At 38.6% G+C, this 1,086,949-nt stretch overlaps 4 protein-coding genes across 5 annotated transcripts; 3 read left to right on the top strand and 1 right to left on the bottom strand.

Annotated features, from left to right (window-relative positions):
• Positions 1-11,300: 11,300 nt before the first annotated feature.
• LOC308616461 (tyrosine-protein kinase RYK-like) lies at positions 11,301-13,110 on the top strand. Its single transcript, XM_081232694.1, is given in 4 exon segments — positions 11,301-11,624; positions 11,626-11,865; positions 11,869-12,825; positions 12,827-13,110. Coding segments are annotated over 4 exon segments (1,599 nt in total). The 5' UTR covers positions 11,301-11,345; the 3' UTR covers positions 12,950-13,110.
• Positions 13,111-24,578: 11,468 nt separating this feature from the next.
• DEPDC1B (DEP domain containing 1B) lies at positions 24,579-138,026 on the top strand. 2 transcript variants are annotated; one of them, XM_081233386.1, is made up of 11 exons: positions 24,579-24,679; positions 34,542-34,807; positions 70,928-71,063; positions 74,754-74,881; positions 76,454-76,584; positions 87,456-87,503; positions 91,579-91,719; positions 118,475-118,641; positions 121,329-121,505; positions 132,171-132,356; positions 137,043-138,026. In XM_081233386.1, the coding sequence occupies exons 1-11, from the start codon at positions 24,632-24,634 to the stop codon at positions 137,202-137,204; spliced, it is 1,590 nt and encodes a 529-aa protein (XP_081089512.1). In that variant the 5' UTR covers positions 24,579-24,631; the 3' UTR covers positions 137,205-138,026. The 2 variants fall into 2 exon arrangements, with proteins under 2 accessions (XP_081089512.1, XP_081089513.1); XM_081233387.1 differs by lacking the exons at positions 132,171-132,356; positions 137,043-138,026 and adding an exon at positions 125,565-125,922.
• LOC308616584 (ferritin heavy chain-like) lies at positions 94,056-94,722 on the bottom strand. Its single transcript, XM_081232899.1, has one exon. The coding sequence runs from the start codon at positions 94,705-94,707 to the stop codon at positions 94,156-94,158; it is 552 nt and encodes a 183-aa protein (XP_081089025.1). The 5' UTR covers positions 94,708-94,722; the 3' UTR covers positions 94,056-94,155.
• Positions 138,027-197,764: 59,738 nt separating the features above from the next.
• LOC308616895 (3',5'-cyclic-AMP phosphodiesterase 4D-like) lies at positions 197,765-1,059,372 on the top strand. Its single transcript, XM_081233392.1, has 4 exons — positions 197,765-197,844; positions 569,228-569,362; positions 746,447-746,676; positions 1,058,921-1,059,372. Exons 2-4 carry the CDS (start codon positions 569,321-569,323, stop codon positions 1,058,922-1,058,924), a joined length of 276 nt encoding a protein of 91 aa, XP_081089518.1. The 5' UTR covers positions 197,765-197,844; positions 569,228-569,320; the 3' UTR covers positions 1,058,925-1,059,372.
• The last annotated feature ends 27,577 nt before the right edge of the window (positions 1,059,373-1,086,949 follow it).

Here is a 1,086,949-nt window from a genome sequence, read left to right as displayed (position 1 = left end):
GAGTGCTGCAAACTACAGAGCCCACGCACTCTGGACCCCGCACACCACAACTAGAGAGAAGGCCGCGTGCCACAACAAAGAGCCCGTGCCACAGTGAAAGATCCCGTGCCACAATGAAAGATCCCGTGTGCCTCAGGGAAGACCCTGTGTGCCATGACTAAGACCTGATGCAGCCAAAAAAATAAAAGAAAAATAAATACATTAAAAAAAGAAAAGATGATGAAGAATCTTGGAATAAAGATTAGCCAGGTGACAAAGTGCTCTGAATAGGGAGGGGTATATGGCCAAGAAGACAACAGATGACAGTAATGAGAAAAGCAAAGTGATAAAAACCTCAAAATCTGGGATGTGCAGGACTTAGGTTCTTTTTTAAAATAAACTTCACAATAGTTTTAGATTTACAGAAAAATTACAGAGTTAGTACAGAGAATCCCATAAATGCTTACCCAGTTTTCCCTATTATTAACATCCTACAGGGACTTCCCTGGCGGTCCAGTGGTTAAGACTTCGCCTTCCAATGCAGGGGGTGCGGGTTTGATCCCTGGTCAGGGAGCTAAGATCCCACATACCTCGTGGCCAAAAAACCAAAACATAAAATGAAGCAATATTGTAACAAATTCAGTAAAGACTTTAAAAATGGTCCACACCAAAAAAAAAAATCTTATATAAGTATGGTACATTTGTTACAATTAATGAGCCAATACTGATACATTACTATTAACTAAAGTCCATACTTTATTTAGACAGATTTCTTTAGTTTTTAACCTAATGCTCTTTTCTATTCCAGGATCCCATCCAAGATACCACTGCATTCAGTTGTCATGTTTCCTTAGGCTCCTCTTAGCTGTCATAGTTTCTCAGGCTTTCCTTGTTTTTGATGACATTGACAGTTCTGAGGAGTACTGGTCAGGTATTTTGTAGAATGTGCCTCTTTTGGAATTCGTCTAATGTTTTTCTCATGATTACATGTGTTGTTAGGTTTTAGGAGGAAGACAATAGAGGTAAAGTATCATTCTTATATCATATCAAGGGTACATACTATCACCATGACTTTTCACTGTTGATGTTAACCCTGATCACCTGGTTGAGGTAATGTTACTCTTTTTTCCTCCTTTTATACTTTATTCTTTGGAAGGGAGTGACTATGTACAATCATACTTAAGGATACCCCCTTGAGGGCAAAGTATCTGCATAAATTATTTGGAATTCTTCTGCTTGAGTCAGTTACCTATTCTGTCCCACTTATTCATTCTCTCATTTATTTACAGTAGTATGGACTCGTGAATATCTACTTTATACTCTTGGTTATAATTCTAATACTACCTCATTTATTTTGTTGCTCAAATTCTTCCAGCTTTCACCACTGGGAGCTCTTCCAGGTGGCTTCTGTATCACATTGACATATCTCTACTTCCTTACTTTCTGGCACTACAAGATGCTCCAGACTTATCTTGCATATTTCCTGCCCCAGTCCTGGAATCAGCCAGTTCTCCAAGGGGCCCTGGTTCCTTTGGCTGGAGAATGGTATTAGAAACCAAGAGCTGGCACCAGGTGTGCTCACTGCTACTGGGATGTCATTGCTTCTAGACCCTATCAGCTGACAGAGCAAGGAAGTATATGTGTGTATACTAACCAGTGCATATGCATATATCTATAAATGTTTCTATATGTAACCATCTGTATCTATTTTAAGATAAGCATAAGTTCATATTAATATCTTCAATTCTAATCCATTACTAAATGGATCACTCTAGCCTTTGCTCCTTGCTTATCTGTAACTGCTTCTGAGAAACCTTGCCCCAACATCTGCCATGTGTTTACTTAATAGTTCAATTCTGGTATACATGGATAGTGGTTTCAGAACTGTTAACCCATACCCCACTTGATCAACTAAAGTTCCTTTTGCCTTTCATTTACAGACTCCACTCATTTCCACAGTTACTTACGTCAGCACCTTCCCCCCTCATCCTCTTCAATGAGGTTGTTTCATATATTTGTAATAGATTATTTTGTCACATTCTACCTTCTATCCTGGGAACCTCTCACCTTCTAAACAATTAAAAAAAATTTTTTGCCGCCTTTGAGGTTGACTCTTTGTGCTTTAAAGCTCTTTGAGTTTTGATAAATATGTGGTGCCATATATCCACCATCACAGTATCACACAGGATAGCTTCACTGTCCTAAAAAATCCTCTTTGTTTCACCGGTTCAACCCTTCCCCACCCTGAACCCCTGACATCCACTAATCTATTTACCACCTCTATAGTTTTGCCTTTTCCATAATGTCATATGAATGGAATCATGCAGTATGTAGCCTTTTTGGATTAGATAGCTTCACTTAGAAATATTCATTTAAGATACCTCCATGTCTTTGTGTAGTTTGATAGCTCATTCCTTTCTGTTGCTCAGTAATAATCCATTGGCCAGATGTACCACAGTTCTTTATGCATTCACCTATTGAAGGACATCTTGGTTGCTTCCAGCACGGGAGGATTATGAGTAAAGCTGCTATAAACATTCACATACGGTTTTTTGTGAGGACATAGGCTTTCAAATCGAATGGATAAATGCCTAGGAGCACAATTGTATGGTAAGACCATGTGTAGCTTTGTCAAAAAACTTCCAAAATGTCTTCCAAAGTGGCTGGTACCATTTTACATTCCCACCAGCAATGAATGAGAGTTCCTGTTGCTCCACATTCTCATCGGAATTTGATATTTTCAGATTTTTGGATTTTAGACATTCTAGTAGGTATATAGTGTTATCTCTGTATTGTTTTAGTTTGCACTTTCCTCATGACAAATGATATTTAGTATAATCAAGTTCTTTCTATTCCTCACATGGGATGCTTTTTATTTTCTGATCTTTGCAAATTCCACACATTAGCCAGCCTTTGTTCAAGTGCTTTCTCCTCCGTGATGTCTTTACAAACCTTATGAGCCCTTAACATCACCTTCCTTTTTTGACTTTCTATTGCACTATAGCGGAGTTACATCATACTCATATCGAACTTGCTCAAATTCAGTTACAGATCCACAATCTTTGCCAGTGATTATGAAACCCAAAGTTTTAAGTTTGCAACACATGTATTTGGTGGCCAAACCTGACTGGGCAAGGAGAGACCATCTTTTTATTCATCCACACAGAGTGAATATTCACATATTTTACTGCTGAAATATGGTTGTGTTTGATTATGTGGTGCTGCCCAAAGCTCTACTGTGATGTTAAATAATATACTGTACATGTACCACATATTCTTCTCAAAAACATCCTAGGTTACATTTAGTAATCCTCAAGGGAGTAATGGTATTTTAATTTTCTAGGAACGGGGAGGAAATGGATCTGAAGAGGCTGAGAGATACCTTTGGCTTCTGAGAGCAGAGGGGACCTTCACCTTCCTTTGATAGTATTTCTGGGGAGAAATGGCTGCAGGGGGCATCTGGTCAGACAGGTCCAGAAAGAGCCTAGTAAAGATTTCTGGACCTTGAGGCTGTAGAAAGGGGATGTTGAATCCATGGGGAGAGGGAGGGAAGGTCAGTGGGCATCGCGAGGGCCATGTCTAAGGTCAGATGACAAAAGTCATGCTCCCTCACCCCACCTTCCCATACCTTCAGAAAACTGTGGAAAGAACTGAGGGTAAATTTTTATCTGTTAAATAGGATCAAGCAAATAAGGATAAAAGTCAGGGTTAGAAATTAAGTTGGACTTATAAAAAACAGAAGCAGTTCTATTTCTTGGAGTCATGAGTTTTAGGGCTAAGAATCATACCTGACATATAGAGGTAAAATTACGTCTAGTCCTCACAGAGAGGTTGATCCACGTCATTGGAATAAACTGCTCAGGGTCTCACATCTTGGATGTCTTTGAATCAGCCTTCCAACCTGACTACTGACTCACAGATCAATGCAGTATCTGATTTTCATTAGTAGATAGCCCTGTGGTGTCATGTGAACTGATTGCTTACATTATGGTACTTTTCCATGTATTTTCCTCACCTGTGTACTGTGTAACTCTCCAGCTTTCTTCTTTGTACCATTTTGCAAAGTGAATCAAGATAAATGCTTTCTGCAATTGCCCTACATTGTAAGAGTAATCACAGTTGCCAAGAGAGAAGCTTTAAGACTGCAATTTTTAACAATATAAATCAATTTCATACCTACAGGCAAAGTAGCCTAGTATGGCAATTCCTCATTTAAAGTACATTTTGTTTGCCATTATTTCTTTCACTAGAGAGCACTTTTGCATAAAAGCGCAATATATTTTGTCCTAGTTGAATCAGAGTTACTTCAAAGGAGTAGTATCTAATTTTGTGTCCCTGGCTATAGGAGGGAAGGGAGCACCTGTTGCTGCTGGCTGGTGGTGATGGTGGTGATGGTGATGGTGCTGGTGGTGTGATGTGTGATTTTTTTTCATATCTAGTGGCCTCCTTCAGCACTTCAATGACTGTTCCAATTTCTTTCTTCTGGACTACTGTTGACTACTATGGACTAATTATGCAGATTCTTCTTGGTCTTTCCTCCTAGGGTCAAACACATGAATCCCCAAACTGAATATCACAATTACTTTTAGAATATCTTATCTGTGATTCACAATCACATTGTCATTTTTGTACAGGAGTCTTTCTTGTCATTTCTTCATGGGCTCTAACACTTAAGAAATGTGTGAGACCTGTACTACAATGAGTTTATCTTTGCCTAATTCATTGTTTTATGTGTGCATATTTTTCTTTTCTTTTTTCCAGCTTCACTGAGGTATTATTGACAAATAGGAATTGTATATATTTAAGGTATCCAACTTGATGTTTTAAATACATTGTGAAATGATCACCACAATCAATCTAATTAACAAATTCATCACTTCACATAGTTACCATTTCCCTCCTTCCTTCTTTCCTTTCTTCTTCTTCTTCTTCTTTTTTTTTTTTTTTTTTTTTTTGCGGTACACGGGCCTCTCACTGTTGTGACCTCTCCCGTTGCGGAGCACAGGCTCCGGACGCGCAGGCTCAGCGGCCATGGCTCACGGGCCCAGTCGCTCCGTGGCATGTGGGATCTTCCCGGACCGGGGCGCAGGCAGACTCGCCACCAGGGAAGCCCCTTTCCTTTCTTCTTGCTTTTCTTGTGGTAAGAGCACTTAAGATCTACTCTTTTAGCAAATATCAAGTATATAATACAGTATTGTTAACTACAGTTACCACACAGTACATTAGAGATTCAGAACTTATTCATCTTGCATAACTGAAACTTTGTGCCTTTTGACCAATATCTCCCCATTTTCCCCTCCCACCCAGCCCCAGGCAACCACCATTCTGCTCTCTGCTTCCATGAGTTTGACTACTTTAGATACCTCATATCGGCGAATCATGCAGTATTTGTCTTTCTGAGCCTGGCTTATTTCACTTAGTGTAATGTCTTCCAGGCTCATTCACGTTGTCACTAATTTTTTCAAACGTGTCCTTGTAGGGGATATGTTTTTATGGCTGTACATAACCAGCTGGCAAACATATGTATGACACAATTTTTAATAATCGAAGATAATCTGGGATAATATGGATAAAGACATGGACTATATTGATAAATAACTTTTTACTCTGATCCATGAGGTAAGAAAATGGGGCAGAGTATTACCATGGCTTATAAATAGCCAGATGGTGGGATTCTTCAGTACTGTAAGAGCTACATTTCAAATCTTTACCCCTAATTATTTGGTAATTGACTAACATATTGATCCTTCAGTTTCTCCTTTCCTTGTTTTACAAATGGAAAAGGTTGTTAGAATAAGGCAGAAATGTGTGGTTTATGGGTTTAGAGGCAGTGGAGGAAAGACGGGCCAGTGCATCTGTCTAATTAGGGAAGTCTTCAAGAAGAGCACCAAGACAAGCCTGTAATGATTTGGTTGTTAAGACATCACAGTTTTTACTTTTTTACAGCGTTTACAGTGTGAAACTTTCAATGCTTAGTTGATTGTACCTTGCATGTACTGTGGAAAGTAAACACGTTTATTCTGGTTTAAGTACAGAATTGGGAAGGAGAAACGACTTCATTATTTTCATTGTTTTGTTTTTTCCTTCTAATTCTTCTTTTCAAATATATTATTTTTCCAAGTCTAATTTAAAAGATAGTATAAGCTAAAAGTAGAAAATGTGGAAAATACAAAAAGTACAATTGGAAAATGAAAAATCTACTTATATCCCCTCCACCCAAAGAAGTCCACTGTTAACGTTTTGTTATAAATGTCAGGTAACTATCGACAAATAATGCTACTTAACAAAACAACCTCAAAATCTCAGTGGTTTACAACAACAAATATTTATTTTTCCACTCATGGGTCTGTGGGTTGGTTGGGTTGATTTTGCCTGAACTCAGGTTTGGCTCTAAGCAACAGGTCTGGGGTAAGTCCATGTCATGTGAGTTATTTTGGGCCCCAGCTTAAGAAAAAGAACTACAATTTTCCAGTGAAGTGGTATGAAGTGGGTATAAGCTGCCCTGGGAAAGAGTGGGTGGGGCTATAGATGAAACAGCATTGGCCATAAGTTGCTAATTATTGAAATTGTGGGTTTGCTATACTATTCTCTCCACTCATTCATATGTTTAAAATTTTACATAATAAAGAGTTAAATTTGTATCCAAATACTGCTTTTACTATTAGAAAATTCTTTTGATAACAATCCCTTAATATTTGTATATATATTATTATTATTATTTTATTTGTTAGCAAATACTGTGGATTCAGTGTCTAACCTGTGATTGTGTAATGGTCATGAGCTCGTCTTAAGATCCTTCCAAAGGTCCATCAATTTTTATTGAAGCTCCTGACTTGTTATCTTTGTTTGATTCACTGTGTGTTCAGTAATAGATGCAGACAAAACTGGAAACTGTTTTAATAATGGGTATACCAGGATCACCACTGCCACTGCCCGCCTGCCCCCCCCGCCCCCGCCCTAGCCAGAAATAATCACATCCAAAGTAATTCTACAGTTTGTTTGTTCTTAGACCATCTGTCATCCTATGTATTTACCCAGGGTTTATCAGCACTATAACCAGCCATTCCATTCTTCTGTTAAACCCCAAGAGGACTCCAAGGGACTGAGCAGAAAGGCTCTCTACCTCGACCCCAGCCAGCTCTGTCCACCACTGCATTTAAGAAAGTAAGTCCTCAATGAGGGGCTAGCTCATCATAGTCTAGTCTAGACTGAGGTCTAGGAAGCTCACAGCCCCTAGGACAAAATCTTTTTCCCACATGGGGAAAGAGGATGACAAGACATCCTCTTTGTCATCAAACATTATTGCAAAATCCCTACAGACATAGGGAGGGAATTTCCACTGATGGGAGACTCAGCCATAAGATCAAGAGTGATCTATCTCCACAGCCCTACCAGGATTTTCACCCATAAGAATAATCTATCTGTGGAATGAGGACAGCATTCCTAGAAAGCGACTGCTGGCTGAATAGTCCAAGTTCTTTGATTTTTAAGTACCTGTAACACCACTAATTCTTCTACTAGACACAGGTGAATTAATAGTCTTAACCAGTAGTTGAAATTTCTTTCTTTGTAGTGCTAGTAATTTAACTATTTGGTTTGGTTATCTACTGTTGCACAACAAATGATCCCAAAGACATTGAAAGATAAACTACCACAGGTTCTGTGGATCAGGAATTTAGACAGGACATAGCATATATTGCTCATCATCTCTCTTCCATGACTGAGGCCTTTTGTTCTGAAGATTCAAAAGGCTGGGAATGCCTTGAAAGGCTGAGGGCTGAAATCATCTGGAGGCTTCTTTACTCACATGTGAGGCACCTGGGCTGAGATGACTCCAAGGCTGGGCTCAGCTGGGCTATCAACCCGTGCCAACACTTGGCCTCTCCCAAGCTTGGCTTTTCACAGCATGGCGGCTGGGTTTGTAGAGTGAGGACCCAGTAAAGAAACTTCTGTAGAGTGAATGGTCCAAGAAAACTGGGGGGAATCTGCATAGCCTTTCAGGACCCAACTCCAGAAATCCCATGGCATCATTTCTGTCATACTCTATTAGCTGAAACAGTCATAAGCCCACTGGATTCATTCCGGAGACAGAGCGGCCGCCTCTTGACAGGAGGTGTTTCCAAGCATTTTGGGGCCTGTTTTAAAACCACTACATAACTTCAGATTCCAGTGGGAGCTGCTGCGCCTTCAGAGTTCCCCAGGTGAGCTACTTTGCTATCGGCATAATAACTGAATGAGTGCAGGGTAAACTATTGTCTGGCCTTGCAGTCTGGACAAAGTACTTTAATATTCTTGCTTTTCCAAAATTCTTTCCCAGCATTCTTATCTCTAAAACAAAATGTGTAGTTTGACCACCTCATTTGTGTTTTTAGAGCTTTTTTAACGGCTCGATTCTCTTCTGTATTTTCTGTGGAGCATTCCAAATATATCATTTGTTTTGGTGTTAGGGAAGGAAATGTTTCCTTTGGTTGTCTAGCCTCCGTTTTTTTGTATCCAGTGGATAAACCGGTTGGGGTTATAGTCGGTGCAGGGCAGAGCAGAGCAGAGAGTTTTTGACACCCCTCCAGCTGTAGTAGCTGCAGGAGGCCCCTTCAACGGTGTCCTCACCAGGTGGAAGTAGCCAGTGAACTAGGCAGGCTCCTACCCTTGTCTCCCCAGTACCAGATACCAACCGTTTTACATAATATTGGCTACTTCTGTTTCGTCCCTGGCAACCTTCCCATGCCTGTCCTTTGCTCACTCTTCTATTAATTAATCTCTTTGCATTTCTTTAAACAAAGGCTCTTTTTATGTTTACATAGCAAACTTATGCTTTCTCGTTTTAAAATGGAACATTTAAAAACAGTTTTGTTTTTACTTTTTTCTTTCATTTATATTTTTCTGTATCTCTAATTTCCACAATAAACATGTATACTTTAAAAATAAACACACACTCAGTAGGATGGCCAGTATGTAAAAAAAAAACCCAAACAGGAACCAATAAAGATCGGTAAATTGGAGAAATTGAAATGCTTTTGCAGTTTCAACGGACAGAAGTTTGGTATAATAGTTCCTCAAAAAATTAAAAATAGAATTACCATGTAATCCAGCAATTCCACCTTTGGGTATATATACAAAAGAACTGAAAGCAGGGACTCAAAGAGGTATTTGTACACCCATGTTCATAGCATTCTTTACATTAGCCAAAAGGTGGGAGCCACTCAAGTGTCCATCGATGGATAAATGGGTACAGAGTTTCAGTTTCACAAGGTGAAAATAGCTCTGGAGATTGGTTCCACAACAACGTGAATGTACTTAACACTACTTGAACTGTACACTTGAAAATGGTTAAGATGGTAACTTTTATGTTACTCCTTTCTCTTTGCATTTACTATGTCAATCAGATTTGGTGTCAGTTCTGCTAGCATTGTAAAAGGAGTTGGAAAACTTAAAAAAAAATTTTTTTTAGAGCACTCCCACATGCCTCACAGATTGTATGTGGCTTTAAGGAATCATTCAGATTATTCTCTGGACTCCCTTCCTCGCAGCTATCACTGCTAAAATTTTCCACCTCTCCAGGGCTGAGACAGACCAGGTTTTCAGTGGTGCCACATCTTAGGAGAGCAAAAGGGCAGATCCTTCGGAGTAAGGGAAGGGTGAAGGTCAGCCCTGTGCTCAGACTCTTCCCTCCCTTAACCTCTCACCTATCCCTTCCTCCTCTCTGCAAAAGATCCAAGCAAAATTCCAGCTCTTATCCATCTCTTTCTCTTCCTCCAGAGACCTCCACCCTGCCTTTGAAGGCTTTTGGAGCATGTTTGTTTATTGGCTTTGTGTACCTATGTGTTCCTAAACTCTCACCATTATCAACTCCAATCTCACTTCTGTGCCCTCAGGGTCCTATGGAGTGAGCATCTGCCCAGCCTGCCAGCTACCCCATAGTCCCTTACCCTAGCTTATGACAATAAAGACCTCAGCATTTTTTTTTTGTTTCTCAGATATTCCAATTTCCTCTCTTTACCTCAGAACCTGCTAGACTCACTACTCCCATACCCTCTGCCACCAGCACTACTACCCCCAACACACACACACACACACACACACATGCCTTTTTCCCTTGAATTGAGTAACTCCTATCCACTTTTCAGATCCTAGATCTCAGTTCCTATTTATTTATTTATTTATCGGCCATGCCACGCAGCATGCAGGATCTTAGTTCCCCGACCAGGGATCGAACCTGGGTCCTCTGCAGTGGAAGTGCAGAGTCTTAACCACTGGAGCACCAGGGAAGTCCCTCTAAGTTCCTATTTTAAAGGAACCCTTCCCAACCCAGAATATGCTAGACTCCTTGATGTATGCCTAGAACTCAGTGTGCCTATTTTTAGAGACTTACAGTGTTTGTAGTTAAATATTTATATGATCATTTGATTCATATTTGCCTTCTCCACTAGACTGTAAGCACAGGAAGGCCATGACTGTGTGTGTCTTGCTTCAAATTTTATCCCGGGTGCTTAGCACAGTGTAAGCATTCAAAAAATATTTGTTGAATCAATATAGAACTGTAAAGATAAGTTGTGAGCCTATTCTATATTACACTGGGTCAGGTATTGAAGGGTAAAGGGTTTAATACATAACACCTTATTTTTCACCTGCCCGAGTTTGGAACAAACTTGGAGATAGATGTAGGAGTCAGACAGATAAAGATAAAACAAAACAAAACTTTGTATCAAAGAGAAATGGCATAATAAATAGCATTTCCAGTTAAAAGGAATGGGAACTTCTTGGAGAAATGGCTGCTTCCAGGTCTGGAGAAGGAAATATATTATATGAGCTTAAAATATCTTGTAGCAGAAATAAAGACCCTATTTAAAAACTAATGGGGATATATGGAAACAACACAAGAGGTGGTTTCAAAAAGACAAGTGACAGAAATGGATCATAATTTGATAAATAAACAAGGAATCCCTGAGTCCATAATCATACTCAAAATGTGAGGGGAAGGGAGGAAAGCTATTTTTTATGAAAGAACTCCAGTTTAAAATGTAGAAGGAGGCCCGCCTCCCGCAGCGGAAGATGCGGCCGAGGAGGAGGCGGCGGCGGCGCGCTCCCGCGGTCCGAAGCGGCGGCAGGCTGCCACGGGCCGGCTGCGCGATGAGCTGGGCTGCCGCCCCCGGCTCGGGGCTCGGGGCAGGGCGGGGGGTGGGCGGCGGCGGGCGGCCCACGCTTCTCCTCGGCGGCGGCGGCGGTGGCCATGAGCAGGACTGGGCGGCCGGGGCCGCCTCCCGTGGACCCGCGGCCTGAGGGCCCCGCCGCCGCCGCCGGCGCTGCCTCCCGCGTTCGCGGGGCCCAGCGTGAGCCTCTACCTGAGCGAGGACGAGGTGCGCCGGCTCATGGGTCTTGTTGCAGAACTTTATTATGTGAGAAATGATCTTATGAGTCACCACGCCCTATCCTTTAACCTGTTAGTACCCAGCGAGAGAAATTTCCTGCACTTCACTTGGCATGCAAAGTCCAAGGTTGACTATAAGCTGGGATTCCAAGTAGACAATTTCGTGGCTATGGACATGCCCCAGGTCGACATTTCTGCTCAGGGGGAAGTTCCACACACTTTATCAGTGCTTCGGGTCGAGCTTTCCTGTACTGGCAAAGTAGATTCTGAGGTTATGATTACTAATGCAGCTCAATTTGACAGTAAATTCTTCAAAAAACTTTACAGTCTTAAATTTTAAACGAAGGAAAATGTGCTACAAAAAACTTGAAGAAGTAAAAACGTCAGCCTTGGACAAAAACACTAGCAGAACTATTTATGATCCTGTACATGCAGCTCCAACCACTTCTACGCGTGTGTTTTATATCAGCGTAGGGGTTTGCTGTGCAGTAATATTTCTTGTAGCAATAATATTAGCTGTTTAGCACCTTCATAGTATGAAAAGGATTGAACTGGATGACAGCCTCAGTGCCAGCAGTAGTTCCCAAGGGCTGTCTCAGCCATCTAACCAGACGACTCAGTATCTGAGAGCCGACACACCCAACAATGCAACTCCTATCACCAGCTCCTCGGGTTATCCCACCTTGCGGATAGAGAAGAATGACCTGAGAAGTGTCACTCTTTTGGAGGCCAAAGCTAAGGTGAAGGATATCGCAATATCCAGGGAGAGGATAACTCTAAAAGATGTACTCCAAGAAGGTACTTTTGGGCGTGTTTTCCATGGGATTTTAGGAGATGAAAAAGATCCAAATAAGGAAAAACAAGCATTTGTAAAAACAGTTGAAGATCAAGCTTCTGAAATTCAGGTGACAATGATGCTCACTGAAAGTTGTAAGCTACGAGGTCTTCATCACAGAAATCTTCTTCCTATTACCCATGTCTGTATAGAAGGAGAAAAGCCCGTGGTGATATTGCCTTACATGAACTGGGGGAATCTTAAATTGTTTTTACGGCAGTGCAAATTAGTAGAGGCCAATAATCCACAGGCAATTTCTCAACAAGACCTGGTCCACATGGCTATTCAGATGGCCTGTGGAATGAGCTATCTGGCCAGAAGGGAAGTCATCCACAAAGACCTGGCTGCTAGGAATTGTGTCATTGATGACACACTTCAAGTTAAGATCACAGACAGTGCCCTCTCCAGAGACTTGTTCCCTATGGACTATCATTGTCTGGGGGACAACGAAAACAGGCCAGTTCGGTGGATGGCTCTTGAAAGTCTGGTTAATAATGAGTTCTCCAGTGCTAGTGATGTGTGGGCCTTTGGAGTGATGCTGTGGGAGCTCATGACCCTGGGCCAAACGCCCTACGTGGACATCGACCCGTTTGAGGTGGCCGCGTACCTGAAAGATGGTTACCGAATAGCCCAGCCGATCAACTGTTCCTGATGAACTATTTGCTATGATGGCTTGTGGCTGGGGCTTAGATCCGGAGGAGAGGCCCAAGTTCCAGCAGCTGGTCCAGTGTCTCACAGAGTTCCATGCAGCCCTGGGGGCCTACGTCTGACTCCTCGCATAGTCCCCCAGCGTCAGGAGGAAGGAGCCTGCCAGGGCTCACTTGCAGCCAGTCACGCATGCCGCATACGCCACGCAGCACCACGGAAGCACATTTGTCTTCCAGAACACCGTGCTTTAGGAATGCTTTAGAATCAGAACTATCTAAGGCAGACTTAATGATGTCAAATATTTTCTAGATATCACTTTCGTTAGGTTGAACTGAAAATGTTTTTGTAACTTTTTTGGCCAAAAATTTTTTTAAACATAGTTAACTTTGGACTAGAGGTACATTCTTACAAAATAAATAAACAGTTTTTTAAAAAAATGTAGAAGGAATGATAGAATTAGAAAATCACTATTTGCAAACACCACTATTGCAAATCACTATTTGCAATCAGTAATAACTGATTATGCATGGATGCTAAAACCATGGGTATAAGTTTGTTGGGGAACAGGATATTCGTATAGGCTCACAGTATCACCCAACAGGTTACTTACTAAGTATAAAGGGAAAAGATACCTTTAAAATGAAGAGATCTGGTGGGCACCACGTTAACCAAAGTGATTAAATCCAGCATTGGAGATACTGGAACAAACTGACATTGTGTTCTTACTGATGTGATGCAATTGGAAGCATACGACATCACAAACCTGGTACTCGTGCTAAATATTTAACATGAATTAATCATAAGGAAGCATCATTATGGTGTATTTTATGACACAGATATTCTGACCTTTTCAAACTTGTCAGTGTCTTCTGAAAAGGAGGGAGATTATTCTATAGATTATGGATAGTAAAGAGACAAGACCATTAAATGCAGTGTATGGCCTTTAAAACAGGTATAAAGGAACTTTTGAGGTAAACGAGGGTAAAATAAATATGGAATGTATAATAGATAATAATGTATCAATGTTACACTTCCTGAGGGTAAAAATTGTATCATGATTAAGTAGAAAAATCCCTTTGTTCTTAAGAGATACCTACTCAACTACATAGGTTCAGCCAAAAAAGAAAAAAGGAAAAAAGAAAAGAGAGAGAAAGATGACAAATGGAACACAGTGTTAACAACTGATGAATGTACTGAATGTATGTGGCGAGTATATATGCTTTGAATTTTTCCAAATAAAAGTTGGAGAGGTAAGGTTTTAGGAATAGATGGCTTTAAGTCTGATGACTAAGTGGACTTCCTTATATCTGAACTAGCTAGATCTACCTTGTCATAGTCAGTCACTCCTGGACAGCCACAGTCTTCTCCCACCTCCTGTTCCCTCTGCCCCTTGCCGTACAATTTATGGCTCAGAGTAGCAGAACAGAATCCGTAAACTTTAAAGGCAGGCAGATCCCACAGAAAATCCAGTAGAGCCTGAGCCATGCTTGCCCAGTTTCACCTCCTAAACTCACTGTTCAGAGAGGTTACCAGGCCAGAAATATTCCTGTAGGGCAGGGGTTCTCGAGGTACATTGTACATCAGAATTGGGGATGCTACATCCAGGCCATACCTCAGTATAATTAAATCACAATCCGTGGAGGTGGAACCCGGGCAGCAGGTGTTTTCGAAGCTCCCCAAGTGATTCCAGTGTGCACGCAAGTTTGAGAGCCATAGCTCTCAAGAAGTTTCTCCTTGGAGAAATACGATTAAGTAAGGAATAAGTCTTCACTCTCAATATCAGTCAGGGAAGGCCCCCAGGTTGTGATAGGATGCAAGCTCAGAAGGAAAAAAAGCTCCTAGGGGCTTTAGAAAATAAAGATAGAAAACCCTTCCCCACAGCCATCCAGCTCCTACCCAGCCATAGTTTCTGTCCTTGCCACAGTGTTGCAAAACCTTCTTCTTAGTTCTAGCAGCTGTTTTGTAGACCTCAAAGGATTTTCTACACAGGCTATCATGCTGTCTGCAAATAACGACGGTTTTACTTATTCTTTCCTATTTGGATGCTTTTTCTTTCTTTTTCTTGCCTCATTGTACTAGCTAGCCAGTACAGTGTTGAATAGAAATGATGAGAGCAGATATCCTTGTCTCGTTGCTGATCTTAGGGAGAAAGTATTCAGTCTTTCATCAGATACGACGTTACCTGAGGATTTTCATAGATTCTTTTTTTTTTTTAAATTAATTAGTTAATATTTTTGGCTGCGTTGGGTCTTTGTTGCTGTGCATGGGCTTTCTCTAGTTGCGGTGAGCAGGGGCTACTCTTCGTTGCGGTGCGTGGGCTTCTCATTGCAGTGGCTTCTCTTGTTGCAGAGCATGGGTCCTAGGTGCGTGGGCTTCAGTAGTTGTGGCATGTGGGCTCAGTAGTTGTGGCTCGTGGGCTCTAGAGTGCAGGCTCAGTAGTTGTGGCACACAGGCTTAGTTGCTCCACGGCATGTGGGATCTTCCCAGACCAGGGCTCGAACCCGTGTCCCCTGCATTGGCAGGCGGATTCTTAACCACTGCGTCACCAAGGAAGCCCCTCTCTTTTATTTTAAATGAAAAGGGAAAACCCACAAAAATCCACAAATGGTATATCAAGCTTGAAACCGAATGCTGTGTTTTGTCCACTAAATCAAATCCTTTTGTCACCTCCCCCCTCCACTTTTTATAGTTGGCTTTTGGGTTACAACGTAGAGTGACTAAATTCCTGGTAATTTGTGAGTTGGCTCTTGTTCCCTCTTTAATCTGGCGTAAACTCTTTCTTGTTTCTTTTTTTCTTACATAGTAGAAGATCCATACCGTTATCTTTAGGCAGGTAGAGACTGGAGGTCTGCTCAGGTCCTGGTCATGTTTTGTTTCTTGATTGGGGTGCTGGTTACAAGGATGTGTTCAGTTAGTGAAAATTTCTCAAACCCTATACAGATAATGAGTGCTTTTCTCCATATGTTATAACCCAATAAAAAGTTGAAAGAAAGAAAAGAAAAAGATCTGTGTCAGGAATAAACAAAGAAAAATATAAAGTAATCATCAGTAAGGACAAAATGCTTAAAATAACTTTGTTTTTTATATCCAAGCCAGTTTCAATTACTTGCCTCTGAAAGAAAATAAGAGTGGCAGTGTCGTAGGCGAACACAATAACCACTGTTGCCTTTGTTAGCCCTTCAAGATAGCCCAACACAGAACAGACACCCTGCCCCAGCTCACAGACCTTCCTTGTTCCCCAACTGCTTTTACCTCACAATCTCATTTTCATCCTGCTCTGGCTCGGTGCTGCCACCCACTGTCCCACTTCTGACTCTCTGGGCTCTTGTGTTTGTTTGTGGTCCATGGGCCTTGGCTCCCAGGGTCCTCTGCTGCTGCTGCCAGGAGTAGGAGATTCCCTGTTAAGTATCTTACCTCTGCCCTGGGCACCTTACTACTTATAAGCATCTGGCTGTGAGACCGGGCAGCAGTGTCTTCTAAAAGTTCTGCACATTCTTCTCCTCCTCCACTTTTTTTTTTTTTGTAAATTAAATTCTTTGGGGGCTATCCTAAGTATATTTGCTATTTCAGGGACCATTTGTGATGAATCTTTTAAAAGTGCAGATAATTTTATCCTACCTTTAGATTTTTCTTAAAACTGAGCTTAGGGGCTATGAGTCAGACAGCTGATGTACTGATACTAGACTAGAGTATATCATTTAACTATTGGTTCGCTACCCGAAAGTTCAATAACATGTAATGATTTGTAATTCTGCTGAGGTGAAAACTTGAATCTTGAGCCTTTGACAGTGAAATAGAGGAGAAAGTCTTTGATGAATGCCCAGAGTTGAAGCCTCTAGGGAGGGAACCAAGAGAGTGGGGTAATCCCCTAACTGAGCTATCCCTGGCCCAGGACAGGCTGAGGAATCACAGAAGATGAAGTGCCCGGAGCGGGCAGACAAGCCTAGACTCAGAGGTGAAACAGCCGTTTTTTTTTTGTTTGTTTGTTTGTTTAAGAGCTAGAACAAACAGTTAATTCTCGCTACTATCTTATTCTATTTAACTTTACACACATTTCTTTGTATGGAAACAAGAACTACACATCTAAGAAATATTCTAAACCCTGCAACAAAGTGGATATTGTGAAAGTCTATCAAAAAGATAACATTAATTTTAAGGTGACTTTAAAGATGTTTGGTGACAACAGGAGGATAGTTCAAAAATAATTTGTTGTACAACAAATGGCTGCTCTGTTAAAATGTTTGGTCTTTATGAAGATAAATGAGACATATAATTTTTTAGACTGTCATGGGGCAAGGCAAATTTAAATTTATCTTATAAGAACCAACAGAAGTTTTCTATTGAAGCAGCAGGTTTGAGAGCCAGAGAAACTTGTCAGTCAGGGTAGTGAGCTAAAGGGCTGAAATGGGACCGTGAAGGCCTCTGTTCTTCTCTCTCTATTCTTCCTTCCTCAAAGTCCTCATTTATCTGTAGGTCTTCATCTTCCCCAACGCTACCCTGCCCTCTTCATCTAATATTATCAACCATGGGTCACCTCTATTTGGATGTTTCACTGTCGGTCAAAGGCTGCATATCCAAATTCCAACTTCTTTTGGCTTTTAGCATTTATGAGGAATAAGTCCATTGACTTGGGTAATTATGAAATACAACTATAGCATAATATTGTCCCCATAAGGTACATAAACACAAACAGTAGAGAATATCAAAGTCACATTGGACATGAGATCCTAGGGGTTGGCTAGGCTCATGTACAAGCTGGATGACATTCTCTTGCATACCAGCCTCCAAGGTGGGAGTTTAAAAGTTTTGCCTCATCAAAATTAGAAATATGTACATGGGTCTTTGGAGTTGATGGTAAGGAGTCAAAACCATAAATCACCCGTGGAATCTGGGTACCTAGGATTTTAAACAAGCCACCTTGGTGATTCTTGTCTCTAGGATCTTCCTGCTCGAATCCTATGTTCCTTGGCCAGACAAATGTTTGTTTAAAAAATATTTTTTTTCTATCATATCACTTTCTTAGATGAAGAGAATTATACTTAGCCATAGCAACACAGAGGCATGGCTATGATATGCCAGAAACTGAACTTGTGTACAAATATGAGAAACCATTCAGTTAGGTCCTTGCTAAAGATTTTCTTATGCTAACTTCAAACTAAAATGGTGTGATTGTGAGGTGGCAGGAAGCCTGTGTGTGTGTGTGTGTGCATGTGTGTGTTTGCATGTGCACGATTATAACACAAGGCATGGGGTATGGATTGTATTGGGTTGGCCAAAAAGTTCGTTCAGGTTTTCTGTACCATCTTATGGAAAAAACCCGAACAAACTTTTTGGCCAGCCCAATATCTTCCCAGACTCAAAAGGGAGAAACAAGAATGGATAATCCTGGGCTTCCCTGGTGGTGCAGTTGTTGAGAGTCTGCCTGCCGATGCAGGGGACACGGGTTCGTGCCCCGGTCCAGGAAGATCCCACATGCCACGGAGCAGCTAGGCCCGTGAGCCATGGCCGCTGAGCCTGTGCATCTGGAGCCTGTGCTCCACAACAGGAGAGGCCAAAAAGTGAGAGGCCCACAAAAAAAAAAAAAAAAAGAATGGATAATCCTTTAACAATAAGACCTACCAGAATAGTAGGTTCAGCAGCAAATTGTATAGGTTAAATTGAAAATATAAAAGTTAGCTATTATATCGTAGAGTACATACCTACGTAAGTACATATAAGAAATACACATAGATAAAATGAATTGAATCGATCTTTAGGAGATGAATAACTTTTTTTTTTTTTTTGGTTGATCTGGGTCTTAGTTGCGGCAAGTGGGCTCCTTAGTTGTAGCACGAGGGCTCCCCAGTTGTGACATGTGAACTCTTAGTTGAAGCATGCATGTGGGAGCTAGTTCCTGGACCAGGGATTGAACCCGGACCCCCTGCAGTGGGAGCATGGAGTCTTATCCACTGCACCACCACGGAAGTCCTTAGATAACTTTTTGAAGCTTAGTTTCACTTGCTCATTCATTTATTCATTCAACAAATATTTGTGGAATGTCACTATGTGCCAAGCACTGTATCAACCAAATTTATTTATTTTTCCTGCAAGTGTATTGCAACAGTATCCCTAACTGGTTTTCCTGCTTCCACTCCATACCTACACCCATTCCAGTCCATTATCCACACAATGGCAAGAGTGCTGCTTAAAAAACCCTATTTAAGATCTTGACACACTCAAAACTTTTTAATACATTTGCAACAAATTCAGAGTAAAATCCAAATCCTGTGGCTCATAATGTGGCCTCAGAAGCCCCTTTCCACTCTGTATTCAGCCCCATCTCTTCCTCTCTCCCTTTCATGCACCCCATTCCAGTAACACTGGCCCCCTTCCCGTATTCCCTGGACGTGGCAAATAAGTGTCCACCTCAGGCTTTCACATGGGCTGTTGCTCCACTGGCTTGGAAGGTCCTCCCTTAGACAGCTACCCCTCTATTCCACTCAGATTGTCTACCCAATGTCACTTCATCAGAGAGAACTTTCCTGACCACCTGAGCCAAAATAGCATCCACTCCCTCCACCCTCCTTTCTTTCTTCTACTTTTCTTCCCAGCACCCAATTACCACCTGATATATTATATATATTTTTATGTATTATAGTTAGCTTGTCATCCCTTTCCCCACTAGGATGTCAGCTTCTGGAAATGAGAACTTTGTTTTATTTACTTCAGTATTTCAGTGATTGGAACAGTGCCTGGCACATAGTCGGTACTCATACATACTTGTTGAATAAATTAATGAATGAATATAAATCCTCTATTTCTTTGGGACATTTACTTTTTAAATACTGAAATAAAAATATTATTCAACAGTTTCAATGAAATAGTATGGTTTTATGTTTTCCATGTATTTTTATCATTTCTTCTTCACCCATACCCCAAAGAATATGATGTCCCTATTAGTGAATAGGTTAATACAACTTCTGGGGGAACATTTCCTAATAGAACAGTGACAGTACAGACCAATAGCCATGGAAATCAAGTCACAGATACTACAACTTTTAAGAACCTTGGCAAATAGACAGTCTTGATGGCTTAAATGCCAACAAACACAACTGAATGTAGTTGTAGTACAATCTGAAAGCCTCAAGTTGAATGTAGGAACTGAGTGACTTGGGTTTCAGCAGAGGAGTTCTTTCAAAATGACCCATCCAACTGGCTGGGAGACCTTTCAGGCAGCAGCAGAACTGCATGTAGCAGTCAGGAATCCCCTGGGGAGTGAGGGCACCACTCCCAACTGTTCCCTACTGGGCGTGATTGAGAAACACAGCTTCCAACCCCACAATATACTTGAGGCCTATGTTGCTTTCTTGCACCATAGCTTGGAATTTCCTAATATCAGTGACAAGTCAGGTGGTGATGGTGAAACTGCCCATTCTCAATGTGCTAATACTCACTTTATAAAGATGTTCTAGGGAGGGAGACGCAAGAGGGAAGGGATATGGGAACAGATGTATATGTATAACTGTTTCACTTTGTTATAAAGCAGAAACTAATACACCATTGTGAAGCAATTATACTCCAATAAAGTTGTAAAAAAAGAAAAAAGATGTTCTGAGGCTGAGGAAAAGCTTCTACAGGATCTTGATGGCCTTACACTTATATATGCCAAGAAGAGTATGAACAGCAATTTATTAAAATTTCTTCCACTGTGAATGTGGAAATAATTTTTTTTTTTTTTTTTTTTTTTTTTTGCGGTACACGGGCCTTTCACTGTTGTGGCCTCTCCCGTTGTGGAGCATAGGCTCCGGACGTGCAGGCTCAGCGGCCATGACTCACGGGCCCAGCCACTCCGCGGCATGTGGGATCTTCCCGGACCGGGGCACGACCCCGTGTCCCCTGCATCAGCAGGCGGACTCTCAACCACTGTGCCACCAGGGAAGCCCTATAAATAAATTTTAATTATTTAATTGAGACATAACTGAGAGTTCAACTTTCTTGGGGGGTAGTAATCTGAGTAAATACGTATTTCATATGCAATCAATCCCAATGAATACAAATATAGTAACAAGCCAAACTATAATCAGTGGGTTGAAGAGAACTCAAGCGTTTTGTGAAACTCAAGTTTTTTACTCAGGTTTTTATGAAACTCATTCCTAGGAATGATCATTTGGATAAACTTATGAAAGGTTTCTATCCTTCTCCCCCACTCCTGAAATGTGTCTTTGCATAAATATAAATGTGAAATTCTACTTTACATTTGCAAATTATCCTTTTTGATTTGTGAAGGCATTAGTAAAAATCAACCAACCAAGCAATCAAACCAAAGCAAACTAAACCCCACAGGCTTTGGCAGCAGAAGGTATAGGTTCAGTTCCAAGTTCTGTCAATTACTGGCTGTGGGACACTAAACCTCTCTAGTTAAGCAAGTCACTTAGTCTCTGAAGTTTAGCTTCCTCAACAGTAGGATGGGATTACCCATATTTGCATATCCATATGGTTCTGAGGATCAAATGAGATAATGTGACAAAGCTTTGCAAGCAGCTTTACAACTGTAAGGACTGTAATTTATTTCTTAGAAGCAGTGGGTAACTCTTTCCAAAAAGGAACTGAGTCAACTTACGATGTATTTATATAATACCATAGAATACATAGAAAATAAATGTAGAAAAATGAACTAATGCACAATTATATTCTTTATAGTTAATCTATCAAACAAAAAAATAAACTAGCATTTTTTTGTGCTTATTCAACTGGGGTGCCTATGGATTTGGAAGGAAGATTGTGGTATGCTCAGGCATGGAAAGCCAGAGGATAAACTGTAGCATCTCCCTCCTGCTTCAATTTTACTTGAGTAAGTTAAAACATTTTTACATTAAAACAAAGTTATATATTAATTTTTTTTATTGAGTGTTTACTATGTATCAGATACTGTTTTTGGAACTGGGGTACAGTGGGAAACAAGAGGTCCTTGATCTCATGGAGTTTATAGTCTAGACAGAGCAACTGTTCACAACTGGATCAGGGCCAATAATCTTTATTCTGCTGACATGAAATTCACAGGTAACCAACCTACACATAATTAAAATTAACATTTTTTATATAATGGTGAAATAAAAAGGAAGTAATTCATAATAAAGCAATATTCATTTCAAAATTTAAATAAATACCTAAGCATGATTATATCAGAAAGATATAATGAGATAGGCAAGTACTTGCATCTACTTACAAAAATTAATTTGTGAGACTTCCCTGGTGGCACAGTGGTTAAGAATCTGCCTGCCAATGCAGGGGACATGGGTTCGAGCCCTGGTCCAGGAAGATCCCACATGGCACGGAGCAACTAAGCCTGTGCGCCACAACTACTGAGCCTGTGCTCTAGAGCCTGCGTGCCGCAACTACTGACGCCTGCGCACCTAAAGCCCGCACGCCTAGAGCCCGTGCTCCGCAACAAAAACCACCGCAATGAGAAGCCCGTGCAATGCAACGAAGAGTAGCCCCTGCTCGCTACAACTAGAGAAAGCCTGCGTGCAGCAACGAAGCCCCAACACAGCCAAAAATAAATAAATAAATAAATTTAAAAATTAATTTGGATTAAAGAGAAGTAAAGATAAAGTCAACTGAATATTCTTGTCATTCTTCCTTTATATTTGACATTTTGAAATAAGGACTAAATAAGTATACAGCACCTTTATGCATAATTCCCATGAATTCAAGAGTTGCAGATACAGAATGTCACAGATACATGTCTCAAATACCATTAGCTGCGTTGCCATTACTGATGCTCTTGTGACATGGCGAGCAACTTTTGGTACAATCCCAAATGGGACAGGGTATGATATTCTTGGAAACTTCAGTGTGTACTCTAGCCGGCCAAAACTACTTTTTATTTTACATGTAAAACAGAGTTAGGTTCTAGGCTCAGATAATAACAAACAGGTTATTCACTTACCTGAATGTCCAGTGGACAATAAAAAGGCATGTAGAACATGGGCCAATTGTAGGTTGTGTGGCCTGACTTAAGCAGCAGAAGACATCTAGCTCCCCTGGCCCCTGCCCACAAAATACCAGTACTGGCCTTCCTACCTTTTAGAAGATCAGAAAACAACCTCAATGTCCAAATGCCCCAAATGCTCCCAGAAGCTGGAACCCCTTCATTTGACAACCATCATCGTAGAAGTAGAAGAGGAGAAAACAAGTAATTCTAGTTACAGGTAAGTGCTCAGAAGGAAATAAAACAGTGCAAGAGTAGGGTGGGCGTGTCAGGCTTTTCTATACAGGAAGGTCAAGGAATGCTTTTCTAAGGTTGGCAGCATTATGAGCTGAGACCTGAATGGTGAGATGGAGACGGCCTTGCAAAGAGCTGAGGAAAGAACATTCCCAGCAGGGGAACCAAGCAGACTGTGAGGTTTGAATGGAAAGAGGACCACTGTGGCTGAAACAGTTCAGAAAGGTAGAAAGCACTGGCATTTTAGGGCTTAGAGAAGGTGAGAAATTTCCCAGTTGATTTATGTGATGCTGAAAGACTGGTAGATGATCAGCTGTCTAATTTAAACTACATTTACAGAGACTGTCTTTGTGGCCTCTGATATGTAGATCATTGGGAGATATGCCTTTCCAGGAAAAGGAACTATCTTGTCTTTGGCTCATGACCAACTCTTGGGAAAATGCTCAGGAAGCAGGGCATGATGTCTTGTATCAGATCACAGTTCCAGCACTGGGGTAGGTGCTGACAATTCCCAGATGGACAAGGCTCTGAAATTTCTCCTTCTGTCTCTGTGCCCCATCGGTGTCCCTTGCCAAGGACAAGCAATATTTCTTCCATGGAGTTTAGAGGTCCAAAAAACAAAAAAGTTCTGATAAGGATTGGAAGTAAAAAAATATCTTTATTGCTTTTTTCTGATTACAAAAGTAATACATATGTATCATCTCAGGAATTTTGGGGGCTTTCTAAAATGCAGCTAAATACATATCTAAAGCAGCAAATGCAGGAAGAGTATTAACAAAGGGTGGGAATCTGACCCTTTCCTTATCTCTTACTTATGATATCTCATCCTGAATGGTTGCTGAGGTGATGAGATTTGAACTTTGAACTTGTAGGCATAGAGTGGTGACCTCATTTATCCCTTTGAACAATTGCAAATCAGACCATCAATTTCTAGGGGGAAAATTCTGAGCAGCAAAATGAACTCAGAGCCCTTTGGCACAGGACTGAAAATTTCAGTCAGATCCAAAAAACAAAGAACTCAAATTCCAGGGAAAGACTACTCTACCAAAAGAACAACACAGGAAGCTGAATGGGGCTCTTTTCCAGCTCTTTATTGTTCTTACACGCTGTCGACACTCCCTGTGGCCAAGGGCTCTTATCTAGTTTTTACACGTCCCTCCACTTGAAGAGGCTGTCCCCTCGCTTCCTTTCACTACCCACTTCTCCCAATCTTCGCCGCACCACCAGGTTCACGGTGCACTTGGAAGGGCGGACAGGGATTTTCCTCTCCAGTCCAACCGGCTTTCGGTCACTGAATTACACACGTTCATCGACCCTTCTGCGGAGACTGCCTGCGTGTGCGCGGGGTGGGCAAGGGTGGGCCGCGGACTCCAGCCAGGGCGGTTGTGAACCTACTGCCGCTCCGCAGCAGGAGGTCTCGGAGGAGACGCCCACCGCCCCCTCCGTGGGGCCGCAGCGGCCCCGCCCCGCAGTTCCCGTCACGTGCCGCCGCACCGCCCAATCAGCGCCTGCAGTGCGTGGGCTCGAGATTCAAACTGCGGCGCCTAGGACTCTCCGGAATCTGCGTTTGTGTGGCCGCGGCCGCCGCTGCGTGCGGGCCATGGAGCACCGCATCGTGGGGCCCGGTCCATACCGGGCCACCAGGCTGGTGAGTGTGCATGCCGGGATCTGGGCGAAGCGAGGCCCCGGCCTGAGTGCCGACTGCGTACTCGTCAGTCCTAGCTTCTCCAGGGCAGGCCGGGCCCGGGTCTGGAGGCGGGACGTGTTTCGGGTCGGGCGGCGGTATTCTGGACGACGCTCAAAGAAAAGCTAACGGGGCCTGGGGCCCAGCCCGTCCAGGGTGGGCGCAGCTTCGATCCCGAGACGTTGGCTGGGTTCTCGCCAATCAACGGCGCCTCCCTGTTTAAAGCGCCCGGAAGACCAGGGTGACACCCCTCTCCCCTCTCCTGTCGTCCGGAATCCAACGCCCCAGTCCGTAACTTTAGGGCCACCCGCCGCCTGGAGCGTGTCTCCGTCCCGAGTGTCACTTGTGGTGACACTTGAGGTTCTTTCTAACGGTGCCCAGAACAGAGGTGGATCGCCCTGGCCACATTTCCGGCTCCTGACGTTTCTTTTTCTGTGAGCACCGACCTAAATGAGGAGGGTGGGCCCGGACTTATGGTTTGAAAGAGCCTTTGCAGACCTTGGTCCAGGATGCTGACTGTTTTCCTGGGAGAAGAGCTTTGGTAATCAGAGTTCTGAGGCGTACTTGATTTCTTTGTGACCTGGAGCAAGTGATTTTAGCGATTTCATAATGGAGTAAGTGGCGATAATTTGGTAATGTCTAGAGTAAGTTTTAGACAACTTTCTATGAAAGCTTAAAGGTGATTTGGGAGGAAAGGACTGCTCTCCTTGGTCTGTCAACACTTCTGGCCACAGCTAACTTAGGAATTAGGCTCATTGTTCTATGCACCCTAAGGGATATCCAGGAAAAGATGAGAACAGGATGGAAGGAGTTATTGTACTCATCTTTGCAAACAATGCACTACAGATACCCATAATGATTCATTCATTGAAAAAAAATTCAACACATATAAATTTAGGTTTTCCTTTGGACCTGCCTCTAAGAGGTATGGACGGTGGTAGCAGGGAGCAAATAGGATTTTAAAAAACCTCTTTTCATATCTGCTTCCACTTCACAGTTGCCTCTACCACTTGAAACCATCTGGGGTCAAGGCTATTGGTAGGTCCATCTTTTTTTTTTTTTTAACATCTTTATTGGAGTATAATTGCTTTACAATGGTGTATTGGTAGGTCCATCTTTAAGGATGAGATACAGGTTGTGCTTTATCAGGGGCTTTCAAAAACTTTACTATTCTTTGTGGAGGGAAAATAACACTCCCCTACTGCCAATTTATTCACAGCACTAATGCAGGGGAAATAGAGAGAGACTCTGGATATTGGGGTAACCAGTTCTCATTCTTCCAGCTTTAGACTAAAAAAATAAATTACATGATAATTGGAACTGTTTTTTAAATCTCATTCACAAAATTGTGTGAGTTACCACTTTTTATAGATGCAGAGTGCCTATGTGAAAGGCATTCTTGATTCTGAGTCACATTAAAATATTATCAAAGGAATTTGCAAAGAAAAGTACCCTGTTCTTCAGAAGTCTTCAGTCCCCAAGAAGTGATATTCAAGTCAGATTTAGCTAAGACTGATCAAGTTAAGTAGGAAATTAAATGTGAATAATTAATGAAAATACCTAAATATCACCACAATTTCCTAGGTAGTCAATTCAGTTCTCAACTTTATTCTATTTGAGAATCTTGATCGTAAACTAAGATTTTTGAAAACACAGAAAACAATAGCCTTTTTTTTTTTTTTTTTTCGGTACGTGGGCCTCTCACTATTGTGGCCTCTCCTGTTGCGGAGCACAGGCTCCGGACGCGCAGGCTCAGCGGCCATGGCTCACGGGCCCAGCCGCTCTGCGGTATGTGGGATCTTCCCGGACCGGGGCATGAACCTGTGTCCCCTGCATCGACAGGCGGACTCTCAACCACCGCGCCACGAGGGAAGCCCCCATTTTTTTTTTTTTCTTAAGTGAATATTACTGATTTATCAGTGATCTCTGTAGTCATTACAGGTACTTTCCCCTCATTGTAAAATCTCTGTCCCTGGACATAATTCAGTTGTGCTTTACAGCTTTCATCAGTTAAATCATAAACCTGGTGCTTAGTCCTCTCTTTACTTACCTGCCCCAGCTCACCTTTCCTCCCTGGCTCCCAGCTTAGCATTTCCATCTTCTCCCAACATCATCCTCAACATAATCTTCAGGAAAAGCTTGGGAAAAACCTATTGGTACACAAAGAGCAGGTGTTTACTTCCTCCTTTCATGGCTCACTATACTTTCTCAAACCATGTACAGCTCCATTTTCTAAGACACCGAAGTCTTATCTGAAAATAGCTTTTTATGGACTAGGTAAATTTCTATGCCCAAAATAAAATGACAGACTCTGTAAGTCAATTCATGGTGAATATGGAAGCTAATTAGCAACTTATTCATCTTCACTGAAATAGCTTTCACTTTAACCCACATATTAAATAGTTCATTAGTTAAAAAGAAATAATGAGAGGGCTTCCCTGGTGGCACAGTGGTTAAGAATCCACCTGCCAAGGCAGGGGACACAGGTTCAAGCCCTGGTCCGGGAAGGTCCCACATGCCACAGAGCAACTAAGCCTGTGTGCCACAACTACTGAGCCTGCGCTCTAGAGCCCGCGAGCCACAACTACTGAGCCCACATGCCACAACTACTGAAGCCTGCGCGCCTAGAGCTCGTGCTCTGCAACAAGAGAAACCACGACAATGAGAAGCCCTCACACCACAACGAAGAGTAGCCCCCGCTCACTGCAACTAGAGAAAGCCCGTGTGCAGCAATGAAGACCCAACACAGCCAAAAATAAATAAATTAATTAATTAAAAAAAAAAGAATGAGAAAGAAAACTGCTTTTTCTGAAAACTGCTTAAATCTACTGATCCTTTCTTTGAACTTAATTCTGAGTTGTCTATATCTTCTGATGCAACTAGTAAACTTTAAAAGACCTACAGCCATCGTTGAATCTGAGTTTGAATGGACTCTAAAGATTATCTAGTCCAATTCCCTCATTTTATTGAGGCGTAAAGGGGTGAACTGACTTGATCAAGTTCACATTGCCAGTATGTGGCAAGTACACCTAGATCTAGCGTTTGCCTCTGAAGTCCCTGGCCAGGTGCTATATCATAATATTTTTGATATTAAGAAGTAAAGAAATGGAATAAATATTCAAGAGAAAAGAATAGGAAGCACATTTCAACACTCAGTATTTGTCACGTTGTTAAGCAAAAACAGTTGTATGATATTTTTAAATATAAATTTATTTTTATTTATTTTTATCTTTGGCTGTGTTGGGTCTTTGTTGCTGCGTGCCGGCTTTCTCTAGTTGCGGCGAGCGGGGGCTCCTCTTCCTTGTGGTGCCTGGACTTCTCATTCTCTTGTTGCAGAGCACCAGCTCTAGGCGCGCGGGCATCAGTAGTTGTGGCACGTGGGCTCAGCAGTTGTGGCTTGTGGGCTTTAGAGCGCGGGCTCAGTAGTTGTGGAGCACAGGCTTAGTTGCTCCGCGGCATGTGGGATCTTCCTGGACCAGGGCTCGAACCCATGTCCCCTGCATTGGCAGGTGGATTCTTAACCACTGAGCCACCAGGGAAGCCCCAGTTGTATGATTCTTTATGCCTTAAACTAGCGGTTTGAAATAAACAAAAAATGTTTTTTTAATCACAAAACAAATCTGTTTTGTCCCCTTTGCTATAAAGATTCTCTCGTAATACGTCATTGAAACAATCACATTCTCAAGCTCTATCTAGTTCTTTGTTGACATAGGATATTTTCTTTCTAAATGTTACTGAGGATAGTGAGTTATTTTAAAGATAACTTTTTCTTTCTTGGCAGAGTAGCCAAATAACCACTGAATTATTTTTGGAAATAAGTGGGAGCAGAGATCATGGTCCTTGCTAGGTTTTGAAAATCTAAAGTGTCTCATGGATTGAGTAAATATCCTAATGTTAAATGCTATTAAAAATCAAAATAAATAAATTCAAAATTCTTTTTATAAGCTTTTCTAAAAAAGAGATATGAGGCTTTGATAAGGATGTCTTCTTAGAAATTTTCTAGTGTAAAATGAAAACTAGCTATCACCAGAAGAGCTAAAAAACCAATCAGAATCCTAATAGATTTTTTTCCCCCCTGTGTGGGGATGCATTGAGTAGAAAGCTCATACAGAAGATTAAAAGTGGAGGAATTAAAAGGTTTAAAAAAAGATGACTATAGGTGACTTTGACCTACCAGAAATTTAAATTTAGTATTAATAGACTGTAATCACACCAGTGTAGTATTGTTCAGGAATAGACAAATAGCTCAGTGGGATTAAAAAAAAAAGAGTTCAGAAACAGAATCAAGGACTTCCCTGGTGGTGCAGTGGTTAAGAATTTGCCTGCCAGTGCAGGCGAGCCCGGGTTCGAGCCCTGGTCCAGGAAGATACCACGTGCCGCGGAGCAACTAAGCCTGTGCACCACAACTACTGAGCCTGCGCTCTAGAGCTCATGAGCCACAGCTACTGAGCCCGCGTGCCACAACTACTGAAGCCCGTGCACCTAGAGCCTGTGCTCCGCAACAAGAGAAGCCACCGCAATGAGAAGCCCATGCACTGCAACAAAGAGTAGCCCCCACTCGCCACAACTAGAGAAAGCCCGTGTGCAACAACGAAGACCCAATGCAGCCAAAATAAATAAATAAATAAAAATTAATTAAAAAAAACAAAATAAAAAGTTAAAAAGTAAAAAAAAATAATAAAGTAAAACATTAACAGTTTCAAAGTTCGTTCCTAGCTGGCTATTAAAAAAAAAAAAGAAACAGAATCAAGAAAGGTAGTATGTAAGGTAGCTTACTATTTCAGTTTAGTGAGAGAAGGGTAGCATAATTGACTACCATTTGGGAGAAAATAGAGTTGGAGATCTCCTCCCCACAGCATAAAAAATTTCAGTTGAAGATTCAAATATTAAAATCCCTGTAAAATATTAAAAGAAAAATTTGATAAATATTTTTAATATCTCAGGATAGGAAAACTTTCCTAATTGAGGGAGTAAACCCTGAAGCTATAAAGATAAGAAGATATATTTGTTTTCTTAAAATAATATAATCATCAGTAAAACTTTTATATAGCTAGAGACCAAATAAACAAATTGATAAGTCAGGGGAAAACATTTCTAATATATTTGAAAAAGGATTAATATTCCTATTTATGTTAATTCAATACATATTTATTAAATACATGTACTGTATGTCAGGCAATGTCCTCAGTTGTGGGGATACTGAACTGAGCAAAATAGAGTAACTTTCCTGACTTCTATGCACTTAGATTCAAATTCTAGATTTAAACAGTTCTTAAAATTAAGTAAAAGAGAAAGACAACCCAGAAGAAAAATGGCAAGTCTCAAATGAAGAAATAAAAATGACTGACGATAAAGGCAGGAAAATACAAACAAAATATAAAGATACCATTTCTTGTGTATAGATTGGCAGACAAAAGAATGATAATATCTAGAAATGGCCAGAGGTAAGGCAGCAGGCTCATACAGCATTGCTGGGAGTGTGAATTGCTACAACTGGTTTAAATAAGCTGATACCCTTTAGAAATCGGTTCTATCAAAAATAAATAAATAAAAGGATTGATACGTTAGGTTATGTAAACAAGGATATACTTGTGAAACAACAAACTGGAAACAGCTGCATGCCCATTAGTTGGAAAATGGTTGAATAAATTATGGAACTCATTCATTCATAAAATGGGCTATATCTATAGGTACTGACACAAAGATATCCTGGTATGTTTAATGCAAAGGCAAGTTGTAGGATAATATGTACAATATGGATGATCTCATTTCTTCAAAAAGGAAGCAAACAGCGACAGTGATAATAAACAATACATACATACAAAGGGAAGGATTCTATATATGTGTGTGTATGATTAATAGATATGTGGGATTGGAGAGAGACAGGGCAGACTCTTTTGTATATATTTCTGCATTTAATTTGTTACAGTGTGCATTATTCTGTAATTAAAGTGGCAGTAGAGGAACTGCTAACCAGCTTGAGTCAAATAACAGGTATATTTACTTATATTTTGAAATATTGGGTCCCAGAGAGCTGTATCTTCATTCTTTTATTAAGTAATGCATCAAGTACTATGCATTAAGTTTATCAATCAACCTAAAATAAATAAAACTCTTTTTTATTAAATCTTTCCTCCCCATCTCCCAACATATATTAATCAGGACTGAAATGCAAGCTTGGTGTCAGCAGAGAACTGAAAAAAAGACCCAAACAACCAACGTTTAAAAATATGTGGAAATTGTTTAAAGCTATGTTGAAGTTTGTAGGTTCTTGTTATAATGAAATGACCACTCGAGAAGGAGAGCATAGAGCAGGTTTCCAGATCCTATTATGAGACTAAATACCTGAGTGACATGTGCCAACTTGCCTGTCCTCTTTGGATCTTGATTTTGCCCCAAAGTTTCCTTCTAGCTCCAGAATAGATTGAACCTGTCATTTGTTTTAAGAGATTATCCTGGGAATTTTATATATTCTCCTTACGCTTGAGGAATGCCTTATCTTTTACAGAGGGCTTTTGTAAGCATGATCTCACGAGAGACGTCACAGTAACCTGGTCAGGGAGGTGGGCAGAGAGTGAACTTAAATCAACGTTCATGGGCTCTTCCTGGGCTCTCTTTCTGCTGTTCATTATTTCATTCTAGCCAGTTTGCCCTGCTTCTCCTCTGTTTACATTCAAGTCCCTCTTTCATCCACTCACTTCGTTTCTTCTTCGGCTACCCTCCTTAATCTCTTCCACATTCAGTTTACCAGCACAATCAGCTAGTTCATATTTATCAACTTTCAGGTTGGTAATTTAAAATTGTGGATTGCTCTCAAGGAGGATTTTAATATATGAGTGTGTGTGTGTGTGTGTGTGTGTGTATGTGTGTTTTGTTTTTAGCCCTTTATTCTGCATAACATGTACAGAAAAGCACAGAAATTATAGGCGTACAACTCAGTGCATTTTTACAATGTGAGCGCCCCATTTAGCCAATGCCCAGGTCAAGAAATATGACATTACCAGCAGCCCAGATGTCCCTCTGCCCCTCCCAGTCTCCACCTCCATACAAATTAACCACTATTTTGATTCCTAATACCATGGATTAGCTTTTGTCTGCTTTTAAACTCTATGTAAGTACAATCATATAGTACTTTTCCTATCTGGCCTTCTTATATCAATTATATTTTATCTATGTTATTCATCTATGTTATTGCATGTAGCAATAGTTCATTCTCATTGCTGTGCAGCATTCCATTGCATGAATCAATTTGCTTATCTGTTCTTATGTTGGTGGATATTTGGGTTGTTTTTGTCTATTAAGATAGTGCTATTATGAACAGGGTGGCTTTTGTTGAACATATTTCTGTGACATATATACTTAAGAATGGAATTGCTGGGTTATACAGTGTGCATATAATTTCCAGTTGTTCCACGTTCCCTTGGTAACACTTAGTATTGCCTGTCTTTTTCATTTTAGCCATTCTGTAGGCATGTAGTGGTATTGCATTATAGATTTCTTTTACATTTCACTGCTAATTAATGAGATTGAATATCTGCATATGTTATGGTAAATTTGGAGGTTCTTTTATGTGAAGTGCCTGTTTAAGTGTTTTTCCATTTTTCTATGGAATGTCTGTCCTTTCTTGATTTGAATTTTTTGTTTTGTTTTAGAAATTCTGGGGCTTCCCTGGTGGCGCAGTGGTTGAGAGTCCGCCTGCCGATGCAGGGGACACGGGTTTGTGCCCCAGTCCGGGAAGATCCCACATGCCGCAGAGCGGCTGCACCCGTGAGCCATGGCCACTGAGCCTGCGCTCCGCAACGGGGGAGGCCACAACAGTGAGAGGCCCGCGTACCGCAAAAAAAAAAAAAAAAGGAAATTCTGGTTATAGGTTATCTTACTCTACAGCTTGTATTGTTTTTGTGTGTGGTTTTAAGAAAGTTAAAAAAAAAGTTTAAATCTGGTCCAACTTAATTTGGAGCATGGCTTATAGTAGTGTCAAATGAAGTACAAAGATTGATATGCATAGGACAAAAAGATGTTTGAGTTTGGCCAGGAGAAAGACATGACTGGGAGTCAAAGTAGAATTAAGTTGCATGAAGTTAGGGGGTAGTTAAAAAAAAAATAAGGAAAGTGAAAGGCCAGTTAGGCGTTTGCTTGTTGAGTACCAAATGTGTGTTTGTTGTGCCTGGTGCTGCACATCCAGGGTGCCTGCTTGCACAGACCCTACCTGGGCCCTTGAAGCACCTGGTGTTGTATACTCAGGAATGATTACTGTGGCTGAGAAAGTTAGCCATCAAAGGGAGAAGAGAAATGGGACAACAGGTGCAGAGGTGATTGGGCAGTAGAGCATATGAAGAGAAACCTGGAAGAAGAGGCCTGGTTGGAAGAGAAGACAAGGAACCAGTGTTGGGCAAAATAAAAAGAATATGCTGAGGTCAGAACTATCACTGAAAGAAAAAGGTGAAACCAGAAGAGCTGATTTCAGTAGGAAGGTAGGTGAAAAATAAGGTTCTGAGTCTGTAAAGTGATAGACTTGAAAGAGGAGCATGAGAAGGGAGAGAATGGTTATGAGAGTAAGACTGAGTTTTCGGGACTTTTAGGAGGAATGGTGGGAAGACGAGGGTCCTAAGAAAATGTTGGAGTAATTATGCAGGAAGAACACCATATGTGAACATTTCATTTAATTTAGGGATGGCTGATGATGGCTTGGATGTCTAGATTTTTAAAAAAATTAATTAATTTACTTATTTTTGGCTGTGTTGGGTCTTCGTTGCTGTGCGCGGGCTTTCTCTGGTTGCGGCGAGCGGGGGCTACTCTTCCGTTGTGGTGCGCAGGCTTCTCATTGTGGTGGTTTCTCTTGTTGTGGAGCACGGGCTCTAGGCATGCGGGCTTCAGTAGTTGCAGCATGCGGGCTCAGTAGTTGTGGCTCATGGGCTCTAGAGCTCAGGCTCAGGAGTTGTGGCACACGGGCTTAGTTGCTCTGAGGCATGTGGGATCTTCCCGGACCAGGTAGATTTTTTTAAAATAGGAAAATATAATGCAGAATTTTTAAACATGCTTTGACACCAGGCACTGTATTTTATGCATCTCCCTTTTCCTCTCCCCATACAGTGCCTTTCGTGTAACAAACAGTAAATACTTGCTGAATGAGGTAAACTTGTATTAAACACAGGGCTCTAAGAAGTGAATTATGAATATTGAGCTCAGTTTTACGATTATTTTTGTTCATATGTTTCTCATTAATGTAAAAATCCGTTAAGTTCACATCATTGGACAACTTGATGGCAACATCTCCAGTAAATATTTATTGCATGAATAAATGCATTTGTAAAAGTTACTTTCTCTTTAGCGTGTAAAGGTTGTAAATAAAAAAAATTTCAAGGCTCCGTCTGTTATTAAGGCAGTCTTTTACTTATTTATTTTTATTAAAAAATTTATTTATTTTTGGCGGTGTTGGGTCTTCATTGCTGCACATGGGCTTTCTCTAGTTGCGGCGAGAGGGGGCTACTCTTCGTTGCGATGCGCGGGCTTCTCGTTGCGGAGCATGGGCTCTAGGCACGCAGGCTTCAGTAGTTGTGGCTTGTGGGCTCTAGAGCGCAGGCTCAGTAGTTGTGGTGCATGGGCTTAGTTGCTCCACAGCATGTGGGATCTTCGCCGACCAGAGCTCGAACTTGTGTCCCCTGCATTGGCAGGCAGATTCTTAACCATTGCTCTACCAGGAAGTCCCCTTAAGGCAGTCTTTTAAATGGAAAAACTGCATTCATTGTCTTAAATATTTGGGATGTAATAACCTTGTAAAAAACTCAATCGATCACTAAATGCCTTCCTCTCTTTTTGCCCCTAGTGGAATGAAACAGTCGAGCTTTTTCGCACCAAGATGCCGTTACGGAAACATCGCTGTCGTTTCAAAAGTTATGAACATTGCTTCACAGCGGCCGAAGCTGTGGATTGGCTACACGAGCTGTTGAGGCGCAGCCAAAACTTTGGCCCCGAAGTGACCCGCAAACAGACGGTCCAGCTGCTAAAAAAATTCCTGAAGAATCACGTTATTGAAGACATCAAGGGAAAATGGGGCCAGGAAGACTTTGAAGACAACCGTCACTTGTACAGGTAATGGCAACAAGTCAGCCCCGAAGGGGAGGAGTTTGGGGAGGACCAGTGGATCTGGTCAGTCTATTGAAACTTCCTCATGTGAAAGAACTTACTTGTCCGTGGGTGTGATGCTTCTACTTGTGATTTGTTGGGTGGAGAACTGAATCTGCTGCTACCGTAGAATTGATTGCAGTTTTTCTTGGTGCTCTTTTCTTCATAGAGCACCCCTTAAGTAGTCTTTGGTTGCAGTGGCTTTTCAGTAAGGAAGACTTTTTGTGCCTTTTGCACACTGGGAGGATGGCTATAGTAGCTTAGTACCTCTCCTGGGGAACCTGAAAGGGTGAAACAGTAGTTCTGGCTTGCACCTTTCTGAGCAGTGTGAAGGTGTGTGTTCAGGGGGTTAGTGGCAGAGGCGTCTGATCTTTAAGTGGAGCTCAGGTCTATCTATAATGAAGAGTTGTACTAGAATTCCCCGATGTCTCAGATTAACCCTGCGGTGCATGTCTGCTTTTCCCTAAACATTTTTGCTCATGTTTTAGTGCTGTTTTATGACTGCTCACTTACTACCCAATAATCTGAGGGCAAGGATGTCTCTCTGCTGACACTTCTGTCCTCACTGCATGCTAACCTGTTTCACTGCTGGAGGTGGAGGAGACTTGCCTAGGATTCTGGGAGTGGGAGAGTACTAAAGAGGAATGAAGTCACAGGAGTCCAGAAAAGAGGAATTGCTGAGCTATCTACAGAGAGGGCTACCAAAGTGCTAAGAACCTGAGAGGTATTAAATGAAGAAACGAAGATGATGGGCCCTTAATACTTGCTGCCTTTTACTCCAACAGAAGAATAAGGAATTCTCTTATAGCACATTCAGTGAGGCATTTTGGGGCCACTGGGACACCTGGGTTTGAGCAGAGAAAACGTGACTGTTTCCTGTCTGAGTCATTTCTTTGGTTCCTTTGGGGACTAGCAGCTGAGAAAGGCTGCAGAGCAAGGTGAGGGTGGTCACCAGCACCAAGGCTACGGCCAGACAACTTTGTATGTTTAGGATCTAACTTTGTCAGGGAATTTCATCAGCAATCTCCCTCTTCTAGATGTCAAGATTGTCAGCTGGGCAATTAATTGTCTCTCCATTTGGCAGTTATTTCGGGCTTGCTGATCCAACTTTTAATTGAATCTTGGGTGATTTTAGCCCGTTCTGATACCATAGTGCTTGTTAGTATCAGGCAGTGGAAACTCTATCCTTGGTTCCACATGCCATACTTCATTGGGGATTCTTTTGTTTTTTTAATTGCCTATTTTTAAAATTGAAGTGTAAGTTGATTTACAATATTATATTAGTTTCAGATGTACAGCATCTTACTAAGTTCTTACTTAGAACTTTCTTAGACCTTAGTTCTAAGGTCTAAGAAAGGAACTGATACCAACAACACCTGTGATGTGCCAGACTCCTTGCACAGTCGTCATGGAACTCAGCACCTGTAGATGTTGCTGGTATTATCTTGATCTTAAAGATTAGGAAATTAATGAGGCCAAAGTTACTGACTTGTCCAAAGTCACTCAGGTAGTAGTAAGAGTCAGGATTTAAACTGAGGTCTCTATCTCTGAAGCCTGTGTTCTTGTGGCGTGTCAAACTGCCTCCATTGCCACGGCATGAGGTTGACTAGCTTATTAAATAAACTGATGACCAAATGAGTAAACAGAATCATAAACAAGAAATATTTAGTGTAGTCAACACACGTTCATATATTCACAGAGTTCCAGTAATGTATTAAGTACTATGTAATACATATTAAATGATCAGCTGTCTTCTCAAATAAAGGAGGTAAGGTAAACATAATCAGCTTAAACACTTACATAAATATAGCAGGGGATAGGTGGTTTCCTGGGTCTGTGAATTACAGAAGGGCATAGTTAGAGAAAGCAACATGAAATATAAAGACTTAGAGTATTTTTTAAAGACAGAAATTACACACACACACACACACACATACACACACACCACAGGAGAATTTTATAACAGAAATGATGAGTGAAGCTTTTATTTTGGAATGTGTCAAATCTTATTTTTAGTTCAAAAACATGTCATATTTGCTGTGTGACTGCATTTACATTTGTTAACTATGATTTTATTTTTCAAGAATCCAAGAGTTAAGTATAGAAAGTAGGGGGAAATAGTGAATTTTTGTGTGTAAGGAAAGGAAAGTAAGATCCTAATATTTGAATGTCCCTAACAGAGGAGATTTTGCACAGGAGGACCCAGAGCTATTTACTGAACCACTCTTTGCTGTCAGTAACATGGGGGACTAGAAAGAGAGCTGGACTGGCTGCCGGTGGAGACAATTTTAGATTTCACTAAAGGGTCCTCGTAGTCGAGCCATATGCTGTCATCTGTGTCTAACAAAGCTTCGTGGCCCCAGACTTTGGATGAAGAGAACCAGTGATACTACCTTGTATTTTTATAAGAAATTTCAGTTTATGAAGCAATTCTTTATGATCTCATTTGATCTTCGTGACAACCCCGTATGGTAGACAGGGTGGATAGTTCATCCTCAGAGAACTAGACAGTTGTCTCTTTGAAACCTCTAAGCAAAACAGTAAATTCCATGGTGATTATTGAATCGGCCCATTTATGTATGGGAACAGATAGTTACATAGGATTATTTAAACCTAACGAAGTGGATTATATAGAATATAATTATATAGAAATAGAAGTGTGTATTATGATCATTGCTTGTTTTGAACTATTAAATGAGGAAAGTGTTTGGCCTATTTTAGATCTTTAGCAGGATGGGTCCTTGGTCTGGAGCCTCCACCGGGCCCTTGCCCTGTTCTTACTACTGATGCCAGCTCTGGTATGCAGTTGTAACCAAGGTGTTCATGGCTTACAGATAGAAATTCACTGGCTCGGGTGTAGTGCTTGTGATCTAATGTGCAGGGAACCATTTTCTTTTTATTTTCCTACTTCTTCCTGTTCCTTTTTTTCTTTCCTTCTCTATTTCTTTCTCTGTTTATACCACTTTATGTGTATGACTGGCATGTTCCCACTTCTTTCCCCTTTTCTTTTTCTTCTACTTCATTTCTCTCTCCTTTTCTTTCTGTCTTTTCCCTCATATTTGCTTTTTTTTCTGGCTTATTTCCAAAAATGTTTAATTTGAACCTAAAATTTGTTATGTAGATTTTGTCAGCTTTCTTGAATGTGACTTACCCTGTTCTTTATTTAAAAAGCAGGAGTCATGCTACCCAGTTTTAAGACTTACTCTATAAAATCACAGTAATGAAGACTGGTGTTGGTGAAGGGCTGCATGGACGCTTGGGTCAGTGGAACAGAACAGAGTCCAGAAACACACACAAACATGGCCAGTTGATTTTTGACAAAGATGTAAAGGTAACTTAAAGGAAAAAGATTAGTCGTTTCGGCAAATGATGTTGGAACAATTGGAAGGCAGCTATGCTTACCACTATACCACCAACGCTCACAATGTCGGGACAGTTGGACATCTATTCATCTACATGCAAAAAAATGAACCTCCAAACTAAACCTAATTTTTTTAATACAGAAATTCATTCATAGAATTCAATGTAAAACTAAAAAAATTTTAGAAAAACAGGAGAAAATCTTTATGCCCTGGGGTTAGGCAAGGAGATTTTAGACATGACACCAAAAGCATGATTTATAAAAGAGAAAACATGATAAAATGGGCTTCATCAAAATTAAAAACTTTTGCTGCGTGAAAGGCACTGTTAAGAGTATGAGAGGACAAGTGAATGTTGGGGAGAAAATATTTGTAAATCGCATATATGACAGTGAACTGGTATCAAGGATATATAAAGAATTCACAAAACTCAACTGTAAGAAAACAAACAACTCAACAAATAATAGATTTGAAAAGACATTTCATCAAATATATAAAGACGCTTCATCAGAAATATACAGACAGCAAATAAGCACTTGAAAAGATGTTTAACATCATTAGCACTAGGGAAATGCAAATTAAAACCATGGTGAGATACCACTACATATCTAGTAGAATGGCTAAAATAAGAATACTAATAACGCCAAAATCAAGAGAGGATGCAGAGCAATTGGAAATCTCCCCCATTGATGGTGGGAAGCCTAGACTGGTAGTCACTTTGGAAAACAGTTTGGCAGTCTTTTTTAAAGTTAAACACGTACTTATATATGACTTTGTATTCCTGCTCCTGGGCATTTACCCTGGAGAAATGAAAACTTATGTTCACGCAAAAACTTGTATGTGAATATATATATTTTTAACATCTTTATTGGAGTATAATTGCTTTACAATGGTGTGTTAGTTTCTGCTTTATAACAAAGTGAATCAGTTACACGTATACATATGTTCCCATATCTCTTCCCTCTTGCGTCTCCCTCCCTCCCACCCTCCCTATCCCTCCTCTCTAGGTGGTCACAAAGCACCAAGCTGATCTGCCTGTGCTATGCGGCTGCTTCCCACTAGCTATCGATTTTACATTTGGTAGTGTATATATGTCAATGCTACCGTCTCACTTCGTCCCAGCTTACCCTTCCGTACCTGAATATTTATAGCAGCTCTGTTAATTCAAATGTTCCTATGGGTGAATGGATAAACACTGAACATCTATATGGAACGCTTCTGTGTGTATCCAGTGCAGTGGGAGGTGTGACTAAGAGCAGGAGGGAGGTTTTTTGTGAATAATTGAATTGTTCTGTTTGCTGACTGTGATGGTGGTTTTACAAAGTGTATATGTGTGTTAAAATTGATAGAGCAGTACACACACACACACACACACACACACACACACAAGAAAAGAATACATTTTACTATATGCTAATAACATTTTTTTAATGCTGGAGATTTGAAAAGTCTCTATTTTTACCTCTAGTGAAAGAAATCCAAATTTACATTGATTGAGGTATATGGCCCTTTAGTCATTTTCTGTAGCTGTGGGAAAAAGTCTTTATTATTACCCTATAGGTCTTTTGAAGGGGCCAATAGGAATTTCTTCAAGTTAATGGACTATTGGCTCCCTCTAGTGGACACCTTTTATTTTTATAGTAAAGCTTAAAATTATGATTGTGAGTTTTGTTTTTCTTTTGTTTTTATTCATTTCCTCAAGTCCTGAGTTTTTATCCTGTGATAGTTGGATAAATTTTGTACATTTCCTATGCATCAGTTTTTTTCATCTATAAAATCACAGGGCTGACTTGTAGCTCTCATTTCCTTCAAATAATGATCAACACTATTTCACTGAGCAAACTGTGAAAGGGGCTTTGGAGAGATTAGGAGGGGTGGGTTGGAATATTTTAAAAATTAAAAAAAAAATGACAGGGCTGCACTATATCTTTAAGGTGTTTTTCCATTCTAAACTTTTATGGTTCCAAATATTGAGTTACTTATCATAGGTGTTTTCCAAGTCTTAGGCGATGTAGAAGATACGAAAGAAATGTAACATTCTTTTCCTCCCTAATTTTGCAATCTCTTTTGAGAGAGAGTATGCATATATAAAAAAGATATGTAGCAGAACCAAGGCAGTATTGAATTTATTAACCAAAATGAACCTGTAACAAAAGCTTAGAGGTACTACACTGGCAGTCCTTGGGTTGACACAGCTGTTTTGTTTAACTGGCATTATGTTTTTAATCATTGAAATTTTTTTCCCATTTTTGTTTTTCAGTTTTGTGTATTTTGTGAAGGTAATACATTCATGTGTTTCAAAATTTACAAAGTACAAAAGAGTATATACATAAAAATTTCCCTTCTACCTTGCTCCCCCAGGTGGGGTTCAGGCCTTGAACTTGCATTGAAGCTTTCTTATTTTTATTATTTATTCTCAGGTTGTGTTGTTTTTTTTTTATACCTTAAATGCTACTTTGTCCTGGATGAGAAGAAGCTAAATAACTTTCAAATGCACAATAGAAATAGAGTGGGGGGTAGAGGGGGAAGAGCAGGATAGAAAATAGTTTATTCTTACTTTTTCCCATGTAAAGGCTCAAGCAAAAAAATATAGAAAAGTCACAATGTTAACAGTAGTTATTTCTGGATAGAGGGCTTAAAGACAGCATAAATTATTTTCTCTCTTCTTAATTTTACACATTGAATACATATTGCTTTTATTTTCAATTTTTAAAATCATTCCAGTAAAAGAGTAATCGATAAATTGTATTGTTTGGAAGTTTACAATAATAAGATGACTTCTTTTAGGCACCTCTGCTCTATACCAGTACCCCACTTGCTTCTGGATTCTGTGGACTAAGAATGCTGCCTGCCATTATCAGTAAACAAAGGATGTTGCAGCCATCGAGCGATCAGCCACTGCAGCCACCTTGTTGAGCCCTGAGGGGACTCAGGATGGGAGAGCACAGGATACTGGCCCCAGATAGCTAAGGTGCATGTCAAAGGGATGATTTCAGTGAGCCCAGACTCTTGCATCTTCCCATACATAGAAAAACGCCAAGTTAATTAACTTGAGATATATGGTTTTCTTTAATTAATCTTTTGATGTTCCCACTATCTGGACTTTGTTACAAAACTCCTATATATCTTGGCTCTCCCCTTCCCTCTTCAGAGCAGTTTCTCAGAGCTATCTGAGAGGCTGCCTTCGAGGCTTGAAGTCCTGAGAAAGTTCGCCAAATAATACATGATTCTGAAGTTGTAGGTCGTCCATTTTTTTCAGTCGACAGTAGTAAAAATTCATCCGGAAGAGAGAAGGCAGAAAAGTAGCCCCCAAAATCTTGGGCAACAAGACCTTTTGCTTTATCAGAAACTAAAATGCCATAGGGCTAAACAGTGTGATAATAGACCTGGAATAAATAAACCTGGAACTGACTAGAGTAGAGAAAAAACAAACTCTCCACCCAGTTCCCTTCCCCACAGGCACGTAATGTTATTAGCTTGTAACACAGTGTCTTAAAAAATTGTGAACCTGCAAGTCTTTAATTGGAGCAAATTCCCCCCAGTTGCCGCCCTTCCCACCACTTCACTACATCATACCAGACTGTAGCATGGTAATGTTGTCTGTGTCGGTCAGTGCAGGAATTGTGTTTGTGACCCAGTCGGTGTGGACTGGAGTTCTGTGAGATCTCCTGGAGGAGGGAGGTGGAGGACGTCCATCTGGGTCCTGAGAATGGGATAGGGTCTGGATGATCAGATGGGATGGGAAGGGGGAGCACATTTCAGGTGACAGGACCACGGCTCTCAGTCAGATATACCTAAGCCGGCTTCACTGGGAGAAGAGGGAGGAAACTAGCCTCGCTGGAGAAGAAGTTTTAGGTCAGGAAGTCATAGGGCTAAATTTGGTGGTGTTTCTTAAATACCTGGCTATGGAGTTGACATTTATGTAAAAGGAAAAGGCAGCCAAGGTCCGTGTTTTGAGTAGGAATGACGTCTGTGTTCTAGAATGGAGTTAATTGGACTTCCCTGGTGGTCCAGTGGTTAAGACTGTGCTTCCACTGCGTGGGGGCATGGGTTCGATCTCTGGTCAGGGAACCAAGATCCCACATGCCGTGCCGTGTGGCCAGAAAAAAGGGAATAGAATAGAGTTAATTGAACAGTAGTAATAGAATAGATTTTTAAGGCAGTGAAACTGGTGAGGTTTTTAAGGTAAATGGCGGGGGTGATGTTGCCTGGATGAGAATGCCAGCCATGGGGCTGAAAAAGAAGGAAGGGCCCACATTTTATAGTCAAATTCCAGGCTAGACCCTAACTGCTCCATAGACCTTCTGGTTTGCCTGAAGTCTGACATTATTTATTTATTTATTTTTGATTATTATATTTTTTTGCGGTACGCGGGCCTCTCACTGTTGTGGCCTCTCCCGTTGCAGAGCACAGGCTCCGGATGCGCAGACTCAGCGGCCATGGCTCATGGGCCCAGCCGCTCCACGGCATGTGGTATCTTCCCGGACCGGGGCACGAACCCATGTCCCCTGCATCAGCAGGTGGACTCTCAACTACTGCGCCACCAGGGAAGCCCAAGTCTGACATTTTTTTTTTTTTTTTTTTTTTGCGTTATGCGGGCCTCTCACTGTTGTGGCCTCTCCCCTTGCGGAGCGCAGGCTCCAGACGCACAGGCTCAGCGGCCATGGCTCACGGGCCTAGCCGCTCCGCGGCATGTGGGATCCTCCCGGACCGGGGCACGAACCCGTGTCCCCTGCATCTGCAGGCGGACTCTCAACCACTGCGCCACCAGGGAAGCCCCGTGTTTTAAATGTATTATTCATTAGTCTGAAATTGCTATTTTCATTTAGAATCTTTGTTGATGTTTGGCATTTTCTTTTATTGAGGCCTGGAATGTAACTCAAGTCTTTTCAAGGCAACTGTCAATCCATAATACCTTGTAGTTCTTCTGGCACATCTACAGTGTTTAGTGGGCGTTGAAATCTTCGGAATGGCTTTGTTCCTATTTAATGTCTCAAGGAGTTTGGAGCCTCCGGAGCTGGAGCTGGGTGAGTGTCTCAGAGTCTCGGTCCCCATACCTCCCACAAGGCTCAAGAATGAATGTCCACGTCTCACAGTGTCATAGCTGTGGGATAATGATGGAGAAATATATAGTAGAGGGGACTTCCCTGGTGGCGTGGTGGTTAAGAATCCTTCTGCCAATGCAGGGTACACGGGTTTGTTCTCTGGTCCGGGAAGATCCCACATGCCGCGGAGCAACTAAGCCCGTGCACCACAACTACTGAGCCCACGTGCTGCAGCTACTGAAGCCTGTGTGCTCTAGGGCCCATGTGCTGTAACTACTGAGCCCACATGCTGCAACTACTGAAGCCCGCATGCCTAGAGCCCGTGCTCCGCAACAAGAGAAGCCACCGTAATGAGAAGCCCGTGCACCGCAATGAAGAGCAGCCCCCGCTCACCACAACTAGAGAAAGGTCATGCACAGCAATGAAGACCCAACGCAGCCAAAAAAAAAAAGAAAAAAAGAAAAATATACAGTAGATGTTTGGCTATTTTTTGCTGCCACGACTTCTAGACTCCTCTTCTAGTTTGTGGGATCCCTTGTTTGTGTGAGCCTTGGTGGGAAGGAGGGCCCCGCCCCCAGTGGAAGCCTAGGCAGGTGAGACGCTCTCTCCCTGCCCTTGAGCAGTTACGGTGCAGGCACATGTCCTACACTTGGCTGTTGGTATGTTACTACCTAGGACTTTGGACAGCTTAGAGTTTGTTGCGATAGCAGTGGTGGCCTGCAGGAGCAAGGACAAGCAACCCTGGTGCCAGCAGTGGCTTTCATACTAGCCTGTCTCTTGTGGTTCCTGCTGTGTGTGCTGTGGGGCTTCCTTTTGTCTCAGCTTTTTTTTTAACTTTCTGATCCTGGTTTTCCAGCTCTCCTATTGATTTTGTGACCTACTAGGATATCTTCAAACTCCTTTCTGGTTAAATTAGCCAGAATTGGTTTCTGCAACCGAGAACTCAGACTGATATAACAAGCAATGCCTATAGAGGTAGTAAAACTGGGGCAGCTCTTTGGGCCTAGGAAATAGTGCCACAATTTCTGTGTGTATTGGGACCGCCTGAGAGCTAAGCACCAGATCAGATTGGCCTGTAGCAATCAGAGAAAAGGAGATGGAGCTCAGGATCCCTGAGGCACAGGAATGGAGTCTACTACGAATAATGGCTACACATGGCGGGGGTGGGGGGGGCTGAAAGTTCTGTACTGGGCTGTTTAGTCTAACTGATTCTCACGGAGGTTGCAGATGGTAACTGCTGTCTTTGGATGTAAAAGATGCCAGTATGGTGCATTAAATAGAAGGTTGAAGTAGATTGCCCTCACTCACAAAAGGCAACTCCTGGTAACTGATAAACTTTTGTTTTGTAACATCCTTTCTTAGGCTTTTTGGTGATTAACTTGTGAAAATTTCAAACTTGTGATTTATCTGTCTTGGTCTTCCATTTGTGGTCATAGTTACACGTTCCCTATCAGGTTACTTTATCCTTCCCTTTATATTTGTTTGTTTTATCCACTTGGTCTTCACCAACTTGCTCTTGAAATTCTTTTTTTCTTTAATCCTTACCCAGCTTTCTTTCCTATGAATTTATGATACCTGGTTATTATCATTAATAGAGAATGATGCATCATTAGTAGGGAATGGGGCAATGGAATTCAGAAAAATCAAAGGAGCTTGGCTTACTGAATGCTCCAATTTCAGATGGAGACAAAGCTCTTTAGGCCAGAGAAGGTAGATTGAACAGGGGTAGTTCTCAAATACTGTTGACCTTGAAACAAAATATAGTTGACCCTTGAAAAATGCAGGGGTTAGGAGCGCCGACCCCCTGCACAGTCAAAAATCCGAGTATAACTTTTTTCTTTTGCTCTCCGTATCTCCACATTTGCAGATTCAAGCAACTGCAGATTGTGTTGTGCTGCGCTTTGTATTTTTTTTTTTTAGTGTGTGTTTTTTTTTTGGGCGGTACGTGGGCCTCTCACTGTTGTGGCCTCTCCCGTTGTGGAGCACAGGCTCCGGACATGCAGGCTCAGCAGCCATGGCTCATGGGCCTAGCCGCTCCGCAGCATGTGGAACCTTCCTGGACCGGGGCTCGAACCCTTGCCCCCTGCATCGGCAGGCGGACTCTCAACCACTGCGCCACCAGGGAAGCCCTTTAGTGTGTATTTTATTTTATTTTTTTGAAGTTTTGAATTTTATTTATTTTTTTATACAGCAGGTTCTTATTAGTTAGCCATTTAATACATATTAGTGTATACATGTCAATCTCAATCTTCCAATTCATCACTACCCCCCCACTTTCCCCCCTTGGTGTTCATACGTTTGTTCTCTACATCTGTGTCTCAATTTCTGCCCTGCAAACCGGTTCACCTGTACGATTTTTCTAGGTTCCACATATATGCATTAATATACGATATTTGTTTTTCTCTTTCTGACTTAGTTCACTCTGTATGACAGTTTCTAGATTCATCCATGTCTCTACAAATGACCCAGTTTCGTTCCTTTTTATGGCTGAGTAATATTCCATTGTATATATGTACCACATCTTCTTTATCCATTCGTCTGTCGATGGGCATTTAGGTTGCTTCCAGGACCTGGCTATTGTAAATAAGGCTTCAATGAACATTGGGGTGCATGTGTCTTTTTTTTTTTAAGCATGGTCTGGATCCCTGCTCTGCTTTCTCTCTCCTGGAAACAGCCATTTTTCTTTTTTTAAAATTAATTAATTAATTAATTATTTTATTTTTGGCTGTGTTGGGTCTTTGTTTCTGTGCGTGGGCTTTCTCTAGTTGCAGCGAGCGGGGGCCACTCTTCATCGCGATGCGTGGACTGCATGTGTCTTTTTGAATTATGGTTTTCTCTGGGTATATGCCCAGTAGTGGGATTGCTGGGTCATACGGTAATTCTATTTTTAGTTTTTAAAGGAGCCTCCATACTGTTCTCCATAGTGACTGTATCACTTTACATTCCCACCAACAGAGCAAGAGTGTTCCCTTTTCTCCAGCATTTGTTGTTTGTAGATTTTCTGATGATGCCCATTCTAACTGGTGTGAGGTGATACCTCATTGTAGTTTTGATTTGCATTTCTCTAATAATTAGTGATGTTGAGCAGCTTTTCATGTGCTTCTTGGCCATCTATATGTCTTATTTGGAGAAATCTCTATTTAGGTCTTCTGCCCATTTTTGGTTTGGGTTGTTTGTTTTTTTAATATCGAGCTTCATGTGCTGTTTGTATATTTTGGAGATTAATCCTGTGTCCATTGATTTGTTTGCAAATATTTTCTCCCATTCTGAGGTTTGTCTTTTTGTCGTTTGTAGTTTCCTTTGCTTTGCAAAAGCTTTTAAGTTTCATTAGATCCCATTTGTTTATTTTTGTTTTTATTTCCATTTCTCTAGGAGGTGGGTCAAAAAAGATCTTGCTGTGATTTATGTCAAAGAGTGTTCTTCCTATGTTTTCCTCTAAGAGTTTTATAGTGTCTGGTCTTACATTTAGGTCTCTAATCCATTTTGAGTTTATTTTTGTGTATGGTGTTATGGAGTGTTCTAATTTCATTCTTTTACATGTAGCTGTCCAGTTTTCCCAGCACCACTTATTGAAGAGGCTGTCTTTTCTCCATTGTATATCCTTGCCTCCTTTGTCATAGATTTGTTGACCATAGGTGCGTGGGTTTATCTCTGGGCTTTCTATCCTGTTCCATTGATCTATATTTCTGTTTTTGTTCCAGTACCATATTGTCTTGATTACTGTAGCTTTGTATTATAGTTTGAAGTCAGGGAGTCTGATTCCTCCAGCTCTGTTTTTTTCCCTCAAGACAGCTTTGGCTATCTGGGGCCTTTTGTGTCTCCATACAAATTTTAAGATATTTTTGCTCTAGTTCTGTAAAAAATGCCATTGGTAATTTGATAGGGATTGCATTGAATCTGTAGATTGCTTTGGGTAGTATACTAATTTTCACAATATTGATTGTTCCAATCCAAGAACATGGTATATCTCTCCATCTGTTTGTATCATCTTTAATTTCTTTCATCAGTGTCTTAGAGTTTTCTGCATACAGGTCTTTTGTCTCCCTAGGTAGGTTTATTCCTAGGTATTTTATTCTATTTGTTGCAGTGGTAAATGGGAGTGTTTCCTTAATTTCTCTTTCATATTTTTCATCATTAGTGTATAGGAATGCAAGAGATTGCTCTGCATTAAATTTGTATCCTGCAACTTTACCAAATTCATTGATTAGCTCTAGTAGTTTTCTGGTGGCATATTTAGGATTCTCTATGTATAGTATCATGTCATCTGCAAACAGTGACAGTTTTACTTCTTCTTTTCCAAGTGGATTCTCAGCCACTGCGCCACCAGGGAAGCCCTCCAGCTTTCTTTTGATTTCCATTTGCATAGAATATCTTTTTCCATCCCCTCACTTTCAGTCTGTATGTGTCCCTAGGTCTGAAGTGGGTCTTTTGTAGACAGCATATAGATGGGTCTTGTTTTTGTATACATTCAGTGAGCCTGTCTTTTGGTTGCAGCATTTAATCCATTCATGGTTAAGGTAATTATCAATATGTATGTTCCTATTACCTGTTTCTTATTTGTTATGGGTTTGTTTTCGTAGGCCCTTTGCTTCTCTTGTGTTTCCCACTTAGAGAAATGCCTTTGCATTTGTTGTAGAGCTGGTTCGGTGGTGCTGAATTCTCTTAGCTTTTGCTTGTCTGTAAAGCTTTTGATTTCTTCATCGAATCTGAATGAGATACTTGCAGGGTAGAGTAATCTTGGTTGTAAGTTCTTCCCTTTCATCACTTTAAGGATATCATGCCACTCCCTTCTGACTTGTAGAGTTTCTGCTGAGAAATCAGCTGTTAACTTTATGAGAGTTCGCTTGTATGTTATTTGTCATTTTTCCCTTGCTGCTTTCAGTAGTTTTTCTTTGTCTTTAGTTTTTGCCAATTTGATTACTATGTGTCTCGGCGTGTTTCTCCTTGGGTTTATCCTGTATGGGACTTTCTGCGCTTCCTGGACTTGGGTGGCTATTTCCTTTCCCATGTTAGTGAAGTTTTCGACTATAATGTCTTTAAATATTTTCTCGGGTTCTTTCTGTCTCTCTTTTCCTTCTGGGACCCCTATAATGCGAATGTTGTTGCGTTTAATGTTGTCCCAGAGGTCTCTTAGGCTGTCTTCATTTCTTTTCATTCTTTTTTCTTTATTCTGTTCTGTGGCAGTGAATTCCACTGTTCTTTCTTCCAGGTCACTTATCCTTTCTTCTGCCTCAGTTATTCTGCTGTTGATTCCTTCTAGTGTATTTTTCATTTCAGTTATTGTATTGTTCATCTCTGTTTCTTCTTTAATTCTTCTAGGTCTTTTTTAAACATTTCTTGCATCTTCTCGATCTTTGCCTGCATTCTTTTTCTGAGGTCCTGGATCATCTTCACTATCATTATTCTGAATTCTTTTTCTGGAAGGTTGCCTATCTTGCCCATCTCCACTTCATTTAGTTGTTTTTCTGGGGTTTTATCTTGTTCCTTCATCTGGTACATAGTCCTCTGGCTTTTCATCTTGTCTGTCTTTCTGTGAATGTGATTTTTGTTCCACAGGCTGCAGGACTTTAGTTCTTCTTGCTTCTGCTGTCTGTCTTCTGGTGGATGAGGCTATCTAAGAGGCTTGTGCAAGTTTCCTGATGGGAGGGACTGGTGGTGGGTAGAGCTGGCTGTTGTTCCAGTGGGGAGAGTTCAGTAAAACTGTAACCTGCTTGTCTGCTTATGGGTGGGGCTGTTTTCCCTCCCTGTTGGTTGTTTGGCCTGAGGTGACCCAACATGATCCTACCTGGGCTCTTTGGTGGGGCTAATGGCGGACTCTGGGAGGGCTCATGCCAAGGAGTACTTCCCAGAACTTCTGCTGCCAGTGTCCTTTGTCCTTGTCCTTACGGTGAGACACAACCACCCCCCACCTCTGCAGGAGACCCTCCCAACACTAGCAGGTAGGTCTGGTTCAGTCTTCTATGGGGTCACTGCTCCTTCCCCTGGGTCCCAGTGCACACACTGCTTTGTGTGTGTGCCCTCCAAAAGTGGAGTCTCTGTTTCCTCCAGTCCTGTCGAAGTTCTGCAATGAAATCCCGCTAGCCTTCAAAGTCTGATTCTCTAGGAATTCCTCCTCCCGTTGCCAGACCCCCAGGTTGGGAAGCCTGACGTGGGGCTCAGAACCTTCACTCCAGTGGGTGGACTTCTGTGGTATAAGTGTTCTTCAGTTTGTGGGTCACCCACCCAGCAGTTATGGGATTTGATTTTATTGTGATTGTGCCCCTCATCCTGTCTCATTGTGGCTTCTCTTTTTTCTTTGGACGTGGGGTATCTTTTTTGGTGAGTTCCAGTGTCTTCCTGTCGATGATTGTTCAGCAGTTAGTTGTGATTCAGATGCTCTCACATGAGGGAGTCCTAGTATAACTTTTGATTCCCCCCCAGATTTAAATACTAAGAGCCTACTGTTGACTGGAAGCCTTACCAATAATAATTAACTGTCAGTTAACACATACTTTGTATGTTATATGTATCATATAATGTATTCTTACAATGAAATAAGTTAGAGAAAAGGGTAAGAAAATCATAAGGAAGAGAAAATACATTTATAGTACTGTACTATATTTGTTATATTCATTCATTCTTTTTTTTTTTTTAAGATTCCACATGCAAGTGAAAATAAACAGTATTTGTCTTTCTCTGTCTGACTTATTTTGCTAAGCATAATACCCTTCAGGTCCATCTATGCTGTTGCAGATGGCAAAATTTCATTTTATGGCTGGATAATATTCCATTGTATATATCTACTACATCTTATTTATCCACTCATCTGTTGATGGACACTTAGGTTGCTTCCATATCTTGGCTGTTGTAAATAATGCTGCTATGAACATTGTGGTGCATGTAATCTTGAATTGGTGTTTTCATTTTCTTTAGAGATATACCCAGGAGTGTAATTGCTGGGTCATATGGTCATTCTATTTTTAGATTTTTGAGGAAACTCCATACTGTTTTCCATAGTGGCTACACCAATTTACCTTCCCACTAACAGTGTACTAGGGTTCCCTTTTCTCCACATCCTCACTAACACTTATATTTGTTGCCTTTTTGACAATAGCCATTTTGACAGGTTTGAAATGGTATCTCATTGTTTTTTTAAAAAATTTATTTATTTTAATTAATTTTTTTTGGCTGCATTGGGTCTTCGTTGCTGTGTGCGGGCTTCTCATTGCAGTGGCCTCTTTTGTTGCAGTGCGGGCTTCTCATTGCAGTGGCTTCTCGTTGCAGAGCATGGTCTCTAGGTGCACAGGCTTCAGTAGTTGTGGTGTGCAGGCTCAGTAGTTGTGGCTCTCGGGCTTAGTTGCTCCACGGCATGTGGAATCTTCCCAGACCAGGGTTTGAACCCATGTCCCCTGCATTGGCAGGTGGATTCTTAACCACTGTGCCACCAGGCAAGTCCTTCTCATTGTGGTTTGGATTTGCATTTCCCTGATGATTAGCGATGTTGAACATCTTTTTATGTGCTGATTGGCCATAAAACTCCTAGAAGAAAACATAGACAGTACACTCTGACATAAGTCTTAGCAGTATTTTTTTTGCATTTGTCTTCTCAGGCAAGGGAAAGAAAATAAAAAATAAACAAATGGGACCTAATTAAACTTAAGAGCTTTTGCCCATCACAGGAAACCACTGACAAAATGAAGACATCCTACTGAATGGGAGAAAATATTTGGAAAGCATATGTATGATAAAGGGTTAATACCCAAAATATATAAACATCTCATACAACTCAATATCAAAAAAACAAACAACCTGATTAAAAAATGGGCAGAAGACCTCAATAGCCATTTTTCCAAAAAAGACATACAGATAGACAGTATTTATTGATATTGTAAGTTTACATCATCTGTTTACAAGATGAATTGTCTGTCAGTATGTAACATCAATATTGTCTTATATGGTACAAAACACTGTAGATGTTATATGTATCACTAACACTAGACGTCACAAATGAAAAGATAATGTGATAACTCTTAAACTCTCCCTTCAAGTGTTGCATAAATTTAGGATTTAAAAGAATATTTTAAAAAGATAATGTGAAAAAGAAATTCATATTTATTTACAGGTATAACGATCCATGCATTGATAACAAAGAAGCAACAATATGATTGCTCCATAGTAGACTACCCTATACACTAGTGAATGAATTCTTACAAAATTTTTATGGCATACAGTATTACAGTCATATAGTACTGTTACATGTAAGGAAAAAAAAGCCGCTTACCTGTGATGATAGGCTGATATATGGTTTCTCCAAATACAAGAGAGAGAGGCATACGTTATGGTAATATAATTCTTTGAAAGCAAAGTTATGAAATAGTAAAAAAAAGTAACACAGTAGTAGTTTTATATTAAATATCACTCATCTTATGCCTATGTAAAAATAGGCTATTCACTTGGAGTCTTGCACAGGATGTTCTATACAATGAATACTTAGATGATGATGATGTTGATGACACAAAAATGTCTCATACTGTTCCTGCTGTACAGTTATGAGATTTTCACATGAAGACACACACATATACAACAGATAAGCTTATTGACTGGATGATGATTATTTACTGTTCGTTAGGTATAAGTGGATCATCATAAAGGCTTCATCATTGTATTCACAATGAGTAGGCTGAGGGGGAGGAGGGAGAGGAAGGGTTGGTCTTCCTGTCTCAGGGGTGACAAGAAGTGGAAGAGGAGCAGGAGGTGGAAGGGGAGGGAGGAGAGGCAGGCACACTTGGTGAACATTACAGAATACTTCATAATTTCTGACTCTTTTGCTTTTTCATTTGTCTAAAAATGTTTCTGTAATATATGGTACCAATCCTTCTTCTACCATTTGCTTTAGTTTCAGTGCCTGTATCATAGAAGAGTCCATGCCGTAAAAGAAGTCCAAGGCAGTCTTGAATCATTGGAATCCTCTGCCAGATTGTCTAATGTCAATTTGTTTTCTGACTCTGCTTCTTCTGTATCTTCTTCCTCATTGTATGGCACTGGTTAGGAAGCACCCATCTCCATCAAGTTGTCTTCTGTTATTTCTTCTGGTGTGGTGTCTATTAGCTTTTGAATTTCTCCTAGATCCATGTCTTGGACCCTTCAACCTCCACCTTTTTTGTCATATCCACAATATCTTTCATGATTTCCTCGATTGGCTCTTTAGTAATTCCTATGAAGTCATGTAAAACATCTGGACATATTTGTCTCTGGCAGGAATTTATTGTTTCAGTCTTGACAGCTTTCACAGCTTTTTCTGAAACAACGATGGCATATTCAATGGTGTAATCCTTCCAGACTTTCATGACGTTCCCTCAATTAGGGTTCTCTTGCATAATGTGACAGTCCTTTCCATAAGGTACTGTGTGTAATTAGCATTAAAGGTCCTTATGATCTCCTGATGTAGAGACTGAATTAGAGACATTGTGTTTGGGGGCAAGTAGACCACTTTGACGCTTTCAGTGTTGAACTCATGGGGTTCTGGGTGGCCAGGGGCATTGTCCAATATCAAAAGAACTTTAAAAGGCAGTCCCTTACTGGCAAGATATTTTCAGGGACAAAGCATCGATGGAACTGGTCCAGAAAAGGGGTTCTCGTCCAGACCTTCTTCTTGTACAACCAGAAGACTGGCAGCTGGTGTTTAGCTTTCCCTTCGAGGCTCATGGGTTAGCAGCTTTTTATAGATAAGGGCAGTCCTGATGGTAAACCCGACTGCGTTTCCACACAACAATAGAGTTAGCCTGTCCCTTCCTGCCTTAAATCCTGGTGCTCACTTTTCTTCCTTACTAATAAATGTTCTTTGTGGCATTTTGCCTCCAGAATAGGGTACTTTCGTCTGTGTTAAAAACCTGTTAAGGCAGATATCTGAGTTTCTCCTCATTGATTTTCTTAATGGTGTCAGGGAATTCATGTGCTGCATCTTGGTCAGCAGAAGCTGCTTGTCCTGTTATCTTGACATTTTTTAAGCCAAACCTTTTTCTGAAATTACTAAACCATCCCTTGCTGGTATTAAATTCTCCAGTTTTAGATCCTTCACCTTCCTTTTGCTTTAAGTTTTCATATAATGATTTTGCTTTTCCTTGAATCATATTAAGAGTCTATATGCCTTTCTTATAGCAATCCTGTACCTACCTAAAAACTGCATTTTCAGTGTGAGATAAAAAGGTATTTCTCAAAAAGTGCAAGGGTTTTGCACCTGCTGGATTATTAGTGGCAGCAACAGCTTCACAAATTTTTCTTTCTTTCTTTTCTTTTCTTTTTTTTTTTACAATGTTCCTTACACTGAATTCATTTGTCTTGAACTGGTGGACAACCACAGCTTCCGACCTCGATCTATGGAACATATCAAGGAATTCGACTTTTTCTTGTCATGTCATGACTTTTCTCTGCTTCTTGGGAGCACCTCCAGCATCACTAGTGGCACTTTGTCTGGGTCCCATGGTGTTATGCAAGGTTTACGGCCCTAAACATGATGAAAAATACATGAGAACAGTGAGAGATCACTTTTTACTTCAAAACGCAATTTACTGGAGATATGAACTGCTCCCGTGGAGATGATTAGCGTCACAGGGCATTTTAAGCAGGTATTGGCAACACTTGAGCTCACTGTAATGGCAACAGGAAGTGGCTACTAAATTACTACAGTAGTACATTGTGTACACAGTTAATTCTATGCAGTTTTAATACTGCATTTTTATGTTTGTTTACCTTTTTCTCAGCTGCAACTGGTGCCATGTACAGTCTGTAAGAGTTTGTGTGTAAGTTTTGACCAATTTTAACTTTTTATAATAGATTTGTATATATTTTATGGTAGTAAATGATAAAATAGACTAGTCTCTACATATAGTTTATGCATTCAGGACATACCTAACTTTTTCTTAATTTTTTTTGATAGTTCTAGGCTACATCGTTTGTCTGCTAGTTTTTTTTCAAATTGTTGCAAATCTCCAAAAAAATTTCCACTGTGTTTATTGAAAAAAATCCGTGTGTAAGTGGACCCACGCAGTTCAAACCCATGTTATTCAAGGGTCAACTATGATATAGATCCAGTGGGCATCAATCAATTCTTCTCAGTTAATCCTAAAACTGTAACTTTTTGAGAAGAGTGGGAACTTGCCTTGAGTTGCAGTTTATAAGACTAGACTTATAAAAGTCATTGAAAGATGCTGATACATAGCATGCACTTACATTGTTTGAATTGATTTGAAGTCATCACACAGAAAGGAGTACAAATTAATAGAAGATTGTTAGTTCAGGTCCTCTGAGAAGAGAAGGAGATGCCAGGAAGGGACTAGATGTGCAGGCATTATAATGCCAGGGTTGGTGAGGGGGGTGGTGCACCTGGAAAGGATAAAGGGAAGGCAAGAGGAGTTGAGGTGAGCCTTCAGACTGTGAGGCAGATCTGACTTCTGTGGAAAGCAGAGAAGGAAAGAGGAATTGGAAAGGAAGCGCCTAAGCCCACAGGGTGCAATTCTGAGAGGGTCTCGGCCGGGCCGATATGATGGGGAGGCCTTGGGCAAAGGTTGCCAGCTGGAGGAGTCCTGTGTCTTCTGGTGGGATTGGCCTGGCTCCATACCCCCACTGTGCTCACTGATGTGCTGGAAGCATCCTGGGGGAAGTGTGAAATGTGCAGCAGCTAGAGGCTGGAGGCTGTCCTGGAGGCTGCTGCTCTTGAAGGGAGATATGAGCCATGCACTTCCATGGCTGGCACTGTCCATTTCTGGTGCTGCACAGATCTGCTTCTTCACATGTGTTTATAGGCCTTTCTTCCTGGGGCAAAATCTAGGAGATAGAAATTTCTAGGAAGAATACGTTCTCTGTTGCTATAGCTGATCTCATGGATGCAACTGATGCTGATTCTTTCCCTTCTCCACTCTCCATTGTAGATTCTCCCACCCTCAGCTGTCACGTTGGCAGACTTTGGGTGTATTACTTAGAAGTGTGACCCAGAAGTTCATTCTGAGAATCTGGACCCTTGATAACCGTGCACTTCTCAGGTGTGATGTTTGTGCACATGCCCATTCACGGTACAGTGGGGCAAGGGAGTACAAGAGGTGTGCGGGTATTCATTCCTTCCTGCCCCCGGGGGCCGAGAGCAGCCCTGCCTCGTCCTGCTGGTCAGGATCAGTTACCCCTGCTCTGACAGGGGTTCCTATTCTTGCCTGTTGCTCCCTGCTATGACTCCTGGCAAGAGTACTTACTTCTCTTTGGGGGACAGAACTTCTAACTGCAGAGCCCAGGGTTGTACGGGTGGGAAGCACAAAGTCCCCCAGTGGGTCACTGGGGGGGGTGGTAAGAAGGGCTACTCCTACTTCCACCCCTTGGTCCCAGGATGTGTATTCATGTGTATATTGGACCCAGCACTGTATAAAGCCCTCTGACTTAATTCATACACTATTCCATTGTCCTGTATGTCCACCTTGTCTCCAGTACCGTCTCAATTACAGTAGGTTTATAATAAATCTTGAATTCAGATAATGACCCCTAACTTCTTTTTTTTTTTTCCAAAATTGTTTTGGCTATTCTAGTTATTTTGCCTTTTCATATAAATTTTAGAATCAACTTGGTTATTTCTCTAAAAATTTCTTTTGAGATTTGGAATGAAATTGTGTGGAATCCATAGATCAGCTCAGGGAGATTTGATAACAAAATTGAGCCTTCCAAATCATCATGGTGTATCTCTCAGTTAATTTAGGTTTTAAATCTCTCAGCAGTGTTTGTAGCTTTAAGTATAAAGATTCTGCACAAGTTTCGGAGATTTAGATCTAAGCAGTTCATGTTTTTGGTGCTATTGTAAATGGTGGTAGTTTTCCCTATAGATCTTGTGCATTTCTTTTATTTTTTTGTCATAGGTATTTAATATATTTTATTTTGTTGTAAATGGAATTTATTTTCTAAATAGTTATTGCTGATCTAAAGTAGGAATGTCTTTCAGATCAGATCATATCTCTCCCCTTCTTGAAAATACTCATTTGATTCTTTACTCATAGAGGAATCTTTATTCATACAGAATACAGAGTGATTCTGAGCTTGTAGTTCAAAGAGTTCCTTAGTTTATCAAGTAACTTTTTCCAGCTTCATCTATCACTGTCCTTCCCTCAAATACTTTTAGTTCCTGATACACTTTTAAGCAGTATCACGAGATGTAATCATTGGCAGGTTTTCAGCACTTAAGTGATACAGTACTATATACCACTATTGGGCTCGAAAAATATGTTGAATGGGTTTACAGAGCATATTGAAACCCAGAAAAATACTATAAATTTGCCTAACCCATAGGTTTCTGGGAAACAGTGGTCTCAGAGAGATTAGCTCCTATAATAATCACTACTGGATTGCTTTTTTTAATACAAAGGCTTTAGGCTACTAAGGCAAAGAGGCAGGGTGGTAAAAGCTGTAGATGCTGCAAATTTCTATAGATGCTGAAGGAAAAATTTTAGCATATATTGTGAAAAGGACTTTAAGTCATTCTGTCCTCTGTCATTTATGAGTGAAATTTATTAAGATTTATAAACTTTGTTTTCCTTGGGGTTTAGATGCCCTAGAATATTTTTATTGATTGATCAGGTAATGAATTCTGGTTTGTTTCAAGTACATTCATCAAAGGATAGTAGCTTTGGTATGGATTATTATTATTATTTAAAAAAAATTTTTTTTTTTGCCGTACGCAGGCCTCTCACTGTTGTGGCCTCTCCCGTTGCGGAGCACAGGCTCCGGACACGCAGGCTCAGTGGCCATGGCTCACGGGCCCAGCCGCTCCGCGGCATGCGGGATCTTCCTGGACCGGGGCACGAACCCGTGTCCCCTGTATCGGCAGGTGGACTCTCAACCACTGTGCCACCAGGGAAGCCCTGGATTATTTTTTAATTGTTTTTTTCCAACCAGTATTTGGAAACAGACGTGGCAGTAGGAGACCTGGGTTGTTTTGTTGAATGATTAGCTGTGGCCAATTCCTTTTCTGGCCTCAGATTTTTCAGTGTGCAAATATGGAGTTTGTGCTAGATCATTCTAAGGGGACTTTATAATTTTGGAATCCATGATCATGTTGGGATTAAATTTATAGTTGGTGTTTATTTATTTATTTTTTGGCCATGCCTTGCAGCCTGCAGGATCCCAGCTCCCCAATTAGGGGAGCGAACCCGGGCCCTTGGCAACGAAAGCAAGGAGTCCCAACCACTGGACCGCCGGGGAATTCCCTATAGTTTTTAAAGACAAATGTTGCCCACTAGCGAGAGCTCTGCTCTATTTGAATGTCCTCAATCTTGAGAAATACATTTTTCATGCAAGAGTGTATAAACTATATTTGAACAATTTATATAGGAATAATAAAGCAAACACTTAACTACCCACAGTTTATTTCTTCTCTAGAGAGGTCATCAATGTCCTGACCTCATTTGTTAATGTGTTAATCATTTCCTTGCTTTTCTTTATTGTTTTAACACTCAGATTTGTATCCTTAAACAGTATACTATTTTTGTTTGAAACATTTTTCTTTGTTTTGAACTTTATATTAAAGATATCAAAGAGTGTATGTTCTCTGACTTATTCTTTTGTTGCTCATGATTTTTGAGATTTCATCCATGTTGGTGTGTTTAATTATAGTTGTGGAATTTCCTCAGCTATATTATGTTCTATTATATTGATATAATCTCTGTAATCTGTCTCTTCTCCTGTCAGTAGAGATTTGGGTTGCTTTGAGTTTTTTGCTATTATAAACAATGCCACCATCCACATTTATGAACATTGTATCCTTTGCACATGTGTGTTTCTTTAGGTTACCCAGAGTTACCGAGGAATGGAATTAGTATACAGGATATGGGTATGTTCATACGTGCATGTTCAACTTTACTAGGTCATGCCAGCTGTTTTCCGTAGTGAATATGCAAATTTTTATTTCAGTAGTAGAAAATATTTGATATTGACTGACTCTACCTTTTGCCGATCTGTGAAATGATCTTTTATTGTGATGTTATTTTGAATTTCCTTGATTGCTAATGAGATTAAGTATCTTTTTTTTAAATTGAAGTATAGTTGATTTACAATATTGTGTTAGTATCAGGTGTACAACAAAATGACTTGGTTTCATATATTCTTTATTTTTTGATTCTTTTCCATTATTTCAAGATATTGAATGTAGTTCCCTGTCCTATACAGTAAATCCCTGTTGTTTATTTTGTACATGGTCGTGTGTATCTGTTAATCCCACACTCCTAATTTATCCTCCCCCACCCCGAGATTAAGTATCTTTTTATATGTTTATTCATCATTCCTGATTCCACACCTGGAAATGCCTGCTTCATGTCTTTGTCTTCTCTATAGGATTTTTATTTCTTATAAATCCTTAGCAGTTTAAAAAAATATTCTGGATATTAATCCTTTGTCAATTATATAGATTACAAAATCTCACTTTTTTTTCACCTTATGGTGTCTTGATGAACAGAAAAGTTTTTAATTGTGATGTAAGTGAATGTATCAGGCATTTTTTTTATACCGTGTGGTTTTTATGTCTTGCTTAAAAAAATTCCTTTATTGTCCAAGGTCAGAGAGATATTTTCTTATATTGTGCCCTGAGTTTTATGGTTTTTCCCATGATTCTTATTCATAGTGTGATTTTGGGATTGTTCCGGTTTTCTACTGCTGAAAAACAATTTACCCCAAACTTCAGTGGCTGAAAGCAACCATTTTATTTATCTCATGGTTTTTGTGTCAAGAATTTAGAAAAAGCTCAGCTGGCAGTTTGCCCCTTACCCACAAGGCATTAGTTGGGCTAGAAAATTTGCTTCCAAGATGGCTTCTTTCTCTGCTCACAATAGTGGTGTCTTTGTGCTTCCTGGCTCCTTTCTCTTTCTACATGAGCTTTTATTCTCTAGGGCATCTCCCATGGCTTGTGCTTCTTGCAGCATGATGGGCTTAGAGTAGTTGCTATTCTTATGGGGTTGTTGGCTTCTAAGAGGTATGTTCCAAGAATGAACATCCCAAGAGCAAGTATTTACAATAGGCAAGAAGAGGAAACTGCCAGGCAGCTAAGATCTATGCCTGAGTTGGCAAAGTGTCGCTTCTGCTTATTCTATTTATTCAGAAGAATCACAGAGCTCACTCATGTTCAAAGGAGTAGAGAAATAATCTCCTCCCGTTGATGGGGAGTGTTAAAGTCACATTGTGGAAGAGGCATAAAGAATGGGAGATATTGTCATGGCCATCCTTGAAAAATACAATCTGACCACAATAACGTTCGTTTGCAAACTATATTCACCCCCTTCCTCAAGACTCTCAAAATTCATCCTGTTATGGCATCACATACAGGAATCAGTAGCCCATACATTGCACTTCTAAAATTCAGTTGAGGGACTTCCCTGGTGGTGCAGTGGTTAAGAATCCTCCTGCCAATGCAGGGGACACGGGTTCGAACCCTGGTCCAGGAAGATCCCACATGCCGTGGAGCAACTAAGCCCGTGCACCACAACTACTGAGCCTGCGCTGTAGAGCCCGCGAGCCACAGCTACTGAGCCCACACCCCACAACTACTGAAGCCCACACACCTAGAGCCTGTGCTCCGCAACAAAGAGAAGCCACTACGATGAGAAGCCTGCGCACTGCAACGAAGAGCAGCCCCCAGTTGTTGCAGCTAGAGAAAGCCCGCACACAACAATGAAGACCCACCACAGCCAAAAATGAATAAATAAATTTAATAAATTAGGAGGAAGCCATTTGATGCCTAAAAAAAAAAAAAAGTGCAGTTGAACATACATCTGCCATTCCTTGATTAGGTCACAGTTCTGCTTCCTGGGAGTGATTCTATGTGGTTCCTGCCTACACCCTTGTACTCTTAGCTCTAATTTCTGAGTCATTCTGGCCCATGACTGCAGTGGAAAGCTTTCTCAGATGCTTCCTGCTTATAGAAGCTTGAGATTCTTGACTGTTCTTTTAATTTTGAATTGTTTCTTTTTTAGTCCAACTGGCTGGTGATTCTGTTAGTACTATTATCTTTAAAATGCTGTGGCTTTTCTCTGAATTTCATTGTGCTTTAATCCATTAGACAAAAGTCACACTCATAAATCTCTTTGAGATAGACTCTCCCCTGCCTTGGGCTGTTATAAGTCTGCTGTGGTACGACACTCTTAAGATTCTTAAAGTACTGCTTTATAAGGTGCTACCTTAAATCTTCCTGAAGTTATAGCAAAAGTTGTATAGCCACACACTTGTGACTACTCTGAGATAGTAGTTTACTAGAAACATCTTGAATCTGATATTTGTTGTAAGACCATTTTTACTTTGAGAACCTTTTGCTGGGAGAGATGAAGGATGAGAAATAGCTTTGTTTTCGAATCATTTAAGTCACGACTCCTTTTTATTGCCTCTAAATTCTGCTTAAAAACTGAGAAGTTCCTTCTTCAGTTTCTCTCTCTCTGTCTATATCCTGTTATCAAGGCTAAAAGAAACAAGTCGGCACTTTGAACATTCATCCTGGAAAACTCCTAAGATCCACCTTTTGTATTTTCCTTGTTACCGAAGGTGCCAGTTTTAACTGAACTTTAGGCCACTGTGTAACATGGGTCTTTCTCCGTCTTCCAATAACAGCTTCCTCGCTGTTCTTCCAGCCTCCACTAACAAGTCTCTCTGAGCTCCTTCAGACCTCCACTCACTGCCTGGCCCTGATGCCACACACTTCTGTTCTGGTTATCTATTGTTGTGTAACAAAGCTATGCCCAAACCTAGTGGCTTAAAACAATCATTGTAATTTTTACGTAATTTTGTGGGTTGGGAATTTGGAAGGACTTAGCTGAACATCAGCTGAGGCTGCTGAGGCTGAGGAATCCACCTCCATGATAACTTCTTCATCCACAAGTCTGGAACTTTGGTGCTCCTTGACCTCAATTTCTTTCCACACAGGGTCTCATCTTCTAGGGCCTCTTCCTGTTGCTTAGGCATCTCACAGCATGCTGGGCTCAGGGTAGTCGCACTTCTTACATGATGACTGGTTTCCAAGAGGGAGCTTTGCAAGAATGAATGATACAAGAGCAAGAGTTCCAAGAGGCAGGAAGAAAGTTTCAGGCTAGTTAAAGGCTAGTGCCCAGAACTGCCACACTGTCACTTCTGCCATCTTCTGTTTATCAAGTCAGTTAGAGAGGGCTCACCCTGACTCAGATACACTCTACCTCTTGTTGGGGTAGTGGCAAGATCACATTACAGAAGCACGTGTAGGTGGGAGGTAATGTTGCAAAACATCTTTGGAAGTGCAGTCTGCCACAGGGATGCAATATCACTGTTCCCAAATGGATAACCAATTGGATCAGAATTCTTTATTGAACAGTCTGTACTTTTTCATCTGTAATGTCTGTTCTGTCATAAATCAGGTTTCTAAACGTGTGTATTTGTTTTAGATTGCCTGTTTTTACTCATGGTTTACAACTGGGGGCCATTCTGCAGGGGACAATATTTGGAGACATTTTTGGTTTTCACGCTTGGGAGAACATGCTGCCAGCATCTAGTGGATCTGCACAATGTGCAGAACTGCCTCCCACGACAAAGAATTATACAACCCAAATGTCAATAATTCTGAGTTGAGGGCTTCCCTGGTGGCGCAGTGGTTGAGAATCTGCCTGCCAATGCAGGGGACACGGGTTCGAGCCCTGGTCTGGGAGGATCCCACATGCTGCGGAGCAGCTAGGCCCGTGAGCCACAACTACTGAGCCTGCGCGCCTGGATCCTGTGCTCCACAACAAGAGAGGCTGCGATAGTGAGAGGCCCGCGCACCGCGATGAAGAGTGGCCCCACTTGTTGCAACTAGAGAAAGCCCTTGCACAGAAACGAAGACCCAACACGCCAAAAATAAATAAATAAAAATAAATAAAGGAATTCCCTTAAAAAAAAAAGAAAAAAAAATTCTGAGTTGAGAAATCATGGTCCATGCCACCAGTATCCTCCTACCATATTATCTTAGTTAGCTTAATAGCTGGTACAGTAAGTCACCTCACTTTGCTTTTCTTCTTTAAGAATGTATTGATTATATTTGGTCCCTTGCATTTCCGTATAAATTTTAGAATCAGTTTATCATGTGTCATGGAAAACTTTATATTTTGATTGGAATTTCGTTGTAACTATATATCTTCATGATGAAAATTGACATTTTATGATATTGAATCTTCTTATTCACTAACATGATATCTCTATCAATTTAGTTCTTTGATGCCTTTTAATAAAACTTTATAATTTTCTTATTAAAGGACTTGCAAATCTTTTGTGCAAGATTTGCTCTCTTGGCCAGGTAGCTGCTGGGCTTTTAATGAGTTGTGTTCCTCTTTTGGGCCTTAATTCCCCTAAGTGAAAAATGTGACATTTGGAATAGAGATGACATGATTAAAATGTTAGAAATTGAAAACTGTCAATGCACAAAATACAGGTGGTCCTCTAGAGGGAGCTCTTTTGCATTTCATCTCAGGTCAGGTTGCCAGTTGGCTGTGAAGATACCGCATCAGTACTGACAGCTGCAGATGTTATAGCACAGACCTCATCTTATCAGGGCAGAGGAAGAAAGTGACTCCCTAGTATCTCATCAATCACAGTTCTCCACATAAGAAATTCTGCTTTGGTCTTTGGAAGATATTACTTGTTTCTGGGTATGGGAATACAAGAAACGTATTTTGAACCTAGGAGGAAATTTATGGATCATCCAATTTAATCCCTTCATTTAACAAGTAAAAAAGCTATGATTTAGAGACGCTTTCACTTTCCAAAGGACAAACAGTTTGTGAGAGAGCCAAGGCTGGAACTCAGGTCCATACTTTTCACACTATAGTTGAAGGAATGGGGAAAAGAAGTAAGCATTGGGTATTAGTGATGGGGTGGGGGTAGGGATTATGTTTAATTTTTAGAGGATTGAGAGGTGGGTGGTCTGTGAATTCCTGAAATTATATGCAATATTGTATATGTGAATGTGAGAGTGTATGCATGCATGCGAGTGAGTGTGTATGTGTGTGCATACACATGCTATACTTTGGCTGGAAATAGGACTTTTGCTGTGATTGTTGGCTTCTAAGAAATAGGATTGGACTTTGGTAAGCCAGCCTTGATTTACAAAGTAGAATAACTTTCACTGACTTTAGAGATGCATTTAATTTATAGTTTGGAATCATTTGGAAATACCTGCGTTGGTAACTTGAGTACCAGAAATTTAAGCTGTCTTTCAGTTTATTTATCCTTAAGTTGATTTAATGATTTCAAGACCTCTTTTTTTCCTTACTGACTCAAAACTGACTTTTCAAGTAAAGTGCAGTTATTGGATGTTCTTTTCAGAGAAGATGAAGCTGAACTTCTCTCTGTTAGTCATCCTTTTTGAAGTCTATTGTGACTGTTTTTGAAATGTTTCTCCATAGTTCTCTTATTATTTATGATTCTTCTGATTCACCTCAATACAAACTTTCCTTGTAAAGAGTGGACATTTTAAAATTCTTTATTTCTGTAGTTGCCTTATGAATAAGATCTTTATAGTTTATTTGGATTTTTTTTTGTGGATATCATGGACAAGATTTTAAGCCTTTATTTCAGCTTAAATAAATAAAAAATGAAGATAAAAGTCATTACCTACTAACGACTTTTTAATTTATTTTATTTTATTTTTGGCTGTGTTGGGTCTTAGTTGCAGCACTCAGGATCTTTGTTGTGGCATGTAGGATCTTTCATTGTGGTGCGTAGGCTCTCAGTTGTGGTGTGCGGGCATCTCTCTAGTTGTGGTGTGTGGGGTCAGTAGTTGCAGTGCACGAGCTCTTTAGTTGTGGTGTGAGGGTTCTGTAGTTGCAGCATGCAGGCTCGCTAGTTGTGGCTTGTGTGCCTCAGTAGTTGTGGTGTGTGGGCTTAGTTGCCCCGCAGCATGTGGGATCTTAGTTCCCTGACAAGGGATCGAACTTGCATCCCCTGCATTGGAAGGCAGATTCTTAACCACTGGACCACCAGGGAAGTCCCTATGTCAACTTTAAGAACTAGAGTTCTTGCATTGCTTTTTCAGTGCAATGCAATATATCCTTCTCTAGCAAGCTAACAGAAAAAGATGCTCTGAGAAAAATATGTATTTAATTGCCTCTATTGTTCTTTAGACTTCTATGTATTCATCCAAGGAATGATGATGTTGATTCCCAGGGGGAATAAAAACAGAAAGGAGTATAAAAGGGCAGAATAAGGATATTGGGAAGCTTTATATCTCCTCCAAGATGGATTTTTAGACTGAAGCTTCAGTCTCATTGTGAGGTGTTGGATATTCAAGGAAAGGAGGATTAATCTTTATTAGAAATAGTTATGAAAATGAATTTTAGGCCAAATGATTTTTGTGCTAATGTTAGTTTCCTCAACAAGTATTACTGAAGATTTATCTGTCAGTAATTTCCATTTGCATACTTACCACCTAAAAATTTCAGCAGGAGTTATGAGGCAGTAAGGGTTTTGAGCTGGGTGAAAGAAATGGCTTACCCTAGCATCCCATTAAGAGCATGTTTAATCATGAAAATCAAGTGACAGACCAAGGTTTATTTATTTATTTATTTAAAAATGCATCACATGTTTGATTCCTGTTTTTCTTCATAAATGTTATTTAATAGGCATAATGAATGGATGTTTTTATTTAATTTTTTAAAAATTTTTTTACTTCTTTAACATCTTTATTGGAGTATAATTGCTTTAAAATGGTGTGTTAGTTTCTGCTGTACAACAACGTGAATCAGCTATACATATACATATATCCCCATATGTCCTCCCTCTTTCATCTCCCTCCCACCTTCCCTATCTCACCTCTCTAGGTGGACACACAGCACTGAGCTGATCTCCCTGTGCTATGTGGCTGCTTCCCACTAGCTAGCTATTTAACATTTGGTAGTGTATATATACCATGTCACTCACTTCGTCCCAGTTTACCCTTCCCCCCACTGTGTCCTCAAGTCCATTCTCTACATCTGTGTCTTTATTCCTGTCCTGCCCTTAGGTTCTTCAGAACCCTTTTTTTTTAGATTCCATATATATGTGTTAGCATATGGTACTTGTTTTTCTCGTTCTGACTTACTTCACTCTGCATGACAGTCTCTAGGTCTATCCACCTCACTACAAATAACTCAATTTCATTTCTTTTTATGGCTGAGTAACATTCCATTGTATATATGTGCCACATCTTCTTTATACATTCATCTGTTGATGGACACTTAGGTTGCTTCCATGTCATGGCTATTGTAAATAGAGCTGCAGTGAACATTGTGGTACACGACTCTTTTTGAATTATGGTTTTCTCTGGGTATATGCCCATTAGTGGGATTGCTGGGTTGTATGATAGTTCTATTTTTAGTTTTTTGAGAAACCTCCATACTGTTCTCCATAGTGGCTGCATCAATTTACACTCCCACCAACAGTGCAAGAGGGTTCCCCTTTCTCCACACCCTCTCCAACATTTATTGTTTGTAGATTTTTTTCATGATGGCCATTTTGACTGGTGTGAGGTGATACCTCATTGTAGTTTTGATTTTCATTTCTCTAGTGATTAGTGATGTTGAGCATCCTTTCATGTGTTTGTTGGTAATCTGTATATCTTCTTTGGAGAAATCTCTATTTAGGTCTTCTGACCATTTTTGTATTGGGTTGTTTGTTTTTTTGATATTGAGCTGCAGGAGCTGCTTGTATATTTTGGAGATTAATCCTTTGTCAGTTGGTTCATTTGCAAATATTTTCTCCCATTCTGAAGGTTGTCTTTTGGTCTTGTTTATGATTTCCTTTGCTGTGCAAAAGTTTTGAAGTTTCATTAGGTCCCATTTGTTTATTTTTGTTTTTATTTCCATTTTTCTAGAAGGTGGGTCAAAAAGGATCTTGCTGTGATTTATGTCATAGAGTGTTCTGCCTATGTTTTCCTCTAAGAGTTTGATAGTGTCTGGCCTTACATTTAGGTCTTTAATCCATCTTGAGTTTATTTTTGTGGTGTTAGGGGGTGTTCTACTTTCATTCTTTAGCATGTCCCTCTCCAGTTTTCCCAGCACCACTTATAGAAGAGGCTGTCTTCTCCATTGTATACTCTTGCATTCTTTATCAAAGATAAGGTGACCATATGTGTGTGGGTTTATCTCTGGGCTTTCTATCCTGTTCCATTAATCTATATTTCTGTTTTTCTGCCAATACCATACTGTCTTGATTACTGTAGCTTTGTAGTATAGCCTGAAGTCCGGGAGCCTAATTCCTCCAGCTCCGTTTTTCTTTCTCAAGATTGCTTTGGCTCTTCAGGGTCTTTAGTGTTAACATACAAACTGTGAAATTTTTTGTTCTAGTTCTGTGAAAAATGCCATTGATAATTTGATAGCGATTGCATTGAATCTGTAGATTGCTTTGGAGATAGTTTAGTCATTTTCACAATGTTGATTCTTCCAATCCAAGAACATGGTACATCTTTCCATCTCTTTGTATCATCTTTAATTTGTTTCATCCGTGTCTTATAGTTTTCTGCAGACAGATCTTTTGTCTCCTTAGGTAGGTTTATTCCTAGGTATTTTGTTCTTTTTGTTTCAATGGTAAATGGGAGTGTTTCCTAAATTTCTCTTTCAAAAATTTTATCACTAGTGTATAGGAATGCAAGAGATTTCGATGCATTAATTTTGTATCTTGCTACCCTACCAAATTCATTGATTAGCTCTAGTAGTTTTCTGGTAGCATCTTTAGGATTCTCTATGTATAATATCATGTCATCTGCAAAGAGTGATAGTTTTAATTCTTCTTTTCTGATTTGGATTCCTTTTATTTCTTTTTCTTCTCTGATTGCTGTGGCTAAAACTTCCAAAACTATGTTGAATAAGAGTGGTGAGAGTGGGCAACCTTGTCTTGTTCCTGATCTTAGTGGAAATTGTTTCAGTTTTTCACCATTGAGAACGATATTGGCTGTGGGTTTCTCATATATGGCCTTTATTGTATTGAAGTAACTTCCCTCTATGCCTACTTTCTGGAGGGTTTTTATCATAACTGGGTGTTGGCTTTGTTGAAAGCTTTTTCTGCATCTATTGAGATGATCATATGTTTTTTCTCCTTCAGTTTGTTAGTATGGTTTATCACATTGATTGATTTGCGTATATTAAGAATGCTTGCATTCCTGGGATAAACCCACTTGATCATGGTGTATGATCCTTTTAATGTGCTGTTTGATTCTGTTTGCTAGTAGTTTCTTGAGGATTTTTGCATCTATGTTCATCAGTGATATTGGCCTGTAGTTTTCTTTTTTTGTGACATCTTTGCCTGGTTCTGGTATCAGGGTGATGGTGGCCTTGCAGAATCAGTTTGGGAGTGTTCCTCCCTCTACCATATTTAGGAAGACTTTGAGAAGGATAGGTGTTAGCTCTTCTCTAAATGTTTGATATTATTCTCCAGTGAAGCCATCTGGTCCTGGACTTTAGTTTGTTGCAAGATTTTAAATCAGAGTTTCAATTTTAGTGGTTGTGATTGGTCTGTATATATTTTATATTTCTTCCTGGTTCAGTCTCAGAAGGTTGTGTGTTTCTAAGAATCTGTCCATCTCTTCCAGGTTGTGCATTTTATTGGCATATAGTAATTTATTGGCTTGTAATAATCTCTCATGGTCCTTTGTATTTCTGCAGTGTCAGTTGTTACTTCTCCTTTTTTATTTATAATTCTATTGATTTGAGTCTTCTCCCTTTTTTCTTGATGAATGTGGCTAATGGTTTATCAATTTTTTTTATGTGCTCAAAGAACCAGCTTTTAGTTTTATTTATCTTTGCTATTGTTTCCTTCATTTCTTTTTCATTTGTTTCTGATCTGATCTTTATGCTTTCTTTCCTTCTGCTAACTTTGGGGTTTTTTGTTCTTCTTTCTCTAATTGCTTTAGGTGTAAGTTTAGGTTGTTTATTTGAGACGTTTCTTGTTTCTTGAGGTAAGAGTGTATTGCTATCAACTTCCCTCTTAGAACTGCTTTTGCTGCATCCCATAAGTTTTGGGTCATCGTGTTTTTATTGTCATTTGTTTCTAGGTATTTTTTGATTTCCTCTTTGATTTCTTCAGTGATCTCTTGATTATTAAGTAGTGTATTGTTTAGCCTCCATGTGTTTGCAATTTTTACAGAATTTTTCCTGTAATTGATATCTACTCTTATAGCGTTGTGGTCAGAAAAGATACTTGATATGATTTCAATTTTCCTGAATTTACCAAGTCTTGATTTGTGGCCCAAGGTATGATCTATCCTGGAGAATGTTCCATGAACACTTGAGAAGAAAGTGTAATCTGCTGTTTTTGGATGGAATGTCCTATAAATATCGGTTAAATCCATCTGTTTAATGTATCATTTAAAGCTTGTGTTTCCTTATTTATTTTCATTTTGGATGATCTGTCCATTGGTGAAAGTAGGGTGTTAAAGTCCCCTCTTCCTATTTTGTTATTGTCGATTTCCCCTTTTATGGCTGTTAGCATTTGCCTTATGTATTGACATGCTCCTATGTTGGGTGCATAAATATTTACAATTGTTATATCTTTTTTGTTGTATTGATCCCTTGATCGTTATGTAATGTCCTTCTTTGTCTCTTGTACTAGTCTTTATTTTAAAGTCTGTTTTGTCTGATATGAGAATTGCTACCCAGCTTTCTTTTGATTTACATTTGCGTGGAATATCTTTCCATCCCCTCACTTTCAGTCTGTATGTGTCCCTAGGTCTGAAGTGGGTCTCTTGTAGACAACATATTTACAGGTCTTGTTTTTGTATGTATTCAGGCAGTCTGTGTCTTTTGGTTGGAGCATTTCATCCATTTACAATTAAGGTAATTATCAATATGTATGTTCCTATCACCATTTTCTTAATTGTTTTGGGTTTGTTATTGTAGGTCTTTTCCTTCTCTTGTGTTTCCTGCCTAGAGAAGTTCCTTTGGCATTTGTTGGAAAGCTGGTTTGGTGTTGCTGAATTCTCTTAGCTTCTGATTGTTTGTAAAGGTTTTAATTTCTCCATGGAATCTGAATGAGATCCTTGCTGAGTAGAGTAATCTTAATTGTAGGTTTTTCCCCTTCATCACTTTAATTATGTCCTGCTACTCCCTTATGTCTTGCAGAGTTTCTGCTGAAAGATCAGCTGTTAGCCTTATGGGGATTCCCTTGTATGTTATTTGTTGCTTTTCCCTTGACGCTTTTAATATTTTTTTTGTATTTAATTTTTGATAGCTTGATTAATATGTGTCTTGGCTTGTTTCTCCTTCGATTTATCCTGTATGGGACTGTCTATGCTTCCTGGACTTGATTGACTATTTCCTTTCCTATGTTAAGGAAGTTTTCAATTTTAATCTCTTCAAATATTTTCTCAGTCACTTTTTTTTCCTCTTCTTCTGGAACCCCTAAAATTCGAATGTTTGTGTGTTTAATATTGTCCCAGAGGTCTCTGAGATTGTCCTGAATTCTTTTCATTCTTTTTTCTTTATTCTGCTCTGTGGTAATTATTTCCACTATTTTATCTTCCAGGACACTTATCCGTTCTTCTGCCACAGTTATTCTGCTATTGATTCTTTCTAGAGAATTTTTAATTTCATTTATTGTATTGTTCATCATTGTTTGTTTGCTCTTTAGTTCTTATAGGTCCTTGTTAAATGTTTCTTGTATTTTCTCCATTCTATTTCCAAGATTTTGGATCATCTTTACTATCATTACTCTGAATTCTTTTTCAGGTAGACTGCCTATTTCCTCTTCATTTGTTTTGTCTGGTGGGTTTTTACCTTGCTCCTTAATCTGGAGCATCTGTGTATTTCTCTGTCTTCTTATTTTGCTTAACTTACTGTGTTTGGGGTCTCCTTTTTGCAGGTTGCAGGTTTATATTTCCCGTTGTTTTTGGTGTCTGTCGCCAGTGGCTAAGGTTGGTTCAGTGGGTTGTGTAGGTTTCCTGGTGGAGGGGACTGGTGCCTGTGTTCTGGTGGATGAGGCTGGATCTTGTCTTTCTTGTGGGTAGGACCACGTCCAGTGGTGTGTTTTGGGGTGTCTGTGAATTTATTATGATTTTAGGCAGCCTCTCTGCTAATGGGTGGGGTTGTGTACTTGTCCTGCTAGTTGTTTGGAATAGGGTGTCCAGCACTATAGCTTGCTGGTCGTTGAGTGGAGCTGGGTCTTAGAGTTGTGATGGAGATCTCTTGGAGAGCTTTCACTGTTTGATACTACGTGGGGCTGGGGGGTCTCTGGTGGACCAATGTCCTGAGCTCGGTTCTCCCACCTCAGAGGCTCAGGCCTGACACCCGGCCAGAGCACCAAGACCCTGTCAGCCACACGGCTCCAGGAGTCATCGTCATGACAGCCCTTCACTCCCCTACAGCAGACTCAGCAGCCATACAGACAGTGTGCTTCAAATTGCCAATCTGGCAGACTGCCTGCAGGATCATTCCTCCTCCTCATCGTCCGCCTTGTGGGGAGCTGGCGCAGCCACCCTGGCCAAGAAGACGAGGAAAAGGTGTGAGGTCTGCATGCCCTGCAAGAGGCTCATCAGCTGTGGCCGACTGAATGCTTTAAGAAAATCATACATTGTTGGGTACTATTAGCCGTGTGTAATGATTTAAGTATGAATTCATTAACTGAAGTTTGGAATTATATAAACTCTCAAGGATAAAAGAAGTGGGGACTATTGTTAAAATATCTGTGTTTCCCACTGACTGCAATAATATTTTCTTCTTGGTTTTTAGATTTCCTCCTTCCTCACCCCTGAGACCATATCCAAAGAGGCCCCCATATCAAAAGGATGTTATTAAATTTCCAGAATGGAATGATCCCCTACCAGGCACTTCACAAGAGAATATCCCAGTGAGGCCAGTTGTGATGGTAAGTGCCATTATAGAAGCTGGAGGACTAGCAGAGGGAAAGATAAGAAATAGTCTGTGAACCATCAGGCTTAGTCCAGTTTTTCTGTCGGTCCCTTGGAAACAATGGTCTGAAAGCACTTTAAAACAATATCATCCGTTAATAGCTGAGAGACTAGTAACACAGGAGGATTGGCTTTTGCATTTTTTCACTCTTGCCTGTTGACACTGTGACTGAATATATGGTAGCTGTTTTCATATGTTTAGACTGAGCAGTTTTCTCTTAAAACTCCCTTATAATTTCCTTTTCCTTTCTATTCTATAATTTTCCTCTTCTCTCTCTTTCTCTTCTCTTCCTGAACTTTGTTATAATTATTACCAGTTGAAAGTGTGAAGTTTGGGACATGGAAGATTGTGGAGTGTGTCCTGACACAATATGAACAAAGGTAGGTTCTGCTACTTTTGGGAAACCTAAGCACATTGTAGAATAAACTACCTTTTTTGGGGTGTACTTTTTCCTTGAAATATCCTCAGTAGAAAACTATTAAGATTGCCATAATGCTAAAAAATAAAATGCAGTCAAAAATTTTATATGGCAGTTTTTAAGAATCGTACTAACACCAATGTTTTAAGTTAATCTAGTCCTACAGGATTGGATGTCCAGTTCATACGTTTGCAAAGATATGTTGTAAACATTTTTAGGCAATGTGATTGAAAGAAAAAAAATTTTTTAACAGAGGTTATATTGTATCTCCGTTTGGAGAGAATAATCAAGCAGCTTAGGCTTTATAAAAAATAATTCAAGAAAAAGAGTGGCACCAGTGACAGAAATGGGGACTCCATATGAACTTGCAGATTTGTCAGGGACAGTGATGAATGTAGTTTTAAATATGTTTGATGAGAAAGGTGGGTTGTATTAAATGGAAGTATCTAAGAGGCAGACGGAGATAAAAACTCTAGAACTTAGACGAGAGGTCGTATTTGAAAGTCATTAACATTCATTCAACAAAGATTTGTTGATTGTCTACTGTGTGCCATGCATCCTGCCAGGTTCTACAGATGCAGTTGTATGTAATACGGTTTTTCCTCCAAAAGGGCTCATAGTCTAGTCAAGTATTCAATACGATGATAGATTATTAGAAAACAAAGTGGAACTACTCTGAAAGAGTGAGCACAAGGGGTATTTGAGGACTGAGTGAGCACAAAGGGTATTTGAGGACTATTTAATTCATTACTACTGAGGAGAACTTAATTAAGGTCTAGCTGATAGTTCCTGTACTTAAGCAAGTTAAAATGTCAGCTCCATGAAATCAGGTTCATTTTTTTTAACACTTGTGTTTAAACACCTAATATGACCCCATCAGTAGAGTGGTTATTCAACAGACGTTTTTTCATTATAATGTCATCCAGTATTGTTTATACAAAAGAGGTAAAATCCCATATTAAACTAATGTGTATTTATGTCATCGATATAATAAGTTCCCTTTTTTGTTCTTTTTGGTTCTGTGAACCTTTAGGAAGACCAGCTGGTCATTAGCACACTTTCGTGCACCAATGAAGAGGACAGTGTCGTCTCTCTTCTCTCTTCTGTTTTCAGTTTCTAATTTTTCATCAGCCCTGAAGTGGTGGTATACCAGTGTCTCAGATCCATCAAACATTTCCCCCACAGCTTGTCATGTCGCTGGTCGTCTGTATGTATATTTCTGATAATGTTGCTCTTGCCTTTTCTTGTACTTCCCCCTAAATCAAGTGGTGGAGGTTTGAGCGCCTCACTTGCTACAGTTCCTCTAAAGCTTGGGCTGTCCGGAGGAAGAGGACTGTCCAGAGGAAGAATGGCAGAGCAGGATCTGTTTCCCCAGTTGGGCTTTATGCAGGTTTTAGGTTGATGAAGTTAGTAGTCAATAGAGAACCAGTCCATCTTTCTTAAAGGACCTGAGCTCGTATTCATTTCTTCTATCTTACTTGCCCTCTTTGTATCTCTGCCTCCACTTTGCTTGTTCGTTTTTGTTTTTGTTCTGTCCTATCCTCTCTCTTGCCTAGCCATTTTATAAAATAAAATGAAGTGAGGCAAATAAAACGATTTGTTGTGTTTGCTGAGGGGCAGTGTAATGTGGAGAGTAGTACAAGTGTGAGCTCCGGAGACAGACTGCTGGATTTGAATCTTGGCTCCTTCATTTACTAGCTGTGTGATCTTGTTTCTCTGTTTTATTCACTGTGTCTGTGTCTCAGTTTTCTTTTTGGTGAAAGTGGAATGAAAACACCCCGCTGGGGTAAGGTCATTATGAGAATCAAGTGACTTCCTATCTATAAAGTGTTTAGAAGGTGCCTGACACACAGGTTTTCAGAACTGTTAACTGCTATTGCTGTTATTAACAGAATTGTTCATAGGTAGAGACAAAAGAAACAAAATTACTCATAATATCATCCAGAGAGAATTAATATTAACATTTTTGTTGTGTTTTATTTTTTCCACGCATGTTTTTAACAACAAAATGAGATCGTGCTGTGCTGTTTTGGTAGCCTATATTCTTCACTTAGAACAGTGTATTGTGTCCATTTTTTCATGTTATTCAACATCATTTTTAATATCTGCATCATGTCTATAAAGGATTATGGTTTATTTATCCAGTTCTTTACTGTTAGATATGTACCATGTTTTCAGCTTTTTCAGTATGTGTGTAAACAATGCAATGAACAGTACCTTTACAGATAAATAGTTGAGTATATCTTTAAGGTAACTTTTAGAAGTGGATTTGCTAGGCAAATGCAACAACTGATATTCCTGCCTTTAAAAGAGAACACCTAATCTGGATACTTAAAAAAAAAAAAAAGTCACAAATCCATGTGACCTTCAAGTTTCTTTTGTAGTTCAGTAATTCTCCAAAAACGAAACCAAAAACCACATCAAAAAAACAACTTTCCAGTTCATTTTTTCCAATTAATAAGATTTTTCTATAATGACACTTATGCAAAAAACTATTATAAAAATCCTTTGTAGGTGATTTCTTATATGTTTTGCCTTTAAAAGTTCATAGTTCCTCTCTGTGATTACCAAAAGGAAATTTTAAGATTTTTGTGTAGTAGCCTAAATGTGAGAAGGGAGGTGCTAAGAATGTTGAAGCGCTAAAACTGTGTGACTTTGAGCAAATTACTTAACTTCTCTGGGCTTTAGTTTTTCTTCCTGGCCATCTGCAGCTGTCCTTGTGGAGCTCTTTTTTTTCCTGCCTTCTTCAGATGCCTAAGATCTGGGGCCTGCTATCTAACATTGTACTTATTTGATCTTTCCTTATAAAAAACAGAGAATTCTTCAAAGTAATAGACTTTAATGTTATTTTAAACAATCACTTAATTTGGACAGTGTGTGAATTTGGATAGATATTCCTCGATATTAATTAGTTTGAATTAATGAAATTTTATTTTACTGCTACTACACTGATTAGTTGGAACTCCCACAGGGAAAAATAGCTAATGTCATGCTTATTGCCATAGCTCTTTTGCAATTCTTGAATATTCATTTATGATATGACCTGATATTTGAGTCATACTTTATTACTCTGCAGTCCATGCAAAGAAAGTTAATGTTTCAAATTATTATTTTAAAACAAGTTAAAAATAACCAAATCAAAGAAATTTCTCATAAAATCATACCTCTGTCTATTGAAATACTTAATCTCTCTCTTTCTGTCTTACTCTCCTCCCTCACCCCAATTAGAATTCTGAGATGTGGTACAAGCGTCACAGCATTGCTATTGGAGAGGTGCCGGCTTGCCGTCTTGTCCACCGCAGACAGCTGACAGAGGCCAATGTAGAAGAGATATGGAAGACTATGACATTATCATAGTATGTGCATTTGGTATTAATGAGAACTTTAAGTATTTTTCTCTTTTTTTTTCTGTTTTGCTTCTCTACTACTCTCTGCATATTTAATTTTCTGAAACTGTGTATAAAACTCTCAAATTTGATTGCATTATTTGCAGCTATGCTGCTTAGCAAACATAATTTAACTGAATTCTAGGAATTTTCTGTTGTCATTTATATACTAGTTAAGAATAGAACTTTAAAAGTTCTTTTTTTTTTTCTTTTTTTTTTGCCACTGGTACAAAATTACCTAATGTTTAATTATTTTTATTTTTGTTTTTTTAAATTTAACTATAGTTGATTTACAAATTGTGTTAGTTTCAGGTGTACAGCTTCAGATTCTTTTCCATTATAGGTTATTACAAGATATTGAATGTAGTTCCATGTGCTATACAGTAAATCCTTGATGTTTAATCTATTTTATATATAGTGGTGTGTATCTGTTAATCCCATACTCCTAATTTATCCCTACCCCTCCCCTTTAACCTTTGGTAGCCATAAATTTGTTTCTATGTCTGTGACTCTATTTCTGTTCTGTAAATAAGTTGATTTGTATTGTTTTTTAGATTCCACATATAAGTGATATCATATAATATTTGTCTTTTTCTGTCTCGCTCACTTCACTTAGTATGATAATCTGTAGGTCCATCCATGTTGCTGCAGATGGCAATATTTCATTCTTTCTTATGGCTGAGTAATTTCCATTGTGTATATGTACCATATCTTTATCCATTCATCTGTCAATGGACACTTAGGTTGCTTGCGTGTCTGGGCTATTGTAAATAGTGCTGCAGTGAACCTTGGGATGCATATATCTTTTTGAATTAGAGTTTTCATCTTTTCCGGATATATGCCCAGGAGTAGGATTGCTGGATCATATGGTAGCTCTTATTTTAGTTTTTTAAGGAACTTCCAGACTGTTTTCCATAGTGGCTGCACCAATTTATATTCCCACTAACAGTGTAGGAGGGTTCCCTTTTCTCCACACCCTCTCCAGCATTTATTATTTGCAGACTTTTTGATGGTAACCATTCTGACCAGTGTGAGGTGGTAACTCATAGTTTTGATTTGTATTTCTCTAATAATTAGTGATGTAAAAGTCTTTAAACTTTCTAGTTACACTGAAATCTTAAGCTTAATGAAACATGTAATGGAAAATTTGGTCTCCTAGATATTTGATGTACAGTAGGTAATTAAAGTTAACAAGGTCATAGAAAGTTTTTTTTTTAAATTCTTATAAAGATGTACTCACAGCAGTTTCTCATCATTGGATAAGCTAGTTTTTGTTATTATAATATTTTACTTAAAAAGTCATTTTCTTGACATTCAGTGTATTGTGTTTTTAAATTAGTGTAGTACTATGTTAATAACAAAATGATCTCTTTTAAGTTTGTTTTATATATGCAATGTCTAGCCTTTTTGCCCCACAAAGATTGGGTGAAATGTACGAAAACAGCACATTCTAAAGACTGATCTTTTACAGTGCCAGTTCTTGGGCAGATAATGATTTTTTTAAAGTAACTAATTAATTTAATCATTATTTATCTTTTTTAGTTTACAGAAAATCCTTGGCCTGGATTCCTTAGAAGAAGTTTTAGACGTTAATCTTGTCAACTCCAAGTTCATCATCCATAATGTATATAGTGTGAGCAAGCAGGGAGTTGTTATCCTTGATGACAAGTCAAGTAAGTGCATAAAAGCCATTTTGTTCCCGGTTGACCTAGTACATTGGCTGTACAGGTCCATCAGCTTCTATTTGACCCTTCCCTAAACCTTACATATGTTTACCCCCTCATTACATATAGCCTTAGCTCACTTCCAGAGACCTTTAAACTCATTGTTTGGAGTCAGGAAATGTCATAGAAAGATGAATACCCAGGAGTGAAAGCCTCAGCAAGATCCATCCAGATGCTAGTTAAGTGTTAGCCACACAGGGCATTAAGTGGTTCTTTATCATCCCCAGAAAATACCTGAGAAGTGAGTAAGTTTAATGCCTAACAGAAAGCTTGAGTCAGTTTTTACGTGGGTCCCGGGGTCTGACTGATTTTTTTAGAGCTCTCACTGACCTTTTCATTATGTTGTCTCTGTGTCAGATTTTCTGGGATAGTCTTGGTTTATGTCATTTTTTTTTCCTTTTTAATAAAGGTAGCTTTCCAGATGTTGAAGGTACTTTAATTTTTTTTTTTTTTTTTTTTTTTAAGTTTATTTATTTATTTTTTTAATTAGTTTCTGCTTTATAACAAAGTGAATCAATCAGTCATACATATACATCTGTTCCCACATCCCTTCCCTCATGCATCTCCCTCCCTCCCACCCTCCCCATCCCACCCCTCCAGGCGGTCACAAAGCACCGAGCTGATCTCCCTGTGCTCTGCGGCTGCTTCCCACTATCTATCTACCTTACGTTTGGTAGTGTATACACGTCCATGCCTCTCTTTCGCCTTGTCACAGCCCACCCTTCCCCCTCCCCATATCCTCAAGTCCATTCTCAAGTAGGTCTGCGTCTTCATTCCCGTTTTGCCCCTAGGTTCTTCATGACATTTTTTTTTTAAATTCCGTATATATGTGTTAGCATACGGTATTTGTCTTTCTCTTTCTGACTAACTTCACTCTGTATGACAGACTCTAGGTCTATCCACCTCATTACAAATAGCTCAGTTTCGTTTCTTTTTATGGCTGAGTAATATTCCATTGTATATATGTGCCACATCTTCTTTATCCATTCATCCGATGATGGACACTTAGGTTGTTTCCAGCTCCGGGCTATTGTGAATAGAGCTGCAATGAACATTTTGGTACATGTCTCTTTTTGAATTATGGTTTTCTCAGGGTATATGCCCAGTAGTGGGATTGCTGGGTCATATGGTAGTTCTATTTGTAGTTTTTTAAGGAACCTCCATACCGTTCTCCATAGTGGCTGTACCAATTCACATTCCCACCAGCAGTGCAAGAGTGTTCCCTTTTCTCCACACCCTCTCCAGCATTTATTGTTTCTAGATTTCTTTTTTTTTTTTTTAATTAGTTTCTGCTTTATAACAAAGTGAATCAGTCATACATATACATCTGTTCCCACATCCCTTCCCTCATGCATCTCCCTCCCTCCCACCCTCCCCATCCCACCCCTCCAGGCGGTCACAAAGCACCGAGCTGATCTCCCTGTGCTCTGCGGCTGCTTCCCACTATCTATCTACCTTACGTTTGGTAGTGTATATATGTCCATGCCTCTCTTTCGCTTTGTCACAGCTTACCCTTCCCCCTCCCCATATCCTCAAGTCCATTCTCAAGTAGGTCTGTGTCTTTATTCTCGTTTTGCCCCTAGGTTCTTCATGACATTTTTTTTTAAATTCCGTATATATGTGTTAGCATACGGTATTTGTCTTTCTCTTTCTGACTAACTTCACTCTGTATGACAGACTCTAGGTCTATCCACCTCATTACAAATAGCTCAGTTTCGTTTCTTTTTATGGCTGAGTAATATTCCATTGTATATATGTGCCACATCTTCTTTATCCATTCATCCGATGATGGACACTTAGGTTGTTTCCAGCTCCGGGCTATTGTGAATAGAGCTGCAATGAACATTTTGGTACATGTCTCTTTTTGAATTATGGTTTTCTCAGGGTATATGCCCAGTAGTGGGATTGCTGGGTCATATGGTAGTTCTATTTGTAGTTTTTTAAGGAACCTCCATACCGTTCTCCATAGTGGCTGTACCAATTCACATTCCCACCAGCAGTGCAAGAGTGTTCCCTTTTCTCCACACCCTCTCCAGCATTTATTGTTTCTAGATTCCTTGATGATGGCCATTCTGACTGGTGTGAGATGATATCTCATTGTAGTTTTGATTTGCATTTCTCTAATGATTAATGATGTTGAGCATTCTTTCATGTGTTTGTTGGCAGTCTGTATATCTTCTTTGGAGAAATGCCTATTTAAGTCTTCTGCCCATTTTTGGATTGGGTTGTCTGTTTTTTTGCTATTGAGCTGCATGAGCTGTTTATAAATTTTGGAGATTAATCCTTTGTCAGTTGCTTCATTTGCAAATATTTTCTCCCATTCTGAGGGTTGTCTTTTGGTCTTCTTTATGGTTTCCTTTGCTGTGCAAAAGCTTTGAAGTTTCATTAGGTCCCATTTGTTTATCTTTGTTTTTATTTCCATTTCTCTAGGAGGTGGGTCCAAAAGGATCTTGCTGTGATTTATGTCATAGAGTGTTCTACCTATGTTTTCCTCTAAGAGTTTGATAGTTTCTGGCCTTACATTTAAGTCTTTAATCCATTTTGAGCTTATTTTTGTGTATGGTGCTAGGGAATGATCTAATCTCAAACTTTTACATGTCCCTGTCCAGTTTTCCCAGCACCACTTATTGAAGAGGCTGTCCTTTCTCCACTGTACATTCCTGCCTCCTTTATCAAAGATAAGTTGGCCATATGTGCGTGGGTTTATCTCTGGGCTTTCTATCCTGATCCACTGATCTATCTTTCTGTTTTTATGCCAGTACCAGACTGTCTTAATTACTGTAGCTTTGTAGTATAGTCTGAAGTCAGGGAGCCTGATTCCTCCAGCTCCGTTTTTCGTTCTCAAGATTGCTTTAGCTATTCGGGGCCTTTTGTTTTTCCAAACAAATTTTGAAATTTTTTGTTCTAGTTCTGTGAAAAATGCCATTGGTAGTTTGATAGGGATTGCATTGAATCTGTAGATTGCTTTCGGTAGTAGAGTCATTTTCACAATATTGATTCTTCCAATCCAGGAGCATGGTATATCTCTCCATCTATTTGTATCATCTTTAATTTCTTTCATCAGTGTCTTATAGTTTTCTGCATACAGGTCTTTTGTCTCCTTAGGTAGGTTTATTCCTAGATATTTTATTCTTTTTGTTGCGATGGTAAATGGGAGTGTTTTCTTGATTTCATTTTCAGATTTTTCATCATTAGTGTATAGGAATGCCAGAGATTTCTGTACATTAATTTTATATCCTGCTACTTTACCAAATTCATTGATTAGCTCTAGTAGTTTTTCGGTAGCATCTTTAGGATTCTCTATGTATAGTATCATGTCATCTGCAAACAGTGACAGCTTTACTTCTTCTTTTCCAATTTGGATTCCTTTTATTTCCTTTTCTTCTCTGATTGCTGTGGCTAAAACTTCCAAAACTATGTTGAATAAGAGTGGTGAGAGTGGGCAGCCTTGTCTTGTTCCTGATCTTAGTGGAAATGGTTTCAGTTTTTCACCATTGAGGACAATGTTGGCTGTGGGTTTGTCATATATGGCCTTTATTATGTTGAGGAAAGATCCCTCTATACCTACTTTCTGCAGGGTTTTTATCATAAATGGGTGTTGAATTTTGTCGAAAGCTTTCTCTGCATCTATTGAGATGATCATATGGTTTTTCTCCTTCAACTTGTTAATATGGTGTATTACATTGATTGATTTGCGTATATTGAAGAATCCTTGCATTCCTGGGATAAACCCCACTTGATCATGGTGTATGATCCTTTTAATGTGCTGTTGGATTCTGTTTGCTAGTATTTTGTTGAGGATTTTTGCATCTATGTTCATCAGTGATATTGGCCTGTAGTTTTCTTTCTTTGTGACATCCTTGCCTGGTTTTGGTATCAAGGTGATGTCGGCCTCGTAGAATGAGTTTGGGAGTGTTCCTCCCTCTGCTATATTTTGGAAGAGTTTGAGAAGGATAGGTGTTAGCTCTTCTCTAAATGTTTGATAGAATTCACCTGTGAAGCCATCTGGTCCTGGGCTTTTGTTTGATGGCAGATTTTTAATCACAGTTTCAATTTCAGTGCTTGTGATTGGTCTATTCATATTTTCTATTTCTTCCTGAGTCAGTCTTGGCAGGTTGTGCATTTCTAAGAATGTGTCCATTTCTTCCAGGTTGTCCATTTTATTGGAATAGAGTTGCTTATAGTAATCTCTCATAATCTTTTGTATTTCTGCAGTGTCAGTTGTTACTTCTCCTTTTTCATTTCTAATTCTATTGATTTGAGTCTTCTCCCTTTTTTTCTTGATGAGTCTGGCTAATGGTTTGTCAATTTTGTTTATCTTCTCAAAGAACCAGCTTTTAGTTTGGTTGATCTTTGCTATCGTTTCCTTCATTTCTTTTTCATTTATTTCTGATCTGATCTTTATGATTTCTTTCCTTCTGCTAGCTTTGGGGTATTTTTGTTCTTCTTTCTCTAATTGCTTTAGGTGCAGGGTCAGGTTGTTTACTCGAAATGCTTCCTGTTTCTTAAGGTGGGATTGTATTGCTATAAACTTCCCCCTTAGAACTGCTTTTGCTGCGTCCCATAGGTTTTGGGTCGTCGTGTCTCCATTGTCATTTGTTTCTAGGTATTTTTTAATTTCCTCTTTGATTTCTTCAGTGATCACTTCGTTATTGAGTAGTGTATTGTTTAGCCTCCATGTGTTTGTATTTTTTACACATCTTTTCCTGTAATTGATGTCTAGTCTCATAGCATTGTGGTCGGAGAAGATACTTGATACAATTTCAATTTTCTTAAAATTACCGAGGCTTGATTTGTGACCCAAGATATGATCTATCCTGGAGAATGTTCCATGAGCACTTGAGAAAAATGTGTATTCTGTTGTTTTTGGATGGAATGTCCTATAAATATCAACTAAGTCCATCTCGTTTAATGTATCATTTAAAGCTTGTGTTTCCTTATTTATTTTCATTTTGGATGATCTGTCCATTGGTGAAAGTGGGGTGTTAAAGTCCCCTACTATGAGTGTGTTACTGTCGATTTCCCCTTTTATGGCTGTTAGTATTTGCCTTATGTATTGAGGTGCTCCTATGTTGGGTGCATAAATATTTACAATTGTTATATCTTCTTCTTGGATCGATCCCTTTATCGTTATGTAGTGTCCTTCCTTGTCTCTTCTAATAGTCTTTATTTTAAAGTCTATTTTGTCTGATATAAGAATTGCTACTCCAGCTTTCTTTTGATTTCCATTTGCATGGAATATCTTTTTCCATCCCTTTACTTTCAATCTGTATGTGTCTCTAGGTCTGAAGTGGGTCTCTTGTAGACAGCATATATATGGGTCTTGTTTTTGTATCCATTCAGCCACTCTGTGTCTTTTGGTGGGAGCATTTAGTCCATTTACATTTAAGGTAATTATTGATATGTATGTTCCTATTCCCATTTCCTTAATTGCTTTGGGTTCGTTATTGTAGGTATATTCCTTCTGTTGTGTTTCTTGCCTAGAGAAGTTCCTTTAGCATTTGTTGTAAAGCTGGTTTGGTGGTGCTGAACTCTCTCAGCTTTTGCTTGTCTGTAAAGGTTTTAATTTCTCCATCAAATCTGAATGAGATCCTTGCTGGGTAGAGTAATCTAGGTTGCAGGTTTCTCTCCTTCATCACTTTAATTATGTCCTGCCACTCCCTTCTGGCTTGTAGGGTTTCTGCTGAGAGATCAGCTGTTAACCTTATGGGGATTCCCTTGTGTGTTATTTGTTGTTTTTGCCTTGCTGCTTTTAATATGATTTCTTTGTGTTTAATTTTTGACAGTTTGATTAATATGTGTCTTGGTGTATTTCTCCTTGGATTTATTCTGTATGGGACTCTCTGTGCCTCCTGGACTTGATTAACTATTTCCTTTCCCAAATTAGGGAAGTTTTCAACTATAATCTCTTCAAATATTTTCTCAGTCCCTTTCTTTTTCTCTTCTTCTTCTGGAACCCCTATAATTCGAATGTTGGTGCGTTTAATGTTGTCCCAGAGATCTCTGAGACTCTCCTCTGTTCTTTTCATTCTTTTTTCTTTATTTTGCTCTGCATCAGTTATTTCCACTATTTTATCTTCCACCTCACTTATCCGTTCTTCTGCCTCAGTTATTCTGCTATTGATCCCATCTAGAGTATTTTTCATTTCATTTATTGTGTTTTTAATCGATGCTTGATTCATCTTTAGTTCTTCTAGGTCCTTGTTAACTGTTTCTTGCATGTTGTCTATTCTATTTCCAAGATTATGGATCATGGAAATAGAATCTTGGATCAGCTTTACTATCATTATTCTGAATTCTTTTTCAGGTAGACTGCCTATTACCTCTTCATTTGTTAGGTCTGGTAGGTGTTTATCTTGCTCCTTCACCTGCTGTGTGTTTTTCTGCCTTCTCATTTTGCTTATGTTACTGTGTTTGGGGTCTCCTTTTTGCCGGCTGCAGATTCGTAGTTCCCGTTGTTTTTGGTGTCTGACCCCAGTGGCTAAGGTTGTTTCAGTAGGTTGTGTAGGCTTCCTGGTGGGGGGGACTAATTCCTGTGCTCTGGTGGTTGAGGCTCGATCTTGTCTTTCTGGTGGACAGGTCCACGTCTGGTGGTGTGTTTTGGGGTGCCTATGGCCTTATTATGTTTTTAGGTAGCCTCTCTGCTAATGGGTGGGGTTGTGTTCCTGCCTTGCTAGTTGCTTGGCATAGGGTGACCTGCACTGTAGCTTGCTGGTCGTTGACTGAAGCTGGGTGCTGGTGTTGGGATGGAGATCTCTGGGAGATTTTTGCTGCTTGATATTATGTGGAGCTGGGAGGTCTGTTGTGGACCCGTGTCCTGAAGTTGGCTCTCCCACTTCAGAGGCACAGCACTGGCTCCTGGCTGCAGCACCAAGAGCCTTTCATCCACCCGGCTCAGAGTAACAGGGAGAAAAAGTAGAAAGAAAGAATTAGTAGAAGAAAGAAAGAGAGAGGGAAAGAAAGGAAGAAGGGAAGAAAGGAAGGAAGAAAGGAAGGAAGAAAGAAAGGAGGGAGGGAGGGAGGGAGGAAGGATGGAAAGAAAGAAGGAAAGAAAGGAGGGAGGGAGGGAGAAAGGAAAGGAAGAAAGACAGGAGGGAGGGAGGAAGGAAAGAAAAAGAAAGTGGAAAGAAGAAGGGTGGGAGGGAGGAAAGAAAAAGAAAGAAGGAAAGGAGGAGCGGAGGGAGGGAGGGAGGAAGGGAGAGTAGGAAAAAAAGAAAGAGCAGGTAAAGTAAAATAGAATAAAGTATGAAATATAGTAGCGTTATTAAAATTAGAAAGTAATTATTGAAAAAAAAAAAAAAAACGGACCGATAGAACCCTGAGACATATGGTGGAAGCAAAGCTATACAGAGAGAATCTTACACAGAAGATTACACATACACATTCACAAAAAGAGAGCAGGGGGAAAAATCAAAAATCTTGCTCTCCAAGTCCACCTCCTCAATTTGGGATAATTCGTTGTAAAAAGAGGAAAAGGGCGAGAAGTCTGAAATCTTGCTCTCTAAGTCCACCTCCTTAATTTGGAATAATTCGTTGTAAAAAGAGGAAAAGGGGGGAAAGTCTTAAATCTTGTCCTCAAAGTCCACTTCCTCAATTTGGGATGATTCGCTGTCCATTCATGCACTCCACAGACGCAGGGCACATCAAATGGACCGTGGAGCTTTAATCCGCTGCCTCCGAGGCTGCACAGAGAGATTTCCCTGCCTCTGCTCTCACAGCTCCCGGGTCTCAGCCTTGGACCTGGCCCCGCCTCTGCGCGTAGGTCGCCGGAGGGCGTCCGTTCTTCGCTCAGACAGGACGGGTTTAAAGGAGCCGCTGATTCGGGGGCTCTGGCTCACTCAGGCAGAGGGGAGGGAGGGGCGCGCAGTGTGGGGCGGGCCTGCGGCGGCAGAGGCCGGCGTGACGTTGCAGCAGCCCGTGGCGCTCCGTGCGCTTTCCCGGGAAAGCCGTCCCCGGGTCTCGGGGACCCCAGCAGTGGCGGGGTGCACAGGCCCCCCGGAAGGCGGGGCGGACAGTGACCCGCGCTCGCACACAGGCCCCGCGGCGGCGGCGGCGGCGGCGGCGGCGGCGGGCCGCGGCGGGCGGGCGGCGGCGGCGGCGGCGGCCCACGCCCGTCTCCGAGGTCCGTGCCTTACCCGCGGCTCGTGCCTGTCACCGGCGCTTCCCCAAGCAGCCCTCTTAATGCCCTCTCCTCGCGCACCAGGAAACAAAAGGGAAAAAAGTCTCTTGCCTCTTCAGCAGCTCCAGACCCTTTCCCCGGACTCCCTCCGGGCTAGCCGTGGTGCACTAACCCCTTCAGGCTCTCTTCCTGCCGCCAGCCCCAGTCCTCTCCCTGCGCTCCGACTGAAAGCCGATACCCGAGCCTCAGCTCCCAGCCCCGCCCGCCACGGCGGCCGAGCAGACAAGCCTCTCGGGCTGGTGTGTGCCTGAGGGCACCGGTCCTCTGTGCCAGAATCTCTCCGCTTTGCCCTCCGCACCCCTGTTGCTGTGCTCTCCTCCGCTACTCCGAAGCTTTCCCCCTCCGCCACCTGCAGTCTCCGCCCGCGAAGGGGCTTGTAGTGTGTAGAAACCTTCCCCCCTTCACGGCTCCCTCCCACTGGTGCAGGTCCCGTCCCTATCCTATTGTCTCTGTTTATTCTTTTTTTCTTTTGCCCTACCCAGGTATGTGGGGAGCTTCTTGCCTTTTGGGGGGTCTGAGGTCTTCTGTCAGCGTTCAGTAGGTGTTCTGTAGGAGTTGTTCCACGTGTAGATGAATTTCTGATGTATCTGTGGGGAGGAAGGTGATCTCCGCGTCTTACTCTTCCGCCATCTTCCTCCGGGGTCCTGAAGCATGCCCTTGCCTCCTATCACACTGGAATCCCATCAAGCCTTCAGGCTTCCTACCAGCTTACAGGATGGAATCTGCTGGCGTCTCCCCGCTTTTCCCCTCCATTAATGGCAGGGTCCCAATGTGTACTTGCGACCCATGCTTTTCTCAAACCAGTGCTTCTCCCGTTTAGCGCGCGCCAACCCCCCTCGCGGGCTCCTTGCAAAAGCTAATTTTTTACTTTTTCCTCCAAGCCAGTTTACAAATTGGGAAAAAAGACATTTAGCAGCCGCCTATCCTGGTTTTTGATTAGGAAAAATAAGGTCCTGGTAACTGTAGTGAGCCAGAATCCCCAAACTGATTAAAAAATTTTCTTCCCCTGGATAAGGGATAGAACAGAATTGGATGGACTCTTCTTTTACTTCACACAGTTGATCCTAGGAATTAGCTGGAGCTAGAATGACGTTTGGATGTGGGAAGATGGTATAGTACTTTTGGGCTTTTGTAAGTTATTATTAGATGTAGGGCTGGAGGCTCCTGGGCAGCAAACAAACCTGGCCTAGAAGGAGCCTGAGCAGTGAGAGAGGAAGAGGTTTTTCTAGGCCATGTTTCCTGACATGAGCAGAATGTGTCTTTGAAACATGAAACACTTCCCCTTTAAAGCCCCTCTATCAGGAATGAAGAACATTAGGAAACAGAAATAAACAGATTTGTGACTTCATGAGTTGTCAGGTTAATATCAACATATAAAATTAAATTACATAGAATGAGGGGGTTATTGTTGCCTTTGAAGTACATCTAAAATCCTTCCACATTCTCTGAGTACAGCAAACATGAATACTTTCAGCTACCAGTTGGATGATCAGTTGTCTTTTTTTTTAAAATTTATTTAACTAATTAATTTTTTATCTTTGGCTGTGTTGGGTCTTCGTTGCTGCGCACCGGCTTTCTCTAGTTGCGGTGAGCAAGGGCTACTCTTCGTTGCAGTGTGCAGGCTTCTCATCGCGGTGGCTTCTCTTGTTGCAGAGCATGGGCTCTAGGTGCGCAGGCTTCAGTAGTTGTGGCACGTGGACTCAGTAGTTGTGGCTCGCAGGCTCAGTAGTTGTGACGCATGGGCTTAGTTGCTCTGCGGCATGTGGGATCTTCCCGGACCAGGGGTCGAACCTGTGTCCCCTGCATTGGCAGGTGGATTCTTAACCACTGCACCACCAGGGAAGCCCCGATCAGTTGTCTTTTATTTTATTAAGTACATTCTTCAGAAAGAAGAGAGCACTTTACAAGCCTCAGGTTCATTAGCTCTAATACAAGTCAACCAACCAGTGTCTTTGCAGTTTCACAGATAGTGGAGAAGGTGAGAAGTGGAAGCATGAGTGCTGGCCCCGCTCATCAGATGTCTGTGGCAGGGCCAGGGGAAGAGACCCTGTACCAAATGGCTCAGCTGGGTTTTTTTGTAGCAATGCTAGTGATTATTATTTTAAGGCTGTCCTAATACTAATAACCTATATTGATATGTCAGTGGAACTTTCTTGCCTTAAGACATTTTGAAAATTGAAACATGTAAAATGATACTTATATCGGACATCGGACATACAGAATTTAACTTTTTTTTTTAAGGTATCTGGTGAAATGGTTTCATAAATGCATTTGATGACTCATACTTTTGCTTTTTATGTTTTTTTCTTCTCTTTCTAAAATTCTTAGGATAATTGATTTGTTTGTTAGTGTGTTCTTTGGAACAGACTATCAGATTTCTTCTTTTCCCTAAAACTTATACAAGTGCATCTTGTCTTTAGAGAAATTTATAGTTACGGTTTATATAATCACGTGCTGTAACATCACTGCTAAGGAAAAATTGTCTTTTAAATGTTCTGATACATAAGCAGGTGATTTGTGATTAGCAGGTATGTTTCATATTACTTGGGCAAGTATCATTCTTATGATACCAAGTGTGTATATAATCCCTTCAATTATATATAATTGAATAAAACATCTTTTTATTTTCCTTTTTCTGCAGAAGAACTTCCTCACTGGGTACTGTCAGCTATGAAGTGTTTGGCAAATTGTAAGTACTAAGTACCTGCCATTTTTATGAAATTAACAGAAATTAGTGCCCTAAATTAGAAATTTTTTTTGCTCAATGCCCTGAACATTGATTTGAGACCTTTGAGACTGGCAGTTAATTGTTTGGGGATTACTGTGCTTTTAATGATAAATTTGTGACTTAGTGAAAGGGCTGAGTTACAGAGCATTTTTAAAGGGGTTTTGTGCTTCCATTTTCTTGTGGATATAATCACACTACAGATAAGGTCCATACTGCTTCTTCTGAATGCTTCATCACAGGAAAGAATAATTAGTAATATTGAATGCAATATTTTAATAGATAAATGCCTGTTAACAGTTTATAGGTTTTTATTCCTAAAACCTAAATTTTTATTCCTAAGTATGCCTTATATTTACCTCATCAGTTTACTCAGCAGATCCTGTTTCCCATTGGCTTTTTATAGGGCATTGGTTTAAGTTGGAGAGAAATGTTTTAGAAAACTAATCTAATTGGTATGCAACATGGTTTGGAAGGAGAAGAACATGCATGCAGAAAACAGAAAAGGCCATTTCAGCAATTTGGCTGTAAAATGAGGGGTCTGGACCAGGGCGGCCCCTCTGAAGTTTTTCATAGGCATATGAAATCTCCTTCACTGGATATCATAGGCACTGTGAAGAAATGAGTTATTATGGTATCTCATTAACACTACTGTTTTTCTGGGATTTTCAGAAGGCTTAACCCAAAGAAGGGATTCTAATGGTTAATGGCTTAACCCAAACAAGTGATTTTAATGAGAAGAATTCTAGTTATTTTAGCTGACTGATAATGGTGATATTTGGTCTATAGGGTCTTTTGAGCCTCAAAGATCACCTCAGAGAGGTGGTTTCTTTCTTCCCTTTTGGGTAAGACTAGCATGTACAGAGATACGTGTATAAATTCTTGAATTAGTAGGCTCTGAATTATTAATTTCACTGAAGTTAGTTTTGTTTGATTATAGAATGAAACTAAAATAACTGTTCAGCTCACTGTGGGTGATCTCAGTGGTAATATGTAGAAAATGATTATATACAATCATCCTAAATATAAATAGCAATGTTAGTTTGTGAGAAGCCCAAAGTTCTCTGTGTTTAACTATTAAGATTTTCATAGGTTTTTGGTTCATGTTTTGGAACCCCTCTGAGATGTAGAGTCCTTTGGTTTTTAGTTTGGGGGAGGGCTTTTTATTCTTTCTCAGTCATTTGTAGTAAATTAATCTAAATTATATCTTTGGCTGGAATGACAAAATAGAAGGTATAAATGGGTTAAATGACCCATTTATGAAATTTTGGAAAACCAAGGATTTTGGAAGTTGATCAACTGGGAATGAACAGAGGAAGCCAGTATAACAAGTCTAGGCTATAATACATTGTAAAGTGTATTTTAAGGTGTGGTTATGATGTTGAATTCTCAATGGCGATCAAAATGTAATGAAGAGTATAATTTTCCCTCAAGCAAGATTTATACATAATGCCACAAAACTTCTGCAGAAAGGTTAGAATAACTGGAATTATCAATGGAGAGGAAAGATGTGAGGATCGACTTAGTAATGTTCACCACATTAATGCTATGTTAGGTGGAAATTCTTGGGAACAGGGACACCTCTCACACTTATCAAGTGCAATGCTTTACAGATGGTTGACACATCCATTAACGTGCTTGTTTACATGTCAAAGAAAAAACGGTGGCCAAAGGGCGAGGTCAGCCTTTTGAATAGTTGTATAAAATTATTAATTTTTCCAAATTCACATTGGCCTCCCCAAATTTACTTTGAGTTTTATCAAAGTCATGGTCTGTACTTATCCTTCTTATTCTTAATGAGTCTAGGTTCCCATTATAGTCCTCTAATAGGGAACAGAAAGGATAGGCTGATTATATGAGATTTTGAAGGCCCTGTGCCTCTTTTTCTGTAGTTTTACTGCTCATCTCTTCCCTTTGGGCCCATCTGCATTTATTGCAGACCATTGGCCTGGGTGCTTTCGTTGTTGGCCAGCCTCATGGTGGGCCACAGAATGAGGGACTGATGCTAAATAAATACAAAACCAGGTTAACTGTTTTTCTTCCTTGTGCACATAGATTGCAAGAATCCAATAAAAAGTGGATGTAAACAGTTGTTTTCAAAGTCTTTCAGGAATAACATTTATAAAAACTAGATTAAAAAAATATTCTGAAATTCAACATGATAGAGAAACAAAAGGTCTTAGAACTATGGCCTCCTCTCATAGGGCTTGCCATGCACTGGCATTTTTAGGGAGACCTTTTTTTGGCTTGTTTTTGCATATTTTTATCAAGAATGATGAAGTGTTCACAAAGGGGTACAACTGCTTAGAATGAACTGCATATTATCCTGGGAGGGAGTAATTCAAGGCAATGTGTATTGCTTGCTGAGACATATCCCACTATTTCAACTGACTAAGCTTGGGGTATTATAGAGGAGGAAGCAAGTAAAAATGGCTATGTTTGCTGCTAGGTTAATGAGGTACGACACATATAGATATTTAATAATTTTCATTATTTTAGTCAATTTTAGAACATTAAAAGGTAAGAGAATTTTAAAGGAGACCAACAAAAAGCTGTTTCCACAATGTCCCAATGGCCTTGAAATGTGAAGGCCCACAATACTTAACTGTTCTTTTTTGTTTGATACTTTCTCTTTAGTTACAGTGATTCTGTAGGAAGAATTTCCTATCAATTTTTACTGGCTTCTCCGGCTGTCCTGAGAGTAGAGATCTGTTCCGGTACAGTTGTTAGTCTTGTGTTCTGCTGGCCGAGAACTGGCCAATCCATTTGCGTCCCTTTCTTCCACACTGTGATGGAAATAGACAAGGCTGGCCAAGCAGCTCCTCGTGGACCACTTACCATTTCCCTCAGGCATGGGCAGATCCAGTTCTTCTCTCCACTTGGCGATGTAAATCTTGCCATCTGTGTGTGGATTGTTGGGGGCGTTTGCTGCCAGCTCTGTAGAGAGCTAAGAGTTTCTTGTTCCTCTTTGGTCCCTGATACAAGGGGATCTCTGCCTCACTTGTCCCAGGCTTCTTGGTTCCTAGGTTGTTCCAGGTTTCTTAGAGTTACTTTGCAATATGACTGCTTGATAAACTATCTTTTTTATTTTTAAACTTGTTTTTAGCAGAAACATCTGTTTGTTTCTGCTTTGGTGTTATTTTCTATTATAATTTTGTTTAATAAAAATTCATTCAATGCCACTGATCACTCAAAAGCATTGTTGGGTAAATAAAACCTAGACTCTTAGATCAAAGAATTCAACAGGAATTTAGAGGTCATTTTATCCAGTCTCCCATAGTCTTTGTTTGAGCAGCTTTAAAATTTTTATTTTAAAGTTTTTATAAACTATCTTTTGCTGGTTGGTGATCAAATGGAGAGTTTTGTAATCAGAATGAATTTAAGACACAATGTAAAATCTCCTTTTCAGAATATCTTTAGGAAAAAGAGTATATATTCTTATTAGTCTAAAATAGTTTAGAGGCAGAAATTATTTCACTCAACTCTTGATTCTTGAATTTTATAATATAGCAATGATGAAATAATGAAAAGCTTTAAAAATTGCTTTATAGCTTACCTATTACATATATGAGGTAATTACTGTGTTGGTTAACTGTGTCAAGACTAGGAAAATATCTGGACTTCCCTGGCGGTCCAGTGGTTAGGACTGCGCACTTCCACTGCAGGGAGCGTGGGTTCCATCCCTGGTTGAGGAACTAAGTTCCCATATTCTGTGTGGCGAAAAAAGACTAGGAGAAATATTGACTATTTCAAAGAGAATTATCACTGTTTGCATTTAATAAAAAATGCCTTTCAGAAGGTCATAAAAGAGTCGGTTTCTTTGAAAATGGAAGTAAGCCAGTGATTTTCCTCATTGTTTTATAATAGATTTCAATTTAGACATAAAGTATATTTATATAAGCAAAATGTATAGTATCAGTTTTCTCCTTGGAAACTTTTCTGATCTTATCTGTACACACCACACCTATGCACAGAGACTAATACTTAGAGATGATTGCCCCATTAACGTTTCTTTCTTTCTCTTTCCCTTTTTTAACAGGGCCTAATTGTTCGGATTTGAAGCAGCCTATGTATTTAGGATTTGAAAAAGATGTCTTTAAAACTATAGCTGATTACTATGGTCACTTGAAAGAGCCTTTGCTTACGTTTCACCTTTTTGATGCCTTTGTCAGTGTATTAGGTAAGTTGGAATATAATGAGCGTATATCTTCACTACTGATATGGAATCATTTCATTTTTCACTATCTTGAGACTTCCATTAGCCCAACTTCCATAGCTTTTTTGAAATAAAAACAGATGGGATGCTTGCCTAGTTGGAGTCCTGCTCTATAAAGGAGGAAAAGAAAATAGTTAAGCTCTGTTATGAAACCTAAACAAGGACCAATAGTTTTTATTTCTTAGGGAGGAATAATATGTTCTATGTCATTTCTGTACAAAAAAGTATGACTTTATTGGTAAAGAATGTAAATTTGACATTTACTCTTCATGAGTAAATCTACTACTCTGGATATGACTTCATGAATAGTCAAGTGTGAGAGAGATATTTTCATATAGAAATCTTATTTCTTTTTATAGAAGGAACAGGTTTTTGTAGGACTATTTGTTATCTGTGACATGTAAAATATAGTAACTACTGTTCTCTAAAACTTGTTGCTACTTCTCACATAGATTTATATTTCAGAATTTACACTGTCAAAGAAACATGGTAAAAAGGAAAAAGAAATCAATATTATTGGTATAGGTTTCTCTGATATTGTTCCTTTCTTCTTGGAAATCAGATTTTTCTGTTGACGTTGTGATTGTTCAATAAGTATTATTTTTTTCTTGTCCAAAAGTTTGCTTTAGTGACCAAATCACTGTGTGGGTATCATACTCTGTTATGTAAATTTGTAGGAATTAGCATCCTCTTGGTTTCAAGTGTTGTGGGCTTAGCAGTCTTTGCCTTCCCATTCCTCCTTCCCCGTCTCTTCCCTTTCTACTTTGGATTTCTACACCTCTCTTATTTTCTTGTCGGAAAGTAGGGATGCAGCCATAGTATCCTAACAAAATAACGTTATCAGCAATATGTGAATAATGTACCTGATCTCTTAACACAATACGTCAATTTTAAGATTTCATAGGGTTTCTCATAATAAGAAGCAAAATGGAACAATTATAAATCATGTACATAAGAGTGAGTTTGTTCTCAGAGAGACCAATATTGAGAACAGATGAAGGGATTAGACCTAGTACTGTGCTTTGAGACCACTGGGTCTTCTTGGTATTTTGTTTTCCACCAAGGAGAGTTGGGGGCTTATGTCCTTGTGAATATCATGCCTAATGATGACTACTTGCTGTTATTTAAGATGCATAAAGACTAATTGAGCAGATTCTCATTATAGCCATTTAATGCCATTATGCGACTGGTAAAAGACAAATTCTAAAGACACGATTAAAAGCCACTTCTTAGATTTTCTTCTCATTTTCCATTTTCGTAATGTTTTATGGTAGAATTTAGAAACAAAAGTACTTGGAACTTAAAAAAAACGAATTCCAATTTTTAAAAAATTTTAATTTTTTATTGGAGTATAGTTGATTAACAATGTTCTGTTAGTTTCAGGTGAACAGCAAAGTGATTCAGTTATACATGTATCTATTCTTTTTCCCATTTAGGTTATTACAGAGTACTGAGCAGAGTTCCCTGTGCTGTACAGTAGATCCTTGTTGGTTATCTATTTTAAATATAGCAGTGTGTACATGTCAATCCCAAACTCCCTATCTATCCCTCCCTCCCAACCTTCCCCTCTGGTAACCATAAGTTCATTCTCTAAGTCTGTGAGTCTGTTTCTGTTTTGTAATAAGTTTATTTGTATCATTTTTTTTAGATTCCACATATAAGTGATATCATATGTTATTTGTCTTTCTCTGTCTGACTTCACTTAGTATGATAATCTCCAGGTCCATCCATGTTGCTGCAAATGACATTATTTCATTTATTTTGATGGCTGAGTAATATTCTTTTGTACATATGTACCACTTCTTTATCCATTCATCTGTTGGTGGACATTTAGGTTGCTTCCATGTCTTGGCTATTGTAAACAGTGCTGCAGTGAACATTGGGGTGCATGTATCCTTTTGATCCATGTTTTGTTCTGGATATATGCCCAGGAGTGGAACTGTTGAATCGTGAGGTAGGTCTATTTTTACTTTCTTAAGGAACCTCCATACTGCTTCTCCACAGTGGCTGTATCAATTTACATTCCCACCAACAGTGTAGGAGGGTTCCCTTTTCTCCACACCCTCTCCAGATTTTTTGATGATGGCCATTCTGACTGGTGTGAGGTTATATCTCATTGTAGTTTTGATTTGCATTTCTCTAATAATTAGTGATGTTGATTATCTGTTCGTATGCCTCTTGGCCACCTGTACCTTCTTTGGAGAAATGTCTATTTAGGTCTTCTGCCCATTTTTTTGGGGGGGGTACCAAATTACTTTATTTGAAGGAATGGTACTAAGGAAAGGACTTGTAGATATTTTGGTACAACTTACAGAAAAGGTAAAGGTAACCCAAACATGCATGCACTGTCTTGGTGACCAGGGAAGTCACCCCTGTGGCTATGGGAAGCCAGCCTAAGGCTTAGCTCTCATTATCACTATTTCCCAGGGTGTGCTTGTCAAAGAGATACTGTGCCATGCCAGATTCGGGGGCCCCCATTGTGCGCAAGTTGGTTACGTGGTCACCCAATTCTTTAATGGATTTCACCTGCTCAATCAGATAATGAGTCTCAAAGAAGTCACACAAATGGGGGTCATTTTTCTCAGTGGCCAGTTTGTGCAGTTCCAGTAGTGACTGATTCACACTTTTTTCCAAGTGTAGCGCACATTCCATTGCATTCAGCCCATTCTCCCTGTCATCACGGTCTGATTTCTTGATATCCTGAAGGAAGATTCGGCCACCCCGTTGGTTCTGCAGCTTCATCAGTTTCTCAGCATGTTCCCTCTCCTCACAAGATTGGTGAAGAAAGTATTTGGCAAAGTTCTTCAAAGCCACATCATCGTGGTCAAAATAGTATGACATGGACAGGTAGACGTAGGAGGCATAGAGCTCCAGGTTGATCTGGCAGTTGATGGCGGCCTCTGAGTCCTGGTGGTAGTTCTGGCGCACCTGTGAGGGGGACACGGTCGTCATGGCAGGTGGCTGAGGTGAAACCGTGGCGGTGGCTGTGTGGCACTGTAATGGCGGTGGGGACCTTGGGGTGGTCGGAGGGCGATGTGAGGTGGTGGCAAGGGCTGGCTCTGAGTGGCCAGCCAGAGCGGGGGACGAGCGCCGGGTTCTGTCCAAGCACTGTTGAAGCAAGAAACTGTGGCAACTCTCCGCGAGGACTGTGTCTTCTGCCCATTTTTTGATTATGTGTGTTGTTTTTTTTTATATTGAGCCACATGAGCTGTTTGTAAATTTTGGAGATTAATTGCTTGTTGGTTGTATCATTTGCAAATATTTTCTCTCATTCTGTGGGTTGTCTTTTCATCCTGTTTATGGTTTCCTTTGCTGTGCAAAAGCTTTTAAGTTTAATAGGTCCCATTTGTTTTTGTTTTTATTTCCATTACTCTAGGAGATGGATCAAAAAAGATCTTTCTGTGATTTATGTCAAAGAGTGTTCTGCTTATGTTTTCCTCTAAGAGTTTAATAGTATCTGGCCTTACATTTAGGTCTTTAATTCATTTTAAGTTTATTTTTGTGTTTGGTGTTAAAGAATGTTCTAATTTCATTTTTTTACATGTAGCTGTCCAGTTTTCCCAGTACCATTTATTGAAGAGACTGTCTTTTCTCCAGTGTAGAGTCTTACCTCCTTTGTTATAGATTAATTAACCATAGGTACGTGGGTTTATTTCTTGGCTTTCTATCCTGTTTCATTGATCTATATTTCTGTTTTTCTGCCAATACCATACTGTCTTGGTTACTGTAGCTTTGTAGTATAGTTTGAAGTCCAGGAGCCTGATTCCTCCAGCTCCATTTTCCATTCTCAAGATTGCTTTGGCTATTGGGGGTCTTTTGTGTTTCCATACAAATTGTGAAAGATTTTGTTCTAGTTCTGTGAAAAATGCCACTTGTAATTAGATAGGGATTGCACTGAATCTGTAGATTACCTTGGGTAGTATAGTCATTTTGGCAATATTGGTTCTTCCAATCCAGGAACATGGTATATCTTTCCATCTGTTTGTGTCATATTCGATTTCTTTCATCAGTGTCTTACAGTTTCCAGAGTACAGGTCTTTTGTCTCCTTAGGTAGGTTTATTCCTAGGTATCTTAATCTTTTTGATGCGATGGTAAATGGGATTGTTTCTTTAATTTCTCTTTCTGATCATTCGTAGTTAGTGTATAAAAATGCAGCAGATTTCTGTGTATTAATTTTGTATCCTGTAACTTTACCAGATTCATTGATGAGCTCTAGTAGTTTTCTGGTGGCACCTTTAGGATTTTCTATATACAGTATTATGTCATCTGCAAACAGTGACAGTTTTACTTCTTCTTTTCTAATTTAGATTCCTTTTATTTCTTTTTCTTCTCTGATTGCTTTTACTAGGACTTCCAAAACTATGTTGAATAAAAGTGGCAAGAGTGGACATCCTTGTCTTGTACATGATCTTAGAGGAAGTGCTTTCAGCTTTTCACTGTTGAGTATGATATTAGCTGTAAGTTTGTCATATATGGCCTTTATTATGTTGAGGTATGTTCCCTCTATGCCCACTTTCGGGAGAGTTTTTTTTTTTTTATCATAAATGGGCGTTGAATTTTGTTAAAATCTTCTTTTGCATCTATTGAGATGGTCATATGGTTTTTATTCTTCAATTTGTTGAGGTGGTGTATAACACTGATTCATTTGCGGATATTGAAAAATCTTTACATCCCTGGGATAAATCCGACTTGATCATAGTGTATGATCATTGTAATGCAGTGTTGGATTTGGTTTGCTAGTATTTTGCTGAGGATTTTTGCATCTATGTTCATCAATGATATTGGCCTATGATTTTCTTTTTGTGTGTTATCTTTGTCTGGTTTTGGTATCAGGGTGAGGGTGGCCTCATAGAATGATTTTGGGGGTGTTCCTTCCTCAGCAATGTTTTGGAATAGTTCGGAAGGGAGGTGTTAACTCTTCTCTAAATGTTCGATGGAATTTGCCTGTGAAGCCAACTGGTCCTGGACTTTTGTTTGTTGGGAGTTTTTTTTTTTTTTAACATCTTTATTGGAGTATAATTGCTTTGCAATGGTTTGTTAGTTTCTGCTGTATAACAAAGTGAATCAGCTATACATATACATACATCCCCATATCTCCTCCCTCTTGCATCTCCCTCCCACCCTCCCTATCCCACCCTTCTAGGTGGACACAAAGCACCAAGCTGACCTCTCTGTGCTATGTGGCTGCTTCCCACTAGCTATCTGTTTTACATTTGGTAGTGTATATTATGTCCAAGCCACTCTGTCTCTTTGTCCCAGCTTCCCCTTCCCCTTCCCCGTGTCCTCAAGTCCATTCTCTATGTCTGCGTCTTTATTCCTGTCCTGCTGTTGAGTATTTTTTTTTATCACAGTTTCGGTTTCAGTATTTGTGATAGGTCTGTTCATATTTTCTGTTTCTTCCTGGCTCACTCTTGGGATATTGTACCTTTCTAAGAATTTGTCCATTTCTTCTTGGTTGTCCTTTTTATTGGCATATAGTTGCTTGTAGTAGTCTCTTATGATCCTTTGTATTTCTGTGGTGTCCATTGTAACTTCTCCTTTTTCATTTCTAATTTTATTGATTTGAGTCCTCTCCCTCTTTTTCTTAATCTGTCTGGCTAAAGGTTTGTTAATTTTGTTTATCTTTACAAAGAACCAGCTTTTAGTTTCATTGATCTTTTCTATTTTTTTATTTGTATTTCATTTATTTCAGCTCTGATCTTTATGATTTCTTTCTTCTACTAACTGTGGGTTTTGTTTGTTCTTTCTCTAGTTGCTTTAGGTGCAAGTTTAAGTTGTTTATTTGTGATTTTTCTTGTTTCCTGATGTAAGATTGTATTGCTATGAACTGCCCCCTTAGAACTGCTTTTGCTGCATCCCATAGGTTTTGGATTTTCGTGTTTTCATTTTTATATGTCTCTAGGTATTTTTTGATTTCTCCTTTTGATTTCTTCAGTGATGCATTGGTTGTTTAGTAGCATATTGTTTAGCCTCCATGTGTTTGTGTTTTTCACTGTTTTTTTTTTGTGTGTGTGGTTGATTTCTAATCTCGTAGTGTTGTGGTTGGAAAAGTTGCTTGATATGATTTCAGTTTTCTTAAATTTACTGAGGCTTGCTTTGTGGCCCAGCATGTGATCAGTCCTGGAGAATGTTTCATGTGCACTTGAGAAGAATGTGTATTCTGCTTTTGGATGTAATGCTTTATAAATATCAATTAAGTTCATCTGGTCTAATGTGTCACTTAAGGCCTGTGTTTCCTTATTGGTTTTCTATCTGGATGATCTGATAGAAATGGATGGACCATCTGGATGGTCCATTGATGAAAGTTTGGTGTTAAAGTGCCCCACTATTATTGTGTTACTGTTGATTTCTCCTTTTATGGCTGTTAGTATTTGCCTTATATATTGAGGTGCTCCTATGTTGCGTGCATATATATTTACAGTTGTTATACCTTCTTCTTGGATTGATTCCTTGATCATTATGTAGTGTCCTTTGTCTGTTATAACAGTCTGATATGAGTGTTGCTACTCCAGCTTTCTTTTGATTTCCATTTGCATGGAATACCTTTTTCCATCCCCTCACTTTCAGTCTGTATGTTTCTAGATCTGAAGTGGTTCTCCTGTAGACATGATATGTATGGGTCTTGTTTTTATATCCATTCAGCCAGTCTGTGTCTTTTGGTTTGAGCATTTAATCCATTTACATTTAAGATAATTATTGATATGCATGTTCTTACTGCCATTTCGTTAATTGTTTTGGATTTGTTTTTGTAGGTGTTTTTTCTTCCCTTCCTCTTTTATTCTCTTGTGATTTGATAATTAACTTTAGTGTTGTGTTTGGATTCCTTTTTCTTTCTCATGTGTATCTATTGTAGATTTTTGGTTTGTCGTTACCATGAGGTTTTGATATAGCAGTCTATATATAAACAAGATTGTTTTAAGTTGCTGGTCTTTTAATTTCAAGTGCATTTCCAATATCCTGCATTTGTATTCTCTTCTTCTTGCAGTTGTTGGTTTTGATATCATATTTGTGTGCAGATGATTTCCAACCTTTACTGTATGTTTGCCTTTACCAGTGAGCTTTTCCGTTTGTTATTTTCTTGTTTCTAGTTGTGGCCTTTCCTTTTCCACTTAGAGAAGTTCCTTTAGCATTTGTTGCAAAGCTGGTCTGGTGGTGCTGAATTCTCTTAGCTTTTGCTTGTCTGTAAAGCTTTTGATTTCTCTGTGGAATCTGAATGAGAGCCTTTCTGGGTAGAGTCAGTTGGAAGCTCAGTGGAAGCTGACTGAAGAAATTCTCATTTGAGCACTGGCTTCTAGGAAATCAAATGGAAGGTGTTTAAAAATGTATGAGTTCCAATTTGCATCAGTTACATTTGTGATGTCACTGGTCTGTTCTACCCCCAATTGTTCATTTTGATCTCATCTAGGAATTAAAGCTGGTTGTTTCCAAATTGATGTTAGAGTCAGCCATCAGCTAAAATATTTTCAGTAGAGGCTTTGAGGTGGAAAAGGATGGATAGAATGGAGAATTTATTATTCTTAGGTGTCAGCAATAATAGACTAATGTGTATAGATGGTGACATATATTAACCTTCCCTGATCAGTCCTTCTCAAGTGAATATATTTCAGACATGCTGCATTGAAAACCATAGTATTTAGAACTTTACATAGTGAAAGAAGAAAGTCTTCTAGGTTATGGAGGACCATAATTTGTTTATACGAATAACATAGATTATCTAATATAGCAATCCTGTTAGAATCTATGGGAAAGCGTATCATATCTAGGTCTGTGCAAACTAGATACATAGGTTGAATCCCAGGAGGAATTAGTCATTCCTGAAACCTTTTGACTTACTTTGATTGGAATAGGATCCCCTTAGATAAAATGCTTTAAAGTAGGTAATCAGTCTACTTTGTCGTAGAAGCTAATTTTGCAGCAATTTCAATGGAAATGGTTTTTAGTTTAGTTAATGAATTTCTTTTGAGGGTTATTCCTTTGCTTCTTGCATGAAATAATTCTGGCTTTATGCCATAACTGTGACCCTGAGAACAGTCATTGATAGGTGAAACAGGATATCGAAGTGTTCTTAAAGAAAAAAATGAAAAAAAGAGACATTTTTGGAGATTTAAGGCTTACCCTTTACTTATACTATACTTCATCTCAGCAGTCTGACCTAACAACATAACTGTGACTAGTAATAAATCTTCATTTCCAAAATGGCAGTTCCTTATATTAAGATCAGAGTTCGGCTGACTCTTGAATAGGGTGAGTGAGATAGTATAGCAGCCTTTACACACACTTCACATGCACCCTAGAATCCACTGAGCTGTGTAGCTTGCAATAAGTTAGCATACTGAGGAAAAGAGAAGGCAGAAAGGAAACACAAAGGGGCATGGAAGCAGGGAAGAGTGTTTTGGAAAATTGGCTGGCTTGTGTGTTATATGATGTTAATATCTGAGATCCTAGACTGGTGATCTATGGGCCAAATCTGGCTCATGAATACATCTGGTTTAAGTTGTGTGTTTTAAAAAGAAAGTTTAATTAATTGCAAAACTTTAAGAAATAGGAAATTCACATAAGAGTTTATATTTTTGGTTTCTGCTCCTATAGGCAGGTGAGTTTGTGGCTCCTGGTTTATGTGCTAATAGGCTGGAAGGCTGACACAGTAGGTCTTTGCTGTTTGCTTTCTCCTAGATGTAAAGTTTAGAAAATGCCATTGAAATTCACTAGGCTGGTTATACATTGGATCATGTAACTCAAAGGCTAAGATCTCCTCCTGTGTTTTTTAACCTAGAAATATCCATAAGGTTAGGTTTTCCATTCTTTGGTTCTTTTGTATAGTGATTTCTAGGAGATCCTCTGGAGCTGTGTGCTATCTTGCTTTGTAACCTCTTTGCCCTCATGTGCTTCAGGTTATCTCAGGGTCCTTATCCCATGGTAATCCTTAGGGGAAAACAATTCCTTTTTTCAGAGAGTGCCTACTTGGTGCACTTGACCAGACAGAGAGCTCTTGCCCATGTTAGTCTGAAGTTCTTGCTGGTGGTGCTCTCTGCTCTCAGGGCCCAGGGCTTATGGCCCAAGCTTTTGAAATTGCAGATGGGCCAGGGTAAAGATACTGAATCACCTCCAAATGTAATGGCTACCGTTATGTCAAGATTATTGGAATAAAGTGAGTGAGGTAGTTCTTAAAGATGGAAATGTAGGCAAATGCCTAGGTATTCACTGGCTGTAACTAAACACATAAATTATTTATAAGTAGACTAGTAATCACTAGGATAATTGACAAAACTTGGGAAAAAAATTAAGACCTCTCTCATACTATTCAGCAGGATTAATTCCAGCCATATTAGAGAATTAAATAAAAAAAAAACAAATCTAAAGTAGTTGATACTTATCTGATGTTGGGGTGGGTGAAGGACTTTCTAATCATAAAAGCAAAAGTACTCATAAAAATGCTATAGCGGGCTTCCATGATGGCGCAGTGGTTGAGAGTCCGCCCGCCGATGCAGGGGACACAGGTTCGTGCCCTGGTCCGGGAAGATCCCACATGCCGCGGAGCGGCTGGGCCCATGAGCCATGGCTGCTGAGCCTGTGCGTCGGAGCCTGTGCTCCGCAACGGGAGAGGCCACAACAGTGAGAGACCCACGTACCGCAAAAAAAAAAAAAAAAAAAAAAATGCTATAGCAGTTTGAGACTCTTCATGTAGGAAAGGGCATCACTTGTGTGTGCGTGAATCTGTATCTACCTTTAAGCAACTCACAAAGTCAACTTGTGCTTTTCCTGAAAAGCCTCCAGAGAAGTAGTCCCACTTACTGTGTCTCTCTGTAGGCAGGGAGTTCTTGCTAATTGATGTGTAGTTTGAATTCTTTCAGCTTAGTATAAACCGTTTCCTTTTTATACCTCTTCTCAGTGAAAATGAAACTGTGGCATATTATTTTATTCCTTTGGTTGTTTGAAAACTACAGTGAACACTTCTCAAGTCTCTTATCCTCTGGCTGAACAGACATAGTCCGTTGACTTTCTGGGAACATCAAGCCTTCTCAAAAGTCTTCAAATTTCACTTCTGTTTTGAAGCTCCCATAAGGAGCAGCTTATTGTTAACATTGTATATGTTAATGGAATGATCAGGTCTACCTTGCAAAAATGAAAATTTGTGTTTCCAGTGATTTGAAAATAGAAATCTAATGTCACCTTTGGAGAACGGGAAGGAGGGCGCCAAAAGTAGGTGTCACATAAAGCACTGAAGAATTCTGAACTTGTCACATGATCATTATGGCCAAAGTGTCACCTAACTTCTAAAACACAGAACATTACAAATTCCCATTGATTTTGATTTTATTACTTTCATAAGGAACAGTTGGGTTTCTTTGAGATTTAATTATTTATTCACTTATCTTTCCTTAAGTCAGATAAATAATGAAATCTTTCCCTGATTGAAAAAAGTCTCACGGATGAATTGCTTAGTAATTTCGTGGATAGTTTATTATCTTTTCATTATTATGTTCTTTTTTCACCAGTGGAAACATCACCAAGCTCAGGTAACTTGGTGGTTTGTTGACCTAGTTGTACCCATTCTGATAAATCACTCTGCCTTTCTGGGCCTGTTTTCGCATTGACAAATGGCAGTAATGCCTGTCATACTCATAGATATGAAAACATGAAACTTAAAGTGATGGGTAACACTTACTTCCTACTAAGTATCTATTTTGTTTTGTTTCATTTTGAAAAATACAAAAAATTGGAACAATGTGTAAGTTGAGCTAGGATGATCATATGTTGCTACCTAGCCATTTCTTCTCAAAAGATAGGAAGATTTTTTTTATGTAAAACTATTTGTGATAGATCTTTACAATCTATAATTAGGGTAAGCACTATTATATCATTCTGAAATGCAAGAAACAGTTACTTCTGAGGATACAGAAGGCCCTTGTCATTTTCTTAAGAGAAGGAGGATTCAGTATTTTTGTGATGGTGTTGAGGTTGTAGAAATGGTGAAAGATGAAAAATTTACTCTTTTAGCTTTTGTTTAGCAAAATGAAATAATCCAAAGAATAAAAGTTAAAACACTGAAACTCTTTTGTTATAAAATAAGGATAGAATTCTAATGTCCTTCAGAAGTTCTTAAAACAGAACCTTAAAACCAAGAAGCTCTTTAAAATCAGTGAGGAATCTGTAAGTACTTGTTGAACATGTCTTGAGTTCAACTGTAGACTGTCATGGATATTTGAAAGCTAAATTCTCTTGCAGTCATTTTTTTTTTTTTTTTTTTTACTGAATCCTGTAGTGTGCTTTTGTTAGTAAGCTTTTAATGAAGGGGAAAAAAAAGATTAGGTAATGGTTAGCAATGAGGAAGAGTTAGGAAATAGAAACAGAGAGCTCAAATTAAACTGTTTTTTGATAATTTAAGTATTCTACATGTAATTTAACTGAGGAAAGCAATATATAGCACTCCAAGATTCAAAGGCAGAAAGAACTAAGAACGAGTCCTGCTCTGACATTTGAACAGATTGAAAAATAACAACATCCTTGGGACAGGATGCCAAGAAGGACTTAAGTATTACAGATATATCAAATCTTCTCTTTGATCACATCATACCACTTCATGGATCACCCATATGCTGAGGATTTTCAATTCTTATCTTCATCTCAGATCTATCTCCTAAACTCAAGACTAGAATATCTGTTTGACTTCTGCCTGTGTATTCCTGGATGTTTGTTATACAAGAGCCTTGGTTCAAACTTAGTAGTCCCTAAGCCATTGTTTCAGAAACTACATGTTGGATGTGAATTCTATGTAGTAGAACAGCATTAAAAAAACAAACAAACCCATAGAATAGTGTACAAAATATCAGAGGGCATTGTATATAATGAGTAGGTATTTTTATAAACTTTTTTGTTTTAAATGCCTATGTATTTGTATATATATTATTGTGATATAAAATATATTTCTTAATTTTAGTTGTAAAAAATTTTTGAAAAATAAGAGTGTTCTAGGGCTTCCCTGGTGGCGCAGTGGTTGAGAGTCTGCCTGCCGATGCAGGGGACACGGGTTCGTGCCCCGGTCCGGGGAGATCCCACGTGCCGCGGGGCGGCTAGGCCCGTGAGCCATGGCCGCTGAGCCTGCGCGTCCGGAGCCTGTGCTCCGCAACTGGAGAGGCCGCAACAGTGAGAGGCCCGCGTACTGCAAAAAAAAAACCCCCCAAAAAACAACTTTTACCTGTGGTTCATATTCTATAGAGTTATATTCAGTTTTTCATCTCTAATTGTTGTGGAATTAACATTTTGAAGTGATTAGAGAGTTTCTTCAGGGATAAACTACATTCTATTTTTACTTTGTGGGAGGGAAACTGGCAGTAGTTTTCATTTTGAAACCTGGCTTTCATTTTGAATTCTCAAGAAAATGGTTTTGTGTGCCCTTGTTGGTGTAGAGGAGCTAGTTTCAAATTTGAGAAATTCTCTGTTCTTTTTACTCTCTAATCCTTGCCTCAAGTTGAAGAACGCAGAATGACATTTTATTTGAATATCTGCTTATTGAATATTTGTGCATACTCTTTGAACCAACATTTCTACTTCTATGAATTTATCCGTAGGAAGTAATTGGCCTCTTGGTAATTCAGCATGGTATTTAGGGTGTGCATGGCCTAGACTGTGTGGACTCAAATCCCCTTCTACCACTGACCAGCTATGTGATTTGGGCAAATAATATAATCTCTTTAAGCCTCACTTTTCTTTATCTATAAATGGAAACTATAATAGTATGTATCTCATAGGGATTGTTGTAAAGATTCAATGAGATACTGTTAGTGTTTAGAACACTATTAGATACATAATGAAATGCTTAATAAATGTTACCTATTTTCATCATTATAAATTAGGTTTATCATTATAAATATTAGCTGCTATCCTTAGTTTTAATTTTTAAAAAGGAAAAGTAGCTCCAAAACCACTATCAAACTTTTAAAATTCTTTTCTGCTGTAGTGGAAGATCTTCTATTCAAGTTCTAAAATATTTTTTGAAATTCACGTGCTTTTACAAGTAATAGAACAATTTGCTACTGTCAAGATTAATAGCATGCAGATCTCTACTTTCTTCAAACATAGCTTGTATTTTACTTTTAATCTGTTTTTCTGGTTTTATTTGGTATGTACAATGATGTGATAAACTGGAGCACAGCTAAGTATCCTTATGACCCAATTTCCCCTGCTGTCTGTAGCATCTGTGTTCCTCATACCAAGGGAGTTATAGGGTTGTGACTTTTTACATTACTGCCTCTTTAAACATTCAAAAATATTAAAAAGGAATAATTTATATTCACCTGCCAATTTTCTAAACTTTCTACCAATTAATATTTTTGTGATTTCAAATTGTAGCCTTGGTGTGGTTGAAAAATCCTATTAGTTTATGTCTGTTTTATACCCTAGGTTCAATCTCTTTTAAAATAAATACGTATTTACTTAATAGCCACTAGAGCTTTTTTTGGATTCCTGGAGATTTTGCCAAAAGATTACTTAAGACATAATACAAGGATGATAGGTGGCTGATGGATGAACTTTTTAAATATAATCCAAGATTAAAATGGTTTTTATCTAGGACACATAGTATCCAAGAAAAGTTTGCCTATGAGTGTGTTAATATGTATATAGAGTATGGTAGTATGGTATTAAGTAGAGAGTATAATCTTTTAATTGATAATTAATAATTGCTGACCATTCACTTTTTAAAATTTAATTAATTAATTAATTTATTTATTATTTATTTTTTTGGCTGTCTTGGGTATTTGTTGCTGCGCAAGGGCTTTCTCTACTTGTGGCGAGCGTTGAGGTACGCAGGCTTCTCATTGCGGTGGCTTCTCCTTGCGGAGCTTGGGCTCTAGGTGTGTGGGCTTCAATAGTTGTGGTTCATGGGCTTAGTAGTTGTGGCGCATGGGCTTAGTGGCCTATGGGCTTAGTTGCTCCACGGCATCTAGGGTCTTCCCGGACCAGGGATCAAACCCATGTCCCCTGCATTGGCAGGTGGATTCTTAACCACTGCGCCACCAGGGAAGCCCCTGACTGTTCACTTTTAATACCAAATTAAAACCAAGTAGGATTTATTGAGAGGAGGTTCCTAATTATGTGTTGTTAATTATGTATGTAAGGATTTCATAGGTTTGAATCTCAGCTAAGGGAAAACTCCCAAAGTCTTAACTACTTTGGGCTTTGGTTTCCTTGTATATAAAATGGGGCAGTGTTTCCTACTTCATAGAATAGTCCAAATGATTAAATGTGAACAGATAAAATTGCTTAATATATAGTAACTTGGGCCTAGAAGGCATTCAGTAATGTTGTTCAGATTTCCAAAATGGGGGAGCAGGATTTTCAAAATCTCATTTGATTCATAAGCAAACAAAATGGTGGTATGAATGATCTCCCTGTCTTTTCAGTCACTCAAGACATTAATTTAGCACCTATAGTGTTCTAGGCACCAGAGCAGAAAATAAAAATTGTATACTTGCCAGAATCAAGGGTTGAAGTGTATAAAATATTCCTGTATTAATTATGTATTTAATTTTAATAAACATACAGGTATTCTCTTGTACATTGTGAATAAAAAGTATTGTTCCAAATTTTGGACTCACTTTAATATATAGTATTATTTTTATAACCTTCACAATACCCTGTGAGATTGGTGCTAGTATTATTTCCATTTCCAGATGAGGAAAATCTCAGTAGACCTGAAAAGAAGTTGAGTAGTTTTTCCAAAGTCATTTGGTTCTATACCATCTTACCATGCTCCTAGTATTTCTGCTTTCCTAATGCTGAGTATATGAATGACATGCCCCTTTTTTTTCTTTTTTTTTTTTCTGTACGTGGGCCTCTCACTGTTGTGGCCTCTCCCGTTGCGGAGCACAGGCTCCAGACGCACAGGCCCAGCGGCCATGGCTCACGGGCCCAGCCGCTCCGCGGCATGCGGGATCCTCCCGGACCAGGGCACGAACCCGTGTCCCCTGCATCAGCAGGCGGACTCTCAACCACTGCGCCACCAGGGAAGCCCAACATGCCCCTTTTTTAAAAATAATTTCTCTTTGATAACTTTGGAGAAATTTTACAAATTCGAGGTATTATAGGAAATTATTTATATAAGAGTTTCTATTATTATTATTATTATTATTTTTTTTTTTTTGCGGTACCCGGGCCTCTCACTGTTGTGGCCTCTCCCATTACGGAGCACAGGCTCTGGACGCGCAGGCTCAGCGGCCATGGCTCACAGGCCCAGCCGCTCCGCGGCATGCGAGATCTTCCCGGACCAGGGCACGAACCCGTGTCCTCTGTATCGGCAGGTGGACTCTCAACCACTGCGCCACCAGGGAAGCCCAGGAGTTTCTATGATTTTTAAATCTCATTTCTACAAACATAGCAAACAGAGCCGATATCATTATGGAATGAGAATGAAGAATAGTTTTTTCTTGTCAGTAGCAATATAACATAGGGGTTAAGAATGCACACTCTGCAACTGCTTCAAACTCCAGCTTCTATGGTTACAAGCTGTGTGATTTGGCCTTAATCCAATATGACTGGTGTCCTAATAAGAAGAGGAGATTAATCTTGGACACAGACCGAGGGATGACCATGTGAGGTCAGAGCAAGCAGGCAGCCATGTGTAAGCCATAGAGAGAGGCCTCAGGAGAAATCAACCCTGCTGACACCTTGATCTCAGACTTCTAGCCTCCAAAACTGTGAGAGAAAAAATTTTTGTTGTTTAAGCCACCCAGTGTGTGATATTTTGTTATGGAAGCACCAGCAAACTAAAATAAGGCTATTATATAGAGAAAAAGCTCCACAACTCTGCATGGGGATCCCCTTGAATCTGTTGCTGAATATACTCTAAGCTGTACATCTCTAGGGTGATACTACTCAAAGCTGGGCAAATCATAACCACAATGAGATACCACTTAACACCCACTAGGATGACTATATAAAAAAGATGTTTAACAAGTATTAGTGAGAATGTGGAGAAATTGGAACCCTCATACATTACTGGTGGCAATGTAAAATGGCATGGCCATTTTTGTAAGACAGTTATGCAGTTCCTTAAAAAGTTAATCATAGAGTTACCATGCGATTCATCAGTTTCACCCTTAGGCATATACCCAAGTCAATTGAAAGTATGTGTCACCACAACTTGTACATGAATGTTCATAGCAGCATTACTCAGAATATTCAAAAAGTCCATCAAATGATGAATGAAAAAAATGCAGTATATTTATACAATGGCATGTTATTCAGCAATCAAAAGGAAAGTACTTTTAACATGCTACAACATGGATGAATCTTGAAAACATTATTTTAAATGAAAGAAGCCAGGTACAAAAGATCACATATTTTATGATTCCATTTATATGAAATGTTCAGAACAGGCAGATCTACAGAGACAGAGATTAGTGGTTTCCAGGGACTTGAGGGGAGGAGAAAATGGGGAGTGACTGCTAATAGGTATGGATATTTCTTTTTGGAGTGACAAAAACATTCTGGAATTAGATAGTGGTGATAGGCATAACTTAGTGAATATACCAAAACCCACTGAATTGTATACTTGTAAAAAAAAATTATCTCATAAAAAACGAACAAAGAGAAAAGAACCAAGTTGGACTTCAGGAGTTAAAAAGATTGTGGGTAGAGGGAATGAAACTGAGCACAGCCCCCGAGACATATAGCGTAATATTAGGCAGTCTAATATGCACGTATTTGGAATCCCTGGAGGGGGTCCTTTAAAATGGCTCATGTATCCTTTCGCCACATCCCCAGCGTCCTTGAAGCACTTTCTTTACTTTTGCCACTAGAGGCTCATCTTTTACTTTCTGTCACCACCCTGGAATCAGCCATTTCTTTAAGGATTCTTGGTTCCTTTTCGTAGAGAACAGTATTTAGAAGACGAGATCTAGTGCTCGATGTGCTCATTGTTATAGGTGGTATTGTTCATAGAAAGAAAACAACGTTTTCAAATAGCACTTTAAGGAGTAACCCTGCAATTTAATTTCCAAATTTTCACCAAAAGTACTGTTTGGAAGGAGGGTGGTTTTTAAATTGGCAGAATGGAGAGTAATAAAACAGACATCATGTGCCCACCACCCTGATCCAACACATACATTTCGCCATGTTGCAAAAATATCCATGTGTTTCTCTGTATCTAGAAGCAGAATTGCTAAGTTGTTTGGTATTCAGATCTCTACTGGTTCTAGCAAATTGCTTTCCAGAGTCATTCTAGCAATTTATACACCATTTAGTGATATATTCCTATTTGCCTGTTTCCTTACCAATATTTGGTTTCATCAGGCTTTTTAATTTTTCTGATCTGATGGGTATGAAAATGAATCTTATTGATGTTTATTGGTCATGTGGGTTTCTTCTTGGGTAAAATACTTTTTCTATCCTTTACCCATTTTTTTTGTTTTTGTTTTTCTTTTTTGTCTTTATAAAAATACATTCTGGATACTAATCCTTAAGTCTGGCAAATATCATTTCATAGTCTGTGGCTTGTCTTTTGACTGTAATCACAAGGTAAAAAACTTCTGTGCTTTACTTTGGTCAAATTACTTTGTGTGTCTCAAGAAATCTTTTTGTATCTTTAAATCACAAAGAGATTCTGTACTAAGATTTTTGAGTTTGACTTTTGTCATGCTTAGGTTTCTTAAATCATTTTCTTAAATTGTTTATTTTTTTTTATTTTTTAAATTTTCTTTATTTTTTTTGGCTGTGTCGGGTCTTCATTGTGGTGCGCGGGCTTCATGGGCTTCTCTCTAGTTGCGGCACGAGGGCTCCAGGGCATGTGGGCTCTGTAGTTTGTGGCACGCAGGCTCTCTAGTTGAGGCACGTGAGCTCAGTAGTTGTGGCGTGCAGGCTTAGTTGCCCCACAGCATGTGGGATCTTAGTTCCCTGACCAGGGATAGAACCCGTGACCCCTGCATTGGAAGGCAGATTCTTTACCACTGGACTACCTGGGGAGTCTCCTTAAATCATTTATTTTTAAATTAACATTATTGAGGTATAATTAACAAAATTAAAATGCACCCATTCTAAGTACAGTTTTGGTCAATTTATACTAGTGTAATTACCATTGCAATTAAAATATAGGCCACTTCCATTCCCCTTAAAGGTTCCCTTGTGCTTTTAGTCCTCACCCCAACACTGGCACCAGACAACCAGGAATAGAAGCTTTTTATCCATATAGATTAGGTTTTCTTTTTAAGAGTTTCATACGAGTGGAATACATACAGTGTGTACTTCTTATCTGGCTTCTTTTGCTCTGTAATGTTTTTGAGATTTTTGTTCATGCTGTCGCATGTACCAGTAGTTTGTTACATTTTATTGCTGAGTATTCTGTTATATGGATATGCCACAATTTATTTATCCATTCATCTGTTGGGATGCAAAGCTTTTTCGTCTTGAGCTATTATGAATACACCTGTTTTGAATATTCGTGTACAAGACTTTGTGTGAATATGTCTTTCTTCTTTTCAGTAAGTATCTAGAAATGGAATTGCTGGATCATGTGGTAAATGTATGTGAACTTTTATATGAAAGTGACCATCTATTTTCCAAAATAATTATATTTTTACATTCCCATCAGTGATGCATGAGAATTCCAGTAGCTTTTCCTTCTTGTCAACACGTCACATTGTTAGTCTTCTAAATTTTAGTCAGTCTAGTGGGTGCATAGTGGTATATATTTTTGGTTTTAATTTGCATTTTTCTCATGACTACTAACATTGGGCATCTATTTATTTGCTCAGTGGCTATTCATATATCTTCTTTTGTAAAGTGTCTATTGAAATCTTAATTTCTGTCATTTTTTTAATTGGTTTGTTTGTTCTCTTATTACTGAGTTATTGGTATGTTCAAAAACAGAAATAGACTCACAGATATGAAAAACAAACTTATGGTTTCCAAAGGGAATGGGGGGGGAGATAAATTAGGAGTTTGGGATTAACATATACACACTACTATATATAAAATAGATAAGCAACAAAAACCTTCTGTATAGCACAGGGAACTATATTCAATATCTTATAATAACCTATAATGGAAAAGAATCTGAAAAAGAATTATATATATATATGATCTGAAAAAGAATTATATATATATATGCACATATAAATAAATCTATATGATATAGTAAATATATATTTAACTGAACCACTTTGCTGTACACCTGAAAGTAACATAACATTGTAAATTAATTCTTCAATAAAAATGGTTATTAAAAAAATAGTTATTGGTATGTTCTGCATGTAAATCCTTTGTTAGATATATTTATTGCAAATATTTTCTCCTGGAGTGTGGTTCTTTTCCCCCCTTTTCTTAACAATGTCTTTCGAAAAGCAGAAGTTTTCAGTTTTGAAGTCTATTTTATCATTTTCTTTTATGGTTCATGCTTTTTGTATCTCAAGAAAATTTTGCCTACCTTTAAATATTGTACTATTTCATTTATAATGTTACTACCTTACAACAACATTCTTTCATTTTTTCCCGCTGCCCTTTGTGCTATTGTTATCATACATTTTAGTGCTACATATATTTTTAATAATGTGTTATAACCCTACTATATATTGTTGTTATTTTTTCTTTAAACAGATGATTTTCTTTCTTTCTTTTGTTTCTGTTTGCTTTCTTTTTTAATATTTTTTCTTCCAGTTTTATTGAGATATTATTGACATACAACACCTTATAAGTTTAACATAAACAGCATAATGATTTGACTTGCATACATCCTGAAATGATTACCAGAATAAGTTTAGTGAACATCCATCATGTCATTATAGATGCAGAATTAAAGAAATAGAAAAGAATGGTTTTTTTTCGTTGTGATGAGAACTCTTAGGATATACTCTGTTAACAATTTTCATATATAACATACAGCAGTGTTGATTATATTTATTTTGTTGTACATCACATTCCTAGTACTTATTTACCTTATAGCTGGATGTTTGTACCTTTGATTGCCTTCATCCAATCCCCCCAACCCTGCCTCTGGCAACCAGAAATCTGGTCTCTTTTTCTATGAGTTTGTCTACTTGTTTGTTTTCGATGTATTGACCTGCAACACAACGTTAATTCTTGTTATACAACATAGTGATTTGATATTTCTGTACATTTTAAACTGATCATCAAGATGAGTCTTTTTACAGTATGTCACCATACAAGATATTACATAGTTATTGACTATATTCCCCTAATGTACTAAATGTATATATATATATATGTAATTTCATACCTGTGATGCATTTATTTTGCAACTGGAAGTTTGTACCTCTTAGTCTTCCTCACTTTTTCTTTCCTCTCCCCACACATCTCCCGTCTGGCAACCACCTGTTCGTTCTACGTATCTATAGCTCTGTTTTTGTTTTGTTTGTTCATTTCTTTGGTTTTTTAGATTGCACATGTAAGTGAAATCATACAGTATTTGTCTTTCTTTGACTTATTTTACTTAGCATAATACCCTCTAGGTCCATCCATGTTGTTGCAGTGGCAAGATTTCATTCTTTTTAATGGCTGAGTAATATTCCATTGTGTGTGTGTGATATATACATACATACATACACACACACACACACACAAACACACACACCTTCTTTATCCATTCATCTATTGGTGGTCACTTTGGTTGATTCCATATCTTGGCTATTGTAAATAATGCTGGAATGAAATAGGGGTGCATGTACCTTTTATAATTACTGTTTTTGTTTTCTTCAGATATATACCCAAGAGTGGAATTGCTAGATCATATGGTAGTTATATTTTTTAATTTTTGAAGAATCTCTATAATGTTTTCCATAATGGCTGCACCAACTTGCATTCCCATTAACAGTGCACAAGAGTTCCCTTTTCTCCACATCTTTACCAACCCTTACTTGTTGTCTTTTTGATAACAGCCATTCTGACAGGTCTGAGGTGGTATCTCACTGTGGTTTTGATTTGCATTTCCCTGATGATGAGTGATGTTGAACATCTTTCCATGTTCCTGTAGGCCATTTGAATGTTTTCTTTGGAAAAATGTCTGTTCAGATCCTATGTCCCCTTTTTAATCAGGTTGTTTGGTTTTCTGATGTTGAATTGTATGAGTTCTGTTTTTTTTGGGGGGTATTAACCCCTTATTGGATACATTGTTTGTAAATATCTTTTCCCATTCAGTAATTGGCCTTTTCCTTTTGTTCATAGTTTCCTTCACCATGCAAAAAGCTTTTTAGTTTGATGTTGTCCCATTTGTTTATTTTTGCTTTTGTTTTTTTGGATACATATCTAAAAAATATTATAAGACCAGTGTGAAAGAGCACGCTGCCTGTTTTCTTCTAGAAGTTTTACGTTTTCAGGTCTTACATTTAAGTCTTTAATCCATTTTGAATTTATTTTTGTGCATGGTGTGAGAGAGTACTCCAGTTTGATTCTTTTGCATGTAGTTTTCCAGTTTTCCCAGCACCAATTATTGAAGTGGCTGTCTTATCCTTATTGTATATTCTTGCCTCCTTTATTGGAGATTAATTGCTCATATTAGTGTGGTTCACTTCTGGGCTGTCTATTCTGTTCCATTGATCTGTGTGTCTGTTTTTGTACCAGTACCATACTGTTTTGATGACTGAAGCTTTGTAGTATAGTTTTAAATCAGGGAGTATGCTACCTTCAGCATTGTTTTTCCTTCTCAAGATTGTTTTGGCTATTCAGGGTCTTTTGTGTTTCCATAAAAATTATTTAGAATTATTTATTCTTGTTCTGTAGAAAATGCCAGTGGTGTTTTGCTAGGGATTACTTTGAATTTGTAGATTGCCTTGGGTAGTATGGCCATTTTAACAATGAGCATGAATGCATGAGCACTGCACATCTGTCCAGTTGTTTTTGTCATCTTTGAATTCTTTCATTAATGTCTCATTGTTTTCAGAGTACAAGTTTTTTATCTCCTTCATTAGATTTATTCCTAGGTATTTCGTTCTTTCTGATGCAATTGTAAATGGGATTTTCTTAATTTCTTTTTCTGATAGTTCATTATTAGTGTATAGTAATGCAACAGATTTTTGTATATTGATTTGGTATCCTGCAACTTTACTGAATTTGTTTATTAGTTCTAACAGTTTCCTGGTCCTGGACTTTTGTTTGTTTGGGGTTTTTTGATTACTGATTCAATTTCATTATTGGTAATTGGTCTGTTCAAGTTTTCTGTTTCTTTCAGATTTAGTCTTGGGAGACTGTACATTTCTAGGAAGTTATCCATTTCTTTTAGGTTGTCCAATTTTTTGGCATATAATTTTTGTTTGTGGTAATCTCTTATGATCCTTATATTTCTGTGGTATCTGTTTAACTTCTCTTTCATTTCTGATTTTATTGATTTGGGCCCTCTCTCTTTTTTCTTGATGAATTTAACGATTTATCAATTTTATTTATCTTTTCAAAGAACCAGCCTTTAGTGTAATTGGTGGTTTTTATTTTTCAGTTTGTTTTTTGTTTTTAGTCCTTTTTTCATTTGTTTCTTCTCTGATATTTATTTCTTTCCTTCTACTAACTTTGGGTTTTGTTTGTTCTTCTTTTTCTAGTTCCTTTAGGTGTAAGTTTAGGTTGTTTGAGATTTTCTTGTTTCCTGAAGTAAGCTTGTGTCACTTCCCTCTCAGAACTGCTTTTGCTTCATCCCATCAATTTTGGATCATTGTATTTCCACTCTCATTTGCCTCCAGGTATTTTTTGATTTCTCCCTCTTTTTGTTTTGTGTATCCTTTGACTACTTATTGTGGATATAGGTGAATTTTACTACTTTTGCCTTTTAAACTTCCTATTAGCTTTATAACTGGTTGATACACTACCTTTACTGTATGTTTGCCTTTACCAGTGAGATTTTTCCTTTCATAATTTTTACATTTCTAGTTGTGGCCTTTTCTTTTTTGCTTTGAGAAGTCCCTTAACATTTTTTGTAAGGCCAGTTTGGTGGTGCTGAAGTCTTTCTAGCTTTTGCTTATCTGTAAAACTCTTTATCTCTCCTTCAACTCTGAATGATAACCTTGTTGGGTAGAGTATTCTTGATTGTAAGTATTTTTCCTTTCATCTCTTTGGGTATATTGTTCCACTCCCTTCCGGCCCACAAAGTTTCTGCTGAAAAATCAGCTTGTGGTTTTATGGGACTTCCCTTGTACCTAACTGGTTGATTTTCTCTTGCTGCTTTTAGGATTCTCTCTTTACATTTAATTTTTGCCATTTTAATTATCATGTGTCTTGTTGTGGACTTTTTGGGGCTAATCTTGTTTGGGACTCTCTCTACTTCCTGGGCCTGGATGTCTTTTTCCTTTGCCAGGTTAGGGATATTTTCTTCAAATATGTGATTCAAAGCTGTGATTTCTTCAAATAAGTTCTCTTCCCCCTTCTCTCTCTGTTCTCCTTCTGGGACCCCTATAATTCAAATGTTAGTATACTTAATGCTGTTCCAGAGGTCTCTTAAACTATCCTCATTTTAAAAAGTTATTTTTCTGTTTTTTTTTTTTGTTCAGCTGGGTGAATTTCCACTACTCTGTCTTCCAGATTGCTGATTTGTTCCTCTGGGTCTACTATATCTAGTCTACTATTGATTCCTTCTAGTGTATTTCAATTATTGTATTCTTCCCCTTTGTTTGGTTCTTCATATTTTCTAACTCTTTGTTGAAATTCTCACTGTGTTCGTCCATTCCTCTCCTGAGTTCAGTGAGTATCTTTATTGTCATTACCCAGAACTCTTTATTGGGTAGATTGCTTATCTCCACTTTAAGTTTTTTCCCTGAGGTTTTGTATTGTTTCTTCTTTTGGAATATATTGCTTCTTATCCTCATTTTGTGTAATTCTCTGTTTTTTATGTCTATGTATTTAGTAGGTTGGTTACATTTCCTGATCTTGGAGAAGTAGCTTTATATAGGAGATGTATTGTGGGACCCAGCGGCACATCACCCCCTTCTGGTCACCAGAGCTATATGCCCTGCGGGTGCTCCCTATGTAGGCTGTGTTTGCCCTTTTGTTGTGGTGAGGCCACCCACTGTGGGTGCACTGGGAAGTGGGGCTGCTCCCCTTCACCCCCAGCCCAATTGACTGCAAGGCTCTGAGTTGTGTGGTGGATGTGGGCTTGCTGGAGGGCGGGGTAGGCTTCACACATGGCTGGCTCTGTGATCTGGTGGTCCATGGCTGCTGTGGACCCACTGGTGGGTGGGGCAGGCCCCCTGGCACTAATAGATTAGAGGGAGGATTCCAAAATGGTGCTTGCCAGCACTGGTTCATCATGGTAGAATGAGCTCCCCAAAATGGCTGCTGCCAGTGTCTCCACCCCCAGGAAGAATCCCAGTCTCCTCCTCCCTCTCTGGGAGACTCTCCAAGATGAGCAAGTCAGTTTGACCCAGCCTCCTTTCAAACTACTGCTTCTGTGCTGGAACTCAGAGTATATGAGATTTTGCACATGCCCTTTAAGAGTGGAGTCTCTGTTTCCTCCAGCCCTCCAGCCCTCCTGAATGTAAGCCCCACTTGGTTTCAAAGTCAAATGCCCTGGGTGCTTGTCCTTCTGGTGCAGGAACCCCAAGCTGGGGAGCCCCATGTAGGATCTGACCCCTCACTTTCTGGGGTGGAGCTCTGCAGTTGTGATATTCCTACCATTTGTGGGTTGCCCACTCATTTATGTGGGTCCTTTAATATTGAATCTCTGCTCCTCCTACCTGTTTCATTGTGACTCTTTCTTTATACCTTTAGTTGTGGAAAATCTTTTCTGCTAGTCTTCAGGTCATTTTCATAGCTCTGTAAGTAGTTGCAACTTTGGAGTGCCCATGGGAGAAGGTGAGTTCAGGGTCTTTCTACTCTACCATTTTGTCCCTCCCCCCACCCTTGAATGTTTACTTTTATGCTTTGTACCATATACTAGGAAATAGGGCTTGCCAAAAGAAATGCATTATGATTTCAATTATCTTGAAGTCTTATTTGTAAAACTGTGTGTGTGTGTGTGTGTGTATATATATACGAAACATATAAAGTTAAGGTGAAATTTGACTCTCCACAGGTGTTTATAATTTGGTAAAAGAAGGGATTTGTGGCCTAATGTGATAGAAGTCTTTGTGACAAAAGTAAAAGACTTCGTGGAGAAATAGATCTAGAATTTAATTGGTCTTTACCAGATCCAACTGCTACCAGTTCCAACCTCATGCAGACTGTAATCATGCCTTGAATCTTCCTTCCTCCCTCCCTGTTACCCCTTTACAGTCTATTCTCTCTACAGCTGCCAGAGTAAAAATAATTCAAATCAAATGGCTCTCCTGCCCAGAATCCTTCAATGGCTTCTTGGGTCACTTACAGTGAAACCCAGAGTCCTTAATGATAGTCTACAAGGTTCTACATGATCTGGCTCTTGGCTTCCTCTCTAACCTCATTTCTGACTTGAATATTCCTTGCATACCCCTCTCTCTTCACACTGCCCTCATTGCTGTTCCTCAAACATTCCAGACATACTCCCTTGTCACAATCTTTGTAATTGCTATTTCCTTTACCTTGAAAATTTGTCTCTGTGATATTTGCCAGGCTTACTCTCATTTTCTTCAGATTTCTGCTCAAATGTCCTCCTTAGCGAGTAACTTTCCCCAAAACTCTAGGAGTATTTTCTCATCATTCCCCAGCTCGTTTCCTTTTTTTTCTTCAAACCCAAAGTCCTTAGTCTGGCATTCAAGGCCTTCTAAAATCTCATCTCTGCTAACCTTTTTCACTTCATTTCTATTGCGCACTCACAGCCTATGCTATAGTCTTATTGAGTGACTTACAGGTTCCCTAATATGCCTGTTGCACATGTCTCTTGCAGCACCTCTCACATTTTGCTATTTACTTTTTTATGGGCCTCTCCTTCTCGCAGTGCATAAGCTCTTTAAAGGAAGGGACCTGGCATATATTTATATTTCTGAGACCTAGCATTGTTCCTGGCATATCATACATGGCCAGTAAATATTTACTGAATATAAAAGATGGTTTTGTCTCCAAGCAGAGACTAGTTGGAACTTGAAAAAGTTGGATATGAACCAATAAATCGGTGCAAGCAGCTTCATCTCTTCAGAAGGCTTGGAGGTGTGTGTGTCCAGAGACAAATATGGTTGAAGAGAGCAGAATATTAGAATACCCTAATTTTTAGCAAAATCATATTGGGTGAGGAAGGATGACATGTAACACAATTGAATCATCACACTTAGCTAGAAAAAATAGCTTAAGTGGGCGGAAGGTGTTATTTAGAAAGAAGCAGAGCCATTAGGCACCAGAACGACTCTAACAGCATTAGTCCTATTATTTAGTCTGTGAGAGTCATGCAGGTTGGTGACCGTGCTCCTCATGAGGAAATAGTACAAAAGGGGAAACTCCAGGGCAGTGATGGTACATTCATGTTCTTGCTCATGCTGTCTTGGACCTCTTACAGAGTGCTGAGAGTTAAGTTAGGCTTAACCTGACTGCTCTTGGTTCAGAGGGAAAGAATGCTATGAAAATTTAGTTTTATCTGTCAAGGTTGTGGGAGGGGGAAATGGCTGTATTTGTTTTATATATTTGCCAACGCTGGTTGGTGGTTCGTGTCTTCTCTGCAGATTTGTGACAGTGGATCTATGTCAGTTAGCCCAGTATAATTGCACATGCAAACATGCTTTATATAATTTTAGTAATACATGTTTTGTAAAAATGTGAACATAGTAGAGTCAGGTAGGCTATAGGTTTTTAAAGGATTAAAACCTTTTTTTTTTTCTAAATCAGGTTTGTTACAGAAAGAGAAAATGGCCATTGAAGCATTTCAAATTTGCTGCCTCCTCCTGCCTCCTGAAAATAGAAGAAAGTTACAGCTGTTGATGAGGATGATGGCAAGGATCTGCTTAAATAAGGAGATGCCACCACTATGTGATGGCTTTGGCACCCGAACACTGGTAGGTTGATTTCTAACATCTATGAGGACTGGAGTTTTGGGGTTAAAGTTCACTTGAGTAAAGTTTACTAGCTTGGCAACCAGAAGAAGGTACAAGGCAGGCTCACTTAAAGAGCCATGGCTTGGAATCCACCCAGACTGGTATTGTGCTTTTGGTCTTAGTGACTTAAAGAACATAATGAAAAGTAAAGAGTGAGTAGGGGTAGACCCTGAGTGTAGAGATAGCTGCTGCATCCTGCCTGCTGTCAACACAAAGAGAGGGAAGCGTGGACAGAAAGGATTACTGGCCTGTCAAGAAACAGCATTCTCTCCCCCAGGACAAAAAGGGTCGCAAAGCCTTTGTTACTATAACCAGTAGGAGAAGATGCAGCATATATCATGGATTAAAGAGGGAAGAAGTAAACTATAGAGTTAGACCAGACAACTTGGAAGGAAAGAATGTGTATTTTTCAGGGTATGATCTGAGGGTCCATGAGTGAGGATATTTCTTAATATATTCTCAGTTTTGCTTAAAAACATAGGCTAATTTTGAATTCTACTTTGTCATGTCAGCATGTGTTTTAAAATAGGGTCTAGGTTTAGAATTATTTACTAGCAAAATTTATTAATTTTCCTCAAAAAATATCTTAGAGCAAAATTGATGTTTCATTGGGATGTACATCCTTTCCATATGTTGGTGAACCATTGTGTATGCCTGAGGGTCCACTGTTCGACTTTTAGAGGTGTGGCATAAGATCTGAGGACAAATCAGCACCCAGTAGAGTGATTCTTGACCTTTTTTTGGGGGGTGAGTGGATGGGTAGGTGGGCTGATGGACCTTTTTGTAAAGCTGAAGAAAACTTTGCACCTGTTCCCCAGAAGAACGCATGTGTAAAATTTTCTATACAATTTCAAGGCACTCACAGATCCCCTGGGGTCCCTAGTCTCCAGATAAAGTCTCTGTGTGTGTCTCTCCCTCTGTACATATATGTGAGTGAAGATAAAGTATCATCTGCAGTATGTTGATGAAATGAAGTCTTATTAAACAGAATTACATGATGTCATGCTTATAGGTTTTTTAAAATTGTAGTTGATGTACAATATTATATAAGTTGCAGGAGTATAATATAGTGATTTACAATTTTTAAACGTTATGTTCCATTTATAGTTGTTATAAAATATTGGCTATATTTCTTGTGCTGTATAATATATCCTTGTAGCTTATTTTATACATAATAATTTGTAATTCTTTTTTTTAAATTGGAGTATAGTTGATTTACAATGTTGTGTTAGTTTCTGCTGTACAGAAAAGTGAGTCAGTTATGCATGTACATATATCTACTCTTTTTTAGGTTCTATTTCCAGATAGGTCATTACAGAGTGTTGAATAGATACAGTAGGTGCTATACAGTAGGTTCTTATTAGCTATCTATTTTATATATAGTAGTGTGTATATGTCAATCCCAATCTCCCAATTTATCCCTCTGTTCCTTTCCCTTTTGGTAACTATAAGTTTGTTTTCTACATCTGTGACTCAATTTCTGTTTTGTAAATAGGTTCATTTGTACCATTTTTTTAGATTCCACATATTGCGCCTCCCCTCTTCACTCTCCCCACTGGTAACCACTTGTTTGTTCACTATATCTGTGAGTCTGTTTCTTTTTTGTTATATTCACTAGTTTCTTGTATTTTTTAGTTTCCATATATAAGTGATATCATATAGTATTTGTCTTTCTGTGCCTGACTTGTTTCATTTACATGCTTATAGATTTTGAAATAAGATTGTCAACATGGGCTTCCCTGGTGGCACAGTGGTTGAGAGTCCGCCTGCCGATGCAGGGGGTGCGGGTTCGTGCCCTGGTCTGGGAAGATCCCACATGCCGTGGAGCGGCTGGGCCCGTGAGCCATGGCCGCTGAGCCTGCGTGTCCAGAGCCTGTGCTCCACAATGGGAGAGGCCACAACAGTGAGAGGCCCGCGTATTGCAAAAAAAAAAAAAAAAAAAAAAAAAAAATTGTCAACAATAAAATTAGTAGGAAAAGGAAAAAAAAGTCCATCCAAAGGATTGCATTAAGAATGGATTAGTTAAAATGAATTCTATGGAAACAACTGATATAATATTTTTTGTATTTCATCACCTAATGCACTTCTGATGGTTTTGTTCAAAGGTGACTGTCAAATGTACATACAAAATCCTGAAGAAAATAATAATTAGCTAGGAAAAACTAATCGTTGAGGCACATAGATTGTGCTAGCAAATTTTTTTTTTAAACAACGAAATAAGACAATACTGAAATTAGGATATTATTAAACTAAATGGCTATAAAGTACTTTTAACTTAAAAGTGCTACATGATCCAAGTTGTGATGGTGATAATAATTTTCAGAATTTGTTTAAATATATATATTTAAAACCATCTGTAAAAGGGGGTGCCTTTAAAAACTGCTCAGACAAGCATCTCTGCTAAGTCTCTGTGAGATGTGACGCACATTCTGTTCATGCTGGTTGATGAGAAGATCAGCTCATCTGAGATGACCAGGTGTGGCCAGGTGCCAGCTGAGATGTGCACCCTGTGCTGTGGGCCATTTCTCACTGACTAGGCACATTTGCTTTTTGCAAATTAGATGGCACTCAGTTCAGAATAGGGAAAAAACCTCATCTATGTTTATTTAAAAATTCACCCTCCCTCCCCCCTATTTTTTTTTTTTTAGATGGTTCAGACGTTTTCCCATTGCATCTTGTGTTCCAAAGATGAAGTGGACTTGGATGACTTATTAGCTGCTAGGCTGGTGACGTTTCTGATGGACAATTACCAAGACATTCTGAAAGTCCCTTTGGCCTTGCAGACCTCCATAGAGGAACGTGTGGCCCATCTACGAAGAGTCCAGGTAAAGGAAGGGATATTACCAGTACTATAAAATTGCCAGTAGAAAGTTATGTAAGTTTGCTAGGCTTCTTGGCATTTTTTGTTTTGAAGATTGAGTGAGTTAATTTGTACAAAGTGCTTACAACTGGGCGTGGCACATAGTAGGCACTGCACATGTTTGTTATTTTTGAAAATTTGTGGAATGCCCACTAGGTTTTGTTGTGTTGATCAATGCTGCATACTTTTGGTTGCAAATTCCTAAAATGGGTTTGTTCAGAATCTACATATACTTCCTGATGGAAGTGATCTATGTGCAATAAAGTCTTGATTCATAATAGCCCTGCCACCTAGGTGCTATTTTTTGAATGAGAAAGCTAAGGCACAGAGAGCATAAGTAATTTGTCCAAGGTCACAGAGCTAGGATTCAAACTGATAAAATCGTTTTCCAGAATCAGTGCTCGTAACTACTATGCCATACTGCCTCATTGTAAAGCATGGTATGGTAGAAGAACCCGGCTTCAGAGCCATAAGGACCTGGGCCAAACTCCTGGCTCCCCACTTGCCTGGTTATGTGGCTTTGGGCAAGTCCCTTAAGCCCTCTGGATTTTAGTTTCTGCAAGTGTTAAAATGGTCAGTACCTACTCGATGAACTTGTTGTAAAGAGTAGACACTACATTGTAAAACGCGTGGCACAAATGTCTGTCATATGGCAGATACTTTTTGAAAGGTATTTATTGTTTTTGTCGTTGCAGTCATTATATTAAAATGATGCAAAAGAAATGTAATGTATTACTATCACGTGGGCCCCCCAGAGGGGTTTGTATGTCAGCCTGCAGGAGCAGAAACGTTGGGTAAAGGCAGGCAGGTCTGCTTGTCTCCTGAATGACTGGCCCTCTTTCCCCTTAAGCATTGTTTGAGGCTCCACAATTAAGGACCAGTGAGCTGCTAGCTCCCAAAGTATCATTAACGTAAATAACCATCTGTTTTCAGTGTGCAGTTTAAAAATTAAAATAAAAAATCTTCCTATTGAAGGAATTTGGAAAATAGAGAAAACACACACTAAAAAATATCAGAGTAACTCTAAATGTTCAGTGTTAAGAGTCTTTTCTATTTCCCCCTCTCCCTCCCTTCCTTCCTTCTTTCCCTCCTTCCTTTGTTCCTCTTTTATAACTTGCTTTCTCTTAAAAGTACAACAAGAAGAAGTTTCCACATCGTTAAATATTCTTCCTTTTTTGTTTTTGTTTTTTTTTTGCGGTACGCGGGCCTCTCACTGCCGTGGCCTCTCCCGCTGCGGAGCACAGGCTCCGGATGCGCAGGCTCAGCGGCCATGGCTCACGGGCCCAGCCGCTCCGCGGCATGTGGGATCTTCCCGGACCGGGGCACGAACCTGTGTCCCCTGGATCGGCAGGCGGACCCTCAAACACTGCGCCACCAGGGAAGCCCCCATTAAATATTCTTGATTGACCCAGAACGGCCAGTAGCACAGACTAAATGGTGTTTGTATTTCTGATGTGCCCTTTATTAGCCATATGACCTTGGCATGTTGTATAACGACTCTCTGCTTTAGCATCTGCCCCAACATCTCTTTTTTTCATCAGTAAAATGGGATAACAATAGTTAATAGCTACCTCCTAAGGCTATTTTGGGGATTGAATGGCTTAAGACATGTAAAGTGCTTAGAATAATGTTTATCACATAGTAAGTATCTCATTTGGTACTGCTGCTGTTATTATTATCAACATTATTGTTATATATTCCACAATATCATTATGATTGGTAACATAATATTCCATAATATGAATATACCATAATTTATTTAAATGACATTCTTTGGTTGATATTTATATTGTTTCCATTTTTTCCATTTTACAAGCATTATAACAGTAAATATTTTTATAGTTGGATTTTTTTTTGGTCGATCTGTGATTACTTTCTAATAATAAATTCCTAGGAGTGGCATTTCACAGTCAAAGACCATGAATGTGTGTTAAACATTGATTGCATATTGTCAAATTTCCATTTAGAGTGATTGTTCCAAGTTACATTCCCATTGTTGGTATAAGAAAGTGTTCATTTCTTTACACCCTTGCCTACTTTGGGTATTATTATTAATATACATACCTTTGCCATTTAAATGGGTGAAAAGTGTAATATTACTGTTGTTTTAATCTCCCACCTCCCCTTGATATTTTATGAGCCAAACTTTAAAAAAACCCATAAAAATGAAAAGAAATACTTTCACTGAATTTCTGTAAGGAAAAGTGATAGCAGTGACTCCGTTGCTCTGCATCCTTGCTGGGCTTGTGTATTCACATGGCACAGGCTTGTATTGCAGGAACGTAACCCTGTGAGCCCTTCACTGTCAGCTGAAGATCAGAAGGCTGAGTGATGATTAACTTAACTGCAGAGTAGCATGACCTGTGAAGGGGGGCTGTGATGGCCCTGAATAAAATCAGTAACTACCCAATTGTCCAGTTACATTTTCTCTCTTAGAAGTACACACTCATTAGAATTGCCAAACAATTGTTTGTTTTAGTGCTCAAAGCCTATACATCTCTCTTCTCTCGCACAAGGTACTCAGCCCCTCCATCATAACACATTTAAGGTGGTACCTTTCTGAAAACGAAGTGTTACTTGGACTGTTCTGGTGAACTGTTTTGGAGCAGTTTCAGGGCTGACCCTGGGATAGATTAACAGTGAAGTCAGCGTTGTTTTTGACACCAACCTTCTGTTGACCTTGTCTGTAACCCTCTTCTTCCTCTTGTACCCTTTACTCATAGATATCTTGTGTTTTTCTCATGTCCTAGGCTTCGGCTGTCACATTTTACCTGGGCTTCACCCTTTTATTCTGGCCCTTTTCTACTTTTTCCAGAATTCTTGGTTCAAATACAAATTAAGTGTTGTGTGTGTCCTCCTTTCCTTATGGTTCTGGTCTGTTTCTCTTGGGTTGTCCCTAAATGACCTGGTAAACTGATGCTGAGGCATGGAATGTTCTTCATGGAATAACCCCTTCCTGGCAACACATTTATTTATTTATTAAAAAAATTTTTTTTGAATTTAATTTAATTTATTTTTTTATATAGCGGGTTCTTATTAGTCATCCATTTTATACACATCAGTGTATACATGTCAATCCCAGTCTCCCAATTCATCACACCCCCACCCCCAACCCCCGCTGCTTTCCCCCCTTGGTGTCCATACGTTTGTTCTCTACATCTGTGTCTCAACTTCTGCCCTGCAAACCGGTTCATCTGTAACATTTTTCTAGGTTCCACATACATGTGTTAATATATGATATTTGTTTTTCTCTTTCTGACTTACTTCACTCTGTATGACAGTCTCTAGATCCATCCACGTCTCAACAAATGACCCCATTTCGTTCCTTTTCATGGCTGAGTAATATTCCATTGTATATATGTACCACATCTTCTTTATCCATTCATCTGTCTATGGGCATTTAGGTTGCTTCCATGACCTGGCTATTGTAAATAGTGCTGCAGTGAACACTGAGGTGCATGTGTCTTTTTGAATTATGGTTTTCTCTGGGTATATGCCCAGAAGTGGGATTGCTAGATCATATGGTAATTCTATTTTTAGTTTTCTGAGGAACCTGCATACTGTTCTCCATAGTGGCTCTATCAATTTACATTCCCACCAACAGTGCAAGAGGATTCCCTTTTCTCCAAACCCTGTCCAGCATTTGTTGTTTGTAGATTTTCTGATGATGCCCATTCTAACTGTTGTGAGGTGATACCTCATTGTAGTTTTGATTTGCATTTCTCTAATAATTAGTGATGTTGAGCAGCTTTTCATGTGCTTCTTGGCCATCTGTACGTCTTCTTTGGAGAGATGTCTATTAAGGTCTTCTGCCCATTTTTGGATGTCTTTTTAATATTGAGCTGCATGAGCTGTTTATATATTTTGGAGATTAATCCTTTGTCCGTTGATTCATTTGCAAATATTTTCTCCCATTCTGAGGGTTGTCTTTTTGTCTTGTTTATGGTTTCCTTTGCTCTGCAAAAGCTTTGAAGTTTTATTAGGTCCCATTTGTTTATTTTTCTTTTTATTTCCATTATGCTAGGAGGTGGATCAAAAAAGATCTTGCTGTGATTTATGTCAAAGAGTGTTCTGGGGCTTCCCTGGTGGCACAGTGGTTGAGAGTCTGCCTGCCGATGCAGGGGACGTGGGTTCGTGCCCTGGTCCAGGAAGATCCCACATGCCGTGGAGCAGCTGGGCCCGTGAGCCATGGCCGCTGAGCCTGCATGTCCGGAGCCTATGCTCCGCAACGGGAGAAGCCACAACAGTGAGAGGCCCGTGTAACGTGTAAAAAAAAAAAAAAAAAAGAGTATTCTGCCTATGTTTTCCTCTAAGAGTTTTATAGTGTCCGGTCTTACATTTCGGTCTCGAATCCATTTTGAGTTTATTTTTGTGTATGGTGTTAGAGAGTGTTCTAATTTCATTCTTTTACATGTAGCTGTCCAGTTTTCCCAGTACCACTTATTGAAGAGACTGTCTTTTCTCCATTGTATATCCTTGCCTCCTCTGTCATAGATTAGTTGACCATAGGTGTGTGGGTTTACCTCTGGGCTTTCTATCTTGCTCCATTGATCTATGTTTCTGTTTTTATGCCAGTACCATATTGTCTTGATTATTGTAGCTTTGTAGTATAGTCTGAAGTCAGGGAGTCTGATTCCTCCAGCTCCGTTTTTTTCTCTCAAGACTGCTTTGGCTATTTGGGGTGTTTTGTGTCTCCATACAAATTTTAAGATTTTTTGTTCTATTTCCCTAAAAAATGCCATTGGTAATTTGATAGGGATTGCACTGAATCTGTAGATTGCTTTGGGTAGTATAGTCATTTTCACAATATTGATTCTTCCAATCCAAGAACATGGTATATCTCTCCATCTATTTGTATCATCTTTAATTTCTTTCATCAATTTCTTATAGTTTTCTGCATACAGGTCTTTTGTCTCCGTAGGTAGGTTTATTCCTAGGTATTTTATTCTTTTTGTTGCAGGGGTAAATGGGAGTGTTTTCTTAATTTCTCTTTCAGATTTTTCATCATTAGTGTATAGGAATGCAAGAGATTTCTGTGCATTAATTTTTTATCCTGCAACTTTACCCAATTCATTGACTAGCTCTAGTAGTTTTCTGGTGGCATCTTTAGGATTCTGTATGTAGAGTATCATGTCATCTGCAAACAGTGACAGTTTTACTTATTTTCCAATTTGTATTCCTTTTATTTCTTTTTCTTCTCTGATTGCCATGGCTAGGACTTCCAAAAGTATGTTGAATAATAGTGGTGAGAGTGGACATCCTTGTCTTTTTCCTGATCTTAGAGGAAATGCTTTCCGTTTTTCACCGTTGAGAATGATGTTTGCTGTGGGTTTGTTGTATATTGCCTTTATTTTGTTGAGGTAGGTTCCCTCTATGCCCACTTCCTGGAGAGTTTTTGTCGTAAATGGGTGTTGAATTTTGTGAAAAGCTTTTTCTGCATCTATTGAGATGATCATATGGTTTTTATTCTTCAGTTTGTTAATATGGTGTGTCACATTGATTGATGTGCATATATTGAAGAATCCTTGCATCCCTGGGATAAATCCCACTTGATCATGGTGTATGATCCTTTTAACGTGTTGTTGGATTCTGTTTACTAGTATTTTGTTGAGGATTTTTGCATCTATATTCATGAGTGATATTGGTCTGTAATTTTCTTTTTTTGTAGTAACTTTGCCTGGTTTTGGTATCAGGGTGATGGTGGCCTCAGAGAATGAGTTTGGGAGTGTTCCTTCCTCTTCAGTTTTTTGGAAGAGTTTGAGAAGGATGGGTGTTAGCTCTTCTCTAAATGTTTGATAGAATTCACCTGTGAAGCCATGTGGTCCTGGACTCTTGTTTGTTGGAAGATTTTTAATCACAGTTTCAATTTCATTACTTGTGATTGGTCTGTTCATATTTTCTCTTTCTTCCTGGTTCAGTCTTGCAAGGTTATACCTTTGTAAGAATTTGTCCATTTCTTCCAGGTTGTCCATTTTATTGGCATAGAGTTGCTTGTCGTAGTCTCTTAGGATGCTTTGTATTTCTGCGGTGTCTGTTGTAACTTCTCCTTTTTCATTTCTAATTTTATTGATTTGACTCCTCTCCCTCTTTTTCTTGATGAGTCTGGCTAATGGATTATCAATTTTGTTTATCTTCTCAAAGAACCAGCTTTTAGTTTTATTGATCTTTGCTATTGTTTTCTTTGTTTCTATTTCATTTATTTCTGCTCTGTCTTTATGATTTCTTTCCTTCTCCTAGCTTTGGGTTTTCTTTGTTCTTCTTCTCTAGTTCCTTTAGGTGTAAGGTTAGATTGTTTATTTGAGATTTTTCTTCTTTCTTGACGTAGGCTTGTATAGCTATAAACTTCCCTCTTAGAACTGCTTTTGCTGCATCCCATACGTTTTGGATCGTTGTGTTTTCATTGTCATTTGTCTGTAGGTATTTTTTGATTTCTTCAGTGATCTCTTGGTTATTTAGTAACCTATTGTTTAGCCTCCATGTGTTTGTGTTTTTTACGTTTTTTTCCCCTGTAATTCATTTCTAATCTCATAGTGTTGTGGTCAGAAAAGATGCTTGATATGATTTCAATTTTCTTAAATTTACTGAGGCTTGATTTGTGACCCAAGATGTGATCCTGGAGAGTGTTCCGTGCGCATTTGAGAAGAAAGTGTAATCTGCTGTTTTTGGATGGAATGTCCTATAAATATCAATTAAATCTATCTGGTCTGTTGTGTCATTTAAAGCTTCTGTTTCCTTATTTATTTTCATTTTGCATGATCTGTCCATTGGTGTAAATGAGTTGTTAAAGTCCCCCACTATTATTGTGTTACAGTCAATTTCCTCTTTTAGAGCTGTTAGCAGTTGCCTTATGTATTGAGGTGCTCCTATGTTGGGTGCATATTTATTTATAATTGTTATATCTTCTTCTTGGATTGATCCCTTGATCATTATGTAGTGTCCGTCCTTGTCTCTTATAGCATTCTTTATCTTAAAGTCTATTTTATCTGATATGAGTATTGCTACCCCAGGTTTCTTTTGATTTCCATTTGCATGGAATATCTTTTTCCACCCCTCACTTTCAGTCTTTATGTGTCCGTAGGTCTGAAGTGGGTCTCTTGTAGACAGCATATATATGGGTCTTGTTTTTGTATCCATTCAGCAAGCCTGTGTCTTTTGGTTGGAGCACTTAATCCATCCAAGATTAAGGAAATTATCGATACGTATGTTCCTCTTACCATTTTCTTAATTGTTTTGGGTTTGTTTTTGTAGGTCCTTTTCTTCTCTTGTGTTTCCCACTTAGAGAAGTTCCTCTCGCATTTGTTGTAGAGCTATTTTGGTGGTGCTGAATTCTCTTAGCTTTTGCTTGTCTGTAAATTTTTTGATTTCTCCATCGAATCTGAATGAGATCCTTTCTGGGTAGAGTAATCTTGGTTGTAGGTTCTTCCCTTTCATCACTTTAAGTATATCATGCCACTCCGTTCTGGCTTGTAGAGTTTCTGCTGAGAAATCAGGTGTTAATCTTATGGGAGTTCCCTTGTATGTTGTCATTTTTCTCTTGCTGCTTTCAAAAATTTTTCTTTGTCTTTAATTTTTGCCGATTTGATTGCTATGTGTCTTGCTGTGTTTCTCCTTGGGTTTATCCTGTATGGGACTCTCTGCGCTTCCTGGACTTGGGTGGCTTTTTCCTTTCCCATGCTAGGGAAGTTTTCGACTATAATCTCTTCAAATATTTTCTCTGGTTCTTTCTCTCTCTCTTCTCCTTCTGGGACCCCTATAATGAGAATGTTGTTGCATTTAATGTTGTCCCAGAGGTCTCTTAGGCTGTCTTCATTTATTTTCATTCTCTTTTCTCTATTCTTTTCTGTGGCCGTGAATTCCACCCTCTGTCTTCCAGGTAACTTATCCATTCTTCTGCCTCAGTTATTCTGCTATTGATTCCTTCTAGTGTAGTTTTTATTTCAGTTATTGTATTGTTCATCTGTGTTTGTTCTTTAATTCTTCTAGGTCTTTTTAAAACATTTCTTGCATCTTCTCGACCTTTGCCTCCATTGTTTTTCTGAGGTCCTGGATCATCTTCACTATCATTATTCTGAATTCTTTTTCTGGAAGGTTGCCTATCTCCACTTCATTGAGTTGTTTTTCTGGGGTTTTATCTTGTTCCTTCATCTGGTACATAGCCTTCTGCCTTTTCATCTTGTCTTTCTGTGAACGTGGTTTTTGTTCCAGTCTGCAGGATTGTAGTTCTTGCTTCTGCTCTCTGCCCTCTGGTGGATGAGGCTGTCTAAGAGGCTTGTGCAAGTTTCCTGATGGGAGGGGCTGGTGGTGGGTAGAGCTGACTGTTGCTCTGGTGGGCAGAGCTCAGTAAAACTTTAATCTGCTTGACTGCTGATGGGTGGTGCTGGGTTACCTCCCTTTGGGTTGTTTGGCCTGAGGCAACCCAACACTGGAGCCTTCCCTGGCTCTTTGTTGGGGCTAATGGCAGACTCTGGGAGGGCTCACGCCAAGGAGCACATCCCAGAACTTCTGCTGCCAGTTTCCTTGTCCCCACGGTGAGCCACAGCCACCCCCGCCTCTGCAGGAGACCCTCCAACACTAGCAGGTAGGTCTGGTTCAGTCTCCCCTGGGGTCACTGCTCCTTCCCCTGGGTTGCTATGCTCACAGTACTTTGTGTGTGGCCTCCAAGAGTGGAGTCTCTGTTTCTCCCAGTCCTGTCGAAGTCTTGCAGTCAAATCCCACTAGGCTTCAAGGTCTGATTCTCTAGCAATTCCTCCTCCCGTTGCCAGACCCCCAGGTTGGGAAGCCTGATGTGGGGCTCAGAGCCTTCACTCCAGTGGGTGGACTTCTGTGGTATAAGTGTTCTCCTGTCTGTGAGTCACCCACCCACCAGTTATGGGGTTTGATTTTATTGTGATTGCGCCCCTCCTACTGTCTCATTGTGGCTTCTCCTTTGTCTTTGGATGTGGAGTATCTTTTTTGGTGAGTTCCAGTGTCTTCCTGTCGTTGATTGTCGAGCAGCTAGTTGTGATTCTGGTGTCCTCACAAGAGGGAGTGAGAGCACGTCCTTCTACTCCGCCATCTTGGTTCCTCTTCTGTATTCTTTTAACACATTTAGTTTTAACTGTGGCTTCTGGGAAAAAAAGAAATCTTGAACCAAAGACATGAATATAATGGTAGTAATTTTATCCACTGCAGAAGAACAGTAGGTGCTATATTTTTGAGAAGATGAACCTCCTGGACCCTGAAAATTTTTGTTAACTTTTTAATTTATATTGGAATATAGTGATTAACAATGTTGTGACAGTTTCAGGTGCACAGCAAAGTGACTCAGCCATACATATACATGTATCCATTCTCCCCCAAACTCCCCTCCCATCCAGGCTGCACATAACATTGACCAGAGTTCCCTGTGCTGTACAGTGTGTCCTTGTTTGTTCTCCATTTTAAATATGGCTTTGTGTATACATCAATCCCAAACTCCCTAACTATCCCTTCCCCCCACACTTGCCCCTTGGTAACCATAAGTTCATTCTCTAAGTCTGTGAGTCTGTTTCTGTTTTGTAAATAAGTTCATTTGTATCATTTCTTTTTAGATTGCACATATAAGCAATATCATATGATATTTCTTTCTCTGTCTGACTTACTTCACTCAGTATGACAATCTCTAGGTCCATCCGCGTTGCTGCAAATGGCATTATTTCATTCTTTTTAATGGCTGAGTAATATTTCATTGTATATATGTACCATATCTTCTTTATCCATTCCTCTGTCGATGGACATTTAGGTTGCTTCCATGTCTTGCCTATTGTAAACAGTACTGCAGTGAACATTGGGGTTCATGTATCCTGTCGGACCATGTTTTTCTCAGGATATATGCCCAGGAGTGGGATTATGCGGTCATGTGGTAGCTCTATTTTTAGTTTTTTGAGGAACCTTCATGCTGTGAAGGTGGCTGTACTAATTTACATTCCCACCAAGAGTGTAGGAGGGTTCCCTTCTTTCCACACCCTCTCCAGCATTTATTGTTTGTGGATTTTTTTGATGATGGCCATTCTGACTTGTGTGAGGTGATATCTCATTGTAGTTTTGATTTGGATGAAATTAAGTATTTTTAATGGGTGCTTTTATTTATAGATCTTGGTACCTTTTCCCCTCTTATTTCACCCTTCTTCCTTTTGCCCTGTAGTGTCTGCACATTTGTTTTCACTAGTTTCATGCTATGAACATGTTTGGAGGTGGGTGCAGTACTTCCCTCTACACAGCAGCTGAGCTAAACTTGTACGTTTGTCAGGGCCCAAGGGAGGGAGGAACAGACTCTCCAGATGTGGGAAGAACCTACATAGTTCATTGTGTGTGTTTGGAATCGTTCTAGTCAATATGTTCAGTTTGTGTGTAAATTTCAGATCTTATTAGAAGAGAGCACAAGGTTTTTTGTTTATGAAATTGGCTTTGGGGTTTAAAAAGGCAAAAAATCATATGCGACACTGTGGCTTTACGTGAATTTTTTTTTGAAGTTATGGAAACACTTTTTACTTTTCGTTATAGTTTTTCCCAAATTGAATGTCATATCATTCCTACTAGGAGATCTACGATCTGAATTAATTTTTGAAACTTATTTGAAAATGCGCTTTCACTAATAATCCCTTTGCCCCAGATAAAATACCCAGGAGCTGATATGGATATCACTTTGTCTGCTCCATCATTTTGCCGTCAAATTAGCCCAGAGGAATTTGAATACCAAAGAGTATATGGCTCTCAGGAACCTCTGGCAGCATTGTTGGAGGAAGTCATCACAGATGCCAAACTCTCCAGTAAAGAAAAGAAGAAAAAATTGAAGCAGGTAAAAAGGATATTCTTCATAAGTCATTTCTTCTCCCTACCGTTCTTACGTTGTTTTGTTTCCTTTTTATTCCCTGTTTTAATAGGTTTCATACGAATCTCATCTTCTGAGACAGAGCAGTTTTGAAAGTAAATTATTCATTTCATATATTAATTTACACAATTATGGTCAGTTTTCCAGGTCTTTATTCTCCAATGTAGATCTTTTACCATTATTGAGCTCTTCATTTATGAAGCTATTCTCTAATATTTGTCCGTGGTTTTGATATGTGGTATGATGTGAGTTAGTGGAGCAATTACTTTAAATTCAGAGAAGCTGTCAAGTGAGGACAGTTTCTTTGGATTTTTTTGAAAGGCAAATCAGACTGAATTCACAAGTGTAAAATGTCCAGAATTTAAGAGTCTTTGGTTTTACATAGCCACTATCAAATTGGTTTCTTGCTGCAGGCATCACTAAAAGTTTTTAGTTCTCATTAAACAACACAGCTTAGGGTTTCAGAGAAGAGTTTTCAACTCAGCATAGGTTTAACTTGATGTTTTTTAAAACCTGAAGTGTAATTGATTTACAATGTTGTGTTAGTTTCAGGTATACATACCTTGATCTTTTTTTGTTGTTTGTTTGCTTTTGTTTTTGTTTTTGTCTCATAAGTCTCTTATTCAACACACTCCCCAGCTTTCTTTCTTTTTTTAAATTGTTTTTAACATCTTTTTTTTTAACATCTTTATTGGAGTGTAATTGCTTTACAATGGTGTGTTGGTTTCTGCTGTATAACAAAGTGAATCACCTATACATATACATATATCCCCATATCCCCTCCCTCTGGTGTCTCCCTCCCATGCTCCCTATCCCACCCCTCTAGGTGGTCACAAAGCACCGAGTTGATCTCCCTGTGCTATGCAGCTGCTTCCCACTAGGTATCGATTTTACGTTTGGTGGTGTATATATGTCCATGCCACTCTCTCACTTCGTCCCAGCTTACCCTTCCCCCTCCTCGTGTCCTCAAGTCCATGCTCTACATCTGCGCCTTTATTCCTGTCCCGCCTCTAGGTTCTTCAGAACCCTTTTTTTTTTTTTTTTTTAGATTCCATGTGTATGTATTGGCATACGATATTTGTTTTTCTCTTTCTGAGTTACCACTCTGTATGACAGAGTCTGAGTCCACCCACCTCACTACAAATAACTCAATTTCCTTTCTTTTTATGGCTGAGTGATATTCCATTGTATATATGTGCCACATCTTCTTTATCCATTCATCTGTCGATGGACACTTAGGTTGCTTCCATGTCCTGGCAGTTGTAAATAGAGCTGCAGTGAACATTGTGGTACATGACTCTTTTTGAACTATGGTTTTCTCAGGGTATATGCCCAGTACTGGGATTGCTGGTTCGTATGGTAGTTCTATTTGTAGTTTTTTAAGGAACCTCCATACTGCTCTCCATAGTGGCTGTATCAATTTACATTCCTACCAACAATGCAAGAGGGTTGCATTTTCTCCACATCCTCTCCAGCATTTATTGTTTGTAGATTTTTTGATGATAGCCATTCTGGCTGGTGTGAGGTGATACCTCATTGTAGTTTTGATTTGCGGTTCTGTAATGATCAGTGACGTTGAGCATCCTTTCATGTGTTTGTTGGCAATCTGTATATCTTAGAAGAAAGTGTATTCTGTTGTTTTTGGATGGAATGTCCTATAAATATCAATTAAGTCCATCTTGTTTAATGTATCATTTAAAGCTGTGTTTCCTTATTTATTTTCATTTTGGATGATCTGTCCATTGGTGAAAGTGGGATGTTAAAGTCCCCTAGTATGATTGTGTTACTGTTGATTTCCCCTTATATGGCTGTTAGCTTTTGCCCTATGTATTGAGGTGGTCCTATGTTGGGTGCATAAATATTTACAATTGTTATATCTTCTTCTTGGATTGATCCCTTGATCATTATGTAGTGTCCTTCTTTGTCTCTTGTAATAGTCTTTATTTTAAAATCTGTTTTGTCTGATATGAGAATTACTACTCCAGCTTTCTTTTGATTTCCAATTGCATGGAATATCTTTTTCCATCCCCTCACTTTCAGTCTATATGTGTCCCTAGGTCTGAAGTGGATCTCTTGTAGACAGCCTATATATGGGTCTTGTTTTTGTATCCATTCAGCCAGTCTATGTCTTTTGGTTGGAGCATTTTATCCATTTACATTTAAGGTAATTATTGATATGTATGTTCCTATTCCCATTTTCTTAATTGTTTTGGGTTTGTTATTGTAGGTCTTTTCCTTTTCTTGTGTTTCCTGCCTAGAGAAGTTCCTTTAGCATTTGTTGTAAAGCTGGCTTGGTGGTGCTGAATTCTCTTAGTTTTAGCCCGTCTGTAAAGGTTTTAATTTCTCCATTGAATCTGAATGAGATCCTTGCTGGGTAGAGTAATCTTGGTTGTAGGTTTTTCCCTTTCATCACTTTAAATATGTCCTGCCACTCCCTTCTGGCTTGCAGAGTTTCTGCTAAAAGATCAGCTGTTAACCTTATTGGGATTCCTTTGTATGTTATTTGTTGCTTTTCCCTTGCTGCTTTTAATATTTTTTCTTTGTATTTAATCTTTGATAGTTTGATTAATATGTGTCTTGGCATGTTTCTCCTTGGCTTTATCCTGTATGGCACTCTCTGCGATTCCTGGACTTGATTATTTCCTTTCCCATATTAGGGAAGTTTTCAACTATAATCTCTTCAAATATTTTCTCAGTCCCTTTTTTTTTCTCTTCTTCTTCTGGGACCCCTATAATTCAAATGTTGGTATGTTTAATGTTGTCCCAGAGGTCTCTGAGATTGTCCTCAATTCTTTGCAGTTTTTTTTCTTTATTCTGCTCTGCAGTAGTTATTTCCACTATTTTATCTTCCAAGTCACTTATCTGTTCTTCTGCCTCAGTTATTCTGCTATTGATTCCCTCTAGAGAATTTTTAATTTCATTTATTGTGTTGTTCATCATTGTTTGTTTGCTCTTTAGTTCTTCTAGGTCCTTTTTAAACGTTTCTTGTATTTTCTCTATTCTATTTCCAAGATTTTGGATTATCTTTACTATCATTACTCTGAATTCTTTTTCAGGTAGACTGCCTATTTCCTCTTCATTTGTTTACTCTGGTGGCTTTTCACCTTGATCCTTCATCTGGAGCATCTGTGTATTTCTCTCTCTTCTCATTTTGTGTAACTTACTGTTTTTGGGGTCTCCTTTTCACAGGCTGCAGGTTCTTAGTTCCTGTTGTTTTGGGTGTCTGCTCTCATTGGGTAAGGTTGGTTCAGTGGGTTGTGTAGGCTTCCTGGTGGAGGGGACTGGTGCCTGTGTTCTGGTGGATGAGGCTGAATCTTGTCTTTCTGGTGGACAGGACTGTGTCCGGTTGTGTGTTTTGCAGTGTCTGTGACCTTATTATGATTTTAAGCAGCCTCTCTGCTAATGAGCGGGGTTGTGTTCCTGTCTTGCTAGTTGTTTGGCATAGGGTGTCCAGCACTGTAGCTTGCTGTTCATTGAGTGGAGCTGGGTCTTAATATTGAGATGGAGATCTCTGGGAGAGCTTTCGCCATTTGATATCATGTTGGGCTGGGAGGTCTCTGGTGGACCAGTGTCCTAAACTCGGCTCTTCTACCTCAGAGGCTCAGGCCTGACACCTGACCAGATCACCAAGACCCTGTCAGCCACACGGCTCCAAACTCCAGAACTCCACACTCCAGAGGCCCTCCTTTGGAGGTGCTTCCTCTCCCCTTCCACACAGGTCCTACCTTGATCTTTTTTCTTCTTTTTTTTTTTTTTGCGGTTCGCGGGCCTCTCACTGTTGTGGCCTCTCCCGTTGCGGAGCACAGGCTCCGGATGCGCAGGCTCAGCGGCCATGGCTCACGGGCCCAGCTGCTCTGCGGCATGTGGGATCTTCCCGGACTGGAGCACGAACCCACGTCCCCTGCATCGGCAGGCAGACTCTCAACCACTGCGCCACCAGGGAAGCCCTACCTTGATCATTTTTAAAGTATTGATTCAAGAGCAAGTGAATGGTGTTTATTTTTAAAGACTGAATCCTGCATAGCTTGATTTCTGATCATACCACCTAAGATTAAACACAAAATACAAGGGTTCTAGATTCCCATCCTGTTCTTCTCAGAGTAATTTTGGAGAAGAGTTCAGTGGTGATGATCAAAGGAAAAACATATTGCTTCTCTGTAAGCTTTTTGTAAAGTAATGTATGCCAGCATGTTTTCTCTTCCATTTGGGTAGAAGCAGGTGGGGCTAAGCTGGAGAAGCAGGGAGATGGGGAAATATTGGGCCAGATTTTCTTTGACTGTGTAGAACATAAGTCAGAATGACTTGTGAATATTTTAGAAGGGAGGTGTGTTTATAGTTGGCAGGGGAGAAATTTTAAGAAATATGACTAAAGCGAGTTTATTGGAAGATTAGATCAAATTAAAGATGAATCTGTTCTACTGAAAGTGCAATCCAATGATTTAACAAAAAGAAATAGATTTGTGTTGAAGTGAACTTGTGATCTGTTTTCTTCTTATTTTCTTTTCTGATGGAAAGCAGTAAACATTAAAACAAAACAAAAATAGGGAAGTATTGCATCAGAAACTTATTTTAAAATTACAGTGCCCAATTTTATTGACTTTTATTTGTTTTTTTGACACTTCTTGGATTTTTTTTTTTTTTTTTTTTTTTTAGTTTCAAAAGTCCTATCCTGAAGTCTACCAAGAACGATTTCCTACACCAGAAAGTGAAGCACTTCTGTTTCCTGAAAAACCTAAAGCAAAACCACAGCTGCTGATGTGGGCACTAAAAAACCCCTTCCAACCATTTCAAAGAACTAGAAGTTTTCGGATGTAATACTTGGATAGCTGTTAAAGACCGCTGTTGTTGCTGTTGTTTTTGAGTAAATAGGTGGTTAGAGGACTATGGTGGTGGAAGAAGCAAGCACATAAACCACAGACTACTGAATTATAAAGATTTCCTGACTTCAAAAAATGTTGAGCCATTATCAGTATTTTTATAAAACTCAATGCTGTTTTTAAAGTGTACAAACCAATTAAAAATAATGAGACAAATATATAGTGGTAAAGTTAATGTTTTTAATTTGTTACAAAATGTAAGGGTATTTTCATTTTTTATTGTTTCCTATAGTGTTTATAAAATATTTGTGTGTACATCCTAGTTACTGATGTCTTTGTGATAACCAAGACTGAAAAATAGTGTATATGTTTGAATAAGAACGACACTGGGTACTGTTACTGTGATGCTATTGACCTGATAGCCAATTGTGATTTCTGCTGTATAAATTGTTTTTCACTGTTGCACAAAGATTCTTAATGTTCTTTATTACAATGGCTGTGTCTTTTGTTGCAGATCTGTTGGGTGCTATGACAGCTTTTATGAAAGCTAGTTCTTTTATGATGTATGTATTAGTTGGTGTTTACTTGTAAGTGAAGTAGATTTTCATCTGCCTGCAGTGGTATAATTTCAGTCTTGGCTAAAGATGGAAAATTGAACTGGATAAATTCTTTTGGTCTCATTAGCCCTGTGATTCTAAGTCAAATCTTTGTTGTTTCATGAAAAACACAAATGGGTTAAGTAAAATGAGACTACTTCCTTTATAAGTATCAGTATATTTTCCCTAGCTTCCTCATCCTTTTGAAAGTAAATGGAATGTAAATAAATACTGTTCTTTTTAATACTGTACATGGTGTTTCTTTTTTGGCATTTATTTAGGTCAGGGAGTTCCCTGGTGGTCCATTGGTAAAGAATCCGCCTTACAATGCAGGGGATGTGGGCTCAATCCCTGGTCAGGGAACTAAGATCCCACATGCCGTGGGGAAACTAAGCCTGCATGCCACAACTACAGAGACCACGCACTCTGGAACCTGTGTGCCACAACTAGAGAGAAGCCCGTGCACCACAATGAAGAGACCGCACGCCACAATGAAAGATCCCACATGCCTCAACGAAGATCCCGCATGTGGCAACTAAGACCCAACGCAGCCAAAAATAAATAAAATAAGTAGATAAAATTAAAAAAAAAGAATATATATATTTAGGTCAGTCAGAGAGCATCTTCAGATGCTAAACGTCATCGCCTTAGCTAATGTTCTCACATCAATCATTTATTTCTATGATAAAATAAGAAGTGAGTTTTGGGCTTTTGTACTAGACTTTAGGAGGTGTTTTGTCCGTTTCTTTTGCTTTGCTTTGCCCTCTTGCAAATAGTGGTATACTTAAACTATGGAGCAGCTGGAATGCTTCTTTTGAGACTGATTACCCAAAAAGCTAAGAGCAGCACTCACTAATTGGCTTGCTCTGCTCTTTGGACTGAATTTTCCTTGCACTTGAGACCCCCCTCTGTTCTTTCGTAGCAGAATGCCTCCTGCAGTGGACTTCCTCTTCAAAGATGGAAATAAGTATTCCTAATGGTTTGAGTACCCCTTATCATGCAAGTGTGGAAAGTAATGGGAGATTTCTAGTGTTTCAGTATTTTATTCTTAGACCTTGGAATTGTTTAGAGCAAATAATAAATCTACTTTCTGCTCTATTTGTTCCCTGAGGTAGAATTTACTTCCTAGAATCTCCTCTTCTGTTGCTTATCTTTGGGACTATATGTTACTGTTTTCTTTTTTTTCCCTTAAGTTTACTTTTTTTGTTGTTAATATCACATACTTACGGAGAGATCATAAAACATAACCACCACCTACATGTGAAATGGAGGAGTGGATAAAACCAGTTTTTCAAAGTGGGTGTGCCAATTAACAGCCCATCAGCAGTGTATAAGAGTTCCTGTTACTTACCATCCTCACCAAAACTTGCTATTGGCAGTTTGAATGGTCAGTGTGGTGGATGTATAATGGCATCTCATTATGGTTTTACTTTGTGTTATTAATATGGCTGAAGACTTTTCCCACATTTTTTTGGACTTTTTTCACTTTTGTTCAAATTTTAATATCAGCTTGTCAGGCTATACACACACACACACAGTTGAGATTTTGATTTTGATTGTATTGAACTTATAACTCTATGTGGAGAGAATTGCAGTCTTTATGATATTGAGTCTTCTAGTCCGTGAACATGCTTTATCCCTCCATTTGTTTAGAATAAATGAGAAAAAAATTTAAATTTCTCTGTAAACGTTTGCAAGTCTTTTATTAGATTTGTTTCCAGATATTTGATACTTAAAAAAAAGTTAATATCAAATTTTTCTTTTTTTTTTTTGGCTGCGCTGCGTGGCATGTGGAACTTCCCCAACCAGGGATTGAACCTGTGCCCCTTGCAGTGGAAGTGTGGAGTCTTAACCACTGGACCACCAGGGAAGTCCCAAAATTTTCAAATATACGAAAAGGTAAAGATAATAGTACCCATCCCTAGCTTCAACAGTTATTATTTAACTGTTTGCTCCTATGGTAAATGGGGTTATTTCTTTATTTTTTTCTATATTTCTTTTTTTTTAAAATTTTTATTTATTTAAGTTTTGGCTGCATTGGGTCTTCGTTGCAGCGCGCGGGCTTCTCATTGTGGTGGCTTCTCTTGTTGCAGAGCGTGGGCTCTAGGCGCACAGGCTTCAGTAGTTGTGGCATGTGGGCTCAGTAGTTGTGGCTCACGGGCTCTAGAGCGCAGGCTCAGTAGTTGTGGCACACGGTCTTAGTTGCTCCATGGCATGTGGGATCTTCCCGGACCAGGGCTCGAACCCTTGTCCCCTGCACTGGCAGGCAGATTCTTAACCACTGTGCCACCAGGGAAGTCCAATGGGGTTATTTTTAAATTTCCATTTTCTGTTTGTTGCTTATATGTAGTATAAACTAATTTTTGTGTCCAGATTTTTGTACCCAACAAGCTTGCTAGACTTCCCCATTCACTCTAGTGTGATTCTTCTGGATTTTCTGCATTCACCACATAATAAGCAAACAATGACACTTTTTGTTTTTCATTTCTGTGGTTGACAGCATCTAAAATGTCTCCAGTGATCCCTGCCTTTTCGTGTTTATGCCCTTGTGTAATCTCCCCTCCTTGAGTGTGTGACCTTGGATCTCATGACTCAGTTTTAACAAGTAGAATATAGCAAAAGGGATGGGATATCACTTTTGAGATTAGATCACAAAGACTCTGGCTTCCATCTTGCTGGCCCTCTCTCTTGTTCTCTCCCGGGCTTCCTCTGAGGGAAGCCAGCTTCCCTCTTGTGAGCTGCCCTATGGAGAGGCCCCTCAGGCAAGGAAATAACATCTCTGCTGAATAGCCAGTGAGGACAGAAGGCCTGCCAACAGCTGTATGAGTGATCTTGGAAGTGGATCTACTGACGCCTGCCAACAGCCATGTGAGTGATGTTGTTTTGGTTTTGATTTTTTTTGGCTGCACCACACAGCATGCGGGATTCTTAGTTCCCTGACCAGGGATCCAACCCGCGCCCCCTGGAGTGGAAGTGTGGAGTCTTAACCACTGGACCACCAGGGAAGTCCCCATGTGAGTGATGTTGGAAGTGGATTCTCCCTTAGTTGAGCCTTGAGATGAAGGCAGCCTTAGCTGACATCTTGATTGCAGCCTGTGAGAGATTCAGCTAAACTGTTTCTGGATTCTGGACCCACAGAAAATATGAGATAATGTTTGTTGCTTTAAGCCATTTAATCTAGGGTGATTTATTATGAAGCAATAGATACAATAGAGTTTATACTTCTTTCTTCCCTACATCCCTGCATCCTTCCCTCTTTTGCTTTTTTTTAAACCATTGTGAAAGGTCACTCCTTATCTTCAGTGATGCATTTGTTTGCAATCTTTGTGCATTCGTATATTTTAGTTTTGTACCTTATAAACAGTATACAGTTGGAATATTTTTTTAAGAAGCCAACTTGATAATCTTTGTTTTTAATTGTAATATTTAGACAAATTGTATTTAATATAATTACTTTATATTTTGGTATAAATCTTTGTTGAATTTTCTAACACTTTGTCTCCACTTTCTTGCCTTTGTTTGGAGTTAAAAAATAATTTCATGTTTTCTTCTACTAATTTGAAACTTAGACACTCTGTTTCTAATCTTATTGGATCCCTAGAAATTACATCTTGCATATACTAATTTATCAAAGTTAAGTTAGTCATTACCTTTTAACCCTCCTCAGACTCTTCAGGGAGTTGAAAGCACTAAGAACACCCTCCCAAATTAGATATTATTGTAATATATTTTAATTTTGTTGTTTTAAAGCCTCATAACGTGTTATTATGTACAGTCCTTGTTTAATAGGCTTATCTACATACTTTACCACTTCTTTTTCCTTCTGAAAACACATTCTTTAGAATTTATCTTTAGTAAGGGTTTGTTGGTTTTTGTTAGTCTGAAAACATTTTATTTTGCTATTATTCTTTTTTAAAACAGCTTTTTTTGTGATAGAATTCACACACCGTACAATTAACCCCTTTAAAGTGTGGTTAGCACCATAATTAAATGGTCTTTGGTATGTGATATTTAAAATTTTTTAAAGTTGTGGTAAAATATATATAACGTAAAATTGGCCATTTTAACCATTTTTAAGTGTACATTCAGTATATGGAATGCCCTCGTTCTTTTTTTTTTTTTTTTTACATCTTTATTGGAGTATAATTGCTTTACAATGGTGTGTTAGTTTCTGCTTTATAACAAAGTGAATCAGTTACACATATCATATGTTCCCATATCTCTTCCCTCTTGTGTCTCCCTCCCTCCCACCCTCCCTATCCCACCCCTCTAGGTGGTCACAAAGCACCAAGCTGATCACCTTGTGCTATGCAGCTGCTTCCCACTAGCTATCTGTTTTACGTTTGGTAGTGTATATATGTCCATGCCACTCTCTCACTTCGTCACAGCTTACCCTTCCCCCTCCCCATATCCTCAAGTCCCTTCTCTAGTAGGTCTGTGTCTTTATTCCCGTCTTTCCCCTAGGTTCTTCATGACCTTTTTTTCCCTTAGATTCCATATATATGTGTTAGCATATGGTATTTGTCTTTCTCTTTCTGACTTACTTCACTCTGTATGACAGACTCTAGGTCCAGCCACCTCACTACAAATAACTCAATTTCGTTTCTTTTTATGGCTGAGTAATATTCCATTGTATATATGTGCCACATCTTCTTTATCCATTCATCTGTCGATGGACACTTAGGTTGTTTCCATCTCCTGGCTATTGTAAATAGAGCTGCAGTGAACATTTTGGTACATGACTCTTTTTGAATTATGGTTTTCTCAGGGTATATGCCCGGTAGTGGGATTGCTGGGTCATATGGTAGTTCTATTTGTAGTTTTTTAAGGAACCTCCATACTGTTCTCCATAGTGGCTGTACCAATTCACATTCCCACCAGCAGTGCAAGAGCGTTCCCTTTTCTCCACACCCTCTCCAGCATTTATTGTTTGTAGATTTTTTGATGATGGCCATTCTGACCGGTGTGAGATGATATCTCATTGTAGTTTTGATTTGCATTTCTCTAATGATTAATGATGTTGAGCATTCTTTCATGTGTCCTTGTTCTTTAAAGGTATTTCTGCTGCATGTAGAATTCTAGGTTGATAGTTATTTTATTTCAGTACATTGTAGTTATCATTCCTTTGTTAGCTGCTTTCTGTTGTTACGGTGAGAAGTCAACTGCCACTCTAATTGTCATTCCTCTGCAGATAATGTATCTTTTTTTGGCAGGCTGCTTTTTCAGATTTTCTCATTGTCTTTGGTGGTCTGCAGTTTATGATGCTGTATCTAATTTACATGATGTGCTTTTTAAACAATTATTCTACTTGGATTTGTGGGGCCTCTTAAGAGGATTGAAGTCTTTTGTCACTTTAAATATTGCCTTTGTCACAATCTCAACTCTGCTTTTGAATCTCTAATTAAACTATTTTAGATCTTTTCTATCCTCTGTTTTAAGCTTCCATAGTTTGTCTTTCTGTGCTGCATTATGGATAATTTCTTCAGTCTTTATTCCTTTTCAGCACTTTTCCCTTTGGGTATGTCTGGTTTCCTATTAAATGCTTATATCCGCTATTATGGAATTTATATCCATTTACAGCTCAGGAAACAGAGACTCAGTTAAGACTGGGTAACTTCCCCAAGACTACCCATCTTGTAAGTAGCAACATAATAGGCAGTCACAACCGGCTCTTTCTGAACTGCACAGCCCAGGCTCCTCACTAAGATGTCTTATTGTCTCCCAATGAGCACTGTTTTATATTTTTATGTGCACTTTTTAGATCTTACTTATAAGCTCACGTTATTTTTCAGCCTATACTTTCTAAAATTTAATATCTCAAATTTCTTTTTGATTTGCATTGTTGTCTTGACCTAGCATTTTGCCGAATTCACTTCCAGTTTCTTCTGGTCACTGTCTACGGATATCTGCTGAAGCTTTTTTCATTGCATTTCCCACAAAAAATTTGCAGCAGTGATGAAAACAAAGTATTTCTGTGAAGCTCTGTGGATGCAATCATGTATTTGCTTTACTTGTAGGTATGATTTTTAAGGTATTTTTAATTTTTATGTGTAATTGCTTTTATTTTTAGGTATGATGAGTAGAAAATATCCCATAGATTATCTTGCTCTGAGAGACTATGATAAGGAATTTATCAAGTGAGTGTTCATATAGAAAATCTGAGCAATACAGCAATTTTTTAAGGTTGAATATACCACATGTATGAGCATGGTGATGAAATTCAGTCATTCATCACTCTGATCTCTCACACATCTTTGTGTTCCTGCATCTGCCTTCGGGGAAGTCATATCTGGGGTCTAGCAAATGTAATAGACATATGGGTCATGACTTAACATTTGTGTTGTCCAGGAGCTTGATTCTGATTCCCACCTCTAGAAGAGGGTTTCTGTACCTTTTTATAGGAAATATAACTTAAAAAGAGCCAGTATTTGTGAACTGTTTATGTACAAGAAGAGGAAACTAAATATTCCCTTGTTTGGAATGTCACAAAAATCTTTTATCATGATTAAAAGAGGAATCAGTTAAAATGGCTCTTTACTAAATGGGCATGGCTGTATCAACTTATATCTTTATTTTTACCCTCAAGAACAAAACCCTGCAAACGTTAAAATCCTGGAGTAAAGTAAGAGTGTTATTACCTGCTAAAGTCAGTATTAAGAGGCAATTCAGCTGTGTGTCTAGCCATCATCATAGTATTTGCCTAAATTTGAAGTATTCTCTTCAGAATGAGACATAGGATATTCTAATTTTATGGCATTTGGAAACATTCTTGCATTTCCTTTCTTCTTAACACTGTATACCTGCAAAAATGTATAATACCTTGACATCATTGCATATCGGGTCTTCCACACGAACAAATTACTATAAAATATAAAGTATGATTATCAAGCCTTAGAGAAATTATTTGCTCCTGGGTATTCAAGTAATTTGAAATTTGGGATCTGGTACACACATTCATAAACAGAGAATTTGCTTATTTGTATCAACTTGGGAATGCATTTATTATTGAATTTCATAGAAAAAATACATTGCCTGGAATAAGTGGAATAAGTGGAGGATATATTCACTAATTCACTAATTTAGCAATGTAATGAGTAACTTCTGATGGACCTCTTTTGTGTTTCAGTGTCTGTTTAACCTTAATGCTCAAACTTTTAATTTGAGGAAATAAAATGGGAAGAATAATGGTATAAAAGGGTACTAGCCTAATAAAAAATGTCATTTTCAGCTGTTTAGTGCATGTTTGTGTTGCTACATAAGTTCCATCATTTCTAGTGAATTTAAGATTTAGTTAAAAATCTATTTACAGTTTTTGAAAATTCCATCTTGGAGAACTATTATATGAATCATTTGTTTCAAGGACCTAGAATATATTTTCCATAAACTGTGCCTATTTCGAAATAAAAAATAATATATGTATTTGGCTAGGTCTCTAGGTCTCCTCACTTTATAATACCTCTTTTGGGGCCCCTGGCCAGAACTGAGAACGCTCATAGCATTTGGAGCCTCTTGTAGAGAATGTAACGGAAGTTATTCCTCGCTTTCCCAGCCCCCGTAAGTTTTACATATTACTGCCAGCATCTCTCTGATGGTAATAACATGGTGGTCTTCTTGAGTAGTCTAGTAAAACAAAGACTTACTTAATAAAAAAAAAAGAGGACTAAAGATTATTTTCATAAGAAATAAGTAAACTGTAATTGATTTTTTAAATTGAAGTAGTTTTATTTTGATCAGTTGTAAGGCTAATCCAACATGGGAATAAAGAGGCCTTTTGCTTAACTGTTTCCACTAAGAACTTGTGACCTTTTGAAGGATCTTGGCAACGGTGATAACTTACCATGATAACAGAACAGTTTATTGCTAAAAATAGTTAGGCTGGGATAAAATGCAATCTCTGACTTTCTGAGAGCCCATGAGTCCAGTTTATCTCTAGTTAACTGATATCTTTATTTATGGATGTATGTTTTAGAATCAGGTGTATTGACTCAGTTATTAAGAAAAAACCAACTAAGTCAAACCATGGAAAGCTGTTTTGAAGATTAGAATCACGTGACTGAAAACTACTTCACATGAGATCTGAAAACAGACCATAATATGAGGCACATAGGAAAATATAAAATGAAATCAGCCTTCTTGCTTACTGATTCTGCATAATTTATTAAACCTGGGTTTTTGTCCATATGCAAGTTTGGCCTAAAAGACTCCAATCTTTTAAAAGCTTTTTGTTACTTAGAAAAGATTTTAAGACTTTTCTAAAGAATGTACAGGGTGGTCAAGTCTGATTGGGTAATATTCCTTCAGTGTTTGAACTCTTAATAATTATCTGAAGCAATAAGTAACATTTACTGACAAATAAACATTTAATTAACATTTACTAATAAAAAAACATATACTGACATCATTTGTAAATTTCTTAATACTTTCTACTATTAAAATACCAAGTATAATTAGACACAATTACTGCCTAAAGACGATTTTGATTTCAAAAAGTTCTCCCTCTTACCTTTTCACAGAGAATTGAATTCAATAATCTATTAAGGCCCTAGAAGTGTCCAGTTTAGGCTGTTTCACTTTTCCCAAGTCATGATCCATGTAACAAGGACAGATATTCCCAGTAGGGGTCAGTCTTGTGTTGGTAATTATTGTACCAAAAGGAAAAACTGAGGATTTTATTTAAAAGTCAAGTATATTTTGTATAATTAGTAAGCCATTAATCATGGGAAGAAGAAACTTAAAAATAAGTCATCTCTGTTGCAACAAAAGTATCTGTGGCTAATATTTTGGCTCCTCTATTACCATATTTACCCCCAAAGCTTCAGAAGGCTTCTGTTCAGAAGGCTTGCTAAATACTCTCCAAAAGCTCCTCTATTTAGGCTTGCTAAATACTCTCCAAAAGCTCCTCCTTTTGGCTCCTCTATTACCATATTTACCCCAAAGCTTCAGAAGGCTTCTGTTCAGAAGACTTGCTAAATACTCTCCAAAAGTGAGCTATAAATGGTAAAAATGCAGCAGCAGATAATTTGGGATAAATGACAGATTATTAGACTTTAAAGTAAAAAAAAAAAATTGCCTGCAAAATTGAGTTTGAGAAAACCCACAGAGGTAGGATAATTTTGTGCATGTCCGTCGCTTGTCTTAACTGCCTTCTGCAGTGTGGGGATAACTGTGCCTGTCCTCTTTCCTTAAAATAAATCTTGTTTTACTCTCATTACTGGGATTGAGCTAATCTTTTGATCTCTAAACCAAGCTCTTCATAATAAATTCAGAGATGGAGAGCTGGGCTAAAACCTGTGTTTTCATTAATGCCTTTGGAGTTGTTGATGTCAACATACTATAAGCAGCCAAACAAGCATAGCCCAGAAAACATCTTAGAGGTTACTGAGTTAATCAGTGTGTTGGCAACAGCAGTGATGGCACAGGATAGCTTGGGGAGGCTTTCATTTCCCTCACCTGAAACAAATGTGATTAAGCAAGATGCTTAGTCCCTTCTTTCCAACTAAATTATTACCCAAGGGTCCTTCCTGCTAGAATTTGTAACACCAGTATTGGTTAGAAATGAGAATATTTGGATTTTAAGTTCTAGCACTACCAGTAAACAGTTCGGCAAGTGGCCTTGAGCAAGTCACAACCTTTCTGGGCTTGGGTTTGCTCCTCAGTGAAGGGAAGGGATTACATTTCGGAGGTCACAAACTCCAGCATCTTCCAGGGACAGGAAGATATCAGTTGCTGAGAGTGGAGGAGCCAGTGGAGTGTGCAGGTCCTACAACTAAGTATTGGATAACAAAAAAAAAAAAAAAAAAAAATTGTTGAATGACTCATGTTAGTGAAACTGATCCTATGGGTAGAGATGACAGTCTTTGGATTAGGTGATTTTGTAAAAGGGAAGAAACTTTGTATTCTATTACAAGTTAATCACTAAAGGGATGTTTCCTATAAGCTTAAACTATACATACTGGCCCATCTCTGGGAACACTGCCTCCCAGGCAATAAAGCATTAAGCTAAAATACCTTTGTTTAGCTCACAGGAAACACCAGCCCACCTGTGAATGAATGCGGGAAGAAAGAAATTAACACATCCCCTTCGGAGGCTGGCCTGAACCAGGAAATGTTTGACTTGACTCCCTCCCCTTTTAGTATAAAAGAAGCCTGAATTCTAACTCAGGCAAGATGGTTCTTTGGGACATGAGTCCACTATCTTCTCAGTCTGCTGGCTTTCCAAATAAAGTCACTATTCCTTGCCCCCAACAACTTGTCCCTTGGTTTATTGGCCTGTAATGTGGTGAGCAGTATGAGCTTGGACTCAGTAACAATTTGTAAGGTCACTTCCATTTCTAGTGTTTTGTGATTTTTTTTAAACCATTTTCCACACTTGGAAAATGTGGAAAATGGTTTATTGCCTTGTGCTTATTTTCGTATTTACATCTCTTCTCTTTTTCTTCTGAGTGGAACAGCTTCTCATATCGGCAAGCTCAGTTCTGTATCAAATAGGATAAAGCTGATGAGGGTGGATTTAAAGTCAATGCTAATGCATCATGAAATGCTTTTTTCTGAGAAATGTTATCCTCATCCTTAGGCTTATCATAATGTGCCTAACTTAACTTGAACTGCCATCTGCCTATGTTTATATTATTATGCCAGTTGGTTTCATCCACAATAGCTAACGAAAGTTTTCCTTCATTAGTGTCAATATTTGTGTGTTATATGTCTATACCTATTTCATCAAAGTTGTTGGGAAAATACTCAAGAAATTTTGGTAGGCATTGTGCCAACTAAATTGCTGGAGCCAACCTTCAGTCTCCTTACATATGTTTATTGTCACTAGCAGGTGGCTTTTCACTACCTTGTCTTATTGGTTAGACCAAAACAAATAATACTTTTCATTCCATGAGCACTTTGTACAGTGGTTTCACTTGTATTTTCTGACTAAATCCTTTCAAATCCCAGTGAGCAGACAGGTGCAGATGAGGAAACTGAGGTTCAGAGTGGTACCCAGTTACAAATGCAAAACCTTAACTCTGGTCTTCTTTGATGATCTGGTACTTTTCCACTTTACCACACTGTCACTGTGAAATCCTATCACTGTCAGGCAAAGTATGTGGGCTGGATCCAAGCAAATCTATAAAAGAGGGGGCTTATTTTTGGTTCCTCATATCCTCCATCTGTGCCTCTTCTTTCTTATTGGGGTCCTTTTCTTTTCATCCTCGGCTGTGCTCATATGCTTATTGAGCATCGGTTTTGTATGAAACACCTTTTAGGAGTTGGTGAAACAGCCTAGTGCCTGCATGGTACTGCCCTCTCACTTCAGGGTCACCACTATGATGCTGACCTTTGCCCTCAGCATAACTTATCCAGGCTGCACTACATTTCTTTATGAAGACTGGTTAGCTATCCAAATAGTTAGAGCTCTTTGACTTAGTCATTTTTTTTAGAGCCTTAATATGCCAGGCCTTAGGCTGGGCAACAATGGAGGAAGAAAGACGGCTCCAACTCTGAAGGGACCTTAGCCCAGTGAGGAAGATGAACTTGCCTACACGTAACTCTAGATGATGACCTCAGTGCCACAGAGCCCGGTAGAGTGCAAGGGGCACAGAGGAGAGAAAGGCAGTTTTTCCAGGGCAGTTGGAGGGGTATGGAAAGTGTCACACGGCAGCTGATATTTAAGCTGAGTCCTGAAGAATGTGCCCGCCAGTAAGGAAGGCAGGGCAGAAGGCATTTCCTCAGCGGGACCAGCATGAAATAAGGCTCTAGTGGCAGCTAGAAGTAATTCCACATTGTCCAGATAATATTAGTGTTTTAACAGAGTGTCTTAAATGGCCTTATCTAAAGGCATGAGCAATAAGGAGATTTCATGAATGTGGCAGAGTGGGCAGGGGAATTATTTTATGTGAGAAGTTTTATGGCATCTCTCAAATAACATCTCCAAGGTAGCTTCCTCTTCCTATTCCAGCCCAGTAGATGCAGATTCCAGTGCTTTTGGGAATTAATCTTTGAATCTTTTTTAGGTTGCTGCTATGCCATGGCTTCTCTTTCTCAGTTCACAGGGCATGCCAGTGTTCATTTGTACCAATGCATTTCCAAAGGTTGCAAAAAATCATTGGTGTTGATGAACCTTCCTTGTGCTTTATTTACATGAGTGATCGTTTTTATTTGCCCATTTCTATTTTTCCATCAACAGCCTGATATTCCATGCCTCTGGGTCTATACTGTTCCATTTCATAACATTTAATGAATGTTAGAACTGGCTCTGCAAATGCATTGCCTTAATCTTGTTGCCTGCAGTGAGATGCTTTTAATATTTTCTCCACATGTGAACTCAGTGTTCTCCTTTAGCTTTTCTTTAATTTCCATGTGGTTAATACCCTTCTACTCCAGGGAGCCTGGATATTTATAGGTTTCTCTCTTTCACCCTATCTTCAATAATTTGCTTTTCACATTCAGTGAACACATCCATCACAATAAATTGCCCTTTCCCTATTTGTATTGACTTGCATTTATATAAGCCAGACTCCCTTTTCACATCAATATTAATGTTCATGGTAATTTTCAGTAGCTTGGGAAGCTGGGTATAAGAGCTGGCCAGAGCTTCAAGTTGTCCTATTGGATTAAATGACTCATAATATGATGCTTGTTTTCAAATTTTATCATTAAGTCAAAACCAAGTTTATGTGTTTTTTTCTTAATTGACTCAATATAAGAGTATTAAATAAGCATCTCTAAATTATTCCTCATTTCATTAAAATGTTCTTGACTTTGATTAGCCCTGTATGAACCAAAAAATGCAGAATATTCCCATTATCAATGTGGAGTATTTTCAAAATCAAAAACCCAATTTTATAAACTTTTATAATCCCTAGTAGATATAAATAGGGGTTGTGAGTTATAAACAGCTAACATTGGTCATACTTAGATGCTATGGCTTTCTGATTGCTCAGTTTATCTTGACAGAGTCTAGAATGATGTCGTTTTAAAATTCTCATGTTCTTTTTATGCTTCATTTATATTCTTTTAATTAAAGATAATTTTTTTCTATCATTTATGCATGTCATGGGGTTGCAGATGGTAGGAAAGGATAATTGGCAGGACTTAGATTGCTGTTCTTTAGGCAGAACCAAAGATCATCAAACTTTCCATAGCTTGTGCACGTTTCCCAGGAAATATCTTTCAGAGTAGCTCTGTGTTTCTGAGAACCTCTCGAACCAGTCATTCTGCTGTAAGACAGTCCTATGCTTTCCTGTTAACTGCACATTTTGATTGTTCAGCATCCTCTTCAGGTATCAGTAGAATTTCCATGATTCAGTTTCTCTGAAACTAGGATACATCTTTTTAAAAATAAATTTATTTATTTCTTTGTTTGTTTGTTTGTTTATTTATTTATGGCTGTGTTGGGTTTTTGTTGCTGTGCACGGGCTCTCTCTAGTTGCGGTGAGTGGGGATACTCTTTGCTGCAGTGTGTGGGCTTCTCATTGCGGTGGCTTCTCTTGTCACGGAGCATGGGCTCTAGATGCACAGGCTTCAGTAGTTGTGGCACGCAGGCTCAGTAGTTGTGGTGCACAGGCCTAGTTGCTCCACAGCATGTGGGATCTTCCTGGACCAGGGCTCAAACCCATGTCCCCTGCATTGGCAGGTGGATTCTTAACCACTGTGCCACCAGGGAAGTCCCAGGATATGTCTTTCAATTGATTATGTGTCACAGTTTAATTGGTAGCATTAAAAAATAATTTTAGTGGCACAAAAATTAATGGTATTCTAGATTTTATAAAATGTGGCATTTTATTTTTTTCTCTCTCCTTTAAACCACTTTGTTGAGTTATGATTGACATAAAAAAAGCTGTACGATTTTAATGTATACAACTTTACGGGTTAGGAGATAAGTGTACATTCATGAAACGAGCACCACATCTATGCCATAAACATCTATCACCTCCAAAAGTTTCCTCCTGCCCTCTTTATTTGATATTGTTTTTGTGTGTGTGATAAGAACACTTAACATAAGATCTACGCTCTTAGCAAATATTTAAGTATAGAATTAAGTTACCATTGGCACTGTGCTACACAGTAGCTCTCTAGGACTTGTCCATCTTGCATAACTGAAACTTTGTACCCTTTGACTAATACCTCTCTGTTTTCTCCTCCCCTAAGCTCCTGGTAACCATCATTCTACTCCCTGCTTCTTTGAGTTTGACTATTGTAGATTTCCCATGTAAGTGGTTATCTTGTATTTGTCCTTCTGTGTCTGGCTTATTTCATATCGTGTCCTGCAGGTTTATCCATGTTGTCACAAATAGCAAGATTTCCTTCTTTTCTTAAGGCTAAATACTATTCCATTGTATATATATACCACAGTTTCTTCATCCATTTGTCTATCAATGGACACTTACGTTGCTTCCATATCTTGGCTATTGTGAATAATGCTTCAGTGAACATGGGAGTGCAGATATCTCTTCAAGATCCTGATTTAAATTCCTTTGGATATATTTTTATTTTCTAAGACTAGATATTCACGATCTCAGTGACTTTATGTATTGAGTAAGCATTCCTGAATATTCTCTGAGCTTGCTTATTTTCCGTTCTAATCTTTCTTCATAAGTTTATCTTCCAACTTTTTCATTTATTCATTCATTCTCTTCAGCTAATGGAAGTTAAGAATTTAACAGAAGGTAAAGTTTTTTGAAATATGCTATGTACTTTCTTCTCTTGAACTTCTATGTATATGACCTTACTCCTGGTCAGGCCAAGACACCTTTCTGTGTCTGTGGGTGGAGAAATGAGAAATTCTAGAACTAAGAGTAGGACTAGGACTTCTATAATAAAAATGTAAAGAAAAAAGTCAGCGTTCAGCTTTTAATTACAATAGGATGTTTTTCAACAGTGCTGGCAACATGAAAACCTTGATTTCGTCAAGAGAAAAAGAATTTTCTAAATTTCTTTAAAGCTCTGCAACATATTAAAAGAAAAATTTGGTAGGGCTAGATCATAGACTATCTTTCAGAGTCCAGCAGGTCTGGTTCCTCTAGGAAGATGGATTTGGATTAGAGCAAGTAGAGGCTTTACCCTTTTGGTTCCATGAGGTAATGGTTCCTGTTTTTTCCTTAAGGTCCTCTTAGGACTGTGAGTCAAATGGAGAGAGTATAGACACGTCAGGAAAGGCATGGAGGAGTCTGAGAATGTTTGATCTAGTGCTCTGCTCCCTGTCAAAGCATGAGGGAGATCAAGGACTCGAGTTCTTGGTCAGTGTAAGCCTGTCACTCTGGGCCATGACCAATGCAGTGTGAGAGCAGCATCATGGAGTTACCTTGGAGGAAGCTGGATAGGTGAGACTGAGGCTGTGCTCTTGGCTCCCCAGGGCCTGTGCTTGGTGTACAGGGGATCATGCCTAAAGTTTTCCACAGCCTCAGAGGTGCTGTAAGGGCCAGTGGACCAGAATGGGTCAGCTCAGAATGAAGACTAGTGTGAGGAGCCTTTAAGAGCAGAGACCAGGATTACACTTTCCGGCATAGAAACTGCCTACTTACAGGCAGAATTGAGTAGTTGCACTGTGATGAAATGCCTCACAAAGCCTAACATATTTACAGTCTTTTCCTTCACAGAAAAATTTTGCCAATTCCTGCTGTAGGAAATTCTGAATTTTAAGACTATAATCATAAATATAGTTCAGTAATTGATCTCAGACAATCAAAGGTACTAATGACTTTATAGGAAGATATAAAAGAATGGATTATTTAATTTGATGATTTATTGGAAAATAAAATTATGAATTGTCCTAATTTGGCTGCTGTATAACAAATTACCATAGACTCAGTTGGCTTAAAGAGCAAACATTTATTTCTCATAGTTCTGGAGGCTGGAAAGTCCAAGGTCAAGGTGCTGGCAGATCTGGTGTCTGGTGAGAACCCACTTCCAGGCTTGCAAATGGCCAGCTTCTCGTTGTGTCCTTACATGGCAAAAAGAAAGCTAGCTAGTTGCCTCTTCTTATAAGCACAGTAATGCCATTCATGAGAGTAGAGGCTTCCCAAGTTAATTACCTTCCAAAGGCCCATCTCTTAAGACAATCAGATTGAAATTAGGGTTTCAGCATATGAATTTTGTTGGGGGACACAAACATTCAGGCCATAACATGAATAATGAAGAAATCATATATACTGTGAATTGAACTGATTGACCTCAATTTGGAAAAGAGGAAAAGCAAAGAGAATCAAATCCAGAGCTAACAGTGGCAAGTAAAGCCCCACAGTTTATCGTTTATTAAGTTCCAGACTGAATCGATATTATTTTAATGAAAAAGTGGAAGGACTATGTGATGCAAAAGCATATATCATCTTGACAGGCTAAAAGGACTCATTTTATTGAATGTATATATATGTATGGTTTAAATGAAAATGACCGTGATAGGTATTTGTTATATATTTCATGACTCCTCACTTTGACTTTCAAATCAAACATCAGTCTTGATTTTGTCAGTTAAGAAGGCATTTGATATATTTAAATTTTGTTACTTGACAACTCCTGACTTTCTTAGTGCCCAATAGGATAGACCCTTGTTAGGAAGATTGGACCACCTACCTTAAATAAATCACTTTGCATTCTCTTCCCTCCCACCTCCTGCCATTTCCATGTAGGGTGGATGAATTTGCCACCCCAAAGCTGCATACAATGTATTGGGCAAAATAACCACAATGTGGACTTGTATGTAACTTGAGAATGAGTTAGTTCCTCTTCTGTCCCTTCTTCCTTTGGCTAATGCCGCTTAAAACAAATCACAGGTGTGTTGGGTGAACAACTGTGAATATACTAAAAACCTTCAATGGATGAACTGTATGGTATGTGAAACATATCTCAATAAAACCAGTACAAAAAAATTGCAGGAGAAAAAAACTTAGCTCCCAGTTCATGGCATAGAACTAATAAAAAATAAAATAAAATGTTCAGTACCTCCTACTATGTGCTAGAAACTCTCAGATGGATAGATAAGAGTATCAAAAGTTCACAGCAACTTAAAACAAGATAATTCAAATGTTTGCTTCTGTTGAATATCATAAAAATGCTATTCTAACTAGTGTTTTTATTTATGTAGGTATACCATCAGGACGAAGCTTATTTCTTATTATTATAGTGTAGAGAATATAATACTAGGCAGAACAGAACAGAGTTGTATTTTCTAGGTTTAAAATAATTAAATTATGGGTCTGGAAGCCTAATTTTGTCTTATCAATTATTAAGTATTTCTAGGGTCTCCGTGAGGTCCTGTTATATCTGGGCTCCTATAAGCAGCACACTAAGTAGGCAGTAATGAGATTGATTTTAAATTACAATACAGGAGGGCTTCCCTGGTGGCACAGTGGTTGAGAGTCCGCCTGCTGATGCTAGGGGACATGGGTTCGTGCCCCGGTCTGGGAAGATCCCACATGCCTTGGAGTGGCTGGGCCTGTGAGCCATGGCTGCTGAGCTTGCACATCCAGAGCCTGTGCTCCACAATGGGAGAGGCCACAACAGTGAGAGGCCTGCGTACAGCACAAAAAAAAAAAAAAAAAATTACAATACAGGAATAAACATTCAAATTAGTTCCATCCTTTTAAAGAGTGAGATTAAGAAATGTTAAAATGCACTCATTTTAACAATGATTCCATTGTTCAAAATATTTTTGGCACAGTTTTCTTTGTCTTTTTCAGGCAGGAAATGTCAAAGCTTTATAATCATATCTCATTTGTGTGTGTATGAGTGTGTTTGTCCATGTATAGTATGAGTTAGTATCATCACTTGTTTCCAAATGCCTTTCGGTCATTTCAAAAGTCTAATCCAGCCTTACAGGGGAAAAAAAAATTGCCACTATTGAGAACATTCCAAGGTATGGGCTGAATGGGGCTCACAGAACTGGTTGGAAGATTGAGACTGAAGAATTAGGCTTGGGAATTCGGCAGGTACCTTGGCAGCGAGGTCACAGCAAAGGTCACACCACAAAGCAATGTGGTTTCACATCTCCCTACTAGCAAGTGCACCACTAGACTTTCACGACCACTGGTGCCAACTGGCCATGGAGCCTTGTATCACTTCCTTTAGATGTAATAGTCCCAGTAGGAGTGTTGGTGCAAGCTGAGCTTATGTGGGGGGCTGGGGGTGGTGGTGGGGGATGTGTGAACCCTTTGTCTTGCTCTTTGAATCTGTTGCCACCTAAATTCACACAAAGGAAGATTTCCCCACAAACATTCATTACAAATTTGTTTAAACATTACTGATATTATAGATGCAACTTTGGATTCTTTTATTAGTTAAAATGAGCATGTATTACATTCGTAATTTTAAAAATAGAATACAAAATAATTATAAAAAAGAAAGAGATGTTTTTCAAGTCTAGGCAGAGTTGGCACCTGTGCCATAATTTGGGGGAGACATGAGAGAGGGCTGCTACACTCCCAGCTCACTGTCTGAAGGGAGGATAGAGTCTTGACCTGTAGAAAATTCTACTTAGTGGCGCAATCACCTGGACAGTGTGAGAAATCAGGTAAAAAGGAGAGAGAGGTAGTGTTCCTTTATCAACCTTCCCCCTTTCAATTATCAATGGAATTTCACTCAGAACTTCAGTTTAATCTCTTGTCTGACCTGGAAGGGAGAAAGTACATTAAAAAAAAAAATAAAACAAAACAGAACAATAACAAGACAACATAGCTGGAAAGGCAAGAGTTCCGCTCTACTTTGTTAAGAGACTGATGTTCCTAAACTCCCGAGGAGACTCTCCTGGCTGTTGTGACCACTTTTTTTAGCTGAAAAAGTGTGAGCTTAGGGAAACTCAGGGGAAACATTTTTCTTCATTTTCTTCTCAAAACAGAGGCAGAAATAGGCAGGGGAAGGTATAGATGAGTAAATATAGCCATTGTCACCTTAGGATAATTGGTGATAAAGTGCTGGTGCATCTTATTTTCATTCTATCAAGTCATTTTGTTGTTGTTGTTGTTGTTTTTGCGGTACACGGGCCTCTCACTGTTGTGGCCTCTCCCGCTGTGGAGCACAGGCTCCGGACGTGCAAGCTCAGTGGCCATGGCTCACGGGCCCAGCCACTCTGAGGCATGTGGGATCTTCCCAGACTGGGGCACGAACCCATGTCCCCTGCATCGGCAGGCGGACTCTCAACCACTGCACCACCAGGGAAGCCCTCGAGTTGTTTTTTAATTGGCTGTCCTTGAAATAGTGGGTTTTTTTCAGCTGGCTTCTTCACTTCTGTTTTCCTGTTAATGTCCTTTTTTAGGGGTGGGGCAACTCTACTCTGGTGAATGATCAAATGTTCAGGCAAGTATTTCTTGGTGTTATAAGCTCATTAAATTTCTTGTCATTTCTTACAGTATGCTGGGAAGTGCTGTTTACAGCCCCTTTTTGCAGTGTGGAACCTGTCTTCTTTTGCAAACCACGGAAGCTCCTTCTTTGATAATTCATCTCCTGCTTTATCAGAGCCATTAAGAACGCTGCATAAACTGCCAACACTTGTGGATGTGCACAGCCTTATGAGCTTCCTAAAGTTAGTACTGCAGGTGGCATTTTGAGATGCTTCTGGAAGCCTTTCTCAACTTAGATCAGTGGTTCTCAAATGTCAGTGTGCATTAGGATCACCTGGTGGGCTTGTTAAAACCAATTGCGTGTTCCGCTAGGCGAGGTGGATTCAGCAGGTCTGGGATGCAGCCTGAGAGTTTGCATATCTAACAATTTCAGGTGATGCTGCTCCTGGTCCTGAGACCACACTCCAAGATCCATGGAGATTTATGGCTCAAATGGGTATGTAAACACCCTTGGTAAAATGGAGGAACCAGTGCAGTGAATTTTTGAATTAATATTTGTGGAATATCACAGAGTGCAGAGTATTACACGAGCAGTTTGGGGAATGTTTCAGGTAAGTGTATACAATTCCTGCAGCCTAGGATCTTAACAGTAACTCTAAGACAGTGTTTCTGTTTTCCAAGTAACTTTATTAATCTCATAGAGAATGTTATTTAACAAAATTCTTCTCCTTTCAGTATAAAATAGTAATCTAATAGTTTCTTGTTCAATGTAAAATGAAACATTATTTCACATAAGCAGCAATTTACCATTGTTTTCAGGTTTTCTTCCCTAGAAAATAATAACTTGAGAGTTACTTTAACATAGAAAAGATGTGGACTTCAAAAAAATGTGCAGATATGTCGCAACAACAAGAATGATTTCACGGTTGAATGCATTTATAAAAGCTGACTTCACTTACATTTCTGGTTCCATCTTCTAGAAACAGTCAGAGTTGCTTTCATTAAGATCATGTGCTTCAAGGGACTCAGGACCAGATGGTGGTTATGGGTTGGTCTGTAGACCACAGCCTGAGAGCTTTGCTTAGGGAGCCAAAGAGCTTTGGGCTGGTATCTAGCTCTTACTTAGGCAAATTATGTACCCCCTCATGAAGAAGCAATCCTAGGCTTTGCTGACCTCTCTATTGTGTATTTGTTTTCTTGTGTGTTACCTTGTGTTACCTTGTGTTCCTTTCTTTATTTCTTTTACTCTGTTTCTTTGACTTTAATTTGCTGTTCTTTCAACTTTGTGAGATTAAATGCTTAGATCATTGATTATCAGATTTTTGTCTTTTCTACTCTATGCATAAAAGGCTATACATTTTCCTTTAAGCACAGCTTTAGTAGCTCCAATGAGCTATGGCTGTGATTTAAACAATCATGCCTATGTAATGAAGCCTCCATAGAAACCCCAAATGAGATGGTTTGGAGAGCTTCCAGGTTGGTGAGCATGTGGAGGTTTGGGGAGCGTGGCATACTCAGAGAGGGGATGGAAGCCTCTGCCCCTCCCCCATAGCTTGTCCTACATGTCACTTTCATCTGGCTGTTCCTGAGCTATATTCTTTTATAATAGGCTGGTCATCTAGTAAGGAAAATGCTTCCATGAGTTCTGCAAACCACTTTAGCAAATTAATTGAACTAAAGGAGGGGGTTGTTTGAAGCTTTAGTCTGTACTCAGAAGCACAGGTGACAACCTGGGCTTGAGATTGGTGTCTGAAGTGGTGGGGGGCAATCTTGTAGGACCAAGCCCTTGACCTGTGGAATCTGATGGTATCTCTAGGTAGATAGTGTCATAATTGAATTGAATTATAGGATAACCAACTGGTGTAGAATTACTTGATGGTGTGGGGAAAAAAAACAGACACATGGAATTGGGTACAGAACCCTTACAACTGTTCATAACAGCATTATTCACAGTAGGCAAAAGGTGGAAAGAATTCACGTCTGATGAATGGATAAACAAATGTAGTATGTCCATACAAGGGAATATTATTCAGCCATAAAAAGGAATGAAGTGATATATGATACAACATGGATGAACCTTGAAAACATTATGCTAAGTGAAAGAAGCCAAATACAAAAGGTCACTTAGTATATGATTCCATTTATATAAAATATCCAGAATAGGTAAATCCATAGAAGTAGAAAACAGATTAGTGGTTTCCAGGGGAGTATGGAGAATGACTTTTTAATGAAGTCACTTTCTTTTAGGGTGATGAAAATGTTTTGGAGCTAGATAGAGGTGATGTTTACATAACTCTGTGACTGTACTGAAAGGGACTAAACTGTGCATATTAAAATGGTTAATTTTAGGTTATATGAATTTTACCTCAATTTAAAAAAGTAAAGCAAACAAACCAAAATAAACAAGGTGGTACTGGAAAATCTGCATAGAGGTGCCTTTGACTACAAATAGATTCTCTTATTTACTCCCAAGAACACAGAAACAAAAACCAAACCCTGGGAGAGGTAAATAGTATGTTTGGGAAGGATTTACCTGAAACTTCTGAAGCTTTAGTCAGAGGGTCCCTCGTGTGCATGGTCCCATTTTAAGTTCCTGTTTGGGGCATTGCACTGCCTTTGGAACTAAGGTACTTCATCTGTAAAACCTAAGAGAGTTGTGAGGATTGAGCTGATATAACAAAGTCCTAGATTTTGTAAAATTTACAAAAATAATATATTCTAACTTCAATTGGTTGAGACTACTCTTTCTACTCTGACTTTTAGGTCATATTTCCCTTCAGGTTATGGTGGTAAAGGGGCCACGGGCACTTTTGAAATCAAGCTGATGGGAGGTTGAATTGGACATACATTTAGTTTGGGTTATGTGTGAGACATATATGTTACATATATAAAACTTAGTGTGGTAGGCTGCATAGTGGCCCCCAGAGATATCTAGGTCCTAATCCCTGGAACTTGTGAATGTTACCTTACATGACAAAGGAGACTGCAGATATGATTAAGTTAAGAGTCTTGAGATGGGGAAATTATCTGGGGAGGCCCTGAAAGCAATCAAAAATGTTCTTATGAGAAGGGGGCAGAGGAAGATTTGACGCAAAAAGAAGGCAAAGTGACCACTGAAGCAAGCTGCTACACTGCTGGCTTTTTTTGTGTGTGTGTGGTATGCGGGTCTCTCACTGTTGTGGCCTCTCCCGTTGCGGAGCACAGGCTCCGGATGCGCAGGCCCAGCGGCCATGGCTCACAGGCCCAGCTGCTCCGAGGCATGTGGGATCTTCCCGGACCGGGGCACGACCCCATGTCCCCTGCATTGGCAGGAGGACTCAACCACTGTGCCACCAGGGAAGCCCAACACTGCTGGCTTTGAAGATGGAGGAAAGTTCCCCCAAGCCAAGGAATGCTGGAAAAGACAAGGAAACAGATTCTCCCCTATAGCCTCTGGAGGGAGTATGGCCTGGTGACACCTTGATCTTGGCCCAGTGAAGGTGATTTCACATTTCTCACCTCTGGAACCGTAAGAGAATATATATGTTGTTTTAAGCCACCATGTGTGTAGCATGCACACACAGTTTGTTACAGCAGCCATAGGAAACTAATACACAGAGAGAGCTAAGTTACTGCTAGCTACACGGGTGTTGGAATGGCTTCCAATAGTGTTCCTGATGCCCACTGTGTCAGTCCACTCAGCACAGTAACAGGAAAGGACAGAGCCAGAGTTTTATCATGATAACGATTGTGTCATGTGGAGTCTAACACCAGAAGCATGTATGCCCAGTAGCAAGGTTTGAAGTGTAGAGATCGGAAAGTGTAGAGATCCGAAAGTTATCCTGGGAATACTCTTCCAATTACCAGGTTTGTAAAATTGCTTTCATTGATTTTTACTCAAAGAGGAAATTCTCTCCTGTCAGTAATATATTCAATAATGCCTCATATCAATCACAAATGCAACATGCATTTTTTTTCTTTTTTCATGGGAACTGTGCAAAATAGAATTTATTGGAATTTCCACCTAAGACCCAAACCTGCTGCCATACTACAAACTGTATGTGTGTGAAGTGACATGTTTTTTGCTTCCCAAGGTATTGGATTATTTTAGCATTTCAGATGCACCTTGTCCTGCTAAAAATCCCATGGTTCCAGATGAAATGGCACACCCCAAATGGAAGCTGCCTTAAAACAACCAGAAGAGGGAAGTATTCAAGTGACCAAACTCCTAGCATTCATTAATAAGTCAATGTGTACAGTATAAATTATGAGTAAGCAGTATGAGTAAATGTGGAGCTCAGTACAAGGTAGCAGCACTTTAAAAAAGCATTTGAATTGCTCTTGGGGAGGGGTTGGCTAACTATGGCCTGCGGACCAAATCCAGCTCGCTGCCTTATTTATCAATAAGTTTTACTAGGAACACATTCATGTCCATTCATTGACATACTCTCCATGGCTATTTTAGTGCTATAAAAGCAGAGTTGGGTAGTTGAGACAGACTGTAAAGCCCCCAATGCCAAAAGTTTGCTATCTGACTCTTTACTAAAGAGTTTCCCAAGTCTTACTCTCATGTGTGACTTGATTTCAGATGAATCATATTGTATGTTACATGATGTATTACATATTTAATTATATAAGTTATTAAAGAATTACTCACTATGCCAAAATATAGATATGAAAGACATATACTTAGGGAAACCAAAAACAAAAATTGAAAAAAAGAAGGCTGGCAGAAACTTCTTTTATTTGTGTCACAAAATATCAAAAACTCTTTGTGTCACAATATAAATGAAAATCTCTAATGCTCAAAATCATGAAGATAAGGAAAAGGATCAAGATAAACAAGAATTATAGTTAATAAAAATGGAGACAGAAGATGTAAAGATGTTTATGAGGACCAGGACCTTCTCAAGCAGGAAGTGAAAAAGCAGCAGGAAGATGAAAATGACAGTAAAGAAAAACTCAGTTTGTTCAGTCAGCAGAAGGCATGAAGATCAGCCACTGGCTGCACTATAACCAGGTCATTGATTTTGATATATACTCTCATCATTCATTATGACTTGTTTTGGTGAGCACTACTTCATTCAACAATGTTTAATGACTTTTTTCAGAATCACAATCCCACAATATTTATGAAACACCAAACAGAACATAAATGGACAAAAGACATGATGCTTCTTACTTAGATATTTTGGAAAAAATAATCATTGGCATAAGACAGGGCAACCAAAGAGTATTCAGCTAAAACTATAGGAGTACAAGTATTCTAGAAATGTGTCAGGAAGCTAATTAATAAAAATATTTTTTTTCTGGATTTTGTAACATGTGATCTTTATAACTTTTTAAAAGTTTGTACTTTGTTGTAATTTCTTTTTTATTTTAAATAAGTATTTACTTTTTTTTTTTGCGGTATGTGGGCCTCTCACTGTTGTGGCCTCTCCCGTTGCGGAGCACAGGCTCCGGACGCGCAGGATCAGCGGCCATGGCTCACGGGCCCAGCCGCTCCACGGCATGTGGGATCTTCCCGGACCGGGGCACGAACCCGTGTCCCCTGCATCGGCAGGTGGACTCTCAACCACTGCGCCACCAGGGAAGCCCCAAATAAATAAGTATTTACTTTGTATTTAATATTTTATTTTAATTTTTTAAAATAAATTTATTTATTTTTGGCTGCGTTGGGTCTTCGTTGCTGCGTGTGGGCTTTCTCTAGTTGTAGAAAGCCCGCACGCAGCAATGTGTGCGGGCTTTTGTTGCGGTGTGTGGGCTTCCATTGCGGTGTGCAGACTTCTCATTGCGGTGGCTTGTCTTTGTTGAGGAGCACGGGCACTAGGCGTGCCAGCTTCAGTAGTTGTGGCACGTGGGCTCAGTAGTTGTGGCACGTGGGCTCAGTAGTTGTGGCACGTGGGCTCCACAGTTGTGGCTCACAGGCTCTAGAGTGCAGGCTCAGTAGTTGTGACGCACAAGCTTAGTTGCTCTGCGGCATGTGGGATCTTCCTGGACCAGGGCTCGAACCCATGTCCCCTGCATTGGCAGGTGGATTCTTAACCACTACGTCACCAGGGAAGTCCCATATTTAATATTTTATATCTGTACCTAGTAGCATCTAATACTCTGTCCCTGTATCAAATATTCTATATATACTTTATGTTCACTTTATATTTATAAAAATACGTATTTATATTTTATAATTTTATTTTTATATTCATTTATATTTTATGTTACTCAGATAAAGGCTAAGTGTCTAGTTTCGCTTTTATTTTGTGGCTAGATTTTCATTCACTGAACGTCTGACCAATGTATATACCTAGTAAAATAAATGAGGTGAAATTTGAAGGAGTAAACTTGAATTTTAAAAATCCTTGAGCAACATCTAGCTCACAATTCAGTCAAGTAAACAGATATTTCTTAAGCAATTTTCAAAGCCTTGATAAGATATAGTCAACATGATTTAAAAGTGAGATTAGCTAATGTAGGGAGCAATTAGATTTAGCTCATACATTTGGAGTTATGATGGAAAGCTCCTATGAGTACTCTTTTATTGCACACAAAAAGAAATATGAGAAAGAAAAAGGAATTGTGTTCTCCTGTATTTTTCCTGAGGTTCATTGCTTTGCAGATCCTCAGGGAGCAAAAGGAGAGATGAGTTACATGAAAAAAAAAAACTATATAGAGGATTTAATTATTTCAAAATTACCCATTTTTTTCAACCAAGAATAACTACAGAAGCCTTTATTTACAAAAAAAAAAAAAGGAATGGCTACTTTTCCCAGGGAAAATGGCAATAAATATAGCACATAACTATAATAAATAATTTTGTAACCTCCTTCAAAGGTCTTTATTCTGAAGAGTCAGGTTATTTTTTAATTCCCATCTAGCCTCTAATTTGCTGTTTGACTGATTCCCTAAAGTATAGTAGCATTGGTGACCTCGAGGAGCTGTGCTCCCAGGCATATTTGATGGTCATTTAGACCATCACATTTCAGCGTTCAACATCAAAAATTTACCTCCACTTGCCAAATTTGCTTAGATTTCACCCACATTTGCCTTTGCCTCCTATCCTTAATAAAAGAATATTTACAACTACCTAGTAATCTCAGACACCCAGAATGTCAGAGATGCAAAGACCCTCAGAGACCATCTCTTTCAGCACCCTCATTTTACAGATGAGAAGGGAGGCCCAGGGTGGTGGAGGTGGCTTCTGATACCCTGGCCTCTATTTGTAGAGGTGGAACCAGAAGGATACCCTGTGGCATTTCCCATTACACTTTCCTGTTTATTACCTTTTATGAGCTGGGCGGTAACATGGATTTAGAATCATTACACATGAAATCACACTCAAAAAACATACTCTTCAGACCCTCTGATGAAACAGTTAGCCTAGAGGGGTGGTGGTGGTGGGATGAATTGGGAGATTGGGACTGACATATATACACTAATATGTATAAAATAGATAATAAGAACTGTCCTATAAAAAAATTCAAAAAAAGGAAAACCTATTATAAAACATCCGAGAAAATGTCATCCACTATTCTCTCAAATGTTTCTCAAAATAATATTTATTAAAAGCAAATAAAATGAAACAAATATCAAGATATACCTTTTATTTTCCTTGCTCAAAGGAGTTAATTTTTTATAACATTTTTATTGGAGTATAATGCTTTACAATGCTGTGTTAGTTTCTGCTTTATAGCAAAGTGCATCAGCTATACATATACATATATCCCCATATCTCCTCCCTCCTGTGTCTCCCTCCCTCCCACCCTCCCTATCCCACCCTTCTAGGTGGTCACAAAGCACTTAGCTGACCTCCTTGTGCTATGTGGCTTCTTCCCAATAGATATCTATTTTACATTTGGTAGTATATATAAGTCCATGCCACTCTCTCACTTCATCCCAGCTTACCCTTCCCCCTCCTGGTGTCCTCAAGTTCATTCAATACATCTGCGTCTTTATTCCTGTCCTGCCTCTAGGTTTTTCAGAACCTTTTTTTTTTTTTTTTTAGATTCCATATATATGTGTTAGCATACAGTATTTGTTTTTCTCTTTCTGACTTACGTCACTCTATGACAGACTCTAGGTCCATCCACCTCACTACAAATAACTCAATTTCGTTTCTTTTTATGGTTGAGTAATATTCCATTGTGTATATGTGCTACATCTTTATACATTCATCTGTCGATGGACACTTAGGTTGCTTCCGTGTCATGGCTATTGTAAATACAGCTGCAATGAACATTGTGGTACATGATTCTTTTGGAATTATGGTTTTCTCAGGGTATATGCCCAGTAGTGGGATTGCTGGACAGTTCTATTTGTAGTTTTTTAAGAAACCTCCATATGGTTCTCCATAGTGGCTGTATCAATTTACAATTCCCACCAACAGTGCAAGAGGGTTCCCTTTTCTCCACACCTTCTCCAGCATTTATTGTTTGTAGATTTTTTGATGATGGCCATTCTGACTGGTGTGAGGTGATACCTCATTGTAGTTTTGATTTGCATTTCTCTAATGATTAATGATGTTGAGCATTCTTTCATGTGTTTGTTGGCAATCTGTATATTTTCTTTGGAGAAATGTCTATTTAGGTCTTCTGCCCATTTTTGGATTGGGTTGTTTGTTTCTTTGATACTGAGGGGCATGAGCTGCTTGTAAAATTTGGAGATTAATCCTTTGTCAGTTGCTTCATTTGCAAATATTTTCTCCCATTCTGAGGGTTATCTTTTTGTCTCGTTTATGGTTTCCTTTGCTGTGCAAAAGCTTTGAAGTTTCATTAGGTCCCATTTGTTTATTTTTGTTTTTATTTCCATTTCTCTAGGAGGTGGGTCAAAAAGGATCTTGCTGTGATTTATGTCATAGAGTGTCCTGCCTATGTTTTCCTCTAAGAGTTTTATAGTGACATTTTGGTCTTTAATCCATTTTGAGTTTATTTTTGTGTATGGTGTTAGGGAGTGTTGTAATTTCATTCTTTGATATTTAGCTGCCCAGTTTTCCCAGCATCACTTATTGAAGAGGCTGTCTTTTCTCCATTGTATATTGTTGCCTCCTTTATCAAAAATAAGGTGACCATATGTGCATGGGCTTATCTCTGGGCTTTCTATCCTGTTCCATTGATCTGTATTTCTGTTTTTGTGCCAGTACCATACTATCTTGATTATTGTAGCTTTGTAGTATAGTCTGAATTCAGGGAGCCTGATTCCTCCAGCTCTGTTTTTCTTTCTCAAGATTGCTTTGGCTATTCGGGGTTTTTTGTGTTTCCATACAAAATGTGAGATTTTTTGTTCTAGTTCTGTGAAAAATGCCATTGGTAGTTTGAAAGGGATTGCATTGAATCTGTAGATTGCTTTGCGTAGTATAGTCATTTTCATAATGTTGATTCTTCCAATCCGAGACATGGTATATCTCTCCATCTGTTTGTATCATCTTTAATTTCTTTCATCAGTGTATTATAGTTTTCTGCATACAGGTCCTTTGTCTCCTAAGGTAGGTTTATTCCTAGGTATTTTATAGGTAGGTTTATTCCTACGTATTTTATTCTTTTTGTTGTAATGGTAAATGGGACTGTTTCCTTAATTTCTCTTTCAGGTTTTTCACCATTAGTGTATAGGAATGCAAGAGATTTCTGTGCATTAATTTTGTATCCTGCTACTTTACCAAATTCATTGATTACCTCTAGCAGTTTTCTGGTAGAATCTTTAGGATTCTCTCTGTATAGTGGCATGTCATCAGCAAACAGTGACATCTTTACTTCTTCTTTTCTGATTTGGATTCCTTTTATTTCTTTTTATTCTCTGATTGCTGTGGCTAAAACTTCCAAAACTATGTTGAATAATAGTGGTGAGAGTGGGCAACCTTGTCTTGTTCATGATCTTAGTGGAAATGGTTTCAGTTTTTCACCATTGAGAATGATGTTTGCTGTGGGTTTGTCATATATGGACTTTATTAGGTTGAGGTAAGTTCCCTCTATGCCTACTTTCTGGAGGGTTTTTTATCATGAATGGGTATTGAATTTTGTTGAAAGCTTTTTCTGCATCTATTGAGGTGATCATATGGTTTTCATTGTTCAATTTGTTAATATGATGTATCACATTGATTGCTTTGCATATATTGAAGAATCCTTGCATTCCTGGGATAAATCCCACTTGATCATGGTGTATGATCCTTTTAATGTGCTGTTGGATTCTGTTTGCTAGTATTTTGTTGAGGGTTTTTGCATCTATGTTCATCAGTGATATTGGCCTGTAGTTTTCTTTCTTTGTGACATCTTTGTCTGGTTTTGGTATCAGGGTGATGGTGGCCTCATAGAGTGAGTTAGAGAGTGTTCCTTCCAACGCAATTTTTTGGAAGAGTTTGAGAAGCATAGGTGTTAGCTCTTCTCTAAATGTTTGGTAGAATTTGCCTGTGAAACCATCTGGTCCTGTGTTTTTTTTGTTGGAAGATTTTTAAACACAGTCTCAATTTTAGTGCTTGTGATTGGTCTGTTTATATTTTCTGTTTCTTCCTGGTTCAGTCTCGGAAGGTTGTGCTTTTCTAAGAATTTGTCCGTTTCTTCCAGGTTGTCCATTTTATTGGCATATAGTTGCTTATAGTAGTCTCTTAGGATGCTTTGTATTTCTGCAGTGTCAGTTCCTACTTCTCCTTTTTCATTTCTTATTTTATTGATTTGAGTCTTCTCCCTTTTTTCTTGATGAGTCTGGCTAATGGTTTATCAATTTTGTTTATCTTCTCAAAGAACCAGCTTTTAGTTTTATTGATCTTTGCTATCATTTCCTTCATTTCTTTTTCATGTATTTCTGATCTCATCTTTATGATTTCTTTCCTTCTGCTAACTTTGGGTTTTTTTTTGTTGTTGTTGTTGTTGTTCTTATTTCTCTAATTCCTTTAGGTGTCCGGTTAGGTTGTTTATTTGAGATGTTTCTTGTTTCTTGAGGTAGAATTGTATTGCTATAAACTTCCCTCTTAGAACTGCTTTTGCCGCACCCCATAGGTTGTGGGTTGTCATGTTTTTATTGTCATTTGTTTCTAGGTATTTTTTGATATCCTCTTTGATTTCTTCAGTGATCTCTTGGTTGTTAAGTGGTGTATTGTTTAGCCTCCATGTGTTTGTAGTTTTTACAGAATTTTCCCTGTAATTGATATCTAGTCTCATAGCATTGTGGTTGGAAAGGATACTTGATACAATTTCAATTTTCTTAAATTTACCAAAACTTGATTTGTGACCCAAGACATGAGCTGTCCTGGAGAAAGTTCCATGAGCACTTGAGAAGAAAGTGTGTTCTGTTGTTTTTGGATGGAATGTCCTATAAATATCAATTAAGGTCTCTGAGATTGTCCTCAGTTCTTTTCATTCTTTTTTCTTTATTCTGCTCTGTGGCAGTTATTTCCACTATTTTATCCTCCAGCCCACTTGTCCATTCTGTTTGCTTCAGTTATTCTGCTATTGATTCCTTCTAGAGAATTTTTAATTTCATTTATTGTGTTGTTCATCATTGTTTGCTATTTAGTTCTTCTAGTTTCTTGTTAAACGTTTCTTGTATTTTTTCCATTCTATTTCCAAGATTTTGGATTATCTTTACTATCATTACTCTGAATTCTTTTTCAGGTAGACTGCCTATTTCCTCTTCATTTGTTTGGTCTGGTGGGTTTTTACCTTGCTCCTTCATCTGCTGTGTGTTTCTCTGTCTTCTCATTTTGCTTAACTTACTGTGTTTGGGGTCTCCTTTTTGCAGGCTGCAGGTTCGTAGTTCCCATTGTTTTTGGTGTCTGCCCTCAGTGGGTAGAGTTGGTTCAGTGGGTTGTGTAGGCTTCCTGGTGGAGGGGACTGGTGCTTGTGTTCTGGTGGATGAGGCTGGATCTTGTCTTTCTGGTGGGAAGGTCCACGTCTGGTGGTGTGTTTTGGGGTGTCTGTGACCTTATTATGATTTTAGGCAGCCTCTCTGCTAATGGGTAGGTTTGTGTTCCTTTCTTGCTAGTTGTTTGGCATAGGGTGTCCAGCACTGTAGCTTGCTGGTTGTTGAGTGGAGCTGGGTCTTAGTGTTGAGTTGGAGATCTCTGGGAGAGCTTTCATCATTTGATATTACATGGACCTGGGAAATCTCTGGTGGACCAATGTCCTGAACTTGGCTCTCCCACCTCAGAGGCACAGGCCTGACACCTGGCCAGAACATGAAGACCCTGTCAGCCACATGGCTCAGAAAAAAAGGGAGAAAAAAAGAAAGACAGAAAGAAAAAAAGAATGTTATTAAAATAAAAAATAAAAAATAGTTATTAAAAATAAACAAATTAAAAAGTAATAAAAAAAAGAAAAAAAAAGAAGAGAGCAACCAAATCAGGAAACAAACCCACCAATGATAACAAGCACTAAAAACTATATTAAAACAAAAAAAACCAAAAAAAAAAAAAAACGGTCAGACAGAACCCTAGGACAAATGGTAAAAGCAAAGCTATACAGACAAAATCACACACAGAAGCATACACATACACACTCACAAAAAGAGAAAAAGGGAAAAAAATATATATATCATTGCTCTCAAAGTCCACCTCCTCAATTTGGGATGATTCATTGTCTATTCAAGTGTTCCACAGATGCAGGGTGCATCAAGTTGATTGTGGAGATTTAATCCGCTGCTCTTGAGGCTGCTGGGAGAGATTTCCCTTTCTCTTCTTTGTTTGCACAGCTCCTGGGGTTCAGCTTTGGATTTGGCCCCGCCTTTGCTTGTAAGTCACCTGAGGGCGTCTGTTCCCGCTCAGACAGGACAGGGTTAAAGGAGCAGCTGTTTCGGGGGCTCTGGCTCACTCAGGCCCGGGGGAGGGAGGGGTATGGATGCGGGGCGAGCCTGCGGCGGCAGAAGCCGGCGCGACGTTGCACCAGCCTGAGGTGCACCAGTGCGTTCTCCCGGGGAAGTTGTCCCTGGATCACGGGACACGGACAGTGGTGGGCTGCACAGGCTCCCGGGAGGGGGGCGTGGACAGTGACCTGTGCTTGCACACAGGCCTCTTGGTGGCGGCAGCAGCAGCCTTAGCGTCTCATCCCCGTCTCTGGGGCCTGCGCTGATAGCCGCGGCTCGCGCCTGTCTCTGGAGCTCCTTTAAATAGCGCTTTGAATCCCCTCTCCTCGCGCACCAGGAAACAAAGAGGGAAGAAAAAGTCTCTTGTCTCTTCGGCAGGTCCAGACTTCGACTCCCTCCCGGCTAGCCGTGGTGCACTAGCCCCCTTCAGGCTGTGTTCACGCTGCCAACCCCAGTCCTCTCCCTGGGATCCAACTGAAGCCCGAGCCTCAGCTCCCAGCCCCTCCCGCCCCTGCGGCCGAGCAGACAAGCCTCTCGGGCTGGTGAGTGCCGGTCGGCACCGATCCTCCGTGCGGGAATCTCTCCGCTTTGCCCTCCGCACCCCTGTTGCTGCGCTGTCCTCCGTGGCTCCGAAGTTTACCCCCCACCTCCTGTCTCTGCCTGGGAAGGGGCTTCCTAGTGTGTGGAATCCTTTCCTCCTTCACAGCTCCCTCCCAGAGGTGCAGGTCCTGTCCCTATTCTTTTATCTCTGTTTTTCCTTTTTTCTTTTGTCCTACCCAGGTACGTGGGGAGTTTCTTGCCTTTTGGGAGGTCTGAGGTCTTCTGCCAGCGTTCAGTAAGTGTTCTGTAGGAGTTGTTCCACAGGTAGATGTATTTCTGATATATTTGTGGGGAGGAAGGTGATCTCTGTGTCTTACTCTTCTGCCATCTTGAAGGTCTCCCCAGATATACCTTTTAAAATAAGGATTTTGTGATTTATTTGGTTTAATGCTTCGTTTTATTTTAGCCACACTTTGATACATTTCATGAAGTATAGCGGCAGAATGAAAGCCAGTTTTAAAAGGCAAATTTTCAAAACAGCTTTCTTAAATAATTCACATACATTTAAATTTAAAGTGTACAGTTCACCTTTTTTAAAGCATATTCACAGAATTGAACAAACAGCACCACAATTTAACTTTAGAACATTTTCATCACCCCCAGAAGAAATCCTATATCCATTAGCAATCCTCTCCATTCCTGCCCATCCCCTCCCCGCAGCCTGAGGCAACTGCTAATGAACTTTCTCTCTGTATAGATTTGTCTGTTCTAGACATTTCACACAAATGGACTCATACAGTATGTGGTATTTTATGACTGGCTCTGGTTTCTTTCACTTAGCATAACACTTTCAAGTTTCATTCATTTTATGACATGTAAATACGTCATTCCCTTCTGTGGCTAAATAATATTCTATTGTGTGCATATACCACTTTTTATTTATACATTCGTCAGTTGATGAGTATCTGGATGGTTTCCACTCTTTGGCTATTATGAATAATGCTGCTATGAACATTTGTGGATGAGTTTTTGGGTGGCATATGTTTTCATTTCTCTTGGGTATATACCTAAAAGTGGAATTGCTGGATCACATGGTAACTGTATGTTTAATATTTTGAGAAACTGCCAGACTGTTTTCCAAAGTGACTGTGCTATTTTACAATCTCACCAGCAGTGTATGGAGGTCCCAATTTTTCCCCATCTTGTAAAAGGCAAATTTTACAATTTTAACTGGTAAACATACAATTATTTATTGAGAATCTCCTAGGTGAAAGGTCCTGTTTGAGGTGCTGTAATTTTAAAAATTCTATCAATTCATTTGTGGAAAAACTTAGAACTTTTTTTAAGGGGATTCCTTCCTGAAGGGGACTATATCAGTCAGTGACCAGTGAGGAGACAGAAATGACACCAGTAATTTGAACAGGGAAAATATCATATAAATAATTACTAACTAGTAAAATATAATTAACTGCAAAAGGGGTAAATTAAATGCTAAAGAACACAGGAACAGTAAATGTAGGAAGAAGCTCTGACATGTAGGGCTGAGAAAGAGTACTACTCAAGGAAGGAATAAACTTGGGAGGGCATCACCTTCCACTCGAGGCTGAGATCCAGACCTTGTTGGAGGGGGAGAGGCTGTGGTCCACTGGATGGCAAAGTTTCTTGAGGTGCCATGAGCCAGGGCTGGCAAGCAGTGAACTGGGAAAGTGTCTACTAGGACCTGGCAAAACCTGCAGGAAGGTGGGTTCCTCTGGATCTTCCACATACTGCTGGCAAGCAAGCTGCCTACCGGGCTGATAGAGAAACTCAGTGAAAAGCCCTCACTCGAGGGTGATGCCACTGGGTCTCCCACATACCACTGATGGCATGCCACAGGAACAGGAAGGTCCAGGAAGGATGAAGAAGGACCATGCCTTCCTCTGCTATACCTTGCAGTATCCCTCCTGCACTCTACCGACAAAACATAAAATGGCACCAGCTGGCAAAGGAAAAGTGTTTACAAAGTCCAGATTAGGGCAAAGCAGAGTGGATTTGGAGTTGAGAGGCAATAAACCAGTAAGTGGCAGTCACCTCCTTTGACTACTTACTTTCGCATGCATCCTTTTAAACATATTTGAACTTTTGTACCACACAAAGCCAACTCTTTTCTTCATAGAAGTGCAGAGGTTCTCACCCTTTCCCCCATGAGGAGACACACAGTTTCAGCAGTCATTTATATAGCCCACTGGTGATGTTACTTACTCTCCAAATTTAGTCCCAGCCCCACTGAGTATTCTCTTATCTAAAGGCTAAGTTGCAGAATTTACATTCAACAACTTCTATGTAAAATAATGAAGGGAAGAAAGAGAGAAAAAAAGAAAATGGTTAATATATACAAATGTACTCATACATGTAACATACAAAGAGAAAATATGTAAAACTGCAGTTCTCATTTCTGTAATTGATAAAGAGTCCGTAATTGATAGCTATGACTTCCTCCTTCTTCTCCTGTCTATTCTATGTACCATTGCCCTTAGATGGTCAGGGCTCTCTTCCTGATGGGGTGATCCAAAGCTTCATTTCCAAGGGTCTGAGTTCTCAATAATCCTGCCTTTTAAAAGTTTTGATTCCTATGGTTTTTTATTAAGTGCTGCTGTTGGTGCCCCCAGAAGATCCCCTGCCTTCCACAGTCCTCCTTGACCCCCTTGTGGAACAGCACCCCAAATTCCCCTTGGTAACCAGGACCAACCACTCCAGCCAATAGAGTTGCCCCTTTCTCTGTCTGTTGGTTCAGTAGCATAAAGAGTGCAAAATGGCTTCGTGGCATTCTCATCCTATGAGTTGATGGAACCATTTTACATCCCTTGGTGGAAGTCTTGCCTCCTGAGAACTTAGAACCCCAAGTCAGCCAGCAGTGGTCAAAGTTGCTGGGAAGGGAGGCAAAATTTTTGCAAATAGCTTTTTATTTATATAGTGAGAATAGCCACTTTTATTTCCGCACTTGTATTGTATTGTAGATACATGTATTCTGGTTATGAGGGAGATAGCACCGTTTAAGATCTCTGATTCAAGGCATACACTTTATTGTATAAAAGAGAACCCCATCCTCTCAGAGTCTTGTCTCTCAATTGGTGGTATAACTGAGTCTTCAGTAAGCCATTCAACATTTCAATCAGCCCAGTTGCTTCTGGGGTATGGGATATGTAATAAAATCTGTTAATTAGTTGGGCGTAAGTGCATTTGCTGTGAATCAGTCCCTTGATCAGAAACACTGCTGTGTGGAATATCATACACAGCAAATGCTTTTCTCTGGGCTTCAAGGAGAATTCGAAGTACATAGGTCAGATTTATGTAGGTCAGTACATAGGTGGTTCTGACGGAAGCATTATGGGCAGAAAGACTAATCCGTATCCAGACTATATGTCCAGTATGGTGGAGACAAATCTCCATTCCCTCCACAAGGCAAGAGGCCCAACATAATCAAACTGCTACTGGGTGGCTGTCTGGGTCCCCCTGGTAAAGGGCGCCATGTCAGGGGCTCAGTGTTGGTCTCTGCTGTTGGCTAATTAGAAAATCAGCAGCAGTAGTAGCCAGGTCAGCCTTAGTGAGGAGAAATTGATGTTGAGCCTATGCAGAGTCTCTATCCCTGACATTGTGATCATTTTGAGTATCATTGGGGTAGCTGGGGAAAGGGTCTGACTGACATCAGAAAGCATGATTTTAAAGAGCCTCTTCTGTAGTGGATGCCTTTGGATAATAAGCATTCATGTGCAACCCAAATGTCTTCATACTGTGCTCATTCTGAGAAGTCTATTCACATACCTTTTCTCATTTTTTTGTTGAAACTCAAGAGAGGTATTTGGTCACCAGACCTAGAGATATTTTCCTATTACTGTTTTCAGATCAACATTAGATCCCTGGCACCTTTTATGTTTATCTCAGACACTTGGATGGCCTTGGTTCTCATTTTCCTAGCTTTAAGGGCTTAGTTCTTACACTCCCCCCCTGCCCCCTCCCAGAAATCACTTCCAGGAAATCTCATAGGCCTTGTCTGCTTTCTGCCTCAATTTACCCCTAATGAACAAAGAGCTAACATTCTGCTTGTAAGGGGAGAATATAATAAAAAATGAACAAAATGGGGCTTCCCTGGTGGCGCAGTGGTTGAGAGTCCGCCTGCTGATGCAGGGGACACGGGTTCGTCCCCCGGTCCGGGAAGATCCCACATGCCGCAGAGCAGCTAGGCCCGTGAGCCATGGCCGCTGAGCCTGTGCGTCCAGAGCCTGTGCTCCGCAACGGGAGAGGCCACAACAGTGAGAGGCCCGCATACCGCAAAAAAAAAAAAAAGAACAAAATGTAATATCTCACAACTCTTTTCTCACCTTTTAATAACTATTGAGAAATTCTAAAAATAGCTGCCTAGTTGAAAGTTCAGTAAGTAATTATAGCAATTATAAATTTTTATTTATTATGTAAGATAATGCATATATTATAAATGTCATTATCTGTGGTATAAATATACATTGTAACCACCTCCTTTTAAGCATTTTCTCTCGAACTTTCAACATTTGAATTGGATTCAGAATACAGAATACAGAACAAACACATCTCTTAAAAGTGTCATGCTAGATTTCTTTCTCGCCTCCATGGAAAAAGTAAACACAACATAAAACACCAAGTAAACTTTAGAGATTAAGAATGTGCTTTATGTAATTTATGCTAAAATAATTCCTCAGTTATATAAACCTGTAGATTAAAAACAAGTTATAGTCATTTGGAGATTGCAGCAGAACAATTGGCAGATTAAAGGATTTATACACAAAGGTGAAGTCTTCTTGAAACAACCAGAGTCTTCTTGCAAGTTGAACTCCCAGAGCAATTTATTTCAAAAATCTTGAAATGTCATGCAGGAAGATATTCAGGATATGCAAAATTATTCAATCTGCTTTGATTATGTTGAGTTGGAGGACAGGTCAAGAGTGCAACAAAAGCTAAAACAGGAGGAAATGAAGTGAGCTTATTGTGAACATGGCCTTTTCCCGTTTAAAAAAAGAGGATAGTTTATGTTATTTTGAGGATTGTGAAGTGGGAGAAGCAGATCAGCCTTTCATGTTGCCGAAATAGAATTTTCCTGGCCGGCCCCACTATCCCTCATTACTTGCCCCCAGTTCTTTAAGAAGAAAAGAAATACCCTTCCTACATTTCTTCTGGAATAATTTCATAGTTGTATTTGCCAAATATTTAAACACAATTGTGATAAGCAGTGCAAATACCTTGCTCTGTGGTGGCATGAAATGATTGAGAAAATAACTGTTTTTTCTAATGTTTGTTTGTTCTCCATCTTTATTCTCCATCCCTACTAGTTGAGGGTAGCTGGAGGGAGGGTTCTGTGTGGACGTCTGAGTTCCCCTTTCTCCAGGGGAGAGTTAAGAGGCTTTTGCTGCATTGACTTATGCTCCTGGAGCTGTTGCACTGGACACATGCTGAGGGAGCACTGGGAAGCTGAAGGTGGGAGGTTGAACCACAGAGGATGCTGGAATGCTGAGACCCCTGGTGGTCCTGAGAGACACTGGCTTTCAGAGTCAGGGCAAAGACTTCAATAGTGGGGTGGATCCTGTGAATAACAGAGTCGTCTATCATGAAATGAGCCAGTTGGGTGGGACAATATACTTCAAGATTCCACAACCAAGGCAGACAGAGGACCAGACCAGAGACTCTTCCCTAAGTGGATTACAAAAGCCCCAGTGTTCTTATGTTGGTGGGTGGGGTATATGGTGGTCTAAAAATGACTGAGATTGGATTTCCTGTCAATCCTAGTGTGAGAAGACTCATCCAGTTAGAATTAGATTTGGAAAAGTAAAGAAGCATGACATTTCATGGACCTGGGGGTTGTGGAACAAACCTATACCCATTACATTTGTTTCAAAAGCATAAGCAGTAGATCCTGCCTTCTCGCTTTATCTACTCTCCACATATAGCCAAGGTAAGACCATTTCAGGTTTCCTCTTGGGCCAGAAGATTAATTCTATAAAGAGCAGAGGGATGTCAATGACTTGAAACAAGTAACGTTTACTAACTATTTTGTTAGCCTGGTAGGTGCTATCTACTAGGTACTATGAATATGAGGAAAAATATGTGATATCTGCCATTGAGGAAGCATACTTAAACGTTAAATCTATAAAGTGTTAATGACATCAATAAAAGGTCTGTAAAATGGATGTGGCCAGGGCTGGGGCCGGGAGGTCCATCTCAGAAAGCAGTGCAAAATAATGAGTCTTCAGTCATGTTTCATGGGGAGGAAGGGACATATTTAGGCCCAAGGAATTGGGAGGGAATGGATAGAAATCTTATTTCTGCTCATCTGCAATGTCAGTTTCCCCATTATAAATCCTGTTCATATAAAATGCAGTTTACCTCCTAGAGGGGTGGGATAGGGAGGGTGGGAGGGAGATGCAAGAGGGAAGAGATATGGGGACATATGTATATGTATAGTTGATTCACTTTGTTATAAAGCAGAAACTAACACACCATTGTAAAGCAATTATACTCTAATAAAGATGTTAAAATATATATATAACATGCAGTTTAGTACACGAGGAATCAGCAGGATTGTTTATTATGAAGATCTGGAGACTTAGATACAGATGGGGTTGATATTCTGAAGCTCACAGAATTTGCTAACATAGTACTTAGGAAAAAAATAGAAGATCATAACTTGAAGAAAAAATATAAATTATCCTAGGAAGAAAGGGAAATCAGAACTCTTGAGGGCTCCCTTGGAGAAAATCAGATCTGTAGTTCTAACCCAGAATCAAATGATATTGGTTGAGAGTGTTAATGTGCTCTGTGCTAGAGAAATAAATGAATGTCAGTCTTTCCAAGGAAGATGGTAGGCAATAATCCTCTAATTATCTTCAACTAGAAAAAATAAATTCAACAATCCACACTATTCAGCAACCCACACTCTTCTTCAAGCCACTAACTCAAACCTTTTTCTCCCTCCTTTAGGTTTAAATGATAAACTTCTAAAAGCGGCAAAGAGATATTTCTCTGAAAGTTTTGCTAATGAATGGATTCCTTCTGATAGAAGTCCAAGCAGGAGCACAGATAATGAGAGAAACTTAATGGACAAGATGTAAAAAAGAGACTACAGTGTTTAAGAATTATGTGGAAATAGTATCTTGGTGTCATTTTAACACCAAGAGACCAAGAGCAGTACAGCAGGGGGCTCCGTGCAATGCATTCCTCAGCAGAACATAGAATCCTGTAAAGCCTAGGGATGAACGCAGAGAAGAACCCTGCCCACTGTTGGGAGAGCCTGGTCTGGTCCTCGGGCTGCACTCACCACTGTGAGTCCTTGGACAAATCATTTACCTTTCTGGGCCTTCACTCCCTCATCTAGAACTGAGGACAGTGGATTAGGCCCTTCTTCAGGTCCTAAGATTTTTAAGGCTCAAGAGCAGTCATATATATTAATATGGTACCAGGTAGCCTTTGTCCTACATGGAGTTGCAGGTATGATTTATGCATATTTGTCTCCAGTCCAGAGGTTTGCATATTCACTAAGGAAGAATCAGTTAAGGGCCAAACAGGGGAATTGGAAGGATTCAGAGCTATAGGATCTACTCTTCGTTACAAGGCAACTCTTCACCAGAAGATAGAGAAGCTTATCTAAAAACTGCCATCTGGTGTTTGCATGGGTGTAGGGTGCTGGAGAGAAGAGGATGGCCCAGGAGATCAGGTGAGGGGGTTGCTATGATACCTGAACCAATCAAAGAGCCTAGAGGCATGAGTGATGACTCCTTCTTTCATGTGGCCATGATTTTCTCTAGTTCTTCAAAAGCCATAAGTTGGATCATTTTTTTTCCTGTGAAAAAAGAAAATTAAGTGAAAATGCTTCACAGAATATAACGGCAACACACATCTCAGGATTAATTACTATTTTCAGAAAACAGATGGAAAGAGACCTTGCCCGAATAAAGGACTGAAGATCCACATATTCCAGGAGAAAAGAGGCTGTTATTCTGTCATAGCTGCATACACAGTTTTGCTATAAAGTTAACAGAAAATTCAAGCCTTTCAAAAATAGAACGCATGGGCATGGCTGTGAGGTCATACATGAGCAAAATCTGAGTTTCTGTTCCAGCTAAGTTGCCCCTACTGAGGTCAAAGGAGAACCAAGAGGGAATGGTAGGCTGAAAGCCAAATGATTGAAAGGTGAAGATTTTCAAGAAGAGAGTGATCAGCCGTGTCACATGCTGCTGACACGACTGGGGAGTGACCACTGGATTGAGCAAGATGGGGGACATTGTGACCTTGATGCAACTTTTTCTCTGGTTACAGTGGATTCTAAAGAGAACAGGCTGAGGAGTAGAAACACCAAGTGAAGATAACTCTTTGAAGATTTGTTGACCATTTGTTATTGTACCAAGTGAGGTGTGAAGGAGAGTTTTATAACCAGATAAAAGCCTTCTTTGAGCTCAGGATGTAATTGCTTTTGAAGCCATGGAGAGTCAAGGTCACTTGTGATATAATCATTCAGGAAAGTGGTTTCTTAGAAAATTTATACTTTCTTCAAAGGCAGTCAGTTTCTCTCATTTGAGTGTCTCTCCTTTTTAACAGAATGCATTCTGGACTACAATGCAAAGCAACCTAGTGAAAATTCCTTCCCCTATGAACTTGAGCTTTGCACATATTGAGTATACTTACAAGTGCTGGGTGGCTTGATTTGGTGCTGAGCAGGATCCCACAAAGAGAGCAATTCAGACTTATAACCTCTCCTCCCTTGACTTTCTACCATTAATTTTTTGAGAGTTTCATGGAGTGTCTGGTAACAGCTCTGGCCCCCCCTTGCCACGTGGTGACCCTTGTCTTGGAACAAATTGGCTCACCGGGCAGGGGTGGTGGGCAGGAGGGATGAAATCATTGTTTTGCTTTGGTGTCCGTTTTTCTCAAGAGAACTTTCACCGCCAGGGAGTCTATATTTTTAGAATTAGCACGTTCTGTTTCAGTGTTGTGAACATTTATTTTAAACCTACTATATTTAGTGAAGGTTTAATTATCCAAGTAGGGAAACTAGTTGCAAGCTGTCACCTTTCATTCCTTGCTCATCAAAACAACCCCCTGAGAATGGCAATTTCAGCTACACCTGTTGAGAGCAGCAGACAAGAAAAATTCCATTGCTGGAGTTCAGTGTGAGCAGCAGGGAAAGCCACTCTGGTTCCTCCCACTCCTGTTGTAGCCCCTCCGCTCTCACTGGGACCCACTTTCTGCAACACCCCCTCTGTGGGCTGGGCTGGTGGTACTGGGTGTCAGCTCCAGGGCGTGGGAAGTATATTCCCTTCCTACACAGAGACAGAGATTGGACTATCCAAAGTACCACTCAGGTAACAGAATCTGTTTGTGCCATTTACAAGTATGTGAGATGTTAGGGAACTATGCTCTGAATGATGAGATTCTTGGATTTTTCAGGGATGCCGTTTATTCCTTGGTTTTACTCACTCACTTCTTCTGGCAGGGTCTGCTCCAAAGCTATGCCTGGGATTGAAATTGGGCCAGTCAGAGGGCTGGATTGAGGAGTTCCAGGCTGAGGCAGGCATGGATGAGTTAGATTCAGGGAGGATGCTGGTGGGAGAATGGGAAGGTACCAACTGTAATGAAAAATGCTCTGAGACACAAATATAATATTTTGCACATTCATTTACTCATTCAGCAAATATTTATTGACTGATTGGTGGAGAGCCATGGAGCCTGGCACTACTGGGGAAGGGTAGAGATGAATAGAAAAAATTATGCTAACAAATGTATAATTACAGAGTGAGAGCTCAGAAGAAAAGGAACATATTATGAGTGTGTAACAAAGAAAACTGGTGACTGGGTCAGAGGAGGGAAGTGTTGCTTGAGCTGAGAGCTACAGTGGTGCTTCCCAAGTTTCTGTGCATATGAATCTCCTGGGGATCTTTTTAAAGTGCAGAGTCCTGTTTTAGGTGTGGGGTCTGAGGTAGGGCCTGAGATGCTGCATCTCTAATGAGCTCCCATGTGATGCTGATGCTGCTGATCCATGGACCACATTTCACGTACCAAGGATTCTAAAGGGTGAGGATAAGGCAAAGCAGTGGGGTCTGGGGAGAAATAAGTTTCACAGGGAGGGCCCAGCATATACATAGTCTGCACATTGGTCTTCTAATCCCCTTCAGAGGCACTGAGGCACTGGTAAAGAAGCTGTTCCACTCTCTTCCATGACCGGTTCTCAGGATGTGTGTTCACCTGCCAGGACATTTTTCCCCTTAAAGGCTGCTCTTTATGTTTACTTTAAACTTCATTTTATCTTTTGTAAATAGTGGGGCTTCTGTTTAAAAGAGCAGCTATCTTCAATAAGTGGTGCTGGGAAAACTGGACAGCTACATGTAAAAGAATGAAATTAGAACACTCCCTAACACCATACACAAAAGTAAACTCAAAATGTATTAAAGACCTAAATGTAAGACCAGACACTATAAAACTATTAGAGAAAAACATAGGCAGAACACTGTATGACATATATCACAGAAAGATCCTTTTTGACCCACCTCCTAGAGAAATGGAAATAAAAACAAAAATAAACAAATGGGACCTAATGAAACTTCAAAGCTTTTGCACAGCAAAGGAACCCATAAGACGAAAAGATAACCCTCAGAATGGGAGAAAATATTTGCAAATTAAGCAAATGACAAAGGATTAATCTCCAAAATTTACAAGCAGCTCCTGCAGCTCAATATCAAAAAAACAAACAACCCAATCCAAAAATGGACAGAAGACCTAAATAGACATTTCTCCAAAGAAGATATACAGATTGCCAACAAACATATGAAAGGATGCTCAACATCACTAATCATTAGAGAAATGCAAATCAAAACTACAATGAGATATCATATCACACTGGTCAGAATGGCCATCATCAAAATATCTTCTAACAATATATGCTGGAGAAGGTGTGGAGAAAAGGGAACCCTCTTGTACTGTTGGTGGGAATGTAAATTGATGCAGCCACTATGGAGAACAGTATGGAGGTTCCTTAAAAAACTAAAAATAGAACTGCCATATGACCCAGCAATCCCACTACTGGGCATATATCCTGAGAAAACCATAATTCCAAAAGAATCATGTACCACAATGTTCATTGAAGCTGTATTTACAATAGCCAGGACATGGAAGCAACCTAAGTGTCCATCGACAGATGAATGTATAAAGATGTAGCACATATACACAATGGAATATTACTCAACCATAAAAAGAAATGAAATTGAATTATTTGTAGTGAGGTAGATGGACCTAGAGTCTGTCATGCAGAGTGAAGTAAGTCAGAAAGAGAAAAACAAATACCATATACTAACACATATTTATGGAATCTTAAAAAAAAAGGTTCTGAAGAACCTAGGGGCAGGACAGGAATAAAGATGCAGACATAGAGAATGGACTTGAGGACACAGGGAGGGGGAAGGGTAAGCTGGGACAAAGTGAGAGTGTGGCATGGACATATATACACTACCAAATGTAAAATAGATAGCTATTGGGAAGAAGCTGCAAAGCACACAGAGATCAGCTAAGTGCTTTGTGACCACCTAGAGGGGTGGGATAGGGAGGGTGGAAGGGAGATGCAAGAGGGAGGAGATATGGGGATATATGTATATGTATAGCTGATTCACTTTGTCATAGAGCAGAAATTAACAAACCATTGTAAAGCAATTATACTCCAATAAAGACGTTAAAAAAGGGGCATTTTCCAAGTGAGTTGAAAATCATACTGTTATTCAAATATTCAATAAATATGTATTGAGTTCATACTAAAAAATAAAAATAAAAAATAAAAGCACAGGCTAAAGATATTTCTTCCACCCTTCTTCTTAGAATTTTCCAGAAAAAAAGGAAGATAGAAATATGAATTTACCTTTGATAAAACTTGAAGACTAACCCCCAAAAAATAATATATGGGGAGTGCTGCCAATGCAGTAAAGGTCAAACGTGGACACAGAAAGACTCCCATAGCAGGTGTTTGAGGATATAGATCTTAGACAAAGCAGGCAGGAAATTATTTTCTTAAGTAGATGGCACTCTGAGGAGCAAAACCAATTATCCCTTCTTTGAAATCACAGGAATAGTTTCTACATATAAGGTGGGTGGGTGGCTGGATCCCTAGACCCTGTTTCATCCCATAGAGAAATGAAGAAAGCAGAGCTAAATTAAAAAACAAACAAACATGTAGAAATGCCACCTTTGGTCTGTCTCCTGATGAGGCAGGGTAGAGGAGAGGTTGAATTGTGTTCTTCTCTGAAGCTGCCAATATTTGTTGGCTGGAGAGAGGTAAAAGCTAAAAGAAGTCACATATACAGCTTTGTCATAATGAGTTTCTTCCCAAACCATTGAGAATTCCTGCTAGCCTGGAACTGCTCATCCTTTCCCCAAAAGGTACCACCTTTAAAATCTGGAAAGTATGCACTTAATATAAAGGCAACCAGCACAGTCTCCATACAAGATAGTATAAGACAAAAGGAGGGAGGGGACAGGGGATCTATATGGCAGAAAAAAAATCCTCACAATAACAAGTGACCACCAAGATGTTGGAAATTATGACTAAATAAATGGCTAATAGAACTTAATGAAACAATGAACAGGCTCAAAGCAGAGCAATTGATAGCTCAGGGAAAATCATAGGGGCACCACAGAAGGAGATAAAACAAGAACTTCTAGAGCTCAGGAGGGAAGCAGAAGAGAAAAATAAAGCCATCATGGAAATTCAGGCACATTGGAATAAACACAAAAGAGAATAAACACTGCTGACACCAGTGAAGATGAGTTGGACAGGATAAAGAAAAGCAAGAAAAATAAATAAGAAACGAAGAAAGTTAGAATGGATTAGAGAGAATATGGAAGACAAAAGAATCGCAATATATACCTCATTTGTATCCTCTAAGAATTAGCCTGGAGATATTATTCAGTACAATGCTTTGGAAAATAAAATAAGACTTAAATCTACAAATGGAAAGGGCACAGTGTGGCCCAGGAAAAACTAATACAGAATGATCAACATTGGCACATATCCAAGTAAATTTATGAACCCTCAAAGACAAAGAAAAATTCTTCTATCATCCAGGCAAAAATCAAACTATTACAAGGGGGGAAAATCAAGCTGGTGTTATAGCAAAACAGACTACATAGGAATATCAAAAGCAAGAGAAAGGATCATAACCTAAAATGTGAGTAGCAAGTTTTGACCAAACATATGACCATAACCATAAATTGTCTAACTCAGCTATTAAAAGAGACTCTCAAATTGATAAAGAGTGAAATCCAATTATGTGTAATAATAAAATAATAATGATAAGATATAATAATAAGATGTACCTAAAACAGTGAAGTCCAGAAAGGCTGAAGATAAAGAGTTGGGCAAAAACATTGCTATAGGCTGAATTGTATGCCACCCAAATTCATATGTTGAATCCCTAACCCCACCATGTGATTGTATACTGGGGACCATTAGGAGGTGATTAAGATTAAATAAGGTCATAAGGGTGGGGCCCTGATCTGATAGAGCTGGTGTGCTTATTTATAAGAAGAGGAAGACACACCAGAGCTTTCTCTTTGCCACATGAAGACACAGTGAGAAGGCAGCAGTGTGCAGACAAGGAAGCGAACTCTCACCAGAACCTGACCATGCTGGCACCTTGATCTTGGAATTTCCAGATTTCAGAACTGTGAGCCACCCAGTTATGGTATTTTGTTAGAGAAGCCCAAGCTAACAAAAAGGGAGAGGGAGAGGGAGAAGGAATAGGAGAGGGCAAAAGCAGCAATCATAACTGTATGGTTGTATTCAAAACAAAGAGCATTGCATTAGATGAAAATGGCTCTTGATGATAATAAAGGATGTAACTCATGATGTAATTTAATGTGATGAATAAATTATCATGGAAAATATAGTGCCAAAGTTACAGGAAACAGGAATAGACAGAAATGTTTTAATAATAGGAAACTTTAATTCTTATCTCTTAACTACTGACAATAAAATAGAAAAAACAAGTAAGGATATGGACTGCCTGACAATCATTATGATAGCTCTTAGATATACATCAAGCAATATATTCTGAAAACATATACTTTCAAGTATCAGTGGAGATGTCACAAAAATTAACTGTGTAATAAACCACAAAGAAAATGGCAATAAATTTTCCCAAATAGAAATAGACAATATTCTCTGATGACAAAATTGTGAAAATTGTCATCAGATATTACTAATAAAAATAGAAAGCTTCCTTACCTCCTGGAAATTAAAGAACACAAATGCTTCTTGAAACTGAAATTGCAGAATATTTAGAAAACAACAAAAATTAAAATGACATATTGGAGGCTATGAGATCTTGCTGAAGCAGTGCTTAGAGGATAATTTGTAGCATTAAATACTTATAATTAAGAATTAAATTAAGTGACAAGCATACAATACAGAATTTATAAAATAAAATAAGTTAAAGAAAAAAGCTATAGAGTAAAACATTAACAAAGATTAAAGCAGAAATTAATGAGTTTGAAGAATTTTTAAAATGGCAAAACTAAGTCTATGAATTGTGTCTGCTATACTCATTTTTTTGAAATGAGCTTTGCACTGTGGTAAAGTATATATAACACACATTTGCCATTTTAAAATGTACAATTCAGTGGCATTAATTATATTTACCATGTTATATAATCATCATCACTATTTCAAAACTTTTTCATCACCCTAAACAAAATCTCTGTGCCCATTAGGCAATAACTCCCCATTCTCCCCTCTCTCCAGGCCCTGGTAACCTCAAATTTACTTTTTGTTTGTATCAATTTGCAGATTCTAGATATTTCATATAAGTGGAATCATACAATATTTTTCCCTTTTTGTCTGGCTTATTTCACTGAGTGTAATGTTTTCAAATTTCAGCCATATTGTAACGTGTCTGAACCTCTTTCCTTTTTGTGTCTGAATAATACTCCTTGTATTGCATATATCACCTTTTGTTTATTTATTCATCTGTTGGTGGGCACTTGGATTGCTTCCACCTTCTGGCTATTGTGAAAAATGGTGCAACATTTGTTTTTGAAAGGGAGAAAGCAGAAATAGATTTAAAAAAGTAAAGAGTAGAGAAATAATCACAGATAAATTAACAGATTATAGGAGACTTATCTGCTCAACCATATACAAATAAATTTAAAAACCTGGATAAAATATGTAATTTCTAGAAACCTGTATAAACTATAGAAATTTCTAGAAAATGCATTTCTAAGACTGGCCCGAGTAGAGTCTGAATATCTAAAGAGATCAATTATACTCCGAAACGTAGGAAAGTTTTCAAAAGGCTGCCCTTCTCCCCAGCTACCAGCTGTCGATGTTTTCACAGGTGAACTCTTTTTAACCTTAATCAATCACCCCATTGCTTTTTAAAACTCTTCTAGAAAAAGAAGAAAAGCCTCTGGTTTCTTTCATGAAGTAAAGATTCTGTTGGTGCCAAAGTCCGCCATGGAACATCAACAATAAAACGAAAGAAAACCACAGACCAGTGCCTCTTGTGACTATCAATGCAAAAGTCTTCAATAGAATATTAGCAAACAGAATCCGGGGTGTCAGTAAAAGAAAACATGACCAAGTGAGGTTCATTTTAGGAAGGAAGGGATAGTTTAGTATTAGGAAACCCATTAACACAATTCACCATACTAATATATTAAAACATGGGTCCTCACACCCTTGGTTGCTGAAAATGTTTGTTGTAATAGTAAAACTCATGATTGATATGGAAAAACACCTCATGAAACAGAACTAAATTCCTATTGCCTTAATATAACAGATTTATCTTACCTCAAAAGTCAGCTCATGCTGACTTTTGAGGTAAGATAAACAGTGGAAGCACAATGTTCATCACATTAGTGAACATTAATCTTGAGGTACTAACCAGCTTCACTTAGATAAGAGAAAGAGAGAAATATGAGATGTATAAATGGGAAAAGAGGAGGTAAAATAATCATATTTGCAAATAATATGACTGTGCCGAGAAAACAAGGAAATTAACTGAAAGATCAGTTAATAAAACAGCCACCAATAATCAACAATAAGAGAATTGAATAGTGTGGCTTGATACAAAAATCAATGGTCTTTATATATATAAACAACAACAATTGGCACCAAGATACATGGAAGAAAGGACCACATGTCCAGAGAAGCTGATTCTAAAGTTTACATGGAAAAATAAACAGCAAGGATAGCCAGGAAAAGTCCTGAATCAGAAAAGTAACGAGAAGCATGAATGCTCTGATGAGCACATAATATAAGGCTAAAATGATTAAAGCATTCTGGTACTGGGTCATAGATAACCACATCCATGGAACAGAGGAGAAAGTTCATTTCTTTCTGTAGATCACAATAAAAAATTTGAAAACTACCCTTCTACATATGTGATATATACATTTTCCATAAAAGTGCATGTACGTCTGTACTTGTATACACACAGAACAGCTTTGGACGTATATTTAAGAAACTGCAACAGTAGTTAAATGGCTGGGAGATAAGAGTTGGGGAGGATATTTCACCATTTTCTTTTATAACTTTTGAATTTTGTAACATCTACGCTATTATCTCTTCACAAAATAACTCATCTTTTCCCCAAGTCCAACATAGGATATGAATAAGGTAAAAAAATACTATCGATGAGTATGGAATGATTTGCTCAGATCACTCCCATAAGGGTTTTTTAATTTATTTTATTTATTTATTTTTGGCTGCATTGTGTCTTTGCTGTGCGCAGGCTTTCTCTAGTCGTGGCAAGTGGGGGCTACTCTTTTGTTGCAGCTGTGTGGGCTTCTCATTGCAGTGGCTTTGCTTGTTGTGGAGCATGGGGTCTAGGCGTTTGGGCTTCAGTAGTTGTGACTTGCGGGCTCTAGAGCACAGGCTCAGTAGTTGAGGCGCATGGGCTTAGTTGTTCCATGGCATGTGGGATCTTCCAGGACCAGGGCTCGAACCTGTGTCCCCTACATTGGCAGGCAGATTCTTAACCACAGCGCCACCAGGGAAGTCCCCCATAAGGGCTTTGAATACTTACCTGCCTGTGTCTGAAAGCTTCCCAGACCTAAATTCCCCAAGAGAGACTTCAGAGAGTCATACCGGAGTGAACACATTGACATAAGATTTTCATCATTTTCCAAGTTTTTCCCGCTCTGGGCTTTCCTCCTTTCAGCCTCCAGTGGGAGGCCAGGAGGTGGCTTGGACGTAGGGGCTTAATGATTATCCCATCAGCTCCGCTCAGCTGATGCTGATAAATGCAAACAGCTGCCAGATAATACGCAATGCACGTGATAGCCGTGTGCTTGCAAAGCAGGTTTCAGCAAAGCCCCCCAGGTTCCTCTTTGTGGTAGATTCCTGCCCCACTCCCTTCCCATACAAGAAACTCCGGAGCGGAGGGAGCCACATGCCTGCCTGTTTCCCACATCTTCAAGAGAAAAGGGCCGTCCTCTTTTCTTCTGAGAAAACACCAAAATTTACTGGTCAGCACGAAAAATGCGCCAAGTGTACTTAACTTTGGTTTCAGATGGCAACTCAAACATGGGTGTGTTTGTGTTGCCCTTTACGAGTATTCCCATCAGCAAAGCCTTCGGTAAGTAGCACGGGAAGTGGCTAAGCAGAAAAAATTCCAGTCTGGAAGCTCCTTTTTCATCCTGTCCCTTTTGGGAAAAGACTCTGAAAACTCAGGGTGGTGGCCAACTCTTGAAGGCCAGGGTCATCATCAAACATTTGCTGAGGCTCTAACAAGAACACAGGTTTGTACTGGGTCAATATACACACAGTTGTACTGGGAAGGGAAGAAGGGTTGTGATAGGAAGCCTGTTTCTGGAAAATGCCCGGCCACCAGTCACTTGAGTTGAAAATCCAGGCTGAGGAAAACTCAGAATGTCTTTAAGTTGTCCGAGCGAGAGGACATCTCTAAGAAATGAGGACTAAAACTTGGCTTTTGACTTGGGGAGTACTCAAGAGTCCAAGCTCCTGCGTGGTCAGTGTGTAGCTCTCCGTCTTAAGAAAAAAAGAAAGGAAAACAGAATTTGTTTTTCTAGCTACCGAGCCTTTAAGTTTGTTATAACCAACTGAGAAAAAAACCGTATTTCAACCTCATACCTAAAATGGGTTAAGCACTGATTATAAATAAAAAAACTTCCTCAAATGAAAAACATTACAAATGTGTTTTACCTTTAAATATATTTTGTTGATATTTCATTAGCATTCCATTATTGGTAACAAAAGGTGCCGAGATAAGGATCTGACATGGTTAATTTATTGTGCGCTGTATAGAGCAGAAAGGATGTTTTCCCTAAAAACTCATTTTGCTGAAGTCTCTTTCTTGCTCAGATCTAACTAGCTGCCCACATCATTTGATTTCCCACAGCAAGTTATTCTAAGCCTTCACTGTAATCTCTGTTTCCTCCTCTGAATCTTCCTCTCCATCAGCAGGATTCTCATGTTTTTCCTTCGCCAATTAACTGTGTGGCTAAGAGCCAGTCGCTAGAGTCTTAATGGTCCTTTGTCCTGGCCCTATATGGGGTGTATCAGAGTCAGGGTGAAGGTGTCCTATGACATTTGAAAATAAAGCAGCAAAGAAGCTTGACATTGAGAGTAACCTGCACTGGGCTCTGGTTTTCCCATTACTTAGGAAGGAAAGCTCCTGGTGAGCAAGCAGATTCAGAGCTCACATTGTTGCCACATGATCCAAGGAAGAAATGTGTATCTTTCAAGATCAAAATAAAACTTTTTTTCAAGGTTACCATTGCAACCATCTTTTTTCCCTCAGGATACTGCATTTATTTCAAATTTTCAAATAACACTAGAGGAAGGCATACAGTTTTTGTGGTTATCCAAAAGCTAGTTTGTTTATTTGGGTTTTTTTTTTTTTTTTTGAGTGACTTAAGGATTTTTAAGTCACTTTCCGGCTCTGAATATCATATGACTGTGAACATGTGCCCTTCCTCAGCTCAAGAAGACATTTAGAGCAAACTAGCTTATCCGCTTTATCCAGGTCATGCTTCCTTCCCTCTACAGCCATCTGAAATATTCTTCTCTGACATTCTGACAAACCCTGAACCTCCTAGCTTCCCTGCCTGAGGTGAATTATTCCATCTGGACTGAACCACTGCATGCAGCTTGGGAGCCTCCTTATCTTTAAGGTATGGGGCAAAATATAGATGAGAGAACCTACTGTGGAAGAAGTAGTAATAATAGTGGTAAGAACAAAACTAACCATTTTATGACATTAATAGCAGCTAGCATTGGTTGGACTCCTTTCATGTGCTAAGCATTCTATGTTCATTATCTTACTAACGCTTCACAACAACCTACAAGGTGGGTGTTATTATTAACCCAGTTTTCAGAAGGAGAAACTGAAGCTTCGAGAAGGCTGTAAAACTTGCTTAAGATGGTGACTGGTAGAGCCAGGCTGCAAACCGAGGTTGTTTGACCTCCACGACCCGTGCTTTTACACCGTTCATAAATATTTACCGGTGTGTATTCATATCGTTTCCATCAGTGTCTGTGCCATTTTTCTCATGAGACTCCTGGAAGGCAGGTTGTGTATCCCTTCATTCTTTTAAGCCTCATCAGAATGCTGTAACAATAAGGGAGCAAATAACTTCTCACTGGCATTACTTCTTAGGGGAAGAGAATTCTCAAGCAAACTATTACGGAGTTGGTTACCTGAATCAGAATGAATTTTCTCCAATAGCATGGTACATTCCACAGACCTTCAGGTAGCATTGAAGGATTTGAAGGTTTTGTTTAAGTTGTTTTTCATTGCCATTTCTTGACCCTACTTCTGAGTGCTTGAGTTGTCTAGCAGGGCTTCTGAATATGAAAGATACAGACTGCTCACTTAGAAGTAAGGTTAATGACTACTAAAGATTTTAGAATCACATCCAACATGATAAGATCAGCATTCTAGAACTGAGTTACTTTGGTACATTAATTTAAACTTGTTTTACTGGCCTTTGGCCTGCTGCCTAATGCCAATTGAGGCAACAAATTAATTCCCCATAAACAGTGGCTTGTCTTGTTGCTTAATTCTGGGTTTTATGAAGAACCAAGAATTTATTGATTAAGCAAATTACTGTGCTGCGTCCCCTAAAGCTGCTGGGACAGTGTTTTCCTCTAGCATCTCTAAAACTTTTCATGCAACTAAGTGATCAACAAATGTGTCTTTTTAAAATTTTATTTCTTTTTACTGGGGTATAGTTGTTTTACAATGTTGTTAGTTTCTACTATACAGTGGAGTTCCCTGTGCTATACAGCAGGTTCTCATTAGTTATCTATTTTATACATATTAGTGTATATATGTCAATCCCAATCTCCCAATTCATCCCACCGCTCCCCCCTGTTCCCCCCTTGGTGTCCATACGTTTGTTCTCTATGTCGACTTTAAAAAAATGCACAATGTGAGAGTTGCGAGTTAAGTGTTTTTGTGTTTTTGTGGTTTTTTTGAGTTAAGTTTTATTTGGGGCAAAATGAGGACTGCAGCCCGGGAAACAGCATCCCCATAGCTCTGAGAAACTGCTCCAAAGAGGCGGGAGGGAAGGTCAGTATATATGTGATTTTGGTGAAGGGAGAATACATGCAATCAAGCAAATATTTTTTACAGAAGGTTTCTGCTAGTCTTGCAGGTTACTTCTAGTCACGAGGATCAGACATCACCGTGAAAGATGTTAGTGCTTTTCTAGATATGAGGAGGTACAAGAATTGGGCTCATAAAATTGGCTCCTGAAAATATCTAACTATCTGAAGACCTGTTCTGCCAGTTTTTCTCAGAGCCCAGAGTGCCTTATTTCTGCTCTCCACCCTGAACTCCCTTCAGGGGTGTTGAAAGTCAGCAGCTGCACCTGCACATGATTTAATCCCTGTAGAGGTAGATGGCAACTGCCAATGGAGAATGCCAATTGGTAGTTGATATCTCCATCTTCAACAAATGTATCTTGATGATGAGACAGATGATGATTCTGTAGTGTTCATTTTGGATGTCTGAAAAATTACACTCTTCAGAGTAGCTCAGTTATTAAGTAATTTTCGGTTGTGTTATGTCAGAGGGAAATAAACAGGAAGATTTTAACAGTATAAATTTCTCTGAGATATTAAAAATAAAAGAATGCCACCGGCTGCCCGCTCCTTTCTTTAAATCGATGTGCAGCAGGGCTCTTTGTTCCTTACTAGCTATTGGGGTCAAGAAGAAGCTCTGACTCCTATTAATCCTTTTTCAGAAACATTTTGACAAGTTCTGGTTTTACTTCTCTCTTTCAATCATCTACCATTTTTAAAAGATGACTTTCTGCATGTCATCTTAGAAGAAAGTGCCCAAAGGGAGGAAAGGACCAGATAAATGTAGGAGTTACCTGGGCTTACTTCCTTTCCCTTGCCCCGTGTACTGCTTTACCACTTGTTCCTTTTCTACTGTCCTGACTTTCTATTACAGGTCTGTTGGATGGCAAGTAAATATACAAGCTCTGGGATCACACTCTCTAGGTTGGAATTCATTGTGTGACACTGTAGCACCTACTTTAGAAGGTTAGCATGAGAATTCGTGTAAAGCATCTTGGACAGTGTAAACTCCTAGTGAGTGGTCCCTAAATATTAGTTATGATCATTCTTTCCCTTTGAGGTTCTGGTTTCTTGGCCTACTATCTCTGCCCCTTCCACTCTATTCTACATAAGGTAGTCAGATTCAGCTTCAAGCAGCTCTGTTTTGATCTTATTATTAGCTGGTGGAGAAAAAGAAAACTTTCAGTGGTTTCCGATGGCTATGAAATAAAATTCAGATTTCTCATTATGGTATTCAAGGTCTTCTATAATCTCACCTCAATCTGTGGCTTTCACTGACACTCCATTTTTCTGTTGCTTAGGATGCTTCAAGGTATAGTCATTGACAAGGACTCTGGTGATTTTGATAAAGGTAGTCTAGAGCAGTGGTCCCCAACCTTTTTGGCACCAGGGGCCAGTTTCGTGGAAGACAAGTTTTCTATGGACTGGTGGCGGCGGGGGCGGGGGTGGGGGCGGGTCGTTCAGGTGGTAACGCGAGCGATGGGGAGTGGCAGATGAAGCTTTGCTCACTCACTGCTCACTTCCTGTTGTGTGGCTCGGTTCCTAACAGGCTGTGGACTGGTACTGGTCCGTGGCCCGGGGGTTGGGTCCCCCTGGTCTAGGGGACATTTTGAAAAATATTACTTTAGTGTTTCTAGCAAGCTATGTCTACTGTATGCAATGCATGTTTTTATGTGTAAGACTTGTTTCTCTAGATTTCAGTTGCCTCAAGGGCATGAACTTGGTCTTTGTGCAGAAAAGAGTTAACGTAGCAGACTTGAGACTGCTACTCTTAGAAAGGCCTGTTTGCAAGGCTGGCTCTTTGGTGGCATCTAGGAATTTTGTTCTCGAAGTGCTCAATTAACTGATCAGTGTGGTTCATTGTGCCTAGAGTTTTGTGCAAAAAATACAGTTTAAGTTTGAACACCTGCTTCCCTTCTGGGGCTCTGGAACTTTTTATGTGCTAGGCAAAGAGTGCCTACATAACCAGGCCCCTGTAGTAACCTCAGGCACCTAGCCCCTAAGGAGTTTCCCTAGGCTGAATCATTGCATCGTGTTGCAACTTTTTCATTGCTGTGGTATGTGTTCTCTGTGTGACCTCTCATGGGAAGGAGAGAGCAGAAGGAAGTCTACACCTGGAATCCTTCAGATTCTGCACATATTTCTTCCCTTATCATCTGGCTGTGTATCCTTACTATACTGTAAGAAATCTTAGGTGTAAGTACAACTATAGGCTGAATTCTGTGAGTTCTTCTAGTGAATGTTCAAATATAGGGGTGGTCTTGGGTATCCCTGACACAATATCCCTTTCAAAACAATTTTTATAGCAAGTGGTCAATAAATCTTTTGTGATTGTTACAAGTTCCCCAAACATTGTAGAGGCTTAAGAAATTTAAACAATTTCTTTTATTGGTACTATTTTCTATTTATTTTGGCTTTTAAAAATTGTATCATTATATGATCAGGCCAACGTTTTTAGTGTATGATAGTTACGAGGTATCCTTCTTTCACTGCTTATAAAGAATGGTTCTGGTTTTGCTTATTCGTTTTCTTTCCTTCTCTAGATTTCAAGCAAGGTTCGATATTGCCAGACCAGTTCTTTTGGGCTTTTGTGATGCAGAATCAAGGGAAAAGGTAGAGGGAGAGAAGGAGTGAGGTCTGAAGACTGGTTCTGGGAGGGCAGTTTTGGTGGGAGGATCTGAAGGAGAAAGGTAAATGAAAGAGTTTGTGTGATATGAAGTAACCATATGAAAAAATAGGAAGTTTTATGGATTATTGCTGCGGACTGAATCCCTTTCCCAGTATTTGAGAAATACAAAAAGAGAATTTGTTGTTTTGAAATGACTTCTTGGTTGCTGAGTTGTTTTCCATTGATTAATGACATCCTAAGACCAAATCACATTCATAGTTCCGGTCTTAAGTTTTGCATTGATTTTACTTGAGGATAGGAACCATACCGTTTGTAGTTCTAAATTTAGCATGTGAAAATCCTTAAAAAGTTTTTGATGATATTGGCTGATTGCTTCATACACAAGCATATTGAATGCCTTTGACATGCCAAGCACCAGGTGGGGGGGATACAGAGAGGAGTGGAAAGAACACATTGCCCACATCAGAGAAGGGGGATGCCAGGCATTCCCATGTAGTAAATACTAGTGGTGGAACGTGGGAGCCCAGAGGAAAGCATCTCTTATGCCCACCAGGGCTTTTTTTCTGACTAGGCTCCACGATGCACAAGGAAAAGAAAACCTGGTCCTTACCTCTAAGTACCAACTAGAAGAGTTTGGAGAAAAGGTACACGGCATGTGTGTTTGGAGGTGTAAGTCTCTAAGAGAAGGGCACTCGGCTGTCTTTCTGAAACCTCTGCAAGGTGCCTCTGTCGTAGAATTTTCTAAGGTCTAAGGTTTATACCTGAGCCTTTCAGCCCAGAAACTTGATTTGTTGGGTTCACTGAGAGGGTATCTGCTTCTTAGGTGAGGACTCATATTAATCAGCTAATGAGACTGATGTGTCAGTGAGAATGACATACTAATTTGCAATGAAAAAGACTAGAGTCCCAGAAACCAAAATACTCATTAGCTTGACCACCATATTCTATTCCAAGAGATGGACCTGAGAGCAAACCAGTCAGTAACCAGGCTGGATGAGCACAGAATCAGAGCTACAGGAGTCCATTATATGACTTGTATACTTTGTGCTTGGGGTAAAGTGGGAATTCACCTCTATCTTAGAACAGCCTTGGCCAAGAGAGGTAAACTCAGCATCTGCTGGTCAAGACTCCTTTTCACCTGAAGAGAGCTTGGGCTAGCACTTTTTCCTTTTCCTCTATGGCCTCATTTTCCTACAGTTACATGAATGATAACCAGTCTTTGTGTTGAGTCACTTTTTAAAAAGTTGTGAGTTAGAATCATAAATTCGTAGACCACCTATGAGTTTGCATTTTTTACTTATCAACACTTACCTCACGGAATAAGTGACTTTCCCAAGGTCACATACCTAGTTAGTGGTAGAATTGGCATAATTTTGCAATTCATATGATTTTTCATGTATCTTATTATTTTATTTGTATTATGTGTCAGTCTTTCTGATAGAAAATATGTGTTTATTGAGTGCAGGCTTTTGTGTCTTTATTTTTGTACCCTGAGTGCCTAGCATATTGCCTAGGGATGAAAAAAGATTTGTTGGACTAAAAAAGATTTGTTGGATAAAAGATGAGATGACAATAATAAGAAAGAAAGAACTTAGGCTTCTTTTTGGGTCCTCATGAGGTTTCTCCCACTACATCACATACAAAAAATCAAAGAGCATATTCATTATTTATTCAGCACGTGTTATGCTTGAGGCAATCTGCTAGGTGCTATACTGAATGAAGACGACAAAGACAAATACCATCCTAAAGATAGAGACCGTAAGATTAAAACTGCTAATGACTGGAATGCAAGATAGAATTAAAGTGCCCTAAAGGAGACACAAATGCATGACTAAAGCAAGTCAGAGAACGGAACTATATCATACATTGTGGGAGAATGAGAGGAAGCTTCATGGAGGAAGTGACTTGACCTGAGTCCTGGAGGAGCATCTGAATTTCAGAAAAAAAAATGAGCCGATAGATTGGGAGGACAAAGGGAACAATGGGAAACAGGAAGGGGACTCGTTTCTGAAGACCTGTAAGAAGTCTCTCTTAGGTGTGGTGCGTGAGGTGAAGTGTTTGGATGTGGAGGGGAGTGGAGCAAGTCAGGATAGGAAGTTGGCTAAGTTCCTAAGTAGCTTTGCCTGTTCAGGCTCAGGGGCCTGCACTTGCCTCATTAACCTTCATGGTTTTCAAATATGGGAGTGACAACAGAGGTTTTTTGGCAGCAGCAGGCGGGCTGCTTTTGCGGGGCAGGAGGATGAGGCAGTCAGATAAGTTGGGAGGTGACTGCAATAGCTCAGGGATCACGTAGGGCCGCAGAGACGAAAAGGAAGGGGCAGTGTGTGGGCCTGCGTGAATGACACGACATGGGAAGTGCAAGAGCCGGAAGAGCCAAAGGTGGAGATGCCATTAACAGCGTGTGTTTCATACTTGTCACAACTTATTAACATTTTCTACATAAACACTCATCTCCTCATTAGTCTGCGAGCTCCTAGAGGACAGGGCCCATGTCATCTGCATCTACCGACATGAACACAGCAGATGCTTGGTAAATGTTTGTTGGGTAAGTGACTGGGACTTAGGAGATTTGGGTTAGTAATGACAGCTGGGGTGTTGGTGGAAATAACATTCTTTTGGGACACTCTGGAATTTGGGGCTGTTTGTTTTTCGGATGCAATTTCTAGAAACAGAAGGTAGAAAGAAGTGAAGAATTACAAGCCGATATATAAGTGAGGGCAAGGTAAAAAAGAGTAAAGAGATGGTATACTGAGTATAGAGAAAATATAGTAACTGCTTCTTTCAAGATATCAGGTGAGATTGGAGGGGAAATGCAGCACAGCATCCATCAGGGGAGACTGGACCGATGGGAAGGACTGGGGTGGACTTGTGGGTTGTGTCAGCCAGTGAAAGCTGCAGGGAAGGGGAAGTGGCCGTGATGGGAGGTGGTAGCGCTAGGAGCTGAGTTTACAGGCTCTGGAGCCAGACTGCTTGAGTGCAAACGCTGGCTCTTCTACTGATTCATTATGTGGTTTCAGTGACTTCACTTTCTCTTGCCTCAATTTCCTCTTCTGCAAAATGAGGATAATGGTCATACCTGCATAAACATATGTGTGGCGCTCAGAACAGAGCCTGGGAGGTAGAAAGCCCTCCATAAGTACTAGTTACTCTTCTTATGGGAACCCACTGTGACCACTTTGTATGTATGATCCCACTTAGTCCCTTAATAACTATGTAGGTGGGTGTAATTATCTCCATTCCACAAATGAGGAAACTGAAGGGCAGAGAGGTTTCATAATTTGCTCAGATTCACACAGCCATGTAGTGGTAAAGCTCACCTAAGAGAGATTCTTACCCAATCCATCTGGCACCGAGGCTCAGGCACTCTCTGCTACAACACACTGTCTAAGCGAGATAGCGATGGTGAGACCACTTGTGAGTAGATTTGATCAGTAGGTATTAGGAAGCTGTGGCAGACCTTGGGGCCAGGGAGTAATGTGAGGGGACTGTCTGCTGGAAAGGTTCATCTGGCAGTCTCGTGAAAGTGGGGAGGCAGGAAGGCTGGAGAGCTCAGGATTCAGACCAGAGATGGCTGAGGAAATGACCAGGTGTGGTAAACCAGAGTCGAGCTGTGATAGGAGAACTAGCTGGATTCGTGTCTGATGTAAATGAGATGGAACTGATGGTCTGTGATGGAAACTGACTAAAGGGGCAGGTGCAGGGGTGGGGCTTGGAGTTTCAACTTGCATGTTTCAAACACGGGCCTCTAAGAAAATACTGATACCATGAAACATAATGCGGAAGTTGGGAGGGGAGCCATTTTAGTAACTGCCCCCTTGAGAAGTAGCTACAGAAAAGTGACTGCAGAAGAAGCAGCTCAGAGAATAGTGTCTGAGCCTCAAAGTGGGACACTTCATTATTTTTAGTGGCAGTTTGGTTCTGATGGGAACACCCTTGATCGTCTTTACTGTCAATCCCACTCTGCTTCTCTCCTTCATTTAGGAAGAAAGCTGATGGAGCATTCCTTTCTACCCTGGAGTGGGATATTTTCTATACATAATTGGCATGTGACCTCCTTTTAGAAAGGAGGTCTACACCTCATGGTAGTTCTCATCCACAGCAAGTGCAGTAATTTGCATTTGAGGAGTTAGGAAAATCAGTTCTGTTGACTTCCTGTTTTCTATTTCAGGCCTCTGAGCAGAACTTCCCATTTGAATGGAGCCAAGCAGAAAACACAAAGCTGGAATTTTCTCCTGAAGGTGATCTACCAAAGGGATAAAGTAAGTTCATGGCCTGAGGTGTTTGCCTCGCCCCACTCTTGACGTTTGTCCTTCAGCTGCTCTTGTCTTTCTACTATAGGGAACGAAATGAGGAAAGCTTCTGGTCTTTTCCTGCAGGTCAGTCCCAAAGCTTTAGTGCACTCAGGGGGTAAAAAACATGCTCCTCAGACTGAGCTCTTGACCAGATTTGGCGATTACAGTAGCTTCTCCCTTCAACAGTGCCTAAGAATATTATATTTTGGATTATCTTGTTCAGGTTTCCTGTCTGAACACTTTATTTTACCTGCTAGTGCAAAAGGGTGAGGGAAGCTGAATTTTTCAGTTTTTCCTCCCCTCCTCTCTCCTCTTTTCCTCTTTCTCTGTTTATAATTCAAAATTATGTTCACTTTTATTATCTTATTTCTTCCTTCAGAGCACTCTGTGAGGTGGCTATTATAATCCCCACTTTACAGAAGGTAAGACCGAGGTTTCAGTGAACTGTAGTGACTTGGCCAAAGTCTCTCAGTTAATAACAATTCTGGGCCTGAATCCTCAGTCTTTTGTCTTCAGATATCTCGTGATTTCTTCTCCCCAAAACCACATTGCTTTTCTGGCAGTGGCTGTGGTCTGCAGGATGCTGACAGAAAGGAGAGGAAATGGTGGCTGGCCTGAACAGATCTCATCTACTATAAAATCGTGGACTCTGATGAATAAAACAGAAAATGTTAACTAAAGATATGGCCATGCAATTCTTCAAGCATATAGGACTTTGGGTCTCCTTCTGTGTTATAGACTTTAGGATGACGTGACCAAGGGCGTCGTTCACCGCATACGAGGAGAGTAAATAAAAGAGTCAGGTGCGGGCCTAGTGATGGTCCACACTTTGTACTCAGGTGATGAGGCTTTTTCTGTTGGTTGTTGGGCTGAGGGTGGTATAATAAGACACTTTGATTTTCCTTGTTCCCCAAATCTTGGCAAAGCAGATGGAGGCTGGGGAACCAGTTGTGAGTTGGGGTCGGTGGTGAGTGTCTAGACTTTAACAATGCATCAAGTCCCGGATGTAGGAAAAAGGGATAGGAAATGGTGGCTACCTGGAAGCTGGCGAGGTTGCTGTGCTCCTTAGGAAGGGATGAGAATTAGGACAAGACAGCGAGCGAGGCCTGAGGAAGCCTTGGCCACCTGCTCTGCCAGGGCTCCAGGAAGAGGCTCCTTTGATTTTGGAGGAGTCCTCAGGGCTATTCAGACCAGGTGACCAGGTCGTCCTGATAGATGGTAAACTGCAAGGGACCTTCTGCACCAGAGCTGGCAGATGCCTTCCTGACCCCAGCTGTGAGCAACAGGCAAGCCAGGCAGTGCCCCCTCTTCCTGAATCCGGCCCCTCCCTCCCCTGCCCCAAAGCAGAAGCGGCCGGGAGGGCTGTGGTCTGGGCCCTGGCCGGGGCCCACGGCCCGCGGCCCACATTGCTGTGAGAGCCTGACCTTTCTCTTTCCGGACTGACAGATGACAGGGAGTGAAGGAGGGAAATCACATGTTGTGGCAAGGAGGGACTGGCAAACGTGGGCCCATGAGAGAGGAGGATTTTGAGATGTGAAGGAATCTCAGAAGTCTCCGTCTTTAAAAACACACTCGGGCTGGAATATGGTCCAGGTGTGGGGTTAATATTCCGTGTAACTGGCTGATGGAAATGGGATGGGATGGGATTAGGGGACCTGGGGGTAGAGGATAAAGGAGGTGATAAAGAACCCAGTTTTGCAATTGACCAGAGGCTGTCTGGTTGCAGGCCACAGGCCTCCAGAGAGGGCTCCTTTCTCTGCGCATTGTATGAAAACAGCCATGCCATCTGCTCTTAAAAAGCCTGTGACAGGGGCTTCCCTGGTGGGGCAGTGGTTGAGAGTCCGCCTGCTGATGCAGGGGACACGGGTTCGTGCCCCGGTCCGGGAAGATCCCACATGCCGCGGAGTGGCTGGGCCCGTGAGCCATGGCCGCTGAGCCTGTGCTCAGCAACAGGAGAGGCCACAACGGTGAGAGGCCCACGTACCGCAAAAAAAAAAAACAACAAGAAAAAAACCTGTGACGGAATTTCTGTAAGCTGAACTATATTTTGAAGGCATGAGGGACTATCCTCACTTAAAAGAACTTCATGAATTACTTTCAAAAAGCAAAGAATCGTTTTAAGGAGCAGACACTCAACACTTGGTTTGAGCCCCTGGGTTTTTATGCCTTTAATCAAAGTAGGAGTCAGCGTTTTGCCCTTTCACGGGGAGGGGAAAATTGTTCTCTTACATCCATGGAATGCAAAGTTCTTAACGGAGTATAGTAATTAATTATTTCCCAGCTACTTTTACTTCTGCTATACTGAAGGTTGAGGGAAACCATTTCATTAAACAGAATTTAAACAACGTGAAAAAGTTACTTTCTTTGTGCTTTTCCCAGGAAAGGCCTTCTCCAACAGCACTTTTCCAGACAGTTACCAAAGGACAATCCTTGCCAACAGAGACACTTGGTCTCTAAGTCTGGCTTTTGGAAACTGAGTGTGTATTTTTATTTATTTATTTATTTGTCCTAAACAGGACACTGTGAGTTCAGTCATGTACACTGTGAAAATAATTGGTGTGTGTTAGTACGCCTTGTTCCAATTTCATGCTTGTTGGAAGGTGATTGGATTAAAACCAGCAGATTTAAAGGTCAGCTGGCTGTTCTTAAACAGTGCAGAACTTTAACTCTTTTGTTGTCATGGATTTTAACCAAATGGCCATTTTAGGAAGGAGGAGAGACTGCATACTGTGTTCTGACATTTTGTCCTTAAATTTTTTAAAGTTCTCAGGGCTTTCTTGAGGATGAAAAGGGTCTGAGAAATGACTTCTCAACTGGCATTTGGAAATGGGTGGGAGGAGAGATTTAGTTCTTTTTAAACTACTAAATTTAGATCAGGGCTGTACCGGGAGAGTGGACATCACATAAGCAATATCTAAATGTCAGGCTGAAAGGTCTCTCTCTCTCTTTTTCAATAAGTACTTCAAATTTGCTGGTAAGAGCCAGTGATAGACTCTGTCTCTTATCTTCCCACCTTTTGAGTGATTTCTCTCTTTTTTTTTTAAGTTCCTTGAAAAGTTTGGTGGAGAAACCACAATCTAATCATCAGTATTTAACCCAGCTGTTTGACGATGTTAGCTCCATTTCTGAAGTGGGTATTTCACTGGGCTTTGGGATTTTGATGACCTTTTTCCTCAGTGATTTTGGTTGCATGGGTTAAATGGTTTATTTTGTTTATCTTCAAAATACCTTCTGCCTACCAGTCTTTTTTCTGGGTTTCCCAAAATTAGGTAGGGGACTGACCTGTCTCTAATCAGTAGGGTGAATTGTAGTCAGCTGATGCTAAGGCTTCTTGTTTTTTTGGATTAGTGTCCTGGTGAATCCCTAGAAACTGTTCAACATTTCATTATGAGGACCCCAGTTTGGAAGCTATAAAAGCAGTATCTTTCTTAAAGGAAAAAAAAAAAAACCTCTCTGAGATTGACATTGGACACTTCCACATATGCCACACAAAAGTCGACAGGTAAAGGCAGCTGGAGTCCAAACGTCTATCTACCTAGACTGCGTATGAACTCGTAGAACAAACAAAAGGCAAACTAAAGTTACCCTGAAAAATCAGAGTCCCGCTTTGTCAAGCAGATGCTCAATATTCTCTTTTTTCTTGGTTACTTCAAAGTTCACTCTTAGTTCTTTTCTTTCTATGTTCTCCACAACTTTATAGCGTGAGACCATGTACTAGTTGCTTAAAAACTCTGTGCCCCATTTACCTCACCTGCAAAATGGGGAAAACATTACCTACCTCAGGGTTACTGTGAAAATTTAATGTGTTAATTCATGTAAGATGCTTGGAACAATGCCTGGCATAAAACAATGCTCAACAAATACTCTCATTATCATCATCATTTTTTGCTGTAATTCTTATCTCTTTCACTAATTGCTGTGCCATGTGGAGATGTTTCCTCTGGTTGACGATTCTTCTGGTTGAGGTAGTACAAGCCTAGAAGTTCAGGTTAAAGCTGCTCTCCGTTTCATGTCTTAACACTCCAATCTTTTTTGCTTAAACCCCAGCTGAGGTTGGCTGGGAGACATCCTATGGGAGACGATGGTCCTAAACCAGAGAGCTGGGGGAACAAATTGCTAGGGTGGATCTTGAGGGAAAAGATGGAGAGCCAGACATGGTGACAGTTCAGCCACTGAGGGAGAGTCTGGGAGACCAAAGCAGGTAAAAAGCAAAAGTACAGTTTGGGGGTGCTTTCAGAAAGGGATCAGGATATTGTAAAGCAGCTATACCCCAATAAAAAAATAAATAAAAATAAAATTAAATTCAATGGTTAATTCTAGGAAAGAACAGTGGAATAGGGAAGAAGGAGATAATGTTTGCTTTTTTAGTTTGTCGTGTTTGTAATATCGGAATTCGTTAAAAGAGGACATGTATTTGTTGTATAATTTAAACACTAATCACTAAGAAAAGTGTAAAAAAAAAAAAAAAAAAGAAAAGAAAAGAAAGGGACCAGGAGATGGGAGCCAGGAGGAGGCCCAGAGAAATGCCTTTTCAGACAGCTGTCCTTTATCTTTACTCACTGCCTCTGCAGCACCTTGTGCCCCTTCCAATAAGTTCCCTGAGCCACTGATATCCTCCAGGGGCTAACGCTCAGTGTTCTTGAACATCCTCTTTCAAAGGCTCCGGCTGGGCTCTGGCTGGGCTCTTGCTGGGCTCCGGCTACCTGCACTTCACTGTTGTTCTCATATTCTTCCCTAATTAACTCATGCATAACCCCCAGTTTTCACCATTAACTCTCATTCAATTCTATCACATAAGTAGCAATCCCAAATCTAAGGTTTACGTCTGAGCTAAAGCGAAAATGACACAGCTGCAAAATACCTGCCACAGTAAGTGCTAGGCGTTATAACATGTAATGACACTTAGAATTCTGTTGGAAAATAGTTCCCAGAGCACGGTTTTTCAAATATTTTTGACTGCAATCAACAAGAATAAACAGATTTTACATCACAGGCTCTATATACACATACATATATTTGTGTGTGTGGATATGTGTGTGTGTATAACTTAAGCAAAAGTAAAAATCATGAAATGATGCTTAATCTTACCATGCAAGATCCACTTTGATGATTTCTATCTGATTGAAAATAAGGCTCTTTGTAACCCACTAAACACATAGCCTGCAATTTGGGAAAACTTGATCTGGAGTACCATCCAGCAATTGCCTTTTGAGCTCTTATACGTTATCCACATATCATACATAAAGGAGGATTGTGGCCATCTGTTACATTTTCTGGGATTTTCTTCTTATCTTAAACAAACAAAAAGGGAAATACAGGTCAAGAACTGGCACATTATCTGCAAAACATAATTTCTCCTTTCCCTTATACTTTTTTGTAATAACTATTCTCCCTTAATTTCCCCGAAATTCAGGAAATATTTATGAGAGAAATTAAAGAAGATCTAAATAAATGGAGGACTATACTGTGCTCATGGATGGACAGATTTTATATAGATATCTGTATGTCATGATGATGTCAGTTCTTCCATAAAGAGGTCAATAATATCACAATCAAAATGCCAGCAGTCTTTATTTTCTTAATGGAGGTTCACATTCTTATTTAAAATTTTATATGGAAATAAAGTTAGCTAAGTTAGCTAAGAATAGTCAATAGAGCTCTAAAGAAAAAGAACAAAGAGTAAGACTTAACTCTGAGATATTAATACTTGTAAAACACAGTAATTAAGACAGTGCAGTATTGATACAAAGATAGAAAAATTACCCTGAATAGCAGTTTTATACATCTTTTGTTAGATGTATTTCTGTGTATCTGGTATTTTTGATGTTGTTGCAAGTTATATTATTTTGTAAATTTCAATCTCTGTTGCTCATATCAGAAAAACAATTGATTTTTATATCCAGAACTTGTTAACCTTCCTGATTAATTCAAATACTTTATAGATTCTTTTGAATAACACAATCATGTGGTCTAAAAGTATTGATATTTTTACTTACTCTTTTCTAATTCTATGCCTTTTTTTGGTCTTATTATCCTGGCTAGGCTTTCCAGTACAGTGTCAAATAGAAGTGGGGATAGCGAATAGCTTTTTCTTTTTACTGATCTCAGAGGGAAAGTTTTCAACATTTCAGTGTTAAAAGTGATGTTTGGTGTGGTGTTTTAAAATTTGTTTTTGTAAATATTCTTTATTAGATTAATAGATGTTAAATTTTATCAAATGCTTTTTCTCAATTTATTAAGATGATAGAGATTTCTCTTTCATTCTATTAGTCTGGTTAACTACACTGAATTGATATTTTAAAATGTTAAACCAACCTTGTGTTCTTGAAATAAGCTGAAGTCAGCTATGCTGTGCCACATTATTACTAGATTCAGTTTATTAATATTTAAGATTTTTACATTTATTATGTGAGAGACTCTGACCTGAACTTTCTTTTCTTTTAATAACTTTGTCAGGTTTTGGTATTAAGGTTATGCTGGCCTCATAATATGAGTTGAGGAGTAGATACTGGTTATTTGTCTCTTTCCTTATCTTATTTCCTTTTTAATCCATCTTACCAGGGGGTTATCAAATTTCTTTTTACCATCTTACCAGTCTTCTCAAGTAACAATCTGTTGGCTTGGTTGATATTCTCTGTTGTATTAAAATTTTTCCCATTAATTTTATTCTTTTATCATTTCCTTCCTTTTCTTTTGGTTTAATTTGCTATTCTTGTATATCTTCTTGACATAGAACCTAAGATAATTGATTTTTTAAAGCTTTTTTTCCCCTCACCTAATATCTACAAATAAATATTCCTCAAAGATCAAGTTTAACTATTTAATGAATTTTCCTTTGTAGGATTTTCATTTTTATTTAGTTCTAAATATTTTTGAATTTCCACTGAAGTTTTCTTTGACCTATGTGTTCTTTATAAATTACTTAATTTCCAAATATATGGGGATTTTCTAGTTATCTTTTTGTTATTGGCTTCTGCTTTAGTCACTTAAAAAAGAATACAGCAGTTTCTTGGTATCCGTGGGGGGTTGGTTCCAGGACCCCCAGCAGATAACAAAATCTGTGGATGCTCAAGTCCCTTAGGTAAAGTGGCATAGTACACAGTAGGCCCTCCGTACCTGCCATTTGCAGAGCCAGCTGTGTATATTCTGCTGTTATAAGGGTTGTGTTCTATATAAGTTAATTAGATAAAGTTTTTGAATCATGCTTTTCATATTTTCTCTGTAATTGTTAATTATTTTTCTGTTTATTACATCTGTTACAAGAAGGGTATGTGAAAATGTCTCATCATGATTTGTGGATTTACCATTTTTTCTTTTAATTCTGCCAATTTTTACATTAAGTATCTTGAGGCTATTAATCACATATAGAACTGTTACATCTTCTTTGCAAATTGAACTCTATCATTATGAAAAATTCCTTTCTCTCAGCTAAGTATTATTGTCTTAAAATCTATCTTGTCTGATATGAATATGGCTACCTCAGCTTTGTTTTGGGATAGTTTTTGCATAGTGACTTTTCCTCATTTTTCCACCTTCAGTCTTTCCAATATTCTTAAATTTAAGGAATCTCTTATAAGCACATACAGCTTTTGTTTAATCCAGTCTAGCAATTTTGTCTTTTAATTGAAATATTTAATCTGTTTATGTTTCATGTAATTATTGATACATTTGGGTTTAAATCTATCATCTTAATACTTGCCCCCCATTTGTGCCATCTTTCTGTCCCCCTTTTACTTTCTTTTTGTTTGAAGTTTTAAAAAATTAGTATTTTTATCCACCTTTCCTCATCTGTTGGCTTGGTAGTTATACATCCCTTTCTATACTTTTGGTGGTTAACAAAAATTATCATGTGCATCAGTTACTTATTAAAGCCTAAGATAAATGAATACTTTTGCCATTTCCTGGACAATTCACAGAAATTAAGATACTCTAATTTCAGTCCCCTGCTCCCAACTTATAGTGTGCTCTTGTTTAAGTGTTCTAATTTCATGTCTATATTTAAACTTCTCAGGACATTATTATGGAATAAATTATTATTGAATACATTAGGTATGCATTTAGATTTACCCACATATAACCCCTTTTTTGGGTTCTTCATTTTTTTTCTCTCAATCCTTCATTTGTGAACACTTCCTTTCTCTCTGAAGAGTACCTGTAATGTTTCACTGAGGACATGCCTGCTGCTGAGGAATCTGTTGGTTTTTGTTTTTCAGAGTGTGTCTTTACTTAGCCTTTGTTTCTGAAAGATATTTTTACTGGGTATAGAATTTTAGGCCAACAGTTATTTTTTTCCAGCATTTTGAAGATATCCCATTGTTTTCTGCTTTCACTGTCATCCAGTGTCTTCCAGATCTTATCTGGATAGGTAGAAATAATACTAGGCATGCAAACTTTTAACCCAAAGGCTAAATAAAAATGCATCTATGAATTCGTAGCTCTATTTTTTATGGAATTTTGCAAAAGTGCATATGCATATGTCTTGCTCAAATCACTTTCACAGTCTCAGAGCAGCTCATTTTGTAAGAAACACCCATAATACAATTCCATATCCTTTTCTTTTTTTAAAATTTCTATTTATTTATTTATTTATAACATCTTTATTGGCGTATAATTGCTTTACAATGTTGTGTTAGTCTCTGCTGTATAACAAAGTGAATCAGCTCTACATAAACATATATCCTCATATCCCCTCCCTGTTGCCTCTCCCTCCCACCCTCCCTATCCCACCTCTCTAGGTGGTCACAAAGCATGGAGCTGATCTCCCTGTGCTATGCGGCTGCTTCCCACTAGCTATCTATTTTACATGTGGTAGTGTATATATGTCCATGCCACTCTCTCACTTCGTCCCAGCTTACCCTTCCCCCTCCTTGTCATATCCTTTTCATTTATGATGTCAGTCCACATGGGTCTGCCTTGAGTTAGCATTCCTGATCATTTACAGTTTTATTTTACATGGCTGTTGGTTAGCTGTGTCTCACTGAATATTTTGATTTTTCTATATCACTTGTTGGAAAAATAGCTAAATGTGATGCCTCCTTACTGAGCATATTGTGTCTATGATTGTGTATTTACTTATGACTTATTTCTTCACCTAGAAAAGTATTTTGGCTACAATATTAACTTCTTTTGGCATTAATATTGTGCTTGAACTATGAACTAAATTCTTACTTTCAAAATATTTTTTCCTATACTAAAATCCACTACAATATAATGTAGCACTTAAGAATGTGAGTTTTACAATAGCAGAGATCAATAAAACTAAAAGCTGGTTCTTTGAGAAGATACACAAAATTGATAAACCATTAGCCAGACTCATCAAGAAAAAGAGGGAGAGGAGTCAGATCAATAAAATTAGAAATGCAAAAGGAGAAGTTGCAACAGACACCGCAGAAATACAAAGCATCCTAAGAGACTACTACAAGCAACTCTATGCCAATAAAAAGGACAACCTGGAAGAAATGGACAAATTCTCAGAAAGGTATAACCATCCAAGACTGAACCAGGAAGAAAGAGAAAATATGAACAGACCAATTACAAGTAATGAAATTGAAACTGTGATTAAAAATCTTCCAAAAAACAAAAGTCCAGGACCATATGGGTTCACAGGTGAATTCTATCAAACATTTAGAGAGGAGCTAACTCCCATCCTTCTCAAACTCTTCCCAAAAATTGCAGAGGAAGGAATACTCCCAAACTCATTCTATGAGACCACCATCACCCTGATACCAAAGCCAGACAAAGATACTACAAAAAAAGAAAATTAGAGACCAATATCACTGATGAATATAGATGTAAAAATCCTCAACAAAATACTAGCAAACAGAATCCAGCAACACATTAAAAGGATCATACACCATGATCAAGTGGGATTTATCCCAGGGATGCAAGGATTCTTCAATATATGCAAATCAATCAATGTGATACACCATATTAACAAACTGAAGAATAAAAACCATATGATCATCTCAATAGATACAGAAAAGGCTTCTGACAAAATTCAACACCGATTGATGATAAAAACTCTCCAGAAATTGGGCATAGAGGGAACCTATCTCAACATAATAAAGGCCATATACGACAAACCCACAGCAAACATCATTCTCAATGGTGAAAAACTGAAAGCATTTCCTCTAAGATCAGGAAAAAGACAAGGATGTCCACTCTCACTACTCTTATTCAACACAGTTATGGAAGTCCTACTCATGGCAATCAGAGAAGAAAACGAAATAAAAGGAATACAAATTGGAAAAGAAGAAGTAAAACTCTCACTGTTTGCAGATGACATGATACTGTACATAGAGAATCCTAAAGATGCCACCAGAAAACTACTAGAGCTCATCAATGAATTTGGTAGAGTTGCAGCATACAAAATTAATGCACAGAAATCTCTTGCATTCCTATACACTAATGATGAAAAATCTGAAAGCGAAATTAAGGAAACACTCCCATTTACCCCTGCAACAAAAAGAATAAAATACCTAGGAATAAACCTACCTAGGGAGACAAAAGACCTGTATGCAGAAAACTATAAGACACTGATGAAAGAAATTAAAGATGATACCAACAGATGGAGAGATATACCATGTTCTTGGATTGGAAGAATCAATATTGTGAAAATGACTATATTACCCAAAGCAATCTACAGATTCAATGCAATCCCTATCAAATTACCAATGGCATTTTTGATGGAACTAGAACAAAAAAATCTTAAAATTTGTATGGAGACACAGAAGACCCCGAATAGCCAAAGCAGTCTTGAGGGGAAAAAATGGAGCAGGAGGAATCAGACTCCCTGACTTCAGACTATACTACAAAGCTACAGTAATCAAGGCAATATGGTACTGGCACAAAAACAGAAACATAGATCAATGGAACAAGATAGAAAGCCCAGAGGTAAACCCACGCACCTATGGTCAACTAATCTATGACAAAGGAGACAAGGATATACAGTGGAGAAAAGACAGTCTCTTCAATAGTGATGCTGGGAAAACTGGACAGCTACATGTAAAAGAATGAAATTAGAACACTCCCTTACACCATACACAAAAATAAACTCAAAATGGATTAGAGACCTAAATGTAAGACCAGACACTGTAAAACTCTTAGAGGAAAACATAGGAAGAACACTCTTTGACATAAATCACAGCAAGATCTTTTTTGATCCAACTCCTAGAGTAATGGAAATAAAAACAAAAATAAACAAATGGGACCTAATGAAACTTAAAAGCTTTTGCACAGCAAAGGAAACCATAAACAAGACGAAAAGACAACCCTCAGAATGGGAGAAAATATTTGCAAATGAATCAACGGACAAAGGATTAATCTCCAAAATATATAAACAGCTCATGCAGCTCAATATTAAAAACACATCGAAAAATGGGCAGAAGACCTAAATAGACATTACTCCATAGAAGATATACAGATTGCCAACAAACACATGAAAGGATGCTCAACATCACTAATTATTAGAGAAATGCAAATCAAAACTACAATGAGGTATCACCTCACACCACTTAGAATGGGCATCATCAGAAAATCTAGAAATAACAAATGCTGGAGAGGGTGTGGAGAAGAGGGAACCGTCTTGCCCTGTTGGTGGGAATGTAAATTGGTACAGCCACTATGGAGAACAGTATGGAGGTTCCTTAAAAAACTAAAAATAGCATTACCATATGATCCAGCAATACCACTACTGGGCATATACCCAGAGAAAACCATACTTCAAAAAGACACATTCACCCCAATGTTCATTGCAGCACTATTTACAGTAGCCAGGTCCTGGAAGCAGCCTAAATGCCCATCGACAGATGGATGGATAAAGAAGTTTTGGTACATATATACAATGGAGTATTACTCAGCCATAAAAAGGAATGAAATTGTGTCATTTGTTGAGATGTGGATGGATCTAGAGACTATCATACAGAGTGAAGAAAGTCTGGAAGAGAAAAGCAAATATCATATACTAACACATATATGTGGAATCTAGAAAAATGGTACAGATGAACCAGTTTGCAAGGCAGAAATAGAGACACAGATGTAGAGAACAAACCTATGGACACCAAGGGGGGAAAGCAGGGGGTGGGGTGGTGGGGTGATAAATTGGGAGATTGGGATTGACATGTATACACTGATGTGTATAAAATGGATGACTAATAAGAACCTGCTGTATAAAAAATAAAGTTCAAAAAAAGAAGTGAAGTGAGAAATTAGTTTCATGATTTATGTGGCATTCATATTGTTATTATTATTAATTCTTTACCTTATATAGTATAATATTGCTGCTATCTCTGTTCATAGAACAGTATATGGTATTGGCAGATGATATCTGGTAGGAGAATGGTGCCTTATGAAATAAATAACTTAAAATAACTTACCACTTTCTTTTTTGGAGTTTGTGAAGATATATACTTGGTGAACATGTAAGTCAATGGCATTTCATAAATTCTGTATTCTTATAACACATGTGATGGTTAATTTTGTGTGTCTGGACTGCAGGGTGCACAGATATTTGGCTAAACATTATTTCTGGGGTGTTTCTGAGGGTGTTTCCAGATAAGATGATCATTGGAATTGGTAGACTGAGTAAAGCAGATGGCTTTCCACAGTGAGGGTGGCCACTACCCAATCTGTTGAGGCCTGAGTAGAACAAAAAGGTGGAGGAAGAGAGAATTGACTCTGCTTGACTGCTTGAGCTGAAACATCAGTCTTCTGTCCTTTGTTGGGACTTACACCATTGGCCCTCCTGTTCTCAGAACTATACCACTGGTTTCCTGGGCCTCTGGCTTACAGACAGCAGACTGTGGGACTTTTCAGCCTTCATAATTGTATGAACCAATTCCTTATACTATCTCCTATTATAACCAGGATCTGCTGTTGATCCTGTTTCTGTGGAGAACCTTGACTAATACCGTAAGCATTTATTGAGTCTCCAACAAGGTGAGGCTCTGCCTTCTTGTTTCAGCTCTCATACTGTAAACAAGTATCCTTTTCTTGATATATTTAATGCTGCATTTTTTTTTGCATTTTTGTGCTTTTTGATGATGATTTTACTGTGTAAAATGACCCCCAGATACAGTGCTGACTTGCTGTCTAGTGTTCTTAAGCACAGGAGGTTGTAATGTGCAGAAGAAATATGTGTGTTAGATGAGCTTTATTCAGGCCTGAGTTATAGTGCTATTAGCTGTGTTTTCAGTGCTAATGAATCAACAGTATATATATTAAATAAGGTGTCTTTAAACAGAAACACATAAAATAAGATCATGTATTGACTGGTTGGTGAAAATGTTATGACCAGAGGCTCACAAGAACCTAACCTATTTACCCCCTAGGAATAATTGTTCAGTATTCACGAATTCAGGGTTTCCAGTGACTTTATAGAACATAACTACTATAAATAACAAGAATCAACTGTAGAAAACATTTGTTTAAGCTGAAAAGATGGCCAGTGAATATGCATGTTTAAACGTTTTGTAGAATTATAGTCAACCCCCCCAAAATGGAACTACTCATTTAATTTTGGAAGACACTATTTTCTCTTTTGTTTAGATTGGTTTATTTTCATGGACATTTACTGGGGAATGTATTAAATAAGTCAGGTACAGTTGAGTTAGGCCCAGTTTGTGCTGCAAGGGAACTCCCAATCTACCATGGAAGGCAATGAGAATTGTGCAATCAACAGTATTGACATTTATTTATATTCATGGAGCAGACGTCATAGAGTCAGATGTTGGATTTCTTGATGTTCTGAACATGCCTAGATACAGAAAATAACCACGGGCTGTCCACAGAGCAGATATCTCTGCAACATGCCAGTGAAGGGTGACCTTATCTTAGAGCTCCATGGATTTACAGAGGCTTGGTATGTGATAAGAACCTAAGCATGTTTAGATGAAGAGCTAGAGCCAGAAACCAAGTCCCACAGCTCAAGTTGAGTCCTTTCCCACTAAACCATGTTTGTTCTATGTGCTTAAGTGAATTACTGGGTTTAGGGTTATAAGTGAACTCATGTTCCAGAAATTCCACTTAGGTCTGATGTTTAGAAGTGAGTCTGAGGCTGTTCAAAGATGAACTCCTAGAGGCCTATTTTACTGTATTTGAGCAGTAAAAATTATTTTAATTTATTTTTGGCTGTGTCGGGTCTTAGTTGTGGCATGCAGGATCATTTGTTGCGGCGTGCAGGCTCTCTAGTTGCGATGCACAGGCTTAGTTGCCCCGCGGCATGTGGGATCTTAGTTCCCCGACCAGGGATTGAACCCACTTCCCCTGCACTGGAAGGCAGATTCTTAACCACTGGACCACCAGGGAAGTCCCTGCTATGTTTGAACATTTTTATAGAAAGAGTTTCATAGATTTCAGCTGATTCTCAAAGGAGTTCATGATACTGAAAAAGTATATGAACTTCTATGCATATTCAGAAATTTACTTTGTACCATAAATGGTAAACTGAATAAGGGTTAATAGTGCCTTTGGCATTGAATTTTGCACTCCTATCAATTTAGTAGAGGATTTTTATGTTAAGAAGATGCTAATTGTTGACTAGGGTGTGGCAAAATAAACCTATCTGTGGCAGTGTAAATTAGTACAAAATTTCTAAAACGACGTATGGCACCTTTTGAACCAGGTACCAAATTTAACCTTCAATTTAACAATTCTATTCTAAGGAAGTAATTAGAAACTCAGGAAAAATGCTATCTATGACACATTATTCTTCAGAATATACAAACTAAGAATCAAAGTAAATGTTTAAAAGTTGTTGATTATGATGACAATATAATGAAAAGTGTCTATGGCAAGATACTATGTGAAAAAAAAATCACAGCATATATGGTGTGATCATGATTTGTATATACATGACCAGAAGAACATATATTAACAGAGGTTATCTCTTGGTAACAGGTGTTGCTTTTCCTTTTATTTTTTTGTATTTTTCAAGTTCTCTAAATGACTATATATTTTTATAATCAGAAAAAATGTTAATGTTTTGTCACACTTGAACTTTGATTTACCTAAGGGAAATCCTGTCTGTTTCTCCTGGTGTCTACATTTCAAAATGTCTCATCACTGGTTTTGGCTGAAAGTTCAATTGGAAACTCAGTTATTTCACGTTTGTTCAATTTGCAGGCCCCTTTTCTTCCCGTGGTGACATTTCAGCTTAAACCTTTGTACTCAGTCCCCTTTCCAATTCTTGCCTCTCTCCTTTCTTCTTTTTTTTTGTTCTTTCACTGATCTTTAAAATAAAATTTAAATTCTGGCTGTTTTTCTTTGGCAGCCTTAGCCTTTTTCTCCTCTTCTCTATTTGTACTATTTGTACTATTCAGTTTCAGATATTCACCTGACCCTTGTTTCTTTACCCTGTTTTTTTCCTTTTGGAAGTTAGAAGCATTCATGGAATAGTCTCTTCTAAACCTTAGAGCCTTGGTAGTACTTTTGTGTTAATTTTTGTATTTTTATTACTTTTTGGGTTTTACAAGTATTTTCCCACTGTATATCAGAAGCAGGTGTCCACAGGTGTGCATGTGTTCTCACATGTGTGCATGTGTGTCTGTGTACATATGTACGAGAACATGTGCATGTATGTGAAGTTCAGGTCAGACCTGTGTCCAGACTGTATGCACAGGATGGGAATTTCCTAATCCACTCTGATACCAGCAGGCTCACGTCCATACTTGGAAAGATTTGGTGAAGGTAATGCAAACTGGGTTGGCTCTGTGGGCTGTCCAGCTGCTGCCAGGCTGCTTTGGAGCCAGCCAGGGTGACTTTCAACCTCTCCAAAAGCGTTTCAACTAGCAAAGAGATCCATTTATTAGAAAAGATGATAGAACTCGATTTAGAAGAGTGTGAATACAGGGTTGAATTAAAATGACACCTCAAGGAAGGAGCCCCAGGACCAAACCAGGAGACTCTCTGAGTCAAAAATCAAGGCTAGGATTTATAGGATGAACATTTTTATATGTAAATTTGAATTCAAAGTAGATATTTGTAATTGAAGTCCTTTGCTTATTTTATTTCCATAAATCTAATGTCTGGCTTTGAAGTTGGCTCCCTTGTAGGTCCAACAACAGTGGGCCTTGGAAATTTGCCTGATACATTAAACCTATGATGAAAAGAATCAGGCAAATGCTACACTGGCTGGCAGTGTGCAAACCCCATGGTGGTATTATAGAACACTCAGTGTCCCCTAGCAGAGAAAAATGTACCTTAACATGCTTCCTGGTACTGACAGCTCTTCATCCTTCAATCTAAAGACAGAGTTGGGTAGAGAAAGGATAGGGAGACAAATGCTTTACTTTAATGTTATTCTCTTAAAACCTAAAGTCAGCTGGGTGAAAATTGGACTGTATGAAATGTACTTGGTTGGAAACAAGCACACAAATTACACGAGATTCCTAAATGTGCCAAAGCATCAGGGAGAGAGCCCTGTTATGCATGGAGGGTGAGGAACAATGCGAATGCCCTAGGTGGCCCTTGCCACTACTGGCCTTTGGCAATCACGTGAAAACGTTGACCTTTATTCCTGCTGCCTCAATCTCACCTTTCTACGCCATCTTACTGTACTACCTTCCTCTTTTTCCTTCTAGTTATAAACACCCCCTTCTCAAGAAATGTTAGCTTTCAGGGACGACCAGTCAAGCACATCTTTGTGCACATGCACGATTTATATTAATTCCATTTAGATATTTGAATTTGACATTGCAAATGTTGTGGAACAAAATGTATGTTTCCTACGAGCAGACAGATGAGCATTTTATGCTGTTGTTTGGGGAGGGCAGGTTTAGGTGAGCTCTCCTGTTGGCAGTCTGTGTTTCATATCCTGTCTGGTAGTAAGAAAACAGTTAAATAGGAACTCTTGTGGTACTGGGAGTCTGGCTTCTCTTTTAAAAGTGCTCCCCCTTTTTTGCTTACCATGATGAATATTAATTTTAAGTAAAAGTCACTACATTGACTCTAATGTCAAATAAATTTGAAAAAGAAGATACAGCCCTTTGGAAAATATGGTGGAAACAATTTCGTTCCAGGTTTGGAGCTTATTGAAGCTGATCAACTGTCTAACAGATTCAGACTGTATTTAGAGCATTTTGCTTTGGCGGCCCCATTTAAGTGTGGAAGAGGCTGTTTTGTAACCTCATCTTTTTTTTGCAGAGAGAATGAAACTGCCTGAGGGACAATACAGAGCCTTGGTGAGGGCTGGGATAAAGTCTCAAGGCTGCTGGGCTGTGCCACGTACCACAAACAGCAGATACCACAGAACTGCTTTTAAAAACAAATCCTGCCCTTCATATGTCATGCTAAAAATACAGACCTAAAAAAGACCTGAAAAACGTGAAAGAACTAGAGAAGCAGGCTGTAGTTATATGCAAGCAACATGCAAGGTCATGGAAGTAAAACAACAAACAAACAAGAGTGCACTATATAAAGTAAGACATATTAGAACTTTCTAAAGTTCCAAAGTAGCTTTTGTAGTGTATTCAGAACAGAAATACGAAAGGAATCATAAAACTGGATAGTCCCTAGGAGACTGAAAAAGGCTATAGAAAATGATTCAGTAACATTGGTGGTGGGTCAGATAGAATGCCCTTATTCCCCTAGACTTCTCATTTCTTTCTTCTCCCTCTTGAAATTCACCTTAGGAAAACCTTACGTGGGTTTCTACCTGGTCAACTCAAACTTGGTCCTCTGCTTGAACTCTAGTTATCTGCACATGTTATAGATGTCCCCTTAAGTTGTTCATTGTGTGGCTTGTCACTTTGACTAGGCTCAAAGCTCTAAGGTCAAGAAACATGTCTTTTGTATCTTTGGAATTTCCTCTATAGCTTGGGTACAATAATTGTGTCTGCAGATGGTATACAACAAATGTCCCCTAACTCACTGGATACTTCCAGATTAAAAAAAGGTAACATAAAGCTATTCAACTTTGCTTCTATTATTAACATTTATGTGCCATATTCTGAAATATATGTGGAAGACCAGGTAAGAAAAAGACTAGAGGAAAAAGTTGTTGATACAATTGTGAGAATGCAAAAGACCTTTAAAAATGTCTTGACATAAATAATAAAGATGGTAAGAGTAATAATGATATACCAACTTTACATTTCTATAGCACTTGATTCTTCTGAAAGCACTTTCAGGGATAAAGGTGGGAATATAAATACATGTGAGGAATAACAAAGAAATGTGGAGATAAAAAAGCAAAAGAACAAAAGAAAGGCAAAGAAAATATAGTCAAGAATAAAATGGAAGGAGAATTTACTAACAAATTGGAACAGTTGTTGGCTAAGTTACACACTGGACAGAGTGTCAAATATTTACAACGTTGGTGTTCTTTTTTTTGTGTGTGGTATGTGGGCCCCTCACTGCTGTGGCCCTTCCCAATGTGGAGCACAGGCTCTGGACGCGCAGGCTCAGTGGCCATGGCTCACGGGCCCAGCCGCTCCGCGGCATGTGGGATCTTCCCTGACCAGGGCACGAACCCGTGTCCCCTGCATCAGCAAACGGACTCTCAACCACTGCACCGCCAGGGAAGCCCCGTTGGTGTTCTTTGAGCAGGTAGAATATGCTGTCTATAGATCACGCCATGTTTTCACTTGTTTTCCACCAGGTAGTGGGGGAGGGAGTGTCCTGGATTCTCTAACTCTCTTCATTCTTGTTCACTAGGGTTTATATTGATAATGGTCTGGCCATCTGTACTCAACATTCTAGCTACATCATTAAAAAGACATGGATGTGTGAGTGATACTCAACTTTAGTAGCCTATTTCAGCAATTTCACAAAAGATTAGCTAAGCTTGCTGTGGAGGGCACCATCGATATTTGATCCTGTTGTAAGGTTCTGAAAATTTCCCAAACTTAGGAGGCAGTTCTCACATTACTGTCAATAATGCTGAATGTAGTAACTTATTATAAAGAAGTTCTAAGAAGAAGAAGACATCCCAACCATATTCTAGAACTGACCAGTTCTAGAACTGAAAAAGTGCAGACCAAAAAATTCTGCCTGTCACATGTGTCAGAGGCCACAAAGGTCCTAAAATTACCTTTATTACTGCTTTGGAGTGATGAGCTACATATTTGAAAATATAATTCAATAAGGTTAACTCCTTGCACCTCCTTGCATTCTGAAGTTGGCAAGCTTCTCTACTTTGGGATCTGTTTTGTTCACAAATTATATTAACTTTAGTTGAAGGGCAGGTGACCCAAACCAAAGTGTCAAGATTAGTAAATTTTTGAAAGAAAGTTAGAAAAAGATATGAGTGATTATCAAAGATAAAACTCATCAAATCCTTAGAAAATTTTCTCATATCCAAATGAGAAAAGAGATTAAATCTTTATTCCTTTGAGAACGTTGACATGGAGACAGACTTTTTTTTTTTTTTTTTTTTTCTTTTTGCGGTATGCGGGCCTCTCACTCTTGTGGCCTCTCCCGTTGCGGAGCACAGGCTCCGGATGCGCAGGCCCAGCGGCCATGGCTCACGGGCCCAGCCGCTCCGCGGCATATGGGATCCTCCCAGACCGGGGCACGAACCCGTATCCCCTGCATCGGCAGGCGGACTCTCAACCACTGCGCCACCAGGGAGGCCCGGAGACAGACTTTTAATTTAATTGCCTTCTATGCTGCTGAAAGCATGGATCGACTATTTTCAAGATTTAGAGATCAACACCCATGTTTTGGCAATAATTCTACTTTTCACACTTCAGGTTTTGAAACAGTGGAGAACTCTTTCCTTTGGCGAGTTGAGGACCTGCTAGGGTTCTGGTCCTCGCTCTGGCCTAATTTAATCTCTTTTGGTCTCAATTCCCTCAACTGTAAGAGGGAATAATTATATCAGTCCTGCTTTATAATAATAATAATTTCCATTTCTAAATGCCTGCCATGTGTCAGGTACTCTACTGTGCCTTTGCCATATGTTATCTTTAAGTCTCTCATCAACTCTGCAAGGAAGGAATAATTATCACTCATGTTTTACAGTTGGGAAAGATGAGGCCCAGATCCCTTCAGGAACTTGCCTAAGGTCACACAGCTAAGAAGTGGCAAAGCCAGGATAGAAACCTTCATATGTATGAACAAAAGCCCCTTCTCAGTCCTCCATGAGATTTTGAAGTTCATTTATAATGACATTTGTGGACATGTTTTGAGGATAGAAAAGTTTTTTGTAGATGCATGTTCTTACTACCATTATTATCCTGATGAATATAAATTAATGTGTATTTATTGAGTTCCTTGCAGGAGCTTGTACTGAATCAGATACCATTTTGGATACTCTGTGGAATTAGGTATATTCCCCAGTGTAGTATTATGTAAGGTGTATTATAACTAAATGTTAAATAGTTCCAAGTGATATCGCTTCCACCCTTGGAATCAGGTATTAGTTTCTTTTGGATCTTTTCTGGAGAAAAAAGAAAAGAAACAAATATGCTAATCTAAATTGAATGAATGTTTCAGGGAACAAAAACCAGCTGCATTAGTCCAGCCTTCAGAGTCAGCAAATAAAGCCCCCAGGAACCCCGAGAGTTGATAGGAAAACTCCAAAGGAGTTGAGAGAAATATACCATAGGGATTAGCAAATCTCTGCTGAAAAATTCATGTGTTCACAAATGTTCTGAACCAACATAGCTTCCCCTGTCTGGTTCTTTGTTTATTTTTTGAGTCTTTAATGACCCATAGGGCTGTTGAAACTTACTTGAAGAGTGTATCCTTGATTTGGGGGTATCAGACTTCCTGTGTGAAAGATGGCTGGGAATCCACTCAACTCTCCTAAAATAAGCACTAAGTTTTGGAAAGAATTTTCTCTTGTGGGAAACATCCTATTCCCAAAGAAGGCCATCAGCGTGAGATAGCTTTTTTTCCAGGGAGGAAACTGAGGGGAGCCGGTTGGTCCAGCAGCCAGGAATCAACCTTCAGGACAGGTTAACATTCAGGACAGACTCCTCTGTCCTTTTCTCTTGATCTTTTGGAAGAACTGCTGAAAGTCAAAATCAAAGTTCAAAAAATTCTGCAGAAGAATCACCTGAGTCCAGAAATGAGCTGTTTCTTATTCTTTCCTCTGTTTCTTTGTTTCAAGAACAGATAAAATGACCCACCTAGGGAAGTCGTTGTGAGGATTAAATAACATAACTCAGGTGCATCTCCTGGTGCAAAACAATCATCGTTATTGAATCCTAGGCCATTTCTCCAAATATGCTCATCCAGTTGTTCTTTATGGCTCAAGGGGAACTATTGATTCTGTTAGGTCACAGAATGTCTAAAGAGTTAAGAAAAATGCTTTCAAACTGAGAAAAGATGGAGGAGGCTGTCTTTCTAGGCCTCACCAAGGATCTGTGTTGGGTGGAATACAGGCCATCATTTGGGTTTGGTAAGAGCTTCATGATGGGACCACATAGAGAAGGAGCTATGCCACTGGACAGCTGGCTGGCCTTTGATCACCTTGGAGGAATGAATGCAGGGCCACTGACTGACCCTTGCATTTTTCTTCATGTGAGATGGGAGAGGGTAGTCCTTGTCCAGTTCTCCTGTCAGACATTTTGATCACATTTGGGTGTCTGCTGGGCTAAGGCAGAAGCCCATCTGGGAGGACAGGACCACTATATGGCCAGGCTTGATTCTGTTTGACACAGAGTCTGGATTTGGCTGAATCCAAACAGACGAAATTGAACAAACTAAGGTAATCATACAAGATATATTTGTTTTAAAAAAAAAAAAAGCTGGATACTACAAGAGCTGTCATCAGCCCCATTTTGCTGTTTGGATTTGGTCATATTCTTGAGTAGAGGAACAAGAGGGCAGCCTAACATCATCCGTGTAGCCTCCAGCCACGGCCAGTCAGAACTCTGCCCAGACCTAGCAGCTATGAGGCCGTCCAGGCATCTGGTCCAGGCTCTCTGGGAATAAGTTCCTGGGCCTGGGGTGAGAGTGCTTTTGTCACATATGCCTTTCAGCATGATCCTGGCACTTTGGGAGGCAGAACCAGTTTTTCAGCTCTGGGGACTCAACTGTGCTTTATTTGCGGCCAGTGTCTCCTAGTAGGATGAGCTGTGCTCAGGGGACAAGGGACTGCCATTTGCCAGTTGATTGCAGCAAGTCACTTTATGTCTGAGGGCCTTGGTTTCCTTGGAGTGAGGCCATCTCTAACCTGGATCTCAGCACAAACAATCTGTGAATCTGTGGTCTGCCTCTGCCTGGGGCACAGAAGTGTGTGTGTATTTTTCTTCCCTCCTTCCCAGCCCCTGGTCCTGGGGATGTTCCTTTCAACTGTTCTTGACCCCTCTTCCATTATCCAAATTTCTCTGTGCAAAAGAACATTAAGTTTGAATGGATCATTGTTTCTTATAAGATAAACAGCTGCTGATAAAGTCAGGGGTTGACCTATTTCTGAAGCAGACAACCGAGGAGAAGTTTATGGCTTTCTCTTCTTCAGAATTAACCAGTTTTTCTTCTTGGAACATGTTTTATGGGACTTGACTAATCACCCTGGCAATATGTGGCTGAAGTTTTCTTGGCTATAGATCAAAGTCTCCGATACACCAGCACAGACAATGAGAAAGCAACAAGAGGCAGGAGAAAGCCTTTGCAATGAATTTTGGAGTCAGACTCTAATAGAATGAATGTTTGGAGTCAGACTCTAGTAAAGCAGAAATAGGATAGGGATAATTAATTCCTGGAAGAATTGCAAATGACCAGTACATAGGAACAAATGTCTAACTTTCTCCAATAATGAAAGACATGCAAATAAAAATTAAAATGTTATCATTTCCCTTTGTCATTTGGGCAGAAATGTAAATGGTTGGTTAAACCTGGTGCGCCCGTGATGTGAGGAGATGTACACGCTCATGCAGCTACCTGATGCAATCTTTTGGAGGGCAGTTGGGTGATATGCACTGAAATGTAAAATGTATCATCTCTTTGCCCAACAATTCTCAGTTTAGGACCTACCCTAAGGGGATAACTACTTGAATGTAAAAATAAGTTTGCAAAAGCATACTCATAGGGGAAACTAGAAATAATTTTGATGTTCATCAGTTGGGATCTGGCTTAGTCAATTATGGTAAACACCTGGGAAGTTCTGTGCAGTCAATAAAAATGACGATAAAGAGCTTTATGTACGGTGTAGACAATTATTTAATGACACAAAGCAAGATTCTAAAACAAAATGATCACATTTGTATACAATTATATGAATAGAAATGTGGGAGGTTTTTCACTTAAATCTTAACTGGTAGGATTTGAGGCTACTTTTACTTCCTTTCTTGTTTAACTTCCAGTTCTGCCACTTACCATCTCCATATCCTTAGGGAAGCTTATTTAACCTCTCTTGGTAAAAATGGGAATAATAATATGTATCAACCTTTTAGAGGTTACTGAGGAAATCAGGCAGTGAAACACATGTCAAGAACCTGGGATGGTATAAGAAAATTCTTTGATTTTTTTTCACATGGTTTCTATTTTACTTTAATTATATGAGTACAAACAGCTGTGTTCCTATGCTCATGATTCAGAGAGAAAGCTAAGAGGGCTTTGAATAGCTTCCATTGATTTAAAGGCAGGAAGAGCCCTACTTCCAAATATGTGGAACAGTTTTTTCCTCAGGCTGTCAGAAAAAGGCCATATTCAGTCATTGTTTTCTGAAGGCAGGAGAGGAGAGTGAGTGACTGATCCTGTTGGGTAACCTAAAATAATATTTCATTCTTGTTATCCTGATGCAGTTTAAGACCAAGGATTTTGGATGGTTCTACAATTTCCCTCTTGGTTTGCAAGAACAAAACTTTTGTTATTTATGTTCTTAAACAACAGAGCTTTGTCCTATACTCAGGAGCATGCAAACTAAATAGAAGATTTCCTGAAGGGCCATCCTATTTACTGTGAGGAGTGATTCCAAGTGGTAAGTAGACACAGTTAGCTCCAACCATCTGTGGAGGACCCACATCATTGCAGAGGAAATTAGCCAAGACTCACAGAAGCACAGCAGCCAATCAGGTTGGGGATTTACTTCTCCTATATTGTGCTAAAGTTGGTGGACTCAACCACTTAAAAATGCCCTATTTACTTGGGCCCTGCTTTGTCTTACAAAACAAATAACCTTGTATTGCTTTCTTTGGGCAGAAAAATGAAAATGTCAATATTTTGAGTGTTTTTACTTTGGGAACTTCTGGTTCGTAGACGATTGTTTCAAATATTGCCGTGTTGTCTTTTCAGAGCTGTTGATACTGTGGAATGGTGAGGGCGGGTAGTTGAGGCTCAAGAGTTTTCGTCAAAGGCTAATAGATCACTAGAAGAACACAAATTTGGCTATCTCTGTCCCGTATCCCTCTTCTCATTTCTCTTTCCTTGCACTAAACTAGCTCCTGGCTTGCTATCAGGCTGCCAGGCCCATGTGCAATTTTCACTTAACCAAGGTTAGGTCTGAGTAGAGTACATGAAGTTGGGATCAATTCCAACTCTTAATCATTACAGCTAGTAATTATTGAGCACTTTGTAACATGCCAGGTTTTATGTTAAGTGGTTTGCATGCACTATCTCAATGCTTCTCAAGAGTAATCCGTGATGACTGGTTTAACAAGCCTAGGGGCGGGGGTGTGTATACCAATAAAAAAATGCAGATTTCTTGGCTCCATTCTAGACCTGTGAGATGAGCACCCTGTGGTGGGTTCAAAGATCTACCATGTTAACAAGCACCTTCAGCAATCCTCACGTGCAAGAAGTTCAAGTGCCTCTGCATTATTTTTCAAAGCACATGGGACACAAGTGCCATCTGCTCTCCTTCCACTGCTCTGATGTCTGTGCTTAAATTCTCATGGCAAAAAAAAAGTAAAAAAAAATCCTGTGGACTGGGAGACATTGTGAGACTTATGCCTTTTAGTGCACGGATGTGTCCCCATAGCCAAAGTGCTTTTGAGACGCCAAGTATTTATCTCTATTGTGGGAGGACTAAAAATTGAGAAATCTTGACTGATGGTAGCCTGTGCTCTGTAAGTAGAGAGGGAAGCCTCAGGGACCACAGAGACATGACTGTATGAGTTGTTGTACGGGTTGTGCAATGCCCAACTGGCCTTGCCCGAAGGAGTGAAAACCCAGCATTCTCCTTGGCTCCGGGCTGTGTGTTGCGGTGGCCCGCTCCTGAGAGGAGAAGGTAACTGATATGCTGGTGTGGGTCCCAGAGCCCAGAAAGCCCCGCCTGCCTTCTGCATGCCTTTGTTGTCATGCTCCAAGGGGCCTGAAGTGTTCAGTTTCATAAATTCCTTTGTTCTCAAGTTTATTTCTAGAAAGCCTCTATTAAAATGAAGTGCCACGTGGAAGATGACAGGGACATTTAATCATAGTGGCACAGACTGGTTTAATCTGGTTGCTCTGGGGATGGCAGCCCAGAGGATTCATTTGGTGGGAGGGGAGGACAGGCTCCTTTGTGGACCACTTTGGTGGAGGAAACTGGAGATATTAGGAAAAAAAAATATATATATATATATAATGAAAAAATAAATATATATTTTTGAGGCGCAAGGCAGAGGTGAAGTGGGAGAGGGCTTAAAGACACATTGGACCTGTGTCACAATTCTGTTGGTTACCTTCCAACACACTGTTTTCTTAGTTCTTCAGCCCTTCCCATCCTCCTCGTCTTTGGTGAATGTCCAGTGCCCAGTGACTGTCCCCTCAGTAACAGGCCTGGACTGCAGAAATACTGCAGGTGGCAAGGACTCAGTGGCATAAGTGGGCCCCGGAGAGAAACTTCATGTCCAACTCTGGAGCTGGTGCAGCCTAGGGGAGTGGGGGAGATAATCACCCACCCCTGAATCTGAGACCTCCCCCTTCCTTTTGCATTCCTCTGCCAGGAGCAGGATAATTAGAATAAAGAGACTTAGTTTAGGTCATTCAACTCCCTGCTGGACTCCATACAAACCTTTCACATGTGCAATCATTTCTAGCAACCTGGGTAGGCTTCCGTGCGTTTCTTTATCAACTTGTTGAGAAAGACCAGAGATGATTCTCTAACTCTAGTGAAGAGTCTGTCTATGGGACTATTAAGCCTTGACAGTTGATTTCATTTTGGATCTTGTTGAAAGTACCCTAGATTTCATTTTGAAATATATATATTTTTTTTTTTTGCTAAATTGAAAATGTTCCCCAATTTTCCCACTGATTATTTGTCCTGCTAATTCATGAGGTAAATGGTGCTGATTCATTACTTTATCCAGCAGGGAATAAGCACCTTCCATGGAGAGGAGGTGGGTAGGAAGGGGTTTGCTGGGAAGGAGGGGCTTTTCCTTGGTCTTAGTTGTAGGTGCTGGGGAGCGGCATGCAGATGGAGAGGGACATCCTCAGAAGCATAGGGGTGAGAGAGCATGGCCTCCCTGAGGCCCTGTAAGCCATGAGATGTGACTGGTGGGGGTTTGTGTGGGTGTGGAAGGAGATAAGGGCAAGACCCGTAGTGAGTGAATGAATGAATGCAGGAATGACTGAGTGCAGAAGTCTATTGTCCTTCCCTAGGGTGGCTGCTCCCTCACCAAGCAGACTGTTTTTTCTCTGCACTTCTCAGTGAGTAAGTTGAAGTTTCAGTTAATAATCTCCTAAACTGAGAAATCCCCTATCACAGGAGGAAAGGAGATAATTAGCTTCAGTGTTCTCTCATATCTAAGCTGAGAAGTCAGCATGAATTCTAGACATGGTTCATGTCTTTGGATAATCAGCACTGCTGTTCATGATAGGTAACTCTCTCTCTCTCTCTTTTTTTTTTTTCTCCCTTCAAATCTTTTTTTGGTTAGGGTACCATGACTGAAATGAATGGCTTCCATTATTTTTTTGCCTTCACGCAGGAATCTTTAAACTAGCATGAACTTCGTACCAACTATCATATGAATCATGTCTACTACAATTACCCCTTTCTGTGTCATTTCCTAGGTTAGTGTCCTTGTGTGACACAATAATACGGGGCAGGGTTGAAAATGTCAAGTGATAACCAGGCAGAAAACTGACAGCTAACAGACCCACCTCCTTGAGCTTTTATCTCAGAGGCCTTAAGACAAAAATCTTACTTGTATAAATATTACCTGAAATGAAATATGTAATGTTAATAGATATATTTCACCATATCTGTCTGTTTAGTAATTCACCTCCATTTTGGATATTGTGTACCTTTACTGCAATGAGCTTAATAATCATTATAAAACAAATGATAATTTTCTTTTAGTGAATGTTCACCATATAATAGGCTCAGTTCTAAGCAGGTGTTGCCCATTTAATCTTCACGCCAGCCCCAGGAGGTAGTTACTGTGGGTGGCACCATTTTTCATATGGGGAAACTGAGGTGTAGAGTTCTTAAGTAACTTGCCCCAAGTCCACAGTTAAGAGTCAGCTGGGATTTGAACCCAGGCAGTCTGGCTCAGAATTTATGCTCTCAACCTCCATGCTATAATGCTTACACATTGCTTGAAACAAGAGGCGGTTTTAGCATCAAATATGAAGAATGCAACCCTTCAAATTTTTCTCTTCCAAATGTAAGTAATTGCCTGTTTTGTATCTGTATTGTTGTATGGCTTTTGACAAACACTGACAAACAGCAAGGCCAAAGAAGTGTCCTTTCGCTCATGTCTCGTTACCTAGAAGAAGAGTTTTGACTATATATGAGTGCTAAAGGTTGTTGATTTAGGTTAATTTTATGTATGATATGGTTTAGAATCTTGTCACATGCATTTTTAGTACATTTCCAAACATTCATGTTCTTGGGGAGACAATTGAAAAACAGCCACAAAAATTCCCCCCATGGGCCAAGAACAAGTTTGATTGTGAGGTCTATGTGCCCAGATGATGTGTTTTGTTATCTGAACCAAGAACATAAGCTTACTCCCAGCAATGACAATCATATATAAATGCCTTTTTATATAAGTGAAAAAAAATTTTTTTTTTTACTTTGTTAAAGTGAGCAGGCCTTCTTGCTGACGTTTTTCTAAGTAACTGCTTCTCTTTCGGTTTACACTATAGACAGTGGCTCCAAGAGCTGGCATTTGAACTGTCAGCAGTCCCCCCCCACACCACCCAGCAACCTGGTCCAAGGTCTAGGATTTCTTTAGGCAGAGTCCAGTGCTGTGAAAACAATGGGGCTATTTATCCATGTCCCCTGGAGTGCAGTTAACATCCCGCCAATCTCAGCTGGTCTGACACACTGACATGGTGGGTCTGGATGTTTCTTATGAGTTTTCTCATGAGCAGCTCCTTTGGCCACATAAACTGCAGGGCCAGACAGATTCGTTTATGGGCCTAGAAATCCTTCTTGGCCCAGATATAGGGACACTTTTCAGTCAACCAGAGTTGCTCTGATATTTGAGATTTGCTGACAGTTCTTGGTTCAGAAAGAGGTTTGCATTCCTGAGCTACTTTTCTTTTATTGGGATCATCTTAATTCTTATCTGTGAGGTGGAGGTCCAGGAAATGAGTAAGAATGGAATTCAGCTGTTTGGGTGACCCTTGTATACCACGAGCCTCTCAGTGCTGGATGCAACAGCCAACAGATATTAATTGGTGGTGATGATGGAGGTAGTCTTTCTGCCCAGAACCTGCTAGCACAAGCCCTGACTGATTGGCAGTGACACCTAGATGACTTTAGCACACTGCACTAACAACTTTAGGCAAAAGAAGTTTAGAGTATCTGTGTGTATTTTTAAATGTCCTCCTTCATTGCATTGCTTTCTAATAAGGTATTGAAATCAGATGTAAACGGTATAATCAGCTTAAGTTGGATTGTACTGAGACAGCACTTCCCTCATCCCAATGTGGGGTTTTCCCTGCTATGTGACAGCTCCAGGCGCTAAATATCTACCCCTTCCCCGCAAATTGCCAAGTAGCAGTAACATGTCTCAGGCTATCACGACTGTTACGATTATAGGAAGGGAAATCCATGCTGGTCTTTTAGAAAGCTCTCGTCATGAATGTGTTTTCGGGCGTGCATTTCTTACTAACAGATGAACAGCTTTCAGTTGAGTCAGACAAAACCTTTAGTGTTTGTAAGAGTCAGGGCACCAGGGATCAGTCTGAAACTGAGTTTTATATTGACACAGACAACCTCCAGAAGCTGAGAAAGCTTCTACCTCAAGGACTTGCTGGATGGTTGTTGGCCATTGTCTAGAGTGGTGAGATGGTTATCTTCAAAGTTGTCAGAGATGAAGTTTTCCTATAGGAAACTTCTGGACAATTATCATGTGAAGTGACTTAAATGCCTTAGTTTAGAGTATCCTTGGACTTATCTGTTGACAAATGGAGGTTTGAAAATGGGCGTTTGAAGGGATTTTAATGTAATATTTTTCAAGGAATGAGAAACGGGGAGTGTTGTGTGTTGAGGTTTCAATGACAACATTACCTTAAGAGCTTGCTTTCCCTTTCAGACTAGATCATCCGTGTTACCGTTGAGTAAAGGGAATCACAGTTTTAACAACCTGGCTTCCCTCAGAAATTTCAATTCTCACATAGTCACCATAGGCAGCCACACTGTCAAATAAACAATTCATTTTATATTAATTGTCAAGTAAACAATTTAATTAAATAAAAAATATTTAAACAGAGTGAAATATTCCTCCCTGGCTAGTCACAAGTTGGACAATTCAAAGGACAAATCTTGGGGGAATTGAGAATGGATTACTTTTTCTGTTCCCCGTGTACTGCTCTGTTTTTCTTCTTGGGGTCAAATCTCAAGTTGAATTCAGTCAACTATCTACAGCAAACAAAAAGGGCATAAATGTCTTTTCTGTTACTGTTCCTTATATTTCATCACTAAACAAAGCAAGTTTCCCTTCCTGGCTTCTTCCTTTGGGAGCATATAACACTGACATGAGCTTAACACTGTGGAGGTTCTACTGTCACTTTGGAAGTATAATGATTGATTTCATTATTTAAAGGTTTATTACAGTGATTTTTTTGTTGTTGCTAATGTCACACTTGCTACAAAATTTGTTGAAGAAACACACCATTTGCTGAGGATATGGAAGGATTTGTCATGAGGTAAAGTATCTGAGGGTGTGGTGTTGGGCTACCTGTACATCAGTTCCAATACTTTCTTTTTTTATTTTCTCTTTCCGTCATCTCTTTTTGCTTAAAATGTTTCCCACAGATCCAGTAACAACTACACATTTGGCAGTATGGTAAAACAAGCTGTTGGCATAACTAACACTTCAAAATGTAATGGGAAATAAGGAAACTAGTGCCAAGAAAACAGAAACCTGGGCCACGGGGGCTCTGCCAACTTGCGCTGATGTCATTCTCTGCCCCAACGATCCCACCAAGGTTCATCCTAGTACCTTCTCATATGGCCTAAGTGCCAAGGGTCAGAACAATACCGCGTCTTCCTGCGTACGGTCTGAGCACCGTTATTCCTTTTAAGACCCTAAAAGCACTTAATTGTACCCATGAAACCCCTTTCCTCTCCCCCGTGCCTGAGCTGTCTTTATTCTTGTTTCTGTGGGTGGGTGAAAAGGCTGCCCGTCTGAAAAGGCAGCTCAAAAACAGTTCTGGCAAATGATCTCTCTTCCTCCGCAAATGGTCATTTTGGTTTTAAGTTTATTTCAGGTACATTAAGCCACCCTCTACTCATACTTAATAGCAAATGATCCTACAATAAATGAGAGTAGAAAAAGGTAACCTAAAATCAAAGCATACCTCGTTGCCCAAGTGACTTCATGTATATCATTTTGACTCAGCATTACTCCTACTAAAAATAAAAAGAAAGATGAAAATTACCTTCGGGTTTTTGCTGCTATAGTTGCCCTCCGGGTTCCAGCGGTAGGTGGGATCTTTAAGGCCAGCACTGTTGGGATTGCCAAACCATAAAAGATCTTGCTCCAGGGTGAGGTCGCATTTCCCAGGTCCTCTGTCCTGCTTCCCTCAGACAGTGAAATGGTGATTTTTCTCTGGCCCTGCAAAGAAAGTGATTCCAGATCAGCTGAGTGTTATGTGGAATATCTCATCTTTGTTGTTCTAGTGCAGCCCTTTCAGCCTTCCAGAGCCAGTTAGACTTGTTATGAGGAGCTAAATGATTGGCTGGATCTGGGGCTCAGTTTCATAAATTATAGCCCAGCGTACGAGAAGCCCGAGTCCTATAGTTGCTGTGGTCCAGAGGCCTGCCAGTTCCTGCTTTAACGCATATGTAGTCGTAATTGAGTTCTAACACGGCCTTGGATGTTTCTGTCCTAAATAGCTGACATTGCATCTTCAAGACTGTGTGAGTAATCCTGACTTCTTTTTTTTTTAAACTCCGTAAATTAATTATATGCCCCGAGAGGGAGTGATTGCAATTAGAAAATACTGAAGTAGCAGATGATTCATTTTCAAGTTGCTGTTTTCTATGTATCAAGTTCAATGCAGCTAATCTTAAAGCTTCTAAGACCTGGCAGGGTCATTCCAGCTTTTTGCCACGACTCACAGGCAAGCTGCCTTTTGAATGAGGCTCTTCAGTGCCTTTGCTAGCCCTGTTTGTTTTATGGGGTCAGGAAAAGTGATAAAGGTCCAACAGGTTAAACAGATTGCTGGTGTCAAAGCAATGGCTGAGAGCCCTCAAGTCGGGCAAGTTTCAAGATTTCCCACCCCTGCCATCCATAGCTGGGAAGGAGCAGCTCATGGCAGGCAGTCCTTTTGGGACACAGGTACACAGCGGTTAGAGCACAGAAAGAGGAGAAACATGAAATGACAACAGAGCTTTTCTTTGCAGTCATCTGAAGCTGTACTGAGACATAGTCTATGGATAACTAGAACATTTTTACATGTATAAAAATGTTCCTCAGTGGTCCTGTTTATGTGGTAGGGAGCTGAATGAGAAATCCCTAGGTTGTTTTTTAAAAGGCCTTTTAAGAAGCACATTAAGCACACACAGACAACAGTGGTAACAGAAGAAAGCATGTGGATTGGGATGTGTGGTGGGAACGGATCAAATCCCAAGGAAGCCGTTGTTAGGTTTGTGTAATTGCTGGGGGTGGCTTCTGTTGCTAACCAGGTTGAAGATAAAGCCTGAGCAGACTGAAATGAGCAACTAGAAAACATCAGCATTTTTTAACCCTCTATAGCATACACTGCAGGATAGAATTAATACAAGTGTAGACTGGTGAGTGTAAGTAGTTCACTTTTTACTTTGAAAACATTATTGATTTTATCCTAACCTATCATAAAAAAATCAGGCTTTTGTCTATGAAGTTAATGTGTAAAAATAAATAATTTTTCTTCCTCCCAAATCATTTTTATACCTTTTCTCAATACAGCACAAAGTTAGGTAATTTCTTATAATTTGGAGTTGTTTTCCAGTTTGCTTTTTGTCTTATTTTTCCTCTTTAGACTTAGAGATACAAATGTATATATTTGTGCTATGTATAAGCCTCAAGCATAAATCATTTGAACAGTTTTTAAAATCACAGGTTTCTGTGGCAAATATAAACTTCTAATAGCTAGAGTAGTTACTTGCCAATTCCTATAAAAATATTATTTTTATACCCAAGAGTGGTTTATTTTTGGTTGCACCTATTTAAATGACATGATTTAGTCAGTAGGAAAGAAATAGTAGTTGTGTTTTTTGCAAAATTTTATGTTTGGTCACACTGAAGTGCAAAGTTTTGTTGTTAAAATATTTTTGCCCTCTAAAATATGACCCCTCTTAGGTCACAGCAATGGATGAGGTTTATAAAAGAAGAGAAAAATAATGAACATAGAATCCTTTTCTGTATCAGCCAAGTGTATGTGAAATAGTTTTAAAAAGTGTAATTCTAGTACATTCTTTCAGAAATACATTTACTTTGTGAAGAAACAGCATAAGCTTCTTTATCGTGATAGTATAGTGAGTTCACTTATTGGGTTTCTGTGGCTGTAGACGCTAATAGTAATAGTTGACATTCACTGTTCTACATTCCTAACTGACTGTAACAGTGGAAAAAAGTAGTGCATCTGTTGAGGGACTATGATCTCGCCCCTCCAGGTGGTTCGGGATCCATCTACAGTGAGAAATGGTAAGGGTGGAAACTGCTTTCTCTGAACTAGTTTCTGACCTCTAAGCCGGCTCCTTTTCTTGCCATAGGGTCAGTGTTGCTTTCTCGGTGTAACAATCACATTCCCTTCCAGCTTTTTGTGCCCTCATTCTTTATAGCATTAACTTGCTTGAGCTCTTATTGAGATGAATCAAATAAAAAATGACTTATGCTTAATTATCAAACGTGAATCAGCTGCTCATGCAATTCAGAAGGTGTTCAGAACGTGGCTCAGGGAAATTCTGGTGAGAGTATTGACATCTTGCATTGGTGCTTCCTCCAGGACCTTCATCTTTCAGTTCTCCCTGAGATGCCAGGGTTACATCTCTTTTTCGTGAAAGGGCAGAATATTAAGAAAAGAAAGAGTAGAGGTGTGCCAGGTGTCCAGTGGACAGGTATCCATGAGCAAGGCGTTGTGAAAAAAGGAAACATTTTCCAAATAGCAGTAGTTGATTTGTTTTCCCTCCCCTCCTCTTTATTTTCTATAGCCATTTTTGTCTGACTGTGGAAGTTCTTTTGCAGATAAGGTTCTGTAAACTATGCATATCTGCCATAGACAGATGGATTTAACAAAAGATATATCCAAAAAGGAATGTATTACATCATGAACTTGCAAAGCTCCATGAATACAAATCGTTTTTTGGCAACTATTAACACTACCTACTAAAGCAATGACATCAATCCAAATTGAAAGAAAATATTACTCCTTGATTGAATTACATTTTCCAGTGTTTCATTTGGTAAATTTTGCTTTTGGAAAGACTTACTCTTCTCTAAGACATTTTTTCCACTGTTATATATAGGACTAATCTTATTGCTTACTCTTGCCAAAGAATTTAATTGTTCTTAGTTGGCGTTTTCAAAAGACTCACTGTCCCACCTGGAGCATGTTTTAAAGAAGGTGGAGCAAACCAAATGAAACAATCCCCCCCCCTCGCTACCACATAGAGTTAAACGCTTTAGAATTGTATTACTCCCTCTGTTTGTGGAGCTCGACACTACCCATTGGAAGAGGAGGAGCTTTCATTTAATTTAAAAAAATCATTTTTTCCACTTTAATTATATAGTGTATGCAGGTGATACAATTTTTCAGTATATTAGTCACTAGCCAGAATTGTATCCTTCCAATTTCAAGAAGCAGAAAGACTTAGTGAATTAATCTTGGAGTCAGTGAGATCATGCTCAGGTCATTAAATTTTTCTAAGCCTCAGTCTCTATGTCTATAAAATGAAAATAATGATATATGTCCTGGTATTTTACTGTATTGGTGAATATCAGCAGCATGATGAGAAAGTGCTGATTAAAGAACGTTTTAATTCTTTGTGCATTGTGATCTACTGTACAGCTATACATTATTATCATTGCAGAAGATCTTAGCACTAGTTAGCTTCCTTTACTTCTAAAAGTGTGTTCCCGGTATCGGATAAGTACTTTTTAAAGCAAAGAACGTCTTCACTGTTTGATCTTGAAAAATTACAAAGGTTTTCAGAGCCTCAGTCCTCATCTGTCTGTTGCTTGAGTGTTAAAAATACCAGTATGGTTACCGTGACAATAACAAAGTGATATTATATGTGAAAATATATTTAGTAAACTTCTAAGTGCCATGTAAATCTTACTTATGACAACTGTTATCAGAATATTAATAAAAGGTATAATTGTCAAGTTTTTAAAATGGAAAATATCACACACCTTTCTTTTCTGAAAAATCATATGATTCCATTTATATAAAATATACAAAATAGGCAAATTCACAGAGACAGAAAATAGATTAATTGTTGCCAGGAACTGGGGGGAGAATGCATGGGGAGTGACTGCTAATAGACATACATTTCTTACTGATTAGTTTGATTAGCTTTCTAAGCTATGTCTGCTTCCCTCAAACAGGGTGGATTTTCTTGTTGGTTAAGCTGGTGCCATGACTTTCCTTCCACTTAGATATAGCACAAAGCCAATAGTCAGATAAGCATTCCCTCACAGTCTATATTTAGAACTGTTAATGACAAAGTTTTAGAGGGCATAGTTTCCTCAGAGGAAAAAATGAGTTAGAAAATTTAGACAGACAGATGTTCTTGGCTTTTTATTCCTGTTTTGACTCTCTTTATTAAATTTAACTAATGAAATAAACATGTAGGTTGAGGTGATGCTTATTCCTAGGTCTTTTCATCCCAGGAATAAAATGAATGGTCAAAATGACTTTCTGAATGATTTAGAAAGTTCAGTCAGCAGTTTTGAATCCCAAATTTTTAACTAGTTCTACTCTGGAAGGTCATCACACTTTTTGGAAGATTGGCCACAGGTGTGTCCTACGTTTTGGCTGCTTAAGTGCACTGTTGTTAAGAGTGATTATTTTCTAATAGTACTATTGGTTAGTCTGAGACAGTTCTACCACCTATAGGATCTCTCTCTTTTTTTAAAAAGATGAAACCATACAGGGAGCACAATAAGTAAAACAAATATAAAAATGAAATGAATCCTCTTTTATCTTTATCCTACATACTTTACCCAGCAATTTATGAGAGGACTTTACAGAAATGAAGGAATTTCATTTGTAATATAGTTAAACAATTTTTTTTAATTTTTAAAATTTACTTTTTATTGAGCTATAGTTGTATAATATTATATAAGTTTCAGGTGTACAGCATAGCGATTTATAATTTTTAAAGGTTATACTTCATTTAAAGTTATTATAAAACAAAGCTATAGTCCCTGTGCTATATATATAATATATATATAATATATATAGGATACAGGATTATATATTATATACAGGATATATTATATCCTGTATATAATATATATATTATATACAGGATATAATATATCCTGTAGCTTATTTATTTTATACATAGTAATTTATATTTCTTAATCCCCTACCCCTATCTCGCTCCTCCCCCTTCCATCTCCCAGGAGATACACACACACCACATCTTCTTTATCTATTTATCTGTTGATGGACACTTAGGTTGCTTCCATATCTTGCCTATTGTAGATAGTGCTGCTAAGAACATTGGAGTGCATGTATCTTTTCAAAACAATGTTTTGTTTTGTTTTGTTTTTTATATATCCAGGAGTGGAATTGCTGGATCTTATGGTAGTTCTATTTTAGTTTTCTGAGAAACCTCCATACTGTTTTCCACAGTAACTACACCAGTTTACATTCCCTCCCACAGTGTACAACAGTTCCCTTTCCTCCACACTGACATTTGTTATTTGTGGTCTTTTTGGTGATAGCCATTCTGACAGGTGTGAGGTGATATTTCATTGTGGTTTTGATTTGCATTTCTCTGATGGTTAGTGATGTTGAGCATCTTTTCATGTGCCTGTTGGCCATTTTTATGTCTCTTTTGGAGAAATGTCTATTTAGGTCTTCTGCCCATTTTTTGATTAGGTTGTTTGTTTTTTTTTGATATTGAGTTGTATGAGCTGTTTATATATTATGTTTTGGATATTAACTGCTTGTTGGTCACATCATTTGCAAATATTTTCTCCCATTCCATAGTTTGTCTTCCATTTCATTGATGGTTTCCTTTACTGTGTAAAAGCTTTTAAGTTTAATTAGGTCCCATTGGTTTACTTTTGCTTTTATTTCTTTTGCCTTAGGAGAGAGATCCAAAAAAATGTTACTACGATTCATGTCATAGAGTGTTCTATGTTCCCTTCTAGGAGTTTTATGGTTTCAGGGCTTACGTTTAGGTATTTAAGCCATTTTGAGTTTATCTTTGTATATGGTGTGAGGGAATGTTCTAATCTCATTGTTTTACATGTGTCTGTCCAGTTTTCCCATCACCACTTGTTGAAGAGACTATGTTTTCTCCATTGTATGTTTTTGCCTCCTTTGTCATAGATTAATTGACCAAGGGTACATGGGTTTATTTCTGGGCTCTCTATTCTGTTCCATTGATCTGTGTGTCTGTTTTTGTGCCAATACCATACTGTTTTGATTACTGTAGGTTTATAGTATAGTCTGAAGCCAGGGAGCATAATACCTCCAGCTCTGTTCTTTCTCAAGGTTGTTTTTGGCTATTTGGGATTTTTATGTTTCCAAACAAATTTTACAGTTATTGTTCTAGTTCTGTGAAAAATGCCCTTGGTATTTTGATAGGGATTGCATTGAATCTGTAGATTGCCTTGGGTAGTATGGTCATTTTTAACAATACTCATTCTTCCAATCCATGAACATGATGTATCTTTCCATCTGTTTGTGGTGATGTCTTCAGTTTATTTCATCAGTGTCTTATAGTACAGGTCTTTTGCCTCCATAGGTAGGTTTATTCCTAGGTATTTTATTCTTTTTGATGCTATGGTAAATGGAATTGCTTTCTTCATTTCTCTTTCTGATAGTTTGTTGTTAGTGTATAGAAATGCAACAGATTCTATATGTTAATTTTGTAATATGCAACTTTACTGAATTCATTGATGAGGTTTAGTAGTTTGTTGATGGTGTCTTTAGGATTTTCTATATATAGTATCATGTCATAATGACACGGTTTACTTCTTCCTTTCCATTTTAGATTCCTTTTATTTCTCTTTCTTGTCTGATTTCTGTGGCTAGGACTTCCACTACTGTGTTGAATAAAAGTGACAAGAATGGGCATCCTTTTCTTGTTCCTGATCTTAGAGGGAATGCTTTCAGCTTTTCACTGTTGAATATGATGCTAGCTGTGAGCTTGTCATATATGACCTTTATTTTGCTGAGGCATGTTCCCTCTATAAAGACTTTCTGGAGAGCTTTTATTATAAATGGATGTTAACTTTTATCAAAAACTTTTTCTGTATCTACTGAGATGATTATAGTACAGTTTGAAAACTGCCGTCTGTAACCATTGTCCTGACTTTCTTTAATAATTTTAATAACTTTTAGTACTTTAATACCTTTTTAGTACCTTTAATAATTGGATAAGACCACTTTTCAGTAATTTAAAATTATAATTAAAGAATGTTTTTAACTCCTTTGTTCCCCCCAGGTTTACTGAGATATAGTTAACATATAACATTGTGTAAGTTTAAGGCATACAATGAGTTGACTTGATACAGTTAGATACAATAGTCCTCCCTTGTCCAAGGTGTGACTTTCTGCAGTTTCAGTTACCCGAGGTCAGCCAAGGTCCAAAAGTATTAAATGGAAAATTCCAGAAATAAACTAGTCATAAGTTTTAAGTTACATGCCACTCTGAGTAGCGTGATGAAATCTCATGCCATTCTGCTTCTCCTCCCTCCCAGGATATGAATCATCACTTTGCCTACCTGCTAGTCACTTAGCCATCTGATTATCAGATCAGCTGTAAAGGTATCATAGTGCTTGTGTTCAGGTAACCTTCATTTTACTTAATAATGGCTCCAAAGTGCAAGAGTAGTGATGCTGACAATTCAGATGAACTTTATTATAGGTAAGTAAGTGTAGGGAAAAATATTATGTATAGAGTTTGTACTATCTGTGGTTTTAGGCATCCACTGGGGGTCTTGGAACATATCTCTCAAGGATAAGAGGGGACTACTGTATTGCAAGATGATTGCCACCATTGTATTAGCTAACATCTGCATCATGTCTCCTAGGTGCCATTTTTCTTTTCTTGGTGAGAATGTTTAAGATTTACCCTCTTAGCAACTTTCAAGTATATAATACAGTATTATTAGCTATAATTCCTGTGCTGTACATTAGATCCCTGTAACTTTTTCATATTATAACTGGAAGTTTGTACTCTTAGACTAACATTTCCCCCTTTCCTCCACCTCCCCAGACCCTGGCAAACACCATTCTACTCTCTATTTCTATAAATTCAGCTTTTTTAGATTTCACATATAAGTGAGGTCACACAATATTTGTCTTTCATTTATTTCACTTAGCACAATGCCCTCAAGGTTCATCCATATTATTTCAAATGGCAGAATTTCCTTCTTTTTTATGGCTGAATAATATTCTACTCTGTGTTTGTGTGTGTGTGTGTGTGTGTGTGTGTGTGTATCTATCATTGTTGAAAAACCATTCATCCATGGATTGACATTTAGGTTGTTTCCATATCTTGGTCATTGTGAATAATGCTGCTATGAACATGGGGTGCAGATATCTCTTAGAGATAGTGATTTCATTTCCTTCAGATATATACCCAGAAGTGGGACTTATAGATCATATGGTGGTTCTATTTTTAATTTTTTTGATGAGCCTCTGTACTGTTTTCCATAGTGGTTTTACCAATTTACCAAAATGGATATTCCTGATGGGCAAATTTCTCCCATTCAAGTGGTTTTCTTGTGGCACTTTTCTCATCACCTAATTATCACCAGTTTCCAGGTCCTTGTGCTTGGCAAAGGGGAAAACACCTAGAGGATTGCTCACATTCTTTAGGCCAGAGTTTGGTCACCTAATGGCCTCACCTAATATAAAGGAGGCTGGGACATGAGTCCTATTTGTCTCTAGGAAAAATAGAAAGTTGGTTTATTGGTCAACTCACCAATTTATGCCATATCTTTTGTTCTTTTCTTTTCTATTCTTTCCTTTTATTTTTTCCTTCTCCTCCCCTCCCCTCCCTTTCCCTTCCCTCTCTTACTGTCTCCTACCCTCTCCTCTTCTCTCCTTTCTTTTCTGTTATTTAATAGGACTACATAGGATCTAAGCCTTGAGTCTGACCACTATGTATGTTAGATTTTAAAGATTATAATCTTCACCATCTAGAAAAAATTAAGAATACGATTTAACTTTTCAATTCTTAATCCTATATGTTAACAATTTTCCAAGGCTATTTACATATGATTGAAAATGATGATTATAGAGATTACCATTGATTTAACATTTATGTCCAATAGTGAAGAAAGTGGTAATGGAATGTTTTTCTCCTCCCACCTAGCCCATCCTCTTCTGTGTCAGGTGTTTGAATATCTTGCTTTGTAGTTATAGAAAAAGGTAGGAAGAAATTGGAAAACAGGCAACAACTATAAAATGCCTGATCAAAACTTCTCCACTCTTTCCTGTTCCTTGAGTATGGTATAAATTTTGCAGTGAATGCTAGTTTTTTATTGAGGAAGAGTGCTATAAAGAGAGTGTACAGCTTTTGGAGAAATGTTTCTTGCCTGGGGTTGAACATATGGTGGAATTAATATAAACTTTTTTGTAGCCTCTCTATTTTCTAGAGGCTACAAAGATTTCTTTCCACTCTGAACTTCTGGAGATTAGCAAAAATATTTATATCACAAACAAAAAAGAACACAGATGCCTACTCAGTAACCAAAAATATTTTTCAGATCATTGCTATTTAAAAAAAAATCTCCCACAAACCTGTAATTTTCTTTTAATGAACATCATAAACCAATTTTAGTCCTTTACTCTGGATATATTAGGGTCAAATATTTTTGTTGGGTGTTAAGTCAGTAGTAACCTCAGTTATTTTACCAAATTACTTTCCTCCAATATAAGCCAAATTTACAATTAAGTTATTTAAGAAATAAAGACAACAAATAAATATCTGTTTCTTTTTGTTGTTATTGTTGTTTTGTGGTATGCAGGCCTCTCACTGTTGTGGCCTCTCCCATTGCGGAGCACAGGCTCCAGATGCGCAGGCTCAGCAGCCATGGCTCACGGCCTAGCGGCTCCGTGGCATGTGGGATCTTCCCAGATTGGGGCACGAACCCGTGTCCCCTGCATCGGCAGGCAGACTCTCAGCCACTGCGTCACCAGGGAAGCCCCTAAATATCTGTTTTAATCTTCATGTCCTGACCTAAGAAATAGAAGGACTTACTCATTTCACATCCTCTTATTTATCTGATAGAACTAGGAATGCCTAAAAAGAATTTTCCCATAACTCCATTTACTTGTTTACTTTCCTGGCACATTCCAAAAACAATTTTAAAGGCAACACTGAAAAAGCTTAAAATATCTTCATCTAACATTCAAGCAATCTTTTTATTTTGGTGGAACTGAACAAAAATAATAGACACTTAGAATCTTTACCCCAAGGCATTGAAAAACAGTGACAATTCTAAATCGTTAGATTGTGAAGATTATATTGTATTTAGTAGAGATTTTACATATATCTTATCATGTTCATGGTCTTTGAAATAAGGCAGCCCACATATAGTTATAAGGTAATTCCTTGGCATAGTGTAGTAATTGGAAAACTGGTGTCTGGAGCCAGACTGCCTGGGTTCAGGTCCCACACTTAGTGGCTGGGTAAGTTATTCAGTCTCCCTGTACCTCCATTCTTTATCTGAAAAATGGGATAATAATAGTAACTATTTGGTTGGATTGTTGTGTATATTAAATAAATTAATATATGTAAAACACTTGGAAGGATGCATGACTCATAGTAAGTGCTTTATAAATGTTTGTCTTCCTATTATTATTATCTGGGGAATTATTTAATAAAATATATATTCTAGATGCCTAAAGTTTCTTCAGTTAGTTCCAAAACTCCTGGTGGCCAGTTTTCATGGGTCTTTCTAAATGGATCTTATGTGTCTCCATGTTTCTTCTGTCTTAAAGAGATTAAGCGGAATCTCTCCTCTGTTGATTCAGAGTCATCATTCTAAGTAAGTGATATTGAGTCATGTGATATTGAAATCATTAAGATGACGTTAAAGTGCTTAGGGAGAGTGTTTTGCCCCTAAACTAGCTGATACAGACTGCTCTGCTGTTTCAGTCCTCTGGCTGTGTTCTGACGGATTTTGGCCTTCACTATACTGGCCTACACTAGCACCCTTGATTTGAAATACCTGCTTCAATTTTGCTATAGGATGTAAGCAAGAATATATATAGCCCAGTTTTTAAAAATTGTGTACAAAATGAGAGAATAAGACTTCACTCAGGATGTCAGTCCTCCCTTGAGAGTAAGTAAGAACATGAGTGCATTTTTCCCTTCTGGGTGAGGGATATGTTTCACAACAGGGATTGGCAAACTACTGTTTGTGGGCCAAACCTGTTTTTATAAATAAAGCTTTATTGGAATATATCTACACTCATTTGTTTGTACATTGTCTGCTGCTGCTTTCACACCAGGGCAGAGTTGAATAGTTGCTGCAGAGACCATATGGCCTGCAAAGCCTAAAGAATTTACCATCTGACCTTTTACGGAAAACGTTTACCAAACCCTGTACTCAATCTTTTAATCTGGGCAGAGTCTGAAATAAATGAGATGTTACTTTGTTTAGTAGTCTCACTTAATTGGCAAATTCAGTTATCTGGAGCATTGTCTCTCCTAGATATATTTTTGATAAACTAGAATTTACTGGGAGAGATTGGTTCAAGATGGCAGAGTAGAAGGATGTGTGGTTACTCCCTCTTGTGAGAGCACTGGAATCATAACTAACTGCTGAACAATCATCAACAGGAAGACACTGGAACTCACCAAGAAAGATACCCCACATCCAAAGACAAAGGAGGAGCCACAATGAGATGGTAGGAGGGGCGCAATCACAATAAAATCAAATGCCATAAGTGCTGGGTGGGTGACTCACAAACTGGAGAACACTTATACCACAGAAATCCACCCACTGAAGTGAAGGTTCTGAGCCTCATATCAGGCTTCCCTACCTGGGGGTCCGGCAACGGGAGGAGGAATTCCTAGAGAATCGGACTTTGAAGGCTAGTGGGATTTTATTGCAGGACTTTGACAGGACTGGGGGAAACAGAGAATCCACCCTTGGAGGGCACAAACAAAGTAGTGTGTGCATTGGAACCCAGGGGAAGGAGCAGTGACACCATAAGAGACTAAAGCACACCTACCTGCTAGTGTTGGAGGGTCTCCTGCAGAGGCAGGGGGTGGCTGTGGCTCACTGTGGGGACAAAGACACGGGCAGCAGAAGTTCTGGGAAGTACTTCTTGCCGTGAGCCCTCCCAGTCTGCCATTAGCCCCACCAAAGAGCTGGGTAGGCTCCAGTGTTGGGTTGCCTCAGGCCAAACAACCAACAGGGAGGGAACCCAGCCCCAGCCATCAGCAGACAAGCTGATTAAAGTTTTACTGAGCTCTGCCCACCAGAGCAACACCCAGCTCTAACAACCACCAGTCCCTCCCATCAGGAAGCCTGCACAAGCCTCTTAGATAGCCTCATCCATCAGAGGGCAGACAGCAGAAGCAAGAAGAACTACAATCCTGCAGCCTGTGGAACAAAAACCACATTCACAGAAAGACAGACAAGGTGAAAAGGCAGAGGGCTATGTACCAGCTGAAGGAACAAGATGAAACCCCAGAAAAACAACTAAAAGAAGTAGAGATAGACAACCTTCCAGAAAAAGAATTCAGAATAATGATAGTGAAGATGATCCAGGACCTCAGAAAAAGAATGGAGGCAAAGATTGAGAAGATGCAAGAAATGTTTAACAAAGACCTAGAAGAATTAAAGGACAAACAAGCAGAGATGAACAATACAATAACCGAAATGAAAACTACACTAGAAGGAATCAATAGCAGAATAACTGAGGCAGAAGAACGGATAAGTGACCTGGAAGACAGAATGGTGGAATTCACTGCTGCAGAAGACAATAAAGAAAAAAGAATGGGGCTTCCCTGGTGGCACAGTGGTTGAGGGTCCGCCTGCCGATGCAGGGGACATGGGTCCGTGGCCCGGCCTGGGAAGATCCCACATGCCGCGGAGCAGCTGGGCCCGTGAGCCATGGTCGCTGAACCTGCACGTCCAGAGCCTGTGCTCCACAATGGGAGAGGCCATAACAGTGAGAGGCATGCATACTGCAAAAAAAAAAAAAAAAAAGAAAAAAAAGAAAAATAAATGAAGACAGCTTAAGAGACCTCTGGGACAACATTAAACATAACAACCTTCACATTATAGGGGTCCCAGAAGGAGAAGAGAGAGAGAAAGGACCCGAAAAAACATTTGAAGAGATTATAGTCAAAGACTTCCCTAACATAAGTAGGAAATAGCCAACCAAGTCCAGGAAGCACAGAGAGTCCCAGGCAGGATAAACCCAAGGAGAAACATGCCGAGACACATAGTAATCAAATTGACAAAAATTAAAGACAAAGAAAAATTATTGAAAGCAACAAGGGAAAAATGACAACATACAAGGGAATTCCCATAAGGTAACAGCTGATTTCTCAGCAGAAACTCTACCAGCCAGAAGGGAGTGGCATGATATGTTTAAAGTGATGAAAGGGAAGAACCTAAAACCAACATTATGCTACCTGGCAAGCATCTCATTCAGATTTGAGGGAGAAATTAAAACTTTTACAGACAAGCAAAAACTAAGAGAATTCAGCACCACCAAACCAGCTTCAAAACAAGTGCTAAAGGCACTTCTCTAGGCAGGAAACACAAGAGAAGAAAAAGACCTATAATAACAAACTCATAACAACTAAGAAAATGGTAATAGGAACATACATATAGATAATTCCCTTAAACGTGAATGGATTAAATGCTCCACCCAAAAGACACAGACTCGCTGAATGGATACAAAAACAAGACGCATCTATATGCTGTGTACTTGAGACGTACTTCAGACCTAGGAACACATACAGACTGAAAGTGAGCAGATGGGAAAAGATATTCAATGCAAATGGAAATCAAAAGAAAGCTGGAGTAGCAATCAGATAAAATAGACTTTAAAATAAAGCATGTTGGAAGAGACAAGGAAGGACACTATATAATGATCAAGGGATCAATCCAAGAAGAAGATATAACAATTATAAATATATATGCACACAACATAGGAGCACCTCAGTACATAGGCAACTGTTAACAGCTATAGAAGAGGAAATCTACAGTAACACAATAATAGTGGGGGACTTTAACACCTCAGTTACAAAAATGGACAGATCATCCAAACAGAAAATTAATAAGGAAACACAAGCTTTAAATGACACAACAGACCAGATAAATTTAATTGATATTTATAGGACATTCCATCCAAAAACAGCAGACTACACTTTCTTCTCATATGCGCACAGAACATTCTCCAGGATAGATCACATCTTGGGTCACAAATCAAGCCTCAGTAAATTTAAGAAAATTGACATCATATCAGTCATCTTTTCTGACCACAATGCTAAGAGATTAGAAATCAGTTACAGGGAAAAAACACAAACACATGGAGGCTAAACAATATATCACTAAATAACCAAGAGATCACTGAAGAAATCAAAGAGGAAATCAAAAAATACCTAGAGACAAATTACAAAGAAGACAAAATGATCCAAAACCTATAGGATGCAGCAAAAGCAGTTCTAAGAGGAAAGTTTATAGCAATACAAGCTTACCTCAAGAAAGAAGAAAAATCTCAAACAATCTAGCCTTACACCTAAAGGAACTAGAGAAAGAAGAACAAAAAAACCCCAAAGTTAGCAGAAGGAAAGAAATCATAAAGATCAGAGCAGAAATAAATGAAATAGAAACAGAGAAAACAATAGCAAAGATCAATAAAATTAAAAGCTGGTTCTTCAAGAAGATAAACAAAATTGATAAACCATTAGCCAGACTCATCAAGAAAAAGAGGGAGAGAACTCAAATCAATAAAATTAGAAATGAAAAAGGAGAAGTTACAACAGACACCGCAGAAATACAAAACATCCTAAGAGACTACTACAAGCAACTCTATGCCAATAAAGTGGACAACCTGGAAGAAATGGACAAATTCTTAGAAAGGTATAACCTTCCAGAACTGAACCAGGAAGAAATAGAAAATATGAAAAGACCAATCACAAGTAATGTAATTGAAACTGTGATTAAAAATCTTCCAACAAACAAAAGTCCAGGACCAGATGGCTTCACAGGTGAATTCTATCAAAGGTTTAGAGAAGAGCTAACACCTATCCGTCTCAAACTCTTCCAGAAAATTGCAGAGGAAGGAATACTCCCAAGCTCATTCTATGAGGTTACCATCACCCTGATACCAAAACCAGACAAAGATACTACAAAAAAAGAAAATTACAGACCAATATCACTGATGAATATAGATGCAAAAATCCTCAACAAAATACTAGTAAACAGAATCCAACAACACATTAAAAGGATCATACACCATGATCAAGTGGGATTTATCCCAGAGATGCATGGATTCTTCAATATACGCAAATCAATCAATGTGATACACCATATTAACAAATTGAAGAATAAAAACCATTTGATCATTTCAATTGATGCAGAAAAAGCTTTTAACAAAATTCAACACCCATTAATGATAAAAAAAAACTCTCCAGTAAGTGGACATAGAGGGAAACTACCTCAATATAATAACGTCCATATACGACAAACCCATAGCAAACATCGTTGTCAATGGTAAAAACCTGAAAGCAATTCCTCTAAGATCAGGAACAAGACAAGGATGTCCAGTCTTGCTACTACTATTCAACATAGTTTTGGAAGTACTAGCCATGCCAATCAGAGAAGAAAAGAAAAGAAAAGAAAATTAATCCAAATTGGAAAAGAAGAAGTAAAACTCTCACTGTTTGCAGATGACATGATGCTATGCATAGGGAATCCTAAAGATGCCAGCAGAAAACTACTAGAGCTCATCAATGAATTTGGTAGAGTTGCAGGATACAAAATTAATGCACAGAAATCTCTTGCATTCCTATACACTAATGATGAAAAATCTGAAAGCGAAATTAAAGAAACACTCCCATTTACCACTGCAACAAAAAGAATAAAATACCTTGGACTAAACCTACCCAGGAGACAAAAGACCTGTATGCAGAAAACTATCAGACACTGAAAGAAATTAAAGATGATACCAACAGATGGAGAGATATGCCATGTTCTTGGTTTGGAAGAATCAATATTGTGAAAATTACTACCCAAAGCAATCTACAGATTCAGTGCAATCCCTATCAAATTACCAATGGCATTTTTTACAGAACTAGAACAAAAAGCCTTAAAATTTGTATGGAGACAAAAAAGATCCCAAATAGCCGAAGCAGACTTGAGGGAACAAAATGGAGCTGGAGGAATCAGACTCCCTGACTTCAGACTATACTACAAAGCTACAGTAATCAAGACAATATGGTACTGGCACAAAAACAGAAATATAGATCAATGGAACAGGACAGAAAGCCCAGAGATAAACCCATGCACCTATGATCAACTAATCTATGACAAAGGAGGCAAGGACATACAATGGACAAAAGACAGTCTCTTCAATAAGTGGTGCTGGGAAAACTGGACAGCTACATGTAAAAGAATGAAATTAGAACACTCCCTAACACCATACACAAAAATAAACTCAAAATGGATTAGAGACCTAAATGTATGACTGGACACTATAAAACTCTTAGAGGAAAACATAGGAAGAACACTCTTTGACAAAAATCTCAGCAAGATCTTTTTTGATCCACCTCCTAGAGTAATAGAAATAAAAATAAAAATAAAGAAATGGGACCTAATGAAACTAAAAAGCTTTTGCAAAGCAAAGGAAACTACAAATAAGATGAAAAGACAACCCTCAGAATGGGAGAAAATATTTGCAAACAAATCAATGGACAAAGGATAATTTCCAAAATATATAAACAGCTCCTGCAGCTCAATATTGAAAAAACAAACAACCCCATCAGAAAGTGGGCAGAAGACATACAGATGGCCAAGAAGCACATGAAAAGCTGCTCAACATAACTAATTATTAGAGAAATGCAAATCAAAACTACAATGAGGTATCACCTTACACCAGTTAGAGTGGGAATCATCAGAACATCTACAAACAACAAATGCTGGAGAGGGTGTGGAGAAAAGGGAACTCTCTTGCACTGCTGGTGGGAATGTAAATTGGTATAGCCACTATGGAGAACAGTATGGAGGTTCCTTCAAAAACTACAAATAGAATTAACGTATCACCCAGCAATCCCATTACTGGGCATATAGCCAGAGAAAACTATAATTCAAAAAGACACATGCACCCCAATGTTCATTGCAGCACTATTTACAATAGCCAGGTCCTGGAAGCTATCTAAATGCCCATTGACAGATGAATGGATAAAGAATATCTGGTACATATATACATGGAATATTAGCCATAAAAAGGAATGAAGTTAGGTCATTTGTAGAGACATGGATGGATCTAGAGACTGTCATACAGAGTGAAGTAAGTCAGAAAGAGAAAAACAAATATCGTATATTAACGTATGTATGTGGAACCTAGAAAAATGGTACAGATGAACTGGTTTGCAGGGCAGAAGTTGAGACACAGATGTAGAGAACACACGTATGGACCCCAAGGGGGGAAGGTGGCAGGGGGCAGGTGGTGGAGTGATGAATTGGGAGATTGGGATTGACATTTATACTCTAATATGTATAAAATGGATAACTAATAAGAACCTGCTGTATAAAAAAATAAATAAAATAATATTCAAAAATTCACACACAAAAAAGAATTTATTGCAGTAGCCTGTGTTGGCTAAGGAATAAACAGCCTACAACAGCACAGTTAGAACATTAAGAGGAGGTGAAAATGTGTGCAAAGTTGTGGGGGAATCCTCATTTGGTATTTGTTGTTCTACTATTATCAGTACATAACATGACATAAAATTATGTGGCTTTCCATTGTGTTCTGTAGAATGTTCTAGAAATGTTAGCAGTTAGTAGCTGCTTTTCTTACACAATTGTCCTATGTAAATGTAAATGTAAATGCCTCTGTTGTCTCTTTTGTCACATATAGATCTCTGTTCTTTATCTTTCTTCTTACATATATCCCTGTTCTTTTTCTTTTCTGTGAAAAAATTGTTTTGAGTTTTCCAACAATATATTACTCTGGAGCATAGTGTACGAAAAAGGACTCTGAACTTGGGTTTGAATTCTGATTTAGTCACTTTATGGAAGAGAAACCTCGAGGAAGTGTCACACTGCCACCCCCAGCTTCAGTGTCCCTGCCTGTAAAAGGGAGACAAGAATCCAGGCTCTGCTGACCACGTGCTATGGGCTGAATGTTTGTATCCCCTCAAAATTCATATGTTGAAATCCCAGTGCCCAATATGCTGGTATTAGGAGGTGAGCCCTTTGGGAGGTGATCAGTCATGAGGGCAGAGCCCTGATGAATGAGGCTAGTGCCCTTCTAAAGAGCCCCATAGAGTTCCCTAGCCCTTTCTGCCACTTGAGGATAAAACAAGAAGTCTGCAACTTGGAAGAGGGCCCTCACTCAGCCATACCGGCACCCTGATCTCAGCTTCCAGAACTGTGAGAAATAAATTTCTGCTGTTTATGAGCCACCCAGCCTGTGGTATTTTGGTACGGCAGCCTGAATGGACTAAGACACCATGTGAGGGGCAGTGTGGGTCTGAGCACAGAGCAGACTCTACCAGTATATTATTACTTGTATCTTTAATAACATTCTCAATTTTGTCCGGTTTCTTTTTATACAAAGATATATATGTTTATGGAACAGAATATAAAATGGATTCTGTGAGACTAAAATTGTGGCTGGGTACGAGGCTGTGAGAGTGAAGGAGGTTGGGTGGGAAAACCTCTTCAAACAGTGTATTCATTGCTCTGTGTCTGCTTCCTTATTCACCTGTCTAATGTGAAAGTTTATGCTTTTGTGCAGACCTCATGGGAAACGTGTAAAGGAAAAAGGAAGAAGGGTAACCTTGGAAGAGGAAAAAGATAGTGCTTATGTCAGTACAAAAGTCTGAATAGAAGCAAATTACGGTTGGTTTATTTTAGCTACAGTTCTGTGAATGAGTTTCATATGTGCACAGGAAGGTTGTTAATTTTTTTGATATGAAAGAAGGAATAGTTTAATGAAAATAGACTCTAGTGCTGTGGAAAATAGAAGTCCCCAGTGATGAGGCTAGGGTAGAATGACTGAAGGGTGAAGAAAACATGCGGTTCCATTTTTTTTTAAATTAATTAATTAACTAATTTGTTTTTGGCTGTGTTTAGTCTTCATTTCTGTGCGAGGACTTTCTCTAGTTGCGGCAAGTGGGGGCCACTCTTTATCGTGATACGCGGGCCTCTCACTGTCGTGGCCTCTCTTGTTGCGGAGCACAAGCTCCAGACGTGCAGGCTCAGTGGGTGTGGCTCACAGGCCTCGTTGCTCCGCGGCATGTGGGATCTTCCCAGACCAGGGCTCGAACCCGTGTCCCCTGCATTGGCAGACAGACTCTCAACCACTGCGCCACCAGGGAAGCCCTCCATTTTGTTTTTATTGGAGCCCACAAAGAGAAGCACCAGTCTACTGTGTGTCAGATATTTATGCTTGTAAAAGATCACCCCACTTTTATAATGTAAGAGGATGCTAATAATTTAGCTTTGAATTGAAATTACATTGCACATATTTCCTCATATTCCTGTTGTTTTCAAATGATTTTAAAAACTTTAATTAGAAACTTAAGCCCTCTTTTGCTTAGGTAATGTTATTTTAGCTTGTCCATTGTAACTTGTCCATTTTTAATCTCAGTTATTTGGAGGGTAATTATGCAAGTTATATCAGTTAGCTATTGCTGGGTAGCCAACTACTCCAAAACATAGTATCTTGAAATGACAACCATTTATTGTTTTTTATGAGTCTACTGGTTGGGTAGGGAAGTTCTGTTTATTGAAACCAGATTCTGATTATTTTAGCTGGGCTTCCTCATGCATTAGTGGTTAGCTGGGAGTCTATGATGCCCTTGATTGAGGAAAGTCAATACTCTTCCATGTTTCTCTCATCCCTGATCTCATACCTCCAGCAGGCTGGTCCAGGCATGTCCTCATGGTGGTGGCTGGGGTCCAAAAGCATGAAAGCCCAGTCATGCAAGCGGGTAGGTGGCACGACACATGTGCTTTTCAAGGCTCGATTACTGTCACATTTGCTAATATCCCATTGGCCAAAGCAAGTCATGGTGTAACTCAGGGTCACAATGAATGAATACAAAGCTATGGGTCAAAGGTGTAGATATAGGGAGGCCATGAATTGGGACCTTAATCTCCCAGATGTCATTTCACTTTCTCCATCTTTGCAGCCTTCATTTTGGAAGTTTTACTGTTCATTAGCACTTTTATAGACTGGGCAGAAAGAAAAAAACCAAATGCTATCTTGTTACTTGTTTTCAAAGCTTGATGAGGGAGTAGCTTGTCATTAAAGGCTAAAATAAAAAAATTTACTTTATTTACTTATATGCCTCCCCCCCCCTTTTTAAACCAAATTAAGCACCACAAATTCTTGTATAATGAAGTGAGTTATTTTCCAATTCTATCAATATCCGTCCATGAGTTCTGTTTCCAACTAATCTCTGTATTTTGGGGCCAACATTCCAGTAGCATTTGGAGGATTTTGGTGGGTGGGTCTGTGCATTTTTAGTCTTGCTTTCCGGTGTTCTTGCTTTTTGCTTTCCTTTGTCCTAAACTCCATGTTTGCATTTCTTACTGCCCACTCTATGAGTCCTCAAGAAACCTCAAACCGAACATGTTTCAAAGAATACTCATTATCCACGCTTTGTGCATTTGCTCATGCCTTCAATCACCAAATATTTGATGAGTGGCTTCCATAGTATTTCAGGCATTAGTAATACAGTAGTGTGCAATACAGACAAAATGCAGGCCCTCCTGGAGCTTGCAGTCTAAAGGGGCTTGAAAGACAGGAAACAAGTGCATGAATGCATGTCATTTGATGTTTAGTAGTGATAAGTGTTATGGAGAAAATAGAGCAAGGTGAGCAAGAATGATGGTGATGGAGGAGTGAGCAAGTATTCACGGAAGACCTCTGAAGTCAGGGAGTGAGCTGTGATGACCTGGGAAGGATGCTGCAGGCAGAGGAAAAACAGATGCAAAGGCTGCCTGAATAATATCCAGTAAAGCTGCAGCTATGTTCCCAGTGGGAAGAGTGGTAGAAAGTGTGGTGGGGAGACAAGCAGAGGCCAGATCATGTAGGGCCTTGGTAGAGTGCAGTAAGGTCTTTGCATTTATTCTAAGGAGATGGGAATCCATTGGTGGATTTGGGGCAAGGGAGAGACATGATCTAGTTTCAAGGGTAGAAGCTGGTAAACTATGACAGTCATGTTAAAGGGAAGCTGCCTTAGGGGAGCAGCAGGGGAAACTGTGAGAGGATGGCAGACTCTGGAACTCTCCAAAATGTGTTTCATTTAAATAAGCCAAATTTAGATATTGAGATCAGCTCTGTAAAGTTGAGCATATGGAGAAGTGTTTCCCAAAGTAGACCCAGCATATTTCCAGTGATATCTGAGTTAATTTTAGGTGCTATGTCACATGAATGGAACCTTTTAAATTTTAACAATTGCTTATGAATTTAATATATATTAGGAAAAATAGAAAACTTGTAATTCTACAGTTTTGAATTACACTTGAATTGAAGATAAAGTATTGAGTATACTACACAGTTGAGTACAGAAATAGAAAAAATTGTGAGGGATGTATCTGAATGACTAGATTTAGGACATAGTGACAGTATTACTTGTAAGGTTTAGTCCTGAGAGACAAGTGAATGATGACTCTGATTTTGGGTAGTGTGTAATCATAATCACATGTTACCGTTTATTGATTATCTACTGAATGTGAGGCTCTGTACTAGGCACCTTATAGATGCTATTTCACCCAAATCTCACTGCAATCCTATGTGATATAGGTGGAAGAGTTGTTTTTTTTTTTTTTTTTGCTGTATGCGGGCCTCTCACTGTTGTGGCCTCTCCCATTGCGGAGCACAGGATCCGGATGCGCAGGCTCAGCGGCCATGGCTCATGGGCCCAGCCGCTCCGTGGCATGTGGGATCTTCCCGGACCGGGGCATGAACCTGTGTCCCCTGCATTGGCAGGCGGACTCTCAACCACTGCGCCACCAGGGAAGCCCGGTGGTAGAGTTTTGATGTTCCCATTTAACAGATGAGAGAAATGAAGTTCATAGGGAATAAATCACTTGTTCTAGGAAGTCTCTGAGTTTTCAGATATTGCAATATTATGGAAGTGATGTGTAGTTCTGGTAAATTCTCTGCAAGCAGGGACTTAGTCTGTTTGGTACACTTCTGTATCCTTAGCACCTAAAATAGCCTCTGATATGTGCCAGACATTCAATCTATACTTGCTGAATGAATGAAAGAAAAAAACAGTGGGGTGTTTTCTTTTTTTTAATTGACATATAGTTGATTTACAATGTTGTGTTAGATTCAGGTGTACAGCAAAGTGATTCAGTTATACACACACACACACACACACACACATATATATGTGTTCTTTTTTCAGGTTCTTTTCCATTATAGGTTATTACAAGATATTGAGTATAGTTCCCTCTGCTGTATAGTAGGTCCTTGCTGGTTATTTATTTTATATATAGCAGTGAGTCTTATTTAAGTCTGATTCAAGAGTGGTGAATATTGGCGTTTCTCACAACAGGATGAGATTTAGGAAGTAATCACCTGAACTTTTCATGGGAAGGCCATATTTGGGGACAGTAGGGTGCTTACTGTGCCCCCTAAATGCAGGTTTTCCCAGCATCCTAGTCTTGCCCTTATATTTTTCTCCTATTCTCTCTTAAGAATCTCATCTACCCCTCTGGGTATAATTGTGCATCTCCCAAATATCAGACTGTGGTCCTCAACTCTAACCGAAGAACAAATAAACCTGCTGACAAACTCGGAACCACTTTAGGGCAACTTATGCTTTGGCAAGTTACTTAACCTCCGTTGAGCCCAAGTCTCTGTCAATAAGAGGAAGAGACGGACGCTGGGTCTGAGCCCTGATCTGAGAGGAACCAGTGTGTGCCAGAGGAGAGGACCAAGATTCTTAGGGAGAGTGGTATTAGGGGAAAGATGACTTGAAAGGCAAATGACATTCAGGTTTCATTTTTCTTGAGCATCCTTTCTTTGCTTTTTACCTAGAACTTTTAAAAAAGTTTACTACTCCTGTTTTGGGTAAGTTTTCTCTAAAGCCTTGATTTTTATTTTCCTTAAAAAAAATAGAAAAGGCAAAGTATCAAAAGCAAAGTCATTCAAGCACTTAGACTCCTGGGTGAAGCTCTCACATGCAGCCAGGGAAGCTCCGCACATACTCTCTCTGCTGGCAGCAGCTGGGTGCATGGCCAGCACAGGGCAGAAATGCTGGGAGGTCTGTGTGAGGCAGGGGGACAGACCGAACTGACTGAAAACAGGGCTCCTGGTAGGGGGCAGGAGCTCTCTAAAGGCGAGCCCAGGAGGGTGTTACTGAGCACAGAAGGCCATTCCTTTTTTTCTTTCCTTTCCTTGCAGAGGTGGGAGCTGCAGAGAGTAGGGCGTGTGCCCGAATAAGAACTTGCCAGGTTTCGTGCTCACTGCCAGAGCTGCGGCCTTCTCCTATCCCTTCCTATCTGCTGCCCTGTGTCCCTGATCAGCCCTGGCAGTACACATTTTCTGAGTTATGAAATAAATAGTTTCTGCAGAATTATGTAAGAGAAGGTGGAGGCGTAAGGATGAAAACTACGTTATTATCATCTTCTGCAAACTCCCAGTCTCCTAGATGAAAGACATAAAATTTCTAGTACAAGGTTGAATGGAGGTAAGCTCTACAGAGAGGTAAACGCCTGCTTTAGGAGGCTGGGTAAGATGAACAGATTCTAACTGGGTGGATCTGGGAAGCCATTTTGAAAGAAACAGGATTCCAATTAGGCTTTGAGGGAAAGATATGACCTTGATGTTTATCTTTCGGAAGAAAGGGGGTTCTAGTCTAGGCAAAGGTAACAGCCTCTTCAAAGGCCTGGATGCAGGAAAATGCTGAGGCTGGGGTGGGGTCAGGGGGCATGGGGAATCCAGCAGTGGGGAGGGAGTTTGTGCATGCTGTTGGGAAGGGTGCCAGAAGATTGGAATAGAAATGGGGGAGGTTATGCATTGCTTTGCATGCCAGCTGGGTACTTTGAACTTGATTGCCTTCCACATTCTGGTGGAGGGACTTGGGAAGTGGAGTGGCAGGAGAGGGCCATGGTCAGGGGCAGCAAGGAGACTGGTGGTTTTTTTGTTTTAAGCTTTGTATTTTGAACTAATTCTAAATTTGGAGAAAAGTTGCAAGAATAACCAAAGAGCTTTGAAATATCCTTCCACTGGATTTACCAGTTGTTAAAGTTTTGCTACATTTGCTTTACCATTCTCTCATTCTCTAACATATACATATTACTAAGAGTTTTTTCTAAACCGTTTGAGAGTGAGTTGCAGACATCATGCCTCTTTTACCCTTAAATATTTCAGTGTGCGTTGCCTAAAAATAAGAGCTTTCATTTACGTAACTTCAGTACAGTGATTGAAATTGGGAAATTTAGTATTGATATACAACTGCTGGCTGTTATACAAATTTTACTAATTGTCCCAATATATAGGAGGTCTTTTCTTTCTTTCTTTTTTTTTTTTTCCATGTATTAATGAAATAGGCTGGAGCTAAAGCACTGATGGTGTGAATAAGTCAACCATTTCAGAGGTGGATGGAATAGGATTTGGCAGCAATATGTTCTGAGGGTGAGAAAGGAAGTAAGCTGATGAGGGGTGGTAGTTTATACGATTGGTATCATTCACCAGGAACTCATGAAAAAAATTTGAATTGCAGGGGTGGCCTGATGTTCTGGATTTTTTATTTAATAATAATAATTTGATTTCTGCAGTGCATTAAAAGGCAGATAGGCAGTATAAAGAGAGGCAGCTTAGCGTAGCTTTTGGGGCTAGACTGCCTGGATTGGAATCAGGCTTTGCCACTTATTAGCTGTGTGACCTGGGGAGGTTACCCAAATCGGCTGTGTCTCAGTGTTTTCATCTGTGAAATGGGGATAATAGTACTACTTGCCTCACAGCGTCCTTGTAGGGATTCAATGAGTTATTATTTGTAAAGTCCTGTATTATAAGGCTTCCTGACAAACTGTAAGTGCTCCATTTAAATCAATATAAATAAATTAAATTTCCTACTTTTATGTCACTGAATCCTCACTAGCAAACCTATGAGGTAGGTACTACTATTTTTACTAACTGGGACTCATGTTACATGGTTTGCCAAGGCCAAACCACTGCTCATATAGAAAACTCATTCTTTTCCACATACCAGACCATTCTTGGGTTTCCGCTTGAGATTACCCAGCAGGCAGTAGAAATGGGCTAGTGACTCAGTATTGGGCTAAGGGCTGAAGGCTCTGGAGTTGAAAGTCCTCTGCACTGAGGTGATTGTTGAGGACATGGGATGCATGCAGTTCACAAGAGAGAGCCTATAGAAGAAAAGACTGAAGGTTGGAGCCGGTGAATGAGACTGGGTAGGAGCAGTCAGAGAGGTAAGTGATAAAACAGGGTGTGGAATGAAGAAAAGGAAGAGAGGGTTAAGGACAACCTGCCCATTCTTTGGGAGTTGAAGTGGGACAAATTCCAAGCAGAGAGCTGGGATAGTAATGAGTGGGTCCCTGTCACCTTAGTGAGAATGGTTGCCTTGGCTTGGTGAAGGCAGAAGCCTATTTACTGGGGCTCAAGAAGACAATGGGAAGAGAAGAAGTGAATTCCATGAACGTGAACTATTCTTTCAAGAAGTTTGATAATGAAAGGAGGAGAACTTGGGGAGAAGCAGGATTAGGAAATGATCCCTTTTCAAAAGAGGCAATTGTCTTTGTCATCTAGGAGGGGAAAGACAAAGTCTGAAGATACAAGAAATAGTGGGGAAGATGGAAAGAGCAGGCTGTCAGAGGTAGGTCAGGAGCATGGGTTTGGTCTCAGAAAAGAATAGGGATACTGCTTTAAGATGGGAGGGAAGAAAGAGACTATGTGCCATGTCCTATGACATTTCATGGAGAGAGAGAGAAAGTTGATGCAGTTCACTTAAAATCATCTCAATCTTTGTAGAGTGGGCAATGAAGCTGTTCTTTGGGGAAGTTAGAAGTACATTTGAGAAAGTGAAAGAATTGATGAAAGTTAGGATGTATATTAGAGATAAAAACGGGGGCTTGTCTAGTGGTGGCCAGTGCCTAGGACTGATTGAGTGGCATGGTTCTACAAAGTATTGTAATGGGACTTTCTCTAGTGACACCCTGGAATTAACTGAGAAGAGATGGATTGGGTCAGTCCAAGTAAGGGTTTTAATGGAGAGTCAAGAGTACTCGGCATTCTCAGAGGTCAGAGAGAATTTGGTTGGGAATGGTTAACCATAGGCTGTGAAGCCAAGAGGAGGCTGAATAGGTTAGGTTAATGCTTCTCAAACGTTTCCTATGAAATATTCATAATGACAGAGAAGAGAAGCTTGTCTCCAGGGCATGGAGTCTTAAAGTAGCCTATCAGAAGCCTTTGTAAGTTCTAAAGTCCTGAGCTTTATTTTAAAAATATTTAAAATTCCATGATGTATCTGTATTTATTTTAATTTTAAGTATTAAGCTATTTATTATTAAGTAAAATAAAGAGTTAAAAAACATATGCCACATTTTTCCATGACTAGGCCCTATACTGGGATGAGGGTGGGGGTATATATCCTAGTTTAAGAAGCCTGAGGTTAAAACAAGAAGAAAAAGCAAAATTAACTGGAGAGAACAGGGAAAGATAAATTCAGCGGGAGGCAAGGTGGAAAATTTTGAGATGGTAGCTATAGGGAGGTTTGTCAAAATGTCAGATCTTGAAGATAAAAGAGTTGTAAGTGATAGTGGGTCTCAAGTGTGATCAAGCAAGCCACTTACTGATTCAGATGAAGAGGTGGAGGCTGCCTTGGGTGATTTCCATCTCATTGAGTTGCTCTTGACTTAGAACCTGAATGCAAAATTTCTCTCTTGTGGTGCACGAAGAAAAATTAATGTTTAAAAAGAAGATTTTGTAAAATGTTAAGCCGGACATTTATTTTTAAACATTGTCTTGAAGTCAGAGAGAGATTAATAGAGCCAATTTAAATCCCCTTAGGGAACATCTGTTATCTGCCTGTTGCCTTATAGCCTCCATTAAAAGTGGAAGCAAGAAGAAGTGTACAATTGAAATGTCAATTGTGACACTCAGTAATTTTTAAATGAATGCATTTTCCAGTTAATTGATAGGAGACATCCTTATTTACTTTATCTATGGCGGTCTCTGTCTTGAACAACAGGCAGATAATTTGTGGAACTAGTGGCTATTTAAGGAGAGTAAGTAAGCTGTCATTTGTGCCCATCTTGTTTCAAAATAATGTTGCAGGCAAATACAGTAGACCCTTGAACAACTGGAGGTTAGGGCTGCCGACTTCCTAAGCAGTCAAAAATCCACATATGACTTTACAGTAGGCCCTCCGTATCCGTGGTTATGTATCCGTGGTTCCACATCCATGGATTCAACCAACCCCAGATACTGTAGTACTGTAGTAAGTAGTTCCTGAAGAAGATCTATGTGTAAGTGGACCCCTGCAGTTCAAACTCATGTTGTTCAAGAGTCAACAGTACTTCCATCCAACTAGTGGATGGACTTTTGGCACTGGTGGATACTGCAGCCAAAGAAGCGATGTTGTCAGAAGTCTAATGTTAGCCATTTGTCCCTAGAGTTTTGAAATAATTAATTTCACTGTCTGATGTTGATAATTTCCATTGGTAAATACCTTCAATACTTCCCACTTCTTTTTTTTAAGTTCGAAAGGTGTACAAGTAATAAATGTTTATAGAAGAAAAGAGTTAAGTAAGAGGAATAGAAATCTTGGACCATCCCAAACCGACCAATGAGAAAGTCTCTGTGCACGTTCTTCCAAACTTTGTTTTAAGCTATTTCGTGACAAATTTGTGTTTACACAAATGAGATTATACACAGCTTGTTTCTTATGATTTATGGAAGTTATGATTTATGGAAGGTAAGCATTTAGCCTTACTTTTAAACTACCTTAGGAAAATTATCTGAAGCTTAGTGAAAAGAATAATAAAGCAAGAGAAGTGAGACTTAAGTTAATCACATAACAGCATGCTGGGGACTAGTATACTGAGGAGTATTTCTTCAGCTTAGCACATGTTCAGGAAGTGAGTGGGTTCATTTTCCACATTTGAGTCTGGTCTTTTTATTTTTACCTTTTTAGCTTCATACCCTGCAAAAGCATATCAGCGGGATGGAACTGGGATTCCATGCTTAGCGCTGACTTACTTCCTTGCAGCATATTGAGATTTTCCAGTGTCAAGATCAGAGAGCTCTCTTGTAAGCCTCCATCCCTGAGATCTATGGGAACATCCCTGGAGACAGGCAGCAGCTGCTCCCAAGGGAAGTGGCAGTCAGAGCCCCGACTCTAGTGAGCTGGGTAATGCTGAACCTTGGAACTGTGCTGGGCGAGTAGAGCTCTTTTTACCTCTTCTGCTCCTGCAAAAGCTGACTTATCTGTGGATTTGCCTGTGATGATAAGATCCAGAGTGATGCCTGAACTCCTGTGGTCAGTCTTTCCATTGACAAGGAGGGATTTCTACCTGATAGCATTTCTCTTATAAATTTAGGTTTATTTCTGATTATGCTAGGCTATTTGTAAAACACAAAATTCAGGTTGATTGACTGCAATAATTTCTTCCCATCTGTATTCTGGATGAACCAAAAACGAAGCCAGCAGCGTTTCTTATCCTTTGAAAACATTTGGCTAGTTTTCACAAATGGAAAATTACATGGTTTCCTGGAGATGCTGATGTGTTCTCTTAGAAGGGTTAGGCCCTTGGGAATTATTCATTTAACCAAAAACTCACAGATTACAATATGGGTGTGTGGAGGATGGGGAGGAAGAGGGAGAGAAGGGAAAGAAATGGGTTATCATTTCATTCAAAGGAAAAATTTCAACATTGGATTAGGAAATAAAGACTGTCAATAAAAAATGGACCATTCTAAAGTTTGCATAAACTTGTTGCATGTGTGTACTTTTATTTCTGAGTAAAGCTCAAACAGTTTCTCATGAAAGGGAATGAATACAGAAATCTTCCAGGATGTGTTGGAATTGGCAGTTGGTTGGAGCTTGGCCACGGCAGGAAAGGACAGCTTTTCGTTGTGGTGCTTTTTGCCAGGGTGTTGGGTAAAACATCTTCACTTCTCTCTGGGAAGACCCCCACGGAGGAGCAGGCTGGGACAAACAGAGCATGAGGGCGCGGCTGCATCCCCATCAGGCTCGAATGCTTTGCTTTCATAGTCATCTGGATTGTTTACTAAGGGTAGAAATGTCTTGGCTCCACCCCAGACCTGCTGATTCAGTCTCTGTGGGGTGCTGCTTGGGAATCTGTATGTTAGAGAAGCTCCCAGGGTAATTGTGATGAGTGGTCATGTTTAAGAACTTCTAATGTAAATAATGGCAGACAGTAGGACAGACTGACGGGAGGCACTGTAGGAAAAAAGTGTGTGTGTGTGTGTGTATGTGTGTGTGTGTGCTTGTGTGTGTGTGTTGTGTAACAGCTATGAGTGGAAATCAGGCTACTGGAATTTGCCAAGAGGCAGCAAGGGAGACACAGTAACCAGGTGCCAAGGATGTGGCCTCAGGCCTTACCAGAAACTCCCTCCTCTACGGTGTGAGCTTCTGGAAAACACTGACTGGTCTGGGTTAAATCCTGCATTCCCAGGCCTAGTGTAGGATTGGCTCCAGAAAAGGCCATCACAACATTTTCTTTAAGGTTCTGTTTACTGTTTATCTTTGATTTTCTACCTCAGTCAGGAATCCTAGTATCCAATTTTCTTTGGTGTGTTTGCAGATTTCCGACAGTTCTCTGGTTTCTTAGGTTTTCCTTTTATTTCATTTTCTATTTATTAGGATGCCAATCTACAGATTTAACAGATTGAACAACCTTTGCAGATAAACAACAGAAGCTGGAACTACATCCGATGCTTTCTATTATATACCCAAAGTCTGTTGTACATGACAAAGGTGAAGTTTTATTTACTTCTTGAGTGTACCAAGCATAAACACTCACTATGAGGGGAAAAAAGAACCTTACGGGAAGAAAAGTGCTGGATGCTACTGGGTGGCAATTGTTTTGGAACTCTGGGCTTGGTGTTAGTGAGGGATCATTACAGGGGAGGCTACTACCTGTAGTTTGGTGTAGCTGGGATGAGTTTATATCCCAATTTACAGGACAGTCTTGGCTTCACCTATTGAGCTGGTATCCCATTTGGTTAGGGTCCGTTTTATACTCAACAGTGCCCTGGTTCAGATAATAAGTTGTGTCGTCACTGTGAGGATAGGAGAGAGAAAGACATTTCCTGGGATCACTGAATAGCACACGTTTCAGTCTGTGATTTATCTCATTCCAGGCCCACCCCTAACATTTGCAGGCCCAGGACAAGAGACCCTTCTGTCCCACAGCCTTGTCCTTTCTCTTCCTTCCCTGACTCCACTGTGCAACTGTAGGAACATGTGTGGACCAACCAATCTGCTCATTCGAGCTTTATGCACACCCATAGCCGGACAGCTGCCCATGATCACCCCTCAGGCCTAGGGGTACACACACTGGCTGTAAGGTGGTCTGCCCTTGGGAGAGTAAAGACCCACATGGGCCTTGGAGGCTGGCTTTGGACCATGTGAGACAGGGAATTCCAGGGACGTGGGAACTTGGGGAATGGTCTAGAAGGGAGATTGTTGCTATAGGGAGGTATATACTCCAACCCTGCAGACTCCTAGTCCCATGGGAAGGGGTGGCTAGAAGAGGAAGAGGGGAGCCTTAATTTAGGGTTACCCGGCCCTAGGATGGTCCTGTCCTTTCCACTCCTCCTTTTCAGAGATCCTGCTTCTAGCACATCCTTGAGCATCCTGGGAAAGCAGGCTCACTATGCCATGTGGGATAAGCACACTTCAGACATGAATTCAGCTTGGTCAGGTGACTGAGATCCAGAGGTGTTGTTTATCTGGCCAGATAGAAATCCCTTATCCTACTTTCAAGCTGGCGTGTCCTCAAATGCCCTATATTTAGGGTATCAACTCCATGTTTCAGATTGAAACAAAACCTTAAATTATACGGCTTAATGTTTTCAAAGTCAACCAAAGAGAAGGCATGGCATATTTCATCAATGGAAATTTGGTGAATGTTTTCTTTGCTTGCTGATATGTTCTACTGGGTGTGTGGGTGTGAAGATAGGAAAGTCTTTTGCCCAGCCATTCCCACTGTGGTTTTGTTTATCTGAGGATCAGTCAAATGGAAAGACTTTCCTTTCTTGTGATTGCAGTCAAATCTTTTACAATTCTCAGATACTTCTGAGTCTGTTTGTGGAACTTCTTGAGTAGTTTTAAAGTCAATAAACACTCTCTCTTTTTTCTCCTTATCTCATTAGGATTAAACTAGGTCACAGGGCAACGTGGTATTTTCCTGGACTAGGAGTGCTCAGGTTTTTTGTGGATCCTTGTGTACTCTTAGATAGGCTCGCTGTATATAGCACAGAGATTGAGCCTTGCACAGCCCTGGAGGTGGATTTCACAAAGAGTATGAATGGGATTGTGTAAAGTGGCGGCCCTGCCTGTGAAGGTTTTGGTCGGGAATTCCTCCTAACTGTGCACTCCCCAGCAGGCCTGTTGTTTTCCTCTTTCTCATTCATCATAAGTATATGGAGAAGATGGGTGTTTGGAGAGAGGAGTCGAAAAACATGCTATTTTCTATACTTTTCTCCATTTTTTGAGGGTACTCATTCTCCTTTTAATGTTAATGTAGATCAGGGAAAATAGAAGCCACTAAGGATGTACAGAACTAATTTTTATATAATCAATGATTTTGGCCAACAATTGTCCCAAAAATATGTTTTCAAACTCTTGTTCTATCCTGTCAGTTAGCTTCCCTGGGGTCTGAACAACTATGACTTTTCCATTTTAATAGATGGTTCAATATGTGATTTTCCTGGAATTAAGAGCATAAAGTGATGCTTCAAATATCTATGCGTTATTGCCCATTTGTAATCAATGAAAGTTACACTAAGTCACACTGCTTTGGGTAATTAATTGTCTAACTGTCTGTCTTTATTTGGTCATAACTAGAGACTCAACTGAGCAGGAATTACTATCCAGATATCTTCTTGCTACATTTTTGGTTTTCAGTGGTGGTAGACTGAGGAGGGGTGCATTTGAATGGCAGAATAATTATTGGATGAGTCCTGGTGTGCAGTGTATGTGCTCACTCATTATCTTTGTGTGCTGCTCATTACCACTTCTCTCCTTTGATTATTGGAAACTTCCATTCTTAATAATTTAATTTATCCCTACCAACTCCAGCCTCCCCTGACAGCCTGAAAACCAGGCTTGATAAAGTCCAGGTGTATTTTAATTCTTCTTTATCAAACCCAAGAGAGAACTTCTTAGAGACTGTGCTGATCTATGTGTCTTGAAAAAACACCAACTGTGGGAATTTTGATGTATAATGAAGCCCAGGGAGGGATGGACTCCTTTCCAAGATGTTGCCAATAGATATAATTTAAGCAAGCAAGCAAACATGACGTACATTCTTAACTATCTTCCAAAAGGGAAAATACTAGAAGAGAGGTGATTTGAAAATAGAAACTTTCCAGTAGCGACGGGATGGCTCATAGCTACTGTGGTTCTCACAAGCGCTCAGTGGAGAGTCAGATGCTTATTAGGTGCTCAACAAAGCATTTGTTAACTGAATAAATAGATGGATCTGATCTTGTTCTGAGAAATTCTGAAGCGAAGAATACCTGGCATGAATGTTCACATCAACCACACATACTGAGCCCCACTGAGCTGTGTGCTCTCCCATACAAGCTAGTTGATTTGGTCTTGGCTGAAACAAATCCCTATTTTATAGATGACATTGAGGCTCAAAGAAGAGTTCAACAGCTTCCTCGAGGCACCTGAGCATTAGAGCTGGAATTGGAATGTGAGTTTTCTGACACTAAGCTGAGGGTTCTGGGATTTCAGGGATTACCTGCCTTTTTGAAATCATGGGCCAGAACAATGGCAAAACTGCCATTTTCCAAGCAGCTGGAAAAAACTGAAGTGGACTCAGTATTCACCCTTATATAGAGGAGAATAAAGCTAACTCTCGAGAACCTTGATACATTAAAAGACTTAAAAAATAGAGGCATGTGGAATGTGTAGGGACACTGCACACTGGATGTAGGGACACTGGATGTTTACCTCCAAAAGGCCCAAATTTGGGGAATTAGAAGAATGTGAGAGCAGAAGAGGGGAAACGTGTCTAAGTTCTTCCAAGCTATTTCTTTTGCTACTCAAGCCAGGTGTTCTGTCTCTTAATCAAAATTTCAGGGAAAGCTCACAGCAGATCAGATGTTTGGAAGAGTATTAGAAATCAGGAGGAAAAGGCCTTATAACTCATCCATTCGCATCCTTGTGTTACTTTGTAATATTATTAAAGAGTTTTCATTATACATAGATTCTGTCTTTCAATTGCCCTGAAAAACTATTAGGACAAGTTTCTTTTCTCTCATCTCTTCCTTGTACTCTAGGTACATAGAGAGACCTCTCAGCGCAGCAGGCAGTTGCCTGCATGATATGTTCAAAGTGCTCCAAGAAGCTTGTGTGTCCCCCACTGGCCTGATCTCATTTCTGCAATACATACCTTCTACTGGAGTCATTTTACTTATTAAAGAATGATATGTTTTCAAGGCCCTGTTTACAGTGTTAATTAACTTGCACAAATGACCTATTCAACTGATAACACTCACTAGCCCATTGGTACATGGTAGGTAGTTTATTCTATTAGTTGGGTGACCACCACCAATGGATAAATCCCTGAAAAGATGAGAAAAAGAATTGTCTGGTGGTAGAAAGGGGGAAGCAGAGGCACAGGACACATTCTTGGGCAAGTGGATCTTTTTGTGTTCCTATGGAGAACAACTCAGGTATGGTAGGGTGAGGTGCTAAAAGAAGGGAGAATGAAAGGGAAGATTCATCATTCAGTTTGGCTCACAGGCTTGACCTGTGATGTTTTGTAGACTGAGCGTAAGGAAGTAGAACTTGAGACAAAAGCTTTTCTCTCTACCTGGTCACTGCCTAACAGCTCACAAAGCTTCTCTTCATGCTGGCTTATTTTTTAGTTGTGTCTAGACTTTTCTCGCTGAAGAAATGCATCCTCTTGTGCTCACTGTGGACTCCATGGTATTAAAACCAAAATCATTTGACCAACTGAGCTAAAGTAATGTTAGCACTTAGGATGGTTACTTTCACTAAATAGTATAACCAATACTATCTAGTCCGGCTTTTGGGATATGAGATACAGCTGATTAGATTTTCTGGCTAACCCAGATTAAGGCAGAAATGTCATATCAACAGTAACACCCTTTGGCCTTGGACAAGAAAGATTCTTGGCTTCGTTCCATGTTCCACGACGAGAGGGTTCTGCAGGGACGTGGTTTGTGCAAGGCACCCTCACCCCCACTGCTAAACCACTCAGGACTCCACAGTCCCCAGCTTAAGTGACCCCCATATTACTTCCAGAGCCTGTGAGGGCCTGTCTTGGGGTCAGATCTCCCAGGTGTGAACTGCACTACTTGAGTACGAGTGCTACTAGGACCAAAGAGTGTGGAGCTGTGTGCGCATCTTGGATGGGCGGGCTGGAGTGTTCTCATGAGTGTGTGCAGGGCTCCTTGAATTGCGGAACAGAGCTGAAGTTGGGAAAGAGAAGGGGAGTGGGGCTACTGGCTGGGGCTACTCCACAAACTTTATGGATGAGGTTGTGTTTTAAACTCTCTAGTGGGAAACCGTTGCAAACAGTCAGCTCATCCTGACTATGAAATTCACTACTTTGAGTAACTAGGGTTTCATTGACTACTGGGTCCTTGAGTGGCTTCCTGATCTCTGGTCTGCATGTGGAGTAACAGTGGTTATTGTTCTGTGGATACGTAGGAACCAGGGATAACTAACTGTTCTCCAGGGACACTTCTAGGAAGTTGCTACTGCTGGTGATCACTATTATTTCATGAACACCGAAATATCTTATGTTCTTGTAAATTTGTTTCTCCTTGAATACTGGACAGTAAAGGTAAATTACTGTTCTAATTTAAATTTAAAGGTAAATTACAGTTCTAGTAAATTCAGGATTCTGGTTGTTGAGTTCTGGTTACTTAACTTTTTATTACTGAAGTTTGTACTTGGAGCTTGTTCAGAGTCTTAAGCACTTTAGCATGGACATATTTTATCCTTTTGTCCTCTCTCCACTCTAATGTATGGCTTTCGAGCTCAGGAAGATTATTTATATGTCACTTTAAAATATTACCTTTCTTTCTCTCTTTCCTTCCCCTTTCTCTTCCTCTGAGGTATATTTATGCCTACCCTCTCCCAGGCCATGTGCTAGAATTTCTCTCATGCTAATTTTTAAATAATAACATATGATTGTTTAAAATGTCATTATCTAGTGTATAGTAAACACATAATAGAAGGTAACTTTGTTCCTTCACAAATATTTATAGAGCTTTAAAGTTATCATTTCAATATCCAAATATTGTGCTTTTTTTTTTTCTGGAGAGAAACAAATAACTGGAGCTATCTGTTACCATGCAAAAAGTACATGTGAAGATTTTCAGAAGTTATGCTCTGTAATTAGAGTTGTGTACTGTTACTTGGGTCTCTTCTTGAGTTCTCTTAACTGTGCGTACCTTTGTGGTGTCTCCTCTTTTTCTCTAAACACTTTGCCCTGCTCCCCACTTACCAGCCCCCCCCCCAACCATGTCTCTGGAGTTTTCCTCTCTCTCCTCATTATTCTCTCTTTCTCCTCCTCTTTCTCTTCCTCTCCCCTCTCCTCTCCTGCTCTTCCCACACATCCCTGTCTGCCTGCTTCTCTCTTGTTTACACTCCCTCCTCAGGTACGTGCCCTTTGTTCTTGCCTGGGTTTATATCCACTGGGAGAAGAGCCAACCATATTTTTAATGTAACAAATGGCATCCAAGTGTGAGGCCCCAAGTCCAAGAGCTAGAATGTCCTCCAATGTCAGGGTTGTCAGAACTTTTGAGATTGATCATCTAATAAGGTCCTCTTCATTTTGTGCCAGAGAAGACAGGCCCGGTGAATTATATAACTGGCCCAAGGCTACACAATGACCAGGCTCCAAATCTCCTATTTCCCAGTTCAGTCCTTTTCTAAAAAATAGTTTCCAAATACATTCAAGTAAAAACAAATAAGCCACCATAAGTTATAGACTTTTGTATGTTTCCTCCTATGGTGCCAAGGAAGGAAAATAAAGGGGGAGGGGGCATGAACACAAAAGAACACATGAGATGCCCTGATAAGTCATTTCCTCAGAAGATCTCGAAAGATAACTTAGAAATTGCCAGTAAGAACTACAGACAAACAAGTTCAGACAAGTTACTGCAGGGAGTAATGTACTTAAGTTAGGGAGGCAGGAAAGGTGCATTTGTCAGCATATGCAGAGAAGGAGGAGCTATAGACCTTATAGTTGGAAAAATATTTTGGGAAAATAGGAGTTGATGCTTTTCCTTGATTTTTCTTGTCTTGTGACAAGGCATACAACAAACCTGTTTTAATGCATCAACTTAAATCAGTAAAATGTAGTTTACTTGGCTTAATATAAATTTAAAACTCTTTAGGCTAGACCAGCTGTAATAATATTCCCAAAGATCTCCATTTTATCATTATTTACAGCTAACAAGACATTTATGATCTTTTTTTGGTTGTCTCTGGTGAGACATTGTTGGCAATAGTTTCCTGACGTGAAATTCTCATGTGCATGGTAATCTAGTTAGGAAAATGAGTAAGTAAATAGCTTTTCCTAAGAGTATAATCTCTCCTTTGTGACATAAACTAGATATCCATTCACATCTATGGAATAATTCCCAGTTTTGCAATTAAATAATTTGATATGCACAAGCAAACATGCCAAGTTCTTTCTAGACTAGGAGAATTCAGTCAACTTTCTACTTGAACAAACTATGCTTTTAAATAGATGCATTGTTTTCTCAAAATTGGATTATAAAGAGCTGATCTGAGCTGCAATCAGATGGATAATTAAACAGCAAAGGTAAGAGGCTTCTGACTGTGCATGTTTACAGTGTTCATTGAAAAAGCTAAAATGTGATTTTTAATCCTAAGGGTAATTTGAACACTGTACCTGTATAATGATGTGAAGTTCGCTCGCTTCACATTTTAATCTCAAAGCTGCTGGTGCATTTGAAACTAGCTTTCTCACAGAGACTAGGCAAAGTTGGATTGGAGAAATCTGGTCTCATTTTATGTTTTTCTGGTGTGTGTGTAGTTGAATGAAAAAATGAAGATGCTACTTTGAAACTTTTTTTTTTTTTTTTTTTTTTTTTGCGGTACGCGGGCCTCTCACTGTTGTGGCCTCTCCCGTTGCGGAGCACAGGCTCCGGACACGCAGGCTCAGCGGCCATGGCTCACGGGCCCAGCCACTCCGCGGCATGTGGGATCTTCCCGCGCTGGGGCAGGAACCCGTGTCCCCTGCATCGGCAGGCGGACTCTCAACCACTGCACCACCAGGGAAGACCTGAAACTGTTTTTTAATTTTGTTTTTTCCTCCCTCAGCTGTGATGCTTTGTTTTCTCAGATCTGTTTAATAATCTGGAATATTTTCTGGAGTGATTTTTAAAAATTTATTAATTGATTTATTTATGGCTGCATTGGGTCTTAGTTGCTGTGCGCGGGCTTTCTCTAGTTGCGGTGAGCAGGGGCTACTCTTCTTTGTGGTGCGTGAGCTTCTCATTGCGGTGGCTTCTCTCGTTGCAGAGCATGGGCTCTAGGCTTGTGGGCTTCAGTAGTTGTGGCTCGCGGGCTCTACAGCTCAGGCTCAGTAGTTGTGGTGCACAGGCTTAGTTGCTGCGCGGCATGTGGGATCTTCCTGGACCAGGGCTCGAACCCGTGTCCCCTGCATTGGCAAGTGCATTCTTAACCACTAAGCCACCAGGGAAGTCCCTGGAGTGATTTTTTAAATGCTGGGCAATGTTCTCACTTTCTTAGCATAGCTGTGGCCTCTGAAATGTCATAGATGTTGGATTTTTTAAAGAACCTTATTGATGGCAGTGTGTACATTTTACTTCATGTTCTAGAAATTTGGCATGCAAATATGTCTTCCATACTAAATTTTAAGCTCTTTGAGGTCAGGGTCTGTATCTTCTTCTTTACCCAGGGCTTTTCATTTGGTTGGTGAAATGTTTATGGACTCAGTGAATGAAGATAAGGCATACATTGCTCTCTAAGAGTGTACAGATGTATGGCTGACTGTTGGCTGGGAAGCTGGCTGGCCAGTTTACACCTAGGTGAGGATTAGGATTCAGAGACAGCATGTTCATAATGTCCTATAGATTATGTTGTTTCTTTGAACAAGAATGAAGTGAAAATGTGGATCTCTGTTCTAGCCTTTTTTTTTCAGTGTGATTGAAAATGTAATTCAGTGTGATTATGTTGAAAATGAGCAGGAAATATGATGGCGCTTAGATTAGTTGAAGAAAATTCCAGATTTTGCCCTTGGGTCTTTGGACAAGTGACCTTTCAATTTTTTCTCAGATATTTAAATTCCAAAGGCTGAGTATTCTCCATTAGAGAACATCCTGAGGATTTCTTCTTACTATTTCTCATTTAACTGATATTAATTTTTCCAAGAGAAGGAATGAGAAATATGATTTTTTTTCCTGTTATTTAAAACTTCCCATGAAACCATTTAGACTCCTTTTGTGCTAATGAGAAAAACTGTGTGGACACTTTTCCTGGGCCTTTGAGAGTGGTAAGAAGAGTTCTTTTATTATTGTCATTATATATTTAATAATACTAATTCCAATTTCATTTCACTTTTATGTAGTATTAATTTTGCAGCAAGCCTAGCAAGACATCACCCATACATCCTGGTCAGTAAAGATGCTGTTATCAGTCATGCTACTGAACATGACTGAGCTGATAGTGGGGTCAGTTCAGCTTCCTCTCTTGGCTTGGTAGAGAGTCCAGCGGTAGGTGCTATGGAATTAGGGATGAAAGGAAACTCTTCTTTTGGTTTTTCCAAATCTCTTAGCACCATTTAAACTCCTGGAAGTTTTCCCCATTGAGAGGAATAGTGTGGTTCTGACATCCTTAACACCAACAGACTATGGGTCAAATTCAGCCTTTAATCCTTCTGTGGGTAGGGAAATAAAAGCATGTCTTATGACTTCCCTAAGGCCCATAGTTATTGGGAGAGCGGGGAAGACTATGTTTAGAACTTAAGTTTCTCCTACTATGCATATATTACATTGTGAACTCCCTTGGAGCAAACTTGGGTTATCCTAGAGGTAGCAAGGAGACCCAAGAGAGACAGGGGCAAAAAGAGATGCTTAAAGACAGTAGCAGAAATGTGTGCCTCCTGTAATTTTCATCTTATATGAACATCTAAAGGTCTTAGCAAGAACCACAGGGTGCTTGGAAAGCCTGGTGATCTGGGCTGTGGAGTGTCAGTTCATTCATTTACTCCACAAATATGTGTTAAGTGCTTACTGAATGCAGAGAACTATTTTCAATACTTTTACACTTCTAAGTCCTATTTTTAACCTCATACTATATGTCGGGCAACTTGTTTTTATGATTTCTACTTTCACTTTTTCATTTATAGGTAGGAGATAGTAATAGTAATGGTCTGGTACCTTCACAAGAAACTTAGGGTTGATTACTGGATGAGCATCTTATTCAAATAAATCCATATAAAGACATAAGGACAGCATTTATATATTTGTGGTCAAATCAATTGTCAGTCTTACTTTCTCCACGTAAAAATAGGTTTCACCATTTATATGGCCAATTACCTTTATCCAGCTCAATTTGACCAGGTCAGTGAACCTCGTAATTTTGTATTGTGGAAGATATAGAAAGCATACTGACACCCTTAACTTACATTTGGTAAAACTGAGTTTGTGAATTTTCCCCAAATTTATTCTGCTATAAAGTAAATTATATTGTAGATACAGATTTTTCAGTCTCTAACCTTGTATTCTCATCTAATTGCTCTACAAAGAAGTGCATATTAAAGTTACGTTTTTAAAATAACTCAGTCTCCTTGTCCCTCTCTCCCCAAGTAAAATAAATAACCCTCATTCTTCATTTTGTTGTGATTTCAATTTGTCCAAAATAGACTGGGGATAGGTTAATTAAAAACTTATATATTGGGCTTCCCTGGTGGCACAGTGGTTGAGAGTCCACCTGCCGATGCAGGGGACATGGGTTCGTGCCCCGGTCCAGGAAGATCCCACATGCCGCGGAGCAGCTGGGCCCGTGAGCCATGGCCGCTGAGCCTGCGCGTCCGGAGCCTGTGCTCCGCAACGGGAGAGGCCACAACAGTGAGAGGCCCACACACTGCAAAAAAAAAAAAAAAAAAAGAAAAAAAAAACATATATTAAAATTAACTTGGGGTTAGAACTTTTATCCATTTGGGGCAAAACCACTTTTCAAATGATTAGCAAATGATAAAATACACTCACTACTAACATTGTCATATGAACATGACTCACAACTTTAGAATCCTTTTCATATTTATGAGGCTATTTACTTCAGGTTCAATCTCCACTGATCGTATCCTAATAGCTGCTTTTAAAAATAAGTCTCTGAGCCAGCTTGTTTATGCTTCATTTGTCTCTTTCTCATGAAAGGCGACTTAATAAAACAATGGTTATGTGAACTTCTGATGGTTTAATTCCAGTTAAGCAGGAGTTTGCTTCAGTTTCTTTTGTTATGATCAGGGAGAAAAATGACTTCTTGCTTTTCAGTTGCGTTTGTGAGGGACTTGCTTCTTTCAGAGCACCTCCTGAAGCCTCCACACTTGCCATCTCATAATCTCAAAGGGTCTTTGCACTCACCTCTCTGCTTTTTTGCAACCTGGGACAGTTTACAAAATCTCCAAAGATTTTTTTCCCAGGTGATCTTTAAAAAATGGACTTCAGGGAGATCTGAACAATCAAGTCAATGATGTCTGTGTTAAAAAATCTTTAAAATCGTGTTTTCATGATCCAGTGTATGGGATGGGGTGGGGAGGGCAAATAATAACCAGAAAAACCTAAGTAGGATTAAAAAATGTTTTCTTCCAACTTTTACGCTAATACATATTCAGGCAATTTTATGTAGGCTTTTTGGAAATTCTAGAAGCTTTTTCATTTCAGGCTTAATATATTTGGCTTATAAATAAATATCAGATACCTTCTGGAGGCATTAGAAACTGAACATTATGCAAAGTCTACCCTCTGTGGCGTCAGGAGCTTGAACTGTTTTCATTTAAATATCTGCTGCGAAAGCACTTAGATTAGATGGGACATTAGCTCCCCCTTTTTTTCCCTGCTATCAAATGTCAGAGATTTGTATTGTTGGTAGGAACTGAGATTTCATTTCCCTTGGCCACATGCTGATGCTGCCTGTATTGCAGCATCTCTCCCGTTCCAGATTTGTATGCCCAAGGTAAGTTAGAAAAGAAATTTCAGGAGTGAAGCATGGGTTTGTTGATGAAGTGTGGGGAAACCAAATAAGGATCTTCAGAATGAAAAAGTACATCTTTCTGCCTGAATGTGTGAGAAATGGTAAACCCTTTCCAACCTAAACCTCCCACTGGTGAGATTATCAAGTACGTAGTGTTTATGGTCAAAATGTGACTGAGGGTTTTTTGAAGCAAAATGTTTTATGTTATGTGTGGGGCAGGCGTCTGTGTGCCTGCCTTAAATTTATGAGCTAATAACATTCTGTTCCAAGAAATACTGTCAGGTCTTATAACCCCACGGGTTTGTTCTGAGTTATTCTGGTAAATGGATGATTTCGCTTTAAAATAATCACTCCTGGAATTTCCAAATATAAAGGAAACTCACATAAACTTTAATTTATGAGGAGTATGCCTTTTTCATCAATGAAAACTGTCAAAATGGACTAACAATTGCAGTTTGTCTTAACAAAATGTAATTTATTATTTTCCACTGTGTGGAATGACTGTAAATGTCAACCAAATAGGTTCCAGCAACTTTTAGGAGTGAGGTTCCAAACAAATGATAGTAAGCAAAATTGTGAGATAGATCCAACAAGATAATTGAGCTAGAATATACTATAAATAAAACAAAATAAAATAAATTTTAAAAACTATGAAGAACTAAAGAACTGTTGATAGTAAAACAGATATTCTCTGAGATTACCACTCTCAGCAATAGGAATTCTGCTGAAACTGATCAGGACTGGTGAGAGTAACTTCTCGCTGCTGATTAAGGAACTGGACCCTGTAGCTTCGTGTCCTCACTGTGTACACAGCTCTCCCCTGCTAATGGACCCTGGTCTTAAATAAGACAGAATGGCAAATATTTAGAGTAAGTTTTATGTGTCTTTGGGATTTTTTCCTTCCCCACCATTGGTAAATAGCGTATTTCCTCTGCCAATCTCTGACCTTTGGGATAACTTCCTTTGTTAAACATCCACTCATTTATGTGGGCATTAGTTTTCTTCCTTTCTATTTTTCCCCAATTTCAAAAGCTACTCCATTTTTTTCTGCCTCACATTCAACTGCTTTCAGTACCGAGTAAGGTCTTCTGATGAACCTCTTGTCTATAGTTTTGAAAGGAGGGACGCAGAAGCAAAGGAATTAGCAGGCACAAAGATACGTTTGCAAATGTGAACTAAATCGAAACATGTTTTCTCCATTGCAAATTAGGCTTAAATATTACTCGTCGTAACTTCCATGCTACCAAATCTCAAAATGAAGTACAGATTTGTTGAGATGCTGTTCTACAGTGTATATGATATGGTTTGAATGCATGGTAAACTGATTTATAAGAAAGCTGTAAATTTTCAGGGGCCCCATGTGGACCTTTTGAAATGAAAACATTATGTTGGAAATGGATGAAAACATGGTACTTGCCAGGAGCCATACAAACCGGGATACTTAGAAATCAGCATGTGTTAGTGAGCCAGAGGCCACAGGATGGCACCTAAGCACTCTTGTGCTAAGTTATGCCAGGACTATCACCACGTAGCTGTCAGCCCATCAATCCGGAGCACTGCTTTCCAACTCATGTCAATCAGTACGACTACTAGAGAAATTATTGACGCCTCCAGGGGATGCAGCAGCAACCCCAAACCTCTTTTTCTGTCCCTTCACAGTTTCCATGTCCAACTGCATGTAGTTTTCCTCTCTGTGTTCTTCCTTTTGAAATCTCTGGGCCAAAATTTGGCAGGGAAAGGGGCAGGATTAGGATGAAGCGACCAGTATGAGGAGATATAACAAGGATAATCATGTTACATCAGCGGTATTGCAGCAGACCAGTGAAGGAATGCTAGAAACCTGGCTCCCTAACTAAATTCCATTACTGACATGTTAACTGTGAGTCAGGCTGCCATTTGCTTAGCGTTGTGTATTGTTTCTATTACTGCTACTACTACTACTGATAATTAGCTATCATTTGTTGTACCAATGTACTTCAAATGAATATCTCAACCAACATATATTTTCTTGTTTATGAATGGTAGCATAGGGTGGTAGTGGGGTTGTGCTAGGCTAGTATGTGATAATACTGTTTTATAACCTGCTTTTGTTTTTATTCTGTTTTTCCATTTAACAAACTGGTGTGAACATCAGATCATGCCTCTAAATATTTTTCTACAACATACTTTCTTTTTTTTTTTTTTTTGCGGTATGCGGGCCTCACACTGCTGTGGCCTCTCCCGTTGCGGAGCACAGGCTCCGGACGCACAGGCTCAGCAGCCATGGCTCACGGGCCCAGCCGCTCCGCGGCATATGGGATCCTCCCAGACCGGGGCACGAACCCGTATCCCCTGCATCGGCAGGCGGACTCTCAACCACTGCGCCACCAGGGAGGCCCCCAACATACTTTCTTATAGTTAGTTTTTAATGATTAGATGGCATTCACCTATTCAATCAAATTTAAATTATTTGCTAGAGTAAAAATTGTTATGTATTTCCTTATAGCTAAAACAGAATTATTTTCTTAGGATACACATCTAGAAGCAGAGCTGGTAGACTAAAGGGTATATGTGCTTATATAGGTTTCATTCTTTTTGTTAAATTGCCCTCCAGAAAGTTTTTTTTCCCTTCAATTTATTCTCCTACTACTGGTGCATAAGAAGACATATTTTTGCATATCTTAAATAGTATTGTTTTTATTTTTATTTGTTTTGTTTTTTTTTGGTACGCGGGCCTCTCACTGTTGTGGCCTCTCCCGTTGCGGAGCACAGGCTCCGGACACGCAGGCCCAGTGACCACGGCCCACGGGGCCAGCCTCTCCGCGGCACGCGGGATCCTCCCGGACCGGGGCACGAACCCATGTCCCCTGCATCGGCAGGCGGACTCCCAACCACTGTGCCACCAGGGAAGCCCTATTTGTTTATTTTTAACATCTTTATTGAAGTATAATTTCTTTACAATGGTTTGTTAGTTTCTGCTGTACAACAGTGTGAATCAGCTTTATGTATACATATATCAACATATCCCCTCCCTCTTGCGCCTTCCTTCCAGCTTCCCTATCCCACCCTCTAGGTGGTCACAGAGCACTGAGCTGATCTCCCTGTGCTATGCAGTTGCTTCCCACTAGCTATCTGTTTTACATTTGGTAGTGTATATGTGTTATTGCCACTCTCTCACTTCGTCCCAGCTTACCCTTCCCCCTCCCCATGTCCTCAAGTCTATTCTCTAAGTCTGGGTCTTTTTTCCTGTCCTGCCACTATGTTCTTCAGAACCTTTTTTTTTTTTTAGATTCCATATATATGTGTAAGCATATGGTATTTGTTTTTCTCTTTCTGACTTACTTCACTCTGTATGACACTCACTAGGTCCATCCACCTCACTAGAAATAACTCAATCTTGTTTCTTTTTATGGCTGAGTAATATTCCATTGTATATATGTGCCACATCTTCTTTATCCATTCGTCTGTTGATGGACACTTAGGTTACTTCCATGTCCTGGCTATTGTAAATAGAGCTGCAATGAACATTGTGGTACATGACTCTTTTTGAATTATGGTTTTCTCAGGGTATATGCCCAGTAGTGCTATTGCTGGGTGGTATGGTAGTTCTATTTTTAGTTTTTGAAGGAACCTCCATACTGTTCTCCATAGTGGCTGTATCAATTTACATTCCCACCAACAGTGCAAGAGGATTCCCTTTTCTCCACACCCTCTCCAACATTTATTGTTTGTAGATTTTTTGATGATGGCCATTCTGACTGGTGTGAGGTGATACCTCACTGTAGTTTTGATTTGCATTTCTCTAATGATTAATGATATTGAGCATCCTTTCATGGGTTTGCTGGCAATCTGTCTATCTTCTTTGAAGAAATGTCTATTTAGATTTTCTGCCCATTTTTGGATTGGGTTTTTTGTTTTTTTGATATTGAGCTGCATGAGCTTCTTGTATAATTTGGAGATTAATCCTTTGTCATTTGCTTCATTTGCAGATATTTTCTCCATTCTGGGTTGTCTTTTTGTCTTGTTTATGGTTTCCTTTGCTGTGCAAAAGCTTTGAAGTTTCATTAGTTCCCATTTGTTTATTTTTGTTTTTATTTCCATTTCTCTAGGAAGTGGGTCAAAAAGGATCTTGCTGTGGTTTATGTCATAGAGTGTTCTGCCTATGTTTTCCTCTAAGAGTTTGATAGTGTCTGGCCTTACATTTAGGTCTTTAATCCATTTGGAGTTTATTTTTGTGTATGGAGTTAGGGAGTGTTCTAATTTCATTCTTTTACATGTAGCTGTCCAGTTTCCCCAGCACCACTTATTGAAGAGGTTGTCTTTTCTCCATTGTATATTCTTGCCTCCTTTATCAAAGATAAGGTGACCATATGTGCATGGGTTTATCTCTGGGCTTTCTATCCTGTTCCATTGATCTATATTTCTGTTTTTGTTCTAGTACCATACTGTCTTGCTTAATGTAGCTTTGTAGTATAGTCTGAAGTCTGGGAGCCTGATTCCTCCAGATCCATTTTTCTTTCTTAAGACTGCTTTGGCTATTCAGGGTCTTTTGTGTTTCCATACAAATTATGAAATTTTTTGTTCTAGTTCTGTGAAAAATGACATTGGTAGTTTGATAGGGATTGCACTGAATCTGTAGATTGCTTTGGGTAGTAGAGTCATTTTCAAAATGTTGATTCTTCCAATCCAAGAACATGGTATATCTCTCCATCTGTTTGTATCATCTTTAATTTCTTTCATCAGTGTCTTATAGTTTTCTGCATACAGGTCTTTTGTCTCCTTAGGTAGGTTTATTCCTAGGTATTTTATTTTTTTGTTGCAATGGTAAATGGAAGTGTTTCCTTAATTTCCCTTTCAGATATTTCATTATTAGTGTATAGGAGTGCAAGAGATTTCTGTGCATTAATTTTGTATCCTGCTTTAAGTAGTATTGTTTTTAAATAAAAACCTTGCCAGTCTGATGCGAGGGAAATGGTACCTCATGGTGGTTTTATTTGTATTTCTTAAAATACTAATGAAGTTGGACATTTTTTCCTGTATAAATTGCCTACTAGTATTCCTTGCTTATATTTCTTTTGTGATGCTTATTTTCCAATTAATCTTATTGAAATTCTTTATGCAGCAAAATAGTATTCATTTGGCTATGTGTCTTCTATCATTTTTCCCATTTGCTTAGTCAGCTTTTGAATTTTTTCCCTTGGTATATTTTAACATGAGAAATTTTTGTGTATGTAGTTGAGTCTTTGCCTCTTTTTCTTTTAAAGTTTTTGCCTTTGTTGTGTTTAGAAAGATTTAGAAATCTTCCCCATCCCAGGATTATATACACTTTCCCTACCTTTTCTTCCAGTACTTTTTTGGTTTCTTTATTTTACATTTAGATTGTGATCCACCTGGAATTGATTTTGTTTTATGGCAGTGTGAGAATTTAAGTTTATATCTTTTCCAAATAGCTTTCCACTTGTCCTGACAATGATTTACTGAATAATCTGTCCTTTCCCTTTCAAGTTTTATCTTGAAAAAACATAATACAACATTCTGTATGTAGATTTTCTCTTTTTCATTGATTTCTTTAGCTCTTTTTTGATCAGCATCACATTAACTATTGTAATGCATTTAAATATCTGATAGGTTGAATCACTCATCTTTCCAAAAATTTCTTGACAATTTCTTTTATCATCTCCTGACCAGATGGTTGTCATTGTGCCTTTTTCTCATTCTACCATTAATCTCACTTGCTTTTAGTCTGTTCACAACAGAGCTGGCTATTGCTCTGAAACACAAATTGGATAATATTACTCTCCTGATTGTTGTATATACTTCCAGCCATTTAAAAAAACTGAAAATGGGCATGTTGCCTATAGCAGGATTTTAAACCTAAAGTCCAAGCTATCTCTGGGCTTCAGAGTGTCTGTGGACAGTGCATTATTTTGGTGAGTGTGCTTTTTTCCCTCTTTTTCCTGAGAATTTGGTTCATAGTTTCACTAGATTTTAAAAATTTATGACCCCAAAGCATTGATAACCACTGGACTCCATGAAGGAGGTCAGATTCTTCAAAATGGCTCATAAGGCGTAGGCTCTCCATGGGTGGACTTTGCTTACCTTCCTTACCACCCTCCCACATCCATCCTGCTCCCTACCCATCCTGAACTGCTTTCAATTTACTAAACAGTCTGCTGATTCATGCCTCAGTGCCTTTGTACATGCTATTCCTTGTGCCGACAAGCTCTCCCACACACACATTACTCATCTAGAAAATTGCTGCTTGTCCTTCAAGAAATGATCAAAGGGTGTTCTCTTCTGTGAAAACTTTCCTAATCTCCTTAAGCAGAGCTGATTTCCCTTGCTCTCCTTCTGTTTTTTTAACTATTGTACTTAGTCTATATTTTATTATTACTCTTATATTACCCGTGGATTCTTGAGCAGAAGTCAGAGAAATTTGGGGTACAAAGTGGAGTGGGAGGGTGAATGAAAGGAAAGAGGATGATTAGGGGGCTCTTGCAGTCTCACATGTAGGCAATGGAGATGGAGGAAGGGAGTGGAGATTTATTTTGGTAGTAGAGTGGACAGAATTTGTTGATGAACTGTTGTATGGGGAAAGAAAGAACAATCTGGTATGATCTCTAGGTTTCTGATTCAAACATCTGGGTACGTGGTATGGCCATCATTATTCTCATTTAGCTCATGGGCTTAGTAAGATTTCATCTAGTAGATAATTCTCTACATCCTTAGATACCACTTTTCCTGACTTAATGCAAAAGTCTGATGCCATCAGGGGTAGGATGACTAGTTCCTGTACTGCCTCCTGAGATTAAGGCTCTGGGGGTGCTTGTCATACAGTATTCACAGGGGACCAGGGGAAGCCTTCATGGAGAAAATGTATCTTGAAGTGGATCTGGAAAGTATAACAAACTAAATTTAAAGTTATTGGAGATGAAGTAAAGTTCATGTCCACCATCTACAGTCCATTTGTGTTAGTTTTCTGAGATGCCTATAATTCTAGATAAAACAGATATTTTCACAATTATAAAAGCTTTGCTATTGGAGTAAAAATAATGTTCACTAATAAAACTGTAAGGTAGTCTGCAAATTCAAAAAATGTTTGGCAGTACCAACTGTGAGCTTCTGGAGAGGTGAAATATAGTGGTCTACCTTATTCTTTTTTAAAGGCTGCAAGGAGTTCTGTTGCTTATATGTCATATCATTTATACAACCAGTTCCCTTCTAGTGGATATTTAGGTTGTTTTAATCTTTTCCTATGCCCAACGGTGCACACATGTGCAAGTATATCTGCAGGACAAAGTCTTAAGGGTAGAATTATTAGATGAAAGTAATTACACAATTTTTCGCCATAGAAGTTGCAGCAATCTACCCTTCCAGCAATGTCTGTGAGTCACTGCTTCTCCTATGCCCCCAGCAACACTGAGTGCTAATCTGACAGGAAAAAATACTGCCTTATTCTTATTTTAGCTGTTTCTTCTATCATGAGTATAATCGAGCACCTTCTCCAAGTTAACGTTTATTTTCTTTTCCCACCATTAGCTACTTTTGAGCCTCTGAAATTGTGAGAAAGTGGTGAGTATCAAAAGGAAAATTTGCCTATTTTTCCTAACATCTCTCTGGGAATTGACTAGAAGCCTCAATTTCCAGTCTTGTGGAGGCCGACTTGGGTTACTCAGCTAATGGTCCCTATTCCTTCCACATACATATTTATTGAATGCACACTGTATGCCAGATTCTGTCCTATCACTTGGGGAGGTATAGTCAATGAACGAAATAGGCACAAAGTCCTGCCATTATGGAGCTTGCATTCTTAAGGGGAAAGCATACTATATTTATTTATATATTTATTCATTTTTGGCCACATGGCATGGCTTGTGGGATCTTAGTTCCCCAGCCAGGGACTGAACCCATGCCCTGGGCAGTAAAAGCACAGAGTCCTAACCACTGGACCACCAGGGAATTTCTGAAAGCATACTATAAATAAATTAGCTTAAAAAAATACAGGCTGTTTGGAAGATGGAGGAGGAGTAAAACATGGAGATCACCTTTCTCCCCACAAATATATCAGAAATACATCTACATGTGGAACAACTGCTACAGAACACCTACTGAATGCTGGCAGAAGACCTCAGCCTTCCCAAAAGGCAAGAAACTCTGCACGTACCTGGCTAGGGCAAAAGAAAAAAGGAAAAACAGAGACAAAAGAATAGGGATGGGACCTGCACCTCTGGGAGGGAGCTGTGAAGGAGGAAAAGTTTCCACACACTAGAAAGCACCTTCACTAGCAGAGATGGGGGTTGGGCGGGGTGGGGGAAGCTTCGGAGCCATGGAGGAGAGTGCAGCAACGGGTGCGGAGGGCAAAGCGGAGAGATTCCTGCACAGAGGATCAGTGCTGACCAGCACTCACCAGCCTGAGAGGCTTGTTTGCTCACCAGCTGGGACGGATGGGGGCTGGGAGCTGAGGCTCAGGCTTTGGAGGTCAGACCCCAGGGAGAGGACTGGGGTTGGCTGTGTGAACACAGCCTGAAAGGAGCTAGTGTGCCACAGCTAGCCGGGAAGGAGTCAGGGAAAATGTCTGGACCTGCTGAAGAGGCAAAAGACCATTGTTTCAGGGTGCGCAAGGAGAGGGGATTCAGAGAACTGCCTAAACGAGCTCCAGAGATGGACGCGAGTCATGGCTATCAGTGTGGACCCCAGAGACGGGCATGAAATGCTAATGCTGCTGCCACTGCCACCAAGAATCCTGTGCGCAAGCACAGGTCACTACCCACACTCCCTCCCAACTTGGGAGCCTGTGCAGCATGCCACTGCCAGGGTCTTGAGATCCAGGGACAACTTCCCTGGGAGAATGCACGGCACGCCTCAGGCTGTTGCAGTGTCATACGGTCCTCTGCCGCCACAGGCTCACCCCGCATTCCAATTATGACTACCGTACCCCACCCTCTCCCTGGCCTGAGTGAGCAAGAGAGCCCTAATCAGCCACTGCTTTAACCCCGTTCTGTCTGGGTGGGGAACAGATGCCCTCAGGTGACCTACATGCAGAGGCAGGGCCAAAATCAAAGCTGAACCCCAGGAGCTGTGAGAACAAAGAAGAGAAAGAGAAATCTCTCCCAGCAGCCTCAGGAGCAGTGGATTAAATCCCCACAGTCAACTTGATGAACCCTGCATCTGTGGAATACCTGAATAGAAAATGAGTGTTTCCAAAATTGAGACGGTGGATTTTGGGAGCAACTGTAGACTTGGGGTTTGCTGTCTGCAACTGATTTGTTTCTGATTATTATGTTTATCTTAGTTTAGTTTTTAGTGCTTGTTATCATTGGTGGATTTGTTTACTGCTTTGGTTGCTCTCTTCTTTTTATTTTTTATTATTTTTTCTCTTCCTTTTCTTCTGAGCCGTGTGGCTGACAGGGTCTTAGTGCTCCAGCTGGGTGTCAGGCCTGAGTCTACAAGGTGGGAGAGCCAACTCCAGGACACTGGACCACCAGAGACTTCCTGGCCCCACATAATATCAATCAGTGAGAGCTCTCCTAGAGATCTCCATCTCAACACTAAGACCCAGCTCCACCCAATGGCCAGCAAGGTCCAGTGCTGGATGCCACATGTGAAACCGCTAGCAAGACAGGAACACAACCCCACCCATTAGCAGAGAGGCTGCCTAAAATTATACTAAGTTCGCAGATACCCCAAAACATACCACTGGACGTGGCCCTGCCCAGCAGAAAGACAAGATCCAGTCCCACCCATCAGAAAACAGGCACCAGTCCCCTCCACCAGGAAGCCTACACAAGCCACTGAACAAACCTTACCCACTGGGGGCAGACACCAAAAACAACAGGACCTATGAACGTGCAGCCTGCAAAAAGGAGAACCCAAACACAGTAAGTTAAGCAAAATGAGAAGACAGAGAAATATGCAGCAGATGAAGGAGCAAGGTAAAAACCCACCAGACCAAACAAATGAAGAAGAAATAGGCGGTCTACCTGAAAAAGAATTCAGAGTAATGATAGTAAAGATGAGCCAAAATCTTGGAAATAGATTGGAGAAGATACAAGAAACATTTAACAAGGACTTAGAAGAACTAAAGAGCAAACAATGATGAACAACACAATAAATGAAATAAAAAATTCTCTAGAGAGAATAAATAGCAGAATAACTGAAGCAGAAGAACAGATAAGTGGGCTGGAAGATAAAATAGTGGAAATAACTGCCACAGAGCATAATAAAGAAAAAAGAATGAGAAGAACTGAGGACAATCTCAGAGACCTCTGGGACAACATTAAACACACCAACATTCGAATTATAGGGGTCCCAGAAGAAGAAGAGAAAAAGAAAGGTTCTGAGAAAATATTTGAAGAGATTACAGTTGAAAACTTACCTAACATTGGAAAGGAAATAGTCAAGTCCAGGAAGCACAGAGAATCCCATACAGGAAAAATCCAAGGCGATACACGCCAAAACACATATTAATCGAACTATCAAAAATTAAATACAAAGAAAAAATATTAAAAGCAACAAGGGAAAAACAACAAATAACATACAAGGGAATACCCATAAGGTTAACAGCTGATCTTTCAGCAGAAACCCTGCAAGCCAGAAGGGAGTGGCAGGACATATTTAAAGTGATGAAAGGGAAAAAACTACAACCAAGATTACTCTACCCAGCAAGGATCTCATTCAGATTCAACATAAAATTAAAACCCTTACAGACAAGCAAAAGTTAAGAGAATTCAGCACCACCAAACCAGCTTTACAACAAAGGCCAAAGGAACTACTCTAGGCAGGAAACATAAGAGAAGGAACAGACCTACAATAACAAACCCAAAATAATTAAGAAAATGGTAATAGGAGCATACATATCAATAATTACCTTAAATGTAAATGGATTAAATGCTCCAACCAAAAGATATAGACTGGCTGAATGGATACAAAAATAAGACCCGTATATATGCTGTCTACAAGAGACCCACTTCAGACCTAGGGACACATACATACTGAAAGTGAGGGGATGGAAAAAGATATTCCATGCAAATAGAAATCAAAAGAAAGCTGGAGTAGCAATTCTCATATCAGAAAAAATAGACTTTAAAATAAAGACTATTATAAGAGTCTAAGAAAGACACTACATAATGATCTGGGGATCAATCCAAGAAGAAGATATAAAAATTGTAAATATTTATGCACCCAACATAGGAGCACCTCAGTGCATAAGGCAAATACTAACAGCCATAAAAGGGGAGATCAACAGTAACACAATAACAGTAGGGGACTTTAACACCCCACTTTCACCAAAGGACAGATCATCCAAAATGAAAATAAATAAGGAAATAGAAGCTTCAAATGACACATTAGACAAGGTGGATTAATGGATATTTATAGGACATTCCATCCAAAAATAACAGAATACACCTCCTTCTGAAATGCTCCTGGAACATTCTCCAGTATAGATCATATCTTGGGTCACAAAAAAAGCCTCAGTAAATTTAAGAAAATTGAAATCATATCAAGTATCTTTTCCAACCACAATGCTATGAGACTAGATATCAGTTACAGGAAAAAAAAAAACCTGTAAAAAATAGAAACACATGGAGGCTAAACAATATGCTAGTAAATAACCAAGAGATCACTGAAGAAATCAAAGAGGAAATGCAAAAATACCTAGAAACAAATGACAGTGAAAACACAATGACCCAAGACCTATGGGATGCAGCAAAAGCAGTTCTAAGAGGGAAGTTTAGCAATACAATCCTACCTTAAGAAACAAGAAGCATCTCAAATAAACAACCTAAACTTACACCTAAAGCAGTTAGAGAAAGAAGAAAAAAACTCCCAAAGTTAGCAGAAGGAAAGAAATAAAGATCAGATCGTAAATAAATGAAAAATAAATGAAGGAAACAATAGCAAAGATCAATAAAACTAAAAGCTGGTTCTTTGAAAGATAAAATTGATAAACCATTAGCCAGACTCATCAAGAAAAAAAGGGAGAAGACTCAAATCAATGGAAAGAGAAATGAAAAAGACGAAACAACTGACACTGCAGAAATACAAAAGATCATGATAGATTACTACAAGCAACTGTATGCCAATAAAATGGACAACCTGGAAGAAATGGAAAAATTCTTAGAAAAGCACAGCCTTCCAAGACTGAACCAGGAGGAAATAGAAAATATGAACAGACCAATCACAAATAATGAAATTGAAACTGTGATTAAAAATCTTCCAACAAACAAAAGTCCAGGACCAGATGGCTTCACAGGTGAATTCTGTCAAACATTTAGAGAAGAGCTAATGTGCATCCTTCTCAAAATCTTCCAAAATATATCAGAGGAATACTCCCAAACTCATTGTACAAGGCCACCATCACTCTGATACCAAAACCAGACAAAGATGTCACAAAGACAGAAAACTACAGGCCAATATCTCTGATGAACATAGATGCAGTTATCGTCAACAAAATTCTAGCAAACAGAATCCAACAACACATTAAAAGGATCATACACCATGATCAAGTGGGGTTTATCCCAGGAATGCATGGATTCTTCAGTATATGCAAATCAATCAGTGTGATACACCATATTAACAAATTGAAGGATAAAAACCATATGATAATCTCAATCGATCAGAAAAAGCTTTCAACAAAATTCAACACCCAATTGTGTTAAAAACCCTCGAGAAAGTAGGCATAGAAGGAACTTACCTCAACAGAGTAAAGGCCATATATGACAAACCCACAGCCAACATTGTTCTCAATGGTGAAAAACTGAAAGCATTTCCACTAAGATCAGGAACAAGACAAGGATGCACACTCTTACCACTCTCATTCAACATAGTTTTGGAAGTTCTAACCACAGCACTCAGAGAAGAAAAAGAAATAAAAGGAATCCAAATAGGAAAAGAACTAAAACTGTCACTGTTTGCAGATGACATGATACTATATAGAGAATCCTAAAGATGTTACAAGAAAACCACTAGAGCTAATCCATGAATTTGGTAAATTAGCAGGATACAAAATTAATGCACAGAAATCTCTTGCATTCCTATACACTAATGTTGAAAAATCTGAAAGAGGAATTAAGGAAACACTCCCATTTACCACTGCAACAAAAACAATAAGATACCTAGGAATTAACCTAGCTAAGGAGACAAAAGATCTGTATGAAGAAAACTATAAGACACTGATGAAAGAAATTAAAGGTGTTATGAACAGATGGAGAGATATGCCATGTTCTTGGATAGGAAGAATCAACATTGTGAAAATGAGTATACTATCCAAAGCAATCTACAGATTCACTGCAATCCCTATCAAACTACCAATGGCATTTTTCACAGAACCAGAAAAAAAAATTTCACAATTTGTATGGAAACAAAAGACTCCAAATTGCCAAAGCAGTGTTCAGAAAGAAAAACGGAGCTGGAAGAATCCAGGCTCCCAGACTTCAGACTATACTACAAAACTACAGTAATCAAGACAGTATGGTACTGGAACAAAAACAGAAATATAGATCAATGGAATAGGATAGAAGCCCAGAGATAAACCCATGTACATATGGTCACCTTATCTTTGATAAAGGAGGCAAGAATATACAATGGAGGAAAGACAACCTCTTTAATAAGTGGTGCTGGGGAAACTGGACAGCTACATGTAAAAGAATAAAATTAGAACACTCCCTAACTCCATACACAAAAATAAACTCCAAATGGATTAAAGACCTAAATGTAAGGCCAGACACTATCAAACTCTTAGAGGAAAACATAGGCAGAACACTCTATGACATTAATCACAGCAAGATCCTTTTTGACCCACTTCCTAGAGGAATGGAAATAAAAACAAAAATAAACAAATGGGACCTAGTGAAACTTAAAAGCTTTTACACAACAAAGGAAACCATAAGAAAGACAAAAAGACAACCCTCAGAATGGGAGAAAGTATCTGCAAATGAAGCAACTGACAAAGGTTTAATCTCCAAAATTTACAAGCACCTCGTGCAGCTCAATATCAAAAAAGCAAAAAACCCAATCCAAAACTTGGCAGAAAACCTCAATAGACATTTCTCCAAAGAAGATATACAGATTTCCAACAAACACATGAAAGGATGCTCAACATCACTAACAGAGAAATGCAAATCAAAACTGCAATGAGATATCATCTCATACCGATCAGAATGGCCATCATCAAAAAGTCTACAAACAATAAATGCTGGAGAGGGTGTGGAGAAAAGGGAATCCTCTTGCACTGTTGGTGGGAATGTAAATTGATACAGCCACTATGGAGAACAGTATGGAGGTTCCTTCAGAAACTAAAAATAGAACTACCATATGACCCAGCAATCCTACTAGTGGGCATATACCCTGAGAAAACCATAATTCAAAAAGAGTCATGTACCACAATGTTCATTGCAGCTCTATTTACAAGAGCCAGGACATGGAAGCAACCTAAGTGTCCATCGATAGATGAATGGATAAAGAAGATGTGGCACATATATACAATGGAATATTACTCAGCCATAAAAAGAAACGAAACTGCGCTATTTGTAATGAGGTGGATAGACCTAGAGTCTGTCATACAGAGTGAAGTTAGTCAGAAAGAGAAAGACAAATACCGTATGCTAACACATATATACAGAATTAAAAAAAAATGTCATGAAGAACCTAGGGGCAAAACGGGAATAAAGACACAGACCTACTTGAGAATGGACTTGAGGATATGGGGAGGGGGAAGGGTAAGCTGTGACAAAGCGAAAGAGAGGCATGGACATATATACACTACCAAACGTAAGGTAGATAGATAGTGGGAAGCAGCCGCAGAGCACAGGGAGATCAGCTCGGTGCTTTGTGACTGCCTGGAGGGGTGGGATGGGGAGGGTGGGAGGGAGGGAGATGCATGAGGGAAGGGATGTGGGAACAGATGTATATGTATGACTGATTCACTTTGTTATAAAGCAGAAACTAATAATAAAAAAAAAAGAAACGAAATTGAGTTGTTTGTAGTGAGGTGGATGGACCTAGAGAGTGTCATACAGAGTGAAGTAAGTCAGAAAGAGAAAAACAAATACCATATGCTAACATATATATATATATATATATATATATATATATATATATATATATATATATATATATATATATATATATATATATATATATATATATATATATATATATATATATATATATATATATATATATATATATATATATATATATATATATATATATATATATATATATATATATATATATATATATATATATATATATATATATATATATATATATATATATATATATATATATATATATATATATATATATATGGAATCAAAAAAAAAAAGGTCCTGAAGAACCTGAAGTCAGAATATGAATCAAGACCCGTGTCTCTAAATCCAGCTTTTTCTCTCTCCTCCCCGCCTCCCTTTCTTTACTATATTATAGCCTGTTCTCTGTCTGCACAATGATCATGATATTATTCTTCCAGTTGCCTGCTCCTTTCAGGTAAAGTGATAATTAGCAGAGATTCCTAGGAGAAAGGTGTCAAATATCTGCACTTGTAAAACCCATGCTGGCTTTTCCCCATCATTTAGCCCATTACCTTGCTGAATCTAATTTGGTACTTCTAGAAACAGTATGAGTTCTGTGGGTAGTGTTCAGTATGCTTCAGTGAACTAAATGGCATCCTGATGACCCAAGAAGACTCATACTGCTCCTAAACATGTATGAATAATGGCTGCCACCTGCAAGTAGCTTAAGCAGTGGGTGGACAGACTTCAATTCTGAAGAGCTTAGAATGGATGGGGATTTTCTGATTTCCTTTTTCTCCCACAACTTTTTTGTGGTATAATTGGTAAGTAAAGTAAAAGATATTTAAAGTTTACAATGTGATGATTTGATATACATTGTGACAGGATTCTCCCCCATTGACTTAATTGACACAACCATCACTTCACACCTTTGCCTCTTTTCTTTGTTCTTCTATTTTTTTATGACAATGTTTAAGTTCAATTCTTTTAGCAAATTTCAATTGTACAATACAGTGTTGTCATCTATAATCACCATGTTAAACATTAAATCTTCAGAACCTATTCATCTTATAACTGAAAGTTTATACCCTTTTACCAACCTCTTCCTATTTCCCCCAACTGCAGCCCCTGGAAACCAATTTTATACTTTGTTTCTACGAGTTGAACTTAAAAAAAAATTCCATTATAAATAACACTGTGTGGTATTTTTCTTTCTCTGTCTGGCTTATTTTACGTAGCATAATATTCTCCAGGTTTATCCATGTTGTTGTGAATAACAAGGTTTCCTTCTTGTTTTAAGCCTGAATAATATTTCGGTGTGTGTGTGTGTGTGTGTGTGTATGTATGTGTGTGTGTATATATATATATATATATATATATCACATGTTCTTTGTCCATTCATCTGTTGACAAATACTTGGGTATTTGTGAATAATGTGAATAATGCTGCTATGAACATAGGAGTGTAGGTATTTCTTTGAGATACTGATTTCATTTCCTTTAGATATATACTCAGAAATGGGATTGCTAGATCATTTGATAGTTCTATTTTTGATTTTTTGCGGAACCTTCATACTGTTTTCAACAGTGGCTATACCAGTTTACATTCCCACCAACAGTGTACAAGTGTTCCCTCTTCTCCACATCCTTGCCAACATTTGTTATCTCTTGTCTTTGTGATAATAGACCTTCTAACAGATGTAAGATGTTATCTCATTTTGGCTTTAATTTACATTTCCCTGATGATAAGTGATGTTGAAACCTTTTCATGTACCTGTTTGCCATTTGAAAATCTTCTTTGGAAAGATGTCTATTTAGGTCCTTTGCTCATTTTAAATTTGAATTATTTACTTTTTTGCTATTGATTTGTATGAGTTCCTTGTACACTTTGAGTATTAGCCAAAGTATACATTGGATATGTGGTTTGCAAATATTTTCTCCCATTCCATTGGTTGCCTTTTCACTTTGTTGGTGATTTCCTTTGCTGTGCAGAAGACTTTTAGTTTGATGTAGTCACATTTGTTTATTTTTGCTTTGACACCTTTGCTTTTGATATCAAATTGAAACAGTCATCACCAAGACCAATATCAAGGACTAATCTCCCATGTTTTCTTTCAGGTGTTTTATGGTTTCAGGTCTTATGTTCAGGTCTTTAATCCATTTTGAGTTGATTTTTGTGTATTGTGTAGGATAAGGGCCCAGTTGCATTCAATGCCATGTGGCTGTCCAGTTTTCTTAACACAATTTATGGAAGAAATTATCCTTTGACCATTGTATATTTTTGAGTCCTTTGGTGAAAATTCATTGACCTTATATGCATGAGTTTATTTCTGGGCTCCCAATTCTGTGCCTTTGGTCTGTATGTCTGTTTTTATGCCAGTATCTTACTGCTTTGATTTCCATAACTTTGTAATATAGTTTGAAAACAGGAATGATGCCTCTAGCTTTGATCTTCTTTCTTAGGATTGCTGTGGCTATTCAGGTTCTTTTATGGTTTCAAATAAATTTTAGCATTGAATTTTGCGTTTTCTGTGAAAAATTTTGGTAAGAATTTTAATAGTGATTGCGTTGAATCTGTAGATAGATTGCTTTGATTCGTGTGGAAATTTTAACAACATTAATTCTTCTAACCTATAAACATGGACTATCTTTCCACTTATTTGTATCCTCTTCACTTTCTTTTATCAATATCTTGTAGTTTTCAGTGTACAGATTTTTCACTTCCTTGGTTAAATTTATTCTTAAGTAATTTTATTCATTTTTATGCTGTTGTAAATAGGATTGTTTTCTTAATTCATCTTTCTGACAGTTAGTTGTTGGTGTTTAGAAACACAACTGACTTTTGTGTATTGATTTTGTATCCTGAAACTTTTCTGAAATTACTTATTAGTTCTAATTGTCTTTTGGTGGAATCTTTATAGGTTTTCTATATATAATATCATGTTTCTTCCAATAGAGACAATTTTAGTTCTTCTTTTCTGATTTGGATGCCTTTTATTTCTTTTTCTTTCTTAATTGCTCTGGCTAGGACTTCTAGTACTTTGTTGAATAAAAGTGGTAAGAGTAGGCATCCTTGTATTGCTCCTGATCTTAGAGAAAAAGCTTTCAGTGTTTCACCATTGAGTATAATATTAATTGTAGGCTTGTCACATATGGCCTGCATTATGTTGAGGCACATTCCATCTAAACACAGTTTGTTGAGAGTTTTTATTATGTAAAGATGTTAAATTTTGTCAAATGCTTTTTCTACATCTATTGAGATGATTGTATTATTTTCCACATTGATTGATTTGCAGATGTTGGGCCATTCTTGCATCCCTGGAATATTTCCCACTTGATCATAGTGTATGATACTTTTAACATATTGTTATATTTTGTTCTCTAATATTTTGTTGTGGATTTTTGTATCTATATTCCTCAAGGATACTGACCTCTAATTTTCTTTTCTTGTAATATCCTTGTCTGACTTTGGTATCAGAGTAATGTTGGCCATGTAGAATGAGTTTGAAAGTGTTATTTTCTATTTTTTTAGAAGAGTTTGAGAAGGATTGGTACTAGTACTTCTTTAAATGTTTTATAGAATTAACCAGTAAAGCCATCTGGTCTCAGACTTTTGTTTGTTGTGAGGTTTTTAATTACTGATTCCTTACTAGTAATCAATCTGTTCAGATTTTCTATTTCATCATGATTCAGTCTTGATAGGTTGTATGTGTCTAGGAATTTATCTGTTTCTTTTAGGTTGTCTAATTTGCTAGCATTTAATTGTTCATAGTAGTCTCATGATCTTTTGTATTTTTGCAGTATCAGTTGTAATATCTCCTCTTTAATTTCTGATTTTATTTATTTGACTCATTTCTCTCTCTTTTTTTAGAGAGTCTAGCTAAAGGTTTGTCAATTTTGTTTATCTTTTCAAAGAATCCGTTTTTTAGTTTCATTGATCTTCTCTATTGTCTTTTTAGTCTCTATTTTATTTATTTCTGGTCTGATCTTTGTTATTTCCTTCCTTCTGCTATCTTTGGGCTTATTTTGTTCTTCTTTTTCCAATTCCTTGAAGTGTAAAGTAAGGTTGTTTATTTGAACTTTTTTTTTCACCCTAAATGTAGGCATTTATTGCTATAAACTTCCCTCTTAGAAGTGCCTTTGCTGCATCCCCAAGGTTTTGGTATGTTGTGTTTACATTTTCTTTTGTTTCAAGATTTTTTTGATTTCTCTTTTGATTTCTTCTTTGATCCATTGGCGGTTCATGAGCATGTTGTTTACTCTCTACTTATTTGTGAATTTTCCAGTTTTCTTCTTGTAACTGATTTCTAGTTTTATACCATTGTGGTAGGAAAAGATATATATATATATATATTTTTTTTGCAGTATGCGGGCCTCTCACTGTTGTGGCCTCTCCTGTTGCAGAGCACAGTCTCCAGATGCACAGGCTCAGCGGCCATGACTCACAGGCCCAGCCACTCTGTGGCATGTGGGATCCTCCCAGACTGGGACACGAACCCGCGTCCCCTGCATCGGCAGGCGGACTCCCAACCACTGCGCCACCAGGGAAGCCCAGGAAAATATATTTAATGATTTCAATCTTCTTAAATTTATTAAAACTTATTTTGTGGCCTAACATATTATTTATCCTGGAGAATGTTCCATGTGCACCTGAGAAGAATATGTACTCTGCTCCTTTTGGATAGAATGATCTGTATATGTCTGTTTACTCTCTCTGATCTAATGTGTGATTTAAATCCAATTTAAGTCCATTGTTTCCTGATTGATTTTCTGTCTGGATGATCTATCTCTTGTTGAAAGTGGGATATTGAAATCCTCTGCTATTATTGAATTGCTGTCTCTTTCCCCCTTTAGGTCTGCTAATATCTGCTTTATATATTTAGGTGTTCCTATGTTTGGTGCATAAATATTTATAGTTGTTATATCCTTTTAATGAATTAACCCCTTTATCATTATATAATGATCTTCTTTGTCTTTTGCTACAGTCTTTGGCTTAAAGTCTACTTTGTTTGATATAAATATAGCTATCCCTGTTTTCTTTTGGTTTCAGTTGGCATGGAATATCTTTTTCCATCCCTTTGCTTTCAATCCATATGTATCCTTAAATCTGAGGTGAATCTTTTGTAGGCAGCATACAGTTGGGTCTTGTGTTTTTGTTTTTGTTTTTTTAATCCATTCAGGTATTCTATATGTTTTGATTGGAGAATTTAGTCCATTTATTTATTTATTTATTTTTTTTTTTTCTTTTTGCGGTATGCGGGCCTCTCACTGTTGTGGCCTCTCCCGTTGCGGAGCACAGGCTCCGGACGCGCAGGCCCAGAGGCCATGGCTCACGCGCCCAGCCGCTCCGCGGCATATGGGATCCTCCCAGACCGGGGCACGAACCCGTATCCCCTGCATCGGCAGGCGGACTCTCAACCACTGCGCCACCAGGGAGGCCCAGTCCATTTATTTTTAAAGTAATTATTTATAGTTATGGACTTTCTATTGCCATTCTTTTTATTGCTTTCTGATTGTTTTGTAATTCTTTTGTTAGTTTCTTCTTCTCTTGCTCTCTTTGTGATTTGATGATTTTCTGTCGTGGTATGCTTATATTCCTTTCTCTTTCTCTTTCATATATCTACTGTGGGCTTTTGCTTTGTGATTATATGTGGCCTATATAAAACATCTTATATTTATAACTGTCTATTTGTAGCTGATAATAACTTCAAATGCAGAGCAAAGGTCTTCTACCTCCACATTTTATGTTTTTTATGTCACAGTTTGCATCTTTTTACATTGTGTATCCATTTACAGCTTACTGTAGTTATAGTTTTTTAAAGTACTTTTGTCTTTTAAGCTTCATACTAGAGCTATAAGTTATTTGCCCACCACCATTACATCATGAGAGCATTCTGAATTTAGCTATATATTTACTTGTACCAGTGAATTTTATGCTTTTATATAGTTTCCAGTTTCTAATTAGCATCCTTTTGCTTCAGCTTGAAGAACTCCCTTTAACATTTCTTTTAAGGGTGGTCTAGTAGTGATAAACTCCTTCATTTTTATTTGTCTAGAAAACTCTTTATCTCTCCCTCAATTCTGAGAGACAGCTTTGCTGGGTAGAGTATTTTTGGTTGGCATTTTTTTCTTTTCAGCACTTTGAATATATCATGCCACTCTCTTCTAACCTGCAAGGTTTCTGCTGAAAAATTGGTTCAAAGTCTTATGGGAGCACCCTTGTATATAATAAATTGCTTTTCTCTTGCTCATTTTAAGATTCTCTCCTTGTCTATAACTTTAGAAATTTTAATTATAATGTATTTCAGTGTGAGCCTCTTTGGATTCATCTTATTTGACATTCTCTGTGCTTCCTGTACCTAGATGTCAGGGGTTTTCTCCAGGTTAGAGAAGTTTTCAGCCATTATTTCTTTGGATAAGCTTTCTACTCTGTCTTCTCTTTCTGGGACCACTAATGCATATATTGGTCTATAAGTCTCCTAAGCTATCATAACTCCTTTTCATTCTTTTTTCTAAAAGCCTCTCTAATTGGATAAATTCCACTGCTTTGTCTTTGAGTTCACTGATCCTTTCTTCAGCGTCATCTAGTCTGTTGTTGAACCCAAATATTTAATATTTTAGTTCAGCTATTGTATTCTTCAGCTCTGTGATTTGCTTTAACATTTTCTATCTCTTTGTGGAAATTCTCACTTTTTTCATACATTGTTCTCCTGACCTTGGTGAGTCTGATCTTTATGATCATTATTTTGAACTCTCAGGTAAACCACAGATCTCTGTTTAATTAAGATTTGTTTCTGGATATTTATCTTGTTTTTTTGCTTGCAACATATTCCTCTATTTCTTCACTTTCTTTGACTCTCTGTGTTGGTTTTCACATATTAGCTAAAACAGCCACCTGTCCCAGTTTTGACAGAATGGCCTAGTGTAGGAGATGAATCTTGTTGATCAGCCTGGCCTGAGCTCCTAGTTGTCCCTCAAACTTTTGTGATTGTTCAAGCCTCCTTCTTTGTTTTTAGTGACTCCCAGTCATTAAGGATGTGCCAAGATCTTTCAGTGTCCCAAAGGGGAGTATTGCAATCAGAACCTAGATGCAGGCTGATTAGATACTGGAACCTCAGGCAGCCCCTAGGGAAGTATGTAGTTAATCTCCTTCTAGGGAGAAACTGGGAGATGGACATTTTACCTGCTTCCTCTGTTCTGGGCCTAGGTGTATAGCTATGTGGGTGGAGAATAACTCCTATGTCTATTAAAAACTATTTTTTTGTTTGCTATAGTCCTGTAGAACTTGTGTATGCAAGCCCCATTGACAGTTAGAGCCAGGCAACCCAAGGGTTCATTCCTTGGGTAATTGTTGCAAAAGCTGGGTTGCCAGATGTGTGCACCAGCTCCTTCCAGGGAGATACTGGTGATTTGTTTTTATAATTGGAGTGAGGTGAAAGGAGAAGGTGTAAGAGGTATCCACCAGCTTCTCTGGTCTCTGAGGAAGAGTTCAGCCAACCACTAGATGCTGTCTAAATTAGAGCCTGGCCTTCATGCAGCAGTTTTTAAAGTATGTGTATAAATCCCTTTCAGAGAAAGACTAGGAGATAAGCAATTTTGCCTGCTTTCTTTGTGCTGAGCTCTGGGTGGTTGGGTTGGGGGATAGTTAGTTAAGAATTGTTTCTTTGTTTGCTACAACTCTGTGGCACTCATGAATGGAAGCCTCTTTGCTATCAGATCCCAGCAATCCAGGTCCTATCTCTCAGGCAGCAGCTGTAAAAGCTGGAGCATGGACATGTGTACAAGCTCCTTCTAGAGAGATACTGGCAACTTGGAGTGGGCTGGAGGGGGAAGTGGGAGTGGTGTACACTGACTTCTCTGGTTTCTGGAGATGATTACAGATAGCTCCCAGTGCTTACTGAATTAGAAGCCTGGCCCTTAGGCAGCAACTTTTAACGTATTTGGATAAAATTCTTTTGGGAAAGACTGGGAGATGGGAGATTTTGCCTGCCTCCACTGCACTGAGCTCTGAGGGGATAGCCATGATGAGTGCTGTGCAACAGTTAAGGATTTCTTCTTTGTTTGCCATATTCTTGTGAGTCTCATGGACACAAACCCCATTGGCTTTCAGAGCTAGGTGTTTGGGGAGCCCCTCCCTCTGGTGGGTTTTTTAAAACCTAGGGCACTAGATGTGGGATCCAAACCCTTCACTCCTCAGGGAGAAACTAGGAATTGGGGGGTTTCCTCCCAATTGTATGGCATGGTATCAAGAGAGTTTATGGTGAGAGCATGTCTCAAGCCTTTCCTACCTATTTTAATGTGGGTATTTTCTCATTCATCTGATATGTAGGAGTTACTCAGCTAGTTTCTGAAATTCTTTCAGAGTGAATTGCTCCACGTGTAGCTATATATTCAGTGTATTTGTGGGATGAGGGGAACTCAGGAGCCTTCCATATTGCCATTTTGGTCAACCCTCTTCTTATTTCCTTTGGAAGCTAGAATTAGATTAAATGAATTCTTGATTTTGATCTCAATCTACTTTGAAGTCTACTTGAAAAACATCATGAATTTTAACTTATCATTATTAATTTTTAAATACAAGTATGATGCTCTAGTATTCAAAACATAGGACTTTGTATAGGAGAAAGTCTGTTAGTTTCTTAAAGATATTCAATAGAGAGAGAGCAGGGAAATAAATGAAAGCTGATTTCTAAAATCTTTATTGAGAATTCATATTGGGAATTTGCAACACACTTTAATTTTTTCACTTTGCTTATGGGCTATTCCATTATTCCATATAATAAGACAGTTTTAGTAATTTCAGAACAAATATAGCTTTATCTGGTTCCTAATAAATGGATATTATTTAAGTTCAGTGGAATTTCGTTTTCATTCTCAAGAAGTTTTTTACATTAGCATTCTCCTGGAAGAGTTTTAGAATAATCAGATAACTTTAATTCACAAATTATCAATATTCAATATTCTGATAGATTCAGATGAATTTGCCTGCAAAAAAAAAAAAAGAACGAAAAAGAGAAAGAAAAAAAAAACTACCATGGCAGACTTCTTTAGAATTTTATTATCTATTTATCTACCTTAACTATTTTTTATGTAACAATTATTTTTGCTGTGTTCCATTTCCCTACTAGCCTTGGAAGATTTCTTAGCTATACATCCTGAAAGCTATAAACTAAACCTGGAGACTCTGAAAAATTAGAAATCAGTCTTTTCATTTTCTTATAACTAAGAAGGTCTACTGTGGAAAACCCCTCAATTTGTCCTAAATAGTTCTTTAATTTATTCAAGTAGAAATAAAATGAAATGGAAGGAGATATTCCCAAATTTGAAATAATATATTGGACTTTAGCTTCTAGAAGAAAATCTTGACAGTAACGTGCCCTCATAGACTTCTAAGCCAAGAGAGTCAAGAGACATTCATATTCTTGGTTGAAGGCTTAACTAATATATTTAGATGTTATCATAAAACATCTAAATGTAAACCTAAACTTCTACTTAGGAGTAAGAAAAACAAAGTGAAAGCTGTAAACTTTCTAAAATGTCTTAACAAAGATTCTCTTGAAATTTAAACATTTTATTTATGTTTATGAAACAAGTATTTTAGGAAAAGGGAAGATTTAAGCAACTTAACTTATGCTCTAATAGTTTGATTTAAAATGCTTATGTCAAGGAAATTCAAGATAGAGAGATTTAGTAATGAGTTGAAAAACACATAACATATTCTTTCCATAATCCCCACCATTTGAAAGGAACCATCTACACTGAATATTCTTAGATAGTTTTTCAAGTTCAGTTTTACATCCCATAGGTGAAGGAACTACTTTTGCATCTCTTAGAAAACGGTTCTGGTTTAGGAGTTTATAATCTAAGAGCAAACACAACTCACAGTTCTCCTTCCAGTGTTCTCAACCCATGTTTACTTCCTTTTAACTATTACATAGTCTGTGCTTTGGGCAAAGTGTATTCTGTTCATATTTGTAAACCATTATTTTCCCCAATCATTAATCATTTATTGGTAAGTGAGATTTATTTAACTGTTTTTTTTTTCCCATTTCTGCATCTCCTTCAACATTTTCTTTGCAATGTGCTAAGGCCATTTGTTTGACATACAGAACTGTCTCCCAGAGTTAGCAGGACAGAGGCAAGCACTTTCTTCTGTACCTTGATTGTTCACCTTCAACGTATTTGGGATCACTGTTAATGCAATGAGACCCGGAGGCAGGAGTGAGAGCTGCTTGGAATCAGGGAAATCTCAGAACGGATTCAAGTTCTACCATTAAAAACCGTTAGGGTTTCTATGAGCTATGTCTTTTGCATCTGTATAATAGAGAGAATTGTAATACATTATGAATTACTGTGAGCATTAACTTAGTTATGTAAGACGTCTAACAGTGTGCCTGATGTAGTCAATGCTCAACAGATATAGTTTGTAACAGTAGCAATCATATTGATAGTAATTGGTCTAGTTGTTGAACATTCTTCTTTAAATGCACACCTCGACATCACTTTCCTTTTCCTTGGAAATTTTCTGCTTGCAAAGTATCTGAACTATGGGATTTTTTTTTTTGAAGTAAAACTTAAGTTGTTTCATGAAACTGAAAATCACTTTGGTTTAATTTATCTCTTTTTGTATCCATGTAAATCTATTAAGTCTTTTTAACCTTTACTCTCAAAATTAGGGTGATCTACAGAATGAATGTTATTAGCTCTGCCTTTTAAGACTCTTACATAAAGATTGAGCAAAAGAGAAACACTCCTGTTTTTTCACTTCAGCCCAGTGACACGTTCTTATTTGTCATTGTCTTTTGTTTTCCAGTCATTTAGGAAGCTTTCAATCTCCATTGCTTGTGAACATCTGTGAAAAAAAAATTTTATTTAAAGAGTTTCTTCCAGTGCCAAATCTCACAACGATTTACACATTCATTCATATGTCGTTTTTTTTTAAAGTCACAGAATCCTTTTCACCTTTTAAACCTTATTCTCTTTTCTGTCTAGCAAACGCTATTCATCTGTTAAAAAGTTGATTTCAAGTGCCCTCTGTTGAAAGAAGAGTTCCTGATTATCCCAACCAGAGAAGAGAAGGAGATTTCTTCTCTGAAATCTTAGAGTAACCACATATTTTATTATTCAAATTTGGCTTTTTTTTGGAAGTGAGTGAGGACCCTATTAGTAATCACATTGGGACAATAGTCATAAACTAGAACTGTCTTGTACCAACTGGATGTATTTGTCACCCAGGTTATTGTTGTTTGGAATCCTAACTGTTAATATCAAGGACTTTGAACTCAAATCCGTCTGACTCCCAATTCTGGTTCTCTGCATGAGGAAAATTATTGTGTCTTTAAAAATTCATTCATTCTTTTGACAGCTGTTTATTAAGCACCTATTAGATGCTCTGCAAAGAGTGAGATATGGTAGCACAAAGATAAATAATACTTATGGTCATTGCCCTCATGGAGCTTGCATCCAATTTTACCTACAAAATGGGGCTAAGGACACCTACATTATGGATTGTGAGAAATAAATGAATTAATATTTATAAAGCATTTAGTCAAAGATCTAGTGTATAGGAAGTGCTTGGTGGTAACTATAATATTCTTTGTGTTTCTCATATGATAATTGTTGTATATCTATGTACAATTGTAAGATCTTTGATGTTAGGAGGAATGTCTTATTAATGTTTGTATTTCTTAAGGCCTCAGCATTGTAGGCTTGCTCGCATTTTTTGAATGAATTTGTTGAGTGAGTCCCACTAAACATCAGGTATTAAAGTTTTTTTCCTCATTTATCTCTTATTTTTGGTTCCTCTGTTGCTCCTTTCCTGCCCTCTTTGAGTTAATTCAATATTTTTAAGTGTGCCATTTTATTTTTTCTATTAGCTTTTAGTTATAGTCTCTGTCATTATGAATGAATCAATGTCTTTCTGTCTATCTGTCTATCTATCTTTATTTAGTTTTATTGATTGCTCTAGGGCTTAAAATATGCACTTTTAACTATTTAGAGTCAATATTTTACCTCTTCACCTTTACAAATAGCATCTCACAAGTATACAATAATAATCTTATAACAATATAATTCAATTTACTTATCCCTTTTTCTTGGTATGATTATTGCCATATCTTTTATTTCAACATATGTTATAAACCCCACCTTAGAGTGTTACTGTTTTTGCTTTTAATAGTTAGTGGTCTTTTGATTGTCTATTAAAAGACAATAAACTTATTTATATTTACTAGTTTATTTAACATTTCTAATGCTCTTTATACTTTACTGCAGATATGAATTGCCATCTGGTATCATTTGCCTTCAGATTTTGCATTTCTTGCAGTGTAGATCTGCTGGTGATTAATATTCTTAGTTTTTGTTGATCTGAAAGTGCCTTTGTTTCATCTTTGAAGAATATTTTTGTTGGATATAGAATTCCAAGATAACAATTTTTTTTCCTTTTAGCAATTTAAAGTTGCTATTTCATCGATTTCTTTCAGTCTCCATTGTTTTTGATGAGTCCATGATCATTCTTATCCTTGTTCCACTATATATAATACAGACATTTTCTCTGGATGCTCTTAATATTTTCTTTTTAATTTTCATTTTCTGAAGTTTGACTACAAAGTGCCTGGATGTGGTTTTCTTTGTGTTTATACTTTTGGGGGGTTGCTAAACTTCTTGGATATGTAAGCTAGTGTTTTTCATCAAATTTGAGAAGTTTTCAGCCATTATTCCTTCAAGTATTTTGTCTGGCTCATCTCATTCTCTTTTCCTTCTGGAATTACAATTATACTTATGTAAGACTATTTGAAATTGCCCCACCTATTCCTGAGGCTCAGTTCATTTTCTTAACGTGTTTTCCTTCTTCATTTCCCAGGTTGAATAATTTCTATCGACATGTTTTAAGTTCTGACTTTTTCCCTTCCATCTCCAATCAGCTGTTTAGGCTCACCCACTAAATTTTTCATTTCAGTTCTAGGATTTCCGTTTGGTTCTTTTCTCTGCTTAGGTTTCCTCTCTGTCTACTCTTTATGATAATATATTTCCTTTATTTCTTTGAGTAATTTTTTCTTTAATCCTTTGAAAATATCTATAATAGCTGCTATAAGGTTTTTGTTAGGCCAAATATCTGAGCCATTAGTGTTTTTTTGTATTTACTACTTCTTTGCTTGTCTGTGTATCACATTTTCCTATTTCTTTGTCTAGTGATATTTGATTAGCTATGGGAAATTTGGGGTAATAGGTTATAAAGCTTCTGGATTCCGTTATCTTCTTTGGAAAAATGTTGATTCTTATTTGAGCATTCTGTTGGATTATTGGTTGATCATCTTGAACACGGTTTTATGCTTTGTTAGTACAAATCTCTTGGAAGCCAAAGTGCTTCCTGATCCCCTTCAACTTGGCAGTATTCAACATACAAGAGACACTGCTTTCCTTGAGGATAGGCTTTGTTTTAGGCTTTGTGGGGGTCCTAGGACTTAGTTTAGGACAGGCCCTCTTTATAGAATGCACTAACTTCCTGTGTCTCAGGTAGCTGCTAAAGGTGTTAATGGAATGTTAATGAGTTCTCCCACTCTCATAGCACCTGAGCTCCAGTGATGTCCAGCACTATTCTTCTTCTAGCACAACTTGACCTGTAGTATCTCTGTTCTTTCCACTCCATAACATTTGTTATCTGGTAAGCCTCAGGTGTTCTCATCCTGCAAAGTATGGACCATATGTAAGCCACAGACTTAGGGAGAACTCCCACTTAGACTTCTGGGAAGTTCTCTCTGCATAACTTTTTACTCTGCCTTATAGGTTCCAGCCACTTCAGCCGCCTTGAACCCTGATCTCTACCTCCTCAGTTCAACGTGACTGCACTGGCTATCCATTTGACTTGCAATTGTTTGTAACTTAGAATGCATGCTGCCTATCTTAAATTTTTTTTTGTAATTTAAATTACGTAATTTTTGATCAGAGACCAATACATTCACATGGGAAAATTCAAAAGTTACAGGAGAATATATATTGAAAAATCTCCCTTCTAACCTAGTAGCATAGTTCCTCTCCTCAGAAATGAGAGATATTATTAGTTTCTTGTACTCTTTTAGAGATACTATATATCTTGAGTAAAAATAAGAGGGACAAGATATATATTTTATATATTTATATTAAATATATATTTATATTATATCTTCTCTTATTTTATTAATGTATATATTAATATATATCTTGTTAATATATAATATATCATATCTTCTTTTTCTCACATAAATGGTAGTATATATATATATTTTTCTGTACCTTACATTTTTTTCCACTTAATTATAAACCTTGGAGGCTATACATATTAATACATAATTTTTCCATTCTCTTTTGGGCCTCCATGATATTCATTGAATACATTTATGTACATATTCATTGAATACATATGTATTCATAAATGAATACATTTATGATGTACTCATTCAAATACATCATAAATTATTTCACTAAATTCTTATTTATTATTATTATTTTTGGTTATTATAAAGAATGCCCCATGAACTACCTTGAACACACCATTTGGTACAAGCCAGTATTTCTGTAGGTTAAATTCATAAATGTGCAGTTGCTCCCTCAAAAGATATGCACGTTTGTTATTTAGTTAAATATTGCCAAATTTCCCTCCATAGCGTCTATAGTCCCACCAACACAATATCAGAGGGATGCTGACATTTTTATTGTGCCCCCAGTGTTCATTTTCTCTATGATGCATCTTAAAATTGGCTTCTGCTTTTTATTCTTGTGTTTTATTCTCAATAAATCAGTTAATAATCTTTTGCTGATTAACTTACCCATTTTTTGTTACAACAAATGAGATGAGCAACCGTGATTTATACAAATTAGAGACGGCATTATTATTATTACTGCTGTGGTTCATTTCCTTAATATTCTAGGACAGATACCAGCTGATAATTTCCATTGTGATAGTGTAATTATATTTCCATTTTGGAAATAAAATTTTATTTCCATTTGCAAAGACTTCTCCTTTTTTTGTACTTTAAAAATATGGGTAGAGCATATGCTAGCTTGTTCCCCATTCTGAATTGGATTGTACCTTCCAAATGCACAGTCTAAATTTATTAATACTTTATGGAATCATGTCCTTTGAGCTTTCTAGCTTGTTTTCTTTCTTCTGTTTTCCTTTACCTGACTTGCTCCTCTGAATTTGAGAAGTGAAGTGTGTCTGGCACAAAGTGTAGCTATTCATTGAACATTCCAAATCAATCCCTTTCTGTGGAAAGAGAGGCTATCTTAGAGTTTCTCTACTTCCTACGACATAAAGTTGTCTTTAGGTATTTCAGGTGTCTCTTTGAATTTTCAGCTTCCTTGTCTTTTTACAGTCTGCTGGAAAGCAAATTGTAAATTCATTGCTGTGAAATATGAAAGAATCTATCTCTAATATTAGAATCTATTTTTATTTTCTATAAATAAATGCTAATATTGGGACTTTTCCCCCTTAGCATTCACTTTAAACCCCATCCATTTAAATATCATAGAAACTTCTCATTTGTCTTTTCTATACTTAACAGGCATACCTGTTAGTGTTTCACTGCTGTATGCTCTCATCACTCGGTTGTAATGTAATGTACCCAAAGTATGCACACTGAAAAGACCCCATTAACATTTTTTTCTTCTTGGTAACTGCGTTCTAAAATAATTTCTTCTTTATATTCCAAAGCTTGTTTCCTCTGCTGCATGTTGAGATTCCTATTGCTAACTGCCTTTGACTCTGTATTTTTCTGTCAAATACCGTTACTGACCTATTGTACAAAGTTATTATGCAAGATTGTAATTGAATGACTTGAGAAGATCTTGAAAATATATTTGATTTTTCCACTGAGAAAGAAGTATATCACCTACTTTGGAGAATGCATTAACCCACACTACCAGTGTTCATTAAGTGCTAGGCTTAGAACTGTGTGAGGAGAACTAAAAATAAAATAAAAAATTGAGGAGTCTGGTTTTTGCCCTCAAGGAGTGTAATGGTTGAGAACACAGGATCTGAAGTTAAGCAGACAGACGTAGTCTGGACAATCTTGGATGAGGTGCACTAAGTTTCAGTTCTGTCATCTATGTAATAATTGTACTTATTGCACACATTAAATGAGCATAATCTGTGGGGAGAATTCTCCTCAGAACTCGGAAAGATTGTTTCTCTGGGAACATTTGCTTTTTATGGTCTTTTCAATGGTTGTCAATCATTTTTTAAAATCCAGCTGCTGAACACTGCTGTGGCTATACCATGGCCACTTCAAGTACTGGCAGTTAAAAAAAAAAGTCTAGACACCTTCTACTTCAAGTAACTTGGATATTTGATTAATTGATACCCATATTGGCCATTTGTAGATGGAGACACACAGTATGATTAGTCAAGATAGCACAAAGACTGTAACAAACTAAAACCTAAATTTCAATGGCTTAACACACACACTTATTTCTTGCTCACATCACAGTGCAATGTGGGTTGGGGGAGGGGGCTCGGTATGCTCCACAAAGTCATTCAGATATCCAAGCTCTTTGTATATAGTGGCTTCGCCATCTTCTAGGGCTCCAGAGTCTTGCCTTATGTTTAGGCCAGTTGCCTCATCCAGATTGAGCACAACCACTTAGTCATTCCTTCCATGTGACCTGGTATTGCCAGCTGGCTTGATGTATGTCTACCTGAAACCAAGTGACTATTCTAAGACCTAAACTCCCTTTGCTCTCTTCTTGCTTCTTAACCAAGGAGGAATTTTGAAACATATGTGCCAGAGACACACAGGCACCTTAGATTTGGACTTGTGTGGGTGGGTGCATCTTGGTTTGGCGATATGATCTCAGGCAGGTGAGTGCAGGCTGTCACATGGGATGACTCCCTACCTGGATTTAATGTAATTAGATTGCAACTATGTTCTCATAAGAGGCACTCACTTTGTTTCTTGGCTATTCATTACTGTCAGTATTTATAACACTTAAAACAGAGCATTCAAAAAATTGTTAGGATTGGTTTACATGAGCTTCCCAGAGTGTTGAATGACAGTAAACTGCTTCATGGTCTGTTTGTACCAACAGAAACAGGTTCCAGATTTTTTTCCTTTCTCTCTAAAGCAAACCCTTCACTGATCTTTTTGTTTTTTTTTTTTTTTTTTTTTTGTGGTACGCGGGCCTCTCACTGTTGTGGCCTCTCCCGTTGCGGAGTATAGGCTCCGGACGCGCAGGCTCAGCGGCCATGGCTCACTGGCCCAGCCGCTCCACGGCACGTGGGATCTTCCTGGACTGGGGCACAAACCCATGTCCCCTGCATCGGCAGGCGGACTCTCAACCACTGCGCCACCAGGGAAGCCCTCCTTCACTGATCTTTAACTTAAATATATCCCTGAGTATTCCAGGGAGAATTTTTGTAATAGACCCAGGTTATAGTTGCCTGTATTGATGTGTATATATATATATATATATATTTTTAAATAAAGTGGCTTTATTTCTGGAGGGGCAATGTATATCTCAATAGTGTGTAAATTTGGACCCATAAAAATACTCAGTAAAATCAAATTTCATTTTTATGACTATTCTTTCCATTCTTTATCTCTGGAGACAGATTGACATACAAGAACTACTTAAAGAATATAAAAGCAACTGATAGACAAAGTTCCATAAGTGACATATAATTGATATGGCGTGGAAAGCTAGGGACTGCTCAGTATACAGAAGTTTTGGTTTGGAATGTTTCTTTGAGGAGATTAATTTATTTTTGGCTGTGTTGGGTCTTTGTTTCTGTGCACAGGCTTTCTCTAGTTGTGGTGAGCGGGGACTACTCTTCATTATGGTGCGTGGGCTTCTCATTGCAGTGGCTTCCCTTGTGGCGGAGCACAGGCTCTAGGTGCCCAGGCTTCAGTAGTTGTGGCACTTGGGCTCAGTTGTTGTGGCTTGCGGGCTCTAGAGCTCAGTAATTGTGGTGTACAGGCTTCGTTGCTCTGCAGCACATGGGATCTTCCTGGACCAGGGCTTGAACCCATGTCACCTGCATTGGCAGGCGGATTCCTAACCACCGTGGCACGAGGGAGGTCCCAAGATTAGTCTTAAAGTGGGTCCTAGCACATGTGGTAGACAAGGGCTGTCAGCATGGCATGTGCTGTGAACTATGATCCCTTCTCCTTAATTTCCAAAGGGGAGAAATTATAACTGTCAAGAAGCTTGATAGAAAAAACAAAAGTACATGAAATTAGTTAAGTAGATTGTAAAACATAGCTCATGGTTCTCTTTTTCTCTAGAGCTGTGTAAAGCAAGGTTGAAAAAGTCAACTCTAACTCCAGTAAAGCAGCTGGAAAAATCTAGAATTCCCTATGAGTTAGGAGATGCCTACAACTAGGTGGTTGTGTTTCATTCTTCTGAAGGGTAGTTATATTAGGATCATTTGTTACCGTGGGATTTAACACAGGGCTGAGACAATCCAACATAAGACCTCATGATACTTGTACCAAATTGAAGTTCCTCAGCTGTTCTCTCCAAATAATTTTTTTTAATTAAAATAAGCCACCCCGAAATCCTCTTATAGTCTTGGCTTTCTGAGTTTATGAGAATAGGCTACTACATTGATTTCTTTGGAATCTGATTTTATGCACGTGAGAGAAATGATTAGGCTTCATGCATAGTATAAAATGCACATTGTGTCCTTTTTAGTAAAAACGTACCACTGTGTGCCTGATTCTGTGTAGCCTTCCTATCTCCTAAGTCCTTTATTCCTTCCCTTTTCTCATGCAATTACTTTCATCTTCAAAAAATGAAAGGCTCTGGAAGCCCATTATGTACTAGTATCTATGGGACCATATAAAACACAGAGCAATATGAATGCAAAATATGCTTTCCTTTCAAGATCAGAAAGAAGATTGATTTAAATGAAAGTAGATGTCATGTTCAAACATTTTCTGCCTGTGGGTCTGATGAAGTAATATTATAGTATATTGCTCTCCAAAAATCCTGAGGGTTTTTAAAGCAATGAAGTAAAAAACAAGTCTATACCAGTCATTGGGAATGTAGTCTGGGAAGAATGACCAGGAGTAAATGAAGCTGGTGATAACATGAAAATTATCTGTTTGTAAGCTCAACTGGCAAGGGAAAGACACTGCTTGCTTTTATTAAATAAATTGGGTTGATGAATTAAACGTGTATTCCATACTTGAAGCTTCATAATGTTGTGGTTAAAAGCATGGTTTCAGAATCGCACTGAAGTGGGCTTTAATCCTGGTATCATGACTTAATAGCTGCATAGGCTTAAGCAAGCAGCTCCACCTGCAGCCCCGCCTCAGTTTCTTCAGCTATAAAAAGTATTTGATAAAACCTGTCTCATGTAGTTTTTGTAAGGTTTATATGAAACAATGCTATAGCCTTTGGCAAATAGATAAATATACAGGTATAGCTATCTGTTATTATTAAAGACTGGATTACCTATTTGTAAATAACCAGGGTAATTAACATGAACTTAACATAAAAACAGTTTTTTAAAAAATGATTCAGTGTGTACCTTAAGATCTTGGAGCACCTCACAGTCATCACTGAAGATATAATGGCTATTGTACTTTGCTAAGACCAGTAACAGAATTGTGAGTGAGAGACTTCTTTTGCTAAAAGTACCTATGACAGTATATAAAACAGGTAGGGTTTGAACTGGGCAGGAAATAGTCAGGATGATTTGGGAAACATTTCTGTCTTCCTGAAAATATTACAGATCACTCATCATCCTTGATAGTGATCCAGAAACGCAGAAAAAAGACAAAAATGAGATGAGGTGAAACACAGGCACTACATGAAAATATCTGAGACCACCCAAAGGTAGCCAGATGCAGTAAGGCTCTCCAGAAAGGTGGTGATTGAGAGGGCAGACAGCAGAAACAAGAAGCACTACAATCCTGCAGCCTGTGGAACAAAAACCACATTCACAGAAAGCTAGACAAGATGAAAAGGCAAAGGGCTATGTACCAGATGAAGGAACAAGATAAAACCCCAGAAAAACAACTAAATGAAGTGGAGATAGGCAACCTTCCAGAAAAGAATTCAGAATAGTGATAGTGAAGATGACCCAGGACCTCGGAATAAGAATGGAGGCAAAGATCGAGAAGATGCAAGAAATGTTTAAGAAAGACCTAGAAGAATTAAAGAACAAACAAACAGAGATGAACAATACAATAACTGAAATGAAAACTACACTAGAAGGAATCAAGAGTGGAACAACTGAGACAGAAGAACGGCTAAGTGACCTGGAAGACAGAATGGTGGAATTCACTGCTGTGGAACAGAAAAAAGAAAAAAGAATGAAAAGAAATGAAGACAGCCTAAGAGACCTCTGGGACAACATTAAAGGCAACAACATTCTCATTATAGGGGACCCAGAGGAGAAGAGAGAGAGAAAGGACCCGAGAAAATATTTGAAGAGATTATAGTCAAAAACTTCCTTAACATGGGAAAGGAAATAGCCACCCAAGTCCAGGAAGTGCAGTGAGTCCCATACAGGATAAACCCAAGGAGAAACACGCCAAGACACATAGTAATCAAATTGGCAAAAATTAAAGACAAAGAAAAATTATTGAAATCAGCAAGGGAAAAATGACAAATAACATACAAGGGAACTCCCATAAGGTTAACAGCTGCTTTCTCAGCAGAAACTCTACAAACCAGAAGGGAGTGTCATGATATACTTAAAGTGATGAAAGGGAAGAACCTACAACCAAGATTACTCTACCTGGCAAAGATCTCATTCAGATTCAATGGAGAAATCAAAACCTTTACAGATGGGCTAAAACTAAGAGAATTCAGCACCACCAAAACAGCTCTACAACAAATGCTAAAGAACTTCTCTAAGTGGGAAACACAAGAGAAGAAAAGGACCTACAAAAACAAACCCAAAACAATTAAGAAAATGGTCATAGGAACATACATGTCGATAATTACCTTAAACGTGAATGGATTAAATTCTCCAACCAAAAGACACATTCTTGGTGAATGGATACAAAACCAAGAACCATATATATGCTGTCTACAAAAGACCCAATTTAGACCTAGGGACACATTCAGACTGAAAGTGAGGGGATGGAAAAAGATATTCCATGCAAATGGAAATCAAAGAACGGTGGAGTAGTAATACTCATATCAGATAAAATAGACTTTAAAATAAAGAATGTTACAAGAGACAAGGAAGAACACTACACAATGATCAGGGGATCAAGCCAAGAAAAAGATACAACAATTATAAATACATATGCACCCAACATAGGAGTACCTCAATATATAAGGCAACTGCTAACAGCTATAAAAGAGGAAATTGAAGTAAACCAATAATAGTGGGGGTAAAATGACACAACACACCAGATAGATTTAATTGATATTTATAGGACATTCCATCCAAAAACAGCAGATTACACTTTCTTCTCAAGGGTGCATGGAACATCTCCAGGATAGATCACACCTTGGGTCACAAATCAAGCCTCAGTAAATTTAAGAAAATTGACATCATATCAAGCATCTTTTCTGATCACAATGCTATGAGATTAGAAATCAATTACAGGGAAAAAATATAAAAAACACAAACACATGGAGGCTAAACAATATGTTACTAAATAACCAAGAGATCACTGAAGAAATCAAAGAAGAAATCAAAAAATACCTAGAGACAAATGACAATGAATACACGATGATCCAAAACCTATGGGATGCTGCAAAAGCAGTTCTAAGAAGGAAGTTTATAGCTATACAAGCCTACATCAAGGAAAAACAAAAATCTCAAATAAACAATCTAACCTTACACCTGAAGGAACTAGAGAAAGAAGAACAAAGAAAACCCAAAGTTAGCAGAAGGAAAGAAGACATAAAGATCAGAGCAGAAATAAATGAAACAGAAACAAAGAAAATGACAACAAAGATCAATAAAACTAAAAGCTGGTTCTTTGAGAAGATAAACAAAATTGATAAATCATTAGCCAGACTCATCAAGAAAAAGAGGGAGAGGAGTCAAATCAATAAAATTAGAAATGAAAAAGGAGAAGTTACAGCAGACAACGCAGAAATACAAAGCATCCTAAGAGTACTACAGGCAACTCTATGCCAATAAAATGGGCAGCCTGGAAGAAATGGACAAATTCTTACAAAGGTATAACCTTCCAAGACTGAACCAGGAAGAAAGGGAAAATATGAACAGACCAATCACAAGTAATGAAATTGAAACTGTGATTAAAAATCTTCCAACAAACAAAAGTCCAGGATGACATGGCTTCACAGGTGAATTCTATCAAACATTTAGAGAAGAGATAACACCCATCCTTCTCAAACTCTTCCAGAAAATTGCAGAGGAAGGAACACTCCCAAACTCATTCTATGAGGCCACCATCACCCTGATACCAAAATCAGACAAAGATACTACAAAAAAAAAATTAGAGACCAATATCACTGATGAATATAGATGCAAAAATCCTCAACAAAATACTAGCAAACAGAATCCAACAACACATTAAAAGGATCATACACCATGATCAAGTGGCATTTATCCCAAGAATGCACGGATTCTTCAATATACGCAAATCAATCAATGTGATACACCATATTAACAAATTGAAGAATTAAAAACATATGATCATCTCAATAGAAGCAGAAAAAGCTTTTGACAAAATTCAGCACCCTTTTATGATAAAAAATTTCCAGAAAGTGGGCACAGAGAGAACCTACCTCAACAAAATAAAGGCTATATATGACAAACCCACAGCAAACATCATTCTGAATGGTGAAAAACTGAAAGCATTTCCTTTAAGATCAGGAACAAGACAAGGATGTCCACTCTCACCACTATTATTCATCATAGTTTTGGAAGTCCTAGCCACGGCAATCAGAGAAGAAAAAGAAATAAAAGGACTACAAATTGGAAAAAAAGAAGTGAAACTCTCACTATTTGCAGATGACATGATACTATACATAGAGAATCCTAAAGATGCCACCAGAAAACTACTAAAGCTCATCAATGAATTTGGTAAAGTCTCAGGATACAAAATTAATACACAGAAATCTCTTGCATTCTTATACACTAATGATGAGATATCTGAAAGAGAAATGAAGGAAACACTCCCATTTACCATTGCAACAAAAAGATTAAAATACCTAAGAATAAACCTACCTAGGGAGACAAAAGACCTGTATGCAGAAAATTATAAGACACTGATGAAAGAAATTAAAGATGATACCAACAGATGGAGAGATATACCACGTTCTTGGATTGGAAGAATCGATATTGTGAAAATGACTATACTATGCAAAGCAATCTTCATATTCAATGCAATCCCTATCAAATTACCAATGGCATTTTTGATGGAACTAGAACAAAAAATCTTAAAATTTGTATGGAGCCACAAAAGACCCCGAATAGCCAAAACAGTCTTGAGGGAAAAAAACGGAGCTGGAGCAATCAGGCTCCCTGACTTCAGTCTATACTACAAAGCTACAGTAATCAAGACAATATGGTACTGGCAGAAAAACAGAAACATAGATGAATGGAATAAGATAGAAAGCCCAGAGATAAAGCCACGCACCTACGGTCAACTAATCTATGACAAAGGAGGCAAGGATATACAATGGAGAAAAGACAGTCTCTTCAATAGGTGGTGCTGGGAAAACTGGACAGCTACATGTAAAAGAATGAAATTAGAACACTCTGTAGTGTCATACACAAAAATAAACTCAAAATGGATTAGAGACCTAAATGTAAGACTGGACACTATAAAACTCTTAGAGGAAAACATAGGAAGAACACTCTTTGACATAAAGTCACAGTAAGATCTTTTTTGATCCACCTCCTAGAGTAATGGAAATAAAAACAAAAATAAACCAATGGGACCTAATGAAACTTAAAAGCTTTTGCACAGCAAAGGAAACCATAAACAAGACAAAAAGACAACCCTCAGAATGGGAGAAATTATTTGCAAATGGATCAGTGGACAAAGGAATATTCTCCAAAATATATAAACAGCTCCTGCAGCTCAATATTAAAAAAAACAAACAACCCAATCCAAAAATGGGCAGAAGACCTTAATAGACATTTCTCCAGAGAAGGCATACAGATGGCCAAGAAGCACATGAAAAGCTGCTCAGCATCATTAATTGTTAGGGAAATGCAAATCAAATCTACAATGTGGTATCACCTCACAGCACTTAGAATGGACATCATCCAAAAATCTACAAACAACAAATGCTGGAGAGGGTGTGGAGCAAAGGGAACCCTCTTGCACTGTTGGTGGGAATGTAAATTGATACAGCCACTATGGAGAACAGTATGGAGGTTCCTTAAAAAACTAAAAATAGAATTACCATATGATCCAGCAATACCACTACTGGGCATATACCCAGAGAAACCATAATTCAGAAAGACACATGCACCCCAATGTTCATTGCAGCACTATTTACAATAGCCAGGTCCTGGAAGCAATGTAAATGTCCATCGGCAGATGAATGGATAAAGAAGATATGGTACATATATACAATGGAATATTACTCAGCCATAAAAAGGAACGAAACTGGGTTATTTGTTGAGACGTGCATGGATCTGAAGACTGTCATACAGAGCGAAGTAAGTCAAAAAGAGAAAAACAAATATCATATATTAACGCATATATGTGGAACCTGGAAAAATGGTACAGATGAACCGGTTTGCAGGGCAGAAATTGAGACATTGATGTAGAGAACAAACGTATGGACACAAAGCAGGGAATGCCGTGGGGGGTGGGTGTTGTGGGTGGAGCTGGTGCTGTGATGAATTGGGCTATTGGGATTGACATGTATTCATTGATGTGTATAAAACTGATGACTAATAAGAACGTGCTGTATAAATAAATAAATAAATTTAAATTAAAAAATTAAAAGAAAAATGTGTTGACTGATTTTCCATTTCTTCTGGACTATCCTTTTGTGTGGTGTACAAATAGGTCTTTTTATAAAAGAGATGCATTTTGGGGTAATTGGAAGCAACAAAATTGATTGCAGTGAGTTTTCTATGGCTGCATTTCTCCCTCACTTCTTCGTGTCCTGATTGCTCTACTCGTAAGGTGGAAATAACAGAGATACCACCTTCCCAGTGTTATTGGAAGACATACCTAATTGCAGATGTATTGGCATCTTACTGATTGTGCAGGTGGATCTAGCCAGGCATGGTGAAGGCCTCAAGGAAGACAAAAGAAAAAAAAGCGAGCCAGCCAGCATTTATCCCAGCTCCTTCACTGGATTAAAAATACTCAGCTAAAAAGAAATAGTTACTCTAATAGTTACTGTTTCATTAAGTCAGCGAGTTATTTCTAATAACGTGATTTGCCTTGTGGAGTCTTTAGGCACACAGTGAACATGGACAGTGTTACACACATCCAGCAACCTCCATCATTTTACTCTTTCAGAACTAAATGGTTTGGACTGGACTACAGTGTTCAGAAATATGTTAAAATTTGAAATTCCTTGCTCTTGGTGTGAAATGAATGACTCCATTGAGAAAATTCCCTTTACATAACTATCACTTTCCTATGTTGTGATGTCTTGGTTTTATATTATAACTGCAGTAATGATGCTAATGTTGATGACAATGAAATTAGCTAACACTTATGTGGTTCTTGCTCTTGTGATTTGACTTTCTTCTGTTATCTCCTACAGCTCTGGTAATAGTGTACTTGAGAGTCCAGGATAGCTCTAGTCCTTAAAGAACTTTCTTTCTACTTAAGCTAGTCTTTTAGTCCATCTTTCCTTTAAATGCCATAACTTACTTACATCTAGCTCCCAGTTGTAACTATCTTCAGATAGATTTTTCACAGTGAATGGAAAATGAACACTTCTGGAAATTATATTACTTTTATTTATTTATATTTTTTATACAATTTTAAAAGTTACTTTCCATTTACAGTTACTACAAAATATTTGCTATATTCCCCGTGTTGTACAATACATCCTTGAGCCTGTCTTACACCCAATAGTTTGTACCTCCCATTTCTCCAACCCTATATTCCACCACCACACAACCTGGTAACCACTAGTTTGTTCTCTATATGTGTTAATCTATTTCTTTTTTTGTTATATTCACTAGTTTGTTGTATTTTTTAGAATCAAGATATAAGTGATATCATGCAGTATTTGTTTTCCTTAGTCTGATTTATTTCATTTAGCATAATGCCCTCCAAGTCCATTCAGGTTACTGCAAATGGCAAAATTTCTTTCTTTTTTATAAATGGGTAGTATTCCATTGTATAAATATACCCCATCTTCTTTATCCATTCGTCTGTTGATGGACACTTAGGCTGCTTCCATATCTTGGCAATTGTAAATAATGTTGCTATGAACACTGGGGTGCATGTATCTTTTAAAATTAGGGTTTTTGTTATTTTCAGATATAAACTCAGGAGTAGAATTGCTGGGTTATATGGTAGTGCTATTTTTATTGTTTTTGAGAAAACTTCATACCGTTTTCCACAGTGGCTACACCAACTTACATTCCCAGCAACAGTGGAGGAGGACTCCCTTTTCTCCACATCCTCACCAACATTTGTAATTTGCAGACTTTTTGATGATAGCCATCTCTAATGAGATGATATCTTATTGTGTTTTTTTGTTTTTTGTTTTTTTTTTTGCGGTACGTGGTCCTCTCACTGCTGTGGCCTCTCCCATTGTGGAGCACAGGCTCCGGACGCGCAGGCTCAGCGGCCATGGCTCACGGGCCCAGCCGCTCCACGGCACGTGGGATCCTCCCGGACCGGGGCACGAACCCGTGTCCCCTGCATTGGCAGGCGGACTCTCAACCACTGCGCCACCAGGGAAGCCCCTTATTGTGGTTTTGATTTGCATTTCCCTGATGCTTAGCAGCGTTGAGCATCTTTTCATGTGTCTGTTGGCCATCTGCATTTCCTCTTTGGAAAAATGTCTATTCAGGTCTTCTGGCCATTTTTAAATTGGGTTGTTTGGTTCTTTCTTTTTTTTTTTTTTTTTTGCGTTATGCAGGCCCCTCACTGCTGTGGCCTCTCCCGTTGTGGAGCACAGGCTCCGGACGCGCAGGCTCAGCGGCCATGGCTCACGGGCCTAGCCGCTCCGCGGCATGTGGGATCTTCCCGGAACGGGGCATGAACCTGTGTCCCCTGCATCGGCAGGCGGACTCTCAACCACTGCACCACCAGGGAAGCCCTTTCTTTTTTTTTTTTATGTTGAGTCGTATAAGCTGTTTATATATGTTGGATATTAATCCCTTATGAGTCATATTATTTGCAAATATTTTCTCCCATTCCATAGGGTGTCTTTTCATTTTGTTGATGGTTTCCTTTGCTGTGCAAAAGCTTTTAAGTTTAATTAGTCCCACTTGTTTAGTTTTGCTTTTATTTCCTTTACTTTAGGAGATGGATCCAAAAAGATATTGCTGTGATTTATGTTATATTGCTGCTATTTATGTTAGTGTTCTGCTGATGTTTTCCTGTAGGAGTTTTATAGTATCCAGTCTCACATTTAGGTCTTTTTTTTTCACATTTAGGTCTTTAATCCATTTTGAGTTTATTTTTGTATGTGTTATTCAAGAGTGTTCTAATTTCATTCCTTTACATATAGCTGTCCAGTTTTCCCAGCACCACTTACTGAAGGTACTGTCTTTTCTCCATTATTTAGTTTTGACTCCTTTGTTTTAGATTAATTGACCATAAGTTCATGGGTTTATTTCTGGACTTTCTATCCTGCTCCATTGATCTATATTTCTGTTTTTGTGCCAATACCATGTTGTTTTGATGACTGTAGCTTTGTAGTATAGTCTGAAGTCAGGGAGAATGATTTCTTCAGCTCTGTTCTTCTTTCTCAAGATGGTTTTGGCTATTCAGGGTCTTTTGTTTCTATACAAATTTAAAAAAAATTTGTCCTAGTTCTGTGAAAAATGCCATTGGTATTTTGATAGGGATTGCATTGAATGTGTAGATTGCCTTGGCTAGTATGGTCATTTTAACATTATTGATTCTTCCAATCCAAGACCATGGTATATCCATTTGTTTCCATTTGTTTGTGTCATCTTCAATTTCTCTCATCTGTATCTTATAGTTTTTGGAGCACAGGTATTCTGCCTCCTTAGGTAGGTGATGGTAAATGGGCTTCTTTGCTTAATTTCTCTTGCTGATAGTTCACTGATATTTCATTGATAGTATATAGAAATGCAACAGATTACTGTATATTAATTTTGTATCTTGCACCTTTATCAAATTCATTGATGAGCTCTAGTAGTTTTCTGGTGGCATCTTTGGGATTTTCTATGTATAGTATTATGTCATCTGCAAATAGTGACAGTTTTACTTTTTCCTTTCCAATTTGGATTTCTTTTATTTCCTTTTCTTGTCTGACTGCTATGACTAGGACTTCCAAAACTATGTTGAAAAAAGTAGTGAGAGTGGGTATCCTTGTCTTATTCCTGAACTTAGAGGAAATGCTTTCAGCTTTTCACCATTGAGTATGATGTTAGTTGTGGGTTTGTCATATATGGCCTTTATTATGTTGAGGTATGTTCCCTCTATGCCTACTTTCTGGAGAGTTTTTATCATAAATGGATGTTAAATTTTATCAAAAGCTTTTTCTGCATCTATTAAGATGATCATATGGTTTTTATTCTTCAATTTGTTATTGTGGTGTATTACATTGATTGTGGATATTGAAAAATTCTTGCATCCCTAGGATAATATATAACTTTTTATTAGCCATGAAGATTAAACCATTGTAAGTTTTATTACAACCTAGAATCAATGTAACTTGAAAAAGTTAGAATTTGAAAAGTTTTTTGATTCTTTGTCTAGTGCAGCAGTTAATAGCTCATTTCTCATTCTCTGTGGTCTGGGTTCAAGTATCAATTCCTCCATTTATTAGCTGCAAAATTGACCTGAGTCAAATTATTCCACTTTCTGAGCTCAGTGTTATATGTAAAATGGGAGTGATAACACTAACTACTTCATGTGATTGGCGAGAAGATTAAAAGAGTCCATATTTGCAAAGCAGTAAGAACAGTGTCTTCCCCATGGTTAAGTGCCTTGTGATTTTAAATTAAATATACACTTGTGATGCTCACTGCCATCACATTAACAGGAATTCTGGACCAAGAGTGATGAGGCAAACCCTGCATTGGTCAAGCACTCAAACCTTTGGTGGCTCTGACACTCAGGGGTTGCGTCAGCTTCATCAGTTTGTTGAACCTGACACTTTCCTCCTTGTAAGATGGGGAAGAAATTCAGAGTGATGCCTTCTTATTGTTGTTCTGAGGATTGCATGAGATGATAATTGTAAAGCACTTGTAATGAGTCACAAATTTCTCTCCCACCACATCTGGATGGGCAGAGAATATGTAGCTCCTTAATTTTGATTTTCACTAATGTGATCTTCCTCCTCAACAAACTCTTGCTGATTAGAAGGAAAATTAATTGAATGTCTAAATTGTTTTAAATCGTGGTCTGCTGTATTGATTTTAGATAAAGCTCTATGTCTAGGAAAAAGTGCTCAGACTTTCAGATCTCTCAATGTTCCAGGCTTTTCTGGGCTCCTCTCCAAGATGAGATGCAAGTATGTGGGAGAGGGGAGGGGCTGAGGCAGTCTTGGTGGGAGGGAGGAGTCCACAGCCCTAGGCCTGGGGTTCATTGACCACTCGTCCCCCCACTTGCTGCGTGGTCCACTGGCGTTCTTGGCTGAGATCTGAGCTGGTGTAACAAGGACTCTGGTGTCTTCAGGATTGATTAGGGTCTGGCAGTCTCCCTGGATTGCTGGGTATCATCTTATTCTCAGTGGTATCACAGGCCCTCTGAATCCCTGTCCTCCTTCAGGAACAGAGGTTGGATGCCCCTGAATGGCCTCTCCACACCCAGCCTTTGATAGGGCACCATCTCTTTCCTCTCCAGGCTGGCATACTGGCTCTAAGCTCAGCTACTTTCTAATTTCCCCCCTTAGGGAGCTGTGAACCCCCAGATCCCAGCCTACCACAATGGTTCCCACAGGCAACCAAGAGGTGCTTAGAAAAGCTACACTCCAAGCTGTCTCTCTGCCTAACTGCCTCCACATTGACTTTGGAATGGGGCAACCTGAGAGGTCATGTCTTTCTATAGCCCTGGACAGGAACAGGGTTAGAACCCTCATTCCTCTGGCTTTCCCAGATCTATGTAACACTCCTTAAGACACACTCCAGCCACTTTGCTCTTTCCCCTGCTTCTCCTCCTCTCACAGCCCCTGGGATGAGGATGAGGGTGAGGTTTCTCCACACTCTTCTATGTCACATCTTTACTTCACTGTGGGAGAATTCTTCAAGTCCTTCTGATATGTGAAAGGTGATACAGGCATTTAAAAATTCTTTCTCAAGACAATATATTAGTAAGCCTTGCATAAGGCCTATTTTGAGTGCCAGATTCTCCTTCTTTCTGTCCTAAGGACATTTTTTTTACTTGAAAGGCAAGGAAAGAGCACAGCAGTATTTTCCAAAATATCAATCCAAAGTAAGCACGTAATCAATATAAACTTTACTCTGATGACAATGATGATTAAGTAACTATTAGCACAGTGTAGTTGCTATTTAGATTGCTTTTACCCTTGGATGGCTTATAGTTTCAGAGACCATATGCTTAGCCTCATGACACATACAAGCTCCCCCTCTCACGGCTCTTAACTCCTTCTCCTTTCTCCTCCATCTCTTTGGACACATAGGCCTTTCTCTTCTTGGAACATGCAGTGATTTTTTTTACCTTGGGGCTTTTGTAAGTGCTGTTCCCTCACCCAAAACCCTGTTTCAGTAGATTTTCCCAGCGTCTTCTTATCTTTAGGATCTACCTCAAATGTCACCCATTTGCTTATTTTCCTGGGTCTTCTGTGGCCACCCTCAGCAAAGTGGCCATCCTACTTCTACTTAGTGTCCATTGCATCGTCCTCCTTATTTCTTTTCCTGTGTAAGTCATACTTTTAAAATGTTTACACATTTGTTATCTGTCTTCCTCACTAGAATGTAAGCTTCGAAAAGATATGGACTGTGTCTGTCTTACTCCCTGGGTTATACCCAGAGCTTAGCAGAAGTCCTGGCACATACAAAGAGAACAGTAAATGGTTATTGAATGTGTGAATAGGTGATTGAATAGTAACTTCTTTCAGATATAAGGAAGCAGTAAATGGTTATTGAATGTGTGAATAGGTGATTGAATAGTAACTTGTTTCAGATAAAAGGAATCATTCTTATTGTTAACACTGGTGACACGGATGTGCACGGAAGAAGCATGCCTTGTAAGCACAGAAATATGATTTTCTATATTCTTATTATGTATAATGTGATTGTGAGAGTGGGTCCCTCTATCTTTATTATTTTGTTTTATAAGACTAATGGTGGGGGAAGGGTGGATAGCACTGCCTTCCAAACAAGATTAGAAGTCCTTTGAAGGGGGATATCATGACATATTTCTTTTACATCTTTTATGATGTTTAGTTGTTCAATACATGCATGCTGGTGGTTATGTATGGTGGTGCTGGGAGATGGGTGAGGGAGGAAATTACAGGCCATCAACTTCTGTGTGATTAAGCTGGGAAGGCTTTCAAGAGAAGGCAGTATTCCAGAAATTATTTGATTGATTGAAGGAAAGCCACATGTTTATTTTCTGGATGAAGGGTGATTGTCAAATTGTGAGCTAAGGAGCCCTAGAGCTTCTGTCAGCCATTGATTTCTTTTTTGTGTTTTTTTAACGTTTATTTATTTATTTATTTGATTGCACCAGGTCTTAGTTATGGCAGGCAGGCTCCTTAGTTGCGGCTCATGGGTTCCTTCCTTAGTTGTGGCTTGCCAGCTCCTTAGTTGCGGCACGTGGGCTCCTTAGCTGTGACATGAAAACTCTTAGTTATGGCATGCATGTGGAATCCAGTTCCCTGACCAGGGATCGAACCCGGGCCCCCTGCATTGGGAACGTGGAGTCTTATCCACTGCACCACCAGGGAAGTCCCATGTTAGCCACCAATTTCTTAGGCAGAAATTTTCCCTTGAACAAAGAGCTTTTGGGTACAAATAAATAGAAATGACTCATTTAAGGATTTAAAAATGTAAGCCTCCATAGAGAAAGATCAGAGGTGGGAATGGAGCAGAAGGATTGTTCCAGAGATGACTGCTGTGTAACAAATTACCTCGAAACTGAGCTGCTGAAAACAACCATTTTCTTACACTCATCAGGAGGCTAGGGGCCAGAAGTCAGGGCACAGCGGGGTTGGGTTGGCTCTGCTCTGGCCGTGAAGACTTGCAGGGCCAGGAAGACTCAGTGCTGGGCCTGGGAGACTTTTCGCTCATATGTCTGGTGACCAGAATGGCCCCGTTGGACCTCTCTGTGTGGCTTGGCTTTCTCACAGCCTGGTGGTGGCGGGGTTGTCAGACACTGTCGCTGGAGCCCAGGGCCTCATGCACACGTGTTCCCACGGCGGAGGCGGAAGCACATTGCCTGTCATGACCAACAGCGGAGACCACTCCGCCTCACTTCCCTGTCTTCTCTGGGTCACTCAGTCCCAAAGCCCACCCAGATTCAAGGGGAGGGGGCATACAGCTCACTTCTTGATGGGAAGAGTATCTAAGAATTTTGGAACTACATCTTAAGCTACTACAAGAATAAAAGAACGAGATGGAGGGGCGGGTCAGGATTTTGTACTTGGGATCAGGAGACAGGCCTATGAACGTGCTCTGTATGTTAAATGGACGAACAACAAGGACCTACTATAGAGCACAGGGAGCTCTGTTCAATGTTATGTGGCAGCCTGGATAGGAGGGGAGTTTAGGGGAAAATGGATACATGTTTATGTGTGGCTGAGTCCCTTTGCTGTGCACCTGAAACTATCACAACATTGTTAATTGGCTATACACCAATTTAAAATAAAGAGCTAAAAAAAAAAAAAGAAAAAACAAAGTGCTCTGGATCCAGGTTACGTTTACTGTGCACCTGCTCTGACCTTTAATGGCTTCTTGGGCTAAGTTAGAGCTCTTTCAGGATCTTCCGGGAGAAAAGTTTCCTTCCTCAACTCTAATGTGCTCAGGGGCTGAGAGCTGGATGACAGTCGCTTGAGAGCTTTGGTGGATGTGATAAAACAGGTAGAGGTACTCATATATGTTATATGAGCCCCTTGCCACCAAGCAGCTGCTTGTCAGAACCTTCCCAGATGCTTCCTCTCCTTCTCCACTCCAACCCACACTGCTTGGCCTCCTCTCGTTCCATCACATCTCTGCCCCTGGCCTTTTTCATTCCTTATCCCCTGTATGTCCAGTTCCAGTTGGCACCTCATTTAGCCCACGGATCTGGGTTCTTAGAGTGAGAAGGGCTAAGCAGGCTAAGTTTATTGTACTTTTTTAACCAGCCATCGGGAAGCAGATTGAAATCTCTGAACTCACTTTTACTGCCATTCATTTCAACATAATTTACAAGAGATAGAAGGAATGGGTATTAGCTAATTGTGCCACTTGGTCCTATTTTCTCAACAATGCTTATTTTTATTAACACAGTGGATAGAGAGAAAATGAAATTAATCTTCATCAAACAGTGTGCTGATATAAAGCTGAGAGTTCTAGGCAGCCAGCAATGAAGTAAAGAACTGCAATCATGTTATCACTATTTTGGGAGTTTTACACTAAGCTCCTACACAATAATCAAATGGTGAAACACCATCATAAATTTTGCCCAGAATTTAGGAATGTGGCAGCTGTGCTGGGGCACATTTACAGGAAAATCTGAGCTCAAATGGAACTCGCTAGGGACTATATATCAATTTGCCATCAGGGTAGACAGTATTAGAAACTCTAGACTTTACCCATCAATCACTGTAGGTGTGGCATCTCCAAGAGGGAAGAGTTGTGACTGATATAAACAGCACATCCAGAGGTTTGGCTTTAGATAGAGAAAACAATTGAAGTCGTGTGGGATAGCACCTTCTTTGTCTCCAGTCCCTCCTCTTTTTCCTTTTAGTTTAAAAATTAATTTTCCGCATAAGAGTCCTGTGCATGAAATGTTTAGACATGGTAATTTTAAAAGGTAGATACATAGACACTTCTGACCCACTGTTGATGGGTGGCAGGAATGGGGTAAATCTGGATGGGGGACGCTTACCTGTTATTTTGGCACAGATATTAAATTTTATTTTGTTGTTATTTTGATTCAGCAAGGAATAGCTTTATTATTTTTCTCAGCTATGGTAATGGAATTTTCATCATTTGTTAACAACGAAATTACAATTTAGGAAAGAAAGTAAAAAGTGCAAGATGATCTACTGCATGGAGAGCCACTTCGAGCCTGTCTGTTAGAATAAGGAACCTCAGTGGATGGAGCTGGTGTTGTGAGAGGAGAGTGGGATGTGGTGGGAAGTGTGTAGACTTTGGAGCCCAATATGCTGTTGAACTCATATTCTACTACTTGTTCCTTGAGCAAGATGCTTAACCTCAATAATCTGTGACCTATAAGTTGTGAATAATAATCACTAGTGAGGATGTTTTAGAGATGAGGGTGGGGAGAAGACAGGTTAAGCCAGAGGTTGCAAACTCTACTCCTTGCTTCTCTTGGGAAAATTGGACAATTGGGTGACATATTCTTACATGGCAACAATTGGCTGCAAGTGGCAGTTGCCCCGTTTTGATGGGATGGGCACTTCTGCTGGGGATACCAGTCCCTACATCCTACTCTTGGCACCCTTTATACATTTTCATTGTTCCCCTGCAACCCCCGAAAACTTACCTGCCCACAATTTATTAGGGATAAGAGCTGAGATGTCAACTCAGTTTAGTTGAAAGAGCATGGACTGTGTATCAGGAGGCTTTTATTGTTCTGCCATCATATGACCTAAGGAAGAGGGCTTCCTCTTTGACTTCCAGCTTCCTCCTCTGGAAAAAGATGGCTTAGAGGTTCCAACGTCCCTTTGCTTTCTCTTGTTCTCTGGTTCCTGATGGTGGTCCAGGTCCCACCTGAAGAAATCCCAGAATTAGAGAGAGGAAGGACATCACAGACAAACTGGTCTCCTTCCAACATGGCCCAGAGCCTCTTGGTGGTCATGCTTCTGGGGGGGTTAAGAATCTGTCAAGAAACTAAAACATCAAGTTACTGAGCCCTCGCTCCACCCTCCATAAACCAGCTTTCCTGCCATCAGTTCCTGTAGAACTGGGCTATCTCCTATAGTAGCCATCAGCTACATGTGGCTATGCGCATTAATTAAAATGAAATAAAATGAAAACTCCAGTTCCGCAGCCACACAGCCCCATTCCAAGTGATTAGTAGCCATGTGTGGCTAGTGGCTGTGTACTTGGCTGAGTGCACACAGAAAGAACATTTCCATCATCACAGAAGTTTCTGTTGGACAGTGCTGCTCTAGAAGCTCTGTGCCTCTGAAACTGTATTCAGTGACCTGGCATCAGAGTCAGAGAGTTTTGGTTGTCACTTGGGCAGAGGTGATGCAACCCCGGGGGAAGTCCTCTCATTTTAATTATGCTCAAGTTAACAAACCCATTGTTCTGAGCAAAAGAATGGTTACTCAACACTCCATTCTCACAGCTCTCAGTCAGGGAGTCAGCTTGGCTTTACTGAGCACCACCCACTCCCTGTGGACTCTTTAAATGAGGAATGAGCGTGGCCCTGTCTCCACCTAAATAAATATAGAGACAAAAGAGCATTGAATGACTGGGGATGTTGGCACACAAAATATAGCTGGTCAGACTGTAGGAACCAGAAAATCTCTAGGTTTTTTTTTTTTTTTTTTACATTCATGGAAAATTGCAGACAACTTTAACAGAATGATCAGGTCACAGTAAAACTCACTGCCATTTGTATATTAATATTGGCATTGCAAACCGAAGTGTCACTGAGTTCCAAACTAAACAAAAGTTTTATAAAATGGTTTGTCTCGTCCAACTTTAAAAAGATAAAGCATTTACTATCTGCCAAGTGCTGTGTTCACTGCTTCACATGCTTTTTCTTATATGAGTTTCCTGATACTCCCCCAACCAAGGTCAGCCGTGCACCTGTGGAGAGAGGGCACCAGGAAGGGGACAAAGGCACAGGCTCTGGAGTTGAGCAGGCTGGGTTCGAGTTCCAGCCTGCTACTTACTAACCTTGGGACTTTGGCACTTAACGTCTATGCTTTGGTTTCCCCATCTGTAACATGGGGGATACAAACATCTATTTCATATGATTATTGTGAGGATTGAGTCAGAGAAGGCAAATAAAGTGCTTAGTGCAATACTTGGCACACAGAGTGTGAGTAAAGTGGGCTGGAGGAGTCATCTTTTCAATCCCCATAGCAGGATACCGTGTGCATAATGTATGTGTTTGTACATGCAATCCCTATAGCAATATACCATGTATGTATCAGACATTCAGCAACTGTTCGTTGAATAGATAGATGGATGGGAAATGGAGGCCACATTTTCCTTCATCTGCAGAACATTTCCTGGAACTATAGGTGGTCACCGAAGTGGAATGATTTGAGGGAGACCAAAAACCTCTTTTTCAACCCCAAATATCTACCCACCGGCCCTGGCAGCTGTTTTGAAATTTAAGCATCACTCATCCCATTTAACTAAAGGTCCCGGTTAAAAGCAACTATTACTTCAGAGCAGGAATACACTAAGCTGTTGTGTGCCTTGGTTCTGGTCCAGCTGCCAAGCCTACCATCTAAGAAGCTCTGGCCTGGGAGCCAGCGGGTCTGGCCTCCAGACCTGGCTCTGATGTTACCTAGCACCTGGTAGGCTTCAGGACCATGGTCTCTTATTAATTAAATGGAGGATTAGAGTAGGTCTCCTGTAAATGGTTTGATTTGTAATTCTATAAGCCAGACAATAAGCTGGTAAATTTTTGTGGGCATGGGGCAGAGTCTGGGTTGGTGGGCCTTCGCGGGTGACAATATAGGGATTATAGCTCTGTAAGGACAGGGAACAGGGTGCGTTTATCAAATATGGTCATGCAGTACCTGATTATGAGGTTACAAGGGACATACCATGAAGGTGAAGAGGAATTAACAATGACAGTTTTAAGACTGCTTTATAACTTTATCTGAGTTCAATCTGATTTATAAATATCACATAGAAATTTTACTAGATGTGAAGCATCAACAAAAGATCACCAACACTGCGGGACTGGAGTGAAGCCAGTTTACTGTTCTAACTGTGATCTTCAACCCTGGGTACCTTATGCAGTAAGAACTTGTGTATTTTATGGAAATTTGCTGCAGGCCATTCCAAGGTGTGACTGTCAATTTGGGGGTGCAACCGTGGACTGCCAGGAAGTTCTAGGCCTGGAGAGGCTGGCTTGGCCTGCAGCAATCAGGAATGAAGCAGCCCTTTGTGGCTGTAGGTGTTCCAGGGAACAGGAATGGAGCCAATGGTTATTGAGTTCCTGGCACGTGCCAGGCCCCACGGTGGACATTTCAATACGTTGTCTCATGTAAACCACACAGTAGCTCCATGTGGTAGAGATTATTATCTTCATGACACTAGCAAGAAACTGAGACTCAGAGGAAAGTTGTAGAGCTGATATTTGACCATAAGATCTCTGGATGGTCAAATGCATACTTTTCTTCCAAGTAAGGCACACAACCTCCAGGATGTTCTACAGATATTACTTGCTGTTACAGTTCAGTGTTCTTTGCCTACAGGCATCATGGATGGAATTATTGTTCTCACATTATTGCTATTTCCAGGCATTTCTGGTGCAAAGAAACAGTCACCACCAGTGGTCCCATCAGCATCCACTAAGCATTTGCAGTCGTTATGTAGTTGTATTTTCCAGCTGTCAGGGTTCCAATGTAAGTTTTTTTGCTGGATCTTTTTTTTTCTTTTACACTTGGTTGATCAGGAGTTAGAGTTTTGTGCTTTTCCCCCTACTCTGGGAACTCATGTTTAGGTTTTATTGAGATTCATTTCTAGTGTTTTGAAAGGTTAACAAAAAAGCTGGCAGTTCTCTGGGTTTCTTATTAAGATGTGGCCGGGAGGAGGGCAGATGTCTCAGTTTATCGAGCTAGATGTATCTGCTGAGTGAGGCAGACACTGTGAACACGGTCTGGGAACCTTTTCAATGTTCTGTAACAAGCGGCACATTCATGGGGGCTGGGCAACCTGGAGGGGTCTCTGCAGGGCTGGAGTTTCCTGGGAATTGCCTGTTAAGACAAAGAAATAGCCAGTTCTCACGTTTAACATATGGATCCCTGGAATGAGGGCTGGGGAGGGAGATGCTACGGAGAGCCCTTGATCAATGCTGAGCGGTACCTTCACCTGCAACTGATTATCAGCACAGGGCCTCTATCTGCTTAGTTGTATTGCCATGAGAAAAGACGTAGGCTCTGTCGTTCATCTTAAGATACGGGAAGGAATGTATGCTTGCTCCAGGGGCTGTGTTATCAACAGTCTGGGCTTCAACAGTTAAGTAGGCTGAAGGAAGATGTGCTTGAAGCATGGTCTTTTTTAGTTTTGTCATTATTTGTCCTTTGTGTCTTTAGATTTTTCATTATAAACAGAAGCCAAAGTCACAGTCAAAGTTACACCACAGAACCAGCCTGGTGAGCCACCGCTGCTGCCCCGATGAACATGACATGGTGGCTTGCTTGGCTACTGCTGGTGTTGGCCTGGGATGCTGCTGCCTGGAGCTGCCGATGCCGCTCGCCTGATAGCTGACTGCTTCCCCCCCAGTTACCAGAATGAAGGCTCCCTGTTCACTGAGTCACTGAGCCCATGATTTGATGCCCCAGGGTGTCTCATTGCTCATGGCTAGCTCATGATCTCTGCAGTAGTTACCCGAGGGGCTGGAAAAGCAAGAATCTGGCTACTTTGACTGCTATAATGGAAGTGGCTTTGTTTCCCACAAAGACCTATGTGGTAGGAGATTCATCAAATACAGGCAAGAGCTCAGATGCTGGGAGGCTACAGTTTGGTTACACATCATCATCTCATTTTATCAAAGGCATTCCTTTGAGCCTTTCATTTTTCTTCTTGCTGACATCTTTTTTTTTTCTTTTAAAGCATTTACTACAATTCTGTATTTCAAGTAGGAGAAGAAAAGATAAAGAGATAACATTTAAAATTATTTTACTTTATAGCTTTCTTGAAGTTTCTGTAAGCAATACCCAGATGGAATGTCACACTGACTCCCCACCCTCATCCCTTGAGATCTCACAGCCCCACCCCTAGAAATGGAGGTGTGAGCCTCCTTTCTGAGCGTACAGCTGTGAAGTAGGCCTAGAATGGATCAGGTGGAAGGAAATGAAAAGTAGTTATTTAAATGAGGTTTAAATATTTAAACTTAGCCTTTTGCTCCCTCATTAGTGTAAACAATCAAATCATGGAATTTCAGGGACCTAAAATTTCCATTTTAAATATACACTGTATTGTAATTTGCAGCTAGATAGACGGCTAGACACTCAGAAGCAGAGCATAGTGATTACAGACAGGGTGCTGGAGCCAGGCCTGAGTGCAAATCCTTGTTCAGCAGTGTGGCCTTGGGCGAGTTCCTTCATTCACCTGTAGAAGGGCAGGGACAATCCCTCCCTCTCAGGGTTGGTGTGGGGATTAAATAAATTCATATATGGAAAGCTCATAACATGCATTCAGTAAATGGTAGCTAAATTTTCGAATTCCTGATATAACAGAATAGAGGAGGAGCTGGTTCTCTCAAAGTGAAAAGAGGTTGCTTTTGGAGAAACGCCCCCTCGTGGGAAGTGTTCAAGGCAAGCTTTTTTTTTTTTTTAATTTTATTTATTTATTTTTAAATTTTTGGCTGTGTTGGGTCTTCGTTTCTGTGCGAGGGCTTTCTCTAGTTGTGGCGAGGGGGGGTCACTCTTCATCGCAGTGCATGGGCCTCTCACTGTCGCGGCCTCTCTTGCTGCGGAGCACAGGCTCCAGACGCGCAGGCTCAGTAGTTGTGGCTCATGGGCCTAGTTGCTCCACGGCATGTGGGATCTTCCCGGACCAGGGCTCGAACCCCTGTCCCCTGCATTGGCAGGCAGACTCTCAACCACTGCGCCACCAGGGAAGCCCCTCAAGGGCAGCTTGGTTGACTTAAACCGAGGGGCATTGTAGAGGGGGTTTCTGAATGTGGAGAAGGCTTTCAGGGTGCCCTACAGAAGCTTAATCTATGGTATAATAATTCTCTTGAGAACTCAGACAAGGGTTAATTCTCTGAGCTGGACTCCTCCTGCTCTAAAGGGCAAAACTACCAGCCACTCAGGAAGTGGCAACCAAAGTCACCACCTGAATGGAAATGGACTGATTAGGCCACGGTGGAAATTGGGTTGCTGTGTCCAGATAGTATCAGGTCCATAAATGTGGCAGCCACTTTTACTACTGTCCTTGCAACTCTGACCATTTTCCCTGACTTGATTTAGCCAATATGTTGAGTAGCTTCCTCAGTGATGACGAGATACCTTCATCATTTGCAATGCAGTCCACAAATAGGAGGCCTTCCCAGGTGGACACTAGTAGCTGATTCTCTTGGTAACTGTGGACTAGGTTTCAGCTTTCACTTGCCCCCTTCAGCTGGGGAGCTTTGTGCAGTAAACTACCTGTACAACTCTAGACGGTGGTCCTGGAGGTGGTGATGAGCAAGCCTGGGGAGCATGATATTGGGAAGGGGGCTCAAACAACCTGTGAAAGAGCTACCCAAGTAGGTTAGAGGGATGCTGAGGCAGAAGGTGGGAGGGTTCTGAAAAGGAGTTTCATTTGTTTGCTTTTTTTCCTTCTGAATCTTGATAACTTACATTAGCAGGACACAGTGTGGATCATGTACTATATTTTGTAGACATGAAGAAAAAGAAAGAAAAGGCACACTCTTTGCTCTTGAGATGCTTGCAGTCTAACTCAGCAATTCCATTCCCCCATCCTTTACACCTCACTACTTATTACATTTACTTCTCGTTCTTCCTCTTTCAATTGAGAAAGCAGAGGCAAAACCAGACACTGTGATAATGGAATTTTATGCTATGGTCTTTGATTACACTTCCCTTTCAAAGCCTCAATATTTCATGTTGTGAATAGTAATGTTCTTTGTAGGAAAAATCTTTAATTTGAAAATGTTGCAGATGGCCTTTTATCAGGAGCTGTGGACTGTCAAAATAAATAGATCTAATTATGAACCATTGTTGTGGAATGGACCATCTTAAAGAATAGAAGTCAAGTTTCCTGAAATTAAAAAAGACCTTACATTTTAAAAGTACCTTAGAATAATCGTCTCTCTGGGGTTGATTGGTTTTCAACAAGTTATTCAGCAGGTGGAGGCTGTCAGCTTTCTGCGGGTACAGCTATTCTCATAACTAAGGTAGTGATCATAACCATCACCTCTTTGCTTGAGCAGGACTGGTTTAGGAGAATCCTACCGCATTAGTACATTGAAATGGAGCAGCAGGAAAGGTCTTGGGATTGAGCCATTTTTAAAAAGTCTGGGTTCTCATGGGTCATTTGGGGAGCATTAGTATAACTTTAAACAACACTGGGTTTTGGAACTACCCTGAAGGTAAAGATGTGAGAGAGTTGATATTTCTCAGCAGGAGTTCCTTGGTTTTGCTTTCAATGAAATGTTTGCCTCAAAGCAGTCTGTGGAATCCCCCAGATCAGTGGATATTCATGGAGATTCATGGGCTCTGCCAAGGTCATGTCCTTCTTGCTGCTCCATCCCCAAAGAAAGAACTTAAAACATTTGTGAATAGACAAACAAGTTAGGAATGTGTAATTTTGTAACTAGTGACTGGAAGTATTTACTTCATTTGTGGTTAGTGGTTACTTGAGTTTCTAAGGAAAAGTTAGAGGACAACAGATTTGAATAGATATAAAGATGACAGAATAAAAATCTAAATGATGAAACATCTTACCTTTTGTGGATTATTCAATTTAGTTCTTAAAACTGCAAGAAAGAAAAGGTTATATTAGTTAAAGACACACATGAGTTTAGAAAATTTAGGCAAATCTGTAGATAATAACCCTCTCAGGGAAACATTTAAGGAATTCTCTTTTTAAACATATGAATTAGTTCCCTAATAGAGTTAAATCAGTATTTTACTGTGAAATGTTTTTTTGCCACCAGAATCTATGGTAAATTGGTAAAGAAAAATAGACTAACCATTCAGTACTGCAAGAGTTTATTACTTGCCCTGGCCATCCTAATGTTTAGTGAGTGACTAAAGTGGAAATAGTTTGAAATGCTACCCCTACAGTATTAGGTTTGGGTGAATCCAGATATATTTGCTGTGTTTGGCAAAATAATTATTGTGGAATTAATTGTTGAATTGGAATTTTCTGTTGCCAGCAAAAATTCACACTGTCAAGTTGTCTTTCCCTTTATCTTCTAAATCTAAGAGTATTTCAAGAGAAATTCAATACAAACGTGTCTTACACCTGTAACTTCTTGATTCAATTGGCGTTGCTTTCTAATTGCAGTGGGCTATTCATAGGGTCTTTTTTCTTTTTTTTTTAATCTTACAGCTGAAGGGGAGAATAAATGGAGCTGATCCCCCTATGTATTGAGGACAGATCCGCAATGCTCAAAGACTCTCAGCTTGGAAAAGACTTTCTCTGCTCTTGGCAAATCAGGCAGTGTGGAATCATCAAGGGCCTAGCTTCCACAGTCTTTTTATGAAGTTGTTCCAGTGTGTGCGAGGTTTTAAACTGGTTGTAGTTTGAGCCTCACAAAAGCAGGTTCTGGGATTTGTATAAGCCCTTGATTTATGGGAACACATCTAATGATGTGTCATCCACTGACCCCTGAGATATGAGCCCTCCTTCGGGAAAGGTCCACCAGAGGCCAGGAGGTTCAGAGTCAGATCTTTGTCCCTGAGAACATTTATCAGCCTCTATGAAATCCTCACCTGGCTCCGTAAAAGAAATGATTACAACTACCTTAGGGGAAGTACCCAGTTAAATATGTTGCAGATCTTCAATTCTTTTGTTTGAATATGAGGTTCGAAATTTTCCCTGTAGTATCCTTCTTAGGGGAAATTGAGGAAGAAATAGTTGATCATGAGAGTGGTGGTTGGAAGCATAAGTGGGAGGCTGGTGCTCCCCATTTAAAGAACTTGCTTTAGGGCTTCCCTCGTGGCACAGTGGTTGAGAGTCCGCCTGCCGATGCAGGGGACGCAGGTTCGTGCCCCGGTCTGGGAAGATCCCACATGCCGTGGAGTGGCTGGGCCCGTGAGCCATGGCCGCTGAGCCTGCACGTCCAGAGCCTGTGCTCCACAACGGGAGAGGCCACAACAGTGAGAGGCCCGCGTACCGCAGGAAAAAAAAAAAAAAAAAAAGAACCTGCTTTAAAGAAGGAATTTTAGCGACTTTCCAGAGGCCAGGCAAAGGCATTTCCCCTTGATGTCGGGAAGCTCTAGGTGGGATTAATAAGAAACTGGAAAATGAAGATAGAAAGGAATTATAACTGTATAACAGCAGCAGAGAGAAGTTCCTAATGTGCATCTCTAATTAGCTAACTAATTAATCCTTAATGTATTAACTTATTTATTCATTTAAGAAATATTCATTAACTTAAGGGTATCTCTACCAGGCAAAACTTTGTGCGCCAGAGTTATAAAAATGAATGTAACACACTTCTTTCCCCCTAAGGAGCCTAAAAGGAAATATACAAATAACTACAGTGACTGCTTCCCAGATCAAATAAAGGTGAGGATTATCTGCTTTCCAATGTTTGTTTGTTTGTTTGTTTGTTTGTTTATGGTATGCAGGCCTCTCACTGTTGTGGCCTTTCCCGCTGCGGAGCACAGGCCCCGGACGCGCAGTCTCAGCGGCCATGGCTCACAGGCCCAGCCGCTTCGTGGCATATGGGATCTTCCCGGAATGGGGCACGAATCCGCGTCCCCCACATTGGCAGGCGGACTCTCAACCAATGCGCCAACAGGGAAGCCCTCTATGTTATTTTTGAAGAAAAATACATGAAACTTCAAATAGGAAAAACCAAATTCGTATTCTCAGTTGGTTTGTCCGTACAGTATTGTTATCATAAACCAGGTAAAGGTAATGCAGGACTTGGACTGTGAGTAACACTGTCAATTTCAGTTGCGATTTGTCCAAAGTGTGCAAGTGATAATTCATATCGTTTCTTTCAAGGAACAAAACAATCAAAACCACCGTCAGAACAAACTCAGGGTATTCTTGGTGCTAGAGATTTCTGTCATAATAATGATTCCTTACATTGTGTGGAGTTTGACGTTTATAGAGCTTTTATAAACATTACCATATTTAATCTTCATAATAGCCCTGTTAGGAGGTTTTGTTATTTCCATTTTTCTGTTGAGAAAGTTAAGTCTCAGTGATTGTGAATGAGTTGGTCAGTTTCAGAAAGAGTCTCCAGTGGATGTCTTCTGCCTCTAAGTCTGGGGAACTTTGTACTATACCTCAATAAGTATTTATGAAAGGACCAAATGTAAGGACTCAGTATCTGGATAAGAAACATCACAGCTATCAAAGTGATGGGAGAGGCCTTATCATTTCTTAGGTCATTGTAGAGGATGATGTGGTGGGAAGAATGAATGGCCATCAAAGAGGTCCACATCCTCATCTCCAGGATCTATGAATATGTTAGGTTGCCGGACAAAGGGAAATTAAGATTGCAGATGGATTTAAGGTTGCTAATCAGATGACCTTAAAATAGGGAGATTATTTTGGATTATCTCGGTGGGGTTAACATAATCCTTAAAGAGGGAGGCGGAAAATGAGAGTCGGGGGAGACGTGACTAAGGAATAGCTAGAGGCATGTGACATTGCCAGGTTTGAAAATGGAGGAGGGGGCCACACGCCTTCCTGGGTATGGGGATGACCTCTAGACGTTGGAAAAAGCACAGAAACACATCTTCCCCTAAGACCTCCCGAAAGGGACAGAGCCATGCCATGCCTTAGTTTAGCCCATTGAGACCCACGTTGGACTTCTGACCTCAAAACTGTAAGATAATAAACTTTTGTTGCTTTGGGCCACTAAGTTTGTGGTGATCTGTTACAGCAGGAGTAGGAAACTACCACAGGTGGGGTGGCTGTTAGAGGCTGATCTGTAGCTCTCTACCTTCAAAGCAGGCAGTGCCACTAGGAACCCTGTGTTACCACCTTGTGAGAACAGCTATAGGTTGGATCGCCGGTCCTTTCAGTTATTTATTGTGTGTGTGTCTCACACACTTACTTGACTCCAGGTACTATTCCAGGACCAGCGATAAACAGGACATAAAAAAATCCTGCCTTCACGAAGCTATCATTGCAGAAGGGGAGACAGGCAATAACTAAGTAAAACACATCATATACTAACTAGTGATAAGAACAGGATAAGGAGAGAGGGTGAGGGGAAGTGGTGTGTGTACAGTGGTTTGTAAATTTTAGATGGGGCTTCCAAGGGCAGGTTCACGGAGGAGGTGATATGCAAATGAAGGCCTGAGGACTTCCGTCAGGAAAGAGGAGACAAGCCAGGTGGCTTTCTGGGGCAAGAGAGTCCAGAGCAAAGAGGATGCAAAGGCTCTAAGGACAAGAGGGGTCCTGACATGTTGATGGATCGGAGAGAGTGGGCTGGTGAGAATGTAGTTAAAACTTCTGGGGTGCCTGGTTGATCTGAATAGTGGTTTATAGCCTCCTCAGGCCTGGAGTTGGGACCTTTTCTCCTCAGCAGGTGGCCCTGTTTTATCACCTCTGCTGCAGAGCAAAAACAGACCGTTTCCAAAGGCCCGCCTGAGGCAGCCCGAGGCAGATATTAGAGAATTTTTCAGTGCCAATAACCAATGTTATGGATCAATCATTTGAATTAAGGAAGAGAACGGGGGAAAGTGATGCAAATAATGTAAATACCAGTTGGCATTTCCTTGAAAATTTGAAAACTCTTGCTTTTCAAAGAGCAGTATGGTTGGTTAGTGCCTGGAAACAGGCAGAATTGGGAATGCTTTCAACCCAGCCAGCAGTTCACAGAGTGATGCTGGGAAAGATCAATCTCTTTGTCTCTCGTGACATCACTTGTATCTAATATAAGTCTCTCAGAGGACCTTTTATCCCTCGGTCTTCAGACAGAACCCACAGCCACTATCCCCCTAAAGCCATTGTGTAGTATTTCTGTAAAGGAGCAGGCTATGCAGAGTACCTCAAGTGACCCTCGCAGTGAAGCGAGGAAGTCTGAACACCTACAGCTCAGAAGCCCAGTGTGACCCACTGAGCAGGCCAGCTGGCAGTCGTAGGCTGGGTTAGCTACAGACTCACCCCAGAAAGAAATGTCAGAGCTTGGTTTCTCACACAGCAAAGGTCTGTAAAAGAGAGAGAATAGTGATGGAGCAAAACACAGGAGGAGAAAAGGTGACCCTAGAGGTACGTGGCAGTTTAAAATCATGGCCTCACAATTCTTTGATGCTCTTCCCAGCAAGAAGTGAGGTCTATGCCTCTTCTCCTTGAATCCTCTTGTGACGACTTGACCAACAGGACGGAGCTGAGGGACACTGTGTCTGATTCTGAGTGCAGGCCTTAAGAAATGGTAGTTTTCACTTTTGGTTTATTGAGACAGTTGCCATGCTGTGTGGACCCTAAGCCTCCCCCACGCAGGCCCACGTGCAGAGGAAGCAGCAGCCAGCCACGTGGAGAGCCGCCTTGGAGCAGATCCCCCAGCCCCCGTTGAGTCACTCTGGCTGACATTACCCGGAGCAGAAGGCGGCGCCTGCTCAGCCCTGCCCAGATTGTGGATTTGTGAGAACATGAAATGACTATTGTCCTTTTAAGCTACTAACTTTGGGGGTAGCTTGTTGTATGTGGATAATTGCGACAAGGTACTTTTTAGGAGATGGGAAGGAGAAATGTCAGTTCTCATAAGTGATTGGTTTGCTGTTTCAAGTATATATAATATATAGCATATGATTAAAATCATTCTTAACCATTCTGGAATTATTGACTCTTTCCTCAGAAAAATGCACATATATTAACCTTTTGAGTACAGTTTCAGGAGTCCCAGGCCCTTCTACTTTTGTTGATCCACAGGCATATAGACCCCAGGTAGAGAAGCTCTGGGAAGAGACTGTCCATCCACCACCATTTGTTATAAAGTGGAATTTGGTATAAGCTTAGGGAAGGATGAGGGAAAGGACACTGGACTTTGTTATTAGACTTGTGTTTTATTCCAGCCCTTTCATTGACTTGCTCCTTGTTTATGGATAAAGTACAAAACCTCTATATTGCAGTTTCTTGGATGGTAAAATGTGGATTCAAATCCTGCCCTTTCTTTCTTCAAAGGAATGTTGAGATTAAAAAAAAAAGGAAGTGAATGCTTAGAAAAGTGATAACTTGCCCCTCAGAGGTACTTAACGAATATCTGTTGAGTTCATTGCTAGTTGTTGTTATCCATTGGGGATTGCTTGATTGGGTAGCCCAAACCTTTAAGGGCAAGGTTTTGCCCATAAAACAACTCTGAGACATGGACCCCAGGGAAAGAGTATCAAGGAGTGTAGGAATGAAAAGGGGAGTTCAGTACAGTGTTATCTTTTCACTCTGTTCTTAGTTCTGTAGTTGGTGGAGAGGAACTAGGAGAAACGGTAGCCTGCACAGATTGGTATCCGTTTACACCAAAGCAAAACTCTGCTCACCAACACAAGGTCTTGGAAGCCCTATACACAGAAATCTCATAAAGTATAAAAACACATAGACACTGCCTTCAGCATTGGCGTCATTGGGTAGAAAGTCTATTTACATTGGTTCTTGTGAGGTCAGCAAAACATTTTGAATAGCAACTCCTTGGCTGCCTGCATTGGGTCTGAACATATGAAATAAAACGGAAACAGCAAACCTGACCTCTGAGCAGGGTGTTCCAAGATTCCTTCTTTGCTTTCTGCTGCAACAGATTGCACTGTTGCTATATTTGTAGATTTCTATCACCTCAGGTTAAAGGATCCCAGCATCGGTTAGGGTAAAACCCCAAACACAGGTGATGGAAGGCAATACCCAATGTCAAAACCTTCAACTGTGAAGATCCACTGTGGTTGTTTTCCTTCCTATTGTGTAACTATAAGGATAGGGAAGGGCAGGGGAGTAAGAAGCTGAAATCGTGTCCAGGTGGATCAAAGGCAATTTAGTTCCCATCAGACATGGTGACATTGTCAATGAATCACAAAATCTCGAACAACAGTTGCCCAGCACAAACTGTGCCACAGGATCCAGATCGAAGATATCAGCAATTTGTTTAGTTTTCACATCAATGTAAGCAGAGTCAATTTGGGCTGAACTAAATGGCCTTTAGAAATAGTTTATCACCTCTTTCTCCTTTTTATCCACTACTGTCTAAAAAAAAGACAAAAACAAACAAACAAACACAACAAGGCCAAAACAAACCTTACTCCAGAATCTGAATTTAATCCTTATTCAGGTTTGGGTACATTTGCATACAATAAATTGCTTATGATGAATCCAGTGAAAGGTGAGGGGCAGGACAACCCCTACCCCACGTTGCATTGGCTTTCCACCCATCAACATGGAAGCTGGCGGAAGTCCTCTGCAGGGACAGCTCAGCTGGGGCACAGATGCAGGTGACCTTGAGGGGCCTGTAAAGCAGGTCTTAGGAGAGTAATTATATCCCTTGTTTCTTCCTTCTAGGGGTATAAACGGGCTCAGTGTGAAGGCTATTCACTGTCAGGCACATGAAAGAGCCTGAGTGTGAGGGTTTGAAATGTGGTCACAAAATACCCATGAGTGAATATGTAGAAGGTTTTTTCTCCGGCGCTCCCTGTCAGGGTCTCTTATGCATTAGGTTCCCTTTAAGGAAATCAATGTCAATAAGGAGGCGCTTAGCTAAAGAAGCTGAGACAGAGTACATCAAATTGATGTATAGCCCATATATAAGGAAAAATATCCCTAATAAGCAATTTTATTTTTAAAGAAAAGCATGCACTAAAGGGAGAATTGCTATTTTTCCCCCTAGGTTTTCCTTTTGCTCTATTTTGTTTGCCATATTAATTGGACACTTACATTATTTATTCTGTATGGTATCTAGACCTTTCAGGAATTATTTGGTGTTTTTCCAATTGTTCCTTTTCCTTGCATTGGGCGTGGTGCTGGAGAAGCAGAGATAAATCAAGCATAGTCCTCACATGTTAGGAGTTCACACTCTGGCCAGCTGGCCTAACCATGGGGACCAGTAACTACCACGCAGTTTGGTGAGAGAGACAGTTTGACAAGGCAGGGCAGTGGCACGGGTGCAAGTGCTCAACTTAGGGGCAAGCATTGAGGGAAGGCTTGAGAACTTGAGATGGGGAGGGCTGCAAGCTGTATCCTGTCAAAAAGCAGGGGTATTTCAGATAGAGGGGAAGAGGGTTGGGAGGTAGAGGTGATCATTCTGGGAAAATGACTACCAAGTCCAAACACAGCCGTGGCAATGACCTTGTGGTTTCGGGAACCACTGATAGATAGGTAAGGCTAGAGCACATGAGTGTTAGTCCAGGAAGCCTGGGAAATGATGAAAGAGTAAAGCAGTCAAAAAGCAGGGGTATTTCAGATAGAGGGGAAGAGGGTTGGGAGGTAGAGGTGGTCATTCTGGGAAAATGGCTACCAAGTCCAAACACAGCCGTGGCAATGACCTTGTGGTTTCGGGAACCACTGATAGGTAGGTAAGGCTAGAGCACATGAGTGTTAGTCCAGGAAGCCTGGGAAATGATGAAAGAGTAAAGCAGGAGACGATCATGGAATGTCTGGTAGGCTGTGCAGAGGCACTTGGATTCTATCTAAAGCCTCTGGGAGCCTCAGAAGGATTTCTCATATTCCCTCGGCAGCCACTGTTCCCACACAAGCCAGCAGCTACAAGCCTCAGCGACTGGAAGTTTGCAAGACTCCAAGGAGGCAGGCCTAGAGTGGGAGAGTTAACCCCCTTGACAGCAGCCCTGAGACAGTGATGGGTAAATGTCTCAGCTTCCTGGCTCCTGCTTGGGGCAAACCTGCAGGGTGTCCTAGGGTCTCCAGGAGGCCCCCGCCATGATGAAACACCACTGCTCACAGCAGTCATCTGACCATTTACAAGCCAGTATTGACTTCCTTCCCACCCCTGCCATTCTTCCATGCCCCCTACATTTGCTTCCTGGGGGTCTCTTCTTTAACAACGATTTGCACTTAAATTCTTAGCTCAGAGTCTACTTCTGGTGGAACCCAAACTGAACAGTTTTTTGGGGGATGGGGAGAGATACGGTGATGAAGGTGGACTCTCATGAGCATGGGGGTTAGATGGGAGGATCTAAGAGCAATTTAGAAAGTACAATTCATAGAAATTACAGCTTCACTGGATGTATCCTGAGAAGAAGGGAAGGAGTCTCAGGTGATTCAAGGTTTGGGCTTGTTGACTGGGGGACTCCATGAAGCAAGATAAGGACTACAGGATGGGGAATAGGATTTTTGGTGAAGTAGAAGGGATTTGGATTTGATTATGCCGAGTTTGAGGTTTTGCCACAGACAGTGTGAAGCTTAGAGGAAAGAAGCAGTTTTGAGACCCCAGCAGTGAAGCCAGGCATCAGCTCCTTAGTGGCAGTGGGAGCTGTGGTGTGAGTGTGGGCAGGGGATGTGGGGGAAACCCAGCAAGGACAGAACTCTGGGAGTACCAGGCTTTACCAAGCACGTTGATGAGGAGGACCTGCTTAAGAGAAGGAGTAAAAGACCAGGCAAGGGCCAAGAGAATGATGTTATAGAAGCTAAGAGAGGGAAAATGTCAGGAGAGGGAGAAAACAGTGGAGAGCTTTTGTGAGGTAAGCCTGCACGTTTCCATTGGATTTGGACATTGGGTGGTCACTGGTGTCTTTAGGACACCAGTTGATATTCATTTGGACCAATTAGAGAAGCAGGAGAGGTCCCCCTCCCCTGCTTAAGAAATCTGATTTTATTACTTGGAAAATAGGTTCAACAAGAAATGCCTAGAAGAGGGATTGTCTTAATAGATAGATAAGAATAATTTCTAATTCTAGGTAAGCATGATTTCAGTTAGCATACCAAAGGATGCAGCCCTCTATTTAGATGATTTGTATGAAATTGGATACTTACAAAGCTTCGGGTTTGTTGTGCTAATTGGGTAAGAATTTTCCTTCTAAGCCAGTTGTTATTGTTTTCTTTTAAGTTGGTCCTACTTCTGTTTTAATTATCACAGGTTTCAGTTTTATGTTGCCTAAAAAAAAAACAAGGTTTAACCCTATAGCTGGTGTCCCTTTGAATTTTGAATAATGATTCTACTTTTTGTATCCTATTTAGTTACCTGTGGTTAAGAATTTAATCTCTAGAGTTATACTGGCTAAGTATTAGAGTGACTCTACCACTTACTGGGGAGATACTTTACTTCTCTGTGCCTCAGTTTCCTCATCTGTAAAATGGAGGTGATAACACAACATCAGAGTGTTCTTCTCAGTACAAATGAGTTAATTCAAGTAATGTACTTAAAACCATGTCTGGCACAGAGTAGGTGCTTAGTACCTTTTAGTATTGGAAGTAGTATTTGTTAGTATATTTTCTGCTTATTATCCGTTACTATTATTAAAAATCAGGAGACAGCATGGTGTAAAGGAATAATGATTGGATTAGAAAACAAAAGGCTAAGGGTCTGTTCTCATCTTTTCTGTCAGTTCTATGGGCTTAGACAAGTCCACTCATTTCTCTGAGCTCACTTTCTTCATCTGTACAAGACGGAGATTGGAGTAGAAAATCTTTGCCAGCCTTGATTTTAATATTCTGGAAGTCTACCTTTGGTTTGGGGGGCAGGGGTAGCTGATTTGCACAGCAGTCTTAGCTATAGTATATTTTTCCATGAGGGAATGGTAAACGGGCAAAAGGGGAAATCTGAAAACCTTTCAACTAAGCAAATGCTTTCTGGAAAGTGTGCTAAATATTTTGTTACATTTTCATGTAATTCCTTTCTTGGGCTGAAATATATAAATCAGTTGCTTATGTTTTATTTGGATGGCTTTTCTTTTTCAGTGTATCCAGTTATTTTTCATTTTTTTGGCATTTTTTTCATCCCACTCATAGAAAAATCAAAATTTTTTTATGTATCCAGTTCATTTGTTGATGCTATAATCAGTATAAAACCAGTCCACTTAAATTAATTATACTTTTAGATCGTAAACATGCTGTGTAAATAAATAATTATATGATGTGCTGTTTTCTTGTATCTTAGCACATTTTTGAGGCCTGAAAAGTGGTCCCTGTTCTAATTTTGCACTTATTCCAGTGAATTTTTCCTCCGATGAGTTATTTTTCATGTGCACACATGGGGGAGCTTTTGAGACACTGGTTGGAACGTTATGCGCAATGGCTTTCCCAACAACTTGAGTCTGAGATGATGAGGTGGACTTCTCCATGGTGGGCAGTGTAATAGGGCAAGACTGGCTATAGAACTGCCTGAGATTTCCTCAGTGCTCATTGTCTGATACGAGGCCCTAGGACCAATTTGTAATTCTCTTCTAAATGTAGCCGTGTATGTGCATTCTCTAGCAAAAAAGGGTAAAGCTAAAAAAAAAAAAGAAGAGGAAAATTTTAACAGGTTCAGTGTTTTCTGATGCCTTGGTAAGAAGCACATGGGCCATAAATGTGGGAGGGACTGTCTCTTCAGGTGAAATGGGGCTGGGGTGGAACTCTGATTTCCATAGCAACCTTATTGGAAATGCCCCTGAAATGATCCCAAATCAATTCTTCCATAGAAAAAGGAAAACCTAAAAGCATGGTGGAATAGAAAACAAATCCTACCTGGAGGGAGCAGAAGAAAAAGGGAAAGGCTGGAGTTGGGCCTGACGTTCTTGGTCTCTTGCTCTGTTTGCTGTATGTGGAAAATGCAGAAAAATAGAAAATGCTGTGTTAAATGAAAAGAAGCCTCTGTTTCACAGGTTCTTAACTGGCTTTATCATTGTCTTTCTTTTGACCCAATTTTTTAATGGTTAAAAACGTAAATAAACATACAAAAATAGCCCTGGCGGCAGCTGCACATACACACGACAGAGTATCATGAATGGCTGGGGCTTCCCTCTGCCCCAGTTTCTCTGGATTTATCAACAGCACCATAGTCATGCCTGGATGCTTTGCTCATGAGGCAGGGTTTTAAATGCTCTTGAAAGGAAGATTCCTTGAGAAAATCAATACTGCTAATTTTTTAGTGCTATTTATGTATCGACAAAACCCCTCTAACAGTTATTTTCTTGTGTAAAGTCTATGATATAACTGGATTAATACAAATTTATATAAAATTAAACAGGCCATCCTTTATGATGAATGAGAAATAGATAAAAGTTGCCTCCCCTTATTGTTTTTTGCTCCCAAGGCAGCCAAGTTATATTCTCTGTAGTTTATGTTTGACTCCTTGCCATTCCTTTTCTCTCACCTTTTCCTCAGGACTCTCACTCACTCTCATGGTTTCAATCATTAACTATATTCCCATCCTGGGCTTCCCTCATAGACTCTGGTTGTACATTTCCCACTGCCCATTGCACATTCCTACCTGGATATGGAAGTCAAATTTATTAAATCAAACACCAAACTTACTTTCCTTTCTCCACTTGCCTTCTCAGCCTCCTCCTTTACCCTCCCCCTCAGCTCACCATTTCCTTCTGGCTGTCCCACTTCTGTTCTTGAACCTCTACTTTTTGAGTCACCTGGGCTTGAAAATTTGGGGTCATCTTTGACACTTGCCTGTCTCATGTCCTGCACTGTGTTGTGAGTCCTCAAGACCACCCTTAGGCTTGATGACTTGCTAAAAGATACATGGGATCAGAAAACTATTACACTCATGGCTGTGGTTTATTGAAGTAAAAGGATAGAAATTAAAAGAGAGAAAAGAGAAAGATGCATGGGGCATGATTTCCAGGAGAAACCAGGTGCAAGCTTCCAAAACTTCTTTCCCAGGGGAGTTGTGTGGATGTGCTTAATTCTCTGAGCAATGATTTGTGACAAGATGTGCAACCAGGGAACTAGCGGAGCTCACCTGAGCCTTGGTGTCCAGGGTTTTTACTGGGGATCAGTCATGTAGACATGCAGGGCCAGTATGATTTATCTCAGCTGTTCAGACTCCAGATCCCCAGGAAAAAATAGGCATTCACCATGAATCATATTGTTAGCATAAACTATTTGACCAAACTGATACTGCTTGGCCCAAGGCCTCAGGAATACAACACTCTTACCAGGCAGAGTATTCTAAGGGTTCAGAGCTCAACTCCCAGGAGCTGGCCAAGTCCTGAAGATAGGACATTTTTGAGAACATTCAGGTTTTGAGCAACCCAACTCTGATGAATTAACCTTACAGGCACATACAATACCAAGCTTTATTGGCTGTTGGGGAAAATGGGTAAGAGCACATACTTTGGTGTTAAGCAGATATGTGTGTCTAGCTCTATGAGGATTAAATGAGATATGGCTAACAGAATGCTGGTCATATAAATACTAAATGAATGTTAGATGATGGTTTTTCGTTGTTGTTATTATAATTATTGTCTCTGCCCTTTCCTATCCAATACTACTACCTATCTAGTCTATGACCTTATTGCTTTCACTTTCATAGTGCGTTAGCCTACCACGTCAGTGAGCTTAGGATGCGTTATGCCGCACTAATGATCCCCAAATCTGAGTAGCTAGCAAAAACAGGAGTTTCTCAATCCTGTACTTATTCATTCTGAGTCGGCTGAAGCTGTGCCTCATATTATCCTCATTCTGGGACCCAGAATGAAGGGATATTGTGGCAAAGATAAAAGAACATATGATAGAACCATTTAATGGCTCTTAAAGTTTTTCTTGGAAGTGGCACGTATTCTGTCTATCGCATTTAATTGTCCAAAGACTATCATGTAGCCAGGCCTGAGGTTAATGGATTAGGAATATATAATATTCCCTTGGGGGATGGTGGTGAATGTTTGGACAATAATATAATCTATCAACTTCCTACCTAGCCTCGCTGCCTCTAGCCTCCTTCCACCCTCGTCACATTCTAGTCCATCTTGTTGATCATCACCAAGTCTGTATCCTCAAAGCTCACTGTTGGTGAACTGTTTCCCCTCTCTAAAACTGCCTTAATTCACGGTCTTCTATTGACTAGTCATGCAAGCTCTTTTTTAAGTTCAATCACTCACGACTCTCCTATGCTCCAGTGAAACCAGAACATTCACCAGCACTGGGCAGATTAACTCCTAGCACCTCAACAGCATTGCTCATGACCGTCATTTACTGAGAAGGATGACCCTTTTCTGAAGAAACCCACTGTTTTATTCACCTTTAAATTCTCCACAGAGCCCAGGTGCCTTACCCATTGTCATGCCTGAAACGTGATGAATGAATGGAAGAATAAATGTTGCTCCAGTGTTACAAAGAAACCCAAGTACTATTCAGTGATGGGAGAGGCCAAGCAGGGTGTGTGTGGGGGGAGGTTGAAATCCAATTCATGCTTTTCTCACAAGCCAAGTCCTGAGGAGGGGTGTGGAGGAAGGGTGTCTTCTAATTAACACAAAAGCATCAAATAGTGTAGCAGTGGCCTTCCTGTTAGGGTCTTTGTATACTAAAAGGAAACCTCCTACAGGAATAAAGATGCAGACGTAGAGAATGGACTTGAGGGCATGGGGAGGGGGAAGGGTAAGCTGGGACAAAGTGAGAGAGTGGCATGGACATATATACACTACCAAATGTAAAATAGATAGCTAGTGGGAAGCAGCCACATAGCACAGGGAGATCAGCTCGGTGCTTTGTGACCACCTAGAGGGGTGGGATAGGGAGGGTGGGAGGGAGACTCAAGAGGGAGGAGATATGGGGATATATGTATACGTATAGCTGATTCACTTTGTTATACAGCAGAAACTAACACAACATTGTAAAGCAATTATATTCCAATAAAGGTGTAAAGAAAAAAAAAACGGAAACCTACTATACAGGACCTTTGTGCCGCCAAAGGACCATATATATGGAAGTCATCACAGAGCAGCAGGAAAAAATATGTTGTTTAGGCTCTGCTTTCTTGTAAATTTCACATCCTAGGCCACCAGGTCATCCACCTACACAGCATCCTTTGAATATCTGTGACTCAGAACCCTTCATGAGATTGGGTCCTCATGCTGCTTTGAGTTTCATGAGAAGGGACCCATGGACTTGGTTGTTTTTGCCCGCTCAAGTTTTAGTTATCCTGAGGGCAGCACCCCTATTACTGGAGAAGATAATTCTTGAGGCCAAAAATAGCAGACCAAGAGTAAGGATGAAGAAAAGTAACTGGATCTATTATGCTTGATAAGAAGAGATAAAGCCTTGTTTCACGAAAATATTCCTAAAAATAAAAACCAGTCCCTGCCAGTGCAGCAAATAGTCAAAATGACTTCTTGGGTGAGAGATTTTTAAGTTTTTTTTTTTTTCTTTTTCCTGGCTACAATTTAAAAAACTGCTCTAAAGGAAGTCTGTTCCAAATTCAGTACTAAAGGGGAATGTTGCTGATTAGCGGAAAGGAGAGCCAAAGTACTTTGATGGCCCAAGGCGGTGACTGTGAACGTGGGGCCTTCATCACTGCCTGGGAAGAGCTTTAACACTGGGCGTTAACTCTCAGCTGGGCTCTGCATAACAGCTGTGAAGCTGATAAAACCACTGTGCATGTTGTCAGCAGCATAGTGGCTTTACTTTTTTAAATGATATTTTACTTATGCTTCTACTTTGTGTCAAGGGGTTATTTTACTTGTGCTTTACTTTGTGTCAAGGGGGTTATTTTACTTATGCTTTACTTTGTGTCAAGGGGGTTAGGTTCTTAGATGACTAAGGTAATAAACCAAGCAAAGAAAAATCAGTGTCATCCATGTTAAGGCATTAACTGCAGCACTAATGAGATGCTGAGTAGCAAGACAGAGATGATTTGAAGACACTGAATGAAGGAATCGATCAAGTAAACTTTTAGATCTTTATGTACAGAATCCTGGTATTAAGAGTAGAGTGTGGAGCTAATTGGTTTGTGGCTGGAAAGAGAGACCTGGCTTTGAATCAGAGAGAAGATGAAGTTTGATCAACTCAACATATGTCCCCCTCCCTAGTGGGAAAACTCCAGGGCATTTGTGTTGTCATGAAAATATTCTTATTAATTTAATGGAATACAAATGTGTTTGTGGCATTTTGGGATCATTGTCATTGCCATGATACAACTGTTCATGCTTCATGCTTACGGCCTCCAAGACTGATCTGAAATTTCTTCATACACAACCTAGCAATCATGACTCACCAGTGGACAAAATAGTAGAATCCTATTCCAGAATCTGAAGGACCTTGTCATTGTTTCCAAGTCTGAAGAGACTTTCTGGAACAAGGTGAAAATGAGACAGCGTGTTGACTCCATTGCATATGCTGTGTATAGAAAAGATTTTTATATTCCTGTTGAACAAGTTGTCCTTTTTAGGAATGGCTTTTCCTCCATGATCTTATAAAATATTATTAAGTAATATACTTTAACTTTGCTTTTGCTTCTTTTTATTTGAATGCATTTTCTCCTCTTTTCAGACTGATGGGTAGTCATTTAATTATCAATTTAGGGGGATTTGGTTCCTTAAGACCTTCCTTTAATTGGGAGTGATATAATGTCTATTGGTAAGCATTGTTGATCCCCTCTGGGAAAATCCTTCGTAGTTCTTGTAGGCCTTGGTCTCTATAGAGCTTGAAAGTGGATGCTGAGTTTTCTGTTTGAGTGGTTACTTCTGAGACTGTTGACTAAGCTGCCAGGTCATTTTTCATCTAGGCCTGAGTTGGCCTCCCTGTCTGCTGTGGCTGGGGAACATAATGGGTCAGATTTTGAAGCTGAAAACTTACTCAGTGCTCCATATAGATCCTATTTCTTTAAAGCGGTTAAAAGTAGAACAATTCTTCAATTCACTGATGTCATTTATGGCAGTGATAATACGAGGACTTTTTCTCTGAATGGCCCAGTTACTTTTGCTTTGTTCACTCATTTATTCTGGAATGTTTGAGCACCTATTATATGCTGGGCAACATGCTGGATACTGGAGGTTCAGTAGTGGGGTCTAAGTCGGATTAAGTCTTTGTCCTCCTAGTATTTAAAATAGTTACAATCAAATGGGAGACAGAAACAGGCTGTTACAGCATATTGTGATGGGAGCTGTGATAGGGAAGCATGGTGAGCACCCAGGAGGGACATTCAACAGGATTTGATTGCCTGTACGTACCAGGAAATGTGTAAGATGCTGAGTTTATAGTTAACTAACAAAATAGACATTGCTCCTGCTGTCTTCATACTTACGACTGGGGAAAACTGGTTTTGATTGAATAATCACATAAGCACATATGTGTGATATTGTTATAAAAAAACATGGAGTACGATAAGAGAACCTCTGAGGGAATCTAATTTAGACTGAGTGGTCTGGGAACACGAATCTGAGGAGACATTTAGGCTGAGACTTGAGGTATGAGTAGGAGCTAGTCAACTGCACTGGGGGAAGAAAGGGCTCCAGGTGGAAATACTGTCCTGTGTTAAGGCCTGTGGCAGCAAGAACGTGAAGGTTCATGGGGCAGAATGTTTGGTGTGGTTCTGTCATTGTGTGCAGTGAGGGGTCAGGGCAGAGAAAGGGTCAGGTGTTCGGCTAGAGGGTGACCAGGATCAGATGACAAGGAGCCCTTCCCAGCCACAGGAAGGAGTCTTGACCTTATCTTGAAGGGAATGAGGGAGCTATTGAAGTGTTTGAGCAGTAAGGAGACATGATCAGATTTGTACCTTTAAGAAATTCATGTAGCTGCAGTAGTGGATTAAGTTGTGGGACAAGTTAGGGAGCATGGAGACTAGTTAGGAGACTGCTGCAGGAACCGGAGTACAAAATTCAGGAGGAAGCATTGCTGGGTGTGTGGGTCCTGGGACCACAATGCCTGGCTTGAATCCCACCTCTGTCACTTAATAGCTGGACAGCTCTGAGCAGTCACTTTGCTTCTGTGGGTTGCTGGTCTTGCTTCTGTAAAATGGGGATGATAATACTAATGCCTGTCTCTTGGGTTGCTGTGGAGTAATTACCATTTAGTGCCCTGAGCAGTTTGTGGCTGAGATACTTGTGTACTCTATTTTATGCAGGCTGTACCCTGACAAAAGACTCAGGATTGGCGGTGGGGAGGGTGGGGGCAGTGCAGGTGGGAGCCTGCTCTCATTTTACAATCCCTGTACCCTGGAGGGAGCTTACTCATCCTGGAGCAGGAGATGCCTGTTTAAGTTCATCCATCCAAAAGGGGCATCTTTTTGTAATTTGAGCAAAGTTACCTTGGGAGGCAAAGCAACAGCCCTGCCTGGCACATATAAGTACTCAATAAATGTTATCTGTTATTAATGGCTGTGTATGATTTTGTACAAATCAGTGAACCTTTCTATGTCCATTTTCTTATCTGTAAAACAAGGAAATAATGGCCCCTGCATAATAGGATTGGTTATAAGAGTTAATGAATGAATACATGCAAAACACTTAAAATAGTGCCTGGCACGAATCAACATGTATGTTAAAAAGATACACAGGAGCATTATTCATTCTGTCGTGTTTGTGAGTCCACTGTGTGCTGGGCACAGAGCTGAAACTTGGAAGAAAGAAGCAGATATGTCCCTGTCCTCATGGAGTAAACAAAAATTTACCTCAATAATTAATTAAAACTGTGATAAATGTTATGAAAATGAAGTCTAAGGGATAGAGACAATTAAGAAGATTTGAGAACATTTAGAAGTAGGAAGGCCAAGAATCTGATTAGATATAGGAGTTGATGCCAGGAAGATTGTGGACTCATGACAATGTTTCAAGGAGGGTGAGGTTGCCGTGTTGCCCAACTTTATAGCTAGATTCCTAAGGATGAGTTGGATTACGTAGCTAACTTTGTGTGTGACTTAGGAAAGGATTTCAGATGGAAATTAAAGTGTACAATATTTAGAAATTATTTGATGCACTGAAAAATTCCCTAAAGTTTATAGAGAGAAAAAACATATATATTCAACTGATTTTAAACATGCTATATAATCTGTAAGACTTGAAGTAGCAAATGAAGTCTGGATGCCAGCTTATTAGAGACATTTATAGATGGGATATGAGTCATCATTTTATCTTTTATTCTTTGTAAACTGGAAACAATGTCCTGATTATCTACTTGGAGAAGAGATAGGTGAAAGTATCCCATGTGATTTTGCTTGCTTTGTCCTCTTTGTTTTTTCCTGTTTGATTCTGATAGTGTCATGGGTGAGTCAGATGACCTCCCCTGGGCAATTTCTGAAACACTGTGGAGAATTTCTGAAACACATGGTAGAATATTCATGGGCACCTTCAATAGTTTAGGATTACTCTCAGACTGAATTCTTTTCTTTTTAAAATTTTTTAAAAATTTTTTATTTTTTTAATTATTTTTTTAAACATCTTAATTGGAGTATAATTGCTTTACAATGGTGTGTTAGTTTCTGCTTTATAACAAAGTGAATCAGTTATACATATACATATGTTCCCATATCTCTTCCCTCTTGCGTCTCCCTCCGTCCCACCCTCCCTATCCCACGCCTCTAGGTGGCTACAAAGCACCGAGCTCATCTCCCTCTCAGACTGAATTCTTATTCAGAGCTGTGCTGAGGGCTTAGAGTACCCTAGGCAACATGGAAGTTTCTTTGATATGTTCCTTAGTGTTTCTTCTTTTAAATCCCCAAGAGGAATTGTACCTGGATCTGTTCAGCTTGTGTCATTCCTTTTCACTCTGCTCTCTCTCCTTCTTTCTTTCTAACAAGCCAGAAAGGTGATGGTGTTTTGGAGAGCAAGCAAAAGTGCCAGTTAGGATTTATAGGCATGCAGGAGAAAACTGCTTTGCTTTGCTGTAGAAAGTTATAATGCTGGCTATGAGTTGTTTGGATTTTGGAGGCTTGTTTTGTTTTTGGACTGAAGGAACTGTAGCAACATTATTACATAAATTAACAGTGCTATCTCAAGTGTAGTTTTCAAGGAAAGAAAGGCTTGATAACTGTGTTGAGGGCCATGGAATGTAGAATCATGCCCACCCCCTACTTCCAAGATGTCCACATGGAATCCCCGGAGCCTGTGAATATGTTGTGTTACCTGGCAAAGGGGAATTAAGGTTGCAGATGGTATTAAGTTGCTAATCAGATGACTTTGAGACGGGGAGGTTATCCTAGATTATCTGAGTGGACCCAATGGAATCACAAGGGTCCTCAAGAGTGGAAGAGGGAGACAATGGTGTAAGAGAAAGTGTCAGAATGATGCAGCATGAGACAGACTCCACCAGTCCTTGCTGGCTTTTGAAGATGGAGAAAGAGGGCCTTGGGCCAAAGAATAAGAGCTGCCTCTAAAAGCTGGAAAAGGCAAGAAACGGGTTTTCTTCTAGAGCCCTCAGAAAGGAATGCAGCTCTGCCAACCCTAATTTAAGCCATTGAGACCCATTCTGGACCTCTGATGTCCAGAGCTGTAAGGTAATATATATGTATTGTTTTAAGTCACTAAGTTTGTGATATTACAATTCCTCCCTATTGAAATCCTGGTGAAAACCCATAGCTGAATATCACCCCTATTCATGTCTGACCTGATTTTTCCTTCTGATTTTCCTGACTTTCATCTTTCAGGGTCTTATGAGTATGAGCAGACAAGTCTCAGCCTTGTTAAACATAAGATTTTTTTCAATGACGAGGGTAGGAAGTCTGTATAGTGTGCAGTGTGTTTGCTACTCATTACTTCTCACTGGGTCTGGCCTCCCCGCGATGGGCCCCCTTGCAGGTCCCGCCTTACTCCTTCTTGGTTCTTGGATCCGCTGGCTCACTCTTCTGTCTGTGTGCTCCGTTCTCAAGAGTGGAAATTATTGGGAATCCGAGGGCTTGATTACACTCCATCTTTCTATGGGCTTTGGATCAATGGAGAAATAAAGACATAGACATCAGAGGAGGATTTTTTTCATTGTTGACTTATTTTCTTTATTGAACTAAAATCATACTATTATAAAATAGCAATATATACAAAGGGATTTAATATATCATAGTGTATATATAATTATCTTTTAAAAGTCAGAATGCAAGTTTCAATGATTATGAATATAAAGTTTACTTTGAAACATTCTCCATAAGTGATTTATTTGGCTGTTTTGGTTCAAAGTCATCAGTTAAGAATCTGATGATCACTTTCCTTCACTTTATGGTCCATCCAAATCACTTGGCCAGATATGTGAGTAGGAGAGGAAATTTCATTCTTGTGTAATTTCCCTTTGGCCGGTTTTGGTTGAGACCCAGTTTCTTTACTGCTACATTTGAGAGCTTTGAAGAGCTCATCATTTCAAATATCATAAATAATGTCTTCTTTAATGCTGGCACGTCTTCATTATGGGGCCAGGCCCAATGGGCTTCCCACCATCTTGCCTCGTAGTGGACTTACCTCCTCCATCACAAATAAAGCAGCCAGTTCTACCCCCGTGGCTTTAAACAAGGAAGACAGAAGAACATCTGTGATTTCAGGGTGGTAGTTCAGAGTGAAAGGGAGAGTGAAAAGAAGAGAAGAGAAAGAATTACAGATAGCTAGAAGAAGGAGGAAGGCATGGAAAGAGAGGGAGGAGAGAGGAAGAAGGACAGAGAGGGAGAGGGTGAGGGAGAGAGTGGGATGGAGCAGTCCAAATACAGAGAGGAAGGGAGGGAGAGAGGAAAGGAGAGACAGAGAGGGATTGAGAGAGAGGGGGACCCAATAGTCAGATAATCCTTTTCTCTACCCATGATGGAAAATGGATGAATGACAGAGCAAGGGAAGGATACCTCCTCCGTAATACAAATAGGTATCTGTGGTCATTCCTATTTTATGTGTTAAAGTGAGATTGTGGGGAGAGGGAGAAAAGGGGCCCCCCAACACGTCCTACCATCCCCTCCCCACCACCAGCCAACATAAGTCATGATATTCCCGGTGAAAGTCCGTTAAGTATGTCCCGAGATGGCAACTCCCAGAACATTACTATTCAACCGCCTCACGTGCCATGTCCTAGTGGCTAGTGTGAGAACCCTGGATGATCGCAATGCCTTTCCAACTTTGTCACTGAGGAATGTGAAGTCACATCTTTGTCACCTGTAAGCTGCAACAGAGCATCGGCTGTCTGTCTGCAGGAGAAGGGTATAAAGCTTTTTAGATTAGATAAAGACAACTTTATTATTATTGTTGTTATTTTATGAAAGGGAAAATTGCATGAGCATGATGGAGACCCATTTTCTGAAATATCTGCAAATATTTTATCCTTGGGTAAAACCAGGGAATGGGAGAAGATCAAAGATATTTCAAAGATGCAAAATGTATTTCTTTCTCCATAATGCTTCTTTCATTTCCACTGTCTATAAGATCTGAAACAGAACATTCAGTGATGACATACATGATTCAGAAGTGCTTCCTCTGGAGAAGGCAGGGCTTTCCTTTACCTCCTTTTAGGACAGGGCAGCTATTTCAGGCAAGTGGAAGTGTGAGGTCATGTTGGGGCTAGAGGCTTAGTCCTGAGGATTCCTCCAAGGAGAGTCAAAGGGGTACTTGACATGTGTACTTCCAATGGACTAGGAAAAAATCACTTTGGTGTTAAGTGCTTCTTCTTCAGACTCAAAAAGCACAGGAGACTGTACTGACAAACTTACTGAGCAAGGCCATCAGGACTCCCACTGAAAGCTCAGAGTTACCAGGTCCCAGCAGGGAGGAGAAACATGAAAGTGAACAGTGAGATAGGACAGGAGAAATTGCAGGGCAGTAAGACTGGTACAACTTGTTGAAATTCATATTCCATTAAGGGGTGGGAAAATTTACCTGGACCGGGCTATTTAAGATGAAAAAAAAAAAAAGGAATAGTCTTTTCAAAGTTTCCACTTGCTATAGAATTCTTATTGACACAAAAATTCTTCTGGTACCAGTCAAAACTGGGCAGAAGACCTAAATAGACATTTCTGCAAAGAAGGCACACAGATGGCCAACAGGCACATGAAAAGATGCTCAACATCACTAATCATTAGAGAAATGTAAATCAAAACTACAATGAAGTATCACCTCACACCAGTCAGAATGGGCATCATCAGAAAATCTACAAACAACAAATGCTGGAGAGGGTGTGGAGAAAAGGGGACCCTCTTGCACTGTTGGTGGGAATGTAATTGGGTGCAGCTACTGTGGAGAACAGTATGGAGGTTCCTTAAAAAACTAAAGATAGAACTACCATATGACCCAGCAATCCCACTCCTGGGCATATACCCAGAGAAAACCACAGTTTGAAAAGATACATGCACCCAAATGTTCAGCACTATTTACAATAGCTAAGACATGGAAGCAACCTTAAATGTCCATCAGCAGATGCATAGGTAGAGAAGATGTGGTATATATACATACATATATATATATATATATATATATATATATATATATATATATATACACACACACACACACACACACATATACATATACATATACACACACAATGGAACATTACTCAGCCATAAAAAAGAAATGACATTTGCAACAACATGGGTGGACCTGGAGATGATCATACTAAGTGAAGTAAGTCAGAAAGAGAAAGACAAATATCATCTGGTATCACCTATATGTGGAATCGGAAAAAATGATACAAATGAACTTATTTACAAAACAGAAATAGACTCACAGACATAGAGAACAAACTTATGGTTACTGAAGGGGAAAGGAGAGGGAAGGATAAATTAGGAGTTTGGAATTAACATACACACTATTATACATAAAATAGATAAACAGCAAGAACCTACTGTATAGTACAGGGAACTATATTCATTATCTTTTAATAACCTATAATGGACAAGAATCTGAAAAAGAATGTATATATGAATAACTGAATCACTTTGCTATATACCTGAAACATTGTAAATCAACTATACTTTGAAAAATAGAGAAGTGAAAAAAATTCTTCTTGTGAATCATTTTTACCTCCAACAAATAAGAAGTTGGCTTTCTGAATAGACTGTGTATCTACGCATGTGGGAGACCTGTTCTTCAGGACAGAATGATCTCAGAGATTATGTAGAGTGGTTTGACCTTCACCGCTCTTGGCCTGGTGTGGTGCCCACTTATTTCCCTTTTCCAAAGGCTCTAAGATCTGTTTCATCTGAGAGATTAAAAACCCAGTGCACCAATGAAAAAACACCCAAGTCTTCATGTCCCTTTAATCTCTTGGCTTGTCAGGTGCATCTTTCTGTTTGAATTTCATATGCATGTTGATTTCATTTGTGGTTTGTGTAAAGTTTGTTTCCGGGGCTGTGTTGCTGCATATATCTGTGCAGATTAATCACTATACAAATGGGGCCAGGGTGCAAGAGATGAGTGCCAGTGAAAAGGCAGCCATACCCTGCTTGCCAAGCCTAGCCAGGTGATGTGGGTCTGTGTCAACCCAGAGGAAGGGGAACTTTTTCTATTTTCCACAGAGGTGCCATGTGGGCTAGCAAGTGGTCATGATTGCCCCTGAGGTCTCCTGTTTTGGAGAATAGGCAGAAATGGTAGGGTCTAGAGTTCCAGAAGTGGCCAGATTCTGAGATAGTCTCAACTACTTAAGTCTATTACTCAGTTTAGTTAATCAGAGGAATTCAAAATTCTAGTTTTAGGGAAGCCTTGGAACCTCAGCATATTTGGTACTAAAGAGTGTTTGCTATAAAATTTCACTGTTCAGAGAAACTCCATAATTTGGGGCTTAATTGCTTTCCATCCATCCATCCATCCATCCATCCATCCATCCATCCATCCATCTGATCTGTCTCTTCATTACCAAAGAGGGTTTGCACCGGTCAGGCAGGTGCTCTAAGTGAATGGTGTAGGGAGGGATTACAATATAATAAGGCATGGTAGAGACTTAGCAAATCAAGTATTTCTCTGTCTATGGGGAGTGGCCACTACTTACCCTCTGGGGATTGTTGTCTTGAAGAAAAGCAAGCATGCACCTCCAGGGGCTTTAGATCTTTTGAGTTTTTCCAAAGGAACTGGCAATCAAGTTGTAAAATCTGCTGATTTTTAAATACTGACAGCCAATTCAAATGTTTAAAAAACACTGTGCTAACATTGTGAGACTTGTGCCCCTGTTGCTGCATGTTAAAATGGGGAAAATGGGTTGGTCACATTAGGTGTTTGGGTATCAGTTTGTAACCTGTGCCTCTAAGGGTAGTATGTATGCCCTTAGAAGGGTGTCCAGTATTATCTTGTAGATGAATGGGAAACATCTCTACTTTTAGTGAGTTTTAAAGTAGAGTTATCATATCATCCCTTTACATTTTGGAGGATAGGCTGGTTACATTACTTGGATCATACAGAATAAACATTATTGGTGGTCGTTTAAAAAATAATTATTAGTCCACTGCTTCCTGATTATCTAAAGCAAGTCTATCAAGACTTTTCAGTGGGGTCCTCCATAGACTTACAAAGGAGTTTAGGATTGACAGTAAAAAAAAAAAGAGGGATGGGAATGAAATGTTTCTGTTTCTTGGGAATGGAGCTGATCTGTATATATTGGTTTCAAGAGTAGGGATTTTAAAGTAAGCCACTTTAATCTACATTTCTAAAAAGAAATACAGAACTTCTTGACAGGAATGCCAGCTGTTTTAATGTCTAAGCACCAATGGCGCTCTGCCAAGTTGAAAGCAAATTTAGGCAAATTTTAGTCAAGCTGGCATCGAACAGAACTGGCACGTGCATTGTTCATAAATTTTACATTTTTGCTTGAGAAAAAAATGACATTTCACTGATTCCATGGCAGAAGATCCTTTAAGGTTTTATGGACAACTATTAGTATCAGAATGAAACATGTTACAAAATTCAATAATATTTAATTATATATTTAATGTTTTATATTTTATGATGTATTTTAATACAAATAAATTAATATTTTACAGCAAGCTGATTATTTTTCTAATGCCGTCTAAGGAAATTTCACACTGGCCCATGTAATGGTAGGCCAGTGATGATAAAGCACCCTATGTCCCTAGCTTCCATTTTTCCCCTCCCATCCATCCATTCACACAGCAGCTGACAATTGTCTTCTGACAGATCCTGGCTTGGGTAACACATCACACTGGCAGAGTAAGAATTTAGGAAGTAGCTCAACAGGACACCCCGGTTAAGGTGGCCTTTCTGAAAAGGCTGGTGCATATTCCTCCTGGGTCTGTTGGGTACTGGCTAGTGTGAGCCTTGGAGTCCTAATGAAAAGTGAGAGCTCAGGAGTTCTCCCCTCATGACTTGGGGAATATCCCCATGCTTTCTTTGTAGAACTGGCAGAACTAGCATTCTATTATGAAAGTTGAAAAGTTTGACCGATTTTGTCAGATGGTTGGACTGATATTTGCATATCTATATTTCATGTCACTTTTCTACTAAAATCCTCCAATAGCTTTTCATTGATTTGGAATAAAATCCAAGGGCTTTACCTTGAGCTCCATGGCTTGCCTTGAGCTGGCCTCTGTGTTCCTCTTCTACCTTGTCTCCATCTAATTAGGCTTGCTTTCTTTTCTTTAAATAGACTCATCTCTTTCTCACCTCAAGCTCCTTGTTGAACCTACTTGTCCTTCTTTCTAGGTGTTTCTTTCCTCAGATCTTTGGCTTCTTTCCACCTGGACTTTGACTCAAATTTGACCTTCCTGGAAAGTTTTTCTTTGGTGAGCTCACCTCTATCATCCCTCTATCTTATAACTCTATTTCATTTTCCTCACAACACTTATTTGAACTAATCTTATTTATTATTGTCTCTCCATTGATATGTAAGCATCATGAGAGTAGGACTTCCTCTACTGTACTTTACTGCTCTATTTTCAGAATCTACAACAGCATCTAGTATAAAGTCTGCACTCAAAATTATTCATTGGATGAACTACAGTTTGCTCCCAGTCAGTGGCTTTACCTGCAACTCTTTTGCTCTTGATTGGAATATAATTTTATTATTTGTCAGGGTTGGGGGAGAACAGGGACAGAGGGTGGTGAGGAAATGGGAAAATATGCGAATGGTGAAATTAGCTACATGTTTTGAGCAGTGAATCACAAGCATTGCCTTAAAACAAAAAAGAAGCAAATGTATAATACCTGAAAGTCAGACCTCAGTATAAACTTATAGTGGATGTCATTGTGTAAATCATGCACACCAAAGCTTTATCTTCGTAATTCTGACAAGAATAGGAAGGCTGATGAGATTTTTTGCAGAGCATTAAATAAACATAGTGGGCTTCAAGTTTGCTTTGAGCCTGTATGCATGGCTCATAAATGCTTTTCTGTTAGTAGAAGGGGAAAACATACACTTAAGATGATAAGCAACCAGTGATACAGCACATAGCTAGTGTTAGAGTTTTAAGATGAATCTTCCTCCTACTACCCTGAAAGTCTGTGATGATCCATCTATTTGTTTATGAATGGCACATCAGGGACCAAGGGCAACAGATTTAATCTTTTAAAATCAAACAGAAGTAAAATAATATTTATCTGTCCCCTAAGACATGTTGGACAAGAGATGTTTCATGAAGCTGTTGAAATGTTAACTAATGTGACTAGTCCATTGAGATTTAACTCTCATCAGTCATCATCCTTATCATTACCATGTGGCAGAAAAATATATAGTTCTGTTAAATGCTACCTCTTGACAGAAAAATATGAAATATGAAAGTACAGCTGAAAATTCTCAGGTTCCCAGACAATGACTCATCTGACTGACCAGTCATCTCTTCAAGACCTGAAACAAAAGAAAGCAAAAAGGGTTTCTGTGGTCAAGAGGTTTCTATTGACACCAGTCCCTAGGAGCAGATCAAACACAGGGAAGGAGAGGCTCAGGAAAAGTTTTTGGTCTATTTCACATCTGTGGAGTAGAGCTCTAAATGTAATCTCATCTAGAACATGTATTGCTTTTCGGTGAGACATAAATTGCCTTCTCTTCCCTCTATTCCCAGCCCTGATAACAGTCTTCTGCAGAGAGCAGAATTTTAAAATCTAGTGGAATTAATACACAGATTAGAGTAAGGGTAGTAATAGGGGAAGATTGAAGATGGTCTGGGATAGAGGTGAGCAAAGTCAGAAACTATGAGTTTGAGCTTTGATGTGGTCCTGGCTCATTGTTATTTTCTGGAAGCTTCAGCATCCTGGAATTGTATTCACTTTATCAGTTGGGCTGGGATGAGGTGTGCTGCTATAACAGTGTCAGTGGGTTAAACAACAAAGATTTATTTCTTACCCGTGCTATGTGTCCACTGTGGGTCGGCTGGACGCTCCGCCGATCAACGTCACTCAGGGACGAGTGATGGAGTTGCCAGCGTCTCAGATGTTGCTCACTTCCATGCTTGAGGGGAAAGCGAGCTCTAAGGGGTCGAGCTCTAACGGGTTAAATACTCTTGTACAGAAATGGCACGAGGCACTTCAACTCAAAAACTCACTGACTAGAAGTCATGGTGCCTGGTTCTACCCAAACACAAGGGGAACAGAAAGTATAGTCATGAACAGAACTAAGGACATTCATTTATTATTTGTCTCCTTGTTTTTGGCACAGATTGATTTATTAGAATAGAAAGGGTAGGCTGGTTATCAGAGAATGTCTCATTTTCTTCATTCAGAATTACCATTTAAAAAATATTTAAGAGTTTATTTGAGCAAGAATCGATCTGAATGGAGCAGCGCCAAACCGGAAGTGTTTAGGAGCCCTGGCTGACAGGTGCCAGGAGCTAGACTTATATAGAGAAAGTGCAGAAGGAAAGAAAGGAGATTATTTGATTGTCTAAAGCTGAAAGCCTATTTGGGCGTTTGAGAGTGGTTGTCCTTACAATGCCTCTTGATTAGAATTACCATTGATTTATTAAATGATGATTTCTCTCCTAAATGTATTTTACATGATCGATTAATTCTCACAGATAATTAGCAGGTAACTGATTATCATTTTATGGTTAATGCATTAAGTCTTGAATTCAGCCAATATTTATGGAACACCTACTATGTGCTTGATCATTATGCTAAATACTCCATTGGATGGCTTTGTTGAATTATCACTCACTCAGTCATCACTCACTCAGCCAACCCCAGAAATGGATACAGTTCAGTGCAGGCAGGGAAGGTTCTTGTGATGTTTACCTACTTTGTAGGATCTTGGTGGGCATTCAAGACCCTGTTTTCAAGGTACCTAGTACTGGAGGTAGTGATGTTGATAACGATGTTACAACTTGACTTGGAATTTGTAGTTCATTTCCTAAAGTAATTCTTATTCAACTGGTAATTCAATTAAACAGTGCTCACTTGACTGTTAGTCATGGGGTCAGGACAGCCTCCTGAAATTCTCCATTCATTATCCACCTGCGGCCTGTTGAGATGGGATGCTGAAATAGGATTCAGTCCTGATGATAATAAGAGCACAGATGCCAACTACACATGCAGTAGCTCCTGGGAGAAGACTTGATGACTCACCACTGTCCCTAGGAGATGACTCCTGGAGAGCCAGGTACAATGTTAGATATGGATGGACGCACTTAGAATTTAAGGGCTTATGTCCAATTAAGCTTAAATTTATCTTCTACTCTCTGGCCTTTTGGTCACTGAGGTTGGTCTCTTAGCTGTGTCTTCCCCCAGCCACAGGGATTCCCTTCTGCTGATCACAATTCCCCACATATCTTCCCCTTAGTAAATAGCAGTTGTGTACTTGGTGACAAGTTTGTTTTGTGCCATTGGGTGTTGAAAGGCAGGTCTTCTGCATGACGATTGTGGATTACTTCTTGAAAGGTTTTGTACACTCACTTAGCTGTTTCCAAAACCAGCTGCATTTCAGTTGAGTGTGAAAATTCTCTCTTTGTGGTTTCCTCAGATTAATGCTGTCAAATAAGACTGGTTGAGGTTTCTGTCTACATGGATCTGAATTTGGGGCTTCTGGCCAATGTGTTACTGCTTTGTCTGAGATAAAAAGGTATAAGCGCACATTGTTGGTATGTGGCTTCAAAAAGCCAAGTCTGCTTTGCCTGATTTTCATGTAAGCAATCACACCTGCTCCTTTGATTCTGTTCTCACTGGGTCACAGATAGAAACTACAGCTGGAGGAGACCTTGTCCCATAACGATAAACCACATCCACTTTTGCCTCTACGGGAACATTCCATTTACCCACTGCCCTCAAATTAACAAAAGGTATTTACAAAAGTGGAGAGGTTGAATATAAGGAAGAAGCATATCTTGTTAGGTAAGAAAACAATGTAACTAGAAACATGGGAGGTGTGTGTGTGTTGTGTGTGTGTGTGTGTGTGAGTGTGATTGTTTACCAAATGATTCTATAATGTTAGTGTATACATAACGAGCACAAGAACACTTTGGGAAATGTAAGCTGACTTTTTATAAAGGCCAGAAGATACATTATTAGATGTGTTTTACTAAAAGAGTTGTCCTTGCCAAAAGGTTCTGAGCTAATATTTTAAGAAGTCTTTAGGGAACAGGTAATTTTCTTTTTTATTGCCCTAAGAATGGAATAGAAATAGGAAGTTCCAGCCTTTTATTTGTTTTATCCAAATCTTTGTGGGGGGAAATCAGCTATTACTTTCTTATGAGATCCACCCCTGGTAACTCTTTTTTTTTTCCCCAATATGTCTTGTTTTTATTACAATATTCTGTTTAGGCTACGTTCTCCAAAATCTTAGTATGGAACCATATTTTTCCTTGCATACATTTTGTAATTCATACTTCCTTAATGGAAGACCGCATATGTCCTTATTTTAACACTTAGCATGGAAGTCACCTGAAGACAGAGTTTATATCTTCACTTTTGTAATCCTCACATAGTGTGTGCCCAATTGATGCCTTCTGATTGACTGAATGAATGCAGACAGACCCAAGATTCCCAATAGAAAGAGGATAAAGGGCTATTTCTGTTTACTCTTCTGCAGTGGGGAGATGAGCTAAATATCACATCTTGTTTGCCAGTGATTCGACTTTATTTCTTGTTTACTTGTATTCAGGACAAAAATATAGATAGTTCTTTCATGTAATATTGCCAAACTGAACTTGAATGAAACCTTATATTAAATAATGTACAGGGCTTCCCTGGTGGCGCAGTGGTTGAGAGTCCGCCTGCCAATGCAGGGGACACGGGTTCGTGCCCTCGTCCAGGAAGATCCCACATGCTGTAGAGCGGCTGGGCCCGTAAGCCATGGCCGCTGAGCCTGCACGTCTGGAGCCTGTGCTCCGCAACGGGAGAGGCCACAACAGTGAGAGGCCCGTGTACCGCAAAAAATAAATAAATAAATAAATAATGTACAAAATGAACTCTATGTTTAGCTACCAAGGGGCTCCGGCATTTCGCTTGGGTAAATTCGAGGCTGGTCTGGAAGGCTCAGGCTCTGGAATGGCAGGTCTGTGTCACCATGGTGATGTGGGTTGGAGGAGATGGATGGCTATCATGTAAAGTGTCTACTGAATGCTCTGTGCCAGCAGCAATGCTTGGTACCACCAAGGTACTCTAAAAGAATAAGATATTTTCTTGGCTCCACATAATATACCATAATGTGTTTGATACAGTCAGCCAAAACATGATCATTTGTCATTGCCTCTGCCAGTTACCCAGGCTAAGAGAACCAAAAGCCAAATGCAGTGATCAAAAGGACAACTAGACAAGCAAAAGGCAAAAGGATGAGGAAAAAATCAGCCAGGAATCTATGTTTTGCTTGATTATGTCTCTTATTCTCTGGGAGTCAGCAGTGTGGGAACCTCTTTTACCTCTGTGTATAATCCATCTTCTCTGTGGGTATAGGGCGAGTCATTCCTGAATCCTCCCACTATGACCATATCAGTCATTGGGAAGCAGACAAAGGGCCACTACAACATAGCAGAGTGGTAAAATGTGTAGGCTCTATTGGCAGACTGCCTGGGTTCAGATCCCTGTTCTACATACTAGCCAGGAAATTACTAAAGCCTTGGTGCCCTAGTTGTTTGATCTCTAAAATGAAGAAAGTAATAAAAATATTACTTTCATGGGGTTATTGTGAGGATTAAATGAGTTAATACACATTTATCTCTTAGCATACTGCTGTTATTAGTAATGACAGGATCAGAAGACTCAGTATAAGTGGTGAATGGAGATGTGAAATGTGTGTGGTTGGCCCCCTGAGTTCAGTATACAAGGGTGGATCAGGAACACAAGTTGAAGACAAATATATTGTTAATATTACTTATATTGTTACTGTCACTACTGATGTTTTTACCAAGGAGATGTAAAAAATATTTCTATATGTACCATGCATCCTACTTCACATAAGTGAATATTCAAAGCTCTCAATTCTCAGTGCTTGAGTTTTTCAAATGTTCTGTTCTCATCTCAACTCTATTGAGAGGTGGCAGGAGTCAAAAGACAGGAATCTGGTAAAAATTCCAAGTGGAAAAGGCACATAAAAGTTTACTCTTTGAAATATAATTGCTTTGGCATAAAAAATAAGAATCAAGCTTTAGTTCCAGGATGATATTTTTTAATGAATTGAAATTGCAGTTAATAGGAAATTGAATATAAAGATTAGTGAATAGGAAAAGAAGTCATGGCATGGATTATTCATTATAGGTGTTTAAAGAGCAATAGTGAATTTTTTTAACAAAGACAACTCAGAAAAATAAGCCAGGCAGTTTCAAAATGAATTCGCTGCACAGCTGGATTCTGCATTCATAAATATAATGAAGTGTAAAAAAATATTTAGTAGCAGAGTTATATGGGAAGAGCCTTACCGATGTAAACTGTGGTCTTTGGAGCAGGCCCTGTGGGAAGTGCATTCTTGGGACCCTATCTGACCCATGGGACAGCTCTCCTGCCTCTGATTTCAATTATTCTTTTCTTCTACTGACTAAGCACACCTGGGTCTGGTGCCCTGTCCTTGCCTTTTCTGCTTGTTTTCCACTGGGACTGAAACTCTTTTCTTTGCTCGATTTCTACCTCTAGTTGCTGTACTTTTCTTTATCTAACTCACTTTTTCCCCTGACCTATAACAACATGACCAGTGAGTTTGTGACACGGGTGCTTGTCACTGTGTTGATGGATGTGAGTGGTCAGTTTCATAGCTTCGAGCTAGATGAATAGTAGTGTAATACAGCTCACAGAGGTACCACCAGCATGGCTGGAATCATGCCAGTTTCTTCGTTTCTTGTCTTTCCAAGCCACAGAGTCCCTGGTGATGTACACTTTTAATCAAACAAGTCTAGTGAATGCAAAATCAGACAAATTTAGTGTGAGGTATCAACAACATCAGTGTCATTTATACAGTTCCTCATCATTATTCATTCCTTTATTCAATAATATTCCTATAGTAAGTGATGGGAGATTAAAGTGGGGGAAAAAAGGGGGAAAACTAGCAATTTCTCAAAAGGAAAGTAGAAGTTAGAAGCCATTGCAAATGGCTTCAAGAGGACATTTCTAAATCATAGGTGGATATTGGAATACCCAGAGTAAAATAAAATGTTCAAGAAAGTTATTGTTCAAATATGAATACACAAATATAATATCACTATTTGGATTCCTCAAAATTTATAAATTATATGAAAATAAGAACTGCAGCTGAAGGCAGTCCATATAAATACACAAGGTGTAAGGAAAATAGTAAGTGAAAAAAAGCACCGACCGTCTTTGCTAGGTACAAGGCTAAATGTTCATCTTGATAATAAAATGTTCAAGGCAATTACTTGGTCTGTTCAATAAGCAGAGCCAGAGAGAACCAATCATCCCTTTGGTGAGAACACTGCTAATATTAATGGGAATGCAATGGTCAAAATCTTGGGGATTGATAAAGGGGCGGCTCTAGATCTTTGAGTCTGACAGGTGGCTCTTAGGTCTACTGACAAGTTAATTAGGGGCACCCTGAGGATTCTCCACCTCTTGGGGGCATTCCCAGGACCTCTCCTGAGGCCTCTTAGTACCGATGAGTTGGGGGAAGGTGGGGATAGGAAGACAGACTTTATTTTCAAATTCCTCTGAATCGAGAACCAGGCTAGAGGTAGGGATATAAGGAAGGGGAAGCAGTGGATTAAAAGGTGTTTCCCGGTCTGGGATAATCCTCGGTTTCTGCACGGGTTCAAACTGCTGAGGCGCCAACATGAATTCCAAGGAGTCAAGGTACTAATGCTTTTTTGGCTTCTAGGGGCACATGGCCCTCTTCCAGGAGGCTCTGGGGAGAGTGGATTGTCACCGTCTAGCTAGTCCAGCTGTGCAGCCAGACATCCTTGCTGGTAATGTAAGGATTTGCTCACGAATACCAGTACAAGTCTAATGTGCAATGAGATACATTTGAAAGGTGCAGGGAGGCCCACAGTAGACGTCCTTGGATTTTGTCTCCTGACTATAGTCCCTGGGGCTTATTTTTATTTTTTACAGTATTTTCAAACTACAGTTGTGGCATTGTAATTCGTTGCTAATGTGTTTTTCAGTTGTGGTAAAAATAAAACCAAAAATAAACAATAACAAAGAAATCGCCTCCAGGAAATGTGTGAATTTTGCCTGTTATATCATATGGCATTTCCATAATTGGATTCTGTGTTAATGAGAGTTGGCTATGGGAATAGTAATCACAGTGTACAGCCCTTATCACCAGTGCTGCCTTTTTTGCATGATTTATTGCAGAAGTAGTTACATAGGAGAGTGGATTCTGCCCAACGGGCAGCTTCATCAGTGGCCAGACTGTTGTTTTTCCCAGTGATTGTAAAAGGATGGATTTAATACCAGGCGTATTTATTTGTGTCCAACAGAATGAAATGAATGTCTCAGACCATTCTTTTCAAAGACATCTTAGCAATGGTCTGAAAACCAATTCACAGTATTTAATAGTGTGCCTTGGTGTTTTCTGCAATACACTGATCCCTGCATGAACTTCTGTTCCCTTTGCACTACTTCTGCGTTTGCTACTTTGCAAGAAAAGTGGTCAATGCTACTTAAATGGTGTTTCTTAAATAGGTAAATGGGGGTGCTAGTTCAGGCAAACCTACTTTACCCCATTTTCCTTAAGGACTATTTAAATCTAAAGTAATTATAACTAAATTTCAGGGCTGGTTTGGAACATTTTTTATATACCTGTCACTTCATTCATAGGTATTCATGTTAGTACTGTATTCTCTTATTAGATACTAAGCTTCTTAAGAAAGCATATATTTTTTATAGTGCTTTCCAAAACACTTACCATGATCATCATTCTCATTCATAAGCATTCATGCAGTGGCTGTTAATCTATGGCTTGGTAAATGGTGGTATAAAAAATGGGATAGTTTAGATACTATATATTGATGAAAATTGAAGTTGATGAAAACTGAAGACCCTGGCCTGATGACTTTCTCAGCAAATGCTGTTGATTGCCTGGGCTCTACGTATAGTATTGTGTGCATAGCAGGTATTTGATATGTACTTAGTAATATGGCATGTTAAAAGTAAATTTATTCTGTGGTAAAATGGTGGATTGTCTCTTAACATCCATTCCAAGCCCCTATTATTCATCTGGTAAAAGGTGGAAAGTTACAAAACAGTCTCTCAGACTTCCTTGGAGATAAGGTGGTGAATGACCATGGGGATGTTTCGTTGCTTTGCTTTCAACATTGGCCCAAGTCCCAGGGCCCAGTCACTAGCTACATGAGTGTTAAGAGGCAAGGTGTGGAGTATCAGTTGTGCTGATGAAGGACATAGCAGGTACTGTATGATTTGGAAGCAGACAGCAGTAGCAGCTGAGTCAGCAGCTTCCCAATTGAGTGACCCCTGGATTCTAGCGATTTCATGATCCAGCTGCCTTCCTGTTAGTGTTTGCTTCCTAATTGTGGTGCAGCACTGTGGTTATGGAACTGATGGCATCCCAAGGTGGCAGGAAGCTAATCACAGAAGAGGTAATGGTTCTCCTGGTGGCCCAGTTCTGTGATGTGGCTTGGGAATTATTTCTGAAGGCTCAGCTTAGAAGTATTTCTTCAGCCTTCCCCGGTGATAAGTCACTTAATTCTCTGTATAACATGTTTTTCTTCTTAAAATAGCTGGGGAGATTCTGTTCTCTCTCTTTTTTTTTTTTTTTTGAAGATGTTGGGGGTAGGAGTTTATTAATTAATTTATTTATTTTTGCTGTGTTGTGTCTTTGTTTCTATGCGAGGGCTTTCTCCAGTTGTGGCAAGTGGGGGCCACTCTTCATCACGGTGCGTGGGCCTCTCACTATGGCGGCCTCTCTTGTTGCAGAGCACAGGCTCTAGACGCGCAGGCTCAGTAGTTGTGGCTCACGGGCCTAGTTGCTCCATGGCATGTGGGATCCTCCCAGTCCAGGGCTCGAACCCGTGTCCCCTGCATTAGCAGGCAGATTCTCAACCACTGCACCACCAGGGAAGCCCGTTTCTGTTCTCTTGAACTTTACCACGACCAGTATCTTATTGGGCTATGTATTGGGTTGGCCAAGAAGTTTGTATGCGTTTTTCCGTAAGCTGTTACGGGAAAAACACCAACGAAGTTTTTGGCCAACCCAATACTTCCTCCAAAATTTTCCAGGGTCAACTCATTAGCCATTATGTGATTTCATGAAAAATTGTGGAAGTACCACTAGAAATAGTCACAAACATAACTGGTTCTTTTTCAAACCCATTTCAGAATGTTTATACATACCTCATATTTTTCCTGTAATTGATGAATCACACTGGTAATATCCCCAGGGCCATTAACTTGACTTATAAAATGCCCCTTGAACTATACTTTGAAGCCCAACAAAATTGAATTGTTTGAGCTAGAAAAGCAAGAGCAGGGAAAAGTACAGAATCTCCACAGGAAATGTTTTGCCTCCAGGGTCCTGTCATTCAAACTAGAGATTGAAGATACCTATATTCTAGCAGATGTCTAAGGCTGCTTATTTCTACGGGTTAAGGCATAATGCTAATCAGAGGCAAAAGCAATGGGTCCTGTTGCCAGGTGAGCCATTTAGTTTTACTCTCTTTTATGGCCTCAGCCTTCGCTCTTTTGCCCTGCCCGTTCATATGGCCCATCTTTGAGAAGAGAGAGAAAGAGGGAGGTAGAAAGGTGGCAAAAATACTTTCTCAAGATGCTTTATGGATAAAGGGTCAGCAGCAGCATTTTCATACCTGAGGGACTGTACATTCCAGTTAGTCTCCAGAGAGAGGACAGAAACGCCATCTGTTAAGTAACTGTGATCCTTGTTAAGCTGAAAATACAGGCAAAAGAGGAAGTTCACTACCTTGCCTTGGGAGAGAATTTTTATCATCAGGAAAAATGACATGTATTGATTATGGTGAAAGAGTGATAGAAAAATTTTGAGCATATAAGAGAATTTAGTTCACAACAGAATAGAAGTTTAAAAGGGATCAGAGGTTTAGATGGAGCAGCAATGGGCGAGGGAAGCGAAGAGACTAAACTGAAGAATTACATTCAGCTACAAATAATGCAGAGTCCTTTCAAACAGTGGTTTAAATGCACAAAGATTTGCTCTCTCATGTTAAAGAAGTCTGGAAGTAGGCAGTCTGGGGCTGGCATGGCAATTCTAGCACATCACCATGAGCCCAATTTCCTTCTGTTTCTGTTATCCATTTTCTAAACACATGGCTTCCATTCTCAAAGTCAACTCAAGATCCAAGGGAGCTGCTGGAGTTCTATATATCACCTCCGCTTTCCAGCCAGCAGGAATGGCAGAACTTTCTTTCCCAGAGGCCCATATAGTACTTCCTCTTACATCTCATTGGCCAGAATTTAGTCACATGACCTTACTTAGCTGCAAGGGAGGCTGGGAAATTTAGTCTGTGTGTCAAGCAGCAATATGCCTAGCTATTGCTGGTGTTCTCTTACTAAGGAAGAAGGAGAAAGTGGGTGTTTGGAAGGCAATTCATGACCTCTGTCACAGAGGCTGAGCCAGGCAGAGCTTAGAGACTATGATGTTGCTGACTGTGGCCTCTTGGCTTCAAGAAAGGCCCTTTTCTCTACTACCACAAATGGAGTTTCTTACCTTTACTTCTGAGTCATCCAAGAAGCTGAGGCAGTTTCTTGAGAAGACTACCAATAATGGTTGAGCACACACACAGCTGTGTGGGATTGGCAGTGGCACCTTAAACCCTTTTATCTGCCTGTTGTAGAGTTGAACTGATTGAAACAATAGCAGGTGTAAGCAGGAATTCTTTGGCACCCTGCCTGTGAAGCTTGTCTGATTAATGCCCTCAGATAGACGCCTGCACTGGCTGAAGCTCTGGAAAGATTCTAAGAAGAAACAGAATAGGAAGATTTTTGAGGTTACAATCATGGGTAAGTGTATCAATGTGTTTTTAGAACCATAGAATTCCAAACCTGAATAAAGATTCCAAAAAGCCTAAGTTATGATGTTTTGGTTGTCCCGAACAGTTTAAGGAAGAAAAAGGCCAGCATTTGAAAATGAGTTTATTTCATATATATTTGAAGAATTAGGCCACTTGGCAACACCCATCCTGTGTTTCAGCACATTGAAAACCTGGGGCTGAGTGGTGACAGCCCTCTTTATATGGGGCCTACATCTGCTGTCTCCCATCCATGCACACAGTTCTGATCTCTTATGTCTAGCCCGCTTTTCACCCATTTATGTGAACAACTGGGCACCAGTAAGCATCTATGCTTGTACCCTTTGCCAGGGGTGGCTCAGGATATAGCCAGTGCATAGGGGTGAGGTGGGGGTGGGTGGCGTTGCTCTCTGATTGGGAGGCATGAGAAGAGGACTCCTGGCCTGGAGAGATGGGACAGGATATAAGTGGAAGCTGGGGTCCTAGAAGGCAAGGGCCTGACAAGGAGGACCTGAAGACGCATCTACTATGAGGGCTTCAGGAACCATCTCTGGGAAGACACATCATTGCTCCTCCAGATATCTGGTATCTCAGGACTCTGACTGAATGGGCTTGAATTGAAGCCATGGTTTACAATGCTAGAGCCAGGATGTGACCATGGATTTTCGCCAAGTTGTTCCAACACAGATGGAGTGAACTCCATGGTGCTTTAAGTGATAACCAACCAGTGTAACTTTTTCAGGGTAGTAGTTCTAACAGATGGTGCTGTTTGAAATCCGCCCTTACAATCCCCAGGAATGACTCTGTAACCTACTTAGGAGACTTATTTGAGTGGCTCAAAACCTAGACCCATACTCCAACTGGTTGGCAATCTGTTCATGGACATTTTTGTCTGTAGGGGCATTAAACTTTTTAAAAATGGGATAATACACAACTGCTTCCCAAGCCATCCTTGTCCCAACACAGTACTGTACAGGCCTGTGTATTTTGGCAAACCCTAAAAATTTACTTGAAAACCACTTTAATTTTAACGTGTAAAAGATAAAGAAGAAAGAACCCTCAAAAAACTATAGGATTCAGATACTTCTTATTTACAAAAAGAGACATCAAGATCCTTCAAGCTATGCTGGACTGAATGGTTTGAGGAAACATCACTTTCATCATTTGAAGCTTTTGTTTAGTTACCATATTTATAAATTTCAGAAGGAGCTCGCTTGCCTTCTCCTAGCCCTAGTAAGTCATTCGATTGGTATTTGCATCCTTGGACTTTGGCTTGAATTGAAATCCTTTAGCTCTACCTTAGATAGTAAATGTCAACAGTTTAAAGTGGCATGACTCTAATTTCTAAATCTGCCCTACTGCTGAATGCTGCAAACAGGAAGAAAGAAAAAGAAAAACTGTTTGCTACCTTGAGAAACATGTGTGATCTCAGTTTGGCTTTCCTTAGATGTGAGATCTATGAGTGCTAATTTTATTCATTATAACTGGGAAAGCCTCAACATTTTAATTAGTAATAGTGACATAAATTACATCAGTTTTATATCAGTTCTTAAGTTTTAATTTTCCTTAGGTGTATTCAATTGACATAAAACACCCATGCAGGGGTTCCCTCAGCTTAATTACGGTTAATTTTTCTAGCATGTGAAATCAGATACATCCTGTGGCCGAGACACAGTGTATTGGGCTATTGCCTGCATATGAGAAAAATAGCAATGTGCTTTTTACTCGGTGCTACCACTAGTATTTATCATGGCTGTTTATCTTAATGAATTCAACTTTTTCCTGTTGTGACGTGCTCCTCTTTATACCCTAATTTATACCCTAATACCTAGTTGATTTTAAGCTTACTTTGTAGTATTAGGTTTTAGTTTATTAATTTCTGTATAGTTTTGGGGAAGTGTTCCCTTGAAGATACCCTTTCATACCTACATTGCAATTAATACCACTTGGAACATTCCTTCTAATGGTTTCTAAATTTGAATCTTAGCAAAATAGAACTAGAGATTCTGTTTTCAGAGAACATTTGTGTATGGAATTTCTTTCCATTCCTGATCTAATGTTAGGGTGGTGAGGCTGAGATCAACATTGTCTATTTCATATAATTTTTTTTTGACTTTAAAATGTATGTTCAGTTATAAAAGTAATACAAGTTCCTTAAAGCATCTCTCTCTCTCTCTCACTTTTTCTTTTTTTGGTAAAATAAAGACAAGCTGCAGAAAAAAAAAAAAAAAAGAACAAATACCCTAAAGTTCCATGAAGGTCATTGCATTGGAACTTGAATTTTGAGCAATTGAACTTAACATTGTCTCATGAGAATTTTCATCTCTACTGTATATGTAACTATTTCATCAAGGAATGTGTAATAGGTCACTTAGGCTGTTTCTAATTTTCTTGTTACTAAGACTAATGCTGTGTGGAATACTTTTGTGTAGGACACATTTCCATATTTAAGTTTTTTTTTTTAAGAAATTGGAATTCCAGAGGTAGATTTACTGGCTCAAGGGGTATATTTTATTTAGTATTACAATGAAGGAAGCACATACATATTTCATAATATTCTGCCTGGCTTTTCTTCTGTATGTGGGGCATCAGATGAGAAGTTGGGAGGAGAAACACTGAAAAAGGAGGAAGGAATGATAAGAATTGTTGCAGTTTTGCTACCCAGGTCTTGTTTGCTAATTGAAAATGATTTGTTGGCAGAAGGGGAGACTGTTTGAACCAGCCTGTCCCACACCTATGTTTTTCCTATTGGTCCTGATGGCCAGGAGACAATACCAAGACTTCTGAAGTTTTATTGAGACAAGTCAAATTAACAAACACTTCAGAGTGTACTATGTACTTTGTAGGACACTTGGGTACCTCGCTCAGCAAAATAGGTGGGCAGTGGTCTGGGAACTGCCCACTTAATTTGAAAGGCAGTTATTAATCTTGTGACTGATTGTGGTTACTCCAAAGTTGATGGAAAACAACTAAGGAGGGAACACTGGGTCCAGAGGACAGTTCTTTGGAGGTCTTGAGTCATGGTGAGTTTTTACTCTGTGATCTGGCACCTTGATGGCTTTTGGTCTTCTTTCCTCCGTTCCACTTGTTCCCTGTATGGAAGGTGAACTACTCCTTGGGCACAGAATTATTCCCTGGAGTCTATCCATTCTTGAGTTCCCTAGGAAATGATAGTGGATTAAATAAGTGAAAATACAACTTCTTATGTGTGTGTGTGTGTGTGTGTATGAAGGGGAATAAAAGAAGATTTTTGTTGTTAAAAAGCAGCTTTCATACTTGTGAAGGTTGAGAACCATCTCTCCATTCTGTGGGCAGATGAGGAGAAGTGGGAGGAAGAAATGGTACTTTGTGGATCTCACAGCTCTTGGGGTTGTGAGATCACACAAATGTGTTAATTCTGCTCCAAACTGGTGCAGTTGGCTTGTCTGCAGTGGGTTTCATTTTAGGTCATCAAGGTGGGCTGATGCTACCAGGCTAGTGGCTGGCTTCAGGAGTACATGTAGCTCTCTGGATTTGTACTTTCTCATTGATTTTGGTGTCTGAGAATTACCCTTTCTTTCTTTCTAAATCGTGTGTGCATTTAAACATTTAAAAATATTTTATCCAGCATATTTTGCTGCTTTTCACCAAAAGAAGTACTATCAATATTGCTGTAAGAGAACAGGAGTCCTTTCCAATATGGCTGGCAATAAAATATGCAATCCATTCTCTATACACCAGTCAGGGTGATCTTTTAAGATATAAATCAGACTATGTCAGTCCCCTGATTAAAACCTTCATGACCTGTCATTGCTCTTAGATTAAAAGCAAACCTCCTTATCATCATCTACAAATGTCTACATTATCTGGCTCCTACTGTTCTCATCCCTTAGTCTCTCCTGCTGCTTATTGACTTCCAACCACACTGGCCTTCTCTCTGTTTCTTGAGCTAGCCAAACTCATTCCTGCTGGGGGCCTTTGAGCTAGCTGTTCCCTCTAACTGGCTCTTGGCATCATTCTGGCTCTTGGACATGACGGCTCTTGGCATCATTTAGGTCACAGTTCAACTGTCCTCTGAAGGAAGAATTTTGCCAACTACCCTACTGAAAGTAGCATGCTTTGCCCTCACTTAGTCACTACCCCATTACTCTGTTTGTCTGCCTGAAATAATTTTGTCTATTTGTTCACGTGTTTACAATTCAGAATATTAGCTCTATGGAAGCAGGGACCTACTTTTAGTTCATTACTTCAAGTCCAGGACAAGAAGAGTGCCAAGAAATATATGTTTGTGGAATGAATTAAATAGTCTACATCATGTCATTCCTGAAGAATACCATTATTGAAATTTTATTGATAAGGGAAACTGGGATATAGAAAAATCGGAGGGATACTTAACTAGCATTAAAAAAACAATGCTTTATTAGTACTCATTAGAATCATGGGATGTTAGAACACCAAAACACAAAAGGGTGTTTGTCTCCTTTAGCTCAGACTCTTTTATTTTACAGATGTGAAAACTAAGACCCTGAGATTCTGGGAGTGGCTCAGTTCTCACAGTTAGTAGCAGAGGGGGGCCAGCCATACACCTCCTGATCTCTACCTCGTGAGTGTTGCTTAATATCTCACCGTGAGTCATGGCTACCACCCAATGGATTGCGCACAGCATTTAATATTAGGATAGCAATTTGCCCTAGATTTGGCAAAACCATGGGAAATGGATTGAACAAATTTTCCTATCATTTCTTAAAGAGGTAGCAAATTAGGATACTTTAAGAACTTTAGAGAACAGCATCTGAACACTTTCCTAAAATTCTGCAAGGTGAATATATAGAGAAAATTGTAACTTTCCTTTCTGCCTATTGCTTTCCGAATGTCAATAGACTACTTTCTTCAGCCTGTGTTAGAATGTCATAAGCAGGATCCACATCTACTCACATAGTCTGTACTGTCAGAGTCACTCAGCACCAAGGAGGATATTCTAGGTGAATTTCCCTTTGAAAGGGCAGTAGAAATAAGACAAATAAAAAAGACAGTTCATCATTACTATGATCTTGATGAAAATGTGAAAATTCATCCTGGCAAATTCAAAAATCTATTACAAACTCATGCATTTTGCATATGTATTCTTTATTTCTTTGCCCTTGTAAGATTTTAAAACCTGGAAGAAGAGGAAAAGTGAGAAAAAAATCGTCTTAAATTTAAAGTTCTTAATTAAACTAATAGGTTTGCATTTTACTCAATGAATATAAGCTTGATTTTTTCTTTTTTATAAAGAAAACAGGTTTGTTAGGAGACAATGAATGTACTTCAGAAGTACTTCAGTGATTTTTATTAACATAGAAATTCGGATTATTCTGGAAACCAGTTTGGTAGTATGTTTCAAGATTTTGAACATATTTACTCCCTTGGCTCAGTAATTGAATTTTTAGTAATTTATCCTGTCTTAAGAATCTAGCCTAGACAGTGGTCTCTCACCATCTTATTCTACACCTCATCATTCACCTCCACAGACCCCCAAAGGGGCTATTGCCCGCACTCTATACTCAAGGTCTTTTCTGATTTCTCATCCAAGTTTACCAGTCTCTAGGATAAGATAAACCAGTCTATGCTAAGGTATGCTTGATCATACAGCTGCTTTTCCAAAGAGCAGTTGCATTCAAATAGGGTAGTCCAGATAGCATATGATTTTTTTCAAAAGGAATTTGTGGGACAGTGTTCATAAAAATAACCACAGGAGATGAGATTGTGCCTTTTGGCCCACCTATGGTGGGGCAGGACCTGGAGGTACTGGGCAAAAAATTAAAAAAAAGAATCTAGCCTAGAGAAAAATCTAAAACTCAGTCATTATTGCAAAAAGATATTCATAACAATACTGCTTATAATAAAAAAAAGTAGGACATTACCTAGTATTCAAATATAGGTATAATTTGTGGCAGGCCCATTTGATATATTTTATGCAACTATTTAACAAATTAAATATTTAAAGGTTTTTAAGTGATAAAGGAACACAAAGCTATATATAGTATATAATCTCAACTATGTTTAAAAAAAACATACAAAACACTGAAAGGAAAGAAGCTAAACTATCAATCGAATTTATCTGTGGTTTTGAATAATAACTTTAATTTTTTTCTTTGTATTTTCACTTTTTCTACTATATGCCTATAATAACAATCAGAAAATCAAGTGACTTCTTTTTTTTTTTTTTTTTTTTTTCTTTTTGCGGTATGCGGGCCTCTCACTGTTGTGGCCTCTCCCGTTGCGGAGCACAGGCTCCGGATGCGCAGGCCCATCGGCCATGGCTCACGGGCCCAGCCGCTCCGCGGCATATGGGATCCTCCCAGACCGGGGCACGAACCCGTATCCCCTGCATCGGCAGGCGGACTCTCAACCACTGCGCCACCAGGGAGGCCCTCAAGTGACTTCTTAGCAAACGAATACAGTGAATGACTGTTTGCAGATGACATGATACTATGCATAGAGAATCCTAAAGATGCCACTAGAAAACTACTAGAGCTAATCAATGAATTGGGTAAAGTTGCAGGATACAAAATTAATGCACAGAAATCTCTTGCATTCCTATACACTAATGATGAAAAATCTGAAAGAGAAATTATGGAGACACTCCCATTTACCACTGCAACAGAACGAATAAAGTACCTAGGAAAAACCCTACCTAGGGAGACAAAAGGCCTCTATGCAGAAAACTATAAGACTCTCATGAAAGAAATTAAAGATGATACCAACAGATGGTGAGATATACCATGTTCTTGGACTGGAAGAAACAATATTGTGAAAATGACTCTACTACCCAAAGCAATATACAGATTCAATGCAATCCCTACCAAATTACCAATGGCATTTTTTTCCGAACTTGAACAAATCATCTTAAAATTCGTAAGGAGACACAAAAGACCCCGAATAGTCAAAGCACTCTTGAGGGAAAAAATGGAGCTAGAGGATTCAGACTCCCTGACTTCAGACTACACTACAAAGCTACAGTAATCAAGACAATATGGTACTGGCACAAAAACAGAAACATAGATCAATGGAACAAGATAGAAAGCCCAGAGATAAACCCACGCACCTTTGGTCAACTAATCTATGACAAAGGAGGCAAGGATATACAATGGAGAAAAGACAGTCTCTTCAATAAGTGGTGCTGGGAATACTGGACAGTTACATGTAAAAGCATGATATTAGAACACTCCCTAACTCCATACACAAAAATAAACTCAAAATGGATTAGAGACCTAAATTTAAGACCAGACACTATAAAACTCTTAGAAGAAAACATAGGACGAACACTTTTTGACATAAATCACAACAAGATCTTTCTTGATCTACCTCCTACAGTAATGGAAATAAAAACAAAAATAAACAAATGGGACCTTATGAAACTTCAAAGCTTTTGCACAGCAAAGGAAACCATAAACAAGATGAAAAGACAACCCTCAGAATGGGAGAAAATATCTGCAAATGAATCAATGGACAAAGGATTAATCTCCAAAATATATAAACAGCTCATGCAGCTCAATATTAAAGAAACAAACAACCCAATCCAAAAATGGGCAGAAGTCCTAAACAGACATTTCTCCATAGAAGACATACTGATGGCCAAGAGGCACATGAAAAGCTGCTCAACATCACTAATTATTAGAGAAATGCAAGTCAAAACTACATTGAGGTATCACTTCACACCAGTTAGAATGGGCATCATCAGAAAATCTACAAACAACAAATGCTGGAGAGGGTGTGGAGCAAAGGGAACCCTCTTGCACTGTTGGTGGGAATGTAAATTGATACAGCCACTATGGAGAACAGTATGGATGTTCCTTAAAAAACTAAAAATAGAATTACTATATGATCCAGCAATCCCACTACTGGGCATATACCCAGAGAAAACCATAATTCAAAAAGACACATGCACCCCAATGTTCATTGCAGCACTATTTACAATAGCCAGGTCTTGGAAGCAACCTAAATGCCCATCAACAGACAAATGGATAAAGAAGTTGTGGTACATATATACAATGGAATATTACTCAGCCATAAAAAGGAACAAAATTGGGTCATTTGTTGAGACGTGGGTGGATCTAAAGACTGTCATACAGAGTGAAGTAAGTCAGAAAGAGAAAAACAAATATCGTATATTAATGCATATATGTGGAACCTAGAAAAATGGTACAGATGAACTGGTTTGCAGGACAGAAATTGTGACACAGATGTGGAGAACAAATGTATGGACACCAAGGGGGTAAAGCCGTGGGGGTGTGGTGGTGGTGGTGTGATGAATTGGGTGATTGGGATTGACATGTGTACACTGATGTGTATAAAATTGATGATTAATAAGGACGTGCTGTATAAAAAATAAGTAAAATAAAATTCAAAAATTCAAAAAACAGAATGCAGTGAATAAAATATTTAAAACTGTAGTTGGAATTAAATAAACTTTTTTACAGAAGAATACATATATCCTTATATAATTTATATATATAATTTTTTTCTTGTCTAAATAGCTCCTCTTAAACAGAAAATCTTTGGCCAGAAATTACGACAAGTTAAAATTGAATAATTAATGTTTATTTGTGTTTAAACTATTTATCTCTTGTGTTGCTTTTGCCATAAAACTGAGTTAGTTGATGGAAGCTGGAACAAGTCATGCATAAAGATTTCATTAGATAAGTTAGAGGATAGACTGCAAAGAGAAATGTTTTTTAGAAAGAGAATCAGGACTTGCTGGAGAATCAGGACTTTGTGGGTTCTTTAGTGTGGTCACGTAAATATCTTTGCCTAATTTACCATTGTTACACCCTTTTGCCCCATAAGAGATTGGTACCTCTTTCAGGACGGTTGTGATATATTCACTTTGTAACAGTAAATTTAAGATGACCAGGAAAAATCAAGAATCAAAACTGGTGAGTGGAGAACTCTATTGTTAATGACTTAAGTATAAACTTAGACCCCCCAAGCAAAGCTCACAGTCCAAAGCAACCCTCGGCCATATTCTCTTTAGGAAGACTGGCAGCAAGATAGTAGGTATGTGGCGGATCACTGTTCATGAAGTAGAGGTAGATAGGAGTCTCTTCATATACTTCTAACCTTTATACTTTTATACTGTGTCATTAAAAAATGACAATATAATGCAGCAGCCAGGAGCATTGGCTTCAGAATCATTGGACCCAATGATCACCAGTTTCTAACATGTAATCTTGAGCAAGCCACCTCTTGATTTTTTAAGTTGTAAAATGAGAAGAGTAATGGTCCAAAAAAGATAAAAAATCATCTTAAGTGTCTGAACCAGAGGGGATTTAATTGATTATGTAGGTGAGGGAGGAGCTGAGAAGCCAAGTGGGGTCACTAAACAACCCACAGGTTAGCGATAGCAGGGAACGTCTATGAACCCTAGTCTGGAGGGCAATCTGTTGCAGATGGTGTTACTGAAGTCCAGGGGTTGAGGTCACCTGGAGGAAGCTGCAATGGTGACACTGGAGGCATGGAGGGGACCTCTTCACTGCTGGCGACTCTGCCTGAGGCACAGAGAGAGGCAAGAAATACCCGGCTTTCCCACCCTCCGCTCCTATAGCCAAACACAACTAGAAGCCAGCACACAGGGAACCTGCATCACCCCTCTGTGATACAGGGCAGAGTGTAGGGCAGAGAAGGGCAAGGAGTAGCCCTAAAACGGGCACAATCCCCTACCTCAGAGAGCGCTTGTGAAGGTTACATGAGGTATGGTGTCTGCAGCATTTAGAACTGCACCTGGCATATATATGCCCAATAAACACTCCCATTATCATCATCCTCAATACCACTGGCAGAGTGATAACATCTCTTTGTGAAGATATTTTACATATTGGATGCCAGGCCGTTATTTCTGGGATAGTTTCCTCTTTTCTGGGCTCTGCCATGGACAGGTTGCTAGTCATTTCAGCATTTTCAGTGTCTGGTCAGGCAGAGGTGTTCCATGTGACTTCCTCAGTCTCCTGTTCTAATCTGCCCTGTGCTGATTTCAGGCATTGTGAGCAAACCTTACTCACAGACAACCAGACCTGAGCCATGGTCTGTTCCAAAGGATCTGAGCCATTCTGAGAACATGCTAAGTATTCATAATAACCCTATGGAGAGATCCTTGCAAATTAACTTTAAAAATTAATGATTTTGTCATATTCTATCTAATCCCTTTGGCTTGAGTTTAGCTGTATCCTGAAAAACTGAAAGAAGACATCTTTATTATTTCCTTTTGGTGTTTGCCGTAACTTGACTTTAAAATTAATGAGTTTAAGGGAGTCAGTAGTTTGACAAGATGCCTTAACAGGCCCACCAGGAAGAATCATAGCTGCTTCCTTGAAGCATAGATACAAAATTTTAGAAAATCCATCTGGATAAATCTCGAGGCTTAGTCAAAGTGCCCTCTTGAGTTGCTTTCTGTTTGAAAACACACTGTTTATTGTAGCACTTTGCTAAGTCCTGGGAATTTCTCTCCTGAGAGATTTTTAACAGTATGAAAAATAGTGGCTTTTCTAGGTTTTAAAGTATTGTTAGGCTTTTTCTCATTGGCTTTCCAATTATACTAATTCTCAGAAAGAACATTTATTTATCTCAAGGAGTTAAGGGTTGTCTGGTTTTCTCCAGTGCTCTATCCTTCATGTTTAAGACTAGGTCTCAAATAAGTGATAATAAAGTATAATGACAGCTACCAGTTTTTGAGTACTTTCTCCATGTCACTTATTGCTCACTTTGGGCTCATTCTGTCATTTTAATGTGGTGTTAAGACTTAAAACTTCCTCATGAGACAGATGTCTCTTTTAAAGATTGAGAAACTGAGGCTTAGAAATTACAAATCTTCCCCAAATTCACACTGCCACGCTGCCAGATTCACACTCTTAATCACTATGTGGTAACGTTAGCACATTAATGTGAATGTGAAACAATAAAGCAGAAATAGACAGGGAAAAGAGTTAATGCAAAACACAATGCTTGAGGACCTCAAAATTATGGATTACTAAAATGCCAAAGCAGGAAATGAGCTTAAAGAACAGCTAGTTTAGCTTCCCCTTTTTATCACTAAGAAATCTAATCTCCAGCAAAAGAAAGGAGCCTTTTGATAATGAGGAAGACTGACCCCCAAATATCAAGTCTCACATATTTCCTCTGTCTTCCAGGAACACAGAGTTATGACCATAACCCACGCTGTTTACAAGCAGAGATGAACCTGACACTCATCCTTTACTGTGTTCCAAAGAAGCCAACATCTTCTTATGGGTTGAAAATGTATTGATTGCATTTGCTTTGTTTGCTAGGCTCAGGAAAACAGGTATCTAAGGGAGAAGTTAAGACATGTGGGATCCACAAGTGGCCGCCTGTTGCTCTTCTCTGCTTCTAAATTCACACTGATCAAACGTTGATGTGAGGTAAAAGGCTGATCTGTGTTTGGTTGGAGAGTTATCTGCATACCATATACATATACATACCATATACATACCATATATTCCCTGCATTTTTCAAGCTGGTGCCTAGTTCTGAGTTGCACGCGTCTTCAACTGGTGCTACCCTTTTTTAGCTTAGCTTTGACCTTGGCTCTCTTCACTTTCTTTAAAAGAGACAGTGCTCTTTTAGAGGCAAGGCAATTGCAGCTTACTGATTTTGCTTGGTAAATGCTCTGTGTATGTGATTCTTCTCTCCATTTTAAGTATTAACACGGTGGCAAGGATGGAAGGTGCTGTGTTTCGCGTCTTTAAATGTCCTTGACTTTTGGTCCTCCTAAGGATCTTTCAGGAATTGTAACCGTGATGCCCATATTTGAGTCACAACACCCAGGGAGTGGTGGTGGGTTACTGACGGAGGTGAGGCAGAGGGTGGAAGAAGTGTGTGTGTGATGAGAACCCTGAACCTGGAGGAAGTCACAGCGACAGGAGCTCTTCCTTCCTTTTCCAGCTCCCCCTCGGGCACAGAACGTCCTTCAGAATCCAGCTGTAGTCACTTCCGGGAAAGTGAATGCCCACGGTCACTGTGGTGCGGATGGAAAGCAGAGGGCAACAGGAGGGGCCCTGTGCTAGAGACAGGAGGCCTGGATGCACACCCAGCTCTGGAATATGCCCTGGGTAGACCACCTGACTACTTTAAGCCCAGTTTACTCTCCTGTAATACGATAGGAATTCAATGATCTTCGTGGCTCTAGAATTTTATTTTTAGTGTTCTTTAAAGCATGATCATAAGTTCAGCAGAAAAAAAAGAGTCATTTCCATTCAGAAAAGTTTCAAGATGTTGCTCTGACTCACTAGTTGGTCAATCATAATGAAATGGGAGCCCGATTTCCCCTCAGTTTTGCATTTCTTTCGACCAGCCTGGTGCTTTCTGGTGTACTTGTGAGGATAAAACAGCTCTGTAGAGTACTCTCACATTTACTTACTAATTGGCTGATAAAAGTAGTACAGGATTAAAAACTCATGGAAGTCCATAATACTGGAAAAAATTCTTTCTATTATATACAGAAGAACAAAGGATGGGGTTTGTGTGTTTATACCCCTTTCTCAGGACAAATCCTTGTCCATATTATTATCATTTGTTTTTGTACATAATTGGGTGTTCCAACTCTTCTCTGAACTTGGTAACTTTTCATTATACTTCTTATCTGGAATGATCAGAAAACCCCACTTAAATAGTCACCTTCATCTGCAGACTTTATTTGGTCAGAGCCTGAACTTGGCTACAAATGAGGCTATCTTTGAGATGCTTGTTTGCTTTTTTTTTCTTTTAAATGATGTAACCACTCAATGAAAGCACATAATGGGTCTGTGTTCTGTTCTCTTCCTCCCCAATAACTCGGTCAGGAAATAAGGCTATTACGATTTCCTGGAGAGGTGGGAGGATTAAAGCTTCCCTATAAGCAGGGATTCCCTGAGCATAGCACTGTCTGGCTTTCTTCAGAGAGCTCACTGGCAGCCTCAGTGATGCTCGGTGCCAGCTCTTAGCCCGTTCCAAAGCCACTGGCACATTGATATAATCTTTGGTGGTTTGGGCTGGTTTATTATCTGTTTTACTGAGGTTTAGTTCAAGGCCTTTAGGGCAGGGATCTCCTGTGAGCTGAAATAAAAAGGTCTGATTTGGAAGAGATTCGATCCTGCCAAGTGGAAGTGGCACATTTCCAAGCACACATGCTGAGTTGTCTCGGAACACATCCACGCAGAACACAGACGTGCAATAGGCAGCTCACTGTGGAGGGCCTGTGCTCAGCACAAGCGGGGACTGAAAGACAGATGACTACCGTGAAATACCAAACTTCAAAAAGCACCTACCAAGTTAGAAAGAAATAAGCCAAAGACACACAAAGACTATTATTCAGTCTAAATGTGACATCCTATATGTGAGATGGTACAAGACCCACAGAACTGGAGAAGAGATTTTTTTCCCAGATGGAGGAATCAGGGTTAGAAATATCAGATAAACCAAATTAGAGAGGTCTTGGATACTAACGATGCTAAGGAGAGTAGACTTACTTTGACAGGTGTCCTTTTTTTGACTGCCCAGATTCAACCTCCTTCCAAGTTTGGGCAGTTGTCTGTAATGTACAACCTTGGAGGAAGGCTGTTCTTACCTCTCTCTGCCTCTGACAACAAGATGCTGGGTATAGTCATGTGACCCCAGCTCGACCAGTCAGGTTCTCCGGCTGGGACTGCCTCTGGAGCAAGTGGGTCAATGTCAGGGGACTATTAGAATTGATTCACTGTGTCTGTGGGGATGTCCATTGGTTTTCAGTGGCAGCAGTAGCAGTATCCTAGTCATTATTTCTGCTACAGGATGGTTCTTGTGATTCTTACTTCTTGGCATACAAAGTGCCCTGGGTTTTTTGTGTGTGCCTATTTTCTATATTTGGTGCTTTAGCCTCTCACTGATTCTGTGAACCAGAATATCCTTCCAGCAAACTTGCTTTGTCTGCTTCAGTGAGCCAGTCCATTTCTGTTACAATAAGCAAGAATTCTGACAGCACCTGAATGACAAGGGCTTTCATCATTTGTACTGACCCACCTGTTCAGCTTACCTCCTCCTTCTTTTCCCTGGACACTTGCTCTCCTATATCTAATTGTGTAACTCCCAACTTTGAAGGCTGAACTCGAGCATTTTGAGCTTTTCCTGAGTTATTAAAGAGAGTTTTGTGCTTGCTGTTCCTCCATTTAGTGCATCTTGTAATGATCTGTTATACATTTTTTACACTGTATGTCTTTTTTCAAAAAAATTCATGTCTCTTTGGTCACTAGATAGTGAGTGATTTTTTTCGTAGGGACTCTATTCTCATTTTTGTACTCTCAGAGCCTGGTACAGATCTAGTTAGTATTAGATGCTTGTCACATGAATGAACAAATCTGTTTGCAGAGAGGGATGGGATGTTGGAATTGTGGATTTAAAAAGACTTAAAAATTGGAATAACTGTTGTATGACATTTACTCTGCTGATACCTAAGGTGGAATAAAATGACATATAAAATGTGTGTGAGGTCCATCTGAGATTGAGTAGCATACATTTGCTTTCTACTTTTTAAAGTCAGGTTTATTTAGCTGTTATTTACTTCACTCTTTTTATTATATAATCCTATAAATTTGGACAAATGCAGTCATGTTAACACAACCAGAATCAAGATATTAAAACTGTTTGACCACCCCCCAAATTCCCTGTGCCCCTTTGTAGCTAACATTTTCTTCCCATTCACGGCTCCATCTATGAATTTATATTTTAAGCAGTTAGTACAGTTCCACAACTTTCCAGAACAAGGTTTTATTCCCTTGGAAGGAGAAAATAATTGGATAGTAGATCATTACCCAGGTATAGAGTTACCAGAATTAGCAAATTAAAATAGCACCTACTTATACTAAAAATTGTTCTTTTTTATATGAAGTTCTAATTTCACTGGGCATTCTGTATTTTATCTAGAAACCCTCTCTTGGATGGATATGGCCGCTGTGGGAACTGTTAAAGTTGAGGTTAAGGGTGAAATTAGCAGACAGAGGAGAAAATAAAGGGAGGGATAATGGAAGGAAAAAAGGTCATGGTTCATCAACAACATCAACCCACCATAAGAGACTTCAGGTCAACCCAAAAGGTGATGAGAGAATGAGATGTACTTACTTGTATATGAATGATATATGCAAGACTGCTTTGGAAACCAAGGATCTTGGTGTTCCAGTTTGTAAACCAATGTAAGATTTTATCAAGGCAGCTTGACAAGATGTGCTGTGGAGGAGTACAATTCAGGAAGCCATTACGCTCTCTGAAATAGGTGAACTATGTTCTCTGGAAAGGGAAAAGTATATGTGATAGTTCTTTAAGAAAATAAACTCTTCCTGAGCTATCAAAGGGAGTTTAGTGCTTGCTATTTCTCAGGATGACTATGTCACAAAAACATAGTAAAATATTCTCATGATTCAAGTTGATAATAATTAAAATGACTAGTCTCTGTTTATGTTTCCATTATTGGAACAGGAGGGCTTGCAAACAAAGACAAAGAAAGATGTTTTCAAGTAGGTTCTTCTTACTCTACATTGAAGAATAAACTATTTTAAAAGACTTTTGGCAAGTCCATTGTTTATACTACCAATGAGTCTTACCTTTCTGTTTTAAAGCAAGTTGGCAGGACAGTTACTTGGAAACAAGTTGTTGGTGTTTGGTCTGAGTGGTAGCACCTCGTGTCTGTACTTCTTCTTCATTCTTTTCCCTGCTCTCAACGCTAAGCTGTCCTGCATGGCCACCGCCAACCTCAGAGCCCTGCCTGAGTGCCTATACTGCTAAACTGGCTGATGCTAAATGGGTAATAGTTGAAAATGATTTAATGTGGTAATGCTATTAGTTAATGATCTACAAATAGCATCTTTGTCTCCTGGGTTTAAAGAAGATGGGAATTATGAGGGGCATAAAAAAGAGGTGATTTGGGATAGGAATCTTTGATTTCTCATTGCATAAATGTGACTATCTCTTCTACTCCTGCTCACAGAACAGGCTAGAAGGCTGGGACCAGAACTGTCCTTGGAGGTCATCTTCTTTAGTGGTTTTCAAACTTTTATTTGGTTGTAAGTGGAATCTATTTTTAAAGTTATATGAACTGTACAAATATAAAGTAGGCAGAAGCAGAATTGCCCCGATAGAAATGGGTATGGGGTCCACAGTTCCATTAATTCCTCCTTTTCCCTCTCTGCTTATTTGAGAAGTGTCAGAATCACTAAGGACTGAAGCAGGGAAAGTCACACACGTGTTTGCAAGAGACCTAGGTCCCTCTTCTTCAGAGTTCTTTACATCACGCCCCCCCCCCCCATTTGGTTCAGCAGTTCTCTCTGGGGCAGTGACATGGGCACACTGGGCATGTGCCTCCTAAACAGGAATCCGCATGGGACAGAGATCAGGACTCCACAAATAGGGACCAAGAGGATATGTCTTGTGTAAGCTGGGTGGCAGGGCTTGGCATAGAGTCAGGGCAGGAGATGACTCAGAAATCTTGATGCTGAAAGACATTGCCCTGTGGCTGTTGACATACTTGTAATAAACATTGCCTAATGTCTGTAATGTGATGTACAATAACTATCTTATCCACCCACCCACAACCTGAGAAGATGAGTGAGTTGATGTTATTAGCTTGTAAAACTGGAAGATGATAACTATTAGGTGGGTCCACTAGGAGCTGGGCAAGGGAAGGTTGTTATCAGGTTAGAAGAAGTTATGCATAGGGCACTATTATTAGTCAACTGCGATTGGATATGAGATATCAGAATTTGCCTTTTCATGATGGATACAGGATATGTTTATATATAACCAAGTCTTCAGGAAGATAAAATTGGCAAGACGTTTAGACAACAGAAAAATTCAAAGTGATCTTGCCACTAGATCATACTTGGGGAAGAAAAAGCACATAGACAAATTCTTATTGGGAAGGAATGACTGCATATAGTTATGGCAGCAAAGGCTGTGTGTTGGTTGATGATATAAGTGTGAGTCAGTGACGCAATACCATTGATGGGACAGGAAGGGCAACATAGAAAAGTCAGGAGAGAAGTTTATCTGGCCTTGATATTGGCCCATTCTGTATTTCCACATGTTCTCTCTTTTCTCTCCTACCCTTCCTTCTTATCTTCTCCATCATAAGTTATTGGTTCTAGCTCGACAAGTCATATCGTGTTCTTGCCTACTTCAGTTTCTTTGATAGAAAAGCTCTTCACCTTCACTCTCTTTATAACAGAGGTTCTTTACCTGGAGGGTGAAGATAAAATTCAGGACATCAATGAAACTAAATGGGTAAAATTATATCATTATTGTTGTCAATATGTTACTGAAATTTAACCTTTTCTTCAATTACCAATATAGACCATAAACCTCAGGAGCATTAGCAGTACCCTGTCTGTGGCTTCATTCACAGAAATCAGAGTATTCTCATGTCATATTATAGTTACAGATATCTATATAATTTGTGCTCATCATTATGGTGAAATTCTGGTAGTTTATTTGGCCAGCTGCTAGATCTTATAATTTAATGTGTTAATAAAGAAGCATATATATTATTATTTCACAAATTAAAAAAAGTATTTTAAATATATAGTCAGTTCTGCTGTACTGCAACATGCATGTTCTTAAAAATCACCCTGGGGCTTCCCTGGTGGTGCAGTGGTTGAGAGTCCACCTGCCGATGCAGGGGACACAGGTTTGTGCCCCGGTCCGGGAAGATCCCACATGCCACGGAGCGGCTAGGCCCGTGAGCCATAGCCGCTGAGCCTGCGCGTCCGGAGCCTGTGCTCCGCAACGGGAGAGGCCACAACAGTGAGAGGCCCACATACCGGAAAAAAAAAAAAAAAATCACCCTGCCATGCAGAGTCACACCATAAAAACCATAGAGTTCATGGGAAATGTGGGGTTCGGGGCATAACACTCAAAAATCTTATCACAATTACAGTTTAAAGAAATATAGGAACCTAATAAAAATGGTAGCCCAGTCATACACAGTTATGTTTAAGAAATATGGTACCTCACCTTGAAAAAGACGTGTGTGTGCTTTTAGAAGTAGATGAGGCTTGTGTGTTACTGTGAAGTGGGGTTAATTAAACTCAATGGAAAGTTGTCACACCAGGTGTGGATGGGTGCAGCTGACAACTCTCTTGGTGCATTGAGGAAGCTGATGGAAGTTCGGGGCAGGCGAGTCTGGGTTTTGTGTACTCCTCTGTCATTAGGTTTGGTGGGTACCAATTTTGCATTCGCCTAGTATTTCCTGTGGAGGAAATGGTGCATAAGCAAACATGAATCTGTGTTATGCCCAGACTGTTCCCTAATGTATCAATTGCACTGGAACAAACTCATGTTCTCCAAACAGCAGTATAGCAAAAATGGCGATCATTGATTTCTTCTGTGATCCAACTATTTTATTTCAAATATTTTGAAATACGGTGAGGTCTTAGATTCCAGGCTTGCAAAGGGTCCATTGCACATAAAATGTCAGGAACCCCTGCTCCAACAGACCATTTTCCTTCACCCAGCTCAAAGACCTGTAACTCCTCTACGGAGCCCCTTCCATCCCCTGTATCGCTCCCCCCTCCCCCTCCCCCCTCCCCCATCTATTGTATAATCATTTCTATCTCCTTAGTGAGTGCTTACTGGCACTATTTAAACCACAGAGAACTTAATTACAGTCTGTTTCATATTGTTATTTTGTGTCCTTTCCCTCCATAACTGTATTTTAATCTTCTTAAAGGTAGAGACCATATGCTTTCTGTTCTTTTCATTCATTTTAGTGTTTTAGAAATTTATTGTGTAAGTTTTCATTGAATGAATTACCAAAATAACATTATTCAGCCTAGGAAAGTAAAGGAAAGCAGAAACTGTAATAATTAGTGGTTCAGTATTGTTAATTGTTAATGAGAGCAGCATGGGGGTGGGCAGAACACCCTTGTCTTCTAAGCACTCAGGAGAGAAGCAAACAGATGAAAGGACAGTGTTTATTGTGCTAAGAATACACTGTATAAGGCATTCCTGGCAAGAATTCTAACTACTTAGAGGTGCTCCTGGGAGAGACTGTGGGGCTCTTGCCCTGAAATCCTTTTCATCTAGAGTAGGATCTCCTTTGTTTGGTTGAAAACTCTGCCACGTTTAAAGGTAGCAGAGATAGGGTAGATGCTTTTGGCATTTTAGGTCTTTAAATAATACTTTGCTGAAGCCCCACATTACTAAGTCAGCCGCAGGGTTGGAACCCATATTTGGAACTTTCTGAGCCTCCACGTAGGCTTGTTCAGTGTCCTTATGTTAGGGTGACAAGGTTTGGAGCTAAAACTAAGAAGGAAACCAACACTGCAGCAGAAGCCTCTTCCAGACCCACTGTGCTAGTTTTGAACCAAGGCATTTTCTGTCCGCAGCCATATGCAGTGTGAACGGGCCACAGATGTACGCCAAATGAGTGGGTGAAATAACGTTTGGTGGGAAATGATGACAGTTTTATGGCATTAGTCCTTGGAGCCCCAGGTGCACTTATTCATCCTTCATGTATTTTAAGCTTTCAGCCTTGGGGTTATTTCAGCAGGTTAGCATTTGTATTTTCAAGATGAGCCCTGCAGTGAATCAGCGAGGAGAACGAGTCATCCATGGAACTGGGAGAGAAGAGAGATTCCTTATTGAGAGATCAATGCGATTGCGATGATGCAACCAAGGAGACAGTCACAGCTTTCTGTCTTCCCATTTGAGCATCCAGTTCGCTGACCTTACTGCCCTGGTCTGGCGCCAACCTTGGCTTGGGCAGATTGCACCGTGCTTTGTATACACCCTTAGAACATCAGGACCCTGTACGTAGTGTACCCTGACACAGACCATGAGTTATCATTTCTGAGCTCATAGTATCCCGCCCCCTGACTTTTGTGTTGGGGATTTTTACTCTTCTCTTTCTGACTAGTTAATGAATCATATGTCTCCTTGACAGAGTGAGGATCCTTTTGTTTAAGTGAGTCAGGGCTATATCTATATACAGCCACTGAATTGGCTGTTTAAAAATTTGCTGTTGTTATTAATTTGAATAAATATATTTTGGACAATTATTTGGCTATAAAGAGCCTTTGGATGATATCCATTTTTTCTTGTAATTTTCCTGGTATTATTTCTCAGACTTAGCCTTAGGTTTCTAAAACTTTTCCCACTTTTAAAATTATACAAAATATTATACAAAGTTGTTATGCAAAGTATGAGTAGCAGTAGCTGAAATATTTATTTAAGTCCACACACTGACTAACAGCAATCATAGCGAACACAGTTTAGGTAAGATTGCATTTTTTTTTTTTTTTTTTTTTTTGCGGTACGCGGGCCTGTCACTGTTGTGGCCTCTCCCGTTCCAGACGCGCAGGCTCAGCAGCCATGGCTCATGGGCGCAGCCGCTCTGCACATGTGGGATCTTCCTGGATGGGGCACGAACCCATGTCCCCTGCATCGGCAGGCGGACTCTCAACCGCTGCGCCACCAGGGAAGCCCTGCATTTTTTTTAATCCAAAGAATATTATGGGATATACAGAACAATGAGCAAGCATGTCAAGACCTTGGACTTGTTAGAGATTCAGAGTGAGTTTCAAACAAGAAAAGGAAAGAAAACAAGCAGCATTCCTATAAAATAGCTATAGGAGTAAGGTCGCTCAGGGAGGAAGATTGTTTTAAAAACATGACTGGTGAAATAGTCTGGTGGAAAGACCGTCTCTTGAAAATTCTTTTATTCCTGTAGCATTTATTTCCAAATTGTACTGGGCTTAGACTTGAGCAAGAGAGTCCCCTGCCTGACCCAGCTTGTTAGAGGACTCCTTTTCTGATCACACCGTTCCCCACTGAGTAAAGATTCTGCTGGGCCAAGGAATCATGTCCTTTTGTCTTATAGACCATGGTCAGGGCATCTGAATGCTGGCATTTCCTGCTCAAATGGCCCTAAGCTAAGACCCATGTCTGTCCTTCAGAGGGCAGGTTGAATTTCATACAAGGGTTGGCCAAAAGCAGCTGTTTGCAGGGGCAGGGAATGTGAATGGCTGTCAAACCACAGTGTCCATACATGTGCTTGTAAATCCCAGTGAAGAAACAAGTTGGTGCAGAGAGAAGCAAGACAGGCTAGAGCCTGGGGGATGAGGGGGTCAAGCTCTTGCTGAACCACTACCTTCTCGTGCAGAACCTTCCCTAGGTGCTTTGTACACACTATCTCATTCAATGCTGCAGAACACTTCAGGGTAATGTTTTATCCTCACATTATGGGTATGAGGTTGTGGGGAGTTAAGGGACCAACCCAAGGCCACTGAATTAGTAAGAAGTTGAACCAGCATTTAAACCTCCTGTGATCAGGTTCCAAAGTACATGTTTGTTTCCACTTTGTTAGGTTGCCTGTTAACAACACCTTTGCTTTTATACTTTCTTCATTCTTCCCAGACCTTGGCACATAATGATATGCAATAAATGTTTGTTGAGTAACTAAGATAGTAGAACAAAATATTCGTTCACCTTTACTATTAATGGGATACAGAGTATAATTATGGTGTAGATGAGAAATTCCAGGTAAAATGTGCTGAAGGAGACATTTCACTCCTGATCTATCTCTGCTGTTAACTGTGTTGACCTTACCTAGATGCTGTGGCTGTACTGAGCTTAATGGGCTTGCTCACCTTTCTACTAGCCGGCTCAGTAAATTGCTGCAAAATTTCTGGCTAGCATGGACTCAAACGGCCAGAAAGAACTTTTATTCAGAGAAAATAGTAACACCATGTATGTTGTAGTCCTTTTCTTTCTTTCCTTACAATGACACAAAACTCTGGGTGTTAGGTGATGCAAGAGAGGTTGTCAGAATGCCTGCCCCTCAGACATCCATTGGTGTGGTCCCTCTGTTGGTAGATCCCCTTTCTTGGCTTTCCTGTGCTGTGGTTATTCCCCGGCACAGCTGCTTCTGCTGCTACCTCCTGGAACATTCAGCTGTGCTGGCCCTCGGCTTTGTCTTTTCTTGTGCTCCCTTCCCACTTCTCTGAGATGCCAAGACCATTCTCTGCTATTGGCAGAAAGCCCTGGAACACTTTCCTAACTCCTGCTCTGGACTAGTTTTGGTATTTTCCCCATTTGTTCCCATCTGCACACTTAATTATTTTGGCTGATTTATCTGTATGCCTTGCTAGACTATAGCCCCATTTGAGGGCAGGTTTTGCATCTCTTATTTATCATTGACTTGCCACATCTAACACAATACTAGGCACATGGAAAGTACTGAATACATTTTTGTAGAATGACTGAACTGCCATCATAATTGAGTCATTACATATTTTTTCAAAGAAGTTCTAGCATTAGGTATCAGATCAAGGATTTCTTTCATAGAAAGCTTATAGTCTCCTCTAGAGCATAATTGCACCTACTCGCTTGGAAGACTCATCTCGAGTGTGGTCACCAGGTACCCCCAAAGTGACACGCTACTTCTAGGACCCTCCCTTTTCTCTCAAGAGACAGCCAAACTAACTCTTCTCAGAAAGAGTGATTAAAACCTCATCAAACCTCAGAAAAGTTCTATTTACTTATCCAGGTGCTGACAACAGAATCCCCATTGTATCCCCTCCTGACTCCATTTATTCAGTCACTGTGAAGAGGGTTAAATTGCCCATGTCTCTCAGTGACCAGGGCTAGATAGCCTGCTGAGTGAACTGTTTTCTAAAACCATAACTCTGAATCCTAACACTCACTCGGCAGGATTTAACTTTTGTGTGATAAAGCTAGTGACCATTGCTTGAGTTTGGAGAAAGGATTCTTTCATCATGATGCTCATAATCATCATTATTATTTTTTTTTTTTTCTTTCTTTTTTTTTGCGGTATGCGGGCCTCTCACTGTTGTGGCCTCTCCCGTTGCGGAGCACAGGCTCCGGATGCGCAGGCCCAGCGGCCATGGCTCACGGGCCCAGCCGCTCCGCGGCATATGGGATCCTCCCAGACCGGGGCACGAACCCGTATCCCCTGCATCGGCAGGCGGACTCTCAACCACTGCGCCACCAGGGAGGCCCAATCATCATTATTTTAACTTTTGCTTTCATATTTTTAAAAATTGTATTTATATAAACTATTCTATTATGTTTGACAGGAATATAGAAAAATATGGAAATCATGTGTTCAATATGATGAATTTTCATATAGTGACCACATCCATGTAGCTTCCAACCACATTATGAGCACCCCAGAGATCTCCCTCAAACTTCCTTCCATTTCTATCCCCCAAATGGTAATGTTGTCTGACCAATTTTTTAATTTTTTTAATTTTTATTTTATTTTATTTTTTTACACAGGTATGCAATAGATTGAAACACATAAAAACTGAAAACTGTTCAAATATTTTTCTTAAAATCACAAGCAATTAAATGGTGAAGTACAAACTGGGGAATACTCCAAATATAGCAGATGAATATATATTACCCTTACACTATTTTTTTCACACACACACATGTATTTTGTTTTTACAAGAGATAAATAAACTGACACCAAGCATTGTAAATGGATGACCACAACAAAAGCAACAATGATTGCAATTACCAAACATGAAACACACTCATACTGTGTCATAATATTGACATTCAGTCCAGTAATCCTCCACTGTAACAGCTCCTTTACTTTGCAGTGAAAATTGATTTGTATATGTTTTACCTCTGAGTCCTTGTGGGATTTTTTTTTAATTCAAACAGAAAGTCACAAAAATTATAATCATCCTCATCAGTTCACTCAATCCCATGTAATTAATTTTTTTTCATCTTGATCTTTTGTTAGCACTTTTATGAATTCATCAGTTTTCCATTAGAGCTCTGAAAATGCTTATTCATTCAGTTCAGCAGTATAGTCAGTTACCAGAAACCTGTACTTGTCAGTCTTTTCCATGAATTCCTTGAAGATGAAACCCTTTTATAGGAACATTTTTGCAAAAACATCAGAGTACCCAGAACTGTCTGTAAATGACAAAAGACTTAAAAATGACCACGGTTAAAGATTTGATGAAAGTTCATAATAATACAATTGACAAGGAAATTTAGTTATTTCTGAAATATACATTTTAAAGTAATAACTAGAATTATGACTTATAACATTATACCAGAACATATAAGATTTTTAGAAGTTTCATGTAATGTCTGAAACATTTATATTAACATATTTCCATACAAATAACCCAAAGAAAGTTTAGTATTAGTTGTTTTTTTGTTTGTTTGTTTTTTATACTACAGGTTCTTATTAGTCATCAATTTCATACACATCAGTGTATACATGTCAATCCCAATCGCCCAATTCAGCATACCACCATCCCCATCCCACCACGGTTTTCCCCCCTTGGTGTCCATACGTTTGTTCTCTACAACTGTGTCTCAATTTCTGCCCTGCAAACTGGTTCATCTGTACCATTTTTCTAGGTTTCACATACATGTGTTAATATATGATATTTCTTTTTCTCTTTCTGACATACTTCACTCTGTATGACAGTCTCTAGATCCGTCCACGTCTCAACAAATGACCCAATTTCATTCCTTTCTATGGCTGAGTAATATTCTGTTGTATATATGTACCACAACTTCTTTATCCATTTGTCTGTTGATGGGCATTTAGGTTGCTTTACAATAGCCAGGACCTGGCTATTGTAAATAGTGCTGCAATGAACATTGGGGTGCATGTGTCTTTTTGAATTATGGTTTTCTCTGGGTATATGCCCAGTAGTGGGATTGCTGGATCATATGGTAATTCTATTTTTAGCTTTTTAAGCCACCTCCATACTGTTCTCCATAGTGGCTGTATCAATTTACATTCCCACCAACAGTGCAAGAGGGTTCCCTTTTCTCCGCACCCTCTCCAGCATTTGTTGTTTGTAGATTTTCTGATGATGCCCATTCTAACTGGTGTGAGGTGATATCTCATTGTAGTTTTGAGTTGCATTCCTCTAATAATTATTAATGTTGAGCAGCTTTTCATGTGCTTCTTGGTCATCAGTATGTCTTCTTTGGAGAAATGTCTGTTTAGGACTTCTGCCCATTTTTGGATTGGGTTGTTTGTTTCTTTAATATTGAGCTGCATGGGCTGTTTATATATTTTGGAGATTAATCCTTTGTCCATTGATTCGTTTGCAAATATTTTCTCCCATTCTGAGGGTTGTCTTTTTGTCTTGTTTATGATTTCCTTTGCTGTGCAAAAGCTTTGAAGTTTCATAAGGTCCCATTTGTTTATTTTTGTTTTTATTTCCATCACTGTAGGAGGCAGATCAGAAAAGATATTGCTGTGATTTATGTCAAAGAGTGTTCTTCCTATGTTTTCCTCTAAGAGTTTTATACTGCCCGGTCTTAAATTTACGTCTCTAATCCATTTTGAGTTTATTTTTGTGTATGGTGTTAGGGAGTGTTCTAATTTCATTCTTTTACATGTAGCTGTCCAGTTTTCCCAGCACCACTTATTGAAGAGACTGTCTTTTCTCCATTGTATATCCTTGCCTCCTTTGTCATAGATTAGTTGACCGAAGGTGTGTGGCTTTATCTCTGGGGTTTCTATCTTGTTCCATTGATCTATGTTTCTGTTTTTGTGCCAGTACCATATTGCCTTGATTACTGTAGCTTTGTAGTGTAGTCTGAAGTCAGGGAGTCTGATTCTTCCAGCTCCGTTTTTTCCCTCAAGAGTGCTTTGACTATTTGGGGTCTTTTGTGTCTCCATACAAATTTTAAGATGATTTGTTCTAGTTCTGTAAAAAATGCCATTGGTAATTTGAAAGGGATTGCATTGAATCTGTATATTGCTTTGGGAAATAGAGTCATTTTCACAATATTGTTTCTTCCAGTCCAAGAACATGGTATATCTCTCCATCTGTTGGTATCATCTTTAATTTCTTTCATTGGTGTCTTATAGTTTTCTGCATAGAGGCCTTTTGTCTCCCTAGGTAGGTTTATTCCTAGGTATTTTATTCGTTTTTTTTGCAGGGGTAAATGGGAGTGTCTCCATAATTTCTCTTTCAGATTTTTCATCATTAGTGTATAGGAATGCAAGGATTTCTGTGCATTAATTTTGTATCCTGCAACTTTACCCGATTCATTGATTAGCTCTAGTAGTTTTCTGGTGGCATTTTTAGGATTTTCTATGTATAGTATCATGTCATCTTCAAAGAGTGACAGTTTTACTTCTTCTTTTCCAATTTGTATTCCTTTTATTTCTTTTTCTTCTCTGATTGCCGTGGCTAGGACTTCCAAAAGTATGTTGAATAATAGTGGTGAGAATGGACATACTTGTTTTGTTCCTGATCTTAGAGGAAATTTTTTCAGTTTTTCACCATTGAGAATGATGTTTGCTGTGGGTTTGTTGTATATTGCCTTTAATTTGTTGAGGTAGGTTCCCTCTGTGCCCAGTCTCTGGAGAGTTTTTGTCATAAATGGGTGTTGAATTTTGTCAAAAGCTTTTTCTGCATCTATTGAGATGATCATATAGTTTTTATTCTTCAGTTTGTTAATATGGTGTGTCACATTGATTGATTTGCGTATATTGAAGAATCCGTACATCCCTGGGATAAATCCCACTTGATCATGGTGTATGATCCTTTTAATGTGTTGTTGGATTCTGTTTACTAGTATTTTGTTGAGGATTTTTGCATCTATATTCATGAGTGATACTGGTCTGTAATTTTCTTTTTTTGTAGTATGTTTGCCTGGTTTTGGTATCAGGGTGATGGTGGCCTCATAGAATGAGTTTGGGAGTGTTCCTTCCTCTGCAATTTTCTGGAAGAGTTTGAGAAGGATGGGTGTTATCTCTTCTCTAAATGTTTGATAGAATTCACCTGTGAAGCCATGTCATCCTGGACTTTTGTTTGTTGGAAGATTTTTAATCACAGTTTCAATTTCATTACTTGTGATTGGTCTGTTCATACTTTCCCTTTCTTCCTGGTTCAGTCTTGGAAGGTTATACCTTTGTAAGAATTTGTCCATTTCTTCCAGGCTGCCCATTTTATTGGCATAGAGTTGCCTGTAGTACTCTTAGGATGCTTTGTATTTCTGCGTTGTCTGCTGTAACTTCTCCTTTTTCATTTCTAATTTTATTGATTTGACTCCTCTCCCTCTTTTTCTTGATGAGTCTGGCTAATGATTTATCAATTTTGTTTATCTTCTCAAAGAACCACCTTTTAGTTTTATTGATCTTTGTTGTTGTTTTCTTTGTTTCTGTTTCATTTATTTCTGCTCTGATCTTTATGATTTCTTTCCCTCTGCTAACTTCGGGTTTTCTTTGTTCTTCTTTCTCTAGTTCCTTCAGGTGTAAGGTTAGATTGTTTATTTGAGAGTTTTCTTTTTTCTTGAGGTAGGGTTGTATAGCTATAAACTTCCCTCTTAGAACTGCTTTTGCTTCATCCCATAGGTTTTGGATCATTGTGTTTTCATTGTCATTTGTCTCTAGGTATTTTTTGATTTCCTTTCTGATTTTTTCAGTGATCTCTTGGTTATTTAGTAACGTATTGTTTAGCCTCCATGTGTTTGTGTTTTTTACATTTTTTTCTCTGTAATTCATTTCTAATCTCATAGCGTTGTGGTCAGAAAAGATGCTTGATATGATTTCAATTTTCTTAAATTTACTGAGGCTTGATTTGTGACCCAAGATGTGATCTATCCTGGAGAATGTTCTTTGCGCACTTGTGAAGAAAGTGTAATCTGCTGTTTTTGGATGGAATGTCCTATTAATATCAATTAAATCTATCTGGTCTATTGTGTCATTTAAAGCTTCAGTTTCCTTATTTATTTTCATTTTGGATGATCTGTCCATTGGTGTAAGTGAGGTGTTAAAGTTCCCCACTATTATTGTGTTAACTGTTGACTTCCTCTTTTATAGCTGTTAGCAGTTGCCTTATGTATTGAGGTGCTCCTATGTTGGGTGCATATATATTTATAATTGTTATATCTTCTTCTTGTATTGATCCCCTGATCATTGTGTAGTGTCCTTCCTTGTCTCTTGTAACATTCTTTATTTAAAAGTCTATTTTATCTGATATGAGTATTGCTACTCCAGCTTTCTTTTGATTTCCATTTGCATGGAATATCTTTTTCTATCCCCTCACTTTCAGTCTGTATGTGTCCGTAGGTCTGATGTGGGTCTGTTGTAGACGGCATATATATGGGTCTTGTTTTTGTATCCATTCAGCAAGCCTGTGTCTTTTGCTTGGAGCATTTAATCCATTCACATTTAAGGTAATTATCAATACATGTTTTCCTGTGACCGTTTTCTTAATTGTTTTGTGTTTGTTTTTGTAGGTCCTTTTCTTCTCTTGTGTTTCCCACTTAGAAAAATTCCTTTAACATTTGTTGTAGAGCTGGTTTGGTGGTGCTGAATTCTCTTAGTTTTTGCTTGTCCATAAAGCTTTTGATTTCTCCATTGAATCTGAATGAGATCTATGCCTGGTAGAGTAATCTTGGTTGTAGGTTCTTCCCTTTCATCACTTTAAGTAAATCATGCCACTCCCTTCTGGCTTGTAGAGTTTCTGCTGAGAAATCAGCTGTTAATCTTATGGGAGTTCCATTGTATGTTATTTGTCATTTTTCCCTTGCTGCTTTCAATAATTTTTCTTTGTCTTTAATTTTTGCCAATTTGATTACTATGTCTCGGCGTGTTTCTTCTTGGTTTTATCCTGTATGGGACTCTCTGCACTTACTGGACTTGGGTGGTTATTTCCTTTCCCATGTTAGGGAAGTTTTTGACTATAATCTCTTCAAATATTTTCTCTGGTCCTTTCTCTCTCTCTTCTCCTTCTGGGACCCCTATAATGCAAATGTTGTTGCATTTAATGTTTTCCCAGAGGTCTCTTAGGCTGTCTTCATTTCTTTACATTCTTTTTTCTTTATTGTCTTCTACAACAATGAATTCCACCATTCTGTCTTCCAGGTCACTTATCCATCCTTCTGCCTCAGTTTTTCTGCTATTGATTCCTTCTAGTGTAGTTTTCATTTCAGTTATTGTATTGTTCATCTCTGTTTGTTTGTTCTTTAATTCTTCTAGGTCTTTGTGAAATATTTTTTGCATCTTCTCGATCTTAGCCTCCATTGTTTTTCTGAGGTCCTGGATCATCTTCACTATCATTATTCTGAATTCTTTTTCTGGAATGGCTATCTCCACTTCATTTAGTTTTTTTTCTGGGGTTTTATCTTGTTCCTTCTTCTGGTACATAGCCCTCTGCCTTTTCATCTTGTCTGTCTTTCTGTGAATGTGGTTTATGTTCCACAGGCTGCAGGATTGTAGTTCTTCTTGCTTCTGCTGTCTGCCCTCTGCTGGATGAGGCTATCTGAGAGGCTTGTGCAGGTTTTCTGATGGGAGGGACTGGTGGTGGATAGAACTGGGTGTTGCTCTGGTGGGCAGAGCTCAGTAAAACTTTAATCTGCTTGACTGCTGATGGGTGGGGCTGGGTTCCCTCCCTGTTGGTTTGGCCTGAGGCAACCCAACACCAGAGCCTACCTGGGCTCTTTGGTGGGGCTAATGGCAGACTCTGGGAGGGCTCAAGGCAAGGAGCACATCCCAGAACTTCTGCTGCCAGTGTTATTGTCCCCATGGTGAGCCACAGCCACCCCCCGCCTCTGCAGGAGACCCTCCAACACTAGCAGGTAGGTCTGGTTCAGTCTCCCCTAGGGTCACTGCTCCTTCTCCTGGGTCCTGATGCACACACTGCTTTGTGTGTGCCCTCCAAGTGTGGAGCCTCTGTTTCTCCCATTCCTGTCAAAGTCTTGCAATCAAATCCCACTAGGCTTCAAAGTCTGATTCTCTAGGAATTCCTCCTCCCGTTGCTGGACCCCCAGGTTGGGAAGCCTGATGTGGGACTTAGAACCTTCACTCCAGTGCGTGGACTTCTGTGGTATAAGTGTTCTCCAGTCTGTGAGTCACCCACCCAGCAGTAATGTGATTTGATTTTGCTGTGATTGTGCCCCTCCTACCATCTCATTGTGGCTTCTCCTTTGTCTTTGGATGTGGGGTGTCTTTTTTGGTGAGTTCCAGTGTCTTCCTGTCGATGATTGTCCAGCAGCTAGTTGTGATTCTGGTGTTCTCGCCAGAGGGAGTGAGAGCACATCCGTCTACTCCACCATCTTGGTTTCCCCCCTCTGTGTGACGAATTTTTAAACTTTGACAAATGGAGTTATTCATTATACATTCTTTTATGACTGACAATTAAGTCAACATTGTGTTTCTTACTATACTGCTGTATATAACAGGAGCTTGTTGCTTTTCATTGCTATATAGTATTCCACTATATGTTTTATATACCACAGTTTATGTATCCATTGTTCTGTTGATGGAGATTTGAGTTATTTACAGCTTGGGGCTATTACAAATAATGCTGCTATGTACTTTTTATTTGGCTCACATGTACACAGTTTTGGGGGCATATACCAGGGAGTGGTAGAGCTGGGACAAAGATATGCATATATTCAGCTTTAGTGGATTCTATCAAGTGGTTTTTTCAGTGTAGGATTTGTAAGTGATGGATAAAGAAGACATTATAGGGGCTTCCCTGGTGGAACAGTGCTTAAGAATCCGCCTGCTAATGATGGGGACATGGGTTCAATCCCTGGGCCAGGAAGATCCCACATGCTGTGGAGCAACTAAGCCCCTGTGCCATAACTACTGAGCCTGTGCTCTAGAGCCTGCGAGCCACAACTACTGAGGCTGCACGCCACAATTATTGAATCCTGTGCACCCAGAGCCTGTGCTCTGCAACAAGAGAAACCACTGCAATGAGAAGCCTGCGTACTGCAACAAAGAAGAGCCCCACTCACCTCAGCTAGAGAAAGCCCACACACAGCAACAAAGACCCAACACAGCCATAAATAAATAAGTTAATCAATTAATTAAAAAAGAAGACCTGATAACTCTTAAGACTTCCCAGGGAGATAGGAAGCTTCTGGAAAAGACCTATCTAAGAAACAGTTGTTTGGGCTATACATTTTGGTTTAATGTTAATGCAGTCTAAGCTTAAACAACTTTAAAAATGACCTAAGCCTGTAAGGTAAAGATAGAAGCCGAAGTTATAAAGATACAGTGTAGCTGATGGCAAAATAACCTAATAGCTGTTAATGGGTAAGAAATACCTATGAGTTATTTAATCAGTTAAATCTTCATTAATGAGAAAAAAGCTCTGGGAAGACTTCTTGTTTAAGAAAATCACAATAATAAATATTAGTTCTAAATGGGATGATAATGAAATATTAGAAAGTTAAAAAAATTATGTACAAGATGAAACGTGCTAGGCTGAAATGGGGTCATGTGATTGATATTTCTCCTTATTTAATTATTTAAATTTTCTGATGGTCTCAGAGAGCAATTTCTGAATTTATCTGGCCAGATTTTAGGAAAGCATATAGTAAAACTTAAATTGCTGAATTAAATTTTTCTGTGTTATCTCTGAGTTTAGGCAAGTCTTTCCTCTTATCTTCACGTTTACCTTTAATGGAGAGCCAGGGGCATTTATCAGAATGGTTAAATAAGAAATAACATCAACATCAAATGCTGGCAAGTATGCAGAAACACTGAGTTACTCATATGTGGCTACTGGGACTTTAAAATGGTAGAGCCGCTCTGGAAAAGACTTTGGTTCTTTCTTTGAAAACTAAACATGTAACTACTAAAGCATGCAGCAAATGCACTTCTGGGCATTTATCCCAGAAAAATGAAGATTTCTAGTTCACACAAATACTTGTACATGAAGGGTGATAGCAGCTTTATTTGTAATAGCCTAACAACTGGAAACAACCCAGATATCTTTCGGTGAGTGAATGGTTAAACACACTGTGGTACATCCATACCATGGAATATTACTCAGCAATAAAAAGGAATGAATTATCAAAATACACAACAGCCTAGATGAATCTCCAGGGAATTAAGCTGAGTGAAAAAAATCCAATTTTAAAGGGTTACATACTGTATGACTCAATTTATATTTGTTGAAATGACAAAATTATGAAATGGAAGACAGATGAGTGGAGATTAGTAGCTGGCAGGTGTTAAAGGAGGGTAGGGCGGGAGAGAGCTGGGTGTGGCTATGAAAGAGTAACATGGGAGATCCTTTTGGTGATGAACTGTTTTGTATCTTGACTCAGTGTCAGTATTCTGATTGTGATGTTGTTACCTCTGGGGAAAACTAGGTAAAGGATCAACTGGATCTGTATTATTCCTTTGAACTCCATGTGAATCTACAATTATCTCAAAAATTAATTAAGGAGAAAGAGAGTCAGGAAGTGTTCTACCCCATTTCTCTTAGGTCAATTCTTTTCATAATTACCCATTCATGTCGCAAATGTTATAGACTGTTCCAGAGGAAAGCCATTGCTCCCTGCCTCCCATTAGAGAAAATATTAATCATTGAAACAGTCCTCTATCAAAGGTTCTGGTATTCTTTGCTCATGCCAAGTTTCAAGGAGCCATTAGTTCATATTCTTTGGCCTGCAGAGATACCTACATATCAGGTAGGAATCTTAGGTCTTTAGAAGAAATATATCTGAACTGCAGCTAAATAAATGGACAGATGGCTAAGGTTATTTTCTCCCCCATAATTACCTTTCTTCTGGCCCCAAAGAACCTGTCTGACCAGTCATTAAAGTCTTAGAAGTTTGCCCATTGTTCAGTTCCTATTTGACTTAGATGGTCCAGGGATCAGCTTAGGGAACGGTAAAGGTAATGTAAGGAATCTTAGTGGGAATAAAATGATTGGGACTTTTTGTCTGTTTGTTTTTAAGGCTTAGAATATAATATTCACTGCCTAGTTTCTTTTTGTAATGCTATAACTGATATATCCTGGGGATACTCACTATGTTTTTTCAGTTTTTTTCTGGCCCATAGGTTATCATCTCTGTGGGTTTTCTACTTTAAGCTGTCTCTTTAGGTATCATTTTCCTGAGTGCTGTAGTTAAATATACCTGGTTTTCCTTTGTTTTTGTGTACATTATTTTGACCTTTCAGTTGGCCTCAAGTTTAGTGTTGTCTTTGCTGTCCCTGCAGTTGCCAGCTCCCTGTAGACATTTTAAACTTCATTGTCACAGCTGCCAGTATTGAGAGGTAGGTTGGTGTTGAAGTGTCTCTTTAGAAAGAAGGGCTCTCTGTTTGGCATGCAAGCCAAGTTCTCTTTGTTATTTTACTATAAAGCCTTTTTTTTTTTTTTTTTTTTTTGCTGTACGCGGGCCTCTCACTGTTGTGGCCTCTCCCGCTGCGGAGCACAGGCTCCGGACGCGCAGGCTCTGTGGCCATGGCTCACGGGCCCAGCTGCTCCGTGGCATGTGGGATCTTCCCGGACCAGGGCACGAACCCGTGTCCCCTGCATCGGCAGGCAGACTCTCAACCACTGCGCCACCAGGGAAGCCCACTATAAAGCCTTTTTGTGTTGTAGAAGGTGGAAAGTAAAATAATTTTTGTTAACTATTGACATGTTTGATATGTCAGGTGAGCAAAGTAGATGTGTTCTGGGACATTCTACTTTAATTATTCTCTAAAAAGAAACTTATACTGTAAGGGAAGGAACTAGAAAGCAGGGGGAAGGAGAGTACCTGAAATAAACCTTCTGAGTGAACATCAAGTGCCATGTCTTTTATACACCTTATCTCATTGACCCCCTAACACTTTTGGTGGATACCTATGACAGGCATTTTCCAGATGAGGTAACAATCTCAGGTACCCATGATGGCAATTAGTCAGTGGGAGAGCAAGAATGCAAATCCAAGTTGGCCTGATCTGAAACACAAAGGTCTTTGATGTTACCTCTTCTTAAACAAAGAGGAAGCAAATGGAGTTCTTGTTTCTTATACTAAATATCAGATTGGCTATGCTAAGAGACTGGATATGTTCATTTTGTTTTGAATATGATGATTGGCTGAATTCTTCTGAGGCTTCACACTCGGTGACTAAGAAATGTCACTAAGGGTAGAGGTGAAGTGTAAGTTACCCACATGGGAGCACGACTGGGTACAAAAGTCTCTGAATCACCGATCTACATGATGTGACTTAAGAAATGCTATACAGGCCTCTAGCTGCCCACAAATATCGTCTCATCTTTATCATTGTTATCCAATTTTATGACTGCCATGGGTCATAAAATTTCCATCATTAGAGTTGTTAATGGTTCACAGAATGTAGTCAAGACTCTTGGCTCCCTAACACCTTTCATTCCTTAGACCATTTTACACATGAGATGAAATCAATCACTCAGAAATATCCTTCTGCTAGTATCTTGTATCTTGACTGTATCAATGTCAATATCCTAGTTGTAATATTGTACTATAGTTTTAAAGATGTTCCTATTGGGGGAAACTGGATAAAATGTACTCTGGATCTCTCTGTATTACTTCTTATAACTGCATAGGAAGCTAAAATTACCTCAGTGAGTTTATCAGCTGAGTTGTTAGTTCCTGGAAAGCTGGACTTCTGGATATTGAGTTCCTTCAGTTTCACGTGGGGAGGTGAGAGGACCTACGGGGGAATGAGGTGGCCCTAAAGCCTGTCCTATAAAGAGAGCATCATAAAGAAATGTGATCAGGCAAGAATATTACAGGGAGTGTGAAGGCAGCATGGCTTATGTCAAACTTTACACACTTGAGGAACGTTTTATATTTCTGTCTGTTGTCAGAACAGGTTCTTTTCTCCCTATATCACAATGCCATTCTCATCACAGGTTCCCAGTTTCTCCTTGGTCTTGGAGCATGATTTTACCCTTGATTGCTTCAACTTCTTCATCTGTAAAGTTGGGGCAATAGAATTTTTATTGAAAAATGGTCATGCCAAGAGTATTTTGAAGTAGTGAGAACAGCATAGTTTTGTGCAGATGAAGCAAATACGAATTGCATTTCATGTTTTAGTATGGTGAAAATTCAGATGGCCCTAACATACATTAACAGATGTCCTTCTCATTTCATTCTTCCAACACTAGAGTAGTATGTGTAAATAAGTTATATTTCTGCACACAAACATAGAATATTATTATTTTCCTTGTAATTGTTTCTGCAGATTTGCCTTAATGGTAATTTTTGAAACTCAAGTTGTTTTTAAACGATAGCTAATCCTTATACATTATTTTGGAGTCAAGTAGGAAAGATAGGGAATTACTGAGTTTGAGTGTTGGGTGTACCCAAGGAAGGTATATAATCTTAAGGAAACTTTTAGATTTGATTGTTAAGGTGGTTGGTATGAATTCCTATAGGCCCTCTGCAGAGCCATTTTTTCCCTCCAAATCTCAGCTGGGTTGTTACATCAAAGTATTATATCTAGGAAGGCTGTGACTTAAGCTAGGTGGGATGTTAGTTTCAGTTAACTTCCTCAGGAAAAGGCCACTTACCTGATGGCATTCCAGGTTGTCTCAGAGAGCCCTGCTGGCTGTCTTGCTTTGGAGCATAAGTCCCAATGTTCATTCTGTGGGCCACATTGTTCTTTGACAGGGATGCTGGCAGGTAGAGTTATGTGAAGGGACCATGATGTATACTCCTTCTGTGTGCAGAGGCTCAGAGGTGGTTCAAAGCAGTGTACATTGTTTATTTGTTTGAAAATAATAACCTCCATGAGTATACCTTAGGTGTACCCTGAGGTATTAGAATTGCAAAACTAGGTTTCATAAGAATTATCTCACTTTATTCTCACAGTAACCATATGAGGTTGGGTATTATCACTCTCATTTTATAGAGGCTTAGTGAAACTAAGTAGTTTGTCCATAATCACAAAATTAGTAAGCCAGAATTTGGGTTTATAGATCTAATTCCACTGCCTACACATTGAACCCGGCATCTTTGAGTCTGGGTCAACATTTCTTCCACCCTTTTTTTTTTTTTTTTTTTTTTTTTTTTTTTTTGCGGTAGGCGGGCCTCTCACTGTTGTGGCCTCTCCCCTTGCAGAGCACAGGCTCCGGATGCGCAGGCTCAGCAGCCATGGCTCACGGGCCTAGCCGCTCTGCGGCATGTGGGATCTTCCCAGACCGGGGCACGAACCCGTGTCCCCTGCATCGGCAGGCGGACTCTCAACCACTGCGCCACCAGGGAAGCCCCTCTTCCACCCTTTTAACAGACATGTTTTGAGTATCTTTTAGGCACTGTGCTGGGTCCTGCGGATACAAAAATTAATGAACATAGTTCCTACAGTAGAGGTACTCCTACTATATTATGATAGATATTAGGTACATTGTAAAAAATGATACAATATGAAGATAATAACCCATTGCAACAGGAAATTGGAACAAACACCATGAAAGTCAGGTACACGATACTACTAGAGAGAATAATAGGAGAGTTTGTAACTAGACATTAACCAGGTAAATGATGGGGTGGTGAAGAAAAAGCCCCTTTAGCAGGTCAGGTCATTGAAATTCCAGGGGCCGAAGGGAAGGCCAGAGTGACCTCAGGGGAGAGGTGGAGGGAGAGAGCCCATTGGGGTAAGATTCTAGATGAGGTCTGAAAGACAGTCAGAGGCCAGACTAAGCAAGGCCTTCAGGTCCTAGTAAATACCTTTAATCTTAAGGGCAAAGGAAAGTCACTGAAAATATGTGAGTGATAAAGTTAGATTTGTGATTTAAACAGCTCTTTTCAGCTCAATGCAGACAGGATTGTCGGGCAGCCAAGATGAACCTGGGGAAGACCAGTAGAAAATTGTAGAGGTTACAAGGCTAGATATGATAGAGTTTGGATTAAAGTGGTGGTGTGAAGATGAAGAGCAGGGGATGGGCTTCAGAAGTAGTTAGAAGGTAAAATGGGTGAAAATCAGTGATAGATTGAATATAAGGTCAGGAGAAGAAAAGTAAGTTGGATAGTTGGTGGCATCATTCAGCGATATAGAGACACTGCAAGCAGGTCAGATTTGGGAGGCAGATTTCAAGTTCAATTCTGAATATGTTGGGTTTGGGGTGACTTTGAGACAAGCAGAAACAACAAGTTAACATTTCAATCTATATTTCTGGAGGCTAGAGAAGAGGCCTGGACTAGAATATACCTTGTGTTTCATAAGTATGGAGGTGGTCAATGACATCATGATCATGGATGCAATTGCCTAGAGAGATGCTAGGGAGTGACAAAAAAAAGCAGAGCGTAGAACCAAGCCTTGAAGAACTTCATTTCATGGCTGTTTGAAGGAAGATCAACTTACAAAGGTTGTAGAAGAATATCACAAAAGATAGGAAGGAAACTACTAGTGTCATGAAAACAAAGGGAAGATATGCTTTGATGAAGTTGGAGTGACAAGCAAAGTCAAGTAATGTGAGTTTGAAAAAGTCCTTTGGAGTTATTGCTATGGAAGTCACTGGTGATCTTAGTAAGAGCTGTTTTTTTTGTCGAAGGATGAGGAAAAAGACAGATTAGAGCAGGGTGAAGAGCGAGTGAGGGTTGTGAAATTGGGTACAGTCAAAAGAGATGAGTCTTATGAGAAGAGAACAGCAAATAGAACATGTAGGATTTGGGAAAGGTTATTTATATAAGATGGGAGAGACTTGAGTATGTTTAAAAGTCACTGGTAAATATTTAATTGATAGGGAGCTGGCAGCTATTTGGGAGAGATAAAGGGTCATGAATAGTGTTGGCTCATGAGATGGGGAATAGACAGGAAAAGATTTGCAGAGATGTCCATGTTTGCATGCTTGGTATGAAGAGGATGAGGGAGTTCCCTTCCTAGGAATTCTATTTTCCTGTAAAGCAAAAGACAGTATCTTTGTCTGTGAGGGAGCAGGGAGGAGAGGTGGAGGTGTGAGGAGAGCTGAGAGAATTTTATATATGGTAATTGTGGAAAAGAGTGGGTGTGAGCTGGCTTGAGAAAAGTAGTGGGATTCCTGGTCACTGTTAAGGGCCCATTCTCCAGAAGCTTGGGGACATTCATTTTCTTATGCTGTTATATAAACAATCCATGATGTATCCATGTTTTATGAAAAATCCAAGTTAACATCTATATTGTATAAGTTAGAGGAAAGAATCTGAGAAAGGTGGGAAGGATTTTTTTTAAGTGATTGATTTTCAGACTGTTTGGAGAGACTGGAAGGAGAATACTCATTTGAACATAAAAATGTAAATTTTAAAAGACCTCTGGATGTGTATATACTTATGAAGTGAACTGGCTGAGGGGAAATTTTCCTTTTTCACATGAGGAAAATTTACCAATTTATTTTGTTTAAACATTGAGGCCTGGGCTGAGTTAAACATTAGAGATTATTTTAAAAGGATATCAGGGTTTGCATAAAATGGTGCACTAAGTTTGCTGGATTTTCATCTTTGCTGTTGATCCACTGATGTTAGGCCTCTACAATTTTCCTACCCACTCAAGAAGATGAACAGATGCTTCTACGAATGTGAAACTAGCTCAACAAATGGAGCCTCCTTTTCTAAATGTTTGTTGTTTGGTTGAGGAAGACAAGGGACAAACACCTGGAGATTAGAAATGTGTCTCTAGTCACTAGAAATGCTTATTTTAATGTGTTGGCCTCAGTTGGCTAACAGAAACTGCCTAAGTGTGAAATTTCATTTCCTATGTATAGAGTATGCTACCAGGTATGTTGGTGGGAGCACAGGAGCACATACAAAAGGATTTTGTTTTTCCTCTTGAAGAACTTTTTGTTTGGCTGGGGAGGGATTGTATTCATGCAAAGTTATAAAAGAAACCTTTAGTAACTTCACAAACGCAGTTGTTTAAGGAGATGAGTGAAGGCTCAGAGTAAGAGAAAGACAAGATGGCAGAAAGGCCTCATAAAGGAAGGTTCAGGAATAAGAAGGATATCAGAGATCTAGCCAGAGTAAGGCTCAAATCTATCAACTGCTCCTCATGCACTCTCAGGAGAATGTGGAGAATCACATGGGAGATTTTAAGGGCCAGACCTGGAAGTGGTACACATCACTTCTGTCCTATACCATTGGCCAGAAGTCAATCACACAGCCCAATCTAACTGCAAGAGTTAGATTGGGAAATATACAGGCATCCCTTGGAGATATCATGGGTTTGGTTCCAGACCACGGCAATAAAGTGAGTATCACAATAAAGTGAGCCACACAAATTTGTTTCTCAGTGCGTAGAAAAGTTATACTTACATTTTCTAATAAGTGTATTAAGTGTGTGATAGCATTATGTCTAAAAAACCCCAATGTATACATCTTAATTAAAAAAATACCTCATGGCTAAAAAACGCTAACCGTCATCTGAGCCTTCAGTGAGTCATAGTCTTTTTGCTAGTGGGGGGTCTTGCCTCAGTGTTGATGGCTGCTGACTGGTCAGGGTGGTGGTTGCTGAAGGTTGGGTGGCAGTGGCACTTTCTTGAAATAAGACAACAGTGAAGTTTGCCCCAAAGATCGACTCTTCCCTTCATGAGTGTTTTCTCTGTAGCATGCAGTACTGTTTGATAGCATTTTACCCTTTGGAGTCAATCCTCTCAAACCCTGCTGCTGCTTTATCAACCAAATTTATTTAATACTCTAAATCCTTTATTGTAATTTCAATAGTCTTCACCAGGAGTAGATTCCATCTCAAGAAACCACTTTCTTTGCTGATCCATAAGAAGCAATTCCTCGTCCATTAAAGTTTTATCCAGAGATTGTAGTAATTCAGTCACATCTTCAGGCTCCACTTCTAATTCTAGTTTTCTTGCTATTTCCAGCACATCTGCAGTTACCTCCTCCACTGAAGTCTTGAACCCATCCAAGTCATCCATAAGGTTGGAATCAGCTTCTTCCAAACTTCTGTTAATGTTGATATTTTGACCTCTTCCCATGAATCACGAATGTTCTTAATGGCATCTAGAATGGTAAATCCTTTCCAGAAGGTTTTCTATTTAATTTGTCCACATTCATCAGAGGAATCACTATTTATGGCAGTTATAGCCTCACAAAATTGCTATCTTAAATAAGACCTGAAAATCAAAGTTTCTCCTTGATCCTTGGGCTGCAGAATGGATGTTGTGTTAGCAGGCATGAAAACAACATTAATCTTGTTGTACATTTCCATAAGAGCTCTTGGGTGACTAGGTGCTCAGTCACTGAGCAATAATCTTTTGAAAGGAGTGGGTAATATTTTTCTGAGCAGTGGGTCTCAACAGTAGGCTTAAAACATTCAGTAAACCATGTTCTAAGTAGATGTGCTGTCATCCAGGTTTTGCAGTTCCATATATAGAGCACAGAGTAGATTTAGTATAATTCTAAAGGGCCCCTAGGATTTTCGGAATGGGAAATGAGCATTGGCTTCAACTTAAAGTCACCAGCTGTATTAGCCCCTAACAAGAGAGTCAGCTTCTCCTTTGTAGCTTTGAAGCCAGGTGTTGACTTCTCCCCTCTAGCTATGAAAGTCCTAGGTGGCATCTTCTTCTAATATAAAAAAATCTGTTGTTTAGTGTAGCCACCTTCATTAATGATCTTGGGTAGATCCTGATAACTTTCTGCAGCTTCTACATCAGCACTTGCTGCTTCACCTGGCACATTTGTTATGAAGATGGCTTCTTTCCTTAAACCTCATGAGCCAATCTCTGCTAGCTTGAAACTTCTGCAGCTTCCTCACCTCTCAGGCTTCCCATAGAATTAAAGAGTCAGGGCCTTACTCTGGATTAGGCTTTGGTTTAAGGTAATGCTGTGGCTGATTTGGTTTTCTATCCAGACCACTAAAACTTTCTCCATATCAGCAATAAGTCTGTTTCACTTTCCTATTATCTGTGTGTTCACTGGAGTAGCACTTTTAATTTCCTTCAAGAACTTTTCCTTTGCATTCACAGCTTGGTTAACTGTTGGCTCAAAATGTCCAGCTTTCAGCCTATCTTGGCTTTCCACATGCCTTCCTCACTAAGCTTAATCATTTCTAGCTTTTGATTTAAAGAGAAAGATGTGCGACTCTTCTTTCACTTGAACACTTAGAGACCACTGTAGGGTTATTAATTAGCCTAAGTTCAATCTTGTGTCTCAGGGAATAGGGAGGCCTGGGGAGAAGGAGAGAGACAGGGGGACGGCTGGTTGGTGGAGTCAGAATGCACACAACATTTATATTAGATTAAGTTCACCATCTTATATGGGTGTGGTTCATGGTGCCCCAAAACCATTACAAGAGTAACACCAAAGGTCACTGATCACTAATCACTGTAACAAGTATAATAATAATGCAGAAGTTTGAAATATTGTGAGAATTTCCAAAAGGTGACATAGAGACATGAAGTGAGCAAATGCCCTTGGAAAAATGGTACCGAAAAGCCAGGGTTGCCACAAACCTTCAATTTGAAGAAACTCAATATCTGCAAAGCAAAATAAAATGAGGTATGCCTGTAGTTGAGCTGTGTGCCTGGGAAGACGTGGGTGTGTTTAGCATCTAGCCAGTCTATGCTACATGCCCATTGGAACATCACAGAAGAAATTTACTCCCTCTCCCTCACTCATGGGCTCTTCAGACTCTAACCCTCCCTCCCCCAGGTTAGCCTCCTGATCAGTTCAACCAGGAATCATTCCTATGTGACCATTCCCAAAACTTCTACCACCCTGGCCATCATTTTTAGCAAACATTTTTGGTTTTTATTTTTCTTCTTGAAATGAGGTGTTCACAATAAAATGTAATTCTCTGGATGGGATCCAAAAAAAGGCTGCTAAAGTGGGATTATTGTTGTGTTTGATTTAATAACTGTAAGGTCAAAGAGAGGGCCAATGTTGGGAAGACTTCTCATTGAGAGGCAGATAATGGAAGTCCACAAAGAAGAGAATTTGAAGGATGAAGGGGGTCTCCAGGATGCCATTCCAATAGGGCAGCTGTATCAAGCATTAGTGGTTATAGATTATTCTTACATACTTCTCAAGGAAGAAAAGAAGCACATACACTCACAAATCAACCAGTTCATTTCTATAAACCTTAATGTAAACTCAAGGAGAAGAAAGAAGTGCTCTCAAATAATATTACATTTGTGTTAGATTTTGGATTTAAAACAACAACAACAACAACAACAACGTATTTAAAATCTTTTTAGAGGCTTCCCTGGTGGTGCAGTGGTTAAGAATCTGCCTACTAATGCAGGGGACACGGGTTTGAGCCCTGGTCCAGAAAGATCCCACATGCCACAGAGCAATTAAGCCTGTGTGCCACAACTACTGAGCCTGCTTTCTAGAACCCACGAGCCACAACTACTGAAGCCCATGTGCCACAACTATTGAAGCCCGCACGCCTAGAGCCCATGCTCCACAACAAGAGAAGCCACCGCAATGAGAAGCCTGAGCACCGCAATGAAGAGTAGCCCCTATTTGCCGCAATTAGAGAAAAGCCTGCGCACAGCAACGAAGACCCAATGCAGCCAAAAAAAAAAAATCTTTTTATCATGATGTTAACCAGTCCATCGGTCTTACCTAGTGACCAAAGTGTTGTATTCAGTAATCTAGCCAGTTATCAACATGGTTGTAGGATATATAACGAGTTAGCATTGCTTTGTGGAACTAAAAGTTGTCACCTTACATTTTCACCTCCATTAGATGTGGCACCATCGATGTCTTGCATTTCAACATATCCCAGTGGCCTGAGAGTCCCGGGTATCTTCATCTAGTAACCCTATAAAGACAGAAAGAATGTATCTTTTCTTTTGCAATAGCTGTGCTTTCACTGTTCTCTACTGAGAAATATTATAACCCCAAGCAAGTGTGCATTCTTATCAGAGTAAAGAATTGATTGAAAACAATTTATCTATTTCTAAATTTCAAGAAGAAGAGAGAAAGCCCATGGATCTTTCTATGTATCTAATATATCAATGTGCTTACCTATTTCAAATGTTTTTTCCTAAATTGAGTTGTAATGTCAAGGTTTCAGAGTACAGGTTTTCGTTTGTTCAATTGTTTATGGCTAGACTCGTGAACAGTGACTACCACACTTATATTCTTCTATAAATGTGGTGCTCTTGGGTATTGCCGTTGTAGGAAACTGAATTCATTGTAATTATAATTCAAATTTAATTTCCTATTACAATTCCTGTCTCTTCTTGTCCCCAGGTTGTCTCTCAGGGGGAAGATGCTGAAGTAGGGCAAAAACAACCTTTATCAATTTGTGTATTAGTGGCTTTTTTGCGGATTCTCCCCAAATAAGATTTAAGTGATATTAACGGATTCTCACCAAGCACTTTAGAATAAACAAAACAGTGAGTATCTAGGCAGAAAGCCATGTACTTTCAGATCTCAATATGTTTATAAGACATGAAGACAGAAACAACATAAATAGCTATTCTACTTGGTTGTCATCTGCCAAGTTACTATTTTTCAGAGAAGAGTTTAACCATAGCTACATCACCGAGAGGAAGAACGGTAGAATATTGAGGGCTAATGCTAATAATGGTGGGGTAGGTTTGTTACCTAGAAAAAAGATTGAGAGTCAAGGGGAATTTTCAATTTTGAATCCCTCAGCTCTGTCACAGGGCATTTGTTTTGCTGTCTGAATGCTCTTTAGGCATCTGGGAGAAAAATGGCTAAAAAGAATACAGGTGCAATTTTCTTCTTTGGCTCTTTCCATAGTACCATAATTATGAACCATGCTGAGTTACGGTGTAACATTCTTTGGAGGGTATCTTAAACTGCACTTTGAACACATTTTGCATCTGTGGCATCTTTTAGAAACACAAGCCTTTCTGGCCTTTCTTTTTTTATGATGGGTTGATAATCTTATAACGACATTAGTTTTGTGACCAATTACCAAAGATTTGTTATTATTATTATTTAAAAAAAATTGGACTATTGTTAAATGTCTACAGCAAGGTTAAAAACAGCTCCAGATGAGTGTGGGATAGAACAGTTTAGAAACTTCCTCTCCTGGATATTTGGTACTGCAGAATTCAACAAGGAATATTGGACACTTCTCAAAATAAAATTAATTTAAATTCAGTTTCACAAAAGGTTATATTATAGAACAAATTGAAAAAAAAGAAGGTTAGTTGGAAAGTCAAACATAATAGAATTTGGAAATTATGGGGCTTTTGGATTTAAAAGTATTTCTCATATGTTGAGGCAGAATTTATATTCTCTTTTCCTCTATGGCATTTTATGAGGTTAAATATTCCTTCTCTTCTACATAAATAGAATAGAAACATCTCTCTCTCTTTTTTTTTTTTTTGAAGATGTTGCGGGTAGGAGTTTATTAATTAATTATTATTTTTTTTTTTGCTGTGTTGCGTCTTCGTTTCTGTGCGAGGGCTTTCTCTAGTTGTGGCAAGTGGGGGCCATTCTTCATCGCGGTGCACGGGCCTCTCACTATGGCGGCCTCTCGTGTTGCGGAGCACAGTCTCCAGATGCGCAGGCTCAGTAGTTGTGGCTCACAGGCCCAGTTGCTCCGCGCCATGTGGGATCCTCCCAGACCAGGGCTCCAACCCGTGTCCCCTGCATTAGCAGGCAGATTCTCAACCACTGCGCCACCAGGGAAGCCCAGCATCTCTATTTTTTAAGTGTCGTGAAAACAAGAAATGGCGTCTGAACAAAAAGATTTCTTTATCGATTTCTCCTTGCTATATTATTTTGGTTAATTTTGGGGGGCATGATCTGTGGGGACATTGTGATTATTCTCTGTTTTCTAAGCTAGTGTGATGCTGGGACAGTGGCAAATGAGGGATGAGGAGGAAGGAAAAGGATGGAAGTGAAGACAGAGTTGATGCACATCTGTGGTCCCAAGGGCATGGTCAATGAGCTGCTTGATTTCAAATGGTTGGTCTGGCTGAATGTGAAGGCTAGCCTCTGGAACTTTGCCTCTCCCCTTGTGACTGGAATACTTGCAGGACACGTACATGCCATTTTTCTCCATGATATTGTGATTCATCTAAACCTTCTTCAGTGATTTGAAATGTCACATTTTCTTACACTAAAATTTTATACTATACATATTTAACATATTTACCTTTGGCAGCTAATTTTTTTCTTTCAATCCTTTATCTTTCTTGTCTGGAGCTAATATCATATATTCATTGCTATAGTTTTCTAATATGCTTTATTGTCTAGAATGCTTATCTTCCATTATATCTTTTTCCTTTGATATTTTAAGGAAAAGAATTACTATGAAAAATAATTCTGCCTCTGTCTTATTGTTTTAAGTATTTAGAACTCTTATTTAGTTGTGACTTTTTTCTTAATTGGATTTTATATAAATATTTTACTTATGTTTTCATTCTAATAAAAGTAAGATATCTTTAAAGAAACAATCATTGTCAGGTTTGGTATCTGGTTTATAATATTTAGGTAAAATGGGTATGGTAGCCTTTCATGTTTATCTATGTTGTGAGATGTAGCATAATTTTAAAATAATTTGCTTCTTAAATAATCTGTACCTTTTTCCTTTTTTTAGAGATAGATTTTCCAAAAGCTTTTAATGCTATATATGTGTTCTATTATATTTTGGTTACTATTTCTTTCTAGATCACCTTTGTTAATTTATATTTTCTTACTTTATTGTCTGCATCAGGATTATCATGTTAATCAAAATGGGGTCATATATACTGTTCTTTTATGATATTTTAAATCTTATTTGGCTTTATCTACCTTGTAATTTTCAATGAAATTTGAATTTTTTCTTTCTTGCTTAGCTTTACTTCATTGCTCTTTTTTAAAAAAAATATTGAGGTAATATTGGTTTATAACATTATAGATGTTTCATGTGCACAACATTATATTTCTACTTCTATATACACTACAGTGGGTTCACCACCAAAAATTTAGTTTCCATCCATTGCTGTACAATTGATCCCCTTTACCCATTTTATGCTCCTCCCCCTCCCCCTTACCCTCTGGTAACTACCACTCTGTTCTCTGTATTTAAGTGTTTATTTTTATTTGTTCATTTATTTATTTTGTTTGTTTGGTTTTTACATTCCACATACAAATGAAATCATACAGTATTTGTCTTTCTCTGTCTGACTTATTTCACTTAGCATAGTACCCTCAAGGTCCATCCATGTCACAAATGTCAAGATTTCCTCTCTTTAATGGCTGAGTCATATTCCATTTTGTGTGTGTGTGTGTATATGTGTGTGTGTATATATATACACACACACACCACATCTTCTTTACCCATTCATCCATTGATGGGCACTTATGTTGCTTCCATATCTTGGCTATTGTAAATACTGCTATGATGAACATAGCAGTGCAGATGCCTTTTTGAATTAGTGTTTTCATATTTTTTGGATAAATACCCAGAAGTGGAATTCCTGGACCATATGGTAGTTCTCTTATTAATTTTTTGAGGACTCTCCATACTGTTTTCCATAGTGTCTCTGCACCAACTTACATTCCCACCAAGAGTGCACAAGTGTTCCTTTTTTCTCCACATCTTAGCCAACACTTGTTATTTCTTGCCTTTTTGATAACAGCCATTCTAACAGGTGTGAAGAGATATCTCGTGATTTTGATTTGCATTTCCATAATAATTAGTTATGTTGAACACCTTTTTATGTGCCTGTTGGCCATCTGTAGGTCTTCTTTGGAAAAAATGTCTACTCAACTCCTTTGCCCATGTTTTAATCAGGTTGCTTGTTTTTTTGTTATTGAGTTGTATGAATCCTTTATATATCTTGGATATTAATCTATATCAGATAAATGATTTATAGATATCTTCTCCCATTGGGTAGGTTGTCTTTTCGTTTTGTTGATAGTTTCCTTTGTTGTGCAAAATCTTTTTAGTTTGATGTAGTCCCATTTGTTTATTTTTGCTTTTGTTTCTCTTTCCTAAGGAGACATATTTAGTAAGATATTGCTAAAACTGATGTCAAAGAGCATACGGCCTATATTTTTTCCTAGGATTATTGTTTCAGGTCTTACATTCAAGTCGTTAATCCATTTTGAATTGATTTTTGTGTATGGTGAGAGATAGTTGTGTAGTTTCATTTTCTTGCATGTGGCTGCTGTTTTTCCAACATCATTTATTGAAGAGACTATCCTTTCTCCATCATACGTTCTTTGCTCCTTTGTCATAAATTAATTGTTTATATATGTGTGGGTTTATTTTTGGGCTTTCAATTCTGTTCCATTGATCTATATATAACAGTTTTGCTGTTTTGATTACTGTGCCTTTGTGATATAGTTTGAAATCAGGGAGTGTGCTACCTCCAGCTTTATTTTTTCCCTCAGGATTGCTTTAGCTATTTGGGGTCTTTTATGGTTCCATATAAATTTTAGAATTTTTTGGTTCTATTTCTGTGAAAAATGTTCTTTGGATTTTGGTCAAGATTGCACTGAATCTTTAGATTTTTTAAGGTAATATGGACATTTTAACAATGTTAATTCTTCCAATCCATGAGCACGAGATATCTTTCCATTTATTTTTGTCTTCTTCAGTTCTTCCAACAATGTCTCGCAGATTTCAGAATACAGGTCCTTCACCTCCTTGGTTAAATTTATTTCTAGGTATTTTACTCTCTTTGTTATGATTGTAAATGAGATTGTTTTCTTACTATCTCTTTCTGCTAGCTCATTGTTAGTGTATAGAAATACAACAGATTTTTGTATATTGATTTTATACCCCACAACTTTACTGCGTTTATTATTTCTAATAGTTTTTTCGTGGAGTCTGTAGAGTTTTCTATATATAAAATGATATCATCCACAAATAGTGACAGTTTTACTTCTTCCTTTTCAATTTGGATGGCTTTTATTTCTTTCTCCTTCCTAATTGCTCTGGCCAGGACTTCTAATACTATGTTGATAAGAATGGCAGTAGTGGGTATCCTTGCCTTATTCCTGATTTTAGAGGAATAGCTTTTGGGTTTCACTGTTGAGTATGATATTATCTGTGGGTTTGTCATATATGGCCTTTATTATACTGAGGCATGTTTCTGCTGTACCCATTTTATTGAAAGTTTATTATAAATGGGTGTTGAATTTTGTCAAATACTTTTTCTGCATCTGTTGAGATGATCTGATGGTTTTTATCTCACTGCCCTTTTTTCTTCTTTTATTTTTATTAATTCATTTCTCTAATTTTCCTTAGGGTTATTTTATTGATCCTTTTCTAGCTTATTTAATGAATATCTGGTTCTGTGTTTATTTTTATTGATTCATTACTGCTATTTTTCTTAGGGTTATTTTATTGAACTTTATTGATCTCCTCTAGTTTATTGATTTGAATATCTTATTCTTTTATTTTCATTCATTTCAAAAAAATAATGACTCCAAATATGAATTTTTCCCCATTGAGTACATCTTTTATCACAATCATCAGCTTTTCTACAAGATTTTCTAATTGTTCTTAATGTTAAAATAATTTGTAATTTGAATTTTCATTTTTTTCTTTAGTCTGTGCCATTTAGGGATGCTTTATTTTAAAATTTGCCTTTATGTGTTTTTATTTTAAGGTTATCTTCTGATATTAACTTCTGTTGTGTTTTTGTGTATCTGATTCACATACTTGTGCATTCTGTAAGCAAATAGATGGTCTACTTAATTTTTATATTTTATAACTCTAGGATATTTTTATCTACCCCTAATATATAATCATTTTTTTTTCTTTTTTCAGCTTTATTGAAGTATAATTGACAAAATCCTAATATATTTAATTGTACATTGTGATGATTTTATATATGTATATGTTGTGAAAGGATTCTCATAATCAGGTTACTTAACACATCCATCACATATTTACCCCTTCTGTGCGTGTGTGTGTGAGAATGCTTAAGATCTACTCCCTTAGCTAACCTTAATTATAGAATACAGTATGGTCAACTATTGTCACCATGCTATACATTAGATCCTTGAACCTTGTTCATCTTATCAATGAAAATTTGTACCCTTTTACCAACTTCTCCCTATGTTTCCACCCCTCAGTCCCTGGCAACTAATATTCTACTTTCTGTTTCTATGAGTTTAATTTTTTAATAAATATTCCACATATAAGTGATACCATGCAGTATTTGTCTTCCTTTGTCTAGCTTATTCCACCTAGCATAATGCCCCCCATGTTGTCACAAATAGCAGGATTTCCTTTTTTTTAAGGCTGAAAAATATTCCTGTGTGTGTGTGTGTGTGTGTGTGTGTCTGTGTGTATCACATTTTCTTTATCCATTTGTCAATGGACACTTAGGTTGTTTTCAAACCTTGGTTATCATGAATAATATTGCAATAACATGGTACAGATATATTTTCAAGATAATGATTTCATTTCCTTTGGATATATACTCAGAAGTGGGATTTCTGGATCATTTTGTAGTTCATTTTAAATTTTTTGAGGAACCTCCATACTGTTTTCCATAGTGTCTGTACCAGTTTACATTCCCATCAACAGTGCACAACTGTTCCCTCTTCTCTGCATTTTCACCAGCATTTGTTATCACTTGTTTTTGTTTTAAATAGTAGACACTTTAACAAATTTAAGGTGATATCTCATTGTGATTTTGATTTGAATTTCCCTGATGATTAGTAACGTGAATGTACCTGTTGGCCACTTGTATATCTTCTTTGGAAAAAATGTATATTTAAGTCCTCTGCCCATTTTTTAATTGGGTTACTATTATTTTTTGCTATTGAGTTATATGAGATCTTTATATATTTTAGATATTAACCCCTTATCAGATATAAGGATTGCAAATATTTTCTCCTTTTCCATATGTTGCCTTTTCATTTTGTCAGTGGTGTCTTTTGCTGTGCTGAAGTTTTTTAGTTTGATGTGGTCTCACTTGTTGATTTTTGCTTTTGCTACTTGTGCTTTTGCTGTTGTATCCAAAACAGTCATTGCCAAAATCAATGTTAAGGAGAATTTTCCCTAATTTTTTTCTAGGAATTTTATAGTTTCAGGTGTTACTTTTAAGTCTTTAATCCATTTTGAGTTTATTTTTTTTTGAATGGGGTAAGATAGTGGTAGAGTTTCATTCTTTTGTGTGTACCTGTTTTCCCAGCACCATTTATTAAAGAGACAGTCCTTTCCTCATTGAGTATTCTTGGCTCCCTTATCAAATATTAGTTAATCAATATGCATGGGTTTATTTATCAGTTTTCAATTCTTTTCCATTTGTCTTTGTACCTGTTTTTATGTTAGTAGCATACTACTTTGATTAGTATAGCTTTGTAATACAGGTTGAAATCAGGAAGCGTGATGCCTCCAGCTTTGTTCTTGTTTCTCAGAATTGCTGTAGCTATTTGGAGCCTTTTGTGGTTTCATACAAAGTTTTCTCTTTTTTTAAGCAGTAACATTAGTATTTTGATAGAGATTTCAGTAAATCTATAGGTGACTGTAACATTGACATTTTAACAGAAATACTTTTTATGAATTTTCAAATAATTTTTTCACTTCAATTTCCTTCATCATTGTTTTATAGTTTTCAGTATATAGATCTTTCACCTCACTGATTAACTTTATTCCTAAGTATATTATTGTTTTTGATGCTATTTTAAATGGGACTATGTTATTTTATTTCTTTCTTCATTAGTTCATTATTAGTGTATACAATCACAACTTATTTTTGTATGTTGTTTGTATTCTGAAATTTTGCTGAATTTATTTGTCAGTTCTAATAGTTATTTGCAGAGTTTTTGGATTTTCTATATATAAGATTATGTCATCTGAAAACAGAGAAAATTTTACTTCTTCCTTTCCAATTTGAATGCCTTTTGTTTATTTTTTTCTTCCCTAATGGCTCTGACTAGGACTTTAGTACATTGAAGAATAGAAGTAGTGGAAGTGGGCACACTTGTTTTGTTCCTGATCTTAGAGGAAACAATTTCCACCTTTCAACATTCAGTATCATGTTAGCTGTGAGCTTGTTATATGTGAGCTTTATTATGTTGAGGTATATTCCTTCTATATCCATTCTGTTCAGAGTTTTTATTATGAAAGTCTGTTGAATATTTCTACATCTATTGAGATGATTATATGATTTTTATCCTTCATTTTGTTGATGTGTATCACACTGATTTGCAGATGTTGACTGTCTTTGCACCACTGGAATAAATCCCACTTGATCATGGTGTATGATCCTTTTAATATGCTACTGAATCTGGTTTGTTGGTATTTTAAGAATTTTTATATCAAATTCATTAGGATTATGGCCTGTAATTTTATCTTCTTATAGTGTTCTTATTTGACTTTGGTATTAGGATAATGCTCGCCTAGTAAAATGAGTTTGGGAATGTTTTCTCCTCTTCAATTTTTTGGGAGAGTTTGAGAAGGATTGGAATTAATTCCTCTTTAAATATTTGGTAGAATTCATCAATAAAACTGTATTGTCCTGGATTTTTCTTTGTTGAGAGGTTTTGGATTACTAATTTATCCTCCTTATTCATTATTTTTCTCTTCTGGTTTTCTATTTCTTCATGACTTAGTTTTGGTAGGTTTCGTGTTTCTAGGAATTTATATGTTTCTTCTAGGGTATACAATTTGTTGGTGTATAATTGTTCATGGTAGTTTTATATGATCCTTTGTATCTGTGGTATCAGTTATAATGTCTCCACTTTCATTTCTGATTTTATATATTTGAACATTATCTCCTTTTCTTAGTCCAGCTAAATGTTTGTCAATTTTGTTTGTCTTTAAAAAAAACAGCTCTTAGTTTCGTTGATATTTTATATTGTTTTTCTGGTCTCTATTCATTTGTTTCTTTTCTGACCTTTTTTATGTCTTCCACTGACTTTGGGTTAGTTTGTTCTTCTTTTTCTAATTCCTTGAGGTGTAAAATTATGTTGTTTGAGAACATTCTTATTTCTTAATGTAGGCCTTTATTGCTATAAGCTTCTCTCTTAGAACTGCTTTTGCTATATCCCATATGTTTTGGTATGTTGTGTTTTCATTTTCTTTTGTTTGGAGATATTTTTTGATTTCCCTTTTGATTTCTTCTTTGATTCATTGGTTATATAGGCATGTGTCATTTACCTTCCACATATTTGTGACCTTTTCAGTTTTTCTCCTGTTATTGATTTTTAGTTTTATACCATTGTGGTTGGAAATGAGACTTGGTATGATTTAATCCTCTTATATTTGCTAAGTCTTGTTTTGTGACTTAACATATGATCTATCCTGGAGAAAGTTCCATGTGTGCTTAATAAGAATGTGTATTCTCTCTACCTCTATACTTTATTTACTGCTAATAACCCTTATAATACATTTTCAGACTTAAAACAAATAAAACCTTGCAATATATAGGATGGTCATTTACTTTCAGTTTACTAAAACCAGTTTTGGTTGGTATTTCAATGTATTTAACCTCTATTCTAGTCACAATTTGAAAATTAAATTGTAGAATTGTGGAAATGATTTTATTTTTACTTTATTTTCGAAGCTATGTGAAACTTCTCAGAGGTAGAGTAGAAAGGAATCTTACAGGTCTATCATTGTAATGGGAAGCCATCTTAAAAATAGACATATGTGTGACTGCTGGGTAGAGGAACTGGACTTTAAATTGCCTGGTAAAACCTAATCAGCTTCTAAAATTTGGAGGGAAATTTCCCCCTTCAGACATAATTATAGGAAAGTATATTGAGATTTGCATTTCAGATCCTGGAGGGATGCACATAGTCTGTTTTTGTTTGTTTGTACTTTAAATTTATAAAAAACATGGTAACCAAACATCAGACAGTCTTGTAAATCTTGTTTGAAATGTGACTATTATTCCTAGGCATCAAAGAGTTATGACTCATTGAGAAATCTAGACTCTATATTGTGACAATTATTGTATCAATGTAATTTCTTAGGAAGTGTATCCTGTGAGCCAGGATAATAAATCACAACTGAGACCCCAGGGGAAAAAAAAAAGAATGTGTATTCTGCTGCTGTTGGATGGAATGTTTTGTATATGTCTGTTGGGTCCATTTGACCTATAATGTTTTTCCAGTCTGCTGTTTCCTTATTGATTTTCTGTCTGGATGATCTATCCGTTGTTGAAAGTGGGATATTGAAACCCTAGGCTGTTATTGTATTATTGTCTATTTCTCCCTTCAGATCTGTTAGATTTGCTTAACACGTTTAGATGCTCCAATGTTGGGTGCATATAGATTTACAGTTGCTACATTCTCTTGATGAATCAACCCCTTTATCATTATGTGATGACCTTCTTTGTCTCTTATAATAGTTTTTGACTTAAAGTTTCTTTTTTCTGATATAAGTATAGTTACCCCCACTTTATTTGGTTTCCTTTTGCATGGAATAACTTTTTCACTTTGAGCCTTTCTGTCCTTTCACTTTTGTACCTGAAACTGAAATTAGTCTCTAATAGGCAGCATACAGTTAGGTCTTATTTTTTTTTTAATCTATTCAGTGATTCAATGCCTTTTGATTAGAGAATTTAATTCATTTACATTTGAAGTAATTATTGATAGGCAAGGACCTACTAATGCCATTATTAATAGTTTACTGGTTGTTTTATAGTTTCCTGTATCTTTCTTCCTCTCTTGCTGTTTTCCTTTGTGAATTGTTGATTTTCTGAAGTTGTATGTTTTATTCCCTTCTTTTTAAATTTTGTGTATCTACTGTAGGTAATTGCTTTGTGCTTTATGAGATGTACATAAAACATCTTATAGATATAACAGCCTGTTTTAAACTGATAACTTACATTGTTTCTCTTAATGGCATTTTGTGGATCATATAGGCTTTCTTTTTTTTGTATTTTATTTATTTATTTTTAAAACAGCTTTATTGGAGTATAATTGCTTTACAATCGTGTGTTAGTTTCTGCTGTATAACAAAGTGAATCAGCTATACATATACATGTATCCCCATATCTCCTCCCTCTTGCATCTCCCTCCCACCCTCCCTATCCCACCCCTGTAGATGGACACAAAGCACCAAGCTAATCTCCCTGTGCTATGCGGCTGCTTCCCACTAGCTATCTATTTTACATTTGGTAGTGTATATATGTCCATGCCACTCTCTTACTTTGTCCCACCTTACCCTTCCCCCTTCCCGTGTCAAGTCCATTCTCTACATCTGTGTCTTTATTCCTGTCCTGCCCCTAGGTTTTTCAGAACCATTTTTCTTTTTTTAGGTTCCATATGTATGTGTTAGAATACAGGATTTGTTTTTCTCTTTCTGACTTACTTCACTCTGTATGACAGACTCTATGTCCATCTACCTCACTACAAATAACTCAATTTCGTTTCTTTTTATGGCTGAGTAATATTCCATTGTATATATGTGCCACATCTTCTTTATCCATTCATCTGTTGATGGATACTTCACTTTTTTTCGTCCTCTTTTCTTTCTTTCTTTTTTTTTTTGTTTTTGACTGGATAATTTCAAATGATCTGTCTTCTACCTCACAGATTCTGCTGTTGTTACTGTCTTTTTTTTTTTCATTTCATTCATTGTATTATTCAGCTCCAGAATTTGTTTGATTCTTTTTATGATTTATATATCTCTGTTAAACTTCTAATTTTGTGTGTGTATTATTTTCCTGATTCTTGTTCAGTTATCTTTCTGTGTTTTCTTGTAGCTCCCTGAGCTTCTTTAAAACAACTATTTTAAATTCTTTATTAGGTAAATTGCAGATCTATATTTCTTTGGGGTCAGTTACTGAAAACTTATTGTGTTCCTTTGATGGTGTCATATTTTCTTGATTTTTCATGTTCCTTGAAGTCTGGTATTGCTGTCTTTTCATTTGAAGAAGGAGTTACCTCCTCCAGTGTTTACTGACTGGCTTCAGCAGAGAAATTCTTCCCTTCAGCCCTGGTAGGAATTCCGAGGTTTTCTCAGATCTTTTCTATGGATGTGCCTTCTCCAAATTTCTTGTTCCCTCTTATGAGGAAATTCTTAAGGTTGCATGCCTTCTCCCAATTCTGCAAAATGAGGCCGTGCTGACAGCTTCCTATTTGCTTTGTTTATGTTGGTGCTGAATGCTCAGGTTTGTGTATTTTCTCAGAATCCTGCAGTTAGGCTAGCTTTCTACCATGCTAACTAGCTGTCTGTAAAGGCTCACTCTCACCACCCTTAACCTAGGGACACACAAAGTAAGCTGGTCTTGGGATGGAGTGTGTGGGTTGGGTTTGTGGAGCACTGGGGATCTGGTGGGTCAGTTGGGAGAATTTGCAGGCAAGGTGTTCCCAGCAGCTTATGGCAGTTTCCTGATGGAGTCTGTGAAGTGGTTAGTAGGATCTATGTCCCTCTGATACATTCCAATCTGAGACTGTACTCATCATTCCAATCTCCCAGCTGCCCACTGCCCCCAAGTGGTGCAGTTCATATCTGATTATTCTGAATGGGGTGAGAAAGGGGTCACTTCGGCAGTATCCTGCATAGCTGGGGAGACAAGGTGCTCACTCACACATTCTCACTTTCCCCTGTGGGAGAAATCATAGCTGAGAAGGTCTCTCTTGACACGGAGGTGCGCTCAGTGATCGTTGGGAGATGGGTGATGTGGGTAAACTGAAACTGTTTCACTTATTGTCTTCAATGCGTCCAAACTCAATTTTTTCTTTTTTTGCTCCAGCTCTTTGCTGGAACTTCCCCAATGAAATCCTGGACTTCCAAAAGAGCTCTCCCATTCCTGGGTTACTGTCAAAATTGTTGTTCTTTTGGGGGAGGATGATAGAAAACTCTTATTCAGCCTTGTTGATGATGTCATCAAAACTAACATATTTTAAATTTCTTTGGTAGGTAAGGATTTTTAATCTTGCTTGAAATGTTACAGATTTTCTTCTTTATTCACTAGTTTAAAAAATGGTAAGGTTTAGGTCTTTACTCATTTATTTTAAAGTTAGATATGAAAGATAAAAGGATATTAAAAAAGAAAGATTACAAATAAACTAAAAATAGACTAGACAAATAAAATGATACCAAAGGTGGTGATTTTAAACATTTTAAACTGTTCTTTAAGATATCATAGGGAGAAAGAAAAAGGAAACTATAATTGAGAAGAAGTGGAAAATAGAGACTTTACTCTAAAGTAGGTCTTTACTCATTTATCTTTTTCCTGGATGCATGAAACTCCTCTTTCTGAGTTTAGGAAAGTTTTCTTTAAGTATATATATATATATTTTTAAACATCTTCATTGGAGTATAATTGCTTTACAATGGTGTGTTAGTTTCTGCTTTATAACAAAGTGAATTAGCTATACATATACATATATCCTCATATCTCCTCCCTCTTGCATCTCCCTCCTGCCCACATTCCTTTTCTCACCCCTCTAGGTGGTCACAAAGCACCAAGCTGAACTCCCTATGCTATGCAGCTGCTTCCCACTAGCTATCTATTTTACATTTGGTAGTGTATATATGTCCATGTCACTCTCTCACTTTGTCCCAACTTACCCTTCCCCCTCCCCATGTCCTCAGTCCATTCTCTAACAGTTCTGTGTCTTTATTCCTGTCCTGCTCCTAGGTTCTTCATGACCTTTTTTTTTTTTTTTTAGATTCCATATATATGTGTTAGCATATGGTATTTGTTTTTCTCTTTCTGACTTACTTCACTCTGTATCACAGACTCTAGGTCCATCCACCTCACTACAAATGACTCAATTTCGTTTCTTTTTATGGCTGAGTAATATTCCATTGTATATATGTGCCACATCTTCTTTATCCGTTCATCTGTTGATGGACACTTAGGTTGCTTCCATGTCCTGGCTATTGTAAATAGAGCTGCAATGAACATTTTGGTACATGAATATTTTGAATTATGGTTTGCTCAGGGTATATGCCCAGTAGTGGGATTGCTGGGTCATATGGTAGTTCTATTTTTAGTTTTTGAAGGAACCTCCATACTGTTCTCCATAGTGGCTGTATCAATTTACATTCCCACCAACAGTGCAAGAGGGTTCCCTTTTCTCCACACCCTTTCTAGCATTTATTGTTTGTAGATTTTTTGATGATGGCCATTCTGACTGGTGTGAGGTGATACCTCATTGTAGTTTTGATTTGCATTTCTCTAATGATTAATGATGTTGAGCATTCTTTCATGTGTTTGTTGGCAATCTGTATGTCTTCTTTGGAGAAATGTCTATTTAGGTCTTCTGCCCATTTTTGGATTGGGTTGTTAGTTTTTTTTGTTATTGAGCTGCATGACCCACCTCCTAGAGAAATGGAAATAAAACCAAAAATAAACAAATGGGACCTAATGAAACGTAAAAGCTTTTGCACAGCAAAGGACAGTATAAACAAGATGAAAAGACAACCCTCAGAATGGGAGAAAATATTTGCAAATGAAGTAACTGACAAAGGATTTAAGTATATTTTTTAGTATTGTTTCTGTTCCATTTCTCTGGGCTCCCCTCCAGGAAACACTGATTAACTGTATGTTAATGCTACTCTTTATTTTTTCACCCCTTCTCTATCATATTTTCCTCTTTCTTTCTACCTATGAGATCTTATAGAACAGTTAAATAATGCTTAAAACCATCACCTTCAGTATCAATTAATTCTTCTACTCTGTTTTTAATTTCTTTGTAATCTTTCCTTTTTATATTTATTTATTTATTTATTTATATTTTTTGCGGTACATGGGCCTCTCAGTGTTGTGGCCTCTCCCGTTGTGGAGCACAGGCTCTGGATGCGCAGGCTCAGCGGCCATGGCTCAAGGGCCCAGCCGCTCCGTGGCATGTGGGATCTTCCCGGACTGGGGCACGAACCCGTGTCCCCTGCATTGGCAGGCTGACTCTCAACCACTGTGCCACCAGGGAAGCCCCCTTTTGTCTTTTTAATCTGCCTGGGATCCTCTTGATTTCATCCAGTTTCCTTTTCATAGAGGCCATATTTCTTTGTTCAAAATGAAGATGACAAATTGTTTTCTGAAATTTTCTATTGAATTCTGCAGTTAGAAAATTTTCAGAAGTTTGCTCTGAAGTTTCAGAACACAGTTCTCTTTCCCTTGTTATATGTTTAAATAGTTTTTTTTTCTACTTGATTTTAAGTAATTCCACAAGAATACACAGATTGAGTGGATTTTCCTTGCTCCAGCTCCTTTTCTACGTTTTCTACAGTAATGGTGATGCAAACTTCAATGTTAAGTATATAGTTTAGTGGACATTGTTTCTGTTTCAATTAGCATTCTCTGACTGTTTTTATTTAAGATACCTCCCCTCAGTTGTAATTTGCTCTTCTTTCAACTTCCATAGCCTGATTCTTTGTTACTCTAAGGAGAAATTTTACATGACATCTGTAATTCCCCTCCAATCAGGGTTATTCTTCTGTGCCCCATTCACCTGTCCTTTCCACCTCATCCACCAAAAGTTTTACCTATGCAGACTAATCTTTTTAGAACATGTACTGCAGACCTCTCCTCCCTACTTTCTGTTCATTTTTTTTTCTCTTAAAGATGATAGAATGGTGAGAGAAAAAATATTTGCCTCACAGAATAATTCCCAAAGCTGAGAACTCTGGGTCCTCTCTTCTCATAAAGAAAAGAAGGATGTATTCTTAATTTTCTATGTCTATGAGCCTGGTGATAGGAAGTGAAAATTGGATATGCCATGGTATTACTAAATTCCCTTTAGGGTTTTCAAAGTTAGAATCTATCTATTCCTTCTAGATTATGGAATTGGTTGTCTGTTAGTTTGGTTTTAAAAGGTGTCTTCAGTGATTTTAGTGATAAGCTGAGAAGAGCAGCATTGAAGGGTGCTAGCCAGAAGCTATTTGAACCTGAACCTCCTATCAGGAAGCTGAGAGAAAAAAAGGAATTTTACTTTTATTTAAAGGTTGTATGCTAATAATTAAATTTTTAAATCTTTGTCCCTACTTGGAATTAAGACACAATTCTGGTGTAATATTAAAATATAAATTCAGGGCTTCCCTGGTGGCGTGGTGGTTGAGAGTCCACCTGCCGATGCAGGGGACGCGGGTTTGTGCCCCAGTCCGGGAAGATCCCACATGCCGCGGAGTGGCTAGGCCCGTGAGCCTTGGCCGCTGAGCCTGCGCGTCTGGAGCCTGTGCTCCGCAATGGGAGAGGCCACAGTGAGAGGCCCGCATACCACACACACACACACACAAAATATATATATATATATATATATATATATGTATATAAATTCAAAAATAGTGTCTATTCTTCCTTTCCTTTTTTGATGTAAGAATACCTCAAAAGAGTAAGAGAGAGCCCTAAAAGTTCAATAATGACTGTTAAAATGTAACAGAATTGCATTGGGTTTGAGTCTACTGTAATATATTTCAAATATCTTTCATCTATTATATTTTTCTAATCGTGATAGATGATACAACTGGAGAACAAGAATTTCCTTTATGCCATTGACTTGCAAAGGTCACACAAGTAGAAAATGAAGGGTCAGATAATCTGCATAAATCAGCCTCATTCTTATATACATTAACAGGAAAACATAATTGAGTTGCATGTGTTAAAGAAATGAAACCATTCAACAAATTGTTCTTAATAGAGGGGAAAATGATATGGGAGTTAAAATTGACATGAAAAACACGGGAAGATGTTGAAGGGTTGGAGTGGGAGGGAAAATGGTGGAGGTTAGTGAATGTCTGTTTGAGTGTGCAATTGCATTTTCAAAACAGTGACCTAATTATGTATCTAGATATAGTCATTGTTCTTCCATAGTTATGATTTATGTATTCTCTATGTATAATTTTCAGTTGTGTATTTTTTTCAAAATCAAGTTTCAGAGGAATAAATTTGTTTAAAATTATTTTAGAAATGTGTTTATACCTCATTTTGAAACAAGTAGAAAGATTTTTCCTCTTCTAAATGCTTATGAAGGTAGATAACTTCTCTGATCTTTTGGATAAATACATTTATGTTAGTTGAATGGCAGGCAGTTAGTCATAAACAGGAGACATTAAGGAAAATTAACACACTTAATGCAAATGAATTTTCTGTACCTGATCAGTTAATTGAGATTCTGCCTATAATCTGCTTTTATTTTACTGGTAGATGTTTATTGATTTGAAGAGAGATAAAAATAATTGTCAGACAACATATAAACCATGGCTGAATAAAGAATTCATAGTTTTTACTCAAATAGAGGGATTATCTGGAATGTAAGTACAAAAAGAACTTGATACTCTAGGAATACATTATTTTGAATGTACATTTGAACTAGCTGAATATCCTACTCTAGAGCTAAGTGCACTGGCAGTATGTTAATCACATCCATAAAAATGAGTCATTTACAGCTGGAGTGGGCTCCACACTTGGAGCATCTTGAAGATGTTTTTTCTTTGGATATGCCAGATTAAGCTTGTGTTGAAGCTATATTGTGTTAAAATTTTCACAATAAAATATTGGCATTTCCTATATAAGTGGCATAGAATAGAAATTCTCTCCTATAAATAAAAACGCTTTGGCTTATAAGAAGGTGAACATACTGACCTTTGGTTATAGAATAATACCAGAAATTTTGTTATAAAGATTATTTCAGTTATTGGAACTGTATTTTTATTATGTAATCGGAGGTACAATCTCATGGAAAGTAACTTCCCCAGGAGATTGAGTAGTTAAAAACACCATTTTGGTGATGAAGTTGAGATGATGACCAGATTTATAATGTATTTGGACACTGTAATACACTTCTAGACATATTAATTTCCATCTAACTGCTTATTTTTCTTTCACATTTTAAGTTCTATAATACTTTTCCCCCATCTATGTTAACCAGTTCTATTCATAGTGAATCTTAGAAAATTCTCTAATGATTCTTATTTCTCCATGCTTGTAGCTTTCATTACTTTATTTTAAAATTTTTAATGTAATTTAATTTAATTTTTATTGAAGTATAGTTGATTTATAATATTATATTATTTTCAGGTTAATAGCATAGTGATTCAGTATTTTTGTAGATTGTACTCTAAGTTATTACAAGAAAATGGTTATAATTCTCTGTGCTATACAATATATCCTTGTTGCCTGTCTATTTTATACATAGTAGTTTATATCTATTAATCTCATACCCCTAATTTGTCCCTGCCCCTCTTCCCTCTCCCCTTTGGTAACCACAAGTTTGTTTTCTACATCTGTGAGTATTTTTCTGTTTTGCATATACATTCACTTGTATTCTTTTTTAGATTCCACATATAGAGATATCATAGAGTATTCGTCTTTCTCTGTCTGACTTATTTCACTAAGCATAATATTCTCTAGGTTCGTCCATGTTAATATATATATCTATATATCTATCTACCACATCTTCTATAGATTCAAATTGATTTTAATCTTCATCTCAGCATGCTTTTATATCATAGGAATTGACAAACACTCTAAAATTTATATGTAAAAGCAAAGAATCTAGAGTAATCCAATTTTGAAAAATATTGAAAAAGAACAGTTCTACTTGACCCTAGACTTCCTATAAAAATACAGTAATCAAGATGATAAAATTTTTAGCATGAGGAGATTTTAGCATAAGGATAGAGAAATAAAGAGAACAAAATAAAGTCCAGAAATAGGCTCATGTTTATATAGTAAATGATTTTTCAAGATAACAAAGCCATTAAATGGGGGAGTGGAGAGTCTCATTAACAAATGGTGTTGGAACAACTTGATTTCCATATGGAAAAAAATAATTCTCTACTACTTCACATGAGAAACAAAAATTAATACATAATGGATAACAGACATAAAGTAAAAACTAAAACTCCAACACTACTAGAAGAAAATATGGAATAATGTTTTTCAAGTTCGTGGTTGTGATGGACTGGATGTTTGAGTCCTCCCAAAATTCGTATATTAAAGTATAACTCCCAATGTGATGACATTAGGAGATGGGGCCTTTGGGAAGTGATTAGGTCATGAGGGTGGAGCCCTCATAAATTGAATTAATGCCCTTCTAAGGGACTGAAGAGATCAGAATTCTCCCTTTCTCTCATGTAAGGACACAGCAAGAGATGGCTGCTTGTGAAAGAGGAAGCAGGACCTTACCAGACACTGAATCTTCTGATACCTTAATTTTGGACTTCCCAGATTACAAAACTGTGAGAAATATATTTATGTTGTTTATAAGCTACCCAGTCTATGGTATTTTGTTATAGCAGCCTGAACTAAGACTGTAGTTGGCCAATATTTCTTTATAAGATGTAGAAAATAATATCCATAAAAACTGATAAATTAGACTGCTCATCAGAAGACATAATTAAGTACATGAGTATGCAAGCCAGTTATGGGATGAAAATATTTGTAAAACTTATCTGACAGTGGACTTGAATAAGTATCATATAAAGAACTTTATACTCAATAAGGAAAATAAAAATCTTAATAAACATGGGCAAAATACTTCAATGGACACTTTACAAAGGTACATGTATGAATGGCTGGTGAATACAGTAAATTCTGTTCAATATTTTTAGTCTTCAGGGAAATTCATTTACAACCACAATGTGATACTACTAGACACCCACTAGGATCACAATTTAAAACTAATGACATCACCAAATATTGGTGAGAATCGGAGTCACTGAACTCTTGTATATTGCTGATAGGAATATTAAATGTTATAAGTACTTTGGAAAAGGGTTTTGCAATAAAAAAAATAAAGTTGCATAAACCTACCCTTTGGCCCAGTAATTCTACTGTGGTTATTTATCTAGAAGAAATACACATTTATATACACATGAAGACTTGTTTAGAATGTTCATAGCAGCTCTATTCACAATATCCTCAAACCAGAGACAACTCACGTATTTATCAACAGGAGAATGAATAAACAAACGTTGGTATAGTTATACAATGGAATACTACTCATCAATAAAAATGAGTGAACTACTGATCCATGCAACAACATGAATGACTGTCACAAACATAATGCTGAGCAAAAGAACCAAAATGAAAAGAATACCTCATATATAATTCCATTTATAGGACGTTCTAGAACAAAACTAATGCAGGTTAAAAAATGATAATTGTCTCTATGAAGGAAGATTAACTAGAAAGAGACATGAGAGAACTTTCTAGGATGATGGAAATGTTTTATATCATCATAAAGGTATGTGTTGCGTGGGTGTATCTATTTGCCAAAATTGTACTATTAGGATTTATGAATTTCCTCAATTAAATTTACCTGAACACTTAGAAATGTCAGTACTAGTAGTTGCACAGGATAGAAAAATAATTCTAATTTTATAAAGTGTATTCTTGTTGGCTTTGATTCAAATTTGCCTTTTAAATATATATATATATAATTTTTTTTTTCGGAGTTTGCAGCAGAGAAAAGTTTATTGCAGGGCCATGCAAGGAGACGGGTGGCTCACGCCTTAAAAACGTTGAACTCCCTGAAAGCTTTCAGCAAAGCCTTTTTTTAAAAAACATCTTTATTGGAGTATAATTGCTTTAAAATGATATGTTAGTTTCTGCTTTATAACAAAGTGAATCAGCTATACATATACATATATCCCCATATCTCCTCCCTCTTGCCTCTCCCTCCCGCCCTCCCTATCTCACCCCTCTAGGTGGTCACAAAGCACGAAGCTGGTCTCCCTGTGCTATGCAGCTGCTTCCCACTAGCTATCTATTTTATATTTGGTAGTATATATAAGTCCATGTCCTTCTCTCACTTTGTCCCAGCTTACACTTCCCCCTCCCTGTGTCCTCGAGTCCATTCTCTATGTCTGCATATTTATTCCTGTCACGCCCCTAGGTTCTTCAGAACCATTTTTTTTGATTCCATATATATGTGTTAGCATACGGTATTTGTTTTTCTCTTTCTGACTTACTTCAGTCTGTATGACAGACTCTAGGTCCATCCACCTCACTACAAATAACTCAATTTCGTTTCTTTTTATGGCTGAGTAATATTCCATTGTATATATGTGCCACATCTTCTTTATCCATTCATCTGTCAATGGACACTTAGGTTGCTTCCATGTCCTGGCTGTTGTAAATAGAGCTGCAGTGAACATTGAGGTACATGACTCTTTTTGAATTATGGTTTTCTCAGGGTATATGCCCAGTAGTGGGATTGCTGAGTTGTATGGTATTTCTATTTTTAGTTTTTGAATGAACCTCCATACTGTTCTCCATAGTGGCTGTATCCATGTACATTCCCACCAACAGTGCAAAAGTGTTCCCTTTTCTCCACACCCTCTCCAGCATTTATTGTTTGTAGATTTTTTGATGATGGCCATTCTGACTGGTGTGAGGTTATACCTCATTGTAGTTTTGAGTTGCATTTCTCTAATGATTAATGATTTTGAATATTCTTTCATGTGTTTGTTGGCAATCTGTATATCTTCTTTGGAGACATGTCTATTTATGTCTTCTGCCCATTTTTGGATTGGGTTGTTAGCTTTTTTGATATTGAGCTGCATGAGCTGCTTGTAAATTTTGGAGATTAATCCTTTGTCAGTTGCTTCATTTGCAAATATTTTCTCCCATTCTGAGGGTTGTCTTTTCCTCATGTTTATGGTTTCCTTTGCTGTGCAAAAGTTTTAACTTTTATTAGATCCCATTTGTTTATTTTTATTTTTTATTTCCATTTCTCTAAGAGGTGGGTCAAAAAGGATCTTGCTGTGATTTATGTCATAGAGTGTTCTGCCTATGTTTTCCACTAAGAGTTTTATAGTGTCAGGCCTTACATTTAGGTCTTTAATTGATTTTGAGTTTATTTTTGTGTATGGTGTTGGTGAGTGTTCTAATTTCATTCTTTTACATGTAGCTGTCCAATTTTCCCAGCACCACTTATTGAAGAGGTTGTCTTTTCTCCATTGTATATTCTTGACTCCTTTATTGAAAATAATATTTGCGTGGGATTATCTCTGGGCTTTCTATCCTGTTCCACTTATCTATATTTCTGTTTTTGTGCCAGTACCACACTGTCTTGATTACTGTAGCTTTGTAGTATAGTCTGAAGTCCAGAAGCCTGATTCCTCCAGCTCCGTTTTTCTTTCTCAAGATTGCTTTGGCTATTCAGGGTCTTTTGTGTTTCCATACAAATTGTGAAATTTTTTGTTCTAGTTCTGTGAAAAATGCCAGTGGTAGTTTGATAGGGATTGCATTGAATCTGTAGATTGCTTTGGGTAGTATAGTCATTTTCACAATGTTGATTCTTCCAATCCAAGAACATGGCATATCTGTCCATCTGTTTGTATCATCTTTAATTTCTTTCATCAGTGTCTTATATTTTTTTGCATACAGGTTTTTGTCTCCTTAGGTAGGTTTATTCCTAGATATTTTATTCTTTTTGTTGCAGTGGTAAATGGGAGTGTTTCCTTAATTTCTTTTTCAGATTTTTCATCATTAGTGTATAGGAATGCAAGAGATTTCTGTGCATTAATTTTGTATCCTGCTACTTTACCAAATTCATTGATTAGCTCTAGTAGTTTTCTGGTAGCATCTTTAGGATTCTCTATGTATAGTATCATGTCATCTGCAAACAGTGACAGCTTTACTTCTTCTTTTCCAATTTGTATTCCTTTTATTTCTTTTTCTTCTCTGATTGCTGTGGCTAAAACTTCCACAATTATGTTGAATGATAGTGGTGAGAGTGGACATCCTTGTCTTGTTCCTGATCTTAGAGAAAATTATTTCAGTTTTTCACCATTGAGAATGATGTTGGCTGTGGGTTTGTCATATATGACCTTTCTTATGTTGAGATAAGTTCCCTCTATGCCTACTTTTTGCAGTGGTGTTATCATAAATGGGTGGTGAATTTTTTCGAAAGCTTTTTCTGCCTCTATTGAGATGATTGTATGGTTTTTCTCCTCCAGTTTGTTAATATGATTTATCACATTGATTGATTTGCATATATTGAAGAATCCTTATATTCCTGGGGTAAACCCCACTTGATCATGGTGTATGATCATTTTAATGTGCTGTTGGAGTCTGTTTGCTAGTATTTTGTTGAGGATTTTTGCATCAAAAACTGAAAGTTATTCACTCCTAAATATATTCTTTATAAATATATTTAGGAGTGAATAAATTTCAGCTTTTGAGAACTTAGATGAACCTTTAAATAATGATGAAAATGTGACAGCATTTTAAAATTCCTATTTGCCTAAGAACCAAAATTATATAATATTTTTGATAATTCAGGGCATATTTATTAATGTGCCTATTATTTACTTATAGGTCAGTTTATTTAAAAAAATAATTAATTGGGGCTTCCCTGGTGGCGCAGTGGTTGAGAGTCAGCCTGCCAATGCAGGGGATGCGGGTTCGAGCCCTGGTCTGGGAGGATTCCACATGCCGTGGAGTGGCTAGCCCCGTGAGCCACAAATACTGAGCCTGCACGTCTGGAGCCTGTGCTCCGCAGCGGGGGGCCGCGATAGTGAGAGGCCCGCGCACCGCAATGAGGAGTGGCCCCTACTTGCCGAAACTAGAGAAAGCCCTCACACAGAGACGAAGAGCCAACACAGCCATAAATAAATGAATAAATAAATAAATAAATAAAAATTTTTAAAAAAGCAAAATTCCTTAAAAAATTAATTAATTGATTAATTTGGCTGCGTTGGGTCTTAGTTGTGGCACTTGGGATCTTTGTTTTGTCATGTGCCATCTTTTTTGCGGCTCGCGGGCTCCAGAGCACGCGGGCTTAGTAGCGGCATGCAAGCTGTCTAATTATGGCACATGGGCTCTCTAGTTGTGGTGTGAGGGCTTAGTTGCCCTGCGGCCTGTAGGATCTTAGTTCCCCAACCAGGGATCAAACCTGTGCCCCTGCATAGAAGGTGGATTCTTAAGCACTTGAACACCAGGGAATTCCACTTTTTTTTTTTTTAAATCAAGTGGAAACAGTCATCTGGCTCTGAGTTTACCTTTCAAATGTTTAAAACAGTTGTCCAGGGTGAATATAAAAATAAGGAAATGCAGGTAGCATCAAAGAATGAAAAATAACTTGTAAATGTGATAAATTAAAATTCTGCAGATTACAGTATTTCTGAACAACTATAGATTTGGGGAGAAATTATTTTAATGGACTAAAAAATCTTTTTTTTTTAAAGATTTTTATTTTATTTATTTATTTTTGGCTGCGTTGGGTGTATGTTGCTGCATCTGGTGTTTCTCTAGTTTTTTGTTTGTTTGTTTGTTTGTTTTTTGCAGTACATGGGCCTCTCACTGTTGTGGCCTCTCCTGTTGTGGAGCACAGGCTCTGGACACGCAGGTTCAGTGGCCATGGCTCACGGGCCCAGCCGCTCCGCGGCATGTGGGACCTTCCTGGACCGGGGCACGAACCCGTGTCCCCTGCATCGGCAGGCAGACTCTCAACCACTGCGCCACCAGGGAAGCCCAGGGGTTTCTCTAGTTTTGACAAGTGGGGGCTACTCTTCGTTTTGGTGCACAGGTTTCTCGTTGCAGTGGCTTCTCTTGTTGTGGAGCACGGGCTCTAGGTGTGCAGGCTTCAGTAGTTGTGGCTTGCGGGCTATAGTGCATAGGCTCAGTAGTTGTGGCACATGGGCTTAGTTGCTCCATGGCATGTGGGATCTTCCTGGGCCAGGGCTCGAACCTGTGTCCCCTGCATTGGCAGGTGGAATCTTAACCACTGTGTCATCAAGGAAGCCCAAAAATCTTTCTTTAGATCCATTTTGATAGTAGTACTCAGAGTTATTTTTCCAAAGTTGGAAATTTCCTTAGAAAGGAGGTAGCATCAAATATCATTTAATTAAAGTAATATTTTTTAATCTTAATAATTCTCCAGAATGTTGACATCATTAATTTTCTCCTTGGAGAATTCTTCTTTTGTTATCTTGTATTTGAATTTAGTTGTTATTATCTTTTATAAAGCATCACGTAAACCCATTGTTATACAATTGCACAATAAAAATGAGTATGGATATTCCATACTCATTTGGAATGGAATATGGATATTCCATTCCATATTTCAAGAAAAAACATTTTAAGTAAACTGGTAGTCAACGCTCAGGAATCTTTCTAATAACTCTTCAATGCAGATAGCTTAGGAAATAGTTCATCAGTTTTCCTGATAATAAAAAAAAAAGGAATTTGTACACTTACAGATGAACAGGACCAACAGAATGACGTGATAACTGGCAAAATGGTACCCCAAATAATCAGGAAACTTTAGAGTTCCTCAATATACATCAGCAAAGAAGGGCCTATTATCATTTTGGGCTATACCATAATAGGAGACACTTTAAAATTATTCATATGTTCCAATGACAATGTAACATGATTATGGAAACTAGTTGTAGAATTGAGAGAAATTAAAGGCTTTCCACTTTTATTGGCATTGATAAATAATGTCAATAAATTAATTGATAATAACTAGTCTTAGAAATAACTTTTGCTGGGCAGGGGGATAGGAGCTATTCATCTAACTGGGCACATGTCTATTTTAGAAATAAGATATTTTGCATATATTTTTCTTTGTAATTAAATCTAAAAAACTACAGAATTGGGGAAAATAACCTTTTTAACCCTTGGGAAAAAAAGGTTATGAGTGTTTCATAGAATTAAGTTAAATGTTCACTAAAATTGTATTTGTTTGGAAGAACTATAGGATCCTTATAAACTCTTGGCAAGAAGTCTGGCAAGTGGACAATGAAACAGGCATACTTACATATCTCTGATAGAATACAGTGAACCTGTCTTTTCAGAAAGCAATTCGGGAAGAGTTTTTGACCCAGAAGTCCCACAGCTGGGAATCTATTCTAAGTAAATAAACCAAAATGCAGATAAAAAATATGCACACAGATGTCCCCTTAAAAAAATTGTGTATTATATAAGGGAATGTCCAACAATGAAAGAATCTTTCAGTAAATCATGATATATTCATATTATACAGACATATTATACAGTTTTTAGTTACACAGGAAAATGTTTATGATAAATTGCTACTTAGAAAAGCAGGATTCAACATTTTACATTAGGTATGATGTCAAACTCAATGACTCTGTGTGTGTGTGTGTGTGTGTGTGTATTTTTGTCCATTCCCACACATACATATAGAAAATTCCATGCTAAGATAACTACCTCTAAAAGAAACACGTATTATCTTTTAATGAGAAAAACACATAATTAATGGAATGAAACTTTCTCTGTTTTCCAATAATGCTGTGCATTGAGAACTAAATATCATTTTGGACTAAATAAATTTGGTTTACAGTAACTGAGGATTATAAGAATCCTGGCAGAGTCTAGGCATGGCTAAGTAAAGCCTGTCTTCACTCTATGCAAACTAGTCATTTAAACAAAGCTGAAAGACAGACATTTTCAGGGTATCAAATAATACTTATAACTGAGATACATTTGGTATGCTAAATACAAGTCATTCTTTTTTATTTAACTATGCCAAGAATCGTTATTGATTAACTTGTAAACCTTAAAACAAAGCACTATAGGGCTTCCCTGGTGGCCCAGTGGTTGAGAATCTGCCTGCTAATGCAGGGGACACGGGTTCGAGCCCTGGTCTGGGAAGATCCCACATGCCGCGGAGCAACTAGGCCCGTGAGCCACAACTGCTGAGCCTGTGCGTCTGGAGCCTGTGCTCCGCAACAAGAGAGGCCGAGACAGTGAGAGACCCGCGCACCGCGATGAAGAGAGTGGCCCCCGCTTGCCACAACTAGAGAAAGCCCTCGCACAAAAAACAAAGACCCACCACAGCCAAAAATAAATAAATAAACAAATGTGGGGTTAAAAAAAAAAAAACCCAGCTTCTAAAAAAAAAACAAAACCAAAAAAAACAAAGCACTATATATTTGAAACAACATAGAACACACTTCTTTTTTTTTTTTTTTTTTTTTTTTGCGGTACGTGGGCTTCTCACTGTTGTGGCCTCTCCCGTTGCGGAGCACAGGCTCTGGACGCACAGGCTCAGCGGCCATGGCTCACGGGCCCAGCCGCTCTGCGGCATGTGGGATCTTCCTGGACCAGGGCACGAACCCGCGTACCCTGCATCGGCAGGGGGACTCTCAACCACTGCGCCACCAGGGAAGCCCCAGACTTACAATTTTTATTTTTGTTATTTACAGATAGAATTTCATTGTTTTAGTTTGCATTTCTTAGAAGACTAATGAGGTTGCAATGTAAAAATCTGTCTTCCATACATTTGTTTTTTAGGATTTTAAGTTTTTCTTCATGATTAACATTATCTCTTTCTTTCATAAGGATTTTATTCTTGTCCAGCATGTTGTAACAGATATTTTTATGTTTAGGCATTCACCTCTTAATTATGTTTTTGATTTTTAATTCAGAGAAGTAATTTTTTTAATGTCAAACAATATCTTTTGATCCTAATGACTTTGTGCAAAGAATGCTATGGGAAAATGGAATCTTATACTTACATTACCTGAATAGTAGATATCATTAGTAGTTTGATATTTAATCTGTGGCATTTAGTTAGCTTTATTTTTTTTTGGAATATCCTGGCTTTAAAACTACAGCTAAAGGAAGGCAGATGGTTAACTTGTTTCCACTTCCCTGAAAATACCCAAGATTGGAACCAATATTATCAGCCTCTCATGGAGGTTGGCCATGTCAAGGTGTTGAGTCAGTGTCCAGGTCATTGCTCATTAAAGATGCTGCTCTTTTGACCAGCAGGAGACCCAGCAACAGGATCTTAATAATTTCTGATGCTACCTCACATCCCTTCAGGACAGTGCAGAATATTTTTTTCTTTAGAAAATATTCAGGCCTCTTTCCTTCTGTTATAGTACTTACCATTTGTCTATTTGTATTATTGGACTGTACTTTTTTTTTTGTAACAATGAATACATAGAGGAAAGAACATTTTAAAAAATCATTATGCATTTGCTTTACGTGTCTGCATACTGTCCCATTAGTTATTTCATATGAATATCTAGCTTTTAGCTTTTTTCAAATATGGATTATATTAATGATTCAAATAATATTAACTAATATTAATAAACAAGCCATTAATAATTCTCGACTCTTCCACAGTCATTTCTTATTAGGTGTGTCATTTCTTAGTTTTCACCAGTCATTAATTTCTTTTTTTCCTTCTTCATTTTTTTGTCTCCCTGAGATCTTCAGAATGTGAATCAATATCCATTCTGTTATGATGTATAATCATCTGCTTCTCATATTAGTCTCTCTTTGGTGCCTCGTGCCTTCTGTTATGCTCTTATTGCTATTGGTCTTCTATTGTTTTAATTTCACTTTCTCCCACTCACCTCCACCATCGGCCACTGTCAGATGAAATGACTGGCCATGTGAAATAAGCCTATGCTCTATATGTATGTATACATTTTACTAAAGCCACTAGTAGACATCACTCCTACTCACATATGAGACTGGCAAATACTCATCTCTTTGTAATTCAGCAATCCTTTCTAAACATATCTGGAGATATGTTTCTTCCATATCAGTAAATTACTATACCAAATGATCTCCATCTTTCCCCAAAGAACTCAGAGTTTTGCTACATTAACCCACTCAATCTAACAATTCAGGAAAATCAATTCCGTGACATGAAATTAAAAGATATACTGCCAAAATTGTGATGTCTCTAAAGTGACATTTTTTTGACCAGACTGGAAACCCTTATCTGGCACAATTTTAGCTGGGGTTTCCTGATTCCTTTACTAAGCCATAAATTTTTTGGTCAAATCTAAATAGCTACACATTTAATTATGATTCCAAAAATTTGCATTTTTGGATGAAACTGACTTTTTCTCTTGTCATGCTCTAGCCATAATTGTTTCATTGTCTCGTGTTAATTTGCATTTTAATTGACCTTTAAACATTTAACCAGAGGATAGTCCAATAGGACATTCTATAACCATCTCAGTAATTGGTAGACCAGAGTTACTTTTTATCGCTATTTTAGGAATAGGGAAGTCTGCATACAGGGGTGGGGAAAGAGCTGTAACCTTCAAAGCAGGCTCTTTACTTTGGGCCTGTGGTGAGAAAAATGGAACAGAAGTTAGAAGTTAGGAATGGAGAAATTAGAAGAGACAGATGGTGAGAGATTATAATGATTTCTAGGATCACCCAAATTGTCTGCGATTTATGCCAGAAATTTTTTTATCAGTTAGGGCAACATGTCATGCTTATTTTGCGTTCCCACAGACACATTTAATGCAATTATACTGGACCTTCCATTCTGTTGTTTTCTTTGGGTTTTCAAGGAGTTTAGAAGCAGCCTACATTGGACTTTGTCAGTGTTTCCAGCAACTGACAAATTTGAACGTTATAAACATTTTCTGAAACATTTTCTTTAAAACCACTCTGGGGAAAGACATAAAAGTAAGATGACTGATCCTTAGATTATCTGCGTTTAGAACAACTTTATTGTAGTTGCAAAAACATAGTGATGGTGTCTTCATTGGAGACGGGGAAGATTTTATTGGGCACAGCAGCTGTTGATTCAAATATAATTATACACATTCCCTCTCTGTTTTCTCTTAGGTGAATAAGCAGCTTTAGTTTATTATGAAAATTAGCAATCTCTAAGATTCATCCGTAGAATGAATTCTCAAATACAAGGTACATACATGACATAATCTGGTGAATATGAAATGCTCCGGTGAAATATCCATATCCCACTGTGATCTTCAGCATTCCTTCTGCAATTATGGACATAGTGTCAAGAATAAAACCAATTTACATGTGATTGAAAGTAACAAAAATTCTTTATGTTCTCTGGAGAAAATATGAATGATTCCTTTTAAATGAGAGACTTCAAAATGAGAGCACATAAAATACCAGCTATAGTCTGCTCAGCATGACTCAGACTTTTTAAAATGAATTTTTCTGAGTGTTGTTTTGAATTCTCTGACAACTTGAGATTTGCCTGTGAAATAAAGTACCTAGTTACATACAAGATTCCTTATAGTTAGAAAACTTCTTTTGCATATGTTTTACCAATAAACAATTTTTAGCTTAGTCTCTCCTATGTGCTCAGCAATGTGCTAAAAGCTGTGCATTTAATGCGCTCATTTTATTTTTGTTTTGTTTTATTTTCCTATATGTAAAGATATGAAGGGCCAAATAAAGAGACCTGAAACTTTTGGAGGAGGGGGCAGCACATTTGCATTTTTAATCCAGGAATCTTCTACCCAAGGGTTGAAGAAAACTCATGTATGTGTAGCAGAGTTTTGGAGGTCAAAGGTAGAAGCTGCTTGCCATTTTGGGGTAAATGATCATTTAAACTCTTATTCTATTTCATGTAAGGTAAGACATAGATGAAGGGACATCAATGTATCCCACATGTGATATTATCCAGGCAGAAGATGAATTAGAGGAAAACAGTGGCTGGTGGTTTGAAAAGAAATAATACATGGAGTAGTTAGTGTCAGGACAGTCTTGTGTGTCAGTAGCCCTTGAGCAAACACAGCAGTGTTAGAGTAGGCAAAAAGTTGCAGAGGTCAAGAAGACCCTGTTACACTGGAATCTCTCAATCATGTCTAGAAATATAATCTCACTTAATTAAAATTTTATATAGCTTCAGGCTCAGTATCGTTGCTAAATAGGTTCTTGTTAAGCCAGTAAATTGATGCTCTCTTAGGGTGCTGAAGGCATAAAAATGAGGTGTTTAGATCCCTCCCTCTAGGAGGTTACACAGAAAAGCAGTGCACAAATAGCAGTAATCACTATTAGTAAAACTATAGTAAAACTATTGAGAACAGGTGGAAAATGAGAGCGACAGAGAATCATTGATTGAATAATGCAGCCATTTAAAGCCATTTTAAAAGTCTGAAGGGTATAGATTACAGAAAAATCCAGGAAAAGGGTAAAAAATTCTGCTTAGGGTTGGAAAAAGAGGCAAGATTAAATATTGCTGTAAGGAAGAAGTAGCATTTGACCTGGGTAGGAATTTTATATTCAGAAATGTGAATGTGTGTGTATAGAGAAAAGGGAGAAAAGGGATAGTGGCCCATTCCGGACTGAGGGAATTTAGTTTATTAAATTTTCCATTTTATATTTATTGATTGCCTCCTAGGTACTAGACCCTAAACTAAGTGCTAGGAACACAGGATAAAATAAGAAATTTAGTTCTTGTCTTTGAAGAGCTGCCCACAGTTGGAGAAGCATATGTGTGCAGAAGCATTGTTGTCAGGTGTGCTCTAGAGACCGGCCCTTGGTGCCCTAAGGCCTGAAGGGGGCACCTATCCTACACAGCAATACCAGGGTGGGCAGGGCTCATTCTCCAGGTTCCCTCAGCCCCACTGACAGCTGGGTGAGCTCCACCATCCAGCAGAGAGTGCATTTTGTCTTTGTAACCCTTCTTGCGTTCTGCTTTATACTAAAGTTATTCATTTATTTATCTTCCTTCTAGACCTTAAGTTTGTGGCAGCCACAAAATTAGGTTTTATCATTTTTGTGTTCCTTTGTGGTCTCTAGAACAGTGCCTTGCACACACAGTGGACATTAAAAAGTTTGGGGATGTAATTAGGTTTTATATTTGTTGGAAAATAAAACGTATCTGGTAAAAGGCATGCCTATGAGAAAAGGTGTCCTTTTACTACATGTGGTCAGCCTCACTGACCCAGTCTTTCACAATTTTTACAGCTGAGGCTAGTGTCTTGAAGCTACCTTTGGCCCTTGATACTATTTTTTGAACTATGAGGGCTTTGGAGGCATTTTAAAGTTTTTTTTCTCTTTATGGCTAAGCTTTTTCTTATTAAGGGGGAGAAACTTGAACATCCACAAGCCATTCTGCTCATTTGTTTTAAAAAATGTTCTTGTTAAAAAGTCACCTTTTGCCCCAATTTCACATTCAATTTAAGTTCATCCCTACCTACAAGACACTAAGTCAATATTCTGAGATTGTTTAGGAGGCTTCTTATTTTTTTCAGCTGTAAACTCAATTACCTTTCAAATGATTTTATAGCTGACAGTAAATGGTCCATGAAGTATCTGAATAAAAATGAAGGCAAACATTTCATGCTTAAATAGCTGTAATGGTAGTCAGTATAATGGACTGGAGTTTTAGAAATAAGCAGGGACGACTTACTTGGTGGCCGTATGATATTATGCTATGGTTTCTACAAAGATATCATTTGCAGGTGTTTGTACCTACATCTTACCATAGATGGTAATTTATGATGTTTTATTTTATGTAAACAAGTGTCTGTATATATTTGGAGTATGAATGTCTATGGAGCTCATATATTTTTAAAAAAGAACTATGACCGTTTCATCACTGCCATAAATGGTCTTTGAAAATATTGCTTTTTCCTTTGGAAAACTATTACTTAAATATCGACAATGGCTTGTCACACTCATGGAAACGATATAACCCTGTAAGCTTCTTTCAGAGTATGTATAAATCTCCTTTGTCTCTATGGAAACAGACTAATTCTACTAGTTCTTAAATAGTTCCTTATGGCACTGCTAAGAATTATCATGTTTTCTGGATTGTTGTGACACAGATTGACTACAGCCATATCTGAACTCATGTGAAGGGAATGAGCTAGTATCAAATGGGCATCCTGCTTACCTAAAGTTTTCTGACCAAAATGTCTTCATTGGAACTAGCTATTTCTTCAAAACTCTATATTTGACTGAGAGACACTGAAATCACTCTGTCCCTTTTACATGTGCACTATGCAATGTTTCAAAATGCTTTTCAAATCTTGGAATGTGCTGATTGCATTGATATAATTTTATAAGTATGCAAACCTGTCATGTGGTCTGCCGGCCTTTATTTATATCAATAAGTGCCATTCACTTGTCAAAGTTTGTACAAATAGACCTGAAAGGAACTCTCAAGGTCATTTTTATTGCAACTCATTGTTGATGACACTGAGATGTTGTGGGCACCATGTCACTCTGTGAACTTGTATGAAGTGAACTGGGGCTGGTCAAGTAGTATCTCTTTGTTTTCACTTTAGTAGTGTTGTATCACATAAGCTTTTGCTTCAAGAGAAGCAATGGAGTTGAAATCTTCCTCTGCTACTCCTCCTTTGCTGTCTTGATTTTCTGAAATTTAATTTTCTTATTCTTAAGTGCCAGGCAGAATTCATTGTTTCCTTCTCTGTAAGTTTTGGTTATATCTGTGTATTTTGATTAAGGTAGTTTTCTAGTTGTAGAGGGAAGCTTGAGGCATGTTCTTTTTTATTTTTCTCTCTTCTTTTCTAAATAAGTAGGTCTTTACAAAAGTCTCAAGCTTAAGAAGTAACAACAGAATCCCTCTTATCCCATCTCCCAGCTAAGTGGACTAACTGACGTTCTCTATTTCCTCCAGAAAGTTTAAACACTAATGCCTATGACATTCTAGAAGGCTGTTCTTCACTACTCCTGTGTACTTCAGGTGCCCCTTGTGGTGATGTATGTCACCAAAAGTCCCAAATCTGTACATGACAGTTGTACTTGCTATTTTATTATATAATGTAATTAATTGTTCTATAAATGAATATAACATCTACAAGTGAAGAGAAATGTTTATATGAAAACTATAATAGACTGCTAGTCAATTTGCTAAAGCAAAATTCTTGTTGAATTAGAATTAGGTGTAGCTGAGACAATCATAAAAGATGGGAAAATGTGAGTGGCTAAGAATCATGGAATGATTCTTCAGATTTTTTCTCATGTCTTTAATTTCCTCACTTTATTCTAAAGAAACAAAACTTGAAAGCGTAGATGATGCATATGAAAATGCTTTATGTAAGATGTAGAAATCTAACTAGCAGATCCGTACATAAAGCAAAGGCCTTGGCCTCACATCAAAAGAATAGCAAACTATGTGCATTTAAATGTTATTATGAAGAATGTTTAGGTATTATTTTTAAAGATTCTTTTTTTTTTTTTTTTTTTTGAGGTACGCGGGCCTCTCACTGCTGTGGCCTCTCCTGTTGCGGAGCACAGGCTCCAGACGCACAGGCTCAGCAGCCATGGCTTACGGGCCCAGCCGCTCCACGGCATGTGGGATCTTCCCAGACCGGGGCACGAACCCGTGTCCCCTGCATCGGCAGGCGGACTCTCAACCACTGTGCCACCAGGGAAGCCCTAAAGATTCTTAACTTTAATATATTTATTTGACCAACTGGCCATCTACCTATTCTGAATATGTCAGATAGGAAGGCTTCTAACAAGAGGATAAATTGAAAGCCACCAACTGCTCTCTCCTTTACCATGGGGAGGAAAGGTGAATGAAGTGTTCTAGAGTCTCATGACTCTGGGTGTCCTAATGGTGGAGAAGCATCTTCAAGTAAACCTGTCTGGTTTGGCCCCAGAAGACTGCTATTCCACCAGTTGGTCTCCTCTGCTGCAAGAGCAATGGCATAGATGGGGAGGGTGTCATTGCCTTGGGTTATCTTGTAGAAATGCAACTAAGACCTCCTTTGTATGACACAGATCATGCCAAAGTGGACCATCGTCATTCTAAACCTTCAGCTAAAAGCAAATCACACACTCATTTTTCATATACTGCATTTTTATCTTAATCCAAACTTTAATATTATAATTAAGGCCTATATACATCGACTATTTTAGGGAACAGTCTGGTGACCAAAGAAAGTATCCCTGAAAAGTACCATTTCTTAGGAGTTCTGAGCTCTAGGTAGCAGATTGTCTCAAGGACCTCTTACCCAGGTGATAACTTTATTATTGAGAGATCTTATAATAAACATAAATAAAATTTTATCACCAACTACTTTTTAATTTCCAGGAGGTCAGATAATAGTCATATTAATAGCTCCCTATACTGCCTAGCACAGCACCTGAACCAAAGTAAGTTTTGAATAGAGGTAGGAATAAAGATAAAGTTCCCACACTGAGATATTCTGTACTTTAGCATGATCATTTTAATGGAAATTTGTCTCCTATGACAAATTGCAGTTTTACCATATTGCTTTGTTGGACCTTGTCTCATATTTGCATTCATTGTTCTAGTTCTTATAGATAGTACTATGTATTTTAATATTGAGAGGTGACTACACTGTATTCATTCAGCTGATTTTTTCTCAGAACTGGCTGAATATGAGACAGATTTTTTTTTTTTCCAATAGTGAGCTTGACTCAGTACATGGGAAATTCGTGCAGTCTTGTCCTGCCTTTTCCTTTTCTGCAGATGGTCACTCATAGACCTTTGAATGCCTCCCTCAAATATAACAACAGCCCAGAGGTGAATTATTCAGACAGTGTGGCCACCCTGGGAGACCTGGCATATTGCAGGCCCTTCTGTGATACAAACCAATCAACCCAAGTCTTTTATGTCTTCTTTCCATATTGTAACTCCCATGAGGTAAAGTGTTAAGCTACATTAAGCCTCAAAAAAGAAATTTGAGTTCATGATGTGTAACTTCTCAGTAATGAGAAGTTTAGTATAATCTGCTTCTTGAACTTGCTATCTGATATTTGAAAAAAAATGTTACCAGTTTTCTCATTTCTACTTAAATATTTAAGACTAAAAATTTTTTAGAAGAACACTTAGTACCTCTCACAAAACTTCATAAGTGGCTTTGATTGTATTCCGAATTATATCACCTGATCAGGAGCAGACAGCTCATGAAACCAAGAGCAAAAACATAATTTACAACACTTATAAAAGTATAGTTTGAATTTTAAAGGATGAGTAAAAACTGAAGTTGAAATTTTTGCAGAGTCAAATATCTCCTATGTATTAACAAAAATTTATAGAACAATATCTATAACTAAAATAGGAAGAACGATGGGCAGGACTCCTAATAAAAGAGAGGGAGAATTTGTTAGGAAGTATCCACCCATGTAGGTATCAGTGAACATATGGGTGTGAGGTGTAGACAGTGTTAGAAAACATGGTAATATAGTACACATTACTCATAGTTACAGTCAGAAATATGTTATCCTTGTCACAAATTGATAGAATAATTAGACAGAAGATCAGTAGATAGATTTGAAAAACACAGTCAATTAACTTGACCTGTTGACATTTTTAGAGCACTCTACCCAATAACAGCAGAATATACATTCTTTTCAAATGCATACAGAACATTTGACAAGATAAATTATATTTTGGGCCATAAAAATGTCTCAATATGTTTAAAGGTAATGCAGAGTATGTTCTCTAACCACAATGAAATTAAATGAAAAATCATTAACAAAACATGTCTGGAAAGCCCCCAAATATCTGGACACCAAATAACATACTTCTGAATACCTGACTAGTGGGTTGATCTGTGGTTTCCAAAATGATATGTCTATGTTGTAATCACTGGAACCTGTGAATACAAACTTCTTTGGGTTGATCTGTGGTTTCCAAAATGATATGTCTATGTTGTAATCACTGGAACCTGTGAATACGACCTTCTTTGCAGATGTGATTCAGTTAAGGATTTTCAGATGAGATAATCTTGGATTATCCATATGGGTCCTAAGTCCAATGAGAGGTATCTTTATAAAAGAAAGAAAAGGAGAGCACACAGACACAGAGGAGAAGTCTACATGAAGATAGAGGCAGAGACTGGAGTTATAGAGCCATAAGCCACATAACACATGGAGACAACAGAAGCTGGAAGAGGCAAGGAATGAAATCTCCTCTAGAGCCGTTAGAGGAAGTGTGACCTTGTTAACACTCTAATTTTGGACTCCTAGCCTCCAGAATTGTGAGAAAATAAATTTTTGTTGATTTAGGATACACAGTTTGTGATAATTTGTTGAGGTAGCCATAGGACACTAATACACTGTGGGTCAAAAATAAATGTAAAGGGAGAGTAGAAAGTATTTAACATGAAATGAAAGTGTACATACAACATATCAAAATTTGTTGGATGCTCATGAAGCAGTATTTAGGGAAAAATCTATAGCAGTAGGTGCCTATATTAGAAAAAAGAAAGGTCCCAAAACAATGACCTCAGCTTCTATCTTAAGAAACTATAGGGCTTCCCTGGTGGCGCAGTGGTTGAGAGTCCACCTGCCAATGCAGGAGACACGGGTTCGTGCCCCAGTCCAGGAAGATCCCACATGCCGCAGAGCAGCTGGGCCCATGAGCCATGGCCGCTGAGCCTGTGCATCCGGAGCCTGTGCTCTGCAACAGGAGAGGCCACAACAGTGAGAGGCCCATGTACTGCAAAAAAAAAAAAAAAAAAAAAAAGAAACTATAAAATAGTAAATGAAAACCAAAATAAAGAAAAGAAAGGAAATAATAAAGATCAAGACAGAAGTCAAGAGCATAGAAAACAGAAAAACAATGGGGAAATCAATGAAAACAAAAATTGATTCTTTGAGAAGATCAGTAGTACTGATGAACCTAGCTAGGATGGATCAGGGAATAAAAGAGAAGAGACAAATTACCAGTATCAGGAATGAGAAAGGCGACATCACTAGAGATTCAACAGTTATTGAAAGGAGAATAAGGAGATAGTAAGGGATAATGAAGGAGTCAGTTGTTTCTTGGCTGTTCTTCCCTATCCTCAGCCTTCAGAGAGCTCCTGCCTTTCTCTCAGGAAAGGCCTCTGTGTCTCTGGGTCAGGGCCACAGCCTCTCTCCATGATGAGGTTTTGTGGGATCTAATCCATCACATCAGTCCACTTACAGTGTTTAACAGTTTTACAAGTTAAGCTACTTTCTCCTTACCCCTATCAAGAGCATATTTGCTCTTCTTCCCACTAAACCAGGGGTGAAAGCAGTAGTGAGTTTCTTCTTTGCTGGGAAGGATTCCTTCCTTACTGGAATTTAATTCATTTAGCTTTCTTTGTATTCTTAGTTCTCTGGGAGTTAAACAAACAAGCAAACATGGTTTTGGAACTTATCTGGCTTGTTCTTGTTGTAAAGTTAGGAGGGATGGGCTGCCATAAAAAAAAAAAAACAGACTGTGCATCTTAAACCACAGAAATTCTAGAGGCTAGAAGTTCAAGGTCAAGGTATGGTTTCATTTGAGGCCCCTCTCCTTGGCTTGCAGATGGCCACCTTCTCCCTGTGTCCTCACATGGTTGTCACTTTGTTTCCTAACCTCCTCTTCTTTTCTTTTTTTTGCGGTATGCAGGCCTCTCACTGTTGCGGCCTCTCCCATTGTGGAGCACAGGCTCCGGACGCACAGGCTCAGCGGCCATGGCTCACGGGCCCAGCCGCTCCGCAGCATGTGGGATCTTCCCAGACCGGGGCACAAACCCGTGTCCCCTGCATTGGCAGGCAGACTCTCAACCACTGCACCACCAGGGAAGCCCCCCTAACCTCTTCTTCTTATAAGGACACCAGTCATATTACATTAGGGCCCACACTAACAACCCAGTTTTAACTTTGAATTACCTCTTCAAAGGCACTGTCTCCAAATACAGTCACATTCTGAGGGACTGGAGATTAGGGAGGGCATCAACATATGAATTTTGTGGGTTACAATTTAGCCTATAACATTCTTCATTATCTGATCCTTCATTCCTTCCCTGACCTCATATCCTACTACTCTAGCCACTAAATCTGTCAGCCCACACCAGCCTTGCTGCTAATCTTAGAATATGACAGGCATGTCATTCAATGGCATTTTCTTTGGCTGTAAGTCCACCTGAGGTAGATTACCTCTCAAGATTTTCCACTTGGCTCATTATGTCATCTCCCTCAAGTCTTTGCACAAATCTTACCTTCTCTTTGAGACCTATTCCAACTCTCTTATTTAAAACTGCAGTCCTATTTTAACTGCACTATTTATTCTTCACATTACTTGTCACCTTCTAGCCTAATATACCGTTTAGTTATTTAATAAGTGTATTATCTTACCCTTAGCCCACTAGCATATGAGCCCCATGAGGGCAGGGCTTTTTACTTGTTTTATTCATTGATGTCATAATATCCCAGTGCCTGTCACATATTAGGCATTCTATAGTGATTCAGTAGTGAATAAATCATGATTGTCTGCATGTGGTTTCTAGACCAGAGCTTCTCATTATTTCTATGAGATGCTGCTTTTTTGTTTGTTTTTTGTTTTTTTGAGATGCTGCTTTTCATTTCATTCCATTTCATTTCATTTTATTCATTTTCTCTTTTCCCTAGTACCTTATTATGAAAACTGGCAAACATATTGCAAAGTTGAAGGAATTTTACACTACACAAATATGTACTTACCACTAATTGTACCATTCACATTTTACTAGACTTTATCACATACAGGTAACCCTCCATCCACTAATCCATTTTATTTTTGTGCATTCAGAGTAAATTATAGACTTAAGTATTCTTTCCCCTACATACTTCAGCATGCACGTTTTTAACTAGAATTCATTATTCACAGTCTTTTTCTTTTTTATATAAAACTTACAATGAAATGCCATGCTTGTAAGTGAACATTTACTGAGCTTTGACAAATGTATACATTTTTGTAACTCATACCCTTATCAAGATACTGAGCATTTCCATCACTCCATAAAGTTTCCTCATGCTCCTCCCCAATCAACCCTCACTACCATTCAGAGGCAACCACTGAGGACCCTGCCTAGGGATACTGGAGTCTAAGGCAAAAGGAAAAAAAATTTGTAATAGTTAATTTTTTTCCAGAACATTAAAGCAGGTAAAAAACTATCGAAAAATTGAAAAGTATTATAGGTGTATTAAAACTCAAAATATTTTAAGTTTAAATATTTTACTTATACAAAAACCAATTGATAATTTTACTTTCCTGGTTTTAATGGAAGCAACCTCATCAATAAGATTTCCAAAAAGTGTACTACTTATATGAGATGCTACTTTAAACAAAAAGAATGATTCCACTGTTGTTGAAAACTTGGAGGCTCCATATTGGACCAAATTAAATAAGTTACCACAGAACTTCCAACCAGTAATATGCTAATGCAGTGTTCAATCTCTATTGGCAAAGTGAAGATCAAGTGCAGCAAATCCCAGCTGTTTTTTACCATGTAATTCTTTTTTTCCTGAATCACCGTGGGTGACTAATGTTTTTTAACACTCATTTTTTAGGTCTCTCCCTTTTCCATCCTTTTAAGAGATTCATTGCTATGTCACATGAATTTCAATTAATTTAGATTCTTCACTCCAAGAATGATGATGATTTCTTTGTTTCATATGCTGAAGAATTTTGTTTGAAACAATGTTATTTCTATTACAATATAATCTCTTTTCTTTTCTTTTTACTTTTTCTATTACTTTTCCTTTTCTTTTGCTTATCTTTTCTGAGTTTTGGTTGTGTTAAACCTGTCCTGAATGAGATTTATTCTCCTTGAAAATTAATTCTTCTTCCACTCATAGATTTTTATTATGAGGAATAATTCTTGCTAAAACTTTCTCAACATTCAGAGTTGGTGTTTTGTGGGTGATGGTGCAGTGTTACTATTCATGCATAGTGAGTGGAGGAAAGCCGTATCTTTGAAGTGTGTGTTCTTGAGTCTGAATGAGGATAGAATAAGGACATAAGGGGAGACTGGGTTGGAGTAAAGTAAAATAAATAGAGAGGAAGTAGAATAAGTATAGAAATGACTGAAAATATATATATATATTTTAAAAGCTAGAGCAGAAAGGAAATGGAAAAGTGGAGAAAAGACTTTAAAGAGAAAAAAATAAAAAGAAGATGAATAGAACTAACATTTGTTGAGTACCAACCATGTCCCAGACTTTGTGCTAGTTGGGTCCTTTAACATATATAAATCCTTCCAATAACCCTCTGAATCAGGCATTATCATCAATAATTTACATATGCACAAACTGGTCAATTAAGTAATTTCATGCTACCCAAACTTTCCTGATTTTATTACGCACAGAAGTGATATTCATATTTGAAAAGCACTTGAGATTAATCATAGACCACTAACTTAACGCATTTTGTGGCTCTGTATCCCCCATCTATTTTGAGGGTTCACAGGATCAACACCTCTGCAAGTTATATTCTCAGTCCAATTAGTTGACAGGATGTAAAGTAAACTATCCAAGGTCACATACTTGGGAAATGACAAAGCTAAAGTTTCAATTTAAGACTCTTTGTTTTTATAGTCCACCATTTTTTTTAACAGCCCTAAGACTATAAAGATGAAAAATGCATGACCCTGCCTTTGAGGAACTTACAGCCTAGTGGGAAAAGATAGGTAGTAGAAAAAGAGCTATATCTAGATCTCGAGTTATTAGGAAAAATGAAGAGAAAAGCATTGTTCAATTTCGTTTTCAGGAATGAATAGGAGTTTGCAGGTGGGATATGAAGGGAAGAGGGAGAAGGCATTCTAGGCAGAGGGAAACATGCACAAAGGCATTGAGCTGGGGGAGATGTTGGGAAACCACTTGATCTGGCTGCATTCCTGAGCAGGAAGGGAAGCTAAGGGAGTAGAAGTTGAGGCTGGATGAAAGACTGGGTCAGGTGGGAGCAAGGGTGGGGTTGGTAGCTCTATTACAGAAATGACAGTGGAGAGAAACAGGAGTGACAAAGTCAAAGTATTTTTGATATAGAATCAGTACGCTTAGTGACTTTTTAGGAATGGTGAATAAAGGATGAGTGTGATTTCTGTCTTGGTTTCCTTAGAGGTTAATGGTTCATTAGAGAGACGCTGAAATAGGGAAATCTGGAGGAAGAGCAGGTTTCAACAAGAACAAGAAGTTTGATATTGGACTTGGTGATTTTGAGGTACTTTGTAGTATGTTTAGGGAAGATTGGTGTCTGGTAGATGGTGGAAGTCTGAGTAGTCACAGAGTAGGGTGAATAGGGTTAGAATTAGTTCTACCCTTCCTGGTATGTATCTCTTTTTTAAAAAAATATTTCTTTCTAAACTACATTAACGGTACTGCCTATGAACTTAAGCAAGTGCCTTGAAGTAGGTAAAAATTCTCGTAACTGGCAGAATGTTCCCCATGTTAAGTTTAATGATGATGGTCAGTTTCTTCTTCAACACTGACCTCCAAGCCTTGGAGAATTGTGGCCTAATAGTTATATGGATAGACTTCTGTTATCTCAAGAAGCTCTTATTTTAGGTAATATACATATTTTTAGCTAACAACATTAATAATTAACATTTATAGTGCCCTTAATGTGAACCAGGCACTTGCTATAAATTATTTGCATTTATCAATTCATTCAGTTCTCACAATAATGCTATTTAGTGAGGAGAGGTTACGTAGCTGCCCCAGGCCTGTGATGCCTCCGGATCTCAGGTGTTGCTAAGATTCCAGCAGTTTCTGATATTTGGTCATGTAAGCCTGAGGCCATGAGCTATTGCTCTCCCTGCCTCAGTATATCTAGAACTTTATTTTGCACTTGTTCCTGATTTGCTTCTTGAAAACTTCTTCACCCTCTTATTATATTTTAACCATTGTTAGTGACTTGGTAATGTTTTCAGGTAATCTCTGTTCTCCAGGGGATACCTGTTCTTCACATTCATTAGTTAAAGAATGGAGAGTTCTGCTTCCAGGAAGATGGAGTACACATGCTTTCCCCTATTCCTCCTGTTATGTATAACTAAAATAATACATACTTATTATATAAAATAATAATACATATATATTTTATGTGTATGGATGTATGTATATATAAAATAAGAATACTCTGAAAGGTGGAGTTAAGAAGGTAGAAGGCAGGCTGATTAGGGACCTTGGGACCCAAAGAACAACATAGTAGTAAGTTGGTAAGTTCCCTGGGGTTTTCTTTTTGCTTCATGTATCCCAGACTTAGAACTGAAGAAGTTAGTGACCCAGAGATGACACTGGGTACAGATAAAAAATATCTTCAACAAAAACCTGCTCTCTCTTGCCAAAGGACCAGGAAAGAGACACCGTAGCATGACAGAAAACTTTTAGACAATAACTGCTCTAACTCTAGGCAGACAGTGGAGAAAAAACTATGGACCCACCCACATTCATGCCAACAAAGTCCAAGTGGGAAGCCTAGATTTTCATCTTTGTGAGGCTTTAATGTGGTACCCTGAAGCCCCACTGGGATAATGTCAGAAAAGATCAAGTAGGGGATATCTTCACTTTGGTATGCCTGCCCTCCCCTCTGTGTCAGTGGAGACCACATGGGAAGTGTGGCCTTCCAAACTCACCTGGCAATAATAAGGTCTTCCTCCCTCTTCCCACTGGGCTGGTGTGACATTCTTAAATGAAAACAAAGGAATTTGCCACCAGGAGATCAACCTAAAAGAATAGCTAAAGGAAGTCTCTAGACATAAAGGAAATAATGGAAACTTGGAACATCAGGAAGGAAAAAAGAACATGATAAACAGGGAATTCCTGGCGGTCCAGTGGTTAGGACTCTGTGCTTTCACTGCTGAGGGCATGGGTTCGATCCCTAGTCAGGGAACTAAGATCCTGCAAGCCGTGTGGCATGGCCAAGAAAAAAAAGAACATGATAAACAAAAATATATATAAATAAAATAGACTTCCCTTCTCCACTTGAGTTTTCTAAATTATGTTTGTTCATTGACAAAATTTATAACACTTTCTGATGTGGTTCTAAACATATGTAGAAGAGATATTTAGGACAATTATAAATGCAGGAGGGTAAAAAGATGTTAAGGGAGGTGAGATTCCTATAATTCATTTGAACTGGTAAAATGACACCACCAGTAGACTGTGATAAGTTATGTATATATAATGGAATACCTAGGGTAACTACTGAAAAAGCTGTACAAAGAGATACACTCAAAACCACTATAGATAAATTAAAATGGAATTCTAAAAAATGTTTAAGTCACCCACAAGAAGATAGGATATAGAAAACAGAGAAATGAAAACCAAAACAAACCAAACAGAAACCAAAAGATAAAATGACAGACTTAAACCCTAGCATATTTTTTGTTACATTAGATATAAATGATCCAAATGCATCAATTAAGAGACTGTAATTATGAAATAAAAAAATTACTTAGTTATATGCTGTCTATGAGAGAAACTCACTTCAAATATAGTGATATAGGTATGTTGAAAATAATAGGGTATGAGACTTCCCTCGTGGTCTAGTAGTTAAGAATCCGCCTTCCAATGCAGGGGACACAGGTTCAATCCCTGGTTAAGGAACTAGGATCCCACATGCCATGGGGCAACTAAGCCCACCTGCCACAACTATAGAGCCCTCGTGCTGCTAACTATAGAGACCATGCACTCTGGAGCCCGCATGACACAGCTAGAGAGCTCGCATGCCACAACTAGAGAGAAGCCCAAGTGCCACAACGAAGAGCTCACATGCTGCAAGGAAAGATCCTGCATGCTGCAGTGAAGATCCCATGTGCTACAACTAAGACCGGATGCAGCCAAAAAAGAAAAAAGAAAAGGATAAAAAATATATATCAGGTAAACATTAATCAAAGAAAAGCAGAGTGGTTATATTAATATCAGAGCAAAGAAAATTACCAGAGACAGAGAGGGAATTTTTGTATTAATAGTAAAAGGGTCACTTCATCAAGAAAACATTTGTTCCTAAATATGTATAAAGCAAATGACAGAGCTGAAAATATGGAAGCAAAACCTGATAGAACTGAAACAAGAAATAGATAAATCCACAATTATAGTTGAAGGTTCCAATACCTTTCTTGCACCAATTGATAGAACAACTAGTTAGAAAATCATCCAAGATATGGAAGAACTCAACATCATCAACCAATAGGATCTTAATATTTAGAGAATATTCCACCCCCAAACAGTAAAATACAAATTTTTTCAAGTGTCTACGGAACTTATATCAATATAGATCATATCTGAAGACATAATAAAAACTTCAACCAATTTAAAAATAATAGAAATTATACAGGTGTGCTTCTCTGACCAGAATGGAATTAAACTAGAAAAGAATAATAGAAGGAAAACAGGAAAATCTCTAAACTCTTGGAAACCAAACAATATACCTTTGATCCATGGGTCAAAGGGGAAATCTCAAGGAAAATTTAAAAAAATACACTGAACTGAATAAAAGTAAAAATGCAACATATCATTTATGGGACACAGTTAAAGCAGTTCTGAGAGGGAAATTTATAGCACTAAAATGTATACATTAGAAAAGAGAAAATGTCTTAAATCATACTCTAAACTTCTACTTTAAGAACCTAGAAGGTAAAAAATAAATCTAAAGCAAACAGATGAACAGAAAGAATTGGTTTTGCAGGCTGATTGGAGAACAATGATTTATTCAGAATTGCTTCTATTAAAAAATATGATGAAAAGAAATGTATTCTGGCCTTCAAAATGCCATTTCCCTATTAAATAAGAATCATCAGAAAATGAAATTAATAAATTGATTGTTACTGTGATGATTAAGCTAATGATTACTTTTGGTGACCTTTTTTTTCAACAGTAACCAAATATGTCTGTGGAAGTGAGTCACTAAGGATGAAGCAGCATTTTCCTTTCTCCTGTGATTAATCAAAATTCATCTTATATTAAAGAATATTTTAGTCATGAGTTTGAGCTAGTGTTGAGAGGATAGCTAAGCTGTTCTCATGTTCATTTCCTTCTTTGTGTAATCAGGAGCAGAAAAATATCTTTACCAGTGGTTCTCAACATTGACTGTAAATTAGAATCATTTAGAGAGCTTTAAAATATACTGATACCTGGATCCCACCTAGGGAGATTCCGATTTAATTGGTCTATAGCAGAAGTTCTCAAAATATGGTCTCAGACCTGCAGCAGTAGCAGCAGCATTTGGGAACTTGTTAGAAATACAAATTCACAAACCCCACTCCTGATTTAGCAGTCTGTGTTTTAACAAGCCCTTCCAGTGATTCAGAGGTAGTGTTTCTCAAACTGCATATACATCTCCTGGGGAATCTTATACGAATATAGATTTTGATTCATGGTCTGATATGGTGTCTGAGATTATTATTAACAAACTCCCATGGGAGCCTAATGATACTGGTAGTTGATCACAATTTGAATAACAAGGGTCTATAGGACATCTGGATATTTGCATTTCTAAAAATTTCCCAAGTTGGATTGCAGCCGAAGTTGAGAACAACCAGTCTAGATAGCTCTACCAGAGACTTCCAATGACCCATGAAACTTAAATAATCTTTTCCTATTTTTTTTTTGTCCCCGAGTTTGTGGAGTCATTGAAGAGCACATACCTCTTATTCTCTTTAAAGTGATGGTCACTGACTTTAGTTTCTCCTCAGATGCCTAAGAAGCCCAGTTTGTGTTGGTTTTATCCCTTATTTTTTAGAATCAATGTTGAACACCCTGATTTCTATCTCCATCTTATACCACTACACCCCCACCATCAACATTTGCCTGACACACCATCTTTCAAGGTTCTCCTCTTCATTACCAGTTAATAATTAGCAAATGGGATAAACCAATCATTCCAGTGTATTGTGAGAGGGTAAAACCTCTCCCCTCTAAGGTAACATGGATCTTAAAACCATCTTATGAGACCAATGTCTTTAGAGCATCTCTTCTCATTTTACACATTCTAACTGGGCATGCTTACCTCGTATTCTGATGTTATCAAGATATAAACAAAAGAGAAAAACAAATACCGTATGCTAACACATATATATGGAATCTAAAAAAAAAAAAAAGGTCATGAAGAACCTAGGGACAAGACGGGAATAAAGACACAGACCTACTAGAGAATGGACTTGAGGATATGGGGAGGGGGAAGGGTAAGCTGGGACAAAATGAGAGAGTGGCATGGACATATATGCACTACCAAACGTAAAATAGATAGCTAGTGGGAAGCAGCCGCATAGCACAGGGAGATCAGCTCGGTGCTTTGTGACCACCTAGAGGGGTGGGAGGGAGGGAGACGCAAGAGGGAAGAGTTATGGGGACATATGTATATGTATATCTGATTCACTTTGTTATAAAGCAGAAACTAATGCATCATTGTAAAGTAATTATACTCCAATAAAGATGTTAAAAAAAAAAAGATATACCCATGTGCTGATAACTTCAACTCTACATGTCCAGGTCAGATCTAGTGGACATATTTCCTTAGATTTCTCAAAGTTGCCTCAAACTCAGCATGCCCAATCTAGAACTCATCTCCACTACATCTCCATCTCTCCCTGTGTTCCCTAACTCAGTGATAAGTAATGAACTGGGGAGTCATCTTGGACCCTTTCCCCTTTGTTCCATTCCAAATAGAACTTATTGTCAGGGTCTGTGGATTCTACTATTCTTGAATCCATGTACTTTTTAACCATTATGACTGCCACTACTCTGGTCCAGGTCTTCATCATCTTTTAAATTGCAGTGTCCTATCTTATGTCTTTGCCTTGAGGCTGGCCTTCTTTTATCCATTTTCCATATAGCATCCAGAGTGTTATTATTCTTGCCACTTCTCATCTTTAAAATGCTTCAGTGATTCTCCATTGTTCTCAGAATTAAGTCTAAACTCCTTAATATGACTTAAAAATCATTAATGATTTGGTGCTTTGCACACTTTTTCTGCAATTCTCTATACCTTGAACTAGATGCATTTTTCCACATGCACCATCTCTATACGTTCCAAGCCTCTAAGTAGGTGATGCCCCTACTTAGAGTGTCTTTCCATTCTTCCAAGTGGCTCACTGTTACTCTCCTTTTTGCTAAGATACTACCTCTGAACAGATTCTTTCCTCAATCCCACCTCTCTCAAGGCCGAGAAACATACCCTTTTATTATCCTTGGTGTTACAATTATCACACTTAACTTCACTCCCCTCTTTACCAACAGTTCCTCAACAGTTCCTTAAAAGTAGGGCTTGTCTCATTCACCCCTGTGTCCTTAGCATCAAACTCAATGTCTATTTTAGAGTCTCTGCTCAAGAAATGTTAATAAACAAAATTCCCAGTAGTATGAAGAAAGGAGCTTGTCTTGCCAATCAGTGAGAGAGAGAGGTAGGTGGAACTGTTAGAAAGACACATGTCACATTATAGGTGGCAGCTTTTCTGTTCATTACAGCTCTCAGCTTCTTATAGCAGGGTATCTGGAAAAAGTGTACCTAATAAGTGAAGAAGGAGTAGTCTCATTAGGCTGAAAGACATACTTTTGTCTTCCAAGATATCATAATAAAGTTTATTTTTATTTTTTATTTTTTTTTTTGCGGTACGCGGGCCTCTCACTGTTGTGGCCTCTCCCATTGCGGAGCGCAGGCTCCGGACGCGCAGGCTCAGAGACCATGGCTCACGGGCCTAGCCGCTCCGTGACATGTGGGATCCTCTTGGACCAGGGCATGAACCCGCGTCCCCTGCATCGGCAGGCGGACTCTCAACCACTGCGCCACTAGGGAAGCCCCTTTTTAATTTTTTAAAAATTTTTATTTTATATTGGAATGTAGTTGATTTACAATGTGTTAGTTTTAGGTGTACAGCAAAGTGATTCAATTATGTATATACATATATTCATTCTTTTTCAAATTCTTTTCCCATTTAGCTTATTATAGAATATTGAGTAGGGTTCCCTGTGCTATACAATAGATCCTTGTTCATTATATATTTTATATATAGTAGTGTGTCTATATTAATCCCCAAATCCTAAATTATCCCCCCCCTGCTCCTTTCCCCTTTGTTAACCGTAAGTTTGTTCTCTAAGTCTGTGAGTTTCATAATCAGAAATATTTGCTCCAACAATGGGGATCTGGAGGGGAACTTGTGACTTAGTTTAGTTGTTCTTAATGTATTTTTGGACTACAGGACTCTTTGAGGATCTGATAAATGATATGGAACTTTTCTCTGAAAAATGAACATCTGCCCATAGACAAAAACTATGGTGTATAATTTTGGCAGAATTTTAGACCACAGATTCAGAGCCTTTTAACAGAATGATGCTCTTATTTAAGGGATAATGAAGAACCCAGGAGATTTGCCTCCTCTCTCATAGGGGATTGGAGGAAAAATCAGGACTAGATCTTGGGTTTCTAACTTTTGCCCTGAGACTTGGGATCACATTGCAAACATCCCTCCAGTTCTGTGATACTATGGATGCTCTGTAAGTTGCTAAGCCTGTGAGGAACCAGACCACACCTGAAGAGGTTACCCTTTACCTCCATGGAGGGGCCCCATCCGTGGTTGCAACTGCTGTTGTTCATGGGAGTGTTTTCCCTACTCCTCCTCCCTATGAAGACAAGGTTTCCTTCGAGAGATGCAGAGGAACAGCTTCTAAGTCATTGATAACTCCTAGATGTAAGCAAATATAATGTATGTCTGAGGGCACTGAATTTGATATCTATTACTTTCTTAAACATTCCCCCCATACTTTCTTATTATTTTATCATGTGCAGGGGTGATAGAGACTTTTGCTCTGAGAATGATCTCTTCTGTTACGTGGCAGTTTCCTTTATTTAATCTTGGTCATGATGATGCTGGCAGGGCAGGACGGAGGACTCTCTCTGTGCTTGGATCACTCATTGGGCTTGATGCCACAGGAACTCCCTGCCTGGTGCCTGAATGGCCTGCACAGTGCAGGGCTAGAAAAATCTCCCTTTCCCTGGCAGTGGGTGATTCTGTCTTCTCACAGCCTTACGTTAGGCAGTAAATGAGGAAAAAACACCACAACCAAGAGCAACACACACACTAGAGCCAGCCTTTCAATGGGGAATGAAGGAGAGGTGCCCTTACTCTTCAGAAAGCCCTGCAAAGCCCTTATCAATCTTGCCACAGACCGCAGATTTTACAGATAAAGGAAGACTGTTTTCTTTGGTGCAATAAAGCTGCAAACACAGATCTTCAAACAGCTGTCTGATAATTTTTTTCAAGTTGTTAAGCCCTCCACAATCTAATCTCTGCAAAGGGCCTTGAATCAAAATAGAGGAGGGAATCCATGCATTGAACAGAGGACTTGTGTAGAAGGTAAGGACAGGAGTATTTTTGAGTACTTCCAAGTACTGGGCGAGATTCATTCATGGATATCATAACATCATTCACAGATGTTATAACATTGACTGCCTAGGAAAAGCTGTGGGGTAGCTGGTGTTATCCTTATTTTTATGGGTGAGAAAACTGAGGCCCACAGGGTTACTGTTTTGCCCACAGACACACAGTTAGCATGAGACTAAGCTGGGTGTGTCTGCTTCTAATTCAAGCTCTTTCTCCGGTATAATAAATAGCTCCTATGGTGGCATATTGTTTTGGAGTGTTCTAATTCTTTTATGTACATGTATACTTTATATATTTTAATTTATGTACTATAATCCCATTAATAAAAATTGGAAAATACAGAAAGATATAAACACACACATAAGCGCACACACGAAACATTTCTGTCCTAATCCCAAGCACATAGAACCTGATATATAGTGACTGGCCCTGATAAAGGTTTCCTCTCTTCTCTTTGCCTCTTTGTTAATATAGTGTTGTATTTTTTTCAAGTCCTTTCCCCTCAAGCATATTTCTAATATAATTAGAATCAAAATATATGTTCAGTTTTAACTTAATTTTTTCCGTACTGCTTCATTCTGTCACCTAATTTAGTGCTCTTTTTAAGGCTGTCATTTTAATAACACCTATGTGGTGAAAGGAGACAGAAAGAGTAAAGCAGTCCCTGAGTGGTCTGGGCAGAAACCATAGGTGGTCATAGTGACAGCTGTATGCTTTTCTTCAGTCCTCTTGGTCTGATTGAAAGGAAAATGGTTGAGACGTTATCATTTGGTCTGTATCACAGGAGAACAAAGGTATGATTTTTGGCTTAGCGTGGAATACAGGAGACAGTGTATCTGCTGACTTTCTACTTCCACTTCCTCCATAGCTCTAAGGAGACAGTCAGATGGGTGTGACTTTCAGATGTCTTCCTTCTATCTGCTTACTAATGAACTATTTCTGTTTATTGAGTTAAGTTGTATATCCAGCTAGAATTGGGTCCGGGTCAGAAAGTGAGGACTGATGCTCATGGGATGTACACCCATGTGTGGACCGTGTCAGAGTTCCAGAAGCAGACGTCTGGAGGTTGCTCAGTCTCCTGCCCCTCCCACATTATCCACGAGCATCCTTCCATGCCTGTGCCACCCAGGGATGAGTCTGCACCAGTGCAGGGATGCTGACAACAATGTCGTGTGCAGAGGAAGGAAAGGGAGCAAGTTAGAAAGACACCAGCTGGCACTTTTCCATTTGGAAGCTGACCTTTTTCTTCTACAGAACATTTATATGGCTAGACTCTTGACCTGAGGGATTTCCTTCTTTATGAAATCCCATGAAAATGTACTCTGATTCTACTTTCTATGTCTCTCAAGGGTCTGCTTTCACAGGCTTTCCAATAGCCTGCTGTGGGGAAACAAACTATACTCTTTGCAGGAGGTTTAACATCTCTATAAACACTTTCTCTCTCGTTCCCTTACACTCACTGTTATGAAGATTGTGTTTAGGGCAGGAACGTATATCCTCCTGTTTGAGTGACCACAGTGGGCTCAATCTTGTAAACATCTGCCTGTTCTTCCTGTTGCATCTGGCTTCCTGCTTCCTGCTTTCTGTTGCTTCTCAGCAAGTCCTGTTCAGCCAAGCACACTTCTTCCTCTGTCTGCGTACGGCTGCTTCTACCAAGCTGTCTGCTTTCTCGAGAGGAGAGGGACCAATGTTCTCTGCACCTCTGTAACTTCAGTTCTATTCCTGTGAACTTATGTTCACTCACATAAGTGGGGCTTTCTGTCTTTATTAACTTGTATTAGATACAATTGTCACAGAGGCTGCTTTGGAGAACCTCTTGCCCACATCTTACCCCCCAGCCCTCAGCTTGGGAAGGCAATGTGGTATCCCAGAAAGGATGCAGCCTATTATTATTATTTTTTTTTTGAGGAGCAGGGTATTAGTGCTGGACCTGAGACACAGAAGGGCGACCCCCAGGATGCTTTGTATACCCAAGCTATTTGCCATGTACAGAGGAGGAGGAATGGAAGAGAAAACAGAGTTTTTCTGACTCTAGGTTTCCACCAACTAAGGCTTTCTGATTGAATTGTAAGTGATCTCAGGGTTGGCCTTTGCACTGTTTTATGTGCTCCCACTGGTTCAAAACATTCATAAGATTCAAGATCATGTGCAGCCTTGACCTCCGGTAAAAGTGCAAGGGCCTCACATGACCCAACTGCAGGTGCCCCTCCCCACTGTGCTTCCCAGCCAAACAATGCTCCTAATCACATGGACCAAATGCAGGGCTCACTTCACCTTGAGTGGTGGCCTTTAGTTCCCTGCCAGCCCAGGGAATTATTCAAACAAGTCAGTCATATCCTCCTGTGGCAACTAGGGGTCACCTCATCCTCTTGTTACTATAAAACCCACCTCCTATGGCCTTCGCTTGTTCACTCTGTTCCTGAGTGACCGCCATGTGTCCCTGCGTGGCATGCAGTGTCTTCCCCTGGGCTGTGAGTATCTATGACTACTGAACTGCTGTAGGTCTCAGCCATCCCGTATTGTGTGTCATGTTTTCAGCCATCTTCACGGCCCTATGGTAGGAATCCTTCCCTCACCAACGGGGTGAAGAAGAGGTGATGACAATTCAGCACACCCAATTTTTCTATTCTTAGCCTGTGTCAACTATAGTGCCACTTTCTAATTATGTGTCCTCTCTCCTGTAAACTGCACAGAGCAGGAAAAATGCCTGTCATTTTCATGACTATATCTTTGGTGTCTAGCACAGTGATGTCTGGCACATAGTAAGCACTCGATGAATATTTGTTGAATAAATGAATGAGTGAATTCTAAGGGCCCTTTCTGGGTAAGGATTACAGTATATGTTCTCTCTTTCCAGCTATAAAATTTTATTATTCCACAATGGGGGATGGAGTGAAGTGTGTGAGCAGAGCTCATAGTTGCCTTCTAGCTTCTTCCAACCTCAGAAGTATCCCAGAAAAGCTAAGGGAAGAATAGATCATGAAGACATAATCCACATCCCCTGTTCACAGCTTACTGTCAGAGTGATGTACTTTTGTTGAGGCAAACCTTGCCAAATGTTGCTGAATTTGGCAACCAACTATATTTCATACCTTCTGAGACATCCTGGTCTACTTGCCTAATGAACTTGAAAAGAATTTAGTACCTGTCTCTCTCAACTTTGTTTTGCCTGGCTATTTTCTCCAGTTCTAATTTGTTTGTGGAGAGAGCTGCTGTCAGCCACAGAGAGAGGATGGGGTGAGGTGGGGTTGAGAGCCTCCATGCCACTGTTTTTGTGATTTCTTTAGCTATCACTAGGCCAAGGTACCATCGTATTCTGTATGTACTGAGATCAAATTAATCAGCAGCCACTTATCTGAGCCATGATGATGGAATCATGTCAGGGAGAATTTGGCCTATGCAAAACTTTGGGAGCTCTATCTGTGATTTCCTTTTGATTATTTTCATGAGGACTTGAGCTTGAGGGGAATCTGAATATCTTTTAGATCATTGGGTCTTATCATTTAAGGCTTGACATTTTGTGTCTTCCCACTTCTAAAATTTTTCCTTACCCACGCCTCCAATCTAAGTCTCACCATTTAAGCAATTAAACTCATACCTGACCTTCTCTGGGGAGCCATTCCTGCATTTATCTCTTTGTTCCCTTTTCAGAGCTCCCTAACATTTTTTAGTTTATTATTTTTCACATGTAGTATTACACGACGTGTACATTTTGTTCATTTTTGCTTTTTGTTTTTATTCATTTTTGCTTTTTTTTTTTTAACACTTTATTTATTTATTTATTTTTTTAAATTTTTTAATTAGTTTCTGCTTTATAACAAAGTGAATCAGTCATACATATACATCTGTTCCCACATCCCTTCCCTCATGCATCTCCCTCCCTCCCACCCTCCCCATCCCACCCCTCCAGGCGGTCACAAAGCACCGAGCTGATCTCCCTGTGCTCTGTGGCTGCTTCCCACTATCTATCTACCTTACGTTTGGTAGTGTATATATGTCCATGCCTCTCTTTCGCTTTGTCACAGCTTACCCTTCCCCCTCCCCATATCCTCAAGTCCATTCTCAAGTAGGTCTGTGTCTTTATTCCCGTTTTGCCCCTAGGTCCTTCATGACTTTTTTTTTTTTTTAATTCCGTATATATGTGTTAGCATACGGTATTTGTCTTTCTCTTTCTGACTTACTTCACTCTGTATGACAGACTCTAGGTCTATCCACCTCATTACAAATAGCTCAGTTTCGTTTCTTTTTATGGCTGAGTAATATTCCATTGTATATATGTGCCACATCTTCTTTATCCATTCATCTGATGATGGACACTTAGGTTGTTTCCAGCTCCGGGCTATTGTGAATAGAGCTGCAATGAACATTTTGGTACATGTCTCTTTTGGAATTATGGTTTTCTCAGGGTATATGCCTAGTAGTGGGATTGCTGGGTCATATGGTAGTTCTATTTTTAGTTTTTTAAGGAACCTCCATACTGTTCTCCATAGTGGCTGTACCAATTCACATTCCCACCAGCAGTGCAAGAGTGTTCCCTTTTTTCCACACCCTCTCCAGCATTTATTGTTTCTAGATTTCTTGATGATGGCCATTCTGACTGGTGTGAGATGATATCTCATTGTAGTTTTGATTTGCATTTCTCTAATGATTAATGATGTTGAGCATTCTTTCATGTGTTTGTTGGCAGTCTGTATATCTTCTTTGGAGAAATGCCTATTTAAGTCTTCTGCCCATTTTTGGATTGGGTTGTCTGTTTTTTTGCTATTGAGCTGCATGAGCTGTTTATAAATTTTGGAGATTAATCCTTTGTCAGTTGCTTCATTTGCAAATATTTTCTCCCATTCTGAGGGTTGTCTTTTGGTCTTCTTTATGGTTTCCTTTGCTGTGCAAAAGCTTTGAAGTTTCATTAGGTCCCATTTGTTTATCTTTGTTTTTATTTCCATTTCTCTAGGAGGTGGGTCCAAAAGGATCTTGCTGTGATTTATGTCATAGAGTGTTCTACCTATGTTTTCCTCTAAGAGTTTGATAGTTTCTGGCCTTACATTTAAGTCTTTAATCCATTTTGAGCTTATTTTTGTGTATGGTGTTAGGGAATTATCTAATCTCAAACTTTTACATGTTCCTGTCCAGTTTTCCCAGCACCACTTATTGAAGAGGCTGTCCTTTCTCCACTGTACATTCCTGCCTCCTTTATCAAAGATAAGTTGGCCATATGTGCGTGGGTTTATCTCTGGGCTTTCTATCCTGATCCACTGATCTATCTTTCTGTTTTTATGCCAGTACCACACTGTCTTGATTACTGTAGCTTTGTAGTATAGTCTGAAGTCAGGGAGCCTGATTCCTCCAGCTCCGTTTTTCGTTCTCAAGATTGCTTTGGCTATTCGGGGTCTTTTGTTTTTCCAAACAAATTTTGAAATTTTTTGTTCTAGTTCTGTGAAAAATGCCAGTGGTAGTTTGATAGGGATTGCATTGAATCTGTAGATTGCTTTGGGTAGTAGAGTCATTTTCACAATATTGATTCTTCCAATCCAGGAGCATGGTATATCTCTCCATCTATTTGTATCATCTTTAATTTCTTTCATCAGTGTCTTATAATTTTCTGCATACAGGTCTTTTGTCTCCTTAGGTAGGTTTATTCCTAGATATTTTATTCTTTTTGTTGCAATGGTAAATGGGAGTGTTTTCTTGATTTCATTTTCAGATTTTTCATCATTAGTGTACAGGAATGCCAGAGATTTCTGTACATTAATTTTGTATCCTGCTACTTTACCAAATTCATTGATTAGTTCTAGTAGTTTTTCGGTAGCATCTTTAGGATTCTCTATGTATAGTATCATGTCATCTGCAAACAGTGACAGCTTTACTTCTTCTTTTCCAATTTGGATTCCTTTTATTTCCTTTTCTTCTCTGATTGCTGTGGCTAAAACTTCCAAAACTATGTTGAATAAGAGTGGTGAGAGTGGGCAGCCTTGTCTTGTTCCTGATCTTAGTGGAAATGGTTTCAGTTTTTCACCATTGAGGACAATGTTGGCTGTGGGTTTGTCATATATGGCCTTTATGATGTTGAGGAAAGTTCCCTCTATGCCTACTTTCTGCAGGGTTTTTATCATAAATGGGTGTTGAATTTTGTCAAAAGCTTTCTCTGCATCTATTGAGATGATCATATGGTTTTTCTCCTTCAACTTGTTAATATGGTGTATCACATTGATTGATTTGCGTATATTGAAGAATCCTTGCATTCCTGGAATAAACCCCACTTGATCATGGTGTATGATGCTTTTAATGTGCTGTTGGATTCTGTTTGCTAGTATTTTGTTGAGGATTTTTGCATCTATGTTCATCAGTGATATTGGCCTGTAGTTTTCTTTCTTTGTGACATCCTTGCCTGGTTTTGGTATCAAGGTGATGGTGGCCTCGTAGAATGACTTTGGGAGTGTTCCTTCCTCTGATATTGTTTGGAAGAGTTTGAGAAGGATGGGTGTTAGCTCTTCTCTAAATGTTTGATAGAATTCGCCTGTGAAGCCATCTGGTCCTGGGCTTTTGTTTGATGGAAGATTTTTAATCACAGTTTCAATTTCAGTGCTTGTGATTGGTCTATTCATATTTTCTATTTCTTCCTGAGTCAGTCTTGGCAGGTTGTGCATTTCTAAGAATTTGTCCATCTCTTCCAGGTTGTCCATTTTATGGGCATAGAGTTGCTTGTAGTAATCTCTCATGATCTTTTGTATTTCTGCAGTGTCAGTTGTTACTTCTCCTTTTTCATTTCTAATTCTATTGATTTGAGTCTTCTCCCTTCTTTTCTTGATGAGTCTGGCTAATGGTTTATCAATTTTGTTTATCTTCTCAAAGAACCAGCTTTTAGTTTTATTGATCTTTGCTATCGTTTCCTTCATTTCTTTTTCATTTATTTCTGATCTGATTTTTATGATTTCTTTCCTTCTGCTAACTTTGGGGTGTTTTTGTTCTTCTTTCTCTAATTGCTTTAGGTGCAAGGTTAGGTTGTTTATTCGAGATGTTTCCTGTTTCTTAAGGTGGGATTGTATTGCTATAAACTTCCCTCTTAGAACTGCTTTTGCTGCATCCCATAGGTTTTGGGTCGTCGTGTCTCCATTGTCATTTGTTTCTAGGTATTTTTTAATTTCCTCTTTGATTTCTTCAGTGATCACTTCGTTATTAAGTAGTGTATTGTTTAGCCTCCATGTGTTTGTATTTTTTACAGCTCTTTTTCTGTAATTGATACCTAGTCTCATAGCATTGTGGTCAGAAAAGACACTTGATACAATTTCAATTTTCTTAAATTTACCAAGGCTTGATTTGTGACCCAAGATATGATCTATCCTGGAGAATGTTCCATGAGCACTTGAGAAAAATGTGTATTCTGTTGTTTTTGGATGGAATGTCCTATAAATATCAATTAAGTCCATCTTGTTTAATGTATCATTTAAAGCTTGTGTTTCCTTATTTATTTTCATTTTGGAAGATCTGTCCATTGGTGAAAGTGGGGTGTTAAAGTCCCCTACTATGATTGTGTTACTGTCGATTTCTCCTTTTATGGCTGTTAGTATTTGCCTTATGTATTGAGGTGCTCCTATGTTGGGTGCATAAATATTTACAATTGTTATATCTTCTTCTTGGATCGATCCCTTGATCATTATGTAGTGTCCTTCTTTGTCTCTTCTAGTAGTCTTTATTTTAAAGTCTATTTTGTCTGATATGAGAATTGCTACTCCAGCTTTCTTTTGGTTTCCATTTGCATGGAATATCTTTTTCCATCCCCTTACTTTCAGTCTGTATGTGTCTCTAGGTCTGAAGTGGGTCTCTTGTAGACAGCATATATATGGGTGTTGTTTTTGTATCCATTCAGCCAATCTGTGTCTTTTGGTGGGAGCATTTAGTCCATTTACATTTAAGGTAATTATTGATATGTATGTTCCTATTCCCATTTTCTTAATTGTTTTGGGTTCGTTATTGTAGGTCTTTTCCTTCTGTTGTGTTTCTTGCCTAGAGAAGTTCCTTTAGCATTTGTTGTAAAGCTGGTTTGGTGGTGCTAAACTCTCTCAGCTTTTGCTTCTCTGTAAACGTTTTAATTTCTCCATCAAATCTGAATGAGATCCTTGCTGGGTAGAGTAATCTTGGTTGCAGGTTTTTCTCCTTCATCACTTTAATTATGTCCTGCCACTCCCTTCTGGCTTGTAGAGTTTCTGCTGATAGATCAGCTGTTATCCTGATGGGGATTCCCTTGTGTGTTATTTGTTGTTTTTGCCTTGCTGCTTTTAATATGATTTCTTTGTGTTTAATTTTTGACAGTTTGATTAATATGTGTCTTGGCGTATTTCTCCTTGGATTTATTCTGTATGGGACTCTCTGTGCTTCCTGAACTTGATTAACTATTTCCTTTCCCATATTAGGGAAGTTTTCAACTATAATCTCTTCAAATATTTTCTCAGTCCCTTTCTTTTTCTCTTCTTCTTCTGGAACCCCTATAATTCGAATGTTGGTGCGTTTAATGTTGTCCCAGAGGTCTCTGAGACTGTCCTCTGTTCTTTTCATTCTTTTTTCTTTATTTTGCTCTGCAGCAGTTATTTCCACTATTTTATCTTCCACCTCACTTATCCGTTCTTCTGCCTCAGTTATTCTGCTATTGATCCCATCTAGAGTATTTTTTATTTCATTTATTGTGTTTTTAATCGATGCTTGATTCATCTTTAGTTCTTCTAGGTCCTTGTTAACTGTTTCTTGCATTTTGTCTATTCTATTTCCAAGATTTTGGATCTGGGAAATAGAATCTTGGATCATCTTTACCATCATTATTCTGAATTCTTTTTCAGGTAGACTGCCTATTACGTCTTCATTTGTTAGGTCTGGTGGGTTTTTATCTTGTTCCTTCTCCTGCTGTGTGTTTTTCTGTCTTCTCATTTTGCTTATGTTACTGTGTTTGGGGTCTCCTTTTTGCAGGCTGCAGGTTCGTAGTTCCCGTTGTTTTTGGTGTCTGTCCCCAGTGGCTAAGGTTGGTTTAGTGGGTTGTGTAGGCTTCCTGGTGGAAGGTAGTAGTGCCTGTGTTCTGGTGAATGAGGCTGGATCTTGTCTTTCTGGTGGGCAGGTCCACGTCTGGTGGTGTGTTTTGGGGTGTCTGCGGACTTTTTATGATTTTAGGCCACCTCTCTGCTAATGGGTGGCGTTGTGTTTCTGTCTTGCTAGTTTTTGGCATAGGGTGTCCAGCACTGTAGCTTGCTGGTCGTTGAGTGAAGCTGGGTGCTGCTGTTGAGATGGAGATCTCTGGAAGATTTTCGCCGTTTGATATTATGTGGAGCTGGGAGGTCTCTTGTGGACCAGTGTCCTGAAGTTGGCTCTCCCACCTCAGAGGCACAGCACTGACTCCTGGCTCCTCAATTTGGGATGATTTGTTGTCTATTCATGTATTCCACAGATGCAGGGTACATCAAGTTGATTGTGGAGCTTTAATCCGCTGCTTCTGAGGCTGCTGGGAGAGGTTTCCCTTTCTCTTCTTTGTTCTCACAGCTCCTGGGTCTCAGCTTTGGATTTGGCCCCGCCTCTGCGTGTAGGTCGCCGGAGGGCGTCTGTTCTTTGCTCAGACAGGACAGGGTTAAAGGAGCAGCCTCTTCGGGGACTCTGGCTCACTCAGGCCGGGCGGGAGGGAGGGGCACGGAGTGCGGGGCGAGCCTGCAGCGGCAGAGTTCGGCGTGACGTTGCACCAGCCCGAGGCGCGCCGTGCGTTCTCCCAGGGAAGCCGCCCCTGGATCCCGGGACCCCGGCAGTGGCGGGCTGCACAGGCTCCCGGAAGGGCGGTGTGGACAGTGACCTGCGCTCGCACACAGGCTTCTTGGCGGCGGCAGCAGCGGCCCCAGCGTCCCACGCCCGCCACTGGGCTCCGCGCTTTCAGTCGCGACTCGCGCCCGTCTGTGGAGCCCCTCCAAGCAGCGCTCTTAATCCCCTCTCCTCGCGCACCAGGAAACCAAGAGGGAAGAAAAAGTCTCTTGCCTCTTCGGCAGCTCCAGAGTTTTCCCGGACTCCCTGCCGGCTAGCTGTGGCACATTAGCCCCCTTCAGGCTGAGTTCTCGCTGCCAGCCCCAGTCCTTTCCCTGCGCTCTGACCGAAGCCCGAGCCTCAGCTTCCAGCGCCGCCCGCCCTGGCGGGCGAGCAGACAAGCCTCTCGGGCGGGTGAGTGCCGCTCGGCACCGATCTTCTGTGCGGGAATCTGTCCGCTTTGCCCTACCCAGGTATGTGGGGAGTTTCTTGCCTTTTGTGAGGTCTGGGGTCTTCTGCTAGCATTCAGTAGGTGTTCTGTAGGAGTTGTTCCACGTGTAGCTGTATTTCTGGTGTATCCGTGGGGAGGAAGTTGATCTCCGCGTCTTACTCTTCCGCCATCTTACCCGGAAGTCCCATTTTTGCTTTTTGAAGCCAAGGACTTTGAGGCATTTTCTTTTCTCTCCAGAGTGCCCTATCCAGTGCTGTGTTCATAATAGGCTTTGTCAACAACTGCTGCTTGATTGTTTGATGGTAGGAACCAAGTGGGTATGCCTCCACGAGAATGTGTGTCATTTATTAGGAGATCAGACAACAAAACTGGTGTCCGTTTGTCTGAGTTACACTGAATGGATTCACAAGGCATCCTGAGCTCTGTGTGTTAAAGCCGTGGAGACACCATGATGAATTTTACGATAAGAGCAAGTTGACCAGGCATTTTCCCAGATGTTGCTAAACTCTGCTTTAACTGTTTTGTAGGGCTCGTGTTAACTGTGTCTCCCACCTGGAGACGGTGACTCTAGAGAGATATGACATTCTTGTCATGTGTTCTTTGCCTGGATTTACAATTTGCTCCCTGCAACATCACTTCTCCCACCTGTGAAAACAGCTGGGCCCAGCAGTTGGAGCAATGGATTCAAATTTATACAGGGCATGTGGTCACTGACACCTCACCTGACAAGAAGCAAAGGAAAAGAGGAGCGGAAAGAATGAGCCAAGTCATTATCTTAGAGTGTCTTGGTTTCCAGTAAGACAGTAGAATTTAAGGGAATTTCCCTGCCGGTTACCCTAAGACATCTGCTGTAGCATCCTTAGCGGGACTCTTTGTCGGATGATTGGTCTTGAATCTCATTAACAGAGGCTTTGTTGCTTCATAGGAGGTGGGTTTAGCGCAGGTGGGCATTAGCACAGAGGTTTGTATGACCAAACCCACCTCAGCAACTGATAGTAATTGGCTCAGGAAGTCCCAGGAGAAGTTGTCAATCGCAAAGATGGAGTTTTTGCTTATAATTTGGAGTGATATCTCCTCTACTGCTTTTCCTCCATCCCATCCAGACTGCCTCTCCTTCTTGCACAAATAACAATGGTCATCCCAAAGTACAAGAAATTAGGGAGTCGAGGCACATCTTACTTGATTCCAACTGCCTTTTTGCTCCGTTCCATTCTCCTCAGGGTTATCTTTCAGAAGGAGATGTGACCTCCTCCTCTCGCCCACCTTTCCCTTCATCACTACCGTTAGTGTGAACCGATGCCCTAGCATGTGGGAGGAATTTTTGCCAAGGTTTAGCTGACAAAACTAGAAAGTATTGTTGAAAAATACATATACAATGTCAATGTATTTTTAGAAGGTTCCTATAATGGGACCTTAATTGTATTCTGCTGAAAACTGGAGATGGTCTTAGTGTCTCATTGTATACTTTTGTTAAATCATTATATTTTACGATTAAATCACAGGGTAAGGAAACCCTCCTCTGTCAACAGGATATTAGATGTGAAAAAAGAGAAGCTTTCCGTGGTTCAGGGACTCTTCTGTTAAGAAGATAATGATCATAGTAGCTACCATTTAATAAGCGCTTAGACATGAGGAACTACCATGATCCCAACTTTACACGAAGAAATTGAGGGTCAGAGGTTCAGGTCCCAAAGCATGCATCAGTGTCAGATTTGAACTTGGGTTTCCCCAGCTCCAAAAGCCCACACTATTAACCACTATGCTGTGCTGTTCTTTTGCTGTATTTTTGTCCAGTCTTTAGCCCCACTTACAAAACATTTAAATTAGTTATCAGAACTCCTGTTCTTCCCAGTGTTAGAGGAACCAGCTCAGGCATAGTTGGCTGTCCATTCTATAATTGTGTTATATCATGTAGTGTGTTTAGGGCCATAGTGCAATCAATATTATTACTAAATCCAGGTGATAATGAGCTTTCTGGGTAATGATGGCAGATCCAATGGACCTTAGCATGTTTATCTTTCCCCTCTCTGTCTTACACTGAGATGGAATGTTGGTGAAGAGACTAGAGACACTTGGGGATAAGTTCTCTGTGCCTGAACTACACAGACTGCACTGAATTTCTGTCAGTCACCTACTTATAGGACATGATTAATGCCAAGAGGACACAGGGGAACTTCAGTTCTTCTGGTGAATATGATGTAGGATGCAGGGTTGGGGGAATTCAAAAGAATAACAAACTGCAGAAACATTTTTTTAATCTGTTTCATGTACGCTTGGAGCCCAGGAAATTGTCAATTCCTTTTTTCTTATTATGCACTCAGGAGGTTTTTCTTTTAGATGGGGTTTATAGGACTATACTATAATCTTGACCAATGCAAACTGATTTTTAAAAAGTCATTAACATCTTTAAACTTTAGACGTTATCTTTAGGTTGTAGGTGCTAAACTCAGTCTATCTCCTTGTTTCATGATAAGCAAAATTCATCTAGAGACCATCAGTGCTAATTAATTTGGATACACCAAAAGCATACATATTCTTTTTTTAAATGGAGGGATTTTAGTGTTGCAGTTGTTTATATTTTGTTTTAATTTAAAGTTAAATTGAATAGAAAGGTAGTTAATTTAGTTACATGTTGAAACTCCTCTAAAGCCTTCTCAGAATTATTTGATTTTAGCAGTGGATTCTAAAAACAGATGTAGGAGAGGATGTGTGGGAGAAAGGGAATCGGTTCGAACCTTCATGGTTTCTGATTTGGAGTAGAAAAATTGTTTCTGAAAAGTCTAAGTTTGGAACATTCATTAGAGCAACTCTTCTCCAATGTATCTGGGTCAATGAATTACCCCCAACATTCGGGTTGTTTCTATTTGATCAAGAAATGGGATACAAAAATGAACAGATAATCCAAATCATATTTTAGCCATAATTTTTACCTTTTTCTATTCTATCTTATGTTCAAAGAAGTAAATCTATCTAGGAAGGAATTCAATCTAATAATTTGTTTCCAGTCTTCTTTCACTTTCATGTTTCCCCATAGGGTAGACAGAGATGCCAGTAAACAAGAAAATGATCAAAAGGTGAGACCGAGAAGTAGAATGTGAGGCAAGTCTCTGGATAGCACACAGACAGCATAACCAGCCTCTGACTCACAGGCTGGCTCGAAAGGTTGACAATGACTTTGCAGTTTTATCAAGTCCATCTCTTTTCTTTAGGCAGGACTGTTTTTTATACCTTTCCCAATAGATGATAATCTATCTTATTTTTTTAATGAAACTTCTAGTGTAGAGGACACCAGCTCCCTTAGGAACTCATTGTGCAGTTAAATGGTTTTCAGCGAAGGATCCTGTTATTGTCGAATTTTGTTCTTCATCTCCTCTGCTGGGATGACCAACTTTATAGAAACAGAGTTGCGTCCACGTACCATCATTGTCTGTAGTTCCAGAACACATTGACAGAGGACATGCCTACCCTAGAGAACAACTACTCCAATCCCTTCACTGTGACTAGTTTAAGTCTTCTCTCCTCTAGATTGAGAATACAGGCATTTCTAGTTTAAATTCAGGTTGTAGTGTTATGTTCACTTAGATCTTCACATTTTTTGCCAACTCTATGCATTGCTAGAATTTCCCTGCTCTGTGCTAAAATCGTGCTGGTTCTGTTAATCAATATCCAAAATATGTTATTTTTAAAAAATGTGACATTGGTGTATATGATCTATAGGACCGTAGGATTAGCACTGGAATGACTTAGTGTCCTGGGATCCAACTCTGTTTCTGCCATAGCTACTTCGGGTGTGTGATTTACTAAGTGTCTCTGAGCCTCAATTTATCATCATTTAAGGTGTGGGCAGATTAGAGCAGCTTTTCCCTGTGGGTTTTCCATGAGATGTTAACAGACATAAGATGAAAAATGGTCCCATTTATAAAACAGGCGGTGGTGATGGTGGTGGTGGTAGGATGCACAAGATGAAATTAATTGAAACAGATTTCTTTACTGAAAGATTAGAGCCTTAAAAAAAAAAGTACATCGTAAATCTTCAAATCTTCAAGAGAAGTTTCCTAAAGTTATCCAGCTATGGTTCCTTTTTCCCCTTTAATCCGACCTTAATGCCACCCACTCTTGACCAGGCCTATGGCATGTCTGGCCATTTCTTTTTCTTATTGAATTGTATGAATGCTTCATTCCATAAAAAAGTGTGCTGTTTACTGCAGGTGTAAGCACACACTACTGATCTAGCTGATGCTTAGGCAAGGGTATGAAGCAGCGTGTTGCTGCCATCAGCGTGGGCAGCCAGAGCAGGCTGTTCTGTGGGCTGTTTTGTAATACAGTTACTAAATGGTCCCCTCTTTCTGTTAGTTCAGCATTACAAAAGCCAGGCCTTGCTAGTGATGTGTATGTGACAGGCTTCATTTCCCCCTTTGTCTCAGCTATTATTGGAAAGGTCCAGAAATTGCCGGTCAGTTCTGCTGCCCTTGGAAGTCTGAAGTGTTGCAACTACTCAATATGGTTTGCTCTTCACTTGAACAAATTGCCAACAGCTTGTGTGACTCCTTGAGAATAATGAGAATCAACCTCATTTTAGGAGAGGGGACAGATTGTGTCTGTATTTGGCAACCCACATCCCTCTGCTGCTGGGATTGCTTAAGATACTCCATGGAGATTGACGGAGAAATGTCCATTTTGTCTGAGGAGCTGCTGCATTCTGTCAGCATCTGCTGGAAGTAATGCTTTCTCTAACGTAGCTTCACTCCCCAAACCACTGGACGTGACGGAAGTTAATGTAAGTTTCCTGCAGTCTATTTCAGTCCCTTGTCATTTTTTTCAGGGAGCTAAATGCTAAATGCCTTCAGACACATCGTAAGCTAAGTATGCCATTTAAAACAAGACAGAAACTTTAAAAGCTGTATTGAAGCAATGCAGGTCATAGTTTTAAGATAAATACTAATGTTTTGTCTTGCATGAAAAACTCAGAATTAGTTTGGGAATTGCTAGGGCCACAAAAATTGTCCTATAGCAAAGAAAGCAAAAGCTCCTTAAAAGTAAGGGTTTTGTGCAGAACCGCAAAGAATAGGTGGAAATGATTTGAGAATAGTCTTTCCTGAATACTATTTTTATCATTTTTTTCCCTCTGAAGATTGGATAATGCTGCCTAGTTGCATGTAGGATTAAATCCAGATTCTCCTTGGCCATCTTTTCTGTGTGAATTTTAGACTCTATAGTATTGTTAAGTAATTTAAAACTCAACTTTCTTGTTTCCACCCCAATATGTGTTTTCCCCAAGAAGAAAGCCCACTCCTTTCCCTGTCAATGTGGGCGCTACTTCTTCAGAGATCTGCCTCCTCATCTTCTTTCCATTCTGTCTTGTCCACACTGTGTCAGCTCACATGTTCAAAATGTGTTGCTTTATCGGTCCTCTTGGTTATGGGTGTGTATTATTATTTCCTTGAGGGGAGAGCCAGTTATATTTCTTTTATACGTCCCAATGTGTTGACTAGAATGTTTTTCATGTAATATGTATCCAGTAAGTGTAGTTATCTGACTAGCTTTTATTCTAAAACATTCATGAGATTCAAATTGTGAGCACATTTCTGGGTGGTTGGGGGACACGTGTTTAGGGTTACTGATTTCATATTTTAAATAAAACCATAATTTAAGCATTTGTGAAATAAAGTAGATTCTGATTTTTGTCTGTCCCTTAATCTTTAAATAAGTGGTTTTAAAAACCTTTAAAAAAAAAGAAGTTTTCAAATCTCTGATGAGGCCATGTTAAAGATATTTAAACTATAAAAGTAATGGGCCAGCTGATGCTGAAGTTTGAGATAACATGCTTGATTGTGTTGATTATGTGATTTTGGAACTCTACACATAGAGTTGATTCTAGCAACAGTTTAGAATAGAGAGTATTCCTTTGGCTAATTGGAGTGACAATCTGGTGACATTAATTTTCTGGAGATTCCATAAGGTAGGCTTGGTAAAGATGCATGGAAGAACTGCTCTGATGTTTAATCACTAAAATTAAATTCTGAGATTCCAAATGTAATACTGAAATCATGAGCTTTTTCTTTGACATACATGGATCTGGACAGATGATGAGTTTGTTAAACATCAGGATTATAATTCAAAATGACACCATCAATTTAGAGAAATGTAAAAAGTTGTACAGAAGCAATGTCTGAGGATTCATTTGCTGAGGTTAGGTTGGAAAATACGTTGTCTAATACAGGCTACTTTTTGGACCCAAGAGTAAATCATGGCCAAAAGCAAGCCTGTTCTTGAGAACTTGATGACAGTGTTGATAAAGAGAAATTAATTGTGAATTTAAATTACTTAATACTTATAACAACCTCCTATGTTATAATTATGTTCATTTATAAATGAGGAAATTGAGGCTCATAGAAAAGTGAGTTGCCCAAATCATACAGTTAGTAAGCAACAGAGTTAGGATTGGAGCCAACTTCTTATTGACTCCCAAGATACTGGAATGATATACTGGAATGTTTTTCAGGAAATAGAAAATTAGTCATGGATAGTTATCATGAGATATAAAAGAGAGATTCCTTGTGGATGCAGAGTTGTTCCAATTAGTTACTGTTGGTAAAGGTGAAATATGTGTTCTTTCTAATCTCAGCTGATGTGGTTGACATGGTCTGATATGAAGGGTGATCGCTAAACTTGCAGAAAGGAATATGACATTGTTCTGAGGAAACAAAGTTAAAATCAGGTAGCAGTCCTCTCCTTTTAGGAAGTGTTGGGACCATGCTATTACTTTGCAGTAGGTTTTCCATGAGTGAGACAATGCCCATTAATCAACACTCTCATTGTATATTAATAGCTATACTAATTGAGCATTTGCTATATGCCAGGTACTACATTAAATGCTTAATGTATGTTTCCTCATTTAATCTCTTCAGTGACCCTACGATGTAGATACCATTAACATTCCCATTTCACAGACTAGGAGCCTGAGGCACAAAAGATTAAATGACTTTTCTAAGACCTCACGTCTCATTACTGACTGAATCAGATTATGTCTAAACATCATGATGACATAGTCTATGTTATTAACTACCTCCTGCTTCTTGCACTGTAAGCACTCTACTAAATTTCACAGATGATTTTGCACTGGGCTTACCTAGATGATTTTGAAGTCCCGATCAAGTTATGGCTGCAAGATTATATTAAAGGACACCGGAGAAACTCTGTGTACTGTTACTAATGACTATTATTTTTGGCTTAGTTGGAAGGACAGGTAAATTCTGGCAGCAGAGATGCTCTAGGAATCACTTCCTTTATCTGTAAAATGGAATCAAGGGATTTCCCTGGTGATCCAGTGGTAAAGAATCTGCCTTCCAGTGCAGGGGACTCAGGTTCAGTCCCTGGTGGGGGAACTAAGATCCCATATGCTGCAGGGCAACTAAGCCCATGCACCACAGCTACTGAGCTCATGTGCCTCAACTAGAGAGCCTGTGTGCCACAAACTACAGAGCCCACATGCTCTGGAGCCCACGCACCACAACTACAGAGCCCACGCACCCTGGAGCCTGCACGCCACAACTAAAGAAGAGAAAACCCACAGACCACAAATAGAGAGAAGCCTGCGCCACAGCGAAAGCTCCTGCATGCCTCAACGATGACCCTGCCTGCCGCAAGTAAGACCCGATGCAGTCAAAAAAAAAAAAAGAAAGAAAGAAAGAAATGGAATCAATAATGCTTCACCTGCCTAAAGACAGGAGCTGGACATGATAGCATCTTTGACTGAGTATCCACAGAGTATACATATGTGTGAGTCAGTGTGACCCAGGCCTCTTAATGGTATAATGAAGGCATAATGGGAAGAAATCTTTTCTTGCCTCTTAGTGTAATATTGACATTTCTGGTTGAACCCTGGACTCCAGTTATCAAGGGATCTTAGACCAAGAACAAAAGGATCATATTTTGTCTCCCACGTAGCAATGCTCTCCTTTGAGAAATATCAGTCTTTACTTTGACAAGAGTATGTTACCTTTTGCTTATCAACCCTGGCTAAAATATAATTTTAGAGGAGTGTAGAAAGAAGAGCTGTATCTAAGATATACTCTTCCAAGAATTGAGGTTGATTGATGTTTCTTTTCAGAAGCATGAAAGATTCTGAAGGTGTAATATGTTGATGGCTTTGTTGAATTAGCGGTTTATCACACCACATAGCTCTGTGAGTAATTTATCATTGAGTCACGTTCCTTTTTACTCTGTACCTTTATTACAGGTTAATCAAGGACATGTAGCTTCTGAAATACTGACAGACATGTTTTGAATTATTATTTTGGAACCATCAAGACATTCGGTTCCTTTTACTTTAATACCCTTGACTTCAGTACTAACTCCAGGCATGTTAGATGTGAGCCTCTGTAAAGAAAAGTAAATAATATTAATTAAGACAGTGTGACTTTTCTCCTCACAATAAATTCTTTTGCTAGAATGGTAATAACAATGTTTTCAATAAAAACACTACCTGAGATTTTTCTTACTTTCTCATAAGATAGCTCTTTACTGTAAAATTAAGATGGCCTCTCAACTCTGAAGCACCTTCAATTTATCAAAAAGGGCCAACCTAATGTTCCAAAGCAGATTCAATCCTTTTAATGCATTCCCATTTTAGGGCCAAGGGAAGTGCCTTGTTCTGCAGGAAAACATTTCTTGGCTAACTATTATTTTAAATGCTTGTAGGAGACCACAGAGTAAGAGAGAAGAGACAACAACAACCCCTAGCATGCCTGGGGGATCATTTGTTCCTTCATATTTGTGGAACCCTGTGTCAAGAGAGGAAACATCTAAAAATAAAATGCATTTACTCAGAATCTCTGGGGAAAGGTGCAAAAAGCCTGTTCTATAGGAGCCCAGATTAAAAATTACATTGTTGAAACTTGCACAGCAAATGTTATCAGCAGAACAATGGGTGCTTTCTGGTTAAATTTGTGCCATCTGATTAGTTCCAATAAATTGGCTTCCAGTACTAATGCTTTTGGCCTTTTAGTTGCTGGTGACCCATTTGCTGGTGAGTTGTTTCTTCATAGTCCAGTAATTATTGGCCTTTCAAAGCAGTGACTTAATCCACCAGTGTGTACAGTCACCAAAATTCAATCTAGTCTATTCATCACTCTAGTCAAGCTCCAAGTGGTAGGAGTTAAAATCTTACTCTAGTTCACATATATATTTTTATAGCTTTTCTCCTAATATGTGGCATGGAATGGAAAATAGAGCCCAGGAGTGGTATAAATACCATTTAAAATTTATTGATAAAGAGGATCCATGAGGAGGAAAAGGGTCCAGCCAGAGGAATTAGGTACACTACTGGGTGTACTACTTTTCTTCTAGCTGGTTCCTGCTCTCTTAGATACTGTTCCAATTTTCCACTCTTTCCATAGGAGTCAAATCTTAAAACTGAAAAATTGAAAGTTGTAGCATCCTGCATTTCTACACCTCATTATCAGTCCAGACCCCTGCCTTTACCACCCCCATACTTTCACAGGTCTTTCAACTGTCTCCAAAACCCAGTGACTAGTTTACCATACATTTCCAAGGCTCTCCTTCTTTTAGTAGAACTTCAGCTATTTTGAAACCTCATTAGAAAGAATCTAACTCAACAAGCTGGAATGGGTCTGTAGCGACAGTTGACCAAAAAAAAAAAGTATTGAAAAAGTAAGCTGTGTATTTGGGAGTATTGATTTTGCAAATTGGAGTGGGATTTTTTTTAAAATTTATTTTTGGCTGCGTTGGATCTTGGTTGCTGCACGTGGGCTTTCTCTAGTTGCGGCGAGCGGGGGCTACTCCTTATTGCAGTGTGCGGGTTTCTCAATGCGGTGGCTTCTCTTGTTGCAGAGCACGGGCTCTAGGCACGTGGGCATCAGTAGTTGTGGCTCGCAGGCTCAGCAGTTGTGGCTCGCGGGCTCTAGAGCACAGGCTCAGTGGTTGTGGTGCACGGGATTAGTTGCTCCGTGGCATGTGGGATCTTCCTGGACCAGGGCTCGAACCCACGTCCCCTGCATTGGTAGGCAGATTCTCAACCACTGCGCCACAAGGGAATCCCTGGAGTGGGATTCTTAAAAAAAATAAGTTATTTATATGTGAGTAATGTATCTTTCTTTGTTTAAAGGTTATGTTCACGTCATATTCTTCATCACCCCCCAAAAGTTTTAGTTTGGGTATTCATCTAATCTCAAAATTTGAAAACAATCAAAGTTACTAGATTGAGGAGGCCCAGGAATACAGGGTCACTTCTGTATAAATCTTTGCTTCTTTGAGCCAAGCCAGACTGAGACTATTGCCTGCTTGGTGACACTCCTAGCCTGCCTCTAGAGATGCTTATCCTTACTGCTCAGGGACTGGGGCCCTGACACAGGTCCATTAAAAGAACATGCTTTTATGGGCAATGAACTTTCAAACTAAAATTTTTTTCCTCAGTATTTTTGTTATATTATTTGTTCAGTATTAGGAAAAGTGAACAATAATTTATAAGGGAAAAATATCCATGCTGTGAAAAACTCTTAAAATGGACTCCAATTTTCAGCAGAATCAGTGTGTCTGATGATAAAATCACTGCCTACAGAAAAGGAGGGTTTTCATTTAGTGGGGTCAGAGAGTATATGTAGAAGCACTGTAAGAAACCTTGAAATTTTAGCAGAAGAGGATTTTCAGTAACAAAATTCAAGGAAAGGTCTTTCAGTGGACTTTTTAATACTTATTTCAAATTTCTTTTACATTATCTGGCATCTCAAGTGCTTTTGATAGCAGATTGAATTCAGGCTGTAATTTTCATTCTTGATAGTCTTAAATAACATCATTTCAGATCTAGCTTAATTTTGTTCAAGCATTAAGATGTGTAGTTTCTGCTTTATTTACAAGTAGAGGAGGGACCAGGGTGATGAATACATTTTGATTTCTGTTTTCTCATTCTGTATCATAGTGCAAATGAAGATTTTTTTTAAAAAGCTATGTCTGGTTGTATCTTTGCAAAATGCCTTTTCAGAAAATAGGTTTTGAATATTCACTTTAATACTATTACTTGCGACCCTACCGAGGCTCTGTGCTATTAAATCTTAGGTGTGTGAGTCTTACAGCTGAGTAGTAATTTTAGCGACATTTTAATGTCAGATCCTCTCCTTAGTAGGCTGTTTACATATTGCATGCAAGCTATATATTAGGATTTTTTTTAACTTAAGATATGTTGATAAATGATTTTGACATGACTTGTTCTCTTGGACTAACTGTATTTTATAAACATTATTATGCTTTACTCTTGAATGACATATGACACTGAGAGAGAGAAACTGGATTTCTATCCTGCCATGGTGGCTTGGTATTGATCTTGCTCAGCTAGTTACTTATTACTTCACCCTAAATGTTGAATAAACTACATGGAGCCCTAGGTGGGTATGAGGGGGAAATGGGGCCAGAAGTTGCATTAACATACCATTAAGCTGTGGTCAGCTTCTCCCTAAAGGGCTGTAAGCCTCTTAAGGCAACTTCCTTTTTAGGGAGTTGTAAAGTATAGAAACTTCAGAGGAAGGGGCCCAGCTGCAGGCATAGGGTTAGGAGTTTTCTTGCTCAGAGGAGTGACTTAGCATCATAGTGGGCCATGAATGGCTCTTTCCTGCTGTGGCTCAGGCCGAGTCCACCCATCAGTTACAGCCTCTGGGAAGAGACAGACACTCGGTGGTGACCTTTGGAGGCATATGTCCATTCTCTGGTGATGCTCCTTGCAGAGTGAAAGCCAGCTCCTCCTTGATCAGGTATGGTGCCATTGTCTTGAGAGTGATCAGAGATAAGAGTGGTGATGCAGATGTGTTAGGCTATGGTACATGCAAATGTAGATTTTTGGGGGTGCTGAATTTAGAATGATCTAGAAGTGTCTTATTGGAATTAGCAGGCAGGCAAGATGATTTTGATACCAGGATCACCAAAGTCAGGATATGAGAGCTTGACAATATACTTGTTGGGATAAAACATTGATGAGACAAATATGTTTTAAAAAAGAAAGATTAGAAGAGTCATGAAAGAATTGTGACTAGCCAGCCTCTCGTCACTATCTCCTTTGCTACCACTCAAGTCTAAGTTACAATGGTCTCTCCCCTGGGCTAGTGCAGTAGCCTCCTCACTAAGTTCTCTATGTCCATCCTGCCCCCTGGAGGCTGGCCTCCATACCACTGAAAATACAAGTCTGGTTTTGCCACTCTGCTGTCCAAACTTTCCAAGGGCTTCACATCTCACTAGCAGTGAGATAGTAAGTTTTTACTGTGGCTGACATGGCATTACAGGGTCTGCCCCTGGCCCCCTCTCTGCTCTCATCTCACACTCTTCTTATTCTCATTTATTCCACTTGGGTCCCTCTGCTTTCCTTGATGTTCCTTGAATATGCCATCCACCCTCTCTTCTCGGAACTCTTCCACATGCATATTCTTCTTGTTGGAGTGTTCTTCCTCCAGATATCCATATCACTCACTTCTTCATTTCATTCCCATCTCTGTTCAAACAACACATTCTGAGAGAGAATTTGTAGCCATGGTATCTAAAATAGCACACTCACACCCACCCCATCACTCCCAATCAGCTTACCCTGGCTTCTTCTTCTTCATAACACTTATCATCACTTGTCATACTCTATTAAGTCAAATGACATGAAATTACCTTTTCTATGGGTCAGGAACAATCAAATATTGGCCATTTCCTATGGTTCAACCTAAAATATATTTGTTAATTTATAATTTTCATTTCAACCTAAAATACATTTATTAATTTGTTTATTATTTTTATTCTTTCCCCTGCACTAAGATTTAAACTCTGTGAGACCAGGGGTTAGATTTGTTTTGGGCAACTTCCCCAGTGTCTAAAATATAACAGGCACTTAGAAAAGCTATATTGAATGCATGGAAAGAAAGAAGAAAAGCTGATGAAATTTGTTGATAGTGAACAGAGAAAACTTATATGGAGAGTGATCTGTGCTTAGACAGTGCAGAAAAATATGATTGGAAGAACTTCTGAGAGAGTCCAAAAAAACTGAAGGACTTATGTGGATCCATGTGAAGTACAGTGTAAAGTTTCTATCTAATTGGAGTTCTGTGCTACGTATGGACATTAATTATATATTTTTCAATATAGTTTCCTGAAACTGGGGCAAGGGATAAAACAAGTCTTAGATAAAACACTTTTGAGCTTAAAAAGTTTCACAATTGGAAAGTTACAATGATTCATAGCTTGCCAATTGTGATACCATTGATTCTTATTAGAGAGAAGTTATTTTTTACTTTCAGTTCTAGAAACATGGCTGATAACTTTAGTATTGTGCCTTATGCAAACACTTAGAAATACCTGATTAAATAAACAAACTGTTTCATGTATATCTGATCTTGAAAGGAAATAAAGGTATCACTGTGAGTCAGAAATAAAGATAGAATTGAAAACCTCAGGGATAAACATGTGAACGATGCTGTGGTCGCCTTGGGAGGATGTAATTAGTCTCCTTAAGCCAAGGGCTTATGTTTTAACAACAATGTGGAAATATGAAATGAAAAATTGGGACTCTGTGGGTTGAAACAGATCTTCAGCACAAAGTTGTTTTGAATAGGAGGCTCTAGAAAAAAAAATCCCCCATCAGCACAGAAGAAACAAGGAAGATGTGTCTTAGAAAATAATATTTTCTCCAACCACATATCACTGTGGATTTGTGGCTTATTTGGATTTGGGAGTTGAATCTGTACTCCTTGTATAATATGGAAAAGAACCACAACTTGAGAAATTAACCCAGAAGATTCTAGGCCACTGATAACTCTCAAACATCTGGCAAAACCATTTGCAAGCTTCTTGGGAAGGAGATTACCATTAAACCAAGCTTCATAGGATTCCTACAGATAAATTCCTTCTAAAGATTAAATTATAACCTAAAATTATAAAACATAAGAAAAAAGGCCCCCAATGAGTAAGAGTTATAAAACATAACAATGAGCAGAATTAAAACTTAATACCTTCTAATGATGGAAATATCCAATAGAATAGTATAAAATAAGAATATTAAAAATGATTAAGATGTAAAAGCAAATTATGAATAAGAAAAGTTATGTTTACAAGAAATAAAAAATTATCAAATGTGTTAAACAACAAATTAGATATAACCGAAGAGAGACTCAATCAACTTTAATGTAATTTAAAGAAATCAACCAGAATGCATTAAGGAGAAAAAGAAAATATGAGAAAAAAGCTAAGAGACACGTTGGAGAGAAAGAGAAAATTCACTGTTTAATAGTCATTCTAGAAGGAGAGAATAGGGAGAATTGGGAGGAGACAATATCTGACTGCCAGGAAATTAAATTAAGAATTTAAGCAAAAAACAACAAAAAAATCCCAGATAGATTTGAAAATTAATAAACACATTTCTAAACAACACATGAGTCAAAGCAAAAACATAATAAAAATTAGAAAATATTTAAAACTGAATGTTAATGCAAGGATGTGGAGAAAATGCTGTTGTGCACTGTTGGTGATAAAGTGGAACAGCCACTGTGGAAAATAGCTTGGAGGTTTCTCAGAAAACTAAAAATAGAACTACCATATGACCCAGCAATTCCACTCCTGGGTATATATCTGAAAAAATGAAGACACTAATTCAAAAAGATACATGCACCCCAGTGTTCATAGCAGCATTGTTTACAATTGCCAAGATATGGAAGCAAACTAAGCATCCAGCAGCAGATGAATGGATAAGGAAGATGAATGGATATGTATAATTAACTAGAGGGTTCATGGGGGAAAAAAGTTATCTGAGTCAAAGAACTCTGGGAAGTTTCAGTATACTTGTAACTAATAATATTGTAGAAAATACCTTTAAGTAAATGCAGAATCTGCATTTTGCGAAGGTCCCAGACTAAAGGCAATGTGGTATCCTGAAACAGAAAAAGGATATTCGTGGAGGAATTGATGAAATCCTAAGAATATCTACAGTTTAGTTAATAACATTATATTGATGTTAATTTACAGAATAGTTGCAAAGATAGTACAGAGGATTCTCATATACACTTTACCCAGCTTCCCCTAATATTAACATATTACATAACCATGATACCTTGCCCAAACTAAGAATCTGTAAATTTAAAATTATTCCAGAATGAAAATCTTATCAACAAATATCCCAGGTAGTTAGATGATTCATTTTTACATTAAATTTTGAGAAGCACCACCAGGATACTCTTTAAAAGTGCAGTTTTTTTGGTTTTACCCCAGACATCATAAATAAGAACTTCTGGATTGGAGATGGGATTCTGAACTTTAAAAAATCTCTTCTGGTGGTTGTCATGCACACTAAAATGTGCGATGCTAGTTTAGAGCTCTCTTTAAGGAGTTACCTTTCTTTGGAAAATGTAATGGAACTTGTTAGGCTATGGTCCATAAATGCCAGTCTATAGCCTGATATAGAGCTATTATAAAATTTTCACCAGCCTGTGGCACAATGAGGAAAAATAGACTAATGATCTACTTCTGAAATAGCAGCAAGAGTAGCCCTATGGACTGGCTCCGCACTGAAATAACCATACCTAGAGAAAATTATTTTAAAAACCTAACCACTTAAGTCTCTGGAAATTGTCCCAGGAACATACAGCAAATGGAGAAACATTTAAAAAAAATCTACTAAGTTGAGGCTAAAACAGCCAGAGTTTCTAGCATTTAAGCCATGACCTACTACCTCTTCCTCTGTCCCCACCAGCTCATCATAATAGAACCTACATTCCAGGTGGTTGTAGTAGAAAACATGGAACTTCCTCTCCCCGAAGCTTCCAGTCTAGGGCTACAATATCTACCATGGAGGGGCAGGCCACCAGCATTTCTAATCCTTCTCCCCAGTTCTATGTTGTAGAACTCTGTGCCAGGCAAGACTTAAAAGTCTAGGGCTCCCATCCCCATCTTATAGGGTAAAAGTTTGATCATAAGCATGGCAGACCAAGGATAATGGGCTCCCATCATCCTCATCCCAGCTTGCTCACAGGACAGAGGATCCCAGAAGAGGTAAGTCTAGAAGACCAGAGGATATCGTCCCTGGGTAACACCTGCTTTACAAGCAGAGTCTACTCTGAGAGAAACAGGCCACTATTCCCTCCCCCAGATCCAGAGCAGTGGTGCAGAGATTTTTTCCCAGGGGGAGAGCAGGCTATAAGACAGAGAACCTCATAGTTCTCCCCAAAGGAACTGAGTTTATTTGGATCAGAAAGTGAAAACATTTAAGTCTTAGACTACTGTTGAGAAAAATGGAGATTTTGGTAATGAACAATTAAGAACAGGCTGCTAGCTTCATGATAACAATAAGATAAATTATAGGCCAGCTAGAAGTTTAAGAGATAGTACCAGAGGAAGAGACAGCTAAGAAGAGTCCTTCTGGGGTTGTAACAAGCCTCAAAAACCCCAGAAGTGTCCCAAATTGAATTGAATTAAATTGTGGAACAATTTATCTCCCAGGGAATTGTTGAAAACAATAGAGAAATCAGCCAGCAATTAACATAAGCTAACAGTCTTGTGTTTTACTAACAGAGGCACACAACTTAACCGAGATCAGGGAAAGAGGCAGTCAAGAAGAGCCATGCTAAAATCACTGTCATCTTGGGGTGATTGTGAGCATGTTCAAGGCTGTGCCCTCTGAAGAGTGACATCAGATGTTGCAAACTGCAGGGCAAATAGACTTCACTGAAATAAGCCAGTTAAATCACTAAATAATTAAGCAAAAACAATGACAAGCCCCACAGTGTGGGAAACAGTATCCAGAGTTGCTGAAATATATTGTCGAAAATGTCCAATTTCAACAACAAAAAATTATAAGGCATGCAAAGAAGCAGGAAAGTGTGATTCATACACAGGAAAAAAAAAGGGAGGCAAGAGAAATTGCATTTGAGAAGACCAAGATCTCAGACTTAGCACAGAAAGATGTCAAAACAACTATTATAAATATGTTCAAAGAATTAAAGGATAGAAAAAAACAAAAACACTAATTCGAAAAGATACAGGCACCTCAGTGTTCATAGCAGCATTATTTACAATTGCCAAGATATGAAAGCAACCTAAGTGTCTGTCAACAAATGAATGGATAAATACACACACACACACAATGGAATACTACTCAGCCATAAAAAAGAATGAATTTTTGCCATTTGCAGCATCATGGGTGGACTTGGAGAGCGTTATGCTAAATGAAATAAATCAGACAGAGAAAGGCAAATACTCTGTGTGTGTGTGTGTGTGTGTGTGTGTGTGTGTGTGTAGCCATGGCCTCCCTCTGCTGTTCTTCAAGACTATATAGCTACATCTTATATGTATGAGGTTACATTAGTATAACCACAGGTTACACTCGTGGTTACCTTTGGTGGGGGAGGGGCAAGATAGGAGTAGGGGATTAAGAGGTGCAAACTATTAAGTATATAATAAACTATAATGACATATTGTACAACACAGGGAATATAGCCAATGTTTTATAATAATTATAAATGGAGTATAACCTTTAAAAATTGTGAATCACTATATTGTGCACCTGTAACTTATATAATACTGTACAGCACTATACTTCAATTAAAAAAGAATTAAAGGATTATCACAATTTAAAAAGTAAAGGAAGATATGAGGACCGTATTTCATCAAATGAAGAATGTCAATAAAAAAATAGAAATTATAAAAAAAGAACCAAAGAGAAATTCCAGAGTTGAAAGTTAAAATAACCTAAATGAAAAATTTACTAGAGGGGCTCAACAGAAGATATGACCTGTCAGTAGAAAGAATTAGTAAAGATATTTTGATAAAGATTATGTAATATAAATAACAGAAAAATAATGAAGAAAAATAAACAGAACCTCAAAGAAATGTAAGACACCATTAAATACAGCAATATATGCATAATTGGAGTGCCAGAAAGTAGAAGAATGGTCCAGAAAAAGTATTCGAAGACCACAATAATTTGTTCCTTGAGAAATTACCTTTTCTTCTGAGTCTAACCTTCCTATTTTATGTTGTTAAAATTTCCCTTTGTGAAAAAAAAAAAAAGGAAATGTTACTTCTAGTAGATGGTAATTATTTCATAAGGCCTTTAATTTGCAAAATAAAGTGTTGGCACTCCTCTATTGATCTCAAAATTTTTTTAATGTAAAAATTTTATTGTTCCATAAAATCCTAAATTGTGGAACCACTGGTTTAAGAACTATGTCTATTCAGTGGCCCTTGGAACCTGACAGTGTTAAGAAAAATAATAATCATTAAAGTTTTAACATGAGAAGGGTATTATAGATCTTCAAATGCCTAACAAAAATACTTACTACGAAGTAAACTTAACGAATATGTGTCGGAATGAATGAAAATTGGATCACAAGTATGTGACTTACTCTTGGAATATGTGTGTGTGTGTGTGTGTGTGTGTGTGTAGCCATGGCCTCCTTCTGCTGTTCTTCAAGACTATATAGCTACATCTTATATGTATGAGGTTACATGTTTCTTGATAATCTTATTCCCATGACATTTTCCTTTGAGCTATTTATATGCATGCTGAGTTTTCAGTTGAGTTTCAGAAATCCTCTCCACTAAGTATTAAGGAAAAATTGGAACTATGTAATACCCCCTCCTCCAATTTTCAATAACATTTTCTATTAGTGGTACGGCTGGTGCTGCATTTGCATGTGTTCACTGTTTTCATTAAATTTTCATGTTTCTTCTTAGTCTCTGAAAACATTTCAAATAATTTTATTTGTTCTTCCTCACTGTCTACAGAGGCACTCTTAATTTCTTGGTGAGAAACTGAAAAATATATTAGCTCCATGGAGGTTTCACTTTACCATTTCTCTTCCATGAGCTGAGTCTAAGGCTTCTTCATGTGTTGTGAACAGGTAGTACCGTGCTGACTGCTATGAAAACGCTTGGTAATAATTATATTCCCTGGACCTTTGTGGAATAACCTGCTTTACCCAATTTAGCACACAAGTGGTTGGGAAACATCTGCAGTCTTTCTTGTTGGAAACATGTCTGTAGGAGGAGGCACTGGCTCTGAGACACCATCTCATCTCTGTTGGTGTTTCAAGAGCACACCTTTGATGTGGCTTCCCAAGTTTGGATTTACCAGCACAGGAGGCTAAAGACTAGAACTGCAGTATTTTGGACCATGATGCACGACCAAGGTAAAACATCAGTGCCAGGAAAATTATTGCTGATCCACCTGGTAACCCAGGCAGAATTGATCAGAGACTTAAAAGATTTAAAGTTGTAAGAAAGGAGGATTATTCCTTGACTCAAAAGGCTCAGTACTCAAAAGGCAAGACCTGCCTGCACTCCTGTCAGCCACTAAATTATTGTCTTAGGAGAACAGAACCATAATGATAGCTGGAGTATTGCTTAATATCTGCTGCTATTTTAAAGTATTTCCCACAGCATTTCATTGTGTCTTAATGTTACTAAACTTTATATTGCATTTGCTTAAAACTGCTTTAAATGAAGCCCTTTAAATTTACATATCCTACTGAGCCATTTTGTATACAAAGCATTAAAATGCGAAAGTGGTTCTTTTTGAAAGATAGCAAAGATAGAACAGTTGGTTATAGATTCTATTTGTGAAAAACCAGCCTTGAACAGGGCTAACGAGAGTGATTAAAAAGGAATGTATTAAACAATTGCCTGACTAAGGGAGTCGCCCCTCCCTTGTACTGCATCAGCTTACAGTGGGACGTCTCCCACCTTTGCTGTTAGTGGAACTCATTTTTGGCACATAATCACTTAAACTATTACGGATATCTTTAGTTTAGTTATGAATATCTCTTCTCCACAGCTGAACTGCCATCTTGATTTTACGCTGGCCCTCATAGTGCCAGGGACAGAGGTGGCAATGTTGTAGGGGCTCAAGACAGAAGGATTTGGGGTCCTCATTCTTAGAGGTCATGGCTGGTCTCACAGAAGAGAATGGTTTCCTAGGACTATTATGGTCTCATTTGAATTATTTACTGAGACCCTTTAGGGTGTGTATTTTTTCCATACGATTTTTGGTTACTTTATCGCTTAGATATGTTACCATGTATTCTTTTAGGCATGGATTTTGTTGGAGATACCAGTGGCAATTGATACTAATCCAAATTAAATGGATCAGATAATTGAGAAGCCCAGGGTGTAGGTAGGTTTGGATCTAGGACTCCAGAGATATCATCGGGACCATTTCTCTATCACACAGCTCAGTTTTTCTCTGTTCTGGCATCATTCAAGCAGACTCCACACACATAAACTTGCCACCAAGTTATATACTTCCCACAAGGTTTACATCCTATTGCTTCAGCAACATCACTGGAATGACAGCTTCTCTGTACTGATAGGTTTTTTTTTTCACACACACACACTGTATTTTATTTTTACAAGAGATAAATAAACTGACACCAAGCATTGTAAATACATGACCACAACAAAAGCAAAACGATTGCAATTACCAAACATGAAACCCACTCATACTATGTCATAATATTGACATTCAGTCCAGCGATTCTCCACTGTAACAGCTCCTTTAATTTGCAGTGAAAATTGATTTGTATATTTTTTGCCTCTGAGTCCTTGTGGGATTTCTTTTTAATTCAAACAGAAAGTCACAGAAATTACAATCATCCTCATCAGTTCACTCAGTCCCATGTAATTTTTTTTCATCTTGATCTTTTGTTTTTACTTTTATGAATTCATCAGTTTTCCATTAGAGTTCTGAAAATGTTTATTCATTCAGTTCAGCAGTATAGTCAGTTACCAGAAACCTGTACTTGTCAGAGTCTTTTCCATGAATTCCTTGAAGATGAAACCCTTTTATAGGAACATTTTTGCAAAAGCATCAGAGTACACCCAGAACTGTCTGTAAGTGACAAAAGACTTAAAAATGACCACGGTTAAAGATTTGATGAAAGTTCATAATAATGCAATTGACAAGGAAATTTAGTTATTTCTGAGATATACATTTAAAGTAATAACTAGAATTATGAATTATAACATTACACCAGAACATATATGATTTTTAGAAATTGCATGAAATGTCTGAAACACTTATATTAACATATTTCCATACAAATAACCCAAAGAAAGTTTAGTATTGTTTATTTGTTGTTTGTTTTTTTATACTGCAAGTTCTTATTAGTCATCAGTTTCATACACATCAGTGTATACATGTCAATCCCAATCACCCAATTCAGCACACCACCATCCCCAACCCACTGTGGTTTTCCCCCCTTGGTGTCAACTTGGTCTCAACTTCTGCCCCACAAACCTGTTCATCTGTACCATTTTTCTATGTTCCACATACATGCGTTAATATACGATATTTGTTTTGCTCTTTCTGACTTACTTCACTCTGTATGAGTCTCTAGGTCCATCCACGTCTCAACAAATGACTCAATTTCGTTCATTTTTATGGCTGAGTAGTATTCCATTGTATATATGTACCACAACTTCTTTATCCATTCATCTGTCGATGGGCATTTAGGTTGCTTCCATGACCTGGCTATTGTAAGTAGTGCTGCAGTGAACATTGGGGTGCATGTGTCTTTCTGAATTATGGTTTTCTCTGGGTATATGAACAGTAGTGGGATTGCTGGATCATATGGTAATTCTATTTTTAGTTAGTTTTTTTGTTTTGTTTTGTTTTGTGAGGTACACGGGCCTCTCACTGTTGTGGCCTCTGCCACTGTGGAGCACAGGCTCTGGACGCACAGACTCAGCAACCATGGCCAATGGGCCCAGCCACTCTGCGGCATGTGGGATCTTCCCAGACCAGGGAACGAACCTGCATCCCCTGCATTGGCAGGCGGACTCTCAACCACTGTGCCACCAGGGAAGCCCAGTTAGTTTTTTTTTTAAACATCCTTATTGGAGTATAATTGCTTTAAAATGGTGTGTTAGTTTCTGCTTTATAACAAAGTGAATCAGTTATACATATACATATGTTCCCATATCTCTTCCCTCTTGCATCTCCCTCCCTCCCACCCTCCCTAGCCCACCCATCTAGGTGGCCACAAAGCACCGAGCTGATCTCCCTGTGCCACGTAGCTGCTTCCCACTAGCTATCTATTTTATGTTAGGTAGTTTATATATGTTCATGCCACTCTCTCACTTTGTCCCAGCTTACCCTCCCCTCCCCATATCCTCAAGTCCATTCTCTAGTAGGTCTGTGTCTTTATTTGTGTCTTACCCCTAGGTTCTTCATGACCTTTTTTTTTTTAGATTCCATATATATGTGTTAGCATATGGTATTTGTTTTTCTCTTTCTGACTTACTTCACTCTGTATGACAGACTCTAGGTCCATCCACCTCACTACAAATGACTCAATTTCGTTTCTTTTTATGGCTGAGTAATATTCCATTGTATATATGTGCCACATCTTCTTTATCCGTTCATCTGTTGATGGACACTTAGGTTGCTTCCATGTCCTGGCTATTGTAAATAGAGCTGCAATGAACATTTTGGTACATGAATCTTTTTGAATTATGGTTTGCTCAGGGTATATGCCCAGTAGTGGGATTGCTGGGTCATATGGTACTTCTATTTTTAGTTTTTTAAGGACCTCCATACTGTTCTCCATAGTGGCTGTATCAATTTACATTCCCACCAACAGTGCAAGAGGATTCCCTTTTCTCCACACCCTCTCCAGCGTTTATTGTTTGTAGATATTTAATGATGGCCATTCTGACTGGGGTGAGATGATATCTCATTGTAGTTTTGATTTGCATTTCTCTAATGATTAATGATGTTGAGCATTCTTTCATATGTTTGTTGGCAGTCAGTATATCTTCTTTGGAGAAATGTCTATTTAGGCCTTCTGCCCATTTTTGGATTGGGTTGTTTGTTGTTTTGATTTGAGCTGCATAAGCTACTTGTATATTTTGGAGATTAACCCTTTGTCAGTTGCTTCATTTGCAAATATTTTCTCCCATTCTGAAGGATGTCTTTTGGTCTTGTTTATGGTTTCATTTGCTGTGCAAAAGCTTTGAAGTTTCATTAGGTCCCATTTGTTTATTTTTGTTTTTATTTCCATTTCTCTAGGAGGTGGGTCATAAAGGATCTTGCTGTGATTTATGTCATAGAGTGTTCTGCCTATGTTTTCCTCTAAGAGTTTGATAGTGTCTGGCCTTACATTTGGGTCTCTAATCCATTTTGAGTTTATTTTTGTGTATGGTGTTAGGGAGTGTTCTAATTTCATACTTTTTCATGTACCTGTCCAGTTTTGCCAGCACCACTTATTGAAAAGGCTGTCTTTTCTCCACTGTATATTCTTGCCTCCTTTATCAAAGATAAGGTGACCATATGTGCATGGATTTAGCTCTGGGCTTTCTATCCTGTTCCATTGATCTATATTTCTGTTTTCATGCCAGTACCATACTGTCTTGATTACTGTAGCTTTGTAGTATAGTCTGAACTCAGGGAACCTGATTCCTGCAGCTCCATTTTTCATTCTCAAGATTGCTTTGGCTATTTCGGGTCTTTTGTGTTTCCAAACAAATTTTTAAATTTTTTGTTCTAGTTCTGTGAAAAATGCCATTTGTAGTTTGATAGGGATTGCATTAAATCTGTAGATTGCTTTGGGTAGTATAGTCATTTTCACAATGTTGATTCTTCCAATCCAAGAACATGACATATCTCTCCATCTGTTTGTATCATCTTTAATTTCTTTCATCAGTGTCTTATAGTTTTCTGCATACAGGTTTTTGTCTCCTTAGGTAGGTTTATTCCTAGGTATTTTATTCTTTTTGTTGCAGTGGTAAATGGGAGTGTTTCATTAATTTCTTTTTCAGATTTTTCATCATTAGTGTATACGAATGCCAGAGATTTCTGTGCATTAATTTTGCATCCTGCTACTTTACCAAATTCATTGATTATCTCTAATAGTTTTCTGGTAGCATCCTTAGGATTCTCTATGTATAGTATAATGCCATCTGCAAGCAGTGACCGCTTCACTTCTTCTTTTCCAGTTTGGATTCCCTTTATTTCTTTTTCTTTTCTGATTGCTGTGGCTAAAACTTCCAAAACTATGTTGAATAATAGTGGTGAGAGTGAGCAACCTTGTCTTGTTCCTGATCTTAGTGGAAATGTTTTCAGGTTTTCTCTATTTAGGATGATGTTGGCTGTGGGTTTGTCATAAATGGCCTTTACTATGTTGAGGAAAGTTCCCTGTATGACTACTTTCTGGAGGGTTTTTATGATAAATATGTGTTGAATTTTGTCAAATGCTTTTTCTGCATCTATTGAGATGATCATATGGTTCTTATTCTTCAATTTGTTAATATGGTGTATCACATTGATTGATTTGCGTATATTGAAGAATCCTTGCATCCCTTGTATAAATCCCACTTGCTCATGGTGTATGATCCTTTTAATATGTTGTTGGATTCTTTTTGCTAGTATTTTTTTGAGGATTTTTGCATCTATATTCATCAGTGATATTGGTCTGTAATTTTCTTGTTTTGTAGTATCTTTGTCTGGTTTTAGTATCAGGGTGATGGTGGCCTCATAGAATGAGTTTGGAAGTGTTCCTTCCTCTCCAACTTTTTCAAGAGTTTGAGAAGGATGGGTGTTAACTTTTCTCTAAATGCTTTATAGAATTCACCTGTGAAGCCATCTGGTCCTGGAGTTTTGTTTGTTGGAAGATTTTTAATCACAGTTTCAATTTCATTACTTGTGATTGGTCTGTTCATATTTCCTCTTTCTTCCTGGTTCAGTCTTGGAAGGTTATATCTTTCTAAGAATTTATCCATTTCTTCCAGATTGTCCATTTTATTGGCATAGAGTTGTTTGTAGTAGTCTCTTCAGATGCTTTCTATTTCTGTAGTGTCTGTTGTAACTTCTCCTTTTTCATTTCTAATTTTATTGATTTGACTCCTCTCCCTCTTTTTCTTGATGAGTCTGGCTAATTGTTTATCAATTTTTTTATCTTGTCAAAGAACCAGCTTTTAGTTTTATTGATCTTTGCTTTTGTTTTCTTTGTTTCTATTTCATTTATTTCTGCTCTGATCTTTATGATTTCTTTCATTCTGCTAACTTTGGGGTTTGTTTGTTCTTCTTTCTCTAGTTCCTTTAGGTGTAAGATTAGATTTTTTACTTGAGATTTTTCTTGTTTCTTGAGGTAGGCTTGTATAGCTATAAACTTCCCTCTTCGAACTGCTTTTGTTACATCCCTTAGGTTTTTGATCATCGGGTTTTCATTGTCATTTGTCTGCAGGTATTTTTTCATTTCCTCTTTGATTTCTTCAGTGATCTCTTGGTTATTTAGTAACATATTGTTTAGTAACATATTGTTTAGTGTTTGTGTTTCTTACATTTTGTTCCCTGGAGTTCATTTTTAATCTCATAGTGTTGTGGTCAGAAAAGATGCGTGATATGATTTCAATTTTCTTAAATTTACTGAGGCTTGATTTGTGACCCAAGATGTGATCTGTCCTGGAGAATGTTCCGTGTGCACTTGAGAAGAAAGTGTAATCTCCTGTTTTTGGATGGAATGTCCTATAAATATCATTTAAATCTATCTGGTCTATTGTGTCATTTAAAGCTTCTCTTTCCTTTTTTATTTTCGCTTCGGATGATCTGTCCATTGGTGTAAGTTAGGTGTTAAAGTCCCCCACTATTATTGTGTTACTGTTGATTTCCACTTTTATAGCTTTTAGCAGTTGCCTTATGTATTGAGGTGCTCCTATGTTGGGTGCATATATATTTATAACTGTTATATCTTCTCTTGGATTGATTCCTTGATCATTGTGTGTTGTCCTTCCTTGTCTCTTGTAACATTTTTTATTTTAAAATCTATTATATATGATATGAGTATAGCTACTCCAGCTTTCTTTTGATTTCCATTTGCATGGAATATCTTTTTTCATCTCCTTACTTTCAGTCTGTATGTGTCTCTAAGTCTGAAGTGGGTCTCTTGTAGACAGCATATATTTGGGTCTTGTTTTTGTATCTATTCAGCAAGCCTGTGTCTTTTGGTTGGAGCATTTAATCCATTCACGTTTAAGGTAGTTATCGATATGTATGTTCCTATGACCATTTTCTTAATTGTTTTGGGTTTGTTTTTGTAGGTGCTTTTCTTCGTTTGTGCTTCCCACTTAGAGAAGTTCCTGTGGCATTTGTTGTAGAGCTGGTTTGGTGGTGATGAATTCTCTTAGCTTTTGCTTGTTTGTAAAGCTTTTGATTTCTCCATCGAATCTGAATGAGATCTCTGCCTGGTAGAGCAATCTTGGATGTAGCTTCTTCCCTTTTATCACTTTAAGTATATCATGCCACTCCCTTTTGGCTTGTAGATTTTCTGCTACGAAGTGAGCTGTTAACCTTATGGGAGTTCCCTTGTATGTTATTTTTGGTTTTTCCCTTGCTGCTTTCAATAATTTTTCTTTGTCTTTATTTTTTGCCAGTTTGATTACTATGTGTCTCAGTGTGTTTCTCCTTGGGTTTATCCTGTATGGGACTCTCTGCGCTTACTGGACTTGGGTGGTTATTTCCTTTCCCATGTTAGGGAAGTTTTCGACTATAGTCTCTTCAAATATTTTCTCTGGTCATTTCTCTCTCTCCTCTCCTTCTGGGACCCCTATAATGTGAATGTTGTTGCATTTCATATTTTCCCAGAAGTCTCGTAGGTTGTCTTCATTTCTTTTCATTCTTTTATCTTTATTCTGTTCTGCAACAGTGAATTCCACCATTCTGTCTTCCAGGTCACTTATGCGTTCTTCTGCCTCAGTTATTCTGCTATGGATTCCTTCTAGTGTAGTTTTCATTTCAGTTATTTTATTGTTCATCTCTGTTTGTTTGTTCTTTAATTCTTCTAGGTCTTTGTTAAATATTTCTTGCATCTTCTCGATTTTTGCCTCCATTCTTTTCCTGAGGTCCTGGATCATATTCACTATCATTCTTCTGAATTCTTTTTCTGGAAGGTTGCCTATCTCCACTTCATTTAGTTGTTTTTCTGGGGTTTTATCTTGTTCCTTCATCTGGTACATAGCCCTCTGCCTTTTCATCTTGTCTGTCTTTCTGTGAATGTGGTTTTTGTTCCACAGGCTGCAGGTTTGTAGTTCTTCTTGCTTCTGCTGTCTGCCCTCTGGTGGATGAGGCTATCTAAGAGGCTTGATGGGAGGGACTGTTGGGATGGGGGGGGCGCGGTGGTAGAGCTGGGTGTTGCTCTGGTGGGCAGAGCTCAGTAAAACTTTAATTGGCTTGTCTGCTGATGGGTAGGGCTGGGTTTCCTCCCTGTTGGCTGTTTGGCCTGAGGCAACCCAACACCGGAGCCTACCTGGGCTCTTTGGTGGGGCTAATGGCAGACTCTTGGAGGGCTCATGCCAGGGAGTACTTCCCAGAACTTCTGCTGCCAGTGTCCTTGTCCCCGTGGTGAGCCACAGCCCCCTCCCGTTTCTGCAGGAGACCCTCCAACACTAGCAGGTAGGTCTGGTTAATCTCCCCTGAGGTCACTGCCCCTTCCCCTGGGTCCTGATGTGCACAGTACTTTGTGTGTGCCGTCCAAGAGTGGAGTCTCTCTTTCCCCAAGTCCTGTTGAAGTCCTGTAATCAATTCCCACTAGGCTTCAAAGTCTGATTCTCAAGGAATTCCTCCTCCCGTTGCCAGACCCCCAGGTTGGGCAGCCTGACATGGGGCTCAGAATCTTCACTCCAGTGGGGGGCTTCTCTGGTATAAGTGTTCTCCAGTCTGTGAGTCACCCACCAAGCAGTTATGGGATTTTATTTTACTGTGATTGTGCCCCTCTTACAATCTCATTGTGGCTTCTCCTTTGTCTTTGGATGTGGGGTATCTTTTTTGGTGAGTTCCAGTGTCTTCCTGTCGATGATTGTCCAGCAGCCAGTTGTGATTCTGGTGTTCTCCCAAGAGGGAGTGAGAGCATGTCCTTCTACTCTGCCATCTTGGTTCCTCTCTCCTCTTCACCTTTTCCTAAAGGAAATCTTCCCAGAAAGCCTTGTACTGATAGTGTTAATAAAAGTCTCAAGATTTAATCTCACTGGACTCAGGTAGGTCACACAACCATCACTGAACCAATTGCTGTGACCAGGGGAGGGTCATATACCAAGACTGCCTGAAATGGGGAGTGTGGTTTCCCCAAGTTAAATCATGGTGTCACTTTTGGAAAATGGGGGAATACAATTCCACCCCCCCAAAAGAAAAATAGTTTAAATTTGTGCCTGCCTTTATGCACTCTTTCCAATAATATATGCTTTCCTTTTCTACTTGAACACACCTTCTCTTTCCTTTATAACCAATTCTGCCTTTCAGCATCCCCCAAGTCATCACTGCATACTCCATGAAAACAGGTGGGAGTAATGAGAGACCAGTGAAAAGAACAACCTTAAACACTGTTCATGACAGAAACTAGGGTTTCATCTGACACTTTCCAGATCCTGTGCCAAAGCCTACTTACTTCTGATGGATAATGTTTACCATGCTATTGCTTTCCAAGCCTCAGTTAGTTCACTTTCGGCTGCCAAGTGAGATTTTGGAAAACTCCTCAAGGAAGGTTTTATAAATTTAATACAGGTGGAGACCTTTTCTTGTGCTAACTTACTCATTTAGTCTAACATTTTCTTCTTCACTATTGACCCAAAGTTCTCCTCTTTAGTCAAAAGTCATTAGAGTCAAAGGTCAAGGAGTACTTTTGTAATATTGAAAGAAGTTCCCGACTGCTCCTGTTCTTACATCAGCTGGAATTGAAATCAGTGGTTCACACTGTTCTTTTTGCCAAAACAAGAGTAAATTATATCTGTGGTCAGAGTGCCTCTTCTAATGGTAAAGAAAGATCTAGAATGATTCACCTACTCAGTATATGAGTGGTTTTCAAGGAATGAGAAAACAGCAGTAGAACAAATTTCCCCATTATGTGGTCCCATTTTTAACCAGATAGCAGTATTCAGCAATAGAGCTAGTTTCTTCTTCAGAACCTCTCTTCTGGTATCTTTATTGAATGATGTTTCAAAATATTGATAGTTAAAAACTCATTTGAAAATGAGTAAAACTCTCAAGATTTTAAGAATTTCCAGATTCACATTTTAGTATTTTACTTTAAAATAGTTGTGTTTTTTGGGGTTAGTTTTGGGCCTTTCATAATTTGTCATTAATTAAAAACAAGTCTACAATAAGCATGAAATCTAAATTGTAGCCAGTACAGCATCTCATGATGCTTATTGCCCTGATTACTCTGATGTGTTCTTTTTTGAAGAGCTTGGGTATTACGTGGTCAGCACTATGCAAACAATTAATGTAATAGAGTGAAAATGTCCCTTCAGCAGAATTAGCTCCTTCTGGGAGGAGGGTAGCCTGCCTCTAGATTGAAGAAGAGTTATGTAAGACCATTTCTGTCCAAAATGATTGGGCTGAATTCCAGATCCTCCTAATGAAACTTTGCTGAATAACTGCTATGCTTGCAGCTGTGGAAGTATTCAATATCAAGTGTTGATTGTTGCCACTTGATCAGCTACTTTAAAACTATCATTCTAGAAGCTAAACCCTAGTGATTGTTCAAAGAAGTTGATTGTATAGGAATTTACTTTTGATGACAGTGATGGGTTGTAATCTGGGATGAGAGCGTTTTTTAGTTGTTATGACTTTTGTTGAAGGAGATCTCTGTGAGAGTATGGGTTTTTCCATTGGCCTTTGGTAAATAATGGTATCTTTCAGAACTTAGAAGATAGAGATAATGGTACTTTTATTTTCTCAACTTCCCTGAAATATTCTGAAAACATCAGTTCAAGATCTAAATATTTTTCTTTTCAGCTTTTATGGTGAAATACTTTTATTTTATCAACCTTTTTTTAAAATTAATTTATTTTTGGCTGCATCAGGTCTTCCTTGCTGCATGGGGACTTTCTCTAGTTGTGACGAGTGGGGGCTACTCTTCATTGCAGTGTGTGAGCTTCTCATTGTGGCGGCTTCTCTTTTTGCAGAGCACAGACTCTAGGCACGCAGGCTTTAGTAGTTGTGGCATGCGAGCTCTAGAGTGCAGGCTCAGTAGTTGTGGTGCACGGGCTTAGTTGCTCTGCGGCATGTGGGATCTTCCCAGACCAGGGCTCGAAACTGCGTCCCCTGCATTGGCAGGCGGATTCTTAGCCACTGCACCACCAGGAAAGTCCTATTTTATCAATCCTTAAAAACTTTCCAATCAAGCAACTTTAAAGGCTTCCTCTCAGGAGAAAACACTGTGACTGACAAAAATGATACTTCATTTCGAAAAGTAAATTTATTAACCTTGTGAGAGAAATGATTTAATTTTGTGGTTTTCATTTCTGAATGCAATTGATACATCACAAACTTAAAAAAATAATACTAGATCAATATTGGTATTACAAGAAGACTAAAGTTCTGAAGTGATTATATCCAACATGCTAGAATGTGTATTATTTATGAGTGGTGAGAGGCATATACTTCTACTATTTAATTATAATTCTCTAGTGTCTTGAAATTCTCAATTTAGGATTGTTTCTTTCTTATTTTAAGCAGAAAAAGTAAAATACTGATATAAAAAATCCAAATGTATCAGTAAACTTGTATGAAAATTCTTTTAAATTGATAACCTAATTATTCTTAGTTCTTAGCTATTTCATTATAACTGCATTCAAACTACACTAGAATTTAATGGCTTAAAAATAACCAGTTTTACTATTTTTCCTGATTCTCATACCTGGACAGGCTCAGGAGGCAGTTATTTCCCTGGTGGTCACTTATGTGGCTGTCTTCAGCTGGTGGGCCAACAGTGGGCTGGGGCCAGGTTCGGTTGGGATGCTGAGATGACTGGGCTTCTATTCTTCCGTGTAGTTTCAGGGCCTGTCTCCCTTTTTACATGGTCTTTCAAAGTGATTCTTTAGTAGCAGAACTTCTTACACAGCAGCTCAGGGTACCCAAGAGTGCAGGAGTAAAAGTTTCTAGGCCTTCTTAACCCTTAGACATGGAACTGGCATGGCATCACTTTCACAGCATTCTTTTGGTTAGGGAAAGTCACAGGGCCATCCCAGGTTCAAGGGGAGAGGATAACATGAGGGTGTACTACCTGGAAGCATGGTTTATTGGGGGCCACCAAAGGAACAGTCTCCTGCATTAGCGTTTATTGATGCATTCAAATGGCGTGCAGTATTTCTATATTTGTTATAAAGTATAGGGTGCCGTGAGGATATGTAAATATTAGGGAAGGGAAGTCGGGATAATTTTCCCTGAGGAAGAGTGCTTGAATTAAGAATTAAAGAATGAGTGGAATAGAGTAATGAAGTAATGGGCAAGGGAAGAGACACATTCCAGGAAGTGACCCTGAAGTAGAAGAAAACATGCATTGAGGGGAGTGGGGTATTTCAGGAAATGAAAGTAGACAATGTGACTACAATACAAAAGCTAGGGCAAGAGTGATGTGAAGTGGGGCTGAAATGGAAAATGAGAGCCAGAGCACATATGGCCTTGTCAGCCATGATAAGACTTTGTGAGAGCAATAGCATACCACTGAAGGATTTAAGGGATTAGGTGGGGATTGTGGCAAAAGTGCAGGTTGACAATTTGTAAAAATAAATCTAGTCTCTGTGTGGAGAATTAATTTAAGACGACAAGAGTGAATGTAGAAAGATGGATTTGGAGGTTATGACAGGAGTCTAGGTGAGATAGGATGATGGAGAGATTGGAGATTAAGTGAGAGTATAAGATGTCTTGTAGGCAAACTAGACTGTACCTAGTTTGCTATGGTATGGGGGGGAAAATGGAGAAGAAAAAGTGAAGAATGTCTCCTGGGTTTCTTGTTTGCAGAACTACATGAATGGTGGTACTGTTTATCTATAGCTCTGTCTACCTCATCTAGGTATGTATGTGTATATGTATCTGTTTGTCTATCTCTGCAGGAAATCAGGTGCTAGTGTGGGAAGGGGGAGAGGCAATCAAGAAATGGGATTTGTATATATTTAATTTGAGATGCTTTTAAGAAATTCAAGAAGAGACCTTGAATTAGATCCAGGAGTTTGGATCTCAGAGAAGTCCAGTATGGAGATTAAATTTGTGATTGATTGCTGATAACAGAACCTGTGAGCACAAATTAGATCACTTTGGAGAGACAATAGATTCAAAAGAGATGGGGACAACAGACTGAGCCTTGAGGAACTGAACTTTTTAAAGCCTGTGTCGAAGAGCTTGAAAAGGCAGTCTGAGAATGTGGGGAAATCCAGAAGAGTGTGATGTCACAGATGCCAAAGAGAGAGAGTTTTAAAGAAGAAGGGATTGAATAGCAATGTTAAATGCTGCAGAAGGGTCAAATAAGAGGAGGAATAATAAATGCCCATTGCATTTACTGATGAAGAGAAGGTCCTGGTAAGCTTTCCAAAACTGTTTAAGTAGAGATGGTGAGGCAAGCTGTATTGAGATAGCTTGACGAGTGAGAAAACAATGAGGGAAGAAAGGTAATGAATATGACTCTTAAAGAAGCTTTGGTTATGAGTGAGAGAGAAATAAAAGATGATTGTATGGTCATATGCAGTTTTGGAGGGATTGGAGATAAGAGATAAGGGGTAAAATAGAGACTATGGGAGCATGGCTGGAAGAGTTAGTTTTAGGAGGACATACACTTTCTCTTTAATAATTGACTCACTAGTAAGCACTCAATTCAAAAGGAGCTACCCTTTCCAAGGTTATATTTTTAAATTATTTTTTCATGTTTTTATTTCCTAAAGAGCAGGAATAAAGGTAATAAATGATACTTATAATTGTCAAGAACTGTGAAGGATCTTAGTTTTACTGACTTGTTAGCTAAGATGTTAGCCACTTTCAGGAATGCTGTCATAAGTCAAAGACAAAGGACTTCATTACTCACAGCGCTACAAGCAATGCAAGCTTTATGTTTGTGTCAGTTACCCTTTACCCCAAGTTCTATGGAGGCAAATGAAGCAGCCAAGTTGGATGTTGCACACATAGTGGGTTAGCATCACAGCTGAGGAACTCTGAGCTTAGGGAACCTGAATCTTTTATAATAGGCTACAGCAAACCTGACCAAACTTTGCCCTGGAAGGATACATTATATTTATTATACTGGTATACTGGACAATAAACAAACCTTCCCTCTGTTCCATAGGAAAACACTATTCCTCTCTGTCTTCTTTTTTTTAGCAATATGTTTTTTAAAATTTTATTGAAGTATAGTTGATTTACAGTTGTGTTAATTTCTGCTGTACAGCAAAGTGATTCCGTTATACATATAAATATATTCTTTTTCATTTTTATTCTTTTCCATTATGGTTTATCACAAGATATTGTATATAATTCCCTGTGCTATGCAGTAGGACCTTGTTGTTAATCCATCCTATATATATATTAATTTGCATCTGCTAATCTCAAACTCCCAATATTTCCCTCCCCTTCCCTCCTCCCCCTTGGTAACCACAAGATTGTTCTTTATATCTGTGAGTCTTTTTCTGTTTTGTAGACATGTTCATTTGTGTCATATTTTAGATTCCACATATAATTGATATCATATGGTATTTATTTTTCTCTTTCTGACTTACTTCACTTCATATGATAATCTCCAGTTGCTCCATGTTGCTGCAAATGACATTATTCCATTATTTTTTATGACTGAGTAATATTCCATTGTATATATATATACCACATCTTCTTTATCCATTCATCTGTTGATGGACATTTAGGTTGTTTCCATGTCTTGGCTATTGTAAATAGTGCTGCTATGAACATAGGGGTGCATAGGGTATCTTTTCAAATTATAGTTTTGTCTGGGTATATGCCCAGGGGTGGGATTGCTGGATCATATGGCAACTCTATTTTTACCTTTTTTGTGGAACCTCCATACTGTTTTCCATAATGGTTGCACCAACTTACACTCCCACCAAGAGTGTAAGAGGGTTCCCTTTTCTCCATGCCCTCTCCAACATTTATTATTTGTAGACTTTTTAATGATGGCCATTCTGACCAGTGTGGGGTGGTACCTCAGTATAGTTTTGATTTGCATTTCTCTAATAATTAGCAATGATGAGCATCTTCTCATGTGCATATTGGACATCTGTATGTCTTTGGAGAAATGTCTATTTAGGTCTTCTGCCCATTTATGATTGGGTTGTTTGCTTTTTGTTATTGAGTTGTATGATCTGTTTGTATATTTTGGAAATTAATCCCTTGTCGGTTGCATCATTTGAAAATATTCTCCCAGTCCATAGGTTGTCTTTTTGTTTTGTTTATGGTTTCCTTTCCTGTGCAAAGGTTTATAAGTTTGTTTGTTTATTTTTGTTTATTTTTGCTTTTGTTTCCATTGCTTTGGGAGGCTGACCTAAGAAAACATTGGCATGATTTATGTCAGAGAATGTTTTGCCAATGTTCTCTTCTAGGAGTTTTATGGTATCATGTCTTATGTTTAAGTCTTTAAGCCATTTTGACTTTATTTTTATGGCGTGAGGGTGTGTTCTAACTTCATTGATTTACATGTGGCTGTCCAACTGTTCCAGCACCACTTGCTGAAAAGACTCTCTTCCCCATTGAATATTCTTACCTCCTTTCTTGAAGATTAATTAATTGTCCATAGGTGTGTTGGTTTATTGCTGGGCTCTCTATTCTGTTCCATTGGTCCATATGTCTATTTTTGTGCCAATACAATGCTGTTTTGATTATTATAGCTTTGTAGTATTGTTTGAAGTCTGGGAGGGTTATGCCTCCTGCTTTGTTCATTTTCCTAAGGATTGCTTTGGCAATTCTGGGTCTTTTATGGTTCCATATAAATTTTAGGATTATTTATTCTAGTTCTGTGAAAAATGTCATGGGTAATTGGATAATATCCCTCTCTACTAAGACTGTTTGCTACACAAACATTCTTGAAAAGATAGTTCTGAGCCTAAGTTTTCAGAGTCTTTGCTAAGAAGATGTGCAGAAACATGAGAGACTTAATGGAGAATTGTGTCCCAACAATATTAGTTAGCATTTATGGGCATTACCTGTGTTCCAGGAACTAATATTACATTTATTTTCTAGTCCAACGTTCACAACAGCCCTTTGAAAAACTTTATTAGTTGACTTGGGCTGTAGTAATAACAAAATATCATGGACAGTGTATCTCAAACGACAGAAATTTATTTCTCACAGATCTGGAGGCTGTAAATCTAATTTCAAGGTGTTGGTAGAATTGCTTTCTATTGAGACCTCTCCTCCTGACTTGTAGATGGCTGCCTTTTCACTGTGTCCTCACATGGGCTTTCTTCTCTGTGCCTGTCTTCCTGGTGTCTCTTTCTTTTCTTATAAGAGTTTCAGTCCTATTAGATTAGAACCCTATTCTTAGAACCTCATTTACCCTTAATTACCTGTCTAAAGGTCCTGTATTCAAATACAGACACAATGGGAGTAATGCTTCAATATAAGAGTTTTAGGAGGACACAATTCAGTCCATAACAGGTACTAAATGCTGTACATTACTTACTGTAACTATTTTACAGATAAGAAAACTGAGGCTTAGAGAAGTTGAGAAACTTTAACAAGGTCACACAAATCAAAGTGATAGAATGGGATTTGAACTGATCTCCTGTCTGACATCCCACTCTCCTATATAGTTAGAATTGAATATATTGTATTTTTTGGTGTTTCAGGGGAAAGGGTGATTTCTTAGCTTTTGGAACAGAATCACTAGTCTTGTGAAAGAACATTATAGTATGAGCCACAGTTTATTAGCCAGCTTGACTGACTGACTTCCTTCCTGACTCTTTCTCCCTTTCCCTCCTTCCTACCACACAATCATTTATTCAGATGTTCAATATATGTTTATTGAATTCTACTATGGCCAGTTACTGTCTAGGTGCTAGGGATCCATCAATAAACAAAATAAACTCCCTGACTTAATGAAAGGTACACCCTTTGTATTGTGTGAAAGATTTTTCACTATCCCCTTTCACCTACTCCCTGTTCTTTAATATTTATATTTTCTATACAACTGGAAGAGAATGGGAACCATATATTAAGCATATCCACTTATGTTATCTCATTTAATAACTGATGTATGGCCTATTAGCACAGATTGGCAACTGTCCCATTTAAAATCTTTAATTCTGATTATGGAAACATATTTTCCTTGTGGTTGATCAGAGAAACTTTGACTGTTTCTCAAGTGTTCACGTGTAATGATGTGTTTATGAATAATGCTACATGTATATGTATATCAATGTATATCTATATATTTGTATGTTTTTACATCCTTGTGTCAAAAAATAGATGGTCAGTCCCAAGAATGATTAGAAGTTATTGTAATACAGATGGCCATCTTGGTTCCAATCTTGGTTGGTGAGGCTGGAATTAATCAGCTTAACACAGTATAAAAGTCCAAGTATACAGGAGGAATGTCTTGGGATTGAGAGTGTCAGATAGCATTGATGATAAAGAGAGTTTGGGGGAAAATGAAAACAGAACCAAAAATCAGTACCACTCCTAAAGTTATGTTCAGGTTTTGGGAAGCCCATCCAGCCTTATTTCTTCTGATTCCAGCCTGCCAGAATTTCTTCTAGCTAGTGGTATCTGTATAGGTTTTGCCTATATATGATTTTCTTTGCAGCATAAGAAAAGATTATTTAAAGTGTATTTAAAAGAAAGAAGGTTTTTCTCAACTGAAAAATTGATTGGCTGCATTTCAAGGTACCTTTCTATATTTATAAAACTATTTGGAGTCAAGGCACAGTGCATTCAGGCTAACATTTTTTGTGAAGGTTGATTCCAACTGGGCCTTTCTTTTGAGTTTTCTGGGGTACCATATTTATTTGAGCAGCTGTGAGTTGGGATGCATGATTCACTGTTACTTTATTCTTATAGCTCTCCTCTCTTGAAGTTTAATACTTTGTTTTTATAGTCCACAACTGGGGATTAGCAAGTTAACCTTCGCTGTCACCAGATGTGACAGGGATATAAAGAAAGAGATTTCTTAGCATAGTCACTATAAGAACTCTTTTCCTGTCAATAAAAATCAAAGTAATAATAGTCAATCCATAGGTTATTATTTTTTCTTTTCAAAAAATATTCACCTGCTTTGAGTTATTAAAATTTTTTTGAAGTTTGTATTCAAACAAGTAAAACCTACATTTAGGCTATTTTAACTTTATACATTCTATTGTATTTTAAATTTACTATTGTTAAACTGTTTTTTAAGCTGTTTTCAACCTTCACATCCAAATAACTGGTTCATTAAAATTTCTGATTAGTATGTTGCAAGACACTTGGCAAATAAATGTTGAAAGTAGAACCTCACTCAACATACATGACTATAGACAAAATTTGATATAATAAAAATAAAGTTTTGTCAGAAAGTAGTTAACAACTATAGAATTATACAGTAAGTCCCCTACATATGAATGAGTTCCATTTCAAGAGCGTGTACGTAAGCCCAATTTTGTTCGCAAGTCCAACAAAGTTAGCCTAGGTACCCAACTAACACAGTCGTCTATATAGTACTGTACTGTAATAGGTTTATAAAACTTTTCACACAAATAATACATAAAAGCAAACAAACATAGAAAATAAAGAAAACATTTTTAATCTTACAGTACAGTACCTTGAAAAGTACAGTAGTATAGTAAAACAGCTGGCATAGAGGGGCTGGCACTGAGTGAACAGGTAAGAAGAGTTACTGACTGGAGGAGGGAGAGAAGGATGGTAAAGCTGAAGGATCATCAGCAGTGGGAGATGGAGGGCAAGCTGCAATTTCACTCATGCCTGACATTAATGGAATGCATGTTCACATCTTTGAAAGTTCGCAACTTGAAGGTTTGTATGTAGGGCACTTACTTTATTTTGCAGTTTTAAAGCAAACATTGAAGAGTCAATAGCACAGTGATTAAGAGCATGAACTCTAAAGCCAGATTACCTAGATTAGATTACCCCTTTCACTGTATGACCTCAGGCAAATTGCTTAATCTCTCTGTGCCTCATTTCCTTCATCTGTAAAATGGAAATAATAATCTGACCTATCTTATAGGGTTTTTACTGTATTTAAATAAAGTAATATGTGTGAAGCAATTTGCACAGTGTTAGGTACAAATTAAATAAAAGGTAGCTTTTAATTACTGTTATTATGAAGTAGAGCCCCAAAGAGTTCCCTTGTTAGAATTCAATGTAGTGAGGAGTTGGGTTCTCAGATTTGCAGGCCTAGTGATTCACTTTTATCATTGCTCCCAGATTTAATCAGCTCAAGTCTCTGAGAGAAGGAATTGAACAAACTCATGAGTGACTAATGGAACAGCCAGAAGCCCCATTTATAAAAGTGACAAAAATTATTCTGAAGTAATTAATGAGGTGATTTTTTCCTCATGCAATCCCTTTTACCTATAATTCTACTTGCCTCTTCAATCTAGATCTTGGACTCCATGACTCAAAGAAGGGAGGCTTCAGTAGACCACAGAGAAGAAAAAGTTTTTTAATAGTCTTTGAAGTTTGAATTTTCAAGCCCTATCATAAATACCAGGCAAGTAAGAAAATTCATTCATTCAAGCCCTGGTTTGTCCTGGTTGTTGGATAAATATAAAGATTCTCTTGCCTTGTGTAGAAAAATGAGCTAAGGAAGATGGAAATGGAGTTATTCCCTGAAAAGAAGTTCTCTGATCTGCAGCCTGCTCCAAAACTGAACCCTGAGGAGGTGGTGATACAAGTCCAAGAGCAGTGAGGAGCTGTGACTTTTTTCACAAGTGGGATTTCCTCATATGCTGGGATGGTATTACACCAGTTGAGTAGGTATGATAATATAGCATGACGTGATGTGGTGTGTCAAGGTCACAAGAGTTTGAGTTAAACTGCTTGAGTTTCTTATCACCCCCAGAGCAGTTTGGAAAAATCTTGCCATTTTCCTCCCCAACCCAAATTAAAAGTGGCCACAATTTTTTTGCTACTTCCCATTAAGAAACAAAGACTAATTCCCTTCTTGAATATGGGCTAATCTAGTGGCTTGGTTGACAAATGGAATGTCCCAGAAGTGAACTTCTGTGAGTTTTATTTATTTCATCCTTACTGGAGTATAATTGCTTTACAATGTTGTGTTGTTTCTGCTGTACAAAAAAGTGAATCAGCTATATGTATACATATATCCCCATATCCCCTCCCTCTTGCGTCTCCCTCCCACCCTCCCTGTCCCACCTCACTAGGTAAACACAAAGCATCAAGCTGATCTCCCTGTGCTATGCAGCAGCTTCCACTAGCCATCCATTTTACATTTGGTAGTGTATATATATTGATGCTACTCTCTCACCTCGTCCCAGCATATGCTTCCCCCCGTGTCCTCAGGTCTGTTCTCTATGTCCGCAACTTTATTCCTGCCCTGTCACTAGGTTCATGAGTACTGTTTTTTTAGATTCCATATATATGCGTTAGCATATGGTATTTGTTTTTCTCTTTCTGACTTTGTATGACAGACTCTAGGTCCATCCACCTCACTACAAATAACCCAATTTCGTTTCTTTTTATGGCTGAGTAATACTCCATTGTATATATGTGTCACATCTTCTTTATCCATTCATCTGCCGATGCACATTTAGGTTGCTTCCATGTCCTGGCTATTGTAAATAGTGCTGCAATGAACACTGTGGTACATATATCTTTTTGAATTATGGTTTTCTCAGGGTATATGGCCAGTAGTGGGATTGTTGGGTCATATGGTACTTCTATTTTTAATTTTTAAAGGAACCTCCATACTGTTGTTCTCCATAGTGGTTGTATCAATTTACATTCCCACCAACAGTGCAGGATGGTTCCCTTTTCTCCACACCCTCTCCAGCATTTATTATTTCTAGATTTTTTTGATGTTGGCCATTCTGACCAGTGTGAGGTGATACCTCAATGTGGTTTTGATTTGCATTTCTCTAATAATTAGTGATGTTGAGCATCTTTTCACGTGTTTGTTGGCAATCTGTATATCTTCTTTGGAGAGATGTCTATTTAGGTCTTCCACCCATTCTTGGAGTTGTTTGTTTGGTTTATTTGGATATTGAACTGCATGAGCTGCTTGTCAATTTTGGAGATTAATCCTTTGCCAGTTGCTTCATTTGCAAATATTTTCTCCCATTCTGAGGGTTGTCTTTTCGTCTTGTTTATGGTTTCCTTTGCTGTGCAAAAGCTTTTAAGTTTCATTAGGTCCTATTTGTATATTTTTGTTTTTCTTTCCATTATTCTATGAGGTGGGTCAAAAAGGATCTTGCTGTGATTTATGTAATAAAGTGTTCTGCCTATGTTTTCCTCTAAGAGTTTGATAGTGTCTGGCCTTACATTTAGGTCTTTAAACCAGTTTGAGTTTATTTTTGTGTATGGTGTTAGGAAGTGTTCTAATTTCATTCTTTTACATGTAGCTGTCCAGTTTTTCCAGCACCACTTATGGAAGAGGTTGTCTTTTCTCCATTGTATATTCTTGCCTCCTTTGTCAAAGAAAAACTGACCATATGTGCATGGGTTTATCTCTGTGCTCTCTGTCCTTTTCCACTGATCTATATTTCTGTTTTTGTGCCAGTACCATACTATCTTGATTACTGTAGCTTTGTAGCATAGTCTGAAGTACAGGAGCCTAATTCCTCCAGCTCCCTTTTTCTTAAAATTGCTTTGGCTATTCGGGGTCTATTGTGTTTCCATACAAGCTGTGAAATTTTTTGTTCTAGTTCTGTGAAAAATGCCATTGGTAGTTTGATAGGGATTGCATTGAATCTGTAGATTGCTTTGGGTAGTATAGTCATTTTCACAATGTTGATTCTTCCAATCCAAGAACATGGTATATCTCTCCATCTGTTTGTATCAACTTTGATTTCTTTCATCAGTGTCTTATAGTTTTCTGCAGACAGGTCTTTTGTTTCCTTAGGTAGATTTATTCCTAGGTATTTTATTCTTTTTGTTGCAGTGGTAAATGGGAGTGTTTCCTTAAATTCTCCTTCTGATTTTTCATTGTTAGTGTATAGGAATGCAAGAGATTTCTGTGCATTAATATTGTATCCTGCTACTTTACCAAATTCGTTGATTAGCTCTAGTGGTTTTTGGTGGCATCTTTAGGATTTTCTATGTATAATATTATGTCATCTGCAAACAGTGACAGTTTTACTTCTTCTTTTCCAGTTTGGATTCCTTTTATTTCTTTTTCTTCTCTGATTGCCATGGCTAGGACTTCCAAAATTATGTTGAATAATATTGGTGAGAGTGGGCAACCTTGTCTTGTTCCTTATCTTAGAGGAAATTCTTTCAGTTTTTCACCATTGCAAATGATGTTGGCTGTGGATTTATCATATATGGATTTTATTATGTTGAGATAGGTTCCCTCTGTGCCCACTTTCTGTAGAGTTTTTATCATAAATGGGTGTTGAATTTTGTAAGAAGGTTTTTTCTGCATCTATTGAGATGATCATATGGTTTTTCTTCTTCAATTTGTTAATATGATGTATCACATTGATTGATTTGCATATATTGAAGAATCTTTGCATTCCTGGGATAATCCCCACTTGATCATGGTGTATGATCTTTTTAATGTGCTGTTGGATTCTGTTTGCTAATATTTTGTTGCAGATTTTTGCATCTATGTTCATCAGTGATATGGCCTGTAATTTTCTTTTTTTGTGACACTTTGTTTGGTTTTGGCATCAGGGTCATGGTGGCCTCGTAGCATGAGTTTGGGAGTGTTCCTCCTTCTGCTACATTTTGGAAGAGTTTGAGAAGGAAAAATGTTAGCTCTTCTCTAAATATTTGATAGAATTCGCCTGTGAAGCCATCTTGTCTTGGGCTTTTGTTTGTTGGAAGATTTTAAATCACAGTTTCAATTTCAGTACTTGTGATTGGTCTGTTTATATTTTCTATTTCTTCCTGGTTCAGTCTTGGAAGGTTGTACTTTTCTAAGAATTTGTCCATTTCTTCCATGTTGTCCATTTTATTGGCATATAGTTGCTTGTAGTAATCTCTCATGATTCTTTTTTATTACTCTGGTGTCAGTTGTTACTTCTCCTTTTTTGTTTCTCATTCTATTGATTTGAGTCTTCTCCCTTTTTTTCCTGATGAGTCTGGCTAATGGTTTATCAATTTTGTTTATCTACTCAAAGAACTACTTTTAGTTTTATTGATCTTTGCTATTGTTTCCTTCATTTCTTTTTCATTTATTTCTGATTGATCTTTATGATTTCTTTCCTTCTGCTAACTTTTGGGTATTTTTGTTCTTCTTTCTCTAATTGCTTTAGGTGTAAGTTTAGGTTGTTTATTTGAGATTTTTCGTTTCTTGAGGTAGGATTGTATTGCTATAAACTTCCTTCTTAGAACTGCTTTTGCTGCATCCCATAGGTTTTGGGTCATCGTATTTTCACTGTCATTTGTTTCTAAGTACTTTTTGATTTCCTCTTTGATTTCCTCAGTGATCTCTTGGTTGTTTAGAAGTGTATTGTTTAGCCTCCATGTATTTGTATTTTTTACAGTTTTTTCCCTGTAATTGATATCTAGTCTCATATCATTGTGTTTGGGAAAGGTGCTTGATATGATTTCAGTTTTCTTAAATTTACTGAGGCTTGATTTGTGACCTACAATGTGATCTATCATGGAGAATGTTCCGTGTGCACTTTGAGAAGAAAGTGTATTCTCTTGTTTCTGGATGGAATGTCCTATAAATATCAATTAAGTCCATCTCGTCTAATGTGTCATTTAAAGCTTATTTTTCCTTATTTATTTTCTGTTTGGGTGATCTGTCCATTGGTTTAAGTGGGGTGTTAAGTTCCCCTAGTACTATTCTTGTGTTACTGTCTATTTCCTCTTTTATGGCTGTTAACATTTGCCTTATGTATTGAGGTGCTCTTATGTTGGGTGCATTGATATTTACAGTTGTTATATCTTCTTGGATTGATCCCTTGATCATTATGTAGTGTCCTTTCTTGTCTCTTGTAATAATCTTTATTTTAAAGTCTATTTTGTCTGATATGAGTATTGCTACTCCAGCTTTCTTTTGATTTTCATTTGCATGGAATATCTTTTTCCATCGCCTCATTTTCAGCCTGTATGTATCCCTAGGTTGAAGTGGGTCTCTTGTAGATAGCATATATATGGGTGTTGGTTTTTTTTTTAATTTTATTTATTTATGTTTGATTGTGCCAGGTGTTAGTTGTGGCTGGTGGACTCCTTAGTTGCAGCCGGTGGGCTCCTTAGTTGTGGCATGCAAACTCTCAGTTGCAGCATGCATGTGGGATCTAGTTCCCTGACCAGGGATTGAACTGTATCCCCTTCCTTAGGAGGCAATTCTTAACCACTCTGCCACCAGGGAAGTCCCTCAGGTCTTTTCTTTGTATCCATTCAGCCAGTCTGTCTTTTGGTGGGGCATTTAATCCATTTGTAAATGTAGTCCATTTTCTTAATTGTTTTGGGTTTGTTTTTGTAGGTCTTTTCCTTCTCTTGTGTTTCCTGCCTAGAGAAGTTCCTTTAGCATTTGTTGTAAAGCTGGTTTGGTGGTGCTGAATCCTCTTAGCTTTTGGTTTATCTGTAAAGCTTTTGATTTCTCCATAGAATCTGAATGAGATCCTTGCTGGGTAGAGCAATGTTGGTTGTAGGTTTTCCCCTTTCGTTATTTTAAATATATTTTGCCACTCCCTTCTGGCATGCAGAGTTGCTGCTGAAAGATCAGCTGTTAACCTTATGGGGATTCCCTTGTATGTTATTTGCTGCCTTTCCTTTGCTGCTTTTAATATTTTTTCTTTGTGTTTAATTTTTGTTAGTTTGATTAATATGTGTCTTGGCATGTTTCTCCTTAGGTTTATCCTGTATGGGACTCTCTGCACTTCCTGGACTTGACTATTTCCTTTCCCATGTTGGGGAAGTTTTCAACTATAATCTCTTCAAATGTTTTCTCAGAACCTTTCTTTTTTTCTTCTTTTTCTGAGATGTCTATAATTTTTTCTTAATTTTTTTAATTTTTTATTTATTTGTTTATTTTTTTCTCTTTTTTTCTTTTTTCTTTTTTTATTTTTTGCTTTATAACAAATTTAATCAGTTATACATATACATATGTTCCCATATGCCCTCCCTTTTGCGTCTCCCTCCCACCCTCCCTATCCCACCCCTCCAGGCGGTCACAAAGCACCGAGCTGACCTCCCTGTGCTATGCGGCTGCTTCCCACTAGCTATCTACCTTACGTTTGGTAGTGTATATATGTCCATGCCACTCTTTCACTTTGTCACAGTTTACCCTTCCCCCTCCCCATATCCTCAAGTCCATTCTCTAGTAGGTCTGTGTCTTTATTCCTGTCTTACCCCTATGTTCTTCATGACATTTTTTTTTCTTAAATTCCATATATATGTGTCAGCATACAGTATTTGTCTTTCTCTTTCTGACTTACTTCACTCTGTATGACAGACTCTAGGTCCATCCACCTCACTACAAATAGCTCAATTTCATTTCTTTTTATGGCTGAGTAATATTCCATTGTATATATGTGCCACATCTTCTTTACCCATTCATCCGATGATGGACACTTAGGTTGTTTCCATCTCCGGGCTATTGTAAATAGGGCTGCTATGAACATTTTGGTACATGTCTCTTTTTGAATTATGGTTTTCTCAGGGTATATGCCCAGTAGTGGGATTGCTGGGTCATATGGTAGTTCTATTTGTAGTTTTTTAAGGAACCTTCATACCGTTCTCCATAGCGGCTGTACCAATTCACATTCCCACCAGCAGTGCAAGATTGTTCCCTTTTTTCCACACCCTCTCCAGCATTTATTGTTTCTAGATTTCTTGATGATGGCTATTTTGATTGGTGTGAGATGATATCTCATTGTAGTTTTGATTTGCATTTCTCTAATGAGTAAAGATGTTGAGCATCCTTTCATGTGTTTGTTGGCAGTCTGTATATCTTCTGTGGAGAAATGTCTATTTAGGTCTTCTGCCCATTTTTGGATTGGGTTGTTTGTTTTTTTGGTTATTGAGCTGCATGAGCTTCTTATAAATTTTGGAGATTAATCCTTTGTCAGTTGCTTCATTTGCAAATATTTTCTCCCATTCTGAGGGTTGTCTTTTGGTCTTGTTTATGGTTTCCTTTGCTGTGCAAAAGCTTTTAAGTTTCAGTAGGTCCCATGTGTTTATTTTTGTCTTTATTTCCATTTCTCTGGGAGGTGGGTCAAAAAGGATCTTGCTGTGATTTATGTCATAGAGTGTTCTGCCTATGTTTTCCTCTAAGAGTTTGATAGTGTCTGGCCTTACATTTAGGTCTTTAATCCATTTTGAGCTTATTTTTGTGTATGGTGTTAGGGAGTGATCTAATCTCATACTTTTACATGTCCCTATCCAGTTTTCCCAGCACCACTTATTGACGAAACTGTCCTTTCTCCACTGTACATTCCTGCCTCCTTCATCAAAGATAAGGTGACCATATGTCCGTGGGTTTATCTCAGGGCTTTCTATCCTGTTCCATTGATCTATCTTTCTGTTTTTGTGCCAGTACCATACTGTCTTGATTACTGTAGCTTTGTAGTATAGTCTGAAGTCAGGGAGCCTGATTCCTCCAGCTCCATTTTTTGTTCTCAAGATTGCTTTGGCTATTCGGGGTCTTTTGTGTTTCCATACAAATTGTGAAATTTTTTGCTCTAGTTCTGTGAAAAATGCCAGTGGTAGTTTGATAGGGATTGCATTGAATCTGTAGATTGCTTTGGGTAGTAGAGTCATTTTCACAATGTTGATTCTTCCAATCCAAGAACATGGTATATCTCTCCATCTATTTGTATCATCTTTAATTTCTTTCATCAGTGTCTTATAATTTTCTGCATACAGGTCTTTTGTCTCCTTAGGTAGGTTTATTCCTAGATATTTTATTCTTTTTGTTGCAATGGTAAATGGGAGTGTTTCCTTGATTTCACTTTCAGATTTTTCATGATTAGTATATAGGAATGCCAGAGATTTCTGTGCATTAATTTTGTATCCTGCAACTTTACCAAATTCATTGATTAGCTCTAGTAGTTTTCTGGTAGCATGTTTAGGATTCTCTATGTATAGTATCATGTCATCTGCAAACAGTGACAGCTTTACTTCTTCTTTTCTGATTTGGATTCCTTTTATTTCCTTTTCTTCTCTGATTGCTGTGGCTAAAACTTCCAAAACTATATTGAATAAGAGTGGTGAGAGTGGGCAACCTTGTCTTGTTCCTGATCTTAGTGGAAATGGTTTCAGTTTTTCACCATTGAGGACGATGCTGGCTGTGGGTTTGTCATATATGGCCTTTATTATGTTGAGGAAAGTTCCCTCTATGCCTACTTTCTGCAGGGTTTTTATCATAAATGGGTGTTGAATTTTGTCGAAAGCTTTCTCTGCATCTATTGAGATGATCATATGGTTTTTCTCCTTCAATTTGTTGATATGGTGTATCACGTTGATTGATTTGCGTATATTGAAGAATCCTTGCATTCCTGGAATAAACCCCACTTGATCCTGGTGTATGATCCTTTTAATGTGCTGTTGGATTCTGTTTGCTAGTATTTTGTTGAGGAGTTTGCATCTATGTTCATCAGTGATATTGGCCTGTAGTTTTCTTTCTTTGTGACATCCTTGTCTGGTTTTGGTATCAAGGTGATGGTGGCCTCGTAGAATGAGTTTGGGAGTGTTCCTCCCTCTGCTATATTTTGGAAGAGTTTGAGAAGGATAGGTGTTAGCTCTTCTCTAAATGCTTGATAGAATTCACCTGTGAAGCCATCTGGTCCTGGGCTTTTGTTTGTTGGAAGATTTTTAATCACAGTTTCAATTTCAGTGCTTGTGATTGGTCTGTTCATATTTTCTATTTCTTCCTGAGTCAGTCTTGGCAGGTTGTGCATTTCTAAGAATTTGTCCATTTCTTCCAGGTTGTCCATTTTATTGGCATAGAGTTGCTTGTAGTAATCTCTCATGATCTTTTGTATTTCTGCAGTGTCAGTTGTTACTTCTCCTTTTTCATTTCTAATTCTATTGATTTGAGTCTTCTCCCTTTTTTTCTTGATGAGTCTGGCTAATGGTTTATCAATTTTGTTTATCTTCTCAAAGAACCAGCTTTTAGTTTTATTGATCTTTGCTATCGTTTCCTTCTTTTCTTTTTCATTTATTTCTGATCTGATCTTTATGATTTCTTTCCTTCTGCTAACTTTGGGATGCTTTTGTTCTTCTTTCTCTAATTGCTTTAGGTGCAAGGTTAGGTTGTTTATTCGAGATGTTTCCTGTTTCTTAAGGTGGGATTGTATTGCTATAAATTTCCCTCTTAGAACTGCTTTTGCTGCATCCCATAGGTTTTGGGTCATCGTGTCTCCATTGTCATTTGTTTCTAGGTATTTTTTAATTTCCTCTTTGATTTCTTCAGCGATCACTTTGTTATTAAGTAGTGTATTGTTTAGCCTCCATGTGTTTGTATTTTTTACAGCTCCTTTCCTGTAATTGATATCTAGTCTCATAGCATTGTGGTCGGAAAAGATACTTGATACAATTTCAATTTTCTTAAATTTACTAAGGCTTGATTTGTGGCCCAAGATATGATCTATCCTGGAGAATGTTCCATGAGCACTTGAGAAAAATGTGTATTCTGTTGTTTTTGGATGGAATGTCCTATAAATATCAATTAAGTCCATCTTGTTTAATGTATCATTTAAAGCTTGTGTTTCCTTATTTATTTTCATTTTGGATGATCTGTCCATTGGTGAAAGTGGGGTGTTAAAGTCCCCTACTATGATTGTGTTACTGTCGATTTCTCCTTTTATGGCTGTTAGTATTTGCCTTATGTATTGAGGTGCTCCTATGTTTGGTGCATAAATATTTACAATTGTTATATCTTCTTCTTGGATAGATCCCTTGATCATTATGTAGTGTCCTTCTTTGTTTCTTCTAGTAGTCTTTATTTTAAAGTCTATTTTGTCTGATATGAGAATTGCTACTCCAGCTTTCTTTTGTTTTCCATTTGCATGGAATATCTTTTTCCATCCCCTTACTTTCAGTCTGTATGTGTCTCTAGGTCTGAAGTGGGTCTCTTGTAGACAGCATATATATGGGTCTTGTTTTTGTATCCATTCAGCCAATCTGTGTCTTTTGGTGGGAGCATTTAGTCCATTTACATTTAAGGTGATTATCGATATGTATGTTCCTATTCCCATTTTCTTAATTGTTTTGGGTTCGTTATTGTAGGTCTTTTCCTTCTGTTGTGTTTCTTGCCTAGAGAAGTTCCTTTAGCGTTTGTTGTAAAGCTGGTTTGGTGGTGCTGAACTCTCTGAGCTTTTGCTTGTCTGTAAAGGTTTTAATTTCTCCATCAAATCTGAATGAGATCCTTGCTGGGTAGAATAATCTTGGTTGCAGGTTTTTCTCCTTCATCACTTTAATTATGTCCTGCCACTCCCTTCTGGCTTGTAGAGTTTCTGCTGAGAGATCAGCTGTTATCCTGATGGGGATTCCCTTGTGTGTTATTTGTTGTTTTTGCCTTGCTGCTTTTAATATGATTTCTTTGTGTTTAATTTTTGACAGTTTGATTAGTATGTGTCTTGGTGTGTTTCTCCTTGGATTTATTCTGTATGGGACTCTCTGTGCCTCCTGGACTTGATTAACTATTTCCTTTCCCATATTAGGGAAGTTTTCAACTTTAATCTCTTCAAATATTCTCTCAGTCCCTTTCTTTTTCTCTTCTTCTTCTGGGACCCTTATAATTCAAATGTTGGTGTGTTTAATGTTGTCCCAGAGGTCTCTGAGACTGTCCTCTGTCCTTTTCATTCTTTTTTCTTTATTTTGCTCTGCAGCAGTTATTTCCACTATTTTATCTTCCACCTCACTTATTCGTTCTTCTGCCTCAGTTATTCTGCTATTGATCCCATCTAGAGTATTTTTCATTTCATTTATTGTGTTTTTAATCGATGCTTGATTCATCTTTAGTTCTTCTAGGTCCTTGTTAACTGTTTCTTGCATTTTGTCTATTCTATTTCCAAGATTTTGGATCTTGGAAATAAAATCTTGGATCATCTTTACTATCATTATTCTGAATTCTTTTTCAGGTAGACTGCCTATTACCTCTTCATTTGTTAGGTCTGGTGGGTTTTTATCTTGCTCCTTCTCCTGCTGTGTTTTTCTGTTTTCTCATTTTGCTTATGTTACTGTGTTTGGGGTCTCCTTTTTGCAGGCTGCAGGTTCGTAGTTCCCGTTGTTTTCGGTGTCTGTCCCCAGTGGCTAAGGTTGGTTTAGTGGGTTGCGTAGGCTTCCTGGTGGAGGGGACCAGTGCCTGTGTTCTGGTGGATGAGGCTGGATCTTGTCTTTCTGGTGGCCAGGTCCACATCTGGTGGTGTGTTTTGGGGTGTCTGCGGACTTTTTATGATTTTAGGCCACCTCTCTGCTAATGGGTGGCGTTGTTCCTGTCTTGCTAGTTGTTTGGCATAGGGTGTCCAGCACTGTAGCTTGCTGGTCGTTGAGTGAAGCTGGGTGCTGCTGTTGAGATGGAGATCTCTGGAAGATTTTCGCCGTTTGATATTATGTGGAGCTGGGAGGTCTCTTGTGGACCAGTGTCCTGAAGTTGGCTCTCCCACCTCAGAGGCACAGCACTGACTCCTGGCTCCTCAATTTGGGATGATTTGTTGTCTATTCACGTATTCCACAGATGCAGGGTACATCAAGTTGATTGTGGAGCTTTAATCCACTGCTTCTGAGGCTGCTGGGAGAGGTTTCCCTTTCTCTTCTTTGTTCTCACAGCTCCTGGGTCTCAGCTTTGGATTTGGCCCCGCCTCTGCGTGTAGGTCGCTGGAGGGCGTCTGTTCTTCGCTCAGACAGGACAGGGTTAAAGGAGCAGCCTCTTCGGGGACTCTGGCTCACTCAGGCCGGGCGGGAGGGAGGGGCACGGAGTGCGGGGCGAGCCTGCAGCGGCAGAGGTCGGCGTGACGTTGCACCAGCCCGAGGCGCGCCGTGCGTTCTCCCAGGGAAGCCGCCCCTGGATCCCGGGACCCCGGCAGTGGCGGGCTGCACGGGCTCCCGGAAGGGCGGTGTGGACAGTGACCTGCGCTCGCACACAGGCTTCTTGGCGGCGGCAGCAGCAGCCCCAGCGTCCCACGCCTGTCACTGGGCTCCGCGCTTTCAGTCGTGACTCGCGCCCGTCTGTGGAGCCCCTTTAAGCAGTGCTCTTAATCCCCTCTCCTCACGCACCAGGAAACCAAGAGGGAAGAAAAAGTCTCTTGCCTCTTCGGCAGCTCCAGAGTTTTCCCGGACTCCCTGCCAGCTAGCTGTGGCACATTAGCCCCCTTCAGGCTGAGTTCTCGCCGCCAGCCCCAGTCCTCTCCCTGCGCTCTGACCGAAGCTCGAGCCTCAGCTTCCAGCGCCACCTGCCCTGGCGGGCGAGCAGACAAGCCTCTCGGGCTGGTGAGTGCCGCTCGGCACCGATCCTCTGTGTGGGAATCTCTCCGCTTTGCCCTACCCAGGTATGTGGGGAGTTTCTTGCCTTTTGGGAGGTCTGGGGTCTCCTGCCAGCATTCAGTAGGTGTTCTGTAGGAGTTGTTCCACGTGTAGCTGTATTTCTGGTGTATCCGTGGGGAGGAAGGTGATCTCCGCGTCTTACTCTTCCGCCATCTTACCCGGAAGTCTCCTGGCCAGTGCTCTTCAAAGCTGTCAAGGTCATCAAAAACAAGGAACATCTGGAAAACTTGCACAGCCAAGAGTACATGTCTGAAGCAAGGCCTGGAGTGAACCCCACCGTGTGTGGCTGCTGGCAGGCAGGACGAGGGTCTAGTCTTTGCTCCCCTATAATTTAAATGTTGGTGTGCTTAATGTTGTCCCAGAGGTCTCTGAGACTGTCCTCCATTCTTTTCCTTCTTTTTTCTTTATTCTGCTCTGTGACAGTTATTTCTGCCATTCTATCTTCCAGCCCACTTATCCGTTCTTCTGCCTCAATTATTCTGCTATTGATTTCTTCTAGAGTATTTTTAATTTCAGTTATTGTGTTGTTCATTACTGTTTGTTTGCTCTTTAGTTCTTCTAGGTCCTTGTTAAATGTTTCTTGTATTTTCTCTACTCTAATTCCAAGATTTTGAATCATCTTTACTATCATTACTCTGAATTCTTTTTCAGGTAGTTTGCCTATTTCCTCTTCATTTATTTGTTCTTGTGGGTTTTTATCTTGCTCATTTTCCTGCAAGATATTTTTCTGTTTTCTCATTTTGTCAAATTTACAGTGTTTAAGGTCTCCTTTCCCTAGGCTGCAGGGTCTTAGTTCCTCTTGCTTCTGTTCTCTGGCCCAGTGGTCAGGTTTGTCCAATGGCTTGCTTGGGCTTCCTGATGGGAGGGACTGGTGCCTGTGTACTTGTGGGTGAAGCTGACTCTTTTCCCTCTGATGAGCAGGGCTGTGTCAGGTGGTGTCTTTTGGGCTGTCAGTGAGCTTGTGTGACTTTAAGTAGTCTGTTTGCTGATGGGTGGGTTTGTGTTCCTGTCTTGTTTGTTATTTGATGTGAGGCATCCAGCGCTGTGAGCTGCTGGCAGTTGGGTGGAGCTGGGTCTTGGATTCAGATACAGGCCTCTGTGAGAACTCTCGTGATTAATCTTCCCTGGGGCCAGGAATTCCCTAGTGGTCCAGCATCCTGGACTCAGTACTCCCACCCCAGAGCCTCAGGCCTGACTTCCAGTCGAGGAACCAAGACCCCCAAGTCACTCATCTGGGCAATATAGGGGATTAAAAAGACTAATAGAATCCCAGACAAATGGTAAAAAGTAAAATCAAACAAACAAAAACAGAAACAAGGAAATGCACACACACGCAAAGAAAACAAAAATAGAACCAAGTAAATCAAAAAGCAAGAGATCAACCAAACAAAAGAACTGAAGAATGAAATCAAACAATTAAAAAGAAAACTGACAAATACACAAAACCAAAAAATAAAACCAAAGCAGAGTGCCAACTGAAGAATGAAGCAAAGAAACAAAACAAACTGACTAAAGTGATTTAAAAAAAAAGAAAAAGAGAAAGGGGAAAGAAGACAGAACAACAGAAGAGCAACGTAAAGATAGAAATATTGAAAAAATAAAATAGAAAATATATTAAAGAAAAAAAAGACAAACAAAACCCCAGAGAAATGGTAAAAACAAAATAACAAAAACAGAAACAAGGAAACACACACACACACACACACAAGAAAAAGACACAGAATCAAATAAAATGAAAAGAAAAGTACAACCAGACAAATAGAAGAACCCAAAAAACAAAATCAATTAGGATCAAAACTAACAAAGACACAAAACCTAAAGACAAAACCAAAGCAGTGTGCCAACTGAAGAATAAAGCAAGGAAACAGAACAAACTGATAAAAATGATTTAAAAAATAATAATAAAATAAAAAAGGGTAAAAACACAGGACAACAGAAAAGCAAAATAGAAGTGGAAATATAAAAAAAATTAATAAATATATTAAAGAAAAAGATGAAGAAAAGAATAAGGGAAAAAGAACACAGAACAACAGAAAATGAAAGTAAAAATAGAAATATATTTTAAAAAGTAAAATTATGTTATAGAACACAAAGGTCCCCCCCCAAAAAAATACTAAAATACCAACAAAAAACCAAAAAAAGAAAGAAAGAAAAAATACAAGGACCAACAACAGAATGAATCAAAATATAGTAAAATTAATAGTAATAATGATATTTCCCTGGGGTCTCAGCTGAAAGTGTCCTTGCATGCACCGTGAGCCACAGCCCACCTCCACCTCTCCAAGAGGCTCTCCTCTGCCTCTAGGCTGGTCTCTGGACCTGCTGTAAGCCCTGTGGGGACCACTCAGGCTCTGATCTGGCCCAATTCCTGAATGTGCTTGTCCCCAAAGTCCACAGCTCCCAGAGCTGGAATGTTTTCATTTGTGGGAACACTCATTGTATACTCAGATATTCCATAGATGCAGGGGTCTACCTAGCTGATAGTGGGGATTTAACCGGCAGCTTGTACAGCTGATGGAAAGATTTTTGATCTTCCTAGTCTCCCCAGCCCTGGGGTTCAGCTTTGGTTTTATACCCACCTCTGCATGTGGTCCCCCCCAGGAGTCTGGTCCTGCAGCTGCCTTGGAGCTCTTGGGTCTGCCCCAGTGAGGACAGGGCACAAAGGTGGTATGACTGCTTGGATCACGGGAGCTCTGGTGGCGCCAAATGCCTTCTGTGAGTTTTAAGACCGGGTAATAGGAAGTTTTGCAGCTTTCACTTGGGTCTCTTAGAATTATCCCTCAGGGGAAAGCCAGTTGTATGAAGTCTTATCATCTTTCTGGAAAGCCTGTATAGAGAAGTCTTGAGACTACTTGGATAGGGAAAGGGGCCCAGCTAAGCCCAGACTGCCATCTCTTTCCACCAAGGCAACAGGTGTGTGAGTGAAACTATCTTGGACTTCCAACCTGTCCAGACACCAGCCATACAGCACCAAATGATCCTAGGGGAGGCAGAAGAAACAACCTGCCCAGCCCTTGAAGATCTGACCCACATGTCATAAACATAATAAAATGATTATTGTTGTAAGCCATTAAGTTTTGGGTGGTTTGCTTCATCACAGTAGATAACCAGTACATACCTCTTCACATGCCCTTAGAATTACATAGAAGCAAGTGGATGAATTGTCTAACTTTGACCTGAAGAAGCCTTTTGGATTTACAGGCTGACCTGTGTGGAGATGATAAGGCAATCCCTACCTTCAAAAGACCTCATGAGGTGGGACTTTTATTCCTAAGTATTGACAGAAAAAACCCATTCATTTACTCATTTGCAGTGAACATTAGCAGGGACAAAGGTTGAGCAAGAAGCAAACATTTAGGGGCTTCCCTGGTGGCGCAGTGGTTGAGAGTCCGCCTGCCGATGCAGGGGACACGGGTTTGTGCCCCAGTCTGGGAAGATCCCACATGCCACGGAGCAGCTGGGACTGTGAGCCATGGCCGCTGAGCCTGCGGGTCCGGAGCCTGTGCTCCGCAACGGGAGAGGCCACAACAATGAGAGGCCCGCGTACCGCAAAAAAAAAAAAAACGCAAACATTTATACGTTCACGATTGGGTTTTTAGAATTATAAAACATGGTGGCCCTGCCCGCCATCCATTCTCCAAGTCTTAAATAAACACACATAGATGAAGGTAGGGAATGTGGGGAACCTTGATATCACTGGGAAAATCCTCATGTGACAGAGGAAACCATGATTTGACTGAAAAACATCTTGAAGTGACTAAGTTGGTTATTTGCCACTAGGAAAAATGGGGTTTAAAATAGGATTTAAGTCATCATAGAAAAATGAAACCAGTTTTTTTTTTAGCACAACTGCAGCTTGTGAAACCAATATCTGTCATACTAATTAAATATGTGAAACACTACCGGCAAGCCTATTAGAATATGCTCATTATCTGATTAGCTCATCTCTTCCTGGGTCCATTTATTCTTTACAGTGGGAACTGTTTCTTTTGTTGCAATCAGAACACTCGGGTCTGCTCCAGTGTATAGTCTTGCTGAGAAGCTAAATTAGTCATCAGGCTATTTGGTTATCATGGGTCTGAACAAAGGTAAAAGGAGGAGTTCTGTTATTTAGGCCATGGTGACACAACTGATGCCCCACGTCTGTCCCACAATAGAGGACACTTCTTTAGTGATTAGAATTCTCATGCTGTCCTATGACCCCCAGTCAGCATTGTTCTCTTCTATACATACTAAATAAATTATAGAAAATTCTGGCTCCCTGGTTGCATTGTTTCTCCTTCTAATGGGACCATTCCACCAGTAATGGCAAGTTTAATCTACAGATATGTTTATACTGTTAATTAGGTCATGCTTAAGAACTGCCTGTTTTTGGCTTTGTAACATAATGTCTCTTAAGGGTTGTTTCTTCAGATAGCAAATTTAATTTATCATGTGTCGATTTTACTAATTTAACTTATGTCTCCCTGTTGCCTCAATGTTCTGCCTAAGAGTGTCACTCTATTTCCATCTAATCCTGTAAGACTTTCAGTGCAATGCCAGGTGTACTGAGCAAGAAAAATCTCAATAAATAAGAAAGGGGAAGTGTGACACATTTTTCTCTTAGGAAATTAAAGGAAGGGAAGCTTTTAACATCTCATTATAAATTTCTACTACCTAGTAATTGAGCTATACAATTATCTTGTGCAATTTACAACTCCTATGTTTGAAACAGCTCAGGGTTATCTCTATTCCTAAGTTTTGATGGGAAAAACCTGCTCATTTGTTCACTCATGAACAAATTAGTGTTTAGAACCACCCCCCTGATTAGAACCAAGCTCCATGGTAGATGCCTCTTTGGTCTTGTGAAAGGAGCGTAAACAGTACATAAAATGCTTTTTTTCTTTTTCTTTTATTTTGTATCTATAAAAATAAACTTATTGTGATAATCATTTCATGATGTTCACTAAACTTAGTGTGATAATCATTTCATGATGTATGTAAGTCAAATCATTATGCTATATACCTCAAACTTATATGGTACCCTATGTCAATCGTATCTCAATGAAATTGGAAGAAAAAAAACAATACATAAAATATAAAGCACACAGTAAAGCATATGAAATGCTCAATGTAATTTGATATGAGTGAAATCTAAATTAAAACCCTGATGAAATGCCACTGCATACCTACTAGAATGGCTAAAACAAATAAGACTGATGACACCAAATATTGGCAAAGATATGGAACAACTGTAACTCTGCAAATGTAAAATAGCACAACCACTTTGGAAAACTCTCAGTATCCCTTAAAAAGTTAAATATAAATTTGACTTATGATCCAGAAATTCCACTTCTAGATTGTATCTGTTATCTATTTCACAAATTACCACAACTTAATGACTTAAACAATAATAAACACTTATCATCTCATACAGTTTCTGAGGGTCAGGAATTCAGAGTGGGCTTAGTTGGGTGGTTTGCCTCAGGGTCTCTCATGAGGTTTCAGTTAATACAGCCAGGACCACAGTCACCTGAAGGCTGGACGGGGCTGGAGGCTCTGTTTCGAATGTGGCATACTCACATGACTGACAAGTTGAGGATGGTGGCTGGCAAGCGACTTCAGTTCCTTACCACTTGGATCCCACCATATTGCTGCTTGAGTGTCCTCCTGGCAGCTGGTGTCCTGCCAGACTGAATGATCTGAGAGCAAGGAGATAGCTTGTATGAACTAGTCTTAAAAGTGGTACTCCATACATTTTTGCAATATCTTATTGATTGCATAGAGTAGCCCTATTCAGTGGGTGGTGTAAATGTGTGTATGTGGGGTGTGACTACACAAGAGGTTGGATACGAGGAAGCAAGGATCATTGGGTACCATCTTAGAGGCCATCTGCCATGTAGGTATTTATCCCAGAGAAATAAAAACAAACGTCCACAAAAACATTATATAAGAATGTTCGTAGGAGTTTATTTACAATATTCAAACTGGAAACAGCCCAGATGTTCATCAGCAGGAGTCGGGATAAAAAAGCTGGTATATTCACACAGTGGATTTGACTCAGCAATAAAAAGGAACCAGCTACTAATAAATACAAAAATATTAATAAATCTCAAAAATATTATTCTACGTAAGAGAGGAAAATGTCCATAATGTATGATTCCATTTATATGCAATTCTAGAATAGGCAAAACTCGCCTAAGGTGATATAAATCAGATCAATGGTTGCTTCTCACAGGGTGGGAGGTAGATTGATTAGGGATGGCTATAAAAAAGCTTTCTGGGTAATGAAACCCTTCTGACAAATTTGTAAAAAGCAATTCAGCAGCGCAGTTATGTTCTGGAGATTTCACTGTTGATAAATGATACCTCAGTAAAAAATACAAGGTATAATCCAAGGGTCACAAGAGAGATATAAACAAAAGATATGTTAAAATTGATGAGAGAGGGCTTTCCTGGTGGCGCAGTGGTTGAGAGTCCGCCTGCCGATGCAGGGGACACGGGTTCGTGCCCCAGTCCGGGAGGATCCCACATGCCGTGGAGCGGCTGAGCCCGTGAGCCATGGCCGCTGGGCCTGCGCGTCCGGAGCCTGTGCTCCGCAACGGGAGAGGCCACAGCAGTGAGAGGCCTGTGTACCTCAAAAAAAAAAAATTGATGAGAGAAATTAATACAGAATGGGGAAATATTAACAGGGAAAGTATTTTTTTAATAAGTCAAAACAGTCGTTGTAGGTAATTTTAATGATATTATTTTTGTATTAATAGTCCCATCATTTGGAATAATTGTTGATTTATTTTTTTTGGTCTATTTTCCAATCTTTCATACATTTTTGAAAGTAGATAATAATGTTTCATATATGAGGTTTTATAAACTGATTATACGTGTGTATGTGTGGTTGATTGGTGACAGTATAAATAGTTCCCCAGACTATTAAAACTTCTTTTTTTGTGTGTGTGTGAAACGTGGGCCTCTCACTGCTGCGGCCTCTCCCGTTGCAGAGCACAGGCTCCGGATGCTCAGGCCCAGCGGCCATGGCTCACGGGCCCAGCCACTCCGCGGCATGTGGGATCCTCCCGGACCAGGGCACGAACCTGTGTCCCCTGCATCGGCAGGCGGACTCTCAACCACTGCGCCTCCAGGGAAGCCCTAAAAATTCTTTTAAAGTATCATTTTCAATTGTTATATTTCATTGGAGGACTATGACATGGTTTATGTAACTGTTTTGTTAGTGATGGACATTTAGGATACAACCTAAACGGAGTTGTACATAAAGGTTTTTCTTTAGTATTGCTTCCTAAGTGGTGAAATTATTGTGTGTATCTACCAGTAACGTATAAAAGGACATTTCACCATACTTTGGTTGAGTGCTAAGTATTTTAAGCACTTTGATCATGTGTTTCTTAACCCTTGTAATTGAGAAAATGGCAGTTGAATTGAACCTTGAAGAATGAATAGCATTTTAAATGTCAATTGGATTTCAAAAGGCAAAGATGGGGAAGGATATTTTCTGCAATGTTCATGGCATGGCAAGCAAAGCCTCGTAATGTCAAACTCATGGAATTGCAAGTAGTTTAATAAAAAAGCTTAGAGCAGTGGTTCTCAATCTTGGCTGCACAAGAGTATCACCTAAGGGTGAATTAAAAAAACCCAGTGTAGACCAATAAACCCAGGACATCTCGGTGTAGAGCTCAGGCATCAGTAGGTCTAAAAACTTCCCAGGTGATCCCAATGTGTAAGCAAAATTGAAAACCACTGGTGTAGAGTGAGGCAGAAGGGGATAAGATGTAACTAGAGATGAAACTGAAAAGATGGAGAGCAGATGTAGCAAGGCATCATGCTCTAGGACAAAGTGTGGACTTTCTAGGCAATTTAGCAAATGATGTCTGTGTTCTTCACTCATCACCTTGGAGTCTTTTACCTTTCACATCTACCCGTGTAGTATTACTCCCAGCAAACCTCTATCACATGTATCTCCTTGTGGACAGGCTGCTCTCAGGCTGCTTGAGCTCCTCCCCCCTCCTTGCCAAGATGTTGAAATGCCTGGGAATTTTCACTTCACATCCCCAGGGCACAGTCCTTAAGCACTGATTGATGGTGATGGGATATAAATAATTCTGCTTCCTCTCCCCTGATCAGGACAATTCTGAGGTGCGATTTTTCCACAAACTTCTTACCATTCAGGAGAGGGTGAACTTGTGGCAGAACGTAAACCTACACACTGCTTCCTTCATAAAGAAACAGTTCTTTGAAAGCAATGTCAGCTGAAATAAAGAGTGGGCTTAGTGACTTACCTGCAAGCACTTTATCTCATCATACACCAGTAATGCATGGTTCTTAGACCCCAGGGATCTACAAACACACTTTGAGTGACCTGACTTCCACTGTCTCCAGAGGGCCTTGCATTTGTGAAGCAGTGTTACCCTCTGTGGATATGCTTTTATCTTGCAGCCTTGCCTGACCTCCTTCCTTTCCCTGTTCCTCTTCCTGCTTCCTTGATTTTCCACTCTTACTAATAGATGACTCTCATATGACACTTAGTGTCAGCATTTGCCTCCAGGGAACTCAATTAAGGTAGGCAATGGGGATTGTATTGGAAGATCATTCTGAAGAATGATTTAGAAAAATGGATGAATGTAGGTAGGAAGTGAGATTGAAGACTATCACAATATCCCATCAACCAGGGAACTGAGGATTCATCCTCCTCCATGACTTATATTTTTAAAATATCCTTTCCTTGCCATTTCCAGAACCCCTGCTTTAGTTTAGACTCGCATTATTTTTGAGGTGTAGAATCACTGGTCTGTATTTCGTGATGTTAACTTAAGGACCGTGCCAATGTATCAATGGAGAAGGACTAGAAATGGTAGGTTCCTTACACTTTGCAAACTAAAATTTCCCTTGTGAAATATATATATTTTTTCATTTAGACTTTAGAGCTCACAGATTCTAAATTACATTTGTAAAGAAACTTAGGTGTACCTTGACTCGGGCAAGTAATTAAAGCTCTCTGGCCTCAGTTTTCTCACTTCTTGGATGAGGAAGAAGAATTAAATTATTCCTAAAGCTCCTTCCAGTTCTGAAATGTTATATTCAACAGCAGCCACTAGATTATGTCAGTGAAACAAGCATAGAACAGATTATTCCAGTAGCACTGGTCACTTCTCAAAACAAATTGACAAAAATCATACACTTATGGTAAGAACAATTCTCCAGGAAGCTAACCTTTGCTCATTTTTCTCAATGATATGTTTACTGTCTTTAACTTTGCTTTGGAAATGGGTAACCATCTAATTGGGTTGATAAGGTCAACACGCAGGAGGTTTGGAAAGAGAATGGATAATATTTGTGAGTGTGTATATTTACCTAGACATGCTTTTCGTCATGTTTATTGTACTTTAATGATTAGCTAGAAATAATAAGACTGCTGTATATGCTATTTTACTAATGCTCTGCCATTTATGGATTATTCTAAGGTAATTTGAAAATACAGAGAAAATATTATTTGAGGGTGCTTTTGGAAGAGGTGGATATATTTATACAATTAAATAGTAATTTAATAACACAGTATTCCTCAAAACAGAGTTCACCAGTATATATAGTTCATAGGGAGGACTTGTAAGGCTGGATGAGATGAGTTTTATTTTCCCCTATTTCTAAGGAGAGTATAAATTCAACTTAGGGGGATTTTGTGGCTCAAGAAAGGTGATTTAACAATGTGTAAATGATTTCTGCTCATCAGTTTATCACATCTTGTCCCCACACAACTCTGAAATATACTCAGATATTTCTTAAACTCTTTTGTGTTTCACAACTTAGCCAGGCAGAGATGTGAGCTTCACAGTTGTATCACACAGGCCCTCCATTAGAAATGATCTCAATTCTATGCCCTTTTGGGCTCCTGTGTTCTGGAATCTTTGAGGAATGCTTTTAAAATTATAAAACATGGAGAATTAGGATATGTTTGTAGCATTTTCTTAATTTGTTCTCCCCCCCCCTTAGATGAGGTATAGTGCACAGACAGGAAAGTATATAACTCTTACATACACAATTCAGTGAAATTTTACATGTGTATATACTTGTGTAGCTACTGCCTGGACTAAGATATAAAGCAAGATTTTAAAAACTTCCCTCTTGTTTCTTTCCAGTTAATTTTCCTCCATTCAGAGGTTACCACTGCTGTCAAACCCAAGTTCTTGTACCCAATGCACAGGGAGGCCAAATAAAAAACGTTGGAATTTGGAGCAGAGAAGAGTTTATTGCAAGGACCAAGCAAGGAGAATGGGCAGCTCATGCTCAAAAAGCCCAAACTCCTCAGGAAAGAGTTTTTAAAAGCAAATTTGGGGGGAGAACCACAGGATGTGTGTGTGTGTGTGTGTGTGTGTGTGTGTGTGTGTGTGTGTGTGTGACATTCTCCTGAGTGGCTGGTGGTGAGGTAACAGGGTGGTGCTCCAGGAACCTCAGTCATCAGCTTTCTGGTACCTGTAGAAAAACTCAGAGATATGTATCAAATTGTTATGTATATCCCTTGAGGAGGACCCAGGACCTTGCCCCATGGCTACACTGTTATTTTTTGACTGCCTTTCCTTTGTTTCTGCATTCCCTCACTCCGCTAATTAGTAACTGTCTGAATCTGCACTTTGGTACTCAGGGAAGGTCTAGGAGGGTGAAATCTTTTTCCTACAAATGAGAAAAAGGGGACACAGAAAGGCTTTTGTACTTGGGAGGACCCCACAGGGTCCCTCTTGGTTTCATCACCATTCTTAGTTCTCTCACCACAGCTTGGTTAGCCTGTTTTGTTTATTGCTGTGTAGTATTCTACTGATATTATTCTCATCTTGATGGGTATTTATTTTATTTCCATTTTTCAAGTTTATGAATGTCTGCTGTGATTTCTGATGGACATAGGTACGCATTCTTTTTTTGGTAGATATGGCTGGAATTAGGATTGCACATTCATGAGGTAGGCATGATTTAGCTTTAGCACCTGCTGCCAAATGTTTTTCCAAAGAGTTGGTACTAATTTTCCTTCCCACCAGCAATGTATGAGAGCCCTAGTTCCTCTATATTTGTGCCAATATGTGATATTGTCAGTGTTTTTAAGTTTAGTCATTTTGGTGAATGTCTGGTAGTATCTCATTATAGTTTTAGTCTTCATTTCCCTGATAAATAATGTTGTTGAGTACCTTTCCATATAATTATGGGGCTTTTTGAAGCCTCTTTTATGAAGTCCTGTTCAAGTATTTTAGCCATTAATTGTCTTTTTGTTATTGATCTGTCTTTACGTATTCTGACAAATGTGTGAATATATTTGTGTTTTCTTTTGATGAGTAGAAGTTCTTAATTTTAACGAAGTCCAATTTATCATTATTTTCTTTTATGGTCCACACTTTTTTTTTTTTTTTTTTTTTTTTTTTTGCGTTACATGGGCCTCTCACTGTTGTGGCCTCTCCCGTTGCGGAGCACAGGCTCCGGACGCACAGGCTCAACAGCCATGGCTCACGGGCCCAGCTGCTCCGCGGCATGTGGGATCTTCCCAGACTGGGGCACGAACCCGTGTCCCCTGCATCGGCAGGCGGACTCTCAACCACTGCGCCACCAGGGAAGCCCTGTGTTTTGTTTTAATATATACTTTGAAAACCGAGTCACCACATAATGCATTTAATTCAACAAACCCTAGTCTTCTTTTTAAAGATAATAACTCGCTGTGATATAGTGAAAATATATTGGACATTAACTATGAAGAGCTAGGCATCCTGTCTTTTCTGGTTACTAAGTATGTACCTAGGGTGATATACTTAAATCTTTAAGTCTTTTCCATCATTCATACTATGCTATACTAGTCAGGATTCTCAGTTGCAAGTGACAGAAAATGAGCTAAGCTAGCTAAGAAAGGGTGACCTAGAAGGAGGGTAAAACCTAGAATCTGAAGAGCTGACTAAATCATTGGTAGCATATGTGACCTTAGGGGCCCCATCACCACTATGACACTCTTATCTTGGCTTATCTCTCTGATGGCCTTTTTCTCACTGAGAGCAAATAGTAGCAAGAAACATGGCAGCTGGAAGCTCCAGACTTACAATACCCCAGCTGAGCATCTCAAAAGGAAAAACAAAGTGTTTCCCTGTTCTGTTTACTTCAGTATCTAATAATCCTAGTGAAGGACTCTGGGTAGTCCTGAGTCATCTATCTGTCCAAGTGAACAAAGGGGAGAGAAAAGCCATTGTTATTAACCCCAGGATGAAATGAAGAAGGGAAGAGTTCCCAAAAGAAGTAAGCATGCTATTGCCAAGAGAAAGGGGGTTAGGTGACGGGCAGACACAAATAATAGATGTATACTACAAGGGAATAAAAATGCTTCATTTGCAAGTGTTGGTTGTTGAAAGTCTTTAATCAGAGAATTATTTGAAAGTACTTGTAACAAGGTGGAGACACATTGCTTATGTGTTGAAAATGAACTGTAAGGGGAACCTCAAAAACTTTTGTCTCCTGCTGTTAGACCTGGAACCCTAGAGAGGATCATGACTGGCCTTAGCAAAAGCAGGAAGCTAAGATACTGTTCTAGGCTCTCACTCGGAAGTGACTTTCATGGGTTTTCAAAGTCAAAGTGGATCTCTATTTTACACACACCAAAACAAAACTCTGCCTTGATCACTTCCTACTGATCCAGGGAGATAATCCTGATGGTAAAACATAGGGCCCAGAATCTCCCAAATCTTTATCCCCAAAATATATAGCTTTAGTAATTCAATGTTCAACCTCTTTCCTTTCCAACTTTCTTCCAACATGGATATAGAATTCTTATGACTATAGCAATAGCATTTAGGTAATTGATAAATGTGACATAGCAGCATGAGTGCTTTTGAACCATTGTCACTGGGAGTGTTTGTAACATTAAGCAGTTAGGCAGCTCATTCTCTCTTCAATTCTTATTTCCATCCATAAAATATTTATCTTGGGATCTGTGATTCTCAAACTTTAACATGCATCAGAATCACCTGGAAGACTTGTTAAGATGCAGATTGCTGGGCCCACCCTCCCAGTTTATGATTTCATGGGTCTGGGGTGGGGCTTAAATTTGGCATTTCTAACAAGTTCCTGGTGATAGATTGCTGTTGCTTATTCAGGGACCACACTTTAAGAACTAGATAAAAGATACACATTACATTTTAACTCACTAATGAAATCTGTAATTTGAAGAAACTTATTTTCCTTGGAAAATAAGGAGCCCTTGTTAAAAAAAACAAAAGTAATTGCTTCCCAAATAACTTTGGCAATTCTGATTTGTTTGAGCGTTGGGGTGAAGGGTAAATCCATATATTAAATTAATTTCTTGGAGGTCATACAACCTGTAGAAGAAATGAAAATAATACCCTGGTAGGTAAATGTAAGGAACTCACAGGGAAAGTTGCAAGTAACCTTCACCTCTGCTCTAAAATTCCTTATCTGTGCCTCCTAATAGGATTTTCTTGTTTGTTAGTTTGTTTTTCTTTTCTTTGTGTGTTCTTGTTGTGTGTGTACCAGGAATCTGATGTCCCTAAACAGCATTTCCAACTGAGATTAAAAGGGCTAATGCTAAATCCTGCCAGCTCCAGACTTGGTCACCAGATAAGTCATAGAAACCACTGCAAAGGACTGAATCACACCACTCTCCTTCCATCAATCATGGCCAAGGAATGCAGTTAGCCTACCTCGGAAATTAAAATCTGGAAACAAAGACATTTTTTTTTTTCCTATAGCAATGTTGGGTCAATATTGGCAAACAGGAGTATGACAGTGGCATGAAGAAGACAGGAAGTACAGATTCAACAATAATAACTGCCTCAGGTGATGGCCTTGTTCACTTGGTACCTTTCAGAGGATGGAAGTCTGAAGTATTTCTTGGCCCTGAGGACCTCTGGGGCCTACAGATTTTGCTTCAGAGATTTTCTTTCTTCCTTAAAGACTTTGAGGTTTAAATGTCTTCCACTAAGTCCAAATCCTGTTTGGCATGTGGTATTTTCTCCCTTCTAAGTAAGTATTTAGGATCAGTAAGGGCAGCTGTCTTCTATTCATTTACTGAAAGTCTGTGAACCAGGATTCAAATACCCATAATATACCATAATAGTGTGGCAGCCCTGCTGAGATCACTGTTTCTTTCCATTTGAACTTGTGCACTAAAAAGTAAGCTTTAACTCTTCTCCAAGTATGGAAAAGAATACTCTTACTAAAGTGATGTCTGGTAGTTGCACTAAATTAATTTTTATTAAATTTATTAAGAGTTCCCTGTGCCCACCATCGTACTCCTAGTTATCAAGTGTGGGACACCTCCATTTAAATCTGGTTTAAAAAAGAATTCTGTAAGTTATTTGAGCACACAAAGTAGAAAACACTGAGGATAACAGAAGAGAGAGATTGTCACGGTAGCCTGTCTCCTTCCCATGAACTGAGGGAGAGAATGGAAAAGCTGACTGGGTTATGGGGAAAAATCCAGGTCGTGTGGGTTTGAGGAAATAGTTGAAGTTTCCTTAGCTTTACGTGACTTATAGTAGTGCTGGCTATGTTGGAGGGCTTTCTTGAAGCTATTTAAAGAGTGATATTAATAAAGTTTTCATGTGTATGTGCTGTCTTTTCAAAGTGGAAACATTTTATTTCTGATCTTATTTCTCCCATGAGATGGAGCTGAAAGGAAATGTATTTAAGCCTCTACAGCATTTCATAAATTGAGGGATGTTTTAATTCCCATTCCATTCATTTAAGTATCGTATATTATGATAGGCTTGGGAAACTGAGAAAAATTTACTACTCATCCCCTCAATGAATTTCAATGACAGTAGAAAGATAAACATGAAAACAAAAATTATAACACACCAAACATGATTGTTCTAAAAGTGTTGAACATAGAGTCCTGTGGTGCCTACAAACAGATGCCTAATTTCTCTGGAGGAGTCTCTGAAGTCTGCACAGACATTTCTCAGACAATCAAGAAGGAGAGGGAGATGCCAGAGAACAGAGGATCATATGCAAATAGTAGAGGCATAGGGAGGGCTGGCTTGTCAGTGTGTGAAGGGGTAAAGAGGAATCGTGCAGGAGATGAGGCTAGCCTGGGAAGTAGTGGCTATATAACGCACAGCTTTATGGGCTATTCACAAGGTGTTTTATTTTACTGTGTTGTCAATGGGGAGAATTCTGGAGAAATTGGGTGGCAAACACTCCCTCTAGTTTTTTTCTAGAATTGCAAAAGCATTGGAAGGGCTGGAGAGGTGGGCTTCCAGAAATGATATCCAGCACCAGACTGTCCAACTGGTCCCAAGAGGATGGTGGTGAGGCATCAGGAGGCTGCCACTGATGCTTTGGAGTTCAAGAATGTGCAGTGTGGCTGCAGTCCTGGGAACAGGAGGTCGCCACAACCACAACTGCTACAGCTCTCCATATACCACGGCATCAGTGATTTTCCACAGGGACACCACTGCTGAAACCCCCATATTTCCACACCCCTCTTTGCCAACAGCAACAGCAAAAGCAAAACCAATAGGAAACTAGGCGCTACTTCAGTTTTGTCTTCCAAATATTTCACTGGAGTACATCAGACTGGGAGAACCTAGTGTAGATTCAGAATTCTTGTTGTAAGGGAGTCCGGAAATTGTGGTCTTTATCTTTCCAGCTTCTTTGGAAGGGTGGGTTCTCTAGGAAGAGGTTGGAATGGATGCTGAGGACCAATTCATCATGTCTACTAGACATAAGATGGGTGAAATTAGATGAGGAAGTATACAGAGAAAAGAGGCAGCTGAGAACAGAAATGTAGAGCATTCACACTTCAGGGACAAGTGGGGAGACAGAGAAGGAAAGGTCATAGATTTAGGAGAAGAATGAAGAGAGTGTGGCATCATGGCAATCAGGGAAAGAAAAAGCTTAAGAAGAAGGAAGTGGATAACAGTGTGAAAATGCTGTGGTGCGTTGATCATCAATATTTTTTTCAATTTTTGAGCAATTTTTTTTTTTTAATGAGACCATCTCAGTGACAAACACTGTGTTTACCTCTAGTATTAGGCAAGGCTTTAATTGTGGACAGAAAATCAACTTAGAGTAATTTAAGCAAAAAATGAATGAATTGATCACATAACTTTAAGTCCAGTGGGGACAGATCCAGCAACAGGTGCTTAAATGGTGTCACCTGCTAAGCCTTTCTATTACTCCTTCTTTTGGCTTTGCTCCCCTGCTCTCTGCTCTCTGTACTGGGTCATTGTCAGGCAATTTCTTTCCATGAAACCAGGATAAAATGGACTCTGGAAACCAGGCTTATCTATGGCTTATAATTTGTGATCCCAAAAGAAGAAGAGACTCTTTCTTTCTTCCAGGATTCCCATATCAAATCTTAGGGAAGAGATTGATTAGTCTGTCCTGGGTCATCTGACTTTCACTGCACCAATCACTTGCAGGCTATTGGGATAGGGTGCTCTGATTGGCCAGGCCTGGTGTACAAGCCCATCCCAGCTGGTGGGAGGGCATGTATTCTGCCCTATCCAAAACATGTAACGATACCCTGAGAGAATCATCAAAAGTTATGGTTTTGTATCCAGAAAAGGGAGAAGGGTTGCCAGGGAGGCAAATTCACCAGTCTCTGACTGGGCAATGCTAGGTTAAAGTTAAATAGGTTTGTCTCAGAATTCACAAATCATTATTTCCATTATATTCCATTAGAATTGTGTCATTAAATCCAGCCCACAGTTCCACATGAGAGTAATTATATTTTTAGAGTGCATCACTTGAAAAATATATGATGACAAAGAGCCACTATGAATTGTGACACTTAAAAATGAATTCATTTTTTAAATTCATGATAATAGTTTCTACATACATTAAAAATATATAATGACATCTTTCCTCTGCAAGTAATGCTTTGGGAGCTTATGGATTTGTAAGCCTGTTTCAATTACCCTGATGCCCCCAAAACACAAATAAATTTCATGCCTTGAAGTCAAGTTAATCATGGAGTCCAAGGTAGCCGACACACTATTTCAGGGACTATTAAATAAATTCCTAGGAAATGTTACAAGACTAATTTTTACTGAGGTTTTGGAGTACAAGTAGTAAATACTGCATGAGCCGGGTGGGTGATATTACTGCCAACCTTAGCTAATCTAAAAACTACATTAAAATTACCATGCAAATGGAGGCAGGGGCAGGGAAGCAGCTACATTACACAATAAATATTTTGTTTTAATTCTTGATTTTTTCTAATTCCATCTTCTCTGTTTTCAACCTTTTAGTACGTTTATGGTAGCAAATCTGGGAAAGAGTTTGGGGGAACGAGGAAATTACATATATGTACACACACATATATTGATGTGTGTGTGTGTGTATATATATATATATATATATATATATATATATATATATATATATATATGTATTTTCCCCCCTCCCACAATTTCTAAAGGGGGCAGCTTTCCCTCAGGACAATCCAGAGACCTGTGCCATATGAAATGGGTTCTGGATCTGTCCCCAGTCTCCTGTGATGGGGCTGCTCAGTACACTAGCTCTCTTATCTGCAAAAGGGAGGTTGCTTGCCTTCCTGCGTCGTAGGAACTGACGAGAGTCCGCACGTACCGCTGCAAACTCCCTGAAAGAGAAATGCCTCCCAGGCATCTGTGGTCTATTACTGAGCGGTCCCCGAGTGCAGAGAATTGCATGAGGTTCAGTGTTTCCGGAAGGGGCGGTTTTGTTGTTGGTCTGCGCGATTGTCTCCAAGCTGGGAGGGTTCCTCTGTCCTTTTAGCAGAGCGACGGGGCTCGGAGATTTGGAGGGAAAGCGGCGGGTGCGCCTAGCTCCTCCAGCTGCGTGCTTTGGCCGTCGCCAGCTGTGGCTGCGCTGCTTCTCAGCTTGAGGCACTTGGCAGTGGCTTGGCCTCCCAGCTGTGGCGAGCAGCATCCACTAGAAACACAGCTGTTAGAGACAGAAGCACCAAACTGAAACTGGACTTGATCATCGAGGCCGCGCTCTAGTACTGCCTGACACTCTAGTCCCCTAGAAGGACAAGCTCTGTAATCTAGTTTTTCTGTAGAAGAAGGGAAATAAGAAAATACAAGGAAATGTAGATATGATACTGTACCATGAACTATCTGCAGTGAGGTTTGGAATGGTTTTTGAAACAGTCAACTTGGTTTTTTAGAGCTTCCAGGTACCTCTTTTTTTTTTTTGGACAGGGAGTCTTTTCAACTCATAGATCATCTATTTGTAGGGAATGGCTTTGTCTCTTGCTAAATAGTAGAAGTAAGTAATTTTATTCACTTCCTGATGGAATCCAGTTTCGTTTTCCCTGTTTTAAGAACCTAATGTGTTTGTTATGTAAATATTTTGTTACTTTGCTGTTTCAATTTTTTTTTTTTTTTTGCCTCACTATGTGGCATGCTGGAATCTTAGTTCCCGGACCAGGGATGGAACCCGTACCCCCTGCAGTGGAAGTGCAGAGTCTTAACCACTGGACTGCCAGGGAAGTCTCTGCTGTTTCAAATTTTAAATTTGATTTTTATAATTTTACAAGCCTGTATTTTTTTATTTTTAAATTTGAGGTTAAAAAAAGGTTTTGTTTTTCAACTAAAGGAGCATCTCTTTTTTGAGGTAAATGAAAAGCTTGAGGGTTTACATGTAATTTTTTCAGTTCTCAGTTTCTTTTTACCAGAAATATTAGATTTTTAAAAACTCTGAAAATTGCTGTAACTTGTTACAATTAGCAGTTTTACTAAAACTTTATGTTTTTAGGTTGTAAGATCTTAAGTTAGTAGGATCTCAAAATTTGCACTTGCAATTCATGTTGAGAGAAATGAGATTTTGAGCTGATGTGCATTTTCTTTTGTTTTGAGTCCATTTACCTTATAGCTGCAAAAGTAGGAAAGTAATTACTTATACATAAGTAATTTAGTTACTTAGAAAGTTTTCTGATCATGTTATGGTAGCTTTTATTAAATTCTCAAGTAAGGTAATTAGTGCAGGAAAGTTCCCAACTTAAAGTGAACACTTCATTAGGTTCAAGATAATTAAAAAAGCACAATCAGTTTATGCCTGCAATCATGGTCTCTCTCTCAACTTCTCACTCTCTCTTTCTCTCCCTTCTTCTAGCTCGCTCATCTGCCAGTATAGGTGCAGTAACTTCTAAACCTATCCCAAGAAATAAGTGCTATGTTCAAACTGCATTGTAGGAGAAAAAATAATCTTGCACTCAAGGATGTTGAGGAAATTGCCGTAAGATAATGGTGACATTTCACCATCCTGTGACATTACCATCCCGGCTGTTTCTCTACTTTATTTAATGCCAAAACAATAGACAGTTTGCTAGGTTGAAATGTTGACAGAATTCTAGTGTTTTTGTTTTTTAGATGAGTGCCAAAATTGTCAACAGGAAGCTTTTCCTAAATCCCCATGGTTGCCTAGAGAGAAAAAATGACATGGTAATGTTTTAAATGTTTCCACAGTATGATTATCTTTGGTTGTCTCTGGGAAATGGGAGGTTAAATCTCATTAGGAATTTCCTTATTAATTACTTAAAGTATAAAGATTCTAGTGTAGAAGAGGGAGAAGACCAGGTGTCTAGGCCACTAGCACTAATTATGAAATATCCTTTGCTTTGGGGAAAGCAGGCTTTCTGACAGTTTCTAGCAATGTTACCTGACTCTAGATGGAGATTGCCAGCACAGATTTCTCTTCCAGGTAGTCAGTGAAAATAAGAGTCCAAACAGCCTGGTTCTTATATCAGTGGGTGGAGAGGGAGGAGCTCAGAAATTGGTTTTAATTTATAAACCTCAAGTTGCCTTTTCCTTCACCATTTTGCGCTCCTAATTGGCTGCCCGTGAAGTGCGCTTCCTGCAGACACCACCTGCCCTTGCTGGCACCTCCTGCCCTGTGGACACCTCCTGCCTGCTGGATAGTGTCCTGTCAGGTCCAGGATAGTGGTTCTCAAAGCGTGGCCTGGTACCATTGCTAGTTTGTGGACTGCTGATGTACAATGCTACAATGATATTTTTCCTTTATAGTATCTCTCATTGTTGCTGCCTGCTAGTATGCTGTGGGAGAGGGGATTCTGAGGCTGGGTGTTGAAGGAAACCATTTAAAATGGGGTAGCCCTGGAAGAGTAAAACTTGCTGTTGCTGTGTTGGAGCTTGGTGCCGTTTTCTGTGCCCTCCAAAGGCCAGCCACTGTTCTGCTATTCTCTTCTGCTCTGCAAGGGCCATGCACCCAGAGATTGGCTGTGATATGCCTTACAAGGCCCTAACCATACTGTTACCTCTCTGAACTCAGCTTAACTCCTCTCACCCTGGCACACTAGTCCCTTGCTACCCTGACCATGCTTCAGACACACCAGGGCACTGCCAGACCCTTACAGGGTTCCCTCCCATGCTTCCTTCAGGATTTTATTCAAATATTATCTTTTCAGAGAATCTCTTCCTGGCCATTCTATCTAAAATCACAATCACTGTCCCCCATATGTTTGGTTTTTGTCTTTACACATCACCGTCTCACATAATATATATTTTGCTCATTAATTATTTATTTTACTTACATGTTATTTGTATCTTAATTTATTATCTGTCTTCTTCCTCTGGAATATAAGGTAAATGAATGTAGAGCTTTTGTCTTTTTGTTCACTGATATATTCCCAGTGCTCAGAACAATGCTTGGCACTTAGTAGGTGCTCAATAATTTTTTTTAAAAAATAAATTTATTTATTTATTTATTTTTGGCTGCGTTAGGTCTTCATTGCTGAGCGCAGGCTTTCTCTAGTCACGGCGAGCAGGGGCTACTCTTCGTTGCGGTGCGTGGGCTTCTCATTGTGGTGGCTTCTCTTGTTGTGGAGCACAGGCTCTACGTGCATGGGCTTCAGTAGTTGTGGCACGTGGGCTCAGTAATTGTGGCTCATGGGCTCTAGAGAGTAGGCTAAGTAGTTGTGGTGCATGGGCTTAGCTGCTCCGCGGCATGTGGGATCTTCCTGGACCAGGGCTCAAACCTGTGTCCCCTGCATTGGCAGGTGGATTCTTAAGCACTGTGCCACCAGGGAAATCCCAATCAATATTTTTGAAAGAACAAATGAATGTATGGAAACCCCATACTTGCTGTATCTATTTCTTAATCTAAGTTTATAAAAATGTATCAGAGGTGGTATAATAACTTGTCCCATTTAAATTTGAGATAAAATTCAATATACCCATTCATGAAGCCATTTGGAATGAGCAATAGTCCTAGGTCTACACTGGTTACACTGAAATAAGATCAGACCATTGATTGATTAAATACACAGTTTGATTATTCCATCACGCTTTGGAAGCTCCATGTAACAGCTTTGCCTAAATCTCAGCATCTCAATTATAACTAATCTTTGACTATTCACAGAATCTTCAAAGAGTTTCTGGGGAGAGAATTGATGTTTACTAAGTGCTTTCTATATATTAATCACTTCTCATACATAATCTAATTTAATTCTTATAAAAATAGTGTAACAAGTATGTTACTATTCCTATTGGAACTGAGATTCTGAATTTCTTTGCAGTCACCGAAGGTTTCAGAGATTATAACAGAGGAGACCTGATCTTTCTAATTTATGTAGAAAAATAAGGACCTTTGTAAGAAAACAAACCATTGAATTAGATCACCTCCCATTTATTCATCTTCTGTTGGCTGAATATACTTCTTAAAGCAGGGCCCTGCCATGCCATTCATCTGCTAAGAGCACACTGGTTACCTACTGGATCAAGTTTAACTGGCAATCAATGCCCCCTAATCTCCTTTTCGTACAATAATCCCAGGTTGCTTCCCTTTACTTCCTGTAACAAATCTTCTGTTCCTATAGAGAAGTCCTTCTTCCTGCCTTCTTACCTTCCACCCTTCCTCCATTATACACCTGTGTACTAGTCTCTTCTCTGCCTTCAATGACTTTCCATCAATTTCCCCTCTGCTGTTCCTTTCAGGCATGAGCGCTTTTCCTTTTCTGTTCTGCCCATTTATACACTTGTCACTTTTTAAAGTCTGCTTGAAAACTACACTCTTTGTTTTTTCACATCCCTAGCCTGTAACAACCTCTCTTATTTTTCTTTTCTTAATTACTTTTGAACTTGTTAGCTGTACCACACAATTTATTAAGTTCTAATTATAGATGGTAGTGTTCTGTAATTGTTTCTGGTTTCAGCCTTGTTCTCTGAACAAGATAGTGTTTAAAGAGATTTATGTTTTATACATTATTTTCTCCCTACAATACCTTCTAGAGCAGATTTTGCACCATTCAGAGATGCTCAACAAATACCTGGTTTTTCATTGTGAATATTTACTGAGTCCTGCTAGCAACTGTGCCATCATTTTAGGACAGAGTAAAACGTGGTTTATCCAACAGTGGTTCCTTCCAATCTAATATTAGCTCTATGCATCTTGTGTACAGATATATTTTCAAAAGTCACTGGAAGATTTTGCTTCCCTTTCATTATCTCTGAAATTTGAATTCTAGCTTTAACATTGTGAAATGTTGATATAAAGTAGTTTTGAGAACTTTGGGTGAAATGCATAGTGTAGCTACAAAGCATACATCTACAAAAAAGCAAAATGAAAATGCCTATATTTATAAATATCAAAACAAAGCACAGAAAACCTTGGATGAATGGCAAGGCCAAAGAATTCATTTTTCCATTTCTGGGGCCCTGGCAAAGGCTGGGAAATCTGTCCTTTGAAGCATCAGAGTACTTTATTTTTCTGTTCAGCCTTGTGCTGCTAAAAATATCAGTACTTTGCTGCTTCCTTGAGGGAGGTGCCTATAGTGTTACAGGTAATCTGGAAGGATTTGAACTTCGGAGGCAGTGTTAAGCACTTATTAACGTAATATTAGAGGTGACAAAGTGATGAAAGATCTGCAGATGATTTCAAATCAGGTGTCACGCTGCAAATCCTTGTTTTTGGCAATGATTTTGACAAAGCGCATGGAGCCAGTGAATATGTTTTAACGGAAAGAAAAGAAGCTGAGAAGGTCAGGATGCAGAAAGCAGCATTGTCTCCAGAAATACTCAGACATAACTTCTTTGTACATAGTCATACCATGTTTGGAGATACCTCCCTTAATGGCATGAATAAAATATTGTGCTGTTTGTGCAATTTTCAAAATGAAGTGCATGTGTAATTCCCATCTTGCACTGTTTTTTCAAGGGTTCTCTGGAGATGGGAGGGGCCATAATCTCTAATTTGAGAAGCTTTCTCTTTGGTCTCTCTCTGAATGCGAGCTTAAGCTCAGTAGACAATAGTGGGTCTGAGTGGGAACACTTTCAAAGTTTGTGTTGCCAGAATCCAGAAACAGGATCTGTTCCAAGGGGAGGGGTGGCTGCTACTGGTAGAGACAGAAGGACATTTTGCCATTTTGCAAGCAGAGCAGTGTACTGAGAGGGGATGACAAGTGGTAGGTGGCACGGCCAAGGTCCTGCAAAGGCTCCCAGGCTGGCAGATCCTCAGTGTGAGCAGTCCTGGCGCCCTGGGCAGCTGGTGCACAGGGACCCAACTGCTAAGCTGGTGATTAGACTTGGAGTCTTAGGGAGCTAGCAGGGAGAAAGCTGGGAGACAAGGAAGGGGGTGCATAAGGTAAAGACAAGCTGTTGAAAATGGACCATAAAGTGGCCACAAAAAAACCCACAAACGATAATAAAGATAGCTAACACTTACTGATGCTTAGTATTTGTCAGGAAAAGTCCCAGGTGCTTTCTACATCTTAACACTTATCAGTCAGTCCTTATCTATGAGGCAGGTACTCCTATTTACCCCACTCTCAAGGGAGGAAACTGAGTCACAGAAGGTCAGGAAGCGTGTGCATCGTCACACATCTAGCAAGTGGAAGAGGGGAGTTTTGAACCCAGGCATTCTGGCTCAAAAGTCTGTTTGCTTAACCTCCAAACAGCCCATCTCCAACTGCTACAAAGTAACAAAATCAGATTTGTCTTTATAGCTTTTTGAAAAGGGTGTAAAGTTTTGGGCCAAAGAGATATGGATTTGACTCAAAGTTCTACTACTTCTACTTCTACTACTTGTGACTTGTGACACTTTGGGGAAATAATTTCATTTATCTTAGGTTGGTTTTATCATCTGCAGAATGGGGGAAATGCCACCTATTCCATAGATTCTGAAGAACTAAGTGGAATAATGGATATAAACTAATAACGTTGTGTCTAGCAAGAAGCTGATGCTCAAGTGTGTTTTCTTTCTTCTTCTTTCAATGCCCATTAATATAGAGCTCTTTAAATTCTTCTTGATTGGGAACAGGATTGTTCTGGGCACAGGGCTGAGCCAAGCTCTGGCTGATCAAGGTTCTTGCAGGCTGTGGGGAAGGCATATGGCACCTGGAGGCTTTCTGCCTGCTTGGGTTAAACAAGTGCTTTGGTTTTTCTTTATTGGTTGCTCTCTTCTTTTAATTTACAGAAAAGTGTCTTGGCAAATGCTTTTGTATACACTTAATTCAGTCAATGAAACTTTACATCTGAAATGTGTAAACTAATGCTCACTTTAGGAATGATGATTGGCAAATTTAAAATTTTCCATTTTTATAAACGTGTTAATCATCTATTATTTTTAAGATTTCTTGCTTTCATTTACTCAGGAGAACTAACTGTAATGACTGTCAGTTTGAATTTCTGTAATTATACTTGCATTTCAAAGCCTGTTTCATATTTCACAGCAGCCAAAGCATATATGTTCACAATCTGAAATATCCCATCTCCAGTCAAGTCATGGAAGGCCTGCATGACCTTTCTTATTAGAAGCATCCATCCAATTATGACTAAGGAATTCCATGATCATTCTGTCTTCCAACAATTTTGGTCTTTAGCTGCAAACTATATTTAATGCTATAACTATACGTACTTCTTTGTTACTTAATTTTGTAGCACAATTAGGACATCATCACTGTAGAAAAATTAGGTGACATTAGGCACAGAAACAAAAGGAGAAAATCTCCCATAATTCTAGAGCTACACACTGTTATATTTTGATGTCTGTCTTTCCAAATTATTTTCTGTGTATGTACAGGCAGAGTACAGAAATGGGACCATACTATGAATACAATGAGTAGCCTGTGCTTTTCACTTAGCAGTTTATTGTGAACATCTTTATATATACGTCTACATTGTTATTTCTAATAGCTTCAAAATATTCCTTTTCATTTTTATAGAAATATTAATTTAAATAATCCTCTGTGGTCGGACATTTACTTTGTTCACATTTTTTCCTATTATGAACAGCACTTGATCATTATTTTTGCATAGACATCTCTGTATCCTTTTCTCATGCGGATTCAAAGGGTAAGTGTGTTTATCAGGTTTTTGATATATTTGCCAAAAACCTGTCTAGAAATATTGTACTGATTATATTCCCACTGGCAGTAAATGAATGCTCCTACATTCAGTGTTATTTTTTATTTTAATGTACCATCTAATGGAAAAAATAAGGCATCTCCTTGTTTTATTTACTTACTTTTTGCTTGTTAGTGAAGGTGATTTTTCCCACATGTTAATTTAAAATTTTAATTTATCTTTTTGTGAATTTGCCTTTTCATGCTCTCTGCCTCTCTTTCTACTGGGACATGATTATCTTTCATATGGACTCTTAAGAGTTCTTCATGTTGTAACTTTATCTGTAAAATACGCTGTGATTTTTCCTAGTTTATGTTTTATATTTTAAAATATTTTTAAATTTTTTTATTTTCAAAATTAGTTAAGTCATTCTATTCCTAGTTTATGCACTTAGCAGTGTCTGGCACATACAATGCTTAGAAAGAACTTCTGTACCCTTAAAGAAATAAAATATTTACAAATGTTCCATGTAACTACTTCCATGGCTTTATTTTTCACATTTAAATCTTAAATTCATCTGGAATATTTTCTGGCCTGATATGAAGATATTTTGTACCCAAATGATTATCAAGTTGTCTCAACCCAATGATAGAGTAACCTATGCTTTAAACACTGTTAAAGAAAAATGTTACCTTTATCAAATATCAAATTCATATATATAGTTGTATCTTTTTTTTTTTTCAGTTCCACTGGTTTTTCTTCTACTCTGGTACCAAGATAAATTATTTTAGTTATTACAGAAATTCTTCCTTTGTTATTGTTGTTTTTCAGAAATTTTCTACCTATACTTACATGTTTATTTATATGATGTCTTAAATTATGCAAGTAGGAAGGTATAGTGGGGAAAGTGCATGTTAGGGTAGATAAAGCAAGATTACAAAAATCTTGCTACTGTTAGCTGCATGATGAGTACTTGGGGTTCATGATCCTATTTTCTCTGCCTTTGTGTATTTTTGAAAGTTTCTATAACAAATATTTAAATATAAATAAATAGATTAATAATTCATGTTGGAACTGCACATGATTAGAATCGCACATTCTTTCTCCTTCAGAAACATGTTATTTTTTGGTGTGTCTCCCTTTATGTCCTTCAAGAAAGTTTTATATATTTTTCCCCTATGTATTCCTTGTACCTTTGTAAATGAACATGCAAACAAAACCCTCAAAATCTTCTTTGTGCCTAGTTTTATAGATTGTTGTTGTTGTTGTTTGGTTGCCATTACATTTCCAAATGTTGGTATATAGGAAAACATTGATTTGTAACCAATGCACCTTACTAAAAATTAAAAAAAATTTTTTTAACTTTATATTTTGGGGGTCTTTCAAATAAAGAGTTCATGATTTTTCACATAACTATAGATATGCCTCCTCTTTGCCAATATTTATGACTCGCTTCTATTAGACTTACTAATTAGCACTTTAAAGATATTGTTAACTAAGTGTGGTAACAGTGAGTGTCCTCATGCTCCTGACTTCAGTGGGAATGTCTCTGGTCTTTCATCAAGCAAGACATTGGCTATTTGAGGAAGGTATGCCTTATAGTCCTGTTTAATCAAAGCTTAAAAATTGGGATTCAATGTTTCGGTATTTTTACATGCTTTTTAAAGACTTTTTTAGGGAGGATTACATGTTTCTCTTCTTCCTTGATCTAGTGCTATGATGAATTTTTTAAAGTAGATTTCTTACTATTAAACTCTTCTCACATTCCAGAGTGTATGGACTCACAGGCAGTCTGGATCCTGTGGGTTATTTTACAGAAATTCCCTAAATCTATGGCACTCTTCCCTGTTTTTCCTATTGTTGTGTTTCTTTGGCTGCTTCAAATTCAATTTGGGAGCAAGGAGAATGAAATAGACTGAAATTCCTATCTTATATTGGAAACTTTGGTATATTTACATTGACTAACTCTATAAAAGGGTCAAAATTTACTCACTACAATTCTAATATAGAAACAATGTGGCTTTTCTTATTTCCTATAATCAATCGTTTAGCTCTAGGACTACTGTTGCACTGATGGGGGTAAGTTAATTCAAAGTTTGCTCTAGATAAAGATTGTTTTTCTCCTTTTCAATGAGTTCTGGCCCCTTCCCTAAAAAAACAAAATGGCCTTCGTGTACAGGAGGAAACTTACATATCCTGGGTTCAAAATTTACTAGTCATGTAATCTTGCCTGGTTATATAACATTTTTCTGCCTCTATTTCTTCATCTACAAATTAGATATTAAAATAGTGGCCATTTTACAGAATTTTATGGGAATTGAATGAGTTAATACATTTTTTTAAAATTTATTTATTTATTTATTTATTTATTTATTTATTTTTGGCTGTGTTGGGTCTTCATTTCTGTGCGAGAGCTTTCTCTAGTTGTGGCAAGTGGGGGCCACTCTTCATCGCAGCACGCGGGCCTCTCACTGTTGCAGCCTCTCTTGTTGTGGAGCACAGGCTCCGGATGCACAGGCTCAGCGGCCATGACTTACTAGGCCCAGCCGCTCCGTGGCATGTGGGATCCTCCCAGGCCAGGGCTCGAACCCGTGTCCCCTGCATTAGCAGGCAGATTCTCAACCACTGCGCCACCAGGGAAGCCCGAGTTAATACATTTTAAGTGATTAGAACATTGCCTGGCACACAGTAAATGCCTGGTAAATGTTTGTGATTAAAATAATACAACTATTATTGTTCTCATAGCATTGGGAGAAAGGCAACTTTGGGTCATATGCCATTTTCCATTTTAGTGTTTTTGTATCACTAAAATACAATGATTTGATCTCTGCAGTGATTTGGTTGTAATCCCTCCTGCCTCCACTTTTGAAGTACCTAAAGCTGGCTTAATACTTTTTTATTCTGTCCTCTTCACATAGATAAAGAACAGGAATTGCTTTTACGGGACTCAGCTCTCTTCACTGACTAGGCTGGCACCCAACTCTTGCTTGGACTGTAGTTCTCCTCAGGTTTGGCTGCAGTTTTCATTTGATCCCCTGTTTGGGAAATCTACCCTACAGGGTTTAGTTTTAATGTCACTTTACCCCCTCTCCAAACCATCACTCTGTCAAGTTCTCCAGCCATCACTATTGGCCATCTCCCTTTTCCCCTCTAGGGGCACACGGAGACTTTAAGATAACTTTAGTGTCACCGGCCCATGAAGAAGCCCTCTGGGTGCTATCCTAGACTCCCATTCTTCCTAAAACAATATTTCTGCCCTATGTTGGTATGAGGAAATCCAGTGAGGGGTGTAGAGTGGATTTGTTTTTTCCTACCACCTATCTGGGGTTTTAATCATCTCTCTGCTTCCTTGCCAGGGGCCAGGCTAAAATAACTGATTCAATGAATGGGGTGCCTACAGAGCAGCATGATTTAGAGTGAATACAAAAGTGTTGGATTATTATTTTCAAAATAGTGGTCCCCATCACACATTTACTGTACATTCACTGTAAACAAATCATAGTTTCTTAAGAGTAAGAAAGAGATATGAGGATGATGATATCTTAATGAATGCTATATGTTGTCACTATTTCCAGCACTTTGCCTCTATGAATTCTGTATTCCTTCCAACAATGGTTTGAAGCAAGATATCATAGTTCTAGTGTACAGACAGAGAAACTTAGGTACAGAGAGGTCAGATAACTTGGCCAAAGTCACACAATATGTAACAGAGCCAGGATAGTTTGGTCTTTAAAAGCTGAATAACCAAGAATAAATTAAATTTATTTTTATAATTAATAGTAATTATTATTAAGTTTTTAAGGACCTGAAATATTGTAATAGAGTGATTTATGCCAAATATAAGTGACAAACTGGTTCCCCAACAACAAAAAAATGTTTATTAAGAATTCTACCTAGGGACTTCCCTGGTGGTCCAGTGGTTAGGACTCTGTGCTTTCACTGCTATGGGCCCAGGTTCAATCCCTAGTCAGGGAACTAAGATCCTGCAAGCTGCATGGTGCTGCCAAAAAAATATAAAAATCTATCTAATGTAGTGGGCTAAGGGCTCTCATTCCTTAGTAATATTTAAGAATAAGATGGTCAGGAACAATATCTCTGTTATGGTACAGTATAATATGGTATGATATACCATGGTATGAAATTATGATCTAGAAACTTAAAGATCCTTTTAACTCCAAGTTTCTCTTCCTTGGTTCCTTAGATTTCAGACATTAAATTTGGTTTTATTTTGCAGCTTATACACTTTAGCTTATATTGCTCCTCCAGTGAATTCAAGAGATTTTTAAAGATAAAACTCCAGTTTCCCAAATAGCATTGTCTTTTAAAAAATTGAGCTATTGATAATAGACCATTAGGTGATGAAAGAGAGCCACATCCTTAGAAAAGAAACTGCTGTTCTCCTTTTTCACTAAGAAATTCATCTATTAGCAAAATAATCTTTAAGGGGTTTTTCAGTTATGCATCCCCACCCTTCCTCACCATTATGAATGCAGAGGGAACAAAATCTGATTTCAGGTGCCAGATGGGTGCCACATGAATCATGATGATTCAGCACAGGCTCCAATTAGAGCAACCAGGCTCTAAACAGTATTGGGTAATCATGGAGATCATGGTGAACCAAGATGTGTTTTCTTCTGTGCATCAGGGTTCTCTGCTTGTCCTTTCTCTATACTCAGAGCCTTTCAAATTTGTGAGGAACTTGGTAGCTGCTCAGTGCTAGCAGTTGAGAGTGGATGGCACAATTCTTGCTGGAAAAGTGATAGGGTTCCTTTTGAAACTCATCAAAGAGTACTTAAAGAAGCAAGCTTCAAAAAATTTCAAAGCTCTGGCTATAAGGTTTGAAATGTTCATTTGACCTTACAGAAGGTCATGGAAGAGCTTAGGCCTGGACACAGACACTAAAGATTAAATCTTGTGCTGCACTTGAGTGTCTGAGAATTAGAACAGGCTCCTCTCATTCTCTGCCAGCGTGACTGCAGAATAATAATCCTGGGAAGAGTCCATTTTTAATGAAACAGTTTTGCAGCATCAGTAAAATCTGAGTCTCCTAAAAAACCTGGTGCTTGCTTCCTTGAGGTAAAGGGCAAAGAAAGTAAAATGAAGTTAACATTGAAGGAACACCTCCTGTGATCCAGGTAAAATGTTTAGTATGTGCTGACCCATCAGTCCATCATTTAGTCTACACTGTACCCCTGCAGCATGGGTTTCAATGGTTACATTTATATTGACCATGAACTTGATATTCAAAAGGGTTAAACAGAGTCCTCGAGGCCACAATGTTAGGAAATGGCCAAAACAGAATTTGACTCCAGGTATGACTAATTCCAAGTCATACTGTTGCACTAATTCATTTTGCTCTTTTCCTTTTCATCTCTGAATAAGATTTCTTTTATTTATTTATTTAGATTAAGAAATTGAAGTATCTAGTTGATCTACAATATTATATGTTTTAGGTGTACAACACAGTAATTCAATTTTTTATAGATTATACTCCATATAAAGTTATTATAAAATATTGGCTATATTCCCTGTGCTGTATATTATAAACTTGTATCTTATTAATTTTATACCTAGCAGTTTGTACCTCTTAATCTCCTTCCCCATCTTGCCCCTCCTCCCTCCTCTCTCCCAACTGGTGACCACTAGTTTGTTCTCTGTATTTGTGAGTCTGTTTTGTTATATTCATTGTTTTATTTTATAGATTCTACATATGAATGAAAACATACAATATTTGTCTTTGATTTATTTCACTAAGCATAACCTCCAGGTCCATCAATGTTGTTGTGAATGGCAAAATCTTATTCTTTTTTATGACTAATACTCCAGTTTGTGTGTGTGTATATACATGGCACATCTTCTTTATTCATCTGTTGATGGACACTTAGGTTGCTTCCATATCTTTTTTTTTTTTTTTTTTTTTTTTTTTTGCGGTACGCGGGCCTCTCACTGTTGTGGCCTCTCCCGCTGCGGAGCACAGGCTCAGCGGCCATGGCTCACGGACCCAGCTGCTCTGCGGCATGTGGGATCTTCGCGGACCGGGGCACGAACCTGTGTCCCCTGCATTGGCAGGCGGACTCTCAACCACTGCGCCACCAGGGAAGCCCCAGGTTGCTTCCATATCTTGGCTATTGTAAATAATGCTGCTATGAAGATTGGAGTGAATGTGTCTAAGTTAATGTTTTTGTTTTCTTTGGATATATACCCAGGAATGCAATTGCTGGATCATATGATAGTTCTACTTTTAATTTTTTGAGGAACCTCCATACTATTTTCCAAGTGACTGTACCAGTTTACCTTCCCACCAACAGTGCAAGAGGGTTCCCTTTTCTCCACATCCTCACCAACACTTGTTATTTCTTGTCTTTTTGATAACAGCCATTCTGACAGGTGTGAGGTGATATCTCATTGTGGTTTTGATTTGCATTTTCCTGATAATTAGTGGTGTTGAATATCTTTTCACGTGCCTGTTGGCCATCTGTACGTCTTCTTTGGAAAAATGCCTATTCAGGTCCTTTCCCTATTTTTTTTTAACCAGGTTGTTTGTTTTTTGATATTGAGTTGTATGAGCTTCTTATGTATTTTGGATATTAACCCCTTATCAGACATATAATTTGCAAATATCTTTTCCCATTCACTAGGTTGCCTTTTTTTTTTTTTTTTTTTTGCGGTACGAGGGCCTCCCACTGTCGCGGCCCCTCCCACTGCGGAGCACAGGCTCCGGACACGCAGGCTCAGCGGCCATGGCTCACCGGCCCAGCCGCTCTGCGGCATATGGAATCCTCCCGGACCGGGGCACGAACCCGTGTCCCCTGCATCGGCAGGCGAACTCTCAACCACCGCGCCACCAGGGAAGCCCTAGGTTGCCTTTTTGTTTTCTAATGTAAATTCTTCTCCTTCAGGTAATATCTTTTTTATTTTTTTGTATTATACATTCTACTTTTTTTTTTTAAACGTCATTATTGGAGTATAATTGCTTGACAATGGTGTGTTAGTTTCTGCTGTATAACAAAGTGAATCAGCTATACATATACATATATCCCCATATCTCTTCCCTCTTGCATCTCCCTCCATCCCACCCTCCCTATCCCACCCCTCTAGGTGGTCACAAAGCACTGAGCTGATCTCCCTGTGCTATGCAGCTGCTTCCCACTAGCTATCCGGTTTACGTTTGGTAGTGTATATATGTGCATGCCACTCTCTCATATTCATGGTATATGTAGGAGATAGAATCAAGTCAACCCCTTCAGTAGAGTGCCACTTTTTTTTTCCAAACAGTTTTCATTCTTATGAAAAGATCTTTAGCTCACTTCATTCCAAAAGAGGGAATTTTAAGATATTACAATATCTTATATCAAAATACTTTTGATTCTATCTCCTACATATACCCTGAATATGAAAGAGACAGAAAAGGTTGAAAATGACTCTCTCTTGGTAGAAGAGCATTATAATCTCTGCTGTAATAGATCTTGACTTTGTTGTTTATAACCTTTAATGCCCACAACAAAATGGTAGAATAGAGAAACTTTTGAACAAATATTAAGAATCCAAATTAATTGTCTAGCTTCTCTTCTGCAGTTGTTTTAATTTCAACATTAAAAAACACTACTTTTTCCTGTTGATTAAAAATTTGTTCCTTGGCTCCAACTAAAATTAAGAGGCAATGTACAGTTTTCACTGTCTGCGTGTTAATGACTCCAGCACAGTGGGCTTGTTCCCTTGAAGGATGATAATAGGTTGTCACTTTGTAAGGGGCAGAGAACCCGTTGGTTTGGGTTTTTACTCCTAGTCATTGGTTTCTTGGTTATTTTAATTTCCTTGTTTATGTTTATTTTAGTTAACATTGAACTTTTCATTTCATGCCTTGTTTTGTTGCTGTTTATACAATCTTCAGGCAATGATTCCTTGGGTAACAATTGTTAATCAGGGAGAAATGATAGCTTGAGGGTACTGAGTTACAGGGTGCTAGGATAAAACTTGTTCTATTGAAGCCTCATTAGAAAAGCTTTCATACTCCTGCCTTCAGTGAGATCTGCGTGATGCTCTGCCAACTGCCCTAGTCTCTTTTTGTCTTTTTATTTTGTTTTCTTCAAATTCTAATTGTATCCCGTGTAATCTAAACCAATAACACTACTAGGTCTTAAGATAATTCAATTATAATTTGTCTCTCTCTTTTTTTTTTTTTTCGGTACGCAGGCCTCCCACTGTTGTGGCCTCTCTCATTGCGGAGCACAGGCTCCGGATGCACAGGCTCAGCGGCCATGGCTCATAGGCCCAGCTGCTCCGTGGCACGTGGGATCTTCCTGGACCGGGGCATGAACCCATGTCCCCTGCATTGGCAGGCGGACTCTCAACCACTGTGCCACCAGGGAAGCCCTGTCTCTTTTTTTTTTAAAGAATTTTTCCCCCTTTTCTAAATTAATTAATTAATTAATTTTTAATTTTGGCTGCGTTGGGTCTTCGTTGCTGCATGTGGGCTTTCTTTAGTTGCGGCGAGCGGGGGCTAATTTTTGTTGCTGTGCGTGGGCTTCTCTTGTTGCGGAGTATGGGCTCTAGGCGCACGGGCTCCAGTAGTTGTGGCACTCGGGCTCAGTAGTTGTGGTGCACGGGCTTAGTTGCTCCATGGCATGTGGTACCTTCCTGGACCAGGGATCGAACCCATGTCCCCTGCATTAGCAGGCGGATTCTTAACCACCGCACCACCAGGGAAGTCCCTGTAATTTGTCTTAAGTGAGTTTTTCACAGTGTAGATTTTTCAGGAAAATAAAAGGTAGGATTCATAGCTAACAGATAAATGGAAGCAACTAAAGAACAAAGGGGTGTGTTGGTTTAAAAAGAAACTTCTGAAAGGGTCTGGCTCACTATAACTTTAGAGATGAGAGTTCTACAGCTCAGATTTGGAAAGCTTTACATAATAGAATTCAGGATATATGACGTGGATGTCTGTTCTTCTCCCTCTCCCTCTTCTTCTCTCCAGCTCCTTTTCTGTCTGCCTCTCTCATCTGTCCGTCCATCCATCCATCCATCCATCCGTCCATCCATCTATCCATCCATCCACCCATCCATCATCTACATAATGTTTTTCTTGTTTTAACTAGAGAGATAGAATGGTTCATGTTCCAGAACTGAGAACATGTTCCATGATGTTTCATCTCATGATGAAAAGTACTGATTATGATTTGTAATACATCATTTGTAGACCACAGTCTGTGCATACATCCTACAGCCTTCAATGACAATGCCATTCAAATGCTTCTCAAATTTAAAAGTACTCAGATGGTAGACTTTTACTTTAATCTGATATGGGGCAGGAAAGTATTGGAAAAGTGGAAACCTCAGTGCTTCAGTGAACTCCACCTTCGTTTGTAGGTAGTGAGCTGCTTAAACCAGAGATTTTGTGAAAATTGTCTTGCTGTCATTTTGTTTTCCCGCATGATGACTCAGGGATTTTTGTCCTGAGGCTCTCAATGGATCTGTTATAATTTAGCTGGCAATGACACATCCCAGAGGCTCTTTCCATCTTGGCCTCAGGCCAGCAGACTACGCACCATGCTGTCCTATGATTCACATGACAGAACTGCTCTAGTCACCTCCCACCGCCCAGGCCTGCAAGGGCACCATAATGAGGCAGTGGGAGGGATATGGTTAGAAAAGTTGTTGAAAAGAAGCTTCTGTTGTAACTTTCCTACTTCAGCAGGAAGCTAAAACCAGAGTAAGGTATTGTCAAGTAACAGACCTTACATTTGTGAGAGATTAATTGGAAAGTCCCTGGCCTTGTATTTAGGGTGAAAAATGGTATTTTAGGGAGCTGCAATTATTTCAGGTGGGGGAAAGGCCACAAATCATGGAATCCTAGAAAGAGGTAATTTATTTACTGCTAAACAACTCAGCTGGGCTATTTTGAAATACTGGTCAAGGGAAGTGTTGAAAGAGTGGGTGTTTTGGCATTGCCATACCCTTGGAATTGAAGCATTGAGTTACCGAGGAGCCAAATGATGTGCTTTCATTTTCCAAAACATCAGTTATTTTATAATAAAATTGTGCTGAAATCAAAAGTGGCTTGTGTTCTCTTACGTGAGTGTGATCACGTGTATATTATACATTCGAGGGGCATTTACAGAACATTTTCTGGGTGTGGAGTTCCATCGCCGCCTCCTCTGCAGAGACAGAGGTCTGACCAGATGTGCAAAAGAGATGAAAGGAACTACCTGGCCGAATTTCCATGTTCCTTTCACTCTGCCTGGGGAAAGAATCAGTATATGAAATGGTATTTGAATAACTTAAAGCAAAGCGTTCACAAGAGCAGAATAACTCAGAACAGACTTTGAAGCCAAGAGGCATATGAATCACTTTCTGCCTCCTCTGGGTCCCACACCAGCTATTCTGAGCCTCTGTCAGAGCACTTACTGTGTTGTGCTGTTTGTCTCTCTCTCCCTCTCTCCCTCTAGTCTGCGAGCTCCTTGCAGAGAGAGATTTTATCATATTTATCTTTGCATCCCTGGACCCTAGCACAGTTGACTGGGTACCACAAGTGTCTAGTAAATGTCTGGTGAATGAAGAAGAGGGACTGCTGTTATTATTTTGGGGGAGGAGAAGGCAATAGAATGATGGTTTGGGGGGCATAAACTACAAAGGGAAATATTTGGGGTTTTTTTAATTGTAGAGACGAAATGTACTTTCCTTCTCATAATTCTAGCCAAGGGAAGCAGTTCAGTTTGGCAGAATTCAGTAAAATATATATTGAATGTATGTTATGTGGTGATCGTGTATACAAACATGAAATGTTATCTACCCTCAAGGGTCTTAGAGTCTAGAATGGCAGTGACAGTGAGACACAGATCATTGCAGTATAACTTGGCATGTATGCATTTGGGGGCATTCAGAAGGCATGGTGGGCGGGGAGAGGAGAGGGACCTTGGTCAAGGTTGGCAGTGGGGACCGGGCTGGGGATAGTGGGAGAATCAGGAAACTCTTCCAGGAGGAGTTGACGTTTCAGCTGAGTCTTGAAGCAGAAATAGTCAAGTAAAGAAGGAAGGAAGAAGATACAGGGAAGTGGAAGGGGAAAAGAACAAGAACACAGAGGCAGGAAACAGCACAGAGTGTGTGGGGGGACGACAGGTGGTTCAGTATAACAAATGAGTGAAATATGCTGTATGGAGGGACAGCAGGCAGTGTTGATGACAAGGAGGCATATAACAATGTAGCTGAAATGGTGTAGGTAGAACTCTGAAAGAGAGTAGTGGTGGGAAACCTGCAAAGAGAGGATAGAGCTGAGCAATCTTTGCCAGGTACTCTGGCGGGACGTGACCACTGATTGAGCATGGGTGACCAGGGAGTGGTAGAGGCTCAGGATTTTGGCTGGGGTAGCTGAGTGGATGGTGGTACCAGTAACTGAGAGGGAGAAGATACAAGAAGGAATGTATTTGGGAGTGAAGAAAGAAAAAATATTGAGTTCATACACGGACATGTTGTATTTGAGATGTTTGTGGATCTTCCAAGTGGAGATATCTGGCAGGCTTTCAAATGCATAAATTTGAAGCACAAGAGAATCAGGGTATGAGAGAGGATCACACTTTATATACAACTTTAATCTTGCTCTTTTCATTTAACATTATAGCAGAATTTTCTCTTGTAATTAAAATACCTTGTAAAAACCTATTTTTAGCTGCATGGTACATCATGAGGTTTCTCATATTTTATTTAGCTATTCCGTCACTACTGGACATCTAAATTGTTTCCAAATTTTTATAATTATGATTAACATTGCTACTAATGCCTTTGCATATTTCATGTTACTTCCTGAATTACTATGTCAAAATATACAACACCATTATAGTTTATGGTACTTTATTATCAAACTCCTTTCCAAAGACTTATGTTAGTTTGAATCTGATAAGTAATATATGAATTGCATATTTCATCATATAAACACCATTACCAAGCATTTTATTTTAAAAAACTTAATTCTGCTAATTTGTAAGCAACACAAGCAAAAACCTTGAGATTTTAATTTTCATCTCTTTGATAAATACTGAGGTTGAATATTTTCCACATTTTGATATACTTTTATTTCCAATTTTATACTGCTTATTAATTTAAATGCTCATGTTTTTCTTATGGATTTATACTTCTATTTTTAAAATATATTTTGCTAAGTGGTTGCTGAGTGTTCAACACTATGTTAAACACTATAGAAAGGGCAAAAGGAATGATAATGAATTACTCTCAACCTTTGGAATTTGCATTTTATAATCATATAACTTGCAGTGTGGAAAAGGCATTAAAATGTACTTTATTCAACCCCAAGTTGAGGAAGCAAAAATTAAACCTATAAAACAATTAGTGAAAAAAATGGAAGATAGTATATGATTTTATGGTGCAACATAGCCTTTATTGTCAGAATTCAGAGAAGCAGAAAACTGTGTGACTTGGAGCCACAGGGCAAATTGTCATTAAAAGGTAGAACTTGCTGTACTTTGAAGAACAGAAAAATTCAGAAAGGTGGAGAATAGAAGAACACTAAGAATGTGTACGTAGGGATAGGAGATGGAAATCCACATGGCTAAGGTGTTGGAGGGATTAGACCATTCAGACGAGGGCGGATGGTTTGTGTTGGGGAACAGAGTATGAGACAAGGTCAGATTAAAGATGTAAATCACACATTACCTGGGTCCTCTGACTGAAACACCTCTGGGTCCATGCAGAGGTCACTGAAGGGGCCTGCCCTCCAGAGCAGGAGCTGTGACCTGGTAATACAGTGCTATCCTTGTGTTGTAAGTTGATTGCACTGACTCTAGCAAGAACCAAGTTGTTGAGCTTTGTTGGGCACACTGAAAGGGGTGGGTGGGTTGGCCTATGGAGGAAATTTAAAGAGAACCACTGCACAGGGCAGATTCATCAGCTGGACAGATCACTGGACACAGTGCAGAGGCCTCAGTCTAACTCCTGCCTTGTCCCAGGAGGTAGCTCTGTGATCTTAGGCAGATTATGTACATACTTATACCTCAATTTCCCCATTATACTGTGAACTCTTTCTAGATTCTACAGCTTCTAGCAGGCGCTCAGATAACAGACAACCTCCACAGGGTACCCTAGAAAAAAGGAGATATAAATAGCAGGAAACCACTATGGTAATGTTTAGACCTGGACCAAGAAGGCGCCCTTTCTCTTAATTCACAACTTTAGAAAGTAGCACTCTACGTTCTTCCTTTGTCTTTATCACAGATTTAGCAGAGGGACACTGGGGCAAATGTCTAAGTTACCCACCTTTTGTGTGGGGAGGGCAAATTAGTGGGCACTTAGGAGCTATGGCAACAACTCAAACTTTCGTGAAAAGTCTGATTTTTATCCCCTCATATGCTTCTTTTCTTTTAATGTTTGTAGTATTTAGTTCTTGCATTGCTGCCTCCTAATTTCTTGCCTGCACGTATTTTGGTGGATGATTCTTGGTAAATTGAGCTTGTTTTTATTGCAGTTCACTGTGACTGTCTTTTATAGTGATCAGACTTTTTTCTTTTTTATATGTGCCATATCTACCATTTTTCTTTCTAGATTAGAATCTAGTCAAGGAAAGAGAATGCCTATCCTGTTTTTACTTTCATGTCTATTTTATGCAGCCCTAGACAAATCTATCTTGATGAGGTGGAGAAGACATTAAATCGGAGAAAAATATATTATGCCTTGATCATTCATAGGCAACTGCACCCTAATAATCCTTTCTCCCTGAATCTAGAAATTTTGGTGGATATCTGAGAGATTAGTACACTACCTGGAACATATGAGATGCTCAATAAATATATATTTTAAATTAATGCATTTGAGTGGCTTTATAATTCAGCAATCACAACATATACATTATCAAGCAGGAGAAAAAATTAATTCCAAAGGAGGTAAAGAATAAAAAAAATTCCTCTGAAATGTATAAAATACATTTAATAGCCTCTCTAATATTTGCAGATAGTTAGAACACTTTTCCACTCATATTTAGAGTGCACTGACACATTTGATGTTCAAATGAATAGAATTAACTGACATTTGCAGGGAACTTTATATTTTCCAGAAAACTTTCTCAGACGTTATCTAATTCAGCCCCATAATAACCCCATGAGGTGGGTTGTAGAAATATTGTTATCTTTACAGAAAAGCAAGTAAGTGGTAGAAGAAAAAAGATAAGGGATTTTCCTAACACCATCCAGCTTGTGTATACGACTCAGTGATGCAAGTGGAACCAATTTCTTCTGATGCCCAGTTCAGGAGGCTGACCGGTGAGGTGTACGGTGAGGCATTTCCACTCTGTAAATCCTCAGTCTCTAGGAAACATCCTGTTTTAACTCCCTTTCCTTGCATCTAAGTAGCAAAATTTATCCCCATGCTCCAGCTCAGATTCCGTCTCTGAATGTGCCAGCACCCTCTACCTGACTTAGATGCTCTCTTCATTTTTATTTCTAAAGTGTTTTCTCTGCAGGACCTGCCTCTTCCTTCTCCCTAATTAACTTTTATGTGGAAACTCCTCTAGTAATGAAATTGCCTGTGCGAGTCTTCCCCCACCTGGTTGGCTTTTTAGTGCACCTGGAGGGAGAAAGCATTTCCGCTGTCTAACCGCATGATCTTTGCTGAGGCAAGAATTTGTAGGAACGAAGATAACTGCCTTCCTGAGAGGAGACCTTTTTTATCAAACATTCTTTTGTTTAGGCTCAGCTTGGATGCTTGCAAGGGTTACCACTTGTTGATAATTAAAATGCATTGGTTCATTTGTATCATTTTTTTTTTAGATTCCACATATAAGCGATATTTACAAAACAGGAATAGACCCACAGACATAGAAAACAAATTTAGGATTACCAAAGGGGAAAGCAGGGGGGAAGGATAAATTATAACTTTAGGATTAACAAATACAGACTACTATATATAAAATAGATAAATAACAAGGACCTAATTACAGCACAAGGAGCTATATTCAGTATCTTGTAATAACCTATAATGGAAAAAATCTGAAAAAAAAATATATATCTCCATATCTCTATCTATCTATCTATCTATTTATCTATCTATCTGAGTCACTGTGCTGTACAACTGAAACTAACACAACATTGTAACTCGACTACATTCCAATAAAAAAATGCATTGGTCCATGATTTTGGCAGCAAAGCAAGATGTCAGGGTAGACAAAAACATGGACTTTGAAGTCAGACAAATCAGGTTTGAATCCTGGTTCTGCTACTATTTACTGAGCAATTTACTTCTTGGAGCTGATTTCCTCTTTTGTGCAATGGGGATAATAACAGTATCTATCTCAAGGGTTGTTGGGAGGATTAAAGATAAATGATAGATGTTTTTCTTCTGATGAGACGAGATAACAGAAAAGTACCGTCTTCTTCATAGACTGCAGATCAGATTTTCATGTCCCCTCCAGCTCCACCCTTCTCCCTGCCCTACCCTAGCAGGCTTTTTTTTTTTTTTTTTTTTTTTTTTTTTTTTTTTTTTTATTTTTTTTTTTTATTTTTGCGGTATGCGGGCCTCTCACTGTTGTGGCCTCTCCCGTTGCGGAGCACAGGCTCCGGACGCGCAGGCCCAGCGGCCATGGCTCACGGGCCCAGCCGCTCCGCGGCATATGGGATCCTCCCAGACCGGGGCACGAACCCGTATCCCCTGCATCGGCAGGCGGACTCTCAACCACTGCGCCACCAGGGAGGCCCCCTAGCAGGCTTTTTGCCCTGGGAGGTGTACACTACACTGAGGTGTAGGCAGCAGCTTTGTTGCATTTACCTGATGGGGAGTCCCAACAGGACATCAGAGGGATGGAGGAGAGTGAAATGAAGTTCATTCCCTCATCTCTTTCCCTTCAGGGTCACCTGAGGCTAGCTGCATCCCAGATAATAACCTCTCTTCTCAAGGCAGCCCACTCTATGACTGTCTCCTCCTAGGGACTGTTGACCCATCCCTCTCCTTGTCCCTTTAGGCTGGGGTGGTAATAACTCCATTATTGGAGTTATTGGTGGTAATAACTCCATTATTGGAGTTGGAATTATTCTACTCATTTAAACTCCAGCTACTTCACCATCCTTTGTGGATTCCTCTATTCTACGCACATCTTTTAAGATAGTCTCTTTACTAAACCCTCCTTAAATGATCCTAATATGAGTGTGCTATCTGTTACTCATGGGAACCGAACGGATACATTATTTATTACTGCTTAACTGAAAGTATATTTGCCCAAGATTCTTTTATTTAAAAGAGTTTGGAACTTTTAGGGGAAAAATGTGTGGTTGCTTGTCATTTGATATTAAGAGGAGAAAAATGTAGTAATGATGGATGATGATGATGATGATGATGGTGATAGTCAAGCATTGTCTATGTGACAAGTGTACTCCTCAACACTACTTTATACACATTAGTTCATTTAAACTCAAACACACATGAGTATTATTTTTGACCACATATAAGTAACACTTTATTTGGAGATTAACCTCTCATCAGAAGAAATCAACCATGAGAGGCCTCATAACAAAGGCCTTCTGACTCATCTTCCTGATACCCTCCCATGGTCCAATGTCCATACAACATCCAGAATGATCTGGATTACTCGAATCCAGATTATAATTCTCTAGATTATTCGGGCCACTTAAAGTTTAAGTCAGATCATATCCTTCCCCTCCTCAAAATCCTCCCATAGTTTCTCATCACATTTATTTTTAAATTTTTATTTATTTATTTTTAAATTAAAAAAATTATTTGTTTTATTTATTTTTGGCTGCGTTGGGTCTTCATTGCTGTGCGTGGGTTTTCTCTAGTTGCAGTGCGTGGTCTTCTCACTGTCGTGGCTTCTCTTGTTGTGGAGCATGGGCTCTAGTAGTTGTGGCATGCAGGCTCAGCCCCTGTGGCCCATAGGCTCAGCAGCTGTGGCTTGTACGCTCTAGAGCACAGGCTCAGTAGTTGCAGCAGGCAGGCTCAGTAGTTGTGGCTTGCGGGCTCTAGAGTGCAGACTCAGTAGTTGTGGCACACGGGCTTAGCTGCTCCACAGCATGTGGGATCTTCCCGGACCAGAGCTCAACCTGTGTCCACTGCGTTGGCAGGCAGATTTTTTTTTTTAACATCTTTATTGGAGTATAATTGCTTTACAATGGTATGTTAGTTTCTGATTTATAACAAAGTGCTTCAGCTATACATATACATATATCCCCATATCTCTTCCCTCTTGCATCTCCCTCCATCCCACCCTCCCTATCCCACCCCTCTAGGTGGTCACAAAGCACCGAGCTGATCTCCCTGTGCTATGTGGTTCCTTCCCACTAGCTATTGTTTTTACATTTGGTAGTGTATATATGTCCATGCCACTCTCTCACTTTGTCCCAGCTTACCTTTCCCCCTCCCCGTGTCATCAAGTCCATTCTCTAGTAGGTCTGTGTCTTTATTCCCATCCTGCCCCTAGGTTCTTCATGACCATATATATATATATATATATATATATATATATATATATATATATATATATATTTTTAGATTCTGTATATATGTGTTAGCATATGGTATTTGTCTTTCTCTTTCTGACTTACTTCACTCTGTATGACAGACTCTAGCTCCATCCACATCACTACAAATAGCTGAATTTCGTTTCTCTTTATGGCTGAGTAATATTCCATTATATATATGTGCCACATCTTCTTTATCCATTCATCTGTCGATGGACACTTAGGTTGCTTCCATGTCCTGGCTACTATAAATGGAACTGCAATGAAAATTGTGGTACATGAATCTTTTTGAATTATGGTTTTCTCAGGGTATATGCCCAGTAGTGGGATTGCTGGGTTATATGGTACTTCTATTTTTAGTTTTTTAAGGAACCTCCATACTGTTCTCCATAGTGGCTGTATCAATTTACATTTCCACCAAGAGTGCAAGAGGATTCCATTGTCTCCACACCCTCACCAGCATTTATTGTTTGTAGATTTTTTGATGATGGCCATTCTGACTGGTATGACATGATATCTCCTTGTAGTTTTGATTTGCATTTCTCTAATAATTAATGATGTTGAGCATTCTTTCATATGCGTGTTGGCAATCTGTATAGCTTCTTTGGAGAAATGTCTATTTAGGTCTTCTGCCCATTTTTGGATTGGGTTATTTGTTTTTTTGATACTGAGCTGCATGAGCTGCTTGTAAAATTTGGAGATTAACCCTTTGTCATTTGCTTCACTTGCAAATATTTTCTCCCATTCTGAGGGTTGTCTTTTCATCTTATTTGTGTTTTCCTTTGCAGTGCAAAAGCTTTTAAGTTTCATTAGGTCTGATTTGTTTATTTTTGTTTTTATTTCCATTTCTTTAGGAGGTGGGTCAAAAAGGATCTTGCTGTGATTTATGTAATAAAGTGTTCTGCCTGTGTTTTCCTCTAAGAGTTTTATAGTGTCGGGCCTTACATTTAGGTCTTTAATTCATTTTGAGTTTATTTCTGTGTATGGTGTTAGGAAGTGGAGTGTTCTAATTTCATTCCTTTACAAGTAGCTGTCCAGTTTTCCCAGCACCATATATTGAAGAGGCTGTCTTTTCTCCATTGTATATTCTTGCCTCTGTTATCAAAAATAAGGTGACCATATGTGTGTGGGTTTATCTCTGGGCTTTCTATCCTGTTCCATTGAGCTATATTTCTGTTTTTGTGCCAGTAACATACTGTGTTGATTACTGTTGCTTGGTATTCTAGTCTGAATTCAGGGAGCCTCATTCCTCCAGCTCCGTTTTTCTTTCTCAAGACTGCTTTGGCTATTCAGGGTCTTTTCTGAAATTTTTTGTTCTAGTTCTGTGAAAAATGCCACTGGTAGTTTGATAGGGATTGCATTAAACCTGTAGATTGCTTTGGGTAGTATAGTCATTTTTCACAATGTTGATTCTTCCAATCCAAGAACATGGTATATCTCTGCATCTATTTGTATCATTTTTAATTTCTTTCATCAGTGTCTTATAGTTTTCTGAATACAGGTATTTTGTCTCCTTAGGTAGGTTTATTCCTAGGTATTTTATTCTTTATGTTGCAATGGTAAATAGGAGTGTTTCCTTAAGTTAACTCTCAGATTTTTCATCATTAGTGTATAGGAATGCAAAAGATTTCTGTGCATTAATTTTGTATCCTGCTACTTTACCAAATTCATTGGTTACCTCTTGTAGTTTTCTGGTAGCATCTTTAGGGTTCTCTATATATAGTATCATGTCACCTGCAAACAGTGACAGCTTTACTTCTTCTTTTCTGATTTGGATTCCTTTTATTTCTTTTTCTTCTCTGATTGCTGTGGTAAAACTTCCAAAACAATGTTGAATAATAGTGATCAGAGTGGGCAACCTTGTCTTTTCCTGATCTTAGTGGAAATGGTTTCAGTTTTTCACCATTCAGGATGATGTTGGCTGTGGGTTTGTCATATATGGCCTTTATTATGTTGAGGTAAGTTCCCTCCATTCCTACTTTCTGGAGGGTTTTTTTTTTATTTTTTATTTATTTTATTTTATTTTTTTGCGGTATGCGGGCCTCTCACTGTTGTGGCCTCTCCCGTTGCGGAGCACAGGCTCCGGACGCGCAGGCTCAACAGCCATGGCTCACGGGCCCAGCCGCTCCGCGGCACGTGGTATTCTCCCAGACCGGGGCACGAACCCGTGTCCCCTGCATCGGCAGGCGGACTCTCAACCACTGCGCCACCAGGGAAGCCCTGGAGGGTTTTTTATCATAAATGGTTGTTGAATTTTGTCGAAAGCTTTTTCTGCATCTATTGAGATGGTCATATGCTTTTTTTCCTTCCGTTTGTTAATGTGGTGTATCACATTGATTGATTTGCGTATATTGAAGAATCCTTGCATTCCTGGGATAAACCCCACTTGATCATGGTGTATGATCCTTTTAATGTTCTGTTGGATTCTGTTTGCTAGTATTTTGTTGAGGGTTTTTGCATCTATGTTCATCAGTGATATTGGCCTGTAGTTTTCTTTCTTTGTGACACCTTTGTCTGCTTTTGGTATCAGGTTGAAGGTGGCCTCATAGAATGAGTTTGGGAGTGTTCCTCCCTCTGCTCTATTTTGGAAGAGTCTGAGAAGGATAGGTGTTACCTCTTCTCTAAATGTTTGGTAGAATTTGCCTGTGAAGCCATGTGGTCCTGGGCTTTTGTTTGTTTGAAGATTTTCAATCACAGTTTCAATTTCAGTGCTTGTGATTAGTCTGTTTATATTTTCTATTTCTTCCTGGTTCAGCCTCATAAGGTTGTGCTTTTCTAAGAATGTGTCCGTTTCTTCCAAGTTGTCCATCTTATTGGCATATAGTTGTTTTTAGTAATCTCTCATGATCCTTTTATTTCTGCAGTGTCAGTTGTTACTTCTCCTTTTTCATTTCTCATTCTATTGATTTGAGTCTTCTCCCTTTTATTCTTGATGAGTCTGGCTAATGGTTTATCAATTTTGTTTATCTTCTCAAAGAACCAACTCTTAGGTTTATTGATCTTTTCTATTGTTTCCTTTATTTCTTTTTCATTTATTTCTGATTGATCTTTATGATTTCTTTCCTTCTGCTAACTTTGGGGATTTTTTGTTCTTCTTTCTCTAATTGCTTTAGGTGTAAGGTTAGGTTATTTATTTGAGATGTTTCTTGTTTCTTGAAGTAGGATTGTATTGCTATAAACTTCCCTCTTAGAACTGCTTTTGCTACATCCCATAGGTTTTGGGTTGTCGTGTTTTCATTGTCATTTGTTTCTAGGTATTTTTTCATTTCCTCTTTGATTTCTTCAGTGATCTCTTGGTTATTAAGTAATGTATTGTTTAGCCTCTATGTGTTTTATTTTTTATAGATTTTTTCCTGTAATTGATATCTAGTCTCATAGCATTGTATTCAGAAAAGATACTTGATGCGATTTCAATTTTCTTTAATTTACCAAGGCTTGATTTGTGACCCAAGATATGATCTATCTTGGAGAATGTTCCATGAGTGCTTGAGAAGAATGTGTATTCTGTTGTTTTTGGATGGAATTTCCTGTAAATTTCAATTAAGTCCATCTTGTTTAATGTATCATTTAAAGCCTTTGTTTCCTTATTTATTTTTGTTTTGGATGATATGTCCATTGGTGCAAGTGGGGTGTTAAAGTCCCCTACTATGATTGTGTTACTGTCGAATTCCCCTTTTATGGCTGTTACTATTTGCCTTATGCATTGAGGTGCTCCTATGTTGGGTGCATAATTATTTACAATTGTTATATCTTCTTCTTGGCTTGGTCCTTCTTTGTCTCTTGTAATAATCTTTATTTTAAAGTCTATTTTTCTGATATGAGAATTGCTACTCCAGCTTTCTTTTGATTTCCATTTTTATGGAATATCTTTTTCCATCCCCTCACTTTCAGTCTGTATGTGTCCCTAGGTCTGAAGTGGGTCCCTTGTAGACAGCATATATATGGGTCTTGATTTTGTATCCATTCAGCCAGTCTATGTCTTTTGGCTGGAGCATTTAATCCATTTACTATTAAGGTAATTATCAATATGTATGTTCCTATTACCATTTTCTTAATTGTTTTGGGTTTGTTATTGTAGGTCTTTTCCTTCTCTTGTGTTTCCTGGCTAGAGAATTTCCTTTAGCATTTGTTGTAAAGCTGGTTTGGTGGTGCTGAATTCTCTTAGCTTTTGCTTGTCTGTAAAGGTTTTAATTTCCCCATCGAATCTGAATGAGATCCTTTCTGGATAGAGTAATCTTGGTTGTAGTTTCTTCCCTTTCATCACTTTAAATATGTCCTGCCACTCCCTTCTGGCTTGCAGAGTTTCTGCTGAAAGATCAGCTGTTATCCTTATGGGGATTCCCTTGTATGTTATTTGTCATTCTTCTCTTGCTGCTTTTAATATTTTTTCTTTGTATTAAATTTTTGACAGTTTGATTAATATGTGTCTTGGCATGTTTCTCCTTCGATTTATCCTGTATGGTACTCTCTGCACTTCCTGGGCTTGATTGACTATTTCCTTTCCCATATTAGGGAAGATTTCAACTATAATCTCTTCAAATATTTTCTCAGTCCCTTTCTTTTTCTCTTCTTCTTCTGGGACCCCTATAATTTGAATGTTGGTGCATTTAATGTTGTCCCAGAGGTCTCTGAGACTGCCCTCAATTCTTTTTATTCTTTTTTCTTTATTCTGCTCTGCAATAGTTATTTCCACTATTTTATCTTCCAGGTCACTTATCCATTCTTCTGCCTCAGTTATTCTGGTATTGATTCCTTCTAGAGGATTTTTAATTCCATTTATTGTGTTGTTCATCATTGTTTGTTTACTCTTTAGTTCTTCTAGGTCCTTGTTAAACGTTTCTATTTCATTCTATTTCCAAGATTTTGGATCATCTTTACTCTCATTTCTCTGAATTCTTTTTCAGGTAGACTGCCTATTTCCTCTTCATTTGTTTGGTCTGGTAGGCATTCTTTACCTTGCTCCTTCATCTGCTGTGTGTTTCTCTGTCTTCTCATTTTGCTTAACTTACTGTGTTTGGGGCCTCCTTTTGCAGGCTGCAGGTTCGTAGTTCCCGTTGTTTTTGGTGTCTGCCCCCAGTGGCTAAAGTTTGTTCAGTGGGTTGTGTAGGCTTCCTGGTGGTGGGCACTAGAGCCTGTGTTTTGGTGGATGAGGCTGGATCTTGTCTTTCTCGTGGGCAGGTCCGCGTCTGGTGGTGTGTTTTGGGGTGTCTGTGACCTTATTATGATTTTAGCAGCCTCTCTGCTAATGGGTGGGGTTGTGTTCCTGTCTTGCTAGTTGTTTGGAATAGGGTGTCCAGCAGTGTAGCTTGCTGGTCTTTGAGTGGAGTTGGGTCTTAGCATTGACATGGAGATCTCTGGGAGATTTTTGCCGTTTGATATTATGTGGAGCTGGGGAATCTCTGGTGGACCAATGTCCTGAACTTGGCTCTCCCACCTCAGAGGCACAGGCCTGATACCCAGCCAGAGCACCAAGACCTTGTCATCCACATGGCTCAGAATAAAAGGGGGAAAAAAAGAAAGAAAGAAAGAAAAAAATAATAAATAAAATAGCATAAAGTTATTAAAATAAAAAATGAAAATATTAAAAAATTTAAAAAATATTAAAAAGTAATAAAGAAAAAGAAAGAAGAGAGCAACCAAACCTAAAAAACAAATCCACCAATGATAACAAGCGTTAAAGCTATAATTTAAAAAAAAAAAAAGGACAGACAGAACCCTAGGACAAATGGTAAAAGCAAGGCTATACAGACAAAATCACACACAGAAGCATACACATACACACTCACAAAAAGAGAAAAAGGAAACAAATATATATATGGTTGCTCCCTAAGTCCACCACCTCAATTTGGGATGACTCGTTGTCTATTCAGGTATTCCACAGATGCAGGGTACATAAAGTTGATTGCAGAGATTTAATCCGCTGCTCCTGAGGCTGCTGGGAGAGATTTCCCTTTCTCTTCTTTGTTCGCACAGCTCCCGGGGTTCAGCTTTGGATTTGGACCCGCGTCTGCATGTAGGTCACCTGAGAGCGTCTGTTCCCGTTCAGACAGGACGGGGTTAAAGGAGCAGCTGATTTGGGGGCTCTGGCTCATGCAGGCCGGGGGGAGGGAGGGGCTCGGATGCGGGGCGAGCCTGCGGCGGCAGAGGCCGGCGTGACGTTGCACGAGCCTGAGGCGCATCGTGCGTTCTCCCGGGGAAGTTGTCCCTGCATCACGGGACCCCGGCAGTGGCGGGCTGCACATGCTCCCGGGAGGTGAGGTGTAGAGAGTGACCTGTTCTTGCACACAGGCTTCTTGGTGGCGGCAGCAGCAGCCTTAGCGTCTCATGCCCATCTCTGGGGTCCGGGCTGGTAGCCGTGGCTCGCGCCCGTCTCTGGAGCTCCTTTAAGCGGCGCTGTGAATCCCCTCTCCTCGTGCACCAGGAAACAAAGAGGCAAGAAAAAGTTTCTCGTCTCCTCAGCAGCTCCAGACCTTTTCCCGGACTCCCTCCCGGCTAGCCATGGTGCATTAGCCCCTTCAGGTTGTGTTCATGCCGCCAACCCCAGTCCTCTCCCTGCGTTCCGGCCGAAGCCCAAGTCTCAGCTCCCAGCCCCCGCCTGCCCCAGCGGGTGAGCAGACAAGCCTCTCGTGCTGGTGAGTGCCGGTCGGCACCGATCCTCTGTGCGGGAATCTCTCTGCTTTGCCCTCCGCACCCCTGTTGCTGTGCTCTCCTCCGTGGCTCCGAAGATTTCCCCCTCCGCCACCCGCAGTCTCCGCCCGCGAAGGGGCTTCTAGTGTGTGGAAGCCTTTCCTCCCTCACAGCTCCCTCCCCCTGGTGCAGGTCCCGTCCCTATTCTTTTGTCTCTGTTTTTTCCTTTTTCTTTTGCCCTACCCAGGTACGTGGGGAGTTTCTTGTCTTTTGGGAGGTCTGAGGTCTCCTGCCAGCGTTTAGTAGGTGTTCTGTAGGAGTTGTTCCACGTGTAGCTGTATTTCTGATGTATTTGTGGGGAGGAAGGTGATCTCCATGTCTTACTCTTCTGCCATCTTGAAGCTCCTCCACATATGAGTATTATTATTATCTCCCTTTTTCAGATCTGGAAAAAGCTCAGAGAGGTTAAGTAACTTACCTAAAGCTACACAGAATGCCATTGGAGAGTTGAAATTCTAACCTGTCTATTTGGTTTCAAGATCCACACTCTTAGCAAGGCCTTGCTGCCTCCTAGGTAAACAGGCTGAGAAGGGCCATCACTTTAGCCATCAGTTTTCAGTTAAATCCCTTTGTCTATTCAGATTTCTACAGGTTCTAAATTCCTATAGGAAAGTACCTCTTAATGATGGTCTTTAAATATGTCAAGGCAAATTTGTTAAAAACCTGATTAATTCAGGAAATCTTACCAGGTCAAATCCATCATTTGTCTGATTTGACTGATTAGTTAATTTAAAACCACTGAGTCACTAGTCCACTGGGGCAACTATTCCATGGTTACCCTTAAGGGTACTCATTAAATACTGAATGAATAATTAAATATTTCAAATGAGTTTTTCTCTGATAGTGTGTAAGCTTCCCACAGCATTTAGCTGATTTTTTCCCCCTCCCTAGATATGAAATATTTGGTTCACAGTTTATATTATTTCTGTTCACTTCTTAAATTGATCTAGGTGAATAAGATAATTTCACATTTTCTGAGAACTTATGAAATGCTTGGCATTATAACTAATCAGTAAAGGTGACTAAATTCCTGGAGGTATAGTAGCTGAGAACTTAGTATTTGTGGGTCAACTCCTCCCTCCAATCCCCACCTGCTTAAACAAAATCCATGCATACTCAAAGAAATTATTTTTATTCTAAGAACTCACATTTGATTGTGTATTTTTCTCTAACCTCAGGCAGGCGTTTTCATCAACCCCGGAAACAGGCTTTCTTCCTCACTGCCATTTGGGTCCCAAAGTCATATCTAGGGATATTCTTAGCAACAGTAAATTCTATTTCTCTGGCTCCAGCTCCACTTTGCTGTTGTGGGATCTCTGGCCTCCTTAAAGCCATCTCCCTTTTATCTTCATAAATCTTGAGGGCTGACTCACATGTGTTCAGACAAATCTTTGAGCCTTGAGAGGGCGCTACTGCAGGTTGCTGGGTGAAGGTCCCTGTCCGCTCTCGTGGGGACCACTGGGTTCTCGTGCTGCTTTAGGCTGGCCTCCCCCAGGGGCCCACACAGACGCTGTGTTCCCCTGGAGTCCTCTCTCCTTTAGTTTTGTATGTTTTATAAAAGTCTGTATAGTTACTTTGTTTTGTTTATGTTTTTCAGTGTGTAACTCACACTACTTTGCACTTTGATATTTTTCAATCATTTGAGCAAAACAAACTTTTTCAGACCTTGCTCACTGTTACTCTTTTCCTTCAACCTTAGACACAAGTCTTCTGAGAAGCTTAGAACAAATCTAAGTGACAGAACTACATGCTGTTAGGACCAGTCTATACATACAATGTCAGAGTTCTTGTGGTTTTTTCAGGCCTGTCTGCCTCATCCTCTTATCCTCAGATCAGCTTCTTTCCCAAAAGGCACTTCAACCCAAATGTAAATATGCCCTATAAGTATGTAAATCATGTCCAGATACAGCTGAATATCAGAAATGAACACAACACATCTAACTATTCTATTTGCTCTTTCTTCGAAGCTCAAAACAGAATTTTCTTCCTAATGTCTGGCGAAGGTGAAGGTTAAGCAATGAGGCTATCATATTCATGTGGCAACTGCTGTAGAATAATTCTTTAATGGTTGCTGCTTGACTAGGTAAACAGTTTCTCTCAACCATTCCTTGCAACCTCTTTGAACCGAAGGGCTACGTTTACGCTAAGTTTACTGAAGAGCCACTGGAATGTCTTCCATGTACTGTAGATTATTGCTAATGAAACAAGAGACCATTATGCAGTGGTCAGAGGGCTTGCAGATGTAGGTAAGATTGCAGCAGTGAACAAAGCTAACTTAGCGATCCCTTAATGCAGCGGTTCCCAACATTTTTGATATCAGGCACGGGTTTCGTGGAAGACAATTTTTCAATGGAAGCGGGTGGGGGAATGGCTCAGGCGGTAATGCAAGCCATGGGGAGCAGCAGATGGCCCACCACTCACCTCTTGCTGTGCGGCCCGGTTCCTAGCAGGCTGTGGAATGGTACCACGGCCTAGGGGTTGGGGACCCCTGCCTTAGTGGAAAATTGAGGGGTCCGTAGCTGTACCAGCCAGATCAGCACATACACAAGTCAGTATGCATTTTCATTTCATACGTGTAACTTTAGGTTGTGGCTACCATACCTTTTTTTTTTTTTTTCAGCCACTAGAAATGTACATTTGAATGTTTAATGAGAAACAGATGGTGCCTGAAATCTCTAACTTACATTTAACAAAAACTGTTTTGGAAATGTTGCTCCTGTATACTTTTACTGCTTTAAACACAGCACCATTGTAACCTGTTTTGATGAATAATTGAAGAATTACTGTCCTACTCTAAGACAGCATTTCAAAGTGCATGTGTTAATCATATACTTGATTAAACATTTCCTTGCCTTTCTCTTCAGAGTGCCAATTGGCTTTTGAGTGGATAATTGTTGCAGTGAGAGCAGTGACATTGAAAACAACTATTGCCTGTTTGAATTACTTAAAGCACCACCATGAAGAGAAATACCTGTGATTTGCTTTCTCGGAGCAAAAGTGTAAGTACTTTTTGTTTTCATTTATTTTCTAAAACTGTGTACCCACAACTTTTTACTGTTTTCTTTTGGATTTTCATACTGTGCTTTCATATTGAGACTTGTGAGAAACCCTTGGTTAACTTTCAGTTCTCTGACTGTATGCAGCTTATTAACAAATGAAGACTTGTTTGTCTCCGTGGCCTGGTTGACATTTGATGGGAATTCTGTTTCAGCCAGTTTATATGCCTTACCGTTCATTTGTATATGCCTACTGGTATGATATTGGAAACCCTGATTTTTGGATGCAGGCAGAAAATATAAAAAGTTGAAACTGAGGAAATTTATGTCTTGAATATCAAACTTTCTGGGCAAGTTCAAAAGGATAAATTGAACTTACATTACTAGGTACTTCAGTCAATCACATTCTGCAAGTTCATGTACATGATGAATAATGTGAATACTTAATCAGTGGGTCATCACTTCCATGAGCTTTCTACCATGGCATGTGTCTTTAATCCTCTAATCTCCTCCTTTAAATTTTTTTTTTTTTTTTTTTTTTAGTGAAAGTCCTCAAGGCCCTGATGGAGATTGTCTTATTTCCACTCAGTGTTCTTAAGGTGCCAAAGTGGTGATCATTTCTAGATTTCTATTAGCTTATGAAAGAGAGCATAAGCAAATAGAGCAACTCAAAGAAAGCTACACAAGGCAGGGATGAAAGTAGACTGTTAATTTCCATCAGGCAAGCTCTAAGAACATGTCCCTTTGTTCATTTACCCAAGGGGAAAAAAGGCATCCAAACAGATGTAGTTATGACGTAGGAACATTCATTTGAAGGCATGAGAAAAACCACAAATGCAAACACATTTCTCTAGTACGGGAACACTTTGTGTTACAACCAGTGATTCTATGGTGATGGCCCAAGGCCATTTTTAATTCTTTCTATAGAATTAATTACCATCAAGCTTTTAAGGGTGAGCAATGCAGGAGTAATGGGGAGGGAAGTATAGTGCCCAGTAGGGTTTTTTAAAAAATGAGGATGTACCCAGAAGTGTGCCAGTTCTTGGACTGAGTACTGACTCTGTTTAATAACCAACCAAGGAAATTCAACAAATTCTGAGGGAATGTCCAGATTCATTTGTTTTACTTGTTGGTGTTTAATTGTATGGATTATTGTGTAAAATCAAGGGCCATGGCATGGAGCCTGGAATTCCTTCTATTATCATAGAGCTGCTCATTGTAGTGGGAGTTGACCTGCATACAAATTACCAAACTGCAAACACATCTTTCTGTTACTGAGCTTTTCTTATTATAAGTTAAATTTGAAAGCAAACCATACATATAATACTTCCTTCCTTTATTAAATTTCAGAAACATGTGATGTGAAAAATATGTATAAAGGTGAAAGGGAGAATATTTTGAATAATTAAAAATATATTATTAAACATTTCCCTGTTCTTGGAGGAAAATATTCCAAAGGCAAATGATTAACTGAGCTGTGACTTTAAGGACCTCTGAGTACTTCATGATGCTAGGAGATTTCCTATTTATATTTGCTTTATGCAAAAATTTTCATCTTGGTGGAAAGGCTCATGCTTCCCAGATTAAGAGAATCTGAGTTACACACACTTGTCCAAATGTAAACAGTAGAGCTCTCATTTCACTGCTTCTTAGCTTCTTGAAAATCCACTAGCATAAAGAAAGTGCTTCCACTTAATTAAATGACTCTAAGCATGAGATTACTGTTTATCCGAGAAAAGAGCCAGACTTTTTGCCTAGTGAGAAGTTGTCACTTTAGAGTTTTTAAATTTTATTTTGCACTGGTTTAAGAATGTCACCCCCACCCCTTAAGTCTTTGCCATAACAGAGTCCAAAATTGTACACTTAGAAGTAGATGTTTCCCGTTTTTGATGAGGAAGGTTTAAAGAATTAATTTGATTTAGAATCTGAGAACATTTTTCTTTGGCATTATGGCATTTGAAAATCCAAAGAGAATGTTCTAAGTGTTAAAATGGGCTCGGCTCCTCCCTGTGTGTCTCTATGTATCTTGCTTCTGTCATTGTGAAAACTTAAGGAACACGAAAGAGGAGGGAAAAAAAGACCATCTTTAGACAGTCACCTTATTTGTTCTTGAGCATTTAAAGCAGTGTTCATATTTTTCTCCTCTCATTCAAGACCTGGTGCAGTGTCCCTTTTAATGACAAATGCTCTGAATTCTTCCTTTATTTGGAAGGGATCCATGAAAAATTTTAACTATAAGAATATAAACAAACCACTTTTTACTTAAAGCAACAGTTTGCTGGTTTTGGAGGATAATTTGTAGTTGCAGTGGGTACAAAAGGGAGGAACTGGGCATATGGACAGTACCAAAGTAGGCATGGCCCCACTGGCTACCACAAGCAGAAGGTTCTCCCGTAACTTTTGTGGTATGAAGGCCTTACCTCTTTTTAAAGTTTTCAAGCCACCTTTTATTGGACTGGCATTTTATTTTTGCAGGTATAATTAAAGTTCTAACATGACAGCTGTGCGTTTTATACCTCTTGGGGTGCTTAAGACTATATTTTTTTCTGGGTGTTGGTTCTCTGTCCAAAAGTGCAGAGCTCAAACAGATTTCTCTCTGTGTTAACCTCAGGAAGTGTCTTTGCCATTTATGTAATCTGGGGACAATTCTTGCTGTTCTGACTTTTGCTTCAATGGGACTGAACAAGTGACATTTGCACAACAATTACAAAATCTAAAATTTTAGTGTAAAACTATTTTATCTCAAAATAGTGATTGGTAAAATGAGGTTTGGTGAGTTATTACTCTCCTATAAGCTTCATAGCTGGAAAATCCCATGTACAAGGGATGCTTTATTTTTATTTACTATTCTGAATCATAACGGATCAACTGATTTCTCTATTTAAAACTTGCTTTCTTCTGCCTCAATATGTTTTCATGAAGCCATTTAATTTGATCTAGAGCAGCATTTAGTTGTAAACATCTAGAATTTTTTTTTCCCTGCTACCTGCATAGCATAGCAATTTGGGACAGAGACAGAATGGTTAGCATAGAATACCCTTTCTGAGGCTGTTAGAAGATTTTATTAAAGCACTTGCAGCAACAACTCTGTTTTTAATTAAACAGTTTAATTTGCTACAGTGGTCAAGACTCTACCCCAGCCCTTTAGTGACCTGAGTTAAATCTGTTGACTCTTTTCAATCCATTGGTTCCAAAGGGAAAGGAGCCATTTACAGTGACCCCATCACCACATCTGTGACTCAAGCTTTCCTTGGCATTTGTCCAGTGAAATAGTAACATAGTATGACTCTTCCAAGGTTAAAAATTTAACTCTTGCAGCTTGTACTTCTGTTGAAAATAATTTTTAAAATAACAGATTTACTAGTCTTTGTATTCAGAATAATAATCATGATCTCCCAACATTAGGTTCTGGCATTTTTCAATATGGATATACTTTCACTGATCTAGCTTTTTATTGTCTACCCGGTATAAGGGAGCTGGTGTGATAAAGTACAGCAATCTCCAATGTAGGCTTTAAAAAGAAAATATTAGGAATTCTATTTATATTTACCTTTTACTGTCATCTGCTTTCAAAATCAGTATAGTTTAGAGATCACTGGTGCAGTGAAAATAGTTGTTGAGTTCAGAGATGTGGAATCAATCCCAAGATCCACTGGTGTTTAAAGATCTGACTGTTAGTAAATTACTTAATTTTTTTTGAACCTTAGTGTCTTTATCTGTAAGATAGAAAAATATCATAATGAAGGTGAAAACACCTATCACATAATAAGTTGCTTGATAAATTCTCTCTACTTTGAGGTTTGCAGATGCTTTTTTGTAGCTACAGAGCAGAGTGATAGTATCTGGCCCAGAAATGGATCAAATGGAAATGCCTGGAAATGAAGCAAGTTCTGCTCACTAAAGGGGTTCAAGTCTAGCTTCCAAGACCATTTAGTCAATATCTATATCATGTTAAAGATTCAGGCATAAGATGGGTGGTTAAACTATGTGAGAGTTCTGTTTTCTATCCGTTATGAGTTTCTTTGATTCTAGGTCCTGTTGTACCATTCATAAAACTGAATTGAAAATCAGTTCCCAGGTAAATATAAAATCAAAACATTGGGGCAAAAAGAGTATATTATCAGCTCAGGCTGCCATAACAAATTACTGCAGACTAGGTGGCTTAAATAAGAGAATTTTATTTTCTCACAGTTCTGGAGGCTGAAGTCCAAGATCAAGGTGCTGGCTGATTTGGCTCCTGGTGAGAGCTTTCTTCCTGGCCTTCTCACTGTGTCCTCATGTGGTAGATGAGAGAGAGCAAGCTCTCTGGTGTCTCTTCTTATAAGGGCACTAATCCCATTATAAGGACCCCAGCTCATGACCTCATCTAACCCTGATTACCTCACAAAGGCCCCACCTCCAATATAATTACATTGGGGGTTAGGATTTCAACATGTGAATTTTGGAGGACACAACTATTCAGTCCATAATAATGAGTCTGATAATTTTAAGGGTTGATATTAATAAGTGACTGTGATATTGGTGGCTGATATTCTGGAGTCCACATATTCTCCCAACTGGATAACACTGAAAACTATCCAGTTAACATGTTTCTCTTCATTTCCTATTTTCTAGATTTTATGTTATGGGAACTCAGTGATGATTTTTGAGGTTCCAATCAGCTCTCTTCATAAACCTCAGGGGCTAATTTTATTTTTACTTAAAATATTTTTCCTCCCTTTACTATTCCTATTTTGCTTATTTTATACTGTTTGTTCTTAACATCCAATCCAGTAACATAAGTCTCCAAAGTACTTTCTCCTGTCAGTGGGTTTACCAGTTGAGCTAACTTTTTAGAGGTTTGTAAATTTCAGACCTGATTATCTCTGAGCCACCCTAGTTCTCTCTGTCAATGCCACTGCTTTTATGCTAACCAGGAATGAGAAGTAAAGGTACAGACTAGGGGAGAGACACATAAAATTGTCTATACTGATAGTGTATTTTTAAATCAGGGGTTATTTCAAAATTTTTTTAAAGTACTTTTCCTTATAATATCTCTGTTGGTATTCTCTCAACTCATGAATTTTTATAGACCTTCCCGTCTAGAGAATGAACTGGATAAATTTTAATATTTCTTCATTAATCAACTCTCTTATGTATTGAATTCTAATGTATCTTGTAGTATTTTACATTAAATTCTCCATTTCTTAGTACCTTGTATCATTTTCTTCCTACCAGTTGGAGAGATTTACGATATCTTCTGCTCAATAGGATTTGTTGGTTTCTTGACGAAATTGCCCTCATTTGACTTAGGATTCTTTCGGATGCTCTATACTTGGATAAAATTTTCATTCACTAGATGCCTGTTAATTGTCGTTCCCTGTTCTTTTTTGATAGAATTGTTGTTTAGTATTTATTCAAAACTGGAAGCAAATCCTGGGCTGTTTGGAGGGCACAGAGTATCTGGGAAGTACTTAGCATTCTGAATTTAAAGCCCATCTAAATGGGCTTCCAGTTTTGAGACCAGGAGCTGTGAGCCCACCTGGTGAAGTATGCTCAGCAGGCTTCCTAGAATCTCCTCTTTTCACAAAAGACTTCAGATGTCCAAAATTTGTAAACCAAATTTATCTCTTTCTTAAAAAATAATGTTTTCTAGTTATACTTTTACATTGCTGAGTTTTGAGAAGCAACTGCTCTTTTAATGGCCCAGGCTGAGAAATTTGTGCCATTTCATTCCACTGGTGCCTACTTGGAGAGGGGAGACTGAAAAGAAATTTAGAAAAGATGATACATTTTGTTAGGGCACTTCAGAGGTATCTGCATTTGATTGTTCCTCACAATTACTCTGTAAGACTGCTTATTCTGGGGGCTTTATGGTTCAAGTAAAAATAATGGATCCCTTTCCAGACTGGCCTCCTTTCTCTGCTATATCCATCACCACCTAAGGTATGAGATTGACAGAATTGTAACAGCTTAGAATCCTGATGAAGTTAAGTATATAGAAACTGGATTTTTCACTGCTGGTGTCTCTTTAAGTCCAAAGAAGGTCAGAGGAGATACTATTGGTAAAGACGCTTTGAAACGTGCAAAGTACAAAGCAAAACTAAAATAATATTCTTGCTTGTGTCTTTGTTAGCAGTAAACTGAAATGAGAACTTGTAGTTTCAGAGGTTTTATTCCTTTGGTCATTACTCCTGCCTTCATGCTTCATGCTTCATGCTTGTGCTCTTTCTTTACAAAATTCGAAACATATTTATTGAATGGCTACTGTGTGTTAGGAACTGTGCTTGCTAGGCTCTGGGTATCCAATGGGGAGTAAGATACATATGGTCTCTACTCTTATAGAGCATATTTGACAACTAAATTTATAACTGTTATAATATTCTATTTATTATTTCATCCCCCAACCCCACCCTGACTGCCCAAGCCTGTCCCACTTTAATCTTTAATTCTTCCCAGGGATGCTGACGTCGCATCCCTCTTACACCTCTGTGTACTTGTTCTTTGCATCCTGGGTATCCTCTTTGGCAGGATATTTTAAACTGTGAATAATGTACCATGCTTGTCAATTACACTCATTGTTTCAGAAACATAGATTATTTTCAAGTGGTTAAAAAGAATTTTTCTCAGATAATCAACAATAGTGCAAGAATAGCCGAGTATAAATGAATGTGAGTATGGAGGAAAGGTCTGAAAGAGTAGGGGCTGATCAGCCACCATTTGCTCTGAAATCAATCACATGACAATTTTAGTGGCCATAGTCAATAATTACATTGTTGCCTTTGAAAAACACCTCCATTTTTTTTCCCCTGATATTGTGATGTGTTTGCTACTTCATTTTTGGACACTTTCGAGTTGGAGTTGAATTATGAATGATTATATCCAAGAAATAATTGCCTATACTGTACTTCACAATGTAAACATCAAAGATATGTAAAAATGGAGAGAAGTTTTGTTGAGTTGATGATAAATATTAAGGAATGACTCGTACAGATAGTATTGCTCCGTAACAAAGTGAAATTATGAAGAAAAGCATAATAATTTGGTGACGTTTTCTATTAATAGTATATTGCTCCAGAAAAAAATGTCTACTTATAAAGGCCACTTAGTTTTAATTAAAGCCAGTTTTCTTTTTCTTAAGTTAGAGTTAGATGTCATTTTTTATTATTAAAATGGCCACCTATAAGCAAGTATTTTGAAGGTTAAAAATGATGTCAGTTAAACTTACCAATGTGTTTACACAGTTTCCCAAGGTCAGTGCTTTCAAAGTCAGCCCAGGGATGGTCCTTAAGGTCCTGAGTTATAGTCCAGGTTTTGCCACTTTGTATCTATGTCCTGCTAGGGGAAGGAGGATGAGAAAACCATAAATCATTAGATTATTATCAAATGCTCTCAATATCTACTATGATTGTTTCAAGGGTAAAATGAGAAAACAGTATTGAAAGCACATTGCAAAGTAAAAATAAACAAAAAGCCAAACCAACCAAGCAAAAACACCCCCAAATAATGTTGTTTGGTACTCAGTTGTAACACATGCTTCTGTACCAAGTGATTTAAGTCTTAGGCATTTTTTAAAAATAGAATTGGTCCATTGATAAACAGATTAACAAAAAAACCTTCACTTTTATTGTTAGAAAAAGTCATTCTTGACAGTTCACACGTTCCCCTAAGTTGTGTATATTAAAAGCCTTAATGCCATGGCCAAGAATGGTTAATGGTTATGTTGTTAGAGCCCCTGACCTTGCTTCCTAGTTTCTTCTATTGCCTAGATTGGTCACACACCACACACATAGAATTTGGGGTACAGGTCCAGTACTAGCACAAGCACTGGGAATAAGACATTTAGCTTATAACTCTCTTATGGTCATATCTGTCCTCCCCGCAAACTCCTTACTATTATGGAAGCCTGGACTTCGGTGTTGGCAATAATGCTTCTGTGCTAGTGATTTGGCCATGTTTATAGTCCTCAGCCTCCTGAATTTAATTCAGTCAACAATATTTATTAAGCCCTCACCAACTATTAGACTGTACTACAGCAGTCATACCCCATGGAGCTGCATACCAAATGATACCCCAGAAGTTTGGATAATTAACAGTCTACCAATTCACTTCCAGATTGAGACTTAAGCTCTTCAGAGAATCTGGCTCACTGATCATTAAATACCAAATGTATTACAACTACTCAAACAATAATACCACAGTGCTACAATAAAAATCATCTTTTCCACAAACTCATTTAAAACAACAAGCTACAAGTTTTACAGGTCTTCATTTCTGCTTTGTACTTTAAAATATTAAATGCCCAACTTATGTTTTTCTAGAAGAGGCCATTACATAGCATTAATTTACCAGCAGGGTTGCATTTCAATATAAGATGAATCATACCAAGTGAGACCTAGATATTGCTCAGAAGCAATAGTCTCTGAAGGGATATTCAAAGATAAACAAGGGTGTTGAGGAAACCATGAGAAATCCCCAGAATGTACACATAGAAAGACATAAAAGATTCTTTTTCTGTTGTTGTTGAATTGCTCATGCAGGAATTCAGAAGATGTATTTCCTCACCCAATATAAATGAAATAATTGGCAAAGTAGTCAGAGAGGAGTATCTCCTCCAGTGGGTAGTGTTGTTATCTATTTAGAAAGCATTTGTATGTTCTGACTTCCCAAAACAGTGCTGAAAAACTTTTAAGGTGAGAAGGGAAAACTGAAAACACCCTCCCCATGCAAATGGAGTTAGATGTTGACAAAAGTGGCTTAGAATAGATATAAGTGAAAAAATTTCTGATAGAGTTTTCTAATGTTGGCACAGTCTTTTCTGAGGAGATTATGAGATGGTCTTATAACAATATCTTTCAAAGTTCTGATCAAGTCTTTATGTTTTTTAGACATATTGTTTGCATAAGCAAGGTCGGTTCTCAGCAGAGAGCATCCCCGTTCCACTAAAAATATTCGAAGGGACTGAATTATCAATGAATCCAGACAGTCACTAAACCCTATTACTTCAATTACTCCCAGAAGAATAACTTCTTAACTTCAGAACATTGAGGGGTTCTGGGTTGAACTATCCAACTTCTGGTTTAAGCTCAGAGATGTAGAATGTTGCAAAGAGTGTCAGTCCCACCCTGCCATCAAGTAAAAATCTAGACACACTACATATTCATGACTTTAAAAAAATCCATCAGAGAATTGAGGTTGTAGGACAACCAAGCAACCCCAAATCTGGAAAGAGACAGGCAGACACTTGTTAAGAAGAAGAGAAAGGATGCCGTCATTTGCTTACATCAGATGCTATGTAAAGCAGTAAGGAGAGTCAGAGAAAATTTTTAATGAATTGCTAAAGGTTGAGTGTGGGCTAGCATGAGAGTATGGACACACTGGCCGTTGCATATGCAGGGTTGTGGGGGAATCCTGTAGCAGACTTTTCCTCTACAAACCTCACCAGGTGCTCACAGGGAAGACTGGGGAGAACAGCAGCCACTATTGAAACCAGACCCATCTCCCCAGTGGAATTAAAGAGCTACTCTGTAAAGGGAAGAGCAGTAAGAACTTCTGACTTAGGGTACTGGGGGAAATCCATTGGTGAAGAAGGGAACAGGAAAATAAAGCTCTGTCTTCAGAGTGGGAGGTAAGAATATGTGCTAGGACCAGCACTACAGTTGGAGGAGGAGCAGAAGCACTTGTGATGACCTCATCCCTGAGCCCCGGGAGCACAGTGCCTACCTAAGACTGAGGCTTAATCAGAACATCAAGGAACACTCTTCTTCCCTGATCTCCCATCAACATCCTAACAAGCATTGAGTGAAAATAACAGTGGAATAGGCTGCAAGAGCTTCCAGAGACAGATTCTCTGGGGGCCCAGCACAAAAGAGAGACCCAAAACTAAGGATGGAGCAGATATTAAGAAAACAACCACTGGAAAGCCATTCCATAATCCAGGGTTCCCCAACCCCCAGGTTGGTCCAACAGCCTGTTTGGAGCCAGGCCACACAGCAAGAGGTGAATGGTGGATGAGCGAGTGAAGCTTCTTCTGCCGCTCCCCATCACTCGCATTACTGCCTGAACCATCGATTGCATTACTGCCTGAATCATCACCCCCGCCCCCATCTGCAGAAAAATTGTCCTCCACGAAACTGGCTCCTGGTGCCAGAAAGGTTGGGGACGGCTGCCATAACCTATGCACGTGGTGTTATTAGAGAAATTTGATGCCTGTGGTGCACTGAGGTTAATCATAAGAACAAAACCCCTCAAATCTAGTCCCGTTCCTGACTAGATTAATTCAAATTTCCATGCAAAAGGCCTAGCAGAAGGAAAACTGTGCTCATCTTTAAGCATAAAAATTTATTCACCTCAGTATCCACTGTTCAACACAAGATATCCAATTTTCAGTAAAAAAAATATTAGGCAAATAGAAAGACAAGAGAAAATACTTCAAAAGGACAAAATAATATACAGAAGCATCCCAGATATGGCACAAATGTTAAAATTATCAGACTAGGAATTTAAATATGATTAGTATGTTAAAGTTTCTAATGGAAAAGATTGACAACATGTAAGATCAAATAGATAATTTCAGCAGAGAGACGGAAACTATAAGAATCAAATGAAATGCTAGAAATAAAAAACACAGTAACAAAGATGAAGAGTGTCTTTGGGCCTATTAGTAGGCTTGACACAGCCAAGGACAGAATCAGTGAAATTGAAGATAAGTCAGTAGAAATTACTCAAACTCGAATACAAAAAGGAAAGAAAACGTAGAAGAAAGAGAACGTAACAGATCATCCAAGAGCTATAAGTGGTATAGCATATGCATAATTGAAATCACAGAAGGAAAAGAAAGAGAAATTGAGGTAGAAGAAATGTTTGAAGAAATAATGACTGAAAAGTTTTCAAAATTAATGACACACACCAAGTCAGACTCTAAAGCTCAGAGTACACCAAGCAAGATACATACCAAAGTACACACACACACACACACACACTCACACTCACAGAAGCATATCATATTCAAATGACTGAAATCAAGACACAAAGAGAACATCTGAATGTAGAGAAAGAAGACAAATTACATACAGAGGAACAAGGATGAGAATTACAGTAAACTTATCCTCAGAAACTATGCAGGAAAGGAGCCATAGGAGTGGCATCTTTAAGACACTGAGACAAAACTGTTAACCTAGAATTCTATACCCAGTAAGAATATATTTAAAATATGCAGTAAAAATACTTTATTGGAGTGAACTATTCCACTTTCCTATCCTTTTTTTGTGTCCCCCAAATAACATGCACATATGCTCTCATGATTTTTGCTTTCCTTCAAGTCTGAGAGGCTGAAGATATTCCTCCTGTTCAGGACCAACACCTCCAGCTCCTCAGAGTACTTAGTCAATTACCTCCTCCCTCCTACATACTCAACTGCAGTTTTGCTCATCTCTTTTCTATCTCTCCTTTTGGCCTTGGTAAATGAATTAGATCTTCAATTTGCTTTTGACACTGCTGCCCATGTGTACTTCTTTGGACAATTCCTCTTCTCTTCCTGATATTTATTTAAATATTTCCTTTCAGGTCTGTATGCCCCTTAAACAATGCTGTTCCCCAAGATCCTGTCTTTGGCCCACAAGATATTCTAAGATAATCTTACCTCCTTTCCAGTCTTTATCTGTTTTCTGTTTGTGTCTAAATCTCCATGTCCATTTCAGATTTCTAGTTTTAGTTTCAGAATTTTATTCAGTTGCAGGTTGGACATTCATTATCTCCACACATTTCCCAAGCTAGATTCATGCACTATTCTTTCTCCTCTCTAAACATGCTTCTGCTTTTCTATTCTCTACTGCATTTGCTGCCCCAGGCATCAAGCCAATGGCCTAAACCAAAGCCCTGGGAACCTTCCTCAGCTCCTTGCTCATTATCCCTCCCAACATCTAAACAAGCAACAAATGTTACTGCAGTTATCTGAGTCTTCCTCATTCCGACTGTACTTCCTACTCTGCCAATGACTTGGGAATCACTTTATTTTTCCTTACCATGCTGGGTGTCATTAAAGTATATACCAAAGTAGAGAGGACCAATAAAATTATGTATGTGTTGTATATGTAAGCTAGTAACATTTGTTTCTTTATCCATTTCTGTTGCAGATCTTACTTTTTCCTATTAGCAGTGTACTGTCTTGTTTTGAATCTATATCTTTTCACAATTGCTTTTGATTAGAATTTAAACTAGTTCTTAAAGGCTAAATCTGCAACAAAGTAGAAGCTGACTTTATAAGTGTATGTGTGTGAGTGTAATTTCTATTACAGCCATCATTCATAATTCATTATTTTTTTAAGAATAATTATAGTAAAGGCTGATCATGCATATATGATTTTGTATATAAACGGATTGGATGAATGTTAGATTTTTATACTAGATATCAAGTGGAATTAAGATCTAATATGTGTGCTAACATGACTAATAATAATAATCACTTATAATTGTAAAATACAATTGTTTCATATACCATCCCAACATTTTCTTGTTCTTTTCATCACAAAAACTTGCAGGTAGGACACGTAGTTATTTTTATCCTCATTTTACAGAGATTCGAAATGAACCTTAGTCAGATTAAGTGAGTTAGTATGCCCACACAGCTAGTAATGGAGAAGCCTAGATGTACTTCCAGATCATTTGATTCCAAATTCCTTCCTCTGGTCACTATACCACTGAGCCTCACATATGTAACTGTGTGACTGCAGGCATCAGTTATATGCTAATGCACTTTTACACCATGTGTTTACTAAAAATAAATTGTAACATACCAATTAATTCTGCTGTTTATAGATTGGACAACGGTGTTATATGGTAAACGGTAAACTCCAGATGTTTTTGCATTCTGTAGTGTGACAGAAAATGGAGGAGATTTTTGTTTAGGGAGACGTTTTAATTGTGAATGGAGGCCCCCAGCCTTGTTGGAAAGAGAGGTTACATCCTAAGAAAGATAAACCCTTTTGTATAATAAAGTGCTAGAATTTTTTAACGTGCCCGTGGCTGTTCAAGGGAGATACAGTTGGGGGAAAGGCAGTGTTCTGGAGGACTCTGGGAAGTGAAAAGGTGAGAGAAAGCCCTTGCAGGGAAGGAGGCACATGGCAGCAGGTGGGGACTTACAAATGGTTCCCACAGCAGAGATGGCCTGGTTAAAGCCCCTTTAGGAGTACTGAGTTGACGGGTTTTAAAGATTTTGTTTGTTTTATTTATTTTTTCCCTCAAACCTTTCTTTAAGCCTGTAATTACAACATCATTGTAACAATTTTGCCCCAGGGTGTGAGGAGGAAGAAGGCTATATTCACACTTGAGAGGAGGGAAGAAAAGAGCAGGGAGGAAGCAGTGATGGTACATTAACTGGGACAACTGTTCAGAGGGAGTTGTGACAAATACCACCTTGGTACATGCAAGTTCCTCTCCCTTGGGTATTGCCCAGAAATGGTGGGAAGGCCTCTGATTGTCACATGGTTATCTGGCAAGAACGTTTTGTTCATTGTTTGTCCACAGAAGTCTGAATACCTGGGGGCAAATACTTTGTGTATCTATCTGTGTGCATGTATGCACACACACACACACCTGTGTGTATACTGCTACTGGAGTTTTTGGCATAGGCTATGCTATTTCAAATTACCTTATAATATACTTTTGTAATACAATATTTTGTAACAAAAATGTATTGAGCGCTACCAAATACCATCATGTTATATATGTTTACTCATTTTAGTTAATCCTCAAAACTATTCTGTGAGTACCATTTTTATCCCTATTTGATGGACAAACTGAGGTACAAAAATGAGCTAGGACTTAACGCTTAAAATACCTACAGTATAAATATTTGAAATAATGGCATAGAATAAGAGGAAAATGCCAAAAATTTTATGTAGGTTTTAACAATAAAACTGAATAGTCAAGTTATTTTAAAATATTAAAGTTTTTATATGCATACATCTTGATCAAAAGTAAATTTTAGACTTGTTGTCTGGGTATAGGGAGGGAAAGTATTAAGTTATTCAGTTTCTTTCTTATAACTGTAAATAGATTGTAAGATGGTACCTATGCAAATGGCAGTTTCTCTTAGATAATTGGCCATGTGGGCCATATGACCTTTTGAACATGTTTTTCCAAATGCTTCATTCTAATTAGAGCATGGTCTTTCAGATTTGAGTGAATTCGTCTAAGTGGCTAGATAGGTTTTCATCCTTCCTGGAAAAGAGCTTTATAAAGCACATGTGAGCTTTGGAATAGCAAGAGCTTTTATTCAAATCACTCCTTGCATGAGTTAACCCTTTCTTCTACCTCAGATCAGCATAGTCTTCATCAATGTCCCGTCTCTGCAAAAGATATTTCTCTTTACATATCCTGCACAAGATAATTTCAGGAATCAGCTGAATCTTCTTAGACATATATAGGGTTTTTTGGTTTTGTTTCTTGCTCTAAAAGCAATTGCTCTCTCCTTGTATTTGCAAAGGAGTAAACAAGTTTGGTTTGTGTACATTATTTTTTTTAATTTTATTGAAGTATAGTTGATTTACAATGTGTTAATTTCTGGTATACAGCAATGTGATTCAGTTTTATATACATATACATATATATATATATATATATATATATATATATATATATATACACACACACATACACTTTTTCATATTCTTTTCCATGATGGTTTAACACAGGATATTGATATTAACACAGGATATTCCCTGTGCTATACAGTAGAATCTTATTGTTTATCTATCCTATATATACTAGTTTGCATCTGCTAGTCCCAAACTCCCAATCCTATCCTCCCCCTTGTCAACCACAAGTCTGTTCTCTACATCTATGAGTCTGTTTCTGTTTCATCATTTGTGTCATCTTTTAGATTCCACATATAAGTGATATCACATGTACTTGTCTTTCTCTTTCTGACTTAGTTCGCTTAGTATGATAATCTCTAGGTCCATCCTGTGTACATTACTCTTGCTTAATCTTTCCATCCAGCTGATGCACACCACGAATGCCAATGTGTCGAGTCCATCTTTGATAGATGGACTCTCCTTTGTTCCAAATTCCACTATAGTTTAGTTTCTGAAGGCAGCACAATTTTGCAGCATCTATAAAATAGTTTATTTCCGTAATCATGACCCTGAAATATGTTGCCAGGTACATATTTTGATCCCCAAACTTGAAAATATTTTCATGATTAGATTGTTGTGCTTTCTATCTTGCATGGCTTTCTGTTTTCACTTGAGCTTTCCTAGTTTTATCCTCCTCTTTAAAATTAAATTACTGAATGCTTTATTTATTTCCATTACTGAATACAAAAAAATTAAAGAGTCAGATGAATGTATTCTTCAGAATTGTATAAACAGTTCATTGTAATTTAGTAAGAAGTTCTCATCTGTTATTTCATCTATGTCATTATATATCATCTATGTCATCATCTGTTTCTCTCCATAGTTTTTCTGAAGCATTTTCATTCTCTTATCAAGTGCTCTCTTTTGTGTGTGTACAGAGACCTCATTGGGATAATTGCTATACAAAAAATTCATATGATGCTTTTCAATTTACAAAGTGATTTTACAAACAGTACCTTATTTGAGACTCATAATAACCTTGTAAATTAGGCTGTGTTATTATCTTTTTTTTTTTTTTTTGCAGATAAGAAACCACTTTTATCAGGAATTGGGAAGGCATTTGCAATGAAGACTTTTAAATCCAAACCCTGAGATGTGTTTACTTTTCTTCCCTCTTTTTTGATTTGTTCCCTTCTCTTAATCCTTAAATTATGCTGACCAGTGTTCAAAGATCAGCCTATCAATTACTAGCTGTTACTGAGCTATAGTTGAGCCTTAGTTGTCTCATCCAAAAATAATATAGATTAGAAAAACTACATCATACGCTTGTTATGAAAACTAAACAGATAAGGCATGTTAAGATGTCTAGCACAGCACCATACCATATATAATAGTTGCATAATAAATACTAGATTTCCTTTCCCCTCACTGCTACTTAAACTTTCTTTCTTCTGAAATTTAAAAATTTTTACCAAGTCACCCAGACTAGACTCAGAAAAATCATGATCAGTATAATTTATAAGGTAAAAATGCAGCAGAAAAGAAAGAAAAAACCTGAAAATAGAGTGGAAACTGTGACCTGTTTTCTGTGAAACAAATGTGAAATTGAGTTTTAGTCTTTCAGGTAGGATAGTGCAAACTAAAAATAATTTGCATGTCCACAAAGAATTAGTGAAATAAAATTGTGTTAAAATCCAGAGGAATGGAAGTTAATGAAATAGGTTATTTTATTCTTGTTACTGTAGTCTCTCAATTTCTTTAGAATCTGTCTCTGCAGTAATGAAGGGGAACAAAGGGATGGATGATAACAACATAACTTATTTGGATTTGGAATGTGTTTTACTTGTCTCTCTCTCAGCATGGGTATGTCTGATCTCATGGGGACTTAATGAAAACAATATATTTTTGTTAACTGACTGGTGGATTAATGAATAAATTTTAAAAAATGGAGTTAGAAAACTGGCCCATTTCTTCATGTCTTGCTTTAACTCAGCTTTTCCCTTTCTCCGTTCTACAGTAGCAATGAATTCTATCACATAGATAGACTCAGAAACTAACCCCAGCCAAGAATCCCTGTGTTCTTTGTGAGGGAAAAGGATTTAGGATGGTAACTGAATGTTTCAGTTGAAAAAAATTTAGCTAATTAATTTGAGATTTTTTTCCTAAATATTGTATAAACCTATGATGAAATTGAATAATAAGCAGTGGAGGTATGCCTTTTATGTTGTTACAAGGTAATTGATCTTTTCCTTTACAGCTTCCTCATTTTTGTATTTTGCTTAACAAGGCTTTTCTACTCCAAGATTATGGATAATTTCACCCATGTTTTCTAACATTCTTATGGTTTTCTTTTTTCCCCTAAACTTGACAAACAAATTCATTTCCTTTCAATTGCATTAGATGCTGAAATGATAGCTGTTTGAAACAGTTTTTAAAGATTAATAATCCTCCATGGTGAGCTGTCTTACACGTATTGTGATTTGTTATCGTACAGAAGAGGGAAAGAAGGCATATTCCATAGTAATAACAAGTACGACAATAAAAGCTATATGGAGTGAACTGAGAAAATGTATCATTCTTTTTTCTTCTTTTCAGTCATCATGTTGCATGAGGTACAGCCATATTAGTGAATAAGTACTAACACATAAATATACATATATACATACAAACGGTGGAGTGGACTGCCTATTCAGGAAGGGTTCCCAGAAGAATGGGTGGCATGAAGAGACCCATAATGTCTTGTGAGAGAGAGTGGAGCCTAAGGGGGAACTTTGGTTAGAAAAGAGCCAATGGATTATCTCTAGTGAGAGATCAGAAAAGACAGGAATGATAGAGTTGGAAAAAGTGAGTCATCAAATTCTTCCTCCTGTAGATACCATGCCAAGCAGAAATTCTGCCCCAAACCCCCAGCCAGGATAACACTCTTCTTCACAAGCTTTTACTTTTAACTCTGGTAAATCTTGGTTAGATCTTTTGAGTTCTTGGTTAGTCTTTTGTGTGTGACTCTGCCCACACCTTACTTCAGTCACTGCCAGTCAACCTGGAGGTAGGCAGGGTGGTTTGCAACTTGAAATCTAGAAAATCTAGGTCCCAGGGCTTTGGCCCCAATAGAACAAACTTCTGTGGTATGAATCCTGTGCACTATTCAGTGACAACAACTGGGTTGTGGCCCTGAGTTCTGTCAAATAGCTTATGTCCTCCTACAATTTCTTACGAATCCCAGCAGAGTCTAAGTGAGCCAACATTTTCATCACATCTTCCTTGACTATAAGTTACCGTTGACTAAATCATCTTGTGAATGTGTTTTCATTTTTTAACATTTAGCATTTTGTCCTCTCTATAATCAAGGTATTTATCAATGCATGTAAGGAGTGACATAGACACTCAGCCATATATTTTTTTCTAAACTGGTATCCCCGTATTTTTGCACCATTTACTGAATAATCTGTCTGTTTAATGGAAGTGGAAGTTTTTTGAATAGAAGGAGAAAAGAAAAATGATTTTCAGATTTCATTAGATTTTCTGGTTTTGCCATATAAGGGAGGTTACACTCAGCCTCCTGAAAAATTCCATTTTAAAATGATGTTTAAGTGCTAACCCGTGTCTCTTGGTGATCTGCCTCTTACTTGTAAATAAAGGATTTCTTTTGAACATTTTGTTCTTTTGAACATTTAGTATTATTTTTTACTTGATGTTTAGTATTATTATTTTTTGTAATTTAGGAATAAATTTATTGTTGATACCTCTTAACTCATTGCTTGATTCATCTCCATGTTGAGTTTGGGAAGAAGTATTTTTATTAAATGATAATTTTCTTTAAAAATGAAGTACTACAAATGAGAAGAATAATAGGAGACACTGGAGAATAAATGGTTATTTGGAAACTAATGGGTATTAAAGACAGCTTTGAGGCATTTTGAGGTTAATATAATTAAATGATACATTCATTTCTAGGAAATCCTTCCTCAGCCAATAGATGAGGCTCTACCAGGTGGCTGCTGATAGATGGCTTTCCTCTCCAATACCTTCTCCTCTGCATTATGCCCAGATATCTATCAAGGTAGTGCAGGTGCTCTGGGGCCCATCTTCCCTTCTTCTTTCCTGTGTTCAGTGTCAGTGTTCTCTTCCCCAATCTTACCCCTCTCCTGCTTATCTCAAGGCTGGGGAGGACATGAGAAATAGCTCCTCCTTAAAATAATTGTAAGAAATAAGCTTATAGTCTTGCTTACTAAGGACATACAACACCCAGTAGAGGAGGTATCTTTTCAGAGTCTCAATATGGTCAGTTACTTTGCATTTCCATCCCTTGTCATCCCTTTCCAGCGCCCTGCTACAGCTGAAGTGCTTCCCTGAAGTGAGGAGAACAATTATTATAATCATCAGAAGAGAATAGATATAGTGTAATTTAGGATCACTCAGTTCTTTGTCCATCTGCTTTTTCTGTCTATAGAATCAGACCCACATGTGCTTCTGCACTTGGGTAAATATAAAGATGGATTTCCTATTAGAAAGAGCAAAGAATTCCAGAAAAGTCTACTCAAGATACCAAGTTTCTCAGAGGAAATGAATGATTTCTAACCCTGCCCAGTGAGAAAATAAGTAGAAGTAGGCTCAAGAAATTTCTCAAGAGGTAAAGATATAGAGTAATAAATAGGCAAGACAAGAGGGATAGAAATAGAAGGAATGGGGAGAATGATGATGGAAAGGAGAAGTAAGCACACTTAGATATTTTATAAAACTGAAAAAAAAGCAGTTGATGAAACAATATAACTAGCCCAGGGTTTATCCCAGACTTTGAATTAAAAAGAGATGCCTAAGCCCATCTTTTTCCTTCTTCCTACCTCTTTTTCCTTCTTTCAAAATGACCTTGAATTTCAGTTTGGTAGGTTTTGGTGCAGCTCTTATTTGATAACAACACATTGTGTTTTTCAATTTAATTAGATTGTTTAAAAAACAGATAACTGAAAACCATCTGTTTGTGTTTCTGTGTAATTTGTTCTCAGGACAGGGACTAAGAAAAAATCATTGAAAATCCTGCTAGGAAAGTCTCTCATTAATTTAAGGAGTTCTACCAACTCAGTCTGTAGTACCAGGTGAAAAGGGTTCCAAGCGTGGAGATTTCTGGGAGAAGCAGAAAATTAATTTCTTCCTTTGCCCTTTGTGGTTGGGTGGCATTGTTTTTATTCTCCTGGCAGTGTCTCTCACAATGTAATGTGCATTTGGATCATCTGGAAAAATGCATATTATTAAAGTTTACCCCATTTTACCCCATTTAAAGTTTACTGACCAGTTTACTTTGGTCAGTCTGTCTGGGAAGGTCAGGAACCTCCATAGTTAAACAATTCTCCAGAAGATTTGGATGTAGTCCAAGGACCACAGTTGGATGAACATTCCTTCTTAGGATGATAAATCTGTATTGTATTTTGGGAAGGCAAATTCAGGACAGGTATTCTGCAGCTCAACTATTACTACGAAGAACTAAATAAAAAATACACACACACACACACAATCCCCAGAACAACTCAAATAGCATCCAACAATGGATTTTAAAAAGGTCCTTAGAGATATAATAGAATATGATCAAACTCAGCTACTGAGACAAATAGGCCAACTCTATGTTGATGTGGAGGAGTAATGGAAAACCTTTCAAAGGATCATAGTTAATTGCAGTTATTGACACCAAGCCTTGGGTTCTGGAAAGTATTATCAGTTTTACACAGTGCTAATCTGCCATATGTGGGACATGCTGAGTAAATCTATTTTGTTGAAGTCCCTTTTGTAATACTGTGCTGTATTTTGTTGGGTATATGTTCTATTTTTTGGTTTTAACTTAAGGTTTTAACTTAAAAATATTCTCCCCTGCACTTTTTCCCCTTAACATTCTAAAGGACATAATACAGCTTTTCACTTGTTAATGGTAGAAGACTGGGAGGATTTACTCATTAGAAAATGGTGGTGGGTTCAGCAGGCTGGATCTTTCTCAAGGACATGGATTCTATCACTAAAGATGGATGTGATTTCTGGATGACCATTAGACCTCATTGTGCCTCAGTGTTCTCCTGTGTGAATTGGGGGCAGGGCGTAGTGGATGATTTCTGTGGTCCTCTCTAACAATAAATAAAATAATGTGCTAAGCACTTTCATCTGTTCTCTCATGTGAACCTCACTAAACCCTTCATCTCTAGTCAGGAAGATTGTCATTAGAGATAAATTAAAAAGAAGATAGATTTAACAGTACCTGAGTTCACTCGCAGGTGGTAGTGATGAATTCTAACCCATATCTTTTCACTGGCTAGGGTTGGGTTGTGAGTGTTCTTATTTGTGATTTCTTTGTCCTGGGCTATCTGTTAGTAATTGACTTGGAGTGGAGTGTAGGACTGTGAAGGGGAGGGGAGAAGGAGCTACGTTTCAATCGTAAGACTGCTGCAAGTTTGCCCAGATAAGGAAAATTATTGTTGGGCTGCTTCAACTATGGAATCAAGAAAATTACTGCTATTTGTGCCTCTTGCCATTAGGTGGGGCAGTTGAAGAGTGGGAAAATAGCATTTTCAAGGGAAGTGATTTGTACTCAATGTTTTTCTCTGAAAGTAAGTGGTAAATTATATCTTCCTTTTATAGAGTCCAAACTCTAAAAGTGGCCAGACTCTTAGTTTCTTTTAAAATTCTATCAGCGAGGAAGAAGGGGCATATGGGTGATAAAGTTAATGTAATGTAATACTCAGGTTTTAATTTTAATATAAAACTCCCATTTAGGATTCAAAAGCCAAAATGGAGTCTGAAGTCAACTTATATATTATACTTTCCCAGAAAAGTAAGTAAAGTGTGTGAGGTTGGGAGAGCAAAATAACAAGTTTATGAAAGTCCAGAAAGAGGAAAGGAGCCATGGCAGTTACTGCAGCCCTCTTCTCAATGCCTATTGATTTCCTTTAGCATCCTGGCTACTTAACTGTTTCCCTCTCCTTCCACTTTCTTTTTGGAAAAGTCCATGCCAATTAATTTACCTGACACTTAATGGATAATTCATTAAGAAAACCTTTTGTGCCAAGCACATCATGATGAATTTTGACTGCTAGTGCTACTTGGGCTCTGCTTTGAAGTGTTTTTATTGACCCACTTATAGATTTAAGTTGTTTGCATAGAACTTAAAAAATAACTTAGGAAAATTTCAAACCAGCTCTTTAAAGAATAGTGACTTTATACTTACACTTGTCAATATCTACGTTTAGGGAAAAGTATAAGAGATGAGGAGAGGAAGACAAGAATACTAGAGGTAGGTGAGAGAAGTATTCCTGGTTACTTGTGCTGTATTTTCTTAAAGAGTCCATAGGGCTATACTATTGAAGATAGAGGAGAAATAGTAGATTTGGAAATTTACCTTTCAGATCAAAGAAGCTTTTCATGAGATGAAGCAATGGAATTTTGTAGTTTAGAAAAGAAGAATTAATGAGGAAATCTATTCAATAAATACTTGAATAGATGAGTGGTCACGCAAAATGTTTTCTGACTTTACCTAACACGTGTATATTTATTAGTATTTTTGTTTTGTTTTGTTTTGTTTTGTTTTGCGGTATGCGGGCCTCTCACTGTTGTGGCCTCTCCCGTTGCGGAGCACAGGCTCCGGACGCGCAGGCTCAGCGGCCATGGCTCACGGGCCCAGCTGCTCCGCGGCATGTGGGATCTTCCCGGACCGGGGCACGAACCCATGTCCCCTGCATCGGCAGGCGGACTCTCAACCACTGCGCCACCAGGGAAGCCCAGTATTTTTGTTTGAAGTAGCTAAAATTCCCTGCAACTCACAGAGCTCTACCTTTTTATCAATTCCACATTCCTAGGAAATTTGCATGAGCTTTTTAGAGGATTATGAAATGTAGGAGTAACTAAATTTGATATGAATCTCTAACGTTTCAAATGATGCTCCTTTGCACAAAGAAACTTGGAGCACACTGGATTTGTACATTGCTATAATTTTAAGTGGTAATCAACATCACTATAAGATTCTCCTAACAACTTCTTCCTCAATTTCCAAGAAGCCAGTGAAAGAAAGAGATTAGAATCAAGTTTGGGTTGCTTTGCCCAGTTGAGTAGTATATGGTGCTAATTAAGTTAACAGTGAAAATATTGAAATAAATATTGAGTATATGATATGTACTAGGCACCCAGCTAAGCATGTAATTAGTTCATGAAATTCTCACAATAATCTTATGAGTTTAGTACTGTTAATTAACACCTTTTTTTCTTCATAGGGTTGAGTCTCAATCCATCTGGTTTATATATATTCAGAGAAAAACTGAATCTAGTGGTCAGGATTAAAGCCAACTTGCTAAGATTATCTGAGTATACATATATCTGGGTAAACAAATAATAATATATTGCATTATTATTTACAGGAAAAGGCTAAATGTATTTGGAGCAGTGATATAGGTTTGGATGACCCAGTAGTTAAGGATCATCATGCTTTCTGAGAAGAAGGGAATAAAACCTAAGAAACTTAAGATCTTATATTGATTTTGTTTAGTGCCAAATTCTGTAGATGTTGACTATCTTTCTTTTTTCTTTTTTCTCATAATATGTTAACTTTTAATTCAGTCATTTTTTGTCATAAGTTTGTGTCATATAATATTTGTTAATACAGTATGTTTGTATTATATTAAATGAAATAATGACAGTAAAATACTTAGCATGGTGCCTGATATGTTATACATGGCCAATAAATGTTAGCTGTTACCACTAGAATTACATCATGTTGTCCATTAAGGGTTTCTAAGAGAGAAGACAAGGGTTGTTGAAATTTTAGTGAGTTGGTTTTCTCCACTCCAGACTTCTCCATTAATTTATTTTACCTCAAGGAGATTTTAGCTGCTTAAAAACAATTAATGGAAACTGAGATTATGACATACTTGTGAATTGTTTATATATCCATTTTGTTTTTTCTTTATACCAGAAACACATTTGTGTTCATGTTTGTCTGTTTTAAAATCTCGACCAGACAAACTTACTGGAGAGAATCCATGTCTTTGGGTTGAAAATCCCTGCCATTTGTCAGTTTTCCCATAGGTATTGTTATGTGGATGGCAGATGGATGGATATAGATTTCACGCAGAAGAGTTTTACTTTTATACCCATTTTAGACCTTGATTGTTTCCTGACTTTGCCTCTTCTAAATTGCTCTCATTTGTGAAATCTGGACAGTAACAGCAGTGCCGTAGGTATGTGGTAGCTGCTAGTGAGGAAACACATGTGCAGTGCTTGTTGCAAGCCTGCACAAGACGGCGTTCAATCCTTGGAGGAGGTATAGCTGCGGCCACGGTGGTGTTAGAGTTAGAAGGTGTTACAATAAAGAGCAAAATGCCTTGTTGTCCACTATTTCTGCTGGGGAAACTGGCTTTTATTAGTGGTGTACAGAGGCAAAATTCAGATAATAGCAAGAATTTTCTGAGGGGATCTTTCTTTTTTTAAAATCACAATTTAAGAAAGAAAACTCCTATAAATGGGCCAGTAGACTCACAAATAATTTTTGTTTTATTTCATTAGAGAGAACTCATCCTTAACCACTTGTCTAAAATAACACACTCTTCATTCTCTAACTCTTCACCTTCTTTATTTTTTCCTTGTAGTACTAATCACAACCTGTCACATTTTATGGTAATTTTTTTATGGATTGTTTCTTCCCACTAGCTTCATAAGGGCAGATAATTTATTTGCTTTGTTCACTGATGTTTCTCTATAGCCTAGAACACTCCTGGCACCTAGTAGATGTTCAATAAACATTTGGATAATGAATGTATAAATGAAATAAGGAAATTCATGTGGCTAATAAATAATTGAAAAATACTCTGCTTTGCAAGAAACCAATGAAAGTAAAAACAATGTTCATCTATCAGTGAGTGATATGTACACAAAAACATGTATATCCAATGCTCATTAGGGTGAAGTCAAACAGGCATTCATACAAAATTGGAAAACATCTTGCTGGAAAGTATATTGTAAATATGTGTGTCTTTAAAAATATCTTTATACCATATTTTAATTCTAGGAATGTACTTAGGAAAAAAATCCAAAATTAAAAAGTAGTCTTGGTTGAACAAAAGTCTTTACTCAACGCTACCGATTTAGTGAAATTAGTTTAAAAATCCTAAATGCCTCAAGGGAGAGAGAATCGTTAAATAAATTATGATACATCACTCTCATGGTATACTATATAAACATTAGATTTAGGTTTACTAAGAGTTTTTAAAACACAGAAAAGCTGAGACCATGAATTTAAGTTAAGTTAATTTTAAAAACAGCATGAAAATAGGAATATATGATATTATTTTTAAAGCATACATAGAAATAATGAGTTGAAATTTTGCCAAAATATTAACAGAGACTGGGGCAGATAGAATTGTAGTTGATTTTGTTTAACATTTCTCTATTCTTTTATTTTCCAAGTTTTCTGGAACAAAGCTTTTATAACTGAGAAATCTTTATTTTAGACTGATGATAATCTAGAATTGATTATGTTTTATACTATGGACTTACGGTTTTTCATGAAGAAATTAATGTAGACTAATATTACTTTTATTATCTAAGAATGTGCATGTAACTTAAGAATTTCTAAGTAAAATTAAATTTTAGCAAATCACTGAGACTTCTAGGGGAATGCCCACTATGGGAATAAGAAGATCTAAAGTCTAAGGAATATTAGCATATCCTTTTAACCATCAAAAATGTTTTGAACTTTGGATTCTGGTCGATGAAAAGAGAGGAGTAACTTGGATTTAATAACTGGATATATACTACACGGTATTAGAAGGCAGCAGGACCTTCCAGGAAGTGGTAGGAGCAACAATGACTATGGTTCTGTCTTGTCGTGGCTAATCCAGGTTCTAGACAAAAAGTTCTTTCTAGCCTCTTTTTCTAGCAGCTTTGAAGACTGAATCCTCGATTCCTGGATTGTGAGGCACATTTCCAATTCTGGCTCTGCCCCCAGCATTCCTAGCCCCTAAATTGACCAGCTTGACTACACAGGCTCCTCATTCTCTCATGATATGTGTCACTGACCAGAGATTGTGAAACTCAGCCAGCACACTGGGGCAGCAGGCCAAAGCACAACATTTAATAAGAAGACTTTCCTGTCATTTAATTCACTTAGTTCAAAGCGGAATGAGCTATTGGATTTGGTTCAAGAACATGCCCTAATTCTTGGGCTGGTTCTCAGACCTTCAGAAGTGGAAGGCCTTTTAAATTGTTTGATATTCAGTGTTGAGAGAGGAGGGAAGATGCAATAAGAAAATGAATTCTACCTGAACTTCTGCAGTTATAATCTACTGTCCTATCATTTGTTGATGTAAAGGTCTGTGTGTTGTTGTAAATCATCTCCATGCAGCCTAGCACAGTGCCTGTCATGTAGTATATGCTTGATAAATATTTATCAAGTGAATTTCAAACACTTCATTTTCTTTGTTTAATCCATTCATGTCATGGAGCCCTTGCATTTTTTTACTAATAATTTTAGAATACAAAACTTACTCCACATTTGAATGCAGAATATGTAAAGAACTACTGTAAATCAATAAGAATGAGACAGATATCCCAATAGGAAAATAAACAAACACTCCAAGAGACACTTCCCCAAACAGGATATCCAAAAGGTCAATAAACATATGAAAAGGGGCTCAATCTGATCATCAAGGAAAAACAAAACTACTATACCACCAAACACCCACAAGAATTGCTAAAATATAAAAGGCAATACCTAGCGTTGACAAGAATGTGGAGCAACCAGAACGCTCAGTCCCTGTCTTTAAGGTTGTGTATTGGTACATGCACTTTGGAAATATGTTTGGCAGTATTTATTCAAAGCTGAACATGCATATATCCTATGACCCGGCAATTCCACTCCACGGTACATGCCAAACATAGCTACATGCAGATGTTCATCAAAAGATTGCACCAAAATGCTCATAGTTGCACTATTTATAATAGACAAGAACTGGAAAGTACCCAGTTTCCCATTAAAAAAAGAACCAATGACTAAACTGTAATATATTCACACAATGTACTACTAATCAGCCATGAGAATGAATGAATTACAGCTACGTTCGAAAATATTGATAAATCTCCCAGACATAAGTTTGTCAGGCACAGAAAAGTGCATGGTGTCTGATTCCATTTACATTAAGTGCAAAAATAAAGTAAAACTATATTTTGATGCTAGCCATGAAGAGAATGGTTATGGGGGGAGTGCTATGACTAGAAAAGCGGTACATGGGGGACTTTCAGGGTGTTGATAATACTCTGTTTTCTCACCTGGGTGCTGATTGTATGGTGTACTCTTTGTAAAAGTTTACTTAGCTATGTGTATATGATTTGGGCATTTTTTGGTATGTATGTTATTTTTCAATAGAAAGTTAAAAGAATTTTTATCATTTTTTTTCAATTAACTCACCAAATTTTGATTTTGAGCTTATATAATTTTTTATAGTTTTCTCTATTATTTTATACAACAGGTTCTTATTAGTCATCAATTTTATACACATCAGTGTATACATGTCAATACCAATCACCCAATTCATCACAACCCTACCCCCACCCCCCCACAGCTTTCCCCCCTTGGTGTCCATACATTTGTTCTCTACATCTGTGTCTCAATTTCTGGCCTGAAAACCGATTCATCTGTACCATTTTTTTAGGTTTCACATATATGCATTAATATACAACATTTGTTTTTCTCTTTCTGACTTAATTCACTCTGTATGACAGTCTCCAGATCCATCCACGTGTCAACAAATGACCCAATTTTGTTCCTTTTTATGGCTGAGTAATATTTCATTGTATATATGTACCACATCTTCTTTATCCATTTGTCTGTCGATGGGCTTTTAGGTTGCTTCCATGTCCTGGCTATTGTAAATAGTGCTGCAGTGAACATTGGGGTGCATATGTTTCTTGAATTATGGTTTTCTTTGGGTATATGCCCAGTAGTGGGATTGCTGGGTCATATGGTAATTCTATTTTTAGTTTTTTAAGGCACCTCCATACTGTTCTCCATAGTGGCTGTATCAATTTACATACCCACCAACAGTGCAAGAGGGTTTCCTTTTCTCCATACCTTCTCAAGCATTTGTTGTTTGTAGATTTTCTGATGATGCCCATTCTAACTGGTGTGAGGTGATACCTCATTGTAGTTTTGATTTGCATTTCTCTAATAATTAGTGATGTTGAGCAGCTTTTCATGTGCTTCTTGGCCCTCTGTATGTCTTCTTTGGAGAAATGTCTATTTAGGTCTTCTGCCCAGTTTTGGATTGGGTTGTTTGTTCTTTTAATATTGAGCTCCATGAGTTGTTTATATATTTTGGAGATAAATCCTTTGTCTGTTGATTCATTTGCAAATATTTTCTCCCATTCTGAGGGTTGTCTTTTCATCTTGTTTATAGTTTCCTTTGCTGTGCAAAAGCTTTGAAGTTTCATTAGGTCTCATTTGTTTATTTTTGTTTTTATTTCCATTACTGTAGGAGGCAGATCAGAAAAGATCTTGCTGTGATTTATGTCAAAGAGTGTTCTTCCTATGTTTTCCTCTAAGAGTTTTATAGTGTCCAGTCTTACATTTAGGTCTCTAATCCATTTTGAGTTTATTTTTGTGTATGACACTACAGAGTGTTCTAATTTCATTCCTTTACATGTAGCTGTCCAGTTTTCCCAGCACTACTTATTGAAGAGACTGTCTTTTCTCCATTGTATATCCTTACCTCCTTTCTCATAGATTAGTGGACCATAGGTGCGTGGGTTTACCTCTGGGCTTTCTATCTTATTCCATTGATCTATGTTTCTGTTTTTGTGCCAGTACCATATTGTCTTGATTACTGTAGCTTTGTAGTATAGTCTGAAGTCAGGGAGTCTGATTCCTCCAGCTCCGTTTTTCTTTCTCAAGATTGCTTTGGCTATTCAGGGTCTTTTGTGTCTCCATACAAATTTTAAGATTTTTTGTTATAGTTCTGGAAAAAATGCCATTGGTAATTTGATAGGGATTGCATTAAATCTGTAGATTGCTTTGGGTAGTATAGTCATTTTCACAATATTGCTTCTTCCAATCCAGGAACATGCTATAACTCTCCATCTGTTGGTATCATCTTTAACTTATTTATCAGTGTCTTATAGTTTTCTGCATGCAGGTCTTTTGTCTCCCTAGGTAGGTTTATTCCTAGATATTTTATTCTTTTTGTTTCAATGGTAAATGGGAGTGTTTCCTTAATTTCTCTTTCAAATTTTTCATCATTAGTGTATAAGATTGCAATAGATTTCTGTGCATTAATTTTGCATCCTGCAACTTTACCAAATTCATTGATTAGCTCTAGTAGTTTTCTGGTGGCATCTTTAGGATTCTCTAGGTATAGTATCATGTCATCTGCAAAGAGTGATAGTTTTATTTCTTCTTTTCCAATTTGTATTCCTTTTACTTCTTTTTCTTCTCTGGTTGCCATGGCTAGGACTTCCAAAACTATGTTGAGTAATAACAGTGAGAGTGGACATCCTTGTCTTGTTCCTGATCTTAGAGGAAATGCTTTCAGTTTTTCACCATTGAGAATGATGTTTGCTGTGGGTTTGTCATATGTGGCCTTTATTATGTTGAGGTAGGTTCCCTCTATGCCCACTTTCTGGAGAGTTTTTATTATAAATGCATGCTGAATTTTGTCAAAAGCTTTTTCTGCATCTATTGAGATGATCATATGGTTTTTATTCTTCAATTTGTTAATATGGTGTATCACATTGATTCATTTGCATATACTGAAGAATCCTTGCATCCCTGGTATAAATCCCACTTGATCATGGTGTATGATCCTTTTAATATGTTGATGGATTCTGTTTGCTAGTATTTTGTTGAGGATTTTTGCATCTATATTCATGAGTGATATTGGTCTGTAATTTTCTTTTTTTATAGTAACTTTGTCTGATTTTGGTATCAGGGTGACGGTGGCCTCATAGAATGACTTTGGGAGTATTCTTTCCTCTGCAACTTTTTGGAAGAGTTTGAGAAGGATGGGTGTTAGGTCTTCTCTAAATGTTTGGTAGAATTCCCCTGTGAAGCCATCTGGTCCTGGACTTTTGTTTTTTGGAAGATTTTTAATCACAGTTTCAATTTCAGTACTTGTGATTGGTCTGTTCATATTTTCTATTTCTTCCTGGTTCAGTCTTGGAAGTTTGTACCTTTCTAAGAATTTGTCCATTTCTTCCAGGTTTTCCATTTTATTGGCATAGAGTTGCTTGTAGTAGTGTCTTCAGATGCTTTGTATTTCTGTGGTGTCTGTTGTAACTTCTCCTTTTTCATTTCTAATTTTATTGATTTAAGTCCTCTCCCTCTTCTTCTTGATGAGTCTGGCTAATGGTTTATCAATTTTGTTTATCTTCTCAAAGGACAAGCTTTTAGTTTTATTGATCTTTGCTGTTGTTTTCTTTGTTTCTATTTCATTTATTTCTGCTCTGATCTTTATGATTTCTTTCCTTCTGCTAACTTTAGGTTTTGTTTGTTCTTCTTTCTGTTGTTCCTTTAGGTGTAAGGTTAGATTATTTATTTGAGATTTTTCTTGTTTCTTGAGATAGGCTTGTATAGCTATAAACTTATGTCTTAGAACTGCTTTTGCTGCATCCCATAGCTTTTGGATCGTCGTGTTTTCATTGTCATTTGTCTCTAGGTCTTTTTTGATTTCCTCTTTGATTTCTTCAGTGATCTCTTGGTTATTTAGTACCGTATTATTTAGCCTCCATGTGTTTGTGTTTTTTACGTTTTTTCCCCTGTAATTCATTTCAAATCTCATAGCGTTGTGGTCAGAAAAGATGCTTCATATGATTTCAATTTTCTTCAGTTTACTGAGGCTTAATTTGTGACCAAAGATGTGATCTATCCTGGAGAATGTTCTGTGCACACTTGAGAAGAAAGTTTAATCTGCTGTTTTTGGATGGAATGTCATAAAAATATCAATTAAATCTATCTGGTCTGTTGTGTCATTTAAATCTTGTGTTTTCTTATTTATTTTTATTTTGGATGATCTGTCCATTTTTGTAAGTGAGGTGTTAAAGTCCCCCACTATTATTTTGTTACTGTTGATTTCCTCTTTTACAGCTGTTAGCAGTTGCCTTATGTATTGAGGTGCTCCTATGTTGGGTGCATATCTATTTGTAATTGTTATATCTTTTCTTGGATTGATCCCTTGATCATTATGTAGTGTCCTTCCTTGTCTCTTGTAACATTCTTTATTTAAAAGTCTATTTTATCTGATATGAGAATTGCTACTTCAGCTTTCTTTTGATTTCCATTTGCATGGAATATCTTTTTCCTTCCCCTCACTTTCAGTCTGTATGTGTCCCTAGGTCTGAAGTGGGTCTCTTGTAGACAGCATATATATGGGTCTTGTTTTTGTATCCATTCAGCAAGCCTGTGTGTTTGGCTTGGAGCATTTAATCCATTCATGTTTAAGGTAATTATCAATATGTATGTTCCTCTTACCATTTTCTTAATTGTTTTGGGTTTGTTTTTGTTGGTCCTTTTCTTCTCTTGTGTTTCCCACTTAGAGAAGTTCCTTTAGCATTTGTTGTAGAGCTGGTTTGGTGGTGCTGAATTCTCTTAGCTTTTGCTTGTCCATAAAGCTTTTGATTTCTCCATGCAATCTGAATGAGATCCTTGCCAGGTAGAGTAATATTAGTTGTTGGTTCTTCCCTTTAATCACTTTAAGTATATTATGCCACTCCCTTCTGACTTGTAGAGTTTCTGCTGAGAAATCAGCTGTTAACCTTATGGGAGTTCCCTTGTATGTTATTTGTCATTTTTCCCTTGCTGCTTTCAATAATTTTTCTTTGTCTTTAGTTTTTGCCAATTTGATTAGTATGTGTCTCAGTGTGTTTCTCCTTGGGTTTATCCTGTATGGGACTCACTGCACTTCCTGGACTTGGGTGGCTATTTCCTTTCCCATGTTAGGGAAGTTTTCGACTATAATCTCTTCAAATATTTTCTTGGGTCCTTTTTCTCTCTCTTCTCCTTCTGGGGCCCCTATAATGCGAATGTTGTTGCATTTAATGTTGTCCCAGAGGTCTCTTAGGATGTCTTCATTTCTTTTCAATAGTTTTTCTTTATTGTCTTCTGCAGCAGTGAATTCCACCATTCTGTCTTCCAGGTCACTTTTCCGTTCTTCTGCCTGAGTTATTCTGCTATTGATTCCTTGTAGTATAGTTTTCATTTCAGTTATTGTATTGTTCATCTCTGTTTGTTTGTTCTTTAATTCTTCTAGGTCTTTGTTAAACATTTCTTGCATCTTCTTGATCTTTGCCTCCATTCTTTTTCCGAGGTCCTGGATCATATTCACTATCATTATTCTGAATTCTTTTCTGGATGATTGCCTATCTCCACTTCATTTAATTGTTTTGGTGGGATTTTATCTTGTTCCTTCATCTGGTACATAACCCTCTGCCTTTTCATCTTGTCTGTCTTTCTGTGAATGTGGTTTTTGTTTCACAGGCTGCAGGATTGTAGCTCTTCTTGCTTCTGCATTCTGCCCTCTGGTGGATGAGGCTATCTAAGAGGCTTGTGCAGGTTTCCTGATGGGAGGGACTGGCGGTGGGTAGAGCTGGGTGTTGCTCTGGTGGGCAGAGCTCAGTAAAACTTTAATCCACTTGACTGCTGGTGGGTGGGGCTGAGTTCCCTCCCTGTTGGTTGTTTGGCCTGAGGCAACCCAACACTGGAGCTGACCTGGGCTGTTTGCTGGGCTAATGGCAGATTCTGGGAGGGCTCATGCCAAGGAGTACTTTCCAGAACTTCTGCTGCCAGTGTTCTTGACCCCATGGTGAGCCACAGCCACCCCCCACCTCTGCAGGAGACCCTTCAACACTAGCAGGTAGGTCTGGTTTAGTCTCCCCTGGGTTCACTGCTCCTTCCCCTGGGTCCCGATGCGCACACTACTTTGTGTGTTCCCTCCATGAGTGGAGTCTCTGTTTTCCCCAGTCCTGTCGAAGTCCTGCAATCAAATCCCACTAGCCTTCAAAGTCTGATTCTCTAGGAATTCCTCCTTCCATTGCCTACCCCCAGGTTGGGAAGCCTGACATGGGGCTTAGAACCTTCACTCCAGTGGGTGGACTTCTGTAGTATAAGTATTCTCCAGTCTGTGAGTCACCCACCCAGCAGTTATGGGATTTGGTTTTGCTGTGATTGCGCCCCTCCTACTGTCTCATTGTGGCTTCTCCTTTGTCTTTGGATGTGGGGTATCTTTTTTGGTGAGTTCCAGTGTCTTCCTGTCGATGATTGTCCGGCAGCTAGTTGTGATTCTGGTGTTCTTACAAGAGCGAGTGAGAGCATATCCTTCTAGTCCGCCATCTTGTTTCCAGTGTTGCTTATTATATAATTTTGATCATATGAACTTAGCCCCATAGTGTCTACTGATGTGATCTCATGATGCCATGGGAAACATTAACTGATAAATCCTCTGCTTGAAATGTTTACAATGGAAGTGTAGAGTTTCGTTTTGTTTTATTTTTAACATAAGAGAGCGAAGGGGAAAATATTTTGCTTTGAAGAGAGATTTTTGAAGTTTTTTTTCCTCTGTGAGTTTAATCATTTGCTCAGCCTCCTCATTCACATTGAGAAAAGAATGTATATTTGAAAGAGGGAATAGAGCAATACAGTTATTAAATAACTAGGATGAGTTATCACATAATCCAGATTGTGAATTGTTGACAAGTGACTCTACATTGTAAGAACTTATATGGTTATTTTTTTATTGTTTTAAGGTTAGCAACATAAGTCTCTGTTTGTCAACACTAGTGTGTCCAGCAAAGTGTCTACATGAGCTATTTCCAAGTTCCCATTTATGATAAGGAGCTATGGGGCATGAATACACCCACACTTTTACCTACATATATAGAGATAACAAACTCATCTGGTTACCTAGTTACCTTTTATTGTGTATTCACATTTTTCCCAACATTCAGGGTTATACTCGAAAAAGATTGGAATGCTTGGCCATCCTCTGAAGGAGGTGTATGAGCTTTATTATTGAGGCCAAGTCTTCTACCTTTGTTTACATGAAAACCTAGTAGTCAGGGACCTTGTCATATCTATTTTCTGTAAAGTACTTTCTGCACATGTCAAGATCAATAACTCGATTTGTAATGACAGAGAGCACAGAATTCAGCCTTCAGAATAGAAATGGCTGCTTATTTACCTCGTGGAAGTATTCCTTCTGACACTCTTCCACCACTGAGTATAGATTCTGTCTGAGAGGCACTTTTTAAAACTTTTCACCAATTTTTCATGTTGTCTAACATCTCTGTGATAATAGTAATAATGCATGACAGATTTTAATATTTTATAGTTTACAAAATATTTTCCACCTGAATTTTCCTGTTGGACTTTGACAAAATCCTATAATGTGGTTGTGTATTATGCCATTTTGCAGATGAGGAAACTGAGACTCAGAGACAGAGCTTAGATTGCACAGCTAAGATGTATCAAAGGCAGGCTTTCCAGCCTAGTCCAGAGCTTTTTCTATTTTATTCCACCCCTGTAAGTTTCACCTTTCATATAGCACTATAGAATAAAAATTATGGATTTAGCATATTATTTAGTTCATTCAGTATATATGATATGCTTTCTGTGTGCCAAATATTGGTGCAGGTGTTGGAGATACAATGATGAACAAGATGGAAGCAGTCCTATCTTGATGGAGATCATAGTGAGTGGTGGGAGTACAGACAAATAACTGAGCAATTAAAATAGGAAGGTGCACCCTGTTTTTATCTTCTTCCATGTACTATGCTAGGATCTACATAGGGTGTCATGGGAATACACAGGAAGGGCACATGACCTTGTATGGTTAAAAGCTTTCACTCTCTTTCTAAAGGCTTCTATTAAATGATACCAGAAAATAGAATCTACTAGATATTCTAGACGACCAGTTGGAAGGGGAAAGTAATATTTGAGCAACACCCTTGAAAATTACATTCAATGGGAAAGGAAGATTATAGCCCAGTAAAAGTAGCTGTTAAGCTAAAGGTGAGTGGCTACGGGTCAGTGTCTGGATTTCAAAATGTAACCCTGAAAAAGAAAAGAAGGGAAACAGGCTTACAGCAAAAATCGGATTAGGCTCAACTGTATTGACCACAGTTTTAAACATAGACAGCTCTGAGGTATCATCAAACACTCATGATGAAACACTGCATTTTTGTTTGTGAAGATTCTCCATAGCAAAATTCCTCCATCTGTCTTTAACTTGCCCAGAAAGAATCAACACCCCTAAGGCTTCTTGGGGCTCAAACTATGGCTATGTTCTATCCAAAGCCCTTTGAATTTCTGGTTGAACGCAAATGTACATTAGGGTTTGACTCTAGAAGTCAAACTTATCAGTCATTACTTATGTGTACATCCTGCTATAAGCTCCCAACAACAGCCATGTCCTTGTGCTTAACGATTACAGGAAGAAGGTAACTGTTGAGGACATTGTTTCTGAACCTGAGGTCTGTGGAAAGTTTTCAGGAAATCCTTGAACTCCGAGAAATGGTGTGAAAAATTGTAATGCCTCCTCTGTGCATTCTCCTGGGGAGTATACCCACAGCTTTCATTAGAGACTTAAAGGGATCTGTAGGCTTTACCCTCCTCTCCAAAAAAAAATAAATGGTGGCGACTCTTGTGGTAATGACTCTTGTTTGGTGGTGAGAGGCAATAAAATGGCCATTTGAACATCAGATTATTTGGATACATCGTCAAAAATAGGCATCTAGAGAAACATTCTGTTGTAGCCAGCCTCTAAGATGGCCTCCAATGATCCCCTTTCACATTTTACCAAGGTTGATCTCTGTGACCAACAGAATACAGCAGAAGTAATGGTATGTCACCTCTGAGATTAGGTTATAGAAGACTGTGGCTTCTGTTTTGAGTGTTTTCTCACTGAGAGTCATCAGAGAAATGGGGGGAAGCCAGTCAAGACTTGTCTTCCCAAGTCATGAAGACACTCAGATGTGTTCTTCAAATTAAGAAGAAGCCAACATGATAAGGCATGGAGGCCTCTTGCCACCAGCCAGCAAAGGGCCGAGGCCTGCCAATAACCATGTGAGTGCCTGTGTCAAGATTCTCCAGCCCTGCTGAGCCTTGAGATAACTGGCCGCTTAACTGCAAGCCCTTGAAAGACGCTGCACCTGAACCACCTGACTAAGGTGCTCCTGCATTTACTGTCCTCAGAAATTGTGTGAGATAATAGATGTTTGTGGTTTTAAGCTGCTGCGTTTGGGGATAATTTGTTACATAGCAACATATACCTAAGGCACATTATCTTGACTCATCACTATAAAAAGAAAAGTGAGTATGTGAAAAATGATGTTTGTAAAATACCAACTTCCCTGTTAATCCTGGGAAAGTAGACTGGAAATAAGCACATGCGAGGCACTTCTTTCCTCCTGTTGGTAAATAGTGCAGTGTGGGGCTTCCCTGGTGGCGCAGTGGTTGAGAGTCCGCCTGCTGATGCAGGGGACACGGGTTCGTGCCCCGGTCTGGGAAGATCCCACATGCCGCAGAGAGGCTAGGCCCGTGAGCCATGGCCGCTGAGCCTGCACGTCTGGAGCCTGTGCTCCGCAAGGGGAGAAGCCACAACAGTGAGAGGCCCGCCTACCACAAAAAAAAAAAAAAAAAAAAAATAGTGCAGTGTGGCCCATTCGCAGCCAGCACTTGGGAACCTGTGTGATCCCCACAGCAAGGAACACCCTCAGGACAGAAGCAAACAAGTTTTCTTTCCAGTGATTTCTTTGTTTCCTTTTAAAAGGCACTGGTTTTCAAATATCTCCTGGGTAAATCTTTCTTATATTACCACCAAACATGATCAACTCACCAGAGAATTCATACTTTGCCAGTGATCATGGGAATTACTAACGTAATCTTTTACAGCAACAATTGTTATCTTTTTCTTGTTACCATTGTGGTTCCTTCTTTATTAGGAAGCCAGCTGGTCCAGCTGATCTAGTTCTTGGGCTGCCAAGGGCATTTTTGTAAAACAGCTTTTTAAAACTGTGTAGGGACTCATTCATTAGTGAAATGTGCAACCAATCAGTTGACTCAATCTTATTTTATTTATTTATTTATTTATTTATTTATTTATGGCTGTGTTGGGTCTTCATTTCTGTGCAAGGGCTTTCTCTAGTTGCGGCAAGCGGGGGCCACTCTTCATCACGGTGCGCGGGCCTCTCACTATCGCGGCCTCTCTTGTTGCGGAGCACAGGCTCCAGACGCGCAGGCTCAGTAGTTGTGGCTCACGGGCCTAGTTGCTCCGCGGCATGTGGGATCTTCCCAGACCAGGGCTCGAACCCGTGTCCCCTGCATCAGCAGGCAGATTCTCAACCACTGCACCACCAGGGAAGCCCTCAATCTTATTTTAAAATGAAATAGAATTTTAGAGTTCAGAGTATAATACATAATAAGGTATTTAATTTCTTTTTTTGGTTTAGCATTTTTTTAGAGCTATATGTATATTTTTATATCTGTATGTACTACTTGAGAGATCAAATGTAATTTTTAATGTGACGCAGTAAAAATGCTTGAAAGTCACTATTCTATAGCATTTTGATTATGGAAACATATTAAAAAATCCAGATTTTTGGAAATATTTCAGGGATGGACTATTTTTTGATGGGAGGGATGGGCAATGCTGGCAGAACCCATTGATGAAATGGGTTTTCCCGAAGAAAATGAATTTTTTTTTTTTTTGCGCTATGCGGGTCTCTCACTGTTGTGGCCTCTCCCGTTGCGGAGCACAGGCTCCGGACATGCAGGCCCAGCGGCCATGGCTCACGGGCCCAGCCGCTCCGCGGCATGTGGGATCTTCCCAGACCGGGGCACGAACCCGCGTCCCCTGCAGCGGTAGGCGGACTCTCAACCACTGCGCCACCAGGGAAGCCAGAAAATGAATATTTTACTCCCAATTACTCTGGAAAGTCCCTAATCCTCAGGCAAGGAAAGAAGCGCTATTTTGAGACAGGGCAGAGTGTGTGGAGCAGCAGGCGTTTTCCTTTCACTGGTGCCGGGAGGATCCAAGACTTGCCTGTGAAACAGAGAGTGGGCTGATGTAGGTCCTGGCCACGTGGCAATGGCCATGACACGCAGCACCTGTGATCAGCAGCAGTGGTAGCTGGTGAGGGTGCAGTGCTTGCAGAGCTTCCGGCCCCAAGAAGGCACACCTCAGGCCTCCTGGCAAGTGGAGAGAGGAAGTGAGACTGGCCCTTAGATAAAGGGAAAGTAGTGTTCCTCCCGTGAGCCTGAACAGGGAGCACTGGCAGCAGAGCAGAAGAAGCTGAGCTCAAGAATGGGGATCATTCTCACAGAGGTTGCAAGGCCAAAGAACTGGAGGGAATGTTCCAGAGCCCATGTGAGGCAGAATCCTAGAAAATGCCAAAAAGGAGATGGCTGGTAAGTCTTGGGGGCCAGGATTGGTGGGGTCTTTTAGAGAAAAGCTAATTTCCAGCCCATGAGCTTGGGCTAGCTCTCAAGGAATAGACCTGGGAGCTGCATTAAGTGAACATAGAGGTTCCAAATTTCATGCCTGTCCTCTGCGAGGTAGGGCTCAGGGCAGTCTGTGGAGTATCTGAACACAGGAGAGCTGTGGTGATTCTTCGGTTAGCAATTGATGCTGAGAAATAAATATATACAGAGAAGGAGTGACTGTCCTCTAGGGTCAGCCCAACCTCATAGTCATTACCATAACTAAAGTAAATCTCTGAGCTAATAATGTTATCAGTAACCCTTTCTTTGTCTTGAATGTTGTGTTTTCCTTTGGACCACATTTTTTTTTAATTTTTAATTTTTTAATAAATTTATTTATTTATTTAGTTTTGGCTGCATTGGGTCTTTGTTGTGGTGTGCGGGCTTCTCGTTGTGGTGGCTTCTCTTGTTGCAGAGCACAGGCTCTAGGCCCGGGCTTCAGTAGTTGTGGTTCGCAGGATCTAGAGCGCAGGCTCAGTAGTTGTGGCGCACAGGATTAGTTGCTCCACGGCATGTGGGATCTTCCCTGACCAGGGCTCGAACCTGTGCCCCCTGTGTTGGCAGGCGAATTCTTAACCACTGCACCACCAGGGAAGCCCTGGACCACTTTTAAAATGTAGAAGCCACATGAGGGGTAATATTAAGTTCATAGTTCAACTTTGTGTTAATGAGTGAATCAGATTCCTTTCTGAAGTGAGTAGAGAGTGACAGAGTACTTGGTGGAGAAGGGAAAATGGTGAAGAAAAGGTCAGTGAGGACATCCTTTGCCACTTTGCAATTTTCCCAGGCGGCTGGCCTTGGCATTTGTGCGAATGGCTCTATTTGATCTTGGGCACCACAACCCATCCAGCAGGCTGTACCTGGGGGATGGTGGGGTGGGGGGGGATGGAACATGAGTCCAAGGGCAAAATTCTGCATGATGTGGAAGTAGATCAATCAACCACACTCACTTATATAACATCTACTACCAGGGACAAAGTTCTGTGCTGAGCAATAAACATAATTCCCCCATAATTTATACTCTTGTTGAAAGAGAGGACATATGTAGCAAAAGTCACCTAATAATAAAAAACAAGTGAACATCTTATTTACATGATATAATATTTAGATGGGTTTCAAGTGAGTTTTTTCAGCACCAAATTCCATGACGTTGTAATTTTTCCTGAACCAAATGCCAAAAGATCTCAAATTCCGATCTTGTTTATTTCAACTGGCAAAATGTAAACACCATTCACTCATTCATTCATTTGTTCTTTCACCAACTATACCGAGTACCAGCTTTAAAGACTATGTGAGTTACTTTGGGGGACAGGATTTCTAGAAACTAGAACTCTCCAAACACCTTTCCAAATTTTGTGACATTTTCAAATAGGAGCAAGGTTGATTTGGGTCAAACGAGGTTCTTGAAGTAAAAGCAAAGTCATTGCCAATAAGCCAAAACTCCACGGATTGCCATGGAAGCAATGTAGAAATGACCCTTAAGTAAATTAGAACTGGTGAGGACTTCAGTAATTAAAGTCTCTTCCCTGTAGCTTACACGGCAATCAGGAAGCAAGGGTAGTTTATATCAAGGTCTCAAAAATAAACATACAGCTTGCCAGCCCCTGGAGATGGAGACGTCATTCTTGAGCGTGCTGTATGCAGGGCTCAGAGATAAGTGATGGGCCTCTTCTCACCCTGATTGAAAATATATTAGCTTCTTTAAACCAAGAATTGTAGTGATTTCAGTGTTATAATTATAAGGGGTGACTCCTGGGACTTGCATAAACCAAGCTTATTTAAATACTTTTCCAGGAAAGAACATATGCTACTATTAAAGAGTCGTGATAGAACAACTGTAATCCCATGAGGTAAAGCTATCTGAGAATATTCATGTTTGCTTTCAGATATGAGTCCATGATTTATGTGGAATAATTAAGTGTCTCTCTAGATGTCTACTCAAGGGGAGATTCTTGAAACTTTTACCACTTTCATGTCCAAACTTGTTCGTTATGTCAAGACTGGGAGAATTCCAGTCATACATGAAGTCTGTGATGATATTGAAATTCACTCAGTTAATTCACTGATAAAATTTTTTGAGTGCCTGTTATATGAAAAGTATACAGTTGGTGCTGTATAATGTATACATGTGGACAAAGGCAAAATTCTGTCTCTCGAGGTGCTGAGGTCTGATAAGGAAGAATAACGAATGCAAAGATACCCAATTCCAAAACTGAGAGAGGAAGTTGGTGTGGTCTAATGGGTAAATGAGGAAATGAACTGGGATTTGAGAAAAGGATGGAATTCCAGGTGTGAACACTGGGGAAGAGGGCTCTTCAATGGACAAGTAATAAAATGAATGATGGCCAGAATGAAACTAGAAAAAACCTGTTAATGGAATAACGGTGAGCAATTCAGAACAGCCAGAGAGTCATCTCACTGTGCAGTGCTCGGTGGCTGTCACCATGTGCCTGGTCCCGGTCCCTCACAGCCCTGCCTGCTAGAGGGAGGGTAGCAGCTTATTCTTTAGAAATGGCGAGCAAGGGAAGGAAGTGCTTTCCTCTTCCCAAGCAACAGGCACATTTAATATGGGATTTCTCTTGGCAGTGCCTTAAGCCATGGAGTTATTTGGCACTTTAGTCTGTGTGTGACAGGAGAGAGAAGAGACGGGAAATAAGCATTCCTTCCAGCATCCCCCCAGATATGAAGAAGCAGGACCAAGAACCAGCTCTTCCTCCCTACTTTGAATTTTAATGGACAAGAGCCTTATCTTGCCTTTGCACCCTGGAAAGGGCAGCTGCCATTGGGATGCTGAGTGGAAGAACTTGGAGTCCACTTCTGGGGCGAGCCAGTCAGCGACTTGGTGTTTGCGGAGGATCCAGGGAGGAACAGAGAAGAGCTCTCACCGCTATACTATTCCAGGGTTGCTGCTGAGTCAGAAGAATAAACAAAGTGCTTCAGAAGTCAGAGTATTTCACATATTTCTTGATTATTCATTTCTTCTCCCAATTCTTACCACTCAGCCCACCAAACCCTCCTTCTTGATAAAATTTTTCTTATTTAATGCTATATCTTATTTAATGTTAGGAGAAGACTGATTTGGGATCATATGTGTATGAATTATATAAATGTGGCTGATTACCTTTTCTGATGGCAAGGCAAGCTTCTTAATTAGCTCTAACATAAATGATTATTATTTTTTTATTGTTCCATGGTTCGCAACCCAGGCTTCATATTAGAATAACCTTGAGGGCTTTAAAAAAATCCCAATTTCCAGGCTGCTCCCAGGTCAATTACACCAGAGTCCTGGGGTTAGGACTCAGGCATCAGCATTCTTTAAAGCTCTGTAGGTGATTCCAATGTGCAGCTGATGCTGACAACACAGTTCTAAGTGTCTTGAGGGTGAATAATAAACCCAAACTAGTAGTGGATGAAAATATGTGTGCATCTAATGTTTAAGTATCAGATTATTAGCAGTTCTCAACAAATGTATTTCCCTTTTTAAAACAGTCTTCTGAGAAGTGACCTTCATACATGTGTTGGTTGTTTTTTTTGAAAAGGGAAATTTAAGACTTTCTTTTTTTTTCTTTCTTTTTTTTTAGCATCTTTGTTGGAGTATAATTGCTTTACAAGGTTGTGCTAGTTTTTGCTGTATAACAAAGTGAATCAGCTATATGTATCATACATTTGTTATAGAATATTATTTTAGTGATGTCTCTCTGCTAGTGATGTGAAGCATGTTGCATATAAACTGTCTGGAGACCGTGGTGTTATTTGCAAACATGCCAGAGAATGCAACAGATTTTACAAAGGTTTATGAAAACAATATGCTTCATTTTTGTTAGTATAGAAGCTGCTTCAAATTTAGCCTCCTGTTAAAGAGAAAGCCCAGAGAGCAGAAGTGAGAAGAGTCTGATTCCTTGTTCACTCCCAGCTACTGTGAGAGCCCCTTACTTCTAAGACTTATGACATCTTTGGCTGTTTCCTCTCTTGACTCTTCAATCAAACGCAAGATCTGTTAAATCTATCTCTGTGATTTCCTTTTACACCTTCATCATTTCTCCGTTTTCATGGTTACTATCCTAAATCAGACTCTTACTATCTTTGCCTTGGTAATTGTCATAGGCTCTCCACTTCATTTTTTCTTATATGTAGCCTCTAGCTCAAAGATCTGAGGGCATGATGTCTTCACTCACCTATAGTGGTTATCCACTGCCCACAGAAATATTACAACTCGTAAAGCCAGGCATTCAAGCTCTCCATCATCTGGCCCCAGACCTGTTTTCCAAGACTATTCCCTTTGTGTGTAGTTCTGTGGAACTGATCTAGCTGCTCAGTAGTCCTCAGATATGGCTATGTTTTTTCCTGCTATCAAGGCCCTTGCTCCTGCTGGTATTTCTGCCAAAATCCACATCCTATCCAGTATGGAAGGCTCACATTTCATCTGCTTCACAAAACCCTGACCTTCACAGCTAAAAGCAATAGTTTCCTACTGTGATCCCATTACAACACTTTATCTGGACCACTTCTTAAATATTTCTCAAAAGCCCCTTAATCCTTCTGCCTCTGTTCACTTATTTGTAAACTGGGAATAATAATACCTACCTGAAAGATGGCTTGTGAAGAGTAAATAAGATCATATATGAAAAAGCCCAATTTTTAAAGTCTTTCCTTCCTCTCTCCCTCCCTCCCTCCCTCCCTCCATTCCTCCTTCCTTTCTTCCTTCCTTCTTTCCTTCATTTACATACTTGTTTTATTGTCCATTATATCTTTGTAATTTCCTTGTGGGTAGGGTCCTGTGACTGATAAATTCTTGTTTTTTACACAATTCTTATGGTAATGTTTTGCAGTGTAAGCCCTCATGTACATGTTTGTCATAAAAGGGCCCAATATTCATGACTTGCTATAGAAGTTATAATCAAGGTTTAGGAGAAGAGATAAAGGTCAGAAGTCCAGTTATTGTTTTGATGGTGTAATAGTAATAACAATTATTATTATTATCATAATTTAAAATTATCCTATGTATTTACCCCAAAGCTCATTGAGGAAACTTTTGTAATCTTGAGAAATCAGGAATCAAATTAGGTAAATTGATTTAGGTCAGACAGCTTCTAAGCATTAGGCATGGATTCAGACCAAGGCCTCTCCAACTTGAAAGCATGTGTTATTCTAGCACACCAGGATTGGTTAGATTCTCTCTAAGGCCATGTCTGCCTGGTGGCAATCATTGCAGGTAATCCTTCTTTTTTCACTATAATTGTGTCCTAGGTCCACAGGAAAGCCAGAAGTAGCCATGGCAGGAGGCCGGTAAGAAGAACTTCTGAATAGAGTGACTATGATTGGGTAGAACAGATGCAGGAATGAAGAGATTAAACAAGCTCTGGTTATTACCCTGTTTGCATGCTTCTTAGGTTCATGTTAGAGTCCTAAAACAACGCCTGCTGTGACTGCATCCTTAGGAGTGGCAAAAGTCAGTGATCTTCCAAGAGGCAAGTGTGGATTCCTCCTTCTTATTCTCTCCCCAGGTTTAGTTTCTGTGCATTCTTACTTTTCCCGTGGTCAGTAGCTGACCTCTTCCCAAGGGATGTTTGGCCCTAAGGAAGCTAAATGCTTCCTTTGCCACTGGTTATTTTCTGTGCCTCTGGTATGTTTTTTACAGACTCTCCTAATCATGTCATTCTAGAGGGTCTCCTTTCGTAGTTGCTGTTGAGGAGACAGGAGGTCCTGACACTACATTCTTACCACCCCACATCGCCCAAGATAGAACAGATTCTCTCTCTGAGCAATTTGGATATAGGACACATTGATTCTACTGTCTCTTTACTGGGGCTTGTAATGGGAGGGCCGATTTTCAGAGGAGGAAGAGAGTGACACTGATGTGCCCGGGGATAAATAGATGAGAGACTGTGAGCTCCAGGGAGGAAAAGGAGACAGTGTATAGCTGCCTTGATTCTTGACAGCTTTCTGGGTGGGTTCTAATCTCACAGGCAGCTTAATTGCTTCCCTAGCCTTGAGTTCTATAAAATAATCCTATAGCCTTTTAAATAAATTCCTCCTTTCAGCTTAAGCAAGCATGAATGGGTTCTGTTTTTTACAGCCAAACAATCCTCTAACTGAGAGTTAACTAATTTTTAAACCATTATCAAAATTCAAGCTTAATTTGCTTTTGCTCATGATGAGTCACTAATCTATGTTGGGTCCCCATGATCCCATTCTTTATTAGGATCTACAGTTGACCTCTAGGGTATATTTCATAGCCCTTCATGTCTCTTCTACATAACTGCTTATTTATGGAGTTTCATGATGTTTTAAATACTTTGGTTTCATAGCAAACACATTTCACTTAATCTTTCAGTTCTGCAATAATACTTCTAGGCCAACCCTTCTATTCTACCATTTCTTTCTTCCTTTCTTTTTCTCCCTTTCTCTCTTTCTTCGTTTCTCTCTCCTTCCCTCTCCCCCTTTTTATTCCCTCCCTCCCTCCCTCCCTTCCTTCCTTATCTGTATGATATCAGGGAGTAGAAGCATCAGGGAGAACAACCCATAATTGTAAACTAGAAGTCTTCCTTCATCCAGCTTACTAAATCGACTGAGCCCAGTCACCTAACCTCTCAGGGCCTCACTTTAAGTAAAGTGGGGAAACTATACCCATGTCTCTTCCAGCATGGAAATTCTATGATTCAATGATTCTGTCCCCATTCTGGAATATACCATGTAGAGATAGAAATTAGTGGAAAATTTGTTCAGAGTACATGTTTTCCAAACTTATTTGACCATGGAATACTTTTTTTTTCTATTGACATATAGTTGATTTACAATGTTATGTTAGTTTCTGGTATAGAGCAAAGTGATTCAGATATATATATTCTTTTTCATATTATTTTCCATTATGGTTTATTACAAGATATTGAATATAGTTTCCTGTGCTATAGAGTAGGATCTTGTTGTTTATCTATTTTATATATAGTAGTCTGTATATGCTAATCCCATACTCCTAATTTATCGCTCCCCCCTCCCCACTATTCCCTTTGGTAACCATAAGTTTGTGTTCTGTGCCTGTGAGTCTGTTTCTGTTTTGTAAATAAGCTTACTTGTGTCATATTTTAGATTCCACATATAAGTGATATCATATGGTATTCATCTTTCTCTTTCTGACTTACTTCACTTAGTATGATAATCTCTAGGTCCATCCATGTTCCTGCAAATGGCATTATTTCGTTCTTTTTATGGCTGAATAGTATTCTATTGTATATATATGTACCACGCCTTCTTTATCCATCTGTCGATGGACACTTAGGTTGCTTCCACATCTTGGCTGTTGTAAATAGTGCTGCTATGAACATTGGGGTGCATGTATCTTTTCGAATTAGAGTTTTCGCCAGATATATGCCCAGAAGTGGGACTGCTGGGTCATATGGTAGTTCTATTTTTAGTTTTTTGAAGAACCTCCATACTGTTCTCTACAGTGGCTGTACCCATTTACATTCCCACCAACAGTGTAGGAGGTTTCCTTTTTTCCACACCCTCTCCAGTATTTGTTATTTGTAGACTGTTTAATGATGGCCATTCTGGCATGGAATATGGAATGCTTTTTAAATAATTACATATTGATAGAACACCAGCAACAGCTCATGGGATATAATATGCACTTAGATTAAAGAGAACAAAAAAATGGCCTATGATAACTTAGTTGCTGCAAGGAATGGTGAAAAACAATTCATATTCTAACTCAATACAGGACCAAAACAATAATACATATTAAACAGATTAAATCATTTTCATTTGTATTGGGAAAATGAAAAGAGACAAAAATAGCTGAAATAAGGTTACATAGTAAAGAGCAATAATTATTAAGAGTCAGCCTATGGATATCAGTAAAAGAAGTGGTTAGATACACTGAAACGTTGATATTTAGATTCTACCTCATGCATTTATGGCTCATGCAATTTCCTGGGTTTCTCTCTATTTCTTCAATACAAATTGTTGCATGAGAATAATATACAAGTCTATATAAATACATTAAATATCTTTTAGAAGAAACGATGTTATTGGAAAACGTTTTGCTTGAAACACCTCAAGATTTTGCAGTTTGAGAAAAGTTGACCTAGGTGAACTGAACGCCATATAGGTTTTCAGTGAGTAGCCTGTTTTACCCCTCCTGCTCTCTCCACTGCCCACATGCTTGCATACATGGCTATTAGATTGATTTATTCTCTCCTGGGCTTTTGTATTCTGTGACATTACATATATTTCATAACAGTAAGTCTGGCACTGCAATTTTATAGACGTCAATGGCAGTGGTCCTTGTATAGGTTTAAACTTACCTGATCGCATTATATCCCTTGAAAATAGCCTTGCTATTTAAGGGATTGTCACTGAATCTAGTATGTATGATTAATATATAATGCTGCCTATTAAGAACTTTGAATGTGTACATTAAAAGAGTTGTAAATTGCACTTCATCATTGGTTTGTTTCTTTCATATATCTTGAGAAAAACCCAATGGCTATAGCATTGCCATTTTGTGACTAATCCTTCATGTAATAAACCTAAGCTTCAATTATCTTGAATGAATGGTCTATTTAAGAAACCCTTTGGCTTAGTGCTGAACTGTATTCCTACTTAAGGAGCCAAACATCATGGAGAAACTTCCAGCAATGTATAATAGCAGCTTCCTCATTCTGGAGTTTTAAACTTCTACCTTCAGGGGTAAATATATGGATCCTAGAACCATCAGAACTTCCAAGATCTCATTGCAGATACTTGAGTGAGCAGAGTTGTACTAGGATAGAATTGCTAATTTCCAGAGTTGGAATTACTGAGTTAAAATATAATGCTGCTTTCAGCAAAAAAAGCCCTTAATGGCACAATTTTACTATACTGAACACAATTTTATTTGATCCATTAAAAACAACAGCGTGAATGTAGATGCCAACATTATAGTGATGACTAATAATTGGAAGCAGTTACTTATAGCACTTTATACTAGTACATATTTCTTACCATTTATACTAATATTAATTTTTGTGGTTTTAATCTTGGCTACAGAAGGCACATAGCATAGTTTAGTGAAGTTGGCCTCACATTTGTAGGCACTTCAGAATGCATATTTTAAGGACACACACACACTTAAGTTCAGTGAGAAAGTGAATATTTTGTTCAAAGAACAATATGCAAAGAAAGAAATAGCATGAGTACAGAATGAGAAGGACCTCACTGTGTTTACAGTTCTCATGGAAAAGAATAGTTAATTGCAAGTACTAGATGAACCAATGTTGATATATCTGAGCTATCAGTGGAATATATCAATGTGATAAATCTGTCTAAAATCCTCTAAATGGAAACTTCCTGTGAGAGAAAAAGAGCCAACTTTAATTGAAATATTCTTGCTCAGACAAGAAAGTTATCAGAAGTTCATTGTGCACTAACAATAGTCAGACCACCTGTGGAGTATTCTGCTCATTGGCAAGCTAGAGCAGTTTCCCAGTATAATCTGCAGAATAGTAGCTCTTTGTATATTAACAAGTATTATTAGGAGGAAAGTCTGTGGTCAACAAAATTTGGAAAGATGAGCTGTTAAGCAATTCAATAGGTGTCTTTTGGGTAGTACTTCTCAGAGACTAATGTATCAATATACATTGTAAATGTCCAAGATGGGATGACATAGGGAAACCTGGAGTGAAATGGCCTACCCCAGTGTCCTGAAATAATTTGCATTCACCCCAAAATACTTACATTCTCCCTTCATCCCCTGACCCTTCTTCTAGGACTCTGATCCTCCTATCATTGGCTTTCCTGCCACTCTCTTGACTATTTCACTCTCCAGTGGCTGTTTTACTTCTTTCCTCAGGCACAGACATGCTCTGTTTCATAAAAATAATTTTAATTTTGCTTCTCTCTCCAGATGCATACTCTTCTTTTTCTTCCTCTTGCTACTTCTGGTATTTGATGCCTTCCCCCCTTTTCCTCCCCACATTTTCGGATGAGGACTATTTTTCTTTCTTGGATATTCTTGCAGACTAGTATTCCATGGTATATGCCTGGGGGCATGCTCAGTTAGAGATGCTTAAAAGAGGCAGAGAGAAAGACAATGCATTTGAAAATCAGGTATTTGTCTTTCAATGGTTGAGGGGTTCATCAGTGAGAAAGGGGATAGAATTATTCTAGTTTCCTCTAGAACAGAGCTTATTAACCGCGTGTGTGTGTGTGTGTGTGTGTGTGTGTGTGTTTGTATGTGTCCTAGATCCTTTTGGAAGACTGGGTAAGCCTATGAATGCCTTCTCAATATGAGGTTTTTAAGTATAAAATATAATTATAGGATTAAAAAGGAAATTAAATTATCAAAATATTAAGATAAATTTTTCTATAGTGCTATTGTGCATCTTGATTAATGCATCAGGTAACAAGATCTAGTAGGTCTAATGTCTACCATACTTTGTTTTGAGATAGTTACAACAACTCTAATAAGAAAATATCTGTGATTACCATCAGTGACAAAGTTATACAAACTACTGTGGTTTGGTGACTATATTCATAATGGAAGGAAATGTTATTTTTCAGTTAGAACTTAGTGAAAATGTAGATGTAATGTTTTCCAACCAAATTTATCAACTTCCTGAATTATTTGTGGACACCAGCTTTAAAATCACTTCAATAAATGATGGAACGTATACTTGCAAGGAGTCAGATTTAAGTTTATTGTAAGAAAAAAATTTATAATTGAGTTGTCCAAGACAGGAAAGCACTTTCTCATGAAATAGTGATCTATCTGTCAGTGGAAATATTCAGTTAGCTACTGGATACCAAATGTTGAGAATTTTGTAGTATAATACTAACTCATATTAGTTAACATCTTTTGAGTGCTTACTAGGTTTCAAATACTGGATTAGGAGCAATTTACGCTTTAGTTCTTTTAATCTTTATAACAGTTCTATGGGGTTATCTTCACTTTATAGATAAGACAATTTAAGTTTGGGGATTTGCCAAAAGTTTGCTGCAAGTAAGTGGTACAGTGTGACCTCAAACCCTGAATCTGGGGGACTCCAAAACCCATGATTGAAGTTTATTTTGGTGGTAATTTTGGGGGCTGATTGGAAAGGTGAGAGAATTGGAGATCTTTGAGAGTCCATCCTCTTCAACTGATAGATGTTAGCAGACTGAAAACCCAGAGAAGTTAGGTGACTTACTCCAGGTGACACACTCCAGGTGACACAATTTGTGGCAGAGCCAGAAATTGGACTTTGATGTCTTGTTTATGGGGAAACATGAGAAGCTTTTATTCTTTGACTTACCATCTGGTAGAAGCCAAACACATCCTGAAGAAAGAGAAAATGGAAGACACTATGGTTTGCAACAGAGTGTATAATCCCTTTCTACTTCTTCTGGACAACACAGATGTCTCAGAGTGCCTTTACTGTGTTAGTGCATTCATTCTTATGAAGACAAAGTTACTTGATATATCAAATAAGGAGCTGTCCAGTAGTAAAATCTGTGCCTTTGATATATTTATATTATGAATAAAAAAATTGCTCTTGTAATAACCATGTCCTTATCAATTTTTTTAAACATTTTTATTGGAGTATAATTGCTTTACAATGGTGTGTTAGTTTTTGCTTTATAACAAAGTGAATCAGCTATACATATACATATATCCCCATATCTCCTCCCTCTTGCATCTCCCTCCCACCCTCCCTATCCCACCCATCTAGGTGGTCACAAAACACAAAGCTGATCTCCCTGTGCTATGTGGCTACTTCCCACTAGCTATCTATTTATGTTTGGTAGTGTATATATGTCCATGCCATTCTCTTACTTTGTCCCAGCTTACCCTTCCCCCTCCCCGTATCCTCAAGTCCACCCTCTAGTAGGTCTGTGTCTTTATTCCTGTCTTGCCCCTAGGTTCTTCATGACCATTTTTTTTTTAGATTCCATATATATATGTGTTAGCATACGGTATTTGTTTTTCTCTTTCTGACTTACTTCACTCCATATGACAGACTCTAGGTCCATCCACCTCACTACAAATAACTCAATTTTGTTTCTTTTTTTGGCTGAGTAATATTCCATTGTATACATGTGCCACATCTTCTTTATCCATTCATCTGTTGATGGACACTTAGGTTGCTTCCATATCCTGGCTATTGTAAATAGAGCTGCAATGAACATTTTGGTACATGACTCTTTTTGAATTATGGTTTTCTCAGTGTATATGCCCAGTAGTGGGATTGCTGGATCGTATGGTAGTTCTATTTTTAGTTTTGTAAGGACCTCCATACTGTTCTCCGTAGTGGCTGTATCAATTAAAATTCCCACCAACAGTGCAAGAGGGTTCCCCTTTCTCCACACCCTCTCCAGCATTTATTGTTTGTAGATTTTTTGATGATGGCCATTCTGACTGTTGTGAGATGATATCTCATTGTAGTTTTGATTTGCATTTCTCTAATGATTAATGATGTTGAGCATTCTTTTATGTGTTTGTTGGCAATCTGTATATCTTCTTTGGAGAAGTGTCTGTTTAGGTCTTCTGCCCATTTTTGGATTGGGTTGTTTGTTTTTTTGATATTGAGCTGCACGAGGTGCTTGTAAATTTTGGAGATTAATCCTTTGTCAGTTGCTTCATTTGAAAATAATTACCCCCATTCTGAGGGTTGTCTTTTCATCTTGTTTATGGTTTCCTTTGCTATGCAAAAGCTCTTAAGTTTCATTAGGTCCCATTTGTTTATTTTTGTTTTTATTTCCATTTCTCTAGGAAGTGGGTCAAAAAGGATCTTGCTGTGATTTATGTCATAGAGTGTTCTGCCTATGTTTTCCTCTAAGAGTTTGATAGTGTCTGGGCTTAAATTTAGGTCTTTAATCCATTTTGAGTTTATTTTTGTGTATGGTGTTAGGGAGTGTTCTAATTTCATTCTTTTACATGTAGCTGTCCAGTTTTCCCAACACCACTTATTGAAGAGGCTGTCTTTTCTCCATTGTATATTCTTGCCTCCTTTATCAAAAATAAGGTGACCATATATGCGTGGGTTTATCTCTGGGCTTTCTATCCTGTTCCATTGATCTATATTTCTGTTTTTGTGCCAATATCATACTGCTTTGATTACTGTAGCTTTGTAGTATAGTTTGAACTCAGGGAGCCTGATTCCTCCAGCTCCGTTTTTCTTCCTCAATATTGCTTTGGCTATTCGGGGTCTTTTGTGTTTCCATACAAATTGTGAAATTTTTTGTTCTAGTTCTGTGAAAAATGCCATTGGTAGTTTGATAGGGATTGCATTGAATCTGTAGATTGCTTTGGGTAGTATAGTCATTTTCACAATGTTGATTCTTCCAATCCAAGAACATGGTATATCTCTCCATCTATTTGTATCATCTTTAATTTCTTTCATCAGTGTCGAGAATCCTGAAGATGCCACCTACTAGAACTAATCAATGAATTTGGTAAAGTAGCAGGATACAAAATTAATGCACAGAAATCTCTTGCATTCCTATGCACTAATGATGAAAAATCTGAAAAAGAAATTAAGGAAACACTCCCATTTATCATTTTAACAAAAAGAATAAATACCTAGGAATAAACCTACCTAAGGAGACAAAAGTCCTTATCAGTTTTATCTCCCACGTGTCTTTGGCATATTATGAATCCTAAGTAAATGCCTAATGCATGAATGAATGAGTATTATTGCCCAGTTTGCTTTAATTCCTACCTAAACCCCACAAGTAATTGAGTGTAATGCAATAATTCTGTTTTTTTCCACTGAATGATAATTATAATTAAATTTACCATGTGTTTATAATGAAGGAATGGACTGTCCAAATTACTTCAAAATCCAACATGTAAATTCTTTCTGCAGTGGGATTACATATAAGTAATAAACAATTTAAAAACATTTTTAAAAAATAGACTTTATTTTTTCGAGCAAGGCAGAAAGAAGGCTAGATACAGAGTGTGATTCTGATTGCAGAGGACCTGGAGGACTACATTAAGGAGATGTTAATAGTCTTGAGAAAAATGGGAAACCATTAACAAGTTTTGACAGCTGTGACTTTTATTACTGACCTCATTAAAATTGAGAGGAAGGTACAGAGATTTCCTATGCACCCACTGTCTTATATGAATATTAGAGGGGACAACATTGCTAAATGGCCACAGTTAACACAAAAACTCTAATAAGCTGCAAACAAATGTTTTCATTCATAACACTTCAAAAATCTTGGCCTCAGTTCTGTTATTTTGCAAATTTTTTTTTTTTGTTTTGAGGGAGAGACTTGAGGGCAGGCCTGGTTTGTTCAACCTGGGCATTCACATAGGGCCCTGCACTTGGATGGGTCCTGTAAATTATGTAGCAGGTCCTAGATGAAAGAGAGATACAAATCAAACTACAATAGTCAAATTACTGATTTGATATGGAAATTAAGCCTGAAAAATATTGAGAACCCAGAAGACATCTCAATCTTCTTAGTAATGCTTTCCCTCATGCATTCTATATTTTTTGTCTCCTGTCTTTTCCACCTATAGAACTTTTTAGGTTCCACCACTGTGTCATTATTGGCACTTTCTTCCCCCCCTCCAGAGACTTAAAAAAGAAGTTATGATTAAGCATATGCAATATCCAAAGATTCCCCAGCATCTTTGCCAAGCTGCCATATGAGCATTTGCATATTGTTATATATAAATATGTATTTTAAATGAATTTTTGTACCTTTCTAAGCAAAGAGTATATAATATAAAAATCTGCCATTTTCTTTTCAATTTGAGATAACTATATTTTGCTTAATTACTATTCAACTCACTGTAGCACAAATATTGATGACAAAATTAGAATTTGCTTTTTACTTAACTGTCAGTCAAAGGAGTAAAATGGAACATTGTTTTCTTCTTCTGGTAAGAGAGTAGCTTAACTATAATTTACTTCAAAAAATATACTGTTTCCCAGAAAAAGAAAACTTTAAATTATTTTGACCCACTCAGATTTAAGAAAATGCTTAAAAGCAAATTAACTGCTCTTTGACTTTGAACATTCTGTCCGTATCAATGAAATATGGTAAATTTCATCTTAGTAAATCGGTAGGAATGAAAGGTGATTGTGGGCTGTGAGATAAGTGCTGCCCACCTGGGTAGATTCCAAAGTAGTCAGCCTCAGTGTATCAGTTAGTGTAACTGATATTTACTGCTGTAACAGATAAAACCGCAATTCCAGTGGCTAAAACAATTGAAGTTTCTCTCTCATTCATGCAGTCAGTTGATATTTCTGGTTGGTGGGCTGTCTTCTGCCTGGTCATTCAAACACCTAGATTTCTTCCTATGAATCTCTGGCTTCCTATTCCTCTTAAGCTTCAAACATCTCTCCCATCACTAGCTGAATGGGGAAGCCAGAGAGGTTTTTGAGCCGGCCCAGAAGTGGCATACATTGCTTCCACTCACCTTATATTCCCACGTCCATGAAGGGGAAATGATCTAGCTGTTAGCCCAGAGAAGAGGGAATTAATTTTGCTGCCTCTCTGCCTCTCTCTGGTCAAATGACAGTGTGCTATAACCAAATTAATTCCTTTCTATAATCCTTAAAAAAGTGTGTTACATCACATTATATTACAATAATATGTGCCTGTTTCTTTTGGACAATACTATTCAGTAGACTTCTTGACTGATCTATGCCAAGGTCATTGTTATTGACTCAGGGTTATAATTTTGGATAAGTTATTCCAATATCAGAGGCTTCGTGTGTGTTATTCCATATATTTTCCAATGGCCAGATAAGGGACTTCCATGGCCATCCAGTGGCTAAGACTTTGGCTTCCAATGCAGGGGGTGCGGGTTCTATCCCTAGTCGGGGAGCTAAGATCCCACATGCCTTGTGGCCAAAAAACCAAAACATCAAACAGTAGCAATATTGTAACAAATTCAATAAAGACTTTAAAAATGGTCCACATCAAAAAAATCTTTTAAAAAAATGACCAGATAATAAGTGGGGCCTTTCCCAATCTTACTAGTTGGATGTAGTTTCTCCCTCCCTCTGTGTTCTCATAGCACCTCTTCCTTGGTGTCATTTATAAAACTGTCTCCTGGTTTTCTTCTTTCATTTCTGAGTTCTCTTCACTATCTCCCTTAAACTTCTACTTGGCTGTTAAGTGTTGGGAGTTCCTCAAGCCTGATTCGAGATCCCTCCTTTTTCTTAACCTGTATTTTCCACGCCTCTGATTTCAATGATCACTTATACCAAACTGACTAATTTATATATTCAACCCATTTGCTCTCTGGAGGTTCTGAACTGTATATGCTACTGATTTGTCAGTATCGCCCATTGAGATACCACTTTATATCCAACATATCCAAAATTGAAGACATGGTCTCCCTTACTGCCTGCTCACTATGCCATATTTTCCTCCTGTGGACCTTGTAAATATGAATATCAACCTTCATCCAATTATCTGTCTTCAACCCTTCTCTTCATTGCTACAAGCATTCTATCACTAAGACCTCTCAATTTTACCTTCCAGTTATCTGTTGAATCCATCCTTCTCTCTTTATCTTTACCTGTGACAACCTATCTAAGCTGCCCCCCCCTCTACTCTGTTGTCCACATTGCAATAAGAGTCATTGTTTCAAAACACAAATCTAAGCTTATCTCTCATCATATGCTTTTATCTTAAAGCCTGTTAATGGTTTCCCATTGTTCTCAAGACTATTAACATCTCCTTAGTGTAGTCCTCCAGGTCCTCTGCAATCAGAATCACACTCTGTTTCTAGCCTTCCTTCTGCCTTGTCCTGATGCATTCTCTGCCTCCCTCTCTGAGCTCCTCCTACATTAATTTTACGTTCTGTTCCTGTCTCTCAGGAACACTTGCTCCCATCTCTCTTTCTCCTTTACTTACTGAACCTGTCCTCATCCTTCTCACCTTAGAAAATTCACTTCACTCTAGAAGGCTCTCTGAACTGCTAGACTAGGTCAGGACTCCCTACTTTATGCTAACATAGCCCTATATATTTCTTTTGTTTTGTTTTTACTTCAGTAAGTCTCTATTTTTCTACATCTTCCTCTAGAGATTTGAGAGCCTATATGTCTATAAACTTGAAACCTTGAGTCTGCAATTGGAAAGACCTGTCTATTGTTCTTTTTTGTTTTTTGTGGGCTAATTTTCTTTTTTTTAAATTTATTATTTACTTATTTTTTTGTAATTTTATTTTTTTATTATTTTTTTCACACACACACACACACACACACACACACTATATTTTATTTTTACAAGAGATAAACTGATGCCAAGCATTGTAAATGGATGACCACAACAAAAGCAACAATGATTGCAATTACCAAACACAAAACCCACTCATACTATGTCATAATATTGACATTCAGTCCAGTAATCCTCCACTGTAACAGCTCCTTTACTTTGCAGTGAAAGTTGATTTGTATATTTTTTGCCTCTGAGTCCTTGTGGGATTTTTTTTTTATTCAAACAGAAAGTCACAGAAATTACAATCATCCTCATCAGTTCACTCAGTCCCATGTAATTATTTTTTTTTCATCTTGATCTTTTGTTAGCACTTTTATGAATTCATCAGTTTTCCATTAGAGTTCTGAAAATGCTTATTCATTCAGTTCAGCAGTATAGTCAGTTACCAGAAACCTGAACTTGTCAGTCTTTTCCATGAATTCCTTGAAGATGAAACCCTTTTATAGGAACATTTTTGCAAAAGCATCAGAGTACACCCAGAACTGTCTGTAAATGATAAAAGATTTAAAAATGACCACGGTTAAAGATTTGATGAAAGTTCATAATAATGCAATTGACAAGGAAATTTAGTTATTTCTGAGACATACGTTTTAAAGTAATAACTAGAATTATGACTTATAACATTATACCAGAACATATAAGATTTTTAGAAATTTCATGTAATGTCTGAAACATTAATATTAACATATTTCCATACAAATAACCCAAAGAAAGTTTAGTATTAATTGGTTTTTTGTTTGTTTGTTTGTTTTATACTTCAGGTTCTTATTAGTCATCAATTTCATACACATCAGTGTATACATGTCAATCCCAATTGCCCATTTCAGCACACCACCATCCCCACCCCACCGTGGTTTTCTCCCCTTGGTGTCCATGCGTTTGTTCTCTACATCTGTGTCTCAACTTCTGCCCTGTAAACTGGTTCCTCTGTACCATTTTTCTAGGTTTCACATACATGCATTAATATACAATATTTCTTTTCTCTTTCTGACTTACTTCACTCTGCATGACAGTCTCTAGATCCAACCATGTCTCAACAAATGACTCAATTTTGTTCATTTTTATGGCTGAGTAATATTCCATTGTATATATGTACCACATCTTCTTTATCCATTCGTCTGTTGATGGGCATTTAGGTTGCTTCCAGGACATGTCTATTGTAAATAGTGCTGCAGTGAACATTGGGGTGCATGTGTCTTTTTGAATTACAGTTTTCTCTGGGTATATGTCCAATAGTGGGATTGCTGGATCATATGGTAATTCTATTTTTAGTTTTTTAAGTCACCTCCATACTGATCTCCATAGTGGCTGTATCAATTTACATTCCCACCAACAGTGCAAGAGGGTTCTCTTTTCTCTGCACCCTCTCCAACATTTGTTGTTTTGTAGATTTTCTGATGATGCCCATTCTAACTGGTTTGAGGTGATACCTCATTGTAGTTTTGATTTGCATTTTGCTAATAATTAGTGATGTTGAGCAGCTTTTCATGTGCTTCTTGACCATCTGTATGTCTTCTTTGGAGAAATGTCTACTTAGGTTGTCTGCCCATTTTTGGATTGGGTTGTTTGTTTCTTTAATATTGAGCTGCTTGAGCTGTTTATATATTTTGGAGATTAATCCTTTGTCTGTTGATTCATTTGCAAATATTTTCTCCCATTGTGAGGGTTGTCTTTTTGTCTTGTTTATGGTTAGCCCTATATATTTCTTTCACTGTGCTTAGATATTCTAATCATTTGTATATGATTAAATGGTCAATATCTCTTTTATTTACTGAAAAGTATCTGTGTGCTCATCATTACATTAGCAGTATGTAGAGCAATGTCTGTAGCCAATAAACATTTTTATTTCCAACAGCTCCTCCTTTTTGAATCCCAACCCATCTATCATCTAGTACAGAGTGAGCCCACAATAAATAGTTATTTAATTAAATTAGATATTAGTGGTTAGCATTTAAGTATATTCAGTTGATTGCATCCTTCACAAAATGGCATTATTGGCCCACCCACTTTGATTCCTAATCAAAATTGCAAGAGTGCCATTTTGTTTCAGACACATAAGGTTGCTATTTTGAAGCACACTTTTTACTGATAGATTGACACTGTCTTGAAGATATCAGGTTAATTTATTCCTATTTCACTTCTTTATCCATCTGTTTCTAAAGGAGTAGGGATTTGGTAGGAGTAGTAAATACATGTTAACTATTTGTGTAATAAAAATTCTATGTAATTTTTAGTGTTCACTGTTAAAAATAAGAAAAGTATGATAGAATAGAAGTAAAATCTTTTCTTTTTGGTATTTAGGGTATTGTTTTGGCATCTTTGACTTGTATTACTGACCTCAGGCTTAAATTTGGTTTTATTTTTTGAAGATAGCTAAATTTGGGATAGTAAGTTATAAATTTTTTGTGGCAAACCCCAGGGTGTCTATATGATCAGACAGATGCAATTCACTATTTGAGTCAAATGTTGACGATGTATTACAATTTAAGATATGCTTGATGCTTTATTAACTTGGACACCTAATCTTCTGAAGCTAATGAATGGAAAATCATAACCAAAGGCCTATTTAGTGCAAAAGAACCATGTCTCCAATTATTTCCCTTTCTCAAACTGTTGCTTCTCTGAGGCTAGGATCTTTGAGATATTAAGGGAGAATTTTAGCTCAAAATAGCAACAACAAAAAAGCACAGCACTTATTTTCTTATTTGGATGGTCTTTAGCATTCAGTTCTTAGCACTTATCTTTGCCATAAATAAAATTTTGTTTTACATTTGGACATTGACAGGGAAGCCAGGATAAGGACAGCACCAAAGAGGGTAAAGTAGATGATTCACTAATTCAACAAACATTTTGATTTCCACTATGTGCCAAAAATTCTTCTAGGTAGTGGAAATGTATCAGTGCGGGTAGATAGTTTCTGCTCTCAAGGAGTTTAAATTCTCAAAGATAGGTAAGAAACCAGATGAATGCAGATATAGATGTAGATATAGATGCAACTCTATATCTATCTAATTGTATGTGTATATATATATGTATATACAATTATATATATATTTACATACATATGTATTTGTGTGTTTTATATATATACATATGTATGTATATATAAAGAGTTATTCAGAGAGCAGATCAGAGAGATCATGTAGGACTGAATAGTCATTGCAGAAGATTTCCCTTTAACTATGAGTGCGATGGAAGACCATTGGAAAGTATCATCCAGAATGACACAATCTCCCTGTAAGATTTATTGGGATAACATGGTGCACTGTGTTGAGAATAGAAAATAGCAGTGAAAATTCAAAGACCAGTTAGAACATATCTTAGATTAGGTTCCACAGAAGCAGAGATTGAGATGGGGATTATCAAGGAAGTGATTGACTATGAGAGTACTCTTAGGAGAAACCTACTAAGAAGCAAGGGCAGCAGGATGAGGCGTGGGGAGAAATTAAGCAAAAATGTATCTTCATTTAAACCCAGCCTTCACCTAAGCCAAACTAGAAGGCGATCTAATCTGGAGGGGGATCTCTGGAATATGAATGGCACCACAAAATATTCCACTTTGAGATAAGAGGCCAGCTTTGTATCCCTGTATCAGTAGATCACTGGGCTTCCAAAGACAATTCTCTGGAGATGCAGCTATGAGCTGTTTAGCAATCAATACTCATAACATCTGGAAGATGAGTGCACCTGCCCAGTAAAGGGGATCTGGACAGAGTACCAATAGTATCTGTACAGAAGAAAAATGCATTATTCCAGGTGGAGGATAATAATGGCTTGGACCAGGGTGATAGTTGTGTTTTTAACAAGACAGACAGACAAGATCTAGATATATTTTAATAGTAGAGTTGACAAGATTTGCTGATGGATTGATGTCAGTTGCCTGAAAGAAAGAAGTCACGGATGACTATATGAATCCTGAACTGAGAAACTATATAGAGTTTTTATTTACTGAGACGAAAAGGGGGAGATCAGGATTTCCATTTTTAATTTGGTATATGCATCCAGGCATATTAGTGGAATAGTTGGGTAGACAGTTGGTTACATGAGTCTGGAGTTCAGGTCTGGTTTACAAATGTAATTTGAGTTCTGATGATTTTAAAGATAAGGAGCTGCTGGCAAGAAGAACAAGAGAAACCAATTCGATGTACTGAGGTTGGGGACCTGCGAAGGATACAGGAAAGGATATTGAGAAGAAGCAGCTGGCAAGGCAGGATGACAACTTAGAATGAGGGAAGTTTTGGAAGTCAAGTGAAGACAGTGTTTCAAAAAGGAAGAAGGGATTAATTGCTGAGTGTTGCTTATTACTTGAGTGACAACTGGGCATTGACTCATGTATTTAGCATTGAGGAGGTCTTGGGTGACCTTGACAAGAGCTGTTTCAGTGGAGTGCTGAAGATGAAAGCATGGTGGGAATGGATTCAAAAACAGGTGGAAAGAGAGGAGGTGAAGATCATGAGTCTGGACAACTCTTCTGAGGAGTTTTGCTCTAAAGAAGACAAAGAATTGAGACAGCTGGTAGTTGAAACCTAAATGGGATTTTATGTTGATTGGAATAATTCATAGAAGTGAATTAGTGATGCACGAAAGAGGGTAATGACTGGAGAAATATTCCTGAGCAGGTGAAAGGGGAGGGGATTTAATATATAAATGGAGGGTTTGGTAAATGTGATGGAGGAAACAGAGGAAATTATTTTCTATTTTGTTCTAATTTTTTTCAGTGAAATAGTAATCAAACTGTCAACTGAACATGAGAATAGGCAGGAAACTGTTGAAAGCTGAAAGAGAGTGTGAAATAATCATCTTTGGGTAGGAGAATGAATGAACTAAGAAAATACAGTAAGATTTCTGGACAGCTGTGAGGGTTTAAAGATTTTAAGGAATAATCTCAGAAAGCCCTTAGTGCTTAGAAAGTTGAGGTTGGGGGGAAGCATTATATTAAAACAATCACAAATAGTTGAAAAAACCCATATACCAGTTTATCTATATCACAGAATTAAAATATTACATCCATTAGAATGTTTTAAAGAAGATTTTGGGGCCAATCAGACCCAATAATCTCATTATATGGTTCAGTGCGATGCTGAAAATTTTGATAAGCATATTGCATCATTATGGGAATTAGAGAATCTGATGATTTGCTTTGGGATATTAAACAATAATGTTTTAGTTTTATCTTTTAGTTATTAAGGTGAAAGGGAACAATGGGCTATTACGTTGTTGTGGGCACATTAGTTAATTTATTTGGAATGTTTCAGAACTTTTCCTTAGCCAAATTTTCTTTTGTGGTAAAATTCAAATGCTGATGGAGTGGCTTCAGAGAAAAATCAGAAATGTCACATGGGACTGGAAATCCGTTTTTCCCCTGCCATTTGATATGCTTATCTAAGAAAAATATGGACAATCTCCTCATGTGTCTAATGCCCATTCCTTCTTTTCCATGGTCACTGAACATCAAGTGACACTTTGACACTGAGATGATGCTGTGAGTTGAAAATACTTTCTTTCAAACTAACATTTGTCAAGCACTTTCCTGCCTTTCCAGAGCCTTTAAATGCATCTTACTAGCAGAAGAGTGACTTGAGAGAGCAACACCCTTTAGTAGCTCACGAGTCTGGTGCTACAGGTCACCCATTGTCCACACCTTCTTCTGGTTCTGAGGAGCAGTCCTTGCATTGCTAGACCCTTTGTACAGCAGACCTGGTTTCTGGGCCCTGCCCTCCTGGCAAATGGGCCACCTCACTTTGAGAGCCCAGGGCTAATGTCCTCCATAGGTATCTGAAATTTATAGACATTAACTCCTACCTGGAGTTACTCAGACACATCACCTCTCCTGTTAGTACATTAATGCTCCCCATTAAGTACCATCAGTTCTGTTTTAATGCTTGTTTTGAAAACATGAATTTGTTCTAATGAGATGGACATACTAGGGAACAATTTTGACAAGCAGTTAACAAGTGAGAGTAAATAATTTTAATGGCTCTATGCTATGTATCACCACTGGGATACATAACAATGTTATTTTCTCTAAGAAAACCGAAGAGTTTCTGGGCTTATATATTATTCTTTTATACCCAGAAATAAGGCTTGTCATAATTAATTAAATGCCAAGTCCAGTATACAAGATAGCCACTAAACTTTGAGTCTGCCTAAAGGTCCTATTTTTAGGTTCTGTCTCAAAGTTTCTCCTATTCTCTTTCTTTACATCTTTTCTCAGGGTAAGATCATATAAATCTGTGGCTTTGAGTCCCATTTACATATTGATAACTTCCAAATCTCTCTGTATATGTCCAAAGACTAAACTTTTCCCAAGTCCAGATTTTGATTTATATCTGAAGTTACCCGAAGTATTTCAAACTTCTTAAATATAAAATTGTTTAGTATTTCTCCTACTCATTGATACTTTTGCATGTGTCTGTGTATTTGTATGATTATATCACATATATTTATATGTGTTAGGTAAGGTCCTGTGTGCTTTATCTATATTAACTCATTAATTCCCCCAGACAACCTAATGAGGTAAATCCTCCTATTTTGCCCAAATTACAAGCGAAGAAACTGATACAAATAGATTAAGTAAATTGTTCGAGGTCAGTGAAGAAGCTGGGATTTGAATCCAGATAATCTAGACCCAGAGGACATCCTAATTCCAAACTTCAAACAGTCCAGCAGGGCAAAAACCTGTAAGGATTATTTTAATTCTTTATTTGAATCTCACTTAAGCAAGTACATTCCCCGATAGAAAGATATTCAGGCTTTGGTTACAAAACATCCTTCTAAGAGCATTTTGTTTACATTTACTTACTCATTGCTTTTTTGTGAATTCTTGAATCTTACAGAACATTTTTGGTGTTCAGCCAAATTGGAAACTATTATGTGAATGCTGTCCGTAGTATTTTCTTATGAATGTTAACCAGTGCTTCTAAATCACAGATAAAACGTGAACATAAGGTTTATGCCACCAAGTAACTGATGATAAGACTGGAATGGTAGATTGAGAGTCAGATTGTGGAATACTTTAAATGACAAACTGATGAGATAGGGGGCTTTATTTTGCTGCTGGTAGCAGTGAAAAATGTTTGCATTCAAGGGCTGATGTGAGGTTCAGCTCATGTTTTAGGAAGAACCAGCTGGTCATGTGCTGGAACTTTCTGAACATTAAGGCATGTACAGACCTTCAGTGCTCTCCCCTCTTGTCTGGTGCTGTGGTTCTCCATCTTTAGTGTATGTCAGAATCTCTTGGAGAAGCTTGTTATAAAATCCTGGGATTGCTTCACAATGGGACCCCAACTCCTGAGAATTTGTTTGAGTAGAAATGGGTTTAAAATCCAGGAAAATGCAGTTTAATGAACACCACACTGGAAGAGTATGATGCAGGTGGTTTGAGAAACACTGATTTAGTGGCTGTGGAATTAATACAAATGTCAGGTAAAAGTAGGGTGGTGGGAAAGTAAGAGGTGGAGTTTCAATTCAGAATGGCTATTTGAGCCCACATATTTTGCTCTCTCCCTTCCAAATGCTCACTGAACATACACACGCACACACGTACACACAAACACAAGCACACAACCCGTATCCACCCTGAAAAATGGGAAAGATTTCCTGCAGAGGTCAAAAGAGTGAGGTCTATGCACCATATATAGTACAGGGAGGACCAGGCTGAGGAAAGCAACCATCAGCTTGGAATCCCAAGCACAAATGGAAAAACCTTCACGGGAAGTAAATGCATAAAACTCCCTGGAAGAACCTCACCAAATTTTCAAGGGTGGAGGTGGAGGAACTGAAACAAGGGCTGACCATGTGACCAGGAGCATAAGTAAACTTCAACCTTAACAAAGTCTGAAGGAACCGTAGGTCACCAGAGAAGTCTCCTAGGGATGTGGATTGATTGAGTCTGTTGCAGTGATTAGTTCAGGATAAGATTGTTTAAAGCAAGAAAAGATATGAGGATTGATGACAAAATCTTATTTGGTTTATGTCCACATTTAGGAAATAGGGAAGAGGCAGTCAGCAGAGCTGGTAGGAAACTTGACAGCTATCCAGTGACCTTGAAGCAAAGAAATTAGTGGCTTTCAAGAGAATGTGGTTAAATTGCCACAAGAAATAGAAAGATCAAATAACATGTAAATTGAGAGTTGATCAATTGTGTGGCAATTTGGAGTTCATGATCATCTTTGTGAGAGATTTTCAGCAGGGTGGTGTGAGCGCAATTCAGGTTGGGGGATTGAAGTGAGTAAGGGAAGAAGAAAGTCATCAAAGGTTGACTAGTATCTCTCTGTGTTTTTCCTTCTGTGAGTTTGGTAGCAAAAGGGAGAGAAAGAGGGTTGATAACTGCAGGAGTAACCAGTGAAGGAATATTTTTATGGGCATGAGGTCCTCTCTTCACATCTAGGAAGAAGAGGGAAGGAGCCAGAGAAGTGAATAGGGAAATATTCAAGATGGCAGGGAGCAAGGTAATGATTGATGATGGAGCATGTGTTGTGGGATCAGAATCTCATTGGGACTAATATAAATCTTGTTCCTGGGTAATGAGGTAGGATATTTCATTCATATTTTATTATAATTAATTTAATCTTTTGAAAAAGAAATATAGTGACAATAATAACTCCATATTTTCAGTTTATAGTTGAATAAAGACTGATTTATAAAATGTTGACATTGTTATTTTTGAGATGGTAAGGTAAAGATCGGGAAGTGAAAAATGTGAAGGACTGAATTTAAAGAGAATGTGTTGGGTGCGTGCTTTGCAAGTAAGTAGTAATCCAGAATATATCCAGTCTCTAAAAATACTAAAAGAGAAAGATGAGCTAGTAGGACTTGTAGAAGAAAATGGATTGATAACTCTTAAAAGTTGAGGGAAAAAAGAAAAGCCAGTCAATTGGTCTTATAAGAATTGCCATTCTTATAAGGATCATTCCTTCATTTGGGAAAAAAATGTTAGTTACTGTATTAGTCAGCTTAGGATGCCATAACAAAATGCCGTAGATGAGGTGGTTTAAAAACAGAAATTTCTTTTTCACAGCTCCTGAGACCTAAAGTCTGAGATTAAGGTGCCACCATGGTCAGGATCTGGTGAGAGCTTTCTTCTTGGGTTCTGCCTTCTCACTGTGTCCTTACATGGCAGAGAGAGAGAGAGCTTGGATTCTTCTTTTTATAAGGACACTAATCCCATCATAAGAGCACCCTCTCCTGACCTCCTCTAAACCTAATTATCTCCCAAAGGCTCCACCTCCAAATAACATCACATTGGATGTTAGAGCTTCAACATGAATTTTGGAAGGACACAAATACTCCGTCTGTAACAGTTACTCTTTTTGAAATTTAATTCTGTTTTCATGTAGTGACATGTGCAAAGGTTTTTGTTTTTTCTTTTTTTATTGAAGTACAATTTATAATATTATTGGTTTCAGTTGTACAACATATTCATAGCATATTCTATAAAAATATAATTCTGTTTTTATAGATTATGCTCCATTAAAGGTTATCACAAAATAATGGCTATAATTTCCTGTGCTGGACCATATATCCTTGTTACTTATCTGTTTTTTATATATAGTAGTTTGTATTTTTAACTCCATACCCCTATCTTGCCCCTCTCCTCTTCCCTTTTGCCACTGGTAACCACTACTTTGTTTTCCGTATCTGTAAATCTGTTTTGCTATATACATTTGTTTGTTTTATTTATAGATTCCACGTATAAGTATTATCATATAGTATTTGTCTTTCTGTGTCTGACATTTCACTAAGCATAATATTCTCTACCTACATCCACATTGCTGCAAATAGCAGAATTTCATTCTTTTTATGGCTGAGTAGTATTCCATTGTGTGTGTGTGTGACATCTTCTTTATATGTTTGTCTGTTGATGGACACCTTGGTTGTTTCCATATCTTGGTTATTGTAAATAATGCTATTATGAACATTGGGGTGCATGTATATTTTTGAATTAGTCTTTTCATTTTTTCCAGATATATACCCAGGATTGGAATCAATGGATCATATGGTAATTCTATTTTTAGTTTTTTGAGGAACATCCACAGTGACTGCATCAATTTATATTCCCACCAACAGTATACAAGGGCTCCCTTTTCTCTACATCCTCACCAACATTTGTTACTTGCAGATGTTTTGATGATAGCCATTCTGACAGGTGTGAAATGATTCTCATTGTTGTTTTGATTTGCATATTTCCAATAATTAGCATCATTGAGCACCTTTTCATATGCCTGTTAGCCACCTATATGTCTTCTTTGGAAAAATATCTATACAGGTCTTCTGCCTGTTTTTTGATTGTGAGTTTTTTGTTATTGAATTGTATGAGCTGCTTCTATATTTTGGATATTAACCCCTTGTCTTTTATATTATTTGCAAGTATTTTCTCCCATTCAATAATTTGCCTTTTCATATTGTTGATTTTTTTTTCTGTGCAAAAGCTATTAAGTTTAATTAGGTCCCATTTGTTTATTTTTGCTTTTATTTCTTTTGCCTTAGGAGACAGATCCAAAAACAATGTTGTTACAATTTATGTCAAAGAGTGTTCTGCCTGTGTTCTCTTCTAGAAGTTTTATGGTTTCTAGTCTTACATTTAGGTCTTTAATCCATTTTGAGTTTATTTTTGTATATGATGTGAGGGAATGTTCTATTCTTGTTTTACATGTAGCTGTCCAATTTTCCCAACACCACTTATTGAAGAGACTGTCTTTTTTCCATTGTATATTCTTGCCTCCTATGTCATAGGTAAATTGATCATAGGTGCATGCAATTATTTCTGGGTTCTTTGTTCTGTTCCATTGATCTATGTGTCTGTATTTATGGATGTACCATACTGTTTTGAGTACTGTGGCTTTGCAGTATAGTTGGAAATCAGGGAGGGTGATATTTCCAGCATGGTTCTTTTTTCTCAAGATTGCTTTGGCAATTCAGTCTTTTGTGGTTCCATATACATTTTAGGAATATTTGATCCACTTCTGTAAAAAAATGTCACAGGTATTTTAATAGCTATCATATTAAATCTGTAGATTGCTGTGGGTAGTATGGACATTATAACAATTTTACTTTTCCTAATCTGTGAACACAGGATATCTTTCCATTTGCTTGTATCATACTCACTTTCCTTCATTAGTGTTTTATAGTTTTCAGAGTATAGATCTTTCACCTTCTTGGTTAAGTTTATTCCTAGATATTTTATTCATTTTGATGCAATTTAAATCAGGATTTTTTTTTACTTTCTTTGATAGTTCATTATTAGTGTATAGAGATGCAACAGATTTCTGTATGTTAATCTTGTATCCTGCAACTTTACTGAATTCATTATCAGTTGTAATAGTTTTTAGGTTAAAACTTTAGAGTTTTCTACATAAATTATCATGTCACCTGCAAATAGTCTGTTTTACTTTTTCCTTTCAATTTAGATGCTTTTTATTTCTTTTTCTTGTCTGATTACTGTGATTAGGACTTCCAATACTATGTTAAATAGAAATGGCTAGAGTGGGCATCTTTGTCTTGTTCCTGGATTTAGAGGAAAGGCTTTCAGCTTTTCACTGTTGTGCATGATATTATACACAAAATCATACACAAAAATGGGTTTGTCGAAAATGGCCTTTGTTATGTTGAGATATAGTTCTCTCCATACAAACTTTGATGAGAATTTTTATCATGAATGGAAGTTGGAATTTTGTCAAATGCTTTTTCTGTATCTGTTGAGCTGATCATGTGACTTTTCATCCTTCCTTTGTTAATGTGGCATATTACACTGATTGATTTGCAAATACTGGACCATCCAGGCATCCTGGGCATAAATCCCACTGGATCATAGTACATGATTCTTTTTATATATTGTTGGGTTCAGTTTGCTAATGTTTTGTTAAGGATTTATATATCTATATTCATCAAAGATATTGGCCTGTAATTTTCTTTTTTTACAGTGTCTTTGTCTGGTTTTGGTATCAGGGTAATGGTCGTCTCACAGAATGAATTTGAGAGTGTTTCATCTGCTTCAATTTTTTAAAAAATAGTTTGAGAAGGATATATATTAGCTTTTCTTTATATGTTTGGTAGAATTCACCTTTGAAGCTCTCCAGTCCTGGAAGCTTTTTTAATTACAAATTCAACTTCACTACCTGTGATTAGTTTGTTCAAATTGTCTGTTTCTTCTTGATTCACTCTTGGCAGGTTGAATCTTTCTAGAAATCTGTCCATTTCTTCTAGGTTGTCCAATTTGTGGGTATATAACTGTTCATAGTATTCTCTTATGATTTTTTTGGATCTTTGTGGTATCAGTTATTATTTTTCCTCTTTCATTTCTTATTGTGTTTACTTGGGTCCTCTCACATCGCATGTGGTGAACCTGGCTAAGGTTTAATAATTTTGTTTATTTTTTAAAAAAAATACTTCTTGGTTTCATTGATCTTTTGTTTTTATTTTTGTTTGTTTGTTTTGTTTTTTTACTCTCTATATATTTCCTCTCTGATCTTTATTATTTTCTTCCTTCTGCTGAATTTGGGCTTTGTTTGTTCTTCTTTTCCTAATTCCTTTAGGTGGTAGGTTAGGTTGTATATTTGAGATTTTTCTTGTTTCTTGAGGAAGACCTGTATCACTGTAAATTTCCCTCTGAGAGCTGCTTTTGCTGCATCACACAGATTTTGGAGAGTTTTGTTTCCATTTTCATTTGTCTTGAGGTATTTGCTGATTTTCTCTTTGATTTTTTCATTGACCCACTGGTTTTTTAGTAATATGTTGTTTAGTCTCCATTTGTTTGTTCTTTTCCCATTTTTCTTTCTGTAATTGATTTCTAGTTTCATATGGTTGTGGTCAGAAAAAAATGCCCTATTTAATTTTTATCCTCTTGAACTTGTTGAGAGCTTGTTTTATGGCCCAGCATGTGATCTGTTCTGGAGAACGTTCCATGTGCACTTGAAAAGAATGTGTATTCTGCTGTTTTGGGATGTAATGTCCTGTATATCTCTATTAAGTCTAACTCATCCATCATCATTTAAGGCCACTGTTGCCTTACTGATTTTATGTCTGGATGATCTGTTGATGATGTAAGTTGGTGTTAAAGTCTCCTGCTTTTATTGTATTATTGTCAGTTTTTCCCTTTATGTCTGTTAGTATCTTCTTTATATATTTAGGTGCTCCCATATTGGGTACACATATTCTTTTTTTTAATGTATTATTTTAAAGTCTTTATTGAATTTGTTACAATATTGCTTCTGTTTTATGTTTTGGCTTTTTGGCCACAAGGCATGTGGGATCTTAGTTCCCTGACCAGGGATTGAACCCTTACTCCCTGCATTGGAAGGCGAGTTCTTAACCACTGGACCACCAGGGATGTCCCTGGGTGCATATATGTTAATGAATGTAATATTCTCTTCTTCTACTGATCCCATTATCATTATATAATGCCCTTCTTTTGCTTTTGTTCTACAGTTTGTTTTAAAGTCTATTTTGTCTGATATGAGTATTGCTATCCCCACTTTCTTGTAATTTCTGTTTACATGAAATATCTATTTCTATCCCCTCACTTTCAGTCTGTGTGTGTCTTTTGCCCTGAAATGAGTCTTTTATAGGCAGCATATAGAAGGGTCTTGTTACCTCTATCCAATCAGATACCCTATGTCTTTTGATTGGAGTGTTTAGTCCATTGACATCTTTAGTAATTATTGATAGGTATGTACTTATTTCCATTTTATTATTTGTTTTCCTATTTCTTCTCTGTTTATTTTTTCTTTTTGTTTATTTCATTGTGGTTTGATAATTTTCTTTAGTAGTATGCTTGTGTGCCTTTCTTTTTAGCTTTTGTATATGTATTGTAAGTTTTCAATTTGTTGCTACCAAGGGGTTCATATACGTTGACCTGGAATTGTATCTACTTATTTTAAACTGGTAGTCATTTAAGTTCAAACGCATTCTAAAAGATGTACATTTTTACTCCCCTCCCCCATATTTTATTTTTGATGTCATATTTTACATCTTCTTGTTTATTTGTTAACTGTTTATTGTAGTTATATCTGCTTTTACAACTTTTTTGTTTTTTAGTCTTCATATTGGGTTATTTAAGTGGTTGATCCTCAATCACTAATCATTATATTTGTATTTTTTAGTGGGCTCTTCCCTTTCCTGTAGATTCTTCTTTTCCACTTAGATATTCCACTTTAACATTTCTTTTAGGGCAGGTTTAGTATTGCTGCATTCTTTGAGTTTTTGTTTGACCAACAAGGTCTTTCTCTCTTCTTCAATATTAAATGATAATCTTACTGGGAAGAGTGTCCTAGGTTGCAGGTTTTTCCCTTTCAGCATGTTGAATATATCATGCCACTCTTTTCTAGCCTGCAAAGTTTCTACAGAAAAATTAGCCGATAGTCTTATGGGGATTCCTTTATATATGATTCTTTGTTTTTCTCTTGCTACCTTTAGAATTCTCTCTTTAACTTTTGCCACTGTATTTTTGGTATGTCTTGGTGTGTGTGAGCTCATCTTGTTTAGCACCCTCTCTGCATACTATACCTGGATATCTGTTTCCTTTTTTAGGTTTCAGAAGTTTGCAGCCATAATTTCCTCAAATACATTTTCAGTACCCTTCTCTCTCTCTTCTCCTTCTGGGACCCGTATAATGTGGATATTAGTATGCTTATTGTTATCCCATAGATCTCTTAAATAGCTTTCAGTTTAAAAAAATTTTCTTTTTGCGGTTCTGATTGGGTGATTTCCTTTATTCTATCTTCCAGAGCACTTATGTGTTCTTCTGTATCACTTAGTTTGCTGTTCATTCCTTCTAGTATGTTTTTAATTTCAGATAATGAATTCTTCATTTCTGATTGGGTCCTTTTTATATTTTCTACTTCCTTGTTAAAATTTTCACTTTTTTTCATCTATTATTTTCCCCAATTCAATTATTGTTTTTATTACCAATGCTTTGAATTCTTTATCTGGTAAATTGTCTATTTCTCTTTCATTATTTATTTTTTCAGGGTTTTTCTTTTGTTCTTTCAGTTGAGAGCAGTTCCTCTGCCTTTTCAGTTTGCTTAACTTTTTCTGCCTCTAGAAGATTAGGTGACACAGTTACCTGTTGCAGTCTTAAGGGCGTGTTCTTATATGGGAGCATACCTATAGAGACTGCATGTGCCCAATGCCTTTTATGGGAGAGTTGGATTTGACATGGATGCAATTCACATCTTTCCTCAGGGCGTGCTGGCTGCTATCACCTTGGTTGGGGGTGGAGCTGGAGATGGAGGGGCTAGAGCTGGACCAGGTGTGAGGTGGGACTTTCCCTCTACTCAGTGGCTGTCACCGCCTTATTGGTGACAGGGGTCTGATCCCAAGTTGTTGGAGCAGAAGCCCTGTGGGTCAGGCCTAAGGTGGTTCTGTTCCCTTTAAGTGTGTATTTTCCCCTCTCCCAGCACCAGGACCCTTGTGGGGAGTGTTGAAGCAGGTGGAGAGGGGGCTCTGCAGGCTCTCCATTTGTATTGGTTATAGGCAGAGGTCTGAGCTGCCTGTGTAGGTACCCACAGTTGTTTACCTCGCTCTGCTCAGACACAACCTTGGGTGCAAGTCCCCTTTGTCCCTCTGAGCTGATTACTGCCCCTACACTTCACCTCCCTCACCCTTTTGTGGAGCCACAGCACAGGACAGGCAGTGTTCACATTGACTCTTGGTGTATAATGGGCATGAGCTATATTGGAGCATTTGCCATCAGAGTCGTGGGCTGCTTTTGACGTGTTGCTTGTGATGTGCCATCTGAGTTACCACCAACAATAGCAGCAGCTGCCCCACTTAGGCTTCACCCAAGAATGTGGTCACCTCTGCTTCCCATGACCAAATGTTCCCCCTGGTTGTGGCCACCCTCGATCCAGTGCTATGCTGTGACATGGAGTGAGCAGGGCTGGAGCATCTGTTTGGCTCAGGTCGAGGTACATGATGAGGCACAGGAAACCTGGCAGCTGCTAGAGAAATCCTCTCTTGGCCCTCTCTGCCCTGCCTTCGGGGCAAACCAGCACACATGCACTCCTCATGAGCAGAGTCCAGGCTTCCATAGCCCTCATTGCTAGTCCCAGCAGAACTCCAGCCAGCCAAGGGGGCTCATCTCTCCTGTGTAGAACCCCAAGACTGGGGCACCCAATCTGTGGCTCTCACTGCTTACTCCCCAGCATGGGTCTCCAACCATGTATTCTCCCTTTTCCTCTGAGTCCCCATTCAGGGGCACAGGTCCCAACCTGATTGCTTTTCTTTCCTTCCTACTCAATTACATGTGAATCTTTCTTACAGCCTTGATTTTATAGGAGTCTTTCTGTCAGATTCCAGTTAGTTTTCATTGACACTTTTTCCACATGTAGATGTATTTTTGACATGTGACAGGTGAGTTCCACGTCCTGTTATTCTGCTATCTCTACTGATTTCCCCCATAACAGTTACTCTTAAATAATCCAATACTAAAGCAAAACATAATATTAAGGTTAATTTAAAATTATATCACTGCTAAATTATAATTATTCAAAATTATTTATGAATATGGGTAAGGGTTGGAAGGAAATATTGTTTTGTTAGGACTATGCAATTTTGAGTAATGTTAAATTATTTTTTTACTGAAACTACAATAATCTTGTGGAAAAACTCTTAAAAATATAGACAACTTTGGTTCACACTTGTAGAAAGTTAAATGTTTTATTCAGGGCTCTCAGTTTCACATATTTTGATTGGGTTGCAAAGGGATTAACAAAAATACTGCTTGCTTTAACCATTCTGTGTAGGTTGCTATGCTCATTGACATGATAGATACAAACTGCTATTCAGTCACGTGTAATATAGGAAGATATTTTTGCATTCCAGATGTCATTTCCTGTTGTCACTGAGTTTGCAATTTGTGAAGTATAAGAATTTAATTTTTTCCTGTTCTAATTTTTTATATCTTTAAGGTTCTTGATTTCCTTTCATTTAGCAACAGCAAACAACTTTTCTCATAAAGAAATATCTCATTAACCCAATTATAGATAATCTACTAGTTTCTGCACTATTAGGTATTTATAAAACTGACAGAATTTAAATATGTTTTCCTTGCTTCTCTCTACTGAGAACAGTACGTTGGTCAAATTCCTTTATGAGTGACTTTAGAAAAAGTTGGGAGACTTCCAAAGGATTATATTGTGCTGATGGCATTGTGTGGTATTTGGGAGTGGCACTAGGCATGAGGAGATTTCCCTCATTAACATCTTTTAGAAGCTCAGAATTAAATGTGTAGAATTTTTATATGCTACCGCTGTGCCTGTAGAACTCTCAGTCTCAACCTTTTTTTTTGTTTTTGTTTATTTTTTGGCTCATTGGTCTGTGGCTTGGCTGAGATAGCTGTACTTCAGGATGCAAACTGAGTTTAGGTCTACTCTAGGTGTACTACCTGGGGCATGCCCTTTCATGGATGATGATAGCAGTGTAAGAAGGGTGATCAGAAACACAGGATGCCTCTAAGTCCTAGCCTCTAAACTCGTACACGTTTGCCCACATTCCGTTGGCCAAAGCTAGTCATATTACCAATCCACCATCAGTGAAGCTGGGAAGTACACTCCATTGACAGTGATCCCTTTCAAGAGAGAAGGGAAACTTGGGGAAATATAATATAACCTACCATACAATATTTGTATAAGTACAAAGAAGTAAGAATCTGAGGTCATTAATATAAACAAAAGGCACCTAAGCAACGTATTGTTTTCTCTCTTTTACATTTAAGCCTCAAATAATTTGAATTGACCTATTCTACAATCCACATAAGCATTGGGTTCTTTTTTTAATTTTTTTAATTAACAAATTTAATCAGTTATACATATACATATGTTCCCATATCCCCTCCCTTTTGCGTCTCCCTCCCGCCCTCCCTATCCCACCCCTCCAGGCGGTCACAAAGCACCGAGCTGATCTCCCTGTGCTCTGCGGCTGCTTCCCACTAGCTATCTACCTTACATTTGGTAGTGTATATATGTCCATGCCGCTCTTTCACTTTGTCACAGCTTACCCTTCCCCCTCCCCATATTCTCAAGTCCATTCTCTAGTAGATCTGTGTCTTTATTCCTGTCTTACCCTTATGTTCTTCATGACATTTTTTTCCCTTAAATTCCATATATATGTGTCAGCATACAGTATTTGTCTTTCTCTTTCTAACTTACTTCACTCTGTATGACAGACTCTAGGTCCATCCACCTCATTACAAATAGCTCAATTTCATTTCTTTTTATGGCTGAGTAATATTCCATTGTATATATGTGCCACATCTTCTTTATCCATTCATCCGATGATGGACACTTAGGTTGTTTCCATCTCCAGGCTATTGTAAATAGGGCTGCTATGAACATTTTGGTACATGACTCTTTTTGAATTATGGTTTTCTCAGGGTATATGCCCAGTAGTGGGATTGCTGGGTCATATGGTAGTTCTATTTGTAGTTTTTTAAGGAACCTCCATACTGTTCTCCATAGTGGCTGTACCAATTCACATTCCCACCAGCAGTGCAAGAGTGTTCCCTTTTTTCCACACCCTCTCCAGCATTTATTGTTTCTAGATTTTTTGATGATGGCCATTCTGATTGGTGTGAGATGATATCTCATTGTAGTTTTGATTTGTATTTCTCTAATGAGTAAAGAACTCTCAGTCTCAACCTTTTCGTCTATGGGCAAAAGTTTACGTGTACAATACCAAGTGGGTTGGACACTGATGCTTATGGCTGCTGCAGCCTTAAGAGAGACTATGGGTTATGTGTAATTCTTCAAGCTCCACCTATAACCCATCACTTGTCCTTTTAGAGGCCTGCATTGACACCTAGACCAGGGACTGTGGTGTGAAGAAGACCTATTCTGGAGATGTGTTAAAGATAGACCAAGAACTATGACAGGTGTTATCCTATATTAGTTTTGTCTTTTATTCATAAATATGATATTCACTACAAAAAATAACCTCCAAGTTTAAATCTTCTTTACTAAATTGTGATTGTAGAGATAAGGACAGAGATATTTGGGCTATTCCCCTCTCTGCCATTAACATCACTTTGTCAGTTAACTGATCAATAATTCACTTATTTCATATCAGAAGAAACATTTCCCTTTATAAAAGTACTGAGTACCATAGAGATGTTGATACTTTAATATAATGGAATTATGTGAATCTGTTGTCCATGTTTCCAGATCGTAAGTGATTAACGACCCTAAGATCTGGAAATATGAAGACAAAACACACAAGGAGTACTTTGCCAGGAATTTGAATTCCAATGATCTGGTTCTTTGATTTGGGTAGATTTTATTTAAGTTGTATAAGCTCAGGCTCCTCACTGAGAAACAGAGGTAATATTTATGTCGTAGGGTTTTATTGTGAATTACATAAGAGGTAAATGTGAAGTTCTTTGTTCTGTATTAAGTACATAGTAAGTGCTCAAAAATATTAACTTTTAATCATTATCATTTTTTTGTATCTCCAATCACATGTTTACATAGTCCATTATAATTAAATGTAATCCTTCATTCATAAGTGACACCACTGAGGATGCTTCTATGTCCAATTTACTCAGAGACTGCCTCTTGGTGAGGAGGGAGCATGGTGGCGATTCTTACACTGGTGGTGATTCTGAATATGGCAGTGATTCTTAACCATTCCCATGTTGCCTACCAAGTTCCCTCCCTCCCTTCCTCCCTCCCTCCCTTCCTCCCTCCCTCCCTCCCTTCTTTCCTTCCTTCCTTCCTCTAATTATAAATCCATATATACAAATATATATGTATACACACACACACATATATATAATACCTTTATCAGTCTCAAATATGGATTAAGAAAGTGATAGCTATATTGTATTTCTTACTGTTTCTAATCCACTATGACATTCTATGTTATTTCAGTAGGATTTTAACGAGCAAACTGATGACAGATGTGTTTCTTTGCAGCCTAGTGAGATTTTTGTCTCCATCAAAGAAAAGTGTTTTGGGGCAACATCAAGGATAAGCTTATGGAATTAATCATTTTTTTTCTTCAGTGCACTCCATCTACTAGAGTCAGTAATTGTGTTCTCTGGTTCATCATACTCAGCATAGTGTCGTGACCTCCAGATCTGAAACAACATATTTTCTGAGAGATGCTGATTATGTTTCATGAAATTCTACAGGGCCAAGTAAATCGAGGATGTCTTTGTTCTGCATATGGCTAATCTAAATTATATAGTCTTAGCCATTAAAACATTAAAATGTACTTGATGGCCAGTTATAGATCACAGAATTTTTACAAATGTGCTTCATATTTTCCAAGCACCAACACAGATTTTTTTACATTTAAAGCAACTACTGTACCACATCACTTATATTTCAAAAAACTAAGTTTCCATCTTATAAAAATAAATACATGGCTGTAATCTACAAAAATCATCAATTAATAACTACTGTGAACTTCTATTGTATGCTGAATCTGTGACATACTACTAGTTACTATGAGGATGTGGGATTTACTGAGTCAGGTAGAGCATCAAGTCCATTATTCTCATGGACTACCCATTCCTTGCATCATAGCTTCAGTTGTGTGAATTCATTTCAACAGACTTTTTCAAACATCTTCCATGTGTGAGGCACTGTTGTTGGTACTGGGGAAGGAGAACAGATGGCCTAAATGCTTCTACGTACCTGTACAGACAGTCTTCGGACAGTCAGAGGTATCCTTGGAGTTTAACTACATGAGGGGGTTATTGGAGCTCTAAGCCTTCACCAATAGACAGGGAAGTTTTAGATGGCCACTAGAGGTTATATAGTCAAGGGAGAATTTTTTTTTTTTTTTGGTTAATACTGTGTATATGTTTAAATGCTTGTGCAAAAATGTCAGCTTAGAAGGAGAGGTTGAAGACATAAGAGAGAGTGAAGAACTGATAGTTTTGGCAAAATCTCTGGGTAGGCAGAAGTGAATGGAACCTAGAGAAAAAGTTTAGGGACTGGCCTTGTATCAGTGGAGTGATGTCTCTTCCATTGTCTTGGAGGGAAGGTAGAGACTCAGGGAGGCTATTGCCATGTATGCCCTGAGGGAACTGGGATACACAGTGAGCAAAAATGGTATTATGAAAGGAGGCATGTCTGGAAATGTCCACCACCTATGCCTCTGCCTGACCCCTAGACGAGGTTCCTTCACAGGGAGCAGCATTAAGACTAAGATAATGGCAATGTAATGTGTGGGACTAGCTGGGAGAAGGTATATCTGAAAGTTTCTTGAGGGGAGAGTCTATCTTATGTTCATCTTTGTTATCTTTGTTGCATCCATCCCAGTCTTGAGTATTGTTGGTACTAAATAAGTTTATGGTATTTGTTGTGTTCAAAAAGGATGGACACATGGTTTGTTAAGAAGCGAGATGATGGCATGAAGGAGTGATAATGCAAACTTGACTCTTCTGCTTAGGACAGGATTTTAATTTGGTTGATACACAGTTATAGTATTTAATGTGTGATTTGGAAGCAGCAGAAGCCCTGATGGTTGGAGCATATAATTAATATTTTTGTAGAAGTTTACAAATACATGATTGGACCTTTTCATATATTAATTCAAAGCAAGTCCATAGGAAATCTCTCTTCAAATGAAGTTGACCTATGTCTCATCTTTTTGGATTGGATGGTCCAATCTCTCACTGTAAAGAAGTTTGCAGATGACGCAGGGAAAATAGAAGCAGGAACCTTGCAAATCTACCCTCCTCTGGAGATTTGAGATGGAGGTATAAAATAAAGGGAAAAAAAGTTACCCTTCTCCATCTCCTAGTGTGAAGAATCCCAGAGTCATTCTTCTCTGTGTTCTCTACCTATACCTTGTACAATATAGACCATAGCCAGGTATTCAGAATTCTCAGTTGACTCGTACTCTGAAGTGGGTGTAAACACCCTTCCTGAGAGTATGGTTTTGAGAAAATAACCTAATCAGATGGTCTTATGACAAGACCAAAGTAATCTTTTTGACTTCCTTCTTAGCTGTAAGCTTACTGTGAAGTTTTCCCTGAAATACAGTTTTCAAAATAATTAGATCAGGGATATGCTATTTTGACTAAGTAGAAAACACAGTAAAGGGACTCACTCAAGTTGTGAGTAAAGGTTCACATTGTCCTTATGGGATCAAGATGAGCAAACAATATAATAACAAATCAGAAGTCATACTGTTCACTATATTGTTTCATAAATTTGGGTAAACATAATTCCACAGAGTTCAGAACAATACTGATTATTCACTCCATGGAGGAGATGTCAAATGTAAAAAGAGCAATGCATATTATTGGTTATAATGTCTGAAACTGAGCACATAGGCATTCATTTTTATTAGTCAATAATGTTTCAGAATGGAAATAGACACAGTCTTTGGACAAGATCTTTATTTCGACATCAATCAGTATTAATAAAAAATCTAGAGAAATTTAATGACTGCCCTCCTCTTCTATTAGCCAAGTCTCCTTGAGGCAGTTGAATTGATCAGAGGTTTAACCAGGTTCATTTGGATACTCCATGCAAAATGTGAAGAAATTGACTGTGGGATCAGTGATGTCCCAGAAGTTAGATTTTCTTTGAAGCCACACAATCAATATAGATGTCATAAAACTAAAATAAGGTAAAAATGTTTTGTAATCAATTGTTAAATTAGCATTTAAAAATTTAATTTAAATTTAATTTTTAGATTGAAGTATAACTAATTTACAATATTATATTAGTTTCAGGTGTATAACAGTGATTTAATATTTTTTATAGTTTATGCACCATACAGAGTTATTAAACTTTTATTGACTATACTCCCTGTACCATACATTATATAACTGTGACCTACTTATTTTATAACTGGTAGTTTGTACCTCTTAATCTGCTTCACCTATTTTGCCCGACCCCCACCCTCCCTCTTCACTTGTTTTTCTCTGCATCTATGAGTCTATTTCTGTTTTGCCATGTTTGTTACTTTGTTTTGGTTTTTAGTTTCTGTATATAAGTGAAATCATACAGTATTTGTCTTTTTCCATCTGACTACTTCACTTACCATATAATACCCTCTAGGTCCATCTGTGTTTTCACAAATAGCAAGATTTCATTCCTTTTTATGACTAACATTCCATTGTGTATATATACCACATCTTCTTTACCCATTCATCTGTTAATGGACACTTAGGTTGCTTCCATCTCTTGGCTTTTGTAAAGAATGCTGCATATACCTTTTCAAGTTATTGTTTTCAATTTCTTCGAATTATACCCAGGAATGGAGTGCTGGATCATATGGTAGTTCTATTTTAGTTTTTTTGAGGAACAGCCATAATGTTTTCCATAGTAGCTGCACTACACGTCTCTGATAAATAGTGATGTCGAGCATTTTTTCACGTGCCTGTTGGCCATCTGTGTATCCTTTTGGGAAAATGTCTGTTCAGGTCTACCCATTTTTTAAGCAGGTCATTTGTTTTTTTGATATTGAGTTTTATGATATTGAGCTGTTTATGTATTTTAGATATTAACCCCTTATTGGTCATATCATTTGCAAATATTTTCTCCCATTCAGTAGGTTTCTTTTTATTTTGTTTTTCCTTTGCTGTACAAAAGCTTTTAAGTTTAACTACGTCCCATTTAAAAATTTTTGCTTTTGTTTCATTTATCTTAGGAAACAGATCCAAAAAATAATTGCTCCAATTTATTTTAAAGAGTGTTCTGCCTATGTCCTCTTCTAGGATTTTTATGATTTCCAGTCATACATTTATGTCTTTAATCATTTTGAGTTTATTTTTGTATATGGTGTGAGATAATGTTCTAATTTTATTCTTTTATATGTAGCTCTCCGGTTTCCCAGCACCACTTATTGAAGAGACTGTCTTTTCTCCAATGTATATTCTTGTCTCCTTTGTTGTAGATTAATTAACCATAAGTGTGTGGTTTATTTCTGGGCTTTCTATTCTGTTCCATTGATCTTCACATCTGCTTTTGTTTCAATACCATACTGTTTTGATTACTAGCTTTGTAATATAGTCTGAAGTCAGGGAGCATGAGAAATCTAGTTTTGTTCTTTTTTTAAAGATTGCTTTGGCAATTCATGGTCTTCTGTGGTCCTACATAAATTTTAGGATTATTTGTTCCACTTCTGTGAAAAAAGCCACAGGTATTTTGATAGGAATCACATTAAATCTGTAGATTGCTTTGCGTGATAGGACATTTTAACAATATTACTTTTCTTAATCAGTTAACATGGGATATCTTTCCTTTTATTTGTATAATTTTTCAATTTCCTTCATCAATGTTTTATAGTTTTCAGGGTATAAGTCTTTCACCTTCTTGGTTAAGTTTACTTCAAGGCATTTTATTCTTTTTGATGTGATTTAAACAGGATTGTTTTCTTGCTTTCTCTTTTTGATAGTTCATTATTAGTGTTTAGAAAAGCAACCGATTTCTATACACTAATCTTGTTTCCTGCAAATTTACTGAATTCAATTGTTAGTTATTAGTTTTTGGTGGAGACCTTAGGATTTTCAACATAAAGTATCAGGTCATCTGCAAATAGTGACAGTTTTACTTCTTCTCTTCTAATCTGGATGCCTTTTATATCTTTTCCTTTTCTGATTGCTGTGGCTAGGACTTCCAATACTATGTTGAATAAAAGTGGAGAGAGTGGGCATCCTTGTCTTGCTCCTGATCTTTGAAGAAAAACTTTCAGCTTTTCACTGTTGTGTATGTTATCTGTGAGTTTGTCATTAATGGCCTTTATTATGTTGAGATATGTTCCCTCTATATCCACTTTGCTGAAAATTGTTATCATGAATGCTGAGGAATTTTGTTAAAAGCCTTTTCTGTATCCAGTGAGATGATCATGTAATTTTTATCCTTTGTTTTGTTGATGTGGTGTATCACATTGGTTGATTTATGGATATTGAACCATCCTTGCTTTCCTAAAGTAAATTTCATCTGATCATAATACGTGATCCTTTTAATGTATTGTTGAATTTGGCTTGCTGATATTTTGTTGAGGATTTTTGCATATCTGTTCACCAGGGATATTAGTCTGTAATTTTCTTCTTTTGTAGTGTCTGTCTGGTTTTGGTATTAGGGTAATGCTGGCCTCATAGAATGAGTTTGAAAGCATTCCTTTCTCTTCAGTGTTTTTGGAATGGTTTAAGAAGGATAGTTACTAACTTTTTAAAAAACCCTTGGCAGAATTCCCCTGTGATGCTGTCTTGTCTTGGAAATTAGCATGCTGGCAGTTTTTTGATTACTGTTTCAATTTCATTACTAGTAATTGGTCTGTTCATATTGTCTATTTCTTCCTGATTCAATCTTTAAAAATTGTGTATTTCTAGGAATTTATCCATTTCTACTAGTTGTCTAATTTGTTGGCATATAATTGTTTGCAGTAATCTCTTATGATCCGTTGTATTTCTATGATGTCATTTGTAACTTCTCCTCTTTTATTTATGATTTTATTTATTTGGGCCCTCACTTTTTTGCTTGATGAGTCTGGCTAAAGGGTTATCAGTTTTGTTTATCTTTTAAGAAAACCAGCTCTTAGTTTCATTGAATTTTACTATTTTTTTTAGTCTCTATTTCATTTATTCCCACTCTGATAGTTATTTTTTCTTTCCTTCTACTAACTTTAAGCTTTGTTCTTTTTCTCCAGTTCCTTTAGGTGTAATGTTAGGTTGTTTATATGAGATTTTTCTTGTTTCTTGAGGTGAGCCTGTATCATTATGAATATCCCTCTTAAAACAGCTTTTGCCATGTCCTATAGATTTGAGAAAGTTATGTTTCCATTTCCATAGGTCTCAAATATTTTTTGATTTCCTCTTTGATTTCTTCATTGACCTATTTTTTTTAGTATGTTGTTTAGTCTTCACGTGTTTGTGTTTTTTCCAGTTTTCTTCGTGTAATTGATTTCTAGTTTCATACCATTGTGGTTGGAAAAGATGCTTGTTATGACTTCAGTGTTCTTAAATTTACTGAGACTTTTTTGTGGCCTAGCACGTGAGAACATTCCATGTGCACCTATCTTGGAGAATGTTCCTTGAGTACTTAAAAAATTATATATTCTGCTACTTTTGGATGGCAAGTTCTTAGGTATCTATTAAGTCCATCTTGTTTAATATGTTATTATTATTATTTTTTTTTGCGGTATGTGAGCCTCTCACTGTTGTGGCCTCTCCCGTTGCAGAGCACAGGCTCTGGATGCGCAGGCTCAGTGGCCATGGCGCACAGGCCCAGCTGCTCCGCAACATGTGGGATCTTCCCGGACCGGGGCACAAACCCGTGTCCCCTGCATCGGCAGGTGGACTCTCAACCACTGCGCCACCAGGGAAGCCCTAGTGTATTTTTTATTTCAGTTATTGTGTTGTTCAGCTGTAATTGTTTTTTTTTATTTTTTAAATTATTTATTGAAGTTCTCATTGAGTTCCTCTATTCTTTTTCTCAGTTTTTTGAGTATTTTTGTGACCATTTCTTCAAACTCTTTATCAGGTAAATTACATATCTCCATTTCATTAGGGTACCACCCCTCCCCTGGGGTTAACTTGCTCTTTATTTAGAACATATTCTTCTGTCTTCCTATTTTGTTTCATTTTCTATGTCTCTATGAATCGGGCAGAATAGTTACCTCTCCTGGTCTTGAAGGTGTGTCCTTGTGTGAAAGTGTCCCTATGCAGACTGCATGTGCCCAGTGACTTTAGCAAGAAGGCTGAAACTGAAGTAGATGCAGACAGAGGCTTCTCTTGGGGCACACCAAGGGCTGCTGCCTTGGTGAGTGGGGCTGTAGCTGGAGCACAGCCCAAGCTGGGGGTTTCCTGGGGCGTGCTGAGGGACAGAATCTTGTTTGGTCTGCAGGCTGGTGTTGGCAGGCTGGTTAGAGTGCCAGGTACTTTTCAAACTTCTGCCTCTGTGCTGGGACTCAGAGTGAGTAAGTTTTTGTGTATACCCTTTAATATTGGAGTTTTGATTTCCTATAGCCCTCCAGCTCTCCCTGTCATAAGCCCTGCTGGTTTTTAAAACCCATTATAGGGGCTCATCTTCCTAGTACTGGTCCTCAGGGCTGGGGTGCCCAATGTGGGGATTGAACACTTCATTCCTTAGGGAGGTCCTTTGAGTTTATGATATCCCCTTCAGCTTTTGGGTTGCCTATGGGTCCTGACTAGATAGCATCACTGTCCCTCTTACCCATCTCAATGTGTTTTTCCCTTTGTATCCTTAATTGTAGAAGAGCTACTCTGCTAATCTTTAGGTTGTTCTCGGAGAGAGTTGTTCTATATGTAGTTGTAGTTTTGGTGTGTCTGTGGGAGGAGATGAGCTCAAGGTCTAACTACTTTACCATCTTGATCGCCTCCACAAATTATCATTTAATCATGCATTAAATCTAGATTTTTGGTAAAGAAAATCTTTATATATTATAAATCTTTATAATAGGATAGTCTAGGCATATCCTGGATTCATGTTGCAAACTTACCTCCTGTCATGAAGATATGAGAAATTTACTTTTCCTTTGCATAAAGGCAACTAGCAAACAGAGATGGTTATCCCAATTACAAGGTGAACTTAGGATGAACTATGTGTGGCAAATAGTGCTGTCAAGTCCTCTTACTTGAGGACTAGATAATACTTACCTTGAGAATATATATGGAATTGGTTGTATCTGCTTGGCTACATAAAATGGTGAGATTTACCTTTGTCTTTGTAATCTCTTAATGGATTTCCTGGGATATGCATCATATTCTGGTTTAAAGCTCATTCAGAAATAAAACTTTCTTTCTCTAAAAAAAATAGTCTAAGCATAAAGCAATTATTTATTATTTCTATGTCAGGTGGGAAAAAAACTAACACTTTTCTTAATTTTAGCTTTTTTATTATATTAAATAGTATTACCATTTGTATTTACTTTATCACAAGATATATTTTTCTTTATCATATATCTTTATAGAAAACCTAGGAATATTCCTGTGTGACTGGTGGATCAATTTTAGATATATCAGTCTAGAAAAGTGAATGCCAGTGTAAGATATGAGTGAAATCTATAAAATACATATTGCAGTTCTTAGGCTAATTAATTAAATGCTAGGCAGGGCAGGGGTGTATTTTCTAGAACATTTTCTCTGACTAGAACCACTGAGTAAAACACATTACTATAGTGATGACTAATAAATAATTACCACCTTTAAAATTGTTTAAGCTCCCCAGTAATATTTCCAAATACAAGAATTACTAGGTAAGATGTTTAACAGATGCATGCTACTTTTGTTTTCCAGCTACATGCTCCAACTAATTTCCTGGCAATCATCACGTTGAGTGCTTACAATATCATCAACATTATTCTTGATATTTAAAATATAACTAAAAATACCCTGGTCAGATAATTTTTATTTTCTTCAAATAATAGCCTTGTTGTTTGCTTTCCTCTCTTTCCCTTCCCAGAAAATCATCTAACCCTAATGAATAGATTTTGAAAAATTTACATTTAGATATTTATCTTGATTTTTACCTATTTATATTTTATAAGCCTTTTTTTTTTTTGCGGTACGCGGGCCTCTCACTGTTGTGGCCTCTTCCGTTGCGGAGCACAGGCTCCGGACGCGCAGACTCAGTGGCCATGGCTCACGGGCCTAGCCGCTCCGCGGCATGTGGGATCTTCCCCAACCGGGGCATGAACCCGTGTCCCCTGCATCGGCAGGCGGACTCTCAACCACTGCGCCACCAGGGAAGCCCAGCCTTGTTTTCTTTTAATTCAATGAGAAGGATAGACAGTATGCTTCACTTCAATCACTCTTCTCCTCTGATGATTAAGACTTGCTTTTAAGTAAAGTTCATTATACTTGTCTCTGTTTTGTCTTAGGTTTATTTCTTTCTGTGAAGCTTCTTATTCCCCTCCTACAAAATACACTTCTGGAGGGCCACCAAATCACTGTATGTGTCCACACCTGTATGAATTACAGAAATGGACAGGTTGGTTCAAGTTCGGCCTGGCTACATATTCTTTTTTTTTTTTTTTTAACATCTTTATTGGCCTATAATTGCTTTACAATGGTGTGTTAGTTTCTGCTTTATAACAGAGTGAATCAGTTATACATACACACATGTCCCCAAGTCTCTTTCCTCTTGCATCTCTCTCCCTCACACCCCCCCATCCCACCCCTCTAGGTGGTCACAAAGCACTGAGCTGATCTCCCTGTGCTATGCGGCTGCTTCCCACTAGCTATCTATTCTGCGTTTCGTAGTGTATATATGTCAGTGCTACTCTCTCACTTTGTCCCAGCCAACCCTTCCCCCTCCCCAAATCCTCAAGTCCACCCTCTAGTAGGTCTGTGTCTTTATTCCAATCTTGTCCGTAGGTTCCTCATGACCATTTTTTTTCTCTTTTTTTTCACATTCCATATATATGTGTTAGCATACCATATTTATTTTTCCCTTTCTGACTTACTTTATTCTGTACGACAGACTCTAGGTCCATCCACCTCACTACAAATAACTCAATTTTGTTTCTTATAATGGCTGAGTAATATTCCATTGTATATATGTGCCACATCTTCTTTATCCATTCATCTGTTGATGGACACTTAGGTTGCTTCCATGTCCTGGCTATTGTAAATAGAGCTGCAATGAACATTTTGGTACATGACTCTTTTTGAATTATGGTTTTCTCAGGGTAAATGATCAGTAGTGGGATTTCTGGGTCGTATGGTAGTTCTATTTTTAGTTTTTGAAAGAACCTCCATACTATTCTCCATAGTGGCTTTATCAATTAACATTCCCACCAACAGTGCAAAAGGGTTCCCTTTTCTCCACACCCTCTCCAGCATTTATCGTTTCTAGATTTTTTGATGATGGCCATTCTGACCAGTGTGAGATGATATCTTATTGTAGTTTTGATTTGCATTTCTCTAAAGATTAGAGATGTTGAGCATTCTTTCATGTGTTTGTTGGGAATCTGTATGTCTTCTTTGGAGAAATGTCTATTTAGGTCTTCTGCCCATTTTTGGATTGGGTTGCTTGTGTTTTTGATATTGAACTGCATGAGCTGCTTATAAATTTTGGAGATTAATCCTCTGTCAGTTGCTTCATTTGCAAATATTTTCTCCCTTCTGAGGGTTGTCTTTTCATCTTGTTAATGGTTTCCTTTGCTGTGCAAAAGCTTTTAAGTTTCATTAGGTCCCATTTGTTTATTTTTGTTTTTATTTCCATTTTTCTAGGAGGTTGGTCCAAAAGGATCTTGCTGTGATTTATGTCATAGAGTGTTCTGCCTATGTTTTCCTCTGAGAGTTTGATAGTGTCTGGGCTTACATTTAGGTCTCTAGTCCACTTTGAGTTTATTTTTGTGTATGGTGTTAGGGAGTGTTCTAATTTCATTCTTTTACATGTAGCTGTCCAGTTTTCCCACCACCACTTATTGAAGAGGCTGTCTTTTCTCTGTTGTATATTCTTGCCTCCTTTATCAAAGATGAGGTGACCATTTGTGCGTGGGTTTATCTCTGGGCTTTCTATCCTGTTCCATTGATCTATATTTCTGTTTTTGTGCCAGTAACATACTGTCTTGATTACTGTTGCTTTGGAGTATAGTCTGAAGTCAGGGAGCCTGATTCCTCCAGCTCCGTTTTTCTTTCTCAAGATTGCTTTGGCTATTCGGGGTCTTTTGTGTTTCCATACAAATTGTGAGGTTTTTTTATTCTAGTTCTGTGAAAAATGCCATTGGTAGTTTGATAGGGATTGCAATGAATCTGTAGATTGCTTTGGGTAGTATAGTCATTTTCACAAAATTGATTCTTCCAATCCAAGAACATGGTATATCTCTCCATCTGTTTGTATCATCTTTAATTTCTTTCATCAGTGCCTTATAATTTTCTGCATACAGGTCTTTTGTCTCCTTAGGTAGGTTTATTCCTAGATATTTTATCCTGTTTGTTGCAGTGGTAAGTGGGAGTCTTTTCTTAATTTCACTTTCAGATTTTTCATCATTAGTGTACAGGAATGCAAGAGATTTCTGTGCATTCATTATGTATCCTTCTACTTTACCAAATTCATTAATTAGCTCTAGCAGTTTTCTGGTAGCATCTTTAGGATTCTCTATGTATAGTATCATGTCATCTGCAAACAGTGACAGTTTTACTTCTTCTTTTTTGATTTGGATTCCTTTTATTTCTTTTTCTTCTCTGATTGCTGTGGCTAAAACTTCCAAAACTATGTTGAATAATAGCAGTGAGAGTGGGCAATCTTGTCTCATTCTTGATCTTAGTGGAAATGGTTTCAGTTTTTCACCAATGAGGATGATGTTGGCTGTGGTTTTGTCATATATGGCCTTTATTATGTTGAGGTAAGTTCCCTCTGTGCCTACATTCTTGAGGGTTTTTATCATAAATGGGTGTTAAATTTTGTCAAAAGCTTTCTCTGCCTCTATTGAGATTATCATATGGTTTTTCTTCTTCAGTTTGTTAATATGGTATATCACATTGCTTAATCTGCATATACTGAAGAATCCTTGCATTCCTGGGATAAACCCCACTTGATCCTGGTGTATGATCCTTTTAATGTGCTGTTGGATTCTGTTTGTTAGCATTTTGTTGAAGGTTTTTGCATCTGTGTTCATCAGTGATATTGGCCTGTAGTTTTCTTTCTTTGTGACATCTTTGTCTGGTTTGGGTATCAGGGTGATGGTGGCCTTGTAGGATGAGTCTGGGAGTGTTCCTCCCTCTGCTTTATTTTAGAAGAGTTTGAGAAGGATAGGTGTTAGCTCTTTTCTAAATGTTTGATAGAATTCTCCTGTGAAGCCATATGGTCCTGGGGTTTTGTTTGTTGGAAGATTTTTTTTTTTTGCGGTATGCGGGCCTCTCACTGCCGCGGCCTCTCCTATTGTGGAGCACAGGCTCCGGACACGCAGGCCCAGTGGCCATGGCTCACAGGCCCAGCCGCTTCGCAGCATGTGGGATCCTCCCGGACCAGGGCATGAACCCGCGTCCCCTGCATCGGCAGGCAGACCCTCAACCATTGCGCCACCAGGGAAGCCCTGTTGGAAGATTTTTAATCACAGTTTCAATTTCAGTGCTTGTGATTGGTCTGTTCATATTTTCTATTTCTTCCTGGTTCAGTCTTGGCAGGTTGTGCTTTTCTAAGAATTTGTCCATTTCTTCCAGGTTGTCCATTTTATTGGCATATAGTTGCTTGTAGTAATCTCTCATGATCCTTTGTATTTCTGCAGTGTCAGTTGTTACTTCTCCTTTTTCATTTCTAATTCTATTGATTTGAGTCTTCCTCCTATTTTTCTTGATGTGTCTGGCTAATGGTTTATCAACTTTCTTTATCTTCTCAAAGAACCAGCTTTTAGTTTTATTGATCTTTGCTATCGTTTCCTTCATTTCTTTTTCATTTATTTCTGATCTGATCTTTATGATTTCTTTCCTTCTGTTAACTTTGGGGGTTTTTTGTTCTTCTTTCTCTAATTGCCTTGGGTGTAAGGTTAGGTTGTTTATTTGATGTTTCTTGTTTCTCAAAGTAGGATTTTATTGCTATAAATTTCCCTCTTAGAACTACTTTTGCTGCATCCCACAGGTTCTGGGTCATCGTGTTTTCATTGTCATTTTTTCTAGGTTTTCTTGATTTCCTCTTGATTTCTTCAGTGATCTCTTGGTTATTAAGTAGTGTATTGTTTAGCCTCCATGTGTTTGTATTTCTTACAGAGTTTTTCCTGTAATTGATATCTAGTCTCTTAGCGTTGTGGTCGGAAAACATACTTCATACTATTTCAGTTTTCTTAAATTTACCAAGGCTTGATTTGTGACCCAAGATGTGATCTATCCTGGAGAATGTTCCATGAGCACTTGAGAAGAATATGTATTCTGTTGTTTTTGGATGGAATGTCCTATAAATATCAATTAAGTCTGTCTTGTTTAATGTATCATTTAAAGCTTGTGTTTCCTTATTTATTTTCATTTTGGATGATCTGTCCATTGGTGAAAGTGGGGTGCTAAGTCCCCTACTATGATTGTGTTACTGTCGATTTTCCCTTTTATGGCTGTTACTATTTGCGTTATGTATTGAGGTGCTCCTATGTTTGGTGCATAAATATTTACAATTGTTATATTTTCTTCTTGGATTGATCCCTTGATCATTATGTAGTGTCCTTCTTTGTTTCTTGTAATAGTCTTTGTTTTAAAGTTTATTTTTTCTGGTATGAGAATTGCTACTCCAGCTTTATTTTGATTTCCATTTACATGGAATATCTTTTTCTCTCCTCTCACTTTCAGTCTATATGTGTCCCTAGGTCTGAAGTGGGTCTCTTGTAGGCAGCATATATATGGGTCTTGTTTTTATATCCATTCAGCCAGTCTGTGTCTTTTGGTTGGAGCATTTAATCCATTTACATTTAAGGTAATTATCAATATGTATGTTCCTATTCCCATTTTCTTAATTGTTTTGGGTTTGTTATTGTAGGTCTTTTCCTTCTCTTGTGTTTCCTGCCTAGAGATGTTCCTTTAGCATTTGATGTAAAGCTGGTTTGGTGGTGCTGAATTCTCTTAGCTTTTGCTTCTCTCTGAAGGTTTTAATTTCTCCATCAAATCTGAATGAGATCCTTGCTGGGTAGAGTAATATTGGTTTTAGTTTTTTCTCCTTCATCACTTTATATATGTCCTGCCACTCCCTGCTTGCCTGCAGTTTCTGCTGAAAGATTAGCTGTTAACCTCATGTGGATTCCTTTGTGTGTTATTTGTTGTTTTTCCCTTGCTGCTTTTAATACTTTTTCTTTGTATTTAATTTTTGATAGTTTGTTTAATATGTGTCTTGGCATGTTTCTCCTTGGATTTATGCTCTGTGGGACTCTCTGTGCTTCCTGGACTTGATTAACTATTTCCTTTCCCATATTAGGGAAGTTTTCAGATATAATCTCTTCAAATATTTTCTCAGTCCCTTTCTTTTTCTCTTCTTCTTCTGGCTCCCCTATAATTCAAATGTTGGTTCGTTTAATGTTGTCCCAGAGGTCTGAGACTTTCCTCAATTCTTTTCACTCTCTTTCCTTTATTCTGCTCTGCAGTAGTTATTTCCACTATTTTATCTTCCAGGTCACTTATCCGTTCTTCTGCCTTAGTAATTCTGCTATTGATCCCTTCTAGAGAATTTTTAATTTCATTTATTGTGTAGTTCCTCAGTATTTGTTTGCTCTTTAGTTCTTCTAGGTCCTTGTTAAACGTTTCTTGTATTTTCTCCATTCTATTTTCAAGATTTTGGATCATCTTTACTATCACTGTTCTGAATTCTTTTTCAGTTAGACTGCCTATTTCCTCCTCCTTTGTTAGGTCTGGTGGGTTTTTACCTTGCTCCTTCATCTGCTGTGTGTTTCTCTGTCTTCTCATTTTGCTTAACTTACTGTGTTTGGGGTCTCCTTTTTGCAGGCTGCAGGTTTGTAGTTCCCATTGTTTTTGGTGTCTGTCCCCAGAGGCTACAGTTGGTTCATTGGGTTGTGTAGGCTTCCTGGTGGAGGGGACTGGTGCCTGTGTTCTGGTGGATGAGGCTGGATCTTGTTTTTCTGGTGGGTAGTTCCATGTCTGGTGGTGTGTTTTGGGGTGTCTGTGGCCTTATTATAATTTTAGGCAGCCTCTCTGCTAATGGATGCTGTTGTGTTCCTGTCTTGCTAGTTGTTTGGCATAGGGTGTCCAGCACTGTAGCTTGCTGGTCATTGAGTGGAGCTAGGTCTTGGCGTTGAGATGGAAATTTCTGGGAGATTTTTGCCATTTGTTATTATGTGGAGTTTGGAGGTCTCTTGTGGTCCAGTGTCCTGAACTTGGCTCTTCCACCTCAGAGGCACAGCCCTGATGCCTGGCTGGAGCACCAAGAACCTCTCATCCACAAGGCTCAGAATAAAAGGGAGAAAAAAAGAAAGAAAGAAAGAAAGAGGAAGATAAAATAAAATAAATTAATGTAAAGTAAAATAAAATAGTTATTAAAATAAAAAATAATTATTAAAATTTTTTTAAGTAATAAAAAAAACAAAGAAAGAACAAAAGAAGAGTGCAACCAAACCAAAAAACAAATCCACAGATGATAACAAGTGGTAAAAACTATACAAAAACAAAAAACAAAAAAAAACAGACAGAACCATAGGACACATGGTAAAAGCAAAGCTATACAGACAAAATCACACACAGAAGCGTACACATACACACTCACAAAAAGAGAAAAAGGGGGGGGAAAATATATATATATGCTTGCTCCCAAGTCCACCTCCTCAATTTGGGATGATTCATTGTCTATTCAGGTATTCCACAGATGCAGGATATATCAATTTGAGATGATTCATTGTCTATTCAGGTATTTGGGATTGATTTGGGATGATTCATTGTCTATTCAGGTATTCCACAGATGCAGGATATATCAAGTTGATTGTGGAGATTTAATCCGCTTCTCCTGAGGCTTTGGGACTGATTTCCCTTTCTCTTCTTTGTTCGCATACCTCCCGGGGTTCAGCTTTGGATTTGGACCTCACTCTGTGTGTAGGTCGCCTGAGGGTGTCTGTTCCCTGGCCCGACAGGATGGGGTTAAAGGAGCAGCTGACTCGGAGGCTCTGGCTCACGCAGGCTGGGGTGAGGGAGGGGTATGGAGTGCGGGGCGAGCCTGCGGCGGCAGAGACTGGCATGACGTTGCACCAGCCTGAGGTGCCCCGTGTATTTTCCTGGGAAAGCTGTCCCTGGATCATGGGACCCTGGCAGTGGCGGGCTGCACAGGCTCCCGGGAGGGGAGGTGTGGAGAGTGACCTGTGCTTGCACACAGGCTTCTTGGTAGCTGCAGCAGCAGCCTTAGCGTCTCATGCCCGTCTCTGGGCCCGCGCTGATAGTCGCGGCTCGTGCCTGTCTCTGGAGCTCCTTTAAGCGGCACTCTTAATCCCCTCTCCTCGCGCACCAGGAAACAAAGAGGCAAGAAAAAGTCTCTTGCCTCTTTGGCAGCTCCAGACTTTTTTCCGGACTCCTTCCCGGCTAGCCGTGGCGCAGTAGCCCCTTCAGGCTGTGTTCACACCACCAACCCCAGTCCTCTCCCTGGGATCCGACCGAAGCCCAAGCCTCAGCTCCCATCCCCGCCCACCCCGGCGATTGAGCAGACAGAGCCTCTCGGGCTGGTGAGTGCTGCCGGTCGGCACCGATCCTCCATGTGGGAATCTGTCTGCTTTGTCCTCCGCACCCCTGTTGCTGTGCTGTCCTCTGTGGCTCTAAAGCCCGCCCCCCCTCCGCCACCCGCAGTCTCCGCCCGCGAAGGGGCTTCCTAGTGTGTGGAAACCTTTCCTCCTTCACAGCTCCCTCCCCCTGGTGCAGGTCCCGTCCCTATGCTTTTGTCTCTGTTTTTTCTTTTTTTCTTTTGCCCTACCCAGGTACGTGGGGAGTTTCTTGCCTTTTGGGAGGTCTGAGGTCTTCTGCCAGCGTTCAGTAGGTGTTCTGTAGGAGTTGTTCCACATGTAGATGTATTTCTGATGTATTTGTAGGGAGGAAGGTGATCTCCACTTCTTACTCTTCCACCATCTTGAAGCTCCTCCTACATACTCTTCAGTCCTGTCTAATGAGTCCTATTCTTCTACCATGTGCTAGTAATACATGGTAGGAATCCTGGCATAGTAATTACTGTCCCTTCTTGAAATAGTTCATCCCTTAATGCCCTTCCTCTTTTATCCATCTTTTCTTGTTTATCCTAACATAAAGTAATAGTTATAAATGAGCTCAGATGTTTGACATTCTTACACATTTCATGTCTACCTAAAAGCAAAGGGGAGTCAGTAATCATCATTTCTTTTGAGTCTGACTCGCCAGGAGGAAACAGCAAGCTCCAGGATCTCTGACTTAGGCTTGTGTCTGTTCTGTCATGCAGTGAGACAGCAATACTGACTGAATTATTTTCTGGAAAGCGTTCTTCTGTGACCTGTAGTATTCACAGTGCCGCCCCACGGGAGCTCATAAATTAATGGGAATTATGGTACAAGGACACTCTAAGAACTTCCTTTACTACAAACCCCTTTACCTCCTGGTGAATGATGTTTCTGTTCTATTATTTCTTCTTTACTAAAATGAAGATTACAAGTAGAAATGGAATCAAAGATCGAATTAGCAGGAGGACATTTTCCTTTTCCTGGTAGACTGTAGAGCCGGGTATTCAGTTGGCTGTTTACAATGCATGTCCCTTCTAGTTGGTCATGGCCTTAATCCTCACTGGTTTGAGCACAAGCATATTAATTGTAAAATATATTGAATATGACCCCATGATTACAGACATTCCTGTTCTTAGTAATCCTTAGAGCCGAAGAAAGCCTTCTGTCTGTATTCTGTTCTGACCTTCTGGGTCATCATCTCTATCTTTTCTTTTTTATTAGATCTCTATCTGCCCTCCATCAGTGTGTCTGATAATGCTAACTACTGATAAACTAGCTCCTTGGCTACTTCAGTCCTGGAGTCTTAAGATTCCTAGGGAGGGTGCCAGGCACATTAAAATGTAATCCTATCAATTCAGTTAAAGCACTGTTTGTGAAAGTGTAAGTGTCATTCTGCAGCATTTTTCATCTCCCCACCCCAGTCTCCCTTCCACACTTCTTCTATCCCTTCCCACCCTCTTTCATTACCAGCACTGGATAGCTAGTGGGATATGTGAAGGATTTCTTCTCTACCGATTGAATTCAAAAGCCTTGATTTATAACCAGACTTCTAGTGATTTACTTTGCTAGTAAATTAAAAACCATCTGGACTAGAAGGCCTGGTTAGATAATTTATAGTTTATTGTAATTCTAAAATTAATTATATTTTAGTTCTCTGATACCCTATCTAGATCAGATTTCTAAGATGAATGCCAGACACATCAGGGTTCAGTAGCTCCAAACTCCATTGAAATCTTCTCCTAATTTTCTTGGGTTGACTTGAGTATATTTTTTAAAAATTATTTACTTTCATGGTTTGGAAAGACCCAGACAGAAAGCAGCTTCAAGTGTCAGTGGCAGCCGGAAGGAATACTAATAAGTGTTAGTCATCCACAGTAAATTAAAAATATAGTAATAAAGAAAAATTAAACTGCAGTATGTTTGCATGTTTGCTCTATTACCATAAATTCACACTCTCATCTTCTATTCTCTGAAAAAGAGTGGGTGTGGCAAGAAGCATTTGTTAAATTCCATTAGCATTTTTAGAGAAAATTACTCTACTAAATGATTCAGGATTCAGCTCCCAGCTTCCAAGGTTCAACTCAGCTGTGTGAAACATTTTATTTTGTATACAAATGATACCATAGAATTCTTAGGACTTGGAAAGATTTGTTAGCAGCTAGCCCAAATCCTCTTAATTTTTAGGTGAGGTAATGTTAACAATTAGCCCAGGTTCTCATACCTAGCTACTGATGGTGAAGAGGTAAAAATTCACCATTCCACCTTCAGGCTGAATGTTGATCAAAATACTTCAGAAACAATATTTTAGACTAGACTACAATGCCTTGCTCTTGGTAGGTAAATGAACAAATATAAGATGTACCCTGAGATTCAGAATTGGCCCTAAGAGGGTCTACATTATTAAAATTTGTTTTTCTCCTCACTTTGTTACTGAATAAGTTCATTTGGAAATGAATAAACGCAGTGATGCAACCAGATATTAAGTCAGATTTCCCAGGCTTTGAATTTTAGATGTGCATTCATTCCGTTTCTCTAGGAAATTTGTCTTTCTCTTTCTCTGCTTAGTTTTGATGTATAACAGATTCTGTTGCACTGGAGATTGTTAAGACTTCATCAAGTGAGGATTCCCTGACTTCTGCCTCCCTGCTGGACCACACAAGTAGCCAAACTAATTCATGTCACATCATTCTCAACCCCACAATGCAAGACTCTATGTAGATCTAACACTGCTATAGCCAGTGATCCTAATTTCCTAGGAACATGATCACTTTGACAATTTGTACATTTGTTGTCTCTGCCAAACTCCAAATCACAGAAAGCTGTTAATTCCAAATCACCTTTTGCAAAACACATTTCAAAGTCTTCTCACAGATTGCTCAGAGTATATTCACTAGAAGGTTAAATGTGCTTTTCTTTCTTTCTTTTTTTTTTTTTTTCAGTACTCAAAAAAGCTTCCATTTTTAATTTAGCTTTCTGACTCTGCTTGTGCCCCCAACACTTTCACAATGATTTTCTGTTCCTCAATAAGGAAAGCATGCTTGATCCTGTCATGGACACATTTAGCACACATGAAACCACCACAGAATTTTAATTTTAGACCACCTCATAGCAACTTTACATCTCACAGTACAAATGCTTCAGAGTTGGCCTGGGCACACACCACAAGCCCCAGCTTTGACTTAGGAAAAAAACTCATGCTCCAGTATGTATATGTGACCATATTTCCTAAGAGATAATATTTGCCCATGTTTTCCCACTGTAGGCAATAGGTAAATGATAAAAACCATTTAGTGCATAAGCTCATATCACAGAATTTCAGTAGAATCAATAATTTAGTTAAAATTTAGGTAATGTCTTGTCTGAAAAAATGTAAGACTGAAGAACCCTGAGAAGAGTAACAGTTCCTGAAGGCAGGAATAGGAGGTTCAGATATCTTCACTGTTGTTTCTAGTGTGCTGTCAAATGTGTGTCTGATTTATTGGTGCTATTTCTTATTGTGAAAGAAGAGTGGATTAGGGAAATAAATGCCAGTGTAAATATTCTAGCTCCACTTAAGAATTTGTGGCAAATTTATTCCTTCATTTATGTCTATTTAGTTTGTTCTTATTTCTACTAGAAATTTTTGATTCATTTTTATTGCTCTTTTTATCAACATTAGTACTAAAGGCTATGTATTTTCCTCTGAATGCTGTGTTAGCTACGTAACATAGCCTATGATATATAGTATTTTTCATTATAGTTGTTTTCTGAAAAGTCTGCAATTGCAACTTGTTTTTCTGCTTTGATCTAAAATTATTTAGTAGAGATCTTTAGAATTTCCAGGTGTAAAGGATTTTTGTTGTTATTGATCTCTGATTTTATTGTTTCTAGTTTGGGGATTGTGAATAAAGATTATTATCTTTATTAGATATACTATTTTGGAATTATGGGGTTTCTTTGGGACCTAATATGTTATCAATTTTCATGAATATTCAAAGCACTTGAACAGCGGGAGTATTCTTTATTGTTCAGGTACATAATTTAATGTGCCAGTGTATGTCTATAATATCTACCTTATTGTTTATTTGGGGGTCTTCTATCACCTTATTTACTTTTTGATAATTGAGAGACATAAAGTTTCATATTAGTGTGTTTCTCACTATTCCTCCTTTAATCATTTATCATTATGCTTTATGGGAATTGCTGCTGTTATTTTTCATACAGATGTTTATAAGTGTTAGTTCTTCATTGTGAATTATAGAATTCAGCATTATTTATTGTCCCATTTAATTTTTTCTCTAATATTCTACGTTGTCTGATGGTAAGATCACAACTTCTGGTTTCTTTTTTCATTTGTATGGTATATCTTTTGTCCGTTCTTTCATTTTTAATTTCTCTGAAGCACTTTAATGTATCTCTTATATGTGGCATAGTGTTTTTAATCTGTAAAATTTTGTAGTCTAATCTGAAAATTTTTTATTGTAATAGGTGATTTAAGTCCTTTACATTTATTGATATGACAAATATATTTGATCTTAGTTCTGTCACATTATTTTATGTTTTACACATTTACATCTTATTTATTTTTAAAAGTCTTCCATTTGTGGTTTATTTTCTTTGGTATTTTGTTGTTCTTTTAGAATATGCAAGTTTGTTTCTAGTGATTCTTTTATATTTTGTGTTTATATGTCTCTCTTTAGATATAATCTATTTTATCTAAAAGAGCATTTGTAAAATTAATTGGTGACCTCTTCCTCATTCCTTTCCTTCTTCTCCTCTACCAACCAATATTAATTAATAGTGTATTTTGCCTAGTATTTACCTTTATACTCCTAAACTTTATTTATTTATTTATTTATTTGCGGTACACGGGCCTCTCACTGTGGTGGCCTCTCCCGTTGCGGAGCACAGGCTCCAGACGCGCAGGCCCAGCGGCCATGGCTCACGGGCCCAGCCGCTCCATGGCATGTGGGATCCTCCCGGACCGGGGCACGAACCCATGTCCCCTGCATCGGCAGGCGGACTCTCAACCACTGCGCCACCAGGGAAACCCTATACTCCTAAACTTTAAATGATATCTTTTGACTTCCAGTCATTATATATGAAGCAGTCAGTAGTTATTCTTCCTTGTCTCCTAGTTTTCCTTCTATTTTTCTTAGTTGAATTACTACCATGCTATCAGGGTATCTTATATTTGTATGCTCTTCTCTCAGTCTTATCCTCACTTTTATTTTGCAAATAAGTTAGATAAAATAGATTCAGTCAGTACCCATCATTTACATTTTTCTCCCCAAAGTTTCCCAGTTATCCTCTACTAGTTTTCTCAGCAATGGCTGATAGGAACAATATTCCTTAAGTTTGTGGACATTCATAATTCTGTGTTCACAATTTTTATATATGAAGAACATCTTTGCTTAAAATCTTGTTCCTTGAATGTCTTCTAGGTTTTGCTCCACTGTTTTCTGCTGTTAAAATTTTCTATTACAAAGTCTGGGGCAAAGCTTATTCTAGTTTTTGTTTTTTGTTTCTTTTTTGGTAATGACTAGATAGTTTTGCTTTTAGGCCCCAAAGATTCTTACTTTATTTTTAATATTTAACATTTAGCAGGATATCTTAGTGTTTACCCTCTGGATCAATTTTCCTAGGTATGTAATATGCCCTTAAAAATTTTGGGGGCGTTTTTAAATTATAGATAAGTATTTTTTAATCATCTTTTTTTTCTTCTTCATTGACTCTATGTATATATCTCCTTTGTTGTCTATATATCGTTTTCCTTTAAATACTCAAAAATTCTATCTTTATCCTATTGATTTTCTTTACTTTTTTCATTTTTTCCCTCTGTGTCTAATGTGATTTTCAATATGTCTATCTTAACTTATAGTCATTGTAATGGAAACTTTTTTTAAGATGCCTTTTCATTCTTTCTCAATTTCTCCCCTGAATTCTGTTAGTTTTTTCTTCCTGTTGTTTGGGCATCTTTTAATCTCCTTTTGGCTGTCAAAATTTTCACTGAATTCTACGTTTGCAATTCTTTTAGATTTACAATTGCTTTGATAATTTTAAAACAGTTCACGGTAGAGTATCAGTTTGTACTTTCTCTCTACACTTCTGGAACATTTTCCTGATTTGTTTTTTTAATGTGCAGGGGACTTCTGCTGCTCTTTTTCTTTTTTTCTTTTTAATAGTATCTTGGGATGGATGTGATGATCTTATATTTTAAAATAAACCTTAGATTAGAATGAGTTGGATATTCCTGCACCACCAATTTGAAGAGGATACTGTGAAGAAGTGTTGGGAGGCACCAGAGTAGCTTTTCTGACTTCTCAGATTAAGGGTCCCCTCCTGCTGCTCTCTGGTGCTTTGTGCAGCCAGGTTCACTTTGATCCTCAGCACCAGGACCCCTAGACATCCTCATTCTTTTCCACCACACCTAGAATGCTCATGGCTGCACTTTCTCCCCAACACACCTGCAGTTTGGTTGGTTTGGGGTGTTTGGGCCCAGCCCATCCTTATAGGTAATTTAGTATTTGTGGGGGTTTTTTTCCCCTCTTTTTATTTTTTTATTTTGCTAAAAAGGTATTGTGTATGTGTGTTTGTGTGTGTGTGTTTATATGGATATTCAAGTGTTGAGGGGGAAAGGGTGGTTTCTCACTCTTGCTCTACTCAGTTTTAAAGAAAATAATAGGAGCTTAGCAACACAATGAAAAAGTGCTGAGAGGTAAAGAAGAGAAAGAGCAAGACTCTCAATTCTCATTCCATTTCTGCCATCTCTTTTGTCAAGATAGGCCATGTCTCTCCTCTCCTATACTAGAAAGATGTTCTCACGTTTAAGGTCTGTAGCAACGTATGGATTCTATGATTCAATGAAGTTCCATATTATATTGGTTGTTAGTCCAGTTTCTTCTCATGGAAGTTACTTTTTCTGAAGGCAAAGAAGAATTGGCCTGCTAATAGAGAAAAGTGGCACGCCACTACAATGAAAAAAAAAACAGGAGCCCTGGATGGAAAAATCAGGCCTGGCTCTACCTAGGAGGGCAATTAGCATTCTACTCAGCTTTCCATTAATTATTCAAAGAACGATTATGCTCCCTTATGTTTGTTTGGTTTAGGCTCTGTGCTGATAATTTTACTAAGAGTTTGCCAAAAGCAAGAAGTAAGTGGAAGTTAGTCTTAAATCACCATGTCTGGCTGTGACCTGTGATAAAAAATTTAATGGGAAAGTTCAGTTTAGATGAGGGTAACAGACATTCATTGGGTACAGGGTACTAGAGATATATTTAGAGCTAAGTTAGAAATAGTTCCTGCTCTTTGAGTAAGTCAGTCATCTTCCTCAAGTAAGTAATCTCACTTCACATCCAGTGAAGTTGCAACTGACTAAGAGAGAGTTTTCTAGTCTCTTTTTATCCCCATTAGCCTATATAAGCAGGTATATATTTAGTTTCTTTCTGGGTCTCAGGGTTCTGTAAACTTCAGAATAGAGACCTTTCTGCCTTGTGTATTACTGGATTCCTAATGCTCATGACAGCACCTGATATAACACACACACAGTCATACACACATGTATGTGATATATTGAATGAATAAAGAAATATATTAACAGACAAAGGAGTTGTTACTAACTGATCTCTAACACCAATTTATTGTTCTGATAATTGTGGATTTTTTGTGTCTTTGGAAGAAAGTAAGGTAACAATCATAAACTATACACAAATTTGCTATGTCATCTCAGACACTCAAATATAAAATATCCTATACCAAAATGGTAAGACTGAATTAACTTTAGTAATCAAGGTATACTCTGAACACTGTATTATCTAATTACCTTTTATTGAGAATAAGTTCAGAAAAACAGCTCATAGTTCTTTTTGCTTAAACTGTATATATTATATGTATAGTTTTCAGATATGAATGGGATTTGGAATCAGAAAGACAAAGCTTCAAACTCCAGTTCCTCCACTTGGTCTCTCTTTATGCTTCAGCAAATAACTTGATCTTTACAAGCCTTCGTTTTCTCATTTGTAAATAAATATAAAACTACCTCATAGCATTCAGTGACACAGTATGTAGTACATGGCCCTTATGAAACACTGGTTTTCTTATCTCTCCTTCACTCTTCTTTCATTCTCATTTTCACTCTTTGCCATGCTCGGTACTTCATTCTCTGGCTATGGTTTTCAGGAGAAGAGTATTACTGGATCACTTTCATTTTTAACCTAACACATCACTTCCCATTTAGTTGAAATAAATATCATTTGGAGTTCACACTTCTGAAGCCCTGAAAATATATTATCTGTTCAATTTCCAGTTGACTGGCACAGTAAGAGTCTTGATAAATTTAGAAATGCCCATTTTATTGGTGTTTTGTGAGGCATTAGCTGTTATTCTCAAAGAAGGAAGAGATTTAGTAAGGAGACTTGGGTATGAGATAAAATAACTAGCTGTTTCCTTATAAACTAATGGCCCAGAAGTCATGTAATTAAATACCATAGAGGCTCAGAATTTCATCATTCCCTGACGGAAACATCACAGTTGCCTCAGTCATTAGCTTTTAGGATTTCAGCGCTGACCAGCATATTTCTGGTCTCATTAAAGCTATGCATTAGCATTCAGTGACTTGTAAAAATAAACTTCCTTTTAGATAGTTTCATGTGCCTGTACTGTAAAGCACATCCAAATGAATATACAGCATGAGAAAGACCACAATTTAAAGGTGCCTTCTTTCATCCTCTATATTCTTGTTCATTCCGAAGCACAGTAAACTTGAGCCAGAGAGCAAACAATTTGTCTTCACAAAATTTGAGCGTTTGTTTTCTCTTTTTTTTTTTGTAGTATGCGGGCCTCTCACTATTGTGGCCTCTCCCATTGTGGAGCACAGGTTCTGGACATGCAGGCTCAGAGGCCATGGCTCACGGGCCCAGCCGCTCTGTTTTCTCTTTTTGAAAGAAAATGAGCAGCCTATACAGAGATTCCCTCTGTGAAGAATTGACCTAAATTATAATTTTAAAAAATTCTATTATATAGCATTTTGTTTTCTTGTTTCCCCTGGTGAATTTTGCTTTCCATGAAGGTGAAGATAAATGACTAGTGCTCATACAAAAATATAAGTATTTAGTAAAATTAAGTAACTGTATTAGCTTCCTGTGGGTGCTGTAACAAAGTACCACAAACTGAGTGGATTAAACAATAGAAATTGATTGTCTCAACAGTTCTGGAGGCTAGTATGAAATCAAAGTACTTGATTCCAAGAGTTGGTTCCTTCTGAGGGCTATGAGAAAAGGATTTATTCAAGGCGTTTCTCCTTGTAGATGGCTGTAGGTGGGTGGCTTCTCTCTATGTTTCTTGACAACATCTTCCCTCTACATGTCTCTGTATTCAGATTTCCCCTTGTTTTATAAGGACACCAGTCACTGGATTAAGTCCCACCCTAATGACCTTATTTTAACTGAGCTATCTCTGTAAAGACCTCATCTCCAAATAAGGTCACATTTTATGGTACTAAGGGTTAGGACTTCAACATATGAACGGGGGTGTGTGGCACAGATTCAATCCATAACAATAACCATTTAAATATGGGTGTTCTTGGGCTTCCCTGGTGGCGCAGTGGTTGAGAGTCTGCTTGCCGATGCCAGGGACGCGGGTTCGTGCCCCAGTCTGGGAGGATCCCACATGCCGCGGAGCGGCTGGGCCCGTGAGCCATGGTCGCTGAGCCTACGCTTCTGGAGCCTGTGCTCTGCAACGGGAGAGGCCACAACAGTGAGAGGCCCGTGTAAAAAAATATGGGTGTTCTTTTCCTTTAAACTTGAAGTCCCACCTCAATGCTAACCAATGCCATCTTAGTGTGTACTCTTTAGAACAACATAAGAAGGATTTCCACATTTTTATTAACATTCAGGTTACCTTCAAGTTTGTTTTCAGTGTTTTATAAACTGCCCCATCAGGGACTCCCTTTAATCACTCACTCTTCACCACCCATAGGTTACTCCCTGACATCCAGTGATGAGCACTTTGAGATGCACGAAGAATGGAAACTCAGCTTTGCTAAAGTCATACAGTTAGCATGTGGCAGAGGCGAGATTCAAATATCTATCTGGTTGACTCTAAAGTTACTGTTACTTGTGTGGTCAACAATATTATATTTTAAAATGCTCATTTGCTATTTATCTTTTTAATAAAGATACTGATTTTTTTCTGAATATAAATATAGCAAGTGGTCACTGAACAAAATATAGGGGAGCTCCCCCAAATTACAGAAATGAACATTAAAATTACCCATGATTTCACCATCCAGAGATAATCATTATATATTAGCTTTCAGAACCTATGGGTACACATTTTTTTTGTGTGTGTGGTACACGGGTCTCTCAGTGTTGTGGCCTCTCCCGTTGCGGAGCATAGGCTCCAGACGCGCAGGCTCAGCGGCCATGGCTCACGGACCCAGCCGCTCCACGGCATGTGGGATCTTCCCGGACCGGGGCACACACGCTTGTCCCCTGCATCAGCAGGCGGACTCTCAACCACTGCACCACCAGGGAAGCCCCATGTGTACACATTATTAAAATTCCATTTATATCTTTATGTCTGTAGAACTACATATATAATTTCACATATCACCAAAAATTCTTTGCAATAAAAATTTTCAAATCTCAAATCATTTGCCCAATTAAAAATCACCCTAACATTATATGGTGAATTATTATTATTATTATTTTTTATTACGCAGGCCTCTCACTGTTGTGGCCTCTCCCCTTGCGGAGCACAGGCTCCGGACGCACAGGCTCAGCGGCCATGGCTCACGGGCCCAGCTGCTCCGCGGCATGTGGGATCCTCCCAGACCGGGGCACAAACCCGCGTCCCCTGCATCGGCAGGCGGACTCTCAACCACTGCGCCACCAGGGAAGCCCTGAATTATATTTTCATCTTACATTCTTTTCATCTTACATTCTTTTTCATCTTACATTCTTCTGGAAAGGCTAATGCACAAGCCTGTAAAGGTACACATGGAATTCACTTTCTCTTCTTACTTTCTATGCTAGAGTCCTAAGGGAGGAGCTAAGACAGAGTGAGGGCAGGGCAACAGCCAGCACTTTGTCTTTTTTTCACTCTTGGTTCATCTCTAAAGCCAGGACTTCTACCCAGGCATGAAAGTATTTGCATAAGTGGCCCTTTCTAGTCCCTTGTGCTGATATAAAATGGGGATTTTTGTCAGAGGAAAGGCCCCCCAAAAATTTGAGGTAAGATCAAGGATAAACCTTTTGGTCATCCTCTTGAATGTAAACAGAAGAGCCCAGAAGAGTATGTCATCCATGGCAACCATATCTAGTTGTTACAGAATTTAGAGAACCCGTTGAATCCTTTCAGAGGATGACCAGCGGACCTATGTTACATCAGATATAGCACCTAGCACAGAACCAAGGACAGGATCTGTGCTGAATATGTCCTTCATGTTTGATACAGTATCATTCCAAGGCCTCTCCAGGGAAATCCCACATCTGCCTCACCATCTCACTTATTTATATTATGTGACTTACACACTTACCCCTACAATGTCATCTCCTGAGCACATTAGATCTGACACTTAACCACTTATAATCTGTTGGTTTTACATTTGACTCTGAAAGTTTTGGTGCGGAAAGGCTGGGATCAGTCCTGATGAAATGCTTGACTCCGGCAGGCTGTCTTTCATAGTGAGGAGGTCTGGCTCATCTGGGCAGCTCCATGGTTGGTCACAACACTTTCCTTGCACACTTGGTTGTTTACAATAGCCCCAGCCTGACGCAGACCCGTGGATCTTGCTCCAGGGCTTGTAAATAAGCCTGGACCCTGTTCACATTAATAAATCTGACCTTAGTTCCAGTTGGTGGTAAGATGAGCTTAATGATGCACTGTTAGCCCTCACTGGAGTAGAGTTAAAGGAACTTCACTGCCAGAAAGAGTGACATTTCTATGGTGGCTCTTCTGAGGTTTTCTAAGGTTGTTTGGAAGCACAAAGGTCCTGACTGTTCCTAGTGCCCTCCCTGCACTCTTGAGTCAACAGTTGTGTGTACATTAAGCAGCAGATGGAATCACTACGACTCATTCACTTTATAACCATTTATCCTTATGCTACCTTATGATCTATTTTTTCAGATCATTGTGACAAGTTTTCTACTCTTGTGGAAAATTCCTTTCATGGTTAAAGCTTTTGGTAAATGCTATGAAGTTTAATAATTCCCTCTACTGAATGGGAATAATTATGCAGTGGTTCATAAAATGCACTCATGGTCTCATTTAGTCATTAGAAAAACTAGAATATGATGCTTAAATGTGAAAAAATTCACAGGCTAAAGAGCCATAATATTGGACAATTGTTTTCTTTCTGAAGCTCGTTGGAGATGGAGTCACAAATCAGTTAATGTTCAAAGCAATTACTTGTGTTAGTTTTTTTTATCAAAAAGCCTACAGCTTCTTTTAAAAATAAAGCTTCCACATATTCTAGCTTATTGAAAAAGCTATTTGAAAAATTCTACCTCAACCTCCCTATTGTTTTATCTAAAATATTCAAGGTTTTCTTAATATAAATTGTCAAAACTATGTGTTTATTCTCATAATCATTTAACTATTCAGTTTGTGTGTGTGTGTGTGTGTGTGTGTGTGTGTGTGTGTGTGTTTGCTATCAGAATAAAAGTCTGGCATTCCTAAGCTGCAGGGTATTTTCAATGAGTGCAGTAAGTAGCTTTCATGCCCTTTTATTGCTAAGTAATTAAAAATGATCAGAGCACATGCTTTTAAAAATAATCACAGATAGCTGTAAACTCTATTGTGTTCATATTGACACACTCTCTCTTCTATTTAGAATTTTCTATCTTGTCATATGAATAATTGCATTCTTTTCAGGTCCACTTTTTACATAGACATGATCTCTAACCTAATTGTCTAAACTAAGCAGAACTCTTCTGGTTGCAAGTGACAGAAATCCAACTCAAGGTAGCTTAGCTATTTAAATAATAAAAATAATAATGATGACAATGTATTAGTTATTTTAGCTGGAAGGATATCTGAAGACTTATAAATAAGAGGAATAACTATAGAGCCAGAGCCTCAGAGACTCACCTCATCATTAATGGAACTTTCGTTCTCCATTAATCTCCTACCACTTCTTGATTTCGTCTACACACAGGCTCTTTCCACGTGGAAAGAAAAAGATAATATAACTGGCTGTTCCTGGAAGTTGGGAAGTGAAAAGCAGGAGTAGGAGTCCTGCCAGACTCCTATGAAATGAGGGTGTGATTGTTTCCCAAAGCATGGGAGGCTAAGAAATAAAAAATACCTGGCTATACAACCTAAGGCAATTGTCCCTTTTCCTCACCCTTTGCCCTGATCTACCCAGAATCTGCTCTTCCCAAGCTCCCTTTCCCTCTCAGTGTGCATTCCCACTGGAAAATTAACCTGTGAGTAACCTCTTCAGACTTCCATCCTTAAAAATACAGGGCAAAGTCAACAGCTCTGTTATGCTTCCAATTTCAGTAAATTAAACAAAGCCCCTAGTGTTTTTGTCCTTCCTTATTACTCTCAGGAAAAATTAAATGGGTAAACTCAGGGGTTATATTAAGAACATTTTGTAACAACTACATAAGGCATGGGCACTAAACAGTCAGAACTGGTATCCATCTACATGTTGGCAATGCATCCTAGAGGCCCTGCTATAACCCAGGCTTTAGTTTCCAGTTGCTGGGTAGTGGCATGGTCCCAGGTATCCTGTGGGTTGTGGCAGGCTAATAGTTGGGTATTCAGGGCAGCTCAAAGCAGCTTAGCAACTGCATAGAGACTATCGTAATATTTTTGCAGTAATACGTAACCACTGACTTAACAACCTGGGTTACAGTGTAAGTGTATAGGATTAAGGGTTACTTAAGAGAATTAATTGTGCACAACTGACTTTAAGAGAATTAAATGTTTGGGATATCAGCCAAAGGTGATATGCTTTTTAAGTAGTTGCTCTGCAGCATGTTTCTTGTTTATTTTGTTTTGTTTCTCTTTTCCTGCATGTATTTATTTTGAATGGGTCACTGAAACTCTGGAAATTATATTGAAATTTTGGTGGATAAGTGGTATATGCATGATTTTCCCCCCCCTGAGGAGACGAGGCACTTCTACCAGGTTCTCCAATGAGCCCATTCCACACACACACATACATGCACACACACACAAAATGTTAAAAAAAATCCCTGTCATAAAATGTCATATATATAATCTCCGAAAGTGGGGAAGAATATATCAAGCTCATGTAAGAGTCATGTCAAATAATTAAGTTACAATTTTGAAGGGAGTAGGACCATAGCACATGCCTACAGTTTCTCACTGGAAATTTTTCTTCGATGTTTACAACACCTTTTTGTATGCTTACTCTTGGAGTCGAATTAATCTTTAAATGAGGGATTTATTTTGTGTCCATTCAGCTTAGCCCATTGCCAATTCTGGTTCACATGAACTGATGGGTTAAAAACTACCAATATTATATTAGTCCTCATGAATTTCTCCACAGAGTGATAAAGTATAAAACAAGGCTCAATATCAAGGATAATTGGGCCTAGAGCTTGTCTACTTTTATAGAACATTAGCTGAAAAAGTCTCAGTTTGCAATTTTAATGAAGAAAACTGCTCTAAACTTTAATGGGAATGTCTAATAAGTCAAAAGTTTAAAAGCCAAATGGAGTCAGAGCTGTCTCTTTGATAAATGATAAATTCTGACCTTTGGCTCCAGCCAGGCCAGACCATGTCCTTAGAGTTACTAAAGATAAACAATTGGCAAAGAACACACTCATTATTCAGACTGAAACTTAAACAGTTCTAGGAGTACTTCCTTAAACAGTTCATTTTTATTTTATTTTTTATTAATTTATTTATTTATCTTGGTTGCGTTGGGTCTTCGTTGCTGCACCCAGGCCTTCTCTAGTGGCGGCAAGCAGGTGCTACTCTTCGTTGCAGTGTGCAGGCTTCTCATTGCAGTGGCTTCTCTTGTTGCGGAGCACGGGCTCTAGGTGCTTGGGCTTCAGTAGTTGTGGCACATGAGCTTAGTAGTTGTGGCTCATGGGCTCTAGAGTGCAGGCTCAGTAGTTGTGGTGCACAGGCTTAGTTGTTCTGTGGCATGTGGCATCTTCCTGGACCAGGGATCGAACCCATGTCCTCTGCATTGGCAGACAGATTCTTAACCACTGCACCACCAGGAAATTCCCCCTTAAACAGTTCTATGTGTGCTTTATTTATTAACTTTTTAGGAAAAGCTGTATAATATGAAAAGATCCCTGAGGCCCAGGCAATAAGTGAGTGAGGACTATACAAATTGCAGCCAGTGATTCTATTTTGAAAAGTTAAGGAAAGGAAACTTCTCAGGTGGTACATTTGGTTATGAACGTCCAGGACTCAATTTTCCATAGTGTTTACGTTCTTCCTTGCTTATTGCAGCTGATGACCAGGCTCAGATTTTCCCATAAAAATATATTATATTGAGTTCGTTTTGAAAGAATATAAAATTCTGTAGGTTTATGTTATTAAACTTATAAACGGCTTCTTCCACTTTTCCTTTTTGCATGTTTCTGCTCGAGCCTAACCATTTTTTCCTTGTTGTTTGTTTTGTTTTGTTTTTGCCATTCAACATATCTTGTCAACTGTAGCACTATTTCCATATTTGGTGTCTAAAATTATAAAATTTATTTGGTGTGAGGCGAGGGAGAAATTTCTTTCTAAAGGAACTTAAGCTGAAGTCCTAAAAAGTTCTGGGCTTATTCACTTTGTTAACAAATATTTATTGTACAATTGGAAGTTAGTCATCAGCTGTATTCACAGCAGTGAACAAAATGAACCTGGTCTCTTAGGGCATTTACAGTTAAATGTAGGAAACTGACATGAATTAATCAGGGGAACAAATAACCGTATAATTATAAGTGAACATGAGAGCTACAAAACAAATAAAAGATCACCAGAGAACTTTGAAAAAGCGATAGAAGGGGTTACCCCAGATGGAGAGAAGCAAGACGTTGTATTCTTTGGGAAGGAAATATTTTAGCTATGAGCTGAAGAAAGAGAAAGGGTCAGCAATTGTGGGAGAAGAAAAATCTAAGAGGAGGGAACAGCATGTACAAAGATCAGCTGAGGATCTGATGATGGAAGGTCAGTATGGCTACAATGAGTTGGGGTGGGGTGGGGAATGGCATGAAATGAAGAAAGAGGGAGCTTCGTGACAGCCCTAGTGCAGTTCATGTAACATTCTCCCTCTGTCCAGACGCAGGGTAGGATCCCACTTCCTGCTCCCTCGTGTTTGCGTGGGGGGAAGTGGTGGTGCATGCTGATAAATCTGGCCAGTGAGTTGTGAGTACAAGAGATGCTTATCACTTTCTGCCAAGTCCTGAAATAAGGCTAGTAATGGATAAGATCACCTCTGCAATGGAGTGGAACTTCCTAGCCGTCAGCAAAACGGGGAGGAAAAATGGTGTTGGGCGCCATATGAGGGGTACCACAGGTCAGGAAGAAGAGAGGAAGGGCTCTTTCAGAGGCAGAACTGAGGGGTACAACCATTTTGTGCAATATTGTAGTAGGTTCCGCTATAGTGTGGGGTGGAGGGAGAGTGGGGAAAACCTTCCTTTAACCGGCAAAGAAGGAAGAAAATGATGGGAAGTAGTGTCTAAGACCTTGATGAAGTTACCTTTCTCAATCTCTAATTGCTTCATAGAAATAAAGAAATAAGCAAATAAACTATAACAAAGTGAAGTATTAGTCACTTTCATGTGCACTGAGAAAATCTCCAGAGGAGCCCAAGGCCAGTGAGGTAGGCTGTTTATCAGGCCTGCCCACCCAAAACTCAAGAACTGGTGACCCCGTCAAAAGAGCAGGCGACACCATCTTTCAATGCTTGTTAGACTCCACCTGGTGTAGAGCTGTGTCTGAGGCCTGCCTGATGACTTGATACAGTACCTTCTCTCATTAATGTCTTCAGGAAGATTTAACACTTGGCAGTCCCTTACTAAGTCAAATCAGGGGCATTACGTGGAGCTGCGGTCTTTAAACTGGGCATGTGTAACTTGGGTTATGTAAAGGCCTTACAGAGATTACCTGATTGGGGGTCATTTTAAGAACATCATTTTTAAACCCTCAATTAACATGTGTTTTCTTTCCTAAAACAGATCTACCTGAGAATTAATTTGGATGGAGTCACAAGTTCTCCTTTTCCAGTCCCCTTTTTCATAATTGTCCCTCTCCCATTTTACAAAAAAAGAAGAGGGGCTTCTCTGGTGGTGCAGTGGTTGGGAGTCTGCCTGCCGATGCAGGAGACACGGGTTTGTGCCGCGGTCCAGGGGGATCCCAGGTGCCGCGGAGCGGCTGGGCCTGTGAGCCATGGCCACTGGGCCTGCGCGTCCGGAGCCTGTGCTCTGCAGTGGGAGAGGCCACAGCAGTGAGAGGCCCATGTAAAGCAAAAAAAAAAAAAAAAGAAGAAGAAAAAAAATTTTGACCCTTCTCCACCCCTACTATCACTATGGTGCATTGCTATGAAAAATATCTAATTTTTTTCAGTAGAAATCAAAGGGACAATTTGACATACTGTCTTGGTAGTGGTATTAAAAAAGTGAATCACTCTAATAATTAACAATTTTTTGTGTGCAGGAAAAGTGGTCATCAGTTTTTTCCCTTTTAACAAAATAGAAGGAGGAGCTTTCAAGTCTAAAGCTGATAGAGAGTTGAGAATAATTTTTGATATTACATCATTTGGTTTTGGGGTGTATTTTCTTTCTTGGCGTGTATCAGGATTTCAAGGGATTTAATGATATTTCCATAATAAAACTCCTCCCATTCCCACATACTTATTTATATGTAGCACTTACTATAGAATTAAAATATAGGAATAGATTTCATTCTGAACTTTGTCTCATTCTAACAGTGAGATATATTCACCCACAAATAAGTGAGCAAATTGAGAAATTCAAGACCATCTGTTTCATCGAGATGAATTTCCAATGAAATTTTAGTTTTTATATTGAACAGTTACTAAAACTTATAAGATGTTTTGAATAAGTATGTACTATATAATTATAATGATAGCTCTACTCAGAAGAAAAATTTGGATGGTACCAAATTACTATGGCATTTAGATTTCCGTGAATACATTTTAAGAAAATTATTTAACAATTTTATTGTAACATGTCAATTTTACTATTGGATAACCCATTCCTTGAAAATATTTACACTTATGATGAAAAAACTAGATTTGACTTGAAAATATATGGGGAAGTAAATAATTTATCAAAATTATTTTACATAATATAAAACTAAAAAATGTGAAGATCACTGGCATCGAAGGTTTATTCCCAGATATGACCACCTATTCTAAAAATCCTTTTAGATTATTACCAACTATTGCATAGTGTACCCAGTTGGATCATTATGTATGACTGAAGATATATAGAAATTTGAGACATGGACTTGATGGCATGAAATGTTAGCAGGCAACAATAAGCCATAGAGAATTATAGTCCTGCTGAGAATTATCAACCTGTGGCCTTTTGAATTTCCGGGAAGTAGAATTTTTTTTTTTTTTTTTTTTTTGCGGTACGTGGGCCTCTCACTGTTGCGGCCTCCCCCGCTGCGGAACACAGACTCCAGATGCACAGGCTCAGCAGCCATGGCTCACGGGCCCAGCCGCTCCACAGCATGTGGGATCTTCCTGGACCGGGGCACGAACCCGTGTCCCCTGCATCGGCAGGCGGACTCTCAACCACTGAGCCACGAGGGAAGCCCTGGAAGTAGAATTTTGAAGAGATGTTCTTAAAAAGGTGAATGTGGGTGTCTGGAGGAGTACTAGCCACAAAAGTTTGGGGAGAAAGGCTTCCTACCTTCCTGGTTGGAGCGAAGGCTCACTATTCTGAGGATAAGCCTGTGGAAAAATAGAAGGAAAGAAGAGGAGGACATAAAAAGTTTGATGCAAATGAAGCCAAAGGTTAGAAATAAAATTAAAGCAGATAGGGCTTCCCTGGTGGTGCAGTGGTTGAGAGTCCGCCTGCCGATGCAGGGGACATGGGTTCGTTCCCCGGTCGGGGAAGATCCCACATGCCGCGGAGCGGCTGGGCCCGTGAGCCATGGCCACTGAGCCTTTGCGTCCGGAGCCTGTGCTCCGCAAGGGGAGAGGCCACGACAGTGAGAGGCCCGCGTACCGCAAGAAAAAAAAAAATTAAAGCAGATAAACTATTAAAAGAGTAGACTTATGTAGTGAAAATGAACATGGAAAGAAAGTTAAATTAAGAATTAAGAAAAGAAGCTTAGAACTAAAGGAAGGAAAAAATATCAAAGTAAGAAAATCTTTAAAAAACAATTAGTAAACTGTTGAAGGTGAAAGGGTGATAGAAAAAAATGGGTGGAGAATTAAATTTCATGGTGCATGGTGACTTAGTGCCAGGTAAGCAGAGAGCAGTGGGTCCCCTCTCTTCCTTCCAGTAAGACCTGGTAGCTTGCACCCCAAGGAACGGAGGTGTCCTTCTATGGTTAGCCATGTTTCCTTAATGCAGATAGCCCAGGTGGGTGAGTGGCTGAGTTTGGCCCCCAAGAAAGCAGTTACCCTATATTTTAACATTGTATTGGAAAGACTCGAAGATGAGATAGCACTGCCTAGATGAAGCAAATGATGGCTTACAGGATGGCGCAGAGAGGCTGGGATGAGAGGAATTTGCATCCCCTCCACTCTGTACCTCTTTCACCGTGTCACATTTCCCTCTGGTTGGGCTGGTTGTCTCTGAAAGCTGATAGAGGGAAGTTTTGAGACAATAAAAGAAGAGCCTACATACAGAATAGAGCCTTGCTTCCTTCCTCCCAACCCTCACATAGAAGCAAATCTGTGCCTTCCAGCTTCTGATGCCCTTGACTGAAGAAGGGACCTCTAACAGCACTCTGTCCATTCCGTGCAGCACTGCAGTGAATGAGAGCCTGAATTCTAGACTAGGTCGGGGCCCAGAGTGTCCCCAGAAATGTATGATGCCCAGCAAGGGAAAGGAAGCCCTGAGGACAGCTTGCCAAGTATTTGGGGAAAGAAAGGGGCAATTGGATGAATGGGACTAATGTCATGTTTATGAGTTTCAACTCTCTTTTTTTTTTTTTTTTGATAAAACCAACTTCTTTTCTAGCCACCCTTAGCCATTGTCCATCCCTCAGTAGCCTGAGCCACACAGCTTCTCAAAGCACAGAGTTTTTCCCCGTTTTCCCATACCTATATCCACTCTGGGAATGGGAATCCTCTTCTCCCTTGCAGCTGCTGCTATTATCAAAGGCCAGTGAGACCACTGTCTCACCTATTATGGTTTCTTGTCTAAGATGTTCAGTAGGGATGAAAACATTTTAGTAAAAGCATGGATTGCATATGAAATAACCTGAAATCTTGAATCATTTACTTTAAAAAATGACTCCCGGTGTGTCAAGGAATTCGGTGACACTGTTTTTAGTGAGTGTTTCTTAAGTGGGATACCTGGCAGGGATAGGTTCAGATTCCTCCTATGCCTTTTCTCAGAAGTACCAGCCTTATGACCACCATGTCACTTAATATGTTCTTCTGGTAATTTTTCGTTCCTGGGAAGATCATTTTACCTTACGACATGTATTTCTAGAAGCAGAGAAATGTCTGACGAAACTAAACATTTTTGGAAGTTATAATAGGATGTGTGCTTTTTGAGGTCCATGTCAGAGGTTTTCCTGAAAATATCAGGTGAAATTATCTGACATGGATAATGAAACAGTTTCTTCTGTAAAAATAGAATGAAGAAAAAGAAAGAAAAAGTCTTATTACTTTAGTATTACTATACTATCTCTATATTTCAGGCAGAACTTCAAAAAGCCTGTGTTATGATAAACATGCTATAAAGAGCAGGCATTAATTTATGTTGTAAAATGTCACTGACTGAATGTGGATGTAACTAGCTCTCACAAAGACCCTCTACTCAACTCCATGCTGTATTTTGTCACCTATAGCATGAAACAGAACTGTTTGTGCTCAGAGATTTTTTTTCAATGAATATAGTTACTTCATCATCTGACTATAACTCCTCTCTTCATTTGGGCTAAAAAACCAAACCTTCAACTGCGAATAGGTATACAGGGGTGAGTATTTTTTAAAAAGAAAGGTGGCAGATACCATTTCCCAAACCCCTGCTGTAGTCAGCTCAGGCTTTATTATATGATAATATACAATGAGTGGCTTTAAGGACAGAAACTTATTTTCTCCCAGTTTTGAAAGCTGGAAGTCTGAGATCATGGTGCCAGCATGGTCAGGTTTCTGCTGAGATCTCTCTGGCTTTCAGACAGCTGCTTTCTTGCTGTGTTCTCCCATGGCAGAGAGGGAGGGCTCTGATGTCTCTTCCTCTTCTTCAAAGGCATTGACCCGTATGACACCAATTAACCTTAATGTCTTCCTAAAGGCCCCATTTCCAAATATAGTAACATTGGGGGCTAGGGCTTCAATGTATTAGTTTTTTCAGGGGACACAATTCAGTCCACAGCACCTACTATTCTCTTGCCTCTTATTTCCCTTCCCTTAACACCACCGACTGCAAGTCCAAAGTATAAAACTCCTTCCTAGCTCACCTTCCAATGTAAAAGTGGCTGTGCAGATCAACTCAGGCAAAGAGGTGCTGCTATAGCAAACAGCCAAATTCCAAATTCCCTTTTGGGCACAGTTAGGACAACTAGGTGTATAATCAGTATCACAGAAGTCACGCCTTCTCTGTGACATAGAGCAGTTAACCCTCATTCTGGAATATTCCCTCACTTGCCTCAGGAATTCTGCCTCTAACCAGTGCTGTGATACAGCTCTCTACTGTCTGGGGGAAGCCTCTATGATTAGTCTTAAACCCAGTGATACATTCTGGAGTTGCAGAATGAATGAGCACAAGTTTGGGGGCCAGTCAGACCTGATTCTGAATATGAGCCATGTTATTTACTACCTGCCAGAACTCAGCAAGCTATTTAATCTCTCTAACACAGAGTTTCATTCTTTAGCAAAAGAGAATGACTGAAACTTAGCTTGCAGAACTTTTGCAAATAGAGATAGTAAAGTGACATGCATCCAGGATTATGCCGGGAACATGGATTAGTGACTTGATATGTGATACTGAGAAGAAGGAAAGGAAAAAGGAGAAATCTGCTTAAGGAGTACTTTAAAGTAATCAAGATGATCTTCTCATTCACTAAAAGAAACTACAGCATTTTTAGAAGGAGGACGTTGGGAAAACCATGCTGCTTAGTTAAATAGGCAGTAAGGCGCTGAAATTCTCAAAATGTCGCAAATGTGGGGTCCATCAAGACACAGTCATATTCTAATGGACTTTCTCCTCTTGAACTCCATTAGATTGTCTAAATTTGGGGTATTTTCTTCATTTTTACAAATCATAACAGTTCATTTATTATTTTAATTTCCTTATAACCAATTTATAAGGAAGTTAAAGGAGAACCTTCACATTTCTTCCTTCCATGATGTTCAAGAAACGAGACTGAGCTTTCTTCCCTGTCTCTTTCACTCCTAGTTTATATTTTCAAAGCCAAGTTGCAGATACCTCTCTGGGCCCAATCAATCTTCTTTCCTACTGTCCTAGTCTGTCACACAGAATCCCCTTAAGGAATGCATGCTGTCCCTTAGCGGAGAGGCAAGCAGCTGGGCTTAACATCGAAGCATACAGGACAGCTCGGCACTTTTTCCAGAGTTAAGAGACTTCAGGAACATAAATCAGTGAAAGGTGGGCATATATGAGTGAATACATCAGATGTCAGAGGACAGAACTTAGTTGTGTCAAAAGAGGGCAGAGAATGCTATCCTTTTAGTGCTCTTGTTTTTGAAGTTTCTTCTTCCTTTTTCATTATTTTATTGTCTGTGACCATTGCAGAAACATCAGTAATTACAGAGAAGCAAAGTAGTTTCTCTGGAAGAATTATAGGTGGTGATGAGTGACGATGTAATCGTGTGACAATAAAATGCTGTATTAAGTACTGAGCTCCCTGCCAGATTATGGAAAGAACGCATGAGTAGATAAAAGCATGATAATTTTCTTTTTTTACTCTGTCTCAGGAGAAAGCAATGCATGCCAGCATAGATGAAAGCAAATGAGATTAGTTAAAAGAAGGAACTTAAATAATGTAGACCAAGCCAGAGTAGTGATTATGAATGAGATGACTCATCTAATGAAAGCATAAATGAGGAAAAGTGTGGTTTCATCTTAGATTTTCCTGGTCATTTTCCTGAGGTGATTTTATGCTTTAGGAAGGAGTCACACAATACAAAATGAGACAAAGACTTGATAATTATGTGGTTAGTTGAATTAAATGAGTCTAGACCCAAATGGAATATTTCACTTCTGTTTTCTAGGTCAACTGTCTACATTGTTCCAATGAACTGAGTTGGCTGTAAAAGCTCACTGTACTATCAAGAGATCATTCAGAAACATCTCCAGGTGTTAAGTAGAGCTATCATGGAAGAGTACGTTGTGTGCAGGGACATACAATATATTGCAAGATATCAATAAAAACTTTAAGATCATGTAAACTACTCACACAATCACCATAAGGTGTAATATAGAACATGCATGTAAAACATAGATTTCACACATGCAAAAAGAATAAGTCATACACCCTCGCTTTTGTCCCCACCTCCCACCCACTTGCACTGTATTTGCAATAGCCTACCTGTTAAGGATTCAGGATCAAGCATAGATTCTATCTGACTTATCCAATTTCTTAGTAGCAGAATAAAGAGCTTCTTGGGAGAAAGAGGCTTATACCCAAAACCTGCTTTCTAAGTCCCTTTGAGTTGAGCAACAAAGGAAACTAAAAAGGCCCAGAAGTCGCGATGGAAGGTGTGTATCCAAGGTTTATTAGGAATGATTTGCTACTTTATTTGGTTTTCTGTCCTACACTAGGGCATAGGCTTTGCCTAGAGGGTACGAATTACCTGTAGTTGCTGCTCTTTTAGTAGTCCAGTCAGTGCAGAATGATGGATAAGGTGTATAGGACAGCAGTCTATTTGCCTGAGTTTTCGCCTTTGAAAACTCAGCCAGATAGACAACATCACATTTCATTATCTGACCCTGATGAGGCATGACATTTAGATTGGGAGCAGAAATGCCAATATAATTGGAGGGTTTGGAAATGGCCCTTTGAAGAAAGGTGATGAATTATCATTGATTTAATCTAAGAAAAGATGATGGAGAAATGATACAGGAGGGGGTTAACTTCATATGCAGCTTGTTCAGGAGACTGCATCTTAACCGATTTTGAATGACATGCGCTCAGCTGTGCATGTGGCCTGGTGTTGGTAGAGAGAGTCAAATGAACAAGCTCGAAGGTCTTCATTGGATGTTATTAAATTTTTTAAGTGGACGGGTAGAAAATGAGAAGATTGCTCAGTGCCACAGAAGATTGCTGTGCCTGCCCTTAGTGCTGCCTGGATTTCCTCTAATTGAGAACAGTATGAAGAGAACTCTGATTGTCAAAGTCTTGCTCTTCTGTGAGAGGTAGTTATGGACAGAGGAATAAATGCTGGAAAGCTTGGTTTCTAATGATAATTTCACTCCTTATTAGCTGTGTGACCTTGAACAAAGTATTTAACCTCTCTCTGTTCTCATTTTCCTCATTTGTAAAATAGGCACAACAATAAAACCTACCTCACAGTTTTGTTTCAAATATGAAATGAATCAATATTTTGGGTATTTGAAACATTTTCTGGCACAAAGTAAGCCCTCCATAGATGTTGTTTTCAATGTATATTTTTTCCAAGATGAAAATAGCTTTATTATTTTTCACCTGATTATGAAAGTGATATGTGCTTATTATTTAAAAGATAGATTTTTAGAGAAAGATACAAAGATGAGGAAAAAAATTATTTGGAATCAATTTACTCTCAGATAACTACAGTTAACATCTAGATATTATCCTTCCCGTTTCCTCTGTGTAAAACATACAAAATGTATAAAATTATATCATACACACATGTCATGGAACCAATTCCCTATTGACTCCTGTTCCATCCCACCCCTAAAATAAAAACACATATTGAGCTGTGACACAGTCATCTGTCAGAATCCATTGCTCTTCCAAGACAATATCTTCTACAAACTTTTTCTTGACCAACTCACTCTCTTTTGAATCCCACTATTATTATTCTATGTGTGTATTCCATGTAGCCCTTAACATACTGCTTCCTCCTCCAACCAATAATATTGAATACCTTTTCTGTGTCAGGCACTGTGTGAGGTGTGGTTCTCCAGTGGTGAGCAAAGAGGAGCAGGGTCTCTGCCTTGCTGGGACTTAAGTCTCAGGGAAGAAAAAAATGCACTAATCAAATAATTGTACATATACATGTATAATTTACAGACAGTTGTAAACTTTTAGAAGGACTGTCCCAGAGTAATTGCTCTGTAATAAGTTCATCTACAGAATGAATTATAAACAGTTATAGAAACTGTGTTTATAGAGAGTCAATACATGTTATAAACCTGGTCATTGTAAGAATAACAATTAGGAGGAGGGGGAGGATTGGAGGAAGGAATGAGAGGATAGAAGGAGAGAATGTGAAAATATTAAGATGCTCTTTTTTCTAAGAGGGGAGAGTGAGTTGTCTAAAATTAAATTGTTTGAAAAATAATCCTAATGCCTTCAAAGTTTTCATAATCTCTTTTTTTTTTTTATTTTATTTTTTTGTGGTACGCGGGCCTCTCACTGTTGTGGCCTCTCCCGTTGCGGAGCACAGGCTCTGGACGCGCAGGCTCAATGGCCATGGCTCACGGGCCCAGCCACTCCGCGGCATGTGGGATCCTCCTGGACCGGGGCACGAACCCGTGTCCCCCTCATCGGCAGGCAGACTCTCAACCACTGTGCCACCAGGGAAACCCCATAATCTCTTTTCTTAATCCTAAAATCCAATATAATATCCTGTGGTTATATAAAGCTTAACAATTGTATCTTCAAGTTATTTTCCTTCTGTTAACATTAGTTACAATCAAATTTAATAATTTTAAATAAAAATAATAAGTATATAATTCAAAGTTTTAGGAAAATATTTCTCTTTCTGTCTCTCCCCATCAATCTACTTATCATAATACATTCTTAGAAAGATGTCTGGAATCACGTTTGCCTAATGTTAATGTTTAATTTCTTGTGGTGAGATTATGAAACTCTCACTTTCATCATTTTTCTTTATTTGTAACTTATTTGAGGTAAGTATATATCAGTTTTTTAAAAGGTGGTTTTCTTAAGAAAGAGAGATTGAGATGGAGGCAATTATGCCAAAATGGTTGTAACAAAAGCTCCCTTGAAAGTTGTCTTCACAATTAAAAATTGTATCTAAGATGCTTGGCACAAAGCCTGAAATACAGTGATCAATAAATAAGATAACTATGATTCAACTGTGGGTTATTATTTTTGATAGATAAAGAGGTAAGTGAGCCTTACATGGAAGTGGTAGCTGATACATTTTGGAACATTTAAGCCTGAACTGGGTAAGGGGAGGGAAATGGTGGAAAGAAAAATAGCATGTTGGGAAAATCATGCTTTAAAGAATTTCCATAATTGTTGTTTGCACCACAGAGGGAAGGTAGGAGCCTACACTGTTTTGTCTTCAGTGATTTGCATACCATATGTTACTAATCTCCTCTATTAAAGTCTTTAATCCAAGGTCGTGTAATAGAATCTCTTATATTTTTCTTTTAGTACTTTTATAGTTTTGGTTTTTTACATTTAAGTGTTAAATCCATCTGTACTTGTGGTTATGATTTTGTCAAAAAGGATTATAATGTTTTTGTTCTAAATGGTTAACCAGTTGTTCCATCACCATATATTGGAATGACCATACTTTTCTCATTTACTTGAAATTCCACCATTATTATGGTAAGATTTTTGTGTTATTGTTGTAAGTTTCTACATGTACATGGTCTGGTTTTGACCTCTTTCTGTTCCATAATCAATTTTTCTAGTGCCTTGCCAGTACTACCTTTGATTACTACAAATTTATATGAATCTACATAAAGCTAGTAAGAATGGAAAAGAGAAGAGAGATTGGAGTTTTTTAAAAAAGAAAGTAAAATTGGTGCACCTCAGTGGCTGTTTGCATGCAGACGTGAGTAAGAGAGAAGAGTGAAGGATGACTCCCAAATATCTAGGTTGTTTCTAGTTGGGAGGAAAAAAGGAAACAGGAGGAAGCAAGGAAAAAAAGACACAGGAGAAATAAACAGGAGGAAGAGCAAGTCTGTGGGGGAGGATGGTATGTCACATTTGAACATGGTGCATCGGAGGTTTCTGCAAGATATGTAGGTAGAGCAGACTTACAGGCCTTGAGGTATGAGAGTTGCAAATGGAGATGCAAGTTCAGGAGTCATCAGATGTAGTTTGCAGGTGAACCCATAAGAATGAATGGAATGATTCCAGCAGTGTGGACTGGAGGCAGTGGCTGCAGTGATCTTCAGTATGACCGGGGCGCGGGGGCGGGTGCTTCCTCTTATAGTGAATGCAGTTTTCTTGCAGCAGCTGTGGATACTCCCGAGGTAGCCTCAGCTTATTGGTGTAACCTCTTTGCATCATCATAGATCTTTTCATTCTCCAGACTTGGCTCTTTAAGCCCTGGGAAATGTTCTTGTCTAGTATTTCTTTGACAGTAGTAGTTGGAAGTAGTAGTTGGATGTATGATCTCTTAGATGATCTTCCCTATTTCTTCTGTTTCCTATTTTTTGTTTCTCTCTTTTAAAAAAAATTCTACTTTCTATGAACTTTTCTCACATTTGTATTCTACCTCTTCCACTGAATCTTATTTTAGCAATCCTGTTATTAACTTTTATTAGCTCTGCCTTGTTTTAGGATTGTTACATTATCATGATACCTTATTATATTGAAGCAATATTTTCTTAAATCTCTCTTAGCATATAATTAGAATTACTAATTAAATTTCTCCAAACTATCTGTTTCATCCGAGGTCATTTTATTTTCTTTGCTTGTGTATATTGGGTTGTCTCCTTCAAGACACATTGCCTTCAGATGCCTGATGAGCCAGGATCATCATTTGATTCAAGTTCAAGAGAAGAAAAACTGAACGGACTCTGACTAGTAGTTTGCTTTAGGGTGATGGAGCTGTGAATGGACAGTTTTATTGGGGGATCAGAACATGCCAGATTGTGGAGATCCTTTGTCTGGAGCTATTACTGTTTTCATTCACTTACTTATTTTAGTGAACTTTTCGTTTCTAGTAAAGAGTCCTTAAATATTTCCCTATGGCAGAGTGGCCTGACTAGTGGGTGTCTGCTTTCCTACAAGGATGGGTAGTGGCTACTTCTACACGGGGAGGCTTAGAATTATTACTCCTATTGCCAGTTCCCCATTTCACTTCTGTTCTCTTTCCTGACTGCATTGTACTTGGTGGTTTGGAATTCTGAGCCATTTTGTTTGTGTAAATCAATCTCTCTTACTTATATCCCCTCAAGACACTCCAAGCTATGGTTTACTCTGTTTCATTAGTTATCACTTCTTTATCTGCTTTGACTTTTATAAGTTCGTCAAAATTTTCTGTTTTCAGATGACTCTCTTCCAATTCCTTACTACCATTATGGTTTTGTTTTGTACTGTTCTCCCCTTTATGACATCTGAGCTGGGGGAGGTAATAAATACATATGGCCATATTAGTCAGGGAAACAGAAGTAATTCTAGGAATTTCATACAAGACAGTATATAATACAAATAATTAAAAGCATACACAGTCATTCCAAGAACTTGAAGTTAGGGAATCAGGAAGCTGCTACTAGAATTCAAGAAACCAGTGGTGCAGAGGTCACAAACACATGCCACCAGTGCTCTCAGATGTCCACAATGCAAAAGTAGGTATTCTTAGCAAAATTCCTAGTGTTTTATGGGTTTTTCCAAATGCCTGTCATGTGTGTACCATTACAGTATCATGCAGAATACAGGAAGCACATTTTTGTTGCAAAATATATATATATTAGACAATGCCAAAATAGAGTTTCTCATTTCTAGTTTCCCAAAGAGGCTAGAAACAATGTATCAGTATAGGTGACACCACATTATAAATGTATATATTTATACATAAAAGTTTGAGATAAGTAACTGTTCAGGGTTCAAGAACAATAAATAAATATTATTGGGGATTTATTTTCTCTCATAAAAATAAACAAGCAGGACTTTTATACTATGGCGTTACAATGTGGCATCTATCATATGGATGACAACATGCCTTATGCTTTTTTCTCTAAAATATTATGGGGGAGTGAGTTTAGCAATATAAACTCTTTTATTTTATTAACAGTAAACTTGCAGATGTTATTATGGGCGTTTCCAACTTTTCTGATCTTTCTTTTATCAGTTCTCACTTACCTTCAATCCATAAAAAAGCTTCTTGTAGAAATACTTTTTTTTTTTTTTTTTTTTTTTTGCAGTACGTGGGCCTCTCACTGTTGTGGCCTCTCCCGTTGAGGAGCACAGGCTCTGAACGCGCAGGCCCAGTGGCCACGGCTCACGGGCCTAGCCGCTCCACGACATGTGGGATCTTCCCAGACCAGGGCACGAACCCGTGTCCGCTGCATCGGCAGGCGGACTCTCAACCACTGCGCCACCAGGGAAGCCCAAGAAATACTTTTTAGCAGCCCTTAAGTTCATTCCATCTTCTCTTTCCTCAAGAGACAAGTTAAGAATGTAGACAACATTTTCTCCGGATATTACTTTCATTTATATGTTTATACATTTAGATTGACAGTTTTCACAAAAACAACACTAAAATCCAAGACAAAAAGAGGAAGCTTTTGTAAAGTATGACTAGTTCTTAAGGGGATGGTATCATTTAACTCTGAAGGCTTTCTTTCTTTCACTTTTCATTGTTTTGGTTTTAGAGACCACTTGTAGAATATTTCTCTCAATGTAAAATCAGCAGATCAAATGCAAAAAAAAAACAAAGCCCAGAGTTTAGTACACTGCTCATTTTTATTATGTTCAGGTAGAGTTTTAATAATTTTAAGAAGAGACACGAGTGAGAATAATCAACATAGTTCAAAATGCTCAAAACTTTAGCTATACATTCAGGAGCCTTTAAAATTTCACCTTTTTTTTCAAGTTTCCTTTAAACATCAATTTTTTTTTTTTTCGGTACGCGGGCCTCTCACTGTTGTGGCCTCTCCCGTTGCGGAGCACAGGCTCCGGACGCGCAGGCTCAGTGGCCATGGCTCACGGGCCCAGCTGCTCTGCGGCATGTGGGATCTTCCCGGACTAGGGCACGAACCCGTGTCCCCTGCATCGGCAAGCGGACTCTCAACCACTGCGCCACCAGGGAAGCCCCTAAACATCAATTTTTGATGCCTTGCTTTTCCATGGGTTTGGTTAACCTGAGGGTCATTCACAGTGTATTTTCTTGTCTATTTTCTACACTTTAAGTAGAGGATTTAAAACCAATGAACTATAAAGAAGCAGATTTGGAGAATCTTATTAAGTTTCTCTCTGGAACAGTCGTACTCACACAAACATGTTATATACAGTTTTAGGGGCCTATCAACCCTTCTATATATAGCCAAGTTTAAGCTCTTCTTTCTAGTAACACAATTGCAGTCAGTTGTAACATTGTGTTCCAGATCTAGAGACAGGAATTATATAACTTCTCTCTAAATATGACATCTGTTTCCTTCAAGTAAAAAATGGCTTCAGTCATAAGTACCTATATCCGTATCCATTTAAATACACTTGACATTAATGAAACACTAGAGATTGGAATCCAGTATCATATTTATATTAATTAGTCAATATTTATGGAGTTTTTGGCACTGTGAAATTCAAATAATACATATTCTCTGCCCTCAGTGATGTCACAGCTAGCTAATGAGAGAAGCCAGCACAGAAAAAGAAAAAAAAAAAAGAGCAATACAATGTCCTAAGTATAACACAGAGATAGTACCACAGGGTTGGAAAGAACTAAAGGTGGTATGGAAGAGGAAGTGAATGAGGAACGGCTTCTGAGAGGAGGTGTTGCCAGAGCTGAATATTAAAAGATATGAAAGACTTATTCATGTTGATATGGAAAAGATTAAAGAAGGGAGGCATGGGTTTTTCTGAGCAAAGAATGCATATTGAAATCACAGACATATCAGCTAAGGCCAGGTATGTGGAGGAATCCAAGTACTTACTTTAGTGTTGTTAAAACAAAACAAATATGAGTCATGGAGTAATGACAGATGAGACCGGAGGGATTGGCTGAGGGGGATCAAATCACACAGGAATAATCCCATATGTGATGCTAACAGTGGGATAGGAGAAGAAGCCTTGGAAGCTACTGACGTATTTTAAGCAGGGGAGGGACATATTAATAGATTGATTTGTGTTCTTCAAAGATCGCTCTGTTGGCTGCATGAAGAATAGATTTAAGAGGTAAAAGATTGACTAAAATGTTGTTTTCATAGCTAAGGAAAGAGATAAGACCCTCTATCAAGGTAGTAAGAATGGAGAGAAGATAAATTAGATTTAAAAAATTAGAAAGTAAAACTCAGCACGACTTGGTGGCTGTCGGATGCTGAGTGACAAAGAGAGAAGAGTCAGGAATGACTTCTATATTTCTAGCTTGTTTTCCTGGGTGTACCTAGGAAGACTAAATTTTGATAGATGGGTGAAAGAAGAAGGACCCTGCAGAATGTTCTGGTTGGAAAGACACAGAAAATACCCTGCTGGTATCTCAGGATCTATAGTCTCAGTTTCACTTTGTTGCCAAGTTCTACTGATTCCATATCACTCTTTTGAAAAATTTTTTCATGGTTAAATGCCAGTGGCATAAATTTAGGCCTCTAAGACACATACGCCTTCAGATGCCTCATTGCAGAGGACCTATACGACTTTATGTGAAGGTGAGGGCATCCTAACACTTGTATTTTGTTCTCAAGTTACAAATCTATGGATATTTGCTGGATTGATTACTGGTCTTTTTTCCATTTTACATAACATCTTCACTGATAATCCTGGCTTGGTATGAAGCTTTTACCTTCATCATCTAAATGTCTCTTAGTTTCCAATTTCTTCTGTGTAAAGAGTTTGGTTTCATCAAATATAAGCTGACATTCAGTTACCTATCTAAATCATCGGAGAACTTAACATTTTTATTCATCTTAAGATATGGCTGAAATCCCAATTCTAAAGCAATTGTTTATACATGTGAGAAAATTCTTTTCAGTTGGCATTATTAGATATTGGAATGAGTTTCCTAGTAAGATGTTAAATGTGCTATCCAAAGATGTTTTTAGGCTAGATAAGTACTGACTGTGAGTAAAATAGGTATAGTTCTCTCTGGAGAGAGAAAGTCCTAATAATATCGAGCTGTGTATGTGTATGTGTGTGTGTATATACACACACACAAACACATGCACACATGCTAGCTTGTATGTGCAAAGTGGTTTTCACCAAAGGTGGTTGTAAACAAAATGTCATAGATTATAAAAACTGAAAAGGAGACTTTATTTTAAAGATATAGGAACTCAGGCCCAGAAAGATAAGGTAGGTTGCCCAAGATTGAGAGCAGAGTCCAGAACCTGAGCCTCTTAACCTCTCTTATAAAATATATCATTGTGCTTTCAAATTATAGATGTATAGACAAGAAGAAACTCTGTGATTATGCAGAACTCATTTACAGCTCCCCAATCCTACCCCAAACAGTCTGCAGTCTCTCTTCCATGGGAAATCCTTTGAGCACAAAAACTGATCACTGTGGTTGGCCACACTTTTTTGACAGATTATACTGCTACTGTTGTTTCCCTTCTTTCCCCGTCATTTACATTATGACAGACCTCTGAGCAGAGTCTCAGTATAAACTTCTGATTCTCAGCACACAAGCCTCATTTGGAAAAGATGTTTAATACATCTTTTAAAAAGGCCAGTGGCCTTTTGTATTTTCAACTGAGATAGAAAATGCTGTGATGGGTTCATTCAAGGGAGACACGATATCTTAAATACAATGAAGAAGTCAGGCAATTTTTAGGAGTAGAAGTGAGAGGATGATTCATACGTAAATTTGTATTTTCTTTTATGAGTTTTTTTTGATGTGGCAGTTACCCAGGTTTTATGGTGAGATGAAATGAAAGGCAATGAGCAGTGACTGAAAGATTTCTCATCTCCCTACAATTTTATTAGGAAAAACTGTACAGCAAGGACACAGTTCATGCACTGCTTTCGTTTATTAGTATTTGTATATAAAAGTGAAGTCTTTCATCACTTTTCTTCCCTTCCTCACTTCTCCTTTCTTCTCCCCACCAATACCCCCCGCCCCCCAGCCTTGGTTTCTCTGTTAAGCTTTTCTTTCTTTCTTTTTATCCTTCCTTGTAAGTGATTTTGCTTCTTCATGTTACCACCCTTTGTCCATGGTCTCTCCACCCTATGGTATGAGACGAAGACTGTATATATAGAGGTTAACAGCACCAGCTCTGTAGTCAGGCTGCCTGGCTTTGAATCCTGGTTCTGCCACTTACTAACTAGGTCACCTTAGGGAAGGCACTTAACTTCAAGCTGTTTCCACACTTAACTTCAAGCTGTTTCCATTTTCTTATCTCCTGTTGGATAATAGTGTCTATATCTAAGAGTTATTATGTGGATGAGGCGAGATAATACATGAAGGTGCTTAGAAGGCATGGCACCTGGCTATTTTTATAATACACAGTCATAGCTTCATATGTATATTTATATTTATATTTATATTTATATTTATATGTATGGCTGTGTATTATAAAATGTGTAATATATGTATAATTATTATATATAGTTATATAATAATTTATGTTATGTAATACATATAATAAATATTACATATTTATAATATATATAAACTATGCATAATAATTATACATAATATTTATTATATGTATATTTTAGCCATTTAATATTAATGAGAAGAAGGAGTTGGTTGTCCTAAACCAATTTTTATAATTTATTTATCTTTGGTTTGAAGAAAGGTATGAGGTAATCAATCACAATCTGACATGTGCACACCTCAGAGACAGTAACCACCCTGACTTGACCTTGTTCCTCCTCTGCCTAGACTCCTATGCAAATTTGTCATCACTGCTGCAAGTTTGGAGCTTATATGAGGCAGCAAAGGGAAGTACGTATGTGTCAACAGAGACATCATTCATAAACTAATGAGGTGGTTTTCTTGGTGATTTTATACTATCCCTTTTCTCATCTATTTAATTAAATTGAACAGATATTTGCCATCTGTCATATACACTGTAAGATAATCCTGCTAAATGAAAAGGTGTGTAGTTTGGTCCCTGCCCTACAGGAGCTGCCAATCTGGAAAAGCTGAGTAATATGCAATGTAGAAGATTCGGCTGTATTTGTTGATGCTGTTGATCTTTGTGATGTCCTAAATGATGGAACTTTTTTTTGCTTTCTTAATCTTTGATAATGATTTCACATCTGTAATTACCTCTATACATATATTGAGTTGCTTCTTGATATCTGTGAATATTGCAGCATTCTGGATGCTTTATGATCAGAGTTAAACTTTGGAGTTTCCCATGAACATGTTAGGTGTTCAACCTTATTCCTTCTCCCCACAGTTTTTGTTTTGTTTGTTTCTACAGGTAGACTTTTCCAGGCAAGAGAACAGCATTTGATATAGAGTAAAATGTGCTTCTTTAGGATAGAATAACTTAAACTGAAAAGGCTTATGGGGTCTTGATGAGTACCCTTTAGTTTAGAAGTCAGTTATTTTCAAATGTTACCATTAAAATTGACTAACGTGTAATATGTTTTTAATTTGTCCCTGCAGGGCATAAAAGGGTTTCTGGTTGCCTAAAGGAATTGATTATGCTTGCCTCTATGTACGCTTGCTCTTAGAGGGTGACTGAGACATGACAAGGAGTGACCCATATTTTTCCCCTAGAGAAATGGAGGCTCTGGACAACAGTACCACAAGAATACAGTGTAGAACAATGATTATAGCTACAAAATTCTATGAAGAAATAAGCCAAACACAAGACTATAAACCAACATTTTCATTTTTCAACCAGTGGGATATAGATACCGTCTATAGATCTCATAATCCTAGAGTTTTATTCATGGAGTGATTACTTCTCAGAATAAGACTTCAGAGCAATTTATGACTTAATGGTTGGTGTTTTTAAAAGAGCTAGTAATGATAGTTGATTCATAAAACTCAAGTGATTAATCAAAGGCAGTGAAACTTTCATAGCTTTTATTTTAATCAGCTAAAATGATTAAAGTATCCTACTTCAAGGTAAGAAGGGAATTTTTTTTTTCTTCACACAGTTATGAGAGAATTCTAGGTTCACTTAATTGTAAGTAAGAATCTTAAAGAAGGAAAGAAAAACTCATTGTTTAAAATAATTCCTCAAAAGTCTTGAAGTAATTGGAACAAGAATACACCATTAGGGTGATGTGAGAGAGTTAAGGCCACTGTTTGTTTTCTGACATACTACTTAGGGACTGACTGGGGCATTGTAGAGAAGTAGTTCATTATATTATAATGTAACATTAGTCTTGAATGCATACACCTAGTATCACCTATACCAATAATGTATAAATGGATAATTTGTTCTTTAAATAGTACCTCATACCAAAAATGCCAATTTAAATGGTTAAGCACCTGGAAAAAATTTCCACAAAGTGTGAAACTTTGAGTAATGGTTGAGTTTAACCAAAACAGAAGGTGATTAACTTATTTGGCCAAAGTTACAGTGAAATAAATGACATGACAGTAGCCATACACAAATTTAACTAGAACCATGTCATTCTGTGTCCAAAGGTGGGATCTACATCCAACCAGCAGGCTCATCAACATTTACCTTTTATGAACAGAGGAAATTGGTGAAAGATTGAGAGATGGGATAATAAAATCCCACTTCACTGGGGGAAAATCAAGCCTCAGCCACATCCTGCTGATGACGTGTTAGCACTATTGTCCTTCTATACAATATGCTTGTACCTAAAAAGAGGCATTGCTTTTTGTGTGTGTGTGGTGAGCTATAAGTGTTTACATTAGAAAAATTCAAAAGAGAATTTTGCTTAGATCTTGATAAAATATGAACCTTGTGGCTGAGGGAAGCTATAGATAGATAAATGAGTCCAGTAGTCTTGGACTTGTGAAACTTAAAGAATTCACCTCAAGAAACAAAGATAACTAGACAACTTGAAAGAGGAAGTGTTTCCAGTTTGGTGAGTAGAGTCGAGTTGGCATTCAAAATCTATGTGTTTAGAAATGAATGATAAAAATATAGAACTTACAATATTTTCAGAATTTATTTTCTACAGCAAGTATTATGTTCAAGAATGTTAAGTGGGGTGTCCTGAGCAGCCATTGTACTTCACCTGGCTCTGTTTATTTGTCATCATCCAAAAGAGAATGAAAGGAACCTCAATACAATAGCAGAAGTTACTCCTTGTGGCTATTATAATTTTACTGCTGAGGAAAGGATATCTGTGGGTTTTTGATTAGACTAGAAAGCATCTTAAAATTCAGAAATTATAAATAAGTATTTTGGTGTGGGTTAAATTAAAAACACAGGATTACATGGTTTCAGGGCCACAGACATCTTAGACATAGGTAGTAAGAACTTTGTTTTGTATGGGATTTTTCAAAACTGAATATGACCTGCAAGAAAAAAAAAAGTGGAAGCAACTAATTTTTCCCAAATCTTCAAATTAATATTGATATAAGCATATCATTTATATTTCATTTTGATTATATGATGTCTAATTTTTGATGTAAAATTTTATTGCAGATCAATTTGATAATAACCATAACACTAAAACAAAGTAGTTGTCTTAAGATCTTTTAGTGTTGTTCAAGAAATCACTTGAAGAATAAAAACCATCAGAATAGGGCTTCCCTGGTGGCGCAGTGGTTGAGAGTCCACCTGCCGATGCGGGGAACACGGGTTCGTGCCCCGGACCGGGAGGATCCCACATGCCGCGGATCGGCTGGGCCCGTGAGCCATGGCCGTTGGGCCTTTGCGTCTGGAGCCTGTGCTCCGCAATGGGAGAGGCCACGACAGTGAGAGGCCCGTGTACCGGAAAAAAACAAACAAACCATCAGAATAAAAGTTGGACACCTATGTTCCATATTTCAATACTAGCTTTGATTTCTTCAGCTGAAAAAAACTGTATATAAATGGGTTAGGAGTTATATGCTTTCATAATGTGTTGTATGTCTCCTTTGTAACACTCATTTTATTTAATTAATCTATTAGTTATTTTGGGGATTATTGTCCAATATATGTCTTCTCTGTTTTACTAGAAACTTCACGAGGGCAGAGAGAATTCTCCCTCTTGTTCAGCCTTGAAGTTTTGAGACATGGCATAGCCATTGGCACAGCATAGGTACTAATAAATATTAATAGGACCAATGAATGAGTAAATTAATGAATAAATGAATAAATGGGCCTGAAGTAGAAAAGATATGTCACAAGTGTTAATAAGAGCCAATTATAAATTAATGCATTACTCTCTCATTTGAAATGGAAACAAATTAGGGACAACTCATGAACCTTAAAACTTTATGTGAAAATCTACTGCCTATAAAATGAAAATAACAATGCTTGTCTTTTATTTCCCCATTGAAATGTTATAAAAATGGTTTGGGGAAATGTTCAAATGAGCTTTTTAGTTCTGTACTTTATACATCTATTAAAATTTTTAGGTGCTAAACATTTTAACACGTAATGCTTATAGTATACTCTGGCTCCCTCGCCTTCAGAATTTTGTAATGGCTTCTTCTCTCTCCAGCCCTACCCACAAGATATTATTATTATGTATATATTCTTGCTTTGGTTTTGTGCTGTGATGGAGAACCATAAAGTCCTATCTGAATTAACCTCGCATCTAGCTAATTGAAGTGCGTGGGATTCTTCTGGTCTCTGATAACATCTCATAATGAGTTCTCACCCTTGCAGCCAGAGATAATGTTAAGATTTATCAGAAGATCAAATATTTAGAAATAGTATGCATTTGGGATTTTGTACGTATTTCATGTTTTCTCTCTCCTTCCCTTGCCCCCACCCTCCTGGGCATGAATGAAATTTTAAGACCATTTATAAACAAAGTACTGTTTGGTTTGAGTAAACCAAAGGACCCTGAAATGTCCAAGTCAGGGTTCATCGACCAGATTTACTTCATCCCCACAGAGGTGGGCACCTAGGCCTGTAAGGACACAAGGTTAACTGGGGAACGGAGGCCCTTGTTAGGTCCTCTTGGTGGCTAGACGGCACTGACTCAGAGTCAGGTCATAAAGGAGACTCAGGATTTGTTCATTTCTTTTCCAAAATTCTGTGAATTTTATGACTTCTCCAATGTTCTTTTAAAAAAGATTTTGAAGGTATGAATATATATATGCCTTTTCGGATATATTCATGGGCATTTGCAGAGAAAGTGGAATAAATCATTAGGTTAACATTGTGTGTAAATTTACCAACACCTTTTTAATATCGCATCAGCCACCTTGTTTGTTATTGTGATTCACTCTGCTGATGAGCTCATATCCTTTTTTGTTGTTTTAAATGTAGGAATTACCATATGTCAGGGGACCAGATGTTGCTGAAAATAAACAAAATTTCCTCCTTATTTTAACTTGAAGGCACTGATTGGTGGGTCCTCACACTGTTATGTTCTGTACGAGGGTGTGTGCACAAATCATAGGACATTTGTGCCTGGATCCAGTGATACATGTTATTTGAAATATTTAGAGCCATGTTTATCTTATGAATTTGCAGGTGATTTCTCTTTTCTTTTTTTTTTTTTTTTTTTTTTTTTGCGGTACGCAGGCCTCTCACTGCTGTGGCCTCCCCCGTTGCGGAGCACAGGCTCTGGACGCGCAGGCTCAGCGGCCATGGCTCACGGGCCCAGCCGCTCTGCGGCATGTGGGATCTTCCCAGACCGGGCCACGAACCCGTGTCCCCTGCATCGGCAGGCGGACTCTCAACCACTGCACCACCAGGGAAGCCCTCTCTTTTCTTTTTAATAATTATTTTTTCAGAAAACTAACAAAAAATCCAACAGTTTCACATGAATAAATTCATTTGTTGCACATCAAACAAAAATGAATATGATATTTCTAAGCAATGATGAAAGATGATGACTGTAATATTTCCAGCTAAACTTTACTTTGAAACTCATCAGTTGGTGTCATATATTTGATATCTGTTAAATTCTGTAGGCCTAAGCAAACTGAGAAGAGTATAATTAATTTTATTTGTTGTATAACATTAAAAAATTCACAGTTTGAATGTGCTGGGAATGTTACATTGGCTCCAGTAGAATGGCCAATGGTAGAGATTTAAAACACCAAAGACTTCCTTGTGTCAAGCCTCACACTTGGGAGGCCCACATGATACCACTGAGATTCCTTTGGCAATGCAAACGTTGGAATGAGCCTTACTGGCCCCCTCCCAAGAACTAACTTGGTTATTTGACTTAATGATTGGACCCTCTCTGTTGGGGAGCAGAGGTGGCCATAATAACTTCTGTCATTAAAGAAGAGCCCACTATGTTATTTTCACAAATCTAATATGTAATTTATTATGCAGACCATCGTTTTGGTTTGATGATCCTTAAGTATCTGTAGATAGTATTATTATTTTGGATTTTGGAATAAGACACAGTGTAACCTGATGGAAGGAAGAGGGGGTTTACAGTATCACAGAGTTTGGGTCCTGTTATCATAGTGAGTCTCAGTATGAACAGGGGCAAGTTATTTAACTTCTCTGAGCCTTATTTTCTTCATCTGTAAAATGGAGATAACAGTCTCTCCCCAGGAAGGTTAAAGTAAGGATTAGCTATGATAACGTATGTAAAATACTTAGCAGCGGGCCTGCCTCCAATATGTGTGCAGTAAGCTACTATCAATTCGATCAGTAAACTCACATAGCACAGCATGGACTTCCTGACTGCTTTCCTGGGACCATGTGGATCCAGCAGAGAAAGAGCTATGCAGAAGTGAGAGCTCCAGGACTATGTCTGGAATCCAATCCCATTGCTCAATGCCTTGATATATGTTTCTAAATATTTTAAAGATTATCCTTAATCATTCCCGTCTTTCAGAGAAAGAGAAATGGCTACATAATGCAGGTAAAGTGCCTAGTGTAGTGACTACCACATCATAATGTTAGATATTATCATAATTTTTATTACCAGCTGTGGTAGGCTGAATAAGGGCCCCCAAAGACATTCATACCATAATTTCTGGAACCTGTGAGTATATGAAAAAAGAAACTTTGGCAAAAGAAACTTTGCAGATGTGATTAATTTAAGGATGTTGAGGTGGAGATATGCACCTTAGTTATCCAGGTGGATCCTAAATATAATCATAAGAGGCCTTATAAGAGAGAGGCAAGAAGGTGAGAGATGTAAGAATGTAATGTGACAACAGAAGTAGAAATTGGTATGATGTGGCCACAAGCTGAGGAACATTGGTAGCTTCTAGAAGCTGGGAGAGGAAAAGAATGGACTCCTGCCTGGTATCTCTAGAAGGAACCAAGCCTGCTAACACTAATTTTGGACTTCTGACCTCCAGAACTGTACGAGGATAAATCTGTGCTGCTTTACACTTTTAAGTTTGTGGTAATTTGTTATAGAGACAGTGAGAAATTAATACACTCACCACCCATAACCATATTTCTAAAAACCTTGAACTCTACCATCCCCTGAAACTATCCTTAATTTGCATGATTCTTGTTTTTGTGTATATGCTCTTCCTATTCACTTCTCCCCACATTATTGCCCTTCTCACATCTTTTTCACCCAGGAAGTTCCTACTTACCTTCTAAGATAGTATGATATAGTCTACCAGTGAAGAAAGGAGTCTCAAGACTTCTTTGAAACTTTGTAGTCCTTTATCTATAGCTCATGAAAAGGACTCTGAGTCAACAATATATATTATTTTTTATTTCATCCAAGAACCTACCCTAGAAATATTTTTACTGGAGAAAAAAAAACCTGGGAACAAACTCTGTGTCTTTTTCTCACATGCCTATTGCCAAATTCCTCTCTCTGCTCTGCTTTCACCACTGATTCTAGACATTGTGTTGATGACTGTGATCTTACATGACCCTTCGACTTATCCAGATGGTGTGAAAATGCCCCTCTCCAAAAAGCCCACACCAGTTTTCAGCTTGCTAATGGGCAGAATCTCTAAGTGCTTAGGGTGTCATCAAGAATGATGGACACATCTGCCTGGCAGGTGGGCGAAATTAATACTGAGATTAATGGTTAGGCTAATGGCAATTACTTGACTTTAACAGATTTTTTAGCTACCTAGTATCATTCACTCTATTTTTATTATAGTAAAAAAATGTACAACATAAAATGTACCATCTTACTCACTCTTTTTGAGACTATATTTTTGAGTCCTGGAGTATAAAAATGGTAGGATAACCAAGGCATCTACTTTCTTGTAGAACCATCAACATTGACTTTTAAAGAGAGGTTTGAATGTCTTGTCTTTGAAATTCTTATTGCAAAGCTCTTCAAAACCCAAAGCAATTATTTATGAGGTGGTTATCAGACATTCGAGATAAATTGCTGGGGATTTTTATGTTCTGGTTCTCAGTATACAACCAAAGGTAGAATTTGACAGTGAAAGAAAATTCTGCCAGTCTCTCAAGGAAAATTAGTGCTTTGCCAAAAAACAGCACAGATGAAAGGTGAGGCACTTTACCAGTGATATGTAGATCTCAGCGGGTAGAGACTCAGTTGAAAGTATATTGGAAAAGAGACACTGTGTGCAGACTTGGATACAGACATTTGTTTTGCCAAATCTGGAGATGATTTCTGATCACAATGGCATTTTCAGGAGAGTCAGATGCTTGATACAGAGATGTTTTATTTGGTGATGATGACCATGGGTTATCCACAAAATGATACCATATTAAGTTTTCTGCTGACCTGCCTGCAAAGACGTAAAGATTTTTCAAGAAGGAGACCTGCAGTTCTTTGAAATATGCAATATAGATTTCAAAGATGGATGTAGTTTTTCTTTTTGAGGAGCTCTGAACAGCAACAAAGTTTCACAACCTTCTGCAATATCTCCTGCTTTACACTGTCACCTAAAAGGACCCAAGAAAAAGTAGCAAAGAGGGGAAAATCATGTTTTTGAATGACAACTCTGTGGAAAGCTCTATGACAGGTGCTTTCATTTACTTCTCACAACTATCTTACCCAGTAAGTTATCCCAGATTGTACAGGAAGCAACTCGGAGAGGGTTAGTGAATTGCCTAGAAAAGGTAGGATTTGAACACGGGACTGTACTATTCCAAAGCCCACAATGTGTTTTATATGACACCAAGGTAACATATCGTGAGAATGAGCATCTTTCCTACTGAGAACAACTGACTCTCTGTAGACTGTCTTACCCTTTGAGTTTATAGAATGGCTCAGAAAATACTGTTTTGGGGTCATGAAAGGGAAGTTTAAAATAATATTGTAATTCTACAGATAAATACATGATAGAGAAGTAGAAAGGATGCAGTAAGTTTTGCCAAAGTAAAAAGCCTGATTTATTCAGTGTGACTATACACATTGATCAAATGAAATGGGTAAATGTCAACTTACCACAGTTTAAAGAGGAATAGACTTATGTTCTTTCCAATAAGTCACTAATTCTATTGGTTACTGTCTTCAAAAGAGTCATCATTTTTCTTAAATATAGCTCAATCTATAATAAGATTTTACTGTATTTCCCTGAATTACCAAATTCTTCTATTTCCAAGGCTCTATTAAAAAGACAATTTATTGTGTCTCTCACTAACCAACTGATAGTAAAATAGTGATGCTTCATTATAGCTTCTAAAGATAATGACTAGTAAATAAAGCTGATTTTATTTTTCGTATAATTTGCTTCAACTTCGCTGATAGTCTGTGGCATATTTCCTATATATATATAATTACATCAGGTTTTGACCGTTTTGTCCCTGAGCTAAGTAATTCATTATTTTAACCTTTACTGAATGATCAGTAGTTTCTCTCTGTCTCTCTTATTGTAAGACATACTATTTGCTTTTATCCGTCCTCATTATAGATCCAGATTTGGCATAATTTGGATAGGTATTTTAGTACAGTAGTCCCCCTTTATTCACAGGGGATACATCTCAAGACCCCCAGTGGATGCTTGAAACTGTGGATAGTACTGAACCTATATATACTATGTTTTTTTCCTATACATATGTACCTATGATGAAGTTTAATTTATAAATTAGGCACAGTAAAAGGTTAATGACAATAACTAATAGTGAAATAGAACAATTACAGCAATATACTGTAATCAAAGTTATGTGAGTGTGGTCTCTCTCTCTCTCAAGCTATCTTATTTTGCTTTACTCACCCTTCTTGTGATGATGCAAGGTGATAAAATGCCTACGTGATGAGGTGAAGTGAAATGAATGAGGGAGGGATTGCTGTGCAGCTTTAGGCAACTATTGACCTTCTGGTAATATGTCAGAAGGAGGATCATCTGCTTTGGATGATCCTGAATCATTGAGCTATTATGCTATAGATGGTTGGAAATCCTGGGCAGGACAGAGTGGGACAGCACCAGATTTCATCACACTACTCTGAAAGGCATGCAATTTAAAACTTATGAATTGTTTAATATTCCATTTAATATTTTTGGACCTCAGTTGACCACAGGCAACTGAAACTGCAGAAAGTGAAACCACAGATAAGAGAGATACTGCTGTTAAATACTCTTACCATACATATCTTACAATTTTTTAATGTGGAATTTCAGTAAAAAGTGGTGGTTTAGCAGCAGGTAAAGAGTTAGATTGAAATTGTGTACATGAACTTTTTCTTTTTCCATTAGGCAGGATTAACTGATTGAAATCTGCTTTGGTTTTGATTCAAACACATTTAAAGGGAGAATGTACATGTAAATTATCTGTGGGTTTCTCACTGCTGCTGTTCTGAATGTTTGCAGCAGCCTGCAGACTTGCACCAATTTTTGGCCACTGTGATTTCCTGGCTCTTGTTTTGATTTGCTCCACAATGGCAGGATGTGATGGGAACTGATGTGGTAGTGAAATAAAGGAAAGCAAATAGCCCCTGCAATGTTTGATTTCCTGAAGATATATTTGCCACATGAAAGACTTAAGTTTTTTGTTCATAATTAATGTTTGTTCAATCAAAAGACTTCTTCTGTATCAATGGAATAAAGCAGAGTTTCTTTAATTATGAGTAGTGATCTCCCATACCCCTTTTCTCATATACATTTCAAAAGATGCTAAAGACGTCAAAGAAGATACATATCTCTGAATATAAGGAAATACTCTCTTTTTAGAAATAAAATGTGAACGGTTTGAATTGTCCGCTACATTTTTATGTTCTACACCCATTTTCAACAAAGCATTGAATTTTAAGGTGCCACATTACCTATAAATAAAATATGATTGTGGAGTGTGTTTATTTTTAAAATTGTATAGCTCTTTAAGGTTTGGCTTATACTGATTTCAAAACTTGACTATAGGTTTTTATTCTGAATACAGGAATGGTTGTTTCATTGGAAGTATCTGGTTTACAGTTTTCAGCTCCACTGATCCTGGTTATTAACCAAATTTGTCAGCACAATTTGGGTCTTGGTTATTGAGGAGAAGTCTGTGTGATTGGGGCTTAAGGATAGGGGAATTAATTAGATCAATTGCTCTTGACTCCTACCCAATGCTTCAACCAAGCACTTTAGACATTAATGGGTGAAGATTGGAATGATTATATAACCTCCAGTTATGGTCTAAGAGCTCCTTGGTGCATTTACCTGGGTTGATTAAGGATTTTAGGTAGCCAAAATTGAGAATATAATTCACAGTATGACAGGTTTCCACATCACTGAGGATAGTGCTGGGGCTTCCATCCCACCACTGTCATACGCACAACTCACCTTGTCTACCACATCCTCAGTGTTAACCACCACCACAAACACTGTACTCTCATCTCAACTTCAACAATTGCCTTCAGTTTAACTAGCTGGTGCTACAGAAGGATTCTTAATGGATTAACCATAGTCCTAGCCATAAAGGAAATTTCAATTTAGTGGGAAGGACTGATATGTACCCAATTAGTTATACTGGAAAGCAGAGTGTGCTTACTATACTGAAATAGAATTATCAAGTACAATAGATACCTAGAGAAGGGAGAGGGTAGTCTGACTAAAGGGATTGGGGAAGATCTTATGGAGAAGTTGCCAAAGGCTTGACCTTGAAACAAAGACAGAGGTTTATTTACTCAGCAAATCAACAGGTATTACGTGTCCAGAATGCAGGGCTCATGGGAAAGGGCACACTGGGCAGAGATAATATTGAGAGCAAAGATCAGAGGTTAAAAAAAATAGAGTCTGTAGAATGGAGAGTTATTAGTGCAAAGAATTGGAAGAGGTGGTTGAGGATTATCAATCAGGGGCATTTTATGAAGTGTGCTCATTTTTAAGAGATTGGGATTATTTTCTGCAGTCAGTGGAAACCATGGAAGATTTTGAGCTGGGGAGTAAAATGAATAGAGCTATGACTTGGGATGGATGGATTGGAAGGAGGGAACAATTATACTAAGGAAAACCAATTATAAAAGTTTAACAATAGTTTAGGCAGGCAAGGAAGGACATCTGACCCAGGGTAGTGGCTGCAGAAACAAAGGACTGATTTGAAGAATTTTGCCAAGGTGCATGTTGAGGGGAGGGGAAGAAACACAGAAGATAGAGGAAAGAGGCAAAGATAATTCATCGAAGGCCAGCAGCCTGACAGAGATAAGGAGCAGAGGAAGAGGGTCTGGCTCTGAGGAATGATGTTGTGTTTGGGCAGATAGAGCATGAGAGATGAGAGAAATATTTAAGGGTCCTCTGCTTAGAAATGAATGACAGTTGAGGCCATGAGAGAGCATGATATTGTCAGGGATAGAATACAGAGCATAGATCCTCAGAATTCTCCAACTCATTCATGAACCCAGAATCACAGAGGAGATCAAAGTTTTAACCCAGGTTCTCTGGTGGCATACTTCAAAGTGCAACATTTCTTTAGTATCATGTGTTTTATTTTTTTTTAAATATGTGTAGATTCTTCCTTCTACTCCATGATCTAGTCACACTTAAATTTCTTCCTGATTCATTCATTAATGGGCAAGATTATGCTGTATTGAGATTCATTTATTTAATCAACAATTCTTTACTGAATGCACTAGACACCATTTCAGGCACTAGGGATATGCCTGTGACTGAAACAAGCAAAGCCCATCTTGGAGCTTACAGTCCAGTAAGATGGAAACGAACAATAGGCAAGAAATTCAAAAAATGGACAGGATTTTTCAGAAAGTAAGTACTAGGATGGAAGCAAAACATAGTAATGGAATCAGGAGTGGTGGGGGAGTGAGAGGGCATGGTCTAAGAAGCTTTTGAGTAACTAGGAGGATACAGTTGAGTTAAGAGCTGGGGAACAAGTCATCTGGGCAAAAAAAATCACATCTGTAAATGCCTTCGGATGTGAGGAGGCTACTATGGAGAACAAAAGGAGGGTAGGGAATTATGGCACAGAATGAAGTTCAAAGAGTGAACAGGGGATTGGCAGACCATGCCAAGAAGTGAATTTTATTTTCAATGCCCCAGCAAATACTGAGGACTTCAAGCAAGGGGATTAATGATCTGATTTAGATTTTTAAATGATTCCTCAGCCTGCTGTGTGGCAAATGAGTCGCATGGGGCCAAAAGTAAAAACTGAAATAACAGCTGACAGGAATGGCTGACGGATTCTTGTAGGTGTTGAGGGAAAGTAATGACTAAAAGATGAGTCCCTATGTTTTTATTCATTGAGTTGATCACTTTCATGTATAATAGGGCTAAATTAAAGGCAGCTAATCATGTATTTTGGGTTCAGCATATCTATACTTTTTCTTCTCTGTCTTGGAGTCACCTTATTCGAAGGAGGCAAATTCACAGATACGTATGGGTACTCAGAAAATCATTCTTAAAGACACGAGCTGTATATGAGGAGCAAGTCAGAATCACAAAAGGAAAGATGATGCCATGTTGTCAGGCTGATCTTGACAAAAGTTTGAATGAGCTCATCTACTTGTTGAGTCGATGGCTCACTTGTCTACTTGTCTAGTAGGAGACAAAGAGTCTCTGATCCACCGGTTAGTATTTTTTACACTCCCATGAAAATATTCATAAAGGACATTTTCAACAAGGAAATATGAATAATGATATTTGTTTTGTGACTAATGCCATCTTTTTGTCACATGTAAATGACTGAGCCACAAATTATTCACCTTCTGATATCTCTTTTTAACTCTCAAACTTCTATTCCATGTTACAATTTGTCACACTCTATAAAAACCATCACCATAATTTTACCTTGGAATAGTTGAATCATGAGGTTCAAACGTTAGGGGGGAAATCTGCTAAAATAAACAATCCCATGTGACCTGCAATTTGTTAGAAGTGTGAACAATAAGTTAACTCATAACATTTAGGGTTTTTGTTTGTTTTATCATAATGTCTGTTATTTGCATGAAAATAAACTAATGAATGACTGGATTAAAAAACTAACCATGAGTACTATTTTTTGCTTGAGTAAGAATGCATTTAGGTAGTATTGTAAGCTTTCTAAGTCTCTTCTCATTGTATTACAATTTTATCTAAAATGAAGAATATTAAAAATACTGTATTTTGCAAAATTATCCAGTTTTACTAAGTTGTTCAACAGCCTGAGAAAAATCAAGGAAAAAAAAAAAGAAAACCTTTGAAGCTGTCTCTTGGTAAATGCAAATATTATAAGGATGAGCGTATGTCTGTTTTATTCAGTGTTGAATCCTAGCATAGTGGTTGGCACGGTAAGAGCTTAAAAATATTCTGGATGAAAGATTAAATCATTGGTTGCTGGCACAGTGAGGGGCATAATGTCTTTTGTGCATATTAGTGCTTCCAAAGGCCACCTTAACATGGATTTGAGTCCAACATTTTTTTCTAGTCAATATCATGCTAACTAAATTGCTTATATTTTGTTGAAGATTTCTTCGCCAGTTCTACCTTCAAGTACTTTAGCAAATAACACGCCTCGACAGACTCCATTATAAGTGTAGATGACTAATAAAGTAGTTAGATCATTCGTATGTGAGTTTTCATCCTAATATTAGGTAAAAATCCAGTTTATCTTCAGGTTCTTGATTATTCAACAATGGCTTGCCTTGTAAAAGTACACATTGTCATCTTGGTGGCCTGTTTTTGAATCAAAACAGATTCAAGCACACCGTGCTCCACCAAACCTCCCTTGTCTGGAGTTCTGCCTCCTGCGGTGATTCTGAAACAAACCTTGATGATGCTTCATGCAATTTTTTTCTCTGTGTTTTTGAAGCATTGCTCACAGCCAAGATTTCTCTCTCTGAGCTTTTTAACTTTCAAACTGGTTTCAAAATTGGTTTAAATATTATATATTCAATGAGATGTTTTCAGGGAGCTATTTGTCAGGATTTTTCCATTCAGTGGACATCAAGACAGGCTTATTGCATCTCCACAGTGATTGAAAACCTATGTTTTTAAAGGAGCATCAATACATACCTTCTAAATGTGTGGCCAACTGTGCTCACTTCAATTTATCTAGTTGTGGTTGGAGGCTGTGCTCTGTTATTTCGAGCCATCCAATTCCTTGTGACACGCCCTCTGCTTCGAGATTGTTCTGCATTTCCTTTATCTTTTGCATTTTTGCCACTTACAACCTTTTGCTCCAACCACTACTGTTTTTGACCACCTCTCAATATTTCCAACTGAAACTGTAATTTAGAATAAATATATTTTTGAAGCAATAAATAGAGAGTGACACTGAGTTTTCTAAAGTCTGAATCTCTAGACTTGTTGCTGTTTTCAGACTAACTTCAATGGGAAATGTAACTAAACAGAGTTTCATGTTTGTAAATAGGACATTTGTCCAAGTACAATTGTGGTAGGAAGTTTAATCAACTTGCGGGAGCCAAAGGCTTTGTGTGTGTTTGCGTGTGAGAGTGTGTGTGTATGTGTTCAATGTAAAATGAAATTAGGAAAACACACTGGTTTATTAAAAAAAAAAAGACAACAACAACACTTTTTTTTTTTTTTTTTCAAAAAATGACCTGCTCATCTAGAAAGGCACTTGTCACCCTATGTTCAGGGGCTATGAGTGCCATCTGTGATCCTAACAGTGCGTTAGTTCACTGACCCGGTTACAGAGATAGTGACTCTTGGTTCTCCAACAGCTCTAGAGTACTGCACTTTCCAATCGCTCACTGCATGTATCTTCTATTTAGGGGGCTAAAAAATAAAATTTGCTGACCTGAAATAGTAGAATTCTGCTTGCGTCCAAGGGTGCTATAGTCAAATATACTAATACAATGACTAATATTCGAACATACCATGTTCTTCTCGAGGCTGTAGATGTGCTTTTGCATACCACACAGCCTTGTAATGCATCCCAGCATGAGAAGCAGAGATGCAGAGAGAGTAGATGTCAGGAAACACCTTGTCTTAGGAATGGAGGGAAGGAAAGGACCCCGAGAATCAGAGAAAAAAGTCTGGAAGGTGAGAGGAAAATCAGGAGCATCTGGAGTGATGCAAGTGAGGCAGGAAGACATGTTTAAAATGAAAGCGGTGGTCGGTGGAGAAATGAGGAAAGATAAGAATTGGAACAGGCCCTTCTGAACTGTAGTCTAGGGAATTATTGGTGTGTGGGCTGCAACTGAAGTTGCACAAATAGAATATAAACCGCTCTTTCGAAAGAAGATTGGCATTGAAGTAATGAAGACAAAAAGCACTGATGCTTAAGAGTATGGAAGAATGAAGAAAACAGTTGAGGCAGAGAAAGGGTTTAAGGAAGATTGAAGGTAGTAATAGCTAACAGTGTTTGGCTGCTTACTGGGTACCAGAGTTCTGAATGCTTTAACGAATTCAATCTTCACAATACATCTATGAGATAAGTACTTCTTTTTTTTTATTCAAACAGAAATTCACAAAAATTATAATCATCCTCATCAGTTCACTCAGTCCTATGTAATTAATTTTTTTTCATCTTGATCTTTTGTTAGCACTTTTATGAATTCATCAGTTTTCCATTAGAGTTCTGAAAATGATTATTCATTCAGTTCAGCAGTATAGTCAGTTACCAGAAACCTGTACTTGTCAGAGTCTTTTCCATGAATTCCTTGAAGATGAAACCCTTTTATAGGAACATTTTCACAAAAGCATCAGAGTACACCCAGAACTGTCTGTAAATGACAAAAGACTTAAAAATGACCACGATTAAAGAGTTGATGAAAGTTCAAGGAAATTTAGTTATTTCTGAGATATACATTTTAAAGTAATAACTAGAATTATGACTTATAACATTATACCAGAACATATAAGATTTTTAGAAATTTCATGTAATGTCTGAAACGTTTATATTAACATATTTCCATACAAATAACCCAAAGAAAGTTTAGTATTAGTTGGTTTTTTGTTTGTTTGTTTGTTTGTTTTATACTGCAGGTTCTTATTAGTCATCAATTTTATACGCATCAGTGTATACATGTCAATCCCAATTGCCCAATTCAGCACACCACCATCCCCAGCCCACCACGGTTTTCCCCCCTTGGTGTCCATATGTTTGTTTTCTACATCTGTGTCTCAACTTCTGCCCTGCAAACCGGTTCATCTGTACCATTTTTCTAGGTTCCACATACATGCATTAATATATGATATTTGTTTTTCTCTTTCTGACTTACTTCACTCTGCATGACAGTCTCTAGATCCATCCACGTCTCAACAAATGACTTAATTTCATTCCTTTTTATGGCTGAGTAATATTCCATTGTATATATGTACCACATCTTCTTTATCCATTCGTCTGTTGATGGGCATTTAGGTTGCTTCCATGACCTGGCTATTGTAAATAGTGCTGCAGTGAACATTGGGGTGCATGTGTCTTTTTGAATTATGGTTTTCTCAGGGTATCTGCCCAGTAGTGAGATTGCTGGATCATATGATAATTCTATTTTTAGTCTTTTAAGGCACCTCCATACTGTTCTCCATAGTGGCTGTATCAATTTACATTCCCACCAACAGTGCAAGAGGGTTCCCTTTTCTCCGCACCCTGTCCAGCATTTGTTGTTTGTAGATTTTCTGATGATGCCCATTCTAACTAGTTTGAGGTGATACCTCATTGTAGTTTAGATTTGCATGTCTCATAATTAGTGATGTTGAGCAGCTTTTCATGTGCCTCTTGGCCATCTGTATGTCTTCTTTGGAGAAATGTCTGTTTAGGTCTTCTGCCCATTTTTGGATTGGGTTGTTTGTTTCTTTAATATTGAGCTGCGTGAGCTGTGAGATAAGTACTTCTAAGGCATGGGGAGGTTATGTTACTCGCCCAAACTCATACGAACAGGTGATGATGTCAGGATAGCAACTCAGAAAGTTTAACTCCGGAGGCTTGCTCTTAACCACTCCATCATATTACCTCTCTGTGCTAGAGAGAGATATTCAATGGAGCATTAATGTCTCTTAGCTGGTCGCAGTTAGGGATGAGAATACATGTGTGCTGAGGAATCGGCATCGGAAGGAGGAAGAGGAGGAATGAGATGAAGATGTAAGAGGACTTAGTGTTTTTGAAATAGAGAAGGGGAAGGATATGGCAATTTAAGGGTTTCCACTTGGTACAAGAAAGAAATACCTTATGAATTAGGGGACCAGGGAAATAAAAGAGGAGCTTAAGGAAAATAGATGAATTGGAATCATCACTGTGGGGTATGTGCTAGGGAGTCAACTGAGGCGGAAACAAGTGATTACTTACTAGCAGTTAGGGGCCCACACAGGCACAGGGACACATTTGTAGTGGACGCTGTTAGCTTTGCAGCCATAGCAGAGGAGAAGGAAGATGATGAGGTGTAACGGGGACTGTGAGTTCTTAGAGCTGGGATACTTTCAAGAACTTCAGTTGTTATCTCTGTCTTTAATAGAAAGAGGTAAGTATGGCAAAAACTTGCAGCCATAATTGGTTTGCACATTTTTTTTAGTGTATTATGATTAAAGGAAGGCATTTTAAGACCTTACCAAAAATATTGTAAAATTCTTGAGTCTAGGCACACTCCATATGGTCAATTAATTTCCCATTTCTCCTACTGCAGTATTTCTCATGCTACAGAAATTCAGCAAATACAGTGACTTATTGTTATTCAAAGGATTGGAGGGAACCTAGGGGAGGGGAGGGATGGCAGAGGAGTCCCTCTGAAGAATTTTTAAATTCCATCTTCTAAGTTAAGTCCATTTTGGAAAAGGAGCTCTTTTTAGGGAGAATGAAGCTGTCAGAACCACTCCCATGATGATTTTTCAAGCTGTTCTATCCAGACTTCTAAACTGGAATCTTTGACAAAACCACAGTGGGAAGACAGCAGCCATTAATACAGTGCCAGGGGTAAAGAGAAGAAATGTTTGGTCCTATTAATTATACAAAAATATTCAATATTTACTGTCGAAATGTGCTTCTTGACAATGAACTTGAAGCAGTCCACCAGCAGAACACATTAAAGACAGAGCCTGTTCCTGATTTTTTGGTGGGGTAAGGAGAGTCGAGGGGTAAGGAGGAAAAGCAATGTCTAGACTTACAGAAGGGTTAATAAAAAGTATGCTTGGTGTATTTAGTACTCTTGCACCTAACACAGAGCCCCAGAAAATTGACTTGGAATTTGACTTCAGCCTTTCATTCAGTATGCTAATGAGAATATAAAATTTGCACTCTTCACATAAATAAACATATCCTCAAATGTGTTATTTTTCTGCATTGGCAGATGGATCACATGCTCAAAATCACAGTGAATTATTATTCTGAGCAGCTTTGCACAGCACTCTGCATCCACTCTTGTTGTTTGCCACATGCTACAGCACTGCCTGTACCCTGAGCCTGGGTCTCAAGGTAGCTACAGTGTGATATTTTCCTAGAACAGAGATAGGCAGGCTTTAATTGACCTCATTATTCTTGGATCCTCAAAGGCTTCCGTGGCTGTGCCCATTCACTAATACTATTCTCTTGGGCTGTAAAGCTGTGCCCAGTTATTCTTATTGCATGTCATCGAGTGACTCGGTGACAACTGCAGCAGCCCTTCTCGCATTCCAATGACTCCATCCCTAATTTATTGTTACTTAAAGACTCTAGGGGCCAATAGTATTTTGTGTAAGAGGGCTGAGCTTTTCCCCTTGCAGTATCTTTGTTTGGGCTTATACCCCTTTCTTATTTTTATAAATAGTCCTTTAAGTGAAGGCTGAAGCCATAAGGTGGCCAAATAGCTGTGCTATCTATTAAAAATCCCCAAATGGTCATTATATAGAGGGAAACGTGATCCCAAATAATTGGTTTGAATGAAATTGGGTTTCACTGATTGGAGTTTGGCAAATTCCCAGTTATAGGCTGACCCTGGACTGTCCTCAGAGCTAAAACTCTGAGGGAGAGTAAGCTTATTTCTAAGATGGATGGTTAGAAAACAAGATGTTTTACTTACCTAACGCTATGTAGTGAACCCCCAACTTAGTGGCTTAAAGTGATCATTTTTTTTTTTCCTCAAGGTTTGTTGGGTCAGACATTTGGGCAGGGATTGGGTGGGTGATTCTTTTACTTCACATGGCATCAACTTGGCTGCATCTGATGAGTGGCTGAGCTGGGCTGGGAAGTCCCAGAAGCCTTTACCCACATATGTGCTGCTCATGCTTTCTCTGTATGGTCTCTCTTTGTCTGTAGTAGTCAGGGTTCTCCCAAGAAACAGAACTACCAGGATGTATATACACACACATTTATTTTAAGTAATTGGCTCAAGTGATCATGGAAGATGGCAATCCAAAATCTGCAGGGTGGGCTGGCAGGCTGGAGAACCAGGGAGAAGTTGATATTGCAACTCAGGTGTGAAGGCAGCCTACTGGAAGAGTTCCTTCTTTCCTGGGGATATTGTTCTTTTTCTTGAGGTTGTCAACTGATTGGATGGGTCCCACACAATGATAGAGAGTAATCGGCTTTACTCAGTGTCTGCTGATTAAATGTTAATCTCATCTGAAAATTACTTTCAAATCAGTATCCAGATGTGTTTGACCAAATATCTGGGTACGGTGGCCTAACCAAGTTGACACATAAGTTTCATCATCAAACTCTTCATGTGGTTTGTCATCATTCAGTAGTCTAGCCCAAGTTTCTTTACAGCATGACAGCTTGCTTCCCAGAGAGTGAAAGTAAAATTTGTCAGTAATGGGCTCAAAAGCCCCAGGGCATCATTTCTGTTGCATTCTGTTGGTCAAAGTAAGTCACAGATCTAGCTCCTAGTCGAGGGGAGAAAAATAGAATCACTTTGTGGTGTGAAGAGCAGCATATGTGGACAGGGAGGAGAGGAATGGTTGGTGACCAGCATCACAGCAATTTCCTTTTTCTTCCCTGAAAGTTTCATCACATTACAGAATTAGTTCTCAGGCTCTAAGTCCAGGATCTTTTCATCTAAATCAGGTACATCTGAAGTTGAGCCTTTTCAGGTATAGCTTCTCTTGATCCAGAGACTTGATTTCTCAATAGATTAATATAATCTCCGTACATCCCTATCCACCAACACACAATGATGAGACAAGGATTATTGTATTTCTGGCAGTAGACCTGGCCATTCGAAAGAAGGGAAATGGGAGGTACGTAGCAACCATTGTTTCACAGAAATTATGAAATCCAACTGGGAACATGTTATCAATTCCCTCAAATCTAGGGACAAAGAATGCTTCTTAAGAAGGGCCCAGTTCTCTGGGTGTGATTTTTCTATTCCATTGTTTTCAGTGGCTCTTGGCTCTGTCCTCTAAATCATCCTCCTTTTCCATAAAAAAAAAAAAAAAAAAGGCCCATGTTTGTAGCTGAGTGGCTTTCTCAGCCTTGTTTTATGCCAGTAAAAGTTTAGAGGCCTCTCTTTTCATTTTGTCCAAGAAGGCACAGTTCCTTTTAAAACTTTGTGGTTTTCCCATGTATCCAATTATAGTCCATTTCATTAAGTAAAAGCTACTCCCACAAATTTCTTTAAGATAGACATTTTCTGACTTCAGGCTAGGAGTCAAGATGCTATGGAGCAACATCCTTAAGATTTTTAGAAGCCCTTATCTTCCAGCTGAGTGTACCTTACAAGGGTTTTAAGAGAGATCTTACTGCCCCATCCTTGATTTGACATTTGCTCTGAGACCACATTTTATCAGCAGCTCTCTGGATTTGATCAGAAACCACTTCTTACTCTGAGAACCTTTTGCCATCTCGAGGGGCTGAGAACGAGAAATAATTCTATTTTCTAACCCAGCAAGTCCTGGATTGGACTTTGTGGCTTAAAACAACAATTTATTATTTCTTGTGGGCAAGTCTTGCCTGAGAAAGTCTTCTGCTCTAGGTGGTATTGATTAGGTCACTCAGTTGGCTACATTTTATAGGTAGGTGGTCTAGGCTGGAAGGTCCAAGAAAGCTTAAGTCACATACCTGGTACCTCTAAGCTCATCTACATGGCTTCTACATGTTAATAATTTTGGGCTTCCTTACAGCATGGCAGACCCAGACTGGTCAGAGTTTTTATATGGTGGCTGGCTCCAAGAGCAGGTGTTTTAAATGAACAAGCCCTGTCCAACGTGTAAGTGCTTATCACGCCTTTGCTTGTATCATGTTTGTCAGTGCCCTTTCACTAAAGCATGTCATATAGCTAAGCCAGATTCAGCATGGGAGAGACCACATAAGGTTAAAAATAACAAGAGGTAGCATTTATCGAGGGACATTCATGTAACGGTCTCCCACAGAGAATGCTTTTACTGTCAGACAGAAATAGATCTGTCACTTTCTTCTACCTTTTATTAGTGGTGTGGCTTAAGGTAAATTGCTGTACTTCTGGGCTTCTTGTTTTCTGCCTGTAAAATGGAAAACATGATATAAACATTACTAGATTTTTGTGAGAATTGTACACACACACACACACACACACAGAGAATACCCATAGTAGTACTCAACAAGTAGTTTTCACATTTTAGTAGTGTATTTGTCAGACCAGCAGTCAGATATTGAATGCACCAACTGTGGTTTGGTTTTGCCATATCAGGGTCAGTTTATAATCAGAAGCCAGGGCTTGGGTAAATCAATGTGACTGATTAATGGGAAAACTTGGAAAGGCAGGTGGACCTAAGAGAAGATTAGGTCTTGGCTAAAGCTGTTGGTGTTGGTAGAGATGGGAATTTGAGCTCAGGGCTCAAAGTGGCATGAGAATGCCCAGTGATGATGAGGATTGGAACCAAACGTTAAGTCAGTATTTTATGTGGTCCAAAAATGCAGGGTCAAGAAATTGTTATGGATCCAAACCAGATATAGAAGCTTAGGAAGTCATATGGAAATCAGGGACCTAGGTCAGAAATAGGAAATCAAGGGCCAGAATACAAGCAATATGCTTAGGCAAACAGTTATGGGTCCCAGAAGCAAGAGAAAAATTTGATGATTTGCAAAGCTGTTGAGGTCAGACTCCAAACATTATTGTAGCCCAAAGTAGAAATGGGTCTTAGTTTGTGGGCAGATCTTGACCCATGGGTGGAAAATGACATCTGGTTAGAATAGGGTTGGAGCAGTTAGGTAGCTCCTAGTGCTAGAACTCTTTTTCTAGTTGTCCCTTCAATTATTTCAATGAGCTAGTCTTTATCTGCTTGAGAACATGATGTTTTCCTAAGGAGGGGCTTCCCATGAAAATGCTATCAGACTCTAAAGTTGTCTAAGGCATTTGTGGTACCCATATGCTCAAAAAATTGATGCTGTCTCTACCATCTTTTGTTCCAGCTGAAGAATAGTCCATTCTTTGGTTACAGCAATTTTATTCCTTGAATGTGTTCACACCCACAGGGAAATTGGAATTACCAGTGCTACTGTCTGAGGCTGAGTTGCAGAAGTCAAGATTTTTCTGACTCCTTCTGAATATCTTACCTAGACTTGTAGCTTGTCAGCAAGCTACAGCCCACAGGCCTTGTCTTTTCCTCTCAGGTCATATGGATATTCAAAAGTGTAGTCTATGGATAGGTCGTTGACCCATGAGTCAGAGGAACATAAGTTTTCTGGAGTCTCACCCCCAGTGGTGCTGGCAGGTTGGGGCAGTTTCCACCCTCTTTTGTTTGGCATTCCCTATAAAAGATGGAATCTTTTGTGAAATGATTGCTGGAACTAATTGGACCTTTTGTATTTGCAGACCTGTTTCCCTCAGTGAAACTAACAGGGGTGGTCAGGAATCAGAATTCGAATTTTATTCTCGTTGGCACTGTGCTTGCACTGTTGCACTCCTGAAACTCAAGTGCAGATTGAGATAAATTTCTCCTGTGAAATGATACAATTCGCCTGGAAGCATCTGCCTTTTTTGTCATACAGAGCTCACTTTTTGCTGTTGTTGATGTAACTGAGATGATCTTAAGAGGTTTTAGGTTGAATTTATTTTAGGCAATACTAATAATTAGATGTTTTACTAGTCTTTACTATGAAGGTTTGAGAAACCATTACTACCTATAAAATTAAAGAAAGTAAAATAATTTAATACTAAAAATTTACTTTAAAATTGCACATTAGCCAGCTGTACTATGCTGTAGAAAAACATTGTCTATGTACTACTATTTAAGAAGAATATGACATTTCACCATATCTTTATAAATGCTTGATGACAAATAAGAAAATTATATAGCTCTCACCAAATGGCAACTTTTTATCATGTCAAATCTACCTTTGCACAAATAAGGTTTTAGAAGTAAAAAAAAAAAAAATAGTGAGAATGAGTATGAGTTTGGGGCTTTAAAGCCTCCCAATATTTGATATTTCTGGTTCAAATCATTTATTAGCATTTAGTCATGGCTGTTAAAGGTGTCTTTCAGTTTAAGATCTGGTGATTTTAAGCTGTTTGTGGATACATTTATGTTTATGTAGAAAATAATGGGATTTACCAAACGTTGAACACATTTAGAAGCATGAATTTAAGACTTTAAACCTAACACTGCCCTCAATTCTCCAGGCTCTAGACTGTAACATTGCAGAGGACTCAGGACTGTAACTATTGTTCATCTTTCCTTCTTAATTACTTGTTGCAATGAAGTATACACATATAATTGTTCATTCATATAAAATTTTGAAATAGGATGTTAAACAAGAACAGTGTTGGAATCATCTGCAACTTACCAATAATGTCCAGAGAAAACCCCTTAACTTATTCATGGTATTATATTAAAATCGGATACAGGGAAACAAAATGGACTTTTTCCAAGGGTAATATATTCAGGTTAGAAAAGGTTGAATAAACATGGGAAATAAGTGAAGTTAAACTAGGTGAAGAAATCCATCCCCCCCACCAAACCCTACCTGATGTGAATGAAATGGCATAGAAAGAACTTTTAGATGTGATCACTAGACCTCTGTAATTAATGCTATAGAGACAAGAACAAAATGCACAAAGAACCTAGTGATCCATGCAATAAGCTTTTCCAAGATGAAGCATGTGCTCAAAATGAGGCAAGAAGAAGTATATAAAATAAATAGACATCATGAACAGTACTATATTCCTCTGCAGTGAGTGGGTTCAGCTTTCTTGGTATATTTGCATTTGATTGCTCTTACTTTGTGAGAAAATAATGTGCTGAGAAAAATCCCGTCTGAACCACCAAAATGCCCCTAGTATATTGGCATCAATCCCTCATTTATCAATTCTCTATGAATTTATTTGCATATAGAAACATGTAGCAGAATACATTGTGCTTATCATGTGCCAGACACTAGTATAAACCCCTTACATGCTTTGTCTCATTGAATCTTCTCAAAAACTGCATGATGTGGGCTCTATTATCATGCCCATTTCACAAACGAGGAGACACAGCCATAAGTAACTTATCAAAGTCTTTGAGGAAATACCTAACAGTATGTTAGAGGTAGGATTGAATAATCCTAATTTTCAGGAAGAAGAGGAAAGTGAATTCCCTCCAGTTATATCCTTAGGGAGTAGGACATTAATCTTATTTCCTTTAGTTTTTTTTGAAAATTTTCCTTTGGTACTTTCTTAGAGGCCTTCCATGGATTCCTATCTAAAATTACCCCTCATTCCCACCCTCCGGATTTTCTATCTACCTTCCCTGTTTTATTTTCTCCTGAACACTTGACACTGTCTAATGTTATATATAGTTCACTTATTTATATTGTTTACTTTCTCTTTCACCACACAAATGAAATTCTACAAAGGCAGGAATTTTTGTCTGTCACTACTGTATATCTGGTGCCTAACATAGACAATGAATTGTTGAATGGATGAATGAATCAAGTGATTGATCTTAGATAACATTCTAAAGTGGACCTTTAAAAAAAATTCTTGTGAGCCTTTAAAAAGAAAGTGGTAGGGCTTCCCTGGTGGCGCAGTGGTTGAGAGTCCGCCTGACGATGCAGGGAACACGGGTTTGTGCCCCGGTCCGGGAGGATCCCACATGCCGCGGAGCGGCTGGGCCCATGAGCCATGGCCGCTGAGCCTGCACGTCCGGAGCCTGTGCTCCGCAACGGGAGAGGCCACAACAGTGAGAGGCCCGCTTACCGCAAAAAAAAAAAAAAAAAAAAGAAAGTGGTAATCATGTGGAATTAGTATTAGGTCGCTTATAGTGAAGTGTATCAGATTAAGCTAATTTTCTTTTCCTACAGGACGAATGTATCAAAGGAGTGATATATGCATTACCTACCAGGATTTCAGCAAGCATTTGATCAAATCTTCCATAGTGATTACGATCTTCTTGTGATTAAGATGTAGAAAGGCAGTTGATGGTACCATTAGACAAAGTCATAACTGAGTGGCTGTTTTCATGCATCAGTGTCTGTTTAGAGAGAAGCTTCTAGTAATTGACTAGAGGAGTTGACCTCTTTTTAAATATTTTATTGGAGTGTAGTTGATTTACAAGTTTGTGTTAGTTTCAGGTGTAAAGTGATTCAGTTATATATATGCATATATTCATTCTTTCTTAGATTATTTTCTCATATAGGTTTATCACAGAATATTGAGTAGAGTCCTCTGTGCTATACAGTAGGTCCTATGTGGAATCTAATTTTAAAAAAAGATATACATGAGGATTTGGTCTTTAGGTCTCTTCTGTTCACCATTTTTATTGTTAATTTTGGTAGTGGCATAAGGAGCTAATTCACAGATAAGGCAAAACTACGAGAACAGCTAGTATGGTTATTAACAAAATCAGCATACAAAAAGTACTTGACAGACTGAATGGGAGAGGTAAATATAATAAGACAAAACGTAAGAAATGAAAATATTAAAGGAGAGAAGTACTGATTGATGTTGTTTGAGAAGCAATAGGGGAAGAGGTGAGAACAGTTTAACAGCAATTGGAGATTTAGGTGATTGAAAATAGTTTGAATCAATAACATTATGTGATTCCCCTGCATCCCCAAATATTCACTCATTCTTAGGTTTTATAAATAGAAATGGGTCTAAAACAGGAAAGATAATAATTTGGCTCTATATTTGTGTTGGTTTTCCCCATACCTAGAACTTTGATGCCAATCCTGATGATTCACTTTAAGGAGGACATTGAGAAGTTGGAGTAGATTAAAAACTTGCAAACGTGGAGAGAGAGGTTAAAACTATATCACACGAGTATCTAAGGTGGTAGCTCCAAACGTGTAGGCTTCAGATGTGTTTTATATGGCACACACAGAGGTTTTAGAAATTTGAATTAGTATTAGATGTTTCAAATTAAGTATATGTTTCAGTAAAATATAGGTTTCTGGGTTTTGTTCTTACATTCTTATATGGAAACGAACCATGGAGATGTAGAGATTCTACTTTTGTGCTCTTCTCAGCCCACTTTAAATTTGCTATAAATTCCTGGTTCCTATAGTAATCTGAGTGCTTGACACCTGAAAGAAAAAGCCTGGGGAATGCATGGCCTGTAATACAAAGTTGGAAGTGCAAGAGATACAAATATATCTGGAGAGCTTTCATAGGGCAGAACAATTAGACCTAATCTGTGTGACCCCAGAGAGCTGAACGCTGGTGGTAATTATAGAGAAGAAAATTCCCATTAAATATATCATTTTCTCACAGTGACCTGAGACTTGCTATGTTTTATTCATCTTCAGTTCATCAGTACTGAGAAGAATTTCTGACACATATTGGCACTCAGTGACTACTTATTAAATGAATGAAATACAACAGGTTGTGAGTGGTGAGTCCCATTCTAGGAGCTGCTGGAATGTAAGCTTTTGGAGAAAAGAGATCATTGTTCATTTTATTTACAGCTCTGTACCTAAATCAGTGCAGCCACGTGGTAGGTGCTCGTTAAATATTTGCAGATTCCATGATCAGAGATAAAGGTAGGATCATGGTCTACTTGTCAGTAGTGTAGGAAAAATCAACTAGGTATACATGTGAGGGGTCATAGAATAAGGGGAATATTGAACTAGATGATATTTAAAGTCACTTCCAACCACGAGAGTCTATCAGGCAAGTGACATGAAATGAGATTATGTATTTTACATCAAATATTAAACACGGTAAAAGTAAAGTAGAATGTATACGATAAAAAATCTGAGAGGCAGGGCTTCCCTGGTGGCGCAGTGGTTGAGAGTCCGCCGGCCGATGCAGGGGACACGGGTTTGTGCCCCGGTCCGGGAGGATCCCACATGCCGTGGAGCGGCTGAGCCCGTGAGCCATGGCCGCTGAGCCTGCGTGTCCGGAGCCTGTGTTCCGCAACGGGAGAGGCCACAGCAGTGAGAGGCCCACGTACCACAGAAAAAAAAAATGTGGGAGGCAGATCATTGAGCCAATTATTTATTTATGGTAAGGACAAGAAAATGATTTACTGAATATTTTAATTAAAATAACCAATTATTTAACAGTTTTTAATAATGGACTATATTTTATACCCATATTGATGTCTGTGTTTACTCACTTTTCAGCTATTATTCCTATGTGATGAAAATACATTTTTGTCCCTTTATATTTGTAATCTAATTTATAAAATCCACATTATCTTGAGGTTTGGAGTGATTTGTTATTTTATCCTTCAAGAAAGCCAATAATAAATCAAACCACTGGGAACTGGTTTCAATTTTCATTGTTTGGCGTGGTTACTGAAGGTGATGTTCTGAAAAATCATCTTATAACTAACCTAGAAAATAATATCTGGAGTCCAAAATGTGGCAAAGGAACAAAATTAAGTAACTAATTTTTAAATGCTTGTTCTAAAAATTCTATGCATCTTTTATTGTGAAGCTCTAGCAATTTTAATATTCTCAAAATCAAGAAAAAGGAGAAATATTGCTTTATAACCTCAAAGGACAGAAAAGTCTTAAAGCCCTGATTTTGAGTGCCAGGGATGAATGTATCTAGAATGCAGTCCTGAGAGGGGTGTAGGCTAACCATGAAAAGCAATGGCTTAGTAAATTCTGGGAAACTTTTAGTATATCTGAAAGAGATATGGTAATTGATTTTTGCTAAATGTTATTGATAAAGGATAATATTTTCCTCTGAGTATTTAGCCCAGGACAAAGAAAAGAGCACCTAATTGTATAAAGGTTACTGGATATGTAATGGTGGGATTAGATCTATGAATCATCATTTTTACAGTGCAGATAACGAACAATGCAGAAATTCCTGTCACAGAGTGGTATGCAAAACCTTAGAATCCTATATCATCATCATCATCACTATCATCATAATGTGTTGAATGGACACATCTCCTGTCTCTGAGGAACACTTAGCAATTTATGAATTTGTTTTAGTTTTTACAACTTCCTCATAGGGCATGGAGCACCTATAGCTTTAACCCTAGTTTCAAAGTCAGCCTTAGGTAAAATGATGATCTAAGCACTATTTTATTTCAGTGACTCTTCTACTTGCTGGTATCCCCTCCTTGTGCAGCACAGCATCTTATTTTTCTTTCCTAGATTTAAAGGAGAAAATCCTTGACTATTTATATTTTTAAAAAGTATAATGGAAAATTTCAAACACACGCAAAAGTAGAGAGAATAGTATAATACATGCTAAAGACTCATCACCAAGCTTCAACAATTCTCAATACACAGACATTTCTTGTTTCATCTGTATCCCCACCCACATTTCCTTCTACTAGGATTGTTTTGAAGCAAATCTAATATATAGCATTACTTCATTTGGAAGTATTTTAGTATGTGTCTAAAAATAGGCTTCTAAAAAATTACCTCAGAAACATTAAAACACCTGAAAATTTTCCTGATAATTTCTGAATATCTAATTTCTCTGATTTTTAAAATATTTTCTAATTTTTTGTTTGAAATTAGTTCCAAACAAGGTTAATAGATTATAATTATTCTGTGTCTTAATTCTCTTTTAGACTATAAATTTCTCTTTTCTCTCTCTCTCTGCAATTTTTTCTTGACAAAACTGGGTCAAATATGCCATAGAAATTCTCATGGGTTTGATTTTGCTGATTGCATCCTTATGGTATCATGCAATGTAGTCACCTGTCCCTTGAACTTTCTAAAATTAGGATTTAAATCTAAAGGCTTGATAAATGACTTACATTTCATTATTTGGGGAGAATAAATATATTGTGAAATGTAGTTTTTACCTCAAACTTTCATTTATTAAAGATCTGAAATACTAACTATAAATATTTCCAGTGCTTTTGTTATTGTTGTTTTACCACATCTAATTCTTTCTTCATAGTCTCAATCTCTTCCCCTTAGACAACTTGAATTTGTACCCTTTCCTTTGTCTCCTATTCCTACTTCCTCCGTTTCTTTGAACCTTTTCCTTCCTATTTGCCTTCACATTTCTTGCTAGTATTGCAAATGGCGGGAGGTGAAGAGCAGAGTATCAATAACAGGATACGAAGGGCTGAGTGGGGATGGATGGTAAGTCAGGGAAGTGGTCACATCTTTTGTCTCAGAATGCAGTGGTGTTCACTAGTCAGTTCTTTGGTTTCAAATTGTACATTACATATAATTAGATTTGAATGTGGGTGATTTAGATAACCAGAAGATAACATCCTAAAGATAATTATTATGATCTATTTCCTTCTAGTCTGTTAGCAGTGTGTGTGTGTGTGAGTGTGTATTACATATTTTGAGAACATTCTGTATATGTCCTATTGGCTTCTGTTTTTTCCATTTGACAACATGCTGTCTAAATTTCTTTAATAACTTCTTTTTAGTAGCTACTTTGTATTTATGATATAGATATATTTCTAAGGTCATTTGTTTTAGCTGGATGATTTTTGATTGTCTCAAAGTTTTCACCCTTAATTTTGTTACAAATAACACCCTTATTCAAAATGTGGAGCTGCAGGGCCTCCCTGGTGGCGCAGTGGTTGAGAGTCCGCCTGCCGATGCAGGGGATACGGGTTCGTGCCCCGGTCTGGGAGGATCCCATATGCCGCGGAGCGGCTGGGCCCGTGAGCCATGGCCGCTGGGCCTGCGCATCCGGAGCCTGTGCTCCGCAACGGGAGAGGCCACAACAGTGAGAGGCCCGCATACCGCAAAAAGAAAAAAAAAAAAAAAAAAAAGGAAAAAAAAAAAAAAAATGTGGAGCTGCATTGCTGACAACCTTCTTAGGTTAATTTCCAGAGAAGTGGTATTACTAGGTTAAAGGACATGACTGTTTTTTAAGGTTCTTAGTGCACACTGTAAAGTGACTTTCCAGAAAGTTTCTTTCATCTTTTATTTCTCTAGTTGGTCATCTACTCTCTTGATTAATCATAGTATTATTATCATTAAAAAAGTTGTCAACATAATGGGTCAAAAATGGGGATATAATGATCTCATGGAATTTATTATTACTAGAAGGAGGACCCAGTTTTTTTTCTGTGAATTATTATTTATGTTCAAAGCTAATTTTTCCATTGAGAGAAGAGTGTTTTCCTTACTAATTTGTAAAAGAATTTACATAGTAAAGATATTTACCATTTGACATACCAGGTGCTAATATTTTTTCAGTTTATAATATATCTGAAGTTTTATATATTTTTATAAATGAAAGTTTCCAATATTAAAAAAATTCATTTGTGATTTCTTCCATTGTCATTATGCTTATAAACAGTTCCCCACCCCAAAATCAATTAAATGTTTACTTATATTTTATTTTTATGGTTTATTTTTTTATGTTAAAAAAACACATAACATAATATTTACCACCTTAATGGTAATTTTTAAGTGTACAATACAGTAGTGTTAACTATATGTACATTGTTGTACAGCAGGTCTCTAGAATGTTTTATCTTGCAAAGCTGAAACTCTTTACCCACAGAACGACAAATCCTCTTCACCCTTTCCCCAATCCCTGGCAATCACCACTCTACTCTCTGTTTAAGAGTTTGATTACTTAAGATACTTCCTAAAAGTGAAATTATTCAGTATTTGATATTTTGTGACTGACTTATTTCACTTAGCATAATGTCGAGGTTCATCCATGTAACATTTGACAAGATATTCTTTTTTAAAAGGCTGAATAGAATTCCATTGTATGTATAAATCACATTGTCTTTATCCATTAATCTGTTGATGGACATTTGGTTTGCTTTCACCTCTTGGCTATTTTGAATAGTGCTGCTCTGAACATCAGTGTACAAATATCTCCCTGTGATCTTGTTTTCAGTTCTTTTGGATATATACCAAGAAGCAGGGTTGCTAGTTATATTTATAGTTATATATATATATATGTATATATATATATATAGTTATTATATATAGTTATAATATATATAGTTATATTTATATTTTTGAAGAAACTCCATACTATTTTCCAAAGAATTTACACCATTTTACAATCTCACCAACAGTTCACAAGGGTTCCAATTTCTCCACATCCTTGCCAACACTTGTTATTTTGTCTTTTTGATAGTTAGCCATCCTAGTGTATGAGAGGTGATAGCTCATTGTGTGTGTTGTTTTTTGTTTGTTTGTTTTTTACTCATTGTGGTTTTGATTTGCATTTTTCCCAATGACTGGTGATATTGAGCATCTTTTCATATGCTTATTAGCTGTTTATCATCTTTGGAAAAATGTCTGTTCAAGTCCTATGCCCATTTTTTAACTGAGTTATTTGATATTTTGTTGTTGAGTCTTAGGTGTTCTTTATATATTCTGGATATTTACCCTTTATCAGATATACTATTTGCACATATTTTCGCATTTTCCTTTGTGTATCTTCTATTGATATTTTCTTTGTGGTTACCATAGGGATTACATAAGATATTTTATAGTTTTAACAATCTATTTTAAACTGATAATTTCAATCAGATACAAAAATACTACTTCTTTACATCCCCCCACACATACTTTATGTTATCAGTTTTATTTATTATATATTTTTGTATTTTGTATGCACTAACATAGTTTTATAGGTATTGTTTTCATATGCTTTTATCTTTTAAATTGAATACCAGGATTTAAATTGATTTGTGTGCCACAGGATTCTGTATTTGTGTAAATATTTACCTTTACCAGAGAGCTTTATATTTTCATATGATTTTGTGTTGCTGTCTAATGTCCTTTGTTTCAACTTGAAGGACTCCCTTTAGCAATTCTTATGAGCCAGATCTAGTGGTGATGAACTCCCTCAAGCTTTTGTTTATCTGAGAATATATTTATAGCTTCTTCATCTTGAAGGACAATTTTGGCAAATATAATATTCTTGGTTGGCAGTTTTTTCTCTTTCAACATTTTGAATATATAATCCCACTCTCTTCTAGCCTGTAATGTTTTTGCTGAGAAAATTCACTGGTAACCTTATGCGAGCTCCCTTTTCTCTTGCTGCTTTCCAGATATTCTCTTTGTGTGTGACTTTTGACAGTTTGATTATAGTGTGTTCAGTGTAGCCTTTTTTAAGTTTGACTTAGTTCAAGCTCTTTTTTTCTGGAATTTGGATGTCCAGTTCCTTCCTCAGAATTGGGAAATTTTCAGCCATTATTTCTTCAAATAGCTCTCTGTACTTTTCTCTTTCTTCTCTTCTGGGACTCCCATAATGTGTATATTAGTTTATTTTATCATATCCCATAGTCCCTTAGGATTTCTTCAATTTTATAATGCTTTTTTATTTTTATTCCTTTGATGGTATAATTTCAAATGACCTGTCTTTGAGTTTGCTGGTTCTTTCTTCTGCTTGATCAAGTCTGTTGTTGAACCCCTCTAGTGAAATTTTTCAATTCAGTTATCACATTCTTAATTCCAGAATTTCTGTTTGGTTCTTTTTTATGGTTTCTATCTCTTTGTTGATATTTTCATTTTGTTCATACACCCTTTTACTAATTTCATTTATTTGTCCATCTGTGCTCTCTTGTAGTACCTTAAGCTTCTTTAGGACAATTAGTTTGAATCTTTTAGGTAATTCATAGATCCCCATTTCTTTAGGGTCAACTTCTGGAAATTTATTTTGTTCTTTTGAATGGGCCATGTTTCCCTGTGTCTTTGTGTGTCTTACTTTTTGCTGTTATTTGTGCATTTGAAAAAACAATACTTAGGTTTACAGAGAGTGTTTGTAGACAAGAGGAGGTCCTTCACCAGCTAGCATGGCTAGAAATTCTAGAGGCCTCTCGAACCTGGACTTGTGCATGTAATTTCTCAATTAGTGAGGTCTCCCTGTTTCTTTTTCAGGAGTTTATAATCTCTTGCTCCCTCTGGTGTCTGTCTGCAGTACTGAAGATTCTCTAGCACTGCAGAGCTCTCTTTTGTTCTCAGTGCCCCCCACACATCCCAAGTATTCTGGCTCCCCATCAGTGCTCTGAATCAGGTGAGACAGAAACCAGTTCCTTGGGCTGTTTCCCCCCCCACACACACAAAAGGTGTAACACTAAATGTATATTACACTCTTCTCTTCCTCCCCACCCCAAAAGCCATGAGTTGGGCTTTTTCTCCCATTTGCACCAAACTGTGCTGTCTTGGGAGATAGGCTATCACAGTTGAAATGAAATGGCTTTTCTCATGAATTTCAATGTGACTGGTCTTGGCTTTGAGTTTGCTTGGGTACTAAAATTTCTTAGCTGGTTTCTGGAAGTTCTCATAAAGGCTCTTAGGACTGTATGTTGTTGTTAAGTCGGTGTCTCTGTCAAGGAACAAGGTCTGGAGCTTCCTGTTCCACTATCTTGCTGATGTCACTCTATGGCTTACTTTTTTGTATTTAGTACTTTTTTTTTTTTTTTTTTTTTTTTTTTGTGGTACGCGGGCCTCTCACTGTTGTGGCCTCTCCCGTTGTGGAGCACAGGCTCTGGACGTGCAGGCTCAGCGGCCATGGCTCACGGGCCCAGCCGCTCTACGGCATGTGGGATCTTCCCAGATTGGGGCACGAACCCGTGTCCCCTGCATCGGCAGGCAGACTCTCAACCACTGCGCCACCAGGGAAGCCCTGTATTTAGTATTTTTAATATTTAACATTTTTATTTCCTCTTACATGGTCTACATAGTAATTTTCCCCAACACTGACATAATTGTTCCTCCCGCATTAGTTGATAGTGTTTCCTTTAATACATATTAAGTTCTTCTATAAGAAATATTTAAGAAAATTTAAGAAAATCCATCCATGAAACCAGGTTTTAATCAAATAATGATAACAATTTCTTCATCTTTCCTGTAGTTCTGTGCCTATTATTTCTATTTCCCACATTACTGAATTGGCCAGAAGTTCTTGAAAAGTGTGGACAATCGTACATTTGAGTTAACAACAGTGAGCTTTAGTGTCAGGTAAGCCTGATCTGAAAACCTGGCTTGACCATTTACTAATAGTGTTACTCTAACCTCCCTAAGGTGGGAGGTAAGTGGCAAAATAACCCCTCTAAGCCTCATTTTCTGAATTTGTAAACTGGAAATAATAACAGTCCTTCCTGCAGTTTTTAACGAGGATCAAATAGCTACCTATGTACAACTTGCAATATAATAAATATTTATTAATGATCCTAAATAAAAGAGGTGTTGGGGCACATCCTTGTAGTATTCCTTATTTTAATAAGAATAAAAAATATGTTTCACCATTGACTATAACATTGAATGTAGACTTATATAATATTAGCATTCTTCTGATCCTTAGTTTATCAATAAAATCCTTAATAGTTATTTGAACATCAAAGCCAAGAGTGAAAGCTCTGCAGGCTCCTTCCATGTGAAGTGGGAATTTGGCATTACTTTGTCTCCCCTTTCCTCCTACACCTCAGTCTTTATTAGTTTATTCTACAGACTTACTTTACTATTATAAATATACCTTATCAAAAATGATTTTAGTTTTTTGTTTTCATGTTAGTACATTTTTTAATTAATGTTGGTATTTAAGTATAACTTGAAAATGAAGACACTAGATCTTTGTGCTCCCTTTAATGTTGTGGTTTGGCACCTGATTACTCAAGTGATATATTTTTCAAAACAGTCAGAGAATAAGCCAGCTAAATTTTAACGTGTTTTTCTAGGAAGACATAATTTTCAGGGGCCAGAAAAACAGTGTTAGCTTCTTTCATGTTGATGTGCTTCTATTACTGTGTATATCGTTGTGAAGAAAATAATTGATAGAAATCATGTTTTTCTTTAAATTTTCTCTGCCAACCAAATAGAATCCACTTCATTTTTCGAGGTCACTCAGGAAAGATACAATGCTATTTACATAAGGTTAAGTGAATCCTAGAGTTTCAGACAGACTTTCTCTTGATGAGAATATACATTAGAATATTACTGAATGAGAAATTTTTCTATTCCTTTTTAGGAACTTTGTAGAAGTTCTGATGAGCAAATTATAGGAAATGGATTTAGAAGAACTTCAGTGATTTCTGTCTGTTCTAAGCAGTTTGAAATCACACCCTATATTTGGATTATGCTCTGTAGATGTATGAGAGCTATCTGCTAACTTTTTGTTAACCAGGGGTGGAAATTTTCATTTTCATACAGAATTCATTTTTTTAACATCTTTATTGGAGTATAATTGCTTTACAATGGTGTGTTAGTTTCTGCTTTCTAACAAAGTGAATCAGTTCTACATATACATATATCCCCATATCTCTTCCCTCTTATGTGTCCTTCCCTCCCACCCTCCCTATCCCATCCCTCTAGGTGGTCACAAAGCACCGAGCTGATCTCCTTGTGCTATGCGGCTGCTTCCCACTAGCTATCTATTTTATATTTGGTAGTGTATATATGTCCATGCCACTCACTCACTTTGTCCCAGCTTACCCTTCCCCCTCCCCATATCCTCAAGTCCATTCTATAATAGGTCTGCGTATTTTATATTTAACGTTTTTATTGGAGTATAATTGCTTTAAAACGGTGTCTTAGTTCCCCCATATCTCTTCCCTCTTGCCTCTCCCTCCCTCCCACCCTCCCTATCCCAGCCTTCTAGCTGGTCACAAAGCACCGAGCAGATCTCCCTGTGCTATGTGACTGCTTCCCAGTAGCTATCTATTTTACACTTGGTAGTGTATATATGTCCATATATACACTACAAATCTCTCACTTTGTCCCAGCTTACCCTTCCCCCTCTCTGTGTCCTCAAGTCCATTCTCTAGTAGGTCTGCGCCTTTATTCCTGTCTTGCCCCTAGGCTCTTCATGACCTTTTTTTTTTTTTTTTAGATTCCATATATATGTGTTAGCATATGGTATTTGTTTTTCTCTTTCTGACTTACTTCACTCCGTATGACAGACTCTAGGTCCATCCACCTCACCACAAATAACTCAATTTCGTTTCTTTTTATGGCTGAGTAATATTCCATTGCATATATGTGGCACATCTTCTTTATCCATTCATCTGTTGATGGACACTTAGGTTGCTTCCATATCCTGGCTATTGTAAATAGAGCTGCAATGAACAATTTAGTGCATGACTCTTTTTGAATGATGGTTTTCTCAGGATATATGCCCAGTAGTGGGATTGCTGAGTCATATGGTAGTTCTATTTATAGTTTTTTTAAGGAAACTGCATACTGTTCTCCATACTGGCTGTATCAATTTACGTTCCCAACAACAGTGAAAGCAGGTTCCCTTTTCTCCACACAATCTCCAGCATTTATTGTTTTAGATTTTTTGATGATGGCCATTCTGACCAGTGTGAGATGATATCTCATTGTAGTTTTGATTTGCATTTCTCTAATGATTAATGATGTCGAGCATTCTTTGATGCATTTGTTGGCAATCTGTATATATTCTTTGGAGAAATGTCTATTTACGTCTTCTGCCCATTTTTGAATTGGGTTATTTGTTTTTTTGATATTGAGCTGCACGAGCTGCTTGTTAATTTTGGAGATTAATCCTTTGTCAGTTGCTTCATTTGCAAATAATTTCTCCCATTCTGAGGGTTGTCTTTTCATCTTATTTATGGTTTCCTTTGCTGTGCAAAAGCTTTGAAGTTTCATTAGGTCCCATTTGTTTATTTTTGTTTTCATTTCTATTTCTCTAGGAGGTGGATCAAAAAGGATATTGCTGTGATTTATGTCATGGAGTGTTCTGCCTCTGTTTTCCTCTAAGAGTTTAATAGTGTCTGGCCTTACATTTAGGTCTTTAATCCATTTTGAGTTTATTTTTGTGTATGGTGTTAGGGAGTGTTCTAATTTCATTCCCTTACATGTAGCTGTCCAGGTTTTCCAGCATCACTTATGAAGAGGCTGTCTTTTCTCCATTGTATATTCTTGCCTCCTTTTTCAAAGATAAGGTGACCATATGTGTGTGGGTTTATCTCTGGGCTTTCTATCCTGTTCCATTGATGTATATTTCTGTTTTTGTGCCAGTAACATACTATCTTGAATACTGTAGCTTTGTAGTCTAGTCTGAAGTCAGGGAGCCTGATTCCTCCAGCTCTGTTTTACTTTCTCAATATTGCTTTGGCTATTTGGGATCTTTTGTGTTTCCATACAAATTGTGAGTTTTTTTATTCTAGTTCTGTGAAAAATGTCAGTGGTAGTTTGATAGGGATTGCATTGAATCTGTAGATTGCTTTGGGTAGTATAGTCTTTCTCACAGTGTTGATTTTTCTAATCCAAGAACATGGTATATCTCTCCATCTGTTTGTATCACCTTTAATTTCTTTCATCAGTGTCTTATAATTTTCTGCATACAGGTCTTTTGTCTCCTTAGGGAGGTTTATTCCTAGATATTTTATTCTTTTTGTTGCAATGGTAAATGGGAGTGTTTTCTTAATTTCACTTTCAGATTTTTCATCATTGGTGTATAGGAATGCAAGAGATTTTTGTGCATTAATTTTATATCCTGCTACCTTACCAAATTCATTGTTTACCTCTAGTAGTTTTCTGGTAACATCTTTAGGATTCTCTATGTATAGTATCATGTCATCTGCAAACAGTGACAGCTTTACTTCTTCTTTTCCGATTTGGATTCCTTTTATTTCTTTTTCTTCTCTGATTGCTGTGGCTAAAACTTCCAAAACTATGATGAATAAGAGTGGTGAGAGTGGGCAACCTTGTCTTGTTCCTGATCTTAGTGGAAATGGTTTCAGTTTTTCACCAATGAGGACAATGTTGGCTGTAGGTTTGTCATATATGGCCTTTATTAAGTTGAGGTAAGCTCCCTCTATGCCTACTTTCTGGAGGGTTTTTGTCATAAATGGGTGTTGAATTTTGTCGAAAGCTTTCTCTGCATCTATTGAGATGATCATATGGTTTTTCTCCTTCAATTTGTTAATATGGTGTATCACATTGATTGATTTGCATATATTGAAGAATCCTTCCATTCCTGGGATAAGCCCCACTTGATCATGGTGTATGATTCTTTTAATGTGCTGTTGGATTCTGTTTGCTAGTATTTTGTTGAGGATTTTTGCATCTATGTTCATCAGTGATATTGGCCTGTAGTTTTCTTTCTTTGTGACATCTTTGTCTGGTTTTGGTATCAAGGTGATGGTGGCCTCGTAGAATGAGTTTGGGAGTGTTCCTCCCTCTGCTATATTTTGGAAGAGTTTGAGACGGATAGGTGTTACCTCTTCTCTAAATGTATGATAGACTTCGCCTGTGAAGCCATGTGGTCCTGGGCTTTTGTTTGATGGAAGATTTTTAATCACAGTTTCAATTTCAGTGCTTGTTATTGGTCTGTTTTTATTTTCTCTTTCTTACTGGTTCAGTCTCGGAAGGTTGTGCATTTCTAAGAATTTGTCCATTTCTTCCAGGTTGTCCATTTTATTGGCATAGAGTTGCTTGTAGTAATCCCTTATGATCCTTTGTATTTGTGCAGTGTCAATTCTTACTTCTCCTTTTTCATTTCTAATTCTATTGATTTGAGTCCTCTCCCTTTTTTTCTTGATGAGTCTGCCTAATGGTTTTTCAATTTTGTTTATCTTCTCAAAGAAACAGGTTTTAGTTTTATTGATCCTTCCTATTGTTTCCTTCATTTCTTTTTCATTTATTTCTGATCTGATCTTTATGATTTCTTTCCTTCTACTAACTTTGGGGATTTTTTGTTCTTTCTCTAATTGCTTTTGGTGTAAGGCTAGTTTGTTTATTTGAGATATTTCTTGTTTCTTGAGGTAGGATTGTACTGCTATAAACTTCCCTCTTAGAACAGCTTTTGCTGAATCCCCTATGTTTTAGCTCATCTTGTTTTCATTGTCATTTGTTTCTAGGTATTCTTTGATTTCCTCTTTGATTTCTTTAGTGATTTCTTGGTTATTTAGTAGTGTATTGTTTAGCCTCCATGTTTGTATTTTTATTTTTTGCAGATTTTTTTCCTGTAATTGATATATAGTCTCATAGCATGTGGTCAGAAAAGATACTTGATACAATTTTAATTTTCTTAAATTTACCAAGACTTGATTTTTGACCCAAAATATGATCTATCCTGGAGAATGTTCCATGAGCACTTGAGAAGTAAGTGTATTCTGTTATTTTTGGATGGAATGTCCTATAAATAGAAATTAAGTCCATCTTGTTTAATGCATCATTTAAAACTTGTGTTTCCTGTTGGGTGCATAAATATTTACAATTGTTATATCTTCTTCTTGGATTGATCCCTTGATCATTGTGTAGTGTCCTTCTTTGTCTCTTTTGTCTATTTTGTTTGATATGAGAATTGCTGCTCCAGCTTTCTTTTGATTTCCATTTGCCTGTAATATCTTTTTCTATCCCCTCACTTTCAGTCTGTATGTGTCCCTAGGTCTGAAGTGGGTCTCTTGTAGACAGCATATATACAGGTCTTGTTTTTGTATCCATTCAGCCAGTCTATGTCTTTTGGTTGGAGCATTTAATCCATTTACATTTAAGGTAATTATCAATATGTATGTTCCTATTACCATTTTCTTAATTGTTTTGGGTTTGTTATTGTAGGTCTTTTCCTTCTGTTGTTTTTCCTGCCTAGAGAAGTTCCTTTAGCATTTGTTGTAAAACTGGTTTGGTGGTCGTGATTTCTCTTAGCTTTCGCTTGTCTGTAAAGTTTTTAATTTCTCCATCAAATCTGAATGAGATCCTTGCTGGGTAGAGTAATCTTGCTTGTAGTTTTCTCCCCTTCATCACTTTAAATGTGTCCTGCCAGTCCTTCTGGCTTGCAGAGTTTCTGCTGAAAGATCAGCTGTTAACCTTATGGGGATTCCCTTGTATGTTATTTGTTGTTTTTCCCTTGCTGCTTTTAATTTTTTTTTTGTATTTAATTTTTGATCGTTTGATTAATATGTGTTTTGGCGTGTTTCTCCTTGGATTTATCCTGTATGGGACTCTCTGTGCTTCCTGGACTTGATTAACTATTTCCTTTCCCATATTAGGGACCTTTTAAACTATAATCTCTTCAAATATTTTCTCAGTCCCTTTCTTTTTCTCTTCTTCTGAGACCCCTATAATTTGAATGTTGGTGCGTTTAATGTTGTCACAGAGGTCTCTGAGACTATCCGGAATTATTGTCATTTATTTTTCTTTATTCTCCTCTGCAGTAGTTATTTCCACTCTTTTATCTTCCAGGTCACTTATCCGTTCTTCTGCCTCAGTTATTCTGCTATTGATCCCTTCTAGAGAATTTTTAATTTCATTTGTTGTGTTTTTCATCATTGTTTGTGTGCTCTTTAGTTCTTCTAGGTCCTTGTTAAATGTTTCTTGTATTTTCTTCATTCTATTCCAAGGTTTTGGATCATCTTTACTATCATTATTCTGAATTCTTTTTCAGGTAGACTGCCTATTTCCTCTTCATTTGTTAGGTCTGGTGGGTTTTTACCTTGCTCCTTCATCTGCTGTGTGTTTTTCTGTCTTCTCATTTTGCTTCACTTACTGTGTTTGGGGTCTCCTTTTTGCAGGCTGCATGTTCGTAGTTCCCGTTGTTTTTGGTGTCTGCCCCCAGTGGCTAAGGTTGGTTCAGTGGGTTGTGTAGGCTTCCTGGTGGAGGGGACTAGTGCCTGTGTTCTGGTGGATGAGGCTGGATCTTGTCTTTCTGGTGGGCAGGTCCACGTCTGGTGGTGTGTTTTGGGGTGTCTGTGGCCTTATTATGATTTTAGGCAGCTTCTCTCTTAATGGGTGGGTTTGTGTTCCTGTCTTACTAGTTGTTTGGCATAGTGTGTCCATCACTGGAGCTTGGTGGTCATTGAGTGGAAGTGGGTCTTGGCGTTGGGATGGAGATCTCTGGCAGATTTTCACCGTTTGATATTACGTGGAGCTGGGATGTCTTCTGTGGACCAGTTTCCTGAATTTGGCTCTCCCACCTCAAAGGAACAGCCCTGATGCCTGTCTGGAGCACTGAGAGCTTGTCATCCACATGGCTCAGAATAAAAGGGAGAAAAAAAGAAAGAAAGAAAGAAGAAGACAAAATAAAATTAAACAGTTACTAAATAAAAAATATTATTTAAAAAAATTTTAAGTAATAAAAAAAGGAAAGAAATAAGAGAGCAACCAAACCATAAAACAAATCCACCAATGATAACAAGTGCTAAAAACTATACTAAAAAAACCAAACAAACAAAAAAAACGAAGAGACAGAACCCTAGGACAAATGGTACAAGCAAAGCTATAAAGAGAAAATCACACACAGAAGCATACACATACACACTCAGAAAAAGAGAAAAAGGGGGAAAAATATATATATATATATCATTGCTACCAAAGTCTACCTCCTCAGTTTGGTATGATTCGTTGTCAGTTCAGGTATTCCAGAGATGCAGGGTACATCAAGTTGATTGTGGAGATTTAATCCGCTGCTCCTGAAGCTGCTGGGAGACATTTCCCTTTGTCTTCTTTGCACAGCTCCTGAGATTCAGCTTTGGATTTGGCCCTGCCTCTGCGTGTAGGTCGCCTGAGGGCATCTGTTCCCCGCCCCGACAGGACGGGGTTAAAGGAACAGCTGACTCGTGGGCTCTGGCTCACTCAGGCCGTGGGGAGGGAGGGGTACGGATGTGGGGCGAGCCTGCGGCGGCAGAGGCCGGCGTGACGTTGCACCATCCTGAGGCGCGCCGTGCGCTTTCCCGGGGAAGTGGTCCCTGCATTACGTGACCCTGGCAGTGGCAGGCTGCACAGGCTTTCTGGAGTTGAGGTGTGGAGAGTGACCTGCGCTCGCACACAGGCTTCTTGGTGGCAGCAGCAGCAGCCTTAGTGTCTCATGCCCGTCTCTGGGGTCCGCGCTTTTAGCCGCGGCTCACGCCTGTCTCTGGAGCTCCTTTAAGCGGCGCTCTTAATCCCCTCTCTTCGCGCACCAGGAAACAAAGAGGCAAGAAAAAGTCTCTTGTCTCTTCGGCAGCTCCAGAATTTTTCCCGGACTCCCTCCCGGCTATCTGTGGTGCACTAGCCCCTTCAGGCTGTGTTCACGCCGCCAGCCCCAGTCCTCTCCCTGCATCCGACCTACGAAGCCGAGCCTCAGCTCCCAGCCCCGCCCGTCCCAGCGGGTGAGCAGACAAGCCTCTCGGGCTGGTGAGTGCTGCCGGTCGGCACCGATCCTCCATGCGGGAATCTGTCCGCTTTGTCCTCCGTGGCTCTAAAGCCCGCCCCCCCTCCGCCACCCGCAGTCTCCGCCCGCGAAGGGGCTTCCTAGTTTGTGGAAACCTTTCCTCCTTCACAGCTCCCTCCCCCTGGTGCAGGTCCCGTCCCTATGCTTTTGTCTCTGTTTATTCTTTTTTCTTTTGCCCTACCCAGGTACGTGGGGAGTTTCTTGCCTTTTAGGAGGTCTGAGGTCTTCTGCCAGCATTCAGTAGGTGTTCTGTAGGAGTTGTTCCACATGTAGATGTATTTCTGATGTATTTGTGGGGAGGAAGGTGATCTCCACGTCTTACTCTCTGCCATCTTGAAGGTCCTCCCACTTAATCACTCTTATTCAGTATAACACTGGCAGTGTTAGACATGTGGTTGTAGGTAGGAGGCCTCAGTTCCTTGCCACATGGATCCCTCCTTAGGGCTGCTTGAGTGTCCTCATGACATGGCAGCTGGCTTACTCCAGAATGAGTGATCTGGCACAAGGTGGCCATCCCTGATTTCACATCAACATGGTCTCAGGCACAAAACTCCTTGTCTTTCCATTTTGTCATTAAGTTACTTGTTGAAACAACAGGCCCGCCGTCTGCAGGACTGTCACAGCTTTGGCCGCCGGGGCCCCTCCAGAGCCGGCAGCCTCAGTGAGGCCACCCTCCCCTCGGGCTCCGGGGCAGTTCAGTGACGGCGGAGGGAAGAGACCCCGAGCCAGGAGTTCCAGCTCTGTGGAAACACGGGCTCCATTCTGCCAGAATTCATTTTATAAGAGTGCCTTTTCTATATTGGTATACAAATATCCATTTGAGAATGGGTTGTGTTAGTTTAGTACAATGCTCTTTTCTGAATTAAAAGAACTTAGGTATTTATATTTATTGCCTTGACTTGTGAGTTTCCTATAAGATTATTTGAGCGACCTTAGCATTGGATTTTAAGATAAAAAGATATATATATATATATATATATAAATATATATATATATATATATAATGAGTAATGAGATAAGGGGATAATATTTGGCATAAGGCTGAGGAATCTTAAGGCAGATTTTCAATTATTGCTTTAGAATATTGTGAACAATTCATCAAGACATAACAGCATTTATGTATATATATATATATACACACACATGTACAATGTCTATGATATATATATACACACTCACACATAATGTCTACCATTGTATATAGTTCTTTTAGATTGTGAATATAATCTTCAATTCATTTCAATATAACCTATTAAGTTGTACCCTAGTTCTTAAAGAGTTGGTTCAATTTTCAAAAATTGTCTTGTTTATACTACAAATTCAGGCCCAGGGAAACTACTTTTTCAGAGTAAATTAGGAAACTAATTAGACAGCAGCAAGGATTGTAACATTGGAAGTTATAAAAACTAATCTTCAGCTTACTCTGTCTTCTTCCTGAAAATTCATGCAATGTTTAACATGCTAACTTCTACAATGCTCTGCACAGAATAGGTACTCTGGAGCACTGAGTGCCTGAAATCTTTTATTATTTTTTTTTAAAAATTAGGCAAAAATGCTTATCATAATGAAACTATATTTGAAAGAAGTTTCAAACATGGGAATAGACCAAAACAATCTGAGTGGCTCAGATCCTGAAATTTTAAAAGAAATTCCTTGTTATGGGCTGCAGTCTCTACCTAACTTACATTAGTAGTTACAAACAGAACATTACTAGTAATACCAATATCTAATACTATTTCTCCATTTCCTGATTTCTTACAGTTCAGAAAATGGAGTCAAGTTTGTCTATTTTCTGCATTCATGCCTTCAGCAAGGTTTATTTTGCATGTGTTTTTTGTTTTTTTTTTTAACATCTTTATTGGAGTATAATTGCTTTACAATGGTGTGTCAGTTTCTGCTTTATAACAAAGTGAATCAGCTATACATATACATTGTCCCAGGCACTGGCTGAGTACTGGAGGTACAATAGTTGTTATGGCATGCTCCTCTCCTTCTAGATGTGTCCAAGCTAACAAATGGAATGACACAGGAATTAATCATTTCACTACACCTGGAAGGCTGAAAGCTGACTTGGGGTCATAAATAAAAAGGCAGAATTTATTTGTATTCATTGTCTTGGATAATATTTTCAACATGAGTGTATCAAAGGAGGTCATTGAGAGAACTTGACCACCAGTTGACCTGTGAGCTGGACCCAGGCAATCAGAAGCTGCTCACCCCCTCCCTGGTCCATGGAATGTTCTGCCCACTATTCCCCTAGTAGGAGCAGTTTTCAAAGATGCAGGCTTGAGAGAACAATGTGTTGTTGAGATCATCTGGACAGTATACATAACTGAACCCAGTTAAGGCCTCTATATAACCTTTTCAGATTCTGGCAGCACGTGCCGAGATCTAGTTGCCTTGCGGCCGCCCAAGACAAACCTGTATGTAAGTTCCCTTCCTTATTAATTCTGTCACCTACTGATCTGGAGTGGCCTGCCTCTTTCTTTGGCCTCTCCTTGCCCTCGTGTACAGGGGCCAGGTTCAGATTTCACCTGGGAAGCTCCTGAGGTTTCAAACCAATAGTGTGTAGGGTGAGAAGAGAAATGGTTGAGGATAGCTCGTTGGAGAGTGTCTAGATTCAAGAGACAGTTAACAGGGGATCCATCAATGAGACTAAACAGAACTGATTGGAGAAGTAGACAGAACCCAAAAAGAAATGCCAGATTTACGAGGTAGTCATACCTCTTAGTTTGCCTGAGACAGTCCTAGTTTTCTCCTTTGGTTGATGTCACTTCTGGCTAGCACCCTCTTTCACTCACAAAAGTGTTCATCCTACTGATGCACTCCTAAAGAGCCCTAAGTCCTCTGTTACAGCTCTTATCACACATTGGTGAAGACCTATTATATTTATCTTTCTCCCCACATGAATAGTGAGTACTTAAGGAAAAAGGAAGTGTCTAATTCACCTGTATTTCTAGCACCCCACACACATTTGCAAGGTAGTAGATGCTCAACAAATATCTAATTAAGGAATTACCCAGAAAAGAATCATGTTATAATTAAGATAATTTGAACTCAAAGAGTAGAGATATGATTATATCTATAATACAGCATTAGCTGTAACAAGGAGACTCCAAATTTTAGTGCCTTTCCACAATGGAAAATTATTGGTGGCTCATGTAGCCCAAATTAAGCATTCAAGTGACTCTCCTCTGGACAGTGACTTAGAAACCATGATATCTCCCATCTTTTGTCTTCACCATCTTCAGTATCCAGTAAGGAGTTCCAGAGGGGGAGAGAAATGAGAGATTGTACTCACAGTTTTTATGGGACAGCTGTGAAAATGGCACATTTCCTTAGCCTGTAATCCTTTGCATATAAGGTAATGCCATGGATGTACCTATATCTACCTGCAAGGGAATCTGGAAATGTGGTCTAGCTGGTGCCCAGAAAGAAACATTTTCTGCTACAATGCCGATGTATATTCACATATATTTTAAAATAATTTCTCTATAGAAAATTTCATATATATGTATATATATGTAAAATATTTATACATATATATGAAACAAATATCAAAAACCCTGAGATTATCAACAGCACAGCAATTTATTTATCACCAGTTATATGTATGTCCCTGCACTAAAGGCCTTAAGTGACTTGCAATCTATTCTGGGAGGGGAAAAAAAGGAGAACAAAGAAATTAATTAACTATCCTTCATAGAGACTGAAGAAAACAGTAATGATAATGATTCCAGCAACAACAACAACATATTTAACACTCACGCATTCGTTGTAACTCTTAATCATTGAGGGGTTGCTTTCTTTAGGTATGTATTTCAGAGAGGCACTTGTCCTAACAGTGAAAAGAATTACTTTCAAGTTATTTTTCTGTCAACTATTCCAAGTAAGTTGATTAGTTACCAAAGACAATTTTGTTTTATTACAAATTAACAGGTTTGCATTAAACTCATTCAAATATTTTAGTGTCTTTTTTCTTTGGATATTGCATATGTTGAAGCTGAATGTGAGATATTTTTGAGTCCCATCAATAGCAAGTTCAATGTAGTTTCTTTTTTTTTTTTTTTTGCGGTATGTGGGCCTCTCACTGTTGTGGCCTCTCCCATTGCGGAGCACAGGCTCCAGACGCGCAGGCTCAGCGGCCATGGCTCACGGGCCCAGCCGCTCCATGGCATGTGGGATCTTCCCGGACAGGGGCACGAACCCGCGTCCCCTGCATCGGCAGGCGGACTCTCAACCACTGCGCCACCAGGGAAGCCCAGTTTCATTTTTTTATTATGACTTTTATTGTGCTTTTAAACTCAAAATAGTACAAATTTATAGGGAATATAGAAACTAGTAATAAACAACAATATGAAAATCACCACCAACAGCATCACCTAGAGAAAGGCATTTTAGAGAACTGGGATATATCTTTCTAAAATTTTTTCCATAAACATAATATGTTTTGGCGTTTGTTTTTGTTTTAGTGTTATTTTACAAAAATTAGATCACATTGTAATCTTTTTTTCCCACTCGGCATTATGTCATGAATATAATCACATATTCTTCTGCATTATTTTAACAGCCTCATAGTATTTCATAATATGATGTATCAAAATTTATTAAGCCAATCCCTCAGTACAATAATTAGATTCTTTATCATAAATAAGCTGCAGTGAACATCTTTTTGTTATTGAGTTGGACCATGTCTAAAATGTCAAAACCATTAGTTCCCAAATTTAAGCATGCATAAGAACCATAGTGGAGACTTACTCAGACTCCCAGGCCCTAATAATAGAGATTCTGATTAGGCAGATCTGGAATAGGGCCTGGGAGTCTGAATTTTAGCAAGTACCTTCTGCGATTCTCACGCAGGAAGTTTGAGCACCACTTTTTTGAGAAATAACAGCTTAGAGATGCTATAAATACTGTCTTTTCCCTCGACCCTTGTAAAAATGTCATTTTCCTACAATAACATGAAATACATTTTGTCCTGGTGATCATTTTTACATTTCTTTCCAAAATAAGGCCATTTAACCTATCACCTTCTACTGGGTAAAGTTCTGTTTCTTTTTGAAATATCATTGATACACATTGATCTGGAATTTTTTAAAAGCTACTTGTTATGCTGTTTTTGAATGAATGTTAGGATATAGACATCTATAGCTTTATCATTTTTATTATCAAGATAAAAATGCTACACTTTATTTTTAATAGAGGTTGTTCTCTCAGAAGAAGTTACTTCTTGAGGTGGTTTTATCTAAAAGAGAATGGCACAAACCTTAAGTCTTTTATCACATGACCTGGGTTATAGAAAGCATTCCTTCAGTTACAATGCTATCTTTATAAAAAGATATTAACTTTGGCCAGCTACATTCAGTGTTTAGCTCTGCTAGACTCATCTTTTTTCTTCTTTTCCACGTTTGTCCCAAGGAAGGATGTCTACACACTTAAGTCATTCATTAACTTCTCTTGAGAAATATGTGAGGCAAATCATGACCTGTTAGCAGTCCCAGAGTGTGGCTGTAGTTTGCAATTCTGTCCTTAAATGAACACACAGAACTTTGTAAGCACATAGAGGCTCACTTTCTCAAACTAAAAGCTAAGAATGGTACATGTGCACACGTTTTCCCTTTATTTTATATATTTGCCATCTCACTAAGCACTGATTTTACCACTGGCTATTATAAAATCTGAGCTGAAAGTAGCCTTAAGGTTCATTTTGTACAATCTCTTGATTGTATGTCTAAGGAAACTAAAGTGCAGAAAGGTTAAATGACTCAACACCACATAAGTAATCAGTGGCAGAGTCAGGCCTAGATCTCTGTCTCCTGACTTAATCAACAAGGATTCTCACTAATTTCCACTGTTTATGTAGGGCTCAATTCTGTTCATTTTTTTTTAATGTGAGGCATATTAAATTATGGTCAATTACTGTGTGTTCAATTCTTTTCTGGAAGTATGCACCTTGCCAGGGACCATACTTGTTAGAGGAAGTACAGAGAAGTTATTAGTTTCAGGTTTAACTAAAATAGATTTGGGTTTGGATTTTGACTTGTAGGGTGATCAGTCATCCTAGTTTGCTTGGGATTGGTGGGTTCTCCTGAACATGGGACTTGCAGTCCTAAAAGCAGAAAGGCCCAGGCAAACAGGAATGTTGGTTACCCTACTAACCACGTGGCTGTGTGACCAGGGCATGTGATGATAAAGGTCTCTGTTTCTTTATGTGTGAAATGGGAAAAGTAATAGAACCTAATCCAGAGTACTTCAGTGAAAATTAAATGAGGTGATATACGAAAAGCACAGCACTCACTAAGTAAACCCAGCACTTGATAAGGACTCAATAAATATTAGTCATTATTATTAAAACTATTTTCTAGTTTTATTGAGATATAATTGACATACAGCAGTGTATAAGTTTACTGTATACAGCATAATGCTTTGACTTAAAAATATTGTAAAATGATGACCACAGGTTTAGTTAACATTCATCATGTTGTGTAGATACAAAAAAAAAAAAAAAAGAAAAAAATACTTTTTTCCTTGTGATGAGAACTCTTAGGGTTTACTCTTTAGTAACTCTCATATATACCATCCAGCCTTGTCAACTGTAGTCATCACGCTATACATTACATCCCTAATATTTATTTATTTTATAACTGGAAGCTTGTACCTTTTGACCCCTTTCATTCAATTTCCCCTCCCCCACACCCACTCTGGTAACCACAAAGCTGATCTGATGAGTTTGGGTCTTTTTCTTTAGATTCCATGTATAAGTGTGCTCATACAGGGTTTATTTTTCTCTGTCTGACTTACTTCACTTAGCATAATGCCCTCAAGATCCATGCATGTTGTCTCAAGTGGCAGGATGTGCTGCTTTTTAAAGCCATTATTATTACTAATGTTGTTTTACAAAGCAAGTAGATTCCTCAAAGCACAGATTCTCAGAATCTAGATCTTCATATCTAGGACTTGAAATAAATAAACTTTGCGTTTAGCTTTGACGTCTTCTTTACCTTCTGGGTGCCTTCTTTTTTGTTTCTATTTATCCATGAAATTAGACAATAAAACCCAAGGCTGAATAGAAGCCACCATTGGATGTCCTTTCACATTTTTCAAGCTATAAATCAGAAAAAGACAAATTTTCTGTTTTTGGAAAAAAATATGGATGAATGAAGTATCGAAGGCAGTATAGTGCTATGAAAAGATAAAGGGAATTAGCCTGGATTATAATAATAATAGCTGCCATTTTGTTGAGTGCAAACTGTGGGCCATCTATTAGTGCTTCATACACTTTGTATCTCTGATCCAGACAGTGACCCTGAGAAGTAAATGTTATTATTATCCTCAGTGTTCAAGTGGAGAACCAATCTCAGTGAGCCTAAGTTACTTGCCCAAAGATGGTTGTATAGTAAGAAGTACAACAAAGGTTCTAAACTAGGTCTGGACTCTGCAAAGTCAATGCACTTTTAACTTATAACCAACAGGCTAATTTTGGAGAAAGTACTTTGCCTCTCCGGGCTAGTTTCTTCACTTGTACAACTCAGAAGGAAAGGAAATTGCCATGACTGCTTATCACATTGCAGGTAATGAGCTATGCACATTACATTCATGATCTCATTTAATTCTTGTGGGTAAATATTATTTCCATTTTTTTTGTGTGTGGGGGGGAAATGGGTGGGTCATCCTCCATCCTGACAGGGAGTCACCCTTACCAGTGGAAAGGTTTTTAGGAAAGGGCAACTCCTACTTAGTTTCCAGAGCCCTTCCTTTCCATGTCTCAGGAGATAACCGCTTCAAACAATATGCCAAAGAGACACAGTCGAGGGTGGCCAATTCTGCTCCCCTACACACTTGTCCATGGGAGAGACCCTGCCTGGCCACCCACCCAAAGAACAGAGTCACTCACCGAAGCCCTCCCTGAAACACCACCTTTGGCTCCTAAAGACCAAACAGGGTGTGGAGGATAGTGGTTTGGGACTTCAGAGGGGAGAAAGGCCACTCACACGGAGATAGAAAAGCAAAGGTTTGGCCAACAAATGTGTGCTGCAGAGATGATGGATCTATTTCCATTTTTATGGTAAAGAAACAGAAAACTTAGATTAAGCAACACTCTACAAACACAACTGGCAAAGTGGCAACGTAAGGATTCTAAAACTCAGTGTGTTATCTGATAACATTTGGTGGCTCTATCATTCTGAGTATGTGGAGATAATAAACGTTGCCAGACTAGACTTTCCAACCACTTGGAAATAATTATTACTTACGTAGCAGTATATTTTCAACTAGAATCAAAATATTAAATTTTCTATTCGCAAAACTCAGCTGTGATTTAAATATATTTCTACTTGGTACTCAGATGGTCATGTCTTTTTTCTCATTCCCCTCACAAAGTCTTATCATAAAACTTTGTAAAGAATATCTGAGTAACATGTGACATATGAAAATATGTTACAAATATGGTTCTAATTATGAAGAAAAAAATAGGACTCATTTTCTTCCTCTTTCTTCATGTATTTATGGGTATGTAATATGTCAAGATATATATATATATATATACATACATATATATACACACACATATATGTATGAAATTCCTGCAATTCATTTCATATTTGCTAGAAAAATGTTTTGATTTACCCTTGATTTCATAGAATTCATACACAAAATTCATAAATTCTAAGATTATTGGAGATGTCAGTTAATTGTTAACAACCAAGCCATATCTAAATATACTAGTGAACAACTTTACTATTTTTAAAATAACTCTAGATTTCAGTTATTAGTTGTAGTCTTTTCACCAAATATTGTTCTGTTAATATCATTGCTTTCTAGTTAACATTTTTCACATATAATTTTCCCTCAATTTCTTTCTCCAAAAGTGTAAAGCCATCATGTAATGATAAATCATGGGACTTTTGTTGATTACTGTACTTTCTTGAACTTTTGTCTTAGGCCTCTGAGGAAACACTGCATTCCACTAATGAAGAGGAAGACCCTTTGCGAGGAATGGAACCCTATCTTGTACGGAGACTTTCTTGCCGCAGTGTCCAGCTTCCCCCTCTCGCCTTCAGACAGTTGGAACAAGCTGACTTGAAAAGTGAATCGGAGAACACTCAAAGGCCAACCAGCCTCCCCCTGAAGATTCTACCCCTGATTGCTATCACTTCTGCAGACTCCAGTGGGTGAGTGACCTTGGCGACATTTTCCCATTTTATATTTTAGATGGTGATGGTTGTCTGTGATCTTTTGAGTTTTGTGGCTCATTGCTTGATTTGAGCAGAAGGAAAATGGGGTTTCTAGAGCCAAAAGAAAGAAGGGTGATTTTTTTCCTCAGGTAATGTTGCAATCTCTGCAGGAGGAGACGTTTTAGTCAAATTATTTTACAAGGAGGACTTGAAAAGGTATTGATGAATGATAATGAGTATCTGAGGAAGGGGACTTGGACTTGGAAATTGATATTGGTCATAGGTAATTTAATAGAAAATTTCTTAACAAATGAGAACTAATGGACAAATTACCATGTAGGCATACATATCTGGAAATGGTAGGCAATGTTTATTGATGCAAAGCAAATTTGGAATCAAGAATAGATTGTACTATAATTAGAATTAAAGGAAATATGCAGTTATAGTCATGAGCCTAGTAATTTGGCCTTTGACGTTTTCAGGTGTTGCTTACCAGAATACTGTTTCAGTTCCCATAACATGGCAGTTTTATTCTGCATTAGTATGTATAGAAGAATCAGATGCAATGAGGCCTCCAATTACAAATGTAATATTTCTAGTTCCTACTTTGCAGAGTATTTATGTTTTTATTCTTTTTCTGCTGTTTACAATGGAGTTTTTACTCTTTAATAGCAATTCACCAGATAAAATATTGTCAAAGAAAGTGAGGATAGTGGGCACATCCGTTATTTGTTTTTTTGGCCAGCTCAGCTGCATTTTAAGAAGAGAGGAGCATAGACAGTCTCTTGAGCATTTACTAGGATAACAAGAACAGAGCAATTTGTTATGCTGAAAATGTGATGCTCCCTCATTCTCTGCCAAGTTCAAGGCATATATGTCTAGAGAGGTACCTTTTGGATTTTCCTAAAAGTTGTTAGAAAAGTTGTGGTCAGAAAAAAATTCAGCAGTAACTGTCATCTAAGATATTGAATTTAGCTGTTTGAATTGTTACAGACCAGTTCAAAGCACCTATGTTATTAAAAGTTATGAGGAAACCACTACTAGGTAAATAAGAAGACAACAAATTCTTACTTTGAAGCGATGGAAAGAGGAATTACGTATGTGATGTGTTTGGGTTGTTTTTTTTTTTTTCCCCCTTGGGATAAACCATGTATATAAAGAAGACTGTACACCTGTTGATCAGACACTAAATCAGGTGAGAATTTTATATGGCAGTTTGATCTGAGCATGCTTTGAAAAACACTGTCTCAGAAATCCAATTTCCCCTCATCGGCGTCAACACGACTTCATCTGTGTAGAGAACAGGATTCACTGCCAGGTGTGTCAGAGGTCACCAAGTCCACCCCTATGTTCATTAATTTGCTAGAAGAGCCCAGAATTCAGTAAATACTTGTATTCATCACTGGGATTTATTACAGAAAAAGAATGCAAAGCAAAATCAACAAAAAGAAAGGCACATGGGGTAAAATCTGGAGGAAACCAGATACAAGCATCCAAGAGTTCCTTCTCCCAGTAGAGTCAGACAGGATGCACTTAATTCCTCCAGTAATGAGTTGTGACAACACATGTGAAGTGTGTTCACCAGGGAAGCCTTCTACCAGGGAAGCCTATTAAAGACTCAGTGTGTGTATGAGGTTTTAAGAGCCAAACTCACAGAAACAGAGTAGAGTGGAGGTTGCCAGGGGCTGGGGGTAGGGGAAATAGGGAATTGCTATTCAACGGGCATATAGTTTCAATTACAAAATGAATAAGCTCCCGAGATCTGCTGTACAGCATTGTGGCTATAGTTGAAAAGATTGTATTATGCACTTAAAATTTGGTCAGGAGAGTAGATCTCATGTTAAATGTTCTTACCACGATAAAAAAAATTAAAAATAAAAGATAGATTCAGTGCCCAGAATTTTTATTAGGGGGGTGGTCACTGGGGCACCCTCTTCGTAGCATGTGCCTAAATTCCAGATTCCCAGAAGGAGTGCAGTTGTTCAGCATAAACCACATTTTTTACACAACCAGTTTAGGCAGTTGGCCACTCTTCCCAGTTAGGGAATGGTGGGAACCCTCCTGAAATCCAAGGTCACAGATGCCAGCTAAGGGCTCACCTTTCCAACAGGCTTTTCTAATGAGAACAGTTGTAGGCCTAGTATAAATGCTTTTCTGCACAGCAGGTTTATCTAACAATCATTATCTTGCTTTTGCTACCTTTGAGGAAGAAGGGATTATAGTTATAATTAAAATTAAAATGAACTAATTTAAGCCTGTGTTGTATTCAATTAACTTTGGTAGCTCAAAAAATTTGGTGGCTAAACGTGATTTCTCTTTCAAAGCTGGTGTTATATCATGTGCCCTTAAAAGAAACTGATGCAGTATATTTAATATGCCTCTGTGTAGTTAGGCAATGCATATAATTAAAAATCTCAGGTAAAAGCTAAGCTTATTTAATTAAATTTGAATATATTGCTAAAAGCAAATAGCCTCCAAGTGCCAAAGAACTTAGAGGTTCAGAATTGTCTGTATGATAGTACTTCTGTTGGTTCAGAGTTTGTTTCCTTTTTAATCAAGGATCTAAGACTCAAGTATAAACAAAACAGTGCTTACCATTTACAAATTTATTCAATATCTTGGAGGAAAGAATTTGTCTTTTAGAGAGATGAAACAAGAGTGACTTGTCTGTATCGGAAGGCAGCCAGGAGAAACCATGGATGAGAGTGGCAGAAACAAAGACTAAGGATGTCCTAAAGGGATTCCTATTATCTTTTGAAGCAAAAATAACCTAGTGGCAGGGCAGGAATAGAGACACAGACATAGAGAACGGACTAGAGGACACAGCAGGGAAAGAGAGGCTGGGAAGAAGTTAGAGAGTAGCACCAACATATATACACTACCAACTGTAAAATAGATAGCTAGCAGGAAGCTGCTGCATAGAACAGGAAGATCAGCTCAGTGCTTTGTGATCACCTAGAGGGGTGGGATAGGGAGGGTGGGAGGGGGGCTTAAGAGGGAGGGGATATATAGCTGATTCACCTTGTTGTACAGCAGAAACTAACATAACATTGTAAAGCAATTATACTCCAATAAGGATGTAAAAAAAAAAAAGAAAGAAATAATGAATCAAGTGAGGAAATAATTGATCATTTGGTCCAAAAAATATATATTTGTCAACTGAGTATCTGAGAAATTTAAAAATCAAGAGTATAATTTTCTGGACTATCTAAGCTTTGGAAGGTCAGCAAATGGTAAAGTTAGGGATGACATTCTGTAGCTATTCCAGTTAACCAAGAATACAAGGTTCCTTCACAGCTATCAGAAAGGGCTAATGGGTAATTTAGACTATTTTAGCTAGGTTTTCTACAGCCCCATTTCCCATCATTAAAGGTTAGTAGGCCCCCAGGTCCCACTGTCAACTTACACTGAGACATTGGCAATTGTGAATCTCTGATGAGAAAGAAGACTTTTTATGCCCTTTGGATTTATTTATTTATTTTTGCTCTTTCTTCTGGGATATCAGCACATCAGACACTTGCTCTGTCGAGTATTACACAGTGGGTCTAGAGACTTGTGCTACCCCTTTAGAAAGCCGTGATGTGGTTTCTTAAGGGAATGTTGGTGGGCAAAAATGAATGTTATGTATGGCAACTATTAACTTCCTCATGAAGTTCCTGGGTCAAGAGCCTGAGTTCAAGAGGACTTTTTAAAATTAATACTTTAACAGTTCTACTTGGATTTGTTTTAACCAGGCAATATGAATGTGTTCAAATGTCCACTATTTAACAATTCTCTTTGAGTATGCCTAAGGTGTTAGCTTGTGTGTGCTGTGATTTAGCAACATTTTGAAACTTTCAGTGATCAAAAAACAGAATTGTAAGGCCCGGGATGCCCAGAACCTTGAATTCACCCACCAGTTAGTTTTCCACATAGGATAGGATAGGATGACGCAGGCTTCGTGGCTGTTTATTGACTCTTACTGAAGTAAGAGAGACATCTATTAATGTCTTGAAATGTTATGAACTTGGCAAGAACTTGGAATGTCATAGGTTTCTATATTTCTATCTTAAACAGTTTTCTATCCATTTACTTTCTTAAAAACTTTTTATATATGTATACTTTACATGCAGTAAAATACATAAATCTTAAGTATGCATCTGGATAAATTTTATATATTTGTATACTCATGTAATCACCATATAATTTCCTATCTTCCGTCACTAAAGATTAGTTTTCCCTCTTCTTGGACATCATATAAATGGGATCATATAGTAAATACTCTTTGTGTATGGCTTCTGTCACTCAAAATGGTTTTTCATATTTATAGTGTTGGTGTGTGTATCAATAGTTTGTTCTTTTTTATTGTGGTGTAGTATTCCATTGTATGAATATAACATAATTTATCTATGCACTTTCATTGGTGGCCATTTGGGGAATTTCTAGTTTGGAACTATTATGAATAAAGTTGCTAGGCACATTTTTATACAAGTCTTTTTGTGGGCATATGCAATTATTTCTCTTGGTTATATTCCTGGGGGTACAATTTCTGAGTTGTAGGTAAGCATGTATTTATTTTTACTACTGTCCAACAATTTTACAAAGTGATGTACTATTTTATCCTCCCACTAGCAATGTGTGGAAGTTCCAGTTGTTCTGCATCCTTACCAACACTCAGTATTCTCAGTCCTTTCATTTTAGCCATTCTAGTGAATGTGTAGCAGTATCTTACTGTGGTTTTAATTTACATTACCCTGATGAGTAGAAATATTGTTTACCTTCTAATATGCTTATTGGCTATCTGGATATCTTCTTTTGTGCTATGCCTATTTAAATATTTACCCAGTTTTTTTTAACTTATTGATTTCTGGGGGGTATTTCTGTATTCTAAACATGAGTCTTTTGTTTTTATTGTAAATGAATATTTTCTCTCACATCATGGCTTGAATTTTATTTTCTGTTTACTTTTAATATGGTGGTAATATTAAGAACCTCTGAAATGTGTGTGTGTGTAGGGAAAAGTGTCACTGTGAATGGTCAGGGAAACAAGGACAGTGAGATGGTGGTGGAATTAGGCTGGAGAAAAGAGAAACGAGGACGGGCAGATAACAGGGAAAAACAGTGAAAAGGAAAAGAGTGAGGTTTGCAGGGTGGAGAAGAAAATGGAAAGGGGGAAACGGAGGCAGCTTGATAGGGGCAAAGGAGGTAATAAGAATGACACTTAACCTGCAGGGCAATTGTACTGAGAGAAAAGAAAAGTTGATCCCTTGAATATTGAATGGTGGCAAATAGGACATCCAAGCATTAAGGGGGCAGACAGAAAAGTTGAGAATGAAAAGACAATATGTTCATGGTAGACAGTGGCAGAGTAGTAAGTGGTTTAGAGTGGGGACTCCAGATAAGGTGGTCTGAATTTGAGTCTTGCATGCATCACCACTTCCGAGCTATTGGACCTTGGGAAAGTTCCTTACCACTCCAAATTTCTAATTTCTAAAGGGCAAAAATAAAAATAATGAGAGTACCTACCTCATGGTTTTATTGTAAAGATAAAATACTTGGTACTCTTTTGGTATGTTATAGCTACTTACTGTATAACCACTACTGCTACTGCTACAATTATTTGCAAAAATATCGGAGCAAATCCTGTTTGTTTTTATCAGTTTCCTTGTTAGAATTGGCCTCAAAGATCCTCTATTAATAACTCTTGGGGTAAAGATGGGTGTTCTAGCAGATTTAGGAGGCAACCAGAAATTTGTTCCTGGTTCAGAAAGTTAAGATTGTTATGGACCTGTCACATTTATGTTAAGAAGTCTAGGTCTTGCTTTTGGCATCAGTCCACAGACATGCCCTGCTTTCAAAGGTTATTCAATTATGTTTGGAATGAGATCAGAGGTCCTCTTCATTCCTTACTTTCTCCTTGTTTCACTTCTATAATAACCCTTGCTGACTTCAACATAGTTACCTGGTCAGAATCCTCTGGAGGAATTAGGAGCTCCCCTTGGCCCCAACTCTGGCACTGGCTTACTTTCCCTGGGTGGTCCATGGAGCCCCCAGATACTCTGAGGAGGGTTTAGCTTGCCACACATGGAACGCTTCTTGCACACAAGTAGGAGATTGTGGCAGCAGAAGGAGGGTGACAGGAGATAGTGCTAAATCTCTCTACCTGTGTTTTGCTGCTGCATCAGCTATAATAAAATAAAAGCCAAGGAGTAAGTTGTCCCCTTGTGACAGGATGACACACCTCTGGATGGATGTATATTCAGGGATACATGTGGGTGGAGAATATTACAAACACTTTCTCATCACTAGTGCCCCATTACCTGTCTGGAGAAGTACACTGTGTGCATTTGTATTACTATGTCCTATAAAAAAAAGAAAATGAAGAGAAGTTAAAAGAAGAAATGGTCACTCTTGGGGAAAAAAATCAATTCCCCAACATAGGAGGAAGGATTACTTTAGTCAAATAAGGCTTCATATTATAAGGATCTTCCAGAAATATTTCCTTGAGTTATGTGCCATTCACAGAGGAGCTGGTCCCAGATGCCAGTTAGACTTTGGATTCCTTGATCAGCTGCCCATCATCTAATGTTCTTGAGTACACACAGTGCCTTAGTGTGAACATAAAAAAGCTAATTTTCAACATTTTGTTACTGAATCAAAATCCAAACAAAATAAAATGAAGAGAAACAGAAGCTTGGTTAAAACAGACATTTGATTTTTCAAATTTCATCCTTTTAACTTAAGAAAGCATTGACAGTGGGCATTTCAGATTTGAAGTATTGTGGATATAAGGATTTATGAAGCTAAAGAGTTATATTTCATGGTGAACCCGTGAGACTTGCACCTTCATATTGGATATGTGCTCAAGTTTCAAGATATTTATCTGATAAGTTCTTGCTGAAAGTGATGTGGAAGATCTATAACCCAGTAGGCAAAGATTTCTAAAATTGAAAATGGGCACACATGACTGTGATTATTAAATATCCCTTCAGAAATATGGTGTTCTTGAGCTGGATTTGGTTTTAAAAATAATCATTGCAAAGTAATAAGGAGGCAATGTTTGCAATAATCGTAAAGATACATGCTATATAAAAAATAATAAAACAACTGGATTCCTTTGTCTTTGATTTTTTTTAAATGCAATTTATTTGTATAGTGTTTGTCAAAACTTCTCGGAATATCCACAAAACATCACAAGACTCATTTCTATAGCATTTACTCTTATTTAATTGAATCAAGTTTTACTTTGCTTTGAAATTTTTGAGTTTCAAGATTAACACAGACTCTAAGAGTGATGGAACACTTTGCTATATAATATCTTGGTAAATGACATCTTGAATCTAATCTAAGCTAAGATAAACAACTAAATAGTGCTGACAGTTTTCCCTCACACATCACAGAAACTCTGAGTGTTTTATGGTACCTGTCACGCCCTAAATTTCCAGAAAGTAAAAATATTTCCTATGAATGAAAAAGATTTCCAATAAATGATAATTTGGTTAAAATAAATAATACGTTAATTATCAAACCCTCATTTCTTTTTCAGACTACTGTAGTGCCTTTTCATTCTCGTAGCACTCTCTGGCATCCTAATTAAGGTTACTCAAATGGACTGATACCATACCACAGTATTTTGATCTCTATTTGTATGTCAGTAAAGTAACATGTACTGGGGAGGGTTTACTTTTGTAATCAAAGATTTCTATCTCACCAGGCTCCCATGTTCATAAAAACACTAAACGGAGTGGTGACTTGTGCGTTTAGCACACCAGAGCACCTGGTCCCTGTTTTCAAACTTTTCTATTTCAACTTTACTTGTTTGATAGTATAGATTGGTTAGAGATCCCATATTTTCTAAAAATGAACCTGGTGAAGCATTTAATTTACCATGAAAAGTGATCGAAGAACACGATACTGTGGCAGGCAGAGTGCAGAGCTGAATAAAAAACACTTTAATCATTTCCACCTGAGAATCATCATTTTTCAGCTCCTCAGATAGCTGCCTTTCCACAAACACTACCCTGTTTGACTATCCTTATATAATCACTGAAGTGTTTGGGGAGAGTTTCCAGTTCTTTCAAAGTCATGTTCTTCTGTCTTGCAATATCATGTTTGTGGGGAAAGAAAGTAGGTGAAAGCACTCTGATTGAATGGCCTTTGTTTAATTGTTATGTGCTCCATAAATGTATGCATTAATTTACACTTAATATTGGACAAAGTGTATCAGTTCAAGAAGAATAAAACAAGAAAAATGCATTCAGTTGAAATTCAGGAAAAGATGAAGTTAGCAAACTCTTCCCGCCTACAAATGAGCACCACAAAATGGAAAAATGATTTCTTTAAAATAAAATTGTATACAGAAAAGGAACTATGAGAAAACTATATGACCTCTTGTGTTAAACACACTTTTTTGTTATTGTTGGTTTTGCTGAAAATCCTGGCTAGTTGGTTAGAATTCTTTCTAACAGCTTAGGATTTAGGTGTTATTTACTATACCAATTTATCTCACTCATTTAGAATCTTTTATCCACTTAAAAGGAATTAAGTGGAGCTAAGCATTGTTAGACCTATTCCAAATCTGTGGAATTCAATCAAAATAGTATGCCATTTAAGTTGTTTGATGTCATTTATTTAACATATCTGGATTGACTTTATTTGATGGATTAGCATCATTTACCCTAAAGTTTGTGGCTCTGAGCCTGGCAAAGGTGAGACCTTTGCCCGCATTTCCAAATGGGATTTACCTCAGGGTGTTTTATTCCAACGTGATTCCTAAAAAAAAATGTGACTAATGCTTAATGCCATAATAAATACACACACACACACACACCTTGTTGTATGGAAGCTATACATAGAAACTCAAAACTTTAGTATACATAAATAATAAACTTAAAATATATAATTTAAAATATACAAGTAAGATTTAGAATACACATTTTAGAATATAAAAATATACTTTACCATTGACTCTCTGGACATTTTCCATTTTTTAGTCATATATTTTAGGAGTGTTCTCCTTTCCTCCTCCACTAACTGTTCTGTGCCCCTGTTAACATGTGACTCTGGCCTTCTTATTTCTCCAATATTATTTAATTGAGATTAATTTTACTTCTTAAAGTTGTATGTTTCCACACATATTAGAAAATCAAGTTAAATTTTATAAATAAAAAAGAATAACTGCATGTTATATTGGTGAAAATGTTCACCTACTCCATCATGTATCAGTTATGTATTTATGTATTCATGTACACATGCATTCAACCATTAACAAGTGTCTATTTTTTCTACACACCATGCTATGAACTGGAGATGGGAGGCTCACCAAGACCAACACAGTCTCTTCTTTCATAGAGTTTAGAATTCAGCTCGGCACACAAATAAGAAAACAGACAACTACAATCCCATTTGTTAGGTATAATGCATATATATGACTGAGGACATGCAGAGCAATGCAGGATAATAGGGGAGCAAATTAGCCTAGGCTTATGAGGAACTGACACCTAAGCTGAGACCTAAAGGAGATGGTATCAGGCAGAGAGAACAGCAAAGTCCAATGACAGAAGAAAGCGGGATGTATGTGTTCAGATAACTAAAACTGTTTAGCGTGGCTAGACCAATAGGCCATGTTGTAGTATGGTTGATAATCATTATCATTAATTTTTCAGGTAACCGATATGTGAGGGTTTGGAATATTCTCCAGGAGTGCTGAGCACCCAAGGTATAGGCACTAAGAAAGCAAATAGTTCAGTTGATTCAGAATTGGAAAGTGGGGTTGCAAGGTAGGAAAAACTGGGAAAGGGATTTGAGAGTTTGGCAAGACAGTGAAAGAAGTGATGAATTGTGACACCTAAGCTGAGTATGGAACTGAGTGAACGTAAGAAGGTACAGATATAGAGAGGGTTGAGATCTCTGGCGGGCTCTATGATGTCAGAGAGGTGAGATTAGAATAACTGAACAAGCTGAAAAGTTAGGAGGTTATATTTGAAGGATAGGATGTTTGGGCCTTCTGATTTAAGTTAGGTCATTTAAGGTGGTTTTCAAGATGTTAGCGGGTTTCCAGGGAAGAGAGTGACTGCAGTGGGAAAGAAGTAGTTGAAGAACTGAGAGATTTGGGCATAAGATAACCCTCCACAACAACACTGAAGTCACACAGGAGAGCAGCAGGGATCAAGATGTCAAAGTGCTAAAAAGGTGGACAGCTTTCAATAAATGAGACATAGAGATCAGGGAGGCTGGCAGAAGCCAGTGATGAAGTAGAGTTGATTGGCATCGATGCCAAAAGAGAGGTTTTGCAAGAGGACAGAGGAGTAATGCCCTGTCCTCTTGCAGGGCATTAATTAATGCCCTGCATTAATTAATGTGAGTAATTAGGAGAGCACCAACCCCATCTCAGGAAGAGGGTCAGGGCACTGAGAACAAGAGCAGCCTCCCCTCCAGTTCACTGCAGGGCCGTGATGTCCTCAGCAAAGGGCCATGTTTGAAGGAAGGTAGGATGGTGGGTGACTCTTCAGAGGGGAGGTGAAGATGAAGGACAGTCTGTTTACCACAGGAAAAAAAGGGTTCCAGAAGACCTAACTAAGAAATTTGGAAGAACAGAGAGGGGCTTTGGACAGAAAAGAGAAATCATAGAGCAATAGAGGGATAAGGAACAGAGGAGGAATTATCTATCTCAGGTAGTTCTCTGAATTAGAGCTGAATTTCAAAACATTTTCAAGAATTGGTCCAGCTGTCCTCTGACAGATTCAGGGAGGCAGAAGTGTAGCCTAATAAGTAAGTCTTTTACAAAGCCTGCAGGGGTTATTCTAGTCCAGATAAGTAGGTCTACAATGGTAGCCTTTGGTTCCTAGTACTTCCATCATCTGTTGGAAACAGCAGCAACTTCTGGTGTTTGGGAAATTTTGCATCTCTCAAGCTACTCAGCTGTGTCCTAGATTTATTACAGTCTGTGGAATATGGGGAAGGATCTGATTTTTTTCATGTGTATTATCTTTTTAGTCAGAGTATTATTTTATTTTCAACTGTTGTTTTTGTTAAAAATATTTAACTCTATTTTGCCAGCTATAATAACAACTTAGGTGTTAATTAGCGTTTGAATTTTTCTTTTGAGAATTTCCTTCCTGAGAAATGATCATTGTCTGAAACAACTCTACTTCCTTAAATATTCTTAAATACTATTTCTGGGATTCAAATACTATTCCAGTTCATCATGCTGCCAGTTGTAGCAGCAAAATCTAGAATAAAAGTGAATTTTATGTGGACAAACTTCATTTGTAGAAAACTTTCTTCTGTAAATGAGACTACTAATGTGACTCTACTGAAAGAACACAAAGGCACATGCATATGTTTTTTTCTTAACTTGGGTGTAATGTATTACTTGCAGACTTTATCTTATAGAAAACAATGCTCATGTTAATTTTAATTCAAAACTATATGATAAGAGTTGCAGGGTTAAATCCTGGGACTAAAAACCTTGATATAATGCCTCTGCAAACACAATTTTTTAATTCTGGTCTCTTCTATGGGTCATTTTTGTTTGTTTTAATCCTCACTACCTGAAATAGTATCTGTGACTAGCAACTGTGGAGTATGTCATAAATGCTTTAGCAAAGGATATTAATTCTACTCCAAAGATACCCACACAGAGAGGGCTTCATTTGTCTTAAAAGAAATGTAAAGGTTGATTGATTCTCAGATTGTTGTTGGTTCTTTACAACAAATAAAGACTACATAGAATCTTTACCTTCTTATTTTGGTTTTTAATTTCTGGCATGTTCTGTTCAGTGTCCACTGGCAAAACTGAGGTTAGGGCTAATGATTTTAGGTTTAAGTGTTTCTATAAAACCGCCCTATAAGCGAAAGATATCCTTTGCAGTGGCAAAACAGTGAATGCATACTAATGAAAATTCACATTCATGGACCATTATCTAGTCATTAAGATGATTGTTATGATAACTATATGGTAACGTGGAAGACCTTGGGAACTTTTGGGAAGAAAAGAAAAATACATAAGTACATCTCCATGTTTAAATTACAGACTGCAAAATATACGCCTGCATGTGTCTAAGAACTGGAAAGCAATATGAAAATAATTAGATATTTTTGAATAACAGGATTGTGTTTTTTTCCCTCTTAATTTCTAGTAATGAAAATATGTGTTTGTCCCATTAGTAAATTACATTAAAATTGTATTTATGATTTATCTGCAATTGCATTCATCCAAGCATCTATAGAGCTTTAGTATATGATAGACACTGTTTCAAGTGCTGGGAGTATATTTTTGAAGAGATAAAAATAAAATTCATGGTATTTTGTTTTTCACATGTAAGTCAACAGGAATCTTTGGCAAATATGAGGGGAGGAATACTTGGACTTTTCGAGTTCTCCTGATCATTTTGTGTAACCAGGCTCTGCTGGCAGCAGAATCCCCAAAAAGATCACCAGCAGAACATACTGATCAAGCCAGACTAAGTATTAGTCTCACTGAAATAAAGGAGAACACTGCCCTTAAACTTACAAATACTTTAGAAGGGAGAAGTACAGAAAGGATATTTATAGAGTTTTATAGCCTGGTCTTGTTAGGTGGAAAATGGTTGGAATTGAGAAGAATTTAAGGTCCTAGTGTAGCTTTGGATTAATGGGGTCTTAAAGTGAGGTGAGGGTCATAAAGAGGTTTGATGAGCAAACTGTTAGTTTTGAGAAGTAAATTTTTAGTTGGTTTACAGTCTTACAGTTTAAGAGCAAGCATTCCATGGAGCTAGTACCTAAGTTATTTTTGCTTGGTCCCAGGATTTGTTTGGCACTAAAGCAGGCACTTAAGCTTTGACCCATAATTGTTTAGCACTGGGACAGAAAGTATTTTGGTTTTAGTTCTTACCACCTTGTTTATGAGTGAGCCTAGGTCCTATGGTCTGAATATTTATGTACCCCTGAATTCATATGTTGAAATCCTAACCCCCAAGTGGGGGGATGGTATTAGGAATGGGGGCCTTTGGGAGGTGATTGGTCATGAGGGAGGAGAACTCATGAACAGGATTAGTTCCCTTATAAAGAGACCCCAGAGATCCTTCACTCCTAGCCACGGTGAGAAGGCCATCTATGAACCAGGAAGTGGGCATTAACCAGACACTAAATCTGCCAGCCCTTGACCTTGCTTGGACTTCGCAGAGTCGAGAACTGTGAGAAATGAATTTCTGTTGTGTATAAGCCACCCAGTTTAAGGTATTCTGTTACAGCAGCCTGAATGGACTAAGATACTAGGTTTGATACTCATTCAGCCAGACATGGCCAAAAGACAGGTGCTTTGTACCCTCTTTTTAAATTTATACTATTGTCACCTCATTGTTTGAGAATATAACCCTGGGGATAGTCAAGGGATGAGAGCTCAAGGAAGGTGAGAGCCTAGAGTGGAAAACTGGTTTGGTTGGTTGGCATCTTCTGTTTTGAAGGGGTCCCAGTGTGGTAGGAAAGAGAGCCCAGCCTTCCACCTGGGAAGCTAGAGGGGACAGATATCCCCTCTGCGCACCTCTCTGAAGCAATTAGAGCTCAGTATGGTAAATCTGATGCTCCCAGCCAGGACTTTGAATCTTGAGAGGATGGCTCAGACCTGCCATCACATGTGTCACCACTAAATGTTAGTGGCATGGGGAGGTTGTGGCTACTGACACTGTGACCAGGGCTGATGTGTGCCCAGCTGGTGAGCAGCAGCATCCTAGGCAGACTGATCATGTGGTGTCCTCCTGGCTACTCCTTGTTTCCAATGGATCCAGCTTGTCTGGTTCTTATATTCTCTTTTTTTTTTTTTTAAGAAGATGGGGTAGGAGTTTATTAATTAATTTATTTATTTTTGCTGTGTTGCGTCTTCGTTTCTGTGCGAGGGCTTTCTCTAGTTGTGGCAAGCGGGGGCCACTCTTCATCGCGGTGCGCGGGCCTCTCACTATTGCGGCCTCTCGTTGTGGAGCACAGGCTCTAGAGCGCAGGCTCAGTAGTTGTGGCACACGGGCTTAGTTGCTCCACAGCATGTGGGATCTTCCCAGACCAGGGCTCGAACCCATGTCCCCTACATTAGCAGGCAGATTCTCAACCGCTGCGCCACCAGGGAAGCCCTCTTGCATTCTTTTGATGAATTCTTTTGATGAATTCCTTTTCCTGCTTAAGTGCATCAGTGTTGATTTCTATTGTTTGCTACCCAGACCCCTGAGAGGTACACAGCCCTTAATAAATGTATTGTGAAGCTTCACTGCTCTTGAAACCAAAGTACAGGAGGTGCTGTGACTTTTCCGTTACTTTAATTGTAAAATCAGTAGTAAATGTTAGTGGGGAGGAACGAAAGAGGAAAACTGAGTTTTCATTTCAGTGCATTCCTTTTACATAAAAAGGGTAACCAAAAAGGATGTAGTAGAGAGAAGAGTGTCTTGAGAAGAGTCTCTTTGTCCCCGGCAAAGTTTGTGAAGCTCTCAATAAGAAGACAAGGACAGGGCTTCACTGGAATTACTCCCTTTTGACTGTTCAAGCCAGTAGGCTTAAAATGGACTCCTAATGAGAGTGGTTTGCACTGCAATTAATTAAGTGCATGAAATTACAAACTGCATGTCTTTTCTCTCTGGAGAATATTCTTCCGCTATAAGTACTAATTTATTTTAATTCCTGTCTCTCTCTGTGTGTCTCTGTATCTCTTTTTTTTTTTTTTTTTTTTTTTTTTTTGCTGTACGCGGGCCTCTCACTGCTGTGGCCTCTCCCGTTGCGGAGCACAGGCTCCGGACACACAGGCTCCGCGGCCATGGCTCGCGGGCCCAGCCGCTCCGCGGCATGTGGGATCTTCCGGGATAGGGGCACGAACCCGTGTCCCCTGCATCGGCAGGCGGACTCTCAACCACTGCGCCACCAGGGAAGCCCTGTATCTCTTTTTAAAAAGAAGTTCTCCCTGAAGGAAAATGAACTCTGATTGCTGTTAGTCCACTGAGAAAGGCTTCCCTTTGAACATGGGAACATACTTCTCGCTAATTCTTCCTTACATGTAGTGCTAAATTTATCAGACTTGTTCCCGATATATTTTTTGAAAATAATGGTGAGGAAATAAGATGAGAAACTGTTGATCAAACTTTTTTTATAGGTGTCCTTGTCTTTTAGAAGTCATTTATCTTTTTTGTAGGGTGTGTGTGCACACATGCACACGCTTGTGTGTGATCTCCTTCAGAAGTACTTCAGAGACAGATCATTTCCAAAACCTTATTATCTTCAGTCTGCAGGGTCAACTCCTGGCAGAGAGGACACAGGCATGTTACCTCAATAGTAGAAGGCACTCCTTTCCTTCCTGGTCCCTCTCTACCTTTATGTACTATCTTAATTATATTCACAGCTTTTAAACCTCAATTATAATTCTGTGCTTCAGGATTTGTATTGTTCTCCCACTTTCTCTCCTAGATTAATATTTATTTTCAGGATATCTGCTTTAGTCAAATGGAAAGGGTCTAATAAGGCCATTCTTCATGAGATGGGAGTCATTTTACTTAACTTAATGGCTTGTTTCAATGTTAAGGGTGGAATTGTGAGGAGAAATGTATGGGTACTTGAATTTTCTAAATTCTTCAGAGTATTAATTGCATATCCAGCACAATTTCTTACAGCTGAGAAAAATCTGGTTGCTTAACAAAAAATGCAGTTAGAATAGTTTTGAAACAGGTTTGGCATTAACATTCTCCCTTTGAGATCATCTGAACTTTCTCTGATATCTGCCTGAAGTTACTCCCCTGTTTCTAAAGAAGGCCCTGCTGAGATCTACAATTGTCTGGAATATTCAGACATGACCTGCAGATTATTATGCTAAAGTAACCCTTACCTGGAATGAAAGAGGCCAGAGGTGATAAGGGTTCCTGGGCATTTGAGATCCTGAGAAAACTCAGGGGCGACTCTCCATAAAGATCTCGCCCTCCACCCCAACCTGGAGCCTAATTTACCAATTAGGAAATTATATCTTCATTGCAAGATGGTCTCAGCCTTGTTGGCCTGAAAGAGTTAATGCACCTTTAACAAATACAAAAGATCTCTCCTAGTAATATCTTAAACGTGGGGAAAAGTCTTCATTAACAATGGTCACCTAAAGTCAGTTAGATTTCATTGTTAAAAATTAGCACCATTAGCTAAAACCCTTGCCCATTCAAAATAATGCGTTGTCACATAGCACCAAGATCTATTATTAAACTGCCACACATTATTGCTTTAACGATTTGAGAACTATTATTTTTAGAAAAATGACTTTGTACAATACCCTATTAGAGTCTATTTATTGATGAGAAAAACAAAATCGGATGACATTTACAAAAAAAAAAATAGTATCTGTTGAAACATCTGTACCACTTCTCTTATTTAAAGGACATTTTTATCCTGGAAAATGACTACTTCAATTAGCCTCCCATCACAACAACAAAATAAAGTTGTCTTTGGATGACTTCTAATTTGCATTTAAATTATCCCCATGGCAGCATTTTGTAAGCACAAGCAAACAAAAGATCACTTGTATGACATAGACCTATACACCTGAAAGAGAAATATATCATCTACAAAATTAAAAATATGGGTCTTAGTAAACACCTCTGAAAAGGAATTATAAGGATCTGCATTTTTTTCCTTCTAGAGTTTATTTTTCTAATAATGATCCAGAAAAAGAAAATTCTAATATACTTTCCTTGGAGGGGTCATGGGACAATGATGCCATTTGAGGCATATGGGGGTAAAAATCACGTGATGTCCTCAAGTAGAGAGACTTTCTTTTATTGTTCTTTATCTCTACTATTGGCTCTAATGGTCTTTCTAAAATAATTTTATGTCATAAACTAGTATTGACCTGGAGATTCAGTGGAGAGGTGAGGGTAATGAGTGAGATTCTCCCTTGAGAAGGATCAAAGAGTCTGGAGGCTGAGAATTCCAAGATCAAGGCACCAGCGTAGTTGTCTTCTGGTAAAGGCCCTCTTCCTGGTTCATAGCCAGTGCCTTCTCACTGTGTCCTCACATGGTAGAAGGGACTAGGGAGCTCTGTGGGTCTCTTTTATAAGAGCACTAATCCCATTCATGAGGGCTTCACCCTCATGACCTAAGCACCTCCCAAAGGCTCTACCTCCTAATACCATCCCTTTGGTGATTAGAATTTCAACATATGAATTTGGGGGAGACATAAACATTCAGACCATAGCAGGAATGATATAGTAGAGAGGGAAAAATTGATGATGCAGGAAGTTGCTGGGTCCATGTCTTTGAGTAGCTAAGAGGGTATGGATCTAGAATACAAGAGGATGGCTGGCCTTGGCATCAGAGCAAAGACACTTTATCCATAGTAGTATAAGAGAAAGACTATATGATGAATGCAGGTAAGTGGGTAGATGTGGTGGTTGAAAATTATGGAAGTTCTTTCCTAAGTGCTTTATTTTTTCTTAGCATGTGCAAAGGCCCTGAGGCAAAACAGAGCATGGGATAATTAAAGAATTAAAATAAGGGAAGTATAATTGAACTATAAAGTAAGCAGTCACATGGAGCAAGAGAGGCTGAAGAGGTAGGCAGCATCCAGAGGTAAGCCAGGCTAAGCAATGGGAAACCAGTGAAGAATGGGGTGAAATCAGACTTGCCTTCTTAAAAGATCACTATGGGTGCTGTTAGATTAGATTAGAAATTGGAACAAGAGTATCCATGGAGAGACTAGTGAGAAAGCTATTGCAGTAATTCAATGGGGAACAATGGCCCAGTCTAGAGTACAGGTAGCAAGTAAAAAAAATGATCAGCTTTTGAGAAATATTTGCAGGCAGAATAGATAGACTTATCTCTCCTCTATTTGGGTGTAGAAAAGATTGCCTACATAAAGAAAAGAACAAATAGAGAATAGAGCATTGGAGTGGACATAAATGCTCTGGAAGGAGGATTGAGACCCTGGTTTAGGACATTGAGTGAGGAAGCCGGGCATTGTTGAGGAGAGCCAGGCGTCACAACTGGCTAGTAGTCAAGACCTGGATCCACAAAGTTATATGGTGTGGAAGGAGGGTACATTCTCCATTAGGTTAGTCTGGCTGGGCCTAAATGCTAGTTACTTCTGATTTTTTTTAAAAAATCATGAAATTATATTGACTAATTTTACTTTTAAGAAAAAATGTTAAACTTTTCATTTTCATAGTGAGACCAAAGTAAAGCTCAAAATCTTAAGGGGAAAAGAGTCAGAACTTAACAGGCAGATTGTTGATTGACATGGTGTCAGGCTCTAGGCCCATCACAAAGACTTTTCTTTGCTCTTTTGAAGTTTTTCTCACAGAAGCACTTGCATTTTAATTTCTGCATCCCTCATAAGCAGGTGTAGAACACAGACTCTGTGATTAAACCTTCTCTGTACATCTTGCAGATGCAAGTGGCCTGCAATATGCCTCCATCCTGAACCTTGCTAGATATTTCTGCACATACGAAATTATAGCCCTGCAGACTCTGGTAAAGAGATTACTATTAGATGGAGTTATGAAATGATTATAGAAATAAAAGAAGAAGAATTGGTTTCAGGAACCTAGTCCTATTAGACCAGGAGAGTTGAAATCTTCAAGAGGTTTTTAAGCTAAAACCCCAATGCTTGGAATGAGTCACCCCCTCTGAATAGGACTGTGTTTCTCACCTGAGCAATAGGAAGAAGATATTATTTTTTAATAAAAGCCCACATTAAATTAGAGGAAATGTCCATCTAACTATGAAGTAGAACAATGGAAAGATTAGAATAAAAAGCCAAATAGGAAAATTTAAGGAATCTGATTTCACAGTAGAGGTTTCTAAACTTGGGTGAGACTTATCTTTCTGATTCTAAAGTTAAATTAAGATAAAGAATCTGCATGTTGGAAACCAGCCTGTTTTTATGTACCATTATTTTCCTGCTTTTGGTATGGCTTGACACCAGTGTTTTCTAGTGAAGGTTTCCTTCTCTAGGCTGCTAGGAGAGCAGAGTGGAGTATGTAATTGCTGTGGGTGTGAGTGAGTACATAAAGGTGTGAGTGGACAGGTGTGAGGGGAGAGTGGTTATTCAGTCTTATTTCAAGCCTTGAAAACAGTCTTGGTTAAAATCTTCAAGTCTGTGAAATGAAGCATTGGGGGACTTAGAATATTACTGAGATAAAGGAAACTAAATCTTGTTCCCACCTGTCTGAGATTTTTGGCCAAGATGGAGAATGAGAGTGTAATCTTTGGGTCTGGAGTGGAACATAGAAAGAGCTTCAATTGCCCATATGTTAGTAAAAAAAAGAATGTGGAGAGGAAATATTGTATGACCTTCTGAGCCAAGCCTCTCTCTGCTATTCTTCAATGCTTTTTCCCTCTTAAGAAAAGTGACTCTAATTCTGTCTCTTTCTTTAAGGCCTTGGCTTCTCTGGGTTCTAGAGGCCCTTATGTGCATGTTCCTGTCTCCTCCTTTCCAGTTTTTAGTCTCCTCTACAGAGCAGATGCAAGTTTGAGGGGAGAGGGCAGCAGAGGCCTGGCCCTGAAGCTACTTCAGTAATGGTGTCCTCCTTAAGAGCAAAAATAAGTATTTCTAGTATACTATAAATCAGGTCCAAAGTAGGTGCTGAAAATGAGAAAAGAAATCATGAGAAATTACAAACTTGAGTTAGCATATATCACAAAGTATTAAAAGTCATAATGTATTATTAACTGCCCAACATAATTCTGTAATACCTTTTCCTTATACTTTTGGCTGCATATTATTTGATTGTCTATTTTTTTAAATTTTATTGGAGTATAGTTGATTTACAATGTTGTGTTGATTTCAGGTGTACAGCAAAGTGATTCAGGTATACATATACATATAATTTTTCAGATTCTTTTCTCATACAGGTTATCACAGAATATTGTGCTATATAGTAGGTCCTTGTTGGTTCTCTATCTTACATACAGTAGTGTATGTAAGTTAAAATGACACTGATATTACAATGCTTTCTATGGAAAAGTTAGGAGATAATTCAGACTTTTCTTTAGGATAGTTGTTTCTTAAAATTATTAATTGTTTAGAAAAGTTAGGTAATAAATGTCATATAAATTGCTAAAGCTGTCGAATTTGGAGAAATCTTTAATATGTTTCTTTCATATTTGAGCTGTAAGATTTGTGGGCATTTTGGTGTATGTGTGGTGACTAATCTTATATACTTCTGGTTTAACTGGCTTAGCCGTTTGTCACTGAGGTCCTCACTATAGTGTCACAATTGGTGTAGATGAGTTTTAGATCAGCTTCATCAAGGTCAGCAATTTATGTCAAGTCTGAAAAAAATTTTTAAATTTTTCAGTGTGTTAGTTTGATTCACCCTTTTTCACTAATTCAATTGTTAAGCAATCCAAGAACCAGTTCATCATTTCTATTTGAAATTTTCTCTCTTCCTTTTAATAAATTATCACGTCTGAGATAATCTGAAAAAACTGTTACAATTTGCTGCTTGATAGCTGAACAATTTCTATTGACTTATTCATTCAGTCATTTCATTTTCCCATATTCCAATGATTGTATTCAAAATTTTCTCTTATTTCTCCCTTGGTTCTTTAATTAAAAATTTAAGGATTAAAAAAATGTATCTTTCACATATGCACAAATCAGGGGTCAGTCATTTCTCACCTGTCTTATTGAAACATTGAGAGCATCTTTCCAAATTCACTTCTTGAGATTGGAAGAATTTTTATTTTACTTCCACAATTTTACAAAAGCATAGAACTAACTAAACGCATTGCCAGGACCCGACTCCAGAGCCTTGGAAGGTGCTTATGCAAACAGAGATCCCTGCCTCTTAAGCTTCATCACCTTCACCATAAACTTACCTCTGCTTCGCCTCTTTTCCCCCACATGTCCCACAAACACACACAGGTACACACACATATTGTTTCTTGTGTATTTCACTCTGTGTGTGTACTATAAGGTTACTGAAACTTTTAAAACATCAGTCTAAAATGAGGTCTCTGCTATGGTTAAGGTACAGCCCAGGCCACAAGACTAAGGCACTGGACTGACGGGTTCTAGGAGCTGGATGGAATCTTTGTGAGAAAAGGCAAGGGGGCAAGTGCTTTCTCCAAGTATTCAGGGGCCCCAGAACTGTCCTGTGGACTGAAAGCTGTTGATTAATTTAACATAATGCTTGCTTGGGGCCACCCAGAACTCATTTACTCCTGTTGTATGTCTATGTCCTATTGATGTGGTGGCCTTCTGCTTTATTATTCAGGGTTTCCTGTCACCTAAGCCCTGGTCCACTCACCAAAATTTAGGGCTCTTGCCTTTGTATCATTGTCCAATTCAAACTTGACTCACTTGCCTTTCTATCTTTGTTTGTAGGGCCTAGAAGTGCAAGAGGTCTTAGAGGTGAGCTTTTATTTTTCTTTCCGGAAGAGTATCAGATAAATTTATCAGTGAGGAAGTGAAGCACAGCCTCCTCTGATTGCAACACAAGAGGACTTGGGGAACAGAATACAAAGAAATTCAATTACTCCTTTTAATAAGTAGCAGCAGTTCCACAAAGAGAACATGTAGACCTTATTTGGTGGTACATCTTCCCATGGAGAAGGGAGATCTGAATGAAGGGACCTTCAGGTAGGTGGGGAGGATGGTTGTAAAGGAAGGAGAGGTTCTGTATACTAGAGGACTTTCCACTGTGGGAGGATAAAAAGGATGGCTGCAGTAGGAAGAGGATCGGTATGAGAAATAGCCCAGCACCTGCCTACTACAGAGAGGAGGTCCTCTTAGCTGGCTCATGTTATGATTAAAATGAGTGAGACAACATATTAAGCAGGTCAACTCCCATACTGGGTAGAATTCTCAGGCTTGGCCGAAGAGGAGCTGAGTAATCCCTGCAGTGTACTGAAAGCTGGAAGACTGAGCAGAGTCAGGCCAATTTTTGTGATATCCCTAAGGGATTTCCTTCCTATTTTGAGCAGAATGGACTTGGATTGGGCAGCTTGTTCCTGCAAGTTGGCAGGCACCCACTGAACAGAATAACTGATTTGCTGCTCGGGCTGCATATGCCAGTTGAATTGCCAAGCAAACATTGCCTGGGAGAAATACCTGTTAAAATTGAAATGATAACTGGCTAGATGGATTGGACACTTAACTTTTTCGACTATTATTATACATAACTTTTTTTAACATTTTTATTGGAGTATAATTGCTTTACAATGTTGTGTTAGTTTCTGCTATATAACAAAGTGAATCAGCTATACATATACGTATATCCCCATATCCCCTCCCTCTTGCGTCTCCCTCCCTCCCTCCCTATCCCACCCCTCTAGGCGGTCACAAAGCACGGAGCTGATCTCCCTGTGCTATGCTGCTGCTTCCCACTAGCTATCTATTTTACGTTTGGTAGTGTATATATGTCCATGCCACTCTCTCACTTCATCCCAGCTTACCCTTCCCACTCCCTGTGTCCTCAAGTCCATTCTCTACATCTGCATATTTATTCCTGTCCTGATCCTAGGTTCTTCAGAGCCTTTTTTTTTTTTTTTTTTAGATTCCATGTATATGTGTTGGCACACGGTATTTGCTTCTCTCTTTCTGATTTACTTCACTCTGTGTGACAGACCCTAGGTCCATCTACCTCACTACAAATAACTCAATTTCATTTCTTTTTATGGCTGAGTAATATTCCATTGTGTATATGTGCCACATCTTCTTTATCCATTCATCTCTCGATGGACACTTAGGTTACTTCCATGTCCTGGCTATTGTAAATTGTGCTGCAATGAACATTGTGGTACATGACTCTTTTGAATTATGGTTTTCTCAGGGTATACGCCCAGTAGTGTGATTGATGGGTTGTATGGTAGTTCTATTTGTAGTTTTTTAAGGAACCTCCATAGTGGCTGTATCAATTTACATTCCCACCAACAGTGCAAGAGTGTTCCCTTTTCTCCACACCCTCTCCATCATTTATTGTTTATAGATTTTTTGATGATGACAGTTCTGACTGGTGTGAGGTGATACCTCACTGTAGTTTTTTTTTTTTTTTTGGTATGCAGGCCCCTTACCGTTATGGCCTCTCCCATTGTGGAGCACAGGCTCCGGATGCGCAGGCTCAGCAGCCATAGCTCACGGGCCTAGCCGCTCTGTGGCATGTGGGATCTTCCCGGACCAGGAAACGAACCTGTGTCCCCTGCATTGGCAGGCGGACTCCCAACCACAGCGCCACCAGGGAAGCCCTCTCATTGTAGTTTTGATTTGCAATTCTCTAATGATTAGTGATGTTGAGCATCCTTTCATGTGTGTGCTGGCAATCTGTCTATCTTCTTTGGAGAAATGTCAGTTTAGGTCTTCTGCCAATTTTTGGATTGCGCTGTTTGTTTTCATCATATTGAGCTGCATGAGCTGCTTGTATATTTTGGAGATTAATCCTTTGTCAGTTGCTTTCTTTGCAAATATTTTATCCCATACTGAGGGATGTCTTTTCGTCTTGCTTATGGTTTCCTTTGTGGTGCAAAAGTTTTAAGTGTCATTAGGTCCATTTGTTTATTTTTGTTTTTATTTCGATTTCTCTAGGAGGTGGTTCAAAAAGGATCTTGCTGTGATTTATGTCATAGACTGTTCTGCCTGTTTTCCTCTAAGAGATTTATAGTGTCTGGCCTTACATTTAGATCTTTAATCCATTTTGAGTTTATTTTTGTGTATGGTGTTAGGGAGTGTTCTAATTTCGTTCCTTTACATGTAGCTGTCCAGGTTTCCCAGCACCACTTATTGAAGAGGCTCTCTTTTCTCCACTGTATATTCTTGCCTCCTTTATCAAAGATAAGGTGACCATATGTGTGTGGGTTTATCTCTGGGCTTTCTATCTCGTTCTGTTGATCTATATTTCTGTTTTTGTGCCAGTACTATACTGTCTTGATTACAGTAGCTCTGTAGTATAGTCTGAAATCCGGGAGCTTGATTCCTCCAGCTCCATTTTTCTTTCTCAAGATTGCTTTGGCTATTCGGGGTCTTTTGTGTTTCCATACAAATTGTGAAATTTTTTGTTCTAGTTCTGTGAAAAAAGCCATTTGTAGTTTGATAGGGATTGCAATGAATCTGTAAATTGCTTTCGGTAGTATAGTCATTTTCACAGTGTTGATTTTTCCAATCCAAGAACATGGTATATCTCTCCATCTGTTTGTATCATCTTTAATTTCTTTCATCAGTGTCTTATAGTTTTCTGCATACAGTTCTTTTGTCTCCTTAGGTAGGTTTATTCCTAGGTATTTTATTCTTTTTGTTGCAATGGTAAATAGGAGTGTTTCCTTAATTTCTCTTTCTGATTTTTTGTTGTTAAAATATAGGAATGGGGCTTCCCTGGTGGCGCAGTGGTTGAGAGTCCGCCTGCCGATGCAAGGGACACGGGTTCGTGCCCCGGTTTGGGAAGATCCCACATGCCGCGGAGCGGCTGGGTCCGTGCGCCATGGCCGCTGAGCCTGCGCATCCGGAGCCTGTGCTTCGCAACGGGAGAGGCCACAGCAGTGAGAAGCCTGCGTACCACAAAACAAAAAACAAAACAAATAAAATATAGGAATGCAAGAGATTTCTGTGCATTAATTTTGTATCCTGCTACTTTACCAAATTCATTGATTAACTCTAGTGGTTTTCTGGTGGCATCTTTAGGATTTTCTATGTATAGTATCTTGTCATCTGCAAACAGTGACAGTTTTACTTCTTCTTTTCCAATTTGGATTCCTTTTATTTCTTTTTCTTCTCTGATTGCCATGGCTAGGACTTCCAAAACTATGTTGAATAATATTGGCGAGAGTGGGCACCCTTGTCCTGTTCCTGATCTTAGAGGAAATGCTTTCAGTTTTTCATCATTGCAAATGATGTTGGCTGTGAGTTTGTCCTCTAAGGCTTTTATTTTGTTGAGGTAGGTTCCCTCTATGCCCACTTTCTGGAGAGTTTTTATCATAAAGCAGTGTTGAATTTTGTCAGAAGGTTGTTCTGCATCTATTGAGATTATCATATTGCTTTTATCCTTTGCTTGTTAATATGGTGTATCACACTGATGATTTGCATATATTGAAGAATCCTTGCATTCCTGGGATAAACCCCACTTGATCATGGTGTATGATCCTCTTAATGTGCTGTTGGATTCTGTTTGCTAGTATTTTGTTGAGGATTTTTGCATCTATGTTCATCAGTGATACTGGCCTGTAGTTTTCTTTTTTGTTATGTCTTTGTCTGGTTTTGGTTATCAGGGTGACGGTGGTGTCGTAGAATGAGTTTGGGAATGTTCCACCCTCTGCTATATTTTGGAAGAGTTTGAGAAGGATTGGTGTTAGCTGTTTTCTAAATGTTTGATAGAATTCGCCTGTGAAGCCATCTGGTCCTGGCCTTTTGTTTGTTGGAAGATTTTTAGTCACAGTCTCAATTTCAGTGCTTGTGATTGGTCTGTTCATATTTTCTATTTCTTCCTCGTTTAGTCTCAGAAGGTTGTGCTTTTCTAAGAATTTGTCCATTTCTTCTGGGTTGTCCATTTTATTGGCATATAGTTGCTTGTAATAATCTCTCATGATCCTTTGTATTTCTGCAGTGTCAGTTGTTACTTCTGCTTTTTTATTTCTAGTTCTGTTGATTTGAGTCTTCTCCCTTTTTTTCTTGATGAGTCTGGCTAATGGTTTATCAATTTAGTTTATCTCTTCAAAGAACAAGCCTCTAGTTTTATTGATCTTTACTATCGTTTCCTTCATTTCTTTTTCATTTATTTCTGATCTGATCTTTATAATTTCTTTCCTTCTGCTAACTTTGGGGTTTTTTTAATTCTTCTTTCTCTAATTGCTTTAGGTGTAAGGTTAGATTGTTTATTTGAGATTTTTCTTGTTTCTTGAGGTAGGATTGTATTGCTATAAACTCCCCTTTTAAAAACTGCTTTTGCTGCATCCCAGAGGTTTTGGGTAATCGTGCTTTCATTAACATTTGTTTCTAGGTATTTTTTTATTTCCTCTTTGATTTCTTCAGTGATCTCTTGGTTAGTGAGTAGCATATTGTTTATCCTCCATGTTTTTATATTTTTTACAGTTTTTTTCCTGTATTTGATATCTAGTCTATAGTGTTGTGCTTGAAAAGATACTTGATACGATTTCAGTTTTCTCAAATTTATCAAGCCTTGATTTGTGACCCAAGATATGATCTATCCTGAAGAATGTTCCATGAGCACTTGAGAAGAATGTGTATTCTGTTGTTTTTGGATGGAATGTCCTATAAATATCAATTAAGTCCATCTTGTTTAATATGTCATTTAAAGCTTGTGTTTCCATATTTATTTTCATTTTGGTTGATCTGTCCATTGGTGAAAGTGGGGTGTTAAAGTCCCCTACTATGATTGTGTTGCTGTCGATTTCCCCTTTTTTGGCTGTTAGCATTTGCCTTGTGTATTGAGGTGTTTCTATGTTGGGTGCATAAATATTTACAATTGTTATATCTTCTTCTTGGATTGATCCCTTGATCATTATATAGTTGCCTTCTTAGTCTCTTGTAATAGCCTTTATTTTAAAGTCTATTTTGTCTGATATGAGAATTGCTACTCCAGCTTTCTTTTGATTTCCATTTGCATGGAATATCTTTTTCCATCCCCTCACTTTCAGTCTGTATGTGTCCCTAGGTCTGAAGTGGGTCTCTTGTAGACAGCATATACATTAGTCTTGTTTTTGTATCCATTGAGCCAGTCTATGGCTTTTGGTTGGAGCATTTAATCCATTTACATTTAAGGTAATTATTGATATGTTTATTCCTATTACCATTTTCTTAATTGCTTTGGATTTGTTATTGTAGGTTTTTTCCTTCTCTTGTGTTTCCTGCCTAGAAAGGTTCCTTTACCGTTTGTTGTAAAGCTGATCTGGTGGTGCTGAATTCTCTTAGCTTCTGCTTGTCTGTAAAGGTTATAATTTCTCTGTCAAATCTGAATGAGATCCTTGCTGGGTAGAGTAATCTTGGTTGTAGTTTCTTCCCTTTCATCACTTTAAATATGTCCTGCCAGTCCCTTCTGGCTTGCAGAGTTTCTGCTGAAAGATCAGCTATTAACCTTATGGGGATTCCCTTGTATTTTATTTGTTGCTTTTCCCTTGCTGCTTTTAATATTTTTTCTTTGTATTTTATTTTTGATGGTTTAATTAATATGTGTCTTGGCGTGTTTCTCCTTGGATTTATCCTGTATGGGACTCTCTGAGCTTCCTGGACATGATTGACAACTTCCTTTCCCATATTAGGGAAGTTTTCAACTATAATCTCTTCAAATATTTTCTCAGAACCTTCCTTTTTCTCTTCCTCTTGTGGTACCCCTATAATTCAAATGTTGGTGCATTTAATGTTGTCCCGGAGGTCTCCGAGGCTGTCCTCAATTCTTTACATTCTTTTTTCTTTATTCTGCTCTGCAGTAGTTATTTCCATTATTTTCTTTTCCAGGTCACTTATCTGTTCTTCTGCCTCAGTTATTCTGCTACTGATTCCTTCTAGAGAATTTTTAATTTCATTTATTTTGTTGTTCATCATTGTTTGTTTGCTCTTTAGTTCTTCTAGGTCCTTGTGAAAGGTTTCTTGTATTTTCTCCATTCTATTTCCAAGATTTTGGATCATCCTTACTGTCATTACTCTGAATTCTTTTTCAGGTATACTGCCTATTTCCTCTTCATTTGTTTGGTCTGGTGGGTTTTTACCTTGCTCCTTCATCTGCTGTGCATTTCTCTGTCTTCTCATTTTGCTTCACTTACTGTGTTTGGGGTCTCCTTTTCGCAGGCTGCAGGTCCATAGTTACCATTGTTTTTGGTGTCTGTCCCCAGTGGGTAAGTTTGGTTCAGTGGCTTGTGTAGGCTTCCTGTTTGAGGGGACTGATGCCTGCGTTCTGGTGGATGAGACTAGAATTTTTCTTTCTGGTGGGCAAGACCATGTCCGATGGTGTGCTTTGGGGTTTCTGTGAGCTTAGTATGATTTTAGGCAGCCTCTCTGCTAAAGCGTGGGGTTGTGTTCCTGTCTTGCTAGTTGTTTGGCATGGTGTGTCCAGCACTGGAGCTTGCTGGTCGTTGAGTGGAGTTGGGTCTTAGTGTTGAGACAGAGGTCTCTCGGAGAGCCCTGGCTGATTGATATTATATGGGGCCAGGAGGTCTCTAGTGGTCCAGTGTCCGGAACTCAGCTCTCCCACCTCAGAGGCTCAGGCCTGACACCCAGCCAGAGCACCAAGACCCTGTCAGCCACACCGCCAGGTACATGGGGACTTTCTTGCCATTTGAGAAGTCTGAGGTCTTCTGCCAGCATTCAGTAAGTGTTCTGTAGGAGCTGTTCCACATGTAGATTTATTTTTGATGTATTTGTGGGGAGGAGGGTGATCTCCATGTCTTACTCTTCTGCCATCTTGAAGGTCCTCTATACATAATGTTTTAATTTTGAAAAAATGCCATGTGCATGTGATAAAAATTCAAACAAGAAGATATATTAGAGTATCTTTTCCTTACCCCATATTCTCCATTTTCCAGTCCCTCCCCTGAGGCACAACTACCCTAGTGTTTATGCATATAGAAGCATGTATAACTAACTTTCATATATTAAATACTGCCGTGGATGATTTTAGAGTAGGCATATAATAGACAATTTGATTGTACTCATTGCAATCACTTTAATGTATTTTTTTATTCCAGTATGCTTGCTTTGTTTTAAACTTCAGCAATTGTAAACTTTATGCCAGTCTAGGGGATAAAAATCTGTAAATATTTATGTTGGAATCTTAGAAATCAGTTATTTTTTTAAACAATTTATATAAGGCATGTTCACTGAAGAAAATTTGGAAAATATAGAAAAGTGTAAAAAAGAAAATTTAAAATAATTTTACTGTACAGGGAACACTACTACTAATTTGTATTCCTTTGTATATTATATGTATTTACATAATTTTATTTATATGCAATAATATTTTAATATAAATTTATAATTTAAAAATTAAGATAATATTGTAACTTTTTTATATGTCACATTGTTTTTCACTTAGTATTTTTTAACTTTATTGAGGTATAATTAACAAATAAAATTGTAATATATTTAAAGTGTACAGTGTGATAGTTTGATATATGTATACACTATGAAATGAGTCTCACAGTCAAGTTAATTAATTTTCATTACCTCACTTAGTTACCTTTTTCTTTTATGAGAATGCTTAAGATCTACTTTCTTAGAAAATTGCAAGTATACAATACAATATTAACTATAGTTGCCTTACTGTACTGTAAATCCTCAGAACTTACTCATCTTGTGATTGAAAATTTGTACCCTTTTGCCAACCTCTCTCTATTTCCCCCAACCCCTGGTAAGAACCATTCTACTCTCTATTTTTATGACTTCAGCTTTTTTTTTTTAAAGGTTTCACATATAAATAATACCAAGTCGTATTTGTCTTTCCCTATCGGGTTCATTTGACTTAGCATAATGCCTTTCGGGTTCATCAAATGATAGGATTTCCTTTTTTTGAAGGCTGAATAATGTTCCACTGTATATATACCATATTTTCTTCATCCATTTGCCCATCAACAGACATTTAGGTTGTTTCCATAAGATGGCTATTGTAGATAATGCTGCTATGAACATGGAAGTACTCATATCTCTTTGGGATAATGATTTCATTTCTTTTGGATATACATCCACAGGTGGGATTGCTGGATCATATGGTAGTTTTAATTTTAATTTTTTGAGGAACCTCCATACTGTTGCCCACAGTGGCTGTACCAGTTTACATTTTCACCAGCATATAAGGCTTCCCTTATCTTCACATCCTCACCAACATTTAACTCTTGTCTTTTTGATAATAGACATGTTAATAGGTGTGAGGTGATATCTCACACTTATTTTTGCATTTGCATATTTTGCATTTTCCTGATTAGTGATGCTGGGCACCTTTTCATGTACCTGTTGGCCATTTGTATGTCTTCTTTGGAAAAATGTCTGTTTATGTTCTTCACCCATTTTTTAATTAGGTTATTTAGTTTTGTCCTATTGAGTTGTATGAGTTCCTTATATATATTGGGTATTAACCCCTTATCAGATATCTGGTTTGCAAATATTTTCTCCCATTCCCTAGATTGCCTTTTCATTTTGTTTATGGTTTCCTTTGCTGTGCAGAAGCTTTTTAGTTTTATGTAGTCCCAACATGTTTATCTTTACTTTTGTTTCCTTTCTTTTTGTTGTCAAATGCAAAAGACCATTGCCAAGACCAATGTCAAGGAGATTTTCCCTATGTTTCCTTTTAAGAGTTTTATGGTTTCAGTTCTTATGTTTAAGTCTTTAATCTCTTTTGAGTTGATTTTTGTTTATTGTGTAAGATAGGGGTCCAATTTAATTATTTTGCATGTGAATATACAATTTTTCCAGGCCATTTTTTGAAAAGACTATCTTCTCCCTGTTGTGTATTTTTGGCAACTTTGTCAAAAATTGATTGACCATATATGCATGGATTTATTTCTGGGCTCTCTGTTCTATTCCATTGATCTATATGTCTGTTTTTAATGCCAATACCATACTATTTTGATTACTATAGCTATATTACAAAGCTATAGCAATTCACTTAGTATTTTTATTTAACATTCTTAATGTGCTGTTTGGTATCATAAAAATTCTTCCAGATAATGATTAGTTTGCAGATTAATATTTTATTCTTTAATTTCATTGCATTTGTAACAGATTATTTTAAAATTTTCACCATTACAAATACTTATGCACACAAAGTGTTTTGAACATTTCTGATTTCCGACTTGGGAAAAATGTCCAAATTCAGAGAATATATTCTTCTAGGTTTAATACAACTGTGCATTATGAATCAGATACCTGTTACATAATTTCTGATAGAAGATTTAAACAAATATTTTTGTGCATCCCGTATATTCCAGGCATTGCCCTGTGTATCATTCACATGCATGAATTTACTTAATGCAGGTAATCACTAATCTTCACTATGGGAACCAAAAAGAAAAGGGCTTATAGCACATATATGTCATTCTTCTGAATCTGTCTGAAAAGTGATCTCTTACTAAGTACCATAGTAAAATCTTGAAAGATAAGGAGAGTATCTTCAGGTCAGTAACTTTCTGCAACTGGGTCTTTGGGAATAAGAATGAATTCTTATTCAATATGTTAGTGCCACAGTCTGCGCCAAAATATCTTTAGATCTGCCATCTCTATTAATAACATCCATTTTTGACTTTTTAGTCTTTCCTGCTTTTTCACCACTACCTTTGAGTCTGAATCGCCCACCTGAACACATTGCTTCATGCTGAATGCTCCTCAGAAAACTGCTGAAATATTAGTTCAGTAATCCTGAACCAGGATGTTGGCTTAATATGCTAAAATAATTTGGAGGATAGTTTCCTTTTTACAATGTCCAGTTCTTCTCAAAGATATGGCAGTAGTAATCCTTACTATATCATTTCTTGCTTTTACCCTCCCTCTTCAAATAAGGATATTAAAACTTTCCAAGGAATTGAGCATTTAGTGAGGTCCACGTTTAGCCTGACTGTTGAATAACTCTTCCTTTCCCTAAGGCTTGTCACGTTTCTTCCCTTATTCTGAAATATGTACAGTTTAAATTGTATAGGTAAGGCAGATGGGAAAGTATTGCTACCTTTTTATTATCATTTATACAGATGTGTTATAGACTATTACAAATGTCTACAATATTCCTTGTAATTTATAGTACTGTGAGCAGTATAAATAATTTCATAAGCACTGGCCCTGCTCAGTCTTTGTAATATCTTGTCAAAAGTAGATTGAGAACTGTGAAATTATGTTAGTAAATGCAAATTTCTAAGCTTACTGAAAAATATATTCTGCAACATTAAGGGTTGCTTTTATGATCGAATACTGTTCAGTTCTATTTCCAGTTTTATCAAGTGAATGTTAATTAGGACTTTAGTTGGCTCCAGCAAAGTTATTAGTTTATTTCTTGTGAAAAATATGAATTAAACTTAAGGCGATAGTCTAAATGCTTCAATTTTATGGTTTCAAAATTTTACAGAATATGAATATTTAACAAATAAATATTTTTGATGCATTTCATTAGCAAAATACAATTTACAGTTGGAGTTTTTCTCCTCTGCATAACTAAAACATGATTCCAAATCTCATGTTTGTGATATAAACATTAAACCATTTCTTGAAGACTTGGAAATATTTCTATATAAATGGCTAGAACAAATATCGCCTTATAAAGGTATGAGACCAGGGACTTCCCTGGTGGAACAGTGGTTAAGAATCTGCCTTCCAGTGCAGGGGACATGGGTTCAAGCCCTGGTCTGGGAAGATCCCACATGCCGCGGAGCAACTAAGCCCATGCACCACAACTACTGACCCTGCGCTCTAGAGCCCTCGAGCCACAACTACTGAGCCCACGTGCCACAACTACTGAAGCCCCAGTGCCTAGAGCCCATGCTCGGCAACAAGAGAAGCCACTGCAATGAGAAGCCCACACACTGCAATGAAGAGTAGCCCCCGCTTGCCGCAACTAGAGAAAGCCCGCATGCAGCAAGGAAGACCCAACACAGCCAAAAATAAATAATAAATAAATACATTAAAGAAATAAAAATAAATGTATGAGACCAGAACTTATTTGGTGAATATTTTAAAAGCAGTTTAGCAAAGAAGATGGTAAAACATTAATATGCCCCCCTTTCTCCAAGATGAAGATACAAGGAATGATAGATGGCCATGAGTTCCTTTCTAAGGGGATGTGTTAGTTATCTACTTCTCCATACCAAAATACCTCAAAATTTAGTGATTTAAAACAATAATAATATTTTATGATATCTCATGGTTTCTGTAAGTTAGGAAATTGAACAAGGTAGAGTGGAGATGGCTCATCTCTGCTCTACCACATCTAAGGCCTCAGCTAAAACTCTAAAGGTTGGCAATTGTAATCATTTGAAAGGCCATTCACCCACATGTCTGTTGGTTGATGCAGGTTGTAGACAAGAGGCTTCAGTTCTTCTCCACGTGTTCTCCCTCTCAGGGCTAGTCTGAGCTTCTTCACAGCGTAGCAGCTGGGATCCTGGAATAAGCATCCCCAGAGAGAAAGAGCCTGTTAGAAGCAGAGTCCTTTTTATGATCCAAACTTGGAAACTACAGAGTGTCACTTAAATCATACTTTATTGGTTGGATCAGCCACAAGTTTTGTCTAGGATTTAAAGACAGAGAGCATAGATCCTGCCTTTCTGGAGGGGGAATATGAGTCGCAACATAAGAGAACATAAGATCTATAAATTTATCTTTATATAATACAATCTGCTATGGGTGTGTGCGGGTAGGTTAGCTAATGCAGCTTAGGGTTTTATTGAGTGGGACATAAAAGTTTAGGGCCACAAGTGATGGGGCAGGGTTGGGGACAGAGTAAGGATTTTATGGGCTGTGGATTTAAAGGGGCAGAGAGAGAGGAAAGGTGAGAATCTGACATTCAGAGATGGACTTTGAGGGAAGAACAGAGATATTTAAAGAGGGTATTCCTAATACACTTAGCCACTACTCTAAACTGCGATGTGTTTGGTAGAAAGCATTTCAATCTTTTTGCATTTGACATATTTTATTGATATTGGAAGTAAAAAGATAGTGTAAATTTATCGAAATACATGGAAAAATACATTATTTACTTCTTATATCCCAAAGGGTTATTCTTTAGTTATTCTCTTCTTCTGTCTACTAACAATAGCTATTACTAAAGCTGAGGCTACACAAAAATATAAAGAGCACAATATTATCTTTATCTTTTTCATATAGGTTTGTGGTAAGAATTGAGTAAATTAATACTTACAAAGAACTTAAGAGTCATGCCTGGCATATAGTATGAACTCAATAAACGTTGCTGTTGATGATTTGAGAATGATTCTTTTGAAATTTCTCTTCTGCCTTACCACTCAACTGACATCATTGCTTAAGTGTTTTGGGCCAGACATGATGTTACTTTATTCAGACCCATGATGGGTTAACTGTTGTTTCTTAAAAAATAACTGGTACAATTTTTTTCTTACCTATTTAATTTTAAATTACTCAGAAATGAAGCAAAAGAAAAAAAGAAGAAATAAAAAATATATCAATAATAAAACAAAACTAATTTCTTGGTAAGTCAAAAGGTAATGACAAAATAAACTTTAACTAAATACAGAACTTGATAGAGGAGGGATTTACCCACCAAAGGTCTAGGCTCAAACAGTCAAGAGAGAAGGCAGCCCAGGTTGTACTAATTGATATCCCAAGCTTTGCTTCTTCATTCCAATAGCAAACCCTTAATCATGGTTAGATACTTATCTATTCATTCATTCATTCAACAAAAATTGAGAAACTGTGTTCCAGAGACACAAGGATAAATAAGATATCTGCATCCAGTCTAGGAAAATCTAGCATCTATTTCATAACAATCATAAATACGGACCGAATTATAAAATAATTCAAATCATTTATAAAATATGTTTTCTTTGTATGAGTTTATATAAACACCTATAATTATAATAGCTGGAAGTTCCCTCTTATATTTTTATCTGCCCTCCCCTGAAAAAAGATGGAGTTAACTAACTAGCTATGGGGCTGAAGATATTGGACCACACACCTTGGTGCATAGTCTGTTGGTAGCCTTAGATCAGAGATATGTGGCCTTTATCCAAAGATACTGTGAGATATACAGAGCAAAAACCAGAAAAGTATGACCTTTAAAATGAGTCATGAAGAAAGAACCCAAAATCTCAAGATTTCTTAATGCAAATAACATTTAGGGTAGATACGGTTAGAACAATGTAGTACTCTGTTTATACTATTTTGAAAATCTTACTCAAAGAAGCTTTAATTCTAATATTTGAAGTGGCCCCCATATATGTAAATTTAAAACATATTTAAATGTTTATTAATCACATATAAATTAAACTATAATGTTTGTGCTATCATCATAAAGTAGGTTTAAATTTAAATATATCTGTGTTGCCCTTTAAAGTAATATAAAGCAATCAATACACCAGCGGCCAATGTCTTATATATGAGGAATAATTGTAAGGTAGCATGAACATTTCTCTAACTCAGGTCTATACAAAAACAGGTTTGTTGGATTACTGAGTGGGCAATTTATGTCATCTCAAATATAAATCAGAGCAGGTGACTTTCTATGGGAAAGCTGTTGCTTAGTGTTAAAAGTAACATATGTGTGCTTGACATAATCATGATGTATAGAATTGAACCAGAGAGTCAGGCCCATGTGGTCATGGCGGTATCAGGAATGGACTTTCTACTGGCACATGACTAAAAATAAAACTATCTTATTAATCTCATAGTTCTCCTTCCTTCTTCAGTAGTTCAGCCTGTAAGAACAGCCAGCCATTACAATCTCTGCACAAAATTAGAATTGCACTGGCACGTGACATGAACAGAATCTCACTGTGTCTTATAGCTTGTCCAGATAGTTGGTAATTCATGATAAAATTCTTTTATCATGAATGAGAGCATATATCATGTAAAACAACCAGAAAAACCTATCAGACATTCTTATTTCTCTCTCCATTCTTACTTCTCTCTCCCTATCTCCCTCTCTCTCTTTCTCACTCTTTTTTATTCTCTCTCCCTCTCCCTTTCTCTCTCTCTCTCTCTCTCTCTCTCTCTCTCTCACACACACACACACACACACACACACACACACACACATAGCATTCTAATGAATACTGAGAATATGAGTTTGAATCCCCTGCCGCATACTAGCAGTATAATCCTGGATGTTTTACTTAATCTTGTTTTGCTTTGGTTTCCTTATCAGTAAAAATGGGGACCAATAATTGAATATTACCTACTGCCTCGGGTGGTTTTGAGGATGAAGTGAGGAAATATGTGTAAGATGCCTGGAACCCCTAGTGAGCATTCAATAAAAGTTGCCTTTAACTAGGTGGGAAGATTGAGGCCCAGGGAAATCATAACATGATCAAGGTCACTAAGGTTCAAGGCTAATCAGGATTAGGATCTATATAATGATTCTGAGCTCAGTGTTCTTTCTTTTACGCTAAGTTGTCTCATGAACTGGCAGCTAATGATATACTTTTATTTTTTTAACTTTTTGTATTTGTATGTCTTTTCTCCCCAACTAAATTATTAGTGTCCTAAAAGCCAAATGCATGGGTTAATGACTTCTTTATCAACCACAGCCTCTAGTGGAGAGTTCTTGCTATTGGGAGCTCAGTGTTCATTTGTTAATTATGAGCTTTTGACACAATCTTGAACCTAAAACTATTTTATTCATCCCATAGTTCTCATTCCTTCTTTAGTAGTTCAACCTGTAAGAACAGCCAGCCATAACAATCTCTGAACAAAATTAGAATTGCACAGTGCACAACCACTGACTACTTCCTCTGTAACTCCCTAGATAAGAGCATGCAATTTCCTACTAGATTTCTGCAGTATGAAGAAAATAATATAATTCATCGCTGCTTTTGCTTCTGCATATATAGAATTTGTATACAGCATTACTCAATCACAAAAGAATTCCATTATAATTTAGCTTATTGTTATGTAAATTCAGGCATAACCCAGGCCACAGTATCATCCCAAGAATATAATGAGTACCAATAAGGAAAAGCTGGCAGAATATCTCAAGAGTGGTGATTATTTTTAGCTTTGGATAACAACTTTTATATAAAGGAGCTCCACTCACAATGCATTTATGGCACTATGAAGTACACTCACTAGTAAGGTAATATTTAGGGTATATTTTATACATCTCTATTAGAATGTACTAGTGTACTAACCATTGCAAATTACCACCGTGATTGCCTTTGGAGTTACTCTTAAGGGTCAACCATATCCTTGAAAATCAGTTTCCTAAACAAACTTCCTCTTAAATATGCCTTTGAAAGGTTTAAGCTCCTCTCAGTAATGGCATTTCACATCTCAAGAACTTAGAAGCATTCAGCAGCAAGTATTTGTATCCTACAAGTTTCAGTCTTCTCTTGATCCTCAGGATGTAGTTAATATCCATGTGAGGGAGAAGCTAGTAACGGACTTGCAGGACCAGATGGGCCAGTTTGTCCTTCTGTAGACCTAAGCCCTTGAGCCCATTAACTGGCCCTCAAGAACCTCCCCAGCCTTCTGGTCCTGAGCTGCGTAATTCATCCAGGAATTCGTCTCCTGTTTAAGTGTGAATTGGGAAGGTAAAGGTTACCCTTCCCAGGTTAACCCAGGTTAAGAGAGAAGGGAAGGACTTGCTGAGCCTTGCCTTCCAAGGAACATCAGGACGATATTCAAAGGACAGCAAAGTGCTCTCTGTAGGAAAGTGCTGGCAAGTTATATTCTCTTGTGAATAGGAACCCTTCAGACGACTTGAAAATAGCCAAATGCAGCAATATGATGACCAATTTCAAAGTTTGCTGACATATGACACTCCTCTAGGAATTCTTGGTTTCCAGCTGATCTCATTAGCTACAAATAGAATCTTCTAAGCTTTATCAGGATTCTGTCATTTTGTTTGAGAATCCAAACTTTTCTGTTTGAAAACTAGGGCAAAACTCATTTCTGTATCAACAGGGATGTGAGAGAAAGAGCATACAAGGAAAGTTATTGTATTATAAGTGTGTAGAACATAATAGTTTGAAGAGGAGAGACTTCCGATGAGCCCGAATAAATACCAGGATATAACACACAGCCGAAAAGAGCTTCAATTTACACAATGTAGCAATGGACCCATTAGGATAGAAATCATAACTCATTAATTTAAATAAGAGCCCCTGATATGCGTGTAGTATTTCACCAATTAGAGAGTGCTTTCCATGAGTCATTTTTCACATTAGATGACTCAGGGCAAGTGAGGGCCTGGGTTTGATAACCTATTGGGCAAAATCAGCCCATCACTGTTGTATCCTGGTAAATGCTAATGAGTCTACAACTGGATGAAAATGGCTTCCATGTTTGAATAATTTTCTTTAAATAAAGTTAGGGAAGATGGGTGTCCTTCTTCAGTGCCTACCATGTTAGAGATTCAAGATAGTTCAGAAAGTCTTTTGGTCCAACACTCTGACTTGTGAAAGATTAATCTTGATAGACCATTAGTCTTTTTCATTAGTCTTTTTCTTTGTTCACCAAGGCATAGTGGTATCAAACTCCTTTAGTTACATGGAGGCAAGAAGCTAATTCCCATCTTTGCTGTAATAATTGCTAAACATGAGAAGTTGTGGGGATGAGCTCTAATTCCAACTACTTTATTAGATTCTACCATGGTCCCTGGTAGGTTGCTCTCCCATCACTGTGCCAATATTATTATCTGTGACTTGAGGCTAGCAGAAGGGCCAGCTTATCTGAGTCTCAGCAGTGGGAAGACAGGGACAACAGAGATAGATAATTTGAGCAGAATGAGCAATATTAGCTAGAATGCTGCTCCCATGCCCACTTTGGGACCATCTACAGTGGGGAAGGCAGCTCAGACATGGGTCAGTTTGTTCAGGAGACCACACATTAAAATCTGCTGAGTTGTTCCTCATCTTTTTCACTTGAAAAAAAAAATAAAAGAGATGACTCTTTTGTGAGGCCATTAACTCCCTAACATCACTTTGTCACCTCTCCTCCTCATCACTTTATTGGCATCAGGCTTTGGAATATGGTTCCCACATGGAAGATGCTTCTCTTTTATGTTTTATCCAGGTCTCTAGCCTAGCCTATGGTGTGCAAATGTTAGAAAGGAGAATGAAAGCCATAACCGTGTAAAGAGATACTAAGAGTGGGAAGAAAAACAGGAAAGTGATCCTTCCATGCTCAATTTTAGCTGAATATATGTCATCCATATCTTTGTCTCAGTCACTGTTCAGAAGTGAAATATCCTAAGATTAAAGGATCCCAGATCTTCATTTAATCCTGCCTCTTAAGCTTGGTCTATGTGGAAAACAGCACAGACTCTAATTCAAGCTCTGTAATAAAAGGCCCGGCTGTGATCCAAAGTGTTTTCAATATTTTTCTGATAGACTTTTAGTGATTTTTCACAAAAAGCACTTGATTTAAATGTTATTATTTCATCTTTTAATGTTTTAGTCAACAGTAAATGATATTGTCTTCTGATACACTCCTTTCAAAGTGCTAGGAGAGCTTATGGCAAACTGCCATTTCAACCATTTATTCTGCTCCAGTAATGTGGTATTGAATACATAGAAACTGGGAAAAACTAAACTGCTTCTATACACTTTCAAAGGAAGCCACAGAAAAACCTGGCAAAGTAATAATGATGAAATTATGTTGCTTTTCAATAGATTGATGTATTTGATAACATTCCAGAAAACTTTGCACTTTAACATTTTAATAGATCAGAATGCATATCTTAAAAGATAACCTTAAGGTCCAGGGTGGTTAGTCATACTTCATGTCATCTATATTTTGTGGGATTTGGAGTCAAACACATCCAGTTCATATTCTACAAACACTTCAGAGAAAAGAAGGTTAAGGTGGTAGGAAGGAAAAAGATAGGGAGGAGAGGAATAAGAAGGGATGGAGGGAGAGGAAGAGAGAAGACAGTAGGAAGGAGAGAGGTAGATGGGAGGGAGGAAGAAGAAATACCTGAAGTCCATGTAGGGTCATCTGACACGTGGTGCTGGAGAGTATCTTCATCTCCAGTGAGTAAGGAGGGAATTGCAAGGGGATCAAATAAGAAGTACTCCTGGATAAAATCCCAATGCAAGACTTTCTTGAGACTAAACAATATTCAAAACTGGAAAAAGTAGGAGAGAGAGTTTTTGAAATCTATCCAAAGAGATTTAAAAATAGCTCAGGTAAGGACCTGTTAAAACAAGAAAGGGGACTCATGGCTCTTTCTCATCTTCCATACTTTACTCCCTTGCATTAAGTTAACACTTCTCTGGTCTCCCTCGAGATCAGCCAGATTCATTGGGAGGAAGGTGCATGTTCCCTGACTCTTTTAGGGTAAGTCTGGGGACTGCTCCATGGATACTGTTTTCAAGATTTCTTCTACAGGTATGACAGCATATTAGTGTGTTATTTGGCCCCAAGTGGCCTTCCCTCTTGCATTTCTTTATTTGTTTTTCATTCTCTTACTTCCCTCAGCTGCCATCATTGTCCCTGTGGTACAGCGTAAGTGCTCCTAGCAACTGTAACTGCACATTCGTTGTTACTGTATGATTAAGGTATCTGGCTATTATAAAATGCTAATACTTAGTATTTTGCAACCTCATTCCTTTGGAGTGGAGGACGATGAGGACACCTGAGAAAGGGTCAGAGTTCAGAACCAAATCCAGCGGAGTTCGGCTTTCATTTGGAGTCGTCCATTTTTCGGTGCTGCACACTTGAGCCAGCTGTACCCCTCAGATAGGAGAACAGGGCTCACCAAGTGATGACTGGGACTGCAGAGCATTTTGAGGACAGGAAGGGTTGGACTCCTTAGATGGGTCCCAAAGAGGAAATGATGCTTGCCAGATGGCTGTGGAAGTGGCTACACATGGGACTAAGAGGATTGGAGCCTGAACCGTAGATGAAGGTTCTTCCCTAAATGATATACTCAGCCTTAATAATAAGTTAATAACAGGGTCCAGTCAAGAAAATGGGTTGGGGTAAAAGTAGAGCTTTCAGAAGGCAGGTAGGAGAAACATGCAATATTAGTTTAGTTGAAGTTTCCATTGTTGATACAATTATTGTTGTCACCACAGCAAAAATATTAAGAGCTCCTTTAGCTACCTGGTCTAGAGTCAAATAGGCAAAGTGAGAATTGGGGCTCCACTATTCGCTGACTTCCTCACCTGGGACAAAGCACTTATCTTCTCAGAATCTCAGTATCCTCCCGTGTATGAAAGGCTAATAATAATCCTTACCCACAGGAAATTACACATTTGTCTCCTCTCAACTAGATATTTTCCATGAGAATCGAAACATATTCAAGATCTTCTGTGTTTAAAACAAGCAAAGAAAAACAAATAAAACAAAACACTTGTTTTCGCTCAAATTTTTCCTCTTTGTTAGGGATTCTCTCAACCTTTGGGGCTGGATAACCCATTATTGCCAGGCTGCTCTGTGCGTAGTAGGATGTTTCACAGCAACTTAGGATGAGCACCCATGAAAGCACTCCCCCAAGTTGTGACAATCAAAGATGTCTGCAGACATCGCCAAATGTCCCATGGGGGGCACAGCCTCCCCAGATTGAGAACCACGGCTCAATGTCTGCCCCACTCCTCTTCTGCCCTGCAAAACCACACTTTCCCACAGTTTTGCCTGTCTCACTATCTTTATTCCCTTCCTTTCCTGTCACTCCTGACTCTATTCTACTCTGTCTCTTATCTCCATTTCACTAATAAAATGGTCCTTATTCAGATGAACAATAAACTTAGTACCTCCAAATATAATGAATCTTCCAATCCTTCTCTTATTTGATGTCTCAGCAGAATTCACTGCTTTTAGCATCCCTGCCTTGAAATGTTCTGTCCTTCTGGGTTTCCTAACACCACCCTCTCTTGGCCTAATCTGTGAGGTCTGGGACACCTGGCATAGCTGGAGCCTCTCTGTGGACTCACCATCCCCTAGGACACTAGCTCAGGCTCATTCAAATAGTGGTAAAAGGGTTCCCAGCATCAGGAGAGGGCAAGCTTCACAGAGCAAGCACTTAGGAAGCTTCTGCTTATATCACATTTGCTAGCAACCTCTTCTTGGCCAATGCCCAGAATCAGTGGGGAGGGGCAACTCAAGGTGGAGCCATAGGGAAAGGACTACCTTCTGGCGGACAGCTGGGTGGGCTCTGGTGACTAGTTTCATTCCCTGGGGAAACTGGTGAAACTTAAAAAAAAATTGTTTAAAGCCCTGGAAATGGTCCTAAGGACAAACTGCAAATGAAGAAACATCTATCCAAGAACAGCTACAAAAATTCAGTAACAAAGGTGCAAGGCTGTGCTATTTGGACCAAGACTGCTCCCTCTCACACCCTTCCCAGTTCAGTGAAGTGGAGACTCCACCCCAGACTGGTACAGCCAAGAATGTGGGACTCCCTTTCCTCAACACCTCCCAGCCAGAGGGCTTTCTTCCCAGGAGGAGCAGGCCTTCTATATTTCTCATCCTGCTGCAGTGCCTGTTGCTAAGGTTAAGCCCTGGATGAGTGCAGTCAAGAGAGGGAGGGGCTCCCTCTTCCATTTTGTCCCAATTGTGGAATGGAAACACCACCTTGTGCACAGCATGTGAGGATGCTGAGGTCCTCATCCCCCTCCCCTGGGCTCCTGAGATGGTGATTCTACACCAGGAGAGATGAGCCTAGAGGACATCAGGCTGCTGTCCCCAGGTCCCCACTAAGCTCAGCTTCCAGAGTGGGAGCATCCCTCAGTCACACTGAGAGAAGCTTGTCACGCTCCCCACCCCCGTCTCCAGAACCCTGGTTTAGAGATTTTGCCTAGGAGGAGAAGCAGTCCGTAAAATAACTAGTTCTTAATCTCTTCCCAAAGGAACTGACTTAATTTGCAACAAAGCATGGAGAAATTCAAGCTTAAGAGCACTCTCAAGAGCAATGGAGGCCGCAGTGAAGTTGGGAGAGTCAAGATACAGGCTAAATCGCAGGCTCATTTTTAGGAGAGAATTGGGAATTGGACAACTGGGAGGAGCCCTGCTGGGGTCATAACAAATACTGAACACTAACCTCAGAAACTATTCCTTCAAAGGGGCCATGCTTTGGTTGTAATTATTTGTAGAACAATTTATGCTCCAGGCCCTCTCTCTACCACCACCACCAGTACTTTAGCCTAATCTGTCATCTCTTACCTGGACTACAACAGAATCCTCCTCACTGGTGCCCAAATAAAGAACACCCTGCTACCTGATGTGCAATCCAATATCTACAGCATAGCCAGAAAAATCCTTTGCAATTAAAAATTAATCATGTTGTGTTCTCCCCCTTCTACAGAGACTGGAAAGAGACTTGGCCCTTCAGTGATGTTTGACTTAGTACTGACAATCTCGAAGTCTCATTTCTTGCCATGTCTGTCACTCCCTTCAGCGCCATGATAAAGCTTCAGCCCCTCCTCTGTTTCTACCCACCCCCAAGCCCACACTCTTCCGGAACACCTCTTTTACATTTTGTGCCAGACAGGTGATGCTGGAGGGAATTCTCCTCTATAAAATGCCTGCTCCCTCTCTGCTCTCTCTCTCTCTGGTCTGGACCTCCTCCCAGAGAGCTGTCCTCTCCCCCTTCACTTGGTAGAACTCCCCACCTGTGTGAGGAATACACTTTTCTTTGATCCTGTCAAAGGAATAGTATCACAAGTTTTGACATCAGAATTTAACCTTGAGAGGGAGCTTCCCATGTCACAGTGAGGAGCAGTGATCCCCGCTCCTTACCATCTTTAAATTCTTTCATGGCTTTCGTTTCATTTACTTTTATGATAAAGTCTAAAATCCTTGGCTTGGCCTACAAGGTATGGTCAGTCCCCATCTTGCTGATTTCTTTGCTTCTTTCACATTGGTCATGCTCCCCACTGCCCAGTTGTCCCCCTCAGGACATGTATACCTGTTACACTCTCTGCCTGAAATGCTCTTCCCCCTCCTCACTCCTTCTGGTCTTTACCTGGTTTGCCCTTAATTAGTTTGCATAACTCAGCTCAAAAATCACTTTTTCCATATATATGTGTTAGCATACAGTATTTGTTTTTCTCTTTCTGACTTACTTCTCTCAGTATGACAGACTCGAGGTCCAACCACCTCACTACAAATAACTCAATTTCGTTTCTTTTTATGGCTGAGTAATATTCCATATATATGGGATCTAAAAAAAAAAAAAGGTTCTGAAGAACCTAGGGGCATGACAGGAATAAAGATGCAGACGTAGAGAATGGACTTGAGGACACGGGAAGGGGGAAGGGTAAGCTGGGACAAAATGAGAGAGTGGCATGGACATGTATACACTACCAAATGTAAAATAGATGGCTAGTGGGAAGCAGCTGCATAGCACAGGGAGATCAGCTCAGTGCTTTGTGACCACCTAGAGGGGTGGGATAGGGAGGGTGGGAGGGAGATGCAAGAGGGAGGAGATATGGGGATATATGTATACGTATAGCTGATTCACTTTGTTATACAGCAGCAACTAACTTAACAATGTAAAGCAATTATACCACAATAAAGATGTTAAGAAAAAAAAAAAATCACTTTCTCAGAAAGGCTTTCCTCCCAACTGCGGTCCTCCCAACTAGGTCAGATGTACTTTTTCTTCATAGCACTGATTTTACCTTAAACTTTGTGTTTATTTATGTAATTATTTGATGAACATTTATCTCCTTCATTAGATCATGACCACCATGAGGTCAGTGATATTATGTTTTTCTCGCCATTGTACTCTTGGTGCCTAGGCCATTGTCTGGCCCACAGTAGATGCTCTGATAAATATTTGTTGAGTATGGAATAAATGAAGACTCTTCGCAGCATAATATATGTATAATCTCAAAGCAGAAATACTACATTAGTTAGAATAAGCTAGGTTGTGCTGTAATAACACCCCTACCCACAAAGTCACATACATTCCAAATTTCAGAGGCTTAAAACAATGAAGGTTGATTTCTCACTCATGCTGCATTCCCCTTGTGCTTTAGCAGGGTACTCTGTTCCATTTTATCTTTATTCTGGGACTCAGGTTGATGGAAGCTACCACTTGAAACATTGTCTACTTCAGTGACAATTGGAAGAGAGACAGGAATGTTTCCATACTGGTAATTAAATACCCCAGCAAGGCAGTGACATACTTCATCTCCATATGCAATCAGTTAACCAGAACTAGTCCCGTGGCCCTGCCCATCTATAAGGGGACAGGGAAATGTAATCCTCTCATGTATTGAGAAGAAAGAACCAGATATGTGTGACCATTAGAAGTCTTCCCACTGGTGTATTAGTATAGAGCTGTGTGTGATTAAAGGTCAAATTGAATTTGAAGGATGAGAGAAAAACTCAAGAGGACATGATAATTGAACTGGGCTGAAGAATGAGATTTGGAGAGTCTGGGTGAGGAAGCATTGCCAGTAGAGGAAACACCATGAACATAATCAAAATGTATATATGAGTATGTATCTAGGTCATGATAAAGAGTGATCAAGCTTGCTGAAGCAGAGAGTGTGTTTTGGGGGACCATGGGAAATGAGACTGGAGTGACAGTTTTGACCATTGGCATACCCATGCTCCTCTCTTAACATTTTTGTTCATAACATAAAAATATCCTCAGAGCAAGGAATTCAGTATATAGCATTGGACATATCTGTCACCTCGACTTGATTGTAATTTCTTCATTTCTAAAATTCCAGATTGTCATCTACTCTCCCAGGCTCTTTCTGGTTGACCCAGCAGTCCAGAAAGAGCTTCACCTGACTTAATCCCTCTTTTCAGCTCACTCAATTCATGAGCAGGTAAACACCAGTGCCACTGTTATGAGTGGAGTGTCTTTAATCTCACCTTTAATTGGCACTTCTAGGGGCTTAACTGAGTGGAGAGACCCTTAAACAATGGTACAAAGTGAAGGATAGTGTCGAATAATAGGTTTTATGAAAACCTGGATGCAATTGAAGGACATCATTCAATAAATCTGCCCCTAGAAGCCAGTAATACTCAGTCAATACAATCTGACCTATTTTCTCCCACCTTACATTTGTTAGTTGTCCTGGCACTGGAAAAGAAAAAGAAAAGGCACACTGTCCCAGTTACACTAATAGGAGACAAATATTTGGGGAAAATTACATTTGAATAAAAGTATTTGTTAAGCAGAACATTTTCAACCATTAATGGAGAGAGCTATGTTTTGCTTAATATACCCTCTGTTTGTTGACCCTCAGAGGGAGCATAGTCTAGTAGCTAAGTGTGGTCTCCAGAGCCAGCCTGCCATGAGTTGAATTGAAACTCCACCATTCATCACTGGGTGAATGTTATTTAATCATGACATTGTTATTAAAAATCATGAACGTTACTTAATCATGGTTATATGGTGGTTCCGTATGGCTAGGGACTGAGTTCTGTCCCCTTAATAATTCATATGTTGAAGTCCTAACCTGAATGTGACTGTATTTGGAGATAGGGCTTTTAGGAGATAATTAAGGTTAAATGAGATCATAAGGGTAAGGTCCTAATCTGATAGGATTAGTGGTATTCATTATAAGAAGAGGAGAGAGAGGCCTCTTTTTCCTGATGTGAACACACCCAGGAAAGGCCTTGTGAGCACACAACAGAAGACAGCAGTCTATAAGCCAGGAAGAGTATTCTCACCTGAACCCAACCATGCTGGCACCCTGATCTCAGATTTCCAGACTCCAATACTGGGAGAAAATACATTTTTGCTGTCTAAATCACCTAGTCTACTGTATTTTCTTATGGCAGTCTGAGATGACTAATATACTCTCCTATAAAATAAGATTAACAATTATGCCTATTTGATAGCACATTTGTGGAGGATTGAATGTGTTAATATATGCTGAGCTCTTAAAATGATGCTTGGTGTACAGTAAGTACTTAATAGACATTAGCTAATCTTGTTGACATTTCCCTCTCTAATCCCTCATTTGGTAGTGTCATACTTAAGAATTCTACTTCTTTAGTCAGATCTGGGTTGGACTCTGACCTCTGCCTCTTATAAGCTGTATGACCTTGTTCAAGCTACTAACTTCTCTAAGTCTCAGTTTTATATGTGTACATGGGGATAATAGTAGTGCTGCCTGCCTTTTAGGGTTGTAGTAAGATTTAAAGGAGATATGCATGTAATTGCATCTGGCATTGAGTGGTAGATTTGAGAATGAAAATCCTGTCTCACAGCCTGGTTATTATCTCCTAATGTGAAGTAAGGAATCCATATATATATTGTGGAAGACAGGGGTCATGTATATCCTTATGCTGAGGTGTAGACAAAGGAGTATTATGCACCACACTGCTTCTTAGAATTTAATGAGTGAGTCGCCTGAGGAGCATGTTAAAATGCAGGTTTTGACTCAGGAAGTCTAGGATAGAACCTGGAATTCTGAGGCTGCTTGTCCCTAGGCTACTCTGAGTAGCAAAGATGTAGATGCTTTTAGCAGTAGTGACTTTGAAGATTTTTTGCTGTTTTTTGTTTTGTTTGGGTGTCCATTTTTGTATTCATTCAAATGTACTCTGGATGCAAGAATGTTTTTTAATACAAATGGGAAAACAAAAGTCCACATGACAAAGACTCGAATTGAGGACATCTTAAATTTAAATGCTTCAGTTTCTTTCTCCATACGTTATGTGTACCTAAATCATTCACAATGGCTTTATTATCTACACTTTTTCCATCAAATGGGGAAGTAGTGGTCCTTGGAACTTATTCTAGTCTTTATCTTCCATAACCCACTTCATCACCCACCTCACCCTTCCTAAAAAACTCACCTTGTTTTCTGACCTCTACTGTCTCGAGTTTTCAGTTCTCACTGCCTAAGTAAGTCTGGCATGAATTCTGTCCTCTGTCATCTCCGCACCTCTCTTGCTCTCTTCTTGGGAAGTCCCATCCATCCACTGCCACAGATTCAATTGTTACTTCAGGCCTTTGGAATCACTCCCTGATCAACATCTTTCGTCTTGAAGGTTTTCCTAAGTTTTAGTCTTACACACTCAATGGATTTGATATTTATGACCTGCCAACCCTTTAAACTCAACACGGTGAAAACCAGTCTTCATTCTTCTTACTTCTAGACCCCAGGTCAACAACAATCAGGTTATTTTACTCCCTTTATCAAAACTTTCAGTGGCCCTCTATTTACTGTGGAATAAATCTCTAACTACTTAGTCTGACATTGAAAACCCTCCTCTCTCTAACTTCAACTTTTTTTCTACCCATATCTTCTATTGCTCATCGATATGTGGCTGACTGAAGTTAGTCAACATCCTCCTGTTTCCAGAACATGCATTGACATTCTAGCCTTTATGCCATTTTTGTGCTGAGTTGAACACCCTTACACTAATCTTTGCTTATCCAAACACTACGTGTCTCTCAAAGCCTACGTGAGATGCTACATCCTTTGTGGTATATTCTCGATTCCCCTCCCCGATAGGAATTCCTGCTCATCTTCTGTGCTGCTGTAACACATGTTCCATGCTGTTCAGATGGCACTTCCCACTATGCTCTGTATTATAGATCTAATCAAATGTCTGCCATCTGAAATCCCAATTCCTCCAGCTTTCTGGCATCACTACTTTCTTTAGCAGCTAAAGAATATGGCTCGAGCCCCATGCCTTGGAATGACACACTATGACTTCCTTCCTTCCCTTTTAGGCTCACATTCCTCTGCTACGTTTAGGGGAGGGGAGAGTTGTCACCTATCTGTTCCAAGCCAGTTCACTCTATAACTCAATTCTCTTCACTTACCCAGGTCCTAGAGGTACTTCTAGCTCTTCCTACAGACTCTGCTTTCTTCCTGGTGGCCACCGTCTAGAATGTCAGAACTCCACGTCTCCTCTGTTATTACCCCAAGCACCACCAACAGCAGGGTAAAACTTTTACTGAAAGCTTTGGGGTAATACAAGCTAATTATAGCACAAAGGAGTCAACTGGAATGTGAATGATGGAATAGAGCTCCTAGACTTCTATTAGATACTCCCTGAGCAAGTCGAACTACAAACATGGGGCTCCCCGTCTCCAGACTTTTCCTCTCCCATCTCCTCTCCCAGGGTCATAACTCTCCCATTATGCCAGAGTTCACCTCCTTTTACTTCTTCATTCAGAATGTTTCATCATTTCTGTTATTTAAAATTTGCCTGTTTAGATTATACTTAAGAGAGTCTCACCTTCCATAATCAGATAGGTTCTTAAGTGTTTTCCGAAACTTGATAGCAGTTCTGTCCCTCAGAAGAGTTCTACCGTCCTGAAATTGTCTTGGGTCAGCCACATCAAAGTAAATTAATTTTTATAACTACAGTACAATGAGACATGCAAAATTTTTATCCACTTACTTTTAGATGTATCTCACTTTTTTCCATTTTGGTTAAAAACATATTTAGGGAAGGAGCATATAACTCCAAACATTTGATTCATCCCAATATGAAAAAAAAAAGAGTTCAAATCCTTAATTCACCAGGTGTGAGGTTTATGACTTTGGACAAGTAATTTTCCTTGGGGATGCTCAGTTTCCCGAGCTATAAAGTAAGTGTAATAATATCTGCCTCATATAATTATAAGGATTTAGATAATTTCTATAAAATCATTTAGAGTCCTGGCACACAGAAGGAGCCCTGTTCTTAGAACAAGTTTAAAATATTTCTTGAAAGTAAAAAGGTTACTCCAGTGAGCTCTAATAAACTTTGTGTTGGGTAGAATGTTTATTGCAGGATCCCAAAAGCTATTTGATACTCTTCATTTTCCTGTTTCAATCTCATCATGTTTACTGGGGAGTCAATTCCATAGAGTTCTATGCTTAATTGAAGAGACAGGAAATCACGACTTTAAAACTTTCAGTGTTAAGAGTAAATGACACATTAGTTTAGAGACATATCAGTAATTATGGAAGTATCTTCTCAAATTATAATGCTTTCCTCTGCCTTACTGCCTGCAGTCAAAACCACTGAATTAATCTGAGCAGGGTCAGGACGTTGGATCTAAGGAAAATCACTTAAATTTGAGGCATTACGTATGCAGTACAGGATGTTCCAGCTGCAAATGTTCTGAATCCTGTTTAAAAGCAATGGTGCAGGGGACCAGAGACCCACCTCCAGACCTCTGAGTCCCATAAAGTTTGGGCAGGCCCCCAGAAATCTGATGCTGCTCCCAGAAGGAGGGGATTCTCATAGTTTCTAGAAGGGTTAACGACTCTCTGGGGGTGAGAGATGGGGAGTGGAAATTCAGATGTGGAAATTTCCATTATGCCCTGAAATTGCACAAAACCCTACTGCAGGAAGTGTTCACTAAAGGTTTCCCAATTTTGTTAACTAATCTCTCTAGCTGAAATGCTTTTTCCTCCATGTCTGAAATTTCTCCCTGTCTTTTAAAGTACAACAGAGAAGCAACTTGGTGCCTGTAGCCTTTCCAAATTCTCTCAAGTTGGAGTAAATCACCTTTTCCTCCTTTATATTCTTAGAGCATAAAATAAAAGTACTTACCAGAATCTTTGATTACTGACGATTGGTGGAAGGTCAGTATAGTGCAGTCAGGCTCAAATTGGAAAGTCAGATTTCCACTTACCAGCTCTTAGGCCCTGGGCAGGTTATTTAACCCCATTCTTCATCAGTTTTCTCACTGTTAATTCCAATAAACTCCTGGGATATTAGGTAGAAAGCTCTTTGATAGCAGTGACCATATTTATATGGTCACGAAAGTCATAATGGTTATGCTTTTAATATGTGATTTACCTGAATGTGGATAGTTTCTAAAAATAAAGTAGCTTTTAATGGTACAATTTAGAATGTGTGACGAGATCAGAAAAGCATGTAAACCAAATTACTCAACATATTTTTGTAACTTTTATTCACTTTTTTATGTAACAAAATAAGGCTAAATCAACTTTTTTAAAAAACATGGAAATGATCATAAACATAATTTAAACTTTGCAATTGTCATATATAAAGTTTTCCTTGCACAAACATGTCAGGAGGCAAAATGGGAAAGATAAGTTAATATTTTGCAGAATTCTCTCTTCTTGAAAAGTATTACAGAGATTAAAATTCATATTTCCCCAAGGATGTTTACTTTGTGAATGGCAAAATAAATATGGAACATTTCACCTCAATGCAGTTTTTTGTTCTCTTCTGAAAACTTTTTAAAAAAAGAAAGGACAAAAGTAAGAATTTCTGAAATATTAGAAATCTGTTACATTTGTTATGGCAATCACTGTGATCCTGCATAAAGCTTTTTTCTTTTGTTTCTCTTGCTTGGAACCTAAAACTGCCAGTACTTTAACATAAATGAAAGTTCATTTAGCCATATTTTAGCATAATGTTGTTCAAAACGGTCATTACTTTCAATGACTCTAAGTAAAATTTCTGCTTTTGCTTCTGAATACAGCATCCCTAGCACCCTCTCCTTGAGCAAATGTACATCCACCCCACCTGGTTTTCTGCACCTTTCTCAGCATAGGTAACATTGGAAGAGTTCAGACCCCAGGATAAGATTGATTCCATATTAGTTTTCCAAGGCTGCCATAGCAAATTATCACAATAAGGATGGCTTTAAACAACAGAAATTTATTCTCTGACAGTTCTGGAGATCAGAAGTCTGTAATCAAGTTGTCGGCAAGACTCGTTCATCCTGGAGGTTTTAGGGGAAATTCCATTTCTGGCCTCTCTCCTAGCTTCTGGTGGCTCCAGGTGTTCTTTGGCTTGTGGACACATAACCAACATCTTTGTCATCATATGGCCTTTTTCTCTGAGTGTTTCTCCTCTTCCCTTCTCTTCTCTTCTAAGGACATATAATTGGATTTAGGGTCTACCCTAATCCAGGATGATATCTCAGGATCTTTAACTTAATTGCATCTGCAAAGATCCTTTTTCCAAATAAGTTCACATTCACAGGTTCCAGGTGGATGTATCTTTCATGGGGTCAATTTTCAATCCACTACAGTTTCGTTTGGACTAAGGCTGTGTTCTTGTCAAAGACATACCATGCTCAAAGGCTGTATTTGCATGAAACCAACATTCCTTCAGCACTATTTGACTGCACTGCTCAAACTTACGTTATGACTTCCAAACAGAGATAGCTAGAGCTTCCTTATTCATTGACTTTGAAGAGAAGCATTTTCCAAGGGAAGGGGTATCCAATTCTTTTCTGGCCTTTTTTGTAAGATGGGCTTGGCTTGTGTAATAACTATGCTTGAGTCAGGTCCACTGATAGTCCATCAGGATGGAGAAATTGTCTCCAAATATGATGGGAATAAATACGGATATCAAGATTTCATAGACAAATGCATTTGCATGTTATTAACCAAGTGCCCATGTGTTTGCCTAAATCTTTTCACATTTTTAGACACAACATATTGGGGAAAATAATGTTAAAGAGGATGTAATGTCTAATTTTTAGGATTCTGTGGGGCAGGGACCAATTTTGAATAAAGAAAAATATTGTAAATAAAATATACTTAAATTATTTAAAAGTTTTGTACCAAAGGCTATTTTTTTTAGAGTTAATCAAAATGGAATGGGTACGAAGATGGTGTGTTTTGAGATGCAAAAGAATTGACCTAAAAAAAGAAAAAATGGTATGACTAAATGGGTATGGATGGGGTTCCTTTTCTCTAGATAGAAAAGGGTGTACATGAGATTCTTCAGGGATTGCTAAGACCAATATTATAATTTTTCTGAGGACTGGGGAGGTGCAGTAAAAATGTCTAAACTTTTTCAAGATTATACTTTTCTGGCCTGTAGTAAGCTAAGCTGATATGAGTAACATATAGTACGAGTATTAAAAGAAGATTAATTTTCATATGAATACATATGAAATTAGTGCATTTTCAGACTGTAAAAAGTAAATACACACACACCTACAGAGAGAGAGAGAGTCTTTAAATACATCGATCTTTTCATGACCCAGGAAAGAATCTTTATTGAAACTCTTTTAACTGTAGCCAAAAATGTTAATGTCCACTAAATTTTTTGACTTTGCTTCCATTTGGGGATGGTAATTGTAAAAATGAGCAAGGATATTTGATCTAATGAAAGACGTAGCATTTTAATGTCTAGACCTGTGGGGGTGTCAAATTTTATACTAAAAGATAAAGAGAGAGACAGAGGTAGTTCCAGGAATAGGATGAGAGATTTGTGGCCTGGTATCAAGCCCATATTTGTTCTGTTTCAACCTTTTACAGGACAAAATAAGTCCCAAGGGGGTAGGAAAAGTGATCAACAAGCTTCTTCCATTATTTCCATCCTTTATCCCTATTTATAAACTCAAAAGTTGTGAAATTCCCTCTCCATCAGATTCTGTATATCCAAAGAACTGTCTTGAAGGAGAATTTCATATCAGTCTTTTCATTTTTAATATCTGGTCTTGGTGCTTATTTACTAAGTCCCCTGGGTAGCCTCCTGGGTCAACTCAGGGTATAGATCAGGTCAGGAAACCTGGTGCTGAGCCCTCCAAATCTTTGGTCAAACTCCATATTCACACAGTCATATTCACTAACACACTGCTCACATCATACAGCTCTACAGCTTGTCACCCAATTCAAATCCACTGAGCACGATTCAGTCTGAAAATTTACTTTTATACCAAGCACATAAACAAAATGAAATACAGTTTAAGAAATCAGCTCATAACATTTACAATTAAATTCATTAATCAAGGTGGTTTATGGAAATGCTGCATGCAAACTGTAAACTTTATAAGTATTCAAGCACCGAACAACTAGACAATCACATTTCTTAGTAATAAATGCTTCGTCTTGGCGGCTTTATTTCACTATGAGAGATGTGGAACATTCCCATCCACCAGCTCGCATTCTTATTTTGAAACTTTTTAAACCATGCATATCATCAAAAAGAACCTTTGTTTTGGTGACGTTTCTATTCCATATGTTCTCCATTTAACTTCCTCTCTAGATTTACATTCTTTGAGACTAATTAGCACCTGCACCTGATTTCAGGAAGCAGCACTTGAATCAAACCAAGTGTCTTTGGAGGAAAAAAAATACCGAGTTCCAAGATTTCTAGTTAATAAATATGGACAATATACTTTGTTGATGTTCTCATTCATGTGTGTCTTCCTAAAGTATGAGAATTTATGTGTACTTTCTTTTGGTATATACAAATCTAACCGCACTGGTAGCTTCATACTATATTCTGCAAGGTACTTTGTCTGACTGCCTGTTTACATTCTGTTACAAGAATTTCATTGACCAAATGCAGGATGGTATTTACCACATTCACATTGTATGTTGATGAATTAGTTTCACTTACCAGGTTTGGGAGTAAAGAGAAGAGTAGCTCAAGGAGGCCCAGGTAGTCATGAGAGTCTTGGCATTTGAGGAAACATTTAAACTGGACCTTGAAGCATGCTTTAAGAGATCAAAGAAAGAAAGAAAACAGAAAAATTTAGGTAGGAGCGAAAGAAAAACATGTGTTGTGGAGTAGGGACAGAATATGGAGGGGAGGATAATTTTAGGCAGGGGGAACTACGGCTCAAAGGCTTTCAGATGCAGAAGTGTCATCAAACTAGCGAAATGCACTCATCCTTCAGTTTCAAGTGTTAACCAGCTCTACATAAACTGAAGCCTCCTTCTTCTGTGCTGCCATATCTCAATTATGGCAGTCGCCTATGTATTTTCTAATTGTTGCAAATCTGTCTTCCACCCAGACAGTTGAAGACAGAGTCTGTGGTTTTTCATGTTTCTCTCTGGAGTATGCCCCACTCTCTAGTATCCCTCTACTGAAGGCCAGCCCACCTGGCTTTGAATACTTCCAATGACTCACTACTTCACAAGGCAGCCTTATCCCACAGTTAGAGGACATTGATGGTTATGCAGTCTTTCTTTATGTCTCATTCTTCTGCCTCTTGGTAATGTTGACAGTTTGTAGCTAGTACTTCTCTGGAGTAACAGTAGGCCTCTCTATTCCATGTGCTCTGCTCGCTAAGTCCAGTGGATACATAGAGGAGAAGCCATGATTTCTATTCCTGATAAGTCCCTTCTTCAATATATCCATCCTTAATTTCTTCATCCTCTCCCTATTTTCTACTCCTTTCCAAACTTCCTCTTTATTCATCCATCAAGTATTCATACAACAAACAAGCATTTTAGAGCCAGTAAACACCAGATACAAGCACACATAGTTTTTGTTATTCTTCCAAATATTGGTTTTGATATCTGGGCTGTCCACAGTTTTCTGATATTAAAGAATAAATTAGAAATAAGCATGATAGTCCAGATACAATCTGACCAACACAGAGTACAGTGAAGTGCCTTTTCCCCATTGTGAGGGTTCTTTTCCTTGAATGCCATCTAAGATGGCTTAACTATTACAATTTCAGCATACTGCATCTTATATGTTAGTTCTCATAAAAGCTGCTTAAAGCCAGATCTCTCTTATTATAATTTTTTATTTTTCTTTGAACTAAATGTAGAAGTTTACAAGTATATATGTTGAATTTCAATTTTCTTGATTCCTTCAAAATTTCAAAATAGCTTTTAGTCTACAATATATTTTGTTTTGTTACCCACAGAATTGATAAACCAGCCTTCCTTATCTCCACCCAAGTCATTAATAAAAATATAGAATTGAAATCCTAGACTTTATTTGAATGGTGTTTCCAAGTTGATCCCAAGCTATTTAGTAATACTCTGAATACAGTGTTCAGCCAGGAACCAGCGATTAATTCACCCAACAGCACAGTCATCCATATCACATTTCACAATTTATCCATAAGGATGTCGTGGAAGGCTGTCAGGAGCTTGCTGAAATCAATACCTCTTAAACCTTCCTCAAAGCTAAAACTGTATCAAAAAAGGAATTGAGGTTAGTTGAACATGACTTGCTCTGAGTGTTATCTCAAGTGTTCACTGCATACTCTTTGAAATACTATCAGTGAGATGCTTAATAACCTATGTTGTTTTTTTTTCCCTAGGAATCAATATCATATATTTAAGAGTATAGTTTCCAAATCTACCCTGTTTCATTTTGTTGAAATTCACAAATTCATAACTTCAACTTTTAATTTTAAAAGTTGGGCCTTATGTTTAATATGACTAAATACCACTATTAATATTATGAATACATAGTCATTAGTATCATTTTGCTTTTAGAGAAACTTCATATGTTTAAAAAATGCATTTTGTACCCAAATTATTTTGAACATGGGACAATATTTTGAGGTTTTTTTAAACATGAGATAATGTCTGTAATTTATAAAGAAGATAAAATGTTTGGACTGTGGCTTTGGGAAAGTTTTCTGTAAGAGAAAATATATGTGAAATGTTTGAAGTTGTTTTCCTTAGTACAAAAAAAATCACTAAAAATTACAAACTAATCTCAACTTAAACCTTGTTATCAGTGTTATTAACCATTTCTCAACAATATTTCAGTGATTTCACCTCAAGACAGTCTAAAACAGATGCTACTGAGAGTTCACAGTGATGGTACATTGTATTTTATGATTATAATGGGAAAAAAGTGCTCATAAATTCAGAAAGTGCAATTCTGTGGAACTTAGTATAACTTAATGTCCTTGAGGGCTTGAAGTTTTATTAATACTGATAGCTTGTCCATGAAATAGAATATACCTTTTTTAGAAGATAAAAGTAAGCTCTTACTGAAATCTCGGTTTTGATATTTCTCTCAAACATCTGGCAAAATGCTTTAAGGAGGATTATTTGAAAGTGTGGCTAGACAGAATTTAAATGCCCTTTTTGATTTTCTATGTGTTTTTTCTAGGTTCTCACATTTTCTTGTTTATCCATAGTTTCCTTCAGGAAATCAGTCTTCTCCCTGTCCATTGCCATTTTCATCTTTAGTCTTGTTTTAGCTCATTTTTGTTTTTACTGTTTTGAGTTTTCCAGTATAGCTTCAATGCCATTCTCTAAAGATTAATGTTAAAATTACTTCTTAGGTTATCAAAAGAATATTATTAGTCATCTTAAACCCTTATATCTTTAGTAACCATGATAATGGTAATGTTTCAATTGTTACATTTGATATGCTGCCCAGTTTGAAGTGTTGACGTCAGAGGGGAGTATGCATGAGATGGGCTATTAATCGCTAACATTTAGTGAAGGCTCTTTATGTGCCACACACTCTTCTTAACATTATATACCCATTACCACATTTCATGTTCGCACCAATTCTATGCCTTAGGCGCTTTAGTTATTCCTTTACAGATGAATAAACTGAAGCTTAGAGAAGTTAAATAACTCACCAAAAGGCACACAGCTAATAAGCAGCAGAACCAGGATTCAAACCTTGGTAATCTGACTCCAGAGTCTGTGCCCTAAACCACCATTCCATAATGAAGTGGATTTCTAACTTACCCTAGATGTTACATATTACTACTTCAAAGCCAGGGAGACAAAAGCATCTTTATAGTTCAGATGAATACAGTGTTCATATATATATATTTAATTTTTTTTGGATGTGTTAGTTTCAGATCTACAGCAAAGTCTATCAGTTATACATATACATATATCCACTCATTTTTTAAAGATTCTTTTCCCATATAGGCCATTACAGAGTATTGAGTAGAGTTCCCTGTGCTATACAGCAGGTTCTTATTAGTTATCTATTTTATATATAGTACTGTGTATATGTCAATCCCAGTCTCCCAGTTTATCCCTCCCCCCCCATCCCCTGGTAAGCATAAGTTCGTTTTCTACATCTGTAACTCTACTTCTATTTTGTAATAGGTTCCTTCGTACCCCTTTTATTTTAGATTCCACATATAAGCAATATCATATGATATTTGTCTTTTTCTGTCTGACTTACTTCACTCAGTATAACAGTCTCTAGGCCCATTCATGTTGCTGCAAATGGCATTATTTTGTTCATTTTTATGGCTGGGTAATTTGGGTAAAGAAGATGTGGTACATATATGCAACAGAATATTACTCAGCCGATATATATTTTAGCTGCAAACATCAAATACCTCAACACAGCCCATTTACATTGAAGGAGAATTATATATCCAGCACTTCAGCATTTCCCTAGGATGGGGTATATAGGAACAAAAATAGTGATTGTGATAGATAGTTGTTCTTTCCTATGAAGTATGGGCTTGGGAAATGGCAGAAATAAGAATTGCAAATTGATAATTATTAGCTTATCCATTTTGGTATTAGTTATTATCTAGGGCCATATAGGGTTATATAGGTTTTGAACCAGGGTAGGATACTGAAGCTGATGACAGGGTTTTATTTAGAGGAGAACCAATATACAAGAGGTATGTCTCTTCATGAGGCTCATCAATGCCCCAGCATAGGTTGTTTTCACTAGCTCAGTATAAGGTTTTGTCTGAATTTTATTTATGGATTCAGTGCACGTGTTTAACATTTAAACAATAAAAGTTCATTTTATATAATCTTAGTTAAGTTGTTCTTCCCTGCATCTTTGGTTGTTAGAGAAAGTTAATTAAAATTTACCATGTGCAGTAAATAAATAAATAAATATAATATGCCTCATTTAGTAAAGGGGAAATGTTATCAGAAATCATCTGCTCTATGACTAAAGAGACCAACACATTTACAAATTAATCTTTGCCAGGTTACCAACTAGATATTTGTGAGGTTAAAATGTGTGTGCATTTATGTGTAAAATCATTTTGAAAAATAAAAGTTCTTAAATATTCATTAAATGTCTACTATGTGCCAAGCCCTGAACTGAAAACAGAAGAAAACTGTGCGAGTTCTCTCCCTCAAGAAGGAAGAAATAGAACAGTAAATGCATGATTACCAGGTCCAGTGATTTGCATGGAGTATGCTTCAAGTACAGATGAAAAGTACCTAAATCAGACCGGATAGAAGAATTCCAGATATGGCTTTCAAAGGATGTACATCTGATCTGAAAGGCATTTATTAGTAAAGCACAGCTATAGTTAATACAATTTGCTTGATAATCAGGAATTGGCACATTTGATGAAAGAAAGACTTTCTTGTAGAAAGTCCATGCAGATTGCATGGTGTAGATTTAATTGGTCCCTAGGAAAGACTTGGTTTAGAGGAGGGAAGGTGAGAATTGAGTAATATAGCCCTGCTCCAGGCTCAAGAATATTTCTATAGCCTTACTCCAAACACACATCCTAAAGCCAAGATGAAACTCTTAGATTGGAATTGGCAATTGGCTGTTTCATGGATATAAACTTAGCAGATTGTTGATGTTATCAACCAGCTTATAAAGTAGCTTGTGGAATCTATCCAGCTGTAAATTATTAGAAAGTAAAATTTTTTAATTTGAATTCAACCAGTTTTCAAAAAAGATGTTGTTGTTACTAAATCTGCTGTTTTCTCCCCAAAAGACAGTTTGCTTATATTTATGTGACTTGATGCACATATGTATGTGATTTTTGAGTCTGTCTGTGATATTTGTCAGAACGATTTCACTTCCTCAAATATTCCATGTATTAGTTTTTTATTGTTGTGTAACAAATTACCATAAATTTAGTGGCTTAAAGCACATTTATTATCGTACAGTTTCTAAGAGTTGGGAGTCCAGGAATTGCTTAGGTGGATTCTTTGCAAGGTTGCAATCAAGGTGTCAGCCAGGGCTCAGTTCTTATCTGGAGGCTTGACTGGAGCTGGATCCACTTCCTAATTCACTTATGTTTTGGTAGAATTAACTTCCTTGCAGTTATAAGACTGAGGGTCCTAGCTTCTTGGTGGCTGTCGCTTAGAAGTCACTATCAGCTCCTAGAAGCTGTGCTCAGTAAATTTCTAGGTTGCCCTCTCTGTAGACCCTTTACAACACAGTAGCTCATTTCTTCAAAGAAAAATAGAAATAAAGCAAGTTTGCTAGCATGACTTAATTTCATATAACATAAAGTAAGGAGAGACAGCCCATCACCTTTGCCATATTTCGTTTGTTAGAAGCAAGTCACAGTTCATACTCAGGATGAGGGAATTACAAACAGCTGTGAATATCAAGGGGGCTACTTTAATGCCACATTCCAGAAAATAAAATCTATTCCAGTTCTAGGCATGTTTGAAAGGCTTCCAAGTAATCAGATAATCAACTTTAAATAATCAATTGTTTGAATGGCATCTAACTGTTGCATAAACAGGTGCCTCTTTATAAAATAATACGTGCACATGCACGCACACACACATACACACACACGTGTTTTAAAGTAGAGACAAAGTATACCAGGAACTGACTTGACTCTATAGTTTTTTTTCTAATATTATTTATATTCCAGACCATGTTGGAAACACATTTTCTTTCAAATGATGGTTATATTTCTGTCCATATTGTATATAATGCTATTTTCCCCCCAAATTTATCCCACCATTTTCCTCCTTTTTGTAGGACTGATGTATATGTATTATAAAATCATAGGTCATTAGGTTATCATTTTAGAAAGTGATTAAATTTAGAAGACTGATTATACATTTTGATTTTCTACATAAGCATATTTTAATTACATTTACTGTTTATGGCAGTTTGTAAGAGATGTGATTATGTAACACTTTGTTCTATATGATTTTAATAAATGTTATATTTTTATTTTTATATAACAAAATCTATATTGGCAAGTATATTAAGTTACATTAAATGTCTACAAATGGTCATTTAGGTAAAATAACTTTCATTGGAATAGCGTGCTCCTGTCTTCCAAATTCATTCTAAATTTAGTCAGCAATACTTATTAAGCAAGCATTAAGTATATTCTAGAAAATAGAAACACAAGGGTGACCAAGTCACATTTCACTTGATGCTCTTAATTCTCAGGTTGAGGCTGGAAGAATATTAATATAGAATAATTAGTGAATGAGGACATTAAAAGTCCAAGAGTTTAATTAACATATTTTAGGTCATAAATTTAGGGAACCTGGAACTGGAACTGGAACCTAGGTCTTCTATATCAAAGTTCAATGCCCTTTCACTGCCTCTTATGACTCCTAAGTAGTGAATTGACTTCCATTTCTTAGAGAAGGTGATTAGTGTACAACTGTGAGAAGGCTGAACCCTTTAAAATGGTTTCTTCAGAAGTAGTTAAAACGTTGTGTTGATCCATACAAATTATTTGACCTAGTTCCCACTGAGACCAGCTGAGCTGTGAGTCAGCTGGTGATGGTTAGAATTCAGCTTAGAAACATGAAACAGAATGAGGATAATTGACACATATCAAAATCAAACCTGTGACTGGCCTCTTGAGTACCATGCTAGCCAGTCATGTGTGTCAATATAGAATTCAGTCTATATGCTGCTTTTTCCCATCTCCTTTGACCTTCGCTCATTCTGTTTATCCGTATGTAATGAAAGACATCTTTAAGAAGTAATCTGTTTAGTTTCATAGGTTTGCGAAACATACTATATTGCCAATCTGTTTGCAGTGATTCTTAAAACTATTTACTAAAACTTGGTAATATGCAGAACCATCAAAAAAATTTTCAAACATAATATAAGTGTTAACAATCAGTGAAGCAACTATTTGATTAATGGTCCTTTAAGCAGGTTTTAAAGTTGAATTATATGTAACTTCAATTGGCTTGTCAGATTCTAGTTATTAAATGCATTGATTTCATGCTGGGAAAACTCTTATTTCCCTACAGTTCTTTTGACAAGTGCAACTGGCACATATTATTTTGACCGGAGTTACCATATTTCTTATTGTTCATTGTATCTGTGCATCTGTTTCTTTTTAAAATTTTTTTTGCCTAAACTTGGTTGCATGAGGTAAATTTTTCTCATATTAAGAAGACTTCCGGTAAAAATATAATTAAAGGCAGAATAGCTCATTCTTTTACTTCAGTTGTATATATGCATACTTTTGTTTTCTTGTTGTAGACATTGTCAAGTAGTATTTTTTGGTTGATATGTGAGCTTATTGCCTAGATTATTTTCCATTTAGCTCAGGTCTTGGTGTATCAGGTAGGATTTCTAGGAGAGGGCCCACTATTTTCCTTTTCTCCTCCAAATGTAAAAGTTTGGAATAAAGGTTTTTCATAGATTATACTTCGTGGTTGACTACCCATATTTAGGAAAGGTGCGTGTGAGGTGATGAACAGAGGTAGAGAACAGAAAAAACCTGGTTACCGAGAATTCTGGAGAGTAGATTAAAGAAAGAAGAAAAGGTCTGGGGAGAAATTATTTATATAGGTATATTTCAAAGAAATAAATATTATATGTTTCAGATTTAGATCAATGTGATCTTAAGGGATTATGTACAAGCAAACACCCCACTTTGTTTTTCTGGAGTGATAATATTCTTGATAATTCATGTCACCAAAAAGAGATAAGCATTTTTAAGAAGTGAAAATTACCTTCAGAGAAATATATGATTTACTCATATTTCCTATTAAGAATAAATTACACAAATATGAGGAGGAAATTGATACATTCCTAACATAATGCAATGCTATAGTCCCTAGTGAGGAAAAATGTATGAGAGGATGTTTAATCTCACATAATTGGGAAAACAACAAGAACAATGCCAATTATTTGCATTACAATCCAGAAATAATATAAAATTGAGGTCTTCATACCCAAACTGTCCTAACACTAAGGCAAACCATATTCCTTTCCAAGGTCTACTGAAGGCTGCAGCTGCTAAAAAGCTTATTCCCAGGGTTCTCCAAGATGTAGGCTTATCAAGTTATTGAGTCCTCTTAAGCAACTACCTAATGTCAGTTACTGGCAATAAATTTCAAAACGATCTTATGTGTGATTGAACCATCCCTTCCCTTGGTTTCTAGGATGATTTCTATTTCTTATTCCTCATTCTATGCACTGTCCTTTCCCCAGGTTCCTCCTAATTTACCAAACTCAATTTGGTTCCTTGTAATTTACCAAACTCAGTCTTCAAACTTTCCCTTCACTCTCTGTAGTCCTGCCTTAGCTGGTTGCCCACTGACACCAACTCATAAACCTATTTCTCTAGCCCCAACCACAAATGGGAGTCAATATGTCAATCCTAATACAGAATTTCTATAAGGAAATGTAAATATTATACCCATAGACAAACACAAGTACACTATATTTTCTGCACTCTTCTTGAAGAACTAATAGATGTCTTAAACCTAATCTGCCCTAAAACATACTCTGAATTTACAGTCTCCTAACCTGGGGCTCCCTCAGCACCCTAACCTCACTGAACAGGAGCATCATAATTCTAGTTGTTAAGACCAAATGGTTTTGATTTCCTTTCTTTTTGACACACGACATCCAGTCTGCAAGCAAAATATAGCTAAACCTTGACTATTCTCACCATCTTCCCAACTACTTCTTCAAACCTGGTCAGTTAATTCTCAGATCAATGATTGAAATAGCTTCCTGTCTGTATCTCTACCTCCATACTTGACACTCCATGATCTGTTCTTAACATGGCAGCCAGAGTGTGAGCCTCTTAATATGTAACTCAGACTGTGACATTTCTGTTCTCAAAACCTGCCAAGGGCTTCCATCTCATTCTGAGTCAAAGACAAAACCTCTCCCCACAAACACACACATACACAGAACCCGAGCTCAACCTTATCTCCCCTCGTCCCTCACTTGCTCAGACCACTCCAGTCACACAGACCTGCCTTTGCTGTCCTGCCCTGCCTCAGGGACTTTGCACTGACCATCCTCTCTACCTCTAATGCTTTTCCTTAGTTCCCCCCAGGTCTCAGCTCAAATACCACCTTATCACAGAGGATTTTTCTGACCACATAAGACTGTACAGTTTCCTCTCCCCCATTCTTTATTCCCCATGTCTTTATTTTTCTCTGCAGAACTTATCATCACCTGATAGAATTTGCTTATTGTCTCTTGTCTATTTCAAGGATGATAGGAATTTGGTTATTTTTATGCCATACTCCAGTATCCAGAATATGTAGTAATTATTCGTATTACTTAAATGTCGTTTAATTAAATAAATCATTTTTACAACTGATTTGCACAAGTGGGATCATGTCAATTCTAATTCAGAATTTCTGTAGGGAAATGTATGTATTATACCCAAGGTAACCCACCCTATCCTTAAAATATATTTAAGAAATATAAATATAGTTTATTCTATTAGACATGCATAGAGAAATAGAATAGAAATATAGAAATAGTATATAGATGTTATCTGATGGCTTGTTATCATATGGTTTTTAATATTGGATATAGCAAAGGATAAATGATGTCTCTTAAAAATTACAGGGCCTCCCTGGTGGCGCAGTGGTTGAGAGTCCGCCTGCCGATGCAGGGGATGCGGGTTCGTGCCCCAGTCTGGGAGGATCCCATATGCCGCGGAGCGGCTGGGCCCGTGAGCCATGGCCGCTGGGCCTGCGCATCCGGAGCCTGTGCTCCGCAACGGGAGAGGCCACAACAGTGAGAGGCCCGCATACCGCAAAAAGAAAAAAAAAAAAAAAATTACAACTACATGCCAAAAAATTCTGACATTACTCTGATCGCACTTTAAGGCTATTAATATCCTTGATCCCAGTATTGGCATTTCATGTTTGTTCCACCAAGTTTTGTTTTCTTTTTAAAATATTAAATATTTAAAGTATACAGAAGCTATTTTTACAACTGATTTGCACAAGTGGGAGTCAACATATCAATTGTAACTCCAAATTTCTACAGAGAAATATACACATTATACTCTAGGTAGACAAACACAAGTATGCTATATTATCTATACTCTGAAAATTTAGTATCTTTATTGTCACAGAAAGTAATTACCTGAGTTGTTTCCACAAAAGCCCTAATATTTATAATTAAGGTTCTGGACCACAGCCTTATTTTACTTTTTAGATATTAAATTTTGTATATCTTTCTTTTTTCTCTCTTCAGTAGAAGTTTTATTAATGCAAATTTTAAATGTATTTGTCTGGCTCTCTCACACACATGAAAAGGAGTTGCATTTCCCTTTTCTACTCACAGAACATTATAACAACTGCCACATCTACAGACTCATGAGGCCAGAAGTGTCAGGCTCTGGGAATTGTCTACCAAAGTACTTGAAAGATCCAGTGTTTCATAAAGAGTACAATTGGGATTAATCAAACCATCTTGACCATAGAAATTTTGCAGTTTTTTTAAGTAGAAAATGCTCCTTGGCAGTTGTCTCATCTAACACCTTCCGTATAACAGTGGGAAAACTGAAATATTCCCCACGTACTTGAATAGTTGCTGGCTTGATTTAATCTCATCTACAATAACTTGGTGTCCATTCATTCAAACTGGCCAAACCATTCTTTAAGGCTGCCATACTAGCCTACTTGTTCCCTCTGTAATGATTTCCTCCTGATGTTTGTATTCCTGGTTCCTCCTCCATGTCATTTGGATCTCAGCCTAAAAGTCACTTACTCAGAGAGCTCTTCCTTGGCAACCCAATCTAAAGCAGCCTTCAGTCACCTGCTAGTACATCCCTTATTTTAATTCTCAGAATAGCATGCCTCACCATTTTCTTTCTGGAGTGTTTGTGTTTTTATATATAATGTGTTTATTGTTCACCTCACTACATTAAATACAGATGGTAGCCAACCTGATTGTGTTGTTCACTGCTATATCCCCAGTGACTAGAACATTTCCTGGCAGTTAGCTGGCGCTCAAAAATCATTTGTTTAATAAATGAATGTTGTGATCTCTGTTACTTCTTATATTTGTATAAATGATTAAAAACCGTTAGGGATCCAAGAGTGTAGAACTCACAAATGTGGACTCCCTTCCAGCCTCATCATGGGTCATTAACAAAACACCAGATTAACTGACCTGATCTTCATAGGTCATCAGGGTAATGTGCCCAGGCGTTTTGATATTGTTAGACTACTCTGTGATAAACATATTGATCACAATATGTTTATTAGTTTGATGATGATATGCATCTCCTATTACCAAGCGCAGTCTTGCTTTCCTGCATCTGAAAGAAGAAAGGACTAATTTATTAATGTTTTCCTTTCCAAGAAATATTTTACTCAAGTATTTTAGATGAGTTAGATTAAAATATAGAAAAATCAGCTTTAATATTTTTTTCTGGTCAGTAAAATGGGTTAAGTATATTAATTCAGCAAATGATTTCTTAATACCTACCATGTACCAGCTCTTCTCTCATTGAATTTTAGGGGGAAGAAGACAATAAATAACTATACGGCAAGTGCAGTTTTCAACCCATTAATGTATCATTATATCCTTACTACAGTTCTTTCATGTAGAAATTATTATTCCTTTTTTTTTAAACATCTTAGGGAAATTAACCTCAGAGGAGTAGACAACATACCCAGATTCGTACTGATAGTGGCAGAGCTGGGTTTTGAACTAAATTTTTATTACTCCAAAGACTCCCCTTATAATTTGTCAATTGAAAAAAGGAAAATTCTATGAAAATTTAAATAGCAATAATAACGAAATTATTGTGAGCCTTATAAAACATTAAAATAATTATAATTCATACAAAAAATAAATTACCCATTCAAGTAGAGAATTTGTATGTTTTGGTCATAGAAACTAAGGACATAGACATTGCTATAATGCATTACTTTAAATGTCTTAAAAAAGGGATCATTGTGTAAATTAGACCTCATCAAAAGATGATTTAGATGCAAAGTTTATCAGTTATTGTCCAAATAGTCTCATTAGAATAGCTCAAATTGCTTTACAGTGTTTAATAGGGTGGACATTAGATTCTGATAGACAGATAAGCCAATCTTTCAGTCAACCAATGCTCCTTTGCTAATCCTTCAGCTAGCTTATTGTCTAGTCCCTGACAGACTGTAGTGTGGACCCTAGCCCTACATCATGTAGTCTACTGCATTGTGAATTCTGACTTTGTGTTTTAGACATGGTATCCTTTGGAGGCAAGGAGATATTTGCAATTATAAGTATTATGGTTAAATGATACCAATAGGGAATGTGGGCTCTGTGGTGATATGAGAGCCATACAACTAAATTACCAGCATCTATTTGGGGTGTTGAGAGCTGTAACTGAGAAATGAGGCATTTTGTGATTATGTGACTGGCCAGAGTGATACTTATAACTTCAAGTTCTACTTCACAGTTGAACCAGCCACCAAGATCTTCATATGATATTTGGACTAGAGTGTTAATGCTTCTATTGCTGGCATTTTGTCTGATTTGGGATTAATTCCATTGTCATGAATAGCTCTCTTTGGCAAATGAAAATGAGAGAAGTGTAAGCTAGTAAAATTAAGGAATCTCAATGCAGGATATGTGCAATTCCAAAAGAATCATCTCTATCAGCCAAATAATTGGTTAAGTCAATGGAGACTTAATCAATTTTTAATTTATTTAGTCATTTCAAAAACATTTATTCATTGTTTATAGGTATGCTTGCAGCACAGTTAGATACACAATATTCTCATCCTCAGAAATTTCATGATCAAAGTGTGAAAATGAGACACACATACATTAAAAATTAAATGACAATTCAAGAAGAGTCACAGGCAGTCTGTGATTAAGTGCCATGTGAATAGTATGAACAATAAATGATATGAGCTCACAGAAAGGAAAGATCAAGGAAGGCACCATGGAAAAACTTGGAATTGCCTTGCTTTGGGATTGCATTGCAATTGGATTGGAGTTGAAGTAAGTAGAAAGTGTTCCAAGCTGGAGGTGGGGGAAACTAAAAAAGAGTTGAATGCATGAAACGAGGAATTAGCTTGTCATCTACGGGAGACAGTGGAGGACCACAAAAGTAGTTCCTGACTATCTTGTGGGGGTCCTTGATTGCCAAGATGAGCCATTTGGACTTCATCCTGAGAATAATGGTAAATCATGGTAGAACCTCTACAGAGGAGTGGAAGGACAAGGAAAGTGCATTAGAATGACGAACCTGATAGAATTGCTCACACTTTCCTGAAACTAGGGAGAGATTAGAAAGGAAGAAAGCAGTTTGAACAGTGGTTCTTAAACTTGAATGTGCTTAAGAATCCACCTAGGGAGCTTATTAAAATTGCAGATTCCTGAGCTTTACTCCAGAGATTCTGATTAAGTCTGGAGAGGGCCTTTAATCTCTATCTAAACAAGGATCAATGTGATTCTGATTTAAGTGGTCTTCAAACCACAATTTTGAATAATACTAAATTAAAATGCTGTCACAATAATCCAAGAATTAAGGTTTATACTATAATTTTGGAAGTAGCAATGAAAAGGAAATGATGACTGTAAAATATACAGTTAGGGAAGAATTGATAACACTTAGAAATGTTTGGATATACAAAATCAAAGGGAAGACATAGTCTAAGATGATATTAATGTATTTAATTCAACATATTGGATAATTTTTTTTACAACTAGATTTGCTAGTCAATTAATTCACCTAAAAGAGTCATGCATATAAAAATAATGCCCAAGTGTGAACTAAGGAGAAAATATAATATGAAATAATGAATATGGTAATACACATAGATAAAAAAGAAATCCAGAAAAATTAATCTACCATTTTGTATTATATTCAAATATATTCTAATGCTTATTTTTCCCATTATGGATTTAACTCTAGTCAAGGTTCCTGAATTCCTTTCATCATTAGTTTTTGAAAATAGATGTAGAATTCTGTTATCCACATCTTCCCCATTTAGCTAAGAGGGCAACTCTAGGGAATGTACTGGAACATCTCTGTCATTATGGTTATCCTACATCCTCGGGTTGGGGAAATAATTATAATTAAAAGTCCTGGGAATGTAATGTACAGCATGGTGTCTATAGTTAATAATACTGTACCGTATGTTTGAAAGTTGCTAAGAGAGTAGATCTTAAATGTTCTCATCACAAAGAAAAAAGATTACCTGTGTGGTGATGGATACTAACTAGACTTATTTTAGTGATCATTTCATAAGGTACTCATATCGAATCATTATGTTGTACCACTGAAACTAATACAATGTTATATGTCAATTATATCTCAATTTTTAAAAGTAATAATAGTTTCCTTTTCCTAGAGAATTATCTGACTATGAACCCCAGTTTTTGGTTTGGACAATATAGTTACTGGAATTATAGCCCATAGTGGGTAAAATACACAATCTTGGACCTTATTCTCAGCTGTTTCTAAGACAAAGTCATAAGAAAATCTTGAGGAGGTAATCACCGTTAGGTTCTAGCTTATGCCATTAAGCCATCAGGAATGGTAGTGATGAAAGGTACAAGAAAAACTGAATTTTAAGTAGAAATTATAATAATTATCAAAAATTTTTCTGTCTCAGGTTGATGCAAATTTTGGGGTCATGGTGCTTCCACTGAAACAGTAACCAATACTCAACACAAGTTTTCCAAAACCAGTTCCACCTTTTCTTTAAAAATTTTTTGAGTTTCTTTATTTCATACCTTCCTTTACACACGTAAACAAATTTCTTGGCCTTTCAGTTAATAACATCTGAGTATTTTTATAGATTACCTTTAGAGTTAGTGTGAGCTATAACGTGGTATTAGGGACTGGAAATGTTTCTTTCACATGCGGGTTGCCTAAAATTACTGAAATTTCAAAGTGCTTGGTTCCACCATGAGAAGGAAAATAAATAAGTCCAAGTGCCTTGAGGAGGTAAAACATTGCATATAAGTCAGTTTCAGTTAAGGGTAAATAATCATATTCCTTCATGCTTTAAAAGACTGTTTGATTGAAAGAGGGAAGGCTTTGACTTCTCAAAAGGGATGAAGGAAGACAGGTAAAGAGAGGACTTGAGAGAAGTTTCAGTTGAGGGGAAAAGGGAGTAGCAAGGAAAGGCTGCAGACAGAAGGTGAGCAGTCTTTATTTGTGCTGGGCAGCTGGGAATTGTGAAGAGGAGCTCTTCCTGTGGGGTGAACTACCTGAGTCAGAACTATTCTCTTGAGTTCACACCGCCTCGTGCCCTGGGTCCCCTCTTGGGCTGACTTGGAGGCTGCCGAATATGTCTTCTGTCTGGGACCTTGACACTCACTTTTGTCCCAACATGACAGGGATTATTTCCTCATAGAGAGAACATTGGTGGTTTGTTAGTGACAGAACTTATCAAATATTTTCTTATTCATTAGAGGTTAGCAAACTGTTTCTCAATATAAAGACCTATAGAGTAAATATTTTAGACTTTGTGAGCTATAAGTATAGTCTCTGTTACGACTACTGAACTCTGCCATTATAGTGTGAAAGCAGTTAAATGCTTAGATAATCAGTAAATGAACAGATATTGTTGTTTGCCAATAATACTTAATTTACAAAAACAGGTGGTAAGCTAGATTTGTCCCATGGCCATAGTTTGCCAACCCCTCTTTTACTGTAATATATGGTATTTCTATTGTGGACTAATAGACTGGCTTAGAAAGCTAACTACTTTTCCTAGCATAGTTTCCCTAAAGAAATGGTTCCAGGTTAAAAATAGATAGGAACCTGACCCAGTACTAGATTTGGTAAATTCCTTAAACAAAGAAATGTAAAAGGCTTTGGAAGTACATAAATAGTGTCTAGAAATTGAGTTGCAGTATTTTCTAGTTGTGTAAATTTTACACCTCTTTCTTATCTGTAAAGTAGGAATAATAATACCTACCTGATGAAAAGGCCATGACCATCAATTGCCATAACATAAGTAACTGCCCATTACAGCAACATCTGACATATAGTAGACCTTCAGTAAACGTTAGTTTTCTTCCTTCTTTTCCATATGCCAGAAAACACATATGGAGTAGAAATAAAAGTAGAAAAAAAAAGCAGAGTAGAAGGCATAACTAGCTTCACTTTTAAGGTACAACAGCTTTTTATTTCACTAAAGTATTCATTGCTGGCTTAAAGGCATAGTCCTACTACTACTTAGACACAGCTCATAATTTTCAAGAGCTCTGCACCTAACATGACACTGTAGGGGTTATTGGTTCTCCATTTCCCTCATTTCCTAAATTATATGTAATAAATGTATATATATGCACATATATTTAAAATTATATATATGGGTACCTTTGTATACATATATTACTTATATTCCAGATACTGTACTAAGCTTTTTACATTTATCTTCTTATTTAATCCTTACAGTATTTTACAAAGTTGTTCTCTTATCACCCCCATCTTATAGATGTGAAATTGATAAAGAGGTTAATGTAAACTACCTGCAGTCATACATGTAGAAAGTCTCAGAGCTGGTACTGAAACTCAGGGCTTCAGGCTGTAGTGTCCATTTTCTTAATAATGATAAATGGTATACTTTTCAAAATAAAAATAATATTTAAATACAGTGAGACTACTGTTTTGACCATTTTAACTGAATACCTTCATCCATTTATGGGTTATTTGCCCAATGCTAATGAAGAACTGTGTTGAAAACCCAATGTGTGGTTTATAATTGGTCAATTCGTCCCTATCTTTGAACCTGCACAGAAGCCACTTGCAAATAAATCTAGATCTCCATTTGGCACACTCCACAAAGCCTTCTAAACAATTCAGTGTGTTCACATGATGAGATTTCCATTATTTATGCATGAAGAAAATCTGCCGTTTTCCATGCACTGAGCCGGGGGCAGGGAGTGGGGCGGAATTATTCAGCCTTAGTAATATTAGACCACGGCTCTTCCATTTATTTGAAAATGGTCGTGCCGTGCTGAGGAGAATAATAGTTCAGATCCTTCTCCTTCCTCCAAACATTATGTCAAAACTACATTGATCAAAATAAATAAAATCTTGTATCATTGTGTCAAGGGTGTAAGAAGATAGAGTAAGCCAGCACAAACATTAAAAATGAACATGTTGGAGAGTCTGCCTTGAACTGTGAATTCTATACATTTTTACCTCTCCCAAGGTTCTTGTTTTCTTCTATTCTACTTACCAAGTTACATGGAAATTTTACGCTTCTATTGAAATAAACAGCACCTTTTTCCCATTTTTTTCAAAAGGTACTATTTCATTAAAAATTTTGCATTTACAAAGAAAAGGAATAACTGGGCTGCAATTCAAGTTAGTTTGTGAGTGTACCCCAGGTACTGATCTGAATTCTCTTGTTTGGAAGGAGCATGTATTCCTTGAAGACAGATTAAGAATCTAGTCTTTCCTCAATGCCAGGACCCCCTGTGAAGTCTTATTTACCTCAGTTCTTAATGACAAACTGTAGTACTGCTGAAAAATAACATATTTGTTATCACTTGAGGAAAAGCCATTTGATATAATGAGCTAAGCTTATTCACCTTTCAATTAATATCTGCAAGAGCTACAATGAGATTTGAGTTTGGTGATCTTGGATACTTTTCTAACAATATTCAGAGACCACCACCACCCCTTGAAGGCTAATGATTTAAACTTGAACAATCAGTCCTAGGATGACATTATTCCTGTGAAGTGGGAGTGAATTTCCCTATCTATCACAGGTTTCTAGTTTGGGCACCTGAAAGTTGGGTTCCTGTTGAAGCTCTTCTCAATGTGTTTCCATACTTAATTGCTGTCTGATTCAGGGAGATAAGAGAGGAAGAAAGCAACAAAAAGAAAATATTTGTCTTTTTATGTATATTATATGTACATGGTATAGCACAGTGTTTGCACAAGATCTGGAGTAGACCTGGGTTTAAATTTATAATCTCATTTAATAATCATCATCATAGTTATAACAACAATAACAACAAATTCTTACTGCGTGCATAAAATGGCAGGCCTCAAGTTAAATGCTTTCCATGAATTACTATATTTAATTCTCACAAAATCCTGTCATGTGTATTTTGTCACTATCCTCTTACAAATGAGAAAACTAAGGCTCAGCAAAGTTACAAAACTTGCCCCCAAATCACACAACTTTTGGGGATTCAAATTAGTTCTGTTTGATTCTTATTATACCCATCATCTTAACTAGAACATTCCATTCCATTCATGAGGAAATTAGGAACATCCATGCGCACAAGATATGCTAATAGAGGGGCAGGTACTGGAACTGCAGAGGCATCAGGGAACTAGAGGGAGAGCTCTGTGTGCCCTTTGAAAAGTTATTACCTTCTCTGTGCCTCAGTTTTGTTATCTGTACAATGGGGATAGTAATAAATTCTTGAAAAGCAGTTAGAACAATGCCTGCCTCAGAGTAAACTCCGTAAATATTAGTTATCGTTGGAATTGAGGCATCCTGACCTCTGTTGTCCTATACTGTTTACTCCTTAGAACAGATAGATATTAGATGAGTGTATAATTCAGAGATGTATCACAACTTTTTTTTTTTTAACATTGGCTTGTACACTGTAGATGGGTGATTGTATGATATGTGAATTATATCTCAGTAAAGTAGGTGTTTTTAAATTTATTTATTTATTTATTTTGGGCCGTGTTGGGTCTTCATTTCTGTGCGAGGGCTTTCTCTAGTTGTGGCAAGTGGGGGCCATTCTTCATCATAGTGCGCAGGCCTCTCACTACTGCGGCCTCTCTTGTTGCGGAGCACAGGCTCCAGACGCGCAGGCTCAGTAGTTGTGGCTCACAGGCTTAGTCGCTCCGCGGCATGTGGGATCCTCCCAGATCAGGGCTCGAACCCGTGTCCCCTGCATTAGCAGGCAGATTCTCAACCACTGTGCCACCAGGGAAGCCCCATCACAACTTTTTATACATCAGAACAGTTTGGAGAACCTGAGGTTATATTAAGATAGCATTTTTTTTCTCTGTCACTATCCATATTCTATTTTAAATTATCTTAATTCTCCTCTCTTTTATGCTAACCCCACTTCTTGATCCTTAGGCACGTATTTTGAGTTCTTGTTAGTTGCTTCAAATCCCTGCTGTGATGTTTGTTGATGGCTAAAATGTTAGATGATAAGGAACGTTATATTTTAATGGCAGATATTTGAGAAATTAAAATGCTTCCTGATCCTAGGAAGGAAACTTTCTGCTGATCAAGGGGATGTAGGGGGTAAATATTTAGGGATATAGGAATGGACAATCACAACCAAAGAATGAAGCACACTTACCTTGCATTTGAAAGCTACAGATATCTTTTCACAAATTTTTTTATTGTTTCAGCATCAATTTAAAAGTTAAACTTTGAAAGATGAATTCTATTTTAAAGAAGTTTGCAATTATTTTTAGCTCAGAATGCTATTTGGATTTCCCACATTTTTTATGCTGCCACAGTTTGGAAAGTTTGTCCAGTGATTTATTTTGGGGAGTTTACAAATACAGCGTGCTTAAAACATAGCCTATAGCTATCTCTTCTAAATATGGAATATTTGGCTCCACATTGCCCGCTGCTTATTCCTACCCTCCTCATTTTATCTGTTCTGTTGGTGATAATGTGGGTTCTCTGCCCTGTCGATGTTTGTGGGTTTTTATTATGCAGTATTCAATATGTACAAAATAATCTTTGTAACATGTATAGGTTATAGAGCATATCATTTTTGAGCTACAATATTGTCAATACATCGCATCTTCTTTCTCCCATTGACCATCTCTTTCTTCCCCACCAGGTAACAACCACACTACATTTTATGAATTTCGTAACCTTTCTACCTTTAAATTCTTCATAAAATATCACATATGTATGTATTCTTTAAAATCTTGCTAGGACTTCCCTGGAGATCCAGTGGTTAAGACTTCGCCTTCCAATGCAGAAGGTGTGGGTTTGATCCCTGGTCGGGGAGCTAAGATTCCCACACGCCTCTCGGCCAAAAAACCACAACATAAAACAGAAGCAATATTGTAACAAATTCAATAAAGACTTTAAAAATTGTCCACATCAATAAAATCTTTAAAAGAAGTCAAATCAAATCATATCAAATCTTGCTGCTTAAGTATGGTCCACAGATCTGTTGCATTGGTGTCAGCTGGGAGCTTATTAGAAATACAGAACCTCAGCCCCAGATCTATTGAATCAGAATCTGCATTTAATAAATAATCAATTCATATGCACCTTAGTTTGAAGAGCACTGTGCCGAATATATTATTTTGTTTTCCATGGAGTTTTTGCTTATTTTCTCATTTGTTTCTTGTGTTTGAACTTAAGAAGAAGGGTATAGTGTTTGTAGTCTTCTGCCACTAGCTTTGTTAACTTAACAAGGCATTTCTAAGATTCATCCAAGTTGTCTTGAGTAGTCATTTATGTCTGTGTGATGTACCATTTGTGTGATTATCCCAGAATTTTTTTTTCTTTTATTGATAGAAATTGAGGTTGTGTCCGGCATTTTGTTATAAAGCATAATCCTACTCAGGTACATGTCTCCTGGTGTGTGTGTGTGTGTGTAAGAGACTCTCTATGCTAAGTACCCAGGAGTGGAATTGTAAGTAGTAGTCCATGTAAATGGTCACCTTTACCAGATAATGGTAAATTTTTTCCCACCAGCAATGTATAAGAATTGCCATTGAATTCCCATCTTTACCAACCATAGTATCATCAGCCTTATTACTTCTTTGCCAACTGAGTGGACATTGCATGCCTTCTCACTGTGATCTGTACTTGCATTTCCCTTGATTACTAATAAGATTGATCACTTTTTCTTATGTTTAATGACCATTCAGCTTTTCCCTTTTGTGAAATGCCTTTTCATGTATCTTGAGTATTTTTCCATTTTTTTCTTGATTTCTAGGAGTACTTATTTTAAAATAATCCTTCGAGAATTACATGTATTGCAATATCTTCTCCCAGTTCATGACTTGTTCTCTCACTTTCTTAATGGAAGTTCTACATGTTAATGTAGTTTGGTTTATTAATCTTTTCTTTCACTGTTAGTACTTTTTGTAACATAAAAAGGAGATCCTTCCTTGTATAAATATCATAATACTATTCTGCAATACTTCCTTCTAGATATTTAAAATTCTAAATATCTAAACACATGCTTTAATACAATTGGAATTGAATTCTGTTTATTATGTGAGGTAGGAGTCAAGATGCGTTTTGTGTGCTATAGGTAACCAATAGTTCCAGCACTGTTTATTGAACAACTGCTCTTTTCCCAATAGGTGGACATGCTATCTCTCTCAAATAACAAGTTCTTACATATTATAAAGGTCTATATCTGGGAACTTTATTTTGCTTCATTAGACATTTTATTTATCCTGTGCTAATACTTTACTGTCTTTATTAATACATATTTAAAATAAGCATTAATAGTTGGTTGGGAAAGTACTCTCACCCATTTCTTCCTCTTTGTTTTTCATATAAAATTTTTATAAGCATGTAGATTCCTTGAAATGTCCTGTTGGAATTTGGAGAGAATATTATTGAATCTAATAGATCATTTTGTGAAAATTTTTCTTCTTTATCTGATTTCTTCTATTCATGAAAATGGTATATCTCTCTACTTACTTGGGTCCTTTAAAAAGTTTTTTAAAGTTTAAAAATTTTCTCCATAATGTTCTTACATATTGTTTATTATATTTATTCCTAGGAACTGTATGTATGTACATATGTATGTATGTATATGTGTGTGTGTATATACAGCATTTATCTGTTGCTGGTAAATGGAAGAACAATTGATTCTTGTAGATTAGTCACCCTTCTGAACTCTCTTAACATTCTAATAATTTGTCTACAGATTCCTTTGTGTTTTATATGTAGATAATGATATCATCAGAGAATAATAAGTTTTGTTTCTTCCTTCCTTTTCAATCCATATATCTTCAATTTCTCTGTGTGTGCGTTTTGTCTTATTAAGTTATCTAGGACGTATAGTTTAATTTTTATTAGAAGTATTGATAATGAGCATTTTTATCTTGTCCCTCACAAAAGATATTTCTAATATTTCAGCTAATATCTTTCCAGCTCTCCACTACAACATTAAACTGCCCATCCACTGATATTATTAAACAACTCATCCATTGACATTTTAATTTCAAAAGTTCTATGTTGAGTTTCTCCCTTTGTCATCCAGGCAAGTTCATGCTTTTACAACTCAGTTTGGCCAGGGCTCAAGTCCAGGCTTTGATGCTAAACAACTATCTGAACTTAGGCCAATGGTTGTCTTCCTGAGCTTCAGCTTCCTCATATGGAAGATGAAGTTAATACTAGAAATCCTCCATTTTAAGGACCCATTCATTACAATATTCAACTCAATTTAATAGGAACTTTGTAAAATGCAAAATATCATCTTAAATTTAATTTTCTGAAACAAATGGAAAATGTGTACATTTTGCCATACCAGTGTCTACCATGTTACTTTTCATCATCTCAAAGTGTAGGATTAAGTCTTCTTAACATACAAAGACTCTTAACTATTTTTGGTCTTTGCTAGTTGGGTCTAATTTCATAGTAACAGGCTACTTCTTGTAATCTCTTTTTCATCTTTGAGATTGAGAATGACATTTCAAGGCATGGTGATTCATTTTTTAAATTTAACTATCAAACACTAGAAGCTTAGCATCCTCTCTTAAAAGTCAGCTAGAAGCTTTGACAGATGGACATTTAGCACCTGAGTAATTATCCTTCAGGTCTCACAAATCAGTCACTTTGAAAGTTTTATGATATCTTCTGAGGGATAATATCTACTCATTTTAAGTGTATTGCTGCTATATGATTGGCCGTGATTTTGGAGTTATTTTAATGATAAAACAGTATACAACTTGAAGCACTTTGAATATATATATATATATATATATATATATATATATATATATATATATATATATATATATATATATATATATAGTCTCTCTCCCTGAAAGAAATATTTTCTTCACTAAGATTAAAAGTTTGTCTCCCAGGCATATTTTCATATTTTTCTACATATAGAGTAACATCTCTTCAATTAGGCATAGTCTTTTGAAGACATTTTAAATGATTATTAGGTGTCTGAATATAATTTAAGTCTAAAATTCAACAATATGTTGCTCTATGAAACAAGTAACAAATCCAAAGTTCTTACCATGACCAACATGGTCCTTCTTGATCTGTCCTCATTTCCAGATGGCCTCCAACTCACTTCACCTCAGGCCACTGGTCAGCTTAGTATTTCTCAAATATAACAGACTTGCTGCTATGTCAGTGTCTTTCCACTTGCTTTTCCCACAACCTGGAGCACTGTCTCACTCCCTTACTTCCTTCAGGTTTTTACTTAAATTCTACCCTATCAGAGAAGGGTAGGATCTTCCTTGACCACCATTTCCAAAATACTACTCTCAAATACCATATTCTAAGTTCTTAATTTGCTTCAATTTGTTTTATAGCACTTAGCGATATCTGACCTATTTATATCTTTGTCTGGGTGTTTATTCTGTCTCTTCCAATTAGAAAAGGAGAACAAGAACTTTTCTGTTTTCAATTCTTTTACTCTAGAACTTGGTGTTTGGCACATATTAAATTTTCAATAAATATTGGTTGAATGAAGTAATTAATGTTGAGACAATCAGGTGCACATGTGTTTTCTATGTAGAGTTAAGGTCAGCCAGGCTATACTCAACATCTGCAGGAGACTAGCACTGTACTTTTAGTCTCTATTGAAAGACTCATTATGATTTTCAAACTGTTAAAATGTGAAGAAAGAAGTGCATTGTTAAAAAGCTTAAATAAAATAATGCATGAGAAGTGTTTGGCAGAATGCCAGAAGTTAAATATTCAATAAATGCAATAAACTTACTTCCATCTGAATTCACCCTTTCCCATTTCTCTCCTGTCACAATGGAAGTGTTGGCTTTTGTCTAGTTTAAGGCAAAGGCTTCCATCTCTATCTTAGAGTTTAATCTACCCTCGCCTTCTCAGGGACAGCTCTCTTACCCTCCTTCTTCCTCTCATATCTTTGACTTATTCTCTCTTTGCATCCTACCCATCAACCTTAAAACCTGATCCACCCAGAAAGGGCCCCTTTTGATAACTGACACAAAGTCACCATATTGGCTTGAGGGGGCACTTCATAAGAGGTGATTCATCATCAGACGTTTGCATACGCCTACCTGCCCTCACAGATTTGCAGAATCACTTGCCATTTTCTGAATATCCAATGCCCCATAATTTCTCTCATCTCTTAAGTTTTTGCCTATGTCAGTTTCTGCCCAGAATGCTTTTACCCTTTGACATTCCCCAAGGCACACACATACACAGTCACACAAATATATTCATACAAAATGAGATTAGCTAATTCCAATTTGTACATAAGATCTTGGTCTCAGCTCAGATACCACTCTCATTGGGCCTTAAGAATTGAATATCCCTCTTGTGTTTCCACAGCAGACACTACATATCCCCATCAAAACTTCTCTCTCTCTCTCTCCCTCCCACTCCCTTCCCCCTGGCTTACAGCTACTTATGTATTTATTTCCCCTACAAAACACTAAGCTCCTTGAAGACAAGTATTTTTTCATGTTCATCCATGAAATACCAAAGTCTGCATGGCAATTAGAAGATAGTATATAAACTATATATATATATATATTTTTTTTTTTCTGGTACGCGGGCCTCTCACCGTTGTGGCCTCTCCCGTCGCAGAGCACAGGCTCCGGACGCGCAGGCTCAGCGGCCATGGCTCACGGGCCCAGCCGCTCCGCGGCATGTGGGATCTTCCCGGACCGGGGCTCGAACCCGTGTCCCCTGCATCGGCAGGTGGACTCTCAAACACTGCGCCACCAGGGAAGCCCATAAACTATATTTTTTAATTTGAATTGACAAATGGAGTGGTGTCATTAGAAAGTTACAGAATTGCTTTGTGGTAGTACTGAAACCTATGGACCAACCAACAAGTTGCTACTGAATTAGCATCAATGTGCTAGTCAAAGGCAAATACGCTCAAGAGTAGCATTTCTTACTTTAACATTTATTGCATATTGCCGTTTGTTTCATATCAGAGAAAAAATACTGAAAATGACTTAATATATTGGAAATAATGGGATAGAGACTTTAGTACTAGTATTTATAGTGGTAATATTGACAATATATACTATTTAATATGTGTATAGATTTTTACAATTTTCAGAGTACTTTTATGGCTCAAGGAAATACTAAAAAACATTGAAAACCTAGGGGAAATCTAAGACTGAATGCATCCTTTGGGTATTTCTAACCAGTCAGCAGATTAGCCTTATATAAGACAATATTGATGATTAAAATTTCCAACTTTATGCTGTTTGGCATTGAATTAATGCACCCTATCAAAATAACATGTGTGTTCAAGTATACATAGGTTATATGCAAAAAAATGTTTCTTATAGAGAACAGTATGGAGGTTCCTTAAAAAACTAAAAATAGAGCTACCATATGATCCAGCAATCCCACTCCTGGGCATATATCTGGAGAAAACCATAATTTGAAAAGATGCATCCACTCCAATGTTCACAGCAGCACTATTTACAATAGCCAGGACATGGAAGCAACCTAAATGTTCATCAACAGAGGAATGCATAAAGACAATGTGGTACATATATACAGTGGAATAGTACTCAGCTATAAAAAAGAATGAAATAATGCCATTTGCAGCAACGTGGATGGACCTAGGGATTGTCATACTGACTGAAGTCAGACAGAGAAAGACAAATATCATATGATATCATTTATATGTGGTATCTAAAAAAAGGGTACAAATGAACTTATCTACAAAATAGAGTTACAGACATAGAAAACAAACCTATGGTTACCAGGGTTAAGAGATAGGGAGGAATAAACTAGGAGATTGGGATTGACATATACATACTACTATATGTAAAATAGATAACTAACAAGGACCTACTGTATAGCACAGGGAACTCTACTCAGTAGTCTGTAATGGCTTATATGGGAAAAGAATCTAAAAAATAGTGGGTATATGTATATGTATTACTGATTCACTTTGCTGTACACCTGAAACTAACACAACATTGTAAATCAACTATACTTCAATAAAAATTAATTTAAAAAGCTTCATTGAAATCCTCCTCCCATCACCAAGTTAGAAATGGACTCTTAGTTATTGTAACTTACCACTTAATTCTGTGTTCTGGATAGAAATTATGCCTAACTTTTGATTGACAACATTTCTGCCAGAACTCTCCATCATTATTGGCAATAATGTTCTCCCTTGTTAAGTGCCCAGCAACATGTTGAGTGATTGACTGGCTCTCTAGGGCAGATTGGAAAGGCGTTGGCAGAAAAGGGTGGTGGTAGTGTTGTATAATACTCTGTCTCATGGTAATGGCACCAACTAACTGCTTATTTAGGTTTATTCAGAAAAAGAAATACACTGATCACTTACCTGGACTTTACAATTATTGTGTTCATATGGGGCATCTTTGAAAGCTTTCACTACTCACCATCAGCATATCTGTATAAAAAGTGAAAAGTCCAGGTTGTAAACATGCTTTTAGACTGTCCCATAAAACTCTAACATCTATGATCATTCAGCGGGGAAAATGGATAATTTATATGACATATAAGCACGGAAAACCAATTAATCAATTGAATATTTCCGTGTTTTGGTTGTTTCAAATATGAGTAGGCACCCCCTAGGTTAATGAGAAGAGTTTTTAAGTAGAAGACTTGGAGTGCTCATTTTTAACAGTATAAGACTTTCTTTTAACATAGAGACAACTAGAGTAATAGACAAAGTGTATATTTTCATGGGATCTGGGCTCTTAAACTGTTTTTTCCAGAAAGTGAGTCCCAAGGGGAAGTCAACAAAGAGCACCTGGAGTGTCTTTGCAACCACATAATAAGGGAGTAGGTCTGGATCAGTAGTTATTGATATATTGAAATCACCTAAGGAGTTTTTTTAAGTGCTCATGTCTGGTTCCTCTTCTGAGAAATACTAATTTCACTTGTTGGGGCACAGGAATGATTTCTAAACTTTAGTCTGAACCAGAATCACCTGGCAAACTTGGTAACCATACAAAGCCCCAAGCGCTATCCTCATTCAAGGAACCTGGGCCTTTGGGTGCTTGATTTGCTCTCCAGGTGATTCTGATAACATCCCAGTTTGAAATCACTGGTCTAGCATTCAGCATCAGGCATTTTTCAAGTCCTCTCGGTGATACTCCCTAGGTGCAGCCAAGGTTGGGAACCAATGATGAAAATAATATTTCGGATTCTTCCAAGTCTGGCAGGAATAATGAAAATTGCTAGCTTTTATTAAACATTTATTGTATATAATGTATTGTGCTAAGTATTATTTCACTAAATAATCAGCAAACTCTGGGAAGTAGGTAATAGTAGTGCTACTTGCATTTAAGAGAAATTGAGGGTTCGTAATTTAGCTAAGGGCACATGGATAGGAAGTGGTAGACTGGAATCCAAGATGTCTTCCCTCAAAGGTCACACAATAAACTACTACTATCAATAATTATAAGAGAAAATTATTATAAGAGAAATTATAAGAGAAATTGAAAACTCTCAAAGTTGGGAACATGTTAGAAGGTAGTATTTAAATGATTTTTTTATACGTAAAATATACTCGACTTATAATTATATAATAAAACAAAGAAATCATTTTTTTAAATAAATGGAGAATATAAGAAGAGTTCACGAATTAAAAGGTAGTTGAGGGCTTCCCTGGTGGCGCAGTGGTTGAGAGTCCGCCTGCCGATGCAGGGGACACGGGTTCGTGCCCCGGTCTGGGAAGATCCCACATGCCGCAGAGCGGCTGGGCCCGTGAGCCATGGCCGCTGAGCCTGTGCGTCCGGAGCCTGCGCTCCGCAAGGGGAGAGGCCACAAGAGTGAGAGGCCCGCATAACGCAAAAAAAAAAAAAAAAAAAAAGGTAGTTGAAAACTGACAGTTTTAGAGAAGCAGGTTAGATTTGAATTCTATTTATTCCAGAAAGAAGATCATAAACTGCTTGTACTAGTAGTATTTGAGGAGTGAAACTAAGAATTATGGATAGAGATATTTTGTCATAGTTATACTGAGGAGCAAGGTGGCAAGCATTTCAGGGGAAAGAAGAAATTTGTACACTTCTCTGAAATGGTTCCAAATGTTAATAATGCAATGAATTAAAAGAAAATAAGCAGTTTATACTCCATAACACTTCCTTTTGTCTCCTTTCGTGTTTGGAAAGATACCAGCTCAATGTCTTCCCAGGCATGGAAAATGCTTTGTCCACTGCCGTTAGTCACACTTGTGTCTATAAAGGGGAGAGAGAGTGCCTCAGTCAAGTATGTTTTCAGTCGTATACAGAGGGAAGTGGTACTTGGGGGACTGCCCTGTTCCTCTCAAGACATAGCCTTTCTCAGGTTTTGTGCATGGGCCACGTATGGCAGAGTGCCAATACCAAAATGTTGGAGGAAGGGACATTTCCTACCATAAAAAGCAAGAAAAAAAGCCCATAAAGAGATGCCAAGGGTCTTTTTGCAAAGGATTAAATTTAATCCTCCCACTTAGAGAAGGGGACACTTGGACATTTTATAGACTGTTCTTACTAACAAGCCAAGTGAGCATTTATTTTCATTGATGTGATTTCCCAAATGGTGTTTACACTGATCATTCACTGTATGGAGAACACTGGATTTTCAGCACTCTGGAGAATCTGTGAGTTGGTTCCTGATTCTGGTACTTTAGTATTCACTATATGATATGCATAAAATGTACGTATTCAATTATGTGAAGATTGAGTGTGTGCAGAGAATGGAATAATTATGCTGCCAACAAGCTATTGTGAGCCCTAAATATATTTATATTTCAAATAATGGATGGTTCTGTAGTAACTCCCACAAAATCTAATTCTAGGATTATTTTAACAGTGAGTAAATGACATATGATCTTTTAGGAATGTGGTAATATAAAAAAGGTACAGGAAAAAGTATATATTGCTCTGAAATTCTCTTGGCTTCTCCAAAATATTCACCTTGGCAGGAAAATACAAATTAAAGGAAGACAAATAAAAATTGAATTTGGATTTTAGTGTCAAATATGACTCTAATTTCTGTGGAACAATAATGATACGATATGTTTTAAAATGCTTTCGTACTAGAGCTGTGTTTTGTTGGAAGTGGCAGAAAGGCAAAATTCCAGGCAGGCACTGATGGTGGAAACCACTGACGATAACCAGAGGTTTGTAATAGAAAAGGTACCCCAACCTTAACTGTGGTCAGCTAGCTCAGCCATGGCAACGGGCTCGCCTTGATTTCCAACTAGGACCACTGCTGGAGATCTTAATCACAGAAGCAGCAGCAATACAAGCTACCAGTTGGAGGAAGGTCTTCAAGAGGAAACACTGGGAATTCTCCCTGCTATGATCCACACAATACTTAATCCTATGTCAGGGACAGAGACTGAACTAACCCTAAAATTGGATCTTCATGCCTAGTTTTTCAGCGACGTACACACACCATTCTGGGCAACTTTGCCAGGTCACATCCCTCTTTGGAAGCTCCAGCATGGGGCTCTTCGTCAACAAGCTCTGAGAATCAGCCCGGAACCACCAGACTCCATTTCAACAAGAGGATTGAGGCAAGCGGAGGTGAAGAGGAAACCTCAGGGGCAGTAGGGGCTGTCGGGGGAGGGAGGCGGGGGCACGGGAAGGGGAAGGATCAGGACAGGTCTGACTCCTGACTGCCTGGGGTGGTTTTGGAGAAAGTCACAGCTCGGGCACACCACTCAGGAGCTGTCCAACTTTTCAGCAGCTCCGGGATCGGGGTTCGGGGGCCCTGGACCGAGGAGGCGGCTACTCGTGCCGCTGCTGCTGCTTCTGCAGCTCCAGCTGCTAACAATTCCTGCTCTCGCCGCCGGCGCCCAAAGGAAGGAAGGCAAGAAGAAAGCGAGGAAGGAGGCACAGACCGCTGGGGAAGCCGCGCACCGCGCTCCCTAGTCTGGGTGACTCGGGGAGCCCAGGAGCGTGTCTCTGCCCAAACCACTGTGGTGGGAGCCCTGTCGCGTTTTGTGACCCCTCCCGCTGGCAGAGCCCCCTTTCGGTCGTCTCAAGCCTCTGGTGGCTTCAAGTGGGAAGCTGAGCCCAGCCTCTGCTCGGCTCCAGAAGCGGCGGCGGCGGCGGCGGCGGCGGCGGCGGCGGCAGCATCGGGGAGGCGCTCGGGCCAGCGCGGCGAACCGGGCTGGGCAGCAGGGCGCGGAGCCGCGAGCCAGGATGGAGGCAGAGGGCAGCAGCCTGCCGGCCAGGGCGGGCAGCGGCGAGGGCAGCGACGGCGCCGGCGGGGCCGCGCTCAAAGCCCCCAAGCACCTCTGGAGGCACGAGCAGCACCACCAGTACCCGCTCCGGCAGCCCCAGTTCCGCCTCCTGCACCCCCATCACCACCTGCCCCCGCCGCCGCCGCCCTCGCCCCAGCCCCCGTGCCCCCTGCAGCCGCCGCCGGCCCCCCTGCCCCCGCCCCCGCCGCCGCCCGGGGCAGCTCGCGGCCGTTACGCCTCGAGCGGGGCCACGGGCCGCGTCCGGCACCGCGGCTACTCGGACACCGAGCGCTACCTGTACTGCCGCGCCATGGACCGCACCTCCTACGCCGTGGAGACCGGCCACCGGCCCGGCCTGAAGAAATCCAGGATGTCCTGGCCCTCGTCGTTCCAGGGACTCAGGCGGTGAGTGGAGAGCTCCCCCTCCCCTCCGCAGGCAAGGGACCACCTCCCCGGGGTTCAGAATCTCCTCTGTGGTCATTTTATCACTGGCTTTCCCGCACCCAGGGCCAAATACTATTCTGGGGATTGCGGGAGGGCGAGCAGGGGCGTGTCTGTCCTTGCTGGAAAGGTTATGATTCAGGTGTGTGTAAGAGACCCCAAAGTACGGCGTAAATGTTGAGTGTGCGTGTGAGTGTATGAGACAGGGAGAGGGAGAGGGACAGGTTCCCAGTGGTATATACCACCCACCGCTCCCTCCTCCCCCCCACTTCCATCCCACCCTGGCGAGTGAGACTAAACAGGCGAATTCCCTTTTCTCCGGGGGTGGGGAGAGGAGGAAGGGTGAAGGAAGGGAGGCGGGGGGTTTCAGCCAGGGAAACACCCAGTAATCTGCAACCCCCAGAGTAAGAGGGGTTGGCGAGGCAGGGGGTGGGGGAATGGGTGAGAAAGCTTGGTCCCAGAATTGTGGCTAAAAGCCCGAGAACAACTCTAGTTTCTCTTTGTCAAGTCGGGAAGTAAATTGAACAGCGAAAGGGGAGAACAAACACGTGGGTGACCTGGAGAGTTTGGAGCAAAATGTTCAGCAATCCTTACGAGAGGGAAGCAGGGAGGAATGGAAAGAGGGAGGGAGCGAGGATGCTGTGGGAGTTACACTGTGTCGGTGTGTGGTGTGTGCAAGCATTTGTGTATCGAGTCGTCCCTGCAAAATCCCAGGAAGAAAGCACCTCGTTTTAGCAGAAGGCAAGGCGTCGAGATTTGATTACAGTGATTTTTCCCTTAACGTAAATTGCTCCGGAAGACGGGGCAGGGAAGTGGCATTTCACCCGGAGTTTTAATACCAGTAGATGCCGACTGCTCCAACTCCAAGGAAATGACTAGTGTAAGAACCAGTTACAGCTGCTCTGAGTAGTCAGCTCCAGATTCTCGACTCAGGCATGGTGGTGGAAGTTGGGCCGGCAATGGGTTCCTTTCCTGGCAAGCCAGAAACAGCTCCTTTTTACCCTGTCCCAGGCCCTCCAAGCCACGAATCCCCTCCCCCGCACGGACGCGAGTACACACAAATGTTTCAGGAGCTGCAGATCCTTGGCACACCTAATGGCAAAGTAGGGCTGTCATCACTAATCTTAGACTTGGGCAGACATTGATGGACTACAAGTCCAAGTCACATATCTGGATCATGGGTAATTGTAAATTGTAAATAGAGGCTGGGTGGGGAAACAGGAAAACCTGGGGCTGGGATTGTTTGTCCAAGTCTAATTGACAATAGGTTGGATTTATCAGAAAATCTTAATAGTGTTCAAATGTGTTTTTCTGAGTTTCTCTCTCTCTCTCTCTCTCTTTCCTTCCTTCCTTCCTTCCTTCCTTCCTTCCTTCCTTCCTTCCCTCCCTCCCTCCCTCCCTCCTTGCCTTCCCTTTCCTTCCCTTCTCTCTTTATGTTGTATATACTATGCTCAAAGGGAATCCAGTCCAATAGAACATCCCAACCCTGATGTGCACACATGCTTCTCACACCCTTTCCCTTCCTCACACCCCCAGGTACTGGACATTGTTCCTGGTAATGTCACTGTACCTGTAAGATATGAAGAGTGAGAATTGTAGTTAATATATATTCAGATCAATTTAAACTCTGAAGATTGCTGTGATTTGCAGACATTCATAAAATTAATATGCAAGTTTCATTTTTATAGCCCACACTGCTAAAACCCACACGCAGTTTTACCCTTTGTTTGAACAGGTGGGTGTCCTCCACTTGGGCTGAACAATACGTCTATATGGGTCCCCAAAAGTGGAATAAAGGCAAGAATGGCACTTTGTATATTTGACCTATGAATAGAAAAATTTTGTGAGACTGAGCCCTTAGTAAACATTAAATAAGAGTAAGAGTTCTAGCTTACTCTGTGGGTTGATTGACTTTGTAGAGTCTCTTACTTAACTTCCTTTTTAAAAATTAAATAGAATATGTCTGAGAGGGTGGAGGGGAGAAAATGAGCTAATTGGACTAGAGGTATTGCATCGCTGATTTGAATTTATTTTTTGCTGTGTTCTCTACACTGATTAATTGTTCTATTTGAAATTTGTTAGTTGAATGGTTTACAGAAAACTAAGATGTATAATATTTACACATAGCTTCCACTGTGGCTCATCTCATAAATCATTGTCATCCTATTTAAGGATCTTTACATCACTTATGTATTTTCTAAACCCTCGAACATTGCATGTCAAGATTTCCTTAATAGAGTTGCTTTTACAAATAAATGTATTTTTCAAGGGGGCATGGATATTACTTGCATACTTTAAAGAGAATAGTAGCAATGGTTTAAAATTATCCCCAAAATCACATTAATTATTTGAACCTATTAACGACACTGAGATGAAATGGCACTATGTCCACTTTATAGATAAGAACACTGAGACCTAGAGGATGTGAGTGACTTGCTCAGTGACACATGGACTATAAGTGTCAGAGCTAAGACTAAACCCCAAGTCTCCTGACTCAACAAAGGCAATGGGTCCTGCTAAAATAAATGTGTGCAGAACCTGGGTGTGTTGACAGAATCAAGAAATATATAAAATGGAACATGAAGTTTATATTGATTGATACTACAGTTCATAAAGTCCAAATGGACCAAAAATGAGATATGGTTTAAATCCACTTTTTAAAAAATTGACAGCATAAGCTACAGAAGTAGTGAGAGATTTTAACCCTTATTTTTAACTTTTACAATCCTGGCCGTGACACTGGTGTTGTTAATGATTACAGGAGAGGCAAACCAGTGTATTTGTTCACTTCATATAATATAATAATAAATATGAAACAGTGAATTATCAAAGAATCAGATAATTAAATATAATCAGAACATTTCAGGTTGTTTTCAGTGATCTTCTAAAACAAAACAAACGTGAGACATGCAAAGAGTGTGTGTGCGTATGGCACATGCCTGCGTGTGCCGTCATTCAAGTGGAAGGCTAAAATTGTCTGTCAAGTTAATGTCTCTAAAAAGCCTCATGGATGGATGGATGAATGATTCCCTACAGGTTATCAAGAAAAATATGTCTTTTAAAAGGCTATTTTTAGCATGTATAACAGCATTTCCAGATATTACCATCTTGACTGAAATTTTGAGAATTAGTTACAGTGCGAAAAGCACTGGGAAAGAGGTATATACTTGGTTTAATGAAGAAATTTGTATAAACGGGAAGGAGGCAATCCTCAGACATTTCATGATCTGTTCTTTTGATTCCATGGAAAAATGTAGGTATGTTAAACACATTTTTTATTAAATTGTATCTAACAAGGTAGATTCATTTTTTTAATCCCAATGTAGAAGTAATCTGAAATAATAAAATTACCAGAGGAATGAGTCTTTATGTTACCAAGAGAACCAAATGAAATATTAACAAAATTACACTCTTTAAAATATATATATATATCAAGTTAATCATTTTAAGCTATAGTTCCTCAAAATGTAACAGCTGTTTAAACTGATAAATGATTTAATTATTTATTTGATTTCTTTTTACACAACAAAATATTTTCCTTATCGGTAACATGCTTTTCTAAATCTACAGGAGCTGTACGTTCTCAATAACAAATTAATGCTCTACATCATTAATCATCAGAAGAACGCAAATCAAAACCACAATGAGTTACCACCTCACACCTGTTAGAAAGGCCATTATCAAAAAGACAAGAAAATAACAAGTGTCCGTGAGGGTGTGGAGAAAAGAGAACCCTCCTACACTGTTGGTGGGAAAGTAAATTGGTGCAGCCACTGTGGAAAACAGTATGGAGGTTCCTCAAAAAATTAAAAATAGAACTACCATATGATCCAGTAGCTCCACTCCTGGGTATTTATCCAATGAAAGGAAAACTCTAATTTGAAAATATATATACACTTTTATGTTCATTGCAGTATAATTTATAATAACCAAGATATAGAAACAGTCTAAGTGTACATCGATGGATGAATGCATAAAGAAATTGTGGTATATATAGACAAAGGAATATTATTCATCCATAAAAAAAAGAATGAATCTTGCCATTTGATAACCCGGGTGGACTTTGAGGGCATTATGCTAAGTGAAATAAGTCAGAGAGAGAAAGGCAAATACCTAATGATCTCTCTTATATGTGGAATCTAGAAAAATAAAAACTAAAACTAAAACAAAAAACAAGCTCACAGATACAAAGAACAGATTTGTGGTTGTTTGATGTGGGGGGTTGGGGTGGGAGAAATGGGTGAATTTTTTTTTAATAAATTGAAAAAATAATTAAGGTTAGAAATTCAAATATCATAGGTGACCCTTGGACATTATAAAAATATTCTAGGTGACAGAGATGTAAATATCAAAAAGTAATATTTGATATAGGTATTTTAGAAGGAAAGTAGCTAAGAACTATAATTGTGCTCATAAATCTCATGCATATTATAAAAGACTTGTTTGACATTAGGTTTTAAAATGTATTAACATAATATATTAAATGAAAGGAAAAATTAATTCTATTGTAATATTTAAATACTAAAAAATTCAGGTTTTAACTTTTCTACTCTGGGTTATAAAGGATATTTCTCAATCAATCAATATGTTTTATTGATTTTTGTCAAAGTTTTGCAGTGTATTTTCTTCTTCATTAAGGGGTGTCATGGTATTCTGAGTTCATGATGCAAAATTTGGATTTCACATTATCAAAATAACTGATTGAAAACTTGATCATTTAAACTCTCTACATCAGTGTGTCTAAGACTTTGGATTTTAGGAAACTGTAAATTTAAAAAAATATATTGGACAACTGACACAAAGTTGCATCTTTAAATTTTAATATGTAAAGGCATTAAGGATATTATTTAAATATTTTATTATTTAAACAAAAAAGTAAGGCAAAATTCACGTTTTTCACATTTCCTACATATTGCCAAAACAGTGTTAGCCTTTTTTTTTTAAATTTATTTTTAAAAACACTAATTTCAACATTTCTGTGGGTTCTGAGACTTCGGTGCTTCAGAAGAAAAATATCATGAATCCATTACATTTTTTATTCCGAAATTGCATACCTTCCAAGTGGAGGGGGGAGTGGTGAGAGAGAGCAGGTAGAGGGAAAGAGAGGTAAGAACCTGTCTGCCAAGCATGGAGTATACATAAGCCCTTCTCTCATTCTGATCGGACCATCTTGGTTCAGTTGCCCACTTATGGAGCAGTGATAGGGAAATATATAACCTGCAGTATCCACAAGATACATTTCTCTAAAACTATGCTAACTCTATGGAATGTCAAGATGGGGAGGGACTTAAATTTAAACTAACCTGGCCTACCACTGCCCAGCTTTTACACTGGAAGAAACATGTGTCCTTTGGGGTTAAATTACTTTACAGAATAGTTTGCTGGCAGAATGAGAACTACAATTTATATCTCCCATATCTCCTGACAATTAATTTACATTTCTCATTTTGGCTGTGTTTTAACACTGACTGTCCCCATCTCCCAAGCTATATAGCCTGAAATCAAAAGTTTGAAAATTACTCTTAAAAAACATTTGTGAGTAAATGGAATCTTCAAATATTGGCAAGAAAAACCATTTCATAAAACAAAATATTCTTTCACTTTCCAACTTGGATACATTCATACACACACACGCGCGCGCACGTACATACAGTGATGAATTTGTCACTGATTTCTATCTCCAAACTTGAATGTGGTTTTGGAAAAGTATCTTGGGAAGAGTTCTTAAACATCATATAGAATAATAATAGAAAAAGACTAAATCCTGTTAGCACCTTTTGGTAGTTATTCAAAGGCCTCAGATCTGACACTGGTATAATTATGTCCCTCTTACAGCTTATTATCCATCTACAAGTTTAAAAATATACAATATGTGAGTCTATAACTTGATTTCTGTTAGTCCTGGCTCATAGCAGGAATGTTGCTAAGGGATTATACCAAATAGCACTCTATTATATTTCAAAAGATGTTGTGGTTAATTTTACCCTGAGGAACATTTTTCTACATTTAAAAATAGGAAATCTAAATTTTCCCAGAGAAGAGGGCATTTCACATTATTTTTCAAAATTCATCAGCTAAATTGATTTGACCCCATATACTCACATACCACCATCACCACCTTAGCAAACCACTTTGGAAATTAAATAAGAAATAAGGTATGTTTTATCATCTATATAAGCATTTACATTTATTGATCCGTTTCAGTGTGTTATCACTGTTCATCCAGTGGTCTGAAGCCAGTGGTAGCTTTAGGCTCTTCCTCTCCCTTGACTCCTGGATTTCAGAGACAACCAAGATCTTTTGATTCTACCTCAGAAATACCTGGTGTATTTTCCATTGTCATTTCCCTGGTTCAAGCCTTCATCATCTGTCCCCTAAACAGTTGCAATAGCCTCCTAAGTAGTCTCCAGATCTAATCTCTCCTGACTGCAATCTGTTTTACACTCCAGGCCACCCAGTCTCATCCCATTGTCTGAAATGCTTGTATGATTTCTTTCTGCCAGCAAGACTAAAATCTCAATATCTTAGTCTGACTTTTCAAAGTGTTAGCCCAGCCTCTTTCTCCCAAAAGTCTTGCTATTCATCCTCTTCTGTAAACCCTGTAAAATCACCACACTCAGCTTCTTGCCATGTGCTGAGCTCTCTATGCCTTTTTACACTTCTTTCTTCTGAAGCCATTTCTTGCTTCTCAACTGCTTCCCCGATGCCTTACACCACCTCTTCCTTATTACAAATTAAGTTTGAAAAGTCTGAAGAAACTCATGAAACTTTTCAAACTTAATTTGTATATTACCACTTGTGTGGATATTCCTACAAACAAGAATCTTTTTCTCTCCTGGGCTTTCACATTGCATTTGTGCATATATCTATACTCTAGCAGCTACCAACTGCAGTTTTATTTCTGTCTCACCCATTAACTACATCAGGATCTTTCACAGAGCATGGTTTATATAGGTCCTCGACAAATGCTGTGGTTTTAAATGGGGAGCTAGTAATAATGAAACCTTGCCTTTTCAGTCTGTGCTCTCTCAGAGAGGATACATTTGATTTCCTTAATAATCTCTATGAGGTAAACAGAGCTGGTGATATTTTGCTCTTTTTTTTTTTTTTTTTTTTTTTTTTTTTTGCGGTACGCGGGCCTCTCACTGTTGTGGCCTCTCCCGTTTCAGAGCACAGGCGCCAGACGTGCAGGCTCAGCGGCCATGGCTCACGGGCCCAGCCGCTCCCTGGCATGCGGGATCTTCCCGGACCGGGGCACAAACCCGTGTCCCCTGCATCGGCAGGCGGACTCTCAACCACTGCGCCACCAGGGAAGCCCTGGTTACCCTATTTTGATTTGGATGCCTTAAGTGCTTGTTCCCTGGTCTTTAGAGAAACTACATTTTGGGTTTTTTTCCCCAATTTCTCCCTCAAATACTTCTTTCTGACTTGGTTGGTCCCTACAAATGCAGCCCTCAAGCAAGTCCAACTTGATTAACCCCCAAGGTTGGCTCAGAATTCTGGGATACCGCAGCCCAAACTGGATCCCACTTATTCATGACATGAGAATGGAACCAAAGGAATAAGAAAATTCAGTCTTGGTATCCAGCTCTCTGATTTTCTGGCATGATCATCTACTTCAGTTGAATGCTCCAAGATAAGCTAGTTACCAGATGTAGCCTGATAAATACATGGATTGTCCCCTTAACTATGGACCAGTTAAATAGTAGAAGTTACTCACCCAAAATGAGGTTGGTGTTTTACAGTAATTTACTTGCAACCCTTCTCTCTTAAAGTAATTAGAGAGACAAGTCACTCTGTCTATTGAGATTCCTCCAAATTCACAGCAGTACTGTCTTTGTTTTCCTATTGTTATTGTAGTTGTTGTTATTTACCTAGCAGGCAGGTATGCTTCCAGCTCATCTGGAAGCAATTTAAAACCATTAGAATATAAAGTGAAAGTTTGGAGCCCTCTATATACATTTTTGTTTTACTACCACTCTGAATCATTCCCACCACCTGGGCTCTTTCAGCTGCATTGAGGGTTAGGTTATTGTCTAATGACCAGTAGCCAGGGGTCTCTACTAAAATCATATAGCTACTCATCATGGAGGTTTACTACAGATGCTGAATAAAGATCATCAAATACTGAGAAATACCCATGTTATTCTTAGTAGATTTTTTGAGAAGTAATAAATAGTATGAAGATGACCCTCATATAGAATGTGAGTATAAGAAATTCATACTTATATTAACGACCAAGAAGCTATCATATGCATTAACTGAAATAGCCAAGAAGTCAATAGATCCACAGCTTGTGGGAAATAGAAAGTTCTCTATGGTTTCAACAGACTAGACCAATCTTTGTGTCTATGTACCTTGCCACACAAGGGCCTCTGTATGTATTGTTTCCTTTGCCAGAGATGCCCTTTCCACCCCATCCAGTAGCTTTGATAACACCTATTCATACTTCAGATCATAGCTCTAACATCACTTTTCCAGTAAAGACTTCTCAGGTCTCCTAAACATATTGTAATACCTTATAGTTCTTTTTTATTGCATTCATCATATTTTAAAAATGCATGTTTAATTGTGTAATTTGGTTAACACCAATCTCTTCCACCAGACTATCACACCCTGTGAAAGCAAGGAGCCTGTTAATTTTGTTCACATCCAAACACAGTACTTGCACACTGCTCGCACTTAAAGATTTGTTAAATAAATAAATGAGCCTCAGAGCTGGTAAGGTTATCAAATTTATAAAGCTAGGAATTTATTATTAAAAGAGAGCAGAGGGCTTCCCTGGTGGCGCAGTGGTTGAGAGTCCGCCTGCCGATGCAGGGGACACGGGTTCGTGCCCCGGTCCGGGAAGATCCCACGTGCCGCAGAGCGGCTGGGCCTGTGAGCCATGGCTGCTGAGCCTGCGCGTCCGGAGCCTGTGCTCTGCAACGGGAGAGGCCACAACAGTCAGAGGCCCGCGTATCGCCAAAAAAAAATAATAATAATAGAGCAGAAAACAGTTCCAATTTAGAGAATCTTCAACACATGCTTTTTCAGTTAGAGTTAAGAAATTACTATTTTCTTTATTCGATGAAAAGACACTTGTGTGTTAGCAGGTGTAAGTATCACTTCTGGAAAGAAGCCTGCAGGATAGGAAGTCAGTAAAGAAATAGCATCACAGACTGCCAAGATTGTGATGTTGTAGAAGAGTTATATTTAAGGGTCTAGCAAATAAAAATGAGAATAAAGGCATTAGATACTAATTTTAATGCTACTTTATGATTTGTTTTCATAGTTACTTAATTCATTTCAGTGTTGGTGGTTTATATATTATTTAACCTTTATTAATAAGTTAAAAGTACCCTGACTAAAACTCATTGTTTCTGTGAATCTGGTTCAAACAAATAAAAGTGTACATAACTTTTCAGCATCTAGTAGCTCTTTGACTATAAAATCCAAGAGTAAAAATAAATAGATTCCTTGCTCGAGAATGTAGTCACTAATCCAAAATGATCTAAGAACTTTAACAATCATAGGAAAGAGTATACACCATTATACTGACAAAATGACACTTCAATTTCATAAATGTTGTCCTTGTACTTTGTGTATTAATTTTACTTTTGGTGAGGAAGGCATGGAAGCTGTTGGCTCAGTCATTATTTCTGTTGACATGAAATATTTTGTAAACCAAACTCACAAAAAAGTTTATGGAAAAATTAATAACAGGTCACATAAACACTTAATAATCACACTATTGCAATATTTCAGAAAAAAATATATACTTAGGAAAAACAGTTTTGTGTTTGTTTGTTTTTAATGGCAGCTGTGACATGGGGACCCTAGACCAAACTGAATTATTATTTACTCTCTGGTGGATGCTATTCAATTTTCAGTGAGTTCAAATATAATGATTATATATCTCATTAATTAGACACAAGATGGAGAAAATAATAGTATGCTTTCTGGTATATCATATATCAACAGTACTTTAAAAAAAAAAAAAACCCTACTTTCTTAGTGAGCTTTAAGACCTGACTATATGAGCAGTTGAAGTAACTAGACCGCTGAACTGGTTGATCAACTTGGCCAGCAAGTTCAATGTAATGTTTCCCCTGAGATTTTTTTTTTACTGATTTGACCAAATTAGAGTATTGACTTGACAATACTGGATCATATACTCCTTTGAATGTCACAACATCTGCTGGAACTCATGAAACATTTCAGAAATGTTTGAATCCATCAAGAAGCTATTGAGGACATAGTGAGGGTTGGTGGAAAGGAATAGCATAGACAGGCATTGGCCTTCAACCAGGCTGGCAGCCTGTTTATTGCTTTGGATGCTTCTTGTGTCTAAGCATTTGCTTTAAATATTTGATGTCGTTAATTAATGGGTATTTTGGATGGTCTATTATAAAAATCTGCTTATAAAAAATAAATGCAACAAATTACAAATGATAAAGGACCAAACTGAAATACAGTAATTTTCTCCTCAAATGTCCACTACCAGTTTGATAACCAGAATATTGCTGTCATCTGATTTGTATTAAATAATAGGAATTGTTAGGTAGGTAGATAAAGATTGTAGTACCCAATGGTTAGTATTTTCTAAGGCACCAACCTGAGAGTAGTTCAATACACGTGGAGTCAGGCTGACTAGGGTAGAGCTGGCAGGGAGAATGGGAAAAGGAGGAAATAAGGCTTTGCTAAAGATTTCTCAACTTTCCTCTAAAGATGTTAGAGAGGCCCTGATAGATTTTCAGCAGGAATATTGTGTGTTTAGCTTTGAATTTTTAAAAACTTTTTCTGGCAGATATGTGGAGCATGGAGTGGGAAGAAATTGGAGGTGCGATTTAAGAGTTTATTGCAGCAAAACAGATAAGGGATAAAACCATGATAGTCTGAAACTAAGGCTCTGGCAGTAAGAATGAAAAGGAAGAGATGAATTTAAGAGAGATTTTATAAATGTGTATTATGTGACTTGTTGACTGACAGTGCTGTTACATAGAAGGATTTTTTAAGTTAAATGTATTTGTGAAAAATATAATTAACCCATAATTTCTTAACTAGGAATCTGGTACAACAATCTTCCCCAATCTGATTTTCTAATCTCAATTATTTCCATACTCATCCATTCCTTCAGCCACTGGTGTGTGTGTATGTGTGTGTGTGTGTGTGCATGTGTTGTACAAAATTACCACTCTTTTGCTTCACGTTTTAAATCTTTCGAAAACGTGGTTAAGCTTTTCCTTGCTTTTCATCAATTGTATTTGTTTTTTCATATTTACCATGAGCTTTTACCTCTAATAGTTAAGGCTATTTGTATATAATTTGCTAACTTATACTGCCAAGCCTTTGCATTTGATATACCTCTCACAAACAAACAAACCAAACAGCAACAATAAACACCGCTTACTCTTTTTTTTGTTTGTGTCTCTTTCTGAAAGCTGATTTTCTCTAGGAAATGGTCTATTTCCATATTCTTATAAATCATACCCAACAAGGATAATTCCTTAACTTTTTCTTAGAATTTGAGTACTTTGTTACCACATTAAGTTGTTAGTGTAAGCAATGATATTTGCTTTCAAACCTTTTTTATTGTTATATTTTCATATATTTTGGTTCTATGTACATATCTTTTGGCTCTATGTATATTTTCATACTACTATTAATGTATAAAACAGTTAGTATGTATTTATTTTCTTCTTTGTCAGCTTTCTTATTTCCCTTCATCCTATCACTCAGAATTAACATATATGTAAGTACGCAGCAACAATTATTTTCCCTTTCCAAGATACAAAAGCTTTTACATCTTTCTAAGATAATATTGAGAGCAGCCATGTATAAAGTTTTAAAGACTTTTTCATAATGGTTTAATGTATACTGTCCCAATTGACCCTCGTATAGAAGGTTTTTAAGCTGAAGTGAAACATAATGTATTCTAGAAAGATTCCTCTGATGCTATCATAGAGGAAGATGAGGAACAGAGCAAAACTGGAGGTGAGGAGTCTAACTGAGATGTTATGACAAAAATCCAGGAGGAGAGGTGAGAAAGGTGTCAATTAGAGCAGCAGAAGAAGTAAAAATGACATTAACAGGCTAGGTTTGTCCGTCCCTAGCATTCAATTGGAAAAAGGTGGGTGGATGAGGAATAAAGACGAAGTGGAAATCTTAGGCTACATACTTGGTCATCTGGGTGGATGATGGTATCACTGACCAGGTCAGGTGAAGAAAGTTGATGAATTCAGTTTGAGTTTGCCTGTGAACATACACATAGAAATGTCTCGTCGATAAGTATCATCATCATCATCATCTCCTCAGCACAACCATGTATTGATTAATTCTCTAGGCCTGTTATTCCTAAGAGCGTTACAAAGACCATATTTCATTTATTCCTTTCAACCGTCCCTCAGGTAAATACTATTGTTTCTATATACAGACCTGAAAAACGATATCTATCAAGGTTACTCAACTTGTAGATTCACCTAGCTCAAAGTCCTCTGACTCCAAGTTCTGGTTCTTTCAATACTTCAGATTTCAGAGGTCAGAGGAATGGGAGAATGATGTAGATTGGTTTGGGAGTTATTAGCAAAATATAAATGGCATCAATAAAAGCACCCAAAGAAGGGATGTCAGTATAGAAGTGGCAATAAGGAGAGAGGCCAAGACAACACCAACATTTAAAGTACAAGTGGGAGAAGAGGAGCAAGGGTGGAACCTAAGGAGGAGTCCTTGCCTGTGCTTCTTCAAGCAAAACACAGATTCTTCACTGTGTTCAAAGCATGAACCCTGGACAAAGGACAACAATTTGTTATCGTGGCTGTATAAGAAAACAAGCCTACTATCATGATTGGCATATCAGGAGAAGAGCTTAGGATCTGTGAACATTTCCTGGAGTTAGGTATGTGGAATTCTTAATCATTAATATATGGAAACAGAAGGTTACCAAGTACCAGGAGCTTTCTGTATTACCTGGTAAGGGAGGACATTTGTGGAATCTTATTCCCCAGGCACTCATCAGATTGGAACCCGAATGCTGCTGCATAGAGTTACTCTTTAAAGAATCTGATTGTTTACTGGTCTAAGAAAACGAATCAAAGCTTCAAGTTAAAAAATTATAGTTGAAGTTGAGTCACGTCAGGGTCAGGTGAATGTGCCATTTGCTTTACATGAGTTCTATCTACATGAGCAAGGTGGGGGGGGGACACCAAGTCAGGTTAAAAAGTCTTGGGAGCAGTTGAAGGTAGGGGAGGTCAACTGTGGATCTCGACAGAGTCCGAAGAAGAACCCAGTCCTGACATCATATTTTTCTTTGTGTGAGAAAAGAGTGTACTATTGCTGGTTACTTTTTACATAAAATATTACTTTGGATTCTCCAAATACTTTTAAAAATAGGTAAGAAATAACCAGTAGAAAGAGAAAAAAACACAATTATTTTTCTTCCAAAAATATTATCACTCTTGGGTTATAACTTTATTATCTACAGCCTTTCCAATCATGTTAAGTGATTGTCTCTGCAATAAGAAGGCTTTTTTGGCAGCCGAGGTTTCCTTCTGGTGCATGTTAGAATTCTCCAGTCTTCATATTTCAATTTTCCTTCAAGGTGTGGGAAAGGAACTGATGTGATAAAATTTCCTGTAGTCTCATGGGAATAGACATGTTTGCACAAAGAACCTGGAGATGCTGAGAGGTAGAGTGAAGGGGCATCTTCTGAACACAAACATTTCACTGGAATCACCAACTCTGAATCTTACTTCTCATAAATGCAATTGTGAACAAAGGATCAAGGCTGTTTTGTATTAAATTACTTGATTTTTTAAATTTCAACACCTCTTTTTGACTTAAGAACATTTTGTTAGAAGTCCTGGCATATCACTGGTTTTCAAAAATACACAAAGCAGCCTTTAAAAGGAATGAAAAAGTCATGGATCCTGATTATATTAGCAGATGTTTTTCTACTTGCATATGTTTGTTAGTTTAGAGATATTGATGGGTCATCAAACTGGTATTTTAAAGCCGATTCTCTCCTCTTTCCTTCTGCAATATATTGGATGAGCCATCTTTGCAGGTAAAAGTTGTCAAATATTGCCAGTTTCACATGGTTCAGCCTAATAGAACTTCATATCCTTTTAGGCCTTGGATAAGAGAACCCTTGTTGTATTTTCTTCTTCCTGATTTTTGGCTTAATCCAGGCTTCAGCATATTTGGAGTGGCAAATCCCACTCCTGCATCCGATGAGCTGTGCAGTTAGCAGCTCTGACACTTTCTACACGGCTCAAACAACCACAGCCCAAAATGTGAGTGTGGCCTTAAAAAAAGGCTATTCCAGTGTGACCACCAGATTGCTTCACAATCTGCCCAGTCATCCCCTTGATTGTGCCATCCTTAAAAAGTCTGTGTCATCTGGGTATAGAGAATGAAAAGAATGTTCTCTTGCTGTCTGCTTACATTCTCAGAATGTTCCCTTCTAAACCACAAACTAGAGAATTGGGATTAGACTTCTTTAAGACTTGGGTCCAAGTAGTATGTTTCTTTTCCCCTGAGAATGTATATTCTGTAGACATGGGAAGGGGTAAGAAATGAAGGACAGGAACAAGTGTTTCAGCCCCAGGTACCTTCGGCAAATCATATGTAGTGTAGCTGGTTAGACGTGACCACTTTGTTCTCAAGAATATTTGGGGATGGACAGATATCATCTCCAAGTATTTCTTCACATCTGAGAATTGTAGAAATAGAGGTGGCATATAAAAATCCTTCCATTTGCATTGAGGGGACCCAGATTCTATGTCATTTCATATCAGTCAGCAGGAGTTATTTCTATGATCTGTACTAACTCAGTTGTCTGCATATAAAAACATTTCCTATTGACAGCATGGCCTTCTATTTCTCCTAACTTTGTTTATTAGCTGCTAGTAGATGTTAACTTTATTGCTCTCAGATGTACCCATTCCCTGAGATCAAGCTCACCCAGCGAGCTTTCATTCATTATTAAAGGGCAGAACGAGTACTGTCTTCATGTCTTACCATTGGGCAAATGGGCGGAGAAGGAGCCAGAACTCAGTTTTATTGAACCATTATTATGCCAGGCCCTTACGGTAATTATTATTTCAGCTTCCAAATTCTGTTTGCCAAAAATTATGATTTTAACAAATCTATCCAAGGTCATAGAGTTAGTCAACAACTTCCCCTCTCAAAAAAAGTTGCTGATTCATGATAGAAACTTCATTTTCAAATTAAAAATGATTTCCTGCAAGGGAAGACTCTGCTGAGTTATGTTTTGTTTTTTACTACTCTTCTGTTGGAAATCCTTCAGTGGTTTGCCATTGCTTTTAGAATAACAGAACAAGGTCCGTAAATGTATCCATGATCTCCTATGCACAGCTGGTGTCCCATCTCTTGCATTTTTCCCCATCACCTCACAGTCCAGTTCTATTCTTTGTACTTCCTGTCCTTCCTTCCCATTGAGGATTCTGGAGAGCATGTCCACGATTGGAAGGGAGCGTGGGCTTGGGGGCTTGTGAGGAAGTTATGGACAGAGAGATGAGTTAGAAAACTTGTTTTTTTCCAAAGAAGAGCTAGCGAGTGGCAGCGAGATAGAACTAAAGAATATGATGAAAAAGGGTTAAAAAGAAGTCGTAGGACTTGGTGATAATCTGTTAGAAGTGATGTGGCGCAATGAAGCATCAATGATGAGGCTTAAGTTTCTAGTTGGACCCCTAAATGAATGTATTTGTCCTTAAGATGGGTAGGAGAAAAGATGGGGCAAGTCTGGGGGTGATGGTAAAGAAAGCAAGTTTGCTTTTTCTCCCTTGATGACAGATTTAAGTGTTCGTGGATGTGTACAAACATTTATGTGTGCATTTGTGAACATTCATGGATTTTTCTTCCAATTCTACTGAAACTGTACTAGTTAAGCTACATATATGCTTTCAGCATGGTACCTTTTAAATCATTTTATCAATTTTTATTGCAGTATAGCAATTTACTACAAACTTAGCAACTTTAAAACAGCACACATTTAGTATGTCATGGGATTTCATGGTCTGGAGGCTGGGCTTGGCTTAGCTGGATCCTCAGTTCAGTGTCTTGAAAGGCTTAAGTCAAGGTGTCAGCCAGGGCTGGAGTCCCATTAGAGGCTTCGGTTCACCTTTTAGGCTCATGTTGGGAACTTATTTCCTCACAGCTGTAAAATTCATGAAACTTGCTTATTCTAGGCCAGCAGGAGAAAGAGTCTCTGACTTCTAGGCCCCTGTTTGAAGGGCTCACTTCTTAAGACAGTTCCCTGTCCCCACCACCCAACCCCAGGATAATCTCCTCTTGGATTTATTTAAGGTTAACTGATTAAAGACCTTAATTCATCTGAAAAATCCTCCACGTTGGCCATGCATATTCCACTGGTTAAAAGCCAGTTACAGATTTTTGACCATTCTCAAGGGAGAGAATAGTGCAAGGGCTTGGGTGATCGGGATCATCTTAGAATTCTGTTTACGACAGTCATGTTCTATGTTTATGCTGGTATGTGTGGGTGTGTGTTTGCATGTGGAGATCATTTTACAAGTATCCAAAAACAGGTGGCAACTACGTACTTCTTTGCCTTCTTATTTGTGACTTTTTTCCCTGAAGTTTCTCCAGAGTCTTCTACTCCCATTGTTAGATGTCTCTTCTGCTGTACTGTCCTGACTTCACCTTTCTTAGACAAGGAAGCATTAAATTTGGCTCTGAAGCGTACATGTCAATACACGCTCCCTGTCTTGGCAGCAGTGGTGAGTAAATCATTAATGATCCAAAATGAGTTTCAGCAGTTTGGAGTGAGGCCACGGCCCATATGTTTGACGCCACCAGCCTGATATTTATACGGAAACTATATCAATAAAATAAATAGATAGTCTCTCTTTAAGCATGCATTATTACTTTTTATTGTATGTAATGTTCAGTCATTCTTGCAGTGGTGTAGATAGATATTAACCCCTTCTTTGTCCCACCTACCCCAGCAAGGTTAAAAGAAAAGGTGATGGTAAGGAAATGGTCACAGTGGACTTATTTTTTGAGCTCCTGTCAATATATTGGGTGAGCTTTTGGGAATTAAAGGCATAGTTTTGTTTATATACATGTTCCATATGTCATTCCATAAAAGGATTAGAGATGGCTTACAAGATAGATTTCATGTTGGTGTAATATAAGCAAAATATAATTGGAATGATGCAAAGAAGAGAAAGCACAAGCGTCAACATAGTTAATGCCACTGAATTTATTTTAACTGTTATAGTCACAGTGGGTCACTGTGGCAATTTAGTTTGTTCTCATTAATGCAAAAAAAGAAATGTATTAATTCCTTGGGGAAAACAATGTGTTTTGGGGTGCTAAAATCTAACGTTTTTTTTCCACGTAAGACTTTATGAGAAGCTCTAAATAACATAATAAACCTTGTCCTAATAGCATGTTGGCAACAAATCCAGATGCAACTATCATAGAATATGTGCTGAACTCAGGAGAGATGACTCAAGTGCTAAACTACTGTGGTCTCAGTGGACTATTCTGGCTATTAACTGATTCTTGGATAAAACTCGTAGAATCAGAGCATTGGAGAGACATTAGCACATTTCTTAGATAATCATCCTGAAATTTTACTTCTCCCTGAAGCTTTTGCTAGCAACTTGGAAGAACATTTCAAAGTAAACTCTCTGTGTGGACCTAGAATGTTATATCACACGTTGCTGATTGAGATCAGGGAATATTCTTTGAACCTTATACAGGCAGATGGTAAGGTCCACTTTCAAATGAAAATCACAAGGATCCATTAGTCTGGATGTAAGGCCACCTTCCCCTGCATCCAGTAAACATACCAGTAAGACTCTACAAGTGTATGTAATAACTTTCAACAGCTTCCTGTTGCTCTCTGTATAAACACCGAAATCCTTCCCATGGCATTCAAGACTCTACGTGACCTGACCCCGGCCTATGTTGATAGCTACATCTTGCATCATTCCTGACACTGCTCTCTGTGCTTCAGCCACACTGACTTAACTTCAGCACCTGGGGCCTATTACATTCCTCCTGCCTCAGGGACTCTGCACATGCTGTTTCCACTCCAGGAAAGAACTCTTCCACCCTGACCCTCCCTGTCTATTAACTCCTACACTGCCTGCCGGGCTTAGCTGAAATCTCACTTCTTCTGAGACCATATTCCTGATTCCCCAAACTGTGGCAGGTGGCAGGCCCTGGAATATGCTCTCAGAGCTTACTTCAGTTTTATTTCATCAATGTTAGTCATTTATGACTTTTTGATTAATGCCTATCAGCCAGCTCCAGGAAGACAGGTTATAGGCTTGTTTTGCTCACCACTCTATTGCCTGCCCAGAGAACAGTAAATGAGCATAATGCACATTCAATCAAAAGTTTGCTGAAAGGATAAATTACTGTTATTTATTGCCATGTTAATTACAACTTTTGTTAACCCCTTACAAGCTTCCTCTCTTAGATGCTACAATTCCCATCCTACAGAAATGGACTGGTGTGAATACAATAGTGGTTTTAGGAAGAGTAGGGAAATCGTTTCATATGTCTTAAATTAAAATATTAATATGTTGGAGCTAGATTTTTATTTTCCAGAAAGATAATCTTGTTTGGCCAGTGTTGAAAACTAGCTGGGCATAGAAGAGTATTTTGCTCAAATTACTCCATTGGAAAACTGAACTTGGTAGGCTGTTTCTCCTAGAATATTGCTTTTATCAGGCACTGTTGCCTTTTTTGAGCTTCATGAACCTGTGTTAGGACAGGCACACAATATTGCTAATGGAGTTAGACAGTTGTGGAAAGTGAACTCAGCTAAAGAAGGTGATTTATTTTTTTCTACCATGGCAAGTCCGTTGTAATGTTCTGTTTTCAGTCTGACCAGGGAATCCCAGTGCCTGATCCCCAAGATGCTTTTAGGGATTTCATGAGACCATAAATATTCGTATAATGATACCAACATGTCATTTGCCCTTTTCACTGTACATGTTCTTAGTGGAGTTCTCTAGAAGCTACATAATGTGACCCATGTCATGTTGCAACAGACTGAATACGGAAGCAGATATGAGAATCCAGCTGTCTTCTATTACACTGGACATTGCAAAAAAGGAAACACATCACTGTTCTTAGTAATTTTTTTGGAAAAACAATTATTTTTAATAAAATGTTTTTGTTTTTTTAAAACAAACAGGTAAATAAATATTTTAAATAGTCTCAGTCTTAAGTTTTAACATAATAAATATTTCGCATAAACAAAATTCTTTGGGTCTTAGGTAATTTCAAGACTTAAAAAGATCCTGAGACCAAGATGTTTGAGAACCATTTCTCTGAGCCATGTTATTAACACAATGTACCCACACTGACCTGACTTTGCAGCCTGACTATTTTTAGATAGCTTCTCCTTTCAAAGTCTCTTCTAAAAGATTGATTGATTAATCGGTTTGAATAGGTCCTACAAGCACATGAATAAAATCCTCTTCCCTACCAAAAGATGTTCGTGAACAGTAAATCCCCTTGTCCCCTCAGTCTCTTGGTTTTCCAGTAACCTCTCCAGGTGACTTCCATTTGTGCATTTCCTGACAAAGACCTTTGATGTGTTTACCTAAATGCTAGGATATAATAGACCCCCATTCTGCTTCTTGCTTGTGTCTCTTAATGGTATAGCAAGGAGATTTATTCCTAACTGTGTATGTAGATCTACCATATTATTTTAACAGTTGCAGTGAAGTCCACTACGTGGATGAGATATAATTAATTTCATCAATCTACTGGTGGATATTTAGACTGTCTCCATCTTTTGCCTTTACCCCAGTGTTCCAATGACTATCCTTTTACTTATTTGTGCATATAAAGTAAACATATCTGTATCATTAATATTTGGTGACAGAATTTCTAAGGTAGAAGAAATATGTATTTTTAAATTTGATAGGTATCACTGAAGTGTCCTTCAAAAAAGTAACACCAAATTTACCATCCCATGACTATTTGTACTTATTCTCAGTATATTTTATAATAGCACTATAAATTTTTAGTATTTGACACTTAGATAAGTGAAAAATAATATCTAATTGTAGTTTTAATTTTAATTTTTCTTTTTTATGAATGAGGTTGACTTTTTTTAGCTGAAGGGAAATGGAACAATATGTTCTTCTCTTCTTTTTCAATGAAGCCCGTTAGCTTCCAAAGATAGGTCCTCATCTCACACACTGTCTTTGAACTACGCCAGGTCACAGCAATGCACTCTTTTTTTTTTGGTAGGCATTCTTTATTTATTCTTGACTTTAAGTCAAATAAGTATTTCAAAGGTATCACCAATTATAGTTGTTATGCATTTTCCAGTAGTTAACTTTTATCAAGTTCAGCAAATTAACTTTTTAAAAGACTTTATTTTTTTAGAGCAGTTTTAAATTTACAGCAAAGTTGAGAGGGAGACACAGAGATATACCCCACACATGCATACCCTCCCCCGTTATCAACATCATTCACCAGAATGATACATTTTTTTGTTTTTACCAATGATGGACTTACATTGACACATCATAATCACCCAAAGTCCATAGTTTACCTTAGAATGCACTCTTGGTGTTGTACATTTTATGGGTTTGGACAAATGCATAGTGGCATATATTCATCATTATAACATTAAACAGAGCATTTTCACTGCCTTAAAAATCCTCTGTGCTCTGTCTTTTCATCCCCATCCCCGACTGACAATCACTGATATTTTCATCGCCATAGTTTTGACTCTGAGGAAATTAATTTTTATTTTCTGTTTTCTGAGGGTTTTTATGCTGAAAGGGTGTTGATTTTTACCAAAAGCTTTTCCTGCATTTCATCAAATTATTTTTCTGTTTGCTCTTATAGCATTAACAGACACTAAATACCTTTTTGTTTCTTGAATGCTAAACCATTCTTTCAGTTTTCAGATATACCACACTTGGTCATGATGTAATACACAGATGGATTCATTTTGTAATATTTTACTTAGTGTTTATGTGTCTATTTTCATAACCCAGTTTGGCTTATAATTGTTCATTTTCATTCTCTCCTTTTCTGCTTTTGATGTCAAAACTAAACTAGGCTCATTAGAGAATTGAATACTTTTTCTGGAACATTTATGTAAATTAGAGATTATATGTCCTTTGAAAGTTTGTTTTTTGAAATTTGGTTGAAGGAGATTTTTAATTGTTTATTCAAGTTTTAAACAATAATTGTAGGGCTTGTCAGGTTTTCTGTTTCTCTGTGGGTCGGTTTGAAGAGAATTTTCCCTTAATTTAATTTGATTAGCATAAAGCTCTTCGTAATCTCCTCTTTTGATGGTTAAAAATATTCTCACTAAAAAATGCATTTAATTACAACGGTGGGTACCTGTCATTATACATCTGTACAATGCAAAGGCATTCTGTATGATGAAAAAAGCCAAGCTTTGGAGAGAAACAACGCGTTCTTGAGGACCTCCTTCCCCAGCTCTGGGACCCCATCTCCTGCTCCTTGCCTCAGACCTTCCTCTCTTTACACGCCTCTGTTAAGTCAGCTTCCTGTCTTATCCTCTGAAATCAGAGAGTCCTTAGGATTCCAGACATTGGTGACCCAGCCATCTAGTTTGACGTTTACTTGCAAATTACTTTCAAGGACTGAAGTCAGCCTTTACTCTCTACCGTATGAAATCATATGTACTTAGGAGGAACTTTTATTTTAAGATAGGGAAACACTGCTTAGTTAGTCTCTAGGGGGAAATCATAATTAATGAAAGAACTGTCTGATGGAAACCTTAGTCTAACAAATCATCCTAAAACCTCATTAGATATCATGTACTCTCTATGGACGCTGTTGAAGAGACACTTGATTAAGACAATCGCGACAACTTCAGCTTTGCCTGTCTCGTGTGCTCCAGAGACTCCTCAAAAATCAAGAAAGACTTTCAAAAGGAAGGAATGGCTATTTATGTTTTAGAGATACTATTGATACTAGAGCTTTGCTGTATTTTCATGTACTTTCCTATGTAAATTTACATAAATGTTTGATACCTCCTTTATTCTGTTTTTTTTTCTTTTTTTTTTTTCCTGTGATGAAATAAGCAGTTTCTCCCTTGGTTCTGTCTATCCCAAGACATTTCTGGAATTTGGAATCAAGAAGAAGAAGTGTTTCTTATCTGTGATGAAAATGCCTTTGTTCCTTTTATTAGAGTGTGATATTTTGGATTCAACAATTATGCCTTAGCACCAAGGTGAAAATATTGCTTTAGATAAAGTAGGTGTGGGTGAAACCTTAAAGTATAATCAGAGAGAATTCAGGTAATAAGATTTTCAGTGAACAAGCAGACAAATAGGAGGCAATAAATATGTGTCCTGCCTGCTGCAAATTTTTAAAATAGTTTTACTGGCAAAATAGAGTTCAATGTTATTGCTTAACTTTTTCAACTGCTTTAAACAAATGGCACAGATGATCAAGAACACAGTGGAGGGCTTCCCTGGTGGCGCGGTGGTTGAGAGTCCGCCTGCCGATGCAGGGGACACGGGTTCGTGCTCCGGTCCGGGAGGATCCCACACGCCGTGGAGCGGCTGGGCCCGTGAGCCATGGCCACTGAGCCTGCGCATCCGGAGCCTGTGCTCCGCAACGGGAAAGGCCACAACAGTGAGAGGCCCGCGTACCGCCAAAAAAAAAAAAAAAAAAATATATATATATATATATATATATATATATATATAATTTATAAATAATTTAAAGATAGTTTTTTAGACAATAAAACCAACATCTAGGTAAATTCAGCTTGCTTTTATGTAAGTTTTCTCTACTGAAGAATTCTACAAAAATGTTTTGCACATGAATTGCCCCCCTTCGGTTTTAAAGTCTACCTAGTTTAGGCACTGAGTGCTCACCACCTGCATTTTAAATATATCTTACAAATCACCCCCAGAAAGACATGCAGAGAACACGAGGGTATCTCACAGAAAGCCGTAGCTCCCTGCCCTTTCCTGGTAACAAGGTAGTTATTATTCCTTGCAGAGCTTATCTCAGGAAGAGAGTGTGAGGTGACCTGGAGTGGGACTTGCTAACTCCCAGGCCATTCAATGGCATTGTTTGCTGCTGCACTGGGCACTGTGGCAGCCTGTCAGCATCCTGCTCAGCTTTGAGTAGGGTCCACTGGAGAACCTAGTGGGAGTGAGGTCATGTATCAGCCTGTACCAGCTAGTCCTCTCTGCAGCCCCACGTGTTGCCAGCCACACAAAGGAACAAGGCCTGCAGGGCGTGGCTGTAATCACTATCCTAAGGGCACGCTCCACAGGCATCTAAGGGGGAAAGGTACCACCAGTCTGTTGGGTTTGTTATTCCCATTGAGCTACACAGGAAATAACACCACCAGAAATAACATGTTCAAACCCAGAGGGCAGTCTGCTGTCGGCATTCATAAGCACACATCACACAGTTCTATCCCTCTGCACAGATGTTTACGAAGCACATTGAAATACCCCCTTGCATTCCAATTAATTATTAGCCAACGCTGAATAATCATTGTGAGAGGATAGAAGGGCAAGTGAAGTATGAAGCAGCGCTAGTTTATTTTTAGAAAGCTATTTCTTTAAAGTGTTGATTGATGGGACAGGTGTTTAAAAGCATTTGTCAGAGTCAATTCATAGGAAATCTCTTTCACGTGCAGGTTACAGCCAAAGAAGCAAAAAGCCTACACATTTTACAATTTCAATTGCAAAAAGTCATATTTTTGGACTTGTGTGGGTATTTGAAAATATTAAAGATTCTACCAGGTCCGGTTAAAGCTTTTAATGCTGTAAGATTTCAGACTCCCAGCAGACCGTCGCTCAGCATCCTCACACTCCACGGACGTCATCTGAGACATCTGAGAACGTTCGGGTGCACGTCCCACCAAAGCCCGAGGCTGCCCTGCTTGAACCACGAGGTCACTGAACAGAAAACAAATCCTTTTCTGAAGAGCCTCCAAGAGGAGGATATTTCGGTTAATTTCAGCTCCCTGCCAGCTGAAAAGAATTCTTCGGTGCCCTGTGCTCTTCCCATGAATGCTTCACGCAGAGCAATGCTCAGTGACTCACCCTTCTAGGGAGCCAGTCATCCCTTCCATCTTTGAAGTTCTTTTGGATTTCATCAATGGCATGGAGGGATATTTTTAAAACAATGTAGATTTTTCAGGACTGGCAAAAGGCCTCCTCCAGTTGCAATGCTGACACTATCACAAACATAAATTATGATGGGGGGAGAAAAAGGATCCTAAGCTAAAAATTTTGGAACTAAAAGATACCTAACATTTGTTATCATTTCCAGAGCTCAGGTCAATAGACAGAGATAAGTACCAAAATAACATGCAAACTTCCAGGATAAATTCAGATAAATGATAGAGGATGAACAACTATGCAAAAGTAACATAATGCCTACAACAAAAAACTGGTCCAGTGGTTGTTTCAGTGAACTGGTGGCCTTGATAGCAGCAAGTGTTTGTTCTTATCAAACTGAAGCCAAAGATATTAGACTCCTCTGCGAAAAGTTGCTTTTTAGTGGTATTTGGAGGAGTGATTTACAAGCCTTTAAGCGTATGGGAATATTTTCTATACTGAACACATAAAAAGATTCTTCTAAAATATTGTTTTAGGCCTAAATTAGAAAAAAAGTAAGATATTAATAAAATAAATGATATAGCATTGTTCAGATATGTAAATGACAGGCCAGCATTATATCTGGCTTCGATAAGGGAAAATATACTTCTGGGATTATCTTTTCAAAGTCTGGCAGTCCATTTATGAGCACCTGACCAAACACTAGTCTCTCATGTAATTGAGTATTAGAAATGCCAGTTTGGAGTACGTTTGATATTCTAGCAGGAAAATTAAAACAAGAGAGTAGATTTTTTAAATAGCTAATATAAAATTTAAAAATTACTGAATTTGGGTGCAAGAAGATCATCTACTGCCACAGTAATTCTAAACATTGCTCAGGTCACAGATCCCTTTGAGAATCTTATAAGAATGAGGGCTCTCTCCCCCCTAAGAAAAAAAATAGACAAAATTTTTCTTATGTATTAAATCAGTGATTTGGAAGTTGATCTTAGTGTAGAAAATCATGGTAGCCTAAGAAAAGAAACGCCTAATTTATCTAAAATAACTAGTCCATAATTTTCCTTTGCGCTCTTTGGTCTAACAACACAGAAGCTCTAAAATAGTGTTTATCATTTGACTTTGTTTTGACCCCATGGGTTCCTCATATTACAGATAAGGAAACTGAGACACAGAGAAGCTAAGAAACTTTGGCACGGTATTAAATCTGCTAAGGTAGAGCTGGGATACAAATCCAGGCCGCTGACTCTAACACACTTCCCTTCCCACAGCATGTACTGTGGTTAAGAGTGCCCACATCTGTGCTCATAGCTACTCCATGATGTAAGTCTTATTAGCATCCCTCTTTTACAGATGTGGAGACTGAGGTACAGAGAGGTCAAGAAATTTGTCCAAGGTGACAGAGCCAGGATCCAAACTCAGCCAATCTGTTTGCAGAGGTGGGAGCTAAACCAAAACACTGTATTACAGACACAGATGCACACACAGAGAGACTCACACACACACACACACACACACACACACACACACACACACACTGAACACATGAATACACATTATACATGTTAGAGCAGTCAGGTAAGATGGGGATGCTCAAGACTAGTCAGATTATGAATGACTTTTTCCTTCATTTTTCTGAGTTTCAAAATTATTCTGAGTTTCAAGAATTACTTTTGCATAAACATGTTCAATGTTATTAAAATTTAACAAACCTGTTGATAGCCTAAGATAGGTTTTCCAGTCAAAGCTGCTAGCCTTATGAGACATGATTTTGGTGGCCTAAGGATGTAGTCTTGGGTGCATCCTGGGAGACAGCTCATGATCAGGTGTGGACATTAAGGGGTCATCAGATGCTAGTAGGGTTGAGTGGTCCTCTGACGAGTGAGAAGAGAGGCCCCAAACCCTGGGCTGCACAAATCACAAGAGGGCAAGCCTGCTGCTCTAAGTAAACTCTTAAGATGAGCTGGGAGAGAAACTCTTAAGTTTGGACTACTTCACAATTTTGCCTAAGGTTGGCTCTAGACAGGCCGTCACTAGCTATTCTCTTACTTCTTTTAGGCCCACAGTCAGCAGGAAAGCAGCCCTGATTTCATCAAGCTTTAAAAGAATTTTTTTAATGCGGATTCAGAGCCCCGTACCCACTGTTTTCCTCCCCTAAGTTTGAGAATGTGCGTCTTTGACAAGGATCCTCCCCAGGGAACCACAATGCAGAGGTACAAGAACAATGCTTTGCAAGGTGTCTTCACAGGGTGAGGTTAGTGACCAACACGAGGGAGATTTAAGATGAGGAAGAACATTAGCCATAGAACAAGAAAGCAGATGTTCTGGAAAATGGGACAGTTAGCTACTCCTCCCTCTCTTTTTCTCTAAGCCATTGAAGAGCCACTCAAATTGATTACTTTGCCATTGGTTTGAATGGTTGCTTGATTTAATTTAGTGAATTGAACTTGAAGTTTGGGGAGTGGGGGAGATTTGGTAACCTAATTGGGAAATAGATGTCTACTTACCATTTCAGCATTTTTATCTATTAACTGGTTAGCAAACTGGTTTGGAAACTCTTCCAGCTAAGGCTACTTGAGGCTTTGTTTTAAAAAATTGGATAACTCTGTAAAAAGTTGCTGGTCTTTAAAAATGAACTGGACTCCTTGATTCCCAGATTTCCACTAAAAATACTGCTAAGTTAAACATAAGCTATTGTCTGAATTTAAAATAAATTTAGAGTAAAAAAGAATACTCCAGTTTGGATTCCTAAGAGGACCCTGAGTTTGTTTCACTAGCAATAGTATGTATATTTGTTGTTTATGGTTACTTTCTTAGTAAAAGCTAGTTAAATGTGAATCTCAGATTTCATTTTTAGTTTTTGATTAGAATGTGGTCTTTTAGGGTTTAAACCTCTTTTCATTATGCAACTATCTACTTTAAAAGTGATTCATTTGATGCTCTGTTCAGCAGTTAGCACAAATGTTGTCACTACATTAATTATTATGACTACAATAGTCACTATCAACTTTAATAAGTAAAATAATTGGTCCTTATTATATAGCATATTTAGTAAAAATATGCCTCAGTGGGGTGTGTGTATATGGAACAAGATGAAGATTTCCTACCTCGTCACAGTATTTCTCAGTTAAGATGAAAGTGCTCTTAATGAAATCTCATTGCATTATTTGCTTGAAGACAAATCAGTAACCAGTAAGTTATTTCAGTGTCTCGAGTTTTCAGGATTATGCATCCATCTACTTCATGATATCCCTCTCCATGGATCCCAAGGTCATCCCCATCAGTGCATCCTTTGCACAATCTATCTGTTCTTACAGTAAAAAAAACCCAGCCTTCATTTTTCTTTGTTTTCTCAGATGGTTTTATTTTTTCATTGCGAATTAATAATAAACTTTAATTAATTTAATGGGTTTTTTAAACATCTTTATTGGAGTATAATTGCTTTACAATGGTGTGTTAGTTTCTGCTTTATATTCTTTTGGAAATGTGATGCATTATCTCCAAATCACTGGGACCAACACAGTCCCCTCTTACGCTGGTCCCTGTGTCTAATGTCTCATTGGTTTCTCCTGTACCCTTCTTACTTGCATTATGCCTATCAAGTTGGAGCAACCCATGACTTCACAGGCTCCGGTTCAACCTATCAAACATCCCATCCTTCCAGAATGCTGTTGGGCTCAGGATTCTGGGGGCTTCTTCCAACTACAAGCCCTGCATGCCCATCTTTAGCAGTAGTCATCATATTTTCAGAGTACCAACTTGTAAACTTGATTAGGCCTGAAGCTTAATCCATGTTGAAGTTTTCTGGGGACCCAGACCCGACATGATAAGCTCTTACATACACACTCAGGACCTCATCCTCCGTGATCATCTTGGGCTTCAAGTACCATCTCCATAGTGCCTCACTTGTGTGGAATCTCAACACAGTACTGCTAATCACAGCCTTTTTTTATCCAACAGTGGAAACACAAATTCATATTCTCTTAGCACACACTAAAGTAGTTGGTTTCAGTTCATGTTTAGGACATTTGGTTAAAACTTAACTTGGTTATTTATCATCCTGTTCTTTAAAAAAAATCATTAGACATACTTTTAAAAAATCAGAGAATAGTCTTGCCTTATAAAGACAAAGGACATATTCTTGGTACTTTTTTTTGAGAGTTGCTAAAGCAAGAATACCTGCTACCTTTTGAACTGCTTGGAATTACTTTTGAACACCTCTCAACAGGGATTTTTGTCTGAAGCCTTGTCAGACAGGGATGGAGATGATGGAAATCATATGAATTGATGCAGTGCATCCACTAGAAATTGCCTCCTCTTCATTCCTGCACTGCCTATGTTGACATCACACATAAAACTGTCCTTTAGGAAGCAGAAAAAACGAAGCTGAGAAAATGAGACAGCTCTCATGTCTTTATGAAATGTATCTAGGTGGCAATTACTGGCAAATAGCTTCTTGTTTGTCATGTATTAGGTTGAAATTTTGCTTGGATTGGTTCTCCCAGGAAATGAAAGATGTGTACTTCTTACCTGTTTGGGAAAGACAAGTTCTTACCAAAGATTATAATGACTATCAGTGCTTTCAGTTGTCTTCACAGGTAATGAGTGAATCTGTAACAATTATTGCTTACCGTCAAAACATAAATTCCAATATTGCTTTAGTACTGGTATAACATTTGTTCTACAGCTTCCATTCAATATTGACTAGCCTATAGTAGTCCCTCAGTGAGACCTTTGTAAAAAGAAAAGTCATCCTTCTCATTGTTTCACCTGAGTATTTGGCAAAAAGATATAAGGTCCCACCGAGACTGATATCCATAGAGAAGCTGAATATTTCTGTTAGATTCCCTCACAAAGGCACCAAGAAAATATATCAGTTAGCTGTTACTGTGGCTTAAACAACATTTTTTCTAACAAGTCTGAGGACCAACTGGTGTTCAGTTGATCTATTTTGAACATGTGGATAGTTCTGTGAGTGTCAGCTAGTGTCAGCTGACACTGATACAAGCTGGGAGTGGCTCTATTCCACCAACCTCTCACCTTCCTCCTAGGACCATGGGCTTGCCTGAGAGAGTTCTTCTCAAGGAGATGGAAAAGATAGAAGGACACAAGCCCAGTACACAAACACTCTTTCAAACCTCTTTCCTTATATTTGCTAACATTCCAATGGCTGAGGGCAAAGTCAAGGGGTGGGGCAGGTTTTCCCACTCCTGCTGAGAAGGCTTAGCAAATTTACATGGCAAAGAATGTGGATACAAGGAGTGGGGAATTGGGGCCAAATGATGCATCCTTCCACAGAGAGATGGGACAGAGGGAAGTTCTAGGATTTCCAGTCCCTTTGTTTCAAATAACTAAAAAAATTCAGAGTTCAACTATGAGGGCACCAAGAAGGGAGGCCAAGGTCAGCCTTAGCACCTTCACAAATGTATAAGGAGAACATTCGCCTCTCAGATACCCATCTATCTATGAAATGTACCTATTTCCTATCACGGGCCAAAGTAAAACTCAAAACTATTGAGATATTTGTCTTTGTATAGAAAAAAGTTCCAAATAGAAATCAACTCCCCTTCCCTTCCTTCGTTCGTTCGTTCCTTCCTTCCTTCCTTCCTCTCTCCCTGCCTCTCTCCCTTCCTTCCTTCATCTTTCTTAAATTCTGATCTTTTGCGTATAGAGTTAATGAGGTCTCATTTGATGCTTATAGGTCTTTCCCACCCATGTCTCTTAGCATAAGTTTTAGGCATCTTAGAAGCAGTCTGGCTGATAGATTTACTGGTGCATCAAACCCATTGAGAAATGGCTTCAAGAGTTCCATCTTTTGCAATATTACTAATTCTAAAGTTAGTAGTTAATAGTTCACAAAAATAAATACTGATTCAGAAATGGGCTTGCTCGTCAGGGAAATAAACCTGGTAGCTTTTAGTCATAATTTATTTAGAAACCCTCCCATGTTATTTTCAGAGATGAACTTTGAATTGAAGAAAAATTCAAGTATTCTTTTTCATATATTTTGAAAATATAATAGCCTTTGATGTATTTTGTGAGCTAGAATCTTTAAAAGCAAAATAAAGAATGACTTATCTGGAGTTAGGAAGGCCCCAGTAAATCACCCAAAAAAACAAAAACTGATTAGACACAAATGTGATTTCCCAGAAAGCATAACAACAACAACAAATTATTGTTCTTTGTACCAGACAGGATGGGAGTGTTCCTTGCTCTAGGCAAATGCCTGATGTGTAAATCCACATTGGCCAAGGGCATAAGGCCAGATGTAGATCTGCATCCTCAGCAGTCATTCCAAAGGCAGTCATTTCTATTGGCTCCCAGCTCTTCGCTGACTTTGCACCCTTACTGGGCATTTCTTTGTTCTGAATTCTGGAAGGAGATTTAGAATCTGATAGGTGACAAGGATATTGTCTGGACAAACAAGGCTCTTGTACGTGATAGGAAGAATGCTGAAGTTTATTGCCTTGTTTCATTCCTCTTATTTCTGAATCTGTGATGCTAGGAGCTCTTATGTAAAATGCAGTATTCCTGCCTCCTACCACGTGGGTAGGTTGTAGAAAAATTGAAACCTTATTAAGACTCATTTTCTTTGAAATTGACTTTTCTGGAAGAATATTTTTGAAAGAGGACTAAGCATTCAAGCTTTCTAACAGAAGTTTGAAAATAATGCAATTCTAGTACTCAGAAATGAACATTTTGAGACTTCATGTCAACTTTCCCTGTATTGGAATATATTTCTGGGGAGACACTTGCTTCTGCATTTTTTCCTCATGATTTACTTCAGTTGAAATTTCAGCCAGATACATTCTTTTTCTTCTTTGGCACATTATGCAAATTAACAGCAAAATTCAGTGACAAGAGGTAAAGGTCTCTGTATTCAGCCGGTGCCACATCAGTAATAGAGTAAGGTAATTACAGAATTACTTGCAGCTACTATGACTGTGAATTCTCTACTATTCAGAGGAAAATCTTTTATGTACTCATCACTACAAGATTTATTCTTCCACTGATGTGTGGGAGATTGATGCATTTAACTGTCCTACTCATTGATGGGAGAAGCACTCTCCTACAGAAATACATTTTTTTTTTACATTCATGTGACATTTAATCCTGACTTTATTTTTTTCTCCACTAAAATAATCTCTTGTAGACAGTCTACTCTTCATCTGTATTATGAGTATGAACATTAGAATGGCTCAGTAGGCTGGAAGAGCAGACATATCTGTGTATAGAATTCCAGTGCCAAAAGAAAAATATCATTTATTGTTTTCTACTTTGGATAAATAAAAGCAATAGCAACAGTCATTGTCAAGAAGAGGAAGTGAATTAAATGATCTCTAAGTATTCTTTCAGCTAAAAAAATGTTACAATTCTCAGTTATTACAAGGAAATAATAGTACTGAACTGGAATTGTGAGCTCTGCGTTCAGTCAAGTTCCCTCATTGGATTGCGGTCTCATTTTGGAGGGATAATTCCCATTTGATCCTTTAGTCTTAAGCTATAATATGTCCTACAGTTGTCATGTTTCAGTGAACAAACCAGAAAAAGAATGACTGAATCATATGTAACTCTTGTTCAATCCAAGGGCAATAGCTTAGAATATTTAACTCATAGTTTAAAATAATTATTTTTGTCAAGGTCAAATTAAGTCTTTTGTAGATATCATAATTATGGGAATCAAAAAAATGTATTTGTGTGAAACAAATGCCCTTCCTTACCAGACTTGCTATTAAGAGATGTTAGTCTCCTACTGAATGGTGATAATTTCTTCTTCTTATCTCCTAAGAATACATTGTGAATGAAAGATTATAGGAATAGAATGTTCTCATTTCAAAGACATCCACAATAAGCATTGATCCTAGTAATAACTGTGAATGTTCCATATTTATATAATGGGTGGATTATAAAATATAATCAAAATATTTCATCATCCCAGGTTTTTCTTTGTAGCATAATTCTCTGTGAAAATTAAGTTCTTCTGTAAAAATTAATTTGGGTGATGGGACTTTCACAAGTTCCCTCAGAAAGTGTGCTTGGAGCTTTTCCTGTGGTATACATGCTTGGATTTTTTTCATCTGATTTTCTTTTTATTGCTCATTTTGACTTTCAGATTTTTAAAGTATTGTTACTATGTTTATCCTTGAGTGTAAAGGGGGGGCTTGAGAAAATTGATGTTTCAAGTTGGAACCTTATTAGAAGGACAAGCACACATGTACTGATAGCAGCAAAATAAGGTTCAGATATAAAGTTTTAGAGAACTAACTATAAAAATGAAATCCACAGAAATCCAGAAGAAAATATCTTGAATACCTATATAATCGTGGATGTTTAAGGTAACTACCTCCAAGCACAACTTCAAAGGCAGAAATTATAAAGGAAAATATTGATATATTTAACTACATAAATGTTTTAACACTTAATTTACTTGAAAGAGGATAAAGATAACCAAAAAGGAAATCACAAATTGAAAAAAATTTGCATAGACAAAGGGTTAATACATTTAATATATAAACAGCTCTTACAAGAGAACAAAAGGATGAACATAGCAATTTTAAATGTGTAGAAGACATTAATAGGTTGACATTCACTAATATAAATATGTCAAATAAACATGAAAAATTAACTTCACTACTCATGAAAGAAATGTAAATGAAAACAACCAAGGTACCATTTTCACCTATCAGACTACTGTAAAAATGATAAAGTGCTCATACCCTGTGTTGTCACAGTGGAGGAGAAAAGTGTCCCCTTTTCACTCTTTGGTCAACATATAAATGTCTACAATATTTATTGAAAAGTTTTTTACTTTATCAAATACTTAAATTTATTTTTATATTTTTCACCCAATAATTATACTTTTGGGAATCTGTTCTAAAGAAACAATCTAGAGGTCGGGACGCCCCCGATGTTCTAGGAAAAGAAAATCAGGGCTGCGGGTAAGATGGCGGAAGAGTAAGACGCGGAGATCACCTTCCTCCCCACGGATACACCAGAAATACAGCTACACGTGGAACAACTCCTACAGAACACCTACTGAATGCTGGCAGAAGACCCCAGACCTCCCAAAAGGCAAGAAACTCCCCACATACCTGGGTAGGGCAAAGCGGAGAGATTCCCGCACAGAGGATCGGTGCCGAGCGGCACTCACCCGCCCGAGAGGCTTGTCTGCTCGCCCGCCAGGGCGGGCGGCGCTGGAAGCTGAGGCTCGGGCTTCGGTCAGAGCGCAGGGAAAGGACTGGGGCTGGCGGCGAGAACTCAGCCTGAAGGGGGCTAATGTGCCACAGCTAGCCGGCAGGGAGTCCGGGAAAACTCTGGAGCTGCCGAAGAGGCAAGAGACTTTTTCTTCCCTCTTGGTTTCCTGGTGCGCGAGGAGAGGGGATTAAGAGCGCTGCTTAAAGGGGCTCCACAGACGGGCGCGAGTCACGACTGAAAGCGCGGAGCCCAGTGACGGGCGTGGGACGCTAGGGCTGCTGCTGCCGCCGCCAAGAAGCCTGTGTGCGAGCGCAGGTCACTGTCCACACCGCCCTTCCAGGAGCCTGTGCAGCCCGCCACTGCCGGGGTCCCGGGATCCAGGGGCGGCTTCCCTGGGAGAACGCACGGCGCGCCTCGGGCTGGTGCAACGTCACGCCGAACTCTGCCGCTGCAGGCTCGCCCCGCACTCCGTGCCCCTCCCTCCCGCCCGGCCTGAGTGAGCCAGAGTCCCCGAAGAGGCTGCTCCTTTAACCCTGTCCTGTCTGAGCGAAGAACAGACGCCCTCCGGCGACCTACACGCAGAGGCGGGGCCAAATCCAAAGCTGAGACCCAGGAGCTGTGAGAACAAAGAAGAGAAAGGGAAACCTCTCCCAGCAGCCTCAGAAGCAGCGGATTAAAGCTCCACAATCAACTTGATGTACCCTGCATCTGTGGAATACATGAATGGACAACAAATCATCCCAAATTGAGGAGCCAGGAGTCAGTGCTGTGCCTCTGAGGTGGGAGAGCCAACTTCAGGACACTGGTCCACAAGAGACCTCCCAGCTCCACATAATATCAAACGGCGAAAATCTTCCAGAGATCTCCATCTCAACACCAGCACCCAGCTTCACTCAACGACCAGCAAGCTACAGTGCTGGACACCCTATGCCAAACAACTAGCAAGACAGGAACACAACGCCACCCATTAGCAGAGAGGTGGCCTAAAATCATAAAAAGTCCGCAGACACCCCAAAACACACCACCAGACGTGGACCTGCCCACCAGAAAGACAAGATCCAGCCTCATTCACCAGAACACAGGCACTAGTACCTTCCACCAGGAAGCCTACACAACCCACTAAACCAACCTTAGCCACTGGGGACAGACACCAAAAACAACGGGAACTACGAACCTGCAGCCTGCAAAAAGGAGACCCCAAACACAGTAACATAAGCAAAATGAGAAGACAGAAAAACACACAGCAGGAGAAGGAACAAGATAAAAACCCACCAGACCTAACAAATGAAGACGTAATAGGCAGTCTACCTGAAAAAGAATTCAGAATAATGATGGTAAAGATGATCCAAGATTCTATTTCCCAGATCCAAAATCTTGGAAATAGAATAGACAAAATGCAAGAAACAGTTAACAAGGACCTAGAAGAACTAAAGATGAATCAAGCATCGATTAAAAACACAATACATGAAATAAAAAATACTCTAGATGGGATCAATAGCAGAATAACTGAGGCAGAAGAACGGATAAGTGAGGTGGAAGATAAAATAGTGGAAATAACTGCTGCAGAGCAAAATAAAGGAAAAAGAATGAAAAGAACAGAGGACAGTCTCAGAGACCTCTGGGACAACATTAAACGCAGCAACATTCGAATTATAGGGGTTCCAGAAGAAGAAGAGAAAAAGAAAGGGACTGAGAAAATATTTGAAGAGATTATAGTTGAAAACTTCCCTAATATGGGAAAGGAAATAGTTAATCAAGTCCAGGAAGCACAGAGAGTCCCATACAGAATAAATCCAAGGAGAAATACGCCAAGACACATATTAATCAAACTGTCAAAAATTAAACACAAAGAAATCATGTTAAAAGCAGCAAGGCAAAAACAACAAATAACACACAAGGGAATCCCCATCAGGATAACAGCTGATCTATCAGCAGAAACTCTACAAGCCAGAAGGGAGTGGCAGGACATAATTAAAGTGATGAAGGAGAAAAACCTGCAACCAAGATTACTCTACGCAGCAAGGATCTCATTCAGATTTGGTGGAGAAATTAAAACGTTTACAGACAAGCAAAAGCTGAGAGAGTTCAGCACCACCAAACCAGCTTTACAACAAATGCTAAAGGAACTTCTCTAGGCAAGAAACACAACAGAAGGAAAACACCTACAATAACGAACCCAAAACAATTAAGAAAATGGGAATAGGAACATACATATCGATAATTAGCTTAAATGTAAATGGACTAAATGCTCCCACCAAAAGACACAGATTGGCTGAATGGATACAAAAACAAGACCCATATATATGCTGTCTACAAGAGACCCACTTCAGACCTAGAGACACATACAGACTGAAAGTAAGGGGATGGAAAAAGATATTCCATGCAAATGGAAACCAAAAGAAAGCTGGAGTAGCAATTCTCATATCAGACAAAATAGACTTTAAAATAAAGACTATTACAAGAGACAAAGAAGGACACTACATAATGATCAAGGGATCGATCCAAGAAGAAGATATAACAATTGTAAATATTTATGCACCAAACATAGGAGCACCTCAATACATAAGGCAAATACTAACAGCCATAAAAGGAGAAATCGACAGTAACACAATCATAGTAGGGGACTTTAACACCCCACTTTCACCAATGGACAGATCTTCCAAAATGAAAATAAATATGGAAACACAAGCTTTAAATGATACATTAAACAAGATGGACTTAATTGATATTTATAGGACATTCCATCCAAAAACAACAGAATACACATTTTTCTCAAGTGCTCATGGAACATTCTCCAGGATAGATCATATCTTGGGTCACAAATCAAGCCTTGGTAAATTTAAGAAAATTGAAATTGTATCAAGTGTCTTTTCTGACCACAATGCTGTGAGACTAGATATCAATTACAGGAAAAGAGCTGTAAAAAATACAAACACATGGAGGCTAAACAATACACTACTTAATAACGAAGTGATCACTGAAGAAGTCAAAGAGGAAATTAAAAAATACCTAGAAACAAATGACAGTGGAGACACGACGACCCAAAAACTATGGGATGCAGCAAAAGCAGTTCTAAGAGGGAAGTTTATAGCAATACAATCCCACCTTAAGAAACAGGAAACATCTCGAATAAACAACCTAACCTTGCACCTAAAGCAATTAGAGAAAGAAGAACAAAAAGACCCCAAAGTTAGCAGAAGGAAAGAAATCATAAAGATCAGATCAGAAATAAATGAAAAAGAAATGAAGGAAACGATAGCAAAGATCAATAAAACTAAAAGCTGGTTCTTTGAGAAGATAAACAAAATTGATAAACCATTAGCCAGACTCATCAAGAAAAGAAGGGAGAAGACTCAAATCAATAGAATTAGAAATGAAAAAGGAGAAGTAACAACTGACACTGCAGAAATACAAAAGATCATGAGAGATTACTACAAGCAACTCTATGCCCATAAAATGGACAACCTGGAAGAGATGGACAAATTCTTAGAAATGCACAACCTGCCAAGACTGACTCAGGAAGAAATAGAAAATATGAATAGACCAATCACAAGCACTGAAATTGAAACCGTGATTAAAAGTCTTCCATCAAACAAAAGCCCAGGACCAGATGGCTTCACAGGCGAATTCTATCAAACATTTAGAGAAGAGCTAACACCCATCCTTCTCAAACTCTTCCAAACAATATCAGAGGAAGGAACACTCCCAAAGTCATTCTACGAGGCCACCATCACCTTGATACCAAAACCAGGCAAGGATGTCACAAAGATAGAAAACTACAGGCCAATATCACTGATGAACATGGATGCAAAAATCCTCAACAAAATACTAGCAAACAGAATCCAACAGCACATTAAAAGGATCATACACCATGATCAAGTGGGGTTTATTCCAGGAATGCAAGGATTCTTCAATATACGCAAATCAATCAATGTGATACACCATATTAACAAGTTGAAGGAGAAAAACCATATGATCATCTCAATAGATGCAGAGAAAGCTTTCGACAAAATTCAACACCCATTTATGATAAAAACCCTGCAGAAAGTAGGCATAGAGGGAACTTTCCTCAACATCATAAAGGCCATATATGACAAACCCACAGCCAACATTGTCCTCAATGGTGAAAAACTGAAACCATTTCCACGAAGATCAGGAACAAGACAAGACTGCCCACTCTCACCACTCTTATTCAACATAGTTTTGGAAGTTTTAGCCACAGCAATCAGAGAAGAAAAGGAAATAAAAGAAATCCAAATTGGAAAAGAAGAAGTAAAGCTGTCACTGTTTGCAGATGACATGATACTATACATAGAGAATCCTAAAGATGCTACCGAAAAACTACTAGAACTAATCAATGAATTTGGTAAAGTAGCAGGGTACAAAATTAATGTACAGAAATCTCTGGCATTCCTGTACACTAATGATGAAAAATCTGAAAATGAAATCAAGAAAACACTCCCATTTACCATTGCAACAAAAAGAATAAAATATCTAGGAATAAACCTCCCTAAGGAGACAAAAGACCTGTATGCAGAAAATTATAAGTCACTGATGAAAGAAATTAAAGATGATACAAATAGATGGAGAGATATACCATGCTCCTGGATTGGAAGAATCAATATTGTGAAAATGACTCTACTACCCAAAGCAATCTACAGATTCAATGCAATCCCTATCAAACTACCACTGGCATTTTTCACAGAACTAGAACAAAAAATTTCAAAATTTGTTTGGAAAAACAAAAGACCCCGAATAGCCAAAGCAATCTTGAGAACGAAAAACGGAGCTGGAGGAATCAGGCTCCCTGACTTCAGACTATACTACAAAGCTACAGTAATCAAGACAGTGTGGTACTGGCATAAAAACAGAAAGATAGATCAGTGGATCAGGATAGAAAGCCCAGAGATAAACCCACGCACATATGTCCAACTTATCTTTGATAAAGGAGGCAGGAATGTACAGTGGAGAAAGGACAGCCTCTTCAATAAGTGGTGCTGGGAAAACTGGACAGGGACATGTAAAAGTTTGAGATTAGATCATTCCCTAACACCATACACAAAAATAAGCTCAAAATGGATTAAAGACTTAAATGTAAGGCCAGAAACTATCAAACTCTTAGAGGAAAACATAGGTAGAACACTCTATGACATAAATCACAGCAAGATCCTTTTGGACCCACCTCCTAGAGAAATGGGAATAAAAACAAAGATAAACAAATGGGACCTAATGAAACTTCAAAGCTTTTGCACAGCAAAGGAAACCATAAACAAGACCAAAAGACAACCCTCAGAATGGGAGAAAATATTTGCAAATGAAGCAACTGACAAAGGATTAATCTCCAAAATTTATAAACAGCTCATGCAGCTCAATACAAAAAAACAAACAACCCAATCCAAAAATGGGCAGAAGACTTAAATAGGCATTTCTCCAAAGAAGATATACAGACTGCCAACAAACACATGAAAGAATGCTCAACATCATTAATCATTAGAGAAATGCAAATCAAAACTACAATGAGATATCATCTCACACCAGTCAGAATGGCCAGCACCAAGAAATCTAGAAACAATAAATGCTGGAGAGGGTGTGGAGAAAAGCGAACACTCTTGCACTGCTGGTGGGAATGTGAATTGGTACAGCCACTATGGAGAACAGTATGGAGGTTCCTTAAAAAACTACAAATAGAACTACCATATGACCCAGCAATCCCACTACTAGGCATATACCCTGAGAAAACCATAATTCCAAAAGAGACATGTACCAAAATGTTCATTGCAGCTCTATGCACAATAGCCCGGAGCTGGAAACAACCTAAGTGTCCATCATCGGATGAATGGATAAAGAAGATGTGGCACATATATACAATGGAATATTACTCAGCCATAAAAAGAAACGAAACTGAGCTATTTGTAATGAGGTGGATAGACCTAGAGTCTGTCATACAGAGTGAAGTAAGTCAGAAAGAGAAAGACAAATACCGTATGCTAACACATATATACGGAATTAAAAAAAAAAAAAAGTCATGAAGGACCTAGGGGCAAAACGGGAATAAAGACACAGACCTACTTGAGAATGGACTTGAGGATATGGGGAAGGGGAAGGGTAAGCTGTGACAAAGCGAAAGAGAGGCATGGACATATATACACTACCAAACGTAAGGTAGATAGATAGTGGGAAGCAGCCACAGAGCACAGGGAGATCAGCTCGGTGCTTTGTGACCGCCTGGAGGGGTGGGATGGGGAGGGTGGGAGGGAGGGAGATGCATGAGGGAAGGGATGTGGGAACAGATGTATATGTATGACTGATTCACTTTGTTATAAAGCAGAAACTAATTTAAAAATTTAAAAAAAAGAAAAAGAAAAAAAAAAAACTAGATGAAAAAAAAAAAAAAAAGAAAATCAGATACCATGGAATTTCTATTTTACCTTGGTTGTTATGAGTTTATTTTGTTTAAAAAATTTCCACATTGGGAATAATGTGTATTTATTGAAAATAATACGCACTCCAATGACATAATATTTGCTCGATTGATATAACGAGTTTGGTTTAATGAGTAGAAAAAGAGATTTAAAATCTAGCATATTTCTTCAATGTTTATTCTAATATTTTATGAAAGAAATTTGGCATGCAACTTATTAGCTAATAGAATTACATAAGATGAAACCAAAATAGCATCTTAGTGCCCTGGGCTGTGCTGTAAACTCTGTTATTTTGTAATTCAATAAAAGCAGCCGTAACTATTGACATAGATAACAAAAAAAAAAAAAAAAAGAAACAATCTAAATTTGAAATGATACATGTTCAAAATTTTTATCAAAGACAATAACTTAAATCCACCACAATAACTCATCATAATTATATAAATTTATAAATATATAAATTGTGTCCAAATGACAAAATACTATGTACCCACTAAATCATGTTATAAGACAATATTTTTATTGGAACCTAGTCTCAATATTTTGCTAACCAAAGAAGAGCAAGATAAACACAGTATGTATAATGTATTATCTTTGCAAAAACATAGACATACGTTTATGTATTTTTAACATGTATATGTTAAAATATATGTATATTTTTAAAGATTGAAATGTAGTACACTAAAATCAAATATTAATTCCTGAATAGTAGGGTTATTTTTCCTCAGGTTTTTTCCTGTTTCTGTCTCACTGCAGCATACTCTTGTAGTTTAAAAATTATTAAGAAAAGCAGTTAAACATAGCTTAAACACAATTTTAGTAGCACGGGGAAATTATTTTATTAATGCTAGTTAAATGTAGATGAAAAATACAACATTTTAGTGGCAGGAATATTTCAATTTTATTACATGTATAGAAAGCTGTTAAGAGTGTTTAGCTCTAAATATGGGGGTTATGAATTAATTTTATATCCTTTACTCTTTATTTCAAAACATTTACAGTAAGCATTTTAGATTTTTATAATCAAAAACAAATTACTTTTAGGACTCCATTCTAAACTTGTTTGCTTATTTTCATTCTCAAACTGTATGTCCGGTATGGCTTCAACATTTCCAATCTATTTTCCAAACAGTAAATTTGTCTTGAAATTCAGTTAAAAATTAGCAATGAGTTGAAGTTGTGGCATTTAAATTCCTCATCCCAAAATATAGTCCCTGTTCCCCAGTTCAAAGGAGTCCTTAATATTATAATTTCCACTGTGTGTAAGAGACATGTGTTTCCACTTTGTCATCATCTGGTCCAAAAGGAACTTTATTCTATTTTGCTGCTCTTTTCTGTACAAGGCATAAAGAAAGGTGTTAAGGGAGTGTTAAAGGTAATGCAAGGTGTTAAGGAGAAGAGCCAGGAGAGAGAAGAACTCTTAATCTTTTCATCTGGTCCAGTTGTCAAAGTCTTTTGTCTTTAGCTATCATTTTTTTCATCAGTGACATGTAATCCACTTAACCATGGGAACAAGAATCACAGGTTTAGCCTGTGCTTGTCTGCAAACCTCCCCTTAAAAACTACTGAACAACTCTTCTTTCTTTCTTTCTTTCTCTTTTTCTTCTGTTGCAAACTGAACAGAGGCTCAGTCTTTAGAAACCATCCTTTACACCTCTTAATTAGCTACTTATTTCTGCATATGCCCCAAACTTAGCAGCTTAAAACAACATAACATTTTATTATGCCCACAGTTTTTTGGGGTCAGTAATTTGAGAGATGCTGAACTGGGTGCTTCTAGCTCAGAATTTCTCATGATATTACAATCAAGATATCCGTCAAGACTGCATTCATGTGACGACTTGACTGGAGCTGGAAGATCCACTTCCAAGATGGCTCACCCACATGGCTGGCACATTGGTGCTGGCTCTTGGCAGGAAGCTTCAGTTCCTTGTCACGTGGTATTCTCTGTAGGATTGCTTAAGTATTCTCATGGCATGAGGGCTGTTTCACAAAGTGTGAATGATCCACAAGAGATTAAGATGAAAGCTATAATACCTTTTAGGATGGAGCCTCAAAAGTCATACAGTGTTACTTCTCAAATATCCTTTTGTTCACACAGACCAGCCCTGTTAAGTATGGGAGGGGGGGACTACATAGGGAGTGAACCACAAGAGGTGAGGATCATTGCGTGTCATTTTGGAGGCTGGCTCCTAGTAGAGGAGTCTGCCCTCTGACCCTCAATGATTCACATCCCTCTCACATGCTAAATACACTAACCCTCTTTGGTGGTCCCCCAAATTCTTATTCTGTTATAACATCAGCTCAAAGTCCAAGATCTCATCATCTAAACCACGTGTATTAGTTTTCTCTTGCTGTGTAACAAATGAGACAAATATAACAGCTTAAAACACACCCATTTATTATCTTACAGTTCTGTAGGTGAGAAGCCTGAGCACAGAGGTCTGGGTTCTTAGCTCAGGAGCTCACAAGGCTGAAATCAAAGTGTTATCCAGGGCTGCAGTCCTTATTTTGAGCTTGGGGTTTTCTTTCAAGCTCACTTATGTTGTTGGCAGAGTTCAGTTACTTGCCATTGATAGGCTGGGTTTCCTAGAAGCCACTGCCTTTCTGGGTCATGTAGCTCTCTCCACAATATAGCAGTTTTCTCCTTCAAGGCGAGCAGAAGAATTTCCCTGCTGCTTATTCTGACTTCTTTGACTCTGACCTTTAGATCCAGACTTAAAATTTGGGGTGATCAGATCAGGCCTACCAGCAAAATTGCAATTTTCGTTAACTCAAAGTCAACTGATTAGCAATCTTAATTGTATCTGGAAAAATCCTTTTTGCCTTATAAAGTAACAAAATCAATGGAGTGGTATTCCATCATACTCACAGATTCCATCAACACTCAAAGAGTGAAAAGTTCACAAAGAGATGGGAATCTTAGAATATGCCTTCAATACCAGGTCTAGGTGTAGGCAAGATAAATCTTTATTAGTTTCCTGTTATTCTGTAGTGAGTTACCCCCAAACTTAGCAGCATAAACAATAAGCATGACAAACAACGATATAGCAATAAACATGATTAACTTCTCTCAGTTTGTATGGATCAGGATTTCAGAAAGATCTTAGTTGGGTGATTCTGGATTGAGGTCTTTCATGAAGTTGCAGTCAAGAAGTCAGCCAGGGTTACAAACATCTGAAAGCTTGACTGGAGCTGGAGGATGTTCTTCTAAGGTGACTGACTCACATGATTGTCAACTTGGTATTGGCTCTTGGTGGGGGTGGGGTCTCATTTCCTCTGCAGACAGGCTGCTTCACCGGCTTCATGAATGTCTTCATGACATGGTGGCTGACTTCCAGTGGAGTGAGTGATCAATGAGAACAAGGTGAAAGCAGTAATATCTTTTATGACCAAGCTTCAAAGAGTTATACACCATCACTTCTGTCAATTCTATTGGTCACATAGGCCAATCTGATATAATGTAGGAGGGGCCATGAATACCAGTAGGCAAGTATCTTTGGGGCTGTCTTTGAGGCTGGCTACTCCAACCTCAGTTAACAACAGCAACGAACTGAACAAACACACTTATATTGAGGAAAGAGGTTTCTGAAATCTGTTCCTGTCTATTCAGGTTCTCATCTCTCTCTGTCTCTCAGACCTCTGCCGTACCCTTATAACTTCTGGCCTTGTTTCCAGTGACATCCCTTTTAAAACTCTTCAAAATGGTCCCGCTACAAAGCATGGCACCTCCTACTTTCATAACCCTATAGGTAAAGTTCTTAAGGCACTCTAGGCAGTAATCTGTGCCTACATCTCTTGCTTTCCTTTTTGCTCCACTCACCCTCCAAATTTTTTTTTTATGTTTCAGTCATGCTAAACCTCTTATTGTTTCCCCAAAAATACTAGGCTCTGTCATGTCTCTATTTGCCTTTGCTTATCCTGTTCTCCCTGCCAGAAATGAGTGACAAGTAGTAGTGACCATGCATTTCCTAAAAGCTAGGCAGCTACTGTGCTAAATCACATATTGAATAGTCCAGTTTCATTCTTACCACAATGTTATGTGGTTACTATTATTATTCTCATTCTACAAATGAGCAGTACTAACTCTGTATGCACAGTGGTTAAAAACACAGACTCTAGCGAGGAATTTGGAAGTTCTACCATAAACTTCTTTGTTATTTCCATGCAAATAGATTGAAAACACCAAGTTTTATTATTCTAATTTACTAACCAATTTTAGGTATGCCCAACCAAATCAAGTTGAATTTTATTTTTTTTAAATATGTGTATGAGTGTGTGTATGTATGTATTGCAAGTGGAGAGTAGAGGGAGAAAGTGGCTTATCTGAACTTTGATTTTCCTTTCCTGTGACAAAGGAGGTTTGGGTATGTCAAATTGTTAAGTGATCAACACATTAATCTACTTAGATCTTCAGTATGGACAGGTATATTTTGTCCACTTCTCTCTTTCCAAACATTTTTCCCCAATGTCACAAGCAGCTTGCTTGCTTCATATTGCCAAGTAAATGTGTCAATTCCACATGTTTATAACCCAGACCATTAGAACACTGCCTAACTATTGTACTTTCAATATTGCTTGCTTTTAGCAATGAATCATAACACGCAGCCTAACTTAAAAGTATTCAACGTTATTCAACTTCAAATCATAACAAATTTGAGATTTACCAAATAATTTTTTAACATTTTTTAAGCACTGGACATTTAAGAAATGTTATGTTAAAAACAAAACAAAGTAAAAAAATTGACAAAAACACTATGAAACTTCAGGAACTACAGTGCGAACTCTCTTTTGCCTGGTTTAGCGCTCTCACAGAAAATTGAAAACTACATTTCTGTTTCCTTTAGTATTGGTAAAACCTCACTGATTCTAATTCAGGAAATTTGACATTTAGGAAATCAGGCTGAAGCTCATCTTTTTACTATCTAAACCAAGTAAATTAATAATGTAAATAAGACAGATGAGTGCAGCTTGCAGGGACACTCATGCCTTTGAGCAGCACATGTATATATATGTGTGTATGTGTGTGTGTGTGTGTGTGTGTGTGTGTGTGTGTGTGTGTATATATATATATATATATATAAAACAATGAGTTTAATGAGCACAGTGCATTCCTACATGAACTCTTTGACTTTACAAGTTATTCATATTTTACTGGAAATATTAAACTTCATGTCTTTTTGTTGCTCTGGTACTTTTTAATTTTATATTTTTATTATCAAAGTTATGCCTTAATAGCTTAAAATAGTATGAAACAAGACAGTTAAACCCCTGGTCCATACCACCCAATACTCTAGAGGTAATTTCTATTAAATAAAAAAAGATTGCTTTCTGGAGAAAGCAATCTATACTCTAATATTTTTAATATTCTTGGATGATCGTTTACTATAATAGGCTTACGTTGATGAGTCTTTTACTTTTATCTTACTTTCCTCACCTGTCTTCTGTCAAAGGCATGAATTTAACACATTTTAGATTTTAAATAGCTATGTAGCTTCTTCTTTAGAGATGATATTTGTATCATTGCCTTCTTTTAAAAACATTTTTGATAATAACCATCCTAATGGATGTGAAGTAGTATATCATTGTGGTTTTAATTTGCTTTATTCACTCTTAATCCCATCATTAACAGTTATTTATTTTTAACACTGGGATATGTTTTCCATTTTTTATGCATAATTTTTTTATTTGGGGTCATTGGATATATATAGTTGTAGCTTGGCAATCTGCATTTAACAGCATTAGAAGAGTACTCTCCTATGCCATTAAAAATTCTTTGTGAACATTATTTTTAGTGGGTGTAAAACCTTACAGTAGAGAAAGACATATTCAAATGTATGTGTGGGCCCATTTTAATTGAATATTGGCATACTGAAAAGAACAGACCTTAATGGAACTAGCAATCTTAATACAAAGCAGATTCTAGCCTCAGACAACAGGAGTGCTGTGGCTACAATGAAACAGGTGAGTTTTCATAACACCTTCTGTCATTACATTAACTTCTTTAAACAGTAAATTCACTTGATATTACAATAAACAAAGTTAAGAACAAGCATTAGGTAATTTAACCTATCAGATATCCCAAAACAGTCATCTTTCACTGGAGGTTTATTCTTTGTGTAATTAGATGTCTTTTATTTTTTTAAGAAAGGTTTTAAAATAAGAAAACTCTTTAGGGATTAAACCAACCAGGTTTTATCATTGAAAACATGTTCACAGTTCAGTTAAGCCTGGCTTTCCTCTGGATATTGACTCTTTAAAATGCTCACCAGTGGATCTTTAAAACATCCTGTTGATGGACTTCCCTGGTGACGCAGTGGTTAAGAATCCAGACACGGGTTCGATCCCTGATCTGGGAAGATCCCACATGCTGCGGAGCAGCTAAGCCCGTGTGCCACAACTAATGAGCCTGCGCTCTACAGCCCATGAGCCACAACTAATGAGCCCTCATTCCACAACTACTGAAGCCTGTGCGCCTAGAGCCCGTGCTCCACAAGAGAAGCCACTGCAATAGGAAGCATGTGCACTGCAAGGCAGAGTAGCCCCCGCTCACTGCAACTAGAGAAAGCCTGCGCACAGCAACAAAGACCCAACGCAGCCAAAAATAATTAATAAAATAAATTAATTTATTTTAAAAAATCCTGTTGAGATCATTATCAAGAGCTCAGTGATATATTATGAAATAAAATGTACTTACAATGGAATAATTGAACCTTCCTGCCCCATACAGGAGATGCATTTTTATATTTATGATATTCACACTAAGAAGTGGTGCTGAAAAGCCCAAAATATTATATGATTTTTACTGGTTTTGAGGCAGAGGAACTGGCACTGCCTTGATTTTTGTATAACTTGACGCAAGCAAATGCTTTCAGGAGGGACTTTCAGAGCAGATTTCTGTCAAATTTTCCATATGGAGTTACTGGGCTCAGGTTATAGAGGTTTTCCTGGTTGTTAGCCTGATTTAGGAATTATCAGTGCTCTCCAGGATTTTCTCCTAACACAGAGAGTGTGTAAGGGAAGAAATTCACACCTCAGGAAACCAGTAAAGTTTGATATTTGGGAGGTTTCAATGGTTCCCAACATTTCTGAGATACTATCTCATGAAGAGCTTCATTGGCAACAGCAAAGATGGTTCCTGTTAGCCCTTGAGCACAGCTAATAGTCTGACACTTAACCTTGTTTAATGATCCCAACTGTCCCTTTCCCTATGCTCATTGCCCCAGCACTCCCCAAAGCCCAAGACCATATCAGCTACAAGGCCAGCCTGAGGAATGAGGTTGAGTCCAGGGCAGACACAGAAATCCACTTTACTCAATAACATCTTGGTATATTGTAGATACAACTTGGAGTTTACCTACTTCAGAGGACTGTGGGTGATGAAGTGTGGGATATTGTGGGAATGAAGATCTGAAAACCTTTTTCACTAGAAGAAGAGGAGGGGGAGGGTACTTGTGGGGAGGAGGAAAGCGAAATCCCATTTTGAGAGTTTTCATGTTCTGAACACTAGAAAACACCTCCTTCTAATAACACTGAGTTCTGTGTGAAAGGCAGCCCCGTTGTCAACTGGCTTTCCTTGAGGAACGTCATGTAGATGGATTTTCCTTCCTGTCTCCCCTGTGAAGTTCACTTTCATGTTCTCATGTCACCATCACTGTCAATGATTTTTTAATATTATGATGAATCATCCTAATGGATTAAGGCAGAGGTTAAAAATTGGCCCCCTTAGCAAAATTATGGATTTTATTTTAAAAATCCAGTGTTTTCAAAAAACTCAGAGGAACTTACATAAAAATCAGATTTTCTGTTTCTCTTGAAAACAAAGCCAATCTGGCAACACTCAGCTCATGTTCCCATCTCCCAAGAGTGATGCATGTTGAAAAGTGGCTCTTGCTTGGGGCTCCCTCTCTGGAGCCCTAGTGGAGTCCCCACCTGCTTGCTTTATGCATTTGCATCCCTGCTTAATGCCTGAAGACATCTGAGTTTTCTACCCCTCATTTGGGTTAGGGAATTTACCAGAAAAGGTCCCCCCCCATACACTTTGAAGGGTCTTTCTCATGCAGAGCAGAGGACACCAAGCAAACATGTTCTGTTCGTAGGGGCAAGTCCTCTGAGAAGCAGTGAGGACAAATATCTTAGTGATTTATTCAATAATTCTGAAAAGTAAGAATTAAAGCAACTATATCATAATCATCTCTGGGATATGTTTACAACACATATTCAGGGCCTCACCTCAAACCTAAGGGAACCAGAATTTTGGGGGGAAGAACCTGACATCTGAACATTAAAGAAGTATCCCAGGTGATTCTCTTAAAACATAAAGCTTGAGAATTATTGAATTCTTCCTGGAGCTGACAGCTCTTTTGCTTGGCAGATCCAATTAGAAGGAACCGATGGGCCTTAGGAAATAATCTTAACTTGCCAGTCCATCAATGCTGAAGATGCAGAATTTTTTCCTTATTAAAAGCCAATCGATGCTGACCATTTTAAGTGAGTATCGAGCATTAGATCAGGTACGAAAGTGAATAAGGTAGATAAATATGCAGTTTTGTATGTAACAGAAAGAAGGTTATTTTTTTTCCTCATCATCATAAACAACAGGGAATCACTGAGCCATGATGTTTATTTTAGCTGCATTATTATTTTAACCCCTATCTTTAATGTGGAGTTAAAATATCACACATCTGCTTGCTTTCATTTCTAATATGTGGAAAGTTTTCAGCTTGACGTAATTAGCATGTAGACCGCTCTCCTCCTGTAATCTCCCAGATGAGTCACTCCACCACGCCAGCACAGAACTGCTTCTAGAATCCTGTCTGCTAACCATGCTTTGAAACCCAGAGGAAAAAACTTGTGTGTTTTCTTCAGAGGTAATAAATAAATGCAAAATTACCATAAATATGCAGTTTTATTCACTCTAATTTTTACATAAAAACTGACAAAGCTGCACACAAATTTGATCTAGATTCAGGTTCTGTATCTACACAGCTAATGCACACATGAATTATTCAGTGAAATTTGCTTCAGTGGGTTTTTCTGAGTCATCTCGATACACGGCCAGTTTCAGATAATACATTAAACCTTATGCATTATGGTCAAGTCACTATATATTGGTTCAAACTACATCCTGTGTTGGTAAATCTGTTAAAATTCAAGTTTGCGTTGTGATTCACATACGTCATCTCTCCCTGGATGTCCCTATGTACTTTAGTCATCAAACAAACATATTTTCACCTCCTTGAGCTTCAGTATTCACAGTTGTTCACTGTGTTGGGGACGTGCAGGTGAGAAAAGAGATCATTGCTATCCCCCCTGTGATTGCTGTGGATGGGGGAAGTACAAAGGAACCAGGACAATAAACAGGAGGGCCAGGGGAGGCTCCTTGAAGGAAGGGACCTCAGAGCTCAGACCTGAAAGGTGAGCAGATGTTGCCGAAGGAAGAGAGAAAGGGAAGGCATCCATTTTCTATTGTTGGAGAATCACATCACTGCAGATTCCGTGACTTAAAACAATACTTACTGGTAGCATCTTTAGGATTCTCTATGTATAGTATCATGTCATCTGCAAACAGTGACAGCTTTACTTCTACTTTTCCAATTTGGATTCCTTTTATTTCTTTTTCTTCTCTGATTGCTATGGCTAAAACTTCCAAAACTATGTTGAATAATAGTGGTGAGAGTGGGCAACCTTGTCTTGTTCATGATCTTAGTGGAAATGGTTTCAGTTTTTCACCATTGAGGACAATGTTGGCTGTGGGTTTGTCATATATGGCCTTTATTATGTTGAGGAAAATTCCCTCTATGCCTACTTTCTGGAGCATTTTTATCATAAATCGGGGTTGAATTTTGTTGAACGCTTTCTCTGCATCTATTGAGATGATCATATGGTTTTTCTCCTTCAATTTGTTAATACGGTGTATCATGTTGAATGATTTGCGTATATTGAAGAATCCTTGCATTCCTGGAATAAACCCCACTTGATCATGGTGTATGATCCTTTTAATGTGCTGTTGAATTCTGTTTGCTAGTATTTTGTTGAGGGTTTTTGCATCTATGTTCATCAGTGATATTGGCCTGTAGTATTCTTTCTTTGTGACATCCTTGCCTGGTTTTGGTGTCAAGGTGATGGTGGCCTTGTAGAATGAGTTTGGGAGTGCTCCTCCCTCTGCTATATTTTGGAAGAGTTTGAGAAGGATAGGTGTTAGCTCTTCTCTAAATGTTTGATAGACTTCACCTATGAAGCCATCTGGTCCTGGGCTTTTGTTTGTTGGAAGATTTTAAATCACAGTTTCAATTTCAGTGCTTGTGATTGGTCTGTTCATTTGGTAAAGTAGCAGGATACAAAATTAATGCACAGAAATCTCTGGCATTCCTATACACTAATGATGAAAAATCTGAAAGTGAAATTAAGAAAACACTCCCATTTACCATTGCAACAAAAAGAATAAAATATCTAGGAATAAACCTACCTAAGGAAACAAAAGACCTGTATGCAGAAAATTATAAGACACTGATGAAAGAAATTAAAGATGATACAAATAGATGGAGAGATATACCATGTTGGATTGGAAGAATCAACATTGTGAAAATGACTCTACTACCCAAAGCAATATACAGATTCAATGAAATCCCTATCAAACTACCAATGGCATTTTTCACAGAACTAGAACAAAAAATTTCACAATTTGTATGGAAACACAAAAGACCCCAAATAACCAAAACAATCTTCAGAACGAAAAATGGAGCTGGAGGAATCAGGCTCCCTGACTTCCGACTATACTACAAAGCTACAGTAATCAAGACAATATGGTACTGGCACAAAAACAGAAATATAGGTCAATGGAACAGGATAGAAGGCCCAGAGATAAACCCATGCACATATGGTCACCTTATCTTTGATAAAGGAGGCAATATACAGTGGAGAAAATACAGCTTCTTCAATAAGTAGTGCTGGGAAAACTGGACAGGTACATGTAAAAGTATGAAATTAGAACACTCCCTAACACCGTACACAAATATAAACTCAAAATGGATTAAAGACCTAAATGTAAGGCCAGACACTATCAAACTCTTAGAGGAAAACATAGGCAGAACACTCTATAACATAAATCACAGCAAGATCCTTTTTGACCCACCTCCTAGAGAAATGGAAATAAAAGCAAAAATAAACAATGGGACCTAATGAAACTTCAAAGCTTTTGCACAGCAAAGGAAACCATAAACAAGACGAAAAGACAACCCTCAGAATGGGAGAAAATATTTGCAAATGAAGCAACTGACAAAGGATTAATCCCCAAAATTTACAAGCAACTCATGCAGCTCAATAACAAAAAACAAACAACCCAATCCAAAAATGTGCAGAAGACCTAAATAGACATTTCTCCAAAGAAGATATACAGATTGCCAACAAACACGTGAAAGAATGCTCAACATCATTAATCATTAGAGAAATGCAAATCAAAACTACAATGAGATATCATCTCACCAGTCAGAATGGTCATCATCAAAAAATCTAGAAACAATAAATGCTGGAGAGGGTGTGGAGAAAAGAGAACATTCTTGCACTGTTGGTGGGAATGTAAATTGATACAGCCACTATGGAAAACAGTATGGAGGTTCCTTAAAAAACTAAAAATAGAATTACCGTATGACCCAGCAATCCCACTACTGGGCATATACCCTGAGAAAACCATCATTCAAAAAGAGTCATGTACCAAAATGTTCATTGCAGCTCTGTTTACAATAGCCAGGACATGGAAGCAACCTAAGGGTCCATCAACAGATGAATGGATAAAGAAGATGTGCCACATATATGTAATGGAATATTACTGAGCCGTAAAAAGAAACGAAATCGAGTTATTTGTAGTGAGGTGGATGGACCTAGAGTCTGTCATACAGAGTGAAGTAAGTCAGAAAGTGAAAAACAAATACCATATGCTAACACATATATATGGAATCTAAGGAAAAAAAGAAAAAAAAGGTCATGAGGAACCTAGGGGTAAGACAGGAATAAAGACACAGACCTACTAGAGAATGGACTTGAGGATATGGGGCGGGGGAAGGGTAAGCTGGAACAAAGTGAGAGAGTGGCATGGACATATATATACTACCAAATGTAAAATAGATATCTAGCAGGAAGCAGCTGCATAGCACAGGGAGATCAGCTTGGTGCTTTGTGACCACCTAGAGGGGTGGGATAGGGAGGGTGGGAGGGAGGGAGATGCAAGAGGGAAGAGATATGAGAACATATGTATATGTAGAACTGATTCACTTTGTTATAAAGCAGAAACTAACACACCATTGTAAAGCAATTATACTCCAATAAAGGTGTTTAAAAACAAAAACAAAGAACAAAAATACACTTATGATCTCACAGTTTTCCTGGGTCAGGAGTGTGGCTCAGTCTTACCTGTGTTTTATGTGCAGGGGCTTATGAAGCTGCAGTCAGGTGGTGACCAGGCACATTCATTTCTGGGGCTGAGGTCTTCTTCTCAAGCTCCTTCAGGTTGTTGGCAGAATTGAGCTCCTTGCAGTTTTAGGACTTAGGCCCCCGCTTTATTGCTGGCTGTCGGCCAAGGCCATTTTCAGGTGCTGTAGGCCGTTGGCACTTCCTCACCCTCTCACAGCCCTTCCTACAACACAGCAGCTCACCTCTTCAAGACCAGCAGGCCGACGTCTCACTTCAGAAAGGGCCCACTTCCTCTTTTAAGAACTTGCTTCTGATTAAGTCAGGTCCACCTAAGATAATCAGCAGAGTTGGGACCCTGCATTCCGTTTGCAAAATCCCTTCACCTTCTCCAAATACTATAACCTAACCATGGGAGTGACATCTCATGTTCATAGGTCTGGCCCACATTTGAGTGAAGGGGACTATATAGGACAAAGATATAAAGAGATGGGAATCTTGGGGGCCATCTGAAAATTGTGCCTACCACGGGGAAGGATATTCCTGGCAGAAAAAAACAAGTATATGAAAGAAACCTAAATGAAAGCATGGCATTTAACGGTGTCTGAGGGTAAGCCTGGAGTGCTGACCAGGGGAGCCCAAGCAGGTTAAGCTAAGAAATGTGGACTTTATCCTCAGAGTATAGAGAAACCACTGCTGGGTTTAACTTCCCATGTATGCATACGATAGTATGCAACCAGTGAAGTACCTGTTTTCAAAGAGTATCTGAAATATTGTAATATGGAAAACTTTATACAATAAAAATTGAAAAATCGGGATATGTGTTTATATTACATAGTATCCATTTTGGCAATGTCTATGCATATTTGAAAAGACTAGAAGTAAATACAGCCATCTGTTAGCCATGGATCTGGGTGGGGAATTATGGATGTTAGCTATTTCTGGGTGGGGAATTATGAATGATTTAGAGATTCCTTGTCCTTTCACTTATTTCTAAAATTCTCCACAATAAACATGTATTTCTTTTATAATAATAATTAATTTAAAATCTACTTGTGGTACTTGCAAAAACAAATGAATCCAAACACAGTTCTCTTTGAAGTTGGTTGAGAATTTGGTGCTCCAGATGTTTTGATAGGTGGCAAAGCAAGGTCAGGAATTAGCTGCACATGAGCTGTACGAAGCTGAGGACCAGTCAGTGGAAATGAAGTCCAGGCTCAGCCAAGGGTGACAAGTATACCAGACCTACCTAGGTTTGTCTCATGACTAAACAATGGGCAGGAAACTCGGTCTCTAAGTTCTGGGGATATTGAAGCAAGCAACCTCCCTCTACCTAAGTTTCCTTATGTCTAAAAATGCAGGCGAATGAGATTCTATTCTTGTCCCAGGACTCCTTTGCAAGTAATACACAAGTGGCCTGAACTTCACCTATCAATCAAGTCCCCTTCTTCCTGGAGGAGTTATTTAAACAGTTCTGCTTACCAAGCACCCACTGAACATGGATGAGCTCAGAGTCAGGGAGAGATGCTGGAGGTGTCAAGTGCTATTTTATAAATGGCATCACCTGTGTCCTATGGCCAAGTCCATTCCAACTTTCAGAGGTGCTCATTTGGGAAGAGTCCTTTGAGAGCCAGATGGGAATTTGGAAATAAGTAACATTGACAACAAAATCCTTCAGACACATCTTCAAGTTTCAAGAGAGCAGTTAACAGAAAAGAAACATGTATTTTTAGAAGTTGTTTGGGAGGTGAAAGGATTTTTCGTGGGTGGGGCAAGGAGAGCAGAGATTGGGTAGAAGAGATTGTTTTCCTTGGTTCTGCAATATCTCAGGGATCTTTGAGTCAAAATATAATGAAATGAGACTTTGCATCGCTCTTGCTTCAAAACAATGAAAAGCAAGTACACTAGAAGGTGAATTGGTCACCGAATAGACCACATTTCTACTAGATGGCAAGATGGCTAAAATAAAAACTCTTGAAACACATATTTTAAAATTAGATTTCTGACCTTCGATAGGGCTTATCATGCTATTTATACTGTAGCAGAAGGAGCTGATTTTTCAGTAGTTGCCTCATCAAAGACATGACTCACATTTCCTTAAGCATTTACACCATATGTTTCCTGAGGTATAAAAAAAAAAAAAAAAACTAAGGTTTTTCTTTTTTCTATGCAATTAATGAGATGTGAACAAAAAGTTAGAAGAAATCATTTAAAAAGTATACTTCTGGGGGCATGCAGTTTACAAATGTTGATTTCTAGAAATTGAAATTATATTAACTCTGTGGCCAATGTAACCATTTGGTAGATTTATGAATATAAATTAGAAGTAATCATTGTGATTCTAGTTTTACCACTAAGAAAAAAGACAGAATTCAGAGTTTAGCAATGAAACACAGATACTACTGAAACTCACTTAATATTCAGAAATGTGAATTGGAGGTTAGAAAGCCTTTGTTAAACAAACTGAAAAGAATCATTTTAACATTTAAAAAGAAAAATATTACTTTAATTAACATTTAGTGACATTTTTGCATGTGTACAGGCTGTGACTGTAAGATAATGGTTCATACTATTTTGTGGCCAGTGGAAATTAAAACGATTTTATTTTTATAATTATTGACAACAGGGGCCATTTTAATCAAATATCTTTGCACAATACAATATAGGTGTTGTAAAACTCCTAGGAAATGTATATTTTATTTAAGAGATGGGGAAGTACATATAGAGAAAATCATTAATATGTGAAAATTAGGGTCCCAACTAAGAAATCCCCCTGGTTTCCCACGTGGTGCCCAAATCACTTGACATTTTATTCCCTGACTATTTTTTTAGGGCAGTAGATTTAGGCATAGAAAACAGGTTCTACACATGTAATAAATGTATGTCTTAAGGAGGTGCGATGTTTCCTGTAACCCTTACTTGCCCCTGGATTGCCCTGTCCTAGGCTGTTCCTACCTCTCATGTTACCTGGCTTTGGAAAGGTATTGCCATCCTTCCAGTCACGAAGGTCAGAAACCTGCCCATCACCCTTAACTCCTCCTTATACCCTCTACCTAATTGTCCCCCAAGTCCTTTGACTTCTACCTTCTCAGTATCTCACAGATATATTCTCTCTCTCTCTCAACTTTATTTTTTTTGAGCAGTTTTATGTTGATAGCAAAATTGAGTGGGAGATACTGAGATTTCCTACATATCCCCTGCCCGCTGACAGCATAGCTTCCGCTATTATCAACCTCCCCTGCCACAGTGGCCCATTTGTTATAACTGATGAACCTACATTAACACATCATCACCCAGAGTCTATAGTTTACATTAGCGTTCACTAATTACACCCTACAGGTTTGAACAAATGTATAATGACATGTGTCCACTATTACAGCGTCATACAGAATAGTTTCACTGCCCTAAAAATTCTCTGTGCTCTATCTTTTCATCCCTCTCTTCCCCCAACCCACTGATCTTTTTACTGTCTCCATAGTTTTACCTTTCATAAAATGTCATATGTTTGGAATAATACAGTGTGTAGCCTTTTCAGATTGGTTTCTTTCACTTAGTAATGTGCACGTAAGGCTCCTTCATGTCCTTTCCTGGTTTGATAGTTCATTTCTTTTTAGCACTGAATAATTTTCCATTGCCTGGACATATCACAGTTAATTTATCCATTCACTTCCTGAAAGACGTTTTGGTCACTTCCAAGTTTGGGCAGTTATGAATAAAGCTAGTGTAAACATCTGTGTGCAGGTTTTCGTGTGGACGTGAGTCTTCAACTCCTTTGGGTAATCACAGATATTCCCTTAAGTTCGACCCCATTATCTCTGCCTCCTCATTCACCTCCCTGACTCCCGGTCTTGAGCTGCCCTTACACCTCTCCCCACCAGTTTACGCCCCACCTTGCCACCAGGGGAATCTCTCTTAAATGCAAATCTGATTGGTCACTTCCTACTTTTGAAACTTCAGTAACTTTCTAGAACCTGTTCCTGGATACATTCTCAACACCTCACCTTGGCAAATAAGATCCTTTTCTTATTTCGCTTCTGCTTATCCTCACCTTTTGGCACCTCCCCTACGTCTTTCTGCAGCCCCCTTCTCACCTTGCATGCACTGAGTTTTAGTCTTGCCAAACTATCTGCAGCTCCTTGAGTGGGCCTCCCTCTCTGCACGGCAGTCTCCTGCCCAGAGATACTTTCCCTTCCACCCCCGCCCCATCTGGGCAACCTCTACTCTTCATTTAAGTCTAGCTCTGAGTATATGTTTTCCCCTTTAGGATGTACTCTTTGTCCCTTTAGCATATTGGAACTAGGGCTTCTCTGTTATCCTGGCATCCTGTGCATCCCTCTGTTGTAGCTTTTATTTCATTGAATCGTAATCATGTATTCACCAGTATAGTCTTTCTTTTTTTTTTTTTTTTTTGCGGTACGTGGGCCTCTCACTATTGTGGCCTCTCCCGTTGCGGAGCACAGGCTCCGGATGCGCAGGCTCAGCGGCCATGGCTCATGGGCCCAGCCGCTCCGCGGCATGTGGGATATTCCCGGACCGGGGCACGAACCCGTGTCCCCTGCATTGGCAGGCGGACTCTCAACCACTGCGCCACCAGAGAAGCCCAGTCTTTCTTTTCTAGCAGAGTAGATTTTGTATGGCCAGGGACCCCAACACACTGGCCAGATCCTAGCGCTGTGCCCAGAACACGATAGTCATTTCACAATAGCTGACAACTGAGTGAGTATATACAATGAAAACAACCACCTGCCTGAACATTAGGGAATATAAAATTAATATATTATTATGTAATATATTATATAAATAAATATATAATAATTATATGTAGATAATTGAATATTAAAATAAAATTAAGCTTAACTCTGACACTTTCTGTAATATCTCTGTGTCAGTTAGAAGTGCTTTTGCCTGCAAGAAAACCCTACTAACAGTCTTTTAAACAAATAAGGAAGCCTAGAAAGAGCTGCTGGCCTTGGGTCAGTACAATGGTAGGGCCGGAATCCCTGTGCTTCTCTTGGCTTTTCTCTAATGATCACAAAATGGCTGCAGCTCCAGCCATCACATCCTCTTTCAATTTAAGAAGGAGAAAGGCAGCAATAACCACTTCTGTCTCCTTTATCAGGAAAGCAAAGTTATTCTGGAAATATCCACCATTCTTTCATTTATTTCTCTTTGGCTAGAACTATATCAAGAGGTCAGCCTAACTGTAAGAGAAACTAAGGAAATTGGTGTTTAGCATTTCCAACCTCAATATTGGAAATGAGTAAGAGATGATAGTTTGGGAATAGGTGTGGGATTAGGCAGCCAACAGTGTCCACTACACCTTGGGGCAAACCATGATACTTCTTTTACCCTTTGGTTCCCCTTTTCAGAGTGAAGAATTAAAATGAATGATCTTTCTTCCAAAATCAACTTTCTTTCATTCTACAATTCCTGTATTTTTCTTGTTCATCGTGGAATTACCTTCTACATCTGAGAGTTAATCCAAGTCTTTCCCTGATACTTTACATTTAGAGAAAGCCCTGTCTAAGGAAGAAGCCCATCCTTTTTCAAGAGCTCCTTTGTTATAATCTTTCCATGAAAAAGCCTGAACGATACACACCAGATTTCCTGCCTCTGACCTCACCAATCCCTTTGCTGTGTGGCAGCCCCTGAGACTGTTTATGACCGTTACCACGGCTTCTCTGAATCTGCTCTTTCCCAGGCTAAAATTCTACTTGCTCCAATAGTTTTACAGATAATCCCACTTTGTACTCTCACCACCCTGGTCAGCTGACACCAGACATACTCTCTTCATTTACTTATGATTCATTGAACAAATATTAATGAGTTTAAGCCATGTGCCAGCACTGTTGTGGAGACTGGTGATATAGCAGACAACAAGGCAAAGAAGGCCTCTTCTTTCATGGAGCTTACAGAGGAGTAGTAGAGGGAGGCAGAAGATAAACTGCGTGCATGCACACACACACGCGCGCACGTGCCCACATACACACGCACGCACATACACGCATACACACATGCACACACATACACATGCGCACACATATACACACACGCACAGACATGCACACACACATGCATGTACAGACACACACACACATACACACACACACACACTTATACAGACAAACACACACACCATCATTCAGATAATCAGTGCCAAGATAAAAATGACACAGGGATGAATGGGAAAGGGAGAAGGTGTATGTGTGTGTGTGTGTGTGTGTGTGTGCATGTGCTTTATATTTGGTCATCAGGGAAGGCATCTCCAAGATCTGATTGAGGAGAAATAACCTGCAAGGAAAAGGAAGAGCTTTTGAAGCAGGGGAAACGGTAAGAGAAAGGTCCTGAGTGGAATGAGCTAGGCCTGATATAGGAACAAAGATACTCAGAGGAGGAGAGTTTGGGGGATGAGCCTGATAAAGTATTACAGAGATCCCATCATACAAGATACTGAAGGCCAGGACATGAATTTAGACCATATTCAATTGTACTTCAGTATCATCTGAAAATGTGTCTGGACAAAACTGAATACACAGCTGCACATACAGCGTGAAGGGAGCAGTCAAGTGTACAGCGTCTCCTTATACTGGGCACTGCATTTCTATTAATGCACGCTAGGATTCGGTGACTTTTTTGGAAGCCATTCTCATCCCCACTGTGATTTCCTGTGCACTCTTTGACATCCACCGCTCACATGTCTGAATATTACTTGAACAAGAGAAGCTGTAGGTGTATGTGATGCAAGGAGTTATTAAAATGATTCATATCACACTTCCACCATATGAAAAATCATATAGAGTCAAAAGCAACCCAGCTTGGGGAAGCCTAAATCACATACTTGAAATTCAGTCAGTCATTGAAATGAGGTAATCTAGTCCTGAAAATGCATTTCTTGAGAGCTTTCCTCCTAAAGCAAAATTGAGTGATAAGAACGAAATGAAGTCTAAGCAGCCCCCCCCGAAACAGAAAAGATTAAAAAATTGATAACTCCAACCAGTCAGGAACCGGGGGGGAGGAAAAGAGTTATTGGTACTTAAGTTGACATGCGTCAATTAAATGTTGGGTTTCCACCTTCCAGGGACCCCAGTTGTCTCTCCTCCAGCAGCCTTGGGTTTCTCTCTGGACTGTGCAAGTCAGGCCTCAGAGCTGACAGCTCTGGTGACTACGTGCTCCATTTTCCTGCCAAGCTGCAAGCATAGGTGCTCTCCAAGGCAGCCTGTGAGCCCCTTCCCTCCTCTGGCTCCACTCCTGCCCTGCACACTGCATCTGCCATTCAGTAACTCGGGCAGCAGGGATGCTGAGGACTCTCCTCTCCCATATGGCACTGAGTTTCATTTCATCCTTTTCCTCTTCCCTATCAGTAGGTATTCTGGAAGACAGTTTTATGATGACACTCACAGCTAGCATTAAAACCAGATAAAAATAAAACAGGATGTCAATAAAGAACTAATGACGTGTGTCTGTGTAAATGTATAATAATAATAAAAAAAGAGATATCTGTTTGCAAAGGTACCATTTTAAAGTCATGGGGCTTTAAGTGAAGCTGCTTTATAAATGGACCAACATATGTGAATGTTTGCCTACGTCTCTCAGCCATGAAAATCTCCCTGTAGACAGTGGGCTCTGAGGTGAAAGGCACGCTATGGGTACTAAATAGTTCACCAGAACACCTTCGCTAAGTGCTAACCTAACTAACTACTTTCAAGACAGAAGTTTTGGGAGGACAGCTGACAGCAATTTAGGGGACATGGAAAGAAATTGTTAAACAGGCTGGTAATCTGGCATTTCCTAAAGTCTGGATTCAAAAACCAAGGGCAGGGCCTCCCTGGTGGCGCAGTGGTTGAGAGTCCGCCTGCCGATGCAGGGGATACGGGTTCGTGCCCCGGTCTGGGAGGATCCCATATGCCGCGGAGCGGCTGGGCCCGTGAGCCATGGCCTCTGGGCCTGTGCGTCCGGAGCCTGTGCTCCGCAACGGGAGAGGCCACAACAGTGAGAGGCCCGCATACCGCAAAAAGAAAAAAAAAAAAAAAAAAAAAAACCAAGGGCAAACAACAAAGTCCTACTCTATAGCACAGGGAACTATATTCAGTATCCTGTGATAAACCATAATGGGGAAAAATATGAAAACTATACATATACTTTATATATATAAATATATGTATATAAATCACTTTGCTGTATGGCACAAATTAACACAACATTGTAAATCAACTACAATAAAATTTTAAATTAAAAAAATTTTTTTAATTCAAAAAAAAAGCAGGACTTCCCCTGTGGCACAGTGGTTAAGAATCTGCCTGCCAATGCACAGGGACACAGGTTCGATCCCTGGTCCAGGAAGATCCCACATGCCAAGGAGTGACTAAGCTCGTGCGCCACAACTACTGAGCCTGCGCTCTAGAGCCCATGAGCCACAACTACTGACCCCATGAGTCCCAACTATTGAGCCCACGAGCCTAGAGCCTGTGTTCCACAACAAGAGAAGCCACCGCAATGAGAAGCCTGCGCACCACAATGAAGAGTAGCCCCTGCTTGCCAGAACTGGAGAAAGCCTGCGCACAGGTACTAAGACCCAATGGGGTCAAAAATAAAATTAAGAAAAAAAGAAAAAAGCAAAGGCAACTAGAAAGAGAAGTCAGTGCTAGCCTTGTAGGAAAGAAGTAGATGCCCAGCATGGAGATAGAGAAATGCCTGGAAGGATTTGGGTGAGAATGGTGTTGTCAGTAATGACCTTGGTTTAGCGTCTGTACAGTGTGGTGGAAAGACCCTTGCACTGGCGGGCAGGAATCCCTCATGGCTCCTCTCCTGACCAGCTGAATGATATTTCTTACCCTCTTTGAATCTCCTCTCTTCTGTGTTAAGTAAGGGGCTAGTCCTGGTCAGGTGTAGTTCAAACTGTATGCTACATAATTGATGGGTTCTGTGGTGAGGGGTGGTGTGCTTTGGGATGGCAGGTGGTGAAGGCGAGTTGTGAGCAGGTGAGGCTTTAGGCTCTCTCCCACTCTCCCCACCCCCCTTTTCAACTAGAACAACTCGACTTTTACCTCATTATACACTGAGTTCTTTGTAAGATTCTAGTTTAAAAAAACAACTTTCAATACTTAAAAAAAAATAAAGCTTGTAGACATCTAGATATTGAGTAAGATTCCTTCCAACTCTAAAATATGATGCTTCTAACACTCTAATTAAAGTATGTAAATGATATACAACTATCTATGGGTGTTAGCAAATTGTCAGTATTACTGAGCAGTGATAGTAACACTGAAGTAAGAGAATGGATCCTAGCAAGAAGAACATCTCAATGAGCAATGCATATTGATAAGCTGTGGATAATGTATAGTGCAGATAATGAGCACATTTATTATTTTTATTTTTCAACAAAAGATTGGGGGACATTCATTTGTCAGGAGCTATGGGGTTCTATCTGTGCTTGCCACAACTACATGGGAATTCTAGAATCTGCTGGTGTGTCCCTGAGTGCAAAAGCAATTTTTTTGAACTTTTCAAAGGTTGTTTATTATTTTTTTTGAAGGTCTGGAAAAAAATCTCATAATTAATATTAAACACTCAAATATTTAGGTACTGATTTTTATTTTATTTTATTTTACTGGAGTTTAATTGCTTCACAATGTTCTGTTCATTTCTGCTGTACAACGAAGTGAATCAGTCATATGTATACCTATATCCCCTCCCTCTTGGACCTCCCTCCCATCCCTCCCCCCATCCCACCCATCTAGGTCATCACAGAGCACCGAGCTGAGCTTCCTGTGCTTTATAGTGTGTTCCTACTAGCTAGCTATTTTACACATGGTAGTGTATATATGTCAATCCTAATCTTCCAGTTCCTCCCACCCTCCCTTCCCCGTCCTGTGTCCACATGTCCGTTCTCTATATCTACATCTCTATTCCTGCCCTGCAAATAGGTTCATCTGTACCATTTTTCTAGATTCCACATATATGCGTTAATATGCAATATTTGTTTTTCTCTTTCTGGCTTACTTCACTCTGTATGACAGACTCTAGGTCCATCCACATCTCTACAAATGATCCAATTTTGTTCCTTTTTATGGCTGAGTAATATTCCACTGTATATATGTACCACATCTTCTTTATCCATTAATTTGTCATTGGACGTTTAGGTTGTTTCCATGTCCTGGCTATTGTAAATAGTGCTGCAATGAATATTGGGGCACATGTGTCCTTTTGAGTTATGGTTTTCTCAGGGTAGATGCCCAGTAGTGGTATTGCTGGGTCATATGGTAGTTCTATTTTTAGTTTTTTAAGGAACCTGCATACTGTTCTCCATAGTGGCTGTATCAATTTACATTCCCACCAACAGTGCAAGAGGGTTCCCTTTTCTCCACACCCTCTCCAGCATTCATTGTTTGTAGACTTTTTCATCATGGCCATTCTGAACGGTGTGAGGTGATACCTAATTGTAGTTGTGATTTGCATTTCTCTAATGATTAGTGATGTGATTTCTCTAATAATTAGGTATTGATTTAAAGCCCATAATATGTGCTCAGGTGTGGAAAGAGACTCATTCATCATTTAGCAAATGTTTCCTGAGTCCCTAGCATGGAACAGGCATGTTCTCAGCACTTGGATTCATCATGAAACAAAACAGATAACACACATCCCAGCCCAAGGGGAGCACCCATTCCAGATGGTAGGCTGAAGACTTAGACACACAGGATATGTCTCTTTCTTGCAAGAAGCTTAGAGTCCAGTTGGGAACATGAAATGTCAAGGCATACAACAATTAGAGACTGAAATAGGTGGTGTGGACCCCAAGTGCTACAGTAGTTTCAGAGGAGGCAGATAGTTGCACTTGGGTAGACCTTGGACAGGGAGTAGAATTAGATAGCCCTGGACTTAGTGCCTGGTACACAGTAGTACTTGCTCAAATATTGTTGAGTAAATAAAAAACCAGAACGGACTGGCTAGGCGGTTCCCACATTGAGGTAGTAGGAAAGTAATCTGGGGGAGTTAGAATGAGCCTAGGTGAGGGAAGCCTTGAATTCCAGGGAAAGGTTTTGGAGTCGTGTGTGGGGACAAAGGTTGAACATAACACATAGAAGCAAGAGTTTGAGTCTGTCCCCAGAAAGCCTGTTGCAGGCAGGGGTTCTGGAAACAGGGACACCTGTCAAGAGCTTTTCCTATAGGGCATCTGTGAGGACATGGTGGCCTTGGCCTAGCAGAGGCAGATGGCTGAACAAGGGACAGAAGTGTGAAACCATCGTCTTGGGACATAGGGTATACTGAGAGGGAGAGGGAAGGAAGAAGTGAGGTGGGAGTCTCAGGTTTTGGAGGTGAAGAAGCTACTTTCTGTTTGAGAGGAAATGATGCTCACAGGTCCCGGGTGTGAGTCCTGGGGCTACCACTAGAAGTGTATGACCTTTAGCAAACTACTTAACTTCTCAGTGCCTCAGTCTCCCCATCTGTAAGATGGGAGTGATGACATAGCACCTATTTTAAAGCATAGGAGTTTGTAAGAAGTAAACGGGACCTTGAGGAGAATGTCCAGCAGAGACTCAGAGGGGAAGAGAGGCAAAGATGGATTGAGAGGGCAGGGTGTCTTTCTGTGCCACCCCATCCCCTGCTCTGCACTGAGAGCGCATGTGAGGTCACTGAGTCACATCTGCCGCCCTGCAGTCAGGGGCATTGTTCCTCTGGAGACTCCTGACTTCACGTGGAGAGCATGGGAGGGCAGGGGTCTGCTGTTCCCACATCCAACTTGGTGCAGTGCCTTCCACACAGTAGATGCTCAGAAGGCTGACAGAGCCAGGATTCAAATATTTATCTAGTGAATAGTGCCAATGACAGGTGTGGGGACAATGCAATAGGGTCCTTAGGACACTCCAGAGTTAGTAGAGAGTGGGAGTTTGAGTCTGGATTGAAACTCTGGTCTTCTGGATTCTGACATGCTGCTGGGTTTCAAGTAGCTGCTACTTTGTGTTCTGTGACAGACAGATTTGCAAAATACTCAGATGGTCGCTTGACCTGGGAGAAGAGTGGGAGCAGCAAAGGTGGTTCCCTTTGGAGGAGAGACTGTGATTCTGGGAGTGCGGTGCCCAGAGCATCTCCTCCTCATGTCCCCCATCCACTCTGACCTGGCGGGCCTGGGGCCTCCTTCCAAGGACAGGCCAAGGAGGCATGGCAGTTCTTGAAGCGGTCTCCACCTCAGGAAGGGAACAAAGCTTCCGGTGGGTTTTCCTGGAACATGGCTAGTGCTTCCCTTCACAGGCCAGGAAATCTGTCACTGCTTCGGGCTCTTCTCCAGTCTCATTTTGTATGTGTTGTGCAAGAAGTATGAGGTGTACATCCCTGTGTCTACCTTCTATCCTTGCTTCTTTTTATCTAAAGTACCTGTAACAGCCTGCCACCCCTGACCCCCACTCCCAGCCATCTCTCCCTTTGTGATTAAGGAAACCCCTGGGTGCTAATTCAGCACTTACACACTAATACATCTTAAAGTGGTCAGCAAGGTGCTTTTGTGAAGAGCATTTCATTTGGTTCTCACTGCAACCCTTCTAATTACTGAGGGTTGTTGTTCAATGCTCATTGTGCCTATTAAGAAAGTAAGCCCCACCCAAGGGGATTTCTAGAGTGATGTAAATGTTCTATGTCCTGCTAGGGGTATTGGTTACACTTATATGTGTATTTGTCAAATTTGATCAAACGGTACATTTAACACCCATGAATTTCACTGTGTGTAAGTTACATCTCAATTTCTTCAAAAAAGTAAAGAAGTTATACCTGGAAAGATTCACTGAATTGCCAAATATCACGAAGCTGGAAATCGAGTTGAAAGAGTTTTTATTTGCAGCATCTGTCGGGACTTCTAAGGAATGTGAACCTGACAAACAGGACACTTCTCTTTGCTTCCTGGAATGCCTCCTTAGTGGAAGAGTAAAATAGAAATCACAGATGATGGATGGTCCTTGAGGGTGTGTGTAGGGGGAAGATGGATGAGAGAGCCAAGGTGCCTCTGAGTGGGAGAGAAACTAAGGAGGAACCAAGGTGTACAATGGGAATTTTATCATGGATCTGTCCAATGTCACTCCTTTTCCCCATGTCAACAGAAAACACTTAGCACCATCTGGTTCAATCCTGTCTCTTCTCTCTCTCTCCATCTCTCTCTCTCTCTCTCTCTCTCTCTCTCTCTCCCTCTCCCTCTCCCTCTCCCTCTCTCCCTCCCTCCCTCTCCGCCCCGCCCCTTCTGCCTATCTGTCTGTCTTTCCCTCCTTCCCCATAGATTCAGGGCAAGGTAAGAGTCAGACTTGAGACTTCAAACCAATTCTCTTGTTTACACTCTGCCTTTTAATCTGTTTATAATATGCTCTGACTTGCCATCCACATGTTCACATCCTTGGTAGAAGAGATTATTTCCTATACCTCTTTGTATTTACTTCTCAGCATCAAAATGATCTAAACCATTATTTTCTAATTATACCTTCAATTTTTTTGCTCACTTCAAAGAAATACATATTCCTTGCAGAAAACTGAGGAGATACTGATAAGCTGGGAAAACCATAATATCAGAAATGAGGGCTATCGTTTAGAACACAGTCACATAAATCATAAATAATGTGCTCCATGTCACAACAGTGCTGCTGATGATTGTTGTAATGATGGTGATGATGATGATAATGATGATGATGATGGTGATGACTAACACTTACACCTGACTGTGTGCAAGGCACTGTTCTAAGCATTTATATATCTTAAATTGTAATCTTCATAACAACCCCAAGAGGTATTATTATTTCCCCTTCCTTTTTATTTTATTTTATATGATTATATAGATGAGGAATCCAAGCAGAGATGTTAATTGTCCTGGTCATGGTCACATGACAGAAAGTGGCGAAGGTGGGATACAAGAGAGTTGGGCTCTAGCTTTAAGGGTACAACTAAATTTCAACTTTGTAGCAGCCCTAGGTGATAGAGACTGTCTTCCTTTATGTTTTCCTTTTCTAGATTTCTTTCTAGAATAACTCAGATGGTTAGTGGCAGAGTAGATTTCAAACTCAGTAGTATCTTCTGTGAGCAGAAACTCTTAACCACAAAGCTTGTAAACAGACTCCAGCAGATAATCACTGTTGACCTTTATATAAACGATAAGCACCCTGCTTCTGCACCACCGCCCTGAGAAAGGTGGTCACCAGCTCCATCCCCATGGCATTGCTGCAGAGTATACTTGCTTCCAGGACTGTGACTCCTGTGGGGATACAGCCCCTGTTAGCAGAGGGTGATGGAGAAGGACAGCCCAGAACAGGGGAGGGAGAAGGATTTATTTTAGTAACATTTAAACTCCTGCTGTGCCTGCTGCCTTAAAGTGGCTATGAACTGTTTGTATTTCAAGGCAAGTGAATTAAAGGAGTGTTTTGTGTTAAGGAGCTTACCGTTTGTCTCCTTTGCAATGAAAAAGCATCTCTTTTAATTTGCAGGATTACAGGGGACAGTGAAAATTCATAACTAGGTGACTTGTAATGTCAGTTAAGGAATGACTAAATAACTCCTTTCTATGTCTTGAATATTATCAAAAGTTCTTCAAAGACCTAGCAGTATTACCAGACCCTATGCTGAGTGTTAGTTTGTAGTTCCTGAAATTTTAGTTAAAAACAAACCCCTTGTTCATTGTTTAAAAAAAGTAATAGAATGCTTCAGTGCAGCACCAGATGGAACATTTTGTGGTAAACAGGTTAGCCATTGCCTGCTGAGCTAATAGACCCTTCTAGAGAGCTAGCTGGCCCAGAAGCAGATCTGCAGGCCAGGTACCCTCCTTCTCTCCATCCACACAATGCTTTGTCCTCTGATCCCATGGCCAGTTGGAACTGGGATGGACATAAAGTAAAAATCTGCAAAGTCCTAGGTGAGATGCTAAAGATTCAAAATAGCTCTGGTTAATGAATGGAGGCCCGTTTCAGATCCATGACTGGAAAAAACAGAGGCATTATCCTGCTTGGAAAAGTGGAACAGAGTTTGCAATTGAAATGTTACTCATGCATTTGCTAAAGCTTTCAACAGAGGGTCATTCATTGTGATTCTAGCATTTGAATTCAGAAAAGCCAATTATCCAAACAAAGGACTAGAGGAAACAATAGTACAAATGTATTTTAGAGGAAATTTCCTCTCCCCTAATCCTTCTTATCTGACATATAATTTTAGTTTTACGTGTTGAACTGAGGAGAAGGTATGGTGATGTCGTTCCCCTCTGCAAGGTTAATTTTACTGAGGTTCTCTCCAGACTCTGGCGTTCAACTGGTCATTTGAGCGACAGAAAACCGACAGAGCCAACTGAGACAATAATTTCCCCTTTACTACATGTAAATGGAATCTGAATTCAAATGCTATTACATGAGTGCCATCATTTCTCAACCTAATATTTTTCTTTTCATTAAAAACATTTTATTTTTACATCTGATTTATATGCCATTGGGTGTTACATTTTAAAAAATATATTAACAGTAGTGACGAGGACCTTGCTGGAAGAAAAATAACATACGGGCCTTGATTTTCATCCTGTGACACCCTGAGAGGATTTCTCCATATTATTTTCTCAGAGTTCGGTAGTGTACAAATTAGAGAAAGGGATGTGACTTGAAATGAGTCTGAGAATTGTTTTCAGCTGATTCAAACTTGCTGGAGTTGTAGCAATCTTGAGTTTCCTAAAATTGGTAAATTTTACCTTGAAATCCTTGAAGTCTCAATTCCAATGAACTAATCATTGTTGGGGCAGGGGTTCCTCTGTGTGTGTGTGTGTGTGTGTGTGTGTGTGTGTGTGTACTTGTGTTTATATTCTTAGCAGGTAGCTAAAATTCTTTTATTTTCTCCTTTGTAGTGTAATGTAAAGTAAGGGTATTCATATTCTCCCAGGAAGCAGCACTTATCTGTGCAAAAGAGTTCATAGTACAAAGAATGTCAGTGGGTTTGCTATTCAGAATTCTGTCTTTCTCTCTAATGTCAGCACTATTCACTCCCAAATCTGTACCACACCCAGGGAAACTGAATCAAGGCAAGTACTGGTCTCCACCTGGAAGAGCTTCAGCCCCTGGATCATTCTGCCCACAGGCAGGACTACAAATGTTCCATTTTTCTCCATGAAGAAAAATGTTTTGTTACATTGTGGCCTCAGACTGAACAAACTGTATTCTTTTTTTTTTTTTAATAAATTTATTTATTTATTTATTTATTTTATTTTTGGCTGTGTTGGGTCTTCATTTCTGTGCAAGGGCCTTCTCTAGTTGCGGCAAGCGGGGGCCACTCTTCATCGCGGTGCGCGGGCCTCTCACTGTCGCGGCCTCTCTTGTTGCAGAGCACAGGCTCCAGATGCACAGGCTCAGTAGTTGTGGCTCACGGGCCCAGTTGCTCCGCGGCATGTGGGACCTTCCCGGACCAGGGCTCGAACCTGAGTCCCCTGCATTGGCAGGCAGATTCTCAACCACTGTGCCACCAGGGAAGCCCCAAACTGTATTTTTAAAGGAGTGACTAATACACCAACTCACTCTGGCAAGATTTATTACTTTGTAAGGACAGACAGAGAATTCCTGGGATAAGGATCGGGCCTGTTGAATTCTTCATCTTAATTTATTGCTTTTCCTTCTACTCATAAACACAGAGTGATAGCTAGGCCACTGCACTATTTGTTCCTCATGGAATCTTCTAGGCACACTAGGCAAGACTGTGTCTGCGTTCTCTGGTTTATACACATCATCCACGTGCAGAATTATTCTGATAATTCAAGCTGGAAATAGCATGCCCCATAGAGTCTCAATAGTTCAAGCAAATTTATTATTATTTACTAATTATTACTATAATTTTATTATTATTGATTAATCCAACTTATTCCGAGTGTACATGCATGCATGCATGCATGCACATGTGTGCAGGGACAACATACAAGCTGGAAAGAAGGTGCAAAAAACAACTTTGAAAAAGTTAGTAATGATTGAGCCATAGGCCCTGTGCATGCATGCATGCACATGTGTGCAGGGACAACATACAAGCTGGAAAGAAGGTGCAAAAAACAACTTTGAAAAAGTTAGTAATGATTGAGCCATAGGCCCTGTGATAAGTAGCGTTCACACACACCATTTCCTTTCATCACTGTAAGCCCAGCTAGGTATCATTCTCGTGCACCATAGTGCTGTTTGTACCCTGAATAAATGTGTCTGGCTGAGGGCGAGAGTGGGGCTCAAATCCAGGCTACACTCTTCTTGCTAATCCAGGTATCCAAGGGGATGCATCTATGCAGAGGGGAAGCCTTTTCTAATATGCAAAAAGTCCCCAACTAAGTTAATGTTGTCCTGGAAATGATTATCCTCATTTTACAGATGAGGAAATTAAAGATCTGAAAGGTTGAGTTGTTTCTCAAGAACATGTATCCAGGAAATAGCAAAGCAAGGACTCAACCTAAACCAATAGAGCTCCAAAGAGCTCACCCCAACCCATCCCCCAAACCACTGCCACTTCTTTCAACTAAATTGCATTGATTCAATTATTGGAATAAGGCTTGGTGTGCCATTTAAAATGCAAGGACCATCTGGCTGTGTATTAGTATTTTTAGATCGTTTTCTGAAAGTGAGTTTTAATGGGGAGGTGGAAAGAGACAACCAGAAGACAGTTTTGAGGTGGTAGATGGGAAAACGCTCAATAAATCTCCCCCAAAACTCTACCTCCTTTAGAGTATTTGAGAGGAGAACCCCAGCACATCTGCTGAAATTTCAAAGTGAACTGTTTACCTAATAGGGTGTTCATTGATTACAAGCTATTAGTGACTATTAACCTATGAAATTGCATTTACAGTTCACAAATATATTTGACTTTCACAAGCCTTCCTGAGGAACAATGATCAGTCAACACTCTTTGCCTAAAGGGTGTGATCACAGAGCATGAAGCATGACAAATGAATATGCAGCCTTTGAATTTGGAGTTGACAAAGGATCATGTTTCACAGGTTGGCACATGGATCTTCCCCCTACTCCACACAGCCTCTGAATTCCATTTACAACTTTGCAGGATTGAATGTCAAATTAAAATATAATCATTCCATCTCAAATAGTTCCCTGTACAATGATCTCATTTTTAAACTTTCACTAATGTGGTTATTCTAGTGCGGTTATTATCATCAATATATGTATGTAAAAATGTCAGTGCTGAACAGCAGATAATATCTTCTAATAACATGTAACAAGGATGAGCTGCTTTCCCATAGAACCTCACACTTCTGGTGGACAAGGTGGAAAGTGGAGGTGGAGGAACATAGCATTAGCTGTTGAATATAAAGCAAAGACAATAGGCATTCAGTCAGCTTGTCATTTTTTGGTATTTCTGCTGTAGTTTTGCTGTTATTTTGGTTCTTTTTATAGTGGGTGGATTTGTTTATATGGAGAAAAGTGTATTTGTTTATGGAGAGAGGGAGGTTGAATGTGTATTTGGTTATTTCAGAGAAATGCAACTTGGTATTATGAGCATTTAATTCTACAGGACAGTCTCCAGATCCCTTTGATGTAGAACTTTGTTGTGCAGATACTATTGATTTCCTCCCCCAACCAATTATAAACACTGCTGATTTCCTGTCAGTTAAGATCTTGACATAAAGGTATTTCAGACCTGCTCCCTTAGAGCTCTGTTGCCTGTCTCTCTTGACTGTAATTATTTTTATTTTATTTTATTTATTTATTTATTTATTTATTTATTTATTTATTTTTGCGGTACGCAGGCCTCTCACTGCTGTGGCCTCTCCCGTTGGGGAGCACAGGCTCCGGATGCGCAGGCTCAGCGACTATGGCTCACAGGCCCAGCCGCTCCGCGGCATGTGGTATCTTCCCGGACCGGGGCACGAACCCGTGTCCCCTGCATCGGCAGGCGGACTCTCAACCACTGCGCCACCAGGGAAGCCCTTGACTGTAATTATTGACTTGGCATATCAGTTGACATATAAAAGGGAGAATCAGATTGCCTATATTTATCATACATAATATTCATAACCTATATGTAAGGGCTGGGCACAGTAATTTTTGTAATCTTTCAAGTGATTTTCAGAAGATTGCTTCTGACGTTCTCTTCTACAGCTCTGCCAGTCATACACACATACACACACACACACACTGACACACACACCACACCACCACCACCACCCTGACTATTTGGAACAAGACTTCAGAACAGTAAAATCTGAACTGACCGTAAATCTCAAACTTGCTCCTGGACACAATGCCTGCAGTGGAAACACTGTAACTGCTCAATAATTCCAGAGGAAATTTCTCTTTACTTTAAAATCAGTAAACTTCTCTCTGTGTTCCTAATGCCTTCTCAGAAAGTTCTCCCTGATCTTTCTCATTTGGAATTTGAAACTTATTTGAAACTTACCTTGACTCAACCTACCCGTCTCGCTCTAGGTGTCTATGGCCATTGCTGCTTCCTCTTTCAAATCCCAAGCACTTCAGGGGTGGAAGACAGAGTTGGGGGGGGGTCCTCCTTTTCCTCCTTTGTCATTTCCACATTATTCTTCTCTCTCTTCCCTGGAGGCTCACGCTAAGCTGACCGCCCTTTCTCACTCTGTGTGCTCTTCTTCACTGCCTTTCCAGAACCCTCCACGTTAGTCAGTCTCCCTTTCCACCTTAATTCATTCCACAGGCCAACCCATTAATGACTGGAGCCGCGTGGCTTCCTGAGCCCTTCACAGGAAGAACCTTCTGTCCACCACAGCGGCCAGCACACCCTTACCCTTACATCACTGTCAAAATGCAAAACTGTTCCACTTCCACAAACACTAGTCCAGAAAGCCTGCTCTCCAGGCACCACCCTTGTTTCCCAGTTTAACTATGCTGTTTCTCACTGAGACTTCTGGGAATTCCCTAGCGGTCCAGTGGTTAAGACTCTGCACTTCCACTGCAGGGGCCGCAGGTTCGATCCCTGGGCAGGCAAATAAGATCCAGCAACCTGATCAGCATGGCACAAAAAAGAAACTCACTGAGACTTCTGCTTCACAAGACCCTCACTGAACCCTCCAGTGGACCAGCCTCATCCTTACTTTCCTTCAGGCCCCTGCCTCTGCTTCAATAACAATGGATCCATTTTTATCTGTTCTGTATATTGGTATTCTATCCTGGCTTACTTGGAATGAACACTTCTTCTAACGAAAATACTCAGGCATCTCTCTCATTTTAGCAAGGAATAAACAGAGGCACAGAGAAGTGAGGTGATCTCTTTCCAATATTATTTAGTGACAAAAGTTCCCTGATAGGGCTTCCCTGGTGGCGCAGTGGTTGGGAGTCCACCTGCCGATGCAGGGGACGCGGGTTCGTGCCCCGGTCCGGGAGGATCCCACATGCTGCGGAGCGGCTGGGCCCGTGAACCATGGCCGCTGAGCCTGCGCGTCCGGAGCCTGTGCTCCGCAACCGGAGAGGCCACAGCGGTGAGAGGCCCGCGTACCGCAAAAAAAAATAAATAAATAAAAAATAAAGTTCCCTGATAGCCAATCCATATTCCTTTCACAGTAATACAAACTACCAAACTTTAAAAATAAGATAAGAAGCCATCTTTACATGAATGTTTAGGTTTTTGATATTTCAGGTCTGTTTTTGTAATATGCTAATTTTAAGAATTGTTAGCTTATTAAAAATCTCATTAATTACATATATATGCAATTATATGTTAAGATATGTGTAATTATATAACATACATATGTATACAAAATCTCCTACGCATATAGTTACACATATTCTGTAGAAGCAATGGCTTTTAATTCATGCCTTTGAAAGTAATGACCACTGCTGATTTCGGCAGTATATAAACCTAGACACAGTGGGTGAAGCTGCTGACATCTTTAGATGCTTTTGATTCTTGCATCCTGATGTCATAAAAGAGCTTTTTTTTAAAGAGCATTTTAATCATGACTCATTTTCCAATTTCCTTCCTCCCTGATCCCAGCATCTTTTCCTGAAACACACACTGTGCCTGGGTTTCCATGAGGAACCCAGGGCAGTGATGCCAAGGAGTTGGAAGTGTGTCAGAATCAAGCAGAGGGGATCCTCGCCAAGGCATCAGAACATCTTCTGTTGGGTCTGTGGAGTTTCTCTTTCACTGAGAGCCACGGATGGCCAGAGCTGACCTCAGGCTTCTTCCTGGAACTTCTTAATGTTGTTTCATCTTTGGATGCCATACTTATCCCTTCCAGACCAATGGTCTTTTCTAGCAGGAAAATCTCTGGGATAGGTTGGCTACCATTACTCTTGGAGCTGCTCCAGTGTTTACTTAAGTTGAAAGCCAGGTACATACATCTTTCTCTGTGAATGGTGGCTGTTGTTGCCATTTTGCTGTATCCATGTTTCTGTTTTTCATCAATCTCTGGTTTTGTCTCACTTGTATCCTTTCTTACACTTAGTTGCAGAGTCAGAAACCTTCATAATCAGTGTCCTCCTATTCATCTAATCTACTTCGCAGTTTGCTGCACTGTGTCAACTCTACTAGGATGACTGTTCCCTTGAGACTAACTACTAGGCAACCTGCACTTTCTTCTTGCTCTGCTTCTTAAGATTTCACTTTCATTTTAAGACAGTATATAGCTCACAGAATGCAGAGCCTTGAGAAGCCAATATGTAAAATAGATCCAAGAGCTTTAGAGTCAAAGCTGAGTTCAAATTCAGGCTCTGATTCCAGGGTGTGACCAAGGTGGAGCTGTATAACCTCTCTAAGCCTCAGTTTTCTGTGACTTAAAAAGGGGATTTTAATACTTAGCATTCTACCACTCCTCAGATCAATGCCTTGATTCATGAGATAATGCATGTAAAACCCTTGGTGCAGCACCCGGTGCATTGAGACATTTAATACGTACAACCAACACAAATAACATGTGCTGTGTTATCATTATTAAAAATAACCAATTCTTTCAGATAATCTTGCCCTTGGCTACCAAGCTTGGAAGGCAGTGGTATTGTTCATCTCATTTTCCTAGTTTTACGATCACTGGAACAACCAGTCTGGCCTCAACTTGACCATTCTATCTGTACATACTACCTTTTAAAGTCTATTGATACTGTGAGGGTTTTTTCCCCAAAGCTAAAAAGTGGTTTTTCTGTTCTAGTGTTTTCTTGGCAGGAAACAATAATTTCTAAATAAAATGCCACTTCTAAACCAATCTCTTAAGAAAAATAGATTATTTTTGTTTCTGACCTTTTCTTAATCCATTTCAGAAGCTAATTCTTTCTCCTCTTTAAACAAGTTATAAAACCTTCTATATTTAATACACTGAGGCTTCTAGTCAAACCATTGCTGTCCCAAAAGAAAAGCCTTTTTAGCACTTTTACAGCTTCTTGCCATGTGCCCTAGCAAATGGTGTTGAGGGATGATTTCTTAACCATTAAAATGACATTCAAAAATGCTTTTATTTTGAAGGATTACTAAGAGATTTTAAACATTTCTAGTTAGAAAAAAAGCTGTTTAGCTGCGATCTGAACCCATCAGAATAAACAATTCTGATGACTCTGTTTTGTAATTATTTATACATAAAAGGCAAATATGCTCTTTACCTTCTTGGTCATATGTTTAATGTTTTTCAATTTTCTATATGCTCTTTATTTCTTTGTCAGTGTAGAATATTCTAACTTGTTAATGCTCAAAGGGCAGCAGAAGGCTACTAATAAAATGTACAGAAGATGTTTGGTAAATGCTTTCTGAAGATGATGATGATGGTGATAATGATGATGACCACAATGATATCTAATTTAAAGTAATCTTTACTCCCTAATCTTCCCCCAAAATGTCTCATACTGTTACCAACCAGTGTTCTTGGCCTCCTCAATGAATCAAAATTGATTAGAGGCCAGACCAGAAATTCAGGCAAGGCTTTACTGGGGCCCCTGCTATAGCAGGAGGGAACGAGAACAAGTAACAGGTTCCCTTGCTCGCTTGCTCCCCAATGGGGTGATGAGCTTCTTCCTTATATGCAGCGAGGGTAGGGGTGTGTCCAGGGGTTGGGCCAGAGGGTTGGCTTTGGTGGTCTGCCCACCACTTTGGTGGTGTTGTTTGCAGGGGGCATGTGCAGTACCCTGCTTTTGCTCCTAGCTCTTCAGAAGTGGTGGTTGGGTTTTTGGTCTTTTTGTATCTTGTTGTCCATAATTTGCCCCAGCTGTGCATGCGAGCAGTTATTTTTAGTTCCTTATCGTTTCTTTGTATTTTGTTGCTTGAGGAGAGTTTGTCCAGGTGCAAGCACTGCAGCAAAGAATCCCAAGTCCCAAGTCCCAGCCTGTCTCAATACTCGATGAGTGTGTGTGTGTGTACTTTAAGCTGTAGACTTTACTTTATTGGATGGTGACGAAAAGATCACTTTGAAATAAATAGATTAATTTTCCACGCTATTTTTCATGCTTGGTTCCTGGACTTTTTAGAAATTACTCATTTTAAAAATCTTTGTTCACTTTTCAACCTTTTATTCTCTGAGTTTTATGTTTCTTTGTTTTAGGCTTCCAAATAACACAGAAGTTGCAGAAAACCCAAAAGGTATGAGTCTCGTCACATCCTTTATGGATGCTGCTTTAAGTGAGGGGCAGGAGGCTAACAGAGGATGAGCTGGAACACCAGCAGGGGAGCCTCCCTCTCCTCGGGTCCTTTTCAGTCCAGTTACAGGTGAAAAGATGGTATCCTTCAGCCTGTCATTCGAATTCAAACATAGAAAAGATCTGTCCGTTCTCTTTTATGTACTTCTTGCCAAGATGAACGAGCCTCATACTAGGTCTTGTACTGATGTTTCAGCTGAAGTGGGCTGTACTTATAAACAGAGCACTGGTCAGGGAACTAAATAAGGATGAGCACTTGTTAACAGTGTGAAACAGCATTTCAGATATATGTCCTCCTACCTTAGGATTTTCAAAGAAACAAACACTAGAGGAGTTTTCTAAATTAAAAACAAACCCCACCTTTCCAGGGTGTGTCAAAGAGAGAGGATGAATTCTAATTGCACATATGTCCATATGTGACCTGCATATGACCCAGGCTTACTAGTGGCCTCTTTTGCCCTCTTACCTTTTAATGAACAAGGAAAATGCAAATAAGAAATTTAAAAACTACTTAATTAGATTATTAAAGATAACCTGGAAGAAGCAAGGGATGTAAAAGAAAATTTTTTAAAACACTTTTTATATGTTTCAATGACCTAGAGAAGGTGGACTTTTATTTTAATGAAGTATCCATGCCTTAAAAAAGATTATTATAGCAAATATGTGAAGGGCTTTGATATGTCTTAACATAAACACTGACAAAATATTTGTGTCTATAACCAATCATTTTGAATTTTCTTTTTTTTTTTTTTCTTTTTGCGGTATGCGGGCCTCTCACTGTTGTGGCCTCTCCCGTTGCGGAGCACAGGCTCCGGATGCACAGGCCCAGCGGCCATGGCTCACAGGCCCAGCCGCTCCGCGGCATATGGGATCCTCCCAGACCGGGGCACGAACCCGTATCCCCTGCATCGGCAGGCGGACTCTCAACCACTGCGCCACCAGGGAGGCCCTGAATTTTCTTTTAATGAAATGTACATCAAAGTAAGACCACTAGTTTTTGTGGACAACCAGAAACTCAAGATCACTTGCAAATAGAGTTACTTTTCTTTCTTTGTGGCATCCTTGACAAACTGCAATATTGTGCTCCTGGAATGTGGGGAAAACAGCTACGATGGATGATGTAACAGGAGCTCCCCCCACCCCCTACCCAGACAGCTGGCTTCAAAAATAATTCATTGTGACAAGAGTGAGGAAGTAACCCACAAAATTGTGTCCATGGGAAGTAATTTACATAATTGGGCATAGATATAAATGGATCTTTTCCTACGTTATTCTTCTAATATAGAAAAATCTAATCTACCAACAGCTGACTATTCAATAAAGAACCTGATTTTTTTAACAAACCAAAAATTATATATTCTAATGTGTGCTGTTCTTCTAAATAATATGTTTCTGTGACTGTATCCTTCAACCACTGTTACAATTGCTTGATGTATGTGTGTGTATTTATGTGTGTATGTATGTGTATATTTATGTGTGACTAATGCTTAATCCCTAGCTACTGTCACTTTAGGCTCACACCATGAACAACCTAAGAAAGTCTCTCTGATAGTCTTTGCATCAGAAGTGCCAAATATTTCTTTATATCAAGGGTAACGAATGTGTGTCAAATACATATGACTTCTACTACTCTAACATTATAAATTTATTTATTCCAATATTTTTGGCCTCTGATCCAAGATAGCCTAGCAATCTTTCTGAAGGAAGTGTTCCAGACAGCTGCCACAGATGAATCAGAGCTGGCACTTGAAATGGAGCCTCTTTGCCAACCCTTTTATACACATAACTTGCTTTTTACCCCACATGTGATACTCTGTGCTGTGTCTACTTGGTTCATGGGATCCTACCTTCATATAGTTCTGTTCCTTGGAATCTTTATTAGTGTCATATACTAAGATATAGGATAGGGTTAAGCCAACATTATTTGGCTCTTAAAAGGATTCTTGCTGAGGTTTGGCAATACCTGCCAATTGAAAGCTCCTCCAGCTTGATGACCAGGCTAGAAGTTTTGAATCAGCAGCAAAAGAAAGAACTAAGCATATAAGAAAAATAACATAGCAGACTCTGAAGATAAATCTTAAAGAGGATCTGCAAACTTTTTTAAGGCATGGATACTTCATTAAAATAAAAGTCCACCTTCTCTAGGTCATTGAAACACATAAAAAGTGTTTTAAATTTTTTTCTTTTACACCCCTGTTTCTTCCAGGTTATCTTTAACAACTGATTATTTCCTGGATCCTTAGCTCTTTACAAAAATGAAAGAATGAAGTATTTTCTATAACATGTATCTGGAAGTTTTAATATTAGATTTGTAGTTTCACATTTTAATGCCATTATTTTTCAAGTTTTATTTTGCTCTATCTCTAGATTCTTCCTTTTTCCCCTATCTATCTCTCTTTTCTTTTTGATTTTGAAATTATTTTAGATCTTTAAAAAGCCACTCTTTTTTTATTAGGCCTCAAATTATTTCCTTTGCTCCATTTTTAAAATTTCTTTCCATTTGTTTTTCCCTCTACTATCAAGCAAGCATTCATATTTTTCATTAAGTACATAGTTTCCCCTAACCTCTGTAAACATTATGTGAAAGTAATATGTTAACAGACACATTAAGACCTCAATTAACTGTCCTAATACAAGTGGAAATACAGAGATAATTCCAAGAGCCTAATTTTTATTTTAATGTATTTTTCATATGTACATTTTAATGTGAGCTTTTATGATATTATTTTTCAGCCCCACTGTTTCAAAGAAAACAATGGAGGCCTTTTGTGAAGACCAAATTCATGTTGAGTTATTTGGACATCCAGTTTCCCCAGTCTTTTCCGCAGTGTCCCTATGGGAGCACCTAGCATCACCAGTCAGAATGAGACCGAGCCCTGTCCTGCCTCCCCTTTCTGTCCCTGGTCTTCTCTTTCTAAATCATCTTTTCCTGATTAACATTTTCTGTTTCTGATTTAACATCCTCTAGCTGGGCAGTAAAATAGAGTGAGGGTCATACAAAATTGTGAAATATATAAACAGACACTGATGGCTTAATGTATCAGCAATATGCTGCATAGTTGAACTTGAAAGTAAAACTAATAAAGATGACAAGTTGAATTTTAGTATTATGTGATCAGATAAAGACATGCTTTAATGATGCTAAGATGCTTAACCCTTTCAGGCTGCTGCAATAGAATACTTCTTCAGAGATCCTTAACTCATTCTTGTGAAATCAATTTTAAGAAAACCTGAGTGGTTGAATGCATCAGGAAATTTTGGCTCATAAACTACCTTTATTTGTTGATTCATACTTGTCCTTTTTACAGGATAAGTGTCTAGTTTTAAGTCAGGTGAATATGCAACTGGTCTTAACTACTATTGCTGACCTGGCCTTATCTTTTTACCAAGTGTGCCTTAAGCCTTTCTCAGCAGAAACCGAACCATTTTTTTTAGAAGGCTAAAAATCATTTCAACCACAGAGGCTCTCAAAACCTTTCATTTGACCATAAGCTCAAAGTTCAAATCAGATAATTTACCTTAAACCTGGAAGGGGAGCTAACTATATGCCCCAAAATTCAGACTGAACAACTTTCTAGATGTTTTTTGTCTGATCGTTCAGACTCATCCCCATTAATGTCCTTTGATATCCATTTCCAGAAGCTATTTCTGTTAAATCGTAATTATTCTAAGTGTCATGTCATGAAAAGCTCTTAAATGTCATAATAATCAGTCAGATTATTCAAATAATTTCACCATTGTCTATTCCTATTTGGCACTAATTTGATAATAGGTCTTCCTTATATGGGTGTTTTCCCTTTTCTGTCAAAAAGAAAAAAAAGCAGTATGTTCTATCTATTTTCTATTTTCCCAGCTTTTACTCCCTTGCTTGGAATTGACTTCCATAGAAAGTGCTATACAAACCTTAAGAAACTGGTCTTTATGATCCCCAAAACTTGGTCTTGTGTGAAATTGTAAGAATTGAAATAGGCTCTTTGGTACTTGATACTTTTCCAAAAAATTCTCAATTTTCCAAACTTGACTATATTTCTGACTTCAGAGATCAGTAAGAACATGAATGAGATTAATTTTGCATGAATGTTTTTCATGTATACAACTTGGAGGTCTTCAGAGGAAAGAAGCAATATAAATCTCATATTCTATACATAATTTTTGCATTGCTCCCTACTGTAAACTTTGGTAAAGTCTAAAACTTCAAAAAAATTTGTATACTGTAAAAATTGAGGGTCAAAGACTGATTAGTCATTCATTTTTATTCATCGAAATTTTTATTCCTTAAGTCTCGGCCCTCGGCTAATCGCTAGGGACATGTAGATGAACAAATGCCTAGACTTTATGGAGTGAGGCATCTCCTGGAGAGAGAGACATGCTTACAAAATCTTAGTAGGCCCATGTTTTAGTTCCCTTTCTTTTAAATTTGTAATAGCAATTGCCTCCACTCCTGAGTCACTCCTATCCATGGGGAAAAGATTGATTTATCAGACCGGTGAAGGAAAAATTCATTGTTTCAAGGATTCCTCTTGGTTTAAGTCGTGCTTGTGCATTAGAAGCCATGGGTCATGAGAGTGATCTTGTTTGCTTTGTTCTCATTTCACACGCTTATCACCACCCCTCCTAATGGACCAAGCCCTCTGCACAGGTGGCCTTGTTTTCTTTGTCCTCACTCTCCTGGCTCTCAGATGGGTGAGAGGGAAGCATCAATTTATTATAAAAGAAATGAGTCCATGTGCTCTGCAAGCATCCTCCTTCAGCTGCTGTGTCTCAGGACTGAGACTTGAGAGGGAGTATTAGAAAGCCTGATTCTGCCCTGATACAGGGGTTGGTATCGATTCACATTGTCAAACTCACAAGACAAAATAGACTTCAACCTAATACTGTATTTGCTTAGCATAATAGAAGGATGCAAGACAAGAGATACGTCAGGTAAAGCAGCTTCATTTCATCAGGTGGCCCAGCACCTAGCCAGTACACAGCTTCTTTTGCTCTCATGGAGTATGGATGGCTGCCATGGACAAGAGCTAGGTGCATCAGGTCACTTTAACACAGAGAAGCTGTGTCCTCTGTTTCCATCTAACCTTGAAGAACTGTTCTAGTTCCAGAAGCCCAGGCTTCCATGCCACCCATAGCTCCCCTGCCCAGGTGACAAGGGGGACACAGTCTTCCACGTCTATCTTCACTCTGTCATTTCTGACAAAGAGCGCCATGAGAAGGCAGACTCTGAGATGATTCTCCCAGGCAGTCCTGGATCAACCCAGACCTGATCTTAATCCTTTACTCATAATGTCCAATCCACGTTTACCAACAGTAAAGATGATACTTTGATCCTTATCTGATGCCTTTGTATATTTACCATTTTCTGACCAATGCACCACTGGGAGGTCTCTGAAGAGCCAGTTACAGCCCTTTCCCTCTGAGTTCAGGACAGTTGAGACACATCAATTGCAACCATTGACACACATGACCAGTGTACGTCAGACTTTTTCCATCTTGTCAGTCAGGTAAATTAATTGTCTTCCTGTGGAGAGGTCTAAAGTGTTACTCTAATACTGTTACCAACCCAGGAGTGGGATCAAGAGTCTCCTCACAGAAACTGAGATGAAGAAATAGGTCACCTCTATCTTAAGAGTAGGTTTAATGCTATGATAGAGGACCATCCAAAGTGTAAGTTGTGTCCAAGGATGCCTGGAGGAGACCCACTTCCCATAGCAGTGAGAATGTGAGTTAGGATGTGAGGAATGAGTAGAATTTTCTAGTGAGATGAACAGAGAGAAGGTATTTCATGTAAGGATTTAGTAGGTGCCGAGGGGGAGCTGAACAATATCATGGAGATCGTGGGGAACACAAAAAGACCAGGGCTCTTTCCCTCAAATCCATACTTATATTATGAAATCAATTTTTCTCACTCAAGATAACTAATTGGTTTACTTCAATCATTTTAAGCCCTTGAAATTGTATGTAAAGATACGTGTTCAACCGTGGTACGTATATACAATGGAATATTACTCAGCCATAAAAAAGAATGAAATAATGCCATTTGCAGCAACATGGATAGACCTAGAGGTTATAAACAGTAAGTGAAGTAAGTCAGACAGAGAAAGAAAAATATCCAATATAAATGAACTTATTTACAAAACAGAAACAGACTTACAGGTTTCGAAAACAAACTTATGGTTATCAAAGGGGAAATGTAGAAGGGGAATAAATTAGGAGCTTGGGATTAACATACACACACTACTGTATATAAAATAGATACCCAAGAAGACCTACTGTATAGCACAGGGAACGCTACTCAATATTCTGTAATAACCGATATGGGAAAAGAATCTGAAAAAGAATGAAGATATGTATATGTATAACTGAATCACTTTGCTGTACACCTGAAATTAACACAACATTATAAATCAACTATACTCCAATACAATTTTTTTATAAAGATAGGCATTCAAACTACTCAGGAATTCCACAGAGACCTCAGAATTCTTTGAACTATTCTCTCACTCACAAAATATTTCTTGAGTACCTACTATGTGTCGGGCACAGTTCTTTCTATAAACACAAGGAAGGAAGCAGTGAACAAGACAGGCAAGTTCCCTATTCATACAGCCATACAGCCACCATCAACCACATGTGACTATTGAGCACTTGACATGTGGTTTGTCCCAGTGGAGATGGGCCAGATGAGTAATGTTCACACTAAATTTCAAAGATTTTTGTATAAAAGGAAAGAAAGTAAAATATCTCATTAATATGTTTAATATTGATTACTATTGAAATAATATCTTAGTTGTATTGAGCTAAAGTATACGATCAAAATGAATTCTATTTGTTTATTTTGCTTTTATATTGTGGTTACTAAGAAATTTACAGTCATGTAGGTGGCTTGCCTTCCTGTTGGACAGTGATGCCCTTGAGAGAGAGGAGTCAAAATATAAACTCGTTCACAAATAAATGAACAAGATGATTTCTCATAGCGCTAAGTGCTATAAAGAAAATAAAACTGGGCAGTGTGATGGAGAGTGACAGAGACCATGTTAAATGAATCTGCCAAGGAAGGCTTTTCTGAAAAACAATTTTTGCTGACATATGGATAATATGCTGGAGCCAGCCAGGTGAATTTCTATGGGAAAAACAGCATTCTAGATAGAGAAATGGCAAAGATCCCAAGAAATGGCTTGTCATCCTCAACGAAAACAGAAGTCCAGTGGGGTTAAACAGTATTGAGCCAGAGGGAGAATGGTATAAGATGAGGTCAGAAAAATAGGCAGAAGCCAGTTCCTTAAGGACTTGCAGACCTGGAAATGAGATGGGACTTATTCAAAGTGCAGTGGAAAAAGCACAGAAGGGTTCCTAGCAGAATGGCAGGAACTGATTTACATTTTTAGAAAGACCTCTGTATCTGCTTTACAGAGAATCAAATGCAGACAGACAAGATGGGAAGCACAGACACCAGAGGCCATTTCAGTAGTGCTGGCTTAGATTGGGAATAGCAGGGGGTGACATAGAAGTGAACTGAGACTCAAAACACTTTCACCTTCCAACTTTCAGAATCTTGCTGATGGTTTGGATATGGAAGGGAAAGGATGGAGATGGATGAGCAGTTACTCCTCTTTCTGATGTGAGCTGTAGGTGGTGGTGCCATTTACTGAGATGAGGAAATGACGAAAAGAACAGATTGGGGGATAGGTATTTTGTTTTGCCCATGTTAAGACTGAGATTCCTATTACAAAGTTAGGAGTTGTCAATGTAAGTTTGGAGTTTGGTGGAGAAATCAAGGTAAAAGACGTAAATTTAGGAGGCAGCTTATGCTTCTTTAAGCCATCACCTTAATTTATGTTTCAGCAACTTGTGACTAAAGGACTAGATACTGATATTTTTCTGTATTATCAGCTTCTTACTGAAACATCCTTTCATCCAAGTCCAACTTGATTCCATAAACTTTTACCCAAAAGTTGCTAATGTTAATCTTTCCTGGAGTAAGAATAACAGGATTATGATGAACAGTCAGAAAAGTATGTTCAGAAAGTTCTAGTGTTGACTAGTGGACAGGAGTTCAAGAGTCTGCTTAAGGCTTTCAAAGGGGCCTCTGGGGAAGATGAGGAACCTTCAAACCGGCCAGCTCCTCTCTAGGCTAAAGCTTTGCTGGACAAGCTTCTGTCCTTCCCTCCATTCTTGCTTTTCACAAGCATCAGAGATACTCTAAAAGCATCATTGTTAATGTTTTTCAAAGAATGGAAAAAAAGGAAGCATTATAAGCAGGAAATCATAAAAGTGGGTGAAACTGCTTTATCAGCTGGAGTCTCCAAATGAGAGAATTATACAGGAAGGCTTTAAACTAGGGGCGTGAGAGACATGAGTTTGATTTCATTAGTCTTTGCTAAGAGATGAAATTTTTTGAAAGCTCCAAGGCCCCCTGGGGTCTGAGTCCATAAGTGATGCCACATAGAGCAGTACAAATCTGATGAAGCTTTAGCTAGTCTTGAAAAGAGTGGAGGACACAGCAGCTTTGGTGCTAAAGAAAAGCAAGCATGCTTTGTTAAAAACACTGATTTGTAAGGATGGTTGCCCATTCTGCAAACCCCAGACACACCTCTTTTAGGTGACAAGGCCATTAGGAAAAATGGTAATTAGATGAGCCAGGATTTTAGTAGTCAGTCACCAGGTGAGGAAAGCATTTTCCATCCCCACTGCTGAACAGCCACTTTGGGATCATGATGCCACCAGGAGAAGACCATAGTCTGAGACAATTGTTAGTCCTTGACTGTGATACTTAAAACTGCCAAGTGGCCAAATGGCAAACATTCATCCAGGGCCTGCATAGTCTAAGCATTTTATTCACAGTCTACTCTTTTCCCCTCTATTCTACTCTTTCCCACTAATACAAAGTGAGCCTATCTATCTATCTATCTATCTATCTATCTATCTATCTATCTTCTTGTATAATGAATATACAAAAGAAAATTAGAAAATAAGATGCAATAGTTCTGCTCATCAAGATCATAAAAATGTTTGTTTCAATAGAGTTGTCTGCATTTACTTGAACCTTCACAAAAGTGTGTTTCACTATCTCTAATTTTTTAATATAAAGTTTAGTAATATATGCCCTTTCTAACAACATATAAATAATAAAAATAAAGTAAGAGAATATTATGCTGTATATGAACGGACCAATTTCTCCCACTCAGTATCAGATTGGATTAACAAACAAGCAAGCAACTGCGTAAACCTCTCACTACAAAACACATACACACATCAATCGTTATAAATAATTTATGGGAAACATAGTTAAAATGTATTTATGTAGATTGAAAATAAATAGTCAAAGACATATAAAGCAAATGTGAACCAAAACAATGCAGGAGTAACAATATTAATATTAGATAAGGTGGAATGTAAAGTTTAAACAGCAACAGGATAAAGAGAGAACTTATGTGATAAGGAAGATAAAATCCTTGGCATTGAGGAGTTGGCTGGTACCAACTCATGAGAGCCGATTGTTAACATTTATTCCCAAGTCCATGTTTTATAACATCACATGGAAATTGGCCTTGGTGCGATTATTTACACCATCAAATTGGCAAATGACACACATCAAGGCCTCCTTCACCCCTCCTCCAGTTGTTAAATATTTACCTGCACATCCATGGTTACAACTGATGAACTTAAAATTACCTGAAATGTATATGTACTAAACAATATAGCAATTAAAACTATTTTTTAAAATTTATCAGAAATGTAAGAAAACTTTATTTAAAATACATAATCATATTGGCATATTTCAGTTTACTTCTTCAAAATTGTACAGATCCCCGAAAATTAAGTAATAACATAAAGGAATTTAATAATATAATCCATAAATTTGATAAATGAAATATATAATACTTATTATATGCAAGTGTGTAAATAGATGTCAGTTTAAAAGTGAGAAAATTTTAACAAATAAGGAAGCTATGATTGGTTTGAAATACTATTGTCTTTTTAAGTATCACTATCTGATTTAGTAGGATATGAGAGTTAATCATGTCATTTTCCTGTTTAATTTTGTATTTTAGCCAAAGACTAATTTACATTTGCTAAAAAATTATATTTAATACTGGTGAATGGTGGCTTAGATGTTCTTGACATATTTTATATATTACCATAAACCCTAACCAAATTATAAGAGTAGTTATCTCTCATTGAGACATTAAACACAAACTTTAACTTAATATTTCAATGTTAATTTAATACCTTAAATAAGATATAGATATATATTGGAGGTGAGTACTGCTGGGCCAGGAGGAAGAAACCCATAAGAATGATTATTCTTTCTTTCTTTCTTTTTTTTTACAAAAGAACTACAGTGTCCCATTAAGACTTTTTCTGCATGTTCTTGTCAAAGGAAGGAAAGATTTTTCACTGACACCCTTGATTGCTAGTTGGTCACATGATTACTCTTCAGGAAACACAAGAGACCCATCTGAAAGCGGGGTAGGAGGATTTAATGTAACTTCTTACTTAGAAACCGAGATTGCCTGTAACAAGCTCCATCTGATTCCTTCATCACTGCACCCAGACAGTTTCCTTTCTCTAAATGTCAATAGGACAGAAATGAAAAGAAAATGTGAGAAGAGGTGTCTGAAGTTCAGAAAACATTATCCTTGTCTGAGATGACTTGTCATCATTTGGGGATACACTGTGGAGAGTATCCATGTACCTAGCAGAGCGGCCCTTAATAACCACTTGAATAAATGAACAGATAGATAATAAATGACAGAAGTAGGCAGAGGGCCAAGGATACATGACCTAAGAAACAGTACCATTGTATTGGAGATTTCAGAAAGTGGGAAAAGGCAAGGGCATGAAATAGAAACACTGGAGAAGATATTTAAATATTGGATGGTTTTTCACAAAGCAACTGTCCATAGCATCCTTACCATCTCTTATGGGATGCAGACATTCTTCTCGTCATTCTCCATACAGGGACATTGCCATTCTGACATGTCAAGGGACTATTCAAGGTCAAATAATTATTGAAGGTAAAACCACCAGCATGTGGCAGTAGCAGAAAATAAACACATCTCTTGGATTATAAATCCAATAGGCATTTCAAAACACCACTGTTGCCTCTAGGGAAATTGCCTCAAACAGAAATCAACACATTCTATTGCAATTTTAATTTGAAAGCATTCGCCTTAAAACTGTCTAATTCCTGCTTCTTTTTTACGACCTCCATTCTCATCCTAATTTCATAGCTATTGAGGGGAAAGCAAACTACTGTCCAGATATTCTTGCTAAAGCACCTCACTTGAAAAAATCTTTTTCCCCCTCAGGTTTTCATGTGACTCACAGTATAATCATATTAGTAAGAAAGATTTTGTTTAGTCATACCTGGTGCCAGATTTTCCCCAAAAAAGCAAAATAAAATGATGTGTAGACTACCTGGTTTCCACAGAATAGCATAGTTGGTCCTCTGTATCCTAGGGTTCCATATTCACAGATTCAACCAACCTTGGATTGAAAATATTCGAAAAAAAAAATCCAGAAATTTCCAAAAAGCAAAACTTGAATTTGCTGCACACAGGCAACTATTTATATAGCATTTACATTGTATCTACACCTATATACATAGCATTTGCATTGTATTAGGTATCATAAGTAATCTAGAGATGAGTTAAAATATACAGGAGGATTTGTTGCAGGTTATAAACAAGTACTGTGCTATTTTATATAAGGGATTTGAGCATCCACAGATTTTGGTATCCTCGAGGACCCTGGAACCAATTCCCTACAGATACCAAGGGATGACTATACAAAAATCAAGGAGAACAACTCTGCTAATGTAAGAATAAAGTCAGTATTTATGAGTAACAGGCCTGTTTGACAAGCAGCATTGCAGTATATAAAATTCCAATGACAACATATTAAAAATACAGTAATTGTCTAGAAGAATGAGAGAATAAAGCAGAAGTCTATGGAAACTAGCGGATTCAGAGTCCTTTGGAAGAGAACGAGGAAATAGCTGCCTGAACACTGTCAGAGAGATACCTACTGACCACACTTGCACCCAGTTTTACCAGACACTGAAAAGGAAAAAATGCTCAAGAGGAAACAACATGCACAGCTGCTGTCCTTAGGAAACTTATGGTCTGACAGTTTCAAAACAATTTCACTTCACTTTATGTAATTATAAAAAATGTCTCCATCAAAGGAAAACCTAGGTGAAAACATTTTTCAATATTATTTACTCACATTAATGCACTCTACCTTTGCACAGAAGTAATTTCTTTAAATATCTACCAATATGAGACAAGTATGGCTCCAAGTGGATGATGCCTGCCCACCTAATCCCTCTCTCCAGTTCCATTTGATTGCTTGTGTTAACAACAGAGTTATTCTCCCCATATTCACCTCTGTCTTTTCAGTTCTCCTTCACTTCTGCTTATCTCTTTCTTGTTTTCTCTTTTCTTTTTTTCCATCTGTTTTTCTCACTCTTCCTCAGGGGCACTTGAAGAAGCGTCTTCATCTTCCTAACAGTTTTTGGTTCTAGAAAGATGTTTCACCTGCACCCTGACCTATAAGGAATGAGACAGCCAACAGGTTCCCAGGTGTGTTCTGGTGTCTGTAAGCAGAAATAATTTGTTCCATCAGGAGAAAGCCTTTGTCACTAATGGTTTTAAAATCATGCAAAGGACTTTCCAGTTTATAACACATGGGCTTCATCACTGGTTTTTTTCCTCTCGTGGAGCTGGGGGGTGGGAGGGACAGACAAGTATAAGTAATTTCCCAGTGATGGTCAGGGCTAGGGTGCTCAGAGAAGATTTAATTGAAAGGTACCAATTCTGAAATTTCTTTTCTAATATTCGGTCTATGGCTTTCCAATAATAATAACAGTAGTAGTTGTTGTTGTTATAATAGTAGAGATAGTGGTAGTAATGGTAGTTATATAATAGCTAGTGTTTATTGAGCACTGAATATGTGTCAGGCTTTGGGCCATATGCCTTAGATTTATTAACTCATTTAAACCTCCCAATAACCCAATGAGGTAAAGATGATTATTATCCACATTTCACAGTACAGGGAACTGGGCTTGTCCAAGCTTACACAGCAAGGCAATTACCAGTTACACACCTCTCCTCCCTGCAAGAGAACAGTATATTTTCCCAAAACATTCTGATGGGGCAGTCTCATTTGCTTCTGAAGACGGGTCCTGTCATCTCCTGATTGTTACCATTCTTAACCCTGAGGCGAGGGGCTGCCTTTGAATGAATCTTAGCTTCATTCAGCTCTTTGCTCCAAAGTCCCCTCCTCAGAGGACCTCCCTGACTGCCTCTTCATCATCTCTCCTGCCCCTTCCTCTGCTTGGTTTTAACTCTGAGCACTTATCACTACCTGAACTGTCTTAGTCTGCTCGGGCTGCCATAATAAAACACCACTGATTGATAACAAATGACAGACTTTTATTCTCTCACAGTTCTGGAGGCTGGAAGGCTAAGGGCAGGGTGCCAGCGTGGTCAGCTTCAGGTGAGGAACCTCTTCCTGGCTCACAGACACCTGCCTTCTCACTATGTGCTCACGTGGCCTTCCTCCGTGAGTGCACAGGGAGAGAGAGAAAGAACTCTCTCTCTTCCACTTCTTATAAGGCCACCAATCCTATCAGACTAGGGCACCACCCTTATGACCTGAGAGGAGAGAACAGGTTCACAGTTGAGGGATGACTCATCCTTGAACATTTACCCCCCTTTAAGAGGAAATTTCCTCTGCCAATTAATGCTGGCTTCCCCTCCAGGGATTAAGCTTCCATGTGCTCCTTGCTTGGCATGCTGTGGATCTAGGAACATCTGTGTGGAAATTCATTTTAAAATGTGCATGCTCAGGTTCTAATGACATGGAGGTTGCCTTCTCCCACCCACAGCACCTCTTGACACAGGCCTCCATGTGTGAGGAGAGTGTTTGGCAGAAAAACTGGGTATTCCTTAGGAAGGAACTCCTTCTAGGTTTTATGGAAATCCTAGGGTTCTTCCTTACCTCTTGAGTGTGGAGCAGGGCATCTATGCACATACTACTGGTAGTGCTGCTTATGATGTTGGCGTATAGCTTAGGTCACAGGGAAAATCTACACTGAATGTCCCCTGGAAGCCTGCAAAAGACTCATGGCCCATGTTTATGCTATTGGATATACTTTTCATAGCTTACATTTATATCTAAATATTAATATTAGTGTTAACTTAATATTAATGATTTTATCTTCCTGATCATAAAAGTTAGAAGTTCCATAAGGACAGGGATCTAGTCTCATTTGTTTTCTCCCAAGAGCCTAGCACAAAGTAATAAATATTTGTTGATTGGATGAATGGTCCTAAATCATGTTATGAAGTGATGGTATTTTATTGTGATTTTACAGATGAGAAAAAAACTAGTGAGTTTATTGAGCTTGTGCATAGTTTGTAGCCAGCCTTAAAATAGAACAAAGTTCTCCTGATCCATAGGAACTTCTGGTAAGCAAGAATCCCAGGATCCTGTCTGAATTTAAGTTCCACATATATATTAAATACTTAATAAATATTTAAATGAGTTGAAAGAATGAATTAGAAGTTTTAGTTTTCTTAACATGTACCTCATGTGACACTCGGCAATCCCCTCACTATGAGATCTCTCAGGCTTTATCTGAATATGCTCAGTAAGAGAGAAATCACTAGTGCCTTAGGCATGACATTCCTATATTTTGTCAGTTCTAAATGTTGGAAGTTGTTTTTGTATGCTTGGAATATTTCACAATATTTTACAATTTTCACAATAAAATAATTTCAGGTCTTATGGATAAAAAATATTGAACAAGACAAGGCTAAGGACAATCATAAGACTTGAAATTAGAGAGGCTTCATCGAGCTAAAGTGAAATTATAGTTATGCAATCAGAAATGGATCTGTTTTTCAGAGCTACCATTCAGACTACCTTTTCAGTTGGTTCTGAAACTCACCAACCTTTCAGTTCACAACCTTTTCAGCTGGTCCTTAGTTATAGCACGTGAGACTTTGTGAAATGTTCTGTCGGAATTCGATTTCATCCAGGTCTGTAGCATTCTCCTGGCCACTTGTCTGATTTGTATCAATAATAATAGCTGGTGATTACATAGCACCAATCTGAGCCCTGCTCTGTTCTTGGTCCTTTATGTATTTTAGGTCATTTAATCCTTACAACAACCCCATTTCCAGGGTGCTTTTATTATACCCATTTGACAACCCCAAAAATGAAGGAAGAGAGAAGTTAAGTAACTTGCCCAGGTCACACAGCCAGGAAGTGGTAGAACCAATTCAGATCCCAGCAGTCTAGCCCCAGAGCCTAGGCTCTTAACCACTGTGCTGCATAGCGCACTGCATACTCGTGAATCCTTGTGAATCATGCTGGCTCACCCTCTAGTGTTCAAAACCCATCTGCTAATTAGTCGGTTCTAAAATATTTTCAGGGACCAACACCAAAATCACCGGTGATATAGCTGGAGAGATGGATCTTTCCCTCCTCTGGAAAGATTAGGATTTTCCTGATTGGGGTCCCCTGTCAGGGCTCCTTGTCCCCACAGCCTGAGTCACCTGCTCAGCTTTTCTCAGTTCCCTGGAAGGCAACTTTCACCTATTATTTCTGTCCTTTTTTGCACACTCCAGCACACTCTCCCTGATGTTGAGAATTCTCCCTGGATGTCTCTCTTCTTGATGTGTACAGTGTTATTGGGCTAAATTCCCTCATTTGTGTTATTACTCAGAATCTGTGCAAAACTATGTAGACACACAAGACTGTGTGTTGCTTAGTCATCTCCCTGTCCTTCTTACTAGTGCATATCTCTTCAACACTTTTTGTTATTGTTGTTTTCTCTCTGCCTCAGAGCCCTTCATTTTTCCCATTTATCTGAACATCTTTTTATCCTCCTGACCACATATTCAGATTTGCTGTGATGGATTGGGAATTACATCTCTGAACAAATGCAGGCTTTCTGGCCTTGTAAAATGCAGCCTGTCCCCAGTGGAGAGCCTGAACCACCATGATTGTAGGCAAACTCCCATGGATGGGAAGAGATCTGGGTTTTTCTTTCACTGGTGCAACTTTCAACTGGAAGCAGAGATGAAAGCCCCAAAGGTCCAGGTCTGATACTATAGAGTCTCTGGATATATGTCTAAGGGTTCTTTGATTGGCATCCTTTGTCTGCTTGTGGCTCACTGGAACTGGCTGGCAGATGGTAATTTCATCATATTCTAAGCATGGGTTTTCAGAAACTGGCACCCCAGTGGTTGACCAGTCTATCCCTGGTTGAAAAATGCTGTAGATCTAGGGAAGAACTCTGTAAACTTACTCTGTAAAGAGCTGATGGTAAATAGTTTAGGCGTCAAGGAACATAACTATCTCCGTAACAACTACTCCACTCTAGGTCAGGATGAAAACAGCCATCGACAATGAGTAAACAAATGCGGTTGGCTGTGTTCCAATGCAACTTATTTACAAAGACAGACTGTAGGCTGGATTTGGCCCCGGGGTCCAAAATTTGCCCCTCCCTAGCATCAAGAAGGAAGAAGAAGGAAATAGGACATACCTAGAGGAGGAGAAAGTTGTCACTAACCCACTTCTCCCAGTCTGGCATTGATTTTTTTCTGAGTCCAATAACTAAATAACCTGCTCCTGGGGGTGTGAACCTCTTACATAAATTTGGGGCCAGAATATCTAGTTTTACATTATCTTGAGTTATTTTTCCATTTTGTTCTGTTTCAGATTTTTAGAGGTAATTTTTAAATATTTCAGCTCTGATACATGAAGGGGCTGACAGTGCCCCTCTGAGGCCAAGATGATGGTTGCAGTCATAACTAGAGGAAAATATCTAGGAGTTAAGTAAGACTGGGAAGGACAAATCACCTGGCCCAGTGATATGCCAAGCATTGGCAACCTTGAAAGGGATACAATTTGATTTTATTGAAGAGTTTTCTTGCACAGGCCTGTGGTTTTTCTACATTGCTTTTGTAAGTACGGCATTTCCCCCCTGCTAGATTCGTATCTAATGTTCTTACCATTGTACGGAAAAAAAAAAAAAAAGAAAGCTGAAAGTCTCAAAAATAATTTCTTACTGTCTTAGGAATTCTTTTCCTATTTGTCTGTTAACAGCAAATAAATCTACCTTATTGAATTACTATTAAAGTAGAGTTTCATTCTTTGGGCAAAAAGTAACCAATGACAGGCACCTTTATTTATGTTTGTGTGTGTGTGTGTGTGTGTACACACATATGCATGTGCAAGTTGGACAGCAAAAGGAAATTAATTGGGGAGGAAAACATTAAAGTTAAGAGTGGTAGGTAGTCATTATCATCTAAAGTCTGTACACACAGACATAGGCCTTGACAGCCATATGGGAGGAGTTGGTGCCCTGATGATATTAACAGAGACGTCAACAGTTGTTGGTGCGTTAGTTCAGGAGAGGCCTGAACCAATACAAAGCTGATGCACTTAGCAATCTTTGCCAAAACTCTATGATGGTTCTGAGCAAGACAAGAAGGATACGTTTGCTTAACAATAGGAGCGAGAGCCCTTGGGCCAGAAGCAAATGTCCAGAAAATTGTCACTTATATATGGAGATTAGGTGCTTGGAAACAAATCAGGGAAAATCTTAGCAGCAAACCTCATGAGTGTAGAGGAGATAAACAGTCCTGTCAGCATCAGAATTTAGGAATATTACTTCGTGTCCCATTTAAAGGGAGCATAGAAGGCTGACCTGGCAGAAACCGGGAAATGGTTTTGCTTCTGTCCAGCCAGATTAAGCCTGGCCCTTTGCAGCCCCTTCTACTGCATATATTACGGCCAGAGAGAGCGAGCCACTTGGGGCTGCTAACGAGACGTCTGCAAAATAATATTGGCTTGTGATTCAGGCCAAAGATAACAGAAGGAAAGCTTAACATTCCCTTGTCTGTAGGAATACCCTTCTTGATAAACTAGATTCTTTAAAAATTTTTCTTTCACTTGTTAAATTTGAGGATCTCCTAATGTCTTGAAATTGAGTCTGTGAATTTATAAACAGGCTGATGACCATCCTCCAGACATGCCTTCACATCTCTCAGGAACAAGGGGAAACGTGTCTTGGGGTTGGAGACATGGACTTGACATTCATCTCCAAGGTTGGGATGATTACAGTGCAGAGGATCATCCAAGAATGTGCCTGCAGGTGGAGAAGGGAGAGATGCCCAGGAGAGAATCCTGGGGGCATTTGAACTCAGAACCAAAGAGAAGAGGAAAGAGCCTGAAAACAAGAAAGGCTGGATACAGAGAAGATACAGATGATAGGTGAGACACGGGAAAGTGTGAGGTCACAGATCTGCAGAGCCTGGACTAGGTCACTCCCATCACCCTGGTCCCAGCCCTCGTGACGTGGAAAAGTTTTCTACTTCCTTGGCTTAAAGTTCTTCAGTTTTAAAGTTAACAGGGATCTGAGGGAATTTATTGCTAAATAGTGTGGAAAGTGCCTTCACAAATAACACGTCAGCAAACCCCAAAACATCGCAGAGAGCAATTTCTACACATGGGAAAACAGAATCTTGGAAAAATGGAGTCTCTTGCTCATACTTAATAGTGGAAACATTCAAACCCAAACCTTCTAAGTCTACTAAAGCTTACACAGTTTTCATTCTGTTCTGTTACCTTTTGCAGCCAGATGGGAGGTTGGCCTGAGACAAAAGGAGGGTGTGCTATGAGGAAGAAGGGATATGGGTGATTGCTCCTGGGAGGTTTGAGCTCATGGAGAGTAGCTGTGGGCGGGAAAGCAGGTTGCAGAATCATCTGGTGGCCAGGGCGCGGGCCCAGCAGGTCAGGGGACTTGAAAAGAGTGACAAGAGTTTTGAAACATTCACTGAGGTAACCTGAGAGAGCGTTCTCCAAGGGTGATTAAAATGACCACCTAGGACACAGCTGAAGTGAGACAGGACGTAGGAGGCTTGGGTATTTGGGGTGTGTGAGTCTCCAGCAGAAATTAACTGAACAGTAGTGGGAAAAGCGAGTTGGTCCCTAACTGGATAGAAGAGGAAAATGAGGACACGAGCTTAGGAGGCTCTCTGATGAGTCTAAAATTCTCCAGGGGAAATCCCGCTTCTTTCCCTGGACATCATCCATATCCCATGTTCTGTGCGACAGCACAAATTTCTAGAACATTCTAGAACACATACAGATTTCCCTCTGCTCTGTCATTTCCATTCTTTCTCCTTTCTCCTTGGTTTCCTGCCCTGGCTCTTTAGTTTCACTCCACATTCTGCACCTACTTCTTTAACTTCTTTCTGCTTTCCTCCAAATTCTTCCTAACTGATTATGCTACTTTCTCATGTCAACTTATGCCCTATTATGTATTCAGGAAACGAGGCCCGCAGGAACAGTGAGTCCATTTTCATTTTGAGCCAGGAATATCTGTCCCACAGCATTTGCTTAAGGTCAGTAAACATAGAAATCATTCTTGATTTTCCCACTGTTGCCCATAGCCACAAATATATACAAATGAAAAATGCACTGATTTTTTTAAACGATGCAAATAACTATACTGAATTTCTCATTGTTTTATTCTTTAAATAAGACAGAAAGCCTGAGGATAATATGGAGGAAGGAGGGAAATGGCTAAAAGGCTGGAGGCTCTGCAGACCAGATGGTCTGAGACTGCAGTAGTCCTGAGGCTGGCAGGCATGGATGGGGACAGGAGTGAGAAGTGGTGGGCTCCAACTGGTGGGAGCACAGAATGGACTATGTGTCTAAAGAGCTGAGCTAGGGCTTCCCTGGTGGCGCAGTGGTTGAGAGTCCGCCTGCCGATGCAGGGGACACAGGTTCGTGCCCCAGTCTGGGAAGATCCCACATGCCGCGGAGCGGCTGGGCCCGTGAGCCATGGCCGCTGAGCCTGCGGGTCCGGAGCCTGTGCTCCGCAACGGGAGAGGCCACAACAGTGAGAGGCCCGCGTACCAAAAACAAAAAGCTGAGCTAGACCTTGGAGATGCCCCTAGAGATGGTCAATCTCTGTCAAGCCACCTTTTCATTATAAGTTCCAGGTAGAAATGTATCATCATTTTAAATTTGGTGCAGCACTGGACACACTAAGGAGAAATCAATATATGTTAATTTACTTACTGTACTAAAAAAGAAATAAATTTAAATAAGTAATGAGCAGGAACCATTCTGTTCCACATCCTACTTTATAATTCCCAGCAACTGTACACATTTGTGAGCATAACTGGCTCATGTACTTGATGGATAATTGTCTGTAACGCTGTAAAAGCCAAGTGACCTTTCTATTGAAGGACATTTTTAAGTGAGACTGTTTTGGTTCCCTGTAGAATTGGTTTTTCACGCTCATGTTTGATATTTCTAAGAAGTAAGCGCCACCTTCTGGCTACTAAGAGGATTGTCGAGCAGCCAAACGGAGTAGCCTGTATTTTTTGACCATTCTTAACCAGAATGTAGAATTTAAATTATCTTTCAGTTTCTAAAGCCTAATAATCCCTTAAGGATCCACGTGACTTTTGGGAAGTCCCCTTTTCTCCTTTCAAGCAGTATGTAATTTTTATTCCATGTGAATCACCTTCTCTAATGTGAGCTGTCTTGATAATAATCAACAATACCCTACCACAATCAGGAAGTTCCCATACGTTCTCCAGGCAGAGGTGGGTCCCCGGCCCCAGGATACAGTCTAATAGTTTAAAGGATATACTAACCCTGGTGCTCTAACTTGGAAACTAAGTCTGAGGTGGGACAGAGTTGTACACAGAGGTCTTCTTTTTTTGTGGCCTCTCCCATTGCGGAGCACAGGCTCCGCAGGCTCAGCGGCCATGGCTCACGGGCCCAGCCGCTCCGCGGCATGTGGGATCTTCCCAGACCGGGGCACGAACCCGTGTCCCTTGCATCGGCAGGCGGACTCTCAACCACTGCGCCACCAGGGAAGCCCTGAGGCCTTCTTGATAGAAGTGGATTTTGTCCCTTCCTCCATGAGGGAAAAAAGTACGGTTCTCGTCAGTAGATTAATCACTAAAATTGGCCTTGATACAAAATCCAACATAGGCATCACCTGCACTTCTGGAAATGTACCTGTGAGATGCATGTTCAACCTCTTAGCACATGCTTATAATCCAGGCAGGTAATACTGTATCCCCAAAGTGCTCCTCTTTGGTGACATTGAGAAAATAGGAATTACCTAGGGTAACTTTGACAAATGGTATCTGTAGTATTATCTTCATGCTCTCAGTTTTATTTGCTTCTTTCTTATGAAATTTGTACTTGAAAACTGCTCCAACAATTAAAAATTAGAGGGTCAGGTTTAGAAGTTCTTATACAACTAGCAAAATCATTTTCTAAATTGCCTAGAAACAATAAAGACTTTAAAATCCCAATTTACATGGGTCCATATCAGTTTCTTTGGCTTAATTTAGATGCATTTTTTTTCTCAATTTTGAAAATGATGCTGCTATCTACAAAATCACTAGACTAGGAACCAGCTTGACAGTATTTAACTGATACAAGCATCTCGGTACCCCCTCCTTCTTAAGGGGGAGAATGGTGTCATTAGCAACGTCCAACTCGCTGCTAAGTCACTGCACTTGAATTTCAAGAACAACTTTTCATCTCCCATGAACTACGTGTACACGTTAAATTTCTAAGTTACAAGGTGTGGACTACCTATGTCCCTAGAATGTTTTGTAATAGTGCCAAGGGGGAAAAAAAAACACTTCTTGCAAACCAAGAAGGACCTAGGGGTTTCACAAAATTCTTCCCCCATCTAAAGCTCTAAAAAACCATGTTGGTGCTACCTGTCCTTAGCCATGAGACTTCTCTATGGAAGTTCTTGGGGTGCGTTTTGGTGGGACACCCCCTCTGTGGGCAGCACTTACAGGTGTTCATGGAATGGGCAGAGTTGAAAAAGCTGGAATTATATTCACAACCAGTGTTTGCTTAATGCTGTAAAAATGCTACAGAAATGGCCGGAAAGTCTTTGGGTATCTGGGGAAAACCAGTCCTTTGAAATTTTTGATGTGTAAGCAGAATAATGAAAGCTGGTCTGTTTCCTGTACTTTTATCACACACATACATCATACATCATAGTCAGATTGGGATTTAATTGGTTGGAATGTGGCCCAGGCCTGGGAATTTTTTAAGGCTCCCCAGGTGATCATAATGCACTGCCAAAGTATTAACAGGCTCTGTGCAAACAAGAACTGTTCCTCACGTGGCAGGAGAGGTCAAGCAGCTCTGAGCTAGACCGCTGTATGGTAAATGAAAATTCTAGGCTTCAAGGAGTAGAGACTGTTAGGGAGAGAAAAGAGATATTGGGTCAAAGAATTAGACTCAGGAATCGGTAGGGGAGAACAGCCAACCTAAAAAGTGAGAGAGGGCCTCCCTGGTGGCGCAGTGGTCGAGAGTCCGCCTGCTGATGCAGGGGATGCGGGTTCGTGCCCCGGTCCGGGAGGATCCCACATGCCGCGGAGCGGCTGGGCCCGTGAGCCATGGCCACTGAGCCTGCGTGTCCCGAGCCTGTGCTCCGCAACGGGAGAGGCCACAACAGTGAGAGGCCCGCGTACAGCAAAAAAAAAAAAAAAAAAAAAAGTGAGAGAATTCTATTGATGAGGAGGAAATGATCTGAACTTGGAGTGACTGCTGAGAGGGCCATCACAGCTCCCACAAGATGTCTGTAGACTAAGAAAAATCAGAATGAAAGCCACAGGCCATGGGGCTCAGTAAACCTGTTTCCTGAACAGAGTGGAGTTGAACTTGGTATGTGCCTCCTATTCCAAAATAATCTGTTCTCCTTCACCTGCTTTCACTGCTTGCAGATGGATTACTCAACACGACTTTGCTGACACGAGGACTTGGTATGAAAAACGAGAGAGGAGATAAGGGTCTAGAGCAGTGTTTGGCAAATGAATCATGGGTATGAATCATCTGAGGAGCCTGTTGAAATTCAAATGTACCAGCCCAGCCTGAGACAGTTTGTTTCAGCATGTCTAGGGTGGGGCTTGGAGCAGGGCTACTTCTGTAATTTGTGAGGTTGTGAGATAAGAATGCAGATGGAGGGCTACACATCACATGTCTAAATATTTAAAAGTTATAAATCACACTAACAAACTGTTAAATCAAGGAAGCTTGAGCCTCCTTCCTTGATAAATAAGCCTACATACCATGACCTGGAGGTCAAGTTCAAATAGAGAGGCCTAATGTTTAGATTCTATCATCTCCCTCAGTGTCAAAAGTCTATCCTCCCACCTTGACAAATATGCCTTCATTATAGTCTGGAAGGCCAGGTTCAAATTTAGCATTTTTAAGTCTCTCAGTGTTGGGGGAAGCAGCCCATGGCCCACTCACTCTGCTCTATCCATCCGGCTCCACCTGGAACAATGAGGCACCTCTAAGCATGTGTGGGGACATGCCACGCCACACGCCCAAGTTCTGACACCAAACCTTCTATCCTTACCCCCCAAGCAGCAGCCCCTCAGGCCCAGGGGTGTGCACACTGGTGACATTTCTGCCCCCTAGAGGCCAGATGGGGGAATGGGACTGCATGGGCTCAGTGGGCAGGCTGGGCCATTTGGGTAGGCAATTCCAAGACCCATTTCCCAGGCCATGGTGTAAAAGGAGCACGTGGCCTCTGTGTGGGCTTGTTCCCAGGTCCCACCAATGCCCCCCAGGAGGCAGGGTTGGAGAAGGGGCAGTGCAGACCCTCCCATGCCCCCCAGGGCAAGGCTGCCCTTTGCCTGACCTAAGCAGGGCATTGAACCCAGGTGACAGATGCTTGAACCCTGGTCTTAGATGCAGTGATCTTAGGAGCACTGATCTTACAGAACCGGCAGCAAGTGGTCTTGTTGGCTGCCATTAGGTCATTGTCACTCCCGAGTCACTTGAGACAGTCAAGGCACCTGAGCTGGGAAATCCCTCCCTTTACTATTTCCCCTCCCATCTCCATAACTACTTCCACCAAAGAAAGTCAAGGACAAATCCTTTCTACCCCGACTCCAAATGTTATTTAAAAAAGAAAGTAGCCGGGGCTTCCCTGATGGCGCAGTGGTTGAGAGTCCGCCTGCCAATGCAGGGGACATGGATTCGTGCCCTGGTCCAGGAAGATCTCACATGCCGCGGAGTGGCTGGGCCCGTGAGCCATGGCCGCTGAGCCTGCGCGTCCGGAGCCTGTGCTCCGCAATGGGAGAGGCCGCAGCATTGAGAGGCCCGTGTACTGCAAAAAAAAAAAAAAAAAAAAAAAGAAAGTAGCCATTTTAATAGATGTCTTTCTCACTCTTAAGATACTTGAGTTTTCAGAAAACAGAAATAATAAACTTGAATCAAAGAGAGGATATAATTTCACACTAATGCAATATATCTGTTAAAATTTACACCTTATTGACTATCAGCTGAGAACTTTACACTTCATTAAAAATCCATTAGGACAATGACCACACCATTAGCTCTTCAGTAGATGCCTTCAAACCTTATTTGTTTCAAAGAAACAAGGCTTTCAGCAGGCACTCCTGAGTGTAAGTGGCAGTGTTGCTCCAGTGTTGAGTCCCCAGAAGAAGGCCCAGCTGTGTCTAGGGAAGCCTGTGACCACAGCCAGGTCGAGTCGGTCAGCACTGCAGCTTTGGGGCAGCCCAGGGAACCAGAGCTCCATGGGGCCAGAAGACAAGAAGCTGAGTTTGTCACTCCTTTCATTAAGTTAGTCCCTCAGGCTGCAGTAAGATCCAGATGTGGCTTTAGGGAGAAAAGCTACATAAATGATGTTCCATCAACTTTGTAATTTATTAAAGCACCCATGGAGGGTTGGGCATCTCCTGAGATTCCTGTGTAATTGTTCTGTAATGAGCCCAGATATCAGTGTTTTTATAAACCTTCCAAGGGATACTAGTATGTATGCAACCAGCATTGGGGACCACTGGTTTAATGAACTGGCCAACATCAAAGATTCTGAGATAATGAGATGGAGAACAGGTAGGTCTTGATGAGAAGGGAGGGGGGAAGAAGGAGGAAAAGGGGCATGGGGAGCAGTGGGGGGAGGGTACCAAGGAAGCCTTAAATCAAGACTGAGGGCGGGACTCGAGATGGTGGCAGTGACCCTGACAGGCTGGGGGACAACGTGCAGGCACAGACCACCAGGTGGTTATTTAGGGCACCGTCCATGACCTTATCTACTTCCCAGGATGCCTTGTCCTAACTTAGTGCACACTGAGGCCAGAATGAATTGCCCAGCACGACTGGAAACTGACCATTCCCTTGGTCCTCTTTCAAATGTTTAGAGTCCAAGGACCACATAGTACTCTCCACTGGGCTTCGTCCACTGCAGTGGATGACGTGCCCCAACTTTCCAAACACTTACTGAGATCAGCACCCCAACATCCAACGTTTTTAAATGCCAAAGGGAAGGAAGACATCCTGACTTAAAATTCAAATGCAGCATGAATCCTATTCTTACATTTTTGTAAACTTTGTACGGAAGAACACATGAATACAAATGCATCAAATACAAGTGTAAAGGTCAGTAAATGTTCACAAAGTGAACACACTGACGTCACAAGCACCCAGGTCAAGAAACAGCCTCCCTGGAGCCTCCCTCCACTTACTAACCCACCAGATACTAAAACTGGACTTACACTAAAAATTTTGTATTTGTTTCCTGTTTTGAAGCTTTATGTCGATGAAGTCAGAATCTGTATGCTCTCGTGTCTGGCCATTACGTTTGTGAAATCTTTCCATGTTGTTGCATGAAATTATAGTTGGTTCACTCTTGCAGTTGTATCATATTTCTTCTTTTTTTTTTTTTTTGTGGTACGCGGGCCTCTCACTGTTGCGGCCTCTCCCGTTGCGGAGCACAGGCTCCCGACGCGCAGGCTCAGCGGCCATGGCTCACGGGCCCAGCCGCTCCGCAGCATGTGGGATCTTCCCGGACCAGGGCACGAACCCGTGTCCCCAGCATCGGGAGGCGGACTCTCAACCACAGCGCCACCAGGGAAGCCCAATATTTCTATTTTTTAATAAGGTGAAATATAGAGTTAGGGATTAAAGAGAAAGGGCGATATGGTCATGTCAGATGTCTAAGATATTATAAGTCTTATACAAAATATAAGTTTGTAAATGTTTCTTAGTACCTGGAGTCAGCAAATTTGCATTGACATCACTGTTTACTTAGTCCTGATATTTTTTCAATAACTAGTTTTCTATTTTAAGACCTTAACTAAGACTGCTGTCCTCTTGAGTGGTTCTCAGCAAAAATGATCTGGTCAGTGTTGAAGCATCAATGAATATATGACCCTGTACAGGTATAATGTCTCTACTTCAGCAAACATGATTGATATAATGGTCAATTTCACATAATATCATTCCAAGGACATCCTAGCCCATAGAGAGAATTTTATTCTCAAGAAAAACCTTAAAACAGTGGTTCTCGGGGCTTCCCTGGTGGCGCAGTGGTTGAGAGTCTGCCTGCCGATGCAGGGGACACGGGTTCATGCCCTGGTCTGGGAAGATCCCACATGCCGCGGAGCAACTGGGCCCGTGAGCCAAAATTACTGAGCCTGCGCGTCTGGAGCCTGTGCTCCGCAACAAGAGAGGCCGTGATAGTGAGAGGCCCGCGCACCGCGATGAAGAGTGGCCCCCGCTCTCCACAACTAGAGAAAGCCCTCGCACAGAAACAAAGACCCAACACAGCCAAAAATAAATAAATAAATAAAGCAAACTGTCAACAAGTAAAAATAAACACTATAAAAAAAAAAAAGTGGTTCTCAAACTTCAGCATGCACCAGAATCCCCTGGAGGCCTCGAATCACCTGGAGCACTGGTAAAAACTCATTGCTGAGTCCCATCCCCAGGCTTCTGTTTTGCTGGTCTGTGGTGAAGCCCAATGATGTGCCTTCCTAACAGGCTTCCAGGTGATGCTGACACTGCAGGGCTATGAACCACATTCTGAGAACTACTGCCTTAGAGCCTGCAAATAAAGTTATGTGTACATTCCTTTCCCATATCCCATATGTTCCCTCCTGCCATGAATTTTTTTTCAAAAATCCTTGGAATCAGCCAGGTGGCGGTATTAATGTTGTTATCATATTAACCCCCCTACATCATTAACATCCATTATTGCTCTGCCCTGCAATACAACTCGGCTTATAACTCATTTGGAGCCCGTATTTCACTTGGAGCTTGTACTTCATTTTTCTTGATTTACTTGCATATCGGTGACCCTATCTGTCAGCTCCTTAAAGGCATCTGGCCATGTACTTGTCTGTATCCTGGCAGTCCCTAGCAGGGAATCCTGCGGGCACTACTGAACTCATTTTCTATATTCTCTGCTGGCCCATTGATTTAATCCATATCGCCCCTGCTTCTCACCTGCATGTGCTTTGTTCTTCTGCATACATACCTATAAAATGAAGCTTTGCTACTTGCTGTTATAAGAATAGGGAGGTTATAACAATACTCTGTGGTCATATCATGACTGGTCCCAGAAAAGGGCATTACTTTCATGCTTTAAGATATGTATTTCTCAACTAAAGTGTTTCTCAAACCTGGTGCATATTGGCACCACCTAGATAACTTTGAAAAATGTAGATGTCTGGATCCCATTCCAGTGGTTCTCTTTTTTTTTTTTTTTTTTGTGGTACGCGGGCCTCGCACTGTTGTGGCCTCTTCCATTGCGGAGCACAGGCTCCGGACGCGCAGGCTCAGTGGCCGTGACTCACGGGCCCAGCAGCTCCACGGCATGTGGGATCCTCCCGGACCAGGGCACAAACCCGTGTCCCCTGCATCGGCAGGCAGACTCTCAACCACTGCACCACCAGGGAAGCCCTGAGTTTTTTTAATATAAAGTTGTTTTATTTATTTATTTATTTTTGGCTGCATTGGGTCTTCGTTGCTGTGCGCGGGCTTTCTCTAGCTGCGGCGAGCGGGGTCTATTCTTCGTTGTGGTGCACGGGCTTCTCATTGCAGTGTCTTCTCTTGTTGCAGAGCACGGGCTCTAGGAGAGCGGGCTTCAGTAGTTGTGGCTCGCAGGCTCAGTAGTTGTGGCTTGCGGGCTCTAGAGCACGGGCTCAGTAGTTGTGGCGCATGGGCTTAGCTGCTCCACTGCATGTGGGATCTTCCTGGACCAGGGCTTGAACCCGTGTCCCCTGCATCGGCAGGCAGATTCTTAACCACTGCACCGCCAGGGAATCCCCCAGTGTTTCTCTTTAAATTGATGTGGACTGCAGTCTGGGCATAGAGATTGTGCAAAACTCCCAGGTGATTCTAATACATAGAAAAGTTGTAGAATTTCTCAAGTACCTTGTTTTTCTGATGAGTTTCAAAGAGCCACATTTTTTTCCGGAGTGTTATTTTCAGAAACACCTATCCTCACTTTATTTCTGTGCCTCCTGTGGATGTTTTCCTTTTGAATCTTGCTTCCTTAAACAAGAAAATGTAATGAACTGCTATCTACATGTTGCACAAAGCATTAAATTCATTCTGAGTCTTGGATAAACTTGCTCTAAGCTAGAAATAAAAAATAACAAACGCTGTTGAGTTCTGTATTTCCTGTCGCAATTTAGCTAGCCCATAAGGCCTTGGCAGGAAAGATTTGTTGTTCCTGTAATTAATGACTAGAACAGGATTGTTTGGAGTAAATGATTCGTTTTGAAACAGTCCTCTAATTTCCAGGGACATTTTCTCATTGTAAAACAATTACACATAAAAACAAAAGTACCACTTAAATACCAAGATTTATAACATTGCCATGTCATTCCAAATGCCATGACCTTGTTTCTACTACCCCACTGGTTTGGAAAAATAAAACAGATGGATTGCAGCCTAATGAAGCTCCTTGAAAATAGCTTAAATTTGATCAATCAGAAACTAGTTGTTTCCAACCTAATTGATGTTGTAAAAAGAGTCAGCTGATTTCCACCCCATTGCCAAAGTTGATAGATAGCTCTCACCAGATAGAGGACAGTCAGTTCCTAGAATAAACCTAGGAAATAGATCTTTCTCAAATAATGATGGTGTCAGTAGGTCTAACCTATTAAACCCCTTCTATTTGGTCCTTTTTAAAAGCTGGGCTCTTGTATCTCAGAATAATTAAACATGGGGTGAAATTTAATTATGGTTTATTTATACCTATTTCATAATTTAGAGCCATCAGTCTATATTACTCACTGAAACTGCTAAGAAAAATGTTAATAACACAATAGGATTTCTAGAGTGATAAAATTTAGGACACAAGGTATGATAGTTGTTCTCAGTTCAGTCATTGATTCGATGTATAAACTTGACAAATAATGTCTTACCAACCTCCTCCTCACCTAGAGATTTTAAGACTCATAGTGGCTAATATTTATGTAGCATATTAGAGTTTATAAAGTACACATTTCGTTACACTTTCTCCCAAACCCAGGGAGACTGAAGAGCAACAATTTACACATTGCATATTTTTAAAACATGAGTCTCAGAAAGGTTAAGTGAATAACCTAACATCAAACCGACAGAAGTGTGTGGAACTAGGGAACCACCCAGATTTTCTGACTCTCAGTTGACTAATTCTATTGTACCGGCTATACCAGCTACCTATGGAACGGCTAATTGAGAAAGATGTGACTGATAGTGAAGAAAAAACACAATTCTCAGGATCATTGTATTTTGATCACTTTTATAAAGGATGTTTTATATTGTACAGTCAACTTGACATCAGTAGAAATGTCCCTGTTATGGCGCTTTGTTTAGATTGTAAACAGCAAAGCTATAGACATACATTTGGAACTACCGGCAACATCATGTAGGTTAGATAATTAAGAACAGGCATGCTTGCCACTGTATCAGCATTTCCTATATGGAGTGATGAATTATTTTCTCTGGTACTAAAGGGAAATTAGACAGATCTTCTTTTCTTTTTTTTATCGCGTTTTCTTCGTTTTTCCTTATCACGTTTCTTTCACAGTTATTTTTTCCACTTTCCCAGGTTTTGTAGTTCTTCCAGAAGGCCACTAGAGGGTAGTCTTTAGTCAGTAATGTCACATACACTTGGGTGGGAATGTTGATTCTGATTAGAAACATTGCATGAAGCTGTCCTCCCCTGGTGGGCACAGAGTTAAGGACTCGGTGATTTAAGGGTCTTCGTTTTGATTTTTAGTGACTAAACCTTCTCTTGGTTCTATACAGACCCTCGCTTCCAGATACTATTTATCGAATAGTTTTTTCTTTCCCCATCCTGGCCTTATTTAAAGGATGAAGTATCATGTGTCCTGCCTTTGATGGTGGTTTGGTCTAAAGTCCTTCAAGGCAAAGCTGATTGCTCTGGACAGTGTGTTCTGGGGAAGCACAACAGTAGGCTTAGAGACTTGTGCTGCCAGCTTGGGGAGCAATAGGAATTTGTATCTAGAACTAAATTGCAGAATACCCCTGTACCACCTTTAGTATTCAAATGGTTTTCTGCTAATGATACCACATTGCCAAACCTTTACAAAGCTACTCTGGACAATCCAATCCAAGTCTTCTGTTTTATCTAGGCAGTCTGATTTCCCCAGCAAAAACAGAACAAACAAAAATTTAGTCACACATTCATTGAGTGATATGGCCCAAAGGTTTACTGTATTACATTTGTCATCAGTCAGCCAAGCATAGAATCTAAAAGTCAGCCGTTTCCTGTGTTTTTCCCCAGTGACGGTTGATTCTTCCAATACCACGAGTTTCCTTTACAAACTCACTTTCATGACCAAACCTGTGTTTCAGGTTCTCATTCTTTACATACTCAATCAAAAATGAGATGTCATTCCTTCTTTTATTCAGTTAATCAAGTCCTCCTAATTCTCACGTTCTCCAGGAATTTTCTGTACAATCTTACTTCATGTTCCTACTTCCTTAAAGTTCTCTCACTGTTGAACATAAGCATTTATATGACACACCCTCATATAATCCTTCTTTGTAATCATTCTCTGCAATTAACAGAGCTCCAGGATGGAATCAGACCCCAAGGTTACCAACTGAACTGTTCATCTGCCCAGTGCAGGGGTGGTGGTAGTTACTTGGGTGTATGAACATGAACTTTCAGTTGCTCAAGAACAACCAGAAGCTTGGTTTCTAGTTGCCCAAGTTAAACTTTAGTCGAGATTTTTATTGTTTATGGTATATGGAAATTCTTCCTCATAGGAGTCAACTGAGTTCACCCTGTTTCCTAAGATCTGTTAGATAAAACTGGCTCAAAACCCCATTGTGCAGCTTGTGAAAAGTCCCATATTCTCTCCAAAGCTTTTAAGAATTTCCAGGGGACTTAGAGCCTACCTCCCGATCATAGCAGGTCCCAAGTCTCTGCAACAGCAGAATAGTTCAGTTGAGGGAATAGCTCACAGGAGCCGTCACTGAGCTCCCTTTTCACCACAGAGGCCAGTGGTAGAATTGCGTCTCTCTCTTCATTTTCCCAGACACCAGCCTTTTCTTTACCCTGGACACAGGCCTTTTCTTTCTCCCATGAAAGGAAACTCATCTACACATTTATGTATCTATCAGACCTTATTGATGATTTGAGGAAATAAAAGCAATTTACATTCACAAATAATGTGAAGTAAATAGTATTTAGACGTTCATAGTCTTGGACCTAGAGATGATCATACTAAGTAAAATAAGTCAGACAGAGAAAGACAAATACCATATGATATCAGTTATATGTAGAATCTATACATGAACTTATTTACAAAACAGAAACAGACTCACAGACATAGAAAACAAACTTATGGTTACCAAAGGGAAACATGGGGAGGGATAAATTAGGAGCTTGGGATTAACGCATACACACTCCTATATATAAAATAGATAAGCAAGAAGAACCTACAGTATAGCACAGAGAACTATATGCAATATCTTTTAATAACTTATAATGAAAAAGAATCTGAAAAAGAATATATATATTATATATATATAATATATAGAACTGAATCACTTTGCTGTACTCTAGAAACTAACACAACATTGGAAATCAACTATATTTCAATAAAAAATAAAATAGATGTTCATAGTCTTATAAAGTAGGTTACCCAGTCATGTCTACCACTAAGGTGCTAGTTTTCTGCGATTTTGCTTGGCCCTTCTCTCCCTTCTTTGCCTTCTGTATCTCTCCTCATCCAAAAGCTGCTCATAGGAGCTTCACATTTTTCTCACTTAATGGGATTTAGCACTTTACCTCTCTCCTTGTGCTCCTCCATCTTTTAACTTCCAGACTTACCAAGGTGCTCAACAAAACAAAATGACCTTTCATTTATTAGTGCCTCCCTCATAGAAGATACCATTGGTTACAAATAGCTGGGGGGAGGGAGGGGTGTGCACATGCTTACATAGGGTAAGATGATCAAGTTGAATTGAGCCTTCAACTTATCTTTGATCTGGAAATTCCATACAGCCCATCTTAGCATTGATTCATTCAACAAATAATTGTTGAACACTTACTTGCAAAAAGAAATACAGTTCCAAATGTAAAATAGATAATTAGTGGGAAGCAGCCACATAGCGCAGGGAGATCAGCTCGGTACTTTGTGACCACCTAGAGGGGTGGGATTGGGAGGGTAGGAGGGAGGGAGAGGCAAGAGGGAAGAGATATGGGAACATATGTATATGTATAACTGACTCACCTTGTTATAAAGCAGAAACTAACACACCATTGTAAAGCAATTATATTCCAATAAAGATGTTAAAAAATAAAAGAAATACAATTCCTTCTCTGTTGAAGCTGACAGTAGAATGAATAATCAAAAGTTACAAGTGGCCGTGACTAGTTCTAAACTCTAATAATCCCTTTATAGGAAGGCTATGCAGTGCTTTGAGTAACTATAACAGGAAATGTCTTAGTCTTCTTGCACTGCCATAACAAAATACCACAGACAGATGGCTTAAACAAAAGACATTTATTTTGTCACAGTTCTGGGGGCTGGAAATCTGAGGTCAAGGTGCCAGCACGGTCATTTTCTGGTAAGGGCTTAATTCCTGACTTTCAGACAGCTGCCTTCTTGCCATGGTGGAGAGAGAGGGAACAAGCTCTGTGGTGTCTCTTCTTAGAAGGGCACTAATCCTATCATGAGGGCCTCATCCTCATGACCTCATCCAACCCTAATCACCTCACAAATACAGTCACATTTGGGGTTAGGGCTTCAACATGTGAATTTGGTGGGGGAGGGTGGGTAACATTTAGTCCTTAACAGGAAAAATCAGGAAAAAGAGAAAATGGGGCTGTGGCTTCATCAGATTTACTTTAAAAGATCATTCTGGCTGTGCTGTGGGGAAGAAATGGCAGAGCTTGGGTGTAGGTGTTGGGAGCCAGTTAAGCCACAGTTGCTGGACCCCAAATGATGGTTGTTTAGACCTGAGTGGGGAGGTGGTGGCAGAGATGGTCCAGTCTATTAGCTCTGGCCTAATCAGTATCTCTTTGTCTTCTTCTCCCGTCCTTCTACCCATGCACATAGACTTAGTCTGTACACCTTATTTCCTTTTCACGTTCTAATAATTCCCCTCAACTTTCCTATGTGTAGGAAGGGACCGGATATTCCTTTCCTTTCTCCTTTAAGGTCCTAGGATTTCATTTCTGGTAGGTTGGATAACTATCTACCACTCACAAATATTAGTCAAATACTTTACAAAGGAAGTGGTAAATACTTAAAACATTAACAGAGAAACTAAATTAGTGAGTTGTTTTTTTTTTGTTCTGGATGATAAAATACTTGTAATATGCTATATAAATTCTCTGTGGACACTAATGCTCTAAACAAGTAGCATTATGCTTTGGTGTCCATGCTATTATCCTTCAGTTAAAACTTCAGCTTTAAGGTGGCACTAAGATACCAGTTTCCACTTCGTTGACTGACAGAAAGCTAAAAGTTTGGTAAGATATTCTGTTAATGGGGCTGTGAGGAGTTTGCTGGTGGGCTTGTGAGTTGGGCGATTGACAGCAGCTATTGATGCCTAACTGTCAATTACAAATGCATATACCTCTTGACTCTGCGATTCCACCTCTGCAAATTTATTCCACATGTTACTTTCACATATTTGAAATGACTTATGTTCAAGATTATTCTTTATAGAACAATTTGTAATAGTGAAAGCTTGCAACCAACACAGAGGCCCTTCAATAGGTGAGTGGTTCAATAAATTATATTCCATATAATTGAATAATATGCTCTCTAAGTAGATATGGAATAATCTCCACAAATGATAGGTGAAAAAAAGGACATTATAAAATGGTATGTATAGGAGGTTACATTTTTGTGTAAAATTTAGGGGAAGGTATAATAATTCATACTTATATATGTGTGAAGATATTTCAAAAAAATATACTATAAGATAATAAGTATTTACCTGTAGAAAAAAGGGAAAACTCAAATGCAAAACAGAGATGATACATATAGAGCTTTCTCTGTGTGTATGATTATATATGTGTACATGCATATATGTATATGTGTATCCACACATATGTATTTATATGCATATGTCTTTTTTATTTTCAATCATGTTTAAGTATATTGCCCATACAGAAAAATACATTTTTAAGTGCCAGTGTTTGTTTTTCTGTTTTAAATGGTGTTCTCTCATAGCTAAATAGTTAAGACTCCAGGTGTTGGAGACAAACTTCATGCTTCTGAATTATGCCTCTGACACTTACTAGCTGTGTGACCTTGGGCAAGTTACTTAACCTCTCTGTACCTCAGTTTTCTCTTACATAAAATGAGAATAATCACAGTTGTTGTTTAGTGGATTTAGAGTTCCAATTTGGCAAGATGAAAAAGTTCTGGAGCTCTGTTGCACAGCAACTGTGAATATACTTAACACTACAAAACTATACCCTTAAAAATGGTAAATTTTATGTTTTTTTAACCACAATTAAAAACAATTTATTTTTTTCATGAGGGTAATCATAGTACCTACCTGTAACTTTGTTAGGAGGATACATCAATCAATATGTGTGAGGCCCTTAGGGCAGAGCCTGACATTCTGGAAGCCTGGGGGTTTTTGAGCTAATCCATGTTGGAATGCAGAGACGGCAGGCTATGTATCTCCTCACCCTTGGAGCTTCCACAGTGAATCTGTGTCAGTAGTGGTCCCTCTGTTTCTAGATGAAGCCTGATTTTCTCTGGGTGTATTATCAGACATTTATTCCAAGGTTAAAGTGTGATCCTCAGGAATATAGAGGGTTGATATATTTATATTGCTAAAATCCCCCTTTTAAAAAGCAATATAAAATTTTATGCTGAAAGGAAGGCTTAATAGCTCAAGCACAACACAATAGCCTCTCCAGAATATTTTCATTTGCCGGGAGAATCAAAATAGCTGGTCCTCCCATGCAGGTGGGTAGCCCTCTCAGGAACTGGCTCCTGCGATTTCATAGAGCAGAGCTACGCCATTCAGCAGGTTGCCTTCTCTCTCCTTTGGCATCTCCATAACATGACTATGATACCAGCTGATCTAACTTCTAGATTTTCTCATAACAAATATTCTATTTCCCATAAGCAACAAGATCCCCCATTTCCCTGGGTAGAGGGTTTATCTCCCTTTACTTTTTTAGCAGCTTCTCAACTTCTGACTTGGTTGAGTTTTCAGACATTTTCTCTCCTGAATCTACTAAGCACTGCAATTTAGGTTTGGCCTAACAAATCAATACAACAAGTCAGATGTGTGTGACAAGGAAATTGAATTTCCATCCCTGCAACCAGTTCTGAACAATAACCGCTGAGAAGATAAGCTTGGTTTATTCACTAGTAGTTCAGTATTATGATAGGTATGGTCCAAATCAGAGCTCAACCACCTTATTTTGAAATATTCCCAAGTCTATGAAAATAATGACTTTGTACATAAAATATTTTGTACTTTTCTGGGTAAGTAGATAGTTTAGTGGGTTATCCATATTCTTGAATAGGATCTTCACATTTGGTATCTAAGTCTTATATTTCTTTCCATGGAATGAAATGCTCCAGAATAAGAAATCTGGAACAAACTACATACAAATAAAACGTAAAGTAAGTGTCATCCAAAAAGGTGAAAAGCAAACAAATAAAACTTTTTTGTTTTTAACTTTTAGGTGTTTGCCTTTAAATATTTTTTAAATGGAAAGCAGTTATCTGCCATCAGTAATCATAACAATAGATAAAATTCAGTTAATGTTCACCATAGGTGAAATGCCATCCTGAGTGCTTCAAATGCACCATCTCTAAGAGTCTGCACAACACTCTTCTTGAGGAAATTGAAAATCAGTGAATGTCAGCAGCTTACTGAAGGTTACACACTGGGCAAATGGCAGAGATGAGACCCAAACCCAGGCAGTCTGATACCTGAGGCGGGGTTCTTAGTCATAGTGCTCCACAGTCACTATAGCCATTTTTATTTTTCCAGTCATAAACACTGCTTAAATTTCTATGAATACTAATTTGATTTTTTTTTCCCCTTCTCTGGACTGTAAATTTGTGTAATTCGATTTCTACGGACCTTTGCACTGAAGACAATATCCGAAGTGGATTTATTTTTCAAAGTTATGATGTTAAGTGACTCTCGTGTCATCTAAAAATTCCTCCCAAGAAACCAAACCCTCCCTCCTAGTCTGTTATTTGACTAAAGTTCATATAGCCAGCTGTATTAGTTTCCTAGGGCTGCCATAGCAAAGTCTCATAAAATGGATAGCATAAAACAACAGAAATGTATTGTCTCACATTTCTGCAAGACAGAACTCTGAATTCAAGGGGTCAGCAGGGCCATGTTCCCTCTGAAAGTATTAGGGAAGGATCTGTTCCAGGCCCCTCTCCTTGGTTGTAGGTGGCTGTCTTTTCTCTGTGTCTTTATCTCTTCTTATAGGGACACCAATCGTATTGGACTAGGACCCACCCTAATGACTTTATTTTAACTTGATTACCTCTAAAGACCCTTTTTCTAAAGACAGTCTGAGGCTCTGGGGGTTAGGATTTCAGCATATCTTTTTTGGAGGATACAATCCAAGCTGTGACACCAGCTTCTGAATCAGAATAGTGGGTGGAGTAGAGGCCTTGTACTGACAGGGTCCTTACCTTGTGGCGTGGCCTGAGGCAAGTTTCCCTTCTGTGGAATAGGAGATTGGACTGTCTGACCTTTAACCTATTTTTTTTTTTTTTTTTTTTTTTTTTGCGGTACGAGGGCCTCTCACTGTTGTGGCCTCTCCCGTTGCGGAGCACAGGCTCCAGACGCACAGGCTCAGCGGCCATGGCTCACGGGCCCAGCCGCTCCGCGGCATGTGGGATCTTCCCGGACCGGGGCACGAACCCGTGTCCCCTGCATCGGCAGATGGACTCTCAACCACTGCGCCACCAGGAAAGCCCTCTTTTTTTTTTTAATTGAAGTATAGTTGATTAACAATGTTGTGTTAGTTTCCGGTGTACAGCAAAGTGATTCAGTTTTATATACATATATATATATTCTTTTTCATATACTTTTCCATTACGGTTTATTATAGGATATTGAACATAGTTCCCTGTGCTATACAGTAGGACCTTGTTGTTTATCCATTCTATATATAATAGTTTGTATCTGGTAATCCCAAACTCCCAATCCATCCCTCTCCCACCCCACCTCCCCTTGGCAACAAGTCTGTTCTCTATGTCTGTGAGTCTGTTTCTGTTTTGTAGATAGGTTCATTTGTATCGTATTTTAGATTGCACATATAAGTGGTATCATGTGGTATTTGTCTTTCTCTGTCTGACTTACTTCACTTAGTATGATAATCTCTAGGTCCATCTATGTTGCTGCAAATGGCATTATTTCATTCTATTTTATGGCTATCTATTCCAATATTTTATGTCACAGTTGAATTCTATTTTAACAGAACAGATGCAAATATTAAACCTATTTTTAATAGATTTCCTCGCTGCGGTAATTTCGTAAAAGTTTTTGGCAAGGGGGCTTCATCTTTCCTCTTCTACCCTTTAGCCACAGAGATAAGTGCCTACCCTCACCCACCGAGGTCTTCTCTCAGTAGGACCAGCTTGGAGGCCACAGAGGAGAGGACGTACCCAGCATCTTGCCACTTTTCCCTCTCAGACCTTCTTATTTTCCCTGTTCCTCTTCTCTCACAGAGACAGACCAACAACCTCTTATTATCTTCACATATAGAGGCTCTTCTATGACAGATTTCCAGAAAAACCAAAAACTCTGTTAGATTCTGAAGGAGCTCCCTGTTGAACTATGAGTGCCTCATCAATATTTATTGAGAAAGAAGGTTGGCCTTTGACTTAAGCCTCTGTGACATCACCAGATAATTCCAACAGCAAACATTCTTGAACTACCGGTAGCAGAGGCTTCTGTTGTTCTCAGCTAATCTTCCCAACCCGCCCTAGGACGTGAGACCTAGTGCTGCAGTTGAGGAAACTGAGTCTCAAAGATATACAAGAGCACCTCTCAGTGGACACAGTGGGTGTTAGGAGACGGGCCAGGTCAGCTCCGGTAGCCTCTCTCCAGAAAACCTCAGTCACTCAGGGATTCTGCTCCAGGCTGGTGAAGGGCCGGGCTGCCCACTGGACCAGCCTCTGTCTGATCTTTCGCCTCTACCCACCCAGTTCTTTAATTCATTCTTGGATTTTTTTTTCTTGCACAATAAATTAGTAATTCAGTAATTTTTAAGATGTTATTACTAAGAGTTGTTTTAAATGCCTTAATTATGTTTTGTTGGTTTTACTATGTACCTTACCAGAGGCTTTTGCTGTAAAGCATGGTGTTTGAAGACAACATTTTTTAAAAATAGAGACAGGCAAGAAGAGTGGTGAGCCATGTGTGAGGGGAAAATTGGTATAATTACAGTGAACATTTATGGGTCAGTGGAACATAAGCCCCGAGGGAAAGACTCCGAAAATGGGGCTCCGCGAACCAGGAGGGCAGGGGAAGCCCCGGGGGACTAGGCTTTGCTGTGCCAGCAGCACAGATGGCATCTTGGTAAATGGTGGTTCTTTTGTCCCTTCCTTACAAACAGCTTGAAGAGGCACATATATATATGCCCCATTTCTGCTGAAGAATTTTTCTCTCCGTGTGTCTCATTCCACTTTGTCGCCAGATATGATTATTCTTCAAGCGTTCTGAAAAGGAAGATGAGGCCAGCTGCAGGGCCTGCTGAATTAGCCCAGAGATGGCTAGTGGTGTGTGTGTGTGTGTGTGTGTGTGCAAGCACACAGGCAAAGTCCCACATTGGATACTACATGGAAACCTGCACAACATTGGAGCTGTTTACATTCCTATATTTTCATGAGGGTCCCCTGGAATAGAGATTAAATCAGGTTTCACTGTGGATACCTAAGTAGTAACATTTTGAAGATGTATTTGCTATCGTGGCATGAATAAACCACTCAGGGGGAAAATCATACCGAAAAAGCCCCTTTGTTCATACTTCATTGCTGAACAGGCAGATGTTCTTCAGAAGGCATGTGTCCTCATTCCTCACGTAGTAAACAGGTCAAGTGGTTAATCATTTGACTAGAACTTTCCTTTGCCATTAAAAGTACTTAGACTACATTTCAAATCCCATTCCTTCCTTTTAGGTAATGAGCCATTAGGAATGAACCTTCATTCCTTAAAAGGCTAGATGCTCAGGCTCAACTGTGTTGGCAGCTGACCTAAAACAACATGATTATGAACATATTTGGGTTCTTGTTTTTTGGACACATGGAACTGCCAGTGAAGTTCGAGATGGTAAGAGTTAGCTACTTCCTTATCATTTCCTTAGTTGGTTAGAAGGAAAGAAAACCTCAGATGAAATTCTGATTTATGTGAGGATATTCATTAACTAAACACTTATAATCAAGCAAGAATGAAATAAACATGTCAGAAGACCGATTCTGTCTGTCCCTCTAGGTGCTTGCCCACCATTTTCAAGCTTCACTGAAGGCAAAAAAACAAAATTCCAGTCAATATTTTGTCATTATTGTAGAAAAAAATGTTCAGTATTCACAGCTGGACACTGGGCATTTCCCAAGGGGTGGTTCTCCATCATTCTGTCTCTGAGTTTCTCTCTTCCATGGAAATCCTGCACACCCACAGCATGAACTAGGACTCCTACAGAGACTGTCTGTAATCAGACCCCTTGTCCTACTACAACTACCTTTTGGACATTGCATCTGACTATCTTGTCACTTGAACTCTGTGTTTGTCAGCAGGCTTCTCTTTCCTGCAAAGTCAGCACCCTTCTGATGTCTCTATTCCCGCTAATGTAGCCATCACCCCTTCTGGGGCACCTGAGCTTGAAACCTACATTCGTTTTTGAACAGAGCTACCTCCTCCAACTCCCAGTTCCAATCACTCACTGAGCTTCCTTCCTATCTGCTCCTTTCCTTTGATCTCTACGCTCAGCCAGAGGCACATCACCAGAGGTCAATAGCTTTTCTCCATGTCTTCCCCATTAGGTTATTTTATGTGATGCCAAACCAGCCTTCCCAGAACCATCTCAATTAGATCATGCTCCTGTTTAAAGACTTTCCATGAGACTTCATTTCATAGTGGAAAATGTTCGAACTGCTTGACATCATACCCAGGTCCCAGTAGACCTTTACTGCTTTGTTTCTTCCTCCTTCACTATGTAAACCTCTATCCAGCTGGACTGTTGAGTCACAGCCCCTCAAATATGTCACAAGCAGTGGGCATCTCTTGTTAGGTTTTTTTTTTCTTGATGATCTTGCTTTCCTCATTTAATTCATACCCATTCTCCCCAAACACACACACACACACACACACACACACACACACACACACACAGAACCTGTTTTAGCTTCAAAGCTTTTTGCTAAGTATTTCAAGTGCCTGGACCTTGTAATTAAAAACTAAATGAGTAAACTGGTTTTAAAGGTAGACGTTGCCACTTACTGGTTCTAGTGTGGCCTTGGGCATGTTATATAACATTTCTGAGCCTTGGTTTCCACATCAGTTACAATGGGACTAAGGCCTACCTGCACGTTACTTGTCCTTAATTCATTTTAGTTCCCTTTCTCTACCACATTTTCTTCCCAGGAAACCATTTATGACCTCACTAATCATAGATTTCTCTCTCCTCTGAGCCCATAGCACACCCCTTTGGAAAATCATCATTTGCCTCTTTGAGGAACCCCTTGATTCTTCTTCAGTGTCTCCTGGGACCACACATTGTGTCCTACACTAGGGTGTGTGAATTCCTTGGCTACAGTGCTCTGGTTTTGTGTGGTCATAGCACCCAGGGCACTTTGTCTCACGTTCTATCATTTGTTCTCACAACATCTTAGGAGGAGGATGTAATCACTGTTTGGTAGAAGGGAAAGTGAGAGTTTAGAAGGCTGAAGTAAGTTGCCCAAGGTCACTCCGAGAGCAAGTGGCAGAAGTACTTGAATAGCCCGGAGCCATCTCCTCCTCCCTCCCAAAGCTGTAGCCTTGGGGCAGGAACTTATTTTTTATTTCTTGTATTTCAGTATTTAATTTTGTAACCATTATAGGTCCCAGTCCTGACTAGAATTGAAATGGAATTCTATGAATATTTTTGAAGGAATAAATAAATGAATACTACAGACCATATTAATAATTCAAGATAATCCTGGGAGTCTGAGGGCCAATTCTCTGTATATAGGGTGGTGGGTGCCTTGTGCTTGGTCTCCCCATCATTTACCCTGTTTCTCTGAGGGTTAACAGCACAATGTTCCCATTCTAAAACATAAAATCATGAGGTGAAAGGAAGCATTCAATGCCATCAGCTGAGAAGACCCAGAATTCACATGCAGGTTCTCTAAAGTGGCTTTGTGTAGCTCAGAGCACTGTGAACTCCACCATTGTGTTCACAGTTTTTAATCCTTTGGCTAAGATCAAGTAGAGTGTTTGTTCTTGAGGCTTTTAACAGCTGACTTCTCCATCCAAGGATAACATTTTTAGACTGTATGTGCATTACAAAATATTAAGCTCCTTGAGACAGCAAAATTTTAAACAAGAGATTTATTTGAATCCTCTTGGATGCCATTCTTCTATCGACATTGCTCCTATAAAATGCCATAAGAGATCATTCTGTGATGCTGCTTGTACTCTGAGCCTGCATACCAGGAAGTGCTCCTAAGACAGCGAGGGATAAGGAGCGTTTTCTTTCTCACAGAGTATTGACATTGCACTTTTGCCTCCCTATCAGCAACACACACACACACACACACACACACACACACACACAGACACACACACACACACTCCAGGATAGGTGGAAGGTGGCTCTGAAGAACCAATGTAGCACACAAAGTAAAACTACCACCAAAGAAACAGATTGCACCTACCTGGGCGGAACATGAAGAACAGAAGTAGACAGACTTTTTCATGATACATAACAAATTTTCAATTACTTGAGTTTCATATTAATGTCAATTAAAGAAAAGATAAAGGAGGCAGATAAGAGGACAGAGAGTATGGAAGCGGAGGAAACAGAACTGAGGCAGAGGGTGGAATGAAAAATGAGGACAAAGACAGGAAGGGGAAAGAGAAAGAAAACGAAACATCACGTCAGCAGCTCCTGGGTTTGGAGGTGAGCTCGCCGGTCGTAGTTCAGCAGCTTTAGTCACACATCCTGTTATTCACTTCAGGCATCAGGGTACATTTTCACTACCCTTTGAAATTTCCATACTCTCTACAATGATCTTGTAGCAATCTTTCTTTACTGGGAAACTGCTTATCTGCTCTTATTTTCAATCTCTGACTTTTTTTTTTTAAGGTTTTATTTCTGCACAAAGCCCAGACTGTTTTGAAATGGGTAAAATGATGCCTTTGGTCTTGACTCTTTCCCTTTTAATCTCAATTTTGGGCCACTAGAACAATTCCCAAATATAGTGGAACGGCTTTTTGATACAAGAATTGAAATACAACATTTAAAAATATTATCACTATTATCATTGTTTTGTTGTGTTTAGTCATTTGAAAGAGGACAAATTTTGATTCAGCAGAGCTGTGTTTTAATCTGGGCTGTTCATTTGACTAAACTATGGTCACCTGTAAACCCCAGCTTTCTTGTCTACAGAATAGAGAGACCTCGTGCCTCTCCAGTTGGCATGAGGATGCCATGAGGCCAGGAGTGCCCCATCACAGATCTGGCATAAAGGAGACAGAAATGAGTCAGTTCCTCCCTCCCAACCCCCCCTCCAATGGCACTCCCACCAACTGAAAAAAAAGTACATAGAGAATTCTTCCTGCCTTTTACTTTCCACTAATCACACTGAATGGAATAATTACATTAGCTCATAAAGCACAAAGCCATTTTTAGGGCTGCAGCTCTGTATACTCTAAGCTCAGAGCAATATAACTTTGGTTGTCCATGAAATTTTACCTGGATCTGATTCTGCTCCTAGAAGGATACTGACCACAAACTCCTGCTTTGCACAATCCTGTATGACCAAGTAAGGATGCAGCCACAGGCTATAAAGTCCACCTGGAATCCAGAACACTTGTGGAACTAAATCAACGATTTCACCTTTACCTTTGATTAAAATATCACTTCTGGGGCTTTCCTGATGGCTCAGTGGTTGAGAGTCCACCTGCTGATGCAGGGGACACGGGTTCGTGCCCTGGTCCGGGAAGATCCCACATGCCGTGGAGCAGCTGGGCCCGTGAGCCATGGCCGCTGAGGCTGCGCATCCGGAGCCTGTGCTCTGCAACGGGAGAGGCCACAACAGTGAGAGGCCTGCGTACCGCAAAAAAAAAAAAAAAAATTAAAAAATGAAATAAAATAAAATATCACTCTACCCACTCAGGGCATATTTTTCACCCGCATCAGGAATAGATTTTATACCTGTATAAAGCTTAAAGTACAGTGACTAATTAAATACACTGTGTGACTTCAGGGAAGCCAAGAAAATTACAATAATTCCAAGTAATACGGTTTTCAGCAGACAAAGCCCAGAGAATCTTGAATCTTGGAACTGGAAGGAACATAGATGTTCCTTTTTAGCCTAGTCACTTACCCAGGACAGAGACTGCCTTGATCACAGACCTGATAGCTCTTCCTGGGAGCATAGAATGACCTAACGTGTATTGCCTTTCAAGGCAGCCTGATGTGTCATGAGATGGCTCTGGTCATTTAGAAACCCATCTTTATAAGGAGCTGTTTGTCTGCCTCTCTGCACTGCCCATCTCTTGCTCTTCATTCTGAGTAAGAGATTTCTGCTAATTTTTCTTCCTTGAAATGACCTTCATTATTTGGAACAACTGGCATGTCCTCTCTAAGCGTCTTCTTTAGGTTCAACTTTCTGGTTTTGGAACGCTTCTCTCATGAAATATTTCAAGACTCATTGACACCCCCATTCCTACTAAAAATGTGGTTATCTACATCAGGCAAACCCTGACCCAGCTGGGAGAACAGTGAAGTGATTGTCTCCTGGAGAGTATTTTAACTGTGGAGGTCAAAGTTTATTTTAGATTATTTTGGTTGCTTTTTTTATTTCACTTTTTTTCTTTTTATAAAACCCACACCACTACTTATAATAAGCTCATGACAAGTGAACCTTCTAACTCTTTTTCTCCTGTACCTATATAATACATTTTTTGAAAAAGAATCTTCATCCTAAATGTTGCCAGACCTTACCAGCCTATGGCAACGAATGAGGTTATGTTAGCTTTAAAAGTTTTAATTTCATTAGCTCTCCCCACGTTTGCTGAAGTAGCTTTCTATGCAACACATCTGATTATTTCAGGGAGTCCCCAAGGGTGTCTCAAAAGAACAAAGTCCCCATTTGTTGGAATCACCTCTCGTCCACCAGGCCGAGCAGCTCTCTGCATCCCCAAGGCTCAGGGGGTCCTGCTGCTACCCAGCAAATCAGATGGACACCACAAGGCCATGCCTCTACTTTACAGCTGCTTCACTGACATTAAACCTTCTCCCTTTGTTCCTGATATTGCACAGAATTACATGCAACATCTCTTGACTTCCAGCTCTCTGCTCTCCCCAAGGTCCAAAGATGTGTCCCTGGGAATGCATTCAAGTAGCAGGTGCCATGTTCCCTTCCAAATGGCTCTCCCATCTGAGAGCTAAGGCTTGTTATTGGGCTAAGCCCCCGGTGCCCAACACCTCCCATTGTACAAGGAGCTCTCACCAAAGAAACCACTAACCCCCCTGCAAACAGCCTTTGATTAGATCTTTAAAACCATGTCCTTTATTCCTCTTGAAAGGAGTATTGTACCATGAACAGTTTTACTGGACCATTAAACATTCTTCAAAGTCATCATTTTTAATTCCTCCATAATCTCCATCTATCTAATGGACATACCATGCTAGAGTATATTTACCCATTTTTCTATTGCTTAGAATATGGGGTCTTATACATGCATAGCTTATTATTTTAAGCAAATATTGTGCTTTACTTTATTCTTATTATACTCTTAATTCAGCTTATTGTTTAGCAATTTGTAGATAATTTCATACCTTAATTATGTCATATTAGCATCATTTCTAGCTTTTGGCTTTAGATATGCATTTTTAAGATGAGTCTCTAACTTTTTTACCATCACACCAAATTTTAGGTGCTTATAGATCCAGATTTTATGTGTCAGCTTACGGAGCTTCCATAGCTTTTGAAGTGAGATCTCTGTATAAAAGAGAGTCATGAATATGCCTTTTGAGTAAATCAAAATCTCACTTGTAATTTCAAATGTCACTGAATATTAATGTCAGCTGCTAACTGTTATATTTCCTAGTAATCACTTCAAGCCCTTCTCATTAAAAATACATCATATAAAATGAATAATAAAATTAAAAGAACCTGCAGATATGGTCTAGTTCAAGGACCTAATTTCAACAAGTCATTTATCACCCTCCTTTTATATCCTAGGGACAATACAAATATTTGGGATAAAATAGTAAACCCCAAACCCCATCTTTGTGATATGGGTGATTGGTAGAGGAGTGAATAGAAGTGATAAAGGTGTGATTCTACTCTTTGGTAGGAGAAGGATGGATTCCCAAAGCAAGTAACACTTAAGCCACACCTTTAAAAAGAACAAAGATTTCAGCAAGTGATTATGTGGGTTGGGTAACAGACTTGAAAGGGCATGGCACATCGGGTACTGAATTTCTGTAGCTACAGCAATGGAGTCCCCAATATCCTCCCTGGTACCCTGAAATGAAGTTGCAAAGATGTGAGTCCAGTAGTAAGAACCTTGGTATAAGGAACATAAGAAATGTATATATTATCTACCATAAAACAGGAAAAAATATCAAGGTTATTCAAGTAGGGGAATGACATGTTTTAGAAAGACATTTTTGATAAAATTATGGAGGATGGATTAGAGGCTGGGGGCAAGAGATAAGGCTTTTCTTTGTCAGTATGACAGACTATTTTATTAGTAAAGCACATAACTTATGATAGATCTGTGTGAGAGGAAACAGGTTCATCTCGACTTGTCCAAGGTTTTTGGGAAAATGGAAAGCTTTTTGATATTGCTTTGTTCATTTACATGTGAGCTGTATTAGACTGGCCCTCTATGTCTCTTGATGAAATCTTTAAATAGATAGAAAATAGAAAAAGGTGAAAGAGGGTATTGGAACCTCTGTTACCTGAGTTTTGGAAGATAACTGATCCAAAGCTATGGAAACTCAACATCTCACCAATCCTATGTTTCATTTGGTTGAACGATGTGTCAAGAGAATGCCTCAGGCCTCCTTTGTCCATTAACAGGCCAGTTGTGAGTCACAGTCTAAACATGAGGACATATTCATTTACTTTCTCATAGTCATGGCAATGAGACTTCTTTATGCCCAGAGTACCATCCTGGCCTAAAGTCTCTATGGAAAAGGTGATTTTCTGCCACAGTCAGAGAGCAGAATGTCAAAATACAACCTAAGAGCTCCATCATCATTCTGCTAGCCGGAGGAAGCTGAGGTTTTACAGCTGCCTGGAACCCACATGCTTCATGTGATGTGAATAAGCACTGTTAATTAGCTGCTTTAGGATTCTCAATGCCCTGTGGCTTTAGAAACACTTGTTAACCCACAGCGGGAGGAGAAGAGCTGGAAGCAACTGGACTACAGCCTGAATTTATTATAATTCAATTCTATAACCACCTTATCTTTATGAATCCCAGTTCAGAATCTGTTGAAAATTATGGTTGATTTCAAACATTCTCAGTGACGCATCCTGAGAGAACAGGAAGATTGCAATTCAAGGTTTCTTGAAGCTACAGAAATGTGGAGAGCTGCAAAACTGATTGATGGTGCTCTCTGGACCCACGCAGGCACTTTTCCATAGGGTAGAAAAGGGATGCCAGGGTGGGGAAGAGGGAATCCAGTTGACGTGGAAAGGCTCATGTAGAATGCCCAGGAGTCTGCATTTCTGATCTCCTGCCAAAGAAACACTGCCAATGCCCACCCCCACCCCCTGCCATTCTCACTGCACAGAGCTGGAACTCAACAAACCCATAATTCTTCTCCTTATTACAATTCCCCTGACATAACCTAACTACTTGAAACCTAATCAAGAAAACAACTGTTGTCACTGGCAACAAATGCAGGAGTTGCATCACAAGTAAACCACATTCTTTACTCCACAGAGCAGAACGTTAGAGTAGAAACTTCAAAAACGTGTTGCTACCCTTTGTCAAGTACATATCATCTAATTAAAAAAAGCCTCATAGGAAAGTCCATATCCTTTTTTTTTTTTTTTTTTTTTGTGGTACGCGGCCCTCTCACTGTTGTGGCCTCTCCCGTTGCGGAGCACAGGCTCCAGGCACGCAGGCTCAGAGGCCATGGCTCACGGGCCCAGCAGCTCCGTGGCATGTGGGATCTTCCCGGACCGGGGCACGAACCCGTGTCCCCTGCATCGGCAGGCGGACTCTCAACCACTGTGCCACCAGGGAAGCCCCCATATCATATTTTTAAAAAGAAAACACATGCAAAGTTTAGCTGTGTTGACATCTTTCCCTTAAAGGCTACTACGAACTATTTCATCTAAAGATGGCTCTTGAAACAGCCACTTGTCTGTCTACTGAACTTGAATAACAGCAGCCCTTCCCCATCCTCATCCTCTTAAATAACACCAAGAAACTGAAAGGTACTTCAGTAGCTCACCATCCTTGGCTGCAGCTTAAGGAGTCAGGTTCCCTTCTGAGTACCGGGAGAAGTCAGTGATCCAGTCCTAATTATCTTTGCACCATTTCACATAGTATAAGCCTGGAAAATAGTAGGTGCTCAATAAATGTCTGCTGAATGAATGAATGGGTGAATCAATGAACGAAGGGCTAATTTTTAGGAATAATCTTCCGGTGAACCTTTTACTAGGAGAAATCTGCTTGTAGTCACAAATAAAAAAATATACTCAAATTGGGGGATTATAAGCAGTTTTTCCATTCCCTGAACTATAGGCACTCTTATAGGCTTCTTGTTGAGCTTTTGAAATGAGAGATTAAGAATTAAGTTGGAAACTAATATGCTAGTACATGATATTGCAAACTGTACATATCATACTAGTGTTTGAGACCAGAATGTCTTTGTAGTTCATAAAATTTTCCAAAATGTTGTGTCCATTTTAAAGTAGGCTAAGTTTATGACATTAATTTGGTACTAGAAAAATAATGTTTTTAAACATTGAGATTAATTACCTTAACAAATAAAAAAGGTGATCCCCGGTTTACTACTATACAGATTTTTTAAGTGTATATTTCATCCTGTTCCCTGATATGCCCTTCATTATAGCTCTCTGTTGGGGCCTGAAAATTTTTACTCTTTACTGTTTACTCTTTTCTTTCAGTCAGAAAGAACTGAGAGGATTTTGAGTCTCCTTTTGCACATTTAGAATAGCATCTGGCTCTGACTTTGATCTTCGGTTCTTAATCCAAGAATATCTGAGGACTTTGATTTACAGCTATAAATGTTAAAAAGAACAATCCTTTTTTTTGGAAGTTGCTTCTCGGAATCACAGAAATGTACTTCCTTGTTCTCCTGGAGAGTTGTGGGTTGAGGGAGGGAAATCCTATTCCCTTCCCTGATTTGCTGTCACTTATCTCTCTTGTAGAAAAGTCCTGTTTAAATCCTGGGTTAGCTCTTTGTGAACTCAGGCAAGTTGTCTGGCACTTCTTGACTTATAGAATGTCACTGTTAAAATGGTTCTAGGGTCAATTAAATGCAACCACCTATCAAATTATGATTTGTAAGTAAATATATATGAATTGCATCCTGCTCCGATGTAGTCAGAAACCGATATCTTCCATTTCATAAAAAATGAATCTTTAGATCACAAATGAATTGAAGATTAGTATAGGAGCCTGACCAAGGAAGACTTAAGAGAGGGAAAACGTGGGAGGAAAGCTAAGATTATATAGCTAGGGAAGACAAGGATGTCCTAACATATCTTTGATTAATAGACAGTGCTTCCTCACAGAGATAGAAAGCAGATGTTTAACTCAGGATGGAGTAGAATAAATGGCCTTAATTTATAGACGCAGGTGCTGTTTTGTACCAATATTTCTCAACCTGGGGTTACTCTCAAACTTGGCTGCACATTGGAATCACCTGAGGAACTTTAACAAATTGCTGATGCTTGGTCCCACCCCCAGAGATACTTACTTATTTGGTTTGGGGCCTGGCCTAGACATTGAAATTAATAAAACTCTCTAGGTGATCCTCATATGCAACTAAGGCTGAGAACCACCATTCTATAGACTGAGAGCTAGTAAAATTAGGCCTCCTGCTGTCTGAGATTCTCCTTATTATAGTTTCTTTAATAGGTTTGGACATTGTTTCCAAAAGCTCCTGGCTAACATGAATTATATTGCTTTGGGTGGCAATAATGCATTAACACATTTGTACTATCAATCGGTGTTACATAGTTTGGAAGGGGCCTTGAATCAAAGGAAAGTTGGTGGAAGGAAGAAAAAAAGGAATAGGGAAAGTCCCAAAGTATTAGAAGCCTTGCAGGAGACGAAGGGGACAAATATAAACCCACGGAACAAAAAGGAGATGTTGGGTCATCACATTCTGTTACACAAATTGAATTTAAAGTTCACTGTCTTTTATCCCTGGTTTTAATTACCACATGTCTCTAAATACATTGTCACAAAATTCTCAAGGATCATTAGAATAAAATAGCTTATAATTCACTATTTCTTGAGTGAACGCATAAATTGTAGCCCTTGAGTGGAGAGGGTACTGCAGATGTCTGAAATGTCACTGAGCATATTTGGTCCATGCCACATGGTTTTGGACAGGACCAAATATCAAGGACCTTTTGGCATGGACCAAATGTCTTATGGACATTTGACACAGGACAAAATGTTTCTGCAAGTATCAAGGACCTCTTGGTGTGGACCAAAGGTCTTATGGACCAGATGTCTTATGGACCAAATATCATATGAACGTTTTAGACAGAACCCAATATCCAAGACCTTTTGGTGTGGAACAAATGTCTTGTGAATGTTTTGGACAGGACCAAATGTCCTGCAAAGACATACTCAAAACTCAGCATTTTCAAATTATTTTACTACATGTTGTTATTATCTATGCTCTTGAGGCTATTTGTCTATTGTATCTGTATGGTGGGAACACTACAGAGTCAGGAGCTACTGTTGGAAAGCTTCTCTTCCCAACTCCATGTTCAGTGATGACATGTTGGTAGCTTGAAATTTGCTGTGGTGGAGGTATTTATGTCATAGAAATAAGTAAATGCTACAAATTCGGGATTGTTTGTTTTGTTGCTTGTCTAGACTTAAGAGTAATGGAAAAAATGTTAACAATGCAGGTTAAAGTTGTGCGTCTGTAGACATTACATTGTAAAGAGCACAAAAAAATTGAGGAACATTCTTCTAGAATTTTATAAATGTTATCTGATGCAGCAAAGAAATTTCCCAAGTCATTGACAAATGAGTGGAATTCCAACATACATCTTTGTTGCTTCACTTTTGTCTTGTTAATGTAAACCAAAATATCGACCAACAGTCATACAGGAACTACACTCCTTTTTCAGTTGCAACCTTAGTTTGGCTACATATACAAGAGTTCAGCAAAAATCAATGAATGCATTCTGTGAGAGTCAACTGGCTTTATGGAATTTACAATTAAAGACTATTACGTACTTTTTATTATTTGTAAATTGTGTACTTTATAAAGTTTACAATAATGTTATATGTATAATTTTTCCCAGAAAGCTGGTTGTTAAACATTTACAACACCACTACCAAAACTCCCATGAAAAATAGTTGTCACCACTACTCACTTGCAAAATGTAATTAAAGTCACAATACAATACTACTACACCTTTACCAGAATGGCTAAAATTGAAATGACTGGAAATATCAAGTGTGCACAGGAATATAGAGTATTTACGCTTGCACAGTGCTGGTAGGAGTTTAAGTTGGAAAGATCACTTTGGAGAACTGTTTGGCAGTATCTACCAAAGGTAAACCTACATGTACCTATGATACATACATCCACTCCTGGGCACCTATCCAACAAAATGAGTGCCAATGTCTGATAAAATAGATGAGCAAGAATGTTTATACCAGCTTTATTTATACTAGCCCAAACTGGATACAGTCTAAATGTCCATCAATGGTAGAATGGATAGAACAGCATTTTCTATAATTTGATCTGGGTATTGGTGACATATGTAAGTACACATTAAAAAAATCAAAGTAGACACATGAATTTTGTACTTTATGTAAATTTAGGATATATGTCATTTAAAAAGTAAACATTTACTTAAAAATGGCCCCCAAGACTGACAGCAATTTCTCAGTGTAGTCATAGCATAGTAGGTTTTTACCACTTAGACATGAACTTGTGACTGTCCCCCTCTGGGGCTGTGCAAGGTACAACTTGCAAGCACACATGCTGCAGCCCTGACCGCTGTAGTCGACATAATCTTCTGCAAATGCAGCTTTTATAACATTAGTGATTTCTCTTGATTCTGTGAGATGTCTGCAGTCAACTAATAGCCATAAATCTGAATTGCTGCTGATAATTTTACTTGAGCTACAAGATTTTACATTTATCCAAATTGATTTTAATGTTGTTAAAGTTTGATCTGCTTCTCCACCCTGTGAAGATTTTCTTTTTCCTTTTCTTTTAAAAAATATTTATTTGAAAATATTTATTCTTGGGGTTTGATTGTATCATCTAGGAAGGTGGTTTTCAAACTTGACTGATCATCAGAATTACTAGAGAAAGTTTCCTGGACCTCAGCTCTCTTGGTTCTGATTCTGGGTTTGAGTTCTGACTTCTGTTTTAACATCTCCCTTAGAAAATTGTAATGATCAATCTGGTTTGGGAAACTACTAACCTACCACTTTAGCCATCCTTCCAGCTTTGTGTAAGAGTCAGATCTGATAAACATAAAGTATGTATCTTAGAGTTTGTATCTTAACATACTTATAACTCTGTATATGATGGCAGTGACTGCTCTGCAGGATGATCTGGACTCTGTTAGTCCACACCTTTTGGGAACAGTTGTCCAACTCTTATGAATCTACCTACCCAACCATGTAGCCCACTTTGCTCTGTTGTACCTACAAGTATTTTCTGAAAGATCCTGTCCAATGTCTTCATGAAAAGCAGATGCAACATGCGACAGATATTCATTCTCTGACCTTTAGCATAGTCACCTTCTCTGGAAGGGAAATGGTATGAATTCTAAATAATAATTTGACTCCTGTATGCTACCTGCATCACAGAAGGTTCACGACTAATTGCTTAAATAATTTATTCAAGAGTTTGCCAGAGATTAGCATGAAAGTTACCAGTCTCTAATTTTTGGAGACCCTTGTCTGTTCCACCTTTTAACTATAAGGCTCTAAAACACTTCTGCAAGTTTCCAATACCTCTGCCTCTCTCTGCAATTCCTAAATCCTCCCCAAGCAGGTGACCCTTACCAGTGAAGAATGCATAGAATGGCATTGGGTCGAACAGTACAGCAGGTAGAAATGCATAAACAGTATGTGTCTTGCAGAGCATATGTAGTTGACTTCACATATTAATGAGTGTTAACTGATTTTACATAAAACCATTCCTGATTTCTTCTTTCTCTTAGTTCAAATATTACCCAATCTTTACAACTAATATTTACAGTATTGGGTGACCTATTCTAAGGAATAATGAATTTTACCAGTGAAAGGGACCTCTGTGGTCGTCTATTCCATCACCATCCTTTTCAGATAAGAACACTGAGACCTAGAGAGTGGAGAATTTGCCTCAGGCCCTAGGACCAGTAGTTGAAGAGTCAGGATTAGACTCCTGCTCACGTGCTCTTTCAATCACACAAAACTATTTATCTAAGAATGCCGCAGCAACACTACTGCCAGACTAGGATCCAGGGAGTTTACAAATTCAGTCCTTATCTGGACCATTAATTTTGTTCAAGGAAACGGTTCCACAAAATAGTAATAAAGTCCCGGCCAGGCACTGAAAAATTCTACACTGATGTATAAAAGAAGGATTAGGCAAGAAGGATAAATGCTCAACACAATCTATCTTTATTATAGGAAAAGCAATTTAAAACACATTTTACTGAGTAGTGCCGGAACATTTCTGAAAGAGAAAGTTAATTCTTTTTCCTTTGAAAAAGCCTTCTATAATGTGTAGATATTGTCATATTAGAGACACTCCTGGGAAATGCTTGGTCAACTAAAATTGTTAAAAAGCTAAAACTGAACACTGACTTGGAAGCAAAATGAAATATATCTTCCCACTTCTGTGCATTTTAATGGTAGCCATGGATGCCCTTCTTAATTTCTTCCACAATGAAAAATAGAAGATATTATTGAGTGGGGAAAAAAGGCTTTGCCAGCTAGTGTAGGGAAATTGATGGCAACATCAGGCTGTTTGAAGAAAAAATGTGGGGAACTCAAACCCTGCTGGTGGGAGTGTAAATTGAATCAGCCACTTTGAAGAACAATTTGGCAGTTTCTATTAAAATGAAGAATGCTTTCTCTTGTCATTTAACAATCCTACTTCCAAGTATCTATTATTCTTAAAAAGTGTCTTGGAATATGTGCCCAATGAGGAGTTTGCAAGGCTGTTCATTATGTGTCACAGAGAGCAACTGTACACCTGAATGTCCAGCAGTAGGGAAATGGCTACTTGAACTGAGAAAATAGCCATAGTATGGAATATTGTGCATTAGCTAAAAGTCACGAGGGAGATCTTTGTTGAATGAAAAAAGCAAGTTGCTGAATAATCAGAATGGTTATTAATATGAGATTATGCTTTTAAAAAGCCTCAGAAAACAGTAATATATGTTTCTATAAGCACATAACTATTCATGAAATCACATGGAGGTCTAGAATTTTGCTGCCCAGTATAGCAGCCCCTAGCCACAGAAAGCTATTGAAATTTAAATTAACACATATAAGTAAAAATAAAAATTCAGTTCCTCAGTTGCATTAGCAAGAATTGAATAGCCACATTTAGCTAGTGGCTACTATAATGAGGAGTAGAGGTCTCGAAAGATAAACACAACTGATAATAGGGCTACCTGTGAGGGCCCTGAGTTTGGAGATGATGGTCTATAGGTACTTTTGATTTCTGGGTGACTTTTAAAGATTTTACACATAGATTATATATGATCTGGATAATTTAAAAGTAATACATTTGTAAAATTGAAAGTATGCCTAGCAATAGGATTTCTAAAACATTTCAAACTTTTACTCTGTAGATCAGTGCAGATTCATTAGGGCACACTGTCCTTTTAGCCAGTTAACTGTCTAAAAGAACAAAAAATACTCAAACAAACTACACACACCATTTTTCCTTCCTTTAACAAGTGTCTGCTGAGTACTTCCTATATTCTAGGCATTTAAAGTATGTAGATGAAGAGTATTGCCTGCCACATCAGTAAACAAAGGATGTTGCAGCCATCAAGTCATCAGCCACTGCAGCCATCCCATGGTGCACCCTGAGGGGATTCAGGATGGAGAAAATAGCATACTGGCCCTAGATAGTTAAGGTGTATATCAAAGGAATGGCTTGAATGAGCCCAGACTCGTGCATCTTCCCATACTTAGAAAATTACTAGATTCATTAACTCGAGATGTCTGGTTTTTCTTTAATTAACAATAATCTTTTGATGTTCCAACTACCTGGGTTTTTTGTTGTTGTTGTTGTTGTTGTTGTTTGCAAAAACCCTTATATATCCTGGCTCCTCCCTCACCTCTTTGGAAGAGTCGCTCAGAGCCATCTGAGAGGCTGTCTCCCAGGCTTAAGCCCTCACTATGTCTGCCAAATAAAACAATTCTCAATTTTTAGGTTGTGCTTTTTCTTTTTTTTCAGTCAAAAAGTACAAGGATCTCGAGGCAAATGCTTCTTAAAAAAAGTGTATTCACCATGGGTTCAACAAGAGGATTTCTTTGTCATTCATTATTTTTCCTTTGTAACTGATTAAATAATTACTGGTTGGCTTTATGCAATGTTTATATAATTACAGAACATAAATGGTGGTTATTAGATTAGCTAGAATGTAGGCTTTTATACTAGTGTAATACTTATTTTTATTAAGGCTGAAAAGTAATTATTCTGGAAAAAAAATCAGATTTGGTAGACATAATTTAGCAATCATTTGAGCACTTCAAGGTCAGGATAACTTCACTGAAAGCACCAGAAAGAATGCATATACCTGCTTACAGTTATTATATGTAGATATACTATGGGACTAGGTGTATTGAGTTGATGGAAGCACAATCACTTTTTCGATTAATGTTTTAGATAATAGGTCAATAGTATGGTAGTGAATCTTGATGAAGAATGTTCTTGACAATGCTTCATATACAGTAAACAACACTGAAAGTCCCAGCTAACTCTGAACACAGCGAAGAATGAATCTTGTGTCCCCAGATATACAAAGATCAGCAGCCTCATTATATTCATAGAACCTAGTCATAGTATTTGTCCAATGAAATGCTTTCAGATTAATTAAATTATACCCTGGAAAGAGTCTATTAGTCTTAAATAAGGTTTTCCTTTTAATTTTAATGAATAATATAGAAACAGGCAAAGAATTCCACCACACTTGCAAAAGAATCTGTTTTTCAACTTCTGTCAAGTCTTTTTTCCTTCATCTTAAAACGTGGATCTAATATAGGAAAATTTGCTTTTAGAATTGAATCTTTTTGAATGTATGTGCTCATTTGAAAAAAACAGTTTATAAAAGTGATTTTTAAAAATTCATTATTTATTAAAATATCAGCAACAAATTTAAGCACTACATGAATGGCTGAATATAAATTTAAAATACCACCACCTGGGTACAAGTTATTTGCTAGGAATCTCTACTTATTCTAGTAGCTGGATACTTATGGAGGGATCCATCATGAACCAGCATTTATATCACCTGGGAGCTTTGGAAATCCAAAATCTCAAGCCCCACACCCCAGACCTACTGAATCAGAATCTGTGTTTGGCATGGTCTCCAGGTGATTCTTAGGTACACTAAAGCTTGAAAAGTAATCATGTAGCCTTCAGTTGCCTTTGTGCATCTTCTCACTAACAGTGCCATCTAGACCAACCCTTCTCTGGCCCCTGAGCCTGTTTACAGCTTTTCAACTAGCATGCTCTCTAGAGAGTTGTTATTTAGACTCACAAACCCAGCTATGTCATAGCCTCTTACAGCCTCTGTCTATCTCATAAAGATATCTCATAGCTATCTCATAGCCTCTGCAAAGTTATGCCTTTTACAAGGGGAGATAGATTGCAAATTCAAGAGGAGGGCAGAATTAGCCTCAGAGCAGGAGCATAACAATTACCTTGAGTCTAATAGAAGATGGTACCAGGGCAGCACCTCGAATACTCATAGTTCTGTTGAAAGCATTCTGTTTGACTGCAGTTCAATAGAAAAAAAAGAAAAAGCAGCATAACAGAAGCCAGAGAAGGTTCATATTATCTATCAGCTATGTTCAAGAAGATGTTTGTAGTAAGTCCAGGTAAGGGTTCCTGGGAATACCCATCTCTGGACATGTTGGAAGATGCAGTGGATTCAGAGCCAAGGAAGTGTGCTTTCATAAATCATATTAGCATATTAAAAGACTTAGAGATCTTATTGCAAGGAAATGGGAAACTATTTAATTATATTCAGCTCAGCCCCATGTATATATATATGTATATATTTTTTAATCACAAAATGCTTTTTTTTCCCATGCAACACATTAAAATTGGCCCAAACTAGTCTTTGTGAAATATGAGTGCACAAGTTTCTCTTATTGCCTAGAACATGAGTTAAGTCCTGAAGTTTTAGAAAATCTAACATTATGTAACAGTGAATATACCTATCTTTGTAGTTTCACTATTTTAGAAGTAAAACAATGCTTTGATTCCAAATATTAAATTAACTTAGGCATTGCTCTCCCACTCTGTCTCCCAAGATGTGACTCAGATGTCAGAACAAATTTTTTTACCTAGTTAGGGAAGGAATTTTCTCAAGTTTCAGGACCATAAAAGCATTAGTAAGGCACCTGGTTAGTGCAGCACACTCTTATTTTCCATCTTCAATTTCATAAATATTAAATTTATCTTTTCCATTTCTCCCTTAAAAGCACCACCTGTGGCACATACCATCACTACATGCAAATGGAAGAGGACATAGTGCCTCAGGACACACTTGATAACAGTTTTTCTTCAACAGCAACTGAAACTTGCCACTGAAGACAGCATCTAATTTTCTTTTTGTGCATTATAAAACCCTAGTCAAGTTATAGGACTCTTAAGTAGACAACTAAGTTCCGGTGAAAGTGAATGAACTTGTTCAGGGTGACTTAGCTAGTTAATTACAGAACTGGGACCAAAACTGTGGTTTCTGTGATGCCTTTTGTACAGCATCCCAATGAATGACTAGGTCTCAGAAGGTTCCTTACAGTTAGACACGAAAAGTGTCATCCCTAAAAACACGATTTGTGGGCTTCCCTGGTGGCGCAGTGGTTGAGAGTCCGCCTGCCGGTGCATGGGACGCGGGTGCATGCCCTGGTCCAGGAAGATCCCACATGCCACGGAGCGGCTGGGTCCGTGAGCCATGGCCGCTGAGCCTGTGTGTCCAGAGGCTGTGCTCCGCAACGGGAGAGGCCACAACAGTGAGAGGCCCGCGTACCGCAAACAAACAAACAAACAAAAAACAAAAAAAACACACAATTTGCTTATGAAGGATCATTGTCTAAATATGTTAAACTTTAAAAAACAAATTTCCAGCTACAATTATAATCCTCTGAATTATAGACTTTCAGTGAAATACACTACTTTGTCTCCTAAACACCATATCCAAAAAACAGAAGGACTGAAACAGATGTTATGTGTCAGGGTCAGAGGGAAGCTTTCTAGTTATATTATGCTAACTAGAGAAAGACTTTAAAAATCCTTTCCTGGGGCCATTGGGGGATGGGTACTGAGACTGAAAAACAGAGATGAGGAATGTGTTCCTAGGTGTCAAGCTTTAAATAGATCACCGTTGTGTTATATTCCTCTGAGCTTAGGATACATGTTGGATTTTGTTCACTAACATGTCTATTATGTGCACAAAGACAACAAAAGACTCTGAAAGTCTACCCAAGTTCTTTTGTCCATTCAATGTCCATTGTTTGCAATACAATGGACAATTTTGGGGAGTTTGGAGATCTTTCGGTTATGAAGAAATATCTGTCAGAGACTCAAAATACCATTACTAATGGGCATTGATTGGGGTTTGGAAATATTTTTACTTCAAAAACTGTTGTGACAGATATTTTGTAGAGATTAGGTTTGCACATATCAAGTTACTTGAATTCATTTTGCTAAGAGTTTCTTTATTAATTTGCTTGACTTTTATTTTTTAAAAACACAGGGGCAGTCTAGTGCAGTGGTTACATGCATGGGCTCTGGACTTGGACTATCTGCTTTAAAATCCCGACTCTATTACTGGGTGTATATGACCTTAAGGAAGTTATTTAATTTTGGCTCCTCAGTTTTCTCAACTTTAAAATGAAGGTAGTAGTACCTGCCTCATTAGAATGATTATGATGACCAAATTAAGTAACAATGCAAAGTGCTTGTGCTTAGGGTAGTTGGTTTTGCACTTAAATCTAGAGAATTGCTCAGTCATTCAATATGCTAGGGAATAATCCACTATAGATATAGTGGAATAGGGGATTCTTTTGTCTGCAAGTTGAAGGCAAAATGCCTGGCTATTCTTCTCATTGGAAGAAGACCCAGAAATATCACATATTTTGTTAAAATTTTAGTGGCCATCAAAACCTATTGTCTTTATTGAAGTTTGACTGATACTTAGAGAGAGCATTCTAGTGTTTCATTTTAGCAGAGTAATCAAGAGGAATTCTGTTCTAGTATTGGAAGCTTTTTTAAGTGACCGTATCAGGAGAAAAGAAAAGAGTCTTGAGTCTTGTGTTGCAGTTTTTTTTCTCAGAAATAAAACAAACATGCTATGTTTATGTTGCTGGTATAAATTGTGCCCTATAAAATGGTAACTTTTCTTTCAAATTAAATGTTAACTTACTATTTCAATAGATAGATCCCTAACATTTAGCTTTAATCTAGGGGGGAAAAAAGCCCACTTAACTAGATTTAATCTAGTAACAAAACCCATTTAATCTTTTTATTAAAATGAATTGACCTTGGAAGAAGACATTGTCTGCTCAAAATATAGCTCTAATATAAATCAAGCAGTTATATTTCTTTTGTTCAACAAACCCCAGGTCCTTTCTTTTACCTTTGCCTTTTGATGATTAATTAGGTGAACCACACTTAATTAGATGGAATGCATAATTGATTAAGTTAAGAAAAATCTAATCTATTTTTGACTTCCTTATTGACCTGAATGCTCATGTATAGCCAAGGAACAAATCCTTCTAATTCTTATGTGATTAGCTCCTATCTTTCCTTTTCTACACAAATTTATATTGAAATAGAACTGTGACAATAAGCAGTCTTCAGAATCATCCATCTCCAAATTATAATACACATTGCCACCAAATTAATCTTATTTGAATCTCTCTGTATATTATTTAGTTATATCCAAAATACATAAATTTTTACTGTTTTTCCATAGAAGTCTACAAATCCAACACCTCTCACCTCCGCTAGACTATTTACCCCCCCAAAAACATCTTATTATTATTCGTCCACATGTACTTTCTTTTAAGGCCTAATTTAAGTCCTGCTTCTTCTTTGAGTTATTTTCCACTGGTCTAGATATATATATATAGGTTACTCATTTAAATCTTTGAGGCACTGATTGTTTCTATTATTAGTTTGATATTTATCATTTATTTTCTCTGTTGGAGGGGTTGTATATATCTTTTATTTTCAAATAGATACTTTACTGTTTTTAATCTCTGCCAACCAGCCCAGTACCTAATAGATGTTCAATGATAATGATGATTTGAAAGCCCTGCTCTACAATGTTCAGATATGCTTTGAGATCTGGGGATAATATAATTTTTTTTTTTTTTTGCGGTACATGGGCCTCTCACTGTTGTGGCTTCTCCCGTTGCGGAGCACAGGCTCCGGACACGCAGGCTCAGCGGCCATGGCTCATGCGCCCAGCCGCTCTGCGGCATGTGGGATCTTCCCGGACCGGGGCACGAACCCGTGTCCCCTGCATCGGCAGGTGGACTGTTAACCATGGCGCCACCAAGGAAGTCCCGGGATAATATAATTTTATCATCAGAATTTATAAGGATATAAATTCAAAATAAAAAAATAATCACATTGAAAATATAAAATAAAATAATTTTCAAATATATTAGTTTGTAAAGTGGAAAACTACCATGGAGTTTAATGAAAACGTGTTCATATCAAAGAAATACAGGCATGTAGATGAAAAACACTCAGGAATTCCACCTCAAGCTGCCCTCACTTGAATACCATGCCTTTGTAAGAAGTTCATGACTTGGCAGGCTTCACAGGCTGTCACCATATATGTCCCAAGTGAAGCCAAGGACAGAATTTAGTGTTAACTAAACCAAGAGCTCAGGGCATTCAGATTTCTACTATTTTCCATAGACATAGTCATCATTGATTTTAAATATTAAATCAGCTTTCCTTTCGGGGTGGTTTGATACAGAGTTGAAATAAGAGGCCCTGGGACTTCATAGACAAACCTCTGTTGTGCATTGTTGAACTAATGGCTTTGGGTAAGTTATTTAACCTCCTTATGACCTCTTCAGTAAAACAGTGTTAATGAAATAACACCCTAAGAGTTATTGCAAGGATTAAATGAAAGAAGATGCAAAATACCTGGTATATAGTTGGTATCTACTACGTGTAAATAAATTTCTGTAAGTTCCTTGTATCAGTTAGTGGCAGGTTTCATTTACTGGGTGTTTATCCTGTACCAGGCACTCTTCATATACTTTTGTGTCATGGGTATTAACACATTCAATCTTTGCAGTATTCTTATGCAACAGCTCTTATTCTCATTCTGTTTCACACATGAGGAACTAAGCCATAGACAGAGTACACAGCTAGTAAGTATCATAGCTGGGGTTCAAAACATGCTTTTGGGTTCCATACGTACCCTCTTAACTGCTAGACAACATAATTTCTCCCACTATCAGATCATTTCCATGGACCACATCCTGTGGACAATTTAAAAAGCAGTCTCATTTTAACACACTATTTACCTAACTAAAACATGGTTGGGAGAAACATACAATGCATTCCATAGTCAAGTATAACTCATTTTAATTGATCCATTCTTTTGAATTAGCTGTACCATTGCTCCATTTCAGCTGTGAGAAATCCAGCCTTGCTTGATCTTACCTGGGCAAAGGCATACTTTGAAGTCGTTGTCCCAGAACCTGTGCAAATCTTATTTCTTATTTGTTTTGCTGCTTATGAATAATTAATTAAATAAATGCTTTCAGGGGTTCCAAAGAAGCTAAAAAAACAGATTTTGAAAATCCACAAAAAGGTATCTAGGAAAACTTTTGATAAGTTAAGAGATGTTATCTGCTGTTCTAGGCGTGGGTGCTTTTATCAAAACATTTCTCCCACTTTCAATTTTCCACTCATTAAAATCTAAGGCCTTATTTGGCTGTCACTTACAGTACTGTGTTTTTTGGAAAAGTTTCTGGCAGCTAGTTTTTAAAAGATTTTGTTAAAAAAAAAAAGAAAGAAAGAAAAAGCAAGCTGTGTAGTCCTCCTGTTGGAAGAATTCCTCTGACCTTCTGCATTATTATAAAGAGAATTGCCAATTTATCCAGGCCTCCCCCACCTGGTTATCTTCAGAACTTTACAATGTGTGCTTTTTCTAAGGCAGTTATTTTCAAGCATGATTTTGCAACACTGCAGGGTTTTTCAAGCTATTTCAAGGAGGTGGCAAAGAATTCTCAAAACCAGATTAATTTTATTTTCAAAAAGGAGCATGCATGCCATAAATCATTGGGGGGCATTCAGGAGGGTAATTGTAGATGTCAGGAAATTGAACAAATAATGATAAAATATGGGCACCTGTACAGAAGTAGACAATTCTGCTTCTACAGTGGAACCCTTTAACATGCACCAAGCAATGGGAGATTTGCAGAACGCCTTTTTCAGTCTTAGTCTGTGTTTAACCACAACTCTCAATGATTTGTTAATAGAATAGTGTTGTATCTTGTATTTCAGTGTAGTTGTGATCATCCACAAAGTGCCTTGTCTCTTTGAGCATCCACACGGTTTGCCAATTATGAGAAGATTAGCGTGTAAATATTCTACTCCTCTTAAGGGAAGGTCACTGTAAGCAAGAATAGAACCTAGAATTCTCTGAACTCAATGAATTTCCCAACATAGATCCTATATCATTCTCAGTCATATCAATCCCTTTATTTGGTCACTGAGAATCACTTTTCTCTACTTAGAGCCAGGCATTTAAATATCTTCAGCTTCCAGGCTCTCCTCTGGGTACCTGGGCTACACTTTGTCATGTCAATTGTTTTGCACTTTATCTGCCCTACTGGATTATAAAGTCCTAGAGGGCAGGGACAGCATGGGACTAACCTTTAAATATCCTAGAGCACTCGATATAGTGCCTAGCACAAAATAAATGCCCACAAGTGTTTGTTGAATGAAACTACGTCTTTAGAAAGTGTGAAATTTTTTTCTTCTTTTTGCCATGTCAGTTTACTGCCTACTGTTTTTTTCTCACTTTATCCTGTTATCTGAATTTTTTATTTCTACAAACCTGAACAGGGTTTATTTTATACCTACTGATTTCAATTTTTTTTTTCTTCTTGAACAAAACTTGCTTACTTCTTTATTGGAACTGCACATTCTAATTCCTCATCCGGAGTGCACTTCTTTCTTAATTTCCTTTCCATTAAGTTTTGATGTTTCCCCTCTTCAAGCTTTACTGCAACTCAGCATTCCCTCTTTACTTATGTATGCCATTCTCATTGTATTTTTCTGCCTCTGATAATTTCACCTTTTAGGTCTTCTGGTGTCTTATTCTGAGCATAGTGTAGTCCTTTCCATTAAATTATAAACTCTTTGAGGGTAAGCACGCTTACGCATACCTGTTTTGCACAACTCCCAATGTAATTGTCAGGCCCTCAGCCCATTTTACAGAAATTGGCTATTCATTTTAATTATTACTTAAGTGTGTGTGTGTGTGTGTGTGTGTGTGTGTATAAAACAAATTTTCTGATTAAGTCATGGTACATGTGTCTCATTAAATTATTATAGGTACACCAAGTGGTGACCCTGTGCTTCTGTGAACAGAACATCAGAGTATCCTTTTCTGTAACATTTTAAAGGCAAGAAATTAAAACTTAAGGTGGAACAACCAGGGAAGACAGTAGGAGGAACCCTTAGAATTGACCTAATAGTAATCATAGAAACCAAAAAAAAATTCAGTCAGACTATTCTATTCTGCATTTCCTAACTCCTTCTTAAGTTACTGTGTTTTAAATTTTTAAAAAATATTTTCTTAGATCCTGAGATATGTGATTTGATTTCAATCCTGAGCTGTCTGTAGCATCACTAGGCTGCTGGGGACACCTATAATCAAAGGTTTGGATTCCCTTCCAAATTCAGTTCTAATGTTTACACTTCTGGTGTCCGTATAATGAGATTTAACAGGCCTTGTCACCTACTTACTTGAATTATTGTAATATTTACATTTTTTCTCCAGTAGCAAACTAAATAGGTAAGAAATAATATTTTCTCTTTTATTTTAAACCTCCATTGAGTAAGTTTGTTGAAGCTATTCTGACCACGAATAAAAATCTTATATTAAAAACATTTTAGGAAATAACTATGAAAAGCTAGATTTATTTCTTCTATAATTGAATAAAAATGTATATACCATAAGCAATAATTGAAACTAAAATCATTTTTAGTCCCCTATGAAAACAATCTGTTCCTCTGGAGGATCATCAGTTTAAATGCAAAGAGATAACAAATACCATTCGTGTGTGTAACTGTGTTGTTCCACGCTTTGGAAGGGCCTTCATTAGCAAGGCTAAACAACACAACACAACCTGTAATGTGTTCCATATGCAGTATTTTGAAACCTTTTGTTTGGTTTCTAATTAGAGAGAAAGAGGGAGGAAAAGAAAGAGTTCATTTTATTCTCTTGCAATTTGTTTTATAAGGTGCATCAGATTGAGTTTAGCCAACAGGGATGTTTTTCTCCTTGTCTAGCTCATGTTTGTTTATTCTCTCCTTATAAAAACCAGGGACTAGCAATTTCTTTTATGAACGCGGACCGAAGGGAGATAAATAGACCTTGCGGGAGAGGAAGGTCAAGTTCAAAGTTTTTCTTTCCTTTGGATTCAGGAATAAGCAAATGGAAAGACTAGCCAAACAACCAGCAGCAGGCATCTGATGGTTACGCCCTCCCCCCAGGACTTTTTATGTACATAAGCAGAAGTCACAGGAGCAGCTGCGGCGCATTAGTTCCAATAGTTTAACAGGCTGCCTTGTAGCGCTGACAAAAGCCTCGCTCGCCGTGGCTTCCCTCCATGTTTCTCTGCCCTGCGAGCTCGGCGGTGATCTTTGGCAGGGGCTCGGCAGAGGAGGGGTGACGTTCAAGAGGCTTCCGCCGTGGAGCGCGCTCGCCTCCTGTACTCCCAGCCCAGTCTCCGCCGAGAGACTGAGGCAGGCGACCGAATGAACTAGCCGCGGCTCGATCCGACCTGCTTCCCCGGACGTCTCCCCGAGAGTCCGAGGAAGGCAATCACTGGAAAGAGGCCAGGGAACCACGTTGCCCTGGATCGTTGCCAACTGTACAAAGTTGACCGGGAAAATGGCTCAGCAGACAGCAAGCCCGGACACCTTAACAGTCCCTGAAGTGGATAATCCGCATTGTCCAAACCCCTGGCTGAACGAGGATCTTGTGAAATCCTTGCGGGAAAACCTGTTGCAGCACGAGAAGTCCAAGACAGCAAGGAAATCGGTTTCTCCCAAGCTCTCACCGGTGATTTCGCCGAGAAATTCCCCCAGGCTCCTGCGCAGGATGCTTCTCAGTAGCAACATCCCCAAACAGCGGCGGTTCACAGTGGCACATACGTGGTAAGGTTTGCACGGATTATTAGACATGGTGGCCAGGTGCCCCTGGTTGATTTTTGCGCCTCCCGCCTTTCACTTTAGGGGTAGGGAGGGGAACGTCTTCGTCTTCACTCCTGACCCGTGATTTATCGGAAGTAATCTACCTTAATAAATCCCACAGATGTCCAAGTAAGGGCAGGAATCCTTGAGATTGGTAATAGGAGCCTTTGAGGTGGGTGGTTCTCAAAGTTCAATTCCTATTGCAAGTTCCTACAAGAAAACTGAATTCCAGATGTCAAGTAAGAATGCAGTTTTTTTTTTTTTTTTTTCCCCTATACCTATGTGGTGGCGCTTCTTTGAATTCCTAAGCTAGTAGTCCTGCCAGGTCCTGCAACAGCCTAGGAAAGAAAGGACCAGAAAGGAGAGGAGGAAAATCATAGTTTGTGCTCTTTTCTGCATGATCCCCAATTAAACAGAGATGTGTATGGAGTGTGTGTGTGTGTGTGTGTATGTGTGTAATGGTGTGTCCCAGTAAAACCCCTCCTAACTACTGACTTTAATATATTTGTAATCTCAACGTGCCTTTTCAGTGGGTTTAGGAATGCCGTGCAGAAAGTTGCAGGCTGGTACTCGGTAATACTGCCGTGTTCTTTGAATTTGAATTCTTTGACTATTTTGTCAATATTTTTATTTTCTTTACGAATGTTTTTATCTTCTATATAATAGGTGAATTTGTTTTATGCATATGGTACCACGTAGGTTTCTAGACGATTCTTGATATTTTCATGCTCTTGTAAAAACAAATATTAAAATAAATCATTGTGTGAGCTTATTATGGTGTTTCTGCCTGAAAAGAGGCAATTTTAGGCTATGATCAGAGAAAGAGGGGTCTGTGATACACAGTTGGTTAATTTTAGGCAGTAGTAGGTTCTATGCACTACTTCCACATTTTGGCAAAATGAATATTAATTATGATGAAGAAAACAGACATAACAGAAAAAAATAATGAACATGTTCGTTGAGAAACTGACTGAATGATTTTTATACAGCTTTTCCATAGAACACGAAAGAGTATGCCAGGAATGGAAAAAACAAAACAAAACAGAACCAAAACAAGCAAACAAACAAACAAAAATCCCCCCAAAAAACAGAATTAAGACTTCTAGGAAAGAAGCAGCAAGAAATAGAATCAAAATCTAAACTTAAGCCACATGGCCCTACCCAGGAATGCATTCATGTCATAGATGAAAATAGGCAACAAAGGAAATAAAAGGCATGACCCACCCAAAGAAATGTCTGACCTGAGAATTGTCATTTTAAATAGCTAGATCTCTGATCGGGGAGGTGTTCTTATTTTCCCTAAGATTTTAACTAAGTGGGATATCTAAGTTTAGTTCTTATTTTCCCCAAGATTTTAACTAGAGTGGCATTTCTAAGTTTAGTTAGATATAATGCTCGTAAGAGGGGTAAGAGAAACATTGATTTTTTTCAGTCTTAAAGAAATGATGGAAAAGGATGACTTCTCTCTGAGGAAGATACTATTGAAAGAATTTGTCAGAGATAAACAGTGAATGAAAGGCGTAGATCAACACTAGGAGATGCTCTGAGGAGAGGGACGGCTTGAGACGGAGCATCAGATGCCAGAGCAGGAAAGCTGGCTGGAGTTCAGACAGGGTCAGGGCCAGAATTTTGGTATGCAATGCCCCTTTTGGTTGAAATGCCTTTTTAATTATAGTTCCTTAATTGTACCTGTTGCTAAATGAGTAAGCCTCCACTCAGACACTTGATTTCTATCTGAGTGAAGCAACCTCGAGTTCAGCTGAAGGTTATCGGAACTATTTGGACATGTTGAGATGTAAGGAAGGCAGGAAATCTCATGAAAACAGGCTTTCTTCTGAGATTTCTGGCACTTCCTTTTCTGATGCTGTTTGGAGAAACTCCAAGGTCACAATTTCTGCCGATCTTTCATTGTGGTGTATCAGGCCTCCAGCAGATGAGGGAGGCATCAAAAGAGCAATGGACATGAAAAAGAAAAATCATGATACCAATTCTCAGTAACGAAGGGGAGACAATATCCCTCATGGATAAAAAAGCATCCAGGGGCTTCCCTGGTGGCGCAGTGGTTGAGAGTCCGCCTGCCGATGCAGGGGACATGGGTTTGTGCCCCGGTCCGGGAGGATCCCACATGCCGCGGAGCGGCTAGGCCCGTGAGCCATGGCCGCTGAGCCTGCGCGTCCGGAGCCTGTGCTCCGCCACGGGAGAGGCCACAACAGTGAGAGGCCCGCGTACCGCAAAAAAAAAAAAAAAAAAAAAGCATCCAGCAAGGGAGTTGGAAAGAGTGCCTCATATTTTCCTTATTGGTTCAACAAGCCACAAGACATTCATAATATCCACAGGCATCTTTCGACAAATATTGTTCCATCTGTGCTTTCATTACTTGGACTAAGCATGATCCAGAATTTAAAAAATTTATTCCAAATTGTGCTGCTTATATATATATATATTTTGCTATCTAAACTGCTGCTACTACCACAACCATAGTCAAATCCTCCCCTCCTCCTAAATTAAATGATCAGCCATTTAAATACACACCACGTGTGTTCCTGCCGCAGAATGTTGGTTCCTATACCTGATATTCCTTTCCATCCGATATGCATATATTTAATACCTACTGAGTCCAAAGTGTTTAACTTGTACGTACTGATCACAAAGTTGAACAACAGCTGTTCCTTGGTTTCAAATTATTTACACTACAGTAAAAAAATCATATTGGAAGGCCTCTGATTAAGTTCAGGTAAACATTTTGCTCTACAACATACTCTCCAAATCTTAGTGGATTGACACAGTAAATGTTTATTTCTTGCTTCTGCTTCTTGTGGGGAGCTAGCCTGCCCTGGGGTAATTCAGGGACCTCAGGTTCTACCATCTTGCGGTTCTTCTATTGGTAACACATGGTTTCCAAGTTTGCCAGGCTCAGCTGAATCCGGGGAAAGAGCACAGAAGATGGCATTCGTGAGTTTTTATGAGGCAGGTCTAGAAGTGCACACATTACTTATCCCACTATTCCCCAGATAGAACTCAGTCCTGTGGCCACATATAACTGCAAAGGAGGCTGGGAAACCTATCTCAGCCACGTTGCCAGGAATAAGGTAAAACATCTGGTGAACAGCCCACCAATGTCAGTCACAATGCAGTAACAGCTACTGGTTCACCCTCTATACCATAGTTAAATTCATAGAGTCATATCTATGATGACTGGTCCTTTAACATCTCTGCATACCTCCTGGATGAGGATTATACAGAGCAATTCTATTTTTTGACAAGTCTAGTGACTGGGAAGTCCTTGCTTACATACAGTTGAAATCTCCTTCCTTGTAATTATCATCCTTGGTTCCTGGATCTACTTTTTTTTTTTTAATTTGTCTGCGTTGGGTCTTTGTTGCTGCACGTGTGCTTCCTCTAGTTGCGGCGAGTGGGGGCTTCTCTTGTTGCAGAGCACGGGCTTCAGTAGTTGTGGCGCATGGGCTTCAGTAGTTGTGGCGCATGGGCTTAGTTGCTCTGCGGCATGTGGGATCTTCCTGGACCAGGGCTCGAACCCTAGTCCCCTGAGTTGGCAGGTGGTTTCTTAACCACTCTACTACGAGGGAAGTCTCCCTGGACCTGCTTTGAAAACCCCACAGCTTGAATCTCTCCTGTCTTCCATAACTTAGCCCTTAAAGCAAGAGGCTTGGAATAACCCATCAGAGAGCCAGGACCCTGCTCTATTCATCTTGGCACACCCATTAATCAGTAATGTCTGTGTTATCATGCTTTTAAAAAATTATTCTCTTTTCTTAACTAAACACCCTAGGTTATTTCATGTTTATATGCTGTAGTTATCAGGTTGATCCTGGTTGTTCTTAAGCAGACTTCACTTGGATTTTCACAACCCATTTAAAGAGTATTTTACTGAATTGATACAATACTCCACGTGCTGTGTGACTCGGACAGAGAGCATCTGAGAAGTCAGATTTCTTACGTTTAAATTTTGACTTCCCGTTTACTATTGTGATTTTTGAACAAGTTGCTTAACATAGGCTTGTTTCTCTGTTACCCAATTTCCTGGGAATAGTAATTGTATCCACTTGGTGCTGTGGTTTTATTAAGTACAATTATGTGTAAATTAAAGTGTTTTGCACAGGGACAGACACTTAATGAGGGTCATTACATAAGCTAATATTTTCTTTATTATGTGTCCATTAATCCAGTCTTGCTCAGCCTGAATCTTTAGGCTCATGTCTACATTTTTAAATGGTTACCCTGTCAGTTGTTTGTGGATGGGACAATGTTTTTAGTAATAATTATATCCCTAGCTAGTGTTCATTGAACACTGGTGTTCGATCTGGTGCTCTGTGTTAGATTAGGACCCTCTTGTATTCATGCTTCTCATCACTTTGTTTTACCGTGTTTACTTAATGTCTAGTACTTTGTAGTCTGGTGATTATAGACCAGACTCTGTTTTCATCAGAGTAGGGAATTCCCTCTGATGTCAACATGAACGTAGGGAATTCCCTCTGATGTCAACATGAACGTAGGGAATTCCCTCTGATGTCAACATGAACGTCAATGGAATTTCTGGTGAAGAAAACTTTCAGTGTTAAGTTTATTTCTGGAAAATCAGTCAGGCAAATCTTAATATTTTTCAGTTTTTTTTCCTTACTTTACACTGGGTTCTGTGCAGCAAATGAAGGAATGTGTTCTAGAGTGTGTAAGTGCTACTAGGCAATAGGATTTCTTTGGGCAAGATACTATCCAGGTAATACCATATGTCTTATCTTTAAAATTTCTGTGTATGTGTGTGTTTTTAATTACAACATATCCAAAGGTAGAAGAAGCAGTTAGTAACGTCCTTAAACAACAAAATAATTTCTTTAGGTGGATTTTTGAAAGGCATTTTTCAGGAGACTTTTAGAAAATCTTAAAGATTTTCAGGGAGCTAGTTAAGTGTTTTGGGCTATAATTTTTATTTATTATAAGTTTCTCTTTACTGGGCATTGGATATAAAATTGCTCATGTTTAAAAGTAAACATTTGCTTTCTTGAGCCATAATTTCTTCAGCAACTACAGTTGCTCTCATGGTTGTTGCTTAAGAGAGAAATACACTCTAAATTTTCTTCAAGTTACAGAAGGATCCAGAAACCCTTTATCACCTATAAAGAAGAAATCCAGCCATTTAGAGAGTTTATAGGTCACACACAAACACACCGCCACACACACCCAAGTAGATTTTCAAAGCTATTATTTAGGAGTTCTATTTGAGACTCTTTCTTCTTTGTTCCAACTCTCCTACATTTGCCTGACTTAACTTTAAGGTTATCTTCTCTCTGCCCCTTATGGTGAGGATACCCAGAGAAGGGCATTGCTGGTGCTCTCCTAGGAGCTGGGAACCCAGAGGTGGGCTGTGGTTATAATGTGATATAAGGAGGTGGGGAGGAAGTTTCCGGGGGAAATTTTCTGGGACGCACAACAGGAAGTAATGCCAGCAGGTTAGGTGGAGCCAGTTGGCTGAGTCTTTAGCTGTCTCTGGTATAATTGGCTGTGTTTTCTGCAGGAATCTTGGGGCACTGCAAGTTAAGGGTGTCTGTAACTTTTGAAAAGCATGCTTAACCTTTCCTAAAATCAGAAGACCCCAGGAAGATATTCATCTTAAAAACTTGTCAGTTGTCTATATGATATTTAAGAAATTACAAAATAAAAAATTTTGTAATTTATAAAATAAAAATGTGACAAATAGTTACTGAGGAAAATGAAGAAAACAATGAAATAACATGGCAATTTATGACTCATATGTACTTTCTGTGACCTTTGACATTTACCTTAAAGAGAAAAGAGATTAAGTGTATCTGTACCAGCCAAAGTCAATTCTGTCAATACTAGTGGTGAAACTACTTCCAGGCAAAAGCACAGTCTTTTTTATAAACTTGGTAGAAATGCTGAATGAGAAGAAAGTAAAAAATTGAATCTCAAAGTTCATTAAAATAATTTTTAAATCATAGCTTTAATTTTAAAAGTTATTCTTTATATAAATGTCTTTATAAATAACAAGCTCCTGTGAGGTTAGGTAATTAGTTGAGCTTCAGAGCCTCAGCACTTTTTTTTTTTTTCCTTAGACAGGAAGCTACCAAAATTGTTCTTCAAGTAGCAGTTTCAGGAAGAAGCTTTATTGTCACCAGTGTGGCAAAGTTATGTCGTTGTTTTTTTAATGGTTTTGCTTTTGAAAAAAATCATGTTTTTAAACTGTTTGGAGGTTAGCATAGTGGAAGACATGTATTTCCAGCTCTGCAGCCACTTAATATTTGACCTTAGTTACTCAACGTTTTTGAATTGTAGACTTTTTATTCATAAGTCATATGGCTATAGAGGCATTTGATATTTACAAGTAAGAAACTGACTAAATTTACAAAGTGATAACAAACCACAGTACATTTAAGATAAGTAATTAAAAAGAAGTTCCAACTTGCTGTTGTAAGCTAGTGAGGTGTATACCTCATGGGTAAAATGCTTTAATAATTCTGTGGCTCATAAAAAGGCTGCAGGACCTTCAGAATGAAAGCATTGGTGTTATTCACTCTAGAACACCATCTGGAAGCCATGATTTAGAGTAGGAAACGTGGAAATCTGTAGATAACAAGAAAAATTCAAATTTAAAATTTTCTTTTACTGTATCTTCAATTATATACCATCTTAACACACCAATCTCTTCTACTATATATAAAAAACAGGAAAAAGATCATTTCATGTTCAATTTTAAGGACATAAATGCTGTCCAGCTACTTCAAATGAAGTACTTATTTTCAAAATGAGATCTTGAGTTGATATGAGACCAAATTGTTTGATTTCATTTTGGACTAAAAACTTTAGGTTCATAATAACATAACTTTATAATCTTAGACTTATTATCATAGCCAATAATGATTTAGTTCCTGCTGTGTGTCAGATACTTTATGTACATTAACCTTTCAAAACAAACACGGTTTAATTTAAGTATTATTAGCTGTATTTTACACATACATATGCCAAGGCCAGAGAAATTGGTACATAACCAAGATCATTCAGCTATGCAGCCATGAAGTGAGTTGACTTAAAACTTAAACTCAGGTTTGCCTAACTCTCCACCATGTATTCTTTCAGCATTACCTTCCTTTGGGCTAAGAATCACATTCACATTTATTTCCCTACCCAGCTTGTATATCAAAGCTGCAACAGTGCATATTCAATGACTTCACAGAATGGTGGTTAGTTAACAGAAAGGTAATAACAGACCCTTTCTTAGTGTGGAATCTCAGTTTATTTGTTTAACACCTGTGGCTTATATGAATGTAGACTTTTTTTTGACAAAAATATGTGTATGTGGAGGAGAAATATATGTCCTTGATGAAGGAAGGTTTTAAGGTCAACAGAAAACATTCTGTTTTAGAGTAGTTTTAAACTAAGACTGGCATCAAGACAAAACCAATTGGAGGATAATTTTACTTTCAATGATTCAGAGAGAAAGGCATGAAAGGCCTGAGCTCTAAAGAAAAGATTAAGTCAGAAATCTATTGAGGTTCGGTTCCAGAAGAGCCAGCTGGAAATGATGGTCTGCAGGCTCAAGTCACTAAGCAACAGAGCAGCAAACTGCTTGGTAACCAGAGCTGGCTTGACTCACAGGCTGACTGCAATTGACCGGCTGGCTAGACAGGAGGACCACAGCCCACCTGACCTCAAAACACTCTCCTTCTACTCATCCTCCAGCTTTCCTGCCCAGTCCCCCCATCTTGAAATGGTCTCTTTGACTTAACAAGATACCTGCTTTCAGAATGGAAATATCTCTGGGACCATAAGTACATGCTATCTGTCTTCTTTAAAAGGGCATTTCTGAGATTGCTTTCTTTGGGCCAGTGTATCATAAATAAAATGTAAAGTTTAATGAGAGGAAAGAAAGTGAAAACATTGGGATTAATGGCTCGACTTTGGGTTTTCAGGAGCAAATGTGTACAGGGCCAAATTGCCTACTTCATTTGGTGAGATCTGTCCTTGAACTCTGAGAACACAGTGTTGCCATTTATTTAACACTTTCTGTCTTATGCTGTCTTCTTTTTCATGAGTGTGTTTTGACTGTGCAGCTGGACTGTAAGTTCCTAAAAAATAGGAACCCTCACATACATCAATCTTTGTATCCATTGTGAGGGGCCAAGTGCCACCTGTATAATATATATTTAGTGAATACTTGTTGTTTAATTGAGAAACATACCCTCAATTGCTGTGGCTCTTATGCTGAACACCTGGGAGATCTATAGCCTTCCAGCCTAGAAGTCCTGGTGATGTGTTTGATTGCCATAGTCAAAGTTTCAAACGCAATGATTAACCATTTGTTTGGAGTTTGTCACCACAGCTCTGTGTGTATGAGTGTGTGTTCTGGGTTTACACACACCTAGACGGGTATGATTTGACTTTAGTATACATGAATGAATCGGTATATGACAGTGTCACTAATTTGGCAAATATACGCATTTTAATAATTTTTAGTTTATACTTTGAAAATAATTTATGCCTGTTGTATTTCTGAAAAAATATGAAAATATATTTATGATTCTTGGTAAATGACTGAATAACTAGCTTGTTAAACTCTTATGACTAATTCTTATCAGAATTCGTAGTGGTTCAATTATACACAAGACATGCTAATAAAAGAAATGCCAAGATTTTGAGGAGAAATTTGAAACAAACAAAATCCCCAAAACACCCTGCACAGTTTTTTGTTTGTTTGTTGTTTTAGTATGAAATTTAAACTGACAGAAACAAAGTACCACTTCTCCAAAGTACATCTTCAGAATAAGTAAAATTGAATAACAGAAAATTTTTTTCAAGAGATTTAGCAGGTTATTTTAATGTAAATATTTTGTCCGTAGTTCATACCCACTTTTACCTTGCAGTAATTTCAAACCAACCGATTTCCTTTCCATTAGTCTTATGAGATAGCCCTCTGATCAAATTAGCTATCATTAAAATAAAGTGGCTTCCTCTGTATATTATTATTAGGAGGGTACATGGGTATTTTTTTCATTTTCTTATATAGCTGATTTCACATTTATACTTATAAATGGTAAGTGTGTATTGTTGACCTTTTGAAGAAAGCAACTTTCTGCTTAATAAGGTTATTTGGATTATCATTTCTATTGTTTACCTTCTTTAGTTTTACAGTATTTGTTTTACTTTGCAGTGTGATTTTTTTAATGACTTTCTCCTAAGTGTGTGCCAAATAGAACAGTGTATGATTTATGGGGAGTAATAACTAAAACTTATATGAATTGGAGGCGGATGACCCACAAGGCAGAATGCTATACGGCTCACCTCTGAATAGAACCAGGCTTCTTTGATAAAGCCCTCTTACAATATAGCAATAGCAGTGTCATTAACGGTGCACTTATTCCTGTATCACCTTCCCAGTTTAAAGTACATCTGTGGGTCATTTGTACAGTGTTGTATTTAATTTTTTTTAGTTGATTTATATTTTTATTTAAAGGCATATATGTTTAAAAATGAGGCTTTATATCCTTACTATAAATTGGAAACCAGTGTCATTTATCATACATGGAAGATAATTGAAAAAAAATACAATGAATAAAAGCTAAGTAGATTCAAGTTTAACTGGATACTATGACCTGCTAGAGGGTCTGAGTCTGAGGTCTGCTCTCTCATTGCTTAAAATAGCAGTTAGTAAGTAATGTAGAGATGTGAAAGACCGATTAAGTCCTTCTCCTTCAGGTAATAAGAATGAGTGAAAGGATTTGGGAAGGAAATCACTTTCTCATTATTTAATTCAACATTTTGAATTCAGTAAATGACATCCCTTATGCTTAAAACCATCTTGGTGCATCAGATTCTCTAATGTATCAACCCAGTGGTCCTAAACCACTGATACTTCCACTGTTGGAAGAAGGACCTCGGTTTTTGTAGGGGTTCTTTGGGTCTGAATCCCTTAGTTGGAGGTAAACGTACTGAACTTGGATTGGGTAATTCCAATTACCCAATTGAAAGTCAAGTGTTGGTACCCCATTTTTATCACCCTATAATTATTAATTTCCTACCTGGTAGCTGCAGAGATGCAAAGAAGCTCTATGGAAAACTGCTATACCTGCTAATGGCAGTTTCTAAGTTCCACTTCCAAAGGGCACAATCATGGGCTTTTTAAAACGGTGAGGATCTCTGTGCAAATAGGTGAAAGCTGAGGTAAGCTAGGAGCCCAATTTTTCTACACCTCCGTAATCTTATGGAGGATTTACTTCCAGACTAGAACACCCACATGGGACCGCTGCCTAACTTGCAGGGTTCAGTGTGAAATGAAAATGCAGAAACTCTCGTTCAAAAGAATATTAAGAATTTCATGAAGGCAACAGCAGAGCATTCAGTCCCACACAGGGCACTTCTGAGAGTGAGGCCTGGTACAACTGCCCAGGTCACATCTAGGAAGCCAGCTCTTCACCCACAGCAGATCTGAGAGGGGGGCCAGTTAAGAGCTGGATTTGGTCTACTGGTCATAGTTTGCCAATCCCTGTTCTACAGGATAAAATTCGTACTCCTCAACTTGGTGTTTAAGTCTCTGTCATCAGCTGCAAACTCGTCTCCACAATCTTCTCTGGTATTATTTCCTATAGATTCTTCACAGTCAATCATCCTGGAGCTGAATCCAGAGCAGAGGTTCTCAACCTCGATGGGCCAAGGCAATGCTTTGTCGTGGGGGCTGTCCTGTGCACCGTAGGCTGTAAGAGCATCCCTGGTCACTACACACTAGACGTCAGTCACACCCATCCTGTAGTAAAAGTCCAGAATGTCTCCAAACATGGTCAACTGTCCAGTGGGGGCAAAATTGTCCCTGGTTGAGAACCACTGATCTAGAGGATAAGCTTTCACTTTATTTACTAGTGTATTCCTAACACCTAGCAGAGTCTTGTGATACAGAAAGGGGTCCCAAAATGTACTGTCTGGTCCAACTCTGCTACTCACTTACTGTGAGATCCCAGGGGTATCATTTAAACTCCACAGGTCACAATTAAGTGCATCCATAAAATGGAACTATTACTAATTCATTCCTTACTTCGTGGAAGTATTTAAAAATTCAAATGATATACTTAATGAAAAGACTTTTGGAAAAGAATAATGTACTATTCAAATATCATGTAAAAAGAGTCATGGAGGAACACTGAGGGTGATCTGAACCCATTGATATCTAGAGGCTTAATTCACCTCCTACTGTGTGTACTCTATGAAAATTGCTGTATGTGATGCTATCGGGGCATTGTTGTCTTTGCTCTCAAGGATTGTGATCAGATGGGGATAAAATACAATTACTCAAATAACCATAAAGCAGTAGTTGCCATAACTAAGTACAAAGAGCGGTGGAGTTTATAGGAAAGTAGAGATTGTTTCTAACGATGGGAATCATGTAAGACTTGAGATGGAGTGTGAGATAGAGTAGTCACAGAGAAGGCCCATACTGAGCTTTTTCTTAGCTTATGTTATTTAATATTCATGGCAACTTAATTAGGTTTATGTTTAATTGTCACATTTTACAAAGAGAAAAACGGGGCCTAGAAAAGAATTTGATATGAACATGAAGCATAGAGAATTTCAGTAGGAAGAGAACTGGAGTGAAGTATGGAAGGACAGGAAGTGGTAGGAGGTAAATTCTTTTCAGTAAAGGAACAACATGAACCAATATGGGGATTACATGGGATTTAGGGGAGATTGGGTACAGCATGGAGTATCTTTACGGAAAGCGACTGTAAAGGAAAGCTGGAATCAGGTTTCAAAGGTCAGCTAACATTCTCTCTCTCTCTCTGGCACACACACACACATGCACACCCCACAGATTTATATGCTTAAGGGAAACACAATCAATTTTATCTTCCTTAACAAATAAAAGGAAGTGACATTTTGAGTTATTACCCCATGCTAAGCTTGCTAAACCACAAGTGTATGCCCCGAACACTCAATGGTTGGAATGTGAGATTTAGTTCAATTAGATCAGTGTATACCATCTTTCCGCTAGCTGTGCCTTCTACTCCTTCTAAGATAATCCTTCAGAAATAGCAGAAAACACGGCTGTATTTCCATTCAAATGAGTTGTGTTAATTCCACTGGTGGCACTTGTGTTCTGATGCATAGAGCAGAGACAGAGACTTATGTGAGGACTGTACCTGCCTTTTCATTAAATTGCACGAGAATATAATGCTTAAAACACATCTAGCAGTTCTGATGGACTGTACACAGAAAACCATTTCACTCTTAAGGTATTGATACTCTATTTCAAGACTGGCTTACCAGGGTAAGAATCAAGAGCTAAATTTCTGAGTGTCTACTCTGTATCTGTCACTCTTCTGAGGATATAACACTGAGCCAAAAAGACAAAGTCCTGCCTCCATGGAGCATATATTCTAACAGAGAAGACGACAATGTATAAATAAATATTCCAGTAGGTCAGAGAATAACAAGTACAATAAAGAAGAAGAAAACAGGGTAAGGGGATAAAGTTTTATATACTTTTTGGGGGAGGACTCTCTGTAAGGTGACTTTTGAATAGAGGTCTGAAGAAGGTGACTGATTACCTCGGGGAAGACCATTTCAGGCAGAAGAAGTAACAAGTGCAAAGGTCTGAGGGATGATGTGATTGGTATGTTTGAGGGAGGGGCACGTTATAGAAAATGAGGTCCAAGACATAGAAAGGAGTCAGGCCATGTAGTGTTTTGAGGCTATAGTAGGATTGGGGATTTTTCTTGGTGATGACCATGATGTTTTGAAGGGAGAAGTGTTAGCAGTGGCAGTGTCTGCCTCAGGGAGAAACACAGGCTGTCTTAAGTTTTGAAAAAATCGTTCAGGCTCCTGTGTAGAAAATACAGATGTGGGACAGAGGAGGAAACAGGGAGACCAATTTAGACTGTTGCAGTGATCCAGGTGAGATATAATGGTGGTTCAGAGGAGAGTAGTAAAAGGGAAGGTAGTTAAGAAATGGTCACGATTCTCTCTGGAAGCAGCAGAGGAAAGCAAGAAAGATACCTACTTCTCCTGTAGCGGAGGTGGTACAAAAACATGGAGGGGAAGTAGCCGCCACATCAGAAAGCTGAAATAAACCAGCATCCTCAATGGGCGGCCATTAGTGTCAGAGCAAGGATGTGCAAATTCACACTGGAGAGTTTGGAGGGGGACTGGGGGAGGGCTGGGGACTTAAATCAGACTAGGGGATTTACAGAGCCAGCTGGGGATGAGAGTCTGGTGATGAACAATGACCTGGCAGTCTTGGGCTTCTTGTGGTGATGACTGTGTGTCAAAGACAAGGATCTCATTTGAGGCCATGCAGTTAGACAAGTACAACTCTCAGGCTAGGATGGCCAGTCTCTTGGGTCTACTTGTTTTAATTCATTCCAGGCACCCTAATTCAGCTGCAGTGCATTGATAGAAATGGAGGAGAGAGGCAATGAGAACCGGCTGGCCAGGTCGCCAACATTTCTGTTTGGTAAAGCCATGTTCTTCCCATCTCTTTACCATACATTCATGCTCCAGGGATGAGAAGTGTGACAGAAGATGCAGAAAGGTGATTGGGAAATCGCTAGTTTCCAGATGTATGGCCCTAGGGCAGATTTTCTGACATGAAATTACCATTTTTTCCCCCTGCATTGGATACAAAATCTTGTTCTTAAGCCTGATGTTAAAAATAGATACTGAAGAACTGAAAAAAAATATTTCTGAAAACATATATGTTGTACTTGCCACAATGGTTCATACATATAGTTGTTACAATGATACTGCTTTTATTAAATAAATAGGTTTTATGTGCAGGCGTAAATTATTTTTTAAAGAGAGTAAGACTGTGCCGCATTTTAACATTTGTTCAGGGATGTTTTCATGATCATGCTTGTAAACAAAACAAATATGAAAATGGGTAGAACATAGCTTTCTGTTTGGAGTTTGAACTGTTGGTTTGTATTACCTGCCTGCAAATGGATATTAGGTGAACCTGGCTGTTATTAGGAAATACGATCTTCTGAGTCTTAGGAGGTTGACCTGCAAAGCAGCCTGTGCAAACCTTTTTTTTTTTTTTTTTGCCTTAAGGGAAAGGGCGAGCCCTGGCACCTTTTCACCTGTAAGGATTATGTTGCTTTTGCTGTGATTGATTGGTTGGCTTCTCTTCCAGAAATGCTCCCGGCCTGTGTTTTATGTTCTGACAGAGCCACGGCTTTGCTGTTCAGCACGTCACCCCCATGAAGACGTGGGTAGGCTTTTGTGCATTAGCTCTTGTAGCCTGGGAAGCATATTTCAACACACCACCCAGAATTGGCTAGAACATGCCTGTCACTCCCAGCTGACTCTGGTGACGCTCTTGCCAATGTAGATTTACATCAACATGATTCTCTACTGGGAGAAGCTTGTTCGGAATATATAGGGTGGCCCATTTAAAAGAGGCAGAGCATCAGTTTGAAGAGAACTGTATTTTAAGGGAAGTGCCATAAGAAATACACTGTCAATTAAATGCTCCACAGAGCTCAGAATTGTAATCAGCATCACTCAAGAAGATCTTCCCTTCAGAAATTGCATGTTACTCCAAGTTTTAGAGAGTGCCTTATCCTGCAAAGAGAACCCTTCTATTCTAGACTTTCCTTCTCAGCATGCCGAATTTCTAGCCTCTTCTTTCCCTATCTACGTAATTCTAACCTCAAAAGTATGAGATGCAGTATGATGTGACAGAATTGCTTGTTTACCTGCCCAAAATTCAGTTTGTCAAGTCAGTGGGTAAATAGATTTTACTCTTAGCATGAAACCCTTTGGCATATGTCTATCTTGTTGTTTGACTCATCTTCAATATCCTAATGAATGTTTGGGATAGGCGCATTACTCAGATGCGTGGTGCTATAGACAGGAATCCAGACACTCAAAAATAAAACCTGTTCCCATAGCTATTCAGAAAAAAACACAAAACTGTCTCTGCTGTACAAAAGAAAAATTCAATATCAGTGGCACATGACTTGTGATTACTATTATTATGACCCTACACTGCTCACCCTTCATTTTCATTATCCTAGTCTATTCTGAGTCATTACAGTAATGGATACAACTGAATGGGTTTGCAATTTTACCCCTTTCTCAGGACAACCAGCAGGATTTTCAATGACACATGCTTTGATCTGTCTGCTTTTAAATCTCTTAAGCAGGGCAGCTCTCAACAGCTTCCTCTCAGAAGATTTTACAATCCTAATAGACCTCATCATGAGTTCTATATTTATGCTTGTTTAGATGCATCAAAGTCAGGCTCTATACCAGGGGCCACCTAGAAAGTTAAGGTCGTCAGCTTCTTGTTGTAGCCATGGGGTTACCGTCATGCCTACTAATAATGAAGATCGACCTTGTAAAGTGATCAAGAGTTGTGGGCTGCAGTATAGGAATATTAGAAAATGTTCTGCCATGTTGTTTCTTCTGCTGTATTTTGGCTAGAGTTAATACTATGGTCACAGTTAACTGCAAAGTGTTCTATGATGTCTGTATATAGTGCAGAGGGAAAGAAAAGATGTAGAAATAAGAGTCTTCCCCTGTGAATTAACATATGAAATCTACACTTAATGCAACAGAGCCAAGGTGCAACACTTTAAAGAGATGAGTTGACAGGCCAATGAGATTGCTGGGAATTTGAATTGGCATAGAAGAGAATCACGAAAGAAAAAAAATGGCAGTGCTTTTCCAAACATTGTGCATGAGAGAGGAACTGTTGGTTACTAGACTGGCATTAAACATTCAAATTATGTTAATAATCTTACTAATAGCCATTTTTATCTATCTATCTGTCTATCTATCTATCTAATCTATCATCTATTTATCTCTGTCTTTTGTCCTGGCTCCCCTTTCACCAAGCAGTCTTCTGATTACAGTCTTCATTGTTCTATAGGACTTCCTACTGAGAGGGAGTGTATTGGGTCACATAGTTGAAGCATTATAATCAGAGCAATGATGTAGTGCTTAATGAAAAGAAGTTTATTGGCATTTGGATTCCCGTTCCACAGTTCCATGAGCTTGTGTGGTATGGGTTTGCTTCTGAGAGAAGAGGTCTCTCTCATGTGCTGAGAGATTCCAGTTTCCGAATCTCCAAAACTCAGTGCCAGATTCTAATCTTTATAGTTTCTCCAAGGTATTGCCAATCCCCAGGGCCTTTGGAGAGAAATATCTGCCAACCTTCTCAGGTGAAACTCTTCTCCACTGCCATGCCCTGAACATTTTCACTAAAAACCATGGCAGAACTAAATACACATTAAAGCTGTAATCACATTGAAAATGAGGAAAAGGTGCATTGTTTCATTTCCTTAATCACATTCCTCAATGGCAGCTGTTTAGTGAGACAATCATGACTTATGCTTTGAAATTCATTTTCTGATACATCTAACAATTAGCACAGGATTTGTTGGTTATATTTTTGTTTTTATGATGATACAATATCTTAAAGAACTTGGTCAGCTGCTCTAGAAAACATGTTTAGTACTCAGATGCAGTGTTTGGAATTATCTGGACCCTTTTCTTTCCCCTCTCAGATCCAGTGGCCTAGCGGGTTCCCTGAAATATTATAGTTTTCACTCCAGAAAGTTTTATCTTCTATGGAGTTTCACATTTTAATGGGTGTTTTTGAAGACAGAAAAGCCTCTGTGACCCACGTACATGGATCTCCGGTTGTAGAATCACAGATTTGCAGGATAGAGTTCAGATCAACCACATTAACAGTGGTTGATTACCGTGCTTATTTCTCATAAGCACTGTACACCAAAGTTATGTCTTTTTCAACAATATTTACGACATCATGGTGACATGTGGACTCTTAAGACTGTGACAGAAAAGGGTGAGAGGAAGTGGTGTAAAAGTGAGGGTAAGTGTTGAAACAAATTGAAACATTTGTTCTCAGATAAATGTCCTCCAGAGAAGGGCATCTGAGTTAGTTTCCTAGGGCTGGCATTACAAATTACCACAAACCTGGTGGCTTAAAACAACTAAAATTTATTCACTCACAGCTCTCAAGACCAGAAGTCCAAAATCAATGTATTGGCAGGGCTACACTCTGTACAGAGGCTCTAGGGGAGAATCCGTTCCATTCCTCATCTGGCTTCTAGGGGTTACCGACTTCCTTGGTTTGTGGCTACATCACTCCAATCTTTCCCACTGTCTTTATATGCCTTCTCTGTATCAGTCTTCCCTTCTGTGTGTCTCTTATAAGGATGCTTGTCATTGGATTTAGAGCTCTCCTGGATAATCTAGGATAATGTCCTCATCTCACAATCCTTAATTTAATACATCTAGAACCGTTCACAGGTTCTGGAGTTTAGGATGTGGACCTATCTTTTTTTTTTTTTTTGGAGCCACCATTCAGCCCATTACAGTGTCTAATGGTGTGCCTTGTTCTGGGAGTCCCTGGGAAAGCCATGCACATAGTATGAGGTCTGGGCCACATCCATATGGACAGTACTTTCTATCCCAACAGCTCTTAAGGATACCAGGTTGACTAGCTAAGGCAACAAGGTTTCTTAGGGCAAGAAGCCAAGAACACTTGGATTCCTTTAAGTGAACAATTGTCATCCAGTCCTACTGTCTTGATGTTTCTTCTCAAAGGCTCAGGAAAGGGATGAGAGGAAGAGAAATGGGGAATGTTATTTATTTTGCATATAGAGCTCTTTTGAAAGAGGAAGAAAAGAAACCTGTAGGCAAAATGAGTTCAGAAAGGAGAATGATGAGTGTTTTTCCAATGTTTTATGAATGTTTGGTCCTGATCTCAGTGACTAAAATTAGCATTTAAAAACCATAAATGTAATACATGTTTATGGTAAAAACCCCTACAAAAGGTAATGGTGTGTGAGTCCCCGTATGCCCTTTCTCAGCCCTCTCAGCTTTCCATTTGCTTTCACCAGAGTAAATACTATTAACATTGTCTGGTGTAACCTCCCAGAAATATTTTAATTATATTTAAGTAAATTTAATAAAAATATTGCTAACACTTACTAAGTAATTTCTATGTATGAAGCACAGTGCTAGGTATTTTCAGGGATTACTTCATTTAATTCTCACTACAAACCTAAAAGATACATTTCTATCAAGTGATACATTTCTATCAAAAGATATGTTTCTATCAAGTGAAATCATTGGTCCAAAGACATTTTAAATGTTAAAAGTTATTGGCAAATTTACTTCTAAAATTGTTTCATCATTTTACACACCTATAAACAGTATGCCCGCAGACTTCTTTATCACTCTCACCGTCACTGAATATGATCCCCTTTATTTTTCATCACTATTATGGATGAAATGTAATATCATTTATTATGTACTATTCTGTTTTATGCGTGAGTTTAGCATCTTTTCATTATTTATTTGCTATTTCTTAGTCCACTGCCTGTTAATATATTTCATCATTAAAAAAATTGGGATAATAACCATTTTGTTCATTGATTTGTAATAACTGAGTATATTTAAGAAATTAACTCAAACTGTTTGAATATTTTTCTCAGTCTATTTTTTTTCCTTTGGCTTTATAGTTTCTAAAAGTCATGTATAAATATTTTAATTTTTTATTGTGCTAAAAAACACATAACATACAATTTATCATTTTAACCATTTTTATGTGTACAGTTCAGTAGTGTTACACATATTCACATTGCTGTGGTACAGATCTCCAGAACCATTTTGTCTTGCAAAACTGAAGCTATATACCCATTAAACAATAACTACCCTTTCCTCCTCCTACCAACCCCTGGGAGCCACCATTCTTTCCATGAACTTGACTACATTAGGTATCTCATATAAGTGGAATAAACAATACTTGTCTTTTTGTCACTGGCTTATCCCACTTAGCATAATGCCTTCAAAGTTCACTTGTGATGTAGCATGTGACAGGATTGCCTTTTTAAGACTGAATAATATTTCACTGTATGTAGATACCACATTTTGCTTGTCTGTCTGACTGGCAGTGGATATTTGGGTCGCTTCCATCTGTTGGATATTGTAAATAGTGCCGCTATGAAAGACCCTGATTCAGTTCTTTTGGATATATATCCAGAAGTGGGATTGCTAGGTCATGTGGTAGTTCTAGTCTTAATTTTTTGAAGACTCTCCACACTGTTTTCCATAGCACCTGTACCATTTCACAATCCTACCAACAGTGCACAAGAGTTTCAGTTTATCCACATCCTCATCAATACTTACTTTCTGTTTTTTTTTTTTTTTTAATGTCACCATCCTAATGGGTGTGAAATCATATCTCATTATGGTTTTATTGCATTTCTCTTATGATTAGTGATATTGAGCATCTTTTCATATGCTTGTTGAATTATTTTTCATCTTTGAAGAAAAGGCTATTCAAATCATTTGGCCAATTTTTAATCAGGTTACTTGATTTTTTGCCTCTAAGATTTTTTTTTAATACAGCAAGGTTTAGCAAACTTTCCTCCATGTGCTGCTTTTATAACATGTTTAAGGAGTGTGCCACTCCATTTAAAAATCATCATATTGTTTTTCACCTTACTTTTATCCTAGTTCTTTTAAGGTTTCTCTTTTTGTATTTAATTTTTGATACATCCTCATTTGTTTTGATGTGAGGAATAAGGAAAGTGTCCAGCTATTTTGGACCGCTTCCCCAACCCCAACTTATAAAATAATCACTGATCACATATTAACTTGTAAGATTTGGACATTTTAAGTAGGATTTCTTATCAAGTGCCACTTTTGCCACACCTACAACTGTAATGATTATACTAAGTGCAATGGTATCTTGCTGGATTTTGTTTGCATTACTCTAAATGGTAAATGTTAGCTATTAATATTTAACGATACTTGGAAGATGGGCTTAAAAACACTTTATTATTTCCTTTCTTGAGCCCTATTTTCTTTCAAAATAAATATTAACTATGTTTCCCAGTAACACTCCTTCTGGGGGGAGTAAACAAGGAGAAGTGTTTTCAGTGACAAGGGAGGCCAGTGTGAAAGAATGACTTTTACATTGTAGAATGATTCTTCTTTCAAATGTGAAATGGTGACAGAGTTTCTACAAAAGAAGAAGAGATGTCTATTTCAGGACATCTATGTAAATGTACTTCTTGGGATAAATTTACACCTGCACATCTGGGAGGAAGATGTAAAACTCTTGTGACTATGTGAAATCAAACTTACAATCTTAAGGTACAGAGAGAAGAATAGGAGTTCTGGAATTGGTTTGTTCAAGGCCTGGCTTTACTACAAATTAGCTGTAAGACTGAATGTCTCCTTATTCTTCTAAACATTGGTTTTCTAATTTGGTAAATAGGGATACATAACACACATGAAAATTTCTAAAAGGTTGTTTAGGCAATTAAACCATGTCAATTTGTAGGATTTGTACTTTATACAACATGACACGCTAAAAAGATGATGATGATAATTGTTATCAGTAACAACAACAATAATTATGGTGAGAGATGATCCTGCTGGTGCAACACACATTCTTCAGTCCATTCCCAACACAATACGCACTCCTGAGACAGCAGGGCTAGGCTCCTAATCCCTACATTGTAGAAAGACCCATTACATTTATGAAGTCATCTGAAGCATGAAAACCTAAAAGGTTACTAGTAAACTATTAAACTTAGATGACATACTGTTAGAAAAAATTTCCCTAGCCAGTTTTTCTTATTCTAGTCTCTTCTTTATTACACTAACTGTGGAGGTTTATTAACAGCTCGAAATATGTAATTTCAAGTCGCTTGAAAAGAAAGAAACTGGGTGTGTGAAGCTAGTTTTTTGGGGGGGGATAAAATTAGTCGCCTTTATGTGATGCTCCCATCTTTAAATTAAGAGCCTCTTTTCTCCTCTGACTTGAAAGGAGGAAATTAGGTTCTGTGAAATGAAAAATATATGAAATTGAAAACTAATATCCAACAGAAATGTCTCAAGACAACTTTGGAGCCAGAGCTAGTTCTCTTTCAGTGAACTCTATTACTATGAAACACTGAAATGGTCATAGTACAATTAGAATTATTAAAAGCTCCTGTTATTAGGCACAGCCACTGAAATTTTTTCTTCCATTAAATAGCAACTGTAGGAATGAATTTCTTTAAGGTGAGCTTATTGCCTGGGCAAAGGGTTAAAAAAAAAAAAGAAGGAAGATAATGTCAGCTGTTCAGAGACATAGAGGAAAAGGGGACTTGGAGAAATCATCTTAAGTTTTGCGATAATAACACGAGGTCCAGAGTGGTACAGAAAAGTGCTCAAGGGTACACCTTAGGGGAATGTGAGATATAGAACCCAGATTATTTGATACAGCCCAGTGTTCTTTTTAGTCTGACCCAGAAGCCTTGGGGGATGGGGCTGGAAGGAAAGTAGGGAGAAGTCATCATTAATTCATCACCTCTACTTAGTGGCCACTTGTTTTATTTTTTCTATAACTCTTGTTTAATTTTTCTCTAGTTTTGACCCTGGATTTGGAGTGCAACATCGCATACCCGATTTCTATTTGCGCTAGGTGCCTTGAGTGCAAGAAGCAATTATGTAGAAATGAATTAACAGACCAATTTACTGTAAATCTAGAGACCTTTGTTGTTCCTTCTCTGCCACTAGCTAGTTGTGTGACCTCAGACAAATGACTTAAATTCTCATAGGCTCCATTTCTTCAAATGTAAAAAGCGGGTGTGGGTAGTTCATCTCTAAAGTCCTTTGTGGTCCATAATGCCTTGCTCGTCCATGTCCATCTTTACCTGGATGATTCCATAGGTTGCTGAAGAAGCAGTAGTCACTAGGTTCTTAGTTACTGATTGCATATTTCCCTCAATCCACTATACTTCAATTAAAAAAAAAAAGAAGAAATAAATGAGTGATGGTAACAGGAAGGAAAACCTCTTCCATCTAAGTTCTGCATAACTGTGCCACTATTTATTGTTTCTGTACAAGTTATAAATAGGTCAAGAATTTAAAAGTTTGTGAGAATTGCTTATTGCCGCAAAGTGTACTGAAGACTGCTTATAAAATAATTCCACATCCTTTTCCCCTCACTCGTTTCTATTTTAGAATAAAAATGCCAGTAGGAAAAATAAATGGATGACTATTCCAGTAAATACACAGGAGTAGATTATTAGGTTATTATTAAAAATAGTTTAAATATGAGAGCACTTTATAAAACAAAGAATAAATGATAGAAGGTTTTTATGTATTTGGAAAGTCCAGACTGCTAGTAATTTTCTGTACTTAACCAAAAAAATGGGCAACAGACATGAAGGTACTAAATGACTTATGGATTAATTCATTATTCAGTTTCAGAATACCAACAGTAATATAGTATTTCCCACTTTTATAAATAGTTCATGTAGAGTGTTTCTCTATAGGTCTACTAATTCTTACTTTCGAGGGTGTATAAAGAAGAAATATTTATAATGCAGTTGTATGGGGCCAGGATAATTAGGATTCAGACCTTCAGCCTCTAATCAGACTTTCTGTGCTTGTTTAAAATAGTATTTGAAAATCGTAAAGCAAGATTCAAATTAAAATTTAAAACATTTAAAAAGTATTTCATATTTTCATATATTATTCTATGAACTTCTATAACATGATTTTATACTCCTACCCTTTATTCAAGCATTTTGAAAATCTTGGATATTTAACTGTTTTCAATGATCCTAAAATAAATATCTTTGAAGATCAGTCCTGAATTGTTGCTTTAGGATGGATTCTCAGAAAAGTGATGCATGGAGTTAAAGAAGATTTTAAGAGACACTGTGAACTGCTTTTCAGAAACTGTTACTAGTGTGTTGGTAGTATATCATACAGCCATATCCCTGCATTATTCCAAGTATTGACTACTCTACACTTAATAAACATTTGCTAAATTAGTAGGATGAAGAATACTATCTAATGTTTCAATGGGTTAATATTGGGGCTAAATCTTTTATATGTGCATAGGAATTATTTATCTCTTCTTTGTGAATTACGTATGAGTGTTATTTGTCTATTGGGACATTAACCGTTTCTTTTTCTATCTCGTTTTTCACAGAAATATTTTTCTCAGTTTGTTTTTTGACATCTAATTATTTACATTGACTTTTGATGTAAAGGGAAATTTTTCAAACTGTAGGCAGAACAATTATTTTTCTTTTGAAGATTTTTTAATATAAAATTTTAAATCTAATTTATTTATTTTTGGCTGCGCTGGGTCTTCATTGCTGCGCACAGGCTTTCTCTAGTTGCAGCGAGCGGGGGCCACTCTTCGTTGCAGTGTGCGGGCTTCTCATTATGGAGGCTTCTCTTTTTTATTTTAATTTTTATTTAAAAAAATTTTTTACATCTTTATTGGAGTATAATTGCTTTACAATGGTGTGTTAGTTTCTGCTTTATAACAAAGTGAATCAGTTATACATATACATATGTTCCCATATCTCTTCCCTCTTGCGTCTCCCTCCCTCCCACCATCCCTATCCCACCCCTCTAGGTGGTCACAAAGCACCAAGCTGATCTCCCTGTGCTATGCGGCTGCTTCCCACTAGCTATCTATTTTACGTTTGGTAGTGTATATATGTCCATGCCTCTCTCTCGCTTTGTCACAGCTTACCTTCCCCTCCCCATTTCCTCAAGTCCATTCTCTAGTAGGTCTGTGTCTTTATTCCTGTCTTACCCCTAGGTTCTTCATGACATTTTTTTTTCTTAAATTCCATATATATGTGCTAGCATACGGTATTTCTCTTTCTCTTTCTGACTTACTTCACTCTGTATGACAGACTCTAGGTCCATCCACCTCATTACAAATAGTTCAATTTCATTTCTTTTTATGGCTGATTAATATTCCATTGTATATATGTGCCATATCTTCTTTATCCATTCATCCGATGACGGACACTTAGGTTGATTCCGTCTCCTGGCTATTGTAAATAGAGCTGCAATGAACATTTTGGTACATGACTCTTTTTGAATTATGGTTTTCTCAGGGTATATGCCCAGTAGTGGGATTGCTGGGTCATATGGTAGTTCTATTTGTAGTTTTTTAAGGAACCTCCATACTGTTCTCCATAGTGGCTGTACCAATTCACATTCCCGCCAGCAGTGCAAGAGGGTTCCCTTTTCTCCACACCCTCTCCAGCATTTATTGTTTCTAGATTTTTTGTTTTGATGATGGCCATTCTGACCAGTGTGAGATGATATCTCATTGTAGTTTTGATTTGCACTTCTCTAATGATTAATGATGTTGAGCATTCTTTCATATGTTTGTTGGCCGTCTGTATATCTTCTTTGGAGAAATGTCTATTTAGGTCTTCTGCCCATTTTTGGATTTGGTTGTTTGTTTTTTTTGTTACTGAGCTGGATGAGCTGCTTATAAATTTTGGAGATTAATCCTCTGTCAGTTGCTTCATTTGCAAATGTTTTCTCCCATTCTGAGGGTTGTCTTTTGGTCTTGTTTATGGTTTCCTTTGCTGTGCAAAAGCTTTGAAGTTTCATTAGGTCCCATTTGTTTATCTTTGTTTTTATTTCCATTACTCTAGGAGGTGGGTCCAAAAGGCTCTTGCTGTGATTTATGTCATAGAGTGTTCTGCCTATGTTTTCCTCTAAGAGTTTGATAGTTTCGGGCCTTACATTTAAGTCTTTAATCCATTTGGAGCTTATTTTTGTGTATGGTGTTAGGGAGTGATCTAATCTCATACTTTTACATGTCCCTGTCCAGTTTTCCCAGCACCACTTATTGAAGAGGCTGTCCTTTCTCCACTGTACATTCCTGCCTCCTTTATTAAAGATAAGGTGACCATATGTGTATGGGTTTATCTCTGGGCTTTCTATCCTGTTCCATTGATCTATCTTTCTGTTTTTGTGCCAGTACCATACTGTCTTGATTACTGTAGCTTTGTAGTATAGTCTGAAGTCAGGGAGCCTGATTCCTCCAGCTCCGTTTTTCGTTCTGAAGATTGCTTTGGCTATTCGGGGTCTTTTGTGTTTCCATACAAATTGTGAAAGTTTTCGTTCTAGTTCTGTGGAAAATGCCAGTGGTAGTTTGATAGGGATTGCATTGAATCTGTAGATTGCTTTGGGTAGTAGAGTCATTTTCACAATGTTGATTCTTCCAATCCAAGAACATGGTATATCTCTCCATCTATTTGTATCATTTTTAATTTCTTTCATCAGTGTCTTATAATTTTCTGCATACAGGTCTTTTGTCTCCTTAGGTAGGTTTATTCCTAGATATTTTATTCTTTTTGTTGCATTGGTAAATGGGAGTGTTTTCTTGATTTCACTTTCAGATTTTTCATCATTATTGTATAGGAATGCCAGAGTTTACTGTGCATTAATTTTGTATCCTGCTCCTTACCAAATTCATTGATTAGCTCTAGTAGTTTTCTGGTAGCATCTTTTGGATTCTCTGTGTATAGTATCATGTCATCTGCAAACAGTGACAGCTTTACTTCTTTTCTGATTTGGATTCCTTTTATTTCCCTTTCTTCTCTGATTGCTGTGGCTAAAACTTCCAAAACTATGTTGAATAAGAGTGGTGAGAGTGGGCAACCTTGTCTTGCTCTTGATCTTAGTGGAAATGGTTTCAGCTTTTCACCATTGAGGATGATGTTGGCTGTGGGTTTGTCATATATGGCCTTTATTATGTTGAGGAAAGTTCCCTCCATGCCTACTTTCTGGAGGGTTTTTATCATAAATGGGTGTTGAATTTTGTCGAAAGCTTTCTCTGCATCTATTGAGATGATCATATGCTTTTTCTCCTTCAGTTTGTTAATATGGTGTATCACATTGATTGATTTGCGTATATTGAAGAATCCTTGCATTCCTGGAATAAACCCCACTTGATCATGGTGTATGATTCTTTTAATGTGCTGTTGGATTCTGTTTGCTAGTATTTTGCTGAGGATTTTTGCATGTATGTTCATCAGTGATATTGCCCTGTAGTTTTCTTTCTTTGTGACATCCTTGTCTGGTTTTGGTATCAGGGTGATGGTGGCCTCGTAGAATGAGTTTGGGAGTGTTCCTCCCTCTGCTATATTTTGGAAGAGTTTGAGAAGTATAGGTATTAGCTCTTCTCTAAATGTTTGATAGAATTCGCCTGTGAAGCCATCTGGTCCTGGGCTTTTGTTTGTTGGAAGATTTTTAATCACAGCTTCAATTTCAGTGCTTGTGATTGGTCTGTTCATATTTTCTGTTTCTTCCTGATTCAGTCTTGGCAGGTTGTGCATTTCTAAGAATTTGTCCATTTCTTCCAGGTTGTCCATTTTTTTGGTATAGTTGCTTGTAGTAAACTCTCATGATCTTTTGTATTTCTGCAGTGTCAGTTGTTACTTCTCCTTTTTCATTTCTAATTCTATTGATTTGAGTCTTCTCCCTTTTTTTCTTGATGAGTCTGGCTAATGGTTTATCAATTTTGTTTATCTTCTCAAAGAACCAGCTTTTAGTTTTATTGATCTTTACTATCCTTTCCTTCATTTTTTTTCATTTATTTCTGATCTGATCTTTATGATTTCTTTCCTTCTGCTAACTTTGGGGTTTTTTTGGTTTTGTTTTGTTTTGTTTTTTTGCGGTACGTGGGCCTCTCACTATTGTGGCCTCTCCCATTGCAGAGCACAGGCTCTGGATGCGCAGGCTCAGCAGCCATGGCTCACAGGCCCAGTCGCTCCACGGCATGTGGGATCTTCCCGGACCGGGGCACAAACTCGTGTCCTCTGCATCGGCAGGTGGACTCTTAACCACTGCACCACCAGAGAAGCCCTAACTTTGGGGTTTTTTTCTTCTTCTTTCTCTAATTGCTTTAGGTGCAAGGTTAGGTTGTTTATTCGAGATGATTCCTGTTTCTTAAGGTAGGATTATATTGCTATAAACTTCCCTCTTAGAACTGCTTTTGCTGCATCCCGTAGGTTTTAGGTCGTCGTGTCTCCATTGTCATTTGTCTCTAGGTATTTTTTTATTTCCTCTTTGATTTCTTCAGTGATCACTTCATTATTAAGTAGTGTATTTTTAGCCTCCATGTGTTTGTATTTTTTACAGCTCTTTTCCTGTAATTGATATCTAGTCTCATAGCGCTGTGGTTGGAAAAGATACTTGATACAATTTCAGTTTTCTTAAATTTACCAAGGCTTGATTTGTGACCCAAGATATGATCTATCCTGGAGAATGTTCCATGAGCATTTGAGAAGAATGCGTATTCTGTTGTTTTTGGATGGAATGTCCTATAAATATCAATTAAGTCCATCTTGTTTAATGTATCATTTAAAGCTTGTGTTTCCTTATTTATTTTCATTTTGGATGATCTGTCCATTGTTGAAAGTGGCGTTTTAAAGTCCCCTACTATGATTGTGTTACTGTCGATTTCCCGTTTTATGGCTGTTAGTATTTGCCTTAGGTATTGAGGTGCTCCTATGTTGGGTGCATAAATGTTTACAATTGTTATATCTTCTTCTTGGATTGATCCCTTGATCATTATGTAGTGTCCTTCTTTGTCTCTTCTAGTAGTCTTTATTTTAAAGTCTATTTTGTCTGATATGAGAATTGCTACTCCAGGTTTCTTTTGGTTTCCATTTGCATGGAATATCTTTTTCCATCCCCTCACTTTCAGTCTGTATGTGTCTCTAGGTCTGAAGTGGGTCTCTTGTAGACAGCATATATATGTGTCTTGTTTTTGTATCCATTCAGACAGTCTGTGTCTTTTGGTGGGAGCATTTAGTCCATTTTTATTTAAGGTAGTTATTGATATGTATGTTCCTATTCTCATTTTCTTAATTGTTTTGGGTTATTATAGGTCTTTTTCTTCTCTTGTGTTTCTTGCCTAGAGAAGATCCTTTAGCATTTGTTGTAAAGCTGGTTTCGTGGTGCTGAACTCTCTCAGTTTTTGCTTTTCTGTAAAGGTTTTAATTTCTCCATCAAATCTGAATGAGATCCTTGCTGGGTAGAGTAATCTTGGTTGTAGGTTTTTCTCCTTCATCACTTTAAATATGTCCTGCCAGTCCCTTCTGGCTTGCAGAGTTTCTGCTGCAAGATCAGCTGTTAACTGTATGGGGATTCCCTGTGTGTTATTTGTTGTTTTTCCCTTGCTGCTTTTAATATTTTTTCTTTGTATTTAATTTTTGATAGTTTGATTAATATGTGTCTTGGCGTGTTTCTCCTTGGATTTATCCTGTATGGGACTCTCTGTGCTTCCTGGACTTGACTAATTATTTCCTTTCCCATATTAGGGAAGTTTTCAACTATAATCTCTTCAAATGTTTTCTCAGTCCCTTTCTTTTTCTCTTCTTCTTCTGGAACCCCTATAATTCGAATTTTGGTGTGTTTAATGTTGTCCCAGAGGTCTCTGAGACTGTCCTCAGTTCTTTTCATTCTTTTTTCTTTATTCTGCTCTGCAGCAGTTATTTCCACTATTTTATCTTCCAGGTCACTTATCCGTTCTTCTGCCTCAGTTATTCTGCTATTGATCCCTCTAGAGTATTTTTAATTTCATTTATTGTGTTGTTTATCATTGATTGTTTCATCTTTAGTTCTTCTAGGTCCTTGTTTAATGTTTGTTGCATTTTGTCTATTCTATTTCCAAGATTTTGGATCATCTTTACTATCATTATTCTGAATTCTTTTTCAGGTAGACTGCCTATTTCCTCTTCATTTGTTAGGTCTGGTGGGTTTTTATCTTGCTCCTTCATCTGCTGTGTGTTTCTTTGTCTTCTCATTTTGCTTATGTTACTGTGTTTGGGGTCTCCTTTTTGCAGGCTGCAGGTTCGTAGTTCCCGTTGTTTTTGGTGTCTGTTGCCAGTGGTTAATGTTGGTTCAGTGGGTTGTGTAGGCTTCTTGGTGGAGGGGACTAGTGCCTGTGTTCTGGTGGATGAGGCTGGATCTTTCCTCTCTGGTGGGCAGGTCCACGTCTGGTGGTGTGTTTTGGGGTGTCTGTGGACTTATTATGATTTTAGGCAGCCTCTCTGCTAATGGGTGGGGTTGTGTTCCTGTCTTGCTAGCTGTTTGGCGTAGGGTGTCCAGCACTGTAGCTTGCTGGTTGTTGAGTGAAGCTGGGTGCTGGTGTTGAGATGGAGATCTCTGGGAGATTTTCACCATTTGATATTTTGTGGAGCTGGGAGGTCTCTTGTGGACCAGTGTCCTGAAGTTGGCTCTCCCACCTCAGAGGCACAACACTGACTCCTGGCTGCAGCAGCAAGAGCCTTTCATCCACACAGCTCAGAATAAAAGGGATTAAAAGTAGAAAGAAAGAGGATAAAATAAAGTAAGGTAAAATAAAATAAAGTTATTAAAATAAAAAAATAATTATTAAGAAAAAATTTTTTTTTTTTTTTTTTTTTTTTTTTTTTTTTGTGGTATGCGGGCCTCTCACTGCTGTGGCCTCTCCCGTCGCGGAGCACAGGCTCCGGATGCGCAGGCCCAGCGGCCATGGCTCACGGGCCCAGCCGCTCCGCGGCATATGGGATCCTCCCAGACCGGGGCACGAACCCGTATCCCCTGCATCGGCAGGCGGACTCTCAACCACTGCGCCACCAGGGAGGCCCGAAAAAAAATTTTTTAAGTAAAACAAACAAACAAAAAACAGATGGATAGAACCCTAGGACAAATGGTGAAAGCAAAGCTATAGAGACAAAATCTCACACAGAAGCATACACATACACACTCACAAAAAGGGGAAAAGGGGAAAAAATAATAAATCTTGCTCTCAAAGTCCACCTCCTCAATTTGGGATGATTCGTTGTCTATTCAGGTATTCCACAGATGCAGGGTACATCAAGTTTATTGTGGAGATTTAATCCGCTGCTCCTGAGGCTGCTGGGAGAGATTTCCCTTTCTCTTCTTTGTTCGCACAGCTCCCGGGGTTCAGCTTTGGATTTGGCCCCGCCTCTGCGTGTAGGTCGCTGGAGTGCGTCTGTTCTTCACTCAGACAGGACGGGGTTAAAGGAGCAGCTGATTGGGGGCTCTGGCTTACGCAGGCCGTGGGGAGGGAGGGGTATGGAGTGCGTGGGCGAGCCTGTGGGGGCAGAGGCCAGCGTGACGTTGCACCAGCCTGAGGCGCGCCGTGCGTTCTCCGGAGAAGTCCGTGGATCCCGGGACCCTGGCAGTGGCGGGCTGTACAGGCTCCCCGGAAGGGTGGTGTGGAGAGTGACCTGTGCTCTCACACAGGCTTTTTGGTGGCGGCAGCAGCAGCCTTAGCGTCTCATGCCCATCTCTGGAGCTCCTTTAAGCAGCGCTCTTAATCCCCTCTCCTCGCGCACCAGGAAACAAAGAGGGAAGAAAAAGTCTCTTGTCTCTTCGGCAGCTCCAGACTTTTCCCCGGACTCCCTTCCAGCTAGCTGTGGCGCACTAGCCCCTTCAGGCTATGTTCATGCCGCCAGTCCTCTCCCTGCGCTCGGACCGAAGCCCGAGCCTCAGCTCCCAGCCCCGCCCGCCCCGGCGGTTGAGCAGACAAGCCTCTCGGCCTGGTGAGTGCCGGTCGGCACCGATCCTCTGTGCGGGAATCTCTCCGCTTTGCCCTCCGCACCCCTGTTGCTGCGCTCTCCTCCGTGGCTCTGAAGCTTTCCCCCTCCGCCAGCCGCAGTCTCCGCCCGTGAAGGGGCTTCCTAGTGTGTGGAAACCTTTCCTCCTTCATGGCTCCCTCCCACTAGTGCAGGTCCCGTCCCTATCCTTTTGTCTGTTTATCCTTTTTTGTTTTGCCCTACCCAGCTACGTGGGGGAGTTTCTTGCCTTTTGGGAGGTCTGAGGTCTTCTGCCAGCGTTCAGTAGGTGTTCTGTAGGAGTTGTTCCACGTGTAGATGTATTTCTGATGTATCTTGATTTTAGAAGGCTTTATTTCCTGCCAAGGACCTCAGAGTACTTTTTGAGGGTACCAGATTTCCAATCAGCAGTAGCTAAATAGGAGGTGTTTCCACAGCCTCTTGGAATTTCCTGCCTGTGTTGGAGGGTCTCCTGCAGAGGCAGGGGGTGTGGCTGTGGCTCACTGTGGGGACAAGCACACTGGCAGCAGAAGTTCTGGAAATACTCCTTGGAGTGAGCCCTCCAAGAGTCTCACGGTGGCTTTTCTTGTTGTGGGCTCTAGGTGTGCGGGCTTCAGTAGTTGTGGCATGCGGGCTCAGTTGTTGTGGTGCAGGGGCCTAGTTGCTCCGTGGCATGTGGGATCTCCCTGGACCAGGGATCGACTGGTGTCCCCTCCATTGGCAGGCAGATTTCTAACCACTGTGCCACCAGGTAAGCCCTGAAAATTTTTATTTTCTACTTTCATTCATAAAAAAGCTTTCTTCAACCCCAAATTAGATTAGAATCCAGTTTTCTTTTCTAGTTTTTTTTAACACTTTGTTTTTAATTACTCTACAAATAACTAAAAGAAGATATTTAGTTTAAAATCTGTGTAAAATTAGACCATTTTGATAAAAATTGAAAAGGATACAAGATTTTTTAAAAAGATTAATGTCTATCTAGTATTTATTTATTACACCACTGTCATCAAAGCCTGGAACCTAAATACATACCTAAAGGCATTTTGCAAAATATCAGAAACTGTACAAAAGCAAGAATAGTCATAAAATAACATCTTAACATTTTTAAAAGCAGATTATTCCAAATGCCGTCTCCTCCAAGAGGACCGCTTTGAAAGCCTAAGCTTTATGTTATACCGTCAAAGTCATTGGATTGGAAAAAATAAAAAACAAGTCATTGGACGGAATTCTAAAATAGTGCCATAATTAATGAAATGTTTTTACATAAATACAGAGTTAGTAAAAAGAATTTCAAAGAATATAGCAATGCTAAATTGTTTTCTTGATAACTTCTAATTGCTGTAAAAAAACTATAACCTCATACAATAATATTCATTTTTCATTATATTATACATATATTATATTTAAAGTATTTTATTAACAGATATTTTTCTGATTACCAAAGTAATATATTTGTGCTAAATGTTTAAATGCTGCAAAAAATGTGCAAAGGAGAACCAGGTCTGAAATTTTTAAAAATGTGTGACCTTGGGCAAATAACCTAACCTCTCTATCATTGTCAACACCTATATAATGAAGACATTGAAATGCACAATTTCTTAGTACTCTAACAGGTTACAGTATTGTGAAAAACTAGTTATACATCTAAGAAATTAATAAAAATGTTTCGTTAAGTTTAATACATTTTTGCAGTATGTCAAATCATATTGTTAGCATTATCTATAAAACGTCAAATATCCAGTTAATAGACTTTTATCTGGAGCCCAACTTTATATATTTTCAAATATATGAATACTTAAAATTACTTATATAAAATATAAAATATCTTGTTATTGACCCAATGTTGAACTCATTATCTGGGTTTTGCCATTTTTATAAATAATACAAATGAATGTGTAGATTTATGCATATATGAATCTATATAGATAGTAACTTGATATATACATAATATACTATATAGAATCAAATATTACGGCTTTCTTTGGCAAAGTCAGCATTAGACAACTGTATTTCTCAAAACACACTATTTTAAATTGAAAATATGCAGAGCCATATTTTTCTGCCAGTTGATATTATAAATTATAGATTTATTTACTGCTACTGCTGCTGCTGATGGAATCCTTTAAAATTTAGTCAGTGAGAGATACTATTGCTATGACATATATTGCTTCAAATATCTACATATATCAAATCAAATATGCATAGGTTTTGGGACCAAGATTATTTGAATAAAGGTCTCAATTTTATGTAGATACAGTGAACCATACATGGGCATATGCTGACATTTTTGTTCAAAACATTTGTCATGTACTGTATTTTTTGGTTAGGTTTGCAGAGTACAGGGAAATACATTATAAGAATGACAAATTTTGAATTAAAAAAATGGATTTTATTCCCCATGAATGGGAGAGCAAAAAGTGGTATGATAATATTTGCCTATTACAATTAAATGTATTAGTAAAATATATAAAATACAGTTACAAAAAATGACATTATTATTAATTTTCTGAAGTGGAAAAGAAGAAAATTTTAAAAACAATGATAATCCCACCTTTGAATAATTATTCTCTAAATGTTAAACATTTGAACTGCTTCCAGATTTTTGCTAGTATAGGTAATACCTATACCAGCTGTTGTGAACGTCTTTGTTTGCATACATCTTTTAACTTGTCTGGAACTGATTGCTTACTTCATGATTTCTGCTACATTTTGTCACATTGCTTTTAAAGAAATTTATATCAAGTTACAATGCCTCAGCAATATTGTGTCATTTTAACCATACTGAATACTATAATTTTCTTAAAGTGTTTGCCTCTTTGGATGGCATAAAATGCTATCTCAATATTGTTTTCAGTAAGGATCGGTATTTTTCCGTTTGTTTGTTTTCCTGTTGTAATTCCATTTGCCTGAATCTGCTCAGAGGCTTTCAGCATCTACCTAGTGGATCAAATGATTGTTCGTTTCTTATACATGTAATTAGTTCTTTGCTTTCCATAGTTCTTTTCTTTCCCCACAGGTTTGATTCTTTGTTTTATTTGAAACAACTGTTTCCAGGTCTTTTGCTTTTTATTTTAGTGCTTGAAATTTTTTTTTTTTTTTTTTTATTGTTTTGCGGTACGTGGGCCTCTCACTGTTGTGGCCTCTGCCGTTGCGGAGCACAGGCTCCGGACGTGCAGGCTCAGCGGCCATGGCTCACGGGCCCAGCCGCTCCGCGGCATGTGGGATCTTCCCAGACCGGGGCACGAACCCGCGTCCCCTGCATCAGCAGGCGGACTCTCAACCACTGCACCACCAGGGAAGCCCAGTGCTTGAAATTTTATTGTAAAGAGGTTTTCTTTCTATAACATGTTCTACTTTATAGTATGTTTGCTTTTCATATTTAGAAAAACTAATTATAGCCCATTTGACTATAGTAAATAATGCAAGATATGTTACCTCAGTATTATTTATAAGATCTATCATTCTTTCTTGTTTTATAAAGCCTGTTTAATATCTGAGTTTAATATTTTGAGGGGTCCTATTGCCACTGACTTAAGAAATAGAGACACAAGGGTCCCCCTCAAGTGTTAATCTTAGAAATTGTTTGACATTATTTCAAGATATTAGCCGAATAGGTTAGAACCCACACTCTGGGGTGCAGATAACCTGAATACACTTAATAGAAAACAATGTATTTCATCCAAGCACCTTCCCTGCCATTACTGCTCATTCCTTTACATTCGTCTCAAATCTCATCTCCTAGTCTGTGTGTCCAGATTCACAGCTTTAAGATTTATGTTTCATAATTGCAAGGTCAGTGTATGATGCATAGATGGGATTCTTACTCAACTATTCCCTTGGTATTCAAATGAATAACTTCTTTCACCAAACTTTTCAGGAGACAAGGCCTGTTGAAGGGTATCACTTTTAAACAAATATCCTGTGGGCAGTGGGTAAATCTGAGGTTTTCTTGAGTAGAAGGAGCTCAAAACCTCAATATAGGATTTATGGGGTTTAAGGGATTTTACAACACAGTGCTTATGAAAGTATGCAATTCCTATTAAAGATTTCATCCATAAGCATGACTGTGGGCACATCTTGGGCCATGCTCTCCCTGGGAATCGGTAAAGCCAACTTGAGATTCAATCATAGACATTGCAGACAAGCTTTTGAACGTGATTGGACTACCTAGGTTAATCTCTGGGTCAGCTGCAGGGAGTTTTCTTCATCTCTCCCTCACATTATTTGCAAACCTTTTTTTTTTTTTTTTCTCACTATGTTTTTAGCTGTGGCTTTCCTTTAAAAAAGAAAGAGAGGAAGAGGAGGAGAGGATGGGAGAGAAAGAGAGAAAAAGAGAAAGGGAGAGAGACAGAGACAGTCTGCAGTATACTCCATGGAATGGCAATGAATTAATATGTAAAATTATCCCAACATTTTTAATTCCTTCTTGAGAGTTCTCTTATCTCTATCTAGAAGATGTCTGATAAAACAATGGACCTTACTTTGTTGATGAGGTATTTGATCATTTTGTACATGTTCATGTTCCAAAATTGACAAGGAGACCACAGCAGACAAAATCAAAACATCTTCCTTTCCTTTCTGAGCCTATCTTAGTTATGCAGCACTTGTAATAACTTAAAGGAACTTAATACTATTGTAAATTCTTAGGACAGATAGACACAACAAGGTAGAATAGTTGTATAATTTATAAATTGTATGTCATTTTCTGTATATGTTTGAAAAGTCCAAAATTAGATATAGTGTGGATTCTATTCTATTGAGTCTGTTGTTGTGAATGCAGTAGACAATATTTTATGCTACTTGTTCTTTTCTTAAACCATAAACCATGGTTTGAGCATAGTTTAAGGGAAAAAAGAAAGAAAGGAGTTTTAAATAAAACCATATATGTGTGTACGTGTGTGTGTGCATGCGCGTGTGTATACGTATTTTGAGGATTATGGCTCTACCACTGTCCCTGGGGGAATTCTTTTCCATCAGACCATAAAATGGAACAGAGGTTCAGATTATCTGTTTCACTACATAAACGTTTATAATCCCCTAATCTCTGGTTTATGAAAATCCATAAGAATTCCCTACTTAGATTAATACAGATTTAATCCTTAACCCTTTGGCTCAAAATTCAAATTTACTCTTTCTATAATAGTCAAGAAGTTTTTGTCAGTAATAGCCTCATGAAGAATTATTATTTCAGCATTTAAAAATTGATGAAATTGGTACTTTCTACTTTATGTGCTTAAGATTCGCTCATAAAGGTTAAATGGTGAAGGCATTGAGGACTGTGAATAGGGAGGGAAGAAAGAGGAAGGAAAGGATGGTGATAATGGTGTCTTTTCCATTCACAGAGAGAAAATTATGGTTGAGGTAAGTCATCTGACGTTTCAGGTTTTTGGCCATTAGTTAAAGTGTAGTCAGAATCACATACTCAGAAGATTACCTGCATTAAAGTGAGATTTCAGCTTTGTTTCAACATAGCAGATAACGTCCTAATCCATGTAATCATAAAGAGAAGCAGAAATAAATCTAATCCTAAAATTTTTCAGTCGTCCTTCCCTCTTCATGGAACATAATTCATGTATATCCATGTTCGGGTGAGGAGGCGTTGAAACTGATTATACTACATCTCACTAATGTATTCTTCTCTCTCACCTGATAATATTTACTGTCTTCTCAAAAAAATCTAAACTCTTCAAGGAGTTCTTTAAAATCCTAGTTCCATTGTACCTGTTCAGGATTTTCTCTCATTTTTGCATATATTCCAACTCAACAGTATTACTTTATGAACTTCCACTGCTCTTTGATTTTTCCCTTCCCTATGCTTGATAGCACCATTTATCAAAATCCATCCCTCAAGGCCTTACCCAAATAGTACCTCAAATTCTAGTTACTTATCATCTAATGTGAGGGTGACCTTTCCATTCGGTACAGAACTATTATTTTCTCCCTAACGAGCTTACACGTGAAAATAAAAAGTGTCTTATTTATCTTCAAATCTCCACTGTGCAATTTTTCACTCTCTTATATAGAACATTACTCATCATATTTAGAGGCTGAATAAATGATTAAATGGATACCACCAGTGGGTCCATGGAATTGACTTGAGTGAAATTTGTATAAAAGGCACTTAATAAATATTAAATGCTGTCAATTTGTAATTATTCATGGATATATTATTCACATTATAGCTGTAATATGACTTGAAAGGTCATATTTACATAATGAATGATTCTGCCTGATGAAACCTTCAGTTGACATAAATAGGTTCATAGTTTTTGTCCATCTGACAGAGATTAGAAATGAAACCTCTGTAAGTCAGTTTTATTGTTTAATTACCACCAATTCCCCTTTACCATCTTAGTCAAAGGCTTTTAGCTGCTTTGCCTAAATCTGAAAGCTGATACTGATCATTCCCAGTGTTTAATGGGGGAGCGTGGAAAAAGCTGATCCGGAGATTAGAATCCAAAAGGTCAGGAGTTTTCCATTCCTCCTTCCATCAGATATTCATAGTGGAGTTTTGTTAATTTGTGAATTAAGTTGTTTGGTTAATTCAGAAAACTTCCTGATGAAAACAAAGGCCTTTTGGTAGGGGGAAATTCTGCCTTTTTGTGTTCATTCTCTCTCTCTCTCTCTCTCTCTCTCTCTCTCTCTCTCTCTCTCTCTCTCTCCCTCCCTCCCTCCCTCCCTCCCTCTCCCTCCCTCCCTCCCTCCCTCCCTCCTCTGATGTTTGAAATACACTGTGCAATTTACAATCAATAAAATCCTAAAAATATGGCTTTCACTAAGGATATGAGCATAGATTAAGCTAGAGGATTTCAGAGAAGGTTGGGTTAGTTGATGGGTTTATTTTAAGCCTTAGATAAAACCACATACAGAAAGAAGAGAGTAAATTTTATTGAAATTCACACTGTACAGTGAGTACAGAAAATTTTAGGGAATGCAAGATATAATTTAATAATATATAGTTATTATTTTGAAATTAAGAAGGCAAATATAAAAGCATTAGCTTACCCACCAGGACCTGCGATGATGTTTGCCTAGCAGTGATCTTTGTGGACAGATTTTGGAAATAGTCAGCAGTTTTATTGTCTGTCAGCATTTGCAGTGGCAAGGATTGGGATTTACTTGATAAATTCATGCTAGATAAAACCTTTTGTGCATATTAGCATGACTACCAGTGTGCATAAAATGCAATAATAACTGCATTCAATTATAATGTATTTTACACCAAAAGAATTAATCGTTTAGGAAAGGAAGCAAGAAATGAATTAGATGACTTACAAATATTTCTGCTTTTCTTTTTGCAATTTCTAAGATAGGTAATTTCCGTGTATTTACTTTAAAAATGCCTAGTGCCTAGTAGGCAAAGACATGACTGAAGGAAACATTAACTCTAATAAAAGCTAAATGAATGTGTCCAAATATAATAACATTAGGAAGAAGGCAGTCGCTTGAATTATTATAGCCCAACACCAACTCTTTTAGAATGAGCTTGTGCTCCTCTTTTAGAGGAGCTTGTGCTTTTAAAGGGAAATATTTGGGGGTGAACAACATTGTGCCTGTATAAATGAGAATGAAGGGGGGACTGGATTTGGATATCCAGTCAGCAATACCTGTCATACTCTTGTAGTTTAGATGGAGCTAAAGTTGATGAGATTGGAAAAACAATTAGCTGATGATGAAAAGCAATATACCCAAACCACCAACTTATTAGGAAAAATAGCTTTTCTTATCTAGTATCCAAGATTGGTGAGGAGAAAAATAAAATGAGTGTTTTCAAACAGAAAATCAGGTGATATTACCTGTACACAATTATGTTAAGGATCTAATACCAAAAAAAATGAGCTAAATTTAGATTAGTGACAAGTTATTCATTTTCTGCACTATCAAGACCTCCTTTGTTTCATAGACAAATGGTCTAGCGTAATTGGCACAAAGCCTTTGTGGCACATGACTAAAATAATTGAACTGGAGCCTCTCTGATCTTTAATTCAAAGTGATCCTGCTTTATCAAGCAGTGTGGAGATCAAACTCTGAAAGCAGCAGAACATACCAAATGGACAGATTTGGTAGTGATTTATAGCTGATACAGAAATGAAAGGGGAAAATGAGGTAACTCTCTGATTTATGGCAGCCCCTATTCCCCTTATGGTCTGAAATAGCTTGATAAATGAATCTTAAAGTTGGAGCTAGCTTAAATGATAAATGTTTCAACTCTCCACTCTTCTATGGACGTGTAAGTAAGTAGAGTCTGAAAATAAAGTTTGTAATCAGAGTAATTTCATTTTTAAAGCTTGAAAATTAGTATATCTATCTTAACCAATAGCTAATATTATTAAACAAAATCTCTGTATTCTATTTTTTTTAATTCCCCTGATCTGTACACAGCCAAAATGTTACCTCTCTTTATCTAGGTTTTCCCCAGTTCAGTGTCGCTCAACCATTGCACATATTAGAGCTTCACCCCTGCTTCTTCCTCTGCCTCTTTTCTCAGTGATAGAGATTTTAGCTTCTCTCCTCCCCAGTCTAGTTCGTTCATTCCTAGAGTTTTCTGCTTGAGGACAAATTACACTACTTGGTCTGTAATGTCATTTGGATTGAGCAAGGTTCACTCTGTGTTGACTGGCTTAGAAGCTGTTCATTCCATAGACTGTGGAGTGCCTCTAACGTGTCAGGGCTGTCCTAAGTGCCAAGGGTGTGAAGATGAAGGATATTTTATTTTAGCCATCTGAGGGCTCACAGTCACGCTTCTATTTGGGGGCTTTAGCTGCAACTGTGTACAAAAGACTCATTATGATGATATTTGACCTTTGAATAGGTCCCATGGGGCATAATGAATTGGTCTCATTGCAATTCCCCCATGCCCAGAGAAGTTAAAATTGCTATTTTACATTAATTTGTAGAGGGCATAAAATCCAATGTTTTATATCTTTCATCTGAAGTAAGTTTCTTGTCATTAACTTTGCTTCTGTTTATGCTTGCAAGGTAGCTACTCCTTTTTTCCTCCATTGAGAATCTGGCCATTATTCCCCACCATATCTGAAAGGGTTCTTGGGTAGTTACTGGCCATTACCAGAGATAATTCCATTTTACTCATGGCAGGACATGAATAGTCTGGAATCTAGAAAAGTCTTGCAAAACATCCCTTTGTAATTCTACTGGGTGGGGTTTGCATTCCAAACAGAATCTCCTTTTTATTGTCTATCCCTAGCCCATGCTCTAACCCCATCCTATTAAGAATGGAATAAATCTAAGACATAGTCTCCTCTGATAAAATTGATAGTTCATATTATTTTATGATAGGTTATATTAATGCATATCACATTAGTGCATTGTTTTTGCTAAGATATCCTCCACTTCTCCATCAGGGATAAAGAGGGTGAAGAAGACACAGAACTCTACCACACATAAAAACAATAATTAACCACTTATATTTTGAAGCTCCAAAATAGGGTCGGCTGATGCTTGCAACAGAAATATACAGTGGCTTCAACACAAGAGAGGATCAGGTCATGTCTTCTTCTTCCCAATCATTCAGGGACTAGGCTGGTAGAGGCTTTAATACATGGTTTCCAAGGTTGACCTTGGGGACATCACCATTCCAGATAGCCAGAAGGGAAAAAGCACAAAGGAGTCTGGATAAAAATCTATCATGTGATTATACCTAATTGCAAGGGAGACTGGGAAATGGAATCTAGCACGTGTCCAAAAAGGGAAGGATTTTGATGAGCAGTTAGCAGTGTAATCCCTTTTACAATGACAAAGTAGCTAAAAATCAGAAGTGATTGTACTGGAACCTGATCTTTTGACAAGTCCATATTTTCATCTAAATCTGTAGATTGCTTAAGTGTAACAAGCCTCCCAGAATTTCAAATACTTACTAAGTAGGCCTGGCAAATGATGTTATTTATAAAACTGCTTTCTCCAAAGTTGAAGTTTTAGTCCAAAACCAGACCACAATAGAATGAGACAAATTATTCTAAGGTAACATTAGGAGATATATACAAATATTTTTCCAGGATCAGTGATGATATTCTTTTTCTGACAAAAAACGTTTCAGGAGGTAATGGCCTCTGTGAGACATGCTGAAGACCTGGAAAATACTTGGTATTTTTAGGTGCAGTGCTTTGTAAATGTAAGATCTGTTCTAAATCTTCTTAGATCTTATTTTCTTTCTCAAATTCTTTAGCTGCTTTCTAGATTTAGAAAAAGCATCACCATGCTATTGCATGGGAAATTTACCTCCTAGCAACTCATTTATTTCTTTTAGGGATTCATCTTTCTTTGTAGCTTTGTAGCTTTGTATCATAGCATAGCCTATATATTATGTGAAAATTATACATATTGTAAGTATCCAGCAACTTGAACTTCCTTGCTCATGTAACCAGATCCCAGATCAAGAAATAGAACATTGGAAGTCCCCACCTCTCATTCTAAGCTCCTTTTCTTCTCTTTTCCAGTTACTACCCCCTCCTTTCAAGGATGGTCACTATCTGCACTTCCCATAGAATAGACTAGTTTGGCCTCTTTTAGTACTTTATACTAATGGAATCATGCAATATAGACTTTTTTGTGTGTGACTACCTCCTTTTGTTCCACATTAGTTTGTACAATCATTCATATTCTATTGTGGAAATAGACTATAATTTATTTATTCATTCTACTGTTGATGAGCATTTGGGTAGTTTATAGGTTTGGGACTATTACAAATACTGCTGCTATAAACATTCTAGTTCATGCCCTTTGGATAAAATATGTACATAGTTTTGTTGAGTATGTAACTAGGAGTTGAATTGCTGGTTTACAGGATATGGATAAGTTCAACTTTAAAAAATACTGCCAGTTTTCCATAGATGCTGTACCAATACACTTGGGGATTCTTTTTTTTTTTTTTTTTTTTTTTTTTGCGGTACACGGGCCTCTCACTGTTGTGGCCTCTCCCGTTGTGGAGCACAGGCTCCGGACGTGCACGCTCAGTGGCCATGGCTCACGGGCCCAGCCGCTCTGCGGCATGTGGGATCTTCCCAGACCGGGGCACGAACCCGCGTCCCCTGCATCGGCAGGCGGACTCTCAACCACTACGCCACCGGGGAAGCCCGGGGATTCATTTTTAATTAAAAAAAATATAGAGGCCAAAATCTGCATTAAAATGGAGCTCAACTCTTATTTGCCCCCTTTAGACATGTAACCTCTGTTCTCAGTGGGAACCTTCTCCCAGGGTACTGTAGACAGACTCCAAATAGGATGTGATGAGAACAACTAATTAATGATAGTTATGTGCTTTTTGCTTTCTAAGTATTCTGTTATATGTGTAGGCTTGAAATACAAATAATAATTTTGTGTTGGTGATATTACTATATTCATTCTGAATATTGCAATAACCTCAAATAATGGTCTAGTTCATGCTGCTTTTTTCTTCAGTTCTGTCAGCAAACTGATAATGATTTGAAAATGCATTAATTAACCTTTGATGCCATATCTCCTTCCCAGATCTTTCATTATGTTTTTCTGTTTTCTGCAGACTTATCATTTTTCTAAGGCCTCTGTAAAATGCTAAATTATTAATTGAATCGTGACTCCCTTACTTTGAAGAATGGCTCCTTTTGTACTTTTCCTGTTAAAATCTTTTCTGTGCAATGGGATATATCTACAAAGTTGTAAATGTCCAAATACTCCTCATTTCACTTTGATTATATAAGCTTGACTTATGTAGGGAAAGAAAACCAGTTCAGATGTTAGACATCCCTCTGAAGAATGTGAGATAAACATAGATGCACTGGTATTGAATTTTCTAGATCTACTTTCATAGGTATTTTCCCAGTGTAAAAATAATTACAAAAAATTAATTTGCTGTATTAGTGATTCTGCTAGTAAACGTGTGTGATATAGACTTGTGATTCTTGACCTTTGCATTTTTAAATACTGATTTTAAAAATGCAGTGACATATTAGGTTGCCTATTTCTGGTTTGCCAAGTGAGGTCATTTAAAAAAAATCTTACCCTCCACTCTTATCATTTCATAAAATCACAAAATATTTAAAAATTTAAAAAGTGGTAACAATCATGTCAGAGTAAAAGATAGTACTTTAAATGGAGTAACTATAGCTGAATGACAAATACTTGCAACTGTTGTTATTTCTCTCTTTTCTATGTGGACTGGTGAAAATTTTCTTAAGGAGAAGCTTTGGTGTTTAGAAACCACTGAAGTAGATGCTCTGTTAAAGGCTTTAAGTGAAAGTAGATTTTTCCAGTTTTAAATTTTTGAAAAGCCAAGTGTGGTCGACAATGAACAGCATGAGTTGGAAAGATCCATTGGTAAAACCACTCAGTCTATAAAGGCCTGAATGTATCAGGCCAAGGTGCTTCCAGAATTAACCTTCTCAGAATGATCCTGCTCTCTTGCCCATTCTTTTACTCTCTTTCATTGAAAGACAGCATGTCAACAGTTTCTTCATAAATGTAAGATGATGCAGTATGTCATTTGTGAAACTGATGCACACATCTTGAGTTGTGTGAAGATAGAATAGTATTTTCAGAGAGAAATTCTCTAAACAACTTCATACTAATAAAATCTGGGAACCAAGAATATTATAAGCATAAGATGTGGATGTCTTATCTAGAAATAGAAAGTGTTTTCATGATTTTTACATTTTTCATATAAATAACATATATACTGTGACAGCTGAGATTCTACAAAAAAGTAAAAAAACAGCCATTCAGTTGAAATCTTGCTCCACTCTTGGAGTGGTGGACCAAATTAAATGAAAATCGTTAGTTGTATTTTACTAACTATAGAGGATGTGCAGGAGACAAACATTCAAACCCAGCTTTATGTACTGTACTGTACTCTACTACATTCGTCATGGGCAATCTTTTTCCCTCTAAGTATTAATTATCTATCATTAATAATTGTCTGTGTATGATAACTGCGGGCCAAACCATTCAGAGAACCTAGCTATGTGGTGACATCAAGAGCGAGGTGTTAATCTGTGCTACCAAGTGCAGAAAGATCTGCCTGTTCGTGCCCCACTAGGTTCAGTATAAAGTTTCTTATCACCGTGCATTTGAATACTTGAAATGGGATAAAGGGAAAGAGAAATGCTGGAGTAGAAAATTTCCTTGTTGGAGCCTCCTGGAAGAAATGCTATAGAGAGATTTTTTTTTTCCTGGTATTTAAACATAAATTCCCCTGGAATTTGGTGTTTTTCTTTTTTTTTTTATTTTTATTGGAGAATAGTTGCTTTGCAATGCTTTGTTAAATTAATAATGTTATTTTTGTTGTTTTTGGCCACGTGGCGCACTTGCGGGATCTTAGTTCCCCGACTAGGGATTGAACTCCGGCCCTGGCAGTGAAAGCGCTGAGCCCTAACCACTGGACTGCCTGGGAGTTCCCTGAGTTAATAACTTTGAAATCAAACCAAAAACTTTTTTTCAGGTTACATTGGTGGGACATGGGTGGCAGAGGACGGGAGTGAGAGCATATTAATTATAGTATGCTTTTATGTTGTATTATGCTTTTATATTATATTGATATTAACATGAAGTTTAGTGTCACAGTTGATCTGGACTCAGGTTCTAACTTCATCACTTCCAAACTGTGTGACCTAGAGCAAGGCACTTAATGTGTCTGTGCTTCAATTTCCCATCTAACAAACGAGGATAACAGAGTTACTGACTATGGATTAAGTGAAATAAGACCTGCAAAACCTGGCACCAGTATAAATTGACTCAATACTTAGTGCAAATGCTATTGTTATTTGCTTACATGTGTGAAGAGAAAGTAAAAGGAAGAAAATATACAAACTTTCTAATTCAGTGGAGCTAATGGTAGTCTTTTAAATTGCAGTTCCTTTTTCTCTTCTTTCCACTGTATTATTATTATTATTAGCTACCAGATATTGAGAGCCTACTGTATGTCAGACACATGAAATACATTGTTCTCTTGAATTCTCAACTCTGTGAATAGGTCTTACTTAGTTCCAGATTACTGATGAGTAAATGAGACTCAGAGAGGTTAAGAAACTTTTCCAACATCCCATAACTAGTTGACATCAGAGCCAGGACCTTCAGAAGGCTGTGGGACTTTAAATCCATGCTCTACTTACTCAGAATTAATAGCTATTCCAGGATCCCATCCTGACTTCTTTATCTTTTTGTTTGTTTATGTTCTAACCGCTAATTTGAAACAAGTTCTCTGACTTGGGTAGACCCAGGAATCTTTGCTCCTGAGGAAAAAGGAATTGTACATGTCTCATTACAGTCTTTTTTTTTTTTTTTCCTTCAGGGATGTAATCAAACATCAGTGAATAAAACCAGCCCACACATTTTATTTTTCCTGAGGCATATTGCTGGGGGAGTCTATTTCCGATTTTAAGAAATCAACATACACTGAACCAACTGTCTATTTGCATTTAAATTGATAGGAGCTGAGAACTGTGAATTATGTTTCACTTTTCACTTCCAAACATTATTGGTCTTGATCTTAGGGTAGAAAACTTTGTTCTGCTTTGGATGTCTCCTAAGTAAGTTTCCCTAAGCAAAAATGTCAGGGGGAGGGCTTCCCTGGTGGTGCAGTGGTTGAGAATCCACCTGCCAATGCAGGGGACACGGGTTCGATCCCTGGTCCACGAAGATCCCGCACGCTGTGGAGCAACTAAGCCCATACTCCACAACTACTGAGCCTGTGCTCTAGGGCCCGTGAGCCACAACTACTGAAGCCCGTGCACCTAGAGCCCATGCTCTGCAACAAGAGAAGCCACCACAATGAGAAGCCTGTGCACTGTAATGAAGAGTAGCCCCCACTCACTACAACTAGAGAAAGCTTGTGCGTAGCAACGAAGACCCAATGCAGCCAAAAATAAATAAAAATGTCAGAGGACAATTTTTTGGATTAATCTAGGAAAAGTCAGCTAAGATAATTTTAGGAAAGAACAGTTCTAAACTTTTAGAACTGCTTTTAATATTAGTTATAATCTTGAACCCTCTATTATGGCATTTATCATACCTTATTACTTGCCTTATGTCTTGTCTTTCTCTTTGACTGGGTGATGGACTCTGTGGGGTTAAAAAGGTGTTTTGTTCATCTTTATTTACCAGTTATTGGTTCACTTCCTGGCACATAGCAGACACTCAATACGTTTGTTGAATTAATTGATTAATGAATTGACATTATATAGTGATATAAATGATCTATAGTCAGAATTTATTTTATATATGTATGCAGTATGTATGTGTCTTTTTTTTTTTTATTAGTTTCTGCTTTATAACAAAGTGAATCAGTCATACATATACATCTGTTCCCACATCCCTTCCCTCATGCATCTCCCTCCCTCCCACCCTCCCTATCCCACCCCTCCAGGCGGTCACAAAGCACCGAGCTGATCTCCCTGTGCTCTGCGGCTGCTTCCCACTATCTATCTACCTTACGTTTGGTACTGTATATATGTCCATGGCTCTCTTTCGCTTTGTCACAGCTTACCCTTCCCCCTCCCCATATCCACAAGTCCATTCTCAAGTAGGTCTGTGTCTTTATTCCCGTTTTACCCCTAGGTTCTTCATGACATTTTTTTTTCTTAAATTCCATATATATGTGTTAGCATACGGTATTTCTCTTTCTCTTTCTGACTTACTTCACTCTGTATGACAGACTCTAGGTCCATCCACCTCATTACAAATAGTTCAATTTCATTTCTTTTTATGGCTGATTAATATTCCATTGTATATATGTGCCACATCTTCTTTATCCATTCATCCGATGATGGACACTTAGGTTGTTTCCAGCTTCGGGCTATTGTGAATAGAGCTGCAATGAACATTTTGGTACATGTCTCTTTTGGAATTATGGTTTTCTCAGGGTATATGCCTAGTAGTGGGATTGCTGGGTCATATGGTAGTTCTATTTTTAGTTTTTTAAGGAACCTCCATACTGTTCTCCATAGTGGCTGTACCAATTCACATTCCCACCAGCAGTGCAAGAGTGTTCCCTTTTCTCCACACCCTCTCCAGCATTTATTGTTTCTAGATTTCTTGATGATGGCCATTCTGACTGGTGTGAGATGATATCTCATTGTAGTTTTGATTTGCATTTCTCTAATGATTAATGATGTTGAGCATTCTTTCATGTGTTTGTTGGCAGTCTGTATATCTTCTTTGGAGAAATGCCTATTTAAGTCTTCTGCCCATTTTTGGATTGGGTTGTTTGTTTTTTTGCTATTGAGCTGCATGAGCTGTTTATAAATTTTGGAGATTAATCCTTTGTCAGTTGCTTCATTTGCAAATATTTTCTCCCATTCTGAGGGTTGTCTTTTGGTCTTGTTTATGGTTTCCTTTGCTGTGCAAAAGCTTTGAAGTTTCATTAGGTCCCATTTGTTTATCTTTGTTTTTATTTCCATTTCTCTAAGAGGTGGGTCCAAAAGGATCTTGCTGTGATTTATGTCATAGAGTGTTCTACCTATGTTTTCCTCTAAGAGTTTGATAGTTTCTGGCCTTACATTTAAGTCTTTAATCCATTTTGAGCTTATTTTTGTGTATGGTGTTAGGGAATGATCTAATCTCAAACTTTTACATGTCCCTGTCCAGTTTTCCCAGCACCACTTATTGAAGAGGCTGTCCTTTCTCCACTGTACATTCCTGCCTCCTTTATCAAAGATAAGTTGGCCATATGTGCGTGGGTTTATCTCTGGGCTTTCTATCCTGATCCACTGATCTATCTTTCTGTTTTTATGCCAGTACCACACTGTCTTGATTACTGTAGCTTTGTAGTATAGTCTGAAGTCAGGGAGCCTGATTCCTTCAGCTCCGTTTTTCGTTCTCAAGATTGCTTTGGCTATTCGGGGTCTTTTGTTTTTCCAAACAAATTTTGAAATTTTTTGTTCTAGTTCTGTGAAAAATGCCAGGGGTAGTTTGATAGGGATTGCATTGAATCTGTAGATTGCTTTGGGTAGTAGAGTCATTTTCACAATATTGATTCTTCCAATCCAGGAGCATGGTATATCTCTCCATCTATTTGTATCATCTTTAATTTCTTTCATCAGTGTCTTATAATTTTCTGCATACAGGTCTTTTGTCTCCTTAGGGAGGTTTATTCCTAGATATTTTATTCTTTTTGTTGCAATGGTAAATGGGAGTGTTTTCTTGATTTCATTTTCAGATTTTTCATCATTAGTATACAGGAATGCCAGAGATTTCTGTACATTAATTTTGTATCCTGCTACTTTACCAAATTCCTTGATTAGTTCTAGTAGTTTTTCGGTAGCATCTTTAGGATTCTCTATGTATAGTATCATGTCATCTGCAAACAGTGACAGCTTTACTTCTTCTTTTCCAATTTGGATTCCTTTTATTTCCTTTTCTTCTCTGATTGCTGTGGCTAAAACTTCCAAAACTATGTTGAATAAGAGTGGTGAGAGTGGGCAGCCTTGTCTTGTTCCTGATCTTAGTGGAAATGGTTTCAGTTTTTCACCATTGAGGACAATGTTGGCTGTGGGTTTGTCATATATGGCCTTTATGATGTTGAGGAAAGTTCCCTCTATGCCTACTTTCTGCAGGGTTTTTATCATAAATGGGTGTTGAATTGTGTCGAAAGCTTTCTCTGCATCTATTGAGATGATCATATGGTTTTTCCCCTTCAACTTGTTAATATGGTGTATCACATTGATTGATTTGCATATATTGAAGAATCCTTGCATTCCTGGAATAAACCCCACTTGATCATGGTGTATGATCCTTTTAATGTGCTGTTGGATTCTGTTTGCTAGTATTTTGTTGAGGATTTTTGCATCTATGTTCATCAGTGATGTTGGCCTGTAGTTTTCTTTCTTTGTGACATCCTTGCCTGGTTTTGGTATCAAGGTAATGGTGGCCTCGTAGAATGAGTTTGGGAGTGTTCCTTCCTCTGATATTGTTTGGAAGAGTTTGAGAAGGATGGGTGTTAGCTCTTCTCTAAATGTTTGATAGAATTCGCCTGTGAAGCCATCTGGTCCTGGGCTTTTGTTTGATGGAAGATTTTTAATCACAGTTTCAATTTCAGTGCTTGTGATTGGTCTGTTCATATTTTCTATTTCTTCCTGAGTCAGTCTTGGCAGGTTGTGCATTTCTAAGAATTTGTCCCTCTCTTCCAGGTTGTCCATTTTATGGGCATAGAGTTGCTTATAGTAATCTCTCATGATCTTTTGTATTTCTGCAGTGTCAGTTGTTACTTCTCCTTTTTCATTTCTAATTCTATTGATTTGAGTCTTCTCCCTTCTTTTCTTGATGAGTCTGGCTAATGGTTTATCAATTTTGTTTATCTTCTCAAAGAACCAGCTTTTAGTTTTATTGATCTTTGCTATCGTTTCCTTCATTTCTTTTTCATTTATTTCTGATCTGATTTTTATGATTTCTTTCCTTCTGCTAACTTTGGAATTTTTTTGTTCTTCTTTCTCTAATTGCTTTAGGTGCAAGGTTAGGTTGTTTATTCGAGATGTTTCCTGTTTCTTAAGGTGGGATTGTATTGCTATAAACTTCCCTCTTAGAACGCTTTTGCTGCATCCCATAGGTTTTGGGTCGTCGTGTCTCCATTGTCATTTGTTTCTAGGTATTTTTAAATTTCCTCTTTGATTTCTTCAGTGATCACTTTGTTATTAAGTAGTGTATTGTTTAGCCTCCATGTGTTTGTATTTTTTACAGCTCTTTTCCTGTAATTGATATCTAGTCTCATAGCATTGTGGTCAGAAAAGATACTTGATACAATTTCAATTTTCTTAAATTTACCAAGGCTTGATTTGTGACCCAAGATATGATCTATCCTGGAGAATGTTCCATGAGCACTTGAGAAAAATGTGTATTCTGTTGTTTTTGGATGGAATGTCCTATAAATATCAATTAAGTCCATCTTGTTTAATGTATCATTTAAAGCTTGTGTTTCCTTATTTATTTTCATTTTGGAAGATCTGTCCATTGATGAAAGTGGGGTGTTAAAGTCCCCTACTATGATTGTGTTACTGTCGATTTCTCCTTTTATGGCTGTTAGTATTTGCCTTAGGTATTGAGGTGCTCCTATGTTTGGTGCATAAATATTTACAATTGTTATATCTTCTTCTTGGATCGATCCCTTGATCATTATGTAGTGTCCTTCTTTGTCTCTTCTAGTAGTCTTTATTTTAAAGTCTATTTTGTCTGATATGAGAATTGCTACTCCAGCTTTCTTTTGGTTTCCATTTGCATGGAATATCTTTTTCCATCCCCTTACTTTCAGTCTGTATGTGTCTCTAGGTCTGAAGTGGGTCTCTTGTAGACAGCATATATATGGGTCTTGTTTTTGTATCCATTCAGCCAAACTGTGTCTTTTGGTGGGAGCATTTAGTCCATTTACATTTAAGGTAATTATTGATATGTATGTTCCTATTCCCATTTTCTTAATTGTTTTGGGTTCGTTATTGTAGGTCTTTTCCTTCGTTGTGTTTCTTGCCTAGAGAAGTTCCTTTAGCATTTATTGTAAAGCTGGTTTGGTGGTGCTGAACTCTCTCAGCTTTTGCTTTTCTGTAAACGTTTTAATTTCTCCATCAAATCTGAATGAGATCCTTGCTGGGTAGAGTAATCTTGGTTGCAGGTTTTTCTCTTTCATCACTTTAATTATGTCCTGCCACTCCCTTCTGGCTTGTAGAGTTTCTGCTGAGAGATCAGCTGTTATCCTGATGGGGATTCCCTTGTGTGTTATTTGTTGTTTTTGCCTTGCTGCTTTTAATATGATTTCTTTGTGTTTAATTTTTGACAGTTTGATTAATATGTGTCTTGGCGTATTTCTCCTTGGATTTATTCTGTATGGGACTCTCTGTGCCTCCTGGACTTGATTAACTATTTCCTTTCCCATATTAGGGAAGTTTTCAACTATAATCTCTTCAAATGTTTTCTCAGTCCCTTTCTTTTTGTCTTCTTCTTCTGGAACCCCTATATTTCGAATGTTGGTGTGTTTAATGTTGGACAGTCTCTGAGACTGTCCTCTGTTCTTTTCATTCTTTTTTCTTTATTTTGCTCTGCAGCAGTTATTTCCACTATTTTATCTTCCACCTCACTTATCCGTTCTTCTGCCTCAGTTATTCTGCTATTGATCCCATCTAGAGTATTTTTTATTTCATTTATTGTGTTTTTAATCGATGCTTGATTCATCTTTAGTTCTTCTAGGTCCTTGTTAACTGTTTCTTGCATTTTGTCTATTCTATTTCCAAGATTTTGGATCTGGGAAATAGAATCTTGGATCATCTTTACCATCATTATTCTGAATTCTTTTTCAGGTAGACTGCCTATTACCTCTTCATTTGTTAGGCCTGGTGGGTTTTTATCTTGCTCCTTCTCCTGCTGTGTGTTTTTCTGTCTTCTCATTTTGCTTATGTTACTGTGTTTGGGGTCTCCTTTTTGCAGGCTGCAGGTTCGTAGTTCCTGTTGTTTTTCGTGTTTGTCCTCAGTGGCTAAGGTTGGTTTAGTGGGTTGTGTAGGCTTCCTGGTGGAGGGGACTAGTGCCTGTGTTCTGGTGGATGAGGCTGGATCTTGTCTTTCTGGTGGGCAGGTCCACGTCTGGTGGTGTGTTTTGGGGTGTCTGCGGACTTTTTATGATTTTAGGCCACCTCTCTGCTAATGGGTGGCGTTGTGTTCCTGTCTTGCTAGTTGTTTGGCATAGGGTGTCCAGCACTGTAGCTTGCTGGTCGCTGAGTGAAGCTGGGTGCTGGTGTTGAGATGGAGATCTCTAGAAGATTTTCGCCGTTTGATATTATGTGGAGCTGGGAGGTCTCTTGTGGACCAGTGTCCTGAAGTTGGCTCTCCCACCTCAGAGGCACAGCACTGACTCCTGGCTCCTCAATTTGGGATGATTTGTTGTCCATTCATGTATTCCACAGATGCAGGGTACATCAAGTTGATTGTGGAGCTTTAATCCGCTGCTTTTGAGGCTGCTGGGAGAGGTTTCCCTTTCTCTTCTTTGTTCTCACAGCTCCTGGGTCTCAGCTTTGGATTTGGCCCCGCCTCTGCGTGTAGGTCGCCGGAGGGCGTCTGTTCTTCGCTCAGACAGGACAGGGTTAAAGGAGCAGCCTCTTCGGGGACTCTGGCTCACTCAGGCCGGGCGGGAGGGAGAGGCACGGAGTGCGGGGCGAGCCTGCAGCGGTAGAGTTCGGCGTGACGTTGCACCAGCCCGAGGCGCGCCGTGCGTTCTCCCAGGAAAGCCGCCCCTGGATCCCGGGACCCCGGCAGTGGTGGGCTGCACAGGCTTCCGGAAGGGTGGTGTGGACAGTGACCTGCGCTCGCACACAGGCTTCTTGGCGGCGGCAGCAGCAGCCCCAGCGTCCCACGCCCGTCACTGGGCTCCGCGCTTTCAGTCGTGACTCGCGCCCGTCTGTGGAGCCCCTTTAAGCAGCGCTCTTAATCCCCTCTCCTCTCGCACCAGGAAACCAAGAGGGAAGGAAAAGTCTCTTGCCTCTTCGGCAGCTCCAGAGTTTTCCTGGACTCCCTGCCGGCTAGCTGTGGCACATTAGCCCCCTTCAGGCTGAGTTCTCGCCGCCAGCCCCAGTCCTCTCCCTGCGCTCTGACCGAAGCCCGAGCCTCAGCTTCCAGCGCCGCCCGCCCTGGTGGGCGAGCAGACAAGCCTCTCGGGCTGGTGAGTGCCGCTCGGCACCGATCCTCTGTGCGGGAATCTCTCCGCTTTGCCCTACCCAGGTATGTGGGGAGTTTCTTGCCTTTTGGGAGGTCTGGGGTCTTCTGCCAGCATTCAGTAGGTGTTCTGTAGGAGTTGTTCCACGTGTAGCTGTATTTCTAGTGTATCCGTGGGGAGGAAGGTGATCTCCGCGTCTTACTCTTCCGCCATCTTACCCGGAAGTCCTACAATAGCTCAGTGGTTTAAGGTGCTGGAAAGACGCATTGGTCCTGGAGCTGCGGGCAGACAGAAGGTCTCACAAACTCTTCCAATAAATGCCACTCCTTGCCGGTCTCCGGGCGGGCGGGCCGGCTGCGCGCGTCCTGCCCAACTCGCACTACACTCTGTGTATGTGTCTTTGTGAGTAAAGAGAATCTTATCTTCATATTATTGAAAAGTTGTATTATTTGTGATATAAATGATCTATAGTCAGAATTTATTTTATATATGTATGCAGTATGTATGTGTCTTTGTGAGTAGAGAGAATCTTATCTTCATATTATTGAAAAGTTGTATTATTTGTCTGCAGCTTTTATTCCTTTAGCTAAATTTACATCAACATTGAATTGAAAATAAAATGATGCTGTGTTGGTCCATAGGTAGGTTATGTGCTTATGACAATATGGTACCAAGCTATGATTCATATACAAATTAGATTAAAATATTTTTTTTTTTGCGGTACGCGGGCCTCTCACTGTTGTGGCCTCTCCTGTTACGGAGCACAGGCTCCGGACGTGCAGGCTCAGCAGCCATGGCTCACGGGCCCAGACGCTCTGTAGCACGTGGGATCTTCCCAGACCAGGGCACGAACCTGTGTCCCCTGCATCGGCAGGCGGACTCTCAACCACTGCGCCACCAGGGAAGCCCAAATTAAAATATTTTACATGATTAATATGTTCACACATCATCTAATACCTGAAATTTATTTAAAAAGTGAAAGCATTGGAATAATATTACTTTCCCTAGAAGCATTTAATATTTAATAGCATTTAATTTACAAAATGTTTATTGAAAAACCATTAATTTTAGAGATAATATATTGTTGGAGGGCAGGTGTGGGTGGGAAAAAGGGAATGGCAGGCACTGTGCTAGGTGCCTTTTAATGAATGGCAGGCACTGTGCTAGGTGCCTTTTAATGAATTATTTCATTTAATCTTTGTAGCAGCCTTTAGGATGGTCTTATCAACGATTTTATGGAGATGCAGAGAAGTTTACTAACTTTTAGCCAGGGTCACATAGTAGGCTGAAAGTGAACTCTAATCAAAGTGTTCCTGTTTCCAAATAAATAAGTCTTTTGGGGACTATCTGTTATTTGTGTGAAAAAAAAAAGCAAAAAACAACTAACCTTGATGTTTAATGGAATCAACAAATCTAATTGTTTCCTAATTCCAAAAGTTCCCAATGAAATTCAAGGCACTATAACTCTTAATGATTTAAATTAAGCACTTAAAATGTAAATGCTAACTTCTTTCTCAATTAACATTTAGAATTAGATTTACTGTTAACATTTACAGAGAGCCAGGGCTGTAAATCAATTTTATATACACTGTATCTCTTTGATCATAGTTGTCATATTTGCAAGCTGACAAGAAGAATTTCACTCTACTTCTCCCAAGTGATATGTCTCCTTTTGGGGGCAATGAATGAAACTCCTCCAGAAAGTCTTTTTACTGGTTTGCTCACTCTTGTTTCTTAACATTTCAAGGGTTCTTGATGTGTTTTAAAAAATATTCAGCAAACTTTCAAGAGCATCTACAGGGTGTAGATGTGGTGGGCATGGCCTATTCGTGACTAAGATGATGCTTCACAATATCGACCAGCCCTTCTAGTCCAGGCGTGAACAAAACTCAGGGAAAGAAACAAGTGATTGTTAAATAGAGTGGAGATTGCAAAAACTACAGGCTGTGTGAGATCTGACACTAGCACAAAGGGATGGCTGAGCAGCTTTGCCTGAAGAGGTGATGTGTAAATGGGTATTTATTCCCACAGGCCAACCAGAATGAGAAGGGAAATTCTGGGAAGAACATATGCAAAGGTGATGATGAGAAAGGAGGGACAGCAGGGAAAGAGTCTTAGAGAGGTAGTCAGATTCCCAAAGTACCATTAAGATATTTCAAGATAATATTTCATTATTATCTCCACTTATATGAATGAGAAAATAAGGCTTAAAAATGTCCAATGTGACAAGAGTAATAGGAAGCAGTTGTCAGGGTTTGATGCAAGTTGTGTGACTCAGCTTTTAAACTCTACTTGATAAGAGGTATTATTTATAATATCATTATATATTTTTATTGCGCTTCAGCAAAATCATAAACAAAACCTCAAGTGCACTAAAGTTCCAGGAATATAGCTGTGTTTGTGAAGTTATTTCTAGCAATTCTTGGCATTCAGACAAATTCTTCCCAACTTGAGAAACGTTGTGAGGTGCCTGGCAATTCCTTGTGCCACCACCTGATGGCGCACTCACATCCACTGCCGGAAAAAGGGTTAGAAAACAGAGGACATCCACTCTCAAGCCAATGAGAATATCTCTTGGCCTCATGGCTTCAGAATATGCACTTTTAATTATGCATAACCAAAATGCAAATAAACAAAGACATTTACTTTCTAACCAACATCCATTCTGTTTCCTGTCTTGTTTAAATCATCTTTCCTCACTCTGTCAGAATAATTTGAAATCTTCTTAATGAAGTGATCCTGAGATTTTATATTCCATAGATTGAATTCCTGTGTCTAAATAATCCTTGAAGTAGCCACTGATGTCTGAGCTCTTCCGAATATAGAAACCTCCATACTTTGGGGATTGTAACACCCCAGCCTGCTACCTCCAGATGTAATTAGCTGGGAAGCTCAGCCAACAGCCTACTCTGGAGCAGTCTTCAGGTAGGTCTTAGAATCCTCAAGGGTAATCAAGTGTTGTCTCCTGTTGTCCCCATCCCGCAAGCTTTCCTTTTTCCAAGTAAGGACTAAAGGAGATTAAAAAGCATGGCTGGGTGGGTACCCCTTTAAGCCCATGACTTTCTGCTACATGAGGGGAAGGCAGAAAAACAAAAAACAAAAAACCAAAAACCACAACCTGATAGAATGCTCTGTGACCTGGATTTCAGCTCCTCTATCCCTTCTCGGTATGAACTTATTTAATGTAACTAACTGCAAGGAGAAAAGTTAATCCGTGGCTTCTGCTTTCCCTGAAAGCACTTTTCCAAACCTAGCTGCCATATCAAATGCCTGCAGTGTTATTTTGAACAGTTACCTAAGTGCATCTCAAAAATTCATCTACAGGGCTTCCTTGGTGGCGCAGTGGTTGAGGATCCACCTGCTGATGCAGGGGACACGGGTTCGTGCCCCCGTCTGGGAAGATCCCACGTGCCGCAGAGTGGCTGGGCCCGTGAGCCATGGCCGCTGAGCCTGCGCGTCCGGAGCCTGTGCTCCACAACGGGAGAGGCCACAATGGTGAGAGGCCCTCATACCGCAAAAAAAAAAGCATCTACAAAGGATGTGTTCAAATATTTTCCACTGTGAAAACTCATACAGGTATTTTTGTTACAGGCTATCTTCTGGGGTTCCAGCATGAAGTACCTCGCCCAAATACACTCAGGTCATTCCTGCAAAGAACAGTGCATCCATACCCATTTTCCCCCATACCTATTAATATGTAAATGATAAGTCTCACACATCACAACTTTTTGTTTTGTTTTGTTTTTTGCGGTATGCTGGCCTCTCACTGTTGTGGCCTCTCCCATTGCGGAGCACAGGCTCCGGACGCGCAGGCCCAGTGACCATGGCTCATGGGACAAGCCGCTCCGCGGCATGTGGGATCTTCCCGAACCGGGGCACGAACCCGTGTCCCGTGCATCGGCAGGCAGACTCTCAACCACTGCGCCACCAGGAAAGCCCAGCAACTTTTATTTTCCTCCTTATGGGATTCCCACATCTATATTTATCCAAATTAGTAAAAGAGACATTCCCTAGGAATATAACAACGGTCCATATTTATCTAGCATTTATTCTGGGCTAACTGGATTAAATGCTTTGTGTGCAATATTTCATTTAGTCTCCACAACATCCTATGAGGTATTTACTCTCCTTTTCTTGTAAGGGTAGGAAAACATGTTTAGCTATTTAAGTAATATGCCCACATTCACACAAGTGGTCATGGGAGGACCAGAGGACCCAGGAGATTTAAGACCGTGTTTCATTATTACTTCCCAGCTTAAATTCTGGAATTTGACTGCTCTAGGAAACCCCACATATGCTTGTGTTTTAAGATTTCCTGTCTATCACCTGAGAACATTAAAGATATATGCACCTCCTCTTTTCCTATTCATCCACTCAACTGGACCTTGATCTGTGGGATGGAAAATTGCTTTGGCTTTGATGTGACCTCAGTGCCCTCTGTATTTGACACAGTGCTCGGTCACATCCTGATCAGCTTTGAAAACATAAAGATTATTAGTTTTTAAAGGAATCCGAACTGTGACTATATAACAGTGAGGCAACTGTGAAAAATAAAAACATTATTATCCACATTCTTTTCTTGAACTTCCAGAGTCGTAAAGCAACAGTAAAGGGTAAGGCCATTCATTCTGTTTGTGTATGTATTGAGTTGCTACTATGTGCTTTCAAAAGCGCAAGTGTATGAGCTCAATTAGATTCAAATACCTAGTAATACGCCGGGCAATAAGAAGCTTAAATATTCAATATGTAAAACTATTTCTCATTATGAATCTTTCCTATACTGATTAATGATTATATAAGGGAGAATTGATGAATCCCAACAAGGCATATTTAATATATCCTGAGACAGTTTTTTCTATTCTCCCTAGGTTTCTGGCAGATAGCAGACAGAACCCAAAAACAATCTTTAGAGAAGCAGAATAAATAGAACTATTATGGAAGCATGTATAGGGATAGAATTAAGGAAACAGCAGAACTGGAAAAGAACTATTGGAAAAAGGGAAATTTTTATAACAATGAGTCTTATTAAGGTTCTAGAATATTTTAAATCAAGTTCAAAAAGATTAGACTTTGGGCTTCTCTGGTGGCGCAGTGGTTGGGAGTCTGCCTACCGATGCAGGGGACGCGGGTTCGTGCCCCGGTCTGGGAAGATCCCACATCCCGTAGAGCGGCTGGGCTTGTGAGCCATGGCTGCTGGGCCTGCGCGTCTGGAGCCTGTGCTCCGCAACGGGAGAGGCCACAACAGTGAGAGGCCCACATAACGCAAAAAAAAAAAAAAAAAAAAAAAAAAAAAAAAGATTAGACTTTTAGTTGCAGTGTACTTTGACTTTTTTCAACCTAAATTATTCCTTTAAATTCAGATTATTCATCCCCCAAGATGGATGTAATTTCGCACATCTATATTAGAGACTTCTGCATTTCTCACTCATTGATATGATCAAAAACATTTTATTTATGTCAAAAGAAGAGAAATGAAGACCATTTTTCTGGCATTGTCCTAGAGCCACATTTTCTTGCCTTATTAGCATTTTATTTCAAGCAATAGATTAAACAGAAATGCTTGTGCCTGAATGAAGATAAATTATAGCATATGGGAGTATTAGAATCTATTTTATTGTCCTGAATAGTGTCTTCTGCTGTTTTGTTATCCAAAAGGGAGTATTTGGGGAACAAAGATCCTGACACATTAAGTAATATTCAAGATGCACAGCCCATCACTAGACTGTCAGAAGGCCGGGCTTGTCACAGATTTCAAGGGTATTATATATGATTGTCACCACTGCTTCTGGTCCCTTGGCTGCACCCCTCCTGATGTGTGACTTGCATTGAGAATGTGAAGGCACACAGGACGTTTGTAATCCAGAGTCTACATAGGAGTCTGTGATGCATAGCTGGCAGGTACAGATTTCAGCGTCTTCTACTGTAAAAATTCAGAATTTTTACAATATTTCTGACTGCCTTAGAGTTTAGAGTGATACATATCTTTTATGAAGGATTCTAATTATTTAATAATTATTGTTATGGAATATAATTTTGTCATAGCTTTCTTTATATATTCAGTGTTTAAACAGCATTTTTAGGGGAGTATAGGACGGAGAAGCAGTATAGCTTGGTAACAAAAGTCATGGGATCTGAAGCCAATCTACATTGGAAAATTACTAAGCCTCAGTTTTCTCATCTGTGAAGTAGAGATAAATACTAGCATCTATCTCACAGGATTGTTGAGATGATTCAGTGAATTAATACACGTACAGTACTACCAATAGCGCCCAGCACATAATAAACACTCATTAAATGTTAGCTTTTATTATTATGTTCCTAATTGACACATATAAAAACCAGGATTAGGTACTGAGAGTTCATAGAACTAATTAATCTACAGATATTTTTTGTGTATCTCTGTGCCTATGCCTGAATCAGGCATCGTACAGAATATAGTGAAAGGAACTACTCTTATAAGCTGGCATTAGAAGGAAAGGAATAACACATAGAACATAAGTAATTGTTGTGTAATTCAAACTCCAAGTCCAATGACCTATAAGAGGAAGAGGAGGTCACTCAGGGCTGTAATAATCAGATAAGATTCATTGAGTGTTGAACTTGAACTGAGCCAGGAAATTTAGAAATTTTAGTTTAAAACAAGTCTGAAGGTGGCACAGCCCTTTATAAGAACATTCTGTACCCCTTGCTCCTGTAGGAATTTCTCTTAAGTTAAAACTGCTGGCTTCTCAGCTCTTTGCCATTCTACTAAATCAGAATCTTTCATACAAGAGGACAGTGCTTAGGAATTCTGCATTTGTATGAAGTCCAGGTAATTTTTATCCAGCAGTGAAGAGTCTATCTTAGAGAAGGCCAAGCTTATTCAGGCCCTTATTTAGGCCCTGTGTAATTCATTTTCAGCCAGTCTTATCCTTGAATCTTGAGAAGAAGCAAAATGGAACAGCTTTCTTCAGCACCTGGCTTAGCCCTTACCTCTTTTTTGAAGAAGTCTTCCTTTACTGATCGGTGTTTATCATTCTCTCTCTCTCTTTTTAGAAGACTTGGTTGTTTTTGTTTTTTGAGCAGTTTTAGGTTCACGGCAAAATTGAGAGGAAGGTACAGAGGTTTCCCATATACCCGCTGCCACCACACAGGCACGGCCTCCTCCCGCATTATCGACGTCCCTCACCAGAGTGGCACATTTGTTAACAATGGATGAACCTGTACTGCAACAACATTATCACTTGAAGTCCATAGTTTACCTTAGGTTTCACTCTTGATGTTGCATTCTATGGGTTGGGACAGATGTATAATTATATGTTTCCACCATTATAGTATTTTACAGAGTGTTTTCACTGCCCTAAAAATCCTCTGTGCTCGGCCTATTCATCCCTTCTCGCCCACCCCCAATCCCTGGCAACCACTGATTTTTTTTTTTTAACTCTCTCCATAGTTTTGCCTTTTCCCAGATGCATGTACATGGAACAATACAGAATGCAGCCTTTTCAGATTGGCTCCTTTCACTTAGTAATATGGATTTATCGTTTCTCTGTGTCTCTTCATGGCTTGATAGCTCATTTCTTCTTAGTGCTGTATAATGTTCAATCATCCAGATGTACCACAGTTTTATTTGTCCATTCACATACTGAAGGTCACCTTGGTTGCTTCCAAGTTTTTAAAATTATGTATAAAGCTTTTATAAACATTTGTGTGCAGGTTTTTATATAGACATAAGTTTTCAACTCTTTGGGTAAACATTAAGAAGCATGATTGCTGAATTGTATGGTAAAGGTATGTGTAGTTCTATAAGAAACCACCAAATGCCCTTCAAGGTAACTGTACCATTTTGCATACCCATCACCAATGAATGAGAGTTCTGTTGCTCCACATCCTCACCATGATTTGGTGTTGTCAGCTTCTGGATTTTGGCCATTTTAATAGATGTGTAGTGGTATCTCATTTTTCTAGTTTGCATCTCCCTGATGACATGTGATGTGGAGCATCTTTTCATATGCTTATTTGCCATCTGTATATCTTCTTTGGTAAGGTGTCTGTTAAGGTCTTTGGCCCATTTTTTTTGTGTGTGTGTGTGGTACGCGGGCCTGTCACTGTTGTGGCCTCTCCCGTTGCGAAGCACAGGCTCTGGATGTGCAGGGCCAGCGGCCGTGGCTCACGGGCCCAGCCGCTCCACGGCATGTGGGATCTTCCCGGACCGGGGCACGAACCCGTGTCCCCTGCATCGGCAGGCGGACTCTCAACCACTGCGCCACCAGGGAAGCCCTGGCCCATTTTTTTAATCAGATTGGTTTCAGTTTTAAGATTTCTTTATATATTTTGGATGACAGTTGTTTATCAGATGTGTCTTTTGTAAATGTTTCTTCCCAGTCTGTGGCTTGTTTCATCATTCTCTTTTTTTAATGCTGACGTTGAACACTTTTATACTGTAGCACTTAACTCACTGAGTTATGACTGTTTACAGTTTTATATCGCTGAACTAATAGTGTTCTCTTAGTCTCACCTTAAAATTTAGTTGCTACTCAGGAAATCAGTTGATCTTGAAACTTGAGAAACCTACCATCCCCTGAGCTCCTTGTTTAAAAAGCAGATTTCTAGATTCCATTGCTCAGATATTCTCTAGTTGAAATGAGCATTTACAACAAACATGTAAATAGTCCACCATTTTCTTTCAAAATAAAAACCCAACACTGAAAAATGCACATGAATGAATGTGTGACAGAGCTGAAGTGACAGCTTTAGAAGGGAGAATAAACATGGCATTTACAGAAGATAATGAGAAGACCAGTGCTTTGGCATGTTGGATACAGTGGCTAAGGATAAAAATAGAGTCGGCTGGGTAAAATTCTGGGTGTCCTTGAGGAATACTCAAAGGAATTTTGAATTGAATGTGGTCCCTTGAATGAAGTGGTAATTTTGGAGTAGAAGAATGAGGAAGGCTGGTACCCCCAGTAGACGTCTCCATGACTCCTAGGGGAAGTTGGATCAGATAATCTCTCAAGTTTCTCTTGACACTGAAATTGTGTAGCAGTATCATTCATAAAATTATGTAGATATTAAATTGTGTTAACAGTTTGTACTTAGGAGGTGACACTTTCTACTTAAATAAATTTTATTTAAATTTTATATAAATTAGAAATTTTGTTCATTAAATAGCTGTCTATAACAATGGATCAGTATGTGGAAGGTTTACTTAAAGTTTGTAATAATAGGCTGGACCAGGTAGCACCAGCTCATGAGAGCCAATTTTTACATTTCCAAGGATTTTTGAAAGCCAGTTGTTTGGCACAGTCATTATTAAATTATATAAACCTGCAATTGAATAAATTATATAAAAAGCAGAAGTAATATATACTCAAAGCTCATTACTTACTAATTATTTTACTGCATATTACTATGACGTATGCTCTTGAGGTGGTCAGTGTATCTGTGTGGTGGAAGTACTATATAAGGAAGTGATACTGCATATCTCTTTCTAACTCTACATTTAGTGGTGTCACATTGGAAATCAGACAAGGGAGAGGTATTTATACCATGCAAATTGCCGAAGCCTACAGATCAGGGCATTTTCCCCCTGGAGAGCAAATGGATAAACATATATTTACCAGCACACCAGGGGCTACATGTATAGAAAGATCCCATTGTTTTGGGTAGACGTTCATTTTGGTCCATGACATAATTCAGAAGGTAGCCCATTCAGTCATGCCCCAGTTCAGCATGCCCCCCCTTTCCGCAGCTCCCCGTGTCAGGCTAGGAACAAGAGGATTGTTTTTAAGATCCACAAGTGAACTGCTTTAGTTGTAAAACAGAGAGCAGGTGCCTTTTGGGTACTTCAATTTCACGTCTTTTCCAAAACATCTCAGAACCTTTTTCAGAAACTGTTTTCCTTCCAAAGTCTGATGACTGTGCCTCTATTTTATCATCATTGACAGCTTTTGAAATTACTAGAATTTGAAGGACGTTTGCAGTCTCTCTTGAAAGCCAGGGAGACTATAGCCATGGTTGCAGAAAACAATGGCTTATTCCCCCTTTCACTGTAGAAAACCATTCTTTATCTTTCTGGAAATAAGAAAATGAAATGTTTTGTGAGGTCAAGAACAATCTCAAGATTTTTCTGATAGCCTGTATTCTGACAATGTGGGTGTTACTCTAAGCTTATAGTTCTGCTATAGAAGTCCAAGGATCTTCCTCTTGCAAGGACCCTGAAAAAAGCAAATTGTGCTTATAAATGTTAGGTTCTGTGCTTGTGCTGAAAGCTAAATGAATGGCTGAGTATTCTTCAGGCATTTTTTATTTCTCAGAAATGCCTTTGAGGGTTGTAATCCTTACTTAAGCAGACATCTATTTAAGGAAGGACTCTGGAGAATTTTCCTTTCATGATTTTTCAAAAATTAAGAAAGGTGTTCACCAGTCTGTGACAGATTTGTTGTGAAAGAGAAATGCAGCTTCTCAAAGGCAGTGCTATGACTTCGATTCAAGCAGACATAATTAAGGTGTAAACATATCAATTAGTTTGTTTTGATTAAACTTTAGATGGAGATAGAGAATCAAGTTCACTGAGGTCAAAATAAGTATTCTTACTCTGAAATGAATGGAAATAGAATGTCCAGAAACATAAAGACAAGGACCTAAACATCACTAGAGAGGCCTTGAAGGTAAATGGAAGTATCCTTGGGAATTATTTAGTGTTTTCCAAGCTCGGTCCTCAGGCCACTTGAAAATGGAGCTTATAACACTATACTTTTGGTTGTCTACACCTAACCAACTGTACTGTATCAGAGCAGGTTGTAGGGGTGGTCAGAAATTTTGCAATTTTTTCACAAGGTCCGTGGAAGATTTTTATGTCCACTAAAGTTATAACCCACTGATTTAGAAACCATAACTGAGAATTTGTTTCAGTTTCTTCAACTGCAAAGTGGAGATGGTAAAAGTAGGGTTGTTGGCAGATTGAATGAGTCAATATATGTAAAATGCTTAGAAGATTATGCTATTTTAGAGTAAATGATATGTTATCAGCTATTATCACTACTATTGTTATTGTTGTTGTTACTTTTGTCAAGGGATTATCAGTGTTAGCTGGCATGGAAACAAACTAGAATGCTTCTAATCACTGCAACTATCAGAGGCCTTAAATATCTTAATGAAGCCAACACACAGCTGAAGAGCTCTCCTCAATTTAATAAATCCGCGATGTTGAATAGCCATCCTAATAATTTTCCATAGTTTCCTACTGAGCATGTAAATTTTTTGTTTAAGCACTGTATTTTTCTGGAAAGGTTATATTCCTTTTTATTACTGCAGAAATGTTAGATGTCATTCTAGAATCATGGCTGTGTCTTTACCTTGCATGTGGAATTCAATATTTATATTCTTTACAAACAAAAGACATTTATAAAAGATAATGATGGGCTGACAGTGAGTCAGAAGATATGATGTTGATTTACGTGGGTTCCCCCAGTGGCTCCATTCTTCACTGGAGTCACTGGTCCCTGAGGCAGGGAAAGCATCCCTGAGTGGCCTTGCTCTGTGAGTGAAGACACACACATCCTCTCCTGGACAGTGGGCACTTCTTCCACGTGAAGGCCATGCTGATTGAGGTGCACTGAGGGTCATGAAGTGGATGAAGTCTTTATGCTGCAGGGCAACAAAAGGAGAAAATACCCTGGGGTCAATTAATGTGATTCAGCTGGGAGAGAATGATGGCGGGGAGCATTTCTTCTGTTTTCCGTCAGTGACACACCCATCGTTTCTGCTTGGCATTGAGCTTTTTTTAATTTTAATTTTTTTTATTGAAGTATAGTTGATTTATAATGTGTTAGTTTCAGGTGTACAGAAAAGTGATTTATATATGTATGTGTGTGTATATATATATATATATATATATATATATATATATATATATATATATATATTCTTATTCAGGTTCTTTTCCCTTATACGTTATTACAAAATACTGGGTAGAGTTCCCTGTGCTTTACAGTATGTCCTTGTTGGTTATCTATTTTATATATAGTAGTACCTAGTATATAGTAGTTAATCCCAAACTCCTAATTTATCCCTCCGACCCCTTCCCCTTTGGTAACCACAAGTTTGTTTTCTATGTCTGTGGGTCTATTTCGTAATAAGTTCATTTGTATCCTTTTTTGTATCACCCATCATTTATGCTTGGCAGTGAGCCTAATGAGGAAAAAATTTTTATCAGTGCCTAGTAATAGATGCTTGACTCCATGACAGTGGAGAAACCAGTGCAGATTTAGAGCCAACCTGGTAGTGATTTTATGTGGTTTCTCGTATATGCTTAGTAGCCACACAGTTTTTGTTTTGTTTTGTTTTTTAATTGAGTTGTAAGTGTTCCTCTTTTTTTTAACATCTGTATTGGAGTATAATTGCTGATTCACTTTGTTGTACAGCAGAAACTAACACAACGTTGGAAAGCCACACAGTTTTGAGTTACGTTGTATTTGAATAAATAACTTGTTTATTATTGGAGTTTTGTGTTTTGTATTAAGAGTGATGATTTGGAATTGCTGAATCAAATAGTTTTTTCCTAGATTCCAATGACATACTGAAGAAGTTGAGACATTTATATTTTAAATAATTACTCCTCAGATCTATTGTAAGATTACATAAAAATTTGCATGTAAAGTGGATTCTAATGTGCTTTACATGACACAGAATATTTCGTGATACAGCTCAAGAATTTTATAAAAGTGTATTGGATTAGTTATTAAAAGATACGTAGGGGCAAATAGAATGTACCTCAATCTAAAGAACATGAAAATGGTTTCTGGATTAGCTTGTTTATGTATTTAACAAACAGCACAAATTTTGTGTCAGTATATGGCACATTGAAAGTACAATGTAAGTGCCTGATATAGCAAATAACAAGAAACCCTTTTAGATAGCTAATACTATTATTAGCCACATTATACAGATAAGGAATTGGTTGCACAGAAAGGTTAAGTACCTCTCCCAAAGTCACACAGCATAGTAAGTATGATCCATATAGGTCTTTTATAGGAGTTTGTTAGAATCTAGGTAAATGGCTGTATAGCCCTGGTAAACAATCATCTAGTGGTTCACTAGGTTAATTCAATAAACTTATAGGCAGAGCTAAGGCTGAACCTTTAACACGCCCTTCTATTTCCATGGCTTTCAGACATGTTAAATGCTAAGTGAAGCAGGATTCCCTGTGAACACCTAATAAGTCTTTTTCACTGTTCCCTTTTCAGTAACACCTTTCTCATCATGTAGTTGTTCTTGTCTTTTTTTTAATAAAAGAAAAGAAAATACTACTATGTATTACTAATTGGTATTTAGTTGATTTGATTGTGTAATAATTACTTAGTTATAAATTTATCTTGGTTCATTATGCTCTTTGTACTGTAAGTTTTCAGTCACTCTGTAATAAACTAATTAGGTCATGTTATTGATAGAACCAATGTTTTTACAAATTTATCTTATAGGCATTTATAAAAATATGCTTATGTACAATTATAAAAAAATAATTTTATGGGTACCATAGGCAGTTTTAAAAATATAAAAAATATAGAAAATTCAAGACTCAATATAATAAATACATGTGCAGACCAATTAGAATCAAATTTTTATTATCTTGTCATTTATATTTTAAAAATTATAGATACAAATTAGAATCCTCTTATTCTGCATCCTGATCCCATTTCACCCTGTGCAGTCAAGCACTGTCATGCAATTAATGTGTATATTACTTATTCATTTTTATGTTGCTTTTGCATACATGCATACACACATATGCATCCATAATATTGTGTTATGTTTTATGTGGTTATAAATTTTACACAAATTACATATCATGCAAGTAGCATTCTACAACATGCTTTTTTCACTCAACAGTATTTTTTCCATCCATTTTGTGACTGTACACTTCTTTATTTGCCTGTTACCTCATTGGTGGTTATTTAGATCCTTTTAAACTTTTTAGTATCAAAAACAGTACTGGAACACACCAGTGAGGGCATGGAGAATTGTCTGTTTTAGTCCCAGAGGTAATCCCAAGCAAATAAAACTGTGCACTCAATGAATATTTGTGAAATGAATAAATGAATGACTAAACACTGCAGTGAACATCAGTGGCATGTTTGCTTGTGCACATTTGGAGAGCTTCTTTGAGGTACATGACCAGAAGTGGAATTGCTGGGTCTTAGGGTAAATAGGATTACCGATTTCCCTGAGTAATGCAGTTATTCTCTGAATGGTTGTAAGTTTACTCTCTTGTAATCAGCATATGAGTGTTATCTGTCTGTGGCATTGTCACCACCATTTTATCAGATTTAAAAATTGTTGTCTATTTGTTAGATATCTGTCATTATTGTTTTAAGTAGTTACATTTGTCCTTATTGCTAGCAAAGTTGTGTATCTTCTCAAATGTTCATTAACCATTTTTTTCCTGTCAGTTTTTGCATCTAATTTAAACAAGACTATTATAACTTTATCATGTGTTCCTAAAACATATACTTATGTCACAGAAGATCTAAGGGTAGAATGACGATGTGTATGCCAGACCACTTACAATTTAAATTTATAGATGATAAATAACTTTAACCACTAAATATTCCACAGTGTATAGTAAAATATTAATGCTGAACTATTCACTCACAAACTAATTTAAAAAAGTCATCTTTGTTTCTTTATCTATAATGAACATAGAGCATAAATCTTAGGCTCTTGCACGGAGCCTTCTTCTAGTTGCAGTAATTGTGAAATGAATTTTATGTACAGTTCTTTGAGAGTTAAACTTACTCTATAAACAACCATATAGCAAATACATCATAGTCCTAGTATATTTTAAAAATAGCTTAAAGGTCTTCCCTGGAGGCGCAGTGGTTGAGAGTCCACCTGCTGATGCTGGGGACACGGGTTCGTGCCCCGGTCCGGGAAGATCCCACATGCCGCAGAGCGGCTGGTCCCGTGAGCCATGGATGCTGGGCCTGCGCGTCCGGAGCCTGTGCTCCGCAACGGGAGAGGCCACAACAGTGAGAGGCCCGTGTACCGCAAAAAAAAAATAGCTTAAAGCTCATTGGACAGAATACATATCAGTTTTTATCAGTACTTCTTGGGCAGGATGAATTCTGTAGGCTAGTAATAAATCTTTGGTGACAGTAGTAGGGTTTTAATTGGCAACATTAAAACTTTGGATTCTCATAAAAACAACTTACACGTGCAAAACTTAACAGTTATTTCTGTATTTGTATCATTGTGGTTCTCTGATATGTGAAGACTAAGCGAGAGAAAGAGAGAAAGATATTGAGAGAGAGAGACAGAATGAAATCATTTAGACCGGAGAGGCAGAATAAGGTTGTGAGATTATGGAAAGAGAATGAATATGGTAGAAATAGATGGAGCTGGAGATAATGAGGAATTATTGTTTTTTACTTATGAGTCTGCCCCAGGATGACTTAGTTTGATGTTATTTTAGCCATCTCATAGCAGTTTATACCCTAAAAGCAGTAGAAAAAAATGCTCAGTTTCTATACTATCTGAATGTTGTCAGTGCAGGTCCAAGTATCAGAAGTCAAATTCAAAGTCACTGGGGAAAATTCTGAAAAACTCCTGAAAAAAAAAAAGGTACCTTGATTTTGATAATATAATTGACAAAGGAAATTGCAGTCAAATATGAAAGCTAGTGAAAGACTGCATGGATAAGTAAAATCCACAAATTATCATAAATGCCATTTGACTGTTTCCCCTTTTTTACCCAATAAGAAAATTTCATGAGAATGCTATCAATAAAACTTCAACATTACATAAGCTTTATAAGCTTCCCCCTCAACTAGTCTCCCCAGCTGAGGCACCAACAACGAATAATGTGTCCATAATATACAGAAGAAGGAAGATGTATAATAAATATATTGATAATATACTATCCATTAAAAATCCTGGAATAATTCAGCATTGAAGGTGATGAAGGCATGAGAACAAAGCTGTATGGATTAAAACAACAACAACAAACAAACTGCGAAGTGTGGGTCGATTGTAGTAAATGACTAACAATCCGTTCTGATTGTGATTCCCAACCAGCTTTTAGTCGGAGCCTTGGGCACAGCAGCTCAATCCTAGTGGGGGGGGAAAAATGCAGACAATGTGAAGGGAGTGGAAAGAGCAGAACAAAGTATGATGAAAGACCTGAAATATTATGCAACAGAAGAGTATTTACAGCCTGGCTAAATAAATGAGCATATTAGTTACTTTATTTTTAAAAGAGAATAAATGCTTCAAGGGAAAGAGATTTAAGGGGTGATACTAAGGGCAATTATGAGAATTCCTGGGACAAAATAAAGGTTTTTTTATCAAGAAAAATTCCTGGGAGTATGATCTTTCAGAATGCAGAAAACTTTCCAATGAAGTTATTAAGAATTCCCTTAAGACATAAAGACGTTGGTAAGACACCCATAGAAAACAGTGTGAAAAATAGCAGAGTGGAACTGTTGTAGCTTTTCATCTGTAAGTCCTCTTAGAAAAGGCATGAGAGAACTTTTTGAGAGTCACTAGATCAAATAGTTAATACGTTTTGTTTTTGAGTCTCTGTCCCTTATTAGCTGTGAGAAAGGGCAAATTACTTCAACTTGCTACATTTTAGTTTTTCTTGTCTGTAAAATGTGCATAGATTTATGGCACCTTATTAGGCTATTGTTAATATCAATTATAAAACCATGTAAAATTTTTACCATACACCGGTGGCTGTCAGTGCTCCATGTGGGTAGCGATTGGCTAACCCATTTCTTTGCTTTCTAATTGAAAGTAGGATATGTGACTTTTTTTTTTTTTCCTGAAATAGTGATCTATTTATTGAAAAAAAAAATGAAAAAGTCCTGGAGTCAGAAAGACCTAAATTTTTTTAGTTAAAAATTTTGTTTTTAGTTTTCTGCTCTTTTTTTTTTAAATTGAAGTCTAGTTATTTACAATGTTGTATTAGTTTCTGGTGTACAGCAGAGTGATTCAGATATTATATATATTCAAATATATATGTATATTTTTTCACATTCTTTTTCTTTATGGTTTATTACAAGGCATTAATATAGTTTCCTGTGTTATACAGGAACCTTGTTGTTTATCTAATTTATATATAGTAGTGTCTGCTAATCCCGAACTCCTAATTTATCCCTCCCCCAGCCTTCCCCTTTGGTAACCATAAGTTTGTTTTCTATGTCTGTGAGTCTGTTTCTGTTTTGTAAATATGTTCATTTATGTCATATTTTAGATTCCACATATAATTGATATCATATATTTGTCTTTCTCAGATATGTGACTTTTAAATATCAAAATATGACATCTATAGGATTTATAGTAAGAGTGCTGATATCAGTGAAATATATTATTAGACTGGATCTTATTACTTCATTTTTAATGTTGACATTAAGTTAAATATTACTTTTGTTACTTGAGATTAGCCTTTTCTTTTCCCTTTTCTGAGAACAAGTACAATTATGTTACTAATGAGATTTTGAGAGATTAGGGTATAATAGACATTGTCATTGAATTATTAACATGCCAAATTCTAGAGTTTGGTCCTTTGCAAGAATTCCCACATTTCATTTTAGATAGAGTGAGTTCTCTGCAGCAGTGGAGACTTCAGAAGCTTTGTGCGTTCTTTTGTCATATCTTAAGTTGAGGTTTTCCTACTTCCCTGCCTCCCATCGAGTATAAGCCCCTTCTGCACTTTTCAGCGTAACCAGGTCCGATCTCAGCTGTACAACTCATCTGACTTCTCCGTGTAACCGTTCTTGCCTCATCCCTGTCTCAGCCCCTGACTTGAATTCTTCCCATTTCCCTCCATACTGAACTAGCAGAGTACTGTTTAGTTGTGTAATTGTTTATGTACTTGTGACGTGTTCTCACGCACATATTTACTCTGTCCCATTTAGAATCAGAAAGCTCTCAAGGATGTAAAGCACATCTTCTCTTTCCCTAATAATCCCCAAAGCCCTCGATGCCATGCTATGCCCCCAGAAGGGAATCAGTAAACCTGATACAATGGATCGGAGCCTCCTCTTCCCCCCACATTTGCCTTAGGTGGTCCCCTGCAGAGCTCTGTGTAAAGTAATGGAGGCTTCGGATTTGTGCTCTCATGCTAATGGTTATTACTTCCTTTATTTTTGAAAAACCGGTTGTTGGGCTCTAAGCTAAACATGCTATTTTCTGCACCCAGCAACTCTCCATGAGAAGCTGCCTCTCAGTCTTATGCTCTCCTAGGCCATCCTCCTCCCCCCATTAGGAGAAGGATAAGAGGAAGTTGAAATATTTACTCTGAGATGGAGAGCCTTGAGCACTTGAGCCCCGGGACTGCCTCTGGACCAATGTTTCTGTTCAGCTTCTCCCAGGTTTTTCAGCAAGAGCTGTCAGAAACCAAGTTTGTGCCCGAAGAGCACCTTCATCTGTAATTTCCATTTCTCTCTACTCCCTGCTGTGTTTCTTGCTATCTGGAAACTTCTCGCAGAGTACCAGGCTCTTGGCACCACTAATCCTTTTCCTCTCTCAAATGCCATATTCTTCCTTGGAATGTTAGTTTCTTTTTCAGAAAATTCTATCTTTGTAAAACTACCCAGAAATCAATGTTAGGCTTTCAGCTGTGAAATTACTTCAAAGAATGAGTTAAAGCAAAAGAGGTGTCATTCTTTTGAAGAGCTTAGATTTTCTGTTTATAGAGAAGAGTTCCTGGGAATTATGTGCTTAGCTGAAAGTATTAAACACTTTTTTCTTCAACATTAATTTTTCTTCCTGGGTTTACAGAGGAGAAGGTTACAAGTTAAGGGCTCTGATCATGGTTTATTCTCTAGCTTGGTCATTTGAGGCAAGTTCCTTTACATTCATGGACTTCTGTTTTTCTCTTGTATTGATATAAAATGATGAGAAGTGTCAACTGAAAAACAATACACAGCCTGAAAGCTGAGAATTATGTTTTATTTGGACTTGCTAAGGACTTAAGCCGGGGAGACAGCCTCTCAGACAGCTCTAAGGGACTGCTCCGAGTAGGGCTAAGATATATAGGAGTTTTTACAACCAAACAAACAAAAAACAGGTAGTCAGAACATCAAAAAATTACTGTTAACTAAAGAAAAAGCAGACTTCTCAAGTTAATAAATTTAGCACTTTTCTATGGATGGAAAGATGTACGAGTCTGGGCTCATTGAAATCGTTCCTTTCATATGTGCCTTAACTATCTAGGGCCAGTATCCTGTTTTCTCCATCCTGAATCCCCTCAGGGTGCACCATAGGTGTAGCTGCAATGGCTGGTGGCTTGATGGCTGCAACATCCTTTGCTCACTGATATGGCAGGCAGCATTCTTCACCCACAGTAGAGTAACATATGAAAAATATATTCTTTAAAGCACCTTTCAAATTTAAATGTTATTATTCTACCACCAAATTCCCATTCTCAACACCAGATAAGACTTAGTATTAGTGTTGCTGAAAAAAAAAAAAAAAAAAAAATATATATATATATATATATATATATATATATTTGTCTGCGCTGCTTGGCATGCAGGATCTTAGTTCCCTGACCAGGAATAGAATCCGTGCCCCCTGCAGTGGCAGTGGAAGCCTGGAGTCTTAAACCACTGGACCACCAGGGAAGTCCCTATTGGGGGATAGTCTTGATTAAAAAAAAAAAAGGCGATCCACATGAAAAAGAAAGAATTTTGAGCCAATGCTCAAAACTTTAGTCAGGGTGACTTTCATGTCCTAATTTGAAGTAAGCAAGTGGAACATTCATTAATGGGAGGCTTAGGTAATCCCTCTTTTATCAAGATTAATCACATATTTTTACATTAGTCGTTGTGAATTAATATAGCAATTTGATCCTTCCTAGTTATCAGGTTCTTTTTGATGACTGTCTTAGCCTACATTAATTAGAAGAGACTAAAGTACATAGGTCTCCACTTCACAACCAAGCCATTAGGTATAACATAATAACAAAAGCAAATATTGGATTGAATTGTGATTTCCCCTGTCAACTGAAAACCATGCACAACCTCAAAGTTGAGAATTATGTTTTATTCAGTGGACATACTGAGGACTTAAACCAGGGAGACAGCCTCTCAGATACCTCTGAGGGACTGTTCTGAAGAGGTAATGGAGCAGCCAGGATATATAGGAGTTTTTGCAGAAAAGAAAAAACACACCAAAAAACCCAAGTAGTTGGAACATCAAAAGATTACTGTCAATTAAAGAAACACCAGACATCTCAAGTTAATGAATTTAGCCCTTTTCTTTGTGTGGGGTGGGATGGCTGCAGTGCCTGATGGCTTGATGGCTGCAACATCCTTTGTTTACTGACTCGGCAGGTGGCATTCTCAGTCTACACCGTGCAGGCTCTTGCTGTTGAGGAGGTACAAACGGCCATCCAGCCTGTTTTCCTAAACTCCGTAGACTCAGCAATCTGTCCTTCAGACATCCTGATAAGTGTCTTAATGGAAGATTTATGCCAGGCTGATGTGACAGTGTTCTTGGGGCAGGATTAGCTCCGTCTCTAGTCAGAATTTGGTGACAGATTCCACTTAAGGCAACAAGACACAAGAGCCAGTTGGAGCCCTAGGTGGAGGACACCATTTAGATTCCTGTATATCCCTGTTCATCAATGGTAAGGGTACAGTTTTTGAATCAAATGACATTTCTTGAATTCCACTCAGTTCACCTGTGAGAATGCTTTGAGTTACAGCTCAAGATAGCAATAGTTCGTGCTCTTACGGATAGCCATTTTTGACCTCTCTGTCTCTCTGTCTGTCTGTCTCTCTGTCTCTAGTACACACACACACACACACACACACACAGGCACACTACACTACTTGTACTGAAATACTTTAAGATACATTATTTCAAACTGTATAACAACATAATAAAAATTTCTAGTAGTACCAAAGGATATGTCTCTGTTTGAGTACAAAACTATACAAATTTTGTGTAACTTTCTCAAAGTAGTTAGTGAATATAAGAATATGTATGTGTAGATAAATCCCCCCCTTTTTTTACATAAATAAGAACATGCTATAAATACTGTATGTACCTTGGGTTTTTTTTATACATATAAATTCTCCTGGATATCTTTTTATAGCAGCATATATAATACAGCTCTGTTTTCCAGTATATATATTGTGTGAATATATTTGTATAATTTATAAATTAATTTATATTTATCATTTATAAAGTAATCCATATTGGTTACATGTCCAACATTTTGTATTTTTCACTAGTCTCTGACTTAGTGATCATAATTATGTGAGCACTCCCAGTTTGAAAATATTAGGTCTAATTGAAATTGATAAGTTCTGTCATTCACGAGACCATAGATTGACAAACTTTTTTTTAAAATAAAGAGCCCAGTTAATAAATATTTTAGGCTTTGGGGGGCCATAAAGATTCTGTTTAAAATCTGTTCTCATAGCACAAAAGTAGCCCATGGCAATATGTAAACTAATGGGCATGGCTGTGTTACAATAAAATCTTATTTCAAAACCAGGCTAGGGACTTGGTTTGGCCTGAGGGCCAGAGTTTGCTGGGCCCTGCAACTAGACCAGCAACTGGAAGTGACCAATTTGTGGATGAGTTTCCACAAGACCGCAAGCTCCATAAAGGCAAGGATCGTATATTTTCATGTCCAATTCCCCCCAGTGCCTAGGTGAACAGTGACTCAACAAATATTTTTTGAATTGAAGAATTAATTCACAGAAGAGGTATAGAATCAACCCATTGTTTTACCATTTACTGTCTCTGAACATGAGCATGTTGTTTTTAGCTGAATATAAATGTATCACAGTCTCTGGTTATCCCTCACATGCATAGCTAAGGAGATGTATAGGTTTTAAACATATGCTCTTACTAATCATAACAAAACAATTTCACCAAGAAATAGAAAAGTTTTTAACAAAGCTGAGGTGCCTACTTCATGCTGTAAGTTCCTGCTGTCTTGGCTGATACTCTGCTATAAAACTTTACTGGATACTGTGTTTGTATTACTGGTTTCATTCAAAGTGTCTCATTATGATTGACCCAATTTGTTTTCTGTTGTCCATAACCAAAAACAATTGAGCATCACTGATACACATACTCTCTTCTTTAAGTTTTGAGAAAACTACTCAGTAATGTTTATTAGGAGCCATTATTTTTATCAAATATATATATATGTTTTATCAAATATATATATATTAAAGAGAGAGAGCTAGAAAAAGGATCTGTGTCTCACTGTGATACAATTCTGTGCTCTTCCTACTGCTACTTCTACCCTACTATATTGAAAATATCTATATAAATGAGTCATGTCTTGTAAGCAGATGTGCATTCTAGAATTCATTTCTTCCTAAACCATGAAGCACCATCCATAAACAAGATGAACTCCCTGAAACCTCTGTAAGCCACACTGAGAGAAGAACATAGGTCAGGTAGAGCTGTGTTTACATTCTGGGCTAGAGAGATAGTTCTAGGCCTGATAGCCTTATAACTTCAGCCCAGAATGTCAGGCTCCCATTACTTTGGCCCTTTGGTCCAATCACATTGTTTCTGATATCCTAACCTTTAATTATTTGAATTCCCAATCTTGCTCAGGAAGGTGAGCCTTTGCCAGGTTAGTCAGCCTTAAGCTAATGGCTGAAAGGATTGTCATTGGCCCCTGCATCCAACCCAATTACTTCCTGATCTGAAGTAGCCAAACCAACTGGGGCACAAATAACCATGAAATCTTCATGGCCACACTTTCCCCTGGCTCTGAGAGAAGCTTCAGGAAAAATAACAGAAATGAACTTTTGTAAAGGGATTAGCTTGTGTGAAGAACATTATCCATAACGAAATAAATGGAACCTGGTGACTCACCAGGCTAGCCTGCAAGTCACCAGCGTCTCTGGGGATGTTAGGGTCTGTATTTCATTTCTGCAAGTTTAAAAACATCAGATAACTCTGGAAGGGTACCAGAGGTCAAGGTACAGGTCTACAGATGGATCAAGGAAACATATCAGACTTAATCTCCAGAATTATCCTCTGAGATTGGTAGTACTGTTTTCTTCATTTTGCCATTTGCCCAAATTCTTGCAAGGATTCAGATACAGACTATTGAACTCCAGAGCCCTGCCTTTTAACATTGTGCTATAATCCACCATTTAGAATAGTGGATCCCACAGATAGGTAAGTAGGGATCACTGGACTGCTGTGCTAAGCATTATCCTATCAAATTCTTGGGAAGAATAAATACCATAATGTATGTGGAGTGCTGTGTACAATTCCTGGCACCAAGTTAAGCACTAGAGAAAATGTAGCTGTCCATATTAGCAACTCACATAGGCTCTGGGCAGATTATCAGGAAAAGCCTTCTTAATTTTATTCAATACAGTGTTAAAATCATCTAACCAAGTGCACAACGAGATATATATACCATAACCTGGGAAAACTGTCTTGCTTTCTGTTTTAAAAGAATTGAATTCAGTGAGAAACAGCTTTTAATGGTTGAAAAGTGAGAAGTGTAGGGAATAAGAGAATCTTTCCTGTGTTTATATTTGAGGCTTGCCTTTCTTACTTTCAACTTTATCTTCATAACTGCCTCCCCTCTGGGTCTGTGTCTTCTTCAGTTTAAAGAAGGTGGCAAGACAAGTCCTAGAACATTTTGTTTGTGTGTAATTGACATGACAAATGATGGGCTCTTACCTAAGAGGCCCCAGATAAGAGGTTGGTTACTAATGCAGGGGAGGACCAGTGGGAACAATTGTTTCTGGTCTCTTATCAAGCCCAGAACAATCTTTCATTTACTATATTCATGCCTCAAGAGCACAGGCAATATTAAATTCCAAAAAAAGGAAAAACTCTCCCACAGAAACAGCTGTGTTCATTACACAGCCAGTTTACTACAGTGAATTGCTAGAAATGGAAAAGTTTCCATTTCTTTGTGTGTTTATCCTTGATAGTTGTCTTATAAAAACTGCCTTCTGTAAATAAGGGAAGGCTGGTTTTAAACAGTTTTGACTAATATCTGTAGTTGGAGTATTACGTTCTACAGTTTCAGAAAATTAAAATAAATCTGATAGAAAGACATACATCTTCAAAGAAAATTTTTTGAAGCATCCTGGCCACAGAGTTCCATTTTTTCCCCGTCTTACATGTAAATTGGATTGTGTTCCTTTTATGTCTACATTGTCACTTAGTCTAAAACCTGAGAGATGCCATTTAACCTCAGAGTTGGACCCCACTGAAAGCTTGCTTGTGGACACTATGCTGTCTTTGTGTAAATGTTCATTGCTGATGCATACTACAATGGAAAAAAAATTAGTTTCTTGAACACCAGAAAATACCCACCTGTTAATCTCACTGGGTTGTAGCAAACAACCCAATGGATTGGTGGATTCTCTGAGAGTAGGGACTTAACTGTGTTCTCTCCAGGTCTTATTCAGTTCCAAGCACAGTGCTGGTAATTCTTGAAGTTCTCAGTCAATGCTGAAGAACTGAAAAACAATCCACAAAATTCAGATGACCAATTAGCTAGATACGCCCTGATACACAATTCTGTCCCTGGCAGAAGTATTTGCTGATTAGGGAAATGGAGTAACTACTACAGACAGCCAGAATCCCATTAAGCATGGTGCGTTAATTACAATAAATAAAAATTTGGTGCTTGAGAGAACGAGTTTTGCAAAGTATCCATATTAATATCAGAGTGGCCTAAGCCTTGGGGAGATGAGAGTCCTCTGCTTTGACTAATAAAGCTGGGCTTTTGTTTTGTTTTCTTGTTTGCATTGTAAAAGAAGAGTTGTTAACTTGTCACCTACATACTATTGTGTGAGTGACTAAATAAAGGTAAAATCCCAGGTATATTCCATAGTGTTGACAATGACTGAATGTTCCCTCTGATGGGAAATTTGTTGGTTGAGGGACTTATCTCCTTCACACTCCTTGAAACCTTTTTCTTCATTCAAATTTTCCTAGCTAGTGTCCAAGTGTTAAATTTCCTGTTGTGTAATATAGACTGTCTCTGTTTCTGTCTCTGTCTTTCCCTCCCCAGCTTGGCATCAGGGATATCTAGCGAAGTTTGCTCAGTCCCCTTGGCCCCTGTCACAATATCAGGCAAATGCTAGACGCTGAATCCGTGTTTAATGAATTTCTCTTGAATGGATGTTATCTTGCTTCAAGTCATTCGTGCAAACATTGAAGAGGACAGACAGAGCTCTGCTGACCTCCTCTAGCAAACCACTCTCTAGTAGACCTCAACACATCAGTCTGTACTCTTTGGTTACAGTTGTTCAACCAGTTACTAATCTAACTAATTGTAACCGGTTGAACAACTGAACCCAAAGGGTGCAAAGTGGAAACATTTCATTGGGAAGTCGGCTCTGGACAAAGGAAACACCACCAGACCCCCTTCAGTATGCAAAGGGGAAATTCCTTCTCAAGTAGAAGCTCCATGGTGCCTCTCTGAATTATCATTAATTTGTAATGCTGTGTGAGTCTACGTGTATCATCTGTTCTTTGGGTGAGGCTTATTTGAAGTGTAAGGTGCTGCCTCCGTAGAGGGTGATACTAACCAAGTGTTAAATAACTGTTGTCTGAAAATAACCGATGATATGAACAATAAAAAGCTTTTAAAAATAAGACATGTTTCTTTTATTGATAGTCGTCCAGTCCGTCAAGGTTGAAGTGAGATATGCAATGTGAGATGTAAAATCTGATGTGAAACGGACAATAATTTGTGGTTTATATGAAGGAGTGTATCCATGTACATTTATGCTTAAGAACAGGAGGCTTTTAGGTCATTATTCTAAAGTTTGTTTAGAGAATAAATTTACTTTTTATTTTCTTTAAAATAAATTTCTTTCTCTTGATATTGTACCGTATTTGCAAAACGTTCTGATAAAGCTATTGCTCATTGTTTCACAATGTTTTCTCTGTGAGGACCCAGGGAACATTTCTACCTGATGCTTCAGTATCAAGAATAGCCCCATGTTGTCTGAATAACTTCAAACTGTAAAAGATTATGTTCTCTTTTGGCTGCTAAGAAGCTCACTTTTCACCTATGGTACCTGTGGGATGCATTTTGAACAATAACTTTGTTTTCTTATTTTTCCTTAGCACCACCAAATCTCTTTTTTTTGTTTGTTTTTAAGGCAGACTGTAATTCATAAATGCATAGCAAACACAAACCTGTTTTTAGATGAGATTGCTGTTGATATATGAATTCATCTATCATCCAGCTTCCCACCTTATTCTCTCCTGCCATATTTCTGTTGACTAGGGCTCTCTTGTGCCATGAAGAATTGATTAAGTTTTGCCATGACCTCCATGCCCAGGCCACACTTAACATCTTTATGCTCCTCTCTGCCTTCAGCCCTCTGTATCCACCTGTAGGTGCCCTTTCTCCTGCGGGGCCTCAAACCTGAATGCAAAGCTGTCCAGTAGTTGAGCTGTTTTTCATGAGAAATCCAAGAACCTGTAGCATGGGTGAATTTGACAATTTTGCCAAAACCTTGAAGTGTTGTGAGGAAGATTCACACTGACCATGCACCATGCAGCCTTCTTTTGTCTTGCTGGTCTCATCTCCTCACCTAGGCATTCCTCTTGGAGTCTTAGCTTTCTAAAATCAGCACTTCTACTCTCACCATGAGACCTGCCCTAATTGTGAAACTCCCTGGGTCTATGTTAGAGGGCTTCATCCCCCACCCCATCCCTGAATTCCAAGGAATGACATTTTCTCTGCCTTATTTACATTTGCTTTTTTTAAAAAATATCTTTATTGGAGTATAATTGCTTTACAATGGTGTGTTAGTTTCTGCTTTATAACAAAGTAAATCAGCTATACATATATATCCCCACACATTTGCTTTTCAGTACTAATTGTTCTAGATAAGGGCATTCACTCACTCAATCATTCACGTAACAAATCTCTTAAATGTATCTACTATGTTCTAGATACTGGAGATACTTGCATAAATAAATACCACAAATAAAGCCCATCTCCCTAAAAGTTCAAGTTGAAGGATTTCAAATTGGGGGGTTAGAGAGCAGAGATTTAAATAGATTAGAGGAAAAATACGTGGTGAGTCCCATGATTAGCAATATGCACAGGGCTTTATGGGAGAGGGTCTCACCTGGAGTAGAAAGGTGTGATCTCAGGTGAGTCTTAAGGAATGAGTGTGGGCTTGGGGGAGGAGAAGGTGGAGGTTCCAGGAGGAGGGGGCTAGCAGGAGCAGAGATGTTGAGGCAAGGAATCACATGGTGTGTTTGCGGAAGGGTCATTGACAAGATCTGAAGCTGGAAATAAACAAGGCCTGATTTCTAGGGACCTTGTGTGCCAGGTTAAGGACTTTGAGTTTGTCCTGGAACCATGAAGTATTCCAAGTAGTGGGGGGAGGGGGCAAGGTCAGATCCTGGAGGCTGAATGGAGAATAAAAATGCAAGGACAAGATTGGAGGCCTGGAGTGTTAAAGGAGGTCACTGATGTGGCTTGGGTGAAACATCACAAGGGCATAAGCTAGGTTGGTAGTTCTAGAGATTGAGAGAAGGGCGTTAATTCCATGAATGTGTAGTAGATATACTTGTCATGTTGTACGAGTGTACTTGGGCGGAGGGGACTGGTCATTTAATAAGTAGTTGTATCACTGGTGGATTGGTGATTTCCTCAGTTCTTGCCCTTTCAAGGGAAATAAGTCAGTTGAGAGATGTAGAGCATTTTTAAGTAGCAAGAGTTTTATTAAGCAAAAGCGGAAGTATGCTCTCGAGAAAGGATGAGAGCAGGCTGTCTGGAAACCAGAAATAGCCCTGCAGTGGGGCAGGGATAGGTTTTTTAGCGTGGTGGTCCCTCCCTGTGTCCTGTGTCATTTGACTGACAAGCTGATTGACAGCTTTAGGTTATATAACTTTTCTCCTAGTGCGCTAGGCGCTTACCCGTAAGCTCCCAAGCAAAAGCCACGGTGGCGGGGGTGGGGACTGCAACGCTAATTTGTGACAAATGTGGCACAGTGAACCCCCGGGTACCTTGAGTCACCCTTTAGGTCTTGGTGCGCCCTTGCCAACCTGTGCTGGAGGTTTTAATCTTGCTTGGTCCTGATATGGCTGGAAACATAGCGGTGGTCCTTGACCACAAGAGGGAGGATCTCTGGGCGTGTTCCAACCAACAGTGTCCAGGTGAGGGAAGGAAAGATGACTCCATCCAGGATGGGGCGGGACCTGCTCATGTCTGACTAACTGCCTAACAGTTATTGGTCATTGGTAAATAAGATGCAGAAGAAGGTGAGGTTTTGGGGCAGGTGGAGTGAGTTTTGGAGAGAGTAAGGGGCTTGAAGTTCTGTAGAGCAGGAGGATGGGGAAATCTAGGAGGCAGCTAAGTATCCAAACACCTCATGTATACATTTATATATAACATGGATAAATTTATTCTCCTTCTTTGCCCATTTATTGGGTATTTTATATAAATATAGCTGGTAATTTTTTCCTCCCATATAACTTTTGGAATGCCGTAACGTGAATCATGAAGAGATGACCATTTCTATTTAATCTCTGCAAAGCTGCATTCTTATTCTATTTTGATTCATAATAAAATGCCTAAGTTGGTATTTTCTAACCTGAGGCACACGATTTATAGAAGGAAAATAAAAATGTCAAAGGTATAACTGCCCAAACTTGGGATGTTGGTAAAGTGATATAATATCAAAAATGTTTTTGTGGTTAGCTGACTACTGAAAAGTTATATTAATTGTGTTTACAATTAACGGATGATTTCTCTTTAGGCCAGAACCAATAGAGATTGTAATCCCTCAGCCCTGCAATTTTGAATGTTTTTGTTCTCCCTTTTGGCAGTTTTCTAGGTATTCTTATTTGGCAACTGGAAACAGTTCAGTAATGGCTATGCAGCTTCCTCATGCATGGTACTGAAATTTGTGACCAGGGATCCCTGTAGAGCTACTATTGACATTTCAGCCCACTCTTAGATTAAATCTACCTATACAAGCTCAAGGGATCCTGCCTGGGGCTGTCTGATCAATACTCTATAGCGCCTGTGCAGAAGAAACTACTAAGATTTTCTTAGAAGGTAGACTGTTGAAATTGGATCTAAGTAGTTGACTGATTTAAATGAGGGATATACTGACACTTTGCATCAATCTAGACTTGGGAATAGTTTGAAAAAAGTAAATTGCTTTTTGTCTCAGCTTTGAGGGGATAGAGATGTTAAATATCCCTTGTTCTCTATTATTGCTTCTTAAGTATTTATCAGGAAAGTGGTATAAGTCAGTCCATAGACAAGGCTCCCCTGACCTTTGATCATCAAATCATCCTCCCCATCTTCCTCTTTGTTGCAGTCACTGCAATCATCATCACCACCACTACCACCATCATCATCATCATCTCATTGTCATCATCACATCATCATCACAGATAGCTCCACTTCTTGGGTGCTCAGGTTTGCCTGTGTTTGAATTAGGCATTATGGATCCAAAGCCCATGTTCTTAATTTCTACTCCATACCTCTTTTCTAATAGCCCAGAGACTCCCATGGGTGGGCAAAAGGTTGGTGCTGTGCTTTTAAAATGGACTTGAGATCTAGTAAGTTTTGTTTCTATTGGTGTCTTTTATATAATTTTGGAAGATAATGTGAAACGACTCAACCTTTTGAATTTTTTTAAAAAATTTGAGATACTTGTAACCACCAGCTATGTAGCTATAATTTATTGCCACATTTAGTGTATTAAATCGTAACAGGTATTTCTGATTCTTACTCCCCACTTCTCCCTTAAAAAAAAGCATTTGTTAATTTAGCATACCTCCTGTCTGTTCCATGAAACTATAATTTCTTACAGAGCTATGAGAGTAATACATTTCCCCAGTTCTCAGTAGAAATGAATGGGTTAAGAAATTCTGCTTCAAGATCTCAGATGGTAAAAGCCATTGACACTGAAAGCTCTTCTGCTTCCTCTGATGGAGAATGTGGTCATTGAGAAGTACAAAGTGTACCACATACCCAACAAGCTAATTGCCCACTTTGAGGCCTCTCTCAGGTCCAAGTGCCAAGTGAAACCTCTGCTCTCAGGGAAATTAGGCAACTGACACAGAGATTGGGTTCCTTAGCCTTATCTAAATCTGTGATGAGCTGGTGATAGTCTGTGCTAATGAAGATGATTCTTTGAATCAAATGCTTGTTGATGTGGGTCTTCTGAAGTAGAATGTTGATTTGATATTGCCATCCCTGTCACAAGAGCTGCATATGTAATTATGGTTTCGCTCTAAATAGATTTGCTTTTGGACTCTAAAGCACGCCCTGTTACTTCATGTGCTTGCTATCTCCCAACCTCAAAAAAAAAAAAGAAAGACGAATAAATCCAAAATATCTTTAAGCACCATATGTGGGCTTGCATTCTTTTTACATTTAGTGTCATAACATTTTCAAACAACATATCAGTTTGTAAGTAAGGTCCCTTGTGATAGGATTTGAGCATGCATGCATGTGATGCTTCCTGTCTCTGTCCTACCTGACACTTCATGTCAGTAATGGTTTTAAATGGCCCAGTGGGAGATCAAAGCACAAGTCAACCTTTCAAAAATCCATACAGTGTAGAAAGTCAGGGACCAAGGTTATTAGCACGTGATCTGCTAAGAGGGGACAGGGCTATTTCCCTCCCCTCTAGTACATACCCGGACACACCTCAGCCAACCATTCACAGTTTGAAAAACATGATGGGCTTCCTCTGGTCCCTGTAGAGGATGCTGCTCTTTCTCCTTCCTTTCCCTAGCATCCTGCTGCTTCTCTCCAATCTCCAGGTCAAAGACCAGCTCCTCTCAAAAGCCTTCAGACAAAATAAGGAGCCGCTCAAAAGCCTTCAGGCAAAATAAGTCAGAAAGAGAAAGACAAATACCATATGATATCACTTATATGTGGAATCTAAAATACGACACAAATGCAACAACTCACAGATACAGAGAACAGACTGTGGTTGCCAAGGGGGAAGTGGGGTGGGGGAAGGAAGGATTGGGAGTGTGGGATTAGCAGAGGCAAACTATTATATATAGGATGGATAAACAACAAGGACCTACTGTATAGCACAGGGAACTATATTTAATATCCTGTGATAAGCTATAATGGAAAAGATTATGAAAAAGAATGTAGATATGTATAACCGAGTTACTTTGCTATACCGGAGAAATTAACACAACATTGTAAATCAACTATAGTTCCAGAAAACTAAAGCTAAAAATACATAGACTGTTACTTGTTATAGTCAGTTGCCAGTATGTGATTTGTAGGAGCAAACGACCATGGGGATGCAGAGTACTCTTTGGCCCTGCTTCTCAAAATGTACTGTAGGCACATGGTCCCTCCCAATCCTTTGACTTACTTTGAAAGCAGCCTCCCTACTAATCCTGGGATCTCTATGCTGGATCTTTTACTTCAGACTGTGGCAAGAAGAGCATGGACTGGTTGTGCATTCAAGTCAGAAGTCCAGAAGCTCTCTTGATGGTTTCCCACCCAGTTACGGCATATTGCTGTAATCCCACACAACAGCTGAAACATCTTTTTCTCATTTCTCTAGATTCCTGTTACATTTGATGTCTCTACCATGTAATTGACATTTAATTCTAAGTTGTTTTGCATCATTTTATGGTTATTTCAAGTATAAATATCTTGCCTTCCTCAGAAGATTTTTTTTAAATTCCTTTTTAGAACCAGGGCTCCCTGCACAGTACCAGGTAGAAACATGGAGTAAACCACGAATACTGACATCACCTCAAAGTTACTTAACCTCTTCTCAGCAAAGAAGGCCAGTCTGGCATATAACTCATTCTTCTAACCTGTACCTACTTTATAGAGGAATAAATACACTGAGTTAGTGGGAGTTTGTGAATGAAGTGACCAGATTTTTAATAAGATAATGCAGTTTTTTTTTAATTTAAAAAAAGCTGCTAAATAAGAAGTAGATTTGGAAATGAAGACTGGGGTTGGGCAAGGGTAAAGATTTGTGCCACAACTTAGTGCTGGGAAAATGTCTGGCTTAATCTAATGAATAAACATGACTGTCTTTTTTTTTTTTTTTTTCTTTTTGCGGTATGCGGGCCTCTCACTGTTGTGGCCTCTCCCGCTGCGGAGCACAGGCTCCGGACGCGCAGGCCCAGCGGCCATGGCTCACGGGCCCAGCCGCTCCGCGGCATATGGGATCCTCCCAGACCGGGGCACGAACCCGTATCCCCTGCATCGGCAGGCGGACTCTCAACCACTGCGCCACCAGGGAGGCCCAACATGACTGTCTTTGAAGTCTTCCATCCCTTCCCCACTCCTCAGTATCAATTCAAATGCTATCCATGTTGGAGTTACCACCCCTACTTATCTCCACACTTAAGGCAGCAAACTTTGATGTCTTATTTTCATATCCATTTATCTCTTAGAACTGATATTCAGTAGAACAAAGGTAGAATAGATTTATCTATGCCTAAATCCTATTCATAGAAGATTTCAGGCTTATTGTAGCTGAATCTTATTTAGGCTCTTTTCATTTACCTTCTCACTGAAAGATGGATGGTTACCTAGAACCTTTGATACTAAGGTGTGATAAACTACTTTGCTAGGACATAGATAAAGAAAAAATCACTTTCCAGTTACTTAACAAGTACATCCCTTCATATCTTGTCTAACTTATGGGCCAATAACTGTGCTCTGGGACCCTCTTCAGAGTCTTTACCAGAATGGAACCAAATGCATTTTTTAACGCCTTTTAATTAAATTTTCATACCACTGAGTCCAATTATCTCTAAGGGTAAACAGTGAATCCACAATAAAAAGTTCCATTTGTTTCACTAAAATTTGTAGATACGTGTGACATTTTAGAATATTAATTCAATTTAACCTTGAAACGAATGAACAAAACTTCTTAAAACTTTTAAGGTTTATCACATTTCTTTTTTTTTGGGGGGGAGTTAACTTTAATAACCACATCTAGTATATAGCACAAATCTATGTGATGCTGAGAAAAACATCCATAGGTATAAAGATTGTTCATTTAAAAATTCTGAAATGAAGTGTTATTTGGTAAAGACTGTGGACATTTGTATGAAGCACTTCATGTTCCATTTGTTTATTTTACTATGTTACCAGCTTATGGAAATAGGGACTTGAATTTCTACAGGGCAGTTTGCTCTTGGAGTTAATTATTGATAAAATTAGGTCTTTGTATATGTTTTGAATACTAAAATATGAGATAAATTGGTGGTTATTTCTTTGTGAATTTGAAGCCCCAGGTATTTCTTATGTTTGTTTTTCAGTGTTCTTTCAAATAACCAATCCCCTTGTTTGTGTTCCTCACTTAAGCTACTTCTTTCTTTAACATTTTTTAATTAATCTGAATCTCTAAGAGAGTGACCAAAAACCTGAAGAAAACTGAACTGTTAAATGGCGTCTGCTAACTGTTTCTTGAACAGTTGAAGGATTTTACCTTTAGACTAATATGCCATTTGAGGATTTGGCAACTCCATCCTTTTCTTGTAGCTCCCCAGCCATTTGTTTCAGACAGGCCCCTTCTCTCTCTTACTTGAGAGCATTCAGTTCTCATCCCTAGGCAATCAGTAGAATAAAGCACTGGTGCCGGGCCATTTGCAGGAGGAAAGAAATAACCTATACATTGGAGTGCTTTGTTATGCCAATATTTCTTGTGTTGAGATACAGCCTGAGTACTTTTATTATATATCAATAATATTCATTTGCTTATTATTTATTCATTCAACAAATGTTATTGAGCTATGCACTAGGCATTGTTCATTCTTCTAATTTTCAAAATTATAATCAATTCTATTTTTATAACCTATTATTTAACAAAGTACTAATACTGGGATCTTTCTTTCCAACTGAGTTTTGAATGTATAACATAAAGATCATGAGATCAGGCTCTAGAATCAGAGAACTTATGAAAATTCCAGCTCCCAACCCTTCTTAGCTGTGTGACTTTGGACAAGTTAATGAACTTCTCTAAGCCTCACTTACTTCATCTTTACAATGGTGATAATAATAATACTTACCTCACCTCCATTTTCTGAAGAGTGAATGAGAAAATGCACGTAAAGTATATTACACTGGGCTTGGCAGGCAAGAAAGTACTCAACAGATATTTTTTGCTATTGTTATTAAGTCATAGTGCTTGGCTACTTGATTGTTATAATCTTTCTCAACATTTATCGAGCATATACCTATGAAGTGTACTCGAAATAAACTTGGACAGTCAGAGAGACAGCACCATCTGGCCTGTTGTGTTATAAACAAAAACCCTAAAACTGGATCTGGCAGTGGTGAGGGTAACAGATGCTCTGAATGCCTTCTAGAATTTGTTTTTCACTATATGTTTAAGCTGTGATGAATGTCATTAATGTCATCTTTCCTTTTATTTTAGGTAAGTACATCACCATTTTTGAAACTCTGTGCAGATGGGTAAGTCTTGCTGTTGGAGCTTTTCATGTTGATTTGCATACTTGGAGAATCTGGACCAGACAATGTGCTTATCACGGTCAGACAAATGCTTTTATTTTATTCAAGCAAAGATCTGGAAAGATAACACACACATTCCATCTCTGTTTCAAATCTTTGGCAGAAAAAAATGCATTCATTATTTTAAATTGGATAACATGTTATGTTTAATCTAAATAATTGAAGATTGAGTTTTTTACTCTGTCAGTAGAAGGCAGAGTATTTGAGACTTTAGGAATGAAAAAATGATTTCCTTTCAATTAACAATTGTAAAAGTCTCTCTGAAGTAAACATACAAACCTTTACTTTTCTGCTTGAAAATGAGGAATCTTCTTTTTTTTTGGGTGAATAAAAGTCAGGTATTCCATGAGTAGATTATATTAATGAGACATAATTTTGTAGCAAATAGAAAATGTGCTAATAGTCCTTCAAGGTCATGTATACAGAGCATTATAGAGAGAATTACTGTTATGAGTGAGAGTTTGCGTAGTTAATTTAGTATTTCTATAGTTGGCTGTGATCTATCTCCATAGAAACTGAAGTGGAAGAAAAGACCTTAAAACAAGGGATTTAGTATAGACCTAAGTTGGATGTGAAAGATGATTAAGCTATGAAACAACTCACAAAAGGAAGTTATGAAGTCTTTGTCACTGGTGAACTTTAAGAACTACATGGACAGTTCTATTTGTATTAGGAAATTAAGATTTATCCTGCCTTGGGACAAAGTATTGAATTGACTAGTTGTCCTCAATGATAAAAATCAATTTGCTCCTCCAGATTTAATTTCCCCTACTTACTCCATGTATACTCTGTACTTTCTGTGTTAGTCTTGGTCTTCCAAGAAGCCAATGCTAAAGTGGGATTAGAAATGCAAGGATTTTAGGAAATGCACATGTAAGAGAAAATAGAGAGGGAGCCAGATAAGGTTGAGTGAGAACTGAGATTATGATATAAATTTGACCGTAAGTGAAGAAGAGAGAGATGTTGGGTGGAAGCATCCTAGATTGAGTTAGGTAACGCCTTACATATGAAGTCCTTAAGCCAGAATCAGCCACCAGAGGAGTCCTGTGTTTCCTGGGAATGGGTCCGCCTCAGTGTCTCTACGTGATCAGTCATGGCTGGGAGCAGGTCATGGGAAGTATGGTTGTAACTCAGATGCTGCAGTGGATTTCAGAGGCAGCAGCTGGGGGCCCTTGGCCAATTATCATCCCTATCGTTGGAGTCTGCAGTACCTTCTTGTGGCCACCACACTTAGGCTTCTAGGTCTTTGTTCTTTCTGTTTCTTGTTCTCTATTACAATCCCTCTCCTACCATCATTTTTGATCCACATTCTACTCCTTCTTCATGCTCAGATTAGTTAGCACTTCCTTAATAATGTGGGCAAGCAAGTGGCTGGTGGTTATAGCTCTTTTTTGGAATTTTATGATTCTATGTATTTTCCTATGGTATTTGTTGCCTTTTATTGTCCATTTGTTCAAAAATAATCATCGAGAGTTGTGCTTGTGCTAGACATCTTATTCTCTGGGGAGGGGGTCAGAAAAATTAAGGGCTGTGTAACATTTTGAAAAGCTCATGGTAGCCTAGTGGGAGAGACAATACTATAAAATACATTAAATTAAAACAGTGTAAAAGAGATAGAAGTGTGAGCAAAGAGCTATGAGGCAACAGAGAAGGAAGAATTGCATTTTGGGGGAGAAGGGAAGGCAGTGCTGAGAGAGGGAGGAAAAACTTCATGCAAGAAGTCACATTGAAATTTGTCTTGAAGGATGATCAGGCAGCTAGGGGTTGCTGGTGGAGTGGGCACCATGTTCAAAGGAGTGGTGGCTCGAACCATCATAGAGAAGGTTGGTGGTCCAGTGATTCTTACATGACATATACATACAATTGTATATAATTGTAATTTAAGTATCAGAAACAAACACTTAGCTCTATCAAGTGTGATACATTCTAATACTCTTTCTTTTATTGCAGCTCATTAAGAAAATTCTGGTCATATCCCACTAAACTGATTTCATAACTTACTGATAGATTGCAGCTCACAGTTTGAAAAATGCTTATGTGGACAAAAGTAGACATTTGTGTTGTTATTCAGAAATTAATCTATGAGAGCCATTTATTACAATCGGGTCTGAAAAACAAAAGCCAGCCAAAGAGTCGATAAGTACTTTCTCACTAACAAAGGAATTTATTTTAACTTTTAATTTGACGTAATTTCAGATTTACTGTAAAGTTGCAAGAATGGCACAAAAGATTCCTGGGTACCGTTCACCAAGAGTCCTCTACCATTCTCATTTTCCGTCTTCTCTCTCTCTCTCATCTATCTATCTATCTATGTATCTATCTATCTTCTATCCATATATACACATGTATATACACAAATATATGTTTATTTTTATAGTTTTTTTTCTTCTGAACTGTTTGAGTTGTAGATGTGATACCCTTTTACCTTTAAATACTTAAATATTTCATGAAACATGGAATTAGTTTACATACAGGTCAGTGATCAAAATTAGCAAATTAATAGTGTTACAATGCTATTATCTAATCTATAGACCTTGTTTCAAATTTCAGTAGTTGTTCCATTAGTGTTCTTTATAGCAAAAGAAAATACAAATGAATGCTTTGCAATTAGTTGTCATGTCTTTTAAATACCCTTTAAACTGGAACAGTTTCTGAGACTTCCATTGTTTTTCATGACAGTGGTGTTTTCTGAAAAATACAGGCTGGTTGTTTTATAGACTGTCCTTCAGTTTGAGTTTTACGTTTCCTTGTGATGAGATTCAGGTCATACCATTTTCGCAGGACTATTACAGGAGTGATGCTGAGTTTTTGTATCTGGAGGCACATGCTGTTGTTTAGTTGTTTCATTCCATTACTACAGTTTTAACTTTGATCATTTGGTTAAAGTGATGTCTGCCATGTTTCTCCATTGTAAAGTTACCATTTTCCTCCTTTGTAATAAAGTGTAAGTTGTAGAGTGTTAGTTTGAGACTATGGAAATATCCTGGTATTTGTTAAATTTTTATCCAACAGTTAGAATTCATTGATGATTTCTGCCTGGATCAGTTATTATTATGATGGTTGCTAATGGTGATCATTTCTTCTTCACTTATTAATTGCCATCGTATCATATTGAAGAGTGTTCCCTTCCTGTTTATTTGTTTGTTTCTGTATAGGTTTATGGATTCTTTGTTTAGCAGATTATAGTCCTTTATTATTGTTACTTAATATAATTATTTATTTTGATGCTCATACTGTCCCAGATTTGGACAGTGGGAGTTCCTTCTACTTGGCTCATTGCCATTTTGACATGTCCCTATCATTCCTTCAGTACTTTCTTATTTTTTGGCATAAGAGATCTAAGACTCTAGTACTTTCCCCTGCCTCAGCTTTGGAACCAGCTGCTTTTTTAAGGATCCTTTGTTCCTTTTAACAGAAAAAAAAAGATATTTAGAAACCAGAATTTGAAGAGAGGGTGTGCTCATTGCAATTGGGGAATTTTTACTTCTAGGCTCTCTCAGCAGATAGATCTGGGGAAAAGGTATATGTGTATACATACTTATATACATAAATGTGTGCATAAATATACATACCGGTGTATATCTGTATCCATGTGTATATCCATGTATCTCTATAGATTCAATCTGTGATTGCACACTGATACTACCAATTCCAGTCTAATACCACAGTATTCATTCTATCCTTCTCCATTTTCATCTCTGTAACTCCCTTACAACAGTAAAAAACCTGGCTCTCATTATTCACAATATATTGCATGTTTGCTTAATCCTAGAATGTAGTTTTACAAAATAGTTTCAGAATTGCTAACCCATGCCTCTGTGGGAAAAAAAAGGAGAACATGGGGGAAAAAAAAAGATTGTAAGCCTTTAAATTAGATTTTTAGCATTCTTTTGGTCTTGTATACCTAATCCTGTATTCCAAAGTCACTTGGTTAGTTCTCCCTTCACCCGCATTCTCCTCCCCCTTCAATGCAGTTGCGTTATTCATTCGAAATATGATTCAGTTGGTTTGTTTCAGTTTGTAAGTTTGTTTCCACCTAGGGCTGAGTCCAACAATATGGGGATTGACATTTTCTATTTCTATATTTAAAATATGGTGCTAATAATCCCATTTCCACAGTAATGAGAATTGCCTCACACCATTAAATACCCAGCTGAAGTAGATACTATTTTTTCCTGGAGTATATAGCTATGATTTAAGCCAGAGTATCTGCTGAACTTTGTCTTGGACTAAACTTCAGGATCATCAGGAAGGAACAAATGTTAGTGCAGGAGTGTTTTCAAACATGTTTCTGAGTGAATTACAAATATATTTCTGGGTTTTGTTAGCTGGTTATTTGTATCTCATCTTATTTTGATTAGTGTAGATGATTAAGATTAGGAAACAAAAGCAATCTTATTATTTATTTATGTATTTTTCATGCTTTTACTTATTTGTTTGTTTGTTTTTGTTTTTTTCAAGGGCATGCTGCAGGGCCCTGCCATCTCAGGCAGCCCTGACTCCTTTTTTTTTTTCTATTTAATAAATGTATTTTATTTATTTATTTATTTATTTATCTATTTATGGCTATGTTGGGTCTTCATTGCCACGTGTGGGCTTCCTCTAGTTGTGGCTAGCGGGAGCTTCTCATTGCGGTGGCTTCTCTTGTTGCAGAGCACGGGCTCCAGGCACGTGGGCTTCAGTAGTTGTGGCTCGCGGGCTCTAGAGTGCAGGCTCAGTAGTTGTGGCGCACGGGCTTAGTTGCTCCACGGCATGTGGGATCTTCCCGGACCAGGGCTCGAACCCATGTCCCCTGCATTGGCAGGCAGATTCTTAACCACTGTGCCACCAGGGAAGCCCCTTCATGCTTTTTTTTTTAAAAAAAGGATTTAAAGCTATTCTAATTTTTAAAATGTACAAAGGGACTAGGTAAAGCTTAGTCAGAAACACAAATGTAAAAGTATATTTCGTGTTTAGAGTTAAATTTAGATCTGAGTTTCCTCAAAGACATAGTAAATAGGGAAACCTGATAATATTAATATCTTTAGCAGTAAAACTTTCATCCTGTAATTAGTGCTAAGATTTTTCATTCGTATCTTTGTACAAAGCAGAGCAACAATGTCTTTAACAACAGTTTTATGTGAGTTACCTAAAAGCACATTATTCACTAGTCATTGTGGGTAAATATAAGTATTCTTATACTTGATACAAGTCTGGTTATTGAGCCATTATCCTATGTAGGATTTTTGTAAGAGTTTAAGTCATTACAGGTCTGATGACTTGATATTTGGAAACAACTTAGTATACATATCAGAATGGCTTTTCAGCCTTGCCATTGGATTACCTTTGTCATATATCACTAGGCTCAACTTAACTTGACAGGAACTTGATTAGAGAAGCTAGATGGTGTTCAATTGACATTTAGCCCTTTGTTTGGAGTGTGAATAATCTGAGATTTCTATTGGAGTAAGTTCTAGAGGGTTTATATTACAGGATTATAGTTAGCAAAATCACCAAGAAATGTTTATGGATGCAAGATAACCACAAATATATCTGTTACCTATTTAGAGCACTTGCGTTGGAATTTCTTAGTGTTTCTTATGTAGTCAAAAGCAATAAAATAAGATAAACTACAAAGTATTACGTTTTATTTTTTTCCTTTTTACAATGGAAAAGTAATCACTGTATCAAGATAATCGGTTATGTTTCAATCAGTATGGAAAACACCCTTCCTTTAAGCCATTGTTCCTATGACACTTAAGCTCTCTAGTCTAGAAAATGTTTCCAGGGTCAGCAACTTTGGGATTAAAATTTATTGCCCTTTCCCTATCCTATAGCTGTAGAAATAGGAACTGTATCATTACAGGAGAGACTGGCCATGTAATACATATTATGGGTTAAAAATAATTCTTGAATTCTTCTACTATTGTTGTCTTTTGCCAAAATAGAGAAAAGAAATTGAGGGAATAAGCTTGCCTCTGAGTCTTTGTTGAGATTAATTTGAAATTTTACTGGAAACATTGCAAACAGTGATACCTAGTGTGTTACGTAAAGATGCTCATTAATGAGTTATTGATAATAGTCAAATGTTTGAGGTGAATATATATCAATAGCAGACTATTTAAAGTTATGATGCTCCCATATATTTACAAAAAAAATGATAGAGATATTAACATTAAAATTTGTCACAAAACTATACATACTGCAGTTGGTTACACATTTTTAAATACTTATACTAAAATATGAAACCAGTTCTATCTGATAGAATTATAGATATTGTTTCCTTGTGTTTACAGTTAGACCTTAAATAAATTTTGAAATAATGTTATTACTTTTACAATGAAAAGTTATGACAGAATATTACAATAAAAATAATCTAGCAAGAATTTTCTTTAACATCACACATTTCTTGAAAGCAAGCCAGGAATACTTTTTTTCATTCCTTTGATGATGAGTTTAAGATATTTGAACAAGTCTTGGGAGACTAACCCTTCATCTTACTGCCTTAGAAATTTATGCATGCACCTCAGTTTTAAGCAATGAGGAGATCATTCATTTACTTAATTCATCATTTATTGAGCACTGATTATATGCTTAATAGGACTTGAGAATACAAAGATAAGTGAGGGTTTTGGCCCCCGGGAACTAAATGTTTAGTGGAGAGATGATCATAAACATACACAAATCCATGTTAGGCTGTGCCAGAGTGTGAACAATGTGGTTGGTGACAAATGACTCTTCTTGAAGACTCACACCCAGGAGGGGCTAGAGGGGACAAATGGCTGGGGAGTGGGGTGATCTGGATTCCTGGATTGTTGGGTTAGCTCAGGGCTAATTCAGAAAACCTTCCACTTCTAGTTCTTCTATTAAACACCATTATAGTAAGTGTCCATTCTGCTATTATTAAGTTAGTCTTGGTCAGTAACAGCCTTAGAGTAATGTAAATCTGCCATTCCAAGCATCAATTCTGTCTATGTATATGTAAAAGCAATTTGACTGAACTTTATAATCTATAATTCTGAGAAATCCACAACTCCCATTGTTCTTTTTCAGAAGAACAATGATGAAGAACAATAGAAGAAAATTATTGCCAGTGTAACTTGATTTTCTGTGCGTCTCCATTGCTCATCTGTCCCGGATGGTTCAGGCTGATTGCTGTCTCTCTCTTTTAATGTGCTAAGAGTCAATAAGATGATTACTTCAAAAAACCTTAAGCTTCTACTTAGAAAAGGCTAGATAAATGCTAAGTAGTGTGTTATTTAGGTGGACCAAGAGAGGCCAGATCACTAGAATACAGATAGCATATAAGTTAAATCACTGGTGTAAGACTGCTAAACAGTGAAGAAACATTTTAATATATTTCATCCAGAATATGCCTTTCTGCACATATACGATAGCAAATAATGTCTAGGGCCTCCCTGGTGGCGCAGTGGTTGAGAGTCCGCCTGCCGATGCAGGGGATACGGGTTCGTGCCCCAGTCTGGGAGGATCCCGTATGCCGCGGAGCGGCTGGGCCCGTGAGCCATGGCCGCTGAGCCTGCGCATCCGGAGCCTGTGCTCCGCAACGGGAGAGGCCACAACAGTGAGAGGCCCGCATACCGCAAAAAGAAAAAAAAAAAAAAAAAAAAAAAAATGTCTATTCTAACTGTTACTTTGTGGGCATCTATACATATAGCTACTGATTTTAAAAATTATGTACTTTAAACAGTTTTTTCTTTCAACTGACAAGATTGGGGAATTTGGAGTTATAGCTATTCTTTTCTTTCATTTTTTTCCCTTTTTAAAGCCATCCACATTTTCTTTCCTGCTGCTTTCTCACACAATAATATATATATATACTTAAGTGTATGTATTTTATATCAATATATACTTTGTATAATGTCTTTATGAAACACAGAATAACTTGAGACTTAAAATAGATAAAATGATTCTTTACACTCTAAAAAATTATAAAGTCCTTCAGCTTTTAGTAGCTCTCAGCTGCCTTATTTATCACAAATTTAACACTGCATCTAGGTTTAATCTGTATTGTAAAACACAAGTAGATCATTTCCAAACCTGTGCTTGTCACAGAGAAGGCCTTTTATAAATATAGGTTGACTCAATGAAGTTATAAATAAATAAATGTTTTTAGCCCTTTGAAATATATGAAATGTGTCTAAAAATACCTGTTACTCAAAGTCAATGCTAAACATAAAATGAATTCCTAAGAAGGCTCTTCCAGGCATACAACCGTATGGATTAATGTTTCAAAACTCGTCATTAAAAACCTCTTTCAGGGCCTCCCTGGTGGCGCAGTGGTTGAGAGTCCGCCTGCCGATGCAGGGGATACGGGTTCGTGCCCCGGTCTGGGAGGATCCCATATGCCGCGGAGCGGCTGGGCCCGTGAGCCATGGCCGCTGGGCCTGCGCATCCGGAGCCTGTGCTCCGCAACGGGAGAGGCCACAAGAGTGAGAGGCCCGCATACCGCAAAAAGAAAAAAAAAAAAAAAAAAAAAAAACCTCTTTCAACTGATTTTATTTTCCTATTTCAAAAAGATAAATGCAGTTTGTAGTGTCTTTGCTTAGAGTTCCTGTTTTCTGTTTCACAAAAAGTGTGTGCTTGTGTTATTGAATATATAACTTGATCCCTCATCTCACTTAGCAAGCAAGCCCTCTCTAAATTTAAAATCATTATAGATCACACTGTGATCTCTTACTATTAATTTTGTCACAAGCATGTTTCTTAACACACACTTCAAAATTTCTTTGAAAACTTGCTCTCTTGAAAGTTCCGCGTGTGCCAGAATGAGAACTTTGGGTCACCAGGATTAGCAGAGATCATCCCCATGAGAAAACTTGGTCTCAGAGAGGTGCAGTAACTGCTCAGACTGCAAAGTAGAAGAGTCCCTCTTGCATCCAGGTCAGAAGGCTCTGAAGCCCTTTTAGTTTCCTTTACAAACACTGCTTGATTTGTCCCCCAAAATATCGTGAGAGTTTGTATGTCCATTGTCATTTCATATCCTTCAAACAACTATAGGTCGGGAGGCTGTAGCCCACAGACACATTTAATTATCTTAGGGACAAACAGCTGTGACTTTACGATTGACAGTTGTATGGCTAAGCTGTAGGTATCTATGGACGTGTTGGTTAAAAAAAAACAAACAAAAAAGCATTCCTTTCCACCCTGTGACAGTCTTTGCACTTTGAGAGTAGTAGTGTCATGGGAGGTTTACTGTAGATTATGGAACAATTACTGACTTGAATCCCAATTCAGCAACTAGAGAAATCCAAATCTACTTGTTTTGAATTTTACTCTATAGAGAAATTAAATGTTTTGAAATATTTATTTGGTAAAGGGCATATCTGAAGAGTCTCACTGAAATTCATTATACCCCACAGGGAAAACCTAGTTACAGTTTGTCGGAGTATAAGCGTAGATACTATATAGTTGATGATGACACATATATGCCATGATTTGCCTAAAACTGACTGGACAGTAAGAGTTGATTAAGGAAATTTCCTGTGGAGATGAAACAATGTATCAGGCATGTTCCTCGTCTCTGTGGAACTTTCCAGAGGGAAAGGACTGGGCCAAATCTGCCAGGACAGTATGAGCATCCTGGCAGGACAGCATGAGGCAAGTGTACCTCACACTGTTCGTATCTTCATAACACCACGATTAAACTAGAAGAGCAATCATGTGCTTTTTCCTGACAGTAAGGAACTCTTTTGGTTCCACGGTGAGTAATGTTTTATTCTTTAAGTAGTATGCCATTTATTTCATCTAACTTTTTCCTCTGTGTTTTAAAATATTCGACAATTTAGTAGCATCCCAACAGGGTGTCTCTTAAAGCCAATAAAATGAGGCATTTTTAAGTAAATATAGTTTACAGTGCAATGTTTGAAATTATGTTTCAGAAGTTTCATTAACTTCTAACGAGCCAAAGACATAGTTCATTGATATTAAATGTACCACATAAAGACATCTATTTTGGAAACTATATGACTATAACAATGGCAGGTTGAAGTTAAATATGTGACCCTAAAAAATCAAGTGACCCTAAGAGACTGGGAATGCCACGTTCATATAGTTACAACTCACGTTTTTAAAATAATGACTATTCAGAATGGTATACATAGCAAATAGCAGGTAAAGTTCCTGCCCAAGGAATTTCTATTATATTTCTCTTCTTTCAGTTCTACTCTGTAGTCCAATTCCTCACTGTTAATACCGAGTTCAGAAAGAACGCGCAGATGTCATTTCTTATCTGATCGCTAGATGGCATCCTGCTCCCCCATAGAATACAGCTGCTCGGGAATTTCCAAGTGCAGTTCACATAGAAGCCTAGAAGACGATGAGGCAGTTGATCTTCCCATACGGTTTTGATTTATTAAAGTCATCAAAGCAACAAATAGCACGTGTTCCTTTGCAGTCAAAAGGACGGTAATGATTGGGTTTGTAAACAGTATCAAGGAAGCAGTCATTGCTTAGGCAAAACGTGAAGTATGCCTTTAGGAGGTAATTCAGAAGGAGGTCTGTTTTACTTTCCAAAAACTCATCAGAAACAAGGAAACATCTTGTTCTTGCTTGGGAAACTGGTTCCTAGTCAGTGAGCCATGTATTAAAGAATAGAAATACTGGCGAATGTTGTGAAGTTTACACAGTCATTTTCTGCAAACCAACTAAAAGATAAATTGCATTCTGCGCAGTCATAGGCAAACAGTCATGGGCTATTTACTGTCCTACCCAAAAAGGCCATGCCAGATCCCTCGGAGCACAGGGATGTATCTAAAGTATCCATTGAACCTTCCTGAGCGAAGATGTACACTTGTTAAAATGGAGTGGAAGACTTCTCTGTAGGAAGTACTATTCATGTCTGTAAAATTGTAGACTTTTAGAAAATTGAGTTAAAAGGATTCAGAGGAAGTAGTCTCAATGCCCTGATTTTAGAGAAAATATGGATGTAGCCATTTCGTGTACTTAAGATATTAATGGACTAAATCACAAATACATTTGTGACACATTTTCACATTATAATTTCCAAACTATTTGTCAATAAATATATAGGCTCAATGGTATAGTTTGGGAAGGTGAGATATTGCTAGCTCAGAATATTAGAAATCCTTTCCCTTCTCTTCTGGCACATGAAAAAATAACTATTCCATAGAACTTTAGAGACAAAAAATCTGCACCAATAAAATTTAAAATAGATTATGCAGAAAGAATTACTGATTCCATGCAGTGTTTTTCAGGGTGGTGATTTTAGTATGGTGTCGGTATTTTAAGGATATATGCAAAAAAACAATTATGTATTTGGCTACATTCTTGTAATATAGCTAACTACTGAGAAATTAGAAGGGGGTGATATTAGGTTATTATCAAATTTCAGAACTGGGTTTTCCTGCTTTGGTTCATTGACTGCACTGAATCTTTGTGTTGTGGGTGGTGTGAATGTTTCCTTTTCATTCCTTCTTTTAGGAGTGGCTCTGGGGAATCATTAGGCAAATGCTTGTTGGTTTTCCATAATAATTATCTCTGAGCCTTAATGGTTTCTGGTTTTGGCCCTTCTTCACTTTCTCCAACTTTAGGCAGGAGTTCAGAATGGCTTCCAGTTGAGAAAAGAATTCTCAATACAACTTACCGTGTAGTCTCTGTCTGTGTGGTCTTGGCCAACTCTTCAGGCCTGGCCAGGCATGATGTGTTGGCAGCAATGAGGCTCTGCCTCAGCTTGGCCTCCAACTCTGCCTTTTTGCCTGAAGACTTTCAAGATTTAGGGAGAGTCCATGAATATGTGAAACATTTTCTCTCCAAGAGTGTGCCATAGAGACATGGAACTCAGCCATCTTTTAAAGCTCCTGAGTTTAGGAGTACTATACTTCAATGTAAGTTCTCTTAGAATTAAAATTTTTAATCACTTAGAAAGTATCTGGGGAAAAGGAATTCCAGCATTTGCTGAATATTCCATGGGTAGTGCTTTTGATGTGAAAGGTATTTTTTTAACAGGAAAATAATAAACCAATACTTGATTTCTCTTTACTGTTTGGAAAGATAACTAATTATCATGGTTGTGTTTGTCAACCCCTATGTACCGTTTTGTATTTTCATTGCCTACCATTCACCCCAAGCTTATTTTATAGTTGGAAAAGAATTGTGCTGGCCAAACAGGAGTTATCTTTCCATGAGGGAGAGGAGTTATTGCTCTTTCACGTGGTGATCTGTTTGCCTGATTTCTATTTGGATCTTTGATAATTTCTTCCTTTGATCCCCCAACTCAAAAGGAAGGTGGTCAAGGCCATGCTGTTAGCTTTAACCAGGGTGGGAACCTGACCTCAATTTATACATTGCCTCTTAGATAATTCGAGGAGGTAATTATCAACCAGGACAGGATCACTGACCGTATTTAACTCTGCTGCAGTTGCCAGGCTAAATAGCCAGAGCTTATACTTCATTTCTGCTCTATCTTCAGAAACACTCTGTACATGGAAACGTGTTGAAAGTGTGTGGGTATTTGTTGGGTGTATGTACTTTAAAATTCTTCTTGGAATAGTAACTAAAAGAACTATGCTGATCATTGAAGTGCTTAAATCAAACAAAAATATTAACATTAATACCTGATATAGAAGAGTTTTCCCCCCATTTTCTTTATTATCTCTCTTCACAATTCCAGAATTAGTATATATATGCTCACCACATACATCGAAATAATGGAATCCTGTAATAATAATAACAAAAACAATAAGAATAATAATAGCTGACACGAGGTATTTATGTGTCAGGTACTCTCTAAGCATTTTATAAACATTAACCCAATTATTTTTCACAAAATCTCGTATTAGATGCATGATTGTTATTTCCAATTTTTAAATGAGAAAATGGAGAAGCAGGTAGTCTGATCTGTTTTCTTTACCATAATGCTATGCTATTTTTCATCAACCTGCCACTGCCTTTTCTGCATTTGTTGATGGGAGTGTAGGGCTATAGAATTGACAAAGTAGAGCACAAATTAATTTTGCATAAGGTGAAAGTGAAACTCAAGGAACATTTAGGGAATGGACAATGTGCAGTGTTGTGGATCTATAACTTTAAAATCAAGGAATTGATCTAGATCATCCCCAAAATTCTGGGTTTTAAATGGTGGCACTGACTGGTAAAATACAAACTTATAATTATTTAATGTTTTCACATTATGAACTAAAAGAGGATGAAAATGCATAAAAAGTTCTGAGACTGTGGGAGGGATCTGTAAGCTTGCAAAAATTAAAAAAAAAAGAAAAACAGAGAAAAATTCTTATGGTCCATATTATGACATCAAAATATGGAATGAAAACTCTTGTTTTAGAAATTTTGCATGAAGTATTTTAAGTGTTGAAAAGCAATGTCCTAGACCAGGGCTCTCAGCAAGCCCGTGGCATCCTATAGTGCCTAGCATGTCACAGCAATGGTCCAGAAATAGTTGAAATTTAACCATTTTGTGGAGTACATTAGTGTGAAACCAGCTTTTTGAGGGATAGGTGGGTGACTTCAGCATGAGTCAAAGAGCAATTCAGCAATCAACATTTATATAAATATTTATTTTAAATTATGCATTTATATGGGGTATTTAAATAATTATTTACATTCAAATAAAGGGAATTATCCATATGATCATAATATTACAGCTATGTTTTTCTTTTCTTTCATACCCTATGTCCAGCAGTTTCTGATTCTATTATGTCTTCTGGATTAGCATCTATATTCCAAAAGAGTCAATGACCCTCAGTAGCCTGTTTTTAAGTAGCTGAATTAATTCTAAGAGAAATATCAGCATTGACCATAAAAGTGATAAACATAAGTAGAATCCCAGAAGGATTCCTTACAAGCATATATAGCATTTAAAGAGGTTGTTGATAACATTTTCCATTATACAGACCCTATTAACCTTTACTCTTGCTTTACATATTCATCGTATTTAAGTTTTTCATAATTTCAAGTATTTGCTCAATATCAGTTTAAAGATGCCAAAGAGGGGCTTCCCTGGTGGTGCAGTGGTTGAGAATCCGCCTGCCAATGCAGGGGACACGGGTTCAAGCCTTGGTCCAGGAAGATCCCACATGCCACGGATCAACTAAGCCTGTATGCCACAACTACTGAGCCTGCACTCTAGAACCCGCGAGCCACAACTACTGAAGGCTGCGTGCCTAGAGCTCATGCTCCGCAACAAGAGAAGCCACCACAATGAGAAGCCTGCACACCACAATGAAGAGTAGCCCCCACCTCGCTGCAACTAGAGAAAAGCCCGCATGCTGCAACGAAGACCCAACGCAGCCAAAAATAAATAAATAAATAAATTTATTTTAAAAAATTCCAGAGAGACTTAAACTATTGTAGTCATCATATGTAGTCTAAGGATACACTTATTCTCAACCCTTTAAGGTTTGATGATGGGTAGGATTTCTACAGAAGTAGGGAGAGCACAGTTATAGACAGAGGAAAGAACACTGGACAAAGGCACAGAAACAGGAAGCATGGTGCAATTTGGGGAAAGAGCCAGTGGGCCAGTGAGCTCAAGTACAGGATGGAAAGAATTAGCAGGCAGATACTGATGAAATGCCATAGGAAGATCCATCTGGAATGGTTTCATGGGAGCATAGACTGGGTGTGCGGTCTAAGGAACATTGACTGGTGGATTAGACTTGGTAAGAGGTAATGTGGCCTTAAGTTGGTGACAATGAAAAGACTCAGGGACAGATAGTACAGGTATTTCAAAGATATTACACCATATTACACAAATCAATATTGTCGTTGAGAAAGAGTGAGGCACCCAAGCTGATTCTCGGGCTCAGGCCTGAATAACTGAGAGAATGATGAGGGAGGAGCAGAAATAGGAAAATCAGGAGAAGATCCTGAATTGGGAGAAGATGTTGGGAGAGATTTGTTGAGTTAGTGTTAGCAGGCGATGCAAGTAGTTATGCCTAACTTGGAAGTGAAGTCAGGGTGGAGGTAGGAATTTGGAAAACGTTTATATAATTGGGCTATTCAAAGCCAGTGAAGTGGTTGAGAGAAACTTCAGAAAGCAAAGAGAAGAGGGCTTATGGTTAATCTTCAAAAAGAGAGTGGGAAGTAGATGAAAAGCTAGTGAAGAGAGATGAACCTGAGTAGATGAAGCAGCAGGAGGAGAACCAGAGTAGTTCGATGTCCTGGAAACTCTCTCAGAATTTCATAAAGGGGGATAAGCAATAGTTATGCAATCTTTAAAATCAACCTGAATGATAAATTGTGGCACTGTTATGAATCCCATGAAAGAAGAGGGATGATTTTAGAGACTCCCATCTTCTCTAACACTTATCTTTTTTTTTTTTTTTTTTCTTTACGGTACGCAAGCCTCTCACTTCTGTGACCTCTCCTGTTGCAGAGCACAGGCTCCGGACGCGCAGGCTCAGCGGCCACGGCTCACGGGCCCAGCCGCTCCGCGGCATGTGGGATCTTCCTGGACCGGGGCACGAACCCGTGTCCCCTGCATCGGCAGGCGGACTCTCAACCACTGCACCACCAGGGAAACCCTAACACTTATCTTTTAATTAAACACAGATGGGGACTTGATTGCAAATCACACTTAGTACTGTATATAATCTAAACTTAGCCACACCAGTGGTTGCCCCTTCACAACCTATTTCGTCTCTTATGTTGCCAAAGATACTAATTCTTCAGATGCCACTCTTCTCAGGGAAGGCAGTCTTATCCCTAGGTCAGTGTACATTGGGTAGTCTACATTAATCAGGATGATCTCTTGTTCCCTAAGAGTGATTGTCTTAGTAATGGGCAGGTTACACAGTTCTGGAGCATGAGGTGTGAAGTAAGTTTGCTGGAGGGCTTCTTAACTATAGATGCTTAGGGGAGGCATTTATTCTGTGCCTTGCCCTGTCTGCAAGTGATCTTAGTGCTATGGTAGTCATCTCGTGGCCACTAGAGGAATCCTGGCACTTGCAGGGTGTGGAGCAGAAAGATGGAAAGGATGTGTTTCCCAGGATATTACTGTCATGCACGTAACCAAACCGGCAGTCACCTGTCTGAATTTTCTGGCAGCTGAAATTTGATATTTCTTCATTTTTAAAGCCAGCGGAGTCATAGTTTTCTATTACCTGAAGTCAAAAGCATGCCAACTGATATAAAATACAAAGTTTTCATTTTAACTTTATTGTCATCATCGTGGAATTGCCAAAGCCTCCATATAAAGAAGCCCCCAGAGGAGGGCTTGATGAAAGAAATATTTTCTTCTGAGCCATAATAAAAATTTCTGGCAGGGAAGCTGAGCAAACCTAGTGAAGTTTCTCAGGCTAACTGGAAATGTGTGTGTTTTGCTAAGCAGGCAGCAGTTGGTAAATCAAATTTTTGAATTGGACCACAAGTTGTATTGGAATGTAATATTCACTCACATTGTGCATTTCATGAAATTACCCTGTTTTTGTTTTTTATTTTGGCATTTTCTAAGCTCTAGTCTGACCCAAACACATTATTCATTGTACAGTACCTAGGTCCTACCTTACACATGCTTAATAAATACAGTGAAACTGAGTGTCTGCCATCTGGAAGAGGGTACTGCAGTCCATCTTGCAGAAAAGAGCTTGAGTATTAACAAAACAACACAGATTTCATTCTGACACCAATAGCATCTGTCATACCCCTATCATAGTCTAATTATAAGCCAACACTTTCATTCTTCTTGGAATCCAAAAATCGGGAGGGTTGAGGGGGCGAATTCTTAAGGGATCGTGAAATCTATCATTAGTAAGACTTTTTACAATTCAGTTGCTTACTCTTTTTAAAAATCTGCCATCCAGGAGTCTTTTTTGGTAACAGTAAGCCATGCTATTCATTCCTATGAATAAAATGTACAGTGACTGCATCCAAAAATCAGTGACTGAGCTGTTTGACTCCTCCTTGGATATTTTTTTTAAAATCTGTTTAGGCAGAGTCCCTTTATTGCTTGTTGAAAAATTCCAAAAGATTTGAGACTATGTTTAATAAATTGAAGTAACTGTATAGGATTCCTAAAGGATTCCTATAGTTTTTTCTAGAATAATGTTTTTGGAGATTTTGTTGTTGTTACTATTATTTGGGGGGAAAGGCCCATTAAAGAATCCAGCAAATATTGGGAGAATTAGTCCTTTTGGCATTTTTAGTGCATTAGGTCATTTCAGATAATCTGCACATTAAATTTTGCTACAATAATTGTGTGCTCTGTACATAGGCCATATGTAAGCTATCCAATGATAAGACTTTACTAGAGGGCCTGAGGAGGAATTGTTTTGAATGTAATGTTGTTAGCATCTTTTTCCTTAGTTGTATTACATTTCTTTTTGGATAGAAATTTTATGTTGGGAAAAGTAAGAGATTCAGTGACCTGAGGCAGAAAAAGTATATTCACAAGAGGGTAAGATAATTAACTCCATCAACTTGGAATTCTGCTTAGAATGTCAGCACCAATAAGAGTCCTTGGAGTGTTGTGACTACTCCAGCAAGTGCACTAACATAAGAAGTCTCTCCATTAGCATCGATCACAAGGTCATGGTTACTTTGTTTGCCAGAATACCTGGAGGGAACTCAAGGTACAAACTCAGGTTTCTACCATGGAACATTTACTTTCATCATCCTAGGAAGACTCTGGGCAGACCACCAGTCGATATTCCTTTGGTGACATTTCAACTTTATTTGTATGGTGTACGAGGTCCAATTTTAGGGGGACATATAGCTGTAGAGAGCAAGAGGTCATGATAATGAAAAGAAGTTACCTCATATTGGTGATTAGGTGTATGACTCCACGAACATGTGTTTTCTTAGACATTAGTTAATATCCTCTTTGGAGATGGGATAGCATTCCAAAAATGTCTGTCCACAGGAAATTGGCAGTACCTAAAGTTCATCTTAGTCTGATGTACAGACTTTCTTTGCCATTTAAAAAATTCACTTCTCTGAAGTGTAAATAGGTTAGCTTTAATAAAGAGTAAAATGTTGTTATTGGCGTCTGAACTTTCATCGACTCTACAAATTTCTTGTCAAGATTTTGACTGTTCCTAAAATACATCAGAATGAAGAAAATGCCTTTAAAAATAGGCAAACCTTGGTTACTTTGGCTTCAATTTTAAAACGAAGTATAAATCTTTATTTATAGATAGTATATATATATTTTGCATGTTTTTTTCTGCCCTTAAATCTTGGTTTCTCAGAATCGGGTACCGAACCCTATACACCAAACTCCAATATAGAAAACAGATAAAACTGAACCATTATGGTTGAGTTAGGGCAGGGATGAGTCTGGAGAGTCACTATTTATCTTTCTCCTTCCATCTTTTCCCTCTCTACTACAGTTTCACTCAAACTTTTTACCGAAAGGTCTTTGTTTCTAATTCCCAAGTCTTGGCACCCATTTGATAGGTTTCTCCTTGAGTCTGAGCTCCATCAAACTGCATAACCTGTACCCCAGCCTCAATTTCCCTTGTCCCTCTCTCTCTTCACATTTGGTCAATCATTGCCATTTCATCACAGAAATGTGGATGCATCTCTCTTCTCTATTCCTTATGTCTTAATTCAGGCCCCCCTTTTTTCTTATTTGGACTGTTTTCCTAGGCCCCTCACTGATTTTCTGTTTCTGATTCATTTGTTAATAGTTTCTAATTTTTCTGATATCATATGTCATAAGACAAGGAAAAAAATGATTGAATGTGAACTCCTAATATGTATATCTAGGTAGGTATGAATTTATATGTTCTATATATGTACTAATATGTAAAGTTTAAGAAGACAAATATCAAAATTAAATAGGATTTTACATTCACACACAGACACACTTTTATATTTCTTCTCATACCCTGTAGATGGCTTGACTACCCTCTAGCATACCCTCTAGTGGAGTGTGTACTCCACTTTGAAGACTATTGCTCTATGTGTGACAGGGAATCTTTCTGAAATGAAACTACATATTTAAAGTCCTTGAATAGATCTCAGTAAGTAGTAGATAAAGTCTAAGTTCTTAGACACAGAAGCAAGGCTGTTCATGAACTGACTGTTGACTGCTTCTCAAATCTAAAATAAAATAATACCTATAAAAGCTCTTATTAAACAATGTACACTTGCCAAGATATTAAATGATTTGAACTTGTCAAAATAAATATGTTAATACATAGCTTCTTGAACAGTCACAGATTTAATTGTGTTGTCGGGTTGACTGGGCCAACATTACAGCCATTACAGACTATGTGGCATGAAATATCTACTTGACTCTCACAAAAATGTTTATAAACAAAGAATGTTAAATTTTTGGAGGGTATTGGGGGATAAAATGCATATGTGGGGTTCTAGAGCATTTATATATATCAGTCCTTGGGAAATTAGTAAGCAAAATAAAATAAAATAAAATGTTGGTATTAGCATCAGAAATTTCATTGGCTCTACAAATTTCTTGTCAGTATTATGACTATTTCTAAAATACATCAGAATGAAGGAAATACTTTTAAAAATAGGCAAACATTTGTTACCTTGGCTTTAATCTTAAAACAAAGCTCCACATCTCTTTTGTTTCTTTGTTTTTGTTGAAGTATAGTTGATTTACAGTGTTTCAGATATACAGCCAAGTGATTTGTTTACATATATATGTATTTATTCTTTTTCAGATTCTTTTCCATTATAGTTTATTACAAGATACTGAATACAGGTCCCTGTGCTATACAATAGGTCCTTGGTGTTTGTCTATTTTATATATATAGTGTGTATCTGTTGATCCCAAATTCCTAATTAATTCCCCCCCCCCCGCCTTTCCCCTTTGATAACCATAAGTTTGTTTTCTATGTCTGTGAGTCTGTTTCTGTTTTGTAACTAAGTTCATTTGTATCAATTTTTAAGATTCCACATAGAAGTGATAGCATATGATAATTGTCTTTCTCTGTCTGACTTGCTTCACTTGGTGGAAAAAGAGGAGATATTTCCTGTACCTGTGTTAAGATGAGATGAGCTTAAGAAAAAGAGCAGAGCTTAATGTTATGTTATCCTGCTAACCTTTGTCAGGCCCTTCTGCCTTGATATGGTTCAAATTTCTGCCGTATATTTTGATACTTTCTGTCTCCATAGCAGTTGCCCAGGAATATATTGCCAGAAATGACACTGAAAATGCAATTAATTTATAAATAGATCCTCCTGTTTCATAGAAGCCAATATTTAGGAAATTATGTGAGGTATTGTGGGAGACTGAACATATGGTGGAATAGTTCATTTGCTCAGAAAAATATAAATAGTTAGAAATACCAGAATATAACCAAGCAAGCATCAGACAGATTAAATTAAATGATTATTCAGTATTTCTTTCATATGGCAAAGAAAAGATTTAAAATTGATTTTCTATTTGAAAAATATCAGTGGAAATAAGCAAATGGGTAATTTCTAAATCTTATTTTCTATGTAAGTGATGAAGAAATAAATAACTTTGTTCTAGAAGTATTAGGGAGACAAATGGCAAAGTTTAATATGAAGCGCTGACTCATAATAAATACTTTCTTTAAACCTAGTACGTATTAAACTAGGGTTAATATTTTCCCACTTAAAATTTCATCATTGATGAAGAATCCTAGATGTCTGTTTGTACATACATTACTTATTCATAAAAGGGTTTGGGTAGAATTAGAAATGTCTGCAATATATAAACTATTTTGAAAGGAAGACAATTAATGATAAATAGCAGAAGTAAAAGTTATCTTTCTGGAATCTGGGAATCTCTCCCTTCTCTGCCTGTTTTCCATTGTTTGACATATGAAATATTATAAAATTAAAATATAAAATGGTGAGTATCTAACTGTTAAAGCTCTTTTCATGGAGGGTTATTTGCCTGGTTTCTTAGATGCAATTAAAAGGAGAGGGTAAATGTGGTTTCCTTAAAAGAGTGCTTTTCTTTCTTTTTAGTTTATGAAATTGCTTTAGGAATAACAAACTCAGTGCACCAGTGGTGTTCAGGTCTCATGATTCTTCATTTCAAACCTTTTAAAAAGTAAACTCTATGAGTAATGTGATCAGATTCACAGGAGACTGAAATTAAAGCACTCAAACTGTTGTGACAAACAACAGATATTCAGGGTCAGTGTAAATAAGGCTACAGATAATCACTCTTTCTGCTCCACTGTTGGCAAAAATGAAGCCCAGATGCTGCAGTGTACCTTGTCTTCCTCTTGTATCTTGGCCATTGACACATAGGATTTACAAAGGGAAATCTAAATTGCTCAGGCTTTCTCCTGAGATCATGTGAAAGAGTTCCTCTCCATCTAAAGTATTTTCTTGTTTTCCTGTTGATTCAATAGATTGGGCCACTAGATCCATTAGAAGAAAGTGGAGAGAAGGCCTCAGTGAAACCTTCCTCAGGGTACAGCTGCTTGGGCCTATGGCCATTGAACTGCTGCTCTTTCTGTCACCAGGCCGCCAAGCCACCCCAATGGACTCTCAACCTAATGATCAAAGGAAATTAGATTTAGAGAGAAGCAGGCCTCTTATGCTATTTTCTTTTTCTTTTTCTTTTTCTTTCTAATAGATAATTACATAGCAGTCAACTCTGCTGTAGTGACAAGCAGCCCCACTCTCAGTGTCTTAAAATTCCAAGCCTGTAGTTCTTGCTTGTCTTACATGTAGGTGCTGCTAGTCTGCAGCTCCGTGCTGTGTGTGTCTTCTCGTTTTGGGATTCAGGCTGAAGGAACAACTCCCATGTGGGGCGTGCTGTTCTTATGGCAGAGGGAAAAGAGAAAGAGGCTAGTGGAAGCTCAAGATGCTTCTTAGAGTTTTTGGTCTGAAATGACATACTGTCACTTCCACTCACTTTCCACTGACCCAAGCAAGTTTATGACCAACTAGACAGTGAGGCAAAGCAATATATCCCCCCCCCTGCAAGAAGGCCTAGAAATTCACTGCAAATCTTCTTCTAGAGAAATAAGTGAATTGTTGAGAGCAATAATGCAACCCACCATGATATGCAGTGGGCAGAATGCCTACCCCCAAGGCACAGCTTTCTCCTATACTGCAGTGTTCCTTTGCATCACGTTTTCCTATCAAAAATGAACCACTCTCAATTCATCTTAACCTGATTTTTACACACCTATAAAGAAGGCAAGAGAGATGCAGTGAGCTCAGAAATAAATGAGAATATTGCCATATGTGTGATTTATTCTAGACTCTGTCCAGGTACTGCTTCATTCCTGGATATCTTGTTATGGAAGATTAATAGATGCATGGTACACTGCTTATGCACAAGTTTATTTACCTAACTTTAGCTCAGAGAGTACAAGCCAATTACTGGCCACTTGAACATGCAGAAAGAAGTACATCTGCATGTTGTTTATGCAGAAGTCCAGAGTCCTACGTGTCAGTTTGCAAGCAGACAAAATGTGGGCTGCATGTGGGCTGGATATGTCAACACCTTGGCCACTTTACCTGTCATTAATTGTTGTCATATAAATTAGCATCCTAATGACACGCCCTCACTGCTTTTACTCTTTTTTTTTTTGCGGTACGCGGGCCTCTCACTGTCGTGGCTCTTTAATTTGAGCAATTTTATCTGTTTACTTTTAACAAACATTTATATTACTTTAACAAACAAATATATTATTTATATTGCAAGAAATTTAAAAATTCTAATGTGTTTATTAAAACTTGACTAAAAGGCTTCCCTGGTGGCGCAGTGGTTGAGAGTCCGCCTGCCGATGCAGGGGACACGGTTTTGTGCCCCGGTCTGGGAGGATCCCATGTGCCACGGAGCGGCTGGGCCCGTGAGCCATGGCTGCTGAGCCTGCGCGTCTGGAGCCTGTGCTCCGCAATGGCAGAGGCCACAGCAGTGAGAGGCCCGCGTACCACAAAAAAAAAACACAAAAAAACAAAAAACCCAAAACTTGACTTCATAAAAGTAAAACATGCTAAGATCTTCAGGAAGATCATTTCAGGAGCTAGGTGACAAAAAAAGGCAACAATTTTGCTGTTAATGGCAGTGTTGGACAACTACTCCTGTGGTTACAAGTGCATCAGTGAAATCACCCTTTCTCCTGTGTCTTTTTAGTACTAGCCATAGAGTAGTCTGGCCAGTAGGGGTTACTCTATGCATTACGATCTCAGAGTTGTGAATTAGAGCTTGAAAAAATAATGACAGTATCTTTTAAAATAGCTATTCTCGTGGTGAATTTAGTTACAAGACTTAGGATTTGTGATAACTTGTTTTGAGTACTGTTTCAGCAGCTTTTATCCCATTCATATGACTTTGAGGTATATCTCAGTAATTCATTCAGTCAGCCTTACTGATTGTCCTTTATTAAACAAAATCCAGAGATCAAAACTGCAAAGTAGCTCTATAATTCCAATTTAGCATCTTTTTTTTTTTTTTCCTTGGGTAGTATTCTCCATCCCTGAGGTTTGGATTCTAGACATCATAGAACACAAAGTTTTGTATGAATGTGGTCACAATGCTAATTTTTAAAAAGGCAAATATACAACCACTTTCAGTGACCCTAGAACAACACCTGCTGTCTGGTCAGGTGGCTCTTTAATTTTAGAAAATAAATTCCTTTTGAAATTTAGAGAGAAAATTGGAGAGTAAAAGGAGGGCAAAATAATTAATTCTCATGGTTGTTTGTCCTTGAGTGAGAGAAGATAAATGAAAGTAAGTGGTTTTAAATGCAGTTTCCATTAAAAAAAAAAACTTGAAAAAGATAAGTTTCCTGTCTGAAGCCCAAATTGATAAAAATGAGTTCTGCTTTCCAGACATTGGACAGAAAGACTTCATTAGAATAAAATACTATCACCTTTAAAATAAATAAATAAATATTATCAAAGGATTGAAATGCAAAAGTTATTAATTTGATGTATCTTTTAAAAACATTTTTATTGATATTTTATTGACATAATTCAACATTTCTTTAAAAAAATCGAGTTTGTTACAAGATACTTGTAAGATAGTGGGAGTCTTCTAACTGCCCATGTCTTGATGCATATGGAGCCCAAGGACGCACAACATGGTTCAGACCATGCCCTGTACGCTAGAGCAGAAGGCTGGCCTTTTGATGGGTGAGAAAGAGTATGTTATAATAAATAACTTATTCAAATATGGTTAAAACTCTTCAGGCAGTTTGGTGTAGATGTTAGTGTAGTTGAACACCCTGTCAGAGAAAGGGCACAGCTGCAACAAAGTACTAAATAAAAACAATATTTTTGAATAGACCATCCTTACCTGTTAAGGCTTAATCTCTTCTCTCATAGCATTATTACTGGAAAGGCCCAGAGGCTACACTTTGAAAAGAAAAGCACTTCTTAGTTGTGGTTTTAGTTTTCATCATAGTTTTCCCCACTCAGCTAGTTTGTAGAAGAAACCAAAATGCAATTAGTTGTTCCTCTGTACCAACAATCTGTCCCTAACTACCTAGATTTAAAAGACTTTTCTTCCCGGTTTCTTCTACTTCTTGTGTGATGGAATCATTTTTAGGGCTGTATTTCCCTTCTGTTCAAAGCTCTCTTCTAGTTCTTGGAAAGAAAGATTTACCCTATTTACCTTATGTTTGCCAGTGAGGAACCAGTAGGTTTGTCCACCTCCCTAAGTGATTCACTCTAAGCAATTTCTCCCACCAGACATGTGGTTGAAACTTGCAAAAATTGCTTTTATTTACTGACTAAAACATATCCCTTCCTAGCATAGAGGTCTCCCTGGGAATTTGTAGCTTTAGATTATACAGTGAAAGCTTGGTCTTAAAATATTTAAGTTGCATCAAAATTTTCTAAAAAAAATTATAAAGACATTTTTCAAACCATGCAGTAAAGGAGAATCTTTGGCACTGTCATTTATAATTATGGACCACTGGAGTCATTCAGACAACATCAGACACCAGGTGGCCCATTTGAAAATCTAGCTGTCCAGCTCATAGGTAGTTGGGTATAGAGTCAAGTCTCAAAGTTTGGGGTGTCAATTCAGCAGACCCTCAGGATCCCAGTACCCAGGACTATCACTTGCTTTAGTAAGTATCTTTTCATGAGCTTCAGGTCTTTCTTCCTTTCTTTTTTTTAATCTGTAAGGTACAGTAGTGATATCTCTCTCATAACTTTTTAAGGGTTAAATGAGATAATGTATTTAAAAACTGATTATTTCTCTACCAGGCATAGAGTAAACAGTGAATTTTTTATTTTTAATATGTGGTATTTGTAATTATTCTTTTTATATGTTGATTCTAATTCAACAAACTAGGGTGAAACTTAACGTCCCCTTTCTCACCCATCAAAGGGCCAACCTTCTGCTCCAGTGTACAGGGCACGGTCTGAACCACACTGTGCATCCTTGGGTTCCGTATGCATCAAGACATGGGCTCTCACGCTCGTGCAAATAATACAATTTCCCCTAAACCTATTTATAAGGATACTTAGGGGGTTTAAAGCCATTATGTATTTTTAGCTATTAATTCAAATATTTTGATATCTGTGATCATAAGGGCTATATTAATTTGCAAAGAGGAGTAACATAAAACACTGATTAAATTCAGATTGCAAGATATTAAATAGTGATTATACAATAAAAGTGTAATTCAGAAAAAGCCTTATTGTAACGTACAAAGTATATTAGCACTCTTTGGCATGAAGAGGATTTATATATCTTTGTATTTATTTTATACATCTGCTGTTATGAGCTAATGACGTGTGTGTGCCAGTTTGAAGAAAGAAGATGGTTTTTTGAGTAACAGTCTGGATGAATCTAAATACCAATGGATTAACACACAAAATCTCAATCCTCCTCTTTACAAATAATTAGATGGTATATATATATTTATATATATATATGTATATATGGTATATATAGGTGACATAAATATTGTAAGCTTATATGGAAACATGGAGTTGCTGTTATTTTTTTAGGAAGTAAATGATGAAATGTATTTTTCACTAGAAATTTAACCTAAAACTTTCATTTGTTCAGTGGTCTTGATTCATTTTAAAGATTTGGAGATTAAGACACAGTTGCATCCTTAGTTCGTTGGTGATAAAATCTCCACGCATTGGCAAAATGGGAAAAAAATCATTAGTCTTGTATGGAATTGTTTGACTCTCCAGAGTTTCAATTTTGCTTGCAATTGTGAAAAATAACTTTCTTTTTTTTATATAAATGTATTTACTTATTTATTTTTGGCTGCATTGGGTCTTCGTTGCTGCACATGGGCTTTCTCTAGTTGCGGTGAGTGGGGACTACTCTTCGTTGGGATGTGCAGTCTTCTCATTGTGGTGGCTTCTCTTGTTGTGGGGCACAGGCTCTAGACACGCGGGCTTCAGTACTTGTCACGCATAAGCTCAGTAGTTGTGGCTCATGGGCTCTAGAGTGCAGGCTCAGTAGTTGTTGCACATGGTACTTAGTTGCTCTGTAGCATGTGGGATCTTCCTGGACCAGGGATTGAACCCATGTCCCCTGCACTGGCAGGCAGATTCTTAGCCACTGCACCACCAGGGAAGTCCAAATTACACTTTCTGAGACACTCTTTGTTTTAGCAATTATAATAGCAAAGAATCATGATTATTCATAGAAGTTATTCATAATGTAGCAAATGGTTATCATATCTCTTATAGAGATATTACTTTCAGATAGTCTGTTTTAATTTTTTCTTTTCTAATTTGTCCTTTCAATATTTCAAAAAATTATGTTGTGACTACAATTCTAAGTATATATTTTTCAGGGATGAGAATAATTGTAATGGTAGCAGTAGATACCATTTATTGAATTCTTACCATGTGCTTAGTATTTGATGTGGAGTTTTTGCTCCTAGAACTTACAACAGCTGTAGCAGATAGGTTCTATTATTATCATAGTAAAGACACTGAGGTTTAGAAACTCCTAAAGTTCTCACAACTGATGATGGTATTGTGGCGAAGGGCTTAGAAATATCAGAATCCTCTGCTGTTGCATCCTCCATACAGTTTAGGTTTCAGGCAGAGATGCCTAGCTGTCCTCAAAGCCCAGATGCAAATCTTTGGCTCTGATTGCTTTCTTGTCACCCACATGACACATGGACTTGAGAAGTGCTTTCTAGCAAGAGAGATGGCACACCTTGATGCTAGTTACCAGCCAGTCCTGGAGGAGGGAAGATTAAGAGAGAGCGCAGCATGTCCCTTTATCACACTGAGTCCCTTCCCTAGAGAACTTGACCCAATGCCTTGTAATCCGATGCATCAAATTCACAAACTTTTCTTCCCTTGTGTGTGAAAATGTGTGTGTTTTTTGTATGTAGGTGTGAGGTATGAATGTGTGAGAGGTCTGCGTGGTATATGTATATGAATGTCATGTGCATGAGATTTTTATGTGAGTATGGTATGTGTAGAGTGTGTATGTATGAGTATGTTCTGTGTGTTTGTGAAGTGTTTATGTGTGGGGGGTGTATGTGAGCTGTGTATATTCGAGTGTGTTCTTTGTGTCCGTGAGGTGAGTGTGTATGTGTGAGGTGTGTATATGTGTGCTTACGGTATGTGTGGTATATGTGTGTATGTGTGTTGTGTATGCATGTATGTGAATTGAGTGTGTGGTTCAACTATTGTGTGTGGTGTAAGGGAGGTAGGGTTGTAGAAAGGAAAGGCAAGAGTAGTGATTGGACAAAGGGACATAGCTGAGAGTTACCTTTGACTAGAATAGTTAGAACTGAAAGTGCTCTAGACTTGAACTTTGGAGTCTTGGGGTCAAGTCCTACCCAGCTCTGTAACTAACTATTTAATATTTGAAAGCAGCTTAGCCGGTTTGATTTTAGTTTTCTCACCTCTGGAAGAAAAAGACTTTTTAACTTAAATGCTACGTGGGGTAAGTGAGTAATTTTAGGTTGAAGTTGCTGATAAACTGGAAAATGCTACATAAATGTAAGGTATTGCCTATTTGTATTAGTAGTGGTGTTATTTTTCCAACATGTTTTATGTTGAAATTCCAGAACAACAATATAACATGCAACGGATTGTAATAAGAAATTTA

This window comes from Mesoplodon bidens (genome assembly GCF_964165515.1).
Source record: "Mesoplodon bidens genome assembly, chromosome: 4".
Taxonomy (NCBI): Eukaryota; Metazoa; Chordata; class Mammalia; order Artiodactyla; family Ziphiidae; genus Mesoplodon; species Mesoplodon bidens.
This window is presented reverse-complemented; position numbering and strand designations above follow the sequence as displayed.

Bases quoted from the DNA above. Each gene is read 5' to 3' on its own strand.
- DEPDC1B (XM_081233386.1), top strand. From the start codon at position 24,632: ATGGAGCACCGCATCGTGGGGCCCGGTCCATACCGGGCCACCAGGCTG. The intron at 76,585-87,455 runs GTAAGTGCATAA...CTTTTTCTGCAG, and splicing joins TATCCTTGATGACAAGTCAA to AAGAACTTCCTCACTGGGTA. The intron at 91,720-118,474 runs GTAAGTTGGAAT...TTTCTAAATCAG, and splicing joins TGCCTTTGTCAGTGTATTAG to GTTTGTTACAGAAAGAGAAA.
- LOC308616895 (XM_081233392.1), top strand. From the start codon at position 569,321: ATGAAGAGAAATACCTGTGATTTGCTTTCTCGGAGCAAAAGT. The intron at 569,363-746,446 runs GTAAGTACTTTT...CTTTTGTCTTAG, and splicing joins TGCTTTCTCGGAGCAAAAGT to GCCTCTGAGGAAACACTGCA.
- LOC308616584 (XM_081232899.1), bottom strand. From the start codon at position 94,707: ATGACGACCGTGTCCCCCTCACAGGTGCGCCAGAACTACCACCAGGAC.